Here is a 1153433-nt window from a genome sequence, read left to right as displayed (position 1 = left end):
TAGGTTGCACCTGTTTACCACCCAATTTCAATTTGTGGTAAATTTCACTTGCAAAAATCCATTTTGCGACTAATCGTAATTTGGGAATGCTTGATTCATTGAATTGCGATTTGGTATTTACAAAACCCAGACAGCTATGCACAAAATCTAGTACCAATTTTAAGGAATTGCTATTTTAGCAAATCCTTATTATTGCACTGAGAATGCCTTTCACACATCGTGAAAGACAATTTTGCATTTGCAAATGCTGGAATTTACCGATTTGCGCTATTTGCGAATGTAAAATCCTTTGATACTTCTAACCCTTAATACATTATTACATCTTGTGAGAACTATCCCTGTGAGAAGGTGGAAATCTAATAATTTCTCTTAAGTCATACATTTCTCAGCACAGTTGCACCATTGAAAGTTTCATATCTCACATTCCTGAACTAGGGCACGGTTCTGAAAAAGAAGAGAAAAATGCTGATATCTATGAAAACCTAGCGCTCCCATTTGTGTTTAGAATAAAGATTTTCATCTTGGACCTACATGGTAATCCGACATGTTAATTGCATTATAAATTTCCATTATTTAAAACGCTCATTCAACCTCCTCCCTCTGATGCTTTCTAACCATCATAAAAATTAATTAACAGATGATTTCAAAGTACACTCTCATTTTCAGTTCAGTCTTTTCTTTTTCTTAGTACATGTTATCTTTCGTTTATCCTACTGTATTCTTTTTCAATGCAAACGCTTGGTTCTAAATCTCTCTTTATCTGCGTATTTCTTTCTCTGTTCTCTTTCTTTTGCAGAATAACTTTTTTTGCTTTCTATACTACTAATGTAGTCAGGAAACACTCAACAACAATTAATATAGGTGCTACTATAGCTTTGAGGATTCCTCCTCTTGCTCCTCCTATTGTAGAAACTCCCTTTTTGAAACGTTTTTGCAAAGCTAGTGGTTGGAAATCAAGTTTTAAGTCTAAAATGTTCTTTGCATACAATTGTCTTTGTCACGTCATGTATGCATGTGAAAAAATGTTCATCCTTTAATATTATGCAGACTCTGGCTTTCTCTGCGAGTAACAGGTCTGAAGCATATCTATTTTGTAAAACCATTTATCTAATAACAACTAATTCTGTGTTTTCAACTAATAACGCTCCAGATGTACTGGTTTCCAGTTTGTCCACTACTGTTGAAAACTTTCTAATCTTTTTGTCATTTAGTATCACTTCCACTGTTGAAATAGCTCCTAATATGGCCCCCACTACTTGAGTTCCTTCCTTAACACTATGGCCCACATTTTGACCCTGGCAGTCTTTTGACCGCCATTGTTAATGGGGTGGTATCTCCGCCGATAGGCTGTTGGTGTATATCGCCACATTATGAGTGTGGCGGATTGGCCACTGTTAAACCGCCATATCTCCATTCATACCACGATCCTGGTATGAACCGCCGGGCCAGAGATGTGCATCTCCAACCCGGCAATCCACACATGACCTCCAGAGGTATAATGAGGAGGCCTATCACCATGTTTTTCGCAGTGGTGCCACCGCCATGAAAACCATGGCAGTAGTGGTACCGGTGACAGGAAATTCCTTCACTGTCACCGGTAGAAGGCTCCCCCACCCCAGCAATCACCAAATCCCCCCACCCATGTAGAATGACAGCGCCCCAACCCACCACCCCCCCTAGAATGACAGCCCCTCTGCCCCCCTCTAGAATGACAGTGCCACACAATCCCCCTCCCTGCAATCTGGCACCCTCACACTCCCACACGACCACGCATACACCCATGTACCACCACTTCCATACATGCATTCACTCACACTCATCCATACACCCATTCAATCACAAATGCTCACACGCATTCACTCACACATACTCACATGCATACACACTGACATACAGACACGCACTCACTGTTACATACATAGATGCATTCACTCACATGTATAGAACTACGCATACACAACACTCACAGACGCATACACACATGCACACACACACATTCATACACACATGCAGACTCCACACACTCCCAAAACACCCCCTACCCGCCTCCTGTGTCCGACACCCGACCTACCTTGTCCAATGATTAGGACATCCCGCAGGGAACAGGAAGGGGTGGGCAGCACCCGCCAGCAGGACAATGCAGGTGGTAGCACCGCCCAGGCACTTCGTTCGCCAGCATGGCTACTGGCGGATTTCCACCCTAAATGTGGCGGAAATCCGTCAGTAACCATATTATGGCGGGCGGAAGACCGCCAGCACTGGCGGTCTTCTGGCGCCCATTGCTTTGGCGGTCTAGGTTTGAGACCGCCAAAGTCATAATGAGGGCCATTATGTGAATCTGTGTGCAGGTGTCATTGTCTAAACATTTAAACTCTCTACTTTATACATCTTTGGAAAAATCAAACCTAAATAACATATACCCTCCCAATCGGAAGGTAGTCTGAAGTATGCTTTCTCTCCACAAATAAACTAAACTCTAGGTATAGTTCAGAAACAAAACGCCAAGGTCCAATTCTCCCTTCCTCAAAACTGCCCAGTTTTGTTTTTTAACAGTGGGTAATCAAAAAGGGGTATGGACCAGTTTGCCCCAAGTCAAAAATGAAGATCCACAGGAATCGAGATCCCACTTAAATAGTATCAAGATTATAATGAAATTTAAAAATTGTGTTCATCAGAGAAAATGCGTTTTTGAAAGCAGATAGCCTGATTTGGAATACAAAAGTCCTGGGTATAGTCCTGCAATCGATTTCATGGCGTTCTAAGCGGGCGCCAATATCCAACATGGCGCCCGCTTAGAATGCCGTGAAATCAATTGCAGGATTATACCCAGGACTTTCGTGCTACAAATCAGACTATCTGCTTTTAAAAATGGATTTTCTCTGATAAACTCTAGGTATAGTTGGACCAGCTCCCTGTAAAATTTGCCATGACCTTCCTGATAATTCAAATGTAAGCTCACAATTACTATTCCCTACAGGTCTCTTTCTATTTTTAAATCTTCTTCTAAAAACACATTCTTTCCCCATATGTCTCCTCTCTAACTTTAATTTTGGATAAAACATTTTTCTTCAATATTCATTTCGCTCCTTTTTTCAAACATTCTTCAAATAATCCTCATTTTTATTAGTACTGCATGTAAAGTGTGTTCTTCTTTCCTTTATCATAGTGATACACATTTCTCCTTTGGGCTCAGTTAGCAGGTTATGTTATTCTTGTTTGCCTTAACAGTGTCTATAGGAAGAAAGGGTCTAAGTTAAAGCCAAGCTGTCTCCAAGTATTTTACCTGTGGAAGTAAATTCATGCTATTCTGTAAAGATACTTTTGAAAGAATCATGTTGAAGTTAGAATACTAATATTCACAATGTTGGTGTCTATAAACTAAACTAAGTAATATACTGAATGTAGTAGCATATGCAGGAAGAATGTGATGGTATGCCACCTCCTCATCAGCCGGCAAGGGTAAGTGCACACACATAACGATCCTTTGCAGCTAATGCTTGTGTATTCCCTTGAAGTAATCTAGAATAAACATTTGTTGAATAATCTTCTTTCATGTGATCTACAAATGAGGCTTTCAGCTCACCCTCAACAATGTCAGGAATTAATAATTATGTTAGTAAATGAGAATACAGACTTCTCTTTCTCTGGTGTAAAGTGTATCTATAATGCTATAGCTAATAAAACTACTAATAAAAATGTAATAACCATTATAACCTTGCATCTCGCTCTGGTTAGGACACATTTTCTCAAAAGTCAGATCTTTGAAACAAGAAGTGTGGCAGTAAGTTAATTATTCATCTTCAATTACTTAATTCACAAACAGTCTTTATTTTTCTTACTTTTCTTCGTAATTCAGTTAGTTTCTTGCAGCTTTATTACAGCAATCTTCATATAGTCTTCCCGAGCCAAACATTATGTTCTTATAAAATATTTCCCTTACTCTTCTACTGCAACCTTAGGCCTAGGATAATCTTCTTAATTCTTTTTGCGTCACAAAATATCAATTGTAATTTTTATTTCAGTTTATTAGCACTGTTCATTCAATTAATTTTTCAGTGACTAAATTCAAACAACCTTAAGTGGCTCAGGTAGTTCTTTTTCCCCCTCAAGCAAATCTAAGATTGGATATTTTGCACTTGGCTCACACAGTAAGCCCATGCAGGTGCTAAACATATCTGATGAGGTAGTCTTGTTCTTTTGGCTCCACTAAGCATTTGTTGACCTCCTTCTGTGTCACTTATACTGCCTGACTCTCCTCTCCTCATCAATTATTGGTGGTATGGATCCAACTGACACATTGATTTCGATTTCTTTCATCTGTAGGTTCTTAGCAATTTAGCGTTGTGGGCATCTCTTTTTTAATTTAATTCAGTACTCATTCCTTCCTCTGTTGCTCTGACTGTGTCTCAACTGTGCCTTCAGTCTGAGTTCTTGTTTCTCCTCCTTCTATACCAAGATCCCCAATGCCACTCTGTGAGATATACAAGAATTGGCTTTCTTTACCTTTCTTCAGTTCTTCACCCTTTTCTTTTTGCTATTGTGCTACTTGCTGTTTTGTTCGTTGTACTTGTGCAACTTGCACAGTTTGCAGAGGTACAGTCACCCCTGTCCTTAGTTATGGCTCATAGAACACAATTTCTTAATGGGAATCTCTTAACCTTTGGGTATGCAAGTCATGCACCCTGTTTGGCATTCCAACACATTTAACAGCAGTGTTCATGATTAAAATCACCTGGTAGGGGGATTTACACCTTGGCTGAAGACATACTTTCTCGTATGTTTCTTGATTAGTACCCAGTCCCCAGAACTCAAATCATGGCACTGCTCATGATGCAGATTTGAATTGATAGCTTCAACCTGTGGAGAGACAGAACACACCACATCAGTCAACCCTTTGCAGTAATTGAGTACAGTGTCATCTTTTGTGTTCACTGCCCAGACCCTAGGAGGGCAGAACCCCGTCTGTGTGGTGGCAGCAGCTGTAGCTGCAGTGCAAGCCTCAGAGAGCTGGTTTGGCAGTACTGGGGGGTCCATGGTGAAGCCCCTAGGATGCATGGAATTGGCTCCCCAATACCAGATTTGGAATGAGGGGACAATTCCATGATCTTAGACATGTTACATGCCCATATTCGGAGTTACTATTGTGAAGCTACATATAGGTATTGACCTATATGTACTACATGCGTGTAATGGTGTCCCCGCACTCAAAACGTCTGGGGAAATGGCCATGAACTATGTGGGGGCACCTTTGCTAGTGCAAGGATGCCCTCACACTTAGTAACTTTGCACCTAACCTTCAGCAAGTGAAGGTTAGAGATATAGGTGACTTATAAGTTACTTAAGTGCAGTGAAAATGGATGTGAAATAATGTGTGCGTTATTTCATGCAGGCTGCAATGGCAGGCCTGTGCAATGGTTTTTCTGAGCTCCCTCTGGGTGGCAAAAGAAATGCTGCAGCCCATATCGATCTCCTGGAACCCCGATGCCCTGGGTACCTAGGTACCATATACTAGGGGCTTATAGGGGCGGGGTCCAGTATGCCAATTGAAATTGGTAAATATAGTCACTGGCCTACAGTGACAAATTTAAAAGCAGAGAGAACATAATCACTGATGTTCTGTTTAGCAGAGCCTCAGTGACACAGTTAGGCACTACACAGGCATACACATTAGGCCACAAACTATGAGCACTGGGGTTCTGGCTATCAGGATCCGAGTGAGACAGGCAAAACACACTTACATATAGGTTTTTGTCTATGAGCACAGGGGTCCTGGCTAGCAGGATCCCACTGACACAGTACAAACACACTGACACACACTCACAAACAGGCCAAAAGTGTGGGTAACCATGCTGGAAAGAGGCTACTTTCCTACAAAGGAGGACCTGGATTGGCAGCTTGGGCTGGACTGTTTACATTGGGAACAGGGTCAAGACTGATTTGCAAATGGCTGGGTCCAAACTGGAACAATATGGGTAGCAAAAAAACAATGGATTTTGGCTCAGATCTCTGTACTGGAGTGAATGTTTGACATTGTTCAGCATTCCATCCATCACTTGTTCTTTTTGCATTTGTCGTCCCACGTGGGAAGGGTATGCCCAGATGTGGGTCCCGTGCTCCCCATGCCACTGGAGTCAAGCTAGCCTGGCTGATGAAGGGTGATACCATGAAACCGTTCCTAGAATGCTTGTTTCCAGTCCAGGGAGGACTAGGCTTGGCGGTTTGGGCTAGACTGTTTCCATGGGGAGCAGGGCCAAGACTGATTTGCATATGGCTGGGTACAAACTGGAATGGCATGGGTCGCAAACAAAATGGTGGATTTAGGCCCAGATTTCTGTTTCTGGGAGGGAATGTTTGACATTGTTCAGCATTCCGTCCATCTCTTGTTGTTTTTGCATTTGTTGCCTCAATTGGGAAGGGCATCCCAGATTTGGGCCCTGTGCTCCCCATGCCACTGGAGTCAAGCTAGCCTGGCTGATGAAGGGTGATACCTTGAAACCGGTCTTAAGATGCTTGTTTCCAGTACAGGGAGGACTTGGCTTGGCAGTTTGGGCTGGACTGTTCCCATGGGAAACAGGGTCAAGACTGATTTGCATATGGCTGGGTCCAAACTGGAATGGCATGGGTAGCAAAAAAACACAATAGATTTAGGCCCAGATCTCTGTACCGGGGTGAATGTTTGACAATGTGCAGCATTCCGTCCATCACTTGTTCATTTACCTATAAACATCAGCATTGAAAAGACAGTGGGGGTTATTCCAACTTTGGAGGAAGTGGTAATCCGTCCCAAAAGTGACGGTAAAGTGACGGATATACCACCAGCCGTATTACGAGTCCATTATATCCTATGGAACTCGTAATACGGCTGGTGGTAAATCCGTCACATTTGGGACGGATTACCACCTCCTCCAAAGTTGGAATAACCCCCTGTGTCCTAAGAGGCCACAATTGCACAATAACATGCTACCTCATCTGCATATCTTTTGCCTACAGTGAAATAACCATTGTCACTCAATTTTATCTGCACATTTAACAGCAAATTCAGTTGAGAGCTGTAAAGCTTCCAATAATCGTCCCACATGTTCATCATTCCTAAATGGTGAGCCAGATGATGACACAAAACCTCTTTCTGACCATATTTGTCCAAAGTCATGGACTACACCAAAGCCATACTGAGTATCTGTAAATATAGTAACTCTCATTTAGGCTCTGATTTATACTTTTTGGTGCAAAACTGCACTAATGCAGTTTTGCACCAAAATATTTAGCACCGGCTTGCACCAAATCTGTGCACCAGTCGGGCACCATATTTATGGAATGGTGCAAGCCGGTGCAAAGGGTAGGCTAGTGTAAAAAAATAAAAAGACGTTAGTCGGGTGGGGCTGGTGGTATGGGAGAAGAGGGTTTTGCACCAAATAATTATGTTAGGCAGGTTAGAGTAAAACAAATGCCCTGATTTTTACTTTTTGGTGCAAAACTGCACTAACGCAGTTTTGCACCAAAAAGTTTAGCATCGGCTTGCACCATTTCTGTGCACCAGCCGGGTACCATATTTATGGAATGGTGCAAAGGGTAGGCTAGTGTAAAAAAAATGACGTTAGTCAGGTGGGGCTGGCGGTATGGAAGAAGGGGCTTTTGCACCAAAAAATGACGTTAGGCAGGTTAGAGTAAAAAAAAAAGACTCTAACCTGCCTAGGGTCATTTTCTAACGCAAAACCATCCATACCACATGACTCCTGTCTTAGAAAAGACAGGAGTCATGCCCACCACCCCAATGGCCAGGACAGGAGACCAGGGTATGGCCATTGCACCCTGTGCTATGTGTGGGAGCCCATTTCAGGGCTCCCTATGGCACTTTAAAAAATAAAATAGAATACTTACCTGTACTTACCTGGGATGGGGTCCCCCATCCTCCGCTGTCTCTCTGGTGTGGGTGGAGGTGTCCCTGGGGCCTGGGGAAGGCACCTGTGGGCTTATTCCATGGGGTCCCACCATGGAAATAGGCCCACAGGTCCCCTAACACATGCCCTCACCCAGGAGTTAAAAAATGGTGCAAACCAACCTTTGCACCATTTTCTGACCCCTCCTCCCTCCCGTGCACCATTTTTGCACAAGAGTATGAATATGGCGTTAAGGCCATATAGTCATTTATTACATGGGAACACCTATCTTGCATCTCATTAAGGCAAGGTAGGTTTCCACGTTCAAAGAATTGGCTTTAACTCCATAAATTTGGTGCTAGATGGGGCTAGCATTAAAGTATAAATATGGAGTTAGTTTTGCACCAAATTAGAGTAAATAAAAATGATGCTAATTCGGTGGAAACAGAGTATAAATTTGCCCCTTAGGCTGTTGAACTGACCTGCATGTTCTGGTAATCAATCAATCAATCACTGCATTTGTAAAGCACGCTACATACCCGCAAGGGTCTCAAGGCGCTGGGGAGGGGGAGTGCTACTGGTCGAAGAGCCAGGTCTTGAGGAGTCTTCTGAAGGCCAGCAGGTCCTGGGTCTGTCGTAGGATGGTGGGGAGAGTGTTCCAGGTCTTGGCAGCGAGGTAGGAGAAGGATCTGCTGCCGGCGGTGGTTTTTCAGATGCAGGGGACTGTGGCGAGGGCGAGGTTGGCTGAGCGGAGGCTTCGGGTGGGGGTGTGGAAGCTGAGTCGGTTGTTGAGGTAGGTGGGTCCGGTGTTGTGCAGTGCTTTGTGTGCGTGGATCAGGAGCTTGAAGGTGATCCTTTTGTTGATGGGGAGCCAGTGCAGGCCTCTCAGGTGGAGTGTGATGTGGCTGCGGCGGGGGACATCGAGGATGAGTCGGGCCGAGGCGTTCTGGATGCGTTGGAGTCGCCTCAGGAGCTTGTTTGTAGTTCCTGAGTAGAGGGCGTTCCCGTAGTCGAGTCTGTTGGTGATGAGGGCCTGGGTAAAGTTTTTTCTCGTGTTGAGGGGGATCCATTTGAAGATCCTGCGGAGCAGGATTTTGCAACTTGTGCTGAGGTAGTACCTTACAGCCAGTAGGTTTCCACAATGTCTTGAATTGTGCAGACAGCGTAAGATGCTTGCAGGGAGCCATCATTTGCTCTTAAACATGAGGCATCAACAAAAAGAACATAATCATGTCTAAATAAAGGCTCATTTCTTATGTTGGGTCTTTGCTTGGTTCATGAATCTGTGACATTAAGACTGTCATATTCAAATTTATCAGATACTTTCAGGCATGGGGAGAAGGGTATTGGGGTTCAAAACATGGCAATTGTTCAACATCACATTGTCCGATGTGAGAATTTGCTGCTCATATTTTGTTAACCAGGAATTTGTCATGTGCTGGGTTTTGGTTCTGGTAAGCAAAATCTCAACCGAATGAGGGACCATAACGGTTAAAGGATGTCCCATCACTATGCTTTCACACCTTTCAAGACTGATGTTCATTACAACTTCTGATTTCAGACAACCAGGCAGCCCAGCGGTGACAGAGTCAGGTTTACTTGAAAAATAAGCCACTGGCCTTCTTTCCTTACTGTGTAGTTGAGTAAGCACTGAGAGAGTGCAGCCCTCCCTCTCACTACAAAACACTGCAAACATTTTTTAAATAGTCTGGAATTCCTAGTGTTGGGGCACGGCAGAAACTTTCTCTTAGCTCTAGGAAAGCTAAGTGCATGCATTTGTTGTCCCACCGAAACAGATAACGCACACATCTGTGTGTCAGTCTCAGTAAGGGGCATATTTGACTTGTTTTGTGCTGAATTTGTGTCATTTTTTTAATGCAAATTCGGGGCAAAACTAACTCCATATTTATACTTTGGCACTAGACCTGTTTAGCGCCACATTTATGGAGGTAAAGTCATTTTTTGGACTTGAAAACCTACTTTGCATAAGATGCAAAGTAGGCGTTCCCGTGCAAAAAATGACTCTATGGCCTTAGTGCCATATTTATCCCCCTGTGCTAAAATCACGCACGGGAGGGAGGAGGAAGGGTCAAAAAATAGTGCAAAGCTTGCTTTGCGCCATTTTTTAATGCCTGGGTGAGGGCAGCGTTAGGGGACCAGTGGGCCTATTCCCATGGTGGAACACCATGGAATGAGCCCACACGTGCCCTCCCCAGGCCCCAGGGACACCGCCACCAAGACCAGAGGGACAGCAGAGGATGAAGGACCCCATCCCAGGTAGGTATAGGTAAGTACAGGTAAGTATATTTTTTTAAGTGCCATTGGGGGCCCTGAAATGGGCCCCCTACATGGCACTGGGTGCAATGGCCATGCCAAGAGGACCCCGGTCCCCTGTGCTGGCCATTGGGGTGGTGGGCATGACTCCTGTCTTTTCTAAGACAGGAGTCATGTGGTATGGATGGTTTTGCATCAGAAAATGACTCTAGGCAGGTTAGAGTCATTTTTTTACTCTAACCTGCCTAACGTAATTGTTTTGTGCAAAACCCCCTTCTTCCATACCCCCAGCCCCACCCGACTAACATCATTTTTTTTACGCTAGCCCACCCACCGGCTTGGAACATTACATAAATATGGTGCCTGGCTGGTGCACAGAATTGGTGCAAGCCAGTGCTAAACGGCCCTGTTAGCGTCCTTGGAAAGGACACAAACAAGGCCGGGAAGGTGTAGGGGGGACCTGGGCTTGTGCACCAAATGATGGTGCTACAATGCTTAGAGACAAAAAAATTGCCACTAAGCAGTCTAGTGCCATTTTCATGCACACAAGCCCCATCGACATGGCTCCTGTCTCAGTAAAGTCAGGAGCCATGCCCACCACCCCAATGGCCATAACAAGGGGACAAATGTCCCCTGGGCTTGGCCATTGGTGCCGTGCAGGGGACCCCAAGTCAGGGCCCCCGAGCAGTGTTGGACAAAAAAAAACTTACCCGGACTTACCTTTCGGGTGGGTCCCCATCCGTAGGTGACCTCCTGGTGCGGGTAGAAGTGTCCCAAGGGACAGGGAAGGGCACGTGGGGGTAATTTCCATGGTCTCTGACCATGGAAATCTGCCTCCAAGTCCCCTTATGCCTGCCCATACCCAGGCGTTAAATAATGGCGCTAAGCAGGCTTAGCACCATTATTTAAGGCCCTCCTCCTACTGTGCGTGATTTTGTGCACAGGAGGATAAATATGGCGCTAGGGCCTTTGAGGCATTTTTTTCCCGGGAACACCTACCTTGCATCTCATTAAGGCAAGGTAGTTTTCCTCAGAAAAAACATTTTGTTAGCTCCAATATTTTGGCGCTAGACATGTCTAGTGCCCAAAAATACATATGGAGTTCAGTTTGCGCCAGATTTGCACAAAAAAATGATGCTAATCCGGTGCAAACAGAGTATAAATATGGGCCTTTATGTCCATTCCCAGCTGCGCAATTTAGGAGCACAATGGTATCCTATTGCTTTATGCACCAAACAGGTCATCAATGTACTGCACAAGGACTGAATTACAAGACATCTGAAATGTTGTGAGATTTTTCTATAGAATATGAATTAAACATTGGAGGCCTTGCAATATACCCTTGTGGGACTTGAAACCATGCTAATGCTCTCTCTCAAAACACAAATGAGAATAGGAATTGGCTTTCGTTATGAAATGGAATCAAAAAGAAAGCCTGAAAAAGGTCCACAACAGTGACTGGTGTGCAGTCACTGTACAACAGTGATTTTGCTGTCCACGGAATTTGATAAAGTATGGTCGCTGGATTTGGTAACACGGGACAACATGGGATAACTATGTAATAATGTTTTTCAAATCTTGAACTATTCTAACCTTCCGATTGGGCTTCTTTAATCCAATAATTAGTGAATTGCATGGACTCCTAACTATTCCCCTCAAAATCTCTTTCTTCAAAATGTCTTCAATTATTGGTGTAATTGCTGCCACTTTTTCTGGGGTCAGATGATATGGTGGTGGTCTCTGGAAAATCATATTTGTCTTAACTGTAATGCGGATTGATTTTACACCTTTGATTAGTCCAAAGTCTTTCCATGCAAAATATCACACTTCTGGATTTACAGTGTCTCTCAAATCAGGGGGCAATTCCTCTACAGTTCTCACTGGGTAAAGCCCTATAGTATCTTACTGAGCTCACATAAACTCAATGCCCAAATCATAGGTTTGGGAGTCAACACTATTAGACACAATAAATTGTGCATTCTCCATTAGGTGCAAAAGATTGTGCAATTAAACTTGCACAACAAATCATGTTCTAACAGGTTACAGGACTCGAGTCACACTGGTGATTTTCTTCAAATTAACCTATTTTAATAGGGACTTCTGAAACTGGATTTGTGATCTGGTCATTTGTAACTTCGACAACATCGATCTTCTTTCCCCAGAGGGGCTGGCCTGGTGATATCAGCTGTTCTAACAGTAGAACAGTTGTCACCTGTGTCAGTAAGGAATGACACTTGTTGGCCATTTGTCTCAACTTCTACCAATGGCCCACTCTGGTCTACGTCTAAGACTGCGACAAGCATGCAATCTGTCTCCCATCTCAAATACCGTCAACGTGATGTATCAGAGTCAAAGCTCTCACTGTCCTGCATGGGAAAGTGTTGAAGCGTGTTTTGATTCTGGACCTGAAATTTATGTTTTTTTACTTGGGGCATCAGGTTCATGTTAATTTTAGGTATTCTCACATTCTCTTGAACCATAGTGGCTTGTCAAACCTGCATCATTGGAACCTGAGTTTGTGTTGGCACATGCATTTGCTGAACAGGTACATTTTGCATCTGCAGCTGATTTCCTCCTTGCATTTAATTATTAGTATTCAATCAATCTGGATTAAGCCTACACTCCCCTTTCCAATGCCTGACCTTGTTACAGAAGTGACAAGGAGTCATTTTCTTTAACGTTGCAACATCTACACCTGTAATCATTTCAATTGAAACTAGTCAACCTCTACCCTGTGCACCAATTATACCTCCTTGCACACCTTGCAGTCCAGCTTGAAAACGAACTCCATGCATGTCATTCTGAAAACTGACACCTTGAATTGCACCAACATTCCATGCAAGTGAATGATTCTGAAAACCTTTCTGAGCTATCTTCGTCTGTGCCAGCATAAACTTTTCAGTTTCATCTCCTGTTTATTAGTGCAGTACTTGGCATATTCAGAATCTCATCTAACAACTTTGTCTTCCAACAAATCGCATTCTGCTGTATGTGTTAACTAATCTCAGGTTTCAAAGAACAAACTGTGAATAAAGAATCTACCACCTGTACAGGGAGTACTAATGGCAGCATTATTGACTTTATTCTTATCAATTCCTCACTTTCACGTTCAATAGTGGATTTTAAAATTAAATCTCACTGTGCCAGTGACCATAACCCTTTGAGTATAAAATTATCTTTTAAAACTAGAGTAATCTTACCTAGGACTGCATACAAAGGGAAAGAGGTGTTTAAAAAAAATTCTGGCCCTCGCATGAGGTGGGAGAGGGTAAACCCTAACACTTTTCATGCGAACCTTATAACTCAAAATAAGGCTGACTTCAACACTTGCTTGTCCCTGCAATCCACTCCATTCCACCTTATAACTGCCTTTGAATCTTTAAGCTGTGCTATTTCTGAGGCACTGATGTGTACCCAATATCCCAAAGGTGCAAAACCTCAACGGTGGTTCAATTCTGTCTGTACGGCTGCCCATAGAGATCTAAAGTCAGCGATCAAAACTATTCCATGTAATCGGGATTTAATTAAACAGGCCAGGGGCCGATACAAATCAGCCCTTGAAGAGAGAAAGAATGAAATACGCACTAGCGCTTGGGAAGACCTTATGGCTGAAACAGAACTACGGGATCCCTCTCAATTTTGGAAGGTGGTTAATCACCCATATTTCTCAGGAAAGGAAAATAGGGACGACGACTGTTTGATACCAGAGGGGGTTTGGGTAGACCATTTTTCATCTGTATTTCAATCTGCAAATAATCCTAATGATGGAGGGGAGGTATGTGGCCTCCCATGTTCGGCTACTCTAAATCCAACTAAGAGCGGCATTTTACTTGAGGCACACGAGATCAGTGCAACAATAACTAAAATGAAACTAAGGAAAGCTCCTGGCCCCGATGGGATACCGGTGGACCTATTTAAATCTCTACCTGATCTGTGGGTTCCATTAATCACAAATGTTCTGAACAGTGCTATTCAAAGAGCCATCCCCTCCTCATGGTTAATGGCAATAATCGTCCCGATTTTCAAAAAGGGTAATAGGCTTGACCCTTTCTGCTATAGACCCATCTCTTTAATAGACTCCACGGCAAAGATACTGGGGACTGTCATTCTGACCCGGCTCGAGGATTGGGTTGTAAGGACAAACATTTTATCGCCAATTCAATATGGGTTTAGGCCTGGATTAGGCACAGTGGATCAGGCCCTAAATTTACATCTTATCCTCAGTAAATATGTTATTGCTAAAAGGGAACCTATCCACTTAGCATTTATAGATCTGTCCGGTGCATTTGATATGGTGAACAGAGCAAAACTGTGGGACATAATGGATACAATGGGGATTGAGCAAGATTTGCTGGATTTGATCAAACACTTATACTCTGACCTCTCCATTTTAATTCAGTTTGGACAACACGGCGAAAGGTCTAACCCCCTTGTTTCCAATCGAGGTGTTAGATAGGGCTGCACACTGGCACCTTTTTTGTTTCTACTGTACATAAACGGCTTGTATAATTGTTTGGTTCAAAATGGTAAGGATTTCCCAAGGATGAGTTTTAGACAATTGCCAATTTTATTATATGCCGATGATGCTGTTTTAATTGCCCGCACGGCCAATGGCCTACAGACTCCCCTGGATCTTTTTTTAACACACATGCGAGAGCTTGATTTGAAAGTTAATTTTAAAAAATCACACGTTATGACCTGCGGTCCTAAAAATACTCGTACCAGATGTTTTAGAATGGGGGGGAACACTTTGACAAAAGTTAAAGATTTTTGCTATCTAGGTCTGTATCTAAGTTCCACTCTGTCTTGGAAATTCCATTTGAATTTTAAGTTTCAACAACTGGCAAGAAATGTTGAGGCAATCTTTCGTTTTGCCCGCAGACTAGGGCATAGACTGGTCCACCAGATCCTCACGCTCTATAACTCTAAATGTGTTTCGCGGCGATTTATGGGGGCGGCCTCTGGGGATATACCAGTCCAAGCATTCTACAGCTTGCAGAGAATAAATTCCTTCATCGGTTACTTATGGTACCTAAGAACATAGCGAACATTTTATGCCATGAGGAACTGGGAGTCTGCTACATTACAGATTTGATAGATATTGCCCCACTTTTGCTATGGATAAAAGTATGGTTAAACCCGGCGGCTACTTTAACACACAATTGCGTAAAAGATTGTATTTCATTGACAAACTGTAACAAAATTCCATGGCTAAATTTTGTTCACAATGGCTTCCGAAACTTGGAGTATATGTATCTCAAACCAGAGCTCCTGCCAGCTAATGCGAAAGAAATTGTTAAACTTCGACATAAAGAGCATGTTATGAATCTTAGATACCAAGTGGCAGAGAAATTGAGTTCTTTTAATTCATACACACAAATTCTATCATCAGACTTGCTAGAACCTAATTTTGTCTGGTTCCCAACGCCTTCTTTATACTCCTTACTGGTACTTTTTAGATTTAACCTGATCCACTTTAGAGTGGCGTTCCCGATAAAATGCGTGTGGGAAAAAACACTACCATGTCCTTGTGATAACTTTTCGAAACAAAGCACTTGCCACTTTATTTTATTTTGTAAACTTTATTCAGTTCCCAGGAAATCCTTTTTATTACCCATTTTGCGTAACTTGCACACTTCTTCCTACAAAGAAGGACTGTCTGGCATCCAAAGCCTCTCATCCAAACAAATGGGCATTTCTATTCTTAGTTTTATTAAATCCGCTATCACCATTAGAAACCGATATGAACTGGTAATGTGACTATTTATTAAGAGAAATTATGCATTGTCTTATTACTGCATTGTCTTATCATTATATCATTATATACGCTTTTATAAATGTTCATTATCTTATACTGTTTTAGTAAGCTTGGGTAATAAGCTTAGATTTAATAGATTTGCTTTTTATGAATGCTATAAGTACTGTATTTTATGATGACTTTTATGTATGCATGTATAATTTTATGGCAAAACGCCGAATAAAGTTATTTTGACTGACTGAATAAAGAATCCTATATCATTCGTCTGAAGATGCATTTGACCTGCATGCTGCTGGAACACTTTAAACAACTTCTTATAATACACATAAACAGACTTGTTCACCTCCTGTTTAACCTCACATCATCCAAATCCTTTGGAGGAACTCTGCCTTTCAGGACAATCATAATCACCTGATTGTATTTATCTATCACAGCAGGTGATGTTGCATGAGTGTGGGAATCTCTCAGTTGCTCTGAATTTGGCCAGTGTACAGCAATTTTACATTCAAACCATAAATTGTTCAGAAAAACAATATCAAAGAATGTATTCAAATCCGTCCACAACACTTTCAAAATCTTGACAAATCTTTCAACCTGTGTGTGCGACTGCATGGAATTATCTCTAAACTTGGAGAAATTGTTGATCTCCGCTATTCCAAGGCTTATTAACATACCATCCACCAGGTATGTCTCTTAATGAATAAGCCAAAGCCTCTCCATCTTCTAGAGGGACCTGGAGGTGACTTTTTCTTTACTTCAGGTGCCTCTGTGGATTTATCTTTCTTTTCATACTTCTTTGCACCTTGCCTTCCAATTTTTCAAATTCACTCCGTCAGTGGATGCATTTTACTAATTCAGTGATGCGCAATTGCATTTCTGAAGAATGTATTGTCTTGATTCATCAACCAAATCTACCCTGAACCTTTTCTGCAATGGAATCCTTGTTGAGAGGTCAACTTAGTTTTTATTTGATAATCCAATCAATTTGTCAAGTACAGTTACAGCTCACCTAGTAATTTCCTTGCTCAAATAAATCAGTTATTTTTCTTGGTATTGATTCACATGATCCTAATCCAAAAACCATCCAATTATTTCTTCCAATTCTATATTAAACCTCGAGACAGAATGGAATCTCTCTGTACTCTGACAGCTTCCTCACGCCACAGGGGAAGATTTTTGGTGTGCACATTTCTACTGGCTGTGCTGTGATAACCCCAGCAACAGGTGCTGGTACAGTCACAATAGAAGCACTAATCCCTGTAGGCATCACTCCCTGCACAGCCTCAACTTGGGAAGGTATTTTTTTTGTATAATAGGCCATACAATAGGCTGTGTCAAAGAGGGTTGTGGTACATCAGGTTGTGCTACAATGGCTGAGTCATTGGCAATGGTCTTTCAATTTGATATACATTTGGATTAGCAGGGGCTGTGGTCACTCTCACATTATTAATTGTCATTCCATCAGTATTTGTCACAGGATCCACATAAAGTGGTGGATGTGCAGCCAAAAACTCATCCAAAATATGATCTCCTGAATCAGCATGAGCGCCTGATCTTGTTTCTTCTTTTGTCTCTTTCTCCTCTTTAATCTTTTTCTTCTTTGGGGTTTTCATGTTTTTCAGATTGCTCATTTTTCTCATTTGCTGTTGAAGGGTATAATCTAACTCCTTCCACTATACTCTTTCTCTACCTTTGCTGTTGCTCATCCCATTTTGCATCTGCGTCATTTCTCACTGCTCTCTTTGTCGGTCTTTGGTATTTCTCTGTATTCCTAGTGTGAGCAATCTTGTCCCATGCACTTAGGGGCATATTTATACTCTGTTTGAGCCGGATTTGGTTCATTTTCTTACGCAAATCTGGAGTAAACTTAACTCCATATTTATATTTTGACGCTAGACATGTCTAGCGCCAAAATATTGGAGCTAAAGTCATTTTAATGCGTGCAGAAAACTACCTTGTGTCAAAGAGATGCAAGGTAGGCGTTCCCGGGCAAAAATGACTCAAAGGCCCTAGCGCCTTATTTATCCTCCTCTGCAAAAATCATGCACGGGAGGAGGAGGGCCTTAAATAATGGCGCTATGCCTGCTTAGCACCATTATTTAACACCTGGGTCAGGGCAGGTGTTAGGGGCCCTGTGGGCCTTTTCCATGGTCAGAGACCATGGAAACAGCCCAGAAGTGCCTTTCCCTGTCCCCAGGGACACCCCCACCCACCCGCACCCACACCTGGAGGACACCTAAGGACGGGGAGACCCATCCCAGGTAAGTATTTTTATTTTTTTTACAAAGTGCCATGGGGGGCCTAACTTAGGGCCCCCTACATGGCACTGTGCCCAATGGCCATGCCCAGGGGACTTAAGTCCCCTGGGCATGGCAATTGGGCTGGGGGGCATGACTTCTGTCCTTACTTAGACAGGAGTCATGTCCATGGGGGTTGTGCGTGGAAATAATGACGCTAATCAGGTTAGAGTCTTTTTTTTACTCTAACCTGACTAGCTCCATTCTTTCACTTACAACCTCCAGTTTCCCCTCCACCCAGTTAGCATCAATAATTGGGATGCTAACTGGGCCTTACCGCTAGCTAACATCATAGCTTAAATATGACGCCCGGCTGGCATTCAGAAATGGCACTAGCCGGTGGTATACGTTTTGACGCGATCCTGCCTAATGCAGGTTTGCATCAAAAAGTATAAATCAGGGCCTTAGTGCTTCTAATTATGTAGGTCTAGGAGGATGCCTCGTGTCACAAAATGCTTCTCGTAGTCTGTCTATAATTCTTAAATTAAATGTACCAAATCTAGGAAAGCTCAATGGACCTTCTTTCTAAGTGACCTTGCAACACTGGCAAAGTCATACATGTGTGTGTAACCATTCTTCAATCATCATATGGTAAGCTGGTGTACCCTGAGGAGGTGTATTGTCACCCTCGTGTACTAATAATAGTCATGTCACCTCTTGTTAAACTTCTAACAGCTTTGAAAATTGTCATGATTTCAAATTTAAATCAACAAATGATGAAGTCCAAAATATAAATCTTTAATGTTTTAGTTCTATTTTGATTATGTAAATAAATAAGAAAGAATATTCTTTTGGGCACAGCCACCCTTCATTAATGCCATTTTTACTCATAGCAACATCTTTTGTCTTTAAGCTGGGAGTAGGATCACTTGATAGTTCATTGTAATGGGCTATTTTATACAATTGTTTAAGTATTTCATAATTGTAGTTTGTTCTAGCCATTAAGACCATCCACCCCCCCTTGTCTGCAGATTTATAACAATATATTACAGACAGATTGTAAGTTTTGGAGGGTGAGTTGCTGGTCTGAAGAAAAGATACATTTTAAATAGTGAGGTTTTTTTAAACAGCAGATCAATCTCAATAAGAACTGTGGCCCTCATTACAACATTGGCGGTAAAAGGCGCTTACCGCCGTGCAGAAGACCGCCAACACACCACTGCGGCCGCGGAATTCTGCCACAGCTATTATGACCCACAGCACGGAATCCGCCAAAATTCAGACACCCACACAAGTCGCCACACCAAAGGTTAGTGATAAACTGGCGAAAACAAAACCTCCACTGTCATGCCAACAGAAATACGCCCACACTATCATGACACACGAATCCATGCAGTGGTCTTTCAACTGTGGTATTCCACTGGCTCTACACACCGTCGCGCTCAAAATACACACACATATACAAAACACAGCCACATTGGACAATTCGAAACACACACACCTGATACACATACACACACCATACCCATACACCCAACACAATATAAAACACACACCCACATCACCCACAAACCCCTACGACCAAACTCCCGAATGAAGGACAGAGAGAGACACCACAAACAGCTACCAAGCATCCACAGGCACACAATACTATCACCCACAGAACTTCCACACACCCCACACAACACACCACTAAATATCACCCCACTTATCACTACACACACCACCCCACACAACACCCCAGGTTCTATGAGGAGGAGCTCAGGGTCATGGTGGAGGAAATCGTCCGGGTAGAGCCACAGCTATTCGGATCACAGGTGCAGCACACCTCCATAGCTAGGAAGATGGAGCCATGGCGCAAAATAGTGGACAGGGTCAACGCAGTGGGACAGCACCCAAGAAATCGGGATGACATCAGGAAGAGGTGGAACGACCTACTGGTGAAGGTGCGTTCTGTGGTCTCAAGACACCACCTTGCGGTTCAGCAGACTGGCGGCGCACCCCCACCTCCTCCCCCACAACTAACAACATGGGATGAGCAGGTCTTGGCGATTCTGCATCCTGAGGGCCTCACAGGAGTAGATGGAGGAATGGACTCTGGTAAGTCAAATCTTAACTATTACCTCCCCCACCCTACCTGCATGCCATCACAAACACCCACCCTCACCCCATCACTCCTACTCCTCACAAATGTCCCACTATCACAACCCACCCATCCCACCACCAAGCCCTGCATGCAACAACAAAGCATGGACACCCATCACCAAGGCATGCCCACTGCACATACCCATACACCCCACTAAACCACCATCACACAAGGTCCGACACAGGAATGCAAGTACTGGGGTACACGGACACCCACCCATGGCACACACAGATGTAATAAACATCCTTTTATACCCCTGCAGGACCCCTACCCAACGTCACCCGACAGGAGGGTCCACACATGTCCACACCACCAACAGAAGAGGCCCACAGTGATGACAGCAGCTCTGTCCAACTGGATCTAGATGACCAGCCCGGCCCATCGGGGACCTCGGGACAGTCGGTTACCCTCACACAGTCACAGGCCACTACAGACCTTCCCCCCTCTGGAAACACCAGAACAGCACCCACCCAGCAGGCCCATACCTCTGTCCCCAGGACACGTCAATCAGCAGTGTGTCCACCACTACAGGGAACCCAGGCTAACCTATCACCCCAACAACAACAGGGACCTGGCGGCAGAGGTAGTGGGCACACGGTCCAGGGGACGGAGACCCAGGAACACAGGGGAACTGGGAGGGCTGCTGTGCGACAGGGGGAGGACAGGCCTAGGGAACCCACTCTTCACGAGGCCCTCTCCTCCATCATGGGAGCCTACCACCACTCCCAGGAGACGATGGCAACGGTACTGGCCAAGTTTCAGGAGACCCAGCGCCTGCAGGAGGAACAGTATTTGGGCTTCAGGGAGGAACTCAGAGCCATCAATTCCACCCTGGGCACCATCGTAGGGGTGCTGAAGGAAGTACTCAACACCAGGAGGGACACTGTGGCACAACAAGGGGCCCCTGAAACTAGCATGGACGATGAACTGCCCACCACCTCTGCCGGCGCTAGTGGACAGGAGGCACCGCCACAGGACCACCACACCAGCACCCCACCCCCTGCAGAGGGAGAACCACCCTGCAAACGGTCCCTGAGATCCAGGACAAAGACAGAGAACGATGCCAAGACCCCCGCCAAGAAATGAGACCACCCTGAATGTCATCCTTCTGTTCCACTTTGTTACCCTGTCCATCCTCAAACTGCCCCAGCTCCACTTCCTATGCCCATTTGGGCAATGCACCTGTGAGACTAATAGACTGGACTCTGCCATGGACATTCCTCCACCATAACCCCTCACCATTATACAACCCCCTCCAATACTGAGTACTTAAATAAACACCCTTGAAGCACAAAACAATCTGGAGTCAGTCTGTGATTTCGGAATAGTGTATTAGCAATTACTGTGGCAAAATGCTCTTTCAATTGTAATGTTAACATACCTTTGTCACACAGCTCTAGTCCATGAGGAAACAAAGCAGATGTCACACTGTGGGACCCACATCTGTGAAATCGTAAGGGAAAGTGACAACTCAGTGCCCATACACTGGTTGAAAACGACAGGCAGTAGAGAGGTAGTAGTGTTAAAGTACATGTAGTAGGCAGGTTTGTATTCTTACCTGTGTCTCACTGGAAATATTGCAGGATCACCGAGTTCCTGTTGTCCATGTCCTCTTCTTCTGCTTCCTCGTCTTCACTGTCCACAGGCTCCACAGCTGCAACAACACCGCCATCTGGACCATCCTCCTGCAGAAAAGGCACCTGTTGTCACAAAGCTAAGTTGTGAAGCATACAGCAGGCCATGATGATCTGGCACACCTTCTTTGGTGAGTAGAATAGGGATCCACCTGTCATATGAAGGCACCTGAATCTGGCCTTCAGGAGGCCGAAGGTCAGCTCTATTATCCGCCGAGTTCGCCCATGGGCCTCATTGTAGCATTCCTCTGCCCTTGTCCTGGGATTCCTCACTGGGGTCAGTAGCCATGACAGGTTGGGGTAACCAGAGTCCCCTGCAAATGGCGAGGGACAACTGTTAGACACACACTAACCTGGAGGGATATCCCCAGACCCAGACAACCATTCCCACTGACTTGCTTCCAGGTGCTCACCTATTAGCCACATACAGTGCCTCTGGAGTTGACCCATCACATAAGGGATGCTGCTATTCCGCAGGATGTAGGCATCATGCACTGAGCCAGGGAACGTGGTATTCACATGGGAGATGTACTGGTCTGCCAAACACACCATCTTCACATTCATGGAATGATAACTCTTCCGGTTTCTGTAGACCTGTTCACTCCTGCGGGGGGTACCAAAGCCACATGGGTCCCATCAATGGCACCTATGATGTTGGGGATATGTCCCAGGGCACGAAAGTCTCCTTTCACTGTAGGCAAATCCTCCTCCTGAGGGAAAACGATGTAGCTCCGCGTGTGTTTCAGCAGGGCAGACAACACTCTGGATAACACTTTGGAAAACATAGGCTGGGACATCCCTGATGCTATGGCCACTGTTGTTTGAAGTGACCCACTTGCAAGGAAATGGAGTACTGACAGCACCTGCACTTGAGGGGGGATTCCTGTGGGATGGCGGATAGCTGACATCAGGTATGGCTCCAGCTGGGCACACAGTTCCGGGATTGTGGCACGGTCAAGCCTGTAGGTGAGGATCACATGTTTTTCCTCCATTGTCGACAGGTCCACCAGCGGTCTGTACACCGGAGGATGCCATGTCCCAGCGGATGGTGCCTATGAAGGACAACAGCGAGCACAGAGTCAAACAACTCAGAGGTACATACCCACAGCTTACACAGAACACGAATCATAATCTGAAAATTGGCCTGTATGTGTGTTGGGGCTAGGCCTAGGTATGTGTGACGCAGTTAAACATTAAGCCATGTGGGCCCCTGAAATGGCGGCTGCCTGACCTGTAAAGTGGGACAATGGGATGTGAGGTAACTGCGCTGGCGTTGTACACCGTCGCAGTAGGCGGTCGAAGACCGCGGCGCAATGCTGCATTGGTTAACATTGGATCCTATAGGTCCAGGAGCCAATGAGGATGTACGCCGTCGGTGACGGTACGCACCCCCGGGGACGTGACTGCCATTTTCTATCTGTTCAATCACTCGATACCTGATTTTCGACAGGAGAGGACCTACACTGCATGTGCTGCTGTGACCTCGGTCTGGAAGAGACAATGGCTTGTGCAACTGGGGAAAGAGCCCCTGCCTTCACATCGAGGAGTTGGAGAAAGTCGTGGATGGGGTCCTCCCCCTGTACACGCTACTCTACGGTCCTCCAGATAAACAGGTAAATACAGTGGGAGCATGCGGTATGGGCTATGCCTGTGTGGAGTGGGGTGGATGAAAGATGGGGGGGAGATTGAGGCGTGCATGAAACGACGGTGAGTGCACGCGCATCATGGCAAGGGTAGGGATGGGGGCCAATGACTGTGACGGTGCATTTGGTAATAACTTTTCTTTCCCCCCTGTACAATTCATGTAGGTCAGTGCCCACCAGAAAAAAGATATTTGGCGTGCCATCGCCAATTACGTCCGGACCCTGGGGGTCTACCACAGACGGAGCACGCACTGCCGGAAAAGATGGGAGGACATTCGCCGCTGGAGCAAGAAGACGGCGGAGGCCCAGCTAGGGATGGCCTCCCAACGTGGGAGGGGTGCTTGTCGCACCATGACCCCCCTGATGTTGAGGATCCTGGCGGAGGCGTACCCAGAGTTGGATGGGCGCTTGGGGGCATCACAGCAGCCCCAAGGGGGTGAGTACACTCTCATTCTGTTGATTTTGCGCACAGTGGAGGTGTCTGGGTGGGGGAGGTGGGCTGTGGGTTTCACCCGGCCAGGGCGAGTTTAGAAGGCACCCCACCCCACCTCTGTACAGTGCCAAGTACACCTAGTCAGGCTCCTGTGTCATCCATGTGCGCAGATGTCGTCCACAGCCTTGTAGGACATGTTCCAGGGATTGAACAGTGGAGGCCAAGTGCGCGGCGCAGAGCAGGGGGCTTCTGTGTATGTCGTGTCCACCAACGGTAGCGGTAATACATGCACTCAACATGTCTTTCTTCCGCCGTTTCCCCCCCATTTTTGTGGTCTCCTTGTTCCTGTGTGCATTAGCATCATCAGGCGGAGGAGCAGCAGCAATGGAGCAGAAGGGAGCTGCATCCCACATGGCCCTGGAGGGCGAGACAACGGACTTGGAGTTCACAAGTGGGACGGAGGACGAGGGGAGCTCCACGGCGGGGACAGGAGCTGACACCAGTGACACGGACTCGTCCTCTGTGCTCCCTTGTGGTGGCGGCAACATCTGTGCCCCCGCATCTACAGGTACACCCCCCTACCAGCACCGCCCTCCCAGCATCCCCTCAGCCTTTGCCCCGTGCCCGCTCACCCATTAGGGTGGGCATCACCTTCGCCCCAGGCACCTCAGGCCCTGCCCCAGTCACCCCTGCTTCCCTCAGTGAGGAGGCCATTGACCTCCTCAGGTCCCTTGTAGTGAATCCTAGTTTGTTTTAATGGGATAACAGGAGTTAGCTTAGCCTCTGGCTTGCAGACTTGTGCCCCCGTCACCCAGTGACTTTTAACCTACTTAGCTTGCTCTGTCTTAGCCCATTTAATTATTTATTTCTTCTAAGATGGCTGCCTTTTTTATGGTTAGGCCACTTCTTATGGGTAACATTATCAGTGTCACCACGCCAAGGGGTCAAGATCAAGCACCAAAGACAAACAAACAGTAGGTGTTCACACTTAGGGATTTTCCCTCTCTATACTTTCCAGGGATTGTTTATATGAATTGCCGTCCCAAGCATGTCTGTTATCTATTGTTTAGGAACACACCTACGTCAGGGGTTCTTGTAGATCTGTATAAATACATCACACTTTAGACAGATAATCAGAGGGATTCCGACCAGAGGGCATCGCCACCATCGCTGATACCGATGCTGCAGTCGTCCTGACGCTGACCCAGTCTTCGTGTCCCTGCGGAGTCTGAGATAGAGACCTCATTCCAAGGTAAAGAGGGTTGGGGGCTCCTCTCATGGACATGGCATTGGCAGATTAGGGTTAACAAACCCAGCTCTCCTTTAAGTAGGAGGTTAGGCCTTTCACATTCGGGTATTAGGGCATATTACATCTCGTATGTCTTTTCTACGTATTGCAAGATGGTGGGGGTCTTTGTAATAATGACTCTCATCTTCACAATTCTGTTTCTTACATTATTCATTATCCTAATCATTGCAGCCCATGCAACTTATCGCAAATTGCAGTTATGTTAAATAAAAACTATTGAAACTCTACTGCATCTTTGTCATTGCCTGTGTTTGTATGAGACATGATATATCTGTGAGAAAGGGGTAATCTCCGTTTAACCACTACACTCCCTGAGATGTCTTATTCTCGAGTCCATGCGTAACGGCTGCCATAAATCACCTTTTACTATTGAGTTTCTGGTGAGATGCTGCTAGTGAGCCGGTAAGGTTGGGACCACAGTTGCGATTTGTTGTAGGAAAGGCGTAGTCGCCTACAAACAAAAGTACTGTCATCCTTAAACCAGCAGTCTTGCTCAGAGCAAGAGTCCAAACTACGACACCCTCACTGTTGGGCAGTCTACCATTTTGAATGCCATCCAGGGTGTAGAAAGGCAGTTGCAACAAACAAATGCATTCCTGGAGGGCATTCATTCTGATCAGGCGGCCCTTCACCAAGCTTTTCAGACTCTGGCCTCAGCACTGATGGCAGCCATTGTCCGTGTGTCTAGCCTCCCCCCTCCAACTTCCTCCACCCAGACCCAATCCCCTCTACCTCAGCCTATCCCAAGCACAACTTCAGACCAGCATGCACACACTTCAACACACAAGGGAAGCTCAGGCAAACATAAGCACCACACATCCCACAGGCACTCATGCAAGCATCACACACATGCAGACACACCAACATCCACTGCCTCCACTGTGTCCCTCTCCTCCTCGTCTCCCTCCTCCCTCCCAGTCTCATCTCCACTCACACCTGCATGCACTACATCTACAGCCACTACTGCCATCACCAGCACACACACCACCACACGCCGCTCACGTGCAGTCACCACCCCCACTGCCATTCACATGTCCCCCGTGTCCTCTCCCAGTGTGTCTGTGACGCCACCTCCCAAGATAAACAAACGCAGGCACCCAACAGTCATCCACCTCACGACAGCCTCCAGCGCATGCACCTTCACCCAAAGTCACCAAACGAACACTTCCTAAAACCACACCCTCTTCCTCCACTCCCAAACCCCCTCCAGCTACCCGTCCCAGCGTTTCCCAAAAGCTTTTCCTGTCCAACCTTGACCTCTTTCCCACACCTCCCCCCCCGTCCGTCTCCTAGGGACCGACTCTCCAGGTCTCAACCTAGCACCTTAGCCACAACAGCTCCGGGACCAGTGGTGCCTGTAGTCGCTGGAATCTGGAGTGCACCGGCCACCAGGGCAGCCACAGTAGCACGGAGCCACAGCACGGACAGTCCCCCACCTGTGAAGCATCAAAAGTTGGCCAGTGCCCGGCAGGAGAGGGGGAAGACTCCAGCCACCAAAGCCACTCCCAGGGGTACAGGAGGGAGTGTGGAGTCAACTGAGACACCTTCCAAGGTGGGGAAGGGCCACAAGAAAGTCAGCAGGTCTGGGAAGAGCAGCACGGCGGAGAAGACCGCCATCATCCCCGCTGCCCAGGAGCCCACCGCCATCATCCCTGCTGCCCAAGAGGCCACCGCCAGCAACTGCCCTGCTGCCCAAGAGGCCACTGCCAGCACCTGCCCTGCTGCCCAAGAGGCCACCGCCGGCCACCGCCAGAACCTGCCCTGCTGCCCAAGAGGCCACCGGCAGAACAAGCCCCGCTGGGCCAGACAGACCGCCAGCACCAGCCTAGTTGGCCCAGAGAGGACCGCCAGCACCAGCCCCGCTGGGCCAGAGAGGACTGCCAGCACCAGCCCCGCTGGGCCAGAGAGGACCGCCAGCACTAGCCGCGCTGGGCCAGACAGGACCACCACCACCAGCCCCGCTGGGCCAGAGAGGACCACCAGCACCAGCCCCGCTGGGCCATGAAGGACCGCCGGCAGCTGAGTCACTGCAAAGGACACGCCGCCACAAGCACCGCTGAACAGGGCACCACCGCCACAAACACCGCTGAACAGGGCACCGCCGCCACTAGCACCGCTGAACAGGGCACCGCCACCACATGCACCACTGGCCCATGAGCGCCAAGAGCACTGACGCTACTGAGTCCGTCACGAGCAGGATGAGGCACTCTGGGCACCAAGCCCCCTCTAGAACCAGTGGAGAGATCCATCCACTTGAGAGACTGTGGCTTTGCACTCCCCAGGATTGAACAGTGGGCAAACCACCCACTTTAGAGACTTGAGAGACTGTGGCTTTGCACTCCCCAGGATTGAACAGTGGGCAAACCACCCACTGTAGAGACTTGAGAGACTGTGGTTTTGCACTCCCCAGGATTGAACAGTGGGCATGTGGTCCCCTCGTGGATGTGGCGTCGTGCACTCAACCTGCTGAGGTGCCCTCCCTTTCCCTCCCCCTGAGGTGCCTGTTTTATTGCTATCTGATGCCCCTGCAGTGTTCTCTCCGTCATGGTCGGGGATCTTGTGTGGGCCTCGCCCATACCGTGTGGGCCCAGTGTTCCACAGACTTCAATGGAGCACTACCTGGACTACTATTCTTGGTGTATATTTTGTTTATAGTGTATATATATATATATGTATATATATATATATATATATATATTTTTTTTTTTTTGCATACTTGATTTTAATATATGAAAATGGCTACACTCATTTTCTTTGGTCTTTGCATTCTTCCAGGGGGGTTGGGTGGGTGTAACTATAATATATCATGATGTATTAGTGTGTGTGTTGTCATGGGTGAGGGTGGGGGTGGGGTTGTTGCGTGTTGCGTGTGTGTGTCCCTGTTTTTTCCCTCCCCTGTGTCGTAGGAGCAGTACTCACCCAGGTCTTCGCCGCCGGCGTTCATTCTCCTGGTAGAGGAGCAAGAAGATAAGGGCTGGCAGGGTCTACAGTTCTGGTTCCATGGCGTCCTGGTTCCTCGTGGGGTGTGTAGAGGTGAGCGTTTTCCCTTCGAAGTCCTGTTTCCGCCGTGTTTTTGTCTGCTGTGAATCCACCCTGGAAAAGGTGGCGGATTGGTAGGTTGTGATACTGTGGGCGGTACTTTGTCCTCCGCCTGTCTGTTGGCGATGACCGCCGCTCTGTTTGTTTGTACCGCCGTGGCGGTCGAATTGTTAAAGTGGCTGTCTTTGTTGCTGGTTTCCGCCACGGTCGTAATTCCATTTTTTTTACCGCCGGCCTGTTGGTGGTCTTACCGCCACTTTAACACCGTCCGCCAGGGTTGTAATGAGCACCTGTGTTTTCAAAAGTTAAATTGTCTATGGTAACCATATGGAAAGAAGGTGATCTATAATGCAAATCTTTAGTAACAAATATAGGTAAAGTTTCATTGACTGAAAAATAATGTTTCATTGGATGCAGCGAAAGAAACAGTACATCTCAGTACAGTACAGTACAGTACAGTACATGCCAAAGATCAGTTCTAAGAGTTGGGACAAATGATATAACAGCACTTAATACTAATAAGTCCATTTCAGATAAATGATGAGATGAGAGGTTAAAGATAGTTATGGATAAGTCATTTACAGTACCCATTTTGGGTTTGTCTCCAGGGGTTCACATGTTCTTGTACCAACCTCTTCTGCCACCTCTCTGTCTTTGACAAGGGCCTGTACCCCTCTATTCTTGACCTAAAAACGTGTTTGGATGTAGATGATTGGTCACTGTAGGCCAGAGCTGGGAACTAGATACAGTTTGAGCACTATCTGAATCAGATCCTGTATCTGAAAAACATTGTTTTGGGGGGTGTTGAGAAATAGCGTGATGTTTGAGAAAAGTATGTTCTTTCTTTGTTATATTTCTTTACATCTTTTGGGAGCTTATCATTTTTTCTTGGCTATGTTGATTGTCTCGAATTCTTTAATTGTATTTTCTACAATTTCAAGTAAACTCTTAACCTGTAATTGAGTAGTCAGTGAAAATCTTTTTCTATCACATCAACCACTTTCTTGATTGGATTTGTTATATGTGTTTCACAGCTGTCTCAATACTGAGGATCATCCATGTCATAAAACATTTGTTTGCAGCAAAGCTACAATGTTTCAGCATTCTCTGTGAGTTACAGCATGCTGCTCTTTCACAAGAAGCACATTCACACACAAAGTTGTTCCCACTGGTGCCAGGGATTACTATTGTAATGTGCTTTTATAAGACCAAGAAACATTTTTGCCTTTAGTCGTTTTGTTTTAGATTGATAACCACTCTGCAGTTTCCCAAAAAATAGTGTTTTGAAAAAACACAAGAAAACAAAATGAGAATTGCCTAAAGTCTGCAGGGGAAATGGAGACTTATTGGCTTTACCAATGCAACTGCCAGCTTTGATGATTGATTAATAAGAAAGCATTCCTAGGGAAATATAAATATTAACATTTCAGCAGGAGTTATAACTTAAAATACAGAAAAGCCTTCCTTTCACTTTTATTTTCCTTGACAGTTGTCTGCTACTGACCCTTTAAAGCTAATTGTAATTGGTTCACAAACAAGTTGCCAAATGTCTATCCCATTTCATTTGGATCCATTGCTAAGTGGTAATATACTTCCAACTTCATCATCATCCAACAACAAACATATATGTTGACATAACAAGAGACCCGGGCCCCTAAAGCAAACAAGGAAAATGGTTCTATCTGCCCCTTAGTTGTGAAAGTCATAATTGGGGTGCAGTGAAAATTGCCCACTATTGAGCCCCAGTGCCACTTCACTTGCTATTCTTAGATTTTTGCAACCCTAAATGTACAGACATATGTCAAGCCTTATCCTTCAAGCACCTATTCACTTACATTTGCAGACATACAACTGATAACCTAACCCCGTGAGTAAAAAGCTTACCTTTGACATCAGAGTCCAAACTGCAACACTCAGTTTCTAGTTCCTGCAGGCCAATCCTTGCATTGAGTCTTATGAGACTCATACAATCTGTAAGACTGTATTGAGATAATGAGAATACATATTAGCCTGATCCATAGACCCTTTCCTGAACAGTCACCATTAGCACACTTCTTCGGCCCTCCAACAACTGCCAGATTGTGCCTCCCTATTCAAATTGTCCTCAATGGCACCCTTTAGTACCCCCTGCTTTATCCATCACCCAATTTCTGTAGCTCTCTAAACTTTCCCTGCTTCATTTTATATGCAGAAAAATAGGTTATGCAGAAGAGCAACCACCTTCACCTAAGCTCGAAAATACCACATACCATGTGGGAAAACTTTCATTAAGTTTTGGATTTTTAGCCAACAGCACTTTCTATCCTGGGATCTTTAAGCCTCTTGCGGTATTTTTTCAGGTGTATTCAGGTTGCTAGGTCTTGCTTCTAGCAATTCAGGTTGTTATCCACTGCTAACTCAGATCTCTGTATTATAGGTACCCCAAATTGACAACTAAGTACAAGACTCACGTTCGTACAGCAGAACACTTGCTCCCACTTGAATAAACCATTGTCCAGTCAGTGGTTTAGTTTTTAAAAGTGAAACTTTCTTTAATGTGCTCAAAGCTAAATACTACACATAAAGTTGCAAAGTTACAAATATGGTACGACATATGCCGCAGAGTAGATATAATTAGGACCACGCCCCTATGGGAAAATTATTTTTTCATTTGCTTATAACTTTGTTGCCATTTGAAGAATCTTCAGGAAACTTTCCAAACAAAGATCATCTACCTCAGTTTTTTCATAAAAAATTGTGGGGTGATCCATCTAGTAGAGGCCGAGAAAAAGAGAGGTCCCAAAATGTGTTTTCCTTATTCAATTTTCAATCGGAAAGTTAAACATCAATACTGCAAAAACAGCTGAACTGAATTATACTAAGTTTGGCAGAAAGATAGATAAGGGACCAGAACGCATGCTTGTTTGTGATTTGGTGTAATTATATTCAGTTGTGTTTGACAAATTAAGGTCCAAAATGCATATATATAGAGGGACATGGTCCTCTGCGGTGTGGATCCAAAAGATCTGAAGATAAGATCTGATTGGCTGTAACCACATCAACAAAGATATGGCGGTAGCCATTTTAGGACTTGGTGACTCAGTCCCCAGTCTTGCAAAAACAATAACAAAACCTATAGAGGTAGGATAGTGATCCCTACCCCTTAAGGCCTGCTGCCAAAAATGTTCTTTTTTTTTTTTTTTACATGACTGTGGATCTGCAGAGGAGCCACAGTTCCATTAAAAATAAAAAAAGGTCTGGCGTGGCTATGGTGAGGAATCATGTAGTCAGTCTCTTTCTGAGTTCCTCTGGTGTGACGGCCCTCATGCCTGTGATCCCTGTTATGGCCAAGAGGAGCGCACATTAATTGGCAGATCAAGGGAGGGCATCCTCCTGCCTCTATGATGAGCTGGGCATGGATCACCAGGGGCACAGAACTCCTATGATTGGGAGCATCTTTCGAGTCCTAGGGTTGCCATACCCTTTTCCCAAGAAGGCAGCAAACAACATGCTGGACTGGAAGGAGGAGTTGGCATGGAGCCAGAGTGACTGCAATGCTCAACGGAGGCCGTAACTGACGACTGTTTGGTGCACCCCCCATTGTAATTGACTTGGGCCACATTGCTGGTGAGTGTGGGGGTGGTTGGGGGCCTTCTGCTACAGCCGCACACAGCAGGCCAATGCCCAATGTCGCTGGGAGCGTGACTCTCCCTTGTCCCTCATCAAGTGGAGGGCAAAGTCCTGTGGGTTGTAGGAGGCTGGCCTGGTTTGTAGTGGGTATGTTGGGTACTAATACCTTATACCAGGTCCAGTTATCTCTTATTAGTAAAGTAGTAGTGTTCTAGCAGCTTAGGCTGATAGAGGTAGCTATAGGAGAGCAGCTCAGGCAGAACTAGGAGACATGCAAAGCTCATGCAATACCACTTATAGTTACACAGTACTCATACACAAGTTAAGACAACCAAAAGACTCCAAAAATAACGGTAGTATATTTGGGTGAAACAGTACTAAGAATATCTTAGAGGCAATACTCCTTCTGGAGGTAAGTATTATACACAATATATACACTAGACACCAAAATAAGGTAAGTAATTAGACATAGGATAGTGCAAACAATAGGAAATGCTATAGAATGCTATGGGAGAAAAGAGGTCTAGGGGCAACACAAACCATATACTAAGAAAGTGGAATGCGAATCACAAATTCCACCATAGACAAGTGTAGTGTGTGCAGAATCACTAGGAGAGTAAGAATACAGCAAAGGTAAGTAAATTACCCCACCCCAGAGCCGATAAAAGCAGGAGTAAAGCACTGCAAGTATTCTTAGGACACACTACACCTCGTGATATGGATTATTTCAGTAATCAACCAAGTCTGCAAACAACAACTGCTGGATTCCTGGACCTGAATACCTGCAAAAGAAGGGGACCAAGTCTAGAAGTCGAAAGAATTTCCAGGAAGGACAGGAGCCCTGCCAACCCAGAAGAGGATGCAAAAGAAGAGTCCCAGGTTTGATGAAGACTACAGGAATGCACCCGAAGAAGGTGCCAGCGGGTTCCTGCATGATGCAAAGGATGTCCCATGATGTGAAGATGGATGCAGACATGATTTCATGTTGGAAGTCGCCAACAAGCCTTGGTTACAACAAAGTTGCGTTTTGCATCAAAATGGCGCTGGCTAGACCCAGGAGGGACCTGAGGGCATCAACTCTGTGTGAGGCGAAAGAGGGGGCTCTCAGCACTTTAGAGAGCCCTCAGGATGCCAGGCAGTACCCACGGGAGTACCAGGACATGGGGACAAAGGAGGTGCAAAACGATGTTGGTGCAGCATTACTAAGAAGTGTCCCACGCCGCCGGAGGTCAACTCAGTGAGTTGAGCATCACAGGATAGAGTGCTGGGGACCTGGGCCAGGCTGTGCCCAAAGGAATTTTGCAAATAGTTCACAGAGGCATCAGGAGGTGAAGAAGATGCTGTGCACAGGGGTACAGTCGCTCTCAGGGAAGGCAAGGTCTTACCTCCTCCAAATTACGTCAGCAAGACCTCAAGACCGTCTGTGTCGATGGGGTCCACCCCCTGTATTTCCAGGAGCATGCTCGTTGCTGTGAGAGGAGTCCAGGAGTACCGGTAGTCGACTTGGAAGGGTGCCTGTGTGAGCAGGGGAGTGACTCTGTCACCCCACGGAGATTTCTACAGTCCTTCTGGTGCAGGATGAAGACAGGGAGTCCTCAGAGAGTGCACACCATGGAAACTGTTGCAGTTGCTGTCTGGAGCTGAAGTTGCAGAAGAAAAGTATCCCTTGTTGATACTTTGTTGCTGTTACAGCGGTTCCTGGAGCAGGCTGCGGTTGATCCGAGGTCAGAGGATTAAGTAGTAGTTGCAGAGGATTCCTGCTGGAAACTTGCAAATAGAATCTGAAGAGAACCAACAGGAGAAACCCTAAATAGCCCTGAGAGAGGGATTGGCTACCTTATCAGGTAAAGACCTATTAGGAGGGGCTTCTGATGTCACCTGCTGGCACCGGCCACTCAGAGCCCTCCAGAGTGCCCCCACACCTTGCAAAGCAAGATGGGTGAAGTCCAGGACACACTGGAGGAGCTCTGGGCACCACCCCTAGGATGGTGATGGACAGGGGAGTGGTCACTCCCTTTTCCTTTGTCCAGTTTCGTGCCAGAGCAGCGGACAAGGGGTCCCTGAACCGGTGTAGACTGGCTTATGCAAGGAGTGCACCATCTGTGCCCTTCAAAGCATTTCCAGAGGCTGGGGGAGACTACCCCTTCCCAGCCTGTAACACCTATTTCCAAAGGGAGAGGGTGTAACACCCTGCTCTCTGAGGAAATGTTTTGTTCTGCCTTCCTGGGATGGAGCTGCTCAGACCACAGGCAGGCAGATTCCTGTCTGTGAGGTGGCAGCAGCTGTAGCTGCAGTGCAAGCCTCAGAGAGCTGGTTTGACAGTACTGGGGGCCCATAGTGGAGCTCCCAGGATGCATGGAATTGACTCCCCAATACCATATTTGGAATGGGGGGACAATTCCATGATCTTAGACATGTTACATTGCCATATTCGGAGTTACCATTGTGAAGCTACGTATACGTATTGACCTATATGTAGTGCACAAATGTAATGGTGTCCCCGCACTCACAAAGTCCGGGGAAATGGCCCTGAACTATGTGGGGGCACCTTTGCTAGTGCAAGGGTGCCCTCACACTTAGTAACTTTGCACCTAACCATCAGCAAGTGAAGGTTAGACATATAGGTGACTTATAAGTTACTTAAGTGCAGTGAAAATGGCTGTGTAATAACGGGTGCGTTATTTCACACAGGCTGCAATGGCAGGCCTGTCAAAGGGCTTGTCTGAGCTCCTTATGGGTGGCAAAAGGAATGCTGCAGCCCATAAGGATCTCCTGGAACCCCAATGCCCTTGGTACCTAGGTACCATATACTAGGGACTTATAAGGGGGGGGGGTCCAGTGTGTCAATTGAAATTGGTAAATTAAGTCATTAGCCGATTGTGACACATTTAAAAGCAGAGAGAGCATAAGCACTTAGGTTCTGATTAGCAGAGACTCAGTGACACAGTCAAGTACTATCCTGACACACACATTACAAACTATGAACACTGGGGTCCTGACCAGCAGGATCCCAGTGAGCCAGGCAAAAACATACTGACATACAGGTAAAAATGGGGGTATCATGCCAAGGAAGATGGTAATTTCCTACATGGGTCGCTCCAACCTTGCCTTGAAGTTTGGAAGTGGCCCACAGCATACAGTTGAGTGATTCCTCTTTGCCGCCTGTGGGGTCCCTGTATTTGTTCTCCATGCTGCAATAAGGGGTCTGTGATGTCATTTCCAGATGGCCAAACTTCTTTCAGGCAAGCATGCTTTTGGATTGACTGGATGTGGCTCTACGTGGGACCTTTCTCCTGTGAAGTTAGGGTCCCCCTGTGGGTAGACGAGGTTTCCTTGGGTTTTCACTGCTCCAGGCTGATGGCACTGATTGTGAACTGGCTGCTGTCATCCCTGTCCTTAGAGGTGGATGATATTGCCTGCATGACAATATAGACTGGTTGATGCTTGGCTAGTCACTTGGGTCCCTGGATGGAGCTATGGGTGACAAACCCAGGGATATATAGATTTTGACTTTGCCACACTGACATGCGGGATGGCATGATTTAGAGTGTCTTGGATGTACTGTTACAGTCTCAGTTGACCCTGCAGTGCCCTTTTCCCCTCTGTTCATCTTTTGTCACCACTACTGGGAATGTGTCCTGATGTCTCCTAAGAATGTGACACTCTCCAAGAGCCCTAGCATTGTTGAGCTTCTGCAACATTCTTCTAAGCCCAGTGTTCTGGACTCATGGGTGATGATAACACTGGCTCCCTTCCAATAGGCCATTCCAGATGGAGTGGCTTTGGCGACCAAGGCTGACATTCATAAAATGATGGACGAATTTCATAAGGATTTAGGAGAGAACAAGGGCAAATTCCACCCTGCCGTCTTTAAGTTAGACCAGCATCTGCAAAAGATTGACCATAGGGTGGACTACCTTGAGGTAGCGATGGCAGAGGAAAAGCACAAATCGGATGTCCTTAATACTAGGTTAAACAAGCTTGAAGAGTATTATGAACTCCTGCAGGACAAAATAGACTATTCCAAAAACAGCTCTCCCAGAAATATTGTTCGCATTCATGGTGTACCGGAGTCCGTGACAGTCCCAGAACTGCAGGAATATGTCCCTGGGCTTGTTTCATACCCTGGTTGCTGCTCTGGAGGATCAATTGCTTGAACTTGACCTGGTTCATAGAGTTACCAACGCTTACCAGGTCTGCAATAAAACTCACTCCTGATGTTTTGATCCGGGTTCACTTTTTTTGCATTAAAGTTGATATCTTGAAAGCTGCTTGAGATAAGGATTTGCTGGTTTATTGGGGTTCAACAGTACACCTTTACCAGCAGGACTTACTATTACACACTTTAATGAAGCGTAAATCATTTTAACTGGTCACAGAACATAGTCACACTAGGTAAATCTCCTATCTGTGGGGGTTCCCCTTTAAACTCCTTTTTCACTAGCAGAACAGCCTTGTGGCTCTCACCTCTGTCATTGAGACCCTGAAGCTGTTTGAGATATCACCTGCGGAAGGGGATCATGCGTGCTCTCTGGAGTCAGCCTGCTTTGGGTGGCAGAAGCAGCAATCCTGGAGATCACAGAGGCATCGAGAGGGATGTTCCACCAAAACAAGAACACTTCCCGGTGGTTAGATATACAAGGAGTTTAGTTGATTCTCTCAAGGCGTAGTACGTTAGTGCTGTAACTTGATTAATGTTGCCCTCTCTTCCTTTTCCTCTCCCCTTTGTTCGCTTTAATTTACATATATGGTTTTACTAGTCTGCTCCTGCATCACTGTGGTGTGCGATTTTCCTTGTTTGAGGGTTTGGGTGGGGGGCAGGATACCAGGAGGAGCTGGCGCCTTCTTTCTTCTTCTCTGAGTCTTTTAGAAGGGGTTGCATTGTCTTGGGGAAATGTGGTGTGGGTTTTTTTGTGCATCACTTAGTGGTTTGGTATTTTTTATTTTAGTTTTTGCAGTTGCCTTTGTTAACCCATTGGGTTTGTTGAGAGGGGAGGATGGCAAGATTTGACTTTTGTTGACAGGTTTTTGTTGTGGATTACTTTTTCTATATTGGTATTGTTTTTCTTTTTTTTTCTTTTTTTGTTAATTATTTTATTGTTTTGTATGTTGATTCCACTGGGGCAAGAGGCAGAGATTTGAGTTGTGTGGGGTGGTCCCATGTGGATGTTCGTTAACTGCCATCACTCTCATGGCAGTTGGCCTACCTTTACTTTTTTTGGTCTATCAATGTTGAGGGCCTATATTCCGCTTGCAAATGCAAGGCATTGATCTGTTGGCTGTCTTCCAGAAGGGTTGATATGGTCCTGCTTCCGGAGACCCACCTGTTATTAAACAATGTTTCCAGGATCGGGTCACATTTTTACACCCGGCAGTTCCATTCCTATGCTCTTAGTAAAATTAAGTGGGTTACGATTCTTATCTGGGTAATTTTCCAATTGAAGGTGACCTCTACCAACAGGGATAAAGAGGGGAGATGGATTATGATCTGTGTCTCAGATGGAATTACCTCGTACTCCATAGCTTCCATTTACAGTCCTAATTACGATAGGGCTCCTTTCTTTACTTCTCTGTTTCCGGCCGTGGGGGCAGCCCCTGGTCATCAATTGATTCTAGGAAAGGACTATAACGCAACTTTGGACCCAACCATGTATTGCTCAAACGCCTAGTGGGGAGCGTCCCACCCTCCAAAGTCCTTGGCTCAGGGTATTACCAATTTGAATTTGACAGATATCTGGCATCATCTCTACCCCGCAGTTGGGGTTAATCTTATTTCTTGATCGTACATAAAACATATTGCCATATCGATGTTTCTTGATTTCTGCCTCCCTTATGTCCAGAGTGGTCGACGCGACTGTTGGGTCCCAAGTACTATCTGACCATGCTCCCCATCACGTTGTCGATTTTGACTGAGCCATCCTGGTCACAATCGTATCGACCATGGAAAATTAGATCACTTTTCGTGACCCAGTCCTTGGTTTTCTAATATTAAGGAGGCGCTTGAACGCTATTTTGCTGAAAACTGACTGATGACCTTTCCTTGGCCCTTATCTGGGATGTTGCTAAGGCTGTGTTTTGAGGTGAGTTCATAACACATACCACCTCCATTTTCCATTTTTGTAAACTCCAACAGGTGGAACTAGAGGAGACTATCCACAAGTTGGAGATGGAACATAAATAGACAGCCTCACACCTTGTCTATAGGAAACTTCGTAAAGTGAGAAGGGATTTGGTGGCCATACTGAACAAAGATGCCACCTTTAAACTATTGGAGACCAAACAACTGTACTATGAAAAAGGGTACCAGGCTGACAGGCTGTAGGCGTATAGAATTAGGTAAGCCTGAGCTTAGAATTATATTAAAGTGATTACACCGGAGGGGGGGCTCCTTTTTGTCTTCCGATGATTACGCTTGCAATGCTTTTGTCTCCTTCTTTAGGGAACTATACCAGGGGGACATTTCAGACTCTGCTAAACAAGATGATTTCTTAGCATCTCTCCATTTTCCAGATGTATCTGATGATGTGATTGAGGAGTTTGACTCTCTCCTCACAGAAGAGGAGGTGAGGGCCACCAATAAGTCTTCACAAAAGAATAAAACTCTGACCCCGAAGGTTTCCTCAATTCCTTTTATGATTCTTTCAGTGGGTCGCTGGTCCCTCATCTTCAAAGGTCTTAAACTCTTTCCTAGACACTGGTTTGGTCACTGTCTAAGATAGAGTCTACCCTCTCTATGATACTAAAACCATCTAAACAACTGCCTCAATGTGGGTCATACAGAATGATTGCACTCTTGATTAGCGACGTCAAGATATTTACTAAGATTATGGGGAATTATTTGCCGGGGGTGTTGCCCGACCTTATATCCCTTCCCCACAGTGGTTTCATATGAGATCGACAGATGGGAGATAATACTCGATTTACAGTCAATGCCATTGACCAAGCCACACAAGACTGGGTTTAAATGCTTCTCCTGTCCTTGGATGCTGAAAAAGCCTTCAACTGGGTGGACTGGCCCTTTTTGACCAAGGTTCTATCCAGGACGAACTTGGGCTCTCAGTTGAAGTCCTACATTCTTGACAATTTTGTGTCATCATCCATGAAGATTAAGACTCAAGATATTCTGTCCGACTAGATTCCGCTGTCCATGGGCACACGTTAAGAGTATCTACTTTCCCTGCATTATTTGCCCTCTGTGTCAAGCCTCTTTTCCAGAAAGTCCAGGTGCTGTAGCTTTTTATGGGTGATACACAATTGAAAATGGCAATGTTTGCTGATGGTATACTTTGTTTTTTAACCAACCGTTTGCTTTTTTGGATGAGCTTGCAACCACGTTGAATGCCTTTCAAGAGATTTCTGGATTTCAAATTAATTACAAGAAATCAGTTGGTAGTGGTGTAGGTCCTGTGATGTCTTCTATTGCAACTATTTCTTTCCACCTCTCATTTATGTTGTCAGGATTCTTCCACTTCAGATACCAAGGTCAGTGGTTGTGGTGATCCAGAAGAAGCTTTGGTCCTTTATATGGAATGATAAACTTTCATAGTTCTAAGTCAGTTCTTTACCCCCTTTGTGGGAAGGGGTGTTTGGGGTCCCAAATGTAGCCTGTCATATCATGGCTGCCTAACATGTCAAGGCTTTGGACTGGGTTTCTGTTTCCGTTAAGCCTTGGGTCCGACTGGAAAAAATTAGTGAGTCAAACTCCTCGTAAGTATTTGATGTGACTGCTGCTCCACAGCCTTCCTTCTGCTGGCACACTCTTAACCTCCACCTTATCTACTCTGCACTATTGGAGGCAGGCTGTCCGTACGCGTCAGTTCAAGCCCTGCCTGTCCTCTCACACCTCACTTCTGGGTAATCCGGATTTCCCCCATGGCTTGTTGGATGTGCGGTTTCACAGGTGGAAAAGGGGGAAGACCTCACTCTTCAAAATCTGTATGCTGGCAGTGCGCCCAAGACCAGGTATCAGTGTGCAACTGACTTTTCATTACACCATACTAATCTGTATAGAGTTACTCAGTTTCTCCATTGGGCTCTCCGGCCCGCCACCCTTCAAGGAGGAACATAGGAGTCCAATTTGTTAAAACATAGTCTGAGTGACAGAGATAAATGGAAAGAAATATCTAATTTTACAGGGTCCTAGAGGGCCCTCTAGATGTGACCAGGACAAGCTATATTAAACAATGGCAACTGACCTGGGCATCAAGATTAATGAAGGGTACAGGAGTGCCCTCTGGCGGGGCACCTAAATCAGGGACAGTGCTTATACATTTCTCCTGTGCTGATATCTCGCTCCAGCCCAACTGTCTCACATGATGGAATTAGACGATAGTTGTTGGCGGGTGCAAGACTTGTGGCACACTTTTTCACATGCGGTGAGAATATCCAATGGTCTCTGACCTTTGGAAACATGTGTTTCATCACATTTCTGAAATTCTCCAGCTCACTTTCTCCCCTCCACCCTCTACAGGCACTCTTGGCAGACCCAGTCGAAGAGGGACCTTACCCACATAATCCCCCTTTGTGTAAATTAATTACACATTGTCTGGTGGCAGCACACTTGGTGGAACTGTGGTGGGCTAAGATCTGGGATATTTATGCTATGGAGAGCCTGACTGCAACTGTGAGAGATACGAAGTTGTGTTTTGTTGAAATATGGAACCCCCCCTTTCTGACTTTTGTGAACAATAGCTTTATGGGTCAGATACATGTGCGCCTACAGGGTTTGGTAGCCATTGCATGTCTTGTGAGTTGAGACGGAGTGGAACTGGTCTGAATGTATGTCTGTCTGGGGATTCTGTTTTCCCTCTTTTGGAAGGCGGTTTGCCTAAGAATCACTGTATGTACCCATTGCTTTATTTCTATTTTATGGGTTATTTTTTCTCTTTTTAGAATTCCTGTAATGCTTGCTCCTGGTGGGAACACATATTGTTTCTGTTTGTGTAATGTGTTTATTTTTGTTGCTGCAAAATTGACAAATATAATCGTTTAAAAAAAAGAAAAATATTGTGTGGGCTCCCAGCCCTTCCTAGTTTTAAACCACCTCCAAGTGGGCCAGGGGTGGGGGGTACTTTAAATGTCATTTTTTAGAAAGTGTGCATGTGGCTTCCCTTCCTGAGACACTAGCAGGGCCCGTGGACCCCATCCCCTGGGCCATATTATATTTTTACAGGGAGAGAGCATGCAGTGCCCTTTCTTGAGCAAGAATAGGGCCCATGAACCCCAGGACCGCAACACAAATTGTCATGGATGCCCTGGTCCCACCTGGGACCCCTATAGCAATTGCAGACCCGTTACCCCTTCTGGCTCACCCAGCCAGGGTGCAACCGAAGCTGGCTACATTGACTTTTCTCTCTACCTTTAAGTAATGGGTCCCCCTCCCCCTTATTTTAGGTAGTGACCCTGGGAGAAGCTGTCCCCAAGGCCTAATAGGATTCATTGGTGCCATGCAGCGGCATTGCTTTAATCCGCAAAGACCAGCTATTTATGCTGCTGTTTCTGGGTGAGAGCAATATTTTGACCTGTTTCCCTGCCACAGCATATATATATATATATATATATATATATATATATATATATATATATATATATATATATAAATCAAGAAAATCTTTCAGCGTGTCTGCATCCTTATATGAAAATATTTATTCGGCTACACGTTTCAACCCAGAAGGGTCTTCGTAATGGCCTCATTTGAAAAAAATTGTGCCCAATCCACCATAAATATATACAGCAACCATAACAGACATTGAAAAAATACATATATACTCTCCCACATTCTTCTGAATCAGCTATATGCATGATTAAAAATGTAAACAATGTTATTTATGGTCCAAAAAAATCTCAAAATAATACAAATAATTCCAAATTCATTAATGTTATGCACATGGGTAAACTATTTTTCAATACATTTTCTTTTGCCCAAAGTATAAAGGCCAAGTTGCCTATTTCATTCCAATTATAGGTCTTTATATAGAGAGTATAATTATATTAATTAATTTATGAGTCATGGTTGATCAACCATGACCATATCACTCATGTCATTTTCACATTGTATGTAACAGACCATCACTGATACCTCAGCTTTATAATTGTCTAAAAGAAAAAGTTTAATAAAAGAAAAAGGAAAATGAGAAATATCCCAACATTAAATAAAATAAAATAAAAAAATGCCCCAAATGCACACATTTCTTCGTATATTTGCTCTGTGTGATTCAGTGGAAGCGCATAAGAAGTATAAACATTACATTCAGTATAAAACTGGCAATCTTCAAAAACAAATAAGAAATAAGAGGAAGACAAAATTAATGAAAAAAAAGAAGAGAGAAGGGGATGAAAGGGCGAAAAGAAACGAAAAGAAAAAGAAGGAAAAAGGGAAGAGAAGTGAAAAAAGGAGAAGAGAGAGAAAAAGGAGAACTAAAAATGAGAGCAACCACAGTAGTGTATGCAGTGATAGATACAGACAATGGGTGCCATAAAAAATGCTAATACTTCCACATTAGCCGACATGTACATGAAGCCCTTCATCCTCATTTAACCCTCCAGACGATTTACTACCGAGTCGGTGATATATTCTGATTCTTTAACTCTCGGTCTCCTTTCTCTATCTCAGCCGCGTAGTCTTCTCAATCCTATCAATGCCAAAAAGCAGCAAAAGATCAGCATCTTGGTTATGAACTTTAGTCCAATGTCTGGCAACAGGATTTTTCACTTCTCTTCCCTTTTTCCTTCTTTTTCTTTTTTTTGCCATTGGGCTTCGGATCCCCAGGTACCCTGTGGGCACACCTGCTGATCAGCAAAGGATTCATTTCCCTAGATAGTTATATTTTTTCCTTTAATAATTTAAAACCTACTGTACAGATTTGCACCAAATAACAAAAAGAAATCTTTCTGGACCAAGATCTAGCTTTATGTCAAGTCATGTTCAAAAACTGGAAAATCCCACATAGACATTGGATGAGAAAAAAGTATTTTGCACACCCCCGTTTTTGCTCAGCTCCCACTTGACAAATCACCCCAAAACTTTCTAGATAGCAGTTGAACTAATTAGCATGACTTTTGTAAATATAGTTAAGATCATGAAATGGCGGCAAAGTTACGAGCAAAACAAAAAATGTCTATGGGAAAAGTTGGGTCTAACTATAACTACCTACTTGCTATTGCTGATAGGTAATATGTATATGTATATATATATTCCAACAGAAGACAACAAAGCCGCATAGTCGTGGCCACTGCGCGGCAGACGGAGACGGGGTCGCTACCCCCAATAAATTCAAACAAAAAGGTCCACAGCGCCTGGAGCCGAAATATAGCAGTACGTTAAAGACAAGTCTCCATCACTCGAGAGATTCGTAATGCAGGCCTATTTTTGGGCTTGTGGGAAGAACAAATAGTGAGTAATATCAACCTATATGAAACTCATGTGATTCTTTGGATCAGATATATCGACGACATTTTTTGTATTTGGCAAGGAGATGAGAATACAGCACAGGTATTTGTGAATATTTTGAATGAGAATACATTGGATTTGAAATTCTCTAGCAGGATTGATCCGAACTCCATTGATTTTTTGGATGTTTGGATCAGTGCTGATAACAATAAATTGATGAGCACTCTTTATCGTAAAGAGATTGCAGGAAATAGTTTGCTTCATGCAAGTAGTGGCCACCCAAGAAATTGATACAGAGTATCCCATTTGGAGAAATGTTACGCGCCCGCCGTAACTGTAGTTCTGATCAAGCTTTTTTCGGCGAAATCAAGGTTATGACTGAGCGATTTCTCCAAAGGGGATACAATAAAGGGGTGCTTGATCAGGCAGTGGCTAGAGCTTCCCGAATCAATAGATCTAATCTACTGATTAGGAAGAAACAATTCAACATACAACAGCATCAATCAATTAGATTCATTACTACATATAACAATGGAAGTAATGAAATAAGAAAGATTTGTTCAAAATTTTGGCCTGTACTAAAAACTGATGAGACTTTTGCAAATGCCCTGGGGGAGTCTCCACGCTTCACTTTCAGAAGAAATAAATGCCTTAATGAGTCTCTTTGTAAATGTCTTATTTCACAACCCAGAATTGAGAACCCTGTCCAAGGATTCTTCATCTGTGGCAGATGTAAAGCGTGTAAGAATAGTACTAATGTAAAAAGTATTCAATTTCCAACTGTTTCCACTCCTTTTGTAATTCGTAAACATGTATCATGTTTGACAGACCATTGTGTTTATACTCTAATTTGCCCTTGTAACAAATTTTACATAGGAAGTACTATACATCCTGCTAAGAAACAAATTCTTGAACATATGCGAGCAATTGATCATGTAGATAAGAGCTATCCAATAGCAAGGCATTTTAGAGATTTTCACAATCGAAGAGCTGACCTTTTGAGATTTGCTGTTTTAGATCAGATCCCTGTAAGGGAGAGAGGTGGAGATAGGGTGCTGGAATTAAGGAGACTTGAATCTAAACTCATAGTTGGTATGAGTACTCTGCATCAAACTGGACTTAATATGGACGAGGAATTGTCAATACATATTGGTAATTAGAGCTCCATTGACTTTCGTTATAATAGTTTTTATATATCAAGAAATGTTTCCGCTACGTTTCCCTTCTCATTTTATCTGTACATACTTTATTTTTCAGATTTTTTTATACAGTGTATTATTTTGATTATGATATTATTCTCCCTTTTTTTCTTTAGGTGGTGTAGGTATGAATATTTCAACAAGAAAGACCCTTGATGTTTCCTTACATCTTGGAAACACAAAAGAGCTATTATATCCTTTTTTTTAAAAGAAAAATTATTTTCAGTAGTATATTTTTCTTATATTTGTATTTCACTTCATATTTAATGTATATTTCTAATTTCAACAATGAATTTCTATAGTTATTAGGCTTCTCTATAAGAACTATGTTCATTAAGAACATAGGTGTAGTATAGCTATATTTAATACACTACTTTCTGGTATTATTTATAATTAAATATGTATTTGTGCTTCATTTCCATACAGTATGTATTATATATTTTTAATATGAATACACAAACAATCAGGATTTGGCACATTACATAGTAATTAATAAATATATTAATGGTTATGAGAATTGTATTGATTTAGCGCTAATACTATTTGGTATCTGTTATGCGAATATAGGAATATATAAGGTTGGATTATTCACTGATTATTAATATTCTTCTTTAGAAATCGATTTGTATTTGTTTCTGCTTAGTTTGGTCATTTAAAAATGGCCGACAAATTTTTATGTGTGTAATGGGGAGGTTTTTCTGTTAGTCCTTTCTTTATTTTGTTTATATTTAACTCTTGGCATTTGATGTATTTAAACTCGAAGTAAATGCATGTTCTGTTACCTGTGAACAAATACATTTTTTATTTCCGAAACGAGTTGGGTTTTTCACCAATAAAAAACCTGCATTACGAATCTCTCGAGTGATGGAGACTTGTCTTTAACGTACAGAGCACTGCTATATTTTGGCTCCAGACGCTGTGGACCTTTTTGTTTGATATATATATATATATATATAATGTGTATATATATATATATATATGTATATATATATATGTACACATACAAGTACACATATATATGGTTTTACTGAAAAAAGAGGTTAAAGTGACTTTATAGTTAGAAATATTATTATATTTTATTTTTTATTAAAAAGAAAGCGTTAGACGTCCACTGAAAAAAATCAAAGGTTAAAGTGAATTTCTAGTTAGGTGAATATGTCAGTTGCAAAATAACGTTTTGAATACTAAACACCACATAAAATCACTAGTTGTAGATAGCAGAGCTAATTTTAACTTGGGCCCCCTCCAACCATTTCTATTGATCTCGCGTATTACATTACTTAGTACTTGTTCTATGATATCATTTATTACATCACTGATGACGTATCAAATGACATCTCATCTCAAGAGTTTTTTTTACATACAGTAATATTTTGGTACCATATGTAATGCTAACCCACCCCTGCCATGCATGGCCTTTAGTCCTGCGTGGCATGGGGTTAGCCACAGGGCTTGGCCTCCAGCCAGGCCCTGGGTCCAATCCTCCACCCTGCAGGCAGTCAACCACTCATGAGGCCTTCAGCAGTGCACAGCAGGGGTTTGCCACAGGGCCTGGCGCCTGGGAAAGCACCGTGGCTAACCTCCCTGCAGGCAGCCAAACCCACACAGGGGAGGGGCAGCGTATGGTTGACCTTCAGGCCACAGGAAACCCATTCACTGGGGTATTTTTTTAAAGGGGAGAACCCCACACCCCAGGGCCACATTTCATAAGGGGCGGTAGTCATGTGACCCCTTCCCCGAGCCTTCTTAGGCCCTGGAAACCAGAATCCCCAGGTTTACATTTTAATAATAAAGCAGAGGGGGGACCCATGGCCAAAACTCCCTGTGCCTTATTGGGTCCTGGGGACCCCATCCCCCGGGGTCAAATTTAAAACATTGAGCAAGAGCTACACAGACCCCTCCCCAAGTGTTATTGGTCCTTGGAGATCCCATCCCTATGGGCCAAACCCAATGAAAAAGGGAAGGGGTTTGCTTTGGGGGTCCTTCTGGGTCCCCCCAACTGGGTTTGTGGGCAGGCTATCCCTACCCTTCCTCATTATATTATTTTTTTTAACTTCAAGAAAGGTGACAAAGTCTATGAGCCCTATAATGGCTGCCAGCAACATTTTTCTCATGTTACTGTCAGTCAGCCAGAGCACTCACTCCTGCAGGAGTATGACTCCCACAGGAATGAACTGGCCTAAGAGGAAAAATGCTCCCTGGGCTAATCTAAATGCTCTTTTTTGTAAAATTGGGCTTGAAGGACTATTGCGTGAATCCCTCGGACCCAACCATTCAGATACAAAATTATTTTTGAACCTTCATTTCTCAAAAACTACTGAACAGATTTTCACCAAGTCACAAAAAGCACAATCTGCGGGCCAAGATCTAGCTTTCTGCAAACTTTGGTGTAATTCTGTTCATCAGTTTGAGCGGTAGCGCTGCCTATATAAGTCTAATGAACATGCATGGGGAAATTTGGTTTTGGAACCACCCTTTTTTCTCGGTCCATGCTTGATGGATCACCTCACAACTTTTTACATGTATGCATAAATTTGTGTACAAATTATCAACCTAACATGCCGGAGCTCCATTGCAGATGAGAGTCTCTGCAAAACATGCATTAACATTTCTGAAGCCAGAAATAAGATGGGCATGGGATGTATGATGCATAAAGTTATTTAATGTGCAGCAATTGTCCAACGATTTTCCAGTCAAAGGAACCTTTGCCAAGCCCTTGTCCAGCAGAGCGAGACCCACCACCTTTCAATATAAATAACAAAGATGTTCATGAACATACAAATAGTTACTACTCATAACTTCAGACAAGGTGACATGAAAACGTATTGCACCTTTATGTTTAGTGTTCTTGTCTGGGCCTATGAAATGACCTTTTTTTAAAAGGTTCTAGTGTTTGGCTGTGATACATCTGATCCTGTTGGACTCCCTGTTATAAGTGGGAATCAGGTAAATACATTCCTTCTCTGACTTCTCAATATTATTGATTCTCTTAGAATTTGGAAACTAGAGCTGATTACTATCCACTAGGGTAACTTTCTGGTTTGCCATTCTTAAAGTCTTATTCAAGTATTTTCTAATCCTAAACCTAGTCTCAAGATGGGCCCTTTCCCTCTGAAATGCAGCCTCAGTGTTGCATTTTTCTTAGTCCTCAACATTTCCTCATACGGAAAAGCGGTAATGAGATTTTTGGGTGGTAGCTTTTGTAGTGGAGGACACTGTTTCCAGCTATTTCCTTCCTATGTAAACTAGTGCACACTGTGCGTCCCTCCACCTTAACACCAAGAAACTCAGTCTCACTCATACTCATCTTGGATGTACGTCTTAAATTGGAAGGATTTTGGTGGAGGATGTCAATAAATCTTTTGGCTTTCTCCTTTGAACCATTCCAGATTTTAAAAAAACAAGTTGCCAATATATGTGTTCTATGTTTGGTGTACTCTTCACTGGAATCTTTCCAGACCAGCTCCTCCCACCAGCTCATCACAAGATTCCAAAGATGGTGGTGAAGCATGTGCCCATCACAGCACCTTTGAATTCTCTATAACAGACACTGTCAAGAAAGATGTGCTCTTTCAAGCAGTACCTGATCATTGACTACAGCATCCTGTTGGGATCATATAAATGTGTGGGTCTGTCCCTCAGAAGATGCTCACAGGCTCTCACACCAAACTCATGATCAACACAAGTGTATAAGGATTAGACATTCATAGTAACCCATTACGTACATATAGTCCCAATTGATATCCTGCATTTTTGCAAGGAAGTGGTGCTGTTTCTGCAATATGACGGGAAAAGAAAGTGATGCATGTAAATTGCCATGATTCCAGTAAAACCTCATTTGAGGGCACAACAGTTCTTCCTGAAGGCTTTTCTATGTTTTTATGGATTTTAGGCAATAAATAGAAGCATGATGTCTTAGCGGTGTAACTGAATACAAAGGCATATTTATCAAAATCAATGAGGCCTTGATCACACCATTCCATAAGGAATTCATAATATTTAGTAATGGATGCCTTGTAGGCACTGTGAGTGACAACCTCATAACAATCTGTCTTTCTGAGGTGACTGTGTGATTCCTTTTCATACATACATGCGTCCATAATCATATCATTGACTTGGCAGAGCAAAAGAAAAGCTGCTCCCGTGGGGTGGGAGCAATGCCGGCTCCCGCTAGCACGTAAGACAGGTGCTTCCAGAGGAGCTGGCAGGTCTGTGAGGACCTTTAGGCTTCCCACACAGCCCCTGACCTTATCTATGCAGTGGAGTCCCCAGTGTGGCCAGAGAGGGACACAAGAATTAAAAAATATATATTTTTAAAGTACCTGGCTCCTGTGCTGCCCGAAGGAATGGGGTCACTTGCAGAAGGCGGGTGGTGACGCTGGAGCCCTTAGGCTCAACCTGTAACCCCATCTTAAACAAATGTTGTGGGGTGCCTTGCGTGGGCACAGGGCTACCCAGATTAATAAAACAAACTTTAAACAATTGCCAGCTCCTGCACAGCCCAAGGAATAGGGCCGCTTGCAAGGAGCTGATGGGGCTGAGGTGATCCTGGGTCCTGGTCCCCGATGAAAATTAAATATGTGGGTGTCCCGAAAAAATAAAAAGTAAATAATAAATGAGTGGCTGGACCCACTCATTTATTCACTACTCTAAGCAAGAAGCGCCCCATAAGGCCCTAGATCTTCTTGAGACTACATATGCTCTTGCTGGTGGTGCCCCTAAAAGAAGCAGCAGTACCACAAAACATTTGTTTAATGTCGTGGGTGCTGCAGAGAGTACAACAGTGTCCCAGCATGGCCCCATGAGAACTTACCATATTATTACCATATTATTAAAGCTAAATCTAGTGGTTGCCAATGTGTGCCTTAAAAAATGTCAAAAAAACTCAAAGAGATGTTAATGCTTTTTTAAAAAGGCTTTATTCAAAATATTTTGTGACAATCACTTTTATTAAAAATTGAAATGTGAGAATTTATTAAATATACAGTTGATTTTAAGCATTGGTGCCTTTTTGAGAAAGCCAGTATGTCTGTCGTAGTTAAAATGACACCCTTTATTATATTATTACACATAGTGAGCTGTGCACACCAGCAGGCAGTGGCTGGGGCAGTACCTGGCAGCAGGTCAGGCCCTGTACCAAATCCCCACTGCACACAGCTAAAAGTAATGCGCAGTACAAGGTTGGCTGCCAGCTGGGAGTAGGCCAGACCCGGCCCTGTGACAAACACCTCTCTCTGCGCATGGCCGCATGCCCTTTGAAGTTGCCCTTTGAAGCTGTATCACCATACACAGATGATGCTTAGAATGATGGACTACAGAATGTGTTCATCTTCAATAATTAAATTTTTAGACAAGAGCTTACAGTGATGGGTACCTACTTCACCCCCAGCTATGCTAATTTGCATATGGGCTGGTAGGAGGGGCAGGTGATCCAGACCCCGATATGGAGGAGTGGTCAGATCACATAGTGTTAAGGAAAGGCCCACAAATCACCTTTTTGGGAAATAGTAAGGAACTGAGAGTGAGGCAAGTGACTTTATTAGGACAATCAATCAGCACATACTAAATATGGAGTTTACAGCAACCATCAGCAGAGCAGAAATAGAATTTGTAGATGTCAAAGTCCAATAAGATGAGGGGAAAATTAACACCACAATATATACCATATAGGAATCATACTTACATAAATAGTCTCTTACATGTTCAGAGTTTCCACATTATACTATTAGAGGAAAGCATCCCACACTGTGAATTGGTATCTGCTAAAAGAAATTGTATCACTTGCAAGGCATACAAGGAGTTTGGGTTTAGATATCATGCTCCGATTCAAGGCAACGGGATACAAGTGCAGCACAAACAACAGATCTGCCTATTGAGTGAATAACAAAAAAGGAGATTATTTAGCTTGATAGAAAAAAACAAACCATCCAGCCCACACAGAGAAGTATCACGATTGATAAAAACATATAACAGGGAGCACTCCACAATATGGTACATTATGAGAAGGCATTGGCACTTGATAAAGATTGGCCCCATAATGGGTAAGGATGTCCCCAATGGCCCTAAGATCACTTTTCAAAGAGCAAAATCTATAAAGGATTATTTACAGAGAAGTTAAATAACAAGTAATAAACCAAAATGGTCACCAATGAAATCATGATTTTACAAATGCAAGGTTTGTAAAGTATTTAAGAATGGGGAAAACATTTGTGCACAGATCAACCCTTTTTTGAAGAAAAGGAAACCCCTGAAGGGAGTTTATAACTGTGAGACCGAGATGTCATTGTAGCTGCTGACAGGTTCATGTGCTATGAAATGCATAGGCCATGCAAAATTGCACAATTTATAAACAAGTAATTCAAAACATAACAGCCATTAAGAATAGAGATAACAGCTACCTTGTAGAAAGACATTTCTGGGAAACCACAAAAGAGATGAGAAGGGCTTAAGATACATGATTATAGATTCAATTCTATTTGTGCAAGAAATAGAGAAGGGACCCTCAGGAAGTTAGAATCAAGATATATTGTAGAACTAGACACTAAGGAACAGAATGCTCTAAAAATCATGAAGAACTGTTTATACATTTGGGATAAAATATGGAAATATAATGTGTATGCTATCCTAACATGAATGGTAGAAGAAGTCACATGATTGTTGCTTTGTTTTTAAAAAAAAGGTTATTTTCTTTTGGATGGATTTCTGTATGGTAAGGAAGGAGTACTTATTTTGAAAAGCAGTGAAATTGACCAAAGACATTGAGAATTATAAATTAATTTCAGAACTCTAAATGGCACCTACAAGGTGAATTATGAATGACTTTTGGAACTCTAAATGGCACTACAAGGTGTCCCACTTAAGTGGTATACTGGGAGGCTTGTTTATTATGAATTCAGGACACAAATGCTGCTACAATAGTAATAATTATGAGCCCACAGAAGCATGGAGGAAATGACTTTTTATGTTTTAAATTATTTTGAATTATTCATTGGGTGCAGATATTGATATTGTGTAATCTGTCTTTTCAACAACAGCATAACCTGAAGAGGATCTTGAGTGTAAATAGTCTTTTCTTTATTTTGATAGCATATTTACATGTAGTGACGGTATAAATGGTATAGTAAAAAGGCACCCATTTGTTTGTGAGTAAGGCTATAGAGGTAACTGAAGGGTGTAGGGTCCCAGAGCAAGCAGTAAACAGAACTTTGCTTGGAAAATTCCTCTTAGGTATTCGGGCACATTTTATGGGATTCTAAGGAAGGTGTGTATATATATATATATATATATATATATATATATATATCCAACACGAAAGAAAATGTCGAAGCCCAAATTCAGAGTCATCTAGGGCATTTATTCTTAATATGGCCTGCACAATTCAAATCCTCCTTCCTAACGTGTTTCAGCTATTATGCCTTGATTACAGGAAAAGGTTTAAAAATAATCACATTCAGGTGCTTTTGAACTCCAATGTCACATGATCCAGTAAATACTTTCCTACATCTCCCATAATGCACCAGACATATTCTTTATGATTCATGTTCTCACTGCAGTGTCTCAATATTACTTGTTGCTGGTACAATTCATTAAATATTGCTTGAGTAGCATTTTCCATAATATACCTGACACATTATTTATAATTTGTCTTTTCACTGCAGAGTCTCACATTATACATATTTCTAGTACAACGGTGCATGTATTACAAATTAAAGCAGTCTTGTGCATTAATTATATTTCCATTCCTATGACGATTTTCAAACCTTAAAATAGTCACTGCTGACTTTTTTGTCGTTATGATGCCAGGGAATCTGAACTTGTAGAGGGAGAGTGAAATCATCTCTCCTTCCTCCCTTTCTTGTCTCAGTAACAATAAAATATCCGGTTAAATGCATTTAACAAGCGGGTCATGCCCCTCATCCTAAATTCCAACACAGACTCCTCTATGGTCTGGGGCCCCCAAACCTGCAGGGGGGCTTCAAATCATTCAAAGCCACCCTGCAGGGTTGGGGGCCCCGACAATGGAGGAGTTTGTGTTGAAATATATATATATATATATGTATATATATATATATATATATATATATACACATATATATATATTACTTTTCCCTGAATAAAACAAAGGTTAAAGTGGTGCTATAGTTAAGCCTTCTAATTATATAAAAACTCTGGTTTTACAATAAAATGAATCTGTGAAATGTACCAGATATAGTTTACTACGCACACTATAACCTGAGCCACCACCATGCACTGCTTATTCCATCACATATTACATCATTCATGGCATGGTAAATGATGTAGCTGCGCTCTAAAGACCAAGTGCTTGTCCCCCTGCTTACTTGCTTCAGGCACAAAAAAGCAGAACAACTTCTTCCATAATGCTTGACGTTTTCTTCGTCCTTTTGCCTTATTACTTTGACAATTCATGTCTCTGGTTCCCCTAAACCTATTTCAGTGTTCTTGGTGCCTTTTTGACCATAAAGTTTCTCTCTATGTTTCTAAATTGGTTTGCCTATTTTAGCATGTTGTGTTCTCTAATTTAAAAGTTGTTGGTACTTCTTGAGATTAACATGTTCTTTTCTGGGTATTGCAGGCTGCTTGTGCCATAGCTACCAGGGATTGACCAGAGACCTTCTCAGAACCTGGGGGGTATAATTACTAAAAGTTTATTCAATGCAGGGCAGCAAGCAAAGTTGCTGCACTGTGTTGCTTTAATGGTAGAGAGCTGAAGAGTACCATATCTACTAAGTTATGCCCCCCTTCTAGTGCTGGTGCACGTAAGGTGCATGTATGGCTGCAGAGCACCAATAAAGGCACTTTGCACCATGGTACAAGGGTGCCTTGTTTTGGGCGGTGTTGGTTTTGGGCCTTTCTCCAAGCTCATCCCCAAACTTTTTGACTTCCTCCTTCTATTTTTGCTGAGTTTGTTTTTGTTGGCCTCTGTGAACTTTACCACTGCTAACTAGTGCTAAGGTGCTAGTGCCTTCTGCTTAAAACATGATAATATTGGCTTATACCAACTTAGCATATCTAATTTACTTATAAATCCCTTGTAAAGGGCACTAGGTGTGCCCAGAGCCTATAGGTTAAATGCTACTAGTGGGCCGCCAGCACTGATTGTGCCACCCACTGAAGTATCCTTGTAACAATGTCTCAGACCTGCCATTGCAGAGCTTGATTGTACAGTTTTGAAGCACCATTTGAACCTGGCAAAATATGCCTTTTGCCAGGCCCAAATTTTTTATACGTACAAGTCATCCCTATGGTAGGCCCTGGAGAGCCCAGAAGGCAAGGTGCAATGTATTTAAAAAGCAGGGTATGTACTTTTAAGTTTAACATGTCCTGGTAGTGAAAACCTCTTCAATTTGTTTTGCACTCCTGCAGACCTTTCTCTCCCATAAAATAACATTGGAGTTGCCCTATTACAATTTATAAGCACAATTCCCAAAAGGGAATAGATAATTGTTTCAAGTTTGGTGTCTCTGAAATCACAACTTAAAATCCTAACTTATGGTGGAAGTTGGATTTTAAATTGTAATTCTGAAAATGCCACTTTTAGAAAGTTGGTATTTTCTTCAGTTAGCCATTTGGTGCCTGCTGGCTGTCTCTCATCCCATGTCTGGGTGGGTGACACCTGGGCTTTGTGCATTCTCTGTAGACAGCCAGACACAACAAGAGTTTAAGTGTGACTTAATAGATCATCCTGGCAGGATGGAGGGGGATCTGGGCACAGCTTCACTTACAACTGAATAGGCTGTGTCCTATCCACACACAAATGGCTACATACCATCCTGTCATGAGTGTGGAGCCAGGGCATGAGCTCTGTGTACCTAAAAGGCCTGTCTTTGAAATCTCCCCTACTTCAAAGGAACCACTGGGTATAAGAACTGGACCTCAGACGCCATCACTTCAGTATACCTCTGGACCTGTGAATACTCTGCCAGAAAGAAGGACTGCTGTGCTGCTGAAGGACTACCACTCTGTTGGACTGCTACTTTGTTGGACTCTTGCCTTGCTGTGCTGCTCTGCTGCCTGCTGTTCCCCTGTCTGGGTGAAAAGGACTGTTCACTTGAACCCAGAGTGACTCCAAGTGCTAGCTGGCTGGCCTCCTGATCTGAAGCTTCACAGAAATAGAAGCCTCACAACCACCCTCTTCTGTACCTGGACACTGTCATCTGTGAGTCTACCCTACCACATTGTGCCACCCTAGTCCTGGACCCTTGGAAGTGGGCTTAAGGTGTTTCCCAGCAGAGCTGACTCATCTGCTGAGCGAAGCATCCCGAGCAGAACCAAAACATCTCCTTGGTGGAGCGGCACATATCCGAGCAAAACCTACTCATCGCCGCAGCACAATGCTTTTTCTGCTGCAAGCTCCTTTCATCTCCTATTGACAGTAAGCTCAACGACAATGTCAAAACTCTGTCACACAACTTCACAGCTCATCAGAATCGTCCCAATGCATCCTCAAGGCTGGCTTTCACATTACAAGCCCTGTCAACAGGATGTTTGATTTTGATGCAACATGACCTTGCTCCGCAGCCTTGGAAACAACACACTGCCTCGACTGCACAAAGCATCTTGTTTCAGGCAACTCTCTGCAACCAAGATTGAAGAAACATTGATTCAGCATGCCTAACTGGGACTCTGTAGCTGGCCTGCACTCCATTGCAGACAAACTGAACTTTTGACTGTGTCCTGGTCCGGCACAACTAGATAACCCCAATAGCGCTTTTTATTCTTGACGTTATTTTTACTTAAAGCTATGAAAATCAATGTCACCAGTTGGATTTTGTCATTTTAGTCTTGTTTTATTTATTACATTTTGATCAGTTTTCTAACCTGGTAATTTTGTTTGTGTGGTGTTTTCACTATTTTACTGTTTGAAGTGTTGCACAAACACTTTACATGTTGCCACTAAGTTAAGCCTGCCTGCTTTTTGGCAAGCTACAAGAGGGTGAGCACAGGTTAATGTGGGATTTGCTTGTGCCTTACCATGACTAGGATTGTGGTTACTGCTTGAGCAGGGTTCATACCCAAGTCAACCAACAACCAAATTTGTAAGAGGCAGAATTGTTTTTCTGCACAAAAACAATTCTAAGATGCATTTTCCTCTTTCTATGTGTGATGCAGACTGCATCACAGGTAGTAAAAGGAATAAGGAGGAGAAATAAACATGTCTTCTTGCTATGCCATGGTTGTGATGGCATTTCATTTTGTAGCTATCCTGAGTTTACTGATTGTGCCAAATTCCAGGAATAAATGCACTGGGAAGCTCATGCTCCACCCGTGGAACACCTACCACTATGAAATGTAATATAGCAACCAAGCATAAGACACTGCATTACATAAAATGTCTTTGCAAAGTCATGCAAGGCAGAGCATGTCACCTCTTGTGTGGCTTTGTGTATCTTACTTAAGCACAATGAAAGGACAACACAAAGGCTTAGTAAATGTTAGCGTTTGTTTTGACCTACCCTTGGGGGGTTTATTGAATTGGCCCCAAAATTAATAACCCCATGAATGCACTGGAAATATCATCCTCCACCCATGGAACACCTACCACTATGAAATGTAATACAGCAACAAGACGCAAGACATTGTGGCACATATTTATACTCTGCACCGGAATTGTGTCATTTTTTTTATCCAAATCCAGCGCAAACTTAACACCATATTTATATTTTGACGCTAGACCCATTTAGCGGCAAAAATATGGAGTCAGCGTCATTTTAAGGATGCTTGAAACCGCCTTGCATCAATGAGAGGCAAGGTAGGCATTCTAGTCCAAAAAATGATTCAAACACCTTAGTGCCATATTCATCCAACAGGGCACAAATGACGCACGGGTGGAAGGCGGACCCAAAAAATGACACTAAGCCCAATTTGCATCAAATTTTTACTCCGGGGACAGGGCAGGCATTAAAATGAGGCAAACACACCACTACTTAAGGAAAACACACACAAGCAACATCATAGCACAACAGGACAACATGGAGGTGCTACTGATGCAGCTTGCTAGACGACGCAGAGCACAGGAACAACAGCAGCAGCCACCACCACCCGATTGTGGCCCCCAAAGGCAACGCAGAAGGCAGGAGATGGTCTCAGGAATAAGACATCCCTCCATTGCCTCAAGTACCAGGACATCATCCGGGGGTATAGACTCAATTGGGAAGCCATACAGCAACTGCTGCACCAAACTGAGCCACAAATATCAGCCAGCCTGCAGACATCACACAATATACCACTGGTGACCAAGCTGCTAGATGTCCTGCATATGTTGGCAAGTGGCTCATTCCAAACAATGGGTGCCCTTGTCGATGGGGTATCACAGCCCTCATTCTCCACCTTCCTGCCCAAGGTCTAAGCCCAAGGTCTTAGATGCCATCCTCTCCCTCACACCCCACCACATTGGCTTCCCCAACACGCAGCAGAAGCAGCAGGAGATAAAACCGGGGTTTTATCAAATCCTTGGCTTCCCGCATGTGCTTGGTGCAATTGACTGCACCCATGTCTGGATCGTACCACCTGCAGCAACAGAGCATCTATTCTGGAACAGAAATCACACGCACTCTATCAATGTGCAGGCCATAGTTGACCACCAGGGATTGTTCACCAACATCTTGGCCAGGTATCCTGGGAGTGTACATGATTCCTTCATATTCCGCCAAAGCACAATCAATCAGCACTTCCAGGATGGACAATATGGGAATGGCCTTCTTGTTGGTAAGTCCATAAACCTAACAATATACACACAGCACAGCAACCCTGTAGGACACACAAAACATACACCACTACATTGACACATGGGCAGGAAGACACTGAGGTGTGACAAAGGTAGCTATGTTGTAGACCCTGACACAATGGGATACACACCTATGGACAAATGACGGCTACCACAAACATTAGCTGCCACTCTAGAGCTACAAGGGACCAATGTCAAAGCACACAGTGACAATGACGGCCTGCACTGGAAGTACAACTTGGAAGATGAACCATTTACAATTATATTAGGCCACAAAGTCAATCCAACACCCTCCCAAGCAGTATGTAGCGTGGAAGGGGTGTGCAATGTGTGTTGCTGAAGGTCATGAGACACATATCATGATGATGCTGACTCACGTAGGTGACACTGAACTACTGAGGCATCATACATCACTCCTGGGGTGCTGTTGCCAGGTAGCAATAAGGAAGTGGACTGTGCTATGTACACATATTGATGTGCCATTAATGCAAACTTCACACTGCTGCACACACACTGAAAGAGCCAATTGTCCATCAAAATAACTTATGTACAGGGAGATGGCCCTTCCTGCAAAGATACATCCACCTCCACAAGGCAGTTAACCAGGTTGCCTAGAGCAAGTTTGGTAGTGTAGGTGCACGGTTGCACGTGAGCCACTGGCAGAGGGAACGACAGAGGTTTGCCTAGAACCAAGTCACACATGGGACAATTGTGCATTGTCAATACTGAACACCTCAGTGCTGCCGACTTATGGAGATGTGTTGTGCATTGTCACCAAGGCACATCAAAGGGCCTCACTGTTGCATCTCATCTGCAATGACATATGTCTAATTGGATGGGAGGTCCGGGCCATGTAGTGTAACCATTTTACCACCACATCGGAATCTATTGTGTGTGTGGATGTATCATGTCCCCTCCAGTGAAAGCACACAAAAACATGTTGGACACTACACAACGCATGGTACATACATACTTATCAGCAGTTTGGAAACATAATCATAGATCCCAAGTCAATGATCCAAACACAAGCTGTCAAGTCAAACAACCCACTGCAGAAACAAACTCACAGAAGCCCAGGATCTCACAAAATACCACAAACACATATGAGTCACAGACAACACAATATATCAAATGCCATGCTTCATGACATTCCTGTTGCAAGCACTAACTCACTCCTATTATCTTTTGCAGCAGATCAGGGTTACAGGATCCAGCCATGGATCATGACACCATTCCCCAACCCAAGCACAGCAGCAGAGCATGCCTATAATGAGGCACATCGGAGGACAAGCACCATTGTAGAAAGGACCTTAGGCATCCTGAATCCCAGATTCAGGTGCCTGGACATCTCAGGAGGCAGCCTCCTATCTGCCCCACACATTGTCGGCAAAATCATACTTACATGTGCTATCCTGCACAACATTTGTGTGAGGAGGACCATCCCCCTATATGAGCCCGAGCCAGGACTGCCTGAGGAAGAGGAGGAGGAGGAGGAGGAGGATGGTGCTGGGGAAAATGAGGGGGAACATCAAAATACAGCTGCATGAATTCACCGCAGACAGCAACTTGCTCAAAATCTTTTCATCCAATAGTCACTCTACACACCTTGTTAGGATATGTAATTAAACAACTTACTTGATCACATAATCATGCTTTGGTTTCTTCTTTCTCCATCACATGTTCTTTAGGAATGTGAGTATTACCTCAGGGAGCATGTTACAAAGACAAGTTTGACTACTTCTGATGCAACATCACATGTGATGCATATGATTGTACAGCAAACATCAAACACATATAAAAATACTCATCTTTTGAATTTCACATGTGAAGAATAACATCAATGGACCACAGCATTTGGCACACATCCGCGTTGCCAATATGGCCTACTGTAGCACATGACACACAACTATGACATCTCCAATCATAAGGCAAATAAGCGCCCCATACATGAGGCAGTGGATGTGAAATATCAGTGGAAACAGGAATGTATGAACAGACCCCTGACATTAGTAAATGTGACATTTGCAATCTCTGCAAGGAGCTTGTGTGACAAGGGGGGAATCATTTCTGAAAATGGATAGCATGAGTGTCCCAGGTAGGACAAGCAATGTTTACAACACATGCCCTGCGCAGTCGATCCCTGGAAGTAAGTCCTGTCACTGCCAAGTGTTAAGTCTCTGCCCTCCCATATATAGGGGGCACTGTAAATGGATTATCTGTACCCTGGGAATCATCATTAACACTCACCAGAGTCCCTTTCTGACTCTATAGAAGAACTACATTAGCTTGCATGGACATCAGGTCCTATAATTAACTGCCTGGTAGTCGGTAAGAACTGTAATCTTCTGTCCATTGCTTCGTATGGGAAAAGACCGGCTGTCCCTTTATACCGGATTCTCTCCTCCAGGACTTGTGGGAGACTGAAGCTGCACACAACTGTGACCTCTCTTGTGCATCCCAGCCATGGGACTCTGCCCTGGCCTTGCTGCAGCCTGGAACTGCTTAGAAGATGTCATTCCCTAAAGCTCCTCATCGTGCATTGGAGTACGATTCCTTTATGTTCCAGACACCTTGCTGGATTGTGTTAAAGTCCTGATTACGCCTGAATCTGCTCTCTGTTTACCCAGTCCTGTTCCTGCTTGTTCCAGTCAGAGTCTGCTCCCTGTTTCTCATCCTTGTTCATGTTTGTTTCTGCCAGAGCCTGCTTTCTGTTTCCCAGACCTGTTCAAGCCTTTGCAGCAACCTGAGCCTGTTCCCCGTGCCTGGCTTTGCCTCCTAGTTGGTTCCCTTGCTTTCTGTTTCCTCTTGGGTTATCGTGTCTGGTAAGTGTCCTATCAGTCCTTACCTGTCTAGAGGTGTTTACCTTTGTATTTGGACTGGCACCTGGTTTCCAGGAGGCAAATCCAGCCCCCATCCTTTGTCTAGTGTTGCATGTAGTCATTAGTGCCTAACAGTGACAGTGTGCTATGGCTGTATTCCAGGAATTGCCACTGTGTCTCCAGCCGGACCCACAAGGGATAGTCTTGTTTATGTAAGTACAATCCTTGTTTGTGCCCTAAGGGTCCAGACACAGAATCACTTCTGCTGCCTCCTTTCTATGGGGCTTGTGTTTGTGACTAGCTGTAAGATTAATCTGCACAGAGACACTGACGTTCTTTGTTGTTGTGGGAAGTTCCGAGCCCTACCTTGTGAACAATCTTAGTGTTAAGCCCTGCATGTTTGTCCATTACTGACCTGTTCCATATTTGTTCACACTAAGGTTGCTCTGCCTTCACATTTCTGTTTTCTCTGCCTTACAATAGCTGGCCTTTCCCCTTGTATGCCTTTAGCTGTTCTTCTGCTTTGGTACACTACTTCCTTGCAAGATACTCTGTGAACTCAAGGGGTGGCCCTAACAGACGCCTGACTAGACCCAAACATATACACGTGGCCGACATGTGGCTAGTTCACACACAAGTCACCATGAAGTCGTAACCAAAAATTAATGACATATGGGGGTTAACATATCCGACATAGCACTCATCAGCCATCCTCAATCATCCCTGAGTTGTAGTTGTCGTGTGAAATGTAATGTCCCCAATGTCAAACAACTACACACATCAAATGAGTCAACACATATTACAAACACATATCATCACTGTTATAGATCACTGATTGCCATCAGATGTAGATACCCATTTGTAACACATTCATACATGAGCATTACGTCCAATGTATTGCATGCCATTCCTTCAGAAACACACATATTGTTGTTACAGATCATTCACACACAAAACACACAGTTGCATGCTCTACCACATGTGGCCAACCACTATACCACACACTGCAGGCCATACCATCCTATCTTGATCTTGATACAGGGTGCATGCATGTTAAATAATTGAAAATCACGCAATCACAGTTTGAGTCAAAAATGTTGACGCAAATATGTCGAAAAGCCACGCAAACGCTAACTAAACATACATGGGCTCTTAGCGTTAATTCCACCTGTACACTACACGCATGCAAATATCAATTAAATTTGAAGTTTACAGGTAATGCGTGCTATTTTAACGCACATGTAGGTTATGCATCGAAAATATTCACGCAAACATCGTATGAGTCAAAAAATACACGCATGACGGAAAACGGGCCACAAAGGAGACAGGAAGTGATGTAATAGGAAATCCTGTTTACAGGCATGGTACAGTGGGTGTACTTTCACTTTCACTTTACAGTCTGTGCTTTTTCTTGACTGTGTGGCTGTGTCTCGGTGTTGCTGGTGTCTGAGTTGCATTTCTTGTATCGTGTTGAGTGTCTCTCTTTTGTATATTCTGTTTTTTATTGTACCTGTGTATGTGTTTTTGTGTAGTTTAGTGTCTTTTGGATTGTATTTTGCTCTGTCGGGTGTCTGTTTGGGGGTTAGATTAGTTGGATTTGTTGGGATTTTTAGGTTTGGACTATAAGTTTCCTTTTTTTACATTTTTTTTCCTCCTTTTTTACACTTTTTCTGTTTTGCTCTTTGTGCAAGGACATGTTGGGAAGGGCGAGGCTGACACGCATGTGGGAGGAGGAGCTTGGGGGCTTTGTGTGGCTGGTGTGCCACTTTCTGCCACTAATGCTGGAGAAGTGTGGGCATGTGATACAGGGGTATCACACAGAGGCAAGGCAGCTGTGGTGGGGCAAGGTGCTCGACCACCTCAAACAAGTATTCCACACGTGCAGGAAAGAACACCAGCTGAAGCATCACTGGGCTGACCGGATGGCCAGAGAGCAGGATCTGCTGGACCACCTGGGTGTGGTGATCGGTGGCCCTGTGGTGAGTATCACATTGACAAATCTGTACAGTAAAGTGCTCCTGAGTGACAGTAGCAGATGTCTTGACGTGCTGCATGCAATGTTTGTGGCCATGTTGAATGCAAGCAGAACAAACTGTTAGTGTCCCAGGACTGAGATGTAGTCCACATGTTTATACATGTTAACAATGCTGTCCTGAGGTTTGTTTAGTCATGTACGACAATCACTCATGGCCACATGTATCAAGCTATTTTGAATTGTCACAAACTGCCTAGTTTTCAGATTTTGTGTGTTTACGTCAAGAAAAAATGTTTATTCCAATGCACCTCCCCAATTTTGCCATTCTGCAATCACATTGCCTAATCACAAAACAGGGTTTGCTAGTGGCATTTAGGAAGGGGTGTTTCCTTCCTCTTAGCAAGTCACAGTCCGCTGATTAATTGTTTAGTGACCGCAAATACTGGCACTAAAGAATTGCAGTTACCACCAGTTTCAAGTTGGTGCTAACCCATTTGCAAAAGGGGAGGGGTCACCCTGGGATCCCTTCCCCTTTGAGAATGCATGCCCAAAAATAGTTTCAGAGCAAGAATTGGTACCACGGATCACAAGCTCACTCATATAAAATGTTACACACTGTTTGTACAGTGATCTGACATTGAGTATATATTTCCTTTCCATGTCTTACAGGTGGACCTGCCCCCTATACATAGGTGGGTGGGTGGGGGTTAATATTGGGGTTTTGTGTATTTAAAAAAGTTTTTTTTTTTAAATACAAAAAAATATATATTTGTTTAGTATTAGTTAGCATATGTTTAGGTTAGTATATGTTGTCCTACATGTGTCTTGTCATATAAGGAGGGTGGGGGCAAATGTTTAGAGTGTGCGGTTAAATGTAGTAAGTAAGCTTAGCATAAGGTAGTTAGGGCCATTTGTGGGTAATGTTTAGTTAGGATAGATTAGGTTAGTATAGGTGTGTTACATAGTTTTAAGTTCCATTGCTTACATAGTTATTAAAGATTTAGGTGCTCCCTTACTGCATGTGTCATATGCTTGGGGCTCAGGGTCTTTGCATGAGTGTACAGTGGCCAATTGTCTGTTGGCCTGTGTATTCCGTCCTGCCTCCACATCCCTCTCTTGACATGTTAATTCCCACTTTCAACTGAGCTGTCACATTGGCAGCTACAACAAATCTAAATATCAATGCATCTGACATCCATTTTACCCAACACTCCAGGTGGCTTTGGTTCCCATGTATTGGACAGGTAGGTGTGCTTTTTAGGCTGTAATAGTTTTGAGATCCTGTGTCAATATGTTGGGCACTGTGGGAAGTCTGCCTGCAGCCTGAAGTTAATGTCAACACTCCTAAACTGAGTATTGCAAATTTCAGATGAGGTCAAGTATACACATTTCACGCCTATGTGTTTTACTTGTACTCTCAGCTGAGGTCATTGGCCAAACTCTCTTACACAGCCATTCCTGCTGTATGTTGTGGGTGAGGCATGTATGTTTTAATGCAAATGTCACATAGACAATGACTTGCTTGTAGGGGATGTGGCCAGCATTGACTTTCATCTTGTAGATACCTTGGCCCTGATTTATACTTATTTAGCTATTCATTTGTGTACTTTTTTGATGCGAAAGCAGCTCAAACTTACAAAGTACAATGATATTTTTTAAGTTTGAGCAACTTTTGCATCAAAATAAGGATAAATCAGGGCCCTTGTGCACTCTGGTATTGACACTCTGTGACCATAGCCATATTACATGCATCACAAAACTCCAGCAAGGTAGATGTGTCACATTACACAGAGACAAAGTGGATGTGTAGGTGCTGTTTATTTAAAAGTGCTGTAGTGCAATATTTACATAGTCCATGGCTGCTAACTGTTCTGCAGATGTCAGCATGCACATGCTTATCCCCTCAAATCTGGCTGCCATAGCTTGCATCCCCACCTGCACCTCTTTGGCCAGCTCCCACTGTACTCCCACTACTGTCCTCTCAAAGGTGGTCCCTGTGTCATCAGAGTCCTCAGCTGGCAGGTCGTACTATTGGGATGGTGGGTGGGTCCTCTGGGATGGCTGTTACATGTTTGCTCCTCCTTGTGTCTGGAGGGTTCCCAGGACATCTTGGAGGGTTTCCTGGCTGATGGTTGTCATCTGGTCATCCAGGTCATCAGGGTAGTCCAGGACAGACAGATCCACATGAGAGCCATCGTCCTCTGAAATGTGATACTGTACAGTTATTATGTCTGTGTTGTGCCAGTTGTAATGTGACATCACTGACTTCCTATTGGTGGTACATTGTCATGTTGGTTCCCATGCATTGTTCCTGTCATTAATGTTTGCAGTCTCTCAGCCCTATGCCCCACCTGCATGTCACATGTAGTATGGGCAGTTTGGGCAATTGTCTGCGTCACATCTTCTAGGTGTGGGTTCTGTCCAAATTGTGGCTTGCCACCTTCTTGTCCTCATCAACCCTCCCTCTGCTTCAATTAGCATGGTGAGGCCTTGCAGTCATTGTTGGTGTGCTGATGCCACAGCACCACACATAACAACATGGCCCTGTCCCATCATTTTTCACATACACCTTTGCGGTACTGAGACCTAGCAACATACCATGTATGGCATTTACATGAGACAATACAGGTGTTACCATTAGTAGTTCCTCATGTTGATATTTGTGTATGTGTGCTACATTGCATTGCACTGATGGGCCTTGAAGAGATCCATTTCCTCTTGTGACTGTGCAGGTGTGTTTGCCTTCCTACACACATATGTCCTCCCCCACAATGCAGTTGTCTAAACACTATGACACCTGAGATGTTGCATGGTGGCATTGCAGCTATTGTGACACAGGCACAGGGGTAAACCCAGGAATGGGCACCATGGGTATGAGATTACTGCTGTGTACGTCATTATGTATTTGATAGTGCCTGATGGTTATTGAGTCTATGGACATAAGCAGTTGACAGGAGTTGCACTTGGATAGGGATTGATGGGGATTGATCACGTAGTCATACTGAACCCTCATTTTGAGTGTGTTTGTGCCATGGGCCCTTAACTGGCATTTCCAAATGACCAGCGCACACAGCACAGGTAGTAGTGGCAACTGTTGTCAATGGTAAATGCTGCTTGAGCCAATGGCCTGAGACTGGGCATTGTCCTCTAGTTTACATTCTGACAATTCCAGCTGTCCTGTGACACCAGACCAGTTTTACATTCTACCCTACCCTCCTGGTCTGCTTCAGCATTTCCAGCAGCCTTGGCATGGCTGTATACCCCCATGCAAAGGTTGTTAGTGTTGTGTTGTGCTGTGCCCCGGATGCCCATGCACAGCCCATGCACCTGGCATGGGCAGTGTAGGGAGTCCCGTGCCATGCCCCTTTGCCCTTTCCACTGCCTTATTTTCAGGGCTGACATGCATTATGTAGTAGGTATTTGCCTCCCCCTTCTTGCACTTGCCATTTAGGCATTTTTGCCCCCACGCAACTTTCCCTGCATATGTGTAATTTCCTGGTAGTCTGCGCTGTCCGGTCCTGCGATACCTGTGACGATTTCCTCTGGGATGACCGCTGCAACCATCTCATCCATCTCATCCAAGTCCTCTTGCGGTGCTGTACTCCCACCTCTGGTCTGCAGTGCTGCCTTCCTGTTTCTTGCCGTTTTGTCCTTTGTCCTGTGCTTGAAGTCATGCCAGCGTTTCTTCCACTCAGTGACTGTTCTCCTGACCTCTACCACACTGTTAATCTTGTCCACAATCTGTTGCCAATTGCCTCTCTCCTCCCAATTGGCAATTTAGAGGTGATGAAGAGTTGATGCTGGTGCTCCATCACTTCTCTTACCAGAATTGCATGCTCCTCTGCACTGAAGCGACACTTCCTCTTCTTCTTGTCTCTCCCCTGGGTCTTTTCTGTGTCCTCCTGGCTGGTTTCTGGTTGTCTGGGGTCTCCCTGGGGTCTCTCTTGGCTTCTGGGATCCATTTTGGGGCTCCTTAGCACTGTTTGCTCCGTTTGCATCGCTTTTTGATGTTATTACGTGGAAAAATGGCGCATATCTATTTTACAAAGTTTTTTCATGTTGCAAACCAGATTAGAGTCATTTTTCCTGCGTTAACGTTATTTTGCCTTACGACATGGCGCAATGATTAGCGTCAGGGGAAAGTACTCTTACCTATTCTTAGTGCCACCCAGCGTCAAAGTATAAATTTGAAGCACGGGTGTCATTAAGAAATTATGCTAGCCAGCACTAACATTTTTGACACTGCGTTAGTGCAGTTTTGAATCAAAAAATATAAATTTGCCCATGCATTACATAACCTTTCTTTACAAAGTCATGCAAGGCAGAACATGTCACCCCTTCTGTGGCTTTGTGCTTCTTACTTAAGCACAATGAAAGGACAACACAAAGGTTTAATACATTTAGGCATTTGTTTTGACCTACCCTTAGGGGCTTTATTGAATTGGCCCCAAAAAGAATAACCCACAATAACACAAATTTACACTGTTTCCCAAGCAGGTCTCCCTTGCAATACATAAAAATCCCCAGAGCCTCTTCTGTACCACACTTTCTAAGTGATTGAAAAAACATGCCTGAATATTTGAATGGAGTAGAGGGGTTTCCTTGTCAGGTAATCCTGATCTTTCAAACACACATTCCCATTAAGGGTAAGTATGCTTATCCCTGGCCTCCTATGTACAGCACGGTTGCATGACACAACCATGCATGCCGGAACCACGCGTGCCTTACCAATCCGGGCGGAACATCGACTGCGTCTTCTCCACGTACGCCTTTCTCACGCATGCCCTTAGAATGAATTTCACTTTAAAAGCATGCTTAGTAAAGGCATATGTGGAAACAGCATGTGTGGTTGTGTCATTCGACCCCCCCTCTTAACCTAGAAGCTACCCCCCAGCCCGGAGGCCCAAAACTACCACCACCCTTAATAAGTAAACTGCCCAGATCCCCCCACCCACCATGAGCCCTTAAGCCTTCCCCCACCCTTAACAACTAAACTACCCTGACCCCCAGCCAACCTAAGCCATTAATAAAACTACCCCAATTCACCACCCCTGCAATAAAAAACTAAACTACCCCAACACCACCCACCGGCTCTGAGCTCTAAAACCTTCCTCACCCCTAATAACTAAACTACCCTGACCCTTCCACCCACCCTAGCCGTAAAACAAACTACTGTACCCCCACCCCTGCCTCTAAAAACTACGTAGACACCCCCACCCGCCCTGAGCCCTAAAATATTTCCCACCCCAAAGAAGTAAACTACCCGAACTCCCCACCCACCCTAAGCTCTGGAAAATAAACTACCCTGACCCACTCCACGACCACCCCTAACAACTAAACTCCCCCAACCCACCCATTTAACCTAAGCCCTAAATCTACCCCCACTGCTAAAAACTACCCGCAAACCCTAACCCAGCCTCACTGTGTACTTTCCTGATTCTTCCTCCTCTCCTCTCTTCCCTCTTCCAGCCCTTCCTTAAACATTCCCCACTCTAAAACCTATCACACGGCCCGCCCCACCCAACCCCTAAATAATAAACCACCCTGACCCCTCACCCACCCTAAGCTCTAAAAATTAAACTTCCTCCTCTCCTCCCACCCTTCATTAAACCTTCCCCACCCCTAAAAAATAAAATAACCCGCCCCTAAAAAATAAACTACCCCGCCGCAAAAAATAAACTGCCCCAACCCCCTCTTCCCGCCCCTAAAAAATAAACTACCTCAACTCCCACACTCCCTAAGTCCCTAAAAAATAAACTTCCCCAACACACCCCACCCATAAAAAAAAACATATCCGACCCCCACCCACCCTAAACCCTTAATCCACCCCATCACTAAAAACTACCCCCTAACCTGCCCCAGCCCCACTTACCTCACCACACCCTCTCCTGATCCACTAGACTACTCTCTGTCTTTTTCTCTGCCTTAACCATGCATATGCATGGTTTGGCACAAGCGTGGTTAAGGCAGAGAAAAAGGCAATTGTTATTCAGACAAGCGTTGCACCGCGTGCATGCTTACGGCCTGAGTGGTTCTGGTTGCATTGTAAAGGCTTTTTCCCTATAGCACATATACTACCACTGAGATTCCAAAAGCAGAATCTGTATGATACACCAGAAGTTGACAAGTGTTAATAAATCTACCAGGGTTGCAGAGGAAATGTCATGCATGTTAACATGCAGGTATTTGTTTCCCTAATCTCAAGACTTGTATCAGTGCACCATAGTTTATGCCAGCAATAAAGTAGTCAAAATAGCTACACTTCACACTATAATTTTTTTAAGAAACCCACTGTAGTACATGTTGTGGTTACCATCCAAACAGGGGGCAGTGAAGATTTCCACTTTGCGATCAATCATGTTCAGATTTATTAATAAAGTGCATGGTTAATTAAAACAATTACACATACATATACATAAACACCATTTCAATAAGTGTAAAAAACAGAGGTGAGTAAAAGGTGAAAATAACACAATCAACAGGTGCTGAATGAGGGTAAACATATAATTATTAAGCAAAGCGTCCAATTATTGACGGAAAGTTACTTCATTGAATATACTATTTCTGTATTTAATATTCAGCATTCCTTACACTTATGTAAATGCTTGTTTTCGGCACTAGTAATTGCACACCTTTAACGACCCTTATGTTCAGGCATGTGTGTTCACAGGGAAGGCCCTGTATCAGTTCCTGTCTGTAGGTTCTTATTCCTGCTCGGTAAACGGGCCCCTGAGAAGCTTCTTTTTTTCAGGTAGTAACACAGAGCAAACATAGGATGTGGATCAACGTCTCCTTGCCCTTCCCACAAAGCCTTCACTTGTCACCTTCAGATATTCTGGACCAGCATGGAATCCAGTCCAAGATTGTTTGAACCCCAAAGCGAAGGCGCATAAATTCTATCTTCAGGTAAAATGGATATCCATGATCAAAATATTGGTGAGTTTCTAAGTGTTTATAAGAGTTGATAGCTTGCCAGGCATATGCCTTCTTTGCTTGGGTGACTTTTTCCTCCTGTAGAGAATGTGATCTTGCAATTCAATTCACGTTTCTTGAACTCTTTGCTTGAGATCTGCAAATTCCACAGGTTTCCTACATGAAGGGATTGAATTGGGACTTTTAGGAGATCATTTAATGCTGCCTTTGAGTTGAGGGTGTTTTTTTCCTGCCAGACTCAGGCAGATACAGTGTTGGGGTCGGCCTGATGGAACTCATGACACATGTGGAGAAAGGCACTTTTAAGAGCTCAGCTGCATTTCATTAGGCCAAATTCAATAGGCACCTGAGTCTCTGTGTAGTAGTTTGTAAAGTAGGCATGTTCTTAACAGTTCATAGTGAATGTTATATTTATCCACGTTTGTTTTATTTCCTTTTGTTTTATTTCCTTGTGCATGCGTCTGTGCACAAGAGCATTCCTTTGTATTCTATTTGGAATGCATTGTTTGATTTATGAGTCAGTTGCTTCTCTATGCTTGCTCATGTCAGCCAGCCTCTCAGCTGCTGGGAACTTTACTAAGAATAAACAAAACATTTTTCCATCTTGCTTTTGAAGCTTCATTACAACATTTTGGCGATGAGCGTTCCCAGCAGTGCCAGTCACATCGGAGGAAAATTACGAGTTTGTTGAATTAGCTACTCACATTTTATTTACTACAACTACAGGACTTTGGCTTCTCTTCAACTGTCAGTCGGTAGGAAATGGATGTTTGTTAACTTCAGCTAGCTCCCTGATTTATTGACTTGCTCAGTGTGGGTCAGCAATTAAGGCTGTTCTCAGCTTGTTGCTTTCCTTCTAAGCTACGGGTTTACATTTCAAATTCGGAGCCCTGGCAGCACTTATTTAACAGCCAGTCTTCCGGCTGGAACGTAACTTACGTGACCCCATTTTGTTTTCTTTTCATTGTATTCTTCAAATTAGTCACACATAACGTGACTTGAGTTTCGTTTTGCTCAAGATGTCAGCAACCTAATTTCATTATTCAACTGTCAAAAAGTGAGTACCAGCTCCTATTTTTTGTTTGTTTTTGTTTTGTTTCTGATTTGATTATATAAATATATATATATATATTTATATACATTTATTTGTATTTAACAATGCAACGGTGTTGTAATCCACCTCCCCCACTACGACAAAATCCAGGGGATGTACCCATGAAGTGCAGCAAATGGCATGGTTTATTTAATAATTATATGATTGCCATTGATGGAAATTCGTTTTCTGCGACTAGGAAAAAAGGGCTACTATTAAACGTTATTGGCACCGAAGCTCAGGAAATATTTGATCATTTACCTCCACATAAACCACCTGAATGAACTGATATAAATGATTATGATGTTTTTTCTGAAGCTTTGGACAGATTACAATTACATTTCACAGTTGAACCAAATGTAGTTACAGAACTTTTTAACTTTTATTCACGGCACCAATTTTCCACAGAACCTGTTGAAGGATATGTGGCTGCTCTTCGCATTTTGGCTTCAACTTCTGATTTTGGTGCCATTACTGATCAATATATTCGGGATCAAGTTATTATGCACTGTTATAACAAATAAATTCAAGAACAACTTCTGAGACCCAAAAATCCATCACTCAAAGAAGTAATAGAAGTTGTTAAAGGTATTGAAAGGTCAATACGATCGTGTAAGACATTAAGGGGGTTATTACAACTTTGGAGGAGGTGTTAATCCGTCGCAAAAGTGACGGTAAAGTGACGGATATACCACCAGCCGTATTACGAGTCCATTATATCCTATGGAACTCGTAATACGGCTGGTGGTATATCCATCACATTTGGGACGGATTAACACCTCCTCCAAAGTTGTAATAACCCCCTAAATGATGACAAAGATAATCATCTTGAAGTAGCTGCCATACGCAATGTCAACAAAAATAAGTACAGCAAAGGGTACAACAAAAATAACCTAAACAAATTAAAATGTATGCAATGTGGATCAAATTTGCATTCCAACAAATCAATCTGTCCTGCCTTATTTAAAGAGTGTTTCAAATGTGGTAAAACTGGACATTTTTCGACAGTTTGCAGATCTCAAAGGAATGTTAATTTGATTGTTGGAAAACAATTGGAGACTGAACATGGAATCCAAGATGTTGAAAGTGCAGTCTTGATGATTACAGAAGATAAGCCTAAACAACATAATTTTTTTGACACTGACATTAACAACCAGATATATACCTCCAAAGTGCGAAGTTATCATTGATGGATTCTCAACTATAATGCTAGTGGATTCTGGATCACCTTTTTCTATCATATCTGAGGCATTTTTCAACAAAAACTGGTCTGGATGGAAGTCGGAGAGCAATGACATTAAAGCTTATGGTTACAGTCAGACAATAATTAATATTTTAGGTTATTTTGTAGCTTCTATTTCTTGTCATGATCACATTATTTTAGGTCAAATTTATGTTGTTGACAAAGGACAGCATGTTTTGGGATGGAGGCATCAAGGTAACCTTGGAATGGTTTTGGATCCATCTGCTGATGTTCCGGTGTATTGCATGACCATAGAGCAAGGTATTGAAGTGATTATTTCAGAGTACAACAATGTCTTTAGAAAAGAATCGGGTACTGTTGAAGGATTCACACATAACATTAAATTGAAAGTGGGAGCATTACCAGTCAGACACAAGTTGAGAGATGTTCCACTTAGTGTTAGGAAATAACTTGGTATTTTGCTTGATCAATTACTTAAGGATGGTGTCATTGAACCAGTAGACTCCTCTGAATGGGTTTCTCCCATAGTTTAGTTAAAAAAAAGAGTGGGTCTTTGAGATTATGTGCAGATTTGAGATCATTAAATAAACAAATTATTATTGATTGCCATCCCCTACCGAAGATCCAATAACTTTTTGCACTTTTGGGTGGAGCAACGTTTTTTACATCTCTTGATCTCAAATCAGCATATCATCAGATTACTCTTGATGAGGAATGCAGACATTTAACTACATTTATAACTCCAGAAGGGGATTTCAGATATACCCGCATGTCGTTTGGGTTGGCATCCGCTGCATCCGTATTCCAAAAGCTTATGCATAGGCTATTTGGAAACATTGATGGAGTTATGGCTTTTCAAGACGACATTCTAATTTTTGCTGATACCATTGATTCTCATAATATGAGATTGTCAAAAGTACTGTCAGTTTTACAAGAAAAAGGGATGACACTACAAATGGAAAAATTTAAATTTTTAACACAGGAGGTAGAGTATTTAGGACACACCATATCTTCGAAGGGTATAGCTCCTAAAGCTTGTTTGTTACAAGCTATAAAAGAGATGGGCATACCCTCTGATAAAGATCAATTAAGATCTTACCTGGGTTTGTGTGAATTTTACTCTAGGTTTGCGTTTCATTTTTCCCAAATAGCGTTGCCTTTAAGAAATTTACTTAAGAAAGGAGTAAAATTTACATGGTTGAGTGAACATCAGGAGGCATATAATAAACTTTAAAAAAGCATTATTGAGGCCGCACCATTGTCTCAGTTCTGTCAAAATGTATGTTGTGCTGTTTACGTTGATGCCAGCTCTGAAGGGTTAGGGTCAATACTTACTCAGAAAAATCAAGTCACAGAAAATTCTGCGGCTTTCGCTTCAAGACCTTTCAGTTTCTGAATCTAAATATTCAACTATTGAGAGAGAAGCTTTAGCATGCACATGGGCAGTGGAACATTTTAAAACTTATTTGTGGGGCAGAGAATTTACCATTAAAACAGATCACAAACCCTTATTAGCATTGCTAAACAGTAACGGTACTGGTAGAGCATCTTCTCATCTAGTCAGGATTTTGTCAAAAATATATGAGTATAATTTCAAAGCAGTACATATTCAAGGAATTCTCAATTGTGTGGCTGACTGTCTATCCAGATTACCTGACAATACCGTTAAATTGTTTCCTGAGACATTAGAAGAATGTGTGGTTGCTACTATAGATGATATTTTACCCCTATGTAAGGATGAGTTTTCCAAGGATGCCTGGTGTAAGAGTTGTAGTGAGGATGAAGAATTACAAAACATTCAAACATTTTGTAACAAAGAATGGCCTTGTGAAAGGGTATTGTCACCATCTATGCAGATATGTTGGAAGGTCAGAAATTCAACTTCAGTATCAGGGGATTTAATCTTTAAAGATGATTGTGTGATTCCCCCTAAGGCGCTTCGCCCCAATATTATTGAGTTATCTCACGTAGGACACTTAGGGGAAACCTTAACTAAAAATAAAATAAGAGAAATGTTTTGGTGGCCTTATATGGATAGGCAAATTTCAGGATTTGTCAAACAATGTGTCATTTGCTCTAATTCTGATAAGTCTCTTGTCACCAGTAAATGTGTACCTGTTAAATCTGAGTTTCCAACAAGACCATGGAAGAAAGTAGCATTGGATATTTTGGGACCGTATGATAATCTAGCTAGGTGCAAGATGTATATCATTGTACTTATTGATTACTTTTCTAATTTGGCAGAGGTCAAAGGGATTGCTCAACCCACCACTGACAGTGTTCTAAGATTTTTAAAAGAATGTTTTTTTTATGAGGAGTTACCATCCAGCATTGTCACCGGCAATGGTACACAGTTCACATCCTTTAAGTTTCAGGAATTCATGAAAGTCAATAATATTTTGCAATTAAAAAACTTCGCTTTATTTATGCTCCAAATATGAATGGCCTTGTAGAAAGATTTAATAGGGTTATTGTGGAGGCTGTACAATCGGCCATAATAAATAGGTTTAATGTCAAAGAATTTGTTGAAGAAAAGATTTGGGCATACCATTCGTCCTCCAATTTGACAACTGGGTTTTCACCATTTTTCATGCTCAAAGGGCGTGTTCCACGCACCACTTTATCCCCTGCTTGGTTGAGAAAAGAATTGCCCATTATTGACCTTAGAAAAATGTATTCTGAGGCTAAAACAAAAGTTGACAAGAAAAATAAGGGATTAATTATTGATAATACTAAGGTGAAAATTGGAGATTTTGTCAGGATCAAACTTCCTTATCGAGTGAGAAAGGGTGAGTCAAAGTTTTCAAAAGCATTCAAGGTTGTATGTGTGGGAAAAACCTCAGTCAAGTTGAATAATGGTTCATGGTGGAGTCTAAGCAGAGTTGCTAAAGTCACAAATAGTACTGAAAAACATGATGCTAATTCATATACGGATTTGTCTTCAGGGGTGATGAAGAACATTTGTATGGATAAATCGCAATACTTTTCTCTTTCAGATATTGAACGTGACAGTAACACAGAAAGATCTCAGTTGACACCTGGTATTGTGGGTAATGAGGAGACCCTATTGATTGCAATGAGGACTTTGAGATTATTGATTCCACTTTTGTGCCTATTTTGCCAAATGTCAATCAGCAGGATAATGTACAAGTCAAAGATTATGTCCATGAAAGAGTCAACAATGATAGTGTAGATCTTCCTACCCAAAAAATATGCTGATTTTGTTTTGTGCTAAGTTATTTATTTATGATTTTTATTATAATATTGAAGAGAGGAGATATGTAGTAGTTTGTAAAGTAGGCATGTTCTTAACAGTTCATAGTGAATGTTATATTCTGTGCACAAGAGAATTCCTTTGTATTCTATTTGGAATACATTGTTTGATTTACGAGTCAGTTGCTTCTCTATTCTTGCTCCTGTCAGCCAGCCTCTCCGCTGCTGGGAACTTTACTAAGAATAAACAAACAAAAAATTCCATCTTGCTTTTGGAATTTCATTTCAACACTCTGCAGTATAAGATGGAAGTTTAAATGTTATCCGATAAGCCTTGGCTACACGAGTTAAGAGTTTTTACTATCTTCTCTCCCACAGTTTTTGCATCATATGCTTATACTGGGCAATAGCTTCGCTGAGAAAAACTATTGTGGTGGCTTGGGGATGGGACCATGCAGGGTTTTATCTAGGTTCAGGAAGCCAGATGTTAAGGAAACGGCTTTCGACTTCATGGCCTAAATGTGCAGTAGAAAGAAACCTATTGAGGCAAATACCACTAGTAGATACCTGTACTGTCAGGAACACACAAGCAGGGTAGCACCAAAGTACAAGTGTCAGGTGATCTGATCTTCTTCATGAGCTTGACTACTTTGGTTCTAGAGAGATTCACTTCTAGTTTGCTCAATTGAGTGTAAATGAATAGACTGTTCAGTAGGTGCTGCAACCCAACCAGAGTCTGCCTCAGTAAAAGGAGGTAATTGCCATACAGGATATGTGTCATGGGAAGAACACCTAGTTTAGGTGAAATATTTGTGGAGGACCCAGACCCAAAGCTTTTCTGAGTGGTCTTTTCTGGCTGCCCACACATCCCGCTTGTAGTTCTGGTGCATTGCTCTTTTCTTTTCTGCTGGGATTCTGTCTGCAATCTTTCCTGTACAAAGAATTCTTTGCAGTGATAATCCATTTTGAGATACAGAAAAGAGGATTCCGTTTGATAGTAACCGCCTTCACTGAGATCTTATCATAACAGAACAGGCTTAACAGCATCTCTCAGCTTGCTGACCATGCCTCTTCTCGCAACTGCCCTTCGTTGTCAGGGTGAGTGAGGGTATTAATTTTTTTCAGTGAATTTCTATGTTTTTTTAACATAATTTTTATTATTATATGTTATTCCAACCACCTCCGTGAACGGCCTTCAGCCAAGCACGGCGCAGTTGGCAAATGGCCATGAACTCAACCCCTATACCAACCCAAGCCGATGCTGCACAAACCCATGTGGCCAACCCCTATAACAACCCAAACCTGTGCTGGACATGGCCTTTGGCCATGCGAAGTGGGGGGTTTCCACAGGGCCTGGCCACTGCAGGGCTTGGCCTGTGGCAAGGTGTTGTGGCCAACCACCGTAACAACCCATTCCCATGCTGCACATGGATGTTGGTCGTGCAGAGCAGCAGTTGGCTGCGGCCCGTCTCTCTGGATGTGAGAATAGGTGTGACAGTGTGTATCTGGGTGTAAGAGTGTCTGTGAAAGTGTCTGGGTGTGAGAGTGGGTGTGTCAGTGTCTTAATGGGCCAGGGAGGGTGTGTGTCAGACGTGTCCTTTGGGAGCTGACATTGCTCCCCTAAATCAGGGAGCTGCTTTTAATCGCAGCTGACTGCTTGCAAGAGCAATGTTTTAATCTGTGTTCCCGGCATGCGTATTTGTATGCAGGGAAGACAGATGAACACTCTGCTTTCTGCAAGTCAGGACAGTTTGACAGCTCTCGCTTACAGAAAGCAAAGTTTGTTTACATTTGCTTGGTGGGACCTGTCAGCTCACACCAAGCAAAAGCAAACAGCTATGTCTCAGGGGTGGGCACCCTGGGACATAGCAGGAGCTGGTCCTGGGGGGTGGCGGTTCCCAGGGCCTTCATTAGCTCTTTGAGGGGGGCCACAGGGCCCCTCCTCCAACTGCGAATTTAGCCATGGAGAGGTGGCCCTTCCCGGGGCTGTGGGAGTCCAAAACAGACCACTTTTCTTTTTTTCATGCTTACCCTGAGGAGGTGGTGGTCCATATGGCTGTGGGGGGCTATGCGGCCCCAATACATTAGATTGAACTAGAGCCCTAGGCAGGTGGTACTCTCTGGGGGTGTGGGGGCATTGCGTGCCCCCCTGCATTCAAATACAAACAAGCCCCGGAGAGGTGGCTGTTCCCGTGCTGCAGTGGTCGTGCAGCCCCCCACGCTGAAATAAAAGGAAACCCCGCACAGGTGGTGGTCCCCGGGGCTGCGGGAACCCACGTGGCCCCTCCACATTCTCTTTCATGAAAGCCCTGGGGAGGTGGCAGTCTCCAGGGCATTAATAAGCCCAAGAAGAGGTCCCTGTGTGCCCCCTCCTTAATTTTATATTTCTCCATGGCCTTGCCCAACCGGGGACTTTAAAAGAAATCGTGGAAGACTGCATTTGTTGTTTTAATTTTTGCCGCAGGTTTGCGCCGACAAAGCAAATTCACAGAATTTTTTTTTTTTAACATGCTTTTTTGTTCTGGTGGGGTCCCTCAGGGACCCCAACACTGGAGCTAAGAGATTAGGGTTTCTCTACTATGACCCCTTTTATTTTTGCATTTTTTGTTGGGATTCGACACAAGCCGAGTCTTAACATGGCTGCCCACACTTCCTGGTTGATATTGTTGGCAGCCAACCAAAGCAGTGCATTTCCCTGTACGAGCTCATCATTATTTGCGAAGTTGTCACAGCCAGAGATAAACAATTTTATTTTCCCTTTAATTTCTAAAAAAATACTGAACGGATTTACACCAAATATCTGGGTACTGAAAGCTAGCTCTCTGACAAAGGTGGTATAATTCCGTTCAGTGGTTTGGGCTGTAGTTGTGTTCAAAGGTCCCATGGGAATAAACATGGGAAACACAACTTTTTTGACCCCCACCTTTTTCTCGCCCCCCCACTTGATGGATCACCCCGAAGATTTCCGTGTGCAACAAGAATCCCGAGCACTTTTTTGGAACATTTTGTGAAGATCTGTCAAAGGGTGCCAAAGATATATGCAAGTCAAAAACGCTTTTTTCTATGGAAGCATGGTCCTAAATATAACTATCTAGTGGCGACCGCCACTAGGTAATGTGTGTGTGTGTGTGTATATATATATATATATATATATGCATGAGGATAAGGGCATTTTTACATTGAGGAGTAGATAAATGGATTGGATGGTAAGTGGGCAAGGGCATTTGTGTTGTAAGGGTATTTTAGGGTTCACGATGAGTAAGGGCATTTAGATGGTAAGGGAATTTTTAGGGTTTACAGTGGGTAAGGGTACATGGGTGGTAAGGATAATTTTAGGTTTTAGGGTGGGTAAGGGTATTTTGGTGGTAATAGTGTTTTTAGGGTTTATGGGTCGGTAAAGGTTTTTTGGGTGGTAAGGGTTTTTTAGACTTTGGGTGGGTTAGGAGTTTTGGTTGGTAAGGGTATTTTTAGGGTTTAGAGTGGTTATAGTTATTTGGGTGGTAAGGGTGTTTTGGGGGTTTAGGGTGGGCAAGGGCATTTGGGAGCTAAGGGTATTTAAATATTAAATAAATATTACCTTTTGTAATATAGTTAAACATATCTGTAATGGTTGAACACATTTATATCTGTTTTCTCTTTTCAAATAAACACTTTTGTATGGTGATTCATTTTTTAACATAAACTTCATGTTATATATGTATTTATTTTAAAATTATATTTATGTTTGTAATTATTTATTCTAATGTATTGCCTAATATTATTCTTCGTATTCTGCTATTTGTCTTAAGTATACTAGTTAACAAAACAATTAAGGCCACTTTAATGATTATAATCCTAAAACAGTTGGTTATGTATTTACCTATATAATACTGATACTTGTGAATTTAGTATTTCTGTATTTCACAATATATGTATATAAAGTTGACGATGTTGTGGTCAGTGTTTTGACTACAGTATTTTTGCTGTTGAAATTTTGTCATACAACTAGTATTCATTCTCTCAAGAAGCATTCAGTAGAGGCTTGTGGATTTTAAAAGGGATACATCAAAAATTTGGGATCCAAGTACAATGAGCAAGAGAGACAACTTAATCTCAATAAAGACGTTGCATGGGGGTTTTCCTTCTTGTGAGAAAATGTGGTAAATGGATTCAAATAGTGCAGTTTACAGTATTCTTTTCAAGAAAACATACAGATTTTTTAAAAGAACAGGTTGAAATGGGACATTTCATAACTCAAATGTCAAGGACAATTATTTGAAGCATGCCAAGACAGTACCTCAGATGCGAGAAGGAACCCCACTACTCCCTAGCTGAGCATAAACACACATACACACACACACACACACACACACCCAAAGTGTTTCCTACTTGTAACACATGTTTGCTCCACAGATACCTATGCATGTCGTCATGGAATGAAAAAACAAAAAACTGGAATGCACATGAAATCCTTAGGAATCAATGGTCTGTGGAGGGGAAACAAACACACCCTCCACAGACAACAAGCTCTCCTCTGTTCAAATTGAGAACCTTTTTTAGAGTTTGGTGGATGGGATAATCCATCAACATTGTTGCAAATTACTTGGATATATATTACAAGTGTATATTAAACTATACCACTTGAACTAGAGTGAACTGAATATTTTTCATGCTTCTGATGGAGTATCTTGTCTGACGAAGTTTAAATGAAACCTTAAGTCCAATGTTGAATGAATGTTGTTCATGCTGGTGGTAGTCAAGGAAGAGACTGTCACGGTTTTCTAAGAGTGGATCTAATTCCCTCATTCACATTTTGTGGTATTATCTTAATTGGTACCTGTAGCTCTCTATACACATGGGTCGGGTAGGCACAGCAATGCATGAGAGTGCTTCTGAGAGTGGCAATAACTGTGTTGTGATCTCTTTTCTATCTTTGCCACCTGGAATGTTATTTATGCCTGTGTTCATTTTGAGTAAGATATCCCTTGGGTCTTGTTTTGTCTGCATCTTAGTGGTGCTACTCAATAAATATTCACCTGTTCCTGCTACGGATGACTACTTCTGGATTTGTCAAGAAGCCATGGGGATGGAACATAAGTTGTCATAGTCGGTGGGGTTGGTTTATGGTGTCTGGGTCAAGCCTCACAGAGGCCCTTTAGCATTGTCAGATCCTTCTTCAGGTGCAGTCGGTCTTGTAGTCTGGTGCTTGGGTCTCAAACACCTGTATGCCTCCGAGTTCACATAAGCATCTACAACATGGACACTCAGGAACTAATTATGAGGTGACTCATGGGAGCCCCCTCCATGTCTATGGGATGTTGTCTGGGTTAGTGAATCAGTTGCAAGGTGTTGAATGCAGGTAGAGTGGCTAGGACATGGCACTCGGGTGGGGCAGGTAAACAGTGGCACAAATGGACCAGAGCAATTGGCAGTTGTAGGAAGCTGGCCCTTTATATGATGTGCTAAAAAGAAGTACAATGTACAGAAAGTCCAGTGGATCCCCAATTGGTTTACAGAGGCAAAAGTAGATATGAATTATGATCTATTTTGTGGTAGTGAGGGGAAGACATTAGGCTTATTAGAGGGTAGTGCCAAGCATTTGTTTTACTCACAGAGGCCCAAAAATAAGATACACACTCAAAGAGTAAATGCAAGACCAATTTAGAAAAATAAAAATAATTTTTATATATGTTTCAAACCCAAGAACTTCATAATCAGGTAAGTAGACTTTTATGCATAAATGCTTTGCAGTTTCCGAAATCAACACTTAGTGCAATTCTCAGTTCTCACAATGTTATACTATGGAGGAAATCATTGTTCAGCACACACACGATTAAAAATGACTTACAAGGTCGAGCTCAGGGAACAAAGGTAAGTTCTGGGCACTAATTAGAACCACATCAATAGGTCACACTGGGCAGCACTGGGGCAGCCAGGTGCAGGGGTGCAGTAAGGCATGGATTGCCCAGTGGTTCTCTATGAGAGTAGGATCTTGTGATAAACAGGTTGCAGACTCTGGCTAGGATGCCAGTCAGGGACAGAAATCAGATAGGTAGCAGACTTGGGTTGCTCAGGGACCTAAGTGCACCTTTGGTCCTTTTTTCCTGGGCCCAGGGGCGACGGATGCAGGGTTGTCCTTAGGCATCAGGATTCCTCATCCAGGAGCACTCGTGGTCAGGGGGCACTGTGTGTTGAGGCTGCATATGTGATTGGGCAATCTGGCAGGGGTGGACCCAGGGTATACTTGAGCCTTTAGGAGCTTGGGGACATTGTTGGCACTAGTGACCCATCTCATATTAGGTCAGGGGCGAGGGACGTAGTGCTTGCTGGAGGTGTCAGGCTTTCTCACACCACAAGGTTGTGGGAGAGGGGGCCTGCTAGCAGAGGCTGCAGGCATCCTGGGTGACTCCATGATGGGTGAGACCACACTCAACTTAGTCTCTGGACAGCTGGGGAGCCACGTTGGCACCGTTGATTGGCTTCAGCTTGGGTCCTGGACATCCAGTGCAGTGGTCACTTCAGGTGTCGGGTCTTTGGGGTTCCAGCAGCTGCAGTCTTTTTCCTGAAGTTTTTATTGCAGAGCAGGTCCTCTGCTCATGGGAGACTTGAGTGTTTATGGAAGACAGGATGCGTCAGCTTTTTGGGCAAAGTCCTTTGAGGTCAGCAGGGAATCCAGCATGGTCAGCTGCTTCTTCTTTTCTTCTTCTGGTGGTGCAACTCTGCTTTGTCCTTGTCCTCTTAGGTCGTCAGGATCTGAGTTCTAGAATTCAGGGGTGTCACCTAAATACTCAATTTAGTGGCGTCACAGGGAGTGCCAGGTGGTAGCCAATGGGCTGTCCACCTTTAGGGTGACTACACCCTTCTTTCGTCCACTTCCGTTGGGAAGTGGGCATACCTCTAAACCTAAAGGCCTAATTCCTTCCAAGCAAGATGAAGGATTTTGAAAAGTGGTGTCCACTTTAGGTCATCTACCCAAGTGGTGGGACTGGCATGAAGTTGGCACACCTAATCTGCCTAATTTTCCCATCTGTGCTGCCACCAAGAGTGGGGTCAGGACAGGGTGGTTGGTCATCTCTGCCATTTAGAGAGACCTGGGTTGCACTACAAAGGACGGTAGACCTTTGAAGCTCCCTACCCTGGAATTTCCATACTGCCCCTTCAGGGGCAGAAACACATCTGTGGTGGCTGAACTGATCAGAACCTGACAGCACATTAGTAACTGGTAGGTTTTCAGGGGGCACCTTTAAGGTGCCGTTTGTGTGCATTTATTAACAAATCCATTACTGGATTCAGTGAGGGTGTTTGTGAGATGTTTGATACCAAACATCCTGGGGTTCAGAGAAACCATCATGTAGCTGGCGATGGTGCAAGGATGCCTGTGTTGGCGCTGGCAGCTAAATTTAGCGCTAGCGCAGGGGGAAACGCAGGGTTGCGCCGTATTCTCTTAAATACAGTGCACCCCTGTGTTTCTAAAGTGACGCAGTGTGGCGCTGCCAATTTTGGCACAGCACCACACTATGCCACTTCTCTTTAAATCTGGCCTTTAATTTCCAGTCTGGTAAGTAGCAAAAAGTGAAACCACATGTGGCCCTTACCACCAGTCCTAGAGGTTACTTAACCATCAAAAGAGCAACTGGACTCTTCTTCCAGCCCACCCCCTCTCATGATGACCAAAAAATTGTTGCCACTTACATTCTACACATTGACCTGCACTGCCCAATGACATTTTAATGGACTGGAAACTCGCCTTGGACCATAGTGATAAGGGCTTGAAACAGAGCTAATAACCATGCCCACCACAGCCACACTCATATGGAACTCAGATTTCGGCTGACAAGATATTCGCCACACTTGTGACGGAGTAACTTGTCCACTAATATCAAAATCGGGCCTATTAATACCACAATACAAAACATATGGACAAAGTTAAAACAATATGTAAAGGATGCCAGCCCAAGGGCTAAAGTATAGAATGTCCAAGAAGTGCAGCCATGTTGGTTTTGAAAAGTGGACTTGCAGATCTACCTTCCTCTAGATTCAGTACTGCCCTCAGATGCTCAATTGATGTTTCAGTCCCCTCGTTAGCAATTCATAGAGACCATCCTGCGGACTTGAAGGAAGTCCAACCATTTGCGGGCACTACACTTAAATACAATTACACCTAGGGCAATCAACACACTACATATTCTACACTTTCCAAAAATGGGGATGCCATTCTGGACTCCAGGGAGGGGGGCACACTACAACCCCTGGTGACCTTTGTGGCAGGAGCTGCCAATGTGCCTGGAGGTGCATTTCTGCTGTTGGAGTTCCCCCTGCGTGGGACGTCATTTTGGACTCCGAGGGGGGGGAGGGGCTGCACTACAACCCTGAGTGACCTTTGCAGCAGAGGAGGAAGACGCCATCGCACCTGGAGGCGCATTTCTTGCTGTTGATGTTCCTGCTTTGTGGGACATGATTCTAGATGCTGGGGGGCCAAACTACAACCCCCAGTGACCAATGCTCCGGGAGATGCATTTCTTGCTGTTGGTGTTCCTGATGTGCGAGACGCGATTCTGGACTCTGGGGCAGCTGCACTACAACCCCAAGTGACCTCTGCTGCATGGGGAGGAGCTGCCAACACCGCCAACGTGTCTGGAGGTGCATTTCATGCTGCTGGTGTTCCCACTGCATGGGATGCAATTCTGGACGCCGGGTGAGGGCGCACTACAACCGCCATTAGCCTTTGTGGCAGCGGGAGGAGCCACCAATGCTGCCAAAGTGCCTGGAGGTACATTTCTTGCTGCTGGTATTCTCACTGTGTGGAACTCGATTCTGGACACCAGGGAGGGCTGCTCCACAACTCCCAGTGACCTTTGCGGCAGTGAGATGAGCTGCCAACACCCCAATGCGCCTGGAGGTGCATTTCTTGCTGTTAGTGTTCCCACTGAGAGGACGTGATTCTGGACCAAGGGGTCCGCACTACAATCCCTAGTGACCTAACAGCAGGGGGAGGACGAGCCACTGGAGGTGCATTTCTTGCTGTTGTTGCTCCTGCTGTGTGGGATGCAATTCTGGATGTTGGGAGTCCACACTACGGGGTGTCACCCAGTGACCTTTGTGGCAGGGAGAGGAGCCACCGATGCTGCCAATGCGCCTGGAGGCACATTTCTTGCTGTTGGTTTTCCCTCTGTGTGGGACGCGATTCTAGATGCCGGGGGGGGGGCACTACAACCCCCAGTGACCTTTGCGGGGATCTGCAACGTGCCTGGAGGAGCATTTGTTGCTGTTGGTGTTCCTGCTGTGTGGGTCGCGATTCTGGACTCTGGGGAGAGCGCACTATAACCCCCAGTGGCAGATGGAGGAGCTGCCAAAGTGCCTGGAGGTGCATTACTTGCTGTTGGTGTTCCCACTCCTCAGAGGTAATTCTGGATGCCGGGGGAGGCACACTACAGCCCCCAGTGACCTTTGCAGCAGGGGAGTAGCCGCCAAAACACCTGGAGGTGCTTTCGTTACTGTTGGTGTTCCCACTGCACGAGATGCAATTCTGAACACCGGGTGGGGGGCCACACTACAACCCTGAGTGACCTTTGCCACAGAGGAGAGAGACACCAATGCGCCTGTAGGCGCATTTCTTGCTGTTGGTGTTCCTGCTGCGCAGGGCATGATTCGAGATGCTGGGGGGCCGAACTACAACCCCCAGTGACCAACGCATCTGGAGATGCATTTCTTGCTGCTGGTGTTCCCACTGCACAGAACGCGATTCTGGACACTGGGGGGCTGCTCTACAACCCCCAGGGACTTTGTGGCAGTGAGAGGAGCTGCCAACACCACCAATGCACCTGGAGGTGCATTTCTTGCTGTTAGTGTGCCCACTGAGAGGATGTGATTCTGGCCGCGGGTCGAACTACTACCCCCAGTGACCTTTGCGTCAGGTGGAGGATCCACCAAAGCGCCTGGAGATGCATTACTTGCTGTTGGTGTTCCCGCTGCACAGAGGTGATTCTGGATGCCAGCGGGGTACACTACAACCCCCAGTGACCTTTGTGGCAGGGGGAGGAGCCGCCAACGCACTTGCAGGTGCATCTCTTGCTGCTGGTGTTCCTGCTGCATGGGGCATAATTCTGGATGTCGGGGGTTTGCACTACAACCCCTACTGAACTTTATGGCAGGGGGAGGAGCCGCCAACGCCACCAACGTGCCTGGAAGCTCATTTCTTGCTGTTGGTGTTCCCGTTGAACGCCACACCTTCTGGTTCTGTGTTGCCCATGTGAGAGCTGAGATTTTCTTGATTAAATGTTTAGTCTTCATGTAATTATACTTACAGATTAATGTGTGAATTAATCTAATAATAATATTGTATTTAAAAGAGTTGTGACTAACTAAATGTGATGCTAACTTAAGCTGATGAAATTATTTTGTCTTTACAAAGAGAGTGTGTTTCTTAACTAGAATAAATGTCAGAATTAAACGTGTATTTAGTGGCATCTGCTTGACTGAAGTAGAAGCAGATGCAAGGTCACTGTGCAATGCAAGCTGTATAAAATGTTTCTAGTGTGTTCCGTAGTCTGACTGACTTCATTGTTTGTAGTTATGTTTCTAACTTGTATGTCTTTCCTCGAGGGAAAAGAAATGGTGTGGTAACATATTTTGTAATCATTTTCCTGTGACTTCGTATTCCGGTGGAGTGAAAACAATGGATACATAGATGAAGCTGGAGAAGAGGATATACAGAATACAAATGTTTTAGTTTAGATTTCATCAATAAAATAACAGCAAATAGAAGAGCTTGGAGTAAACAAATTGTATAATTTTGATATCTGTTAATGTTCGGATTGGTCATAACTTTCTCACCTCATGCTTTATCTAATCATTTTCATTTAACAAGTTTAATTTAATGTTCAGTCACCATTGTTTGTGGGTCATCCTTCCTTGGGATTTTTGTGTATCCTGAGTTCTAGAGATTCTATTACCTTATGATCTGTCACTTTGACATTTCGGCCCTGATTTGTACATTTTGACGCAAACCTGCATTAGCGGAGCTTCGCGTCAAAATGTATACTGCTGGTTAGCGCCATTCCTGGACGCCATCCGGGAGTCATATTTAAGCTATGACATTAGCCGGGTGAGGCATCGGGGAAACTGGAGATTGTGTGTGAAAGAATGGTGCTAGTCAGGTTAGAGTAAAAAAAACTGACTCTAACCTGATTAGCGTAATTATTTCTATACACAATCCCCATGGACATGACTCCTGTCTAAGTAAAGACAGAAGTCATGCCCCCGGCCCCCTGGGCATGGCCAGTGGGCACAGAGCCAGGTTGGGGGTGCCAAGGTAGGCCCCCCTATGGCATTTTGCAAAGCAAATAAAATAATTACTTGGACTTACCTGGGATGGGTCCCCCCATCCTAAGGTGTCCTCCAGGTGTGGGTGTGGGTGTCCCTGGGGGCAGGGAAGGGCACCTGTGGTCTGTTCCCATGGTCTCTGACCATGGAAATGAACCCACAGATCCCCTAACGCCTGCCCTGACATAGATGTTAATTAATGGTGCAAAGTAGGCTTAGCCCCATTATTTAAGCCCTCCTCCTCCCGTGCATGATTTTTGCACATGAGGATAAATAAGGCGTTAAGGTCTTTGAGTCATTTTTTGATAGGGAACGCCTACCCAGCATCTCATTGGCACAAGGTAGTTTTCCGCACGTAAAAAATGACTTGAACTCCAATATTTTGATGCTAGACATGTCTTTAGCCAAAATATAAATATGGAGTTAAGTTTGCGCCGGATTTGCGTCACACAAATGACGCAAATCTGGCTCAAACAGAGTACAAATATGCCACTTCTTGTTTTCCAGATAGTCTATTGACATTCTGGTATTTTATTAGGTTATGTCTGTTTAATTCTGAACTTATGCTTAGGTGGTTTAGTGTATCTTATAGTCCAAATTCTAAGCCATCACCCCTACTCTTATTCCTGTCCTGATGTTGGTGCATGATGTTGCTGTCCACTGATGAAGTAGACATTGTTGCTGATTACCGTAGTGATTTGGTAAATGGATGAGCTGTGAATTGTTATTTGTCTTTTGTTTTTCAGGTACCAGCTGCAAATGTTTATTCACTGCTGCTGCTTATTATTATTATCTTTGATAGTGCCAAAGTTAGATGTTTTCTAAATTTGTGTTATTAAAACGTTTACATGATGCCCAACATGTTGATGCTAATTAGTGGTTAGTGAGGTGCTACTCACATGCTCATGAATTGTCAGTGGTATTTTTGTTTTATCATCATCAGATGTATTTGATTTCTCTTGCTCAGATTTTGTTACTATGGTTTTGTGTAATAAACATTGAGGTTAATGGGGGTCATTATGACCCTGGCGGTCGGTGATAATGGGGTGTTAATACCGCAAACAGGCCGGTGGTAAAAATAAATGGGATTATGACCACAACAGTAAGCGCCAACACAGACAGCCACTTTAATACAACGACCGCCAGGGTGGTAATGGCCGCTGGTCTGGAGACTTCGGTCTCCAGCCAGGTGGCCGTTATAATCCCACCTTTGGGATTATGACCCCACCTACCGCCATGGTTTTCATGGCAAGCGTACCGCCATGAAAACCATGGAGGTAGGCACTATCAGTGCCAGGGAATTCCTTCCCTGGCACTGATAGGGGGTCTCCCCCGCTGCCCTCCCCAGTGTCCTTCCCCACCCTCCCCATCACCCTTCTGACCTCCCCCCGACATACAAACACCTACATGCACAGACATACACACGCATACACAGAAGCATACCTACATTCACCCAAGCTTGCACACATACATTCCCACACACCGCAACACACACCAACATACTTTGGCGCACACATGCATTCACTACACACAACATACACGTACACTTACATTCAGTCATTCTCGCACTCATTCAATGCACTCACACTGCATGCATGCATACCAAAACATACACACACACCCACACACATAAACAACACCCCCACACATGCACACAACACCCCCACCCCTGCTTGCAGGGGGTCCTCCGGCTGGAGAAGGGACGCGGCGCTGCTGTCAGCAGCAGCGTCCGCCAGCAAAGCACTGCCAGGCCGTATCATTGCTCATGACTGGTGGAGGAAATCATTGTCCGACATGGCAGCGCCTTTGGATAATGATCTCTTTTTCCACCCGCCTTTCCCTGGCGGGTTCCCCCACCAGAGAAAGGCTGGAGGAAGGGGTGCTCTGGGTTCCCCCTGGGGGCCCCTGCTCTGCCCATGCACTTGGCATAGGCAGTGCAGGGGCCCCCGTGCAGTGCCCCACAGCGCAGGTCACTGCCTGATTTACCAGCAGTGATCTGCACAACAAGAGCTGCTGCACCCACCTCACACCAACATTGGCGGCAGTTCCATTTGGAGCCTTTGACAATGTTACGGCCCTTTTCCCTGCTGGGCCGGTGGCCGGAAACACTGTTTCCGTCCACCGGCCCAGCGGGAAAACATTATACGGCTGGCAGGGGGGAGTCGCCCTGGCAGTCTTCTATTGACTGCCAGCACTGATCTTGGTGGTTTTTACCAGGAGATCATAATGAGGGCCTTAGTTTTTGTTGTAATTTGTTTATTTATTGGACCAATCGGGCGTGGTTGGTAAGTCGAGTTTGCAAGATAAATTTAGTGTTTGGGAATTTTCAACTGAGATTTGGTGAGTTCTATGTGCACCAGGACTGTCTCCATTGATCAGCTGAGGGTGAAATTTGCAGGTCGAATTTTGCTTGCGAATCTGAGGAACTGAGGAAAAAGAGTAACTGCAGAATAGAAAGCCGACATTTAAATTTAGAAGGTTCCTGAAGCGATTGTGTTACCCTACCTGTAGTAAATAGACAAATTTGTTTTATTATTGTTTTTTCTGGTTTTGATGACGTACTAGCAAACCTAATGCAAAATTATTAAGTTTGAGTGTTTTTGAGTTTAGGAGGACAAGCAGCAAGACTGTGTCAGCCACTGCATGTAAGTGTGACATCAGTTTTTGTGCCGCACTGGGATAGGTTGGTTAGTGAGAAAGGTTGCGCACAGATTGGTAGAAAACCGTGAAGCACTACTGGATGAGAAGGGTGTCAAAGAGGATTGTGGGATTGTAGTCACTTCCTGAATATTGATTTTTGAAATTGATTTTTGTGGAAAATTAAGTTTTTCAAAGCTTCAAAAAATGCTCTTAGAGGAGATGAGCATTTTCTGGCATGGAAAGAGAGATTTGTCCACCAGAAGGTACTGCGGTATATATCGTAATTGAGGAGAGAGGTACTGGAGCATGTCTTTGGTTAAAACACTGGATTAGGATTACAAAGAAAGAAGGTTGGTTAGCTTTTCCTGAAAATGGTACATTTAATTTGAGAACTTTGGAGAATTTGAGACAGAAGATGTATGGTCTGAGACCTCCACCAAGACCAGCTCAGTTCGAAGCTTTAGCGATCTGGGAGCTAGTAGCTAGACAGCTACGGTCTCTGAAATTTGAGAGAAGAATGAGAAGGGCAGAGAAGTCACTAGAGGAAGTGGAGACTTGATACCTTACAAGGGTTTAGATTGTTTCCAGCAAAGTCAAAAGACAATGAATAGGAGACAAATAAGATTTCAAAGAAGTCTAAAAAGAGTTTTTTCAGTGCGAGGAGCAGACATCAAAAGAGCCTAAAAGGGTTTTGTTTACTGATGATGAATCAGATGATGATGAGTTTATTACACAGATTTTGAGAAATCGCCCACCACCATATGTGGCTCAAGAAGGTTCAAGTACAAGTGGTATAAATCCTACTGCACCAATACCAGCTGTAGTGATACAGAGTTCAGTTTAGAGTGACCAGAACACAACTGAAAGTTCTGTACAGGTCAATCATAACGTGAATCAGAGTTCGGGACAGATTTCACAGAGCTCAGGACAGACTAGTCCTTTAGTGCAAATACAGATGCAGAGTAGCTTTAATCAGTCAACAGACAATAGACAGCTACCAAAGATTACTTTTCCTGTGATTTATCCAGTGTTATCTTTGAGTCAGAATACACAGGAGCTGAGATTGATTCAAAAGGAGCCTACTCTGATATTATTACCACAGATGCAGAATATGGGAATATTGAAGTCTCAGAATGTAGAAACTATGAGCCCAGATGCGATTTCAGCACAAATTACATTTGGTCCACCTATGCCTTTATATGTTCAGGGCAACAGAGGTGTAGCGAATCAAGGAGTTCAAAGTCAGAATGGAAACATTGGGTTAATGTCATTTATAGGACAGACTCTAAACAAGTCAAGATCTTTAATAGATTTGACTCCTGTTAGAAATTCTGAAATAACTGGATCATACAGTGGCCAGGAGAGGAGATTGTTAACACCGCAATGTGGGACCCCAATGCAGCAGCAGTTACCAAATGTTCAGTCTGATAATATTTTATTAAAGGGTCTGACTGAACAGGAAATAATGAAATGGTTAGACGATTTGAGTGTTTCAAAAGTCCTAGAGAGTCAAAGTAAGGGAAATTAAGTTTTAAACAAAACAAGATTGTCAATGGAAGCAGGTGAACTTCTTGAAGGGACAATGGGAGTAAATAGACTTGAATCATGTACTGAAGCTCAGTTGTATCAATTAATTATAGAGGGAGCAGCTGAAGTACATCCACAATTACAAGAATTAGCAGACAAATACGAAATAGATCTTCCAAAAACAAAGAACCTGAAGAGAAGTTATAGTTTACATTTTGAGACTAAAGATTTTGAACACATGAGATCTGCAGAGATGAAAACACATCTTAGAGATTTACTTGAAAGAGTCCAATTCTGGAGAGCACTAGAAAAATGGGAAGGCATATGGGTCAAGAAAAGAGAAAGGCCAAGGAAAGGTTCAGATAATCTTCTTGTGGATATAACGCAAACAAGAGAACCAGTAAACATTTTGCCGATGAGAGAGACTCCAGGAGGGAATTTTGTACATGTACTTTTGGAGCAGAAGTGATATTTTCTCTTTTACAAATGATTACCCCAGGTTGAGAGAGAAACCAGTGGAATGGTATCAGCAGACAGATAGGTTTGTGAAGCTTGCGAAATGCCTGTGGGAGGATTTGAATATTCTTTTTGAGATAGTGGTTCCAGCAGATTTGTGGACTGAGTGTAAAAGGAGTGTAGATTGTCCTACAAGTGAACCGCAAAGAGATCAGAAAACAGGTGCACCATCTTCTGAAGTAATGAAATATTACTATAAAGTCATTGAATTTCTGAAGACAAGAATTACGCGGAAAAACATTGATAGGCAACGCATAGATAGAAAAGCTCAAGAAGGGAAAGAATTGATTCATGCATACTATGAGACGTTGTTAAAAGCTTTTAAATATTACACTGGTAAAGGCATGATTCATTTCATTTGTTGAAGGATTAAGACCAGAGGTTAGCCAGATGATTAAGGGTCCTTTGATTTGTTGGTAAACAAAACCGATTGATGAGGTGTTACAGTATGCAAAATACTGTAGTGATGAGATTGAATTGAAAAAAAGAAAGTTGAAAGAGAAAGCAATGGTGATGCAGATTAAAGCTGCATAGACAGGGTTTCAAGGACATTTTCAGCAACAGCAGCCACAGGTAACTGGTATGTTTCAGAATCAAGGCAGAGGTACAGGACGTAGTGGAATGACACTTCCGGTTGTTAATCAAAGTGTGGATTTGAATTCTGTGATGAGGCAAAGAGAGAGCAGCAGGGAAAGATAATTTAACCTTGTCATGCTTTTGGGGCAATTGGACATTGGAAACGGCAGTGTCCAATGCTAAGTTAGGGAAGTGTTGTTCAGACAAATGGTGTCAATACTTTTCAGAGCATGAGAGGACTAAGAAAGAGAGGTCGATTTCAAAATTTTCAGAATGATGTAAATCTGATGCAGGGTTTTCAACTCTTACAACCAATGCAGCATGTGCAAAATGTACAGCAGATACAGCCACAAGTACAGATCGTGCCTGCCCAACAAATTTTAAATCCCTAGACAATTACAAATACAGCAGAGCCCTATGTATCAGCAACAGGTGATGCTTTCTCAGGTGTTCACAAGTCAGAAATTAAACCAGAGTGACAATACCGTACATCAATTTCCTTTACATAGTGAGAATGAAATAAATGATGTATGGCTGTCAGATAGTTCAGATGAGGAGGAGTATGTGATGGCTGCATCACTAGAAGTTGATCAGAAAGGTCCTTATGGTGAAGGGAAAGTGCCTGGTCACAAAGATTATTTTCTGGTTGATACTGGAGCTACACACTCAACAGTGAGATCTGCAGAGCTTCCAGATTTACCGTTGTGAGGGAAAACAGTTCAGATTGTGGGAGTTGCAAACAAACATTTGGCGAATCCTATTACAGAACCAGTTATAGTTAAGATTGGTAATTTTGAGGGTTTGCACACATTTGTGGTTTGTGACTCAAGTCAAGTTTCACTCCTGGGAAGAGATTTGTTGTGTAAAGCAAGATGTTCAATTACTTGCATAGATGAGGGAATTAAGATGGAGACAAACAGTGATGGTGAAGATCCAACACTAACTGTTAACAATGAGATGGTGTCTGGGGAATTTCCTTTGATTAGTTTCAATGAGCCAGAGGTTGACAAAGCACCTTTGATTAGTTTCTTCCCAGTTTTTTAAATAAAAGATCTTCCGGTTGATTTGCAGAAGACTGTTAAGTCTAAAGTTTGGAATCTTTCAGGAAAGGATGTTGGGTTAATCAAAGTAGTAGAACTAGTCAGAGTTGCAGTGATGTCGAATGTGGTTCTGCCTAAGACTCCACAATATCCAATGACAATTGAAGCAATCGAGGGTGTAAGACCTTTGATAGAGCAGTTTGTGGAGAAAGGAATTTTGAAGGAAGTTTTGAGTAGCCCATGTAATTCACCGATAATGGGTTTGAGGAAACCACATGGGAAAATTCATCTTGTACAAGATCTGAGGAAAATAAATGACATTGTGATTGCGGCCCTCATTACAACCCTGGAGGTTGGTGATAAAGCAGCGGTAATACCTCCAACCGGCGGTAAAAAAAATGGAATTATGACCATGGCGGAAACCGTCAACACAGACAGCCAGTTTAACACACCAACCGCCATGGCGGTATCAACAAGCACTGCAGCAGTAACCGCCAACAGCCAGGCGGACGACAAGGTTCCGCCCACTGTATTTTGACACACCAATCCGCCACCTTTTCCGGGGCAGTACCAATGCCATCGAAAGCACAGCAGAAACAGTACACAGAAGGGAAATGACTCACCTCTGGAGACTCAAGGAAGAACCACGACTCCATGGAGCCCAAACTGCAGGTGTTCCCCATGCTGGTCTACCTCCTCCTACACCAGGAATACCAACGCCGGCGACGACGACCACAGTGAGTACTGCTGCCTAGCCCACAGGGGAAGCGGGAGGAAAAAGAGAGTGACACACAAGCAACACCCCCCCCCCAACACCATACACACAACCAGATGCAACAACATTACATATCCACCACGTATTTCTCAGGAATAATGCAAGGACAAAAGGAATAGATTAAATGATTGTAATAAGATAAAATACTAGAAATACGTCCTCAAAAATCAAAACAGTATTTACATATATAGAAATGGAGCGACACTGTCCAGTCCATACTGTGGGCCACGGGGTGTGGCCAGACGCCGATGGTGGAAGAAGTCTCCTCGTGAGGCTCCCGCCAGTAATCCTCCACCCCGGTACATCCTGACTTCCAGATCGGATCCAGTCCCTGCTATCACATAGCCTGAGGTGCAGAGAGGCCCCCGAATCAATTGCGGGGGAAAAAGGTGCACTCAGCGCCCCAGACTCGGGCAGTTCGGGCGGAGCGGCTGGAGACCGGGCGGAGTGCAAGATGGCGACCCCATCCTGGAGAGCAGAGTTGGAGGTCCCGGCGGCGGCGAGTGCAGCATGAAGCGATCGGGATCCCCGAGGAATACTGCGGACCATACGAGAGGTGAGGCGGGGAGTGGTGGCCGTTCTGGATGAGCAAGGGGCCGTGGAGTGCAGAGAGCTGGTGGAACACGGCAAGCAGGTACACACAGCAGGGCCCGATGCCCAGGGGCAGCAGAGCCCCGGAGAAGCGGTGATAGACCCCCTGGGAACAGGAGGGGCCCCGGCACAGCAAAAACAAGCATGGAAGAGGGCCGAAAGAGGAGAGGGCCCCAAGATCCGACTACTGCAGAGCAGGGCCTCCCCGGAGAAAGCGGCGGCCTAGTAGCACAGTAATCACACAGAGCCAAGCACGCCAACGTGGTGAATTCTGCTGAAGGACCAGGGAAGCGCCCAGCACCCCGAAGGGAGGATCGCAGGGGAACTGACCCAGAAAGGGCCCAGGAGGGGACACCCTACATGGAGGGAAGAGGCACACCATAACCACCTCTAGAGCAGAATGGAGAGATAATTCGAGAGAAGAAAGCATAGGAGGTATCCCCATAACAGGGGGGCTTCCAAATACAGTGTACACCAGGAATCCCTAAGTGACAAGGACTTCTGGCGGTAACGTGGACCAGCTGGGACACAGACTTGGGGAGGCGGCAGCGAACACGAGGCTGACCAGCTCACACTAGCCTCAGGGGGACGATTCAATAGATCCAATAGATCACGCAATTGGAGGTGAGGTGACTGGCTATTTTCTGCGAGCAGGAGAGGAGGGGGCTGGGAGCCACTAGCGATGCGAAGGACTGCAGTGACTATCCTCTGGTCATGAGAGACGTAGCAGCAGGGCCCAGAAATGGGGAAAATTGGTCACAGGAAGGATATAGGACAGAAGGAAGGACCTACCGCAGCACCAATGGCAGACCTGCAGGGAACCAAGAATATCCCTTCCGTGGGGAAGACTGGAGACTCCACCCTTCAAGACGTACTTCAAGCCATAACGGCATCTCGTGAAGCCCTGGAGGGGAAAATTGATGCTTTGGCCACCGATTTAAACATACACAGAGACGATTACCGTCGCCTAGCTGAAAGTATCCACCACAGAAAAACAAGTTATGGAACTCTTACCTGAGGTTAGAGATGCATCCAAGCTCACGTAAATAATGGAGAAGCGAATCCGGGACTTTGAACTTCACGCAGAGGACGCCGAAAATAGTTCCCGGTGAAATAATATCCGGGTAGTTGGCTTACCAGAACGCATTGAACCAAATAACATGGTGGAGTTTCTAGAACGATGGCTTATAGAGGAAGTGGCAGAAGGCGGACTCTCCCTCTTTTATGCACTTGAGAGGGTGCACAGGGTCCTGGCGCATCCCCCTACCCCGGGGGCCCGTCCGAGGCCAGTCGTAGCTCGGTTACTGCATTAAAGGGATAGAGACTATTTGCTCAAAGCAGTAAGAACGGGGACCACATGATAGACAATTACATGATCCGTATCTTCCCTGATTTTTCGCGGGAGGTACAGAAACAGAGAGCAGCTTTCAGAGAAGCTAAACAGAAATTGTGCAAATTGGGGATTCAATACGGGATGCTGTTCCCCACGAGACTTAGAGTGATGTCCGGTGGGGGCACACAGTTCTCTACCACAGCAGATGAAGTATGGCAGTGGATTGATTCTCAAGCTCAAATGTCAGAAAAGGACTGTCTAGCTGAGACCTTGCACCCGAGGCCCCAAAGGGGTACCAGGCATAGAAGGAATCATAAATTGGGGAGTCCATTCAGTAAACAGATGTAAAAAGAATGTCAGAAAGCAATGAAAGCAGTGGCATCCCTAAGCGGATCGGACCTCGGCTCTCACCGTGCGGATGAGGAACTGGAACATTCAGGATCGGATTTGGATTCAGAAGGGTCGCGAGTATCGAATGAGTCGGGACCCGAGGTGACTCCTGGGATGTCGGACTGCATCATCTGACCTGCTCGGCCCTGGACTTATCTGGAAGACTCAGTGCGGTCATCATATGGCTGCCAAGAATCCTTACCCCTGCAGGGGCCAATAAAATGGCTGCAACAGGCCGAATCTGCAGGAGTGGGACTGGACCCGTGAAAAACCCTGAGGCTTTGCAAACGGCGTGGGGGGATAGGCAAAGTGGTATAGTCCTCTCTAAAGAACTTGAGGACCGTCCCAGCTTTGATAGATAAGCAGAAGTAGCTGTTTTAGTTTGGATGAGAGTAGTTCAAGCTTTTGTCCTGAGGATGGGGAATTGGGTAGTTTATTGTTGGGTTCAGACTATTGGGCGATGCGAGTCTCAAAGATTAATAACAATGGAACTGGGGAAATGGTGCGGGTGGATATGGTTGATGCTGATTGTGGGACTGAGTGGAGAGCAGAGACATCTACGGTTACTCCTTGGTGATGGCTACATTAGATTCGTATAAATTCCTTTCATGGAATGTCTGGGGCATGCACACGATGGTCAAGAAATATAAGGTTTTTTCATACTTACAGAGGAGAGGGATCCAGGTAGCAATGCTCCAGGAAACAAACTTAACACTTGCTGAGGGGAAAGCACTACAGAAGCGGTGGAGGGGCCATGTATACTATACTACATATTCTGCTTTTGCTAGAGGGACCTTGATATGGATACGGGCTGGGGTCCCATTTTAGTTTCTAGAAAGCCCTAGTGATCTTGAGGGGCGCTTTGTGGCTATTTGGGGAAGACTGGAGGGTAGGGAGTTAGCTATGATCAATGTTTACGAACCTAACTCTGAACAGGGCGCGTTCTTCACACGCCTTTCGGGCCTGTTGGCCACATACCTGCAACATACCTTGGTCCTGGAGGGGGACTTTAACTGTGTGGCAAACCCCGACAAGGACAAATCACACCCTCCTTTGCGCGACTCTCCACTATCGAGAGTGGCCAGACAGTTTACATCATGGCAGACACATTGGGGCCTAGTGGATGCGTGATGGAAGTTACACCCTGACGACAAGGACTACTCATATTTCTCTTATTTACATGATCTACACATCAGGTTAAATGCATTCTTGTGCACACCAGATGTATTCCCACATATACATAATACTGAATACTTGGATCGCACGATCTCTGATCATAATCCACTCATGTTGTCGCTGAGGTGGGGCCTGACTCTCCTCCGCATCCCCACATTGAAACTGAAACCAGAATCATTGGAGGATACAGTATATCAAGGAGAGATGAGACAGCACATTACAATTTTTTCAGATAACGAGGACACAGCCAGCAATCCTCTAATAGAATGTGACGCCTTTAAAGTAGTGATGAGAGGAAGGTGCATAGCGGGAGTGGTGGGGGTACGAAGAACGCTACTGGGGGACACCGTGAAGGCAGAGCATAGATTGAGAGAAGAGGAAAAGAATAGACCGGAGGACCCAAACTTACAACAGACCATACTAGAGCTCAAAGAAACAGTGGCAGAGTGTGTGGAACGCCTACGCTGCTTTGATTATAGGAACTATATTGCTAGAGCTCATGGGGAGAGAGAAAAGGCAGGCCGGATGTTGGCATGGCAGGTGTCACCATCTCAGAGATGCTCAACCATTTATGGTCAGGATCAAATACATGTGCATTTCCTCACCTACTGTGAGCGACTATACAAAAGCACCCTTCAATGCGATAGGGGGCTCATAGAGGCCTATTTAGCCCAGACGCAGTTCACACAGCTACCACCAGCAGGGCAGTTGGGAGAGGCCATTACCCAGCAGGAAATCAAGGGAGCCATTAAGGATTTAGCTCAGGGGAAGACACCGGGGACGGATGGCTTCCCAGTAGAGTTTTATGCCACATACGTAGACCTACTGGTCCTGAAGCTTGAGGTTCTATATAAGACTGCAAAGGAGCGGGGAATACTGCCGGCAACGGCTCAAGAGGCAATAGTGGTGCCACTAGTAAAGCCTGGTAAAGACTCTACGAAGTGCAGTGCTTAGAGGCCTTTATCTATGTTAAATTTGGACTACAAGATACTCAGTAAAATGTTGGCAACTAGGCTCCTCCCGCATATCACACATTTGATTCACCAAGATCAGGCAGACTTTGTCCCAGGGCGAAACACAGCGCATAATATACGCCGGCTGCTGGCGGTACTGAGGGACTCCGATCAGGATGATAAGATGGCCGGGGTGCTAGCTGTGGATATTGAGAAGGCTTTTGACAGCCTGGAATGAGAGTTCCTATATGCCGTGATGGCCAGAATGGGTCTGGGTCCTAGGTATATTGCGTGGGTGCAGTTACTATGCACCAAACCTACAGCCAGAGTGCACACCGGATGGACAATTTCAGGGAGCTATGCTGTGGAAAGAGGCACTAGAAAGGGCTGCCCTCTGTCGCCCTTACTCTTCACTTTGGCGATGGAGCCACTAGCAGCTGCGGGCAATCTGGAGGAGGAGGCCAGGGTGTAAGAGCGGGGGAGGGCGACACCAAATTTCCTTATATGCCGACGACCTGTTGATTTTTTTGGATGACATGCAGAGAGACCTGCCTCGAGCACAGTTAATGCTCTTTCAACTCAGGGCGCATTCGGGACTGGGAGTAAACTCAGATTGTTCCCATTGAGGCCTGTAGCCGCACCCACTGAGGAGGTAGGTAGGGTCCAGTGGGAATCACAATGCCTCTCTTATTTAGGAGTTAAGATGTACCATGACCCGCAGGATATCCTGGAAGGAAATGTAGGGAGAGCGTTGCAGTCTGTCAGGGCCAATATGGCTTTTTGGCAAACATTGTCAATATCTGTAGCAGGTAGGGTAGCGCTTCTAAAAATGGTTGTCCTGCCTAGGCTACTATACCACTTCACTGTCTTGCCATGGTGGTGGCATTCCTGTGGGGTAGTGGCCGGAGAAGAGTGGCGTTGGCTAAATTACAGCGACAGTGCACGGACGGTGGTCTGCCAATCCCAGATTTTGAAGCATATTACTTGGCAGCACAGCTCCAATTGCTTACACAGTGGATTGCAGGTAGAATGGACCCAGGGATAATAGCAAGACCCTTCACGCCTCCGAGGGCGAGGCTGATGGAGGTGGTATTTTTGTGGGTTTTTTTTAAATATTTTATTGGTTTTATATTTCAGATACACATTACAAGCTGTTCGATTGTCATCCACAGGATTCAATTTATCTGCTTAAGAGGAAAACATGTAACATCCCCAAACCCCACACAATAAACATGTCTCGGAACACTATTTAACCTTTAGTATCATTTCTTGCTGCATTAGCTGAAAACTTTAGCGTATGCTAAGTAGCTGATGGGAGGTTGCGTGTGTCGCCAGTGTGGGCCTTTTGCTGCTGGATCTGTACCGCTTGGTGGCTCGGAGTGGGCCCTGCAGATACTGATAATAACGGAGATTGGATGTTTGCCCTGTATGTTATAGTTGTTATTGTGCCGGTGGGCTAGTGGACTTTTAGGGAAGGGGTGATCAAGCCAGTTCGGCGTTGATGTGCTGAGCGTTGGATTGTGCTTTTTGTAGGGGATGCGCAGGGGATTTGGGCTGCTTATTAAATCTGTGCATTCCCCGGTTCATGGGGGCTTATCATCATCTTTGGCCTCGAGTTTAGTTACCAGTGTTTCCCAAGCGGCACACCCTGTATGCTGTTGTCCCTCCTGCGCCAACTTCTTTAATACCTGGTATTCCGTGCGGGCCCAGCGTAATGTTAGGTTGCTCCAAGATTTCCGATCGGGTGCTGTGGGCGCCTTACAATGCATAGCTATCAATCTTTTGTACATTAAGCAGGCTAGGTCTGCGAATTTGTGCAGGTGTCTTTGTTTTTTAGATTTTGACATAAGCCCCAGTAGGCAGGATTTGGGTTCTGCTGCCAGTGCAAGTCCCGTTAGTTCGGAGATCTCCTGGACCACCTCCATCCATGCTTTTTGTATGTCAGGGCACTCCCAGACCATGTGATAGAAGTGTGCTAGCGGCGCTTTACATCTAGGGCATGTCGGATCTGAGTCTGGGAACATACGCTTTATCCTAGCAGGGGACAAGTATGTTTGATGTGTGTAGTTGAACTGGGTGTACCTGAATCTGGGGTTCCTTGATACTATTCGGGCATGGTGCAGAGCGTTCGGCCACTCGGCTTGTGTGATCGGCCCAGAGAGAACGGAATTCCAGCTCTCCCTGGCTTTCTCCGCGTGTGGCTCGGGGGGTTTATTAAGGATTTTGTATAGACTAGATGTTACTTTTATTTGGGCTTCACATTGTAGAATATGGTGGATTACAGGGGAGGATTCTGGTTCTATGGTACCTGCCCCCCACGTTTTCTTTAATTGCATGTCATATGGAGTGATATGTCAGGAATTGGCCAGGATTTATCTCGGTAAGGGCCTTTAAGGCCTCGAACGACATTAGCTTGCCGTCTTCAAAGCAGTCGCCCACTGTCTGTACCCCCGCCTCTGTCCACACTGCCGTCACTTGTGTGCTCGCCCTGGTCCACTCCAGGAGGTGATCCAACGGGATGTATGGGGAGTAGGGGAGCCTGAAACCCCCGCCCTGCACATATTTAACCCAGCAGGTGTGCGCCACTGCCATCAGTGGGTTAGCAGTGTTTGCCTTGGAGTGTTTGGATGCCAGCCACTTTAACAAGGGGGTTTCTTTTAACCAGGTCCTCAGCCGCACGGCTTCCGCCAGTGCCGGTCTGTGCATCCAATTCTGAACCTACTGTAGCTGTGCGGCTGTGTAGTAGCGTTCGAAGTTGGGGGCCCCCAGGCCACCCACGTCTACCGCCCGCTGCAGCGTGGTCAGAGCCACCCGGGCTCTGCCCCCGCCCCAGATGAGTTGCAGCAGCGCTGTATTCAAATTACTGAAGAAGCTTTTGGGGATAGTGATCAGTAGGGCCGCAAAGTAGTATAGCAGCCTGGGCAGAATCAGCATGTTCGCGATCGCCACCTTCCCAGCGGAGAGAGCGGTAGCTTGTTCCAAAACTGCAGCAAGCCTTTTGTGGAGGCCAGCGCCCTGCCCAGGTTCCAGTCTCTGAGATCTTCTGTGTTATGGTATATGTTTATCCCGAGGTACTTAAACGTTTCAAAGCACCATTTCAGGCGCCCCAACAAGGGGGCCCCTTGTCTTTTGGGTGGCCACTTTACGAGCGGGAACGCACATTACTTTTCCCAGTTCACCACCAGGCCTGACAGGGCTCCGAACTCAGCGAGTAGAGATATTACTGAGGGGACAACCTCATAGCCTTTCCGGATATATATTAATGCATCATCTGCATAAAGCGAGATTGTGTGGTGGACCCCGCCCCTGACTATTCCCCAGCTGCGTTCCATGGAGCGTACTCTTGCCGCTAGTGGTTCCATTGCTATTGCAAACAATAGCGGGGATAGTGGGCAGCCCTGTCTCTTTCCCCTAGTGATCGAAAAACTGTCGGAGATCACCCCGCCTGCCTTCACCTTGGCTTGTGGACCAGAGTACAGTGCCCCACCCAGCATATGTAATTGAGGCCTATTCCTATGAGGTTCATTTTGGACAGCAGAAAGTCCCACGCAAGCGTATCAAACGCCTTTTCAATGTCCAGCGAGAGCACCATTTCTTCGTATGCATCTGGGGGGTGTCTCCCATTATGCACAGTAATCTACGAATATTTAAGAAGGTGTTGCGCCTTGGTATAAAGCTGTTTTGATCGTCATGTATTATGGTATGCATGATAGGGGCTAGTCTATTTGCCAACATTTTGCCTAGTATTTTGCAGTCTAAGTTTAGGAGCGATAGTGGTCTGTAGGATTTAACATCTGTGGGGTCGCGGGCCTGTTTATGGAGCACCACTATCATGGCTTCTCTCTGTGATTTGGTCAGGTATTCATTAGCCCACGCTTCTTCGAACACCTTCAGCAGGTGGGGTTTTAGGCAGGACGAGTAGGCATTGTGGTACTCCAATCGGAGGCTGTCTGTGCTAGGCGCTTTATTCCTGGGCATCTGCGCTAGGGCTAATTCTATTTCTCCCATTGTCAGGGGGGCTTCTATTGTTTCCCTGTCAGTTTGTGCAATCTGCAGTAGGAGAGATCCAGCGAGAAAGGACTCGAGTTGCGTGGAGGTGCGTGAGGTGCGTTTGGTATATAAATTTGAGTAGTATTCTCTAAACGTTCCGTTTATCTCAGCTTGTGTGGTAGCCATGCCGTGTGTGTCGGTTCGAATGGCCCTGATTGGGGACTGCTGTCTATCCTCGCGTAGCAACCACGCCAGCATTCTGCTCGATCTGTCCCCTTCTGTTTGCAGACGCATTAAATGGTAGTTATAATTGTGGCAGCGGAGTTTTCTGTCAGCCTCGTTATATTTTGTTCGCCTTTCTTTTAGGACTGTGTGGGGGATTTCTCCTCACGCTACTGCTGTCTCTGCCGCTCTAAGCTCCTTTTCTAGTTTGCCGATTTCCGTCTGTAGAGTGCGTTGTACTCCCCACGTGGAGGATATGCATAATCCGCGGATCACTACCTTGTGTGCATCCCACTCTATAGCTCGTGACGTTGCGTTCATGGCATTTGCCTCCAAGTACTGACTTAGTGTGGATTTCAGTGTTTCGGTGAATGCTTGGTCTTGTAAAGCTTCCACTTGCAGTCGCCAAGTGGGAATCGCCTGTCGTGTCCTGCCCCAGTTCAGTGTTACTCTCAGTGGTGCATGATCCGACAGTGTCTTCGCTAGGTATTCTGACTCACCGAGCAGTGCTCCTATATCCTGGGAGCCCCATATTATATCTATTCTAGTGTGGGTTTTGTGTGGGACTGAGTAGAATGAGTATTCCCTCTGTTGCGGATGCCCTAAGCGCCATAAGTCATGTAGTCTCATAGCGCCTGCCCATTCCTGCAGTGGGCCTGGGGTTTTCCTATTTACCAACGAGCTCGCTTGGGCATGGGATCTATCTAGTGTTGCAATTGGGGTGCTATTGAAGTCTCCGCCCCAGAGGGCCAGGGCCATTGAATTTGTCAACAGTGTAGGCATGAAAGAGCCCAGGAAACCTGAAATCCCATTATTTGGAGCGTATACTCCGACTACAGCTAACTGTCTGCCATCCAGTCGGCCTTCCACTACCACATATCTCCCTCCTTGGTCTATCTTGTTGGCCGATAGGAGGAATGGGACCCCCGGTGCGATCCAGATCAGCACCCCCCTTGCAAAAGCCAAATATGTAGTGCCTATGAACTGGCCCCCCCCATCTCGCGCGTAGCTCCCGCAGGTCCGCCTCTAATATGTGTGTCTCTTGCAGGATGGCAATGTGTACTCCTATTCGCCTAAGGCGTGCATGTACTCTGGTCCTTTTACTCGACGTTCCCAAGCCCCTCACATTCCATGTTACTATGACAAACTGGTCTATGTTATTTCTCCCGTGTGGCGCCATTAGAGTGTCTGGGATATCCCTCTGTGCATGGGTCCCAGACCCTCAGCTTGGCCCTTTTGGTCATTGCCCCTTTGGCATAGCTGTTTCTTAGGGGGGGCATGTGCAGCAGATTCCTCTGTGCTTTAAGTGATTCTGGCGTGTGTGAATTTACTAAACTTCTAACCCCAACCACCACAAATGGATCCCCAACCCTTCTAACAACTTGTGCGCAACTACTGAACCTATAAGTGTGTGATAAAACCCGTATCCGATTGGTTTTCCGTGGTGGAGTAATCATATCTACCAGATGTGGCTCTTTTGTGGGGCTCACATCTTTCCGCAGACTGAGGGGGTCATTCCGACCCTGGCGGTCCATGACCGCCAGGGCCAGGGACCGCGGAAGCACCGCCAACAGGCTGGCGGTGCTTCCTGGGCCATTCTGACCGCGGCGGTAAAGCCGCGGTCAGAAAAGGGGAACCGGCGGTTTCCTGCCGGTTTTCCCCTGGCCCAGGGGATCCTCCATGGCGGCGCTGTGTGCAGCACCGCCATGGGGATTCCGACCCCCTTCCCGCCATCCTGGTCCTGGCGGTAAAAACCGGCAGGAACAGGATGGCGGGAACGGGTGTCGTGGGGCCCCTGGGGGCCCCTGCACTGCCCATGCCACTGGCATGGGCAGTGCAGGGGCCCCCTAACAGGGCCCCATTAGGATTTTCAGTGTCTGCCTAGCAGACACTGAAAATCGCGACGGGTGCCACTGCACCCGTCGCACCCCAGCAACTCCGCCGGCTCCATTCGGAGCCGGCTTCATCGTTGCAGGGGCTTTCCCGCTGGGCCGGCGGGCGGCCTTTTGGCGGTCGCCCGCCGGCCCAGCGGGAAAGCCAGAATGGGCGCCGCGGTCTTTTGACCGCAGTGCGGTCATTCGGCGGTAACCGCATGGTGGGCGGCGACCGCCGCCCGCCGCGGTTGGAATGACCGCCTGAGTCTGCTAATACCGTTGGGCGCCCCCTGCTAATATGTGTGCTCTGCGCTCCGTCCCCGCTCCCCCCATAACACTCCCTGAGCCACCCCGCCGCAATTAGTTATACATTTATACCAAAGATACACATTGCTGGTGGCGCCTTCGCCTCCGTCCCCGCCGTCGCCTCGGGGTCCCCAGTGACTCCATAGATCTGCCAATGTTAGTGCCACCGGTCCGTGGGAGCAATTAAGTTCGATTAAAGTTCGGCAGCGGATCCACGGAGCTAGCCGTGTCCGAGTCCGTGCCCATCTCAAGGGGCTTCCTAACCGACGCAAAGTTGCTCTGCATGAGCAGGGGAGTCTCTTTCAGTACTCTTGCTCTTTCTCCTGCTACTTGTTGGTCGTTAGGTTGGCCCCTGGCGCTCCTCCTGGTCCACTTTCTTGAGGCAGATGTTTGCCATTCCTCGTCTCCTTCCGCGTCTTCCCTTGGGCGGGCAAGGCCCTTGGCATGCAGCCAGGTCCAAGTGTCCTCAGGAGTGGTGAATATGTTGGTGCGGTCCTCCGATACCACCCTCAGTTTGGCAGGGAATAACAAGGCGTACTTTATGTTGTGTTCACGCAGGCGTTGTTTAATTTTGACATAGGAGTTCCGTTGATTTTGCACCTCCTGTGTGAAGTCTGGGTAGGCATTGATAGTCGAGTCCTCATACTTATATGGGCCTTTGTTGCAGAACTGTTGTAGTATTGCGTCTCGGTCCCTGTAGTTAAGAAATCTGTCGATCAGAGGTCTGGGTGATTTGCCTGGGGCCGGGGGTCTGCCCGGTACTCTGTACGCCCGCTCAACAGAGAAAAACTTAGATGGGGCTCCGTTCATCACCTCCTTGATGAGCCATTGTTCCAGAGAGATTTCCGAGTCAGGTTGCCGCATAGTTTCCGGAAACCCTAGAAATCGCACGTTGTTGCGGCGCGCCATACTCTCCATCTCTTCCGATCTCCTCCAGAGCACTTTTAACTCTGCGTCTATGCGCTGGATCTGTTTTCGATTGTCTTGAGCCGTGGGGGTTAGATTGGATAGCCCTTCTTCTGCCGTTTTCACTCTTTCCGCTAGGCTGCGGTGGTCCACTTGTAAGAGATTCAAGTCTTGTGAGACTGCATCTATTCTATTTTCCAATGAGGATTTAGGGGGTCATTCTGACCCCGGCGGGGCCAGGGTCGGCGGGAGCACCGCCGACAGGCCGGCGGTGCCCCGCAGGGCATTCTGACCGCGGCGGTTCGGCCGCGGTCAGATGCGGAAAACCGGCGGTCTCCCGCCGGTTTTCCGCTGCCCTTTAGAATCCTCCAAGGCGGCGGAGCGCGCTCCGCCGCCATGGGGATTCTGACACCCCCTACCGCCATCCTGTTCCTGGCGGGTCTCCCGCCAGGAACAGGATGGCAGTAGTGGGTGCTGCGGGGCCCCCGTAAGAGGGCCCCACTATGTATTTCAGTGTCTGCTATGCAGACACTGAAATACGCGACGGGTGCCACTGCACCCGTCGCACATACCCACTGCGCCGGCTCCATTCGGAGCCGGCTTCCTCGTGGGGAGGGGTTTCCCGCTGGGCTGGCGGGCGGCCTTCTGGCGGTCGCCCGCCAGCCCAGCGGGAAAGTCTGAATGGCCTCCGCGGTCTTTCGACCGCCGCCCGCCTCAGTTAGAATCAGGGCCTTAGTGTCCATGATCGCCTGTAACACTTTCTCAAACTGTGCTGAATGCGACATGAGGGTGTTCTCCAAGGACTGTAGGGACAGGCTTGTCTGCTGATCATTGGGTGCTGTTCCAAGAGTATTGCGATCCAGGTCGTGGATGATTTGGCCCTGCCAGCCATTATGACTGATTAGGTATTACCTTGTGGGATGTTATTGCGTACGACTTGGCGCAGATTACTCAGAGGACCAACCTTTTGATTGCTGTTCTCAGTATGCCGTGCCCTTTTATACTCCAGGTATGACGTTGGTTAGTGGAGCCCGGGAGGAGCTTATTCTTAGCTTTTGAGTGCCCGGCACGTGCGCCTATGTGCTCGCGGGTTGGCCCTGGTGACTACAGTCCGCCCACTGGTCTTGGTGCTGGTTCACCGCAAAGCAGAGTGTTGCACCCCTTGTGAGGATGAGTCCGGTATGTGTTGAATTAGGATACAGGCTCCCACAGAAGCAGCGAAAGGGCTAGGTAGCAGCAGCGCCCCCAGGAGGGAGGGGTGAGGTGCGGCAACAACGGGGAGCGCAGCAGGGCGAAACGCCGGAGGGGAGCGAGTGTTTGGGCCCTGGGCGGGTTCCAAGTTCCCTCTTGTAGTCACTGCCAGAGATCCATGGGAGCGAGAGGAAAACTGTTAACATTTTATAGGGTTGTGCCGTGGGGGCCCAGGTAGGTGTCCTCCGCCCCCGATGCGGACCCTTCTCCGGGGCGAGTCAGCATTGCGGGCAGGTTCAGTTGTGCCCTTGCATGGATCCCCGGAAGTGGGACACCACCCGAGTTCAGGCGGCCCGCAGCGCCATCCCAGAGCTGGAGAACGGCAGAAGAAGGAGCGTGGAGAGGGGGGGGAGTTAATGGTTTTTCCCCCCCATTTGAGCCATGTCTCCCCCAGCAGCTCTCCCCCTCACCTCAATATCACACGGTGGTTGCCGCTGCCTCTTTCCTGGGCCCCCCCCGGGCCGAGAACCGCGCCGCGGGCCGCCCGCTCCCGGGCAATGCTGCCCGTCAGATGGACTGGTCGTTCCTCCTCTGCCCCCGCTCGGGGCGGCCAAGCACCGCGGGCCCCGCCTGGGCTCCCGGTGTCATCTCCTGCAGGCGCCTCTCTCGCTATGGGAGCGCCGAGCGCGGCTCTCAAGTCCCAGCGCCCGCGCGGTGGGCTCCGGTCGATGATCAAGGGTGGAGGCCCACGCCCCCAGCCCCCGGTGCGCCCGGGCCTTCAAGAGAAGGGAGAAAATCAGGCAAGCGCGGGCGTCGCCGAGATGAGGCGCGCCCGGGTCAACCGGCACGGCTCCTCATCCCAGCAGCCCCAGCCGGGTAAGGGCCCGCGGCTCCAGGGCCCGCAAGCAGATTCTGGAGCTATAGCCTAAGTCCGGCCAGCGCGAAGCCCCCGCAGGATGCTCCAATGCACCCCGGGCGGTCCACCCTTCGCGATCCATGTATGGGGTACCGGGGGGCGCCCTACAGGATGTTTCCTGGCGAGCCCTGGACGGAGCGCTCGTTCAGGTGTCCATCCCGGCTACCATTTTGGCTCCTCCCCCCTGATGGAGGTGTTATTGGGGACCCGAAGTAACAATACAGTAGACTCCCCAGAGTTGAAAGTTTTGATCCAGTGCTGGAGGAGTTGTCTACGAAAAATTAAGATACAGTCCCCCTACTCCCCGGAGCTGCCTCTGTTGTCCTTGATGGCATTACCCCATCAGGGGGGTTGGGAAGGTCTCCAGACTTGGGTGGAAGCGGGGATCCAGACAGTGGGAGCACTATTTGAAGCCCTCAGAGAGGAGTTTGATTTACCAAGGGGTCATTTTCTACTCTACGGCTCACTAACTGCTGGCATTCGGCAGCACTGGCGGGAGGGATTGAGGTAGCCCCCAACACAGATGATGTGCACCTACCTGGCAACTTCCGCTGGAAGGCTTAAGGTGGTGACTAATTTATATAGCAGGATAAGAGCAGATATGTCCCTTCCCTTGACCCAACTCAGACTCAAATGGGAGCGAGATCTGAGCACCAATATTCCTGACGAAGCATGAGAGCGCATACTGGAGGGCTTCCCCAAGATGACTAGAAATGCTAGATTCAAACTCATTAACTTTTATGTGCTAAATCAGGCTTACCTGACCCCTGGACGGATTAACAGGTACTTCGGGATGGACGGAGCAAATTGCCCTAGGTGCGGGAGCAGAATTCAGACATATGTTCTGGGATTGCCCAAGTTTAAGAACGTTTTGGGAGGTAGTGACCCAGCCTGTGGCAAGCGTGATAGAGAAGGAGATCCCCTGTACAATGGGCCATTGCCTACTCGGGTGGTATCCGCACACGCCCAAGACGAAAGTTACAAGCAAATTCCAGGACTTGGTGTATGTACTGGCTAAGAGGGAAGTATCAATGACCTGGAAAAGTCAGTTGAGACCAATCGTGTCACATTGGAAGAGGGAACTGAAAAAATGAGCTAGGAGCGAACGGGATGTTCTCCTTAGAGAGGTCAAAAGAGGGATGCGGCCATCAGATATTGCACAGGGATGGGGAATGATAACGGAGGCCCTGGAAGAAGAGTTTCTGACTAATTAGGCCTCATAATTAATAGGCCGAACAACAGAAAGTAGGGACCTGAGTGTGTCCCCAGCTGTTGGCTGACATCTTTAAAGATAGGGAACCTGACTCTTCCACACTCAGCAGTATGCACACATCTGACCATTCCGCACCACGCTAACCCCATAACAAAGTAGGACTCGCCACGGGGGGAAGTTGGGGTGGGTATGGGGGGAAACTGGTTGGGACACAGTGCCCCGGGTTTGTAGGGGACCAGAATGGTATGGATTGAACTGTATAATTGTACTGCCACCAGCCTGGCTGATGTAAGATGTATCGTACTACTATAACATGATGTTTAATATCTGAAACTGCAATAAAATTAGGTTAAAAAAAAATAATAATAATGTCTGTGGGCCACAGGGCCATATCACATAGGCCAAGGCCCCACTTGACTCATGCCTCAATACGGAGAGAACACTGCTGGGGCATCAGGTCGAAAATACACAGGCACCTCAGGGGGAAGGTGAAGTGGGGCACCTCAGCCGGAAGATGGTACAATGCCACTTCTCCTGGAGGGGGCTACATGCCCACTGCTTGGTCCTGGGGAGTGCAAGACCCCAGTCTCTCAAGTGGGTGGTTTGCCCACTGCTTGGTCCTGGGGAGTGCAAGGCCAAAGTCTCTCTAGTGGATGGCGTCTCCACTGGTTCTGGAGGGGGCCTTGTCCCCAGTGTGCTTCATCCTGGCAAGGAGGGGGTCAGTGGATGCCTTCTTCCACTGGTTCTGGAGGGGACTTTGTGCCCTGTGATGCAGCTCATGGGGAGTGCAAGGTCACAGTCTCTCACCTGGGTGTCAGATCCACAAGATTTGCTGTAGGCAGGATGCATGACACTCCATGGACGCAGGACTACAGTCCATCTGCCGGCAGGGATGGCTGTACAGTGGTGGCAGTTCCGGTGCTGGTATCGGTGCTGCCAGTGGTGGGGGAGGCTCCAACCGTTCCCCCACAGCCTCGGACGGCTGCCCACTGGGGCTGCTGCCAGTGGTGCTGGTGGCCGTGCTGGTGGTGGTACTGGTGGCAGTGCTGCTGGCGGTGCTGATGGTGGTGCTGCCAGTGGTGGGGGGAGGCTCCAGCCCTTCCCCTGCAGCCTCGGACGGCTGTTCAGTGGGACTGCTGCCAGTGGTGCTGGTGGCTGTGATGGTGGCGGTGCTGCTGGCGGTGCCGGTGGAGGTTCTGCTGCTGGTGCTGGTGTCAGTGCTGCCAGTGGCGGGGGTCCTTCCCCTGCAGCCTCAAACAGCTGCCCACTGGGGCTGCCGCCAGTGGTGCTGGTGGCTGTGATGGTGGCGGTGCCAGTGGTGGTGCTGCTGGCGGTGCTGGTGTTGGTGCTGACAGTGGTGGGGGGAGGCTTCAGCCCTTTCCCTGCAGCTGTGGATGGCTGAAGCGGCATGGTTGGTGGAGGGGGCTCAGATCCTGTCAGAACCAGGTCTCCTGTCCCTCCTGCCTGCAGGGGCAGGCCCTTTGCCCTTGGCAGCTGGTGGTGCCTCCTTTCCCTTGACAGCTGGTGGTCCCTTCTTGCCCTTGGCAGCTGGTGGTTGTTCCTTTGCCTTGACCTTGGCAGCTGGTGCAGGCACACTACCAGTGCTGATGGGTGTCTCCTTGGAAACGCTCACCCCTGCAGTAGCTGCCAAAACTAGAGCGGCCTTGGACTGGGTGGCTGAGCTGCTGGCCTGTGTTCTGATCACCTGGCCCAAAGTGAAGGACGGGGGGGGAAGAGGTAGGGAAGAGGTCAAGAGTGGAGAGGGAAAGCTTCTTAGGGATACCGGGGCGGGAAGAGGGTGAAGGTTTGAGAGTGGAGGAAGAGGAAGTGGTTGTAGGAGGTGTCTGCTGTGTTTGGGTGCAGGTGCATCAGCTGGATGCTGTTGTGAGGTGGATGGCTGTTGGGTGTCTGAGTGCTTGCGTTTGTGTACTTTGGGAGGAGGGGGCACAGACACAGTGGGAGAGGACACAGGGGACGTGTGCATGGATGTGGGGGTGGTGACTGCCAGTGAGAGGTGTGTAGTGATGGTGACGTAGGTAGTGGATGAGGATGTAGTGCATGAAGGTGTGAGTGGAGATGCTGCTGGGAGGGAGGTGGACGAGGAGGAGGAGGGGGACACAGTGGAGGCAGTGGATGTTGCTGTGTCCGCTTCTGGATGGTTTGTGTGAGTGCCTGTGGGATGATGTGTGGTGCTTGTGTTTGTCTGAGCCACTCCTGTGTGTTGTCTTGGGTGCATGCTGGTCTGATTGTGTGCTTGGGATAGATTGGGGTTCAGGGGAATGGGACTGGTTAGAGGAAGTTGGAGGGGGAGGCTAGAGACAGGAACAATGGGTGCCATCAGGGAGGAGTCCAGAGCCTGGAATGATCTATGTTGGGCCACCACGTAAGAGTGAATGCCCTCCAGGAATGCATTTGTATGTTGCAAATGCCCAGCCAGGCCCTGGATTGCATTCACTATGATTGACTGACTAACAGAGATGGATCGCAGGGGGACAATAGCCTCCTCACTCAGGGCAGCAGGGCTAACTGGGGCAGGGCCTGAGGTGCCTGGGGCAAAGGAGATGCCCACCCTCCTGAGTGAGCGGGCACGGGAAACTCGCTGAGGGGCTGCTGGGAGGGCGGTGCTGGTACGGGGGTGGTGGCTGTACCTGTACCTGGGCTGGCCACAGAGCTGTATGCCATCAGCAGGGAGCTTCCATTGGAGGAGGTATTACTGTCAGAACTGTCCCCTCATGTCTCCGCCGTGGTGCTCCCCTCGTCCTCCGTACCACTGGAACCCTCATGGTCAGTGGTTTCGGCTCCAGGGCCATGTGAGATGCAGCTCCCTGCGTCGCCAGTGCCTCTGCTCCTCTGCCAGATGATGCTAATGCACAGAAGGACAGGGTGACAAAACAAATAGGGAGGGGAAGAGTCAGAGGATACACTTGGTCAATGCCAGCAACAACAACACCGTTGGCATACACAACACACAGGGGACAGCCCTATGCACTAGGCAATGCACTACCATTCACAATGCTAGTCATCAGGCCATGGTCAGTAATACCTAACGCCAATAGCAGCATACCTGACACCCACAGATCCCTGCCCAGTAGTAGATGCCCACTAGCATGTTTGGGGTTGGAGTGCATCAGCCCCTGCCCAACATGGAACCTACCTTCAATGTCCGGCTTGGCCTAGGGGCACCCACAAGCCCACATCCCTGACCCAGAGACCACCCCACCATATGCAATTTACAGATTTTGAAACTGTCCCCACCCCCTTGTGGCTGCTGTGATGCCCGCAAGCGCCCATCCAGGTCCAGATAGGCCACGGCCAGTATACGGAACATCAGGGGGGTCAACGGGTCGATGGGCACCCCTTCCTCGCTGGGAGGCCATCCCCAGCTGGGCCTCCGCCATCTTCCTTGCCCAGCGTCTCAGGTCCTCCCACCGTTTGCGACAGTGGGTGCTCCGCCTGCTGTAGACCCCCAGGGTCCACACATCCTTGGCGATGGCCCGCCATATACCCTTTTTTTGATGGGCGCTGACCTGCAGAAAAATTAAAATGGGAAAAGGGATCAGTCATAACGTCCAGCTTGTTACATCCATGGCCCACCATATCCCTCCCATACGCACATACACTGACCACCATACATGCTGCACGCTGCCCTGGACACCTTCCCCATTCCCCTTACACGAGGCCTTCACACACATCACACCATGCATTCATGCCCCATGCATCGTGCCTACAGTGTACTCACCTTTTGGTCTGGAGGCCCATAAAGCAATCGGTACTGGGGTAGGACCCCATCCACCAGTTTCTCCAACTCCGCAGCGGGGAAAAGGCAGGGGCGCTTTCCCCAGTGACACGAGCCATGGTCGGTTCCAGACACAGCTCACAGCAGCACATGCAGTGTAGGTCCTCCCCTGTTGAAGGTCAGGTAGCAAGCGAGTGAACAGATAGAAAATGGCGGTCACGTCCACGGCCGTGCGTACCGTCACCGCTGGCGCACATCACCACTGGCCACTGTAACCCATAGGGCCCAATGATAACCAATGAGGAGTTGCACGACGCCTGACCCCAGGATTCCATATGTCTGCATTCAGTTTATGTATACTTTCTTGAGACTGATTGTGGCAACCATGCCATTTTTTTTAAGTCACTAAAGAGGTTCTTAATATCTTGAATGAAAATGAATTTGATGTCCAGAAAGATTACTAAATTGGTATGGATAAGGAATCCATATATACTGGCATTTCACAAGATGAAACTTTACATACTGTGGAAACCCTGTTATGTGTTGTGTCAAACCCTGTTATGTGTTGTGTCACAGGAATCCATGGCACCTGTTTCCTTCATTATGCAGTGTGCCACCCTGACTTCAAGAGAGAATGCTTTTCAATTTGAGAATCAACTCTTTCTCCAAAAATCTAGGCCTTCAGTAGGAAGTACCATTGTCCCAAGCATCTTAACGTCTGGAATGACCTTCCCACACACATCAGAGCTTCCTCCTCAGTACTTGAATTCTGCAAGAAACTGATGACTTGGCTCTTCACCTAGTCTCGGTCCTGGTTCAGACCATGCAGATCTTGCTTCAGTGCCAGGAAACACTCACAGGTGAGTTGTGTGCCCTGCAAATACACATACCAATAGACAAACACCTTTTTGTCTCACCTCAAACTGTGGAAATGATATACAGACGGCGTGCTGGTCATTTGGGAAGGTGATGCTGACAATATATCTGAATTTATTCCATGGCTCAATTCAGGAACTCCTCCCCCCCCTAAATTAAATGTAAGTTTAAATTCCGTAAAGCATGTCCTTTTTTTAGTATCTCTTACTCTATCCCCAAGAAGAGTACCTTGTGTCAGAACTACAGGGAGTGCAGAATTATTAGGCAAATGAGTATTTTGACCACATCATCCTCTTTATGCATGTTGTCTTACTCCAAGCTGTATAGGCTCGAAAGCCTACTACCAATTAAGCATATTAGGTGATGTGCATCTCTGTAATGAGAAGGGGTGTGGTCTAATGACATCAACACCCTATATCAGGTGTGCATAATTATTAGGCAACTTCCTTTCCTTTGGCAAAATGGGTCAAAAGAAGGACTTGACAGGCTCAGAAAAGTCAAAAATAGTGAGATATCTTGCAGAGGGATGCAGCACTCTTAAAATTGCAAAGCTTCTGAAGCGTGATCATCAAACAATCAAGCGTTTCATTCAAAATAGTCAACAGGGTCGCAAGAAGCGTGTGGAAAAACCAAGGCGCAAAATAACTGCCCATGAACTGAGAAAAGTCAAGCGTGCAGCTGCCACGATGCCACTTGCCACCAGTTTGGCCATATTTCAGAGCTGCAACATCACTGGAGTGCCCAAAAGCACAAGGTGTGCAATACTCAGAGACATGGCCAAGGTAAGAAAGGATGAAAGACGACCACCACTGAACAAGACACACAAGCTGAAACGTCAAGACTGGGCCAAGAAATATCTCAAGACTGATTTTTCTAAGGTTTTATGGACTGATGAAATGAGAGTGAGTCTTGATGGGTCAGATGGATGGGCCCGTGGCTGGATTGGTAAATGGCAGAGAGCTCCAGTCCGACTCAGACGCCAGCAAGGTGGAGGTGGAGTACTGGTTTGGGCTGGTATCATCAAAGATGAGCTTGTGGGGCCTTTTCGGGTTGAGGATGGAGTCAAGCTCAACTCCCAGTCCTACTGCCAGTTCCTGGAAGACACCTTCTTCAAGCAGTGGTGCAGGAAGAAGTCTGCATCCTTCAAGAAAAACATGATTTTCATGCAGGACAATGCTCCATCACACGCGTCCAAGTACTCCACAGCGTGGCTGGCAAGAAAGGGTATAAAAGAAGGAAATCTAATGACATGGCCTCCTTGTTCACCTGATCTGAACCCCATTGAGAACCTGTGGTCCATCATCAACTGTGAGATTTACAAGGAGGGAAAACAGTACACCTCTCTGAACAGTGTCTGGGAGGCTGTGGTTGCTGCTGCACGCAATGTTGATGGTGAACAGATCAAAACACTGACAGAATCCATGGATGGCAGGCTTTTGAGTGTCCTTGCAAAGATAGGTGGCTATATTGGTCACTGATTTGTTTTTGTTTTGTTTTTGAATGTCAGAAATGTATATTTGTGAATGTTGAGATGTTATATTGGTTTCACTGGTAATGATAAATAATTAAAATGGGTATATATTTTTTTTTGTTAAGTTGCCTAATAATTATGCACAGTGATAGTCACCTGCACACACAGATATCCCCCTAACATAGCTAAAACTAAAAACAAACTAAAAACTACTTCCAAAAATATTCAGTTTTGATATTAATTAGTTTTTTGGGTTCATTGAGAACATGGTTGTTGTTCAATAATAAAATTAATCCTCAAAAATACAACTTGCCTAATAATTCTGCACTCCCTGTATATAGACAACCTATACACCGAACCTCCCTGATATTATATGACAGCTTCCATCTAAAAGCGCTAAGGGACGGTCTCCCCATAGGGCAGTTCCTTTGTATTAAGGAGAATTATTCTGAAATACAGACTTTAAATAAGCATGCTGAGCACCCAACTGATACAAAGACATTTCCCTCCTAAACTAGCAGAGAGAGCAACCAAAAGGGCACAAAACAACAATAGCAATAAAGCAGATTTACTGGAGATACATCCTCTACGCTGAATTTTTAGCAACACATTCTGTGGGTGGTCACCAATTGTTAAAAAACCTATTCATAAGAACTGGCGACTTTTGAAAACTGGTAGCTTGAACATGGAAAAGCCCCTTTTTCTTCTTTGAAAGAACAGAGTGTAAGAGACATACTCGTCCACACAAGACCAAGGGACGTACTATACGACACTGTGATACCTCCCCAAAGTCACAGGGCAGTACCCATGTGGGACTGGTAATGTCTACAGATTTACACTGCATGAGACTCATATTGATCTCAGCCTTGACACACCTTTGGAATTGCACCAAGACACACATTTGAATAGTAATATACATCATTAGGTGCCCTTGCAGCTTATGCTATGTGGGCAAGCCCACACAGAAGATCAATCTCCCTATTATGGAGCACCACAGCAATTTACACTGCCACTGAACTATCATCAAATTAACAAAACATATTTGCAAAAGGGTCACAATGAGGACAAAATCAAGTGGAACATTATTGATAAACCCATAACGAATTACACCACACATGATTTAAATTGCTTTCTTCTGTTGGAAGAGCAACAGCAGGTCTACAGAATTAAGACTCATGTGGTTGGAATAAATGACAATATCCTATATGTATCAGTATCATAGACATAATCTGATAATATATAGGGATTTATTTGCCTCATTTTATCTCTCAGCCATCTATGCACAATGAGTCTGCTTCTCTTGACTCACAAACCCCTTGGTCGTGACACAACCTCTTTATCCCTTTGAGTTGGGTCATCACTTATTAACCATACCCCATTTTAAAAGATATTGACAAAATACAACAGTTTTTTGGGTACTTCAATCAAACACAAAACCTTTCCCTGCTTAAATTAGAATTTAACTGCAACACATTGTGATAGGACTAGCCATCCCATGTTCCCTAAACACTGCAACATGAGTGAGATCAGCTGCACACTGTGGCCAGGATCTAAAATCGCTCTGGGAAAGAACCCCAGCATCTCCTCGACCCAGCAGGATCATCATCCATGCAGCGGACTTGGCAGATAAGCAGCTGTGGGACTTCTCCTTATTCTGATTCTGGACTTCTTCCGTTATTATGCTCTTTTGTTTAGTACCAGTATACTTGAAATTGTGAGTATTCTTGGGCCACAGACTACAAGTAAATCCACATTGAGCTCTTTCCGACTGAACTGGCTGTTTTTAAGCTTAAAACCTGATGTTATGATGTTATGGTGTAATGACTTGACCTATATAAACGACAGCGATCTATATGGCCAGCTAGGCACAACTGACAATTTTGAGATTGCGCCATTACGATTTTTAATGGGCTTGCACATAGATTATCATTAGTTTCTATGGTGCATCTAATTGTTTATTATATACATATATACCTATCCAGTATACAAGTCAACAACATCAAGAATGTTTATTTATTTCTGATTATTGTGCACTGTACTGTGTATCTTGCTCCTGACCAGACGTTTGGGTTGAGGCATATGATACAACTTACATGGGTAAGCATATGCGCAGCTCACATTAGGCTTTCACTATGTTTTTTTGTTCATTCACAGAGAGTGTCTCACATAAGATGAATGGTCTTAACCATATGAATTATCATAGTAGTAAAGACAAAGTCTGGATGTCTATATGTTGACTTTTGTACTATTGTATTATTTTATGGTTTTTAGGGCTGAATACCAGTTGATTAATTTAAGTTCCTGGAACACTGGTTGTACTCACATTTGTTCATGTTTTACTATCCTTGCAGTCCTGATGAATGACTCACCACCTTCTTTAAGGATAGCAAATAGGCAGAAACATGTTAATCCTCTTCCAACTATTGGGTTGAATTATGCCCTTCTTTGTTTTACTTTTATCCCTTGGGGACACAAATAAATAGATTTGGGACCACAAAGAGGCAGTTTTATTTTAATCTCTTACCATACCATACTCTGCACCTGACATCCACACCTTTCTTGCTCCAAAATGACCATTCACCAACATACCATTCCCTGAAAAGTTCCTCTCTTATTTTGAGAGTTGTACCCCCACGACAAGCCTTTGTAAGTGGCATGAGGAGAGACCATGCAATAAAGCATGATGCTTTATGGTTGGTGAGGTCTTTTGTCCTTAAAGAATGAATGTGTTCATTCACAAAGAGACCATATAGGACTCCCTAATGAGATGGGCCAACACACCCACAGACCACAAGCATGTTTGTGTATTTTGTCATGTGATCAGGAGAACATGCTCATTGGCACCTAATCTCCTGCAACCCTCTTATTGATTTGTGAAAGCTCCTGCATAGTCAGAGAACAACATTTGGCCATTTTGCCCTCCAGTGCTCCAGTTATATTGCCCTAATGGAAGTCTTTAGAATACACCTCTGTTCCTAAGGCATCCTCTGTTGCTCAGATGCACAGTCGCAATTCTGGGCCATCATATTGGTCCTCCTCTGCCTTTTTGGATACTGCCTAGGACCTGGAAAACACAAATTTGCAGATTTGTTCTGTCTATACTAGCTAAGGCACAAGCCTTCTTTCAAGTACACCCAGTAGAATCCTAACCTTCATAAGCAAACATGTCAGAAATACCCAAATCAACCTCATCTTCATGCCACGCAGTGACTTGTAATGCAAAACGCGAAGCAAAAAACCCTTGCGTCTGATTTTATATTACTGAAGTATAAAAAAGTAATGTAACTGCAAGTGGCTGAGATTAGTTCCAGCAGTCCATCTATATCATTTTTGCATGCTTCCATGCGATGGGCTAGGTGCGACAGGTATCACATAGGTCCTATGTACCCTGTGCCACTGGAAAGAAGCTATACCCGTCAGATGAGCTCTAATAAAGAGGAAACAGGTCTTGGGTTGCTTGTGTTCTGGTTCAGGGAGACATAGGCCTGGCAGTTTGGGCAGGACTTTCCATGTTGCAGATGCCAAGCCCTTGAAAAAAATACTATTTTATATTTTTGTATTTTACAGGATGAGGAGGTTGTTGGCACAAGCGGTGGCAACAGGGAGGGGAGGGCAGCAAAGGACTGGGTGAGTGAGCAGTTTTAAAATTTAAAAGAAATACATAAGAATGCAAGAAGTGAGCAAGATGGAGAAGGACAGGGAGAGAACATGCTGTAGACCAGAAGGGGTAGGAGGAGCAACAAACAAGCTTGGAGGGGGAGCAGCACGGACAGCACAGGGGAATTTCAGTGTGAAGCAGTATACGAGTGAGAGAGCAAGAAAAGACATCGTACACTGTTGAAACAAAAAAGGACAAAGTAGTTTGTTCCCTGAATGTAAGCATGGAAGGATGGTAAAGAAGATGTACTCTAGTGGAGACACACACTCAAGAAAGGAAAGTCATCAAATAAGTTGTAAGCAAAAGAGACTGAAAAGAAAGCCAACCAGTGTTATGTGAAGGACTGTCTCAAAACCCACAGTAAATATTGGTATTGTCCATGGAAGGTTTTCCACAACAAACAGCCACAAGTCTAGACAAACATAGATTAACATTCAATTCCTACGTCAGCAAGCTTACTCACGGGTTAGTGCCTCCTTACTGACTGAGTTTTAGGGTGGAACCTGTGATAGCATGCGCTAACGCATGTGTATCGCTTGTGAGATGCTTGTGAGATGCTTTTGTAGTTATTGCGTGGCACTCTTCTTTACAGTCTCGCAGTTGGTCATGGCAGGCATTTCATCATTTCTATTCTTCTCTGTGGAGCAGGGACCAAGCACTGGTTGATTCAACTTAATCACTGCCTGTCCACTGCTCCCGATGTGATTGAGGTACTATTTTGTTCTTTTAATCTTCTAGGGCCCTGCACACAGAAGTCTTGTGACTGGTTATGAAGGTCTGGCAGCTGCAATCACCTGCTGGGCCACTTCTTGTCAATGCTTTTTTGTGCTCATTTTACCCTTTTTTTTTAAAGTCAGCTCCAAGATTTAAATTTAAAAAAAGGCCGAGTCTTATGTAGATGTGTCATCGCTCCTGTCTCTTAGTGTTACTTGTGTGTGTGGGCTCCCTGTGCCTAGTTAAGCATTTAGTCATGTGAGCTGCAAGGGATTACTACAGTCTGAAGCAAGCACAGAACACAGCATCCACCACCACTGTTCTGACACAATCCATGCCTAGTTTCTCATTAAGCTCTATTCACTTTTTGCTCTCTGAGCTATCCAGTTGGCCCAGAAATAACAGACAAAACATGGGGTAGGACAGGTGAAAGATAGGCAGCATTTTCCTTTTTTTTTAAATTCGGCCAGGCCGCTTAAGGCCATAACTGTGGTTACCGCAGGTACTTACCACAGTTGCATACAAGGCCAGGCAGGGGTCCCAGTGCTTCCTCCAAGCACAACCCTTTTCACACCACCACTTCCCCACTAGAGCAAGGCAACCCCACAGCATAGGAATGCTAGCAGTCAGAAACTGTCAATCCATTGTCCTGGGTCTACAAACCTGAGTTTCTGTGGCTACTTCAGCACCTTCAGTGCTGTTTTCAGAGCCTGACCCTCCAAGCACAGGCTCACCGCCTTCATTCTAGAGCACAAGCCTTCACCTCTTGCTCACAAACATATCTACGCCCAGAAGCGTAACGAAACTCGAGCCCCCCATGTGCATTACATGGAGAGGCATCAATCCACACTCACTCAGGAGCTCGCAGTCCAGGGTACTGTGCTGAGGGGGCCCCTTTGAGCTCGCCCCCCACACTGTGGGTTGCAGGGGCCTTTGTCACGCCACTGCATATGCCATCACAGACTGATCAATGAAATTCATCGGTGACTTCAATGCCGCTTCATGTGCAGAGGGTGCATTGTCCAGTGCTTAATCAGGACTAACAGAAAGCAAAGCACAAAAGTCATACTCATATTAATAAAATAACGAAGCCACTTCATTTTTGTGCACAATAAAGGGGATGCATTTAGTCCTAAGACACGCATGGGGCCAACTTTTATAAGAGCCCCAGCAACTCAATGGGACAGGACTGCATTAGCAAATTGACTGTGGCTTTTGGTGTCTGACACACCCAAGAACAGAGGGGGTGTACACATGGGTGTGTTTATTCAGAGATAACCAGCTTTCAAATGTAAAGTGAACATCTGGTGCGCTGTTAGCCCATTATCGTGCAGGGATTGATTGCGACTGTATGTTGAATTATTTGTGCAACAATTTACTTTAATGATTTGTCACCTTTTGTTTTCAGAACTCCACTCTTCAGACTAAAGGACTGAACTTTTGTTACAAAGACATTATCTGACAAGAAAGTTAGAAAACAAGTTTCAGATAGTATCTTAATACCTTCCAGACAAAAAAGCATGGTCCCTAACTATGAACAAATAATAATATATCTCAAATCCCACGTATAAACATAACCAGACCTCTCAATCGTTCAAGGACCATGGAGCAATTTATCCAGTCCAGATTTTTTCTCTGTTTGGTAATTGCAGACCTGATTTTATAATGAGATATACAGGACAGTAAATCTCAGAATGGCAAGACAAACTGGACTTTCTCTCCCACACAAACTGCAAATAAAAAGTAATACAGTTGGCATAAGCATGGTGATTCAAAGCGCTGCCGTGAGCGAGGAGAGAGACAAAATGAAAAAGAAGTTTGTTTGCAGTCAAAGTTAGCCGCAAAAGTGCAATTATCCATGTAAAAGGGTCCATGGCCAAGGCGATAACAAAACCACTCTAAGGAGGGACAAATGTAAAGCAGCTACCAACAAATACAAAGGATTTTTGAAAGGCAAGCCCACGAACGAGTGACAGTGATGGGTGTGCGGTGGGCGTGGTTAAAATCCCAGCTACATACCAACACATCAGAAAAGCAGCACTTGCGCGCTGCTATGCTCAACCTAAAGACAACTCCATACAAAGTTATTTTAAAACCATACAGATTACATAACTATCATGAGGATTCCATCACCCAACCCAAAAAGGTGCATGCAATGCGCACTAGTTCCACCCTATACATGCCCGAATATATGGAAATCTGGAACGTGAGTTTCATCAAGAGGGCCTCAAAACATTAAATGTGAATATCACACAAGGGTGCCTTTATAACATGGGACGTGAATCTCACACTGGGGTTTTCCTACAACATGGTCATGAATGTCACACAGGGACCCTTACAACTTCGGATGTGAATCTCTCAAAGTGCCCTCACAAGATATGATGTGAATCTTACACAGGAGTGTTCTCACAACATGGAGTATGAATCTGACACCACTGCTCAGAGGTGTGTACTTCCAACATTAATACACATGTAAACACGCACACAAGGTATTGTTCTCTTCCCAGGAGGCCTCACACATACAACACAGGGCTATCACCACAGAGTTCCATCACAAAAGATGGATTTCTCCTTGAAATGCCTTCACAAGCACTGGTGGTGCGCTTTCTCTCTATCAGGAGTGATCACAGGGATCAGACAAGATCCTTAAAGGCCTTGACATACAGGATGTGACTGCAAGGAATCCTCACAAATAGGAAGGGGTTACTAAAGGCTACCATCGCACATACTGCATGATGCTTTCTACTTGGAGAGGACTAAGGGGGGCCTTGCACAGGATGGAGATCTCTACCCCTGTGGTCTTTTTATACACAGTATGGGCTAAGTCACCAGAGCCCCTCATGCACGCAACCCCCTCCTTATCACTTCTACCCAAGATAGGGTGACCAGATTTGTAAAGCCAAAAACCGGGGCATTTTGCAAAAGCTGAAGAAGGACTACCATTTTACTTCAACCCAGCGCACAGATTGACAGCGCTCGTTCAGCACAGATTTACAGAAGAGGATTTAGTAACATAAATAAAATGCAATTTTTAAAGCCAGAATCATGCTTGTTAATTAAACTGCTCTTTTATAACAGCTGCTAACAAACCCTGCTTTGGAAAACATAAAATGCAGCTCCCACTATTTTCCTTTTTTACAGCTCTAAAACCCAGGACATGAGCTAAATTTCCAGAAGTCTTCTGGGACAGCTGGCGAAAAACCAAGACTGTCCCTGAAAATTCAGGAGGTCTGGTCACCCTAACCCCAGGTCCCTGTCAGACCAGGTGCACACTGTTTTCCAGGATCTGTACTATTTATATCCACTGTCGTTGCCTGAGAGGGTCTTATCTGAGCGGGGGATCTCCTAGCCTCACATGCTTACCGCCTCAGAGCCCCCACAGGGTCTCTGCTCCCACCATCTCTTTGTTTTATGCACCATCCTCCACAGGGCTGGAGGGCGGCTAGTGGGAGGTCCGACTGCAACTCCCCCTGTGCCGCTAGCCGCATCTTACAGAGGAGGGGTCCTCACTACAGTGGGCATTTCAGACAACCAGAACATATCAAACTATCTATACAATCAACGTCCGCACCACATGTATCAAGAAAAGCATTCACAGAATTGTGGGGTCTCAAACCATAGCCTGGTGTATACACACAATATCACTAAACATGTATATATAATAATGACAAAGGATTATGAAAGTGCATCTCTGGTCATAAGTCATTATGCTCAGAGTGGATTTAATCACATTAGAAAAGGAACATATTATTGTGCTCCCAAATCAAGAAAACCAGCGGTGGTACAACTTAGTCTACCCATAACTGAATATCCTATAATCACACAGTCCACATAGGAGAACCATTATGCTGTATTGTGAGCTGACCCAGCAGACAGAAAAACATCACATCAGGTAGACTTTATAGTGTAGCTAAATGATGCCATTCCGGGGCCGTATTCTGGCCGGATTGTACTATGTCTAATCTCCAAATCCTACGATTTTCTTTGAAAGCATAGGAGTTTTCAATATTTGTTCGATGTTTTGAAATATTAATGCTTTCCACAACAAACCAGAACTTATATGAAATATCATATTCTCTTTCCAGGAAATGTTCCACTAATGGTGCCAAAAAAAAACCTTACACCTATTTCTACACTGATGTAAAATTTTGTATGCACGCCTAAAAAATGTAATCCCCCAAAGTTAAAAACATAAAAGGCATTTTTATTTACTAGTGATAGGTATTACCTATATATATATATATATATTCACTGAAAAACCCAAAGGTTACAGGGCCTTTTTATAGTTAGGCTCTGAATTAACTCTTACAAAACCATGGAATTTCAGCAGTTATAGTTAGAGGTCTTTCAAGTAGGTATAACTTGTGCCCTAAGGTAACTATGGGTAACTGTTAGGAAATATAAAGGGGGGCTGTGTATTTCTTAACAGTTACCCCTGATAAAGGGTTCATGCCCAACATGCATGGGGTTGCAGTCTGAAATGCATTCTTCAAGCGACTTTTCAACTGTTTGATGTAGACACAAGTTCAAGTGTGATGTAACATTTGGATTGTAAAATTCGTTGAAACCATGTTTCATTAATGTGAAAATAAAAATCTGTGTCCTAATATAGGATAAATGTGAACATTGTCAAATAGGAGCTATTGTTGTTTAATATTGGGAAAGCCCTCAGCCTTTGATGTAGTGCGCTCTGGGACTAGTACATCTGTGGGATGTACAAGCTGTATGGTAAAGGTTGACAGATATGGGCAGAATTTGTTCCAGTTCTGCATACCAAATTGTTTAAATTGTTTACATTTTGTACTTAACTTAAGATCTTTGAGTGCACAATACCACTATATTGTTTGAAGTGTACACACTTGCCAGGCCCAACCCTTCCTTTTTAATACGTATATGGCATCCCCAAGGTAGGCCCTAGTTAGCCCCAAGGGCCGGGTGTAATATATAAAATGTTGGACATGTACTTTTATGTTTAACATATCCTGGCAGTATAAAACTATTAAATTAATTTTTAACTACTGCAAGGCATATCTATCCCATAGGTTAACATTGGGGTAACCTTGAAGCAACCTTTAAATGTAACTTCCATTTGGGAAAAGATAGAAATTTTGAGTTTGGTGTCTCTGGATGCACAACTTATAATCACAACATATGGTGAAGCTGGATATAAAATTGTAGGTACATGGACGTCAATTCACAAAAATACTAGGGGTTGAGGAAGTGTCATCATACCCTTTAACCTTAATGATGTCACAGGAAGGGACAACAAATGATCTTTGACTTTGAATCTTCCTAGGCAGTGATGTCACGTGACTTCATCCCACGATATCACAATAATTAATATTGGTGAAGTTCCATAATAAATGTATGATTAATATAATACAAACAAATGTCTATTTTTGGATATCATCTATGTAAAGGTGCATGTATAATATGTTAAGATTAACAGTTAACTGAATTGTTGTAAGTAAGCAAAGTGAGTCTAATGTCTTCTAGTGGACAGAAGAGTGTGGGGTTTCTTTCCCCAGGAAATAAAAAAAAAAAAAGGTTTTAATACTGCATTTCAAGTCCTTTCATGGTGTGCAAGCTATTGAAATCTGACTGTTCCAACGAGTTGACCCAATTATGTTTCTAAATGTTGTTTGTGTGCCCCATATGTCAAAACTTACCTCCATTGCTTGGGCCATCATTTTGCTACGGGCACCCCTTTTGAAGAAGCATTACATACAATAAGCCAGTGCCAGAATTTCGTTAATACTGCTGTCCAGGTACTCAGTGGTGTCCCTATGTAAAAAGTTATGTATATTATGTCAAGGGCCACATGTTGTCATGGATAAGCCCTTGAAACATGCAACATTATCCTCTCATATGCCAAGATTCTTACACGGGTGTCAACTATCTCCAGTATGCTAGTGCTGAAATTTTTCTGTGGGTGGCCCATGCCAAAACTGACCTATAGTGTGGCCAGCTCTAGCATTTTGCAGTGGGTATCCCATATGCAAGTACTTCCTTCTGTATGCCAGTGACAGCATTTTTCCAATGGTTCTTCTATACGCCAAGAAACATGCCAGGTCCAATATCACACTTGCAAGCATAACACATTGTCACTTATGCTTTCCATCATTCACTTACACTCATTCCGTCACACTTAGTCTTGCTCATTCATTAGCCCTCACTTGCACTCCTTCATTTTTTCACTCAGTCTCTTGCACTCACTCTTACCTTGACTCACCCATTCACATTCTCTCATCTACTCTTACCCACCTATACAGGGCTGGCTTTGCAGCTCAGATACGAAGCAGGGTCCTTCGGCGCCAACTTATTGCAGATTTGCCGATGATGCAGGACCTCCCTCCGACATTCACTGACTCACTGCCAATCCAAGGACATCTCTGCATGGCTCGACGGCAACATATTTTATACTACTTAATGGAGTTTTACGCAGATGTGAGTCCCGACTGTGAGGCTTGCTGCTTTGCCTTCACATCGCTCCTCAATATCTACGCTTACTCCACCCGATGTACTTTTACAGCAGGCTCTGCTTGAGTCCCATAGCTGACCTGCCCTCCATCGTGGTTAACCTGAAATTTGCATTTACCACAGTCTAGCACGACCTCAAGTACCTTTCAGAGCTATTGACTTTAAAGCACTACATTGCAGTTTATTCTTTACAAATTAATACCTCAGTATCTGCTTATTGAATTTTTGTTGTTGTGGTCTTGCTTTTTTCAGATCAATATTTTTTATTTTTCTAAACTGTGTGGAGTCTTTTTGTGGTGTTTTTCACTGTATTATTGTAATTTAAGACTTGCACAAATACTTTACTCTTTGCCTCTTAAGTTAAGCCTGACTGCTCTGTGCCAAGCTACCAGAGGGTGAGCACAGGGTTATTTAGGGTGTGTATCTGACTTCACTAGGATTGTGGTCCCTACTTAATCAGAGTGCATACCTCTGGCAGCTAGCGGCCTAGTTTCAAACAATACATGGTAATCAACATTATATTTCGAACAAACATTAGTGAGTGAGCACACAAGCCCAAACCTACATAGACATCAGTACCTTGTGTGCTGGAGGATGGATGTGGGACTCAGTCACCACCCCTGCAACCACTGAAACCCACGCCATACACAGCCTTTCATTATGCACTATGGGGGTGTAGCCACCTGTACAGGTGGGCCTGTAGCCAAACCCTGCGACCAACCCCCATAACCACCAAACCAAGCGCAGCCTTTGGCCATGTGAGACAGGGGGTTGGCCACAGGGCCTGGATTGTGGTGAGGCCCTGCAGCCAACCCCTTATACACATTCAACCCCTCCATCAAGGTTTACAAATAGTTTTTCAAGATGAAAATGCAGAGAAAATACACTTGCATTGCCCTCACCATGCGCAATACATTTTGATGATTAGTACTTAACAGAAGTGGAACTTCAACTTAGGCACCTGCTTTGTTTATATATTTAAATGCTTCCTGTGGAGGTTTAATTTCAGTGAAATGAGCATTGTGCCCGAATGAATCCTGCGCTGGAGCCAAGTCAAAGCAAGCAACTATGACCCGGGGCGAGCACCCTGGGACATAGCAGGAGCCGGCCCTGGGGGATGGCGGTCTCAGGGCCAGCAGTGGCTCCATGAGGTAGGCTGCATGCCCCCCTCCAATGAGAATAGCCCTGGGGGTGGTGGTCCCCAGGCCTTGCGGTTCACTAAGGGCCCCCCTTTCTTTTTTCAAACATTTGCCCCAAGTGTGTGGTCCCCGGGGCAGCTTTAAAAGGAAAGCCCTGGGGAGGTGGCAGTGCCTAGGGCAGCAGGGTGGCCACGGGCCCCCCACAAATGCTTTTATTAATGTCCCAGGGGCGGTGATCACTGGGGAGCGGGTGCTGCAGGCCCACTCAGCATACATAAAAAGGAAAGCCCTGGGGGGATGATGGTCCCCAGGGCAGTAGGGGGGTCATGGGCCCCACTCATACACCAAAAGAAAAGCCCTGGGGAAGTGGCAGTTCCCAGGGCAGCAGGGGGTCACCGCCCCCCCCATATATATTCAAAAATAAAACCTCTGGGGAGGTGGCAGTCCCTATGGCAGCGGGGGGCCGCACCCCCGCATATAAACAAATGAAAGCTCCGGGAAGGTGGTGGTCCCCAGAGCTGTGGAGGGGTTGGGAGACCCCCCACACAAACCTTTTAATGCCCCAGGGACCTGGTGGCCCGTCCGGGGCCTATAAGAAAACAAGCAGGGGAGCCAACGCTTGTTTTTTAAAATATTTTTTCCCCAAAATTTGCGAATATCACAAACTCACTGCAAAAAAATAATTTCAAAATATATTTTTTTGATGTTTGGGATCTCCCTGGCACCCACTCCCCACCAGTGATAAGGGCTCAGAGTAACTATACCCTGGCCCCTTTTCTTATTACTTTTTTTCTGGGACTCGGCTCAAGCCGAATCCCAAGATGGCTGCGACCAGTTCCTGGTTTGAAGTGTTGGCAGCCAATCACAGCTGTGCATTTACCTGCACAAGCTTGTCTCTATTTGTGAATACTTTGAGGCCAGAGATATACAAATTTGAATTTCCCTAAATTTCTCAAAAACTACTCAACGGATTTACTCCAAATAAGCGACAGCTAGCTTTCTGCGTAATTGGGTGTAATTCTGTCTAGTGGTTCCGGCTGTAAATGTGTCTGAAGAACCCTGTGGGAATTAATATGGGAAATGTAATGTTTTTTTAGTCCCCTGTTTCTCAGCCCCCGCTTGACAGATCACTCCGAAACGTTCCAAGTGCAACAAGAATCACCGTGACACTTTTGTTGGAACATTTTGTTAAGAATCGTCAAACGGTGGCAAAGATATAGGCAAGTCAAAAAACAATTTTCAAATGGAAACAGGGTTCTAACTATAACTACCTAGTGGTGACCACCACTATGTAATATGACACAGAAGATTGTTTTTTATTTTGCTAATAACTTTGGCATTGCTTGGCGAATCTTCACAACACCTTCCAAAATAAGTTCATCTGCAACATCTCTTTCATAGAAAGTTTGGGAGCGATTTGTTAAGTGAAGGCCAAGAAGAAGGGAGGTTCCAAAATGTTGATTTCCCATGTTAATTCCCATAGGACACTATGGAAAGTGATGCAGAAAAAAAACAGAAATACACCAAATTTGGCAGAAATGTATAACTTTACTCATGAAAGCATGCTTCTCCTTCTTTGGTGTAAATCTGTACAGCTATTGTTAAGAAAGTTGGGTTGAAAGACGTGCTTGGGGTGGTCATGAAGCGGGTAAAGCAATAGATATAGCTGTCACATGTAAGCTCTGATTGACCACTTTAAAGAGAACTAGTCAATCCTGATTGATTGGCCACAACCTGAATAATATGTTGGGCAATCATTACAGGGCTCGGGGGCATGGCTCTCAAGTCCTGAAAATGAATTACAAAAAATATACAAGAGGAATGGGTGAGAACACCCTGACCCCCAAGGGGCATGTTGGGGGCCTCATCTCCTGATTGGCTTGCTGCAACATGGGAAGCATGTTGTGTTAGGCATTACAAGACTCTGGGCCATGGTCCCCATTGGAATACAGTGTAGTTAATTGTAGGGTTTGAGGGTCACAAAATAGAATGGAGCACATATAAAGGGTTATAACGAATTTTAGTCACAATATAAATAATTTGTTGATGGTACCATACTAATTTTAGGAATTGTGGTGTGTTCTTAGGTGCTTTTACACATTGAAAAATGCTGATCCTCTGCTGGGATTTGGTGAACCATATTTGAGAGAAAACTGCTTACTCTTGTGATGCTCTCAGAGTGGTTATGGGAGGTGCTCCAGAAGCTAAATTGATAGTACCTTTTTTTTATACATTCACATTACCTTCCTCAGCCATGCGAGTATAGTGACTGATATTCTGAGGAAAACTTGTACTTTGAACAGAATCAGCAGCCTATCAACTGATTCCCATTATTCTACAGCGGCCTCGCACAGTGTTCTAATGAGCAACTAGAGCTGTGACATTCTGTATTGATTACTGAAGTGTAGCCCACTTGAAGTCATCTTGATGGATTTAAATCTGTAAAATCTAAAGTATCTCCTTTAGAAATGAAAACAATGATAGATTTTCTATGGATTTTCATATTTCTTATCTCTATATCAGAAAAACATTCTCAAATGCAGACTGAAATATATATTTGCAACGCCAACAACAGTATGCCAGTTAACCCCCTCAGTGTGCTGTTGCAGATTCCCACCGTAATAAACAACCTTAGCTAGAACATTTGTATTTATGACAATAGTATGGCACATATGAGATAGGTGACAGGGTTGTGGCAGCACAACATACAGTAGAAGGAAGGGCAGCGGGAGCGGGTATACCCACACAGACAATTGAGGGCAGTGGGGAGGTGGGCAGGGGAAGTAAGCTGGCCAGGGATGGAAGACAGAAATGGCAGAGCAAAGGACTGTGAAGGAAAGGAGGAAGAGGGCTAGGACACACACACGGAGGTGGAACTCATGGGGAAGGGGCAGAGGCAGCAAGCTGACCAGACAGAGCATGAAACAAGGACTGTGCTAGCTCAACAGACTTTAGAGGGCACTTAGAAAACAAAATTAAAAACATAGAAATTCACTTAAAAAAACAAAAGGTTACAGTGACGTTATAGGTAGGCTCGCATTTTACAGTTACAACAGCATAGAAATTCACCTGCTATAGTTCAAGTTATCTCAAGTAACTATAACTCGTGCCCTAAGGTAACTATAACTCGCACCCTCCTCATCCACTGCTAGTTAACCCACAAATTACGTCACTAAAGATGTTTTGATAGCATCACTGATAATGTCACAGTAACATCTGCAGTAAAATTATTGACCATATAACTATGCATGGTGGGGCACAAATTATAGTTACCTTAGGGCACTCTATAGAGACACCTGCAGCCAGAACCGCTGGATGGAATCACACCAAACTTGTCAGAAAAGTAGCTTTTGATCTACAGGTGACTCTTTTTCTTATTTGTTTAAAACTGTTCAGTAGTATAAGAGAAAATAAAGGAAATTCAAATTTGTATATATAGAGTCGCAACGATTACTCACAAACTAATTCAGAGATTTTAATGGATGGCAACACTTCAACCAGGAAATGTTGGCAGCCATTTTGGGACTCAGCTTCAGCTGAATCCCCATAAAAATACAAACAAAAGGAAAAAGGGCAAGCATAGGGATACCCTGAGCCCCCAGACTTGCTCCAGGTGTTCCCCTTTGACCCTGCCAAGTCTAAAAAGCATTTTTTTAGCAATTCACAGTGACATTCATGAATATTCGCAAATTTTGCTGTGGATTAAAAAAAAAAAAAGGGAAGCGCGGTCTTGCAAACTTGCTTTTCCTTTTGGCTTCAGATGAGCCTCTACCTCCCTGGGGCCATGTGGTAAAAAAGATGGGGGGCTGCTCTGACCACTCCAGGGACCACCAGATATCCGGGTCTATGTTTATAAACAATGTTGGGAGTCCACAAGGCCCCCTGTACCCTGAAGACTAGCATATAATGGGGGTCCTGTGGCCCACTTCCCCAGGGCTATTTGTTAATAGTATTCAGGGGCCTACGTGCCCCCCCACATCCTGGGGATCACCAGCTCCCCGAGTCAATATTTTAAAAAAATGAATGGGGAGGGTCTCATAGACCCACCTGGGCCAGGTCCCGCAGAGGGGTCCGACTCCTCCCAGGGCTACAAAATGAAATTAGGAGGGTGTCCTTCGCGGACCCCAAGCCTAGTTGACCTCCACATCCCCCATAGAAATACAATAGGAGGAGGAACGCACAGCCCCCCTCTTGGAGCCACACATGGCTTAGGGACCACCATCCCCTAGTGCCATTCCTGCTGCCTCCCAAGGTGCCTACCCTTAGGAGGTAGCTGTTTGCTTTTGCTTCAGCTCCCGCCAAGCAAAAGCAAACACTCCACTTCCAGCAACCAGGAGCAATAAAAGTTTTCATCTCTTTCCCTTCCCACTAACATACAGGCAGGGAAAGAGATGAAAACATTGCTCCCGCAGAAAATGCTGCATGCGGAAGCAATGCCAGCTCACTCAGGAGACAGGAGCTGGTGGGACCGTGGAGCCCTTGAGGCTCCTACCACTGTCACCATAGGTTTTATGGGGTGCCCTAGGCACCCTTGAATATATGGCCAGGCCCCAGGGACTGGGGTCCCCAGGGCAAAAATCGGCCTTGGTAGGGGAGCCACATGGCACCCCTCCCTTTTGAAAAAACATATTTGGCCCTGGTGAGGTGGTGGTCCCCAGACCCCAGGGAGTTCTTTGTGGCCCCCCTATCACTTTTAAATAGCTCCGGGGAGGTGATGGTACCCAGGGTGGTCCACGTGGCTCCCACCACATTGTTTTAGATGTGGTCCCCGGGGAGGTGGTGGTTCCTGGGGGGACCATGCGGTCCTCTATATATTTTTTTTTATGTTGTCCCCTGGAGGTGGTCGTCCCTGAGACCCAGGAGGGTCTGCATGGCCACCCCCCTATGTTTTTTAGTATGAAAGCCCAGGGAAGTGGTGGTGCCTGGGGGGAAGCGTGCAGCCTCCTAACTATTTTTTAATGTTGTTCCAAGGAGGTGATAGTCCCCGGGACTGGGAAGATCTATGCAGCCCCTCTTAAGTTTTCTTCTTATGTAGCCCCGGGCAGGTGGTGGTCCCCAGGGCCTGGGGGGTTAGGGCATCTCCCCATATTTTTTTTTATTAATGTCCCGGGAGGTGGTGGTCCTCAGGGGGATGTTGTGCTGCTTCACTCAGTTTTTTATTATGCAGCCCTGGGGAGGGGGTGGTCCCCCCCGAAATATATATATTTACTGGTGCATCCTTTAAACTCCAAACCCATTTGGCTATGCATGGTATGGGGTTGGAGCTTAAAGGGGGTTGACCGCAAGGCCTGGCCACTGGCCAGGCCCTGTGGCCAACCCTGGCTGTGCATGATCAAAGGCTGTGCATGGTGCTGCGTTGCTGTGGTTATGGGGGGGCACAGGCTAGGTTCTGTGGCTAACCACCAATGCACATAGCCAAAGGCCATGCGTAACCATGGTTGGATCAACATATAGTAATTAAAATTACTTTACATTGAAAAAAAATCATAGAAATTCACTGAAAAAAACAAAGGTTACAGGGGCATTATAGTTAGTAAATAGAATTTGAAAAAACATAGAAATTCACATAAAAAATCATAAGTTACAAGGACGTTATAGTTAGGCTCACATTTTAAAAGTACAAAACCGTAGAAATTCACCTGTTATGGTCAGAGTTATTTCAAGTAACTATAACTTGCGCCCTCACCATGCACTGCTAATTACTTCAGATATTCCATCACTCATGACATCTTTTATAAAATCTGTGATAATATTACTGTAACATTTACTGTAAAATTATTTACAAAACAACTTTGCATGGTGGGGTTACAAGTTATAGTTATCTTAGGGCACAAGTTATAGTTACTTGAAATAACCTTAACAGGTGAATTCCTATGGTCTTGTACATTTAAAATGTGAGCCTAGCTACAACGTCCCTGTAACCTTTGGATTTTTCAAGAAAACATATATATTTATACATATATATATTATTATTATATATTCACTGAGAAACCAAAGGTTACAGGGACATTATAGTTAGGTTTTGAATATATTCATACAAAACCATCGAAAATCAGCAGTTAGAGTTAACTCAAGAAACTATAACTTGCACCCTAAGATAACTATAAATCACACACCTGCAATGCACATTTTTCTCATAAATAATGTTATTGCAAATATTGCAGTGATAATATCAAGATGGCACAGAAGGTGTCATCAATAATGTTGTATGTGGAGTAATTAGATGTTCATGGTTTAATGGTTATGTGCAAGTAAATTGAGAACCTAACTATAATGTCCCTGCAACCTTTGTTTTTTTCAGTGAATCTCTACGTATTTTTACTACACACATACGTAAATATAATCAGCAAGACGCACTGCCAAAGGAGTTGGCCACAGGGCCCGGCCAATGGCCAAGCACTGCGGCCAACCCTCCTGCTATGGGGTCAGGATACCTGCACCCTGGCCCCTTTTGCGTTTTTCCACTCTTACGTTCCCACCCCCCTAACAACAAACAAAATGGTGGCTGCAACTTTTCTGTTAGGTTGCAGCCAGCTAATCAGGGCCCTTCTTTTTACCTAGATCTGCGATTCCAGACCCAGATCTGCTGATCCGGATCCGTGGAGGATCAGCGTTCCTATAAATCTATATTTTTAAACTCTAATATCTCAGAAACTACTGAACAGATTTACACCTAATCACAATCTGCCTACCAAGATCTAGCTTTTTGCCAAACTTGGTGTAATTCTGTACAGCAGTTCAGGCTGTAGGCATGTCTAAAAACCCTGAGGAACATGAATGGTGAAAACACGTTTCGGGACCCCTCTTTTTCTCAGTCCCCACTTGACAGATCACCCCCAAACTTTCAAGATAGCACCTGAACTGAGCGAAGTATAAGTTTTGGAAATTTTGTGAACATTCTTCAAGCAGCACCAAAGTTATTGGGGAAACAAAAAATGCTCTTTCTATGGAAACTAGGTCCTAACTATAACTACCTACTGGCAACCACCTGTAGGTAACATATATGTATATATTTATATATATTCACTGAGAAAAACAAAGGTTACAGGAAAGTTATAGTTAGGCTCTGAATTTCCTCACACAAAACCATAGAAATTCAGCAGTTATAGGTATGGTTAACTCAAGTAACTATAACTGCCGACCCAAGGTAACTGTAACTTGCGACCCCACAATGCACAGTTTTCTCACCAATAATTGAATTGCAAATGTTGCACTTATAATATCAGTGATTCCATATAAGGTGTCATCAGGATGCAATATGTGGAGTAATTAACTGTGCATGGCGAAGGCATGGGTTTTAGTTACTTGAGTTAACCATACCTATAAGTGATGAATTTCTATAGTTTTGTGTGTGTGTAAAATGTGGACCTAACTATAACATCCCTGTAATTTTTGTTTTTTTCAGTGAAAAAATAAATAAATATATATATATTTATATACACCATGCTGATGATTTCCTAACATCGTATACAGCCACACACTTGCAGTCTCTCATAATGTTGGGGCACCATATTCCCAAACGACAGGGTGCCACAGGATCAATCTAGCAATTTATTGAGCAAAAGTGCTTCACCACGACAGGATGTCGACGTGTTTCGACTACACGCCTTTCTCCAGACAATCCTCCACCTCACATTGACCAAGTTTTAAAAACATGCAGTCCCTCTTCTCTGCTTACATTCCCGTCCCACAGGACAATACCTGATCTCCCCAGTATGGGAGGCGCCATCTTTAAATCTTGCACCTGTAATCATTTGAACATTTCGTCACACATATTCTTACCAGTCTAATGAAACATGATTACCAATCCCTGCCACTTATCCCCCACATCTCTAAAATATCCTTAGACCAGCACTGAATACTGCATCCCATTATCTTAATGCAGAAAAAGAAAAACATTTGTGAATACATTTCCATTTATGAACCCTGAATGTATGTTCAAAACGTCATATTGTATTTCGTATTCAGCACACCTCCATGTATTTAAACTAGTATCCCCATATTCATATTATATACTCCATGGCAGTGAATTGAAATGTTATGTGCAAATAAATATAATGTATTTGCATATTTAGCATGATGATCAACAATGCTAATTTTAAAAAAAACATATATATATTATTTTTTTCTCAGCCCCTACTTGACAGATCACCCCGAAACTTTCAAGACAGCAACTGAAGTGAAGTCTGTTGTTTTGTTGGCTAACTTTGTGGAGATTCATCAAACGGCGCCAAAGTTATTAGCACAACAAAAAATGCTTTTTCTATAGAAACTAGGTCCTAACTATAACTACCTAGTGGCGACTATATATACACACACACTTATCTAATATTTACTTACTATTTCATTTTGAAGCATGTGGTAAAGGCATATGCATGGTAAAGACTTGTGTGGTAAAGTCATTGCATGGTAAAGGCATAGCGTGCTAATGGGCATGTGGTAAAGGCATAGCGCAGTAAAGACAGCATTGTCATGGATGTACCTGCATGGTTGTAGGAGGCTGGCCTGGTTTGTAGGGGGTACCATGGGTACTTACGCCTTACACCAGGTCCAGTTATCCTTTATTAGTGATATGTAGTAGTGTTCTAGCAGCTTAGGCTGATAGAGGTAGCTATAGCAGAGTAGCTTAGGTTGAACTAGGAGACATGCAAAGCTCATGCAATACCACTTATAATTACACAGTACTTATACACAAGCAAAGACAATACTCATTGTTACCAAAAATAAAGGTATTTATTTGGGTGACACAGTACCAAAAATATCTTAGAGACAATACTCCTTCTGGAGGTAAGTATTATACACCAAAATTAGACAAGTAAATAGCCATAGAACAAACAGTAGGAAATCCTATAGAATGCAATGGGAGAAAATAGGTCTAGGGGCAACACAAACCATATACTAAGAAAGTGGAATGCAAATCACGAATTCCCCCCTAGAAAAGAGTAGTGTATGCAGAATCACTAGGAGAGTAAGTATACAGTAAAGGTAAGTAAATTATCCACCCCTGAGCCCAGAAAAGCAGGAGTAAAGTACTGCAAGCTTACTTAGGACACACTACACCTTGTGATTGGGATTTTGCAGCAGCCAGACAAGTCTGCAAAAAACAACTGCTGGATTCCTGAACCTGAAGGCCTGCAAAGGAAGGGAACCAAGTCCAGAAGTCGAAAGAAGTTCCAGCAAAGACAGGAGCCCCTGCAAAACCCAGAAGAGGGTGCAAAAGAAGAGTCCCCGGTTAGTCGAAGACTGCAGGAATACAACCTAGGAAGTTGCCAGCGGGTTCCTGCATAATGCAAAAGATGTCCCATGGCCTGAAGATCGTTGCAGATGAGATTTCCTGTCACCAACAAGCCTTGGCTACAACAAAAGTACATTTTGCGTCAAAATGGCGCTGGATGGACCCAGACTCTGTGTGAGGAGGAAGAGGGAGCTCTCAGCACTTTAGCGAGCCCTCAGGATGTCAGCCAGCACAGGATTCAGGGACAAAGGAGGAGCAAAACGCGGTTGATGCAGCACACCAAAAGAAGTTCCCATGCCGCCGTAGAACAACTCAGCGAGTTGTGCGTCGTAGGATAGAGTTCTGGGGACCTGGGCCAGGCTGTGCATGAAGGAATTTTGCAAACAGTGGAAAGAGGCTTCAGGAGGTGAAAAAGACACGGTGCACAGGGGTACTGTCGCCCTCAGGGAAGGCAAGGTCTTACCTCCTCCAAATTGGGACAGCAGGACCTCAGAACAGTCTATGTTGATGGGTCCACCCTCTTTGTTTCTAGGAGCACACTCGTCACTGTGAGAGGAGTCCCGGAGTACCGGTCGTTGACTTGGAAGGTGCCTGTGTGAGCAGGGGAGTGACTCCGTCACCTCACAGGAGATTTCTTTGGTCCTTCTGGTGCAGGATCAAGACAGGGAGTCCCCAGAGCGTGCACACCATGCAAACTGTTACAGTTGCTGACTTGGAGCTGAGGTTTCTAAAGAAAAGTATCCCTTTTGGATACTTTGTTGCAGTTACATCGGTTCCTGGAGCAGGCTGCGGTTGATCCAAGGTCAGAAGATGCTGAAGTAGTTGCACAGGGTTCCTGAAGGAAACTTGCAAGCAGAATCTGAAGAGAACCCACAGGAGAGACGCTAGATAGCCCTGAGAGGGGAACTGGCTACCTTATCAGCTAAGGACCTATCAAGAGGGTCTCTGATGTCACCTGCTGGCACTGGCTACTCAGAGGCCTCCAGAGTGCCCCCACGCCCTTCAAAGCAAGATGGCTAAAGTCTGGGACACACTGGAGGAGCTCTGGGCACCAACCTAGGGTGGTGATGGACAGGGGAGTGGTCACTCCCCTCTTCTTTGTCCAGTTTTGCGCCAGAGCAGGGGAGAAGTGGTCCCTGAACGGGTATAGACTGGCTTATGCACCACCCTCCCCAGCCTGTAACACCTATTTCCAAAGGGACAGGGTGTAACACCCTGCTCTCAGAGGAAATGCTTTGTTCTGCCTTCCAGCGACTGATTTGCCCAGACCCCAGGAGGGCAGAACCCTGTCTGTAAGGTGGCAGCAGCTGCAGTGCAAGCCTCAGAGAGCTCGTTTGGCAGTACTGCGGGTCCATGGTGGAGTCCCCAGGATGCATGGTATTGGCTCCCCAACACCAGATTTGGAATGGGGGGACAATTCCATGATCTTAGACATGTTACATGGCCTTATTCGGAGTTACCATTGTGAAGCTACGTATAGGTATTGACCTATATGTAGTGCACAAATGTAATGGTTTCTCCACACTCACAAAGTCCGGGAAAATGGCCCTGAAATATGTGGGGGCACCTTTGCTAGTGCAAGGGTGCCCTCACACTTAGTAACTTTGCACCTAACCTTCAGCAAGTGAAGGTTAGACATACAGGTGACTTATAAGTTACTTAAGTGCAGTGAAAATGGCTGTGAAATAACATGTGTGTTATTTCACGCAGGCTGCAATGGCAGTCCTGCGTAAGGGTTTGTCTGAGCTCCCTATGGGTGGCAAAAGAAATGCTGTAGCCCATATTTATCTCCTAGAACCCCAATGCCCTTGGTACTTAGGTACCATATACTAGGGAGAGAGCATAAGCACTGATGTTCTGATTAGCAGAGCCTCAGTGACACGGTTAAGCACTACACAGGCATACACATTAGGCCATAAATTATGAGCACTGGGGTCCTGACCAGCAGGATCACAGTGAGACAGACAAAAACATACTGACATACAGGTAAAAATGGGGGTAACATGTCAAGGAAGATGTTTTTTTTCCTTCAATGGTCCTCTACCTCAAGTCTCCAAGAGGCCCACTGCGATCCCATCCCCTGGGCTGAGGTACAAAACACAAGGAAGGGGGCATGTGGTCCCCTTCCCGGAGCCTAAAAAGGCCCTGGGAACCCTATTATCGGGATCTAAAAGTATTAAAAGTGAGAGGGAGCCACACAGCTCCCTCCTGAAGCCTAAAAAAGCCTCTGGGGCCCTATTCCCTGAAGGCAAGTAAGGGGAGCATGTGCGTCCCCCTCCTGAAGCCTAAAAAGACCCTGATGACCTCATTGTCCTGGGCTGAAATTAAAATAAAGGGAGGGTGCACGCAGTCCCCTCCCTGACATCTTAAAAAGGATCTGAGGACCCAATAAAAAAGAGGGAGGCTCCCAGGACCCCCTGCATGAGCCCTTAAAGGGCTCTGGGCACCCTATCCCCCAGAGCCAGCTCAGTGACTGAGTTTCAGGAAGCCCACCTCTGGGACACAGTAGTTTCCCTACCTGCACCAGCAGGGGCAGGGAAGCATATGCTTGTTCCCCTCTGGTGGGAGAATTATTAAAGATCTCACCAAACTGGAGCAAACATGAAAGTTTGCTCCCAGCCAGCAGGAGATTTAAAAAGTCTGAAAGCAGACTTGTGTTCTGTTTCCCTGCCAGAAGGCTCGGGGAGGGATTCTGTGCGATGTGTTGGAATGCCATCTCGGGCAATGGTCAGTAGTTAGACTTATTGAAAGCATTCCTCCCATCATGTTTTATATGTTTACTGATATGGGTACACTCACAGATGAAGGCTGTGACTGACGCTGACTTTGGGATTCTGAGACCCTGACACTGGGATACAGGGATAAAGAGACACAGGTTCAATGAAAGTGGTACTGAAAATCACATCAAATTATTGACACTGGGACAAGGTAACAAAGGGACAGGGATGCTATTGCAAGGCCAGGGAGACCACAGACAGTTGAACCATAGACATAAAAACAAGTAAGCCCCATCTAAGTGTCAATGTTCATAAACAGCCCTCCACACCAGGAGATAGTACTGCTGACGAATTATGTTTATCAACAATACTTTATAATCCTTATTCTTGATATAATAGGAGACTCTATTAGCTTTCGCATACAATGCCCCCTTAGCCCTCCCCAAAATAGCCCCGTCTGACTCAACCAAAGTGAGTTCCCAATTATATATTTTCGATTTCCAGCACTTGGAGAAAGACACATGGTTTCTGCTATCATAGTACAGAAAAACAAGTTTGAGTCAAGCTAGTCCTCTTGCTTCTTAAGGAGAAGAGTGACTCCTATTTCCCTTCTTGGTTGAGCCTTTTTGATCAGTTAGCGTGCGCTCCCTGCCACCTGCCAAATCAATTCTTAAGCAGCCAAAAAAAGAGGAGATTACTACACTATAAAGGTGTGAAACCGAAACATATCACTGCTAGTGATAGCGCGTCCAGTACTTATAAATTTCTTATACTTGGATACGCCGGAGGTCGGTGAACCTTTTGACCGGGTTGAGCTCTCCTCATCCAAAGAATTGTCGGATCCCTCAAAACAATAATCAATAACCAATTCTCAATTAGTAATAAAACAACTAATTAGTTAAATGGAAAATCAGTAATTAGACACACCATGACCTTTCAGTCATGAATAACCACACCTGTTTATTAAAGGTTAATGAGTTTATTTCCCCATATTAACAAAGCTAACACAATATAAGTAAGTCTCAAAATCAAATGATATACATATACGAACATTACTAGCTGTCCATAACGACGGAAGAAACGCAATCTACTCAAAATCTGGATTATAATGCACTCGGTTATAGCAATGCAAATCACTAATAAAAATAACTGAATTTGACTAATTCCATACATTGGTCAGCATAACAAGATTTCAATTCAGCATGGTGCATTAAGTGAATACCTCAACTAACCTCTGATTAGCATTGGCATGTGGGGCTTAATGCAAAAGAATTTAATCAACATAAATTTAGAAAACTTCTAGCTTAGGCTCTGTCAAAATAAACAGTTGGTACCTAAGAAGGAAAATACAATGAATAATACATTTATCCTTTCATAATTACCAAATACAATCAGCATTCAAGGTAAGTCTTTGTCCTTCAGGTACCGGTTCGATCAGCATGGGGCAGATTTCAAAGGGGCAAAGTTTAAGTCAAGTTTTCCTTGCTGCAGCAAGGAAAATGAGGCAAGAGTTATTGTATCGGAAAGACGGGGTAAAGTTAAAGTTAAAGTCTCTAGGGTGAGAATTCTTTAAAGTCTCTCTTTCTCTGGGATAGAGAAAAGGCATCAAAGTGTCATCAAAATGGCTTCTTGAATCTGGCTTCAAAATGGCATCAAAGAAAATGGATGGCTTCTCTTCGTCCGGTAGGATCAAGTAAGAAAAGTTCTAAAATTCTTCAGGTTCTTCCATTGGAGGGTCCATGGGGTGATTTCTCTTTGACCAATGAATACTGTCTTTTCTCTTAATACTCATCTATGCATAAGGTGTCCTTGGACTTTTGGAACACAAGTAGCAACAAAGTTTGCCAATTAATTCTGTAATTCTGTATCAGTGTCTTTATTGTCTGCACCTGCAGAAGCTGACCTTGCTTCAAAGGGGAAGAAACTTGCCTAGCACGCAACCTTGAGATAAGTGTATTAGTCATTCTACTGGAAAAATACAGCTTTTAAAGTTTCAAATACGTCTTTGTTAATACAAGTGAAAACTACGCAGTTAAAATTGAGACCAGGCAACTAGGCCAAAGCCTCTGTTATATTTAAGCTAAGCATATAACAGTTTCAACGAGAAAATCATAAAGATACATCTGCAATTATGACGAATTACTACATTGTCGATTTTTCATGATTAATTAAGCTTGTTTATACTAATGGCGATCTACTTCGTGGGCACATTTTCCTACATACATTAGTTTTCTTTGCTAAAATCACATTGTCTTATACGATTTTGTTACATGATATATGAATGTTTGTTAGCCTTTCTTTTTCTGCTTCATCACTAGTCTGTAAGTGGATTATGGACCAAGGAAAGATTAAATCGTAAAAACAATTTGCGCAGGATTCCAAAAGTTTATCTTAGGAGCCTGAAGCGGGCAATATCTTTTATAAGAAATGATTCATTGTGAACTCTCCCTCAGGAGCAAGGTATGTCAGTGCGCTGCTGACTGACAGATGGACGATGGCGTTGTATGCAGCATGTCTGTGGACTCATAACTATGTGACAATGTGTTTAATTAGGCCTGACTTTGAACTCCATTTAATTATTATTATCAATGGTTTTCAGTAAAATGTATCCAGAAATGCGTTTGACACACATTCACTCAAATGTGCTTTGAAGGCAAATATCGAACTTGTGAATGGATATTATTATGTTCTTTTCAGTTCTCATCACTTTTACTGGCAAGGGGTGCTTGCAAAACATTTGGCACATAGGGGGTTATTCTAACTTTGGAGGAGGTGTTAATCCGTCCCAAAAGTGACGGAAAAGTGACGGATTTACCACCAGCCGTATTACGAGTCCATTATATCCTATGGAACTCGTAATACGGCTGGTGGTATATCCGTCACTTTACCGTCACTTTTGGGACGGATTAACACTCCTCCAAAGTTAAAATAACCCCCATAGTTCCTGAAAAGTTCCAACAGTCTTGGCTCACTGTGGTGTATAAGGGACCGTGTCTTACTAATTATCTCACAGTTGCAAAGGTAGAAGAAATGTAATAATACAACAAAATACATTAAATACATTCAAATCCCACCATATCAGGCCATTTTGTAAAAGCTGTTGAGTTGCGCACCACACCACTGTTCAATCTTGAGGCCCCGTTTATCATGTTGTTTCTTGAGGCCATCCCCTCAAAGTATCCACAAAAGCGGCAGGCTTCATTGTCCCTATGATCTTGAAAATCCAGGCATTTGTGTGGTGTGAATGAGAATAAAACAACAAAAAAAAAGCTGTTGCCATTTGTAGGACACCACCATTTTGGGCATGGTTAGCCCCCACTTTTTGTCTGGTATCTGAATTGATTTCAACTGAAAGTGCACTGGGTTCCTGCTAATCAGGTCCGCAGTGCCAGATCTCTTTCCCTAAATTGTACAGTTGTTTCTCCCAATTGGCACAACCTTTAGCACTCTCTGTAAGTCCCTAGTAGGTGGCACGAATTCTGCCACCCTCAGACACATCTAGCCAAACACACACAGTGCTGCCATTGCAGGCTACATGTCTCTGTGCAGACAAAAGTGAGAACATGTCCTGTCACGCATTCCCATGTGCCAGGTCCACTACCACTGCATGTGATATTTGCAAGTCAGGCCTACCGCAGGCCTACAGCCCTAAGGAAGGATGTATTGTATTGCATGTGGGGACATATCTGTATGAGCGGATATGTCTCTGCTATGTCTCTGTTACTTCTTAGACATAGTAAGTGGGCAGGGAAGCCATTTAAGATGCATATGTGGGACACTGGTCAATACGAGTTTCCCTGCTATATGATGGTTACTCTGAGCATAGGGATGTTTAGTATGAATAATGATGGATTTATTAATACATGACTCAGAGGGCACCTCAGAGGTGCACCCTAAAAACCTACCTGACTGCTAGTGTGTTGACCGACTGGTCTAAACTAGCACAGCCACCCTAGACTGACAGACAGACAAAATTACTTTATTCGGTCTCACTTGAAACCATAAAAGTGCACAGAATATAATTTCAGACATCAATCATATATATGAAAATAATCTTAAAACAGTTAAAAAATTAAAAAACAACTATAAAAGATGTACAAAAGGGCAAGAAATATATTTGTTTATATCAATTCTAGATCCAATAAATATAATAAAAATCCGCGAGAAAGAATTGACGCATCAAAAATAATTTTTTTGCTCTGTTCATATAGGGCACATTTCAGGTCTAATTGGGTAGCAGCTGTGCAAGGTAAAAAAACATCTAAATCGCATCCAACAATATCTTTGATATAATCATACAGAATAGCATCCCTAAACCATTAATTTTACACGATCAGTACACTATAGAACGTATCTCAGTTTAATTCTCTTGAAGTGCATTTTGTATGAGGTTAAATATTAACACAAATGTAAACATCAGTCTGCCTTAAAAAATCATTTGGCAGTACCATAAACTTTCCGTTGGTTTTTGGATGCAATAATGAAACTCACAACCGCAAAACATATTTCAGGAGATGCAGCCGATTGCAAATATCTCAGTCCATTTTTATGAGATGGTGGTGCAAGTGTTTAAGAACGGTGCAGAGGAAGCGAGTCTGATAAACAGAATATAATTTACAAAAAAGCATTAAGTGCAATGTAGATTGAATAGAGATGTTATCACATGGACAACAAGAATGTATGGGTATTCTAGACCGTAAAACTGAAAAAGCTACTAGGTAGTAAATCAAATGTAACCGCAGTCTTGTTATATAATACCTATGCTGCGGATTAAGTAGCAATGCAAGTATGTATTCACCCCTGAAATACTTTCAAGCTGCATAAAGTTTGTCACTGACGTCATGTTAAGGGCTCTCACAATACGCCCTTCTTCCCTGTACGCCAGATACTGTTTTTTAACCTGGGCTTTAGTTTGTACGCAGATATCCTCAGGGTGATCAAAAAGGACCTGTAGGCCAAGGTCATAAAAAAATATTTTGACATATACCAGCCAAGGGATTACTTGCCATTTGGCCAATTTTAAACAATCTGCTAACACTAGCCGGGAAAATACTGCATTCGGTGTGGCCCAGATTTTTATCCATAGTAACATGGGAGCTAGTCCTATAAAATCCTTCATTTAATCTATGCCTAATTTGAGATTTAGGATCAGACTAGCTGTACTTTGAGGTAGTGCCAACAGGCGAGTTAAAAATCTATTCTCTGCAACTTGTAGGTGCCCTGGTGGGGAGCTACCCCATACACCAGCACCATAAACACCAACTAAAATGCATTTGCTTTTATATAATTGTATCAATTCCTTAATGGGTTTACCACCAAGCTGCTTTGCAAATCTAAATAATGCGTCCGATGCTGCTCCTAATTTAAGTGCTCTTTGCGCAATCAATCTCTACTAAGACCCTCGTGTATCACACAAAATGCCCAAGTAGCTAAAAAAATGCACTTTTGTCAATTGGGTCCCCCCTATATAGAAATTCTTGGTTTCATAGTTTTGGGGCCAGAGGTCATTATAAATGATTTTTGATGGTTTAACTTAAGTTTACGTATAGACATAAAGTTGTAGAATCCATCCAGCAAATGTTGAAGGCCATTTGCCATTAGTGCAAATAGGACTGCATCATCTGCATAAAGAAGGACCGGGACAGGTCGAGAGCCTAGTTGTGGAATATCCAGACTATAGGGTTCTAAAAAGATACCAAGTAAGTTAATATACAATAGGAATAAAAAATACTCCATTGTCTCACACCTCTGGTCACCCTAATAGGACTTGTGCAATCCCCTAGCAGTGTGTAACACACCTTTGTGGTTGTGTCTGTGTGTAATCTTTGCATCAGGTCTACCAGAGCTTGATCAATTCCAGCTTGATCCATTAGATCCCAAATAATTGACCAGTCTACTAGGTCAAAGGCACAGGAGATGTCCCTAAAGGTCATATGAAGTATGCCTCTCTTGGTTTTGACATACTTCCCCCATATAAGCGTTAAATTTACAGCCTGCTCTACTGTCCCTACACTGGGTCTAAAACCATACTGCGTAGGTGAAAAAAGGCTGAGTCCTCTGTCCAAGTTTCCAGTTTATCTAGAATTACCTGACCAAGAATCTTTACTGTAGAATCTAGCAATGTGATAGGACGATAGCATGTAGGGAGACATCGATTTCCTTTTTTTTAAATCGGAACAATAATTGCCTCTTTCCATGAGCCTCTAAAATTGCCTACGGCTCTAAGGACATTAGTCAATAGAGGGGCACATAAATTAATATTGTGTTTATACAAGTCGATTGGAATCCCATCTGGGCTTGGAGCCTTGTTGTTTGTTGCACTTTGAATTGCATTAATTGCACAGGGTAAATTAATAAGATCAGCTAACCATTCTTCCCCTGCTAAATTACATGACAGGGGTAGGGTTTCCCGCTGAATTAAAGAAGCCTCTTCAGATTTAAAAATATTAGAAAAATAATCACTCCAATCCTGACTACTGATATGACACTCAATTCCTTAGATCAGATCATTATTAAAAAACAGACAATTAACAATCTCCCAGAAAAGTTTGCCATCTTTTAATTTAGCTGCTTTATCCAGATCTTCCCATGCTTTGGTCCTCAGCTCCTGCTTCCTTTTTAGTAGTGCCTGCTTATAAGCCCTTGTGGAACTGGTTATAATCTCTTGGTTACGTGGGATATTGGCAGTCGCCTTTTTAGGTGCTTTGAGTGCACTCATGATTGAACCAGGTTTTCAATGGACGCTCATTTAGCATTTTTTTTAAGTCAACTGACTAGCTACAATGCCAATAACATTATTAAAACTCATAAGGATATCTTCCGGGTACCTTTCGGAGGCTAAACAACAATAAAAATCTGACTCCAAATTAATAATTAAATTAGTAAGAAAATTGTCTTGATTGACATTATTCCATTTTAAATGGACCCCATTGTTTTTTGTATAGCTAATAGAAGAACAGGTAGGTTTAGTTCGTACTGCACAATTACCGATTTTCAAAACAATATGAATTGGGTTGTGATCACTAAATGGTAGGCGGTGCTCTTTAAAATTCCTAAAATTATACATCAGATCAATAAATATCAGCACAAAATCAATCGTACTACGTCTACCATGCCCTCTAAATGTGGGAGGCCTATCATCGTTTGTATTCACCACATCTGAGGTGTCAATCAAACTATAAGACAAAATCAGTTTGTTTATTGCTTTGCCATATGCAGTATGCAAAAAATGACCGCTAAAATTATCCTGTAGGTTGGAAAACCCACAGATGCACTCCCCGCTGAAATGGCTTTTCGCACTATTAAAATCATCAGCCCAAATTATTGAGATAGTCCCACTCTTTTGGCTACCAAAGAAGTCCACAAGCTTTCTCTCTATGTCCTCTAGGACATCTGCAGTTTGAGAAGAAAACTCATTATAATAAAAATTAATTAAAATTAGGTTTAATACTGCATTTTTTTGTAAATACAAAATTTGAAAATTGGGAGAGGACGCCACCTCAATGATATTTAAATTATCTAAGGCACAAGATAAAAAGTTAGCTACACCCCCCTTTCCTCTTCCAGCTGCCAAAACAATAGCAGGTGAGCAACAGGACCTATACCCATTTAGTGATACAGAATTAGTAGCCCATGTTTCCTGTCAGCATATGATGTCATAGTTGGCGCCATTTAAGTATCTCAGTCTGTTTAAACCATTAGGTATTACTAAAGGGGGCCTAAAAAGAACAGGACTCACATCAGATAAATCGTCGGCCCTCTCTGGTGACTTCATCACAGCCCACAAATCTCTGGTTGTTTTTAAAGAATGGCGTCAATCAATGTCTGTAAGTTCTGATAGGGCCTTGTATCGATTGGATTGAGCCCACTGATTTACAGAGTTAGTCAGATCAAGGATCCCATTACTCTTATGTAATGTTTGGGGCAACCCCCCTAAGTGCAGTCAATCTAGGAGGATAAAAAAAGCCCAATGGTCTTGCCACTATCCTGCTTTGTGGTCTAGCTGCGTAACTTAACCTAGATAGCAAAAGATGCACCCATTTAGTGTTACTCAGACTAAGTACAATGCAGTCCCCTTCAATAGTCTTATGTGTAGGTCCCACCAAACTTTTCCTGCGGGCCATAATAATATTGTTAATTATTGAGTGGTGACATTTAGCATTTTTTACACCAGTCTGCTGCCTTGCATATCAAACTTTGAGTGTCCTCCATTGAATCAGTAGACAGAGGAGGAACCCAGGCTAACACTACAGTATATGGGGTGCACTCAGGGGGCAAATGCAACCAATCAAGAATCTCCTTAGTCTGGGGGACTGCCTGGCGCATGGGGTTTATCTCAGGCAATCTGGTCGATATTTTCCCCAGTAAGGTGCGGCAACAGCCAATATCTTCATAATGCCTATCAATGGAGATTGTGTTGCTACACAGGGAAGCATTAAGGATAGGCGTATGGGGTGACCATAAACAGGCATCCACCTGGGCCTCACAGTTTATATTAACACTCATGCTAGCTCGGCCTGTTGACATAATAGGATCAGTCCGCAGGTTTTCCTTTGGATCAGTCAGTGCCCATTCCACGTGGTTGTTGTTTTAACATCTGTTCTAAGCGCTCCAATATCGGTTGTAAAGATTCAGTAAACAACTTCTTTATACTTAAGAGGATCCCCTCCGGTGAAAACAACAGGCTTCCAATACGCTCATTAGTCGGCTGGTCAGACTCTGGGTTCTTCCCCCACTCTGGGTCATTATGGTCTTCTGGATAGCAGTTTTCTGCCTTTTTGATTTTGGCATGCCCTCCGCTCTTTTCCTTTTAGCACTAACAAGTTTTTGATTCACTTGGGGTATTGGTTCTCTCATTAAAGTGTTAAGATCGTATCGTACAGCAAAGAATCAGGATTTAAATTTGTGACAGGTAAAACAGATGGCAAAACATCCTGCAGAGACTGTTAAAATTCTCCCTCTTGATTATGGGTCTGGGCTGAATTGTAATTATTTAGTCTATCTGAGGGTGATGAGGCTAGTGACAGTCTTCTCTCTGTCATTTCAATCTCCTTACTAAGAGCACCCACTGGTCTTTGCAAAAACCCATCTAATGTAGAATTTGCTGTGGCAGAAGCCAAAGGCATCTTACGTCTACCCATATTGCCTAAAATCACATACGGGAGAGCTCAAACAGCATCAAATAGGAGATTCACATAAACAACAATGTAGAAATCTATAACTTATACCTTAGCCTTTGCTAGAACTTAAGAGCAGCGCAACAGGGTGTGGACCAAAAGAAGTGGCCTAACCAAGCCTCGACTGGCCACGGACAGGTGCAGATGGGCCCGCTCTTGGCTGGGCGCGTCCCGCATTGCGGGTTCTGGTGGCGCTTAAATGCGTGAATCACGTGGGGCAGGGCCTGGAGCAAGGTAGTCTGCGGAATGAAGTTCCACCCCAGTCCAAACATGGCCCCCAGAGAAAGTTCGGCGAGGGCGCTTCCCACGCTGCAGGTTCTGGTGACGCTTAAATGTGCAAATCACACAGGGCAGGGCCTGGAGCAAGGCACTCTGGGGGATGAAGTCCCACCCCAGTCCAAATGTGGCCCCCGGAGAAAGTTTGCGAAGCGCATGTCCTGTGTTGCGGGTTCTGGTAGCGCTTAAATGCGCAAATCACACCGGGCAGGGCCTGGAGCAAGGCAGTCTGGGGGATGAAGTCCCACCCCAGTCTAAATGTGGCCCCCAGAGAAAGTTTGTCAAGTGCGCGTCCCGCACTGCGGGTTCTGGTGGTGCTTAAATGTGTGAATCACGTGGGGAAGGGCTTTAGAGCAAGACAGTCTGGGGGATGAAGTCCCACCCCAGTCCAAATGTGGCCCACCAGAGAAAGTTTGTGAAGCGCATGTCCCGTGCTGCGGGTTCTGGTGGCACTTAAATGCACAAATCACGTGAGCAGGGCCTGGAGCAAGGCAGTCTGGGGGATAAAGTCCCACCCCAGTACAAACGTGGGCCCCAGAGAAAGTTCGTCAAGCGGTATCCCACGCTGCGGGTTCTGGTGGCGCTTAAATGCATAAATCACGTGGGGCAGGACCAGCCCCCTTTGTTATGCAACCAAGGTCTCTCCAGGTGGCAGAGAAAACTACCATACTGCTCTGACCCCACTGCTTGTTAGCAAGACAGGTGGGAAAATGTGTAAGATTAGGATGTGTGCCCCCATCATGCCAGTCCCACCCCTAAGGTGGACCAGCTGATGTGGACACCACTTTTCCAATTCCTCCATCTTGTTTTGGACAGAATTAGCATTCTAGGGTCAGGGTTATGCCCACTTCCCAGCAGAAGTGGTCATAAAGAGAGTGTAGTCACCCTAAAGGTAGGCAACTCATTGGCTGCTACCTGGCACTCCCCTTAACACCCCTAAATTGAGTATTTAGGTGGCACGCCTGAACCCAAGAACTCAGACTCGACAGTTCAAGAGAAGGACAAAAACCCTGCCTGCCCGCACCTCTCTCGACAATTGCGACAGAGTGACTTGTCCTGCAAAGCTGGAGAGCTACTAAAGTCCTGGGTAGCCTGCCAGCATCTTGCAAATTGCCACCAATCTCCCACCAGTCTCCCTTAGAGTAGAGGAGCTACTTCCCTGCAGTCCGCAGGCACCGAAAAGCAGAGTTCGGTCCACTACATTGCAACTCCATGGCCCAGACGGGCACTACTGAAGACCAGGAGGAGGTACTCGTGCTCTGGAGGACCAGGACTATCCCCCCACTGAGTGTGACAACACCAGGACTAAACTGAGCTGTGCAGCACCGACCCTGGGGTACCAGAAACCCCGCACCAAGCATCAACAGTGAGTCCATTACAGATTCCCACTGCACCAGGACCAAGCAGCAGTTGAGAGACGTCAGCACCACTGAGAACTACTTCATGACTGGCCAGCAGTCTTAATTTTGCCCCTGCAAGCTGTTGGCCCCTAACCAAGCAACTTTGAGCACAGAGCCAAGTTGCCTTATACATTCTGCATCCAAGCTGCCTAGCCTGGATTCCAGAGAACCAGCTGTGCCTCACTGCGCTAAGGTTTTATGCGACCCAAGCCCCCATTTGGGAGATCTTGGCTTGGCCCCAAGTCCTACTGTGCAGCCTGTTTCCAGATGGCCTGCCTTCTCCATAACAGACCCAGATACCACCTCACAAGCACCCCGCTCCTGGAGGAATCCCAGTGGAATCTAGGGCGATCCTGACAAATTGCTGGTAGTACTTGGCCCTCTATAGCTATAACTTCAGAAGGTGAACCCCTGAAACCGACTGTACATACCTTTATGCATTATTTCTTTGAGTGTATGTCTCTTTTATTGAACAAAAAAATGCTTTGCACTTCACCTCCAACAAGCCTAACTGCTCGCCCACACTATCACAAAAGAGAGAGTTAGTATTATCTACTTTTGCCTCTGCTAACCAATTGAAGATCCACTGGACACTCTGCATGGTGTAATTCTTTTTAGTGCACCATATAGAGAGCCAGTGTGTAGGAAGTTGGCTCTGTATATACTGTCTTAAAGTGAGTTACTGTGCACAGAGTCCAAGGGTTCCCCTTAGAGGTTGATAGTGGCAAAATTAGATAATATTAATACTCTATTTTGTGGTAGTGCAGTCGAGCAGTAGGCTTATCAGAGGGTAGTGTTAAGCATTTGTTGTACACACACAGGCAATAAATGAGGACACAAACTCAAAGACTTAACTCCAGGCCAATAGTTTTTATATAGAAAAATATATTTCCTTAGTTTATTTTAGAACCACAAGATTCAAGATTTGAGGTAAGTACATAAAATGCAAGGTACTCCACACAGGTAAGTAAGGGGTTTTGAATTAGCGCAATAACATACACAGTACAGGTTAAAATGGCAATAAGCTATTTTCAAAGTGGACACTGCACAAATCAACAGTTCCTGGGGGAGGTAAGGAAGGTTATGTTTCTGAGGTAAGTAAAGCACTTACAAGTTCAGTTTCCTGGGCATAGGCAACCCTCCGTTGGGGGTTCAAGGCAACCCCAAAGTTACCGCACCAGCAACACCGGGCCGGTCAGGTGCAGAGGTCAAAGGAGGGCCCAAAACACATATGGCACCTATAGAGAAAAGGGGTGCTCCGGTTCCAGTCTGCCAACAGGTAAGTACCTGCATCTTCGGAGGGCAGACCAGGGGGGGTTTGTAGAGCACTGGGGGGGACACAAAACACACTCTCAGCGGCACAGGGGCGGCCGAGTGCAGCGTGCTTAGCGGGCATCGGGTTTTCTGTAGAAATCAATGGAGGGACCCAGGGGTCACTCTAGCGATGTAGGCAGGGCACAGGGGGGCTTCGCAGGCCAGCCACCAACTGGGCTAGGCAGAGGGTCGTCTGATGGGCACTCCTGCATTGGAGTTCGGTTACTTTTGGTCCTGGGGGCTGCAGGTGCAGTGCTTGATCCAGGCGTTGGGTTCATTGTTCCAGGCAGTCGCGGTCGGGGGAGCCTCTGGATCCTCTCTGCAGGCGTCACTGTGGGGGTGCAGGGGGGTCGTCTCAGGTTACTCACGAAGTCGTAGTCGCCTGGGAGTCCTCACTGCAGTGTTGTTTCTCTGGGGCTCGAGCCGGGGGCGTCGGGTGCAGAGTGTGAAGGCTCACGCTTACGGCAGGAAGAGAGAGTTCTTTGGAAGTTGTTTCTTTGTTGCAAAGTTGTTGCAGGTTTTGAACAGTGCAGCTGTTCTCTGGAGTTTCTTGGTCCTTCGCGTTCAGGGCAGTCCTCGGAGTCCTCAGAGGTCGCTGGTCCTTGTCGGATGCCTCGCTGTGCAGGTTCTTTGAGTCTTGAGACAGGCCGGTAGGGCTAGGGCCAAGTCAGTTGTCGTCTCTGTCATCTCTGCAGGGCTAGCTGGGATGCCCGGGAATACTGTAACAAAAGGCATGAGCCTTTGAGGCTCACCGACAGGTGTTACAGTTCCTGCAGGGAGAGGTGACAAGCACCTCTGCCCATACAGGCTTTGTTCCTGTACTCAGAGAGCACAAAGGCTCTCACCCCAGGGGGGCAGAAACTCGCCTCAGTGGCAGGCTGGCACAGATCAGTCAGTCCTGCACTGAAGGATTGGGTAAAATACAGGGGGCATCTTCTAAGATGACCTCTGTGTGCTTTTTGTAATAAATCCAACACTGGCATCAGTGTGGGTTTATTATTCTGAAAAGTTTGATACTAAACTTCCCAGTATTCAGTGTACCCATTATGGAACTGTGGAGTTGACAAACTCCCAGACCATATAATTAGTATGGACACACTGTACTTACAATGTCTAAGAAGTGACTTAGACACTGTAGGGGCATATTACTCATGCAGATATGCCCACACCTGTGGTATAGTGCACCCTGCCTTAGGGCTGTAAGGCCTGCTAGTGGGGTGACTTACCTATGCCACAGGCGTTATTTTGTGTGCATGGCATCCTGAGGGGGATGCCATGTCGACTTTGCCTTTTTCTCCCCACCAACACACACACAATCTGCTATGGCAGTGTTAATGTGTTAGGTGAGGGGTTCCTTAGGGTGGCACAACGCATGCTGCAGTCCTTAGGGACCTTCCTTGGTCACAGGGCCATTGGTACCACTGGTACCTTTTATAAGGGACTTATCTGTGTGCCAGGGATGTGCAAATTGTGGAACAATGGTACATTTTTAAGTGAAAGAACACTGGTGCTGGGGCCTGGTTAGCAGGGTCCCTGCACACTTCTCAGTCAAGTCAGCATCAATATCAGGCAAAAAGTGGGGGGTAATTGCAACAGGGAGTCATTTTCCAACACAAGCCCCCCCCCCCCCCCCCAGCGCACAGGCCAGGAGACTCAGCCAAACCTGGGAGAGTCTTCCTAGTCTGTTAGGCGAGGAACAATAGGGAAAACAGGCTGGTTTGTTGCAGGGCCTACTCTACCATACATCCTCCAGTTCAGGTCATTCCCTCTTTGGAACTGACCCACTTCCACAGTGATAGGACCTAGTCTGAATTGCCTCTTGTCTGTGTTTTTAATGTCTTCACCCATTCCCTCTATTTTGGGGTTGAGGTATCCACCTGGGCTAATCTTCTCTTAGCCAGGGTCACCCCTAGCTTACCCAAAGAGACTATCCATAGCTGGAGTAACCCTACCATGACCAACAGGGTCGGGGGGGCCTAACTTGCTATTTGGCATGGGGTCAGACCACCATGCCAAGGACAGTGCAGCCATAAAGGCTAACACCCAGCAGAGGCCACTGACAGCTGTCAGTGCCCAGAACCACACCTTTAGCTCTTCACCTACAAGGGAAGGGGCTAAGTTACAGGCTTCTTTGGGTTCAGGGTGCCTGTCTGCTGTGTTAGAGTGGGGGGTCACTACATCTTGTAGTAAACACCCTTCTTCCACTCTTTCTTCTGTTGTCTGAGGAGCCACCCACTCAGGCTTAACAGTTGGCTGACTAGCCATGACTTCTTGTGGGTCAGGTTGGACTTTACCAGTGCCACTTTTGGAGTTCTCCCCTGCTGGAGCAGAATCTCCTTGGCTTGCTGTAAACTTGGCTAAGGGTTGTCCACCTTTCCTACAATGTTTTCTTTTATTTTTCTTCTGGGGCCTACTTGCAGTAACTGCAGGGGCAGCACCTCCAGAATCCATGGGAGAGAGCTGGCACTGGACCAATATCTCTCTTGGGCTCTGGCTAACATCTGGGTAGTCATTTCCAAGGAAGCAATCAAGGGGGAGGTCTGTACTGACTACCACCATTCTCCAGCTAAATGTCCCACCCACTTCTATGGGCACAAAAGCCATAGGCCTATCAGTGACCCTGTCTGGGCTAACTCTTACTTTAGCAGTCTCACCTGGGATGTACTGGTTTGAGAACACCAGCCTGTCATGCATAATAGTGTGACTGGCACAAGTGTCTCTCAGGGCAGTGGCTGGGATTCAATTCATCAGTAGGTGGTGGAAGTGCTTACGTCCCACTAGAATTTCCAACTCACCTGCTGGGCCCTTTTTCCAGTTGAAGGCTATGAAGACCTCCTCATCTGAGGAGTCATCCCCAATGGCTACACTGGTCACCTCTGGGATTTTGCTAGGGGGGTTGTTTTTGGGGCAAATAGTGTCCTTGGTGTGGTGCCCTGCCTGTCTTCAGTTTTGGCACCATGCCTTAGTGGCATCCCAGTTCTTACCCTAGTACTCACCTTTGTATTGGGTTGTGTCTTGGGGCTCCCCCACCTGGTCTGGTTTTTGGGGGCCTACAGAGGACTCTTTTTCTTTATTTCTAGTGGTACCCACTTTCTCCTGGGGAGGCTTTGTAACCCCTTTCTTTTGGTCACCCCCAGTGGAAGTTTTGGTTACCCTAGTCTTGACCCACTGGTCTGCCTTCTTTCCCAATTTTTGGGGAGAAATTAGACCTAGGTCTACCAGATATTGATGCAACTTTTCATTGAAGCAGTTACTTACAATGTGTTCTTTCATAAACAAATTATAAAGCCCAACATAGTCATGCACTTAATTTCCAGTTACCCAACCATGTATTGTTTTAACTGAGTAGTCTACAAAATCAACCCAGGTCTGGCTCGAGGATTTATGAGCCCCCCTGAACCTAATCCTGTACTCCTCAGTTGAGAATCCAAAGCCCTCAATCAGAGTAACCTTCATGAGGTCATAGGATTCTGCATCTTTACCACAGAGTGTGAGGAGTCTATCCCTACACTTTCCAGTGAACATTTCCCAAAGGAGAGCACCCCAGTGAGATCTGTTTACTTTTCTGGTTGCACAAGTCCTCTCAAAAGCTGTGAACCATTTGGTGAGGTCATCACCAGCTTCATATTTTGTTACAATCCCTTTGGGGATTTTTATGATGTCAGTATTCTCTCTGACCCTAGTTATGTTGCTGCCACCATTGTTGGGAGTTAAACCCATCTCTTGTCTTTCCCTGGCTAGAAACTGCTGCTCCAAAGCCAATCTTTTGGCCATCCTGGCTAACAGGAGGTCATCTTCATTGAGGCTGCCCTCAATTCTTCCAGATGTACTGGTCTCCCCTGTGGAAGAACCAGTCTCTCTGACTATGATTTGAGGAGTCAAGGTTTGAGGGACCCTGTTCTCCCTGATTAGGACAGGAGGGGTAAATCATCCTCCTGTTCACTAACTTCCCTATCTGTAGGATTATCCTCAGAGGGGAGGTCCCTTGTAAACTCTGCCAAAAGCTCCTGGAGCCTCCGTTTTGTAGGGTTGGACCCAGTCTTTATCTTTTTTAGCTTACAGACAGCCCTTAACTCTGACATCCCTAGATGCAGGTAAGGGGTCAGGTTGAGTTCCGCCACCATCTCATCTGTGCTAGATATTATCACTCTAAAAGTTGGGATAACTTTTTAAGAATCTAAAAACTACTTCTAGAACTTAAATCCCAACTTTTACAAACTTTTAAACTCTAAAAGAAATGCTAACAGGGACTTACACAAGGCCCTAGCCAGACTTTTAAAAAGTTAGAAAAATAGCTCTCATATCAAAAATCAGTTTCTAATGACAATTAGAAACGACTTAGTCGTGTGATCAGGTATTGGCTGAGTAGTCCAGCAAATGCAAAGTCTTGGACCCCACCGCTGATCCAGCAATGTAGGAAGTTGGCTCCGTATATACTATCTCAAAGTGAGAGATAGTGTGCACCAAGTCCAAAGGTTCCCCTTAGAGGTTGATTGTGGCAAAATTAGATAATACTAATGCTCTATTTTGTGGTAGTGTGGTCGAGCAGTAGGCTTTTCAGAGGATAGTGTTAAGCATTTATTGTACACACACAGGCAATAAATGAGGAACACACACTCAAAGATTTAATTCCAGGCCAATAGTTTTTATATAGAAAAATATCTTTCTTAATTTATTTTAGAACCACAAGATTCAAGATTTGAAGTAAATACATAAAATGCAAGATACTCCACAAGGATAAGTAAGGAACTTTGAATTAGAGCAATAACATACACAGTATAGGTTAAAATGGAAATAAGCTATTTTAAAAGTGGACACTATAAAAATCAACAATTCCTTGGGGAGGTAAGTAAGGTTAGGTTAAGTTTCTGAGGTAAATAAAACACTTACAAGTTCAGTTTACTGGGCATAGGCAACCCACCGTTGGGGGTTCAAGGCAACCCCAAAGTTACCGCACCAGCAACACCGGGCCGGTCAGGTACAGAGGTCAAAGGAGGGCCCAGCCCACATAGGTGCCTATGGAGAACAGGGGTGCTCCGGTTCCAGTCTGCCAACAGGTTAGTACCTGCGTCTTCGGAGGGCGGAGGGCAGACCAGGGGGGTTTAGTAGAGCACTGGGGGGACACAAACAGGTACACAAAACACTCCCTCAGCAGCACAGGGGCGGCCAGGTGCAGGGTGCTTAGAAAGCGTCAGGTTTCTGTAGATATCAATGGAGGGACCCGGGGGTCACCATAGCGATGCAGTCAGGGCATAGAGAGGCTTCTCGGGCCAGCCACCGACTGGGCTAGACAGAGGGTCGCCTAATTGTCACTCCTGCACTGGAGTTCGTTTCCTTTTGGTCCTGGGGGCTGCGGTGCAGTGCTTATTCCAGGCAGTCGCGGTCAAGGGGAGCCTCAGGATCCTCTCTGCAGGCGTAGCTGTGCGGGTGCAGGGGGGGTCGTCTCAGGTTACTCACGAAGTCGCAGTCGCCCGGGAGTCCTCTCTGCAGTGTTGGTTCTCTGGAGCTCGAGCCAGGGGCGCCGGGTGCAGAATGTGAAGTCTCACGCTTACGGTGGGAAGAGAGAGTTCTTTGAAAGTTGTTTCTTTGTTGCAAAGTTGTTGCAGGTTGCTGCTATTCTCTGGAGTTTCTTGGTTCTTCGGGTTCAGGGCAGTCCTCTGAGTCCTCAGAGGTCACCGGTCCCTGTCGGATGCGTCACTGTGCAGGTTCGTTGAGTCTGGAGAAAGGCCAGTAGGGCTGGGGCCAAGTCAGTTGTCGTCTCTGTCGTTTCTGCAGGGCTTTAAGGTCAGCAGTACTTCTTCTTTGTGTAGGTTGCAGGAATCTCATTTCCTGGGTTCTGGGTAGCCCCTAAATACTAGATTTATGGGTGTGTTTAGGTCCCGAGGGCAGTAACCAATGGCTACTGACCTGGAGTGTGGCTAAACCCTCTTTGAGCCTCCTCCCTGAGGGGAGGAGGGCACATCGCTAATCCTATTGGGGGAATACTACAAACTCAAGATGGAAGATTTCTAAAGGCAGAGGTCATCTCAGCTCAGGACACCTTAGGGGCTGTCCTGACTGGTGGGTGACTCCTCCTTGTTTTTCTCACTATCCTCTCCTGCCTTGCCGCCAAAAGTGGCCTGTGGGTGGGCATCTCCAATAGCTGGGATGCCCTGGGGTGCTGTAACAAAAGGCATGAGCCTTTGAGGCTCACCGCCAGGTGTTACAGTTCCTGCAGGGGCAGGTGAGAAGCACTTCTACCCAGTACAGGCTTTGTTCCTGTCCTCAGAGAGCACACAGGCTCTCACCCCAGGGGGGCAGAAACTCGTCTCCGTGGCAAGCTGGCACAGACCAGTCAGTCCTGCACTGAAGGATTGGGTAAAATACAGGGGGCATCTTCTGAGATGCCTCTGTGTGCATTTTGTAATAGATCCAACACTGGCATCAGTGTGGGTTTATTATTCTGAGAAGTTTGATACCAAACTTTCCAGTATTCAGTGTACCCATTATGGAACTGTGGAGTTCGTTTTTGACAAACTCCCAGACCATATACTTAGTACGGCCACACTGTACTTACAATGACTAAGAATTGACTTAGACACTGTAGGGGCATATTGCCCATGCAGCTATGCCCTCAACTGTGGTATAGTGCACCCTGCCTTAGGGCTGTAAGGCCTGCTAGAGGGGTGACTTATCTATGCTACAGGCTCTCTGCAAAACTGAAGATCCAGCTTTGACTACTACATCATCCTATATTATCACACACACATTGCTGGGATGATGTATGATACAATCAACCCAGGCTTCAAAAAATATACTTGTCCACTCGCTATTGTGAGTCTTATTTTATCAGGTCGAGCTATTTTTAGGACCAACTCACCCCTTTTGGCGAGTTGACAAAGAACGGGTGTCCTGTTCAGTCAGAAAGTGAAGGAACAATAAATCAAGTTTTTAAATCTTGTTCTTATCTTGTGACATTTGCTCTATGGGCAGAGACAGAGGTCAAAAATCAGTTTGTCTTCTTACAATTAATTTCCCTTCTGACTGTAGGGTTCAAGGATTTAGTACGGTGAACTGCCTGACCTGGTTTGCAAAGAGACACATCATTTAAATAACTAAGTCAACTGTACATACATTTCAAAATATATTTCAGTGGCTGAAAAAGCCCAATTTTTGTACTTCTGTGTGATGAAAAATATTTTAATATGATGAAAACAAATCAGAACACTTTACTTGATGATGGTCAAATGATAAATATGTTTTCTGAAACCCAATTTTCACAGATTACTGTTAATACACTCGTTTTATCGGCAAAAGCAGCATGTTAATGGAAAGGTTTTTGGGTTTTTCTTGGAAATTTACTGTCTGTAAATCACAGTGTGCTACCACATCATGCTTTAATTATACATTTATTAAAAGTAAGTGTTCAATCATAACCTGAGAAACATTCCTGCCCTGACAGCAATGCTATTAGTAAACTAAGACGCAAGTTATGGATCATGTGCCCCCGATCTGTGGGCTAGATTTGTTTTATAAATGGAGCAAACATTTAGTCTATTTAATCAAACAAAAGTGTTTTGTTTGTACAGAAGAAATGCTGAGTTAACCTATTTGAAGGTGCACTTATATGAGCGAAAGAATGAAGAAAAAGGCGACATTGTAAATGGAAATATTTGCTTAGGATCACACAATTTGAGACCCGTTCATGTAAAATAGAGTTTGGTCGGGTAGATTATTCAAGTTACTCAACCTGCCGGACTAGTAAAATTTTTATGATTTTTCAAGGCCTGCAACCGTATTACCACCTGTAGGAGCTGGCCTGGTGTGTGGTGAGCACCTCAGGTGTTACCACCCTATACCAGATCCAGCTATCCCATATTAGTGTAATGTAGGCAGTGTCTAGGAAGCCAGGGTCTCTAGAGGTATCTGTGTATGAGCAGCCAAGGCTCATCTAGGAGACGTGGAAAGCTCATGTAACACCACTGTAGTCACACAGCACTTACATACATGAAAGAATCACAGTGTTACAAAAATAAAGGTACTTTATTTGGTAACACAATTACAAAATTACTATATAGGCAATATTCTGTTAGCAGGTGAGTAAACACAATTATATACAAACTAGTACTTAGGAAATGGCATAGAAATGCAATAAAATACAGTAAAAGAACAATATGCAATGGGAACCCTAGAGGGAGACCAAACCATATACTAAAAAGTGGAATGTGAAGGTCGGACCCCCACCCAGTTAAGTAAGATCTGTAGGGGGGAGCTGGTGGAACTACAGACAACAAAAGGTAAGTACCAGCGTGCCCCCCAGTGACCAGGAGAAGAAAGTTAAGTACCCGTTTTTTCCCAAAACCACAGAGAAACATTGCAGGACAATGCAAGACCCAAGCAAAACTGAAAGAAAATGGAGATGGATTCTGCCAGAATAGGACCTGCAAAAGAAGGGGAACAAGTCCAGTTCCAGTTGGAGTATCTGGTTGGGGAAGGAGACACTACCCACCATTCTGGAGGTGCAGGACCACGTCGATGAGGAAGGACATGAGTCAGCTGTGCGGCACCGGAGCAGAAGAGGAGTTCCAGCGGTGATGCACTTGATATCCCACATCGCAAGGAGGGAGGCGGCCCATCAGTGGTGAGGAAAAACCAACAACAAGCATTGGCAAAGGCAAGAGTCCTGAAGAGGAGTTTGCAGAGCTGCTGGGGACCAGGAGTGTCAGAGGGGACTCAACCCATGGAGGGGAGTCCCAAGTGACCCCCAGCAACTAGAAGAGTCTGGAGACAAAGATGCAGCCCCCACAGGCAAACCACAGCCAGCAGGCACAGGAGTCGTAGTGAGGCCCACTCTGCACACCTGGCAGGGTGTTCCACATCGCTGGAGCAGCAGGCAGGAGGCTCTGCGTGGCAGGAAAGAGTGCTGGAGGCCGGGGCTACACGGAGCATGAAAATCCCTTGGATGAAGAGCCAACACGCCTTGGTAGCTGCAAGAGTTGCGGTGCACAGGAGTACTGTCCTGAGAGGAAAGGCAGCGACTCACCCACTCCAAAGTTGTATAGCTGGTAGAGAGGACCGAGGGGACCACTCCAGACCACCATCTGTGTTGCAGGACCCATGCAGAGTTGCAGGAGAGAGGATCCATGCGGCCGGTCATCGAGTAGTTGGTGCCTGCAGTTGCAGGGGAGTGACTCCTTCACTCCGAGGGAGATTCCTTCTTGGGTCTTTGATGCAGACTGAAGACATGCCGCCCTCAGAGGATGCACAGCCGGGAAAATGTTGCAGTTGCTGGAAGGAGCCGGAGAAACAATTTTGCAGAGGCGAAGTCCTCGTTGAAACTGCAGACTGTAGGTTCCTGTAGAGTCCAGTTGTGGTTCCAGTGGTCAGACATCGAAGTAAACATTGCAGCGGAGTCCTGCTGGAATCTTGCATGTAGAATCTGGGGACACACCTAAGAGGGAGACCCTATATACCCCGAAAAGGGGGACTGGTCACCTAACAGGGTGACCACCTACCAGGATAGGGATATGACATCACCCTCCTGACCTGGCGCCTCAGATGCTCCCAGGGGCCTCTGCCCATCTTGGATTCAAGATGGCAGATCCAAGGGACCACCTGAGGAGCTCTGGGCACCACCCCTGGGGCAGTGAATGAGAGGGGAGTGGTCACTCCCCTTTCCAGTGTCCAGTTTCGTGCCACAGCAGGGACCAGGGGTCCCTGGACTGCTGCAAACCGGTTTATGCAATGAGGGCACCAAATGTGCCCTTCAAAGCATACCGGTGGCTTGGGGAAGCTACCCCTCTCAAGCCATATAAAACCTATTTCCAAAGGGAGGGGGGTTGCCTCCCACTCCCAAAGGAAATCCTTTGTTCTGCCTTCCTGGGCTTGTGCTGCTCAAGCAGTAGGAGTGCAGAAGCCTGTCTGGAGGGTGACAGCAACACGGGCAGTCAGCGAAAACCCTGCAAACTTGTAGGAGCAAGGCTGGGGGGTCCTCTAAGGAGCCCGCAGAGTGCATGGGATCATACAACCAATACTGGGAACACTATTGGGGTATGATTCCAACATGTTTGATACCAAACATGCCTAGGTACAGAGCTACCATTATGTAGCTGGACAAAGGAGGTGGGCTATGTCCAGTACACAGGTGAAATGGCTTTCCCGGAATCACGAAGTCCAGGAAAATGGAACAGGAGTTTGCACCCTGCCCTCTGGGCAGGAGGGCCTGCCACAGGAGTGACTTACAGTGACCTGTAGTGAAAAGGGTGCATGGGTGGCAAAATACATGCTACAGCCCATGGGGGACCCCTGGTGCCCCAATGCCCTGGGTACTATATACTAGGGACTTACATGGGAGAACCAGTATGCCAATTGTGTGGTGTAAAAGTCATGAACATCTAAGTTTAGGGAAAGAGAGCACAGTCACTGGGGTCCTGGTTAGCAGGATCCCAGTGAACAGTCAAAACACACTGACATCGGGCAAAAAAATGGGGGTACTGTGCCAAAAAGAAGATACTTTTCTACACCACCCATTACTATACACAAATAAACGCAGGCCTTGTAATTCCTGTGGTTGTTTTCTAGTCGCCTTCGCCTTGCACACAGTAGATAAAAATAGAACACCACAGACAAATATGGGCGGTACATACAGGCGGCTCTCTTTAAATCTCTTCCTTGGGCGCTCTCGGCAACAGGCTCCCGTGGAAATATTTTAATATAACTTTGTTTGATCACAGTCACCATATTACACTCCCGACGCGGACACCAATGGGAATGGCACCCAAATGACATTTTAGGGTGTTTTTCTGCTAGAGTATTTCCTATAAGTGAGCGGTTCCTAGGTGCCCGCTGGACCGCAGGGCACTGTGGCAGTGCTCAGCACGGTGCCAGGATCACCGTGACTGCACCAAACAAGAACGGGGTCTCAAGACTCGGCGCTGCACCCTTCAAACAACTTGTGCACTTGCTGCGAAGATTAGAAGGGCGTTTTTATAGGACTCGCCATGGTCCGAGAACTACCAGCTGATCAAGGTGTAATATAATTCAGCGCATGCACATGAAGGGTGAGTACTGACTTTTTTCTCACAAACATGTTCTCATGTCTCTAGGACGTGCGGTGCGTCAAAAAACTCGTAACTTGGGTAGAAGAAGTCACTGTTTGCATAACACCTTAAAAAGGCATTTAGTGCACTATTCCTTAAGGACTGGGGCGATACAGTATCTATAAGTAATGGAACAGTACACAGCAGTATAGGTTTTTGTATAGACGCATCACCCACGTTAGTGTGGCGGGCAGGCATGTACGTATCTAAGTCATTTTGACAAATGCTGGGCACCTTAATGAAATATTCAGTATTAAGGGTAGAGTGAAAACCGTCATATTGCACAAGTATTAAAGCGCAACTTGAACTAAAGCAATCAAAAGCATCTTCACGCACTCAATGCATCGAAAACCAGCTCGCAAGAAGCAAAACTTTCACTACAAATGGGTTTCACTGCGGGTATAGAAAAGGGCAATTTAAAATGTTTGTATGGATATTTTGCTTACTTATACCATCTATTAGTGGAAATTCAATTAACTTTTTAACGCGCTACTTTACAAAACGGGATATTTTACCGGTGATAAAAATAAGTAAATAAACACATGGGCATCCCTACAGCTGCCTTGACAGTCGCTATACTTTGGCGCTTTCCGGGGTGGAGTGGGGCTGCGGGAGGCTGGTCTAATCTTTATTCAGTCACATCACATCTGTTCTTAATGCGACCGCTTTCAATCGTACTTTCGTCTGTTTTACAAAGTACAACCCATTTCTAGGGATTTGACAATGTCTTAAACCTGCTATAGAGATCGTTTGTTGATCAATGTGACGTTTATAACACCGGGGCAGAGAAAAGCTGAAGAATGTAAAGGTGCGATAGGAAACCCAGAGCTGCTCCGGTCAGGTGGAAAGCTTCTCTCGTTCGCCAAAAGCATTTTGAGAGGACTCGGCAAAGAAACAGAAGAAGGACAGGCTACCCCGAAAGTTATATCGCACGTACCCAAGACAGTCATCCAGAAATACACTATTCGTGTTAACTAAACATTATAGACTGTTTTAGTTCCTATTATCTATCAAACACAATCAAGCACAGCATTTACCAATACACTTTCAGACACAGTGCTACATGTTGAAGTCAACATTATAATTTTTTAAACTCATTGCGAAATATATAGAAACAACTCATATCTACGTGCCGAACCTGCTTTTTGGCTGCTTCATCAAATGTTTGCTTTGATTCTCTCATTTTCGCATCTTGTTGAAAGTATTGATGGATTATTTGCCAAGAGTTCTTTTCAAAGATGGACGCAAATTGAACACGTCCTTCTGAACGTTGTCTGTTGTTTATTTTTACCGAGTGCGATTCAGGTCCTTTCCGATAAATCTCCCGTTTCCGATAAATGGCTTTAGGGAAAGTACCCGGCATAGACACAAACGAAGGACGAGTGGCGCGAGCGCACACAAACAAATAAATATGCTTCTCTTACGAGTAGTGTGAGCTGCCAATAAGTAGCTCTCATGCGTGCATCCTAGCCTATTATATTAGAACCTTTTGCTTGGCTGAATTTATACGTGTATACCAAAATTGTGTATTCAAGTCGAAAAAGTGTGTATCTTCAGAACTTGTAAACTGAGTTATAAACAAGGCCACTGGAATTATGCGGCAGGAAAGGGCTACATTATGCGGCAGGGTTCCGTAAATTATGCGCAAGAAAAGGCAAATTTTATGACAAGACCGGAGGCTCCTATTATGCGTTCTCTTCTTGCTTTATTAAAACAGCAGTCAAGACAAAAAAGACTACATATCCCATGTGGCTAACACAGACAGCCAATGGGATTGAAAACGTAGTATAGAACAGGTTGACCAATAGCAGTATTCCCCATGCTATTGTGACGTCACTTGACTGCAAGCAGCCCACTTTTCTTGCTGCTGCAGTCAAGATAAGTCACGCTTTTATATCGTCTTATCTTTCTTTATATTTATTACGTGGTATGCATATGTACATAGTGTAATTTGCTGTTGTCGGCATGTTGCCGCATTACATTTCATAAGCGCTTGTTCGCGCTCGTGTTTTGTTTTTCCTGTCCTCGGCAGCACACACCGGGTGCTTCCGAGGCAGGAATTCCAATTATTTTTGCATGCGCAACGCGCGCCGCTCCTTTGAGGATTCCCCTCGCGTTCAGGACCAACCGTCACTCGGTTGCCTGACGCGAACAGAGGAAAGCCTACGGAGCGCCCCGAAACGCTTCCTCACCTCGAATAACCATGTGCCTTTATCGGCTGCCTTCCTGCTCCTCACAACACCAATTTCCTCGGCCCCGCCCTTGTGTAGGAGGGTTCTTCCTTGTTTATATTCAGCCCTCTCGGTAGTTAACAGCCGGCTGCCCAGCTCACATATGAAATTCCCATAGAATTTAATTCCTGTCATTTTAAAGCCATTTTTTCACCGGGAAGAAATTCCTTTTGTTATTTAATTATCCTTAACATGGAAACCAATTCCTCAGCTATGGAACAGGGTGTTCCCAGTGAAATTGAGGACATAAGAAACGAGTTACGTAATTTTATCAAAACTTCTGTTCAACAGGCTATGGCGTCATCTATGCAAAAATTATCCAAGAATTTGGAGTCAAATTTTTCTAACCTTTTATCCAAATCTTCGGCCCAGTCTGCGGGGGAATGCAGTCAACGCCAGCCTGCCAACCCTATGGTTCCGGCACAGACGGAGAGTGAGTTTACCTCACATATGACAGAGGACGCGGTTCCTCACAAGGCTCCTGCCAAGGAGTATAACAATATGGTTTCCAAACCCCCTTTGAAACGTAAGGCCAAACAACGCCACTTTTCCCTCTCCACTCCCCATACCTCTACCCCTAATTCGGATGATGATATCCCAGATGCGGATTTGGATTTCTATGTCTCTGACAAAGACGACACTGACTCTTTTCACCTCCTCCCAAGAAACCCAAAGGTCCTTCTGTTTCTCCCCCTTTGTTTGACTCAGAAGGGTTTCCCATGTTTGACCCCTCCAACATACTTCGACCCAAATCCACCGAATGGCTCCCCGCCGACCATGTTGGGCGTTACGTGGCTCAGAAATTATTTTCTCCCCTAGACAAGCAGACCAGAGCCAAGCTCAAGTCCGAATGTCCACGCCCCGTCCTGCCACACAAAGCTACTTCCACTCCCTCCATTGATGAACAGATGTTAACATTTTTTACTAAACAGGGCAAGGACCCTCGTAAGGGAGTTGATAAGGCATGGTCGTCCTGTCAGGACAAACTATTGGATGTCATAGGTCCACTTACAAGAATCTTTGACATGATCGAATCAGCCAGGCTGGATGGCAGTTTTCTAGATCCAGAAGAGTTATCCTTATGGGTCCAACGTTGTTTCTGCCTTCTGGGGAATGCTAACTCCGCCCTCATACACGAGAGACGCAAAGGCCTCCTGATCAAACTGGACCCTAAATTGATTAATCTGGCAACGGTCCAACCCCAAATTCATACCGAAGGACAGCTGTTCGGTGATTCTTTCATAAAAAATCTCAGCAAGTACGTGGCCACATTTACCTCATTAGACAAAGCACAACAGTCTATGAGGAAAATGTTTAACCAACGGGTTTTTGCCAGGGCCGGTAGAGGCAGAGGCCGCTTTACCGGCCGAGGTTCCGTCAACCAAGGCTCCAGAGGACATTACGGTTCCTACCAACACGAATTTAGACCGCAGTTCTATCCCCAGCGCGGCAGAGGCTATCGTTCCAGATCCTTTAGACACTCTAAAGCCTCCAACCCTACAGGTAAGCCCTCAGCTTGGTTCTTTTCCAACCGGGGGTCGCATCTGCCATTTTCTTTCAAATTGGTTAACAATTACAGCGGATGTATGGGTTCTAAATACTGGTCAAGGTTACACAATAGAACTGTATTCCACCCCAGTTCAAACATTTTACACTCCTTCTCCCCAATTCTCCACAGAAATGATCCAGTTAATCTCTCTGGAGGTAGATTCCCTGTTACTAAAGCAAGCAATTTCAGTCACCCAACCACATCCTTTGGGGTTTACCAGCCCCATCTTTCTAGTTCAAAAGAAGAACAAAAAGATGCGTCCAGTCATCAACTTAAAACACTTCAACCAATTTGTGGTGTACAGACATTTCAAAATGGAAACAATTCTTCACCTCAGGGACATACTTCTTCGAAACGACTGGATGGTCAGACTGGATCTCCAGGATGCCTATTTAGTCGTCCCGATACATCCAGACTCCAGGAGATTCCTTCAGTTCCATTGGTTCGACCAAACCTATCACTTTACCTCTCTGCCCTTCGGTCTATCATCTGCCCCTTGGTGTTTCACCAAGCTATTGAAGCCCGTGGTAGCTTTCCTAAGATCCCAGGGCATAAGGCTTCTCATTTATCTAGACGATATCCTAATTTTAAGCCAATCTCCTCAAATTCTTCTACTTCACTTACAAACAGCCTCCTCTCTTTTAGAGAATCTAGGCTTTATAATAAACAGAGAGAAGTCCCTACGAACTCCATCCCAAACCATAGAATTCTTAGGATTTCAAATCAATTCCATTTCTGCTACTCTCCTTCTTCCCACGTCAAAAATAAGATCCATAACGTCAGAGATCCTGCAAATTCTTCGCAGCTCTCTCATCTCTCTCAGAACCTTAGCTCGAATAGTGGGCCTGCTGTCCTCTTCTATTCAGGCCATTTTTCCAGGTCCCCTTCATTACCGCTCCCTTCAAAGACTGAAGATTCAACACTTAAGAAAAGGTCTATCTTATTCCGACCTCATTCCCTTAGACGTAGAGTCCCGAACAGAGCTTCAATGGTGGATAGACCATTTGGACGCTTTGAACGGAAAAAGTATATTTCCATCAGCCCCAGATCTTGTCTTAGAATCCGATGCAAGTCGTCTGGGCTGGGGGGCCCGATGTGGTCCCATATCGACTGGAGGTACATGGTCTCCTGAGGAGTCCAAATTGCATATCAATTGTTTAGAGATGCTTGCCGGCTCCTTTGCAATCAGAAGCCTAGCAAAGCACAAAGTTCATTGCGCAATACTCCTCAGGATGGACAACATCTCTGCAGTCAGGTATATAAATCATCTTGGAGGCACAAAATCAAAACCTCTGGCGGATCTGGCCAAGAGTTTTTGGGAATTTTGCCTTTTAAACCATCTTTCGGTTCATGCAGAGTACCTTCCCGGAGCTCTCAATTCAATCGCAGACTGGCATTCTCGCCACCTCCGAGACTCCAGCGATTGGAAAATTCATCCTTCAGTTTTCCACAAGATCCATTCCTTATGGGGTCCGTTTTCCATAGATCTGTTTGCATCCCGTCTGAACACTCAACTTCCCTAATTTTACAGTTGGCGTCCAGATCCATTAGCCTTGGCATCAGATGCTTTCTCTCAAAATTGGTCTCTCTCCCTCAATTACGCCTTTCCCCCCTTCATCATGATCAACAGAGTTTTAGCTCATGCCAGACGTCAGAATGCATTCCTTATTCTCATCGTCCCGTTCTGGCAATCCCAAGTATGGTTTCCTACTCTACTGGAACTTTCAGTGGACTTTCCCTTGTTAATCCCATCCTTCCCAGACTTACTGTTGGACCCTTTTCAACGTCCACATCCCCTCATTGTAGACGATATCATCACTCTGTCCGCCTGGAAGATCTCAGGAATCCCCAATCTAGCCCTGTCATTTCGTCAGAAGCTTCTCAATACATCTCAAATTCATGGGCCCCAGGTACCAAGAAAGCCTACAAAGCAGCCTGGGCTTTATGGGACGGCTGATGTTTGGAAAGGCAACTTGATTCCTTTTCAGCAGATGTGATTTTTGTAGTTAACTTCCTAGCCGCAGAAGCTAGTAAAGGCAAGGCTTTTCGTACCATTAACCTCTATAGGTCGGCTATTTCTTCTAATCATATCCAGGTCAACGGTAAACCCATAGGCGAGCATCCACTGGTGTGCAGATTATTAAAGGGAGTAAAATTTTCCAAACCTCCTCTTCCAAAATACAATCATTTATGGGATGTTAATGTTGTTCTGAAGTTTTTAATTTCATGGCCGGATAACACGTTGTTATCTCTTAAAATGATATCTGCTAAGTTAACAATGTTATTATGTCTAATCTCTATTAAACGTTTATCTGATGTAAAAGCACTTGACGTCTCCAACCGTCAGTTTACCCCTTCGGGGGTATTATTTTCGGTTGTTCGACGTACCAAAACCAATTTATCGTCAGTTTTTTATCCTTATTTCCCACAGCAACCGAAATTATGTGTAGGCCAATGCCTTAAAGTTTATGAACAAAAGACTGCAGATTTGAGAACATCCTCCTCCCAACTACTTATTTCTTTTAGGAAACCTTACCACCCGGTTTCTGCCACTTTAGCTCGTTGGGTAAAATAGATTATGTCCCTAGCTGGTATCGATATTTCCAGATTTGGAGCTCATTCTACCAGAGGGGCAATGGCTTCCAAAGCTTTCTGGGCGGGTTCCCGTTTAGAGGATATTCTAAAATCTGCAGACTGGTCTAATGACAATACATTTAGAGTCTTTTATTGTAAACCTGTTGATGATCTTTCATTTAATGTAATTAATATGCTTTAAACTCGCATAATAGGAGCCTCCGGTCTTGTCATAAAATGTAGATTTTCCTAGTTCATGACGGAAAGTCTTAATTTTATTAAAGACACGGAGGCGAGTATTATCCCACTACTGGTAATAAATACTGTTCTCCCTCCCTTTCTTTCAGCGCCAAGTCCGGCCAATCCATCAGCATCCTAATACGATTTCCTCACATCTGGTGAATCCTTCACTCACTACAAGTTCAGGATCCTGTCCTGGCTTCACCGAATATGCCTTCATTTGTAGAATTTTGGACTTTGCTTCTGATGTGTTTGCTTTCCTAATGGCATTGTTTATTCTTTGTACGCTGTTTCCACTTTTATTCAGCAATTGACTTTATTTGCAAGAAAGGAGGGCTGCTTGCAGTCAAGTGACATCACAATAGCATGGGGAATACTGCTATTGGTCAACCTGTTTTATACTACGTTTTCAATCCCATTGGCTGTCTGTGTTAGCCACTTGGGATTTGTAGTCTTTTTTGTCTTGACTGCTGTTTTAATAAAGCAAGAAGAGAACGCATAATACTCGCCTCTGTGTCTTTAATAAAATTAAGACTTTCCGTCATGAACTAGGAAAATCTACATTATTCGGCATAATGCGGCTCCTTTTGTAATAGTAGTACTTAATTCTTTAATCTTTTTTAAGCTTGGTAACACTGGGCGTTGGTTGCACCTCATTAGGTCCAGTTTAACATCAAAGTATAACAAAAAGCAACAGGAAGGTGACCAGTCCAGTTATGCAAAGGGCCTTACATGGAAGGGCAAGACATGCTGCCTAATTTTTAGTAACTTTTGAACCGGTTGAGCTAGAAACATTTTTTTAGCAAAATCTGCAGATTATGTGGCAGATGATGGATTATGGGGCAATTTATGTAAATCTATAATTATGCGAAAATTGCAGCAGCTTCACAATCACATAATTCCAGTAGCCTTGGTTATAAATGATGTGAGGGGATTTATTACTGATATTATTACTTTGGTATGGGGGGGGCACTGTAGCTGTGGATGACATGTTTTACCTATTTTAAGGCATTCTAAATTGACAAAGACATTTTACCGTACTGCTGGCAACTCTGCCTGATGCACTGAGGTGATAACTGTTGGTAGTCTTGCATATAGTGACCACTAATGTAATCATGCCTGATGTAGTCACTATTACAACACTAATATTAGCTGCTTGTGATGAGTTTAATTGAACATAAGTAGCTCTCATTATACAAAAGGTTAGTGTTCCCTGGCCTATAGGATTGCAGTGTAATATAATTGTTTGACTTAGTAGGGGAATAATTATCATCCTACTCTTCACCATGCCTAAAGAAAGTGTAACGTCTGGTCCTGTTGTTGAACGCTATGATGACCACAGCAAGTTTGTGCTATATAAAACCAAAATTAACAAAATAAGTGATGCCTGTACCAGTAGCATTGAAAATGCAATTTCTAGTGTTGATTTTGTTTTTGCTGCTTCATTCAACCACTTGATTAATTGTTTCATAATGTTTAGCATGCCTTTTTATTGCCTCTGAAATTTTAGAATTTTATTTGGTTGTGAGGAATTGGGTTGTTGGTTGACTGGGGTGTGAGCCTGGTCATGCAGCTTCCACAGTCTCTGTCAGGGTGAGGCACAGGTCAACTCTTAATTAACTTGTGCTCAACCCTCTTTTAGTTTGGCACCGAGCAGTCAGGCTTTACTAAGAGGCACTGTGTAAAGTGTTTGTGCAACACATCCTACAGTAACAAAGTGAAAAATACTATGCAAAAAATAATCTACACTAAGCTAGAAAAATAGAGTAACTGTAATAAATTAATCAAGACAAAAATGACAAACATCCAATCAGTGGAACGAGAGTCATGAATGTTTAAAGATTTGAGAAAAAATAGTGCCAAAAAGCATAAAGCGCCAACTGTGGATATCTGGTTGCATCATACCGGTAGAAAGTCACAAGTTCAAGCCGACCACGATGCAGCACAGGCTCGCTACAGGGACCTAGTTAGGCCCACTGAACGGAGTACCTTAAAGCCTGGTTTGCAGAGTGTGGATCCTCATCGAAGATGTGTCAGTCACCCTAAATGATGCGTGAATTCTGAGATGCAGTGATATTGAGATACGAGGGCATGTGTCTTCATTGAGGATCCCGCCGTTGGGACTTGCATTGCGTGAGACTCGTAGTCAGGGCAATGCATCTGATCTAAAGAGTTGCGAGGCTGAGATGTGAAGTCAGGCATCGTCATTAAAGTTGCTGTCAAAGAGGGCATGTGCCAAGGATGCATCGTGCATTCGGGACGATGTGTCAGTTCCGAAGGGCTGTGACAAGATGCAGGTCTTTGCGATGGGTCCAATCCGCGCAGCAGCAGCGATTCATTGGTACTGCTTGGGTTTGCACACAGGAGATGCATAAGTTCCACTCAGCCTGCAGACGCTGGCAGAGCACCTTAGGCCCACTTCCAAGAGTCCAGCACAGGGGTAGCACCACTTAGCAAGGTAGACTCACAGATGGCAGAGTCTAGGTGCTAGTGCAGGATTGTTGGTAGCCTGTTATGTCCCTGAGGATTCAGATCAGGAATACAGCCAACTAGCCCTTAGAGTCACTCTAGGTTCTGAGTTCAAGAGATGCAGGTCCAGTCCTCTTCACCCAGGCAAGAGGCAAGCAAGCAGCAAGTCAGCACAGTAGGGTAGCAGTTCCTTCAAAGAAGCAGTCCACCAGAGTCAGCAGTTCTTCTTCCTGGCAAAGTATATACAGGTCCAGAAATGTACTGAATAGTTGGTGTTTGAGGTCCAGTATCTATACACAGTTGTGCCTTTGAAGTGAGGAGAAGCATTTTAAAGCATGCCTTTGAAGTGCACAGATGCCCTGCCTTCCTTTCCTTGGCTCCAGACTATCTATAGAGGGTGTGCAGCGCTTTGTATGGAGATCGGACACAGCCTATTCATTTGTATTTGGGGCTGTATTCAGTTCCTCCCTCCCATCCCCTGTCAGTGATGGCCCATCCAGTCACACCTAAGCTCCCCATTGTGTGTGGCTGTCTAGGAGGAATACACAAAGCGTGTCACCCTTATCCCATCATGTGACCCAGAGACAGGCTGCAGGCACCATATAGCTAAGACAAGAAACTGGCAACTTTCTAAAAGTCTCACTTAAAAATGCTCCGAGAAAAATTGTTTAGACATAATTTGTGTACATAAGATCCAGTCTTCAGTTAATGAATAAGGCAACTCCATACTGTTCAAATCCAATATATTAGTTGATAGGATTCAGAAAGTTCACAAAATGTACAACAAATATCCATCCCATAGACAGTAACACTGTACGTAACCACCCCCTAGATCACACAATTGTATCCCAACAGAAGATCCAGGAAGGAGTTATAACCCTCCTCTTGACACAGCCCTGCACAGTAATTGTCTGGTTTTCAGTCCCAGTTCAAGCAATATCATGGTCGTTCAATTCAGCTTGTCAAATGAGAAGGTAATGTCGACGTTTCGGTCTGTGGTGGCAGTCAAAGGCACGTCAGACCATCATCAGGACTCAGTGTTGTAAAATAATACCTACACATAAGGAACATTAATTATAAAACAGTATGTACAATTTTCCAAATCACACCATGTGTACCACCTGTTAAACCCAAGAAAACACCACAAGCACAACTAGTATAAGCCACCACCGACATGACAAAGAAAGTTAAAAAAGTACCTTAAAAACAAAGAAAATGTGCACCATGTAATACACTGTGTCAGGCTCCAAACTAAAATAGTTACATTCCGCTTCTTACAATGGGTTGCAAAAATAGACTCTGTAGCAACACACAAGGGGACTTCAACCTACAAGCCCAAGTAAACAAATCCACAGGTATTAAAATATTAAAATCGTTTATCCACCATACAACATAATCTCTAGAACAATGCTGCCTCCATTGCAGGGCATTCATACCTTAGAAATATGGGACCGTTAGCTTCTGTATTCTTCCGCATCCGCTCAACCCATGTGAGTGGGAATCACACAGTGCCGGCCTTCCCAGTGTGTTTAAATAAGGAAACAACAGGTCTTGTGACCATTACAGTGACTATGGCGGCCAACTTGAAATGGTAAAAATGCCTAATACCCAGAGCTTAGAGACAGTTGTAATTACGGTAAGTTTACTGTCGTGGACCTCAGTAACTTAATAAATATAATATCCATCTAGGCCATCCGCTCAGTCTGTGTTAGTAAGATACACACGCTGCCAGTCTCCTTTATGCAGAGTGTTCAAGTAGTAACATGTCACATTATCACTGCAATTACAGTTGAGGCCATATTTAAATGTAGCAATGGTCCATCTAAATGCTCTCCAACACTAAATCCACATTCACAACCCTGCTGTAGGTAGCCCCAGAGCTTAACGCATTCACAGAACAGAAAGAAAAGATTGACCCAGCCAATTATTCTCAGGGCATTATTAGGCAGCAACCACAACAACCAATACAATTTAATGTCAGAAATGGAAGTACAGATAAAGGGACTCACAACCATCATACCATCCATAAAAAACAAAAAGGTCACAACAGCTAACCCTAATAGGGACCATACCCTATCTAGTAGAACTGCTAGATATCGATTCAGCATCTACAGTTGTAGGATGCAAACCTAAATAACAGATACCCTCATAATCAGCAGCTAATATAATGTATGATTTTTTTCTAGAAATAAAATAAACGTCAGGTATTGTTGGATGGTCAGCCTGTAAAATCTGCCATGTTCCTCCGGATAATTTAAATGTGTGCTCACAATTGCTATTACCTACAAGTCTGTTTCTGTTTTGAATTCCTCTTTTGAAAACACATACTTTCCCTTTGTGTCTCTTCTTCAACTTTAGTCTTGGATGAGATATTTTCCTTCTGTACACTTCTTATTCCTTTTTCTAAATGTTCTCTCAAAACATACTCTTTTTTTGTCCTATGTGCAAACATGTTCTACTCTTTTCTAATATCATGATAAAAGTTTTCTCTAATAAATTCATTAGGCAGGTTAGATTGTTCTCGTATGCCTTAACAGTGTCTGTAGGTAGAAAACATTTACAATACTGCCAAGCTGTTTCCATTTCCTTTGCCTGTGGATGTAAGTTCATACTTTTTAGCAAAGGCACTTTGAAAAGGATTGTGTCAAACTTAGAGTAATAATATTCAAAATGTAATTGCCTATAAACTAAACCAAGTAAAATACTGTATGAAGTAGCATGTGAAAGAAGAATGTGGTAGTATGCCACTTGTTTATCAGCCGATGAAGGTAAGTGCGCACACACATAACAATCCTTTGCATCTATAGCTCGTGTAAATCCTTGAACTAAACTAGAATTAACATTTGTTGAGTAATCTTCTTTTGTGTAATCTACAAATGAGGTTTCAACTCATCTTCATCTATGTCAGGAACAGACGTTGTGTTAGTGAATGAGAATACATAATTTTCTGTCTCTGGTGAAAAGTGTACCAATAATGCAATAGCTAATAAAACTACTTATAAAAATGTAATACCTATATTGGTCTTGCATCTAGGTCTGATTAGAGCACACATGTTTGTCTAAAGTCAGACCTTTTCAAAATGATGAACACAACAGCAAAGTTAGTGTCTTTATTTTATTGAAAAAACAGTCTGTATTTTTCTTCTTTTTTCGTTGTAAATCAGTTAGTTTCTTGTGCCTTTATTTATAGCAATCTTCGAGTAGTCTTCTTTAATCCTGCTCCCCGTTCTTTTAAAATGTTATCCCTATTCTTCTACTGCATCCTCACCTAGGTAAATCTTCTTAATTCTTTTGAACAATTTATCATCTTTTATTTCAGTCTATTAATACAATTCATTCAATGAGTTTTTCACAGCTGAGGTTTCCTTTAAACAGTTTTTGGGGGGTTCAGGCAATTCTCTGTTCCAGTCAAGCAAATACGATATTGGGATGTTTAGCACTTGGCTTACGTAGCAGGTCCATTCAGATGCTGAAAATCTTTGACAAGGTACTCTGGTTCTTTTGGATCGTCTCAGTTTTTGCTGATCTCCTTCTGTGTCACGTATACCACTTGACTCTGTCTCCTCATCAATTGTTGGCGGTATGGATCCATTTGACACACTTGAATTCAACTTCTTTTGACTGTAGGCGTTTGGCCATCTAGCATTGTGGGTGTCTCATATTGATCTTGAGTCAGTACTTGTTTCTTCTCCTGGATCATCTTGTTTCACGGAACGTGTCTCTACTATCACTCCAGTCTTAGTTCTTGCTTCATCACCATCTGTACCAGGAGCTCCAATGCCACATTGTGAGATATCTGGAAATTGAATTTCTTCACCAGTCTGCAATTCTTGACCCCTCCCGACTTGCTGTTTTGCTGCTTGAACTTATGTGTCTTGTAACGTTTGTGGTGGTACACTCACCAGTGTTCTTGGTTCTGGCTCATGCAATACCATTTCCTCAGACGGATTTCTTGTTCCATGGGTATGTGAAGCATGCATCCAGTTTGGCACTCCAGCACAATCGACAGCAGTGTTCATGATTAGTATCACCTGGTAGGGGTCTTTCAACCTTGGCTTCAGACTGGACTTTCTTACATGTACCTTGATGAGCACCCTGGTTCCTGGGTTTAAATCATGGTGCTCCTATTGTTGTGGGATTGCAGTGACGGCTTCAACCTGTAGAGAGACAGAATGCACCACACCAGCTAACCCTTCGAAGTAATTGAGCTGCATGTCATCTGGTATGTTTACAAGTGCATTTGTAGGTACAGCAGACAGTCTCATGTCTCTTCCCATAAGGATCTCATGAGGGGTTAAACCTGTCTTCTTGTGAGGTGTACTTTGAAGTCTCATCAACACCAAAGGTAAAGCATCAGCCCATTTCAGTGAAGTGGATGCACAAACATTTGCCAGTCTGGACTTGATTGTAGCATTGAGTTATTCTATATCTGAAGCTTCAGGCCAATAGATATAATGCAACTTCTTTTCCACTTGTAATGCTGCACACAACATTTTAATGATCTCACTGTTGAAGTGAGTTCCTCAATCTGACTGCAGAGGAACTGGTACCAGTTCCCTTAACAGCAATTCGGCTACAGTGAGACTGTCATTCCTCCTTGTTGGGTAGCCTTCCACCCATCAAGGGAAGATGTACACTAAAAGTAGGACGCATCTCAACCCATTCCAAACAGGCATTTCAATGACGCCCATCTGCATCTGGTTGAAGGTACCACCTGATCTCCCTGCGTGACTCATTATAACTGGTGTTCATTTCCCCAACATTCATCGGTTGGCATTTTACACAACAGTGACGCAGGTCTTCTGTGTGAGTGCTAAATCTGGGGCTAAACCAATTCTGTTTAAAGGTTCTGACCAGCACATCCCTATCTAAACGTGGGGTCATGGAAATGTGTCATTGGGGATAGCAAACTGTCTGGCAACACTGGTCTCCCATCTGCTGAGACCCAAATGCCATTTACATCCTTTCCACATCCTGCTGTGATCCAACCCTACTCTTCAGCTTCTGAAAAATGTCCTGCAAACCTTTGAGTTCTCCCCATTTAGCAGCTATAGACATCAACATTGAAAAGGCAGTTTCCTCTCAAGATTCACTTGTGAATGTTTGATTAAATGTACAGGCCACAGTTGCACATTAGCTTGCCACTTCGTCTGCATGTCTGTGAGATGCACATTTTACAACAGCAATTTCAGTTGGAAGTTGTAAAGCTTCCAAAAATCTCCTCATATGCTCACCAGTCCTATTCCGCAAACCAGAAGTCATGAAACCTCTTTGTGACCATAACTGCCCAAAGTCATGGATCACACCAAAGCCACACTGACTATCTGTAAAAGAAGTCTAGCTGCAAGCTCTAGTAAGGGCAATTAATTCTGCAAATTGTGCTGAAGTAACTCCTTGAACCCAAGAGGCTTCTCAGGGGTGTGAAATTTAATAAAATATCGACTTTCCAAGGGACAGGTTGATTCTTAAATCTACTTGTCCTGTAAAAACAAATCTACTTGTCCCTTTGGTGCTGTGTAGTGCGGCAACAAATTTTATGGCAAGACCGGAGGCTCCTATTATGCTTAAGTCTTTTCTTTATTTTCAATAGCAGCTGCAGTCAAGAACAGAACTACTGATAGCATAAGGCCAACCACAACGGCTAATGAGGATCAAAAGGTAGTTCTAAGAAAATACACCAATCACCAACAACCTGACCTAATAATACCTATCTTTACTGGGAACAGCCCTCTTTTCTTGCTGCTCACAGTCAAGATAAGTACATCCACTTCTTATGGCTACTGCATATTTTTAGGCTTATATGTAATATTTGATGTTTTTGTACTTCAAATGCTTGTTTCCTTTGTTATTAGGTGTTTATATGCATCTTATTGGCTTAGTCAGCTTGTAGCCGCAATTTTCCTCTGTTCGCAGCACGAGCGCGTCTTTGGCAATTAATCGTTCTTTCCTCAGTGTGCGCTGTTATCTCAGCGCCCGCTGAGGAGAAAACGGTTTCCTTCGTGCTTGGTCACGTTCTACAGGCTTTCTGCTGTGCTCGGCGCCCGCCTGCCTAATCCTTCCTGTCACGCTTTAGAGAGCGCGTTCCCCAGGCATTCTGTTTGTTTATATCAGAGCGCTTGGAGGAATATTATTATTACAACGCTTCTAACTTCAAAGAAGCGGTTTGACCCGGTCATTACCCAGGAATTTTTACTCGTTCAAGCCTCAATTATTTTTGACAGTGCCGTACTCCTAATTCTATGGAGTTTCGTTATTTCAATTTTTCTAACTTAGGATAGAAAATATGAACCCTTTCTTGAACAATTATTTTTAATTGTTTTTTCCTATTACCATGGACAGCTCTAACCTTCCAATGCTGTCTCAGGAGGGAGGAGGAAGGCGTCCTCAAAGACAATCTGAATGACTTCATTCAGTCCTCAGTCGAGCAGGCCATGGCAGTCTCATGGCAAAAATCGTCAAAAAATTTAGAAAATTCTGTGGTGTCTCTGGTGTCAAAAACCATGCTGGCCCAATCTGCGGGGGAAGGCAGAAAGCATCTTAATCCTTAAAAAAATACCAAACGACGCTAAATGCAAGTGACAAGAGTTCACACGTGGCAGAGGACATGGCTCCTCAAAGGCCTCCTTCAAAGGAGGGATTATTAAATAAGACACCTAAGAACTGCATGGTTAAAATTAAAAATATTTCTCCAATCCACATATCAAAAATATTAGACACCGATGAGGAAGTGCAAGACCCTGATTCGGATTCGGATTCTTCCGATAGGGACGTAGGAGATGTCTTCTCCCCTCCTCCTCCCAAAAAAGACAAATGTGGGTCACAATATTTTGTGGGCTCTTGCACGATTGTAGATGCCGAAGGGCTACCAATGTTCGATCCAGCCAGCATCCAGCACCCTAACTCGACCGAATGGCTCCCTACAGACCATACGGCAGAGTATGTTACGGCCAGACTGCGCACTCCCCTTGATAAACAGGTGCGGGCTAAACTCAGATCGGAATGTCCTCGTCCCGCCCTTTTGTCAAAAATTACTGCCACCCCATCCATTGATACTTCCCTTATAACCTTTTTTACTAAGTATGGCAAGGACCCACGCAAAGGGGTTGATAAAGCCTGGTCTTCTTGCCAAGACAAACTGTTAGACGTGATAGGTCCCCTAACTCGGATTTTCAACCTGGCAAAATCGGCTCGATTGTAACAAGCTTCGGTCGACCCAGAGGAACTCTCCTTGTGGGCCCTATGTGCCATTTGCTTGCTGGGGAATGCCAACTCTTCCATTACGCATGAACGCAGGAAAGCCCTTCTTCTCAAACTCGACCCGAAGTTGGTCAACCTGGCTGGTTCGGACCCCGGAGTCAAAGCGGAAGGAATGCTTTTTGGTGACTCCTTTATCAAGGAGTTGAGCAAATATGTGGCGACTTTTTCATCGCTTGATAATGCCCAACAATTTTTGAAAAAGATGTTCTCGACACATGTTTTTGCAAGGGTTGGCAGAGGCAGGAACCGCTTTGCCGGCCGCACCTATGCCAACCAAGGTTCCCGGGGTTACTACGGCAACAACACGTCCCAAGACTACAGTCCACAGTTCTATCCCCAGAGGAACAGGGGCTTCAGGAACAGAGGGAACCGAAGTTCCAAGTTCTCCTCTCAAACCGGTAAGTCAAACGATTTTTTCTCATGCTCTGGGGGGTCGTATTTCAACTTGCCTATCAAATTGGGAAGAACTCACATCAGATACTTGGGTGTTAAATACCGTTCAGGGTTATGTTATAGAGCTTTTTGCAGAGCCTTTGCAAACTGTTTTCCCTCCTCCACCTCATTTTTCTTTAGAAATGACAGACCTAATTTCCTTAGAAATTCAGGATTTACTTCAGAAACAGGCGATAATCCCATGTCCTTTAGATCCTTCAGGGTTTCTCAGTTCAGTTTTCTTGGTTCAGAAAAAGAACAAAAGATGAGACCAGTTATCAACCTTCACCAATTCAATCAGTTCGTTCTTTATCGACACTTCAAGATGGAAACCATCATTCATCTCAGGGATACCCTTTTACAAGGAGATTGGATGGTAAGGTTAGATTTGAAAGATGCCTATTTAACCGTGCCCATACACCCCGTCTCTCAAAAATGTATTCAATTCCAATGGGCCGGTCAGACTTTCCGGTTTACCTCTCTCCCTTTCGGTCTCTCGTCAGCTCCATGGTGTTTCACAAAGCTGATGAGACCGGTAGCAGCTTTTCTCAGAGCTCGTGGCGTCAGGTTAATTATCTACCTGGACGACATCCTCATGATGAATCAAAATCGTTCCTCCCTTCTGGCTCAGGTGCATCTTGCACGCTGCTTGCAGACCTAGGTTTTATCGTAAATTATGAGAACTCTTCTTTAGACCCGATCCAAAAGATCGAATTTCTAGGTTTCGTCGTAGATTCCGTTTCGGCTTCTCTTCTTCTTCCCTCCTCAAAGATAAAATCTATCAAGTCAGAAATCCTGCTCATCCTTCGCAATTCTCAACTTTCTCTCCGATCCCTTGCAAGAGTCGTAGGTCTTCTCTCATCCTCAATCCAAGCTATTTTCCCAGGTCCTCTACATTATCGAGCGTTGCAAAGGTTGAAAATATGCCACCTCCAAAGAGGGTTGGCCTATTCAGATTCCATAGAACTAGATCAGGAATCTTGAGTGGAACTCCAATGGTGGATAGACCATTTAGATGCCTGGAACGGCAGGACCATCTTTGCATCAGCCCCAGATCTAGTATTAGAATCAGATGCAAGCCTTCTGGGCTGGGGGGCCGTTGTGGTACAGTCTCGACTGGAGGCTTATGGTCACGAGAGGAGTCAAGACTGCACATAAATTGTTTAGAGATGCTTGCTGGCTCCTTTGCAATCAGAAGTCTTGCAAGAGACAGGGTTACCTGTTCTGTTCTTTTCAGGATGGACAACATTTCCGCTGTCCGCTACATCAACCGCTTGGGGGGCACAAGGTCCAAGCCTTTAGCGGAATTGGCGAAAGGGTTCTGGGAATTTTGTCTTCTAAACAGAATCAGTACAAGCAGAATACCTTCCAGGCAACCTCAACGTGGTTGCGGATTGATACTGTCGACATTTTTAGGATTCCAGCCATTGGATGCTCAATGTACAGGTCTTCAACAGCATCCTTCACAAGTGGGGTCCTTTAGAAATAGATTTATTCGCTTCACGTCTCAACGCTCAACTACCAAAGTTCTTCAGTTGGCATCCAGACCTACTGGCTGTAGCATTCAATGCTTTTTCTCAAGACTGGTCTTCTTCCCTCAATTACGCCTTTCCCCCCCCTTCATTCTGATTTCCAGGGTTATAGCGCATGTCAGACACCAACAGGCTTCCATAGTACTCATAGTTCCCTTTTGGCACGCTCAAGTGTGGTTTCCATCCCTCCTAGAACTATCAATAGAACTCCCTTTCTTGCTCCCTCTGATCCCGGACCTTCTAACCGATCCTCAAGGCCTATCTTACAGCCTAGTTCTCCAGAATGCTCTCATTCTCTCAGCTTGGAAAATTTCAGGGAATCCCAGCCTCCCACTTCTATTCCAACAGAAGCTTCAAATTTCCTGGACATGGCTAGAGCTGCAGGAACAAAGAATGCATATCAATCAGCTTGGGACCTCTGGCATTGCTGGTGTGTGGGAAAACAGGTTGATCCCTTTACAGCAGATGTAACAATGATTATCAATTGTTTTGGCTGCAGAAGCTTCCAAGGGTAAATCTTTCCGTACCATTAATTTGTATAGGTCGGCTATTTCTTCCTCACATGTGTTTTAACAGGGGAAACCTGTTGGAGAACATCCTTTGGTATGTCGTCTTATAAAGGGAGTAAAATTTTCCAATCCTCCAAAACCAAAATATAGTTCTGTATGGGATGTCAATACTGTTTTAAGATTGTTTATGTCATGGCCAGACAATGCCTCTTTATCATTAAAGCAGCTTTCAGCCAAATTGACTATGCTTTTATGTCTGGTGTCTTTCAAACGCTTGTCTGATGTTAAAGCTTTGGACATTACAGCTCGTCAGTTCACTCCTTCTGGGGTTATGTTTAATGTGGTCAGATGTACAAAAACTAACCTTTCTTCAGTTTTTTACCCCTTTTTTCCGGACCAGCCTAAACTTTGTGTAGGTCATTGTTTAAAAGTTTTATGAATAGCAGACAGCCGGTCTGAGAAATTCCTCTTCTACCCAGCTCCTGATATCTTTCAGGAAACCTTTCAAACCCGTGTCCTCCCCAACCTTAGCTCGATGGGTCCGCTGGATTATGTCTTTGGTTGGTAGTGATGTCTCCATCTTTGGGGCCCATTCAGCTAGGGGAGCCATGGTGTTCAAAGCTTTTTGGGCCGGTTCCCGCTTAGAGGATATTCTCAGGTCGGCTGACTGGTCCAATGGCAATGTTTTTTAAGTTTTCTATTGTAAACCGATTGAACATGCCTCTTTCAATGTGATTAATACGCTTTAAAATAGCATAATAGGAGCCTCCGGTCTTGCCATAAAATGTAGATTTTCCTAGTAATTTATGAAGGAAAGTCTTAATTTTATTAAAGACACGGTTGCGAGTATTATCCCGCCGCTATAAAATTCATTCTACTTTTTGTCTCCCTCCCTTCAGCTTCTACATCTGGACAACAGTCAACAACATAAGGCTCCTGCCTTTGTCTCTTCAACTGCTTCGTTCTTGGCTGGTTCTGCCTCTACGATCTTCTCGCCGTCCTCTCAGAACACCCTTGCGGAATTGGCTCAAAGACTGATTTACTCTTTACAGGAACTTTTAGCTCTAGGCTTAGCTATTTGTATTTGTAGCTTAATTGTTCCTTTGTTTTCTGCGGTTTAAGCTCGCACAAGAAAAGAGGGCGGTTCCCAGTAAAGATAGGTATTATTAGGTCAGGTTGTTGGTGATTGGTGCATTTTCTTAGAACTACCTTTTGATCCTTATTGGCCGTTGTGGTTGGCCTTATGGGATCAGTAGTTCTGTTCTTGACTGCAGCTGCTATTGAAAATAAAGAAAAGACTAAAGCATAATACTTGCCTCTGTGTCTTTAATAAAATTAAGACTTTCCTTCATAAATTACTAGGAAAATCTACATTATGGCACCAATCTCATTATGTAAGAACTTAATAGCCTCTCTAACTATACCAGGACTACTATTATAGTAGGACTTGAATACTTGTTTTAGACGTGGCATCCTTGGCGTGGTCTCCCCTGTCTTTTTTGCCTCTGCATCCCATGTTTTGACTGTGAAATGGACCCTGTTTTTGCTTTTGTTGGTACTCTGGGCACTCTACCACTGCTGACCAGTGCTAAAATGCAAGTGCTCCTGTGTAAATTGTATGTGTAACTGGTGTATTCCTGATTGGCATATTTGATTTACTAGGAATTCCCTAGTAATGTGCCCTACAGGTGCCCAGGGCCTGTAAATCAAATACTACTAGTGGGCTTGCAGCAGTGGTTGTGCCACCCACATGGGTAGCCCTGTAAACATGGCTCAGACCTGCCCATTCGACCTGGCAAGTGCACCCACATGCAAGGCCCAAACCTTCCCTTTTTATATATGTAAGGCACCCCTAAGGTAGCCTGTAGGTAGCCCCATGGGCAGGGTGCAGTGTATGTTGAAGGTGGGACATGGAGTGATGTTTTTTACATGTCCTAACAGTGAAAGACTGCTATACTCAGCTTTCACTGTTGCAAGGCCTATCTCTCCCATAGGTTAAAATAAGGACTGCCTTTAAATAATATTTAAGTGCAGATTCCCTTTGGGAGCAGATAGAAATCTGGAGTGTGGTGTCTCTGAACTCATAATTTAAAAATACAGCTTTTGGTGAAGGTGGTTTTTAGATTGTCAATTTGAAAATTCAATTTGTAGAAAATGGGCATTTTCTTGTTTTAACCATTCTGTGACTCTGCCTGTTTGTGGATTCCTTGTCTCTGTCGGTTTGACAGTTGGGCTGTTTGTGAATCCCCTCTAGACAGTGAGACAAAGGGAGCGGGGATGTAGCCTGCATATTCTGATGGGTCATCTGTGCTACAGTGGAGGGAGGAGTTGTCACTTCTTCCTGAATGGGCTGTGCCTGCCCTCTCACAATGCAGTCTCCAACCCCCTAGTGTGTGTCTGGGGCCTGGAATGGGCAAGGTGGGATCCTATTAACAAGAGAGACTTCCCTTGAAGTTTGCCAACTTCAAAGGCAAAAAGGGGTGGAAGTATTGGATGCAAAACCCCTGGAAATTAGATTTCTACAAGGATTCAAGAGGAAGCTCTGCCAAGGAGAAGAGCTGAAAAGCTGAAGAGAAGTGCTCCCTGTGACTGTGCTTGTTGGGCTATCCTGCAGTTGCTGCTTCCGCCTGTGAAAGAGGACAAAAACTGGACTTTGTTGTGCATTCCTGCTTGAGAGGAATCTCCAAGGGCTTGAGTTGAGCTTGCCTCCTGTTGTAGAAGTCTCAGGGCCAACAAAGACTTCCTGTGCCAGCACCTGGACCTTCTAGTGAGACTCCTGCCCTGCCAAGTGGTGCCCCATCCAGTCCCTGTGGCCCTTGAAAGGTGAAGCTGGTGGAAAAGGACTTAAATCAACGCAAAGACTGCCGTGGGGGGAAATTTTGACGCACCATCTGCAACACTGCTGATAAACGACACACCACCTGCCTCGGGGCTGAAATTGATGCTTCTCCTGCATCGCAGCTGGAAGATCAACGCATTACGGCTGGGAGAAACCAAGTGCAACACCCACTTGCGGCTGCTCATAACGATGCAAACCCCACGCAGCGCCGTTTCCTGACACTGTGCGACCGGATTTTTAAATGCAACATCACTGGATGTGAAAAATCGAAGCAAAACTGTCCGGACCCAAGGTGTCTATCCAGAAATCGATGCATCGCACTCTTGTGAGTGAGCATCACCGACCCAACCGGAGAGGAAACAAAGCACCACCTCACTTCCGAGTAAGGAATCGACGCATCGCAGACTTTTCCGATGCACGCTTTCCGTGTGCCTACATTTTTCATACAAGCCAGGTAATTTGTGTAACTACAGCGTTCTCACTGTTTTCTATGGAATAAGACTCTTATTCTTTTGAAAATTCATATCCTGACTTGTGTATGTTGGATTTTTGACATTCAGGTCTTGTTGGCTATAGGTAAATATTACCTATTTTTCTGAACTGGTGTGGTGTCCATTTTGTAGTGTTTTCACTGTATTACTGTGTGTGTTGGTACAAAAACTTTACACATTGCTTCTGGGGTTAAGTTTTTCTGCTCATGTAAAGCTATCAAAGGGGTGAGCGGGGGTTAACCAGGTGTGTTTCCCATTACCCTTACTAGAGTGAGGGTCCTGCTTGGACAGAGTACACACTGACTGCCAACCAGAGACCCCATTTCTAACAACTTGCAGTTTCAATCCCTATTATAGCAATTTCCTTATTTTGCCACCTTTCCACAGATCAACGTACTGGGGCTGGAGGAAGCAGTAGGCAATAGTTCCAGGGTTGTATTGCCTTGGAGTCTGCAAACCTACTAACTTGCATGTTTTAAGAATTTTCACCAGCTCTTATCTAATCTTTTCTCATAATGAGAAAGGTTGGAAATTTACTCCTGAATATGGCAGAAGTAGAAGTTCTTCCAGGGTTGGGAAAAAAGTGGTTGGAGAGAAAGTGAATTTATAAACATTCCATAGATTGTCACATGAGCAAATCTACACATGCATATTTGCGTGTGCTAACATACAGTTCACAAATACCTTCTAGGAGTATGATTTCCTGGTCTACTTCTGTAGGTTCTTGAAAATTAATGAAAGCCACTAATTCAAAGACATATACAATGTGTGCACTTTTGTGACTTTCCTTAAGAATTGGGTGCCTATATAGGTCTGGCGTTAACAAAGACATTTTGTTTTTATTAAACTTCTGTAGGTGGCTGGCCTGGTATGTGTTAGGTACCTATGGTACTTACACCTTATACCAGGTCCAGTTATCCCTTATTTGTGTATGTAAGAAGTGTCTAAAGGTAGCTGTGGATGAGCAGCCAAGGCTTATCTAGGAGACATGCAAAGCTCATGCAATACCACTGTAGTCACACAGTACTCATACACATGAAAGAAAATACTCAGTGTTACAAAAGTAAAGGTACTTTATTTTGGTGACACAAATACCAAAAATACCATAGAGACTATACTGCCTTAGGAGGTAAGTAATGCACAAATTATATACACTAGTATGCAGAAATAGGCATACAAACAGTTAGAAAACAGTGCAATTAGTGAAAATCACAATAGTTAGAAATGGGCTTAGGGGGAGCACAAACCATATACTAAGAAAGTGGAATGCGAAAGTTGGTCTCCCACCTAGGCAAGTGTAGTGTGTAGAGGGGAGCTGGGAGTACTTAGAAAGCCCAAAGGTAAGTACCAGAACCCACCTCAGGGACCATGAAAGCAGGAGTAAATCACTGTAAGTTTCATAGAACACACAGAAAGAAGAACAGAAGAATATTGCAAAACTCAGAAGAGATTACAAGGCACCAACAGTGGATTCCTGGAGCAGAGGACCTGTGGGAAAGAGGGGACCAAGTCCAAGAAGCACAGGGGAGTCCAGGAAGGGCAGGAGCCCCAACCTACCAGGATAAAGGTGCAAGAAATGTACCACCCGTGAGGATGAAGTGTCAGCACTCCATCCCAAAGTCGGGTTCTTCGAGGATGCAAGTGATGTCCTATGCCGGACGGAGGATTGCAGTCGTGTTTGCATCGTCGGAGTCCACCAACAAACCTTGGCCCATGCAAAGCTCGCAGTTAGCGGAAAATGGCGCTGCTGGGGACCAGGAAGGACCATGTTAACTCTACCCATGAGGGCCACTCAGTGGGGGTCCTCAGCAGTACAGGGAGTCCACAGAAGACCAGGCAGCACACACAGGAGTCCCACTGGATGGGGAAAAAGAAGTTGCAAAAGAGGCGCACAAAGTACTACGACAAAGGCTCCCACGTCGCAAGGAAACCACCCAGGAAGCTGTGTGTCGCAGGATTGAGTGCTGGAGGCCGGAGCTTCAAGTTGCACAAAGAACTTGGAAAAAGAATGCCAAGAAGCCTTAGCAAATGATGCAGTGCACCATGGCACTGTCTTGTGTAGGGAGGCAAGGTCTATACCTCCACCAAACATCGATAGCTAGAAGAGAGGACCGTAAAGACCACTTCAATCCACCACCCGTGATGCAGGATCTGTACTACTGAACAGGAGAGGCGATCCACTCAGCCGGTCATCGTTTCAGTTCGTGCCTGCAGAAACAGGGGAGTGACTCCTTTACCCCAAGGGAGATTACTTCTTCCTTCTCATGCAGGCAGAAGACGGGCTGTCCTCAGAGGATGCACAACCAGGAAACTGTTGCAGTTGCTGGCAGAAGCGAGAGATATAATATTGCAGAAGGCTACTTGCTTCTTTGTTGCAGCTTGTATGGAGGATCCAGATGCAGTTTCTTCGGTGAGAAGTTGAAGTGGAGAGTGCAGAGGAAGATTCCTGTTGGAGTCTTGCAATCTGAATCTGAGGAACCACCCAAAGGAGATACCCTAAATAGCCCTGAAAGGGGGACTGGTCACCTAACCAGGTAAGCACCTATCAGGGGAGGGCTCTTACCTCACCTGGCCACTCAGATGCTCCCAGAGTTCCCGGCCAACCTTGAATCCAAGATGGCAAATCCCAGGGACCCTCTGGAGGAGCTCTGAGCACAACCCCTAGGGTGGTAATAGACAGGAGAGTGGTCACTCCCCTTTCCTTTGTCCAGTTTCATGCCAGAGCAGGGACTGGGGGTCCCTAAACTGGTGTAGACTGGTTTATGCAAGGAGGGCACCAAATGTGCCCTTCAAAGCATTGGCAGTGGCTTAGGGAGTCTACTCCTCCCCAGCCTGTAACACCTGTAACACCTATTTCCAAAGGGAAAGGCTGTAACACCCCTCTCCAAAATCCTTTGTTCTGTCTTCCTGGGCTTGAGCTTTTCAAGCAACAGGAGGACAGAAACCTGTCTGTGAGGTGGCAGCAGCTGGGGCTGCCTGGAAAACCTCAGAAGGCTGATTTGGCAATACTGAGGGTCCTCTAAGGAGCCCCTGGAGTGCATGGAATCATACAACCAATGCTTGCAAAAGCCTTGGGGTATAATTCCAACATGTTTGATACCAAACATGCCTATGTTCGTAGTTACTATTACGTAGCTGGACATAGGTAGTGACCTATGTCCAGTACACGCGTAAAATGGCGTCTCTGCACTCACGAAGTCTGGGAAAATGGTCCTGGAGTTCGTGGGGGCACCTCTGCTAGTGCAGGGGTGCCCTCACACACAGATACTTTGCACTCTGCCCCCAGGGCTGGGAGGCCTGCTATAGGGGTGGCTTGGTGCAGTGAAAATGGCAGTGAAAGGGTGCTTGCATCTTTTCACGCAGGCTGCACTGGCAGTCCTGCAGAAGCCTTTGCATGGGCTCCCTGTGGGTGACAAAATATATGCTGCAGCCCAAAGGGATCCCCTGGAACCAAAATGCTCTGGATACCTAGGTACCATATACTAGGGACCTTTTAGGGGCACCAGTATGTAAATTGTGAGTGAAATACAGACTTTAGGGAGAGAGAGCATAATCGCTGGGGTCCTGATTAGCAGGATCCCAGTGAACACAGTCAAGCACACTGACATCAGGCAGAAAAAGGGGGTAACCATGAAAAAAAAAGAGGTTACTTTCCTACAAATTTCTATTTCTCTCTCTATCTATTGGCTGGCTTTACTGTGAGTGATCACATTCTTCTCTTATACAAGGAGCATACAGTATTGCCACACAAAGTAGTTTTTTTAAGTGCCAGGAACTAATGTGGCAATCAGTGGCATAACAAGACTGGAGGGGGCTCCCCTGCAAAGAACATGGAAGCCCTCCCTCAAGACTTACTCAGGGGCAGTGCTGTGCCAAGGGTGCCCTCTGGAGGTGGGCTGCAGGGACTTTGTTACGCCACTGGTGGCAATGTGTGCTTTTTAAGACCAAAAACGTTTTTTCTTTTTGCAAAAGTTTGTTTTAATGGTGAGGGTTTGGCAGCTCCCACAACAATAAAGTGTTACAAAAGCTGTGTCTAAACAAGACACGCATTGACAAAATCAAAAGAGACTCCAAAAATGTCAGATCAGTTGGCTTTGCCAGTGCTTGTTTATTTTCATGCTTCTCATAATCTTCTTCTAAATTGCTCCACAAATTTTCCATTAGGAATATTTTTGGAAAATGCTAGCATGTATCAACACATTTTACTAAATGACACTTTAAAGAACTACACCTAAAATCTCATAGTAGCAAAACGTTTTCCTACTTGCATTTTTTTCAGAACATTTTATTTTTAAATCAAAAAATCATTGCTCTTTCTTACAAGCTTCTGCAAACATTTGCATCTAATCAGAGAGCATTCTGGGAACATTATACTTAGCCTCATTTTGTTAAACTTTTCAAATATGTGGATTTACTTTTTTTTACTGGCACCACTGTCAGTAGTGTAGTGTGACCTTAACATTTTTATTTACGGTGCTTGCCCTAATAATGAAGGATTTTCATTAATAAACCATAAATACAAGTTTGAACAGCATTAACTTATGACACACATATTACCTCAACTTCAGACAGTTCCCTTCTCTGTAAACTGGAAGCCAAAGAGTTTGTGCTGCAGGGGGTTGGGCCTGCTCACCCCAAGGACAAAATAAACATGAATATCTGTTGCCCTTGAGCCCAAACAATATGTCCTGGAAATTGGGAGATAGGAATTCCACATCCCTGGGCTTCTACAATCACTTCTATTGCACCTATGCTGCTCTCAGGGAACCAACATTTGTTCTTCAACATGAACCATCAATGAAAAAACATAATCAGGACTTATTAAAGGCTTACTTTTATGTCAGGTTTTGGCTCAGTGCATAAATCCATGAGGTTGAGACAGTCATGTACAAAATTATCAGATACATCCTTTTCTGGCAAGTAGATCAGAGTACTGGGATTCAAAACATGATAGCGCTTTAGCTCTTCATTCTCTGGTGTGAGGATTTGCTGCTCATACTTGGTCAATCTAAAATTAGTAATGTATTGGGTTTTTGTTCTGCTGAGTGAATCCTCAAGGGAGTGAAGGACCAAAAATGTGAAAGGATGTCCCATCACTATGCTTTCAAGTTTGTCCAAACTGGCACCCACAGTTGCTACTGATTTCAGACAACCAGGTAGTCCTGCAGCGATGGGAATGAGAGTAGTTGAGAAGTATGCTTTAGGTCTCCTCGCATCTCCATGCATCTGAGTAAGCAGTGAGAGAGAACAGCCCTCCCTCTCACTGAAAAACAAGGTAAAACTCTTAGTATAATCAGCCAGTGCCCGGGCAAGGCAAAGACTTACTCTCACATCTAGGAAAGCTTCCATGTATTTGTTGTCCCATGGAATTGCATCAGGCAAATCTCTGTGTGTCAGCCTTCATAAAGACTTAGCCACCAAGTAAAAGGTGGATATCCACTATCAACAATAGCCAACCATTCCCAGAAACATTCTGACTTCTGTTTGCGTTTTTGGAGGACCCATCCGTAGAATGTCCTCAACTCTTTCATGTGACACTTTTCTCATTACTTTTTCAATTAGATGTCCCAAATTGTGGACTTCTTTTTAACAGTACTGCAGTTTGCTCGGGGGACAGTTTATGTCTACTCTCAGCAAGATGATTTAGTAGAACAATGGTGTCCTGTTTGCATGCTTTACTTGTGCTTGATGCCACAAATAGGTCATCAATATACTACACAAGGACTGAATTACATGCATGTTTAATGTCTCTAAATTTTTCTCTCATTATACCCTTGTGGGACTCATCACCATGCTAAGACTCTCTCTCAAAACACAAATGAGAACAAGAGTTGGCTATTTTCATGCAAAATAATAGAGAAGAAAGCTTGACAAATGTCCACAACAGTGTACCATTCTGCTGTGCATGGAAGTTGATAAAGAATGGTACCATAGGACAAAATAGGATTACAATGTGATTCATCTTTCATTAATACTGTCCTATCCTACACTTGCCATTAAGCTTTTGTAACCCCATAATTGGTGATTTGCTTGGGCTCCCAATTCTTTCTCTCAAAATTCCTTTTTGTAACATGTCTTCCATTAGTGATGTTATCTCTGCTATTATTTTTGGGGTCATGTGACATGGTGGTGTTCTTGAAAAGACTGCATTGAGCTTAATGGTAAAACAGACTGGTTGTACACTTTTGACTAGTTCAATGTCTTTCAATGTGAAATCCCTCATTTCTGGATTCACAGTCTTTTAGACCTGACAGCCTTAGGGTGGCCACCCCTAACTTTTTGCCTGCCTCCCTCCCTCCACTTTTTGGACACTGTTTTTGCTGGTTTTTAGACTCTGCACACTTTACCACTGCTAACCAGTGCTAACGTGCATATGCTCTCTCCCTTTAAACATGGTAACATTGGATCATACCCAATTGGACTATTTAATTTACTTATAAGTCCCTAGTAAAGTGTACTATATGTGCCCAGGGCCTGTAGATTAAATGCTACTGGTGGGTCTGCAGCACTGATTGTGCCACCCACTTAAGTAGCCCCTTAACCTTGTCTCAGGCCTGCCATTGCAAGGCCTGTGTGTGCAGTTTCACTGCCAATTCGACTTGGCATTTAAAAGTACTTGCCAAGCCTAAAATCCCCATTTATCTACATATAAGACACCCCTAAGGTATGCCCTAGGTAACCCATAGGGCAGGGTGCTGTGTAGGCAAACATCAGGATGTGTACCTATGTAGTTTACATGTCCTGGTAGTGTAAAACTCCTAAATTCGTTTTTACACTGCTGTGAGGCCTGCTCCCTTCATAGGCTAACATTGTGGCTGTCCTTGTACATTGTTTGAGTGGTAGCTGCTGATCTGAAAGGAGTAGCAGGTCATATTCAGTATGGCCAGAATGGTGATATAAAATCCTGCTGACTGGTGAAGTTGGATTTAATATTACTATTTTAGAAATGCCACTTTTAGAAAGTGAGCATTTCTCTGCACTTAAATCTTTCTGTGCCTTACAGTTCACTTCTGGCTGGGTTTAGTTGACAGCTCCTTGTGCATTCACTCAGACACACCCCAAATACAGGATGCTCAGCCTTACTTGCATACATATGCATTTTGAAGGGATCATACTGGGCTGGGAGTGTGGAGGGCCTGCTCTCACACAAAGGACTGCCACACCTCCTACTGGGACCCTGGCAGACAGGATTGAACTGAAAGGGGACCTGGTGCACTTCTAAGCCACTCTTTGAAGTCTCCCCCACTTCAAAGGCACATTTAGGTATATAAACAGGGCATCTGCCCCTTCCAACTCAGACATTTCCTGGAGAAGAAACTTGTTACCAGAACCTGCATCCTGCCAAGAAGAACTGCCTGGCTGCCCAAGGGACTCACCTGACTGCTTTCTGTGAAGGACTGCTGCCTTGCTCTTGCCCTGCTGCCCTGCTGCTCTCTGGCTGAGGATAAGAAGTGCTCTTAAAGGGCTTGGATGGAGCTTGCCTCCTGTTCCCTGAAGTCTCATGACCAAAAATACTTCATCTCTTCAAAAAGGACTCCTTGTGCGGCGAAACTTGACGCACAGCCTGCCAGAAATGATGCACAGCCTGCACTGAGGTGAAAATTTCACTGCAACCGAACCGGAATGACGCAGCCCAACTTCGCAACAAGAAGATCGACGCAGTGCCAGCATAGCGACCAGAAATTCGACGCATGGCCCACTGGATCGAAGCAGAGCTGAGCTGGAACAACGCAGCCCGACTTCCATGGAAGAATCAACGCACCGCCTGCCGTGCGGTAGAAACTTTGACACAACGCCCACCGGATCGATGCAGCTCCAGTGACTTCATCCTGCAAGCGCAGGAAATCCATGCACCGTCCCTGGGGCGTCTGAAAACCCTGCAACCCGAAGAGGATCCACGACCAAGCGGCGGAATACGACGCACAGCCGTCCATGCGTGGAAAATAAATGACGCATCGCAGTGGCCTGAGAAATCAATGCACACCCCTTTGTTTCCACGCTTCTCCTCCTCTGGGATTCATTGCGGGGATTTTTCACGCGAACCAGGTACTTTGTGCTTGAAAGAAACTTTGTTTGTTTTCGAAAGACACTTTATATCACTGGCTCATGTTCATTTTAGGATTACCCACATTCTGTTGAACCATAGGTGCATGTGGCACTTGCATCATTACAATCTGAGTTTGCACTGGTACTTCAAATAACTGGCCGTGCACATTCTGCATTTGCATCTGATTTCCTCCTTGCATTTGTTTGTTATCATTTGGTCTGTCTGGATCAAGTCTACATCACTCTTCTGATGCCCAGCCTTGTTACAGAAGTGACAAGGAGTCATTTTCTTCAATGTTACAACATCGCACCTGTACTCGGATCAATCAGGAACTCCTCAACCTCTACCCTGCAAAGCACTATGCCTCTTTGAATACCTACTATTACAGATTGTATCCCAGCTTCTTGCATGCCATTCTGGAAGCTGACACCTTGTATTACACCAACATTTCCTGCAAATGACTGATTCTGAAAACCTTTCAGAGCCATTTGCGTCTGGGCCAACATAAACCTCTCTTTATGCTTTTTCTTCTTCATCTCCTACTCATTACTACAGTATTTGGCATACTTCAAAATCTCATCCATTGATTTTGCCTGCCAACAAATCACATTCTGCTCTATGTGCAGGTCTCAAACTGAGAACATACTGAGAAATAAAGAATCACATATCATTCGGCTCAAGATGCGTTTGACCTGTATGCTGGTGACATGGTTTCAACAACTTCTCATAATACTTATTCACAGACTCTCACCTCCTGCTGAGTCCTATTCAATCTCACATAATCCAGATCCTTTGGAGGAACTTTCAGGAAAGTAATCATCTCAAAGTATTTATCCATCACAGTCAGTGATGGTGCATTAGTGTGAGTATGTCTTGGTGGCTCTGTAGTTGGCCAACGTACATCAATCTTACATTCAAAGCACAAATCATTTGGAACAGCAATGTCAAAGTATTTAAAAATCAGTCCACAACACTTTCTAAATCTCCACAAGCCTTTCAACCTGGAAAAACTGTTGTAAATGTTGCAAGATCTCCCCTTCTCCAGGGCCAATGAACAACCTTCAATTTGGTATTTCTCCTAATAGATAAGCCAAAGCTTCTCTATAATCTAGGGGATCTGAAGGTGGCTGTCATTTTACTTCAGCTGCCTCTGCTGGTTTATTTTTCTTTTCATGTTTCTTTGCCCCTTTGCTTTCTAATTTCTCAAAGTCACTCTATCTGCGGACACATTTTACCAATTCAGTAATGTGCATTTGTATTCCTGCAGAATGCATTGGCTCAGTTGAGTCATCAACCAAATGTAGCCTGAAACATTTCTGCAATGTGATGCTTTTTGAAAGATCAACTTCATATTTATTTGCCACTTCAGTCAATTTGACATGAGCAGTTGCAGCTCATCTAGTAATTTCTTTGCACAAATAAATCAGTTCTTTTTCTTGATAATGATTTACATAATCCAAATCCAAACACCTTCCAATAAGTTGTTCCAATTCTACTTTTAATCTCAGGACATTTTATGGTCTTGATCCTTTTGTATTCTGACTAGTGCTTTTCCTCCCATCTTCCTCAAACCCTGGGGAAAAAATGTTAACCTCAACTAAATTTGTCTGACCTTTTGTTGTTTGTGTCACACAAACAATTCTCCTTTCCATTAATGATTGAATAGTCTGCAGTGGTCTCCACATAACAATCTGTGAATTCTGTGAAGCCAGGATAAACTCTGGCCCTCCTTCAACAGCTCTAAGGCTGACCTGTTGCACCTCTAGCAACAGATGCTGGTACAGTCAGAATGGGAGCAGTAACATTTTGCTAGCATCACTACTTATACATTGTCAACTCCAGCAGGGACATTATGTGCTGCTACTGGTTGTGCTATAGGCTGTGTCTTAATAGGCTGTGTTAACTCGGGCTGTCCTACAGCTGGTTGAGCTACAATGGGCTTTGCTACAGTGGGTTGGGTCATTGGCAATTGCCTTTCAATTTTATATGCATTCGAATCAACAGAGACTGTAGCCACTTCTACATTATTAGTTGTTGTTCCATCAGTATTTGCACGGAAACCACATTAGGTGGTAGATGTACAGCCAATAATTCATCTAAAATACCATTTCCTGAATCAGTATCAGTGTCTGCCTTTGTTTCATCTTTTGTCTCTTTTTTCCCCCTGAATCTTTTTCCTCTTGGCTTTTTTGTGTTTTTCAGATTGCTTTTCTCATTTGTAATTTCAGGGTATAATCTAGCTCCCGCCACTATATTCTTTTTCCATTTTTGCTCTGTGTAATTCCTTATTGCTCTTTTTATCGTCTTTGGTATTTCTATCTATACAGTACATATACTTCTCTCACGCACTTGGGGCCTCATTACGACTTTGGCGGTCTTTTGGAAAGTCCGCGCGTTGGCAGCTGCCAAAAGGCCCCCATCTTGGCGGTAATCTGACCACCGTATTAAGAGTCTGTAGTATTTTGGGTGTGAGCTCCATTGCGCATGCAGTTGAACAGACATGCCTTTATAGGTGCGAGGCGTTCTTTGTTCAATTTGCACGCGGCGGTGGAGCAGAGAGGTTCGTTTACGCAAGGCATTCGTTCCGATGTTCTGTTTTGTGCCGCGTGTGTTTGCGTCATCAAAACGGAACATCGGACGGAAGGGGCGGTTGGAGCGGGGAAGCGTCAGCCCGCACTGCACTGGGGTGATTTTGTTTGGATATTAATTTGACAATAAACTTTTCAGCTTGGAACCCGCACCCTGGATGTTTCTGCAGCTTATTTTAAAGTCACAAAATGAAGACCACTAGAAAACAGCAAAAAATCCAACACCGCCAGGACAAAGGAGGGTGGGAAAGAGGTGGTCCCAACACCAGCACCTCCAGGCCAACAAAAATCCACCCACCAGATTACGAGCCACAAGTCAGCACAGCGGTTCTTCCATGGCGGAAAACAATAGGCAGTGTGAGCCGCCACGGTCAGTACCCACTACTGTCAGAATACAACACCACCACATTGGACAGTTTGAATACCTCACATCTGACATACATACACACACCAGACGCACCTATTCACTGCACTATATAACACACCCCTACACAACCCACAATCCTTTGCAACTGAAACAACAATCACATACTCCGAGAGCAGGCAAAAAATGACAAACACTACCTTTACACTATAGGCACACATACACATCTCACTCAGCACACACCATACAACTGCACTACCAACACAATACACACATAACGAGCATACACAAACACCTCAAGCATCCATCCTGCACAACACACCACCCACATCCCATCAATCACACAGCACTGCTCCCTTACACACACACAACACCACTACACCGTCAACACAACCACTACCATGTCCCCACAAAAGCACCCACGGTTCACAGACGATGAGTTGAGGGTCATGGTGGATGAAATTGTCAGAATAGAGCCACAAAGTTTTGAAGCACATGTCTAGCAAACGTCGATTACCAGGAAAATGGAGTTGTGGCAGAAAATAGTCGACAAGGTCAACTCAGTAGGCAACCATTCACGCACGAAGGATGACATCAGGAAGAGGTGGAACGACCTACGGGAGAAGGTATGTTCCACAGCATCATGACACCAGATTACCGTGCACAAGACTGGCGGTAGGCATCCACCTCCTCCCCCACAGTTCACATCCTGGGAGGAGAAGGTCTTGGACATTATGCATCCCTAGGGCCTGACTGGAATACCTGAGGGACTGGACTCTGGTAAGTACCCACAACATCCATGTCACACAATTGTCGTGTCCTACATGCTTCCTCACCACCCAAATACTCCCCAATTCTCTGTATGTCTCACTTTCACCTCACACCTATTCACCTGATGCCCCTCTCCTGCATGCACACCTCCACCCAGCCCAGCTGTCCATACAGCCCTTGGCACGGATAGCATTGACTAATACTATCACTACAACTCCCATAATGCACTAGCTCATCAATGTGAAAACCTGGAATGTGCACATCATACAACAACTCTTGCATGAATGACTATTGTACTAGCTATACCAACTAGATGGTATGACTGAGGACAATTACATGGCAATGGCACAACACAATGGCAAACAAGACTAAACACAGCAACAGCACTGTAACTAATCCAAATGGCCACTAATCCAGAACCTCAACCCTGAAATAGACTGACCATGGTATGGAAAGTAAGATGGCAGACTCCATGCACATGCACAACATGCACAGACAGGACATTTAAGCTTGTATACTCACATACTCTCCTCCCACTGGGACACCATGGTGCAATGTTCAAGTATTTCATGCGACATCTTTCAAGCCTGGGTAACGCTGCTGAACAGTCATGTGAACTGTCAGACAGTACCTGAACCCATCCGCAGTGCTATATGTACCAAACCTGAATGACAGCACCCAATATGGAGTATGGTACACATGTCACAGGTTTCTATGTACCAAGAATGGTATGCTGTGCAGCATCTGTCATTGTCATTGCTGGGAATCCTGTTAAGCCACTGTATGTACCTGATAAAGAGATTACCAAACAAACTTACTATATTCAGCTCTGTCTCTCACTCCATCCCTACCAGTGCCACCATGGAGAGGATACCAGAGACTGCCAGCCCTCCTCAGAATGAATGCCCAGTGAGGACAACACACTTGGATGTCTGGACACTGATGACCTACCTGGCCCATCTGAGACACCTTGTCAGTCTACGACTCCCTGCCTTACCCTGCCCACATCAATCCCCAACCTACTGGCATTAACATCACAGCCAGCCCTTTGTCCCCAAATCTGGGTCCCAAGGAATGTTCAAACTATTATGTGCCCCACAGTACAGGGACCTGAGTCAACCCATCACACCCCAGACAATGAAGGTCCTGCACACACCGATAATGAGCACACCATGCCAGGGGCACAGGCACCTGGGGGCAGGGAGTGTGGGAGGGAAGCTGTGGCCAGTGGATGGGGCCCCCAAGGGACTCAACTGACCAGGAAACCATCTCCCAAGTCCTGGGAGCATACCAACAATCACAGGACAGGATGGGCAAGATTATCACCATGTTGAAGGAAAACCAAAGGCTGCAGAGGGAATACCACCAGGAGGTCATGCAGCAGTGGCAGGCCCACAATTCCACCATGGCCTCCATTGCAGAGATGTCGAGGGACATCAGCACCACCCTGCGTGCTTCCTCCATCCACCATCAGGTTCCTTCTGCTAGCAACTTAACATCTGAGCCATCTATATCAGCTTCAACTAGTGGAATGAAGGCCCTGCCAGGGGAACCACAGGCCTCAAACACCCCCTCCATCAATAGTTCCGGACCCCCCGCAAACGTGGACCTCCACCCAGACATCTAGCTGGAGCAGATTCCAAGACCAAACCCACTGCCAGGAAGTGAGCCGCTCCTCAAGTGTCCCACTTGTGTACTACTGAAACACCCTGTTGACTTTTCTGAGACATTATTTCATTTTCCAAAGGCACATTGACACCGGGCCTGTGCAACCAACTGCTGTAGCACCTATGTTGATGAATCCATCTACCATGACCTCACTCATCACCATTTTTGTACATATATGTACCTTTATTTTGACTATCACTATCATGATATGCACAATAATCATCATGGAACATACTACTGTATATGTGTCTTTAATAAAACATCAAAAAATGTCATGCTTGCCAACTGTGGTCTGGTAATACCTCCCTACATCGAACAGGCAGTGCAATGGACAGCAGAGGGTGGCACCCACAGCAGGAGACACAGTACATCAGATATGTCCAGGGCAGATTTCAGAGAGGTAGAAATCCAGGACCACACAAGAGAGTAGCCAGTATTCCAACCTGCAAAAAGCCCATGACAGTGAGTACCATCAGGAAGGAAAGCATGGTGCCACACAAAGCACATATACAGGTCATAGATGTTGTGCCCACTGTAGTATACCTCCTCAGAAGGGGCACCCAGATGTAACCTATACATCACCAGTCACAGGATATTCACCCAAATCACTTTCCCAGCCAACTGTCATGTACAACCCACATTTCTGTTATCAGTTACCAATGGCTAATGACTATGAACGCCTTAAGCCATAGGTAGCTGAGGCACAGATTAAAATAACACAGTCAGTGGGTGTAATGACATGAGAATGCAGCAAAAAGAGCTCAATACTGATCTGTCCATTTGAGAAGTGAACGTAGGAAACTGCAGTGAGAATCCATGTTAGAGCTTAAACACTGTAACTGTGCACTTTACATTCTATCAGTCAGCTTCCACAACTCACACATTGGGATAGGACCACATTACACCCCCACTGATGAATCAAATCAGGAGGACTGTTGTCACTGTTAGACCTGACAGCCTTAGGGTAGTCACCCCTAACTTTTTGCCTGCCTCCCTCCACTTTGTGGACACTGTTTTTGCTGGTTTTTAGACTCTGTGCACTTTACCACTGCTTACCAGTGCTAAAAGTGCATAAGCTCTCTCCCTTAAAACATGGTAACCTTGAATCATACCTGATTGGACTATTAATTTACTTATAAGTCCCTAGTAAGGTGCACTTTATGTGCATAGGGCTGGTAAATTAAATGCTACTAGTGGGCCAGCAGCACTGGTTGTGCCACCCACTTAAGTAGCCCCTTTTCCTTGTCTCAAGCCTGCCATTGCAAGGCCTGTGTGTGCAGTTTCACTGCCACCTCAACATGGCATTTAAAAGTACTTGCCAAGCCTAGAACTCCCCTTTTTCTACATATAAGTCACCCTTAATGTGTGCCCTAGGTAACCCCTAGAGCAGGGTGCTGTGTGGGTAAAAGGCAGGACATGTACCTGTGTAGTTATATGTCCTGGTAGTGTAAAACTCCTAAATTCGTTTTTACACTACTGTGAGGCCTGCTCCCTTTATAGGCTAACATTGGGGCTGCCCTCATACACTGTTGAAGTGGCAGCTGCCGATCTGAAAGGAGCAGGAAGGTCATATTTAGTATGGCCAGAATGGTAATACAAAATCCTGCTGACTGGTGAAGTCGGATTTAATATTACTATTCTAGAAATGCCACTTTTAGAAAGTGAGCATTTCTTTGCACTTAAATCCTTCTGTGCCTTACAATCCACGTCTGGCTGGGCTTGGTTGACAGCTCCTTGTGCATTCACTCAGACACACCCCAAACACAGGGTACTTAGCCTCACTTGCATACATCTGCATTTTGAATGGGTCTTCCTGGGCTGGGAGGGTGGAGGGCCTGCTCTCACACAAAGGACTGCCACACCCCCTACTGGGACCCTGGCAGACAGGATTGAACTGAAAGGGGACCTGGTGCACTTCTTAGCCACTCTTTGAAGTCTCCCCCACTTCAAAAGGCACATTTGGGTATAAAACAGGGCCTCTGCCCTACCTCATCAGACACTTGTTGGAGAAGAAACCAGAAACTACATCCTGCCAAGAAGAACTGCCTGGCTGCTCAAAGGACTCACCTGTCTGCTTTCTACAAAGGACTGCTGCCTTGCTGTTGGCCTGCTGCCTTGCTGAACTCTTGTCTGGCTGTGAAAGTGCTCTCCAAGGGCTTGGATAGAGCTTGCCTCCTGTTCCCTGAAGTCTCAGGACTGAAAAAACTTCCCTCTTTCGCTTGGACGCTCCGTGCGCCGAAAATTTCGACGCACAGCTTGTTCCGCGGCGAGAAAAACGCCGCACACCGACGCTGATCGACGCGACGCTCTTGGGACGACCGAAAATCCGATGCACGGCTTCGCAAGGACAACGCCGCCTGACCTCTAGAGGAGAAATCGACGCGACGCCTGCCGTGAGATCGTAATTTCGACGCGCAGCCCCGCAGAACGACGCGCAGCTGGAAAACAAACAGGAAAATCCACGCACAGACCCGGGACATCTGGTAATCCCCACGATCCACGAAAAGAGACTGTCCGTGTGCCGGAAAACGACGCACGACTTCCCCGCATGGAAAATAACGACGCAAGTCCGTGTGTGCTGAGGAGAAATTGACGCACACACCCTTTTTCCACGCACCTCTCCTTTTGTGGCCCTCTGCGGAGATTTTTCCACGCTAAACCAGGTACTTGTGCTTGAAAGAGACTTTGTTTATATTCTAAAGACTTAAGACACTTTATATCACTTTTCAGTGATATCTCTACAATTTCCCATTGCAACTTTATTCTTCTTGACCTACAATTATCCTGATAAATATTATATATTTTTCTAAACGCTGTGTGGTGTATTTTTGTGGTGCTATATGGTGGTATTGTATGATTTATTGCACAAATACTTTACACATTGCCTTCTAAGTTAAGCCTGACTGCTCGTGCCAAGCTACCAGAGGGTGGGCACAGGATAATCTTGGATTGTGTGTGACTTACCCTGACTAGAGTGAGGGCTTTTGCTTGGACAGGGGGTAACCTGACTGCCAACCAAAAACCCCATTTCTAACAGTCACCAATTATTGTGGACATACAAGACTTGAAAAAGCCCTCTCAACATACCTTTATGTCACTGGAAGTACTGATTGATGAGCTCAGTCCTAGAGTCATCTGCACCTTCCTCCTCTGGCTCCTCATCACTTGCCATTTCAGCATTTCCAGCCATTGGTCCAGCTGCCTCACCTTCATCAGCTAGCAATGGAATCTGATGTCTCAGGGCTTGATTGGGGAGCATGCAGCAGGCAACAATGAATTGGCATACCTTTAGGGGCGAGTAGAGGAGGGCACCTCTGGATCGGTCCAGGCACCTGAATCTATCCCTCAGAAGGCCAAATGTAGATCGATTACACACTTCATCCTCCTGTGGACCTCATTGAAACGGAGTTCCCCTTCCGTGGAGGGTACCTCATTGGTGTCAACAGCCAAGGAAGGTTAGGATAGCCAGAGTCCCCTGTGTGCACAAATGTAGGACCAGTGGAATAACTGGTACAGCGACTGGGCAGAATCTGATGACATTTGCCATAACAGTGAAACACCTTAATACACATACATATAAAGGAGCCAGGCCTCTCTGTGTTTAGTCGTGCCATCAGGTGTGGGACATTGCTGTTCCTCAAAATGTAGGAGTCATGCACAGATCCTGGAAACTTGGCTGTGACTTGTGAGATGTACTGGTCTGCCAGACACACCACCTGAACATTTATGGAGTGGTAGTTCTTCCTTTTCCTACATACCTGTTCATTGGCACTGGGAGGGACCAGGGTTACATAGGTGGCATCAATGGCCCCTACCACATGAGGAATGTGCGCCATATCATAAAAGTCTGTCTTCACATAGGCCAAGTTGTGGGAACCTCATGTAGCTGTGAAGGTGTTTTAACAAAGCACACAGTACATCCTTTAACACCAGAATGAACATGGGCTGAGCCATACCTGCTGTTAAGGCCACTGTATTCTAAAAGGAGCCTGTGGCAAGAAAGGTGAAATGCCCATCAGAAGAAAGAGATCTGGTGTGCCATCGCAAAGTAAGTGCAGATCCTGGGGGTCCACGGCTGGCGGAGCACCCATTGTCGCAAGTGGTGGGAGGACCTGAGAGGCTGGGCACTGAAGACCGCGGAGGCCTCAGACCCTGACCCCCCCAATGCCCTTCATTTTGGCAGTGGCCTACCCTGAGGTGGATGGGCATTTGAGGGCAGCACAGCAGCCACAAGGGGGTGAGTAGTGACTGTATCCTGGTACTTAGCTCTGGTTATATGGTGTCTGCTGCCTCACTGTAGCTTCTGTGACAATGTAGTAAGTGCAACATGAATGAAGACTAGTGGACATGGGTAGTTCCCACCCGGCCTGAGTATTAGTTGTAGATGTGGCTTCATGGTTTGCTATCAGTAGATTAACATCTCCTGTATCAAGACATCTCCATGTCTGCATTGGAAATTATCACATTAAATAGCCACATGTGTGACTCCTTCTTGCCATTTCTATGGATGTGAGCTTGTGTGTCACCCTACCCATTGCATGTGACCTGGCCCATCCATCATCATTTGAGCGTTAGTGGCTCTAAGATGTCTGTCCACTCCCGTCTGTATTGATCACCTGCATGACTAACAGGCTGACTCTCATTTTTGGTACAGGGACTATAGACATCTAGTACTGGAACAAGTATAGACTATATGTGAGGCAGCCATCTCATTTACACCACAGATATGGCATGTGTAGGCCTATAATTATGGCTTGTTAGTTGTATCCCCATTGTCTGTTCATCTTCTATCTATGGGGTATGTCAAGGTAGCAACAGTAGGACAATTTGATCTGGGTGTCTGATTTGGTGTATAATTGGACTCATCATGCATTTCAATGTGCTTTACTTGTGGGGATATTACCTTGAACCCAAAGGGATTGTACTAGAGGTGGTAAGCGCCTAGGCATATCTTGCCTTTGACAAATTCCATTGTAAATGCAATGTATGCCAATGCCCTACCAATTACATTACAGCATTGCTTAGTTGCAGCCTACATCATGTCTTAATGGTTTCTTGGGGTCACTTCTGATGGAGTGGGGCAAAGATTGCCACCCTTGGCCTAGCTGATGTGGGTGATTTGGACAGGTAAGGTTTTGTATGACTTAGGAGATGGTGATGTCAACATTTAGTTGTTCCATCATTCCAGAAGCTGCCCTATGTAGTAGTGGGATCGGTTGTCAGTGCAAGGGCAGTCATTTAGGTCCATGTGTTCAGTATGCATACATGTCATTTCCGTCTTCCATGTGTGTTGCCTGGCCTTAGGTACAGGTCATCACATGTCAGGAATGGTGTGAGGGATGTTGGTTTTACCATGTTGTGAAGTCCAACTACTGGAACTGCATGTCATGTGGAATGGTATGTGACTTACAATGTAATATGTCGGTTCCTGAAGTTCATCACTTGTGACACTGCACTCAATGATTGATTATGGATGTGTAATGTGTACTATTTAGGGCATTGCAAATGCACTTAGATGTATGATTAGTTGTGGTATGTATGTGTTTGGGGTCTGCAAATCTTCCTCTGTGATTCGGTCTGACTAATCACATGTTTGTACCCCAAACGTGTATTCTACACATCAGATGTCACCTGTATGGGTGTCTAAGTTGTAGTGCCTACATCAATTATAAGATCAATATTGGCATTTCTATACAGAGTGTTAGGTCAGCCATGTTATGTGACATACAGGTGCTGTGTGGTCTGTTAGTGGAGTAATCTTCACTATCAAGGGACATTACAATGGACATGGACTAATCAGGTGTGGCTACTGTACAGGCCTGATGTGTTTTGTTCAGTCACCCACACTTCCAATCGATGATAGAAGTATGGTGAGCTATTATCAGGATTCAGGTAGTCATTTGTACTTCAGCCAGGGCATGATGTGCATGCAAACATGGCTTTGCTGATGATAATGTGGTTGACTCCAGTCATGCTAACTTAATTGGATATAAATGTCGTTGTGAGGGTTGGCATATAGGGGTGACTAGTGGTGAAATTTTGTGATGTGATGTAGGATATGTTTATTAGCACCAGAGAAAGCCTAGGCAGGAGATGTATACCTAAGATGCACATGTTTACATGTGTGTATGTGAGGAATATTTGAACCCTCTCCCTCTCTCCTTCCCTCTCTCTCTCTCTCTCTCTCTCTCTCTCTTTCTCTCTAGTGCATCAGCATTGGCAGGCATAGGAGACAGGGCACAGGCGAGTGGGGATGCTGCAGGCCACGGGACCCAGAGTGCTGCGACCAGCGACAGCGAGGAACCCAGTGGCACAGAGGGCGAGGGGAGTGATACAAGGGAGACCAGATCTTCAACATCATCCTTAGAATGCTCCTTCAGTGGACACTTCCTGGTGGTGGCGGACCCTTCTGGCACCACCCCAGCACCCTCTTTGTCCGCCACCCCATTACTACCACCCCTCTACCTGTAGCTCCCCTCCCAGTTGTCTGTGTCTGCTCACCCAGGAGGGTCTCCTTCGCCGCAGGCACCTCTGCCGCTGCACCTGTCAGCCCTGCGGCCCTCAGTGAGGAGGCTATTGACCTCCTGAGGTCAATCTCTGTAGGTCAGTCAACCATGGTGAATGCCATCCAGGGACTAGCAACTCAAGTCCAACAGAGTAATATGTTCCTGGAGGACATTAACAGTACACTGGCTGGCCGACAGAGATCCTTTCAGGCTCTGGCCTCCACACTGATGGCAGCCAGACACCATTTGTCCCCCCTCCACCTACCTCTTCGCAATCCCAAAGCCCTCTTTCCCATCCCAGCCAAAGCACACAGACAGACAAGCATGCACCCACCTCAACATTCAAGTCTACAGCTGACAGAAACAAATACCACAAGACCCACCACTGGCATGCACACCAACAACACCCACCTGCAGACACACCAACATTCATTACCTGCACAGACTCCCCCACCACTCCCACCTTCAAAGACACTACACTGGACAAACGTGCAGACACCACACCAACATGCACTGATCCGGCTGCTACACCTATCTTACCCACAGTCAGCACAATAGCAGACCTGCAGACATCCACTGCAGTCACCACATCCGCAATCACCACAACCACTGACATGCCCACCTGCAGCACATCGTCCATACCTGTAGACACCACCCCAACAGTCATCTATCATGGCATCTCCCTGCATCTCCTCCCCCCATCCTCCCAAGACACATAAATGCCCACACTCACCCGACAGACACCCAGCACCCAAAGCATTCCTCGCACAATCATGCACTCAAGATATCCACCAAGACATCCCCTACAACCACTCCCTCTACCTCCACTCCCAAACGCTTTCGCCATGACTGCCCCATGTGTCTAAAAAGGTGTTCCTCTCCAAGTTTTTCCTCTTCCCTACTCCTCTCCCACCCCGTGATACCCCCAAATGGTCTGTGTCCTTCCCCAAGTCCAGCCCTTTCACCTCCAAGTCCTTCCCTGCCCCCTGCTAGTACCCATGCCCCTCCCCCTGCCAAGAAGGCAACTCCTCCAAAGTGTTCCCTGCCCTCCTTCAAGCCTCGCCCTAAGCCCCTCCAAGCCCAAAGAGCCCCCTCTCAAACTGAAGCTCAAACCCCCTCCACTCCCCAATCCCTGAGATGTCTGCCTGCCCCCTTGATGCCCCTACCCTGTGGAGGTCATACAGCTGTCAGGAGTCATGTAGGGACACACAAATGTGCCATTTGTACATTGTGCACGTTGCTGTTTGGACTGGCCCATGGTCTTTTATCTTGTACATAGTTATTTATTTTTTGCCAGATTTATTTTTCTAATATATCTTGTTACATGGTCACATTTTTGTCCTGCCTTTCTTTGCATATGGCTGTTTTGGTCTTGCTTGCTTTGGTTTGTGTGTGAGGGACTTGTGTGCGTGTGTGGGTTGTGCTAGTGGTTGTGTCTGGGCAGCATGTGTGGGTGTGGCCCTGGCATTTGTCCCACTGTAATAGCTGTGTAGTGTGTAGGACATGTTTGTGTGTGGAACATGCATGTATGTTGATATTGTGTGTATTGTTTGTGTTGACATGTGTTCTTGGTGGTGTTGTGTGCCATTGTGTAGTTGTAGTGTGTGTGTGTGTGCGTGTGTGTGGTGATTAGTTGTCACCTGTTGATGTATGTATGTAGTGTCAGGTGCAGGTGTGTATTGTGTTTGCTTGCTGAAGCTTTTGTGTTGTTGTGGTGTAGCTGTGTTGTTCAGTGGTGTTGTGTATTGGTGTGTTCGACTGCCAGTGTGCCTGTGTGTTGGTGTTTGTGTATTGTACATGTGTGTTGGCCATGGTGTGTGTAGTATGTGTGTGCGCGTGTGTGTGTGTATGAAGCTGTTTGTGAATGTGCGTATGAGTGTGAGGTGACATGTGTGTGCTGATGTTACCACCCGTCCCGGTTGAGTATGTTGTGTGTGCATGGTACTTTTCCCTACAGTGTAAGGTAGGTGTGTGTACTTATGGTTGTTGTCGTCATCGTCGTCGCTGATTCAGGAGTCATTGTGCGAGCAGTGCAGTTCAGGTTCCATGGTGGCTTCAGACAGGTATGTGTTCCAGAAGGTGGGTGTCTCCTTTTATAGAGTTGGTTTCCGCCAGGGTTTCCGTTGCGGTGCGATCATAGCAGAAACCTTGGCAGTGTGAAGCCTCGTAATGTGTCTAGCGGGAATGTGGTGTCCACCGGCATGAAGGTGCCTACCGAGCTAAACTTACTGGCAGTGCTGGTGGTGGATTGGCTGTATTCTGTGGTAAAGACCGCCATGGTCATAATTTGCCGGTCTTCTACGCCAGCCTGTTGGAAGTATGACAGCTGCTGACAAACTCGTAATGACCCCCTTAGTGCTTCAAATTTTATAGGTCTAGGAGGAGGCTTCATGTTACAAGGTGTTTCTTGTAATCTGTCTATAATTCTCAAATTAAATGTACCCTATCTAGGAAAACTCAGTGGACCCTCTTTGTCAATGATCTTTTACTGTTGGCGAAGCAATACACGTGTGTAACTCTTCCTCAAACATCATATGGTAAGCTGTCATGACCTCAGGAGGTGCCGCTTCATCCTCCTGTACAGCAATAGTCACATCACCTCTCAATAAAAAAAAATCTAAATAAAATCAGCAAATAGCAAACAAATTAAATTGAAATCTTCAGTGTTTTGATTGTCTTCTGTGTAGTCCATTTTCAATAAACCCTTCTCCCAACCAACCAACCAATCACTGTACGGCTCTACATGCAGCTCAACCAATCTGAGAGTGGCGTTTCATGGCAACCGACCAATATCATCGCAGCACAATATGAAGCAACAACCTGCGTCTTGCAGCGGCTCACCCTCCTTTACAATTTTTTCATATTCACACAAAGCCTAACTTCTACTGTTCTATGTAACATGAAATAACAGTCTTTTACTGCCCCTTCTAAAGAAAGCAAAAGAACAATCCAACAACTGGAATTTTAAGATTTTTACACCCTCCGACTTTGTCAATCAAAAAGAGTTTGACACAAACCAATGAAATCTCGACCAGTGGAAAATCCCCTAATCAATGCAGTGTCACTTTTGCACATCAGGTTCCACTAACATTGACCAATATTAGTACAATCACAACAAATCGTTACTGTACCTGTCTCAAAAGTGCAGTCAACAGTATCTCACGACCTTCACCACAAATCATTAACTTTTTAGTTATCTATCTTGTACTACTTTTTAGTCCGATAACCTCTTTTCTCCTTCAACAAAAGTGCATAAGCATCAGCAAGTCATAAGCTTCACTGATTCATTGAGCACTCATCAATAACTGTGCAAATCACAAATGCTTGTGCAAACCACAATAGCCAACACATTAGCAACATATAACCCTATTGATACAGCTACAAATCTGCAACCGCCGTTAAAAATCACGTCTTCAGTCTTCGAGCTTGGGCTTCGGGACCTAGACATTTATCTATTTTGGTGGACTTTTTAATTTGTGCGGCTCCTCTTTCCCATTGTGTAAACCGTCCTCTCCCTACCACCTTTGTCGGAGCAGGGATTTTAAATAAACATTTTTAGATTATGATATCAATCTTACCAACTCATCTGAAAATCATAAAGTCCTTGTTCTAATTATTGGGCCCATGTGGAAGGACCTTGGAGGTAAGTAGAAATTATTCAGAAGCTGCAAATTAGGAGAATCTATTTATCATTGTGAATCAAGTATGTTTTCATCGGAGTCAATGAGGTTTTGGTATGAGTTTCAAAGCTTTATTAAATCTTTTAGTAAATATATATTTATTGAAAGTTAACATTGTTATTCAATCAAATTATCAGTACAATACAGAACAAAACATGAAGCGTGTTCCATATTACTTGATTGCTGTTCTAAGCTATTGAAAATGAGAGAAAAGCAGCAGGTAAAACCATAACGAGCTCTAAATTTGAGATGTTAAAGCACAAAGCTTTTACCTTTTAGACATTTTTAGTCAGTCATAACTTCCCATAAAGAGAGGGTCAAGAAACTCAGAATCTCAGAGTAGCATAGATTCAGGCAGGGAAAATAAAGGGTATCTCAGAATTAATCTGAGAAGCATCAGCAAAGTTTCTGGGTCAGATTGGGCCCAATCTGAAGTGAAGGGCCTGTTTCAGAATGTGCAGGATCTCAGTCTACTCTAGGAACAAGCATTTTTATGGCTTCTTATAGCAGCAATCTGCTACAATTTGTTGCAAACTTTCAGCAGGGTGTCTAATCAGGCATCCATGTCATCATGGGAACAGTCAAGCTTCAGTCGTCCAAACAGTCTCAAATAAAATGCTCTTGAACATTAAATACAAATATGCTACAAATTGTAATGTCACTGTCAATTCGAGCTCGGTTCCCAGTGCCTCTTATTACAAGACAAAACAGTTTGTGGTTAGGGCTCTACCTTACTACGTGAGATCATTCCTTTCCCATAAGCTTCCATTGAAAAAACTTGTTCATAAAGAAACATGCTATGGAAATTAAATTAAACATTTTAGTACTTTAATATATTTTATGAAAACTATGCCTATGAGCAAGTTGAAGCATAAGACTTCTTTATTAAATCTATTGTCTCAGCACATTTGCATAATTGAAAGTTTTATATCTCACATGTGATGCGGTCCTGAGTAATTACTAGTGTCTGAGATTGATTCAACCATTTCATCCATCACTTTTTTATATACTTCAGTGCAACATCCTAAGTGTGACAGGAATGCCCAGATGTAGCTCCAGTGCTCACTGTGCCAGTAGAACCAACCTGTACCTAACTGATGAGTGCCATTCAGAGAGAAACCAGTATTGGGTTGCTTGTGTTCTGGCCAGGAAGGACGAAACCAGGAAATTAGGGTCAGACTGTTCTTATAGTGCTAGAGTCAAAACTGATTTGCATATGGCTGGGTCTTAACCGAGGTGGCATGCTGTGTAAAATAATGTTGGACTTGCAGTAATTAATTTGTTAAAATATAAGTGCTAAGGCCCTTGTCAGGAGGCCATTGCTGCATGCTTGCACCATCCATTGCCCCTGCCAGCACTGCCAATGACAGTATCAACACAACTACTAGCCGTCACACTCCTACAAGTGTGACAAGTAAGATTATTCCAGGCACCGAACACTATAAGAATAACTTGGGTGGCAGGTATTAGTCCCTTTTAATGTATACTGAGTTATTAAACAGCTGTTGTACTAATTTCTAAATTAAACAGACAGTGCCACCATGTGGCAGTCTGTCATAAGTGCCAGTGTTGACAATTAAGTGTTGGTGCTGAACACTGGAAACCACTGGCTCAAATTAAGCTTCGTGGACTGGGATGTGGCTTCAGTAATTACCAGTGGCTAAGATTAATTTGAACATTCCATCCATCACTTTTTCTAGATTCCTTTTCAGAGATCTCCAGGTAATAAAAAGCAAGTAGCTATGACACAGTAAGTCCAACTAAGACTAATATGTTTTGTTACTAAATGAGCTTAGAGAAGTTGTTTATGACAGTGAACTTCTTTACTGGAAACATACAGAAAGAACCAGTTAGTTTATGTTAGAAATGTGCATGTCTTCTTGATCATGAACATGAACGGTATGGAGGGAATGAGAAATAGGACAAACTTTGGCTTAGCATGAGGGCAGAAACATGTTAGCCTTAATGATTGTATCAACAGATTGTCAATATAGTCACAAACTGTCCGTTTCTTGTTTTTATCTTTACCAACAGACACCACTATTAAAGGTGTGAGCTACACAGGTTATCTGTCCCACCTGGGTGGGGATAGGTGGCCAATGATGAAGCATGACACTATTATGAGTGTGAGACTATCTATTCCATAAGGATGAACTCCCAAAATAAGTTTCAAATTAACGGTCTTCATGCACTATCCTAGAGGATAATAACGGGATCACAACAAAAGAGGTTGCAATCAAAGGTTTGTCCTGTTCCTTGTTCCCTCCTTCGCTTTTGTGTTCATAGTTAGGACTTTAGAAGTTACTATGGAGGTTAGACCTCTCATCTCTCTTGCTGTGTTAGAAGATATATTTCTTCTTCTCCTTTGTCATGTATTCTCTTTTAACCACAATGGGGTACATTCAGACCTAGGGCCCAATTTAGGGTTTATTGGACAAGTTACTCAGTCATAACTGTGACAGATATTGACTCATCCACATTACAAGTGCATTTTATCCAGTAGCACTTGTAATCAACGGACAAGATATCAGTCATGTTTCTGACATAGTAATCTGACCACCTGATCTCTAAATCAGGCCCATAGTTCTATTTAAGAGTGTATAGATAAACTTTCTTTCAGTTTTAAGATTTTGTCAGTACAAATATATACAGCTCTCTCTTTTGTTTATTTTTTATTTTTTGGGAAAGTATAGGTAATTTCCGAAGTGTCCTCTATGAAGAATTGATGTCAACAATAGGTAGAAAGCTCAGCCGCTTTGAAAAATGGCCAGGCTAACACCAAATTAACCATATCTGTGTTCTAGCTCTAAAGATAATGTGTCGGAAATGGTGCTGTGCCAAGAAAAGTTAAGTCCGCTGCGGGATAAGTTGGTGGTATTGCAGGCATCACCTGCCCTATCCAGCCCACCAGAGAAACCAACGAGGCGCAAGCAGATCTGAGTCCTCCCTATTGTGGGCTCAGCTGGGCAGGTCAGGCTACAGAGACACCAAACAAGCTCAGGCCACAGCACCTTTTATTGAGCGCCAGGTTCGACACCGGTTCGCCAATCCACCCAGTCACAATCAGAAAAGCTGCGAGGGTTGAGTCACTGGGCGGCTCACAAGGTAGGTGAGGGAGGCTCCTGAGTACAATGAAGCTAGGCTCTTGTGTACAAGGGACTGCACCAAAAACTCTGGAGCAGATGGGGGCAAACTCTTCTGAGTTATTTGGTGAGATTTCAAACATTAACTACTTTTTACTAATCAGGAACACTAATGCAAACTTCCCTGGTGAAAGGTAAATATCGACTAAATGTGTTTGTCTGGTTCCAGAATGTGACGGACAACTAATGTGACGGACAACTAAGCAATGCAAGGTCTGTAGTGGAACTTATCTAAACAAAACAACTGAAATGTTCTGCCCCAAAGTCAGTTCTTTCTTTGTGATACTTTTGTGAGTATTGATGACAGAAGGTCTGCAGAAAGTTCCATGTAGCAAAGCCCAAAAATAACACTGTAATTGAGTGACATAGTTTGATTCAATGCCAGATGTCAAGGATTTCAATGAATAGAAGACCCTGTTAAATAGATATTGCTTTAATTCACACAGTTGAGATTCTCAGCGTTATAATGAAGGTATCTACAATGTTAATTCATCAGGCAGGGAATTAAATATCTCCCTCTCCTTCGTGGTGCCTATTCTTGGCCGTTTGGTAAAAATGATAATAGAGTGGACGTCCAGGTCGTGCTATTGAAATGATCACACTCCGGCTATGCTAGGAAAGTTGTACATGTAGTATAGTGCCGAGAAGCAACGTAAACTGTCTCAACACCCTCAGAAGTTATTGCAATTGGGCCTGATTTAGATTTTACGCAATGCAATCCCCTTAACCTTCAACTCTCTAACTGCAACAGCTTTGGATAAGGAGATTTTTTGAAACAGAGTGCAGACGTTCAAGCAGTACCGATCCAACTTTTTGAATCCACTTAATGGCAGGAACAGGCATGTTTGTAGCTGCATTGTCCTTAGTGGTACTGAGGCGAGTCCGCGACCCTTTCTTGTGCTTCGGTGTGACGTCATTTGGTAAACAATGTAATTTAATACTCAGAAGTTTAAGAGGAAGCTATTTGCGAGCACCATGGAATTTCCCGAGATCCTTTGCGAGAATGTGGAGGTCGCATTTTCATCATTCTGAACAAACGTCTGAAGAAGTGACCCACACTGTCAGTGCTGCAGAAATTGATCAATTTATGGAAGGACTTATAAACACACTGTAATTTTTATAACTGCATATAATTTCACAAACAAACATAAACGAGGCAAAGTACCCAAAGCACACTTGTTCATGGGAATGTTTAAACATTGAGTATTTCTGCTGTTTTACAAAATGTGATTACATTTTGAAAACTTATCTGTGGTCATAATACCTGGATGAAAATCATGGGACACAAATAATAATACATATTGGCCATCTTATTATTGTTGTTATTGGTGTTGTTAACATTATTATTGTCAATGTTGTAATCATTAGTAATGTTATGGAATTAAGAACTGTAGCCGTACCTAATCCTACCAATGAATGGCTGATACATAATAATTCATGGAAGGTAGTGGAGAATGAGACATTATTGTTTCGATAAAGTGTGGGTAAATGTCCACGAACAATATACTGCAATTAAAGAGACCGTGTCACAATTGGTGGCGGACAAGCTTTGCATGAGGCTGCCCAAACATCCATTCATTGACCAAGAACTGTTGGCAGTAATTTGCAACTGATCAGATCTTCTGGCAATCCTATAGTTACCTTTATCGATCAAACTATGGTCTTGATAACATTAAATCAACTACACTATAGCTATCTGTGACATAATTATCCTCCCAAGAAGGCATTTTGCTAAACACGTTATAGGATGCAGAGTAATTGTGGAAATCACTCATACCCACGTAAAAATAATTGAAAAGTTAAGTGTGTGATCTAGGACGTTCTTGGATACATGCGATTCAGTATTTATCGTAGACTCTTCGAAGCATGATGTCCAACATCTTTAATAAATGCCGGTTTTATATTGTATTCTAGAGATCTTTCGAAATGACACGCTCAAACTAGTTGTCTAAAATTCAGCATAAGCAATATGGTTTTGACCCAGGACGCAGTCATATCGTTCAGACACTTATCTTGCTTGTTTTAAAGCAGAAGAATGCCACCCTTTCAGTTATAAGCCTGTGTGCTGAAAAGGCTTCCATCTACGTAGAGTGTGGCTTCCTGTGGATTATGATTGTAAAGTTTGAATTCTGGGTTCTATTAAACAGCTCCTGCACCCATGCACTATGCAATGATGTTTGCCCATGGGCAGGAACCACTGCATGTGCAGGTGGGGAACTTAGGGCCAGATGTAGGTAGATTCTGAATTGCAACCCGCAAATTGCGAGTCGCAATTCAGAATGTAGGATGGTGTCCCTGACAATTTGCGACCCCCTTGCAAGTGACGGCATTTACAGGGATAGTGGCCTGCTGCGGACAGCAGACCACCATGTCTGTGACTGCTTTTTAAAAAAAGCAGTTTATTTTTTTTGTAATGAAGCCCGTTTTCCTTAAAGGAACACGAGATGCATTACAAAAACAAAAAATGAAACGTTTTTGTTTCATTTTTTCAGAGCAGGCAGTTGTCCATAGGACTACTGCCTGCTCTGGAAAAATGTTTTTAATGGCATTCACAAAGGGGAAGGGGTCCCAGAGGGACCCCTTCCCTTTTGCGAATGGGTTAGCACCCATTTGAAATGGGTGCTAACTGCGATTGGTTTTCGACCGCGTTCACGGTCACAAAGCAATCTGACATTGCACTGCGACTTGCAATTAGGAAGGGGACTCCCCTTCCTAATTGTGACTCGCAAACCCATTTTGCGAATGGGTAAACCAGGTTATCGAATCGCAAAACTGGTTTTGTGCATTGCGTCGTGCAGTTTGCATGTCACAAACAGCGAAAATCGATGTTTGCGACGTGCAAACTGTTTCCTACATCTGGCCCTTAGTTTCCTTTCCTGGAACTGTGTGGGTCTCAGGGACAAGATCTCTGACTTCCAATGGGTAACTTTATTTCTCCGTCCAATATTATACTTCTCCAGGAAACATGGGTGCAGGAGATGTTTTCTGGGGGGGATACGAGACTTATGTTGTCCCAGCAATGCCTTCTCTAGGTCTTAGATCTAGGGTAGGCTTGGCCATCATGCTCCGAGTCTCCACACAGTTACGAGCTGTACCGGTCCCTCTTGGGCACAGTGGGATTCAGATTTTATGGGTTGTTCTTTCTGTAGATTTTCATTTTTTATAGTGAATTTTTACAACTCAGTGTGTAACACAGGATGTCAGATTGAAACTCTATTCCAAGGATTATCAACTCTGAAGGAAAGGGCCGCTCATAGGCTGGATTGTTTTAATGTTTTTCTCGTCAGGGACTTCAACACTAAACTGGGTACGAGTCAACTATTTTAGATCCTTTTCTCTTGGGAGTTTGGGGCATTGAATGGGGTACCGCCTGACCTCAGAAGTAGGCAGCTGATTAATGAATTGGGGCGGGCTGGTTTATATAATTTGTGGAGCAGGTAGCTAGTCTTGACCAATACAAACATACATTTGTAGGGTGGGGTAAGGGGACTACCATAGATTATATCTTTGCCTCCAATAGTTCTATAGATCTTTTTACTAGTGAGCAGATTCATGGTTCACTGCGAAGTGATCATAATGCCATTGAAGCTAAAATGGTAATCCCCAATCCGGCCCCCCAGATTGTGGCATTAGGAGAGGTCAGGATGACCTCAAAGGACCAGGGTAGTAGGATCAGTTGGCGAAGAATCCCGATTCCTATTCTATTGGTAAGTGTAGTTAGGAGCTGCAGAAATATGTTTTTTTTTAGCTCTCTACTATCGCATGAGGCTTTAACTGCTGCTATTCTGGCAGATTTTCAGATGCTGAATAGTACCTTCACATCCATTATGTTGGATCTTTCTGGACCCCCAGGGTTTCCCAAAGAGGGATGGTGTGATCAAAACTGCAGAGCTGCAAGCAGGCACGTGCATGAAGCCCTTAAGTTTAAGTCAAGATATCAGCAGTTTATTAGCTCAGAAATGGTAGTTTATAAAGAGGCAATTAGAAATAGAACGCAATTAAGGAAGAGAGGTGGGAGCAGTGATTGGACACTTGCAACTTGGGGGATGTGAGAGGTTTCTGAAAGATAGTGAATTGTAAACCTGCATATTTAGTTTCCCTTGAGACAGTAAGATCTAATATTCCAGCTCAAAATGGGTCACCCATTTTGAGATGGATTGCTCCTTGTATAATGTGGAACAATTGACTGAGGGGAAAGGCATAGTGTCTTTCCCTTTGGGTCTACATTTTAATCTGGAGGAGGTACGGCAAGCCATCATGGGTAGCCCATCTAGCAAAGCCCCTGACCCAGATGGCTTTCCTATGGACCTGTATAAGGACAATGTTAGTTTGTGTGCGACGTTGCTGACTAATGTGGTTAACACTGCTTCACAAATTGGTATCCCAAATCGGCAGTTATAGTTCTTGGTAAAAAAGGGATGTAGGCGAGATCCAAGCTGCTACAGTCCAATTTCTTTACTTGACTCCATGGTCAAGATTGTGGGGGGTATCGTTCTTCTCCGCATTGAAGACTGGATTCAAGTGAACATTGTTCTTTATCCGACCAGCATGGTTTTAGAGAGGGTAAGGGGACGATGGAACAGTGCCTGAATGTCAACCTGCTGGTGAGCAAATATGTGGTAGCCAAGAAGGGAGCTGTCTATCTCATCTTCATGGATTTGAGCTGCACATTCAATAGGGTTATTCGTTCAAAGCTGTGGTCAATTCTGGAGGGTTTCAGGCTAATCCAACCTTTGGCTAACTTTCTTTGGACTCTCCATACAGGTGTCTATGCCTCAGTAAGGTTTGGTACTGCAGGGGAGTGTTCTGATGCCTTTAAATTGTCAAGGGGCGTTAGGCAGGGGTGTGTCCTGGCGGCAATTTTATTTTTGCTATATATTAACAGCCTGAATTTACACCTGGCTGCCCATGGTAAAGACTTTTTGAAAGTTAAGGCCACCACGGTGCCTTCCTTACTAAATGCTGATGATGTGGTTTGACTCTCCCGTACGATACATGGGCTTAAAGCTTTGGTGGATCTGTTTGTTGACTTAATGGGTGACCTAGAATTGGATGTAAATACCTCAAAAACACATTTTATGGTTTGTGGGAAGTGAAATCCAAAACTCTGACCCATTACCATCAAGGGGCAGCTAGTGGCAAGGGTGACCTTCTTCTCCATTTTAGCGGGTTATGTTGGAACAGCATTGTAGTTGGACCCCACGTCATGTAAATAGTCGTATGCACTTCATTCAATCATGTGGGTCCTTTTTTGATTTGCTCAAATTGTTGGTAGTAAACCTGTCTTCCCATTGCTGCAGATATACCAACAGAAGTGTTTACCTGTTTTACTTTACGGTGCAGAAATCGGAGGGTATTGTAACTGTAAGGCCATTCAGCACAAAGAAAATCACTTCTGCAGAACATTTTTGGGGGTGGTCCCTGCTATTTCGAGTTTGTTCATGCACGAGAAGCTTGGCCTGGATTTTGCAGAAGACTATGCATAAATTGCCCCTATGATGCTGTGGATTGCAGTTTGGAGTGGGGAGTTCACTACATTTAACAGGGAGGTTATTGAGGACTACCTTGGGTGTGAGCAAGGCCATAAAATCCAGTGGCTAAATTATATCAGATCTATAGCTTTGTCGCTGGGGCTTCCTTAATTATTCTATTACCCGGAATTGTAAAACAGTCAGACAGAAAGCTTGGGAAGCCAGAGAGCATAGAGAAAACTAGGCATTAGATAGTCATCCTACCAGGGATTTGCTGCTTTTAAACACTAGTCCCAGCCTGGAAGCCTATGTTTCTCTTGTTAGAAATCCGTAGGACTTCTTACCAGGTTTATTTAGGCTCTGTCCAATATAGCCTATGTTTCCCTCGAAGGCAATATGAGCTGTCCTCGATCAAGGTTTGTCCTTGTGATAATGTTTCGCCCCAGACCTTAGAACATGTGGTCCTGTTTTGAAGTTACTGTGATCCAGCTAGAAGGAGGGTCCTGCTGCCCGTCCTTAAAGCCAAGGGTTTCTATCACTATTGCACTGCTTTCCTCTATTTACAAATCATATATTAACCTATTGTTGCCACTTCGGTTTCCTGTTTTTTAAAGAGTGCACTTTATTGGAATGAGATTATTAATTTTGTGTTTTTATTGTAACTGTATGAGATTTTAAAATTTAGTATGATGCTTGTTTTACATGTTTAACGCTGAGTCGCTTCTGTGTTGATGAGGTTTATGGTTTTTAAGCTTGTGATTTTTCTCTACTATATGAATGGTTATTGGACAATACAATCTTATGCTTTTATGATTATTTTTTAGAATCGAAACAAAGATTTTCATTCATTCATTCATTCATTCAAGGCTTCATACTCCACATAACATCCAGGGATGTAGTTTCAGGGGGCATTTTTGGTTTTAAACAAGGTCTTAAGATATGTTGGTAAAATTAAAAAATATTTTGCTTTAACTACCCCTTACAATCTGCTCTCTGGTCCTTTTTCAATCCCCTTAAACTCTTCTCTTATAATGATTTGACAGCGTGGTTGTTGGAAAACTTGACTCCCCCTCAATATTAACGATCAAGCTACGCCTGTGATAACATCCACTAGATGCTACGGAAATCTGCAATGCCCATATTGTTATCCAGCACTGACCCAGACAGCATTTGATGCCTTTATTTACAGATGCTAGCGTTCTCCTCTCTTACTGTCATTGTACATGTTGCTAAAGGGCTTGAGGAGTAGCAGCAGCTGATTGCCTGATTGCACAGAATTGTAAACGCTCATATTACATGTGGTGTACCTCCAGATGTTTGCCTTGACTGTTTTTGTTTGCTATAGAACTCAGTGCACTTTACCCATGCTTATCAGTGGTAAAGAACCCATGTTTTGCCTTTCAATATGATTGAATTAGCCTACCCCTGACTGCATATTTAGATTACCTATAAGTCATTAGTATATGGTGCAAAAGTGTACACAAGGCCTGTAAGTTAAATGTCACAAGGGGACTGCAAGACTGCAGCACCCATTGTGTCATCCACTGCAGTGGCAGTGTAAACATGACTGCAGGTCTACCATCAGTTGCCAGGCTGTGCAGATTTGAACTGTAAATTTGACCTCTCAGAAAACCCTTTTGACAGGTCTAACCTTCTTTTTCAGTTGGACTTAATGCTCTTAAGGCAGGCTGCATGGTAATTGAAACTAGGACTTGGAAATGTTTAGTGTTAAACATGCTCATACAGTGAAAAGGCCACCAAGGGTATTTTTCACTGTAGCAGCGTTGGCAGTTACATAGGAAAATACTGAGATGTTATATGACATTTTATATTGGTATCTCCAGCTAGGATATGCCTACAAATTTCATTCTTAGACTTTTTGAAATATTTATTACAAATCCAGTGCATTGGTGAAGTAGGTTTTGTAATAAGTATTTTGGAAAAATTACTTTTCAAAAGTTACCTTTCCCTTCCAAAAGCCTCTGGGGGCCCTTTTCTTGAGCTCCCACTGTGTCAGCTGAAAGATAAGGTATGAAAAATGCTTCTAGAGGAGGACAAAGGCTTTGGTGCGGTGAGATGTTTTCTGTTCCTCTGACAGATGACCATCTGGGCTGTGCCCATGAACTTGGTTAACAACAAATAAGCCTACCCTTTTGCCATCACATGTTAGCTTACACCTAGGCAGAACCCTTCTTTGTTCCACCAGTTAGCCAGGCATCACACCCAGTGAGAGAGTAGCTACACCCAGAACTGGTTTAGAATGACCACAGAGGAAGGGTTGCTCATTACCCAGCCACACCTCTGGGTGGCCAAAGAGCTCTGCACAGGGGAAGAAAGGTTCTGTGTCCCTTGGGTGTAAGTAAATAGGGGCACTGTGGAATTGTTTGCAGGAGTAGAATCAGAAAATGATGCAAAATTGGGTAGGAGTTTTTCTGTGAATTGTTACCTCATTGGTTAGAGGGTGACCAGGTGTTTACCACACCCATAACCTAGTGCCATGCGTAAATGTGGCATCCCCAGGACCCTCTTCATTATACTTTCTCAACCTGTGGAAGAACAGAACTTGACTTGCTGTTTGTAATCTGAGAGGAGCCGAAAAGAGTGGACCCGCTCTCTCCCCCTTGTACATGGGATAAAGAAGTGGACTCCAAGGTTCATGACATTGACCTTCTGTTCATGCTGCAGGGACACAACTAGATACAAGAGACCTTTTCTGCAACTTCCTAGCTAACCAGTTTCAAATGGACCTGCCCGTGGCCTTGCTGCTGGCCTCTGCTAAAACCCCAAGTGCTGTCCCCAAGGTCCTGGACTCCTTAGCTGGTGTCAATGTGTGCTTCTCCTAACTTTTCCTGAAACCTGGGACTAAATGTTTTGGCTCCAAGATCCTGAGAAACCAATTTGAAGAAGGTGCCTTGCTGCTGGGCCAAATATTCAAGAGGCTGTCCCTCAGAGATTTTCTGCAGCAGCAAAGGTGTATGGACAATATATTGAGTTTTGAATATCAGGAGACACAAATATCATAAAATAAATTATTGTGACACAAACTTTTTGTGATGCAAAAATATTGTTGTCAAGAATATTATTTTTTTAGGTAAATAATACTGTTTTTAAGAATACGGTTGTTTTCAATATCATTTTCAATAATATAGTTATTGTTTTTCAATTGTTTCAATGTGTTTGTGATGTAATACTATAATAATTATTTATTTCTCGTTACATTTTAGTTTTGGGGTGCTGAGTTTTCAGGGTTTATAATGGGAAGTTAATTAAGCAATAATTAATTACCAATTTTTAAGAGTTAAGGAATTAATTGATTATCAGTTTTGTAAATTGTGCTACACTTTGAGTTACATTTTAGTTGCAAGATGCTGGGTTCTAAGAATATAGGATGGGACATTATTTGAGTAATAATTACAATTAATTATTAATTGTTAATTAATTATTGAATTTATTATCAGTTATGTAAAGTGGGTAATGCCTATTTATATGAGTTACATTTTAGTTGTGGGATGCTGGGTTTGTAGGGGTCTAGGCTACGAAGTAAATTAAATAAAAATTAAATTACAATGAATTAATCAATTTATGTGTTTGAAATATGTAAGCTATGGAATAGTTATATTTTAGTTATATTTTAGGTGTAGACTGCTGGGTTTGTAGGGGTACAGTGTGGAAAGTTAATTAATAATTGAATAACATTTGTTTATTAATTGCAAATTTTTTGGTTGAATAGTAATGATGTACATTGATTAAACATTTGCAGTATATATGTATATATATATATGTATATATATATATATATATATATACACATATATATGTATATATGTATATATATATATGATCTTATTGTTTTTTAAAGAGTGTATTGTTCTTTCTACGTTTGTGGTGTTACTCATATATGTAATAATGTGTTTGAAGTGAAGTATTTTCCCTGCTCTTGCTTAGACTGCAGTAGGAATATTAAAATAAATATCTTTGTACTTCAACCCTTTCCTCACTGTCGCGCTGTTTGTAGTGCGAACATTAAATTTCACCCATCCCCCCCAAAGCCAAATGCTTTCTGTGCTGTTGCGGAGACTGGAGTGGGAATAGTACATTTTACCACTTCAAACTACAACACTTTCCCTACTGTTGCCCTGACTGGAGTGAGAATATTACATTTCACCAATCCGAAATCCAATGATGTCCCTACTGATGCACAGACTGGAGTGGAAACAGTAAATTGAATCCCTCTGAAATCCAATGCTTTCCATAATGTTGCAAGGACTGGAGTGAGGATAGTACATTTTACCCCACCGAACTCCAGCACTTTCCCTACTGCTGTCCTGACTGGAGTCGGAATAGTAAATCTAACCCCTCCAAAGTCCAACTCTTTCCTCACTGTTATGTATACTGGGGTGGTAATAGTAAATGTTGGCCCTCCGAAATCCAGTGCTTTTCCTACTGTTGCTTAGATTGGAGTGGAAACAGCAAATTTCACCCCTTCGAAAGCCAATGCTTTCCTCACTGCTGCTTAGACTGGAGTGGGAATAGTAAATTTCACCCTCCAAAGTCCAATACTTTCTCTACTATTGTACTGACTAGAGTAGGAATGGTAAATCTAACAACTCCAAAGTCCAACACTTGCTCTACTGTGTAACTGGAGTTTGCCTCTGAAGTCCAACACTTTCCTTACTGCTGCATACACTAGAGTATGAATAGTGTATTGAATATTCTTAGACTCTCATACTTTTCATAATATTGGTTGAATAGATTCTATAGTTTCAACTTTCTTTTTGTTTTAATTTATATTATTTGTTTTTATTTTTGAAATAATTTTAATGTTTATAGTTTTTCATAAATTAGTTTTTCTATATATATATATATATATATATATATATATATATATATATATATATGCCGTGGCGGGGATGTGAACCCCTTAAATAAATACACTTTTCCTCTTATCCAAGAAAAACGCCTCAGTCACAACTGTCTTGGAATTAACTCCATTTTATTCACCATGGCACAAGATAAACATCCACCGATGTGTTTCGGAAACAGCTGTTTCCTTGTTCACGGGTAGTACATTGTCCATACATTCATTTCTTTTTAAATACATATGCGAATGCAAAAAACCAACAAACAACATAGAGGACGGGCCTCACAAGCTACTTTTTGCATACCTAATCATGGTGGCCATCTTTGAACATGTTTTTAGGCACGTTTTTTACATATATTTCATATATTTCCACACAGAGATCTTCTATATTAATGGAATATTAAATCATCCAATAAAGTTTTAAAAATGTATGTGATTAGACTTCATCAAGCAGTTTTTTTATACGTATTTATATATTTATGCTGCACTTTGAGTACTGACCCGTGAGTCCACTTATAAATTAGTTGCGATCCCTACTCCATACAGTAGTTATGAGATGACATTGTTTGGTGATTTAGTCCATGACAGCTAGGGATATTTTGATGTAAAACCATGGTGGGGTGAATCCATTTATACCCTTGTGTAAGAAACTGTTAATTTGGATACCCTTGATGTAGAGTGATTGACTTATCTCTTTAAATAACAGGAGACTTTCTTGTTTGATTAGATCATGTGACATATTATGAGATTTTTTTATGCAAGATTACATATTTATATTTTTTATTGTAGAATTATATTTTGCAAAAAAAAACCTCTTAGACAAAGTCAAGTTCTCACGTGAAAAAACAGATCTTTTAAGTGGTAGAATTTTTGATGCCCTAAGCAAAACGTTTTTATGTGATAATATATATTAATCCATTTCTTAAGGTGACAAACAATTGCTTGGGAAGAAGGTTTCACACAATAAGTTCTTATATGGCAAAATATGTTATAGGATATATGTTCAGTATCAACATTGCAGGGCTATGTATATGTGAGTACTATTGGATTTACATGACTAAATTGCACATAAACTATATGATTTATTTGCTTATGTAAACTATTTTGAAATATTTGTATGGTTAAATATCGACTGATATATCCATTTAAAGATGGCTGCCGCCTCTGTGAATCAGAGTGTACAATGGAAATAGATGACAGCTCACAGGCGGCACCTTTATAATGGTGGTTTGTGAAGGGGGAAATATGTCCGGTTGAAGGCGTTTGCCGAAACGCGTTGACATTTTTCATGGGTGATAGCGTTTTTCGATATAATGCGCACAATAAAGCAGATGAATCCCTAGGAAATATTTACTCCTTTCTTCAGATGTTGATCGATGGTACGCTGTGATACAGTGCAGCTGGTGTGGTGAGCGGATCTCACCGTTTTGTAGTATATATATATATATATATATAGATCTTACATATACATTCAAATTGAATTTCGATGCATCATATTATATCCATCCACTTATATTCACAAACTTGTAATTTAGGGGACTCCTCTGGTGTTTTAGCTATATTCTCTGTTAATTTGTCTAGAGATCATTTATTGGGAACAAAATCAATAATTGATATGAAATTGCATGTCGCCCTGCACTGCTCTCTCCCATGCTTTAGTTATTGTATGTCAGGTGTATGTGCCTGAATGTGATTAACATTCACATAATCTTCAATTATCTAAGAAAAGTTTCTGTGGACACCTTCTGTTAGAACTGTCAGCCTTAGTGTGGTCTTCCCCCCAAGCGTTTTGCCTTCTCTCCTCCTGTGTATATTAGCTCCAGGACTAAAATGCTTCTGTGCAGTCCTCAAAACATGTCAAAATTAGCCTATATGTGATTGGCACATGTAATTTACTGATAAGTCCCTAGCACGGTGGTACATTATGTACCCATGGTCTACAAATTACATGCTACTAGTGGTCCTGCAGCATGTATTGTGCCAACTACTTAAGTAGCCTTAAAAACATGTCTCAAGCCCACAGTTGCAGCCTGTGTTCATTTTTAACCTGCCAATTTGACCTGGCAAAATAGGCCTCTAGCCAGGCCTAAAACTCAATTTTTAATACATATAGGTCACCCCTAAGGTAGGCCCTAAACAGCCCACAGGTTTATTTAAAAAGTTGGACATGCACTTTTATGTTTTATAGGTTCTGGTAGTAAAAAATTCAAAAAATCATTTATTTTTTTACATTTTGAACATGTTCCTGGACATTTGTTTAGGAACAGGTGGAAATGTCATGTTTTGTATCTAAAGAGTTGTCATTTAAAATCCTCTTTACTGGTAAGGTCAGATTTTAAATCATAATTCTGAAAATGTCACTTTTAAAAAGTTGGTCTTTTCTTGTCCTTTGTATATTTTTCCCAGACAGTAACACTGAGGGGTACTGGGTATTTCAAGGATGAGCTACCATCCTGTCAGGATGGGATGGGCAGATCGTGCACAGCCCATGTACATTTCAAAGGAGCTACCTCAGAACACTCACAAATCATTCCACACTAGGCTTTTGTCACACCAGACGTCCTGGGCCCAGGGCAAGGGTGCGAGTTATAGTTATTTTAGTGCCCGAGTTATAGTTACTTGAAAGAACGCTAACTATAACTGCTGAATTTCTATGGTTTTGTATGAGCAAATTCAGAACTTACTATAACGCAACGTCCCTATATATATATATATATATATATATATATATATATACAGATATATATAGAGAGATACAGATATAGATAAATATGTGTGTGAGTTTGTGTATATATATATATATATATATATATATATATATATATGTGTGTGTGTTTGTGCATGGAATGTTTTGGGTGATCCATCAAGTGGGGTCCGAGGGGAGTCTTAAAAAGCAAAATGCCCATGGATTTTCCATACACTTCTTTAAGATGAGCTACAGCAAAAACTTCCGAGTGGACTTATACCACATTTGGGGGGAAGATGGATCATGGTCCGCAGATTTAGTTGCTTGTGAGTTAGTGTAAATCAGGTGAGTAGTTTCTTTTAATAATGCGACAGGAGCATGCCGCTGCCCTCCCCTAGTCTTTATAAGCCCCAGGGATCCCATCTTGGGACCTACATCATTCAGTAAGAAATGGCGGGACATACAGCCGCCCTCCCCTGAGCCATCAAAAGCCACGGGGAGCCCACTTCTGGGCCAAAAACATTGTATATGGGGAGGAGGGATGTGCAGCCCCTCCCTGAGCCATCAGAAGCCCACTCCTGAGGCAGAAAACATTGTATATGGAGAGGGGGATGTGTGGCCCCCTGCCATCAGAGGCCCCACGGAGCCCACCCTCGGGCCAAACTCTGAATAAGGGGAGGGAGGCCTACCTCCATGAGCCATGACAGACCATGGGGAGCCCAGCCTAGGGTCAAAATTACAGTAAATTGGGATGGGGGTGCGTTGACCACTTCTTGAGTCATCAATGGCCCTGTGGATTCCATCCCCCAGGGCTGGTTCACATGCTATATCCCGAGGAACCCAGAACCCACCCCTCGGGCATAGCAGTTTCCCTGCCTGCACTAGCATGGGCAAAGGAACCAGTGTTTGCTCCTGCTACGCGGGGTCACTTTTGAATGTCCTGCAAAGGGAAACCAACAACCCAAAGTTTGAAAATGCTCCCACTTGCTGAGAGCAGGCTTTTGATATGTTTCCATGCCCCCACTGATAAGGGCATCGAAACAAATCGAAATGTTGCTCCCTCCGGGAGGGAACTGCATTAGTAGCTACTCCTTACGGGCAGGAGCAATGCCAGCTCTTGCAGTATGTGGGGAGCTGGCTGGGACCAAAGGGGCCTTTAGGCTTCCCCTTGATCCCCAATTATTATATGGTGGGGGTCCTGGGTGGCACCAGGGCATCCGCCTTTAACAGTGCGGGCCCCAGAGAATGGGATCACTGTGGCTGAAAAAGGCTCCTATTAATAGTAGCCCTGGGAAATGGGTTCCTTAGGGCCTTATAAGGTTTGGGGAGGGTGGACGCATGGCCTCGCCCTCTTTAATTAAAAGAACAGTACCCTTGGGGAAGGGGTTCCCATGGCCTAAAAGGCTTAGGGAGGGGGCCCGCATACCCCTCCCCTTTCATTAAAAAAGACCTTGGGGAATGGGTTCACCAGGGCTTAAGAAGGTTCAGGAGGGAAGCCATCCATGATGTCATCAGTGATGTCATAAATAATGTCCTAGAACATCATGAGTGATGTAATATGTGAGAGCAGTGCATGGCGGAGGCGCAAGTGATGGTTAGCTCTACTAACTATAACTGGTGAATTTCTGTGTTTTTTAGTCAAAACGTTAATGTTGTGACTGACATATTCACCTAACTTAACCTTTGCTTTTTCAGTGAATTTCTAAGGTTACACATACATACCTGGAGAGGTGGTGGTCCCCGGGGCTGTGGGGGGGCCCTGCCTCCCCCTCTTTTAATAAAACCTTAGCTCTGAGGATGTGCTGGGCCCCGGGGCGGGTGCAGGCTGGGTGACCCACCCCGCATACCATATTAGTTTAGCCCGGGGGAAGTGGTTGTCCCCGGGGCTTTGGCAAACTCAGGAGGGGGGCCCTATGTGCCCTCCTTCTTAGTTTTTGGCATGCCCCAGAAGGACTTGGTCCACCCTTTTTTTCTTTTCAATGTCAGAAAAATCAGCAGATCCATCTGCTTTTCACCCAGGAGCAAGGATAAAACTGGCAGACCTGCAACCACACCTCAGATCCCTGCAACAAAGAACTACAGGAGAAGAAGGACTGCCCTGCTGGACCCCTGACCTGCACCTAGACACTGCACTCTGGAGGACTGCACCAGCTGCACACTTGGGCTTCACCACAAGAAGGACTTTGCTTGGCTTCAACTAGTTCAAGGAGGGACTCCCTGTTTGCTACAGGTGAAAAATTGCTAACCAGATTCCCCTGCACCAATTCCTGAAGAAACTGACCAGCTGACCACTGTCCAGTGGCCAAATTGGCGTTTGCGCCAGGTGCATTCTGGGAGTTGTAGTCCACACCCTCAACAAGCATCTCAGAGCTTCTGGAACCTTGGGGTGATCTTTGGACCTCAGAAGAACCTTAAAAGAACATCTGGGAGAAGACCCGAAGTTTGGAGAACTTTTTGAAAAAATGCTTCATAAAGGGACTGACCCACCACGCCAACTCTAGCCGGCTTGCCTCAACCGTCACCTGGCCTGACTTGCAGGTTCGTCCCGGTGAAGAAAATCGCAGAAAAAGTGACTACGTCCGAACATAGAAAGTTGACCGGGACCTCCAAGGCAGTGTATCCGAAGAGGGCTCCAAGGACGTCAGATCAAGATTCAGGTTTGCCCCAGTCGAAGGATTTTCACCTTGAAAAAATTACTAAGTCCAAAGGTAAAAAATCTCCACCCAGGGCTCCGGCAACACGTATCCGAGTAAGAGTTCCAGGAGGTCGAATTGGACTGGCAACTCGGTCCAGCTGATGAAAATCTTTAAGAAAATGACTAAGTCTGAAGGTAAATTTTTGACCGAGCCCTCCTGTGGGCTGTAGCCGAACAGGGCTCCATTGCAGTCAGCCTTAAACATTGACTTTGCCCCGGTCGAGGTGCGACCAGATGACCAGATTGGCGCTATTGGTTTTTGAGCACTAAAAAGCATTAATTCTTTAAAAAGTCATATCTCCGGTTCCCCTTATCTGATTTTATTCATTTTGGTGTCATTTTAGAGCTAAAACTATCTTCTATTGTTATAAATTGGTTTAGCATTTTTAAACTGTTTCCTGTGTTTTATTTAATTACTGTTTTCTGATATTTGAATGCTTTACGCTTTGTCTCCTAAGTTATACCTTGTCGCTTGTTGCCAAGCTACCAAGAGTTGAGCTAGGTTTAATTTATTGAGACCTAGCTGGACCTAATTGGAAGTTAGTGGCCTATTGCTAAGTGTAGGTACTTACCTGCCCTTACCATTAACCCATTTTCCAACATATATATACGTACATCTATATATATATATATAAAATGTTAAACCTTTATTATAAAAGTAAATGTCGTTTAAATTAATTAAACATACGATTTTTTAAAATAATTACTACATATTAAGTGAAACTAAAATTTTAATGAGGATGGGTGGTTTTGATTGTTTAAAAATATTATCTACAAATTAAAATATACCCTTGAAATCATTATTTACTTCATATTTTTTATCAATATGCTTTAAACGTTTATGTTATTAGTTCTGGTGTTCTGGAATAATTATAAAAAATAAAATTAATGTACATTTATATTTTACCTTGACATATTTTATTTATAATATCATAATAATAAACACTGGTAATTTTCCCTACACTTTTCCATAGGGAGAACTCTGTCCAGGTGGTGGAGGCTGCAACCTATGTGGGGAAACTTACTAGTGATAACTTAACACTTATAAATCGTGCTGTAGGAGGCCCGCCCCATATGAGGTGGTGGAGGCTTGTATCCCTACAACTAGATGTAAATCTACACTCAAAAATGACAGAAAAAAAGTGTATAGTTACACCTAGGTATGAAAGTAAATATACATGTAAGTAATACATACATGTATATTTATCTTTATGAATCAAGCCTATGCCATTTAGCTGTGCTACAGGGCCATTTGCTATAGAGCATGAATGTCCAGAGCTCTGCTAAAAAATTGAAGGGCAGCCATTTCGGGATCTAGCTTTCTATAAGAGGGCCAGTTAAGTTGCATACCCATTATAACCATTATAAACAGCAAGTTCATGTATGATGACCCTCTCCGCCTATCACACAAGCTGTTTGGGTTATTTTCACTTTCGTTGTGTGTTTGGAGCTGTTCAGCACGTCCTCTTTGAGATGGTTCTTCACAACTTCAGACTCTTTGACAGGCAGGTAAAGCGTCTGTTGGGCCACTGCCTAACTTTTCATTTGAGCGAGTCAATGTTGGTTATCCTGTGTGTTTTACTGGAAATGTGTACAAATGACAATAGAGACTATGCTCTTTTTCCGTTATACACTCCCTGTTAAGTGTTTAAGAAAAACCTGATGGCAAGCAGTCTTTGTAAGCCCGTGAAATCACAAAGACGTTGCTGCGGTCAATCAGCTTTTGCAATGTTGTGACCCTTTTTGTACTTTGGATTGATCCTGGCATTCAGCTACTTGCTTGAGGTTGTGTTTCTATTTGGCAAAGTTCACATTTGCTATTCCCCAGTCATCTGGGAGGCAAATTCATGGTTTTCTTGGTGGAGCTTCACAGCCAGGCGTGCTGCCATTGATGGTAACTATTTCGAGAACACCTATTAGATAAATGTTTTCTCTATCAGGTATGAAGAAGACGCATTTTTATTAGAGATAAATCTTTTTTAGTCAGCCTATGAAACAGCTATATCTCTATAGCTGTTCCGTCAGACTATTCCTTTTCCAAAAACGTTTTACTTAATAAACATACATAAAGGGGCTTTTGTTTAACAGGCATCATCAATTGGTCCGTTAAATTGAGATTCACATTTTGCTTCCATCAACCACAGATACAGAATGGGGCAATTGGCCACCCCAGTTTACTTACTGGCTCCCTTCACTTCGAGTGACTGACTGTCTGCACAGATCCTGTATATGGTTATCCACATCTTCTTAAAAATAGTTTACTTCTCTTCAGTTACAAAGCTGGTTCAAAATGTGCTTTTTGTAGATGTTTTATATTACCTTCAAATACAATTTGTGTGTAGGTTGGGTGCCTACTTATACAGTCATTTATTTTCCATCTGCTTTTTATAGTTGCTGTTACAAAGTTTATAAGTGACATTGTAATACTGTTGCCGCCTGCAATCTCAATGCTTGATTAGGTCATAAGTTAGCCTTGTCTACGTCACAAACAATTTCAACACTTTAGGTTCAGTGGAAGGTAGTACCATGCATTTTAACATAACTAGTAAAACAACCAAATCAGTGAATGTTTGAATGTTTTCTACATTGTAAATTTTACTGCAAGTATATTGAATCCACGTTTGTGGTGTGGCATTTCTTCTTTTTTTAATTTTTCTGGCATAGGCTTGCAATAATAAAAATTGAAAATAACAACTGCACTCGCTTGCCAAGGCCATCCCTACAGTCTTTGACAATCTTTGCCTTTAAGAAACATTTTAAACGCATACTCTTTGAAGGTTTTGCCTCGGACAACATAATATGTTTTGCTATCCAGCACGTGCCTAAAAATTAAGCGTATTGTACTTGACAGATCACATTGCTGACGACTCTGCTACCTCCCTTGCTTTTTGTTCCTTACAATAGTTTCGTTTTGGTTTGGGTAGTCGGTCGATGGCGTTCAAGCAAGATGCAGCACTTCATCGTTGAAGGGTAAGCAACTGTGATGTCGTTTACTGTCTACTCATTTCCACAGGCTGTTTACGATTTTCTTTGAAATATTTTTTATAATCCCTTTAAATGAATAAATAGTTAAAAGATGTCTCCCGAGTGCTTGTTCATATTATGATCTTTTTTTCAGTTGTGTCATTCTGCAGGAGATGGCAATGATCTTATGTTTGCATTTTTCATCGTTAAATAGTGATGCAGTGCACATGACTTCTTATCCATGTTCCGTATTTAACTCCAACGCAGTCATGTCCTGTGTATCGCTGTGCAGTTCACAAAACTAAGGCGCTCGCAGGACTGGCGCTCTATAAGAAGTACCATGTATAAGTACACTTCCCATACTATTCATTGCTCCCACTGCAAACGATCTTAAACAAGATCCAGTAGAATTTACCGGTGTCAGTCAGTAGCCCCCTAAAACGTGCCCTTCACCGATCCCCATAGTTTTTTTTAACTGTGAATGGATAACTCAAATTACAATTATCACAGTATTTTATTTTAAATTGTGAGCACGTTATTTTATTATTTTTTAACTTTTCTAACTGAATGTAAGCATGCTTCCAGATTCATTAACCCGTTGATAGTGTTCGTATAGTGCATGTTTCTGAGCAGTGGATCACTTCAGAAAATTGACAGTAACATTCTAGCAGATTTGATAGTGATATGTAATTCAGTGTCATAACAGTTGGTCCCTTAGAAAAACGCCTGTTGCTTTTATCTTTCAACATTTATAGTGGATGTTTTGTTCTGTTTTCCTAAGCTTGGATGTGACTTGATATTCTGTGAAAGTGAAAGTAAAGACCTGTCCAGTGGGCTTAATGCCAGGAGATCGTTTGTGTGGCTTTGTTTTTTACAGTAGGGGATTTTATGGGCGGGTGAAGACTGCCTTTGTAAAAAAAACGCTGGATGCTACTCAATTCCTCCCCCATACCAACCATCCTGATTCAGGCGCAAGACTACTGGTTTCAAGGCTAGTCACCCACCCTTCGAGTCCTGCATGCAAAAACCTGATTCCTTGCCAGGCTTCAGCCGACAGGGACTGGTTTGGTGTTACTCGCAGTATGAACTGCCAGTAATCTCCTCCTGCGGGCTAGTCCGCCACATTTTGTCACGCTCTCTCTGCCTGCCATAGCGCTTTCTCCATGCTCCTGACAGGTAAGGAAAAACCATACATTTGCATTTCTGATATCTGATCCCGCAGCAGCACCCTTGCAACTCCCATACATACGGATAGCCGAGAATCAGGTCTCAATAGAAGTCAATGGGAAAAAAAATTCTCCCGGTTATTTTTTAAAGAATCTAACACTTTTCTCTTCTAAAATGTTCTCCTATGTGATTTCTGTCCAGGTGCCTTCTGGCATGGACTGTAGCCAGGGCCAGTGGAATTATGCGACACAAACGTATAATAATAAATATATTTATAACAATAATTATGCTATCAAAAATGTACTTAACATAAAATATACTTAACCGAAATACTTTACACAATTATTTCCCAAAAATTAGGACAGGGAACAAACTATCTTAACCTTAAAGTAATAATGATAATAATATGACTTTATTGCATGATTACTTAAAATCGTTGCAAAAAATACACAGAAGTAAAACAAGGAGAATCAGAAGAAATGTGTATGGTTACGGAATTGCTTATCATTCGTGCACCTGGCCCGATATATTTTGTGCGTGTCTTCTTACCTTACTTCAAGATCATGATATCTGTATGTTCTGAAAAGCTTTCTAAGGTACTTTGGATCGAGATCTTTAGCATAGAAAAGTGTAAGTTCAATCTTTAAAAACAATTACTATATACCGTTCTAAAAGTATGTTTAGATCTTTACACGAAAATGAAAAAGTAAAGCAAGTTGGTTGCAGATGTAGTGTCTGCTTATGACTTTTATCGACCAAGCGGATTCATTGTCACCTAAAACTACATGACTGTGCTGTTGTCATAATTGTAGAACCTTCATCAAGAGGAGAATGTCTGCAGATTTTTAAAAGTTTGTTAAGTTCATATATTCTAAAGTTTGTCTCATAAAATAGACATAGTCAATATAAACATTTACACTCAAATTTTTCTTCAAATAAAGGCCACCATCGAATGCTAGGGAAACTGAATACAAAGATTACATAGTTTTGATTGTACGGCCTTCTAGGATACCTATCACCCTTCCAAATTAAAAAAATTATTTGTTTATGTTTTAAGATACTGCAAAGGCCAGGACATCATATAAAATCATGTGTGTTCATTTGTAACTTGTGTCTTCTGTTTTTGTTTATTTGTCAGCCAGGGCCCTTAAAGCAGCTCTATAACAAGTTTTGAAGTGTGTTCTTCTTATATATGCTATTTGCAGTATATGTTAATAAGGGGGCAAACTACTGGCTTTCTGTGATTGTTCTTATTTTTTGTATGGTACATTAAAATAACAGTCATGCTGGTGGAAAACCGAACAGGTGATAGATAACACTACCCCTGCCTCTTTTTTTTCTCCCCCTTCATCTTGCCTTTCTTTCTTTCCACTTTCTTCCTTTATTACTGTTTTCCTATTTTTATTTTCCACCTTTCACCCTTTTCTGACTCTCTCGCTCTCTCTCTGTTGTTCCGGGTTAAAGTTTGATGACGTGATATAAGTTCCAATCCAAAAATGAGCGCTACTTCCTCCGAGGTGCACTAGGTGTATTATTTACATCTTGTTTGCAAAGGTGCAGTCCTCAATTATTTACGTGATTCATCTGGGAAAGCTTGGTGTTTATACTGTTTTGGGTTGTTCTTTTGAAAGCCAGGGAATTTCCAAAGTTTGTAAAAGCAACAAGTGGTGTGTAACAAGTTTGTTATTAATTAGAGCACATGGCGCTTTCCTTGGCAGGGTGTTCCCTATTTTCTATCGCCCTGTTTTTATGTGTTTAAACCTCGCAGTGATATAGGTATAGACCCCACTTCAATTTTGCAGATTGACCTGCAGCGAAAAGGGTAGCAGAAAACCACAACACTGCATGCGGTGAAGCGCTTTTGAAACAGCATATTTTGATCCTGCTCAGCAGTTTACCCCAGGCCTACGTGGCTAATAGAAAATAACAAAGTGGTAAACATCTTTTCAGCCAGCAGCACATGGTATGGTGCAGCACACCGCAGGATAAGGGGAAGAGTCCAGTTTTTTTCTGGTGTTCTTCTATTTACTGGCTTATGTGTTTCAAATTGTTATTTTTTTTAATTCTGGGCACCTGAAAAGTAAGGCTGCCCTTATGTGTTCATGATTGCCATGGAAAGGTCGAAGAGCCTGTCTTAGCTGCCAAATTCTGCCGTAGGTAGAGATCGTTATCATACATGGTAAACATTTAGAAGAGGAAAGTGGTAGATTTAAAAAATAATCTGAAGAATGTATTTCTCCCATTTACTTCTATCGAGGCCGGAGTCATGTCTGTTGTCAGGTATGGGACTGTCAGGAGCATGGAGAAATCACTATGGCAGGCAGAGAGAGTGTGGTAAAAATGTTTTGCCCTGCCTACAGAAGCATGTGCATACTCCATGGCCCACAAGACCAGTCTCTGTAGGCTGAAGCTATCAGAGGAATCAGGTTTTTGCATGCAGGAATCGGGAGGCGGAAGACTAGCATTGAAATCGGTAGACTCCTGCTTGAATTGGAAGGGTTGGCATTTATGCATTATTTGGCAGATGTCACTGGGGTGGAGATCTTCCAGTGGTAAATATGATGGGGAACTTTACCCCATAAGTTAACATGCCAAGTTCTCCACCTGCAAGTTGTGATCTTCCTGTGGTGAAGTGTAAGAAAACTTTTCCTACACTACCTCATAAGGAGCTTTCATCCTCAACTATTAAATTTGGAAAAAGTTTTAAATAACATCTTACTGCACTATTACATACATTGAAAAATTAATTATTTAAAATATATTAAATTACTTAAAAAATGTATTTTTCAAGATAACATTACACAATTAATTCACACTATAGTAAACCATACTTTTTCCAGGTTGCCCCCCACACTTTATGCCCACCATCTGAGCTGCTAGATGCTTGTTTTCGACTCTGACAGTACACTGCAGCCTGCTAACCAGGCTCCAGTGTTCTTTCACCTAAGAGGTAAAATGTCTAATTGTACCCAATTGGCATATTCTTTAGCACCCCTGTAAGTCCCTAGCAAATGGTACCCCTGGTGCCTGGGGCTTGAGTACTACAGAGGGTCCCTAAGGTCTGTAGCATGTTTTATACTACCCAAAGGAAGACCATACAAATTACATGCAGACTGCCACTGCAGACTGTGTCATGGTGCATACCTTGAGTGAAAACACAACATTGCACACTCACTGGGTGCCATCCCAAAGTCACAGGGTGCAATATATTTTATGTGAGGACATATCTGCATGAGCAGATATGCCCCAGTGATGTCTAGTTCTATTACTACATATTACAAGTGAACAGGGATGCCATCTTAAGGAATGTAGTGGGGTTACCCTGCTACGTAATTGCTTAATGGCTTCAGTGAAACCTATGGTGTTTGGTATCAAATACCTTGTCTTAATAAATGCATACTGATGTCAGCACTGAATTTCTTATGACATGCACCCAGAGGGCACCATAGAGGTGCCCCCTGAAACATACTAGTCCTTTAGTGTGCTGGCTGATTGGTATCAACCAGCCTACCACCACAGACAAGTTTCTGACTCCCTGGAGGAAGATGTTACTACCTCTTCCAGCAGGATAGCTGGTAAATCAGCATATCTGGGCTGGAGGCAACAAAGCCTCTGCTGCACTTTGATATCAAGCGTGGCTTCCCCTCTTCCTCCTGAGGCTTATTTGGCAGCAGGGCCGGTGAGAAAATAACTATGCAATAGGCATGTTGCACCACCAGACTAGTCACACCGTAAGGTGGGCAGCCTGCTATGCTTCATGAAAGAAGGGTTCCACCATCTTGTTTTTGGTGGAACCTGGAGCCAAGGGACAGGGTTATACCCACTCCCCACAGGAACTGGTCATATAGGGGGTGTAGTCACCCCAGGGGTCAGTAGCCCATTGGCTACTGTTGGAAATGGCCCTTCTGCAGAGTTATCCCCAGACTTTTGCCTTCCTCCTTCTCTTTTGCTGACCTCATTTTTGCTGGTTTTTAGACTCTGCACACTTTACCACTGCTAACCAGTGCTAAAGGGCATATGCTCTCTCCCTTTAAACATGGTAACATTGGATCATACCCAATTGGACTATTTAATTTACCTATAAGTCCCTAGTAAGGTGCACTGTATGTGCCCAGGGCCTGTAGATTAAATGCTACTAGTGGGCCTGCAGCACTGGTTGTGCCACCCACTTTAGTAGCCCCTTTACCTTGTCTCAGGCCTGCCATTGCAAGGCCTGTGTGTGCAGTTTCACTGCCACTTCGACTTGGCATTTAAAAGTACTTGCCAAGCCTAAACCTCCCCTTTTTCTACATATAAGCCACTGCTAAAGTGTGCCCTATGTAACCCCTAGAGCAGGGTGCTGTGTGGGTAAAAGGCAGGACATGTACCTATGTAATTGCATGTGCTGGTAGTGTAAAACTCCCAAATTCGTTTTTACACTACTGTGAGGCCTGCTCCCTTCATAGGCTAACATTGGGAATGCCCTCATACATTATTGAAGCGGTAGCTGCTGATCTGAAAGGAGTAGGAAGGTCATATTTAGTATGGCCAGAATGGTAATACAAAATCCTGCTGACTGGTGAAGTTGGATTTAATATTACTATTCTAGAAATGCCACTTTTAGAAAGTGAGCATTTCTTTGCACTTACATCTTTCTGTGCCTTACAATCCACGTCTGGCTGGGTTTAGTTGACAGCTCCTTGTGCATTCACCCAGACACACCCCCTAAACACAGGGTACTCAGCCTCACTTGCATACATCTGCATTTTGAATGGGTCTTCCTGGGCTGGGAGGGTGGAGGGCCTGCTCTGACACAAAGGTCTGCCACACCCCCTACTGGGACCCTGGCAGACAGGATTGAACTGAAAGGGGACCTGGTGCACTTCTAAGCCACTCTTTGAAGTCTCCCCCACTTCAAAGGCACATTTGGGTATAAAACCTCAGACACTTGCTGGAGAAGAAACCTGAACCAGAACCTGCATCCTGCCAAGAAGAACTGCCTGGCTGCTCAAAGGACTCACCTGACTGCTTTCTACAAAGGACTGCTGCCTTGCTGTTGCCCTGCTGCCTTGCTGAACTCCTGCCTTGCTGCAGAAGTGCTCTCCAAGGCCTTGGATAGAGCTTGCCTCCTGTTCCCTGAAGTCTCAGGACCAAAAAGACCTCTATCTTTCAACTGGACTCCTTGTGCGCCGAAAAATTAGACGCACATCTTGCTCCGCTGTGAAAAATTCACCGCACGCTGATCCGGAAAGACGCCACTCGACCCCGCAAGGAAAAGATCGACCTGATGCCTGCGGTGCGACCGGAACTTCGACGCACGGCACGCCTGGACAACGCCTCCCGACTTCCAGAGAGGAAATTGACGCAGCGCCTGCCGTGAGGAAGAAAATTCAACGCACAGCCCACTGGAACGACGCGCAGCTGGACAACAAGCCCAAGATTCAACGCACAGATCCCGGGGCATCTGAAAACCCCGCGACCCACAGAGCAGACCTGTCCGCGCACCGGAAATCGACGCACGTCTTCCCCACGTGAAAAATAACGACGTTTGTCCGTGTGTGAAGGGGAGAAACCAACGCACACACCATTTTTCCACGCATCTTCTCCTCTGCGGCCCTTTGCAGAGATTTATCACTCCGAACCAGGTACTTTGTGCTTGAAAGAGACTTTGGCCCTCATTCCGACCCTGGCGGTCATAGACCGCCAGGGTGGCGAATGACGGAAGCACCGCCAACAGGCTGGCGGTGCTTCATTCGTCATTCCGACCGCAGCAGTACAGCCGCGGTCGCCCAGCCGGGTCCGGCGGTTTCCCGCCGGATTTCCCCCGGCTGGGAGAATCCTCCATGGCAGCGCTGCAAGCAGTGCCGCCATGGGGATTCTGACCCCCTTCCCGCCAGCCTGTTTCTGGCGGTTTACACCGCCAGGAAGAGGCTGGCGGGAACGGGTGTCCTGGGCCCCTGGGGGCCCCTGCACTGCCCATGCCACTGGCATGGGCAGTGCAGGGGCCCCCTAACAGGGCCCCAGTATGCTTTTCACTGTCCGCTTAGCAGACAGTGAAAAGCGCGACGGGTGCAACTGCACCCGTCGCACACCTGCAACACCGCCGGCTCCATTCGGAGCCGGCTTCAGTGTTGCAGGCCTCTTTCCCGCTGGGCCGGCGGGCGCTATCTTGGCTAGCGCCCGCCAGCTCAGCAGGAAAGTCGGAATGGCCCCAGCGGTCTTTTGACCGCGGTGCGGCCAAATGGCGGTTCCCGCCAGGCGGGCGGCGACCGCCGCCCACCGGGGTCGAAATGACCCCCTTTGTTTGCTTTTTAAAGACTTAAGACACTTCATATCACTTTTCAGTGATATCTCTACAATTTCTTATTGCATCTTTTATCGTTTTGACCTGCAAATACCCAGATAAATATTATATATTTTTCTAAACACTGTGTGGTGTATTTTTGTGGTGCTATATTGTGTTATTGTATGATTTATTGCACAAATACTTTACACATTGCCTTCTAAGTTAAGCCTGACTGCTCAGTGCCAAGCTACCAGAGGGTGGGCACAGGATAATTTTGATTGTGTGTGACTTACCCTGACTAGAGTGAGGGTCCTTGCTTGGACAGGGGGTAACCTGACTGCCAACCAAAGACCCCATTTCTAACAGCTACTACCCTACGCTCCCCTGATTGTCCCCAAATTGAATATTTAGAGGCCCCCTGACACCAGAAACTCAGATTCATCTAACTGAAGAAGAAGGTGGACAAAGAAGAGCTGACCAGCACAAAAACGGAAGACCAGCCTGGACTTTTAGCACCAAATCCTGCCTACCTGCAGCTGTCCTGTCAATCACCCCAGACCTGACTTATCCTGCAGCTGTGCATTTTCCAGAAGCCTTGAATGGCTGTCAGCACTTCCCCAACCAGCCAGCATCTCCCTTGGAGTGGAAGAGCCACTTCCCTGCATCTGCAGGCACTCTACCACACTAGCCCGGCCCTATGCATTGCAGGCCATGTGGCCCACCAAGTGAGCAACGCACCAGGAGGAGGTGGGTAGGTGACCAGGAGTCCAGCCACAACACTTCTACCAACCCTCAGGATGCTGCCCCCTTCAAGAACCTCAGAGCACCAATACCTGGGCACTCTGATATTTGTCACAACCAGGGCTTGTTTGTTTCTTGATCAGACACTACCCGTGCGCGAAGACGACCTTTACCCGAGGGATGATGGAATCAATGAGGTGCCCACGAGAGTAGCCCGACTGTTTGTTTTTCTACCCGCTTTGCAGGTCTAGCCAAGCACCAGGAGCACCTCTGAGGCAAAACACCAGCCGACCAAACCTCGATCGACCCGAGCTCCCTGAGCTCCCCGGCTTGGGTCAGTGAACAGCAATGGTGCCCCCTTACTCACAGGACCCTCATGAACTGAGCCCCTTGTTGGGAGCTCCCCGGACTTGTCCCCAAGTCCCTGTCTACAGCCTGCACCTAGGTGGCCTCCCACCATGCAGTGCACAAGGCACCTGACTCAACCAGCACCTCTGCACCCAGACTTCTCAGGGCAGGTAACACTGAACTGCTGGTGTTTTTTTGTGTCCTTGGCCCCATTAGCACCCTATGACCTTAAAGGGACCCCAAGATACTTCTGCAAATACCCATATGTAGTGTATGTACTTTACCCGTTTAAAGTCATTTACTGCTTATCAGAGCATTTACTTACCCTACTGTGATTAATGACCCTGCAACAGTTCATACCTTACTTTGAAAATGTTCTCGTGCAAAGCATGCAATAAAAGTGTTGGATTTTTTAAAATTGTTCTTAAATTTCTTATTGAGTGTGTGTCTCATTTATTGAATCTTGTGTGAATCTTGTGTGTTCAACAAATGCTTGGCACTACCCTCTGATAAGTCTAAACTGCTTGCCCACACTGTCACAAAAGAAAGCATTTAGGCTTAATACTTTGGGGGTCATCATGAGTTTGGCGGACAGAAAAGGCTGTCCGCCCAGCTCCCGAGGTCAGGTTACTGCCAGTGTGGGTACCTTCCTGCGGGCCCCATTAAGAGTTTCCTTCTGGGTCAGCGGAACACAACTAAAGCTTGTCGGTATCAAAGATCTAAAACATTAAGTAAGGCATATGGATGTCAAATAGAAATGCCAATGTAAGTATACACAAAATTGTCTTAAGGTGACTGTGTTGAATCAGGCCTTAATTTTCAGGTGCAGTTCAGATTTATGTCAGGACTAAGGCACAACTACTCATATAAAAAGCTTTGTGAATCAGGCCTACCATGTATCATTACTCAAGATATACGAGAGTCCAGCAAAACCTCTTCATCAGTTCTATATTTTTGAGTTTCTGGGTAAATGGGTGACTTGAAAAAGCAGAACAAACGACCATTGTTTTTCAGAGGAAACATTGTTTTCCATTTGCCATCACAGTAAAGGTGAAACTATGACTCCCGGTAGGACAGAGCATCATAATAAAAACAGGAGTGCTTGTGGAGTTCCAGGCAATGAGCTCATCCAGCAGCCCACACAATCATGCCTGAAAAATCGTATTTTTTAACCTGGTCTGAGGAAAGTTTTCACAAGAATGTGGCAGGAATGTAAGTAGATGCATGCCTTCAAGGGGCATCACATTAAATGATAAAACATCATCTAAGTGGTACAACAGACTTATTAGCATAATGATACACATCATAATATTCAGTAGTAATGTGTAACAGAACCTTGGCCATGAACCATTCTTTAATATGGACCCAAACTTATTGAGTTGTTTGGAATGTACAATGGATTATCGAGGCTAGGAATATTGAGATACTCTAATATCGTGGACAGACTATCGAGGGACAAAATATTAAAAGGTAAGTGCATTAAGAATAGGTATTGATTCACTATTCCTAACTCCTCATCTAGGCACCTTGAAGATATATACACCTTCAAGGTACATATATGTGGAATTAGGTATAGAAAATTAGGTATCTTTTGATATTTTGTCCTTTGATATTGTGTCAACAGATACATGACGCCACTGAGATTCCTACCTCGATATTCACGGGGCACACCACTGCTAAATCCTTTTCCTGCCAGCATCATAACTTTATTAGACAGCACATATTAGTCAGCATAACATGCAGTAAGTGAGTGCGCACTAAAAAAGACAGGTACTTAAATTGTGTCTGTAGTTGCATAGGGAGTGCACGTGCACTCATTTGTCAAGACGGGAAACTATTTTTCACCAAAGATTATAACACAGGGCAAGAGCAATGCAAGCAGAAAGAGAAGAAAGGAAGAATAAGAGAAACATAGGAAAGACAGAAGAAAAACAGGACTGTGTTATCCAACTTACCCAAAGACTACCCACTTACTCCTGTCTTGTCACACCCTTTGCAATACATTAACCAGCACAGATAAGATGAGATTATAATACTCAGTGCACCCAATAGTTGCCCTTTGTTCCAACCTTCTGCCAACTGCTGGACTTTATAAACCTGTGCACACTGGAACCAGGCCACAGGATTGCTTAGTTGCTTGAACTTTTGCACCACCTTCTCCATTATCTGGTTTATACTATCACTGGACTGCATTGCCAAGTGCATCTAAGAGCAATTTCCTTGCTCCTGCCATGACTTTCTATGTTAGAGTATCTATAGGTTCTTAATACACGTGTTATTCTATTTTATTCGTTTTTATTCTATTCTTTTCTTTTCTATTGATTCTTTCTATTCACTCGGGTAATATCAAAAATATATGCAGCAATAATTAATCAGTTGCAGCTGGTACCTGAAAAACAAAAGACACATAACAAATCACAGTCACACATTGCCAATAGTTTACAGATAACAGCAACAACATCTCCTTCATCAGTGGGACACCATCAGGCACCAATATCAGGAATAAGGACAGAATAAGGCTAGGGGTAAGCACTAATACTAAGGACTGAACTCAAAAGTAGTTGAGAAGCATAAGCAAGTAATAAGTAATGGCTATCAGGAATGAGGCAAGTCAATAAGATCCACTATCAGCATGGCAAAAGACCCTGGAATGACCCAAAAGTGAGCCCCGAACAATGGTGCCAGAACCTTAAATAACATTTTACAAGTGAAAATGATTGGATGAGACACAAGGTGAAAAAGTTATGACAATCAGAACAATAAAAATATCTAAAATTACACAAAATAAGTCTACACCAACTTTTCGATTCGCTGCTGCTACATTGATGAAATCTATACTAATACATCTGGACATCCTTTTCTTCTGCCTCATCTGTGGATCGTTTGTTCCCTCTCCACCAAGAACATGTAACCCAGGAAAAATGATTATAACATTGTCTCTTCTCTTTCACCCTCGAAGAAAACACACACGTTAGTAACATTTTGCTAACAATAACGACAGTCAAAACTACGGAAACAGTTGAAACATTTCATTAGTTGCATTACACAATGATGTCACTGTTAACACATTTATTGGTTAAGAACACATTCTCCTTGAAAAGGCAGAATTATGAAAAAAAATTCAATTTAGCTGAAGTTAGCATAAGTAAATATAGGCCAAACACAAGATAGTGACCATTCAATAAGTCCCCCGTTTATTAATATAACATCATTATTAAAAAAGAATCCACACATTAGTCTGTAAAAATGATTACGTAATAACTCTAGATTTGATCACTAAAATCTCTGCTTCCACATCATCACCTAAGAGTTACATAGGCAGAGATTAAGTGGCAAAGATATCCATTGCTTCGGACCCAGAAAGGCAAAAGACTGCCCTTTCTGTCAATTTTACTTTTGGAATAGTGCCCAGATTAAAATTATTAGGGATAGATCAGAGATTGGATGCATGATGGACCAACCTGATGCCTGGCTTTATACACATAGCACAATGCCTTATACTTAATGTGTTTTATTGGAAGCCAGTGCAGAAGGTGGAGTTGCTGGGGATTGGAGCAATGCAAGGAATATAACCTGAAAGGATGGGCCACCTTATGCTGAACAGTCTGCAGCCACTATATCCAGGAGTTAGTTGCACTGAGAAATAAACATTGCCATAATCCTGTCTGGAATATATTAGAGTCTTTTGGGTAGCAGAAGGTAGGAGCCATAGTATCTTTCTTAAACACCTGAGCAAGCTAAAATGGCATGCAGCTAACATGTTAATTTGCTGCTCCATAGTCAGTCAGTCATCCGTCCAAAAACCCAGATCTTTAATCGCCTTCCTAGTGGTGGGACAAGAACCTAACTCCTCCAGACACGATTGGGGACACCACAACTGGGAATAATCAGTAGTAGCACTTTCATCTTCCTTCCATTCAATTTCAAGCAATTATGCCACATCCAGTTAGCCTCTTCATTAAGACAATGGGTTATGTTTTTATAATATTGTCAGTGATGGCTATCATTTACCCTTTAGTGGGCAACGAAAAGGCAAATCAATGTCTTTGAGATTTAGAGTATGTTTATAGTCTCGATAAGTGACTTGCAACAGCAGTGGTTTATCTGAGAAGAAACAAAGGTCCCTCGAGAGGAAACAAAGACAGGTGTCTGCTCTTTGTAGAACAATAATAAGCTTGCCAGAATAACTGAAACAGGTTTTTCTGTGGGGTGGCTTATGCCACAGTGCCAAAGTGAACATCATACTAGAGACTGACAAGGGACCCTTCCATTCACTGACAGCATCCTGACCGAAGCGCAGCCAGATCCTTCACCTGGGTACTTTTAGAGAAGGCTTGTGATGCCATTACCACCAAGAGTTTAATAATTGCCTCAGATAGCTAATGGGGTCTCAGTGCCTCTCTTCAGATGGTCACAGGGTATCAGGTTTGTGTTCAATAGATCTTCGCTTTGGGGTTACCAAGACTTTGATTTCTCATTATTTCTAAAACTTGCCAGTGCCAGTAACCTAATGGGCGGACTTCTACAGTGCCAATTCCCAGGGCTACTTCAATGGCGTAACAATAGCCCAAGCTCCAGGGGTCCCCTCAGAATTGCATACTGTGCACGGGCGATAGGCTCCTGGCCTGAGAGCTCCTGAGGTTATTGTGGAGGGTCCCCCACCATATACTTTGCAGGGGGCCCTTCTCAAGTTTCGTTACATCACAGGACTTGTTCAGAAACTGGCTTTGAGGGCAGTATTGAAGATATGGGAGTGCACCTCCACAGTGTAAAATTTACAGGCCAACATATTGAAAACATGGCAGCAAGAGCAGTATTTAGGATATGGATGTTAATAGGATCTCTGTTGTTGTACATCTCCAGCACAGGACTCCGAGATTTAAAGCTGTGCTCTACCATCTTCAACTCCTTGCCAATTAACGATTAATACCAAGTGAACACTGATATCACCTTTTAGAATAACTTTAAAAACAACATTTCACGAAATGAACAAGAAAAAAATATTCTTTTTTATTAGCTATATTAATTCGTTTAATTTATCTAATAACAATGAAACATAATTGGGTTACTTGCTAACTTTTGCTGGCAGCTAGACATAATTTTGTGGTGTGAGCTTTGCAAATAAATAAATCATACATGATAATAAAATGTAAATTATACATATATTCTTGCAGTACACTGTACCTTATGTTCAATACTTTAAACATGAGGGCATTTTGATTCATTTTTTCTTATTGATTTTCTGTTTCCAGTCACATAAGGCAAGACATCCATAATCATGAAATGCAATTAATCCTTGTATATAACAAGAAATAGCCAAGACCCCAGTGTTCTTATAGATTTTTCCATAAAATGCAAATATCTAATGCATCCTTTCTCTCACCGATAACAATAATGGCTAATAATGCCACTTAGAGTGCAGAGTTTAAAGAGCTGAAGAAATACTATGGTAAGATACTTTAAATGGATGGGCTCCAGTTAGTATCACCAAAGATTGAGAAGAGGAGCTGAGAGGTTGCACCATTCCTCCTCTAATCCCTTGGTACTTAAACATGCAGAGAAGCCGAGATCAACCTGGGGCCCGAGAAAGGTATTTAGCATGGGCAATCGGTAGTCCATTTCACTGCCCTTTGGTCACACAGTCAGTATTCAGCCTATTAGTCATTACTGACCAGATCCTCTCCCCCAGCGTCGCTTCTTATATCCTTGGGGCCTATATAGACTCACTTCCATATTATAAATAGCCGAAAATCTCATCCTCCAAAGAGTCAAATGTTGGGGGTTCTATTTTTAACCAATCCCAAGCAATGCAGAGCTGAGCTGTTGCCATGGCAAGAAATATAAGATAACTTTCTCTCTTTATAGGTCCATTTTCTTCAGCTGCATCCACTACCCCCAGTAACACCAATGCTGTTGTAAGGCAGAGCTGACCCTTGATGATATGACTAAGAAACTGCTCCATCCCATATTGCAGGGGATGCAAATTAGAACAGCAAAAAAACGTGTATGATCTCGGTCTCATCTCCCCTGCAGCGATTGCATTTGCCCTCAGAGCTACCCCACTTAGAGTTTAACCGGAGTGTAATATAAATTAAATGCTGTCTTATGGTGTTGACTTTTCAAAATTGCTGTAAGAAAAGCCTTCTCTGCCTCTCTGCCATCTCAAGTGACTCATCTAGCCACTTTTCAAACTTGCTGTAAGAAAAGCCTTCTCTGCCATCTCAAGTGACTCATCTAGCCATGGCTCTTCTTTACTGAAACAAAATCTCCTTCTGAAGTACAAGGTTGTTATTCTGGATATGTAGCAATGAGTTATACAAGACACCTATCCTATGCTTGTACATGATTGTTTCTATTATAGGTATCTTCTCCATAAGGGGCAGTTCCCTTTTCTGACGATAAAGAAAATCCTGCACTTGCAAAAAAACTTAAAGAAATGTTGTTGGGGCAGATCATATTGTTCCTGCAGTTCCAGAAAGGATCTGAGTTGGTTGTGAGCTTATAAATTGACAATCCTGGTTATCTCGCGCTTCCTTCAATTATCCATAGCAGAGTCTTGAAAGATAGGTGGGAGAAGTGGCAAGGCAGACAAAGGGGTGTAAAAATTAATTCTCCCAATGGGCAATCACTGTTTCAGCTGTGCCCATATCATGTGAGCAGCCCTAAGAGTCTTGAATCTTATGTTTTTAAAATAGCTAAGTTCTATGTACCTCAACAGACATCCTTTGACCTCAGAACCAGGCATCATTTCATAAGTTGTGGGAGACTCTGCGTAGTTAATCTCCTTCGTCTCTCCAGTAATCATCATACTCATGTACTGTAAAAAAAACATGCATAACCATATAAAGTAAAATTGAGCCCAGACCATTCACCCCTGACTCTTGAGAGGGTCATTTTAGTTCCTGTGTAATTGCAAGGGACAGCTCCTGAAGGAGCAGTGAGAGAAATCGCAAAGGTAACATTTTAATGCAGCATGGTATGTTATCTGCACGGGCAAGTGAGATTGATCTTTATGTTCATTTCAATAAACCCTTTTATGATGCACAGAGATGCACCTCTGGAAATTGGAGTCTCTGTGCAGCCATAGAACTCTGACACACACAGTCTGAGTTTTTAAGGTGGTCACAGGAAGTAGTGTGCAACAGAACACTGCCTGGCATGGGAGTGTCCTAGTCACTTGTAATACACTTCTGGCAGTAGCGGCTGGCGGGGCACGGATGGGCGGAGCAGCGCAGGGGGGGGCGGAATAAACATTAATTTATTTATTTTTACAAACCACTTACCTTCCTTACCGCCACTCCTCTGTCGAAGGCAGCAGGCACAGGCTCCCAGCATGCGGCTAATCCTAAAGCTGCTGGGAGCCTGTGCCTGCTCTCTCTAGCCCAGCAACACAGTGCCAGACTGGAGAGAGCACACTGCGCATGTGTGTTTGGCCGGCCAAACACATATGCACTTTGAGGGGGAGTGCTCTGCACTCCCCCTTGCTGCTCGTCACCCTGTGGCCCTGCCCTCTTACAAGAAAACGATAATAAGCACAGTTTGTTATTGTTTTCTTGTAAAGGTTTTGCAGCTGCCACTGCTGGCAGAGGTGGGCGACACTCCTCCGCCCTTGACTTCTGGCCATGATACCAAAATGATATGACACACTAAAATTCAAAACAACAAAATAAAAAAGGTGTGTTGTCTTAGGGACAATGCAGACTTCATAATCATGTGGGCAGTAACAAGGTGCAAGAGAATGTGACAAAGGGAAGCCTTCTTAAAAAGAAGAAGCTAATTACCGGGGAAATAAAAGTGCCCTTGGCACAGCAGATCACTCAAGATACTACTTGAGCTCTACGTCCTTGCTTTTAGAGTCAGAACACAATGGTATTTTCTGGTCTGTCGTGGAAATACAGCAGTGAAAGCTCACAGTAATGATGTTTTGGGGTTCAGTCTGGCAAAGAATAGGTGCCAAGTCTTAGGCAATTTCTTGCAAAGACAGTGTATGTAAGTAGAGCACTTGGAGCAGCGGTGGCTGGAGTTCATGATCTGATGTATTCAGCTTCTCAGAACTCAAAGCAATATGTCTCATTACCGTTCAGGTAATATCAACACCTATCCTCTTAATTAGCAACAGTACCCATCTCAAAAAGTCACCTTCAAAGTATAGGGTATACCTTACAATATCTCAAATCTGACACAATTTGAGAAAGTAAATGGCCCTGTAGTTGAGAGGAGAGCCAGCGCTAGCTGCGGAGTGAAAAGTATCCAGGATGCTGCGAAAGCTGCAACCTACCCCTCTCTGCCACCTGGATGGTGAGCACCGGGCAGTAGTCAACCACATTGAAAGCATGGCCACTTTTTGTAACCCTCTCTCCTACAAAACAAGCACTTTGTTAATGAGAAACATATTCCAAAAGCTTGTACAAAAACAAAAGGATTTTTATATGTAAATCAATCTTAGCCACTGGTAATTATTCCGGGTTCCATTGTAATCCATAGTTTTTTGCTGACGGTTTAAATCCAGTCAGGGTGCAACCATATGCAAACCAGCCTCCATCTGCTCTAATAGTCACACCCAAAGTGCCAGGTGACATTACCTCTGAAAAGGAACACATGCAAACCCAACCCATTTCCGACTTATTCTGCCTCATTACAGAGGTGCAGAACAAGTAGAGGATCTTGAGCGGGACTCAGGACATGGGTCAGGAATATTAACATCAGTCCAAGGTGGCATTTTGTTGCTGCACTAGAGATATTAAACACTTAACACTACGTTGCATGTTATTTGGAATATAGTTAGAAGTTCTAAATGGATATCGTAGTATTTTTTTCCATAATTCATTTTATTCTATAAATATTCATTAAAACGAGAGCACACGTTTTTTACATGCACACCAAATTTAGTAAGTCGTTCAACATTTGGGCTCTGTATACAAGATGCGTAGTAACAGTCAAGCGCGGCTTGTAACCATTACTGCTTGCGTTTAGAATGAACTGTGAAACAACTCATACACTTCAGCATGTTCCTCCAGCTTAATGGTTTGTTGTTCACAGATTAGCCAGGCTCCACATCTATGGATTTTTCTCCCAAAGATTAAATTCTCTTAGGCACTATCAAATCATATTCCTGTCCTGATGATGGTCCCATGAGTACCTCCCTCCGGTCGAAATGTCGACTATATCCAGAGTCATATGTTCGTTGCGTCATGGACTAAATTATCATTTATGATCTCTGTGTTTACCCTTGTAATTTGTCATTCAGCCTCTTGCTTGGTCTTTTCGAGCCATTTTTTTGTAATCTATAGATGGCTTTTGTCACAATTATCATCTGCAGTTTTTCTGCAGTGAGCACGGCATTGTTCACATCTCACCAACATTTTGATTTTACTGTATTATAATTATTGTAGATTGCAGCATGCATGTTACATGTGAGCACTGTGTGTCAATTCAAGGCATATATTAAGTTGATATCTACACAAATGAGTGTTCATCTTCAATATAAAAGATGTTTGAGGAGGAGTCATTGTTCTAATAGATTAGCATCTGTACGTCACCAACATTATCATTGGTTACACTCATCTATAGACTTTGAGTTCTCTGTAGTAATCTGTGTTAGAGGAGCCTTTAAAGATGTCCAAGTAAAGGCTGCCTTTCTGCATCAGTCCGACTTAACAGTCTTTAAAGCCATGTCTTTTCTTGCCTAAAACTAGAAAAATAGAGTCCACAATAGCCCCTCAGAAACATTTTAGAAAACATCCTACTTAGACTTTTTCCTGCTTTCATTCTTTGTTGCACTAAAATGTGTTTCCACTTACACGTACTCCACACACTAATATTATAATTTAGACAGGCCCTCAATCAGGACACAGAAGGGTAAAGACATCAGCCCAGGAAAAAATGATTTTTGGTCAACTGCTGAAACAAGTATTAGAGGCCATATCTCTGTAAACTGAGGTAGGAAATAAAACACCAGATCAAATATCATTTTTCGAACAAAATCTTTGTGTCTATGATGGTTGTGGCCAAGAAAGTAAAGAGACTGCACATTATTTTGGAGGTGCTTTAAGGGGTTCAAAAAGGCTCTAGTGCAGGCAGTCTTAAAAATGTCAAAAGCTTTACTGTACATGTTGATTTCAGTCAGGTTCTCAAAGAAGATATTTTTCACAGATAAAGTTTTTTCACAGATTATTAGGCAATGCATTCTCAAGATGTGAACACAGGCTGTCATACTCCACTCACTCCAGAAATCACAATTCGTGGCCAGAGATGGCAAAGTCCCAAACTAGAGTTGTCGTAATGCTATTATAAGAGGGTGCAGGCATGATTTCCCTGACGTAACCTGATTAGATTTGTGTGGTCCTTGGTGTGAGAAAGTAGCCTCTTTCTAGCATGGTTACCCCCATTTTTGGCCTGTTTCTGAGTGTTTGTCAGTATGTTTTTACTGTCTCACTGGGATCCAGCTAGCAAGGACCCCAGTGCTCATAGTTTTAAACCTATTTGTCAGTGTGTTTTGCATGTCTCACTAGGATCGGCCTAGCCAGGACCCCAGTGCTCATAGTTGTGGCCTATGTGTGTTGTCAGTATGCTTGACTGTCTCACTGGAGTTCTGCTAACCAGAACTCCAGTGCCTATGCTCGCTCTACTTACCAAATTGGTCACTACAGTTTAGTGACTCCATATTCCAATTCTGATTAGCACACTGGACTCTCCTTATAAGACCCTAGTATATGGTACCTAGGTACCCAGGGCATTGGGGTTCCAGGAGATCCTTATGGGCTGCAGCCTTTCTTTTGCCACCCATAAGGAGTTCATACAAACCTTTCTTCAGGACTGCCACTGCAGCCTGAGTGAAATAGTGCTCACACTATTTCACAGCCATTTTTCACTGCACTAAGTAACTTATGAGTCACCTATATGTCAAACCTTCATTTACTGAAGGCTAGGTGCAAAGTTACTGTATGTGAGGGTACCCTTTCATTAGCAAAGGTGCCCGACAGCGCCCAGGGCCAATTCCCCGGACTTTGCGAGTGCGGGGATAACATTATAAGCGTGCACTACATACATGTCAATACATATATGTAGCTTCACATTGATAACTCCAAAAATGGCCATGTGAGGTGTCTAGGATCATGGAATTGACTCCCCAGTCCATATCTGGTATTGGGGGGCCAATCCCATGAACCCTGGGGGCACCACCATGGACCCCCAGTTCTGCCAAACCAGCTCTCTGAGGTTTCCACTGCAGCCCCAGCTGCTGCCACCTCACAGACAGGTTTCTGCCCTCATGGGGATTGAGCAGCTCAAACACAGGAAGGCAGAGCAATGCATTTCCTTTAGGAGAGGGGTGTTACACCCTCTCCCATTGGAAATAGGTGTTACAGGCATGGGAGGGGTAGCCTCCCAGAGCCTCTAAAAATGCTTTGAAGGGCACAAACGGTGCCCTCCTTGCAAAATCCAGTCTACACCGGTTCAGGGACCCCCAGACCCTGCTCCGGTGCAAAACTGGACAAAGGAAAGGGGGGTGACCATTCCCCAGTCCATCACCACCCCAGGGGTGGTGCGCAGAGCTCCTCCAAAGTGTCCCTGGTGTTAGCCATCTTGGATTCCAAGGTGTGGGGACCCTCTGTAGACCTCTGAGTGGTCAGTGCAAGCAGGTGACGTCAGAGACTCCTCCTGATAGGTGCCTAGCTGGGTAGGTAGCCAATCCCCCTCTCAGGGCTATTTAGGGTCTCTCCTCTGGGTGTTTCCTTAGAGGAGTTTCCTCTATTTCCTCTGTTTCCGGCGGCGTGGGACCTTCCAGTGTAGTGCTGCAACAACCGCACTTTGCATCTTCTTTTCCCCTGTGTTCTGCGACTCCCGTAAGTGCTGCCTGGTCTTCTGCGGGCTCTCTGAAGGGATGAGAGCCCCTTCTGTCTCTTCAGTCTGGGTTGGGACCCCCAGGTCCCTCCTAGGTCCAGGCAGCTGCTTTTTTACATAAACTGTGTACTTGCTTGAACCAAGGCTTGTTGGCGGAATCCAGCAATGCAAACAGCCTGCATCCAACAACTCAACGTGGGACATCTCCTGCACCAAGCAGGAATCCCCAGCCATCTTCTTTGGTGCACTTCTGTACTTTTCTTCTGACCGGAGAATCCACTTTTGCACCTTCTTGTAGGCTGGCAGGGGCTCCTGTCCTTCCTGGACTCTTCTTTGGCTTCTGGACTTGGTCTCCTCTCTCCACAGGTCTTCAGGTCCAGAAATCCATTGTTGCTTGCAGTCTTGCTTGCTTCTTGCATAATTCTTCATCACAACTTGTAGTGTGTTCTGAGTAAACTTGCTGTACTTTACTCCTGCTTTCCAGGGCTCTGGGGTGGGGTACTTTATTTACCTTTGGTGTTTCCCTACACTCCCAGTGCCCCTCTACACACTACACTTGCCTAGGGGGAATTTTACATTCACATTCCACTATTTTAGTATATGGTTTGTGTTGCCCCTAAGCCAGTTGCAATCTATTGTATTTTTTACTGTTTGCACTATTCTGTGACTGTTTACTTACCTGATTTTGGTTACTAGTGTATATATTGTGTATAATACCTTACTCCAGAAGGAGTATTGCCTCTAAGATATTTTTGGCCTTGTGTCACTAAAATAAAGTACCTTTATGTTTGGTAACACTGAGTATTGGCTTTTATTGTGTGTAAGTACTGTGTAACCATAGTGGTATTGCAGGGGCTTTGCGTGTCTCCTAGTTCAGCCTAAGCTGCTCTGCTACAGCTACCTTTAGACAGCCTAAGCTGCTAAAACAATGCCTACATTTCACTAATAAGGGATAACTGGACCTGATATAAGGTGTAAGTACCTTAGGTACCCACTACAAACCAGGCCAGCCTCCTACACTTGGCCAGGGAACTCATAACTTTTCCCTAATGAGGCCCAAGATTTTGGAAGGATGAACTAGATATATCTTATGGTATCACTCAAATACTAGGTATGGATCCTCCTATGACTGCCCTGGACCTCCAGCAGGCTAATTCTCAAAACAGGAGTCCAATATTGGAGCAAATAGGTTGAACTCTTCATCGCAAATATCCCATCCCAATATTTGATGAGCTCATTATACAAAACTTTATGTTTAAGTTTGCCAAGCATGAATCTGCTGGAAATCTTCAAAGGTAATTACATATTTAAATTTGTGTGGAAATTGCATCTCATTGAACACTATGCAGTCAAATCTCCCCCCTCAAAACATGTGAAAGAATACCATAACACCACATATTCAGGATTAAATATAAGTGACACTTCTGATCTTGTAATTATCAGTTATCTAGTAGATGAGAATTTAGTGGCTACCCAGGTTATTCACACTAGTGTGCACACAGATATGACAAAGATGAAACGATGGGCTTCACCACTGATTTGTCTAAAGCTAACCATTTCAAACTACCCAGTAAGTTTAAACCACAGCTACCAAGTGGGAATCTGATTGATACCTTCCATGAATTAGTAGTGGGGGACACTGACAAATTACGCACAAAACCTAATACAAAGAATATGAGATTTAGAAACTTCGCTCCTAAAGATTGGAAGGACCTCAATGCGCTTAAAAAGAATCGTCATTAAGCCACCCGATAATGGCAGGAACATCGTCATTATGGATGTTGCAGAATATATGAAGGAAGCCCATCGTCAATGATGATCACTATGAAAGATTGCAAAAAAATCTGATTGCAAGCCATCAAAAGATCAATCATGAGATGCTAGATAAATGGCTGTAAAGTCAACTCATGGAAAATGAAGAGTATCAATATTTAAAAATAAACGGTCAGAGAATTCTGTGTATTTATATCCTATCTAAAATCCATAAAAATAAACGTCATCCTCCTGAGAGACCTATAGTGAGTATGATCAATTCCCTTTTGGACAATTCATTGAGGTATTTGGATCTCTTTGTATGTCCATATGTAACTGAGCTTCCATTGTATCTACGAGACACTACAGATTTTCTATCTAAAATTGAAAACATTCCATGGCAAAACAGCTATCTTTTCGTTACAATGGATGTCTCCTCCTTATATACATCAATCAAGCACCACTATGGAATGGAGGTTTGTAGGTACTTTCTAAAGACACAGCCCATTGAATTCTCCAACATACTGAGATGCGTATGTTGATGTTGTCATCCTGTCATACACACATTGTTTTTCTATTCAATGATGAATATGACCTCCAAAAACAGGGTACAGCGATGGGGCCATCCTTTGCTACCACCTATGCCAATCTCTATATGGGATTGTGGGAAAAAGAAGTAGCATGGTTGGATGCCCTTGGTGCTCACATGGAGACAGTAGTATTGTGGGTATGGTACATAGATGATCTCTTCCTTATATGGGATGGCCAGGAGAATGCCCTACAGGAATATATTGATATACTTAACAACAATGATTTGAACATCCAACTTGAAACAACATGGAGTAAGAACAAAATTGAGTTCTTAGATATTCTACTCAAGGTAAAGAACGATAAATTAGAAACCTCTGTGTTCCGTAAAAACACTGCAAGTAACCTCATATTACATGGTAAAAGTGGGCACCCGAAAGCGATAAAACGGAGTATACCATATAGCCAATTCCTGCGGGTTAGCAGGATTTGTTCTGATAACATCATGTTTGAAAAGGAGATTCGGGCTATGTCACAAAGATTCTTGGAGAGAGGATATCAATATAAAGATCTCATTGATGCTCAAAATAGAGTTAAATGTAAGATAAGGGAAGAACTGCTCTTTAAAAATCAGTATGTTAGTGAGGACACAGCAAAAAGTAGGTCCCAACCAAAACTCTTTTTAGAATACAGTCATCAACATCTAGCACTCAAGAACATCTTGAAATGTAATTGGCATGTTTTACAACAAGATCAGCATATTAACATGGAAATTGGCCAACACCCACAAATTACATATCGGAAGACTTGCTGATTGGGAGATCATTTAACCAAGAGTTTATTCAGTGAAGAATGAGAAAAAAGAGAGCACATCTTGGTTGAGTAAAAAGAGCATCTTGGTCGAGGTATTTGGATCTCTTTCTATGTCCATATGTAACTGAGCTTCCATTGTATCTACGAGACACTACAGATTTTCTATCTAAAATTGAAAACATTCCATGGCAAAACAGCTATCTTTTGTTTACAATGGATGTCTCCTCCTTATATACATCAATCAAGCACCACTATGGAATGGAGGTTTGTAGGTACTTTCTAAAGACACTGTCCATTGCATTCTCCAACATACTGAGATGCTTATGTCGATGTTGTCATCCTGTCATACACACAATGTTTTTCTATTCAATGATGAATATTACCTCCAAAAACAGGGTACAGTGATGGGGGCATCCTTTGCTCCCACCTATGCCAATCTCTATATGGGATGGTGGAAAAAAGAAGTAGCATGGTTGGATGCCCTTGGTCCCCACATGGAGACAGTAGTATTGTGGGTATGGTACATAGATGATCTCTTCCTTATATGGGATGGTCAGGAGAATGCCCTACAGGAATATACTGATATGCTTAACAACAATGATTTGAACCTCCAACTTGAAACAATATGGAGTAAGAGCAAAATTGAGTTCTTAGATATTCTACTCGAGGTAAAGAACGATAAATTAGAAACCTCTGTGTTCCTTAAACCCACTGCATGTAACTTCATATTACATGGTAAAAGTGGGCACCCGAAAGCGATAAAATGGAGTATACCATATAGCCAATTCCTGCGGGTTCGCAGCATTTGTTCTGATAACACCATGTTTGAAAAGGAGATTATGGCTATGTCACAAAGATTCTTGGAGAGAGGATATCCATATAAAGTTCTCATTGATGCACAGAATAGAGTTAAATGTAAGATAAGGGAAGAACTGCTCTTTAAAAATCAGTATGTTAATGAGGACACAGCAACAAGTAGGTCCCATCTCGCACTCAAGAACATCTTGAAATGTAATTGGCATGTTTTACAACAAGATCAGCATATTAAAATGGAAATTGGCCAACACCCACAAATTACATAACGGAAGACTTGCTGATTGGGAGATCATTTAACCAAGAGTTTATTCAGTGAAGAATGAGAAAAAAGAGAACACATCTTGGTTGACTAAAAAGAGCATCTTGGTCGAGGTATTTGGATCTCTTTCTATGTCCATATGTAACTGAGCTTCCATTGTATCTACGAGACACTACAGATTTTCTATCCAAAATTGAAAACATTCCATGGCAAAACAGCTACCTTTTGGTTGCAATGGATGTCTCCTCCTTATATACATCAATCAAGCACCAATGGTGGTTTATAGGTACTTTCTAAAGACACGGCCCATTGAATTCTCCAACATACTGAGATGCTTATATCGATGTTGTCATCCTGTCATACACACAATGTTTTTCTATTCAATGATGAATATTACCTCCAAAAACAGGGTACAGCGATGGGGGCATCCTTGGCTCCCACCTATGCCAATCTCTATATGGGATGGTGGAAAAAAGAAGTAGCATGGTTGGATGCCCTTGGTGCCCACATGGAGGCAGTAGTGTTGTGGGTATGGCACATAGATGATCTCTTCCTTATATGGGATAGCCAGGAGAATGCCCTACAGGAATATATTGATATACTTAACAACAATGATTTGAATATCCAACTTGTAACAACATGGAGTAAGAACAAAATTGAGTTCTTAGATATTCTACTTGAGGTAAAGAACGATAAATTAGAAACCTCTGTGTCCCGTAAACCCACTGCATGTAACTTCATATTACATGGTAAAGATGGGCACCCGAAAGTGATAAAATGGAGTATACCATATAGCCTATTCCTGCGGGTTCGCAGGATTTGTTCTGATAACATCATGTTTGAAAAGGAGATTATGGCTATGTCACAAAGATTCTTGGAGAGAGGATATCCATATAAAGTTCTCATTGATGCGCAGAATAGAGTTAAATGTAAGATAAGGGAAGAACTGCTGTTTTTGAAAATCAGTATGTTAATGAGGACACAGCAACAAGTAGGTCCCAACCAAGACTCTTTTTAGAATACAGTCATCAACATCTAGCACTCAAGAACATCTTGAAATGTAATTGGCATGTTTTACAACAAGATCAGCGTATTAAAATGGAAAGTGGCCAACACCCACAAATTACATATCGGAAGATTTGCTGATTGGGAGATCATTTAACCAAGAGTTTATTCAGTGAAGAATGAGAAAAAATAGAACACATCATGGTTGACTAAAAAAAGCATGGGTTTCTGTAAATATACTGTAAACATGCAGAGTTTTGAAACATATGAAGGAATAAAGTGCTCGATCATAGACAAAATTACATGCTAAACTGAATATGTGATCTATGTTATTGAATGTGGTTGCCAGACAAAATATGTAGGTAGCACTGTTCATAAACGAAATATCAGGTTTTTGCAACATTTTAGAGCAATTAAGAACCAGCATGGATCCTATTCACTGGCCAAACATTTCTGGGACACCCATGGAGGAGATTGTGGTACTCTAACCTTCTATGGGATTAGATCGATAAAATTAGGTCCCAGGATGGGTGATAGGATGCTAGAATTAAGACGGATGGAATTGAAGATTATTTTATTGCTTGGTTCAGAAAAACCTTGGGGACACAATCTAGATGCTGAACTACATGTGCATCTATAAAGTATGGATGGCAGATATTGGACTTAAAACTATTGTGGGGACAAACGTATGACCTTAACTCATTGGTAATCTTATACAAAAATTGAGGAGTTGGATAAAGAGAGATTCCAATAGAATACTGAGAAAAAGGAACTTGATATGTGTTTGTATATACACTTTTTCCATGTATAGATTTGTTATATTGGTCATTGAGGCACTTAACTCCTGATGTCTTAGGTTATACTTAGGTTGGCATTCATATTAATATTGCACCAAAATGTTCTGCATGTTGAAAGTAGGAATTATGATTACTGAGACTGGGTCTGATTTTTAATTTTATTTTTTAGATCATGATCTTATTTCTCCTTTACAGGGCACTGTAATCACTACAGTGTGTTTTTTAGAGGTTTAATCTATATATTAGGCTTTATATAGCACATTGAGCTGCAGAAAACTGGATGTGGTCAATTATGACTTACTAACATCAGGGAGGCCAATATGATATGTCATAATAATCTATAATGCAATATAGGCACAAGATCACTTTGTTGAAGGAAAGGCACAATGTCACTTTAAATATACACTATACTTATCAAAGTATTGGGATAAGTATATCATTTGAGGATATAATGTTATATGTTATGAAATTAACTGGTTATTGTACTTCATTTTTTAGGATTAGATTCATTCACATGTCACTTTAACTTAATGAGTTGTGATATTACTGCACATATATTAGGTAAAGTTTGATGACTTTATATACATGCATATATATAAATTAATAGATTATTGATCAATGAGAACTCAACTGTGTTTCATAACATTATCATAGGTTATCTATAAATATATATTTTATTATGACTTATTTAATAACTCTTTGTACAATATATTTGATATTTTTATAATAATGTGACTATTGTGTAGTGTAAGTGACTATGAGATGTAGGGGGTTATTACAACTGTGGAGGAGTAAAGTGACGGATATACCACCAGCCGTATTACGAGTCCATTATATCCTATGGAACTCATAATACGGCGGGTGGTATATCCTATATCCGTCACTTTACCATCACTTTTGGGACGGATTAACACCTCCTCCAAAGTTGTAATAACCCCCATATTGATTGTTAATGTGGCTCTCTACACGTTATAAATGGGCGGGTGTGCAAGGGGAGATCCAAGGCCCCGTTGTCTTCCTGCATACAGCAGCTAAAAATGCTGCTCCCTGTGAGAGGGAGCAATACTCAGATTTGTTTCCCTGCCTGCATCACTGCGGGCAGGAACACAGAATCTCAAGTCTGCATGTTTAAAGCACCCATCAGCTGGGAGTTGGCTTCGTGTTTGCTCTTAGTTGGCAGGAGATTTGAAATTGCTCCTGCCAAGCGAGAGCAAACACAGTTTTCCCTGTCCATGCCAGTGTGGCCAGGGAAACCGTTATGTCCTGGGGGTGGGCACCCCAGGACATAGGCTGTGAACGGCCCCCGAGGTGTGCTCCCTGGGGCCATTAGTGTCTCAAGGAGGGGTACTGCACAGCCCCCTCTCTAAAAGGAATCCACCCCAGAGGTGGGCTTCCCAGGGCATTTAAAGGCTCGGGGAGGGGCCCGCAAAGCCCCTTCTCCATAATATATATTTTTAGCCTCAAGCTTGGGCTCCCTGGGGCCATTATTGGCTGCGGGAGGGTGGCCGCGTGGCCACCCACCTTTAAAATATTTGGTCCCTCCCATTATTATATATTTTTGGCCCGGGGTTGGCTTCCTAGGGCCCCTCGAGGCTCAGGTAGAGGGCGCACGGCTCGCCTCACCATAAAAAATCAGCAGCCCCAGGTAAGGGTTTCCCAGAGCTCTAATGGCACAGGGAGGGGGACCAAGCATTTTTAGCCCTAGGGTTAGGCTCCCTACAGAGGTTATAATATAGAAATGCAGCCTGGTCACCATTTTGTTTTCCAATCCCATCAGAGTCTTGTGGGATCACAGCATTTCTTGCTGCTTTTCTTTTTTCACTCAAAGGGGGTCCCTCTGGGTCTCCTCCCATGAAACCTAGCGGGTGAGGGTATCCCTACCCTGCCCTCCTATGTCTTTTTTTTTTTTTTTTACAAATTCAGAATCGGAGACAAAGTCCCCAAGTCTTGCAATGGCTGCCAGCAACATTTTTTCATGTTGCTGGCAGCCAATGAGAGCACTCGCTGATATGGCCCAAAGGAAAATAAAGATCCCTGAACCAATCAGAATGCTCTGTTTTTTAAATTGGCACGCTGGCTAAAGTCTCAGTGACTCCTGCAAACCCAACCATCCAAATATACAATTATTGTTTACCCTTTATTTCTCAAAAACTACTAAACAAATTTACACCAAATTACAAAAAGCACAATCTGCGGGCCAAGTTCTAGCTTCCTGAAAGGTTGGTGAAATTCTGTTCAGCAGTTTTTGCTGTAGCAATGTCTAAAGAACTCTGTGGAAAATGCATGGGATTTTATGTTTGGGACCCCCTTTTTCTTGTCTCCTGCTTGACGGATCACCCCAAAACTTTCCAGGGAGGGGCTGGGGTGGATGGGTTTTTTTTGTGGTCATTTTCGTGAAGATTCGTCAAAAGGGTCCAAGGTTATTAGCAAACCATAAAACGCTCCGTCTATGGAAAAAAAGACCTATTACTACCTACTGGCATCCGTCATTAGGGTACTGTGCTTGTCAAAAATAGTTATGTGGTCTTCATAGTTTCCTGGCAAGGGAGGAGGGGACCAACACTTATTCTTGGCAATGTTGTGTATGACCTGTCTTCCTTCAGGGAGCATGTTTCTGCCACACTAAAAGGAATGTGGCCCTCATTCATCCTTGGAGGACTGACTCTAGAATTTGGTATTGTGTTTTGGCAGGCTGTTACTGGTATTCTCGCTGTGTCGACACCACAGGTGCAGGTTGCCTTATCTTCTATGAGGTCAGCTGTTTGGATTAAATAGAAATATGATGATTGTTTAAAAACATGAACCGAATACATTTCCACTACACAATAGTTATTTAGAAACTCCAACTAGAAACGGTTCTACCATGGTCAGAAATATGTGCCAACTGGTGCTCTTCTACTCTGCTTTCACCAACCATCCTAATGTGGTTTTAACGTAGTGTCTGCTTGTCAGCTTTTCTCGTGTTCTCGCCTTTCGATTCCCATGCAAGGAAGTGCAATCACTCATCATGGGACGGAAACACAGGTTTCTTGTTGTATATACACAATGCCCAAGGCCAAGCTTACATTAAAAACTAGGGAATCGCAGAAAAACTCACTTTTGGAGCATAGCTGAATCTTTTTGAATCCCTTACTTTGATACCAATGGCATCTTTGAACAACATGGAGCTCAGCTTAACATTGCACAAGAAAGTAGAAGCTACTGCAGAACAGTGGTTCTTAAACTTTTGATTTCTTTGGACCCCTGATTCATTAATCGAATCCGGTGAACCCGAATGACTCATTACTGGAATCCGGAGACATCCACTGAGACATTACTGGCAGTCGGGGGCCCAAACGAAGCAATTTCTGCGCTTCAAACTACGAAAACAAAAACAAATCTACAGAAACAAGTATACATCAAACAAACAGACACATTATTAAATATTTAAATAAATTCACGAATATAGGAAGATCGACATTTTAATTTAAAGTGGGAGGCTGGAGCTCTTCTAAGCTCAGTTTTTAATTCTAAAAGACGAGGTAATGCCCTAACCTCTAGCATATCACTTTTTCTTTTATGCTTCTAATGCGTGCTCTCTTTTTGATAGCATTGCAGTTGAGACCACTTATTGCCCATACTATAATCTGTTTGCTGTCCTTGTGCTGCTTCTATAAATCATGCTATGGACACTGAGGCCCATATTTATTCTTTTTTAGCGACACATTTGGGCTTCTTTTTGATGCAAAAGCGGCACAAACTTACAATATACAATTATATTTTGTAAGTTTGCACCACTTTTGGGTCAAAAAATGACGCAAATGCAGCGCTAAAAGAGTATAAATATGGGCCTAACTTTATTATTTTGGCCTGTAATTTCTTTACATCAACACAACTTTTTAAAACATTCAATTAAACAAATTCTTTCTCTATATATGCTTTATTAATCTTGAAATATTTTTTCATTTTTCAAACAGTCATGGACCTCCCCTTAGGGTCCGTTACTTATAGGGAGCCCAGGGGTCAGTTGCCCACATAGCATCACAGGCTCCCAGTGGTCCTTCACCCACAGGTTAAGAACCAGTGATCTAGAAGAACATAAATTGTGCAAGAGAAGAGGCAAGGTACTTTACAACCTGTATCTACATTATCAAAACACAAAATACCTTATAGGAGGAATTGACCATGATTTTATCCAGCACCCTTGTATTAGCAACAGAGCTAAGTGCCTTAATTAGAGTTTAATAGTAACAGAAAATCCTCAAAATGGAGGAGGAATTTGTAAATCTGGAGTAATCACTGGTGGAGTTTCCACCACCATCCTATCCATATGGAGGAAGGCCTTCTTGAGACTTTTTCACTAGATTTATCCCTGCCTCTGTGCATGGGTGGGTTTTCTGTTATCACCAAACTCTAAACCAAACCTAAATCCACACACTTTAAAGAGCATAAAGTCGTGGGGGTATGTACACAAATGGCTGTTATGTACTTCCACAGAATCAATTAAGAACAAAGAACAATACTTACTACTTTGCATGAAAAGAGAATACACTTCCACAAACTACAAATATCCGCCTAAAAAGACACAAATTACCCAAGGGTTACTGCTCCAAAAGATGACAACCAATAATAACAATCTTGCATTTTATGTTAAAAGTTATGCTAAATGCGCGTGTAAAGTGCATTTCTACCATTTGTTCCTGATGCCTTTTGAAATGTTTTAATTTCAAACCCAAGGGGGCTGATCTAACATTGGTTGAGAACATTGTGTTCTGGTGAGCCATCCCTGCTGCTGCAGAAGTAATACCGAAAGTGGAAAATGAATGACCCAAATGGCGGGGGCATTTTAAGACAAACACAATGGGCAACTGTCCAGGACCCAGGTATGTTAGGCCCTGATTATGAGCTCCTCCCCTGCCTGGTGGGCCGGGCTTGTCCTGCTGACAGACTGCGCTCATGCTCACAGACTTTGAGAAAACTGAGATATTTTTCTATTTTTTAAGTGGAATAGGAAAGAGTGATGCTGGAAGTCCAGTAGTGACTTATTGCAGATAAGGTTGGTCTTCTGCTGTGTTAATCCTGTGCAAGGTTCACAAAAGTATTCCCGCTGACTCAACATATACTCTCACTGGGTGCCATAAAATACAATAATTGCAACTGTTTTGCAGGGCTTACACAAAATCTTGTATGAAGTGTTAAATAAAGCAGGTTATTATTACTTACATATGTGGATCACTTTTCCCCAGCCTAGTAATGCAAATGACAGTAGGAAGCAACAGCTTTATCACTGAATAGTGAACATATGTTACTATACTAGCTACTGCTACTTGCATACTGATTATTAAGTATTGAGATGAAGAGCATACTAAGGAAGTGCCAGTTATTTGTATCCTAAGTTTATGAACAAGAGTCGCAGGGCCTGCAGCACTAACATTTCTAAATTTGTTCCTGCACTCACCATTTTTGTGCATGTTCAAACACCCAGTAATAACAGTTTTGCAAGGAGACTAAAAACAACTGGAAAGGAGTTTGGAAAGGAGTTTGGATACAAATGCAGTAAATGCAGTAGATAGCTATGTTGTTCTCTTTAAACACTGTCCACTGTCGATATTTCCGAATGAAGCCTCAAAATAGGAAGGCACACATCATCACCGAGAATCTACTTGGAGATGGCAGGGTGATACAATTAAAAGTTGTTCCAAATCAGTAGACAGCAGAGCTGCCCATCATATTAGGGGGGTCACTGGTGCTGTGGATGCAGTAATTATGTTGAGTGGTGAGAATGAGTCTCTGAAGAGGGGTTTAATGATGGTGGGTTGGAGAATGTTATCCCCACCTGTGGTGGGCTTGAGAGTTGTAGGAATGTTAGCATGGTCTTTATAACGAGGCAGGTGGTGGTGTATCTGGTTTTGTATCTTGTATCTGGTTTTGTTTTTGTGAATAACTGATTGATGGCACTTCAATTGCCAGCTACATGAACTATTGTGGGGGTCTTTGATCAAACTGAGCCAAAGCTAAATTATTTGGATGATGTGTTCCATAGATTTGTAAATGCAGCATCATAGTTGCCTCCTTGTGAAGGGCTGTGGCGGTTGACATGAGGTTTCTGGTAAGAAGCAGACAGAATTCATACTCAGTCCTGGGCTTTGGGAGATATCTTTTCTTGGTTCCTGATAGCTCCTCTGCGGTCAGTAAGTCCTTAAGTGCACCATGATGTGGGGAGTTTTTGGTAGTATGATGTAGTTCTTCAGGGGGTTGGGATTACGTTGACAAATAGCAGGCAGATGTTGACATCTTCTTTGGAGTCAGTTTTTATTCCAGTGGTATTAGTTCCTACTTGAGAGCTTTGAAATGCAAGTCTATGAAAGAGCAGTACTTTGGTTTAGTGGGTTGTGATAGACAGTGGTGGGTAGTTGATATTAGGGGAGGATGCTCAGGGTGGCAGCATGGTCTTCTCTATCGAGTGACATTTGGAAGAGTGCATGGTATAGACACAAGTTGACAATAGTGCTTTTCAAAATATTTTTATTCACTTTTTCCGTTGGCATACTGATTCACTCTTTGAATATGAATGCACTTGATGTATCATTGGCGAGCTGGGAACTAACCACTTTTTACACAGATTTCTGCTACATATTGACAATGAGATGTTCATTGTTTCTGGTGTCAGGGTCAAATAGTGTTTCTTTTAACACTTCCCAGAGGATATTTCTGGGAGCTTGAAGATTAAGAGAAAGGTTTTGTTGGCAATATGATTCTGATGAGTTCTGTAAAATGCTCAGTGAAGGATTTAGGTGAAAGTTGATGATGTAAGTTAATGGCATTGGGCTCCTAGAGAGTAAATGACAAAGACTGCATGTGAATAACCATAGGGTCATGAGGGGATGTAATTTCTAGGATTAAGTATGCCCATAAGAGGTCTCACAAATATGGCTTTGTCCTGTGCCACCAAAATCCTTAAGATGCTAAAGATTTGCCAAAGCTCATATTGGAAGCATGTAAGCACCGTAGTTAACTGGTGATCCAGTGATGGATGTATCACCAGGTCAAGGGTTCCACAGGATGGAGCCAGCTGAGACTCCGCCTTCAGAGGCTATGTGATAACCCCAATTCTAAAGGAGGTGGGTGTACTGTGACAGGTCCATTAACTTATAGGAGATCTCACATCCCCCCAAACTCTAAATGAGGCCAAAAGACCTGTATTTGTTCTCACTCTCTATTGTAGAATACTTCAGTTCATTTTCAGAGTTAGAGGTGATGGGTTATTGGCAGTGCTACTGGTACTATGATACAGACAAGATTTTAGCGGTACTAGGGCAAAATAGAGGTACTATGGTGTAGGCAAAGGGAGGTGGTACTGACCATTGTTTTCGTGTGGGTAGATGTACTTGGGTGTAGGGATGGATAGATATAGTTAGATGTACTTGACGTAAGTCAGGTGTTTTAGAGTATAGGCAGGTGTAGTGTTTATAAGGAGTAGAAGGCCTAAGCTATAGACATGGATATACTTACTAAGGTATACATAGGGAAGATATACCATGGTATAGGCACGAGTAAAGGTATTCAGAATTAGTTGGGGCAAAGGTATTAGTGTATATGCATCATATAGATATCGGAGATAAGTTTTGGGTAGATGTACTATTGTATAGACCTGGGCTGAGATAGTAGGGAAAAGGCAGGGGTAGATGTACAAAAGGGTAGAGATGTTGCAGACGTACTAATGTGTAAGTAGGAGGACAAGTCTAGGTTAATGACAGGAGTAGAGGTACCAGGGTACCAGGGTATAGGTATGGATGGAAGTGTTAGGGCTTTGGTAGAGGTACAAGTACTAGGTTCAAGGCAGGATATCGGTATTAGAATATAGCTAGTGGCAGTAGTGCTGGGATATTAAGAACAATATAAGTACCATAGTATAGGCAGAGATAAATATACTAGTGTGGGGGTAGGATTACTACAATATTGGCAGTGGCGTCCATACTAGGTCATAGGCAAGGATGCATGTACTAGGGTATAGATTGCGATGAAGCTACCAGAGTTTAGGTAGTACTGCTGTAGTAGGTTAAAGAAAAAAGTATATATTTATAGGAGAGTAGGGAGAGAATAGAAGGTAATAGGAAGAGGGATGAAGAGAGGAGACAAAAGGGGTGAGTTGTCGAGTGGCCCTCTCTCGAATAAGACAAAGGCGCCCACTGGGAACGCCATGTCAAATCTAATTTGGCCGGGAATGAGAGTTACTGGCCCCTTGGAAACGATGGGGTACAATGGTTTTTCTTCTCACACATTTCACCTAGAACAAGGAGATGAAATGTTTCTGTCGGGAAAAGCAGGATAATAAGTGAAAACACGTGGGAATCCACTTACAAACGCTGGCTGTGACAGCAATTATCCGTTCTTTTGGCAAGAATCTTGTATTGTAATGATAATCATGCTTGTGATATAGGTAATTCCTGGTGCAGTAACACCGGGGCAATTTGCTCACACGCTTTGTAATCGAGGACATTAGAGCTCTTTGTGATTCTCAAAGAAAGGACCACAGACGTTTTCGCTCATAAAAGTCATTTAGAGGGATGGATTCGCCATTTTGGAAATGCAATATATGTGACACAATTGAAAGAGCCGGATCTGATAATGATGGAGCGCATATATGTTCTCATCAGAAATACTGATATTTGAAAATTGCATCTAGTCATTAATGTTCACACGTTAACTAACTGTGCCTAATTATTTTTCCAGGTAGCAGCAAACCAGCCATGGAAATGCCACTCTTTGCAAACACTTCCAATAAGGGTTTAGTGCGCAATGGTGTTAATCCAGACTGTTTTCTGGAAGAGGGCACATTTCCAGCAGGTTGGTGAAATTAACAAAAACAATAGCTTCCCTTCATCTTGATGTATATTGCTTCGTACAGTAGCCAAACAATGTATTCGGAATCTGATGGGAAAATATCACTTTAGCAGGTGGTCTCTAATGCACTTTAATGGACCGAGGACTTGTCTCTATTTGCGATGGAGGGATGTACTTCTTGCTCTCTTAAAATGATGGCATGAATGCTTCTGTCTTTCTGTCTGTCTCACAGTGTGTATCTGTCTGTGCCTTCTCCTTCCTCTGCTTCTCTTTCCCATGGCTTGGCTTCCACATCTGTCTTTTCATCACAACAACATTTGTTTAGTTTTTTCCATCCCTTCATTGTATTGCTTTTTCCATAATTCCCCACAGTTGTATGGGACTTTCTAGCACTTTTCTAATTCTCTTTCTCTTCACTCTCTTACACACACACACTCTGTCAGCCTCTTTCTTTCTCTTTCCTTCTGCCTCTTCCTCTATCTCTGTATCTCCATTACTCCCTACTCCATCTCTCTCTTCTCTCCTTCTATGTTCCTTCTGAGTCCTTGCCTTGTTTTTATCTCCCATGTTGTAGGACTACTGTTTTCTGTTCCTCTTTGCAGTGTTTGTGCCTTGTAACACCACAAACTATGTAGCAATGGAAGGCCAAATTAGTTGCAGATTTGACTTAAATGACGAATGAAGGGCAATAAATGCCGCAAAGAAAGGTGATTATACAACAAATTATTCGGTTAGAGGCATATGATGCAGAGTAACAATTATTTGCCCTGGTATACACATTATTGCAAATGATGTGGCACGTTAGGTAGCATTTCATCTAGACATGTCTACGTTTTATCACATTAATAGGAAAAAAAATCCAATGCTATAGAAATGCTATAGAAAATAAATCAGCCACACATTAGTAGGTCCCATGTATACAATACCAGGAAAGCCATTTTATTACGACTGTTCTTCATACTGCCCAGAGGAAAATATTTTGTCTAAACCCTATACAGTGTTGCATTCAAAACTATAAGACAACGTTTGCAATATAGGGATTATATAACACCATTTCCTTTAAGAAACAGCCATGCAGAGTAGTACATTATATTTCATAATCACTCTGCAAATGCCACCATTTGGAGTGCTTTAGGATTCAAGACAATAGCTATTGAATAGAGTTGCAAAGTTTCTGCGGGTTCTTCAAAACAATGAGTGCCCTCCTGGAAGTATTAATGCTTTTCGAATAGTGTCTGAAATAACTGCTGCTTTGAAAACCATCAATTTGCGCAAGGTTTGAAGTAAATATTTTTAAGTCAAAGAAGTCAATCTTTCATCCCTATTTGAATTACAATTAAACATGTAATAGCTTTTCCTTTTATAGACAAACGCCATTCCCCTGGCCTACAACTGGGGATGTTACTACCATCTGTGCAAAAGTGTCACTTCTTTAAATATAAAAATTCAGAATTCAACACGTGTTAACGGACCAGTTCACATTGGCAAAGTGTCGAGTGTGCACCAAGTGTGCAGTGTTTAAATAAGGTCCATTGTAAAAGGAGTCCAACATGCAGCACAAGCTGACCACCTTTCCCAATCTCACGCGCCAAGGAAGATCGGGAGGGATGATCAGGGGTAGCTGTGGTTGTAATGTTCAGTTAAACCCAAGTGGACAATGTTTTTGTGGTTGTGTGCTTTTCCCGTGATTTTCATGAACTCTAGAAAATAAACTTTACTATTGAACATGGAACCTCTTTTAAATTGAAGACCTGTACATTAAACTTATGTTGAAATTGTTTCTTATATGTTAACAAGTGTTAGTGAGTCAATAAAAATATTTGTAAACATAATCTTGAATCTATACATTAACAGTTCGATGTTTCATAACTTGCACTTAACCAAAATTATAGAATATGAGGGTTTTTTATGGAAATAATCTCTGTGATCAGTCTACTTCAAGACTGGTGGTTTCTACAACGAACTTCATGGCTTTCGCCTCCGGCACTCAAGACTTATTAGCCATCTTGATGGGAATGTAAAAGTAGATTGTAGAAGTATGGTCCTAGTGGTCTATTGATACTTTGAAAATGGGAGTATCAACCAGGCATGCGAGGCCAACCCGAAGTGCAAATCATGGGATGGACCATTTTGGGATTTTTATGATTGTCAGGTTATTGCAATTGAAAAATTGATGTAAACCATGCATTGTTTTAATGTTCCAAGAAATATACTAAGCAGATACCCTCTATTAATTGCTTTCTATCTTTTGCCTCTAAAGTTTCTAAAGTTCGTCCTTCTGGGTAAAATTGTCAAACTGATTAAATCAACTCCGAATACCTTTCAAATTGCTATCACTTTAAAAATTCAGAATAACATGGATGTTCATCTTAACTCTTTACAAAGAGGGTCACTGCAGCAATTAATAATTTTCAACATATATAAACTGTAATCTAAAGATAATGATGAGGACCAAAAGATCACAAATGATCGTGACAACGAGATTTCAGCTTCAAGATCCAATCCAATACATTTTTAATTACACTACTCTTTATGGGTGACTGGCGCATACGAACCGTGATAGCAGAAACTGTTGTGACAATGATGAGTTCTATGCAGCAGGGTGCCACACAGAGCATTAGTATCTTCACTCTTAGTCATAATGATGAATTGTCAGAATATCACATATATAGCAGGAGTAGTGGAAGAAAATGCTTTAACAAAGTAAGGACTAAACTAGCACTGTACAAGTTGTGGTACCACAGAGTCTGCATCTCTGCAGAGCAGTCTCCAACTCACCACAACTCATAGTTCCACCTTATCTACAAGCCTTGTGGATAGGTCTTCATGTCAGAATTTTCAGACCTCCTCACCAACTCATACATCTAACCTGCCCGCACTAGGCAGAGTGAGGGATTATTTCGAGTTTTAGTTTGTCTATAGCGAAGGTAGTAAATGTCAAATGATTTGAAGGTTTAGTCTTCTCTTTTGAATTTTCCTTAATGTGTTGGTTGAATGCCGGGTGGGGTGGTTGTGGTGATGATGATGTGGTTGGTTCAGTTTATGGGTTTGAAAGGCTTGCAGGGGATAGTTGGTGAAATTGAGAACACGAGGTAACGGGAATGGACTTTGGAGTGTGCCTATTGGGTGACATGCTGTACCAGGCTCAGTATGCCAATGAGTTTGAGGAGAGTTTATCTTGTGTTATTTAATGCTTGAGTTATCTGGTGGTTGAATAACAGAGGATGGGAGTGTGAGCAGGCTGGATAGATAAAGTAGTAAGGGCCTCGGAGAATGTTTCTATGAGTGCTTATTTTACTCACAAGTCTGTAGATAAGATGGGAGAGGGTGACTAAGTTGTGGAAAGTAGAAAGTGGCATGTGAAAGGTCCATGGAGATGAGAGTTGCTTTCTTGCTTATTGTGCAGGTGACGGAAAATCCTCCTCTCTTTTTCTAAGCACAGGTCACACGCTGGTTGCAGTAATTAATGGGAAGAATAAAATATAGGGGGTGTGAATATGTGAAGGAGAGACATGTTTCTGTGATGACAAGCACTTCAGGGTAGTATTTGCTGATAAGTCCTTTAAGTTGTGATTGTGCCATTCAAGTGTATGGCCTACATCTGTGTGATTGTTGGGATCTGCAGCATGGCATTTATATGAAGTCCTATTTTAATAGAATTGAGCATAAGCATATATTAGGCCTCTCTGAAAGAGACATTTTTGATACATGCTTTTCCCTCACTCGCACTAATTCAAGGCTGTGACTGTAGAGCCAGACTCGCATTTACCTCATCAGGCATTTCCCCAGGGAAATTTTGAAGGCTAGTTTCTGGTGCCTCCATGGCACCTCTGACTCTCCCTAGTGAAAGAGTCAGAGAGTGGTGAGAGGCAGAGAAAATTAGGGATAGTGAAAATGAAGTGGTGGAACGATGAACAGATGGAAAGAGAGAGAGTGATAGGAGGGAAAGGGAATGGAGCTGGTCTGAACATTTTTACAACTGCTGCTTTTTTTACCCAGCTTGGCACTAGGTGAATGTATGTACGAACTGTGGGAATGTATGCTCTTCTAGAGGAACTGTCTCTGCTGAATCACCTGCTCACTATTTTTGAACCCCATTATACATATAAACAAGCCCTTCACAGTATACAGTTAAGGGGTGTTTAGAAGAAGATTGGCCAGCCAGTCGGCCATTTATACATTCGCTCGACGAAAATGATGTAGTTGAGTCCAAATTGAATAGTACATTATTGGAGGGTCTGGCCAATTCTACCTGCCAAGTAGAAAATTCCTACTACTATAATCCTGAATGCCATCTATAGTTACCAGTTGTAATCCTCAGTCACATGCATATTTCAAATTTGGTAGCAGGTGTTAAAAGAGCAGACATTAAAGACAATAATTGCCTTCACTGGCAGTCACCTACACAGGATGTGACATCACTGAATTAACCAGAGCATCCATATCCAAAGAAAATGACATCTCTAGCTGCCTTCCTCCTACTTCATTTCTCTCCTAAATACATCCCTAGCAAAGAGTAGACACATACCCGTGTGCAACCTGTTTGTGCTTGCTGAGCCTTGGAATGGCCTTCAACCAGAACCCCTGCAGCATCTAAAGTAAGAGTCCTTCGTGTGCCTCTGGCTGCTAGGCAACCTGATGCTCAGCATACATTCTATAAAGATTTCCTCTGTCTGCATTCATAATGAGAATCTAACTTTTAAATTAGATGTGAACTAGCTCCTCATCAAATAACAATTACATTGGATATTCTTAATGATACCCCTCCCGCATTGAATCAACTTAACCTCAAGGACAGGAGATAAGACACATAATACCAGATTTGGAAAGACAACAAAAATATCAGTTTGGTAAATGGAGAAGATTTGCCTAGCAAAAACTTTTCTGATTATTCCTAGGTGAGGTGGAGGGTTGATCAGCGGCTTCTAGAAATGTCTGTGTTGTTAATAATTTGCTGAGTGTATCATTCCTTTTTCGCTAAAGAGTGCCTCTTGCTAAATAGTCTAGATTGATTTAATTTAGTGAATAAAAAACACCAAATTACTCCCTTTTCTGGGAGTAGTGATTTTTGTGAAAGCCTCACTTCTTTTGTGTTTGAGAGTTTATTAATTTGGAACGTCTGACTGCACCTTTTGTTGGGATCAACAAATAATTACATTATAGTCCCTTGCAGGCAAAATCTGAGTAGGTGTATGGGTTTCTTGGCATGTCAAAGCTATTGACAAACCCTAATCCCATCCTTTTAAAACTAGGATTGTCCCTTCTAATCCTGGAACTTCCAGTACAACTAACAACAGGATATTCCACAGGAGATGTAGCCAGTGAGTTTTGTAGAGGCCTGTAGCTGAACAGAGTGAGGTGAAGGAAACCTTTTGCTTCTATCTGCAAGAGCAAGGCAATGTCAGCCTCCACCCTGAATCTTCTCTAAAACTTGAACAAAGGTAAATGGTCAGTTCATGGCTATTTAATGAGGCAAATGGATTAGTCTCAAGACTACTGTATAATGTGTAATTATCTTATTCATTTATGCCGGCTGAAAAATGTATACAATGTCATTTGATGCCTTTACAATATCTAAGAAAAAGATACATTTTTTCATCATTAAAACTGTAAGGCAAAAACTGATTAAAGCTCTGACGAATGTTCTAGATGCCACCAGACCCAGTTTATATTTTTGGCTAGTTTATTTATAAGAGATAGAACTTCAACAATGTTATCAACTTTCAGCAGGACACACGGGCCCTGGAAACATTTTGATTGTGGGGACAAATTGTCTAATGCACATCTAGATATGTACACATTTAAGGTGGCATGTACCTTTGCATTAATTTCCGTGTTTGAAGGCTTCAGACAACAGCACGCGGTCCAATATCTAGGAACTTCAAAAGCATTAAAAGAGGGGTGCATGGTAGGAAGATTTTCTGTTTTACAGTTTGTAGGAAGGTAGGCTTTTTCTAGCCTTGTTACCCCCACTTTTGGCCTGTTTGTGAGTATATGTCAGGGTGTTTTCACTGTCTCACTGGGATCCTGCTAGCCAGGGCCCAGTGCTCATAGGTTTGTGGCCTGTATGTGTTCCCTGTGTGGTGCCTAACTGTATCACTGAGGCTCTGCTAACCAGAACCCCAGTGTTTATGCTCTCTCTGCTTTCTAAATTTGTCACTGCAGGCTAGTGACTAAATTTACCAATTCTCATTGGCACACTGGTACACCCATATAATTCCCTTGTATATGGTACCTAGGTACCCAGGGTATTGGGGTTCCAAGAGATCCCTGTGGCCTGCAGCATTTCTTTTGCCACCCATAGGGAGCTCAGGCAATTCTTACACAGGCCTGCCACTGCAGCCTGAGTGAAATAACGTCCACGTTATTTCACAGCCATTTTTCACTGCCCATAAGTAACTTATAAGTCACTTATATGTCTAACCCTCACTTGGTGAAGGTTGGGTGTCACGTTACTTAGTGTGTGGGTACCCTGGCACTAGCCAAGGTGCCCCCACATAGTTCAGGGCAATTTCCCCAGACTTTGTGAGTGCGGGGACACCATTACACGCGTGCACTTTACATAGGTCACTACCTATGTATAGCGTGACAATGGTAACTCCGAACATGGCCATGTAACATGTCTAAGATCATGGAATTGTCACCCCAATACCATTCTGGTATTGGGGTGACAATTCCATGATCCCCCGGGTCTCTAGCACAGAACCCGGGTACTGCCAAACTGCCTTTCCGGGGTTTCCACTGCAGCTGCTGCTGCTGCCAACCCCTCAGACTGGATTCTGCCCTCCTGGGGTCTGGGCAGCCCCTGCCCAGGAAGGCAGAAAAAAGGATTTCCTCTGAGAGAGGGTGTAACACCCTCTCCCTTTGGAAATAGGTGTGAAGGGCTGGGGAGGAGTAGCCTCCCCCAGCCTCTGGAAATGCTTTGATGGGCACAGATGGTGCCCATCTCTGCATAAGCCAGTCTACACCAGTTCAGGGATCCCCCAGCCCTGCTCTGGCGTGAAAGTGGACAAAGGAAAGGGGAGTGACCACTCCCCTGACCAGTACCTCCCAGGGGAGGTGCCCAGAGCTCCTCCAGTGTGTCCCAGACCTCTGCCATCTTGGAAACAGAGGTGTTGGGGACACACTGGACTGCTCTGAGTGGCCAGTGCCAGCAGGTGACGTCAGAGACCCCCTCTGATAGGCTCTTACCTCTCTTGGTAGCCAATCCTCCATACTTGGTAGCCAAACCTCCTTTTCTGGCTATTTAGTGTCTCTCCTCTGGGGAATGCTTTGGATAACAAATGCAAGAGCTCACCAGAGTTCCTCTGCTCTTCCCACTTCGACTGCCAAGGATGGACCGCTGACTGCTCCAGGATGCCTGCAAAACCGCAACAAACTAGCAAGACGACTACCAGCAACATTGTAGCGCCTCATCCTGCCGACATTCTCGGCTGTTTCCTGGTGGTGCATGCTCTGGGGGTCATCTGCCTTCACCCTGCACTGGAAGCCTAGAAGAAATCTCCCGTGGGTCGACGGAATCTTCCCCCTGCTAACGCAGGTACCAAAAGACTGCATCACCGGTCCTCTGGGTCCCCTCTCATCCTGACGAGCATGGTCCCTGGAACACAGGAACTCTATCCAAGTGACTCCCACAATCCAGTGATCCTTCAGTCCAAGCTTGGTGGAGGTAAGTTCTTGGCTCCCCACGCGAGACTGCAAACCTGTGTACTGCGTGATTTGCAGCTGCTCTGGCTTCTGTGCGCTCCTCCAAGGATTCTTCATGCACAGCCTAGCCTGGGTCCCCAGCACTCCATCCTGCAGTGCTCAACCCTCTGAGTTGGATTCCGATGTCGTGGGACCCTCCTTTGTGACTCTAAGCCAGCTCCGGTTCACAAATCTTCTAAGTGCCTGTTTGGGTACTTCTGCGGGTGCTGCCTGCTTCTTTGGGGGCTCTCTGAGTTGCTGAGCGCCTCCTCTGTCTCCTCCTCCAAGGGGCGACATCCTGGTCCTTCCTGGTCCCCAGCAGCACCCAAAAACCTTTACCACAACCCTTGCAGCTAGCAAGGCTTGTTTGCGGTATTTCTGCGTGGGAACACTTCTCAAACCTTCAGCACGCCGTGGGACGTCTTCCATCCAAAGGACAAGTTCCTAGCTCTCTTCGTTGTTGCAGAATCCTAAGCTTCTTCCATCCGGAGGCAGCTTCCTTCCACCTTCATCTGGGGTTTCCTGGGCTCCTGCCCCCCCGCGACTCTTGGACTTGGTCCCCTTGCCTTGCAGGCCCTCAGGTCCAGGAATCAATCTTCAATGCTTTGCTGGTGTTTGTGGTTCTTGCAGAATCCCCCTATCATGACTATTGTGTTCTTTTGGGGTAGTAGGTGTACTTTACTCCTACTTTTCAGGGTCTTGGGGTGGGGTATCTTGGACACCCTGACTGTATTCTTACAGTCCCAACGACCCTCTACAAGCTCCCATAGGTCTGGGGTCCATTCGTGATTCACTTTCCACTTTTGGAGTATATGGTTTGTGTTGCCCCTAGACCTATTGTTAGACTTTTCATCCTTGGTGTGGTCTCCCTTAACTTTTTGCCTCTGTTCCCCAGGTTATTGATATGTGCTGGACTTGGATTTTGCTGTTTTTATTACTCTGGGCACTTTACCACTGCTAACCAGTGCTAAAGTGCAAGTGCTCCTGTTTAAAATGTGTATGTAATTGGTTCTCCATGATTGGCATATTTGTTTTACTGTTAAGTCCCTAGTAAAGTGCACTAGAGGTGCCCGGGCCTGTAAATCAAATGTTACTAGTGGGCCTGCAGCACTGGTTGTGCCACCCACACAAGTAACTCTGTAATCATGTCTCAGACCTGCCACTGCAGTGTCTGTGTGTGTATTTTTACACTGTAAATTAGACTTGGCAAGTGTACCCACTTGCCAGGCCTAAACCTTCCCCTTTCTTACATGTAAGGCACCCCTAAGGTAGGCTCTAGGTAGCCCCAAGGGCAGGGTGCAGTGTATGGATAAGTTAGGACATAGAGTAATGTGGTTTATATGTCCTGACAGTGAAATACTGCCAATTTTGTTTTTCACTGTTGCAAGGCCTGTCTCTCTCATAGGATAATATGGGGAGTACCTTTAAAATATGATTAAAGTTTAGATTCCCCTAGAGAGTAGATGGACATGTGGAGTTTGGGGTCCCTGAACTCACAATTTAAAAATACATCTTTTAGTAAAGTTGATTTTGAGATGTGCATTTGAAAATGCCACTTTCTTGCTTAAACCATTCTGTGACTTTGCCTTGTTTGTGGATTCCCTGTCTGGGTCAGTTTGACAGTTGGGTTGTTTGTCACCTCGCACTAGACAGTGACACAAAGGGAGCTGGGGTGTAACCTGCATTTCCTGATTAGCCATCTCTGCTAGGAGGGAGGGGTGGAGTGGTCACTCTCATCTGAAAGGACTGTGCCTGCCTCTGACAATGCAGACTCCAACCCCCTGGTGTGTGTCTGAGGCCTTGCCTGGGCAAGGCAGGATTTCACAAGTAGGTGTGAGTCCCCTTTGAAGAAAGGTGACTTCAAAGACTAAAATGGGTATAAGAAGGGCACCCAAATCTACAGACTTTAGAAACACTTCTGGAACCAAGAGGAACCTCTGCCTGGAGAAGAGCTAATAGCTGAGGAAGAAGTGCTGCCCTGCCTGTGACTGTGCTTTGTGGAGCTTTCCTGCAGTGCTGCTTCTGCCAGAGTAAGAGGGCAAAGACTGGACTTTGTGTGCCTTCCATCTTGTAAAGAAATCTCCAAGGGCTTGAGTTAGAGCTTGCCTCCTGTTGTTTGAAGTCTCAGGGACAGCAAAGAATTCTCTCTGCCAGCACCTGGAGTCTCTGGAGAGACTCCTGCTCTGACAAGTGGTGCCCTATCCAGTCCCTGGGCCCTTGAAAGGAAAGCTGGTGGAAATCCAAGGAAATCGACTTCAGACAACTCCGGACCGATGCCGCTGCTGAATCCGGTGACGCCGCCTGCACCCGACGCCGTAACCTTCGCTGGAACGTGACGCTCATCGCAGGCCCGACGCCGCTGCAGCCCCGCTGAAGTCCGCGACTCCGTGGAAGTCGCCGCACCACGTCGTGACCGATCCCGCTCGAAGTGCGTGGATTCAACGTTTCGCACAGACGCCGCGATCCCCGACTTCGCGCACCGGCTTGTTTTCACTCTTTACCAAAGGTACTGTACTTGGGGGTCTACACGACTCCGTGTCCGGCGCCGCTGGTGTCGGCTTGTTGGGAATGACTCAGTCACGACGCCGTGTTAACATCTCAATGAAGCATTTTTGTTTCTAAACGCTATTTTTGAGTTTAATCTTTAAAAATTCATAACTTGACTTGTGTATGTCGGATTTTTGTCATTTTGGTCTTGTTTTGTTTAGATAAATATTTCCTATTTTTCTAAACTGGTGTTGTGTCATTTTGTAGTGTTTTCATTGAGTTACTGTGTGTGTTGGTACAAATACTTTACACCTAGCACTCTGAAGTTAAGCCTACAGCTCTGCCAAGCTACCAAGGGGGTAAGCAGGGATTAGCTGAGGGTGATTCTCTTTTACCCTGACTAGAGTGAGGGTCCTTGCTTGAACAGGGGGTAACCTGACTGTCAACCAAAGACCCCATTTCTAACACCTATGTTTGCCTATTGCATCCTATTGTAATTCCACACTGTTTTCATTACTTTTCTAACTCTTACTTACCTGTTTTGGGTTTGTGTACATATAACTTGTGTATATTACTTACCTTCTTACTGAGGGTACTCACTAAGATACTTGTGGCATATTGTCTTAAAAATAAAGTACCTTTATTTTTAGTAACTCTGAGTATTGTGTTTTCTTATGATATTGTGCTATATGATATAAGTGGTATAGTAGGAGCTGTGCATGTCTCCTCGTTCAGCCTAAGCTTTGCCATGGCTACCTTCTATCAGCCTAAGCTGCTAGAAACACCTCTATTCTACTAATAAGGGATAACTGGACCTGGCACAGGGTGTAAGTACCACAAGGTACCCACTATAAGCCAGGCCAGCCTCCTACACAGTTGTCTACGTGGGTCAAAATATATCTTACTTACGTACAAGTTGTGTTTTATCGCCTCCTAAGTCATTCAAACACACTTCACTTTAAGGATGATTTGTAAGGAAATTTCGATGAGAGAGATGCTGCGGTGTTGAATAACTCATCTGACACTTGCAAAGCTGTTTAGATTGGATCAGATCCAGGAGCTGGCTATTCAGGTTTTGAAAATACTTTCCAATATATTCTACATGCTCTCATTTTGTGTTTTTTTCTAGGCGAAATCATGGATTCTGATCAGTTTGGAAATATTGATTTTCTGACGGAGTACCGCTTTGAAGATATAGGTACGAACTGTATACTGGCTCTAAATCCTTTGTCTGCTATTGAATATAGTACTAGGCTTATTACAAATTAATGTGGAATTTCATATATGAAGATAAACCGTTTGGTGGAAGTAACAACTCTGATTATGTGTTGATGTTTCCTCTAAAGGTCCTGTGGCAAGCACCTTCCATTGGTCTGCTAACTTCCTGCCACATCGCCCTCTGGTCTCTTTCGCCATGTGTATGCTTCAGTAAAATAGCAATGTGTAAGGACCAAGAAGATAACCTCATTTGCTTAGGGATTAACACCAGGGTACCTGCTGCAAGGCAAGCAACCTAGTAAATCAAAGAGGCAAAATAAGAAATTAAACATTGCAACTAATATCGACTTATAATTTCTCATTTGGAATGGGCTAAAATAGCTTTGGTAAAAATGGTGGCAATGTGCACACTGAGTTCTACAGAATGCATTGGAATTTTGAGGCCCAAACTATATATTAATAGTTCAGTTCTCAAAATACTGAATAATAGTAGATCACAATTCTACCTAGATCGTTAATATGTATGAGGTAGATAGCAAATTGCTACCCACTATGATTGACCACAAACACTGGGATTGCAGTCTACTGGGGCCAGAAGTTCACCATGTCTGCGATTAAAATAGAGCAATCTTTTTTCTAATGTTCTGTTGTCCTTGAACGACAACAGGGTGTGTTAAAAAAAATGCATTTATACAAACCATTTTAGGAGTGGGCATGGGTCACTACCTGCTCCTAAAAATGTTTTTGTCAGCATCCACAAGGGAGAAAGGATCTCTTGAGCACCCCTTCCCGTTTGTGGATGACTCACCATCATCTCTGAACTGGTGGTGAAATATTAATATTTTGTGACTGTATTTTGGCCACAAAACGTCATTTCATATCATAAGGAATTATCATTTGTGAACGGGCGTCCTAAACACGCCCCATCAAATACCAATTCATTATTGTTTGCTTAACCTATTTAAAGATTCACAAGTCCTACTCTGAATCGTTAGTTGGTTTAGTATATTCCAAAAAGTGTTTTAGCGGACGCAACTCCCCAAATTTAGCAAAATTCACAGTTTATAACCATTAAAATAATTTGTACATAAGGCCCATAGTGTTCTAATTGTGCACTAGGCACATGTTTTGTTACTATTGGCATGTATTCCTGCCTGATAAAGGGCTTGTAGACTTTAAGAAAATTAGAAAGGCTACAGTGCCATGCCAAATTCAGTCTTGTAACATCACATTTGATCTGTTGAGAAAATAAAAACAAACTCGAAAATGTCCTTTACGTAAAAACAAAAGAGGTCATGAAAGGTATTGTGAAGTGATTTTCAGTAATATTGAATGTCAAAAAATGTGTATCACTCACTAATGGCGGATGAGTACCACCTTATGAAGGCTTTACGTGGTAATACATCAATATTATGGTATTATTGTTGGTCAATACATCAATGCACTAGCATTATTTATAAGAGTTTACCCGTCTTTGGCATGCATTAATTGAAAACCTTCTAATTTTATTGTCAGCTGAAATAGCAGAATTTATCCTGGATGATAAAGATGGAACAATTAAGACATTTTTAGGTAAGTTAGTTGTAAATATGCATGATATATTTAAAAACATATCACAGTATATTTCCTGGTTTTGGAATACTGTTTCCTCCACCGTTTCTGTTTGGTAACTCTGAAGAGATCACTTACCAAGTACATGAACGTGACATCTGGGAGCATTTCATTTGGCAGCACTTTTCCATACATGGACTTTGGTATTAATGTTGATAAATATTTACCATTACAACCAGAATATCACACATACTTGTTATAACATTTTGATATAAATAGATTAACATACAGTTCATGTTCAGGGAATAACATATGTATGTGAAAACAGTGAAGATAAGGGAGGCACAAAGGAGGTCACATTAGACCCCCAGCTAGCTGGCTGCCAAGCTGCTGCAATTGTGTAGGCCCAACCTCTCTTGGCTCAGCTGAGAGGGGACCACCATATTTAGAGCCCATGACTAGTCGTTAGGAACTTTTCATTGACACATAATTTTCTTTCTGCAAAATATAAAAATATTAACAAACTACTTTTCAGGTGCCCTGAAAGATCCTCTTTGCGACCAGCTGGCAATTCAAGATGGTCGTAAATAGGAGAAAACAGTGTCAGAAGGCCCTAACAGAAAAAGAAAGACTTTCCAACAGTGGTCCCATCATCAGAAACCAGGGGGCAGATTTAAGAAAAGTGGTGTTGAACCCAGTGCAGCGCCAAATTCCCTGCACCCGTTAGCACCCTACTACCGCCACTAATTGCGCACCATATTAAAAATACGGCGCATCACAGCCCAGGGTAGGGTGCAATAACTTCATAATTGTTGACGCTGTTAATGTACTGTTCAGGGTTAGTGCCAGCATTTTGTTGGCAACCCTGAACAGTAAATAGGGGCCCACTGTAACCAATGGTGTGCCCTTTTTACCTCCTGCTCTGAGTAGATCTTAAAAATGCCCCAAAAAATGACACAAAGAAGTCGTTTAGATTTCTTTGCGCCATTTTTCAGCCACCCTAACGGGAAAACGCCCCCTTTGCATACATCATGCCTGGTGCAGGCATAAGTGGTGCAAGGGGTTACAAAGTGGCGCAATGTCTGCATTGCGCCACTTTGTAAATTTGGCACAGCGTTTTTGCCATGTTATCGCCACATTAGTGTAAACAAATTATGCTAATGTGGCAATATTATGGCACAAGGGGCTTTTAAATCTGACCCCAAGTGATTACTCCAACTCTAAATGAGGCTGGGAGACCTCAAGTGAGGCGAACCTGAAGCAAACCGATTTTTTAGTAGACTTTCCATTTCAACTCTAAATGACTGCCAGAGTTTGTAGGGTAGATTTAAATCCCATCAAAACACTACTTCATGAATTACCCGATACCACTCATCAAACAACACTGCATAGTGATGAAGTAGTAGCTCAGTTCCTCATTCAGAACTCAGATACCCACCCAATCACTCATTGACAGTATGTTTGCTTTTGACCCCGCACAATGCTCTGCTGCCTTTCAGCGAGGTACATTTTGTGCAAACAACATACTCAATACTTACACATACCAGTTCGATTAAGCTGAGACAAACATTATCAGAAAATCTTATTTTATTTTCTGCTACTGTTCAGTATGAAGCCGTATAACCCAACATCATTTAATTGGAATCTCATTGGTCAAATATGGCAAATGAATGATGGGTGTACATTTTAAAGGTCATCAGCTAAATTGGTCCCACCAGAGAGGACTCCCTTCAAAGGCAAACAGAATAAATAGACCATAGATGAATGTTAATTGTCTAATGTCATCAGAAAGCTCTGTGAATACAATGCCCTTCTCAATGTAATCAAATTATTTTCTGGTATGTAAGGGCTGAATTATGATGATCTAAGCAAGCAATCTCAGAGTGGTGTGACTCAAGTGTCTTATAGAAAACCAGTCTCTCTCACTTCCGGCTCTGCTGACTTTATGTTATAAATCTAGTTGATAATGATTCATATCTTGTTAAGTGGGTTCCTGCAATGCTTCACTGGGATGTACTGCTACTTGAAACTAATCTCTCACATCCTCGCAGGGCTTTGTTTTTCTCCCCTGAAGCTGCTCTATCTCATCCATTGATTGCAACACAATTTGTAACATTTCTTTTCCAAACGTAGTCCATGTTCACTATTTTTAGTGTCACCACTACTAAGTGCTGGGTTTCAGACGTAAAAACAAAAGTAGTGCTTTGTGCCAGTGAGAGTTCCTGGGAATAAGCAGTGCCTGGATGGTGCTCACATAATATATTATGAATAACAGTTTGATATACCATAAACTAAAGGTAACAAGGGGCATTGGCATGACTTACTATAGTGCTCACTCTTGCTCAAGGGCCAGACATCCAGGGGTCCCGGCTTACATAGGAGTCTAAGGGCTGGATGTATGACGGCCTTTAGTGGTCGCAAACTGTGAAAATTGACATTTGCGTCCGCACAATGGGCAGGTACGATGTACCATGCCTATTTTGCGAGTCGGTCGCAATTACCAACTTGCAAAGTAGGGATTTGCGATTCACCATTGGGAAGGGGCGTCCCTTCCTAATTCAGAGTTGCAGGGGGGTGTAGGATTGTTTTGTGACTGCAATTGCGGTCACAAAACAATAGCAGTTACCACCAATTTCAAATTGGTGGTAACCCATTTGCATATGAATGGGTGGGAAAATATTTTTCAGAGCAGGGTCCTCTGCCTGCTCTGAAAAAATGAAAAAAATGTTTCAACTTTTTGTTAAAAATGCATCCCGTTTTCTTTTCAGGAAAACAGGCTGCATTAAAAAAAATCTGCTTTATGTAAAAGCAGTCACAGACATGGTAGTATGTTGTCCCCAGCAGGCCACCATCCCTGTGAGTGCAGCCATTCCCAATGGGGTCGCAAATTGCAACCTACCTCATACATATTAATGGGGTAGGTTATTTGCGACCCCATTTGGAATCACAAACAGTGTGAGGTACACTGTTGCAAATTAGGTTTTGCGATTCGCAATTTGTGACCTGCAAATGAGTCACAAAACTCTGGGTCATACATCTGGCCCTAAATGCCTTAGTAGTCCAGTGATGTTTCTATTATTCAATAACCAATTGAATCTAAAAAATAATCAGCCTGCTAAAAATATAGTTTAGAGCAGAAAGCAAGGTCTGCAGTGGTTGTTTTTGGGCTAAAATCAAATGTATTCTATACATTGTGCAAATGCAATTTCTGACAACATGCAGAAAAAGCGAGTACAGCTAAAAAATAATGTGGATACAGTTATTGAAACTGCATAAATGTGCTGGAGTTCAGAAGGTGATTGAGCAATAACGATTTCTTTAGTTTTTTCATTCTTGTCACATTTCCTATGTCCTATGAAATGCCAAATGTCAGGTTAGGTCTTCTCTCAAATTGTTGCTTATTCTTTTACCAAGTAAATTGGTGTTTACTTTTCTTTCTCTGACCGCAACATTAGCAGATGTTGTAAAATCAACTATCTGACAATCTTGCTGTTGTGCAGGTGTCCCAATGCAGGCCGAGACGAATTTAGTCACTTTTCAGGCCTCCTCAATTGCCTTCTCAGCGAGCTTAAAATACATTGCTCCTGAGAGCAATGGTCATCTTCTCACCAGGGTCCCCTCAGAAGAACAAATTCATCTGTCAGAAGGCTCCTAAAATGCCACCCCATCAGAGCCACTGAAAGGTCATTATTCAATGTGTTTGCGGGCAATGAACCGTCTAACTGTAGCTGTTGTGCTTCTTTCAGAAATAAATCCTACCTGGGGCTCATGTGCAATATTTATTCTTTGTGTGACATATGGACTTTTCACAGTCCCTATGATCTCAGTGATGTAACATTCATGGCAGCACCTCCACTCAAAAAATTGTTTCAGCATCACTGGTACGAAGAACCTGCTTCATCAAAGCAGAGGAATGTGTGTTTGTTGCCTGGCACCATACTAGCTAGGCAGCAGCCGGGACTATACTGTAAGAGGGCAGGTTTTAGGGGGAGGCAGCAGCCATGCATGACAGAACTGACACAGACTGAGTGGAAGTTTTAGGACCTGATTTAGATCTCAGTGGATGGAATAATCTGTCACAAACATGACGGATATCCCATCTGCCGAATTACGATCTCCATATGATATAATGGGACTATAATATGGAGGATGGGATGTCCATCACGTTTGTAACAGAATATTTCCCCTCTGCCATGGTCTAAATCAGGGCCTTAATTCTCTTTCTTACTGGAGCAAGGACCACTGTTGGTAACAGAACACTCCTTACAAATAAGACAGTACTTCATGAGGGAAGTTGTTTCCCCAAATGTTGAAGAGAAAGGTGGTGCATAATAGCTCCCCTCTTCCAGATAAAATAATGTTAAATTCATTTATAGAAAAAAAAGTTTAGTCTTTTATATCAATTTTTCATTATCAAAACTTTTTATTGAGTTTTATCAATAGCAGGAACATCAACATGTCCATTGTACATCGTCAACATAGTTACTATGTGTAAATAAATGTCACACAGCAAAATAACATTTGGATACACACGCCATGCACAAATAGAAGATCAATGTCAAACTGCCCAACTCTCTTGAGATCATCCTTTCACAGACATGATTTACAAGTACCAACTTCATTCCTTACAAAGCATTATCACAATGCAATATCTAGTATGTATTCAAAACTGAATCATAGTACGTCCTTGAGACCCAGCATAGAAACCTACTCTGTAAATTGTGTTGTTACAAAATGTTTCGATCCTTGTACAAATGAGAGAAACAATTAGTTAACCAGAAAACACTTTAACTAAAGACAAAAGAGGATATGAAGAGGCAGCTTAGAGACCCTAAACCCCATGACCAGGTGGGTTCATTAATTAGTCAGAGGGGCTCATGTTCAGTATAAAAGTCAGTTCACATGTGTCAGCGTAACCTGAAAGTGTGGCTGGGGAAACTATTCTGTGCCTCTCCTGGCATAATTAATCTATTCCTGCCACTCATGATTAGCACAGAAGGCTGTGTAATTCCATACAGAAGCGTCAGCCTTCATCCAGGTGCCAATGAAAATATTACGCAGTTGTATGTAAGTGAGGGACAGAGTACCTGACAGACCCTCCGATATGAAGAGGATAACTTGAAAGATTTAATATTGTAAATATGACTTAAAATTTGTAATATTAACTGTCACTCTAAGATTATGTGTTGAAAAGTCCAGATTTCCTTGCTACAGTAACAGCACTAAACTTAAATAGCAATATTGCAGCCTGCAACCTTGGGGAGCCGAAAAGGCATTAAGTAAGAGAAGGAAGTGAGTCTATATCACTGCTGCCAGGATACAGCTACAACTGTGCACCCCTACTGCCAAACGTGTGATTCTGATCTTTGTGCAAACATGTTTGGGCAGGGATCCAAATATACAGGCCAGCCAAAATAATTCCTAAAAGTCATGGAATACATGTGTGGTTAACAGAAAAACTGAGAACAGGAGGAAGTTGGCAGTGGTTCAAAATGTTAAGTGTTTATGCAGTACAGCCTACGTTGTTTTTGTTACAGGATGTCTTACACTCCCTGGTGGTGTGACTTAGGACTTGAAATCATAACAGGCTGTGCCCCCAGCATGCACTGAGGTTGATGGCTAACTACCTTGTGTTTACAGGTAGTCCATATTGAGAAGTGTCTTGCTTTAATGTGTCTACCAAAAGCAGACACAGGAAAAAAACAGACTGATCATATCAAGGAAGTACACAAATAGAATGCACAGAAATAAAAAGATTAAGGGCAAAATACGAAGCATCAAATGTAGGGCAACTGTTATTTCAGTGGCGATATACGTTGAAGGTTTGCGATGAACAATGAAGTCTTTTCCCCAGGAGTGCATGCCCGGTAGCCTATAAAATATATGCATCTTGATCTTTGGTTTTTCACCTAGTGACAACTCTGGAGCAATTGACCCCTTTGCTCTTCTGCAAAGACAAATCAAATTAGTTGTGGGTGTATACTCTTTATTAGAGTAAAGCAATTAACTTACCCCAGACATGTTTCTTCACCCATCTGCAAAGTGTAGCAGATCATAGAATTCTTGGTTTGGCACACAACTTGGCAATTTCCAAGGGTGCAGACACCAGGAAACAATATTTCTTTACTGTGCTGCTGTAGCCAAATTTTGGATAATGTTGAGTGAATTGCTCGGAAGCAAATTCCAGTGAAATTCTATGAAATTTCAACTTAGAACTGACAAGTTTAGGTCATTAGTGCGTTTTATTCTAGGAAAAGTGCCCAGTTTGTTACAATTTATGCGATTTTCACTAGACGTTATTTTCCCAGTGACAACCACATAAAGCACATGAATTGTGGTGTAGTGAATGTGGAAATTTTTTGTAGCCACATTTCGCTCCACAGGCGAATTAAAAAAAATCAGGCCGATTGTACCTTTTTTTTATAAAATAGTTACGTCTCCCACAAATAATGGACCGCAATTAAACTGTAAGGCATTCGTCACTGATATTGAGGCTCCAATGTGACTGTTTCTGATTGCAAATCGGAGTAGTTACTAGCAAGTCGGTTTGCTAGTTGGCACTATGTTTTCTGGTGAGCTGTAAAAGGAGATAAGTTCTGAAGTTAATGAGAAGCTCTGAAAACTGCCTTTTAGTGTTACATTTGTTGTTATACACAAAAACAGATGAATATAAAATAACAATTTTAAGGCGACAGAAGTCGCTCGGCCCCTGTTACCAATCCCTGTAGGGTTCAGCCTCTGGTCTCAAGCAGACGCGGTACCTATTTACCAATTAGAGCTGTGTATGACCATGAGGGTTGCAGGTCCGACTTCAGTAATGTTAGGTCAACCTTAGCTTCTTCCAAGGCTGTTAAACTGAGCAGCCGTTTCGGAAAGGGAGTGTTGATTGCAGAGCTGGATAAAAATGCAACATGAAAAAATCCTTAACATTCCTCACAAATGTCATTCTAGTTGTGAACTTTTATAAACACCCATTCGTGCTCATTCGTTTGCCTTGAACGGTAGGCAAAGTGCACTTAAAATTGCGTGTACGCACCTGCTATGTGTGTGATTTGACGCGTCAGTGCTGGGACTATGTGGTGTCCAGATGATCATGTGCAGAAGAAAAGCATGCCCTTTAATAAAATTGTGCTGGCTGGTGATTTCTGCAGGGATGTATTCACTGGCCTTTTCCCTGGCACCGCTTCTACCAGTGCTGGAAGCAGCAGCAGGTACGTCACAAACAATCTACATGCCATGCTTAAGAAATCAATGTATGCTTTCTAACATTTGTATGTTTTAGTTCAGAGTAGATCCTCGTGAGAATCCAGACAAAGGAAGGGGTCGGTCTCCTAGGTGAAAAGAGAGAGGACAGAAAAAGAAGTCAGAGCGGTAAATGGGCGACAATCCGTAGTACTGGGAAAGGAAGACAGGGGGCATTAGAGAAGCATTTGTTCGGAGTCAAAGGGAAGTAGAACAGGAGATGAGAATGAGAGTTGTCAGGAGAGACTGGATGAAGTTAGGAAGACAGAGTTGGAGGGTTGATAGAAAGAGAAAGAAAGCATGAGAGGAGAGAGAAGCTTTCAAATCGTGTTCAATGCGTTCTTGAACAGAAGTGGAACTTGGCATCGTTTATTATTACATCAGGAGTTTGGAGAAGTGACTAAAATAGATATTCTTGCCAGCTTGAGGACAGGTTCAGATCTGGCAACCTGCAAGATCTGATCTTTCTAGGGAAGCAGTATTACATCACTCACATGCCTTATTTCTCAAACTTCACAACTTAAACCCCCCGTCTCTTTTGTCACTGCATGCAGTTTTTTGACCTTCTGTTTCAGTTCAGATCCCATCCTGTGACATGTGGGCTTCTGCTAGGGCTGCAGCATCCCACACCAGATTCCACATTCTAGTGGCATCATAGGAACTGAAAAAAATCCTATGTCAGTAATGGTCTTCTGGAGTGCGAACCCTACTGCCATTGATGTGTATGCACATGGCTCCTTAAAGTGCGCGGCTTCCTAAAACTGACTCCAAGTGAAGGCCACCCAGCACAGGAAGTGATCATATTGTGTGTTACACTAATGTGTCAACATAATCATATATGAAGGGATAAGAACTTCAAATAAGGGAGGGGCGGAGCTCCGGGGACCTAATGTGTTGGCCACCACTAATCTCAGGGCATTTGAGAGAGTAATAGGGTTTTTTTAATGTCTAATTGTGGGCATCTCATCATAGGCCTCTTACTTCTGAGGGCTGTCTAGGGTTGCCTAAGGACTCCTGTCTGATGGATGCTACATACCTCTGTTGGCCAGAAAGCGTCTTCAAAGCTGGACTGGAAGCCAACTGTGGCACACTGGGGTTGTTTAAAGGCGAGCTGGAGATGTATGAAGGCGAGCCAATGGAGTCTGAGTCCAGGATGAGGATATATGTGGAGCAGCTAAGTGTGTCTTATGGTAGGCAGGCTGATGGTCTGTGAGGACTGTACTGGTGGTATTTAGGGATTAGTTAGGTTGTCTTAAAATCTAGATGAGGATCTTGTAGGGTGGGATGAAGGTCTCGTAGTCTAAACTGATGTTGTCTGAATGCAGGCTCAGGATCTCCAATGGCCACTAAAGGTAATTAAGGACAAACTGAGGGTCTCTCAGAGCTACCTGGAAATGGCAATGGGTGCGCTGGGGCTTTTCCAAGGGCAAACTGATGGTGTTTGTTAGCCAGTTCTGAAGGATTTCTGAACAACCCCAGGAGGTCCGTGCTGCTAATGTATAAAGGGGAAGTGACAGGGGTAGCCACCATGTGTACATGAACCACTGTTCGTGCATTTACCTATTTAATTGGTTAAATATGAACAATTGAAATGAACAACTTTATATTTCATGATTTCCAATATTGCCATATGTTTGACCACTATACATGTTGTAAATGGGAGACAGGAGCCATTTGCTAGTCACTAAACGTCCATTCAGATGTGCTAAGGATAATGCATACAATCTTTAAGACAAGTTGGTGCTGTAACATTTAAAATATGCAGCTGTTGTCATAAGTCTGGGCCACTTACCATAATCTTCAATACTGGGACATCTACACTCCTATTTCCCTCAATTAAGGTGCCTATATTAAACATTCTCCTATATTAACTGAGACCCAAAGCCATTGTTCATAAAGAGAATACCCATTTCACTGGGTTGTTAATAAAGCAAGACTTTTTCTACTTTATTTTTTAGAAATGTTCTAATCACTTATAATATAATTCATGAGTTAGTGCATGTTCTCTCTACTAAATACTTTGTGAAATGAAAAAAAGGACACTTTGCCTTATTGACATTCTTGCCGCTACATGATGACTGTTGTTCAGATGATGCGTATTACCTTTAATGCATACATTGATTTGTTTACCAGAATTAGATGACCCAGTCGTTGGCAGCAGCATTCAGAAAAGAAGTGAGTACTGTTACATCAGCCATAAATAAACTGGCTTAACCTTAACCGATGAGATCTGCATGCATTTTTAGTCATGATTCAACAACATACAAGAGATGTTTGACAGACAACTCCACAACTTTGGTCCAGTGAAGATAAATGAAGATAAAGTGTTGATATTACATATCATTTTGATGTTATGAATAATTTGTGTTTACTTAATCCTTGTCTTTTTTTGTATTTGTATGATAGACCTGTCATTCTTTTCTTTTCTATGTTTATACCATTTGTATGAGCTAAAATACATTTTTATTATTAGAACGGACCTGAGCAGAATTTGATTCAGATCCTACACCAGCTATTTATGACATTTTCTGATAAAACGGAATACGTCCCTCCTTATCAGTGTCCCAATACCTAATGTGATTGCTAACAGGGCGTTACCAGGCCAATGTGGAAGTATGATTGTGGTGGGAATTCCGTTGTTTAGTGGTATTCAACATAGAAAGATGTATTCTTGCGTGTTTTTGCCCCAAAACAATTATTCCCTGCTATTAACTCACCTTCACCCGGAATTACCAGTACCCACGGTGGGAGCCTGGGATTTTTTCTGGCCCACTTGTAATCATGGCCTTAGACGTTCTTTCTTTATGGAGGCCTATTATTTAGTATCCCTTCATAGCTGTAAAAATGTGAAATAATCCAATTAAGGCAAATTATACTATTAATGGAGATTTTGGGTGGTGGTGTAATACAGCATAGTCTATTATTATGTAGTGGGGTCACAAACACAGCAGATCACCATGCATTGTTTGAGGTAGAAACAAAAAACAATTGGAAAACGGTCTTATTCATGGTGTAACCTTCTTTTACATCTTTAGTTTAGGCAAGTGACTTGATTGCAGCTGTCATTTGCTTCTCAGCAGGCAGTGGTGTAACAAAATCGAACGTGCATAAGTGCTGGACGTAGGGGTGCTGGTGGTGCTGCAACACCTCCAATATAACTATGGTGGAGTTTCGAAGGCGTATGAGCAATAAAGATGCTTTCTAAAACAGAGAATAGATGCTGGTCTATGTTTTCTGACAAATCGCTGTTTGTGTTTTAAACATAGAGATTCGTGTTTAAGTTTCTTTCTCTGATTGCAAAGTGAGAGGATTTTGTAAAGTGAACACTGTGGCAATCTTGCTAATAGGAAGAAGAGGCTGCAGAATGGTGTTTTTCCTAACACATTTAAAGACCTATAAATTAACTTTACAAATATTTCAAAATATATCAGAAGTTAGGAATACATAAACTTAGGGCCTAATTATGAGTTTGGGGGACGGGATAACCGTCCTCCAAACTCCCAATAGGGTGGCTGTCACCTTAGTGGCTACCACCTTGCCAGACCTATTAGGAGTTGCCGGCTAGGCTGACCGGCGGAAACTGAGGTTTCCGCCCATCAACGTAGCGGGAAACAGGCGGCAGCATTGTCTCCAGCTCATAATTGAGCACCAGCACCCTTGCAATGTTCACTCCCTGCACAGCAGACAGTGAGCATTGCAAGGGTGCTGGGCAGGGGGACCCCTGTACTGCCCATGGCAAGTGCATGGGCAGTGCAGGGGCCCCCCTGTGGCCCTCTGCACCTATCTCTGCAGACCTTTCATGATGGTAAATCCACCATGAAAAGGCTGGCGGAGAACAAGGTTGTAATCAGCAGGGCAGCACTGCCTTGACAGATTGCGACCTCCACCCACCGTCAACCCATCTGGATCACCAATCCCGGCGGAGATGGCAGGACCCTGGTGGTCTGACCGCAAGGTCTTAATGTAGCGGTCGGACCACCACAGCAGTGGTGGTCCTGACTGCCACTGCAAGGCTGGCGGTCTTAGGACCGCTAACCTCGTAATGAGGCCCTAAATGTTTTTTGTAATTCCTAAATGTGATGGAAACAAAGATTTAATAGGATCAAAACAAATTAATGCACTTAATACATCATTGTTTGTACTCTATATAGTTTTATCAGTAAAACGATTTCTGTACAAAGTTAGTGGCCATTTCAATGGAAAATGTGCTGTCTGTAAATGACAATGCACTACTATATCACAAAGGCATGGTGTCCTTTGTGATATATTTGCACCACTGTGCTCCAAAATTTACCACCAGTTTCATACTACTCCCTTGCTGAATGGGCTTAGCTCATTTACTAAACTTGTTCTTTGTGTGGCGCTTACATTTTTACCAGTCCCATGAGTTCAGAAATGTAATATTGATGGCAGCACCACCACCCTGAAAATTGTTCCAGCAATATTGTGAAGGTCTGCTGGAATGCCCACTGGAGTGCCATACTAGCAGAACCGTCAGAGTGAAAAACTCATTCAAATTAAAATCCTAAATTTTAAAGACTGCTGGGTTAGCAAAGCATTATGGGCCAGATGGACAAAGCCATTTAGCATTTCTTAATGTTCTGAATCTCCAGGCCATTACGAAATGCTAAATAGGCATTTCAAAGGTACAAAGCCCTGTACGCAGTCACAAATTGCAATTTCTACCCAGTAGAATCAACAATTTTCAATCCTCTAAATAGGAAGTTGCAAATATAGATTACCTATTTTCGATTCCTATTCACATGTATTAAGCGTTTCTTAAATGTGAATTGGGCATTTAGGAAATGCAAATACCATTGACTCTAAGTTGATAATAACCATGTGCAATTTAAAAAAACACTTATAGATCTGTTGTTTTAAAGTGCAATGTCCCTGGGCCTATGGGTGCCCTACCTGTGCACCACTGTTTTTGAGGTGCATCACGGAGGACCTATGTCCATAGCCACACCTGGTTGAGCATTTCCAAAATAGTGCTATTTTGGAAATGCTAAACCGGCCCATTGGAACAAATGCAATAGGATTTCCTATTACTCAGTAGGAATCGCAATTAGCAAATTGGTAATTTGATACATATCATTCTGCATTTCTTAAATAGAGATTTCTATGGAGTCGCTATTTAGAAAATGCAGAATTGCATTTTGATACATCTGGCCCTGGGTGTCGTTAATCTTGAATGTTAGTGGCAGATGGGTAAACACTGGCTGAGTAAGTTAAGTTGTGCAAATTCTTGTTTCCTGAGACTTTATCCAACTCACAATGTCTTTTTCAGAGAGTTAATGGCAAATAATGTATCTTTAATCACTTTCGTCAGTAAAACTGCATAGACACTTTAGAAGGATTATGGTTCACACAGAAGAAAATGTGTAGATAATTGTAGTGTCTTGCATGATTTACAATGGTACCTATCTGGCTCACCGATGACTCTGTATCACCATGGCATCATTGCAAGAAAAGAATGTATGAAAGCTTGGTTTAGATGTTGGAGTTCAGAGGTGCATGAAGAGGGATAAAGACATGTGAATTACAGCTCGGTATGTGACCTTGTATTCCTTTGGAGAAGGTGCTACAACTGGTGACCAGGATGTTGTAAGTAACCAAAGAAGAAAGTGCTCTCCTGGATAGTTTGACTTGTCCAAACAAATCACTTGTGCGTGCCACATGTGCCTTTGTCGATTTGCCAAGTCAACACCTCACATATGTGGAGTCAAAGGACAACTCCAGCTGATGTGAGCATTACGACCTCAGCACCGGGCAGGGAGATCAAGAAGAAGGGTTTTGATGGAGACCAAGAAGACGGTTAAACCTCCACTAGCTGTCCTGGATGGCCCAGAAGCTGAAATACTGTTGTGCCTCAGTGATGATTCCCAGGGACAGTTGACAACATTTTACAGAGCGCCACCCTCGATGTCAGCCACTCTCATTAACAGTTACAATGTTGCCGCCTTCCTCAAACCATCAACATCATTTGACACTGCCAAGAAGCGAAATATTGGCAATAGAAGGTGTTAGAAATGGGGTCTTTGGTTGGTAGTCAGGTTACCCCCTATCCAAGCAAGGACCCTCACTCTAGTCAGGGCAATGGAGCAACACACCACTTTAACCCCCACTCACCCCCTTGGTAGCTTGGCACAAGCAGAAAGTCTTAACCCAGAGACAATTTGTAAAGTATTTGCACCAACACACAGAGTAACACAGTGAAAACACTACAAAATGACGTAACACAGGTTAGACAAATAGCCAATATTTATCTGAGCAAAACAAGACCAAAATGACACAAATCCAACATACACAAGCAAGGTTATGAATTTTTAAAGATTAAACTTCAATATAGTACTTAGAAACACAAATGTTTCAATTGGTGGATATCACGGCATCGTGACGGAGTCATTCCCAGCAATGCGACGCCAATGGCACCGGTCACGGAGTCACACGGACCCCTAGGTACAGTACCTTGTGAAAATGAGAAGACATGCCGCTGGATCTGAAGCGGAGGCATCACAAAGAGGCGTTGGGTGCTTGCTGTGGAGCGGTGGAGGTGAGGTGGTGTTGGTGCGAAGCGTTGGATCCGCGCGCTTCCGGTGGAGTCGATATCCAGCAGTCACAAGTTGCAGACTTCGGCGAGGCTGCAGCATCGTTGGGCCTGCAGGGTCATCCCACTCCAGCAAGGACCACGGCTCCAGTTGCAGGCAGCATCACAGGATTCAGCAGGGGTGTCAGTACTGAGTCGTCCGAAGTCCCTTTCCTGGGATCTTCTTGATTTTCCACTAGCTTCCCATTTCAAGGGCCCAGGGACTGAATTAGGCACCAGTTGGCAGGGCAGGAGTCCCAGCAGAGAGTCCAGGTGCCGTTAGAGGAAGTCTTTGATGGCCCTGAGACTTCAGAACAGGGGCAAGCTCAGTCTAAGCCCTTGGATATTCTTCTCAAGCAGGAATATACAACAAAGTCCAGTCTTTGTCCCCTTTCACAGGCAGAAGCAGCCCCTGCGGGATAGCCCAACAAAGCACAGTCACATGCAGGGGCAGCACTTCTCCTCAGCTCTTCTGCTCTTCACCTTGGCAGAGGATCCTCTTGGTTTCAAAAGCAAATCTTGAAGGAATCTAAAGTCTGGGGTTTTGGGTCCATTACTTATACCCCTTTCTGCCTTTGAAGTTGCCCAACTTCAAACAAAAGTTTCTGTTGTTTACAGGATCCTGCCTTGCTCAGGTCAGGTCCCAGACATACACCAGGGGTTGGAGACTGCATTGCGTGAGGGCAGGCACAGCACAATCAGGTGTAAGTGACCACTCCACCCTTCACGCTAGCCCAGATGGCTCACCAGAATATGCACAGCTACACCCCAGCTCCCTTTGTGTCAATGTCTAGAGAAGATTCACAAACAGCCCAATTGTCAAACTGACCCAGACAGGGAATCCGCAGAGTCAGGGATTGGTTCAAGCAAGAAAATGCCTTCCTAATAGAAATACAATTTCTAAAAGTGGTATTTCCAAACTAACAATCTAAAAACCAACTTCACTAAAAGATGTATTTTTAAATGGTGAGTTCAAAGACCCCAAACTCCATATTTCTATCTGCTCTCAAAGGGAAACTACACTTGAAGAATATTTAAAAGCAGCCCCCATGTTAGCCTATGAGCGAGGTAGGCCTTGGAAAAGTGCAAAACGAATTTGGTAGTGTTTCACTGTAAGGACATGTAAAACACATCGGTACATGTCCCACCTTCTACATACACTGCACCCTGCCAATGGGGCTACCTAGGGCCTACCTTAAAGGTGTCATACATGTATGAAAAGAGAAGGTTTGGGCCTTGCCAGGTTGAATTGGCAGTTTAAAAACTGCTCGCACAGACATTGCAGTGGCAGGTCCGAGCCATGTGTACAGGGCTACTCATGTGGGTGGCACAATAAGTGCTGCAGGCCCACTAGAAGCATTTGATTTAAAGGCCATACGCACCTCTAGTGCACTTTACTAGGGACTTACTAGTAAATCAAATATGCCAATTATGGAAAAGCCAATTACACATACAATTTCACATAGGGAGCACTTGCACTTTAGCACTGATCAGTAGTGTGAAATTGCCCAGAGTAACAAAAACAGAAAAACAACCTGGAAAGCAGAGGCAAAAAGTTAGGGGAGACCATGACAAGGTTTCCAGATGGCCTTCATAGATAGAAACATTTGACGATTTCATAGAGGGTCTTGAAAAGACTGATAACAGGAAGATTATCAAATATCTCAAAAATCTTGCTTATGATGGTGTGAAAGAAGCCATAAAGAAAATGCCAAGAAATGACGAAGAAGTCACATACTGTCAGATTACAAATGTGTTAAATCTCAAATTTAATCCAGTAAGTGTTGATTATGAAGGATATACTTTCAGTCAAGAATTTAAAGGTTTGGTGAAACAAACAACGATTTTGTGGAAAGACTCAACACACTCACCAAACACTGTAAGTTCAATTAATTTAATGATGAAGAAGCCATGAAGCTTAGAGTGATCGATGGGTGCTTACCTCATTCATTCAGATGACGAATGCTGAAAGAAACTCTTAGCCTGGAATGAGTGTTGATGGCTGCCAGAGAGGAAGAAATCGCTGCTGACATGAGACAAGCTGAGAGACAAGCTGCTGACATGGAGCCTGGAGGTGCCCAGAGTGTGTCAGTCATGAGTGTGAAAAGTAATTCAATACAAAAGACTGAAGGACACAGAGTGATTTCTACACGCAAAAAGAAGTTGTGCTTCAGGTGTGGGTTTGTGTTACACACGAAGGATCGTGTCTCGCCTTTGGACAAATATGCAAAAGGTGTGGTAAAGAGAACCATTTTGTGATTATATGCAGAGCGAAGGAAAAAGAAAGTCACCGCATGAAGAGAGAACAATCCAGAAGCAACATTCAACACACTCCCACAAAGCCAAGCAGTGACATCAGTTGAGGAAAATAGATACTAAATGAGGATGATCATCATCTAAATCATTGTCAAACAGTTCTTCAGCTTCAAAAATAAGTGGTTGTGCCATGTCAATGCTTACCTCAGAAAAATGTACACGTTTCGGACTGGTCACCTATGAGGAGAAAAGTCAGTCAAAGAAAAATCGACATGTCAAAATAACGAAATCATACAAACATTATCAAAGATGACATTGAAAATAAATGGATGGTCAATACCTTTAATTATTGATAGTTGTGCTTCGATAAATATAATGCCTGAAGAAAAGTACAATGAACTTTCTCCATTACCGCGGCTTACGCCGTCAAAGACCAAAGTGTATACTTGGCTACATCGACACCTAGGAAAAGTAAAGGGTTATTTATGGCAACAGTGAAACATAGGAAGCCCAAGGTAAAAACACTGATCCATGTACCTCAGGGTACAGTGGCAAGTGCCTGCTTGCTCATTTTCAACACGACTACTGACATGGGATTGATTTTAGCGTATTACAACATGAATGCTCATCACAAAATAGTAAGTCAAATTCCTTCATTGTTTCATTCTTTAGGAAAATTAAAGACCATGGGCCTCATTACGAGTTCGGTGGTTGAACCACCCAAACTCCAATACAGCGGTGGGGAGGCGAACACCAAGCCGGTGGCTTAACCACCATCGCATTACGATGTTTCGGACATGCTGACTGGCAGAAACAGTGTGGCGGCATTGACCTTGGCCCCCTTAGGGAGCCAAGGCCAATGCCATCTCACACAGCACCCTTGGAATGTGCACTGTTTGCCATACAGACAGTGTGCGTTCTGAGGTTGCTGTCAGGGGGCCCTTGCACTGACTACAACATGGTCGTGGGCCATGCAGGGGCCCCCCTGTAGCTCCTTCTCTGTCTTGCTGCCAGCCTTTTTATGACGGGACCCCTCCATGAAAAGGCTGGCAGAAAGGAAAGTTTTGATCAGCACAGCAGTGCTGAACTTGGTATCGCCATGGCTGACCACAACTTTCACCGCCACCAACCTGTCGGGATCCCTGATCCCGGCGGCGGTCTCCTGGTGGCTCGGACACCAGGGTTGTTATCTTGCAGTCGAACCACCAGGATTGTGGTGGTCAGACTGCCAAACTCATAATCAGGCCCTATGAAACTAAAACTGCATAACATTAAGGATGTCGGTCCTGTTGCTCAAAGACGTAGAAGAGTCGCTTTTCATTTACAAGAAGCTATTGAAAAAGAACTTGAATCATTACTTAAGCCTGAGATTGTTGAAACGTTCCACTGGTCCAACACCATGAGTTTCTCCCATTTTAATAGTGCCTAAAAAGGACAAAGAAGGAGCTGTGCACCTATGTCTTGACACGCACCAGGCGAACAAAGCCATTGAATTAGAGCGACATCCAGGGCTGCACATTGCTGACACGATCATGCAACTGGACTGTGCCAAAATCTTCTCTCAACTTGATTTGAAGAAAGGTTATCATCAGTTAGAACTAGAAGAAAGCTGCAGATATATTACAACCTTTGTTACACATGTTGGTTTGTTTAGATACAAGAGGCTTATTTTTGGTGTGTCATTGGCTGCAGAATGTTTCCAAGACATTAATGATGCATCATACAAACTGTTGTGAATGCATTTAGCTACAGTGATGACATACTGTTTTTTGGGGCAACATAAATGGAGCATGATAGAGCCCTCACACAAGTATGTCAGTTCCTCAGTGATGCAGGTTTGACTTTGAACACAGACGAGTGTAAGTTCAATACAATAAAATTTAAACTCTTTGGCCTTATCTTTTCTGATGGGAGTATGACGCCTGTTCCTCCAAAAGTCCAAACCTTCACAAATGCTGAACCCTCACAAGATGTTTCAATGGTACATTATTTTCTTGGAATAGCCAGCTACTGTTCACAATACATAAAAGACTTTGCCACTGTCAGTGCTCCATTACGGGACTTAACAAAGAAAAATGTTTTCTTTAAATGGTCACAAGAATGTGAAAAGAGTTTCAAGAGAATCAAACACACCATTGAAAATGCTATGGAAAATGGTGCACGTTAATCTAAACACCCTCCCCCCCCCCTGAAATTGTGGTTGAAGCTTGCCCCGTTGGGAAAGGCGCTATACTTGCACAGCATAGTGGACACCCAAGTAAAGCATACTGAGGCCTACACTAGTATACGTTTGTTTCAAACAGAACATACTTACTGACAGTCTGAAAAGGAAAGGTTGGCTGTAGTATGGGCTTGTGAACATTTGCATGTATTTCTGTACGGAAAGCCTTTAAGCTGGTGACTGATCTTCAAACTTTCCTGACCATCTTCATCAATCCAAAAGCCAAGATGCCTTCTCAAATTGAACAATGGGAACTACAATTGCAAGAGTATGGTTATACAGTTGTGCATCGGCCAGGAAAGAATCAAAATCCTGCTGACTATTTTTCAAGAGTGCCAATTCATGATACTCCATCCAAAACAGCTGAGGCCTACATCAATTTCATTGTCAAGTGAAATACACCAACTGCTGTATCGTTAGCCCAGATTGTCACTGATACAAGTCATGATAGTGACTTACTAAAGTTAAAAGACATAATTACACATCAATCATGGAACAAACATTTACAACCTCTCATTAATGATGGTGAAACTCTAAAGTACAAGAATGTCAAAGAAAAATTGTCCAAAACTCAGGAAAGAGTTACACTATGAGGATTGAAGAACCTCATTCCAGAAAGTCTGCGCCAAAAGGTGATAGAAGCAGCTCATGAACAGCATTATGGTATTGTTGCTTCAAAGAGAGCTCTCACAGACTGAGTTTGGTTTCCATAACTAGATGAAAGAGTTGAAAAGGAACTCAACCCCTGTAACATATCCAACTACTTGTCAACCAAAGCCTTTTAACATACTCTGATTATGTCAGAAACCGCTAAACATGCCTGGGAGAGAATGGTCATCTATGTCCTTGGTACATTTGACAATGGACATCAGTTAATGGTAATTTTAGATGATTATTCATGTTTTCCTTTGGGGAAATGACACATAAGCGAGTAATCAAAAAACTTGATGGCATCTTTGCAACATGGGGCTTACCAGCCATTGTGAAGTCTGACAATTTCCACCCTTCAAAAGTAAAGAATTTAAATAATTTCTGGAGCATCTGAACATAAAGCATCAAAAGATCACACCCTTATGGCCACAGGCCAATGGACCTGTTGAGCATTTAGTGAGTATGCAAAAGAAAGCAGTGCAGCGGGCAACTCTTGAGGAGCTCACTCTAAAGACAGCACTGAATTCTACTCTACGAGCTCATCGTTCAACACCCCACTAGACCACAGGTGAAATTCCTGTGACTTTGATATGCGGGAGAACAATGGCAACTATGATACCCCAATGGTCCACAGAAAGAAATAGTAATAAAAACCTAATTTGTATGAGGAACTTGGTTCAAAAACAGAAAAATAATATGTATGCTACAAGAGGTGATATACAAAAGACCTCTCCTTCCAAAACGGAGATTTGGTGATTGCTGGACAGTTACAGAAAAGAAAATCTTATGCTCCTTACGATGCAGAACCTTTTCAAGTAGTCTATCAAAGGACACATGGTGACTACCTAACAACCTAACGACCTGGAAAGTCCCTCACCAGACACTCTTCTCACTTCAGGCCTGTGTTTCATCTATCTTCAAATCGAGATGGTGAAAGAAAGGCAGATTCTGAAAACTCATTGACTGTTGCTGATTTCATATTCCTTACTATCATTGGCAATCTCTGATATTGAAGACAACCGTTTACAGCTTCCAATAACCAGATTGAGTCGACAGATTAATTTAAGAGATATAGTTGTACATATTTCCCTATATATGTAGATATTTGTATTTTGTTCATGATTTTCTAAATATTTGCAATATTTTATTTAACAGAGGTGGAGATGAAGTGTCTTGCATGATTTAGAATGGAACCTTTCTTGCTCCATGAGGACTCCATGTCAGCGTGATGTAATCGCTAGAATAGAATATATGTAAGCTTGGTTTAAAATGTAGGAGTTCACAGGTACCGGCAGAGGAATAAAGATGTGTGATTTACAGCTCTGTGTGTGGCCTACTTATTCAACAGGTACCAGACTGGGGAAGAAACTACAAAATTGAGTGCATCATAGTTCACTTTAAAACACATTTGGGCTTGCACCAATGTATGTAGATATTACAGGTTCTTACTCACCCATAAACAGATATGAGCAATATCCACATCTCCAATTATAGTTATTACCAATTTCTAAAGTACCAGAATCAGGTGCTGCTTTCTTCTGACACTAAGCAAGAGGGATACCCAGTTTCCATTTGCCAAGAAACATGTGACCTACCATCACGTTCTGTCTCTCACCAATAAGAAACATGGCTAACACCACAAAGATGGATGCAATTTTCCATCATCCCACATAGTCAACCATCTGTTTCCAGAATTTTAAGACATTCTATAAATGTCCTGGAATCGTTTCAGTGATAGCACTATTGATCACCGCTACCTGTCTAGCTGTTTTTTTTCTCTCCCACGTACACTGTGCACAGTTTTGAGATCTACTCATGTTTCCAAACTCTGTTGTCTTCACACATTTCCCCTTTCATCTCCACTTGCTCTTTCTATCTGCATTCGCCAAGTAAAATTTGCCAGTGCTACATATACAAATATATTAGCCACGCTAGCATTGACTCCCAGATAAACTGAGCTAATTTTCATATGTGGGACTTTGCAAACATCAGCTGCAATGATTATGGATACATGTCAGCATATTGATTACAAAGATATCTTATTGAATAAAAGTCATTGCTCTAAGGGTTATATATTTTACATCATTAACTCCAATTGGGAGACATTTTTTAAAATTATATATAGGACACAATATTTTTGTCCGACAATATTTAGGTCATTCTATTCTAGCACGTTACCAATGGTTCCTAGCAATACATAATGAAGAGGCTTATATTATCACGGCCTCCCCTCAGGCCAGTCACAGGATGTCTGTTTTTCTGTTCTTTACTGGCTCCCCATTAACAACAGAGTTGTCTTTACACTATTGTGCAATGTGCGCAGATCTGTGTTTCTGTGTTCATGCTCTCAGTAGCAAAAGGCCTATACTCTATATTCCTCTGTATAGCTTAATATCTTTTATCAAAAATTGTTGTAACCATTCCCAAGTTTAATAGGCCTCACATCGATGGTCGTAGCTTTGCTCTCCCTGCCCCTTGGATTTGGAATGTTCTTCCTTTAACTCAGCTCTTCTCCCCATCACCTCTCTCAGAATCCTGTTCTGCCTTGAAGGCTCATCTCTTTGGTGATATCTACAACTTCAATAAATTTGTAGATGTTATGCTTCCTATTCCTAGTGCTATGGAATAATGGTGGTGTATGAGCACTTAAGAAAAGCCACATCGCGTACCATAAGACACCAATATCTCATTTTCATTTCTTTAGTACTAGCCCTAAAATAACATAACCTGTTGCCCATCTACATTTTACATGATCGAAGTATTTTCTTGCATATAGACTATTCAGATATTCAAAAACACATTGGCTCTCATTTATAGTAGCGTGCTTCTTCAGGGAAATCATACAATATGGGGATTGCTTCAAGTTCTTCTATAAGAATCTAAAAGAATTATGCAATAAATGTGTGATTACTTGAGTACTACACATTTATCTCATTGTTTCGCAATTTTTCGAAGTGGCATGCTAACAGAGATAATGCACTGATGCAGCATTACTTTACAGGAATCAAGATAAGCAATACTACCCCTGGTTTATTCTTTTCGCATATGAATTGAAAATAACTTTTCCTAGTTATTTGAATTAGAATGATGACCCATCTTCTCCTGTAGATTACAAGTAGTTACGGTTATTACGTTGTTACCCATTCATGCACAGGTGTCTTTAACTAAGATGTATAGTAAGAAAAGAGATTTCTTTGCATAGTGATTAAATATTGTATGCCTTTTTGCCATATTTTGTAATTTCGCAAATATTTATTTTTATATTTTAGATTTTTCTGTCACTACGGGTACCCAAACTGATGAACCAAACTGTAAGCGCAAGAAACAAGGTTAGTGTTTGTGCCAATCTGCTTATGATCTATAATTTTCCATTTAGAATTTTGATAAGTCCAGTCTTCCATATCAACCAGTTGTAAGATAAATGAGGGTATAGTAGTTTTAGGTCTGGCCTCGACTGAGCTTTTGTCATGAAATAACAAAATAAAAACACAACGTAGGCTGTGAATCAACTCCCACCAATAAGGATCGCCCCCTTTCAGCTGTCGCCTGTAGGAAGTATCGTTCAGATTTTGATTAAACCAGAGGAGTATTTACTCTTCACATTAATGCAATTGTCTGACTTACTTTTCAAACGTATGACTCCATACAGAGTGAGTGCTTCCATAGTTATAAAATAGGTGCATTACTCTCAAGAGTAGCAGCAGTAGGCAACAGGAATCTAACGGGCATATTTACCATTATTTCATGCAGTGCAGCAAGCCACCTTGCAGGGCTGCACAGTGTGGAAGGGAAATGGCAGGAATGTGCTATATTTAACAATATATGGTGCATGCCTGTCCTTTCCTTGCACTGGTGCCTTTTGGCTGCCTACTGGCTGTGTTGTAGGCAGGATTGGTTTTGTGCATGAAAGGGCACCTTCCTGCACAAAACAATTCTCAGATGCATTTTCCTCTTTCTAAGTGTGTGCTGCAGAATGCAGCACACTTAGAAAGGTAAAACAAGGAGGAGAAATAAAGATATTTCACCTTGCTATGCCTCCCCAGGGGAGGCGTAGAATTTTGACACATTTCCAGGTTTATCAGAGTCAGCAAATGTGAAAATGCGCCATAACCCATGGGGAGATGCATGGGAACACCCATGTTTCACCCATGGATGCCTCCCTGGGGCAGAGTAACACAACGCAGTGTTTCACGCTGCGTTACTCGGAGATTTATTAAGCCACTCAAGACCACCTTGCATGGCGTGATAAATCTTACTTTAGTGTTGTGTCACCCTTGCAAGTGTGATGCCACACATTGTTCAATATGCCCCTAAGGCTCGTTACTTTAAGATGGAAGTAATTGTTTTTAAAAAGCCCCACCCACCACTAAAACCAATACTATGCATGATAAACAAAAATTGACATGAAATCATATCTAAAAAGTATTTAGGTACACTGATACATTTGTCAAGTTTTTCTTTGGGAAAATATATTTGAATGAAAACAAAACAGCAAATATTTGCAAAGCAAACAATTTTGTTCACAAAATGGAAGCTAAATATTATGATAAAAGCATGTACATACAATAGTGGCTCCTTCTACATGTAAGCACGAGTTTCTCATGTGGCTTGTGTTTGAGCAAGGAAAGCCAATTGTGTGCTTCTCTGCAACCAGCAGAGGGTACTCCTGTTAAAGTTCCTCAGCGGAACTAGAACTGTCTATTGCCTAATCCAGCTCATCTCGTTGCCCCAACCAAACAATATATCATGTTATCGGAGCACATATGCACCATCTGGTTACAAATGAAATCTGGTAAAATATTAAATCCTTCTGTTCTCCAAGTACTGCACTTCACATCATATTTGCAATAGCACATTTTGCTAGGCATGTCAGTCTTTACCATACACTTAGATCCCATGCTTACCATTGACTGGCCTTAAAAACAGCACTGATATAGTTCTTTAATTTTTTTGGAGTGTTTTACAGAACAAATTAAAGTGAAACGCATGTCCGATGATTTACAAAAATGCCTGGGGGAGCAAGAGTGACATCACATACCCTTTGACATTAATGACATCACAGGGCATGACATCATATGATGTTGACCATGATTTTTTTCCGGAGCAAGTGTCACATGTCCCGAACATCACACTCACACTCTCTTGCACCCCCTTTCAATCATTCTTAATTATTCTAGCTCACATGCATTCACTCATAATCACACTCATAATTACTGAAAATCAGCCCCAGGTTTGCTAATGCTTTGTACTTTGTGTCACTTTTGTGTTAGGGTGGGATTTAATATCCAAAGCAAATCCTGATACACTTTTTTATGTTGTTTTGCATCAAGTGGGCGTTCCATGGATAGTGCATGGGCACTCTAATGCAACCACCCATGTGGTTTGATGCAAATCCCTATCTAAAAACATTGGTAGATAGGATTTTGTGGCAGAATTATACAACTCTTCAAGGCAGGCATAATGAGAAGAAATTATTTAATTTCTGTGCGGTTTTCTAAATTTGCACATGTGCCGCATTGTATAGCACACATATAAAGTGAGAAAAGCTTTAAAGCATGGTTTTTGTACTGGAAGGATATTTTTTCAGTACAAAATCTATACTTCAGAGAACGCACACACCCTTGTACTGTCCCACAAGGGTTTGTGCATTGGTGCATGGCTGCAAAAAAGTGCACCAGCACACAGGAAGAGAAATAATGCACCATATGCTTGTACATGTGGTCCCTTTTTCCCTTTTCCATTGACACAAGGAAGTGCATCATGTTTGATGCTGTGTCACCTTGTGTCAAAGAACAGTCTCCCATAATGCCACTACTCGTCACTGATGTTCACTCACTTTCTCTCACACACAAATGCTTACACATACATACACATACTCACAGATACAATCAATTAATCAATCATGGATTTTTAAACTGCGGGTAATCACCCATAGGGCCTCAAAGCGCTGAATGAGGCGTGCTCCTCAGTTGAACAGCCGGGTCTTGAGTTCCTTCCTGAACTGCTTCAGAGATGTAGTCTGCCTGAGCTTGACAGGCAGTGAGTTCCACATCCGGGCTGCTAAGCAGGAAAAGGTTCTTCCTTCTGCTGTACTTTTCCAGATCTTGGGGATGGCTGCAAGGGTGAGCTGGGAGGATTGGAGACGTCTGTTGGGAACGTAGAAGGCAAGGCAGTGGTTGAGGTATGTTGGTCCTATGTTGTGCAGTGCCTTGAAGGTGTGGATCAGGAATTTGTATGTGATACTTTTGTTGACTGGGAGCCAGTGTAGGACTCTGAGGTGGGAGGAGATTTGGCTGGGTCATAGGATGTCCAGGATGAGTCTGGCTGCTGCATTCTGGACTCTTGTAATCTTAATTGACGTTTCTTGGTAATGCCAGTTTGCTGGTGATGAGTATTTGGGTGACTGTCTTCCTCGTGTCGGGGGGAATCCATTTGAAAATCTTCGGCAGGAGATACAGGGTGTGGAAGCTTGAAGAGGAGACAGCTTTAACTTGGTGGGTCATCGGTAAAGAGTAGTCCAGGATGTTGCCCAGGTTGCATGCATGGTCAGTGGGGGTGGGGGCATTACCCAGTGTGGTGGGCCACAGGAGTCATTCCAGGCAGAAGGGGGGAGCAGATCACGAGGATCTCTGGCTTGTCTGAGTTGAGCTTGAGGCAGCTGGCCTCCATCCAGGCGACTACTGCTCTCATCCCGTTGTGGAAATTCCACTTGGCTTGTGTAGAGTCCTCGGACAGGGAGAGGATCAGTTGGGTGTCTTCGGCATAGAAGACTATGTTTGGCTCATTTTGTATGGTGATCTTAGTGAGCGGGGCTATGTAGACATTGAAAGGCGTCGGGCTGAGTGAGGATCCTTGGGGCACTCCTCAGCAAGTGTCTTTAGGTTCTGATGTGAATGGTGGTAGGAAGAACCTGATCCAGTTCAGGGCTTTATTTCGGATGCCAGTGTCATGCAGTCTGTCACAGAGGGTGGAGTGGGAGATGGTGTCAAATGCAGCAGAGAGGTTGAGGAGGATGAGTGCAGCGGTGCCTCTGCGGTCCAGTATGATAAGTAGGTCATCGGTGGCTGCTAAGAGTGAGGTTTCTGAGCTGTGGTTGCTTCTGAATCCAGAATGGGAAGGGTCTATGATACGGTGTGTCTCGAGGAACTCTGTGAGTTACTGGTTGACGGCTTTCTTTGTTACCTTGGCTGAGAAAGGGAGCAAAGAGATGGGTCTGTAGTTTTTCAGCTCCCTAGGGTCGGTGGTTGGTTACATGAGTCGCAGGCTGATTTCAGGGTGTTTCCAGTCTGAAGGGAACGTGGCGGTCTTGAAGGATAGGTTGATGGTTCTGCAGAGCTCCGGTGCTATGGAGGCGCTGGCCAAGTTGAGGATGTGATGAGGGCATAGCTCTGAGGGTGCTCCTGAGTGGATGGAGTTCATCAGTCTTTGGGTGTCCACTATGGTAATGGGAGTTCAAGAGTTTAGTATCTGGTGGGGTGCAAGGTCCGTGGTGGTGAGCGGTGCAGGTGGGCTTTGGTTTCTGAAGCTTTCATAGATGTCCTGGATCTTATGGTAAAAGAAGGTGGCAAGGTCATTGCTGAGGTCTTGGGAGGGAGGGATGGATGAGGTGTCTGCCCTGGGGTTCATGAACTCTTTAACAATAGCAAAGAGTTCTTTGCTGTTGTGAGTGCTGCTGTTGAGACATGCTTGAAAGGCGGCTTTTTTTGGCATCTCTGATGTTGTGGTGGTGCATGGTAACTGCATTTTTGTAGGTTGTGTGGTCTTCAGTGGATTTGCTGAGCCTCCATTTATGTTCCAATGTCTGCAGGTGTGCTTGGATTCCTGTAATTCTGGCGTAAATTACTTGTGAGTTTTGCTTGATGATTCCCTGCTGATTTTCTTAGGGGGCTACGTTGTCAGCGCAGTCTGAGAGCCAGCGGTTTACGTTGCTTGCGGCTTCATTAACATCTGTTGAGTTGGGTGGGAGGGAGTGGTTGAGAGTGTTGGTGAGCTGTGCTTCTGTGACCTTTGCCCAGTGTCTGCCATGGGGATGGTGGGTGTGGTGGCGTGCGGTGTTCTTTGTGTAGGTAAAGTGGATGCACTGGTGGTCGGTCCAATGGTGTTCGGAGGTGTGGCAGATTGTGATGTTGTCCCCTGCTGAGAAGACGGGTCGAGAATGTGTCCAGCTCTGTGGGTGGGGACGTTGATGAGTTGTCTTAGGCCACATCTTGTGAGGTTGTCCAGGAGGTTTGAGGTGTTGTGGTCATCGAGGGTATCAAAGTGGAAACGCTGTCTCTCTCTCACATAAGCACACTCTCACCTGCAAGCATGCATACAGTGTACATTTACAAACATGTGTACTTGCCACAGCTGCCACCAAAGGTCACATTCCAGCTGAGTGAGTTCCTTTTCATTTACAGTAATAGGGAATAATAAAATATAATTGGCGATTAGTATAAAGTAAAACAGGATGAAAATAAGGAATATGGAGCCCCCTGTGGTTTTGGCACGTATGTTGCCGCCTCTTAGGCCAGGGGTCGCAAAGGAAGTGCCAGGGGTCAAAAGGGGCAAGCTAGGGGTCACAGATGTGACCCCTGATGAGCACTGATTGACGTCCGTGGTAAAACGTGGGTAAACAGGGTGGCCATATTAAAACTAAATTACAGTTCTTGAATATAATGAAAATGATATTTCAAAACACAGTAGAGTTTTCATTTTCATCATGCTCAAATTGCAGAACTACTTAGAATAACATGTTTTAATACATATCAATCAGACATAAAAAACATTAAATGTAAATTTAAAATAAGACAGACTCTGGTTACTATTAAGTGTTTTCCAGTATAATTAGGTAAACAAGTAGAAGTTATTAAACTGTCCTTACAGTTCAGCTGCCACACCTCTTCTGCAATTTATTTTCCTCAGACAGATGTCCTATTACTCTGCAACGAGCAAACCAGTTGTGTTTCCGTGACTCATAAGTGACCTCAGAGGCTGGCTTTGCTCTGCACGCTTGGTAACATGTTTACTAGGGGTGATGTGTTGCAGTTACAGATTTACAGGAAGAGGTGGAGACAGGAAGCACCTGCTAGGTTCGGAAATCGGTTGTCACTCATACCACAAAATATGTTATCATGTGCACTGTGATCCTTCCATTTATACTGCCCACACTCACAGTATGCTCTAAAAAATGAAGGCAAACTACACTTATATTGTGCGCTATGACCTAAAAACTACATCTTTACTGCAAGTACACTGTGCTCACACATTCAAAAAGTGTCACTGGCCCTACAGATCCTCATACAGGTAATACAAACTGCCTCCCGCCACACGTAGACACATACTCCATGTCCCAGCACTGTACTTGCCACAAACTCAAAATGCCCGTCACACAAGCATAAATTCTTGATGCCAAACATACTCTGTGAACACATACTCTGCCCTCCCAACCATATAACGCAATGTGATGAGACAAGGAAGAGAAAGGGAAAATAAGAGGGATCTCAATGTCAGAAAATGCATGTTTATGAATCAAGTATCCAAGATTGTTTTCCTATTTGGGCATAGTCATGGCTTGATATGCAGTGCATAAAATTAAATTATTAAAAATAGTGCTTTATAACATTAGTCAGTTAAAACATGACCATAATACAGCATAACAGAAATTAATATTTTTTTCAGGCCACCAACAGTCAAAGTTAAAACTTAGCGAACAGGTTACTCTGTCACAATAATGATGGATATCCTATCCACCAAAACCTAAATTCGATTATATCCACTTGGATTTAGATTTTGGCAGATGGGATATCCATCATCGTTGTGACGGAGTAAACTGTCCGCCAAGTTCTAAATCAGGCACCAACTTGCTTAATCAAATTGACTGAAGGGTGGATTTTGTTGTGACAGTAATCAACTAATCCATAATTGAGTTACTGAAGATCTGAATATGAATCCATCAAACTCTTGAAATTATAAACACATTAATATGTGGAAAGTGGTGATAACCTGAATTTGTTTACCATAGAGTTTTGTTTAGGGAATGTTTATCGAAGTTTAAGGTGATTTGGCTGCTTTCCCTTCTGTCCAAGAAATCTGGTTACTTCTAACTCCTCCTTTCCCCTGTCATCATATGCTTGACTAGAAGGTGTTGCACACAAAAATACTTTCTTCATAATGAATGAAACATTTACATGAAGTATGATCTAAATAAGTTGGTGTGCACTGTAATATTTTTCAGATGTTATTTTTCAAGAAAATATATTTTTTTGGTGTGAAAGAAAGATTCATAAAAATGTAAAACTTGTCCTTCCATTCTAAAATAAGACCTAACAAGTTCTATTTGTACCTTCGTATCAAGTTAATACTTCAAAAACAATATTGTTTTATTGACTTATGTGGAGTTTAGTGGGGAAGAGACACCTTTCTAAGATGGCTTCCAGGTTTCCCTTTTCTTTGTAGTTCACAACTTGTGGCAGGTGCTTTCATTACAATTTTCCAACTGCACTGGATATGTCCATTGTTTATACATTTGAGTGCTTGCAAAGCTGGAGACACCCACTTCTGCCTCTTACAAATGATGACTGAATAAGAATCTGGTGCCTAGTGACACCCTGATTATATTTTCATACTTTCTAAAGACCCGCAAGATTTGCCCAACAGGATTCCAGGTGGATCCATCGCAAGACCAGTATTCTGGCCAGCAGCGAAGGGCTCATGGGTAACATGAGAAGCGCAAGCAGTAGAAGTCAAGGAATGCCCAACTTCAAAAAGAGACCGGGTTCTGCTTTCCTCTACAATGTATAATCGATCAAGAATGGCATGATGGGCAATCACTGTTAAATCTGCATGTGTAACAAATGAAGAAATGGCCCGATGGACAATCACTTTTAAATTTGCATCACCATCTTTTTAGGTAATAGACAGAGGGAAATCAGGAAAACTCACAGGGGTTCCTCCAAGACAGAGAGCAGCTGTGCTGAAGTCCACCTTCATCTCTCCATGGCAGCCATACATCACGCAGGACAACACATTTCAGCTCTGCAAAACAGTCACTCCCTCAGAGCAACTTTGTCACCTCAAGCCAATATGATATCTTCCTTCGCTGAGCCACAGAGGGCACTTTCACACGACTTTACAGCAAACTGATATGGTCTTAAAGGAGGCACCACCAGAAAGCTTGTTCATTGATCATTATAGCTACTGTTAAGCATAATAATTTCAATCTCCTCCAGCTGGTGGGAAATATCAACTCCCACATTCTCTTCCACCCGATCCATGATGCATAACTCTCCCAGCAACTGGCCTTGTGAATCGGAATGAATTCTTCCACCTGCTATGCAGGACTTTTCCACAGATGCCCCAGTTTTCAGCAATACATCACATTTCTACATGTGTATCATGTCCACATGTCTGTCCTTCAGCCATTCCCATCTGCCCTCCATACACCACACGGAGCATCCTTATGCAGATGCGGGCACGGCTTCAATGCAGGAAATTCTCATATTCCTCAATGTTTTTGCAGAAAAATCACGTTGTAGTTACAGGGCCTACTCTTCTCTGCTATGAGGCATATTCATGGTCTTTTTCCAACTCCAGACATGCAGAATAGTTAATCCCCTTCAACCAGGCATGACCTTATCACCATAGCACAATGTCCTTCTTCCTCATGAGAGTCCAAAGAATATAAGGGTGGGTAAGGTCCATAGAAACTGGCAAATCCGCCATACCTCTACATTTTCCCAATAAACAATGTCTCTTCTCTTGTTGTGAGGTCATAAGCACTTGACCTCCCACCAGAAAGTTCATTAGTAAGTAAACTGTGCACTCTTGACTGCTTTAGTCATGCAGGACACACTCACACGATATGGCAGACATGCAAGGTGTAATTATGTGTCCCTTGCAGTAGGATGTCTTTGACTGGCCCCTGCAACAATGAAGTATGTTCTGACACTCTTTCAACTATGAAGAACCCAACCATCCTAATCATCCATGCATGACCATCTCCTTGTTTCCGGCCGCCTCATCCCTGTAGGATGTACTCACCTCTGTAGGCCTCCAGGTTATCAAAAACATTTGCAGTCATATAGAATACTGGCAGTCTCCCCATCCTAATGTGATATACATTCTCATCACTGTTAGAAATGGGGTTTTTGGTTGGCAGTCAGGTTACCCCCTGTCCAAGCAAGAACCCTCACTCTAGTCAGGGTAAGTCACACACAATCCAAATTATCCTGTGCCCACCCTCTGCTATCTTGGCACTGAGCAGTCAGGCTTAACTTAGAAGGCAATGTGTAAAGTACTTGTGCAATAAATCATACAATAATACAATATAGCACCACAAAAATACACCAAACAGTGTTTAGAAAAATATATAATATTTATCTGGGTATTTGCAGGTCAAAACGATAAAAGATGCAATATGAAATTGTAGAGATATCACTGAAAAGTGATATAAAGTGTCTTAAGACTTTAAAAAGCAAACAAAGTCTCTTTCAAGCACAAAGTACCTGGTTTAAAGTGGAAAATATTCGCAAAGGGCCGCTGAGGAGGAGATACGTGGAAAAATGGTGTGTGCGTCGGTTTCGCCCCTTCACACACGGACTTGCGTCATTATTTTTCACACAGGGAAGTCATGCGTCGTTTTCCGGCGTGCGGACAGTCTCTTTCTGTGGTTCGCATGCTTACCAGATGTCCCGGGGTCTGTGCGTGGAATCCTAGGCTTGTTTTCCGGCTGCGCGTCGTTCCGGTGGGCTGTGCGTGGAATCTTCTCCCTCACGGCAGGCGTCGCGTTGATTTCCTCTCTGAAGTCGGGCAGCGTTGTCCAGGCGAGGCCGTGCATTGAAGTTCCGGTCGCACCGCAGGCGTCGCGTCGAGCGGCGTGTTTCCGGATCGGCGTGCAGTAAATTTTTCACTGCAGAGCAAGCTGTGCGTCTAATTTTTCGCCGCACAAGGCGTCCAAATGAAAAAGAGAAGTCTTTTTGGTCCTGAGACTTCAGGGAACAGGAAGCAAGCTCTATCCAAGCCCTTGGAGAGCACTTTAGCAGCAAAGCAAGAGTTCAGCAAGGCAGCAGGGCAACAGCAAGGCAACAGTCCTTTGTAGAAAGCAGTCAGGTGAGTCCTTTAGGCAGCCAGGCAGTTCTTCTTGGCAGGATGCAGGTTCTGGTTCAGGTTTCTTCTCCAGCAAGTGTCTGATGAGTTAGGGCAGAGGCCCTGTTTTATACCCAAATGTGCCTTTGAAGTAGGGGAGACTTCAAAGAGTGGCTAAGAAGTGCACCAGGTCCCCTTTCAGTTCAATCCTGTCTGCCAGGTTCCCAGTAGGGGGTGTGGCAGTCCTTTTATGTGAGAGCAGGCCCTCCACCCTCTCAGCCCAGGATGACCCATTCAAAATGCCGATGTATGCAAGTGAGGCTGAGTACCCTGTGTTTGGGGTGTGCCTGAGTGAATGCACAGGAGCTGTCAACTAAACCCAGCCAGACGTAGATTGTAAGGCACAGAAAGATTTAAGTGCAAAGAAATGCTCACTTTCTAAAAGTGGCATTTCTAGAATACTAATATTAAATCCAACTTCACCAGTCAGAAGGATTTTGTATTACTATTCTGGCCATCTAAATATGACCTTCCAACTCCTTTCAGATCAGCAGCTACCACTTCAATACTGTATGAGGGCAGACCCAATGTTAGCCTATGAAGGGAGCAGGCCTCACAGTAGTGTAAAAACGAATTTAGGAGTTTTACACTACCAGGACATGTAAACTACACAGGTACATGTCCTGCCTTTCACCCACACCGCACCTTGCTCTAGGGGTTACCTAGGGCACACATTAGAGGTGACTTATATGTAGAGAAAGGGGAGGTTTAGGCTTGGCAAGTACTTTTAAATGCCAAGTCGAGGTGACAGTGAAACTGCACACACAGGCCTTGCAATGGCCGGCCTGAGACAAGGTAAAGGGGCTACTTAAGTGGGTGGCACAACCAGTGCTGCAGGCCCACTAGTAGCATTTAATCTACAGGCCCTGGGCACATATAGTGCACATTACTAGGGACTTATAAGTAGATTAAATAATCCAATCAGGTATGATCCAAAGTTACCATGTTTAAAGGGAGAGAGCATATGCACTTTAGCACTGGTTAGCAGTGGTAAAGTGCGCAGAGTCTAAAAGCCAGCGAAAACAGTGTCCAAAAAGTGGAGGTAGGCAGGCAAAAAGTTAGGGGTGACCACCCTAAGGCTGTCAGGTCTAACAATCACTTTAACTCATTACACGCAAAACCCCGTTTCGTACTGTGACAATAGATGCATATTATTTTGCAAGCAAATTTGAACAACTAAAAGCAGTTTCTAATAGCTTCTATCAGTTTGCAGGGACGTATTTGTTTATTTCGTTTTGTACTTATTTATTTGGTGGCTGCTTTGTAGCAAGCAGAAAGTGTTGAGTACAAGTCATTCTTAGACTGTAGAACCATCACAAAATTTTATTTTTTAGATGTTGATTTCTAGACTGAAATATTAAAGTCCTAATTCTAGCATCTCTGGACATCAGCTAGGTGGACAGATGTTCTTGGCCCTTTTTCTTGTCCCCCGCTCCCTCTAACCCACTCAAATCAGGACCGGCAGAAAAATATTTGAGTGTTTGACTCAGCAACAAATTAACTCTATGATATAAAATAAAGAATCCAGCAGGCTATAGTTTTGGCCTTCTTATGAGCCATTTGTATATGTTATGGACCCCTCTGCCCTCCACCTATAAACCGTAGTCCAGATTATTATTACATCTCGCCTGGACTACGGGGATGTCATTTACCTAGCTATCTCTCATAAATTAATAAAAACAACTTCAAATAACATAAAACTTTGTGGCACTTCTGCTCCTGCGTATTCCCAAACATCAATTGATCTTCTCACTTTGCAGTCTCCCCTGGCTGCTGTCGAAAACCATAATAAATGTATTACACTATGTTTTGCTTTCGACGTCTGCCAGTAAAGGCACTTTCTTTCTTAGGCACTTGTTTCACGCCTATACTGCCTCCAGGACCTTGACGTTATGTAATCAAAAGCTAGTTCACCTACCCAGAATTAGGTGTCAGACGGGTTGGATGGACGTTGATGTTTCTAGCATCCAAACTGTGGAATTCTCTACCGCCTCAGCTGTTCCAGAGCCCAAGTGATGCAATCTTCAGAAAACCAATAAACTCCTGGCTTTTCTAACTCGGTTTTAGTTAGACCCTGTTTATGGAGCTGCTCATTAGTGCTGAGAAGCCCTGTTTGGGTAACTCTGCGCTGTATAAATTCTACCCATAAAGATGGTTGGATGATGGCTCAGAATTGAAAATAAAGAGATATGTTTCCACGTGTAAACAGTTAATGCCCGATGCAGGCCAAGTGAAATCACTGGGTTGTGGTGCCTGGCCAACTTCGATCTTCCTCGTTTGTGGGTCCAGTCTCATGTGAAGAAAAAGGGTGGCCGGCCTCCGGACTTCAAAGCTGATAATGGATTCAGCATTACAAAGCGATGGTGCAATTTAAACGAACACTAAGTAATATTGAGTGATATAATAATTCAGTGATGGGAAAAGTATTAACATGCATATTCCTGATCTTTCTTGATATAGTATGGCCATTCTTAGCATGACGGTGACCAGTCCTACGTAATGCTTGCATTTACATAATGCTAGTAATAATGTATATATTGTGGGCATTCTTGGCACACTTGTTACCAACAATGGTGCATGAACTGCAAAACATAATATTGGTAACTTGTGGTAATTTTATAACATTATCACTACTGCTCTCTGAGGCCTTAGCCTGTAAAGGTAGTGTAGTCTGTCTATATCCAATAACGCATTTAGCCAGCCATTTCTTCACTCACTCATCCATCCACCTCTCTGTCCATTCTATAATTCATCCACACACTCTCTCATTAATTATCAATGCACCCTGCCACTCACTCATTCATCCATCCATACCCACCCTCTTCCACCCATACCCACTGACCTGACCACACACAAAAACTCACCAGTTATTTAAGAAACGTAGAAAAACTGGTTGCCTTTGCTAGTGCCTGCTCATTTAGTCTATGAGAGTCCTAAGTATTTTCTAATTGATTTACAAAACACGGTATTAATAGCATGGAGCCAGCAGTTATTTTTGATCAGTCATCAGCAAACTCAAGGTCATATTTCCCTCAGCCTATGGTAAATTGTCTATATAATGGAATATCTCTGTTGATCTTTAAATGTCATACGTGCACAAACCAATTATTGCTTAACTTCATCTTACAAAATAATGCTGTTTTTATATACCATTTTCTACTGCTCTATGGATAGGATTTTTTGTCTATTACCCAATGTAACAATACTCAAAGTGTCAATCTGCAGCTACTGTTAAATCTCATGTAAACAATGCTTAAATGTAAGTCTATAATTAGAGTGTTTACCAATACACAATACTGTTTTATCTGGGTTAAGAAGGAAGCCTTCAAATATCACACCGCATTTGACTTTGACATCCAACCTAAGTATGGACCTACTTGCATGTCCTCTGCCATCCTATCAGACTCTCGGCCCTAGCAGTAGCTTAGTCAGTGTGTCATGGGTGCCAGTGGAAGGAAAGGAATGGGCCCTGTTAGAACTGGGTTTCTTCTTGTCAGAGTATGCACCCTGTAAAAGCAGGAACCGCCAATTCTAGTCAGAATAAGCCAGATACACTTTAAATTAACCTGTGCTCACCTTGTGGTAGCTTGACACAGAGCAGGCAGGCTTAACTTAAGAGGCAATGTGTAAAGTATTTGTGGAACACATATACACAGAAACACATTAAAAACACCAAAGACTTCACACAGGTTTAGGAAAATAGATAATGTTTATCTGAGTAAAATGAGACCAGAACAACAAAAATTCAATTAGTAGAAGTCGATCTATAATTTTTAAAGAATAAACCCAAAATAGTGTGTAGAAGTCAATGACACTAAAAGGTTACTTGAGGTTGAGTAGATCCGGATAAATCCAAAGTTCAGGCCAAACACAATGGAGGGCAGACCGGCTACCGGCTACAGGACTCACACAGAGCCCGCTGAAAGAGTACCTTGGATGGACCAAAGCGTCAACATCGAGGAGCAATGCAATGGCAGTGCGCTTGGGTCTATGCTTCGGTTTGGAGCCTCACAGTCGGGTCCTGCGTCACCGTCGAACTCTGTTGAGATTAAGGCAATCCAGCATCGTCGAGCAGCGCAGAGTGTCATCCTTGGGCCATACAGGCTGTAGAACCAATGTCATCGAACAGCCTCTGTGTCACGTCAAAGGGTGATACATCGGTTCCGATCGGCACAAAGGTGACAATGCACCAGTTTTGTAGCAAAACAGCTGCAGAACCCACTGCTGGGCCCCCAGCGGTAGAGGGGACACCTCATGCAAGTGTAGGACATCGAGATGGCAGTGTACAGCAGGAAAAAGCTGAGTTGCAGGCAGTCTTTAATGTCTTGAGATTGCAGGAGAACAGCAGGCAAGCCAGCAAGCCCCTGGTGTCACTCTGGGTCCAGTTCTTCCTCAGATGGGCAGAGATCAGAAGGCATCAGGGTAACTCATCAAGGCAGGGAGCTGTCTGTCTCGGAAAGCAGACCTGCAGCATAGCACTACTTGCAGCACAGCAGTCCTACCTCCAGGCAGAGTTCTTTCCAGGTCTAGCAGTGTACTGATTTGGTAGGGTCAGAGACCCAGTTCTTATATCCAAATGTGTCATTGAAGTGAGGGTGACTTCAAAGAAATGCTTTGAAGTGCACAGAGGTCCTTTCTTCCTAGCCCCGGCCTCAGACAACCAGTAAGGGGTAATCAGCTCTTTGTGTGGAGACAGGCACACCCTATTCCAGTGTAAGTGTCAGCTCCCCTCCACCCTTCCTGCCCAGGAAGAGCCATCAGAATGCAAATGAATGCTCAGACACACCTAACCTTCCTGTGTTAGCAGTCGATAAGAAATGCACAAAGTGTAGCTGTCACCCAGACCAGATGTGTATTGGAGACAGGCTGCAAGGCACAGAGAACAGTAAGAGCAGGGAACTTGGCATTTCTAAAATGGTAATGTTAAACCTGACTTTACCGGTAAAGAGGATGCATCATTACCATTCCAATGATATGAAACATGATATAACTACTCCTTTCTGATCAAGAATTATCACTTAAAAGTATATTAAGGAATTCCCAATGTTGGCCTATGAGAGGAGTAGGCCTCACAGTAGTGGAAAACCACTTTGGGAGTTTTTCACTCCCAGGACATGTAAAACTTAAAAGTACACGTCTTTCCTTTTACTTACATAGCACCCTGTCCTGTGAGATACCTAAAGCCTATGTTATGAATGACTTGTATGTAATAAAAGGGGAGTTTAAGCCTTGGCAAGAGGTTTTAAATGCCAAGTCGAAGTGGCAGTAAACTGTACACACAGGCTCTGCAATGGCAGGCCTGAGACAAGTTTAAAAGGCTACTTAAGTTAGTGCTGCAGGCCCACTAGTATCATTACAAGGGACTTACAAGAAAATTACATATGCCAAACATGTGTAAACTAATATTACCATGTTTAGAGAAGAGAGCACATGCACTTCAGCACTGGGAAGCAGTGGTAAAGTGATCAGAGTCCTAAAGACAAAAAAATAATTCAGCAAAAGGGGGCGGAGGAAGGCAAAATGTTTGGGGTGACACCTGCAGAAACGGCCATTTCCCACAGGCCCCTGGTGGCTGTTTGAATGATAAAATACAGCAACAATCAGGGCTCAAGGTTCCCCTCTTGGCCCCTGTGTACTGCACCTGCCGCACCAACTGAAGCTATCCCTGTGGCCAAGAAGGAGTAAGTGGGCACAAAGGGAGCTGCTCTTTCAAATAGAGCCTGCCAAAGCCAGATAGAAAATTGCTCTGGTTTTACCTTTTTATACTGCCTATAGTGCTTCAGCTAAGGAGTGGTTGATTCCAGCTGTAGTGTGATTCACAATGTATGTAGCCAAATTTAATACTGAAAACTACTTCTTTTGTTTTTCACAAATGCAGTCAGCAGGGTGTCTCAGCAGGGCAAATGGAGTGTGAAATGTAGTGAACTGCATATCTTAAGTTCAAATCTTGGAGCAACTGGTAAACTGGCAGTCACTCAATGGGGCTGAAACCAGGTCCATTGGCTTGGTATACTATGTTGCACCTCATGGTCACATGTTTGAATCCTGGTTTTTCCACTCAGTCTTTCATCTTTCTGAGATCGTGATAGAGAGTACAATGGAGTTGAGTAACAATGTTCATCTGTTATTCGGTCCCATGTTGCAAGTGTTTGCTTTACAAGTACATGGAATTTAATAATAACACCAGTTTTTTTTACAGCGCTTAGAAATCACAAAAATGCTATATGACAAGCATTTGCAAAGCAAACATCTCTGGATTTTTGTTGGGACATTTTAGATAATAGCTGGGTGATTTTGTGTGTTTTGCTCTGTGTTGCCCTGAAAGAAAATCCTAAAATACAACAAGGTCTTGGGCCACAGTTATGCAGGCATTGAGAGTAAGACGACATGTCGAACAGAGTGCAGGAGCATAGAGATAGGCTGTAAATCTCAAAGAAGACTGTTATGAAAAGGAGTCAAGACATGAAGTTTGTATGATAAGTGGAGAGCGTAAAAGGCACGCACAGCAAAGTATAGTATTGTAGTAGTAACATTTGACAAAGTGCTAGTTTTTTAACGCATCTTTACGAAAACCAAAATTCATGTAAACCTTTACTTGTGAACAAAAAAGGCATGAATCTAACTGGTTATCATCAAATCATTGTGAAAAAATAGTCATGCAAGGGCCATGTGTGAGTAGCATTGTCGTCTTCTGGAAAAACAAGTTATCCAAAAAGCTTACACTTCCGAAGCAAAACGCCATAAATCAACAATTGAAACGTTGTATTGTCAGCAAAGTAAGTACATCAAGGAACATACTCCAGGGTTCACCTACAAGCTGCATGTCGCATCTGCAGACTAACAAAAGGACTTCTTGAGGCTCCATCACCAAGCCCTAATGGCAGTGTAAATCTTCGAACTGCCATGACCTTGATGGCAGGCCTTCCAAGCAGTGGCAATCCATGTAAAACGCATTAGAGCCAAAGGTTCATGGGGCCCGAGCTAAAGCCTGTTCTCTTCTTCATTTTTTCTTCTACCTTTATGAGGAATTGGCAACATGTGGACCACCAGACAGCTGTAGCAATGTGCTACAGAAACTGCTCTTCGAGCTCTGGAAACATACCGTCCTCCATCTCCAAATGTAATGTTGATATAGAGCAAAGAGATGAACCAGGGAACAGACGGCATGTGAGGATAATATTGTTTTTTTAAACTGGTACCTGTTGTTTTAAACACATTTCCTAAACACCATAACCGATTCTGTAAACGATTCTTACATGTTCAATGCACTCATACACTTCTTGAGTACCTAAATTGATGGACATCCCACTTGGTTGGTGAAGATATCATACACATAATAGGGCTGAAAGAGGCGATGGGGGGAGGGAGGGGGATCGTCGGTGCGTTGTCTGCCTGACTGCATAAAAAGGCAAAGAACAATGCGTGATAGGGATTAATTTACTAATATGCATCAATTAAACACATGGAATATAACATCTAAATTGCTACAGTGAGTTAATCGTTTAATACAAAGTTATTTATGGTCAGATTCGTAACTCAATATAAACAATACAGAGACGAGCACCAGTAAACTATGCGGGCCCTAAATAAGGTAAAAACAACTGTTTATGATTATATTAATTTCAAATACCCATAGGTGACAACAAATTGAAAAGTGCAGATGGCACAGCGTTCTGTAAGGTGAAGTAGACAATCATTCAATAAGCACAGATGGCTGCAAATATTGCTGGACTGCAAACATATTTGTTCAAGAGCTGATGGAAACGTCCTTAAAGTCCTGCTCTCCTCCTATCTGGACAGTGTCATACCAAATTGCCAGTGACTCGACACAGGTAGACTAAATCAGTGGGTCTCATACGGACAGTACTTCTGTTTGTTTTGATCCCAAAGAGAAGCAAACAGGGTGTTTGAGTTTTTCCTGCTGTTATTCAGATAATACCGTCTAGTATCTAATGGGCCCAGTACTCACACGAGAGTGTGTAAAAATTGGGCAATGCTTGGAATGAAATATAAAGATAAGAACATTATCTACGTTGAGATTGAGATATACAAAAAGGTGCATGGTGGTACAACCCCTGATCTCTGAAAAACCTCTTACCCGAATCAGATATGGTGAATCTATGAAGGAAATATCAGAGAGTTTGTGAAAAAAGAGAAAAATCAATATGCTAAGTAACAGTGTATGGAGCTGTCAAAAGACAAAAGCGATAATACACAAATTATATATAATGCATAATTCTATTCAATACAGTAGAGCATTGTCAACAAAAAAGAATCAACACCATTGCAGGGAAACCGGATGCAAAACATGCAGAGCCATACAAATTGTATGTACAGGCAGCGTATACATTTGAAGATGGACTGGTATTTTAAAAATGGTCGACAACATACAGGACCGGCACACCCTGGCTGAGCCAGCATATGAAAAATAAAACAATAGCTTGCTATTATTTTATCTTTCATCATTTTTCATCTGCTGGCTCACCCAGCAGAGTGTACCATGAGGAGCGGGCTGGGCCACAGGAGGTGGGAGTGGGTAGGAGAGTGCACTAAGCGTGCATGTGTGTTAACCGGCTGTCTGAGGCGGCCAAACACACATGCACACTTAGGTTTCTCCAACTCGACTGTATACACGGCCAGACTGGAGAAACAATGCAGACCCCAGGCTTGTGTCTGAGTGGCACTCAGAGCCGCTCAGACCACTCCTGACGCTGCTTACATGCTAGGTTTAGCATGTAAGCAGTTCCAGGATTTCTGGGAAGCCTGTGCTGGTGTCCCAGTGAATGCTGGGACACCACAATAGGAGCGAGGCGGATGCAGGGAGCAGGAGATGGCGGCCCGATGGAAATGGTAAGTGTTTTCTTTTTTTCAATTTTAAATGATGTTGTTTCCCCCGTCATCCCCTGTTGTCTCCCCTTCCCCTTACCCTTGACATATACGGTGGCCGCCGCTGCTGAACACCCAGTTACCTATAAATGTGGCCTTTTTGCACGGGGTGATGGGTTCATGTCTGGGCAGCACTGTTAGTCTCAAAGCTCATTGGGCCAGTAATGGCCAAAAATAAAACTTACTTAAGTGGAATTGCTAAAGCCAATGTAGGACAATTACTTGACTGGAATATACTCGGTAAAATACACATACTACAAATTAGAAATAATCAATTAAAACAGAATTACTATTAACAGTATATGCATAAAGGTAGAAATTCTTCACGTCTTCAGTATGTCGAGCCTATGCAAAGAACAGGATTTCTTAAGAAAGGAGACAAAGTGTAATATAAGCACAGAAAAAGAGAGTATTTATTTGAAAAGGTGTAAAGGCATTTATTTATGACAAATGGTTCACGTGTGAATTGCCACACTTCTGAGTACACAAATGTCATTCAAGCAGTCCGTTTTTGTTTGCAATAAGTTCACCCAGCGAAATTATCAGTTTGTGTCTGCAATAAGTTCACCCAGTGACATTCTCCATTACTCAGTAAATTCTTTAAGTTGACACCTCTAAGGTCTCATTTTACAACCACTGGCCAATCCAGATCACTTTCTCTGTGTCTCTAAGTCTTAACGTTTTCAACCTAAGGAGCAAGAAAGAGTTCCACGGGTCCTCTGCTTAACTATCTGTGTGCTTTGTCCTATATGCAATAAGGACAAATGATGGCATCAATCACAATAGAGATAGTGCAATTAGAGGACAAGGTTAAAGTATGTTAGTTTCCCCCAAATTCAGTCACTCTGATGGTAGTGGTAGATTTGCAAGCTCGGCATTTCCCACACCAGTAATGCCCTAACATGGAAGGAGGTTACGGTGGGCACAAGACACCAAAGAGTCTGGGAGTGCTTTACAACCAGGTAAGGTGTCCAAAACAGCAGCACCGAAGATAACAGCAAAGAATAAACCCATAATGTTGTGGCCTTTAAAATAAAGTTTCAAAGCACCTCTAACAACACAACATATACATAACTGGTTCAAGTTACTAGATGATCAAATACATTCAAAATAGATAAACAGCCACAAAGGTGAAAAATGTATAAACTATGTGGGAAATTGACTTCTCTGTCTTGGTAAACTCCTTGAAATCATAATCTAGGCCTCAACTCCAATTTATTCGGATCGGTATCTGCAAAAAATGCCTTCATGTATAATTTCACATTTCACCAGGTGCAGGTGCACACCTAGTAAAACCAACTGTGTTTTCACCCACTAATTCTGGGTCCAGCTAGTGATTCATTATTCCGGACCTAACAGCTCTGCATTGCTGTTAGTGGTGTGGGGATACCAGCCAGAAGCTCCAGGCTTAAGAGCTCCTTTTCCAAATAGCGCCCATCTCGAAATCTGCCCTATTGTGGGCTTGTTTGATATGATGAAAAGAAACAGTAAATCACTTATTTTTTATTTAAAATATTTAAATTATAACCATTATCTGAATATTTTGGAAGAAACAGTGCAAAGGAATGGTTAATACTGCTTATTATTAGTTAAGATAGCTTTAAGTGACAATGATGGCAAAGGTTATGAAATTTAATTCTTAATCTGAAGTTTCGAAAATGGTGGTTACATTGAATGATAAATTGTTATTCAGAATTGTGTAATCACAATGTCATCAGCTATCTCAACGGGATTTAAATAAGATTCATTTTTTGTTTCAGGACCAAGTGCTCGAAAGAATGTTGGAAAAAGGCAAAGACTCTGCAGAAAGAAAGTTATACAACAAGGTATAGATCAACTAATTTTACATTTTACCAAACCTTTAGAACATGTATTTCTGCTAACTTTTAAGGCCCTAACGAAAACCACCAATGAGATCTCTCAAATTAACAAAATTATTATTTTTAATTTATCAATATTTTTCAGTAACAAACATTAAAACAAGTACCTGAAATTGAATCTGGAGGTAGGCGGTCCCTTACCACAGCGGTCCCAGCATCTACCAGTATTACAGAGATGGGCACTGAGAAGGTTTACCCACAGGCACAGCCATGATCTCTGTGTTTCAGGGGTGATTGGTGGGGCAGAGACAAGGCATCAAGATTAAACTTTCTAACGGCAGATGAACCACCATCTAGGCTTTGTAACATTGTGGTAATACCATTCATAACGTGGGTCTGCTTAGGTGGGGGTAAAATCTGAGAGTTCCACTTCAAAAGAGGTAGTCTGTGAGAACACTCGGTGAGGCACAGGGGTTGACTGGTGGTGCTATTACTACCAGCTTTATCCCCACTTAACAGTCACCTGCGATGAGCCGCAGTCAAAATATGGTAGATCTCCTGCTCATGGGATGTATCAATTCTGCCTTGTTTTCACCTTTCTAACCATGAAAGGCTAGTGTGCTTTTCAGTGTGTAAGGGGAAGATATCATAGCCCAGAGACCCACTTTTGCCAACCCGCACTTCAGGGCTGTGGGTGCCAAGGCGAGCAAACCTCACTGCTTATAGCGCCTTGGAACCCTAACGGGTAAGTAGCGCGCTCTACAAATGTCTGTGATTGATTGATTGATAGCATTTTCAACTAATATTACCAAACAAATAGCAGTATGAAATATGAAAGCCAGTAGAAAGCAGCAAAGATGCAATTGCTGGAAATCAAATTGGAGTGTTCACCCATAGGGTTTCTGTGGGGTGAATAGTAGTGTAATGAGATGATTACAAATGGCTCAGATCGGAGTGGGAGTGTTATTATTTATTGTACATGCTAAAATCTGATACCCCAAAGATGGATTTACATGATGGGAAAAGTGCCACCTCTTATTAGTTGTCCTTTCCCTTTCTTCCCCAGGTATAGGAATTTAAGGGAGTACTGCAGTGACCTAGGGAAAACTGGAGGGTTGTGATTTTTAATTTCTGATACAGGAAAAATAGTGCATGACTTGGAATTCAGATATGTGCAGTAACAGAAGTTGCATCACACGTCAAAGTATTCAAGGCACTTTTGATCCGCCTCTCGGAATCAAAGATGTGAAAAGGAAAATGTGCAGATGATCCTGGATTACAGGGTCAGAGGAAGAGTGTTCCACACAGAAGAGACAATTACAGAGAACAAGCGGAATCAAATGGGTTAGACTTTGATAACGCGTCCAAAGCTTGATAATTTACTTACAAGGGGACTTGTTTAGGTCATTGAATCTTTTGACCATGTTTGGGGACTTCCCAGAACGAGATATCTGTCTAACATGTCAATCAATAGATCAATAACCTAATCGATAATTGCAATAACTAATCAATCAAATCAATCAATAACATTCAGCAAATGAAAACATACCATGGCCTTTCAGCCATGAATAACCACACAAAATCTAGTAAGGTTTAGGATATTTATTCCCTATTAGTTACACTCTAGTATCATATTCATTAGTCACAACATCAATAAGCACATCAATACTACTATTATTTGGCAACTCGAATAAGACTTTATCAAAGCATAGGTCATGAACATTAGAACAAAGCACAACATCAACATGAATCAACTTTAGCAGAGTATCATTAGTACATTATTCAACAAAGCAAAGATTCAGTCACTTGTCTATTTGCACCTAATATTAATGAACTCCTTAACTAACCTCTAATTAGCATCAGCATGTTGGGCTTCATGCAAAAAATTTAGCAACATAAATTTGGAAAACATCTAACTATGGCCTCTATCAAAAGAGCAGTTGGTACCTAGAAAGAAAAGGCAAATAGACAATTACAATATATCATCAGATAGTTACCCATCCAAATGGGGCAGCATACAGTGTCAGTCTTCGTCATCAGGACATCAGTCAATTCGCCATCAGCCAGAATAAGCAGGTAAGTCTCAGCAGGGCATAGCAAGAAACTCTTCCCTCATAAGGAGGAGAAGTGCATAACAGGCAGGGGGTAAGGCAAGGATGGTTAAAGTATCAGACAGCTAAAGACAAAGACTCTCAGAATGGCAAAGGGACAGCAAATAATGGCCTCAGAAAGAATGGCTCCCTAATGGCTGATTTCTCCTTGTGTCACGCCGTTATATTGAAGTTGTCGAACAAGTCTCTAATTTCCCATTGGGCAATATTTGGTGCATCGTTATCTTTGTCCAATAATCCGTCACACACCTTACTAGAATTTTCACCTAAAACAGTCCTCATACAGTTTATTGGCTCCTGTGATTTACGTCTTCAACGGGTAGAATGTCAGGTAAGAAAAGTTACACTTGTCGCTCCAGTCAGTAGTTCCATTGTCTTCCCCTAGTCTAGACGACCTTGCACCTGTTGCGAATTACACTGTTGCATTTGGCAAGAATGTCTCCTTGAGCAAGTCGAGTCCCATGAGAAAGAATTTACTACGGCTACTACTAGCTCCTGGAAAAGTACAGCGTTGTGTCCTTCAGAAAAACAGCACATTGCACGTCAGAAAAATACAGTTAATATGAGATCAGGCAGCTAGGCCCAGACCCTTGCTAACTAAGGCCTAGTGATTAATTTAGCAAACCCTTAATACATAACTCTTAATTAGGATCCGTTAATACAAAACCATACATGAGTACATTATTAATTAATTATTAGTCAGTTTCATTAATCATCGTATACATTGTTGGCCACTCACCGTGGGCACATTTCAAACGCGTGCATTAGTATTACATTAACACATTTTATGTGAATTCATTAGACATCACATTGCAAGCTTTTCATGTTAATATTGGGTGATTGGTGGGTCAGAGACAAGGCAACAAGATTACACTTTCTAACGGCAGATGAACCACCATCTAGGCTTTGTAACATTGTGGTAATACCATGCATAACGTGGGTCTGCTTAGGTGGGGGTAAAATCTGAGAGGTCCACTTCAAAAGAGGTAGTCTGTGAGAACACTTGGTGACGCCAAGGGGTTGACTGGTGGTGCTATTACTACCAGCTTTATCCCCACTTAACAGTCACCTGCGATGAGCCGCAGTCAAAATATGGTAGATCTCCTGCTCATGGGATGTATCAATTCTGCCTTGTTCTTACCTTACTAACCATGAAAGGCTAGTGTGCTTTTCAGTGTGTAAGGGGAAGATATCATAGCCCAGAGACCCACTTTTGCCAACCCGCCCTTCAGGGCTGTGGGAGCCGAGGCGAGCAGACCTCACTGCTTATAGAGGCCCATAGCATTTTCAACTAATATTACCAAACAAATAGCAGTATGAAATATGAAAGCCAGTAGAAAGCAGCAAAGATGCAATCGCTGGAAATCAAATTGGAGTGTTCACCCATAGGGTTTCTGTGGGGTGAATAGTAGTTTAATGAGATGATTACAAATGGCTCAGATCGGAGTGGGAGTGTTATTATTTATTGTACATGCTAAAATCTGATACCCCAAAGATGGATTTACATGATGGGAAAAGTGCCACCTCTTATTAGTTGTCCTTTCCCTTTCTTCCCCAAGTATAGGAATTTAAGGGAGTACTGCGGTGACCTAGGGAAAACTGGAGGGTTGTGAATTTTAATTTTTGATACAGGAAAAATAATGCATGACTTGGAATTCAGATATGTGCAGTAACAGAAGTTGCATCACACGTCAAAGTATACAAGGCACTTTTGATCCGCCTCTGGGATTCAAAGATGTGAAAAGGAAAATGTGCAGATGATCCTGGATTACAGGGTCAGAGGAAGAGTGTTCCACACAGAAGAGACAATTACAGAGAACAAGCGGAATCAAATGGGTTAGACTTCGAAAGGAAGCGTATTTATTAGGGAATCTAAAGCGAGGTGTTTGTAATCTACAGTGTGATTGGGTACATTTAGGTCTGTATTCGGCTTCACAAAAAACTAATGCCTCTGCAATTGTAAAGAGCAGTAAACTCAATTGCATCATAAACGATCGCCTATGCCTCATTAAAGTTTATGGCCCTTGGACCATAGTGTTTTGTTTTTGTTCCATAACATTAAAAAAAATATATATATATTTATAAAAGTAGGGCTATGGTGGGACGTTTTCCTGTAACACTATTCAAGTATAAAGTCAGCAATAGTAAAAGGGTTTCTGTGTTTTTCTGCTGTTCTGGGCATAATTTGGGTCGGTGGTTGTAGTTGGTGGGTACTGGAACTGATTTTTGGTGCGGGCGTGTTTTTCATCCTTTGACTTTGACCTAAATCACAGAGAGGAACTCAGAAAAGGCAACAGGAAGGAGGACTGGTAAATGTTAAAAGATTGAGAAAGGGAGAAATCAGGGATAAGAAATGACCTTCATGAGTTAAACGAAGACACAGGAAGTGTGAAGCATTGGAATAAAGAGACATTAGACATAATCAAGACTAGATGACCTTGATATTCAGGACATCAGCATTAGGCAGTAATGCTGGTAAGCTTCTGAGAAAACCCTTAGGGGCCTCATCTACGGGGAAATAATGCAGCATGGTGCTGCAAGCAAGATTGGTGTGCCATGCTGCATAATTTTGAAAGTGCAGGGATGCGTCGTATTTACAGAAATACGATGCATCCCTGTACTTTCCTCAGTGCTGTAGCACAAACTGCTGCCTACTGCCAATGCAGGCATCCTTGCACCATGGTGCAAGGGCGCCTGCGTTGCAGGGATGATGGTTTATGTGCAGAAAGGAGCACCTTTCTGCACATAAACAATTATTAATGGCATTTCCCTCTTTCTATGCGTGCTGCAGAATTTTTACATTTTGCGATTCAAAAACTATTTTGTTCAATGCAGGAGGATATGGAATTCTGGATTATAGCGTTTGCTTGAGGATCTTTCATTTCCATTCATAAAAAAACTATATGTTTTATTCCTAGGTTTTTACAGAGCAGCTGTCCTCCACACCCATTGCAACCAATACATGCACAGTAGGATTTTGGTCTGCTCTTTTTAACCATTGGCTTTATTTGACTAGTCTTCTTCAGCCATTCACTCTAGGCTTTGTCAATCATGACTTGGCTTGGCCCAGAAGAGTATTGTTTTATCACCTAGTGCTATTGCCCATTTGGGTTTATCCTCCCACCTCCAATCCAGTGCTTGCAGGGAACTGAAGAAGGGTCTATTTTACAGCCATAGCCCTTTCTATCTGCTCCTGGCAGCTCCCTCTGGAGTGTCTCACTCTATCATATTAACACTGCATGTGATAGCACTTTAAACCCAGACCTATTAAGTCACTAGAGGTGCACAGCATGGGGTTACCACCTCCCTCCACATCATTACGAACACTGTTTCCAGTCCTGGAGTGTTGTGTGAGAGACTAGTGCATTCTGTGTGTTTTGCTTGTTTTGCGTCCTCTGAACTAATTAGACAAACACTTCTGAATCAACAATTTGTAGGTGAAAAGCTAAGGAGAAGATACAGTGTTGACATGTTCTGGAGGGAATGGCCACAATAGAACAGAATCTCACCAAATCTAGGCTTTTCTGCTCCCTTGCACTCCCTCAGTCACCACATAGTACTCATCTGTCACTCTGTAGGCTGCTAATGGCCACCATTATTATGTCAGTGTCCCCGAGGGTTCCATCCACCATCATGCCTGACCTAACCATGCTCATCCTTTCATGCTTCATGCCTTCCATAACTTCTGAATATCAGCTGAAATCAGTAGCCCCTCAGTTTAAAGTGGTCTATTTGTTATTGGGAGTCTTCGTTTACATAGTGCCATCTTTGGAGTCACAGGAGGTTTAAGCCGAGACATGAATGGGCTACAATCTGTCCTGTGGGTTACAGAATACCTAATGAAATACTTCACTGTTTTGCTTGTAAGTTTTAAAACAGGCATTGGCAATCATCTATGTCTATTCTGATGGTGCTAATATGAAATAAAAGGGCTTTAAACTAGTAGGATACCTTTTGTCCACAGGTAGGTCCTTTGCACCAGTGTTGGATGATCAGAATGTAGCACTTACTCAGAAGTGGGCTCTTGTGATGGCTTAGCTCACATAATAGCAACAACCACAATAAATAAATAATTATACATTTAAATAACAGTGATAGACAATACTGTAAAGGCTATGCACGCGAAATTTGATATGGAAAAATGCAGTGCAACCAGTCACAAGCACAATCAAAAAATTCGAATGACCATGTCAAAAACACTCTGTAAAAAATTAATGTTCCTGGAGTCATACAATTGCTGTTTCCACTCCTATCGAGATAATTTAGCAAAAGTGCAAATTTGACAGGGTTTATGTGTTGTGTCAAATATTAGTAGTGATATTATAAGGTGTTGTATTTAACATAATGGCTCCAAATGTTTAAAAACGTGTAAACAGCTCTCTCATACGATTCAGCGAATTAGTAAACAATAACGTGCTGCCAAGCCAAGGCTGAATGCAGTAAAATCCTATATTTTATATAATAAGGTAGGGATTAATGAACACAATATCACATTTAGGCGTGGATGACAACTACAAGATTTTCTCCATTTCGAGAGTTAGCTTCTTTTGGCATCTCAAACGGGACCAAATCGGGCGGTATTTGCCAGTGTGCTAACTTCACATGTGCTATTTGTTGATGTGCAAATTACGTACCCAAGCTAGTTCTCAAAATGTTTTCATCAGGTAAAACCTGCCAATAATCTTACAGGCAAATAGTGCAAAAAATATGTTTGACCCTAATGTATGCTATTTAATTTTGCAGATCGTGTTCCTGCACCCACAGCAGTGCATGGCATATTCACGTTAACACCATGTTCTTCTAATGTCTCCGCTTCAATTTCGAGCTTTGTGCCTCATGCACAAGTGCCGTCGCCTATGACAAGCAGTGGTGGACTGGAAGGTACGCATCTCTCTCGGGGTTTGTCCATTCACATTCTGTAAAAAAAACAAAAAGGCTCACTCTTGCCAATTATCTGAGGCCCTTAGTTGTTTTTTTTCTTCTAACACGTAATGATTTTCCCTTTTCGGCTTCCTCTTTTTACATGCAGCTGGGTGCCTTCACCATCAACAGCGGATTGGAATTTCTCTCTCAAATTGTAGATCTTGTCAATGTGCTCAACACAGTGCTTTGGCTTGGCCTGAAATATTGGTTTGAGTAAGAAGTGGAGTGCATTTTCACTATACAGGGAGTGCAGAATTATTAGGCAAGTTGTATTTTTGAGGATTAATTTTATTATTGAATAACAACCATGTTCTCAATGAACCCAAAAAACTCATTAATATCAAAGCTGAATATTTTTGGAAGTAGTTTTTAGTTTGTTTTTGGTTTTAGCTATGTTAGGGGGATATCTGTGTGTGCAGGTGACTATTACTGTGCATAATTATTAGGCAACTTAACAAAAAAAAATATATACCCATTTCAATTATTTATTATTACCAGTGAAACCAATATAACATCTCAACATTCACAAATATACATTTCTGACATTCAAAAACAAAACAAAAACAAATCAGTGACCAATATAGCCACCTTTCTTTGCAAGGACACTCAAAAGCCTGCCATCCATGGATTCTGTCAGTGTTTTGATCTGTTCACCATCAACATTGCGTGCAGCAGCAACCACAGCCACCCAGACACTGTTCAGAGAGGTGTACTGTTTTCCCTCCTTGTAAATCTCACATTTGATGATGGACCACAGGTTCTCAATGGGGTTCAGATCAGGTGAAAAAGGAGGCCATGTCATTAGATTTCCTTCTTTTATACCCTTTCTTGCCAGCCACGCTGTGGAGTACTTGGACGCGTGTGATGGAGCATTGTCCTGCATGAAAATCATGTTTTTCTTGAAGGATGCAGACTTCTTCCTGTACCACTGCTTGAAGAAGGTGTCTTCCAGGAACTGGCAGTAGGACTGGGAGTTGAGCTTGACTCCATCCTCAACCCGAAAAGGCCACACAAGCTCATTTTTGATGATACCAGCCTAAACCAGTACTCCACCTCCACCTTGCTGGCGTCTGAGTCGGACTGGAGCTCTCTGCCCTTTACCAATCCAGCCACGGGCCCATCCATCTGGCCCATCAAGACTCACTCTCATTTCATCAGTCCATAAAACCTTAGAAAAATCAGTCTTGAGATATTTCTTGGCCCAGTCTTGATGTTTCAGCTTGTGTGTCTTGTTCAGTGGTGGTCGTCTTTCAGCCTTTCTTACCTTGGCCATGTCTCTGAGTATTGCACACCTTGTGCTTTTGGGCACTCCAGTGATGTTGCAGCTCTGAAATATGGCCAAACTGGTGGCAAGTGGCATCGTGGCAGCTGCACGCTTGACTTTTCTCAGTTCATGGGCAGTTATTTTGCGCCTTGGTTTTTCCACACGCTTCTTGCGACCCTGTTGACTATTTTGAATGAAACGCTTGATTGTTCGATGATCACGCTTCAGAAGCTTTGCAATTTTAAGAGTGCTGCATCCCTCTGCAAGATATCTCACTATTTTTGACTTTTCTGAGCCTGTCAAGTCATTCTTTTGACCCATTTTGCCAAAGGAAAGGAAGTTGCCTAATAATTATGCACACCTGATAGAGGGTGTTGATGTCATTAGACCACACCCCTTCTCATTACAGAGATGCACATCACCTAATATGCTTAATTGGTAGTAGGCTTTCGAGCCTATACAGCTTGGAGTAAGACAACATGCATAAAGAGGATGATGTGGTCAAAATACTCATTTGCCTAATAATTCTGCACTCCCTGTAGACCACGTGATCCACTATTAAGTTGGGCTAGTCCATGTCTTCAGTGATTAAATTGCCCATTTTTTAAATCCATTCGATGATGGAAATCATTATGTTTCTTTGGTTGATGTCAGTAGTGTGGATTGGCTGTCAATCAATCCCCACCATGGATTGGCAGTCCGTCTTATCTCACAGCTCAACAAAGTGGCAGGATGTCAAATAAGTACAAGCATGTTTTTCTTCCACAAGATCTGATACCACTGCAGAAAAAGAAGGCAAACCAAAACCGTGGCTCTACTACTTCTAATGATCTGACCACATAGGTCCATCAATACTCTAATCCACACCAGACACATCAAACACAGGATTTACGTGTCTACCGACAGTGACACACACAAAGGCTTTTTGGTTGCAGGAGACAAGAACATATGTCTTGGTGGCATTTAAAGACCTCTTGCCAGCATTTTTGCTGGATGCTTCAAAAGGGACATTACTCGGTCAATGGCTTTCTCTCCACGTCTTTAAAATGAAGAATTCTCTGACACCTGCTCCATCTATTCTAAATTGATGCTGTTGTTTTCTTGCAAAAACAATAGATGATGGAGGGAAAGCAGACCAAATCAAACATTCACCTCTAGTCACAGATCTGGGTTTAATCCATCCGTTTTTTGCCTGCCATGCCATGCCATTCCAGTTTGGAACCAGCCATATGTAAATCAGTCTTGACCCTGTTCCCCAAAGGAACAGTTCAGCCCGAACTGCCAAGCCAGGTCGTACCTGGACCAGAAACAAGCATCCTGAGACCAGCTTCAGAGTATCACCCTTCATCAGCAAGGCTAGCTTGAATCTGGTGGCATAGCAAGTATGGGACCCACATCTGGGCATACCCTTCCCACTTGGGGTGAATATGCAAAAACAACAGATGATGGATGGAATGTAGAACAAATCAAACATTTAGCCCAGTCACAGATCTGGGTTTAATCCATCTGTTTTTTTGTCTGCATGTTTTCTTTTCCAGCATATGTGCTTGATGTTGTTCCATGAAAACATGAATGAATGTATATTTAAATGTGCAGCATTCACTTAAGGTCATCTTGGTGCACATGACCCTGGAAGAATCTGACTATGACCATCAATAAAATATGAAAAGTGGATTCTTGATTTTACTAAAACAAAAGCCCAGCCCAGTAATAAAAAATATATGATTCTGTGAGATGGTCTGCAATGGTACAGAGTCATAGGAAGTTGATTCCATATTTGGAAAGCAAGTACTGAAAACGATTTCTGTCCTAAATGAGCTTTCCTGTGATCAGTGATTATGATTGTGATCATATTAGGATAAGCCAAGCAGAAGGGGAGAGTTGGAGCATATTTAATGATTCAGGCATTCGTTGCTCAAGCTTCCATGCCATGTAAGGTGTAATGAGTTAGGCACAAGGATTCAAAATTGATTCTTTGATCCACAGGTAACTAGTGCAGCTTTCACCTGGCCTCTGTAAAACAATCAAGCTGAAGCAGGTCCGAGAGCAGTCTCAGAGCCATATTTTGTATTAGCTGTGATCTGGCTAGAAGTTTAGCAGAGATTCCTGGATAATAGACATTGGCATAGTACAGCTTTGAGAGAATGTTAGATATAACTGGAGGATTACCTTTAGACCTTTCCTACAAAGCTTCAATTTAAACTTAAAGGAACATGCTCAAATCACAGAATTAACATGAGGTTCCAGGAAACGTTATCAATCAATTTTAAAACTAATTGTTTTTTTACCACACCAGCTTGTGGATTGGGGCGCCCCATATTTGCTAGGCCAGAATTTAACATTCCATGTATGGTGGATACCATAAATCAGTACCTCTGTTTTGTCAGCATTTTGTTTAAACATATTACGGCTTATCCAGGATTGAATTACTACCAGGCTGGCTTGAAAAGTTAGCTGGACTTCGTCGCACAGTCTAATCCAATGGATAGCAGAGTATCATCAGCATAAGACATAGATTCAAATCCCAACGAGCAAATGATGTCTATGAGGGACTCGCTCTAAATATTAAATAGTATCAATAGCTCTGTCAAACCCAGAAATCACTTCATTAAATGTGAACCTAAAATGAGTCATCATGAAGGATTGGCTGCAACAAGACAACATGGATGAGAACCAGATAAGCACATTTGCTGCAAGGCTAATGTTCACAAGAGAATCAAGCAAGATGAAATGATCGACGGTGTCAAAGGCTGTGAAGTAGTCAAGGAGGATAAGACCAGTGGGACATCCTTTCTTAGATCTGTCAGTCTGTCTGGTTCTCATGACTTTATTCATGTATACATTATTTGTTGACTGCCTGTGTCACTGTTGTACATTTTTCTCCAATTCATCCATTCATTGTTTTTTCTGTCAATACGCAGCTGTCTCTAACCTCTCTACAACCAACCGTCTCTAACGTTTCCCCAACTTACCTACTGTTTCTAAGCTTTCCTTGTTACAGTGCTCCACTTTTTAATCAATTTTCATTTTTGTATTAGTAACTTTGCTTTAAGAAATCAGTGTGTCTCACCATTCTCTCAACTCTTTAAGTTACCCTTCATGTTGTGTTGTCTTTAATTACTTTTTTGTGTGTTGCATTAAGAAAATAGTTCTATATGCTTTACATATTATCTGATTGCCCTTGACAAAACCACCTTTGAGTGCACTCTATTCTGCTATTCTTCTTGTTATTGTTCCCATTTTCTTTTGACTATTTCCTTTTTCTGGTTGTTGGCTGTACATTTTCCCAAACAATGGCACCTTCTCTTTTAACAGTTCTAATTTATGTTCACTATTTAAGTATTCTTGGAATGTACAACGTTGTGATCCACCCACCCATTGATTAAATCTCCTTAAATGTAACTTTGTCACCTGGTTCATTACTTTATGTATCCAATGTGCTGTAGTACATGCAGGATCAATAAAGGGCAGGGCGCATCTTAAAAACTAAGGGTCATATTTATGGGGATTTGGTGCAGGGAAGCGCAGCAAATCACCTTAGTGTGGTGCCCTGCACTCCTTTCAAAAATCAAAACGCCATGTATGGTTCATTTACTAAAAAAATTAAATTATGTTGAGCATCTTAAATTCTTTAATATGAAGTGGTTCGAACGTAATTAATATCAATTGACCTTTTAGAAAAGGGCAGGAATGCGCCATATCTATAACAAAGGGTGAATTCCTGTAATTTCCCCCTGTGCTACCATACAATAGGCTGCTTAGTTCCAATGCAAGCAACCTTGCACCTTGGTGCAAAGGTGTCTGTGTTGCATACAGGATTATTTTTGCACAGGAAGGGACACCTTCCTGCACAAAAACAATCCTGGGTGGTTTTTTCCCCTTTCTATGTGTGCTGCAGAATGCATTGCACATGGAAAGAGTTACAAAAACTACAGAAATAAAAATATTTATCCTTATTGCACCTCCCCTGGGAAATAAGGTTTTTGTGCAATTCCAAGTTTACAAGTTCTTATAAATCTGAGGATGCTTCAGAATCTGTGGGTGTTGCATGGGACACCCACCGCAATGACCACGGAATGCCTCCCTAGTGTAGAGTAAGCCAACATAGCGATTTGCTCTGTCTTACTCTATATCTATGAGGCCATTCAAAGCCATGCAAAGTGGCTTTGTGTGGCCTCATCGAAATTATGTTGTGATCTGCACTGCCATTGCATCAGAAAAAGTGAGGCAACGGCAGTGCAAGAGGCTCGTAAATATGTCCCTACATTTGTGTGCCCACACTTTACTGTGCTCCATCCACCACTCACTTAAAAGTGTATGGCAACAAATGTGTTGATTGACACACGTTAGATGTGATTTGAACATGGATGTGTCAGCTTCGCTCCTGCACTCCCATCCTCCTTGTGTTGCTCATCTTTTTGGGTACCAACTGTAACCAATGGCAGGCATAGCAAATTATCTTAGTAACTGCTGTCCTATCACCTCTCCTTTTTATCCCCTCGCACCACTTCTGTGGGAAATTGAATGTTATATCCTTCATGTAGCAGAATTATGTTTCAGATCCCCATGCTATACTTAATGTATGCCAGTGGATACAAGCAGTAGGCACCAGCACTCATTTTTCTGGGACGGGGCTTATTTTTCATCATTACACTTTGATCCAGCTGTAAAGTTACAAAGAAAGAAAAGGGAAAAAGAACGAGGTAAAGAAAGATAGGAAAAATGTTACAAATATTAAAAGAAGGGATGAAAACGATCCAGGATCTAAAAAAGAAAGATACAGGAAGTGTAGGATAGTGCAGTAAAGAAGTGTGAACATAAATCAAAACTAGACAACTTCAGTTTTGGCAACCCAACTTTCGGCAGCACATGAAAACCCTTTGTTTGAAGTTTCTCCGGTGGACTAGAGTATTGATGAACTTATGTGGTAGGATCACATGAAGTATTAGGGCCACACTTAATTTGCCTTCTTTTTCTGCGGTGATATCTGGGCTCCTAAAAAACACTTTGAGCCCGGATTTTTTTTTTTACAAGTTCACCACTGCCCATGAAGAGTTTCGTTGTCTAGAATTACCCTCCAAGAGAACCACGAACTACCGCAAAAAAGCTTGTAATGGAAAACTGCAGTATCTTTTGCATATTTACCACTCACACAATTGACTAGTGATAAATCTATTACTTCACATCCTCCTATGCCATGCCAAAGATTTAATGTACGTGATTCTCCATGAATATCTGTTCCGATGCCACTTGTCAATAACTGATAATATTGCGTGCGTTTTGTAATCAAAGCCCTTGTTTAACTTATGTTGCGCTCTGATGGGGTCTGGGTTGTGATTCGCTTGTCATAAACTCCATAAATGAACACATAAACAGCTCTTTCTAGCACTGTCTAGCATTTTGTGAATGTTTCGAGGATAATTAAAATGTGGAATCAGCGAATTCTGGATTCCTCTACCTCCCTTGTTGCGACTGGTAGATCCATGACCTTTCACCTCAACTCTTCCTGCTCCTAACGTCCTTAAACATCCCAGAGAGATGTTGCTGCAGTCACTCTGGCAATGTCCAATTTTTAAAGTCATCCTTACAGTCGGCCTAAAATCCATTTTGGGTAACATATTTCTGGGAACATGCCTTCGAACAGACTTTCAAGAGACACAGACACATTTTTGGCACTCCCCAACCCTTATGTTTCTGGTCTGCATTCCATACCTCATTTCAGAGACAGAGGCACCGTAAAGCCTATCCTTTCCTCTGAGCCCTGTTTAACTATTTGTACTTTAAGGTGTTTACACCATGGGCCATATGTACGAACACTTTTTCCCACAGACACAGAATGGGTAAAAACCTTTGCTACATCTGGCCCCATGTCTTCGTTTTGAATTGTGTTTGCATTTCCTGTTTTTGTATTGACACCACTCCTTTCAAAAATCAAAACGTCATGTATGGTTCATTTACTAAACAAATGCAATTATGTTGGGCTTCTTAAATTTTTTAAGTTGCTCGAATGTAATTAATATCAATTGACCTTTTAGGAGAGTGACTACTAAACCTTTACATTGTTGGTGGCTTCTACCCAGTTTAAAAAGGTGAACTTGTTTCAAATTGTTAGGTGTTCTCGGCCATAGTATGCAAAAGTGTAGCAAACAACCTGTGCAAATGTTGGTTTACCACTGGTGCAAAATTGACTAGTACCACTTTAACACTGCCCAGCTGCAGGACACTTTTTCAAAATTAAGAAGTACCAATATAATACTGTCCTGCACTATGGCAATTTATTTAGATCTAGCCAATGTTGGGGTTCTATTTAACTCCTGCTTCAATAATTTGTTCTCTGATGGCTTTGATTGTGTGTTCTAGAACTGCAAAATATCCAAAGGTCTATAGTTGTCTTTGAGTATGTGTACAGTGAACGTGAAGTCTGCCTTCTCTGGACTTATTGTGCGCCATAGTATCAGCTTTCCTAATGAAAGTCAAAGTTATGCAAAAGGGAAATTGACCAAAGAGTGGAATGGAAAATAAAGTAGTGTGTCTGGTGGTCATTGAACAAACGCTTATAACCAAAGTAACGTCAGATCCTTGAAGTCTCTCCTGCGGTACTACTCTCATGTCATCTCTTTACAGTACCTGCTGCTATCTCGGGTGCAGAAGGTGCACCTTTGGGATCTGGGTGGTTCCAGATCACGCAGACCATCGCAGCCCTTCCACAGGATTTTATCAGCATTCAACCCGGAAGCCACGTGTCAAACATTATTATATGCCCAGGTAAGGGCACCCGTTTCCTATCACGCTGATAAACTCATGCCTTTACTCTGATGTTTGTAGAAATACATTTTATTGCTAATGGTCTGCCCGCCAAACACACTCAACTCACCTGGTGAGATTTTCCGGCTTTTTTACTCATCGCATGACTACATTTGTTTGATACTGTCCACTTTTAGATCCCGTTAATTTCAAAGCCAGTCAAAAACAAGGCACAAGAAACAAGGGCCTGATTAAAAGAGTGTTGTGTTGTGTTATGTTATGTTATGTCATGGTATGACATGGAATGCTACAAAGATTTGAAAACAATGTTATTGCCATTTGTATGACTCTACAGAATTTGGATGCCTTAATGTCATGGCTTCAGTGATTCCTTCACAGACTATAGTCTGTTTTCTGATTTTTTCAGTTGGAATATCACTAGTTTGGGTGTGGTTTATTAGCTATCTCCATGTTTATATTTGGTTGTATGTTTGTTGAAATATATATTACGGACTAGGAACCCAAAGCAGCCCTGACAAGTTTTGGCAGACCAGCCCGTTACTGCATGTAGCACGCTGAGCGCACCTGACTACTGCACGAACGGTATGGGAAGGTTCTAACCTTTAAAGATTTTATTGTAAAAAATCGCAAATACAATGGGTTTTTGTAAACAAACAAAAATCATTATCAAACTTGTCCAGTTATTGGATAGCTGGATGGAATTTGGAGACAGGGCTTCATGGCTTAATGAATGAATAGCTGGATGCTGAATGGTGGGTGGATTAATTAGTTCAAGAAGGGTTGACGGTCACTAAGGGCTTTTAGCTACATGAAGCAAATGGTCTCAATGCCCTGACCAAGGGTGGGTGCTCTGGTTTTCATTTTATCTTCTGTGTTATCACATCACCCTCCCCAAACACTACTACTTTAAATTCTTATGAAGCATGCATAGCTGGGATGTGTTTAACACAGCACACTGATTTAGTGCCTCAAATGATTAAACACAGACCATTAAGCTTTCATCTAAAATGTGAGAGAGAATGAGATACCCAGGGATTGGCTGAATTACCCAAAAAACATTGCATCAATCCTGGCTTCCACTCGACCATATTGTGTGATCCAAGGCAATTACTTTTCTCACAGTACCTCTTTTCCTTTTATCATCACATGAGAGCTCCTTCAAATACATCAGCACTACACAAAATGCAAACAACTGTAGTGTAACTCTATATATAGTAACACCCAAGGCCAGGAATAGAAGACAAAAGATAGATGTTCTCTTGGTTCACAAGTAGCATCGTCACCAGTGCGGTGGCATGAATGTTTCTAAATTCATGAAAAGAATCTGTTATTTCTAATGCAATGCTATATTTAATAATATACTAAACTAAAATGCATTGCAAAAATCACATTTAAAAGACAAACACTCTCTTACATTTTGTAGAGCCTTTATCATGTATGTACTTGACTCTCTCAGCCAAGCAACAACAGTAGCTATAAAGCGCTGAATGTCAGCGCTGGTGGTGACCCTGCAGGTAAAACCATACTGAAAGGGTGCCAGCTGGACTCCAGCAACAAGACTGGCCCACAACAGGACTGAACCCGGCCTTGCCCTGCCAGCCCTTTGGGTAAATGCCCAGGTGGCTGGTAGGGCCAGTCTGGCCCTGGACTGAGGTCTTCACCAATTTAGGTGTGTGGCATCTAGAAGGAGTGATGAGCAGTGCTCTCTTTGAGTATTTGCCTGAGATAATTGCAGGTTTGACCTCTTGCTAGGGTCTACAGTACCCTGGCATTATGAACCTTTTCCCAGTAACTCTCTGATGAGTTAGTCCTTGAGCATGTTTATAAATGCATCAGTTTATCTTTGGAAACCCCTGTGACTGAGTATATTTCACATGGTCCTCATAGACAAAAAAATCAGCAAAAATACAAAAACATCCTTTAGTTTAAAAAAAAACATGACTTGACTTCAGGAGCCATCTCTAAAATATTAGGTAATCTTTTCAGAATTGGACACATTTTGACTGCTTGATTCTGTGTCACCAGTAACACAATCAGTCAATCAATCAGTAGATCCGTAGAGCGCTATGTGTCACCCATGAGGGAACCCAAATATTGGACCAGTGCATTTGAAACCTTTGTGTTGAGGACGTTACTGTCTTCCTGCTATGAAAGAGCTAATGATCGGGTTAGTCTCTCCCAGTGGTTAAACTGCAGCAGAGACGGGACTCTCCTTATCATGTTCAGTTGGAAATTAGCCCCATTTCACCTGCTTTTGTTTGTGAACCAAATAACATGTCAGCATCAAATATAGTGCATCCATTTTAGTAGCTTGAGCCAGAGAGAAGGGCTTATGTAGTGCTGGAGGCAACATGAAGTGCCTCTTCCGTCCTCCACTGCAGGCAACCTAAGCTAACTTTCCTTTATCTATAAGTGTATATTTTCAAAACACTGTGTGTTCCTTAAAACACTACAGCAGAGTACCTTTTCAATACAACCAGGTCTCTGTGTGGGCTTGCATGATGATCCTGCACATGAGACACATGAGCACAATATAGGAAAGCTTGGGAGACGCTCTGCAGCATGTGACAAGCACATATTGTTTACTGAGCCAGTTTAGAACTACTGGCTTATTCTGTCAGTGATGACCAAGCGAAGATGTACTATCCAGGACACAAGACTGGTGGGATTGGGAATGGGTGGGAAGGAAGGGAAGTTAAGAGGCAATCAACAGTCTTGTTATTGTGTGGTGACTTACACAACAATACTTGGCTATTGTAAATGAGGTGTGAACAAATAAAAAACACAAGAAGTGTTAAAACTAAAACTGTTTGCTGTGGTTTAAAAGGAACAATTTGGTTTATTCCAGTTTAGAAAAAATACCCAGGCAGTCCTACCCATTTTCAGTTTATTGAGGAGAATCTGATGGTCAACCTTGTTGTAGGCTGCATATATGTCTAGCTTTGGGACGTCCTTTCTCTCAGGATGGTTAATGCTCCATTTGATCTAATGGTCACAGGTTAAATTCCCAGCAGGTCCACTCAGTCTTTCATCTTTCTGAAGCTGATGAAATGAGTACCACCTAGTTGGGTAACAATAAACATCTGTTAATCAACACCATCATACTCTTCTGGGTGAACATTCACTTTACAAATACACATTATGTTATGTTAACTGAAGTGTGAAGCAAGCAAGGGAAGAAAAAACAGTGGTTATACCCTAGTACCCTAATGTAGTAATATGTGACACCTGAGTAAAGATGATGGGAGCTCCTATTTTCTTTGTATTTTTCTTTAACTAAAATGGTTCCTTCCACCCTGTGCACCACCCACTCATGCCCCACCCACTCATTTCTGGTGTGTTTGTTCCTTCACCTGCAGTCACTACAGTGTTTATTCCCACACAGTGGGACAGATGAGGGACATTTCTGGTTGGGAGATGTTGATGACCAACATATCCATACTCAAGTGTGACAAGAAGCACAAGTTAAAATTAAAGTGAACTAACCTAAATGTAATTGTTGTTATAGCACATGAAATCTGGTGGTTGGTGATATGGGTTGTAAGTCTGTGACACTCACTGTTTAGTATACAAATTGTTTTTTTGTCAGCTGAGTGAGGTGTCCTATGCCTCTGTATTTAAAAGATGTTTACTAACTAATGTTCAGGGTTGTCGTTAGTGTACTGTCTTCTCCAAGCTTGTTCATAAAGGAAAATGAGGGCAACTGTTCCTGGGGTGAAAGTACAACAAATAAACCTTCAGAAGTCATGTTTTGTTTTACTGTACCTCAAAGGTATTTCTCTCCAAGCGGTCAAGTTTTCTGGGAAGAGTAAATAAAAAGCATAACGGTACAAAAAAATAAATGAATGCGAAATTCCTGAAAAGGTAACAAGTTAACTTATATGCAATTGGTTGCATTTGAATCCATTAAAAACAGAATTTGAAATGACAACAATACAGTTTGAATATGAGGGTCCGATCCAGTATAATTGTGTTTGTGGATCATTTGTCAAGTTGAATTCAACTAGTGATTTTTTATTTTTAGTATTTAGTTTAGTATTCCTCCACAATTTCCGTTCTTAAAACATATTTGAATGAGGTATCAAAAGGCCAATCAGCACATAATTTAGGAGGAGTTTCCAAGTAGAGACAACAAAAGTCCCTGCAAACCTATACAAGTGTGCTATCCCTGCAATGTACCTTTAATCCCTGAATGTTCCTCCTTCAGGTGTATTTTTGCTAAAGTTTGCAGGGCTTCTTAGCCCGGGGGACCTCAAAATGTGGGTTTGTGCTCGTCCTAGACACCCTCTTTGTGTTCAATGAGAAGACATGCCCCCCATTGGTCGCCCCTTGCAGTATTCTCAATGACGCAGACCCCTTTGACTTACTAAATGAAAGTACTGGCTGTTGGAAGCATATTCTGTTTATGGCATTCAAGGAAAAGTGCCTACTAGCCTCCCTGGTAAAATAAATTCAGAGGCTTTTTGGTGGACAGCTGCCCATTTACATATGTTTTTTGGCTGTTTGAGTTGTTCATGCCCATTATGAGCATAACATTTTGAAATAATGGTGAAATCATCAGAACATACAGGTATCATAAATACTTGCAAATACTACTAAGATACTTGTCCTTAGGGTAATCTATAGTTCTTTGCAAACATTTATTTTGTAAGGATTAGATTTGCAAGATGGAGAGAGTATACTGCATCATACACAATCCCTCGTTCCCACTTATTCCTCTGTTCTTTGTTTCCAGGCTTGTCTAGGAAAATGCAAGGTGTCCATCAAAGAAGGCATACCTGGTCACTTGTACATAGGTTGTGACGAGTGTTTATATAGAAATCGGAGCCCAAAATATTATGGAACAAAATATTGTGTCAAGAATAGTAAGGACAAAAATATTGTGAAGTTAGGTTTCTTTGGGTAAGTAAAGTTTAACTATATATATATAACTCCACATATACCTACCTTGAAGATATGTTTATTTTCAACGTACACATATGTGGTGTTAAGAATCTATATTTACCCATTTACAGTTACCTTATCAATATTTTTTTACAAGATATTCTGTCCACACCATATTTTTGGTTCCAATGTTCTGTCAGTGATCCAGCTGTGACCAAAGCCATCATTTGGACCTTCGCAGACACCTTTGTGAAGGGAGGAACTTTGCCCCAGACTGGGTGTTGGTTACTTTTGAAGACAGAGAATGCCCCGACTCTGGTTTGCAGTGGGTTTCTTCCAGACCTCCCCATCTTGTATTCATAATCTCTAGCAGTGTTTCACAAACTGGGTCACGGCCCACTGGTGTGTTGTTAGCTGTTTTTTGGTAGGTCGTGAATGTCTAAGCAATAAATAAAGAAGCCTTTAAATTCTGCATTTATCTTGCCACATTTGTTGCAAGAGATCAAATGTCATGCTAAGCCTTTTGACAAATTGCTGCTTCTTTAACACGTGGATTGGTGTTTACAAACTCATCTCACTATGAAGTCATTGAAAGCAAACTAAAGTGAATTATGCAACAATCTTGCTGAGGTACTTGGTAGTGTGAAATGAAAGGCTATGGCATATCACCTTTTGTAAAAACAAAATGTTATGAACATACTGTAAAACAAAATATAAATACATAAAAATGAACTGTACACATTCAGCAGTTAAGAAAACAAAAATGTATCATGTTTTTTTTTTGGTAATTAGAAGTGTGATGCAAGCAAAGATTTTAATGGGATAATAAAATTCAAGACACATTAGTTTGTGATGCACAAATAATAAATATGCACTGAAATCCGTATTCCACGCATTATAATTTGTGTCCAATATACGTTACATGTTAGAGTGAAACTGTATGTCTGTGCATATTTAGGGCCTCATTACAACATTGGCGGCCCGAGGACTGCCTATGCCATGGTGGCGATCGAACTGCCAAACTCCAGGCAGTCGGACCACCATCCCCGCCAGAACGGATTTCCCGATTGGCTGACAGCAGTCTGACTCATGCTTATACAATAGAGGGTGAGGCCCCTGTATTGACAGCGGTCTCTTCCCCGCGAGTTTGGTGGTTGGCTCATCCAACTGCCAAACTAGTAATGAGGCCCTTAGTCTCCATTTCAATGTTAAATTTGCTATCTGTTAATGACTGTATGCTACCACACAATGCATTAATTACATTAAAGAATCACCTGCCTTATGTCCACTAAATCTAGGTGAGTAACAAATGTTTGTTGTTTGAAAGTTGGGTTGTGGTCCTAAAACATTTGTTAAGCACTCAGAATTTTATGAAACCTGCAACTGCTGGAGCTTTCCAGAACTTAAAGTGGAACGCTGCCATTTCCACCTGGCCATTAACAATCGTGAAGACCCATGTTGAAGCTCTGCTGGCCTGCTGTGCCACCAAGATTGCTTACATGGCAGTCCTCAGTCAGCTATGGCAGTCCGAAGATGTAAATAGAGTGTCTTAAAACCCTCTCCACCCCTTTAAGAGTGACTGACTGAGCACTGATTCAGAAAACTATTGGTACAAGAGCGGAGGAGCTGAGTTATGTCTGACTGGCAAGGAAAAACCCCTCTGAACACCACTGTTTCCTATTTTTGCTTCTTCACTGACCTTGTTGTTATTGCAATAGTTCTGCATCTAGTTGGCTTGCCTGCTAGCTCAAACAACACACCCATGTTGTCTCAGGTCTGTGGGCATAATGATATTTCTGTATGTCACACTGCAGACAGACGTTCACCTTGATCATCAGGCTTGGTTCCCGTTATGTAAGAATTCACTGACTTGGAGTATTTGGGACATGGTTTTTTAAACTGGGGATGAACCCTTGGGGAGGGTGAATTGATTGGAGGGGGATAGGGGTAGGCACTGGGCAAGAGGCGCATCATCTTACAAACAGCTCTGTAATGGACCATCATATCATCTTTTGTCTTTTTGAGGAGTAGGTACCAAAAAGTATAACAGTGCTTTAAATAACCCTCTAAGCCCCTTGTCTCCTTTTCCAATAAAGAATCACTTTATGGATACTTTTACAATTTAGGTAGACCAGGCTGACCACGTTGGCATTTATGTATGTTACCTCATTTTTACACAGGACAAATAAGCACCACGGCAGTGCTTGAACTAGTAAATACGTGTGGAGCTGCCAGTTATATAGAGTAATTTTGAGCAAATCTGTTTATCATTACGCATTCGCCTCAATGATGGTATTTAACTTGAGGAGGCATGGCATTAAAAGGTTTCTGGACCGCTAATTAGGCCCTCCAGTTATCAGAATACCCCTATTTTTGGGTTCCTTAACTAACTTTCAAACCTACGGAGTAGGGTTTTGTCTGTGAAATCAGTTAATGCACATTCACAACTCTGAACCACTGTCCCTTTCATTTACTAGTTCTTTGAGGCACTGCATATCAATTTCCATTGGATTTGCTTTTACATTGTTGGTAATGTTCTAAAACACTAGGGCAACAGTAATTGTTGCCAACTTGTAAATAGGTTACTCTGTGTGAGCGGCAAAATTGTGATTCTCAGTTTTAAAGTGTGCAGATTACGACCACAAACTGTTCACAATAAACATATTTCAAATTTATATTTGTTAATATTTTATAAACCTTTTAATGGTCCGTAACTGCACAGTGTTTGGACAAAATATTGGAAAAACATATTGTGCTACACTAATATTGTTTCAAAAGTACCGGGACTTCAGCTATAGCGTGGCCAGGAATATCAAGGGGAAAAATATCATTTAATGTTGTTTTTAATATAGCTGTCAAAAGTACTGATGTAGTAAATATTGTTGCATAAAATAGTTTTTGGTTACTTAGTATGTAATGTATCATATTTTTTTAATTCTATGTTTATAATGTATCTATTTTGCTTTTATTTAAGATAATGTTTTATTTATCAAATTGTTTATATATGTATTTTCAATTGTATTAATGTTTTTATTTATTTTATAAAAGTTTTTTTTTAGTAGTGGGATGCTGGAGTAAGGAAGGTGAGATTAAAAAAAATATATATTTAATTTTTTTATTTTAAATTAATAATTTTAAAGGTATGCAAATTATTTTTCGAAATATAAAAAGTATTTTATTACATCAAACTCGTATTTTAGTTTGAATGTAGTGTTAAATAATAAATATGTTAAAAAAATTATATAAAAATATGTTATTCATTTTTGAGCGTTTAGAAGGTAGTTTATTTGGATTTATTTTGATGTTTAATTTAAAATTATTTTATTTTCAAAACTAATTGTTATAATTGTACATACAATTTTAAAAAAATGAAACATTTAAGAAAGTAATAAAATGTCAAATGTAGAAAAATAGTTTTTTGAAACCTTTGTTATATGAATCAAATGTAATTGTATTTTTAAAGTTTGTAGAAAATATTTTTGTAAATTAGAAAAAAATTATTACTAATTAAAATATACATTCAAAACTTTAAAGGTAACGTTTTTATAAAAGGTCAGTAGTTGAAATTTGTGTTTTAATATAAAATTTATAAAAGAAAATTGTAATTTATTAAAGTGAGAGGAAGTGTAGTATTAATAATGTATTTTACATTTAAATTTTATAATATTCTGGGTAAAAAATATTTTGAACTAGATTTCTCCAACTTGGTTTATATTGGAGTGGTAATCATAAATGTCAAATTATGTTTAGATTGTAGTGGGAATAGTAAATGTTACCCCTGTAGTGTCCAACCTCTTCCCCAATTTGGTTAAGATTAGTGTCCACACCTTCCCCAATTTGATTTAAATTGGTATGGATATAGTAAATGTCACCTCTTTAGTGTTCAACCCCTTCCCAATTTAGTGTAGATTGGAGTGGTATTAGTAAATTGCGCAACTGTAGTGTCCAACACCTTCCCCAATTTGATTTAGATTGGAGTGAGAATAGTAAATGTCACCCCTTTAGTATTCAACCCCTTTCCCAATTTGGTATAGATTGGAGTAGGAATAGTAAATGTCACCTCTTTCGTGTCCAGTTCCTTCCCTAAGTTAGTTTAGATTGTAGTGGAAATAGTAAATGTCACCCCTTTAGTGCCCAACTCCTTCCCCAAGTTGGTTTAGCCTGGAGTGGGAATGGTAAATTCTACCCTTTACTGTCCAACACCTTCCCCAGTTTGGTGTAGATTGAAGTGGGAATAGCAAATGGCACCTCTTTAGTGTCCAACATCTTCCCCAAGTTCATTTTGATTGGAGTTGGAATACTAAGGGTCTCATTAGGAGTTTGGCGGTCCCACCACAGGACCATCAAATGCAGGAGGAGGATGCCACTGCCATGGCGGTGAAGTCCCCCCAAGTGTATATCAATGTTCCCGCCCGGGTGACCGGCGGGAACTTTGCACTACGCGTTCCCACCAGTCAGCGGGAACAGGGCTACAATAATAGAGCTGAGTCCTATACCGTAGCACAACGGGGGCTGACCAGCACCCTCGGAATGTGCACTGTCTGGAAAACAGACAGTGCGCATTTTGACAGGGCTTTGCAGGGGGGCCCCTACAATGCCCATGCTATGGGCATGGGCGTTGCAGGGGCCCCCCTGTGGCCCCTAGCACTTGGTTTCCACCAGCCTTTTCATAGTGGGGGTCTCCACATTGAAAAGGCTGACAGAAAGTTGGGTTGTAATCCGCCAGGTGGCGCTGACTTCAGTGCGACTCTGATTGAGTACAACCCCGACGGCTGTCACCACGTCAGGAACAATGGTCCTGGCTGGGAAGGCAGTCTTTGGGTGGGTCCACCCGCCAAGTTTGTAATTTGACAGTCGGACCAATTGGAGTGCAGCGGTCTGACTGTCAACACGAGTGTTGCGGTCTTCGGATCACCACACTCATAACAAGGGCCTTAATGTCCCCCTTGTAGTGTCCAATATTGTCCCTAAATTTAGTACAATAAAAGAAGTCACACAGATTGTTTTAAATTTTATTGTTCACAATTTTAATTTATTGTACAGTTTCACATTTTTCACAAATATGTTTTTAAAGAAAAAATAAAAGTAATTATAAAGTGAAGTAAATACATACATTGATATAATAATTGTACAGAACAGAAGTAGATCAGCTTTTGTACATATTTGTATAATGCACATTTTTTTAATGTTATTTTTCATTGATTATGATTTTTAAACATTTTTTTAACATGTTCTTAAATACATTGTTTACATTATTTCAACATATTCTTTCTAGTATATTTTAAATAATTGGAAATATTTTATACTATGATTTCATTTATACTTTACAATTTTTTAACACTTTTCACAACATTGACATGTTTAACATTTTTTAATACTTTTGTACTTTGTTTTCCATTTATTAAACATTTTTACTATATTTTCTATAGATTTTTTAATGGTGAGATAGTCTTTTTATAGTTTCATTTGGCAGCCATATGTTTAACTGTTTTCTTCTATTTGTAGTCTATTGGTGTTATTTTGGGTTTATTTTCCAGGATCTAAGTTGTGGTTAGATGCTGCTGATTGTCAGAACAGGTAAGACCTTTTTTAAGGATATTCTAGGGGATCTGAGGGTACAGGGGGATTAGGATAGATGTTTGAAACTTTGGTATAGTGCTGTTTAACAGTTTGTGGTATAGTTCAATGTGTTTTTGTTAGTGTTTTGCACTGTTGATTATGTTTTTTTTAAATTATTATATTAATGTATCAATCTGTTATGTTACATGATGTTATTCATGTTTTGATGAATAAATGCTATGTATGTGTATATTTGGAACTGCAATGCAGGTGGGTCTTTAATATTTCCTTTACAGGTTTTTGCATATGATTAATTTCTATGGGAATTTGGAATTTACAATTTCCTTTTCTTCTGGGTTTCCTAGAGCAGTCCTTTTTTTAAAACACATTTTTATTTTATTTTTTTACGGAAACTTCAGAATTTGAATTGCTTCAATTGGTTTTATTTAGATTGGAGCTTTTTAGATTTGTTCTCTTTATTTTTTTGTGGATTACTATTTTTTTTACATGGAAATGGAGAAAGATTTGCAGCTACAAAATAGTAAGTTTTCTTTTTTTTTCTTTTATTGTTGGATGGGAAATGTGATAATATATTGTTTATGTTGCGTTTATGTTTTTATTATGTGGAATTATTTGGAATATGGGGGTTATTAAGAGTTTGGCGTGGGGCGTAGGCCGCGCGGCAAACTCCCGCCCCCCTCAGACCGCCTGTGCGGCCTCAACCCCACCGAAATAGTGTTTCCACCCGGCAGCCCTGCAGTGAACGTGAGCTTAAAATTGACACCTACTCCTAATGGAGCCGGCACCAATGTGGGGGTGCAGCTGGTGCAGCAGCATTCATCGCGCATTCCACTGCTTGTAATTCGGACAGTGGAATGCTCGGTGGGGCTGTGCATGGGGCACCTGCGCTGCCCATGCCAAAAGCATGGGCAGTGCAAGGACCCCCAGCTGCCCCCCGAATCCCCATTCCGCCAGCCTTTCCATGGCAGTGTGAACCACCATGGAAAGGCTGGCGGATGGGGACTCCTAATCCCCAGGACAGTGCTGCAAGCAGCGCTGCCCTGGAGGATGAGAAACCACTGGGACCACCAGGCTGCCGGTTTGAGGCAGCCTGGCGGTGTCGGTGGACTGACTGTGGCAGTTCCACCATGGTCATAATATGGCGCTCCCACCCCCAGCCTGTTGGTGGTGGGGCTGCCACGGCGAGTCTGGTGGTCATGCGACCGCCAGACTTTTAATGACCACATATGTGTTGCATTTATTTGATGTAATGGATTGAATTTGTTTTTAAGTTGGTTGGTTATCGTTATTTTTTTTTTAAAGTTAATATGTACATTTTTATGAAATCAGTGATTGACTTTGCCATTTATATATTAGTTTCACTGATTTCATACAATATTTATATTGTTGAAAAAAAAGATTTGGTTTGTTGGTTTAGAGTTTGTTGTAGTTTTTGAGGTTCTGGGTAGGTTAATATGCATTTTAGAGGATGGATTTGGCTATCATTTATAAGTGGTCTACTCTTTTATTATTTCTCAAGACTTTGGGCCTCATTATGAGTTTTGCAGTCCCACCATGGGATTGCCAAACTCACAGGGAGGGCACTACCGCTATGGCTGTGATGTTCCCCCCGAGTTTATTACAATGTTGCTGCCAGGCTGACCAGTGGGAACATTGCAATTCATGTTCATGGCATGGGCAGTGGTGATGTCCCCTGTGGGCCCCGGCACTGGCTTTTTGCCAGCCACTTCATGGCAGGGTCCCCGGCATGAAAAGGCTGGCACCAAGTGCAGTTATAATCAGCAAGGCAGTGTTGAGTTGAGTTCACCACCACTATGGCTGATTACAAGCCCGGCTGCTGTCATCCCGTCAGAGTCTATGATCCTGGTGGGGATGGTGGTCTTCAGAAGGGTCGTAATTTGGCAGTTGGACCACCACAGCGGTCCGACTGCCACTGTGAGTATGGTGGCCTCATGACCGCCAAACTCGTAATGAGGTCCTTTGACTTTAAATTGTAGCATGTTGTATAAACTTTTAGTTTCTTTGCTATGCTTCGGACTAATTTGGTTAACAGATAGTTCTGTTCTTAGTTCTTGGTAGCTTTGCTCTTTTTGTAATGATTTAATAAAGTTGTATAATGTTATGTTCTGCCTAGTTTGTATTGGAAGGCACTGTGCCATTCTTCCACTGCTTTGTTTGTTTTGGCTCCCAGTGCCAGGGTGCTGTCATAGACATTCCACCATCATATCTGGAATTTAGCTTGGTGCCTGTGTCCTGACCGATGCAGTTTGCCAACCCAAGTGTCTTCAAAATAGCCTATTACGGGACTAAGGGCCTCATTACCAGTCTGGCGGTCCGAAATCCAGACTGCCAGACCAGTGGAGAGGAGACCACAGCAGAGCTGGTGGTCTCCCTCCTGGCCCCATTACAAGGTTTCCACTGGGCTGACCTCTGAAACCAGAGGTTTCCGCTGGTCAGCCCAGTGGAAACCATGAAGTGGCATTGGCCTCGGCTCCTCATGGAGCCATGGCCAGTGTCGTCGCATAAAGGGTGCCCCGAGCAGCCTTGGAATGCACACTGTTTGCAATAGCAGACAGTGTACATTCTGAGGGTGCTGGGCTGGGTCCCGCCATGAAAAATGAAAAGGTTGGGAGAAACTGGACTCGTGATCAGCGTGGCAGCACTGAACTCGGCATCACTGTGGCTGAGCACGACTCTGACTGCCGTCAGCCATCCGGAACCATGTTCCTGTTGGGAATGGCGGTCCCCTGGTGGTACGACTGCCAGGGTTGTAATGTGGCGGTTGGACCGCCTGGATTGCTGTGGTCCATCCACTACTGCGAGGCTAGCGGTTTCAAGAATGCCAGCCGCGTAATGAGGCCCTAAATTTGTCTTATTTTCTTGGAAGAAAGGGTTGTCTATCAGTAGATTATGGTGGTTGACTTCCTTTGTGAACGGACATAGGCTAGTGCTATAATTTGTCTGATTTCAAATGTGAATTGGCTGTTAGTGAAATTTTCTGCAGATTTATGGAGGTGTCCCATTATACTATGATCAAAGTGATAGTAACAGCCTTATATGGTTATGTGGGTGTACATTTTTAGAACTGGTTGAATCATGGCTTCTTCAAAGTCAATGAATATTTGTGGGGTAGTACTTATTTGTTGTTTTATATAGTTGAAGAGTTCATAGTAGTTGGGGTGCTAGTTATTTGTTGTTGTTTTTTTAAATAGTTTAGGAATTAATTGTAGGTGTTGTTTTGTTTATTTGGAAGTAAAGCATATATGAAAGGGATACTGGTGTGTTGATATTAACTATGTATGGTCTATATCTGAGTGAATAGTTTGGGACACATTTTAAAGGACCATCCATCATCCAGGTTTGACATTGGCTATGTTCAGTATACTGTTTGCAGTAGAGAAGATTAGGATTCATTTTTTAGTATTTAGATTGTCATATAGAAGGAAGGGTTTCTCATTATGTGTTATTGTTAAATGGTCAGGTATGTGTATGTCTTGGTAACTTCTAGGGGCAGGTGGGGCATCGCTGGTGACTTTTTAGTCTACGCATTTAGACTTTTTAAAGAGGGATAGGTGGTAGTTGGCCTGGTATGTGTTCAGGGACTTTGGGTAGTATGTCTTTATGAATTTTGCATGTGGCTCCTGGGAGCTCATGCTTACTTCTTTTATATCTCGTAAGATGTCTCTAAATTCTATGTCTGTCACATTTAGGGGTGGTTGTTCTCTTTTATATTAATTACAACATTATCTTTTGTAGTTGCCCTTCAGGAGCATACAAGAGAATAATATTTAGCACATTTGCAGTTTTTAGTTTCTGTTGATGTATTTTCTCGATTGTAGGTGTAGCCCATGTTATTAAATAACTGCTTCCTTTCTGTGAAGCGATACATTTGTCAGCTTCTGTCATAGTATCTGTAAGTAGTTACATAGTATAAATATATATATTTACTTTTGCATGTTTGTTATTAATATGTTTAAAAATGCAGTTACTCTCATTTTGTTTACTTACTTTTATGTTTCATTGAGATGTTTTGCACGGTTTTGCAGCTTTTCTTTTGAGCTCTTTTTAACATGGAGCAAGTGTCTGCTTTTCTGTTATATAAGGAAAAAATTAGATTAATAAAAATTATTATTTTGTTGTTAGTTTGTAGCGGTTTAGGGATTTAAGTTTATTTTTGGTCGCTGTTTGGGTGAGTGTCTAATTTATTATTTATGCATGCTTACTTTATCATATGTTTTTGGTGCTTTTGTTTTATAGTTATAATATATAATAATAGTTGATATACAGAGTGTGTTAATATTTATTTGCTATTTATAGTTTTGGTTTAGTAACAGTTAGTTTAAATAGAAGTATTACTTACTTGATTACGTAGTTGTAGAGATGTATATTTTTCTTTTTTTAATCATTTGTTGTGAGAATTCAGCGGAGTTTCCTCCTCTTGCAACATTTGTCATTTTTTAAGTGTTGAGTTGTTTTAATTAGTGTGCCTTTTATATTGTTTCTTTAATTGTTTGTGTGATTGTATTTGTTAAAGGTGTTTATTGTGCTATTTTATTGGTTGATTTAGTATAGTCTCAATTTGTTTTATCAATTGAGACCTTGTTTAATAAACGCTAATTTAGATTTTCTTTAGTATTATAATCTATGGTTTGTTTTATTTACATACAGATTTATTTGTTTATATATTTTATTTTATACTTTTGTTTATGTTTACATTTTTAAAATTAGGGTTAATGTTTTTGGTATTTTTATTGTATGTATTTTAAGTATATGATTTGTTTTGGGTGGGTGCCTAATTTTGAGATGATGTACTATATTTTTATTTAATTGTAGATGTTTATTATAAGTTTAGGGTTTGCTTGAATTGTTTTATGTTAAAATTGCTTTTGTGTATTTTTAAGCATTTATTAGTTATTATTATTGTTATTATTGATTCTTTCTTCGGTTCAAGATTTTAAACCATAGAAGATAGCAGCAAATACAGTGCAATACATACAATATATAAAGATGAATAAAAAGACAGACAAGTTAAAACAACTTGAATTAAGGCGCATCTTCCAGAGTAGATCTAATAAAAGTAGCAGCACTTAAAAATGTACTCACATTAACAATCACCCAGTCCTCTGACAGCCTTTGTAAATATAAGAGTGCTGGCCTAACTTGCCTAAAACCACACCCTTTAAGCAGGGGAACAATATAGCAAATCCTTGGTGCATGTATCCTGGGGCGACTTATCATCGCAGCTACAAGGCCCCAATCAATTGAAGTTAAACATCCCCAAGGTGAAGCTAAGGACAGATGTAACAGGTTAAACCTAAGTTGAGTTAATAATCCTCTCTCCCTCTTGTTTTTCACCATCATTAGATAAGGCTTGATCTCCCAAGTTGAAGATACCATAACATTATAGCGAACAGAGGTCTTAACTAACTCAGCCTCTGTTATTAGTTATGTGGACAATAATTTTGTCATCTATATAGTGATAATCAATATTTTTGACTTGCCATATGTTTATTTATAGGTAACAACATTTGTGTTTCTGATATTTTTGGCATCAATGTATGTAAAATTCTATTTATTTTTACAAGAACATTTCTGTGCTCGATAGCTGGGATTTTTATAGTTAGGTATACAGAGTTGATATTTTTGTTCACAGTACTTAATGTCCAATATTTGTGTGTTTTAATATTTGTTGGATCAGTATTATATCAGTGATCCAACTGGACTGTTGTGCTATTGTGCTCTTTTGTCTGGAGTGTGTAAATGCTTGCAGTCATCTTGTGATCCTCAACAATATATAGTGAGCATATCAATGGGCAGTGGTATTGTTCTACCTTGCTGTTCTTTATTCATTATGTACTTTCTATCATTTAAATTTCCTTTTGCACCTGAGGTATATCAATACATTCTGAGTTATCATAAAAGTGTTGTTTGCTTACAACTCTGTCTGGAAATTCACATTGTGTGGAATCTGTGTTAATATGGTAGAACTGTACCTAGATTAGCCTTGCACCATCCCTCTTGAGCTAGGCCTTTACTGCTTTTCTGCATTAATTGGAGCATCACGGAAGCTTAGAGAAGGCCACTTTCTGTCACAGACAGAGCACCAGTGCCCCTGGTGATGGGGACACCAGCACTGCAAATATTATCATGCTTAGCTATCTCAGAAACTGTGCACAGAGAGAATAATTGTGACAGTAGGCCTATTACATTATGGCATTCTGCTGTACACGTTCATTTAACTAAAAGCACAGAGAGCCTAAAAATGATTTTAGTATAACATTAGTCTGCACCATGTGAAGATTCTTATATGAGGTCTGTGAGTTCGAAATTGCACATAATTGATTTGTTTAGTTAATGTAATTAATACGGTTCAATATGCATTTCGATTTACAATCAAGTACAATAACTTAGCCAGTATTACATGTGTTATTTCATTCATTTCTAGCCCCAGCACCAGCCTGGCCCCCACAGATTGCAGTACCTCTCATGTCTGCTTTTACACCAGGTAAGGGGAAGGTATACTGTCCAACCTAGAGGCTCTTCAAGAAATTGCCCTTTGTGAACCAGTTACTTGTGTAATGTAGTGACCCTGTGTCAGTGCTGATAGAGGACACAGTGCTCCACTCAACCTTATACCAAGCACTGCAAACTTCATTTGCACAAACCTCTCCCACTGAAACAGGGGTAATGGAAAGTAACACACATGTATATTCACACTGATGAAAAATATAAAGTATCTAGGAATCCGAAGTGCTGCAGGACAGAGATATGCACTACTGTGAAGCACAGAACAATGGTAGTTAGATCTAAAGTTTAGCCCACAGAAACATAAAAATACGTCTATGAACTATTACAGTTTTGTCGCCTACAGGTATAGAAAAAGGAAAAGAATAATAGGGACAGAAAAGAAGTAAAAGCGTTATTGAAAATGGTATTAGAAGACATATTTAATATTAACATAAAATAATATTAAAACAATGGAACATCCATATTGTGGGTGTGCCAGAATTCATATGTGGATGAGCCAGTAGGCATAAATGGTCTAAAAATGTGTGTGTGAGCTCTAAAAGGCATGGATAGACATCAAGGACTGAACATTTTCACAACTTTTCAACTAATAGCAGCTGTATATTAAATATATTGAAAATATCTCATTAGAGTGCTCACATGACTTTGCTAAAGATGTACCACATCTTTTGGGTTGTGCACCTTAACAGAAATTAAATTCAGTACTATAGTTTAAAAATGTCAATGCTCAATTGACTTAAAAGATAAGAACGTATAAAGTGCTGCATTTCCGCCTTGGCCTGACACCCTCTGGGACTTTATTTAAGATATCGGCACATTCTAGGAGTTATGGTCTTTGTTTAGTTAAAATAAACTCATTGTTCTAGCACATTTGAAAATGCTTTGTAAGATGAAGGTCCAGGATATTGTGACCAACTAGCATCAGGCCATCTGAAATTTTTTCGTGCCATTTCCCTGCAATCGGCAGTCTTAACTGTCTATTAATTTATGTATTTAAACATTTAAATGTTTTCCAAAATTCCATTATGTGGTCTTTCACCCACAATCATATATACTGTATGTTGCAACAGCCTTCCTATAACATGAAGCTATTTAGGAGCCGTTCTCAAGTAGGTCTCATCAATTGAAATATTGTTGCAGATATCCATCTAATAAATGTTAACCCTAACATTGTGGCAATTTCAATAGACAGGAAGCGAAACCTGCAGTACTCAAAAGCCCACTTGTAACATAACTAGGCAGCTGATGGGGCTAAAGTAAACTCTTAGGGCCTGATTTTGAATTTGGCGGACAGAAAACTCCGTCTGACAAACTCCTGACAGGGTGGCTACTGGGGCAGCCTTTCCTGCCGGCGTTATTATGGTTTTCCCACTAGGTCAAACCTGAGGTTCTGCCTGCTGGCCTAGTGGGAAACAGGCAAGAGCATTGCCTCCGGCTCGTAATCGAGCACTGGCATTGCTATAGCCAGCAGGGTGCACCAGCACCCTTGCAATGTTTACTGTCTGCAAAGCAGACAGTGAACAAACCAATGGTGCTGGCCACGTGGCCTGTGCACTGCCCATGCCAAGTGCATGAGCAGTGTAGGGCCGCCCTGGGATCACATGCAGCCATTCTCCGCCAGCTTTTTCATGGCGGTAGCACGCTGGCGGACAAGTGGGGTCATAATCCCCAGGGCAGTGCTGCTTGCAGTGTTACTTTGGTCGATTAGGACTGGCACCTACCACCAGGGATCCTAGCGGAGCTAGTGGTCCCCAGGCAGCACACCGCCAGGGTTGTAATATGGCACGCCGACTGCCACGTTGTTGGCGGTCCGACGGCCATCTGTGAACCTGGCGGTCTTGTGACCGCCAGGTTCATAATGAGGTCCTTAGTGCCTCATTTACAAGACCCTTGCACTGCCACAGTGTAATTGTGTAGGAGGCTGGACTGGCTTGTAGTGAGTACCAAGGGGTACTTACACCTTGCACCAGGCCCAGTTATCCCTTATTAGTGTATAGGGTGTCTAGCAGCTTAGGCTGATAGATAATGGTAGCTTAGCAGAGCAGCTTAGGCTGAACTAGGAGACGTGTGAAGCTACTACAGTACCACTTAGTGTCATATGCACAATATCATAAGAAAACACAATACACAGTTATACTAAAAATAAAGGTACTTTATTTTTATGACAATATGCCAAAGTATCTTAGAGTGTACCCTCAGTGAGAGGATAGGAAATATACACAAGATATATATACACAATAGCAAAAATATGCAGTATAGTCTTAGAAAACAGTGCAAACAATGTATAGTTACAATAGGATGCAATGGGGAAACATAGGGATAGGGGCAACACAAACCATATACTCCAAAAGTGGAATGCGAACCACAAATGGATCCCAAACCTATGTGACCTTGTAGAGGGTCGCTGGGACTATTAGAAAATAGTGAGAGTTAGCAAAATAACCCTCCCCAAGACCCTGAAAAGTGAGTGCAAAGTGCACTAAAGTTCCCCTAAGGACAAAAGAGTCGTGTTAGAGGAATAATGCAGGAAAGACACAAACCAGCAATGCAACAACTGTGGATTTCCAATCTAGGGTACCTGTGGAACAAGGGGACCAAGTCCAAAAGTCACAAGCAAGTCGTAGATGGGCAGATGCCCAGGAAATGCCAGCTGCGGGTGCAAAGAAGCTTCGACTGGACAGAAGAAGCTGAGGTTTCTGCAGGAACGAAAAGGGCTAGAGACTTCCCCTTTGGTGGACGGATCCCTCCCACCTTGGAGAGTCGTGCAGAAGTGTTTTCCCGCCGGAAGGACGCCAACAAGCCTTGCTACACGCAAATCGTGCGTTTGGCGTTTTTGGACGCTGCTGGGGCCCAGGAGGGACCAGGAGGTCGCAAATTGGACCTGCAGAGAGAGGGGACGTCAAGCAAGACAAAGAGCCCTCACTGAAGCAGGTAGCACCCGGAGAAGTGCCAGAAACAGGCACTACGAGGATGCGTGAAACGGTGCTCGCCGAAGTTGCACAAAGGAGTCCCACATCGCCGGAGACCAACTTAGAAAGTCGTGCAATGCAGGTTAGAGTGCCGTGGACCCAGGCTTGGCTGTGCACAAAGGATTTCTGCCGGAAGTGCACAGGGGCCGGAGTAGCTGCAAAGTCGCGGTTCCCAGCAATGCAGCCCAGCGAGGTGAGGCAAGGACTTACCTCCACCAAACTTGGGCTGAAGAGTCACTGGACTGTGGGGGTCACTTGGACAGAGTCGCTGGATTCGAGGGACCTCGCTCGTCGTGCTGAGAGGAGACCCAAGGGACCGGTGATGCAGCTTTTTGGTGCCTGCGGTTGCAGGGGGAAGATTCCGTCGACCCACGGGAGATTTCTTCGGAGCTTCTGGTGCAGAGAGGAGGCAGGCTACCCCCACAGCATGCACAAGCAGGAAAACAGTCGAGAAGGCGGCAGGATCAGCGTTACAGAGTTGCAGTAGTCGTCTTTGCTACTATGTTGCAGGTTTGCAGGCTTCCAGCGCGGTCAGCGGTCGTTTCCTTATCAGAAGGTGAAGAGAGAGATGCAGAGGAACTCGGCTGAGCTCATGCATTCGTTATCTAAAGTTTCCCCAGAGACAGAGACCCTAAATAGCCAGAAAAGAGGGTTTGGCTACCTAGGAGAGAGGAAAGGCTACTAACACCTGAAGGAGCCTATCAGCAGGAGTCTCTGACGTCACCTGGTGGCACTGGCCACTCAGAGCAGTCCAGTGTGCCAGCAGCACCTCTGTTTCCAAGATGGCAGAGGTCTGGAGCACACTGGAGGAGCTCTGGACACCTCCCAGGGGAGGTGCAGGTCAGGGGAGTGGTCACTCCCCTTTCCTTTGTCCAGTTTCGCGCCAGAGCAGGGGCTAAGGGGTCCCTGAACCGGTGTAGACTGGCTTATGCAGAATTGGGCACATCTGTGCCCAACAAAGCATTTCCAGAGGCTGGGGGAGGCTACTCCTCCCCTGCCTTCACACCATTTTCCAAAGGGAGAGGGTGTCACACCCTCTCTCAGAGGAAGTTCTTTGTTCTGCCATCCTGGGCCAGGCCTGGCTGGACCCCAGGAGGGCAGCTGCCTGTCTGAGGGGTTGGCAGCAGCAGCAGCTGCAGTGAAACCCCAGGAAGGGCAGTCTGGCAGTACCAGGGTCTGTGCTACAGACCACTGGGATCATGGAATTGTACCAACAATGCCAGGATGGCATAGAGGGGGCAATTCCATGATCATAGACATGTTACATGGCCATATTCGGAGTTACCATGGTGAAGCTGCATATAGGTAGTGACCTATATGTAGTGCACGTGTGTAATGGTGTCCCCGCACTCACAAAGTTCAGGGAATTGGCTCTGAACAATGTGGGGGCACCTTGGCTAGTGCCAGGGTGCCCTCACACTAAGTAACTTTGCACCTAACCTTTACCAGGTAAAGGTTAGACATATAGGTGACTTATAAGTTACTTAAGTGCAGTGTAAAATGGCTGTGAAATAACGTGGACGTTATTTCACTCAGGCTGCAGTGGCAGGCCTGTGTAAGAATTGTCAGAGCTCCCTATGGGTGGCAAAAGAAATGCTGCAGCCCATAGGGATCTCCTGGAACCCCAATACCCTGGGTACCTCAGTACCATATACTAGGGAATTATAAGGGTGTTCCAGTAAGCCAATGTAAATTGGTAAAAATGGTCACTAGCCTGTCAGTGACAATTTGGAAAGAAATGAGAGAGCATAACCACTGAGGTTCTGATTAGCAGAGCCTCAGTGAGACAGTTAGTCACTACACAGGTAACACATTCAGGCACACTTATGAGCACTGGGGCCCTGGGTTACCAGGGTCCCAGTGACACATACAACTAAAACAACATATATACAGTGAAAAATGGGGGTAACATGCCAGGCAAGATGGTACTTTCCTACACAACCCCCCCCCCCAAACGAAGGACAATAAGACTGGCCATTACCTGATGAGTCTTCATTGTCTAAGTGGAAATATCTGGAGAGTCCATCTGCATTGGAGTGGCTACTCCCAGGTCTATGTTCCACTGTATAGTCCATTCCCTGTAGGGATATGGACCACCTCAACAATTTAGGATTTTCACCTTTCATTTGTTTTAGCCAAAGTAGAGGTTTGTGGTCTGTCTGAACAATGAAGTGAGTGCCAAACAGGTATGGCCTCAACTTCTTCAGAGCCCAGACCACAGCAAAGGCCTCCCTCTCAATGGCAGACCAACGCTTTTCTCTAGGGGTCAACCTTCTACTAATAAAAGCAACAGGTTGATCCTGGCCCTCAGAATTAAGTTGTGATAGGACTGCCCCTACTCCTAATTCAGATGCATCAGTTTGGACATAGAATTTTTTAGAGTAACAAGGGCTTTTCAGGACAGGTGCAGAGCACATGGCCTGCTTCAGCTCCTCAAAAGCTTTCTGACAGCTTGCTGTCCATAATACCTTTTTAGGCATTTTTTTGGAAGTGAGGTCATTAAGAGGGGCTGCAATGGAGCCATAGTTCTTAATGAACCTCCTGTAATACCCAGTGAGGCCTAGGAAGGCTCTCACCTGAGTCTGAGTGGTAGGGGGAACCCAATCAATAATTGTTTGGATTTTCCCCTGAAGTGGTGCAATCTGTTCCCCACCAGCCAGGTGTCCCAGATAAACCACCTTACCCTGCCCTATCTGGCACTTTGAAGCCTTGATAGTGAGGCCTGCCTTTTGCAGGGCCTCCAAAACTTTCCATAGGTGGACCAGGTGATCATCCCAGCTGGAGCTAAAGACAGCTATATCGTCCAAATATGCTGCACTGAAAGCTTCCAGCCCTTGCAGGACTGTGTTCACCAACCTCTGAAAAGTGGCAGGTGCATTTTTCAAACCAAAAGGCATTACAGTAAACTGGTAATGTCCTCCAATGGTAGAAAATGCAGTCTTAGGTTTAGCATCTTCTGACAATTTGATCTGCCAATACCCTGCAGTCAAATCAAAAGTGCTTAGATACTTGGCAGATGCCAGTGTATCTATGAGCTCATCTGCCCTGGGTATAGGGTGAGCATCAGTTTTGGTTACCAAGTTGAGACCGCTATAGTCTACACAAAACCGCATTTCTTTCTTTCCATCTTTAGAATTGGGTTTTGGTACCAGTACCACAGGAGAAGCCCATGGACTGTCAGAGTGCTCAACCACTCCTAGTTCCAACATTTTCTGAACTTCTTGCTTTATGCAGTCCCTGACATGGTCAGGCTGCCTATAGATCTTACTTTTGACAGGTAAACTGTCTCCAGTATCTATAGTGTGCTCACACCAAGAAGTGGTGCCTGGCACAGTAGAGAAGAGTTCTGAAAATTGTCCTATGAGATTTTTGCAATTGTCTTTCTGCTCAGCAGTAAGACAATCAGCCAAAACTACACCTTCCACAAGAGCATCTTGATCTGTGGAAGAGAAGAGATCAGGTAGAGGATCACTGTCTTCTTCCTGTCCCTCATCTGTTGCCATGAGCAGGGTGAGATCAGCCCTGTCATAGTAGGGTTTTAGGCGGTTGACATGGAGCACCCTAAGGGGACTCCTGGCAGTGCCTAAGTCAACCAAGTAGGTGACTTCACCCTTCTTTTCAACAATTATGTGGGGTCCACTCCATTTATCTTGGAGTGCTCTTGGGGCCACAGGCTCCAAGACCCACACTTTCTGCCCTGGTTGGTACTGAACCAAAACAGCCTTCTGATCATGCCATTGCTTCTGGAGCTCTTGGCTGGCCTGAAGGTTTTTACTGGCCTTTTTCATGTACTCAGCCATCCTTGATCTGAGGCCAAGTACATAATCCACAATATCCTGCTTAGGAGCTTTTAAAGGTTGTTCCCAACCCTCCTTTACAAGTGTGAGTGGACCCCTAACAGGGTGTCCAAAAAGAAGTTCAAAGGGGCTGAAGCCCACTCCTTTCTGGGGTACCTCCCTGTAGGCAAAAAGGAGGCATGGTAGAAGGATATCCCATCTCCTGCGGAGTTTTTCAGGGAGACCCATAATCATGCCTTTGAGAGTTTTATTAAATCTCTCCACCAGTCCATTTGTTTGTGGATGATAGGGTGTTGTGAACTTGTACGTTACACCACACTCCTTCCACATGGCCTTTAAGTATGCAGACATGAAATTGCTTCCTCTGTCTGATACTACTTCCTTTGGGAAGCCCACCCTGGAAAATATTCCCAGGAGGGCCTTTGCCACTGCAGGAGCTGTAGTGGTCCTTAAAGGAATTGCTTCAGGATATCTTGTGGCATGGTCCACTACCACCAAGATAAACCTATTGCCTGAAGCAGTAGGAGGGTCAAGGGGGCCAACTATGTCAACCCCTACCCTTTCAAAGGGAACCCCAACCACAGGCAGTGGGATAAGGGGTGCCTTTGGGGTGCCACCTGTCTTGCCACTGACTTGACAGGTTTCACAGGACTTGCAAAATTCTTTTGTGTCCTCAGACATCCTAGGCCAATGAAACAGGGGAACAAGCCTGTCCCAAGTTTTCATTTGTCCTAGATGCCCAGCTAAGGGAATGTCATGTGCCAGTGTTAGGAGGAACTTTCTGTACTCCTGAGGAATCACTAATCTCCTGGCAGCTCCAGGTTTAGGATCCCTATGCTCAGTGTACAAGAGGTTGTCCTCCCAGTAAACTCTGTGAGAGTCACTGATATCCCCATTAGCCTGTTTGACAGCTTGCTGTCTGAGACCCTCTAATGTGGGACAGGTTGGCTGTGCCACACTCAGCTCCTCTCTGGCAGGCCCCCCTACACCCAAAAGCTCAGCAGTGTCTGCTTCCAGCTCCTCTGGTGTAGGTTCTGCACAGGGAGGGAATTCTTCTTCCTCAGAAGTTGAATCCACTGTACAGGGAGGGATAGTAGGAAGTGGTTTGCTTCTACTAGCCCTAGCTTTAGGGAGCACTTGGTCCATTGTTCCAGGATCCAAGCTTCCCTGTCCTTTTTGCTTTTTGGCCTGAGCCCTTGTCAAAGCAAAAATATGCCCTGGAATGCCCAGCATTGCTGCATGGGCCTCCAACTCCACATCTGACCAAGCTGATGTCTCCAAATCATTCCCTAATAGACAGTCTACAGGTAAATCTGAAGCTACCACAACTTTCTTTGGACCAGTTACCCCCCCCCAGTTGAGATTTACAACAGCCATGGGGTGGCTTTGTGTTATGTTGTGAGCATCGGTTACTTGGTACTGGTGTCCAAGTATGTGTTGTTCAGGGTGCACCAGTTTCTCAATCACCATTGTGACACTGGCACCTGTGTCCCTGTAGGCCTGGACCTCAACACCATTTATTAGGGTTAGTTGCTTGTACTTCTCCAAGTTATGGGGGCAAGCAACCAAAGTGGCTAAATCAATAGCCCCTTCAGAGACTAAAGTAGCCTCTGTGGTCTCCCTAATCAGACCAACCCCAACTAAATTACCAAAAGTGAGCCCAGCTACTCCCTTGGATTGGCTATTAGTAGGTTTGCTCCCACCACCACTGCTATTAGTAGGGACACTAGGTGTAGCAGTAGGGGTTGTAGTGGTAGGAGCTGTGGTGCCTTTCTTTGGACAACTGGGATCTGTTGTCCAATGGCCTTTTATTTTACATAAATAGCACCATGGTTTCTTTTCCTTGTTCTGATTAAAGGAGGATTTGGACCCACCACCCCCACCAGAGTGTTTTTGTGGGCCTGATGAAGACTCATTTTTAGATTTGTCCCCACCCTTGTCTGAAGACTTACCATCCTTCTTTTTGTTGCCATCTTTGTCACCCCCTGTATGAACTTTTCTGTTCACTCTTGTTCTGACCCATTTGTCTGCCTTCTTTCCCAATTCTTGGGGAGAGGTCAGATCAGAGTCCACCAAGTACTGGTGCAACAAATCAGACACACAATTGTTAAGAATATGCTCTCTCAGGATTAAGTTATACAGGCTGTCATAATCAGTAACTTTACTGCCATGTAACCACCCCTCCAAGGCCTTCACTGAATGGTCAATGAAATCAACCCAGTCTTGTGAAGACTCCTTTTTGGTCTCTCTGAACTTTATCCTGTACTGTTCAGTGGTTAAGCCATAACCATCCAGGAGTGCATTCTTAAGAACTTGGAAATTATTGGCATCATTTTCTTTCACTGTAAGGAGCCTATCCCTACCTTTTCCACTAAATGATAGCCATAGGATAGCAGCCCACTGCCTTTGAGGGACATCCTGTACAACACAGGCCCTCTCAAGTGCAGCAAACCACTTGTTAATGTCATCCCCCTCCTTATAAGGGGGAACTATCTTGTGCAGATTCCTGGAATCATGCTCTTTTGCAGGATGACTATGGGGAATACTGCTGCTGCCACCATGGGTATCTAAACCCAACTTCTGTCTTTCCTTCTCTAATTCAAAAGACTGTCTATCCAAATCCAGCTGTTGCTTTTTAAGCTTCAGTCTGGTTTGTTCCACCCTCAACTTATTGAGTTCCCTCTCTAACATTCTGTCATCAGGGTTGGTGGGAGGGACATTTCTAGAAACAGAGCTATGATGGGAATGAACAGAAGGAGACCTGTCCCTTACAGAAGCCAACTTAACAGCTTGGTTTACAGAAACATTACTACCAGTATGGTGAGAGTAAATGTTTTTGCTATGATGTGAGACAACACTATTTGTTTGGTGTGGCTCATCATCATTACCATCTATGCTAGATTGTCTAGTAATGGGCAGGCTAGAAAGTTTCTTTCCTGAATCTTTTCCTGGGGGAGTCCCTGAATCAGATTGGGAACTATTAGGTACCTTTTCAACAGATGGGCCACCTCTGGCCTTATCTTGTTCTCTAAGCATGTTAATTAACAGTTCCAAGGCAGGATTCTTCCCTACACTCAAACCTCTCTCTATACAGAGACTCCTTGCTCTTTTCCAGCTAAGGTTGTCATATGCAAGTTTGGACAGATCAACACTTTGGCCTGTGCCAGACATTTTTTAGAGAGAGTTAAAGTGATAGAGAAAGAGACAAAAGTTTTCAGAACTTTTTGGAAAGACAGAAAAAAACTTTTTAAACTTTTAAGAACTTTTTGGAAGTTTAGGAGTACTTTTAAGCACTTAGAAAAGAGTGAAAAGAGGAAATGCAAAACTTTTTGGCTATGTGTATATACACTGACCTTGTTTTGTATATTTTTCTCCTATGAAAAGTACAATGACAAGAGTGGTAAGTAGTCTCAAGCACTTATCCCACCACTGCACAACCAATGTAGGAGGCTGGACTGGCTTGTAGTGAGTACCAAGGGGTACTTACACCTTGCACCAGGCCCAGTTATCCCTTATTAGTGTATAGGGTGTCTAGCAGCTTAGGCTGATAGATAATGGTAGCTTAGCAGAGCAGCTTAGGCTGAACTAGGAGACGTGTGAAGCTACTACAGTACCACTTAGTGTCATATGCACAATATCATAAGAAAACACAATACACAGTTATACTAAAAATAAAGGTACTTTATTTTTATGACAATATGCCAAAGTATCTTAGAGTGTACCCTCAGTGAGAGGATAGGAAATATACACAAGATATATATACACAATAGCAAAAATATGCAGTATAGTCTTAGAAAACAGTGCAAACAATGTATAGTTACAATAGGATGCAATGGGGAAACATAGGGATAGGGGCAACACAAACCATATACTCCAAAAGTGGAATGCGAACCACGAATGGATCCCAAACCTATGTGACCTTGTAGAGGGTCGCTGGGACTATTAGAAAATAGTGAGAGTTAGCAAAATAACCCTCCCCAAGACCCTGAAAAGTGAGTGCAAAGTGCACTAAAGTTCCCCTAAGGACAAAAGAGTCGTGTTAGAGGAATAATGCAGGAAAGACACAAACCAGCAATGCAACAACTGTGGATTTCCAATCTAGGGTACCTGTGGAACAAGGGGACCAAGTCCAAAAGTCACAAGCAAGTCGTAGATGGGCAGATGCCCAGGAAATGCCAGCTGCGGGTGCAAAGAAGCTTCGACTGGACAGAAGAAGCTGAGGTTTCTGCAGGAACGAAAAGGGCTAGAGACTTCCCCTTTGGTGGAAGGATCCCTCTCGCCTTGGAGAGTCGTGCAGAAGTGTTTTCCCGCCGGAAGGACGCCAACAAGCCTTGCTACACGCAAATCGTGCGTTTGGCGTTTTTGGACGCTGCTGGGGCCCAGGAGGGACCAGGAGGTCGCAAATTGGACCTGCAGAGAGAGGGGACGTCGAGCAAGACAAAGAGCCCTCACTGAAGCAGGTAGCACCCGGAGAAGTGCCAGAAACAGGCACTACGAGGATGCGTGAAACGGTGCTCGCCGAAGTTGCACAAAGGAGTCCCACATCGCCGGAGACCAACTTAGAAAGTCGTGCAATGCAGGTTAGAGTGCCGTGGACCCAGGCTTGGCTGTGCACAAAGGATTTCTGCCGGAAGTGCACAGGGGCCGGAGTAGCTGCAAAGTCGCGGTTCCCAGCAATGCAGCCCAGCGAGGTGAGGCAAGGACTTACCTCCACCAAACTTGGGCTGAAGAGTCACTGGACTGTGGGGGTCACTTGGACAGAGTCGCTGGATTCGAGGGACCTCGCTCGTCGTGCTGAGAGGAGACCCAAGGGACCGGTGATGCAGCTTTTTGGTGCCTGCGGTTGCAGGGGGAAGATTCCGTCGACCCACGGGAGATTTCTTCGGAGCTTCTGGTGCAGAGAGGAGGCAGGCTACCCCCACAGCATGCACAAGCAGGAAAACAGTCGAGAAGGCGGCAGGATCAGCGTTACAGAGTTGCAGTAGTCGTCTTTGCTACTATGTTGCAGGTTTGCAGGCTTCCAGCGCGGTCAGCGGTCGTTTCCTTATCAGAAGGTGAAGAGAGAGATGCAGAGGAACTCGGCTGAGCTCATGCATTCGTTATCTAAAGTTTCCCCAGAGACAGAGACCCTAAATAGCCAGAAAAGAGGGTTTGGCTACCTAGGAGAGAGGAAAGGCTACTAACACCTGAAGGAGCCTATCAGCAGGAGTCTCTGACGTCACCTGGTGGCACTGGCCACTCAGAGCAGTCCAGTGTGCCAGCAGCACCTCTGTTTCCAAGATGGCAGAGGTCTGGAGCACACTGGAGGAGCTCTGGACACCTCCCAGGGGAGGTGCAGGTCAGGGGAGTGGTCACTCCCCTTTCCTTTGTCCAGTTTCGCGCCAGAGCAGGGGCTAAGGGGTCCCTGAACCGGTGTAGACTGGCTTATGCAGAATTGGGCACATCTGTGCCCAACAAAGCATTTCCAGAGGCTGGGGGAGGCTACTCCTCCCCTGCCTTCACACCATTTTCCAAAGGGAGAGGGTGTCACACCCTCTCTCAGAGGAAGTTCTTTGTTCTGCCATCCTGGGCCAGGCCTGGCTGGACCCCAGGAGGGCAGCTGCCTGTCTGAGGGGTTGGCAGCAGCTGCAGTGAAACCCCAGGAAGGGCAGTCTGGCAGTACCAGGGTCTGTGCTACAGACCACTGGGATCATGGAATTGTACCAACAATGCCAGGATGGCATAGAGGGGGCAATTCCATGATCATAGACATGTTACATGGCCATATTCGGAATTACCATGGTGAAGCTGCATATAGGTAGTGACCTATATGTAGTGCACGCGCGTGTAGCCTGTCAGTGACAATTTGGAAAGAAATGAGAGAGCATAACCACTGAGGTTCTGATTAGCAGAGCCTCAGTGAGACAGTTAGTCACTACACAGGTAACACATTCAGGCACACTTATGAGCACTGGGGCCCTGGGTTACCAGGGTCCCAGTGACACATACAACTAAAACAACATATATACAGTGAAAAATGGGGGTAACATGCCAGGCAAGATGGTACTTTCCTACAAATTGTTTCTGACACCATGGTGGTGTAGAACAGTCCCCCACCCCACGCTGTATTTACAGACTGGCACAATATTACCATTGCGCCAGTTTGTAGAGCCTTGCGCCACATTATACCTGTACCAGGTATAATGAATGCAAGGTAGGTGTTCCCCCACAAAAGGAGCCGCAGAAATGGTGCAGTAAAATCTACAAGATTTCACTGTGCCATTTTGCGCCATCACTGCATCAATTTTTTAATGGCTGCTCAGGGAAGGCATTAAAGTGACGCTGTGCTGTTTTCAATGGTGTGCCCCTTAGCATTGCTGGACTAGCGTCAAAATTTTGACACTAATCCAGCAATTCTACAGTTTAGTGCCACAGCTGCGTCTGAATTTCAGACGCAGCTGTGGACACTGTGCACCATGGAGCACTGTACTGTACATGCAGTGCACCCAAGATGTCATTAGAGTGTGCAGGGCAGTGCAAGAAAACTAGTGCATCGATCACAATGCGCCAATTTCTTGTAAATGAGGCGCTAAATTTGTAAACAGAGCCCTGTAGCTTCAGTGATTTCTCCATTTGCCAGCAAAAAGTTGGCAATAGTCCTTAGAAGGCATAGAACATTAAAGGATGGCCTCAGCTTGTCTTCAGATTAGGCAGACTGGAATATCTAATCCAGTAATAGCGTTATCAGAATTTACAGTTTCATTTACCAAAGGTCCCTACTTAGGGAGAAGTGAACGGTATTACTACTGGTACCACGCCCTCTACACCAGCCAGCATCATGAAAACTCCGTACAGGATTCTGCTTGCGGCTCCTTGAAAATTTTAGGATCACAGCAAGAACGCACTGGACATGAAGAAATCATTGGTGAATCCTTGGATCAACCATTTTTCCTCAAAAATATCTCCAGTATGGAATTTATTCTTTGGTGTCAGAGGCTGGTTTTCGGCCTCTGGATGAGTCTTCTTCCAGGATTTCAGCATCAACAGTTCTGAAACAACAGGCTATATTCCCCATGTTCCTTATGATTTTGTTTGATATGCATAAAAACCTCAAAATAACAAAATAAAAATGTAAAAATCTGTCCTGAGACAAGAAAATACAGTAATCCTGTCATGTTTTTTTTTTTTGGAGGTCAGTGCATGAGAATGTTAAGAACTACTGACTTTTGGTCCGATGTACTATTCCCATTCATAAACCAGGGATATGCAATTTGCACACTGGCTGGTTTGCAAATCATCCATTCACAGAGGATAGAAAAATAGTCTGTATAATGACTATACCTTACGCAGGTCACAATTTATGATCCTGTGTGAATGGCTGACAGTACAGGATGGATGCCTCCAAATGACAGAAGACCTGCATCCCTGCATTTGCTTTTTCAAACGGGGACATTAAAGGGACAGGTCACTTTTAAAAATTGAGGGCCTGATTCACACAGGTAAACTTACATTTTTGTGTAAGCTTACCTTTTTTGGCATTCACAAACTAATTTGCTAAATTTAATAGTTTATGAATGCAGAGACTCCGTGGATGTGCAGAGAACTCTGCACCTAAAAAGACAGATCAGCCCTATCTTTTTATATAATATATATTGCAGAGCACTCTATATATGTATTCCTCTGTTACATTCTTAGTTAAACACCTTTTTTATGTCCATAGATACACTCTCATATATGTTGTATTTAAATTGTTGAGATTGATTAAGAAGTGTCACGGTATGATTTTAGTCCAGACATTCAGGTGTGTCTTACTTCTTTTTACTAAAAACAGATTTCAAAGACATTTACACATCATATTCTTTTAGCTATTAGTCCATCCACAAATTTCAGGTACAATTATGTGAGAACATTTTTACAGATATATTTCTGGCACTTCATCAATACAAATGCAATTATTGTGATGGCAATTTATGAATATGTTGCTGTTAATTACTCATAGATACTCACATATAAAGTGATCCACTAATATATATTGACTGAAATGTACTGGCCTGGGTTCCACCGGGTTCCAGTCTTACACATCCTGGCAACAGGTGTGTTATAGTGTTAGAGCACCACATTTGGCTTTCCAATACGATGCTCAAATTGTAAGGGATGTGCAAATGAGGAACCACTGTTACCATTTTCTATTTGAATCTATCTTTTTTTATGCAGGGTTCTCCACCCTGAATGCTGAGCCTCTGCAGTTATAAAATACTGTTAAACATAGTTTCTGAATACCAAAAAAATATAAACTTACACAAAAGTATAAGTTTATCTTTGTGAACCAGGCCCAAACTATTTTCGATTTGGGCCTCATGAAGAGAAGACGGCAACAGTGGCGTAGCATGGGTTGTCAGCACCCGGGGCAAGGCAAGTATCCGTGGATTTTAGCACTCGAGAGCTGCGAGTGCGAGCGCGCCCCTCCCCAGATGTTGCACCCGGTGCGGCCGGCCCCCCTGCACCCCCCACACTACACCACTGGAAGGCAATGGTTCCCTAGATATTGGCCTGTAGGTCACCAAAGCAAACCATCGGCGGACAGCTTTCCCTTTGGAAATGAGATACCATCACAGCTCTGAGTTTGGTAGCTGATCAGTGCTTTATAACTTCAACTGCAGTGAAAAACCATTGATGCATACCTTCTCAAATCGCAGGTAGCAGAGGGCTGCCTCTTTCACACCCAGCGCTAGCGGCATTAAAGGAAAAAGTCCGAAAGGGTCGCAAAAGCCATTCTATGAGTCAGAAAAGTTTTTTCAACTCATAAAAGGGCATCTACTGGTTGTGAATAGCACTTCTGTGGTCGCAAATCCTCTGATGTTGTGAATCGTAATGTTTCAAATCGCCAAAGGACATTGTACACTAATGTCAAGATTCTGAAATCGCTGAAATTCCAAAACGAGCAGGCAGGTAATTCCTCAATCCACATATGTTTAGCCAGTCTTGAACAAAGTACACTGATTCCCAGGAGATAAAAGAATGACATTTTAAATACTGTGCAACTTCTCAAGAACGTTTAAGGAATAGAAATTAATTCATTTGGCGCTACACCTTCAAATCAGGGAATGGATGGCTTGCGTTTCAGTCCAAACTTATCTGAAGCAGTCATAAAGTTGGTCCCATGTTTTCAGACATCTTTGAAATTTGGAAAAGGGGGTGTTTACCACATGTGGTAAATACCTCTCCCAGAGGTAATGGTATTTACCATTTATGGTAAATACACATCCTATTCCAACAAACTTACGAGGGCCGTACCCTCATAGGACACCTATCTTGCATTGATGATGCTCATCTGACTGTCCAGAACTCTGGCATTACCAGAAACACCTACGTTCTGTAAAGCAAGTGGTAAGTGATAAATTAGCGCTTCACAAAATAAATAAATACCTTATGTAAAGTTTATTGATGTTATCTAGTCTACATTACCACAAGAGCAATTGTAAAACTAGCATCAAATAAATAGATTTTTATTTATGTATCTCTACATTTGACATTAAACATGTAGAAGTTGTTAACTGTGTTTATCAACTAAAACAGGAATTAAACACACCTCCAGCATCCAGGTGTTATGAAACGTTCCTTTTTGTGACTCTTCCTGACTACTGATCCAATTCTCACAATGGATGGTTGCTGCCTATTATTTGGTTACTTTTTTGGCTGTCACAAAATATTATGTTGATCAGAATATAAAAGAAAATAGGATGCTCACTTCTAGATATCATTCAAATGTAATTTGTATATGTGTTGGTACTTACCAGTAGCTTTATAATTAAGAATTTCTTATTCCATATCATTTAACAGGGAACGCAGCCCTGGGAAGTATTCCCACATCTCCTGACAGAAGTGCATCATGCAGCCCCTTTGTTCCAACAAATGCTGATATGCCATCTATGCCGCAGGCAGCTTCTATTAGCCACTGCACTGAAACCGGTGAGATAATTTGTTTTCTGTTTTCAAGAGGTGGCCAATGATGGATTTCTGAACAGGTACATTTTTATTCTCTAGAAAAATAAAAAGTCCAGGGCTCGGGTCTACGCAGTCACCACGGCAGCCTCTCCTCTCAATGATGGCTTGAACCAAGCAATTGACCTTGTCCGTTCTGGTGTTCCCTTCTGGTATATGGGGTCCCTGACCTTACTCGTACATGGGCGATAGCCAGATGATAACTTGAACCAAGCAACTGTCTTTATGCGTTCTGGTGGTCGCCGACAGGGTCACCCACCTTACTCGTACATGGGTGATGGCCAGATTGGCACTGCAGTAATTTCCTGTTCACAAGGGGTCCCCTCTAGAATACGAGGTTGCCAACTTCATTCAGCACAGAGGCTACGACCTGATTGGTGCAGCAGTAATCTTCACAGCAGCCCCTAGAATATGGGCTATAGCCTGATAAGCATTTTAGTGATGCCAACCACAGCTAAATACACAGTGGCCCCTCCTAGAATACCGGGTCACCAACTTGAATTTGCACACAGCCTGTGACCAGATTCGTACAACAGTCATCTCCTCACACCTCTCTACAGGGATCCACTCACCAGTACCCTCCACTGGGCCTTGCTCCCTCCAGTGCTCCCCTCTCTAGCACAGGGCACACTGGTCTTGGCAAGCAGGCAGGCACTCGTGCTCCAGGCTCCAGGGGCAGGTGGTCTTGGATTTCCCTGGGTGATGTCCCCTCAACAAACTAGGAGGCTGGTGACCTTAGCCGCCAATCCTTATCACAGGTCTTGCAGATCTTCTCCTTGCACAGCCAGACTAGCTCCTTCACAGTTGACAATTTTGGGGGCTTTGAGCTCCCCTTCTTATAGTACATTTACAGACACCAAATTTGATTTAAGGTCTGAGTCTCTGATGGTTGTGTTGGGGGCTACTTTCTTTTGAAGTGTCCACTTCTCTGTCCTGCCCTTCCTCCAGAAAGCAGTCTGTCACAGAAGAGTGACTCCAAATCTGATAGCCCCACAACATAGGGCATGGGAGTGACCGTAGGTTCGCACCTGTATGTCAGCCATAGTGATATGTACCTCAAAATGCCATACACTTCATGATTCTTGTATCAGTCCCTTTTCCTTCCTGAGATGTGACAAGGCCCATTTCTAGTGATTTCTCCTGGAATCAAAGACCACCTGTTGAAGAGCCTGGCTCTTTGTTTATCCAGTGTGTGTCCCATCCAGCTCATTGGAATATAGCAATCTACAAATCTGTCTGAGGGATTCCTTTACTTTTGCATGCTTCTCCAGAGAGCCCTTAGTGTCCCAAAATAGAACTTAGAGTCCTACATGTATTACACCATTCAGAGGCTTTCTTACACACAGCACATGCATGCAGCCACACAGGTGCTGCACAACACCACATAATAACTTGATGCAGGCCACGAAAAGGGTAAGCACACTCCAGTGGAAGTCTACATAAGTGAGCCTATATGTGTCACTCTACTGACATAGGTAAAAAGCACTGTTCACTTCTACTGATCACTACCGTGTTTGCGCTACTTAACTCCTGGTAAAGGCAGTAGCCTTGTACCATCATGAGGGTAGTGCTTTGTGTGTCCGTCTCGCTCCAAAAAGACTGCATTCTGTGAGACAGGCCTATTTATTGGCTCACAGGCATGTTCGCCCATAAAAACTAAATTCAGCATGAGGGATCCAGATACCATTGCAGCATGAGCACTCCTGGGAGGGGTGCACGTCCATCACCATGAGAGGGGTTTTCTATCCCAACAGCGGATAAAAGGCAAAGGCATCATATCCTCAGACGTCCCCCATCTTGTGTTTCAGCCACACCCTACCTCTGTTGTAGCTAGCACACTCTGAATAAATATAAAACAACAGCTTCCCAGCACTCATTTCATAGTCATCAGGAACAGCAGAGTAAATCAAAAGTGTTCCACGCATAAACAAGTCATACAGATTCTCTTCTCTATGTTCAATATAATGATATCATCTTACGTTAAGGTGTTAAACATCATAAGCTATCAAATTGTGCAAAAAAAACCTCACCAGTGAGTAGATGAGCACTCTACAAGATAGTTGACAGTTACATTCACGGATTACCTAGGGGCATATCTCCCGAAACTGTAAACAAGAACAAAGTGAGGATGCCTTATAGACTTGGGGGTCACTTAATTAAAGCATATGTTTGTGAATCTGGTAAAACATTAAATGAACTGGAGCAGATTTTACATGGGAGTTTTAGCTACTAACTTTACGCTATTGACTATGTGGTCATGTCTTATCTGAAGTTAAGGCAAGCTATATGGAAACAAATGTTCATATATTGTTCACTATGGAGATTTCATTCATTCCAGCATTCAGTGTACCCATTTTAAGTTTTAAGTATAGCTTCCCTTTTCAGTAAGAGTCATTTCCTGCTCCTTCCTTTAGGCCCCCAGATGGGAACATTGAGCACTGTCCATCTGAATAAATTTTCTGTGTGGTTTACATGTAGGATGTTGTTGACCAAGCGTGCAGTGACCATTTTGGAACAGATCCTTGATTTGTCTTGTCAAATTCTTTTGGGTACTTCTTGGTTGTTTTTTTTCCTACATAACGTTTACTACATGAGCATAGGCAATTACAGAGATAAATGGATCCCTCTTTTGTTGCTATATTCAAATTCACTTGTAATGTATTGTTTGTAAACAAATTGGACTGTTCCCACTTGGGCATAGTTCCCATATTTCTCTGAGGTTCTTTTTGTGAGCAGAGGAAGAGACCAGTGTATGAGAACTCTTTTACTACAACCATGAGCACATAAGGTAGTGAATACAATTCACAATGAGAGGGCACTTTCTGTGCATATATATCACTTGGTAAAACTAGTGAAAATTGTGCTTTAAAACCTGTAAGATTCTGCGTTTGGCAGCTCAAAATAGGATAGTGTGTGATATTCCATTTTTTTTAAATAAAAGACCGAAATTGACCCACACATAGTGCAACATCCAAATTAGCCCATTTTGCATTGCAAGGTGATTGCTGTTGATCTAGTTTATACAAAACGTAGCAGAAACATTGGTCGAAACATCGTATCTTGAAGCAATTAAAAAAAGATGGCTGTCAAAGAGAAAAATAACATTTAACACCCTGTGGTGAAATACAAATATCACTTGTTGATAAAACATATGGCACTAAGCACTATCTATACCCACCACTCTGGGTGCACTTCTGCATCCAAACTTCCTTAACCCATAATGGAATTTCTTTTTGCGCTTTATATAAAAAAAGAAAAAGATCAATCTGTCAACAAGCACAGCGTGTGAGCTGGCTGAGCAATTCCTTTCTAATAAAGGTAGTCCCGCCTATAATCACTTGCTTTGCTAATGCTTTTAATTCTAACATTATGGAAGTGTGTTAGGAGGTTGAGGCCTGTCATAAAAACATCCTGTTAAAAATTCCTAGCTTGGCTACCTTGCAATAGAAATTACTGTCTCCAGCCAAAATCACATTCCAGCAACTAGTTAAAAAATTCATAGAACTAGCATGAAAAATAGAATTTGAAAATTAGGCTTCAACAAAAAGAAATGATCAGTCACCAAAATATACCAGGCTGTAAGCTACAGCTTAAGACCTGAAACATAGCATTTTGCTGAATATTTAACAATTATTTGAGCAACTTCCTTCTGATATATCCACATTTAATTATTCTGAGCAAACAACTCAGCATCTTAAAGGGTATTCAATGGAGGTATCCTATTGTATGCCTGAAGAAACGAAAAGCTGAAAACCCACCAGACCTCTTTCCGAAATGTAGATCTGTTACAAATGGAACAGAAATAATTTGCTTATGTCCTTTATAGGCCTCATAACTTAGGGCCCTATTACGAGTCTGGCAGTCCGAACGCCACATTATGAGGTTTGCAGGCAGACCTACCGATGTAACAGGGGTCCTGGTTGTAATCAGCCAGGGCAGCACTGAACTCAGTGCCACCATGCTGATTACAACCTTGTTCTCCACCAACCTTTTCATTCCACTGCCATGCAATGGTTGGTGGAGATCTAGTGCAGGGGCCTATATGAGCTCCCTTGTGGACTTTAGCATTTCTTCAGCCTTGAGATTTTTTTAAAGTACCCTGATGGGCAGCTCAAATAAATTACAGGCCAGCTGGGTGTTCAAAACCTCCCTTGGATAATAGGTCCATATGTATGGGTTATCATTCTCTTGTTGAGAAGAAGCTGGGGAAGAAAGTTTCCCACTGTAATTAGCCGGCACCACTGACAAGCCTTCTCAAGCCATTCTCACAGTTACAAAGGAGGACCAGTTAGAACTCTAGCAAGAGTCACATAAGATTTGCTTTTGGTGTCTTGTAGGGAAGGAAACCATTTTACTTTGTCAGTTAGGGGCAGAGGAAAGCTAGAGTGTGAGGTCTTTCAGACCTTTACTTGATTCTTTCATCATTCAAAATCCCAAGATGCTGCGCAAGGAGGGTGGCTAGTCTGTTGGCAGCTTTCAGTAAATGTCTCAGGCAGAAGGGTGATTTTGGCAGTGATATCCATGTTATTGAAAACACCACTACCACTTTTCCACCCCTACAGAAGGACAGAGAAGAGGGAACGATAGCACAATAAGGATGGACCCAATTACTAATGAATCCTTTTCTGGTTTGGAGGAACACACTCTGGACTTGCACTTCCTGGACTCTGTGGGCTCTCTTTCCAGGGCATGTGGCTCTTGCCTCCCCACTCCCTCTGGTTGATGGGTGAACTTGCTGCGTACCCTGAAGGACATGGGCCCTCGAAAGGCGTACTCCGGCCTATTACAGGATACTCCTGAGCCTTGCAAGAGACCTGGATGCCATGGGGCCTGGGCATGTAGTCAGGCAGTATAAGTCTGCCTTGAAGACTAAAGAATACTGCTGCTAGAAGACTGCAGCCAGGAGATTATGAGTAGCTGGCGGGAGTAGGGCAGATCCTTAAAGGTCTTCCCCATGAGAGTATGACGAAAACATTAAAAAGATCCAGAAGGCTAACTGACTCTCTTGGTGACTGCAGTGCACCACCAGGAACAAAACGCTCAACCCATCCTAAGAGATTTCAAGGAATCCCCTTGCTACCAATGAGCATCCTGAGTATCAGCTCAGAGGGATCCCAGAGGCTACAGGGGCTTCCAGGTCCAATGAAAATCATATCTCATTCAGTAACATTTCATGAAAATATTCTGGAGGTGCATCAGACGGCAGTTGAAAGAAACAGCCACGGGGTCAAGGAGCACCTATTAAGTACTTGCAGGACTGTTTCAAATTTGCAATCAGTGTTTGGGTAATCCTAGCATGATGGGCACCACCAGACGAGTACTTGTGTACTTGTAGTGTTGCAGGGTCTGCCAGATGTGCTGCCCAGATACTCTTGGGGTGTATATAATTTTGTTGTTAGGTCCACTGAGGCTGATAATTTTGTTTAGTGTAAATCTAATCCTCTGAGTCAAAATGTTCACTGTATTATCAGGCCGGAGTGGTATGTGCATATTTCTGATATCTTTTGGGCATGTTTTCATGATTATAATTGGCTTATATTATACTTTTGAGTTTTATAGTGACACCTACACTAAGCCAGGTATGCCTGATGTTTTGTTAACGTACGCCTCATATTGTTTTGTGTGCTTAGGTAGGTTATTGTGTTTATAAAAGATCATTGAGAATGTCTCCAAAAGAGGGGACTAAGGTAATTTAGAGGTTCCTCGATCAGTGTGGCTTTTCTTTCTTGAGCAACCTGTGTAGTATGTGAGGCCCTATGGCTGGTGTATCCATTGACATTTCTACCTGACAGCCTGTATATATTTGTTAATTTGTGTAGAGTATTTAGTTTTGTGTAAAAGATACTTTTTTTCTTTTTGAGCATTAAGTGCTGACTGGATTAAATTATTAAATGTTGTGTTTCTGTGGCTGAGTTCTGAGTTTCTAAGCAACTGCACCTCCACTCAATAAGCCTTGAACTGCTTTGCCTCACTACTCTGACAGTCAAGTGCTAAGAGGGGTACTTGGTTCCCCATTTGGGGTTGGCAGTGTGGAGCCCCCTGACAGCAGAGATAAGGGGAACTCTATTGTTACAATTGGGGCTGAGTAACTTTTGACTGTCTTGAAACCCTCCAACCCAGATTCCACATAGTCTATAAAGAGTTTCATACTATTGACGCAAAACTACGGCCTCATTTATGAGTGATCCAGTGTACGTACTGATGTATTTTGCACATATTAAAATATGATATTCCATGGTTACGAATTTAATGGATGTGATAAATACTGGCTATTGGAAGTTTAAACCTAAAAACTGGGCAAAATGTGCAAGTGTTGGTACTTTTCGTACCAAAATCTGCACATCCTTATTATTACCAGAACATTTCCCCGTTTGACCTGCCAAAATGTATTCAGGGAATGCAGATTTTATTATAAATGGGAATTGCGGGGTGTGGTAAGTGAGAAACCACGAGTAATTAGAACCGCTGGGCAAGCAGATGTTTCCACAGGGGTCATTAATTACAGCGCACTTGTTCTTGAAACACATGTCCAGGGGCATACTGGTTACCATGGGCCCCCATTCTTTAGTGCATGAATATGCCGCCATAGCTTGTCATTGCTGTAGATGTGTGTGTGTCTCTAAAGCAGCTCCAGTAAGTAGAGCGCTCTGGACTAACGCCATACAGATTGAGGACCGAAATTGTTAATTTGTTTCTCCTTCAACTAGCGTCTAAAAGGCCTCTTTCAGGAATGGGTACGGGGCTCCCTCAGAGAGAGTATTTTTGATAGAGCACTGCTCCTCTGAGACAGACAGAGACGGCTTTAGGGCAGTGCGACCGGTGCGGCCGCGCCAGGTGCCGACGTGGATGTGGGGGGTGCTGACCTCAGTGAGGCACTGTGTTTAGCAATGACTCACAAAACTTGCGATTTTAAAAGCACCTGCTGAAAAGTTCCTTGTGCGTCCAGACTTCCTGAAAAAATTAAAATGCCAAGATACCTTTTATGATTATTGTTCCTGCTAGAGAGCGAGAGATGGGAGTTTTGTCTAGGCAGCTTTGACTGATAAAGTAGCGCAGACGGTTAAAGTGCCTGCTGCAAAGAACAGAACTATGTTTTCTGTGGATAGCTGAGTGGTTTAGTAAAGCCAGCCTTTACCAGCGCTTTCAAGCAAATTAAATTTATGTGAAGGGGAGGCTGTGGAGAGATGAGGTGCACATTTGCCAGGTGGTAGTGAGGGAATCTGAGGAGTTGGTCATGGGGTGGGGCGCTAAAAAGGTTTGCTGCACCGGGCGCCACCAGCCCTTAAGCCAGCCCTGGAGACAGAGGTAGCATTGTACCAACCAGGGTCATAACATAGCCTCCAAACCTTCAGCGCCCACTCAATCCTTCCGAGTGGCTCATTCTGTCCCAATGCCAGTGAATATCTCTGATATATGGAAGGCTCGGGGCCATTTTCACATTCTGCAGGGAGGGGCATCATTTTATGTTATGCCACTGCATGTATTTATGTAAAAGAGGAAATCCAGTACAGAGTTGTAACCAGAGCACAAGCCTAAATGTTACTAGGAGTGTAGTATTGTGTTAGTTACCAAATGATTCATGCAAATACAAAATAGCAGAGAGTAAAGATGACCTGATGAACATCCACTGGTTAACTGAAGTGTATCAAGATGGAATTGATATGAACTCACTTATAAGTACAGTTCAACAATCAAAAAGTGAAGCATTTTCTAGGTACCAAGAGGCTGGCCTCATCTTTTTCACAAGTAATCAGTACAGAGTAGTCCTTGTGTAAAATGTAACCAAAAAGCCAATCTTATGCCTGGTTAAGGATCCTATTTTGAAAGCATGTCTGAAACATCCCAAAAATACATCATCTGCCCTCACTACAACAACTTTGTCCAAGATGTCATGACCAACAATTTAGTGTTTGGCATCTTGCTCTGGATTTACTGTAGTTCCTTTCGATAAAGATATAAGATATCTACTTGCCTTTCGTGACAACCCTCAACCCCATAAATCAGTAGTTAGCAAGTACTTGTATTCTTACAGAAGGCCTACCCGAATCTGGACCAAAATATATTCTGGTACTTCTGTTCAATCTACATTAACTAGAAGCAAACTCTGAAGCATGTTCGGCTGTGTGGGTCTGTGAAACTGTTAGCCATTTTGGATAGGGAGGCTTTTCTGAAAAGAGATTTTATTACATACTTCTAAATAAAAATATTATTTGCACGTATTTTGTTTTCCAGATTGTGAAATGTGCATCGAACAGTTAGTCACTCCAAATATTACTTCTACAGAAACTCCTAAAAAACCAAGTAAGTTGCATAATCCTTAAACCTTTATAATTTCTTGAAAGATGTAATCTGTTAATACTAATTAAAATCAGCTGAGCAATACAGACATGTTCACACTTAATTAGTACATCATTTGATATGCACACATTGTGAAACTGGATCATTATTCATAATCATTGGTATACAAATATGTTCATTTATTGCACAGACAAAAACAACACTTCAATTCCTATTGAATTTTCTTTTTAATCACAGGCTTACTTGCTTCTCTCCTCAGAATATGTGGAAGCTTTTCAATCTTTACTGAAGGAGCGTTGGAAGGACACGACACCAGAACCAAAAGGGACTCAAAAAGACATCTATACAGACATCACTCTGCTTCAAAACTGTGTTCAAAATAAATCTTGCAACAATACTGCCAAAGGAGTGGAAAAACTTACTATCTATGATGTCACAGCAAAGGAAAAATCATTGTTGGAAAGAAGCAACTTGTTTCAAGTCACTAGAGAGAAACCAAGAGAAACCAAAACAGTTGTTCTTTTGGGTCAGGCAGGGATGGGAAAATCAGTTCTAGTAAAGAAGATCTGCCAAGACTGGTCAGCTGGTGGGTATTCTGAGTTTGTCTTTGTGTTTTGTTTTGAATATTGTCAATTCAGCCTCACTGGACAGCAATACAGTCTCAAGGACTTGCTTTTTGAGCTGTCTGCAAAGCCTGAGGAGAAATGTGATGAAGTTTTCAAATATATCCTCCGCAATCCACATGAAGTTCTCCTGATTTTTGATGGATTTGATAAAGTCCAAGACTTTGACGGACTAACGCATTGCCCAGTTGACTTCTCCTTCAAGCAGTCATACACTATGAAGGACCTATTTGCAGGAATTTTCCTAAAGAAGTTGTTGCAAGGGTGTACAGTGCTAATAACTGCACAACTCAAGGAGAAGTTCAACCAGCACTTGGCAAAAGCAGATAAAGTTGTTGAAATCATTGGTTTCTCTCCCAAGCACATTGATGAGTACATGGAAAAACATTTTGAAAATGTGCCTTATGGCACAGATTGCATGAAACAGATAAAGGAATGCCAGTATCTGTTCAGCTACTGTTATATTCCTCTCATGTGCAGACTCATTTGTGTTGTTTCTGAGGCAGTATTCAAAGAAAGAGACCGAAAAATGCCTTCAACTCTCACCAGCTTGTTCGCCAATTTAATAATTTATAATCTGGTAGCTGCGGAACCACATTCAAACACCAACTTGGCAGTAGACAATGAATGTTTTGCTAAATTAACTTCTCTGGCTTTGACTCTGGGAGAAAAGCATCAGAATGGTTTGATGCATAGTTATTTTCCATCAATAGACAAAAGGGACTTTGCATTGAAGAATGGATTTATGAAAACTTTCCCTGTCCAATCGGACCCTCTGAGCAAAGAGAGGAGTGTTTTCTCAGATGGTACTCTCGAGAATTTTTTTGTTGCACTGAAACTTGTCTTGTCACACACAGTCAAGGGCAAAAGTCTTTTGAGATACATTTCTTTCAAGCCTAGAAAGAAAAAACTTCAAGATCAATTTCTATGCATTGTCCCTAGATTTTTGACTGGCCTTCTCTTCTTTGAAGAACACCTGAACCTAGGCTTCACCTCAGAGAAGAAGACAAAGAACTCAGTACATGAAAAGAGGAATGCTGTATTGCAGTACCTGAAGACTCTGCTGGAAAATGAGCTTAGTGCTAACACGCTTCTTGAACTTTGCCACTGTGTGTATGAAAGTCAAGACAAGGATCTCCTGGGGCTCACAGCTTCTAAACTCGAAGGCAATATCTCTTTTCAGAGAATGCATCTTACGCCGCCCGACGTCCATGTACTGCAGCACGTTCTGAGGAGGTCTTCGAATTTAATGTCCTTAGATTTAACGAATACTGGCATTCAGCTGCAAGATCTAAAGGAGTTGGTTAATTTAAACAGTGTCTCAATGTTCAGGTTAGTCACTGCCTTGGCCCGATTGTGAAATTAAGCATGACATTGAAGATCAAAGCAATTCATAAGAGGTAAAAGGAAAAAGGGGCTGTACATAAAGAGGGAAAGTTGCTCCTAGTATAGTACTTCTATATGTAATGAGGGCGGTGCCTTACATGAGAAGATGATATGATGCATATTTAGGAGGCACAGTGCTGAGTGAAGAAATATCCATCATAAACAAATGCAGAGCGGGTTGTTTCTTATATAGGGACATGCAACAATGGCTGCATAGCACCTGTTCCTATTTTTATTTAATGGTTCTCATGAGTGCTCAAAATTGTATGGTTGTGATTTTGAATTAGTAAAAAACTAAACAGAAATATATCCTTCTAAGACTGCACATTGTTTTGGCTATGTAAGATACTCCTCATTAAGACATCACAAAATCAAGAAATATGTTCAATGTATTTTTCCACCTCCCACATTTTATTACTGATGTTGGGCACAACAAAAGTAGTAGCACTGTGAGATGGGCCCAAAGTTATCAGATGGTGCCACCCTGCTTTTACACTACAGTCCCTGAAATGGAGCAATGCAAGCCATTACACTTTTGGTCCCTTCTTAGATGTGTCTGAGAAATTAAACCAGCCACTGAATTAGAGAATACAGTAGGGTTGGTGGCTCGTACAGTCCTAGATTTAAAGTTTCCCAAATGGTTTGTCGAAAGACTTAGGGGTAACCGTTTCTAAATTAAAGTCTGGCTGCTACTATTGAAATATTTGTTTGCTCAAATTTCTGTTTATTACGGGGTTTTAAAACAGTCATAAAGCATTATTTTCTTCTGTTACGTCATTAACAGTTGTTAACTTCCTTCTAGAGGGTGTTTACTGCTGGTTTTGGCCTGTCACTCAGATATGGGCTTGAACCAAACAGGATTTAATGAGGTGCATAGCAATTATAACTCTGAATGCTCTACAATACATACTAATTCGGTTATTAGCATTCTTACCACGTATCTAATCAACATGGTCAGACTAGCAGCCTAAGGTCCTGATTATGAGTGGGCCTGACAGAAGATGCAATTTATTCCACCTAATAGAATTTGAGTCCCCAGGGTTTGGAATTCATAAGGTGCAAAATATTCCAATACATACCTGTTCTGAGTTTTGGGGGGATAACTGGCAGATTTTGGTGCTTAATGCACTACTACCCACATGCCACTGTAAACTCTGTACACTTTTCCCCTTTTAAATGGCTGACATATCTTAACAATCGAAGGATGCAGACTTTATCAGATCAGCTAATTACTGGGTGCAGTAAATTCAACACAACCAGGAATTATGACCCCTTCACAACAGGGGTTTGGCCAATGTTTGAAGACTCTGACCCACAAATAACACTATACATGTTCACCATGGATGTAGAGCCACCAAAAGTAGTAGAAGTGAAATAACAGTTGACTCTGAATCTTCACAGGAAGTTATGTCACATGACCTAAACCTCAATTACTTCACAATATATTACACTGCCAAAGTTCCATAATAACTGCATGATTAAGATACCAGCAGAAACAGATAAACCGTCATTTTTAAAACAGCCTCTTTTTCAGTTTGGGTGCTCAAGTGATATGCCAAAATTTCACTTCTTTAGAGCTCTCTGCCACAGAGACCTACCTTTATATAGAGGCATTGGGTTCTATGATTTCCCAAGGAATCCAGAAGGAAATCTGCACCAGGTGTACCTTTCCATGTGGATCTCAAGCGGAATTTGTAAATTTTAAAAGTTGTAAAACTATACTTGGTTGTAGATTAAATAATGAGAATTTAGTTTGACTACACTAACTTAAATCACTAACAACGGTAATTTAAATCTTTCCATCTTTTAAAACAAATCATTTAGCTATAGTAAAGAACCCTGTGATTCACAAGGATAACCCATATTGTCTTCCATCCCTAAACCATGGATTATGATGGCCCTTGCTCTGAGTTGCATTGCGACGTACGTATGGGAATATGCATTGTGCCTATTTTGTGTTAGATGTTGGGTGCCACACTTATTTTTTTAGCATTTCATTTCATACAAAAGCAGAAAATGGAGACAGAGGGAGGACTAGAAAGATAGGAAAATAGTAACAAGAGGTCAACATTGATAAAAAAAGAACCTGTAAAAGTGACATAAAGAGACACACAGTGTATGGTGGTAAAAAAAGACTTGAGGGAGGGCCAAGAGCAGACAGTATTGGTATTTTGTATGCCTAGGACTAATTTTAACTATACAGGAATAATCAGAGTAATTTCTGTAATTCTGCATTACTCTAAAGTACCAACAATAATGAGATTATGCCTGCTTTCTTAGTTAAGAGTATTTTCGAGGAATAAATCCTATCCAATTGCACATTTAGCAGCCTTGAGCTGCTGCTCCTGCTGCTGTACGATATTTTCAGTGTGTAAAAAGATCCTAGCATCCATTTTGGATGCAAAGGTGCATTTTGCATTAAGAGGCTATCACTAAATATCGGGAATACATTTGGGAAAAATCCTACGCTAAGTGCACATTTTAGCGAGGACAGCTCGTGTTCTTGTGCATTCAGCTATATTTCTTATTGCAACATGCATTCTTGCATCCATTTTGGATACAAGGAGACAATTTTGTGCTAGAAAAATAGTGCTAAATGCAAACCTTCTCTTCTCACTTAATTCTGCACAACCTTCCCAAAATTTGGGTAATTTCACATGATTACACTACACGGAATTCTGTAAATTATGCCCAGACCTAGTATTATGCAATTGTGGTATTCAGTAGCATGACCATGTTTGCCTACATTAATCCTTGGACCCAGCACTTATTTTTGTTTTACAGATTAAGCACTGAATAGGGATCAAGTATGTATAGAAGTTAAACAATGCTGGGTTTAAAAGTAAACAATAACCCATTCTTAGATTCTGCATTGCCAGCCAAACACATTACCTATTGAGCATTTCTGCTTACTAAGCCAGCAATAAAAAAAAGACTTTGGGGGTCATTATGGGTTCCGACAGGGAGTTTGCCGCCACACAGGCTACCTCCCTGCTGACCTCATCCGCTTGGTCAACGGGCAGAAACCTGAGTTTCAGCCTGGTGACCTAGCGGCAACAGCCTACAGCATTGTCTCTGGCTCGTAATCGAGCCGGCCGTAATGCCGTAGTGAGCAGGGTGCACCAGCACCCTCACAATGTTCACTGTCTGCAGACAGTGAACATTGCAAGGGTGCTTGCCTGGGGGGCCCATGCACTGCCCTGCCAAGTGCAGGGGCTCCCGTGGGTGGTACCACCATGAAACTAAGGACCGCCACAAACTTCAGACCCTTGAGGAGCTGGTAGTTCCGTGGCAGCCCAACAACCAGGGTTGCAATGTGGCGTTCGGACCGCCGCATTGGCGGCAGTCCATCCGCCATCCACGAGTCTGGCGGTCTAGTGACCGCCAGACTCATAATGAGGCCCTTTATGTACATTTATGTTAATGAGTTGTGCACTAGGAAATTAAAAAACTGTCCTAGATTGGAGTTTATTTTAACAGCCTGTTTATTTTAAGAGCCGGTCAGGCTACATAAAAACGTATGAAGGTAGTAAACAAAACTGGGTGGAAACAGGCGCAAATGGAAAAACTAGAGGTGAAATTATAAAACTAGGCAGACATCCCTAATAACTGATTTCTAAACATAATAGATTTGGTAACTCTAATCCTAAGAAGCTGTAGGATAAAACTCTTTGGCACAGAAGTAGGACCCAGACCTTACAAAACATGTAGGGCACATTCTTAGCATACAATACAAAGGTGTGATCCTCTAGGATCCATTTTGTTAGTATCTCCTGGACAGTTCCATGGATCTGTCCAAAAACGCGTTTTTTTTTCACATCCTTAGCGCATATATTAACTAAAAAAAAAATCAGAGTTAGTGCAGGGGCTGCATACAACAGTGTTCAGGACCACAGACAGTAATTATCTCTTTGTGTTTCTGAACCCATGATATGGCCCCATATCTGTAATTGTTACAACCACGAAATCCTCTAACTTCACATTACTGACCAGTTTCTACATCTTTGTGTTTTACAACAGTGGCCTTACCTAGTAGGAACTGCTAGGAGTGAAAATTTGTTTTGTGTCTTTTTTGCTGCTTTGTGATGCGGAATGTAGCAAACATTGTTTGCACGAGGGCCAAACATGGTGCAAAAAATATTTTAATGTATACACAGCTAGATACTATTAACAACTTTGCAAGTATAAACACAATTGCAGTCCGGAAAATGAACACACACTCTCCTAAGGGGTGTACTGTGAATTAACATAGTGCACCTCTTCTTCCCCAAGGGTTTTTTGGAAGTAAAAACTAGCACCAAATCTATTCCATGAGAATGTGGTAGGTTGCTCATCAAGTGATTGATTAAACAAGGTTTATTCGAAGGTAAGATGATCAGTTCTTTCGACATGAAAGACCTACCATGCTATGGTAGCACACCATGTCCCATATCTGAGAATGACAGTAGTGGTGGAAGCTAACCAATGAGACCGATTACCATGTCCTAACCATAGCACTATGAACTGATACCTGCTGGATAGGTCCCTGTGTGTCACAGAGGTCAAAGTGTTCGCGTTTTTTTTCCAGTACGAACCATTGTGTTGCCTTATAGAATACCAATAGCAAAAATATTGAGTGAACAGAACACTGTGTCAAAAATATCTAGGACCAAAATATTGAAAAGGTAAGTGCAAATTGATAAGTATAGATTTACTATTCTTAACTCCACATATACATCCCTAGAAGATATATATATATCTTCAAGATACATATAAGTGGAGTTAGTTATATCAATACATTGCATACCCATAGAAACTTACCTCAATACTATAATATATATTCATTACACAATATTTTGTCCACACAATATTTTAAACTGGATATTTGTTCTAAACACGTCCCATTTTTATCATTAGTATGCTTACTTACCATGGTCAAGGTTGTGGACAGTTGTCACCTCTTTCCAGCTTCAGAATTCCATGAACATCTCCCAGGGATAGAAGAGAAATTTCAAGTCAAAATGCAGGTTTATTTTTGTCTTCTGAAGCAACATAATCTAGCTATCCGTCTCTCTCACTGAGTTGAATGTAATAGAAATAAAAACCAGGACAACAAAATTCTCATCTTGGTTTAAAGTTTGTCAGTTATGGACCACACTTTGAAAAGTGGGGAGACCACAGGATTAATCCAGATGCTAGTGTGTATGTTCACTATTTTGAATGCATTACTGCTACGTACCATGACTTTGACAGTTATTTTGATTGCTATTATTTCGAATAAGCTCATTTTGACCTATGCATTTAGACTTATAGACTTCTTTAGAAACTGGTTGTCAGCCAGGCTGCCTTCCAGACCTGTGGAGACAATGACCTCCACTCCCCAGGCAGAGGACACTTCATCATATTTAGAGACCCGACCAGGAAGGTGAGGCTTTCTGAGCCCTTAGTAAAGCCACTGCTCTGCCATTTTCATTAAAGGAACTGATCCTTTGCTGAGCAGGTGCCATTTTTGATGTGTCTCCTCAGCAAACATTTGTTTTTGTTTGTAAAGCAAACTCAAGGGAGACTGTGTTCACAAAAGAGGCGATGTCCCTGATGCACAAGACCTTCTCTGCCTGCACGTGGGGGTCACTGTGTGTTTTCCCTACTTAAGAAAATCATACCACACCTGACTGTTCAAGGTGGGAAAAATTAATGTCACTGTTGGACCTGGACCTTTTTACAGGGTCATCCCCAAACCTTTTGCCTCCTTCCTCCTATTTTTCCTGACCTGTTTGTGTTGGCTTTTGAACTCTGAGCACTTTATCACTGTTAAACAGTGCTAAAGTTCATGTGCTCTCTGTGTAAATTGTACTATTAATTGGTTTATCCATGATTGGCATATTTGATTTACTAGTAAGTCCCTAGCAAAGTGCACTAGAGGTGCCCAGGGCCTGTAGATCAAATGCTACTAGTGGGCCTGCAGCGCTGATTGATCCACCCACATAAGTAGCACTGTAATCATGTCTCAGACCTGCCACTGCAGTGTCTGTGTGTGCAGTTTTAAACAGTAAATTTGGCTTGGCAAGTGTACCCACTTGCCAGGCCTACCACTTCCCTTTTCCTACATATAAGACACCCCTAAGGTAGGCCCTAGGTAGCACCATGGGCAGGGTGCAGTGTTTGGTTAAGGTAGGACATATAGGCCCTCATTACAACCTTGTCGGTAAATCCCACTTTCCGCCGTGCTGAAGACCGCCAACATCCGTTGCGGTGGTGGAATTCCGCTACAGGTATGACGACCCACATCTCGGAATCTGCCGCAATACAGAGACCCACACAAGTCCGCCACACCAAAGGTCAGTGATAAACTGGCGATACCAAAACCTACACCGTCACGCCAACAAGAATACGCCCACACTATCACGACCCACGAATCAACGTGGCAGTCTTTCAACCGCAGTAATCCATTTGCTGTTCACACCGCCACGCTGAAAATACATACACATTTACAAAACAAAACTACATTGGACCATTCAAAATACACACACCTGATACACATACACACCCACAACACTATAAAACACACACCCACATTACTCACAAACCCTTTCAACGAAAATTTTGAAAGAGGCACAGAGAGAGAGATTAGCAAACACAACACCAGCATCCACAGACACACAACACCATCACCATACAACATCCATGCACCTCAAACAACACACACCAACACATACCCCCACAGATCACAACAGACAGCACCTCACACATCACCCACATCATGGCACCTCAAAGACACCCCAGGTTTTCTGAGGAGGAGCTCAGGGTCATGGTGCAGGAAATCAACCGGGTAAAGCCACAGCTTTTCAGATCACAGGTGCAGCACACCTCCATTGTGAGGAAGATGGAGCTATGGCGGAGAATCGTCGACAGGGTCAATGCAGTGGGACAGCATCCAAGAACATGGTGTGACATCAGGAAGAGGTGGAATGACCTACAGGGGAAGGTGCGTTCCGTGGTTTCAAGACACCAGATTGCTGTACAGAGGACTGGCGGTGGACCCCCGCCTCCTCCCCCACAACTAACAACATGGGAGGAGCAAGTCTTGCCAATACTGCATCCTGAGGGCCTTGCAGGAGTAGCAGGAGGACTGGACTCTGGTAAGTCATATCTTTTCTACCATATCCCCCACACCCCACGTGCATGCCAACACATACCCCCACCCTTACCCTCACTCCCATCATTCTATCATCTCACATATGTCCCACTATCACAACCCACACATCTCAATACCAAGGCCCTGCATGCAACACCTATGCATAGACCACCATCACCAAAGCATGTCCAGTACAGATACCCACACAGACCCCAAACCAACTACCACAAAAGGGCAAACACAATGATGCATGCACAGGAGTAGAGGGTACCTCACCCAATGCAGAAGATGGCACACACAGATACTAACCCTATGCATTTACACCCCAACAGGACCCATACCCAACGTCACCGGACAGGAGGTGCCAGACATATCCAGTCCCCCCATAGAAGAGGCCCACAGTGATGACAGCAGCTCTGAACGCCTGGATCAAGATGACCAGCCCGGCCCATCAGGGACCCCCGGACAGTCGGTTCCCCTGCCACTGTCACTAGCCAGTCACTAGCAGGGAAGCTGGGAGGACTGCTGTGCGACAGGGGGAGGACAGGCCCAGGGAACCCACTCTCCACAAGGCACTCTCCAACATCATGGGAGCTTACCACCATTCCCAGGAGACTATGGGCACGGTACTGGCCAAGTTTCAGGAGACCCAGCTGCTACAGGAGGAACACTACCTTGGGATCAGAGAGGACTTGAAGTCCATTAACACCACCCTGCTCACCACTGCAGGTGTGCTGGCAGACCTTGTCAACACCATGAGGGACACAGTGGGACACAAACGGGCCCCTGACACTAGCCTGAACGATGAACATCCTTCCACCTCCTCTGGCGCTAGTGCACAGGAGGCACCGCCACAGGACAAACAGGCCACCAGCATCCCACCACCTGCAGAATGAGAACAACCCCGCAAACGGTCCTTGAGATCCAGGAACAAGACGGAGAACATTGCCAAGACCCCCGCCAGGAAATAAGACCCTCCTGAATGTCACCCTTTTGTCCCACTTTGTCACCCTGTCCACCTTAAACTGCCATTGCTCCACTTCCTATGCCCCATTGGACAATACACCTGTGAGACCAAGAGACTGAACTCTACCATGGACATTCCTCCACCATCACCCAAGCCCATTGCACACCCCCCTCCACTTATTAGCACAGAAATAAACACCCTTGAATCACGAATCAATCTGGAGTCAGTCTGTGCTTTCACAAATGTGTAATTGCAAAATCTCTGAAATAAAACAATGTCAACGTACTTGTTCACATACCAATGTTACACAGCTGTAGACCAGGAGTAAACATAGCAGAGGGCACAAATGGGGACCCAGATCTGTGAAATGGAAAGCCAAAGGGACAAGTCAGGGTCCATACACAGAGTTAAAAAGGCAGACTTATGCTAGGTCCTACAATAGTATGAGGTGTGGTATGCAGTTCCATCCTCTTACCTGTGTCTCACTGGAGGTATTGCATGATGATGTTGTTTCGGTTATCTACATCTTCTTCTTCTGCCTCCTCTTCTTCACTGTCCACAGGCTCCACAGCTGCCACAAGACGACCATCAGGCCCATCCTTCTGCAGAAAAGGCACCTGGTGTCGCAAAGCCAGGTTGTGCAACATACAACTGGCCACGATGATCTGGCACACCTTCTTCGGTGAGTAGTATAGGGATCCATCTGTCAGATGGAGGCACCGGAATCTGGCCTTCAGGAGGCCGAAGGTGCGCTCTATTATCCTCCTAGTTCGCCCATGTGCCTCATTGTAGTGTTCCTCTGCCCTTGTTCTGGGATTCCTCACTGGGGTCAGTAGCCATGACAGGTTGAGGTAACCAGAGTCACCTGCAAATATCGAGGGACAACTGTTAAACATCCTCCAAACATTAGGGAATCTCCCATACCCAGACAGCAAATGAAACTGTGTGGGGACTTTAGGCTCACCCATTAGCCACACACGGTGCCTCTGGAGTTGCCCCATCACATAAGGGATGTTGCTATTCCTGAAAATGCAAGCGTCATGCACTGAGCCAAGATACTTGGCATTCAGATGGGAGATGTACTGGTCTGCCAAACACACCAACTGCACATTCATAGAATGGTAGCTTTTCTGGTTTCTGTACACCTGTTCATTCCTGCGGGGGGGGGGGACAAATGCCACATGTGTACCATCAAGGGCACCAATGATGTTGGGGATATGTCCCAGGGCATAAAAGTCACCTTTCACTGTGGCAAATCCTCCACCTGAGGGAAAATGATGTAGCTGCACATGTGCTTCAGCAGGGCAGATAACACTCTGGACAAACACGTTAGAGAACATTGGCTGGGACATCCCTGATGCCATGGCAACTGTTGTTTGAAATGACCCACTGGCCAGAAAATAGAGTACAGACAGGGCCTGCACTAGAGGGGGGATTCCTGTGGGATGGCGGAAGCTGACATCAGGTCAGGCTCCAACTGGGCACACAGTTCCTGGATTGTTGCACAATCAAGGCTGTAAGCAATAAAGATGTGTCTGTCTTCCATTGTTGACAGGTCCACCAGGGGTCTGTACACCGGAGGATGCCGCCATCTCATCACCTGCACCAGTGGATGTGCCCTATGGAGGGGAAAGGTGAGCAGAGTGTCATACAACACTTAGGTTTCACAAGGCTGTTTAGCACAAACATTAAATTGTCTCTATGTGCCTTTGTCTGTTCGTATTCCTGGCCTAAATAGGTGTGATGCAGTTATTTGGCCTGCCATGTGGCTCGCTGAAATGGTGGCTGCCTAACCTGTAAGTTGGGACAAGGGAAAATGAGGTAACTGCGTTGGCGTTGTACACCGTCGCGGTCAGGGGTCGAACACCGCGGCGCAATTCAGCCTTGGTTATTATTGGGTCCTATGGGTTCCAGGAGCCCATGACGATGTACGCTGGGGGTGATGGTACGCACCGCCGCAGACGTGACCGCCATTTTCTAACTGTTCAATCACTTGATATCTGACCTTCAACGGAGAGGACCTACACTGCAAGTGCTGCTGTGACCTGAGTCTGGAAGCGACAATGGCTACAGTGTCTGGGAAAAGGGCCTCTGCCTTCACTGCAGAGGAGTTGGAGAAACTGGTGGATGGGGTCCTCCCCCAGTACACGCAACTGTACGGTCCTCCAGACAAACAGGTGAGTCAACTGTGTGCATGGTGGATGGCACATGATTGTATGGAGTGTCGTGGATGGAAGAGAGAAGGGGGGACAGGCCAGCATGTGAGGATGGTGTGTGTATTTATGTCTGGGCCAGGGTGGGAGGTTTTTGGCCAATGTGTGAGAAGAACTGTATGGAAGAGTAACATCCATTATAACTTCACTTTCCTCTAGGTCAGCGCCCACCAGAAGAAGGGTATTTGGCGTGCCATCACCAAGGGAGTGCGTACCCTGGGGGTCTACCATAGACGGAGCACCCACTGCCGTAAAAGATGGGAGGACCTGCGCCGCTGGAGCAAGAAGACGGCGGAGGCCCAGCTGGGAATGGCCTCCCAACGTGGAAGGGGTGCCCATCGCACCATGATCCCCCTGATGTACCGGATCCTGACAGTGGCGTATCCTGAGTTGGATGGGCACATGGGGGAATCACAGCAGCCACAAGGGAGTGAGTACACTCTCATTCAGCTGACTCTGCACGCTTGACGAGGTGTCTGGGTGGGGTAGGTGGGCTGTGGGTTACCCTAGGCCAGGGCAGACGCGCAAGAGTAGATCCATTGATTTGCAGGCTCATTCCCACTCCAACCCCAAAGGTGGTATTTGCCCTCTACACCTAGTCAGGCTCCCATGGGTTCTTGCTGTGCATGAAATGGGTCTAGACAGAGTACCCCTTGGGCATGTGCTTTTCCCCTGCCCTGTCTCTGCATGGCTTAGTGCACAGGGCTGCTCCCTGTGTGTCGTGTATGCCAACTTTAGTCGTGTTGCATGCATTGACCATGTGTCCCCTCTGTCCTCCCCCCCTTTTGTTTTGTCACCCTGTCCTTGCGTGCAATAGCATCATCTGGCGGAGGAGCAGTGGCATGGGAGGAGGAGGGAGCTGCATCCCACATGGCCCTGAAGGGTGCAGTAACGGAGTCAGAAGGCACCAGTGGGACGGAGGGCGAGGGGAGCTCCACAACAGGGACAGGAGCAGGCACCAGCAACAGCGAATCTTCCTCTGAAGGGAGCTCCCTTGCGGTGGCGGGCACTTCTGTGCCCACCGCATCAACAGGTACAGCTGCCACCCCCCCTACCAGCACCGCCCTCCCAGCAGCCCCTCACCGAGTTTCCGTTGCCCGCTCCGTGGGCATCTCCTTCGCCCCAGGCACCTCAGGCCCTTCCCCAGTCAGCCCTGCTGCCCTCAGTGAGGAGGCTATTGACCTCTTGAGATCCCTCACTGTTGGGCAATCTACCATTTTGAATGCCATCCAGGGTGTTGAGAGGCATTTGCAGCAAACAAATGCATACCTGGAGGGCATTCGTTCTGGCCAGGCGGCCCAACAGAGAGCATTTCAGGCTCTGGCCTCAGCACTGATGGCAGCCATTGTCCCTGTGTCCAGCCTCCCTCCTCCAACTTCCTCCACCCAGACCTATCCCCTGTACCTCAGCCTATCCCAAGCACACCATCAGACCAGCATGCACACTCATCAACACACAAGAGTGGACATGGCAAACATAAGCACCACACATCCCACTGGCACTCACACAAGCACCATCCCCATGCAGACACACCAACATCCACTGCCTCCACTGTGTCCCCCTCCTCCACGTCCTCCTCCTCCCTCCCTGTCTCGTCCCCACTCACACCTGCATGCACTACATCCTCACACCAGCAGTGACATCAAAGGTGGGGAAGGGGCACAAGCCAAAGAGCAGGTCAGGACAGTGCATGGTGGGTCTGGATGAGGGACAAGAGTCACCCCTTCTGTCAACCACAACATCAACCTGTATGGCGGTGAACACTGCCACCTGCATCGCCACCAGCACCACAACCTGAACGTCTGCTGCCTCAGCAACAGTCCCCAGCATCATCCCCAGTGGGCATCTGTCCGAGACTGCAGCAGACACATGCACCACCGCCAGCACCTCTGCAACAGACACTGCCGCAAGCACCACCACCAGCCCTGCAACTTGCTCACACAGTGGCACCACTGCTGACATGGCAATCATCCCCAGTGGGCAGCCGTCTGAGGTTACAGGCGACGTCCTGGACCCTGCCCAGCGTACATGAGGCATGACTCCCAACACTGTTTGTACCTGCAGGTGGCAGGCGAAGTCGCAGCAGGGTGGAGTGTGTCCCTGCCTCCATGGAGTATCATGCTGCCTGTTCCCAGGCAATCTCTTGGCACACACACCCTGGTGAGGGAATGGGACCTGCCACACTGCATGTGAAGCACTCTGGGCACCAAGCCCCCTCCAGAACCAGTGGAGATTCACATCCACTACCTCAGTCTTTGGCAGGATAAAGCACTGTGAGCACCAAGCCCCCTCCAGAACCAGTGGAGATTCGTGTCCACTACCTCAGTCTTTGGCAGGATGAAGCACTCTGGGCACCAAGCCCCCTCCAGAACCAGTGGAGATTCACATCCACTACCTCAGTCCTTGGCAGGATGAAGCACTCTGGGCACCAACCCCCCTCCAGAACCAGTGGAGACTGTTATCCACTTGAGAGACTGTGGCTTTGCACTCCCCAGGATAAAGCAGTGGGAATACCACCCACTGGAGAGACTTGAGAGACTGTGGCTTTGCACTCCCCAGGATAATGCAGTGGGCAAACCACCCACTGGAGAGACTTGAGAGACTGTGGCTTTGCACTTCCCAGGATACAGCAGTGGGCATGGAGCCCCCTCATGGAGCAGTGGCGTCGTCCGTTCATCCGGCTGAGGTGCCCTCCTCCCCCTCCCCCTGAGGTGCCTGTTTATTTTCCATCTGATGCCCCTGGAGTGTTCTCTCCGTTTCGATTCAGGTATCTTGTGTGGGCTTCGCCCATGCATTTTGAGACACTGATCCGCGGACAATGATTTGATTTCTATCCGGACTTGTGCAGTTGGTGTACATGTTTGTATATAGTAATTTTTGAATTTGGCCTATCTGATATTTAATAGATTACACTTGTTACAATCATTTCCTTTTGTCCTTGTGTTCTTCCAGGGGGTGATGGGGTGTATATGTAATGTTGCTGCATGTATTTGTGTGTATGGTGTTGTGGGTGAGGGTGGGGGTGTGGGGGTGTTGCGTGTTGCATGTGTGTGTCACTCTCTTTCCCCCCCCCCTCCCCTGTGTGCTAAGTGCAGTACTCACCGTGGTCATCGCCGGCGTCTTTCCTGCTCCTGATACAAGAGGAGGTAGACCAGCATGGGCAGAACCTGTAGTTCGGGCTCCATGGCGTCCTGGTTGTTCCTTGAGTGTGGAAAGGTGAGTGGTTCCGTTCCAAGTCCGGTTTACACCATGCTTTTGATAGCGTTGGTACTGCCCCGGAAAAGGTGGCAGATAGGCATGTTGTAATACAATGGGTGGAACCTTGTCTTCCACCAGTCTGTTGGTGGTTACCGCCGCAGTGTTTGTTTCTACCACCGTAGTGTTAAAGTGGCTGTCTATGTTGCCGGTTTCCGCCATGGTTGTGATTCCATTTTTTTTTCCGCTGGCCTGTTGGCGGTATTACCGCTTCTTTAACACCGACCGCCAAGGTTGTAATGATGGCCATACTATTGTGTTTTATATGTCCTGAAAGTGAAATACTGCCAAATTCGTTTTTCACTGTTGCAAGGCCTATTTCTCTGATAGATTAACCTGGGGGCTGCCTTTAAACGTGATTAAAGCGTAGCTTACCTTTGGGAGCAGTTAGACATGTGGAGTTTGGGACCTCTGAACTCAGAATTTAAAAATACATCTTTTAGTAAAGTTGCTTTTGAGATTGTTCTTTTGAAATTGCCACTTTTAGAAAGTGGGCATTTTCTTGCTTGAACCATTTTTGTGAGTCTGCCTGTTTGTGGATTCCCTGTCTGGGTTAGTTTGACAGTTGGGTTGTTTGCACCTCTCTCCAGACAGTGACACAAAGGGGTCTGGGGTGTAGCCTGCATATTCTGATGAACCATATGTGCTAGGAGGGAGGTGAGGAGTGATCACTCGCACCTGAAAGGGCTGTGCCTGCCCTCACACAATGCAGTCTCTAACCTCCTGGTGTATGTCTGAGGCCTTGCCTGGGCAAGGCAGGATTTCACAAACAAGTGAGACTTTTCTTTGAAGTAAGCCTACTTCAAAGGCCAAAATGGGTATAAGAAGAGGACTCAGAACCACAGACTTTAGACACTTCTTGGGGTAGACACTCTACCTCACAGACACTTCTGGACAAGAAACCTGCTGGTGAAGAATCCCTGAACCAGACTTACCAAGAGGAACTGCCTGGCTGCCCAAAGGACTCACTGGGACTGGTTTTCTGACAAGGGCTACTGCCTTGCTGTTGCCCTGCTGCCTTGCTGCTCCCTGGCTGTGCTGAGAAGTGCTCTCCAAGGGCTTGGATAGAGCTTGCCTCCTGCTCCCTGAAGTCTCAGGACCAAAAAAGACTTCACTCCTGCAACTGGACTCTTTGTGGGCGAAAATTCGACGCACAGCTTACTAAAAACAACGCACAGCCTGCCCTGCTGTGAGAAATTCACTGCATGCCGAACCGGGATGACGCAGCATGACTTTGCAAGGAGAAGATCGATGCGGCGCCTGCATTGCGACCGGACCTTCGACGCAAGGCCCACCGGATCGATGCACAGTCGACCCGGTCTCTAACTGAATCTAGTGTGCGGGGCGTGGGGCTTCCCGGCAGCAGGACCACCACTTCCCCAGGTCTTGTTTATATTTGAATGTAGGGAGGTGGGCTTGGCCTCCTCCCAACCCTGGGTCCATCACCTCCTGGGGTTTGTTTGTATTTTAAAGCAGGAGGACCATGCACCCCCACCCCTCTTCTGCGGGGACCATCACCTCCCCAGGGCTACATTGAAGGCTGGCCTGCTAAGTCGCAGGGTGCCCACCTCTGGGCATAGCTGTTTGCTTTTGCTTGGTGGGAGCTATCAGCTCCCACCAATTAAAAGCAAACAAAAACAGCTTTCTGCAAGTGAGAGTTGTCTAACAGCTCTCACTTGCAGAAAGCAGAGTTTTCATCTGTCTTCCCTAAATGCAAATTTGGGTGCGGGAAGAAGATGAAAACATTGCTCCTGCAAGCAGGGAGCAGCTATTAAAAGCCACTCCCTGCTTGGGGAAGCAATGCTAGCTCCCACAGGATGCAGGGAGACGGCTAGGACAGAGAGGGCCTTCTGGCTCCCCCCGCAGTCCTGGCACTCACTCACTCTCTCTCCCTCTCTTGTCCATCCCATAATAGGATGGAAGTGAGAGAGAGAGATTGTAATTGCAGTGGTCTCTCCAGTAAGACCGGCAAGATGTTTGGGACTAATGTTATAGTTACATTTGGATGCATAGATGAACAAAGTCACTTCTGGCCAAATGGTCTTGGTCTTGTGCTGTCACTCAGGAGGCTGAAGTTTCAAATCTTAGTAATGCTTGGCAGTGTGTTTGCTTATTTGCTGGTGTTTTGACTGTTAAACCTTTCTAGTGATGGAACATTCACATCTCTTTCCAATCATATGCATGGGTTTGACTGTCATAGGTATGTCTGGAAACATCACAGTGGGGAGTCACCAATGCCCTACAGGCTACAGTCACAGACCCTCACACTGAAGTTTGAGGGTTTCCCCTCCAGGTGTGCCCATGGTCATTTTCCTTCTTCAATTTCTTTTAAACGTCAAAAGTTGTAGGTTCATACTGAACGGCGATCTCACTCTTTTTAATTGACAAATTCATTTTTCTTTTCAATATGTCCAGAAATATCTAATTCTAAGTACATCATCCATCAAAGCCTAAAAATATCTCTATCTCTCTCCCTCTCTCTCTCTCTCTCTCTCTCTCCCCATCTCTTTCAGTCTCTTTCTTACACTCACACACCCACTCAGAACCTTACATACCCACTCACTAACCCACTCAGACATGCAATCATTTACAGACCCATTCAGACCCTTGTGCACCCACTCACAGCTGCACTCAGACCCTTGCGCACCTCCTCACAGACCCACTCAGACTCACACATCCATTCACAGACCCACTGAAGCCCACATGCACCCACTCACAGACCCACACAGACACTGACGCCCCCTGTCTCACACCCAGACAGTCACTCTCACAGCCTCTCTCACACCCAGATACACCCTGTCACACATATTCTCACACACAGAGAGACAGGCTGCGGCCAACTCCTGTTGTATATGGTCATAGGCCATTTGCAGCGTGGGGTTGGGTGGTTACGGGGGGTTTGCTGCAGCATCTGGTCACAGGTCAGGCCCTGCAGCCAACCCCCGCTGCGCACAGCCAAATGTCCTACGCAGCACCGGTTTGGGTGGTTATAGAGGTTGGCCGCAATAACTCGTGCCTTCGCCATGCACTGCTTATTACCCCACAAATCATGGCACTCATTACGTCTTTGATAACATCATTGATATTTTCACTGTATTATCTGCAGTAAAATTATTGATCATATAACTGAGCATGGTGAGATAACTCAAACTATAACAGGTGAATTTCTATGGTTTTATAAATTTAAAATGTGTGCCTAACCATATCGTCCCTGTAACTTTTGTTTGTTTCAGTAAAAAAAAAAAATATATATATATATATATATATATATATCTACTCTTTCCTTGCATCCCACTCTACATCCATCAGCTATTGGACTTATGCATTCTAATAGCAGAGTTTGTGCAGAATTGTGAATGCTTGGTTTGCTGTTCGTTTGCCTGGCACATTGTTCGCATCATATTACATCCCAGTGAAAACTGGAAGCTGTAACAACCCACATACTCATGAACTGTGGACTATGACCAAGGTTCCTAACACTTGTTACAATACAGTATAAATGTTTCTTCTCAGCAGATACTTAAAATGTAAGTGCGCCCGACTCCCAGTGTGAAACATATTTTTGACATAAATATTTAAAACTCTACCACAGTGGTGCTCACCATGGATCTAGGCAGGCCAGTGACACACCACATTTTCAGGATTGCCACTGACTATGGAAATGACTCTGGTATAGACTGATGGTATGTACACATATCTCAAATGAACTGGTTTTTATGTTGCACTCCCATGATCTAGGGGTTTGCAAATAAAGTATGTGTGTATCCTCCTTGGTAATTTTCTTGCTCGTTGTAGGGCTTCTCTGGGTGATACCGTCCGACTTTGGGAGTTGCTTCATCAGAGTGGGGAATTTGAACCAATAAGACTCACCATCAAGAAATTCGTCATAGAGCCTTTCAAGGCAAAGAGCATGAAGGACGTTGAGGATATCTCTGCCCTTGTTCAGTTTCAAGCACAAATCATAAATTGGTAAGATTCTTTCAAAAATCCTCTAGCTAGAGAGGCGTGTGTGGGTGCCCACATCTGACACTAACAAGCTTTATAAAATAAATATTTTCATTTTAATGCTTTGAATGTGGAAGCTAAGTATTCAAATGGAGTTACTCCTGTTCGCACAATGTATTTTGTCATATGGACAAAGCACAAAGATAGCCACAGTGAAAGGAAAACAGACTCACCCAGCACAAACATAGAGAGTAATACATGCAGAATTGCAGCAGACTGTGCTATGCGGAGTGCCACTAACAAATAATTACCGGACATTAAGAACCTGATAGACAAGGGGGCGGGCAGTCAAACGTGCAGCTCTCGGAACCCTGCTTACTGTATTTGGCCCAGTTCATGATGACGGAGAGATTTGCAACTCACCTAGTACTTTGGTTATATACAACAGAACGAGTGCACTCTGATGGGCGTTATATTGATTCCTTAACCAAGTACTTTTGCATCTAATAGGTCCTTCATGGGAACTTTAAAAACATATTTATCCTGGTAGTAGAAAATGACTGCCTCTTTGCTTTTTGTCCTGAGGCGCTAACCCTACAGGAGGAGGTTGGGAATGTGGTCAGTCACCATCCCACCCCCCCCCCCCCCACCCCCCCTCGAATGAACTAGAAGTGCAAAGATTTATTTCTGCAGTTTCCACGCTTCGGTAGATCGCACGAGGAAAGAACTGCAGTGATAGCATCAAAACAATTTTAAAAGTGAGTTCCTACCCATTGGAAAGAGAGAGGTTGACGGGGATGATAGTCCAGCCAAGGGTACTGAACAATGTACCACTGCATAGTCTCTTTACCTGCAGAGGGGACAAGGGTTATGGCAAGGGTTGTGTTAAATTTGCGTAGTTGCCACTTGCGGAGTTATGTGTAATTTTGGGGAAATTAGACATGAAACTAATTATTAAGAGATATCCGGCATATTGCGCTATATTTTGCCGCAAAATGCCTCCTTGGGTTCATTTTGCGCTCAAGGACGTGCTTTGTGGTTTAAAAAAAGGCGCTATATCATACATAATGTAGACAACAGCTACTCGCGTTTGCTTTGCATTATTCCCTGCCTCAGAATTAGGAATATTTCCCAAATAGTAGCATAATTACGTGACCATGCGTAATTGCGTTATTTTGAACTTCGCGCATAACAAGAAAAACACTTAAAATATAAACGCAACAGATATTGGCTATGCATTTGAATCCTGTTGGACTTTCCCAGAGATTAAGTAAACAAAACGGTGCCAGTTTTTCAACGTCAGTTGTGTGCAATGGTCTTTAAGCAGCTCGACCGTATTTCGGTCCAACATTTGTGTTTAGTTGATATTGGGTCACAGAAGGTGTTACAAGCTAAACGCATGATGCTATTTCATCTTTTGGTACCCGAAGGCATGCATAAGGGCCAGAGCACAAACTATCAATAGAAAGAAGTACACAAATTAGACTGGAATGTAAATTTACTGATGTATTTAAAATTGCTGAAAATGTTAGTTCTACGATTTTTGCAGTAACATTTTGAAAGTTCGGTATTTTCTAAGTATGACATTTAAAATGTTTAGCCTGCCTATGGAAAAAAAAAATATGTAACCATCAGTTGTTGAACCTCTCCATTTGAATAAATTGCAAATTCTTTTAGTTAAAGATTAGATATTTGAACAAAACCATTTTAATAAAATGTACCGCCTTTTCTGAATTCACGATCAAGTAGAATTTGTTGCAGGAAGAAACTGGCAAACGTAAAATAATTATAACGAAATCAAAACATTCATATATACAATTATTAAAATTAATTATTTTCAGGCACATCCATGATGTCCTAATAAAATGTGGACAGTCAATAACCAATTCTTCACAATTTTTTCTCAGAGATGCCAAATTTATGCAATAATCTAGAAAATGCGACTGCTTCTGTGCTTCCATTTGCAAAGGCATCCTCCGTTTGCCTATGAAGAGTGGGCGCCTTCCCGTTGTTATAACAACACACTAGCTCCCAAGAGACTTGTGGGTGAATGGATGAGGGGCTTCTGATCAGGGCTGCCTTAAGGCCAGTGCGAGCGGTGCAGCCGTACGGGGTGCTGACCCAGATTGGGGGGCATTGATCTCAGGGGGGCGCCGTGTTTAGCAATGAATTACGAACTTGCCTTTTAAAGCACCTGCTGAAAAGTTCCTTGTGCGTCCAGCCTTCAGGAAGCAATTCAAATGTAAAGATACCTCTTGTGATTAATGTTCCTGTTAGGGAGAGAAAGATGGGCGTTTTGTCTAGTGGCCGCTTTGACTTGCCATAGAGTAGTGCAGAGGGTTAATATGCCTGCTGCAAAGAACAGAACTATATTTTATGTGGATAGCTGAGTGACGTACTAAAGCAAGCCTTTACAACCGCTTTAAAACAAAGGAGTGTATGTGAAAGGGAGGATGTGCACAGATGAGTGACACATTTGCCAGGTGGTGGTGAGTGAATCAGAGGCGGTGGTCATGGGGTGGGGGGTTGCTAAAAAAGACTGTTGCATCGGGCGCCACCAGTGCTAAAGCCTGCCCTGCTTCTGATATCTGCAGCCCGCAGCACTTTCACCCACATGGGTCACATGGGTCGAAGGGCCCATTGATACCAGCTCATCTTAGATGCGTAGTGCACACGAATAACACCAATTACACTACATTCTGTCATTATGTAGAGCTAGGATTATAATTGAGTACTTTGCGTCTCATGTATTGAATAGGCAGTGGAGTACACAATGCTCAAAGGGGACATTTATGTTCCCACTGAACATCACGAATTCAGCTGAAGCAGTTTTGCTCCGAAATAAGGCTGCCTAAATGGAATTAAGTCTGCACAAGCCCTTGACATATCCCCAGCCCCGTCCCTAACAAACATGCCTCTAGGAAAAAATCTTTGTTTTTGCAAATTGCACACTGCAAAAACATTTTGTGGATGCTCAAATTCAGTCACAATATAAATTTGCTTAATTGAAAAGTGTACATTTTCCCAGGTGATCTCTAGCACTGATGGGTTAATCTTCTCCAATAAGTGTAGATGGGCTAAGTTAAGATAACGTGGAAGAGAGAAGCCCTTTCCCACATAGACAGTAGTCTGTGAAATGGTTTTGTAATTTTTTTGACCCGCAGAATAGATTAGGAAGAGATAAACCAGTGTTTTAAGACTCCGGCATTAAATACATTCATGCTACTATTGTTTTGTCTATTTGCCGCATATTCGTTGATTATACTTTAATAGCAATTGTAACAGGATTTGGCCAAACCCATAGGCCTGGACATGGTTACTAGACTCTTAATTTACCCAATGCTCGTTTCTTTTTGTCAAGGTGTGTTTTTTACATGTTTTTGTTGGGGGAGCTTCCAGGCCCTCACCAATATAAAAAAAAAAAACCTTGGCTAAACATGAAAATATTTTTCTGATCTCATAGAGCATAGATTGCCATAGCACTGTGTGGCACATATGGGAACTCCTTTTTGTGGGGATGTGCTCCTTCATTGAATGATAGTTTTCTACATCTGGGCCTTAAAATGTATTTTCACTCTCTGTTTAATTCTCATATCTGGTGTGATTCAATTTTACCAATTTCATGTAAACATCAGTACAAGCATTGCTTGTTCTCAGGAATATGGAACGCTACTAGAAATTGACACTACACTGTACGATTTTGTGAGAATCATACAGCATTAATGTGGGGTAAAGAGGTATACAGAAATATCATATGGTTCTGGTGCAGTACCAGCTGTGGGTGAGGTCAGTGCAAGTGTACATTTCTTAACATTTATAGACTATTCCTCTTCTTGCATCTCCCTACTCTGATCCTCTTCCATAGAAAGCGGGGTGGCGTTTCCCAATTGTTAACAGGATTTTTCATAACCGCTCCCTTTTGTAGACTCTATCAGCTTTGAAATTAGGTGTCCACTAAGTAAGCCATGGTGTGATCCTTCACGTTATGATATTTAGTCACTCATGATAGTTGAACTTCCTCCCAGAGTACCTTAACTAAATGTGGATAGTCCTTTTATCCTGTTTCTTTGGCACTGATACCCATTTAAATAACTCTCCTAACAGGTAGAGGCAGATTGGGTCATGGAGAAACAGTGTTTTGACTTTCCTGCAACAGTGTTTGTTTGACTATAGCAACTAAATCAACAAATACAATTAGACTGTTTGCTCATTCACTGTTGCTGCTAAAGATAGCCTCTTTGTGACTATTATTGGTTAAATTGTGTATTTCTAAGAGCCACATTATAAATGGGGTGGCATTACGAGAGGTAATACTGTGCCTGGATTACAATATTGATTATTTCACGATAATAACAGATTCAGGCTTTTTTTTAAGGTGGCATTGTCCCCAGAGCCACTTGCATTAATACTGCATGTTATATTATTCCATGCTGTACTACCACATTACTCATAATTCCACTTTTGGTGGACGCTCCTGTTTCAATAATTCAATATTATGACTTGACCTGTAATGATGGCCTAAAAAATATATTACTCTCAATTCAGAAAATGCCTATTGTTTCCCAGTCCAAGAGTAGTAAAATATCCAGTGTCTTCGTTTAATTCCTCATCAGTCTCAGATATATTGTTTATAACCAAAGGTAGTCATTTGTTACAATTTCAGTCATGTTATTTCATGTCAGTGTTGTCCACTAGATGTTTATTAAGAAATGCTAGCTCAATTTGCAGCTATATTGATACACAGAATTGAAAAGTTAGATGGAAAAACCAGCACTTATGTATCATCTTCAAATAAAAACAATATGACTATCAAAGTAGTTTGCAAGTGGGCAAGAAAGATTAGCCAGTAACAGGTTTGTTTCAGTATCCCCCAAGCGGCCTCACCGCTCATATCCATGCCTTTCCTACTAGAACCTTTTTCTCCCTGGCTTTCACCTCACTAACACTCATTGTTTCTGGCTATTCTTGACCAGCTGCTTCTTTTGTCCAACTATTTCTGTAAAAACCGTATCAGGAGTAGCATTTGTACAGAATCCAACTTCTAGGGAGCATCGACTCTCTCTTATAATAGGTCAGAAGTTGGCATGGCCAAATGAGCAGAAGGATAATCATGGTGGGTGCTGTGGGGAAGGAGACCAGAAACAAGTTTAAGAGATCCAATGAGTCGTGTTCCAATAGATACTGCACAAACGGTGTGGTAACAATGTATCACATTCAGTCTTTCAGAAAAAATAGCAACTATTTAGCACAAAATGTCACAAGACTAGAATGCTTGAATGTCCTGCTGAATGGAAACACTATCATTTGTTCCTGAAAATATAGCAAGATGCACATAAATCACAATATATGAAAATATACCAACTTGTGCACAATGCACAAGATCTATACAATAAAATATGTTTTTGTGCTCTCTTTTTCTAATTACTAAATTAGAACCTACAGTCTCATACAGTTCATGAATCAAACATATGTCTTTGGCACTATGTTCCATCTTTTGTTTTATCACTTTATTGTATGATCTTCATTTTTCCTGTATTGTCTGCTTGCTCTCATTTAAAAATGTCTCTGATCTAACATTAAAACATCTCAGACGTTTAATGAGAGAGCACCTAAAATACACTGTGCACTTGTTTCTATGTTTCTAGTGGTTTCCTATCTCTTTTCTCTGTTGAGATGGGAAAACAGATCTAGTCTGTTTTTTACTAGTGATTCTTGCTCCTTTCTCTGTTGAAGGAGGAATCCGATCCTGTGTCTATGTTCATAGCTAAATCAATGTGACATGGACTTAAAAAAGAAACTGTGTGTCCTACCACAAAGTGAAGATCTCACAAGGGCTTCCTTCAGTGCTTGTTCCTTTTTTGTAAGCAACTCCATCAAGTTTTGTGTTGGGCCCTATCCTGTTACCTACTGATTGGAATGCTAAACACAGTAATGGTGTAGTATATCACCTGTTTTTCAAGAATCTGTTCCACAATCATATTGCGCAGAATTGGGTTTCTTATTTTGATGTTTTCAACTCACACTGTTTCACACTGTAAGCACAGACAAAGTCAGCATCTATAATATTTTGTTAAAAAAAGTTGTCTCTATGTCATAGATTTCAGGCTAATTTCTAGATGTTGTTGAATGTTGGTAATATTTGTGTTTCCTGTAAACTCTTACCAACCTTCATCTTGAAATCAATTGTCCAAGCCTGAGTTATTCTAGTTGAGGAATAATAACTTAATGGCCAATAGAATATGTCCAGTAGGTTCCTCTTTTGAGAATTATTCTATCCTGTCTACACTTAGTTGTAAGGAAATGCCTCTTATTGCATGTTCACCCCTACATTTTTGGGCTGATGCTGCTGGTTTTTCAACTCTGAGAGTCCACTACGGCCTGCTGAGACCTCAGTGCCAGTGTTCTGACCTCATACAAATTGTATGTATAATTGGATACACCCAATTGGCAAGGACTGACTTACTTATAAGTACCTAGTATATGGTACCAGGGTAGACAGGACATGTAAAGCAGAGTGCACACTCAGGCCTGCAGTACTGTTTGTGCTACCCTGTGTGTGACTAAGTACAAAATGGCCCCTAGCCTGCCACTCCAGACTGAAAGGACAGTGTTTTCACTGCCAGATTGACTTTGCCATTTAAACCAATGGCAGAGTCACCCTATCCCTTAACATTATATATAAGTCTCCCCTATGGAAAGCCTAGAGAGTCCTATGGCAGAGAGCTGTATTTTGTTAAGTAAGACATGTATCTCAAAATTCTTAAAAATATAGTCTATTTTTATAAATTGGTGTCTTGTTGCTTTCATGCTGTGTGACTTTCTTATTTCGTAGTTTGGTGCTGTTAAGTGCTTTATACATTATTCCTTCCCTAATCCTTACTATTTGCAGCCACAGTTTACCAGGGTTGAGCTTAAGGTGAAGTAAACCTACATGTCTGGACCTACGATGGAACTCATGAGTGTACTGCACAATAAGGCCTCACAACCATAGCATATAGTACACCCAAATCCTCATAGTTTTTCAGTGTGAGACGATATTATTAGTCATTGATCCAGACCATCTAATCTACCAAACTGTTCAATATTGAGATTAAACCTATCAGTTTCCTTCTCTCTTCTTCTTCCCTCTTTCCATTGTTTAATAGAGCCACGTAACTACACCCTATTCTGTTCATCACATTCTTTCGATATCTGGGGGGGTGGGTATTTAGTTGCTTTTCTGTGTGGAACCCTGAGGTTGCAATGAGAAATGGAGACACTGAATCCAATAATTCTGATACAAATCACCCATTATTTCCCCTCCTCTTAGCAATTTCCACCACAGGTTTACTGGTTTGATGATTTTTTTTTTATCAGACCTCACAATTCCTGATGGAGACCAGTAGCCATATTACCAACCAGGAAATTCTGTTAAATTTGTAATGACACTGTAAGAAGTTATCCTAGTACCTTTCACTCAACCTGCTGCTTATTATAGGTTTGGGAAAGTAAATGTTTTCGTCTTAGGAAATTAAATCTTTTTGTCCTACCTAGATCATCCAATCTTACGGTGGTCAAATTCTTGCGACCATATTAATTTTCTCTTTAACTATGTCCTGCTTCATAATTCAGTCTCAACTCAATTTCGATATCATGTTTTCTTCTTTGTACATATGTGCAAATTCCTTTCTGCGCATAAAGTGTTCTCTTTTATAACAGAGCAATGTCTGCATTTATTTTGGGGACAGTAAATTATCTACTTGATAAGTACCCCATTAGGTTCATCTGAGTTCAGAGCCAACAGGGATAACCTATGGTGAGAGCAATTTGTGTCCTAGTTACTCTCATTTCTCACTTTATTGTAAGAGCTATCTTGCAGTCTGCCTAATTTGTTTCTGATGTTCAATTTGGATACTTCACCAGCAACATCATTGCATGGCCTCTTTTTCAGCACTTTTTCAATACCATTTGCTGCGACCTCATACCATACTGGGAGATCACAACTGGCAGTATCTGCTTGTATTATAGACAGAGGACCTGTAGCGTTTTCTCATACTTTAATGTATACCATGTAATACTTACCCTTGAGCCTATATTCTCCTTATTTCAAGACCTCTTTATGTCTTTGTAAACTTCATGCCACCATCTTTTCACTTCAAGTTCCCTTTTTAGGGTCGAGCATGCGTCGCATGCGCTTTAGGAATTAAAAAGGGCTCGGAGCCCTATCAAAGTCACGTCAGTGTCTTTCATTGGTTCGTGGGCTTGCCTGTTAGAATCTGCTTGATTTCGTTAGTGGAAGGCACGCATGCCTTTTCCGGTGGTTAGCCCTCCTTGAGCGCATTGACCAAGTACAGAAAACATATGAGGCTCGCTGTTTTCCGTCCGGTTCGTGGACTACTTTTTCTCTATTTTCGTAACGCGATCTCGCTTGGCAGAAGTCGATCACTTTGCATAATATCGACCCTGTTAGACAGTTAATTGCACTTTTCCGATTACGTACATAATTGCACTCTTGCTGATAGGCTTCATTCGAGTGAAAAGTCCGGTTAGGAGTTTACAACGCTATTAGCTCTAACACAAGCAAACGCGAGACCCGTTGCATTGCAAATGCTTGTTCATTATGTTCTTCAGTCACACACCCTTGTAATATGGCAAGCCATTCCCTTGGTAATGTAATTCTGTTCAATACTTTGAGGAATGCTACCTTGTTGATTTCTATTGCACTATCAGATGGTTGCCTATTGCCCTACAGCTAACTCTCAATCTCACTGCCTAAAGGTTCACTTCTTTCTGCCACTCCTTGGCTTTCCCAAACTCTGAATGAATGTATCATCATTTTCCTGTGACCTGAGATGAATTTGGCAGCATTTCCAGCTACTCCAGATTAATTTTCTTTGCTCACTACTACTTCTGCTCTCTACTGCGGAAGGGCTAAACCCAGAAAAACATGTCTAGAGATCAGCAATGTCTGCACCAACTTTGGTGAAAAACGACAGCTAATTTTGAAGTTACCACTAACTGTGAACTGCCTTTACCAGGATGTAAAGGGGCAAACTGTGCTGGGATTTGAGACAGTGTGCTGCCAACCGCCAAAATGTAATACTTACCATTGAATCTATTTTCCCCTTTTTTCAGGACCTCATTCTGTCTACATAAACTTCCTGTCATCATCTTTTCAATTCAAGCTTCCTTTTTCATTACGTGCTTGAGTCACACACCCTTGTAATCAGAAAATCCAGTCCCTTTGTAAAGTAATTCTGCTCAATACTTTGAGGACTTTGCTGATTTACATTGCAATATCAGGTGGTTGTTTATTGCTCTACAGCTAACTCTCAGTCTACATGTTTTCGAACTGATTATTAGATCATAAAAAGGTTAATTGCCATGATAACTGACATATTACAAAAGACTCCTGACATTGTTACGATTTTTTCACCTACAGGCTTTTGGGTGTTCCAGAAGAGCAAAAAATAATCAAACAGCTGGTATTGTTTCTATGAAGGTGGCAAACCTAGTTTCAGCAGTTATGATTACAATTTTGGCTTTTGTGATTATACTGTGCAAGGCCCTATATCCCCTTCATAGGTGGCATAAGAGATCTCTAACAAGACACAGAACTGAGGACAACCAACTGCAGCACTTTGGAACTAGATGTCTTTTTGATACCCTCCCTGGGAAGACCACTATGGAATCACAAGTCCTTTCTCCTCTTTGGGGAAGGTGAGCAGATCCAGTGTATCGAGTAGCACTCCTAGACAGTGATTCATGTTGAAGACCTTCTTGTTTATCAATGACACAGCACCCTCTAGTGAAATCAGCGCCAGCTCCTCTCACTGACCAAACCAGACATAGATGCCAAGTGGTGCTGGCGCAACAGGCGTCGGGCCCTTCAAATTAGTGACAGGTGCAGGCTTCTGTCTCGGGCCCTCTCAAAGCATGCAGGCCACACTGACCGTGTACCTGCATCCCCCAAGGTATCACTAGCTGCCCAGCCACTTGTTCCACCCCTGACCATTGCCCCAGCTACAGCAGCATTGTTAGGTTACCTAGGCATGGGCCGCAATGCAGGCATCAGTGACTGCCTCCTGCACTGTTCCGCCAATATGCGGGTGGAGGTGCACAGAGCAGGCACGATGGCCCCACCTGCTGGGGGCTGCCGGAGCAAAGTGACCACCCAGGAAGAAGAAGAGAACACCTCATAGACTCAAAAGCAGGTGGGCATGAACAGGGTTACACCCATACCTCATCCCCAATTTGTTGATTTCTGGCATAGCCCTGGTCACCAGGGGCATAGCTTGGCCAGTATGATTTAAAGGGGTGGGTGGAAGTTAGCTTTAGATTTCTCATCTATCATGATGGCACTTAATATTACAAAAATATTATAGGGCAAAGCAGGGCACGCGAGAGGGGCTTTGGGGTTATCGAAAGGGAGAGGAATGCGGATTGGTAGGGGTACTTAATGAGTAAAAGCACAATATTTTGTGAAATAACCAACATTTTAAAGTATTTCCAAATAGAGGGAGAGAGTCTGTGTGTGTTTTCATCTGTGTGTGTTAAAATCCCTAGTGAAATGCTACAGACACCTTACTATATCCGACTAAAAGCACCTGTGCCCAACTAGCAAAATATACATTTATTAAAGGAGTGAAACAACCAAACCCTCTCTCCCTTCACCCTAAACTACGCCCCTGCCGATCACATTGAATGACTGCACACCAGACAACAGTTGTACCAGCAGCTAAAGACCCCGAACCCAGAATCACCCTTAACTTGATTTGTTCAGTTAAGACTGTTTATCATGAACTAATGCTCCAGGAATTATTACCAAACACCTCATTATAGCACACTCCTTTTGCCTCACAGGGATGTTCAGTCAAATTGTGCAAAAAATCTGAGTGCTTCTTAACCACTTGGAATTTCTCTGATTCACATTCCATTCAAATGTGCTTAGTTCATCTGTTATCATTACAGAAATTGACCACTGATGTACAAATTAATCTTGACCAATCCCCAAAGGAGCAGTAATTGTAATTGTATCTATCTAGCACTTACTGCCCCTGACGAGGTGCTAAATTGCTTTTTGGCAAGTAGCACTCTGCTCTGAAACCCAAATGGACTAGTGGTGGATTAGTATAGGGAAATATGAGTACAGTATTAATCTTAGTTGATTTGAGCCGAGGATATGTAAGTTTGTTAGCAGGTTTGAATAGATTAATGGAGGGATAGAGAAGGGAAGAATCCAGAAGTGTTAATTGGGAGTTTATAGTAATAGGATGAGGCTTGGGATGAGCAAAGGAGAGATGGAGGAGGGAAGTGTCTGTAGAAAGGGGTTAGGGAGATCATAGCAGTAGAAGGGTTTTGGATGAGTCAAAGGTGAGATAATTGAGGGAGAATTTAGTAGGGTTGTTTGGGAGATAATAGTCGTCAACTGAAGTTAGAGTTGAGCCAGAAGCAGTAGAGAAGGAAAGAGCTTAGGCAGGGGGATTTTGGAGATCACAGAAGTAAAATGGGTTTGGGATGATGGATGAGTCAGAGAGTGGGGATGAAGGATAGATTGATCGAGGTATAGGGTGTTGTGAATAAAGAGTAAAGCTTACGAGAGAGTAATAATTTTTTTTTCATTTTTTTTCCTTGTGACTGTAGGACTAGAGTGATAAATAGATGCGTAAATACATAATAAGGGAATATACGTATAAGGAATATAATAAAGGATATAATATTTTGAGATTTAAAGTTGTGTTGTATAAGCACAGACTTTCAAGATTTACAATGTTTGAGGCTCATTTATTTGTATACTTTTTAAACATTATTTTACCTTTCCTCAATTTTCAATAGTGAAATGCTTGCTGATAAAATAATTAAGATAACATTTGCTCATTGTGATAGATAAAATGAAATCAGGGATTCATAAGTATCTAATCTAACAATTTATCTAGGAACTATGCAATGACCTATAAACAAGTTAAGCATAGAATAATATACATATATAGGTATACATATATATATATATATGAACACATACATTGTATACATACGGGTATACATGCACACATATACACACACACACATTTAACTGTGAGTAAATATACATTTGTTAAACAGGCTTAAAGAGTATGTACATATTATTATGAAATAGTAATTATTCATATTTCTTAAAGAAATGCACATCTTTATATATATATATATATATATATATATATATATATATATATATATATATATATATATATATATAAACATAATCTGGTTCTACATATTTACCAACACCGGCATATACAGTCCATTGCTGTTTGGATATGGTAGTTATGAAGGAAAAAGCCAAGTCTTGAGTAGTCTTCTGAAGACAAGATAGTTTACTGTGGATCTTATATTTAGGGGTAATGAATTCCATAGTTTGTCTGCTTGAACAGAGAAGGATGTACCACCTATAGTTTTTCCTTGTATAGTGATGTTTTAAGGCGGGATGCCAATCTTGAGCAGAGGTTTCTTTGTTGAATTTATTTGGTGATTTTATTCCTGATAAAAATTAGTCCTGTTCCTTGTATTGCTTTGTGGGTGATACAAAGTAGCTTGAAGGTGGATCCTCTGGCAACCAGTAACCAATGTAGTGCCCTCGAGGCAGGGGAGATGTGGGCTTGTGGCTTTACATGTAGTGGTAGTCTGGCAGCCAAGTTCTGAATGTGTTGTAGTTTTCTCATAGTAGATAGGAGATGATCAGTGGTAGATGATATTGTTGTGATTTAGTTTAGACAGTACAAGAGAAATAGTAGCCTGGACCTTGTGTCAAAATCTGATGTGGGGGAAGATGTGTTGCAGAGTTCTTAAGGTGATTAAGCTTGATTGTGTTAATTCGTCCACTTGGGCATTCATTGTTAACTTGAAATCAATGGTAATTCCAAGGTTTTTAACTTCCTTAGATACTTGAAGAGGCGGTCCTAGACTGTCAGGTCAGGCACACATTGGGTCATATTTTTTTTTATTCGCCACATGTGGGTATTTCTGTTATGGAAGCATTCAGTTTGAGATGGCTCCAAGTCATACACTGATCAACAGCGCTGAGGCAACTGAAGATGTGTGAGATTCCAATGTCTTTGGGGAATTCCAATTTAAGGAGTATTTGTGTGTCATCTGTATAGTTGTAGCACATCAGTTGAAATCCATTGATCAATCCTTGTAATGACATCATGTAGATGTTGAAAAGCATAGGTGAGATGACTGATCCTTGAGGGACCCCTGCTTTTGTTAAATAGGGTTTCAACAAGAAAGGGGGAGAATAGTTTACATTTGTTCTGTTTTGAAGGTAGGATGTGACCCATTCGAAAGCAGTTCCTTCTATGTTGGCTTTGTGGAGTCTTTGAATTATGGTGCTGCGGTCAACGGTGTCAAAGGCAGCTGAGAGGTCCTAGAGAAGTAGTGCAGCAACTCCATTGCAGTCCACTGTACATTTAAGATCATCCCAGATTGTGATGAGTGCAGATTTAGGCCCATATTTATACTTTTTTGCGCCGTATTTGCGTAATTTTGTTTACGCAAAAGCGGCGCTAACTTACAAAATACAATTGTATTTTGTAAATTTGCACCACTTTTGCTTCAAAAAGTGACACAAGTGTGGCGCAAAAAAAGTATAAAAATGGGCCTTAATGCCTTTTCCCGGGCGGAATCTAGTTTGGTAGTCTGAAAGTATGGAGTTATCTTCAATGAATTGCGACATATGGGTGGATGCTGGTCCTTCTATCAGTTTGCACAGGAAAGGTCCATTTGTAATTGGTCTGTAGTTGTTGGAGTCCTGTGGGTCCAGGTTGGTGTTCTTTACTAAACAGGAACACGTATGCCTTTTTAATGTCTTCAGGAAAGGTTCCCGTAGTTAAAGAATCATTGATGATTCTTCTCACTGGTGTGGCAGCAGAGGTAGATAAAAGAATGTTCTTGAAGATGTGTGCTGGGCAAAGGTTGGAAGGGCTGGCGGAAGGTCAACTTGCTCTGTACAAATCCATAAATTTACTTTGTGTTATTTGTTTAAAGAGTGCAGAGGTTGGGTTGGCTTACTCTTGAAGGGGATTTTAGGAAACGGTGCTGGTGGCTTTCCTTTGTTTTAAATAGGAGTCCAATGTGTCTGCCTTAGTTGCGTAATGATTTGCCAGTTTGTCTGTGAAATCTTGAGTAATGGGATGGGTTCCTTCCATGAATTTAGTTTTTCAAAATTTGTTGAGAATTAAAAAAAAATCTTTATTTGCATATTAAGCATTTTGAATTCTGAGTAGTACCTTTTTTAGCTTTTTTGATTGATGATTTGTATATTCTTTTAAGTTTGTGTAGGTGAAGGTTGTCTTGAGTGTTGTTTGTTTAGAGCTGTATGTTTCCTAGGTATTGGTCTTCTTTTGTCAAGTTTAGTTTTTTGAGTGGTATTAGGTTATCAAAAGCTTCCTGTAGCCACTCATAAAGTTTCAAACAGCATTTCTTGTGTCTAGATCTGTGTTGGCTGTTAGTTGTGTTTCTAAGTCTTCAGAATTTAGTTTGTTCCATGGTCGATAGATGTCTGTATGTAAGGTGGTCTTGGGTGTGTTGATTTGTGGTGTTTTATATTGGAAAGTTACCAACTGGTGGTCTGACCATGTGACTGGCAGGATGCTTCGAGTGGTAACTAGTTCTGGATTTGCAAAAATGACATCTAGGGTGTGTCCAGCAATGGTTGTGGGATTGGGCACAATCTGATGTAGGTTCAATGTGACTAGGCCAGTGGTGATAGTTTTTTGGATGTGGCATATTGGGTTTGTCAAACCAAATGTTTAGGTCCCCAAGAATGCAGAGGTTGAAGTATAACATTATAAGGTTTGAAATTGTGTCTAGAAATGTGTTTGGGAATGCTGAGTTGTTAGGCAGAGGTCTGTAAAGGAGAAGACAATTACAGGAGGAAGTTGGTGTAGGGTTGCATCTGGTGATGAGGGCCTCACAACCTTGTATTGAAAAGTTTTCTGTTTTACTGAAATGTATTAGTCGTTGGACTATAATAGCTAGTCCATCTCCTCTTTTGCCTTTATGGTATTGTGTGATGGTTTGATAGCCCGGAGGAACAGCTTCATACAACACTGGGGCCATGTCATCTCCTAACCATGATTCTGTTATGAATAGTAAGTCAGTGAGTAGGTCCTAGATGTGGTGCTTGTTTTTTTAGAGTGTTCAAGCATTTATGAGCGGGCAGTTTAGAAAATGTGTTTTGGTGGTGGGGTCATTTTGTTTTGGAGAAGGGTGAGCAGTATAATTTGAGCTTGTAGCAGGTGTGCTAGTTGTGATAACTGTATGAGGGCCACAATAGTGTTGTTTTTCTATATTATGTTCCTCGTCCAGTACGTTTAGGAGGCATTTCGTTGGGTCTATGTGTGTTGGTGGTGGGCTTGGTGGCTGAGAGTGACATGATGAGTTTAGTTCTTTTTGTGGAGTAGCCTTGTTGTGTAATAGAAAGGGGAGTGCAAAGTTGTTAAGAGTGGTCTGTTGTTTATTTTGTTTGCGTCTGTTTAGAGTGGAAGAAGTATGGCTTAGGGGTGATGGAGGAGCATGAGGATCATATTCTAAGGCTCTAAATTGTGCAATGGAGGAGGGGCGGGTGAATGAATGTTGCTGTGATGGGGTGTATGTGGTACAGGTTTGTGAAGAGTGAGAATTTTGGAGTAAAGATTTGCAGGATTTGTATTATTTGTGTAGTCATGAGGGTAGGAGTGGGTGTGACAGAAAGTATTATGAATGTTTGTGTTATTTTGATGTGCTGATAGGTGTTATGTGTTTAGGTTTTGTAGAGTAGTGAGAGGAGGTATTGATGTAGTGGTTTCCTGTGAAGGATGTGCATGTGAGATACTGCTGGTCATGTCTGGATGGACAGAGTTGTGTTTGGTGTGAGAATGAAGATGTCTTAATGTTGTAGTTGTTTTGGATATGTGTATAGGTGTGGTATGTGGGATTTTGTGGTTATTGTTGAGACATTGCAATCCGTATGAGTTTTGATTGTGGTGCATGAGTTGGATGCCTTTGCTGATATTGTGTTTGATTTTGGGGGATGTGGAGGGTTTAAGGTAGTTTCTGAAAAATAGAAAATTTGCCAGTATCTCTGTCCCTAGGCCCAACCCAACTCAAGCAAGCAACTGGCCCTGTCCTCTCCACTCTTAGCCTTGATCCTGGGCTGAGACGTCCTGAGCCCTAGGCTTAAATAGCCCTCTTGGCCAATGTAACCCTAGCCCTAACCAATCAGGTTTCTAACCCTAGAGCCAATGGGAGGCTTGGTCCTATTAACCAATCACAACCGTAGCCCTAACAGCCAATCTCCGCTGGAACCCTAAAAACCTTGGACCAATAGGAACCCCAGCCCTAGTATCACGAACAGCCCTAGCCCTGACAGACAACCACAAAAGGAACCCTTAAAACATTAGACCGACAGGAATCCTAGCCCCATCAACCAATCGCAGCCCTAGCCCAGACAGCCAATCACAACAGGAACCGTAAAAAGTGTAGAATAATATGAAACCTATCCCTAGAAACCAATTGCAGCCCTAGCCCTGACAGCCAATCACAACAGGAACCATAAAAACTTTAGACTAATAGGAACCCTAGCCCTATTAACCAAACACAGCCCTAGCCCTGGCAGCCAATCACAACAAGAGCCCTAAAAACTTTAGACCAATAGGAACCCTAGCCCTAGTACCATGCACAGCCTAGTACTGACAGACAATCACAACAGAAACCCTAACAACTTTAGACCAATAGGAATCCTATCCTTATCAACCAATCACAGCCCTAGCCCCCCTGATAGCCAATCACAACAGGAGCCCTAAAAACTTTAGACGAATAGGAATCTTACCACTAGTGCCAAACACAGCCCTAGCCCTGACAACTAATCACAAAAGGAACCTAAAAACCTTTGTCCAATAGGAACCCTAGCCCTAGTACCAATTAGAACACAAACCATATCCCTTAAGCTAGTAGAAATACTAACCCCAGCAACCAATCACAACAACACATGCAACAACCAATAGAAATGTAAATAAGTGCCAAGTTACTTTATGCCCAAGCCCATGTGGAAGGGAAGAGGAAGGTGCTCATCTAATCAGAAAGTCCTTGGATACAGACAGGCAGAATCCATACTTCCAAGCTAGCACGGTCTACTTTCCAGGTAAGGGACAGATTCAAAACCATGGAAATATTGCTTGTCACACACTCAAATGTATGGCTTTTTTAAGGCAAATAGCGATTAAATCACAGAGCAGATTAAGTAGTCTCCTAAACACACTCTAGTTAGCCACTAAGGTCTATGTGGCCTGTTGAAGGAAAAAATGGGGGGGGGGGGGAATTGCTGCAGTCTTTGTGAAAAACTAGGAGGGAAATGTCAAACAGTCATGGTTAAAAAACAGCAGTTTAAAAGCCCTTAGGTTTGCTGAAACACAGGGAGCCTAATATAAACAGGCATGGGCAGGAGAAATATACTTTTTAACAAATAACAAGAATACACAGAAAGTCTGGGGTCTTACCAGCCTCTGGCTCACTGGACTGTGTTAGGGCGTAGGAAAGGTGGGCTCAAAAAATGGAGGTGGTTGTCTTATGTTTCCCTCCACAAACAAACGCCCACTACAGGTGAGAGGTGAGGGCTCAGGTTGCCTGCGAGCTCAGGAGCCAATCACCAGGCCCAAGCCCCTGTAAAAGGGAAGAGGGAGGCAATCCTCTATTCAGAATCTCCTTGGATACAGACAAACAGAATCCAGACTTTAATGCTAGCGGGGTCTACTTTCCAGGTGCGTGACAGATTAGAAACCATTGAAATACTGCTTGTCCTGCACTCAAATATATGGCTTTTTCAAGGCAGAAACAAGTGGTGTATAAATTTTCCAAATAGAGTATAAATCACAGAGCAGATTAAGCAGTCTCCTAAACACAATCTAGTTAACCACTGAGGTGAATGTAGCCTTTTGAAAAAAAGTGTGGGGGGGAGCTTGATGCAGTCTTTGTGAAAAACTAGGAGAGACATTTCAAACAGTCACGGGTTAAAAACACAGCACTTTAAAAGCACCTAGTTAACACGAGGAGCCTAATTTAAACAGCCACGGGTAGGAGAAATACACTTTTTAACAAACAACAAGAATACCCAGAACATCTGGGATCTTACCAGTCTCCTAAGACTCTGGCTCACTGGGCTGTATTAGGGTGCAGGAAAAGCTGGCCTTTCAAAATGGAGGTGGCTGTCTTGGGGTTCGCACCACAAACTTAAAGGACAAGTGCAGGTGTTAGAGGAGGGCTCAGGTTGCCTGGGAGCTAGAGAGACAATCACCAAGGCCAAGCCCCTGTGGAAGGGAGGAGGGAGATGGTCATCTATTCAGAATCTCCTTGGATTTAGACAGGCAGAATCCACACTTCCAAGCTAGCAGAGTCTACATTCTAGGTAAGTGACATAGGAGAAACCACTGAAATACTGCTTGTTGCTCACTCAAATAAATGGCTTTTTAAGGCAAAAACAAGTGGTGCATACACTTTCCAAATACAAAAGGGTACATAAGAGGGCAAGTTATATTAACATCTGATCATCAAAAAGGTTGTTGTGGTCACTCAAGAGGAAAGCTGCGATTTGAACTCAAATATTTTGTTGATGAAACATTCTTGTTCTAATCACTAACTAAAGACCAGTGCAGAGGGATCAATATGAATTCCCCACAATGGTGCACACTTTGTGATTTCTCATGTTGTAATACCTACACGTTAGTCAAGAGTAGTAATAAGTAACAGCCTGCAGTCCATAAAATGTCAGTATGTCTTTGATGAACTAAGGGGGTGGCAAAATTTGCATAATTTCCTTTTGCCTAATTACGTGAAATTTTAAGTAAATTATGTGAAATTATGCAAAGTGCAAATCTTGCATTTAGTGCTGTTTGTTAGCACTGAGTCCTCGCATTCATTTTTCTCACATGCCACAAACAACCGCCATTTGCTTTCTGTTAGTTGATATTGTTCCTGCCTTCCAACAGACTTGAAATTACGTCACATGATATGTGTAGATATAATTTAATGAATTTTAAATTGTAAGCATAAACAGAAACTACTCAAGATTGTGCCGGTGTAACAATAATTTCACACAGGCCTACGAACAGAAACCTCCAAGTGGAATTAAATGTATTATCATCAATAAAGTAAGTCGTATCTGATAACTGACTATTCCAATGATTCACAAAGCATTATTTTAGTGGACAGTATTTATGGATCTTTTAACCATACAGTGCTTTTGTGATCCCTGTCATTTTAATACATCCATCCAAACATATTTATAGATAAATCTGTAATAACGAAATACTTCCTAAAATGATATTGATTTATTCTATGCTACTAATGTTCTTTATTATACCTCATTCCTAACAGCATTCATGAAATTCCTACAATCAAGACCTTGAAGAAAATAGAATTTGCGTATGTATGGTATTTCAGAATTCTTATTGTTTTCAGCATGTCATAACTGTTCTAAAACAATAAATACCAACAATAAAAAATAAAAATACATTGTAAAAAAGGGAATTTTAAGCAATGCACATCAACTGTTTCATAAATCCTTAAATCTAAATTACGAAGAAAAGTGCAAATCCAGTGACAGAAAATGTAACGTAACAAGACTAACCCCAGTCTGCAGCGTGAGTTGATCTCCTCGTCATGATCGAGGTTGCACATGGGTAACTTGCCACTGACATATAAATCAGAAGATTATCTACTTTATAGCAAAGTGTAATTCCATTATTACATGTTGTAATTGAGAATAATATAACGGGAAACACTAGTCATTTACAGCGTGGATTTTGAATTTTAGTGCAAAATAATAAACAAATATAATAGTAAATTATTATACATTTGTTCAGCTATTGACTAGGGATGTTAGTTCTGCATGTGAGGCATCAGAACACAAGATATGGATAGTTTAAGTTAGACCATTCCAATCTCACACGTGATCCATTATAAGGCACCTAGTGGAAAAACTTCTACTAGAAAGAGCAGCGCTCCCTGCTACTTTGGACAATCATTTTTAGAAGTTAAAATGGAATGACTACTTCCAGTCGCGACTGGCAACTGGACATAGTGGCAGGGCCGGGCAAATAAAATAAAAAACGTACCTTAAGCGCACATCCACGGCACTGCTACAGTTAAGGCACAGGCTCCCAGCCTGCCCGGCGGCCAATCGTGATGCAGATTGGGAGTCTGAGCCTGCTCTCTCAAATCCGCCAACACAGTGCCAGGTTGGAGAGAGCCCTTGTGCGCATGTGTGCTCGCCGGCCTGACACAGCCGACCAAACACACATGTGCACTAAGGGGAGTGCTATGTGTACTTCCCTCGGTGCTCGTCACCCCGTGGCCCTGCCCCTTCAAAAATAAAAAGATAATAAACATTGTTTATTATCGTTTTATTTTTAAAGGGTTTGCAGCTGCTGCTGACTGTGGATGTGACGCTCCGCCATAGCGGAGGAGCCGGCCCTGACTACTTCCTTAATTGGGGTAGCCAAGAGTGGTCAGCAAAAACTATGTGTCCTGTTAGAGAAATGCAACTGGTCTCTTCCTGTACTAAATATGTGCTATTTCCCTGATGATGATAACTTCACTTGTCCCTAATGGCCTCTTTACCGGTGTACCTACTTTAATAAAGTGGTCATGTATCTGCCTCCTTTGCATTGGGCCACCACACCGCCAGGCAACTGAAGGCATACTTACTTGCCAATGCGTAGGCGCTCAATCTGCAAACATGCATTGCATACTACTAAAGGGGATGCACACAAATTATATGCAAATACTCATGGCAGTGGAGGACAGTTTGTTAGTAGGTCGCCTGAACGTATTCCCAGGTAGCGTTGCACTCCTACCTTCTGCTGTACCCTCCCATTTGCCACACATGGGTGATAACTGTAGGGCATGCATTCTTATTATCAGCTTCACTCTGCTAGGCCTGGAGAGATCGTGCATAAGGTACCACCCATCTGCCACTTGGACAACCTTTTTTCAAGATGTCTTAAGAAGGTGAATAAAGGAGAGATTTTCTGAATGGCATGTGTGCCACGTGCCCTCCTTACGTTCATGAATGCAGAAGCTTGTTTGGTACAGAAGAGGTGAGCACCATGAGCAAGTGGTGAGGCAGATCTCAGCTTTGCTCCCTTCTCTTCCCCTTTCACCAGTTCTGGATCTTATACAGCACCTAGCACTGCCTCCATGGTGACTGACCTAAAAAAACAGCTCACATATTGATGGCAGAGGTACAGGTATAATTGGTGCAGAAGATGCATTGGTAACGGGCCAATGAGTGTACGAAGCCCACTTTACTACAGTTATGTGTGTCTTTTACAGCCCCAAAAGTGGGAAGGGCAGAATGTTTCCAGGAACGTAGTACCCTTCCTAAGACACCGGTTGATGGCCGGGAAAGTGAGAATACATTAGAAATCATACCAGGCAGGTTGTAATGCAGTTTGATATCGATGCATCTGAATTTCCAAAAATATACAACTAGAATATATCATTGCAAGAGAACCGATCTCTTAGTCACTTATATTGGGAGATGAATTAATACAGGTTTAATATCTGAGCTTAAAAGTTCATGAAGGGCTCTCGCCCACTGTAAACTACCTAGTATTCCGTCAGAATATCGGCTACACATAATTGTGGGGCAAAAATATTGAGGACCGAAGTATCCTGAATGTAAGTTTATATAGGAAAGCATAATCGTAATATACTTAACTTCACATATATGTACCTTGGCGATATATACATGTCTTCAAGTTATACAGTTGTAGAGTTAAGATTTGTAAAGCTGTACATACTCATTTGCACTACCCTTCTTATTACTTTGTCCTCGATATTTAGGCTACGCTATGATACTTTTGTCCTTTACATTCTGTCATACAACCCAACTAGCTATCTTCCGTAATAAACAACGTTTCATTTCTTGTAGGCTTGGACCAGTCTGGGGCTCTGAGGGATTCTTTAAACTTGTGAAAATTCTCCCAGCATTTTCATCTCTTCTGCATTTGGAGTAAGTGAGCCTGGTTTTGTTTAACACCATTCAGCAATATGATGACAAAACATTATGCATCTTTATCCGTTTCAGGTACCACTTAGCTGAGCAATCTTGACACAGGTTTAAACATAGAGCATATGTTTCACAGTTTTGCTGCAGGTATTTAAACTGTTTTGTGTTTGGTAATCCAGCAATATTCCCAATTTTAAAGCTCAGAATGACGTAAAACACTCTGTATTATTGTATTTTCGTCAATTTCAAAGAGTTCTACTCAGAATGGGAAGGTCATACCGCACCAGTATGGCCTGATAACTACTGCACCATGCAAAATAAGTGTTTCCTATGTACAGTTTGTTGGACCTGATCCTCTCTGCAGGGGTCACTCACAAACTCTTTGCCTTCACCCCTTCTGCTTTGCTGAATTTACTTATGCTTGCTTTAGGACTAAGTGCACTTTATCACTGCTAACCAGTGCTAATGTGCTTGTGGCTATCTCCCTAAAACATGGTAAAAATAGCCTACACCTAATTGGCATATTTAATTTAATTATAAGTCCCTAGTAGATGGTACCACTTATACCCAGGGCCAGTAAATTAAGGCCCATATTTATACTTTTTTAGCGCTGCATTTGCGCCGCTTTTTTACCCAAAAAATGGTGCAAACATACAAAATACAGTTAAGTTTGCACCATTTTTGCATCAAAAAGCGACGCAAATGCAGCGCTAAAAAAGTATAAATATGGGCCTAAATTCTACTAGTTGGTCTGCAACACCCACTGTACCACCCACAAGGTAGCCCTTTAAAACATTCCTCAAGCCTAACCCTGCAGCCTGTAGTGCTATTTCAAACCCCCACTGAAGATTCTGCCTTACTCAGGAAATCTTCAATAATTTTTCTAAGTCTGAAAGTAAGTAACTCTTAGATCGGGGCGAACCTGATATGGTAGCTGACCCATGCTCCTTTGCGGTCAGCTTAAACCTGTGACTTTGTCCTGATGTTGTGCAACTGGAAATCTGCGGTTGGCATCTGCTCTTTTTGGTGCTGTTTTTCACTTAACATTTGAAAAACTTTTATAACACTGGTTTCCCTGATTGGATTTAAATAATTTTGATGCCATTTTAGTTATTAAAATGTAGTCTACTGTTCTAAATTAAATTGAGAATTTTCGTGTGTTGAGTTTTCACTTCACTACTGTTTGTGTGCTGTATAAATACTTTACACATTGCCTCCAAGTTAAGCCTGACTGCTTTTGTGCCAAGCTACCAGAGCGTTACACATAGGTTAATGTATTTACTTTTTGTGGGTCATCCTCACAAGGACTGTCTTTATTATTTCAGTGGGGCATCTACCCCTTTTAACCCGCGGTTGGCGCTTTGTTCTTTTTGGTGCTGTTTTTCACTTAACATTTTAGAAATTCATAACTCCAGTTTCACTGAGTGGATTTAATTAGTTTTGATGCCATTTTAGTTAATAAATTGTACTCCACTGTTGTAAATTAGATTAAGAAATTTTGTGTCTTGTGTTTTCACTTCACTTCTGTTTGTGTGCAACATAAATACTTTGCATTGCTTTTGCGCCAAGCTACCAGAGCGTTAAACATAGGTTAATTTATTGACTTTTTGTTTTTCATCCTGGCAAGGACTGTCTTCACTATTTGAGACGGGCTTCTAGCCCTCCCAACTAATACCCAATTTCTTACACAGTTTACCTCCCAAAAAACACGCCACCCGAAATGAGGTCCATAGCGCCATTCCATTTTCTGAGTTTTATATCTTTAGTTGGCTTTTATTATTTTTTTCTATAATTAAAATATTTTATCTTGGATTGCTCATTACATGCCATTGTGCAGCACTCAATTGCCATGTTCCCTAAGTGTAGCAGAAGACATAAAAAGTGATATGTATAAGATTATATTATTTTCCTCTTGCACCTTGCGATACATGGTAGCAGGTACTTTCAGGATGCCTTTCCTCAACATGAATCCATTTTATATCACCCCTAACATAGACATAACTAGCGGCCCAATAGATTTCATGAGCCAACACTTATGTTCCACCCTGGGGCAATAGTGCATGTGGACACATGACCGCCAATTTTGCAATGTGTTTTCTAATGAAGAAAACTCATTCCAAGATGGCCGCCAATGCATGTGCATGTATCGTGACTCATGCCCACTAGTAAGTTGTGGCTCATGTGCATCCAAGAGCAATAGAAAACAAGATGTGCTATTACAAGAAGACTATAGAAAATGCCAAACAAACACTGAGGCTCATCCCAGACACACGACTTGAAGCAGTTGCTACAGTTCAGTTTGTGATGAAGACATAGCGTAATTGTTCACCTTTTTTCCATAGCCTGAATGCTTTAAGTGGAAACAACATTGGTGACAAAGGAGCAGAAAAACTATCTGAAATATTTCGGGAACTAACAAAGCTGGAAACCTTAGAGTAAGTGGCAGATCTTTGTAGTGAACTACTTTGATATTTGGTTTGGACGGAGTTCCTTTGTTATTTTGTTATCATAACAGAATGTGTGAGAGTTATACGGAAATTTGACTGGGGATGAGTGGGAGACATGATTGGTTCCCTTTCTATCGTTGCATACTTTTCCTATCAATCTTGCTGATACAAATTGGGGACAACTATTCTTTGTATGTAATTGTATGTAAAAGTCTTGTCTTAGAGGGACCGTGTGGATTGACAGGTCTCTCCTTGCTGCTGGTGAGGCAGGAGCTTGCTATAGGTCCCCACCTCCAAGGGTTATAAAAACGACTTTGCAATCCTCTTTGCATGGATCCTCTTTGCATGGATCTGTTACACTGCAAATGTAGCACGGTTACTATGAAATGGAGTGGGTTAAAACCCGCTCTTCAAGTCCTTTCTTGTCGCTGACACCATGGCATCTTAATGCCTGCTTCGGACTCTTATTTGCAGACCAAGGCCCTTTTCCTCTCATTTGACTGAAACTCTTAAGTTGAAGTAAACCTAGGTTTGATTTCACAAAGTTTGGATCCAAGTGTAACTTATGCTATAGTTCAGAAGGTTACCTATTTGCATAACAATTTTGACAGACGTTTCAGTCACTGAAATGTATATTACCTCCTCATCGATTCCTTATCCCAGTACTTACATCATGAAGTGGGTCCACACCCAAAAGGCAGGCACCCTGCTGCTTATCTATTAAAATAAAGCTCAAGTTCATTCCCCGCTAAGTGTGCATATAAAGAACGGCCTCTACTCAGAAACCTCATGAGTCAATGCCCCAAACAGCCCAACAGCCCATCATTGAAGCCAGATGCCAGTACGAAGGGTAGGGGATCATTAAGACCCCAGGGAAAACAGACCCTCACAAAAACTACAACCTTGCATGCCTCTGAAGGAGACACCCAAAAAGCACCAGACATGCAGGACCAGCACCAAGATACGCCTAACCACTCAGTGTGCAGACAAGCCAACATTGAGCAGAATCCAAAAAAGTAACCCCAAACAAGTTACAAAATACTGAGAAACCATATAGTCCCAGTAAGGAGGCAGTTCAACCACTACTCTGTGCCCAAGAAGGACAGGGCAAAGTGTGTGACACCAAAAAATGTAGAGGTAGAGAGAACCAAACGCCCAAGAAGAATATGTGCAACCAAACTGAGATAAGAACTCATGTAGAAGAGATAAGATTGTTTGTTAAAATGTAAAGGACAAGGTAGCTTTTCAAGAGCACCAATTTATAGGAAACATCTTCTTTAAATCAAAGCAATGGGGTCCCCCAAAAATGGAAATTTTGGGCCAGCATAATATAGATAGACCTTGTGAATGCTATATGTTGTCCATATTTTGATAAGCTTACATATTGTTTCTTCTCTGTAACATTTCACTATTATGTATAGGAGGGGCGACTAGAATTATGCAATGAGGGAGGACCAAATTATGCAGCAGGGATGACTAAAGTATGTGCAAGAGAAGGCAAATTATGCTATGTACAGCAGCACATTTGTGTGAAAGGATTACTTCATTATTTCTATATATCACCACTTCGTGGACAAAAGGTGTCATCCCATTAATATCAGTTTATCACCTAAGTACTGAATTCAGCCACTGTAATGTGGTCAGTCCACCTTTGGAATGGGCCTCCCACTCCGGAGCAACATGGGTTGAACCTTTTTAGTAACCTTTTATTCATTTTAGAGAGAATCAATGCTTTGTTAAACTCTACAAATTATGCAGCAGGTCATGGACGATATGGCAAGTCCAGCAGATTAAATATTATTCATAAAACACTGTGGCCGCAGAATTGCAGAATTTGAGTGATTTTGCATACAGACGACCCTTAATTACTATACACATATGTTAGACCTGACATACCCCAAACATTTTGCCTTCATTTCACCTGTTTTGTTAAATTGATTTTTGATGGTTTACGACTCTGCACCCAGTACTAAGGTGCTTGTGCTCTCTCCCAAAAAACATCGTAAAATTGGTTCACACAAAATGTTTACATTTAATTTACTAATACGCTCCTAATAAATGGTACCTCATACACCCAAGGCCCGTACATTGAATGCTCCTTGTGGGCATACAGCACTCATTGCGTCACCCACGAAAGTAGCCCTTAAAACACAGCTCAGGCCTGCCATTGTTGCCTGTAGTGGTTTGAATCTGCCATTTTGATCTGGCAAATTAAACTTTTTTACCAAGCCTAATCCTTCCTCTTTAATTCATATGTCACCCCTAAAGTAGACCTTAAAGGCTCAGAGGGCGTGGTGCCTTGTATGTAAAAGCAGAATTTAGGTTTTACATGTCCCAGAAGTGTACTGTAAGGTTTATCTCTCCCATTGACTAACATAGGGTTACCTTATTACATATAATCAGTGTTAACTATTGATCTGGAGCAGATAGAGATATGCTGTTTAAATTTGTATGAAGTGTAATTTAAAATCCTCTTTAAAGTCGTATTTTAAGTCACAATTCTGAAAATGCCACTTTTAGAAAATTGGCATTTCCTTGCTCTAACCATTTGTGCATTCTGTCTGTATTCTGGGCCACATAACTGTGAATGCCTTTGCTGTTGGGGTGTGTGTATTATTGTAAGACAAAGACAAAGGGGATTAGGTGTAAGCAGGATAGGCCATCCTACCTGGATGGTTGGGGGATGGTTTGTGTGCTGCAAAAATACTTTAGATCTAAGTTAAGCCTGACTGCGTTTGTGCCAAGCTACCAGAAGGTTAAAAAAGTGACTTTTGTGGTTCATCCTGATAAGAATTTTGGTTGTTGTCTGATCTGGGCTTCCACATACCTCAGGCCAATAACCCAATTTCTTACAACATATATATCACACTTTCTTGTAATGATCAGGTGAGAGATTCCAATGGAAAGGCATTTTTTTGTTTCTTTAATAATTATGGTGCCAATTGATAAATCTCCCAAAAATGTTACCATAAAGTTAATCTGCTTTGGCTCATTCATGGAAAGCTTTGCGCTGATCTGTCAAGTGGTGGTAAAGAGTGTGATTTCCCATGTTAATTCAAATAGGAAGGTTTGCTCTTAGATGCAGAAAAGCAGCTGAAAGGATTTACACTAAGGCCCTCATTACGACTTTGGCAGTCAATTTCATTGACTGCCAAAGTCAAACCCGCCACAGGACCACCGGTGCTGGCGGTCAGCAGACCACCACATTACGAGTGGTGGCTGCTCATCACCATTTTTGAGGCGGAAAGCAGCCATTGTTCGTTCTGGTGGTCGGCGGTGCAGAGGCTGTTCCCTCGCCATCACCACCATGCCAGCATGACTCTGCCCACCATATTATGAGACCTAATAGGTCTCGGCAGTGTCCTGCTGGCATGGTGGTGGCAGTGAGGGAAGACTGCCAAGACCCATCCCCTCCTGGGCGTCCTCCTCTTCTCAGAAGGTAAGTGGGCATCTGAAAGGGGGGAAGGGGGTCTGTGTGTTTGGATACGTGTGTGTGTGGGGGGGGTGAATGTGTGTGTGTATGCGAATGAATGTGAATGGGAGTGTGCATGTAAGTGTGCATATATGGGGTGTCTGAGTGGATGTATGCATGTGAGTGGGGGTGTCTGAGTGGATATATTCGTGCGAGTGGGGGTGTTTGAGTGGATGTATGCGTGTGCTGCATGTGTGTGCATGTGCATGCATGTGTGCATGAAGGGGGGTTCGAGATTGTGAGGATGGGTGGGTGGGATGTGTGCATGTGTGGGGACATGTTTGTAATTGTGTGCCGGTGACAGGAGGGGAGAATCCTGTTGCTGGGTGCGTGACCGTCAGGGTTTCCGTGGTATGGTGACCACCACGGAAAGCCTTGCAGTTTGCAAACCCGTAACCCAGAAAGCAGCCTGAGGCCTGCCATCGGATTGGTGGAGGTCACTGCCAGCTGTGGCAGTGCAACTGCACCAGCGGACCAGGCGGAGTTGTGGAGGTTTGGCTTCAGCCAAACCACAGAACTCGTAATACGGCAGTCTTCACCACCGGCTCTGCAGCTGTGACTCTGCCACGGCGGTAATGAGGGCCAAAATCTGGCAAAAAGTTAGAAAGCTGCTTGGGTGGGCAGGAAAGGGGCGAGGCTGTTAAAAAGTTAGAGATATCTAGTCTGTTGAGTCCAGATATGCTATGATTGGCTCATTCAAATTGGCAGATTCTGATTGGCTCTGATTGATGACCTGACTGGCAGATTATAAATGTTGTCATTTAAAATGTCAAGAGTAATGTAATACATGAGGTCATAAGCTGTTCATGGAAGAGGGTGCAAGTTATAGTTAGCTCACTGAAACAATAACTGGTGGATTTCAGCGTTTTTAAGCATTGGTTTTAAATGTTTATATATGCATACTCCTGACATCTAGTGTTGGGCCTGGGCTTTTGCAACTTTTTTTTCTCCTGCCATCGGACTCAGACATTTGGGAATGCAGCTCCGAAACTAATGCATTTTACACTCTTTTATTATTTTGTGCCAGCAATTTGTCTTTTTGATAACTGTGACAAGAACAAAGGCACAATGAAACCAACAGGGTTTCCCTGGGAAGACTTGGACTTTTGACCCAACAGTCTCAGACCATTAACGTTCAAAGCACCATGCCCTTGGCTACCTCAAGTCTTCTCATTTGTATGTCAGAGAATGTACCTATAGTGAGATTACAAAACCTTTCATTTCTTGCCATAGGTGTAACACCAAGTACCCAAAGAGCAGACCGGTACAGTGTCTGTAATTTATGCCTCTCACCAACCCATGGGATCTCCTGTGATTGGTGCCACGACTTCCACTGTAAAAAAAATCCTCTACTACTGGGGAGACTCCATTTGGGCTCACCTTTCAATGCAGTGTCAAGCCTCCTCCAAGACGCCAAAACATTGTCAAGGCCAAAGGCATTCGTGGCACCAAGGATGAAGGAGTTTGCCCTCACGGCATTCCGACACCCAAAGAAGGTTAGAGTCTGAAGGCCAATTTCTCAGAGGCCTCTGAAGCTGAAGAAATGGAGGTGCAGAAACTCAGCATGTGACAGGCATTATACTCTATGCCATCAGCATATCAAGTGACACAAGGACAGTCTTGATCCCCCAACAAGTACTTTCACAGTGGCCCAATACCACTCTTGCTGGAGTTGAAACAAAAACATAGTAAACATTTGGGTTTGGTTCCTCTAACTGGCCCTCCATGGTTTCAAGAGAGTAGATTGATGCTTACCAATGCTCCACTGAAAGGCAGCGAGCTGATCATTTCTTGACATCACCTTGACCTCAACGCTCAGAAATTGCCCACCAGGAACTAAAATCAATGTGAATGCTGTGCCGCCTCATTTGTTGGCACAATTTCCTCTCACTGTAAGAACTGTGATGAAACTGTTGGGCTAATGGCCTCCTGCATAGCAATACTTCCCCATGCCAGATTGCACATACAGCAACTCCAAGAGTGCCTTTTGAAACTATGGTCACAAGTAGAATGACACGGGAAATCTAAGGTTGATAATGACCATGACTCAGCCGTTCACGCTATGGTGGGACAACAATAACCTGTTGCTCGGCTGGCCTTTTCAATACCTTCCACAAGTGACCCTTACCACCAAAGCATCTCTTGAGGGGTGGGATGTTCACCTCCACCTCATGGCCACACAGCGCACCTGGACTCTTAGGGCCTGATTTATACTTTTTAGTGCCGCTTTTGCATAAAAAAATGACACAAATGTGGCACTAATAAAGTATAAATCAGGCTCTTAGTACCATGGATACCACATCAGCCACTAAAAACTTCTACCTATCCATCTAGCCCTCAGAGCCTTTTTCAAACTTATTCAGGGCAAAACAGCCCATATAACTATGGACAACATGATAGCCATGTATTACATTAAGATCAGTATGACCTACTACCCCAGCTGTCTGCAATGGCACGACGATCTGGCACTGGGCATTTATCTGTTGGTGAAGCTTTTACCAGTGAGTGATTAACAATTTTGCAGATCAGTAAGAACTAAACCCACAAGCTTTTCAGAGGTAATTTCCTTGGTGAAAACCCCCAGCCATATACCTATACGTCAGTAACAGAAAATGAAAAATGCCAAAACTTTGCCTCCGGTTACTTGACTTGAATCCATGGTCCACGGGCAATGCTCTGTGAACTTGGATCTCTAGAATGTATGTGCCTTATAAATAAATAAAATGAAAATGGCTTAAATGAGTTTGACACTGAAGTGACATTGAGTAACAGCCTGCACTAATACAGCATTGTGAAGACTTTTCAAGCACTTGTATCTGACCCATGAGGTGAAAGTCCAGACCTAAGGTTTTGTCATTACGTCTTCAGTGGAGTGTAACTTTTTTTTCATCATACTGTTCACATCTTCACAAAGGGGTCCTGTGATGTGTGCAGATTGGTGCAATTTTGTGCACTCTCCACACTATGTCTGGTCTGTTTTTGTTTAATATACCTATACAGGAGGACCTGTTTTAACATGCCTGTAGTACATCTGGGCACTGAGATTGTATTTCCTGCACTGATTTAACCTATTCTGATCAGGTATTAATATTTCTTAGCCACTCAGCAACATTATCTATGGCATATATGTACAGGGAGATGTTGTTCCTAAATTAAGGAGAAGTGCACAGATAAGCTAGTGCACAAATAAGCGTGAATGTATTTCTAGATAATTTGACATACCCAAAAGTTACTTCTTTTTGGGTAGTAACAGGATTTGAATTGCACATTGTTGTACATTTTTCTAGCTTTTTTTGATGCACCCCCTTTTCAATTTTTTGCCTAGTTTACAGTGTACACAGCTTCATCTTGTGGGGCCCCTTCCTTCGACCACACAGCCTCCAATAAGATTTCCATTTGTCAGTGCAATTCTGAAGACACAACTGTTGCAACAGGCTATCAAATTATCTCCCAAATGATTCAACCCTGGAGGACTGAACTGTTGATCATACATAATGCCCTTATGTTTCCATGTTCCCATCCTAACTTCATAAAACCTCTCTTTCACTCTGGACGGTGACAGCCAGTAACTTGAGCAGGTGGGGGGCAGTGGCCCACACTTGCACACTCCCTCACACCCGTGCATTCACATGCACCTACATACCTATTTGCAGCACACTCTCACAAATATACATAAATCCATACATACATACACGCATGCAGGCACCAAGCATAAAAAAACAAACTTAAAACTTACTGGGTCTTGAGACACTGAGAGTCAGGAGGGAAGCCTTAGTAGTTCCTGATGATTGGAACTGCCAACGTTTCTCATTGGCTGGACTTCTTATGGGTCATCCAATGAAAGGAGGACATAGTCTCTACCTCATGACAGAGTGGGATGGGGGTCATTGAAACTGCTGACCCCCCCCCCCCCCCATGCTGTGATGAGCATCATTGATAGACACTTGGCCCTGGGCACTTCAGTGCTTGAAACTGAAGTCCATGCGCCTGAGCATTTAGCACATGTACAGCATCTATCTGCCTGAACAGAACATAAAAAGTGTCTGTCAAACTGACCTTAGCTTAGCCTGACAGACACTCTTCAAGTTTTGAAAAAAAGGTGGAGGGGGGGCTCTCCGCCCTTAAGGACGGCTGCCACTGTTTAGCCACCTGTCTACCCTTTACACTTCAAATAAATAAATACACACAAATCTTGCTAATATGCACACATAAGTATTACTCACCTGCATGCATTACAGATCTTGCCTCTTTTGTGAATCATGCATAATGTACAAATGCGTCACAACTTTTCCTAGTGTGAGTTTGGCTTAGATCTGGAAAAAGCTAATTGTGTCAGCTCCTTACATCATTTACATGCTCTCACATTTAAAACTTGTAATAATCTTTTGACTTTGGTTTTGATTACAGTCTCTCACAAAACAGAATAACTGACCTTGGTGTTGAGAAACTGGCACAAGCTCTTCCTTCCTTAACTTGCCTACAAAAGCTAAGGTGAGTTTATTTTGGCGTTTACTTATAATTATTTAAATTGTTTTGAATGGAGAGTATCCAGATCATCCTAATAACCAAGCAATGTCTATTTATCAGGAACGTCTTCTGTGCTCGATAAATGATTGCCTCGCTAGTACCACATAATTGTGTTTAAATCTCATAAAACAACCAGTCAGCAAGTAGCTATTGTATAAAAATAAAAGCGTATGCTTCTTACCAGCCTATTTCGTTGCTATAAATATGTGAAAAGCAGCATTCTCTTCATCACGTTTACTGAACGCCTTAAGCTCGATGAACAGAGATATTTGTGCATGCAAGTTCAACAAACACTTGCAAATATTTTTTATAACTGAAAATCCACCTTTGTTTTTCACAAAACGTGATATTAGATTCATAAAATGATTTACTCATTTGTACTTTTAGCACATATGTGAATGTTCAAATATTTTATTTTAGCAAGGTAAGTGATTTATGTAGGCCTTTGTAAACTTAAAACAAATAGAAATATGCTGATGATTTTCTGACCACTCACAATGAAGCTGTCGGCTGATGGCGGGCAGGGCAAGAATGGCTGTATGTCGTTTTGAGAGGTTACCGACAATGCGGAGACGGGCTGACGGGGTGTGAGAGAGCGGGGGCCATGCAGGCTGAGGAAACACCATATGAACACTTGGATCCACTATTGTACTGTGTCGGGTCACTGGAAAAACTGATGCTTATTGCGAAGGCGTGCTTTTGCAACTGTATGTTTCGTTGTCAATTACAGGTTTGTGTTAAATCCAATAAAAATGAAATATTAAAAAAAAAATGGTTCTATGTGATAAAGTAGACTTTAAAAACGTTGCCAACATAGAATTCAATTGAAGCTGTCAAGGTAAGCGGTCAGGGTTGTGTCTTTCTTTGTTCCTTTGACAATTTAGAAAATGTTGAATGGTTTTGTTGTTTTAATACATGCATTTTTTAATTTATCGAACTGTACCCTAATAACTCCTTAGTACTCCTTAACGGTTCCCACCTTCAAAACCATGAGTTACACCTTAATGCTACCATTCCCTGAAACATATAAAATGCACCAACTACCACTTAGTACTACATTCCCTGAACATCCAAATCCCTCAACGCTACTCTTCACCGTAGGAGGCTGCTATCTATGTAGTGCACCAAATGTAAGGGAACATTATGCAGATAGTCCAGGCAACCCTTATTGGGTAACAGGGGTTAAAATAATAAGCCAAAATGCTCTATTTTTTGGTAGTGTGGGCGAGTAGTTTATGTTTATCAGAAGGTTGTGCTAAGCATTTGTGAAACACACCAAGTCAACAAATATGACACACACTCAAGAAGAAACTCAAGACCAATGTTTAGAGTACTGTTTCAGTCTATCTATTCTTGCAAGTAAATAACAATTCACTCAAATGCACTTCCTTTGGGTAAATTACTTTTGAAGTACTGGGTAGGGTTCTTTGCAGTCGATTCTAAAGGGCTCCCTTTAGGTCATAGGGTGATATGGGACAAGGTAACAAGAAAACCCATCAGTTCAGTTTTACTTACACTGGGTCATCTGGGTGCAGAGGTGCTGGATGGTCAGGTGCCTCGCGTACTGCATGGTTAGCTTAGAAGAGGGTCATGTGGAAACAGGCCGCAGAGGGGAACTTTGTAGACAAGACCTGGAGCTCTGTAGGTGGGGGTTCTGGGAGCAAGGGAACACTGTCGGTTGTCATGGACCTAGGACGTGGAGTTCGGGTGCAGCGGGTTTTGGTCATTGGGTGCTCCTGCATCATGGCACCCACAATTCTAGGGTGGACCTGCAAAAAGGTGACATAAACAGGGCAGACCGTCCACTCTTGGTGATGACCTCTGCCATGCAGAAGTCCCTTGACAGCTTGTCTCTGGTTGCGAAGTTGGAATCCGGCCTGGACTCAAACAAGCATTGGTTGCTGCACGGTGTCCGGTATCCCATGTTTTGGTGCAGGATGGCTCTGGTATCTCCTGGGGTCTTCTCACTTGATAATGAGATAGGTTGATCCTACTAGAGCTTGAGACCTCCTCCAGAGTGGCTGCAGCGTCATTTGACCTAGTGGTCAGCAGAATGGTGAAATGGATAATGCGGTTGGTGCCTTCAGGGTGCAGGGAAGTGGCTTTTTCACTTCAAGGGAGATGCTGATGTTTTGGCAAAGAGCTGGAGGAGCTTTGGGTTTTGTGCCACACCTCAAAAGCAGTCCACAGTTCTCACTTCTTTGACTCTTCTTTGTCCTCTTCTTTCTTCAGTCAGGCGAATCTGTTCTGCTGGTGTCAGGGTGCCACCTACATATTGTATTTAGGGGTGTTTAGGATAGTGTAGGGTACTAGCCAGTGGGCTATTTTTCCCTCGAGTGACTACATCCCCTATATGAACCCTTCCTGTGGGAAGTGGGCATAACCCTGATCTAGAATTCCTAGTTCCCCCATGATGGAAAATGGTGGAGCCCTTCTTTCGTGGAGCACATCAGGCTGGCCAACTTAGAGGCCTACCTGCATAGCCATTTTCCTGCCTGTCCTGATGCCTAATGGGCCTCAGGGCAGGGGTCGCAAGTCCCAGGTCTGGGAGAAGCCGGGGTTGCCTACTAAAGGCTGCAGGGTCTTTCAAACCTGCAGCCCATATATGTTGATTTACTAGCCATCAGCACTTTCCTCCGGAGCAGGCATTGTCTGTGGTAGCAGGCTGGTTGATACCAGTCAGCCAGCCCACTAGCGAACTAGTAGGTTTTTAAGGGCACCTTTAAATCCAATATTGGCATCAGTATGGATGTATTAAGATGAGGTGTTTGATACCAAACACCATAGGTTTCAGTGAAGCCATTATACAGCTGGGTAACTCGTAACAATTAAGGGGGCTTCTCTGTTCACTTGGAATATCTAGTAATCAAATTAGACATCACAGGGGCATATCTGCTCATGCAGATATGTGCTCACATAAAATATACTTGGGGCTTCAAGGCCTGGTTTAAGGGTGACTTACATATATTATATGCAGTCATTTTGGCATGGAACATGAGTGTGCCATGCCGTGTTTTCTCTCATGGCTTACACCATGACATGCAGTCCACAGTGGCAGTCTGCATGTAATGTCTATAGTGGCCCCTCAGGGTGGCATAATACACACCACAGCCCTTAGGAACCCTCTTTAGTACCCATGGCCTAGGTTCCAGGAATTCCATTTACTATGGACTTAAGGGGGAGCTAAAGTGCTTGCCATTTGGGCTGCAATTCGGTATTTTGTTTTTAGGGCAAAGAACATTGGCACTGGAGCCTTCTTCATAGGCTCCAGTACATTGTCAGAGTCAAAAACCAGAATCTAGCAGTTCAGATGGGGGCAGAAGTGGGGGAACAGTCTGCAAAAAAATCTGGCTACCTATACTCACTGATCCACCAAAAACACAGACTAGCCTTTTCTGCACACTTCTCTGAACCCTAAAACCCCTTACTGTAGCTAAATGCTACCCTTCCCTGAAACTTAAAATCCCCATACCACTCTTTAATGCCATCCTTACATGAACACTAAAAGCCCCTTACACTACCGTTCCCTGAACCTAAAAATGCTTATTTTCCCTTATTGCTACCCTTCCCTGAACAATCTACAACTTATTGCTACACTTCACTGAGCCTTGAAACTAACTTACTATCTTTTTATGGTTCCCAACCTTGACCCTTAAAAACTCTTTACTACTGCCTAATGTTTCCCTTCCCTGAACCCCCAAAATCCCCCATAATACCTTAATTCTTCCCTGTCTAGACCCTTAAAATCCTTTACTACCTCTTAATGCTACCTTCTGTGAACCATAACAACAACTAAGGCCCCTTAACACTACTCTTCCCTGATCCTAAATTTCCTTACACTTTTCCATACATTTTTTCATACAAAAACATGTGGTACCCCTTAGCACTACCTTTCACTGACCCCTAAAACACCTGCATTACACTTTTACGATACTCATGCCTGAACCCTAAAAATCTTGAACTATCCCTTAATGCTATAATTCCCCTAACCATAAAACCCCTTAGTATACCTTACCAGTGTCCTACCCTGAAGCTAAAACCTCCGATGTTTTTCTTTATTGCTACACATTGTTGAGCCTTAAAAACCTGTACTACCCATTAACATTACCCCATTAATGGCTCCTATAAGTCCCAAAATACCTCTTAGTATTACCCTTTCTTGAACCCTAAAAAAACAAGTTGTTTCCCCTTAATGCTATCCTTCCTTCCAGACTAAGAGCCCCTAACTAACCGCTAACACTACCAATCTATGACAGCTATCAACCCCTCACAACCTCTATACATTGCGATTCCCATAATCCTAAAAACAAAATACCTTACACTTACCTTTACATTATAAGATACATTTTTCAATTTTATTTGTAGCGACAATTTATTTATTTAAATTTTTTAGGCAGACAACATTTTTGACAAATCTTTACTTTTTTCACACTACATTTTTACGGCACTCTTCAAGCACGATCATACCATGCAATCACAGTATAAGACAAAATAACCATTATTCTCCAATATGTGATTTCAACGACTTGAATGAATTTAGAAGTAAGCCTCTTTGAAGCTTAAATGGAGAACTGATTGGCATCTTCTACTGGTCTGCAACAGTGTGCGAACATCAGGAGAGAGGTGACCGATCTGGGTCAGAGTGTGGATACACTGGAGCAGACTCATGATGCACAGGAGGAAGAAGTTGACTCGCTCAGATGGGACCTCCTCGCCCTGCAAGATAAGAACCAAGAACTGCAGTATCAATTAGAAGACCTGGAAAATAGATTCAGGCGATCTAATATTCGTATAAAAGGTGTCCCGACACAGGCAGTACTGGGCCCTTTAGAGGACTTTGAAGTAGGACTTTTTAAACATGTGGCTCTGGAGTTAAAGGACCAGACCATCATACTGGACAGAACACATAGGGCTGGCCGCCCCGCTAGATCGCTGGATCAGGCTGAAGATATACTGACCTGTTTGCACTATTATTGTCAAGGGGACACCATACTGGCGGAGCTCATGACCAGCATGCGATTGAATTTGAAGGGCACCGAATTGGTCTCTATCAAGACCTGTTGATGTTGACGAGGCAGCGCCGCAGAACCTTTTGGCCAGTCATGGACCTCCTACGAGAGGGAGGCATCATATATAAATGGGGCCATCAGTTTCTTCTGCAATTTGCTGGGCTGAACGAAACCCGAAGCATTTGCTTGCTGGAAGAAGCACAAGCCCTTGAGAGGATGCCACCGGGCCTCGGGCCAGCCTCGACAGTCACCCTCCCAGGAGCAGCCTTCACGGAGAGATAGGGGCCGCTTAAAACCCCGCAATAGGAGAAATACACCCCATAAACCAACGATGGCTGAAGGAAAGAGCAGCCTTGATCTGGAGCCTACGCAGCCAGGACAGCGTATCAGAAGTGGACTCAGAACACCGATGACACACAATAAACCACAGGGGTCCTTCCCCCCTCCTCTGATGGCCTACTTGTAATCTGGGAGATGATTGTACCGGGCGACCTTGACCCGGTAAAGACAAGCCTTCCAGCAACAGCAGATCAAGTGGTGAAGCGCTGACTCCCACAGAGAGGAGTTTGGACGAAGGTGGACTGCTGACCAGGCCGCCCCCGAATACATCTACATTAGTTCCAAGGCTGGGAACTTTTTTCAACGTTCACACCCAGTTGTTTGTCCTCTTTCCCTTAATCTTTTCTTTTCCTGTTTTGCTCCAGGGGAGGCAGTATTCTGCCACCCCACCGACTACAGGTTTGGATGTTGTGTTGTCTTTCTACTGATTGAACCATCTTACCGACCCATAGCAATCTACACCAACTGCCTCAATGGTAACCATTCTTAGTTTGAATGCTCGGGGTCTTAACACGCCCCTGAAGAGGCAGGCCCTACTTTTGTAGCTTCGGGAGTCGAAGAGTGATATCTGTCTACTACAAGAGACTCACCTACTCCGACCAGACTGAAAGAGACTGCGGTCCCACTGGTTTGATCACCAATTTTATTCCTCAGGACTGGGGAGGCGAGCAGGGGTGGCTATCTTACTGGCCAAGAGCTTTCCAGGGAAGGTAACACAGACACAGGCGCATGTCCCGGGGAGGCTCCTCTCCCTACATATGGACTTTCATGGGTGTAGACTAACAGTAGCCAATATATATGGGCCGAACAAAAGCCAGGAGGGTTTTATGAAAGATGCACTGGGGAGGATACTGACGACACCATACGAGGACATTGTGGTAGGTGGAGATTTTAACCTAGTTCTGGACTCCCAGCTAGAGAGGTCCACCCAGAGATATGGCCAAGCAGGAGTCTTTTCAAAGGGTTTCCAGGAGTGGTTGGATGACAGACTTCTGGTGCCAGCAGTATCTGACAGATAGGATATACTCCTTTTTCTCGGCCGCCCACCAATCATACATGTGCACAGACCTTTTCTTCACTACCCCCCCGATCGCTACTCTGGTTGCCAGGTCTGAGATAGGGGTGGCCTCTATTTCAGACCACTCTGTGCTCATATTGCGCTTCGCACTATCCCCTCACAACACCAGCAAAAAGGTGTTGGAGGCTTAACACGCGGCTCCTAGCATATGAGGATATCCTAGCAGAAATAAGGGAAACAATAGCTTTCTTTCTGGAAATAAACAACACTCCCACAACAAATATTACAATTCTGTGGGAAACTCTCCAGGCAGTGGTTATGGGGCAATTTATTGCGATAGCTGCAACATTGAATATAGCTCGCTGTGAGAAGTGTCTCCAACAAGAGTATGAAATAAGAGTCCTGGAGGGTACACACAGCAGGATGGAATCTCTGATGTGAGAAGACAGCTCACCACCCACAGAAAACTGCTGCGGGCCTTAGACGGGGATACGGTGGCATATGCCCTACTCTGGACCAGGCAAAAAGTCTACGCAGGGGGCGACAGGCTAGGCCGACTTCTGTCCCACCACCTTTGTATGCAGGCAACAAGCCTCAGAGCGGCCGAAGTGCGTTTACCAGACGGTACACTGGCGAGTCAGGCGGCACTCATTCTCCAGCAGTTTGAGAGGTTTTACACTGCCGAAGAGCTTGACAGTCAGGACATAGACGACTATCTGGACCCCACCCCATTGCCCTGGATCCCCACCGCAGACAGGGACACAATGGAGAAGGACATTACCCGGCAGAGGTAATATGGACTATACATCGTCTGCAATCCGGTAAAGCGTCGGGAGCGGATGGCTTCGGAGCAGAGTTCTATAAGGCCTTTGGGGCACAGCTAACCCCCGTATTCACCCAGCTGTATAATGCACTGACCCTGACCCAACCCCCTCCCCAACAATGCAATTGGGCATGGTGATTGTTATTCCCAAACCTGGGAAGGACCCGCGGTTGTGCTCCTCCTACAGACCCATAACGCTACTGAACGTGGACACTAAGATCTTCACGGGTATCTTGGCCCGCCGGTTAAACCTGTATATGCAGTGTCTGGTTGACCCAGATCAAACAGGGTTTATACCTGAAAGATCCTGTAGCAACAATACCAAGAGACTATGCCACCTGGTGGATAAGGTCCACTGGTCCTAAACCGGCACCCTCCTCCTCTTCATTGATGCGGAGAAAGCCTTTGACCGGGTAGACTGGCGGTACCTTCAGGAGGTCCTGCAACACTTTAGGCTCGGACCTAGATTCTGTGGGTGGATCCGAAGCACCTATGATAGACCCAAAGCTATGGTCTCACTGAACGGAGAGCTGTTGCAGCAATTCCCTATTTCCAGGGGGCACGGCAGGGGTGCCCTTTGTCACCTCTGCTGTTCGCCCTGTATATGAAGCCATTCACTGAGCACATACGACAGAACTCAGATATACATGGAGTGCCAATGAGGGGAAAAATTCATAAATTAGCGCTGTATGCAGATGATGTGCTTCTCCATTGGTCTCAACCCCAAACTTCCCTTGTGGGGGTCATGGCCGAACTCAAGGCATTTAGCAAAGCAACGGGTTTTAAAACCAATCTCACTAAATCGGCTCTTCTAAATCTCACGATCCCAGAGGTTGAACAGACAGCGTTTGCGGCTACCCTTCTATTTTCATGGGCCTCACATGGCATTAAGTACCTGGGTCTCTGGATACCCCCCAGACTCTAAGCAACAGTGGCTCACATTTTTAACACGGTATTAGAGACGGTATGTTCTGACCTGACAAGGAGGAAGACACATGAATTATCATGGCTGGGCCATTTGGCGGCAATAAAGATGACACTCCTGCCTAAAATAGTCTATCTTATGCTGACGCTGCCACTGCAACTGCCACCTGACCTTATAGATAAAATGCAAGTGGACATATGCAAGTACATCTGGGGAGGCAAGAGGGCTAGAATGTCAAAGACTCAGGCATATCTGCCTCAAACAGACAGGGACCTTGGGGGCCCCCCACCTGATGAGCTATTATTATGCGCCCAACTGCGGTACATTGTCGAATGGGCCTGACCTCTCACTGAGAAATACTGGTGCTTTACTGACCAGGCAGTGGCAGGAGTCCATATTTGGAAAGTGCCATGGTTGACGAGGAAACACCAACCGGACGGAGTGTATGTTTCCCCTGTCCTGCGGGCAACGGTACAGGTTAAGAGGGGTCTGTCCACACCGGTGTCCACACAGATGCCGCTCATCAGCAACCTGGACTTTCCTCTGATGCTGGGCAACTCCGCTTTCGCGCACTGGCAGGAAGCAAACTGCAAGAGGATAGGAGACCTCTTTACAGAGCACGGAGTCATGGACTTCGACAGTCTTCGAGCAGCATATGGGCTCCCAGCATCCGCACATTGGCAGTACCTCGCAGTCCACCACTGGTTGGCTTCCCCCAAGGTAAGCCCTTATGCGAGTCGGACCCTTACCCGATTCGAGCGGTGGCGGATAACTAAAGATACCGGCAAATGACTCCTGTCTGATATCTACACCTTTCTGGTAGTGCCAGATGCAATCCCTTCCCTCTTCTGCGAGGCATAGATGGGAAATGGAATACAAATGCACCTTTACAGATAGAGTGGCGCAATGTAATCCATCAAGCAAGAGTCACAGCGCGTGCCACAAACACCAAGGAAATGTTCCTAAAAATAGACCATTACATGTATTATACACCAGCTCAGATGGCTGGGTGAGGGGGGAGCGTGGGGATGGAAGTTGTTGGCGTGGGTGCGGACAGGAGGGAACACTTGCACACATACTGTGGCACTACCCGAAGTTTGCTTCTTTCTGGCGTACAATTCTCCAAGCGATTGATGAAATCCATGATACTAACATACCGCAGTTCCCTAGCTACTTCTTACTGGGCCTCCCCAACCCCCTCAGGTACCCGCTTCACTCACCTCAAGGCCGGGTAATGACACTGGCTCTGGGGGCAGCAAAGATCCTCTTGCTCTCCCGAAGGGGGACAGAGACCAGAATGATTACACAAATTGTGGTTCCTCATAGGCATGGAAAAACTGACAGCAGCAGCAACTGACTCACTGCCCCTCTTTGATAAAACCTGGGGCCCATATATACGATACATGTCAGAAGAATTCAGGGAATTATCCTGCCCGTCTTATCTCCGCATCCTCCGATTGACAACCCCAACAGGTACCACCCGAACAAATTAAAAGACACCCCATCAACACGAGAGTACTGACAACACGATGCACCTGAGGCACACTCATGGACTAGGGAAGCATAGTGCATGCATACAGTGGGCTTACCACCTTTTCTTTCCCCTCTACTTGTGTCTTCTTTCCTACCCCCTCATAGTTACTCCTCCAACCCCACGTACACCACCGCCCCAACAGCCAGTGGTTTTAGGTGGGCGATGTTGTAGTGTTGCTCTTTAAATTCAATAAAAGAGATTTTAAAGATGAAAATATGTAATAATTGTGTGGAACATATAGGGCAAATTTATACTCAACTATTCACAGCTAGTAATTTGTTGCTAAACTTAGTGTATGCAGTTAAATATAAGTCTATTTAAATAATAGCTATACTTCATGCCTGGTAACACACAGAATGATCCGTGCTTTTGTGTAATGAGCTATAGCTCAGCAAAAAGTAATGATGCTGTCATAAAAGGATCAATTCCTCTAATTGTTCTTCGGTACAACAGTTCATAACAGCGGAAAGGTTAGTTATCTTTTCCAAGCTTAAACGTGAGGCACAATTCTGCTCTTTGCCAGTAGGCATTGTGGAATCACTGCTAACATGTAATAAGTTATTAAAGTTGACCTGCACCTTTATTTTCCTATTGTATGTGACTAGGGATGTCACAACTAGACTGTAATCTATATATTGAACATTGAGCGAAATGTGCATCACAGTTCTAGTTCTAATAACTAATGTATTTGGTTCAGATTATGAGCCAATAATAGTTTGACTTCGCCTAGGGGGACCACAATAGTTTTAAACCTTCAAAGAATAATGAGCTGTCATATACTAGACAACTTATAAGTATTTCTTTACTCTTCACTATACCTCTTTCTCCCTCTCAAAAAAAAAAAAAACTAACAAACAAAAGCTCAATTCAGAGATATGTGGCATTGAAATATCACATGCTAGTCTAGTCTAGTCTACTGATTTATAATGCACATGGCTACCCAACGGGCCTCCCAGCGCTAAATGTCATGTCCTTCCATAGATGGTACAATAGATAATCCAAACGGAAAAGCCATTTTCAGGAGTTCCCTAAATTTGGTTTCTTCATTGGACAGTCTTAACAAAAGAGGGAGGGAGGGAGTTCTCAAGTGTAGATGTAAAGTAGGCAAAAGAGTGACCCCGCTTCTGGCTTTCTTAATTCGAGGTACCAAAAAACGCTTTTGATCTGCAGAACGTAATGATCTTTTGGGGGTGTAAGGGGTTAACAGGGGGTCTTTTGTTGTACTTCATTCTATGGGCCAAACAAAGACATTTGAATTTAATTCTTTTACATATTAATATCCAATGCAAGGTGGTTATAGAGGAGTAAACAGAATGATGTCTTGGGGTCTTCAACAAAGTTTGCGCTACAGCAGTCTAAACTAACTGTAATTGCTTGACCACATATTGAGGGCTTCCTAGATACACTGAATTGCTGTAGTGAAGGTGGGACAGAACGAGACCTTGGACCACAATTCTTCGAGTGGCTAGGGGAAGCCTGCTCAGATTCTTCCTTAATGTCTGGAGAAGGCCGAAGCAAGAGGCAGCTAGTTTTTAATTCCTGGACCTGCGTAGTGAAATAATTATCAATTCAAACTCCCTGACTTTTAATTTCAGTTTTAATAACATTGTCATAAAACATTATGCATAAAGTGTGTGTATATGCAATGGCAAAGCATCTAATACATGTTTTGAAAATTCAAAAGTTCTTTTGGGAAACTGACAATTATTTCTTATGTGTATATTGTATATTGACAAACAGGTCGGTTTGCCCTGACAGCCCTGTTTTTCACCATTTGTCTCTGCAGCTTTAAGTACATTTAGGACATATTCCTGTTTTCACAAAGGGTCAATTGAACATTGAGTCCTGATTCAAAAAGGTAAACTTACACTTTTGTGTAAGTTCGCGATGGTTTGCTATTAAAAGGTATTTTACTCGTATCATGTTTATGACTGCAGAGTCTCTGCACAGAAGAAGACAGGACTGCCTTATCTTTTTATGTACGGAGCCTCCCTCCGCAGACCTGAACATACTACTAGTATAATAACGTTGTAAATAGTAAACAATCCTAATCTTACACAGTAGTATAAATTTACATTTGTGAATCAGGCCCAGAGGGAGGCAAGTTTTCATGTGTTTCACTGCAATATTATTTAGCAGCCACAAGAGGGAAGCAATTTATGTAAGAAAGATGCATTTTATTCTTCCTCAGTACCTTGCTGTTTGTCTTGTCAATTTAGTTATTCCTTGCCTGGTGCCCAATCCAAAATTGTTTGTGGAATGTTTAGGCCCATATTTATACTTTTTGACGCAAAACTGCGCTAACGCAGTTTTGCATCAAAAAAATTAGCGCCGGCTAACGCCATTCTGAAGCGACATGCAGGCGCCGTATTTATTGAATGACGTTAGCCGGCGTTAGCCGCCGGCGCCGTCTGGTGTGCGTTAAAAAAAACGACGTACACCAGGCAGCGCCGGCGTAGGGGGATATGGGGCTTGGGCGTCAAGAAATGGGGCAAGTCAGGTTGAGGCAATTTTTTCGCCTCAACCCGATTTGCGCCATTTTTTTTCACTCCCAACCCCCATAGAAATGACTCCTGTCTTAACAAATACAGGAGTCATGCCCCCTTGCCCAATGGCCATGCCCAGGGGACTTCTGTCCCCTGGGCATGGTCATTGGGCATAGTGGCATGTAGGGGGGCACAAATCAGGCCCCCCTATGCCACAAAAAAAAAAAAACTTACCTGAACTTACCTTAATGTCCCTGGGATGGGTCCCTCCAGCCTTGGGTGTCCTCCTGGGGTGGGCAAGGGTGACAGGGGGAGTCCCTGGGGGCATGGGAGGGCACCTCTGGGCTCCTTCAGGTCCCACAGGTCCCTTAACGCCTGCCTTTTGCAGGCGCTAAAAAAACGGCGCAAAAGCGGCCGTACGTCATTTTTTTTGACCCGCCCACTCCCGGGCGTGAATTTTGCCCGGGAGTATAAATCCGACGCATATGCCTCGGAGTCGATTTTTTAGACGGGAACGCCTACCTTGCATATAATTAACGTAAAGTAGGTGTCCACGCTAAGAAATGACGCAAACTCCATGGACTTTGGCGCAAGACGCGTCTAACGCCAAAGTATAAATATGGAGTTAGTTTTGCGTCGAAATTGCGTTAAAAAAAACGACGCAAACCTGGCGCAAACGGAGTATAAATATGCCCCTTAGATTCTTTAAAGCACTGTCTTTAAGATGAAGTCTAGATCAAGGTACTGAGGACATTCAAGATCATCTAAAAGAAGGGAGTAGCGTCATGCTAAACAGCCTCCTACACACAAACTCTGCTCCTTCATTGTGCAAGCATTGCTATCACTTGCCCGCCTTCATCTCTTCTCACTCACTGATTTCATTTTAACCCCGAATTAAAATGAAAAAAGAATATCTTCAGCTGGAATTGGGAGGTGGGAGAGGGTTTGGGGGGGTGGCAAGCACACCCAAGGTCGGCTGTAAAGAGGAAGGCCCATATTTATAGTTTTTGCCGCAAAACTGAACTAATGCAATTTGGCGGAAAAACGATAAGCTCCGGCTTGCGCCATTGCGCAGGCCGGGCACCATACTTAAGGAATGGCGCAAGCCGGCGCTAAGCATTGGCTAATGTCAAAGAAAAAGAAGTAAGCCAGGTGGGGGTGGCAGTAAAGGAGAAGGAAATTGAACATCAGCCAAAGATGCTAGGCTGTTTGAGGCACAAACAATGCCTCTAACCAACCTAGCAACATTCCCTGACACAAAATCATCCATACCACATGACTCCTGTCTTATGAAAGTCAGGAGTCATGCCCACCACCCCAATGGTCAGCACAGGGGACAAGTGTCCCCTGGGCATGGCCGTTGCACCCAGTGCCATGTATGGGGCCCATTTCAGGGCCTCCAACAGCACTTAATTTTTTTTTTTTAAATACTTACCTCTACTTACCCTATCTACCTGGGATGGGGTCCCCCATCCTCTGGTGTCCCTCTGGTGTGGGTGAGGGTGTTCCAGGGACTTGGGGTGGGCATCTGAGGGCTTTTCCCATGGTGTTTGACCATGGAAATGAGTTCCCAGGTCCCCTACCGCCTGCTCTAACCAAGGAGTTAACTAATGGCGCTAAGCAGGCTTAGCACCATTATTTAGGCCTGCCTCCTGCTCCATGCACCTTTTTTGCACAGGAGGATAAATAAGGTACCGGGGGCTTTGGGTAAATTTTTGGACAGGAATGCCTCCCTTGCATTTCTTTCATGCAAGGTGGTTTCACGCATCCAAAAAATTACGTTAACTCCAATATTTTGACGCTATACGGGTCTAGCATCAAAATACAAATACGGAGTTAAGTTTGCGCTGAATTTATGTAAACAAAATGATGCTAATTCAGTGCAGAGTATCAATATGCCCCTTAAACTCCAGCGGGGACCACATCCCTTACCTCACTGTATCCATTTCTTGCACAGCGCCTGCTGCGACACTCCTTATCTACTTTTACGGTGAAGGTCAAGGGCCTAAATGTGCCTGAATTCTGACTGATCCTGCTTGTGGCCTTACTAACTCCAAAGCTAAGGCAGAATCACTATAAGCAGCCCCCTTCCCTCGATCTAAACACTTTTAATAGCAACTATTTTCCATTCCACTTATTTATTTTGACATTCCCCTTTTATTTTGTCAAACACATATTTTAAACATATTTTAGACATACTACAAAGAAACCAAAATTAAGCAGTGGTCGATACATACAAGGTTAACCTTTTTTTCTCGGGAGAGGAACTAATGAAATACATTTTAATTCCATGAACTATGAAATTCCATCTAGGTTAGTTAGTTCTGGTTGGGTTTTGCCATGTGTTCTACTGCGTTTCTTGGCTGTTCCTCATATTATATCACTTACAGTATTTCCTGTTAGCATTACTTATTTATTTATTGTCAACAACTTATTTATCACTTCCATATTGTTTTCTAACTAAGTCTTAGCACTAGGGAGCAGGTGGCATTTTTTCCAGCTATATGAAGAGGTAGTTTTTCTCTTGAAATTGGAGTGCACTGGAGTTCTGCCTTTGGCCAGTTTCTCATTCTTCCTATGAAGGGTCAAGATTGTCAGATTGAGGGTGGGATAGTAGGAAAAAGAAGCAGGGGGAGATGGAACAAATGATGAGGAACAGTCTGGAAGGAGTCTGATCTAAATTTGAGGTGGGTACAAATTGGTTGATTAGTGCATGCATCATCTGCATCTAAGCTGATGTTTCTAAAAATGAACTCTCAAAAGTCAAGCGTGAGATCAGATCTCTGAACTAGCTTTTGTGTTACTACTCCCAACTATTTTTGAGTGGCTGTCTAATGCCTTGTACTATATGTTTAAAGTATTATATTGCTTGTTATGGTTATACCACGCATTTAATGTAACGGTTCCTTGATAGTGATGATGAAGCAAGTCAAGATGCTTTACCATCCTTCCATGTTTTACTAAAGGCTGGGTTCGTCAATGTAGCCTTAAACTGCTAGCTAAGAGTGTAGTCACTGTTTAAGCACCATGAAGTCACCAGTTGGTCAGAGGTTTCAATTTATTTCCCGTACTGGGAATGCCTACCTTCAACCAACCACAGAGATAACCAGAAGAACCTATCCTGGTGAAGATTATATTTTAACTAGTTTTGCTTGCGCTCTCTAGGACCTAGCAATCATTCTGACTGCGTGTGAAAAGAGCGAGGAAGACTCACAATTACTAAAATGAGGTTATAAAGATGTGATATTATTACGACGATGTGCTGTGATTCTCCTGCTCTGCTTTAATAGGATTCTACAATATAAACTGCCTACCAAGAGAGAACTTTGGTAGCTATTTATAGCCAAAACAAGTCATCTTTTAACCAACCTTACCTGAAGCTCTCCTTCTCACAAATGCTATTCCCTTTCCAAAGTGTACAGTACAACATATTTGGGAGAATGAAGACTGATACTTAGCCCTTCATCTGCCTACTTTAACTCTATCCAAGGTTTACATATGCCACTGTCTCCTATACACAGGTTTCATAGTGATGAAAGCAAACATTTCTTAATGTAGTGTGACAATGTCCTTAAATGCATTTTTGTTGCCAGGTGGCTTCTCACCTTTGCTAAGAATGGGCGTTATGACTGGATATATTTTATTCTTGACAATTTGTGTTTGGGCCTTATTTGAACTTTCATGGTACAGCAAGCAAGATCTGTTCTACTTAAACATGTGGCCCATGTATGCAGGACACTTTTCCACCTTAGGGGAAATACTCTGAAACAGACCCCTCCATGTCCATGTATTTATGTTGCAAGTGCTACTGTCCCCTCATCCTCTTTTCGCCTTCTCTTCTTCTTTGTGATACCTCACAATACCCTATTATGCAGGGTTTACACAGCACAGGAAATATAATTTTAACAAGGTTACCAATTAAATAAATATTCAGTGAGCATTAGTGCTTAAAATGCTCTTCTGGCACTTCTCTCCCCAAAGCCACAGAGGCATAATTCCTGGAGTAAAGGAGGGAGAAAAAAAACAAAAATGTTAAGATGTCAGAGGTCAGCTATTGTGTGGTATTGCACGCGATGTGGAATGTAGACTATTTAATAGCATGCGAACCGTGTTTTAGATGATTCAAACCCCCATGTTCTGTTTGAGTTTGAAAACTCATTTTGAAGTGACAGAATGAAGTGTCTTATAATGGTTGTCATTTACTCAATATCAGTTTTCTTTCTTTTTACAGCTTATACAATAATCAAATAGGTGATTATGGAGCAGAAAAGATTGGAGATATTCTTCCACTGTTGACATCTCTAACTGTACTGGCGTAAGTATTATATAAGGTCATGCAGCATGACCCTAGACTTCATCTATTCAATTCCAATCAGACATATATTTTTTAAAAGGTGAGAGTGTGGGCCCTGACTCCTGTTTGCCAGGGCTCAATGCACTTACTGAGTCATAAACCCAACAGGACCAGCCCAAATCCTTGTGGGTGATCGTGCTAAAAGAGGCATTTACTTACAATTATAAACTATGTAGGGTTGCCCATTTTGCCTCCTGTTTCATTTATTTATTGACCCAGGAATTATATTTCCTCAAGTCAGTAAGTTATAGCATGATATGTCGGCAAATGTTAAGAATTGGTATGCAAAAAGTCAGCTAATGCCAACATTTTTTCTAAATCTTTCTGAGAGGTAGAAGAGCAGACTTACCTTGCTCTGTTTTTTAATTCATTCATTCCACCTATTGAGGAACATAATTGTTGGAAAACCAAAAGCCTACATTTCAGTACCCATGAACAGTTTTGCTCAGAAGCCTGCAGCCAGCGGTACGAATATTGAGGGTGAGAATTTCCAAGGTAGTATAATCTTGATTCCACTTTGTACCCCTTTCATCCATCGCTATGCACTCCCTACGTCTTTATCTCACTCTTGCAGGGTCTTTTTCGTCCCTGCTTTCTTACTTTCTCACTGTTTTTCAATCATTCTCCTCTTTCTTCCCAGCTTTTGTGATTTTCTCCCTTTTGCTCTGAGTGAAAGTCTGATGAGGAAAAATGAGTGCTGGTTAAAACCACCTTCAACCACCATTTCAATTTAAGCACTACTTGTCACAAGGTTCAAAAAGGTATATTGAAATATTGTAGTGAACAACCAGCCACTCAGTCTCCAATGTCTCTTCAGACTGAAGGACTGAGTTGGAGTTCTTGACAATAACTAGGAATGGGAGAGGAAGCACAGGGTAGGAGAAATGATCTGGAATCCTGGAAAGAATAGGATCGCATTACCCGGGAAGAGCCAGCGGCATATAATTGATGGCCCTGGCAGCACGATAAGTACAAAAAAAAGAGAAAAGATAAGTCTCTTCATGTTTAAACTAAGCATTATATGCAATCTTGTATCACTGTCAGTGTCCTGCACTTGCATCCAGATTACCTAGTGTCCGCAATCTCAGAAGCCAGTGGAAATTTGGAATGTGGGTGCTAATGCATTTCAATGTCCTAGCAGTAAATATGAATTGGGGGGTGGTGAGGGGAAGGAACTGTAAACCTGGAAAGAAAATGAGAACATATTATAATATAGATATTGGCAGGACTGGCAGGAAATATTTCCTCAATTAATATGTCACATTTCACTCTATATCTTAGGACATCTGCCTTTTCATTTATGTATGGTGTTGTCTGGTGATGTTCTTGGTTGACTCCAAAGATAAAACTGTATAGAATTCTAAATATAATAGGTCTGCTGTTAACCAATCTGACATGGCTTCTGTTGTGGTATTTTCCTATCCTGGCATCACAGATAACATGGTTCGCCAACCATTTTATTGGGAGTAGTGTGGGAATGTACGTTGGTATTGTCGTTCTTGTGAGCACGTCTTCCATATACTTTTAACTGAGCTAAAGCATGAGGCTAACCTCCTGCTTCGGTGAGACACAGATCTACAGATTGGTCCTTGCAAGAAGGATCGTGTGCTATCGGTGGGCTCTTGCTATGTGCACTAATACACTGTGCACCATCATGCCCATGTTGTGAGACTCTTGCTAAAATAACTAGACCCTCTCAGTTTTGGGTGGCAGCACCTCTGAGTATGGGGAACTGAGTCCAATCCCAAACCGTGTGGCAGCTGTCAGCCTTACCCTTTTGGCTAGCAAGCAGCACCTCACAGATACCGTAGGTAAAGTGGTTTGTGGAAGCCCGTCGCATGACACTTAGACGGAAGTCGTGGTGGAAACAGATCGTGCCCTGTTCTCTCAGTTACACAAGTCTCATACATGTAATGGCAAGCTTAAGCATATCTTGGTTCTATAGGATTTATTTAATCAAATACATCCTATGTAAAAAAGAATTAAGTGTGATTATAAGGATGATGAAACCAGATACTATTACAATGGTGACAAAGAAAGTGAAACATAGAAACAGTCCCACCATATTTGTCATAATAGTATCACTAATATTCCTACGCACAATACTAAGACTGCTACATGAGAACAAGTAGCAGTGATAGCCCTAATCTGCCTATCCAGTCCTGGGAGTGTTGCGCAAGCCCCATACCTATTTTGGTGTTAAGGAGAGGCCAGTTAGTCTGCTGGAAATCCTCTTCTGCAACAGAAGAGGAAGCACCAAGTTTCTGCTCAAACTGCAAAGGCGGTAGGCAGTATAAGATGGCGATCTGATTGGAATGTCCCCTCTAAGAATACTAAGGCAGCCTGATCTTTTATAATAAACATTGTGTTATTCTAGGAACTTCCCTGATGTGTCAACATGTCCCTTTCTGTGTAGGGAAGACACTGTACTCTCTGAGCTGGCAATACCTGGGTTCCTATTAAATGTCACAGGCCTCAGACCTAAGATAAAATAGGCAAAAATGTGTGTGAGTATATGACTAACCACTAGCCTCATGACACCCAGAACATCATTTTTGGATCTTGACCACGTAAAGCTACGGAGGGTTAACAGCCAAGGCTTACTCTTGGAGTATGATGCATATATGGGAATTCTGATATAGTTTATATACAAATAATTGGTGATAATTTTCCAGGGAGTCATATTGCTTTAAAATAATAGGGCTTATATTTGCTTCAAGGTTGATTAGGTTAAATCTGATATGTCGCAGGGCACACAATGTCCATCCAGTACCACTTTTACCCTGACAGTGATCGGGAATCATGGGATCCAGATTTAGGTGGCTGGAAGTCCTGCGGGCTGTGAATCTATGCCAGAGAATCTCTGGCTCATATTTTGTGTAACAATCTGGCTTTGCTGCCCTTAAGGAAGAGATATCTAAGAAAGTTCAGCAAGAGAGTAAAGTTTGAACCTGCAGTGATGTTATAATACAGGCTAATGGGAAGGCTTAGCAGTTAACTGGTGCAGTTGTTAGGTTCTTAGACATAGTAGTTGAGCATGTTACAGCTAAAAACCAATCTTGGTGTTAAGATGTTATTAAATGTTTTTTTTTTAATCGTTCAGTATGCATATAAGTTGTGTCAGCTCTCAGTGCATGTGTCCAACTATGTAGGTATCAGTGGTGCTCCAAATGCAGTGGCACCAGAGCCCGTTGATATCAGGGAGCCCACTGAACCCTGATTATTGCTATAATTTACTGCTCAACCAGTGGGCAGGTAGGGCCACTATCTTTGTTTGCATTTTAGTCTGTGACACTCCTGCAGTCCACTGCAGGTGCTGATTTGCCGGTCCTGTTCTACAGGAACATCCACAGACCTAGAATGTAGTGTCCTTACTCAAATTCAAGTGCAAATCAAATCGAGCCCTAAATGTACCATGCCAGTTGATGTAAGCCCTCTAGGCACTGGTGGACAGAAGATCCTAAAAGCACTCTTGAAGCAGCTGGGTTCTATGAATCTTGAGAATGACTTTGGGACAGGCTCTGTGCACTCATGGCAGTTTTCTTCCTGCTCTTAACTTGACAGCAAAAACAGGCTTCTTATTTTGTTGGCCTGGCCTAGCAATATTCTGGCACAGCCAGATGGGTCAGTTTGAAAAGACAAAGTATGGGCTGTTTTTTCCAGTCCTGTGGGTTGTGATTGAACCAAAAAAAGACCCCATCTGGCAATGCCAGAGTACTAGAGTGGCCAACACGCCAGTCCAATACTGACTCTTTTTTAGCCTTAGACATTGCCCCATCTGTCAAGTATTACAACATTGTGGCAGTACATAGCCTTTGTGCTGCAGCATCCTCCCTCCTGACCAGTGGTGTAATAAAACCTAAGGGCCCCCCTTGCAAAATACACAGAGCGACCCCCTCACCCCGAGGACCCAGCCAGGAGGTTTCAGGCCAGGGGCCCACAACAATGTGGCAGCCCGCTGGGTTTCGCCTCCCCACCCCGCACACCAGGGGCTGGGGGGTCTAATGTTTCACCACTGCTGCAGATGTGCATTTCTGACCCACACTACACCACATTAACATTCAATGCAGCAGATGCAGTTGGCAAAATGCCCACTGGCAGGGTGGGTAGAGGAAGGTGGGGTCCTGAGGGAGCACCCTCCATTAAAAAGAACCCATGCCTAGATTGTGTTGGTATTTGTTCTGCTGTTAATATCCACAAATCCATTGTATTTGCATCTCTTACTTGGGATTAATGATCTCAGAATGGCTGGAAATGTCAACAGTGTAATTTCCTGAATCCTATTACATCTGTCAATCGCACTTTACACTGTTGAGCACAACATTTTGATCTCAGGACTGAAAAAGACCCCATTCACGCCCACCTCCCCATATATATAATATTGAAGACCCCCACGACATGACCCATTCGGTGGCCAAATTTATTACATTTGAAACACCCGCGGGCTTTTTCTTTTTTTTTTTTTTTAAATAAAGTTACGATCCTGCAGGAATCTTTATTCATATTTTGGATGTATCCTTAAGATAAATGGCACAGTGTTTTTTTTTTAGAAAGTGTTCTAAACAGTGTTTTTTTCATTTTTCAGCCTGCAGTACAACCGAATAACTGACACTGGAGCCCAGAAGCTCACTGAAAGTCTCAGAAAATGCCCCAACATTAAACGTCTGACGTAAGTCCTCAAAAATGTATAATGGAATGTTTCCAAAACTCAAGTTGATGCCATGATGTTTATAGAAATTTATCTTTGAAATTAAATTACGTGATGTTTCCAAAGTGCACGCTCACCAATACAATGTTTTCTTGGTGCACTAAAACTGCAGTTATGAGATATAAAGGTCAAATAAATATCTACCTCTATATCCCCTATTCAATAAGGGGCATATTTACAATATTTTGACACAGGACAGCACCACAAACCTTCTTGCTGTGCTTGCTTGCATAAAAAAAGGGAAGGAACGTGCTGTATCTATAAGATATGGAGCATTCCCATCCTTTTTCCCTGCACTGGTGCACAATGGGCTGCCATGCGTCAACACAGGCACCCTTGCACCATGGTGCAAGAGTGGCTGCGTTGCTGGGGTGATTGTTTTTGTGCAGGAAGGAACACCTTCCAGCATAAAAACAATCATAAGAGGCATTTTCCTCTGTCTAAGTATGCTGCAGAATGCAGCACCCATAGACAATGGAAAAACAAGGAGAAATAAAGGTATTTCTCCTCGTTGTGGCTCCTCTAGGAAGGCATTGCCTTTTGACGCATTCCCAGGTTTATAAATCCTTGAAAATCTGTGAATGAATCAAAATCCATGGATGTTGGGTGGGAACACTCCATGCAACACCCAAGGAATGCTTCTTTGACGCAGAATAAGGCAATGCAGTGACTTGTGCTACATTGCCTTACTCCATATCCAGAAGGCCATGTAAAGCCACGCAAAGTAGATATGGGCCTGCAGCCTGTGCCGTCAGTGCGTAAAACAAAATGAAGCACTGGCAGCTCAAGCTGCTTGTAAATATGGCCCTTAGTTTTTTCTGTAGCACTCTAATGGTATCTTCACAGTACTCAGTAATATAAAGTATGAATGCATAGAGGAAAATACAGACAGTGGTGATGTGTAAGGCCACTGGAATTATGCAGCAGAGGAGAACCAAATTATGTGGCAGGATTGACTAAATTATGTGGCAAGAAATCAATAAGGTGGCAGTCCCCTCTTCCTTCTTTAAGCCTGAAGGGGGGGCAAGAGGTTATCAGAGGGGCACATGCTGAGAGCATGGCCCTCCGGAGGGAGAAAAAGAGAGGGAGTTGCAACCCCTGGCAATTTTCTTGGACATGATATTAAAGGATTTTATGGAACATGCTAAAAATGACTTTAGATCACCACGATCTTCCTTGACTAACCCATTAAGATGTTATCATAATACGATGGGAATTAGTTTGTCTCTAGTGGGAGAGGAATAGTTGAGATTCAGCAGTCAGGCTCGCCTCCCACTGGGCTCTGAGCTCCTTACTAGCGGTCCCATTGTCCGCTCATCTTTTCCCATAAATAGGGTACACGGCTTTGCTTTAACGTGGTGTGGTTCCCTGAGGAGGGTGGGAAGGGAGTTTCCTATAATAGGAATGGATCACCTGTTATGAACATAGTACCTGGATGTGACTGTGCCGCTGTATCCATACAGGCCCGGTTCCATTGAGGTTGAATCAAAATATACGCTAAGATAATGTCTTCTAATGGTTAATACCTTTTATCAGTTGATTTGATTGGCAATTATTCAAATTTCTGGCAGTATGGCCATTGGTCCGACTCCTGCGTGTGCTGCGCCTGAAAATCAAATATCACAGCAGTGGCAGGGTAATCGTTCTATAAATGTCAAATAACATGGAAGTTGCCACATTTGAGAATGCATATAATTGTTACTATAAAGTGTAAAGAGGACTGCATGATTATAAACGGTGTGATATCAATCAACCAGCATTTGTGGCACTGTATATTCATAATAGGCAGGTTAAACTATGGTGTCTTTTGTTGTGCATTGGAAACTAAGGGCACAGCACAAATGCTGCCATTGGGGATTATAGAGGAAAAGGACACACAGAAATGGCTGCCATGGATTGTGAATATCAAAAAGGATGGCAGAAGACCTCTTTTGAGTGTGACTATTAATTAACTAATGTAAATGTCATCTCTGGAATTGAAAATCACTGGTGCAGTACCATGTTGCTTGGCTAGTACTGAGGAAGGTGGAAGCTGAAACAAATCTACTGGCAATAAATGAAAATTGGCAAATGATCCCGTAATGCTTTGTGTCTGTCCTTTTGGATACAGAAACACGGATATCATGGGTTCACCACCACGTAGCAGAAGCACCAGCCCTGAGTGCATGCAAGTTACTAGTCAACTTGAGATACTGATAAATATTTATATCTAGATAGATAGATAGATAGATAGATAGATAGATAGATAGATAGATAGATAGATAGATAGATAGATAGATTTAAAACCATAGAAATGTACTTAAAAAAACAAAAGTTACAGAGACGCTATTGTTAGGCTCGCATTTTAAACATACCAAACCTTACAAATTCACCTTTTATAGCTAGTTACCTCAAATAACCATAACTTGATAACTCGTGCCTTAAGATAACTATAACTTGTGCCCAGTTATCTGATCAATAACTTTACTGCAGATGTTACAGTGGCATTATCAATGACCATATCAAAAATGATATGAGTGCTTTAATTTGTGGGGTAATTAGAAATGCACTGCGAGGTCACGCATTATAGTTACCTTAGGACACAAGATAGCTATAACTGGTGAATTTCTAAGGTGTGGTACGATTAAAATGTGAGCCTAACTATAACGTCCCTGTAACCTTTGGTGTTTTAAGTGAATTTCTATTTTATTTTTTTTATTCTATTTCCTAACTATAATGTCCCTGTAACCTTTGGGTTTTGTTCAGTGAATTTCTATGTATATTTCAACATAAAGCAATTTTCATTACAATATGTTAATCCAATCACCGCCACCCACGGCCAAAGGCTGTGCATGACAGTGGTGGGCCGCAGAGCCTGGCCTGTGGCCAGATCCTGCGGCCAATCCCCCTAACCACCCAACCCCGTCCTGCGCATGGCCAAAGGTCCTTGTGCAGCACAAGTTAGCTGCAGCCTGTCTCTCTGGGTGTGAGAATAGGTGTCTCTGGGGATGAGAGTGGCTGTGAGTGTCTGTCTGGGTGTGAGAGTGGGTGCATCAGTGTCTTAGTGGGTGCGTCAGTTTCTGTGTGGGGCTATGAGAGGGTGCATGAGGGTTTCAGTGGGTCTGTGAGTGGGTGTGTGAGAGTTTGAGTGGGTTTGTGAGTCTGAATGGGTCTGTGAGTGGGTGCGTAAGGGTCTAAGTGGGGCTGTGAGTGGGTGAACAAGGGTCTGTGTGGGTCTGTGAGTGGGTGAGTTTCTGAGAGTGTATGTGAGTGGGTGCATAAAGGTGTGAGTGGGTAAAAGATAGAAGAAGAGAAATTGAGAGAGAGAGAGAAAGAGAGTGAGGAGAGTGAGAGACAAGTTTTTAGGCTTTGGTGAATGATATATACTTAGAATGAGCTATTTCTTGACAAATTGAAAACAAAAATGTATTTGTCAATTAAAAACAGTGAGATCACCTTACATTATTACCCTTAAGCTGCATTTCTACATTGAAAACAAATTAAAGTAGGAAAATTACCACAGACACACCTGGACTAAACCCTCAACTTTCAGTGTGAGGGCCTGTGACCTTAACCATTATGTCACAGCTAACCTGTGCTATGCAGTGATTGAATGGAGAGACCATTTCAATGACTATCTCTCTCTCTCTTCCATCCCATTATAGGATGGAAGAGAGAGACAGTAACAGGACCACAGGGGAGCATGGAGGCCCTCGTGGTCCTAGCCGGTTCCCCATGTCCGGTGGGAGCAATGTTTTCATCTGCCTTCCCTGCATGCATATTTGATTATGAAAACTCCACTTTCTGCATTGGACTTTGTTTGCTTTTTCTAGGTGGGAGCTGTGAAAGCAAAAGCCCCCCAGGGGCATCTATGGCTCCTCGAGGGGGGCCATGTGACCCCATCCAATGACCTTTGTCCCCGGGAGATAGTGGTCCCCGGGTTTGGGGGTATGAAACAGACCCCCTTCACATTTTGATTGTTGCTCTGGGAGGTGGTGGTCCCTGGGGTTGCAGGGGGGACCACGCACCCCCGCACTTTACAAATTGATAGCGCCCGGGAGGTGGCGGTCCCCAGGGTTGCAGAGGGGCCATGTCCCCCGCATTCAATTTGATTTGAGCCCCGGAGAGGTGGTGGCCCATGGGGCTGCAGGGCACCACACGGCCCCCCACATATTAATTTAAAGCCCTGGGAGGTGGTGGTTCCCGGAGCTGCGGAGGGCCATGTGCCTTCCTCCCCCCCCACCCCCCCCCCCCCAGACATGGTGGATCCTGGGCAGCGGGGGGCACATAGGCCCCCCCCCACATTTAACATTTTTAAAAAATACTTTTTAACTCTGCGGGGGTCCCTTTGGGACTCCAGCACCAGAGCTAAGGGGTCTGTGTGACTCTACACTGGCCCCTTTTAGTTTATTTAACACTTTTTTTTCTGGGACTTGGCTGAAGCAGAGGTCCTACATAGCTGCCAACACTTCCTAGTTGAAGTGTTGACAGCCAATCAGATCTCAGCATGAGATCGGGAGGGTTCACAAACCCTTTGCATCCCTAAATACACAAATATGGATTTTCTTTAATTTCTCTAAAACTACTTAACAGATTTACACCAAATAGCAAAAAGGCCTCTTTTTGGACCAAGAGCTAAGTTTCTGCTAAATTTGGTGTAATTCCATCCAGTGCTTTGAGCACCAGCATGGTTCAAACTCTCTATTGAAAAATGATTGGGAAAAATGCGTTTTGGGACCCCTGCTTTTTTTCTCACTCCCCCCCCCCCCATCCCTGCTTGAAGTATCACCCAAGAATTTTCCAGGCAGCAGATGAAGTGACCACCGTTGTTTATTGGAAATCATCATAAAAATTAATCAAACAGCCCCAAAGTATTTAGCAAAGCAAAAAACTCATTTTTTATACAAACTAGGGCGCGAGTTATAGTTACCGTAGGGCACGAGTATATACAACTGTATTTTGTACGTTTGCGCCGCTTTGAGTCAATAAATGACGGTAATGCGGCGTAAAAAAAGTATAAATCAGGGCCTCAGTCTGGAGTTGGAATAAGTCACCTCTGGGATCGGGAAGAATCCCAGGCCCTTGTTCAACACCTTTGTCTAGATATCTGTCATTGTCATTTGACTAAGATCGATGACTATATTTACGTTTTGTCTTTCTTCAAGCTTTTGTTCCACACTGGCTGATGTGTTCCTATTATATTCCCCACCCCTCTCGCTACATTTGCCCCTGCATAAAAAAGACTTTTACAGTACAAGGAAAACGTTGGTTTTGGTACTTGTGGTTTGAGGAAAGCCATACATGGGCGCAGTGTCATATTAAGGATTTTGGAGGCCCTGGGCAAGAAATACTTTGGAGGTCCCTGTTTGGATCAACTTTTAATTATCAATTTTTTTTCGAATACAAGCTCTTTGTTGCCTTAAACACTGAATTGTGCAATAAAGGTTAAGATACAAAAATGTATTATAGAATAAGTTCATTTTCCCAGAGGGGCCCTTTGGAACGTGGGGGCCCTGGGCAGTTGCCACTTTGCCCATGCCCTAAAACGTCTCCGCGTGGGTGGCCGCAGCAAATACAGGTCATACAGTTCCGGGGTCTATACGAGGAGCAGCGTTAATGCTACTATCAAGGGGACAGGTTCCTCTCTTTACTCTGCAGTGATCCCCCTACGTTTCTCGGAGCATGAAGAGCTGTGTCTGTTAGTGAATCTTGAGATTTCAGTCAATTGTGCCTCTTTCTTTCACCACCGTACACCTCCTGCCCCTTATTTTCGCTCTTGTGGGTTCCTTTTCATCCCCTCTTTCTCCCTTGATAACTGTTTTTCTCCTCGTTCTTCTTTTCTTCTTTTGGGTTTTTCTCTCTCTCTTGCTCTGGGTTAAAACCTGCTGAGGAAAAAATAAGTGCTGGTTCACAAAAATGAGTGCAGTTTACCCCAGCTGCAACCACTGACTCTCATTAGGGACAGAATAGAAGGAACTCCTCTCTCCATTTTGCTTTTTAATACTCTGGCTGTGTTTACCTGAGCTCTAGAAAACCGTTAAACCTTGCTCCAGACGGACCAAAAAAGATACCTATACCTCAGCTCAGGGCAGATGCTTACATATTCTGTGAGGTGCATTGATAAAAGTCATCAAGTTTCAAATCTCACATATGTTCAGAAAGTGGCATTAGTCTTATAGTTGAGAAAGTGAACTCTACGTACAGCTGTTATTCTTAATTTTCTGTACCGTGATTGCGCTCATTAACTACATTGTGTTCATGTATGGGTACTTTTTATTGTGAGCTTAGGCTGCCATCTTCTGTTACTAAACGGAAATAACAAGAGAAAAGGTTATATTCAATCACATAGCATATACATTTATTATTATACATTAGTGAACGTAGTTGCTTAAAACGAGATTACATAGTCGGAGGGGGAGAGGGGGCGGGGCCTTGTTGTGTAGGAGAACTATTCAGAATACGTATTGAATTTAGAAATGTAATCCCCAGAGCAACAACCGCGAGCGTAAACATGCATACAGGCGAGAATAAAGATGGGGCGGTGGTACGGCCAGAGCTGCCTAATTCGGAACTGGGGAACCAGATTCGAGACTCGGCGTCGGTTCAAAATACTGTGGTCCTGGGCAAATCCATTAATGTCCCTGTCTCAAATTAGTGCGTCTTTGTGTAAGGTAACTGGTGCTTATGTAAAGCACTCCAATACCTTCGGACTTTATACAAATTGCAAATCTGTTTAAGTAGTATTGCGGAAGTCGCTGCTCATACGAGTACTCCTTGTGTTCTGCCAGATTCACGGTTGCGCCTAAGTACTGGTAGAATGTTTTGTGGAAGTCGTAAATTTACTGAAAACAAATTCGTAAACCCACGAGTTAAATTTGGCAAGCGAGAAGAAATGGCCCTTGGAATATGGCGAAACTTCAAGATATATTGGATTTATACTATCACTCTGAATAAAATGAATATATTTAATCTTTGGACTTTTGAAATAACCAACTTAAAATTTGCGTTAAAGTCTTCCCTAAAATCACACACGTTTATCAGGTTGGTTTTAAAGAAGGGTTTGAGAAAAAGAAACATGTCAGTGTAAATATGTTGATTGTTATTCGTAGTCCTACTGATAGTATAGTGCGGTACCTACCTCGTCCACCTGTGTTTACTTTTGTAATGTGTCCAATCTTCTGGCCGGGCTCCTGGAGGATTTTAATTGAAAACTTATCAGTTGCGGTTGGAGGTCTACCTGCAAGGACGTGCTGGAAGTGGGCTCCTCTCTGCAGTTGAATACATGATTTACTCAGCCTTACCTACCTCGGTGGCTTCACCTCATGTGGACAATCAGGTACCCAAAATAAATGAATTTGGTAGACATTGAAGAAAGATGTGCGTGTAGAAAGAGACTGATATACTTCAAATGGTAATATAGATATTTCAAGACCAATACCCAGGCATTTTTCAGGAACTCTAATTAAGATACTGCACACCGAAAACGATACGGTGTTTAGCATGATATGATTTTTAGCTAGGTAGTTGAACGTGAGTCAGCCCGTGTGGTGGAACTCATTTTGCTTACTTGGGGACAGTAGAGTGGAGGGATACATTCCCAAATGCTGACCACTGAGTCATGCTCTTGTCCAAACAGCGAGACTGTTGATTATTTTTAATACAAGGATATCATACAGTGAAACACATTATATCAAGATCAATAAAGTTACATATTACCTCCTCAGCATCTTTCCTCCTCCCATTGCTAATGTCATGGAGTTGATGTTCCCATTTACTCCCCACGTCACCTGTAGAAAAGGACTTCTTCCCTTTCAATGAAAGGGAAGAAGGACAAGAAGCATCTAGCCCCTGCCATCCCTAGGAACTTCCTGTGCTTTTTTGGGGCCCACTCTTCTGAGCATTTTGCTTTCAGGTATTTGTTTTTCTATCCTGGCCTGCTTTCCTGTCTTGATGCTGTGCGGCTGCATGGGCGCCGCTAATTTGCCTTTGATTTGCGGCTGCATGGGCGCCGCTAATTTGCCTTTGATTTGCAGCTGCCAGGGCGCTGCATTTCTGTTTTCAGTCTGTGTGTGGGGGGGGGGGGGGGGTGGGGGGGGGGTATTTGGGGGAGCTGTGCCCCTGGACGGTATCCTCCCCACTGGGCCTGGTCGCGGTTCCTTGTTGCCATAAGATGGAGGATTCTGCTTGGCCAAGTGGCTGTCTTTCCCTGTGCTGTTCTCAGTAGAGTGACTGCGCTTGTCTGGGTGGCTGCTTTGGCGCCGCCTCTGTTTGCTTCCCTTGCCAGTGGCCTGGCTATCTGCCTCATTCTGCCCCCCCCCCACCCCCCACTGTTCCCAGGCTGCTGAGGGAAGTGACAGGAGGGTGGCCTAGACCAGAGCTGGGTGCTTGCTTTGTTTGCACATGGGAGTGATGCAGAGAACATTGGCAGGATTCCTGTGCCAGAATGACATGCAGATTTGTAAAGCATTCCATGTTTAACTCTGGTTCAGCTCTTCCGCAGCTGCTTGCAGCAGCTCCACGCTGACCAGCAGGAAGCACAGCCTTTGCTGGGGTGCCGTTGCTTGTTGAAGGGCTAATGTTGTCTTCATTATTGAAGAAAGGGGGTGTTTTGGATTCTTTAGCACTATTGTTGCTCCCCCTGGGGCCTTTCACTTTACACCACATTGCCTTGGCGTGTTCTACTGCTGGGTGGCAGGCACAGGCACTGACTTCTGGGGTTCTCTGTGCCACGTCGGCCCCTTAGGTAATTGATGTAGCTGTTTTTGGACACCTCACAAATATTGCCTCTGGGCAGCTTTGTTCTGGCACACTGCATTAAGGCCACAGTCTCTCCTGGAGGGTGGGTTTGTATACTACTTCTGATGAACCTTTGCATTATTTTTGTCTCTTTCAAATCTCAAGTGGGAACATTGAAAATGCATATACTCTCCTATGTTGTACAATATTTGTGAGTCATTGGACACAAGTCGTATGTATCTTAATGGTTGTATTCACTATCTCTCCCACTGGAAGTTGGGGGTTCTTCTCCAGGTCTGTCATGGTCATTCCACTTCTTTATCTTGGGGAGCTTTAGGCTTCTTGGATGTTCCTATCCTCCTGGTGTTGTCTTCTTCTGCTGCTTTACATCATGGCGACAGGCACTCTGTATATTCGCCATCTTTCCACTATCATGCCCCTTCAGGGGTGTGTGTTGGTGCGGTTTGATGTCGTCACCCCCGGTTTATGGTGTGCGTATCCAGGTTATGGTTTATCAGCTGTGGGTAACTTCTGGTCCTCTGTGTCCTCCTTGTAGTCTCCTGCTTCTGTTGAAAACAAAAAAGCTGTTCTGGTTCCCAGCTTATGCCTTGGCTAAGGGGGCTTTCTTAGGTGACCTTGGATGTGGCGGGCTCCTGTGAGGGTCTCTGTTCCTCTTGATGAAAGGTGGAGGCTTCTCTCATTGGGTCTCCCACTGGCCTCCATCTTTCCTTACATTCTGTGATTTTTGGCAATTGTGCTTTTCAGTCTTTGGTCACGGTTTTCAATCCCTCTCTGCTGCCTTTCAGGACTGTATTGACTTTCTGTTTTACTGTCTTTTATGGAGGTTCAGTCTCAGTTTCTATTTTCATTGCCTTTGTTTCCCTTTGGGCTTTGGCTCCTGTGACTGCCAGTTCTATTTTGACATGGCATCATCTTCATCTTTGGGGTTGGGAGGTTGATTCCTCTTCCATACTCTTTGGGGGTCCTGGGCTCTTTGGAATTGGCCTAGGCCTGGGCCTGGCCCTGCCCCTTTGGTGGAGACAGCTGGTGCCCACTATTGCCCATGCGACTGTCCTTTCTCCCCAGCAAACCCCAGGCAGGGGATTCCCCACAGCAGGCTTCCCCCACCAGGGGTACAAAGGTACGTCGGAGACAGACATGCGGCTCCGCCCATCCAGTAGGCACAAATGAGGGTCCTCAGGAAGACTTTCTGCAGTCAGTGATGTGTTCTACCCTTCTGTCAGCGCCTGGGTCCTGGGATGGCGATAAGTGGTGTATGTAGCAGTTTAGGGCGCAACAGCCTGATTCCCAGGCCACTTGGTCCGGTTTTCTGCTTCTGGGTCCTCAGTCGGAGAGTGCGTCCCGTCTCTTTGTTACAGGAAGACCTTTACATCCTTCCTGCCTTGTCACCCTCCCCCTTTCTTGTCCTTTAGGGGGGGACTGGGGCAGTTTTTCCCTGTTTTGTTAACTTCAGTCTCTGGCATTTGGGCTCTTCAGGTAGTGACCCTCAGTGTTTTCTGGACGTTTCTCCCTTCCTTCAGACTTCCTGTCCTCGGGATCATGTATAGTAGTTGGCCCTGGCAGATGGCATCACCTCCCTAGTCTTGGAACAGGCCCTTCTCACTGTTCTGCCTCTATTGGGGGGTTGCAGTTGCTTCCCCGTGTCTTCCTGGTCGGGGAAGTCACCGGGGAATTTTGGATACTCACCGACCTGCGGTTTATGTTGGTATCCTCAACCCTACTCTTCCGGTTGACCACCTTACATTTGGTGATTTGCTGGTCCCTCCGGGGCTTTACTGTCCAGGTTCAATCTTCAGGATGCCTGTCTCCACGTTCTGGTGGCTCCTGCTTCCTGGTCCTTCCGTGGTTTGCCAAGGGTTGCCAACACTGGCAACTTGGGTACTTCAGTTGGCCTACAGCCCTCCCACCGGACTTCCTTCGAGGTCCTGGCCCCAGTGTTGGGTCTTCTTCATTCCTGGGGTTCCTGGTCCATCCGTATCTCTGGCAGACACAGCCTCCATGGTGTCTCTGTTGCACAGCTTTGGTTTCCTGTTTTCTCCCTCCGAGTCTCGCTTAGCTCCTTCTCTGCAGCTGTAATATGTTCGTGCCTTCTTTGATGTGGCTCTGGGGTCGATGTCCCTTCCTGCCTCCTGGTGTGCCTGTCTTCATCTGGGTCTTCAGCATCTGCTGGCAGTCCGGGGCTCCTCCACGAGGCAATGGCTGTAACTTCGCGGTCTACTGGTAAGGTGGGTTTTTTTGTGTGGGTCACACCCTTTTTTTCTTACCTGTTTGTTGCCTGTTCCTGTGGTTGGTTTCTGTGGTGCTACTTTGTTGCCTCTTAGTGCCTTGGGCGCGCTTCCACCTGGGTCCATTTGTGCATCATATCTTGCTTCCCTGGACCCCAGCACGTGGTGCCTCCACGGCCCTTTTTCCTGTTTCTGCTACCTTAGACTTGATCTTTGCTGGTGGTTGTGTCCTCCTTCCTGGACTCCGGATTCCCTCTTCATATCTGGAACAGAGTCCACTCTCCTCGGGGTGCAGGCTGTTCCTCTTTTGGGGGTGCTCAGTAGTCTAGTGGATCTTCTGAGTTGGGTCTTCCTGTCCCCCCTTGGAGTTTGTTCTGGCTCCTTCGGTGTTTGCTCAGCTGGCGTTACTGGGTTTTTCCGGTGGTGGTTCTCTACGTTTCTTCCTTGATTGCCACACTTCCCCTCTTCTTCTACTGGTTCCACACTGGGGTGATCTGGACACTGTTGCCCTGTCCAATCCTTGGTCTCTTGGTCTTCTTTATGCATTTCCTACAATTTCCCTGCTCCCATGGTTCCTGGCTCCTCTGCTGCGGGCAGTGGTGGTCCTTCTTTTTTGGATGCAGGGGGCTTGGTTTCCCCTTCTGCGTCGTCTCCTGGTTGTGGAGCTGGAGTGTTTTTTCCTCTGGCCCGTTCCCTCTGCCCATCCCTCTGCCCGTCCCTCTGCCACATCTGCGGTCTCTGGCCTGGTTGGGTCCCTCAGTTTGGAGGTTGCAAGGGGGGGTCTCGTAGTGATGGTTCTTTCTCAATAGGTGTCCCATTCCCTTCAATCTTCTTGCCGGGTCTCGTGACTAAGCACCTGGTGTCATTGGAGCGCCTTTGTTCCTTGGTGCCGGGCAGTCTGTCTCCTTTCTACCCCTTCCCCTGCAATTTTTGAGTTTCCTCTGGAGGGGTTTGATTGGATCTTTTCTGCTGCTACTCTGGTGCTTCAGTGGTGCTCTTTTGGGACTTTCTGGGCTCCCTGGGATGTTCTCCTCTGCTGTGTGCCTGACCGCTCAGTTGTTCAGGGGGTTCCTCCTTCTTCATCCTCCATTTGGAACCTTACCTTGTGCTTTCCCAATTGGAGCCCCCCTCTGTATGAGACCCTGGAGTCTGAGTCCTTTACTTTCCTGACCTCACATTGTGTTTTTTTGGCAGTTTTACCACTGCTGGGCATTTGGAGAAGCTTTATCTTCTGGTTTACAGTCATCCTTACCTCCATGTTTTTGATGACCAGGTTGTCCTTTCCTTGGATTCTCAGTTCCTTCCAAAGGCGTTTTCCTTTCTCTGCAAACAGGGGATTTTTTCTCCCTTTATGGCCTCGGGATCATTTGGTCTCTGTTCCTTGTTTGTTTCTTTTGAATGTTTTCTGTGCTTTTGAAGATTCTCTGGCTCAGTTTTCCTGGTATTCCCACTCTGAACGCCTATTTTGTCCACTTTTGGGACTTTCTGGGCTCCCTGGGATGTTCTCCTCTGCTGTGTGCCTGACCGCTCAGTTGTTCAGGGGGTTCCTCCTTCTTCATCCTCCATTTGGAACCTTACCTTGTGCTTTCCCAATTGGAGCCCCCTCTGTATGAGTCCCTGGAGTCTGAGTCCTTTACTTTCCTGACCTCACAGTGTGTTTTTTTGGCAGTTATTACCACTGCTGGTCATTTGGAGAAGCTTTATCTTCTGGTTTACAGTCGTCCTTACCTCCATGTTTTTGATGACCAGGTTGTCCTTTCCTTGGATTCTCAGTTCCTCCCAAAGGTGCTTTCCTTTCTCTGCAAACAGGGGATTTTTTCTCCCTTTATGGCCTCGGGATCATTTGGTCTCTGTTCCTTCTTTGTTTCTTTTGAATGTTTTCTGTGCTTTTGAAGATTCTCTGGCTCAGTTTTCCGGGTATTCCCACTCTGAACGCCTATTTTGTCCACTTTGATCCTATCTGGTTGAGCGAGTCGCCCTCTTCCTCTACTTGTTTCATTGGATTAGGTCTGTAATTTCTTCTGCTCCCTGTGCTCTGGGCATGGTGGTTCCGGGTGGGATTGAGGCCTATTTCCTAGTGTCCCACTCCAGGACATTTGTGGGGCTGCCACGTGATCCTCTCCCACCACTTTCGTTACACATTACAGGTTGCTTGTGGCTCAGGGCTTTGAGCTGTACTTTGGTTTGGGACTCCTGGTGGCTGCTGATTCCTCCTCCTGACTGGGATCCTTTTGGTTCGGTCTGTTCCTGTCCCTGGGGTGAGGGTCGTTTCTTTTTGGCTCTTGGCTTTTGCTCTGTTGGATCTGTATGGTTTGTGTTGCTCTTCCTTGCATTCGTTGTGGTTCCTTGGGGCTGCTGAAAGTGGTCTTGCTTGGGCATTCTTCCATGACGTTAGGAATGGGACGAGGAAGGATGATGAGGAGGTAATGCTCGGATTACTTACCGGTAATCTTCGTTACTCTGATTCTTCCTTCCTCGTCCAATTCCGTACGTCCCTCCCTCCCTGTTCTTTCATCAGCCGGTGATGTGGTGCTTGGTGATGCACAGGAAGTTCATAGGGATGGGAGAGGCTACATGCTCTTTGTCCTTCTTCCCTCTCATGGAAAGGGAAGAAGTAGCTTTCTAAAGGTGAAGTGGAGAGTGAATGGGCACATCCACTTCATGACGTTAGGAATAGAACGAGAAAGGAAGAATCGGAGTAATGAAGATTACAGGTAAATAATCTGAGCACTGTATATATATTTATTCATACAACTATTAAAAAGTAAACTTTTGTGTATAATAGTGCATGATTGAGTACGTGCTGTCTTGCACAGATATAGAAGTGGCAGTGTAGTGTGAACAGTATTATTGTAACAAAAAAAAGGAACCAGTTCTGACTATTTGAAGCACTATGTGCTGTCAGTATTCGACCAGGGAGCTTAGCTTGGGCCAGAAAAGACTGCCCTGTCTGTCAGACACCTGTGACTGTCTCTTCTAAGTAAGTCCCATGTGAAATTATACAAGTCGGTTAACCCTTCAATTTCTCATTACATCACTAGTAATCATTATTTTGTTCTTTATTTAATATATGTTTGGTGCAACTTATCCTTGGTTGGCTTTGGGAAGTGCACTCATAGATACGGGAAAATGTATAAATTATGCATATAATAAACATGCAAAAACCATATATGACTGTGAATATACTCAACAGATTTCAATTATGATTTTGTCAATACTTTTATGCTGTGCTTAATTTATACAAAGTAATAATTCATGCAGGGGCCCAATATTAATATTAGGAGGCTGCCAAATGCTGGGATTGCCAAATACCAAGCCTGCTTAGTCTTGCTTCCTCCGCATGTCTTTTACTACGGCCACTCTACGCTTCCTGAGTCTTAATCTCAGTTTAATTTCCAACCTTGCTTTCTACATTTGTCTCTTTTTTGTCTACTTTTCACTTCCTTTTCTTTTCTGTTTTCTGCCTTTGCCTTTCTTAGTTTGGGTCAACTTAAAAAAAAAAAAAAAATACTTATAGGTCCCCACAAAACCAGAGCTGTCAGTGCACCAATTAAGCACTGCTTTTATTCACTGAATTGGGTAAACAACAATTTTTGAGGGTATGCATATCAGAGCTTCCACAAATTGCCTAATTTATTTACATTTATAAGCACATCAGTCAGTCACCATGTCAATGCTTGTGGCAGCAGAGCGGTTGATGCCTTTCTATAAGACTAAAAGGAATAATTGGGGTAACAATGAGGTAATTGTTCTCCAACGTAATATCTTTTCAGACAATATCTTGAGCGACAAGAGTAAAATTGATATTAGCCAACAGAGGATCGAACTTTAATCATAGTGGAAGGCAGATCATTGTATAGTGACCATGATGAATCTGGGGAAAATACTGAGATTTTTCATTCTCCTTCTTACCTTCTTTAGGATGTGGAATTCGACTATTCCTCATGGAGTTCTCGAGCGCCTTCAAAAGCAAGATCCTAGAATTAGCTAGCGACTGATCACACAGGTATGTGCCCTGTTCCTAATGCTTGATTGTGTTTTTACTAAGCAGAAAAAAAAGTACTGTATTTTCGGTATACACATATCCAAACTGATTTCTAAAAATGAGTTATGTGGCTGGGCATATAACTGAAAATGGTATGATAACGCCTTTATGTGCCTTAAATTATAAATCAAATTTGTATCATTACAACAATTGTACCTGATACTTTAATTCCTGCTCCTTTTGAGTGGTTGACTGTCAAAGGTCAGTATCATAAGGGTTAATTTTGATGGAAAAGAAGACAACAATTTTAGTTCCTTGTCTTGATAGTAAGCCTTTCCTATATTCTTTTTTAGTGTTGTTTAGTAGTTCTAGTCCATTATTTACTCTGATATGCCTCTAAGTGCACTGCTACCTGGAGGTAGCCAGATAATTCTCCCCCTCACTCCTTGCATCACCATGCACCAGACATTGGGACCTTTCTACCTCTGATAGTGGTCTTGCAGTGGACTCAAGGTGGACACACGTTGTGACCATGCCACTTACACAACAAGTAAGGGTCCACTGTAAGCTTCCTTCCAAACTATGCCTACACTTCTAGTTCAACTAATGCTTTTACCATATAGTCATGCGAGGATATTAATAATATTTTCTCTTCCAGTCACCTGGTCTGGACCCCAGCTCTGTTAGAACCTCCAAGTAGGATAATGTATCTCATGTTCAACCTCTTGTAACACTTTTCTCCAAGCTGTTTTCCACATGCAATCAAATAATCAACTATCTCAAACTTTAAAATTAGTGCTTGTGAAAGCCAGATTCTTCTGAAACAAGGTGCTGGAGTTCACTATTTACCTTTATCTTGACTCTGCTTCAAATTAGTCCCACCTTCCTTTTTGCATTCTGCATCAAGGCTGGAGTCTAGCTCTGGAGTTTAAGAAAAATATGTAGTATTATATTTATTTATCATGAACAGCTTCTTAAAAGAAATCCGCAGTGCCTAATTCCTCAGTATATCTAAAACATTGGGTATTATTTTGGGAGGGCAGGTGCCCCTGTCAAGTAATAGCCACAATCTGTTAGCAGTCCAGGGCAGCAGTCTGCAGCTGAATAGGTCTCCATATAGCTAGATACCTTCTCTGTGAGGTCCCTCTCAATTGTATTTGCTGTTATGGAACAGCTCTGAGGAAGAGCACCCTCAAACTTCAGCTCAGTTTGGAGGAGTACATTTTGACACAACCAGGGTCCAGAACCTTGGAGACAGCACATGGGGATTGAAACTTAGTCCAGCAGAGGCCAGAAGCACGGTCCAGAGCAAGCCCAGTTGGAGCTGGACAGTTGGAAGAAAGGCCTCTTGTAGCCTGTCATGCCTTTGTACTTTGAACAGGAGGCCTGCCTTATGACCCTTGGGGTCCACCTCTTTGTCCTGGGAGAGCAAGTCTAGTTTTCTCAGGTCCAAGATAAGCAGGGTTGGTGCCCTTCTGATTGGCCACAGGTCCAGTGGTGCTCTAAGGAGGGTGCTGTGGGTGCCATACTGCAAATAATCCGCCAGTACCCATTTCTATCTAATACCGAGATGGCAGACCCTTTTGTCTCCTATTCGAAGCTTGTGTACCCACCTGGAGGTGTGGCATGGAAATGAGCAACCCCTCTTTTGTGGTCACTATAAACTCGTTCTGGGGACCACTTCTCTCCTACTGGGATTGGTGCCTGGATTACTAGTGGGTCAAAGGAAGGGCCTGACCAGGTATGAGTTAACATTTGCCTGTGATAGGAAACAACACCACCACCACTCATCCAAGGCCTTTTACTTTCCCCTGGGAGCTCTTCACTCCCTTTTAATCACACAAACCCCCACCCCACCCAGTTAATCATTGTATATCACTCACTTTTGTTTTGACTTATTATCATTTAGTTTAATTCAAAAATCTAGTGGGTATTGGAGAATTGAACATTTGGTTAGATGATCCCTTCCCCTACTATCTTGCCTGCAGTTAAATTGTATGCCCTCTTTTAACCTTCATCCGCATGCTTGATTTCTGGCTCATTTTACTGAGCATATGTTTGCTCTTTTCTTCCAACATATTATTTTCAGAGATCTTTCAATTTTCCTTTTTATTTTATCTTCTACGTTCTCAAGTCAATCAGTCAGGGTAGTGTTTTCCAGTTCTACCATATTGTTAGTCTTGCTTCTCTGTCTACTGTACTCAAGGCAACTGACTACAACTTTCAGCTTTTTATTTCTACAACTTTATTTCTTCATTATCTCATCAGCCATCACATTTCAAATTTGCACATGATCACTTCCATCTCAAGCACAATATAGCTGTTGTTCTGAATCCAATGTCTTGTTTCTGTTTTTCCTAGTATTGGATGTTAATATGTAATCCTTTTTGTAGCATTTTAAGAGTTTGGTCTGTCTTCCTCACTCCTAGCCACTAGGAGCACCTCAAAGGGAATGCTAACAGTGCACAAGTTAATTTCAGCAGAGTCAAGGCACTGGTTTTGTTAGCTCTTGTAGCAGCTTTGGCACAGTCTACACCCTCTGCTCCATAAACAACATGAGGATGCTGTACTGATGGCTGGTCTTGTGAGTCTATAAAGCCCGTCTTGGCATCTTTCACCCAGACTATAGCTTTCACACCTTTCGAGTTTGGCTAAAGCAATGAGTTAGGGAGTCCACTAGTATCCCTACTTCCTAATTTCTGACTTGGATCACATGTGCACTACTCATCAATTACAGCTTTTGTCATATGCACTGACATTATCACTACGTTTGTCTTCACTTTGAAGAATACCAGAAATGATCTCCTCCGTACTGAAGGCACAGAGGTTGATGACGTCCAATATTTCGACATATTATTCACCAGCTTTCCATTAACAAGCAGGTTTTCATTAATGAGATGCTAAATTTGAGCTGACACATATGAGCACCTGCCCCATTGTTTTTCCTACGAATGAGGAATAAGACTTGGTTTAGTCTGACCAGCCAATAATGCATCAGATTTGAGTATATCCTAAGATGTACATCTGATTGTCATCACATCTAGGTGCTTATGATGCCACGAAATACCTATAGCCCTTCTAGCTTTTGATATAGGGGCAGATTTATGAAAAGTGGCGCTGCACCTAGAGCAGCACCACTGTTCTTGCACCCCCTGGCACCCCCCTAACGCCACCATGTGTGTGCCGTATTTAAAATTCGGCACACCATAGCAGTAGTCAGGGGGACTAGCATTGTCATTTTTTATGCTAGTCTGACGCTTCATAGGATTAGCGTAAAAAATAATGATGCTAATTGAGCAAAGCACCCAGAGGCCCATTGAAAACAATGGGAGCCTCTTTTTAATGCCTGCTCTTAGCAGGCGTTACAAAATGCCAATAAAAATGACACAAAGATTTCTCATAGATTTCTCTGCGCCATTTGTACGGCCCCCTTAATGCCAGAACACCCCCCCCTTACATACATTATGCTTTGCACAGGCATAAGGTGCGGCAAGGGGTGACAAAGTGACGCAATGTAACCATTGCACCACTTTGTAAGTATGGTGCTACGTTTTTGGCTTTCCAAAGCCACATTGGCATTAAAAAAATGACGTTAATGTGGCATTGGAATGGTGCTAGGCCCACATAAATCTACATTTATTTAGGCTCCTCAAAAAATCATATTTAGTGCCTGAGGCAACTTCAAAACACAGAAGTCAAAATCCTGTAAAGAAAATTGACTGTCTTCTTTCATATATGCCCAGTTCCTGTGTCCCAGCCTATAAGGGTATTGACATCAAGGCTCTGTGTGTTATTCACATTTTGTCTATATTCTAACCGCTGAACAAGCACTTTGACATCAATATTTGTTGCTGCTCTCTTTACTCAACATCAAACCTCTTGTAAGCTCGTAAATGCATCTGTATAGAGTTGGAGGCACACAGGGAGTCAGCCCCTGAAACGTCAATCCGGAAAACTCAGGTTAGAGAGTCATCATCAAACCTGCAGACAAACCACAAAGTTTGCCTGTCTCCCCAATGACACCTTTTGTCTTCTGAGGAACTCACCTCTTCTCTAGTGCCAAGACACCTTTACAAGTCTATGTAGCACTTAACAAAACTGATACCATAACATATTATCATATCAGACATTATTCCTGTGTCCAAAAGCACTTTGTTAACTTGCAATGAAAGTAATCCCATTGCAGTGTAATATTATTACTTTAACAATTTCTGCCACGGCCTGATTAACCCAACATAAATGTCAAACAAAAAACAGGATCTGAACCAAGTGTTCGGTGTGAAGTCACATTGGCACAATGGGATTCCACAAACTTAAATGGTGAATCCTAGGATCAAGAAGGAGTACACTGGACATGAGATAAACACACACCTGTTATGAGGTTCCGACTCCAAAAATATGACTTCATGTTTAGGACGACAGACAGCAAAGCGTTGGAGACTTAAGTCAATCCACACCATCAGTAACTGTCAGCCTAACTCTTGGCTAGCTCACAGTGCCTTACCCAAACCCACCAGGGTAAAGGGTGATTATGGCAATCTGAACATGACACTGTGGCTCCCCAGGGAAGTCATGAAAACAGATCTTACTCCTTTCGTGTTCTTACTCATGCTTTACAAGGCAGCTGGATCAAAGAAGGCTAATCACCATTCCAAACATGGTGGAGAAGATAAACAGTTCTAGATGTTCTAGAAGTTCCTACCTAGCCCTAAGTCTATGCTGAGAGCATATCGGGTGTACCCTTCTGCCTGGCCTGATCTATCGGATTAGCCCTAACCCCAAACCTCTAGTCGACCTGTGGTGTAGATGACAATTGTCTCAGGAGCTGTTAGATCAGTGCCATTTGGGCTGTATGTCGTTTACCATGAGTCCCAGTCATGGCCAGAATACCCTCTTCCGGGTCAGTGCACCATTCATATAATAAACTATGCAGCGTTGTTTCCTGAACGAGAAACACAACTAGCACATCTAGTACAGTGTTATTAGCCTTGGACAGAAAGTACTGATTACATGTTGTGCAAAGACTAACTAAACAAGCAGCACATTCCTCATATTCATAGGACAAAACCAAGCTAATTAAAATCATTGCTTAAAGCAGCCTTACTAAAACAAATACAATATGAACTTTAAAACGAAGCTAAAACATGGGTGACCAACCCAGGTCCTAGAGGTTCTTAAGACAATCCAGACACAACACAAGGAGGCAGGGGAAGAGACAACATCTGTTTTTTCTTGGAGCTTCTGAAAACAGCTTAATACAAAAGAGTGAAGCCACAGAGAATACTAGGTTAACTGTAAACAAGTAACAGGAGGTAGCTCTTTGTTGACAAAGAGAACAGACAGTAACAGAGATTGCCCAACTGAACCTCGGAGAGGGTCTTAACAGTGTACCAGTGTTGTTCCCAGTTGGCACTCGTAGAAGACAGTTGTAAGAAACAAAGAGCCAACTGTGAAAATCTGGTTGGGACAGACCGGGACAATGTCATCAGTTCAGTGTGATTGTGATGGACCACGGGCCAGCTACAGGGACCCAGTTAGGCCAGCTGAACAAAGTACCCTAAATCCTGGTTTGCGGACAATTGCAAGGATCCGCGTCAAAGAGATGTTGCACAACCGAATCGATATGTCTGTTCTAAGTTGCAGGGAGCCTGTGATACCAGGTCCTGTGCCATCATTTAGGATTTCATTGACGAGGGCTTGTGATGCGAAGTCTGGCATTATGGATGTGTTGTGCATTCCAGGTGATGTGCCGATTCCTAGCATTTCGAAGCTGCTATGCAGTCTGACGTCGTCATCCAGGCTGCCAGTGATGAGGCATTCAAGGGCCTATGCTGAGAATGTGTCATGCAACAGAAGTTTGGAAGCTGTTGCAGACTGCAGAGGCGATGTGGGTCTTTGCAACAGGTCCAATACATGCAGCAGTGGAGATTCATTGGTTCTGCTTGGGGTTGCAATGCGCTGCAGAAGAGATGTGTCACTGATGCTGGCAGAGCACCTTAAGTCCACTTCCAAGGTTTTGGGACTGGGTGGCACCATTTGGCAGGTGCACTCACAGGCTGCAGAGTCTAGGTGCAGGTACAAGGTTGATGAGGACTTTTGTGTCCCTGAGATCAGGTCAGGAGGCCAGCCAACTAGCCCTTTGAGTCACTCTGGGTTCTGGGTTCAAGAGACACAGGTCAGGTGCTTCTCACCCAGGCAAGAGGGTAGCGTGTCAGCAGAGCTTCAGAGCAGCAGTCCAGCACAGTGGTAGTCCTTTCAGCAGCACAGTAGTCCTTCTTCCTGGCAGAGTATATACAGGTGCAGAAGTGTACTGAAGAGTTTTTGTCTGAGGTCCACTTTTTGTACCCAGTTGCACCTTTAAAGTGAAGAGATGTTTCTAGAGGCATGCCTTTGAACCTCGCTGGTGCCCTCCTTTACTGGCACTGGCTCCAAAATAACTACAGGGGGTGTGCAGCCCTTTCTGTGGAGACAGGAGGCATCCTATTCAAGTGTAAGCAAGGCTGTGCCCAGCTTCTCCATTCCATCCTGTCAGTGATGGTCTATCCTGTCACGCCTAAGTTCCACATTGTGTGTAGCTGTCTAGGAGGAATACACAAAGCCCAACTGTGAACTACACCTAGTCATGTGACCCAGAGACGGGATGCAGGCACACGAAGGAAGTAAAATGCCAACTTCCTAAACGGGTCATTTTCAAAATTGTAATTTAAAATCCTATTTCACCATGAGTTCAGATTTTTCAATACGATTCCAAAGACACTATACATGAATTGGTTACCTGTTCCCACTTAGAAATTACAGTTACAGTTATTGAATGTAACAAGCTAACCAGTGTTATACTATAGGAGAGGTAGGCCTTGCAGAAGTGAAAAAACACATTTAAGAGGTTTTTACTACCAGGACATGTAAAACTTTTAAGTTCATGTCCCACTTTTTAAATACATTGCTCCATACCCTCTGGGCGGTCAGGGCCTACTCTAGAGGTGACATATATATTAAAAAGGAAGTTTTGAGTCCAGCAAAAAAGTTTATTTTGCTAGGTCGACATGGCAGTTTAGAACTGCACATACAGGCTCTGCAAAGGCAGGCCTGAGATATGTTTAAACTGCTACAAGTGGGTCGCACAATCACTTCGGCAGGCACACTAGTAGCATTTAATTTACAGGGCCTTGGCACAGTAAAGAGGTAGTGCCTCTTTACTAGAGAATTACAAGTAAATTAAATATGGCCATTGGGCATCAGCCAGTCTTACCATGTTTCATGGAGAGAGCGCAAGCACTTTAGAACTTGTTAGCAGTGGTAAAGTGTGCAGAGTCCTATGGCCAGTAAATATGAAGTCAGCAAAGACAAGAGGTCTGAAGGAAAAAGGATAGGGGGACACCACACTAAGGATGCTAGATCAAAAAACAGTCCTGAGTTGGCACAGGACTCAGGCATGCAAAGCTAGACAGGAAACAAGCAGTGAGACAGGCAGAGTAAGACTGACTCATGAGCATTAGCACTCCAGTCTCTAATTAAGTTCAGAATGTTCTACCCTGGGACGCACTGGAACAGACAGGTAGTCTGTAGTAAGGCAAAGTGTGGTTCAGGAGTGGACACTGCTGGGGCACTAAAGTTTCAATTTATGTGGTTTCCAAAGGCAACTTACAGGAGGCACAAATGCAATTAGTCAGCCAGATCCATGTAACTAAGGGTCTAACTCCTGTCCACAGACTGTACGGAAGCTAAGAAAGGGAATAATACAAGTGCCAAAAATCATTACTGTGGCTAAGAGAAAACAAGAAATGGAGAGTTGGTTAACAATGATTCTGGAATTCACCTGGTAGACGTGGAGTCAAGTGCTGGAGTACTGACTGGATTCAGGAGCAAAGGGGGTGAAAACAAGACCATGCTGGGGCACAGCAGCCTCTGTTAGTGGCAGAACAACTATACACCAACAGTATGAAACCTAGTGTCACATCCTGGTAACATGCAAGCTGGCTTTCAAATAGATATCAGGAATAGGCGTAACAGGGTGGTGAATGTGAAACACCTAATCAGTAGAAATTAAATTTGTAATTCTCTTCAGAGAGTTGCAATTTAGGGCGTGATTGAGAGATTGGTGAAGAGGCTACTTGGTTTCAGCTATGACAGAGTACCCTCCCTGCAAACCCTTCGCCCACCCGCCTGATTTACAGGTGGATGGACCTTCAGTATCTCAAGGACAGAACCTACTCCAGCTCAATCGCCACAATAGCGCACCGGGTAGTTTTGTCGATTCAACCGCCTTTCCAATTTAAAATAGATGGTTGAATGGTGAGTTTTTACTGCCTGCCACCACTGGGTAAAATCGGCTATTAAGGGACAGTAAACACGTTTAAATGACCCCCAAACAAGGGGAGTCAACTCCCAAGGAGTTCCCACTTTTTTTTGGGAGAAACCCAAAAAAAATGCTAGAAGTTTGACAAACGTATGTCAATTTGACAGTATCGCCCCTCAAACGTTTAACACATTGACAGGAAGTGGTGTGACAGCACTTCCTGACAATAACTGGCAGCAAGCCTGAAGGGCTTATCTAAATGCAAAGGGTGCCTAGTCCCTCAAGGCTAAAGCGAGTGTTACTCCTTCGCCCTGATGGAGTACAAACTGCCTTCCACACTCTAAATCAGGCCCTTAGATTTTTAACCCAGAACTTGCTGCCTCTTACCTGTAAGAGCTTGGATCTTTGCTCATGAACTATAAATAAATATGGCTAACAAGGATGCCGCCAGTCCTTTATTTGTGGAGCGCCACCATTATCAAAATGATAAAACAAAACAAAGACCAATGAATATTGTGATGCTCTGTATTTTATACGAAAAAGCTACATTTCTGCCAACAAACTGGTACGAAAAATTAACTACCCTACAGGTAATTCATGGTCCTCTTTTTGTTTCACAGATATTTTGGAGCAAGCAAGAATCTTCAATGTCTTCCTTTTATTTGACTGCTGCTTCCCACTAGAATGAGAAACCAGTTCGCAAAGGAGAACAAATCATACTTTTCTGAACAGAATCACGAAGAATCGCTACTGAATTACAATTGGATCGTTTCATAAACAGCACTGTGAACTTTATTAACCAAAATGGCGACAAAAATGCACTGCTTATTGCACTACTGAAAAGAAATTGCACTATGCGTTATAAATATCTTTCTTTTTTGCACTCACTGAAGCATATGATAAATACTGCTGCTCAAGAATGTAATGGTATGTTTTGGCACTGAAATGAGGTCCAGTGTGGACTTCAGGGGAAATCATTTAACAAATGCCAGTTAAACAGGAGGTGAAGGATGTTTTCACAGGCAGTGATATGAGTCTTTCTTTCTATGTCCTCAAGCACCGTCTACACCCCTCTAATCATGAGCGTTGTTCATTTATCTATCCTATTTCCTGGTTACTTGACCAAAGAGAAACGAGTTTGCAAAAACTAACCAGCAGAATTAAAGACTTCTTCAAATAAAAAGTTCTGCTAAGTCAACCATTCCACTAAAAACTAGTTTTTCTGTGACACAAATATAGAGAACATAGAAATCGCCCACTATGACAGGCCTGCAACTAAATTTGATCACCAGTTATCAATATGTTTAGCTCGAGGTTTCATCAAGTCATTTTGGTCACAGTTTTGTGGAATACATGTTTTAGACATCTAGGGGCATATTTATGAGCCTCTAGCACCACCGGAGCATCAATTTTCGTCAGGGTCCGGTGGCGCAATGCCCTGCGCCATATTTACAAGGTGACGTTAAGCCACTTTTTGTGCCTTAATGCCACCTTGTAAATACAATCGCTTCACACACAGCTCTTTGCGTGGAAGGGGCAAGCAATGGGTGTTGCTGTGGGTGTGCCAAAGCAACACCCATTGCATTTGAACCCAGCCTCAGATTTATGAGTTTTCGTAAACCTGAAGCACCGCCAATATCTAACATCACCACAGTGGTGTTAGCAAGGCGCAGAGAGGAGGAATACTTTCTATGAGGAGCACGCATAGAAAGAGCAAAATGCCAGACATTATTGTTTATGTGTGGAAAGGTGTCCCTGCACATAATCAATTAGTGATTGTTTATGTACAGTAAGCAACACCTTTCCACACATAAACAATCAAACCCCTCAACGCAGACATACTTGCACAATGGTGCAAGGATGCCTGCGTTGGTGCTAGGGAGATCAATTTAGCGCCTTCGCAGGGGACAACACAGGGGTGCGCCGTATTCAATTAAATACAGCATATCCCTGTGTTGTGAAACTGATGGAGTGCAGCGCTGCCAATTTTGGTGCAGCATCGTGCTTTGTCATGTTCCTTTAAATATGATATAATTGATTATACATTTTCAGCATCTGTTAGGTTTCATGTAAACAATGCCTATATTTTTAAATTATACCTAAGGTTTCGACTTAATGCTTGTAAAATATTTGAACATTTTTAGTGAATTACTTTTTTTAAAGAAAGTGAATGGTAATCAGGTACATCGATTTACACTGGTGTAAAGAGTGAGTAGCACCTCAAAACTTATCCTGTAGCATGGCATGCATATTTGCAATGATGTGGGTGGTCTTTAAAGGGACCTGCTAGCATTTGGACTCAGGGTAGACAATGGAGATTATGAAAGGATTGGGAAAATGGGCACCTTAATTATATTTCAGTCGTTGGCTGAAGTCCATTAACCATTTGTTATGTGGCAGTCAAGGGACAGTTGACTACAGCTATTGAGATCAGCAGTTCCAAGGGGTCTGCCACCTTGAATGAAAAAGCCACTAGAAATCAATATGCAAGCAATACCTTTTACTGCTAACTTGTGTTCAAGGATTCTCTCAGGCAAAGGCCTTCTGCTCTGTCCTAGAATTGACCTTCAACCATCGCACTCTCCTCCATTGTAAAAAAAAACATTACGCCAGAATGACAAGAAAGTGGCACATCAATACTGATGTGCCACTTTTCTTGTGTCGCCCTTGTCCCACCTAACAACACCATGTGTGCGCCGTATTTATAATACGGCGCACCATGGCGATCGTTAGAACAATAGGGTCAACATTTTTTATGCTATTGTGGCACTTTGCTACACTAGCATAACATTTTTTGACGTTAGTGTAGCAAGGTCCAAGGAGGCTCATTGATTTCAATGGGTGTATCATTTTAACGACTGTCTGAGCAGACTTTAAAAATGACCCCAAAAATGGCGCATTGAAATCTTGTAGATGTCACTGCACCATTTTTGTAGGCCACCTAACCCAGGAACGCCCCCCATACATACATTATGCCTGACTCAAACATAATATGGCACAAGGGTCGCAAAGCTGCACAATGCATGAAATTGCCTTCTTCAGTCAAATTAGCGTAAAAAAAATACATTAATGTGGAGGCGCTAGGGCCTTGTAATTCTGGCCCATTGTGTTTTTTGTTTTTGTTTTTTACTTTCCTGGCTGTTTGAGTCTCTTAATGCTACCATATAGCAGAACCCTGGCATTGTTTTTGAAGTGTTGCACAAAACGGATAGCCTGATAGTCCCCTTTGAAAAATTATCCTTTCTAAAATAGTCCTAAAAAAGGCTGGAGTTCACAATATACTTAATCCTACATACTTCATTTCTGAAGATAACGTGCCCATTGCCATTGGAGGAATGCACACATCATTGCACGACATGTGTGAAGTTCTCCTGCTCGTAGCACAGAGCTAGGTTACTTGAGAGGTTTCAGGGGATCTGAGCACGCTTCAATGGCACAGCTCTTTTGATGGTATAAAAGAGGTACTAACTGTATCTCAACCTTGATAGTTGTTACTTAAGGTTGCCATTTTTGCTAGTTTTATGTGTAAATAATAACTCTTGGATGCCTAGGCTGAGATCAGTCAACCATTCTTACAGACAGTTTATCCTGAATTCTTTCTCCCCTCCACACCTTAGTATCTTCATTTGTAATGCTGGGTATCCAGTAATCAACAAAGCTAGTCCCGCATTGAAGCTCAATGTGTGGCACCTTATCTTAAATTGCATATAAGAAACAGCAATATATCCCCTATGACTTTTTTGATAGCCATGAATATCTGAATATCATATATTATTTTTGATACAAGCAAGGTTACATTAAATTTACCTGGTGTATTCTTGAGATGGCTGGGAAATGGGGTAGGAAGGAGACAAGAGTCCTTATTTCCTAAGTGTACTAGTTTTTTTTGCACATATATTTGAACACATGCAAAATCTTGTGGGTTCACTTTTGAGTCCGTACTCACTTTTTCAGGAGGTCATGTGACAAGTTTTGAATACTGGCAATTCCTCCAAACATTGGTTTGAACTAAGACAGACTTCGTTTACTCCTTTCGTCAGTTAAGCAGCTCACACTCAACTAGTTTAGTCAAGAAGAAATGTCTTTTCTGCTACAGCCACCAAATAAGTGGATGTAACAGTCGGACTGAACACTCAGAAAAAAAAATATCGGTACTTGTTTTTTTTTTTATGGTTGTAGAATCCCCATGTTTTTTATTCGGGTGATTTATTTTAAACACTGTTCCAAATCGAGGAGCCATAACATTGTATTGTACCATGCAGAAGCTGTAACTTCAATGTTCACACACACGTGACTTAAGATCCATGGCCAGTTTGTATTATAATCCATTTTGTCAGTGTAGATACAATCACAATGCATGGCTATGCTACTTGACAGAGAAATAGTTCATTTGCTACGAAGATGTAGAAAGGCTTTCAGTAAACAAGACCCAATGAATTCACAAATGGCTGTTAATATTTTTTTTCTAATGTTGCTCATGTTTGTTACATTAGTGATGTTTATGAATCTTTGCTATAAAATGCTGCTGTTGAGACTAAAATGTCAGTGTTTTTGTACAAGATTGTGGGGGCATCGAGGGGGATTTGTTGTGTAAATTAAAATGTACTTAATAAAGATCAAAAGACAAAGTCAGAGGAGTTGTTTGCAGCATATTTTTAATTTTTACAAGGTTGGATCCGTACATCTTCATGATTAAGGATATCTCACCAGTAGGTAGTTATTGGTAGGACCTAGTTTCCATAGGAAAAGCATTTTTTGTTTAGCTAATAACATTGGTGCCGTTTCACTAATCTTCATGAAATTTTCAAAATTAGTACGCTACACACTTCAGCTGTTGTCTTAAAAGTTTCAGGGTGATTCGTCAACAATGGGCCGAGAAAAAGGGGGTCCAAAAACCGCTGAACGCAGTTACACCAAATTTGGCAAGAAGCTAGATTTTGATGCAAAGATCATGTGTTTTATGTGGTGTAAATCTGTTAAGTAATTTTCAAGCTATTAAAGGTATAAAAACATAGATATCTAGGGACATGGAGGCTCCATAGATCTCACAGATCTAATGCTGAGATCTGATTGGCTGTCAACACTTCAACCAGGCCTGACCCCCTAGCCTTTGTGCTGGGGTACCACTGGAAATCTGACAGGGCAAAAAAAGCACTTAAAAAAAATAAAATTGCTGAAAATCACGGAGGACCCCCAAATCAAGCAAAATTTAAACAAAACAAGCACAATCTCCCATGCTTGTGCACACAGGGCCCTCTCCTAAGGCTCTTATGAGCCCCGGGAACCACCATCTCCCTAAAGCATTTTTTAAATATTGGAGGGGTGGCCATATACGACTCCAGGCCCAGCTCATGCAAAATGAAGGAGGGACCCCTCTCCTGGAGCCATTAAAGGCCCAGGGGACCACCACCCTCTAGGGCAGGCTCCCGGTATTTGCGGAGTGCCCACCCTCAGGAGATAGCTTGCTTGGTGGGAGCCTTTGAGAGCTCATCCAAGCAAGAGCAAACACTATTTCTGCTCCCAGCAAACAGGAGCTGTAAATGTCAGGAGTTGTCAGGGGTGCTGGCTAAACTGGTGGCAGGGAAGACAAAGGAGGGAGAATACTGGTATAGAGCTACCCAAGATCACACAGAGAGACAAAGCATAAAAAATAAAGGGAATGTCGGGTAAAGCACTCAGTAGCTCCACACAGTAAGACTGAAGCTCAGTAAGTTTCTCACTCACAACTGCTGTTACACATTCTGACTGCTAATATCCATGTATTGGAAATACATGCAAAGTCAGGTGCCGTGGAGCTGACCCCTATGGTGATGTTATAAAAGTAACTGAAAGACAATACTCACAGTAGACAACAAGCACCACCTAGGTTGTCAGCTGAGCCCACAGATCTTGGCGATCAAACAGGAACATGCAAGGCAATAACAGCAAGGGTGTAGAAATAAATACAACCACAATAGACAAGGAGTTAGCAAGGAGGAGTCCTTAACTGGAAAGAAGAGAAAACAAAGGGCACTCTTGGCAGAAAGCATGTAACAAAAATACCAGGAAAATATAAGAAGACAGCAGGAATATAGCAAACTAAGGAAAGAAAGGCAAGGACTGGGAAAAAGAAAATACAGAACGAGAGGCCTCAAGAGAGCACAAGGACTGCTGTTGCAGGAATCAAGGAAACACTGCAGACAGAAATAGTACAAATTACAAGGAATAGCTGAGGCTCAGGAGTCAAGCAGCACTGCAGGTAGTGCTAGTTCAGGAACAAGGATAGTCACAGCTCAGAAAAAGGAACAAGGAATAATTACAGTTCAGTAACTCAGGAAAGAAGAATAACAAAAGCTGAGGAAACAAGGGAGAAATAACTAAGGCTCTGGAACCTCAGGAAACAAAGGATAGCTATGGCTAAGAACTTCAGGAAACAAGGGTTGGACTCATCGGTAAACAGCTACAATGGCCAAAAGTGGACTGAAGAGAACAGAAGCTTAAAAGGGCGCATAGTAAACACATGCATCAGGTGTGAGCAGGCTAGCATCAGCCAGATACAGGTGTGCTGAATACCTCCCCCCTTTCCTGGCCTGCAGAGGTGAAGACGAAGCAGTGATCAAGGGATTCTATATAACTGAGTTTTAAGCAAGAGAAGACTGGCTTCCACAAAACCCGGCATGGATTGGGAATGGATGGTAATTTGCAAATAGTGTCCCAATGTCTGGAAGTCAGGATATACATGCAGGGAAAGGTCTGGTAGGTTATTACAGCATTGAGAAGTCTCACAATTTGGCCCCCAGATGATGGCCACGAGAGCGCAGGGAGCAAATTGTGACAGTAAAACTGCTCCTGAATGCTGGGAGAGGAATTTTCATCTGTTTCCCTGCCCACTGTCACGGAAGATCCTTTCATCTGCAGGGAAACAGATAAAAGGATTGCTCCCACATGCAGGGAACTGCGCTTCTTGCAGCTCCCTGCGGGTAGGAGCAGTGCCAACTCCCACAGAAGGCTGAGTGCCAGCTGGGAGTGTGGAGGCATTCAGGCACCCCGCGGTCCCCATTATTGCACACTTGGTGCCCTGGGTGTGGCCAGGACACCGAGGTAGAAGTGGCCGGCATCAAAGGTTGGGGTTCCTGGGGCTTTTATCAGCCGAGAGAGGGAGTGGTGTGGCCACCCTCCCCCTTTCAGTACTTGGAATAGTTTCCCAGGGCCAAGATCGGTCTGGGGAAGAGGGCCACATGACCCCCTCCCCTTTAAATCATAGGCCAGGCCCTGGGAGATTCGGTCTCCAGGGCCAAAATCGGCTCAGCGAGGGAACCCACACAGTCCCCCCCCTTATAATAATTAGCCAGGCCCTGGGGGATAGGGCGCCAGGGCCAAAATTGGCCAGGGAGGGGGGCCACGCATTCCCACTCCTTCAAAATAATTGGGAGGCCCAGGGCATGGGGTGCCTGGGGCCAAAAGAGGCCTGGCGGCACATGGCCCCCTTCCCACTTTCAATAATTGGCCAGGCCATGGGGGATGGAGACCCTGGGGACCAAATCAGGCGGGGTGGCCCTTTGGGGGGGGTTGGTTGCAGGGTCTGGCTGCAGGTCAGGCATTCTGGCCAACCTTGTCTGCCGAAGGCCTTGCATGGTGCAGAGTTGGGTGTTTATGGAGGGTTGGCTGAAGGCCCTGGGCAGATTAAAGTAAAATGATTAAATATTACTTAACATAAAAAAAATAAAAATCACTAAAATACACATGTTACAGAAATCCTAGTGTAAGGAAATAGAATTAAAAAAAAAAACATAGAAATTCATTTAAGAAACCATTATAATTTTGTTCATGTTTTCCTTGCACAAAACCATAGAAATTCAGCAGTTAAAGTAATGGTGATCTCAAGCAACTATACCTCATTCCCTAAGGTAACTACAACTCGTGCCCTCGCCATGCACTGTTAATTGCTCTACATATTACATCACTCATAACATCTTCTATGACATAATTGATAATATCATGGCAACATTTGCAGCAAAATTATTGAAAAGAAAACTGTGATTGGCGAGGGCGCAAGTTATAGTTACTTTAGGGCACGAGTTATAGTTACTTGAGATAACTAAAACTGCAAAATTTCTATGATTTTGTGCGAGTAAAATATGATCCTATATAACATCCCTGTAACCTTTGTTTTTTTTTAAGTTAAAATAAATATACAGATAGATAGATGGATAGATAGATAGAGCGCTAATTAGTTTCATATCCTTCTCTTGGATTTCAGACTTAAGTTACATTCCTAACGTGATGACATCCATCTGTATGTATGTCCACCGAACCTGTTCACGACTACCATGGACCTACGCCCACTGGAGAACATGAAGTCTTGAGACAAATTAAATGAGACAATTTGCACACCTAGTTCCTCATAGTATCTATGTGGTTTACACTCACACTATGCCACTGGGTTCCAGTTTTTCTGTAGGTGTATCATTCCTAGAGTGACATGCTGTGGTAATGACTTGAAGCTGTGCTTCCAGTAAAGAGATTCCTTATCAAAGCTAGCTTCTTAGCATAGACTGGCTGGTGCCTGGTGCCTGCGTGTCTTCTACTGTCCTCTGTTCCAACTGTGCCACATCCCATTTAAACCAATCTTTACAGGTTGGATTTTTGGACTTTCTGTCGCCTAGGCCAGGTTGTGCAGTTTGCGCTATCTGCTCCTCCCAGTCCAGCTAAGTGCCACTATCAAGGCAACTGTGCATTAATTAGAAGAGCCTTTTAAATTCTGCTGCTAACTGTGTTACCTATTTTGTTCATTTTAGCCTGTTCCAAGTAGTTTTATAGAGGATGTTCATATCTTGCCCTTGTGACATTCATATCTCCGTGTTACTACAATAATGCACAGTGCTGGAGCCTGGTAGCGTGTTCTTTGTTTATCAAGTGTGACCAACTCAGTTAAAGAGCCCCTTCAACACAGTCTGTAATGCACACCTCCTGAAAAACTCTGTCGTTCATACTTCTGCTCATTAGCTACCTGTTACATTTCCCATCAGTCTTTGCCTCAGCCTTCAGGTCTGGAATGGGAGCATCTGTCCTGCAACTCTCGAACCAGCCTTACGACGGAATGACACAGTGTTGCATGGGTAAAAATTAAATATTTTTTTATTAAATAGGATGGAAGGTCAGGGAACCCACTATGTGGGAGGTGACAGCCATTTACAAGACACAAGGGTATTCCTGCTTTATATTATCTGTTCTAACGTGGCATGGGAACATTATGCTATCAATATTATAGGTGCATAGAAGTAGATGTCAACTTAACTAAAAAAAATGATTACTATGTGGGACTACTCAAGTATCAGAGATCTGTGTAGTGTAGTAAGTAACAGATCTGGATGTGGTAAATGTATTGTGAAAGGGTTCCAAGAGATGGTATTTCACTGCCTATGGTCAACGAGAACAGGAAGCAATTTGATCTAAATGTTTGAGGGACAGGTTGTCAAGTTTGGGTTTGTAACATATGCGAACTTCTCCCTCATTCTTGTGGCAATGGGATGGTGGACGGTTTTACCAGAGTGATAGAAAATCATTATTGGTTTTGCAGTTAAAGATAGTTAGGCTAAAAGAAAGAGCTTTTACCAATGCTTTAGGTGCGTAGGAAACGTTTCATTCAAGTTACAAGGCTTCACCCACTGACCTTATTTAAGGCAGACTGACGCACTGTAGCTTCATGCCAGGTGGAATAAGGCAACAAAGAAAATTAGAAGGTTCAATGATGATGTTAAGGCCAGAGTGGTGGTTTCAGCAACAGATCTCTATAAGGTCCATCTTGACAAGAAAATTAGTTCACAGGGATGCTGAATTAACACTTGGTCAATTTGGTGCAAACTAGGAAGAGAGTATAAGTCTCGAAAGGTAAGGCTGTTGTGAGCGTAAAACAGATAGAAAATGGATTACAGTAACCATAGAGTAGAGTTTAACTCTATGGAGATGAAAAAGGTAAGGTATGGCACTTATGTAGCGTAGTCCTTTGCAATGTGTGTTCTGAAGTTAGAAAGACAAAGTGGTTGAAAACATGTAGAGTAGTAGCCAACCCACCGTAATGCTGTTGTACATCAGGATATCAAGCCCACAAATATCATACTACCGAAATATCAATGTCAGAATATCTACTCCCAAAGTCATCAAGATATATATATATAGATAAGTATAGATTTACTATACTTAACTCCACATTACTGTGCCTTGAAGATATCTATAAATGTTGTCCAGGTACACAAATGTGGAGCTAAGCATAGTGAGGGAAGATTTCTGAAGGGCAGTAAAGCGAAACAAGCAAAGCAGGAGAAGAAGCAGAAGATTGTGATTTTGGAGAGTTGTTATAAGATGGTATTCATACAATATTTGTGATGGAGTCATGATCTCACAGGAAGATGAGAGACAAAAAGGATTCTTTGGAGTAAGTGTGTTTACTATTTCTTTAGCAGGCGGCTAGTGTGATGTATACCCAGCGCACAACTATGCTTTGGATTGGTGTTTTTGGCATTACAATAGTTAGGATTTAGGCCTCGGTTTACAGTGCGGCTGACAGGTTACCCCAATGCAAAAGTGATAGATATCCTGCCCATTGCATTACAAGTGCATTGTATCCCATGGCATTTGTAATACAGCAAATGGGATATCTGGCAACTTTGTGAATGGGTAACCCATTTGCCGAACTCTAAATCAGTCCCTTAGTTATTTTGCTAATGCTTTGTATTACTTTTGTCAGCTGTGTTTTAATTCAAGTTGGAGAAAGGGTGTCTTGGAATGATCAAAATCATACCGTCCCTCTAAATGCAATGGAAAAGGCCTAATTCCTAGACTGACAGTCCTGGAAGTGATTTACTGATGAAATAAACCCTGAGGCTCTTAAAGAGAATCGAAGTGTTCCACATTTCATTGAAAAACCCTTTTCTGCTCCATTTAGATACTTGGTCAAAGAGGATAAATCCCTGATCTAACCTTCAAGGAGACCTGGAATACTACGAAATCCCTGTAGATGTGTGAATGATAAGCACAGGGTTCCAGCCAGGTACAGGACTTACCACTCTGGGCCTTAAATAGGGAAGGTTACACATTTTCTGCCTTCTCTGGAATCTGAATATTCTTCTGAATAGCAGTGTTTTTAGAAAGAAGTTAAACTGGGGTATGGAATAGGCCCTTGATTTGGCTGCACCAGCCATTAACACACCTCTTTTCTGTTATCATGAGACTATAGCTAGGGGGAGTTCCTCTTAATCTACACCTTCACCCGTAGAGGAAAATACACGTCACTAAACAGATTACGGGAATTTGTAAATAAATTCAGTCAAGGTGTTGGAGGTGGATCCTGGCCTGTATTGTCTGTGTTGCAACAGCAATTGCCAATATTTTATTCAATTCAGTTTGTTTATTTGTATAGAATTGATTGATTCCTGCTGATACAAAAATAAAAATGTCAAACTATTATAAAGGTAGACATGATTTAAAACCTGCATAAAGGTAAAATCAAACAACAGAATCAACATTAAACAATAACTTAAAAAATTGTCTTATGGATCACAGTTAAAAATACCACCCACATGTAAGTTTACTTGGGACGAAAGAGGAGTGGTTACCCCAGGTACCCCCAGATGAAACTGAAAGCCCTATTCCACAACCAAATTGTGTTTTATCTAAAATAAAAAGATAATAGGAACTGACCCTCTCTGATATTGAATTGCAGCACAAACTCAGATCCACATGCTCCATTTTTGGCCTTCTGGCATATGTTGGCTTATTCTTCTGATACACCAGCACCTGAGGTGCAGATATTGGACAGGACATCAGGCACCACCATGATCATTCTGGCCAAAATTAGCACTGCTTGTGTTCAGAGGGCACCTGAATTAGGATCAGCTACTCCTCCATCACAAAACTATTCAGCTTTCAGCTCTACTTCAGTTCAACGAAGGATGACCCTTCGCACCATCTAGCCACCATTGATGTAATTCTAAAATAGAACATGAGAAATGTAGGTAACATCAGAAGCACTTGCCATCCAAATATAACATTTTATCTTTCCAAGGGAGGATTGGGGTGGTGTGGCTCCAGATCTAGCTTCCTCAGCTCAATGACCCAAGCCACATGTTTTTTTCCAGGTCTCCCTACGCGTTCACTTAGTACACTTGACTTAAACTGCTTCAAAGCATACCTACACTGTTCTCATTAGGATGTTAGACAGAAGTTTCTTGTCCTTGTTTCTACTACTCCTGCTTTCCTGTTCTCCCCTGGAGTGCCTGAATGAAGGTGCTTGTTTAAATTTCTCCTCCCAGCTATGGACCTCATATCAAAGCCCATCTGTGGTGCCAGTTCCTCTGAATTGTAGATCGCAATCCAACCCACATAGGTATGTAGCAGGCACTGTATATGATAAAACAAGTTAGAAGTATTAGCCTAATCCATCCTCCACAATAGGAGAAAGCAAAATCTTACATGTGTGAAAATCTCACTCCCAATATCACATTGGGATGTTGCCAAAGTCAATATCCCTCTAGAAGATCTTTCGGCTCACCAAACCCACATGCTTCCCCACCAAATCTGCTTGCCTATATCCTGCTTTATTAATATGTTTCGTGTTCTCCTGCCAAACCAAATAGATTTCCTCAGTTACTCCTTTTTGAAAATGTCCCTTTCTGCAAGGTTATCCCCAGACTTTTTGACTTGCTCCTCCTATATTTTTGGCCCTCTTTTTGTTGACTTAGGGACTCTAGGGCACTTTACCACTGATAATCAGCAGTAAAATGCATGTGCTTTCTTCCGTAAAACTTGGTATAATTGGCTTACACCTGTTTGGCTTATTTAATTTATATTTAAGTCCCTTGTAAACTGGTATACCATATACCCAGGGCCTGCAAGCTACTAGTGGGTCTGCAGCACAGATTGCGCCACCCACAAAAGTAGCCTTTCAGACATGTTTCAGGCCTGCCACTGCAGTGTTTTTGTGTATACTTTACTGCCACATTGACTTGGCAAGTAAAACTACTTGCCAAGGCCTAAACTCTCTTTTTTCTAGACCGAAGTCACCCCTAAGGTCTTAGATAGCCCTATGTGCAGGGTGCGGTGTATGTAAAAGGTAGGACATATACTCTTATGTGTTACATGTCCTAATAATGACAAACAGCCTATTTTAATTTTTCACTACTGTGGGTGCTGCACCTCCGATAGGTTTGCACTGTGAATTCCCTTTTATATGTCTAAGTGGTTATTTCTGATGTTTGGGGAGTAGTGTGGGGATGTTAAGTATGTTTGGAATGGTAGTGATAAATTCTGCTTACTGGTGTAGGTGGATTTTACAATACTAACTTAGAAATGCCACTTTCATAAAGTAGGCATTTCTTTGTATTTATAATTCTAGTGCGTTGCAGCCTGACTCCAATGCACATCTGGGGCTGAGTGACAACTCCACTTGGTGCATACCTGCCAGAGAGTCATCACACAGGAGAGGCTAGGCTTGACAGAAAAGGCATCTGCATACAGATAGTGTTCTTGGCTGGGGAGAGGGATGGTCGTTCACACCTTACATGGGAATAGGCTGTGTCCTGCCCTTGCACAATGGACTGATTAACCCCTACTAATGTCTGGTGAGAGGGCTAAGGAGTAAGGGTGTTATGCTTCACTTGAAAGGGTTATTTCAAAGTTACCCCTAGACAAAGGCATTTTTGGAGCATAAGAACAGGGGCTGTCGCATCATGTTGTTTTAGAGGACTTGTAGACCTGGGACTGAATCTCTGCCAGAGGAACTGCTGCACTGAGGGACTCACCTGGACTGCTCTTCTACTGTTGCCTTGCTGCCAGCTGCTCCCTGATTCTGGTGTAGCTAGGCACTGCTGGACTGTCAGAAGGAACCACCATTCTTGAACTTTATGGGCTAGGCTACTACATCTCTGTCCACAAAGTGCTCTCCCAGGTGTCCGGTGCATGGGGAGCATTGGTTGCCACCCCTGGCATCGTAATTATAGCACTTGGTGGGCGCTTTGTGGATTCACCTCGTTCCTGTCTGTATTACGTGGGGAACGTGGCCTCAGTCCTTTCTGAGTGCTTTTCAAGCGGCGTGTGGTGAGCACCTCTGACCCTCGTGGGCTTGTGGGGAAAGGCCGTGCAGGGCAGACACATGTGCCTTTTGTCCCAGGACTGGCATCTACAACTTCCCTGTGCCTCCTCGCGCAGTCCCAGCAGATGGATTCTGACTAACAACCCGTCTGTAAGAGAAGCCATTTGAGAGCTTCATTGTTGTTGGGAGCAACCTCGCCAGCCCTGCTGGAATCCCCCAGTGGGCCCCCACCACTCAGCCAAGGAAACGCAACAACCAGGGGGTGAGATCTCCCCATCCGAAGGAGATCGTGGGCAGGCCAGCCTTCCCCTGGCGGCTGCCCTGCATAGATCCACACAGAGCCCCCTTCCTCAGGTAGCGACACGGCTGCGGGGTTGATGCAGATGAAACCAGCAGGAGCCGTCTTCGCCAGTCCAAGGCATCAAAGCCAGCGGAATGCTGGGTACCACTGTTGTTGCTCCCAGATACTACGAGCCCAGAAACAGGGAGTTGGCGGTTGCATCTGGAGCCACCCGTCCTGTTCCTAAGTCCAGAACCAAAGCTTCCATCTGGCTCCTGAAGATATTTCTTTTGTTTGGAGTCCAGGGGGTCCCTGCCTTGAGAGGCCCTTGCCCCGGGCTGTGGCAGGGGCCGCTGTAACTGTGGGCTTGTTACTGGCTTGAGAACCCTGCAGGCATCTACAGACCACGGGAGCCAGTTGCTTTTACTGTGGCACGATGGTAACACCTATACACAGTGCACCGGGCTCTCCTGCCCTGCCAGGGCTACCACAAAGGGATGCATAGAAGCACTGTTGTGTCCATGAGACAGTAAGGGGCCAAATCTTGTCAGAACCTTCCTCCCACCCTCCTGTCCTTATGCATACCCAGCTACACAACGCTGTTGATTCTTACTGGCTGTAGGTCCAGAGGTATTAAGTGACTATGTAGTAGGTACGGTTTCATGATTCATGATGTTTATTTTGTATCCTGTTGCATTTTATACCTTGACCTCCAGCATGCAATTTTGGGTCTCATGATGATGTACAGAATAGTAACCATTTCAGGACCAGCCTAGTATACACAGTGTTCTGATCCATAATGATGCTTATGTTTTATCTGCTGTGTCCCCTGCCCTAAAAATATGAAACATGTTGGTATATCTTACACTGTCAGGAGAATGAGGTTGACCTCAGAATTTGCATAGAGTGCACATTATTTCTGGGTTGATGAGCTGCAGTAACTCATAGGTGTTTTTTTTTCCCTTCATAATCAGGATCCTGAGTACGGTTCCTTTTGGTATAGTGTGCACAGGGATGTTTTCTTTGATGATGGTTGGCAGTAGGTTTCTTGTTGCACTCATTATCATATTTGTGACGGTTGCCTAGTGGCAAAGTAGGCGCTGATTTATCTTGTGTTGGTCTAAAGTTTTATGTATAATATACTTTATATTTTTATAAAATATTGTGTGGAGTCCCTTTTATGGTGTATTTATTTTGTCACTGGTGTGAATGTGTTGCGCAAACGCTTTATACATGACATCTAAGGATAAGCCTAACTGCTCTGTGCCAAGCTACCAGGGGATGAGCACAGGTTACATTTGGTGTGTAACTTACTCGATTTCAGGTAATATCAAGTACCAGATGCATGCAGAGGCAATAAGAAAGGGTACACCTGATGCTCCTGTACCTTCTTGTAAATGCATTTGTGGTAGTACATGGCCTGATGTTAATATGTTGACAAAGCAACACATGCTTAATCGGGGACAACTGAACTTGCAAGGCATACCTTCTAAGGTTCCAGGTGAGGTAGCAAAACTCATCTAAAAGAAATTCTGTTAGTATTCATTTTTTGGATGCATTCATTTTATTTAGCTATAGAGCGCACTCAAAGAATGCACATTTTGGCTGTCAGTATTCAATACATTACTGGCCTGTTTCTGGGTATGGAGGAGGAACACTGTATCGGGCACATCACCTTTTGATGTACCTGGTAGGGTATTAGGTCATTTTGCTAGTATTTGTGTCATTGTATGCACGTCATCGTCTCTGTAATTGTGGTGCTGATGTCTAGGTGGTTACTCATTATCCATTTATCTATGCTGAGGAGACACCTGATGAACAAAATACTTACCTTCAGTAACATATTAACTGGTAGAGACTATCTAGCTGCATATTCCTTTCCTTTGAATTTCCAAAGGCATCAGAGTAGATCAGGAAAGTTTTGCTTGAGCATTACCCATGCACGCGCTGTTGGGTGGCTTTGTTCGGTTCCGTGTGGCAGCGGTGGCAGCGGCGGCAGCGGATGTGACATCCCGCCCACCTATATAAGCGCCACCCAGGCACGCAAATGTCAGTTGCTTTTTTCATGACTTTACACACCAGGCGTGCAGAGCCATGAAATGAAATGAAGAGTGTGTGTCCAAACTAGGGCCCTAAAAGGGGTCACTCTAACCCTAATAAATGAGTCTGCAGAGCGGGGAGGCATGGGTAGGTGTAAGAATCTTCAGCTGTAAGAAAGCACCCTCTCTCTTGGCATGGTTACCCCATTTTCTGCCTGATGTCAGTGTGCTTGACTGTGTCTACTGAGATCCTGCTAATCGGGACCCCAGTAGTTATGCTCACTCTTTCTGAAATCGGTTGTAGGATACTGTTAACACAGCATTTCACCCACAATCAGCATACTGGTGCCTCCTTATTAGTCCCTAGTATATGGTACTAGGTACCCAGGGCATTGGGGTTCCAGGGGCTATGCTATGGGCTGCAGCATATATTTTGCCGCATAGAGGAAGACCATGCAAAGGCTTCTGCAGGACTGCCATTGCAGCCTGCGTGAAAGGGTGCAGGCACCCTTTCACTGCCATTTACACTGCACCAGGTAACTTAAAAGGCACCCCTATTGCAGCCCTCCAGCTCTGAGGACAGAGTGCAAAGTACCTGTGTGTGAGGGCACCCCTGCACTAGCAGAGGTGCCCCCACGACCTCCAGGACCACTATCCCAGACTTCGTGAGTGCGGGGACGTAATTTTACGCATGTCCTGGACATAGCTCACTTCCTATGTCTAGCTACATAATGGTAACTCCGAACATAGGCATGTTTGGTATCAAACATGTATGAACCATACCCCAAGGCTTTTGCAAGCATTGGTTGTATGATCCCATGTACTCTGGGGGCTCCTTAGAGGACCCCCCATACTGCCATTTCAGCCCTTCTGAGGTTTCCCAGGGAGCCCCAGTTGCTGCCACCTCACAAAGAGGTTTCTGCCCTCCTATTGCTTGAAAAGCTCGAGCCCAGGAAAGCAGAACAAGGGATTTCCTTTGGGAGAGGGGTGTTACACCCTCTCCCTTTGGAAATAGGTGTTACTGGCTTGGGAGGGGTAGCATCTGAGTGGTCAGTGCCAGCAGGTGATGTCAGAGCCCTCCCCGATAGGTGCTTACCTGGTTAGCTGACCAATCCCCCTTTCAGGACTATTTAGCGTCTCTTCGTTGGGTGGTTCTTCATATTCGTATTGCAAGATTCCAGGAGGAATCCTCTGCATCCTCCACTTCAACTTCTACTGGAAGAAACTGCATCTGGACCCTCCAGGAACTCTACAAACTGTGACAAAGAAGCAAGACTCCTTCTGCAACATGTATCTTCAGGTCCTGCCAGCAACTGAAACTGTTTCCCGGTCATGCATCCTCTGAAGACAGCCCGTCTTCAGCCTGCACCAGAAGAGCGAAGGAATCTCCTTTTGGGTGAAGGAGTCACCCACCTGCTTCTGAAGGCACCGACTGCAACGACGACCGGCTGCGTGGATCCCCTCTCCTGCTAAGCTACCTGGATCCTGCATCATGGGTGGTGGGCTGAAGTGGTCCCAACGTCCCACTGTCCAACTTTGGTGGAGGTAAGAGCTTGCCTCCCCATGCAAGACAGTACCCCCGTGCACTGCATGTTTTGCGTCTGGCAAGGTTTTTTGGCATCCTTCCATGAAGTTCTTCGCTGTTGCAGCTCTGGCCCCCAGCAGTCTATCCTGTGACGCACAGCTCCCTGAGTGGTTCTCTGGAGACGTGGAAGCCTTTGTCGTCCTGCTGCATGGGCCTCTTTTGCACCTTCCTTGTACCCGTGCTGTGGGACTCCTGGAAGCGCAGCCTGGCCTTCTGTGGGCTCTCTGAGTTGCTGAGAAACCCCCTTGTGGGTAGAGCCCACCTGGTCCTTCCTGGCCCCAGGGAGCGCCATTTTCCACTAACCGTGAGCTTTGCGTGTGCAACAGCTTGTTGGCGGACTCTAGTGACGCAAACCACACTGCAATCATTCATCCAGTGTGGGACATCATTTGCACTAACCAGGAACCCGAATCCGTCTTCTTGGGTGCAGTACTGACTGTTCTTCTACACCGGTGGTTCTTCTTTTGCACCTTCATCAGGTTAACAGGGGGTCCTGTTCTCCCTGGACTCTTCTGTGATACTTGGACTTTGTTCCCTTCTTCCTCGGGTCCTCAGGTCCAGGAATCCACTGTTGGTGTTCTGCAGTCTCTTCTGGTTCTTGCATAATCCTTCTTTTCGTTTCTGTGTCTGTTCTGGGAAATTACTGTGTTTTACTCCTGATTTCCTGGTCACTGGGGTGGGTTCTAGTACTTGCCATTGGGGTTTTCTAGTACTCCCAGCTCCCCTCTACACACTACACTTGCCTACGTGAGAAACCGACATTTGTATTCAACTTTCTTAGTATATGGTTTGTGTTCCCCTAAGGCCCATTTCTAACTATTGTGATTTTCACAAATGTTCTGTTTTTATGCCTATTTCTGCATACTAGTGTATAAAATGTGTGTATTACTTACATCCTAAGGGAGTATAGTCTCTATGGTATGTTTGGTATTTGTGTCACCAAAATAAAATACCTTTATTTTTGGAATACTGAGTATTTTCTTTCATGTGTGTGAGTACTGTGTGACTACAGTGGTATTGCATGAGCTTTGCATGTCTCCTAGATAAGCCTTGGCTGCTTATCCACAGCTACCTCTAGAGAGCCTGGCTTCTAGACACTGCCTACATTTTACTAATAAGGGATAACTGGACCTGATATAAGGTGTAAGTTCCTTAAATACCCACTACAAACCAGGCCAGCCAGCTGCAGCTAGAGTCTCTACCAGGTAATATGTTACCAAAGGTAAGTAACTTGTTCATCTGGTAGAGACATCTAGCTGTAGATTCCTTACCTTGAAATAGATACCCAAGCCATACCATCCTGGCGGTGGGCTGCGGACAAAATTTTCTACACTAGAAGGTCCTGCAAGACCTAATGGGTGAAATGCCCATCTCAGCGGCCCTGACTGTCTAGGCAGTAATGTTTTCAAACGTGCGCAGTGATGCCGAAGTTGCTGCCTGACAAATGTCCAGGACTGGAACACTGTGTGCCAATTCTATGGTGGCAGTTTTACCCCTGGTGGAATGGGCCCTTAAGCCTTGAGGAGGCGACTTTTCGGTCACGGCATAACAATTTTTATACAGAGAATGACCCAGTGCGATATGGTATGTTTCTGTACTGCCCGACCTTTCATGTACCCACAAATCCCACAAAGATTTGGTTGTTCACCCAGAACTCTCTTGTATGATCAACAATGCTCTTTTTGGGCTCAGCCTGTGGAGTCGCTCCTCTTCCTTAGAGGGATGCAGGGGAGCAAAGAGGGTGGGCAGGGTGACAGTCTGTCTCAAATTAAATGGGGACACCACCTTTAAGAGGAAAAAGGCAAGGGTGCAAAGCACCACTTTATCAGTAAACACAGTGAGATATGGACGCTTGGATGGCAAAGCCCCCAGCTCACTCCCCTTCCGGGCAGATGTTATGACCACGAGATAAGCTGTTTTGATGGTGAGCAACCTGAGGGGACAATTATGGAATGACTCAAACGGTGCACACATTTGGGATGTAAGAACCAGACTCAGGTCCCACTGAGGCATAATGAAGGTGGAAACATATGTACCAACAGGGGACTTAAATAAAGAGGGTTGGTCAGGCAGTGGCAGAAACTTTGATAAGAGCAGATAGATATTCCTTAAGAGTGCCGTGAACAGAGCTCTGCTGGCAAGATACAGAATGAAAAGAACATCAGATAGAGAGGCAGAAAGAGGGTATATAGACTTCTCTGTACAATATGTACAATATTTTACACATTTTTGCCAATGGCAGGGGTATACCATTTTGGTGGAGGAACGCCTGGCTGCCAGAATAACATTACAGACTTCCAAAAGGAAGGTTGACGGCTGTCAACTGTCACCGCTCGATCTCTACACATGAAGGCGTAGAGTTGACAGGTTCAGATGGAGAACCCTCCCCCTGTTGCTGCGACAGAAGTTCCTCCTAAAATGGCAAGCTGATCGGAGGATTGATGCTCATTTTCAGAAACCCAGATACTAGACTCTCCTTGCCCATTCTGGAACCACAAGGATTACTTTGGCCTGGTCAGTCTTGATCTTCTTGAGAAGTCTGGGCAGAAGTAGTATCGGCAGAAAGACATACAGGAGGCTGAACTTCACTCATGACGAAAACCATTGCTGAGCGATTGCTGCCTTGGAAACTCCAACGTGCAATACTGCTGACATTGTGGGTTCTCTTTGGAGGCAAACAGATCTAACCAGGACTCTACCTACTGCTGGATGAGTCCTTGCCCCACCGCCAAATGGAGACGTCCCTTGTGATCCACTAGGCATCAACGGATGAGTTTGTCTGCCCTGCTGTTCCAGCCAGGTCCAGAGACACAGGGCCTCTTGACAAAGCATCCAAGACCCCATCCCGCCCTGCTTTTTGCAGTACCACATGGCGGTGGTGTTGTCCGTGAACACCTGCACTGACATCTCTTTGACAGAGAGAAGAAATCCTTTCAGTGCTAGCCAGGTTGCACAGAGCTCCAGCAAGCTGATGTGGAGTCCGGATTCTGCCAGAAACCCAAGTCCTCTGATCTCCACTTCTCCCAGATGGCAGCCCCATCCTAGAAGTGACACATCAGTCATTCCTGAGAGGTTTGTTTGGAAGAGAGAGAGGAGCCTGCCTTTGATGCAATTGCTGTTCGTAATCTACCACTACAGGTCTTTTGCAGTTCCCTCCGAGATCTGGACCAGGTCAGAGAGATTGCCCTGATGTTGCGCCCACTGTAACTTCAGGTCCTAGTACATACCCCACATATGCTATCCAGCATGATTCATCAGCAGGATGCAGGAGGCCATGGGCCCAGCAGCCTGAGAGTCAGTCTCACCGAAACCTAGGACAATGGCTGAAACATCAGTATCATAACTGTAATACTATAGGTGTTCTAACAACAATTAATCTGTTCAAGACGTAATTACACAACACCTCTTGTAGAAGTAATGCAAGTGCAATACTGGGTTCTTTGCCCTACTGGATGAACATAATGACCTAGTGATTTATAAATACTGATTTATTATTACTATTAAAAACATTGGGAAATAAATGGGTATAACAACTTACAATGTTTAAAGTTAAAATGATGGTGCTTCTTGCAGACTTCTATCTCAAACCCCCCTTTCCCCACTCTCAGTTTTGAACTAAGCACCTCAAAGGCATGACTAACCCTCACAGAAATTTCATATCCTTTCCCAATCAGAATTATCCTGGCATCTAGCCCTTTTTGCCTCAAAATATCATTTGTAAACTATTATCCACTAATACTCCATTTTTGTAAAATGCACACCATAAACCGGAACTAGAAATCGCCTATTAGAACATCTCCACCAGCCTATGCTCTAAGGTAAGACTTAGAGGAAAGCTACAGGATGCATGTACAAATGTACATTTTATCCAGCTTTTGTATGAAGACAAACTTTTAATCAACACTTAAGTTGAAGGGACCATGCATGCATATTCCTGCCATCAAAAGTGGAACATAGCTTGCATTGGCAGCCAGGGAGATGTTTACTGCTGCTAACAAACGAACAGGCCTTGTGCTACCAATACAGTAGAAAAATCTTAAGTATGTTTTGACAGTCAACAAACGTTTATTTCTTCACCAGCAAAAGACATACAGGGTAGTTATTTGTAACAACAAGGTCACACACCTGCTGCATGCCAAGAGTAAAAAAGTACAAAGGAATCTCGATTTTTCCTTTTTCACAACGATCGTTACTTTAGTCATGGACCTTCTGTATTGCTAGATACACCCACACACAAATGAAAACGATTCCCACAAAAAAATGAATGGAACCTCTCAAACATGACCACAGTTGAAATGAAAAAATTAAAATTGTATGACAATATTTGTATGCATCTTATGTTTATTTAAGGAGGAAAGTTTAATGTATTGCTCTTAATTGTGCTAAAGAACTCACATTTAAGCAAACAAGTCAATACTTCAGGAAAAATAACATACTGCAGTACATACATTGTTTACTTATTACCCTAATCCACTTCTGTCGCATGTTCTGTTGTTGACCTAAGAGTTTAATTAATAATTTTAAACCAGATGTATTATGGAGAATTGAAAGTTAAATAAAAATTGTGATATTATTTAAGATGGCTGCAGCACTCTGAATAAAATGGCATGGTTTAAAATCACAATCATACCTTTTCCACTTGTTATGTTGTGTTCCACTTGTTATATGGTGCGACAATACTTTAAATACGTAAATTATATCAAACCATGTTAATACGCAACCACCCCTTTGTTATAATTAATGCATGAAGGCAGCTTAACTGAAGGAAGGTCTCACTTGGTGGTGTACAAGAAAGCCTGGATCAGGAGGAAGCATACTGTCAAAAGAACCCAGGAAGCCCCAAAAAGATATTGGAAGAATTTGTTCAAAAAATGTCCTTGAATCCTTTTATATTCCAATTTCATTTTAACCTTCACTTCCTCTTCTTTTCTTCTCATTTTCAATTGGAGCATGGCAATTTCTTAAGTGCAGTAACTTTTGAGTTTTTGGCTCATTTATTTTTTTCCATTTTCTCTTTTTAATCATTTCTTCCGTTTCCTTCTCACATTTTCCTTTAGAAGCCAAGTCAGGGAAGAGTAAAAAGCGCAAAAACCTGTCAGAGGGAAAATATAATTGTTCAATCATTTTTGTGCCTCAAAGAGATTTGTTTTTACTTTTCTTTCAGTAATAAATCAATTTGTCATGCACTCGATAAATTAACAGTAATATCAATCTAGGACATTTAGTAGTTAACAGATGAAGATGTTTTTCTTCTGAGATGTTACCTCATCTCTTGCAAATGTGGTTTAAATAAACCCCATTAGTCTGCAAGTCTGTGTGTGATTCGTAGCCTATTGCACGGACGTACCACATAATTCATCTGAGGTTTAGCTTCTATTTTTGTAATAGGAAATAATTCATTAATGCCATCTGAAGCATTTGTTGAGCACGGTGACTGAAATTTATCATACTTGATTATAGTTTCACATAACTGCTAAAATTATGTATTCTGCGCTGCAATCACGTCTTTAAAGATACCTTAGTTCATCAAGCTGAAAATATTTTGTAATCCTAGTCTTAACTGATTCTCTGTTCTCTCCACCCACCTCTACTACTCTGGATTCTGCACCCTTTATAAATATATTCTTTATTGGTTTTCACCAGAAGAAAACAGGGAAATATAGATTTTCCACAAGTTTATATATACCAATTAGAGGAAACATTTTAAAAAGAAAATTAAGTTTCCCTCAACCCCCACCCTCCATGTTGCTCTCAATCCCCTCATAGATGGAATAACAATCATTCTCCAGTTTTTTTGTACCATAGATATTGCTTTACCTTCGACATTCTCTCACGGCATCAGGCCAAGTCCTTGGTTTCCACAACCTAGGGGGTACCATGCCTCAAAAGCCCCATCGGCTACTCCTTCTCCCACAACTCCCACATATTATATCAGGATCAGGCCATGGCCCCCTCAGTCTTTTATTCCAATGTATAATAGGCCAGTACTTATTAAGGCTGCTACCCCACGCCCTCATCCGGCAGTGCTTCTGTAACCTGATCATTCTCCTGATCATTCCGTAACCCTGCCAACATTGCCGCCCACGCAGCCAGATCATCTTCCACTTTCTCATCACGTTTGACATGTTTTAGCTGTATCTTTTCCGCTACAGCCCATTCTGATACAGCCCCAAGCCAGACTGAGTAACGAGGGGAGGGGCGGGGTGGCAGGTGTAGCAGAATCCAACTACCTTATAGCATGCGGCGTTCAGCACGTAGGAGACCCAGTAAAAGGAATTTCCTACCCAATTTCTTCTCTTCAGGGGTTGATATTAGGCCCATGGACCCATCAAAAACACACTTACCAATCCCTGCCAAGAGAATATCAGCTGCTAAGTATGGTGCTGCTGCGGTCATTAACTCACAATAGTAAGTGCCACAATCAATCTTAGGGCCATGTACATTTCCCACCCATCTAATTCAGGATTACACAGCGGCCCTCTGGGGTCAACACACGGGCCTTATGCTTAAAGGGAGTCTCTGGAGCCATGCAGATCAACGTCCCATATCCAGAGTATGAGGTAGAATACATGTGTCCCCTCCTTCTCATTCGGAGACTAGAGACACTTTCTCTCCACAAATGTGTTTACTGCAAAAAAAACAATAGACACTCAATATCGTTTTGAGTAGACATGCACTCGCCGACGCTTCTCTAGCCGGCCCTGGCATGTCACACTATATGTCATTATCTTAAACCCATGAGCAGCCATCTCTATCCAGTGTCAAGCAAAACCGTCCCCCTTTCCACCGAGGCAAGTCATCCATCTTCCATTCCATCAGTCAAAAAAACTTTAAAAACGCCAGACATGTTCAGGAAAAGAGCAGCGATTAGTACCCTAAACTCGAAAAACACTCAGAATAAAAGTACCCCCCCCCCAACTTCCTCCGTCCCTTGGGAAGTACTGCAAACTCGCCCGGTCCAAAACTAGGCCTGATATCAACTGGCACCTATTGCCCCATTCCCATATACTTATGTAACCTTAACTCCGATTTGGAGCCCAAATACTTAAAGCTGCGCTAGAGGTCGGAACACAATGAGCAATGCGAGGGTGTCCTCAAGCAACACTTAAGCGTCTAAACCCCTTCTTTTCCCTGGTATCACTCCTGGGCCCAAAGTACTATGAATATATCGTTTACAAACATATATCTATATCTATATCTATACCTATCTATCTATATATCTACATACATATATATATATATATATATATATATATATATATACCATCTCAATCCTGTGACCCTGGAAAGAATCCTGGGAGCTCATCTGTTCCTCTTCAGCCACAAGGGTGGCATCCAGACAGACTACAATTCTGTCATTGGTGGCAGGGTTGTCGTGCTCCAGCTTCCATCTAGGTCCCAGTTTCAGTTTGGCGAATTGTCTTTGTGTTGTTGCGTCGTCCCCAGTATGTTGTGAAGAGCTGTGGCCCTGACCCCCACGGAGAGTGTCCAATCAGTCACTCGCCTCCTCAGATGTGAAGAAGATTTTCCTTTCGTAGATCACCCTCAGTTTTGCAGGAAATGTCAAACTGTATCTCAGGTTGAGGACTGTCATTTGCTTCTTCACCTCCAAAAAAGATTTTCTCTGCTCTTGAACTTTTTGGGGGTCATCCGGAAATACTGTGATCGGGTGACCTCCAAATCGCGGAGGGCCATGTACACGTAAGTGCTGCAAGATAGCATTACAGTCTCTAAAACTGAAAAGGCGGCAATGCATGGTGGCTCACGCGGACAGGGTGGAGGCACCAATGCTTGATTGGCTCGTTCAACTGTAAAAATCTTTGGAAAGCTGCCTGGGAAGTAGTGTGCCAATGATCCAGTCCTCCAGAAACAGCTCTGCCGATTATCCTTCCGCTCGCTTCACATCATCCCTCCACAGCTTCCATTCGCTCCTTCAGGCACATGGTAAGTCTCTCCAGGGAGGAAACAGCTTCTTTGAACCCCCTCATATCTGTCTTAATAGCCCCCATATTGTCCTCTGTGGCTGTAACGTGGTCTGCTACTTTTCGAAGGTCCACACAAAGATGTACATCTATGGCCACAGAGTCAATTTCATTAGCTAATTCTGCAGGGCTTCCATCAATGGCTGCCATTATATCTAACAGAGCAAATCCTAACCCCCCCCCACCGAAGGATGATTCAAAGCTTTGAGGTGGACCGTCTGCAGGAGGTGGATCACCCGGTTCCGCAGTCTGCAGGTAATTGAGTTTCTTATTGGATTGTTCAGATCATACTGTTTTAACCTTCACCATGATGCAAGGGCCAGTGCCTAGGGGCTTTTTACTGTCACCGCCCTTTGCTTGGGATCCAAGCCCTACATCCACAGTCCAGGGGGCCAGAGATTAGGGACACTGGGTCAACGTTCCACTCCTCTATTTGTAGCACAACAGTGTCCTTCTGCCGAAACACTCCAGGTTTTCTCCGGTGTTATTACCCCTGTATATCCAGCAATGGGGCCCCTCAGTCCCACCACTAGCCAACCCTCCCACTGTCCAGCGTTTAAGGAGCCACTGTGGAACAAGTCCTGGCAACAACAGTCATGCCCTCCCTCAGCACTTTAGTCATCCAGGTAAGGAGAAGGTGACACGGGCCCCCATCTGGGAGGAAAGAGAAAGTTCCAGAATCACTACTCCCCCAACGTATCCTGAGCGGGGCAATGTGCACACTCTCCCTGCAGTACTTCAGCCCCAGGTGCTTCTGTTTCATGCAGCAAAGGATGGGCGTGGCCTCCCCACTGTTCAAGTGTCTGGGTTAGTTCTTGGTCCTGACAGCCCTAGGTCTAGGCCCATCTCAGAAGGTCTAAGATACTCAGCTCCTCCAAAAATAAATCAGTCATATCTTCTGTCCATGACTTAGGACTGACTGCGGCTCCAACAGAACCCCGAGACAGGTCTCGAATCATTTTCAGTTCTGGTCGCCAGGCGCCCCCGCCGACTGCACCCGGCAGGCGTTGCGTGCCATCCAGCACTTCACGGGATATCACTGCTGCTGCTGCTGCTGCTTTTCCCCCTGGTAGGCAATATAATTAGGCTTCGGTCACTGCTCATGGCCCGGAAACTCTCACCGCAACTTGCTGCATCGCATAGCTTATCCTCCGTGCAGGCCTCCTCTCCCCAGAAGACCCTTGTTGTATAGGTGCTACTTTCTGTTTAAGTTCAGCTGTCACAGTGAGAGCTTCTGCTGCCGTGCACTGTGCTTGGCACGAGCTCTCGCTGTGACGCATGCTGCATGTTTAATTCATTATGTTGTCTATAGCAGCGCGCTCTGTATATTTCTAAATAGCGTATTTTTTCTTCTATTATAGACTTGTGACATTCAGTTTAGAATTGGTAGTTTTAAGTAATAGCTTGCATGTGTGCAACATGTTGTATTTTGAAAAGTATAACTATAATATAAATAAATGTAAGTGCAACATTGGTTATAACAGTTTACCCTGTCTTACCGATGCTCTTGTCAAGCTGGTTGTGGGCTCCTATTTTTGTGGTTTAATAAAGAAGTTCTACACTGGATCCGTGCTTGGAGAGCCTCATTTACTTTTAAATACTAAGCCACTTCCAACAACCCTCCTCTGTCGCAGGTCTGGGCTTGTCACCCTCTGGGGTCCAAACCTTCACTCCGCTCTCGCTCCTCTGAGGGCCCAGTCACCACTAAGCCCCCACTCGCAGACGTCACTCGGAGTGCACTGCACAGCCCCAGAGTCTGCTTGTCTCATCCACGACTCGACCTGGGTCATGTGGATTCACTGGCATTAGCACAAGAGCCCTCCACTCCACTCCACTCCCTCACGGGACGTCCTAACCCCCTTCAGAAAGAGCAATAACCATGGGGGGGAGGGGAGATGGATATCGATTCCAGGTGGGAATGCAGGATGTTTTAGGAGGGGCTGGCCGGAGCACAGAGAAGTGTGACTATTCTGCAATCTTGGTGGACTCCACCTTCGGATTCTGGATACTTAACTCTCCTTGCCACCATTTTCAACTCTCACCCAATTCCAATCCACCTTTTTTCCACCTTCCATCATTACCATTTGCGTGATAAAGAAATGAAGGGTATCCAGAGAAGTACTGACAGGGCCAAAAAGTTTGGCTTTTGAATAGTGGAAAGTTACAGGTGTTGCGTTAGCAATGTCTCAATTTAGGCATATTCTAAGTTTTCATCCAATGGTCATTGGTGTAATTTCCTTTCCACCTGCCATGTGTGAATGCAACACTGGTCCTGCTCAGGCTTTCTATTAAGAAGCATTGGCCTGACAGGATAATTAGTAAGAAAGTAGAATTCTGGGAAAAATTAGGTTGAAGCATAAATTAGGGTTGGAAGATAATTATGAATGAAAGGTGTGTCAGTACCATTAATGTCTTCCCAAGAGATTTTCTCCTACACAGCTTCTTGCAAAGAGGGGTAGGTGGTTGCATCCTGGTCAACTGGTGCCCAAAAACCTTAATACCGACACTGGGTGCCACTCTGCCTGGAAACTAGCTGAATAGAGAGCCGTCAGACTTGTGCTATGTGGGAGCTGGGTAGGGGAGAGATGAGGTATCAAGGCAGAGAGCCACTACTGGGGGCGGACGGGTGATGAAATGATGGAGTGAATAGACTGAAGAGGAGAAAAGATCAAGGAAAGGAAAGTGAGAAGAAAAGAGGAAAGGGTGGATCTAGAGCAAAGAGAGAAAGAACAGGAAATAAAGTAAAATTGATTTAATAAGTAAAGGAAGAGTGAGAGTTGAATGGGGAATGGAATGGAGGAGGGGCAGAAGAGATGATTTGATAAGGATAATGTTACAGAAAGGGGAGATGAACAAAAGAGGGAACAGTAGCACGTAAGCTTTTGATATTGAAATAAAAATCAACAACTGGCTTCCATTTCAGCATGGATGTCATGGGCTCTTGGATCGTGTAAGCTAAAGGCACTAGCAGGCAGTGTGATGAACCAACACGGATTGTCAGAATCAGAAGCTGGCACCGGTGGAGAGTGTGCAAAGGCATTCTGAGTAACTGATGACACAGGCAGTGGGATTAGGTCAAACGGTGGCCAGAATGAGGGGATGAGACTGGAGGGAATGGAAGAACTGGCGCTGTTAGATTGTGAGGAGGAGACACTACTTGATAGTAAAAGCAGCTTGCAGTGGTGGGGGAAGTTGAAGATGCTGGTACTGGCAGGCAGTGTGAGAAGTTAACACATGCAGCAGTGTGAGACGTTGTGCAGTGTCACTTGGGAATGGTGGGCAGTGTAAGGGTAAAACTGTTCTGAAGGACTTTGGAGCACAGTGCTCTTAATCTGTCACATTTCTTGCCAAGCAAACAATTCAGTCCCAGCGTTCATGGACAATAAGTTGTGCTACACAGGAAGACTGGGACAGATCAATGATCCTGGACTGGATGTTTAGACCAATGGACCCCCCTCCTTATCCCAACACATGGACATGTTGTAAAACAGGGCACAGAAAGCAGAGGCCATGCCAAGTCATTCGCATTATCTTAGAGGGAACTGTAAGAGTATTAAATGATGTTATAGTCTCTGCCCTCCGACAATGGATAGCTTCCCTGTCCTTGCAGTTTTCGGTTGCTTCTCTTTCCCCACTGGCTTAACTGAAGAAAAAACAAATTAGCTGTGCTCTTTGTTTTTGTGTGTTTAGTTTATATCTTTACATTCACGAGTGCAATTTGCTTATACACTTTTGTATAATGAACGAGAAAATAATGTTATGCAGTCAGGCCTTACATGGAAAAGTAAATGTGTAACCGTACTGCTGGCGCATTTTTAGCAGTATGCATAATCCATGATCAATGGACTACATCAATGGAGACCTTACTGATGCAGCAGCAGAAGAGCTTTTTCTTAAGTGTAGGCTACGGAATGGATTTTGTTATTTCCTGCACTATTCCACCCTCTTCTTGTAATTCCAACATAGTGCATTTAATGTAATGGAACGACATAGTCTATATGCATATTTACGTTAGAACCTGCTTTTTACTGACAACTCCAACTCTATCATCCATTCCTACTGCTACCTCATGTATCCAAAAGACTAAAGGAGTTTTAAACTTAAAATCTTTATTTGTATATTTTAGAGGATGAACAACGCAGTACAACCGAACATCTGAGCTAAGGGTGCATGATGGCAAGGAAAAGTATACCAAGTGCCTTTTAAATAGATCTAGAGCACACAGAGGCAGAGCCAGTTAGTTACCTTGAATAGAGACTTCTGTTAAACATTATCAGCTTTACATACATACTACTACTGTGCTTAAAGAAGTGTGACACCATGGATCCAATCAGCCAAGACATTACATAATATCTAAACTCTAGCCAAATATGTCAGTCTCTTCTAGAGAACATCCTAAGATGATAATGTCCACCAATCATTCCTTGACTAGGGCCCCCAGGGTAACAGTAATGCCTGCAAGACTCTCCTCAAAGGCATTACGGTAACAGTTTCTAAGAACCTGGCATACTTCAGGATAGTTTTATTAACAACAACTAAGAGATACGCAAAGAAATATGAGAAATCTGGAATGTCAAAACAATGGACAAAACCTTAGAAATATCCAACCATAAGCAAGACCCAAGAGGGCAATGCTAAAAACATGAAGGCAGATGGGGAGAAACCACATCTATGGCATGAGCCTGCATTTGCTGCACCCATCCTCACCACTATTTAGTACAGTCTGAGACCATATTTACAAAAGTACAATATGAAGCAAAGATCTCAGTGACAGGTTCTTGGTGAGTCCCAGAAAAGTGATATAGGTTCCATAGCAATTTCCATAACCAAGTTCTCAGCCCTTTGGAGGTATGTACTATTAATCTAAAAAATAATAACAATATTAATAAAAAAATAAAGGGAAACTGTTCCTAACAGAGGAGGTCCTAGAAGGTTATACACTCACTCAGGTCAAACAGTAGGGGAATTGCTCCCAATTAGGGAACTTTTAGTTACTTGTGGTCCTGAAGAAGCGCTATGGATCCGATTCTCCTGGACCGCCAGGAGTGAAACATGTCGACCTTTACTCACTTTTGACTTCTATAGCTATGTGGGTTCATTACCTTCCCAAAGTAGCCCTCAATGGCTTTCTTTGGTGGCTTTTTTTTTTTTTTTTTAATCACAAGGAGAGTACAGTGTAATTAAATGACTTTTTGGTAACCCCTAGACAGTTTTAGTTATTCACTTACATTTAGTTCTCCCAATTTGACCTCATATTTTAGGAGACCCTCACACTTACAGGCTTCACAATATGGTGTCTAATAGAAGGATCTCAGCTAAAATGACCCTTCGTGGGGTGCGCAGGTCCTACGAGGAGCATCCCGATGATGAAACAAGATAGCCTTTTTGAGATGTGTGAGGGCACCAACAATTAAGGGAGCAATTCCCTTACTGTTTGGCCTGAGTGAGTGTGTAGTATTCTAGGATCTTCTCTGTAGGGAACAGTATTCCTTTATTTTTTGATTAATTATCGTGCAGAACCAGGGTACTGGATGTTTTCAGATCCTGCCCCCCCCCCCATCTTGAGTTTTGTTGTTATGTACTGAGAGAGCGTAACTTATATAATCTATATTGACATGAAATGATTATGAACTAATGTGTGATAATACCGCTTAAGTAATTGTATTAATGTATTTTGTTTAAACGTGCACCTGAAATGTGATCACGGGGAGTGGCCGTCAATGTATACGTGGACTAATAAAAATGACTAATGTTATGAATTACTATAAAAGAATAAGTTTTATACTAATGATTGAGTTATTGAATTTGTGCTGAAATCCTTCTAGGCCTTAAGTTAGCATGAGCCGAAGCTTAGCTGCTTGGCTCTCATATTAAACTTATTTTTCCTATCTTGCAGTGTTCTGTCTCGCAAAAGGACATGACCCCTTGTTTTCTTCAAACTAGAAGCTGAATGTAACCATAGTAGATCCGTTCTCATGAAATCCACATTGCTTGTAGAAAATATTAGACAAAATGCAACAGTGTAGATTAATGTAATGTACAAGGTCGTTTAAACCGGTGAAGACAATGGAGCTACTGACCAAAAGATGTGCAAAGAATTACAGAAGGATGAAATCATACCGGACATGCAACCTCTGAAGACGTCAATCACATGGACCAATAAAATGTCTGTAAAATAATATGGGGTGAAAGATTAATGACATAATCTGTTTTCTAAATGGGTGAAGATAGTGGGGTATAACCAATGACCAATAAGATTTTAGGGGAATGTACAACGAAAAAGGGATAAAAACCCATGACACAGAGAACCATTAGAATTAGATAGGGAATGCTATTGATTTTATCCAGAAACCTTGTCACTCTGTTTGGTGACTTACTTTGGTTTTATTTAAACCATCCTTTCCTTAGATTGCCCATATTACACTTTACCTCCTTATGAGGGAAGTGCCCCTTTTTTGCCCCGGAGCTGAATTCTGCCTGATGGTGATCTGACTGATGTCCTGAAGACGAAGACTGAACCTGAGTGCTGACCTAAACCTTGGAGGGTAACTAAGACAATGAAATTGTGATTTGTCTGTTTGCTTTCCTTTCTAGGTACCAACTGCTTACGTTTGACAGAGACCGTAGCTAGATGATTTCCAAATTGGTGTTCTAAATTGTTTTGCATGAAGCCCAACATGCTAATGCTAATCAGTGGTTAGGACAGGGGTTCACTAAAATTTACGCAAATGGACAAACATCTGAAACTATGCTTTGTTGAACTGACGCGTTGATGATACTCTGCTAAAGTTGATTTATTTACACACCGCGTTATGTTCTGATGTTCGCGATTCTTGCCTTAGTGAAATCTTATCAGAGTTGCCATATTGTGACTATGTTATTGTGTTTCTTGGTTTTGAGATTAACCCATCTGCTTTTAGAATTGTAACTAATAGGGAATAAAACTCATAAAATTCTACTAAACTGGTGTGGTTATTCATGACTATCAGGTCATGGTGGTGTCATGAATTGATTAATGTCTTTGACTAAAGTGAAATGTATTGTTGTGATAAATACTGATGACATTATTGACGTATTGATTGATATATTGATTAGTTATCTCGTCCTAAGGTGTCTCTCAACTGGGTCAAAAGATTCATTGGCCTAAAAGGAGTCCTGATGTGTAATCAATTATCATAAAGGGACGCGTTAACAGTTCCGGTAGCAGAGCGACGGTTTGGCCCTTTGGGGCCCTAGGACGAAGAATTACTGTTTAGATTGTTTTTCTGAGATAATGCAAATTGGAGGTATGATGTGTTTCAAAATTCACAATGACTTTCCTGGGATCTCGGAGCCTGCCTAAGTGCATTTTAGCATGTGTGGTGTAGGATTTGCGCTTGCTCAGCCTATGCATTTTGCAGGTGATTTGTGAAGTTTTTGTGTATTTAGGCCAGGTAATGTTGCTTTAATAGGAGTGGGCGTACTCCACAGTATGAGAGTAGGGAAGTCAGCGTACTTCACATGAATGTGGCGATTTATGCCAAAAAATTATCCACGTGGTTGGTTGTTAACGTACGGACCCGTCGTGGTCTAAGACTCCAGAGTATACTGACAAGTGTAGGAGACACTTGGGTTTATGTTGTAATTTGTGCAGTTTAAGTAGGTCAATCGGGCGTGGTTGACAAGTCGTGTTTGAGTCAATTGTGTGAATGAAACCTTCAATGGAGATTTGGCAAGTTCTAAAGTGCACTAGAGCAAACCATTGACAAGTCGGGAGTAGGATTTGCGGGTCGAATTCTGCTTGCAGGTGAGGGAACTGAGAAAGAGAGAGTAGCGGCCGAGGCTCCAAGTGAAATCTCTGTAAAGTTCTAAAGCGGTTGTGTACCCTTCCTGTAGTAAACCGGCAAATTTGAGTTGTTATTGTTGTTGTTCAAGGTGCTCGCAATATGTTGCATTAGTTTGGTGTGAATCCAGTGAGGGGCGGACAAGCCGCACAACTTTGTCAGCTGCAGTGTGTGTGAGTGTGACGTCAGTGGTGCTGCGCTGAGATAGGTCAGTTGCTGAGAGGGGTCGTGCACGGATTGGCAGCCGTCCGTGAGAGGCAATAGGTTGAGAAAGGTGGGTAAAGAGTGTCCTGGGAATTAAAGTCACTTCCTGATTAAATACAGACAAGAGAAAAGACGCAAAGATGAATTTTATCAAAGCTTTCAAGAGCGCTCTGAAAGGAGACGCATACATTATGGCGAGTGAAGGGGAGCCTACACCACCTGAGGGTACTCCAGCTTATATAGTCATGGAGGAAAAGGGTGTTGCGCCTTGCTTATGGATGAAACAGTGGCGCAAACTGACAGAAAAAGAGGGATGTTTGGTGTTTCTGGAGCACGGAACGTTCAATACGAGAATTTTAGAGAATTTGAGATGTATGTTAAGTGTACAAAAGCCACCTCCAAGGCCAGCTCAGTACGAGGCATTGGCAGTCTGGGATTTAATGGCTATTAAACAAAGGCAACAGAAATTCGAGAGGAGAATGAAAAGGGCAGAAAATACTTTAGCAGAGGCTAGATGGGACAATGAGAGCAAAATGTGGAGACGGGGAATAGTTGACGGACTAAAATTGTTTCCAGTAATAGCACAGGGAGACGAAACGCAGGGGAAGAAAGTCACCTGTAAGACAGACAAGGACTCTAATAAGCCTACAGAGACTAAGAGGTCTTGGATAGAGGAAGATGACTCAGATGATGAAGAGTTTCTTAATCAATTGTTGCATGATCGCCCGCCACCTTATGCAGTGGACGACAATGTCCCGAGCACCAGTGCGGGTCCTGGGAACCAGACGCAGGAGAAGGGAGTTACTGATACAGTACAGACTAGTGATATGGGTTTGATACAGAATGGCTTCAGTGTACCCACTGCGCCAGACATGCAGATACAGTTGCAACCTCTGCCGCAGATACAGAGAATCTATCCAGACGTCCCAGTACTAGAGACTACTACAAATCTGATAGTGCCGCCTGACCCGATATATACAAAATCAAGGTTAGTGCAGATTGAGCCAACTCCACAATTGCTGCCGCAGCAACAGCTGATACCAGGGTATAGTCCAGCAGCAGGACCTCCATTAGTACCTGCCCCAGTCTCAGTGAGTCAAGCTTTGGGAGTTACTGCTCTGCGGGGTTTGGGACCAGGTCAGACACCAGCTGCCATATCATTACCAATTACTGTCGGTCCACCGGTGCCATTCTATGCGCAAGGTAAGCCTGGTATGTGTGATCAGGGAGTAATCACCCAAGATGCAATAAGAGGAGGGTCCATAGGAACTCCACAGTTAATGGCTCCGGGAGAACAATCAGTTGAAAGACCAAGGTCTTTGTTAGACCTTAGTCCAGTTGAAACACCTTTTGAGGCAATGAGACAGGCAGGGCTAGGTGTGCTAACCTCACAGACAATGAGTATGAATGCTTCACAGTGGCCAATGATGCATGCAGTGAATATTTCGTTGCAAGGGTTCTCTGTGCAACAATTAAATGAGTGGTTAGAAAAAAACTTACGCTTCACAAAAGACTGCAGTAACTGCAGAGAAGCCAGAAAGGTCAGAAAAAGATGAATACCTGAACTTTGTGAGACTGGGTGTGGAAGCTGCTGAACTGGTGGGAGGGACAATAGGGGTAAACCAATTAGAATCGTACACAGAAGCAGAGTTAAGGTATCTATGCCCCAAAATCACTAAAGAAGTGGGCAAGGTGCATCAGAGGTTGGCGAACCTGGCAGACAAATACAATATTGACATTGAGAATATTAAACATTTGAAAAGAAGTTACAGACTAAACTTCGACTCCAAAGACTTTGATCACATGAGTTCGGCTGGAATAAGGGCGCATCTTAAAGAAATACTTCAAAGTGCTCAGATCTGGGGGGCCTTAGAAAAGTGGGAAGGCAGATGGGCAAAGAAAAGAGATAAGGAAAAAAGCGACAGTCCGGGATCAGGTCCGACTAAAGCCTCACCAGACACTGGGAGAGTAAAGATACTACCAATGAGAGAAACAGCTGGAGGGGTTTTAGTTCATGTACCATGGTCCAGGGGAGACATTCTGTCTTTCACAAATGATTACCCCAGATTGAGAGAGAAACAGATAGAGTGGTATCAGCAGACAGACAGGTTTGTGAAACTTGCGAAGTGTCTCTGGGAAGACTTGAATACCTTGTTTGAGATTATTGTTCCACCCGACTTATGGCTTGAGTGCAAGAGAGGTGTAGACTGGCCAACACAGGAGCCGGCAAGGGATAAGGTGACTGGAGCACCATCTGAAGAAGTGATGAAGTATTATCATAAAGTGATTGAGTTTTTGATGCAAAAGGTGTAGCCGAAAGTGACAGATTGGCAAAAAATCGACCGGACCTCACAGGAGTTTAAAGAGTCAATCCATGCTTACTATGAGAGGTTATTGAAAGCGTTCAAACATTACAGTGGCACTGAGACTATGGAGCCGAAAGTCATGAAGCATCTTGTGTTTAGATTTGTTGAAGGGCTGAGACCAGAGGTTAGCCAGATGATTAAGAATCATTTGATCTGTTGGCAGGCGAAGCCGATTGATGAGGTGTTGCAGTATGCGAAATACTGTAGTGACGAGATTGAGCTGAAGCAGAGAAAACTGAAGGAGAAAGTGATGGTGATGCAGATAAGGGCAGCGCAGGCAGGTATGCAAGGGAATGGAATCCAGCAGATGGTACAGCAACAACCGCAAGGGAATGGCGTGTTTCAGGCGCAACCTAGAGGCCAAGGTCGAGGTTTTGTGAATCGCGGTCCAGATTTGAATATTGTGGTGGTTCAAAATACCGTACAAGGGATGAAAAAGATGTCACCATGTCAAGCGTGCGGGGGCATGGGGCATTGGAAGCGGGAATGCCCGAATGTGGTGCATGATGGTGTCGTTCAACAAAGCACTGATGTCGGTACATTTCAAAATATGAGGGGTCCAAAACTGAGAGGTCAAAACCAGAACCTCCAAAATAACATGGTACAGATGCAGGGGTTACAGCCCATGCAGCAAATGCAAATGCTGCGTGTTCAACCAGCACAAATGCAGCAGGTACAACAGCAGGTTCCCATGGTACCTACACAGCAAATGCAATTACCCTTAGCTCCAATGAGACAGCAACAGGTGATGCTTCCTCAGCAGGTCAGAGGTCAAGTAGTGAGCCAAAATAATACAGTACAGCAATTCCCATTGCGTGGTGAAGATGGAATGAATGATGAATGGTTGGATGACAGTTCAGACAGTGAGGAGTGCAGGCTTGCAGCATCCCTAGAAGTGGACCAGAGGGGACCCTATGTAGAGGGAAAGGTGATGGGTCACAAGGTTTCATTCTTGGTTGACACCGGAGCTACACGCTCTACAGTCAGAAGTGCAGAGGTTCCGAAGTTGCCACTTTCACGGCGTACCATAAGAGTGGTAGGAGTAGCAAACCAGTACCTGACAAACCCGATCACAGATCCGGTGCAAGTTGAGATTGGCAACTTTCAGGGACTGCATAAGTTTGTAGTTTGCGATTCAAGTCCCATTTCCCTACTGGGAAGAGACTTAGGTGGTCATTACAACCTCAGCGGTCTTTTTACAAGACCGCTGAGGGACCGCCGTGCGGAAGACCGCCAGTGGTGGCGGTTTGCCGCTCGGCCTATTATGACCGTTGGCAGCTCTTCGTCCTTTTACAGACGGAGAGGCGCCAACAGCCATACTGGCGTCAGGCGGGGAAGTGGAGGTTGCTCCACCTCCACCGTCACGCCAACAGAACACCGCCCAGCGAATCACGTCCTGTGATTCACCGTGGCGGTGTTCTGTTGACGGTGTGGTGTCGGCGGAGCTGCCCCCATGGCTCCCGTCCCCTCCCGGAGGATCGAAGGAACAGGTAAGTCGATCGTCTGTTAGGGGAGGGGGATGGGGGGATGTTGTGTGGGTGCATGGGGGTGTGCGTCTGTGTATGTAGAGGGGGTGTGTGAGTGCGTGTATGCTTGCGGGGGTGTTGCGTGTTTTGGGAATGAGTGCGTGTATATCTGTGGGTATGTCTGTATGGATGTGTGCGTGTATGTTTGTATGTGGGTGTGCGTGTCTGACTGTGTGTGTGGATGTAGGCATGTATGTCGGTGTGTGTGCGTCTGTGTGTTGGTGGTGCCTGCGTGCGTGTCGTGTGTGTGTGAGTTTCTGTGATATTGGGGGTCGGGGTGGGGAGGGGGGCCCTGCCACCTTTGGGGGGTGGCAGGGGTGGTGTAGGGTAGGAAGTCGGGGTGGGGGAGACCCCTATCAGTGCCAGGGATTAAATTCCCTGGCACTGATAGTGCTTACCGCCATGGATTTCATGGCGGTTCCAACCGCAGGAAATCCACAGCGGTAAGTCGGGTCAAAATACCGCCGGCGGTATAGTGACGGCCGCTGGGCTGGAGACCCAGGTCTCTAGCCCGGCGGTAGTCTCCGCCCTGGCGGGCGGAACGGAGAACCAGCGGATGACCATGGCGGTAACCGCCATTGTCATATTACAAAAAAAAGACCACCAGCCTGTTGGCGGTCTTACTGCCGCTTCTCCGCCTTTCGCCAGGGTCATAATGACCCCCTTACTGTGCAAAACTAAATGTTCGATTACCTGTTCCAATGATGGAATTGAGGTGCAGACACACAGTGATGATGAAGGGGATGATGGTCAGTTCTCAGAGTTAGAGACAGAGACTGCGAATGAGGATTATCCTTTGATAACCTTATTCCCGATGCTTACAGTGACTGACTTACCAGCTGAGTTACAGGGAACAGTGACAGAGAAAGTGTGGGACTTGACAGGAAAAGAAGTAGGGCTGATAAAAGGAGTGGAACCAGTTAAAGTACAAGTGAAGCAAATGCAGTGTTTTCCCAGGTGCCGCAGTACCACATGGCACAGGATGTCCTTATTCAGGTGTCGCAGATAATTGCGGATTTTGTAAAGCAAGGAGTTCTGAAAGAGGTATTGAGCAGCCCATGTAGTTCACCAATAATGGGTTTGAAAAAGCCTTGTGGGAAGGTTCAAATTGTTCAGGACTTGAGGAAAATAAACAAGATTGTGGTAAAATGTTGTCCCATAGTACCGAATCCAGCAGTAATCATGTTTCAGGTTCCGTGTGATGCAGAGTGGTTCACTGTTGTAGACATATCATAAGCTTTCTTTTCGGTGCCTCTTCATGAGGACAGCTAATTTCTCTTCAGTTTCAAATTCCTGGACAAGGTGTACAGTTGGTGCAGAATTCCTCAAGGGTTTTCTGTGTCACCGTCCATCTTCAATCAGATATTGAAGAAGGACTTGGAGTCATTAGAACTGCCTTGCAGTTCGACTCTGACGCAATACATTGATGACTTACTGATTGCGTCCAGAACCAAAGATGACCGTAGGTATGACACAATTGCCTTACTGAACCATTTGGGAAAGAACGGACATAAAGTGTCCCCGAAAAATCTGCAGTACTGCCAGAAGGAGGTAAAATACGTAGGACACTTGATTGAGAGAGGGTCCAGGAGAATATCAAGAGAAAGGGTGACAGCCATGCTGCAGATGAACCCCCCGACAACAAAGAGAGATGTCAGAATGTTTTTGGGAATGGTGGGTTACTGTCGTCAGTGGATTCCTAATTTTTTCGATTATCTCTAAACCATTAATAAAGCTGACAGGCAAGGAAACTAAGGATGACCCGTATACCATAACTCTGTCCAAGGAAGAGCTTGAGTCATTCATGGAATTGAGAGAGTGCATGTGCAGGGCACCAGCCTTAGGTATGCCTGATTACACTAAACCTTTTCTACTATTTTGTCATGAACGTGATGCTTGTTCTTTGTCTGTCTTGACACAGGTCCTTGGAGGTGCAAACCGTCCTGTAGCATATTTTTCAGCTACCTTGGACCCAGTCGCAGCAGCTTTACCGGGTTGTTTGCGCGCAGTTGCAGCAGTTGGTCAGAGTCTCACACAGTGTGAAGGCATAGTGATGGGACATCCCTTAACAGTAATGGTTCCACATTCAGTTGAGATTCTGTTGACTCGAACTAAAACCCAGCACATGACAAATGCCTGACTTACCCGATATGAGACAATTATTTTGGGGTCGCCAAATGTCTCCTTAAAGAGATGTAGTGTATTGAACCCGGCAACTCTACTTCCTGTTGAAAGTACTGAGATTAATAATGAAGAGGAAGTGGAGCATGATTGTCTTGAGGTAACAGAACTATGTACCAAACCCCGACCTGACATTCAAGATACGCAGTTAAAGGAAAATGACTGCATTATGTTTGTTGATGGATCCTGTTTGAGAAACTCAGTCGGAATACTGAGAGCCAGTTATGCTGTGTGTACAATCGCTGGTATTATTGAAGCATCCTGGCTCGAGAGAGTGTATTCCGCACAAGTGGCCGAATTAATTGCCCTTACTATGGCATGCCACGCAGCTGAAAATTTGAAAGTCACTATCTATACTGACAGCAGATACGGATTTGGCATTGTACATGATTTTGGCCAATTGTGGTCACAAAGAGGTTTCATGATCTCTTCTGGTTCTCCAGTGAAAAATGGCGAACAGATTAAGGATTTGTTACATGCGATTCAGTTACCTCTTGAAATTGCTGTGGTGAAATGCAATGCTCATGTTAAATCACAAGACTTTGGCCCTCATTCTGACCCTGGCGGTCGGCGGAGAGGCGGCGGTCGGACCGCGAACAGACCGGCGGTCAGAAAAATGGCATTCTGACCGCGGCGGTCACCGCCGCGATCGCCCGCCACTTCCCCACTCCGACCGCCACGGCGGTCATGACCGCCGGGCTGGAGTTTGCGCACTCCGGCCCGGCGGTCGTCCCAAGACCGCCAACGGTATCATGACCCTGCCTACCGCCGCGGTTTCTTGCGGTCGGGAACCGCCATGCGAACCATGGCGGTAAGCACTATCGGGGCCAGGGAATTCCTTCCCTGGCACTGATAGGGGTCTCCCCCACCCCCCACTACCCACCCGAGTCCTCCCCCCACACCCTCCACCCCCCTGCCACCCCCCAGAGGTGGTAGGAACCCCCTCCCCACCCCCACCCCGACATGCACATACATGCACCCCGACATGCACACACCCCCAACATGCACATATACACACCCCCTACACACACATACACAACGGGGACACATACCCGCACACATACATGCAGACATGCGCACCTGCCGAACAGCACACATTACCCATAGACACAGCAGCACCCCCCGCCCGCATACACGCACTCACACACCCCCTCTACACACTCACACGCACACCCCCATGCACGCCCACATCACACAACACCCCCCCTCCCCCTCCCCTCACGGACGGTCAACTTACCTTGTGCGTTGGTCCTCCGGGAGGCGACGGGAGCCATGGGGAGGTGACCGCCAACAGAACACCGCCAACAGAAGACCGCCACACAGATATGTGGGTCGTAATTCTGTGGGCGGTGTTCTGCTGGCGTGGCGGTGGAGGTTGACCAGTCTCCACTTTTCCGCCGACCGCCAGTGTGGCTGCTGGCGGTTTCCCGGCGGAACGCTCCCAGCGGTCGGAATGCGCACAGCGGCATACCGCCGCGGTCGGCGGTCTTCACCGCGGCGGTAACTCGGCGGTCTCGCGAAAAGACCGCCAAGGTCAGAATGAGGGCCTTTGTGTCTATGGGAAACGGCTATGCAGATCAAGTCACTAAATTTTGTGCATTGAACAGTATATCGTTCAAGGATCAGTAGGAATTGTTACCGCAAGCTGAAAATGAAACATGCTTGGACTTTGCCTTAAGAGTTGTCAACACATTAGATGAGCTAAAATCACTGCAGGGTCGTGCTAGCAGGGATGAAAAACGCTCCTGGCAGAGAATGCAATGTGTATAAAGAGCTGACGACTTGTGGGTCTCAGAGGAGGGGAAACTGGTTTTGCCAAACAGTCTTTTGTCACAATTTGCAAGGCTTTATCATGGGCAGGCACATCTTGGGAGAGATGCAATGATCGGATTGTTCAAAATCGTCTGTTCAATCCGAAATTCAGACAAGCCGCAGAGGTTACCTGTCACAGATGCATCATCTGTCAACAGATGAATGTGGGGAAAGGAACTGTGGTCACTTTGAGCCACATTGGGAGAGCTGGAGGTCCGTTTAGCAAGATGCAGATGGATTTCATTGAGATGCCTGTATGTGGAGGCTTGAGGTATGTGTTGGTGACTGTGTGCGTTTTCAGTCATTGGATTGAAGCCTATCCGACACATAGAAATGACAGTCTCACAGTTGCAAAGCTGTTGCTTAGAGAGCTAATACCCAGGTTAGGGTTTCCGGTCTCTTTAGAATCCGATAGGGGCAGACACTTCAACAATGAGGTGATTAAGCTCTTGTGTGCTGCATTAGACATTGAGCAGAAGCTGCATTGTAGCTACCGCCCTGAAGCATCAGGACTAGTAGAACAGATGAAAGGTACCTTGAAGTCGAGAATGGCAAAAATGTGCGCAGCTACCAATATGAAATGGCCAGATGCATTGCCTTTAGTGCTGATGTCGATGAGAAACACCCGATAAGAAGACAGAACTATCACCCCATGAAATCCTCATGGGCAGAGCTATGAGGCTACCCACAGTACCTGCAAATGCTCTTGTGAATATCACGGATGATATGCTGTTGGACTTCTGCAAAGGTTTATACTCTAACTTCGTGTGGGTGTATTGTACTGGGAGAAAACTAGGCGCTCTGGGTAGCGAGGTGAATATCAACGAAGAATGTCGAATCTCGAAATGGTGCACTCTTGAAAGACCACACCCAAAAGGTCTTGATAGATGCTAAAAGCACTATTGCAAATATAAAGTACAAGAGGCACTCATTATAACATGAAAAATAATAGTACTCATAAGTCAGTATACATAGGTAATGTTTTGTCATATATTTCTGAAAATTAATAGGATTATTTCCAACATAATCCCCAATTACAGTATCACTGTCCAAATCCAAATAGTAGAATTAATTGATCTGTTGTTCCAAGATTGCTATGATCCAAAGTCCAAGTCCAGATTTCTCTAATCAAAGTTCAATCATATTCTTCAAAAGAAGATATAGCTTATTATTTAAACTTTAGCAGCCGCATCCAAATTGATAGCCAGTCTAGATTTTCTCAAATCAAGGCTCAATCATATTCTTCAAGGGATGATATAGCTTATTATTTAAATTTTAGCAGCCGCATCCAAATTGATAGCCAACACGTGTTTCGTCCGGGAGTCCGGGAGTTTCCCAATGACTTCATCAGGGCTAAACATATATGTAGATGCGTCCTATATCATAAGTATTCCTTACAAGCGAATCCCAGAATAATTCCGTTAAGCAACTTATCTGCTGATATCAGTTATATCAATCCACCTTCCAATGAGTCAAAACGTGAAGCGCGAGTACGCATGTGTATCGATGAAGTATCAAAAAAAAAAAAAAAAACCTTTAACAGTTTAAAAAACCTTTTTTTTTTTTTTATACTTCATCGATACACACGCGTACTCGCGCTTCACGTTTTGACTCATTGGAAGGTGGATTGACATAACTGATATCAGCAGATAAATTGCTTAACGGAATTATTCTGGGATTCGCTTGTAAGGAATACTTATGATATAGGACGCATCTACATATATGTTTAGCCCTGATGAAGTCATTGGGAAACTCCCGGACGAAACACGTGTTGGCTATCAATTTGGATGCGGCTGCTAAAATTTAAATAATAAGCTATATCATCCTTTGAAGAATATGATTGAACCTTGATTTGAGAATATCTGGACTGGCTATTAATTTGGATGCAGCTTCTAAAGTTTAAATAATAAGCTATATCATCTTTTGAAGAATATGATTGAACTTTGATTAGAGAAATCTGGACTTGGACTTTGGATCATAGCAATCTTGGAACAACAGATCAATTAATTCTACTATTTGGATTTGGACAGTGATACTGTAATTGGGGATTATGTTGGAAATAATCCTATTAATTTTCAGAAATATGTGACAAAACATTACCTATGTAAACTGACTTATGAGTACTATTATTTTTCATGTTATAATGAGTGCCTCTTGTACTTTATGCTGCAAAGGTTTGGCTGATGTGGTTCGCTCTTTTTCCCACCAGGTGGAGGCCAACACATTGCCACCGATCAGTGATCCAGGTCACAACCTGCAAACCGGTGACTGGGTGGTTGTCAAGAAGCACGTAAGGAAGTTGTGTTTGGAGCCGCGCTGGAAGGGGCCATATCAAGTAATACTGACAACAACCACTGCTCTGAAATGTGCAGGCGTTCCAAACTGGATACATGCCAGTCACACAAAGAAGGTAACATGTCCGACCGATGACGAACTTGAAGTTTCCAACTCAGCAAATCCAGAGAAGGAAGCCTCAGGGCCAGAAAACAGCCAAGGGGAAACTGAGACTACAGGAGAGCCCACTGAGGACGGCCTAGTCTCTCAAACAGTAAACGAGTTCGAGAGAGGTGACAGTGAGCCTATCTCAGTAGAGGCAGCAGGAGAACTAAGTCAAGGAGAGGTTCTCCCAGAAGTAGACAGGTACGCGTTGGAGCTTGAACCTGTTACAGACCCAGAAGAAGAAGAAGGGGAAATAGTAGAGAGGGGTCAAAGTACACCGGCATCCCCTGAGCCCGTCGCAGGTCCGTCAAGAGAAAACACCATAGCACAAGAGGAGGGTGCTGTTCAGCGTCCTGAAAGACCAAGCAGAAAGAAGACGCATAAAGGTGATAACTGGCCAAAGAAACAGGCTGCAAAAGGTCGTACCAGGTGAAACAGTAGCAGAAGAAATCGATACAACCCGAATAGAGGATCTAAGTGAAGGAGAATTGCAAAGTGAACGCAGGTTGAAAAGAAAAATAACTGCAAATAGAAGATACGCAGGTCCTGAATGGGCATATGCAACGACATCTGAATGGAAACAAGAATTCTTAGCATTCTGTTTTGATCGAGAAGTACCAGGCCAATACTACGGTACCTGAAATCAATCAGAGAAAGAGACTGTGTTAAACTGATATTGAAATTGAAAGCTGAAAAGCTGAGAAAAAAAACTTATAAATTACCGGATGGGACACCTGAACCTGAATTGACTTTGAAAAAACGAATATGACAAGCTGCTAACCTCATTTGACCGAAGGGTCCTGGAGTGAGCAAAACGCTGTAAATATACTCAGCGAGAAAGAGAGACTTTGAGAAAGAAAAAAAAAAAAAAGCTTTTAAATCGTCCTCAAGTTGATTGTTTGTTTCGACTTATTCTGCTATCTGATTCTTTACAGACCATGGCTTACAATAGAAGTAATAGCAAAAAGGGTAACATGTGTGGTTGGTTAAGTGTTATATTAGGTATTGTGTGTGCGATAATAATTGTAGGTGTGATTGTGGGAATGCCGTGGTTGGATAAGAAAGCGACTAACAATGCTTCAAAACCTGAGACTACAACGCTAACACCATGGGAAAAGTTTGAGCAAGATACAAAACACTTGCATGAGGGAACTAATTCAAAAGGGGAACCCTCCACTAACGTCTTCTATTGCTTGCTGAATGAGTATGTTGAAACCATGGATGCAAGAAACTGTTATGTGTGCACAAAGATTCCTTCATCAGTACAAGAAGGGGTCACCTATCATAGTCTTCCACTAACATACAGGATAAGTTGTAGTTTGCTACTAACAAGATTTTATGACCAGGAGCATGTGCAATATTTTTACTCAAATTTGGATGTGGTGTTTTCTTTTTTGCCAGTGATTGAGTTTCTGAATAAGTTAGCTAAGGAGCATAGTATAACATTAGTTAGAGGCTTCTTTGAACCAACACTTACATTTGGGACAGCTTATGCACACCGCAACAATCTGACTTGCTTATTAACACCTGTAGAGAAACGCCTCTTAGATCACACTGATGATAGACGCAAAGCAGTGAAAGATAGACTAGAAAAGGGGCTAGAGAAACGCACATATGCAAATGATTATGCTTACACTACAATAAAGACGCAAAGCAAATTAGCTATAGATGCACTACATGTAGGTAGACTTTGTATATACAGGCCAAAATCTGATCATGACACTTTATTTGTGGGAACGAGTGAATGCAGGCATGTGTTTTTGTTTCAGAGTAAATGGACATTCATGTTAAATGGACAGGATCCAGCGATCCCTGGGATCTATTATATCTGTGGACTTAATGCTTATTACCGTCTCCCTAAGGGATGGTATGGGACATGTTATTTGGGGATAGTTTTCCCACAGATTTACCAGATTGATGACTTAAAACAAATACCTAAAGCGTCTGAATTACAACATGCTAGACAAAAACGAGAGACAGCGCCTGCTGTCGTTGGTGACATATTTGGAGCCATAATTCCTTCAGTAGGGGTTATTCTAAAATCCATAAAGATTCGACAGTTGTCTACTATTGTGGATAACATGCTGACAAATTTTACAGGGGCTATACTCCTGATGGATACTGAACTTGCTGCAGAAAGAGCTATGACTCTTCAAAATCGGCTTGCTTTAGACATTCTTTTAGCAAAGAGCGGCGGAGTGCGCAAGATGCTCAACGAGGGTCATTGTTGCTCATTTATACCAGACAATAGTAAAAAGATTAGAGGTATGCTTACTAACCTAACTAGAGATAGTGCAGATTTGAAGGAACCTGGAGTGTGGGAGAAAGTGGGAAAAGGAATTGCCAGAGTAGGGAGCTGGTATAGCAACATTTGGAATGGGGTTCTTGCAAAAATATTAGGGGGTCTATTAATTGTCCTGGTCTGTTTATTAGGTTTATGGGGAGCATGCAAAATTCATTACAAAATTAAAATAAATTGGACAAAGAGAAATAGGAGAAATGAGGAAAGTGAAAGAGAGAAAATGTTTAATGAAATTTGGGAAAGTTCACACAAGGGACAAGATGTTGAAATGCGCATTATGCACAAGGTGAAAAATTTAAGGTGAAAGGTCGAAAGGGAAAGGTTTGTGTGATGACGAACGTCATCAGAGGAGGGACTGAGAGAGCGTAGCTTATATAATCTATATTAAAATGAAATGATTATGAACTAATGTGTGATAATGCCGCCTAAGTAATTGTATTAATGTATTTTGGTCAAAGGTGCACCTGAAATGTGACCACGGGAGTGGCCGCCAATGTATACGTGGACTAATAAAAATGACTAATGTTATGAATTACTATAAAAGAATAAGTTTTATACTAATGATTGCGTTATTGAATTTGTGCTGAAATCCTTGTAGGCCTTAAGTTAGCATGAGCCGAAGCTTAGCTGCTTGGCTCTCATATTAAACGTATTTTTCCTATCTTGCAGTGTGCTGACTCACAAAAGGACATGACCCCTTGTTTTCTTCAAACTAGAAGCTGAATGTAACCATACAAGATCCGTTCTGATGAAATCCACATTTCTTGTAGAAAATATTAGACAAAATGCAGCAGTGTAGATTAATGTAATGTACAAGGTCGTTTAAACCGGTGAAGACAATGGAGCTACTGACCAAAAGATGTGCAAAGAATTACAGAATGATGAAATCATACCTGACATGCTACCTCTGAAGACGTCAATCACATGGACCAATAAAATGTCTGTAAAATAATATGGGGTGAAAGATTAATGACATAATCTGTTTTCTAACTGGGTGAAAATAGTGGGGTATAACCAATGACCAATAAGATTTAAGGGAAATGTACAACGAAAAAGGGATAAAAACCCATGACACAGAGAACCATTAAAATTAGGTAGGGAATGCTATTGATTTTATCCAGAAACATTGTCACTCTGTTTGGTGACTTACTTTGGTTTTATTTAAACCATCCTTTCCTTAGATTGCCCATGTTACACTTTACCTCCTTATGAGGGAAGTGCCCCTTTTTGCCCGGGAGATGAATTCTGACTGATGGCGATCTGACTGATGTCCTGAAGACGAAGACTGAACCTGAGTGCTGACCTAAACCTTGGAGGGTAACTATGACAATAAAATTGTTATTTGTCTGTTTGCTTTCCTTTCTAGGTACCAACTGCTTACTTTTGACAGAGACCGTAGCTAGATGATTTCCAAATTGGTGTTCTAAATTGTTTTGCATGAAGCCCAACATGCTAATGCTAATCAGTGGTTAGCACAGGGGTTCACTAAAAGTTACTCAAATAGACAAACAACTGAAACTATGCTTTGTTGAACTGACACATTGATACTCTGCTAAAGTTGATTTATGTACACGCCGTGTTATGTTCTGATGTTCGCGATTCTTGCCTTAGTGAAATCTTATCAGAGTTTCCATATTGTGACTATGTTATTGTGTATCTTGGTTTTGAGATTAACACATCTGCTTTTAGAATTGTAACTAATAGGGAATAAAACTCATACAATTCTACTAAACTGGTGTAGTTATTCATGACTGTCAGGTCATGGTGGTGTCAGGAATTGATTAATGTCTTTGACTAAAGTGAAATGTATTGTTGTGATAAATATTGATGACATTATTGATATATTGATTAGTTATCTCGTCCTAAGGTGTCTCTCAACTGGGTCAAAAGATTCATTGGCCTAAAACGAGTCCTGATTTGTAATAAATTATTATAAAGGAACGCGTTAACAGTTCTATTTTCCATAAACAGTCCTCCCCTTGTGTGAGGAATTGCATCATAGGGTCTGGTGCAAAAGCTGCATGCACTCATGCCATCTCATGGAACATCCCAATTTTTATCAATATACATTTAAGGGGAGAGACTGGAGCATTTGGAAGACAGGGAGATGGACGTTTACCAAACCCATTAAAATCTAGACTAATAACTTCCATGTAGTAGAATCAACTTCTAGGCTGATGATATACTTCTGGGTAATTTAGCCAGCAGCAGCACAAAAAGCTATTTATTTCCTGGCATTGTTTTGTGTAGTTGACCAGATGTTCCGCTGTCGATGTAGTTCGCACTTGTCTCTGTACATTGCACTTATGATTTTTTCTCCCTCTTCATTCCCCCGGTGCACTTCCTCCCAGTTCCTCGGACCTCATCTTACACCCCTCCATTGCATTTTGGAGCTTGGGCTCTTTTTTGCTGCTTACCATGTCTTGCAGTTGCTGTCAGTATCCCGGGTCACCACGGACACAAGAAAGGCTCCAGATATTTTCAGCGTTTGTTATGTTGTGCCTCTGGCCCTTTTTTCATCCTTACCCTGTCAAGTGGATATCTTACTTCGGCGCTAAAGCGACATTTGTGTCTCTTAACTGTGTCCTAAACAATCGCTACAAAAAGGCTCACGAGATTTACTTCTGTTAGTCATATCGTCAAAGCCCATATTGTGGTGGCAGGAATCAGGGCCTATGTAGCAGCGGAGTGTGCAAAGCAGGCGCAGGGACAATGACCAGTGACGCAGCATTACTTTTCTGTTCTTATTATTTTATGTGGGAAAACAGACATAGGGGGTTATTCTAACTTTGGAGGAGTGTTAATCCGTCCCAAAAGTGACGGTAAAGTGACGGATATACCACCAGCCGTATTACGAGTTCCATAGGATATAATGGACTCGTAATACGGCTGGTGGTAAATCCGTCACTTTTCCGTCACTTTTGGGACGGATTAACACCTCCTCCAAAGTTAGAATAACCCCCATAGTTACTAACTTTATTTTACACGTCACAGTCGAAACCATTGAGTGGATGCATGGCGGGGCTTCACACTGGGAAACCCCTATAAGGAGGTAGCAGTGGGTTGGGCCAACCAATAACAAAACGTAACATCCCTCCCACAATCCAGATAAAGAAAAAAAGGAACAAAAAAAGAGAGAGAGTGAGAGAGAGAGAGAGAGAGAGAGAGAGAGAGAGAGAGAGAGAGAGAGAGAGAGAGAGAGAGAGAGAGGAGAGAGAGAGAGAGAGAGAGAGAGAACGGCAGTATAGCAGTGCTACTTTCTTCAAAGTTCATTCTTGGACGAAGTCTCTGAGTCGGAACGAGACTGCTGGGTTGGGATGGAGGTGGTACCTCACGTTCTGAAATCGCTGACTCCACTGCCGGGTTTCAGACGGTGACCTTGAGCCTTCACGTTCTGTTGTTGTGGTGCCCCAGGGCGTGCCATGTGGTATGTGTGTTTGGTCATTAATAGCAAAACCCATTCTTTTTTCAGGGTAGATATCCAGGGTTCTCAGTGTCAGAAAAACTGTCTATGTCGTTCATGTGTTCTGTGTCCCCAGGTACTGTCAGTTCATCACTTGCAGGATGGCTGGCAGGCAGGTAGCGCTTGAACAGGGCCACGTTTCTTGTGATTGTCTCTGTCCTTCAAAACTGTGACCATGGTGCCTTTAATTTTTACTATCCTCCATGGGATGATGGGCTCGAAGGGCAAATGAAACTTGCTCCCTGGGTGTCTGTCTCTTATAAGTATCAAATCTCCTTTTCGCGGGTACCGGGGTCAGGCCTTTCTCTTGAGAGATATCTTGTCATTCTTTGCTTCCTACAATGAAGAGCGTCTGGTGCTTTGTCTCGGAGAGCGGAGGGAGGCTCTGGGTGAGGTATAGTGTAATTAACTGGTCGATTAAGGCACAAATCATTTGGGCTGACCCGTCGTGGAGTGGGGGGTTAGGTGATACTCTCAGAGGAATGCATACAGGGCGCAGTCCACATTCCTCCCTTCAGCTACAGCAAATCGAATTGTCTTGTACAGTGTCATCATCAGGTGTTCTACTTCCCTATTTGCTTGAGGCCACGGGGTGTGATTCTTTGGTGACAGATGTTTCGGGATTTTAGATACTCAGTGAAGTCCTGACTGGTGAATGGGAGTCCATTGTCAGTGCGTAGTTCCTGTATGAGCCCATAGGTGAAAATGATTTTCTCGATTCAAGGAATGGTTTGATTGGCTGACGTGGTATCAACTATTTCTATTACAGGGTACATGGAGAAGTCATCCACAACCCCCAGTGTGTGGTGACCATCTGGTAGGCTGCCAAAATCTGCACTAGCACAGTGCAATGGGATCGGCGGAATAGGAGTTGTGATGATGGGTGCTGGAGGCTATGCTGGATTAGCTGCCTGGCACATTGAGCATTGGCTGATGGTTTTCACTACTAAGGTATCCAGCGAGGGGAACCACACTTTGTTTCTCAGCCTGGCCTTTATTTTCACAATGCCCTAGTGTGCGGAATGTGTGAGGTCCACTACTCACTGTTGGCGGGCCGTGGGTATCGCAATGAAAAGTCCTCTCAGCAGGCACCCTCTTGAGACCTCACCAGCTCATCTCTGACTTGCCGTAAGGAAGTGAGGGTCTTTCCTGCTTTCGGTGTGCAATGGGAAAGGTTGTGAGTTACTTTGTCCCAGTTGCCAGAGGACATTGCGGTCATTGCTAGCTGGAGGCAGTCATCCTTTTGAGTTTCAGTGACAATATCAGCTAGCGAGATCGGTAGTGGTCTTGACCTCTCTACTACCAGTTTGCCATATTCCTTGACTTCCTCTGCTTCAGACTCCTCCACTGTAGTGGCAGGTCGAGCATGTTGGGACAGTCAACTGGGTTTAGCATTCCTGAGCGACAGACTACAGAGAGACAGTGCTCCTGGAGCTGCAGGATCCATTTCTCTATCCTCAGTGGTGGTTTGGAGGAGGACCCACAGAACAGTGGGATGAGAGGCTTATGGTCTGTGTGAATCGTGAAAGGAGGTCTACAGAGGTACGGATGGAAATGTCGACATCTCCAGTGGATGGCGATGGCCTCCTTTTCAATTTGAGAATATCTCCGCTCTGTGTCTGTGAGTGCTCAGCTAGCATATGCCACAGAGGACCAGTCTCTGTTTTTTGTATGTGGGAGAGTCCTGTCTACGGACAATTCTGACTCCAATTGGGGATCAAAATAGGCCCGATTAGTATTATCGGACGGACATCTTTTGTGGCTTGGAATGCTTGTTCTTGCATGGGGCCCCATTCCCAGATAGAGGTGGATGTCATTAGTTCACAAAGGGGAACTGTCAGTGCTGTGAAGTTGGGGATGAAGCGTCTGCAATAAGTCACCATCCCTAAGAAGCTTCTTACCCCAGTGACGCTGGTGGGGGCCGGTGCGGAGCGAATGTCCTGGACCTTGGTTGGGTCAGGCATGACCAGGCGCTCTGAGAATTTATAACCAAAAAAACTGTCTTCTTATTGAGGAATGCACGTTTTTCGCGGTGTACTGTGAGCCCGCTGACTAGGAGCTGTTGGAAGGTGGCCCTTTGTCTTTCTAGGTGTTCTTCTAGGGTCAGACATGTATCACAATTTCATTGATGACATTAAGGACACGGGGGCGTCCTGCTAACACTCCCGGGATCGTGTCTCGGAACACCTCGGCCACGCCTGAGACTCCAAAACTGAGGCGCTTGTATCTTCGACAGCCTACGTGAGTGGAAAACGTGGTGATGGGCCTTGACTCGGGCATCAGCATTAACTGGTGGTAGCTGGCCTGAAGACCTAATTTAAGAAAAACATTGGAAGCCACTCATACCAGCTGCTATATCATCCACCGTTGGTGTCAGATGCCTTTCTCGATGAATCCCCAGATTAGAGAATCTCATGTACACGCATATCCAGACCTCACCGGGCTGTTTGGACTTGCGAGCCACGACTATCGGGGACACCTACGGCGTAGGGCCATCAATTCATTCTATAATGTCCGCCTCCTCTAGTTTCTGCAGCTTGGCTTCCACTTTCTGGCAGAGATGGAATGCCACCCGGCAAAGACAGAAGTTGACTGGTTGATTTGATTTGTCGATGTGCAGGCATAGCATTTAGTCTTTGAGGCATCCAGAGCCTTCGAACAGCTTTGAGCATCCTGCTATCAAAGCATCAATTGCAGATAGGGGCACACTTTACATGAACATGACGAGTTGGAGACGTTTTGTAGTCTTGCAGCTTAGTAATATCCCTGATCCCTCTCAATGACAGACTCCTGCCTTCGTGGTCTGGTCCTCAAGTGTGATTTTAGCTGTGAAGGTGCCAGCTAGGGGTAGTGGTCCTGACAAGCTAAAAACATACACCTGCATGGTTGTGGGTCACAGTGTTGGTGTACCTGGGAGTGTCTGGAACACTGGTTCAGCCATTATAATGATGAAGGCGCCTGTGTCAATGAGCACCAAGATGGGGTGTCCTTCGGTGACCATGCATTTAGGGATACAATGTCCTTTCCTTTCTTAAGGCTGCATGGCATGGAGGACATGCACCGTTCCTTTCATGTCATCGTCGATGTCATTGTCACTATCCGGCATGCTTGGCATTTCTTGGATCTGTGCAACTTTGGTCTTTGGTGAGGATTTGTTGGTTGTGGACTTGCAAACTTTTGCAAAGTGTTTCATTTTGCTGCACGCTGTGCATCTCTTCCCTTGCGCTGGACAGGAGCCTTGGTGGGGATAGGAGCCCCCACACCAATGGCATGCCTTTGGAATTGTGGTTGGTTTGAGGTGGACTTTCTTCTGGTTCTATGGGGTGTTGTTAATGGTATCAACTGACGCAGTCTTAATTGGCTGCTGAAGGGCAGCCTCCATGTGCGCTGCTCGCACTTTGGACAGTTCTTTGGAGCGACCTAATGTCAGGATGTTAGCAATCAACATTCCTGGCACCTGGAGTATATATTAGTGCAGTTTGGTAGATGAGCACTCTTGTATTAACTGCACACTGATCGGGTAGGGTGCACGTGCTGGTCAGTTCTTTCAAACAAGCCTAGAATGCATCTGACTCATCTTGTTGCTACCTCGCTTGGCGTAGTAGAAATCACTCATAATCGATGTTTGCAAGTGGTTAAAAATGCGTTGTGAGCACTTGTTTAGCATGTTGTAATTATGTGTTGGCCGTGCTTCTACTAAAGACTGTGTTATCTTGTGTATTTCCGCACCTCCCAAGTGTAGGAGCAGGGGGCGTTTCATTATGTTTTCGATTGCCATTGCTGCGAAGCACATCTCTAGGTGTTCTAGCTAGTTCCTCCTCTTGGCTGCGAGAGAGGATTAAGGTCCACTAGAGAGGAAGGGTTCGAGCACGGGAATGGACATCATCTTGGTGTGGTTGGTCTGGGAGTGTCACTGTGAAGATGTACTTCTGTGTGGTACCCGAGTGTCTACTTTTCTTCTTTTTCCTATTAAGGTATTGGATTGTTTTTCAATGCCTTTATTTTCATTTATTTTGTTTAGTTGTTCTCAAGAAATGTGAGCATTGAGAAAACAAAACTCAAAGACCACGTGGTGTTGACAAATGATGTAGCAAAAATGCAGTGTGTCCTCCTCTGGCTCTCATGTGGACATCTATTGCCTTAGGTGTGGAACAGGGTAAACTGAGCTTGAAACCAGGACAGCATGGCAGGAAACAAAGCAACTAACCTTCAGTATGAGGTCTGTTGCTGCTGGGCTGGGAGGCAGAGTGTCACCTCGGTGCGGCCGGGTGAAGAAAACGCTCGTGCACAGGCGGCCTGTAGGTGGAGCCCGGACGTGGCCTGACAAAGTGAGGGCTGGAGGCTCGGTTATCTGATGCAGGAGCATGTAGAGCCCAGGCAGGGTTGCAGTAAAGTGAGGAGCAAATTCCACCTTGGGGCCAGCTGCAGGGTACTCGCTAAGGCAGCCGGGGTCAACCAGGTGCATGGGCAAACGATGCAGGCGGGCGTGACCGTGCGGAATGCGCTATGCACTCAAATTGACAGTCTGTGCTAGGCGAGCTAATGAAGCAGTGGCAGTGTGTTGGAAAATGGGTTATTGGTAGGGCAGGTAGGTACCTACACCTAGCAACAAGCCACTAACCTCCACATAGGTACAGTTAGGTCTCAGTAAATTAATCCCAGCTCAACCCTTGGTAGCTTGGCAACGAGCGTCAAGGCTTAACTTAGGAGACAAAGTGTAAAGCATTCAAATATCACAAAACAGTAATTAAATAAAACACAGGAAACAGTTTAAAAATCCGAAACCAATTTATAAAAATAGTTTATATTTTTATCTTTAACATGACACAAAAACGATTAAAATCGGTTCAGGGGAACCGGAGATATGAATTTTTAAAGAATTATTACTTTTCTAGCGCTTAGAAACAAAAAGCGCCAATCGGGTCATCTGGTTGCACCTCGACCGGGGCAAAGTCAAACTTTCAGGCCGACCGCGATGGAGCCCTGCTCGGCTACAGGTCGCGGGAGGCCTCGGTTAAAAAGTTACCTTCTGACTTAGTCTTTATTTTGAAGTTTTTCTTCACCGGGACGAACCTGCCAGTTGAATCCGACCTCCTGGAGCCCTTCTCCGGATACGCGATGTGGGTTTCCTCGGTGGAGACTTTTACCTTCGGACTTAGTCGTTTTTTCGAGATGAAAATCCTTCGACCGGGGTAAACCTGGATCTTGATCCGACGTCCATGGAGCCCTTCTCGGATACGATGGCTGGGAGGTCCCGGTCAACTTTTTACGTTCGGACTTAGTCTCTTTTTTGGATGTTTTTCTTTACCGGGACGAACCACGAAGTCAGGCCGGGTCGCGGTTGAGGCAAGCCGGCTAGAATTTCCGCGGCGGGTCGGTCCCTCTCTGGAGCTTTTTTCCAAAAATTCTCAAATCTTTTCCAAACTTCTGGGGCTTCACCCAGATGTTCTTTTAAGGTTCTTTTGGGGTCCACAGCTCACCCCAAGGGTCCAGAAGTTCTGTGATGGTCCTTGGGGGGTGCGGACTTCAACTCCCAGAATGCACCTGGCGCAAACTCCTTTTTGGCCACTGGACAGTGGTCAGCTGGTCGCTTTCTTCAGGAGTTGGTGCAGGGGACTCTGGTTTAGCAATTTTTCACCTGTATCAAACAGGGAGTCCCTCCTTGAACCAGTTGAAGCCAGGCAAAGTCCTTCTTGTGGTGAAGCCCAAGTGTGCAGCTGGTGCAGTCCTTCTGAGTGCAGGGTCCAGGTGCAGGCCAGGGGTCCAGCAGGGCAGTCCTTCTTCTTCTTTAGTTCCTTTCTTGTTGAATTCTGGAGGGGATCTGAGGCGTGGGTGCAGGTCTGCCAGTTTTATCCTTGCTCCTGGGTGAAAAGCAGGGGGGGCCCTGGTTCTCCAATCAGGGACAGGGTCGTCCCCCTGTGATGACCACTTCCTGGGAAGTGTGGCAAAAATCCATCCCAGAAGGCAACAGTCTCTAAAAATCCAACATGGATGAATCTGATTTTTGGAGGTTACATCTGGCTGAGCCCACCCACTGGTGTGGCTAAAAATCATAAACACACCCCTCTCCTGCCCTCTCCTAATCTAATCAAGGGGGCACCTAGCTGTCTGGGGTTGCAGGATGTGGGGGTGTTGCTGGGTGCTGCAAATGTCCTTCTCTGCCTTTGAAGACCAGTTTGGCAGCCCTCCCCCTTCCTGCCTCACCATCTGCTGAGGGGAGATTCTCTCCCCCAAGCACATTCCTTTGTGTGAAGCCTGGCCACTTCACACCTCATCAAGGCAGACTGGCAGAAGCTGCTGCAGGCTGGCCAATCAGAGCACAGCAGCGAAAACAATGCAGAGCTGAAATTGGCAACTTTTTAGGTAAAGTCTAAACTTTTTACCTGAACTAGTTATATTAAATCCAACAACTGGAAGTTGTAGGATTTATTACAACAATTAATTTGATACCAAATTCTTGGTATGCAACATTTAAGGAGACTTTAAAATTTAAAATAAAGTCTGCCCATTCTAGCCTATGAAGGCCATTTACTTCAATGAGGGAAAAACGAATTTGGCTGTTTTTACCTCACCAGGGCTTATAAATCTATTTTTATAAAGTCCCTGCTTATAGTTACATGGCACCCAGCCCTAGGGGCACATAGGGCACACCTTAGGGGTGACTTATATGTAAAAATAAGGTAGTTTAAGACTTTGGAAGTACCTTTAATTCCAAAGTCGAATTTGCATATAACTTTAATTTAAAAGCAGCCAGCAAGGCAGGCTTGCTTTTAAAATGACACTGGGCACCTCTGCAATGCACCTAGGTGTGCACCACCTATGCTGTGGTCCCTAAACCTACATGCCCTACCATATACTAGGGACTTATAGGTAGGTTAACTTAGCCAATTATAATTAGCCTAATTTGCATATCCATTTTACACAGAGCACAGGCCCTGGGACTGGTTAGCAGTACCCAGGGCACCATCAAAGTCAGGAAAACACCAGCAAAAAGAGGAAAATGGGGGCAAAAAGTTATGGGGCCTCTGCAATCAGCCCTGTTTTCTCACACAGTGGGTAACTGCTCATAGCCAGTTGTTGTGGTGGCAGGAATCAGAGCTCATTTAGCAGCAGGGTGCTCAAGGCAGGCACAGGGACAAATGACCAGTGACACAGCGTTACTTTTCTTCTCTGACATCCCACGGAAAAACAGACGTATTTATAAACTTTGCTTCACACATCACAATTGCAACCAAAGCGTGGTTGCATGGAGGGGCTTCACACTGGGGAACATCTCCTAAGAAGGTAGCAGTGGGTTGGCCCAACCAATAACAAAACAAAACAGCCCATTTGATTGAAATACTATATGATGACAAAAAAAAATGATTAAGATGAATCCTCCGCACCCTCCCCCACACTTATTGTTTCTCTGGGGCCCATACCAGAAGTGGGACTTCTGAAGGAAGGGTACAGGACAAATGAAGAGCTAAAAGCGCTGCACTTCCCACGCTGGGAGTTCCTGCACTTGTTTCTCTGTGGCCCACCTGGGGTGAGACTTTAACCCGAGGGTACAACAGCTGGCAGGAGCGGGGGGCACAGGACAAAGCACCAATACAGCTGCACCTTTGCCGCACCGTGAGCCCCTGCACTTGTTGTTTCTCGTTGGCCCATAACTGGGGTGGGAATTCATCCCACAGGATACAGCAGCTGACAGTAGGAGGAGAACAGGCAAATGAAGCACTTAAAGCGTTGCACCCTTGCCGCGCCCGGCCTGGGACCTGTCTTCGCCTGGACCAATTTTGCATTATTGGTGACAAGGAGTTGTTAAAACTATTCTGGACTATCAGGTGACTGTATTTGCCGAAACCGCCTGTGGTTTGTTAGCTAGGGGGTTAAGTGCGCCAAGAACCAAGGAGGAGGGATAACGCTGCCACTTTCATACAAGGAAAGGATTACAACCCCAAGAACTTTTTGAACTCCCAGTCATCATGAGATGGGGACTTGCAGACAGCACATTAAATGGTTTCTTTTTATACTTTGAAGGGTGAGTCATTTACTGCTGTCGTTGCTACTGGGATGCTTCTCCTGTACCCTCTAAGCACTGATTCCACATGGTCTGGAGCGTCCAAATACCCTTCAACCCGAATAGGATCCAAGTCTGCGCGTTGGAAATCGACACAAAGCCCTTATTGCGTGGAAAAGCACTGACGCATCGTCTGTGTGCGCCCAGAGAAAATGGCGCACACCTCCCCATTTCCAACACATCTCCTCCTCTGCGGTGCCGTGCAGATAATTTAGAACCAAACCAGGTACTTTGTGCTTGCAAGAGACGCTTATTGCTTTTAAAAAACTAAAGACTCATTACAAAAGTGATATTTCCACTTGTATTTATCAAATCCTGATCGTTTTGTCCTTATTCTACTTAGATAAATATTCTATATTGTTCTAAACCTGTGTGGTGTATTTTTGTGGTGTTTATACTGTGTTATTGCATGATTTATTGCACAAATACTTTACACATTCCCTACTAAGTTAAGCCTGACTGCTCAGTTCCAAGCTACCAGAGGGTGGGCACAGGATAATTTGGATTGTGCGTGACTTACCCTGACTAGAGTGAGGGTCCTAGCTTGGACAGGGGGTAACCTGACAGCCAACCAAAGACCTCATTTCTAACAACGGGACTACCAATTCCTGCCTATAAATGATGGCTGCTTCCTCTAATCGCAATCCTGTCCCACATAGGGGTAATGTAATCTACAGTTAGACTCCCTAAAAGATGAGATCTCTAGCCTAAGAGACGGCATTGGGAGGTTGTCCAAAGTCTTTAATGATATAATGGTGAATGTAACAACTATGTTGTCAAATTTAAATCTCAATTGCTATCAACAAGAGATGAAGTATGATCTTGTGTGTATTAGTCTAACTAAACATTCTAGAACTACTATAGCTGGAAAGTCACTGATACGTACAGTGGCATGGCACAGAACCAGTAACCACAAATGTCTAATAGCTGAAGATCAGACAGGGATCTTTGCACCCCCAGAACATGGGTCCCTAATATAGAGCATATGTAGGGCACAAAAGGAAGCTTACATGGGAAAGTACAGATAACAAACCATCTGCTTGAAGTGGTTCAAATACGCCTACGTTAAAATTCCAAGATCTAAGTTCTAGGCCATTTAGGGACACCATTAAGCTACACAACATGTACAAGGCCAGTGACCCCAGACTTACAGCAGGCTCTAGGGATTCACAAGAATCACTGATTAATAAAGCCATTCATTGACTGGGAGGTCAGAAATTGCAGGTCAATCATCAGGGAGGACATATTAAGTGCCACTCGCTTCACTGACAAACATTCAATCTTTGATCATATTGGCCTGCGGCTTGCATACCATGTACTTGTGGGAGATCTTATAGCTTTTGAACCCGGGTTTAGGCCCACTATTGGGTCACAAATAAGGCCGAAGATAAATTCCCATACAGCATCCATCTGATACCACCAATAGCAGCAGTTCCAACCCTTCTTCACGTATAGTGCCAGCTTTAGAATCCCCCGCTTATCAGACAAATCTTTCAGACGTAGACTGACCACACAGCATCCAGAGTGAGTGTGTTACACCATCTTCACACAAAAGGCATGCATCACCTTCAGCAGTCAATCATGTTCGTCTGTCACTTTGAGTGTAATTCACACCAGAAGGGAACTAGCACAAGTACTGCCAGCTGTCCCATTACTCTCAGAGGCTCAAGTGACTTATCTGAGCCAACCTCTGGGTGAAACTCCAGTTCAATTGATACCATAAGACTGCTATCTTGGTATGTAGCAGGGGTGAAAGCTAAACTCACTGACCCTGAATAGGGCTACTTTATTAATCAACATCATATTGTGCAACCTCAGAAAACATGGGCTACAGAGCCAGTAGTTTTTATGTCGGGGTACATTGTTTTTTCATTAAACACTGCACCATCAACAGTAGGTAGATCCTCAGGTGGACTAATGATCTGGTTAAAAATGGAGGCTTTTGCAAAAAAAGCAAACAAATCCTGATTGACATACCGGGCATAGTCATCTCTACAGGCAGTTCACACGAATTTAGGCACATCTCCATTATAAACATCTACATTCAATCCACCTCTGTCAACTCACTGTCAGCCACTATTGATCAACTTTCTGCTATGATAGACCACCTACATTATGACCGGCCCAAAATAATTTCTGGCGACAAACATTCTTGTGGGGGTCCTATATGTAGCCCTGCATGTGGGGTGTGAATCCAGGGTGGTGTCCTCTGTTGTTCCTAACACAGGCCCATAGGCGAACAAAGGTCAGCGACCAGATTATCGATCTACTAGTTACACATGGGCTAAGGATCCTGAACGGCTGCTTTCCCATCTGACTCTCCACCCGTCCCACCATTAAAAGATGTCTGTACAAAAGTGCTATTGACTATATATAGCTAAACAGCAAACTTTGGCCTCATATGGTTGATATGGAGCTGGCCGCAGAATGGACAATGGCCATGAAGCGCTGTGCGCTCAAATTCGAACTGGCCCCTTCTTGGACACACTCTTTATGCGTAATATCCCCTCATATGCAGCTTCCACCACAAACAATAGAAGGAATGTCAAATGCTACAATTTTGTCGAGAATATATCATCTGTTTGTGGAGTTTCTGGATCCTTATGAGCTCATTGACAAATGACTGATTAACTTTATCAGCCTTCACTGTGAATTAATGGACCACATAAAATGCCATTTCATCACGTATGGACAGACGGGTCAAATGTTGGGCAGCCGTCCTGGGTGGTATGATTACGAATGTAGATCTGACAAAGCAGCTGTATTAGAAGCGGTTGAAAAAGGAGACTGCAGGGAGATTACTGAGGCAAGAAGAGAATATAGGGCAACTTTGGCCATGTATAAAAGTTGTTGGGAAGCAGCAAGGTGGGATGATCTCACAGAAGCCCTCAAGAACATGAATGTGTCCTGGAAATCAATAGCCAACGTGAGCTGCGATATAGGCATTGACCCTCAGGTGGCAGTACAGCCAGAACTATGAGTGGCCCACTTTTCAGAACTATAAAGCAAGTGGGCTACTGATCCTCCTTCTCGCAAGAGCAACCTTGCAAAAGCTAATGCAGAGCATAATGATGTGGAAGGGTTGGAGTCATAACAGAATTTTATCTAGCAGAAACAGCCCAGGCATTATACCAAATGAAGTGGGAGAAAGCGCTGGGACCCAATGGCATCACAGGAGATTTGTATCTATCCCAACTAATCATCTGGAGGCCCTACCTAAACACCTTGAGTAACGCCATCATGAGATGGGAGGACATTCCAGCTTTCTGGTGAGCCGCCACCATCGTCCCCATCTATATAAACGGGAGAAGGGATGCTCTTGCCAATTATAGACCGATCAGCTTGATCAACAAGAGCCAGAAAATCTTTTGCAGATAGGTTCTCATAGGACCCTTATTGTGGATAGCTGATCATCACATCCTTTCAGACTGTCAAGCAGGTTTCAGGAGCAAGGTTAGCACCTTGGGCCATGTGTTCTGCTTTAAGATGATATGCTGGAAGTATATTACCTTGAGGCGAGACCATCTTTATGTGGGCTCCATGGATTTGAAAGCCATTTTTGAACCACCCTAGGGAAAATCTAAGGAGTGTGCTGGAAGACTGTGGTATTCCTGGTGAGCTTTTAAGAATCCTTAAAGTGCGGCACTTGGAGACCTTCGTCCAGGTTAGGCGGAAAACAGGTGGGGGGAGAGCCTCACTCCCAGAATACTAATAAATTGTGGTGCACGATAGGGATGTGTGCTTGCCCCCAAGTTTATCTATACATAAACATGGTAGTTGAGTGGCTGGCAAACTGCAACTATGATGCACCATAATCTATAGGTAACAGCATTCCTGTTGTCATGTTTGGAGATGAGCCACTGATACTCTCCACTAGGCCTCAAGGCTTTCCTGAATCATTTTACATCCTCCTGTATTTCTAGGGGCCTAGAGATAAATCCTGCAAAAACAACATTTATGGCACTGAACCCGGATCATTCCTCGGAGGTAGGATACAAGTGAACGGGGTGACTTTGGAGGAAGCAAAATAAAATGCATGATCTGGGTGTCAGATTAGCTGACAATTTGTCATGGCCCCCCAAACGGAAAAGAGTAGAGCCATTTTACAACAAGGAGCAGCAATTGTAGCCAAGAAAAATGGCCAATTCTAGTGCGACAGTCTTCCCAGCTCTTAAAGTCTATGGGGCTACCGCCCTGGCTGGGGCAAACTATGGAGCAGAGGTTTGGGGCTGTGCTAAGATGTCCTCGCTTGTTTTAACTGGAACTAAATTCATCAGGTCACTTCTCTCTGCCCGAGACCACCCCCTTAATACCAGTACGACTTGGACTTGACATTGAGTAAGGTAGACTCTGTGATTCGTTTAAGAACTCTAACATATTGGACTCACCTTTGGATCACACTAAAATTGGCCCCTTAATCGGACTGCCCTAGTTGAACTTATTAGTATGGACAAAAGTGTATGTACACCATGACTCAAAAAGATCAAACATCTTTGTGCAGCTATCAAAATGGAAGAAGTACGGCAATCCCCAGCTTTAATGAGTGAAAATATAATTACCACGCTCAAGAAAGCTTTTTGGGAACTCAGTCTAGTTATGCTCAAAGAGGGGAGTCTTACTGGTAAATTTCTTGAGCACAAATGCACTCCCAGCTTCAAGCCTTACGTGGACAGTATCAGGCATGGGCAAGTGAAAAGTCTGTATATTAGATTTAGAATTGGTAACTTACCATTTAGACCCTTTACAGGCAATTGGGATAAGAGTTCCATGCCACTTACCAAATTCCCCTTTTTCTTGACGACCTCAGAGATAGAAGAAAATTTCTCATTTTTTTGGCCTAAGTTATGTTCTTCCATCAACAAGGTAGACTATTAGGGGTGTGGCTGGATGCCGGCTAAGATGGCCACAGCCCAGCATGGCTCCTTTCCACCCTATCTCTCACTATAGGTTCAACTGTCCGAGCATCGATACTGAACGGCAGTCCCAGGAGACCGACGGACCCCCGGGAGAGAGGCCGGAAGCAGAGGAGGGTAGTTAGGCCTAATACGGCCGCTGAGGAATAGAGGATCGCAGCGGCGGACAAAACCGGACAGAGCCGCAGCCCTGCGTTGCGCAGCAGCTGCCGAAGACAGTGAGAGCAGATGACGGAGACCCAGTTGGAGCAGCAAGACTGGCTGGGGTGGACTGGCAGTGGAGCCCCCAAATTAAAGCCCTGGAGGACCTGGGGCGTGCTGAACGAGGGAGGTAAGCCTTGGGCCGCCGCAGGGTGGGCTGGGGAGAAGCGCCGATCGCTGCTGGCTCAGTCGAGCAGTTCGCTCTGCAGACCACAGTGGGAGGAGGCGACGAGCACTGGCTGCCACAAGCAGGGCCTACACGAGATTTCGAGGCTGATGGCCTGACAGGCCAGAGGGCCACAAGGAGATCTAGGATGGATTCGGGACCGGGGAGGTCCAGGATGCTGGAGGGCACGCAGGACTCAGGAGAGAAGCGGAAGCGGAGGGGCGAGGTGGACACTTGAGGCCCAGTGGCAGAGACTTGAGGAGCCTGTCCTGCACCACGCGGTAGCACCCAGCCCTGTTGCATGATTGGTGGCATCGCAGGGGGGCTGGAGAAAGACCCGGCCATTCCCCCCCGTTATTGGGATGTAGCAGAACACAGTGAACAGAGAAAGCTGAGGCCACGCTACCGCCGAGATGGGGTGCAATAAAACGGGAAGTACGCCGGCAAAAAAAAAAAAAATAAATAAATTGTAAAAATAAATATATATATATAAATCGACAAATATGCTGTGCAGAGCACCCCAAGGGACAAAACAGAAGTGGTCTGTGGGGCCCTCAAACGTAGGAGTGCGGCTCAGACAGCAGCTATCTTACAGGCAATCAATGATTTGAAAGTAACAATGGAGGGCAATATGGGGGAACTCAAGGTTGATCTGGCCCTCATCAGGTAAGACCTTTGCAATACCATGCACAGAGTCACAGAGGTGGAGGGCCGACTCTCCGAAACAGAAGACACAGTCAAGACACATGAAGAATGCCTAACGAAGCTGCAACGGTTAGTAAATCACCTCAAGGCCAGGGCAGAAGTCTCAAAGGGCAGGTTCAGATGAAATAACCTTTGAGTGGTGGGACTTCCAGAGGGAGTGGAAGGTACCACCCCTACTAAATTCATGTGGGACTGGCTGCAGAGTTGGGTCCCCAAAAATGAGGTCTCGCAATGCTTTATCGTGGAACGCGCTCACAACGCATTGACAGCTCGACCCCCTTGGGGGCCCCGCCACGGCCGTTCAATGTGGCTACTTAATTATGCGGACAGAGATGCCGTCCTCAGGGCAGCAAGACGAGCAGAACCCCCAACTTATCAATCTGCTATAGTAATGGTCTTCCCGGACTATACCTTAAAGGTGTGACAGCAGAGCCGTTTGTCCTAGAAGCCAATTCTAAACTGAGGGCGATGGAGCTCACATATATGCCCCTATTCCTGGTCCGCCTAAAGGTGATCTATCAGGGGAAAGCCCTATTTTTCATTACTCCGGAGACAGCCTGGAACTGGATTGAGGAGCGACCACTAATGACATTAAACCACCAGAACTGTCTGCAGAATGAAGGTGTCAAGACGGCCGGATGAGAGTGTCTCACGTTGCTGCAAAAGAAGGTTCGGAGGAGGGGACGCTGGACCCACTCCCTGGAACATGGGGGTAGCGAGAAACCAGAGACATGGCCACCTCGGCGACGAGTCTCCGGACTTTGGCAGGCGATGCGTAGTCGAGGCAGGGGTCGATGTCGCCCGCAAAACAGACAGACTGATTTATAATGAATGGTTGAATATGTTAAGTATGTATGTACAAGGGATTGTGGGGGGGTGAGTGGTGATCCATGAGTAAATGCTTAACTCTTTCCTGGGGGGGTTATCCACGTTTGGGAGGGGGTTTCGTGCAGGGAGTGCTATAGGTCACAGTTTAGCCCAGTTGGCTAGGTCCTTAGACATAACACGACAAGTACTTCTAGTTTTTTTGAAGTATGGGGTGGGAGTAAGAAAGGTGGGTTGAGGTGGGAGGGAGGACGTTTTTTTTTTGTTAACTTCTTGTAGGTTATTGAGATCATGGCAGCACTTCAACATAATATGTAGCAAGGAACGGTGAACACAGGGCCCAAATACACCCGTTTATGACTGCTATTATCAGGAAGAGAGGTAGAGACCTGGCCACCCAGGGAGCAGAAACGCTGAAACTACTGTCCTGGAACATAAATGGGATTTTAGACAAAATCAAACATGGGGCAGTTCTCAGAGCCGCACTGAAAACAGAGGCGGACATTGTACTTCTTCAAGAGACACATTTACTGGGAAATAACTGTCCCTTCCGATTTGCAGGGGATACTCACAGGCTTGTCGTGCAGGATTTCACAGGGGGTCCAGGGGGGTGGCTATATTAATCAGAAAACGCACTCCACTGGGCGTCATGCACACATGGACGATGACCTGAGACGATACGTAGTTGTCACCGGGACTCTCCAGGGCAGGCCCATATCAATCTTGAGTGTCTACGCTCCCTACCCTCCCCACTGATGATGGGGTTCATAGCTCAGCTGGGTGGAACACTTTAGGAATTACCAGAAGCCCCTTGTATAGTAGGGGGGTGACATGAATGGGGTATGCAATCCACAGCTGGACCGATCCTCAGTTGGGGCGAGTGGGGTTAGGTCAACACCGCTAGCAACGTTCATACAAAATCTGAAATTAGCAGATGCTTGGAAAGTACACCACCCAAATGAGAGAGGATATATCTTCTACTCTGGGGCGCATCGAACCGTCTCTAAACTGGACTATTTCCTCTTGCCTGCGGAGGAGTGCCATAGGGTGACGGAGGTAAGGCACTGGGCGAGGGGTCTATTAGACTATTCTCCAATAAAAACGACCTTGACCTGTGGGGAAGAAGGAATGAGGGCGGGATGGAGACTGGACAGGTGGCATCTTCAACGGGATGATTTTAGAGACATGTGCTACCAAAGAAGAGAGCAATACTTCTCCGAAAACCAGGGCTCAGTAACCTCTAGGAAGGTGGTTTAGGAGGCGCAGAAGGCCTATTTAAGGGGTGAGATCATTAGCTATGTGAAAGGTCAAAGAGAGAAAAGTAGGCAGAGGATCCGGGAACTAGAGGGGAGAATCCTGGACTTGGAGGCCTGCCTTCTATCACAAGGACAGAGGGACCTCCTATTAGATTTAATATACACGCAGACTCTGCTGCGGCAGGAATTAACACAAGAAGCACGGGCTGCCTGGAAGGCCACCCGTAGCAGAATCCTCCAATGGAGAGACAAGGCCAGTAAAACCCGGCATTGGTTATGCACTCCCAGGACCGGTTTGGCCACCACCCCGTATTTACATATGGGTCAAAGGTGATGGGACATGGGCTGATGGCTCAAGCATTTGCTAATAATTATCAGGGTCCGTATCAGGCAGACCCGACAAGTCCACGTCCGGACCTCCTTCAGTTTATACAAGATCTGCCAGTCCAGAGCCTCTCAGCAGAAGATAGAGCCTCCTTACAGATGGACGTTTGAGAACAACATTAGGACAACTAAACCCTGGGAAGGCGCCTGGGCCGAATGGTTTCCCACCCAAATATTGAAGCCTGGTGTGGCAGCATGCAGGTCGGCCTATGCTGGAAATGTTTCAGGAGGCCTTCGAAAAGGGCACGTTGTCTCTGGACCATAGGACGGCAGATAGTGTAGTACTACCTAAACCGGGCACTGCTGGCCATCGCTGTGAGGACTTTCAATCTATTTCTTTACTAAACACGGAGGTTAAGGTATGGGCAAAGGTGCTGGCCAGTCGTCTGGGGAAAGTTACTGGCCATCTGGTTCACCCAGACCAGTCTGAGTTTATGCCAACGCAGGCTACAAGACACAATTTGAGGCATGTGCATAATACTATTGCTTTGAGTGTGTAGGGGGATGAGCATAGGGCTGTATTATCTATTGATTTTCAGAAGGCCTTCGATTTGGTTGACTGGGCGTACATGTTCGCCCCTTCTGAAGAGGATGGATTGAGGACCAGATTCATTAGCCATGTACAACTCCTTTATACTGACCTAAGAGCCAGAGTGCGCATGGGGGGACAGGTCTCGGAATGGTTCTCGGTGGAAAGGGGCACACGTCAGGGGTGCCCCATATCTCTGTGCTGTTTGCAATTGTACTAGAGGCGCTAGCTGCTTGGGTGCGGGAAGACCCACTATATAGGGGGTTCCAGTGGGAGGACACAGTGAGCGACATGATATCGCAATTTGGCAAGGATGTACTCCTGTATTTAGGAGACCCCGAGAGGTCTGGACCAAGGGCATTGCAAATCCTGGAGATCTTTGGTGAATACTCGGGTCTCTGTATTAATAGGCGAAAATCAGTGATTTACCCGATAAATTTGTGCTCACCAGCTATGCCTTGGGCAATGGGCTTGTCCACTCAACCTGATGGATTTAAATGTCTAGGGGTATATGTTACAAGAAGCACAGAATGCTCCTTTGAGAAGAATTTGGCTCCACTAATGGAGAGGCTGTCCAAGGATGTAGCGTTCAGGAGAACTGTCCCACTGTCTCTACTGGGCATTCAGCCATAGTTGAAATTGTGGCACCGCCGTGTCTTTTGTACCACCTACAAAATCACCTGTTTCCTGTTGGTAAGTCCTTCTTCCAGAGAGTGAACGCCCAGCTGCTCACACTGTTATGTGGAAGCGAGGTTCAGCGCACCTCTTTGGATAAATGTTGTAGACTAGTGATTGAGGGAGGCATGGCTACACCGGATATTAGATTACATTAGTGGGTGGCACATCTTCTTATCATCAACGATTTGTGGTTCGAGGGGTTTAATGTCCTGGCATAAGCTCTCAAGTGGAAGATTGTAGCACCCCAAGGGATCTCGCACATGCTTTATGGGGGAGCTTCCAGGGCAGAACTGCCGCCAGTGACCAAGGTTGTGCTGGCAACATGGGAGGAGGCAAAAAATGCTACAGGATGAAAAAACAGACTGACCTTAGAAACACCACTATGGCTGGGGACTTACCTCCAGCAGGTTGCGTCGCTAGGGTTTGTTATCTGGGACCTTGTGGAGATCTCGCATTTAAAGGACATTACTTAAAAACGGAATACTGAAATCTTTTCAGGACATACAAACGGAATTCGCACTCCACTGCACACAGTTCTTTAGATACCTACAACTTCGCCACATATTGTCACTCGTGCTTCAGACACTCTCTGAGCTATCGGAGTTTTCACCTCTAAGAGATACCAGTGAAAGGCTTCGAAGCCATGATGTACCTGAAGTAGAAAAGTTAATGAAAAAGTTATTTTTTAAACCCAACAAGGTAGGTTATTCCAATTTGCAAAAAAATGAACCTTAAACACTATTGGGAAGCCCTTAGGCTCCTCGGACGTGATACAAAAGAGGAAAATGCCTTCGCCACCTCTAGGTTCGGACTCTGGGCATGCAGAATCAGAACGGATAAGCTTGCAAAGGAGTCCTGATGGTTGAACCTGGAGATTGCTGTTGTCATCATAAGCACTTTTTTCCATTTGTCATACTTGCACTATGTTATCTTAATGTTAGACTATCACCCTGGGCATGGCGAATCTGATCTGATAATTTACTAAAGGTGCCTGGTGACTCATTTTGGGGACTCTTGCCCGTAACATATGCACTTTCCTCCATATGTTACATTGTACTTTGTTACTCCTTTTTAAAATTTTGTATTCTGTGGATGGACTCTCTAATAATGTTTTATCTACTATTGAGAACTGTACTCTATGTAAAATGTTTTATATATTTATGAATGTACTTTTATGTTTTTTAGAAGCTAAAATAGAGCACAAATTGTTTGACTGACTGAGCTGGAGTTTGGGTAATTTCCTTGTAGACAAGTTGTGAAGCAGACTTTAAAAAAGCAAAGTGTCAAAAATCCCATAAACCAATCCCTTAGCAGGGGAGATGAACAGTGTGGATAGACACAACTTGTTTGTTAGAGTATCCTGTTTCCCCAGTTTAGCAAAACTCTGGAGTGAGTAAGCTACACAGTACAGCGAAAACAGGTGTTTGCTTGAACGCACAATCCATACTGATCCTATAGCTACTCTCCATACTGATCCATATTGTTCCTAGAGCCACTCTCCATACTGACCCTAGAGCCATAATTGTAATTGGACCTCTCCTAAACTGTATTCACACTGTTAGCAGGAACTTGTCCTGTCCTGCTACTTCACGCTATACAGTACAAATAGGGACTGTGACAGTCAAACACTGAGTCGTCTCTTACAAACCCAGCTGTACATTAATCAAGGCTAGCTTAGATTATTCACCCTCCTCAATGTGGATTACAAAAGTTTATTTAAAAAATGCGGCACTACTACCTTCGATGAATGACTGCAACCAGGTTTCTAGGCTACCATACGGCAGAAAAAGAAAACAGGGGGCGATATATGTAGGCGGCAAAGGGAAGAGGACAGTGGGTGCATGTGATGGGCACGCTGCGGCTTACCTGGCCTGACATGTTTAAAATACTGAGGTGCAATTTTCAACCCACCACCAGCTGGCAGAACTAAAGATTTCATAAAAGAATAAGGCTAAAACCAATAATGTAATAGCTCATATTTTGGGCGCTTATTGCCAGGGATGTTCAGAACCCGAAGTTTAGGATCATTGGTTAACTTCAACAGATTCATCGGATAACTGTGAAGATGCAATTTGCCTTTCCCTGTTTTCAACTGAAGGAGAACTGTATTTCTCATTTATCCTCAGGAATTGTGTTATGCCAACATCAGTTTTGCACTCATAGATCATCAAAACCTCCACGATTCAGGGAATAAAGTTGCTTACAATTTCTTACCTGGTAGCTGAGTCACAGAAGAAAGAAACTCCCAAAGAGGTTGGGGTATACCAGTGTGAGTCTAAGCCAATATTGTGGCATAATTTGCCACCCACAGCCTTTCTGCAGCCTAAACATGCTGTAAGATATCTTGCCATTATCCATTACCACTGGATGAGCTACTAACGAACATGTTACTTACCTTTGGAAATGCCTTATCTGGTAGAGACCTTCTAGCCACAGATTCCATACAATAGAATGTTCCCCAGGCATCAGACTGGATCCAAAAGGTTTTAAAGCAGTACCCTGTGTGCCGGTAGTTGGCATCGTTCAGCTCTGCATTGGCATTGTTGGCACCGGATGTGTCGAGCACCTACCTATATAGGTGCCACTGTGGTGCTATGATGTCAGTAACTTTCATGCCTTCACACGCCAGGAGCGCAGAGCCATGATGAGAACTGGCTAGTGGTGTGACAACTGAAGCCCCTGAGAAGGGTGTTCCTCACACCGTAATCGGTTCACAGAGCAGGGAGTATGGGAGGGCTGGTGAGGAATCTGTGGCTAGATACAGTCTCTACCACAATAGGCGTAACTGAAGTGAAGTAACTTGTTCATCTGATAGAGACTTCTAGCGGCAGAATCCTTATCTTAGAATAGATATCCAAACAATGTCTACCTGGAAGTGGGTCTGCAAAGCCAATCTAAAAGTTCTACAGGACTCAATGGGTAAAGTAGCGCCCCTCAAGACGGACCTGACTGTCCAGACAGCAGTGCTTGGTGAACATGTGCAGAAATGCCCACGTTGCGGCCTGACAGATGTTCATGAGAGGGAATCCACACGCTAATGTAGTTGTCGCAGCCTTGGGTGTTGTGTAGCCCACAAGCCCTCAAGGCGTTTCTTCCTGCCCAGGAAGGGCTTTCTTCTCTGGACTTAGAGAGCCATGCTTTCACCCCAAGGTTCCAGAATCCTGTCTCGTGGTGGCAGGCTGGTTGTAACCGGAGAGCAGCCATATGAGGGTATTTAGCTTTTGCAGGGGGCATCTGTAAGGTCAACCCTGGGTACAATTTGCAATAAATCCAATAATACTACCAGAGAACCAGTTTGCTTGGGTAGAAGGTGGTATAAGGGAGAGTACCTGCAATATGATGACCCTCCTGACCAATGTTATGGCTACTAAAAAGGCAGTTTTGATGGTGAATATCATGAGGGAGTATTTTATGCAGAGGTTCAAAAGGCACACACATCAGAAAGGTAAGGGCAAGGTTGAGGTTACACTGAGGCGTGATGAATAGCACAAGGGAAAACATATGCTGCAGGCCTTTAAAGAACACAGCCAAAACATGTGACTTAAACATAAAAGGTTGGTCCGGCAGCCGCACAAATTCCAAAATGACAGAGAGATAACCTTTAACTCACCCTCCAAGATGCTTTTCTTCTTGAGTGGAGCTCTGACTTCCTGTACCAGTACCAGTTTGGATTTAGCATTCTGAGTTGTTTGATACAAAACAACCCAGAGTGCAGAGTGACCATCATATAGTTGTGAAACTCGTACTGACCAGTGTCCAGCACATGCATGTATAATGGCACTCATCCCGCAATGGCAGTGCTGGGCACATTTGGATGCATGGTCCCTGTGGGTGGCACAAGCTGTGCTGCTGCCCTCAGGGGCCTACCCTTAATTCCTCATGACCTGGTACCTTAGTACCATTTACTAAGGACTTATAGTGTACCTGCTGGAGTTTCCAATTGTGCCAATGCATCACAACATTTTTGGGAAAGAGATCTGGCCCAGGTAACCAAGCTAGCAGGGGCCCTGGGCACTAACAACTTTGAAACCTTATCACTTACCAGGCAAAAAGTGGGGGCTAACCATGTCAAAAGAGGCCATTTCTCACACATGATTATGGAAAATACTCTACCCAGAGAATAGATCATGTCACGCCCACACCTTATGTTGACATTAGCTGCACCTCTCCCAACAGCAACAGCCTGGTTGATTATGGCTCAGGTCTCCTCCAAGACCATAGCAGCACTTGCGCCACTAAGTCCCATATCATGAGGGACAATGGTCAAATTGGCACACGGTGCTTGCAGACTGCAATGCTAGGCTAGCAAAGAGAACATTCTCTTATCAAAGGTATCCAGCCTCATGGATTCCCTGGCTGATGGAGCGGTAGGGAATGTGCTTGGGTTAATTCTGGATGTGGAGGTTTAGACCACCAAGCTTTCCAGGATGGGTTGCATGGTAAGGAAACCAGGATCCCCAAAAGTGTGGTGTAAGCAGCGGGCAATCGTCTGATGCACAGGAGTCCAATGGCAGGGTTTGGACCAGGCCCCAAGTTGGATGGCTGTCAGGGCTCAATTGAAGGGGAGTAAGGGTTCAAGAGGGGTGCCTCCTGGCTCAAGACCTTAGCTGCCCTTCACACGACCACTGCAAAAGAGGGTCCCTCTGCCATAGATATGGTAGGAGGAGAAACTAGACCAGTGTCAGGTGAGGTGTCCAACTCACTGCCCTCTGCCAGTTCCTCGTACCAGCTGCTCTGTTCCTCTTTGGGGTGCTAGTCATCATAAGAGTCCACATACTCCTCCCATTCAACTCTCTCTCCACGCCTAACAAACAAATAAGGCACTGGCTCCACTTTGGGAAGTACAGGCCTGGTCACCGTCAAATGATGCCCATCCTCCTCCATGTTGGAGTTGAGAATAATAAAGGGGTTGGCACTGTGGGGATGTCAGCACTGGAGTGGGCACCAATAATGGTCTCTGTATTGCCAGCAGCTCTGCTTTCGATCCACCATGGGATCCATGGGGCCCGATTGGCACTGAGGGCAAACCTGCCAGCAAGGGGCCAGTAGGGGCCAGTCCCACAGCCGTGGAGTCCAAATACACTCCAGAGGGAATGGGCTCCCCAATTATGCGATGCATGGCCTCACAGAACTCCTTCAACTAGGCAGGAGTCACTCTGGCTCTGGGAAATTCAGGGAAACGCATAGTGGACCCATGCACAGCTTCCACCAACTCGGGGGGCTTGGAGTACCAACACTCCCCTGTCTAGTTGGAATACTTTGAAGGACGCAGAGAAGTCAAAGAGCTTGTGGGACTTACTCAAACTTCCCTGACAACCTGGAGTGTAACGACAACCAACAGGAAGGGCTCCTCAAACAAACCTGTGATCTTCAGTGTGATCGGGACCTGGAGCATCGAGAAATAGACCAATACCAGGCAACAAGGAGCCTGAGGCAGCGCTCTCTAGCCATGAATGCATGACAAGCCAGTTCTTGCAGGCCTTGGAATCGTGGTATCCCTCCCTGCACCAAAAACGAACAAGTGGGGGGACTGCCACTGACATTTGCCTCAGACAGGCCCCACATGGTTTGATACCAGACAGTTTCTTGTGTGACATACCACACACCAGAAGAACATTTCTCAAAATCAATTCAACAAAAAGTTTAAAAAAAAAAATAAAAAAAAAGAAAAACGAAAAGTGACTGAGGGGTAGCTCAGACTGATCAGCACTATTCGGAAGTAGAAAGGAAAGAACTGACATCAGTGTGATGGGGTGGTGCCTATATAGATAATGTACATGTCACTTCCGTCGTGGATGAAGGCTGGCGCAGAGCCAATCAACATGACCTACCATTCACAGCTGTACTGCTTGAAAATATCCGGATCCAGTTTGACGTCTGGGGAATGTTCTAAGGTAAGGAATCTATGGCTAGAAGTCTCTATTACATTTTAAGTTACGGAGTACTGTACTACTTGTAATAATTCGCTTCAATGCCTCATCAGACGTAGTAAGCATTATAAAAACAAATACAATGCATTATAACACAATAGCAAGTCTTCTCAGCAAAAGCTATTTGCCAACAAATAACTTACTAGTGTTTCAATATGAAGAAACTGATTTGCTTCTTAAAGATCATGGTGGCACTACATTATTGTGCCTTTGAAACAAACGTGAACATCCATACTTCATTCAAATACTGCAAATCAATTATATAGTAAAACCCTTTTTAAGTTTGGAGGTTGAGATGCAGTAAAACCACTAAAGATGAAATACTGCACTGATACTACAAGAAAAGTGAGACTTGGCATGGAAATTACAAACACAGTGTTTAAATTGTAACAAAATAAGTGCCAGGGCCTACGTCAGGAGGCTACTGCTGATTGCACCAACCATTGCCCCGGCCAGTGCTACCCATGACAGTACCAACACAACTATTAATCATCACAGTCCTACAAGTGCGACAATTTAGCCCATTCCAGATCCCCAATGCTTATAAGCATGGCATGGGCTGCAGGTATTACTCATTTTTAGGTCAAGACTAGACAAAAAGGCGATACAACATAACTATAATCAGCGCAATGACCGTTGGACTTTATTTTTAAATATAGCGGGCGTATTAAGGCGGCCTGCAATAAATCATTGCACCCGAAATTGCTGATTGACGACAGAGCCTGAGTAAATGAGAACATATTCTTTATCAATAGCATGTTTTTCATAAAATGTCATCATGGCGATGGCTTTTCTTGTATTCCACATCACATTTATATTAGTCCCCGTTTTGAGGGCTTCTTTGGCGATTCCTGTCACTGGAGATACACATTGCAAATATTAGATTTAACATTGATGTAGGGTTTAAATTTCATCTTCGGTTTGGTTAGGTCCTTGGTCATTGACAATATCATTGAAACCCATGTACAAATCCTTTAGCTTGCAGGGTTAATCCATGCATGCACTCCTCCAGAGTTTAGCCGGTGTTTAGCAACATGCCTATGGTTTATATACAACTAGCAACCGTGCCTACTATGATCGATGTTGTTAATAACATTCCCAACTTGCTTCACGGTTTAACTCAAGATTACATATTGAAGTGAGACATCGGGAGGCAGGAGGACTACAGGTCCCAGCATTCTTCTTGGGTCCCTGGAGGTGGCCCAAGGCTCCACCTCACCTGTGCTGGGTTACTGGTGCTTTATAGCAAGCTCTTCACTCCCGCAGCGCAGGACAGTGAGACAGTGAGACACTGAGAGGCAGGAGGACTACAGGTCCCAGCATTCTTCTTGGGTCCCTAAAGGCAGCCCAAGACTTCACCTCTGCTGGGTTACTGGTGCTTTATAGCAAGCTCTTCACTCCCGCAGCGCGGGACAGCGAGACATCGGGAGGCAGGGGGACTACAGGTCCCAGCATACTTCTTGGGTCTCTGGAGGCAGCTCAAGGCTCCACCTCACCTGTGCTGGGTTACTGATGCTTTATAGCAAGCTCTTCAGTCCCGTAGCGTGGGCCGCATCCGGGCCAAGGGCAGAACTGTTCTGTGCCCATCAGTGCCAGGAAAAGCCAGGGCAGGGCCATCCCCCTTGGTTGGTTGGGCCCCCAGGAGGCCCTACCTGAGGTTTGGGGGCTGTGCGATCCCAGGCGCCTCTTTTTCACGCTAGCTAATCTCTCTGTCCATATCACACTAGAATTACATGCCATACCCAGCATATAATTTAAAGTTCTTACCACTGGTCTGGAGTATCCAGTGCAATTGAAACAAGGTAAAGCAATAGTTTGACATGCTGTTAAGATCTTGCATTGGTACCTAGAACTCTACTGCACAAATTTATGTAGTCAAATCAAAACGTTATCTGTATTCATTTACGTATGCCATACCGATAACTAGAGTGCAGGGGCAAAAGAGAAGGGTACTACCATTGTTAAACGGAAAGTGCTGAACGGACCCTGGGGGCGAGGGAGTGTGAAGAAAATGCCTAGACACATGGCAGAGAATTGTACTTTGGAAGAGATTGATGAGTTAATTGGCAAAGGTAGGTAATTTGTCTGCTCCTAAGGTTAAATCCAAAGGGTTACTCCTCAAGGGAATTAGGCCCCTTCTCCAACAAACTGAAAAGGTGCAGTCCCCTAACCCTAACAGTAACAGTAAGGTTACATCAAGCAGGAATAGCTTTGCCCCCGCTACCCAACTCGATATCCACTGAAATGATAGACTCGGACTGCGTGTCTGAGCAAATCCCAACTTCATTATCTATAATTATCATGCTCCTCATGTTCACCACAGTAGCACAGTCAAAGAAGATTTTATTGAAACTAGGAATATAAGGCACAATATATCCATGTGTCAAGTCAATTCACGTAGGAATTCACGTAGGGACTGGACAAAAAGCAACCCACAGCATGACCAGAGGAAAACTTACATGGGAAATATCCACATAGCCAATAGAGGTTTGGTGAAGAATAATGGACTTAAAGATCAATATGATAATCATATGATTAATGTTCCCAAATTGCCACTGGAAGGGAGGGAATCACAAGAATCGCTTATCAATAAAGTGATCCACTGGATAAGACATTCTAGAGGCTGCAGGTCTGTGATCAGAGAAGACATTCTATATGCAAGGCCCCTTAACAATACAAATAGTTCCCATGACACAATAGGCATAAAACTAAAGTCCCAGTTTTTGGTGGAGGGATAGCGCTTGAACTGAGATTACGGCCACCAAAAATGTCACAAATGAGACTCAAACATAGTGACTCAAAAGAAATTAGGCGCCTAGATGTCACCAATCTTGCACAAGGCTGGATTGATGGACAACAGGGAGCTGATTGACAAGAGGTAATTACAAGTAATGTAGGGACTGCCAACACGGAAATCCTGGGAAAAGAGCGGAGAAGTATGGTAAGCTTGAAGACCATAAACCAGGGTGGAGTTCCCCCAGAGGTTATCCCAAATCTTCAAGCAGATCAGCCTAGTAAATTGTTCTTGGAGAACCAGATCAAAGATAAAGCTGCTGATGATAAGGGAGTGCCCATTGTAGAAGCCGATTGCCTAAGACTGCTAACCTTGAATTTTGCTGGGATAAAGGCTAAACTCTCAGATCCTGAATGGGAAAACTTCATAGATTCACATCATAGAATACTCCTACAGGAGACATGCTTTATGACCTTTACCAAAAATGACATCCCCTCGCCCGCAGGAAGGACCTCCGGGGGCCTCTTGATCTGGTTGAAGCGGGACCTTTTCCCCTCAGTAAAGATTGTTCGCTCAGAGAGTAGTGATCTCTTAAGCATAGAAAAATGTATATCCACCAAGCAGGTCTTTAAGTATGTGGGCATAATGAACATATATGTAAGATCTGTTCCATCAAGCTGCTTTTCTACCATGGTTGACCAACTTTCAGGCATGCTAGGTAAACTACTCAAGGGAGCGTAAAAATGATAGCAGGGGATTGTACTACACAAACAGCCCAGAAGATGGGCAAGCCTGAGTCTACTTAGTCATTTTCTAGACTGGGGCTCCTAGATGTTACTGGGGAAAAAGTAATCCAATGTTGCCATACAGTTAATGGAACTAGGTATGGCACATGGTATGAAAATAGTGAATGGAAATATAAGATCTGAATGCCCCCAGCGCACAACCTTCAAAAGCGGAGCAATAAAAACGCATACAGATTATCTTCTTGGATAATAACTTGTGGCCCTTTTCATTGGATATGGAGATTATTGCAAGTGTAGATAGTGACCATCAAGCATTAAGCGTCATGTTGGATTTTTGTGTTTTGAAATGTGCAAATTTGAAACCAACTAGCAATGTTGATATAGTCCAGGAATAGGAGGAATTTAAAATGGCCAGCTGTTATGAATAATAGTATGATCCTGACCCAAATGTATAGCCTCTTTCATGTAAAGCTTTCTCAACTGGTGTATAGGAGCAAAGGCAGCATAAATCTCCTGGACCGGCATACTCAACTGATGAGAGATTTAAGCAAACTATTTATAAAGACAGTGAAGAGAGGTATTTGTCCCAAAATGCCCCGTAGGTGGTTTACCAGAGAGTGTTGGATTGGCAAGAATAGTCTCTTGGAAGCCGTTATGTCAGACTGCCAGGCTGAGATTGTAATAGCTGCAAAGCTAACCTGCAGAGGCAAAGAAACAACGGGAAATTACTCAGTGGGATGATCTAGCAGAAGCCCTTGCACAAGGTTTGCAAAAACCTGCTGGAAAGGTATCTCAGACGGCACACGGCGGATAGCCATTTAGAGCTAGTAATTCCTCCTGAGAAGTGGATGACACACTTTGAGGGCCTTTATGCAGTGTGGTGCAATATGAAGAGTAGGCCACAGAAACATGACTGGGGTTTAGCAAGCGAGCACAGTGTTCCTACATCTAAAGCTTACCTACTGGGTGGCGGAGAGAGGGAGGCGATGGTGTTTATCCTAAATGAAACGGCTATCGCCCTAAAACAAAGGAAAAGGGAAAAAGCCCCTGGTATTGATGGTATCCCATGGATAGGTATCTTTCCCAACCTGATGGATGGATTCCTTATCTCAACTCCCTCAGTAATGCTATCTTGAGGGGTGGGGATATTCCTTCCTCGTGGCAAGGGGCGGTCATAATCCCACTGTATAAAAAGGGAAATAGAGATGAGCCTGCCAATTATAGGCCCATAAACCTAATTCACACAAGCCAGAAGATCTTCTGCAGCCAGGTCCTGGCTAGACTCCAATCTTGGCTTGATAACAACTCAATCCTTGCAGAGGCACAGGAAGGCTTTAGGACCAAGACTAGTACCCTTGACCAGGTTTTTTGTTTCATGACAATATGCTGGAAATTTGTGTCTTTGAGGCAGGACCACCTGTATGTCGCATTTGATCTGGTACCGAGAGACACCTCATGGGAGATTTTGGAAGCATATGGAATTCCTGGTGATCTCTTGTGGATACTGAGAGTATTGCACCAAAATACATACATAAAAGTCAGATGCAGCAGAGGAGGGGACCTTACATCTAAAATCCCCATAAGGCGAGGCGTTAGGCAGGGGTGGGTGCTTGCGCTAACGTTGTTTAGCATGTACATAAATGGCGCAGTGAAAAGGCTGTTACAACGTAGGCGCCTAAAAGTGCTGGGTTATCTGTTCCACTCCTTATGTTTGCAGATGATACGCTTTTAATATCAAGATCCCCTATGGGCCTACAAGGTGAGCTGGATACCTTTGCTGATTTCTGCCATGAAAGAGGTTTGAAATTAAATCTGTCAAAGTCCAAGTTTATGATGATCAACCCTCCAGAAAAAAGCCGATAATTTGTGGAGCCCCACTTGAACAAGTCAAATATTTTGACTACCTGGGGGTAAGGCTGGCATGCACTGGGGACCTAAACTAGACAAATGTAAGTCTATCCTGTTTCAGAGGGCGGTGGGGGCTCAGACTCACCAATTCTAAAGTTTATGGGGCCCCTGCTGTGCCTGCAGCCACATATGGGGCTGAGATTTGGGGCTATGCAAACTTAACACCATTGTCACAGACAGAAAATAAGTTTGTCAGGGCTTTGTTTGATATCCCAATGAGTGTACCCCCTTCTACCACTAATTTATGACCCGTCCCTAGAGAGGATTCACCATTTGACTGCTTTTAGACCCCTCGTGTATTGGGTAAAATTGTGGTCATCTGCGAAATCCTCCCCATATAGGAAATCACTGGTTGAATTGGTATCCTTAGACTGACAAGTACGCATACCCTGGCTAAAACATGTAAAACAATTAACGGATATGTTAAAAATGGAAAACTGTGGAGGAATTGAAAAAAGAATATTGGGATCACGTTGTGTTAAGAGCCTGGGTTGATCAGAAAAATGGGAGCATAACCACTCCGTTTTTGTTACATAAGTGTATTCCTAAATTTGAACCATTTGTTGACAGAATCACTCCCCTCCAAGCAAAAAGACTATATATTTTGTTCAGCTGTAGGGTTCCTCCCCTAACGTCCTTCACTGCAAGTTAGGTAAAAAAAAAATTCATTGACCAATCTTCCTGCCCACACAGCTTAGTGCTCAACGAAGCAGAGGCTCGTTTTTTTTTTTTTCCACAATATGCCTAGACGCGGAAAAAATGGATAATTCCACTATGTAAATGAATGGGTGTGAGACAATACAAGATAATGATACGAATCTTAAAAAGTGAAACCCAAGAAACAATCATGTTTGCAGTTTCTTGCTATCTACACTGGGCCTGAAGACGGAGACTGAGAATTGGTACTTGAAAGACCCAGTAACCATGTGGACCCAAACAGATACAATCTATTTATGACTCTGGTATAGCATTTTATGTGATTGTTGAATTTATTGTTGGTTGCCTGAGGTAAATATTCGACATGGTAAATTGTAAGAATTTTAAATGATTTTTAGTATGCACATGATTTGCAGTTTCGCGTTATTTGCACTCAAAAGACCCAGTAATTATGCAGGCCCAAATAGACACAATCTATGTACAACTTTGGTATAGTATCCCAAGTGATTGTTGAATTTTTTTTGGGTTGACTGTTGCAAATATTCAACATCGCAAATTGCATAAATTCTAATTGATTTTAGTATGAACGAGATTTTAATGTTTTTTACTTATTTATTATGATATGCACTTTTATGGTTTCATAGTCGAAATAAAGTACTTACTACTGCACAAACCAATATGGAGACTGCCAGCAATGCCGACAGAGCGACAATACACCACATGGCATTTTCAATTCACACAACCAAGTGATTAACCAAATGGTCTGGGGTACAGTAGTGGGAACACCAATGTTTCATCCAGACATTCTGGTTTTTCAGCATATTTTTAAAGCCGTTTTTTGGCAGGTTTATATGAACCTGTTTCCATATACTGCTACACATACAGTCTCTGGACGTTCTAATGACTCGCCCATGGAATTGTTCAGAGACCAGTCATAGCTATATTTATCTTTCTCATTAGTCCTTCCCGTCAACAAGGGTAAATACAAGTTCGCTCACACTGCCCGCTGAGAGATCGACACCCATACACGACTACTCGACACAGGTCAAACAATTGTTCTTCATTCTGATGTCACTTATTATGTCAATTATGTCTTAATTAACTGCTTGCACAGTTTGAGCAATCAGGGTTTAGCGTACCAGACATTTGGATGTATCATTTTTATTTATCTTCAAGTTTAGCAATGTAAGACACCATTCGTTTTTCACCAGTTCATTAGGTGTTTGCATTTCATTTATGCTGAACCATGTGCAATATACCCCAAAGTCAGATTTTCATTTATGTTTAAACATGTGCTACATCAGAGGTTGCTGGTGTTGACAAATGCCAGTGCAGAGCACCAGAAACCGCAGGCTCAAATTAAGCACTGCCTTATATCTTTCACTCCCAGTACATTGTAAAAGAGTTCTTCCACTGCAATGGATCATCTCAAAGTACACATCAATACAGGTACGGTGCAGTGATCCTGCTCATGAAAAGTGATGGTTCATTAAGGTGGAACTGAATCTACAGCTTTTGTTTCCCGCGAGAGGTGAAGGAATTTCCCCACCATAGGTGCCTTTCAATACTGTCTGAAGAAACTATTCAGTCCAGGTTTCTTTTATGTTTCACTAATGCCACTGCAGAGTAGAAGGGTGTCAACATTGTAAGCACACCTAAGCTGTCAAGCTAGCTTAGCATCAGGCTATTTTCAATAAAAAAAATTAAAAGTACTAGATTAAATTGTTTGCAAAAAAAGGTTGCTTGGGCAACCTGGTATAGTGCTATAGTTGGGCAATTCAGTGAACAGAATAAAGCACCACATGTACCTTCACAGACAAAAACAATTCCATCTAGCGGTCGAAGTGCATTAAAAAAGTATGGGAACAGTGATCCAGAGTGCAAATGGGGTGGGGTCAGTGAGTGTAGGGGAGGTATCAAAGGTGTGGCTTAAAATAAAATATTCTGTTACTATTTTATTGGTCTTTACTTGCAGACAACTGCATTTAAAAAACACACATACCTTAAAAGAAAAATGAATGCAAGTTAAAGTAATCAGCAAGAAATGCACTATTTTATGTTATGACACTCGATTGGTTAATGTAATCATGGCAAATGTTTGTGTGTGTAATAGGGGGCCACATAATTCTAGTTGGTGCAGTGGGGAATAGCAACTTGTGTGTTATGAGGTCCCAGCCTCTGGCAGAAAGCACTGTGAATATGTCATTATTTCAAACTTGCAATAAACACAGTATAAGATAAGCTTCAGCACAATGTACAAAGGAGTGCAGCAGGGCGAAATTAGAAGTCTAAATGGCCCTTGAGAAAGGGGACATTCCTACTGCTAGAGCCTGTACACAAAAATCCAAACAGACCCTATACAAAGCCCAGAATGACTGGAGCACTCTCTTTTGTAAAGACTTACATGAATCTGTAGTTAACAATGATACACTGAAATTCTAGCACTTGATAGCCATAAGGGGCAGAGCCCTTCGGCCCTCCGATGACATTTCCCCGTGGAATGTCCCATTAGTTCCTCCAGTGGGCTCCTTGACTATAAGTATAAATGAGACAGTGCGGGCAATCAAGTCTGTGGTTCCTGGTAAGGCAGCAAGGCCAGATGGCATTCCGGGACACCTGTTTCTTGCCAAAATCGAGGGTTTGGCTAAATATGTAAACACGCTGTTCGCTCTTACTGTAGCTGGTATGGAAATCCAGCAAAGCTACAAAACGTCCACGTATATAAGAATGGGCAAAGGGACTCTCCGGCCACGTATAGACCTATTAGTCTTATTGACATATCCCAAAAGATCTTTAGTAGACAGATTTTATTTCAGCTTGAGCAATAGTTAAAAGAACATGGTGCCCTGTCCTAACTCCAAGCAGGGTTTAAAAAAGTCAGGCAAGCACAATCAACCAGGTCTTCAGGTTCATGTCTATTCTTTTGAAGACTGTTTTACTTGAAAAATTGCACCTACATTTGGGATTTGTGGACCTGAAGACTACTTTTGACGTGGCTCCCTGGCCCAAATTATGGGAAGTCCGAGGAGCTAGTGGGATGCCTCTAGGCCTTCTGGGCATTATTAGGCACCTACATCAGGATACCTATGCACACGTGTGATGGGGACATAGGGGAGAACTAACTGAGCAGATACGAAAAGACAAGGGAATACACCAGGGGTGCATCCTTGCTCCCACCCTGTTTTCTTTACATTTAAATGGGGTGGTTGCTTGCTCAGAAGATTGTATGAGTGATGCACCAAGGCTAACAGGCAGGAAGATCTCCCTGCTCCTATTTGCTGATCACACATTACTAATCTAAGAGCCCCCGAGTGGGCTCCAAACATTGGTCAATAGACTGGGGGCATTTTGGAATGAAAGAGTGATTGGTAATCAATCGTGCCAAAACAAAATTTATGGCCATTAGCCCGCACAGGTCTTTCAATGGCTCCATTACTCTAGAGGGGGCGCCACTAGAAAAGTATCTGATTTTAATTACTAAGGAAACGGCTATCCAAGAATATGTCCTGGGAACATGTCCTGGTCTGCCCGGGTCAAGAAAAGTGCCATAAACCTGTCCCACCATGCTGCTGTCATCCTTAGACCGTATAATTCTTCCAAGGTAAAGCATGTTTGGTCTGTTTTAAAGGTTAACAGAGCAAAGGTTGAGAACAGCGCACTTCATGGGGCTGAAATTTGGGGTTGCTTAAATATAAAGTAGCTGAGTTTAGTGGAAAGTAACTTTTTATGCACTTTATTAAATCTCCGTAAGAGCACATTCTTAGGGCCATATGTACGAACACTTTTTCCCATAGACACAGAATGGGTAAAAACCTTTGCTATATCTGGCCCTTAGTCCCTTTGCTACACGGCCTGCGCCTTGAACCGACAGCATCTAAAGTCCATTTACGGGTCTTCCTTTTTTGGCACAGATTGAGGCATACTCCTGCATTATCGGAATATTATCTTGCTTTTAAGAATATAGGGGGCCTCGACAAATCCCGTTCCTTGAATGGTTAAGTTATATGAAAAACACTTTAGCGGTATTAGGTTTGGGTGATTACTGGACAGATACTTCAGTACATCCCTAGCGAGGGGAGGAGAACTATCACTTTTGAAAATGGAAGTGAGAGAAGGACATGCAAAGGTCGAATTGGGGCACTCTCTCTAAGGCTTTTCTGCAATTTGAATTCCACGTAGAATTTGAACCCTTTCTTGATTACTTATCTGCCATGGGAGCCTGGAGCGTATTTCCTCAAACTGCGATATGGCACACTGTCTTTTTTTTAATCTTTTACCATAAAATAGCAATTTAACACCAGGGCAAGTCCTATTTGTCTGGTATATTGGCAGTCGAATGAGTCCCTAGCGCATTTTTTTTCTGCCCACGTTATAACCGTCCTAGGAAAAAATTGATTAGCCAGTTATGTAGGCAGATTGGATGTATGAGGTACTGTGTGGTGCTTAGGCTACTGTGCACTGAAACATTTGCATAGAGCTAGGTCATCAGGGACAAAGCGATGAAGTAGCTTGTGATGAATTTATTTGCAAATTTACTTTTCAACCTGTGTCATTTTTTATTCCTGCCATTTCTGCAGTTCTACTTTTGGAACGGATGTGCATAAAACAACTGTGTTCTTCCTACTTGTCTATATTATATTTTCATTTGCATTTGATTGCTGAATTTGATCTTTATGATGAGGTTCTATGTACTTTTATGTTTTCTAGTGACTGAATAAAGTAAATTAGCAAGACATTATTTTAAGCTTGCATTACACACAGTATAAGATAAACTTCAACACAATGTGCAAAAATATATAGGTCTAAGATAGAAAAGTGGTTACAAAATATAGGAAGAAATATGCAGACTGTATCTAGTGCAAACTTTTTTTTTTTTTTTTTTTAAGAAGTGCCCATTAAAAGCACAAAGGGGGTGTGTCCAAGATGGCACCATTATGAGAGCATATTCCCGGAGCTCCACTGCATGTCCTCTGAATCACGGAGGAATATAATGGGATCATAATATAGAGGACGGGATATCCGCCACATTTGTTATGGAGGAAACCCCTCCATCAAGGTTGTAATAAGGCCCATTGTCTTGACCGGACCCACAGGACAGGACACCAGGCCCCACTTCCCAGGACAAGCACAAGACATACTCACATGCCTACACCATTATGGGTAGAAGGAGGCCATCATGTCTGCGGGGCATGATAAGAGCATTATTGACTTTGAAGCCATAAAAGTGTGGCTTTAACAAGATCTTTCCCCAATACACTAAAGTGCCATAGGACCCTGTGGCCTTTGACAGACTTTCTACGTGAGAAAGGGAATAAATACAAGTAGGGCACCCCTCCAGGGTACATTTTGTCTGGAACAATGAAATGAGGGGTATCCAAACCTTAGAGGAGGTCTGTTCATTGCTGGATACTGTGGCTCTCCAGGGGGACCACCCTACCTTCGCTCAGTCTCCTTCATGGGATTCAGCATCCCCTCCTCCAGAGCTGCACCATTCTGAACGTCCAAAGAAGAAAGTTTGTAAACCCTCGGAATCCAAAAGTCACAGGGAAAGGGCAACAGTGTATCGGATCCAGATAGTGAGCACTGACAGGCTGGGGGATCGGCAGCCATTCAAGTGCCGGCGAACTGGCTAAAGAGGCCCCCCTATCCCTCTGGAGGCCCCTGAACCACACTGTTTGTGGCTTGCATGGGCCTGGTGACCAGCTCCCCCCTTAACATTTGCTGTTATCTGGCGGCAGAGCACCAAGGCTACATCACGTTGGAGAAATTATTCGACCTGTTGCCGATGACATGGGCCCTCAGATTTAGTTTTTATGTGTTCCCAGGCAGGGAACTTACTTGTTGAACTGTTTCTTGTTCTCCCCACTTCCCCAGCCAACAACCTATGCCTTTTCAAAAATACTGCAAACACCACTTAGCAGGCAAGCTTTTATGGGGTGTATGTAGGTCTTCTGGCCCTCCCTGCCGTCAATGGATTCCTCATACACACTTACCTATGATTAACATACTTAGCTTAAACGTCAGAGGTCTTAATGCCACAGTGAAACGCCTTGCGCTCCTTTCTTTTCTCAGGGATGGGAAATGCAACATCTGCCTCATCCAGGAACTCATTTGCTTAAAGTTGACTGGAAGCATCTATGCTCCTGGTGATTTGACTGCCAATACTTCTCTTAGGGACAAGAGAAGAAGAAAGGGGTGGCAATCCTTTTAGATACTCATTTCCCAGAAACAATGACACAAACACATATGGAATTGCCTGGCAGGCACTCATCACTACGTATCAATTTGGATGGTCACAAGTTCACATTGGTAAACCTCTCGGCACCCAACTGACTGCCAAGAAGCCTTCCTTAGGGACGCAGTAGGCTTATCCCAGAATTGACATCTTCCTCACCTGCTAACACATTACTCGCACGACTGCAGAGGTGGATATTGGAGTGGCCACCCTTTCAGATCATTTACCCGTCATCCTTAGATAGGCCCTTCCTAGCCCCACACCACCCCCTGCACTTGGCATCTCAATGCCAAGCTCCTCACCTATTAAAAAATAAATAAATAAATCACTGAAATTTTGGCCACTATCAACTTTTATAGCTACTAACGACATGCTAGATACACCTGTAGCATTACTGTGGGACATGCTGCTGGCCATAGTACTCGGTCAATTTATAACTACTGCACCTCGCCTTAAGAAAGATGCAACACTCGAGCCCAGTTGGAGACCAAAGTAAGGGAATTAGAAAAGTCATGCAAACACACTGGCTTGTTTGCGATACTGTGTCAACTTAGAGGCTCACAAACAACTTAAGGCCCTAGATATGGATAGGGCAGAATACACCCGGTCAAGCATGAAACAGAAATATTATATAGGGAGAACAAAGGGGGACGCTTACTGGCTCACTGCCTTCGCTCTCAAGCTGTTCAACACAGGGAGGGGGAGCTTGTGGGCTCGTGCCACAAAACATCAGGACAAGCTAATCATGCAGAAAACTGAATGTTTTTATGCTGCTCTCTATATGTCAGAGGAACTAGATGTTGGGAACTTTGACTCTTATTTGTCTAAGGTCCCTCTAGCTTGCATCCCTCGGGGAGATACCACCACTTTAGATAGGGATATTTCTCCCAATAAAGTCCTCGTGGCATACAGCGCATACAATCTGGCAAGGCACCTGAGCCAGTTGATTATAGCTCAGACTTCTATAAATGACTCACAGTAATCCCCAACACCAGTGAGGTTTCTAAGCACTACACCTCATATCATCTTATTTTATTCCATAATGTAGACACCAAGATCTTTATGGGTGTTCTAGCACATCAACTTGCTCCTTATATGCAAGGACAAGTGGACCCCGACCGGTAGGGTTTATACCTGAGAGAGGTTGTAGTGGCAACACAAAGCATATTTGTCATCTATTAGACAAGACGCAGCATTCCCATACTCTGGACCCTTCTCATCTATGTAGATGAAGAGATGGCTTTTGACCAGGTACACTGGTCGTATCTTCACTTGGTGTTGACGTGGTTTGGCCTTAGTCACAGTTCCACCGGTAGATCCTGTGTAGTTTTACCTCTCCTAAGGTAGTGGTGAGGGTTAACAGGCTCATGTTCCAGCCCTTTAATATATGCAAGGGTTCTCGCCATTGTTGCACCACGTCCCATTACTATTCGCCTTATATATGGAACCCTTTCCTGAACGGATACGTAACAATCCGGACAACACATGGGAGGCAGAGAGCAAAAAGCAGTGCTGTATGCTGATGATGTGTTGCTGGTCTTGTCGAACCCACATCACTCTCTGCCCGCAGTGATGAGAGAACTGGTGGCCTTTGGGGTGGTGTCTGGATTCAAAACAAACCTCCAGAAATCATCTGAACTGAACCTCACTATCCTAGAGGCTGATCAAGCCCAGCTTGAAAGTAAATTCCTGTTTGCCTTGGCCTATCAAGGGATAGGGGACCTGCGCCTGCAGATGCACCCCACACCTGGACACACGGTTAAGCATAACTATGCTGCGATGTTGACGCCCGATCCGATTTATTTAAGTAGAAGGATATGGCCTCTCTTGTCTGGACCGTTTAGCGGCAGTTAAGGTGACACTTTTACAACAAATTCTCTACATTATGCAAACTCTGTCCCTCCAGGTAAATGATAAGTTACAATGTCTTATTGAACACTTCATATGAGAGAGAAAGAAGGCACGCATGGTAAATCAGCAGGCGTACCGGTCTCAGACGGAAGGTGGGCTTGGTATTCCCAGTCTCTTATGCTGTACGGCAGCACAGCTGCATTATATGGTAGAGTGGCCTCAACCAAGCACAAAACAAATTTGGTGTTCTGTAGACCAAGCAGTGGCAAGCATTCACATTTCGAAAGTACCATGGCGTCTGAAACAACATCAGCCAGTGGGGGTCTATTTTTCACCAGTGCTCCGGCGAGTCTAACAGAATCTGTCTACTCCCACTTCACCCCAGACACCGATTATAGGGAATCCGGACTTTCCCCTGCAATTCAGAGCTATACATTTACTCCCTGACATGATGCCAACTGCAAGAGTGTGGGTAAACTCTGTGATGTAGACGGCCCTATGCATTTTACTCAATCAGTTGGCTTATGGCCTCCCAGTCACTGCGCATTGGCAGTATACTGCCATTTGCCGCTGGGTTTCACAACCTCCGATCCGCCCCCATAATGGCAGGAACCTCATGCCATTCAGAAAATGGATCCTTGCTTGCGCCTCAGTTAAACAACTACTCTCCGACATATTAATCTTCCTAAATGCACCCTAGCCACCCTTGAAAACACCTGCACAGCGATGGTGAGAGAAAGAATGCGAACGCACATTTACCACTAAAGAATAGCATGGCATTCAACACCGCGCCCAGGCTTATGCCCTCTGTACTTCCGGCAAAGAAATGTTTCTTAAAATTGCACGTTATTTGTATTTTACGCGGCCAGGGAAGTCCAGTGGAAAGTGGGAGGAGACAGTATATGCTGGCGGTGCTGCAGACAAACGGACACCCTCACACACATTCTTTGGCATTTCACCAAAATAGGCCCCTTCTGGACTGAGGAATTAGCAGCTGTGGATGAAATGTATGTTTTGTCCTATTCTGGTCTCCTAGCTACATCTTGCTCGGACTTTAGAACTTCCTGCTATATCTCTTAAAATCTGAAGGGGGAGTGCCATTATTTTAGTGCACTGAGCTTCCAAACAAATCCTGTTCTCACGCTGGAGCTCAGATGCAATCCAGACGCAATTGGATTGGCTGCACAAACTGTGGAGCTTATGGAACTGGATAAATTGACAGCAGTAGTAACCAATAGGTTACTACAGTTTGATAAAATATGGGGGCCATGCATACTTTACCTGTCGGACGAACTTAGAGAACTGACGTGCCCGACATACCTGCGTGTCCTCTGCCTGACACACCATGACCACACGCCTACCTAAACCAACAGATGGTGTGTTGTCCTCAGTCTCTCTTGCTCCCCCCTTCTTTTCCAATTTGTGACTTGTGCCCCACTTCTCTCAGGTTGTCAGAGCAACCCTACACCTTACCATAACCCCCCCTCAACCCCAACTGTCTTCCCTTCCATTCCTTCTTGTTTGCCCTCCCATGCTATAATTATTATTGCTGCTTCCCCACTAGCCAATGTATGTAGGTGGGCCGGTTATTGTACCTTGTTGATTAAAACAAATAAAAAGATTTTAACCATAAAAGCACACACTCCACTGTTCAGGTCACATTACAATACCTTCAAAAAGAATAAATCTTTGCCATCATGAAGCTTCATGTAACTCCATCAATTAAAGCAAAACCGGCTTCCAAGCACCCTTTACATTTGCACATTACATTTCTTTCAGACAGCAGCCACCACCGCAAGAAGTTTTGTTTGATATGCAGCTATCTCTCCCTCTCTTGGCTTCACAGTACTGGAGACTCCCTTTGACTTCAAGCTGAGGCATCTCAAATGTCGGTACTTACCATCCCAGGACGATTATCTTTTAACTTAAAGTAGGGGGACTATTTTAGTGAGATTAAAAAAGTATGAGCATGTCGTGCTCCTCATATCCCACCCACTTCGTGCTCTGATTTTAGCTTCTCAAAACCAGACAAGCATTAGCAAAGTCAATAGGTTTCACCTTTGCAAAATCTATAGGCTTCGTCATTGTTTTTTTTACTTGTTGTACAGTAGCGCTATGGAGTGGCCAGTAGTGACCAGGTCATTGCCCCCTCCTATCTTTTTATTTTTAATTTTAAGCCATGTTGATAGCAACCCGCAATTCAGCAAAACATGTAAAAAAATAAATTAAAAAAAACAGCACGGGTGGGAAACTGAGACTGAAAGAGGTGGGTGGGAGAAATGGGGTGGTTAGAAATAACTTGAAAGCAGGAGAGGGTGGGGTTTATAATAAAAAGAAAGCGGGAGGGCAGGTTGAGGAGAGTGGGAGGAGGACAAGTTTTAAAAGAACAAAGGCGAGTGGGTAGGTTTTAAAAATGAAGGAGATGGGGAAGAGCTGGGGTAAAGGAGAGTGCCATAGATATCCACACCCAAATGGCTCTGGGTAGAAAGATGGGTGTCCACCTCAGTTCGTGTCATCAGGGACAGTTTCCCATCCTAGACTTTACTCTGCAGCTAAATGCACTCTAGTTTTTGTAGTTTTGGTTTGCTTTTATTGACGGACTTGAACTAAACACCTGATAGCAATAAACTAATTGGCAAAATCTAGGATTTTAAGTAGTGTTCTTGAGGACATGGAGTGATAAGGTAGTCATTTTAGCAGCTAAAGCTTGAAAAGACTTGCCCTTCTCCCTTTCGTCCCAGGTGTGACACGAGAGAGCGAGAGAGAGATAGAGATAAAGCCTTTACCTATACAAAAGCAAAAACTATTGTCTTTGTCAATGGGTGCGCCTCGACATTAACACTCCAGACTTGCTCTCCCCGCTCTATAAACTCTCCATTTAATGTATGTAAAAAATAGAACAGAAAGGTTACTAACAGCGCAAAAGGTGCTTAACAAGTCAAGTCAGGTATAGAGGACTAACGTGCTTTTCTGAAGCATCCTATAACAAATAATTTCATTGTTTGTAGCCTACCACTATAGATCACAAAATTGGTTCTTGGTGCATGAGGATTATAGATAAATAAGATGTGAAGTAAAATAATTATCTTTCGAGTCCCAAATGGAAGTCTCTCTGTCTCTTTTGAGTACACAAGGCCGGGAAAGATCCAATGATCTCCGACTGAAATAATTCAGTGTCCTATTTGTTTTCTTTGTAAGGGAAAAAATGTGCTGCACCAGCATATGCAGCAAGAAACAACGTACGCAGGCCTTATGCAACATTAATGACATGGGTCTGTTGCACTGTCACTGTCACTGCTGTGTATTAAAAAAACCTTCTCTGCAAACATAACAAGCTTTTGTAATTCAGAGTTTTAATATAAAGTCTGCTAGGCTTACACAGTGGAAAAACACACAGATGTTGTTACAAGGTAGCCATGCCACCCTTGGCTTGCTCTCTTGTACCCCAGGCACTGCCCTATCTAGCCCCGGTCTCAGAAGGACAAAGGCAGGACACTGATATGGTTTACAAAGCCTAAAAACAGAAGTTACAGTTAAGACGAAGGATCCGAACATTACGGCGTAAAAGTGTTCCTTTGTATACACAGTAGAGCTTAAGTGTCAAGTGATGACCTTTTCTAGGGGTCCAGACATAGAGGGCTGTTACCGGGCTTCAATGTTGGCAAATGACGTTCTGTCCTGGGGCCACAGAATTGTTGAACCCAAATTGAAAAACCAAATACTCTCTCAGGGTAGCAGCCTAGAGCTAACTGAAAGAGGTGACGTAGGTGAAAGCATAACTTGGCTGTGCCATTAGGCTTCCTAGAATGTAAAATAAAAGAGTAATCACTTTCTTATGTAATATGTGTAAATGGCTTTCATATAATGTGGTGCCCTGAAATGTATTTTGGTAAAGTGCAAGTATGAGTATAATGTTTCATGTACATTGCATTTAATCATCATTATGCAAGAATGTTTATGTTACAGCATTTTAGAAATGTTATTTACATAACCATTTTATATTCATTATGAGAAATGTGTGGAAAGAAATTTAAATTGAATGTGCATTTGTGTCTATTTTAGTTTGGCCGGAGCAAAGGCCCAAGTTCTTTGTATGTGAAGCTTGTTTTATTGCATATTTTCCGAAGCTCCAGGTGTGATGGTAGGAGAACCTGGTTAATAAGTAGGTCTATTTTCACAACGAGATAAGGGGGCCTGAGAAGACATGTTACCAAGGACAGAAGGCTATCATGGACTGGATGCTGAACTCCCTGAAGTGTTAACAAGGAAATCACAGCGAATATGGATGTAATGTCTTCTTTATTTCATCAAGTTAAGAGGCACAGAAACTCCAGCCACTCCTGCTTCCAGCTCCATCCACAACAGCCGAGAATCTCTCCAACATTCCAGCTAGTACAATTGCTGGAGCAGGGGCAGCCGGTAGATACCAATATACATAAGACAATAGGAATGGAGAAATTAGAGGAAAAAGAGGTACAAAAAAATAAGAGAGAACGAGAAATAATATTTACAATAAAAACAATACTACACCACCTTCCCCCATTAAAAAACAAAATATATACTATTTAATCGTAACAATTCTATTGAGATTCCATATTCGTCCATCATCCAATTTAACAGCTCCTTTAATTATCTTAATAACTTTAAAAATTCTACTGAAATGAGACTGTCCGCTACATGTTTTTCCTGGCAGCTTGACTTTGACAGAATCACCCACATCAACCTGTGTCTCTCTCACCGATTATCTCGCATCATACACTTGCTTTCTTTTCTCCTGACAACTCAAATGTTTGTTCACAGCAAAATCTCTCTGTTTCTCATAGTCAAATCGTTCCCTGGCATAGCCTTTGATCCATGGTGGATCTATTATTGTGTGAGGAATAAGTTTTCTGAAAATAACAAATGGTGATTGACCTGTACTAGAGTGAGGCATAAACCGGTAGTCCTCAACCTTATTTTTGATCATCTCCTCCCAATCACACCCCAACTGATTCGCCAACTGTATAGTTTCTTTCAACGTCCTGTTGAAAAGTTCCACCATGCCATTTGTTTCTGGATGGTATAAAGCACATTTTTTTGTGTACAATACCTCTTTTTCTCAAAAACTCACATTTTCTTGGACGTTAATTGAACGCCATTATCAGACAATATGCATCTCAGATTGCCCTCTCTACAAAACACATCCATCAAAAATTCTACCACTCTCAAAGAAGACACCTCCGAGGAGATTATAACTTCTGGCCACCTAGATAACTCATCCATGAGAACCACCACGTATTTTGAGTGTGTCCCACGATTTATCGAGCCCAATATGTCAATTGAAACCGCTTCCCACACTTCATTAGGAACTTCTTCTAACATCATTGGTTACGTCCTAATTTTTAACGACTTGTCTGCTACTTTGCATTCCAAGCAATCCCGCACTTTCCTTTCAATTGCCATTTCCATGCCAGGCCACCATTCCTTAGTTTTGCAAATGCCATGATGCCCACTATGAGCAAGATCAATAATGCGCACTCGCAAGTTGCTTGGAGGGCTCAACCTACTTCCCCTTAAGACCATACCATTTTGAATAGAAAGTTAGTGCCAAATTTTCTTATATTGCTCACCAAAACTCAACATGATCTAGGGACCTTCTGGCAGAAAGCAAGTCCTAGATACGTGACAAATCTACATCATCATACAACTCCTGTTTCCACTCTTCCTCAGTAATACAACCGCTCGTGACAACACAAACTTTAATTCCTCATCCACCCACCAAGAATCCACATTTTCACACTCACTCAATCCTTCCTTCCTCAGCCTGGATAAGCAATCTGCAGCTCTGTTCTCACATCCAGGAACATACTTCACATCAAAATGGTAGTCTTGTAAGCCAACTATCCACTTACATATACGACCTGAGACACTGTCTACACCTTTTTTTCACAAATCTCTCTCACAAAGAGGTTTATAATCCATGCAAACTTCAAATCTTGTGCCCCACAGAAATTGCTTACATTTTTTTGTAGCCCAGAAAATGGCCAACGGCTCCTTCTCTATTATTGAATACTTACATTCTGCACCACGTGAAGTGAAAGCAATAGTATTAGTCTTGTTATGATTGAATTGTTTCAAGACGCAACCTAAACCTTTCTCTGAGTCATCCGTGGTAATGGAGCAGGGAAGACCAGGTTGGAAACTGCTTAGGGATTGCGCAGAAGATAAACAACTTTAAGTCATCAAATTCTTTTTGACATTCAGAATCCCAAACAAAATTGGTACCATTCTTAAGTAGGCTCCTTATAGAACAACTTCTTTTTGCTAAATCTGTGATAAATCTTGCTTAGAATTCCACCATCCCTAAGAAAATCTGAACCTCACTCTTATTTTCAGGTGCTGCTAGATCAATAATAGACTTTACTAGTTCTTCCTTCGGCTTGACGCCATCTCCAGTTATTCTGCGGCCTAAATACGAAATCTCTGATTTGAAGAACTTACATTTATCTCCCTTCAATGTAATCCCTCTCAAACGAAAAATGTCAAGTACTTTCCTGACCAATGTTTTGTGTTGTTCTATGTTATTCGTGAAAATAAGAACATCATCTTGAAAGAACTTCACACGCGTCATATCCCAAGTATCTCATTCATCAGCCTTTGAAAAACCGAAGCAGCTGAACAAAGTCCAAACGGCATTCTATTGAACTTGAATACCCCAAAAGGAGTAATAAAGGACGTTATCAACTTGGACTCTTCACATAAATGTACCTGATGATATGCTGAGCTGAGATCTAAGGTAGTGAAGAAATCTCCCAAAGAACTTACCATGTCTGTTATATTAGATAAGGGAAACCTGTCCTCAATGACTACCTTATTCAAATTTCATAAGTCCACACACAACCTTATGTCTCCATTTGTTTTAGTTGCAACGACAATTGGAGCAATCCATTCCGCAGCCTCAACTTTCTCAATGATACCTTCTGACACCAACCTCTGAAGTTCATCTTTCACTTTGTCTCTCATACTGAAAGGAATGTTTCTAACTTTGCATGCGATTGGAGATGCACCTTTCTTTAGCACTATGAGGTGCTTATATCCCTTGCCACAACCTATCTTGTTGGCAAAAACTTCAGGGAATTCTCTTTTGAGTTCCTCACCCCAACTACAGGTTTTCTGCACTTGTACTTGGGGAACTGCATTCGAGTTCAATATAATATTCAACAATTTCTGATGTGGCCAGCCTAATATGGTATCCCCCCCACAACTGGAATATAAACTTCAATCATATTACCTTTGAACGCTATCTTAGCCTCAAAATAGCCTTTTAACCCAATAGGTTTCCCACCATAACTGAAAGGAGTAACATCTGGTGCATGAAGAGTCACTCTGTTCATAAAATATTTAGAATAATCGGATTCCGAGATCAAAGTCAACTTTGCTCCCAAATCCATCATTGGAACTTTAACCCCGTCAACCTCCACAATGTCAATAGGGTACTCACAAACATATTGGTTATACAGTTTACATCATTTACAATTTGTAACACAAAAGGTTTCCCATCATCATCATCTTTTCCATCATACTCAATCTCATTCACCTTCACAACTTTCCTTTCGATAGACTTGCAACATCTAGCAAAGTGACCTTTCTTGCCACACTTCTTACACAAAATATTGATAGCAGGACAGTCTCCTATTAGCTAAATGTGAAGAAGAGTTACACCTAAAACATAATAATTTAGATTTTGCACCAGGGTGTCCTTTTGATGTAGTCTTCGTCTCTACCAATTGAATTGTTTTTGAAACACCTTTGGATTTCCTCAGATCTTCTAAACAAAGTTCTGAATGCTCAATTTGTTTCGCTACAATTAAAACTTCCTCTAGCGTAGGATCTCCTTTAGACCACAAAGCTTCTCTTATTTTATCGCTTCTGCACTCCAACATAAATTGATCTCTAATACGTTCTTCCAGTGAGTCACCGAATTTGCATTGAACAGCCAATTTCCGCAGATTTGTTACAAAATCTTCAACAGTTTCTGTATCATTCTGCTTACATTTCCCAAAGTAATATCTTTGGAGGATAATTGACACCTTGGGTAAATAATGTCTGTCCAATCTAAGAAGCGTCAATTCAAACTCATTTAAATTGGTATCACCTTCAGCACCATCCGGAGTGCTGATCAGAGGTAAATTCTCCAAAATGTCTTGACCTTCTGCACCAAGACAGTGTTGAAGAACAGAAGTCTTCCTGTCTGCTGATAAATTTCTGCCACAAACTTGAATATACGTAAGAAATACTTTTATCCATTTATTCCATGGAATGGGAGGATCTCCAGGTGGAGACAAAAAGAAGGGAGGCGGGGAAATGTTTTGCATGTTTCCAAAAATTGAAGACTTCCTTCAAAGAACCACAAATACCTTAAAATAAGTTACTAAAGTCCTGGGTCCAATGAGTAGAAAAGGAAAAAAACAAAAAACAAAAAAACAAAGAACGCAGTGCAAAAATGAGAAAAAAGAAAAAGAAATGAGTATGTGTACTATATAAGAAGCACTTGAAGAAAAAAACACATGACATCTGTAGTCTCCCTGAATGATGTTCGCTGACACAGGGGATTTGAAGACAAACGATGTAAGGGATACAAAGTTCCACTTACTTTAACTGTAAACAAGCACAGGGGTAACAGTGAAGTTAGCAGAAAACACCTCATATTATTTTTATAGTTCTGTATAAGTATAAACAAACACAGCGGGAGCTGGAAACGTCCTGTATACTCTTGCCACTAGAGCAGGAACTCGGGCGGAGACAGAGAAGCGACTCTCTGAAGTCCGGGGCAGGACGATCGAAGGAAGCGAGAGAAAGAAACTGTTGCTTAGCAACAAACTCCAAGTGAGTGCGCGGAACGTGTGAAGCAAGAAATGCGTTGGCATGGGAGCCAGACGCTTAAACGTTCGTGCGCCGTACTGGCGAAAATAGGTCCCAATAACAGGGAAACACGAAAAAAAAATACAGAGTACACTATACTAAGTACACAAAGTCCCCAAAAAAAAATCTTGATTGTAGAGGAAGAGGAGAAATAAGAATTGAAACGGAAACTCTGTACCTTGGGAATCCAATCCTCTTGAGTGTTGGAGTTTCGCCTTGCTTCTTTAATATCCCATCCCCGTGGCAAAAAATTGAAGTGTTAACAAGGAAATCACACCAAATATGGATGTAACGTCTTCCCTATTTCATCAAGTTAAGTGGCACAGAAACTCCAGCCACTCCTGCTTCCAGCTCCATCCACAACCGCAGAGAATCTCTCCAACATTCCAGCTAGTACAATTGCTGGAGCAGGGGCAGCTGGTAGATAACAATATACATAAGACAATAGGAATGGGGAAATTAGAGGAAAAAGAGGTACAACAAATTAAGAGAGAACGAGAAATAACATTTACAATAAAAACAATACTACACTCTCCTCTACGTTCCTGAGCTCTGGAGTGATCCAAGGACATACAGATGTAACTTGAAAGAATTCAGCTGCCAATTAGATGTGCGATTTACACTTGTTTCAGTGGAACGTTTTGGCTGTGATGTCAGCCCTTGGAAGATTCATGATTTGAGTGTTGTTAATTCAGTTGCAGATCAGATTCCTTTAACCCCTTGATCAGAGCGGACCTCTGAGAGGTATAGACCTCTCTTCCTTTACTGGACTAATCGACTTTACACTGCTGACATCTCGATGACAAACTTCTACAGAGGTTTCTGTAGTGCTGACATTTTTTTCTTTCAAATTCTTATAGGCAACAGAATGGCCACGAACTTCAATTAAATGGTTGGGTAGGAAGGTAGTGTCCAAAACTAATGTTTCTCGCAAATACAGGCGTAGACAACACTAACAACAAATTACAGTTGCACCTAGTTATACACCATAAGTTAAGAGTTCCTGCTGCTACACTTCAAAGAGAAATATGCTACTACATTTGACTTCTAGTGATTTAGTTTCAGTTAAGGGTGGAGAAATGTTAATGGGGCTTTAGTTCCTTGCTACCATCCTCCTGCCTGGACCCAAGAAACTGCCTCCTGAGGCACAGCTAAAGAATGTAGTGTCCACCCAGTCTTAGAAAACAACAATCTCTCCTGGGGTACAGGGATGGTGTCTAGTGTCAGTGCAGTATATAAGTCGTCCCTGGACTAATAGTAGGAGGCAACACCTGGTCTTAGTGCCAGTAGACAAAAAATACCCACTGACATGAAATAAAAGGTTAGGAGTCTCTATCTAAAAAATTATTGGTCACAGCAAAGACATTCTGGTGGTGGGACCCTTACGAGGAACGTGGCACCTACTAAAGGGCACAGGAGTCACAAGGAGCATCCCAGAAAGTATGCAATTCTTGGGATAGTGACAGGTGGGTTCAAATGATGGTAAATCCAGAACCTCAGAGCCTAGAACTACAATTCTTCTGTCTCACCCTATACCTCCCTCAATATATATTCTGCCATCTACGACTCATCTCAAACCTCATTTTACTACTATGATATCCAAAATAACTCTTCCTAGACTCTTCCGTCCTGGCTCACCCCAAACCTCAGTTTACTACTATGATCTCCCAAACAACTCTACTAAATTCTTCCCTCATGTATCCCTCCTTTGACTCATCCCAAACGTCATTCTACTATGACCTCCCTAATTCCTTTCTACAGACCCTTCCCTCCTCCATCTCTCCCTTTTACTCTTCCCAAACCTCATTTTACAAGTATCATCTACCAAATAACACTTTCCAGATTCTTCTCTATTCTATTCCTCCACTAATGTATTCAATCCAACTAGCAGACTCAAAGGTCCACCTCTCAAATTAAAACTCGCATTTCCCTACACTAATCCACTAGTAATCCTTTTGGGTTCCAGATTATCGTGCTACTCACCTAAAAGTGCTTTGACGCCTAGTCAGGGGTAGTAAGTGCTTTATAAATACAATTACAATTCCAGTGGTTTTGGGAATCCAAACAACATCCTTTAGCTATTTGGGAGATTCCCCAAACCACAGGGTGAAAGTGAAGTAATTCTCAATATGTCTAGAGGCAACTAGAAAGTGCAATATGCTCCCCACTGCAGGGTGGTGTGGTGGGCCGGGACAAAGTTAAGCTCACCTTCAACAGTGATAGGCAATATGCAGTAACTGAAGATTCCTGAATAGCTGGTAAGGAACAATCTCACGCTCCTGGAGCATGCATAGTGCAATGGCTTTCTCCATTCTCTGCTTCACTGTTGTGCAGCTCCTCCTTGTATGTCAAGAGAAACGTGGAACAAAGTATAGGGCCTAGTCCTTATAGCCAGACCTGGTCACTCAGATCTCGTACATCTTTTGAATCTTGGGGCCTCCTCTAATCCTGGAGAGGCATGACCACCACATCATAAGTGTACTGAAGGGACGGGCTACCTATTGTGGTATGGTTTGAGCTGGTCCAGTGAAAATGTGTATCAGTCCCTGATATTGAGGCCAGGGAGAATATGTATCGGCCTCCGAAAGGTAGCCAGATCCAACATTCAGATCATGGGAAGAAGACTGGAGGGGCTGGTATTACTCTGGGAGAGGAACTTTAGCTACTTGAAAAGGGCTAGTGGCTACCTCACCCACCCCAAGGGACAACTGTACTCAAGGCAGCAGTAAAAGTAATGTAAAAATGTGACGTGTAGATCCAGCATGGAGCTGGGCAGCCTCGTACAAAAGCCAGCCAACCATGTTAGCAGTCATCCATGAGGAGTCTGATGGACTCCACAATTCACTCAGCCCCGGCTACCTAAGACTTAACACTTGAACACATACCAAACATATGTGCATAAACCATTTAAGATGCATGAAATGGGCAAAGGAATCTGGCTACTCTGGGTAAGACAAAAGTTTACATAGTGGAAGCCGAAAGGCTGTTCCCTCAAAGGAACATATGTAAAAAGGCCTGTTTCCATATAATTATGCTGCAACCAGTGTCAGTGTTTAACATCAGAAGTAGAGAGGGCAAGAGATACACTTCGGTAGAGTAGTTCACTTTGGGTGTCTCCTGCCCCTAGATGGACCTAGCTATGGGGCCTAAAAGCCTTATAAAAGGCCATCCCTAAGTCAGCTTGTCTAATTTACGTACTGGAGGAAAAATACAGGGTCAAACAGAAAAAAGACACAGGTATGGGCAGCACAGCTCTGTATAGCTAATTATCTGAGGGTTTCTGTCTCAACAGTTTACAACTATAAAGGTTCACAAACAGCTAGAATGACATGAAACAAAGCATAACACAGTGACAATTGTATGGTACATATAAAAGGAAATGGGACAGTATATCAAGAATTCATGTGACAACCTTCTGGCTACCAGGGAGGCACATAGGCCAACAGCCTTGGTGGCCAAGATTTTCACACATAGCCACAGGGGGTGCAGTAGATCTAAGAGGCTGTCAGGCCAAAAGGTGGTGCTGGACTGCAATCCTCAGGAAGGCCAAGGAAGGGAAAAAAAATGGATACAAACAATAGAAGCTGGTCAAGAGAGGATTGTGCTTGCTAGACTGCATCAATACCATCTGACCTGCCCTTTCAGTAGTGGATCTCTCTGGCAGCACATTGCTTTGACTGGTCCTGGGAATACGATCAGTAGATGTTTGCAAAATTTATATAGCTGGTCAATTTTCCAGCTGCCTGCATGTATGGTCATGAGTGGTGGAGTGGAAACAGGATTGCACCTTGAGCTAGCTATAGGCTTAAACCATGGCAGATTCAGCAGCAGAACAGGCAAGCATAACTTTAGCAGAACCACAGGCTTAGTCCTAGCAAAGAATGTAGCAACATGTTGATTCTACCTTCAGGATTCATCACATCAGCAAAAATCCATTTAGTTTCAAGGCTCGTTAGTTGGATATTTATCAACTGTCGATCACAGTCAATGATGCATCCTTAGAAATTCACTATCTAGCCAATAAGGCTCAAAGAGGTTTTCCCTCCGCAGAATGAGTCTGATGTAGCAGGACCTGCTGCTTACATGCAAGGAATGAGCATGGGTTCTTGAGGTAGGAGTTCAGGGGGTGCTGCAGCCTCCCCAAAATAACTATGCTGGATTTCAGAAAGAGAATCAGCAATAAACATGCCTTTACATTGTGTTTTATCTTGTCCCATTTGTTGTGCATTCAAAGACAGAGGTCAAATGTCCGGCTATGTTTTCTGACAAATTGCTGCTTAGTCTTTTAACATGGAGATTGTGTTTTCTTTCTCTGATAGGAAAGTTGGAGGAGTTTCTAAAGTGAACTTTCTAATAATATTGATGAGGTACAGGGAGTGTGAAACAAAAGGCTGCAGGATGTTTGTGTTTTTTCTAATACACAACAGATTGTAATTTTGAAGTGTGATTAAAACATGGATGTTAATAGTATCAAAACAAATTAAGGCAGTTTACTTGATGATGTGCAAATGGTAAATATTTGCTGAACTCCAATTCCCACACATCATTTGTATGCTATATAGTTTTATTAGTAAAACTGCATGTCAGTGCACATTTTGTGGCCAATTCTATGGAAAATGTCCTGACGGTACATGATGGTGCGCAATGTTTTAGTAATTTATTTGCAAATGTGGTCTCCAAAATGCACCACCAGCTACATAACGCTCCCTTAACACTCTCTTGCTGAATGGGCATGACTCATTTGCAACACTTGTTTTTGGGCGACACTTGGGATTTTTCACAAACCTTATGAATTCAGTGATGTGACATTGATGCTTGTATCCCATCCTGATTTTTTTTCCCACACTACTGTGGAACCCTTATAACCTCAGGCCTGCAACCATATGCACTGACCCAAGAGCACTACAATAAAGGAAGAAAAAAGGAGGCGGGACTGTCCTCTGCAACTAGCATTCATTTCCCATTTAGAATGCTCCATTTTTGCAGAAAAGTAAATATTTGTGTTCATTTTTGAGTAGCCTCTTTGACAGGTACCCTCAGGGTGTTTGCAACGCTCACACTAAAAGGGTACAGGATATCACTTTGTGCATTCATTATTCAAAAATGTTCAGAACTAGAACAATGGCTGTACCATTCCCTCTAAATGGTGGAATGTAAAAGGTATTGGGAGAGTACCACAAGTCCAAACTGTTTAGGCTTAAATTACAGCTATAGAGGAAATGTGAAGATTTTCCATGTCCTTCCGAAAACATTTTAAGAAATATAGTAACAAACAGTACATTTTAAAACAATAGAAACTCAAGGACAACATTGGTTATTGTATCACAAGCTAAAAGAGCAGGTACTGCGTTCACGAAGACAGCAAGGGTAGGAAATTACCACCATTTACATGGTGTACCCCCAGATTTTTGCCCTATCTGTTTTTAGCTGGCTGTAGAACTCTGTGCACTTTACCACACCGAACCAGCAGTAAAGGGCATGTGTTCCTCCTTTTATCATAATGATATCAGAATAATCCTAATTGGCATATATATTTAATTTACCTATAAATCCCTAGTATATGATACAAATTATATCCTGTGTCTGTAAGCTAATGTCACTAATGGACTGCAGCACCTATTGTGCCACCCACTCCAGTGGTAATGTAACCCATGGCTTCAGGCATACAACAGAAGCCTGACTAAGGCAGCTTTTTACAGGTCCAACTCGACCTGTAAAAATAAATCCTCCTGACAGATCTAAACCTTCCTTCAATCTTAACTGCCCGTAAGAAAGGGTGCATGTTATTTAAAAGTGGGACAAGTAGAAATATAATGTTATACGTGTCCTCACAGTGATTATGCCCCACAATCTATTTTCACTGTAGCAACAGTTGTTATCAATGTCTAAGAAGAAATGTCATTCTTGGACTCTTTGTAACATTTATTAAAAGTCAATTTCAGTAGTGAAGTTGGACTTCTAATGAATATTAAGGAAAAGTTACTTTTAGAAATATATCTTTCGCCAGCCTAATGCTCCTGGATCCTAATTTGCATTAGCCTCCAGCTGCAGCCCTCTAATTGTTCAACCTTGAAAGAGGTATGAAAACTGTTCCCACAGTAGAAGTCAAGACCCTGGGTGCAGGCAGATTAATCTGCTCCTTGAGCAGGATAATCATTTTGGAAAGACAAGAACGTAATTAACTTCAAGGAGACCTCCACTGTCAGAGACAGATGTCAGATGACACCTGCACGGGTCCATTCCTTGTTCACACAGTCAGTGAGACTCCAAACCCAGTGAGGAAGGAGATAACCCAGAACTAGTTTGAAGTGACAACAGAGGAGGGGATTCACATTTCCTTGGCCACTCCTCTGGAGTGGGCATGTATGCTCTGCACAAAAAGAGAAGGCTTCCGCCATCTTGGATTTAGGCAGAGAGGAATATTGTGGAACTGTTTACACTAAGGCTCAAGGAAATGCCACAAAAGTACGTAGGGAAGCCCCTTGAAAATTCTAACCCATTCCTCAGGAAGGAACCAAGTGTCAACACAGACCCATAATTTGGTGCCAGGCATAAATGGACATCCCAGTACCCTACTTAGAATACTCAAAACACTACTGAATCTGAGAATGATCAGAAGAGGACTGAACCTGCTGTGTGTGGCCTGAGAGGAGCTCTGAAGGACTGCTACCTCTTGTACCCAGGACAAAGAAGCGCAATTTGATAATCATAAGGCTGACAACCTGTTCAAACTACAGGGACACAAGGTACAAAAGGCATTTCCTACAACTGCCAAGATGACCAGTCCCAACTGGAGTGCTTTAGACACTTCTGCTGGCATCTAATAGAGCAAGTCAGACCCCAAGTGTTCTTTCTGAGGTCCCGGAACCCTTGATGGCATCAGGCTGGACTTCTCCTATAATCCTGGAAAACATAGAACTAAGAGACCTTTTGGCTCACAAGGGGGACCTTAACAAACCTGCCAAGCCATTCACACCAGGGTGCACTAAAGCTGGACTAGAGACTTAGGCTTCTCCTGCTCGAAGCTTTTTTGCAGCAGTAAATCTGATTCAGCTGGACCTCGCAGAAAAGGAATCCACCTCTTGGAGCCCTCTTTGGCTACAACCTGAAGCCTTGCCTCACCAGAATAATCCAAGCTCCAAAAAAAGTGACTAAATGTGAATGAAGAAATTGTCACCAGGCAAAGGCACGAACTGTCTTGCTGATGAGTGTCCTCTATGGGCCATATAATTCAAATGTCTCCCCTTCAGAGCTTTCCAGCTAAAGACAAACAACTTAATAGTGACCTTCTCCAATGACTCTCCGACCTTGTGGATACCTGCTCAGTTAGAGCTGCTGCCTTGTCCCACTGAAGATTTTGGACTTTGATTTTTTAGACTAAGTCACATGGTAAAACTTCTGATTTGGTTGACCCTGGTTTCTGTATCTGACCCGAGCTCCTTCATGGCCACAAATCACACCTAGGTCCCAGTTTTCTGAAACCAGTTGACAGAGGCTGTAGCATGAAACCTTTTACCAATATTGTTATTTCAGTCTTTAAAACTTCCTGACTCCGGTTTCACTTACTGAATTCTTGTCATTTTAGTTTCATTTAATTTACTAAACAATGTACTTTAGTACTCTAAATCAGTTGGGGAATTTTTTGTTTATTGTTTTTGACGTTATTATTGTTTTGATACTGCATAAATAATTTGCACATTGTCTCTATGTTAAACCTGTCTGCTCTGTGGCATAGTAACTACAAGGTTGAGCTCAGGCTAAATCAATGACTTCACAGGTTCGTTCTGAGAAGGGTTGGTTTTGTTGTTTAAGGTGTGTAATAACCCCCCTTTAATTAACAACTCAATTTTTACAACAAATTTCCGCACACACCAAAGAGGTCCAGTAAAGGAGAGTTGGATAAATTGTGTGTTTGACATGTAATCATACGGTGAACCTAAATTAACTATTAGCAAAGCATACAGAAGTTTAAACCTGTTGTACAAAGAAAGTTTTTTCTCTGTGAACCTATGAAGGTTATAAACCCCGGTCATATGTTTTTGTTTTCAAACATATTGTGATATCAGAAGAGATTGTATTCCACTCTCAAAACTGCAAAGAGCCAAGATGGCATGTTTAACATCCGTGAGATCTGTCCCTTTATTTATCAGCACTTAGCCACAATACATGAGAGGACATACTTCTGATGTAGAAATACAGTAGCCACCTCCCTCTCATCTAATATGGACATTGCTTCCCGTCCTGCCCTTTTCTGTGCTATTCTAAACCATTCCGAGTGTTACTTCCACTGAACTAATTAGCCTGACCAGTTGAAATCAATCATTTACAGGTGAAAAGTTCAACATTGCAGACAGCCAGTGTCAGCAATGACTTAGGGTGAAGTGGCCACCTTACTTGGAAAGCAAAACTTCAAGTTCGAGAACACAAAGTGCTGTTGGTTGAAACGTCCAGAATAGAGGGTGTCACGCATGGGGAAGACTGCCAACACTGCATTTTCCAACCTAAAACAAAAATCGAGATACGAGACTGAATGGAAGAGTTCATAGGCAACAATACAACATTTATTGTTAAGGTGTCACCCTGGTAAATGCTTGTAAAGAAAAGTCCAAGCATGGGCCGAGGTGGAAAGGTTAAAGTTGCGAAAATTGACCGAATTTCTTTTTTTGCACAAGATCGATTTTTCCCTGGTAGTTGTAGGAGACACTACAGGATTTCTGTGAGGCCCTGAACAGATATCTTTACAATCGGCAATCGCTCAGAGGTGTGAGGAGCGTGAGCTACAAACTGCATGCTAAATTTGCCCTAGCTGCCACGAAGCCCTATGTCAGGAGTGATAACATATGCCAGTAAGAATATTTTAACTAACAGTTCCTTGTATGCTAGAATTTAAGCCTACATTTACAATGTTATTCCAGAGACCCAGAGTACAATATGCTGTAGGCTAAAATGTCAAGTGCATGAAGCCACTTAGCTGCTTCTGTGATTTGCGTCTTGATGTTAAAAGCAACAGATTTGACTTGAGGAATGTCATTAAATGTGTATTAGAGCTATTGAGGGATTTGCAGCAGGCAAATCATTGCTGCCAACAGGTCCTGTGTCATGAGGACTTCTATTCAGACCTGTTTTTGAAGCCAACAAACCTTGGATCGTAAGCTTTGTAGTGCTTCATTTACTATTACAAATATGTGGCTTCCAGCTCCTGACAAAAACATTAACGAAAGACCTGCTGCAATGAATAAAACAAAAATATATTATTTTCTGTATACAATGCATCTATAAAATAAATAAATGTGTGATGATTCAGTGTATTTTGAAATGGAAAATACTCCGTCAAGCACTCCAATACACCCACTTTATAGACGGTCGAATAATACTCTAAGCAGCCAATAGCATTATGTGAGACATTGACACTCCTCTAGACCCACTGTGTATATTTTTGAGCAATTACAATACATAAAAGACAACTGTGCGGCTGAGCCTTGCTTAAAAATCAACATGCTGGTAGCCAAAAAGCAAGGCCTGGCTCTGGCTAAAGATGCTCTTTGGGTGTCAAATACATATCACCCACTATCCATATTAAATTAAACAGATGGGAGGGCTGATGGAGCGACGAGTTTGAAAGGATGTTCATAAAGTATTTGGAATAAATCCCCACCTTCTCGGCTATCTGTCCCCCCCGCCCCACTTTAGTGCTGCTTAACGGCTGGAGCGGTAGTGAAGGTCTCAAAGCACTACCCGTCCCATAGGCCCACTCCTCCAACCTTTCTACTCTCTCAGACAATGAGACATCTTTAAAGATCGGTGTTTCTTGAGATATTCACTGGATTATTTCTTTACAAGTCCGAGAGACATCCAAACCTCATTCCAAAGGCTGGGCTGCCAGGGAACAACCAGCTCTGCCAGTATCGGAAATCCCGGCGGTCTGGCGGTTGTGGCGGTCCTAATCTGCCAGAGCAGTGCTGCAAGCAGCGATGCCCTGGGGATTACAACCCCCTTCTCCGCCAGCGGTTTCATGGCAGTAGCACCGCCACGAAAATGCTGGCAGAGAACGGGTGCAGGAGGCCCCGGGGGACCCCTGTACTATCGCAATGTTCACTGTCTGCTTTGCAGACAGTGAACTTTGCGACGGTGCTGGTGCACCCTGCGCTCTACAGCATTGCCGATGGCTCTTTACGAGCCGGAGACAATGCTCTAGGCTGTTTCCCGCTAGGCCAGCAGGCAGAAACTCAGGTTTTCGCCCACTGACCAGGCGGGAATCTCTTACTGGGCCGGCGGCGAGGGTGCCACTATGGCGGAAGCGTCCCCTTTGGAAGTTCGGAAGACGGTTTACACTCATAATCAGCCCCATAGTGTTTATTCAATATGTGCTACAGCAAACACAATGGATTTTATTCCAAATATGTTGGTATCGCATCCAATTAACACACTATTGCTGAGTGGTGTATTTAATAAACATGGCATTATTTCCACCTTCTGCACACTAGAATAGGGAATAATGTGGCAACACCATATGGTAGACTCGCTCTAGGCTAGAGTGGACACTTTCTTTTAGATTAAGCAGGTCTACTAAACCAGAATGGCCACTGTCAAATGGAATCTTTTTTCAATGGAATCAAATAGGATTTTGAAAAGCTTACCAGAAGCCAAAAATGTAAATACTGTTCAGACATGCAGGACTAAATAGGACGAAGACAACCCCTCTATGGGAGCCCTCTGCAGGCAGTGATAAACCACTGAAGTTCCATATATTTTGTGAATACTTCTGTGGTGAGGAAGAAGGACAGCACCCAGTTAAGGCAGTCTTTGAGCTTTGTCATCAAGCTGGACGGGCACAATGTGCCAAGGCCTGGGTAGATTAAGCATCTTGAATTTATGAATGGGAAAAAACCTGTTTAAATCATGTCGATACAGTATTGTGTGGACATAAACTTCTGTGTTTTAGCAAGCGTTAGTTGAAATGGTAATGGTGTAAACGTCCGAGAGAATGGGATCTATGGCTTCTAAAGGGAGGGGTCTTCCCTTTTTGTCAAAGGTTCTTTGAGTCCTACTGGAGGAAATGGTGGCCTCAACTGGTCATGCCTGCTGACAACATCAAGATTCTGAAGATGTTTCTACTTTTACAGTGAGCTCACAGAAATGGCGGTGGCTGGAGACTTTGGGAAGAAGAGTGGCCCTTACACTAGGAGTCAGAAAAGCACTGGATTGCTGGAAGGACTGAGAAATGGTCAGAAAGCTTTAATACAACTTAGTGATATGGCCATGAGAGTGCTAGTTTTCTGCTGCTCAGCACATTGAAATAACCTTTTTCACTCAACTGACAATCACGCAGAATGTGGATAACTTTGTACTGGGTCTACAGATTAGATACAAACACCTCAATCACTCCTGCCAGTATGTGAAAAGATTTGTGTTCATGGGCCTTGCAGCAATGTCCATGAGGCCTGTTGACATCAGCAACTTTGGCTCAGCAGTCATTTTGCCAATATCCTTGGGCCTCAGAATACGAAGCAATCAAATTCATGCCATATGTGAAGACTGTAGCCACCATGAGATTAGCATTCACTTATTTAGGCAAGACCAGAAGACTTCTTGTTGGTCTCTATATCTATTTGGGGGGGGAGAGGGAGGGACAGGTAATGCTTCTTGAAGACTTTCAGACCCAGAACAGACTGAACTGGAAGACTCCCATAAACAGACATAAGACCTGGAAGTGGTTTCGTGGTTGTTTAGAGACTTTAAAAATCTAGGTTTTGTATACAGGTTCTTTTGGAAATTCTCTATTTGTGGACCTGAGATTGTGAAGGGAGCAAAGGCAGCCACAATAGCACACTTGAAATCATTTTCATGTTAAATCTTTGAATTCATCCTTCATGTTTAGGAACTCAGTCAACAAAATATTTCCAATTTCATCACTACTATCAACCCATTTTTCGTTTTAGTGACTTGCCATTTGACCCATTCTCTTCAATATGTGTGTGGGACTGGTAAGTGAACTTGTTCGCTCTAGTATTCTTCTATTCAGATGACACTTAACTTTTGCTCAGGCTGTACCAACTTTATTTTAGGTCCATCTGTAAACTGGAAGAGTGCCATTGATGTTTGGATGCCTGCCACATATTTGAAGATTGAAGGGGAAGAGACTGAATCTTGATTATTCGTAGCCACCAGGCTCCAAGTCCAGACATCACAGAGAATGCCATCCAACATGCAAGGGGAGGCATCCACTAATGTCACACTAGCTACCTCAGTCTGATGTCATCATCTCTTCCATTGGAGGCCACCAAGTACCAGGGGACATGAAGCCATGGCTCCTTACATGTCACAGGTTCAGTATTTCATACATCAGGCTTTTCCATCTCACCTGAGGACAAGCAGCTCTGTCCTGCACACGCACCAGGAAAAGCAGCCCAGTTGTGAGGCTTCAACTGGGGGGCAATGATTGGGTGGGCCAAAGGACTGTAGGGACCTGATGTCATTATATTTGGCAGACGGCCACACACCAATATTGAATCTGCGAGAGAAATGTCACAGGTGGTGCTAGAAACATTATGGAGAACTAATAAGCAAGTGCTCTGATGTGGGTTTCGCTGACATCTAGCATGACAGGGCTTCAGGTACAACCGGCTGTGCTGCTTCAGACGAGCTGAGCAAGCTTATTCCTTAAGTAATCTTGGGTGGATCCCAACTGGTGTGGGTTGTTTCCCTGGGCTAATTTTGCCAGGCTGTTTCCCTGCATTCCGATACAGAATCACAATTTGATTTACAAAGCGTTTACACATCAGCTATTCAAATATTTCAGAATTTAAAGGTGTTTGTTTGTAAATATCAATGGTGGATCCCTAACACACTATTGACGTGATTTTCTCAAAGCTGCTAAAGGCAAGAAAGCTTGCTTCTGATCGAGGCCTGCAAATGCCGAAAAAAATTGTTTCACAAACACTAGAAGTAGGCACATTTTTCCTGCTGTCCTCAGCTTTGAACTAAAACAAATATGAAATCTTTGATTTAGATCTACCATTTCTTGAACCACAGTGATCCACTCAACTGTTGTGAGGTACAAAGCTCTAAGGTCAGTCAGCACAGAAGTTTTCCTACAGGGATCACCAAAAATAAGAAGTTAACTAACAGATAGTTTAACCCTTACGCATATTGAAAACAGCAATGAAAGTTAAGAAAATAAGCATCTTGTGTTCAATCCATTTTCCAGAAATATAAATCTGCTGCCTTAAACAGAGATGGAGGTAGGATGGCCGGCACACAATTAGGTCTTTTGGTGGCCGAAATGAGTATGGCAAACGCACTCCTTTTTAGGTTTTAAGAACCAGAGACCTCACTCCTCATGCTAGTTAGGGTTTCAACTTTCTCAGAAAAAATACCGGCCACACAGACCATTTTTTAAAGCTTTCAGGCTATGAAATGACCATACGTGAATAAGGTTTTATGTACAATACTCCATATTCTTTTTAACATGGCAAAATTAACACTCTGTTTACTTTGGTAAATCATTTCGGTAAGGTTTAAATTTCACTGCCATACCTTTTCTGTAATGTCTTTACATCTTGCTTTGTTAGCTTTACATTTCGAAGGGGAAAATACAGCATTGTGCTGATTTTTAAACTCTTTAACATCCTAAACTTAAAAATAATAGTTATGCAGGTAAAATCCTAGCGAGGTGGTAAACACAGTGGTAGTACATTTGCTCTTCACTGTTTTGGGAAGTGCCAGCTCACAAGCACAAAATAGGGCATTTGGTAGACTTCATGAATTTTTCATAATTTTCAAACATGGACATTTATACTCGGATAAAGATGACAAAGGAAATGATCTATGTTATCCTGTCGTTTTTAAGCTGTGGTCCATGGTCTCCTGGACGTTCGTAAAGCCTTGTAGCCTACTCACGGGGTCCGCATCAGTTTAGAAAAATAAATATTAGTGGAAATGAATGAAGTACAGATTCTTAGGAAAGTAAATTGAAGGTTTTAAAATGCTCTTCACATGTAAAGGAATTTGAAATTGGAAACGAAAAATGAAGGGCCTGATAAACAAGGGTAAACTTACATTTGTGTGTAAGTTTACTACATTTCATACCAAAAAACGGAGTTTAATGTTTGGGGTGTTTAATCTCTGGAGATTAAGGGAGATAACGTGTATAAATCGCCAGAGCAGGTCATTGAAGGATCCCCGCTTACGTGGATGGTATAGTATACTAGATGTGCCTCCGTACCGCCACCTATGGACTCATTGTGTATGTGTGTCAACAAGGTAAATAAACTAAACCACAACAAAAAACACAACAGAAAAGGGTAAACCATTAACCGATGATACGCTCAGCCCCTCGCCACTCTCAGGTCTGTGAGGTCATCCCCAGGATGAGAAAATAGGGAGAGATAAGGGAAGCATGAGAGAATCCAGAAAGGCAGGTGCAGGCTCCTAAAGTACCACGAGCCCCCCCCTTTCCGCCACCCCACCCATTACTCAGTCAAAATGTACATAGGTGATTCAATGTTTGGCAGGAAACGATATATATAACCTGGTGTACCTGGGTGGAATGCATCCAGGGCTTCTCACACAGCTGGATACGTTCAGGGCAGGGTGTCGTCATCCGATAACGGAGTTCTGTCTCTTTTCGGCCTAGCGCCACCGCTTACAAGCCTTCTTTTTCATTGAACATGTGGCCAGAAAATGGCAGCCTCCCCTTTTGTTGTGGTATGCAGTATGCAAGTAGCTGGAGGCCCACGAGGTTTTTTGGGGAGGGGTGGGGGGAAGACCTGCACAGTAACTCGCGGGCCTCCAGCTACTTGCATACCGTGATCCACTTATCATTGAAGCTGACATGGAGGAGTGGTAAGCCCCAGCAACATGGAATCTTGCTATGTTGTAGGTGTAGGGTCACATCCCTGAACTCCGTCCGGCGGGTCAGAGTTTGAGCAGAAATCTTGGTAAAAGGAGATGTCTCCCTGGAACATGATCAGCTCTAAATGTCTGGGTAGCTTGTAGGAGCGTCTCCTTCATGTGAAAATAATGAACTCTAGTAAAAGTGGTGGCTAGCCTTCGGTTAGTTGCAGAAGATGCACAAAAAGGGCTTGGACGTGGGCTTTGAAGACTGCTTGAGAAACCGTAGACGCTAAGCATCTGATCCATATGTTGTTACATCGGGAACGGTTTTCAAGGTAGTCCATCTCGGCTAGGAGCACCTGATTCTGGTCCAAATTCTCTGTACATGCTGTGCGATCCACACTGTTGTGGACAGGGTCCGGCACTGTGGCAAGCAAAAGCAGGGTGTCCTTTTTGATTGCCGGGGCCTGAGGGTCAGGGCTTGCCTCCTGGCAAGGGGTTGCATCTGAGAGTCTCCCCACAGGGGACGCAGGGGTAGGGCTTCTGGAGCATGTCCTTAATGGAGGAGAAGCAGGGGCCTTCGCTCTATTAGCCGACCATCTCCATGGGAAAGGTGTCCAAGTGAGGGGTCCCACCGTTTCTGCCTCCTTGACTGGAAAGAGAGGCTTTGATACACTGCCTCACAGTGCCCCCGGAGGTCGGATAATTACTATATACAAATTAGGCAAAGCAACTGAGTCATTAGATGGTCAAAGTGCTGACAGAGTATTACTGTCATCCAAACGAACAATATTTTCTGCCGCGTAGGCTCTCATTATTCTAATGAGACTACTGGATTTGAGCTGCAGAATCGCCTGCGGTGTGGGGGACTGAGTCTAACCCACTACAGGTGACACCTGTCAGCCTAATCCGGGTTTTGCTCCGGCTAACTAGCAGCACCATCATTTCCACTCAAGAGCAGGGATGATTGGGCAGCCGAGCACATGACACAATTGACTCCACAGGGAAAACGTGGTAACTCAGATCGCATACGTTTCTCTGATTTACATTAGTCTCACATATACAAGGACAAGCAGAGGCAGTATATGTTTCATTAGGGTTTTAATGAAGCAAATGCATCTTTGTGACAAGGAGAATAAAGCATAAAAATAACGCTACCATGTTGTCACCAGAATCATTAAAATAATTCCTAACAAGGCTATATTAGAGCACAGCATGTTAAGCTATAATTCGGCCCTTAAGGTTCCCCTGGGAACATATCATCCCTCATACCTGAGCAAGAGGCCTGTGGCCTACAGAAGCAGCTATAGCAAAGCATTCAGCAATCAGCATACAGTCGTGGTCATCTGGCTGGAATCTCCCTCTAACGTGTATAGGACAGTGAAGTGTTTTTATAATAAAACATCTGATGTTCTGAGAAAATGTCCCTATGTAAGGATGTGTATGTTTCTATGAACACCAGAGACAAAGTGTTACCACGTTTACCGGCAACCTATCTTACTGCAGCCTTGAAAAAGCACAGAGTGAAAGAAATGTCTTGTTTAAGAACGCAGTGCTTACCCAGGCAAAGAACAGCTAGATAGAGAGAAATAAAGCAAGGCTGCAAATGTGGCTATTGTTAAAATAATAAATGAAGCAGAATAAAATATGTCTGGGGTAAAGTGCACAGCCGCAGGCATAGTTTGCTAAAATAATGTATATATGGAGCTATAACTAAAATGGCTACACAACATATGCACCAGTACTGGGAAACCTGAGGGTTCCCTTAGGCCCCTTTTCTCTTTCCAGAGGGTGCAGTCAGGCAGTAGGGGCGGAGGGGTTGCATAGGCTGTGCACCTCTAATGTTGCATACAGTTAGAGCACCTAATGACAGCTCCATTATCTCTGCACCCAAGCCTGTAATACGGCAAAGGCACAGGGGCAAAGTGTCTCTTCTTTTGCATGAGATCACACCCTCATGAAAATGAAGAAACACCCACTTGTGATTGCACAAACTGTGCATTGCATGAAATCATACTATAGAACGGGCCACAGTAAGCATCTGTGCCTTTTGAAAATTAGTAAAGTGCCTTGGGTGTTTAAGAAGCAGGTGCTAATGCCTTTTGTGCCTATGGGTAGTTATTGCAATGTCTCTAGGTCTTCCCGGGTGCAGTAATCCTGCATATTTAAACAGTAGACGAATCCACCAGGTCACACATGGAGGCATTTTTTGTCCTCAATAAATGACTCAATTTGTGGGTTCAAATGTGGGAATCAGAGAGGAAATACTGATTCCCGACGTTATCTCCCACTCCTATTGGGCTAGAGATGGCAAACTTGTGATCCCATCCTGGGACCCAGCGCTACAGATACCAGAGGTAACAACAGTTCTGGGTGGCAGGGGGCCAAAGTAAATATTTCTGAGGTAATACTTCTCAGAAACTCTTGCACTAAAATACCCACACACTGCGGCTATGATTTGGTGACTGGTTGGCTCGGTCAGACCTTGGCCAAGTCTATGAGAGCTGGTTGCCACTCGGCAGGGCTATTTCAAAACTAAAGTGAGTGAGAGTGCCTACTTTGTTTACACAAGGAACATGCCCAGCACATCTACAAGCAGTACAAGCGCACCCGAGACGCACAATAGGTCAGCACAGGAGCAGATGACTCCCAGCAAATTACTTCACATACAGGAGATACACTGAGGCAAGAGAGCCCCATGTGCATCCCTCCACAAAGGACAGGAAAGGAAATGATGAAAGAAGGACTAAGCTGCAAAGTCATTCCTCTTCAAAGGATGGGTACAGTGGTATTCAGGAGAGCCACCAGCAGCAACATAAACAACAAGAGGTTGGGCTGCCAGTAATGTCATTTACTCAAGCCATGCCAAGTACATGACTCCAAAGAAAGGAGCCTCTTACTGTTCAGCTCCAGACAAACACATGCTAAGCAGGGACCTATTTATATTGTGGTAATGTAGACTTCATGCTCCTGTGTGATACCGATACAATATCATGAAGCCACCTGCATTTTTTGAGGCAAGACCATGTACACCTGCACACAGTGTAGATATGTTTCCACAAGGTTACTTACATATTTACAAAGGTTTTGTGGGCAAAGAAAAGACACAACAAAATGAGTTGTCGTTAAACCATAGCTCCACAGGAAGGTAGTGTGAGATAGGGAGTCTGCCCCATTTGATCCCTCTGGATTGTTCAGTTTTTGGACTACCACATTTGTGGACTTCTGCTGTGACGCAGGCTCATTGCATGAGTCTCACTTACTGTAAACTATATTGAAATGAATTGAGTGCGCTAGCCACCAGTGTTCACCTTTTGAAATAAGGTCCACTGCTGTGCAGCTAGGGTAAGAATCTCTTGTGTGTGCACATGTACACGCTGAGCGTGTGAGACTGCCACCTAACGCAGTCCAGTACCTGCTGACCTGTGCAGGCCTTACAGTACGTATGGGCATTAAAAGTGTGAGTATGTACTTCACTGAAGTATGTACAGTGTTTTAGTGTTTTACAGAATATGGGTCAGTCCTACAGCAAACTACACTTTCACTACATTTGAGCTTGGAGACTCCACTGACGCACCAATAATATGCTAAATCAAGACACCAAATGCAGATATAACATTTATTTCTCAACATCTGCATCACCTCTGCTGGACAGTAGAGGGGTGGAACTGCTTGGATGCAAGGGGTGGACCCTGGAGGGATCACCTGGATCTTCTGTGGACTGGTCCTACAGGAGTATGACATCCAGAAGGAGGTGGGTCACTGACTTCCACAAACCCATGTGGTATGCAAATGGCCTAAAGAGGCAGTGGTACCTGAAGGGGGCAGGGAGGAAACTCTGCATTGGGGGGGTCCGCTGAAGAAGGCACCCCCTACGCAAAACCGGTAGGCCTGCCTTTTGATAACTACACCCCATTTTACTGTGCGTAGTGTATGTGGGTGGAGGGGGGGGGGTCAATGTTCATAGGGTTTAGGGCATGCTAAGAAAGTGAACTGTTATGGGGTTTTACCATAGGTACTTCGACCTCCATCATACACAAATATTTGTAAATTAATGCATGGTATTGAAAAGTGCCTAGATAATAAAGTATTTTTCCTATCTGAAGGTAAAAGCACTGACTTGCCATTGATTAATTAGTTGGTTGTGTCTTTTCGTACATGTGGACTGGGCTTGGATAGCTCTGCTTCCTTTCCCAGAGACAATAAAGTGCTACAGTGGGTACTTAGGTTCAATGAGACAGAAGGTTGTAGACTTGAAGGATTCATATGTTACACAATAATAACCCACTTTCTTACAGGTAGATGCTTAGCGAGCTTGAGAAAATAAAAAGTATGGCACTTCCGTGAATTTCATTTAGAGGCCTAAGCATATTTGGGGCTTAAAAAATATTTTAGGCTTCTTCAGGTGTGTTGAAACACATGCTGTGTTACAAAACAAAAGCATGGTGAGATATTAACAAAGATACACAAAGTGTGTGATAGCACAGAAAATATCTAAATTTTATATTTTCATAACTAAATTAGGATCCAGGCATAATATTTTGTTCATATTTTCATTTAAGTATAATGTGAGTACATGAATGAAGTAAAAGGATACAAAAAAGAAAAAAATACAGCTGTGTCAGCGTCCGGCAGCCACCCTCTATCGGACTTCTGTAAACAGTAGAGATAACAAAGGGCCCAGTGGCGGAAACCCAGGCACAGTCATATATGCAGTAACTGAAAAAAATCACTTTAACTCTATTGTGAATGCATGCATGAGCAGGGCATGCCTGTAGTTCTGCAATGCCAGTGATTCAACCTTTGTTGTCTCTCTGAAGTTCATCGCCTGGTTACTATACATGAGGGCTTAGATTTTAAGTCATCATGTATATGTGCACAGGCATGTATGACTGCGGTCAGGCAGATGCAACATAGGGCCATCTCCATGTTGCAAAAGTATGTAAAGGCACCACTGGGTCAAACTTAAAGTAGAAGCTAACAATTACCAACAAGCAGCACAGAAGGAAAGACCAACAATAACAAAGATATTAGGTAAACTAACTTAGGTATAAGGCTGTCTCTTAAGAACATTTACTTTTACCGGGACATTGAGCAGTTAGTCGTTCCAAACGGCATGATCCTTAAAAAAATGAATTTTGCTTTCAAGTAATTGACATTTTTAGAATAAAATAGTTTATTTTTAATGTCAAACAAGTTACATAAAATGATTTTGACAGTAACCTGTTATTATTTTTCTTTAAGTTCTACAAACCTACCTCCTTCTCAGAAATATATTACAATGCAACACTTTGAAAACAGAACGTCACACACTGCGGCGAGAGAAATAGGTACCTTAGGAAACATGCCTATCTAACTTTCTGTCCAATGCTTAATGTTTTTTTTTCTTTTGCAGTAGTAACCCTGCATCACTAGCACTACATATTTTGGACTATGTCACAAAGGCTCTCAAGGACTCCTACTGTACCTTACCAGTGGCAGACTTTAGTTACATATTGAGACCTACTGTGCTTTAAGATTAGTATATTTGCTAATGACATGCTGGAACGATGAATGTGGAGGAGTAACCGAACTGGATGATGCTGACAAATCAATGATGAGTTGCAAGTATCCACTGAAGATGAAACTGAAATGCGTTTCAAAGAGTCAATGTATTTCACACTTAAACCCATAGAGATAAAATTCCTCAACTTTCTTAACAGTTCAGGTTTCTAACCGTTGTTGTCTCGTGTGTGTGGAATGTAGATACACCACACACTACTATTTATCTCCTACATACTTGGTATTTTAACGGTTCTTTCTGTAGATAAAGGTCGGCCATATTTATTTTCCATACATACAAAATCCTTGTCTTATGACCGAGATTGGTCAAAGCTTCCTTCAGCCAGACTTTTAACTTCCACAAACATCACAAAACTACCATTGCGGGACCCCTCAAACTTTCTATCAGCCTTCTCAATCATGCAACTCTATTACCTAAGATGAATTTACAACAAACTTCTCATTAAAAGCATAAAAAGCCAGCAGGAAATCCCTTTGTCCATTCTCGTTCTAACACCTACACCTTTCACCCTACCAATTACTCATCCCAATTCACTCTTTGAGCTCTGCTTTCCTTCCAGTCTCCCTGGCTAGACCTGCATCCTTTTTCTCACTTGCGTTCCTGCCCTGTATCATGATGAGTTGTGCCAGTACAACGTCGAAAGGCTAGTCCTTCTTTTGTTTTTTTGCGGCTGAGCCAACCAAAGTTTCCACATATAATTCGGAATTTCTAATGCACAAACTTTAGACAGAACACATCCTAAAACAGTGGAGCCAATCTGTCTCATCGTTTTCAAATTGTTCTAAGTCTCTGCAGAATACTGTATACACTTTAGAGGTCTTAGACAAAAAAAACAGGCACTCAGTACTTCGCTGAGCCAGTGCACCCTACCATGATATGGCGGCCCCTGGTCGCAACCTGACCTGCCTTAAACCAGTTGTTGCACTCTCTATTCTAGATACGGACAACAGTATTTTTTAACTGAGAGGAGTATTTCTATTCCACATCCGTGCCTGCATCCCATCTTGACCTGTTCCTGGTTGGTATGGTCTCCTAAATTGGGGCCCGTCAGTCAATGGCAGTATTGATAAAGGGCATTTACAACATCAATATGTACTTCAAACTCATATGCATTAAAATATGATGTTCTAAAAACATTATGTGGTATATGAGAACCAAATGTGTTCAGCCTTGCACCTGCATACTTACTTGCACATACTCGTCACTATGAAAGCAATGTTTACAACAGACAATAGAGAAAGGGAGATAACATGTCACATGTACTGGTGGAAGCACCCCATATATTTTACCACATGCATAATCCTTTCATTGCTCATTCCTCCGTTCCTCTGAACGTCCTTCGACAAGAGCGCCCATCCCAAGCTTCCTAAAATAGGAAGTTTGGATCTGTTAGTGTACCTGTAAAATCACCATTAAGTGAACCAGTAAAAATGGTCCTGGGTATTGCTCGCTGAGTTGCAAAGATGAAAGATACTATGCCTGGATAGCATGCAAGCACAACTGAAATAAAAAAATGAGGCAGATACTGTACTCCTAGGTAGCTGAAAGGTTCTCAGTGTTATTTTCGCAAGTTTAAGGAAACTTGATGGAACTGAGAGACTTACTGTGCAGTTAGTTTATTGCAAACGAGACATCCGTGCATCAATTGGGAAACCTCCACAACCGCATCAGTTTCATGGAGCAACGTCCATTCATTATTAATGAATTATCAATTTCCAGCTCTGGGGCATTCCTCCACATTTCCACCCGAAATGAGTCTGTGTCCTTGTTGATTTGAAGACATTTTCTGCAAAAGCTTCTAGGCTGTGCAAAATCACAGCGAAAAGCAGCACAGTGACACGGTCCTTCTGAAGACATAATGGAAAACATGAGAAAAAGCCTCCTTTCCGATTTGCGCTTTCATTCCAAATAGCCATCAAACACATCCAGTTCGTTGTCCATCTCATAGAGAACTGAACCAGGGTCTGAGAGTACCCCCAGATCTACCAAGGCCTGGTCCATGTCTTCTGGGAGAAATACTATCCCTACATTGAGGACAATGTACTCCATCAGGAAGGCGTAATACAGAATGAGAACATTTACAAACAACAATCCCACGTAAAACATATAGGGTGGCTCATTTAATGCCAAGCCAGTGGAATCCAGGTGTGCATAAACTGCGACGGGCATACAGAGGTGCAGGGTCGGTGCTGAGTAGAGCTAGGTCCTCTTCAACTTCTAGCAAAGAGAGAAAATGTGGAAAGGAAATCAGCGTTCATTATGTTGTAAACAATATGCCACATAACAGAGAATCAACAAACATCCAAAAGGAATGCTACTTGAATGTACTACACCCTTATGTGTCTTTTTGGACATGCAGTATACATACATAGGAGTCCAACTCATGATGCAGGTTTGCCAATGTATAGAATGCAGATGAGTACGGGTATACCTCTATTCTTCTGCTAGTTGAGTGACGGATCGATCCTATACATGCTATTGTAAACAGTAAATGTAGCAGTGTCACACTTGAACACCTTTTTAAACCATTTTGTAACTACTTAAATATTACAGCTATTGTAATCGTAAAGTGCATTTATATAGCGGTTCGTACCCTTGATGAGGCACTAAAGTGCTTTGCAGCGAGCAGCACTCTACTCCCGGACCCAAGATTAGAGGTTAATAGTGAGTAGATAAGTCAGATAAGTAATTTTTTCCTTTTCTTTCTCCATGAGTTGTTAGGTTTGTGCTCTTGATTTCTTGTGTGTTTAGTAGTTTAGAGTAGGGTTAGAATGATGGGAATGGATTTTAGAGGGGAAGTGGCAAGATGTTTTTGTAAGTAGTGATTATGTGTTGGGTGACATGGCCAATAAAAAAAATAAAACAAGCATTGGCAAAGCCAGTAGCTCTTGCCTAAGCAGGAGCTATTGGCTTTGCCAGTGTGTTACAGCCATATTGTTCACCATCATGGATAAAAGTCAGTGGCATAGACGAGAGTGGTGTGGACCATCGTAGAGTGGAATGGCAAAGAATAGAGTGTTGTAAAGTGGCATGGCAGAGAGTGTCGTGTGTTGGAGAGGCAAAGTGCTGTGTTGCGCAAAGTGGCATACACTGGAGTGGCATAGAGTGCACTGGTGTAGAGTGCATTAGCGTCGAGTGTTGCAGAGTAGAGTAACAGAGTGGTGTAGAGTATAGTGCCATAGAGTGCAGTGGTGTAGAGTGGAGTAGTGCAGAGTAGAATGGAATAGAGTTCAGTGCCAGAGTGCAGTGATGCAGAGTAGAGTGTCAGAGTGCACTGGTGTAGAGTGGTGTAGAGTACAGTGATGCAGAGAAGAGTGCAGGGGTTACGAGTAGAGTGGTGTAGAGGGGACTGCTTAGAAGTGGAGTGGCATGAAGTGTAGTGGTATAGAGTGGAATGGTGCAGAGTGGGGTGGCGTAAAGTAGATTGTTTCAGAGTCGCGTAAAGTGGTGTGGAGTGGTGCAGGGTAGAGTGCAGTTTTGTAGTGGTATAGTGTAATGGCATAGAGTAACGTGGTGCAGAGTGCAGTGACAGAGTGCACTGATACAGAGAAGATTAGAGTGGCATACAGTGGATTGGAGTAGAGTACAGGGGCACAGAGTTAAGTGTTACAGAGTAAAGTGAATTGGCTTAGTGTACTGATACAGAGTGCAGTGGCGTGGAGTGCAGTGTTGCAGAGTGGCGTGGAGTGCAGTGGCATAGAGTGGAGTTGTGCAGAGTAGATTGGTGTGACCTAGACTGGTGTAGAGTGCAGTGGTGAAGAGTGCAGTAGCATAGAATAGAGTGGTAAAGGGTAGAGTAGAGAGCCTTAAAGTGGAGTGGCATAGATTGCAGTGGCGTGGAGTGGTGCAAAGTGCAGTGGCATGGAGTGGTGTAAAATGGAGTGGTGCAGAATAAACTACAGTGGTGTGAAGTGGTGTACAGTAGAGTGGAGTGGCATAGAGTGGAGTATTCATGGTGTGGTAGCACACCGCCATTACAGACAACAGATTTTCAATTGAAATGGCTATTACACTTACACAGACATACAGTTTTACTAATAAAACTATACAGCATACAGAAGAAAATGTGTGGAAACTCCAGCAACTAGTTTAATGATTTGTTTTGATCATATTCAAGTATTTGTTTCCAATACACTTCAGAAAAAAATGTGCCTCATTTGTGCGTTCAAAGTCCTGATTTATTCTGAAATACTTACACAGTTCATTTAAACGTTGCTGTGTGCTAGAAAAAAACTCTTTCCTACCCGAATTATCCAGCAAAATTGTCACATGAATCCACTCACTTTGAAGTCCGAGAAAGAAAAGTAAACAAGACCCCATGGAAACAGCACCGGACATTCGACCTCAGTCTTTGAATGCACAGCAAATGTAATGAGATAATAACAAGATTTAAAGGCCTGTTAACAGAAAGCAAGTTCAACGAAGGACACAGAAAACAGCATGCAGGTAATGGGAGGGACAAAGTGAACCTGGAGAGCCTAAAGCAAATAAAGCCAGCAAATGAAAAGCCAGAAAGTGTGGGTTACAACCCACAAAGTCAATGGTAATCAACGAGCGGAGAGCACTCCTGGATCAACTTTTGGAAAGTCCCAGAGAGGTCTTTAGCAAACCAGACAGGTGTACTGTCTGGTAGGCTGCGACCTAATAAAGGAGAGTAACATTTGAGGAAGATGTTTGGGAGTTAATAGTATTCAGAAAGGTTTGAGATGAATAAGAGAGGAGGGATGAAGCAAAGGTTGGAAAAAAAAATACATGCTCATGGCAATTCATAAGGTTGGTTTTTGTGACTCATTGACTTCAACACAGTTCAGTGATATAAAAAAAAAAAAGACACAAAATGGTAAGTGAAGAAACTGTCTTTTAATTTCCCTAATTTAGATTTTAAAAATCAGAAGCAACACAAGATTTTCTGATGAGGGAACACCAGCAATTTCATTAAATTTTCTTTCTCTTAATACTCTCTAATTGTATTTTCTGCTGCAGACTGCAGAAATAATATGAGCTTTCAGAGTGCAAAACAAATAAGCGAAATCAGAACATGGCAAAGCATAAAATGTGCTTCAACAGCATAGTGTGACTTTTTACTATTTATTAGCAAACTACAAGATCCACCAATGCAACTGCAAAAGCAGCAGCACCAAATAAAAGTGGATTGATTACAATCTTAGTGGATTCTATGTAGGTGTGATGGGAATTGGTAGTTTAGCTTAGCCTTCTGGCTTGCAGGCCTGTGCCCCATCACCTAGGGACTTTTATCCTATTTATCTTGCTCTGTCTTAGTCTATTTCTTTCTTTCTTTCAAAATGGCTGCTATGTTTATAGTTAGAGAAATGTTTTGATTTTACATCATCAGTGCCACTCGTTAAAGACATCACAATCCGCGCCAAACTTAAATGAGATACGTAGATATTCACATCATGTCTCTTTCCCACTTACGTGAGACAGGAACATAATGTACTTTTGTAGGGAATTGTTTATAAAATTGCACCCCCATGCATGCCTCCTTTTCTATTGTTTGGGAACAAACCTGGTCAGGGGCCTAGAAGATCTCTATAAATACATCTTACACAGACAGGGTCATCAGAGGGATTCCTACAAGATGCTATTGATGCCATCTATACTGCTCGTCACTTTGACGCAGGCCCAGCCTTCGCGTCACCACAGAGTCTAATCTAGAGACCTCATTCCAAGGTAACAAGGGCTAGGGGGTGCTTCTCATGGACCTGGTACTGGCAGATTAGGTTTACCACACCTAGCTCTTGTTAGGTTAGAGATTAGGTTCTCCATGCTAGGGTTTTAGGGATATTTTACATTTCATGTTCTTTGCAATATGGTGGGGGTGTTTGTATTCACGACTCTTATCTTCACCATTATGCTTCTTGGATTGTTCATTATCCTAATCATTGCAGCTCATGCACATCACAGTAGACTGCAGTCTTCTTAATAAAACCTATTGAAAACTTTACTGCATCTTATTCATTGCCTGTGTATGACAGACTTGTTGCTCATGTGAGAAAAGAGTAATCTTTTAACCACGACTCCCCTAAGATGCTTCACTCTAGAATCCATGCGTAAAGGCTGCCAGAAATCACCTTTTACTTTTTGTGTTTTTGGTAAGATACTGCTTGTGAGCTGGGAAGGTTGGTTCGACAGTTGCGACCTGCTGTAGGAATGGCCTAGTCGCCTACAAACAAAAGTGCTGTCATCCCTAAACCAGCACTCTCACCTAGGAGCGAGAGTCCTACCACGACACAATAAACTGCCAAGGGCACGTGAAACAGTGCAGCTCCCCTCTTCCAAATTCAACAAAACTCTGCGGGACACTCCAAGGGACTGCATTAGGGAGGAAAGAAAGAGAAAAAAGAACAGAGGAAGAACAAGGGAAATGTGACAGAAAGGTAAAAAGCAGGTAAAGGAAAATGTGAGAAAGAAAAGAGAAAAAACACGTGAGAAGAAACAAAGGCAGGAATAAAAATGGGAGCATGGACGAGGGGAACGCAGTGAGGAAGGAAAGGAAGAAGTTAATATGGAGGGAAAGAGAAGACAGAAAAATTGAAAGGAAGAAAAGATGCAGACGAAAGACAGAAAGGAAAGAAGGGGCAAAGGAATCACCGTGACAAGGAACAACAATTAATGTTATCTGGTGTAAATCCGTTCAGTAAGACCGCTCAGCTCTGGTGCTGGAGACCCCTCCAGAGGAAAAAGCTGTTATTTTTTTTTTTAATTGTCACCGGGAGATGCGGCGGATCAGCTGATTTATTATTTATTTATTTTTTTAAAGTGCAGGCTGCTGCTCTTGTTTAAATCCAGCCCCCGATGGGCCACCTCCCTGGGGCTTGTGTCTACTTAAATGCGGGGGTGGAGGGCACTTGGCCCCCCGCAGCTCCAGGGATTGCCACCTCACTAGGGCATCAAGTAAATACAATGCGGGGCAAGTGCCCCCCACACTCCCGGTGGCCGCCACCTCCCAAGGGGCCCCCAGCATCCCCTTTCTGCCAACCTTTGCATGGCCGAGCTACCGCCATGCAAAGGCTGGCGGAAAGGGGACTTGTAATCCCCAGGGCAGCAAGCAGCACTGCCCCACCAGATTATCAAGAAGTATCTTAATTGCAACACAGAATATTGTGTTTTTGCCCTTAGCTGCCTGTGTAATAAGTATTATATAGGCTGTACGATACATAGGGCAAGGAAGAGAGTTCTGGAACATATGAGAGCTATAATGAATGTTGATAAAAAATTATCCAATGGCAAGACATTTTGCTGAGGTTCATGGCAAAAATAGAGATTTGTTGAAATTCTGTGTGCTATTCCACCTGGTATAAGAGGGGGTAATAATTGAGACAACTGGAATTGAAGTTTATAATTAAGTATTCCACTAACACACCTGATGGATTCAATCAAGATGAGGAACTTTTCGTTCATCTGAATTCTGTTTAGAGTAGAGTAGTAGTGATGCCATATATATTTTCCAAGAGGGAATATAGTTAATTAATTACATTTTGTATATGTTACATTTGGTTATTGGTATTATGTTTGAATATTCATTATGTGATTGTTTAAGGTTGAAAGAAGGTGGAGCAGCGGGAAACGCAAGGAGCTATTATATCTTGACCAGTATACTCTACATATGAGTACCATACTATTACACCTGTGTTGATACATAAATTTTATACACATTTTTTTATTCGTTTTTATTATTTATTTTCTGAAGGGGAGACCTGTTCTGTGGGCCATATTAATAATTGAGCTCCTTTCAAAAACCTTTGAGACGTATTGGTGTGTAGGGGTAATATAGTCAAATATTGTTATTACGGCTGATATACAGGATTAGGTATACCAAAATGCGAATTATTTTATTATGATGTTTCTATATTTTTATTTACATGTAACAGGGAGGTGTTATAGTTAGGTTAATTATACTGAATACACTGAGATAGATATGATATGGACATATAGACTGATGTAATGTATTATATTTGCTCCACTCCAAAATGGTCGACATTAGCACAATCATTGCTGGTAGTCCTTCGTTTTTGTTGTTCGTTTAAATACATGCATGAGTGAGTATGGCATTTGAACCTGTGATCAAGGAGCGGGTGCTCTGAAACGCGTCAGGAATCTTTATGCCAATAAACACGTTATTGCTGTCACGGCTGTTTGTTCTTCGTCTAGGGATTTTCCTTTCCTTTGAGATTAAAACAACGTTGGATTAATGTTTGAAGGGGTCGCCGCCCTGCTGTGACACCGTGAGTAAGTAGCTGTAGCGAAGGCGATACCATATATATATATATATATATATATATCAGACTTTGTTCCATCAAATCCTGCTCTCCAATTCCAGCGTGCAGTGCAAGTGAAACGAGTGACACAGCTTCAGTAAGAACAATCCTTTATTGCAAAATAACATCAACCAATATGTTTCGGGCGTAGCCTTCAGCAGGGTCAAAGAATGCATGTGTACAGACTGTCTTATTCAAAGGAACAACCCTACCCATTACCATGCACCATATAAAAACATCTAGAGCACTAACCTCCTAATATACCCATTGGAACAATTCAATCATCATTTTCACATTTCAACTGTAACAAAGGACATCGATGACGGATTCTAGAGTATTCAACCTTTTATAGCATGTCCAGCACAACATAACTGCTGCATACTTATTCGAGTTATGTGTTCCATGTACCTTGTTTGGTTTGAATTGACATTTTCTCAGGTTTTCTCTTAATTACTTTGTTATCTAAGTCGGAACATTCACTTTTTTCACAGAACACATTTTTTTTGCAACCTTATGGTATATTAATGTCCGTTTCAACATATCAGTACAGCATATAGAGGTCATAACTCCTGAGCTCACCTGAAAAGTACAAATTGTCCCACTGATTGCAAAATGCTCTACTGATGCCTCACTATAGCTTTTATGCAATGAAATGGACTGCGTCAGATATGTGCAAATTAGAGCAAGGTTCCAATTCCCCAATGTTTTAATGCTCTCAAGTATGAACAACCTATATCGATCATAACAAACTAAAGTGCTAAGTGTAAAGTGCAAGACTGCATATCATATGTGCAAGATAGAGCAAGCTCCCAATTTCTCAACAGGAGAATATGAACTTACTCACCAGTCCTGACAAGACTAAAGTGCTACTAGTAAAGTGCAAAATCGTATTATATTCTGTGCAAAACATTACGGAATAATGCAGAAGAGCATATGAGTATACAAGCTGCAATAGTGTATCTAATCAAATTTAACATATTGCAATTGAGACACACAATAATAAAAATTAGTAGTTCCCTGTAGAAATTAATGCTCCTAAGGGGACTAAAGTGCTATGCCCAAGGTGCAAAATCACATACCAATTGTGCTAAGACCTAGCCAACCAGTATAAATAAATGCATGCTATTTGGAATGCAATCTCTTAAAGTGCAAGTGCTGTAAAGAAAGAACCACATATCCTACATTCAACACCACCTTCTCACACTAACAGTACCACCCAACACTGACACCAAGAGCCAGGGGCTATTTCATGTTAAAGAGCTCCAAGATGTATAGAATATAAATCGTAGGGGTGTGTGTTCTCATAAAGTGGATTTATCTCATTCTGCTGTAAAAGAGAAAAACAAACAGGCCAACATCATGCAAGGACTGATTCGATGGTTGCTTCATTGATCAGCTGTCAAGTTGATAACAGTGCATAAAATATAATAGATGGCCCTTTAACCCCCAAATTTTGTTTCCCAGTCATAAATGTACATGTAATTCTGCATCTGAATTTAATCCCCAAGGGTGTTCCGTTCCCAATGAGATGATCCAGCTAGACTCTGTTCTCCTTGAGTTCAGTTCTCTATCACCATACCTGAGGCTCTCTCAAAACATTTTGAATGCCATAAAACCACATCTTAGTTGTATTCCCATAATGTATCTCCCAGAGGTATTTCAAAATTCTGTAAGAAACGTCTATACTCTTTATTGTTCTCAAATGTCGTAGTATCCAAATCTTTCGTTTGTTTACAGTACTGCCTATTTATTGCTTTCTGCACAAGCATTCCAGCACATATACCACAACTGTAGCTCCACAAGTAATCCATTCCTGGATGATCCTCATCATTTTATTCTGTGTCACAAACCTTGTTTTGTTTACAACTTGTGGGCAGGCTTTCCATCTTTTACATTTCCAGAAGCTCTTTCTGTTCTCTGTCAACCAACTAGATGCTACAGGTCTCCAAGGCCTTTCTGGTATCATATAACTTTTAGTTAGTCTATACCCAGTGATGTTTTTTTTTTGTTAGTGATACTGGGATGCTCTTGGAGCGTATCTTTAAGAGTATCATCCACTTTAAGAACCTGCCAATTCTGTCTTACCAGGTCTCCAACTTCACTGTTGGTTATGTTTAAATCCATTATATATCTTTAGGTCCCCTTTTCCCCTATTCCCAATTTCAAATTTTGATTTTACTGCCAACAGGTCTTCCCTTCTCTTGCTTTTTACTATGTTAAGGGCATCTACCAAGAATTTTTCAGGATGCCCCCTCTATTGAAATGCTGATAAATGCCCGCAAGGCCTGCTCTTCAAATTCTTCTATATCTGAACAGTTCCTCCGGGCTCAGAGGAACTTCCCACAAGGGACACTACATTTTAAGGCCACTATTAACATGAAGGATGCTGTTACTATTTGTAACTTTTCTATGGATAGCCGGCAAATCTGTCCTCTCTGATGTATATCCCAAATGGCGAAATAATTAACTTCACTGTCACGGCTGTCACTGATCTCACAGGTGAATCTGAGTTTTTACTGATTATTGTTGAAGGATAGGATAAATGTCTCAAGGCCCTCTCTTCCACCTTCCCATATGATGAACAAATCATCAATGTAGCGCACCCACATGGTGACCTTCTCTGTCACTTCCAGGTTCTGATCGCACCATACAGTATACGCCTCTCGCCAACCCATGGTGAGATTTGCATAGGTTGGTGCGACACATGGCCGTCCCTTGTATTTGAAGAAAACACTCTTCATTAAACAAGACAACATTGTGGAAGAGACAAATCTCCACTAGTTCTATAATCATTTTTGAGTGTTCCATTAATGAGACCGAACGGGGCCTTAGATAGTATTGGCAGCCTTTTAAGCCATCCGGGTGTACAAAAGTGTAGAGGGAAACTGCATCCATTGTGGCCATCAAGTAACTGGTCTTCCAGGCTCTCTCTTCAAACCCTATTAAGAAACTCTTGGGAATCTCATAAGTAAGAGGGAAATGTCTTTACAAACAGAAAAATAAAAATATCATTAAATCTTGAGGCATTTTCTAACAGAGCACCAATTGAACTCACAATGGGCCTACTAGGAGTGTTGGCTTGACTTTTGGAAGGAAGTAGATTGGAGGTGTTACTGGATGGTCAGTTTTAATATGCATGTACTCACTGTCAGAGTAGCCCTTCATTATGCCAGCCTGCCAGTTTACGGTGGACTATATCCATATAATCCTTTGTGGGGTCTCTGGGGAGTTTTGTATAGCGTTCCTTATAACTAAGTTGCTTATTGACTTCCGCTATGTACTTCTCTTCCATATATATTTTCACTGAAATAATCAAAGGCTACAGGGACGTTATAGTTAGAAAATAGAATTTAAAAAAAGTGAACTTCACTTTAAAAAAAACCAAAGGTGGCAGGGACGCTATAGTTAGGCTCACATTTTAAACATACAAAACCATAGAAATTCACTTGCTAAAGAGTAATCTCAATTAACTACAACCAGTGCCCTAAGGTAACTATAATTCTTGCCCCCGCCATGTACAGTTTTTTTGTGAAAAGTTTTAATGGAAATATTACACTGATAGTATCAATAATGTTATCAAAGATGTCATGAGTAATGCAAGTTGTGGGGTAATTTAGCAGTGCATGGCATGAATTATAAAACCTTAGGGCACACGTTATAATTATGGTATTGATGAAATAACATGCTGTATTACTAAATAATTTGCCTGTCTTAAGATGGCTGCTGCGTTTTGGCTATGGGCACGTCGGTAAGCTGTAGTCCATTTTTAGGTAGAGCTTAAGTGTACGGTCTCTTGTATACTTGTAGTATACTTACTTCTGTGGGCTTAGAGCCATTTCATTTGTTCGTTTCAGTGGCATTTAAAAATACTTGCTTGCTAGTAATCAGTCATGTCTCTGTCTCTCCTTTTTCTCTTTGGGAGCAGGGACTAACTACTGTATAATTATGCTTTGTTGTGTTTATCTTTTCTTTGGTGGGACTTTTTTTCCCCCTTGGTTTCCTGCTCCTGTGAGTCAATGTGCTTACAATTTTGAGCTCAGGGACAATGTACATGCACCCAACTGCTTCGTCCATAGCATTTAAATTGCACTCCCCCACGCCGTATTCTTGCCAGTCCTGCCACCCAATCACCATCCTCCCGCTGTAGCTTGTTAACTCCTGTGCCACCGTGAACACTTGCCCCGTACCTCTTTCTTTTCTTTTGCCTCGCCGCTCCGCACTCATGGCGGTATGCTGTTTTTTCCTCTACCTTGTTTTCGAGCATTTTGCTGTTTCTTTACAATGTCTGCAGGGTCTTTTTCATTTATTTTATTTTTGTAGTTTTATGTAGTGCAAACTCAATACAAAGGTATTGGAGTGCCTAATTGTTTTGTTTGCAGTTTTCTATAGTCTGAACTCAATACAAAGGTATTACAGCGCTTTACGTGAACACCGCTTACATTACACAAGAACACATTCATTTTTGGTAGCAAGGGGTGATTAAGTGAATTGTCTACAATCGCAGAAGTGGAGCAGGCGCCAAGACTCGAACCGTGTTCCCCAGCTCCAAAGTCAGCAGCTCTGGCCCTTACACCACATTGTCTTCCCTAGGGTCTTTGTCTGGTGCGTGTTGGGGTAGTCTGGGAATAACTAAATTTTTTATATAGCGCTTGGTAATACAGGTTCTGCCATTTCATAGTGCTGCAAAGCAGGTGACATTCTTAACAAAATCGCTTTAATTAATTTGCATCTACCTTGCAGAGATGAAGAGGGGAAAAAGCTATGTCAGGATTGGAATCTGACATTCTTGTTCAGTCAAACCTCTGCAGTGGGTGCATTAACCAACTAACTTGGAGAGTTTAACACTAGGCAATGACATGTGCTCTTGATAACCTCCGGAGGGTCACCAAACAAGCACATGGGTTAATTCTAGGCAAGAAGATGGAAAAAGGTGTTGTCTCCAAAATGGTGGAAAAGGAGTTGTGACTCCAGACCCAAGCACTTCACGGCTTTAAGCTTGATAGCAAAAAACATCTAGCCTTTGAAAGTAAATTTGGCCTCTTCAAATGGAGTTCCGTTGGTAGAGGCAGCCATTTTCCTAACACTGTAACACAAAGAAGCTAACACAAGGGTGCGACAGTGAGCGTAGCAGCATTATAATAGGGCACAAAAGTGGAGCAAACTCCATCGCTTCCTCCTCTCAGAATTCACTGATGTCATGGCTTTGATGACAGTCCCCTCGGAGCTACTGCAACCTTGTAAATGCCACACCCGGAAGTGCTATCTAAAACAGCGTTCAAATATCACTCCTTCCTGTTTGAAGGGACATGACCTTGAATATTCCCCACAGTCACTGTCAAAGGCTCGGAGTACTTCCGGACTCCTGTGAATAAAGATCCACGTACTGTCTGTCACAGTGCAAAAATGTTTAACCTGCTCTCCTCTCTTCCAACCTCCGGCTTCATGTAACCACTCCACTAAGTTCCAATGCATCATTTGATGTTAACTGCTTTATTTCTGATTGCCGGGGTTACCAAGAACATGGAAAATCACTGTCAAGAAAATATCTTTTTCGCCCTATCAAGTAGCCCTTTTCTCATCCCAGTGTCTATAGAAATATGTGTTTGTTTATATGGGTGCACACCTCAAGGGCTACATCTCAAACTAAATCCTGCACAGTGACAGTTAAGATTCCATGGGCAGGATATGTTTTAAACGTGAGAACTGTTATTTCCTAAACTGCGGCCACCAGGACCAGCCACTGCCTGTACTTATGTAACTCAAATGTGTCATTGTGACTGAAGTCTTTTTTTGTATAAGACAACAAACAGGCAGGATCCATGCCAGGATTGCAGGGTAACCACTGCATAAATAGGCTCCATATAAATGATTTTTACATCATTTATCTTATCTGGGTATCAAGAAACTCTGACATGGTTCTAGACCTACCATGGATTCCCCTCCCCCCCACAAAAAAAAAACATACATTTGAATCCTTTTCATAGGCCAAAAAAATGCCAATGAACCAGCCTTGTAGGAGCCTCACTGGTCTAGGCAAAAAAAAAAAAAAACACTATTATCCAAACCCAGACGTCACGCTCTACTGAGTGGTCCAGATGGCAAAGCCAAGACTTCAAATTTTGGGTAGCCACCGCAACAGAGATAATTCTGACTTCAAAACCATCCGCCAATGCACAAATGTATGCACCAAAAAGGCACCAACAAGGCCCAGGAGATTAAGTTACACTTATCTGTTCTACAGAGTTTAGTCCTGTGCCGAGGGCTGTCAAAAAACTATTAACCCAGGACAGTGCTTTAAATAATTACAGAGTAGTAGCTCTTCTGTATTTACATTTAAAACACTGACCCAAGTTCACAGATGTTGCCCCTCTGGAACCTATCCTGTTGGCCAATCTACCCCTGAAGCTCTGTTTCACCAATCTGCACACAATTGAAGCCTCCTGGTTCAGTTAAGCTGACTCTTCTGTTATTCTCCTTGTATACAGTCAATGTTTTTAAAAGTAATGCTGGTATTGCAAATGTAGAGGAATAATTCCTTTAAACGTTTAACACATGAAAATATATGGCTGCCTGCTTTTCTTTGCACCTAACTCTTGACACCCTCATTCTCTGGATTAAATGACACTTTCTGGCTTGTCTAGTGCTATAAAAGTTTAGGTAAATACACTAGAAAGGGTTGCATCTCTAGGGTACCACAGCTAGTCTGTAGGAAGGAGTCAAAAACACTCCCAAGATGGTGGCCTTGTTGAGTCCTCTCTCTCCTGCAGCAACAGGCCTTGGAGCGTTGCTGTGGCATACATCCACTACACTCCAAACCAAAACATGTATATAAAACATATTGTAATTTACAACGCCAATAGCTCTAACTCTCACAAATGCAAGATCTATTGCATTTAAATGCTTGCTTACGCTGACTGTCACAAAAGCACTATGGGTATTTAAAATGTAAGTTACATGAGTGGAAGTTTTACCAGTGATCAAGGAGACAAGTTCTCTGAAACAGGTTGGTTTGTTGCTGTGTCACAATGGAAGAATAAAGAACAGTTGTATCTGAGCGAAGCATGGTCATGACTGTTTGTATTTGGTACAACAAAGTCACTGGTGAGCGCTAAGTGGAAGCAAGTTTGATGGATATATGGGGAGTTGCTACCTATCTGTGACCTGCTCCGTTGTTGGATGGGGCAAAAAACAAATATTTGAGTTGGTATATACATTCCTGAAGCAGAGTTCTACAGTTCCAACTCTACTAAAGGAACAGAAAATCCCTATAGTATATCATATGCTAATCAATTTCAGGTCTATGCACTTCCAGAATCTCTCATTAGTTCATGATCTAAACTTCGAATCCTGCTGAGCCCCTAAAAAAACATTCCACTCAAACCCCTGCCAGTTTCTCAAGTGGCAGTCCAATATTTGTCATCCAATTAATGGCAAATTAAAGCAGTCAGAGAAAAAACTGACCAATTTCAATATCATTATGGATGCAGAAATGACCCAAACAATATCTCTGGCTTCCGTTTACAGAAACCCGTTGTGAATCAACGAACCTTCATTCAGAAGGATTTAATTACCACCACTTCACAGTATGCTACTCTGTAAAGCAATTGTAATCTAACTACTTCCACTTTTTCTGCCAGTAAACAAAGATCTATTACAGGGTCTTGAATACCCATTGCTCCACAATGTCACTCCTGAACTCAGGCAAGATCTTCTTGGCATGAACAAATCTTTCTTGATTCCACTCACTCCCTCACTAAAACAGAGTTACTGCTTTTCTCCATTTATCATTGTCATAACCTTAGTTTAATTTAATGTAGCATTTCACCAGTGTCCATGAAATCTGGACATCAGTTATATGGCAAGGAAACAAAAGACACAATTATATAGTAATATTCGTTCCACCATAGAACACACAAAGCTTTACAGCAGATAAATGACCTCACTAATGGCTTTAGTCAACTTTCAAGGTATAAATTCATCGCTCGCTAGATAGATTGCCAGTCTTTAAGTACATCACATAGCTGGATAGTTTTTGCCCAGGTAATGTCCTTGAGGTCTGGCAAAAACATAACGATTATGGATATCCTTTTTTACCAAAAGAATAAATACTTTGCATTGGTGGGAAATTGCCTACTTCTTGCTAGGTAAGATTGTCCTGTTCAACATAACACAGACAATGTTGACTATCTACAGCAATGCCATTTGGTAACGTTTCTGTTAAAACGCTAAGTAGCTATGTTTTAGCATGGTAGAGAAACCCTGTTGTTGGTTGCAATTTACCAACAATCTAATTTTAGAAATGACTTACTGCAGGCCACTAATGCTCATTGGTCAATTCCTGTTGGACTGTCAGTTAAATAGGTAAATTGAGACAGAATGTCTTGAAATCAAAATGCTGGTGGGCATATTTTTATTGTGGGACGTTTATTAACTTTGATTAGTGGTGGTTATATGTAGGACATGGAAACAATGGGTGATAGCACTGGAGAGCAAACAATTTAGTGGTTTAGCTCATTAAGCTAAAATGAACATAATTTTAATTCTGACAACCCGTTGAGAGCACAGTGAAGAATTTGATATGTGCCGTACTAATTAAATAACAGCACAATTTAAGCATTAATTTTGGTCCTTGCACTCCAGGAAGCAGTACTAGTCAGAGGTTTGATAAGCAAAGGGGTCTTCTTGGAACTCTCAATGGTTCTACAAGCTCTGTTTGACCCTGGAACCTAAAAGAAACATCTTTCAATCATTTTGCTTTGATCGAGGCATTGAGGAAGGACATTATAGATTGTTAACCAATAGCAATGAAGATACACAAGCACCAATGAGATACCTAAAAAAAAACACATTGTTTCATCAGCTGTCCATTCACCAGTCCCCTGTTTGGCCATAAAAATAAATTATCTTTTCAAGCACCTAACTTCCTACAGTAAATTATTCTAAGTCGGAAATCCGACTGACCAGGTAATAAATGGTTTCTACAGGATCAATTTGTATCATGTGTTTATAGGTGAATAGAAAAACATGGGATTTTCTATTGGTTAACTACAAGAACAACTTAACTCCTAGATGCTACTAGTGGTGAAAAAAGAATAGTGGTCAGTAAATGAAATCAAATAAAATGTTCTTCATAGCATATCAGTGGATGTCCAAAAAAACCAATTGGATACAGTGGTGATCATTTTTAACTGATCAAATGGAATTTCCATTCTCCAAAGAACAATGGCCATTAAGTTGTCGTTCACTCTTTTTTTATCCACCGTCAGTCCTGCAACCTGCTAAACCTCAAAGGTTTAGATCCCACTCTATGTAGGTCTTAACCACCCACTGAATTTGGTCACCACAGAAAAAAAATTGTGAAGTAGAAATATTTCTCCTAATCCCATCGACAAGGCATTTTGATAGGAGCTAGTCATATGTTTTGTCATATTGATTTGGGAAGCTGGTATATCTATGGGCTGTTCAATGCACAACAATGTTTCTTTTCAGGTGTACAACAATAATGTGATAATTTATCTTTAAATAGGAAATTACAAAATCTAACAGCTTTAAATGAAATTAGTACTTAAATAATTTTCACTCCATTAAACTGCAGAATCATGAAAGTTTTGTCCATTTTCTCCTATGCTGATTTTTTCCTGTTTAATGTTTTCAAAAGAAACTAAGGATGTTTCACTTATTTTAGTTGAAAAAAATGAAAAGATGTTTCATCATGCAATTGTTTTTCTATTTAAAAATCTATTCCTGCTGGCTGTATCTATGTTTAAATATCCTGAAATGTCATCCATCGTTTAAGAGTTTCACAGAATTTCATCAAACCTGGAGAAAAGTAGCTGCACTACCCCACACACCCCAGCTAGCAATCACAATAAATTCATTTCTCTCAATACTGCTGCTTTTTGCAGCCACATGAGCAGATCATGCAGTGCACCACTAATTAATACAATTTAGAACTATACATACAACAATAAATGCATAGAACATTCAGGGCGTCATCACGAGTGTGGCAGTCTCAAGACCGCCACACTCTCTATGAGCGGTTCGACCGCCCTATTATCAATGTGGCCGCCTGTCGACAGCCTGGCGGTCTCGGGGGTCGCAATCCACCAGGGCAGTGCTGGAAGCAGCGCTGCCCTGGGGATTACAAGTTCCGTTTCCGCCAGCTTTTGCATGCCGGTCTCACCGCCATGCAAAAGCTGGCGGAAAGAGGGCATTGGGAGCACCATGGGGGCCCCTGCACTGCCCATGTGGTTGGCATGGGCAGTGGAGGGGCCCCCATGGACAACCCCGTCGCACATTTCACAGCCTGAATTATGGGCAGTGAAACGCGCTTCGGGTGTGGTCGCAATTGACGCACCACAACATTGCCGTTGGCTGGGTTACGAGCCGGCGTCAATGCTGTGGTGACTTTTCCACTGGCCCAGTGGAAAACTCCTAATAGGGCGGGCAGCATACCGCCAGCACTGGCAGTATGCTGGCTGTAGTGACTTCGGCAGTCTTTTAAGAAGACCGCCAAAGTTGTAATGAGTGCCTAAGAGTTCATGACAAACACGTTAAACACCCCAAACAGCTTCTAACATTAGAACCAGATTGAATGGCGATAGGGATTAAGAGATACATAAATAATCTTGTTTTAACCTTTCCTGATAGGCATACATAGTATAATTATATGTTTTGCTCATAGACGGTGCATTCAAAATTCCTATTATAAGGGCACCTCTCTAATCTGTTTTTAACACAAGTCTTAACATAAGATAGAAGCTATATTATTACACCAGGGAAGGTCAAGTCCAACTGTTAAAGGGTATCCTTCAAATATCTGGGTATGTACATATATCTTATAGAACAACTGCATTTTTACTTATTCCACACATTATTCAGTTTCCACATCTACCTTCTTCCTGCTGTGGCATTTGGAGTTTATTAAACAATCTTTCCAGAGCTTTGAGAATTTGATTATCAACATCTTCATACAGTAGTGTATAATGCAAAAAAAGATAAAACTCCTTACTAATCGGTCATAGCATTATCTCGTATTCAGTACAACCATCTTTCTCGCACTCACTTTTTAAGCCAATTTGCAAGCTTTTTAGGGGATTTGACACCCTATGCCTTGCAAACCTACTGAATATTCAAACTGCTTTTTGTACCAGTGCACAAACTAACTCTTCTCTTGCTGAAAGTAAAAGCAACCTTTTCATAAGTGTTGTGTTACAATATTAGTGGTTTCTGCCGCTCACTTTTTGACCTAGAATTTCCAATCACTTTTTCAAGGTCCTTCCCTTTCTTACACTTCAATATTTACACCCTGAAACTTACATTTTGTTCTGCTAAAAAAAAAAGACTTCATCATCTTTCTTATCTTTCATCAAATAATTCTGAGTTGTCTAGTGGCTCCCCCACAGTTTTAGTTTCACCACTAAAGGGTAAATATAAACTTCTATCAGGATAATCAGATATCAAAACACTTAACAGCAGATCTCAAACTTTTTCTACAAGGTTTCTACAATAAAAAAGTAGTTCAAGTGGGAATCTAGTGATGCAATCATGAGGATGAATCTTTATGAAACTGCTTCTATAAAATACAGTCAAAACTAAAAGGACAAAAGGGAAACAAAGTGTCTTGATTCTGGGTAATCTGTTCTCCATACTTCATTTAAATGATGCACAGATTTCAACTTCATGTTATAAGATAAATTTTACAGCCCATAATATTAAAGCTCCCACCAATAATAGTTTTTGGTGCAAAATATTTAAAATAACTCCTACTGTGAAGCTCTTGAAAATCATTAAAGTGTGATTTATGGCCATGAATTTCGTCAGTGTTACAGATTTTTTCAATTTCCATTTCAACAACACAAGCTTACTTCACTACACTTTAAGGCAGTACCAACAAAATATGATAAAACATTACTGAACATGTAGCTTGCTCATACAGATTTAGAAGCTAAAGCAGATGGAAATGATTATTACAGGTTTTATTTAATAAAAAGGGTCTGCTATTTACAAAGGTGTGTGATTCCTGCAAGAGGGCAATGCAAGCTCTAAGCATTCTCATAAGATTTTGCTACAATTCTCTTTCCCTTTTGAGAGACTGTTTTTTTCATTTCACGTTTATTAACACATTTTAAATGTGGCAATGTTCATAAATGTAGGCACCCTAATACGAATCCAGTGTAGAAGTGCCATAGAGCTTCTTTAAATACATAACGGTAATGGTACTGTTGATCACAATTGTGTATACATATTGTGATTAGAACAATGACCACCAATATGAAGCAGACATTAGGCATACACATTCCAACCAATGATAAAAGGCAAATCCCAAAAAACAGACACACATAAAATGAATTTCTAAACATGCACTTTGCACTTCTTAAAAGAACAAAGGGAGGGTGTGGAGCCATGACGTGGAACATGACGGACGTGGATTAGACCTGCTCTGTCCTCCAGTCTGCAAAATCATCGCCTATCGTCACGACGGGACCCCCATCCACTGGACCCGACAGCTTGCAGCAGCTCCCGACCTGTGGAGGAATCCACCTTCTGTGGGGCGCTGCTGGGGGCTCGAGACAGCGGCCTATGATGGGGCCAAATCACCCACTGGTGCCCAGCGTGACCTACCATGCGGACGACGGGCCCGAGAGTCTGCAGTGGTGTTTTACCCGGGCCCCGTGGAGAAGAAACAGCCCTCACATGGAGTGGTAGTGTGCCTGCCTGTGATGGGCTGCAGGCGAGGTTTGGGCCCACAAGGCTTCAGGGACTAGTTCTGCTGGAAGCCTCTCCATGATCAGCAGGGAAAAGGGCCGGCGGCCAGCAACCATCCTGATCTCTGGCGACACCTCCTCTGAAACGTGCGACAACGAGTTGCCTGCCAACTCCTCTGGAGGGGCACAACCACATGAAGCACAGCATCAGCTTTAGCACGGGGCCCTGACACGGCTAGGGGTGCACGAGGGCGACAACCCCGCGATCTGGCACTGGTCCCGTGGTTCTGTTGGACTTCCACCTGGCAACGGTGACTGGTGGCCCCCCAGATACCCTGCCACCTACTGGAGAAGCCCTCATTTCTGTTGAGCAACCCAGCAATACTCTGTGTGCTTTTGGTGATTTTAAGTACAGCCCACCGTGGAGGATGCATTAACTTGAACTGCAGGGCGGCATGCACCTGTGGGGGAGGGCTGCTGTGCCTTATTGCACACCTGAAGGGTCTTGAAATGTAAATCCACGCTCCTCTGTTGTCGACTCCAGGGCTTCCACTCAGAGGCAGCTCGGTGCTTCTTGTTGGAAGCGGCTCCGTATGCTGTCTTTCACCAGACTACTGCTGGGTTGGGGAGCCCCCTTCCTAACTTCTTCACTCTTCACTCTGGGCAGTGGTGCCCACTCTGGACGGGGGCACTAGCGACATCTTGAGTGGGCCCCATGTGAAATCTGAGCTGTACCCTTCGGGGATGTGAACCTCTTGAATCATCAATTACGCGGACTCCAATGCTGCTACTGAGGTATACAAAGTATGCTGAATATGGAATGCATTGACAGTATTCACACATTGCCCCACTTGCTTAGAACAGCCTGCCTTGAGGAATGCATCAGTAACCATCCATGGGCTAGCACCACTACACAGCTACGTACCCCCCCCCACCCCCCCACACACACACACTCCACCCCTTTCGATGGTGGGCCCAACTCCGTCCATGAAACCAGACACCTCAGCACCTGTGGTGGCTGAACCCTCAACTATGTCTAATAAACGACCAGGTCCTGGCTGCCTTTGAAAACTGCAGAGTATCAGTGGAGACCTGCTTGGGGACACTTGCTACAAAACTGAGCCTCCTACATGACGACCACTGGAAACCCACAGACAAAGTCATTTATGGCAAAAAGACCCTACCAGACCTAGTGCCTCAAATGGCAGACCAGCATACGTCAATCCAGGACCTATGAACCAGGGTACAGCGCCTAGAGGCACAAGCGGATGATGTGGAGGACAAGACAGATGCCTCTTTTATAGACGGTGCTTCTCCCAGACAGCCTTCTGCCCAGGTTCTCTCCTATTCCGGTGGCAAAAATTAAAACCCGACAGGCACAAACCACTTTGGGATCTCTGGATTACACAGGGCTCCTATCTTAGCCCCACCTTATTTAACATGTATGTCGCCCCTCTGGTGAAACGGGTGCATTCCTTTGGTTTCCAAGTGTCTTCTAATGCTGGTGGCACCCAAATCATTGTTTCCATTGCTGATGATTGGGAAGGTGTGGCAGACAAATTTAGGTCTTGTATGGTTGAGGTCAGTATTTAGATGAAGAATAACTGGCTTAGAGTATATGGGGAGAAGACAGATTTGGGGACAAGAACTCTATCTGGGCTGACTGTTGGGGGTTGGAAATCTGTGGTATGCTTCACGTTCTGGTTGCCATGGCAAAAAAAATCTGGGTTTGTTTTTTGATAATATGCTGACCTTTGAACTCCAGGTTAATAGAACAGTGAGTTCTTGCTTCTGGATTATTAAAACCGTAAAGAAAATCCTCTCCTTTCTGGCTGGGGAAATAAGGCGTTCGGTTGTCACTCTGCTTTTAACATCTCACCTTGACTACTGTAATGCCCTTTATCTAAATGCAAACCAGTATTCATTAAACACATTTCAAGTCATCCAAAATGCAGCTGCTCAGTTGGTCCTGGGTCTGCCGAAACTCTTCTCTGTAAGGGACGGTTTGAGGGCTCTCCATTGGCTGCCAGTGAAGAAGCGGGTGACCTTTAAAGCCCTGTGCCTGGCATAAAAGGCCCTTCATCAGCAAAGCTCATGTTATCTTATGGCCGCATTCAAATGGTATGCTCCCAGCAGTTTGCTGAGACTAGCAGGATGGAGAAAGGTGATGGCTCCTAGGTTCAGGAAAGCTAGATGCGGGGGAACAATGCTTTTCCGTGGCAGCTGCTAGGTTGTGGAATACTCTTCCGGAATCTGTCAGGAAAACTCTTACGTGATTTTCCATAGGCAGGTGAAAACCTGGCTATTTTCGTCTTCATAACCACTTTGCCTGGGTGACTCCGTGGCTACATTTTCCTTCTGTTCCGCTGGGTTCACTCCCCTTGTTGCCTTATTCGGGTTTAGCGCTTTGATGCCTTTTGGTCCTATGCACTTTATAAATTCAAAATTTTAATAAAAAATATGAAAAGCAACTGAGTGGTCTGATACTGGGTGAGTGAGTGTGGTGGCAGGGTCAGAAACATTCTAGGACTATTTCATTGTTTTATCACGTTAAGATAAGTACATATAAAAGATTGCTCACACCTTAAAACAAAATGAAAGGCAAATTAAACTGATCTGTGAAAAATGTACTATTTTGCTTTATGTAATCTCAATTGGTTAATGTGATCACTACGGTTTCTCTATGTGAGTCAAGCAAGTCACCGAATTTAGTCCTGGTTGGTGCAGTCGGGATTAGTTAATGTGTATTTACGGAGCTATTTATATAGATTTATAGAGCTACAAGATCCCAAGCTGTGACAGAAAGCATTATGTATAAGTCATTATTAGTAAACTGTATGGCTGCAGCAAAATTAAGTCAAGAGCTTTTAGATGATATATTTTAGTGATAATCAGATTATACCTGGTGCAAATGTGAATGTCTATGAAAAGGGCGAACTACAGAACTCTGCTGATAACACCTTTACGTTACCTCTCAAAAATAATAACTCTCGGACTCCTTCAATTAAAGCATATACTTGCTCCTACACTGCCTTTATATTTGATGATTAACTAACTGAACACATTTACATTTATTTCAGGTAGCCAGCACTCTAGTGAAAAGAGATGTTTCTTCTTTAGCTTTCTATAGCTCCCTGGGCTTCACTGCACATCTGACCTTCCCCTGCCACCCCTCTTACCAGTCTCTCCCCTTGACTTTCAGCTAGAGATGTCTCAAACTCTCCATTTTAACAAAATGTCTTAGTAAAATCAATAAGTAGGGGCATGCCAGTCCCATGCATTCTGCCCACCTTGACTTCTGGATACTTGCAGATTTTCCTTGATAGCATTAAGGCCTACATCTCCCATGCTGCACACTCAACAAGGCCAAAGAAACAGGAAGGAGTAGGGGGCGGTGATTTTTAATAACGCTAAGGGGCAGACAGTCTGCTTTGCCCCAGGCCTAGGCGTGACGGCTTAGTGGACTGTGCACAGCGGGCAGCTTGGCCCACTCTACTGGGTGCAGCAGGGACCCTGGCACCAGGTTCCAGCAGTGTGAAGGCCCAAGTAAACCCCAGTTATGGATATTTTACCACCTTTCCTTGCTTAGATTAGGGCCAAATGCACTCTTGCGGTGCCAGTGTTAATCTGTGCCTTGGCTCAATGGCCCAAGGGAGGGAAAAACTGTAGCAGTGGAGACAACTTTTGTTTGGGCCACAAAGAGATTGCGGGGAGGGTCCATGGGAAAAATGTTTTTTTTTTTTTTTTTTAACGAAGGGTAGAGGAGATAATCTGTTTACAAGGCAATAGCCATCATTAGTGAGGCAAGAACAGTGACACTAGGGCCTGGGTTTTGAGGGGCCCACTGCCTCACAATTATGACTGTTATATTTTACAAAATAGGCATGTTTTCTGAAGGGAACAGAGAGTCTGTTTCAAAATTGGCATGATGGTCTGGCAAGGTGGGAAAGGGGTGAAAGAAGCAAAGGAGACAACCTTTTTCTCAGGGCCACGGCTATCATGAATGAACCGATTGTAGTACACTGTGGCTCTAGAGTGTGAGGGGCTCCCAACACTCCAATCATATGGAGTATTGTTTTTGGTCAGTTTCTATTTTTGTTTAATGCACTTTAAGTCACACATTTAGTATAGATTATGAGCTACAGAACAACTATCCCAGAAATGATCTCATAAACCTGCACCTGAAGCGTAGCCCTGACCCGCTCCTCCCCTAATTTCTGCCATAAAGATATTAAGGGACCAGGCTTAAAAACATTTTCTTTAGGTGGGCTGACAGCAAAAAAGTTTGAAGACCTCTGTCCTAAGAGAAGAGAATAATGCCATTAACTCTCAAAAACATCTCCCAGATTGTTATCAAACCAGTAGGAAAAAGAGGGGGGTGATAGTACAGGAGATCAGTGATGAGTAAAATTAGATTTTGAGAAAGCTATCAATATCTAACCACTTCTAAAACCCTAGGAGGGACCAAACTACTGAAATCAGCAGCCAGATCCGAGAAACCATATAAAGGTTTGGATGACAGTTCCTTTAGCAAAAGTTAATTTGGCTTCCTCAAAAAAAATCCATCTGCATATTCCTACAATCTGTACTCTACCCACGATACTAAAATACTTCTAGGCTCAGGTACACCTATAGCGTCAGGTTGTGGTTCTGTTTTCAAACTATTGTGCCAATACAAACATTTATTTATTAAGATATTTTTACCTGAAAAATATGCATTCATCTGTGACAGCATGGATTTTATTAACAATATAGAAAGCCTAGATATTGTTTGTTCCACTCAGTTTCTAATAATTATGGATATGCAAACTTTGTACATAACTATATCAAAGGACAAGCCTTTGATAGATTTAAATGGTACTCTTAACAAACGTAACATCCCTGTCTAGTTGAAACTGACGTTATTGTCAGTCTAAGTGAACTAGCTCTTAGAAGACATAACTTTCAATTCCTTAATGAGTTTTACTACCAAATCGATGGCTGGGCTATGGGGACTGGTTTTTCTCCCGGTCCAGTCAAGCTTTATAGAATGACTTTGAAATGATACTTAGCTGATCTAACAGTCATCTTTTTTGTTCCAACACCAATTACTACACCAAGATACACTGACGACTCATTTGTTATTTGGAAACGTGGGAGGCCATCCATTGGGTCTTTCTATTCATGTACTAATTCCCTTTCCAATGACATTAAGTTCACCCTATCCTCTGGCACCCAAAATATTTTTTTCTTGAATTTGAAAATGATGATGGACAGCAACAAACTGTATACATTATTGTTTGATAAACATGCAGAACATAATACTTTGCTAAAATACAACAGTTAGCACCAGTGTAGCCTTAGGGAAAACCGTTCCCTTTTGCCAATTTTTAAGAATAGGACACAATTTTTGGCAAAAAGGAGGATTCTTCCATGAGTCAAACATCCTGATTAAAAGACTATTGGAGGAGGGTATCCTTATAGGCAATTTATAACAAGCAAGGAAGTTAGTATGGTTTCATTGGCTCCTACAACTGTACCAGCAATTAAATTTAAAAGATTATGAGCATTGGAACATGGTACAATATGTTTAAAAATTACCTGAAAACCCAATGTTTCCTTCAAAAGAGGTGCTAACATTTGTGATTTTGCAGTCAGGGCTGTTCTCCCTATCACACGGCAACCAATACTGAGAGCTTCATTACGGTAAAGACCGGCACATCATGGGTTGTAGGGCTTTGCAGATGCCAAACCTCCACAACACCCCACCTGGGCCGCAAGTGCAGTCGCACTGCCGTGGCTGGCGGAAGGCCTCAGCCTGCCGGCGGGATTACATGGCTGCAGATTGCCACGAAAACCTTGGCGGGAATGCACCCGTCGACAGGAATCCTCATTCCTGTCACTGGCACACGCATCCCCACACACTTACAAACACCCCCACACACTTACAAACACCCCCCCACCCCTTCACACACATGCATTCACATACACACTCCTCGGCATACATTCACACAGACACCCCCACTGACTCGCATGCATGCAGACACACCCCATTCACACGCACATATTCACCACCCCCCTCTGCATACTCGCACTCATTCTACACTCCCTGTGCATACTCGCATTCACACACTCACACAGAAACTCCCCCTGCACTCACACATACACATCCCCACATCTGCACACAGACAACCCCACTCACTCGCTCACATATACACACACATACACCCCCATTTGCACACTTAGACGTACACACCACACACATGCACCCAACACTCCCCACCCCCTTTCGGACAAACACTTACCTTCTCTAATGAAGAAGTCGTCCGGGACAGGATTGGTCCTGGCAGCCTTGCATTGCCAGCACCACCATACCAGCAAAAGTCCGCCAAGCCATTTTATGGCTTGTGATACAGTGTGCAGTCTTTTTGCCCTGGAGGTCCTGGCGATGCAACCGCCTCTTCGGAGTCAGACTTCAGCCCATAAATGGGTGGAAGTCCTCCAAAGACTCAGAATATGGCAGTCAGCAGACTGCCAGCACTGGCAGTCTATCGTCTGCAGCGGCTTCGGTAGTCTTCCAAAAAGACCCCCAAAGTCAAAATGAGGGCCTTAATTCTTTTGTGGGGCTGGCTCAGGTCTTGAACAGGAATGAAGCAATACTTGATGTTTGAAACAATTTTATAATATGTTAAAGTTACATATCTGGGAGGGTTGATTTTATCTATGCAATTTCGTGGGACATACTTTTGGGACAAAAACAGCCTTTGTGCAACATTCTTTTATCCAATACTGTCAAAGGTTTCCAAATTAATATAACTAATTTATGTACATATTTGCTTTTGTTTATTGTTTGAATAATTAACTAAATATTGTTTGTAACATCTATCTTGTTTTGTTATGTGTATCACACTTTTGAATATTTAACTTCGTAGTTTGAAATGAAAATCTTGCTTTGTGATAGTTACAATTTTTCCAAATTTACAAGGTGCATCTGATGATTTATTTGGACTACCGAACTTGATAATTGGCCAGGATGATTATTGGTTTGCGATATGAGAAGTCTTTTTTCACTTTCTATTAAATAAAACCACATTTGTTTGCTAAAGAAAATTTCACCACAGTCAATTTTATTTTTCTAAATCCAAGATTTTACACTATGTTCTTTTGTAAAATTAGATATCACATACCTATAGAGGTTCACAGTGCACACACCTCCATTTGTGCCGTTTTGTCATTAAGGGGCCATGTGCATTGTCAGTATATATTTTGTCACAGTTACAGTTATGCAGAGGATGTCAAGTCGGGGGTTGTTCACAGAATAATGTTTTAGAGTTTTTAACGTAAGGACATGTCGTTACAGTTAAAGAAACCTTCTTATGGGGACTTTGGTGATGTGCTGTTATGAATTTGTAACAACCACTTATTTGTCATTCTACTTAAGACTTACGTATTATGGACAAAAGTTTATGTATTTTAAAATAAATCACTTTCTTGCAAGGGAAAGCAAGAAGTGGGGGTTGGGCTATCCGTGTTTGGCTGGGGCAGCACCCACCTTCCATCTTATACTCACAATTTAATATTAATACTGAAAAGTGGTTTAGGGTCATCAAAAAAAAATAATCACTAATGACATACACCAAAGGTGATTAGGCATTCCCAAGGCTAAAGAGAAAAAAATGGAAGGGGTGGACCTACTGAATAATCGTTGTGGACTTTTGCAGGATTTCTAGGCTCTTGGAAACATTTAGAACCTGCCATTCCATTTAACCTTTTAGATCGTTTTTTTCCACCCACAGACTAAATTTACATGGAGTACTTCCTCAAAACTTTGTCTCTACATTTGCAGAGCAAGGACTGGGTTGAGCACATATATGGCTGACAGGTGCCAGATCACACATTAATGTGCTCAAATAAAGCTCCTATTATGTTCAGTCAAGCGTTTTCATCAGACTGACCCCATACTTCCAGTGATTTCTAATTTGACGGCTCCAGTAGTTCGTTTCCTCAGCAGCGTGCACTATTTACATAGGAGCGCACTCCCATTTCCTAGGTCAGCACTCATCAGCAGTGCATTCGCTCGTCTTAAAAAGCACAATTTAGCTGAGCTTGTTTCCTGAGCAGGCACTGCTTATTAGTTTGTTTTTGAATTATGAGGGAGGACGGTCAGCAGTGCATTCTCCTGTCCTGATATTGCACTATTTAACAATGCTTTCTTGTTCCCTGTTTCTCTCGGCTCTCATGAGCTTATATTTCTCGCTGTACAGTTGGCCTCAGTTTTGTCAAAGATCACCTCATTCAAGATCACATTGAGAGGGTAAAACTGACTTTCCCGGTTGATCTCATAATCAAAGCTGGTGCGGTGTATTTCTTTAGCAAACAAATACAGTTTTATGATATTTCAATGGCATGAACTAGTTGTATATTGCTTATTAGTTACATTTTTTTTAAATGTTACACCAGTCTCTCAAAGCTCTCTGTGATGGCTTCTGGAAGTTCATCAACACATTACTCCCACCGGCACATATGTTCAAGTATGCATACTTACCATCTTTTTCCTTCACAACCGTGAACAAAGGCTACTGTCCTATATTTTAAATGTACTGAAACAACTAAGCCTATGGTTTTACTCGCTATTCCCACACAAGGAGCAGACACTTCAAATTCACATTCTCAACTTGCATACATATCCACTGTTGTTAAAACAGGTTATATTTTTTCTGCCAATATATTATTATACATATGTTTTATGCAGTGTGGTTTGAGCAATGAAGAGTTGTAGCAGCCAAGATGTCACACCGCCTTCGGCAAAATAAACAGTTGCCACTTTTTCTAAAGACTCATTTTTGCAGTAGCATGCAGAGCTTAATCAGACCTTTCTGTCCTTCCTGAGCCCTGTCTGTGTAAATTTTCGATTTCTATATTCTACCATCCATACTCGTTTTACACAATCTGGGACAAACACACTCCTGACAATTAAGTCTTAAAAGTCACATAATATACAAAGACGGTCTAAATTGATTGTTTTGCTTGTCATGATTGTTACATTTTACAAACGTTATTGGCCGGGAAGCTGCCGGGCTATCATCAAGTGTAAAAAAAAAAAAAAAAAAAAAAAAAAAAAGTATATTGGCTAAAGACAAAAATGTTTTTTGGTCTCAAGAAAGCACACATTACCAAAGTATTCCATGGCACTGAAAGGAACTAGTTTGGGCGTGGATGTGCTCCTTTGTAAAAGGAATGCAAAGCATACCTCATAGTGAAGTCCGTCAGTGTCTGGCATAGGCCGGCACACTTGCCTGGGATGCATGCTGGAGTGGGTGAAGGAAAAATGTGAATGACACTATCACAGACAAACAAATGAAGTCTGACTGAAACCCAGTAAGTAAGTAAGTTATACATCATTTTAGAAAATTCAAAAGGTCTTTGATTCCACAGACCTAAAAAGGTGAATTGGTCTGCCAGCCTCTTTTCTTCATCAAATAAGGTCAGAAAACAAAATCCAAAAAATAAGATAAGAAAGAAAAATTCAAGAAAGGAAGAAGAAAAAGAATAACTAAATAATAGAAAAGGGTAATATGGAAGAAAAGAAAGTAAAGGGGAATGGAGGAAAGAAAATGTAATGAAGGAAAGTATAAAAAAAGAATAAAAGTTGGAAAGGAACAAAAAGAAAAATATAAAGAAGCCAAAATGGAATGCAAGAAGGAAAGAAGGCGACATGGAAACAAAGTAGGAAAGAAACAATGAAAGTTGGAAAGAAAGAAAGAAAGAAAGAAAGAAAGAAAGAAAGAAAGAAAGAAAAAAAGGAAGGTACAAAAGAAAGAAGGAAAGAAGAAAATAAGGAAAGAAAAAAGAAAACTGGCAAAAAGAAAGAAAGAAGGGAAGGAAAGAGGGCAAAATTATATAGAAGAGAAAAAAGCAAAAAGAAAGGAAAGAATGCACGATGGAAAAATGGAAAGAAGGAAAGAAGGTAAGAAGGAAGGCAAACAAGAAAGGGAAAGAAAAGGTAGGAAAAAAGGGACGATAAATGAAAGAAGTAAGCAGAGATAAGAAGAAGATGGAAAAAGAGGTAAAGAAAGAAAGGACCTATAAAGAAAAATGGGAACGAGGGTTCACAGTATACAATATTAAACCCAAATAACATCCCACTTATGTTTAAATTAAACAGTTACTAGTGTGATGCAAATTAAACACAATGAAGTTTTTTTTTTTCTTCATGGGCAAAGTTGCCAAGGATGTAACGGTTACGTCCTCTGCTGCACCGCTCGGGCAGAAACCACTAGGCACCAGGGAATTTTTATTTTTTTTATTTTTTACAGATGGGGATTGACCCCTTAGGCAAGGGTCAGTCCTGTGGGGGGCAAATGTATTTTAGGCCATTTCTGCCCCCTTTGGGGCAGATTTGCCTATTTCTCTTAGGCCACTCTGCCCCAAGGGGGCCAGAAACCACTAGACACTAGGAATTTATTTTAATAACGATTTCACAAAAGGGGAGCAACCCCCTTAGGCAAGGGTTGCTCCTCTGGGGGCAAATGTATTTTAGGCCAGATTGGCCTGTTTTTCTTAGGCCAATCTGCACCAGGGATTTTTTTGCACCAATTTCAGGCAAAAAAAATGACTCCTTAGGCAAGGGGGGGGTGGGGGAGGGCAGGGCAAAATTATTTTAGGCCATTTCTACACCCCTTGGGCTGAGATCCCCCTATTTTAATTAGGCACTAGGCACCAGGGATTTTTTTTTTTTTTTTTATTGTTTATAGATGGGGAGCGACCCTCGGGGGGAAAATTTATTTTAGGCCATTTCTGCCCCCCTTGGGCTGAGATCCCCCTATTTTAATTAGGCACTAGGCACCAGGAATTTATTTTTTTGTTTTTATTGTTTATAGATGGGGAGCGACCCTGGGGGAGCAAATTTATTTTAGGCCATTTCTGCCCCCCTTGGGGACAGATCGGTCTATTTCCATTAGGCCGATTTGACTCCAAGGGGGGCAGAAACCACTTAGGCACCAGGGATTGCTATGAGTGTGTTTTGTTTGGTGGGGGGAAGCCCCTTGGGCAAGGGACGCTCCCTGAGGGGGCACATTACTGTTGGCAATGGGGGCAGATTGACCTATTTTTGTAAGGCCCATCTGCCCCCAAGGGGAAGCAGAAAGCTCACCAGACAGCAGGGGGGATTATTATTATTTTTTTTTAAAGGGTGGGGGTATGGCCATACCCTCACCCCCAAATAAATGGGGACAAAGTTGTTCTGCCCACTGGAGGCCAGATGGGGCCATTACCCCCGATCCACTCCCCAGGGGGCCAGAAAGCCTACTCGATGTCGGGGAATTAAAAGAAAAATAGTGGGACGGTGGCTACCAACCAGTATGGGCATGGTTATGTCCCCACCCCAACTGAAGGGTCTAAGTCTTTCAGCTCTCTCCCCATACAATAAAATATCGTATCTCAATGGCAAGCAAGAGGCCATTTGATTATTTTGGGTTATGGTTTTACATTTGGGCCAGGACAACTTGTCCAACTCTCAATATCTTTCCACTTGGAAAGGTGAGGGCTGCCCTTTTTGGACTTTGGGATGCTGCCATGTAGAAAAATCTACGAGACCTAGACACATCTGAAAACTAAACATCTGGGTGAGTCCAGGGTGGTATGCTTCATATGCACCCACACTGTTTTCTTACCCTTGATGCCCTGCCAGCCTTAAACTTTGCTTTAAATAAACACATTTTGCCCACATTTTGTGATGGAAACTACCGGAATCTGCAGGAATCCATAAAATTCCTACCGCCCAGCATTGTCACAGCTATACTGATAAATATTCTGCCCCACTTGTCAGCCTTAAAATGTTTTTTTTCCAAACTGTCCTTTTGGATCCGCATTGGTTCCCTCTCAATTTTAACATGTTTTTGGCTCTTCCCTGTCACAGGCACTTGGCACACCTATACAAGTGAGGTATCATTTTTATCGGGAGACTGAGGGGAATGTTGGGTGGTAATGAATTTGTGCCGGTGTGGTGATCCCACACAGAAATGTGGGGAAAATTTGATTTTTAGCTAAATTTGAGGTTTGCTGAGGATTCTGGGTAAGAAAACTCAGGGGGATCCACACAAGTCACACCTCCCTGGACTCCCAACGGTGTCTAGTTTTCAGAAACATCTGGGTTTGGTAGGTTTCCCTAGATGGCTGCTGAGCCCAGGACCAAAAATGCAGGTGTCCCACCCTCTGCAAAAACAGGTAGTTCTGTATTAAATAATTTTGATGTGACCACGTAGTGTTTTGGGGCATTTCCTGTTTTTATTTTGCCAAATTTTGAGGTTTGCAAGGGATTCTGGGTAACAGAACCTGGTGAGAGCCCAACATGTCACCCCATCCTGGATTCCCCTAGTTGTCTTGTTTTAAAAATGCACAGGTTTGGTAGGTTTCCCTTAGTGCCGGCTGAGCTAGAGGCCAAAATCCACAGCTAGGCACTTTCTAAAAAACACATCAGATTTCAATGTAAAAATTTGATGTGCCCATGTTGCGTTTTCTGTAGCGGGCATTAGGCCTACCCACACAAGTGTGGTATCTTTTTTTTTTTTTTTTAATTTAAATCCTGGGGGGGGGGGGGGGGGGGGACTTGGGGGAAACAGAATAGAAGAACAAGTGTTATTGCCCCTTGTCTTTCTCTACTTTTTTTCCTTCCAAATGTAAGTCAGTGTGTAAAAAAAGACGTGTATTTGAGAAATGCCCTGTAATTCACATGCTAGTATGGGGACCCCTGAATTCAGAGATGTGCAAATAACCACTGTTTCTAAACACCTTATCTTGTGCCCATTTGGGAAATACAAAGGTTTCCTTGATACCTATTTTTCACTCTTTATATTTCGCCAAATGAATTGCTGTACACAATGAAAACCCATTGCAAGGTGCAGCTCACTTAATGGCTCTGGGTACCTAGGGTTCTTGATGAACCTACAAGCCTTATATATCCCTGCAACCTGAATAGTCCAGCTGAAATAACTGTATATTTTCCTTTCAATAATCTGCCATAGCTGGAAAAAGTTATAGAAGAAAACTTGGACAGAACTGGCTCTTTTTTCACCTCAATTTCAATTTTTATTTTAGCTGTTATTTTCTGTAGAAAACCTTGTAGGATCTACACAAATTACCCCTTGCTGAATTCAGCATTTTGTCTACTTTTCAGAAATGTTTAGCTGTCTGGGGTCCAGCATTGGTTTCACACCCATTTCGGTCACTAACTGGAAGGAGGCTGAAAGCACAAAAATGAGTACAAATTGGGTATGTAGCAGCAAAATGGCAAAATTATGTTGAAAAATTTGGTTTTCTGATTCAAGTCTGCCTGTTCCCGAAAGCTGGGAAGATGGTGATTTAGCACCACAAACCCCTTTGTTGATGCCATTTTTCAGGGGAAAAATCACAACCTTTCTTCTGCAGCCCTTTTCCCATTTTTTTTAACGAAATGTTAGCTGTATTTTGGCTAATTTCTTTGTCTCCTCTAATGGAACCAACAAACTCTGGGCATCTCTACAATCCCTAGGATGTTAGAAAAAAAAGACGCAGATTTGGCATGGGTAGCTTATGTGGACAAAAAGTTATGAGGGCCTAAGTGCGTACTGCCCCAATAGCCAAAAAAAGGATTGGCATGGGAGGGGAAAAAGGCCTGGCAGCGAAGGGGTTAAGGTAAGCATATAACATATTTTTTTTAGTAAAAACAAAAGCCTTGGCTAATACCAGACCTAAAAAAGGACAGATGATATAAGCTTAGACCAGTGTCACTTATAATGTTATTTGCTCAGTCTTTGGTGTGAAAGGAGCTTCTTGTGGTTCTTCAAGTGACAGACCAACTGCCCTCCAAAAAAGATCTGGCATACAGATTCCTTTCACCAGGATCATTCCTCCTCTACATGCCATTCTGCCTAGGGCAAATATGTTACATTGATATTAAAATCAAATGCAAACATTTATATTGAATTGAATCACGTTTGCTCTCTCTAGGATGAGTAGGCCAATTTGAGACCAATCCCACTGGCACATAGCAAAATAGATGAATTTCACATCCACTGTGAGTGGTAACGTGCAATGACCAAAAAGATCAATAAGAAGTTTAATTTACACTGTTTACACTCTTGATGGGATCCTTTCAGATCTTGCCAATGTCACAAGGAAACGCTGCCAATAATATCTTGTGTATTTAATGCTGTACACTGTGCTTCTTGTATTGCACATTGGGTTCTGTGCAAAAGTCCATACACAGTAAGCTGTTTGATGTGCAAGGGATGTTTTTGTTCTATATGCAGTACAGTGATAGTTAACGTTCCTTTATGGATGATGGAAGGTGGAGGCAATTCCCATTCTTCTGCCCTCAGTCAACAACCAATCTCTCCATCAGGCCTCATGGTACTCAGCATCCACCGAGTCCTTTAATTGCCATGCATGAAATAGTATGCAGTGTGGGGCAGTAAGCATATATAGGCACACTTGAGCCTCGCAACACACACTGCTCTGAAAGTAGAATCTACTGCTGGAATGATGCAGGGAACAATTTCTGACATTTTCAATGTAGCTACTGTTTCATGCAGCAGTGGTGAGGGTATAAAATCTTCAGGACCAGTCAACAGTGGCAAGCAGTGAGAGAGGTGTTATGATGAAAAGCTGTCATTGGTGGAGCCTTCTGAAGGAGAGCATTGCTATGTAACTGTACTTACAAGAATCAAAAACATGTATGGTTTAAAAACAATAAGGGGGTCATTGCGAGTCTGGAGGTCACTAGACTAATAGACAGTCCGAGCACCACATTACAACCATGGCGGTCAGGCCGCCAGGGAACAACCAGCTCCAACAGGATGAGAAATCCCAGCGGTCTGATAGTCGGTGGTGTTCCTTATCAGCGTGGGATTACGACCCTCTTCTCTGCCAGCAATTTCATGAAAATGCTGGTGGAGAATGGGTGCAGAGGGCCCCAGGGGGGGCACTGCACTGCCCATGCACTTGGCATGGCAGTGCAGGTTCCCCCCACCCCAGGCCAGCACCCAGGGCAGACAGTGAACACTGCGAGGCTGCTGGTGCACCCTGCAGCCTACATCATTTTCCGCCAGCTCGATTACAAGCCGGTGACAATGCTGTAGCGTGTTTCCCGCTAGGCTGGCGGACGGAAACCGAGGTTTCCGCCCACCAGCCTAGCGGGAAACTCTTACTGGGGTCGGTGTGGAGGTAGCCTGTGTGGCAGTAACCTCCCCTTCGGAAGTTCGGGGGATGGTAAAAACCATCTGCTGAACTCGTAATGACCCCCATTGTGTAGTTTTTGGGAGCTGACAGGAAAAGGGGCCACTGACCTCAGGGGGACGCTGTGTTTAGCAATAAAGTATGATTTAAAAGCACCTGCAGCAGAGCTCTTGTGCGTGCAGCTTTCAGACAGCAATGAAAATGTCATTATAAGTCTTGCGACTAATGTTCCTGCTAGAAAGAGAAGTGGGAGTTTTGTCTAGTGGCAGTTTTGAATCACCATAAAGTAGCACTGAGGGTTATTATGCCCGATGCAAAGACAGATCTGTATTTTATGAAGATAGCCGAGTGGATTAGTAAAGCCAGCCTTTAACAGCACTTTAAAACTAATGTTATGTATTTGAAAGAGTGGCTATGGATAGATGTGGGGCACTTTTGCCTGGTGGTACGGAGGGTTTCCAAGAAGTAGGTCTATGGGGAAGCAGGGTGCCAAAGACGATTGCTGCTCTGGGCACCATCCGCTCAAAAGCCAGCTGGTAGGGGTGGACTGACCATTTATAAATCCTACGAATGCCAGATTGGACAGCTGCATTAAAGGCTGTAGTATTAGTTCCTGGATGTTTTATAGTGGCTAGCGAGCGTGCAGATGCATAGCAGTTGCACGTCACAAAAGCTGACTGGGCCTTCAAAAGCATTCCAGCCTGCTGAAGTGCCACCACCAGCTTTATGTATATGGTTTGGTAGGAGCTGGCACGAACAGTGCCAGATCCACCGGCAACGAGTGTCCTACTGAGGTGTTAATCCATGCTGAACACTAGTTATGCTATTCTAAAGGTTAAGCAAAAGTCACTGCTTGTTCACATTAGATAGAACTTTACTCACACAATCTAAAGTGGGCACATAGGGTTGCCATTATTGCCAGCAATGCTATTAAAAGGTCTTATGAACACTCACCCTCAAGGTCGTGAGTCGATTATGGAGACATTCAACATGTGAAACAACAGACATAATTTATCATTTCTCCACATGGCAAGAATTATATCTGACAACTATACCTATAGCCAAATTTAGATGGAATGAACATACATCGAATACAGGAACAAAGACCCAAATTCAATTTTAAACACAATACTAATGAAAACATTTGTACTGTTTGGATTAAATGACAGAAAATTCTGCATTCATACATTTGGACATATACATCAACTATCTTTTCCCAGTGGGCGAGTATCAGTTTCTGTTGCTGTCTTTCATTCCTAAATCCAAAGCGTCAGCTCCAAAACTAGCCCCCATAAAAATCAGGTTAAACAAGAAACATTTTTACAATTTCTGTGTGATTTGAAGAACTGTTTTTAGAATCAGGTGGAGCAAATGAGATAATACCAAGGACAAGCAAAGAAGCTTTGTTCACGAGTTCATTAAGAAACTGTTTTTTACATTTACATTTTAAGCTATATAAAGAAAATGAAGAAAGTGGTAAGAGGAACTCTCTTTTCAGAAATAGATCAATGTAGGGAGAACACCAAGACCCTTACAATTTTTTAGTTAGTCCTTCGTTTGAGAACTCAAATCCACAGATGTTAGTGTAGTGTCCTCAAAGTGGATGGCTGAAATGTTGGTAGAAAGTGCCTGAGCGACAGGGAAGTGATTCTGCAATGAATAAAAGACTTAGAAGAGGTGATAGCCAAGTCAACTGAAGAACAGAGAATTAGAGAACTCAGGAATTCTATGGAAGAAAGATTGTCTAACTTTGAGGAAGATAATAAAGCAAGGAAGCAACGCAGGGATGTAAGAGACAAGCAAATGTACCTCACTGGAAAGAACCTAGCCTTCACACACAAGAAAAAAAAAAAGAAAAAAAAAAAGAAAAAAAAAAAAAACACGTTTGAAGGATAAAGAAGTAAGAAATGTAGAGTCATGTCGGTATGCATGCCCAAGTGCCTTCCTAAGAGTTAGGTGGCTGTAGCACATCCTCCAGAAGAGCAGCTGATGTCTTGTCTGACATATTTTGAATGTATGAAATGCGTATACACTCTAAATAGTGCGTATGTGTCATCCACCACTTTAAACATACCCCTAAGTCTATAATGTTTTAATAATGCCACAGACTAGACTGCTACAGATTCTGCAAGGTGCTTATTTGTCTCTTCAGGGGTAGAAACATCTGTATAAAATAGATAACAATACACACACAAAAAACACACATTAAACTATACGAAAGAAATGAACAACATGAAGACCGCACAGAGCAAGAGACTGTGCACAGGGCATGATAAGATTAAAGAAATTTTTATTTGGTTGCTTTCATTTCAAAATATTATCTTGAATACCCAGAACGGTGCATTCATTGTCATGCAAGTGAAACATCTCATTAAAAAATAAAAATAAAAAAAACAGCAACTCTGGAGGAAGCAAGGTGACAATGCAACCAACAATATAGTTTCTGGACAGGTTGAAGAGCAATGAAGAAATTAGCCCCTAAATTGATTGAGGGCAGTGCTTGAAAGTAAGTTGATCCTGCTGGATCCAGTTCTGGCAGCTATTTCTGGAAAACATGCTGAGTTTGCCCAGGTTCCCTTTTCAGACATGGGGTATAATTTAGCAGTGCTTTCACACTGCCTGCATTCTGTTCGGAGGCACAGAGAGGGATTTCTTATTTTTACTTTCAACTGGGCCTCAAACAAAGGCGTGTTTTAAAGGGTCATCAGCCCTTTTTAGGTTGAGCATAGCAGCGCGCAAGTGCTGCTTTTCTGACGTGTCGGTATCTATTGAGGCTTTTAACCACGCCCACCTCATGCCCATCACTATCATTTGTTCATGGGCATTCCCTTCAAAAGCCCTTTGTTATCATTGGTAAATGCTTCACCTTTGTCCCTCCTTGGGGTGGTTTGGTTACCGCCTTGGACATTGACCCCGTTGCATGGCTAATTGCACTTTTGTCGATATGTTGGACTGCGAGCAAACTGCTTTTTCCTTTTGTGTGCCTCCTTCATGCTCATGCAGTGGCGCTTTGAATCAGCTCTCTTACGTGAAACTGTTTTACTTTTCATTTTCAATTTATGTGGCAAGAAAAGTCTGGTTAGGAGTTTACAATGCTAACAGCTCTAATTCCAGCAAACGTGAGACCCATTGCATTGCAAAGGCTTGTTTTGATCAACTATCACCTTGGCTGAGAGCCATCCATCTGGAGCCTGACACCTAGGTGCCAAATTAACAAAGGCACACATTTTATCACTTCACAAGTACTTTAGAGAAAGTATGACTAGGAGGCAGCATTTTTACTTTGTTAGAACTGTGCATGCACTACAAGAATGAAAGATTTGCTTGTGTGTTTGAGTAATTACACAATAATGATTTAAAAGACACCTATTTTTTTTTTTATTTAATTGTTTTATATTGCTACTCATCCCATTGTAAGATGTCAGAGCACTTTACATAAAACACAGAAGCTCAATATATCATACAAGTGTGTAAATTGATGTCCAGAGATTCTAAGGGTTGTAAGATGTAGGATCACATATCATCCATAGTTGGAGACATCATATGTTTACAGTGAATGGTCGAGAGAAACACACGTTCGGGATACAAAAAATAACGCTGTGATTGTGGTTGTCTGTATGAAAAAAACACCTTATTACTTACAAAGGGAATCCTTATTTGCAAACTGAGAATAACACAGACTGAAAAAGAAAACAGTAAGGATCTAAGCCCATGATTTACAGTTTGCATGCAGCTCCATGACGTTGGTAAATAGATCACTGTGCTATAAAAGACCTATTTCAACTTATGAACTAGAAGTAACAAAATGATCTGTGTCAAAAGCAATAGCCCAACTTACCTATCTGAATAAAATACAAATATGTTATCTGCATGTTACATGATGTGCTTTTCAGGATGCACATTAACCCTTTATGCTACTTTAACAGTCAAAATTGTGACGCACAAAACACTTGTCTCCAAGAACTATCTTAACCACTAGAGTTCTTTTAACAACTGTTATAACCCCATCAAAATTGTTAGGCACACAAAGATCTCATAAGTATGTTGTTTTAACCATATAGGATATTTCAAAATGCACCCTCTCTGTGACCAATTAAGTAAACTATAATAGATTTACTGCAATGTATCCTGATTGTCAATTTCTTTGCAGAAGACGTTTTAAAAATAAATGTATGTTGACTGCCTGACTCTGCTTTTCAAGCTCCCCCCACCCCTTGTGACCAGTGGTCAAAGTGGGCAGGATCGGAGGGGGCACAATGTGCCTATAATTTTATGATGTATGAAACACTGCTCTCCTACTTTTTGTAAAAAAAGCAACTGTTACAGGACGGTTAACTCCGGCAGTGTAAATGTCTTAGCTGAAGTGTCATTCAAAGAGTCTCCTGTCATGTTAAACCAGAGCCTGGCAGACTCTCAGCTAAACAATAAACAAGCCTTCCTGACCAGCCGCCTGCTTGCCTGAAAGTAATACAAATGTATGCAACGTGTTAATCTGCAAATGTAAAGGATGCTTTGGAGCCGGTACTGGCATAAATTAACCCATTCAATCGAAGCACTGTGATTACAAAGATATCTTTCTTTTGGAACAGTAATGCAAAGAGTTAACAACTGGGCTGTGAAGTGCCATCCTGGTGACTCTGAAAGAGCTTTGACATTGTGGGGAGACTATGTGCAGCCTAAAACAATTTGCCACTAATTAATGTTGTTATCAGCAAAGACCATTATGTCATAGTGTTAATTAGAGGTGGGAGTGGGACAAGGCATGACCATGAATATAAAGGATGTGAGTATTATGCCAGGTGAGCAGCAGCTTTATTAATGATTTGGGCATTAAATCTGAACATTATATAATCTGTGAGGGAGTCTGGGCTTTTTCAGTTAAGGGAGGTCATGGCACTCATGGCTGTGAAGTGCGTGCTTTTAATTGTAACTATATTTATATTGCACTTATTACACTTGGAAGTGTTAAAGGGAAAGTAATTCAAACAATTGCATAACGTACACTCTGGGTATTACTACAATCTATATTTTGGAAACACCATTTTATTTTAAATATTTTGAGCATGACAATGAAAGACCAAAAAAACTTACAAAATATTTGATTTTTTTAGCCTCACCTTTGACCACTCCCCCCAAGCTCACTAATGCCGCCCCACTGCACGAGACATCACAGTCCCAATACTTTTTTAATGCACTTCAACCACTGCTTGTGACCCAACCCCCTTTCCTCTGCCACACCTTGACTTCCAATTTATGGGTATTTTTTCTCTAACTTCAGTACTGCTCGGTGGCATGAATGTGCCTTAAAATAACATAAGCCAGAGCTCTGCCCGATGCAGGTCAAAGCTGGTAACGTGATCGCCTCCCACATAAACTGCAAGTAGCCCAAAACGCTTAGTGTGCAAATTAGGGATTTGGCCCTCACCCAGAAGGGCGTCTTATCATTAAACTGTATTATTATTACTGTTCACACATCATGCTGCCTCTTGGCGTTTGCAGCTCGAGCTCCAGCACCATTTCCCAGGCAGAGGGGGCAGTCCCACAGTTTCTGCGGTGCTGAAGCAGTCGAGGGACCACCGTACATACCGTGGTTACAGCGTAGACCGCTGCCTCCTCGCATGTCTTCTAAGCACCCTGATTTTACCGCTTCCACAAGTCCGCAGTTTCTATATCTGCAGAGACCAGTTTGACAGTCTGAGAGAGGAAACAGGGGGCGGGACTTAACAGCAAAGACTTGGACGCCAAACCAAGTGATAGCTTTATGCGAAGATCGGCCATATTACAAAGGGATGCGATTTAACGCTCTCCAGATGAAAATATGGGCAGCCAGTAAAACAAAAAAAATCTGGGATAAGGACCAGAGAAGTGTCGTAAATACGTTCATTTTTCATACAGGAAAACATTCTTGGAAAATTATATGCAAAATATTTTGTCACATTCTAGAACTTGACGTTACAAGTGAAGAAAATATAATCCTACAATATGCTTACAAATTGTACTGACAATTTAATTTTGGATTAGATCATCTTGACTTACAGTTTTCTAAATTATGGTTCCATTATCAAAATGTCCGCCACAAATGAATTTATGTGAGCGCACATCGTATATCTCTTCACTCTCGGCGTCAAAAGTAATAGAGAAGACGGACATAGTCCAATTAAAGTAAGTTCCAAGATGGCCGCAAATAGTGTGTTGTGTGAGGTACGCTGCAGACACTATTGTGCAGCCTATCTGTGTCACTTAGCGACAAGGTTTCTGTTGCGCAGATCTAGGTGCAATGCACGCCGGGACTTGTAGTTCAGGGAGTGTTTGGCTTAGGCTTTCCTATGGACGCTCCTACTCCGTGTCGCTGTTGCAGGAAAAAACAAGTCACCTCACATAGCAGCGGTGACCTGTTCCTTTTCTGGTCCCGGGGGATGCAGTAACCGGTTCCGGAGGTGTCCGACATGTTCGGAAGGTCACGGAGTTGGGGCGCAGGGGGCCCTGGGCGCTCGTCCCGCAGTATCCACTCTCTGGACCACCTCAAGTGAGTGACCATGGATTGGGGACGCGGTGTAGGCGCGTTGTGGACAATGTCCACGGCACAGAATAATTCGTAACATGTCCAGCAGGCCTACCTACCTTGGACTTGTTTTTATAGTCGGCTCATTTGTTGCTTTTTGCCACATTGTGTTTCAGTTGTGTTACGTGGAAGCAGTAGCTTTATCAGGTTGTAAACGAAAGAGACTTGAAATATTCTAGTTCTTCAGGCGTAAGCGTAGTAATTAGTAGCATTATTCATCTACAAAAGCACAACATGTATCTGCCCCCGAGAAAAAATGCAGTAGGAACCCTGTGTGGTGCTCTGAGCTTTTCAACCGACTATAAAGAGTAGACATAAAAGGTGGCACTTATTGCACAGAGCGGTTCTCCTGGAGGCATAGGCTGGTTCTCCGGTGGGACTGGATAGGATAGGTGCCTCTACAGACAGTTCAATATGAAATGTGCACTGTGGGGGTTTTATAATAAGATATTGGTTGCAGTACCGTAGACACCAGGGTTCAAAGGTCGCTTCCTATAGAACCGGTGCATGAAAAGGGATGTCCTACTGGCCTATGAGCGTAGTTGCTGTGGTCTTAGGGGTAGTCTGCCAAGAGTAAGGTTTACGAAGAGGTGGTGCCGGTGGCACATGTGCTTACTGGCACAACAGCATAGTGACTGTTTTTGAGGTCAGAGATGGACAAGATAAGCTACAAAAGATGTTTCATAAAAATAAATCTGATGGCATAAGAAGTGGTCCTTTGTGCAGCAGTTATTAGAGATGTGTAGGGATCTTTTCCTTCCGGGGTGTGTATGTGTCTGAATTCCAGGTATCCTCCGCTGCATAATGGGGTGCCACGATTAATGCATCATGGCAGGTCGAAGGACCTGGTTGTATTTAAGTTAGTGACTGTTATGAGGTGCCGTCAAGAGTATCAGATCTTCAGTTGTATTTTTGAAGACATCAGATATTGAGCACTGCTTCTGGCATTGCAGATTGAGAGGTGATGCTGATTGAATTTGCATGTACAGAGCAGTTGCTTCGGGCACTGGGTTGCAAGAGGTGCTACTGTGAACATTGGCGCAAGAGTTTCACTCGTGGGCAACAGGGAAGAAAAGCACTGCTCGCCCAATAATAGTACGCAATTACCATAATTGAAGTTACTATTTTTAAGTGTTGGCTAGTTGAAGTATTGGTTCTGTTTTCCTTTCTGCTATAAATATTTACGTTGTTGCTATAATTACAACGTTTCATATGTTCCCCGAATTTGCCATCTTCTAAGTTTATATTTAATGCAGCAGTTTTAAAAATCGGTCACAGCTGGTGACCTCAAGTGAAGCTTGGGCTCTGTACTGACCCTTTACCTCATTTATTCATGATTTTTACGTCTCGCCTGGGTCAGCACATGTGATGTCGCTTGCAAGACATTGTGTTTACATACACAGGTCTTAGCGCTCACCCAATGTGTGCTGGCTTCACTTCCTCTTTATGTTTGTCCCTTTGGAGTGTAGCCCAAGTACTGCTTCCTTGCCCATTGTGTGTCCATCCACTGTCACTGCCCCTTTTTTGTTTTACTTGCACCATCCCCTCCAGTATTATTGCTTGCTTCCTCATTGCTTGACCCTTGCCTCACATCCCTCCCTGCTTTGCTTGGGCATCATGTAATGTAATCACACGATTCACAAATTGTCATTTGTTACACATTGTTTACATATTGCTTTGGTGTGTTTGATTATAGTGCTTCTTAGCTCCAGTGAGCAGCTAGTCAAATCAGATGTTTTAGAGTCCCTTATATCACCAGCTCTGTGAACCCTTTGATGGGTAGAAATGTTGGAGACTGAATTTTGATTATTTTATTAGGTGTGTGTAGTGTTCTTACAGTTCCAGCTCCGTTCCTTTTTATTTTCAAAATGTCTGATTATTAACATGCCGCTAGTCATCATCATTGTGAGCTTTATTTTGGTAAAACACAAATACCATAAAAGCGCATCACAAATTCAAAATTTTACAAAAATAAACTATGTATAAAAGTCCTAGATTATAAAACATTTTCCCTTTAAAAATCGTGCCATATTATAAAATCGTGCAAAAATGTAAAATTTTTCATAATAAATATCATAGAACAAATATATCCCTAGTTAAAACCGATAAATAGGATGAAAGTACAAAGCATTCCCATTATAGGCTCCTATTTAAGAGATGACTTTAGCATTTTTGTTCTAGCACGCCAAATTTCATCTAAGTAGCTGGCTAAGGCAAATGCCACCATGCCCTGGGTATTTGACCTAAAAATTCTAAGGGCAGCAAACCTATTCTGGAAGCCCATGGTTCTACAAAGAGGTACAATCCATTTAATTAGTTGTTTATCATAAGCAGGACAATGGAATAGTACGTGTGCACTACATTCGGGAAGGCCGCAGCCCATCGGGCAGAAATTGGCATAAGGATCATCTTTAGACCAAGTACAGGTGAAAGAACGTAGCGGTAACGAGCCTAGCCTGAATCTGATGTAAAGGGCGCAGGCTCGAGGGAGTGTAATCAGATCCATATACGATTCAAACTCGTAGTGGCATTTGACTGATGTAAACTTCTCTGTCAAACTGCCTAAAGGAACCTCTGCTAGTTTTCCCAATTTTAGCCACCGCCAATATACATCCTTTACAATATGTACCGCATTTTTGGGTAGATCATAAGGGACCATCCAAAAATGGGCCAACCCCAGTTTGGTCAGACTAGCTCTAATGTAATTGCACCAAGGGATTTTTCCAGTGTAGTTCTCGCTAATCAGAGCTTTCAACCATGTCCTATATGGGCTAAGTGTGTCCAGGGACCATATTCTGATCCAGTATAATATTGGTTTCAGCGCTGCTATATGTGCAATAGAGTCTAAGTTCACGTCCATGCGGACAGGCAACGTAGGGGAACTAGTGGGTATTCTGAGGATAGACTTTATAAAAGAGTTTTCAGCAATCTCCAAATCCTTCAGGTTACCATGTCCCCATAGCTCCGCTCCATAGAGAGCACTCCCTCTTGCTTGTAGCTTGTATATTTCCATTGCTGGAGTGATTGCGAACCTAGGGGACCTATTTGCAAATCTCAGAACACCACCCAGGTTCTGCTTCAGAGACATATGTGCCCTAATTATCTGAGCCGGCCATCTATGCGTATCCTCCAGTCGAACCCCCAAATACCCAAATTCAGCAACTCTCTCCAACTCTACCCCTTCCGTAAAGATTCTCTTTCTTACTTTGTGTTTATTGTCACCAAAGATTATATACTTTGTTTTCGTAGAATTAACTTCAAGGCCGTGGTCATTGCAGAAGGACGTGAATTTTTGCCGCTAGTCAATTATGGCCAAGGTTGTTCGACATTTGCTAAACACACTCTGTAGACGCACACATAGCTATTATCTGCAAGTTACAATTTCTGCTTCCTTTGTGCTCTGCTTGTGTTATGGTTCAATACTAGTTAGAAGGCGGCAAGATGGTACTTTATAAATCACAACAAACACATAAGTGAATGTGGCTTAATTGGGGGTTTTGGTTTGAAAAGCAGGGAGGAAGAAAAGAAGCAAAAAAAAACATCGGACTAAGACAGAGTGAACACTTGCTTCAAATCACATCCAAAGCATGCTGACATGTGGCTTGAGCGCCCACAAAAGAGTAACACGCCGGCGTTTAAGTCAGCCTTTTATCCTTACTTAATGAGGTATATTGTTTCACGTGATAGCAAAACAACTGTAGACTTATGGAAAAGGCTGCAGTGTTACTAACGGTGTTGAAGTATGGACCACCATCCTGCCACTGTGTAGCTCGTAAACCTTGCATCACTGTTATATAGAAAATACTCATTTTATAGGATCGGAAGGATCAAAGGCCGAGATAGTTTCACTTAGACTCGAACGTGCTTCTGCATGTATACAACATGTTATCATTTGGTCTCCGGTCACTTGGAGGGACATGCAGCTAGGGTTGGGCGAGCCACAGAAACCTCCAGCTGCAAGCTTCAATCAAGGTCCTCTGGGAACCTTAGGCCCAAAACGAGCTGACCTTTCATGTCGCTTCTTCCTGCTATCCACGCTGCTTCCGTATGATCAAACAATTAAAATCAAAGCATTAATATTTGCGCTAAAAAGGAGAGACAGACGGATACTCATTTAGCCACTGGTTTGTTCAAAGTGTAACCAGAAGACTAGGATAAATCTCGTCTTCCCACCTCATCAGATTGTATAATCTTAGGCAATTGTTTTATTTCACCAATCCTCCTTCCTAATTCATTATCACATATGAAAGCACCTTCAAATACGTGAGATAAGAATACAAGCTGTACCATAAAGTATTGTTTTTGCTTTATTAGACTGTTTTTTTTCTGAAACTATAATAATGTGGGACGTATATATAGAGTGCACATGACAACTGACTTGCCTCTTTGGTCACTAACGGCATTGTCTCCAGTGCGCAGCCTGGGGCAGAAATGGTTCAAAGATCATCTTTAAACACTACCACCTTCAATAAGTGTCTCTCAATACAGTGCCAAACATGACAATTTAAAGGCAAATCTTTGCATATTAAAGAAATACGTTTGTTTGAATTTAGTTGAGACTTTGTCACATTTAACATGGTGTTGCATGCTTTTTAGGGCTCTGCTCACGCACGGTCTCTTGGAGTCAAGCTAGACCCTTGGTTTGGCGCTTGTGGGTAATTTGCTTGCTTGCCCACTTCTACATGTAATTTTATTTCCTTTTTAGTATATTCAGATGGTTGGCTACTCGCTGCTTTACATGTGGCATTTAGCAGCTTAAATCAGATTCACTTTCCCATTACCAACCAACAAAGGCAATAAAATACTGGCCGTATCTATTCACTAATAGGATTATTCCATGTGGATCTCTGCAGCAGGCGCTTAACCCTTTAAACCACTGAGAGATAATACAGTGTGTTTTATTTTATCTGAACCCAATATCAAAACATTATCATGTGAAACCGCTGCACTCAGTAAAATGAAGGACAAAACAATACAAGATGTCATTGAGGGCTGAGAATGCAGTTTTTTACTGCAGGAAAAAAAGAGATGTAACAAGGACTGTGTCACAACATGACTCTCCTATTTATCTCAGTCATGGGTACACCTTCCAATCACCTCCCAGGCAAGGACCTATATAGATCATGTTTCACACAAAGGAAAGAAAACACTTCAGGGGTGTGAAATTTAATAAAATATCTACTTTTCCATGGAACAGGTTACTTCTTAAATCTACTTGTCCTGTAAAAAATATCTACTTGTCCCTTTGGTGCCATGTAGTGTGGGAACACATTATGGCAACAATCTCATTATGTAAGAGCTCTGATAATAGGCTCTATGATTTATGCCAGGGCTACTGCTTTAGTAGGGCTTGAATACTTGCAATTTCAAAACCTACTGTAGCAACTTCCTTATTTTGCCGCCTTTCCCCAGATCTACATATTGGGGCTGGAGGAAGCGGTACACAATAGTTCCAGGGCTGAAAGGGCTTTGAGACTGCAAACCTACTAGCTTGCATGTCTTAAGGATTTTCACCAGCTCTTCTCTAATCTTTTCCGATAATGAGAAAGGTTTGAAATTTACTCCTGACAATGGCAAAAGTAGAAGTTCTTCCAGGGTTGGAAAAAAAAGTGGCTGGAGGGAATGTGAACTTGTAAATGCTCAATAGATTTGCACATGAGCAAATCTACACATGCATATTTGCTTGTATTATAATATAGTTCACATTTTATTTCTAAGAGTACGATTTCCTGGTCTACGTCTGTAAGTTCTTGTGAATTCACGAAAGCCACTTCAAAGACATATACCATGGATGCACTTTTGTGACTTTCTTTGAGAATTAGGTCCCTAATTAGGTCTGGCGTTAAAAAAAGACATTTTGTTTTTATTAAACTTCTATTTCTCTATCTATTAGCTGGCTTTACTGTGAGTGATCACATTCTGCTCTTCCACAAGGAGCATATTGGCACACAAAGTAGTTATGTTCAGTGCCAGGAACTACTGTGGCAGTCAGTGGCATAATGAAATTTGAGGGCCCCCGCTGCAAAGAACATGGAGCAATTTCCCTTCCCCCTCCAGATTCATTCAGGGCAGATGCTGTGCTGAGGGGACCCTCTGGAGGGGGTCTGTGGCCTTTGTTACGCCACTGGTGGCAATGTGAGCTTTCTGAGACCAAAAACATTTTTTTCTTTTTGCCAGTGTTTGTTACAATGGTGAGGGCCTGGCAGCTCCCACAACAATAAAGTGTTACAAAAGCCATGTCAAAACAAGACGCGCATGGACAAAATAAAAAAAATCACAACAAATATCAGATCAGTTGGCTTTGCCAGTGCTTGTTTATTTTCATGCTTCCCATGATCTTATTGAAAACGGTTACAATGATTTTCCATTAAGAACATTTTTTGGAAATGCTAGCATGCATCAACACGTTTTACTAAACAATGCTTGAATGAAATAGCACCTAAAATTTCATAGTAGCAAAACTTTTTTTATACTTGCATTTTTTTTCTGAACATTTTATTTTGAAAGCAAAGAATCACCACTCTTGCTTACAAGCTTCTGCAAACATCTACATTTAATCAGAGAGCATTCTGGGAGCATTATACTTCCCCTCATATTATTAAACATTTCAAACGTGTACACTTTTTTTTTTTTTTTTTTTTTTTTAACTGGGACCACTATCAGTAGTGCACTGTGACCTTAAAACGCTTATTTACAGTGCTCACCCTAATAATAATGAAGGCTTTTTATTAATGAACCATCAATATAAGTTTGAAGAGCATCAACTTATGGAGATATATTACCTCAATTGTAGACAGTTCTCTTCATCTGTAAACTGGCAGCCAAAGAGTTTGTGCTGCAGGGGGTTGGGCCTAAATGTCCCAGGGACAAAATAAACATAAAAACGTGTTGCCCATGACCTCAAACAATATGTCCTGGGTGTCAGGCGATAGGAGTTGTACATCCCTGCAATTGTAACTGTTTTCTGTTAATGAACTGGTAATGCTGGTTGAACGGTTAATTCTCCGTATAATTAGTTAAACTGAAATAGGAAATAGCAACCACATTAATCTTTCTAGGTACAGCAATATGATGATCATTCCCTTTAAATAGAGAATCAAATATTACATCAAACTCCCTATACCATTTACTTTCCCTCAGTTTTTCTCCTCTCCCTGTTACCATGTAAGGTCAACGTTCTTTCTCTCAAACTGTACTACTTGGTTTTAATATTATCAACAGTTAATTTTTTTTTTTTTCTGCAAACACCTACAAAGCCATCAGCATATAATAAAACGGTGACTGCACAACTTTGTATGTTTGGTAAATTTCCATTCTCTTTAGCAAATATTACTAGAAGTTCTGCTTAAAAAGTGCAAATAATAAAGGAACATATCATAACGTTGTTTCAGTCTGGTCTTATTTCTAATCATTTAGTAACTGCACCTCTAGGGTCTGACGGCTCTGTGGCCCATGCCCAGAGTTGATATTTAGAATTGTTTGTGGCAAGTCTTGCAAGAGCTATATTTCGCTACCGCTGCAGTTAATCGCCTCCAGTTGTCTTGCGTCAGTCAGAATCGTATCTTTTAATGTTGGCGAGGAGGAATATCTCTTAGTCATGATCCGGGCAAAGGTCTTCATGCTCCACCCCTGAAAAGTCTTTTTATTTTTTATTTTTTTGCACTTTTTGAAGTGTATAACATCCCCCTCCCTAAATCACTAATTTCCTATTGTTGTACTGTCCCCTTTTGATTGGTCTTCTAGGTCGTTTTATTGCTCATGGAACTCTCGCTCTTCTTCAGAGACTGCTGCATTTGTGGATTGAATTGCTTTCGCTGTGATACTCATTGAACGTATGGCCACCTTCCTCTTGGCACTTACACTTCCTCAACTTGTTTGTATATCTTTGGCAATGACATTCATTGTGGAGGTCATTTCCCTTTTAACTGCTTAGAGCTGATCAGTAAAAGTCTGTCCTCGCTTTTCCTATAGGTCTGTTAGATAGTTCATCTTATCTTTTGTAAGCAGGATTGGTTCTTGTTTCTTTGATGACGCTTCCTTACTGTCTGTTGTTGGCATGCCAGGTGTCTTGGTAATTTAAATATTCTTATGTTGTGGCCTTCTTTTCCGAATAGGAATGACATTCACATTGCCGTTTGTTCATATCAGATGTCTTCATGGAGCCAGAACCTGAAAGAGAAGGGTATTGCTCCTAGACTTGTGTGCTTTATATTCTCTGCCTATAAGATACGTGTTGTATCTTTCTGAAAAGAAATCTTGCGTAAACTGTGGGGATATACCCACATGTGTACTCAAGGTCTTTCAATCACTTTTTTTAATCTTCTGAAACAGTCTTTAACTCCCTCAGCTATTGTCTACTCAATTACCCTCTCCTTTGAGTGGTCTGTCTTGAAAGAGCCAGAGATGGCATGACATTGAATAAATGTGATTCTAAACATTTACACGCTGCCCTGTCTAACGTTCTCTCTCATTTCATCTCTCATCAGACTAAAACTGCTTCTCAGAGTTAGGAAGGATGACCACTATTGTGCCTGAGAATGGGACAGATCTCATTCTGCATTGTATAGTTAGTGGAATCCATCTTCCAGCCTATTTAATACTATTCCTTCCCTCATTCTTTTACTATTCTTTAAATTGTTCACTTTCATCAGAATTAAAAGCCTATAATGGACCCTTCTTTCCAGCCAGTGCACAAAGTCTTACCTTTTCCACCCAGCAGCCTGCCTTTTTTTAGCGCTCCAGTGATGGTTGTGTTGTTATACAGCTTCTGCAATCATGCTAGCTAATCCCCATCACCAAGATGTTCCTGCAGTCTAGGCTCAAAGTGACTGCCAATTTCGTATCCACTGGTGGGGATTTGGTGGGTGGGGGGCTGGGAAGGTGCTGGGAGGGAGGAAAGGGGAGTTTGAATCCATCAATCTAGTGTCTTCTTCCTTCACTACCGTGCCTACTCAGTAAAGATTCAGATACCTTCAGTGATCGCTCTGCAAGGTAGGTTTCGTATATAAGGTAGGTATCTATAACTTGCGCCCCGCCAGCACAGTAATATGATTTGTCAACATTTTTACTTCAAATACTACAGTTATATTATCAAAGATGTTATCAAAGGTGTCATGAGTGCTGTAATTTGTTGGGTAGTTAGCAGTGCAGAGCCAGGGCGCGAGTTATAGTTACCTTAGGGCACGACATTAGGGTTACTTGAGGTAACTCTTACTATAATAGGTGAATTTCTATTGTTTTGTATGTTTAAAATGTGAGCCTAACTATAATGCCCCTTTAACCTTTAGTTATTTAAGTGAATTTCTATGTTTTTAAAATTCTATTTCCTTACTATAACGTCCATGTAACCTTTGTGGTTTTTTTCCGTGAATTTCTATATTTAAAAAAAAAGTAAAGTAATTTTCATTGCTATCCGTTAATCCAACCACCGCTGCCTATGGCCTTCGGCTGTGTGCGGCGGTTGTTGGCAGCAGGGCCCGACCTGTGGCCAGGCCCTGCTGCCAACCCCTATAACAACCCAACCCCACGTTGCGCACTGCCAGCCGGAGTTGGCCACAGCCTGTCTCTCTGGGTATGAGAATAGATATGAAAGGTTGTATCTGGGTGTGCAAGTGGATGCATCAGTGTCTTAGTGGGTCTGTGAGTGGGTGCGTCAGTGTGGGTGGGTTATGAGGGTTTCATTGGGTCTGTGAGTGGGTGTGTGAGTCTGAGTGGGTCTGTGGATGGGTACGTTAGGGTCTGTGTGGGTGTGTGAGTGGGAAAAAGAAATTGAAAGAGAGAGAGAGAGCAACAGAGAGAGAGTTTTTTAGGCTTTGATGGATTAAATTCTTAGAATGAGAAATTTCTGGAAAAATTTAAAAGAAAAATGTATTTGTCAATTAAAATGAGTGAGATCAACTTTCAGTGGAACCTTAAACTTTTGAAGTTTAAAAGAAATTAAAGAAGAAAAACTACCACAGGCATACCTGGAGTAGAAACCTCAACTTTCAGTGTGAGGGTCTGTGACATTAACCTTTAGGCCATAGGTGACTCCTTACTGGGATGCTTCACGGCATACCTATAACAGTCAACCCACACATGTGATTGGAAAGAAATGTGAATGTCCCATCACTAAGAAGGTTTAACAGTCCAAACACTAGTAAATAAACACACCATCAAGCGATACAAGGATTTGAACCTTCACCCTCCTGAGTGACAGCACAAGGCCAGCACAAGACCATTAGGCCAGAAGTGACTCTGTTCGGCTGTGCATCCAAACTTAACTCGAACATTCGTCCCAACCTCTTGCCAGTTTGAAGCCTTGAAGTAATTGCATGGAGAGGCCATTGCAATGACAATCTCTTTCTCTTTTGTGTCCCACTATGGGATGGAAGAGAGAGAGGGAAAGAGAGAGAGAGAGATAGAAACAGAACAGTGGGGAGAGCCTCAAGGACCCAGCTTTCCTACCCGGCTCCCCACATCTTGCGGGAGCCGGCATTGCTCCCCCAAGCAGACATCTGATTTTAATAGCAGAGCCCTGCTTCTGGACCAATGTTTTCATCTGTCTTCCTCGCGCATGCATAGAAGACAGTTGAAAAGTCTACTTTCTGCAAGTGAGATCTGTTTGACAGCTCTCACTTGCAGAAAGTGAACTTGTTTGCTTTTGCTTGGTGGGAGCTGTCAGCTCCTACTAAGCAAAAGCAAACAGCTGTGTCCTAGGGGTGGGCACCCTGGGACAGGGCAGCAGCCGTCCCCCGGGGGTGATGGTCCTCAGGCCATCAATAGCTCCTTGAGGGGGGCCCTCTACCTAGGAATTTGCCCCTGAGAGGTGGTGGTTCCCGGGGATGTGAGGGGGCCACATGGCCCCCTCACATGTAATATCAACAAAGTCCCATGGAGGTGGCAGTCCCTGGGGCAAATATAAGTCCTGGAGGGGAGCCCTATGTCTCCCCCCCCTTCAATTTTCAATGCTCCTAGGACCTGGCCCACCTGTGGTCTTTCAAAAACACAAATGCCGGAGACCGTGCTTGTTTTTTGTGTTTTTATTTTGTATTTTTTATTTTTGCTGTAAATTCGCAACATCGCAAATTCACTGTGAATTTTGTGTTGTTTTTTTTAAGTGTTTTGTTTTGTTCTGTCGGGACTCCAGGACCAGAGCTAAGGGGGTCAGGCTATCTCTACCCTGGCCCCCTATCCTTTTTTTTTTTTGCGTTTTTTTTGGTGGGACTTGTCTGAAGCCGAGTCCTAAGTGTCGGGGCTGCAAACCCAGCTCACATGCCCCGGTAAAAAACCTCTGAGTTGATCATTTGCCTTTGCAGGGACCAGTGCTTGCTTGCAGGGACCACTGCTTGTTTGCAGGGACCACTGCTTGTTTCCAGAGACCAATGCTTGTTGGAACTAATATTTGTTTGGTAACACAAGTTGCATGAGCCTCCAGCATCCCTGTGACTCAGAGTGGGTGTGGCTGGATGCATCAGGTATTTAAACCACACCCGGCCTGAGTAAATTGCTTGCTCCAGAGGTCACCAGCTGCAGAGAAGAAATCTCTGGTCCTCCGCTTTTGATCTTCACGTTCTGTTTTCTCCAGCATCTTGAAGGTCACTTCCGGAAGAAGAGACCGAGGATATTAACCATTAGAAAGGCAGAAACACCCTGCACTCGATTTAAGAACATTTATTGCAATAACGTGATAATTGCTGACTTGAAACTTGATAAGCAAATGTTACAGGATGCAATGCGCATAAAAGGGCACATCTTTGTGTTTTAAGGACATTGGGATGTTCGTCGCTTGTCATGCTATAACGCTTATTGTAGTTGCTTGCATTAGACCACAGAAAGGAGCTTCTATTGAACAATTATGAAAACGATGTACTGTGACTACGTCCATTATTGCTGATTTTAATGTGGCATTACTATTGTTAGCTATACGATGTACTGTGAATACGGTTATTATCGCTGAGTTCAAAGTAGCATTTGATTTATTATAAATTCTTGCTGGTGATGCAGAACATTCTGTGTTTGGTGCTTAAACAAAGTTGAAGCTTATCTTTGCCATGCTCAGAATTACGCTATGATGTCACAGTGATAAGTCAGCTGTTTATAAAGTTGAACACTATTGATTAATCCTATGTTTTCATACATAGTATTAGAACAAAAACCCTATGTTTTCAGTGTGATTTAAACACTGAATTGCGTTCCTCGCAATACTAGCACAGAACAATGATTAACCCATGAATATCTGGAGAATCTAGGTCCCCGAGAGTTTGTTCTTATTATTGTTGCCTATGTAAATGCCTGAGTCAGCATCTTAGGAAATCTCATCAAGGTGAAACTCATAAGATATCCACTGAACGGCAAGGAACATCTAGGTAGGATTAATTGTGGTGATGAGGGACTAATCTGGGATCACCGTGGGAGTAATTATCAACAGTAGAGGAGGTTCAAGGCTCTTATTTTGTTACAGGTAATCCACATAGTTTCTGAAAATTCGTAAAGACAGGGAGAGCCTTCAAAAGCAGGAAAGGGGACCCCAACAGGTACATCTAGTTTGTACATCATATTCTAACGGTATAGTATACATGGGTTATGAGAAATTAGTTATTTGACTGATGTGTAATTTATCATAGGAAAGATAAACCATCACTAGGCATCCAGATCCAGCCCTGTGATCCAAGTGTCTCCCTCCTTCTCTCATCCACCCCCTTTCCCTCTGGATGTTGTGGTGCTGATTAAGTGTATTTAAGTGGGAGGCAGTCAGCGTTTAGGTGGAATTGGGAACAAGCAGCTTGGTCAACATTGTGTCTCTGTGGGACGAATAGGTTAGTGCTTTATGCCAAGATGGCTGCCAACACTTCCTGTTTGCATTGTTGGCGGCCAATCAGAGCTGTGCTCTTCCCTGCACGAGCTCGTTATTATTTGCAAAGTCGTCGCAGCCAGAGATATACAGGTTTAAATTTCTCAAAAACTGCTGAATAGATTTAGACCAAATAAGCAAAAGCACAATCTGCATACCGAAAGCTAGCTTTCTTCCAAATGTGGTGTAATTCCGTCCAGTGGTTCGGGCTGTAGTTGAGTTCAAAAGTCCTATGCGAATTAACATGGGGAACACAACTTTTTTGACCCCCTCCCTTTCTTTTTCTTGGCCCGCTTCACATATCACACAAAACCTTCCTATGTGCAACAAAAAATCTCTGGGGTACTTTTTTGGGGGGAAAAGTTTGTGAAGATTTGTTAAACAGTGCCAAAAATATAGGCAAGTCAAAACACGTTTTTTCTGTGGAAACATGGACCTAGCTATAACTACTTAGTGGCAACTGCCACAAGGTAATATGTGTATATATGTATTTGTGTGTGTGTGTGTGTGTCTTATATATATATATATATATATATATATATATATATATATATATATATATATATATATATATATATATATATATATATATATATATATATATATATATATATGCTTGAAAAACCCAAAAGGTTACAGGGACATTATAGTTAGAAAATAGAAATAAAAAAACCTTCGAAATTCACTGAAAAAAACAAAGGTGACATGGACGATATAGTTAGGTTCTGATTTTACTTGTACAAAACCGTAGAAATTCAGCAGTTATAGTTTCCTGAGATAACTATAACTTGCGCTCCCGTAATGAACTGCCTATGACCTCCCATATTACATCACTTATGACATCTCAAATTATAATACTGACATCATCCATTGAGTGTAAGTAGTTGTATCGATGTGTGAGTGGGTTTTCTCACTGGCTCTATGGATGGCAGAGTGGTTGAGTCATTTGGTGTATGGGACAGTGATTGGATATGTACCTAGCCTTATGGGTGAGGAAATGAGTATGTTAGTGGCTGCATTTGGTTCAGTGAATGGGTGTCTGGTTGTATGGGTGAGTGAGTGACTGGGTGTGTAAGTGCTTATATAGGTGAGTGGATGGTTGTCCATGTATTGCTGAGTGAGTTGATGAGATAGTGACTGCATACATGAGTGAGTGCGTGTATAAGTCCTGTATGTATAACTAAGTGGCTATATGACTGAGTCTATAGAATAGTGAGTGAATGTCTGAGTAGGTATTTCAGTGATTGAGTTAGTGTGTCAGGGGTTGCATGGATGAGTGTCTGGGTGAGTGGGTACTGTACAGGGGAACGAATACTTGTGTTAGTCCTTGTATTAGTAAATGAATGGTTGTGTAAGTAAATATATTAGTCATTGAGTAGGTGTGTCAGGAACTGTTTGGCTGAGTGTTTGGGTATGTGAGTGATTCTATGTGTGAAGGAGTGGGTGTGTGAGTACCTCTATAATTCTGTTATTAAGTATGCGTGTTGTTGTATGGCTGTATTACTGGATGTATCAGTGACTGTATTAGTATGTGACTAGGTGTTTCAGTAGCTGTATGAGTGTGTGACTACCTGAGGGAGTGCTCAATGAGTGGGTGACTGGATGTGTCAGTTGCTGTGTCATTGAATCAGTCAGTGTGTCAGTAGTTTTAGGGTTCCCTCAATAAGTTTGTGAGCAACTGTGTGTGTGTAGGGAGAAGAGTCTTTATGGGGGCGATAACAGGGTGTGACAATGATTGTATTGATGATGTCATCAGTGATGTAATTTGAGATGTCATAAGTGATGGAATATGTGAAGTCATAAGCAGTGCATTACGGGAGCACAAGGTACAGTTAGATCAGGAAACAATAACTGCTGATTTTCTACAGTTTTGTACGAGTAAATTCAGAACCTAGCTATAACATTCATGTAACCTTCTGTTTGTTTTCAGTGATCTTCTATGTTTAAAAAAAATTATATTTCTTAACTTTGATATCCCTTTAACCTTTGGTAGTTTCATTGAATTCCTACGTTTTGCTTATGTGCATTTCATAACTGTAATTTGTGTATAATGTTTTTTTGTTTTTTACTTATTCATAATATTTTTCTCTTAAATACTTAAATATTAACCCCAGAAGTCTGGGGAAAAAGTATTGGGAATCCTTTCATTAAGCTGCCTCCCACAATGAAATACCCCAACCCTGTACACTGTTGCAAGTTGAATTGAACAGGCTTATTCTTTTTTTTAAAAAAAAGTGGTGCTGTTACTGTTTTATACTTTATTGAGTATTTACATACTTCTGAAGTAGGATTGTAATGTTATTATTATTTTTTTTAAATTAATTTTGGAACCGCAGGGCCATCCGCCGTTCTCTACAGGCAGAGCAGCAAAGCTCTATGGTTTCCGCTCCAATCACATGACTGGAATGAATCTGTGGTTCGGATCTGCGGGTTCTTGATATTAAAAAAATGTATATATACAATATGCATCCCATTCTCTCCCATATAAATAGAAGACAGGAAATATTTACAAGCCACAAACATTTTATTAATTTACAGTACAACACAAAACTTATATTACAATTTTCAGGGAACTTCGACTCCAGTGAGGAACCGCAGAGCAGCTCGATGTGTGAAGAGTAATCTGGAATTTCATTGGTTACTTTTGAACCACAGCTAGTTTTGAGTAAGGCCACTCCCTAAAACATTTATTATTCTACTTGCTGTTGAGGGAGAAGCATCTTAGCTGTGATCCTCCAGCTACAGACGTTTCCAGAATGGCTGAAAGGAGAGCTCCTCCACCACCTGTACAGTCCCAAGATATTCCTGAAAAATATGATACTCAGTAGGTATCTTCTTTACTTCTGCATCTGGGAAGGAGAATGGTGTATGACAATTTCTTTACCATACCTAGTGGGGACAAAAAATCAGTGCAGGAACTGTGAAATGCAGCCTCTGTGAAAAAGAGCTGTCTCATGGTACATCAAAGAAATACAGCCACATAACGTAGAGTATGTGGAAGCAATTGCGCACCATCCACAAGGGGCATATTGACGAATTATGAGAGAAAAAGAACTGACACATTTCGATGCTGAACCTGGCACATCATCATCTAGCCAAGCTACTCCTCAGAACATCAGTATGCCAGCCACTTGCATCGAATTAGGTCTAATGGTAACATCCTGCAGCATCTGCCATAATCTTGTGGTTTTAAAAGTTAAAGATGTCAACAATTTATTTTTGCAGGTGAAAATCCACCGTTGCCAATTTGTTTCACAATGTTTTTCTTCAGAGAAGTTGGTATTGCACACAGTTGTGCTTTCTTAATGCAAAAGTGTTGCATTTAAGTCCTTCCCAAGTTTCCAATACATTGTCTGGGAAGAAAAAGAAAAATTAAAAAAAAAAAAAAACTTGTTCTATAAGATCTACAAAAAACAGTTCTTCTTAGAACCACCACTGAATCAAACAGAGAGCTGTGTTTGAGTCTATCAGTATTTCCATACCTGTGTGAGTGCATGTATAACTTTTCATTTCCATGTATACGTTTATTAATCAGTTTCTGTCTAGGTGTCTCAATCTATGCATAATTGTGTTCCTGGATATGTCAGTGTATGTGAAAGTCAGATCGTGGGTGTGTCAGTGTATATGAAAGTGTGTACCTGGATGTGTGAATGGAAGCATTACTATATCATTGGCCTTGTTAGTTTATGCATTATTGTCTTCCTGGGTCTCTCAATGTATGGACCAGCATGTATCTGGGTGTGTTAGTGTATGTATTAATGTGTCTCTGGATGTATTATTCTATATCAGTGTGCATCTAAGTTTTTCAGTGTGGGTGTGTCAGTGCATGCATGATTTTGCATTTGGGTACCAGTGTATGCAGTAGTATATGTATGGCTGTTACAGTATATGCATACGTTTGTACCTGGGTGTCTTTGTGTATGCATGAGTTTCTGCCTGGTGTGTCGGTGTATGCATCGGTGTGTGCTTGGGTGTGTCAGTGTATGTATGTATGTATGTGTGTGTGTATGTATGTGTGTATATATATATATATATATATATATATAGATATATATGTATGTATTGGGGTGTATCAGTGTGTACATCAGTGTCCATGTAGGTTTGTCAGTGTATGCAATAGAGTGCTCCTGGCTGTGTCAATGTATGAATGAAAGTATACCTGGGTATGTTGGTATATGCATAAGTGTGTATCTGAGTGTGTCATTATGTGAATAACAGTGTACCTGGGTGTGTCAGTTTATAGATTATCGTGTACCTTTGTGTATGTGTAAGAGTGTCCCTGGGGGTGTTCCTGTATGCTACAGAGTATACATGGGTGTGTCACTGTATGCATAAGTGTCTGGCTGGATGTGTTACTGTGTGCATCAGTGTGTACCCGGAAGTGTCAGTGTACGAATGAGTGTACCTCAGTGTGTTAGTATATGCAGAAGTGTCTGCCTCTGTGTCTCTCTATCTGCATGAAAGTGTAACTGGGTGTGTTAATGTATGGATCATTGTGTGCCTTTGTGTATTACTGTATGTATAAGAGTGTCCATGGGTGTGACAATGTGTGCTGGGCAGTCTACGTGGGTGTATTAGTGTATACACAAGTCACTGGCAGGATGTGTTTATGTTTGCATCAGTATGTACCTTAGTGTGTCAGTGTACACATGCCAGTCTATCTCGCTCTGTTAGTATATGCAAAAGTGTCTGCCTAGGTGTGTCACTATGTGCCTGAGCGTGTACCCAGGTGTATAAGTCTATGGATCATTGTATGCCTGTGTGTATCATTCTATGCATAAAAGTGTCCCTGGGTGACTTAGTGTATACATGACAGTGCACCTGTGTGTCTAACTGAATGCATCAGTGTGTGACTAGATGTTTGAGAGTCTGTTCCTGTGTATGCTTCAATATATCAGTCTATGTGATAGTCTTTGTCAAAGTTTCTAAGGTTAAACATCAGGGTTTCGTGAGTGTGTTTAGTATATACAGATATATAAAAACACCTGTATTTACATTAATGTATTCCTCTGTTACTTTGATTACCTATCTGTATCTGCCTATATTTAGGATAGAGACAGATGTACTTACTTACCTACATTACTGCAGTAAAATCAACTTTTTACCAAAACATAAATATAAGTTAAACTTTGATTCTATTAAGTTATCTATTTGACGTTTTCAAACTGTAATAAAAATATAGCAAATTTTAACACATGGTGCATATTTTCCGCTATATACAAATTTACACATATTATTTAAACATGTTACATTTCCTTATCCACTGTCCACAGCTTCTATACTTTTGCCCTACACAATAAGTGCACATGGATACGGAACATTTTGGGGAGGGGGGGGTTTAGTCATAAAGACTTTAAAAAACATAAGTTCATAGAAAGTTATTTCAAATGAACATTACTATGTGTGGTACTTACTAGCAATATTAACCAAACTCTTTCACCTACAGTTGTTAAATGTAAAGGTTTTGAATGCAATTAATGTGTATGAATCACGCTAGAAGTTTAAAAAGTGTCTGAAAACATCACCCTTGTTGTCAGAAACTCCACTCATCCATTAAAGAGGACTATAGTATGTCATCAGTTTTTTTTGTCTTCAGTAGATGTATATTGCAGTTCACCGATTATAATGTCCATTTTCAATTTAGTAGTATGTGACCAGTTTCCATCCAATAAGAAAATTATTTCTACATTTAAAATCCCTTCGAAAGACCTCATCCTTGATAGGCTGTATGATGCCTTATAGTCTACTTTTCAAACTCCCATACATTTACTACACTACTCCTCCAGTAGAACTTTGGTTCAAGAAACAGAAGGTAAGAATTTGGTAATTTATACTGTAATCTCTGCTTAAATGTAAGTTTATCATCATTATACTCTGCCCATCCAGTTCTATTATTTATGTAAACATTGAACTGTCCAGATGTGACACTTTCTCCCTCATGGAAAATAATGGCTGTGTAGATACTTGTTTTACCTGAAATTGAGATTTGTCCTGCTTTAAATTTGTGATTAGAGTTTCCAATTTAGCTCCATCTGATTTGCATTGTTGTAGCATCAAGGTGATATATTTCCCAGTTGTTCCCATTCTTAAACTTGAATGTAGGGCTAAGTTGTATTTCATGCATGTATTACTTTGTGAAGCATCTTTAAACAACGTTTTTTGAAACTGACAGTTTTTGAATCTGGTAGAGTTAGGTAGATAAATTGTTTGCAATCTATTTCTGTTGTGGAAGAAAAGGAACCATTTTCACAGTCATGCTGCCGTGAGTAACTTAGTCCAAAAAGTTCATAAATAGGTATCTTCTCTTCTAAAATAACTAGTAGGACCATCAAAAATTCTTGTGCATCTTCTTGAGTATTTTATCTAAAGTGTATAGATCCAGAGCACATATCTGCAATATCTCTAATACAAGATAGATGCTGAGTATGTTTTTGTGTTATCACTCGACAACCGTTCTAACAAAGTCAGTAGTGCAGAGCGTAATTATTTTTCCCTTTTTCTCTTTATGTTCATGGACCAGAGTAGGTGAGGAGAACAGTGCATTAACAACTACATTAGCGTAGCAGTTGTCTCCAGCTAAATTTGATTACTGGTAACCTACAGTTCCACCAACATTTTAATTCTTGTTTTTCTCTGATACGTCTTTCTTTTCTTATTTTTTCTTCTTTTTCTCTAGAACAACAGTCAGATCTTTTGAAATTTTTTCGTTTTGGTAAAATAGGCATTTTGTAAACTGAATGCTGCTCTAGATAGGGAGCATACAGGGTTCTCAAACGGTTGTATTTCAATACACAACTGGAATCAGCATTTACTTTACTGTCATCAAAGTCTATTAGATACAAACCAGACAAGCTACGTTTGCGTGATAATGCTACATAAGACATACCTTCCTTAAATCCATTGCTACCAATATTAATAAAAGCTGCATCTACACTTAAAGCTTGAGACTTATGTACTGTTAAAGTATATGCTAGAGATATTGGAAACTGCTTTCTACATACATACAGGTCTTTCACAAGTAAGAAACGCACAACAGATCTTGATATCTGTTCTACATCTTCAAGATCATCAAATATAATTGCTAGATACTGAGCTTAATTTCTGTTTGGGCACAGAATAAAATCTATTATTTTTCTAATAGCTCCATTAACAAATCCTTCAACATTTAAATTGCGCAGCACAGATCTTTCAAACATGCAAATATTTTTCTATTGCTCAGTTTTTAAAACAGATTTTTCCAAAGAATCCAGCTTTTACTGTAGTTTATCATTCAATAGTATTGTTACTCCTTGATGTTCCTTTTTAGGGTCGAGCCTGCGTTGCATGCGCTCGTGCATGCGTATCGCAGGGAGGCGCTTTAGTTATTAGAAAAGGGCTCGGAGCGGTGTCGACGTCATGTCAGTGTGTTTGATTGGTTCGTGGGCTTGCCTAGTAAAATCTGCTTGCTTTCATTAGTGTAAGGCATGCACACATCATGCCTTTTCCAGTGGTTAGCCCTCCTCGAGCGCAGCGACCAAGTACAGAGAACATGAGAGGGTCGCTGTTTTCTGTTGGATCGTGGACTACTTTTTCTCTATTTTCCTAGCGCGATTTCGCTTAGCAGAAGTCGAGCGCTTTACACATTTAATTTCACTTTTTCAGGTTACGTACATAAAAGCACTTTTGCCGATAGATGAAAAGTCGGGTTAGGAGTTTACAACGCGATCAGCTCTAACATGAGCAAATGCGAGACCTGTTGCATTGCAAATGCTTGTTATCAATTGATATCAACTCTAGTATTTGCTCGTTCTGTGGTTGTAGTAATTGTTCAAAAAAATTGTTACATTCTTGAGTGGTTGGCATTAAGCAGAGAACTGACTTTTGTCTTGAATAAATTCAAACTTTAGCTCTGCTGCACTTTTTTTCTGAAGGAAATATGTTCTTTATAAGTCGTATTTCCAGACAACCTTTTCCTTCTTTTGACAGTATTCCAACTCTAATATCCTTCAAAATACTTCCATATTGCATATCAGATGCTTGACATATGTTTGTAATCAGTTCCTTGTATTGAAGATTTAAGCAAATATTTAAATTTCCAATGCTTCCTAAAGAAATATGAGTTTCTTCACATGATACAGTCTTAAATAAAGGCTGCCCTTTCACAGGGGTAAGTTGTAGTAAATCAACAAAACAAACACATGCTTTTCTTCAAAGAGCACATCGCAGTCCGTCTTTAATACATGTTGCATTCTCAAATGCACAAAGGCAAGAATTAAGTAGGCGACCATGCTCACCTCATCAATAATTAAAAGCTTTAGGTTCTTCAAAACTCTGGAAACTTCGTGACAAGCTTCACCAGATAACTTTTGGTATTCATATGTATTGTTGTGTTCTACAGGGGTCATTCCTTTGATATTGTGTGCAGCTAAATCAAACAGGAGGTGTTACTACACACAATAAAATAGAGTCTGTAGTCTTCTGTAGGTATGTTGTTAGAACTTGTATTAGAAAGCTTTGTCCAGTACTTGCTTGTCCACTACATATAAAAGAATTGGTTGAAAACATGAACACTTACATTAATCGTTGTCAGGCAGGAGACCATAGTCTATTTTTTCTCTGGCTTCCACGTATATTTTGTTTTCTGCTCATTATTGAGTTAGTCTACCAAAACTTCCAACAAAACATTTTCTTCTCTTACTTGTTGCATTGCTGTCACCACTTCATTCATTGCTTTGGCAGCTTCATTTCCTATTACTGACTGTCCAAGAGGATCTTGACTAAGAGGTGCAGAACTTCTGCTGCTTTGTGAACTTTCCTTTGCAATCTTAGTAGCAGTGTTTAATTTCTTAATTTAACATTTTCATATAGCTTGAAAATATTGGACACTAAATAGTGTCTTTCACAGCATTGCAACAGTCTTCATAGCAGTCAAATTGTCCAAGTAACTGTTTCAGATTGCCAAGCTTTGAATAGCTGAAGAAGTGCCAAGTAGAAAAATTCTTTTTTCAGCAGTTTGATAACTAAGTTTTCTATTGTTAATTAAGTTACCTTTTGCATGCCAAACTAAACAACCATCACAACCAGATACACTATATTTGCCTTCATCAATGTTTTCCTAAACATTACGTCTATACCTATAGTGTCGTAGAATTTCATAAAGACATATATTTTCAAGGTGTACACCACGTTTTCGATAATATGTGTATAACATATTTGTTTTTACAATATCTGAACTCTCTGGATCGAATTCTGCTAAGTATTGAATTTCTGGAAAATATTTCAAAACTCTGTTTCATGTGTTCCCAAGGCCTAAGCTAACCCAAACAATTCCTCTAGACTTTGAGAACAAGCTAGCTGAACGCAACCTATCACAACACTCGTATGAGCCTATCTCTCTGTGTGACAGCGTTTTCAAGCTGAAACTGTACAATTTCTTTGTTAGAGACTTTTCTGCAGAAATGTCTTCCCATGTTTCCTTCATCGTCGTTTTTTCTGACTTAGTGATGTATGAAGTGGCATACCTAGCAATAGAATTGACAGCAACTGTATGTCCATATTTGCATGCTATAATTTAAGGATGACAGGATTATAATCGTTAATATATTTGGAAACCTCTGCTCTTCTCAGATTGTGTGTATTTTTCGGATGATGTTCTGGTGAGTGTGTGCCTTACTGAAGACAGAAAGCTGTTTACTCTTCCATTGAGAGGATAGACCTTGGAAATACAAAACAACATCTAGTATAAAGCTTTCCTTTGCATCTGTATCTTCGACAATATTTGCTACACTTATGTGTTTGGAAACATAGAACTTGATGTCTTAAATGTTTGTTGTGATTATAATCTGGAATGGCACATGTAACATACTGCTCAATAAAAGATAGACCACACTAATCCCGGCCAGTTGCACATTTTGGGGCACCCTTTATCCATAACAGCATGTGTATATCGGGGGCTCCTCTTGTTTGGTGCTATTTTCGCTTAAAAAAAATCTGTGACTTCTCCAAGAGTAAGATTTGTTTTATTGCATATGAAAGCCAGCGTAGCTTGAAACTTGTGATTGAAATATCTACCCACATTAGCAGGATCCAACAGCAAAGTTCTCTTGTTATCTTCAAAAGGATATCCTTTATGCTAGAGTTTGCTACTCTTAGAAATGTTAGTAAATCCATCCCATGCATACTCTGCACAACTAAGTGTTACAAACCAAGTAGGAGGACCTAGGTTACTTAGCATACATTTAACTTCTCCATGATGACAGTACCAGTATTCTTCAGTGTCTCGTTGACAAGCCATCAAATTGATTAGGTTGTACTCTTCATCTCTTATAAATTTTCATCTTTTTCTTGTATCATATTCACAAAATCTGTTGCACAAAGATTTTGGAGCTTAACTCCTTTCTTAAGAATATGGTTAACGGCAAATGAAGGCCCCGACAAATCACGCTCAAATAATAGATGGAATATATAAGGAATTACATCGTCGAAACCTAGGATCCTCTGAATACAATCTTGTTGGCCGTTACTCAGCTGCTGGTATTTGTACAGGTCTGTCATCATAACAGCCACCTGAAATAGATGTGGAAAGCAACAAGCCTCTAAATGTTTTTCCAGACAGTCAAAGGAGCTCCTCTAGCTTGTTTCATTTGAAACAAATCAGTAAAATCCCCTACAACATCTTTGGAATATAGTGGATGAATACTATAGTGTTCATTTATTTCTTCTGACTTCTGCTTTTACACTTTTTCTATCTGTCCACTAGATTGTACTACTTCATCTTCAACACAGGTTACATCTCCAGTAATATCAACGTTGGTATACAAAATGTTATTGTCTTAATATTTTTTTAGCTTTTTGCACTTTATTGACATCTACTAGTTCTTGCCAGATTTATTTACTTTTCGTAGGAACTCGATTTACTAGAATAATCAATGATTCATTTACTCCTTTTTCAACACCCACAGTATCAACATTTGTTTTAAAATCTACTGGTAAATATGCTACTCTTCCCATTAGACCTTTTTGTAGTTCTGTTGGTGGCAGTTTTCCCGTTATTTTTTGCCGCATTCGAACAATTGCTTGAAAAGGATGAACAGTTTGTATTAAAATTGATTCATACACATTTAATTCATTAAGCTCATCTGCATAGGTACCAACTTTAATTTATGAATTGTCCTACCTGGCATTTTATTGTCTTGTAACATATCATGACAATACTTACATAATATTTACTTTGTGGCCAAATCAAAGCATTTTTCTAAAAATAGATATTCACCACATTCCTGACACTTATCATTATCATCTTCTTCAATTTTAGAAAATACATCTACATAGCGAGTTTGTTTTTTGTAGAGAGTACGTCAACAAGAGACACAAGTATACTCTAGTTCCTCAGAACACACTGAATTGAATGTGTCTCTTTCTTTTCTAAATTTTTCAATATTGATTTCTGTGTCTTATTTCCTCTACAGCTTCGAACAGTACCTGGTCATTTTCCCTATTCTCTTCTTCAGGGCGAAAGAAACAGAACTGAATGTCTTGAGAAAGTTTCTCAAACTTTGCTATAGTACCGTGTAAGAGAGCGCCTCCTAAACATAAAGCTAGAGTCTTCATATAATATAGTCTTCTTACCAAATTTTGCATTCTTAACCTCTTAGCTGCTGGGCCTTTTCCCCCCCAGTGCTGAGCCCTTTTTTGGCTATTTGGGGTAGTTCGCGCTTAGGGCTTCATAACTTTTTGTCCACATAAGCTAACCACGCCAAATTTGCGTCCTTTTTTTCCAACATCCTAGGGATTCTAATGGTACCCAGAGTTTGTGGTTTCCCCTGGAGGAGACCAAGAAAATAGGCAAAATACAGTGAACATTTCGTTTTTTCCAAAAAAATGGGAAAAAAGGGCAGCCGAAGAAGGCTTGTGGTTTTTTCCCTGAAAATGCCATCAACAAAGGGTTTCTGGTGCTGAAATCACTATCTTCCCACCTTTCAGGAACGGGCAGACTTGAATCGGAAAACCACATTTTCCAACACAAATTTGGCATTTTACTGGGACATACCCCATTTTTACTATTTTTGGTGCTTTCAACCTCCTTCCAGTTAGTGACAGGAATGGGTGTGAAACCAATGCTGGATCCCGGAAAGCTAAACATTTCTGAAAACTAGACAAAATTCTGAATTCAGCAAGGGGTCATTTGTGTAGATCCTACAAGGTTTTCCTACAGAAAATAACAGCTGAAATAAAAAAATATTGAAATTGAGCTGAAAACAACAGCCATTTTTCTTTATGTTTTACTCTGTAACTTTTTCCTGCGATGTCAGATTTCTGAAAGCAATATACCGTTTTGTCTGCTGGACTCTTCTGGTTGCGGGGATATAAAGGGCTTATAGGTTCATCAAGAACCCTAGGTACCCAGAGCCAATAAATGAGGTGCACCCTGCAGTTGGTTTTCATTCTATACTGGGTATACAGCAATTCATTTGCTGAAATATCAAGAGTGAAAAAGAGGTATCAAGAAAACCTTTGCATTTCCAAAATGGGATCAAGATAAGGTTTTGAGGAGCAGTGGTTATTTGCACATCTCTGAATTCCGAGGTGCCCATACTAGCATGTGAATTGCAGGGCATTTCTCAAATAGACGTCTTTTTTACACACTCTCTTATATTTGGAAGGAAAAAATGTAGAGAAAGATAAGGGGCAATAACACTTGTTTTGCTATTCTATGTTCCCCCAAGTCTCCCGATAAAAATGATACCTCACTTGTGTGGGTAGGCCTAGCGCCCGCGACAGGAAATGCCCCAAAACACAACGTGGACACATCCCATTTTTTGACAAAATACAGAGCTGTTTTTTGCAAAGTGCCTACCTGTAGATTATGGCCTCTAGCTCAGCCGGCACATAGGGAAACCTACCAAACCTGTACATTTTTGAAAACTAGAGACCTAGGGGAATCCAAGATGGGGTGACTCGCGGGTCTCTGACCAGGTTCTGTTACCCAGAATCCTTTGCAAACCTCAAAAAGTGGCTAAAAAAACAACTTTTCCTCACATTTCGGTGACAGAAAGTTCTGGAATCTGAGAGGAGCCTCAAATTTCCTTCCACCCAGCGTCCCCCCAAGTCTCCCGATAAAAATGATACCTCACTTGTGTGGGTAGGCCTAGCGCCCGCGACAGGAAATGCCCCAAAACACAACGTGGACACATCACAGAAAACAGAGCTGTTTTTTGCAAAGTGCCTACCTGTAGATTTTGGCCTCTAGCTCAGCCGGCACCTAGGGAAACCTACCAAACCTGTACATTTTTGAAAACTAGAGACCTAGGGGAATCCAAGATGGGGTGACTCGCGGGGCTCTGACCAGGTTCTGTTACCCAGAATCCTTTGCAAACCTCAAAAAGTGGCTAAAAAAACAAGTTTTCCTCACATTTCGGTGACAGAAAGTTCTGGAATCTGAGAGGAGCCTCAAATTTCCTTCCACCCAGCGTCCCCCCAAGTCTCCCGATAAAAATGATACCTCACTTGTGTGGGTAGGCCTAGCGCCCGCGACAGGAATGGATCACACAAGGGTCAATGGTAGTCCTTGCTTGAGGTCTACTGTTAACCCTGGAGTGATTCATTCCTGAAGCAGGCACTAGGCGCAGGCACACAAGCGGGGTTGTGTTTTTATCAGGACAAGTGGGGAAACACTGGGTGGTAGGAATTTTGAGGATCCCTGCAGATCCCTGGACTTCTGCTCATTGGAATGCAAGGAAAATGTGTTTTTTAAGCACATAATGTAATTTCAAGGGGATTCTGGGTGAAGGAAAACTGGTGAGAGCCATGCAAGTCCTGCACCCTTGGTCTCCCCTGGTACTAGTTTGTTAAAGTTAACCCACCACTCACACTGGTTGGTTTTAGCACCTCCAGAAATTATGGTTTTAAAGCATGATTACTTATCAAAGTATCTGAATGTTGAAACCAAGCCTTCTGAAGGTGGGCCATAAAGCCGCGTCCAGGCACCAACCTCTTTATGGTCCATTCACACGCCATTCACGCACAACAAACAACCCTTTCATATCGCCAGCCACGGGCCCAATCCAATCAATCACTCCACTCACATTAACTTACCGCTGCCAGACAAGGGCCCATCACATTCACACGCCACAGAACGGAATAAGTTTGACTACACTTTACCACCTGTCAAGTAACTGCCTCCTTCTTCCTTAACATTACCAAATGCATGCGTAACAAACCTTTACTAATGACTCCTGTGACAGCCACCTGAGGCTCAGGAAGACATGTTTTTCATGCGCCTTTAGCGCACTCTCTGTGCTAAATCCAACTCCTTCCAGTTTGTGGATGAAAGTTGGGGGTGTCCGAGTATGCCGTACAAAGCGATTCCTCGAACTGAGTGAGCATATCTACCTTTGAAACTAAGGGAGACATGCTGGGGATTTCTCATGCTGTTACCTAAAGAGAAGGTCATAGGCTACCTGCCTCCTTCTTCCTTAACATTACCAAATGCATGCGTAACTAACCTTTACTAATGACTCCTGTGACAGCCACCTGAGGCTCAGGAAGACATGTTTTTCATGCGCCTTTAGCGCAATCTCTGTGCTAAATCCAACTCCTTCCAGTTTGTGGATGCAAGTTGGGGGTGTACGAGTATGCCGTACAAAGCGATTCCTCGAACTGAGTGAGCATATCTACCTTTGAAACTAAGGGAGACATGCTGGGGATTTCTCATGATGTTCCCTAACGAGAAGGTCATAGGCTATGGAAAAGGGTAGTGTTTGGTACATAGGGGAGTCCATGAGAACGTAGCATATGTCCCAGCCAACATTATGTGCAGTGATGTGACTATAATGCACTTATACAGCAAACTGAACATCTACTAAGTTCTGATGGAGGATGAACATGAAAAGCAGGTCAAACACTGACCTATACAAGTCATTCTCCTTTAGTGCTGGGATGGCACCAATGGGTTTGAATCCATAGGTGTAGATGATGTACATCTGTACTACCTTTACTATCTGCCTTCTACCTGTGCAATAACCCTGTGAAGGCACTCCTACCATAAGCTTTCCTTACCCATCCATGTCTCTGTTCTCATCAGAGTCCTGGCTAATCCTGTATAATAGCCAAGTGAACCTATACTAGTTTGTGGAAGCAAGTTGGGGGCTTCCAAGTATGCCCTACAAAGTGATTTCTCGAACTGAGAGAGCATATCTACCGTTGAAAGTAAGGAAGACATGCAGGTGAAGAAAGGGTACTCCGTGGCAATGTGGCATATGTTCTGTCTACTAGTACATGCAGTAGGGGGAAGAAAATGCATGTTAATTGAACAGAACACCGACCACGCCAAAAGGAAGTCCATGATGAAGTAAAATTCTGTGGCTCCTTGCCTAACGAAGCAGTGGCCCATGGACGTTCGGTATCCATGCACTGCCACTGAAAGGATTACCCAACAGCAGCTCAACCTCAGTCGATTTCCCAGAACTTTGCTTTAGTATGATACAACGTAAAGCAAGTAGGGATACAGAGGCCTGGTTGTGATGGACACTGGGGACAGTAATACCGACTCTCCTGCCGCTTTCCATGCTTTGAGCACACTTTACAGCGACGACATGGGCGATCCTTTTTGGGTGTTTTAGGTATGCGATCAGCAAAGTGTCGCTCCTGCAGCCTTGCCACATCCTCCAGAACATATGAGGTGGAGGCTGCTGCTTCTTCAGTAACAGCAGTGAGGCTTTCAATTACAGACAACTGGAAGTCAAGGAAAGTCATGAGTCTTCCTGTTGTTGTCTGACGGTAAACAACATACGCATTATATGTTGCCATCTGAATCAGGTGGGTAAACAGTTTCTTGTACCAAGTGCGAGTTTTACGACACGCATTGTATGGTTGAAGAACCTGGTCGTTCTTGTCCACTCCACCCATGTACTTATTGTAATCAAGTATACAGATGGGCTTGTGGACTTCGGCCATCTGACCCCAAACCGTGATGGGAGAAGTGCTCTCATCATGAATTGTAGTGAGCACGTATACATCACGTCTATCTAGGAACGTGACTGCGAGCAGTTCGTTAGAACGCAATGCAGTACTCTGTGATTTCTGGAGCTTCTTGCAAACAAGCTCCCGCGGGAATCCTTTGCGGTTACAACGAACTGTACCGCAGGCCACAGTGCCAGCTTTGTAGAGCTCACTGAACAGCTCTACTCCTGTATAGAAATTGTCCACATAAAGGTTATAACCTTTGTGAAGAAGTGGCTGGACAAGTTCCCATACAATCTTACCTGTGACCCCTAACGTGGGAGGGCAACCTACAGGGTTTAGGGTAGAATCCTTCCCTGTATACACTCTCAGGCTGTACACATAGCCAGTAGAGCTCTCACACAGCATGTACAGCTTTATGCCATAGCGAGCTCTTTTGCTCGCAATGTACTGTCTGAAAAGCAGCCGTCCTTTGTACAGGATCAAGGACTCATCAACTGCTATATTCTTTCCAGGAGTATAGATCTCTGGAAACCTGGCAGACAAATGTTCCACGACAGGCCGAATTTTGAACAACCTGTCATGATCTGGATGGTCCCGGGGCAATGCAGCAGAATTGTCATTGAAATGCAGCATGCGCTGCAGTAGCAAAAAACGATCTCTGCTCATGTATGGTGCGAAGATGGGAGTTACCCAAACCGTGCGAGTCGTCGAGTAGGACTGCAAGGTGGGTTTCTGTACTAACCCCATTTTGAGGGTAAGGCCCAAAAATATCTTCAACTCCGCCAGCGAAGTGGGAGTCCACTGGCGTGCCCTAGAACGGGGCCCTAGAGTGCCTCCGCGCTCCATCAGAAATTGGTCTGCACGCAAATTTGTTTGCTGCACAACTTTCTGAAGAAAGTCAACATCCAAAAACAGATAGATGTAGTCGACTGGCAAAAAGTTAGCTGTATCGACTTTACATCCAGCGTCACCAGTAAAAGGTGGAATTTGGGGCTGAACCAAACAGGGGGGCTGCCAAGAGAGCACTCGTTCTGTGCTTGCGGCAGCAAGCACGTGCTCTCTGGGTTCGGCTAACCCAATGTGGTCCCGCTGCCCAGAATGTGCTTGCAAAGGGACAGCACGGATGTCGTCATTGTCTCCTTCAGACTCACTGGAAGAGGTGTCGTCAGATGGGACTCCGCCGACTGAAAAATCACTCCCAGAATCTGCCCCATTGTCCTCTCCCTCAGATGCTGTCTCAGTGTCTGCTGTCTCAGTCTCTGAGCCTACATCAGAACTGTCCTCCATAACCCGAGCTAGGGCTTGATCAGCAGTCATCCAACGAGACGCCATCTCTGCAACTGGCTAAACTGTCCCTCTAAATTACTATCCTACGTAGAAGGCAGATAGTCACAAAATTGCTTGTTGGTATGTTTGTTGTGTACAACAGGAAATGTCGTCACCTTACCTTCGCTTCTTCTCCAATTCTGCAGATTCTCTGAAAACACTGAAAAAAACAAAAAAAGAATGTATTACTTCACCTTACCACACACCCTGTGCAACAGTCATTTTGGTGCTCTGCCTCCCATTACCTCCTCTTCTAATTCCCTCAGTACTATCCAGCAAAACTGCCACTACAGAAAAGACATGCATGCATGCATATTGTGTGTGTATATATATGTGTGTGTATATATATATATATATATATATATATATATATATATATATATATATTTATATTTATATGTTTAGAAACAAAGTGGTTGAAGGGTTGCTGGCCGGCACACTCCACTGCCGGTGCCCAGTGACAGGGAAGACCAATCTAGAAATTATCTAATGCCGAAAAATTTCACCGCACTCCATGAAGTACAAATAAACGTGTATTTTATTGCAGTCAATAACCACCAACGTGTTTCAACTCACCAAGGAGTCTTGATCACGGTCCTCGTGGAGTGCGGTGAAATTGTTCACCATTATAAAACAACACACACAAGAATAACAAGCATTTACAATGCAATGGGTCTCGCATCTGCTCGAGTTAGAGCTATTAGCGTTATAAACTCCTAACCCAACTTTTCTTGCCACATAAATTGATAATTTAAAGTTAAACTCTTTCACATAAGAGAGACGATTCACAGCGCCATGGCCACCATGAGCATCATGTGAAGAGTTACACAAAAGGAAAAGAAGTTCGCTCGCAGTTAAACGTAACAGCAAAAGTGCAATTAGCCATGTACCAGGGGCGATGGCCAAGGCGGTAGCAAAACCTCCCCAAGGAGGGACAAAGGTAAATCATTTTCCAATGCCATCAAAGGAGTGGTAGTGATGGGCGTGAGGTGGGCGTTGTTAGAAGCCCAGATACACACCAACAAGTCAGAAAAGCAGCACATGGACGCTGCAATGCTTGTCCTGAAAAAAATATATCTATCTATCTATCTATCTATCTATCTATATATATATATATATATATATATATATATATATCTCTATATAGATATATATATCTATATAGATATATATATGTGTATACATATATACACATATATATGAGACTCATGTCACAAATCTTTTTCTTTTTATACATGTGTGCTTGCCCTCGGCAAAGCACACATGTATAAAAAAAAAAATGGCCCCATTGATGGTCACCCTAAGGGCTGACCACCAACAATTTGTTTTTTTTTGTTTTTTTTTACCCTGGGGGGGCGATCGGCCTCCCCAGGCAAAACGACGTTTTTTTTTTTCCCCCTGGGGTCGGCCCGTGTTCCAAGGGCCGACCCCGCCATTTTTTTTTTTTTTTTTTTTTTTTTTTTTTTTTTTTTTTGTGGGGGGCGCGATCGCCCCCCAAAACAGTGTAAATAATTTAAATATTGCCGGGGGGGGGTGGCCCTTTTACGAGGGGGCCGACCCCCCCAAAGAAGATCCCTGGTGCCTAGTGGCGTTTCCTGGCCGTGGATCGCAGCCGCGCTGCGATCCACGGCCAGGAAACGGTGCCAGGGAGGCATCGATGGAAAGGGGAGAGCCTCCCCTTTCCATCGATGCCTCCCTGGCATCTGGGGAGGCCGTTTTGGCCTTTTTTTCCCCACCGGAGAAGGAAAGAACGCTTACCTCCGTCTCTCCTTCTCCGGTGGGGAAAAAATGTGACGTCAGCGCGCCTCGCGGCGCGCTGACGTCATAAGGGGGCGGGAGGGGGGTGGGATGGAGACGCGGAAGCTCTTCCACGTCTCCTACGGTGAAAAAAAAAATATAAAAAATCCTCCGGTGCATTGCACCGGAGGATTTTTAACCCCCTCCCTGGTGTCGGCCACTGGTCGTGACCCGCACCAGGGAGGGAGTGTGGGCGTCGGGCAGTGGCCGACGCCCACATTCAACGGGTTAAATAATGTACAGCTAGCATTCTAAATTGATTAAAATTATTTTGGCACACTTTCCTTGAAAGAAATGCCAATGAATGCCCTTGTAAGCTTCTATATTTTCTACATCTGCAAAGATCTAATTCTTGAAGCATTTAATTTTTTTGTTTTAAACTTCTCCATGAAAATTCTCTTAAGAATTTTTCAATTTATGAATTGGCTCCTGATGGATACTACTACACTTACACTTGTACACAGGAGCATGATTATGTCTTCCTTGTAGTTCTTCAGCTATCATTTCTTATACATTCCTAGCACCTCTCTCTTCTTTTTCTGCAGGATTACCATCTTTCAACTGCATGTAGTAATGCATTCTCCAGGAAGTAACTCTCGTCATTAAACAATGGTTTTATACTAGATGTGTACATCCATTCACCTTTAAACATTGTGCAAAAATTACTTTTGTTAACAATTCTCTTTCTTAAACTTCTCTTCCTCATGAACATGCCTGCTTTATCTACAGGCTTCATTTTATTCAATATTAAAATAAAAAGTTTCTTCTTCACAGCATATGCTTTGTCAGTTACATTCTCAATATGATGCGTTTGGTTTATAACACTTTTCCTCTTAAGCTTCATCTTCTTCCACAAATTTTGAAATACTCGGTGTTGAAACATTTTTACTTTTAACTCCTTAAATTGTTGCTGTCTAAAAGTCTGTTGCTTATTAGATTTTCTAATTCATACAACATCCATTCATTGCGGTTCATCACTATATTCCAAGTTTCCACTTTTAATGAACGTCTTACTATCATTTTACGGCATATTTTTTTTTTAAACAAAAAGTCCTTAGTACTCTGACCAGTATCTCTTTTCTTTTTCTGAACATTTTCCACATTTTTTTGTTTTTTGCTGTCAGTTTTGAGCAGACAGTAGAGTTGTTTCCTTTTTGTGTTTCTTGTTTCTCTTTTGTTGGGCATTATCAATCTTCTTACTTAAGTAGAAATCAATACCTTGAAACCAAATAAGGAATACATTTACACATATAGAAAAAAGTTTACATTTTTTAATACAAAGTTTACTTCATACTTAATTTACAAACATACACTACATCACTGTTTCCCTGTATCTGTGAGACTATATCGAATATATTGTGTATTAGTACATCGGTGACTTTCTCCTACATGTGCCAGTCAATGTAATTGTAACCATATGTTTACCTGTGTCACAATATTCATAAGTGTTACCTTGTTCACGTCACTATATGTATCACTGTCTTCTTCAAAGCTTTTCTTTATGGATTAATGTCCCCCTACGTGTCACTCTATGCATATGTGTCTCGCTTACTCTCTTACTGCAGGCCTCGGAAAACCATAAAATTGTTACTAGACCTGTAGGCCAAGTAACTTGAATAATCTACTTGACCTAACTGTAATGTTCTTGACTCGGAAACAGGTCTCAAATTGTGTGATCCTAGGCAAATATTGTATTTTACAGTCGCCTTTTTCTTCATTCTCACATATGAGTGCACGTTCAAATAAGTGAGTCCAGCATTTCTGCTGTAAAAAAGTCCCCATTTGTTTGCTTAAATTCATTAAACGTTTGCTCCATGTATAATAAATCTAGCCCAAATATAGGGTACACATGCTCCATGCATGACTTACCTCCTAGTTTAATAAAAGCTTTTCCATCAGGGCAGGAATGTTTCTCAGTTTATGTTTAAACACTCACTTTTAATAAATATATTACTAAAGCATGATGTGGTATTGCACTGTCATTTACAACCAGTACATTTCCAAGAAATGTCAAAAGACCTTCCCACTAACATGCAACTTTGCTGATAAAACTATATAGTGTATTAACAGTAGTCTGTGAAAGTTGGGTTTCAGAAAATATATATCATTTGCATATCACCAACTGTTCTGACTTTTTTCATCTTATTAAAAAATGTTTTCATCACACATAATTGATAAAAAAAAGTGTCTTTCACACCTACTGAAATATTTTGAAATGTTTTTCTAAATGTTGTGTGTTAGGAAAAACCTGATATCAACAGCCTTTCATCCCACATAGGTCAGACAGTTCACCTTACAAAATTCTGGAACTCTGCAGTCACAAGGAATAGTATTTGCATTGCAAGAAAACAAACTGACTTTTGACCTCCGTCTCTGAACACAGAGCAAATGTGAGGAGAGCAAGATTCAAAGACATCTTAATTGCTAGTTCAGTTTCTGACTGGACTGAACACCTTTTCTTTGTCCACTGGGGAGCTGAATCTAAAAATAGCTCGACCTTATAAAATAAAACTTACCATAGCGAGTGGTCGAGTAGATTTTTCGAGCTCTGTACTATATGTATAAATCTCTTTCAAGATGGCTGATAGAATTCAGGTCTGGGTGGATCAGTATATACATCACCATATGGCTGGGTATATTAGCCTCTGCATTGATGTACACCTGTATGTGTCAGTCTATCCATTAGTGTGTAGCTCCCTGTCTCAGTGTATGCATTAATATGTCCTGCGGGATGTCCGTGTATGTATTAGTGTGTATCTACCTCTACTTCTATATATCACTGTGCACCTAAGTGTCTCAGTATATCTATATATTTGCCTGAGTGTATCAGTGTGTGCCTCTGTGTGGTAGTGTATACATCAGTGTGCTCCTAGTTGTGCGAGTGTCACTCTATCCATCTCTCTGTTCCTGGGTGTCTCAGTGTTCACATTGGTGTACATCTGAATGATTCTGTGCATAAATCAGTATCCACCTGGCTCTGTCACTGCGCACCCCAGTTTGTGCCTGGATCTGTCAGTACATGCATAGTTGCATTCCTGGGTGTCTCAGTATACATAAGGGTGTGGCAGGATGTGTCAGTGTATACATTAATGTGTGCCTGGCTCTGTCATTGTATAGATAAGACTGTGGCCCTCATTACGAGGCTGGCGGTCATGAGCTCGCCAGCCTCGCCGTGGCGGTCCTTCCGCCGCGGAGCTGAGGGTAAGGACTGCCACATTAAGAGTGTGGGGCTTGGCAGACACCAAGCCTTCACAACCCCACCTGGCCAGCCGGTGTGATCGCACTGCCAGGGCCGGCGATGAGCACCTCCAACCCGGCGGCAGGCCTCCGCCTGCTGCCCAAATTACAAGGCTGCAAACAGCCAGGCTTTCCATGGCGGCCTCTCGCCACGAAAACCCTGGCAGTCACACACCCGGTGACAGGAATCCCCATTCCTGTCGCTGGCTCACACATGCACACAGGTCCCCACACCCACACGTACACACTCACAAATACCCCCACACCCCTTCATGCACAAATGCATTCACATACACACCCTTTCAGCATATGCATACATGCACTCAGCCACCCCCACTCACTCGCAAACATGCACTCCGACACCCCCACTCACTTGCATTCATCCACACAGACACCCCCACAGGCACCCACCCCCCTTTCTGGACACCCACTTACCTTCTCTGTCGAGGAGGACGTCCCGGACTGCATAGGTCCTGGCGGTCTTGCATCACCAGCACCACCACGGCAGCAGGACTCAACCAAGCCTTACTACGGCTTGTAATACGGCAGGCAGAGTCCTGCTGCTGTGGTGGTGCTGGTGATGCACTCACCTCTGCACAGCCAACTGCCAGAACGACTGCTGGCGACTTTCCACCACAAGTACAGCGGACGGCTGCAACCAGTCATAGTATGACCGCCAGAGTCAAAAAGAGGGCCTGTATCTCTGTGTCAGTGTACGATCAGTGTGTGCCTAGGTGTATCAGTGTATGCATCAGTGTGTCCCTGATAGTGTTATTGAATCTATCTGTGTGACCCTTGGTGTATGGCTTGGTATGTTAGTGTCTGCATTGGTGAATACACAAGTGACTTAATCACTGTTTCAATGGATACAAGACTGACTGTAGCTTTTTCTTATCATCTGTATAAAAGTATGATATGTTTTAGTAGAGTGCATATCTACCTGGGCATAAGCCTCTACAACTTTCATCTCAGTCAGTAAAACTCATGTTTCATCTTTTAATAAAAATACACTCTCTTCTATAGCCATGTGCATCTCACTTAAAGGGTGACTTTCCTCACAACACACAGTATAAACCTACTTAAACACATGTTTTAATACTGAGTGAACTTAAAAATAAAAGTGTGTAACCATGGTCCCAATCAGCGCCCTAAACCATATTAAAACAACAATTTATATAAATAAGAATCTATGTTATCAATATAGAAAACAACATATTGCATTCAGTATATTGCATCCTAAGTACATCTCTTACTGCAGCCTATGTACTTAAATTCTCTATGTGAACATCAAAATACATGTGGTTATTTATGTCTCTGAGTATAAGTCTCCCTTTTATATTTGTATTATTTTCTATCTGCTTGACAGTATACATTAGAGGCTATACATATACCTTAACATAGCAAGTGCAGGTTTAACACAATAACAATTAACCATTTTTTTCTTTCTATAGACACAGCAACCTCCTCTTCAGCCTACATACAGTATATCTGACTCCTTCACAGCAAAAAGCATTTTAAGGTGCTCTCACCCAATCTTTTTTCTTAGCTTTTCAAGTAATATACTTCACTCATATTGATGTCTAACACATAGTGAAATCACCTCTATCATCTCCTAATACCTGTGTGACTCTTTTTTAGGATTTCAACATTGCATATACAGAAATGGGTATCTATAAAAGCAAACACATGCCTTTCAGTATTTATGAAAGGCATTCGCAACGCAAAAAATAACGATTCCTTAAATTTGCGAGCCAGTTTAGAGAACCGCCCATTGCGATTCTCTGAATAAGAATTCCCAAATAAGGATCCTTATTTGCGATTGCTAAACCACATGTAACAAGCAATTCCTTAATGCGAGTTTGGCATTAAGGAATCGCTATTACCACCAAGTTGAACCAGTTAACCATGTGTAAATTTTAAAAATGCATTCTTAAAATGGACATGTAATGCAAACATGCCCCTTTTGCATGTGTGCGCCGCACATGTCCTGAAAAAAATTCTTGTGGTGAAGCAGAGGGGGCCTTAGGCCCCCAGCCCCCTAGGGTTTGCATTTCCCAAATTTGTGAATTCCAGTTAGGAATTCGCAAATTGGGAAATGCAAAAAAATTGCAAATATGGGCCTACAGGCACATAGGTGCGAATGGGGCCGGTATCGCAATTTGAGATTCGGTAATAGCATTTGCTATTTTTAAGAAATCGCTATTACCGAATCGCAAATATGATAGATAGCATTTTGCGAATTAGAAATTGCAATTTCTTAAAAATCGCTGTTACCGAATCGCAAAAGGCTTTTTTGATACATCTGTCCCTTTGTTCTGTTTCAAGACTGCACAGTTGTTTTTTGGAATTATTCTTATTCACTCACTCAGGAGGAAGTGCTATCCTCTAGCATGCGTTTCTAGGGTATGCGCTCTACCGGGGTGCTGGATTCTGACTTGGGAAGATGTACATGTTCGTCAGTGCCAAATTCTTATTCTTCTCATGATTGCCGACTCCACTCATTGCTTTTCAGTTAATGCTCCTCACATTGCACAGTACTAGCTCTTTCTCTGGCCGTTGAGCATTCCACTGCACCCTACATTGAACTCCTCTGTGTCACATGGTGTAGGTATTGCAACATTAATTGTCATCGTCCCCCATATAGAATAAGAAACCATAAATCATGTCTTTCATTGTAGTTCTTTAAATAAACTAAACCAAACTTTTTAAAAACGCTAATTTTTCACTTTAATAAGGGTTGAACAGTTGTTTGGAGCAGGAGTTGGTTAAGATTTGGTCAATAAAAGTAAGTATGAATATTTGGGTTTAACCTTCTATGTGTCCAATAGTTGGGGCCCTACATATCTGTAAAGTCAAAGAGAAAACCTCACCGAATATGGGACAGATACTTTGCTTTCTCCTTAACTTTCGTGCCAAAGTTGAGGAGCACTGAAGCCTTGCCTTAGTTTTTTTTTATGGGAAGTTCTTGTAGTCCGTGTAATATGGCAGTGTAATAAAATGATTCTAATATGTTTGGAGTAGTTGCAAATCCGAAATCTATAGGCCATACTAAAAGTTCCATTATGTGCCCGTGCTTGTGCACTAAGACATGAGGCAGAAAAGGACACCATTGTCAGAATGCAGCACTGTTTCTTATATGCTATAATCCATTTCTACTGTCTATTGCACATTTATGTTTGGGGCAGGGCCTACCGGCTACAGAGTAACATCTGGAGGAATGTGTCTTTCTGGTCATTCATCAGGCACAATCCAAAGCTCTTTTGAGCAGAAAGCTGTACAGCGGTATGTTACTGAGTGGGAGCTGATGAAGGGCATGCCTTACCAAGGCATGTGCTAGTAATGGACACCTGGAAGGAAAACTCTGGACTAGTAATGGTTTCACCAGAAATAATGATCAGTTTAATAAGTGTGAGGTTAAATCCCTCCAGCGGAAATATTGCTCCTGGCATAATAGGGGGTCATAAACAAGCAGGGAACTAACGTCCTTACAAGTGGGGGGCAAGGGGATAGTTGAGTTATGATTGGCTATCCATTTTCTTTGCTATTCTGTTTTTGGAACTTTTTTGTCAACAAATATATGGTGAGCAGACATGTAAATTTAGAAGCATGTATGCTTGTATTATTTATTTTGTTTGTGTTCCTATTCTATATTTAGGGAGTGATATGTAGCTAGTAAACCAAGAATCTGTAATTGTGGTTAGTTAACCTTGCACGTTGTAATTGCATTTTTTCTGTATTTGTTTCCAAAGGTACATGTACCATGTTTTGACCAAGAACACCACTGTGACAGATAACAACCGAAATCTGCTTGTAGAGACGATTCGCTCAATAACCGAGATTCTTATCTGGGGAGATCAAAATGACAGCTCAGTGTTTGAGTAAGTTAACTTGTTTTTTGTATCATATGTCAGGATATCTCATTAAAGGACTGTGTTCAAGCATTACTTTAAACATGCCCAGAAAACGTTTCCTTAAGTTGTGGTGTGCCTTTTACAGGAGAAATTATGCACCCCAAAGGACTGTATACATCTTTTAATGTTCTACCTTTCTTCCAGAAGCAGCTTTAGCTGTCTCGCTAACATTATGTAATAACACAAAATTATATTCATTTCATCCATTGTTCTCTTCAGCTGCTCAACCCACCACAGCATAAAGCATGGGCAGTAGGTCAGGACACGTCAGCCATTGGCTCTTTCGTACTCTGAAAAAGAAGTGCATTTCAGTGAAGGGATTGTGCCCAGTGCTACGCTTTGCAAGTCCTTCGCTTTTCGTTTAATATATATATTTTTTTTTTAAGTCTTGTATTAAACTAGATCTCCCATTTTAAAGTAATTCAAATCTAATAGTACTTTCTTTCCCTATGATGCGCATCATAATGAAAAAAACAAATAAGCATTTGCAATGCAATTGGTCTCTCATTTTCTTGAGTTAGAGTTATTAGCATTGTAAATGAATAACTGGACTTTTCTTGCCACATAAATTCGTCAACCCTGCCTCATATTTTTGTCTTTTCCTGCCATATACTTCCAGTGTCCCAGCTTTTAACTAAAACACTTTCTCTATCCTTCTTCCTCTATCTTAAAGCATACATATATCGTATAAACCTTTATCAAAAATAAACTTTTGGCATTAGAGTTTAATGCTCAAAACACCATCACAAAAACATAATTTGCGACGGATTGGAGGGTGAAAGGAAAGAGGGAGTCAGGAGTAAAGATAGAGAGGAGAGGACAAGTAACGTGGTAACGGTGTCATGGGCTCTGGAGTAAGAAAGGAAAATGGTGTAGGAGGCTGGCCTGGCTTGTAGTGGGTACCAAGGGGTACTTACACTCTGTACCAGGTCCAGTTATCCCTTATTAGTGTAGAAGAAGTGTTTCTAGCAGCTTAGGCTGATAGAAGGTAGCTATATCAGAGAAGCTTAGGCTGAACTAGGAGACATGCAAAGCTCCTACTATACCACTGGTGTCATATGCACAATATCATAAGAAAACACAATACACAGATATACTAAAAATAAAGGTACTTTATTTTTATGACAATATGCCAAAAGTATCTCAGTGAGTACCCTCAGTACGAGAATGCCAAATATACACAAGATATATGTACACAATACCAAAAATATGCAGTAATAGCAAAAGGAAGTAATGCAAGCAATGTAAAGTTACAGTGGATTGCAATAGGAGCACATAGGTATGGGGCAACACAAACCTTATACTCCAAAAGTGGAATGCGAACCACGAATGGACCCCAAACGTATGTGAGCTTGTAGAGGATCGCTGGGACTGTAAGAAAACAGTGAGGGTTAGAAAAATAGCCCACCCCAAGACCCTGAAAAGTAGGTGTAAAGTGCACCTGTAACCCCCCAGAGAGCACAGAAGTCGTGATAGGGGGTTTCTGCAAGGAAGACCAAAACCAGCAAAGCAACAACAGTGGATTTCCGGACCTGAGTACCTGTGAAACAAGGGGACCAAGTCCAAGAGTCGCGACAATGTCGAGAGTGGGCAGATGCCCAGGAAATGCCAGCTGAGGGTGCAAAGAAGCTGCCACCGGATGGAAGAAGCTTTGGTTTCTGCAAGAACGAAGAGGACTAGGAACTTCCCCTTTGGAGGATGGATGTCCCACGTCGTGAAGAAGCTTGCAGAGCTGTTCCCACGCAAAAAGACCGCAAACAAGCCTTGCTAGCTGGAAGGGTCGCAGTTAGGGTTTTTGGATACTGCTGTGGCCCAGGAGGGACCAGGATGTCGCCACTTGGATGAGGAGACAGAGGGGGCGCCCAGCAAGGCAGGGAGCCCTCACAGAGCAGGCAGCACCCGCAGATGTACCGGATCAGGCACTTAGAAGAGGAGTGAACCGGAGTCTACCTGAAGTCAGAAAAGGGAGTCCCACGACGCCGGAGGACAACTCAGAAGGTTGTGCACTGCAGGTTAGAGTGTCAGGGACCCAGGCTTGGCTGTGTACAAAGGAAATCCTGGAAAGTGCACAGGAGCCGGAGCAGCTGCAAATCACGCGGTACCCAGCAATGCAGTCTAGCGTGGGGAGGCAAGGACTTACCACCACCAAACTTGGATTGAACAGTCACTGGACTGTGGGAGTCACTTGGACAGAGTTGCTGAGTTCCAGGGACCACGCTCGTCGTGCTGAGAGGGGACCCAGAGGACCGGTGATGCAGTCTTTTGTTGCCTGCGGTTGCAGGGGGAAGATTCCGTCGACCCACGGGAGATTTCTTCAGAGCTCCTGGTGCAAGAAGGAGGCAGGCTACCCCCAGAACATGCACCACCAGGAAACAGGCAAGAAAGCCAGCAGGATGAAGTGATACAAGGTTGCAGTAGTCGTCTTTGCTACTTTGTTGCGGTTTTGCAGGCGTCCTGAGCAGTCAGCGGTCGATCCTTTGGCAGAAGGTGAAGACAGAGATGCAGAGGAACTCTGATGAGCACTTGCATTCGTTATCTGAAGAATTCCCCAAAGCAGAGACCCTAAATAGCCAGGAAAGGAGGTTTGGCTACCTAGGAAGGAGGATAGGCTGGTAACACAGGTAAGAGCCTATCAGAAGGAGGCGTCTCTGACGTCACCTGCTGGCCCTGGCCACTCAGAGCAGTCCAGTGTGCCAGCACACCTCTGAATCCAAGATGGCAGAGGTCTGGGGCATGCTGGAGGAGCTCTTGGCACCTCCCCTGGGAGGTGCAGGTCAGGGGAGTGGTCACTCCCCTTTCCTTTGTCCAGTTTCACGCCAGAGCAGGGCTGGGGGATCCCTGAACCGGTGTAGACTGGCTTATGCAGAGATGGGCACCATCTGTGCCCATCAAAGCATTTCCAGAGGCTGGGGGAGGCTACTCCTCCCCAGCCCTGACACCTTTTCCCAAAGGGAGAGGGTGTAACACCCTCTCTCTGAGGAAGTCCTTTGTTCTGCCTTCCTGGGCCAGGCCTGGCTGGACCCCAGGAGGGCAGAAACCTGTCTGAGGGGTTGGCAGCAGCTGCAGTGAAACCCCGGGAAAGGTAGTTTGGCAGTACCCGGGTCTGTGCTAGAGACTCGGGGGATCATGGAATTGTCTCCCCAATGCCAGAATTGCATTGGGGTGACAATTCCATGATCTTAGACATGTTACATGGCCATGTTCAGAGTTACCATTGTGACGCCATACATAGGTAGTGACATATGTATAGTGCACGCGTGAAATGGTGTCCCCTCACTCACAAAGTCCGGGGAATTTGCCCTGAAATAGGGGGGCACCTTGGCTAGTGCCAGGGTGCCCACACACTAACGTAGCACCCAACCTTCACCAGGTGAAGGTTAGACATATAGGTGACTTATAAGTTACTTAAGTGCAGTGGTAAATGGCTGTGAAATAACGTGGATGTTATTTCACTCAGGCTGGAGTGGCAGACCTGTGTAAGAATTGTCAGATCTCCCTATGGGTGGCAAAAGAAATGCTGCAGCCCATAGGGATCTCCTGGAACCCCAATACCCTGGGTACCTCAGTACCATATACTAGGGAATTATAAGGGTGTTCCAGTATGCCAATGTGAATTAGTAAAATTGGTCACTTGCCTGTTAGTGACAATTTGTAAAGCAGAGAGAGCATAACCACTGAGGTTCTGGTTAGCAGATCCTCAGTGAGACAGTTAGCATCACACAGGGAACACATACATATAGGTCACAAACTTATGAGCACTGGGGTCCTGGCTAGCAGGGTCCCAGTGACACATAACAAACATACTGAAAACATAGGGATTTCACTATGAGCACTGGGCCCTGGCTAGCAGGATCCCAGTGAGACAGTGAAAACACCCTGACATATACTCACAAACAGGCCAAAAGTGGGGGTAACAAGACTAGAAAGAGGCTACTTTCTCACAAATGGTTGATTGGAATTTCGATAGGAAAATACAGCAGTAATTAGAGTTGAGTGAGGTCCGTAGGTCTCTGGACACCGGTACCACTGTACCTGTTGCTTAATTGATAACTAGGCCTCAGAAGAGAAGGCGGTTGGGGCAGAAAAAGAGAAGTGAAAGGAATACAACAGACAAAAGGAAGAAAGAGGGGGGTTGCAAAGAAGTAAAAGAAAGAAGGGAAAGAAAGAACGAGAAAAAGAACACACACAACTAAGAGAAGAAATAGAGCAAACGTGTGAGACAAAAGAATAAAGAGAAGTAAGCCAGCGAACACAAGATAAAGAGGAAAAAATAATGAAAGAAGTGTGAAAGAGAAAAATGAACATTAGAGGAAAAAAAAGAGATGAGAGAGTTGGGAGAAACAAGCAGGAAAAGAGCCAGGGCATGTATGTACTGGCACATTTCCCACAATCACAGAATGGGAAAACCACTTTGACACTTCAGGTCCTGACAAATAACTTGTGACTTCCACATACAGATTGGAAAAAGAGGGGTTTATAGTAAAACATGAATTGATAGCTAAAGATAAGAAACACCAGAGGAAGGAAGAAAGATCTGAAAATAAAAAAAAAAGTGAAAAGACACATACCGAGTCAAAGGAAAGAGCAAATAATAAAGACAAAGAAATAATTAAGGGAATAGAAAAAATAGTGAAAGAATGAATGCCTGATGAAGAAAAAAGAGAAACAAAACAAGGAAAGAAATAACCACTTTTTTTTGCAAGTTTGAAAGAGGAGGTTGAGGGAAATTTTTTAAAAAAAGAAGAGGAGTAGAAATAAACAGTTGAAAGAGAAAGCAAAACTGTTAACATGTGGATTTTAAGAGCTGGAAAGAGAAAAGTGGAAAAGAAAGAAAACAGAGTAAAGGAAAGAACGGAGTGAGACAGGTGAAACGGAACCTCCTAAATAAAGATGGCAGCTAAGAATATATTTAATTGACTCCCCCATGTCCTCAAACAGAAGTCAGAGTGTGCAAAAGCAGGGGGCACTGCTGAACAGCAGGAGATGCATTAGCAGAGTTGTATGTTAACCCCAATACAGCAATATTGGGGTGCTTCAGATCAGAATGGGGGTCTAGACAGAGCTGTGTCCTGGCCCATTGCTGGAATAACAAAAAGGCAGCGGGTGAGGAATGAGAAACGGAGCACTGTGTAATTCCTAGTATTGGAATAATGGGGCGCTGCAGGTTAGGGTTGAGGTCCACTGACTGAGTTGTATGTGGGCTGCAGTACTGAAATAGTAACGGGCACACAAAGTCAGAAGTGAGGTATGTTAATGGCGCTGTATGTGGAACCTAGTATTGGCGTGCCAGTGTTGCCGAGTGTTAGCCTGGAAGTGCCCTGGTGAAGCTGAGAGTGGGGCCCAGCATGGGAGTGGTATTGCCTCTGAACCACAGAAGCGAGGAGTCCTGAAGGGCGTGTGTGTGTGTGTGTGTGTGTGTGTGTGAGCCTTAGAACTGAGAGGAAATGTGCACTGAATGTTAGAATTGATGGATTCTGGTGGAGCTGTGGTGGTTCCCATCAATAGTGGCGTTGGATGTTAGACTTGAGGTGCACTGGCTGAGCTGTGTTTTGCTCATTTGGGTCCAGTATTGACTTGGCAGTGGGTTTGAATATTAGAACTGAACTGCTATAATGGAACTGTATCTGAGTGGGGTGACCTCGCTGGGGTAGAACTGAGATGCGCTGATGGAGCTGCACCCAAGATCCAAGTACTGCAATAGCAGAGTGTACTGACTGTAAGAACTGAGGTGTTCTGGCAGACAGCGTGTGTGGGGTTCTGGCGCGGCTGAGGGCTTGGAGTGTGTGAACTGAGGTGCACTGGTGATGCTGGGCCAGAGGTCCCAGTACTGGAGCAGCAGCGTGTACTGTCTGGAAGAACTGAAATGCTCTGGCAGACAGCATGCTTGGGGTTCATGGCACTGGCAAGGGTGAGGGCTTGGAGCATGTGAACTCAGGTGCACTGTTGGAGCTGCGTGCGAGGTCCCATTACTGGAACAGCGGTGTGTACAGACTGCAAGAACTGAGGTGCTCTGGCAGACAGCTTGTGGTGGGTTCTGGCATCGGCACAATTAAGGACTTGGAGTTTGTGAACTGAGGTGCATTAATGGAGCTACGAATGGGATCCCAGTAAGGACTGCAGAGCCCTGGTATAGCTGGGTGCATGGGCTATAACCAAAATTGCAAGTGATCCTCCAGGCAGGCACACTTGGTAAAGAAAATCCAAGCCAAGGAAGGGTGGGAACTAGCCGGCTGAGAAAGGGTGCAGAGAGCCCATAAAGACCAAATGTGTCCAAGATAACAGCCTGATTTATATCCTTGTTTACAGCTAAGCTCAGAGCAAGAATGCTCTGGAAAGGAAAAAGGAAGCTACCCTGGACAGGAGCAGGAAAAACGTAAAGAAAAGAAAGACTCCTCCAGACCAGATAAAGAGGACAAAGTGTAATTTTACAGTAGTTGGTCCGTGTTCCCCTACAGAAGAAGGAGGGACAAAGAGGCATACCTGACCACTAGGAAGCAAGGCTTTTTAAATGGTACTGAAACTAACAAATTAAAAAGCTGCAAGCCCACAGAAGTATACTTAAAAGTATATAAGAGGTTGTACTCTTACGCTCGACCTCAAAAGTATTTTTATACCTGTTCTTACTACACTTGCTTGATAGGAAGCACGCATACTCTTCTCTCTTTTTAGGTTGCAGGCACGAGCGCTCTGACGTGTTGTAATCTATTTGTGGGCTTTTAATCACGCCCACCACATGCCCATCACTATCACTTGTTCATGGGCTTGCCTTTCAAAAATCTTTTGTTATCATTCGTAAATGCTTTGTTTGTCCCTCCTTGGGCCAGTTTTGTTACCACCTTGGCCACCAACCCTATTACATGAATAATTGCACGTTTGCCAATACGTTTGACTACGAGCGAACCTTTTTCCTTTTGTGCCTCTCCTTTGCGTACATGCTCATAGCGGCTGTGTAGCTTTAAATCTGCTTGCATATGTCAATTTTTTTACTTTTCATTTTCAATTTATGTGGCAAAAAAAGTCCAGTTAGGAATTTACAACACTAACAGCACTAACTCGAGCAAATGCGAGACCCATTGCATTGCAAATGCGAGACCCATTGCATTGCAAATGCTTGTTAATTTAAAAGTTTAATTGCAAGAACATCCGTTTCACGTTTTAGTTGTGGTGTGCTACACTAGCATGTAAAAATCAGACCTACTAGTTTTGCCAATGCTTGTTTTCAAATGTATTGATTTTTCCTGTTGCTGTGTCCTAACATTTTGTCCTTTCTAGTGTTACTTCAGTTAGCCCGGTGAAACGTGGGAAACTTGGAGATAGGTGTCTCCTTATTAGTGCCATTTTAATGTTTGGCAGGGTCAGCGCTTTAGTACCCCTGCAGTTTCTGCTCCCAAACCTTTGTAACAGTCAGGTGCAAAGGCTGTCTTCCCTATAATGGCAGTGGTTTGTGTTTCTTCTCCTCCCTACCATCATCGCCTGAAGGCAAAGAGGGCAGCTTGCCTGGCTTAGAATGGTCACATAAAGTGTCAGAACCACCTTGATCCAAACTCGGAGCTAGGATTGCAGATCACTGTTCCAGGGCTTCTCACTGATAAGTGTGGGCAACACACCTGAAGGTTTTGGGGGATCCTACGAGTTACAGCGCTGATATCTTTGAAAGCTATTTTTCAACTCAGGTGTGTGAACCTGACCTGAAGAAGTATGCGTCGATTAGCAGGAAGTCCTGTGGGTCTCCCTTCCCTGCTGAGGGATTGAGGTGCTGGAAGTATCCCTGCAAGTGGAGTCTGTCCCAAGGAGAAGCACATCCTTAACTGTTTGGTGGAGGAGCAAGCCAGTGACATAAACTGACCCTGGTATTAAAGTGAGAACTAAACCATGAGCTGAGTTTGAACACAGCATTGCTAGGAGATTCTGGTGAGCCCCCACTACTTTGTGTGTATGTCCCTGGTCACCCCAAATCGAGCCTTTAATTTTTGTAAGCCTTTCTCTTTGTCCTGGGAGAGTTTGGTGAATTTCTCAGCATGGACTGCTGGGAGCCCTGATCACATGGATCTATTCATGATGTGCTCAGGTATACCCTAAGATGCGCATTGCAGGAGAAAACAAAACTTAAAATCTTAGTTGCTGTGGACTATCTTTGCCCCCAATGTTAACAAGCAGGCAATGTAACCTTTCACTGCCTTCAGTGTGCCCCTGGAAATCTTGCAGTTGGCTGTAGTCCCCTTCAGACTTCTTCCTCACCTTTCTCCAATGATCCGTGTTCCTGGTGAGCGGGGGACTTGTGTTGGCCTGAGACGCTGACTGCAAGAATGGCAGCCCCTTTCCAGCTTGACCGTGACCCATCTGCACCTGTCAGTAGCTGTTGTCAGAAGGCGGAGCTGGGCAGCAGGCACCGCATCTGGACATGTACAACTGAAGTTTTTCTGCATCATACCCAAATGTAACTGCTCTTGCTGACCACAGGCACTCAGGTGGAGAACCGTTGAACTTGAAGTAGTCTGTTTTAGCACCAGTACAACCACAGAAGCGTGCAGGGACTGCCCTCTGGTCATTGACCAGAAAGAGAGCTGTTTAGTAAGCCTTAATGAGCCAACACCTGTCAAGATTTGCTGTATTCTTTAGGTTACATCCAAAATAAGATTTGCTGTATTCTTTGGCTTACATCCATAATAATTAGCATTACTATAGCTGTTGAACTCTTGCATTCCACAGTATCTATTTGTGTAGTGGTAATATAAAATGCTTCTGTTACTCCCACACCCTGCTGTTCCGTTGTAAATGTGTGTGAAAACAATCATCTCATAAAACGACCTGAAAAGGTGGAACATTTTATCGTAAGTATGCCAAAGATGCCGGTTGATCCTACTGCACATTATTTCATTCAATCTACCAATACATCTGTGTTTTTCCAGTAGAATAAGATGGCAGAAACATTCCAGAAAAGACTACTAAGTCCAAAATCCTTTTGCATATCTTATTCGTTGTCTGAACGGTTAATTGTTTAGCATGCACAGCTGCTAGGTGTTTTTCTTATACCGAGTGTAATGTAGTGCAGAGCTTGATAAATTATCAGATTGCTGTTCAACCTCTAGGTTGAATAACGTACTAAAGTTACTCAATGCAAAACATCTCCACACGACTTTTTTTCTTATATAAGAATAACGAGCCTGTTTAGGGTGCAAGTTTTGTGTAACAATTAATGCATTACGTCAAAGCTGGTAACTTACTTTGCTAAAAACATTCCAAAGTTGATTGGAGGAATACTTGCAAATAGTCTAACCCACTGACAATCACTCTGGGTAGCATTCCAACCCAACATTTTTTTTGCCTACTGTGACATTCTAAACTGAAGCTGGACTTATGCAATCCAGTTCTGACTCACCATCTCAAGGGAACAGCCCTGACCTGCCAGGTGAACTCTCCTCTAAAGGAACCACAGCAACCCAAGACAGGTCTCGCCTGCGATGGGCCTTGTCCGTGAGATATAGATTAGATCTTTTGGCACATCAAGCAAGGGACCCAAGTCCCTTGGCCTTTAAGGGTGTTCTGCTCCAGACTCACAAAAGATGATAGAAGAAATGCTTTTAAATAGTCTAAAACACTGGCAATTGCTGTCGTTAGCCTTCAACCACATCAGCTTTTACCCCTTGTAAAGGGTATGCCTGGATGTGGGGCCCTTGCTCATTGTGCCATAGAGTCCATGCTGTACCTCTCTGACGTGGCCTAACTAGGGTGAAACAGTTGAAGTTGCTTGTGTTGCCTTTCGGAGTGGCAGTTCGGGGAGGACTACTCCCATCAGGAGCAGAACCCGTACAGATTTGCATAAGGTGAGCCTCTGTCTAGAGTGGTACAGATGGGTTGGAATGCTTCCCAGAGTGATTGCCAGTTGTTCAGACTGTGTGCCAGCATGGTTGTTGTGGCTTCAAGCAAGCTTGACTCACAGAACTATGTTTGTAATGCAGGTGTCTGATGCTGAACTTAAGCTTGAGTTTCTCATCACTTTTTAAAAATCCATACCTGGGAAACCATATCAGGTTCTTAATTACATTTGCTTTAACCCTGATAAGTTTTAAATTGGGTGCCGTGTTAGATATCCCTATTGCCATCAAGTTGATGACGCACGGCTACTGCCTCATCCATACATGTCACACTCCTCTTAAGGAAACATTAAAGGTGCGTGCATCTTGCATACCAAAACACATTTGAAGTGTTTTTTCAACTCTCAAATTGTGAAATATTTTGCACTGTGCTGGAGCGCTTTAGTTTATTTTACATAAGTAGTGTTTTTTAATTCGGCTTGGATTCTTTTGAATGTCAGCGTCTGTTCTGAAATGATTTTCAAACGTCATCGTGATACTATGTCATGATATTTTATTACTTACATGCATTTCATTCTTTTGTAGCTTTTTCCTGGAGAAGAACATGTTTGTTTTCTTTTTGAACATCCTTCGTCAGAAATCTGGTCGTTATGTCTGTGTTCAGTTACTCCAGACCTTGAACATCCTCTTTGAAAATATCAGTCACGAGACCTCTCTTTGTAAGCACCCAGTTTCCTTAATTCGTTCATGGATGTCTTCCTGCGTGTTGCATGCATAGCTGCTCTGATGTGGTTGTTGTTTTTCGAATCCCCTAACTTTGACAAATAAGTAATTTGTAATAAACAAAGATTTAAAGTTTAATGTGCCCTTTGAATCCTCTGATTTACAGCCCTTGTATTATATGCCAGGCCATGACTGCAAGAAGTAAATTATATTACATGGTGCCTGATATTTCAAGCGCAGTCCGATTAACAGTGCAAAGTGAATGGCATCTTTTGTTTTTGGAAGCGGCCTTTCTTTCATAATATCCACATCACCTGGATTTCTAGACACTTTGCCCCATCTAGACACCTAGGGCCAGATGTGCAAAACGGGCATCGCGATGCACATTCCCATTTTGCGAGTCGGTACCGACTCGCAAAATGGGAATGCAACTCGCAAATAGAAAGGGGTGTTCCCTTCCTATTTGCGACTCGCACCGCCTGCAGAATTGCTTTGTGACCGTGAAAGCGGTCTCAAAGCAATTCGCAGTTAGCACCCACTTGAAGTGGGGGCTAACTCATTCGCAAAAGGGAAGGGGTTTGTGAATGTTAGCACAAAATGTTTTTTCAGAGCAGGCAGCCTACTCTGAAAAAACGAAACCAAATGGTTTCATTTTTTATTTTGTATTGCAACTCGTTTTCCTTTAAGGAAAACGAGCTGCAATACAAAAAAAAAAAAAACTGCTTTATTGAAAAAGCAGTCACAGACATGGAGGTCTGCTGTCTCCAGCAGGCCACCATCCCTGTGAGTGCAGGGAATCGCAATTAATTAATATTAATGAGGTGGGTCTTTGCGACCCCCCCCACTCCCCATTGCGATTCGCAGAAGGTGTCTGAGACACCATTATGCATACGATTTTGCAAATCGGAAATTGCGAGTCGCACTGACTCGCAATTTCTGATTCGCAAATTCGTATCTTGCTACAACTGGCCCCTAATGTTTAAAGTACTTAACAAGATCTATTTATTTTACTAGGGATAGTTCCTGGCTGGGTTTAAAATACAGAGGCTGCTGAATATTTATCTCCTTTTAAGTTTAACAGGAAAACCAAATAAAGGCCATGATAAACACACCCAAAGAAAAGTGGGAATACCCATGATTGTTAGCCTTCCATTCGTCCCACAGGTAAGTGCTATGGGCAAGGGGTTCGCTTTCAAAATTAACAAACTCAGGAGAGTGGTCTCATTGCCACAAGCCCCACAGTGCTGATAACTTACTAGTTGCCTGTCTTTTTTTTTTTAACTGTAATATGGACTCAACAGATAAACACTAGAGAAAGTCAATACATGAGGAAGGCAGAATCTGCTGGGGCATGGTGGTGTTTGATGACAAAGGCTACTCTTGCTTCTGTTGGAATACAAGGTATAATCAGGACCAATTTACTGGGACCTCCGGTCTCTAGCAGTGCACCGCTCTTCTCCCAGAAGCTTCAGGTCTTCACTTAGTTGAAGATTGCCTTGGTTATGTATAGAGGCTAACACATCAAAGTCGCAGTCTGTGTGTGATACGTCCATGGCATCAGCAATATAGCCCAGATAATTTTGCTGCGAAAAAGAATGGCCTGACAGTCACATATTTTCAGAAATGTCTACAGGTTTTGGTGCACATATCACCTGGACACTCGTTTATGGAAGAAACAGACCTGCATCCAAAAGGACCAACACATTTATTTCCACCTGGCTACAAAGTCAAACAATTGATTTGCACCAAACATATAAAACTTTGTGTACCTTGTAAAGGCAACTCTCATTTTAAGAAACATTATTAGACAAGTATTCTTATAATAATCAGTATGAAGAGCATTCAAAAGGGCACTCAGTGCAGATGCATAACAAAGAGTGCCCGGTTTAGGAAAGTGCAGTAACAGGAAATCGGTCATTTATGATTACCACCTCTACACCTTATGCGAAATACCAACTCTTTATTATACCGTTAGTGGTAGGAATGCTGCTGATGGCTACTCATCCGGAGGTCATGTTGAAGCCACCAATTCCTACTAAGTATGGGGTTACCGATACCATATTTCAAAGCAGATTGTCCACCCCACTTAGCTTCTGCCTCGTGAAAGAATTTACTCCGTGGCAGTTTGCAATGGAAATGATTGGGAAAGATCACAAATAGATAAGCATCACATACCTAACGTAGTGTGGAAAACGTTTTAGTAAGTTAGGTAGGCTAAATATATGTATGGGAATTGAAAATGAACTGCTAAATTGAGCACATCCTTCCATTGCTCATATTTGTGGCAGAAAGACTATTGGTGGTTGATATTCCAGCATAATGTGTTGTCCACTAGACTGTCTCGCTACGATAAACAATGATACTTTGGGGAAGAAGCATCTGTCTTCTTCATTGACCACACTAAATATGGTAGATAATATCTTAGCAGAGCTTATCCTCCTACATCAGGCCCATAATTGAAAAACAGTAAAATGCACGTGCCAAATGCACTATGTCAGCTTAATGTTCAGATTTATATGCACTCAGAAGATATTGGACGTTGGGCATGTTTGATATTATAATGTGTTTGTCTACCCTAAAAGTATACCTAACATTCCTGTGTGCACAAGCCACATGTACAATAGTCATTTGCTTCAGGTAAACGTCTGTAAAATATTCCTAGTGTATAAAGCCTATTTACAAGTGCGATCAGTGGGCACTGTGTACATGTAATGTTCAGATTTAAGAATAGCGTACACCTGTATGACGGCCATCCACAGGAAGCGCTTCTCTGTTTGCTCAAATGTTGTAAACTCCAAAAATGTGCTATCTCAATGACTGTGAATTTCCAAAGGGCACCTCAAGAAGACAAGAAAAAACAAGCATTTGCAATGCAACGGTTTCGTGTTTTCTTGAGCTAGAGCAATTAGCATTGTAAACTCCTAACCGGACTTTTTCTTGCCACATAAACTGAAAAGTAAAAGTTTCACATAAGCGAGCTGACGGCCGCCAACAGTACAAAGCAGACACACAAAGGGAAATAAAAGTTCACTCGTAGTGAAACCTGCCGGCAAAAGTGCAGTTCTCCATGTAACCGGCAAAAGTGCAATTATCGACAGAACCGGCAAAAGTGCAACAAACTATGTAACAGGGTCGATGTCATGCAAAGCGCTCGACATCTGCCCAGAGAGATTGCGCTGCGAAATAAGAGGAAAGGTAGTCCAGAAACCAGATGGAAAACTTGGAGCCTATGTTTTTAGTACTTGGTCGCTGCGCTCGGGGAGGGCTAAACACCTGAAAAGGCATGACTTATGCATGCATTTCACAAGCAGATTTTAAAAGGCAAGCTCATGAACCAATGAAAGAAACTGATGTGACATGGGTGTGGTTTGAAGCCCAGAGAGAGATTACAACACAGGAAGGAGTGCTTTGCGCTTGCCCCTAAAAATAATAATATTAATTTCGATTTTCCAGACCCTAACCCCATACTGAGATCGGTCTGTCAATTGCCCGCCGTAACTCACCAGCGGCATGTTAAAACGGATTAATCTTAAAGAAAAAAAATTCTAAGAGACATTATTATCTTCAATGTCCAAATGTTTTAGAGAGTAAAACAATGAAGAGTTGTCAAATATTTCTGTGCCATTGACAAATAATCTGAAATGCATCTCACGAAGCTAGCCTCGCCCATTCACACAGTATTAGCTCCCCGTTTCCTTAAAAGATGTAAATGGAGCCCCCACTCACTGCCTTGCACTGACAAATTTAAGGCCGCGCTGGATGATAATTTTGCTGTTGACAAGTGCGGTGCTTCGCATTATGCCATAAAGTGAGAAGCAGTGCTGCAGCGACAGCTAAATATAAAGCAGCGCTAAGTGTTGTTCTGCTAGTTACTAAAAGCAAAATAAACAAATCTAAAGGCAAAAGGGCACAGGTACTAACGCATTCCCATACCGAACATATGACACGACATCACTAACATAGGGTCCTGTTCAAAAGTGCTCACACTGATGCCAAATATTTAGGAAATGTGACGAATGGCTTTTGGCAAAATGGAAACTAGCTTTAAGAATTATTGTGAAAGAAGCATGTGTACACTTTAAAACTCGAAAGGTACAAGCGTGCTGCACAAAACAACAAAAGCAAAGGAAATAACTTGGTAATTTTAATTTGCTACAAAAGGTGAACACGCACTACATTAGATACAAATACTTTGCCCTTCTACCTTTAGAACAAATAACCAAATGTGCTTTCCAAAGCCCGCACACGCCCCCTTGGAGCCCGCAAAGAAAGATTTTTAACGTTTGCCGACATGGACCCACTTTCCAACTTAAATATGAACAACAGGTCCACAGCAGGAGAACCACAATGCCTTTAGGGACTATAAAACCAACCAAAGTAAAGGGAACCATACATATCTTGTTTAGATGCTTACAAGGTAGAAGCGCACTGCCTTTGTCTTCAAATGTATAGCGCTTCTACTTTTCAAACAAACAACTAAGATGAACAACATTAAGAAACTAAAGGATATTCGTAATGCCTTTAAGGTATCTCAAAAATCGAGCAAATGGCATTTCAGTGGAAACAAAAGCATGAGGAAAACATACTACATTTTTAACAGGTAGGAGCACACTGCATTCGCTTCAAATGCATCTCGCTTCTACCTTTCAAACCGATAAAAGCGCTTTCCAAAGCTCGCACATGCTTAATGAACAATGATCACAACGAAGACAACATGAATGATGAAAACAAATTTGGTTAGTTGTGAATATGTCATTTCTATACACTCAAAAACACAAAGAAAATACCACATTTTTCATTGCCTAAAAGGTAAAAGTGTACAGCATTTGCTTTAAATACATTACGCCTCTGCCTTTTAAACAAATAAATAAAAGAGCTTTAAAACCAAGCAGGCTCCCTGAACAGTGAAAACAAAGTCAGCAATTCAATGGTCACAAAAACACGAGGGAGGAACTGAGAGTTTCTAATTTACAAACAAAACGAACCAAAGATAAACAGCATTAAGAAACAAGTGTCAAAGGCACAGGCAGGAAACAATAAAAATAACCAGATGGGGGAATGGGAGGGAGGAGAAGAAATAGTACCTCAATCACAGTGTGAGCAGCGGACGGGCACTGATTAAGTTTAATTCATCTGTGCTTGGACCCTGCTCCAGTGATGGAACCGTAAGTGACATCTGGCCAGCACTGGCCAATTGAGAAGGCTGCAGACAAGAGGGACGCCGCAGCCAACAAATGGTAAGCCACGGGTGGGCTCTCAGCCCTTTTCTATTGACAACAGCATCTCACTAGCAATACCCATGCACTAGCACATGCTATAGTAGACTCAACCCTAAAAATGCTTACTTAGGATGAGCAACACCATCGTGATTGGAAGCTATTTAGACTACCACTCGGTAGGTTGTGACATCAAATTGGAGATACATAGCAATAACATGCACAATACAATGTAAAGTAGTGCATAAGAGGAAAATGTGGGACAAACAAGGGATAAAACACTAGGATTTAGGGAAGTGAAATTATGAGGATTACAGAATGGATTGTTATCCAGGTTTTGGATGCTCAAAAAACATCTGCGCTTCTAAACGATGCTGGCTTTTGGAATTCGTGCACTGCTGATCAGTGTGAGCTCTGGCAACAGGGGCATGCGGCTTAATAGTTGTGGCTCAGCAAGCAAGACTTTGCAACAGGGCCAACCCCGTTCTGTAGTAACATAGCAGGATCAGGTATTAAGGAGCCTACGCAAAAAGACGGTGACTAAAAATAGTAACACTGCTGGAATATCCACCACTGCTCTGAAGCAAACAGATTTTTAAAGAGCTCATTAGCAATCACACCCCTCTGGTATAATCTGTCAATGTTAACACTTACCAGCAATTGATGTACTAGTTCCTCCATCCATCAGTTGTGGCTTCCGGGACACATACTTTTTTTGAGTAATTCATTTCCGATTGTCATTAATTCCCATATAAATCCAGAATGAAGGATTGGTGCATAGTCCAACATTTGAACTCTCCCACCCATGTTAGGACAGGTAAAAATCATGACACTGAACCTTTCCTTATGCCTGTTATGTTGTTAACTTGGAAGGATTGTTATTATCGAAAATGCCTACTGAAAAGAAACAAAGGCGATTTTAATATAGTATGCTTTAAATAACTTATTTGACCTTTTTCAAACAAGGTACAATATAACTTTTTAAATATGTAACTACATTTTTGTGTTACAGACTATTTGCTGTCCAACAACCATGTCAATTCAATTATTGTTCACAAGTTTGACTTTTCTGATGAAGAAATTATGGCTTACTACATCTCATTCCTAAAGACCCTTTCCTTAAAACTGAACAATCACACTGTGCATTTCTTCTATAATGAGGTAAGTTAAGCAGTTTACTATTTTACCAGACCTGGCTCAAGCTATTTCTCTTGATAGCTCAGTCTTCTCATTCTCAACGTTTACCATGTATAACTTTGACAAATGATATATATTCAGCCAACAAAAGTTGTCAGGAAAGAGCTGTTTTGCCTGCACAGAATTTGATTATGCTGCCTAGTTTGGAAATCTTAATGCTTAACGAAAAATTACGCTAGATCAGAAAAAAATGCCTGATCTTGAAGCAACAGGCCAAATAAAGTAGCCAACTTCTGTATCTTTCAAATTGCCTTTTGTGATGAGTGGAATACTTTGTATCTCCCTACCGTAACTGAGCTGCAGTCCTACAATGATGACAAAAGGTTAACAAACAGTGTTTCTGTATTTTAGTCATTCTGCACTTCTGCCTTTAAAAATCTCAGAGAGCATGTCTGTGCAGTTTATTCACTTTAAATAACTAACAAATTGCCTAAGTTAATATGTTGTTCTATGCCTTCCTTTGGTGCCTTCTTATTTGTCTTTGTGCTTCAAATGGGTGATCGGCCCTGGATCCAGTTTAATAATAAAACCAGGCTGGTGGTTGCTTCTTGCAAATGCCTCAAACTGTTCTTTCCATACCTAGCAGGCCTTCTTTGAGTTTTTGGCAATTGTCTATGGTAGCTTGCATGAAGTGTGTGCCTTAAAATCGTGAACTTCACATAGTGAGCTAAATCAGTGCAGTGCATTCATCCATCCACCAATATAAAATCGAGCCTCCCCAGTAACTTATGAAGCCTCCATCTGTAGCATTCGAAAGTGAATGAAAGCAGAACAAAGAACATGTTAAAGATGTATTTTTTTATTAGGGCACCTGCATTCACGTCGAAATTGAAACCTCCCCATCTGCTTCCTCACCATAGGCATCAAGTTTGTAGCCACTACTGTGGCACCATTGTTTCTACTTTTTCATTTTTACATTGCATGAACTTGGCTCAAAGGCATTAGTTTGGTTTATGAGAGAACCAGAATATATTAGGCTTTTTTAGGCGCCGAGATGTTGTTGTTTATTCTGCAGTCATTGTTTTCTCTTATGACCTTTACTGTGTCAAACCTTGCAAGAGAATAGACCACCCATAAGGGAGATTTTAAAAGCAAAACGGTGAACGTTTTGTTGAACAAATATGTGCTTTGTTCAACTGTAATATTTTGGATTCACATTCTCCAAAGTTGATATTTATTGGTTAATGTAAAAGTGCTTCCCACAACACATTCTGTTTTGTTTCTCGTCTAGATTACAAATCCTAGTAAATACAAAATTGTTTGTTGCTCTTCAAAAACTCACATTGCCGTAGTAGCCTCTGTCATTGAAAGGAACTACTTTGTGTGCAGGTTTACTCTTTTGTGAAAGGGATGGTTGTCATCGCTCACAGTGAAGTTAGCCAACGGCTGAACTGAGCGGACTGATTGCGGAAGAAGAACAAGCATTGCAAGCCAGCCGTTTGGCAATTCTTGTTTTTTGTCATGGTTTTTGAAAATCTTTATTGTACGTAAATCTCCCGGGCCTTCATCAATCTAAACAAAAGCATTGGCTAAAAGCAAAAATGTTGTTTTGGTCTTAAAAAAGCACACATTGCCATGGTACTCTGTGACATTGAAGGTTACTGCTTTGTGCCTTGATGTTTTCCTTGTGAAAGGGCAGTAAAAAGTAGCTCATAGTAAAGTCAACCAAGGGATGAGGTAGGCTGACACAGTGCCCCTTGATGCATGCTGGAGTGGGTGGAAGAAAAATGTGAATGACAGCACCACAGACTAATGGACAGATTCTGGCTAAAAATCCCTATAGGTAACTGTTCTACACATAGGGGTTCATTATGAGTTTGGTGGATGGAAAAGGCCGTCCACAAACTCCTGCGGTCTGGTTACCTCCAGTGTGGCTGCCTTCCAGCAGACCCCATTACAACTTTCCTGCTGGGTCAGCGGGCAGAAACACACTGGCCCAGCAGGAAACAGCCTACAACATTGACGTTCCAGCACGTGTTGCGCTGTTCACTGTCTGCAAAGCACACATTGAAACAGCGTGAGGGGGCTGGCCTGGGGCCCCCTGAACCCTGTATCCGCCAGCCTTTACATGGCGGGGCTACCACCATGTAATCGCCAGTGGAGAAGGAACTCATAATCCCAAAGGCAGCACTGCTGACAGTCCGACTGTGACACAACGGCCACAGTCGTAATGTGGCTGTCGAACCGCCATATTGGCAGCGGTCTGACCTCCACCGTAATGAGGCCCTTAATGTTAGTAAAATGAAAATGTCATCGCTAACACAAATAAGTCAATAGCTCTTGCATTGGCTGCCAGCCTTCTGCTTTTGGGAAACAAGGCTAGAAAGAAAGAATGAAAGAAAGAGAAAGGCAGGAAAGAGGAAGCCAAGAAAGAAAGGGGAGGCCATGAATGAAAGAACCAAAGAAAAAGAAAGAAGGAGCGAAAGAAAGAAGTTAAGAAGACAAGAGGGAAAGAAACAAAGGAAGAGGAAGGCAAGAAGAAAGAAAAAGAAGGAAAGTAGAAAGAAGGAAATAAAGAAGCAAAGAAGTAAGGAAAGAAGAAAGAAAAGACAAAAGAAGAAAGAAGGAAAGAGGAACAAAAGAAAGAGGGAGGCAAGAAAGAAAAGGGAAGCAGGGAGGAAGGAGGAAATAAAAAGGCAAGAAAGAAAAGGGCAGAAGGAAGGAAAGAAAAACAATGAAATGAAGAGAAGCGAACAAATAAAGAAAAGAGAGAGGAATCAAAGGAAATAAGGAATGAAAGAAGCAAAGATGGAAAGAAAGAGGAACGAAAAAGGCTATAAAAAATCCAAAGGGAGGACAAAAGGAAGGAAAGGAAGAAGAAACGAGGATAAAGAAACATAAAAACAGATGACAAAGAAAAGGAAGGGAAAAAGAAGGAAAATAGAAGAAATAGAATGAAAGAAAGGAACACGGGAAACAAAGTAAAGGGGAAGGAGGAAAGAAAGAGAAAGAAGGCATAACAGTTGCAAAGATAGAGCACCCTTGTGATCTAGTATTCAGAGTTCATTTCAGCTGCAGACATGGTGTGAAAAAGCTGCAGTCATATAAAGGAGGCTAACTGTTTGCTGGGATCTCTCTCTCTCTCTCTCTCTCTCTCTCTCTCTCTCTCTCTCTCTCTCTCTCTCTCTCTCTCTCTCTCTCTCTCTCTCTCTCTCTTTCTCCTTTCTCCTTTCTCCTTTCTCCTTTCTCCTTTCTCCTTTCTCCTTTCTCCCCCCCTCCCCCCCACAGTTATGTTTAACTGAAGTAACTATAACTCGTAACTGACACCCCAACCAAGCACAGTTTTCTCCTCAATGGCAACTCATGGGCTGCTGAAGAAAAAAAAAAAGTAGCATAAGAAATAGTGGAAGGCTACAAATCGACCAGTCAAAGGGGTCTGAAAGAGGCTATTACTCCAGGGGAGGGACAAACATAAGAAGAGGAGGGCTAGCATTGAATATAAAGCAAGAAAATGAGAATGGCAGTAAAGCCAATCAGTGGTAAGTAGGGGGCGGGCTTTAAGCATCCTGTAAACTCACAATAGTTCTTTCATAACCAGGCTGCTTATGCCATCTTGTAGGCTTGACTTAAACATCTATGGTTGCCTTTCTGCATTGGTGCTTAGTACTACATCTGTTTGATTAAAGACTTCTATCTAAAATCTGGTCATATTTGTAAAGTTCCATAGCATACGAACTAATGTCCCTCTGTATGTTGACATGTCCAGCATAATGTAGAATCTCATAGATAACCTGGAGGGATCAAGGCCACGCGGGCACAGGTATCCTGTCGAGTGAAGTGAGAGACTTCCAGTCTGGTTGATACCGCTGTGGGGGCGTGGGCCATCATTCCCTCTCATTGGCAAGTCAGCGACCCCTGTATACCATGTGGGAGCCACCGTTAAGATTTGTGCCATCACCCTTGCGGTGCTGTAACCTGACAATCCCTGTATGGCAGGTACGTGCCACTGCAACGTTTATGGCTGTCGCCTCATAGCATAGTGTCCAGAGGATCTCTGGTGAGAGATCTACAAGTAAGGACCTGGCATAGACACCACCACTTGTGGTAGCACTTCATGAAACCCAAGTAAACCGTAGCTGAGCTATCCAACACTGTTGTTGGCTATCTGGAGACTGCGCCGGCCTGACACCTTGTCTGGAAGAGACAGTGAAACGCCATGGCCCTCCAGCATTGAGAGGCCAAAATACAAGGAGGCACACCTCAATCTTCCCTGAATTCGCCAGTTTCCTTGGGCGGGTAAAACTGTTTCTAGGTAGCCTGGCCACAATTGCACTAAGTTAACTCTGCTTTATTGATTCTTGAGGCCAGAGTGAGACTTTGTTGTGCTTTCACTAGTGTGGGCTACACCTGAAAATTCTGCTCTATTATCAAATGGGAAATAACTAATTGTATTAGAATGGAAGTTAGGACTCTGTGTCACTGCCCAGGAAGAAGTTAGTGCTGTGACCTTAAGAGACTATGTATATTATTCAGTGTGCTGTGTGTATACTTTGTGTGCTTATTTTAAGAACTACTTTTATCTCACAATTGAGTATTTGACTGGGCAATCAGTTTATTAGGGTTACTGTTCACACTTTTATTCTTATGCCTGTGTATGCCTTGCAATTACCACCACCACACAAAACGTTTTGAACTCCTTCACCTGCACTGCCACTAAGAGCCAAATGTTGAAGGGGGTAGTACATAGCTCGGCTTTCCAGAACCCATAGTAGGTTGGATCACAGGACAGCAGGTTTAAAAGGCCACTAACCCCAGCCGGCCCCTGGACCTACTGTAATGGCTTCTAACACCTAGTGACAGTATATCATTCTGGTAGCCTATGTTTAAGATTATAATGAAGTTACCTATGATGCAAAACAAAACTATGATTGATCGTAGGGATTTTCTCTGTTGAGTTGTTCACAGATCATGTATTCATAGTCCTAAATTGCTGTATTCTTAGGTGTCTTTCACACAATTTAGATGTTTGTTGGAGAGTTATTCACACATGGGCTATGATCCTTGGTAAATTTGTTGAGAGTAACAATCTGCTCTGAAAAGTAAGCAAAGGGCCTTGGCAAATATGCCCATAATTCTCTAATTTTTAATTTGGTAATGTTAATGTAACAACAACTTTTCTCCTCACATTATACTTGACAGCTAACTCAGCTATTTTGTTAGAAACCAAAGAAATGGGCACAGACATTCTACCTACCAGAAGGGTTATTACCAGACAGTTTGATAGTAGAAACTAAATTAATAAAAATGTCCTATTGTGGAGCAGCTTTTGGTTTGCATGCCTTTCCATTGTCAGTATTCTTGACTGCTTCCAAAATTTCAATGTGTGAGTAATCTGTAAGATCAGTATTATCTAAACAAAATAGTACATTACATAGCTCTTTCTTATTTTTTACAGCATACCAATGATTTTGCCCTTTACACTGAGGCCATCAAATTTTTTAACCACCCAGAAAGCATGGTCAGAATTGCAGTCAGGACAATAACCCTAAATGTCTACAAAGGTAAGTTTCATTCATCGAGCATATTAATTACACCACTCTATATTAGGAACCTGTGGTTCATTGCATAAAGATTCAACCTTAGAGAAGTCTGTTATTTGAAAACAGTAAATGTATCTTTACCATTTAACTTCACAAATAACCATAAAAGTAAATATTAATGCTTTACTCTATACCTTGTATGTTAGAGCAACACACCCTCTTTTCATTACTTTGTTTTATTTACGGAAGTTTGAAATGCCTTTACATCCAAAATTGAGTACTTTAATAAAGCAAATATGTATTTATAGAAATAGGCTGTAATGATTTTTTTTCGCAGTTTCCTGTGTGGAGGTTGGTTGTGGTAATACTTTGAGACACCCAGCTGTTAATGCACAACACTACTAATGTTATCGTAAATCTTCCTCTGGCTGAAAATCTGTGCTGTAGAAGCTTCTAATATCAGGGTTTTTTTGGTGGAGGGAGATGTCTGTTGAATTTTGAATTTGGCGTGTAAACATTAATTTCCCACTGATTACTTTTGAAGGTCTCTGTTTGCAAATTACATTTTTGTGCAGTTCCAGTGACGCATATTCCTTAAAACCTCAGAAATGTTAAGATAAGTTATTGTATACAAATACTAAAATGGATAAATCTATTTTATAATGTAGCTATCTTCGGAACATTTTATTAACAAAACTGTTAAAATTAACTATTTGACAGGTTGTCCATGTCCTTTTGTTAGTTGATAGTCATTGTGCAGTGTGCAGCCTAGAACTCTTGTGCCTGGCACAGCCTCATTCCTTCTTTTTAGAGGTCTACCTGTTTTAGAGTGGGGCAAAAGATCTACTTTTCTCTCCATTGGCTGTTAGCATCTTCAACATGTAGGTAGTTCACATTCATCAGCATTTGGTTGTTTGTAACTAGCATTCATGAGGTGATACGTTTTGCTTGTGTATCAGGTAATTGACATTTTTTACATTTGTGTGGTTCTGCTAGGGCAGTGGTTCCCAACCTGTGGTCCGGGGACCCATGGGGGTCCGCAATGCCTTCTCAGGGGGTCCGTGACTGATAAGAAAATTAAATATTATTAACATATTAGGTCCCCAGTTTTCAGTAATAAGTCAGTGGGGGGCCCCCGGATCCCAATAATGATTCAACGGGGGTCCTCTGCTTCCAGTAGTGACAAAGTGGGAGTCCACAGAAGTCAAAAGGTTGGGAACCACTGTGCTAGTGTAACTCCTTGTCCATAACGTCAGATGACACTGAATGGCAGTGTCCAAGTCTGCATAATCGAAAAACCAACTGTAAAATTTAGCAAAAAATGGGTATGACCTTGCAAAAAGGATACTTGCTCACCCTCACACAGCTCAGCCTTTTTTGGGAGGAAACGAGCAACCTGTGAAATCGCAATGAAATGGGGAGTTCTGTTTATAATCATTAAGCATGTATTTAGAAACATTGCACCTAATGACGAGATTTGCGAAACTGCAAAACAAAGTACATTGTCAGCAGAAAACAGTTTGAGACTCAAATCCACTGTCTCTTTTTCAATCCATGGACATCTTCTTTATTGTAATTAACGTAATTACTCACAACACTTCACACAATGGGAAATCCTGTCTTGTAGCAGCAGGAATGCATGATCATTTTAAGTTTTCGTCATTAGATTAGATGGAGTTCTTGTTTTTGATTAACTGTTGTTCCTCAGTCAATGCTGGGTATGGGTATGGAAGTTGTAACCTTGCATTTTGCTCTTTTTTATGGCAGTCCACAATCCAGGGTGTGTAAATAGGCAATGTTTCATCCATTAACTCATCACTTCATGCTGCCATTCACTAATGCATTCACTTATCCAATCATCAACCCATTCTCATTAACTCACTCCCCAATTTGCATACAAACTTAGCTAACAGCGAAGATGCACTATAAACAAAGAGAAAAATGATCTTTTGGCTTTTTCACTGCCTATTCAGTGTAAAAAACTAACATGCAGTCTTAAAATCCTTAAGTGACTTTGTTACAAAATAAGCAAGCTTCAGCTAGTTGTAAAATCAGTGCCATTCTTCATCTGTTTGCTGATGTCGATGTACTTTGTTCTGCAGATTTTCAAACTTGTATAGGTGGAATGATTCAAAATGCATGCTTACTGACCAGAAACAGAACCCCCATCTTATTGCGATTTCACAGGTTTTTACTATCCTGCAGACTGGGCTGAGGAGCCCTCTGAACAAATACCCTTTTTGCATAGTCATGCCTGTTTAATTTGCTGAATTTTATTGCTGGTTTTATTAAGATTGTGCACAGTGGAACACTGCTGTTCATTGCCCAGTGTATGTGATCTGACTCCTAAAACATGTACAAATTGTCTAATGGTTGATTAGCATATTTAAATCCCATGTAAGGTGATAGTATATGGTGTAGGCGCTGCACCCATGGCATGGAAAGTTATTTGTCATCTGTGGACTGCAGTACTTATTGTACCACCCACTAATGTGAAACAGCTTCAGACCTACCATTGTAGCCTGATTGCTGCTTTTTACACCTGAAGTGCAGCCTATTAAAGTAACCCTTTTGCCAGTATATATCTCCCTTTTAAATGTTAGTAGGTCACCCTTAATTAGGTCTTGTAGCCTGCAAGGTGGGGTGCATGGTATTCATAAATGGGCATGAGAAAATGAATGCTAACTTGTCCCTGCAGTGACAAGGCCCTAAAAACTATTTTCACTAAGGCAGGCCTAGCTGCTCTATGTGGACGACCAGAATACAGATTAAAATACCAATATTTCTAACTGGGGAAGGTGGCCAGCTAGAAATGTAATGAAAACACAATTTTTTATAGTTATTTAAAATCAAAATGTGAAATCGGGTTTTTATTAAATCATAAGTAAAAGTGACTTACTATTAGAAAGTTGTCCGTTACTTGCCTGAGCTGTAAATAGACTAACTAGCATTAGCCTCTGTCATTTCCCAGCCTGCCCTCTGCTCTGAATGGGGTGTGAGTGAGATATTACATTTCTCCCAGGAAGTAGACAATACCACAGTGTGAAATCCTGCTTGACAGATCTGTTTGAGCCACATGTAACACTTTGGATTTTAGTGTTAGATGTAGGAGGACACTGGTGATTATCATAGCGCACTCCCCTACAGGCCCACATCCCAGGTTTAGTGTGGCTGTTAATTTTCACCATCTTGAAAATGTCCCTGCATGCGGTATCTGTGGACCTGTTTGCAGTATGGCAAAAAAAGGAAGAGCAGAAACGGCCAGTAGAATTTCCCACAGGAATTTTTATCCCACTTGTTAGAGACCCAGAAGTCATTCCCACCAACTAGCTAGTGCCAAGCATAAATGTGGGACACTGAGGCACCCTGTTGGGACACATTCTGGGCCTGTGGAAGAATAGAAGGGAACTTACTATGCTATCTGTGACCTGAGAGGAGCCCTGAAGGACTGGTCCTGTTCCCTCTTGTACCCTGGATGAACTCCAAGGGTCAGTTAGCTGACCTCCTGGGTGGCTCCGGGGACACAACATCTGCAAGAGGCCTTTTTCTTGAAGTGCCCAGTTGACTAGTGGCAACTGGACGTGGACTGGACTTTGCTGTTGGCCCCTGCCGGATTCCCTCATAGTCTCTAAGTGCCCTCCTCTTTGGCGCGGGGGGGCCTTAGAAGAATGCTGCTATGGTTATTCAGACTTTTACCAGGACCAATATAGTTGATATTTTGGTCCTGGGACCCATTGCCTCAAATCCTTCCTAGGTCTTGGTCTCCCACAACCATTGTCTAACAATCGCGCTTTGCTCTTTTTGGCACCATTTTCACTTAAACCTTAAAGATTCATATCTTCGGTTCCCCTTTTGGAATTTTGTGGTTTTGGAGTCATTTTGCTAATAGGATTTTTATTGTATTGTGTCTTTGACCGTGTAACTGTTTTGGTACTTCTAAATTCTTTAGACAGTTTCTCTAAGTTAAGCTTGTCTGCCCTGTGCCACAGCTATTTGGTTAAGTTCAGATTTAAATTACCAAAATCTTTTATTGAACCTAACAAAATAGTAGCGTTGTTACTTTTGGTGGACTCCCACCCCCACAACTAAGAGACACTTTTCATTAGCCTTGATGACCATGACTTTCAGTGCGCAGCCATAAAAGAAAGCATTCTTGTGTAGTGCAGCCTTTTTTGCTTTGTGCTGTATGCCCATCTGTTTATATGGCTGAATTCCAAGGGCTGAGGCCACATTCCCCCATGTAGGTTCCTGTCACAGCCCGCCAGCTTCCTGATTTGCAAGCACACAGTAAGATCCCTGCCAGTCTTCTGCCTGCCGTCAGGCGACATCAGCACCAGGATCCTGCTAGCTAGCCAGCTGGCTGGCTGGCTGCTTATGGATATAGCCACTGCCAGTGATATGCACGAGACCTCCTTGGTTTCTCCTTCCCGCCATGGGAATTACTTAGAATAGTGACAATGAAGCCTCTAAGCAGGTTGACAATTGTTTTTTCTGAGCATCTTGGTTACTAACTAGGATAAGCTGTGCTGATGAAACACAAGACATACCCAGGACCCGAGGCTGTCCTGCACAGAACATGAAAACATGCCCTGAATAGGTGTGTATATTTTCTTCTGCGTACTTATACCGGACAATCTCTTAGAAGAGAGCATACATTTAGAACATGTTAACTGTCTCCCGATCATCTCCCTTAGTGATCAGGTGACCTTGCTAGATGTGTAAATAGCCCTACTGCAGAGTTGCCACCTGAGGTAGAATAATTAAGAAGAACCCTGAGATTGGTTGATTATGGTCCTGCTCCCATAAATCTAATAAGATTTGATTCACAACACTTGTGTTACTTTGTAGCTGCTTTGTGCTGAAACTGGAGACGGTTTCAAACGTGTGTCTCACTTGAAAGCTTGCACTTGCAAAAATGCAGTACCGCATATTTCACAGGTCACTGCACCCTGTTGTCAATAGCCCTTATTAATGACAAAGGAAATTACATGAAAGCATGTAGCTGCTTACCTACTTTGCGGCATCCCCTTGCAGCAGGAACTCCTGTAGGTGCAGCAAGCTCCACACTCAACTGAACGAGCTGTTTATATCTTCCTACAAAGATGGCCACAGGATTTACTGCTCTAGACTTGCAGATTTGCCTAAGAAGCTCCCGGCGTCCTGGACATTCCTGCAAATGACAGACTACAAAAGTCAGCATGCATTCACAAATGGCTCCTCTTGCAATGGAGTGTGTGATCTGCACGCTAACGTAATGCACGGGCGCATAGTGATATTGAACTCTGATACTCCTTTCACAACACACCCCTTGAGGTAGGAGCATGGAGTGGGACATTCTCCAATACTAACCCAAATTTCAACTCTAACTTGAATTCTTATGCTGATAACCTTAACTATACACCTTAAGTCCTTTGGTCTGCTTACCATTGGTCTAAACCTTAAGCATTTTAACAAAGCTGCCTTTTTACTGATAACGACATTAATAATTAGTGTTTTCATTATTGCTATCGTGACTTATAATATTATTTGTTACATGGTGGCTTCTCCGTAGTGGTATTTCTTCATAGGGACATATGCTTTTGGGTGCATGGTTTATACAAATTACATGCAGTTTACTTGACTTAGTCAGCTTGATAATAGCACACAGATTGAAAACATGAATGTCATTCGAATGAAGGGTAACAATGCTGTAGTCTGCTAAGATGTAAATCGGCGCTTTTAAACAGTGATATTGCATATACAAAACAGATTTGAGAACATACAACGGGCTTCGCAGCTTTCCAACTAGACAAATGCAGATTTTTTTCCATATTCCTTACTTTGCAAACCCTGTTGGCAATCTGCTACAGGAATTGTTGCTCCGGAGCTTCAGTTACCTTTGGTCATGGTCTCTCTTTCGGAGGTGGTCTTAATTTTGTAAACCAGTTCAACGAAATGCGAATGCAGATGAAGGAAAAACGCCCCTTTATCCTCAGACCTTTCTTGACGTTAGTCCTGCATATCGAAAATCACATTAGATTCCACTACATAAACGCTGGAGTCTCAAGGAAGTGGTAAGGAAGGATTCAAATTTGGTCGCGTTGAAACAAATACACTGAGTAGGTGCTGCCTACAGTGACTTACTGTTTGTTTCTGTCTGCTTTGTCCCATTTCATGTTTGCGAAGACAGAGATGTGGGATCCTGACACTGCTTGCATCTTTTTTAATTATAATTGTACTAGTATGTTTTCAACTACATCACAGCAAATAGAAAATTGTTTTGCAGGGCCCTATCATTCTCAAGTTTCCAACATTTCAGTGTGTTAAAAGCCCTTCCCCACAATGCCACAATATTCCTCACATCTATTGTGTGAGTTCTTGTTTCTGTGTTCTTTCTTGAAAATTAATCTCACCCTTTATTCACATATGCTGGAGGTGTATTACAAAAGCCATACCAGTTGTGAAACTGGGTTTCCGAATTGAAGGGCAACATCTTTAAAAAGAAGGTTGAAGAACATGGTGGGCGATGGAGAAAAAGTGGTGAATTAAGGAGTGTGTTTTGTATTTGGGGAGATTAGGGGAGAGAGAATAAAGGTCATCTACATAGTCCCCAAACTCCACCCAGGTGGTTCCGTAGTGACACTCATGGTTGGTGAGACCTGGTAGGACAAGTGACTATTCTCATGTGTTCCCCAGGCATTTCCACTCTTAGCAGGTTGAAGACTGGTGCAGCATCAGATGCAGCACACTCTGATTCCTCTGCCCATAGCTTGTTCAGAGTTTGCCTTACCTTACCAAAAGATCCATCTCCTGCCCTTTGGCAAAGTAGTTTTGAAAACACACTTCTCACAAATTTCATCTTCTTCCGCTCTAGTCTCTTGCATTTTTCATTGGTGGCTTGAGAAGGATCTGGGAATAAAAGTATAGTATCTTGTGTTTTCATTATTAGCATTTCTGTGAGCTCCACCTTTAAGAGGTGAAGGATATGGTGCGTTCAGTCTGAAGAATATTTGGGTGCCTTCTACTTTAGTTACGCAGGTTCACAGGAGCCAAGCTGCTAGAACGTTGCCTTTATCTCCCTCTTTTCTTCATAGACTGCAAGCACCCTGACATTTCTTGGCCCTCAGGAAACTTTCAAGCACCTCCAGCTCCTGCCCAGATTGCTTTGGTGTTTCAGGGCTTTTGCCACTCCATTACATTGCAGCATTATCTTCTTACAAATATCATATTTGTCCAAGGTAGCCCTAGGTCTGTATTTCCAGAAGCATGACTCTCTTGTCCAGCGCTACCACTTTCCTCTCCACTTCACTGCATGCTTGTGGGGGGTTTCAGAAGCAACAGTCCATTTTCCACAGACACTGTCTAAGCTTTATTACTGAATTATGCATTATAAAGTTATTGTTCGATTATTCAATACTGCTTTGGGCGTTTGAATGGGTGACAAGCCAATGAATTGACTACTGTGGAACACCCGGTTTTGTGGACAGCTGAATTAAATATTGAGAGAAACATTAGAGAGGCAGAACAGTTATTTGAAATCTTTATTGTCCAACATTAAAATCTGCTGCCTTAAACCGTAATGACACTCTTTGTTAGGTTCAATGGACTATACATATTCATAGTAATAGAAACACAGAAGCCATCAGTGATGAAGAGCAAATCAACAGTTCAGGTGAAGACGATCGAAGATGTATGCTTAGTTGCAATACAACACAAGAAAGTCCTGATGCAGGACTGACTGACTGAACATGGTGTATATGCCAATGTTACATCTGGAAGCAGAAAAAGTACAGAAAGCCAAGCTTGCAGACCAAGAAGAGCAAGTTCAAAGGTCATCAGTAATACTGATATTTTGACAATCAGGATAACATTTTTAAGTATAAAAATGGTGTAAACAACATATTGTTTAAATACTACTAAACATAAGATAATTAGAGCTATGAATTCACAAATATGGCGCTAATGAAGGCACACCCTCAAATACCAGCATAGGATAAAGACCGTCTAGAAATAGAAAATACCCAAACGTTACTTCGAGAAGAACATGCTACAATATAGCCTGAATCAAATAACATATGAAATATATGCCTTACAGCCCATCATTATTAACATCTCTGATAAATTCATGACCCGTAGAACAAAAATCTCATCCTGTTCATTATTCATCAAGGCCAGCTGGGAGTTGATCAAGAGAAGAATTACTTCACTGCATCTGAGAATAATGCAAATGATCATGGATATGTCTTGTGCCCCATGAAGCCCAGGGAAATGGATGTAAAGGCTTATTTGTGGGTACCTTTTGGGGTCATGTTTTATAAATATGAAGATCCATATTACAATTTTAACCACGTTCCAAAATCATTTGTAGAAAGAGTGTACCATTCAGTGTGGTGGTTTTAAATCACTTGGACTTTAGGGTTCGCACTAGACTTTTCATTTAATGTGAAAGAGTAAATCTACATTGATCCATGTGAATTAGTCTGCTATTGCTTATTTGCACCGTAGCATGAGGTGTGCGTCCTGGATGGCTTCTAATAATAGGAAAACCTATTTGTCCTTGATGAGATACTAAACATGTTTAGTTTCCCTTTATAAATAAGTAGAAGCACAAGCTTTGCAGGCATTAATTTGACCCATGTAAATCATCACAAGAAATTTGTGCTAACACACCTTGTCTTTTGTACATTGTCCTCTTCTTTGTTTATTGTCGATGTGTCCCAAAAGCAATATAATTGACTTCATGTAAGCACTTAAAATACTTAATGATGATACATGCTGTGCAATTTCATGCTGATGTCACCAGAACTAAAATAAGATTTGCATACATTGCAGTAACACATGTTTTTGATTTATTATTTACATTGAGTAAGAATGTTTGGAAACTTTTAATGCCCTATTCTGGATCTTGGTTGAAAGGCAATTTAGAGAAAAAATAGTTGGCTATGGTTTTCAGACTAAATCAAAAGTGTAGCACACATTAGCTTTTTATATTTCAGCACACATCATATTTCAATTTGTTTTCATTTAAATAAAAAGTTTGAATGTATTAAAATGTCTACAAATGTGATGAGAATGCTTAATTAGATTGGCCTTCTTGAATCCAAATGTATTTATAAATGAATAGTTGTATGCAAACTGCTCTGATTTGAAATCTTACATTAGCTGTAGATACTTTTTTCGGACATGGACTAACACAATTAGCTTTCCATGATATTTCGATGTCTGTATCTGTTGACTTTTCTGACCTTGATATTTTCCTTCTTACATCTTTTACTGTCATTTTTTGTTAATGTAAGAGTTTATCCCTTTTAACTGTTTCTTTTTTACCCTTTCTTCAATGATGATTCCTGTGTGCCTTATTGCAGTGTCATGTAAGTTTATGATCCTCTTAAGCTTTGCTATATCTTGAATCATGTTTTAAAAAATGAAAAATTATATGTTTTATGTTGCAATGTAGTTTTCTTTGAAAACCCTGAATCAAAATAATCTCATTAGACTTTATTATAATAGTATTCAACGTTTACAGTGTTTTTTTTTTAGGCACTTTTTCTTAAAATAATGCTATTCATCATAAATTGGAAATACATATGTTCTGTACAGATTGTCTAAAGACGTATTCATAATGTTAATGTGTTTTAAAGGAAGGCTATAAAGTTTGAGTAATGTGGTCACACCATTAACAAAATTTCTGAAAAAAACATTATGCCATAGCTTGCGCTGTCCAGTTTTTTTTAACAGTCTAGCTGGAAATTGAAATTGTGCAAAACAACCCAGACAGATACGGAAATGAGTTCGGAAAAATCGAGTCCATGTTTAAGCCTAAAAAGCCAAATTGAAAAATGTCATTTTGTACTTAATCTATTAATTTTTTAACTCATTTTTGCAGCTATTAACATTTTATATCAATGGTCTGATGTTGACTCTGGAAGTTTACCAGCCCAGCAGAGAAATTCCTTTACAAAATTTGATCTCATACGTTTCAGAAAATTAACCCAATTAAATATTCCATTTACTATTTTCCATGTCTCCTTTGTGTGTTGAAACAATGATTAGCAGGACTGGCTGTCTTCACTAAAGTTCTAAGAAATAGTCCTACTTTAGTCTCCCTTGACATTGGTATACTAAAATGAACACCTTTTAAATTGGCAACTGCTTTATTTGTTGAACGATCTCAGAACCACTTATCGTGTTTGAAAAATAGAATCAGGTTCACTGAAAGGGCACATTGAAAATTGGGTTCTTTTTGTACTTTGTATTAAAGCAAGGTGTATTGGCCACATTACTTTGCTTTGTCGAGGGTTTCATGCTGCAAATGGTTACCCTTTGGTTTGTAGAGGGTTTCGTGGGGCTTTACAATATTTCACAACAAGTACTTTGAATTTATTAGCTGCCATTTTTTTCTTGTGGGGCACTAGTAGTCAGAAATCAATATTACATGATTAAACCATGTGTTCTAAAAATCATACTTTCTATCCTCTTGACCGTTTGCTCCTCATTAATCATCTGTTGTTAATCAGTACTTATCTAAAATTTATGAAATGATTAGCAAGTGGCTGCATTTTTCGAAATAATGACGATCTCTACTCATTTATTTTTTGTTGCTGGGAAACAGTATTAAATAAAAGAGTTTAACCTAGTTTTGTTTTTTGTTCTCTCAGTGGACAACCAGCCCATGTTGCACTATATAAGAGACAAAACAGCTGTTCCATACTTCTCAAACCTAGTTTGGTTCATTGGGAGCCATGTCATAGAACTGGATACCTGCGTACAGACAGATGAAGAGTAAGTTTGCAGTCATTGGAATATTGCTTTAGTTTCTTTACATCTGGGTTTAAGTATGCTTCTGAATTATGGACTTTAGGTTGCATTTATATTTTCTTGCACTGTGAGGGATGGAATTTAGTTAGGAATTCATGAGTTTCAGAATTATTGTATATTTATGGTATCCTATAAATATACCTGTTTTCTTTGAGGGTTTACAGGTGAGGGTGGTATGACTGTGGGTGATGGAGATAAAAGTACAGCCAGATAATGGGAGACCCAGAGCAGATTTGGGAGCACCACCACAGGCCCCCCCCATTCGTCTGGTGTGAACTTTATAGTACAAGACCATAATCACAGGAGTATAGTGACCACATTAAATAAAATTATGGTGGAATGTAAAAAGGTCTGCCAAATGTGAAGCAACAGGGATAGGATCTGTGTAACACCACTTAGCAGTTGCCATCACCGTATATTGCAGAGGCTCATGTAGGTGCAGTGCCACACAGGTGAATTTTCTGTCGCTTAAATGTTTACTTGTTTTGTTTGGGAGACATCATGAATCACCATAGAGTGTTTTGCTATTCCTAATGCGTCAGGTATACCCTTTGTCATCAGTACATAAACTGCTGAACCTTTGTCACTTAAGGAGTAGTCATGAAGGGATGGCCTCTCGAAAGTATTCTCACTCCCAAGTCCCATGACAGATCGACTTAATTTTTTTGAGCCACTTTTGATCCTTGCTCTGAGCAAGGGGCTCTACGTATCGTTGAAAAAGCTTCTATCGTCCCCCTGAACTCCATTTAATTGCTCCTAATCCACAGAGCACATTATTGTCATAAACTGTGACTGACCATCAAATCAACAGCATCTTTCCATTTATTTCTTCTTTTTCTCCTGCTCTGAAATGTTCTCCCAAATTACTGTGCAGGGAAACTCTGCCGCAGTGCTCTTCAGACTTACAGTTGCTACCATTAGCACCCTTCCCTTCCTGAAGGGGATGTGGAAACTCTGTCTTTGTTCTACGTGCAGTCAACACTAATATAAGAAGGCTGTCTCTTCCAGGAAAATCTATAAAGGTGGGCCATTCAAGATGGTGGAAGACAGCGCATCTAGACCCATGTGGCATTCAGACACATTACTGGCTCCATTGGAGTCTAAAAGTCAAGGGAAGGATCAGTTTCTTTTGAAACGTCTTGTAGTTAATAAGATCATGTCAGCACTAATTCTCCTTGTCTTGATATTTCCTGTGATGTTACAGCCCCCTTAATGTTTCATATATATTTATAATAATGACTTGAGTTTGTGTTTTGCTTAAGTGTACTTTGTTTGAAACAAAGTGTTTATCACCTTGCTAGTAACATGTCCTTAAATTTATTGGGTGTTGTCTTAGTTGGGGCCTATACCTGGGCTGGATTTGTCTCGCTAGACAGTCTAGTTTTCAGAGCTCTATCCATTGCCAGAATGGGTCTTAATGTCACTTTTCGTATCGAAATCAGTCGAACCTTGACAGATTGGGTTGTGTTAGCTGAAAGGTCAGGTACCCACTCCTACCAGCTGGTGAATTACTTTGGCCCAGGTCATTGCAGCTGCTCAATTAACAATAAATAACATGTCTTTGCATTTAAATCCACCCTTTCCAGAACATCCATGTCCTGATTTTTTTTTTACATAGCATTCCATTTTCCTTTTAAGGTTAATAATAAGTATCCAAGATACCACGTCCCACACACTCTTTAATCTTCAGATATTCTAACACTAATAACCTTAAAGATCTATAAGTTTAAGTTAGAAAACGAAGTTGAAAAGAAACATTGCTATTCCTGTAATACAGGCATTAGGCACATGGTGGTGCTATTATTTCATGCATACTAAATTGAAGCAGAATGTTACAGCCAACACGTGATGTTCCCTAAGCAGTGTAAACATCTGGCACATATCCTTGCGCCTTATCTGCTGTATGTGCCCACTTTAGCCAGAAGCTAAAAATAGAGCTATTAATGTAAATACAGACTACTATCTGCATTGAGGAAGCAATCCTGAGCACATTTTAATTTTTCCCTGAGCACACTTTTTTTTTTGCTAACATGCTTGATGGGACAATGTGCATCTTTATTTAGCAGCATGTTTCTGGATGTTTTCATGGAATAGATGCATTATTTGGCTTGGATTTCAATAAAAAAACAAATTCAAAGAATATACATTTTTTAAGAATAACTATACAACTTAATTAAGAATGATTAAAAATACACCTGGTGTTTTTAGTGAAGTGAAGACTATTAAAGCAGGGGAGCAGTAAAAGGAAAAAAAATAACTACATTGTTTTAGGATATTCCATTAACATGTCAATTTATGTAGAAACATTATTTATGGTTATTATGATCAATGCAAACTTAACATCTGGAAGGAGCTCTAGGCTAGAACCCATATTTAACTCTGTAATTTAGATTTTTGATTTGATAAAGCATATGATTAAAAGGGTGCCCTGGTGCTAATAATGCTCAAAGCAAGAATACGTGAGTTTGTAACTGCCTGTGAAAGGTCAAGTTAGGTTTTGCTCGAATGGCAAGTGGTGGTTTATTCCAGGCCTGAACAGTCAGCATGGAAACGGCTCGGCTACCTGTGCACAGGTCCTAATTATAGGAATAATTAACAGTTGAGACATGCTGGAAAGTATAGATCTGATTAGCCAGTTGGAGGGGGGATGCCATATAGCTTCTAAGTACAGAAGCATGCATGGCCTTGTGACAACAGAGAGTTTTAAACGGACAGCACTATTATGCCTGCTAAGACCTAGAATAAGACGGTTCCTCACATTCTGTATCATTTGCACTCTGGAAGGAGGTCATTAGAAAGTCCAGCAAAAAAGGGGTTGGAATAATCTAGTCTGCTAGCGTTGAGCATTTGAACTAAAATTTTCCTGGAAAAACTGAGTAAGAGAGGAATAATTTTTCTCAGGATCTTTATCATAAAAACCAAGGTGACAAATAATTTATTGATGTGAACTTTGAAAGATAATGTTGTATCAAAATGTATTTCCAAAATGGCGAGCATTGGGGCAGGTATGGGGCAAACAACTAAGATTGAGACCACCAGTTTAAGCTCCAGGCAGAGGGGTTACCAAAAACCAGTACCTCAGTCTTACCAGTATTAAGCCTGAGGGAATTTACATTCATCCAGCTGGCCGCAAAACACAGGCATCTCAAACTGGTCCTTGTGAAGTCCACACTCTCATTCGAGTCATTAAATTGTTTGAGTGTTGGTTACGTGGGAGTAAAACTGGAGACAATTAGACCTTATAAGATCAGCCATAAGTATTAAAGAGCATTAGACTTTAATGACACAGTTTACTGTTGTAAAGCTAAATTGATACTGAGCCATAGAGACTGCCTCTTCAAGAATGATGCAAACCAACTTAGTTAATTGCCTGCAAACCGGCTGTAGCAACCCTGTCGAAAAGAGTAGTGTGAGAATCCGTGTTGAAAGCTGCGAGGAGGTCCAGAAGAATAGGGGTAGCTGAGCCCCCAGCATTCAGAATCCTCTGGATATAATTACTTGCAGCTATCCAAACAGTTTCAGTAGTAAAACTAGGATGGGAACCTGACTGATATGTATTAAGAACAGAGTTGTCTTCTATGTGTTTTGACAGTTTTAAATTTACTCAGCTTTTTGAGATTTTTGCAAGCAAAGGTAGGAGAGATGCACGCTAATAGTTGGACGGTGTTGCAGGGTCTAGTGTGGGATTTTTCATCAAAGGGATGATAAGCAGTTTTCTTCCAAAGGGCATACATAATTTGGAAGATAGGGAGATGGTTTTAGCTCAGCAAAGATCTATTGGATCCAGAGGAAACGTAATTAATATTAGAATAACATCTTGACTCACCAACAGGAAATCCCACCAGTGTACAAGAGAAAGGTGAAAGTGGCTCGAGCTCAAGTGTTGCATAAGTGAAAGTGAATGATTATTTGGACCGAGACATCTCAAAGGCTGCATTGTTTTAACCTGAGGGCAGTCTGATAAACCAGAAGAGAGCTTTGCAAGGCAGTGACTGATAAAGTAATGGCTTCGGGATGAGCTAGAGAATTGTAAATGATGTCAGTTTCTTTAGTAGGTTTTTTGGCAATTTTAATATGTTTGTGATGGCATTTGACCCGGGCCTTGTGTATTAGCTTTTTGTACATTTGTAATTAATAAATGAATATATATCAGAGCTATCATTGCAGCACCAGAGTTTTTCAAGAGAGGTGCTGTGAGGAGGTGCTTTCAAAGGGAGAGTAGCACCCAGAGCTACCGTAACCCAGTTATTGAACAAGTCCATGGTCACATTTGTATCCTCCTGTGAATTAAGGCTTGTACTATCTAAGAAAGCAATTGCGTTGGGGGGGGGGGGGGGGGGTCTGCCTTGAAACGCAGGTGGTGCAGTAAAGTAGAAGTTGAGTTACAACTAGTTTTAGCATGAATTGCCTTAGTAAGGTGAAGGAAATTGCCTTGTGATTGGTCCAAGTAAGCTCTACTCAGATCTACTCAGTTATGATGGACCTGTATCTGGTCAACTGTGTGGCCAGCCGAATGTGGGGACCCTTGAACTAGTTCATAAAAGTCAAAGATTGACCGAACATTGAGTAGTTCCAAAGCCGTCTTATCCTGCCTCTTGTTAACTTGGGGATTAAAATCATCAAGAACAATTTTGTAGAGAGAATAAGATTATTAACCAGACTTGCAGCTCTATAGACTAAATGTATTTTCAGTTGACAAATTAGAAGTCACGGAGAGGGTGAGAGATATAAATTCTGTGTCAGACAGCTGATTTGGAAACCGAGAAGGGAGCACTAAAAATGACTCACAGTACCTACAGCTTAATATGATAGCAAGTCCTTATTGCAATATCCGAGAAAGGTTCCACTCTAAGGCAGATCTCGGTAATAAAGGTAATGTCTAAATTTAAATCGAGCTATAGATTTTCTATCGCCAAAGCATGTTTCACCATAGAACTTGCGCTGACTAAACCAAAGGCAGTTTCACCCCTTACTGATACAGTATTAGGAAAGGTCGGTGGGGCACATGTACTTTGTGCCCCCAATGTGAGATGAGAATTATCACAAGTTGTTGGAGCAGGATTAAAATGATCAAAACTAATGGAGGGGGTAATTGATATCATGAATTAAAAATTCAGCATAGTTGGGGGGAAGGTTTTACACAATCTGGCCTGGTATTGCTCAGTGATGAATTGCACAGGTTTAAAATCATTTCCCTGCTTACTTGTTTGATGGGATTAACAGAGTAGCTGGTAAAACCAGCAGCATCCCTGGTCCAGTACCCAGCCAGTGTGCGGACAGGCGCAAACTGTCGTTCATTCAGAGCGTCTGCTTCGCTTCTGTAGTGCAGCCATACTTTAGTAGGTTAAGGGCGGTCTGTACATTGTGACATCATTAGTGCTCACGCTCACCAAAATGGAGGCGCTGGTGTGTCAAATGAAATGTGAGGTTTTTGTTGGTTCTTAATTATATTATTCATGGACAGTATCTCTATTTTTGATCGACATTTTAACTCAAAATCACATATAATGCCAGAAGAGATGAAAAAAACGTGAATTAAATGTGAGCAGAAGAGATGTATCTATTTAGTCTAAAAGCATTTCAGACCACATTCTGACAAGGTAATAAAAATACTTGTGCAGTTTCTGAATGTGAAGTTCTTTGCAGATTCAGAGGTGGGGATTATCCATCATTCAGTATTCTTTATTTGATAGAGTTACCGAACCAATAAGGAAGGAATGTCCCAGCAACCGAAAAAAATCGAATTAAACTTAATTTTGTTTGTGGTGTGAAAGCCTGCACCACTATGTGGTTACGAGATTAATTTGTGGTTTAATTGTCAATCTTTATGTACACTTAAAAAACTATTAATGAAAGAGCATTCATGCAGTTGTTTGTATTCTTTCTAATGAAAACATGCACATTCAAAGAATAAAAAAAGAATAAAAAAGACACTTGCCATGATTTTCTTAAAGCAATGCCTTAAAATGCCTTACTTTTCTTTTTTTGCAGACATCGAAATAGAGGCAAACTAAGTGATTTAGTAGCAGAACATCTTGACCATCTGCATTATCTTAATGATATTCTCATCATTAACTGTGAATTTCTAAATGATGTGTTAACTGACCACTTACTGAACAGGCTATTCTTGCCTCTGTATGTGTATTCATTAGTAAACGACGATCTAGTAAGTAACAAAGTTCATTGTTTGTTTTCATTGCCCTTTCATCATGAGCGCTTATGCCTAAATGGGTCTTTAGTTTCTTAAGCTATGAGTTTTATTTTATAATCTGCTTGTTCATAAGATTTCATTTGCGAAGCCCTAAATTGTAAATTGCATATAGTATGCGGACCACAACATAGGTTTTGCACAATTGTGACCTGGCCTTCACATCTCAAATCCAGTTGCCTATCAAAAGCACCGCACATTGTTTAGAGCCTCTCCCAACTTTTCTCCTCTTATTCAAGTCTTCCTGCCAAGACACTAGCCAGGAAGCTTCAGGGGGCGTTAGGAAGGCTGCGACATGCAATAAATAACATTATTATTTCACATCTGCCCCCTTATTGAAGGACTACGTTGTGTTTATTGCAAGTGTAGAACACTGAAAGCATGTCTAAAATAAATTTAGGTATATAGAAAAACGTAATATAACCTCAGCGCACTTCAGTTCATTGTGGATCAAATCTTTTCAAAATCCTACGTTAGAATAATGAAGCAGTGCTTTGCTTGCTTGAACACAGCCAACGAATGGTCTGTTGACAGCAATTTGCCTTTTTTATTCTTTGCATTCATATTATCCCCACTTTTCTCTAAAATGTTTAGTAAATAGATTTTGATGTCATGTTTTTTTCAGTTACATACTTTGTAGTTCTTAGTGTCAGTAGTTCTTGGGACCTCATTTTTTAGCTTACGCTTCTTTTACTTTATGGTTTCTGATACTTGTGCCCTTTTGAGAGGAAACCTTTTTTGATGTTTTGGTGACGTTTGCATTAAAGCCTATCCAGCTTCAAGTTTGCTTCCTTATTTCTGGACATGTTGGGAACTCAAAAGGTACCAAAGGTTTTTGTATTCCATTGGTGGGAACGAAGACAATAGACAAAATGTATCAACATATTATGTTTTTTGTAACAGTGAGGAAAAAAATGTGCTGTGCAAGAAATATGTCTTTTGTTTCTTAAAATGACATCACAAGATGTTTGCTCCTCCCAGCTTTCAGAACCAGGCAGATTTGTTAAAAAAAAAAAATTACAGCAATTTTCTGAGAAATACTTTTTCGATGTTATGGTTCCTTTCTACATGCAGTTTATGGTGGAGACGGGTGGGACATCCATGGATGACTCCAGAAAGCAATACACTTCTGAAAAGTAAACATAATGCGAAATTTAGCAAGGGGTTATTAACGTAGGCTGCTCGAGGTTTTCCCAAAGACACTAATTATTGAAATCAAATACTAATAAAAATAAGTACGAAGAAATTGGTTACAGTGCGTAATTTTGATTGTAAGACATTATGATGTAAAGACGCCTGCATTTACAATACAAGCCACAAGCAGGCAATGCCTTTACAATGCAAAGCCTTTACCACAATTATGCCTTTACCTCGTAACCCTTAACAACAAAAGGCTAGTATATTTAAGGTAAGGTGAACATATCCCTCAAACCCACCGCACCTTTACCCTACCCACCCTTAAACCCTACAATTTATCCTTACCCCTCTATACCCTTACCCACTCATAAACCCTAAAACACCCTTATCGCCCTATGCTGCCCCTACCTACACCAAGCACCTTTACCACCCTATGCCCCTGCCAACCCCAAAACCTAAAAAATACCCTTACCACCCTGTACCCTTACCTACCCCTAAACCATAAAACACCCTTATGACCCAATAACCTTACCCCTAAACTCTAAAAACACCCTTGCCACACTATGCCCGACCCACCCCTAAATCCCCCAAAAATCCTTACCACCCTATACCCATCCCTAAAACACCCTTACCACCTCTTATCCCCGAAAACACACTTACCACCATGTATTCTTACCAACTCTTAAACCCTAAAAATACCCTTATCACCACCCTAAACCTTAATAATGTGTGTGTGTTTGTATACATATATAACTATGTACATCTATTCATACATACATACACTTAAATATACTTACCTTTCATTGTAAAGGATGCGCGGTAAAGGCATTGTGTGGTAATGCTTACACTGTACAGGCTGTGTCCCTTACTTTTTTGCCCTGACTGGCAGTTTATAAAAGTTAATGTGTTGTTGTGACTGTAGGTCCAGCTGGTCGCAGGGAATACAAATGTTTGTTGATTGTCCCAAAGAATGCAATAACCAGAGCCATTGCTTCTTATAGTAAAATCTAATGAAGGAAAAATGGTGATGATTGAAACCAATAGATTAACAGGTCTAGGAATAGTGGTTATTTGTGGAAGTCAGAATTTTGGTTACACTTAATATATGATTCAGAGACCATTTTGCAGACTGTGTTCTTTATTACACAGCAGCTTAAAATTGGAAGCCAAAGATTAAGAGAAATAAAATAACTACTTAAAATGTTTATATTATTCTCTTTATGCCCTATTCCCTCTAAACACTACTTGTGTGAGTGGCCCTAGTGCTTGCAACAGGAAACACAACAACATAGGAACATCAGTATTTCTCCTTTCAAATCCATTCATTCTGGAACTATGTTTAACTGTGGTATGTGGATCCTGACTCGACCAGCACTAACGAAAATCTACTATCCTCATACAGTTAAGAAAACTAAACACCCTGGAGAGGGCAGAGTGGTCTGATTTTAGCTGTTCCCACTATGTCATCTTACCCAGAATGCCCTTCAAACTTCAAATGTAGGCTAGAGATATAGATTTTCCTAATATTTCTGTATGGAAAGCTTCTAAATCTGCGGAGAACCACAAAATGCCTACCACTTAGCGTTTCCACAATTCTCTGATAAAAATGGTACCCCACGTCAAACTTGGACCTTGGAAGTCCGTGAGTTCTCCCCTAGGTTATAGCTTTGGTCTGTTCCTATGACGTGTGATAGGTCACCCACACATGAGTCAGTGATTCATTCAGGAGAAATGTGGGAATACAGGGTGGTGAAACTTTGGCTTTTGGCTGGAAGTACACAATATTTCTGTCCCATAAACTTGGAAAAAATATCTTTTGACCCATATCCTAATGTCCAGTGGGCCTTTTTGTCCCGTATGTAGGGCTTATACCCCTATTCTCCCACGTAGAGGGGAACAAAAGACTGTTGGAAACTTTGTGGGATGAGGTGTGGACTATGGCCCTAACCCTGCTAGGCCCTCTCCCACTCCAAAAAACCCTACTTCTAGTGTCATTCTGCCCCCGGGAAGGGGATGCACATTTGCACTAAACCTGTTTTGTTGCCCTCCCCAAAGGGAGGCAGAAAGACAGATAATGCCTGTTTTCCTGGAGTCGCTAGGTAAGAATTCTCCAGGGAGAAGTAGCGTTGCAAAGGTGACCTTCTCCCATTTTCATTTTCAACGATAACTACTCCAGTGGGGATTGGTGTCTTGGGGCAAAGACAAGCCCACTGATCATAGTGAATGCAGCCGGAGCCCAAACGCTCTGGATGCTTTCATTTTTAGGACCTATGACTTCAACTGACATGGTGCACTCCACATCACAGATCCACCACCCAACCCACAAAATATGCAGTTTAAACAACAGCAAATCCTGGAAGCTGTTTCCTTGCAACTCAAGATTTTCTTTCTACGCGTCCTCTGCTCTGATGAGGTAGTCCGAAGGATGTGTATGTGTTATCCACTGCACTGAAGCAGTTCATGAGCCTTGATAAGGGGGAACATGCATATTTTACATTGGGGTTTCCATAAAGCAACGCACAATGTCATTAAAACTATATTTGCTAGTAGAAGAAGACAAGACTATGAGGTTGTCAAACAGGAGGAGTTCAGAAAACATCTGTGACTAGAGTACAGAAGTGGCCGAGGGGGTTTAGTGTGCATGTGATCCCACTTTTTCCCCTCTTGGGCTTCTTGTATATTACTGTTGGAGTTGTAGATGTTTGCACTGCCCCTTCTGTAATATCCTGTGCACACCTAATGATTTTTGCCATCACAATGCAAGGCAGGCATTTGCTTATTTGTGTGAAAGTCTTTCCTTATGCATATGAGGAAACACCTTTTCACTTAACCTGTTACTGACCTGCATTATGTTACCAATCGTTGCTTTGAATAGCATCACCATGATTTTACAGCATGGGAACAACCTTATGCACACAAGCCTTTGAGGTGTAGCGATGACTTAGGTTCAACTAACTTGCGAGCCTGCCTTCCCTTTGAATGTGAACACAATCAACTCCAGCCCAATTTCAACCTTATTTGACTTTTTTTTGTGAGATGCTACTTCACCAGAACAAGGCAGTGGTTTTGATTATTTCAAAGCATTTTGTTAAGTATTTTGTCTTTCTGTATGAGTAAAACACGTGTACCCATGCTTGGACTCCAGCTGCACCTCACAAACATGGGCCAACAAAATCAAATTTGACCTGAGATTTCCTTTTTCCTGATTCAAGCAATTTCATCTGAGCAGCTCGTTAAGAGGTGGGATCACAACTTGTTTACTTATGATTTGGTCTCATTGTATACATTTACTATGGCAAAAATACAACTGGATTGCTAACCAGCCTAATGCCACCAGTTTTGATTAAGTCAAGCATTCCATCAATCACATTTTATTTTTTATGTATCATACTGAAATGTATTGTCATGATTCACATTTCAGTGATTTCTTTTCCTGCTAGCCCATTAATAGTAAAGTATTTTAAAGACATATTTGACTTGATGTTTCTATTTTGTTTTTGGTTTTCCAAAATCTGAGGAAGTTACAACTGTGGAGCGAGATAAATGTTGTGCTGTGATGATATGTACATGACTTTTAGCCCAATATGTTTTCAGACATTTGTTGATATGAGTTCCGACTTTTTGTTTTCTTTTAGACTGAGCGACCACGTATAAGTCCCCAAGTATCTCTTTACCTTCTTTCCCAGGTATGCTTTGATGTTTAATGATATTTTGATTGGCTTATTGATCTCTAGAAATAGTATATTTTGTATATTTAAAATTCACTCAACATTTGTTATTGAGTTTCTAGTATGCGATTCTAGTCACAAAATATTACACTCAGTAGATGTTAGGAGCAAAGTAGATGTGGCAGGTTACATTGGCCAACATTATCATGCTGGAGTAAGAAAAACAGTTTCAAACCTTATTACAATTTAGTTAATTAAATCTCAATAAAAGATAAAAATAAAAACAAGACTATTGGGGAAAATTCTTCCATTAGTGATGTGCCCACCTATACTCTGAAGTCCTAAGAGCTGGCTATGGATATGAAATTATTGCATTAGAAGGAGATTGTCAGAGTATCCATATATTTTGAATTCTTACCAAACATCAAATATACAGTTTGTCAGTTCTCGCAGCTTGTGAATTTGTTGTGATGAAAAGACAGAATGACAGTGAAATGCAGTCTCATCTGCAGATCCCAGTAAAACTGAGTTATAATAGTGGAGTCTATTTTTCAAATACTCAAATGTCTTAGCCCTCCTCCCAGATGTCACCAGGTTTGGAGCTGCCTATTAAGTACAGCAGTACTAACCCTTCAAGATTAACTGCTTGCTTTAGTCGGAGTGGAGTTTCTTTAATAAGTGGATTGTCCTATCCAATCCATCTCAGCACTTTGTGCCAACTAACTATGGCCAGTTGGGTTAGTGAGGGAAAAGAGGAAGAAATAGAGCTGTAGAGCATCCCCAGCATTTCTGCTCCATCTACCTTGTCAAGTTTAAGCCCCTGAGCAGGATCATGCCTGCCACCAAAGGGTCTTTCATTTATAGCGAACATCTGTGATGTCAGGTGGTACAAGTAGATGTCTGCTACCCTAAGCCTTCTGTTGCATGCTGACTGAGCACATTTATTAGATGGAACCCTCAGGATCTTGCACGACCACAAGAAAACCCAAATCTGTTGTCTAAGCGTTGTAAATAAAACTTGCAGGAGACGATAATAGTAATTTTGGAGGGAATACATTAGCTTAGAAGGGAGGATCATCTGGAACCGGGCTTCCCTACCAGCAAGTAAGAGAGGGAGCTTATACCAGGTCTGTATGTCTTCCTACACTTGATTGAAAAATGAAGCTATATTGAGACTCCTGAACAGGTTTGCGTCACTTGAGATAGAGGTGCCAAGGTATTTCTAGCAGTCTGTCGATGAGCATAATGCTTCCCTCCTTCCCTCAGTCCCTACATCTCCCATAAGCAAGACCTGCACCGATTTCACCCAATGGACCATTAGCCCGGATGCCTTGAGTATGTCCATTAAGTGGGATCCGAAGACATCGAGCCTCTGGTGAAACATAAGTATGTTGAGCATTCTGCCTTATGCAGTGGGCCAGGAGCTTGATAATTGCAAACCACAGCAGGGAGAGGGGGCATCTCTGCCCAGTGCCCCTCGCTGTTCCTATGGGTGAGAAGAAAATGCAGATGATTCAGACTTGGATCCCTGTGTATGCCTCAACATATCTACAGAAACAGGGACCAGATCTCATCTTCCTCCGTACCTGATGCAGGAAGGGCCGTGCACTGAGTCAGAGACTTTCTCAGAGTCGGCCACGATGAGGGTACAAGAGGTTTCGGGCCTATCTATTCTGAAAATGATCAGAAGTAGGCATCACAATTAGTGCAGAGTGCTCTGTCCTGGCACATACCCATTTTGATCTCTATGAATTTGGTTGTGCTTTGTTCTGCCCAACCTATTGGCCAAAAGTTTAACTAATACAGTAACCTCAATGTTTATTAAAGATATTGGTAGTAGGATACGCCCTCCTCTTCTTCTCTTCCTGGCTTTGAGTTGAGTACCCCTACAAGTCTGCCTGAAAGGAGCCCTGTGAAGCTGCTTTCTGAAAGGTAGCTAAGAAGTGAGGGCCCAGAAGAGAAGCAAATGTTTCTTGTAATATTCAGCAAGGAATCTGTTTAGTCTCCGATTCTTCCCTGTTAGCAATCTCCTAATTGTTTCAGTCATTTTGTCTTCAGTAAGAGGAAGGTCTGTGGCCTCCCTCTTTAAATTTTTTAAAGTGCTCAGATTTAAGTAACAAATATTAGGGAGTTTAATTCTGCCTGCAGAACCAGCGTAAAAAGAACAGATGATGAACGGAATGCGGAACAAATAAAACATTCGCCCCCAGTCACAGATCTGGGTTTTATCCACCAGTGTATTTGTGCTCATCATGCCATTCCAGTTTGGACCCAGCCATATGCAAATCACTCTTGACTATGCACCCCCTGCCAGCCCCACCTCCCCGCCCCATTGGAACAGTCCAGCCCGTATCAACTCTCATCCGCCAGGCAAGCTTGAATTCTCAGCCAGACTAGCTTGAATCTGGTGGCATAGCGAGCACGGGGATCCACGTCTGGGCATACCCTTCCCATTTAAGGTGACAAATGCAAAAAGAACAGATGATGGACGGAATGTGAAACAAATCAAACTTTTGCCCCCAGTCACACAGATCTGGGTGTACAGTCCAGCCCAAACTGCCAGGCCAGGTCCTCCCTTGACCAAAAACAAGCATCCTGACACCAGTTTCAGGGTATTACCCCTCATCAGCCAGGCTAACTTGAAACTGGTGGCATAGCGAGCTTGGGACCCATGTGTGGGCATAGCCTTCCCACTTAGGGTGACAAAAGCAAAAAGAAAAGATGATGGACAGAATGCAGAACCAATCAAACATTCACCCCCAGTCTCAGATCTGGATTTAATCCATCCTTGTTTTTTGCTCGCCATGCCGTTCCAGTTTGGACCCAGCCATATGCAAATCAGTCTTGACCCTGAACCCCATGGAAGCAGTATAGCCTGAAATGCCAGTCTAGGTCCTCCCTAGACTAGAAACAAGCATCCTGGGACCTGTTTCAGGGTATCACCCCTGATAAGCTAACTTGAATCTGGTAGAGTAGCGAGCATGGGACCTACGTCTTTGGCATACCTTTCCCACTTAGGACAACAATTGCAAAAAGAGCAGTTGATGGACGCAATGCGAAACAAATCAAACATTCACCCCAGTTACAGATCTTGGTTTTATCTATCACTGTGGTGGCATTGTGAGCAATAATCTGTGACTAAGGGTGAGCGTTTGAAACGTTTCAGCACTCTGTCCAGCATTGTTTTGTGTTGCTAAAGTTGCCATAAGTGGCCAGGGTATGCTAAAGAATGATGGGTTCAACCCAGATCTGTGACTGGGGGCTAGTGTTTGAAATGTTTCAGCACTCCGTCTCTCATCCTTTTGTGTTGCTAAAGTTGCCCTAAGTGTCCACGGTATGCCCAGATGTGGGTCCTTTGCTCTCTCTGCCACTGGATTCAGGGTAGCCTGGCTGATGAAGGGTGATACCCTGAAACCGGTCTTATGATGTTTCTTGATTATATCAACCAAATGTTGAACATGTAATGTCGAGAACATTAAATATCACATCCTAAACATATTACAGTATATAGACACGTTTTGACAGACACATTAGGGATATATGAAGGCTTTTTTGTGGATTTGTGCATCTTTGGATTGACATTTATCTCTGAATGTTGGCGATTTCATAAAAAGAAATCTCATCTCCATTGATTGCTTCCTTAGTTAACAAATTCCACTAATTTGTTAATGAACAGTCAGAACTCAAATTTAGGTAATAGGTTATAGGTTTAATGTTATGGACATTTTTTCATGATTCCCTTGGATACGATAATCCATTTGCCACCTTTATCAAATAATTTAATGACAGAGGTCCTGGTGTGACTCCGATTCAGTAATGTTTCACATTCAAAATAGCTAAGGGTACACAATCCTCCCACACCTTTATCTCATAACTAGTAACCACATCTTTAAATTGTGGGCAAAAGATGGAGTGGAATTTCAACATACTCTCTGGACAACAAGCAGAAATACCTCACTTATCCTAGTAAAATTGTCTAACATATAATACTCTTCTTTTATCCATTCCATGTTTTAATGTAGGGACTAGTCAGACATTCTAAATCTTTGATATACAAACCTGGTTGCAAAGTTAAGTTTCCTGGCAACAACCTCCAGATTGCTATTGCAAAAAACGTCTGTAATCATAATTCCTGCATGATTTTAAATACTTATATGCTGAGTGTAGTAGAATCAATATCAGATGCTGGACTTAATGCTTTGTTGGAAAGATAGTTATCAATTCATCCCTTTTTGGGAAGCATGTGCTTGTGGTTCTGATTTCTGTAGGGATGTCATAATTTGTTAGAATCTGTTTTTGCCCTTGCCTTGTTCCTTCATTTACCTCTTAACTCACCTCTGTTAAGTGCCTGTTATTTTGCAAGAAATAGTCTATCTTACCTCAAATACAAATCTTGTCTTTACCAAATTGATGTTGATTATTCCTTCTTGTCGGCTTGATTAACATGAGAAGACCCCAAATAAAGTGTGTAATTAACTGCTCAGCTTGATATTACTTTTTCTACAGATACTCATACCGCTGGCCAAGAGTTAAATGTCTCCAGATCCCTAATCATGCATTTCTTGGTGAAATTTTCTTTATTCACATAGTCTTATTCCATCCTGACCCTCTCTACGTTTGTGCCATTTTTCTTTTTACAGTCATTTTCAGTAATTATTTGATTAAAAGATTGCAAATTCAGTTTTACTTCCTCCTCTGAGATTTGTTTTTCAAGTCTCTCCCTATTTAGATCTGCTTACTTGATTGATGTTTAGTGGACCAGGCCCTTTTTGCAGCGTTATTCCCAAACTTTTTGCCCACTTCCTCCTATTTTTTCTGACTTTTTTTCTTGGCTTTAAGACTCTGGTCACTCTACCAGTGCTAAAGTGCACTCTTTGCTCTCTGTCTAAAATATATTGTTGATTGGTTTATACGTGATTGACATATGTGATTTACTAGTAAGTCCTTATTATAGGGCACCAGGTGTGCCCAGGACCTGTAAATCAAATGCTACTAGTGGGTCTGCAGCAAATTCAACCTAGCAAGTGCACCCACTTTCCAGGCCCAAACCTTTTCTTTTACTACATGTAAGTTAGCCCTAAAGTAGGCCCAGGGCAGCCCTGTGTGCAGGGTGCAGTGTATTTAAAAGAAAGGACATGTACCTTTGTGCTTTACATGTCCTGATAATGAAATACTGCTAAACATGGTTTTCACTATTTCATGGTCTGTCTCCCCTATAGGGTAACATGGGGATTGCCTTGGCCTACCTTTTAAGGATAATTTCCCATTGGGAGCAGATAGAGATGTAGAGTTTGGCGTCTCTGAACTCACAATTTAAAAATACATATTTTGGTGAAGTTGGTGTTTGAATTGTAAGTTTGAAAATGCCACTTTTAGAAAGTGGGCATTTTCTCACTTAACCCTTCTGTGCCTCTGCCTGTCTGCTGAATACACATCTGTGTCAGGATGAAAGTTTGGCTGTTTGTGCATTCACTCTAGACAGTCAAGCAAAGCAAGCTGAGGTGTGCTCTGCATATCCTTATGACCCATCACCAGGCTGATGGATCTTCCTGAGCTAGAGTGGTTGAAGGAGCTGACACTTTCACCTGAATAGGGTTGTACCTGTCCATACACAAAGCAGTCTCCAAACCCATGGAATGTGTCTGCGACCAGGGCAGGGAAAGGCAGATTCTTGTGCATTACAAAGACTTCCCTTTGAAGTTTGCCTCATTCAGAGACAGAAATGGGTATAAGTACTGGACCTCTGACACCACACAGTTAGAATCCTCCCGGACTAAGGAAATTCTGACAGAAAAAAGAGCTGGATGTTGTAGGACTGCCACTCTGCCTGTTGCTTTCTTGTGCTGGCTTGGTGCTTCTGTCCTGTGTGTGAAAGGAATGGACTTGGCTTTCCACATCCTGCTTCCAAAGGTTCTGCAAAGGCTTGGACCGAGCTTGCTACCTGTTAAGAAATCAAAGGGACATCAAAGACTTCTTGCTGAGAATCCTGACTTATCAAGTGGTGCCAAATCCAGTTTCTGTATCCTTGGGAGTGAGTGGAACCGACGACTCGCCACCAAAACAGTATCACCTCCTCTGCAACCGTAAGGAACCAACAGCTCACCTCCCCTGTCTAGCAGTAAGGAACCAACGCCTCACCTCTCCGGTGGCAGTAAGGATCCGATGCACACCGGCTCCAGTAACGCCTCACCTTCCGTGCAACGTCTTTGTTTCCTCATCATTTTCCAAGGTACCATAACCGGGGCCTGTGCCACTCCGGGGCTACCGCGCTCCATCTGGGTGGCATCGAACTGTTGGAACCAAGTCCGTTAAGCCGTTTTGATAGCCTCAGTTAGAGCTATTGTGTTTCTAAGCGCTATACTACATTTAATCTTTGAAAATTCATACCCTTACTTGTGTATGCTGGATTTTTGTCATTTTGGCCTTGCTTTACTCAGATAAACATTGGCTATTTTTCTAAACTGGTGTGGAGTACTTTTGTGGCGGTTTCACTGTGTTACTCTGTCTGTACAAATACTTTACACATTACCTCTGAGATAAGCATAACTGCTTGAGCCAAGCTATAAAGGGGTGTGAGCAGAGGTTCTCTTAGTTGTGTGACTCCCTTACCTTGACGAGAGTGATGGTCCCTACTTGGATAGGGTGCAAACCACTGCAGCTAGAGACCACATTTCTAATGACGTTGAAATTAAACGTGATGGATAATCATACAAGCATGTTTCTTATTCCTGGCAAAATGGACAGATGTTTTCATAATAACTATGGAACAACAAAACACACACTCATCAGAAACATGTATTGTTTATATAATGTGTAATGAACAGTTTCCCACCCTTTGAATCTTTCCTTTTCAGTGTTTTCCATTGACACTAGTTAGATATTCAAGACTCGGTCAGTACCATCATTCTGAGTGCCAAAACCTTGTGTTCTCCCATAAATTTCTAAACCTTTCTTTTTGAATGCAGATCCCATACATTTCTAAACCTTTCTTTTTGAATGCAGATGCCACACAAAGAGTGCAGGAGTCAAAGAAAAACACATGTTCAATGTCAATCATTTATATACAAGTTCTGAAGACATTACTGGATTGGCTCCTTACAGTTGCTCCATTGATTGCGGTTTTGATGAGACTGTAGTTTGAAAGCCTCTGTCCTCATAACTACAATTTTCTGGCCCTTGGCAAAAAGCATCTTTTTCTAGTCATGCCATAGACGTTTCTGACCTGTAGTTACTTAAAGAAAAAGCTCCACGTATTGTAGATGAAATTGCTACTATAGCTTCACAAAATCCTTCAGTGCTTTAATATTCAGGCGAATTCCTAAGCTATTAACTCCATTTCTAAACCAGAGATTATATTACTCCATAGAAATTTTTCAGAGGAGCACTGGGTAATTCCACAGTAGGCTAAAGAAATGCCACTTCAGATATTTCCTTTTTTTCTAAACACACCTCAAATCTGGCACAATCCTAAATGAAATCCTAAGAAATACTATTGCTGATCGCATGCACCAGAAGTAGTTTTATTTCATTTGCCTAAATCATATATCTACTGGCCTTTCCCATTGTCTCACGTGTGCGCTAAAGCTCTCTCCAAATTTATCAGAGTGTAATATCCAAGACAAAGCAGGACATCATAAAACTTTGAAGAAAAGACCTTGAGTGGAAATGACAATGCATATATAAACAGTGGCTTCGAGCGTAGCAAAAGAAGAGGAAGCTTGCAATGGCAATGGGATATAGAGTTCTAGGTCTGATGTTAGTCAATACCTTTTTTTTTCTTCCTTAAGTTAGAGTAAAATGTACTTGCTTGTCGTGGCTCCCTTTTCATCAATTGGTCTGGTGTTATCATTCACATTTTATCTTCCACCCAATATAGCATACAGCATGGGACAGTGGGACAGCTTTCTCCATCCATTGGTCAAATCCACACTGAGTGATGGCCTTCTGCCTTGTTACCTAGAGCACATCCACACACAAAGTAGTTCACTTGAGTGGCTCGGGATGGTATGGCAATGTGTGCTTTTTTGAGGCCAGAAAAATATTGTTGCCTTGAACCAATGTGCAGATTGTTTTTTGTTTAAGATTAATGAGCGCCCACCAGCTTTCCCAAAAATGTGTGTAAAAACCGTGACAAATCAAACATTGGGAAAGCCAGAAAGCTGTCGACCTGTGCCAGAAATATTGGCCTTGCCAATCCTTGAATTTTTTTATGCTATTGTTCACAGCCATGTGGAAGGTTTGCCTTATTTTGTAATGAATATCATTAAATACATAATAAATAAAATCCTACAGCTTTTTAAAGTCCCAAGCGAGGCATGTTAGTACTTTCAATTGATCCAGTGTCCTCAAACATTTCGTGTTCTGTTCTAGTTAACAAACACCGTCGACTATCTAAGCATGCAAGCTTACAAATGAACTGTTTCGCAGGCCATTGAAGTGAGGAAGTTTTTTGAAGTGATTGTGCTCATGGTATGCAGAGTTAAAATTATCACTGTTGTATGTGTTCCTCTTGATGTTTTTGTTTGTGGTAAACTTAATTTCGTAAATGTCTTACGTTGGCTCTTGGATTGAGCTTCAAGGCTTTTTCTGAATTCATGAACACAGATATTCCGAAAGTGAGCTAATCTTAATGCTTAAGTAACTTGTTCTTTCTGTAAAGGAGGCTCAAGAAAGTCTTAAATATTCTCATTTTGAAAACTTTCTCCCGCGCTTCACGTGCTGCACATTTGAATATGACGGCCACTTAGATTGGTTGCTCTCACAGAAGCAGATCTATTCCCGTCTTGTTTACCATCGTTTATTAACCCCTTTGTCACCTGACCTTATTGATTCTTATATTACTGGAATGGCTTTCAGTATTTGGAACTGTTCCCACACAGACTTGTGCCTTCAAGGCATATTGTGCTAGCATATCAAATTGTATTTATTGACGTTTATGCATAGATTGACACAGTCAATTCCATTTGAGCACAAAACATCGTCCGATCTTGCCGGGAACTAGAAGCCTTTGCAGTAGTTAAACTGAATAATGACAGACTTCCCCTGAAGGGTGATAAATTGGCCTGCCTTCGCTGTGGTCTGAAAATGTAGCCATCCGAGAATGTGAAGTGCTAAAATGAATTGCTAAGGCTTGTTTTAATTCCAAAATTGCATTTCTTCAGAAATTACCTCATAAAACTTTCTCGATTTATTGTTAAAAAAATAACCAGGCCAGCATGCCTTTAATGAGACAATATTAGACAGAATGTTTTCTGTTTATATAGAGTTTCTAAAAGAGGAATCAAAAGAAGTGTTACCTTAATTGCCTTGTGTTAGAAATGGGGCCTCTAGCTGGCAGTTGGTTTGCACGCTATCCATGTAGGGACTTGTCAGGATAAGGGAGATACCCGCTCAGATAACCCCTCTTGGTAGCAGTCAGGCTTATCTCAGAAGCAATGTGTAAAGCATTTGCACATAACGCACAGCACCAAGTGAAAACACTACAAAAGGACACCACACCAGTTTTAGAAAAATAGCCAATATTTAGCTGTGTAAAACAGGACCAAAACGATAACAATCCGACATACAGTGCCAAAGATATGAATTTTAGATGATTTAACTTGAAAATACAGTTCCTTGAAGTCGATGGCTCCACTTGGGGCTATCATGGCGTCGTGATCAACAAAACCAACAGTTTAGGCCAGCCGCAATGTTGCGGTCCAGCTACGGTGTCAGGAAGACCTGCAAACAGTACCTTAGGAATTGCAGGGTGTTGCAATACTCGCTGTGGGCTCCGAAGAGCGGTGTCGCTGGTGTCGGTTCTGGAGTCGGTTCAGGAGTCATCAGGCCCTTGAACTCACACGCATTGCAGATTGAGCTCTGGACTGAAGAAGTCATTAGCGCTGGCGTGGATGGCGACAGGGCCGCGGTGCGAAGTGGGACAATGTGACGTGCGGTGCCCACAGGTCACGGTGCAGGCAGCGGCTTGGTGGCGGCATCCAGTGGTGTCGGTGAGACCAGGGCTGCGGTGTGAAGCGGGGCAGTGCAGCGTGCGGTGTCACCAGGTCACGGTGTAGGCAGCGGTGTCGTCGTTGCTAAAGCGCTGTTGTCGGTAGGCCCAAGCTAGCCGTGTAGGACGGTGCTTGGTGATGCCGGAGTGCGGGGCCACAGGTCGCGGTGCGAGCAGCGGCTCGGTGAAGTTGTCAGATGACGGCGTCGGTGAGACCATGGTCGCGGTACGAAACAGGGCAGTGCGGCTCTGTGTGTCATCGCAGGTCACTGTGCAGGCCAGAGGCTTCGTTGGCGGTGTTTCAGTGGTTTCTCCTTCTGACCAGCACAAAACGCACAGTTCCCAGTGCTGCAGGTCGAGGAAACTGAAGTCTTTGGTGTCCCTGAGACTTCCAACAGGAGGCAAGCTCTACTCCAAGCCCTTGGAGAAATTTTTAAAGCAGGACACACAGCAAAGTTCACCCTGTGCACTCTTGTCAGGCAGAAACAGCAACTGCAGGAGAGTCCAACAAAGCAACACTACAAAGGGATAGTGCTCCTCCTTCAGCTCTTCAGCGCTTCTACTGGGCAGAGGTTCCTCTTGATTCCAGAAAGATTCTAAAAGCCTGGAGTTTTGGATCTACTACTTATACCCCTTTCTGCCTTTGAAGTTGGCCAACTTCAAAGGAAAGTCTCACGTGTTTGCAAGATCCTTCCTAGTCCAGGCCAGGCCCCAGACACACACCAGGCGGTTGGAGACTGCAATGGATGTGGGCAGGCACCGTCTTTTCAGGTGCAAGTGACCAATCCTCCCTCCCCCCTAGCTCAGATGGCTCAGCTGGATTTGCAGGCTACACCCCAGCTCCTTTTGTGCCCCTGTCTAAAGGAGAGGTGTTAACAGCCCAACTGTCAAACTGACCCAGACGGGGAATCCACAAACAGGCAGAGTCACTGAATGGTTTAAGCATGGAAAAGCCTACTTTCTAAAAGGGGCATTTTCAAACTCACAATCAAAAAAACAACTTCACTAAAATATGTATTTTTAAATTGTGAGTTCAGAGACCCCAAACTCCATAGTCTATCTGCCTTTAAAGGGAATCTGTGCTTTAAAGTTATTTAAAGACAGCTCCCATGTTAACCTATGAGTGAGTTAGGCCTTGCAACAGTGAAACCCGACTTTGGCAGTATTTCACTGTTAGGACATGTAAAACACACCAGTACATGTCATACCTTTTAAATACACTGCACCCTGCCCGTGGGGCTACCTAGGGCCTACCTTAGGGGTGCCTTACATGTACCAAAAGGGAAGGTTTGGGTCTGGCAAGTGGGTACACTTGCCAGGTCGAATTGGCAGTTTAAAACCACATACAGACACACACTGTAGTTGCAGGTCTGAGCCTTGTTTACAGGGCTACTTGTGTGAGTGGCACAACCAGTGCTGCAGACCCATTAGTAGTATTTGATTTACAGGTACTAGGCACCTCTGGTGCACTTTACTAGGGACTTAATAGTAAACCAAATATGCCAATCAGAAATAAACCAATCAACAATACAGTTTGCACAGAGAGCAAATGCACTTTAGCACTGATTAGCATTGGTAAAGTGCCCAGCCAACAAAAGCTGGTCAGAAAAATTAGGAGAAAGGAGGCAAAAAGATTTAATGATGACCCTGCAAAGAAGGGCCAGGTGCAACACCTTTCTACAGGCCTCTTCTTTGATTTGCACATTGATTTTGTTGAAGTTTCTTCTTGAAATCCGGTGCTTTTCCTGTATTCTTTGAGAGGGATTACATTTATATTTAAATTTTTCTGGAAATGTCATTACTAGGCCATTGGTGGTTTTACTATTTTGTTTGATCTTTAACTCTAACTCCCAAGATCTTCCTGAAGACACATTGCTTAATGCATCCCATCTGCTCTTAGAGCATCTTGAATCCAACAAGTTGATCTCCTGAATTGTCTTAATTTCTCACATTGAACACTAGGTTCAGAAGAAGCACCTTAACAATTGTGTATCTTTTGGCCCTAAGAAAGTGTCCAACTGTTTCAAGTGAAGGCCTACTTTCTGCTTAATAATTGAACAAAAGTCTAAAGCTCACTGTCCTTATCCAGCATTAGGTGCATATTGCATAGATGAGCCAGAAGCCCAGATACTTTCTCAAACCACATGGATACATTGTAGGAGAAGACACATTTTACCTAAAACAGAACCTGACAGCTGTAATAATAGAAGAGTGACTTGAGACTTAAATCTAATCTTCCACAAGTATTTGCAACAAAAAGTTTAAAAATTCTACTGTTGTGCCATTAATCATAGCTATGAGAAGTGTTTGCAACAAAATGCTGATACACTATAACATAATTTCATTCATGTTAACAGGACTTTAATTATGTAATCAGAAGACCTACTTTTACGTGTGCTGGAAACCTGGACAAACTGTAAATGGGATGTTTAATTCTGAAGTATTAAAAAGTATGAGAAAGCAGTCTTGGCTGAGCTATTGTGCATCGTTTCTACCTCTCTCCTTACACTATCCACAGGTCCCCAAAGATGGCCAAACTGTTAATCCTAAATGGTGTGGTATATAGAAGGTTACATGGTCAGAACTCTAGTAGCCTTATTTCTGGTGCTCTGTAGTTGAGATATTGCTTTCATGTCCTTTCATGTCAATCCTTAGGTCGCAGAATCTCATCCAATCAGCACATACATAAGCACTTTACTACTTTTTGAGGAACTGGTTACAATGTCTCAACCACATGAACCATGCTCCTGTGAATACATGCAATGTTATCTCTTCTGTTTAGGGGCATCTTCGAGATTGAAAGTATTCTAGTTATTATTGTGTAGGGTACAATACAAAAACATAATGAAATAGCAGGTATTCACAGTACAATAATCTCATTCAAAAGTATAATCTCAAATTGAGATTACGTTTCTGATTTGCCATGAAAGTCAGCACTTGTTGAGGTCTCTAATATAAATAACAACTCTTGCTCTCAATGAAATATTTGTTGAGAATGGTCTGAAAATGCCTCTGAGTATTGCCTTCTGTAATCCAGTAAATTCAGTCAAAATGGCACCATGTGTGCTGCACTATCACTCCTTACCGTATTACAGCAGCATGTGTCCCCTTTTCTTATTTTGTGCCTCCATTAAGACGGATTGACTTTAAACGCATGACTTGAATAGATTTGCTATATCAGGTGTCTTCACCCACATTGAAATAGAGATAAAATAAGGGTCTTTACACCCAGATGTGCTGTGTGGTGATTTAACATAGAAGGGAAAAATACTGTCACTTTTATGTGATCCAGATGTTTGCATTGATCCTTATTCCAGCCTCATTTTAGGCTCTCGTTCGCAGTGGCCTGGATTCCTCTCTGCAAAGTCGCCCCTATCCCCCCAGAGTTACCAATACCAACCTAACTGGTAGCTACAGAGGGAGAAGTTAGCAGGGGTTACATGTGGAAATTGGGCTTCTCTGCAGCCATTTTAGGACTTGGGACTCAGTGCTTAAAAACACTAAAAAAGATATGAGGGCATGGTAGGGATACCCTGCCCCTCTAGGCTTGGTGGGGGGTCTCAGAGAGAACTTCGCCCGCCAACTCCCCTGGGGCCCAAATCATTTTTTTTCTTAAAATCTTAATGGTAGTTATCAGTGGAGGTGTGGTAAAAACCTAAAAAAATAAAATAAAAAAAAAGCACAGGCTTACACGCTTTAAATAAAGAAAACTTCAGGATATGCCAGTGCCCCATGGGCGACAAATTTGTTTATTCAATCCTTTGGCGTTGATGTTAAATTGAAGGGCAGTAGGGGTGAATGGCTCAACCCCACAAGCTTTTCTGAGGACCAGGTGGGATGGGTTCCCCATCCTTTAGGACTGAAATGATTTAACAGGGGAGGGATGGCTTTGGGGACTCCATCCCCGGGGGCTGCATTTTTAGTAGGAATATTGACACACACGGGGGAGCCAGCATCTCCATGGGGGCCCTGCTGGCAACACAGCCCCCACCTAAAGCACACTTGGTGGTGCCTCGGGGTGGGCACTGTGACATCCACCTTAGGCCACAGAGGATGGGGTCCCAAGGGCAAGTGTTGGCTTCAGGATGCGTAACTGCATCCCCCTTCACCTTTAAATCAAATGGGGTCCCCGTGGCAAAAGTGGACTTTAGGAGGGCGGACCACACACCTGAGCCCTCCCTTAGTATGAAGGTTAGCCCTAGGGGATGGCTTGGGGAGGGGGCTGCATGCCCCCATCACCAATAAAATAAAAACAAAAATGAGACCAAATCGCCTGCGCCCCTGCTAATAGGGGAGCCCTCAGGGCACCAGGACATCCCCTGTGGCCCCCAACAAAAAAACAACTCTGGGTCTCCTGGGGGGGGGGCACCGGGACACCCAAAATCTAAATTATAAAAAATATAAATGATAATAAATAAGCTGCACGAGTTGCTTATTTGGTTATACAGCCCTGGTGGGCCTTTTCAGGCTCAGGGAGGAGGGCCATGTGGCCCACCCTCCTTTTTATTTAAATACCATCCCTGGGAGATGGGGTCCAAGGGGTATGCGGTCCCCAGTTCCTATTAGAGACTTGGGGAGGGGAACCATGAGCCCCTTCTGTTTCCTAAACATGTCCATCCTGGGGGATGAGTCCCTGCGGCCTTTTAAGTTTCGCGGAGGAGGACCGCTCTGCCCCACTTCCCTTCATTAGAATATCGGCCCCGTACAAAAGTATTAGTCTGCGATTACCAAATAGGGAATTTTTGCAGTTCGCTTTTTGGTAATCGCAAGCACTAATGTACAAACGTGTCTTTGACACATTTTGCGATTCCCACTGTGTCACAAATAGACCTGCCTCATGAATATTAATGAGGTAAGACTCAGTGTGCATACCATTGGGATTTGCTAAAATCACAGGTGTGGAAGCCTGCTGGGGTCAGTAGACCACTGTGTCTGTGAGAGCTTTTAAATAAAAGAAACCTCTTTTTATTTTTTTTTCCTTAAAGGAAAACGGGGTGTATTTAAAAGAAATATCATTTTTTAAGAGCAGGCAGTGGTCTCTGGGACCACTGCCTGCTCTTAAAACATGTTTTTAAAAACATTCACAAAGAGGGAGGGTACCCTATGGGACCCCTTCCTATTTGTGAATGGTGTTAACGCCTACTTGAAGTAGGTGGTAAAATGGAAATGTTTTGCGACTGAATTTCGGTCGCCAAACATTCACACATACCACTGTGATTCGGTATTAAGAATGGATGTTCTAAACACACCTTTTCTTAACCCTGAATTGCAAGCCCAATTTGAAGTAGGTTACTGATTCACAAATTGGGAGGGCATTGTACATCTAAAATTCTGATTCTATGACTCAGCCCCTTTGCGACCACAAAAAGGCTTTGCACATGTGGCCCTTAGTCCCAAGCCCTAAGATAGCTGCCACCACGTTGTTGTTGTGGATCCTCCATGGTATGTATATACAATGTTTTTAAGCATTAATTGTTCTAAAAATTCGTGAACGAAAGTACACCAAATCACAAAAGGCACCCTTCCTGAACCAAGATGTAGCTTTCTGCCAAATTTGGTACAAATTTGTTCAGCTGTTTGGGCTGTAGCTTTGTTTAAAGTTCATATGGGAAAATGAATGGGGAGAACATGTTTTGGAAACCCCACCCCTGTTTTTTTTCGCCTTCTGCTTCACGGCTCAACTTAAAATGTTCCAGGAAAGAGCTGTGGTTTTGGAAAGTTTCATGAAGATTTGTCAAACAGCGCTAAGGATATGAGCAAACCAAAAAATGCAATTCTTATGGAAATGCAACTATAACACCACTGACTTATAATATCTTCTATTTATCTGTCTGTCTATTTGTGTGTGTGTGTGTGTGTGTGTGTGTGTGTGTGGGGGTATATCTTCTCACTCCCTCCTCACACTTGAGAAAGGCACCAGTTGCCAAAATGCTTTCTGTACACTTAAAGGCACGTTAAAATACTGCTTGACGCTTTGGCGCGCACCATCATCACCAAACTTTGAAGTGTGGAGATATATATTAATAAAGTATATATGTGTGTGTGTGTGTGTGTGTGTATGTAAAATCAGTTAAAGCTTTTTGCTAAACTCAAAACCAAAAATGCCTTGAAAGTCACCACTTGTGGTGTGCAGTGTACACCTTAACTCCCCCTGGCCATGTTTTGCTCTTTGTGTACAGATTTTCTCTTGCCTAAGGAGTTCTCTCTGCACGACGGGGGCATACGTTATGGTACTACTGGTGGTCCTGCGTGCTTTAGTCCTTTAGGACACATGCAGGCATTTGCAGCGCTCAGATGATGCTCCATTTTACTGCGTAGTTCAGATAAGTAAAAACTAGATTGTCCCTAATATGTTGTGAGTAACAATGGATTAATAGTGGTGTTCTATTTCCGTTTCTGTGGGACACGAAAGAGAAAACGCCTATTCTGTAGTGTGGCCCAAATCCAAAATTGCTTTTTGGTAAGATTTATTGATCTTGTAAACAGGTTAGCAAAGGTAAAATCTATTTTGAGCTGGGTTTTATTTTCCTGTTAAGTGTACTGCAGAAAGTGTTAAATTGTGTGGTCTATCGTCGAAGGCTTTTAGCTCTTGATATTGAACGATTGACTGTGTAGTAACTACAAATATTAAATTAAAGAAACACGCGACATTTGTGTGTTCAGTCTTTAAATTAACGTACGATAGCTGATTTCTTTCACATGGTCTGGGCCTGCCCAGCTGTAGAGTCATATTGGAGGCCAATTATGGGGGAGATCTCCGAGGTATTACAGTCAACGGTAGAGGTATCTCCGGTACCACTTTTGCTAGGGGCCATGGGTGAGATGGGGCTAAATAGAGCGAATCGTGTCTATCTTGGGAGTGGCCTGCCTGGTGGCAAAAAGAGACATCATGTCAGAATGGAAGGCCGTAAAAGCACCAACCCTCACCAAATGGAGACGAGGCGTGGATTGGTGTACAGGGTGCGAAAAACTTGTATACGAAGCGAGGGGGTGCCCAGACAAATACAATAGAGTGTGGGGGAATTGGAGTACACTGGCCACTTGACCAACCTACGACAACAGAAATTTCCAAAAAAGCTCCTTTAAAGCAAGGACTTACCCGGGGGAAGGGACGCCACCGCCTGCAATCCTAGCTCTATAATGGCTGAGGGGCCAAACCCATGTCATGTTATGTGAAGAATATGTCAATCTCCTTCAGGCACTGCAATAATGAGGGTTATTGATCCCGGGCTGTGGTGGTGGGATTAGGATCAAGCTCAAACATTTACTTAAAATTTTATGCAGCCCGCGGGGACCAATGGGACGAATAAGACAAATGAGACAGAGGATGTACCTAGAAGAAGGTGTTAGGGTATTGGTATTTGTACTTACTGTTACACTGTATTGCCATTTTATTTCATTCTTGTTTTTCTCTAAAATAAATAAAAACTCTTTATAAAAACAATTAACGTACGATTTTGACTGTTTATATTCTTCAAATTTGAACAACTGTGGCACGTCTTTAGATCAACACTAGAGGTCGAGCTAGATAAAGGAGCTAGATTTCTAGTTGATAGCAGAACAGGAGGTCGCTGGAAATTAAAATCGCATTTCGCAGCATCAATAAACTCTCAATAAACTTGAATTTAATTGAACCCAGTTAGTTGTGCCATGTATTTATTTACCGCAATTTAAATTGCTTATACTTTTATTGTTAGCTTTATTTGAAATCTGATGATGGGAAGCCATATTGATAATGATTGCTTGGAATGCAGTATGTTAAATGCCAAATTCTTTCAATAAATGTGGTTAGAATCTGAAGAAACTTTGTTTATTTGTTGATTGTAGCTTCCTACGAAACTTTAAACTGTGTTTAAGTATCGACTTGGCTAGGCACCATTTTAGTAGGTGAGCCTACTCAGAACCATAATGATCTTAGCCCATGATTGAATTTCATTGAACCTAGTTTGTAACACACTTAACTGTGCCATGTTTTTAATTCCCACAATTTAAATGACTTATACTTTTAGTCTTGGCTTTATTTTAAATCTTCTAAGCCTTGCTTACAATTCAAACTTTAAAAAAAGTGTTTCAGTTAATTATTTTACTGTAGTCTTGTAGTCTTGTGAGCTGCTCTGACTACATACTTGCAATGTCAATATTTTGTATTCCCATCTATTTGAGGGGCTACATAGAGAGTGAACCAGTCTGAAGAGGGTGCCAGAGCTCTCTGTATAGAAGTGTGTAAAATAAGCTTGTTCTGATATAATACGGGTTAAAGAACTCACTGTACATTAAAACAATATTGCAAGTCACTGAGGTGTTACATAACCATACAGAGGAACGAGGCCGAAGACTGTTATGTCATAAGGTTATGGAACTCCATGGTGACTTGCAGTATCCTTGTCATGTGCGCCGTGGTACTTTATCCCATATAATATACGGTCACACCATCAACTTTCCCACAAATCATTTAAAACTTTGGTGCGTAGCTCTTTCGTATTAAAGAGCGAGCATGTTTGCAAACATGAGAATAAAAATGACACCTCTAGTGAAAAATCAGATGCATTAAAACCTGTTAGATATTTGTTGGAAACAGATATTAGACAGTTCAATACAAGTCTTTTTTTTATTTTTATTAAAAAAAAGCTGCAGTAGCATTATATATATGTTAACATGGCAAACGGTTCTAACTTTTCACTATCTAAGGAGTGCAAAATTAAATATATCCTCTCTGCTTGTCATTGTAAGCTAACACCCCTTGGCTGCCAGGCCTTTTCCCCCACAGGTGCCAGGCCTTTTTCTTGGCTATTTGGGGCAGTTCACGCTTAGACCCTCATAACTTTTTGTCCACATAAGCTACCTACGCCAAATTTGCAGCTTTTTTTTTCCCAACATCCTATGGATTCTAGAGGTACCCAAAGTTGTTGGGTTCCCGTGGAGGAGACCAAGAAATTAGCCAAAATACAGCAAACATTTTGTTTAAAAAAAATGGGAAAAATAGGTCTGAAGAAGAAGGCTTGTGGTTTTGGTGCTAAAATCACCATCTTCCCAGCTTTCAGGAATAGGCAGACTTGAATCAGAAAACTAAATTTTTCAACACAATTTTGGCATTTTACTGGGACTTATCCCATTTTTACTATTTTTGGTGCTTTTAGCCTCCTTGCAGTTAGTAACAGAAATGGGTGTGAAACCAATGCTGGATCCCGATAAGTTAAACAATTCTGAAAAGTAGACAAAATTCTGAATTCAGCAAGGGTCATTTGTGTAGATCCTACAAGGTTTTCCTACAGAAAATAACATCTGAAATAAAAAATATTAAAATTGAGGTAAAAAACAGCCATTTTTCTACACATTTTCTTCTGTAACTTTTTCCTGCAATGTCAGATTTTCGAAAGCAATATACCGCTACTTCTGCTGGACTCTTTTGGTTTCGAGGATATAAAGGGCTTGTAGGTTCATCAAGAACCCTAAGTACCCAGAGCTAATAAAGGAGCTGCACTATACAGCAATTCATTTGGTGAAATATAAAGATTAAAAAATAGGTGTCAGGGAAACCTTTGTATTCTGAAAATGGGCACATAAGGTGTTGAGAAGCAGTGGTTATTTGCACATCTCTGAATTCCGGGGTCTCCATATTAGCATGTGAATTACAGGGCATTTCTCAAATACACTTCTTTTACACACTGTCTTACATTTGGAAGGAAATAATGTAGAGAAAGACAAGGGGCAATAACACTTGTTCTTCTATTCTTTGTTCCCCCAAGTCTCCCGATAAAAATGGTACCTCACTTGTGTGGCTAGTCCTAGTGCCCATGACAGGAAACGCAACTTGGATACATCACACTTTTACATTGAAATCTGATGTGTTTTTTGCAAAGTGCCTAGCTGTGGATTTTGGCCTCTAGCTCAGCCGTCACCTAGGGAAACCTACCAAACCTGTGCATTTTTGAAAACTAGACACCTAGGGGAATCCAGGATGGGGTAACTTGTGGCGCTCTCACCAGGTTCTGTTACCCTGAATCCTTTGCAAACCTCAAAATTTGGCAAAAAAAAACAATTTTTTCCTCTCATTTCGGCGCTGCAAAGTTCTGGATTCTGAGGGGAGCCACAAACTTCCTTCCACCCAGCGTTCCCCCTGGTCTCCCGATAAAAATGTTACCTCACTTGTGTGGTAGGCCTAGTGCCCGTGTCAGGGAATGCCCTAAAACACAACGTGGACACATCACATTCTCCTGAAAAAAACGGACCTGTTTTTTGCATAGTGTCTAGCTGTGGATTTTGGCCTCTAGATCATCCGGCACCTAGGAAAAGCTACCAAACCTGGACATTACTCAAAACTAGACACCTAGGGGAACCCAAGATGGGGTAACTTGTGGTGCTCTCACAAGGTTCTGTTACCCAGAATCCTTTGCAACCCTCGAAATTTGGCAAAAACAACTACTTTTTCCTCACATTTCGGTGCTGCAAAGTTCTGGAATCTGAGGGGGTTGTAAAATTTCCAAGTCCACACTGGTAATAAGATTTGTAGGTATTTATTGAGCAAGAGCACAGTACTCCTCTCTCCTTGCCTCCTTCAAGATCAATCCCATCACCCCCTTCTACATTCCACATTCCATCCACCATTCCATAAAGGAAACATTACTCAAGCTATTACAAATATATTCAACACATTTCCCCCCCTTTAAACAACATCACAATAAAACAATAAAATGAAACTGTACAATATATTTTTTTTTTTACCTAAAATAAAATAATGAACTACCCCAAAATTACACAAAATCTACCATTTTGGAAGACACATATCTCGTTCGATCGTCAGATTTGACTCTTGATTCTATAGAATCCTCTTCTATAATCACAGCATCACTGCACTCGGTGGCATCATGAACTTCTCCCTCACACAATGGATTCTCCGACTCCAAAACCCCACCCTGATTACTACCCAGATCCACATCCTCAAAAACTGGCACCATCTCGTCTCTCTCTTACCTTAAACAAAGAACCTGCAGAACTCACACAGTGTGCACTTTCTTGCCCAGCCATACACTTCGCTAACCTTCTCACACTCCAAAACTTTTCCATCTTGTGTAACCACGCTCTTATTAAACACCTTCACCACCTTCATAGCTCTGCCAAACTTAGACATACCTTTCTTCACCAACCCTGGTTTACGTATTCTGACCCAGTCTCCTACTACAAATTACTGTTCCTTCACTTTCCATCTGCTGTCAGACACCTCTTTTTACTTCTTCTGCTTCACTCTCACCCTATCCTTAATTTCCTCCATACACACTTTCTCCAAATCTCTCCCTTGTTTCTTCTTAAACCACAATGGACAGAGTTTAGAAACAGGGTTGCTTCCTCTTAGTAATCTGAAAGGACTCACTTCAGTGGTACTCTGAGGAGTAATACCACAGTTTTCTCTCAACTTTTCCTTCCACTGTCCTCCAAAACTCTGTGCCCAGCCAATACTTTCTTTCAGAACTCAGTTGAAACTCTCAACTTGTCCATACCCTTGGGGTTCGTATAAAGGAGTGGTAACATGCTTAATATTGCTATATCTGAAAAATCCTTGTATTTCTTTGGATACTAACTGGACACCATTATCTGATACTAACACCTCCAGATACCCTTCCCTTGCAAATACCTCTTTGAGGAACTCAATAATAGTGCTCAAAGATACTAATTTCCCCTCAGGCCATTTAGAGTGATAGTCAGTCCACTAATACTAAAGCATAGCGAGCTCCAACAGGCAAAGAATAAAAAGGACCAGAAATGTCGAATCCAAGTTTCTGCCATGGAGATTCTGGCCATTGCACCTGACGCAAAGGGGTCAGCACCGTCTTCAACATTTTCTCTGCATTAACACATTCACACAGCTTTCCCTCACAACTTATTCTGCCATTTTATCCAGACATCAACCGTCACTGTACACTGCGCTTTCACCCTAAATGGCTTAGGAGTAGGAGCTTCAACAATCTCTTGCTTGATCATTTCAAATGCATCCCTCTGTTTCTCTGCCATACATATTCCACTCCTTTCCTTGTCAGTTCACTTAGTGGTTCCATTTTTGTAGCAAAATTTGCTGTAAATTTGCTGTAATATTCACATAACCCAGCAAATGACAATCATTTCTCTCGATTATCCAGAGCTGGAGCATTAACAATAGCGTCTACCAGCGATCGCTTTGGTATTACCCCCTCCCCTGACACTGTATGTCCTAAATAGTCCACATATTTACCAAAAAATTAAATTTATTTTCCTTTAAAGTTAAACCATTTCTACTGAGAACATCACCCACTTTTATTGTGTGATCCTTGTGTTCCTTCTCATTCTTTCAATAAATGAACACATCATCTTGGAAACATTTTACAAACAAATCCATTTCTTTAAACAATAGGAACATAGCTCTTTGAAAAAATGATGCCGCAGAGGCTAATCCAAAAGGCATACATTTAAATTGGAACAACCCCTGCAGTGTGATAAAGGCTGTGAGATGCCTTGAGTCCTCCGTAAGTTCGATCTGGTGATATGCAGATCTTAATTCTAATGTGGAAAAAATCTTCGCCTCCTCCAACATACTGACAACCTCATTTATGTTGGGTAAAGGATGACAGTTAATAATAATGTTTGCATTCACTGCCCTCAAATCCACACATAACCTTAAAGATTTATCCGCTTTATAAGCTAAAACAATTGGGAATACCCACTCCGATGACTCAATCTCTTTTATAACATCTTCCTTAACCATTTCTGTCAGGATATCCTTCAACTCTTCTCTCGCACTGATAGGAACATTCCTCAATTTCTGTACTAGTGACTTAGCCTTTTCTTTTAATCTGAGCTTGTGACTGTAATTCCTTAGCCTACCCAACACTTCAGTGAACACGTGTGGAAATTTGGACGTGATGCATGCCCTATCATCACAACCTTCAACTACTAATACTGGTTCACAACACCTGGGGTTCAAGATTATCCCCAACTTGGCTTGATCCCTCCAGCTTAGTACATTGACTCCTTTTTCCGCTACATACAACTTAATGTTAGCAGATCTACTTAAAAAAAAAAAATCTTGGTTTCAACTTATCCTTGCTGTTCCATCAAACCCCTCTGCAACAATATCCAGATTGGCCAAATCAGTCATTTTCCACATACCTCTGAACTTTTGAATAAAATAATCACATGTGATAATTGTCCAGGGTGACCCAGAGTCAGCCATAACATCAAGTTCCATTCCCTCATTATGTACTCTACATTTAGGTTGATTAGCCATACCACTACAATTGTTGTTACCACTGTCTTTTTAGAGATAACACCACTCCCTTCTCTTCATCCTCCTTGAAGTCACACTTACAGCAAACTTCATCACTCCGTCCTCTGTTCACATGCAAAACTTTCCCTTTGATGTTACCATTACTCCTTTTAGCACCCCTGCAAACTAGCAAAATGTCCCATTCTTCCACATTCTTTGCACTCTTTACCAATGGCCGGATACTGCTGTGAACTGGCAGTGTGGTTCATATTTCCACAACTATAACATGACATACGTTCATTTTTGTCATACCTATTCCATTTCTTGTTAAACATAGCATTCTTAGTATTTGAATTATTCCCAAAAATATTTTTTCCCACCACTCCTACAACTTCAGATTCTACATTTTTGGTTTTATCAGCTTCTTGCACAGTTTTTATCAATTTCTCAGATTGTTCCAAAGCTTTTGCCGTGTTGATCACATCCTGTAATTTGGGATCACCCATTACCCACAACTGTCCTTGGATCCTCGGACTACTGACATGAACAATAATCTGATCTCGATTCATCTCATCAGTAATTGGCCAAAATTACAATGCATAGATAATCCACATAAAGCTGTGAGGAATTCATCGAACGTCTCTCCCGATTGTTGAGTTCTGGTATAAAACTTGAATCTGCTCACTGCTATACTCGCAGTAGGTTTGAACCTAACCTTGGTCTTTAACCGTGTCAGTGCGTCTTTGAATACATCAAATTCCTCATTTTGCATAGTCCCTTGCGGTAAAGTTCTAAAAATCATTTGACTCTCTGAACCAAGACAATGTAAAAAAATATTCTTCTTTCTTTCTAGTGACATTCCATCCTCATCAATAGCTTTCAAATATTTCAAAAACTCTTCTTCCACCTAGCCCATGGTATAGGCGGATCTCCTTTTGTTTTGTTGGAACTTTTTCAAATTGCATTTTTATAATAGCATTAGGTTAAAATAACGAGAAAGAGAAAAAAAAAAATATATATATTTAATTAAATTTTATGAAATATATATATTTAATTTAAGTCTAATTCTGTAACACTTGCTCTGTAAAATCCTTATTTTCAACTCCTCTGTATGTTAGTCCACGTACGTCTTTCTTCACTTTAAACCTGGAAGTGGGTAGAACCAGGAACTGGTTGAAATGATATCCAGATCGCACTTGCAGTACAATAGAAGGTGTGTAGTACATGAACAATCCTTGCATGCAGCGCAAAGTAGGTGAATCGATATCCAGATCTCAATCGTAAGAAGATCGTGGTAAGCAAGTGTGTGCCGTACGTAAATAAGCCTTGCATGGACGCAACGCAATCCTGATGCCAAGCACAAACCCTCGTCTCCAGGCAACAATCACTGAGACGCCCGTTCTCCTTGTTCTAAGGCCAAGCGCAATCCCTCATCTCCAGGCAACAATCACGGAGACGCCGAACGGAGTCACAAGAACAATGCGATCTTTAAATATAAAATAGGCATTACGTGGAGAGTTAATCACTTCAAGCTTTGAATCTTCGGGTTCTCAAAGGAAGTAACACCACTCCTGTGCTGTTTTATACACTTTTGTAGCAAGTGTACTTCCTTGTAGCTCGTCGCCAAATTTGTAACGTTTCCAAGGCCACACTGGTAATAAGATTTGTAGGTATTTATTGAGCAACAGCACAGTACTCCGCTCTCCTTGCCTCCTTCAAGATCAATCCCATCACCCCCTTCTACATTCCACATTCCATCCCCAGATTCCATAAAGGAAACACTACTCAAGCTATGATAACTATATACAACACAGGAGCCATAAACTTCCTTCTACCCAGCGTTCCCCCCTCCCAGGTCTCCCGATAAAAATGGTACCTCATTTGTGTGGGTAGGTTTAGTGCCCGCAACAGGAAATGCCCCAAAACACTGTGTGGACACATCAAAAATATCAAATACAAAACTACCTGTTTTTTGGGGGTGGAGGCACCTGCGTTTTGGGTCCTGGGCTCAGCAGCTATCTAGGGAAACCTACCAAAACCACAGATTTCTGAAAAACAGACACCTGAGAGAGTCCAGGAAGGTATGACTTGCGTGGATCCCCTAGTGTTTTCTTACCCAGAATCCTCAGCAAACCTCAACATTAGCTAAAATAAATGTCATTTTTTCCACATTTCTGTGTGGGATCACGGCACCAAGACAATTTTCCTACTACCCCACGTTCCCCTCAGTCTCTGGTAAAATGATACCTCACATGTATAGTGGGCCATGTACCTGTGACAGGAAAGAGCCAAAAACATGTCGAAAATGAGGGGGAACCAAAATGGGTCCAAAAGGGCAGTTTGAAAACAAGAAAACGTTTTTAGGCTGACAAGTGGGGCAGAATTTTTATCGGTATAGATGCGACAATGCTGGGTGGTAGGAATTTTGTGGATTCCTGCAGATTCCGGAAGGTTCCATCACCAAAGTGTGAGACAAATGTGTGATTTCAAGCAAAGTCGGTGGTTTGCAGGGCATTGTGGGTAAGAAAATGGTGCGGGCGCATGTGAAGCACACCACCCTGGACTCACCCAGATGTTTATTTTTCAGATGTGTCTAGGTCTTGTAGATTTTTCTAGATGGCAGCGTCCCAAAGTCCAAAAAGTGCAGCCCTCACCATCCCAAGTGGGCTGATTTTGAGAGTTAGACAAGTCTCATGTATGCCTCATGGCCCAAATGTGAAACCAAAACCCATAATAATCAAATGTCCTCTTGCTTTCCATGGGATAAGATGTTTTAGTGTGCAGGGGGAAGAGCTGAAAGTCTGTAACCCCCTGCAGTTGGGGTGGGGGCTGACCATGCCCATACTGGTTGGTAGCCACCAGCCCACTATTTTTATTTTGTTTTAATCCCTGGCATCTAGTAGGCTTTTTGCCCCTCCCCGGGAGTGGATTGGGGGTAATTGCCCCATCTGCCCACCGGTGGGCAGAACAACTTTGTCCCCATTTATTTGGGGTAGGGGTAAGGCCATAACCCCACCCTCTTTTTTTGGAAAAAAAAAAAAAATCTTCTCTGGTGTCCTTTCTGCCCCCTTTGGGGGCAGACGGTCCTTACAAAAATAGGCTGATCTGCCCCCAAGGTGGGCAGAAATGGCCACAGTAATGTATCCCCATGGGGAGCGACCTTTACCCAAGGGACGCCCCCACAAACAAAATACACACACACAAACCAATCCATGGTGCCTAAGTGGTTTGTGTCCCTTTGGGGGCAGATCGGCCTAATAAAAATAGGTCGATCTGCCCCCAAGGGGGGCGGAAATGTCCTAAAATAAATTTGCCCCCAGGGGAACGACCCTTGCCTAAGGGGTCACTCCCCATCTGTAAAAAAATTAATAAAATCCCTGGTGCCTAGTGGTTTCTGCCCCCCTTGGGGCTGATCAGACTAATTAAAATAGGCCAATCTGCCAAATTTATTTTAGGCCATGTCTGCCCCTAAGTGGGGCAGAAATGGCCTAAAATAAATTTGCCACCCAGGGGAGCGACCCTTGCCTAAGGGTTCGCTCCCCTTGCGTGAAAGTGGCCCAACAAAAAACAATCCCTGCTGTCAAGTGGTTTCTGCCCCCTTGGGGGCAGATTGGCCTAAGAAAAATAGGCAGATGAAATGGCCTAAAATAAAATTGCCCCCCAGTGGGCAACACTTGCCTAAGGGGTCGCTCCCCATCTGTAAAAAATAAAAAATAAAATCCCTGGTGCCTAGTGGTTTCTGCCCCTCTTGGGGGTAGATCGGCCAATTAAAATAGGCCGATCTGCCCACCAAGGGGGCAGAAATGGCCTAATATAAATCTCCTTCCCCAAACAAGGGAGCGACCCTTGCCTAAGGGGTCACTCCCCACATGTCAAAAACAAAACAAATATATATCACTGACATCTAGTGGCTTCTGCCTCCTTGGGGGTAGATTGGACTAATTAAAATAGGCCGATCTGCCTACAGGGAGGGCAGAAAAGGCCTAATAGTAAATGGCCCCCCTGGGGAGCGGCCCTTGCCAAAGGGGCCGCTGCCCTTATGAATAAATCACAAAAAACAAAACAAAAACACAAATCCCAGATGTCTAGTGGGCATTTCTGCAGCCCGATCGCTTCACGATTAGGCTGCAGAAATGCACACAGAGGCATGAAAGAAAAGGAAAGGCCTTTCCTTTCCTTTCATGCCTCTGCCTACCACCACCTCCAGGTCGGAAGAGAAAGCTCAGCTTCCAGCGCGATGGGAGTTGACCTCTGATGAGGTCATCCGACGTCACGGGGGAGGTTGGGGGAGGAAGGGGAAGCGATTCCCCTTCCATCCCTGACGGGGGTGTGTGGGTGGAAGGCCCACAGGTAGAGCGCTAGCACTACCCCCGTGGGCCAGGTGCAGGACGAGCTGGTCTCGTCCTCAGCACACGCAAACCGTGGCCGAGACCACCTCGTCCCAGTTATCCGGGGGGTTAAAATAGAGCAGAAAAAAGAGAAGCAATGTTTTCTTTGCCTTAAATAGCTGCTTTAATTATGCTCCATGACCTGACCTGCCTTTAACCTCTGCTTCTGGCTCTGGCAGCAGGCATTGTGATGTCAGAAGTTGACTGTGATAACTTATAATAGTCGATTAATTGGTAACTGGGTTTGTCATAAGTCACAGATTATGAAGATATTAGAGACTACAGTGTTTAGCGGAATTACACGTTCCCTTGTATTATGAAGTGATTAATTTAAGTATTAAAGAAGCAGTATAAATATTTAACACGTTGTGAAAACACCTACTTTTTTCTGAACGATTTGGAAGGCTAAATGATTTATACACCTATTGCTTTTGATTACATTAGTCTACCTCCCGACAGTGCAGACAGAAAACCAGCATTGGCAAATCCAGGAGGTCTGAAGTTAGCTGCTAGCCTTTTAACTTTGGCAGTTCTCCTTTTGGTACAGCAAGGGGGTTGCAAAACATTATTGTTGGGAAGCTGCCAGCACCTCGTCAACCTAGAAAACATTGAGCATAAAAACATATTTATTTTGTTCCAAAAAGTCACACATTACCAAAGAAATCCCTGACGCTAAAGGAAACTACCTTGAGGGTGATGTGCTCCTTGTGAAAGGTAAGCATGCTGTAACTCGCAGTCAAGTCAGACAACGCCTGAAATTGGCTGTGGGTGGAGGTAAAATGTTAATGACACAACAACAGACTTATAGATGAAGTGACACTGAAAACTCCCATAAGGAACTATGCTCCACATTTGATTTTAGTAAAATCAAAAGGTTAGGCTAACACCTAGCCTAAAAAAGCTATTGATGTGGTAGTGGCTGCCAGCCTCTGGCTTTGGTTAATGCTGTTTTTATAATATTTTTGTAAATCTTTACTGCTAATAGATAGAGAAGTTTGAACAGATACATAGAGAGGCTTGCAAAACAGATTGGCTCACAAAGACCAAGAGTGTTGTATAGCTAGATAAATAACCTTGCAAAGGTTGATAGATAGCCAGATCGGTAGATAGATAGGTTGGTAGATAGGTATGTAGATAGACAAGCACAAATAGATGGAACAACAGACTTTCTATTGTAGAAAGATAGGTAGAACAATTTACATTTAGAATGATAGACTTGCAAAAATAATTAGAATGATAGGCTTGCAAGAATAGATAGACGTTGCAAAGACTGAAGGAGAGACAGATAGAGGGACAATAATAGGTTGGTAGGCAAACATGTAGATAGAGAGGTAGACTGACAGGTAGATAGATACAGAGATGGACAGGTAGATAGGCACACCAAGAGGTAAATAGGTAGATAGACAAATAGACCTGGCTGCATAGACAGACAGGCTGAACAGCACAGATTCAAATAGTAATATAAAAGGTAAATAAGTACAACATACAAGAGCCCTGAAAGCTAACTAGAAAGACATACAAACAGGACATAAAGACTAAATTGGTTTACAATTATAGCTGTAGTGCTCAATTAAAATACATACTGGAGTACAGTTATAAATGCTTTCCACTGCCTGAATTCAAAGGGACCCAATCTGGTATACTCTTTAGCAGCAACTAGATAGAAGGGCAGCTCCAAAAGGAATTCACAACATCATTAGAAGGAGGTAGGAACCAAAAAGCTGGAATGTGTTCTGTGCTGTGAAGAGTTGCTAAGCACCTGCTATCACACCATGCTCGCAACACTAATGTAATAATTAAATACAAACAAAAATACTGCCTCTGAGGGGAATTGCCTTTTGTGTGGGTTTTCTCCCTGTGAAAGAGCAAAATGATGTCACTCACAGTGAAGTTAACCAGTGGCTGAAGTAGGCTGACCCACTGCCTCTTGCTGTTTGCTGTTGTAGGCTTACGCAGCATGAGAATGACACACCAAAAGACCAGTAGATAAAGAGAGGTGACTAAAAGCCCCTTTAATTATATGCTATGTATAATAATGGTAAAATCAAAAGGTCTTGGGTAACATCATACTTAAACAACCATTGGCAAAGCTGAGCTGTCTGGCGTTGACCTCAGTCTTTTGACTTTGGCAACTCTTGTTTCGTTGTTTCATGGTTTCTTTTGGTCCTAAAAGGCATGCCTTACCTTCATAGTCCCTAGTACCAGAGGAACTACTTTGTGTGGTTGTGTTCCTTGTGAAAGGGAAGCATGTTATAACACACACTGAAGTCAGGCAACAGCTGAAGAAGAATGTGAATTACACAACCATGGACTTGTGGATGAAGGTTGGCTGAAAACCCCTGTAAGGAAACATATAATGTTAGTTAAACCAAAAGATCAGGCTAATACCTGGCCTAAAATAGCCAATCAGTCTGGTGTTTGGCAAGCAGTCTATTTGCCTTTGCTAATGCCGTTTTGTGATGTTTTTGTAATTATTTATTAGAAATTGATGGAGAAGGTCGAAAAGATAGCTAGAAAGTCAAAATAGATTGAGAGGCTCACGAAGACAGACCAGGAAGGATGTATAAATAGATAATCTTGCATAGATAGATTGTTGGATAGTTAGAATGATAGACTTGCAAAGATAGACGGACTGCCAAAGATAGATAGGTACATATAGGCAGGGAGGTAGAGGGACAGACAGGTAGTAAGACAGATAGGTTGACAGACAGACAGGTAGGCGGATAGATAGATAAAATACACAGACCAACCGGTAGATAAACACACAGAAAGGCAGGTAACAGATCAGGTTGCAAAGATTGATGGATAAATGTCACAGCACAGATTCAATTAGCAATATAATAATTAAATATCTATATAAGCAAAACATTCAAGAACACTGAAAGAAACCTGTAGAACATTCAGATGAAAATTAGTTGACAAGAATAGTGTCAATTAAAGTACCTACAGGAATGCTGTTATAAATACATTCAGTTGCCTGCATTCTAAGAAGAGAATTACTCTATAAAGAAAAGTTTCAAATGGACATAATCTTCTATACTCTGAAAAAGTAGCAATCAGACACTAAGGGTGTAGGAACTGATAAAGCTGGAATGTTTCCTGTGATGTGAAGAGTTGGTAGAAAGCATCTGCTATCACATCAAGATGTAAGCAACAAATGTAACACTAAAATGATAATCAAGTAGAAACAAAAACACTGGCACTGAAGGGAGCTACCTTGTGTGTTGATATGTTCCTTGTGAAAGAACAAAATGCAGTTATTCAATGTGAAGTTAGTCAGTGGCTTAAGTCAAGTGACCCATTGCCCCATGCTGTATGCTTTAGCAGCCTGAAGCCAAATGTGAATGACACAACAACAAACCAATGGAGGAATAGATCTGGCTGAAACGCCCTTATATTAAGTATGTTATACATATTATGTCAAATCAAAATGTCTTTGCTATCGCAAGGCCTAAAAAACCAAGGGCCAGATGTATCAAAAAAACAAATTGCATTTCTTAAATAGCGAATTTTAAGAAATTGCTATTTAAAAAATGCAAAGTGGTATGTATGATTTTTGCAATTCGGTAATAGCGATTTCTTAAGATTCGCAAATGCTATTACCGAATCGCAAATAGAGAATCCAACTCCATTTGCACCTATGGGCCTGCTGCGAATGGTTTTGCATTTCCTAAATTGCGAATTCCAGTTAGGAATTCGCAATTTAGGAAATGCAAATCCCAGGGTGCTGGGGGCCTAAGGCCTCCTCTGCTGCACCCCAAAAATATTTTTACAGACATGTGAAGCACACACATGCCTTAGGGGCATGTGTGCGCTACATGTCAATTTTAAAAATGCATTTAAAATGCATTTTTAAAAACTGCACATGGTTACCACCAAACTTTTGTTGGTGGTAATTGCATTTCCTAAATGCCCAATTCGCATTTAGGAAATGCTTGATACATATGTTTGAGAAATCGCAAATAAGGATTCCTTATTTGCGATTTCCTATTTAGAGAATCGCAATTTGTGAGTCTCTAAATGTGGTCGCAATTTTAAGGAATCGCTATTTTAGCGATTCCTTAAAATTGCACTGCAAATGCCTTTCATACATTCTAAAAGGCATTTTTGCATTCGCAAACCACCGAATTTTGCGATTCGCACCGTTTGCGAATGCAAAATCACTTGATACATCTGGCCCCAAAACTCTTATAAATGCATGGATGGTAGAAGAATAAAACTAGATATTTCTATGCTAAGCGAGCCAGGGTAATCATGGCAGAGTACTAGTTATTGTGGGCAGAATATTCGAGTTGACAGTTTTGATTGGTTACAACTTTAGCCCCATTTAGCTGATCATCAGCGGACTGTCAACAAAAGTACACATGGACATAAAATATATCCTGACTTTTGCCGATTGGTTGGCCTTGTGGGAGGAGGATCACAGGCAGGGTCTTGTATATAAACTGTGAACGTTTGTCCAAAAGTTGTTTTTACATTCGAATTACATTAGAGGAAGTTGGCCAACCAGACTAAAAACCTCAGGACAGGTCTACCCCAAGAGTGTCATAAAGACGAACGTCCCTCTGCCTTCTTTGTGCACTTTTGATCAATGATGTTTGAATGCATTACAGATTACTAATGATAGGCAAAACATTCTATTTATGATCGGAGAGCCAGCAAAACTGTTTAATGGTATGTGATGGCGTACACATGGTGTGTAATTGTGGGTGAAATTTTGGATTTCAAGCAGACAGAAGGGAATTGGACACTGACTGCAAGTTTGCTATGCCCTTGCCCAGCAAGCTTTTCAGGTGAGACATTGCATAGAGGGCTGGATAAAGTCTAAATATGCCTCATGCCCAGTACACCCTGAGGCAGGCGTGCTGGGCAATACAGCAGTGTGAAGAGTGGGCCCAAACGGTTTGGGCCCTATCTCACTTTAATGCAGGAGCCAAACTGGGCGTCACTGACGAGGCCTAATTAGACCAAACCCAGTCATGAGGGTCCGTGGCCTGGCAGTTTGGGCTGGACTGTTCATAATTTGGCGAGGCGCAGTCACAGTAGCATAAGTGGGCGAAAAACTATAAGACTGAAATGTAGCTCGCGCAATCACTAATGGCCGAGATTAATTGAAGTAATTTGTTGTTTGGTGTGGGTTTTCCGCAGGCTATGCACAACTGATCTCGGAAACCTTTTTATTTCTTTTCCCTCTTGCATGTCTCGGTTGTACGCAAACAAACAGCACCCTTCAGAATATTAAATTGCTGCCTGGAAGCAGCAAAGAGCGGTTTCAGCTGCACCACTTAATCTGCTTTTGCATGATGCTTGTTGCACAAGTGTGAATAGTTGATGCCACGGCAGTGAACACTGGATGAGTGCTTTGGGACGCCAATCAAATATGCGCATTCCCAGAATGCATCATTCGTTGTCTGCCCTGCTTCACCCATTGGGGAAGTGGACAGTACAGTAGACTGAAATGGGTTCGTTGCGTGCGAGTGACTGGCTGGGAGAGCAGGTGGTACAGTTTTGATTTCCAGCCACTAGACAAGGTTTGAAAACAAATGAAAGACCAATTCGGAGAGAGGGACAACTCTGATATGTTCTATCATTTTGACCCTTGCATCTTTCTGTTGTAGCACATGCGTAGGTTCGAGATATGTGTGGAAATTGTTTCTGTTGTGGACAGCTCTGCCCCTGTCTTCACGACGACCTGTGTGAAAGTGAATCAAAGTGATTGACTGGTTAAACCCAGGGCGTATAGATGTTAGCGAAAAGACACTCTGCTAGTTTCCTTGGAATGGTACTGCCGGAAAGTATGTGAAAGTTTGTCTTTCACCTTCTTTGTTTGGGCTTCTCTGGCCCTCCCTTATTGATTTTACTGTCCATGCCAGCCTCATCTTGTAATCTATTTCCCCCTTTACTTTTTCTTTTGGATGTAATTTTGCGGTAATGAAGCAGTTACTTTTAGCTAACTGTGGGTGCACTGCTATTTCAGTGCTACATGAGTTGTTTTGCAAAGTTAAAAATGTTCCAACCCTCAGTGGAACAGAGGCATCACTCCCAATGAGATTAACATCTGAATCTGTTTTTACACTTCAGATTTGACTGGATTCCTGTTTTTTCACTTAAAGTTCTTTACATATCTTTTCGTTCTTTTAATGTAAAGTTGAACATTTTTAGTCTCTATGAGATACTAAATCGTCTGATAAGCACTGAATCAAAGGCACCTTACCAAAATTGATATTGCACTCAGACTATCTTCCACTGTCTGACAGGGGAGACTAGGGCCCCCCCCTCATCTACTCTCTTCTGCTTTTATCTTGGACTTGGAAAAGAGGAATTATTTAGAAAATAAATATTTTCCCTTCTGTCATACATTTGCATTGCCATTTTAAAATGTATGTTTTGTTTATGTTAAGATTGTAATGGTTCTTAGTCATCAATACAAAAATTGATATATTGATTTTTTTTAATTTCCTACTAGGTTTTCTTAATCATACACTATGAGCCTCTTGTGAACTCGCTCGCAGCTGTCATTCTAAACGGGGATCTTTCAGTTATTTCTTCCAAAATGGAACAAGACACAAAAAGTGCTGTAAGTAACATCCTTACTCTGTAAATACTGGTACTCTACTGCGTTCCCAGCTCAAAGTGCAGACACATCGCTCACACTACATTCAGTCCCCACCCCACCTCTCCACCCTCCCGGAATTTTTAATCTGTCTCCATCATCTGAAAATGTAACGTAGTATCGATCCCTGACATGCACCTTGCTTCATTTATAACACCCACAGCTATTGCTGCTATGTCAACTGCTGAATTTTGTGAAGTTCACCATAACATCCCTTTCCATTCTGGTAAAGCATTGATTTCTGCATTGCTGTTCAGCAAACTGGATTACGGCAATAGGTTATTAGACAACCTCTTACATTCATTTTCACTTCCAGATAAGGGAAAACCTTTTGCCACAAGAGCTTTCTTTAAACTCCATTGACATATCTCTACTTCACATTGTTATTACCATGTTGCATGGTTGCCTTCTAAAACAGGGCTTTGCATATACTACTTGTCCTGGTCTTCAAAACTGTTAGCAGGCTACAGAGGTGACCTCCTTATAAGAGGTGACCTCCTTATACTCACCACCCCCACTCCTTCCCCAATCTTGGTCAGCTAATCGTAATCTTTGAGTCATACCCAAACCTCCTATTGTGACCTTAAGGTTCCAGTCTTTTAACTTGCTTGGACCTCATCACTGTAATTCACTCTATGCCGACCTGTTCTCTCTCTCTCTCTCTCTCTCTCTCTCTCTCTCTCTCTCTCTCTCTTGCTCTCTCTCTCTTTCTCTCTCTTTCTCTCTCTTTCTCTCTTTCTCCCTATTTGAAATTGCTATAAAATGTATTTTCAAATATAAAGTAGCACAGGATCAATGCTTAGTCACAATTCCTGTTTATCTTTGTAGCCCTGCCTCTATAAACATCATGTGGGTTATTCTAACTTTGGAGGAGTGTTAATCCGTCCCAAAAGTGACGGTAAAGTGACGGATATACCACCAGTCGTATTACGAGTTCCATAGGATATAATGGACTCGTAATACGGCTGGTGGTAAATCCGTCACTTTTCCGTCACTTTTGGGACGGATTAACACCTCCTCCAAAGTTAGAATAACCCCCCATGTCTGTCCTTCTCATGTACGATGCATGCTGTAAGATACAATTTTATATATATATATATATATATATATATATACACACACACATAAAAAAACAGAGGTTACAGGGACGTTATAGTTAGGCTCACCTTTTAAATGTACAAAACCATAGAAATTCAGCAGTTATAGTTAGTAACTTCAAGTAACTATAACTCGTGCCTCAAAGTAACTATAACTCACGTCCCTGCCATGCACAGTTTTTTCGTCACACATTTTACTGCAAATATTACATTGATATTTCCAATTATGTTATCAAAGATGTCATGAGTGCCTTAATTTGTAGGGTAATTAGCAGTGCACGGCGAGGGCTTGAGTTATATTTACCTTAGGGCTTGAGTTATAGTTACTTGAGGTGACTAACTGGTGAATTTCTATGGTTTCGTATGTTTAAAATGTGAGCCTAACTATAATGTCCCTGTAACCTTTGGTTAAAGTTTAAGTGAATTTCTTTGGTTTTTTTTAACTCTTTTTCCTAACTGTAACATCCATGTAACCTGAGTTTTTCAGTGAATTTGTATTTTTTTTTTACATATAGTAATTTTCACTACTTTACGTTAATCCAACCACTGCCGCGCACAGCCAAAGGCCCTGAGGCCACCCTCTACAAGCACCCAGCCTTGCACCATGCACGGCCTTCACCCATGCCCAGGGGATGTTGCCCGCAAGACCTGGCCCCTCCTAACCACCTTACCACATGCTGTGCGCAGCAGGAGTTGCCGTCGCCTCTCTGGATGTGAGAATAGGAGTGAGAGGGTGTATCTGGGAGTGGGAGTGGCTGTCAGATTGTCTGGCTGTGATAGTGCGCTCATCAGTGTTTTAGTGGGTGTGTCAGTGTGTGCACGGGTCTTTGAGTGGGTGGGAGGGAGTCAGTGGGTCTGTGAGTGGGTGTGTAACTGTCTGAGTCGGTCTGTAAGTGAGTGTGTGAGGGTCTGACTTGGATTGTGAGTGGGTGCACAAGGGTCCGAACGGGTCTGTGAGTGGGTGCATTAGTTTCTGAGTGGGTGTGTGAGTGGGAGAAAGATTGAAACAGAGAAAGAGAGTGACACAAAGAAAAGTTTTTTAGGTTTTGATAAATGACATACTTAGAATGAGATATTTCTGGACAAATTAAAAAGAAAAATGTATTTGCCATTTAAAAAGAGTAAGATTACCTTTCAGTATGAACCTTACACATTTGTAGTAAAAATGCTCAGTATGAAGGTCTGTGACCTTTGTGTGAATTATTCTTTTTTGTTTTTTTCTTTTTTTTAGCCCTTTATGGGCTTTCAGGGACCGCGGGAGAGCCATCAAGGGCTCCCTTGCGGTCCCTACATGTTTTTTAAAAATTATTATTATTTCTTTTATAAGAAGTCCTTTACGGGCTACTTGGGACCGCAGGGATAGCTTCATGACCTCCCCTGCAGTCCCATTGCTTCAGCACCGCGTAGCTGCTTTAAGGAGCAGCTCCGTGGTTGCTGAAGCAACCCTTTCATCTCTGTCCCCTGCCCGAAAGCTTCGTTTTTGACAGCAGGACCTGTTTGACAGGTCCCTCTGTCAAAAACCGAAGTGTTTGCTGTTGCTTGGCTTCTGCTTCAGCACTGCAGCCAAGCCACAGCAAACAGCTATTTCCCAGGAGTGGGCACCCCGGGACATAGCAGGAGCCGGCCCTGGGGGATTGGCAGTTCCCAGGGCCATCAGTGGCTCTTGGAGGGAGGCTGCTTGGAACCCCTCCAACTTAAAAGAAGCCCAGGGAAGGTTGTGATCCATTGGGTTAAGGGGGTCCAAAACAGACCCCATGTAATTATTTGTAATTTGACCACTGGGAGGTGGTGATCCCTGTGGCTGCAGGGAAGGGGGGGGTGCCCTCCCCGCTCCTATTATATTATTTGCAATGGAGCGGTGGTGGTTCCCGGAGAATTGAGGGAGGATGTCGGCTTCCCCCATGTTACAATGCATTTTTGCCCCTGGCGGCAGTGATCTCCAGGGTGCGGGGGCAGTGTGGCTGCTCCCACTCCTATTACATTATTCACCCGAGGAGGTGGTGGTCACCAGGGCTGTGGGGGGTCAGAAGGCCCCCCTATGAAAAACAAAAAGTGACCATGGGACCCGGCCCTCCTGGGGACTTATTTTAAGACAAGTGTGTGAGCCCAAGCTTGTTTTGTTTTTTACATTTTTGTTGCAGATTCTCAACCCGCCGCAAATTTGTGGTAACATTAAAAAAAAAAATGCTTTTGAACCCTGGTGGTGTTGGGTCCCTTTGGGACCGGAGCTGAGAGGTCAGTGTGTTCGTACCCTGGCCCCTCTTGTACTTTTTTTTCTTTTTTTCTGAGACTCGACTTCAGCCATGTCCCAAGATGGCTGACAACACATCAAGGGCTTCGTTGTTTAAGTGTTGTCAGACAGTCAAATCTCAGCGCGAGATCGGGAGGGGTTGTAAATCCTTCACGTCCCTACATATACAAATTTGGATTGCCTTAATTTTCTCAAGAACTACTGAACGGTTTCACTCCAAAGCAAAAAAAAAGGCTCCTTCTGAACAAGGTCCTACCTTTCTGCCAAATTTGGTGTAATTCCGTCCAGTAGTTCAAGCGCTATTGCTGGTCATTTTTTCCTTAGGAAAAATGAATGAGGAAAAAGTGTTTGGGGACCCCATGTTTTTCGTGCTCCCCCCTCCCCTCACCCAGGGAGCACCCCAAAACCTTGAAGACAGCAGCTCAAGTGAGTGTTGTATTTTCTTGGGAGATTTTGTGAAGATTCATCAAGCAGCGCCAAAGTTATTAGCAAAACAAACAAAAAAACTATTTCTATAGAAACTTGGCCGTAACTATAGCTACCTAGTGGCGACTGCCACTAGGTAATATATATAGTCTTTTTATGTATATGGTGTCATGCGTTGCCATCCACTTCACTAGGCCCCAGTAACCCCATCTTCATATTTTATCCACCAAACACTTTATTTTTTAGCTATATACCGCAAAACTAGTTGCAACATACAGCATATTTTGCCAAACTACTATTTCTGCTAATAAAGAAAAAAATGAATCTCGGGAAGATTAAATCCATTTGTTAGCTTCTTAGAAACATATTTTTGAGTTTATTTGCTAATGCAGGTATTTTAATGTAATTTGCTTTGGTTTTCTTGCGCAGTATATACTAAAAGGTGTTTTTCAGATGAACACTTCTAACTGAAAATTCTCCAATTTAAGACTATCCCCAGGATGCCAGATTGGATCCAGGGTATTTTCTCAGTAGTGCCCCCATGTCAGATAAGTGGCACTGCGTCTCCCTGCTGGGACACTGTTCTCTTCTGGAAATGTTGGAGCAGAGCCACGTATAAGAGCCACCTTTGCATGGTGACATCAGTTACTTTCTTTTCATGCTCTTCAAAGCTAATCCATACCTCTGTCCCCTACTTTGTTGGTTTTCTGACATCTTAAATTAGGCTAAGACAGCGTCAATGTCTTCCTCGAAAATGGCAGAATTTAAGCTGTTTACTAACTTCAGGAAGCAGATTTTGGTTACAGACTTACACAGTGACTCCCTTTGGTGCTTGGGCTTCAGTCACACCTCAAAGTTGTGCTATAGAGGCACTTTCATGTATCCAAAAAAGATCCAGGAGTAGGAGGCAGGACTCTACTTTGCCCCACATACATAGTGAGAAAGTAGATCATGCTCCAACGTGCAGGGCTATTTTCAGTCTTATTCAAGGAATTAGCCCCGCTCAAAGTCTCTTTCTTGCTCAGTGTCTTCCTGTATGTCGCAGACATGCCATGAGTGTAAGAAAGGCAAGTGCAGCTTGAGCCCATTCCACCACCACTATAAACCAGGTGAGGAGGCGCAGGGCTTCAATCAAAGGGTGTGGCCCCCTGTGACTTCCAACTCCAATCTGCAGTTAATTTTCCAGGTCATAGTTTACCCCAATCCAAACGGTGGCCTGCTTAAGTCAGTAGAACGCCATGTCTATGACTGCTTTTTAATAAAGAAATCTTTTTTTTTTTTTTTTTAAGTGCACGCCTTTTTCCTTAAAGAAAAACGGATGCATTTAAAAAGAGAAAAATGAAACTTTAAAGTTTCATTTTTTATGAGAAAGCAGTGGTCTGTGGGACCACTGCCTGCTCTTAAAAATATTTTTCACCATTCTCAGAGCCATTTGCAAATGGGCTACCACCACTTTCCAAGTAGTGGTTAAGTATTACTGTTTTGCAACCAAAATTTGGTCGCAAAATAAAATATTATACACCATCCAGATTTAGTATCTGAAAGGTATGCAGAAAACATGCTCCTCCCAAATACCATTGCGATTTGATAACAAAGTTATTGAATTGCTTTTTATACGTTTGAAATGTATTTTTCCAGTCACAGATGGGCTAATTCGCACTATCGGCATGTTTTCGACCACACAAATGCTTTGTACATCTGGCCCTAAGTTACTTCCCTTTGGCAGTGCAACTTCTGGTCGATACTCTAACCACTGATTCTTCACTGCCCGCCCACCTTTCTTTCAAGTGGACTCTTGGACATTATGATAAGGTTTTGGGACACTGTCACATACGATTTTAAATGGATGCACAGAGGGGAAAGATTAAGAAATTGACATCAGTGTTATAGGCTGGTGCTTATTTGCGACTCCACTCCCTCACAGGGCGTAACAGGGTCACATGGTGCCACTTATCAATGCACAAGAGCATGGCTGCGAAATTTCTCAGATCCAGTCTGGATATTACTAAGTTGATGTATCTGGCATTTGAAATTGGTTCCACAAGCAACAACATTACCAGAGGTAAGTAACATTTTCGTTTGGTAGGTATGTGTTCATGAGCATATCCTATGTATTCATGATGTCATTGTACACACTAAACAACAAGTTGAAGATGTCTTGCTTTTCCTTCACAAAAGACACACTTTGATACTATACCTCAGCATAAAGTTCACAACATTACAAAATATGCTCCTGCTCATACTTTGCTTTCTGACTTGTTTTAACTTGTAATTTACCATTGAATACCATAGTCAGGACCGTGTTTTGGCCTGACTTAGCATCAATCATGTTTAAAGATCCTCTGAATTCCTCCTAATCTGTACTTCGTGCTATTGAAAACATTAAAACCATATATAAATTTATTGCATGTGACTTTTTTCCTTTTTTTTTTTTTTTTTAACCAGCATCTTGTGTGTGTTTTTTCCCCTTTTGACTCTAGGCTTTAAAAGATTAATGTATCTAGGAAAACATGAAATGAGTATTGTAACTTGGCAAATTTTCCAGTAGCATACCTAGATTTAAATTCCTTGTGTTAACTTACATGACAGTTTGCAATGTTTTTCAACCAATAATCCTATGTGGTGACACCTCAAACAAAAACACATTTGAATAAGTGACTTAAGATGTGATTTGAATGTCATGTATGGGTGTCTTTTGCATGGTGCACAGCTGCCTTGCCTTATTACTGTTAAACACTCATGAGGTCCACCACTACGTAATATTCAAAATTAGGTTAATTCCATTTAATGGAGTCTTTCTTCAAAAACCTTAGCCAATTGTTAGGCACACTACTCTTTAAGGGGCTGACATCTCTAGACAGAAGCTTGATGCTTCTCTTGCACAGGTTCCAAACAATGGCGGGTCCTCTATTTGGGTGGAGGAGCGTTGCCCCCTCACCAGCAGCGGCAGCTGCAAAACCCTTACCAGAAAACCATCAAACTTTGTATATGATGGTTTTCTGGTAAGGGGGGTGAGGCCACGCGGGTGACATGCACGCCCCCTCAAAGTGCATGAGTGTTTGGCTGGTCGTCTCACGCCAGCCAAAAACACATGCGCACAGGGCTCTCTCCAGCCCACCATCATGGTTGCTGGGCTTGAGGGAGCCTGCACAGGCTCCCCGTCTGCCTGGGAGCATCCACCCTGGGCGCTCCGGATTGGCGCAGGGCAGGCTGTGAGCCTGTGCCTGCAGCGCCAGTGAGGAACCAGTGGTACACGGCATCGGACAAGGTAAGATTTTTTTCTTTTTCAATTTGTTATTTATTTCCCCCTGATTCTTTCTCCATACCCCCACCCCCTTGGGAGCCTGCGAGCCGCTACTGGTTCCAAAACAACCCCTGGGGCCTGTCTGCCAGCAAGAAAACCGAACCTCCGTTCTAAGAATGTAACGAGAGATAGTGATTCCGCTCGGGGATGGTAGCACAAATCAAGGGCCACAGAAGGCGCTGAAATGAAAGGACCAAGAATTAATATGGGAAAAAAATATTAAAGAAATTGTCTTATGAGGGAGCAGCTAGTCCGTGGCATTGCAAGTGTGTTATGCACCCCAGTGCAAGCTGGAAAGATGGGTCCCTCTGCCCCTTTTGGATAGCAATAAATAGGGCGAATTGTGGTGTAGTTGGCCTCTCACATCTCTGGTGTCACTGAACCTAGTTTAAAAGTGATTAGCCAGTGACCTAGATGAGTGGTTTTAGTGTATCCAGACCCTCCTGATGAATTGCGCCAGGTACCATAACTCTAGAGTCTGTGCTGGGTATGAGATCATGATCGATCACGAGGAATAAAATAAGTATCTGTAGAAGAAAAAGAAAAAGTAAACTGCCACGCTATGAAATAACAGGAGAGGAAAATATAGCACCTCGTTTTTGTCTTTAACTTTTATTTATTGGAACGTTTTTGCAAGTTTTAAGTAAAAAAGAAAAACAGTGCAAATACCGTGGAGTATACATTCTTCCTACACAGGCTTGCATTACCACAGGATTACCATTAAACCTAGAGAAGCACAGACTTTGAGTACTTGTTCATCCTGCACGTCAGATGTACCAAAGGCAGAATTACCCAGAGCCCTGAGAAAGCCCTATGCTTTCATGCCGTAAAAAGGTTTTTAAAAAAAGTGTTGGCTGTACCTGAAACTATTCTTACTGAAGGCTGGAATTCAGTGTGCTCCCACTGAAACAACGTCAGAATTTGTTTAATAAATTTCACATAAAGTTTTAAATAAACTAGATGAACACAGAAAATACAAAAGAAGTATTAAATGGTGGATCACAATTTTCAATACTGCATGTTAATGACAAAACAAACATAGACGTGCAACTTAAACTAATTATACTGTAAACTAATGTGCTTTGCAGACTACCTGCCGATTAAAATGCACTACCACAAGCATTCTCCACAATATTCTCATTTGACGACTTCACACCTCATTGTATACATTTGGGCACCCAGCTTTTCAGTACTTCTAGATCAAAGGTCCTAATACTGCAATTTTGTGAATTTCTCACCAGAGATATGAAAGGCTGCTACTTCAGCATCTGGGCACACTTTCAACACTTGGACGCTAGGTTGTGCATAGCAACCCTCAAACCCCTTTTCTACTAATGTTATAGAATACATGTCATTGGGCTAGAACTTACATACATTATTATATATTAAAGGGAGATGAACTAACAGTTGAAGATCACCAGTCGAAAGCAAAAATAAATTGCAAGGTTATTCTTCTGACCTCCTTTTTACATATTCAGAGGGACAGTGCATAAGTGGAATTTGGGGTCCCAGTAACGAAATGCGATTATATGGAAGGATTGCTACTTCTGTATGCAGCCCCGCCCTTATGAGCAGTTCAGGATCCAAGGCTTGCGGCATTCTTTGACGCTTGAAGGCAAAGACCGTAACATCTTAACTTGCAAGTTACTCCTATTATTTCCTGTCTTTGCCACATATGCAGCGTCTCTAACTAATTGGGGCTCCTTTGAGATGGCTGTCGAGTTCAAATTAAATTCAAAATCATTTACGGGGTAGCTTGCCTTTTATCAACATAAAAATAGTTTTTCTTAGATCCAAAAGCAAATGATAGCACGGATACATTACTGTAAAAGTGTGAGCTGCCAGTAATCCTGTGGAACTATCGACAGTTATGGCAATGCATTGATGTTACCTTGTTGTATTCCAAGCAACATCTTACACAGTTGTCGTTAACTACTGATGTTTGCATCCAGTGTCGCCCTTGTGCTCCGGTCATGACATTTGCTAATATCTATGAGGAGTGCACACTTCAGCATCTTTATTGTTGCTTCACTAAACGACAGAGACAGTAAGGTTTGCCTCCCTTCCTGTTTAGTGAGAGCTGCACGAGTCACTTCCCGCGAGTTGAGATGCGGTTTGATTACACCTGTTTTGGGGTTATTGGTGTTTTAACCTACTTTCCCTTTCCCGTAAAGAGATAGAGGGAGTTACTGGCAATGCTGTGTTTTACCAGCCTAATTTGCACATGCTAAAGGTGCTGACATAATAGTCGGTTTAAAGATAATCTGCACATTTTGTTTGAGGTGTGAATTACAAAACCACTTTGAGGTTCTATTTCAAGTGAACACATCACATGAAACCTAGTTTCAATCTCCCTTTAGTGTATTGTTCTATCAGAACAGCAAAGTTTGCTGTATGTGGTTTCGCAGTGTAGCTGAAATAGGTCTGGGGCTTTTAAATGTAACTCACCAGCTTCAATGAAGGCTGATAAAATGTAAAGCATAATCTGCACTGGTTCTCTTACATTTGGAACATATCAACTATGCTTGACAGTCGTTGGCAGTAATGGGAGAATCCACCTAATTAAACCAAGTTAAATTTTTTGTGCATATTTACTGTTTTTGCGAACTTGTTGCCAAATCCAATCATCTCTTTCAAAGCACTGATGCGTGCCATCTCCACTTCCTTCCATCCCCTGGTAAGTCTCAAGCCACAAGGCATGACACTGGGACCAACCACAAGGCATGACACTGGAACATAACTTGCACTGTAAGAGTTGCAGTTTTGGGATCCATGGCCTTTTTCACCACAGAACCATCCTTCAACATGTTCAGTACTTCCCTTCAACATCTTATTTGATTCCACTTGAGGATGTGCTGATATAAATGCTGTGGAGATGAGTGCCATGAGATTCTGACTCATACCCCAGTAGGGAGGTGTTCGGTACTTGGCATCTGCTAGTTGTGTCTCTGATTTCAACTTTGTGTCATTTCAGAGAAGAGTATCAATGCTGAACAGCTGTTAAAGGTTTCGCACTTCCTCCTACTTTCTACGCTTTCTTTTTCTTCAACTCACCCTCTAAACATTAAACACTTAACAGTTGAGACCAAGAGAGCAAGCATCACTTCGAATTATAGAATTGTATTCAGCGGGTATACAAGCCTGTTCGCCAAATGTGTTTTATTTTTAGTTTTGTTTCAGATGACATGAAAGTGAAAAAAATGGTAACATTCCTGCATTGGCTATAATTTTCTGTTGGATTATAACAAATAAACTCTAATATAAATTCATACCAATTTTTAGGTAAAAACAACAGTGAGGTGCTTTACAAAGCCCCCAGAATCACTGGAGAGGTTGCTTGAGATTAACAAGCATAAAGGAAAGAAACGGTTGCAAAAGAGACCAAATTACAAAAATGTTGGGGAAGAGGAGGAAGATGATAAAGGACCAGAGGATACCCAAGACGATCCAGATAAGGCTAAAGGTACTGAGGGTGGTTCAAAAGGCATCAAGACAAGTGGGGAGACTGAAGGTGAGTGCACCAAAGAGTGAACCAAGTTTCTTTCATACAGATCCCAAATCTTTTAAAAAATAGTTCTTCATCCAAATTTCAGTTTTTTCATCCCATGCATCTTCTCCATATTATAATTTTTACTTGGTGCATTTTAAAACCTCTGCAGATCATTAAACAGTTATAATGTTTCATGATTCTGCTTTCATTAATATCAGTTACCCTGAATCGTTGGCCTACTTGTTTTCATTTGTGGAGCATTTGTGATGCTTACAAGTGTCTCTCCATGTGCTCAAACCTTCAGTCTTACAATACATTGAATCGATTGTTGTTGCTATGTGCTTTCTAAATGTACTTGTTTTTTTTTCCCATGCATTCCATTCATTAAGCATTATTTCTGAGTATAGATCCTGTCCTCCTGAACATTTTCAGCAACTCTTTTAGACACTTACAGGGGCAGCTACTGGGTGACAATTGATTTCCACTTAAGAACAAAGTATCCACGTTTTTAGAGTTTTGTTTTTAAAAAGAAATGTAAGTCTGACACCTGGAAAAGCCTACTAACCTTTCCCTTTGTAATAAGATAAGAGGAACTATATCCTATCCATCTTTTAGTTCATGCCGGCCAATGAAGCATGCTAGACTTCCCTATGCTGGAATAACACACGTCTGGAAATCTCATACATGTTAAAGTGCTTTAGTAGTTTTGAGTGGCTAGAAATTCAGAAAATTGGTTCTGTGAAAAAGTTACTCAAGGGTAGTGATCAGTAGAAATTGAAATTTCTGTAATTTAACCCATGTAGATACATTTTTCCTATTTTTTTAAGAAAGTGTGTTTTTGCCTTTTACTAATTTTGTTTGAAGGATATTCATGCATGTTATCAGCTATTATGTATAAAACTGTTATGCATTTAAGGCATCCTAGAATGTTGGAGGAGATGCTGGAAAGTATTCTGTGTTGAATGTATGAATAATTATTTGATAAGCGCATGCCCACTAAAGGCAGTTTGGCACTACATTGAACAGGTCTGTGTATGCCAGCCAAGGAGTATGTGAAGCTAACAGAATAATTACATTTTTAATGGTTTATGAAAGATAGCACATTTGTAAATATGTCTCAAAGACAAAGAGAGTTGGTTCCATAGTTCTAGAGCTAGCCCAGAGCATGCCGTAACTTAGAGACAAGCATTCAACTCTATGATTGTTTTTGCCAGTTGTAGAGAGACAGATCTGAGACACCACCTTGGCTGATAATGGGTGATCTGGCAGCACAAGTCACCAGGACCCTTCCCATGGAAGATCCCATACACCAGTCAAAGAGCATTCAAATCAGTTCTACAAGCAACAGGCAGCCAGTATAATCTCGGCTATCCTCGAAAACAAGAGCATGTTTCTGAAGGTCACCCACCAGTCTGACTGCTCTGTTGAGAATTCGCCGATGTCCCCATCTGTTCTTATATGAAAATCATAGATAACAAGCACTGGCATAATGCAGCCTTGCAGGATAGTGGTACATACTACTACACTTCAAATCTCCTGCCGCAGAAATTGAAGAACTTCATTCTGCTGATGAAAACTTTGGAGGGAATCCTTGTCACCTGGAATCCCAGATTTTTTGTAATACAAATCGGATGAGAGGGAAGACAGAGTTGTCTAGGCCAAAAACTAGCATCCCAAAGAACACTTAGACCATAAATTATCGCTACAGTCTGGTCTGCATTTGCTTTTCGCATTCTACAGCTCCTCCAGGCTTGTGCCCTTGACATGCATACCTGGAATCCCAGCGTTTTTGCAATACATCCCGGATGAGAGGGAACACACAGCAGATTAGGCCAAAAAATAGCATCCCAAAGAAAACTTGGACCATAAATTGTTTGGAATACCTGATTTTGTGCAATTTAAACTGCATGAGAGGGCACAAACAGTTGACTATGCCAAAAACTAGCATTCCAAATATCACTTGGACCATAAATTAATAATGCAGTTGTGTTTGCATTCGCTGTGAGTATTTTACAACCTCTCTAGGCCCAACTCCTGACATGCATACCTGTAAAACATCTCAAATATCCTCTGGTGGGCAATCTAACCTGAAGGTGTTAGCTGTATCATGTTATGTCTTGATCTGGATGTTCTGTAGCACTCTGCTGGTGAGCTGGCGTGTGCTGTAGGACAACACTTTGGTTGTGACAAATATAAGCTTGCTCTTTTATCACTATGGCAAGCGTGTTTATTCATAACAGTTTAGCAAGGTCTTTTGAGGGTTTCCATACTATCCAATGTGCAGTTTGGGTGGTGATAGATGAAAAAGCGTGAATCAGTGCACCGTTTACAAGCAAGCGGGCTCTTGGCTCGAGAATCCCTGTGCTGTCTTACAGAGCAGCTCGTGAACACACTGACCATGATGACAACGCAACAAGGCTGCCCACATGATGCAAGATAAGCACACTAATGCTGTGTGACCAGCCACCACCAGTATAGCTCACCTTCGAAGTGGTGACAGTACTCGTGTGCAGAGACTCAAGCACACTCTGTCCTGTGATCATGAGGCTATAGTTGATTGGTTAGAGACATACTAGTAAACATGGAGGAGGCACGTACACATTGTGAGAATGTTATCTGAGTGGGAGACGAAGGGACATTCGCTGGTGAGCTTGAATTCTCCATTAGAGGAAAGAGCACTAGTAAGAACAGTCTTCAAAACATCACAGCAAAAGTATAAAGGAGTTGAACAGCTTTGTTCAGGAAGAATTAAACACCGGAAACTTTCAAAAATAATAAGCAATTAATTCAATGTCCCTAAGGTGAGAATGGCAACCTGCACTCAAGTTACTTTTCAGACTAAATAGGACAACAGCTGTACCTCCTCCCATCCAGTAGGAAGAATGTCTAGAGAGTTTTGGAAATGTCTTCTAACTACTGAATGAACATGATTTTAGATCAGGCTATAAAAAAGCACTTCTGTTATGAGTCTTGGGAAGCAAAGGGCAACACATCTTCAAATATTAGCCAGTTTCTGTGAAACAGAATATTCAGCCAAAAAACAATTTATTTAAAGAGGCCAAAAGGCTAGCCTGAAGACTAGTTTTGCCAAGAACATCCACACAGCTTTGACTGTTCACTAATTGTATAATCCACCACAGAAATCGAATGAGACAGTACATTAGTCTGTAGCCTCACAGGAGCAAGTACGGATTGGGAAATGCGGTCCATGTAGCTAGTTAGTGAAGTCCTCAATGAGAATTGGTGACTTTCTATCCCACCAAGTCCTTGCATTTGCTCCTTTGAGGCCTGAAATAATCTTTGGTGCTATGATTCTAGAAGTGGATAATGTCCAGTTTTCCATCTACTCATGCTTTATAGAAGAATGGGTAACTATCTCTTGATCTTGCATGGAATGCATGCTCAGTATAGGTTATGAGATCAAAGGTCTTAGAGGTCCTGATGAAATCTGTACATCTTCTGAACCAGATCATACATGTTGGCCTACAATAGACACTGGCTCAGTAAATGCCCCTTTGTGTCCTATTATGTTTTTAACCATATGACAGGGCCCCTCTTATTAAAAAATGGAGTTAGGGTTTACTGGACGTTTTCTGCCATAAGATCCCATTAAGAACAAAGTATTCCCTCCAACTCCAAGGTTGAGCCCATCTGGTAGTCAACACCTCACCAGGAGAGGACACGATGATGAAGCATGCCACAGGATTGGCATGTAAGTGAGGGCTCTGTATGAACACGTGTACTGTGCCTGGTGAGCAGTAAGGAGCAGGGCATAGTGACTGCTTGTTTTGGGAGACACCCTCCAGTTTAGCTTTTTGTATATGTTTGGGGAAAAGTAGAGTGTTTCCAACATATCATGTCTGTTCCCCTCCGCTCATTAGTTTTGGCAGCTGTTTTCATAGCCTAGAGCTGCAGATTTGCTTTGCAATAAACAATGAGCAGAAGAGATGTGGGAAGAAGGTGATCTGTGGCATGTGTGGCTGTTGATACACATGCTCTTCTTACTTCTGCCATCTAGTTTTGGGTCTGGAGTGGTGCAAGTTGTTTTTCTTCTAAGAAGTGTTTAGAGTCACGAGATCGACTGACTCCTTGTAGGAGCACGGACCTTTATGTAGTATGCAAGGCTTGGCACACTGTGCAGGGGGTCCAGGCAACTACACGGTTTACAGAGGTAAAAACTAGATCATCTAATGGTCTAATTGTTAAGGTAGCTTGATTGAGCAGGTAGGCCAATCTTGGAGAAGTGCAAAACATTTGTTGTACTCACAATATCAGTTGTGCAACTCACACACTCAAAGGAATAACTCAAGACCAATTTATAAAAATACTTTCGATTTTTATGTACCAAGATTATCAAAACTGGTTTAGTACTTTTGGAGATATGGATTTTTGAAGTTTAATAAAAACATTCTTTTTTGCATAATTACGCACCATAGAAATCAATGGAAAATCACCTTAAAAAATACATATAAAATCACACAGTTGCTTTATCAAGTTCTTCTTTTGCAAGTTAGTCTAGGTCATCGGTTGGCACACTGTGCCAGCTGGAAAAGTTTGGGCGACTCCCGGTTCCAGGGGAAGCAGCAGGTCTCTGGAGCTGGTGCAGGGCAACTGCGGGGGACCACTTGGAAAAGGTCTGTGCAGGTAAGTTTAGAGGTGGTTCCTTGGGGTCCCCTTAGAGTGTTGAGGTCGGAAGGGGTGAGGGACCATTAGGGCACAGTAGGTTCTTAGTTGCAGGGCACAGGGTGGCCTGGTGCAGAGTGAATCAGTGAACTAGGAGCTGTGCGCAAAGATCCCCTTTTGGAGCTGGGGGTAAGTTGGTACAAGGGTCGTTTGCCGGACAGCAGGGGCACTTTGGCGGAAGGTCTGGGGTATTCCTCAAGTCCCTCGACTGGGGCTTCCTCCTGATCCTTTTTCCTTCCTCGCTGGGCTGGTTTTCTGGTGTCCAACATGAGCTGACCAAAACCCAGGGTATTGGTATGGTTTGACCACTGGAGGGCTCAGTGCCACCAAACTTGGCACAATTGCAGGGTTGGTCCTTGTGGTCATCAGTGTGTTGTCAGGTCCAGCTGCGACTTCCAGTTCGTGAATTAGTGGCTGGTTAGTGAAGTGACCCTCACTGTGCTGCTGGTTTCTTCTTTGTTGCAGAGTGGTACCTCCACTCTGGGGGGAGTTCTTGGGCGCTTGGCGAAGCCTGGAGATCCTCTAAGGATTCTTGTGGTCAGTCCAGTTTCCCAGCAGCTCCGCAGAGGCAATTGTCGAGTCCTGGGTGCAGCAGGAAGGGTTTGGCGCCTTTTCTTGGTGCAGCAGGTCTACAGTTCTTGTGTCTTGGATCTTCTTGGTGCTGGTCTTCTTTGTGTCCTTCAAATCTGATTACCTTGTCTAGGGATGCCTACTAAATACTAAATTTAGTGGGTGTTTTATGGGGCACCTGGAAGTGTCCAATGGGACACCTACCTATGAGTGGCTACACCCACTACAGTGACCACTTCCTGTGGGAAGAGTCATTTCCCTATCCGTGACTGGCTATTTTCAGTCCATCTAAGATGGAGAAACATTAAACGGAGTATCCACCTCGCAGGCAGCACCTTAGAGGTGGTGCATACCAGGTGGGGCCACTCCTCCTACCCTTAGTGGAGTTTCCTTCCTTTGCTTCCTCCAAAAGTGGGAGTTTGGAAAGGGGTTGACCATCTGCTGCTAGCAACAGGCCTGGGGGTCGAGTTTAAAAGGCGGTAAGCCCTTTGAAGCTCACCGCCAGGGCAGTGCACCTTACAGAGGGATGTGGTGCTAGGACCTCCACCCAGGAAGGGCATTGTTCTACAAACAGACCTCTCCCCCAAGGTTTGTAGATTCAGTGTCTGGAGGTGGCAGGCTGGATAGAACCAGTCAGCAACCATGCCAGGGTAGTTAGCTTTTGCAGAGGGCACCTCTGAGGTGACGCCTGGGTACATTTAGGGATAAATCCAATACTGGTACCAGTTTGGATTTATCATTCTGAGTTGTTTGATACCAGTTAACCCAGGGTTGAGAGTGTCCATCATGTAGCTGGGAAATTAGTGATGACCAATGTCCAGCACATGTATTAAAATGGCTGCTGAGTTCATCCACTATGTCCCAGGTCTGGCAAGGACACAGTGGGGGGCGTATTGCGCATGCCGCTGTGCCTCCACATATAATATGGTGCACTCTGCCTTATAGCTGGAAGGCATGCCAAAGGGGTGTTTTATCCATTCTGTATGCAGTGTATGCTGGACAGTGCACACAGGCAGTGTGTCATGTCGAGTTTGTGTTTTAAGTTTGCACTAGGACACCCAGCCAGCAATGGCAGTGCTGGGTGCATCTGGATGCATGGCCCTAGAGGGTGACACAATCAGTGCTGCTGCCTTAGAGGCCTACCCTTAGTACCCAATGCCCTGAGTACCTAAGTACATTTTCCTTGGGACTTATAGTGGTAGCTAAAAGTGTAATCAATTACCTTTGCAATGTTTTAGGTAAAAACACTGGCACCGGGAGCCTGATTAGCAGGATCCTATTGCACTACAGTCCAGGTTGCATCTGGAAGCCAGGCAAAATGTGTGGGGGGGATGTACTGCAACAAAGTGCCACCTTCCCATACTCTTCCTTTCTGTGATAGTATGCATGGGCATCTACTCTTTTGTTAGTTTTTTTCTCTTTGCCGTCGGGTTCGGACGTGTGTGTCTTCACTCCATTTTGTTCAAAATCTTTCCATCTTAGTGCTTGCTTCGAATCAACGGTTCGGGCCCGACCTCACATCCTTCGGCACATCTACACCTGACACAGGCCTATATATTTACCCTAAGCAGGGTGGGGTGATAGGGTACTCCCCTTCTTTTTTGTAAATATATATTTCATGCGGCACCGACGGACATGCTGACCTGATGGAACGGACTCCATTCCATTGCTGCCCTAAGTGCTGCACAAAATTTCCACACACAGACCAACCTTGTTGTGTAATCTCTGCTTATCTCCGATCATCAAGAGGCTACTTGTGACACCTGCAAATCATTTCGATTGAAGAAGACGCATTGGGCCAGAAAAGCACATCGAGTGGAAATGGCGCACAGGACTCTTTGAGGAGGAACATGCACAGGAGAAGCTCCAGCAGGAGGATGATACTCTTTCTATCTAGGACTCCTCCTGCTCCAATGTTCAGTTGGACATCAAGAGCCATAAGATCACCTCAGAGCAACTTGTGAGTAAAGTGGCCCCTTCTGCCCTCCCCAAGACCCTCAAAAGGCCCCTGCTTGAGGTCACTGGTCCGCCACTGCCTGCCCATGATCAGAATGGAAGGATACTTTGGCCGCCCAGCCTCTGGTCTCGGCACCGAAAACAACTGCCAAGACCAAGCTATCATCTTCAACTTCCTTCTCTTTGGACAGAGAGATTGTCTCCGTCTCGGTTGGAGTTTCGGCTCCAAGCCGAACAGCTTCAACCTCCACTTCGGTGCTGAGCAAGTTGCAACTACCAAAATCTTTGGTGCCCGAAGACTCTGAACTGATATCATCAGATCAGCAGAACTCAAGTCAGTCCTCTGCTACTCCTTCTCTAGTGGAGCCCATAACTTCAAATCCAGGAGGGTACAGGGCATATAATTGCATAGTCACCTGTACATTTAAAAAGGAAGCTATCCTTCCAGGAAGCTTTGGACCCTCCTTGACATCAGAAGAATACAACCAAGGACAAGGCACTAGTCCACCAGGAACCCTTCTCCGCTTCCCTTTCCTTCTCATTCCGGTAGATTATTTTCCTCAGGGCTCCCCTTTATCACCTGGAGGAGGAGTATAGGTGGGCCAAACCATGGCCCGGACCCTTGGGATACTTATGATGCTGAACCGATCACCTCTAATGATCCAGATCTCTAGCCTGCATGCCCCTCCCCACCAGTGGATATCACTTCATTCAAGCAGGTCATGCTCAGCTGCATTTTATAACGCAGAACTGCACAGAGACACTATCGAACAAGACTTCCTTTTCAAAACCCTTACCTCTACACATTGGGATATTCAGTTTCTATCAATGCTCCCTAGTATTCTTCGTCACTCTGATGAAATTTTTAAGGAGTCTGTCTGCTCCTGATTTATCACTCCTAGAGTCGATAAAAAGTACAAATCCGCTCCTTCTGACCCAATGTATATTAGGTCTCAGGTCCCTCCTGACTCGATTGTCTCTACCACTGCACGAAAACGTGCCAACAGCCAGGCTACTGGGGACTCTCCTCCTACTGCGAAGGAGCTTAGGAAATTTTATGCTGTGGGCAAAAGGGTTTGCGCACAGGCAGCCAGTCATTGGCGTATCGCCAATTCAAAATCACTATTGGCCATATACCACCGGGCTCACTGGGACGAAATGGAGGAGCTCCTCTCGTTCTTACCAGATGAGTACCACAAAAGAGGACAACAAATAGTTGCAGAAGGGCAAACAGTCTCAAATAACTCAAGTTGCTGTGCCCTAGATGCCACTGCCACATGCAGCATTAACACTAGTGTCTTACTCCGTAGGCATGCTTGGCTGTGCTGTTCGGGTTTCAAACCTGAAGTTCAGAAATCAGTCCTTAATATGCTGTTCAATAAGGAGCAACTTTTTGGGCCTCAAGTGGATACTACCCTTGAGAAGCTCATAAAAGAAACGGACACAGCAAAAGCAATGGGTGCCTTTCAGTCCCCCACACAAAAACAGGCACTTTTTGTCACACTTGTTTCATGAACTCTTTCAAAAACACCTCATCTGAAATGTCTGCATCACATTCCAGGCAGCCTCAAACCACCTACTTCAGTGGTTTCTACAGAGGCTACTATAGAGGTAACGCCACTAAGGTATGAAGTAAGAGCTCCACCTCCTGCGGCGCATCCTCCACTGTAAAGCAGTGTCTACCTCCATCAGCCCCTGCACATCCAACACTTTTTGGGGGAAGGCTTCAACACTTGCATTCACAATGGTTCAACAGCACTACGGACCAATGAGTCCTTTCCATTATCCAACATGGTTATTGTCTGAAGCTCATCACTACTCCTCCCAGTAGAGCCCCTCTCACTCACAGGCTACCTCAGGAACACTTCACCCTCCCCCAGCAGGACATCCAATCCTTGTTTCTCAAAATTGCCATAAAGCCAGTGCCTTTGCAACACCAAAGGACAAGAGTATACTCCTAATACTAACTAATTCCCCAAAAGAATGGCTCTCTTAGGCAGATACCCGACCCCAGACTATTAAACACCTACATCCTGTCAGAACCCTTTCACATGGTTACCCTTCAGGGCGTAATTTCACTTAGACAGCAGGACAACAGCAGGACAACTTTATGAAAGCTCTAGATCTAAAGAACCCCTACTTCCATATTCCCATCCACCATAGTCATTGCAGGCAAACATTACTAGTTCAAGGTCCTGCCTTTCGGAGTCACCACTGCTCTCAGGGTCTTCACAAGGAACTAATGGTTTAACCATCCTTTACTTCCTTATTGTGCCTCTTGGGCCTCACTGTCATGAGTTTGATGGAGTTAAAAATGTAAATATGAACACCCTGAAACTACACATGATTGACAGTGGGGGCTTAACCTCATAAAATAGGACAGGTTCCCTTCTACTAATTCCTTTAGAATGCTTACAGGATTTACCCTGGCCAGTTTAATTCTAACCCCATTCATACCTGTAGGAATGATATTATCGATCTTGGGGGAATCCTGGCTAGATGGCAGGTTAAGCTTCAATGTTAAAGATACAGGGTTATGATCCCTGGAAAACTGTGGGCAGCCACTAGAGCTGCAGTACTCATTACTTCTTAAATTATATTTCATTATAAGGTCATTAAGGGCCAGTTCATATGTACTATGTCTAAAATGTGCCAGGGACCACCCCCCTCATGTCTCCGTAACCACATAACAGTTTTGATGTAATAGGGCACAATTTAATATTAAAGTCATACAACCAAAGGAAAAAAGGGTTCTTACTGGACATATTGACAGAGTGATCCAAGTCTCTCCCTAGCACTTTCACAACCTCCCTTCTTGTAGTGTCAAACACATTATTATAAAAGTTTATTATTATGATGTCCAACTTATTATCTAGGGTAAATAAAATAAAGTGATAATATGGCAAGGTTAAAAAACTTTCCTTGACCTTGGTGCTAGGATCGTTGAGACTAAAATGACCAAGCACCCCAGCTCTACCCATAGCAGAGGCGATAGCTGCGGTATTAAGACACAAAACCATCTACCTCTATTTGCATGATTGCCCAGGTTTCCTGTATGCAAACTATATGAGCAGATTTAACATATTTTTATCCCAAACTTCTGTGTCCTGTTTATTTGCAAAGCCAGCTATATTCCACGAGGAGACTAGGGTCCCCCTGTGCTCAGTACCCGATAAAGAAGATACTGAGTCCAAGCGGTTCTCATTCCCTATCAGCTGGCTCCGTAACTGACTAGATGGGAAATCAAGGATGGGGAGACAGTCCTGAGGATCCACCTGTGAGAGTACCTGGAATCTGTTTGAGGTGAGAACTGGGAGGAGGTGGGGTAAAGGCACTAGGGCCCCAATCCTCGTCAGTCTGTAAAAGAAACCTAGAGGTAGGGCCTTAATTGATGTGAATGGTCACCTACAGAAATGAATCCTTGCTGGGATATTTTTAGTAACAGCCTCAACTTTAAAATTAATGATAGCACAGTTTTTGTCCATTTTCACTGAGTTTCCCACCCAGCCCACCCCCGCACAAAGTTGATTGGGTCATGCAATACCACTTGGCCCATTATCCTCCCGTTCACCCAATGGACCATCTTGTTCAGGTGCCGATCATGATCTTTCTAGCTCTCTGCTTTAGAAGAGTTACACATTTTAACACCATTACATCCAGGGTGGCTTGGAGGGAAGATGTAAGGTTGGCAAAGACGTAGATTCCATAGGGCGGGAAACTGATTGAGTTGAGAGGGCACCAGTATTCTGTATGCAAGCCTTTCTCCCTTTAAAACCTCCTGCTGGATTACAAGGGCGATTTGTGCATGAGTCTTCTCTTCCATCTGAGCTACTTAATGGACCTGCATCCTTTGAACAAACCAGAATAACTTGCTGACTGCTGGATAGCACCAGAACAGGTCCCTGGAATCCCAGAACCACCCCTCCTCCCTCCGAGCACAACCTCCCTTGACTTACTGAGATACATTTCCCCCTATGCCCATATAAGTACCTCCCAACACATTTCCCCCTCCCCAGCCCGGATTCCAAATTTAATAAAGCCTCTTCAGTCTTCGTTAATCGAGCTACAATAGGTTTCAGTGCAACAGGGAGCAATCCAAGCCCCTCCTCTATGGTCACTTTATCCTTAAGGGAGGGTCAAATGGTTTGCTGCTCTCTACCTAGTTGTGATTTGTCCCTGGTGTCATTTGTCCTACCACACTAATTACCCCGTACTATTCAGTACATTAACGTTTCGAGGTGAGCACCTGCTCAGTTTTTTTCCTCCTCCCCCTTCGTATTTTGGCTTTACTCTCTTTTCCAGCGACCTCTGAATTGACTCCACCCTCTTGGTGACCCAGGGATGGGACAGAGGTGGTATTTGGTGGACGGGGAGTAACAGAGGTGGGTTGAGATGTGCCAGCTGGGGAATCAGCTGCTGTTGGCGCAGTATGAACACTAGGAAGAGGCATAGGGCCACTAACAGCTAGGAGGGAAGCCAAAGATAAGCACTTTTTTCGGCAATTCTATTTCTTTATCAATCACACTCACAGCGCGCTGCAAGAAGCTGTCCACAGTGGTCCCAGGAGTCTGAGGCAATGCATTTGTATTCCGCTTTCCCATACTGTCACTGTAAATATTGCCCCTGATGAAACAGACACCAAAAACCTTAAGTGCTCACCTCTCCAGGTAGTTGTTAGAGTGGTTGCCCGACGTGCATACGGGCCCGTTTTGGCCCGGTTTTCAGCTATGCATAAGCCTGGGTGCGTCGCAGAAGCAGCTGAAGTCTGTGTTGGGGCTCCTCCCAAACCAATGTCCACAGGGGCACATAGTCCCACCCCAGCAAAGTGCCCGGTACCGAAGCAGAGTTAGCAGAATCTAGACCGCCTTTCAAGTACAGTATTATGCAACATTTGTCATGGACTAAGTAGATAAAAATGAAGCTCTTCAGCTGTTACGGTACAAAAACATTTTTGTATGGGGAGGTTCAACAAAAGTTCTTCATTGTAGTAAAAAGGTAACGATTAATGCTGGACCTTTAATGCATTTTAATGTGACTAAGAAAATCGTGACAGTGGACGACAATGCACAGTAGTTCTGGAAGGGTAGTTCAGTACAACATAAAAAACGAGTTGTTGTAGCTTCCCATTTTGGTATTACTTAAGAGAGGAACTACGCTGTGATCTAGAGTGGAGGATTATCCGATTAGAGTGTACATATTTCAGGACTTGCACTAGCAGAGGAGGTTTTGTTCTTAGCACTCATCTCAAGCAGCATTCTGGAGTAAGGAGCCAAGAAAAAGGCTGCGCTACCTGTCACCGGGCAGGCGTGAATGGATAGCCTAGAAACGGGCTTCTGCGAAGGAGCAGTACCAGTTATCCAGCTTTTAGAGGTTGTACCCTGACTCGGTATTTTGTCTGTTCGTCTTAAAATGATTAGTGAAAATGTTGGATTTGGCTGTATTTTTATAAACAAATACAGCCTACAGATAGACTTCTAAAATTGTTATTTCTTAAAGTTCGCTTTTTGGCCAACATAAAAAGTGCATATATTTTTAACATCTTTATTCATTAAGTTTTTGTATTTTAATTTTTATTTATAAAAGTGCTCCAGGGTCTCATGCTTGGGAAAATCTGTTAAGAGTTTAAGACTTTAATGTGGATTCCCCTGGAGAAAACCTATTATTATTATTATTATAAGTAAGTAACATTTCCATTTCCTTTGGTTATGCGCCCAGCTGTCTGGCTGAGGTCATATATAAATTAATGCTTAAAACATTTGAGCTTTTTCCCGTATCTGACGTGAACCATTTCATGAAAGGCAACTCACTTGGTAACTGTAACAGCCTGTGACAAAAATGAGCTGCAAGCGCTGTGTGTCTCAGAACCGTGCACAGTGTTGCATAGGTATAGAGTGATTCTCAGGACTCGTATTTCTGTTCTTCCTCTTATTTCAAAGTAAGTTCATCCTTGGCTATTTTATATGTCTCTGGGCATGTTTTTATCCTCATGCGTATTTGATTAAGTAGACAATACATAAGCTGGGAGTCACATGTGGTTTACATATGCATCTTGGTGAACACCATGCTGTCTTTTCCTGACCATATTTTTGGGGCTCTTAATGGCAATAATTACAGATGAGAAGCTCCTAAGATCATCTGGTGGAGGAGTCATGTATTGAGCATTGTTACTCTTTGCATTGAGTCCCACTTTCATCTGGTGTTTGGACAAACTCTGCATAATTCAGCATTTTTGGCATTCTTCATGCACGCACCTGTCTGACACATGCATATCAGTAAGGTTGTAAAAGTAGGATAGTTAACTCTATGGTGAATTCTTTACTCTTGGTCTTTGGGCTCATTCCTATTCTCCTCTCACTGACACAGCAGCCATTTTCCACAAAACAAACAGTAATTCTCTTCTTATTTCCAAGAAGGCAATTGAGTGTGCATCTTCTCAGGGAGGGGTGTACCATGTGTCAGATGCTTGTGTACTCTGCATTAGGTTGCAAAGCTTTGAGGTTAACAACTATAGAAACATTTACAGGTCCTGCCACTAATTGGCCCAATACTCAAAATTTGATAACTTGGGCAAGCCCATATATAAAGAGTAACAGAGTCACCATAAATGTACCTTGGTGCCTGATGTAGGGTTTTGCGAATAGAATAGTGTCTGTAGGAATCTTGGAGGAAATTGCCAAATTTAGAGCCCAGTGGCAATCTTTGTACATTGAAATAAACGGTGCCACAATGTTATCTTTCAGTGATCTAAAAGTTTGATGAACAGCCATTGTCCACCAAACTTTTTACATTTTTGTTTTCAGAAGCAAACTGTCAATGTAAATTTGTTTTTGAGAGACAAAATATTAATCACCCCCACACTTTCGGAGTTTTCTCCCAAGGTTTGGGGTTGTTAATGTATTTTTCCTGTCCCTCCCTGCCAGGTTTTTCCTGGCTGAGACAGATGGTGAAAAATAACTTTATACTGTCCACCCTTAATAGGGCGACCGGTGTAAAGTCTTTCATCAACGACCTGTATTCTGGCAGGTCATTGGAAGAAATATTCTTGAAGAAACCAATGAGGACTGCTTCAATGGATTACTTAAGGTCTGTCTGTTTCTGAATGAGTTGTGCACACTGAGGGTTTGGTGAGCAGAGTACTCTGACAATTTTGCGATGGCGTACCTTGTTTGCAATAGTCTAATTGAGGCCCGTAGTCCTTATTAGGCTGGACCCACATGGACCGAAGCAGCTAAGTCCTCCTTTCAAAAGAATACCTTGGCCACACTCAAAGAAAAACAGGTAAATGAGATCATAAATGGCCTATTCTGATGGAAATATACAACCATGTGAAGCAAAATTTTAGTACTGGAAGAAGTCTTACCAGTTCAAGGTGGAGATACAAGTCAGGTCTGCCTCCTCTTACTACTTCTTCGAGCCCGACACAGGTGTTCCCCAGAATCCTAGACATAATAAGAAAATACAGGTATTACTCCAGCCTTCATATCAGCGGGTCAAAATCAGTCTGCTTTCCCCTTACAGACTGGTTGCCCTCACACTGGATGGACTGTTCACTCTGAATCTCGAGGGAGGGTTTTCGGTCTTTGGGGATTTACATGCCCAAAAATAAGGAGTCCTTCGTAGAAATGAATCTTCTCAATCTCCTCACTGGTTACTAAACTGATTTTGTCGCACTGGAGCAAACTCCTGCTCTCCTTTCTTGATGGGGCAGCACATTACAAGGTGATACCTGCCTAAAGTCTTGTATGTGATTTCATTCACCATGTGATACGTGACTCACACTTCCATAAAGTCGAGGGTATGACACCATCCTGTTGTGGGATGAGAGGACAGCTAGAATTGCCTTGTCTACTTTGTGTAGTGGGGTGTGGTTGATTGAGAGTGGAGAAATCACTCTGCTGGATCCCAAGGAATATTATTGGGCAACAGAGAGGATGGTCATAAATGATAAGGTGTTCAGCCCGAAGCAGGAGCAAAGGAACCAACTGGATATCTAAGGGCCATATATGGTAAAATGAGCCATAGGGGGTGGCTCAACCAAAGCAGTGGTTAGGTCTAGAAAGGTATAAGTAGGAAAGGAGATTGTCAGGGGTTACTAACCCTGGAAATGCCTTGTGTCACTCTGCAGTACTTGTAGACCAGGGAGCCTTGTGGGGTACTGCAAGTAGGGATAGCATAGGTATATCAGAGTTGAATGACATTTAAGGATTAGACAGACGGACCAAAGACCCTAAGTATAACTATCACTAGGTTCTCTATACATGGGAACAGTTGGTTTTGCCACTCTGCATGTGAGAATGTGATAGAGTTGCTCAATAGGCTCAAGGTTTTCTGATTTGAAATAATCGCTTTAAATATTATTCTTCTGGAAGGTCACAATGTTCACTTCTGTTAAATACAGCGTTGAAACATGGCAGATATCTATTCCTTTCTTTAGGTAACTAGAATAACTAAACAACTAACCTAACAATGTGCATCGCAGAGTTACAACAAAATAAATAAATCTCTCAAAGGCTTTTATTTCAGTTTTGTAACTTGTACGGTCACATAATTGACCACAAAAAATCTACATAGATTACTTTATCTCTCTGTAAGAAATTGTTGGCCACAGAGAACTTTGAATGTTTGAAGAAAAAAAAGTTAATTTGATTTTTGCAATGGAAATATTCAGAAAGTTTTGTTTTTACAGTTGGCCATTTGTTACAGACCTGTCCACATGGCAGCAAAGCAAAAGCGAGCTGACAACAAGTTTAGTTTGCATGCTTCAAACAATCTATTGCACTATGTTGATAGGTTATTATTGACCTCTTTTCTCTCCCAGAAATAGAGATGGTTATCATGGAACGAGGCAAGGTGGCAGAAGTATCAGTCACTGTATTAGCAGAGCAGAACACAACTGATGAAGAAAAAAGTGCTGCTGCTGCCTCTGTGAATGAGCTGAACCTGAGCCGGTAAGAGAAGCTGATGAAAACTTTTTCTGGTGATACAGCAGTCCATTAAGTGAGCTCCGTCTAGAGATTTTGAAGGCCTTCCTTTGAATATTTTTGCATTTGGCACCCAATCTGAATTTTCTAGAAGGCGATTAACGCTCTGCTTTGGAAAGGCCACAATGTTCAATGATGGGAAGAGAAGAGTTCCACCTATTACACTTTTTAGCTTTCACATGCAGACAGCTTTTAGATATCTGTTGTTGAAGGAACTCTTGTGGCCAAACCAAAACCCTACAGTGGGCCTAGAACTAACCTACTGTGTACCTCTTGACTTGTTTGTTCTTCGCCTAGACTGTAGTTTCTTTAACATCCATTTCATTGGATGACCTGTATCCTTCCACTGCTCACGTTTGGTGCACTACTTTTTTTCTTTTTCTTTAGGCACCTCCTGGAGAATGCTTGAGTGTTCTCTCTGTCTCTCGCATGCTGCTTGCCTGTGCCTTAAATGCAAGCCACCCTGTACCACATGCTCCTTGTTGGTCCCCACACTCTACCTCCCCTAGCTTGTCCATTGATTCCCCTGACAGAGCTTTGTTTACTTGTTTTGTAAATTATTTTTTAGATATCTTTCATGCTTGTACTTCAAGCTCCTCTGTACTTCCTGTTGCTGCCACGCCCCGCTCATCTGTTTCTTCCTCATCCTAAAGCATTTTTTTCATGATTTATTATGGGGGAGTGGGGGTGGCAGAACGGGTTGGATCCCTTAGCTGCCATTTGTTCGCAGGACACTCTTTTTTCAAAAATGGCTTTTGCACAATGACTTTTTTTACATTTATTTTAAGCATTCTAAGTGACAGTGACAATTTTTTAACAGAGGCCACACGTCACTCCATATGCTCGTACAGACACCATCACTCATGCGCATGAGCAATGATGTGGCCACGAATACACTTTTCTTTTCTTTTTTTAAGCCGATTCCAAAGAACAATGGCAAAAAAGCATTTTTTGCTGGTACAGCACAATATCTGCACAAAGCATTGCTAAAGTCAGTAGAGCCAACAGGGGCAAATTATTGGCTTTAAACAGAAAGGAGAGTAGGAGCACACTGCCTCACATCCCAGCATTCAATTCACCCCCATGGATTGTAGTAAATGCTTTATAAATTCACGCTTACTTTAGTGGTACTTTGTTGTTTTTCACCCCTGTTGGTGCTGTAAGTGCTGTATATCTCTAGATATGTGTTTCTGGATTTATTCCTTCAGTAGAGAGCAGCAGGCTTTTATCTTTCTGGAGTTGCTGGAAATGCTGCCAAAGTCCTCTCTGATCTCTGTACCACTTATTGGCACAAAGGTACATCAATCAGAACGTGTCAACTTGTTGGCTGAAGGGAGACATTTTTTTAAACGGAAGGACGGTGGGAGCAAACTGCCTCACATCTCCAGTCTAGAGATATCCTTCACTGGCTGCACCAACAAGGGTTGAAAAACTAAAGACTACCACTGAAGTAAACGTGAGCTTGCACCGCATTTACCATAATGCATTGGGGAAAACTGATTGCTGGGATGCGAGGCAGTGTGCTGCCAATCTCCTTCAGCCTATTGGCTTTAGAATGCTTGTTCTATGAAGATATGCACCAGCTGTGGGAGAGATTCTTGGTTACAGAAAAATGTGGCAACATTTTATATTGTTTCATCAATACTCACACCTTCTGCGCTCTCTGTCCCTCATTTGTCTTGACACGTCAACATGTAGATGGCTCACTTCCCTTTATCAGTAGTCTGTGGTTCTGAGTCAGTGTAGTTTGCATTTCTTTTCTTTTCATTGGAAGAGTATGGACTCCTACTTTAATTAGCAGCCCATGGCTTGGCAGCTAAGCCATATTTTTAGGGTGGTGTTTTTTTTTCCTAGGCATGGTCTGCTGACAGACATTCCCTTAGGTTGGCAATATAGGGAATGAAAGCCTTAGGCACCTGATACCTCACTAAAGACAATAGACCTTTGATCAAAGATTGAGGCTTTGCTAGAGCGACTGAACAGGCCTAAAGTTTCTTTACAAAATCAGCTCTCTAGCAAATATCTTTTTCATCCATTCATGTTGCCTAAAGCATATTTTTCTATATTTAGAGCCTCCCAAACAGTACTTATCTGCATGCAAAAGCATCTGGGGTATGAAAACCTTGTCTGACTCCCACAGGGCTTGTAGTTGTCTTCAACTAGCAAGAATCTTCCTTTAACATCACCCAAGGCATGTTTTTATAATCTCGATCTGTAGTACATATTAAACCCCACATTGCTACTCCTTCATTTTTGGCACACAACTTTCAACCTTGCCAAATATCAAGGGCTCTGTGTTACCAGAAATCCTTCACTTTTCACATTCCTGGAACCAAGATGGCTAAGTCTCGGGCTATAACTCAGACTAATTGGGGCCTTCTATGCTTTTGAAAACAGATAAACAAGTAACACATTGGAGTGGACACTTAGACTCTTATTGTTCCTGCGAGCCATCTTAAATAAGCTGAAAGGGGCAATTTGCGTGCCCCCCAGTCCTATACTTCAAAGAATTGAACTCGTTTGACTCCTCTGTAGAGACAAAGGTCGGGTAGGAAAGTGCAAATGCCTTCAAGGGTTACAATGCATGTCTCCTATAATCCATTGAGGTCTTTGTCTGCTTGTTTTGGAGCCATTGTAGGAAGATGGCCCTTTATGTGGTATGTAAATATCTTGTAAAGGGTCCAGGGGTTCCCCGGTGGGTGGACGGGGCTTGTTATGTGGTCGAGCAGCCTTAGGCTTAACACAGAAGAGTGTATGACATCTACAAATATACACACAATAGTCAATAAATGAAAAACACAACTCAAGGAGATCCACACCAATTTATAAAAATAGCAGGTATCTTTATATATGTTTAGGCATCAGAGAAAAAACATTCAGGAAAGTGCGTTTTTCATATAGGAATTCTTTTCACTTTACAAAGTGGGACAGGGTGCAATTTCTGAGTTCTGCAATGTTATCCTATGGGAGGTAAAATAAGTTCTGCAAATAGTTAGAGTACAGTGACTTACAAGACTAATCTCCTGGGGTTAAGGGGACTAGTGGGCAAGGTCCAGGGCAGCATCCACAGTATACCCTCAGTGGCATGGAGGCGGCTGGGTGCAGAGTGCAAGACAGCGTCTGGTGTACAATGTGTTCCTATGGAGATCGGTCCCTGCGGGCAGAGGCTTCAGGCTCTGGCCAGAAGGCCAGTCGGGCTGAACCAACAGCAGGGCTCAGGCCTCACGATGCTCAGGCACAGTTAGGCACCTTTGGTCCTCTTCTCCACAGCTCAGGGGCGACTGGTGCAGAGGTGACCTTAGATGTTGGGTATTTTTTATTGGAGCAGTCGTGGTAGAGGGGGGCTGTGTGCAGAGGCTGCAGGCATCACCGGTGAGTCCAGGAAGGGTGAAACCATGATTGGCTCAGACTCTGAAGGGCTTAGGAACCTTGTTGGAACCGATGGGTCACTTCAACTCAGCTCAGAGATGGCGGGTGCAGTGATGACTTCAGGTGTTGGGTTTGGCAGTTCCAGAGGCTTCAGAGTCCTTTCTTTGGAGTTTGGATGAGAACATGTCCGCTGTTCGCGGAAGAGCTTGAGTCTTTTCCAAAGGCGTGCAGTCCTCCCCAGTTTCTGGAGTCACAGCTGCAGAATGAGTCGACTTTGTTGCAAATTTCAACACGGGATGCAGACAGGCCGACGGGGTTGGTACCAGGTCAGCTGCTTCTTTTCTGCACTTCTGCTTTCGCTGCTCTTCAGTGTTCTTGGCCTTCTTAGGTCATCAGGAATTCTCTGGTGTCAGGGGATCCCCTAAATAATGAATATGGGGGTGTTAGGGGTGTGTAGGGTAGTAGCCAAAGGACTACTAACCCTTGGGGTCACTACACCCTGTATATAACCACATAACGTTGTCCCAGAATTAGTACATATTCCATCTAAAAGATGACTACCTCTGAAAAACCGTGCCCACCTCACAGTCGCCCACCTTAGAGGTGGTACTAACCTGGGGGGCATGCATACCTGACTAGCTAATTTTCCCACCTGTCCAGGTGTCAAAGGGCTCCGGACAGGGGGGGGGTGGCTTCCTCTCCTGTTAGGAGAGCCAGATTTACATTTCAAAAGCGGCAGCTCTTTGAGGCTTGCTGCCTTTTGAAAGGCTAATCAGCAAGTCAACCTGAGGGAGGGGGTGTTACATCCACTTCCCAGACAGGGTTTTGTTCTGGGCCTCCTGAGCGTAGACGGCTCTCAGCCTGGGGGTCCAGAACAGTGTCTTGGGTGGCAGTCTTGCAGAAAATGGTCAGCGAGCATGCTAGAGGCTGGTATAATTTCAGGGGACACCTCTAAGTTTCCCTCTGGGTTCATGTATTGGCAGATCAGACACTGGCATCGGTGTGGATTCACCAATACGAGATGTTTGATATCTAACATCCCTATCTTTAGTGAAACCATCATGTTGCTGGGGAACTCGTACTGACCTGTTTCTAGCATATGCATTTAAAATGGCTTCCCTGATCAGTTACTATGTCTGAGAAGTGACAAAGACATAGCAGGGGCATATCTGCTGTGCAGATCTGCCCTCACATGTAATATAATGCACTCTGCCTTTGGGCTGTAAGGCCTGCTACATGGGTGACTTACATATATTGCATGCAGTGTTAGGGGACGTGGCACACAGGCTGTGTGCCATGTTGTGTTTTCACTTTTGTCTGCACCAAGACACGCAGCCTGCAATGGCAGCCTGTCATGTGCTTGTTGAGGGATCCCTTAGGGTGGCACATTTCATGCTGTAGCTTTTAGGGACCCTCTTTAGTACCCCAGGCCCTAGGCACCACGGGTACCATTTACCTGAGACTTACAGAGGGTGCTAAAAGTTTTGCCAGTTGGGGAAACAAATGCAGTTTAGGGAAGGAGATATGGCACTGGGTACCTGGTTAGCAGGAACCTAGTGCAGTTTGAGTGGAAATCACATCATGTACCAGGCAAAAAAGTGGGGGGTTACCATTTCAAAAGAGGCTCTTTCCTACAACGGTCATTCGCATAATTGATGTGACGAAGACTGTACATGGCTTTACATGTGAATTGGTCATCCTACTCAGAGATGGGGGCTTAATCCTAGAAAGCCCTTGATTTGTGCCTTTGTCCGGTTGAACAGTAAGGCCACAACCTGGGGCACCTCAAAGAATAACCTATTAACCCTCAGAATAACTATTTTGCTACTCCAATATGTAGAGGTCTCATGTTGTCATAAATGTTGTTCCCACCTACTGGAAGCGGAAATCAACTACAGGAAAGGGAGCTTTGAAAGCCAGAGAATCACATCTTAACTTATTATAGAAGTGACTTATAGAGCAAGCTCCCATAGTTGTTTAGTATTAATGTTAAGGTTCTTGGCCGTTATAGGTTGACAGAGCGGGGCCCCTAGCTGACCGATCTGATTATCATAAACTGCTCATTTATGGAACCTACCAGTTTGCACTGTGGGACAGTCAAAAGCTTCTGGGGGCTTGCTGTACAGCATCTCCTTCTTCCAGTACATATTTTACCTGAGTATTCAGCCCTCACCTTGAGTGTTCTCAAATATGCCTCTATTCACCCCTCTGCTGGTTCAGTGGTGGACTTTCACAATGGTGTCCCTGAACCCCTGCTTATTACAGTGCCTTTTATATAGGCTAGAAAGCTCTTCTGTCTTTGCTTTCCTCCTCAGTCAGCTCTTTAGTTTAATGGCTAATCCTTTGCCTTCCTTATAAGTTACCTAGGACCTTGAGCGTTGTGCCTTAAGTGCAGCTGGTGCTCCGAGGACCCTGGCATTGAGAATGAGTTGTTGTAGTGAGTGTGTGTTATCAAGACCGGCCTTATTCTGGCTCTTAAGCGCGTACAGATATTGATTTTCTTCCCTGGCCCCTGCCATTTTCTTTAACAATCTGCTTATTTACTTCCTTTTGTAGAAAAGTTTGTCTTATTTTAGGCCCAGTTTGCGCATATTTTCTCTGAGTCAGAAATTTCAGTCATTTTTTATGGCGCAATGTGGAGTGTTTTTTTAAAGTGTATTCAGCAGAACTTTTCGGTCTCTGCATGATCCTTGCTCATCTAGTGTAAAAGAAAATGCCACCGTGCGAAAATACAATTCCTCCACGACAGTAGTGTACTTGACGTTATTGTTTTTCCACCAGGGTTGCTATCATCTACGTGTATAAGTGATTAGGCTTTCTTGCTCTTCGAACAGCATGTCTTTACTCATTTAGGACGGCTTCCAGAAAGGCACAAGGGGAAAGTGATTGCTGGGGAGAAGACCAATAGGGTTAGCTGTATTTTGAAGGCCTGACAGGCATCAAGAGTTACATGTATGGTCCACTAAATAACATTAGTCTGGCGGGTAGCCTGTTAGTAATGGTCTGTCCTACAAAGCAAGCTACTCTGTTGAATCATCCTATTGTTTGCTGTATTACTCAAGTGTATACCAGGTCACTAAGTGTTGCAGGGGAGCATGACAGCATTATTATGGTACATGTTATTAAAGGAGATAGTTGGATGGATTTTTGAGATTCAAATAGCTCATATAAATTTAGAGAAGCTGTTTAGTGCAATATCTCCTCCAGTTAAGAGCATGGTCTCTCCATTTCAAATATGGATATGTTAACATACATGAAAATGGGAGAGAGTTTAGAATTTAGTGTTTAATTGCTTGAAGGCAAGTTATTGCAGAAAGCTTGAAACTGGCATATGCTGTAAACGATGAATGTGTTAACTTCCTGTGTTGTTAATGTCATAAATTACATAAAAAATCACTTCGTAAGTTGGCACCACCGACTGTCAAGTCTCCTTTTAAAGACCAAAAAGATTGAGTTGTGTGACAGGAACACTTGTTTTTGTAGTGCCATTTAGCCACAGGACTGTGGCAGCAAAAATATATAACAAATGTATTGTTAATAATATTATTATCAGTATTGCTATCACTATCTTCAGTATGGTTCTGCTTCTGCGTTTTCTTCTTCTTATTATTATTCTTTTTCTTATTCATCATCTTCATCTCCTTCCCTCCCCTGTGAGTGAAAAACACAGTACATTACAAATGGCTACAAGTAAAATTTATGTTTCTGCTTGAAAATGCCTTTATTTGCAAATAAAACGAATGTCTAAAAGTACGTCTTTGTTTTGCAGGCCCTTCCTTGATATGGTGTATAATGCTCTGGAATGCACAGAAGAGGATTACTATGCACTCTTTGTGCTATGTCTTCTTTATGCAATGTCCAATAATAAAGGTACACTTTTTCTATGCATAAATATGTATCCCTTTTGACCAAAGAAGACTGTAGCGAAAACAAAGCCCGCTACATTGTGGTATTATTGGGTCAAGCCAAATTGTATTTGTATTATATAATTTAGTAATCCGTTGAGGTCTCTGTATTATACAAATAACAGCTGTTTACGTTTTTCATCCCTGCCTTTTTATTGTGCTAGTGTTTTCTAACACTGTGTGACCAGGTATCTTTAAAGTAGTCCCGGCTCGCTGCTCTTTGAAGGGGGGGGGGTTGCTGCATGGGTGGGGCGGTGAAGGGACATTTAATTTTTTAAAAAAGAAAGAAAGAAAAACTTACCTCCTCTGTTGCGCTGCTCCCTGCGGCCAATCCTGACACTGCTAAGGCTTGTGCAGGCTTTCTCCAGCCCGGTAACTGTTGCTGGGCTGGAGAGAGCCTACTGCGCATGTGTATGTGGCCGGCCCGAGACGGCCGGCCAAACATAAAGGCGCACTGGTGGAGAGTGCTAATACATGCGCACTGGTGGGGAGTGCTCTCTGAATTCCCCTCAGTGCTCGTCACCCCGTATACCCTGACCCTTTTACAAGAAAAAGATAATAAACTCCGTTTATTATCTTTTTCTTGTAAAGGTTTTGCTGTCCGTAACATGTGAGCATGATAAAACAATTCAAAAGGTAATCATATTTTCTGTAACCAAGAATCCCATGGGAAGAGGGTATCAAATCATAGTCCAGTTGCATTGCTAAAGCCCAGATATTCTGTGTGCTTATGAATGCTGTCAGAAAAGGACGCCAAAGACCCAGCACCAGTTTCTGTCACATGTGGAAATATAGAGGCACACGTAGGAGGTGGGTAGTGATCAGAAAGAACACACGTGGGGCAAAGTGAGGGACCTTATGTTTACTAGTTCCCAACTTGAGATAGTAAGCTAATGATGCTACAACAGGGTTCCTCCAACATAAGGTTGTTTACTGAGGTCCAAAGGAGATCACAGCAGAGTTTTGGTAGCCACCAGTCCCACAAATAGAGATTGGTAAAATACACAGCACCTTTGGATAGCCGTACAATCGGTCAAGCTAAACCAAATAAAATATAAAGAAGAACCTTAAAAATCTCCATTCCTAGTGTATGAGAAGATTTGAAATCCCTAGCAACACACAGCTTTCTGAGGAGGACTTCTTCAACTAAAACAAATCTATTTCCCATATATGCACTATTAAAAAGAGTTGCCTCCTCCAACAGAAATCTGTGATAGAGAAATCCTCAGTACATTCATTAAGAAAAAAATAAAACTTGAAAACAAGAAGTTTTACACACACTAAACATACAGAGAAAGCCCCAAGGAAAAGCTCTCCCCACAAAGGCAAATTATTTTAATAAACAGATCAGTGCAGCTTGTCATTAACCCAGAATTACTTTTTCCGTGCAGCTTTTTGCTTCGAAAAAGCCCCATCCCTTGGACAGGGAACAGATAGTTTGCCTAATTTTGGGCATTGTGGCCTCACACATTACTGTCATCTTTAAGCAATCCATGGGTAGTTAAGATAAATAAATTCTGTCTTGGGCATAATGGAAGGCGATTCTAGCCAGATTGATCAATGCCTCCACGATTGTGCATACTGGGGAGATATTTAACTCCTACCGACCATACGTTTTTTGAATCACCTTGATGTACACAATCGTCAGGAGATATTAGAAATGAATTAAAACACCCCTGTCTTTGGGCAACATGGAAGGGAGGGCATGACGCACCTGCTACCCTTCAACAACATAGAGCGCATTTACTTCTAAGTTATATTCTGATGTTTCCAGCTTGCGACCATCTCAGGTGCATTAACCGGTGAATCTAACAGTGGAGCTACTTGCTTGGATACACCTGTCTTTAAAGCATGTGCTTTGAGGTCATGATCTGTTTATACTTCCCTCTATTCTAACCAATTACGTAAGCAAGAGTTTTAGTAGGTTTTTGCTTGTTTTCAATGTCACACCGAATTGGCTTTGCCAATGATTGTTTTGTCATGGTTTTTGAAAATCATTATTATTGGAGAAGCTGCTTGGCCCTCATTAATATAGAAAAAAAATATCTAAAAGCAAAAATGTTTTTTTGGTCTTTAAAAGCACGCTTTGCCATATTAGTCCCACCACTTGAGATAACTACTTTGTGTGTGAATGTGCTCCCTGTGAAAGAGCATAATGTCATCTCTCAAGTTAGCCAGTGTCTGACCCCTCCCCATTCTGTGCGCTGCAGTGGGTTGATGAAAAGTGTGAATGTCACAATAGCAGACCAGTTGTTAAAGATCAATGTTGATAGTCCCCTGTAAGTAAATGTATTATACATATCATTTTAGTCAAATCAAAAGGTCTTGGCTAGAAACAGGCCTAAAAAGCAATACATCCGTGCTAGCAGACACCGATTCTTTATGCCATTAAGCAAAGTGGAGGGTGGGTGATGGGAGAAGGTAATCTAATCCCTTCTTAAAGGGGGGGTGTGCTCTAAATATCACACCGGATTGATAACTATTGCTGCAAGTTGATATTCTTCCTCCTGGTATTAAATGAAAGAAAAAGACAATCTGTTAAATGAAATGTAAGCCATATACTGCCATCAGTTTAGTAAAATATTCTATTGAATCACTGGCAACGTTCAGAAATCTGCAGGTTCTCTGCTTGTTTAAGTCTTGTCTCCTTCAAGTTGGCCTTGCTTATCATCTATGTGTACTGTACAATGTCAGAGAATTCGAACGCAAAACTTTTTTAAGCCCAGTAGTACACTATGATTTTTTTGTTTTGCCTTTTTTGTGGCCAGTATTTGATGTGATCCATACTTCATTCCTAGGAATAAACCCTGTCAAGTTGGAGAGTATCCAGCTTCCGGTGCAGGTTATGAAAGAGAAGAACTCCTACAACCAAGCACTGGCAGAACGACTCATTAGGATCACGAGTCAGGCTGCTCAAGCAGGTATCTATATTTTCTTGTATTCAAAGAGAACTTGAATGAGTAGCTTTACAAGCTCAGCCGAGCCACGTATTAGTGATCTTCATTATACAGCGTCTTTTACTTTCCTTCCCCATTTCAGGTTTTGTACACAACGGTTTTGCTTCCTCAAAAGGAAACTCTAGTTCTAGCTTCCTTTTATTTTTAATGTAATTTTCCTTTATCAGAGGCGCAGCCACTAATGTGCTTTTCAAGCTCTTAGTTGAACAAAGATTCCAATAATAATAATAAGCACAACATAAAGCCATAGTGTCGCCAAGCCTGTTCTCCTTCAGTTTTAGCGATGCTGTTGCATGAATGCAGACATACACTGGGATATTGCTAGTAGCCTAGCTATAGCGTATTCTGCTCGCGTTAAAATAGTAGCATAATATTTGCCACATGCATTTTCTCCGCAGTGAAAGTATTTTTTTCCCGATGGTCCAGCACAGAAACTAGGCATTTAGGGCTTGCAAAATAAAATATAATCTCTTAAAGAGTAAATCATTATTTTCTGTAGCCATAGTTATGGGATAATGAAATGAGTCCTTTTTGCTGGCAGCCCTTGACACATGTAGATATGTCCTCTGCCAGTATTGCACGTGCTCTCCTGTGTCCAAACTGCCTTGAACTAAAGTACAATCTACTGTGAGCATGCACCTGATAGAAGAATGTGTACCCGGGGCCTGTGGGATGTGGGGTAAATTACATCACCGCTCATTTTTGTATAGCACCACTGCACTTAAGAGGCATTACATAGAAGGGTATTACTGTTGCAATAAGAATATTCTGAAATATTGAGAGCAGGAAAAAATATGGTTAAGGAGATTCTAAAATATACTAAAGGTAAAAATTGTAGCAGAATAATGTGTTCCTTAGGCGTCCAGAATTAATTAAGTTGAAGACACAAATGTTTTGTGAAAGGAAGGAAGTTTTGTTGGGCTCAGACTAGGGGAGGAATCGAGTGCAAGGGATACATCAGGAGACACTCTGCTGCGGCTGTGGGAGTTGAAGTCCGACAAGCGCCTCAGCAGGGAAGGAGGAACCTCACAAATGGCAGAAAAGAGAAGCAAGTGATGAAGGACCTGATTGGAGCAATCCCTCTAGCATTTCTCATGCATGCAGACAACCACCTACCCATTCCCTGCTGTACGTTGCCACTTTTTAAAGTAGGAACATCTACACGGTGTGCACTGCAACTGAGTGGCAGGCAAATGTACGGGGGAAAGGAAATCTGCCACTATATTAGCACTTCCTACAAGGACCCAATTCTTGCATTTAATTAAACTAGGTTATCTCTTTTACTCTGCTTCTGTAGAATCTTGCTGATATCACAGTGAGATCTTCGAGCACAGTAAGATTACCATAGGTGGTAAATACCCCATCCTGGGGAAAATAACCCCATCCTGAGGAGAATCAGAATTCCGGTCCATGCACTAACTACTGTTTAGTATTAGGTGTTTCTCCACTACTTATCATTAGGGCGTAAATATCAACATTATTCTTAGTCTGGGTCTTACCTAAAGCTGTATCAGTGTTGGCATCATATGAAATTTGGGCTTTGAGTGAATCTCAGGACTATACTTATGAGTCTGACACTAAGACCGGGCACACTCCATCTACAAATGTTGCGTTTTAGTTCTGCCCTTCAAAGAAATGAAATCATTGATCCTTGAATGTTACTTAATTCAAAGGTGGCAGTACTGTTTAATGATGCTATTTGCTGTGCCACTCTGTAATTTGTTTTTAAATTTAACCAAATGAAATAGTATCCCAAATTGTATGTTTCCTTCATAGCTATGAGCTATCCCTAATTCTTAATGTGCCTTAATGCTCAATACGTTAATGTGCAGCAGGCTAATAAAGATCTGCAGATCAACAGTTAAATTTCAATAAGATTTGTGTCAACTTGTACCCTTTACACTGGGCATCGAGGCGGGGTTATGGTGTACTGCTGTCCACCTGTGGTACAGAGCTCTTAGTTCAGATGTGGTTGGTGTCATCCCTTTTCCACATCATCAAAGAGCTGCTGGCTAACCTGTTTGAGCAGCGCTTCAGCAAAATACAACCACTCCTAGCTGAAGCAACTAAAGAGCCATCTCTCTTCCCCTTTGACAGCCCCTTAAAATTCACACTTTATCATTTGTGCGCCTCCTCTTCACATCTCTACTCTGCTTTTCAAGAACTACATAACATTTGTCACACCCACCATCCCCTCTTCCTGCTCTATCAGCAATCTCCTACACTTCTTGGCTCCTCCAGTCATGAAAACCGCACCTGCTTCAAGGGAGCCCAGTGACCACCACCCTTTCTATTTCCAAAACCGTATACTCCTCTCCTGTACAGTCCTACATAGCTTTAGATTTGGGTTTTTGCTCTGTAATTCATACGGCTAATCACCTACTACTGGTTGTTCTTCGTACATAACAACAGTGCACTTCAATTTGGTGTTTCGAACTTCGAGCTTTATTTGTTCCGTGTTTTAGTTTGGAAGTAGTGGTTTTATCATATTTTTACTGCAGTGTCTATGTAAATACAGGAGCGGCTCCTCGCGTGGCTGGGGCCGGGGGCACGGTAAAAAAATAATGATATAATACTAATTTTTTAAAAACGTACCTCTGCTCCCGCGCCGCTGGCTGCTCCTCTCCTCTCCCTCCTCTGCTGCAGGCACGGGTTCCTAGCCTGCCCTGCGCCAATCCTGACGCTGCTCAAAGCAGCATCAGGATTGGCTGGGGTGCTCCCAGGCAGACTGGGAGCTTGTGCAGGCTGCTTGCGCGGGGGGGGGGGGTGGCACCTCTGCCTATATGGAGGAGCGGCACCTGTGTAAATATGAGTTTTCACACAAAATTTCACCTTTCAGATACTTTGTCTTGAACATTAGATACCCCCGTCATTCGCTGAAAGTCTATTCTATACAAATGGGGGTTAACAAAATACAGGCTTACTCAGTGAAATGTAATTGATTTGTGCTAGTGTAGGTCATATTTAGTGTGGAAATTTGAGGTTAAAAATGCAAACCATAGCCATCTAAACTGTGTATTTTGTTATCCCCTCCACCCTTTTTAGGAAAATATTCTTCTATTTAATCGGACACAATCCCTTTTTTTCTTATTTGGTGTGGGTAGATCAATAATCCAATGTGCAAATGAAAAGCATTATAAGGAGTTAAAATGGTTAACTTGTGAAAATATACTGTTCGTTTAGTAGGGTTCTACACATATTTGTAGTGGATCACAACAGCTGACTGGTAACGCAGCTTAGAAAAATATGAGTAGTCTAAGAAAGCAATGACAGTTTAATGACACTGCATTTTTTAAACTGTTTACTAAGTGTTAATTGTATTTGTTTGTAGATGGAAAAGTCAGACTAGCAACTTTGGAGCTCGGCTGCTTACTGCTAAAGCAGTTGGTATGTTCTAGTGATGGTTGCATTATAAAAGATGTTCATCTTGCCTGTCTGGAGGTAAGATTGCATTACATTTCATGCAATTCATATTTGGGTATTATTTTATTTTAATAATAGCTTTGATGTTTTTTCATAAAACCAAGAAATTATGTGGAGAAAAGGCAAATCAAATTAAAAAATAATTTAAAAAAATGTATTTTAGTCCATAATTATTCACCTCTGCTTTTAAAATATGAGGTAATGGTCACAGATTCCTTTCTAATCTTATTTGTTTTCAGGGCAAACGTTTTCATCTATTATGTCAGCAAAGGTAACGCTTGACACTCTTAGCTTTTTTCTTTCTCTTGGCCCCAACAAGCTCTTTGTCCACTTTGTGAACTTGAGGGTATGACCAGTGGTGACTGGTTGACTTTAGAAGTGGTGGGGCTTACAGCTGCAAATGCCTTGAAGCCCAAAAGCACTGTTTATTCACAGTCATCAACTATGGGGAGCAGATCAGAGGTCACTGCTCAGTGCCGATTTCATTTTGTGCTTATTTTGTACTGGAAGTCTAAGTAAGCCACATTTAGGTCAGAAAAATAAAAAACTAACGCACTGCATAAATTTAGCAGGATTGTGCTTGCATTAAAAAAATAAGCACACAATGAAATACAGCCCTGAGCTGCAACAACTAGAGGCAGCGACATCTGATTTGCTCCCCAAAGTTGCCAAGCATTGAAGCTGTAACATGGCAAACAAATAGTAGAGAGTGAGGCAGCTGGCCAATGCCCTGGTACCCTGGTGTGCTGCCACTGGAAATCTCACCTCATTTTTGGCTCGAGGTTCTAAGACGACCTCTAGCTGAGGCAGAACCAGTCATCTGAGTAAAGCATGGCTTGAGCATCCAGTGGGCACCCACTTGTAGCTGTGTCAATGTGGTCAAATATTACGAACACACAGATTTCCTCTGCCACTTCTACTCTGAGGCAGTATCGCAAATAACTTGCACCTGATCTAAACGTGAGTCACCGAGCCCCGTTTGCACAGCTGCTTTTGTATTTCTATGAATTGTATTCCTAACCATTGTTAAAGGTACATGCCCTATCTTTTGACTATCACACGTATTACATTTTCTTCAGTTGTTGCACATTTTATGAAGAAATTCCTGTTTTAAGCACCTGATAAAACGTTTGGCACATACCAATTATTTCCCAGATGCACATTGTTCATAGTACAGCCGCGAGTTCCCTCTGCACGTAGTAGGGGACAAAGATGGGCCTGTGTTGTGAAATGTAAAATTATGTGTACTCCTCTTCTGATCATATGCAAGAGAAACGCCCTTTTTGAGTAATTGAGGCTGCCTGGTCAAACCATGTCAAATGTTCCACAGATACTATAAACAGCAGCTTTTTATTATAGCGTACTCTGACTTGGTGACACTTCAGAAGTTTAGAGTACATATATGTATAACGTCAGCAATATTATTTGAAAACTTCGCACTGCCCAATCTCCAGCAGTGCCTTTTCTATCCCATTTCCTTACATGTTTTGCAGGATATACAACTGATAACCATTGTAATGTGATCCATAATACCAATGCAGTGTTTAAACCCTCTGAAGCTTTAGCCAATAAAATAGTTGCATGCATTCACTGGACATTGCAGGTGGCCGTGTTTCTCCTGACTTCATATAGTCTACAGGGTCCATTCATGCTCTACTTCTCAGACAGGCCTTCTCCCTGACCTTGCTGTTGTAAATCATAATCAATGCAGGTCAGAGAGCGAGCCAAGCCTCCCATTCTCAATCAGCCTTGTATTGTTACAGCAGAAGCAAGATGCAGTTGTCCTCGAGAGAGCACTGCCACGGTCTAAGTAAACATACTGCACTGTAGGCCACTCCATCTCCCGCCCTTGGGTCTTGCCAACCCGCGGCACAATACCTACAGACAACCTTTCTATTATATACACACACACGTACACTGTAACACGCAGTCAAGCATACAAAGATACATACACGCACATGCACACAAAGACATCTACACATACACTCCCCAGCACACAAGCACACACTCAGCCTGATAATGAAAACAACTTACCTGGGGTAGTCTTTTATATGGACTCCGCGTCCCTCTGCTAACTCCGCCAATAGAACACCAGAGCCAGGTCCAAGAACTTCCTCCCAATCAGAAGCTGAAATAGGATTGAAGGTACTGAGGTAGACCTTTTTTCTCTATTCCAAATTCTTATAGGGTAAGGGGTGTGTGATTGACAAGTCCTGATTCTCCATTATCTGGCATGCTGCACTGCCTGACACTTGTGCAGCATGTAAGATATGTATTGTGTCTGTGTGGGAGTGGGCTGTAATAGCCTCCACCTGACACAAGCACAGTGCATCTGGTGGAGCCCTCTCCTGCTGGCAAGGCAACATTACAGCTTTTATATGCAAATAGGCGATCTGTGAAGCTGTCTGTTTCCACGTAAAAGCTGTAACATGCCAAGCAAATAGTGGTAGAGTTAGGCAGTGGGTTCACTCCCTGGTGCCCCCCCGAAGGGCAGCTGCTGCGGAATATGACTGGTCCTGTACACAACTCAGTCTATGAACCTAGTCATATCTCAAAAATGACTTTCTACTGTCCGATTCAGGCCATAGTAAAAACCCTATTAGCCATCATAAAGGCAATGAATAGAAAATAGCACTACTAGTCTTCCGTCTGCTTATATGCTTGAGGACCATTTTTGCAGTATGAGCTAAAGCCCACACTACTACCGCTAAGCTATTAGCTCCATTCAAATAATTTGTATTGTACAACATGTCCATTTTGTGTTGCATGAATTGTTTGTGTTCTCCCAGTAAGCAAGATAGAGCCCATAAGCTACTATTCAGTAGGCGGTGGATTAACACTATTTTGTAACTGGTGTGTTCGATGGCATCTGTCGCTGTAGATACGCATGTTCTGCAATAGCTCGCCATCTGGTGTTGGGCCGGAGTGTTACAAGTTGTTTTTCTTCGAAGAAGTCTTTCGAGTCACGGGACCGAGTGACTCCTCCTTTTGTCTCCATTGCGCATGGGCGTCGACTCCATCTTCGATTGTTTTTCCCCGCAGAGGGTGAGGTAGGAGTTGAATTGTAGTAATAGTGCCCATGCAATGGAGTGACTAAGTATGCACCTATTTAAGGTTGAGATGTAGCTCTGTGTCGAAGAATGTAGGTGGGTCTAGCAATTGTAATGTAGCCACTCCTTTTTTGCCTGCGGTTGTTTGCGGGTCATCCTAGATGAAGATTTGGGCGGATTCTGTGCATCTTACAAGGCAAAGCTAATTTGATAGTCAAAGATTTGACAACATAGGCCGCCGCACTCTGCCCGACTGAGGAGTTGAGAAATGTAAGGCAGTGCGGTGGGGTGCGAAGAAAAGCTAGGACACTGAAGGACATGCGCCACTACTGCATTAGGCACACACTACATGGGCAGGACCAGGTGTGATCGGACTCCCTGGCCTACACTCCACAGCACATTATGACACTGAGCTTGCTTCTCCCTCCACCCATATGGCATACGCTACAGGATTCTGAGTAACCACACATTGCCAACAATCCTTAGTATTAGCTGACACTATGGGTCCCGCATAGGTGGCAAGACACGGGGTCCACAAGAAGACCGGCTTGCAGGAATGATGTTGCCCCTTGTGTTGTGCATAGTTTAGTGACACTGACCGAGGGAGGGGGAGACATATGTTAATGGCCATGGAAAACTGACAGCAGAAGTACTTTGTGTTAGAGAATCAGCTAGCTGCTTATTATAAGACTTTGGGCACATGCTGCTGTCATGGACCTTCTTGCCCAGCTCTGTGATTTCGATTGAACACCAGAGAACAGGTGAGCACTAACTGTGCTCACATTTAAGACTCAAATCATATGTTGTATACTCCCTCTGAGCCAGATGAGACATTACCCTGAGGACCTATGATTTGAAGGTTGAAAGCATCAGGGGAGCGATCCATCGTGTTGGCAGCCATGAAATCCTGTCGGACCCTTCTTTCTTGGCTCCTGGTTGGTGGGGACTGGACGTGAGGGCACCGCTGATACCCCCACCCCGTCTGCAGGCTGCACACCTGATTTCAATATGGGTAAAGTGGACAAGAACCAACCACGCCTTATATTTGAGTCTCAGAAAGGCACCAAGGCTCAAACTGACTCCTAAGTGAAATTTGCCCATGACCCACAGTCCTCAAGAGAAATGTCTCTTGAGAGTGCCGTATTAGCTATGCAGAAGTCTCTTCAATCAAGAGACGGCAAGGTAGACTCTCTCAATCTCCAAATAGACCATATGGCAGCCAAATTAGACAAACAAACTGGTCAACTTATTGCTGAAGCCCTGGAGGCATGGTCGTGCCGCAATAATCTGAGAATTCCGGGAGTGCCGGAATCAACTAATACTGGGCTGATGGACCACTTTGTGGAGAACATGCTCCGAGATATCTTTGGGGGAGAACTTGTCGGACATACTTGTGGTGGAGCGCATTCACAGATCCCTGATGGCTCAGCCTCCTCCAGAAGCAACGTTGAGCCCCATTATAGGCCGGCTCTTGAATTTACGGTATCGAGACGCAGTGTTCTGCATGCCAAGAGAAAAAGGGCGCAATACAATACCAAAGGAATGCCATAGCGTACTTCCCAGACTTCACAGTGGCGGTACAGGCGTTCCGCAGGGAACTCTCTCTGGTAAAAAAGAAATTGCAACAACTAGGAATCACGTACACCATGTTGTATCCTGCCAGGCTGTGTGTTCATCGCCGTGGATCGCAAAAAGTACTGACAGCACCTCAAGCGGCACCTGCCTGTGTAAAAACTCTTTCCTCGACCCTCAGCAATAAGACAACCTCAGATCTTGAATACCTGGATGATTGATCCCGACAATATTTGATCTCTACAATTGATCTCTACAGCAGTAACATCCATGTACATTGATCTGTTCTCCTTTGAATATGGGCAGGGAGATGTGCATCAAAGACATAGGCACTGCAGAACCCAATAAGACAGTCTCTGTTTGCCAAGATCTCTGACTCTTTTGAACTCAATTGGCAGCTGCTGAACTGGCACAAATGTCCTAAACGACTAAGCAAAGCACTGGCTTTGATAGCAGCCCTGGGCTACACGATTCTAAATATACTACTCCTTACCACGAGCCCGCGTGATATTTTCCAAGCCATCTCTGACTACCAGGATGATGATTGGAGCTTCTGGCGTCCCCTCAGCGGGTGCACCCCAAATGTTTTTTTGTTCATGAGAGGTGCTGTTGGAGGTGTCTCACAATATTAGACTCATTGAAGTATGCTGTTCAATGATGTTTTGGTGTACTCATGTCTTCAGCAAGTTTGGTCACTAAAGTGCATGGGAGGGGTAAGTTTGACAGTATAATGGTGTTAGAAGAGAAACCAATGACAATCACCTGTTACACATGATATATTGCGAGAATGTGGAAAAGGTGACACTCTTATCAGAGTACACTGGCCCTCTGATGGCTCCCAGTAAAGAGCAGTTCACATTATTGACATGGAATGTCCAAGGGTTGAATAATCCCAGGAAAAACCGCCAGGTACTCGGGTACTTAGATAGACATCACAGTCACACTGCCCTCCTACAGGAGATGCATTTTACTAAGCACACCAAAACTAACATTGGGACCAGATGGGCAGATATGCGGGCAGCTTTCTCCTACTCCTCGTATTCCAGAGGGGTGTTAACCCTCACAAAGAAAGGCGTTCCATTCACGCTTACCCACTCAGAAATTGACGAACTAGGATGATTTGTACTGATACACGGCAGGTTATGTGGCCCTCTAGTCACCCTGTTAGTGACATGCAGAACAAACATAGACAATCCCAAATTTTACATCTCACTTTGACACCGATTATATACACTGCAACCTGCAACCATCATATGGCAGGGAGACCTAAACACATATGTAGAACCAAGTTTCAATAGGTCTGCTACTGCGGATTGGCAGGGCAAACATTGTGCACGAATACTGCGGGAGAGAAAGGAAGACAGGGGACTTGAGGATTTGTGGAGACTGCGAAACCTAGCAGGAAGGGTAAGGGAAGTTCATCTCCTCTGTCCATGGCACGCGGTCCAGATTACATTATTTGCTGCTGACTAGGGAGGGTCAACACCTGGGCGACTGAAGTCCTTCCAACATATTCCCAGAATATTGCCTGGTCACGCGACGGTGTGATTAGTGATAGGATTACCAACGCACATCCCTGCACCCTTTACATGGCTCCTCTCACTCACAGCCTTTACATCATCCTCTGTTTAGGGATGGACTACGCCCAGCTATTTATGATTACTGCAGGCTCAGTTGAAAGAGCTGCCACCCTTTGGGTGGTGCTGAAGGTTCACCTCAGGGGGTATATTTTAGCATGCAAGAGGGGTACTACGTGACATACACACACAACTACAAAAAAACAGAACACAGTATACTGATGTAGAAGCCCAATATGAGACTACACCGAGCACCCACATTCCAGCTGCAATACGTGAACAGATCACAACATATAAAGATACAGTGGTGCAAGAAATACAGCATCTCTGAAAGTGCCACATAGCGAGATCCTATGAGGAAGGGGGTGGAACTGGTAGAAACCTAGGGACCAAGCTTAAGGAGCAATGGATGCACAAGTACATCACAAATATGGTCAACCCTGATCACTTCTGTGGTCATGACACTCCCACCATACTGGTTACGTTCACCGACTATTACACTAACCTATACATACAGTGTAGCACTGCTTCAGAAGCAGTGATCACAGACTACCTAGAGGACATAGCATTGGCGTGGCTTTCGGTGGGACAGCATGAATACCTGACACAACCTCTCAGTGTTGATGAAGTAAAAAAAGCTATATGCACTTTGCCCAGTGGTAAAGCTCAAGCCATAGACAGCCTCACTGGTACACAGAAAGAATTCACACATATACTGGCCCCATATTTATTTACCGTGTGTGAGGAAGCCTATAGACAACAACAATTACCCCACCCTGAGAGAGACCCTCATCATCACGCTACTCAAGCTAGATAAAAGAAATGTAAGTCTTTCAGACTGATACCATTAATTAAATAGATGCCAACATTTAGGCCAAAATACTGACCACCCGCCTCCAGCCCCTTCTCACTAACATGGTATTGCCAGGCCAGTCTGGTGTAATCCCACATAGATCTGCAGCCGATAACCTACACATGTTTTTTGCACGATCTAGACCCCTCCACTCAAGCTGTGGCCGTATTACTAGATGCTCCTTTGATTCTATAGAATGGTCATACATGTTTACAGTACTCCGGCGCATGGCTATCCCTCTGACGTTCCTTCAGTGGATACAACTTCTGTACACTGATCCCTTGGCTCGAGAACGGATTAATGAACATACATCCAAACAAATGGGCCTATCAAGAGGCACGAGACAGTGGTGCCATGTCTCCCCAATCTTGTTCGCACTGGCCCTAGAGCCCTTGGCGTGCATAATAAAGCAAAGTCATGCTACAGCTGCTCTGCGTTGTACACAACTTCCCTTAGCCATATCACTCTACGCGCAAGACATGGTGCTTTATGTACGGGGCCCACGTATCCACCAGGCATCAATTATAAAAGAGTATATTAGATACCAGCAATATTCTGGCCTAGACATCAATTGGTCTAAATTCACGATTCTCCTCCTTGTTCACACCACATTGCTCTACCAGTTGGACTTTCCACTGGAGCGGAGTACAGAACTGGTCAAATATTTAGGGGTTTGGGTGCATAGAAATCCTGACCTGTGCTCCGATATAACTATGGTAAAGCAATTTCGAAACTTGAAGATCTAGTAGCTAGGTGTTTACGGCTGCCCTGTCAATGGTGGACAGGGTAGGATTGTTAAAAAGGGTAAGACTTTTTTTATACCTATTTACGAATATACCCATTATATTGACCCAACAGTTTTTCAGAACTCTTCGGTCACATAAACTAACCTTTTCTGGGCAGGGAAACAACCAAGAATACGTTGGGACACACTTAATCTGCCATATGACCAGGGAGGGTTTGGCGCCCCTGACCTTTACCTGTACTGTCTCTGCACCCATATGCAAATCGCACATTACTGGCAGTACCCTAGCGCAAGTCACACATAACCAGCAGCGCCCTCCATGGTACATGCCACATTTGGCATTGACACTAATCACGCCCTTCCTAACTCTCTGACAGCTATCCTGACACATAGGAGGCAGCCAAAACCCCAAGAAGAGATAAATACCATAGATTACACTACAGCAGCCTGAAGGTCCTTGGGCGTCCGCACTGACAAACTTCTATTGTATACCTGACGCTCCTGCTGCACTATCATCCGAGCCTGTCAGTCACCCATGAAAATGAACACTGACATTATGAAGGGGTCACAGGCTGAAAACAGTTTGAGATATGTATTCTGGGGGGACATTTGCGGAACTGGCAGACCTGATGTTGGTGCAGCGGCAGGCCCCACTTCTGACTTTCACATATCAGCTGAGGTCTACCATGAAGCATCTATACCCACAATTCCCTGCTGTACCCCTAGTGCTTAATGCAAATCTTACTCACCAGCACTACACCACAGAAACTTGTAACACATTTATACACGGTATCTCAACAAGACATCTGGCTAGTGGAACAACCTGCCCTAGAGAAATGGAATGTATTGCTGGATACGACTGTGAGCCCTACGGACTGGGGCTTCTGCTGTGCACTCCAGGTACGCTCACACCCAATTGCAATCTAAGAATAATACACTTCAAATACCTGCAACAAATGTATCATACGCCATTAAGGTTTTTCCGCTATGGATTGCGGGAGGATGTTGTGTGTGTGATATGTGGGGTGCGGGAGACAAATTTCCTGCACATGGCATGGGGATGTGCAAGGGCAGGTCTTTTCTGGGAGTGAGTGGTGCAGGCTGTTATGGCCATGATCTTAGAACCAGTGGAATGCTCGCCTAAAATGTGTGCCTCCTTGGCCTGGTAAAACCTCTTCAGCCAGTGAACCTTAATTAACAGCAGTTGCCCTATTATTGGCTAAATGGAGAGTGGGATACATTGGGGGAGTGGGTCTGTCCCCACAGTGACTCAATGGTTAAAAGACATGACATACTGCCAGGAGCAACTAGAACTATATGCGGAGGAACTGCCGCAATCCTCCAGACCAAAAGATATATGGTGCCCGCTCACAGCATAGTTACTATCCAGGCGCACTGAAAATTAATGATGCATCGGCTCTGGTGACTCTGGTCCTATCGTTCTCAAATGGTATAGTGACAGTCTGGGAACTATATGGAGATATGTTATATAATACTGTTGACACGGATGTATTGACAGCCTTTCGTTGTACAGTGGTGTATGTTGTTACAAAACCTTATACATTTTTTTTTTTTTTAAGTGAGTGGTCTGTTTTGAAACCATATTGAATCTATCACGTCATAAAACAGCATTTGTTACATTAAAAAAAAAGAAGAATATTGTCAAATTTGTTTTTTCACTTTTTGGATCAGTGTGCATAGAACATCACCTGGATGTTATTTTAAAGCAAGATATATAAGAATATCACCTGAAAATGTTTATTCTAATGGATACTTGTTCCCCCAGTTTCCCGTCTGTTTTAAAGCCCATTATTCACAGATGACAGCCATAGCAGCTTTGTTTGCAGAGCCACATATATGTCCCAGCCATATGTTACCTATCTGCTCGACAAAGGCACTTTATCGCTCCCACGATGTCAGTTCTTTTTTCCATCACAATGTGAACTACACAATCCATAGTATATAAATTTATAAGGGGATTTTTCAAACATGTTTCTGCTCACGTTGAAGCTTAAGACTTCCCAATCCAGTTGACGGGGCTCATGGAGGCGCAGAATCCATGGGATTTCGGGAGGCCATGGAGAGCACTATAGATTTGCATTCTGCAAAACTGCACAACTCGCAGGCCCCACCCACAATCTCCAGTTGTGCAATCTTTACTCCAGCATCCTCTACCAGTTGCTAGTTAACTGGTACATGTGTTATCCTGTATGTAATGTTTGACCAAGTAGCAGTCAGAGCCAAGGGTACCTTATAGAATCTTGGTGTGCTTCTGTCCATGAATAGCTAAACCTTGGTGTTTTGGGGGCTAAGTCAGGTGTATACCTCCTCTTTCAAGTCTCCAATACCAGTGATATTATACGGTTGTGGCATGAAAGAATTATCTACTTTGTCAGATCACTTGAAATCAATCATCACTTCCATATCAGAAGAAATTGCACATTGCAGTAGACTTAGAATGAGGCAATTGTTGCATGATAATGAAGTTGTTATTGAGGGTTGTTTCTACCTTACTCTACCTTATCAACACGCCCTAACTGTCTATATTACTATTTAGCGTTATGATGTTTTTAGCAAAATCTGCATTTGGAGGTGTAAACCTTCAAAATTAGTATTCTTAACACTTTTACTGTCCTAAGTATTTTTCCAGCCACATCAAACCACTGTCTCCAGTAAATTCAGTGTCTTTTTCTCCACTCTTCTGCACAACAGTCTTTCGATCTAAATCGTTCAAACATGTGCACTGTTTATTTTGCTCAAGCAAGACTGGCACCTCAATGTACGCATATTATTTCTGTATGTGACACTTCCCACTTATTAGTTCATCTCTCCTGTATGTTTTGTTGTTTTACACTAACTTCAATCCACTCATTTTCATTAAACCACCTTCTGATGCTCACTGACATATGCATTTCTGTGCACATAATATGAATACTAGTTTGATCAGGGATCGGCACTCTATTGTCCTGCCTTGTAAGCCACCATTTATAGATAAACCATGTCTTTCAATTAGCATTCTGGGGTTCTAAAATTGTGGTGTTCAGTCTTCTGTGGAGTGATTCTGATATTAAGGTTTACAATATGACAGTAGCACATATTGAGGAAGGTATTTATTCATGCAGCTTCTGTTTTTTTTTGGATTCTTTATCAAATGGTTTTGGATGCCTCACGCTGAGAACATTTTAGTGTAGAAGCTTGGAGTGAGAAGCTCATTGTAGAAGCTGTCACTACTAAGTTGGAAACCTCTTTAAGCACACTGACTGGGATTTAAGCTCCTAACATCCAATTTGATGTCCAGTAAATCACTCCTGGATTCCAGGATTGGACATGTTGAAGCCAGGCTCTTGTGTTTAAGTAGGACTTTTCAATCTGTATTTTTGTTTGTAAGCAGTTTATTTTGATGATGTTTTTCAGAATATTAAAAAGATTTCTGTTTTATTTCAGGGAGCAAGAGAAGAAAGTGTTCACCTCCTGCGTCGTTTTTACAAAGTAGGTTGTTTGAAGCAAAGCTATTTGAATAGTTGATTACTTATAGTTTCATTGTTATTGATATAATGTAAAAGAAGTGTTTGATCAAATGTATATGCTAATAGATTTATTGATTAGTACTACTTATATATCATGGCTTTCCTGAATGAAGTAGTCATAGTGAGTGGGTGGGGGAAAGGCCACACAGACAGGGCACATAAGTTCTTAAAGTGACCATGATTTTTCTGATTAGCCATGTAGTGCGTCCCATAAAGGTGGACCCTGTAGAGCAAATCAGCAATGTTTTTATCCTACATTCAGATATAAATAATTGATAACTACAGTTTTAAGCTTGGTCTTTCTTTAACAGTAACTGTTTTCAAGCTGGAATCCAATTAGTCTTTTACTCAGCCTGAAACTAATTTGTACAAACCATAACATCCTAAAACCACACAGGTATCATTGGGATATCAGTAGGCAATGAAGCTCCTGCTTATCAAATCTCCTTTACTCTGCCATTTGCAGATCCTGGCGCTGTGAAATCTGTGTCTTGTGCAGTGCTATGTGCTCCAAATTGCATAGGCTAGGCTTAAATTAACGACTGCATGTACAAAAGCTGGATATTTTACAGGAGTGTATTACAAAAAGCTTTATGTGATAGTTGCCAGAATTGATAATTTTAATAACCTAAGAGCTCAAGACTACTCCTAATGACCTTTACACCTACTTTATTTACCTTTTTAATGTTAAACTAGGGCCGAATTTAATTTGATCTTACTTGATGGCAAAAAAATCTGTTTTGCAGCAATGTACTTTGATGTAGCTGGTCTCATGATTAAGTGTTGCCAATATGGCTCTTGTGTGCAATGTACTAATTTGTGTGACGTTGATATGCATTTCTAACAGTGCTTTCTTAGTGTGCAAATGATGTAATATGTTTTACCCAGCACCCTTGTCTACATAACTTGACTATGTATGCCCTTCAACAGTTCACAGCGATCTCTGGGTACCTGGAGGCAGGAAAAGGAAAGAATCTCTGGAGAGCACAGAGGGCTGGACAGTCCTATGTGCAGAGATCAGTTGGCTTTCCTCTCCAGCCTAGTGGTGTAAACAACTTGATAAATTCACATTGGCTTCATAATTTTGAATAATGGTTTACCTTTCCTAACCAAACAATGGTAAGGGTTGATTAAACAGACTTCTGATTTTAGAGTTTTGACCCTATTCCATAAATATTTGAAATAACTAATCAAGTAATAATGTAGGTCAGAGATACCTTTCTGAAAGATATAGCAGCATGTGCTGACCTTACGCTTCTTTTTCTTGGGTGCATCCAGGTTCACACCACTTGTTTGGCTGGGTGGAACAGAATACGGCAGTGCCAGTTAACTTAGCACATTTGTAAGTAGACAGGACACTACATTATAATACCTGATACCTCTCAGCCTAGAGCTTTGATCAAAAAGTCCTGGTTGTCCTATTATATGTGGCTCAGAATGAGTGATGAGAATAATTTTATATAAAGATTTTAGTGGCCCTGAACTGGTCGGAACGCCCAGATTACAACAAAAATGTACAAAAAATCTGTTTGTCTAAAAATTGAAATACCTAGTGGGGAACATTACTTGTAGCGCCGGTTTCTTAAGTGAACATATTTATACAACATACAAAAGCCTCCTGATACTTATGCACACCAGTGATCAACGTATTTGGTGTGCACAGAATTGCAAGAGCAATGCTCGCGGTTATCTGAAAGGCAATCCACCACTTTCCTCAAAACACTGCCTCTCTTGCAGACTATATGATGGAAAGTCATTTCAAGTTCTGTTCAATTCTGAAAATAAGACATTTTAGGGTTTTTTTTGTCCAAAAAAGCTATGTGGATGTGTATTTTTATGCACCAAATACACACTGGGGAACTTGCTGCATCTAACAAAAATTAAGTAAAGCACGAGGTTTGTAGGTACTACCATTTGTAATAGCGTGTATCGGCCTTTGGATATGTATGCTGCATAGAGACAATTAATCAAAACGTAGCTTCATTCAGAGTGGATTTTTTTCTGATCTTAAGGTGTGGTCAGTAGAGAACATTTGTTGTTTCCCGAAGGCTCAGGTTTTTCCAAATAAATCCAAATAAGATACAAAAAGGTGCCTTCAGTTGGCATTCTTCGTCCATTGCTCGATTCAGAGGTTTTTTCACATTTTGCTTCCTTCCACTACAGTCCACAGAACAACGAGGCAATGTGTCAGCCCACTTCAGAATTGGCTCTCTTCCCTTCTTCCCCATGTGCGCCTGCACCTAGAAAGTAGTCCACTTCAATGCTAGGGATGGCAGACCATTCTCTGCTCTTATTTCCGCTTCCTATTCTGCTACCTTTTCAGTTTTTTTTTTTTTTTTTTTGTTGTCATAGCTCACTTTTTTGCTTTTCATTTATTTTTTGCAAACATATGCATGCCACCTATAGTGGGAAGCTGTTTCAGTTTTTATTACTTTTAGACTTTTAAATGGCTATTCCATAGGTTTCAAAATGTGCATAAATTAAACATAACACACGAGCTTGCCAGGGCCATGCTTTTTGGCTTTGCCAGTGGTCGATGAGTGAAGGATTACATATTATTTGTAAAGTGGTGTTTGATTATCATGGTTTCAAATGGATACGATTTATCTCATCTGAGCAAATGTAGGAAGTCCATACCCTCTGCCTCGTTCCGCACTGCTTTACATACATGCTACTCTTTGATATTTTACCGTCTGGATGCCTATCATAATATTTTCACCCTTCACATTACTTTGAATGTTAAGATAATGAATATTCTAGTAAACAGCGTAGCACCAGAAGAAAGCTTCTGAAACTGAAGATGCCTTCATGATATGTCCCTCCAGTTAAATGGTTCTTATAATCAGATCATCTATTTACAGAAGAAGTTTGCTAACGGAGCATTTACTAGCACAACTTGATTCTGCATACTGTATAACCATGTGCGTGAAAAAATAATTTCTGTCTTGCTTCAGTCATTCGCTTATTTCTATTTTTTTCTACATAGGTTTCTTGGTGTTGTTGAGAATCCTTCTCATATCTTTTTATCTCATTTTTCTTTTTGTAGGCCTCATTCTTTTGGACTTTCTGTTTTCTCGTTTATTCTTTAAATGTTCTTTTTTTCTGTTTGCTATGCAGCGCCCCATTTGCTTGCTCTAATTTGCCACTTTCCCCACCTTATTGTCATTTCCGTGAACTTAATTTTTATTCTCGCACAGTTATCAATTTTCTCTTTGACTTTGTCCTTACAATCTCTACTTTCAGCATTGTTTCACTTATTGTCTCCATTATTTATTTTAAACACGTTTTGTTTTTCATCTTTATCTAACATTATCTAACATCAAACACTTATGTTGAATACATTAATCTTCTCTTCTCGTTCTTGTCATTAACATAACAGTTGCTGTTTACAACTTCTCAGTCCCACCTCACAATGCCCACACTCCTCTCACTGTCTTGCCCCTTATTCACATAGCATATGTTGGAATTACAGTTCGAGTGCACTCATCACAGCCTGATCAGTCCTAATGACCCTTCAAACTGTACTTATTATCCTGTGGTGCCCTATCGGCTCATCATTCTCAACAACCTCAGCTTCAGGGGAGACAGCCATCCAAAAATAGGTCATCTCTAGGCAGTTCCTGTTGATGCAGCTGGAGATGCAGGCTCTCGGTTTGTTACACAGTCCACCAGCACTTCCCAGGCCAAATCTGTTGACTCTCTGTCTCATCTAGCCTTTCGGAGCAGCACTGCAGTTTAATAGCCGCCCATCGTTCCAATACTTTTGGCTTACCTCCACCCGGGGTTCCTCTAGAGCCCTCCAGTTTCTTTTAATTTTCTGCATTGCAAGAGTAAAAGCTAGGTCCTGAAACCCAATTGTGGCTTTGGTTTTAGCCATGTGCGCATTCCAGTTTAATCAGCAGTGTTCTGGAGTGCAGGGGCCACTCTCAATTATCTCAGCAAGTATACTATTGACTTCCTCCCAGTGTGTAGCATGGTTCGGGCAATACCAGAACATGTGAATACATTCCGCTCCCTCCTCTCCGCATCTCGGACACTTCGCACCCCTTGAATGAAAGTATCTGTTTATTCACCATGGGGTGAGAAACTCCCTCTATGTAAGATAAAAATGTATACGGTTGAAACAGGTGTTTCTCAAGATTTTGGGTACTCTCTCCATTACGCCTTCCAAGCCCTCCTCTGGTATGGGGTTCCCCAGATCTTCCAACAGACGCTGAGGTTAGCCGGCGGCTGCACCATGTCCTTCCTTATCATCTTATGTAGGCAGGTGACGGCTTTAATGGCCCCCGATGACGTAACCATAAAATGACAACTCTTGTGGTGTGAAGGTTCTGACGTGCCCACAGAGCAGTATTTATGTATTGCTGCTGTCACGGGCCCATCAAGCAGAATGGTGCCCGGAGGCAAATCATGTCCTGATCAGAACTCTCCTAATGGTAGGAGTATCTTGACTTTGAACAAGTCGCCCACTCTGCTAATCCTTGCCAGGCTCCTACATGCCGCAACACCTCCAGTAGGACTGTGGGAACATGATGTAAGTAGGGGACTTTGACACACGTTTTCTGCAGGCATCGGGCCCAAGAGCTTCACCGGCACGCAAAATTCTGTGGCATCATCCTTAATAGGGCCCCTGAGCCACAGAAACACTCTGGTTAATTGGAAAAGGTCGGGATCAAAAGAACCCGTTTCCCACTCAGGTTTCAGTCTGCCCGCCAACCAATGCGTCAGCATTAGAGCTGTGCCCGCCAAATGGTAAGACTGAGATTCGGGAACAGCTATTACCTTTGACCCCTACCAGTCTCTGCATTGTTGTCAGTGCCGCTCGTCTGCAGCCCAAGCCCCAGATAATAGCAATGATAAGAGAATATGTCTCTCAAAACAGTACTCGAGGAATCCACACCGTCATTAAGACAAAAAAAGTAATAAACAGTTAGGAGCGCACCTGCCTGACATCCCAGCAATTAATCTGCCCCATTGCATCATGGTAGATGTAGTATCTTCAAAAAACGAACTCCATTAATTTTTAAATATTTCACCTTTAAGTAGGTACAGCCTTTACTGTGCATCTCTGGACACATGTGTTTCTGGGTTAGTCCCTTCTTCAGCAGAGAACATATTTGCGGGGTGCTGGGAATGCTGCCATAAATCACCCGGTTTCAGTACCTCTTCCCTGGCCTGCTGGTGCCTGCTCCAGAGCTCGTCAGCCCAATAGCTCAAGGGAGCCTTTAAAGTCACAAACAGTTAGGAGTGCACCTGCCTGACATCCCAGCAATTAATCTGCCCCATTGCATCATGGTAGATGTAGTATCTTCAAAAAACGAACTCCATTAATTTTTAAATATTTCACCTTTAAGTAGGTACAGCCTTTACTGTGCATCTCTGGACACATGTGTTTCTGGGTTAGTCCCTTCTTCAGCAGAGAACATATTTGCGGGGTGCTGGGAATGCTGCCATAAATCACCCGGTTTCAGTACCTCTTCCCTGGCCTGCTGGTGCCTGCTCCAGAGCTCGTCAGCCCAATAGCTCAAGGGAGCCTTTAAAGTCACAAACAGTTAGGAGCGCACCTGCCTGACATCCCAGCAATTAATCTGCCCCATTGCATCATGGTAGATGTAGTATCTTCAAAAAACGAACTCCATTAATTTTTAAATATTTCACCTTTAAGTAGGTACAGCCTTTACTGTGCATCTCTGGACACATGTGTTTCTGGGTTAGTCCCTTCTTCAGCAGAGAACATATTTGCGGGGTGCTGGGAATGCTGCCATAAATCACCCGGTTTCAGTACCTCTTCCCTGGCCTGCTGGTGCCTGCTCCAGAGCTCGTCAGCCCAATAGCTCAAGGGAGCCTTTAAAGTCACAAACAGTTAGGAGCGCACCTGCCTGACATCCCAGCAATTAATCTGCCCCATTGCATCATGGTAGATGTAGTATCTTCAAAAAACGAACTCCATTAATTTTTAAATATTTCACCTTTAAGTAGGTACAGCCTTTACTGTGCATCTCTGGACACATGTGTTTCTGGGTTAGTCCCTTCTTCAGCAGAGAACATATTTGCGGGGTGCTGGGAATGCTGCCATAAATCACCCGGTTTCAGTACCTCTTCCCTGGCCTGCTGGTGCCTGCTCCAGAGCTCGTCAGCCCAATAGCTCAAGGGAGCCTTTAAAGTCACAAACAGTTAGGAGCGCACCTGCCTCCGGGGGATTTATGGCAGCATTCCCAGCACCCCGCAAATATGTTCTCTGCTGAAGAAGGGACTAACCCAGAAACACATGTGTCCAGAGATGCACAGTAAAGGCTGTACCTACTTAAAGGTGAAATATTTAAAAATTAATGGAGTTCGTTTTTTGAAGATACTACATCTACCATGATGCAATGGGGCAGATTAATTGCTGGGATGTCAGGCAGGTGCGCTCCTAACTGTTTGTGACTTTAAAGGCTCCCTTGAGCTACTGGGCTGACGAGCTCTGGAGCAGGCACCAGCATGCCAGGGAAGAGGTACTGAAACCGGGGGATTTATGGCAGCATTCCCAGCACCCCGCAAATATGTTCTCTGCTGAAGAAGGGACTAACCCAGAAACACATGTGTCCAGAGATGCACAGTAAAGGCTGTACCTACTTAAAGGTGAAATATTTAAAAATTAATGGAGTTCGTTTTTTGAAGATACTACATCTACCATGATGCAATGGGGCAGATTAATTGCTGGGATGTCAGGCAGGTGCGCTCCTAACTGTTTGTGACTTTAAAGGCTCCCTTGAGCTACTGGGCTGACGAGCTCTGGAGCAGGCACCAGCATGCCAGGGAAGAGGTACTGAAACCGGGGGATTTATGGCAGCATTCCCAGCACCCCGCAAATATGTTCTCTGCTGAAGAAGGGACTAACCCAGAAACACATGTGTCCAGAGATGCACAGTAAAGGCTGTACCTACTTAAAGGTGAAATATTTAAAAATTAATGGAGTTCGTTTTTTGAAGATACTACATCTACCATGATGCAATGGGGCAGATTAATTGCTGGGATGTCAGGCAGGTGCGCTCCTAACTGTTTGTGACTTTAAAGGCTCCCTTGAGCTACTGGGCTGACGAGCTCTGGAGCAGGCACCAGCATGCCAGGGAAGAGGTACTGAAACCGGGGGATTTATGGCAGCATTCCCAGCACCCCGCAAATATGTTCTCTGCTGAAGAAGGGACTAACCCAGAAACACATGTGTCCAGAGATGCACAGTAAAGGCTGTACCTACTTAAAGGTGAAATATTTAAAAATTAATGGAGTTCGTTTTTTGAAGATACTACATCTACCATGATGCAATGGGGCAGATTAATTGCTGGGATGTCAGGCAGGTGCGCTCCTAACTGTTTGTGACTTTAAAGGCTCCCTTGAGCTACTGGGCTGACGAGCTCTGGAGCAGGCACCAGCATGCCAGGGAAGAGGTACTGAAACCGGGGGATTTATGGCAGCATTCCCAGCACCCCGCAAATATGTTCTCTGCTGAAGAAGGGACTAACCCAGAAACACATGTGTCCAGAGATGCACAGTAAAGGCTGTACCTACTTAAAGGTGAAATATTTAAAAATTAATGGAGTTCGTTTTTTGAAGATACTACATCTACCATGATGCAATGGGGCAGATTAATTGCTGGGATGTCAGGCAGGTGCGCTCCTAACTGTTTGTGACTTTAAAGGCTCCCTTGAGCTACTGGGCTGACGAGCTCTGGAGCAGGCACCAGCATGCCAGGGAAGAGGTACTGAAACCGGGGGATTTATGGCAGCATTCCCAGCACCCCGCAAATATGTTCTCTGCTGAAGAAGGGACTAACCCAGAAACACATGTGTCCAGAGATGCACAGTAAAGGCTGTACCTACTTAAAGGTGAAATATTTAAAAATTAATGGAGTTCGTTTTTTGAAGATACTACATCTACCATGATGCAATGGGGCAGATTAATTGCTGGGATGTCAGGCAGGTGCGCTCCTAACTGTTTGTGACTTTAAAGGCTCCCTTGAGCTACTGGGCTGACAAGCTCTGGAGCAGGCACCAGCATGCCAGGGAAGAGGTACTGAAACCGGGGGATTTATGGCAGCATTCCCAGCACCCCGCAAATATGTTCTCTGCTGAAGAAGGGACTAACCCAGAAACACATGTGTCCAGAGATGCACAGTAAAGGCTGTACCTACTTAAAGGTGAAATATTTAAAAATTAATGGAGTTCGTTTTTTGAAGATACTACATCTACCATGATGCAATGGGGCAGATTAATTGCTGGGATGTCAGGCAGGTGCGCTCCTAACTGTTTGTGACTTTAAAGGCTCCCTTGAGCTACTGGGCTGACGAGCTCTGGAGCAGGCACCAGCATGCCAGGGAAGAGGTACTGAAACCGGGGGATTTATGGCAGCATTCCCAGCACCCCGCAAATATGTTCTCTGCTGAAGAAGGGACTAACCCAGAAACACATGTGTCCAGAGATGCACAGTAAAGGCTGTACCTACTTAAAGGTGAAATATTTAAAAATTAATGGAGTTCGTTTTTTGAAGATACTACATCTACCATGATGCAATGGGGCAGATTAATTGCTGGGATGTCAGGCAGGTGCGCTCCTAACTGTTTGTGACAAAAAAAGTAATAGTCGGGGGAGTGCAACCATTATCAATAGCGAAATGCGACCCTCAACCGAGAGTGGGAGTATCTTCCAAAAGTCAGTCCTTTGCAACATTTCCCTCAAGTAAGTCAGGTGGGTCATGGAAGATCTGCATCCCCAAATATTTAAAAAATCGGGGCTCCCATTACAAAACTCTCAGTTCTCCCCGGGGGGCATGATTTGCTAACATAGGGGAATAAGTGCGATTTTTGCTAATTGATTCTGCCTGGAAATGGATCCAAATTGTTCTAGTAACTCTTGAGTGCCTACAAGAGCCGTTGTTATATTTTGTAAAAAGATCTGGAGGTCATCGGAATAGAAAGCAATATGGTGGGTTTGTCCACCCACCTGTATTCTCCGATAAGTGCTTCCACTTCTGGTGCAGCAGGCCTGAGGCTCCGTAGCCAGTGCAAATAATAGGGGTGGCAAAGGGCACCCCTTCTGGTTTCGCTCCCACCCAATAGCTTTCAGATGTAGTTTGCCCCGTGCGTACCCAGGGAGTGGGGTCTGCATTTAACAACCTAGTCCAGGCCACAAACTCCTGCCTTTGTCGAAAGTGCTCTATGACAGCATAGAGAAAGGTCCTTTCCAGGCTGTCAAAAGCCTTCTCTATATCCACTGCGAGAGCGCGGCTTCTGCTCTGTCATAGTTATCAGCCTCTAATATTGTGGGAAGTCTGCGTATATTGAGCACAGTATTAAAGCCAGGGATGAAACCTGCTTGATTGTTGTGTATGAGTTGGGGCATGTGAGGGAGGAGTGTGGTGGCAAGGGTCCCACTGAGGGTCTTATAGTTGATATTAACATTTATAACGGCCAGTAGACCCTTCTGTCATAGGCGGGTTTCCCTGGTTTTAGTAGAGTTACTATTAGAGTCTCCCGAGTGGAGGACAGCAAGCGACCTGTATCCCTAGCTGACCTTTAGAGGTTTACTAGCTTGGGAGCCAGCTCATCCACATAGGTAGCATAGAGCTTAACTGGGAGCCCACCGGTGCCCGGCGTTTTGCTCCGTGCCATACTCTTTATAGCCACCCAGATCTCCGACAGGGTAATCTCCCCTCTCAATTTTTCAGCCTCTTCAGGTGACACTGCTGGGAAAGTCAACGGTGCTAGAAAGGCTTTGGTGTCGCCAGTGGACCGGTCAGGGGTGCTCTGATAGAGGCTAGAGTCGTAATTATTAAATTTACCATTAATATCCGCTTGCTGGTCGACTCTGGCACCTTGGTCAGTTTCAAGCTCCACTATAGCTGAGTACCGTTTTGCAGGGTTCACAAGCCAAGCCAATAGCGAGCCAGTGTGGTCTCGATCTGCATGTGTTCTGGTCATATAGGCCTTGTAGTCAAAGCATCTCAGCCTTTCTACCTGCTCTGCATCTTTTTTCTTTGGCCTCTAACAGTTCTCGGTGGACCAGAGGGTAACCTGGTTTATGCTGTTCAGCTACTCTCATTGCCTCCTCGAAGGACAAAACCTTAACCAGCAAAGTGCATCTCACTTCCACTGACGCACCGATCATTTCCCACGAAGTACTGTCTTAAAGGCATCCTACTCCACCTTGGTGGACAACACCATACTAGTGTTCTCTTTGAAGTGTTGTTGAATGCTATTCCCCACAGTATCTCAGAGAATCGAGTCCTGTAAGGTTTTAGTTTCCATGTTGAGATGCAGGGTAGTGTCCTCCTCCTGCTCAAATTTAGTAGGACCGGATTGTGATCCAATATGGTCATAAACATATTAAATGGCCCATACCAATTTATGAACATCCAGAGAGCAAAGAAATGCATCCAAGCGTAAATGAAAGTCATGGAGAAGTGAGAAAAAAACAATACTCTCACTCCTGTGAGTGTTGCAAGTGCCAGGAGTCAATGAGTCCCCATCATGTGTCTGCCAGTCAGAAAATATGCGGGCTACTCTAATAGTTGGAGATTGTCTCAGTGAGGGGGTGGGGGGAAGTGGTAAAGCTGGTTGGGGGTGGGGTTACGCAATTATAATCCACACCCACAATGATTGAGCCTATTGGATAAGGGGCCAGTTCTCTCTAGAACTCTGCAAGGAACACCCTGTGATTGATATTCGGGGTATAAACATTGACTGTTGCCTTATCTTGACCATCAAGGTGACTAGTTACCACAACATAGCTGCCTGCAGGGTCAGTAAGATCACCAGTAGTTGGAAGGGAACTCCAGGGCATATCCACACCATAGTACCTCTCCCATAGGCAGAGCAGGTGGTATAGATGGCCTCACCCTTCCATCTTCGCTGCAGTGCTGCTCCTTTTTCTTTAGCTATGAGGTGCGTCTCCTGGAGGAGTGCTGTCTGGATCCCTCACTTATTAAGGGATGAAAATAACTTATACTTTTTGGCCATGGTGTGAATTCCCCTAATATTCGAGGTTGAATTTTGTAAGCCAACGAGGCTACATCTTAAGGGATCAAAGACTTCCAACCAACTCCACCAGCTCCTGATCTCCCTATCCCACAATTACATTCTGCCATCCAGTATTGGAACTGTGAGTGAATTTAACCACGGGGCATGACTCATACCACCCTAACCAACAGTCAAACACCAAACAATCCAACTCCTCCACCCCAGGATGAGAACGTAAACACCCTTGATCCAAATTCACAGCCAGGTTGCTAACACTCGTGGGAGTACCGCCGAAAAACACAAACGAGAGGTTGTGACCAATCAAGAGCCCCTCATAAGGGTCCCCCCACCCAGCCGGTGACAGGAAAAATTAGTCTCAGACCCAGGGGTTCAATATAGCCTTTTCACGGTTCCTCCACAAGGCACAGTAAGCTCCCCTCAATCAAAGAGCCCAAGTCCTAGATTACAAGGTTCGCTTCATATGAGGTCATCATCAGTGCCAGGTATCGCTATAGGCAACTTAATGTCCGAATCTCCAGAAGAACTAGTTCCGTGCTCCAGGTCCAAATCATGGGCATCCTCCTCACCCATTGACGTAGCCTGGCTCTCCCCTTCACTGTTCTCCGCTGTTACCCCCTCCACTGCTCTCTGCTGTTCCCACTGGACCTCTTCTCCCGAAGGGGCAACCCCATGGGTATCCCTCTCTCTGCGTTTTGACCTTTTCCCTCTAGGTGTCATTTGGGAGATCTCTGACTGGGGCAATCTTGCTGATGGATCCATTCGCTCACCTACTGTAGGGTCCAAAAAAACCTGCATCCCGTCTGGAGTTGCAACTCGCAACCTGGCAGGGAACATTATGGCATGAGTCAAGCCCATCTGATGAAGTAGTTGTTTTGCACCTAGGAACGTTGAATGTTGATTTTGCACCTCCTTCTTGAAGTCAGGTAAGATCATGACTTTACTATTGTCCACTTTAATGTCTCCTCTCTTTCTGGCCTGGTCCAGAATGAAATCCCAGTCCCTATAATATAATAGTCTGGCTACCACTGGTCGCAGAGCATAAAAAGGCAATAGTCCTTCAGGGGGCCAGCTATTCACACAGTTACTCCTGTAGGTAGTCCAGCATGTGGTTCCCCTCTACTCGCTCCGGCAACCGAGTTACTCAAATGTTGCTTCTTTGCAATCTGTTTTCAGCGTCTTGCACCCCAAGCTCTAAGGTCTGGTCTTTTCTCTTTATAAGTGCAAGCCTTTCAACTAGGGCTGATAAGTCAGAGGGGATCACTTAGTGTTCTCTTTTCTTTGGTGACCTGTTCCACCAGGTGTCGATGGTCATCTTTTAGGATAATTTGATCTGCACCCAGCATATTGATCGTTGTCCCCAGTACTTGAAGCGGTGATTGCATACAGTATGTCTTGTAAAGTTGGCCCCCGGGAGACTGTCAGTGGTGTAGCTTTTCCATCATCCTGTGCATGTTCAGAGGAGCCACATAGGGCCAGCCCTCCTGCATGTAGGTCCTTCTTTCTAGTCGCTTTACCCATTATAGTAGCTGAAAAATGAATGGTTGGGTAGGTACTCTCAGCACTACAAATTCAGCTCAAGAATGCAGAGAAGGTGATCAGGAATGTTCTGAAGTCACTAGTTTCAGCTGCCACAGCGATGAGTACATGAGTTCAGAATGCACAACAAGGACGTTCTCTCCCCAGCTCCTGAGTGTCTCAGTCCAACTTAAGACTGCGCTTGAAACTGAGGTCAGGCCCGCTAAACAGTGCACCCCGTACAGATGGTGTTGGTCAGGTCACCTACCTGGTCCTACTAGGCAGAAGATGTCACTGATAGGCTGCAACAGTTCAGGAGGCATATGGCTTTTGGTGGTCTCCCATCATTTCCACATTAGGCCTCCAATTGTTAACTTATGGCCGGGTGGTGCAGGGGATCAGATGCACCTCATCAAAGTCTCGCTGCCACAGAGGGATCTAGGAGCAACTGCACTTTGTAGCTGCCAAGACCAGGTCGCAAGTCCCCACCATTACAGGGTTTCAAGCACAGACAATTGGTTCAGAGGTGAGCTCGCTCTCTTTCCGAGTACATCCAGTAGGTCGTCTCGCACTCTTTTGTCACCTGTAAAGCATTGACATCAGCACATGACCCCAACAGTTATGACATGCCAGCCTCCCCCCCCCCCCCAGGTGGAACGCACCATTGGGCCTTCTGCTAGGTGACTGAGGCCCAAAGCAACGTAGATGGCGGCAAAGTCAACCACAGGCGTCTCCATCGCCCAGCTCCAGCCAGTGCCCTCAGAGTCAGATGATAGCTGGTGATGTATTGTCCATATCACACATCTTTCATTTAGGGGTCACTGGGGCCACCTCTGCTGTCAACCTCCACTACACTTACTCGTGTGCCTTCAAACTTGCCCTGTTTTGGTTCTGGGAGTTTGTCAGGTTGGGCCTGGCCAGCAAGGGGAAGGCCGCTCACGCCCAGCCAGAAAAATCTGTGATGTATCTGCCAAGGGTGCAACTCATTCTCTCTGTGCCTTGGTAGTGTGCATGCAGGAGGAGGAATTTTCACTGTTGGGGGAGGTTCTTTCCAGCAGCCACTCTCTGAGCCCACAATCACCTCCGATCCAGGTCTCAAGTTACTTAGGGTCACGGCACTTCAAGCCACTTGCTTCTTTTGTCACGCCTTGTCTCCCTGCAGCACTTGTGTAGCACCAGCACTCTGGGCTCGGCTTTGCAGGGCTTAGGCTCGGGCCTTGGGTGCCACTTTCAGGGTGCTCCGGTCGTCAAGTATTTTATTCAACAGTCACAGTAGGTCCCGCAAGGCTCGGACCCCGCTCCGCCTCAATCCCTTCTTGCAGCCCTCACCCACTGTTTTGTGTGCACAGCTTGCGGTCAGCGCCGAAGTTTTCAGCCAAAGTTTTCAGCGGGACTCCAATGGCCCCTGTTGTAAATGGCCCTTTTTGCAGGATTATCCTCAAATTTGCTTCTGACCTCCTGTTTTGATCCTGTGCTGAACTTTGTTTTTCCTGGCTTTAGGACACTGGGCACTTTACCTCTGCTGACCAGTGCTAAAGTGGAAGTGCTCTATATATAAATGGTATTTGGTGATTGGTTTATCCATGATTTGCATATTTGATTTACCAGTAAGTCCCTAGTGTAGTGCACCTAATGTGCCCAGGGCCTCTAAATCAAATGCTACTAGTGGGAACGCAGCACTGATTGTGCCACCCACATGAATAGCCCTGCAAACATGTCTCAGGCCTGCCACTGCAGTGTCTGTGGCAGAAAATGTAAACTGACATTTTGACCTGGCAAGTGCACCGGCTTGCCTTGCTCAAAATTTCCCTTTTACTACATGTAACTCACCCCTATAGTATGCCCAAGGCAGCCCATGGGCACGGTGCAGTATATTTAGCATTTAGGACAGGTACTGGTGTGTTTTACATGTCTTGATAGCGAAATACTGCTAAATGCGTCTTTCACTATTGCAAGGACTCTCTCTCTCTTAGGGCAACAAGGGGATAGCCTTGAAATATCTTTTAAGTCTAATTTCCCATTGAGAGCAAATTGAGATGTGGAGTTTGGGGTCTCTGAACTCACAATTTAAAATTGCATCTTTTGGTGGAGTTGGTTTTTCAATTATAGTTTGAAAATGCCACTTTTAAAAAGCAGTCATTTTCATGCTTAACCATTCTGTTCCTCTCCCTGTCAGCTAAATACACCTCTGGGTCAGGATGACTGTTGGGATGTTTGTGTATTCACTCTGAACAGTCACACAAAGGCAGCCGAGGTGTGCAATGCACATCCTGATAGGTCTTCCTGAGCTAGAGTGGTGGGAAGAGCTGACACTTGCACCTCAACAGGGCTGTGCATGCCCGTCCACAAAGCAGTCTCCAACCCTCTGAAGTGTGTATGGGGCCAGGGCACAAAAGGCAGGGTCTTTTGTATTACAAAGACGTTTCTTTGAAGTTTGCCTACTTCAAAGGCAGAAATGGGTATAGGTATTGAACCTCTGAGCCCACAAAGTTATAATCCTTCTAGACCGAGGACATTATGCCAGGAAGAAGAGCTGGATGCTGTAGAAGGGACTGCCACTCTGCCTGCTGCTTTGCTGTGGTGGCCTGCTGCTTTCAGCTTCTGTCCTGGGAGTGAAACGTCTGGACCTTGCTTTCTACATCCTGCTTCTGAAGGTTCTCCAAGGGCTTCTACTGAGCTCACCTCCTGCTAAGAAGTCTCAGGGACATCAACGACTTCATCTGCCAGGCACTGGGCTCTCTTGTTGAGAGTCCTGACTTGGCAATTGGTGGCAAATCCAGTTCCTGGGCCCTTGGGAGTGAGTTCTGGTGAAAACAAGAAGACCAAGCACATTGACTCCAGAGCGACTTTGGAACTGGCACTGCTGTCCAACTCAGTGCCCTGCCTGCATCAGAACCCTGGTCCCTGCTGATTGCAACGACCGTGGCCAACGCTGCAGGCCCGATGCCACCACAGCGCCCCTGAAGTCCTGCCACAGCATGAGTCCTGAGTGTTGTGTCACCGACGTCCATGACACCCGACTCCACCACACCACCTGTGGCCCCGTGGTCTGATCGTGACACCGCAAAGTCGACGCCTCGCTTCTTGACCTGCTGGATTCATTGACCCTGCCGGATTGTTAGGAACCACCTCGCCACTAACGTTGCATCACCTCCCCTGCGACCGTAAGGAACCAACGCCTCACCTCCCTTGCCTAGCAGTAAGGAACCGGCGCCTCACCACCCCGGTAGCAGTAAGAAACCAATGATGCACAGGCTTCAGTGACACCCCCTCCCCCCTAACACCCTCCCCCCTGACTCCGCACAATGTCTTTGATTCCTCATCTTCCAAGTTACTGTACCTGGGATCCATGCAACTCTTTGACTGGCTTGCACTCCCTCACGAATGACGTCAGACTGTTGGGAACGACCCTATCAAGATGTCGTGAGAGCGCCTTTTGGAGCTTTTATGTCTCTACATGCTATACTAAGATTTATTCTTTGAAAATTTGTATCTTTACTTGTCTATGTTGGATTTTGTCATTTTGGTCTTGTTTTACTCAGATAAATATTACCTATTTTTCTAAACTGGTGTTGGGTACTTTTGTGTTGTTTTCACTGTGTTACTGTGTGTATGTAGAAATGCATTACACGTTGCCTCTGAGATAAGCCTGACTGCTCGTGCCAAGCTACCAAGAGGATGAGAAGGGGTATCGTAGCTGTGTGGCTCCCTTACCTTGACTAAAGTCAGGGTCCCTACTTGGACAAGGTGCAAACCACTGCCAACTAGAGACCCTATTTCTACCAGCCCCCCTCCTGGTTATTATGCACTGCGGAGAGGATAGCAGTGACATATAGTTGGCATCTGTAGGAAAGTACCATCTTGCCTGGCATGTTACCCCCATTTTTCACTGTATATATGTTGTTTTAGTTGTATGTGTCACTGGGACCCTGCCACCCAGGGCCCCAGTGCTCATAAGTGTGCCTGAATGTGTTACCTGTGTTATGACTAACTGTCTCACTGAGGCTCTGCTAATCAGAACCTCAGTGGTTATGCTCTCTCATTTCTTTCAAATTGTCACTAACAGGCTAGTGACCAATTTTACCAATTTACATTGGCTTACTGGAACACCCTTATAATTCCCTAGTATATGGTACTGAGGTACCCAGGGTATTGGGGTTCCATGAGATCCCTATGGGCTGCAGCATTTCTTTTGCCACCCATAGGGAGCTCTGACAATTCTTACACAGGCCTGCCACAGCAGCTTGAGTGAAATAACGTCCACGTTATTTCACAGCCATTTTACACTGCACTTAAGTAACTTATAAGTCACCTATATGTCTAACCTTTACCTGGTAAAGGTTGGGTGCTAAGTTACTTAGTGTGAGGGCACCCTGGCACTAGCCAAGGTGCCCCCACATTGTTCAGGGCCAATTCCCCGGACTTTGTGAGTGCGGGGACACCAGTACACGCGTGCACTACATATAGGTCACTACCTATATGTAGCTTCACAATGGTAACTCCGAATATGGCCATGTAACATGTCTATGATCATGGAATTGCCCCCTCTATACCATCCTGGCATAGTTGGCACAATCCCATGATCCCAGTGGTCTGTAGCACAGACCCTGGTACTGCCAAACTGCCTTTCCCGGGGTTTCACTGCAGCTGCTGCTGCTGCCAACCCCTCAGACAGGCTTCTGCCCTCCTGGGGTCCAGCCAGGCCTGGCCCAGGATGGCAGAACAAAGGACTTCCTCTGAGAGAGGGTATTACACCCTCTCCCTTTGGAAAATGGTGTGAAGGCAGGGGAGGAGTAGCCTCCCCCAGGCTCTGGAAATGCTTTCATGGGCACACATGGTGCCCATTTCTGCATAAGCCAGTCTACACCGGTTCAGGGACCCCTTAGCCCTGCTCTGGCGCGAAACTGGACAAAGGAAAGGGGAGTGACCACTCCCCTGACCTGTACCTCCCCTGGGAGGTGCCCAGAGCTCCTCGAGTGTGCTCCAGACCTCTGCCATCTTGGAAACAGAGGTGCTGCTGGCACACTGGACTGCTCTGAGTGGCCAATGCCATCAGGTGACGTCAGAGACTCCTTCTGATAGGCTCCTTCAGGTGTTGCTAGCCTATCCTCTCTCCTAGGTAGCCAAACCCTCTTTTCTGGCTATTTAGGGTCTCTGTCTCTTGGGATTCCTTAGATAATGAATGCAAGAGCTCATCCGAGTTCCTCTGCATCTCTCTCTTCACCTTCTGCCAAGGAATCGACTGCTGACCGCGCTGGAAGCCTGCAAAACTGCAACAAAGTAGCGAAGACGACTACTGCAACTCTGTAACGCTGATCCTGCCGCCTCCTCGACTGCTTTCCTGGTGGTGCCTGCTGTGGGGGTAGTCTGCCTCCTCTCTGCACTAGAAGCTCCGAAGAAATCTCCCGTGGGTCGACTGAATCGTCCCCCTGCAACCGCAGGCACTAAAGAACTGCATCACCGGTACCTTGGGTTTCCTCTCAGCACGACGAGCGAGGTCCTTGAATCCAGCAACTCTGTCCAAGTGACTCCCACAGTCCAGTGACTCTACAGTCCAAGTTTGGTGGAGGTAAGTCCTTGCCTCCCCTCGCCAGACTGCATTGCTGGGAACCGCGACTTTTGCAGCTACTCCGGCCTCCGTGCACTTCCGGCGGAAATCCTTTGTGCACAGTCCAGCCTGGGTCCACGGCACTCTAACCTGCATTGCACGACCTCCTAAGTTGTCCTCCGGCGACGTGGGACTCCTTTGTGCGACTTCGGGTGAGCACCGTTTCAAGCATCCTCGTAGTGCCTGTTTCTGGCACTTCTGCGGGTGCTGCCTGCTGCTGAGAGGGCTCCTTGTCTTGCTCGACGCCCGCCCCCTCTGTCCCCAGACGCAATTGGCGACATCCTGGTCCCTCCTGGGCCACAGCAGCACCCAAAAACCCTAACCGCACGATTTGCAGCTAGCAAGGCTTGTTGGCGGTCTTTCTTCAGGAAAATACTTCTGCACGACTCTCCACGGCGTGGGGAATCTGTCCTCCAAAGCGGAAGTTCCTAGCCCTTGTCGTTCCTGCAGAATCTCCAGCTTCTACTGTCCAGTAGCAGCTTCTTTGCACCCACAGCTGGCATTTCCTGGGCATCTGCCCATCTCCGACTTGCTTGTGACTTTTGGACTTGGTCCCCTTGTTCCACAGGTACCCTCGACTGGAAATCCATTGTTGTTGCATTGCTGATTTGTGTCTTTCCTGCAGAATTCCCCTATCACGACTTCTATGTCCTTTGGGGAACTTTAGTGCACTTTGCACTCACTTTTCAGGGTCTTGGGGTGGGCTATTTTTCTAACCCTTACTATTTTCTAATAGTCCCAGCGACCCTCTACAAGGTCACATAGGTTTGGGGTCCATTCGTGGTTCTCATTCCACTTTTGGAGTATATGGGTTGTGTTGCCCCTATCCCTATGTGTCTCCTTTGCGTCCTATTGTAACTATACATTGTGCAGCGGTGGGATAAGTGCTTTGAGACTACTTACCACTTTTGTCATTGTACTTTTCATAAGAGAAAAATATACAAAACAAGTTCAGTGTATGTACACCTAACCAAAAAGTTTTGCATTTCTTTTCTCTCTTTTCTAAAGTGCTGAAAAGTACCTCTAAACTTTCTAAAAGGTCTTAAAAGTTTAAAAAGTTTTTTTTCTGTCTTTCTAAAAGTTCTGAACTTTTTTCTCTTTTTCTATCACTTAAACTCTTTCTAAAAATGTCTGGCACAGGCCAAAATGTTGATCTATCCAAACTTGCATATGACCACCTTAGCTGGAAAGGAGCAAGGAGTCTCTGTATAGAAAGAGGTTTGAGTGTAGGAAAGAATCCTTCCTTGGAATTATTGCTTAACATGCTTAGAGAACAAGATAAGGCCAAAAGGGCCCCATCTGTTGAAAAAGTAGCTAATGGTTCCCAATCTGATCCAGGGACCCCCCTAGGAAAAGATTCAGGAAAGAAACTTCATAGCCTGCCCATTACTAGACAGTCTAGCATAGTTGGTACTGAGGTTGAGTCACACCATACAGATAGTGTTGTCTCACATCATAGCAAGAGCATTCATTCTCACCTCAGTAGAAGTGATGTTTCTGTTAACCAAGCTGTTAGGGTGCCTTCTGTAAGGGACAGGTCTCCTTCTGTCCATTCTCATCATACTTCTGTTTCAAGGCATGTCCCTCCCACCCACCCTGATGACAGAAGGGAGCTCAATAGATTGAGAGTGGAACAAACCAGACTGAAGCTCAAGAAGCAACAGCTGGATTTGGATAGACAGACCTTAGAAGTAGAGAAGGAAAGACAGAAGTTGGGTTTAGAAACCCATGGTGGCAGCAGCAGTATTCCCCATAGTCATCCTGCAAAAGAGCATGATTCCAGGAATCTGCATAAGATAGTTCCCCCTTATAAGGAGGGGGATGACATTAACAAGTGGTTTGCTGCACTTGAGAGGGCCTGTGCTGTACAGGATGTCCCTCAAAGGCAGTGGGCTGCTATCCTATGGCTATCATTTAGTGGAAAAGGTAGGGATAGGCTCCTTACTGTGAAAGAAAGTGAAGCCAATGATTACAAAGTTCTTAAGAATGCACTCCTGGATGGTTATGGCTTAACCACTGAACAATACAGGATAAAGTTCAGAGAGACCAAAAAGGAGTCTTCACAAGACTGGGTTGATTTCATTGACCATTCAGTGAAGGCCTTGGAGGGGTGGTTACATGGCAGTAAAGTTACTGATTATGACAGCCTGTATAACCTGATCCTGAGAGAGCATATTCTTAATAATTGTGTGTCTGATTTGTTGCACCAGTACCTGGTGGACTCTGATCTGACCTCTCCCCAAGAATTGGGAAAGAAGGCAGACAAATGGGACAGAACAAGGGTGAACAGAAAAGTTCATACAGGGGGTGACAAAGATGGCAACAAGAAGAAGGATGGTAAGTCTTCTGACAAGGGTGGGGACAAATCTAAAAATGAGTCTTCATCAGGCCCACAAAAACACTCTGGTGGGGGTGGTGGGCCCAAATCCTCTTCTAATCAAAACAAAGAAAAGAAACCATGGTGCTATTTATGTAAAATAAAAGGCCATTGGACAACAGATCCCAGTTATCCAAAGAAAAGCACCAAGCCTCCTACCACTACAACCCCTACTGCTACACCTAGTGTCCCTACTAATAGCAGTGGTGGTGGGAGCAAACCTACTAATAGCCAATCCAAGGGAGTAGCTGGGCTCACTTTTGGTAACTTAGTTGGGGTTGGTCTTGTTAGGGAGACCACAGAGGCTCTGAGGGGGCTATTGATTTAGCCACCTTAGTTGCTTGTCCCCTTTATATGGATAAGTACAAGCAGCTACCCCTTATAAATGGTGTTGAGGTTCAGGCCTACAGGGACACTGGTGCCAGTGTGACTATGGTCATAGAGAAACTGGTCCACCCTGAACAACACCTACTTGGTCACCAGTACCAAGTAACCGATGCTCACAACAACACACTTAGCCACCCCATGGCTGTTGTAAATCTCAACTGGGGGGGGGTTACTGGTCGAAAGAAAGTTGTGGTAGCCACAGATTTACCTGTAGACTGTCTACTAGGAAATTATTTGGAGACATCAGCTTGGTCAGATGTGGAGTTGGAGGCCCATGCAGCAATGCTGGGCATCCCAGGGCATATTTTTGCTTTAACCAGGGCTCAGGCCAAAAAGCAAAAAGAACAGGGAAACTTGGATCCTGGAACAATGGACCAAGTGCTCCCTAAAGCTAGGGCTAGTAGAAGTAAAGCACTTCCTACTATCCCTCCCTCTACAGTGGATTCTAATTCTGAGGAAGAAGAATTTCCACCCTGTGCAGAACCTACACCAGAGGAGCTGGAAGCAGACACTGCTGAGCTTTTGGGTGAAGGGGGGCCTGCCAGGGAGGAGCTGAGTGTGGCACAGCAAACCTGTCACACTAGAGGGTCTAAGACAGCAAGCTGTCAAACAAGCTAATGGGGATGTCAGTGACTCTCACAGAGTTTACTGGGAGGACAACCTCTTGTACACTGAAGCAAGGGATCCTAAACCTGGAACTGCCAGGAGGTTAGTGATTCCTCAGGAGTACAGAAAGTTCCTCCTAACTCTAGCCCACGACATTCCCCTAGCTGGACATCTGGGACAAATGAAAACTTGGGACAGGCTTGTTCCCTTGTTTCATTGGCCTAGAATGTCTGAGGACACAAAAGAGTTTTGTAAGTCCTGTGAAACCTGTCAAGCCAGTGGCAAGACAGGTGGCACCCCAAAGGCACCCCTTATTCCACTGCCTGTGGTTGGGGTTCCCTTTGAAAGGGTAGGGGTTGACATAGTTGGCCCCCTTGACCCTCCTACTGCTTCAGGCAATAGGTTTATCTTGGTGGTAGTGGACCATGCCACAAGATATCCTGAAGCAATTCCTTTAAGGACCACTACAGCTCCTGCAGTGGCAAAGGCCCTCCTGGGAATATTTTCTAGGGTGGGCTTCCCAAAGGAAGTAGTATCAGACAGAGGAAGCAATTTCATGTCTGCTTACTTAAAGGCCATGTGGAAGGAGTGTGGTGTGACTTACAAGTTCACTACACCCTATCATCCACAAACAAATGGACTGGTGGAGAGATTTAACAAAACTCTCAAAGGCATGATTATGGGACTCCCTGAAAAACTCCGCAGGAGATGGGATATCCTTTTACCACGCCTCCTTTTTGCCTACAGGGAGGTACCCCAGAAAGGAGTGGGCTTCAGCCCCTTTGAACTCCTCTTTGGACACCCTGTTAGGGGTCCACTTACACTTGTCAAGGAGGGTTGGGAACAACCTTTAAAAGCTACAAAGCAAGATATTGTGGATTATATACTTGGCCTCAGATCAACGATGGCTGAGTACATGAAAAAGGCCAGTAAAAACCTTCAGGCCAGCCAAGAGCTCCAAAAGCAATGGCATGACCAGAAGGCTGTTTTGGTTCAGTACAAACCAGGGCAGAAAGTGTGGGTCTTGGAGCCTGTGGCCCCAAGAGCACTCCAAGATAAATGGCATGGACCCCACACAATTGTTGAGAAAAAGGGTGAAGTCACCTACTTAGTTGACTTAGGCACTGCCAGGAGTCCCCTTAGGGTGCTCCATGTCAATCGCCTTAAACCCTACTATGACAGGGCTGATCTCACCCTGCTCATGGCAACTGATGAGGGACAGGAAGAAGACAGTGATCCTCTACCTGATCTCTTCTCTTCCACAGAACAAGATGCTCTTGTGGAAGGTGTAGTTTTGGCTGATTGTCTTACTGCTGAGCAAAAAGACCATTGCATAAATCTCCTGGGTCAGTTTTCTGAACTCTTCTCTACTGTGCCAGGTACCACTTCTTGGTGTGAGCACACTATAGATACTGGAGACAGCTTGCCTGTCAAAAGTAAAAAATATAGGCAGCCTGACCATGTCAGAGACTGCATAAAGCAAGAGGTGCAAAGATGAGAAGGGGTATCATAGCTGTGTGGCTCCCTTACCTTGACTAAAGTGAGGGTCCCTACTTGGACAAGGTGCAAACCACTGCCAACTAGAGACCCTATTTCTACCAGCCCCCCTCCTGGTTATTATGCACTGCGGAGAGGATAGCAGTGACATATAGTTGGCATCACATTGCATATAGGTACACACAAAATGCAAGTTTGAAATCCTAACTTGAGCAAAAAAGAGAGCCTGTTTTGTCTAGCTTCAGGTTACACAAATACACTTTTCGCTTTGCTCATTTCTGGATGCAGAAGATTTGTAAGAAATTTTGATATGGAAAAGGAAGCTGCTGCGTTACTTTTTTCTTTTATGTTTTCGGAAAACGTGACGAAGGAAATCAGGTAGTTTATGAGAATTATTAGTGTGTTAGAATTTGTGTTTTAAGAATGTCCTCAAAGTTTGTGTTTTGCCTTGTTTCATTTTAGGGTGACGAAATATTCCTTGATATGTTTGAAGACGAGTATCGAAGTATGATGGTAAGTATATAAGCAAGTATTGGAAAAAATGTTTGAAAATTCCTTAAGCCACTGAAAACAAAATGTTGCAGTAAAACTTGCAGAACAAGCAGTAAGAATAATAACGTTTGTAGCAACAACATATTTGCTGTGTGTATGCTGAATTTATGCCACTATAACGTAGTTTACAGAATTGGTATCTAGAACGTCCAAGATATCGCCAAACTTTGAAGTGGTAAAGTTATGCCTATTGCAAGGATGACCACAGAACGTGACGCTTTCTTGTAAGAGTAAAATACTTGTATAGAACTTTTCATAACATTTTATCACTGGCCCAGAGCTCTTCAGAAAAATACAATCAATTAATCTGTTAATGACACTGTAAGGCTATCTCTAAGGAATGAACCATCTCTAGACCTTAACATGCAATGTTTACAAATAAAAACGCTCCTTCCTTCCTGGTGGTGAAGGATGTTTTAGAGTTGTCCGCTTCTGGCGGAGTAATTTAGCTTTTTAAACTGTCTAATCTGACTCTCACCAATTTTTCCATGTCAGGGGGCACTTGTTAATGTAGCATACTTAAGGTGTGCGGTCCATAGCATTGCTGCTGAAACACCGTTGCCTCTGATCACGAGAGTGTTCCATAGTACTTTATTAGTACACCATATTTGGTATCATTAGGGAGCAAACATCCAGCTGCCTTAGTTAGCCTAAAAACAGCAATGTACATTTATTCTCTATTTGGCATGCCCGTTATTATGTGCTTCAGAAAAAAAGGATAGTTAATCACTGCAGCCTCTTCTGAATTGTTATTGAGCTTACTCTTTTTTACACAGGTCATCTGAAATGTTGGGCTTCTATTTTATTTTGCTATTTACCTGTAGACTATTGTTTTTCAGGTTGTACCTGATATTTCGTATAACGTCTTTGCACACTGTACGGATATTTATTTAGATATTAGTCCACCAACCATTTACATGATTATACACCTTTCCCACAGGTTCCTTTATTGTTCGCCTAGTGCGCAGGAAACCCTGTGATTAGAAATTTCAAGCACTGGAGCTGCACGGTACAAAGACAGTGAATGGCAGATATGTGCTTTCTTGATTCTGACAATTTTTCCAGTAGTTGTGAAGGACGTGGAACTTTCAAAGTGAATAACTTGATAGACAAAGATTTGAAACATAGAAGTAAACTGTGTCAGAAATGAGAATCACTTGCTTTCTCTCAGATGAAGAGGACAGTGCCTGCACCCAAGCATTGTGACCACTGTGCAGCTGTCTGTTTATTCTGACTGTGGTGAAACTCCTGCAAACAATACCAATTTTGAAACTTTTCAAGAGAACTCTTAACATGTGTCGGAAACCCTTAAGTGCCAAAGCTGCATACGGTGTCTATCATTCCTAAGACACTAAGGGCCTGAATTGGAGTTTGGCAGATGGGGATACTCAGTCGCAAAATTGACGGATATCCTATCCACTGTATTACCATTTCATGATAGCCTATGGAAATCATAATATAGCGGACAGGGTATCTGTCACTCAGATGAGTCCTTTTATCTGGACAAAATGGAGTTCAGTACTTCCCTCCTGTATTTTATTATTTTCATATCACATGCTGAAAGTCTTACTGTATCGCTATGTTGCTTATTTGGCCTAAGACCCAACTCAGCCTCTAGTTTTTTTAGTTTTTATTTGTTAAATTTTGGCTGTCATTTACCAAATTCTGTTAGTGTGTTACAATACCAGGAGCTGCCAAGAAACAAATTATGAAAATCGCCCAACTAGAAATAAAGTAATCCACTTATTGTCTGCTAGTAAGTACTGCCAATATTAATAGTAAGTTATAAGATCTCTAACATAGTCACGGGTGACTCTGTTTGTAACAAATAATCTAGAAAGATTACCTCAATGGTATTACCTACTCCTCTGTCATAGCTTAATAATTTCATTCAGGAAAACAAATTAGATTGATTTATATACTTATTATTTGACTAACTCATCAGGTGTTCCCATCTTTTCAACTCTAGTAAGCAACTCTTCCCTGGCCTTTCACCTCCCATCCCTGCTTCTCGGAAAGTTCTCAATAAACAGTGAGACAGATAATTCTAACTATAGTTTAAACGTAAAATTAGCTCCATCACCAATCCATACACTGTATTGTTAAGCCTCAAATAGCACGAAGCACAAACCCTACATGCCCATTAAACCAAATTGTTTTATGTAGACTTTTATGGATGCCACTTGTGTCAAATGCACTCCCTCAAGTTCATATTATCCTTACTTTTGTACTACCTGCACATGTGGTAGTTCCAAGGGGCATCAGCTTTATTGTATGAAACTTTGATACACATCCATTGCAAATCTTAAAACTACTAAGAATTCGGATGGACCCACAAGACAGGCTTATGTCTTTAATGAATTTTATGCTGAGATTGTTCACTTGAAGAAGACTGGCATGTCAAATGCTCAAAACCAAGTACCCCACAACACGCTTTTGTTTAGTGACTAGAGATGGAGGGTGATGGACCAAGGTCCACGTTCAGATAATCAGACTTTAAGTCAGTGGCAAAAGGGGAACAAGGTATCTGTTAATGCTGTACGGGAAGTAAAATCTGCTGTCCAAACACATACACACACACTCTGTCTAACTGATAAAAAGAAAGCTCTCTGTTTTTTAATAGAATAAGAGCTGACTTAATTGCTGCCCCAGAGTCAAGCAAAATGAGTTAAATGAAATATTAGAAAGCTAATTAGAAAAACAGTTTTCCTGATTCGTCTTCCATCATCCAAGACCCAGCAAAGGTAGGGAAGGATTTGCTGTATCCAAAGTACTTTCTCAAATTTGCTATGCAAGCCACTACCTGCTCATAAATATTATTGCCAATGAAGAGTTTATGATCATTTCCACATTTTCCTATTTTCCAAAACATCTTAAGAACTTGGCTTGTGGTCATATATTTAAGGGAAGAGCTATTTTTGCTAGTTAGAAATGTTAGAAATGTAGCTGAAAATTACACTTATGAGATTAGGACACATAGAGTTTTGGAAATCGTTTGATTCTCCTCAATTGTTATTGCCAGTGATCTCATTTCCTCTTTAACCAGTCACAAATAACAGGGGAGTAGATAATCTATTAATCAGTCTTTGTGAGTAGTTATAAAGGTTGTTCTCTGCTCTGAAGTATTTGAATCCTGATGGAATGGTTTGCCTCTTACACATTCAGTAAATGTTGAATATAATCCTGTTTTGGAAAAGTAAACCAGGTGCTCCCAGCTTGCCCGATGGGAGATGTTCGTCTGACTTGGGTAAAGCCACTTTTCGGCTTTCACACTCAAGTCTAACAGCAGATCTATATTGATGTGTGCCCCCTCTTGGTCCATAGGTAGTGGCCAACTCCCCCTTGCCCTCAAACTACCTTGGCCTGGTTATAGGCATGTATAGTCTTCCTTTTTGAAACACTACAAGTCCATTTTCCAGCTGGGGAATAATAAAAGGGTTTAGTTTGGGGCCTGCCATATGATTTCTGTTTTTGAAAATCTTGACTTCAACCTCCTTCCTTGAAAGTGTTTGTTCTCTTTCAGGAAGTGGGATAGAGGAGTCCAAGGGAGACCAGTGGATGGAGGGACTTGGGTTACTGACTAATGTGCAAAGACCTCAGTTATTCTATATATTGCATATTTTCTTCTGGGTGCAACTTAGTATTTCTTATTTTCTTAATCTGTTGCTAACATGCTTAGCATTATGCACTCCCATATATGCATCTGATATAGCTTTATTTGCAATTCAACACTTTGTTGTGACTGTATTGTGTAAACATTATTCTTTACAGACTTAAGGTGCCTAAAGAACTTTTTTTGACCTAATTGTTTTTTCCTTGAGCGCAAAACATACTTCTCGCATAGATATTTCTAACCACAGATTCATTACCTTTAGAGTATTTCCAAGGCAGTCAACTGGATCCTGGATCCAGCAGTTTTCCTGCATGCTGCCATGTGGTGCTGTGCATCTCTGTGCCTGGTACGCACCTCCCTGGAAATGATAGAACAAAGCTGCAAATAAGCTCCACTCCAGGAGCGCTGTTGTCTGTTCTTTTCTTTCTACACCTTCTGTCAGTGATCTGGAGCTCTGCTCCTACTTTTGTTGGGCCTTCAGCGATTTCTGGGAAAGAAAACACCAATGTGCTAGGCCAGTATGTCTCCTCTTAAACGACAGTCTTCAAACCATGCCATGTCTGTAGGACACAGATGCAAGTCTTGAGCCCGCACAAGGTGCGTCTCTGCTGTGTGGGTTCGAGCCATGATTCAGAGGTTTTGTGGGAAGCGTGCATTTATGCATCCTAAAAAGATCTGGGTGTGGGAGGACAAGCTGTATGTCAATGAGTGCCAGAGGAGTTTGAAGAATTCACAACAGTCCCACTCCAGATTGCAGGAGCAGGCCTGGTCCCAATCCTGGTGCTGGTCTTGCAAAAGGTCCATTTTGGGATCAAAGTCTTCCAGTAAGTTGAACTCAAAATTAAAGAGAAACCTACAAAAAAAATGAAGTGGGACTTGTCTTTATCTTGACAACTCTACGTCCAAGGATAGGGAACAAGGGTATCCAGATACTAACCAGCCTCCTCCTGAGATACTCCTTTTCTGCTTCATATTCCTTGGCTTTCAGCCTCTTCATTTCAGTTTTATTTTAATGTTTCTCGTCCTTCTATATGGAAGATATTCAGGGCACAATGCACCATGAATACCAGTAACATATTGTCACTTTGAGGCCGTGCTGTTTAGTACCCACATGAAGCTCCACAGCCTAATGAGTTTTCCCTGCTCTGGGACAGTGTTACATCAGTTTCTGCTTGTCCCAGCCTGACAACTAGAATATTGCAAAGACCAACAATGTAGTATTGCAAAGATAACTTTTCATTTTAATAATTGAAGAGACCCAGGTTCAGACCTTTGGATTTGGAATTAAGTTGTAACTGATCAGTCTTTAGCTTTAATTTTCTTTTCCAAACATGAATGTCTTGTTATTGTAGACTTTTCTTAAAAAATGACTGTCTTGTTATTACAGAGTAAGCCCTTGAATGTGGAATACTTGATGATGGATGCATCTATTTTGCTCCCTCCAACTGGAACTCCCTTAACTGGTATTGATTTTGTGAAGCGGTTGCCTTGTGGGGATGTTGAAAGAACACGCAGAGTAAGTAAATGTTCATTAGCATGTACAGTTATGTTGCTTATCTATTACATTAAGCTGGTGATCAACTTTAAATCATTTTCTTTGTGTCCATTTTTGTTAGTTTGATCTTTCTTTGTCTTAAGATAAATAATATGAAATTAGTTGTACAGTAAGTAATAATGTTTTTCAAGTATATGCCGGTTAAATATCTGCTGGCTATCAGTACAGAGTGTGAGGAATACATGAATGTGAAACCTGAAAAGAATTGGTAGGTGAATGTTAGAATAGTCTTAGGATGCACCTCATTAAGTCAGAAATGGGAGCGCCTTCCATCATGTAGCTTACATCTATATTGGTGATCTTACATATGTTTTAAACAAATGAGGGCATCCACATCTAATCCTGTCTGGTTAACTTGTCTGAAATATAGTACAGATTGATTGGACAATATTATTATTACAAGCCAATAAAGCGAAAGTGGAAAAGAACTTGGTTCAACATTTGAATATTGATATAAGTGTGGTACACTTCCATTCAGATGCATTGCATTATGTACGGGTTACAAAATCTTTTAAGATAGATGTGGCATCCCTAACATTTTTTTCACCTCCACAGAGTTCACGACAATAACTCATCACATTGGAAAAAAATACCCACTATTCATCAGGCACTACTTTGCAAATATACTTAGTTGAAGATTAATTTTGAATAGCCCCCTTTTCATGTTTTTTTTTTCTTTTTCTGAGGATAAGCTTGTTTGACTGAGGAGATTGAGATTGTCAGGGCGTTGTAATCTTGAACTTCCAGTGATCATCCGCTGTGTTGTAACCATTAAAATAATTATTTTAATCCATTTTGATGTGACTGATGGAACATTGTGAGGGGCACATATTTTGTGGATTACATGGACCTTTGCCACAGGTGGCATTGTGAGTGATTCATAATAATTTAAAATTAATTCTTGAGTCCACTAAGAATTGATTGAATGGTTTTTGCATGGGTTTCACATCATCTTGTTTTCTGATAAAAACAAACAGTGTGCTGTTCCTATGTCAAAGTATGTTGATTAATATTGCATAATCTAACCTGTCATTGGCCGTAGGGGAAGAGGCAAGGGCCTTCACCCACTCCCAGAGGTGGCATGCTTCATCGTCAGGCTAGCTCCTCATTGGGCCGGTGCTGCAGTGCTCAACAGGGCCCTAAAAGGGGATCTTACCAGGAGATCTTTTTTTCCAATTATGTAATTTGAGCCCTGGAATATTGTTACATCTCTGGGATTAAATGTAGATTGTTGCTTGCAAATAACACAATTAACTAGGATCCCTACAACTGCTTTATTTGGAAGGGACTCTGTTAAGAGTTAAAACATAAAAGGATGTGAAGGAAATAATGTATCCTTGTATTCCCCTCTGAGGTCGGCTTGTTTTTTGCCCAAGACCGTCTAAAAAGTTCAATGGCAATTCTTGAGGACCGAATTTTTGCCAAATCCTCCTTAAAGTGGCCCTATCCTGTGCAAGTATAATGGCCCGATAGTTAAAATACCATCACTCTTTGTGTATTGTGGTATATACTAATACTTAACCCATACAGTGTGTTCCTATTCTGTCAGCCTGAAATTCAAACAGAAAATTAAAGTTATGACCAGCATTTCATAGTCAAAATATTCCGCCATTCTAATTAAACACACGCATTCAACACTAATGGTAAAATATTTAGACAGACAAGTATATGTAGACAAACAAACTAGGAGGCACTCAGTGCCAGGATCATAATGTAGTCTCACACAAAACTAATAAGTATAGATCAGTGGTTCCCAACCTTTTGAGTTCTGTGGACCCCCACTTTATCAGTATTGGAATCCGGGGACCCCTACTGACTCATTATTGGAACCCTCCTCCAAAAAATGAAGCTGGGGACCTAATCTGTTAATATTATTAAATTAACTAAGCAGTCACGGACCCCTGAGGAGGCATCGCGGACCCCCAGTGGTGCTCAGACCACAGGTTGAGAACCACTGGTATCGATCACCCACACCCTACTCGAGTAGAGCCCTGTATGGAAGCCTTCCGTAGCTGTCAGAACCTTAATTAAAAAAAACTGACAGAGTTCGCTGATGCCAGTTGAAGTCCGTTTTTGTCAGCAAGTAAATGTAGAGGCACTGTGAGACCGATGTACTTACTTCACGTTAATGAAGGTCTCTTCCAGCACCTACCATGTCATTGGTGCCCCAAAGGTGAGGAACTGTTCAGGGCAGCTTGTTTTTAAGCAGCTAACAACACAGAAATCTCCAGGTCTTGTGACGCATGAATGACGCATTCACATTATTCATTACATACACAGCTGCATGGCTGTTTTTTTTAAAAAAAATTACAAGGACACTTTCAGGTGCAATATTTAAGTGGACGCTTACTCATTCTTTTAAAACTGTGTTCCTTTATAAGGGCAATCTCATGAAATTGGAAACTCACTCTCTTATCTTTCCAGGCATAACCCCTCCATGATGTACTTGATTAATAGTGGCTCCAAAGTTCACAGCTAAAAATGTATTTGTTCAGTGCAAAGCATGAAAAGGGCTCTGTTTACTTTTATTTTTTTTAATACCTCTATTTAATAAAAAATAAATCAATATTGAAAGGCTTTCAATTAAATCTCAGGAGGGCTGGTTCAATTAAGTAATATAGTGTGTAACTGAGAGTGGATCACTACATCTAAAATGATGCCTGCTATTGGTGTCAACAGAACAGACCTCCTCGCTCAGTTTCATGGTTGGATGAAGGTCGATTTATGACTCAGTTGGGAGGAGGTTACAGGTAGACATGAATAATAGTGTCAGGAGTATATCATGTGTGATCATTATTAGGTTGATGCGCCTGGAAAAACTAGTTTGTGCTTGATTAAGTGGGTAGAGCAGCATAGACCTACTGTATATCTGCTAGACAGGATGAAAGTATTATAATAACTGGGATCAGATGGATCTACGAGGTAACCATCTTCTGGCACAGGTGATTTTCTCGATGGGATATCATTGTTAAGTCCGGCTTTATGGGTGTTCAAACAGAAGACCCATCTCTGCTCTTTTTCAAGTAGAAAGGGTTGTGTATTGATGTTTATTTGAACATATATTCCAGAATATATACCACTCCAAATCATTGTCTGAGTGTCCGACCTCAAGATGAGTGTGTGCTCACCTTCGTTGTTACTCTCTTACATCTGATGCTACTTGTTTGTTCATTGATACGTGTTTTTGCTGCTCTTGTTGCCACCCCTATGTATTTCAAATTGCAGGGGCACGTGATCAGATATACCAGATCCTTGTTTTAAAGTTTGTATGTTTCCTGGGGAACCATTTCCTCCCCTTGGATATTTCAGTGTACTTCTGTGGTTTGGTTAGTCTACAGTCATTACATATACCGCACAGATAATGGTCCATTACATAAGGTAATATTCCTTCATTCATAGGAGGTTTTCCCCGAGGACTCAATATATCTCTCAGATCCCTGGTACGCCTAAAAGCACATTTTGGGCAGTCAAAGCATATCGAGGGCTGTTGATGATGTTCCACCTTTTGTTAATAATCTTTTTTTATTGCATCAGGCAAGGGGGGTAAAGGTAGTGACACACGTCAGTTCTTTGGTCGTGGTGTGTTTTTTGGTTTCCAATAGTGCTTCTTATTGTTATTCCTGGCTCTTTTGCAAGCCTTGTTAATGATGTGATGTGGATATTTTCTCTCTTGGAGTCTTTCTGGCAGTTCTTTTGCTTGTAGGTCTCTAAGGTTACAATAGTTCCTCCTGATCCTGAACTGACCAAACGGAAGGTTGTTCCTGAAGGCTTGAGGATAATGGCTGTTAAACCGGATTAGACTCTTACGATCTGTACTTTTCTTGAAAGTCCTTGTCTTACGTATCCCAATCTCGATCCTGATAGCAAGATCTAGGAACTGGAGCTCCTTGTCCAGTATGTTTTTAGAAACTCATAGGTGTGGGTTCAGCCCATTTACCCACTCGCAAAAAATTATCAGCTCTTGTCACCTTTTCTCTGCAGATTACCAGGATATGATCTATGAACCTACACCAAAGATTGATGTTGTATATATCTATTCTAGACAGTAAGCTAAATAGAGTGAATGATATGACAGTGAGTAAGGAATTGTATATAATGCTGATATAATATTGCAAAAGCTTGCAATGTTTAGCACTAGCACAATTGTTAGTTTTTTGTATTTTTCACTTTCATGGTTAACAAGATTTCATTGGATGTAGGCATATTTGCTTCTTGTTTTTAAGCCTTGAAAAAACTCTAGGCTAGTTGAGCTTTGAATCAGCACCAATGTGTTCAACTCAGATTTTTTTTGCAATATCCCCAGATAAACGGTTCAGTAGGCTTAAACACAGTATATACTTTTTGCTATTTTCAATTAAATACTTTTAAAAAGACGTCAGGTCTCTATCTTGTGGAGTCCCGCAGGGTTAATCTTTAAGCCCCACCTTGTTTAACATCTATCTGTCATCCTTGGCCACAGTAGTCGCTCCTTATAACCTCTCTAAGGTCACTTAATCTGATGACACGCAATTGGTGGTTTCCCTTTCTAGTAGTAGGGACTCCCCCTCTGCCAACCTGGCCGACTGCATGAAAGATATTGGGGACTGGATGACCCTGTCGAAACTGAAATTTAATGAAAGCAAATCAGAGGTAATGATTATAGGTAATGGCGCCCCTACCGCCCCTCTGGCTATGTAATCTGAGGCTTTTAACAGCCTGCCTCCTCCAATAACACAAGTAAAAAGCCTCGGCTTTCTGCTTGACCCACGCTTAACTATGGAGCCACAAGCTAAAAGAATCTCCTCGATCTGCTTCGGCTTAATTAGAAGTGTCAGGAAGATTCTTGGACTTCTGCCATTCGCTGCCATTCGCTGCCAGAAGAATTCTTGTACAAGCCCTAGTTCTCTCCCGCCTGGACTATGGGAACTCTCTATATCTTAGTTCTCCAGATTATGTAATAAAGAGGCTGCAGGTTACGCAGAACGCGGCAGCTAGACTTCGGATGAATACCCCAAGGCATCTTTCCGCTCTTCATTGGCTCCCGATTAAGCAGCGCATTCAGTTTAAAGCTCTGTGTCTTGTTCACAGAGCCTTACACAATAAGGGTCCCCTTTCCCTTAGAAAACGGATCTTTCTTTACTCGCCCCTTAGACCTCTTAGATCTCGTTCTTCTCGACAGATTTACATCCCTTGGGTCAAGAGATCATGGGGAGGTAATTCGTTCTCCATCAGGGCTGCTCGGCTCTGGAATGCCCTGCCCTTTGAATGCCGTCAGGAATCCTCTGAACTTCTCTTTAAGAGGAAGTTGAAAACCATTCCCTTTCCCAGTTAATCTGCTTCCCCTGGCTCTTCCGACATTCATGGTGTACTTTAGCGCTGGGATGCCCCCGGGTAGCCATGCGCTCTACAAATCCATAAACTAAACTAAACTAAACTAAAGGCTATAGCTCAGAGTACCTGGTGGCATGATCCACTACCAACACTATGAATCTGTTCCTTGATTCTGTTGGAGGATATGGGGGCCAATAACATTAACCCCTACTGTTTCAAAGGGGACACCAACCACTGAAAGTGGAATTAAGGGGGCCTTTGGGTGTCCACCACCCTTGCCACTGGCTTGACAGGTGCCACAGGAGTTGCAAAACTCTTTCACTAATGGGGCATGCCTGGCCAGTAGAAGTGAAGGACTCCAGGTTTTGAGCTGGCCAAGATGCCCAGCTAAGGGAATGTCATGTGCTAAGGTGAGTAGAAACTCTCTGTATTTCTATGGCACTACCACTCTCCTAGTGACACCAGGCTTGGGCTCTCTGGCCGCAGTATACAGGAGTCCTTCCTCCCAATAGATTCGGTGAGAGCCGCTAGCATCTCCCTTTTCCTAGTCAGTAGCTTGCTGCCTCAGGCTTTCAAGAGTTAGGCAGGTCCTCTGTCCCTGGCACAACTCTTCACTAGAGGGTACCCCTGGGCCTAGGAGCTCTCCCCTGTAAGGCCCAGGTTCCAGGGTCTCAGTTCCCTCAAGGACTGGCATATCTTCTTCCTGTAAATAGGGGACCTGAGCTTGAGTCTGCTCAGAAGTTGACTTGCCAGACTTACGTGCCTTTTCTCTTGGAGGGCTAGGCCATCATTCGAGGCTTCCGCATCGCTTTTTCACCCCAGGCTTTGCATTGTGCTCTTGTTTTCATGCACACCCATTCAGGTATACCATTCATAGCTGCATGGCTTTCTTTCAACCTCAGCCAATGCTGAGGACTCCTGATCATTTCCTATAAGACAGGCTACAGGAATTTCAGAGGATACCATCACCTTCTTCTGGCCAGTAACGCCTCCCCACTCTGAGGACACCATTGCTATGGGATGGACCTTAGCTTGCTTGTCAGCATTGATTACTGTGAAGGTCTCACCAGCCAGATACTGTTGTTTGGATATCAGTTTTTCAGTCACCATGGTGACACTTGCACCTGTATCCCTCAGTGCTTCAATTTTGATCCCATTTATCTGAGGCTGCTGTCTGTATCTCCACAGGTTACTGGGCCAGCCAGCAAATGCAGCTACATCCACCCCACACTCAGAGACTAAAGTTGCTTCTGTGGGCTCTCTGACTTGGTTGAGCTCCTGGGATGAACCTGCTCCCTCAGCCATGATTTTAAAGTAATTGGGACCTTTTTAAAAACTTAAAATAACATTCTAAATACACTTCATAAAAGCTTAACTAACTAAAGTAGTTTACATTCTAAATAGTTTGGACTCTGGGGCTTAACACAAGGCCCTGCAGCTATTTTAAAACAATTTAGAAAACATTGAGAAGTTAAAAAAAAAAATAAGCTAAGGACGATTTTGGATTCCTTAGTGCAATCACGTATTAACCAAGTGGTACAGTAAATGTCTAGTCTTGTATTCCACCATTACACTACAAATGTAGAAAGCTGGCTCTTTATATAGTATACCAAAATGAGGTTTAGTGTGCAAAGTGTCTAGGGGTTCCCCTCTACTGGTGGAAAGGGGCTTGCTCTAGCAATCCATGGTACTCTAATAGGGGTTAGTTTGGTCGAGCAGCCTTAGGATTATCAGAGAGGAGTGTTAAACGTTTGCCATAGACACATAGGGCCTGATTACAACTTTGGAGGACGGTGTTCAACCGTCCCAAAAGTGACGGATATACCACCTACCGTATTACGAGTTCCATAGGAAATAATGGACTCGTAATACGGTAGGTGGTATATCCGCCACTTTTGGGACGGTTTAACACCGTCCTCCAAAGTTGTAATCAGGCCCATAGTCAATAAATGAGATGCACTACTCAAAAAGGAGATCCACACCAATTTACAAGAATGGCAAGTATCTTTATTTATGTCTAGAAACCAGAATGAATATGATTAAGTAAATACGTTTTGCAGAAGAAATTCTGACAGTTTTGAAAAGTCTACAGTGCAGTTTTCTGAAGCTGCAATGTTACCCTATGGAGCCAAAACAAATATGACAAACAAGGACTCAGCAGTGACTTGCAGGTCCAGTCTTCTGCACTTAAAGTGAGTAGAGGCAGGGTCCTAAACCACACAAACAGGTCACTTCTGGCGGCACTGAGTTGGCCGGCTGCAGTGGTGCAGTTCAGCGTCGGTTGCCCCGTTTAAGTCAGTGGGGAACGGTCCGGGCAAAAGATGCAGCAGGTGAAGATTGGGGGTCCAGTCAGGTTGAATCGCCAAGTGGGCTCAGTTCTTGTAATGCTCTGGGACATAGGGACACTAGTGGTCCTCATCTCCATGGTCTGAGGCGCCCGGGTGAAGAGGGTTCTTGGACTGTCGGGTTTTCGTCACCGCTGGCAGTCGCATTTGAGCAGCGGGGTTGGACCCACAGAAACAGGGTGAAGGCGTGGACTGTAAGTCCTATCTGGATGAACCAACAAGTGTGCTCAGGTCTCACAAGCCTCTGTGATGTAGGGACACCAGTGGTCTTCTTGTCTGAAGCATCCGGGTGCAGAGCTGCAGTGGACTGTCAGGTTGCCGCCATCAGAGGTGGTCACGGTTTAAGGTGGCCTGCCTAAACAGGCTGCAGGTGTCGATGTGACGGTCGCAATAGGGAAACCCACAATGGACTTTGTCTCTGGAGAGGTTGGGAACCACGCTGGCATTGTTGACACACTTCAACTCAGGCTAGAGGGCATGAATGCAGTGATGCTGTCCGGCGTCGGGTTTTGGTGGTCCAGAGTCCTCTACAATGTTTCTTGGGTGCCTGCAGGGATGCAAGGAAGCAGCTCCACTAGTTCCTGGTACTGGGGTGAAGGCTGGCAGTCTTCCCAGGCTTTCTGAAGTTTCAGCAGCTGGAGGACGAAGCATCTTGCAATTGTGAAAGTCAGCAGGCAGGATGGCAAGGTTTGCCCTGAATCAGTCACTGATCTTCTTCAATTCTTGCCTTTTGCTTCTCTGAAGTGTCCTTCTTCTTCAGGTCAGCAGGATCTGATTTCCTGAAGCCCTCCCCTAAATACTGAAATCTGATAGAGACTTCTAGTTGCAGATTCCTTACCTTAGAATTTCCCCCAGGCGTCAGACTGGATCCAGAGATTTTTCTTCGAGCAATACCCTTCTGCGTCAGTAGGTAGTGTTGGTCGGCTCCGTGGGCGTCGTTGGCGTCGTAGTCACCCTGATGACATCGCAAGTAGTATATAGACGCTGCCTTCGCGCAGTGACGTCAATTCTTTTCTTTCCGTGCCACGCGCTGATCCAGAGAACATCTACCTTGGTCTCTTTTTGACCGACTTCGACTGTTTTGTCGAGTTTTTGTGAGAATTTTGTTGCGTCAAGGATGTCCCCGAAGACTGGTTTCAAGCCGTGTGAGGACTGTCACCGCAAGATGTCGTTGACGGATCCACATCAGGTTTGTCTGTGGTGTCTTGAGCGCAACCACAACCCGAAGTCGTGCTCCAAGTGCCGGGCCATGCATCTGAAGGCTTTGAGGGAGCGGTCCCGAAAGCTCATGGCGGCCCGGAACTCGACTCCGCGTAAGTCCCAGTCTATCGAGAGGAAGGTCTCAAGACCTTTCGCGGAGCCATCACCATTTGTCTTCTTCTAAATCCTCAGATGCAGGTCAAAAGAAGTTGAAGAGGTCCCATTGCTCTCTGACTTCGCCCCGTCGCTCGGCTGACGTGACGCAGGAAGAGTGTCGACGCTCAAGGCCTGCGGTCTTGTTCCACTCTGGGCCTCCCCGAGTTTCCCGGAGCATCCCCCGCCCAACTTAGTGAGTTCTTCGGTCCCAAGGGGTTCAGTGGAGGGGCCTTTGGGTTCCGCGCCGGCACCTTTGGCTCCGGCCAACAAGGTCCCCTCCGGATCTGCTCCGGGATCGGCCCCGGTCGCACCCTTGAGACCTACCCCTGGAGCCAGGTTGATTGTCGACGCTCCTGACGTTGGTAGTGTCCACTATCGACATCAACCCGATCCTTATCCCCAACGAGGAGTGGGAGTGGCATTGGCCGATGCAGCCTTTGTCTTCAATTGGGGCTTATTTGCCCCAGGTCAGAATCTGACCTTTTTTCCTATGGATATGAATTTGGGGAGGGATTGGGGGGGTCCCTGGACCCTTATGAATACCAGGATGACACATCTTTGGACTGGGTTCAGGAATTGGGTGACTCCAGTAGTCTGGATACTTCTCCAGACGCTGACCTGCTGTCTCCTCCTACTGTGGCCCCTTTTGCCATTCAATGAAGCCCTCATCGATGTCCTTTTGGGTACTTGGTCCAAACCAAACTCAGGGCTCCTGTGAATAGGACTAGCGCACGCCGCCATCGGCCCGCTCTCAACGACCCTAAATTCCTATCCCAACACCCCACGCCTGAGAGTCTTGTCATCCAGTCTTCCTCTTCTTCAGGCGCATTCCCTTCCGCACCCCTGGAGAGGGAATCAAAAAGGCTGGAACAGTTTGGTAAGAAGTTGTTTTCTTCTTCCATCCTCACGGTGCGGTCTATGAACACCGCATGCCTTTTGGGGCGCTATACCAACTCTTGTGGGATACGGTTGCGCACGTCCTGCCGCAGATACCGAATAAGGCCGATGCTATTATCTCCCAAGCTGTGAAAGATGGGCGAGATGCAGCAAAGTTTGCGATCCGTTGTGGACTGGACACGACCAACTCTCTGGGCAGATCATTTGCTACGATGGTGGCCTTGAGACGCCACGCCTGGTTTCATACTTCTGGTTTTTCTGGGGATGTCCAACAGTCCCTAATGGACATGCCCTTTGAGGGCTCCCGTCTCTTTGGAGACAAAGCGGACTCAGCCTTGGAGAGATTGAAGGATTCCTGGGCTATGGCTCGGTCCCTTGGTCTTTCCTCTGCCCCTCACCCCGCAGTCTGCTTTTTGCCTGTTTCTTGGCCACAGAAGGGGCTCCCTGTCACGTCCTCCACCCATACACTGTGCCACCCTTGCTGTTCAGCCTCTGTGTGGCCAGGGCGCAAAATCCCATGTGGGCATGGGACAGGGAACCAGAGGTCTGCCCAGTCCACCTCTACCCCCGCTGCACCCTCTAAACCCTCCTAGTCCATCCCTTCACTCCCATCCAGTTGGTGGCAGGATTCGCCATCACCTGCCCCACTGGGAATCCATCACTACGGACAGGTGGGTTTTGCAGATCCTTCGAAAGGGCTACTTCCTCCCTTTCGAATCTGCTCCACCAGCCATGCCTCCTTCCTTCAGTCACCTTCCAGAGGAACATTTGGCACTTCTCTGCCAGGAAGTCGCAGCTCTCTTGTCCAAGGAAGCTATAGAAAGGGTACCTGTGCCAGAAGTAGGTCATGGTTGTTATTCCCGCTACTTTCTGGTACCGAAAAAGGACAAAGGCATAAGTCCTATCCTAGACCTTCGGGACCTGAACTGCTTCCTCAAGAAGGAGAAATTCAAAATGCTCACACTGGCTCAGGTTCTGTCTGCCTTGGACCCAGGAGACTGGATGGTAGCGTTGGACTTGCAGGACGCTTATTTCCACATCCCCATCCTGCCGCCCACAGACGTTACCTACGATTCGTGGTAGGTCAAGAGCACTTTGTTTACCGTGCGCCCCTTCGGCCTCACCAGCGCCCCTCGGGTGTTCACGAAAGTGATGGCGGTGGTTCCAGCTCATCTGCACAGGTTAGGGGGTGTCATTCTTCCCCTACCTCGATGACTGGCTGTTGAAGGCAAACTCGCCCCAGAAAGTCATCTCCTGCCATCAGACTATGGCTAACCTCCTGCACACGCTGGGGTTCATTATAAATTTTCCGAAGTCACACCTGACTCCCTCTCAGACACTCCCCTTCATCAGGGCTGTTCTGGGCACAGTGCAGTTTTGGGCCTATCCTCCCAAAAAGCGTGTCCAAGACATTCAGGTTATGATTCCAATCTTTCGGTCTTGGATTTCGGTGAGACTGACTCTGAGGCTGCTAGGCCTCATGGCCTCTTGCATCCTGCTAGTAACAAGTTCCAGAGGGCATATGCGGGCTCTGCAGTGGGACTTAAAGTTTTAGTAGGAGCAGCATCAGGGGAATCTCTCCGACATGGGCCAGGTCTCAGAGGGGACTGCGAAGGACCTGCAGTGGTGGCTTTCGAATCCGCATTGGGTCTACGGCAGATCCCTCTCCCTTCCCCCAGCCAGATCTATCTATAGGTGCGTCACTTCTGGGTTGGGGCGGCCACATGGGAGAGGTGGAGATCAGAGGCCTCTGGTCACCGGCAGAGTCTGGGCTCTATATCAATCTTCTGGAGCTCCGGGTGATCAGGCTTGCGTTGAAAGTATTTCATCCCTCTCTCAAAGGGAAAGTAGTGCAGGTGTTCACTGACAATAATAGTGCCATGTGATACTGCAACAAACAGGGCGGAAGAGGGTCTTGGACCCTTTGTCAGGAGGCACTTCACCTCTGGACATGGCTGGAACATCAGGGCATTACCCAGGTGGTGCAACATCTGGTGGGTTCTTGCAACGCCAGAGCGGACAAACTCAGCCATCAGTGCACAGCTGATCATGAATGGCATCTCCATCCACCTTCAAAACTGTCTTTCTTGTTGCCATCACCTCTGGTCGCAGGGTGAGTGAGCTTCAAAGGGTGAGTGAGCTTCAAGCTCTTTCATCTAAACCTCCATACTTGTCTGTGCACCCTGACAAAGTGGTGTTGCGCACTAGGTCTTCCTTCCTTCCGAAGGTGGTTATGTCTTTTCATGTAGGCCAGTCCATCACCCTGCCTATTTTTTGTGCACCCCCACATCCTTCTCATGAGGAGGAGAGACTCCACCGGCTGGACCCAAAAAGAGCATTGGCGTTCTATCTTAATCGTACTAAAGATTTCCGGGTGGACGATCAACTCTTTATCAGGTATGTGGGGGCGAAAAAAGGGAAGGCAGTGCAAAAGCGAACCATCTCTCGATGGGTGCTTCTTTGTAACAAAATGTGCTACGCTTTGGCCAAGAAGCAAGCCCCTGAGGAATTGTGTGCTCATTACACCAGAGCAACTGCCGCTTCCACTGCATCTGCAACTAGAAGTCTCTATCAGATGTACAAGTTACCTACCTTTGGTAACAAAATATCTGGTAGAGACATATTCTAGTTGCAGATCACTCACCGCCCACCCATCCTCCCCGTTTGCTAACTGATTTCTAGGGACAGGAATTCCCCTTTCAGGTCCTTACCTCTGGCGCACCAATCTCAGTGTTCTTAGCGGCTCTGCGCTTTTGCATGCAAAGTCGTTAAAAGAAACTGATGTCACTGGCCGAAGGCGATGTCTATATACTACTCCTGATGTCATTGCGGCGACTACGTCAACGACGCCCGCGAAGTCCAACGATTCCACCTACTGACGCGCAAGGGTATTGCTTGAAGAAAAATCTCCGGATCCAGTCTGACACCTGGGGGAAATTCTAAGGTGAGGAATCTGCAACTAGAATATGTCTCTACCAGATATTTTGTTACTGAAGGTAAGTAACTTGTACTTTAGGGGCGTTTTGAGAAGTGTCGGGTCGTAGCCAATGGGCTACTTACCCCTGGTCACTGCACCCCCTATGTCACCACTTCCTGTGGGAAATGGGCATAACCTTGTTCCAGAACCCATAATTCTGCCATCATCATGATGGCATATTTCGAAATGTTGTGTCCACATCAGGCAGCTCACCTTAGGGGTGGGGCTGACCTGAGGGGTGGACACACTTCTCTGATTATGAATTGCCCCCTCCCCCGACCAAGTGCCAAATAGGCCCTGGGTAAGGGCAGTCAACATCTCCCTTCTGAGGGAAGCCAGATCAGCATACCAGTAGCAATAGGCTTCTTTGAAGCCCCCTGCCTTGGAATTCAGATTTGCAAGTCATCCTGTTGGGAGGGGTGTGATAACACCCCTGCCAGTGTAGGCTTTGTTCCAGCGCTCCCGAGAGCAGAGTCTATCACCCTTGTCGGCCAGAAACCTGTCTGTTGGTGGCAGGCTATTTGGAACTAGTCAGCCACCTCATGGGTAGCAGATAGGTTTTTCAGGGAACACCTCTGAGGTGCCGTCTGAGTGCATATATTAATTAATCCGTCACTGGAATCAGTGTGGGTTTATTACTGCAAGATGTTTTATACCAAATATCCCTTTTTTCATTGAAGCCATCGTGTAGCAAGGGGACTTGTATTGACCAGTGTCTAGCACATACACTTGAAATGGCTTCCCTGTTCGCTCACTATTAGTGAGAATTGACAAAGACATAGCAGGGGCATATCTGCTCTTGCAGGTATGTTCTCACATGTAGTATAATGCATCCTGCCTTAGGACTGTAAGGCCTACTGTAGGGGTAACTTACCTATATTCTATGCAATATTAGGAGACATAGAACACAGGCGGTGTGGCATTTTGTGTGTTATCACTTTTAGCTGCACCAAGACACTTAGCCTGCAATGGCAGTCTGCATGTGCTAGGTGAGAGATCCCTGAGGGTGGCACAATACATACTACAGCCTTTGGGGATCCTTTTGGTACCCAGGCCCCTAGGTACCAGGAGTACCATTTACTAGGGACTTATAGGGGTGACTAAAGTATTCCCAGTTGGGGAAATATTGCACAGTTTTAGGGAAAGAGATCTGCCACTGGTGATCCACTTAGCAGGAACCCAGTACACTTTCAGCCAAAAATTGCATCAATTTCCAAGCAAAAGGTAGGGGGTGACCATGTCAAAAAGGGGTACTTTTCTGCAAAGCTATGCATCATAAGCATTATCAAGTACAAGGTTTAACATGCAATTGTATGGAGGTGGGTTCTGTTTGCAACACCACCCCACACACTTTTTGCCTGTTGTTTAGATGCAACTTTGACTAAAGTGCACTGGGTTCCTTCTAATCAGGTCCCCAGGGCCAGTATTCCTTCCCCAAAACAAAACACCTGGGGCCAGATGTAGCAAAGGGTTTTACCCATTCTGTGTCTATGGGAAAATGCGTTGGTACATATGGCCCCTGGTCACTTGATCCCAAAGTGACCATAGCCTTCAGCACCTCTACAAGTCCTTAGTAAGTTGTACCTCTGGTACCTAGGGCATGGGTACTGAAGAGGGCCTCTCAGAACTGCAGCACAGCTTGTGCCACTCTGAGGGACCTAGCACCATCCTTATGCAGACTGCCATTTCAGGCTGTGTGACAAGGTGCTCCCTAAATTGAAAACACGACATGGCACGCATCTGTTCTCTGGTTCAGTAAGTCATGCCATGTGCCATGTCCCCTAAAACACTGCTTGTAATATCTGTAAGTTACCCCTACAGCAGACCTTCAGCCCTAAGGCGGGGTGCTTTATAGTAGGGGCATGTTTGCTCATGCATATATGCCCTCACTTGCAATATGTCTTTTGCGATTCTTACATAGTAAGTATGCAGGGATACCATATTAAATACATGTGCTGGACACTGGTCACTACTGGTTCCACAGCTACATAATGTTTTCTCTGAACCTAGGGATGTTTGATATTAAACATCTCAAATTAATGAACCCTCACTGATTGCAGTAATGGATTTATTAATACATGCTTCCAGAGGGCACCTTAGAGGTGCCCCTTGAAAAACCACCAACTGCTGGTGAGCTCACCGACCTGTTCTGTCCAGCCTGTCACCAACAGACAAGAATCTGACATACCAGGGTAAAAGCCTCTGCTCTTGACACGTCAGAAACAAAAGCCTTTCCGGGCTAGGGCGTTACACACCCCTTCCCACAGGATGCCTTGCATTCCAAGGCAGGAGCTTCAAAGAAGCACACTGCCTTTGGTATGAAGATCTGGTCTTCCTCAGAGGAAAATGTCCACCCCCCTCCCCCACGGCCAATCTGGCTCCTGGACAGTTGGGAAAATTAGCTATTCATAAGGTGTGTCACATTCCAGACTGGGAACACCCCTGGGGTGACCAGCCTGAAGTGGACACGACTTAGAAAATTCTGCCAGCTTGTATGTGGTGTATTTTAAGAATGCTGGACAGGTTGATGCCCACTCTCCACAGGAAGTAGTCATCTAGGGGGTGTAGTAACCCTAAGGGTAAGTAACTTATTGGCTACTACCCTTCGCTCTCCTTTACACCCCCTAAATTGAGTATTTAGGGGACCCCATAAAGCAGATCCTCACTGGACCCAAAAGAAGGAGTGGACCAGAAGCCTGCTGAATCTGAGAACTGACAAGCACAATTGACTTGGCGCTAGCTTTGCCGGCCTACCGCCTGCATCTGACCCTCGAGGAGCAACTGACCAGTCCTGCCACAGCAGTCTCCAAGAAACTGGGAGAGCTGCCAGTGCTTTGGCAGTCGCCAGGAGGACTGTTGTTCCAGTCCATCCTTGCAGTGACTTTGCAACCAGACAGATCCCCCTTGGCTTGAATGGGACACCTGATGCGGTGACACACCTCTGCACCCAGACGCACCAGAGCTCCCCAAGGTGACCTATTTGTGTGGCCGTGCGCCTTGCTCCGAACTCTCTTAAGTCCAGGAGATTGGTCCCATAAGTCATTGTAATCTACCTGGTCTGCTGTCCTTGTTTTCCTCCATAGGATTGCATTGCAGCTTCCTGAAAAATGCACTAATTGTCTTCTTTTGGTAACTCTAAAAATTCATAACTTGAAAATTACTCACCTGACCTGGGTGATCTTAGTATCAAAGTAACATAAAAGTATGTGTTCTTTTTATAAATTGTTTTCGAATTTCTTTAATGAGTGTGTCTGCACTAATCTCTGATATGCCTAACGGATCGACCACACTCTCTCAAAAGAGATCATTTAGGATGTAATTTGTGCCTCTGTGACACTTCTGGGGATTGCTTGGACTCTTTACACAGTGTGCCTCATTTTGGTCCACCATATAAAGAGCCAACTTCCTACATTAATCAGTTAATAAGAACTAAATCTATTTTATTGCAAGTTTATAAAATTGTGCACAATTGTGCATAGGTAATGGAACACTATTTAAGATTGAATGGAATAGTATTTTCCACTACTCTCAGTAATCTTATTTTCAAAGGATTCACCGTTTAATAGCTTAATAGTACATCAAGGCTTGCTTCATTTAATTTTACTTCTCAGCAGTTATTTTAGGTCAAGTACATTTCCTAGAATTCCTTTTTAGAGCAATCTGAGACTGCTAAACCTAACTGAGACATTAATTGGAATTTGTTGGGAATCTAAGATCATATCACTCTAATTGAAAGCATATGCTGTCATTGGTGGCATAAAGTGAGTGGCTCTATTGCAGGACCTGTTTTTGAACACAGAATCAGGAAACATTTTAAGCGGCCATCGGCCACACACCGAGCCTGCTCTAAAAATAACTAGCTTGTCTAGTACAAATAATTGTGCACCACAGAGACATTCTAGTTGTTTCAAAAACAATATGCATAAAAAAACATTGACAGCGCAAATAATATCTGTGTTCATATAGAATGTGTTTTGTGGGTTGTTTTTTCCATTCGTAACATGCAGAAGTAATTTTGGGTCATTATTGATGTACCCTTGCAATTTTTCAAATGCTTTAATTTCGGCCGGGGCTAATAGATATTTTGGAAGTGTTTGGATGCCACACAGAGTGTCTCCAAGTTGTCGTCACAACGTTTCCCTACATAATGTTAGTCACTTACTAGCGTGAGCTCAAGTCTCCCAGATCTGTTAACAATAGAAGCTGAGAGTCATGCACCATACCCATCCTTATCCCCTAGGATCGTGTTCAAATGTCGTAGGGACAGATTAAGCAAAAAAAAATACTGTTTCACCTCATACAAGCACTATTTTTTGGTCAAGGATTGACACTCAATTCTTAGTCTATTGTCCTACATGGTACTAGTCATTATGCCAACTCAGTCTCTCTTCAGCTTTCCTGATTGTAAGACAGTTAAGTGTGGCTCGTGGATCAAGGTGGCAACTGGATAGTCATTGCTGTATAGAACTATATATATGACGTTCATTGACGGATGCCATTGACAGCATTGTGGCTTGCATGTTTGGCAATGTGTGTGAAGCTTGTCACTGTTCATTGTCAGATATGTGTGCAGTTGGTTCTTGTTTTTTGTATTTTGTATTTTGCATTTTCCATTACATGCACTACTATTAACAAATCATAATTTCTTGAATTATCTTTTAAAGTGGGTAATAGTTCTCCAGTTTCCTGATGATTTTATGCCCATGGGCTTGCAGACTATTGCCGGTGGTTCAAGGTGCCTGTAACCCCTTCATCAATAAGGTGGGAGGCAAGCAGTGTTTTCTGTGCAAACACTCACAACTTGTCCTGGAAATTCACATTTTTATTGCAGCTCTGGTAAATGTGTTGTATAGTGTTTTCGCCTGGCATCTGCACCACCTCGTTTTTTTTTTTAGCTAGGCCTTGGCTGCTCATCCATATCTACAGGGAGTGCAGAATTATTAGGCAAATGAGTATTTTGACCACATCATCCTCTTTATGCATGTTGTCTTACTCCAAGCTGTATAGGCTCGAAAGCCTACTACCAATTAAGCATATTAGGTGATGTGCATCTCTGTAATGAGAAGGGGTGTGGTCTAATGACATCAACACCCTATATCAGGTGTGCATAATTATTAGGCAACTTCCTTTCCTTTGGCAAAATGGGTCAAAAGAAGGACTTGACAGGCTCAGAAAAGTCAAAAATAGTGAGATATCTTGCAGAGGGATGCAGCACTCTTAAAATTGCAAAGCTTCTGAAGCGTGATCATCGAACAATCAAGCGTTTCGTTCAAAATAGTCAACAGGGTCGCAAGAAGCGTGTGGAAAAACCAAGGCGCAAAATAACTGCCCATGAACTGAGAAAAGTCAAGCGTGCAGCTGCCACGATGCCACTTGCCACCAGTTTGGCCATATTTCAGAGCTGCAACATCACTGGAGTGCCCAAAAGCACAAGGTGTGCAATACTCAGAGACATGGCCAAGGTAAGAAAGGCTGAAAGACGACCACCACTGAACAAGACACACAAGCTGAAACGTCAAGACTGGGCCAAGAAATATCTCAAGACTGATTTTTCTAAGGTTTTATGGACTGATGAAATGAGAGTGAGTCTTGATGGGCCAGATGGATGGGCCCGTGGCTGGATTGGTAAAGTGCAGAGAGCTCCAGTCCGACTCAGACGCCAGCAAGGTGGAGGTGGAGTACTGGTTTGGGCTGGTATCATCAAAGATGAGCTTGTGGGGCCTTTTCGGGTTGAGGATGGAGTCAAGCTCAACTCCCAGTCCTACTGCCAGTTCCTGGAAGACACCTTCTTCAAGCAGTGGTACAGGAAGAAGCCTGCATCCTTCAAGAAAAACATGATTTTCATGCAGGGCAATGCTCCATCACACGCGTCCAAGTACTCCACAGCGTGGCTGGCAAGAAAGGGTATAAAAGAAGGAAATCTAATGACATGGCCTCCTTGTTCACCTGATCTGAACCCCATTGAGAACCTGTGGTCCATCATCAAATGTGAGATTTACAAGGAGGGAAAACAGTACACCTCTCTGAACAGTGTCTGGGAGTCTGTGGTTGCTGCTGCACGCAATGTTGATGGTGAACAGATCAAAACACTGACAGAATCCATGGATGGCAGGCTTTTGAGTGTCCTTGCAAAGAAAGGTGGCTATATTGGTCACTGATTTTGTTTTGTTTTTGAATGTCAGAAATGTATATTTGTGAATGTTGAGATGTTATATTGGTTTCACTGGTAATAATAAATAATTGAAATGGGTATATATTTGTTTTTTGTTAAGTTGCCTAATAATTATGCACAGTAATAGTCACCTGCACACACAGATATCCCCCTAACATAGCTAAAACTAAAAACAAACTAAAAACTACTTCCAAAAATATTCAGCTTTAATATTAATGAGTTTTTTGGGTTCATTGAGAACATGGTTGTTGTTCAATAATAAAATTAATCCTCAAAAATACAACTTGCCTAATAATTCTGCACTCCCTGTACATGGGAGGTCAACAAGGTTGAGGAGGCCACTTCATCACTGATCAAGTATCCAGTGTCCCAGTTAGCAGGGAGCACCAGTCCTAATCGTTGATAGTACTTGGTTATCCACGCAGCTGCACTGGCTAGGGAAGTCCCAGCGTCCCCACAGCATGAGCAAACACTTTTTATTTTTTATATTGAAATCTTTATTGTCTTTGTAATGTTCATAATAAACGTGCTTTTCTGCTCTGATTTAAACAAATGTTTAATGGAGTCTTAATAGAAATAAGGGTAACAGCCTCTACTCAAATTCACCTTGTCGTGCGGTTTGAGGACCCGCCAGGTGGCTTTATGATAGAGGCAGCTGTTGTGACAATGCTTTTCTGGAAACTGGTGAACATTTAAATATATACTTTCCCTTGAACAGCCCAAGATTTTATACGTGTTTTTTTGTTTGTTTTTTAGGCCATACGAGTATTTTTTATGTTGCGTTTGCTGTCAATGCAGTTGCGCGATGAGCCTGAGACCCAGCTACCACTTACAAGGGAGGAGGATCTCATAAAAACTGATGACGTCTTAGACTTGAGTGAGTACTCTTTGTGCACGTTATGCTGTTGCCGGTATATTTTTTTAAATGTAGAAACACAAACCGTTATTGATCGTACTGTACCTTTGCCCCTCCACTTTAAGACAAATCTGAATTTCTGTTTTTTGACAATCGGAAACTTCACAAGACAGCCCCAAGGTAGGCTTTCAGTTTGCCAAGAAACATATCTTGCATCAAAGCTTTTCTTATTTTTAGCTTTTGAAACTTGCCTGTCTCGACTAGTTGCTGGGGACTGGACAATTAACTTCTAGTTAATACTGATTCCCTCAGATTCTTCATCTACAAATATCCACAAACGCAATAGTGTATCCGGAAGTATATTAGCGCTGCTTACTGCTGAGTGGCAGGTGCCGCTAGATTGACTCCTAGAGGACAGCAAAAAGTGCATCATCACTGGAAACAAACCCGTAACCTATTCAAGCTAACCCCTAATGTCAGTTATTTGTTTATTATTTTCAATGCCACAGACACACAGCTCTGTTGGTGACTGAGATGCCCCCTTTTTTAAGTTTATCTTTTGACGTGTATATTCAAAAGACATCCGAGTTCAGCCACTGAAGATTGCCCAAAAATATAAATAATTGTTTTAGACCTATGTCAGCTGTGTGTGTGTGTCCAGTCACGACTCCTTCGTATGTGAGCACTGCCTCTGAATGCATCCTGAAGTGAGTACTGAGAGAGACGTGCGATCGGTTTTATGTCTTAACTCAGTCTGGGGAAATATTATGTGGTTAAATCTCTTTTGAGAGCGACATAGAGCTGAATATTATTCTTTTGCATATGGGCACTAGATCTTCCTCAAAAGAACTAGTTCTCAGGCACCAATCCTTCCCGCCCTGGCAAGCCGTCTAGTAAACATCAAGCTTAGAATGTTACGAGGTTGAAGATTTTGGCACCCGTGTATATAATGTCCACCTTATACAAGTGATGTGTTGCTGAAATTATCTATATATGTTTTTAATGAGTGCATTGTGTTAACTGACTGTTAGTTGCATTAGCGTCTTTAGCTCTGTCTCAATTGAGTTCTGGCTAGTTGTCCACTGTATTCCGTGGGGTTTCTGTATAGGGCACTGGATTTCAGAGGCTGTCATTAATTAAGAATTCCCAGATTGAGCCAATTTTTGAGAACATGGGAATAACTTTACTCATTGTCTTCCTTACTTGGAAAAGGGACTAGAAATGCACTTGTACAGAAATGATGTGTGCCTTTTTAATTCTCTTTATCACAGAAAATCAGGCCATTGAGGCGTCCCCCGTTAAAGCGCGACTAAACACTTTGTTCTCTATACCATCTGACAGTCATAAGAAGCAGAAATGCCCAGGCCGGAATTGAGTTGAATCAGGCACTTTGATACTGAGGGCTTCCAATTACTCCCTCTGGGCATTTTTGCACTAGTAGCCAAGTTTAGTTCTGGACAACTTGCAGGTGACGTTTACACAAATTATTTGTAATGGGTTATGGACTTTGAGATATGTCCAGGAGACATGTCAATGCATGGGACACTGTGATGTTGTCCATAAACATGGATGAGGTACCTTCTAGGCACAAATTTGTATATCAAGCTCTGTTGTTTTCCTTTCAGAATATGCTCATGGTCGTGATATTTAGTGGGCCGAAGCTGTCCATGAATCTCTGAAATATTTACACGAAACTTGGCCTTGGAGAATGTTTATTTGTCAGTTTTATATAGCACCACTCTCCATTTCACTACTGTGGCTTTGCTATGGCTCTCAACTGCAAGTACGTCTTTCTCTTATCAGTTTCACTCCAGACAGCAGTTTCAGAGTCTTGTGCAGTCCTCCAGGAGTCCTGCAGCAGTCCCAAGGTTACAGTCCCACTTCCAGAGTGAAATCGGCTATGGCAATCTCAAAACCGCTTTAATGATGAACCTGCATATATTCTAAAGCCCGTGTGTGAGTGTGGAGGCGGGGAGGGGACGGTGCAAGTCTTCAGTGTTTCGCGGAAACTGGAGTAAGAATGGTGTTTGTACTAATTCAAGATGGTTAATTTCTGCTGCCTCCCACAATACATTCACCTACTCCTGGCGTATTTTCACACCAGTCTGACTGTCGAGCTCGTGTTTTTTTACAGCATGAAGTAGGAGCTGTTTCACCCACAAGCTTTGGAGAGTGCCATGCAGAAACACCATAGAGAATGTTAAACAGTTTAATTTCTGGTTCCTAAGAGAGTCGTCGGCCTGCAGCACATTCTTGACCTTAGTGTCTTCTAAATGTTTCGATGGATTTAAAAATAGTCATCCTGCTCAGATTCTTTTTTCATCTCCAGGTCTGAATGGATCCTCTTAATTGTGAGAACGGTCACCTTCATCAGGCCTTTCTGATTTGTGGTGGCAGTGAAGCACCACAATGTGAAGTCCTCTTCTTCAGACAGACATCATTACTGTAGAATTCACCATGTTCCTGCCCATTTTTTAAGCCTGCCCCAGGAGGCAAAAGTTACATTTGTTACTATACCGCTAAGCACGATTGCCTGATCAAGATGAAAGACCCTTCGAGAACAGAAGATAATCTATGCAAGACTTACAACCTGCTCTGTCAAATTTAGATTTAGATCCCTACACAACACCGTAATTTCACAAGCATATTGTTTCTAAACATTTCAGGACGTTCCCCTTTCACCAGCAGAGTCTAAAACATTTTGCATGCAGTATAGCTCTTCTGTCTTTTTACTTTTTTCCTGGTGGTCACCTTTGTCACCCCTTCATGACTCCTGTCTCACCTTAAGTAAGCAAAGATTTATTAATCTGTAGAAGGCGAGAAGTTATTTAGATAAACATGGCAACACAATAACCATTGTCTCACCCTTGTAATTTATTCAGGTATGCTGATCTCCCTGTACACATCAACCTGTACGATAATCCATTGCTAGGCCATCATGCAAACTCGCAACAACATGTGTAATTTTCAAAATTATGAAGTTAAAGATTCTGACTTACAATAAAAGGTATCTTGTTATCATTGTTTTTACATTTTAGGATCACTGATAACTGACCTAAAGTCAGTCACATGGGTAGTGTTCTGTGGCGTAGTGTGATAAAATGTCCTGACCTCTATATCGTTATCAGTGACTGGGCTCCTGTTTGTGCTATTTAAGTCAAATATCTGATGCTGGCTTTGGATGACACATAGATTTGACATTAAAATAGCCCTCGTTTTGATTATATCAAGTGTCTTAGTTTACTTTATCACAAAGACATAAGGATTTTTTTGTTTGTGGTTTGAACGAACCTGGATTCAAGCTGGAGATGTAGCCCAAGTAGCTTTGTAGCCCAATCAACAATCTCCTGATAATTCAGATACAGTCTTGAGGCTTGTGTGTGTGTTTCGAATAAGGGGTACAAATAATTGATGTTTTTGTAGTGTACCCAGTCCATCCCAGGATGCCGGTAACCTTTGATTCACAAAAGCTATCTCCTGGTGCATGTAAATGGGAAATCAAAACGTTTGCTTAGTCAGCCTGCGCAGAAGCTGGCTGCTACATTTGATGGTATCCCCTGCTTTTCCAGATAGACTCACAGTCAACTAGATGGCACTGTGAGTTTATGCTTTTGTCACTGACAAGCCAGACAAGGGAAACAGCCTGAAGTTAAATTGAGTACCATTGGGGAAAAAAATCTTATTTGTAACTTTTAAAAAACAAGTTATTATTGATTTAATTGCTGTCATTAGGAAAGTGAAGAGGTACCCACCCATCCACATGCATGGTTAACTTTTTAAGTTATAAAAACAATTATAGACTGGTAAGTAGATCGGGTGACATTATCATCCTAGCTAAGAATTTCAAGAAACTTTCTAAAGTTGTCCTTTTAGGACGGTGTCTAGTACGGGCAAGAGATAATGGGTTATCTCAGATGAGCATTTATCGGCCAGCCGTATAATTTTAAGGCTAAATTGCCTTATATTAACTTTTCCATTTACACATAGTTATTGAACCAAACAGTATATTTTTATGTAATTAGATGGCCTCAATTTGCAAATTAAAGGGAACATACAATCCCCCGTAGTAGTCTAATAATCACTTTACTTTTCAGAGGAGAAATAAGACAGTTCGGCAATAATGTGTACTTGGGCACAGTTTCATTTATGTTGATTTTCTGGAAAGAGCTTTCAGATCAAAAGCGGCCGACTTCTCATAGCTATTAACCACAATGCAGTAAAGTATTTACAGGAAAACAGAGACAGTGAGTCTAATTATACTTGCCTACCGCCTGCCATTGCATTGTTCCTTCACCTTAAAACATTGGAAACTGATATTTTCAATAATCACTTACATTTAACTGCTCTGCTTCATAGAGTTGTCTGATACTGGCTTTATTGACATGAAGATCATATCAGCAGGCAAGAGAGATCTCAATTCTGATTTTCCCAGCTGTCAAGGGCCAGTCTATCGTTAATTTTTATATGCGCTCATGTAGGTCTAGGATTAACCTCTATAACCTACGGTCTTTTTAAGTCTTGCTACAGAAATCTTTAGCATTTTTGAGTCCTCATGTTACAGTTATTTTTAAAATAAATATAAGTACATGAAAGTATAGTAAAGACAGAGAAATTTCCATTTGTCTGCTCTTGTCGTTAGGTTTCATGTTTTTTTCATGGTTTGCTATTGTATTTATGTGCTGGCCATGGCATTTAAAGGAAGTTTTTTTGTCCCATTTTTGTTCCCACAACTTACACCACAGACCACATCTGGTGACTCCTTTTTAAAACATTCTTCTTTGAGGTTGCAGCTTAACTCTGCTAATGGATTGTATTCAACGAATGGCCCTGCTTCGAAGTTTCAGATTGTTGTAGCTCAAGTGGTTGCTGTGGTTGAAATGGTAGTGTTTTTATGTCGAACCTACGCTGCGCGCAATTACTGTCTTTTGACATGTTGTAATCTACATCTGTGGGCTTGCAACACGCCCATCAATTTCATTCGTTCCTTGGCTTGCCTTTCAAAATTCCTTTGATTTCGTAGGTAGATGTTTTACGTTTGTTCCGCCTTGAGGATGCGTTGGTAATGCCTTGGAGTCGGACTCTGTTACATGGATTATTGCACGATCGGCTATATACCTTAGTGTGGCGCATTACTTTTTTCTTTTGCCTTTCCGCTTTGCGCTGTTTGGCCATATGTTGTTTCTTCCTTGTTTTGGGGGGCGACTTTCTTTTTAATACCTTGTCCTCAACGCATGCTTCTTACCAAAGTCTGCCCATGCTCCCAGGCATGCTTAAGCATGCCCAACATATTTTTCAGGAGCCCGTGAAGGGAAGACCCATAACAACAAGGTTGGAAAAGAAATACAAGCCACCACCGTCAGACCCAGTATTCATCACCCAGCAGCTGCCCCCAGACTCGGTAGTGGTCAGCGTAGCGAGGAAGAGATCCAACTTGCAGTCATCAGGCGATGCACCACCTCCAGATAAGGAGAGTAAGAAGTTTGACGCAGCAGGAAAGAGGGTAGCGTCACAAGCTGCCAATCAGTGGTTCATAGCAAACTCTCAAGCCCTCCTCGCAAGATATGACAGAGCTTACTGGGACGAGATGAGCGACATTATCCAACATCTCCCCAAGGAATACCAGAAAGAAGCTCAGCAAGTGGTAGAGGAGGGACAAGCGATATCGAACAATCAAATAAGATCTGCATTAGATTCCGCCGACACTGCCGCAAGAACAGTGAACACTGCAGTGACAATTAGACGCCATGCATGGCTGACATCCTCAGGTTTCAAACCAGAGATTCAACCGGCTGTCCTCAACATGCCATTCAATCAGCAACAGCTATTTGGCACACAAGTGGACACAGCCATTGAAAAAATGAAAAAGGACACCGATACAGCCAAAGCGATGGGAGAGCTCTACTCGTCGCAATACAGAGGGACAATCAGAAAAACGCAGTATAGGGGAGGTTTTAGACCACAGTCATCAGAAATATCCACCTCTCAAACAAAACCCTCCTACCAATCACAATATCAGAGAGGGGGGTTTCGCGGGTTCTTCAGAGGACAATTCCCAAGGTCCAGGGGAAAATTCCAGAGCACAAAGCAGGCCACTAACACCAAGCAGTGACTTTGCGATCACCTTCCCCCAACACATATCCCCTGTGGGAGGAAGACTGGAAATGTTCCACAATCAATGGTCAAACATAACAACGGACACATGGGTACTATCAATTATCCAACATGGTTACTGCATAGAATTTACACATTTTCCTCCAGATATTCCCCCAAAAGCACACAAACTATTGTCGCACCATCTAACTTTGTTACAAACAGAGGTGCAAGCACTTTTAACAAAACAGGCCATAGAACTAGTACCTTATCTACAAAAAGGAACAGGGGTCTATTCCCTGTACTTCCTTATTCCAAAAAAGGACAAACACTAAGACCAATATTAGATCTCAGGAACCTCAACCTGTACATCAAATCAGAACACTTTCACATGGTGACACTACAAGATGTAGTCCCATTATTAAAACAGGGAGAATACATATCAACACTGGACTTAAAAGATGCGTATTTTCATATACCCATCCATCCATCTCACAGAAAATATCTCAGGTTTGTTATACAAGGAAAACATTACCAATTCAAGGTATTACCTTTGGGGATAACAACAGCCCCCAGAGTATTTACAAAATGCCTTGCCATGGTAGCGGCATACATAAGGAGACAACACATGCATGTATTCCCATATCTCGACGATTGGCTAATAAAGGCCAACACTCATCACACATGTTACGTAATAGATACCCTACATACACTGGGGTTTTCTATAAATTACAAAAAGTCACACTTGCAACCATCCCAAACTCAGCAATACTTGGGAGCTACACTCAACACTCAAAAAGCGATTGCAAGTCCAAGCCCACAAAGGGTACAATCATTCCATACCATGGTACCAAAAATACAACCAAATCAGCATTACACAGTCAGATTTGTGATGAGACTCCTAGGCATGATGGCATCATGCATCGCAATTGTCCCAAACGCATGGTTACACATGTGGCCCTTACAGCAGTGCCTTGCAAAACAATGGTCGCAGGCACAGGGTCACCTCCAAGATCTAGTGTTGATAGACCGCCAAACACACTGTTCGCTTCAATGGTGGAACCCCATACATTTAAACAAAGGGCGGCCTTTTCAAGACCCTGTGCCTCACACCATTCTCACAACAGACTCATCAATGATTGGGTGGGGAGCACACCTCAGCGCGCAATCACAGTATACAAGGACAGTGGGACAATCAACAAAAACAGCTACACATAAACCACTTGGAACTGCTAGCTGTTTTTCTATCACTAAAAGCTTTTCAACCTCTTCTAGCTCACAAACACATTCTTGTCAAAACAGACGATATGACAACAATGTACTACTTAACAAGGGGGAACACACTCATCACAACTTTGCCTCCTAGCACAAAAAGTGTGGCATTGGGCAATTCACAACAATATTCGCCTAACAGCCCAATACATCCCAGGCATTCAAAATCAATTATCGGACAATCTCAGTTGAGATCACCAGCAAACTCACGAGTGGGAAATACATCCCCAGGTACTACAAAAATCCTTTTGCCAGTGGGGGACACCAGATATAGATCTGTTAGCCACAAACCAAAACGCAAAATGCCAAAACTTTGCATCCAGGTACCCACACCCTCAGTCCAAGGGCAATGCTCTATGGATCAACTAGTCAAGGATATTTGCTTACGCTTTTCCCCCTCTCCCACTCATTCCTTTTCTAGTCAACAAACTGCATCAAAACAAACTCAGACTAATACTCATAGCACCAACGTTGGCATGCCAGCCGTGGTACACAACACTGTTGGACCTATCAGTAGTACCTCACATCAAACTTCCAAACAGACCAGACCTGTTAACACAAACAACAGATCAGACACCCCAATCCAGCAATGCTCAATCTAGCAATCTGGCTCCTGAAGTCTTAGAGTTTGGATATCTAAATCTTCCAAACGAGTGTATGGAAGTCATTAAACAGGCAAGAAAACCTACCACCAGGCATTGATATGCAAATAAATGGAAAAGATTTGTTTTCTACTGCCAAGAGAAACACATCACACAATTAGATGCATCCATACAGGACATCGTAGGATATTTACTACACCTACAAAAAGCAAATCTTGCCTTTTCAACCATCAAAATACACCTCACTGCAATTTCGGCTTAGTTGCAAATTAAACACACAAAATCACTATTTAGAATACCAGTCATTAAAGCCTTCATGGAAGGACTAAAGCGGATCATACCTCCAAGAACTCCACCAGTACCCTTGTGGAACCTTAATATTGTACTTACACGACTCATGGGTCCACCTTTTGAACCCATGCATTCTTGTCAAATCCAATTCTTAACTTGGAAAGTGGCATTTCTAATAGCTATCACTTCATTACTAAGAGTTAGTGAAATACAGACTTTCACTGTTGAGGAACCCTTTATACAAGTACACAAACTTAAAGTTGTTCTCCGCACAAATCCAAAGTTTCTACCAAAAGTAATTTCACAGTTTCTATTAAACCAAACAGTGGAACTCCCAGTCTTCTTCCCACAGCCAGACTCAGTGGCAGAAAGAGCACTGCATACATTAGACATAAAAAGAGCTCTAATGTACTATATAGACAGAACAAAACCGTTTCGTAAAACTAAACAATTGTTTGTCGCATTCCAGAAACCCCATGCTGGTAACCCTATATCCAAACAAGGCATAGCCAGATGGATAGTTAAATGCATACAAACTTGTTACCTTAAAGCTAAAAGAGAACTAATCATTACACCAAAGGCACACTCCATTAGAAAGAAAGGAGCAACAATGGCCTTTCTAGGTAACATTCCAATGACAGATTTGTAAGGCAGCCACTTGGTCCACACCTCATACTTTTACCAAACACTACTGTGTAGATGTGTTAGCAACACAACAAGCCACAGTAGGATAGGGTGTCCTAAGAACATTATTTCAAACAACTTCAACTCCTACAGGCTGACCACCGCTTTCGGGAGGATTACTGCTTTGTAGTCTATGCACAGCATGTGTATCTGCAGCTACACATGCCACCGAATGGAAAATGTCACTTACCCAGTGTACATCTGTTTGTGGCATGTTCTGCTGCAGATTCACATGCGCCCTCCCACCTCCCTGGGAGCCTGTAGCCGTTTAAGTTGCAATTAAGATTGTATATATGTAAATAAACATTCCATTACCTCAAACTATGTACATACATTTCTATTCCATTGCATGGACATCTTTATTATTCTCATTCTACCACTCCTACCTCACCCTCTGCGGGACAACAATCTAAGATCGAGTCGATGCCATGCGCAACGGAGCCGAAAGGGAGGAGTCACTCGGTCCCGTGACTCGAAAAGACTTCTTCGAAGAAAAACAACTTGTAACACTCCGAGCCCAACACTAGATGGCAGGAACAGTGCACAGCATGTGAATCTGCAGCGGAACATGCCACGAACAGATGTACACTGGGTAAGTGACATTTTCCATATAATCTAACTGATGTCGACAGTGGCACAACCTTTTTCATAGTAGCACTACATTGATATCTGTGTTACATAGGGCTACAATATTGGTCTGTTTATAAAGTAGCCATCCTCCTTGAGTAGGTTCATGTCCCTATGGTTGTACCCTTAGTGGAATAAATGTAAGGTTTGCAGCATAGGTGTGGACCAGTGCCACTGATGAAAGGTCAGTGCTTAATGATAGGTCAGTGTTTGTCTTAATTGCTGCCTGAGAAAGCGAATCCCTGGGAACTGTAAACCTGATCCCGGCTGTCTAGTAAGGAGCACATTCACATGTTTTCCTTGATGATTTTTCTTTCAAAGGATTGCAAATAGAACATGAGTTTCCCAATCTACCACACGGAGCAGAACACGTGACATTGTTAATATTTGTACAGACATGTAATTGAAAAAATCCTATCTTTGACTGATACACTTAGATCTCAAGAATAGAAAGCTTTCTTTTTTTGTGATGTCTTCCTATCTGAGTGCTGGGTTTTTACACCCAGTGAGACCAGTGTGGTCCATTATGCTGCTGTTTTACATTTCATTAATATTGGTACCATGAAACATGATTCATTTTCTTTTCAGTGCTCTGGTCAGGATGTTATCCTCTATATGTTTCGAGGTCTTTTGTTTTCACGGGCTTAATTTATGAGTTCTTTGTTAGGATGGCTAATCCTCATACACGTCTTGTACTCCAAGAAATTGCAATAGATTATAATCATGAGGAATAAAATGTACTTAGAAATTAAATTAAAGTAGATACATCAACTAAACTCTTGACTTGCTTGCATACTGGTCTTTGGAGACACGGTTAATTGTAAATTAGGTTTTTAGGCCCACTGAATTGCTGAGGTAGACTTTTCTGAGTTTCAAAAAAGGCATACCTCTTTAGGCATTCTATTGGTACCTGAGAGCACTTATCTAAGAAGACTTTAGGGAAGTCTGGTATTCAGCTGATGACAGAAAGTTGTAAGATTGGCATAAGAGCATTTCAATGTGTAACCCCAGAAGGATGACACTCAGACTGCTGAAACTTTTCAAACACACCCCCAGTCCCATATCTAGGTTTAATCCATGTGTTTTTCTGCTCACCATGCCACTGCAGTTTGGACATGTGCAAATCAGTCTTGACCCTGCTGCCCATGGGAACAGTACAGCCCGAACTGCCAAGCCAGGTCCTCCCTGGACCGGAAACCAGCATCATTGGACCGATTTCAGGGTATCACCCCTCATCAGTCAGGCTAGCTTGAATCCAGCGGCACAGTGAGCACTGGACCCACATCTGGGCATACCGTGACCACTTAGGGCGACTTTAGCAATACAAAAGGATGATGACAGAGTGCTGAAACTTTTTTTAAACACTCACCCCCAGTCACAGATCCGGGTTTAATCCATTGTTCTTTTGCCCACCATGACACCCCAGTTTGGACACAGCCATATACAAACCAGTCCTAACCCTGTTCCCCATGCCAGGCCAGGTCCTCCCTGGACCATAATCAAGCATCCTAGGACAGGATTCATGGTATCACCCCACATTAGCCAGGCTAACTTGAATCAAGAGGCACAGTGAGCAAGGGGCCCACGTCTGGGCATACCATGGCACTTAAGGCGACTTCAGCAACACAAAAGGAGGACAGACAAACACATCACATCACCTGGCTGACCCCCTCGCCTACCCTTAGCTACTGAACAACCACCTGTTTGCATTTGAGGGGCTAAGAGAAGGGCAATCAGTGAAAGTTAGGCCTTGTTTTCCTCTTTTCCTGCTTACATGTGACCAAGTTAGCAAAGGGGAGTAAGGGTACCGAAGAACCAAGCAGGGATAGCAGCTGCTCCTTGCCCCTCCCCATACCCCCAGGCTACCCCTAAGGGACCTCCATACCTGTCACTTGATGCCTTGTTCTGAGCACTATACTCGGCGGAAAAATGTACTCCTTCTCAGCAGACCTCCCTCCTACTGGTCTGAATCGTGACTGTCTAGAATTTCATACTCTTCCTGTCGTTTTCGACTTGAATTCTCGCCTGCATTGCGTAAGCGCACGGCAGAAGGGTAATCACCCTGCAGACGCCTTTATTTACACCGGTAGCTCTTAGTAATTTTGAAGAATACATTTAATTTTATGCTAAAAGCAGAATGTTGCGCAAAAAGGAAACTAGGTCAGGTTGAGATAATTTTGTCTTCTGAGAATCATTTTTTTTAACACTTATAATTTCATTCATTTTCCTATGACTGACATTTGTTCTTCCTTTGTGAATGTGGTTGTATGAGTCCACAGAAGATAAAACGATTATGCAAAACCTTCTCAACTGCAAAGCTGATATAGTGAACATTTTTGCAAGTAACTGGAAATGAGATTATCACTTCATGTGGGTTTTTTCAAAGTAAATTAAATTACGATATTATTTTGTGCTTTTAAAGAGGGATGATGTAGCCGTTTCCTGAATATTGATTATTTGATTGTTACCTGTCTGCTCCGACATTTTTCTTCTGTCAGTAATGTTCATTGATGTAGTTGTAATGCACATTCCTGTAATCTTTTCCCACTGAGCTCTTACAGTGTAAAACAAACGAATTCACATAGGAGCCAGGGCAGGAATCATTTCCGCGGAATTGAAAACTGTGATTTTACTAATTTTTCTCCTTTCTTCGTTACTTTGGTGCCACAAATTATGACTTTAAAAAGTACAAAATGTCTGGATACATTTTTGATTTAAAGTGAGTAATTTTCACTTGCATAGAGCACATAGGGTGTATGACAAAATATGTAAAGCAGTTCTGATATTATATTAATAAACTGCTATTAGAATCTTTATTATTCCTGCCATTTTTTAAAGAAATGGCATCTGTGATTTCTTCCAAAATTTCCCACATATTTGAAGGTACTGCGGGATTCGTGACTGATTTGTATATGGTCCCATTGGAATCCATCTTTCCGAGTTTACAATGTGAAGCAAAACAGTTACATCATGTTAAATAATGTTCTTTTCTTTCTCTTATCCTTCCTCATCAGTAAATGGATTTAGCTCATTTGTCGAATTTTTGGAATTAGGCAGCTAGGACTCTCCTTCCCAAGTGCCCCGGTAATCCCAGTATGGGAGCAAAAAGCAATTTGCCCCCAATACGAATTTACAAAATGTGTGCAGATTTCACAGCTGGCAGATTTTTCCCCACACGAGAAACTTTGTGCTGGGGAGAGGGGAGGGGGCGACAAAATGTGTAGTTTTTACATTTCTGAATAGTCAGAATTGTCTGGTATTACCACTTAAGTCCCCATTCCAACCTGCAGAACTCATTGTTGGAGATACTCTGAACCCCAAAACAGTTTCTGTCTGCAGTATCACTACAGTGTCCTTTTACTTTCGAAAAATACCTGCCACCCCGAATCAGTCCCAAGTTCTCTAACTTCAGTTCTACCATTAGTTTCTCTAAGCACCACTCATCTGGTTCGGCTTTTGTTTAAGAGTCGTTCTTGGTTTAATTAATGGAACTCCCTGTTTAGTGGTGGATTTGTGTTTGCTCTGCTTGTAGTCTAAAGGTTTAAGAAATCTCTTTCAATTTTGATCTGAAGTGGTCAGTTAACGGCCCCTTTGGAGAAACATTATAGAATAAGCACAAGCATTGGCAAAGTAGGTCTTTTGCCCATGCAGCAACGCCAAAAGAAAAATAAATAAAGCAAAGGTATGATGATGAATCCATCCCTTTGTAGGCGTGACGTGTATGATGACACATCCACACAGGTACAAAATGAGGAGGCTGCTATTTTTTCTTTTACCCATCTGTCATGGCTCTGTAGCGCAAAAGCGCTTTTTAAGGTGGCAGGTCCAGCAACAATTGCTGTCTAGCTCTACAAAAAAGAAAGGTAGTTTGAAAAGTAAACAAGCATTTGCAATGCAATAGGTCTCGCATCTGCTCGAGTTAGAAGAGCTATTAGAGTTATAAACTCATAACCCGACTCTTCTTGCCACATAAATTGAAAGTTAAGTACTTTCACATAAGGGAGCCGATTCACAGCGCCACAACCGCCATGAGCATCAGGTTAAGAGATACACAAAAGGAAAAGAAGTTCACTCGCAGTTAAACTTATCGGCAAAAGTGCAATTAGCCATGTAACAGGGGCGATAGCCAAGGCGGTAACAAAGCCTCCCCAAGGACGGACAAAGGTAAACCATTTACCAATGTAATGAAAGGATTTTTGAAGGGCAAGCCCACAAACGAGTGGTAGTGATGGGCATGTCGTGGGCATTGTTAAAAGCCCAGATACACAACAACACGTCGGAAAAGCAGTGCATGCGCGTTGCAATGCTCGACCTAAAAATAGGGCTCACTTGGCAGGGTGGCAGTGAAGGCACATAGGAGAGAAAAAACATCATAGGAGGGAGACACGGAGGTCGAGGTAGAAGCAAACTAGGGAGAGAGCAGCACAGGGTGGGGTGAATGGAAAAGCGCAGGAGGGCAGGACACGGGGTAGGCCGAAAAGAGAAGCAGGGAGAGAGGTGGAAAACACCGGCACTTACTCGAAAGAACAAAAATAGTTATTTAAAAATGAGCACAAGAACTTTACAAGTCCGCCAATTAAAAGAATGGTAAAGAGGCTCTGGTGCAGGTGAGAGACAAACACGAGAAGAGGCAAGCACGCCACAGAATAAGAAGCAAGAAGTTAGAGTTGCAATAAAGCCAAACAATAGTAAGCCATGGGCGAGTTTAAACCCACGGGAAGAGTTTATAAGCCCACAGTAGCGCTTTCGAAAGCGGACAGTGTGCACTGCGGGCAAGAACAAATCACCTCTTCATCTACTGTTCTCATTGCAGCTTTAGTTTTGTAGAGTCATGCAAGCAATTCTTTAAAAAGGGACAATAAAAGGTACAGAACGGGAATAGGCTTTACGTCACCCCCTGTCAGCCATTGAGTGAACTTTTTCTCAGGTCCTTGATATTTTGTCAATAATGTATTGTCCTGTGTTTGGCCAGTTTAGGGTTTGGTTATGAAGATTAGGTAGTACTTTTCTTAGATTGCAGATGTGATCTGACATTTATCTTTAAATTGAGAGCCAGTATGTGTTTGATGTATTTGCTTTGCTAACATGATGGCATTATAGTTCCTGATGTATAGCAATTTGTTTCAGAAGCATTCTTTATTTAGATATCTTTGCCAATCCCAACGTCTAGCTGTTCTTCCCTACTTGTGCATTCAATTTGTTTTATTTCACTGTCAGCATAACACGTTGGATTTACAGATCTGTCTTGTTGACAAGGTAAAGGTGTACATGAACATATGCTTTCATAAAGATGCAAGAAAATGTACTCTTCCTTCGCCAGCAGTGACTGCTGTGCAATAATTTGCTCTGCATGTCTTTTTAAGTTCACCTCATAAAATGCAAACTTACTCTATCTCCTTTTAATAACACCCATCTTTCAGGCTACAGATTAACTCTGCTAATGCGGCACACTTAGCAAAGGGCCCTTCTTCCAGCTTCCATATTGGTGTATTCCAAGATGTTGCTTCAGTTTTGTTTTATCTTTCATCATAAAAATTTGAGAGCAATATACAAAGGTGCCTATGTTCATTTTTACCCCAAACAAAAAGACAGAGCACTTGGATATGCCAGTGCTTGGTTTTCGTATGTTAAAAGATATTCTTTCAATTGTAGCTGTTTTGAACATTTGCCGGCAGTATCAGCTTCATGTCCTAGCCATTTGTCCAAAACTAGACCTCCGTAAAGGGTAGGTCTGCATCACGTGCTTTTTATCATGTTCTAGTCTGGTGGTTTAAGCTGGGGTTATAGTATGCTGCTCTGTTTTCACTGACACCTTTATGTGTTGTATAGCATCCTTTTGTCTATATCTGCACAATGTTCTGTCTTTTCAGCCGCCGCTGAAGGCAAGTCCTCTCTGAACTAGAACACAAGGAAATCGACCAGTTTCAGCCAAAATGCGATTCTGTAGTCCAGGTGCAGCTTCAGTCCAGTGGCAAAGTGAACAAGGAACCCATTTCTGCACATTCTCTTGTCTGTTTAGTATCAAGCACACAAAAAGTGATGGGAGCGAGTCATTCAAATAGCCTAACCACTGGTAATTGCTCAATATAGCATTCCAAATCGTAATTTTTGGTCGCCTACCTTGCGACCTCAGATTAGACCTAGCCATATCCAAATCAGCCTTGGTCCTGCTCCATTGGAAACAATCGGGCCCAAACTGCCAAGTTGGGTCCTCTCTGAACTGGAACACCAGCAACCCACGACTGGTTTTAGCCTGTGTGGGCCACTTTAGTTGGGTATACTACAGCTAGTGACACTCTGTGATGGGCCTGACTCTGCAAGCTTTGACACAAATGTAGAGATGATGTAAAATAAGTAACTTTATTGATTCGCACCCAGATCCACAGTGCTTCCAAAACATGACTGTTCCAGCTGCTTAATCACCACCTTCTCCAATCCTCCTAAAAGGTCTGTCATGAGATTTTTATTATAGACATGTACTGTGATATTGTCAAGAAATACTTTTTATGGCCACAAATATTAATAAACTGCTTTAATTAGAACATGATGATTGCCGAAGTTAGATTATTTGTGCCTTAACACTCTGCCTCTTCCACTGCCATTCAGAACTAAGGGTTTGGGTGACTAATTGAATCAAGTGATTTTTAATGCGTAAGAGTACACCGAGCATTAGTGGCACTTGATTATGTTCCTTCCTACTCTCCCCTGGCTAAATGACGTGTGCCTCTATAGAGTGCGTGAACTCTGTTACCTGCCACAGACCTCCAACAGTTATCTTTATAACGATCCCAGCTAAAGCGAGGTTAAGTAATCGCAATGTGAATTCCAGAATATTACAACCACCACCGTGCCATCTAAACAATAACAGCTTTTTCGGAGAGTCCATCTTGATTATCGGTCTCTACTTTACTCTATTTGGAAGCACTAGCAGGGGATACATCCGGGTTCGGTATTCTAGGAAGCCTCATTCATCATGGCAGTTTTTCGTCTAATGGGAGGAGATGTGACTCAGTGGCTAGGGCTGCTCTCCTTGGAACATGGTAAACCCAATTGGAATCCCGGCCTTGGCCCAATGTCATGTGATTGTGGGCAAATCAAGTAATAGCCTTGCGGCTAAAAAAAATCTGTTCTTGGAATAGTATACTTTACTGTTGGATAATGCCTTCACAGTAAAGCAGGGCCTTGCAGTTCAAACCTTAAAATTACACCTATCCATACCCTTACATGGTAGGTCTTCCTTGTCAGACTAGACTAGTTGACAAGGCCATATCTCATCTACATTTTTCTAGCGTTCCATTTATTAGCGTTTTCAAATCGAGTGTTGAGGTTCTGCAGGGTTGTCTAAAAAGCACGGTCTATATATTGAAGTAGAAAAAACTATACTCTAGATTATTTCCGGCTCTCCTTTTTGAAGCCAAGGCTAATATTTTAGTATCATAGTCTCGTAAGACTCTAAACTAAACATGTGGTTCCAAAAAGCCCTGTTTAGTAGGTCATTAGTGTAGGAATATCTAGTTAAACTAAGGAACTCTCCAGTACAGTTATGTTTGCCATACTGGTTTTTTCTGTAAGTCCTACCATAGTCCCTCAAGTTCGAGAACAAGCAGCCTAAATTATTTCCAAACATTTGCAAATTAATTGATCGCACTACCTGGCCCTTTCCACAAACGTTGCCTCTGTTTGATCTGTTTTGAGTTGCATTCTCACTTAACAGCTACATGGGCAACCTATGGTAAAACAAAAAAAACATACTGTTCCGTTGTTCAATGTTGGGTATTCTTATAACCCTCTGTGCCTTTTACTAATTTCTGATTGCTTTAGTAATAAGGATTTGTCACAGATGGGCTTATTTAAGATTTGTGGGGGGATATTTGTCAGATTCTGGTGTTTGGTCACCATGAACTCCGATTTATCTGCTTTCTCACCGTTACAAACTGCACTGGTTCTCCTCCTCACAGAGCACTAAAGATTTACTCAGAAAAAATGTGAGTCCATAAATTCTACATTTTCAATTATTGTTTTCTTGGCTTTCAATAATGTTCACTAATGAAGACTGGTCGAGTACTAGGACTGCTGCCCAGACTGGTCCCTGCTGTTTGTACGCTGTTCTCTTGTTGTTCACTGGTTGGGGTCAAACAAAAAGGAGTTGGATCTTTCAGTCCTGAGAGCTAGTAGTGGCTCGACACATTAGATGGTTTTGAAGTCTTAGGGTGCCTTTGTTGCTAGCAACTGTAGTTTCTCTGGCAATGCCGTTTTGGCTCTCCACCAAAAAGGCATGCCCTAAAGACTTTATAAGCTACACAGAGCACCTAGGATCGCGTGTTCCATTTAAAATAAAGCATGAATTCAGACTATAGGTTCTCTTCATAGCCTCACTATATTCATAGCCACTGAACGTATGCGATTCTGTGGCAGCAGCTTTTTTCGCATACCTAAAGATTTGACATATTTGGCACATAATCCATCATCTGATGCTTTATCTGCAGATTAAAAAAAAAAAAAATTATAATGTAAAAGTTACTACGATGTGCTCAAGCACGTTGGAACACCCTTTGTGGGGTTAACTTATCTTGCAGTTGCTTATTTCGGTATTTGGTTGCTATATCGGTACTAACGAGGTGACATCTATGCCCAGACAGTTTATTACCTTGTGTAAAATTATAAAATGATGAATACTATGAAACAAGTGTGCTGCATTATGCCGCATAATTTACTTTTTCTTGCTGCATAATTTAGTCAACCCTGCCACATAACTTGGTTGTCCCCTGCTGTGTAATTCCAGTGGCCCTGGCTTTATTACATGCAAAATATTGCATGCGAATAATTTCATATTCATTTCATTGACTTAACCACTACATCACAAAGTAGGTTAACTATAATACTTAAATACAGGAGGTAATAGAATTTAATATTGGGTGATGTACTGGAGGTCTCATTTTGTAGGGGGATATGTTTGACCTCGACATAGTGTCTTACAATCCAGACTGCCGTTCCCTTCTTTCATTTACAAAACACTATGAATACAAACTCTGAAATTTTTGTTCATCAGCCTCTACACTTCCTTGCAATCACGATTCTGATAGTTCTTTTGCGTGAGTTGCTTACCTTCCGATGTTTACATTATAAGGCAGGAGAGCTACAGCTAACATTTCGCCTATCTCAACTAAAAACAATCTTCCGGTTGAAAAATGCAAGATGTCAGTCCCGGTTCAGGTACTGTTCTGTGGCTGGGAGTGCTGACCGTGCCCTGCTAATCGACGTGGAGCGTAATTTCACGTACCTGCTTAAAAGGTTTATTTGACATCGTTACATGACCTTTTGTTGGCCAGCAAGTAAAAGTTTTCCTTATGCTTCGTTCTCAGCACACATCTTGTTGACAAACATTGGGTAAGCCAAAGCGTCTTGCTTGTAATAGTATTGCCTTTGATATTTCTTTCGGGCGGCTGTCACGAAGCGCAGACATACGCAGAAGTCATCTGGGGATGATTTTATTAAAACATATCAAGAATAGGGGGATTAGGAGGATTCAAGGTCCAGTGTATGTCCTCCTGTACAAGTTACTAATAATGTGATACACTGTTCCTGAGAAAAAACCAGGGGACTGTAAGGCAAGTGCTATGGGATCCTATTAGTTAGGAGCTCGAGTCCTCACACACCCAGTTGGGTGTCATGCTTCATCATCGGACAGGCTCCTCGTCAGACTGGCGCTGCAATGTCTGACGGGCACCACCCAACGGGGGGCTCTTTGCCGGAGATCTTTTCTCGATGATGCCACACTCACCCTCAAAAAAAATCAAGGGGAAAACACCGAGGAGGGTTGAAAACGGAAACTAAAATTGGTTCAGAACCCTAACTGTATGATTAACTTTATTCTGTTTGTATAGGGTAGAGGCCAAGATGAAAATATTCGTCACGAGAGTGGGACAGAGATAATGATCAACCACTCTCTGACTATCTGTCTTGTTATGGGGGGTCAGGAAATTACAAAACCCACCTCAAGAATTGGGTCGACATGCTTCGCGTCTCAGCGGTCCACATGGATCCAATGACGCTTCCTCAGCACCTAGTATAAAGAAACTCCTCCTACTAAAAGCTGAGTAAGCTATTAACATATCAAATCTGACAGTCAAGAAAAGGTAGGTAACGTCAGTCACTTAGGACCATAGATTTACTGCCTATTCGTCGCCCCTCCTAATTTAAGTAAGGGCTTCCTGGGATCACGCAAGCTTACAGCCAGGATCACATAGCACATTCTAGGTATCCGGCTGGGGGTGGTTGCACCTACCCTTGGTCGCGCTCCCGAAGGTTAAAACATACGCAATAAGGATTGCAGCTGTGCTTGCGTTTCCAGTGGTCTTGTTGGACTTTTTTTTTTATTATTTTTTTTGCTTCAAGAAAAAAACATTCAGAGATGGGCACCGTTTCTGTATAGCTATCTGCACACTCTGAACAGGGCAGACCGGACATCCGTTGCTCTCGGCGTACCAGCATCTGCCAGGATCTGTCTGGCCAGTAGTATATTCAATTGTCATTCTGAAATCAAGTCATTGGAGCGACTGTTGTGGAGGCTAGAAGCGATGACTCTCGGAGCAGTGTAATCAGGTACGGATCCGAGGCAAATTTACACATAATACATTTCAGTAGCACAAATCTTTATATGTTAGTCAGTATAAATATCCATCCAGATTTAATTATTCAGCGGCTAGTTAATCCTGGACTTTGCTCCTGAAAATGTTTGGTTTTGCCTTTCTTAACTCCGAGATTCCTGTATCCTTCTTTACTCCCTCTCCTTATAAATCCTTATAAGGTCTTATTTTTGATCTGAGGTTTCAGGAATGCCATCGTGAACACACTCTCTCCATCTATCGCCTTCCCCTCCCCACTCTATCACCATCACGGAAGTGGCATTACTCAGTTTAAGGCCCTAAAATACTTGCCTTCGTCCGCATTTCGAAAGCTACCTTAAATTATCCAGGCAGCTCGACCAATGTTGGCGGATTGAGCTAGGAGTAGATGACCCAGGGCTAACGCTTCGCAGTGTACTACGGCCTTACTTCCTACAGCTACCCATTCTAGAAGAACCTTTTATATTCGTAAGTTGGAAGTGTACTGTTTAGTGATAGAACCGTGCAGTAATTCTTGTAATGCTGAAATTGTATTGTGAGTGTGAATGTTGGATCTGCTGTTCAAATCGGAGGCAAGTGTGGTGACATGGATTAAGTCGCCAAACCGGTAAACGTCACCCCTTCTGTTCACCCAAAGGGGTGCGATCATGAAGTGTAGGCAGCAAATCTGACAGGCCTCAGTATGTTTGACACTACATAGGAATGCATTGGTTCTGGGCCAAAGGTGGTTGGGAAAGGGGTGAGCCGGACACCCCTAAACGACGAGACAAGTGACCCAAAAAGAACCATCCAGGTTCATCGAAGTAGGCTTCCCTTAGTGTGCATCGAAAAAGCAAGGTATCTAGGTTAGACCTTGGAGCTATAGTAACACCCACATGCTGAAACGTGGACACACAAAGGATTCACACCTACAAAAGGAGAATTTGCCCATTTTGAACTCTCATCAACAGATCTTTAACTGTGGGAATTTACTTTTTTTATCGTGGCTCAACCTACAACTGTACATGCTGTCATGGCTGAAAACAGTTCACTAATCCCGGGAATGCATGCTATTGTCTTATCCTGCAGTAACTAGCAGAAAGTGTCCAACATCTCTTAACTGGATGTTTAATCCCCACTACTCACCATCGTGCTTTCTCTTGTACTAAACCCAGCTTTGTGCTCCATCGAACCAAGGACCACAAGCGGAGTGTGACGCTTTGGTCTCTGTTGACCCAGTGTGTAAACGCGCTGTCACTGCAGTGCTCGGTAGTTGTCAGCAGGTGGCACAGAAGGCAAAGAGCTAGTTTTCACAGTCAAGAGCTGATGATGGAGCACTGAAAGAAAATTGCATTAGTTTCTTTTCTTTATTTTTAAGTTACAGTATATAAACAAATATTGCATTCCTTGTATGTGACATAGCCATTTTAGAAAATTGCCTTTTACTGGATATCATGTTTGTTTTGCAGGGTTAGACTGCTTCATTTGTCCCTGTTCTGTCCTTTGTTCTAAAGTGCCCTAATACCACCTCTGAGGTACAGCTTCAAGCGCCTGGAGTCTCGGGGCAGGGGAAACAACCTGCACCGTGGGCCCATAAGTCATGAACGGTTTCTGTTAGATGGGCCGCTGATGCAGAAGTGCCCTGTTAATGAGCTTTGACCTGGGATCGCGGCACGGCGATCACCAGTAGTCTGTGTTCCAAAAGCAATGACAGACCTCATACCACTATCGACGTCGGTTCACCAAAATGCTAGGTTTAGCGGACGTGCCATCACGTCTACACCATATGACAGTAAGTGACATTCCATGACTTTATTATTAAAGAAAAAAGTGGCACAGGAAACATTATTGAAGTAAAACTAACAGGTACATGATTAATAACAACACCACACTACTCCTAAAGCGGAGTAAGGTCTAATTTTCTGACAAGCTACAAATTAACTTGTGTACTGCCAGGATATGCTAGAAGCAAAGCCTTGATGTGGTAGGGCTCAACTGTCATCCAGATAGATACAACCAGGGGAGGCCCTTCAATTATGATGGAGGAGGTCGCCCTGCTGCTGAAAAAGGAAAAAAAAGAGATAATAAAAGTATTTTACTATCCCTTTATTTTTCTGCTTTGGTAGGGAGAGGCTGGGCCAGCCTCCTCCACGTCAACAAGTGGAGGAGGAGCAGTGGTGCACTTCTGAGTGTACATGTCAGTTTGGCCTGCCGTCTTTTCCAAATCATTGGGTATGCTGGTGCAGTTGGCTGAAATAAAGCCAGCCAAGACTACAACTCAGAGAGTGCACTTATTAGTTAAATGAAGACCTATGACTGGAAACGTGGTGTCCTCCCATCTTGAAATGATATGGAAAGCCGTAGACATTTTTTGATGAAGAGAGGTGCAAGGTAATTAAGAATGAATTAAGTAGAAGTACCCAAATGTCCCTCTTGAGAAAGGGTAAATGAATGAAACTACCAAATTATGGCAATGACAATATAACAAGGACAAATATTTAAACCCCCTGTGGGTAGAGGGAGCATTCTGAGAAACTGGACACTACAACTTTATATGTAGCACAAATAACTGCATAGGAGTGAGAGGAATACCATTTTTATTCCTCGCCTGCCGCATCCTTTTTACACCACTACCCTGTTGCTGAGGCAATCATTAGTGAGATTCTGCATTGTTCTCATAAATCCATGTTCCACTGGCGGAAGATGTTTTTCAAAGGCTACGATCTTTCTCTATGTTCACTCTCAATACAGACTTTCTACAATTTGTATTCCTTAGCGAGCTCTGCATACTGTTGCTATACTAAACTGCAAACCATATGAGGCCCATTACTGGTCTATGCAAATTAATCCCTGTATGCAACCGTGAAAAAACTTCTCACCCCTAACTTTCCTCTGTGTATTCTGCGTAGACGGAGCTGCATTCCATGTACAGGACTTCTGCGGTTGTGACAAATCTTTTGTCCCAATACTACCCTCCCCAGCCCTACCTCAAGCATAAATAAACAGCTATAGAAGTGTGTTAGAAATTGGGTCTTTAGCTGGCAGATGTATGCACCCTAAACTAACCTGTGATCACCATCTGGTAGCTTGTCACAGAGCAGTCATGGTTAACTTAACAGTCAAATTACAGTAACACAGTAAAAACACCACAAAAAGTTTGTTTAGAATAGAAAAAATGTATCTGAGTTAAACAAGATCAAAATGACGAACATCCAAAAAGTAAAAGTCAAGATATGAGTATTTTAAAGATTAAATCCAAAACAGTGCTTAAAGGCTGAAAGTGCAAAAATATTACTTGAGGTTGCCCTAAACTCGGGTAAATCCACAGTTCAGGTTGACCACGATGGAGGACAGACGGGCTACAGTAGCCACTGAGGGTCTGCTGAAAATAGTACCTTGGATGGAGGAAGGGTCAGGTCGAAGACTCAATGCTTCAGTTCTGACCTGCGCAATCGTGTAGATGCGTCGTTGTCAAGCCTCGCAGTCAGGACCCTCATCAGCATCAAACTCTGTTGAGATGTTGCAATGCGTCGTCGTTGAGCCACACAGTGGTGTTCTTGCATCATTGCTGCATCTGCATCGAGCCTCGCAGTCAGGTCCTGCTTCGTCATTGAATCGGCGATGCGTCGGAGGGCTCCGCATCAGTTCCAAGTGGTGCAGTGGCCTCGTTTTTTATTGAAAAAAAGCTGCAGAACCCACTTCTGAGGCCCATGGACTTGATTGGCATCTTAGGCAAGGGAGGATCCACAGTTTTCCAGCAGCTGAAGCAAAAGTGCAGGAAGTCCTTGATGGCCCTGAGACTTCAAGAACAGGGGGCAAGCCAAAAAGCCCTTGGAGAGCTTGGGTTCAAAGATGTATAGAGCAGGTCCAGTCCTTCTCAGTCCCAGGCAAGAAGCAGCAGGCCCACACAGTAATGCAGTTAGCAACGTGGCAGTCCCTCCTGGCAGCACAGCAGATCTTCGTCCTGGCAGAATGTCCTAGGTTCCAGTAGAGTTCTGATTTGGTGGAGTTTGTGATCAGATACTGAAACCCAGTTGAGACTTTGAAGTGGAGGGGACTTCAAAGAGAGGCCTTTGAAGCTCACAAGGATCCTGCCCTTCCTTCCCTGGCTCCGGACTCCCTACAGGGGGTTATTGAGCCCTTTGTGAGTGGAGAGGCACTGCCCTTTTCAGGTGTGTCAGCTCCTACCTTCCGTGTAGCTCAGGAAGACCCATCAGCCATGATGTGCCATCAAAATTCAAATTTCAATCCTCAGCTCCCTTTGTGTCTGACTGTCTAGAGAAAATGCACAAAGCCCAGCGTTCACCCACTGCTGATGTGTATTCAGAGACTGGCAGTGGCACAGAATGGTTAAAATAAAAAATACCAACTTCATAAAAGTGTCGTTTTCAGACTTACAATTTAAAATCCGACTTCACCATGAGTAGGGATTTTGAATTTTGAGTCCAGAGATACCAAACTCCACATTTCTATCATGTCCCAATTAGAAATTACACTTAAAAGATGTTTTAAAGCAAACTAAATGTTAACCTATGGGAGAGATAGGCCTTGCAGTAGTGAAAAACGAATTTTCACTACAAGGGCATGTTCAACTTAAAAGTACATGTCCAACTCTTAAAATACATTGCACCCTTCCCTTGGGGTTAAGTAGGGCCTACCTTAGGGGTTACTTGCATATAATAACAAGCATTTGCAATGCAACGGGTCTCGCATTTCTCCGAGTTAGAGCTATTATCAGTTGTAAACTCCCAACCGGACTTTTCTTGCCTCATTAAATGGAAAAAAGAGCACGATCGCGCTGCTACAGTTCACTCGTAGTGAAACTTATTGGCAAAAGTGCAATTATCTACGTAACTGGCAAAAGTGCAATTAACTATGTAACAGGGTCGATGTCATGCAAAGTGCTTGACTTCTGCCAAGCGAGATCGCGCTGCGAAAAAAGAGAAAAAATAGTCCACAAACTGGACAGAAAACAGCGAGCCTCGTATGTTTTTATTACTTGGTCGCTGCGCTTGAGGAGGGCTAACCACCGGAATGCATGCCTTCAACTAATGAGAGCAAGCAGATTTTAAAAAGGCAAGCCCACGAACCAATGAAAGACACTGACGTGACATGGACGGGGCTCCGAGCCCTTTTCTAACTACTACAGCGCCTCGCAAGCGGTATGCATGCGCAAGTACATGCTTACGCAGGCTGGACCCTAAAAAGGAAGGTTTGGACCTGGTTAGATGACACACTTGCCAGGTCGAAATGTCAGTTTAAAACTGCACATTCAGGCTTTGCAGTGGCAGGCCTGAGACATGTTTAGAGGGGGTACTGAGTGGGTGGCACAATCAGTTACACACACTCCCCTCCCCACTAGATGCCGTCGACTGGGAAGCTTATGTGTGTTTCAGTGTTCCAGCATTTGAAGTTCAACCCGAATCCAGTTGTCTCTTGAGTTTGAGCGATACTTGAATTGTGAAATTAGTTACTGCAATGAATTATCATAATTTATCCTGTTAATTAGTAGAAAAAAGGTAAAGGACTGTAACGACTCAAACAATTTTTTAAATAATGTTTTCCCCACACAGAGTCCCTTGCTGTGTTACAAACGCAAACCTTTAAACTTGGCCAGCCAGGCCTATAATTCTCTGTGGGGTAGACATGACGCACAGTGTCAAATGTTACTCATAATAACCACTGCAACAGGCCAAGGGGTATCTGGTCCGTCTGGGGGCCTGAGTGGACAATGGAAAAGGACTGCTAGGTGATCAGTTGAATTGTAGCAGTTTCTAACCGCACATATTTATACGGTATCTGGCCCAGCTGCAAGCAGTTTCATTTTAAAAGAGCAAAACAAATAAAATGACAACAGGATCCATATACATACCACACCTCTGTAGCTGACAGCATAGTTCAGGCCGCATGGTGATTGGCTGTATTAAAAGCCTTGAGCTTTCATTCTGTATAAGTCTCATGCACACCATGACATGTGGTCCGACAACGAGCTAAGTGGAAACAGTGAGAAGAGTGAGCAGTCTCATGAAAGACTACCATAGTAGGGAACCATTGAATGTTAAATATATTTGTTGTGCCCCTCGGGTATAGTTGTGTTAATTCTTGATATTTTGGGGGCATCCGTGGCTGGAAAATGTGTTATATACGTGATATATACGCATGAGGGAAAATATATCCATGTGTGTCCGTAGTGCATGTGAGGATTTTCTGAAAACGACAACCTTCTATCGGGCACCAAAGAATATACTGAAAAGAAACACTAATACTTCTGGATAATCTTAGTGTTTTTCATGAAAAGAAAAATGCCTTTGTTCCCAAATTAAATACTTGTGTCTAGTTTCTGAATTTTTATGAGCTGCAAAACTGATTCCCTAAGACCGAAAGATCGATTACCAAACGTATATTTAAAGCTGATATTTAAGTGGCAATCACTATTGCTATCGGACACACGCGCCGGTTTGGTTAGTAAAATTTGTCATTGTCCCAGCCTCTAAGGTTTCCATAACCAGATGATGCCTCTTCTTCATGAAATAATACATTCTTGGGCTCTTCTGAGTTAGGCTTGATGCTATAAGGATTGCAATACATTTTTATTGTTTCCCCTGCACCCTCCCTAAGAGAGTCTCCTTCATAATGTAAGCCTAAGGGGCTCCTGGAGAAGCATTGAGAAGGCAATTTGAAGGAGACACATTTTTCACCAACATAAGGCTGACTACACAAATTTCTGAAAATCTTGCTCGCTGTGCCAACTTCAGAGTGAGGCTATGCCTACTAGAACGGCTTAGCTAAAATATGCAATTTACAACACAGGATAACAAAAAGAAAAACACTTTAACATTAATATGTTCAATACTGTTATGGTTTTAGTGGGTCTCCTGTGCGTACAAAAAAAATGCAATTGATTAATTAAATATGTCAACAGAAGTTAAGGCACATGTGGATTTGCATTACCGAAGTTTTTAAACCATCTGTAAGGCATCTATGTATAGGAATTGACATCCTCAAATCCCACTTTTTTACCGAGAAGTGAAAACCCTTCAACAGGTCAATAGCACACACTGCAGTAATTTCATTTTTGAATTTTGTATTGCCATATCCCTCATCTTTCTGTAGTGTATCAAGTCGATACGCTGCAGCACTTCCATTGTGTGTGCAAGCACTATGGACGATGCACATAGCCATTTTAATCACAACATACTGTGTCTGGTTTTGTCGTTATTCTCATTTCACTAAGAGTTTTTAACTTGTTCGTTTTTTTTATCAGGATCGTAAAAATATTTAGTGATTGGTTTACCAAAAAAGTAGAATATTTGCACCCATAGAAGTACTTTTTGAAAGGGTGCAAATGTACTACTTTTCGAAATTCACAAACACTGGCAGTAGCAGTCTTGGAAAGCTAGGCCAGACTCAAGTTTTGAAGCTCCCCGAATGCCACTGAGCAAGCTACGCCCCTGTGGGTCACTTAATGGTGTGTATTCTCTACAACAATGTCACATTCACTTAAGCCTACAGCGCTAAGCCAGGTAGTTGTTTCCCAATGTTTGCAAGTCTGCCCCATTTCAAAGAATGCCAAAAGAGTAACAAATAGGTTATAGCAACCTGTAGAACTGGTATACTCTTTAAGACTCAGCAAGGGCTGTGGGGAGGTGCTGGCACATTCCAGCAGTGCGTGCCCATGATAGAGTAGGTCAAGGCAATTTTTTTTTCTTTGCTGAGTATGACTCCGATCAAAGACACACCCCAAGACTATGGTGAGCAAGTGCATACAGATCCAGCAGGTGAAAAGATGAAGCGTAATATTTCCCAAGCAACAGTAGATAGGAGTACTTTTCATACACAGAGAAGTGTCTGTACTCAGGGACAGGTAGCAGTTCCGTTAGCTTTCTTGATAACTCCACACTCCACAGCAATGATGGATCACACCAGAGTCTAAGACTCAGGGCAGCAGCAAAGATAGCAGGCTAAGTCCACAGTGGGATCCAGAATCCGGGACATGGCTCCTTTCTTCAAGCAGAGGTACTAACAATGAGGGTTAATGGCCACAACATTTCCTGGCTATGGTGGTGCAGATGAGGAAGGTGTACGCTAGAGATTCAACCCACTTGCAGGTGGCAAGACGGCAACAGGAGCAGCTCCTGCAAAGGGCCCCGGTCTGTGGCTTGATGGGGGGGCTCAAAGCAGGCGTCAGTGGGCAGGCGTCCTGAAGAGGTGCAGTACACGTGCAGTGAGAGGAGTAGACTCATGCTTCCAGACCACAAAACCTGATTGCTGTCTTTTTGATGAGGAGCACCAGATAGGGTCCAAACCATCAAGGCTACAGGTGGGACTTCCATGTGAATTCAGATGTAGACACAATTGCTGGGCTTGAGGAAATTGCAGACTTCAGTTGGACATGCAGTTAATGCTGCTAGAACCTGAGGACGGAAACTGTAACAGCAGCATATTTGTTTTCTGCAGAATTAAAGAACACTATCATCATTCCAGTATAGGTTTAACCTGGCAGCTGAGAAGGGACGGCTTAAGGGCATCACGGGGCATCCCATAGCTCTTTTATAAGACCTCGGCTTGCCTTTCTGAGTTGGTTCTGCCCTAATGCATCACACCTCTAGGGACTTAGATTTGGGGAATTTCAGCTGTTTGGGAACATATCTTCACTATCTAGTTTTTTAGTGTACCATTATTTCTACTTTTCTCACATGCTCTTGGTGATAGGCATAGTGGAAATGCTGATCAGTCTCTAAAGCTTTGCCAATCTTCTGCACTACAGATGAAATTAAATATGTTCCAGGCTCACTAAAAAGGTGAGATTTCAAGATTCCAAAATGTGGAATGGAGTTCCTAAGTAAGCACTTTCCAACTTTAAAGGCATCTGCTCTCTCACAGGGATAAGCTAGCACCCACCCTGAAAATATACAGACAACTAATTTTCTCATAATAATACAAAGTAGATCTGGGCATTTTCGAACTTCATCTGGAGGTGAACGAAGGGGCCCCAAGGGGTAAAGTGAACAGTGCAAGCTGGTCTTAATCCCTTTCTCAGCATTATGGGAATGGCAATGATTTTGAGCCATAAAATGAAAGAAGAGTCCTGATATTGCTGGTCCTTTCAGCTCAGCTGCCTTCAACACAGTCGACCATCGCAATCTCATATGCACTTTGGAGTCTCAAATGGGATTCAGTGGCAGTGTATTGCACTAGTTCTCGACATACCTTTCTACCCACACTTATTTAATTCACATGGAAGCTTCCAGGAACCAAAAGATCCTATCGCCAGCGTAGTCCCCCGGGGCCCCATATTGTCTCCTGTCATCTTCAGCCAAATTGGGGAGATCCATTGGCTCCTCATGCCGGCGAGCACCAACTTCAAAACCAACTGCATCATTTTCAAAACCATCAAAACTAAAACTCCCACTTATCTTGCAGACAAGCACACCAAATATAGTGGCTCCTGGCAAACCCACAGCCAGGACACCATCAGACTGCAGACAAAGAAGTGTAAGAAATTAAAAACAATGCAGCAGGCCTTTTCCATCTATGCACCCGGGATACAGAACAACGTCCTTGTATCCAAAGACTTGAAGACTCTCTTCTTTAAAGAACACTACATCACGATGTGTTACCCATTCACAATCCAACTGCCTCACCTGTTACTCCTTGACTATATGTCTGTCATTAGCTCTGATGCCTTTTGACTGGGTTTGCGCTATAGAAATACCATATACCTACATACGTACATTACCTGCTGCAAATGATAGAAGACCAAAGCTATGGTCCATTGGTTGGGCAGTTGTTTTGTTTCTTTTGAATGCTTGACTATTTTTGCATTAAACACATTAGAGTTTTGGCACCCTATCCTGAGTGTCTGTTTTCTTCTAATCTTGGGACACTGGGAGTGAGGCCTGCAGGAACCACTCATTAAATCTTCTGTTTTTATAAATCCACCCAGAGCCATGCATTAGCATCTTGTGTGTATGTTACGTTTGTTTAGTGCATGTACATAGTAGTAGGGGTTTGTTCGACTGAGAGCAAACGTGAGAGAATACCACAAGTGTGAGGACTACTGTCCCAGACCGCGAAAGTGTATTTCCTCCATTACTGTGGCTGGAAGTAAGAGACCAGACACTGAGTTGAAAAGGATGGAGGAATGGTTGCCTTTAGAAATTCCATGAAGGCCTTTTGTTAGCAAGGGTCTGAGTACTGCCATGGGTTTGTTGGTTGATTGGTGAATGAATGGATGGATGTGCGGAGGGTCTGCAGATTTTTTGTGTATGGTGAAGAAGCTTCTAGGTCAGATTTGCCATTTGTTCCACTCCAATATACTGATTCAGTTGAGTTGATGACAGCTGGGTGCAGAATCCTCACTCTCCCATATGCTTGTGTCCTGGGTGTTCGAGTCTGAAGACAACCCCAGTGATATCTGCTTTGAGAAGCATCGTTCTACACATAGGCTGTGTCTGGAGAGAAACTTGAGGAGGACGCTTGAAGGGAGAATCCTCACAATTCTTCTGCAGTTTGAAAATGTGCATCCACATCACCTGTTAGGAAATATGTTTAAAAAGGTGGATGCAAAACACGCCACTTTGTTCTCATTCCAAGTCTTTCATGATAGGGAAGTGGGTGCTCCGAAGAGTTCTTGAATGACTGATGATCAACAAGGGATGGTGTCTGGCTGATAGCCATTTTCCCAGAGGGGAGGGGACATCACCTGTAGCCTGCCCTTTTCTGCTGAAGGAGCTGTGAATGTGCCTGAAGTGCCTAAACGTCTACTTCCCTGCGGAGAGAGGGTGGAGGTCTTACTGGTCCTGCAGAAGGAGGGACTTCCCAGGAACAGATATGCCCATAAAATCCCAAGGACTGAAGTACATCTAGAGAGAGCTGATTATATGAGAGTGATCTGTGAGCAACCTGGTTCATAGGGTTTCCCTGTTCTTTCGTAACTGGTTCTTAGCAGGACCCTCAAAGTATCTGTGCTGTTGGCCTGGTCAGGGTTGCATCTGTGTCATCTCACTGGTCTGATTGGGGCTGCAGTTGTCATGGGCTTGGTTGAGGTGGGATCCTCTTTGATCATCGCATTGGCCCGATTGAGGCTGTTACTGCTATTGGTCGGACAGGGCCGTATCTGTTGGGACTTGTGCATTGGCTGGTTGGACATGGTGGGTTTAGTGGTGCCTTCAATCTTCCTGCTGAAAGAGGAAGGGGCCTACACATGCATCTGGACCACTGGACTGCAGGCCCAGTAAAAAAAGAATCTGATAGAGACTTCTAGTTGTGGATTCCTTCCCTTAGAAGTTCCCCCAGGCGTCAGACTGGATCCAGAGTTTTTTCATCAAGCAGTACCTTTGCATGCCGTAAGGTGCCGCCAGTCGACTCTGCGTCTATTGTTGGCGTCGTGGTTGCTGTGATGACATCACAGTCATATATAGGCGCTGCCCTGGCGTGCTGATGTCAGCACTTTGATTTCTGTGCCAGCCTAGGCGCAGCTCTAGAGCGAGCCACCTTAGTAATTTTTTGACTGACTTAAAGACTAACTTCAACCATTTTGTCGATATTTTTTAAAACTTTTTTGATACGTCGAGGATGTCGTGGGAGACTGGGTTTAAACTGTGTGATCACCGAATGATGTCAGTGATGGGTCCACACCTCGTATGCTTGTGCCTGGAGCACAACCAAGACCTGAAGTCATGCTCCTTGTGCTGGACCAAGAACCCGAAGGCTTTGAGGGAGCGGTCCCTGAAGCTCATGGCAGCCTGGCACTCTATTCCACATCGCTCCTCGTCTTGTTCGAGAAGAAAGTCAAGAGACCGCTCACAGAGGCCCCTCCTTTCTTCGTTGTCCCACTCTTAAGTCCTCAAGACACCCGGGTCACAGGAAAAAGAAGTAAAAGAACGCCAAACGTTCTTTGACTTCGTCCCACCGCTCGGCCGACACAAAACGGAAAAGCGTTGATGCTCTAGGCCTCCCTCCGCATAGCCTACTTCTGGGTCAGCTCGGCCTCCCTGAGTTTCCAGGAGCTGGAGCCACTCCTTCCCAGCTGAGAGAGTTTTACGAGGCCATGCGCTGCATCTTTGGGCACACCGACCCCCCTGCAGCACCTTTGGGCCATGTGGGGCCCCTCGGGTTCTGTGCCGGTGGCTTCGGCCTCAGCCACTGAGGGCCCCTCCAGATCCGTTATCGGATCCCTGCCAACGCCATTCATGCCAACACAACTTTCCTCTGCGCCGGCAAAGACGTTGACACTCTTGACGGTGGTTGGGCCCGCAGTTGACATTGACCTAATCCTTATTCCTGATGATCTGCAGCTGGAACGAAGTCACTTGATGCCGGATCAGGCTTTGATGGGGTCTAATCACCACAAGTTGGATCCTGACCCTTTTTACTATGGGTACAGTTACGGAGAAGGTTTGGAAGGGTCTTTGGACCCTCTAGAATACCAGCTAGAGAATCCTGAATTAGTCTGGGCACAGGAATTAGGCAAGGCTAGCGGTCTGGATACTTCTCCAGATGCTGGCATGCTTTCTCACCCTAGCATGGCTATGGAGGAGGGAGAGTCATATTCTATAGTGGCCAGTAGGGCGGCTTAGGTTCTCGGACTCAAGCTTCTTCTGTGGCGGTCAGGACTAACCTCCAGATTGAGATGCTCCATCCTGCGACTTACATCTCAGAACCCCTCTTAACTTTCAATGAAGCCCTCACGGATGTCCATTGTGTACCTGGTCCAGGCCCAGCACAGGTGCTCCTCTGAATAGGACAATCATCCACCACCATCGGCCTGCGTCAAACAACCCTACATTTCTATCCCAATGCCCTATGCCTGAGAGCCATGTCCTCCAGACCTCTTCCTCATCTGGCACATTCCCAATTCCCCCCTTCGTATCGGGAATCAAAAAGACTGGATCAGCTTGGGACAATGATGTTTTCTTCCTCCAGTCTGGCATTGAAGTCCGTGAACACCGCATTCCTCTTGGATTGCTATACCCATTTCTTATGGGATACAGTTGCACAGGTGCTGCCGTAGGTCCTGGAAGAGGCCCGGGCCATCCTCTCCCAAGCCAATGCTGATGGAAGGGATACAGCCAAGTTCATAGTACATTGTGGGCTGGACACGACCACTCACTGGGCAGATCATTGTGCCGACGGTGGCCTTACGGTGCCACGACCTGGTTGAGGATGTCCATCAGTACAGGGATGTCCATCAGTCTCTCATGGACATCCCCTTGGATGGCACCAGTCTCTTTAGAGTGGTTGCCTCCTGCGTCCTTTCCCTTCCAGCCACCGATCCACGCATGCTGCACAGCCTCTGCGTTGTTGTGGACACAGAATCCCAGGGGCTTGTGGGTCAGGGAGCCAGAGGTCTGGCTGTTCACCCCCCCACCCCTGCTGCAGCCTCTACACCCTCTTAGTCAGTCGCTACATCCTGGACCAGTTGGAGGCAGGATCCGCCATCACCTGCCCCACTGGGAATCCATCACGACGGACTGGTGGGTTTTGCCAATGTCCGAAGGGGCTACTCCCTCCCCCTTCGAGACTACACCTCTGCCCATGCCACCATCTTACGACCACCTATCGGGGGATCATTTGGTACTTTTCCACGAGGAAGTCATGGCTGTCTTGGCCAAGGAAGTCATAGAGAGGGTCCCTGCACTCGAAGTAGGCTGTGGTTGTTATTCCAGCTACTTTTTGGTGCCCAAGAAGGACAGGGGCTTCGCCCTATCCTAGACCCCCGGGCCCTTAATCTCTTCTTCAGGAAGGAGAAGTTTAGAAGGCTCACCCTGGCTCACATCCTGTCTGCCTTGGACCCGGGAGACTGGATGGTAGCTTTGGGCTTGCAAGATGCCTAATTTGCAAATACCTGTCCTGCCTACCCACAGACGCTACTTTTGATTTGTGGTATGTCACAAGCACTTTCAGTTTACTGTGCTCCCCTTTGGCCTTACCAGCACCCCTTGGGTGTTCATGAAAGCAATAGTGGTGGTTGCAGCTCATCTGAGCAGGTTAGGGGTTTCAGTCTTCCCCTATCTCAAAGACTGGCTGTTGAAGGTGAGCACGCCCCAGACCAGGGGTCTTCAAACTGGGGGGCCTCAAGTGATCCTGAGGGGAGGGGCGCCAAGCTCTGGTCAAAACAGTCATTACACAAATAACAGTGTTTTGTTTCAAGCAAAAACATGTTATTGCATTTTTAAAAAGGGAACAGTAGTTAACTGAACTGTTTAAATACATCTAGACATATTTAGACATTGCCATCTTTATAAAATAATTGTGAAAAAATTCTGGTGGGGGGGCGCGGCATTAAAAAGTTTGGAGCCCACTGCCCTGGACTGTCGTCTTTCACCTTCAGACTACATACTGCATTCACTGGGGTTCACTATAAATGTGGCAAAGTTACACCTGACTCCTTCTCAGATACTCCCCTTCATTGGAGCTGTTCAGGACATAGTGCGGTTTCAGGCTTATCCTCCCTAAAAGCGAGTCCAGGATATTCAGGCTGTGATACTCATGTTTCAGCCTCTATCCTGGATTTCGGTGAGAATGACTCTGAGGCTGTTGGGCGTAATGGGCTCCTGAATCCTGCAAGTGACACATGCCAGATGGCATATTCGGGCTCTGCAGTGGGACCTGAAGTTCGAGTGTGTTCAACATCAAGGGAGCCTCTCCAACTTGGTCCAGATCTCGGAGGGAACAGCGCAAGATCTGCAGTGGTGCCTTTCGATTCAGGATTGGGTCAACAGCAGATCCCTCTCCTTTCCCCAACCAGAACTCACAGTAGTGACAGATGCATCACTCCTGGGATGGGGTGGCCACATGGGAGAAGGTGAGATTGGAGATCTCTGGTCTCCAGCGGAGTCTGGTCTCCACATCAATTTTTTGGAGCTCTGGGCGATCAGGTTTGCATTGAAAGCATTTCTTCCTTCTTCCCTCTTTCAAAGGGAAAGTGGTGCAGGTGTTCACAGACAGCACCACTTCTATGTGTTACTGCAACAAGCAGGGCGGAATGGGGTCGTGGGCCCTTTGTCAAGAGGTTCTGCACTTCTAGACATGGCTGTAACACCAGGACATAACCCTGGTGGTGCAACATCCAGCCGGTTCCTTGAACGCCAGAGCAGACTAACTCAGCCGTTGATGCATAGTCTATCACAAATGATGTCTCCATTCAGAGGTGGCACAAGGTCTCTTTCAGCAGTGGGCAGAGCCTTAGTTAGATCAGTTCCAAGGCAGCACTCACTTGGCAGAGCTTTTCATCTCGGGTGGAACTTAGGCCTCCTTTACGCTTTCCTTCCAATACCACTTCTGCCCAGAGTTCTGAAGAAGATCATGAGCGACTGGGCCTAAGTAATGCTTGTGGCTCTGGACTGGACATGAAGAGTACGATATCCCGAGCTCCTGAGCTTGGCCACGGATCCTCAGATCAGACTGCCCCTTTGGGAGGATCTTCTGTTGCAGCAGCAGGGGATGGTTCGCCACCCAAACATGTCTAGTCTCCGTCTTCATGCATGGAGATTGAGAGGCAGCAGTTCACCCAAAGTCTGTGATGTTATCTTGCCAGCCATGCATCCCTCCACCAAAACGGTATATGCCTGTCATTGGCACACATTTGTACATGGTGTACCAACAAGTCTGTTGATCGCCTTTCTGCACCTCTGTCTGAGGTTCTACTGTTCATCCTCTCTCTTGCCCAGCAGGGCTGTGCTTTGGGCACCCTTTAAGGCTTACTTATCTACCATCTTGGCCTTTCTCAGATTGCCAGATAAACCTTCCTTATTCAGGTCTCCCATTGTTGGGAAGTTCCTTAAGGGACTCAACCATTTGTTCCTACCTACCCTGTTCATAATGCCCCAGTGGGATTTGAACCTAGTCCTTACCTACCTTATGTGTGCCCCTTTTAAATCACTCGACAATTGTCCCTTGTGGCTCCTCACACTAAAACTGCTGTCCTGATTGCCATCACCTCTGCTCGCAGAGTGAGTGAGCTTTGAGCTCTTTCTTTGAAGCCACTATTTCTATCTGCCCATCCTGGCAAAGTGATGCTTTGTACCAGGGCCTCCATCCTTCCTATGGTTGTTACACCCTTTCATGAAGGCTAATCCATCACTTTGCCTACTTGTTATGCACCCACACATCCTTCTCATGAAGAGGAGAGACTCCATCATCTGGATCCAAAAAGAGCATTGACATTCTACCTCAATCGTACCAAAGATTTCTGGGTGGACGATCAATTATTTGTGGGATATGTGGGTGAAAAGGAAGGGTGGGCAGTGCAGAAGGGGACCATCTTGCGATGGGTGGTGCCCTGTATCAAAATGTGCTATGCCTTGGCAAAGAAGCAACCCCCTGAGGTCTTGCGTGCTCACTCCACCAGAGCAACTGCTGCCACCACAGCGTTAGCACGCGGAGTTCCTGTCCTGAACATCTGGCAGGCTGCAACATGGCATACTTGTACACGTTCACAAAACATTTCTGCCTGGACAGTCAGGTCTGCAGAGATGGCTAGTTCGCCCGTTCGATCCTACAGGACTTTCTATTATGATCTTAGTTCGCAGCCCTCCTCCGAGGATGATATTGCGCATCTATTCTAAGGTAAGGAATCTGCAACTAGAAGTCTCTATCAGATTAACAAGTTACCTTCTGTAATGTTTTATCTGGTAGAGACATATTCTTGTTGGAGATTCCTTACCAACCCGTCCACCATCCCCACACTGTAAACTGATTACTAAGGATAGGGATTCCCTTTTCAGTGTCCTAGTTCTGGCATACCCTGCTTAGTGTTACTCATGGCTCTGTGCTACTGGTGTGGAAAGTTGTGAAAAGAAACTGTCAGTGCGCCAGGGTGGCTCCTATACACGCTCATGATGTCATCCCGGTGACCACGATGCCAACGACGGACGTGGAGTTGACCAGCGCCACCTAACAGCACTGGGGTACTGCTTGAAAACAAAAATGGCCGGATCCAGTCTGATGCCTGGGTGAAATTCTAAGGTAAGTAATCTGCAACTAGAATATGTCTCTACCAGATAAATCATTACCGAAGGTAAGTAACTTTTTCGATGCAGCCCTCGCCTGGTCTCCCCAGGAGCCTTGGACTATCTTCACTCATTTTGGTCCCTACCTGCAGAAGTGTAAAAGGGACACCGATGATCTCTGAATGAGCGAGGAAAATACTGTTGACTACCCAGTACCACCAGGTAAGAACTGAGAAAACCATGAACTGAGTGTGCATTTTGACTTGGTGAGGAAACATAAGACTGCACTTGAGCATGATTATTATTATTATTATTTTTTTTACCTGATCAGCCTAAGAGGGTCACCCAGGTGGGACTAGCAAGGGAACTCTGTTGGTGTATCCTCACAAGGGAGGATCGTACCCTGAGCCACTGTAGCTTTTTCTTTCTTTCTTTTAGCATCATTGGTCTGGACATGGAACTCATTGTATCTGTTGGTTGATAATTGAGTGCGGAGCTCAAGCACCCCACACTACATCCCGGAAAAGCATTTAACTGCTTGCGCTCAAGACCTTGAGAGGCAAGTGCGTAAGAAGAAAAGCCAAAAGCTCCGCAATCCCCCTTGACAGGCACATTTTGCTGAATTTCCAGTGCTCGACTACAAGCCTTATTTGGGTTTCTTCAGTGATGTTGTAAAAAGTTCGAGGCGCCAACTCGATTCTGGGGAAGGAGGGAGACACGCTGACTTTTCACATGGTGGGTGCGAGAGGCTGCAGAGTTTGCCACCCGTATAACTGAAGAGCAAAGCCCTTCTCCCTGCTTGTGCAGGACTCTCCTTAATAGCACCGTACATGTGTCTGGCTAGGAATGATGAGGTCATGGCATTGGTGCCATCTTGCAAAACGGGGCCATATTCAGCTTGTTCGCATTCTTCTCCGTTTCTCACGTGTCACCCTGCTCCTTGCCTCTCCTCCAGAGTGGGTATAAACATCGTTTGTTTTGGAGTTTTTCTCGTCCTCATTCATGGAATTTCTCGGTTGCGTTTTGCTTTACTTTTGTTCTACCCATCCCACTGTGTTGCTGCTAAGGCTTAGCTCCTTTGAAACTGAAGTTGATTGTTTCTTGAGACCACTGACTAGCTGTTCATCTCGCTAGGGACATTTTTATGTGGGCTTGATGGATGATTTGACCTCCATCCTGAAATTCCCTTTAAACCTATACAAGTCGTCAACAGGGAATCATTATTTATACCCGTTTCCTGTACTTGGCAGGATTCGCTGTAGGGCTTGCTCTTCCATTGTAGGACAAACTGTTTTGCCTAATAGTGTCGGTCATGTGGCCTTCTTGGAACCACTTACTGTTGTTTAAACACCGAATCATAGGATATTTGGGATCGTTGCCATTTGTAAAGTGAGCGTTGTACAACTTGGCGTTTAGCCGCTCCATAAATTAAACATTTCGCTTTGAAAGTTTTGTTTTGACCTACATGAAAATATGGAAACAAACACAATTTAAGCACTTAGTACTTTTTCTTGTAGAATATTTGGCTTTTGAACTGTGTTTCCCTCTGACTCAAAGGTTACCATCACTGTATTAATAAAAGATTCACCATAGCAGTTGTTCGATTTCCACATGTTTACTTGTCTGCAGACAGGACTAATATAAATAATGTCACATTTCATGTTAAGATTCCGGTTAATTATTAAACTATGTCACCTTCCTCGGATTGCTTAAGGATGTGGTTTGATGCCTGAACTTCCATCGCTGACTAGGTACTTTAACACCATTCCTGGAAACATCAGTTTGTTTAATTGGCTGCTTTATAAACTGTTATTACCATCCGCTATCAATTGTAAACAATCACTAGACAAGCCAATAGGGTTGGCTTATCTTTGAGCCCTGAGTAAAACATTTAAGGAAAGGCAGCTGCAGTGAAAAAGCAAAACAAAAATAAGATTGTCTTCGGCATACAGTGTAAGTTCAGATGAAGAATTTAATGTGTGATGACTCAGAGTACTTTAGCTGTGTAAAATGGTCCCTCGGGCACAGCAGTGCAAGTCTTTTATAAGAGGTGAAGACTTTTTTAAATGGCCAATATTAATAAGTTTAGAAGGTAATACGCCTCCAAGAGGAGCCAAAGCCCACTCTGTATTTACTTTAATACATTGCTAACAATAGGTATTGTGACAGATTTACTGTATGACTGATCCACAGAATGTAATAAGGATCGATAAAGCTATCATAGAAATTACAAATTTCATAGAGGGAGGTAAGTTGTTCGAAGGGTTCCCTCACCTTAAAGTAGAGAAGATGACGAGTGCCATTTAGTAGTATTTTATTTTGTTTACATTTGCAAGCTTGTGTGAAAGTATTTTTGCATTTTGTTAATTCTGTTTGCAGTGCACTCTGTTAGCTTCTGCAGATTTACTTGGGCTCGTCTACTTGTTACAGTCGTTGGGCCATACCCACAGTTACGTCAAAGTAGGACTTAAAGATATTTTACTTAATAAGGTGTCGCCCAAGTTGGAAGTCAGGTAATGCTCTGCCTAAATGGACCAATAGGTTATCACTTCAGGGTCGTTGCCACACTTGGTTGGTGCTTTGCTTTTACAAAAAAATGTTTTTGACAAAATGGTGATGTTTACTGCAACATGGAATTTAGAAATCTGTCTAATGTAGGGGGTCTGTTGGTTGTGGGAGAAAATAAAAAGCACTCCTGGCTGCAGCAATTGTTTACCAAGACAACCAGTGTTCCTGGCCAGTGTTACTTTTAGCTTCTTAATGGATATGGCACACAATGCTGAGGAAGTGGTTGCAGAGTATATTGTACATCTTGTCCTAGCACAGAGGGCGTCTGTCGGACCCTTTACCAGGGGCACACGGCAGACAGGTGCTGCTGGGCTCCAACAGTGGTGCTTGAAGCCCTTTGCTTCTGGTATCTTGTGGTCTGTTATACTGTAACTCTACAAACTGGACCAATGCAAACCTTTCCACCTTTGACTCTCAGGGTAGCGAGGCAAAGAGTCCAAGAGTTCTCAGGGAGGTACTGTGGTGTGCAAGAAGTCAGATCTCAGCAGTCAAGCAGCAGGCACTGTCCAGCCCACTGCTTATCGTTTAGATGAAATAAGTATTTTTATCTCACAGCAAACATAGGGCCTGATTACAACTTTTGAGGAGGTGTTAATCCGTCCCAAATGTGACGGATATACCACCAGCCGTATTACGAGTTCCATAGGATATAATGGACTCGTAATACAGCTGGTGGTATATCCGTCACTTTTGGGACGGATTAACACCTCCTCCAAAGTTGTAATCAGGCCCATAAAGCTATACAGATCAACTGGAATGCAATTATATGGTTGTAACTTAAGTTATGATTCTCAGTAAGGACCTAAACCCTGCCCCAATTGTATTCTCTCTTCTCGCTTTAGGATACATCTCATGACAACAGATCCCAATATAATGTGGGCATGCCATCGATTAGGCACAGGCGCAGATTAGGTGACATACCCCCAGTGATCATTTGTGCAACTCGGTTCAAAATCCTTTACCCTTTGCATTCACTGGGAAATAAAGACGCAAGTCCATGCAACAGAATCTTCTGCACATTCTAGTCTTTTTCCAGTTGCAGGCTTGGCCGCACTGTTACTTGCTTGTTGGTGTTGCAGTTCTAGTGACAAGGCGGATGCTTTTCACATATCTGACCTTGTGGTAGCTTTACTTATTCTGGGACTGCAGCAGTGACCTCTTGTGAACAAGGACCACTGAATAAAGGGGTGCACAGTGACCCTCATGTTTGCCTGGTGGTCTTTGGGTCTGGGTGCAGACAGGTGCTCAAATACAGCAGTTGCTGCCTCAGGCCCATTCATCTGGGATGCCATGTCTTTGTCTGCTGTGGCCTCCAGGATGATCGTGACATTAGCCTTTCAGGCTTATGATGAATGCCATACAACAAGGTGTTATTTGTCTAGCAAAAGTCTTGTTAAAATTCAGACAGGAGCACAGACAGACTAGGAGACCTCCATCACAGCACAGGTTGGTCATGCTCTCACTCTCAGTTGTAGTTAGCTATATCTGGATGCTTCTTGTGCTTGCAACGCACTGCAACACCCTCCTTAGAAAATAATGGCTTTGAGTGGTTAAAAAAGAACCCCATAGGTATTAATGTTAAAATTAATTAAGTCATTTTGATGTCTTAAAAATAAATATACATTTAATTTGATGTTTTAAAAATTAAATATAAATAGTAACTATTGTTTTGATAAGCATTGTAACTAGAAACAGTACATGTAAGTATATGTCTGAAAAGGTAAGGATAATATTTTAAATTATTTTAAACATAACTTTTTAAACTTAAAATGTGATCAATAAATATAAGTATTTTACTTCAGGTGGGTATTTACACAAAGCTTTAAAAAAAAAAAATTTAACATTCCTCCTGTACTGGAACTTTCATAGATTCATATGCTTGAATCAATCCCCGTCATCGAGATGGGAGTTTCCGGTATCTTAGAAAAGCAATGTCCTAATAGATATGCACATTGTAGCCCTGAGAGCCTTAGTTTGGTGTCATATCACAGTCATTTTTAAAAAAAGGACCAAACTTTAGAGTCTACCAATCAGGTGAGACCACCCTTTAGGACCCTCCTGAGAGAGGCTACAGTCCGTCTGATTTTCTACCACACATCATGCTAAGGAGTCTCCTCTGAGCTCTTCTCAGTTTTTTCTAGTCACAGCTGTGACATTTTTTTAATGAATTAAATTCCTAATTAAAATTAATGCTAATAGTTCTGTGGCATTTTTTATTTTGCTCGATATTTAACATCTACAACATTATTCACATTAATATGTAGCACAAAAACTCTTTTAGTTAGTAATTGTTTTTTAAGTTTAATAAACTTTTTTACAAGTTCCCTATATCATACCATAGGCAGACCTCTGCCTACATGTGAAAAGTTACTAGTAGTACTTTACACTTCTAAACTAGGTTCCTACCCCTGAATTTAGGTGGTGAAAATGTGTAAGTCTACACTTTGTAGAACTTTGCACTTGGAACTGGTGAATAGCTAAATATAGTAAAGTTATTCCAAAGTGTAAGAGTACATTCAAATGTATAGCTTTACTTGTGTTGTGATTTGACCTTTTTAAGTAGGCCCCTTCTTTCTATTTTCATATCCAGGACAGTTTTTTGGATTGCAACTAACCAACTGTGAGCTCTGAAACGGTGTAACTATAAAGGCATGTGTAAGAGACATTACATTGAGATAATTGTGGCAATTGCACGTCCAGAGATTGTCTGTAATACTATCAGTCATAGTTCTCTATATAATTAAGACCACATATAGATGTATCATTCTCCTTTCTGATTAGGTGGAAGGTGAGGGCTGAATGCACTGAGTGTAGCAAGTTTTTATATGGATGGTGCATTACCATGTCGTGGCCAATCAATTCATAATGAGGCTTGCTGAAGAGAATACCTGCAGTGTCTCTCTGTGCATGTAGCTTCCATACATTTATGCTGCATTACAGTGAAGGACAATTGAGCTAGACGGTCTACCGTAAAGTAATCAATGAGGAACAAATTGATTGTTTGATGCTACAATTCAGAAATGAGGCACCATTTCAATTCTGTATTAATATTAGAAAGCACTCTCATATGCTCAGTTAAGAAGCTTGCACGTCACAATTGGCTTGCCCTTTTAACCCACCATAGTTCATATTGATCTTTTGAAATGCACAGCCAATTAGTGATATTTTCATGGCAGAACGGACATTTTTTCCATCGACAAGCTAAAGTGGTAGAGGAGTAGTATTTAAAGGCCCAGTCATAATTTGAAAAAAAAAAAGAATACTGGACTTTTGCACAAAAAGCCAGAAATAAACATGCTAACCTTTGCTTTACTAGAGAACTAAGGGCCAGATACAGGGGGATTTGCAAAAACGGTTACATTTTGTGCACTGATTTTTAGCAAGTTCCATTCTGTTTTGCGAAATAACATTTGTTCTAGTAGGTTGCATCACAAAATACTGAATTGCTGAGGTTTGCATAAATAATAATGGGGTAGGTCACTAACTGCGACCCACTTCAATTTGCTGCCAACTCTGGGATAGGGTCCTGCTCTGATCAGCAGACCACCATGTCTGTGATTGTTTTTAAATAAAGCCATTTTTTAATGCAGACAGTTTTCCTTTTGAGGAAAATTATATGAGTTTAACCCCTTCGCTGCCAAGCCTTTTCCCTCTCCTGTGACAAGCCTTATTTTGACTATTTGGGGTAGTCTGCGCTTAGGCCCCCATAACTTTTTGTCAACATAAGCTATCCATGCCAAATTGCATCCTTTTTTACCAACATTGTGGGGATTCTAAAGGTACCCAGAGTTTGTGGGTTCCCTTTGAGGAGACCGAGAAATTAGCCGAACTACAGCTAAAAGTTAGTTGGTTTTTTTTTTAGGAGAAATGGTGAAAAAATGTGCTACAGAAGAAAGCATCTGTTTTTTTTCCACGGCAAATGGTATCAACAAAGGGTTTGTGGTGCTAAAATTGCCATCTCCCCAGCTTTCAGAAACAGGCAGACTTGAATCAGAAAACCACATTTTTCAACAGTTATCCAATTTTTACTGGAATAACCAAATTGTTACTATTTTTTGTACTTTTAGTCTCCTTACAGTTAGTGACAGAAATGGGTGTGAAACCAACGGTGGATCCCAGACAGCTAAACATATCTAAAAAGTAGGCAAAATTATGAATTCATCAGGGGGCCAATTGTGTAGATCCTTCAAGGGTTTCCTATAGAAAGTAACATTTGAAATAAACAAATATGGAAATTGAGTTAAAAAAAAAAAAACAGCCATTTCTGTCTACGTTTTCTTCTGTAACTTTTTCCAGCTAGGGCAGATTTTTAAAAACAATATACCATTACGTCTGCTAGACCCTTCTGGTTGTGGGGATATATAGGGCTTGTAGGTTCATGAAGAACCCAAGGTACCCAGAGGCAATAAAAAAAACTGCACCTTGCGATGAGTTTTTATTGTATACTGGGTATACTGCAATTCATTTGGTAAAATATAACAAGTAAAAAATAGGTATCAAGGACACCTGTTTTATTTCAGAAATGGGCACAAGATATAAAGTTTAGGAGCAGTGGCTATTTGCACATTTCTGAATTCGTGGGTACCCATACTAGCATGTGACTTCTTTCTTAAATACTGTCTTTCATTTGTAAGGCACAAATGTAGAGAAAGACAATTGGCAATAACACTTATTCTTCTATTCTGTGTTCCTCCAAGGCTCCTAATAAAAAAGCTCGTCACCTGTGTGGGTAGGCCCAGTGCCTGCGTCAGGAAACAACCCAAAATGAAACGTGGGCACATCACAATTTTACACTGAAAACTGATGCTTTTTTTTTTTTTTTGCAAAGTGCCTAGCTATGGATTTTGGGCTCTAGCTCAGCCAGCACTTAGGGAAGGCTAGCATACCTGTACATTATTGAAAACTAGACACCTAGGGGAATCCAGGATGGGTTGCCTTGTGTGGCTGTCACCAGATTCTATCACCCAGAATCCTTTGCAAACCTCAATTTATTTAAAAAAAAATATTTTCCCCACATTTCAGTGATGGAAAGTTCTGGAATCTGAAGGGAGCCACAAACGTCCTTCCAGCCAGCATTCCCCCAAGTCTCTGTATAAAAATGGTACCTCACTGGTGTGGGTAGACCTAGTGCCTGGGACAGAAAACGCCCCAAAACGCAATATAGACACATCACATCTTTACACTGAAAACTGATGCATTTCTTGCAAAGTGCCTAGATGTGGATTTTGGGCTCTAGCTCAGCCGACACTTAGGGAAACCTAGCAAACCTGTACATTTTTTAAGACTAGACACCTAGGGGAATCCAGGATGGGGTGATTTGTGGGGCTTTCACCAGGGTCTGTCTCCCAGAATCTTCTGCAAACCTCAAAATTCGTTAAAAGAAACACATTACCCCAAAGCAGAGTCAGCCTAAAAACGTATATAAAAAAAAAATTGTGCTTATGAACTCACTGTGATAGCCCCTCAATCTCTACACGTTTTTGGCCCTTTCCTGTTGCCGGCACTTGGGCCACCCTCACAAGTGAGGTATCATAATAAACAACGTGACTCATAACAACTTCGCATCCCCTTGTCTATTACATAATAAGGCTACCCTACAAAAAAAAGTACACTCTTCATGTCTCTCTCAGCCACCAAGTCCACCACCCACACACACACACCCAACAAAATGCCTCCTAAGCCTGCTGGATGAAGAACACTATTTTGAAAAACAAAACTATTGTGACCCTCACACAGTTATCGCAACTAACAACACACCTGCTACAAGCTCAAAATATACTGCTCACCCTTCTCCTAAACAAAACAACACTGCCACTAACACACTTTTTCCAAACTGCCAGCTCATAAATGCTCGGTCACTCTAAAAAAACAAGCACCACATCTACGATCACAGTCACACGACCTGACTTACTATTCATAACAGAACCATGGTTGGGAGATGAAATGTCTCAAGTGTTGCATGAAGCCCTTCGTCCAGACTATCAAACCATCACACAAAACGTATAGGCAAGCGAGGAGGTGGACTAGCTATTATATTCAAACAAGCAATACATCTCAGTAAAACAGACATTTCCATACAAGGTTGTGAAGCCCTCCTCACCAGATGCTACCCTACTCCAACTTCCTCCTGTAACTTTCTCCTCCTTTACAGACCTCCACCTAACAACTCAACATTCCAAGACGCTTTTCTAGATAGAGTCTCAAACCTTATTACATTATACTCAAACCTATGCATTCTTGGGGACCTAAATATTTGGTTTGACAAACCCAATATGCCCCATCCAAAAGCTATCACCACTGGCCTAGTCGCATTGAACCTACATCAGATTGTACACAATCCCACACACATCGCTGGACACATCCTAGATGTCATTTTTGCTAAACCTGAACTAGTTACCTTCATACGCCAATCACATGGTGAGACCACCATTTGATAACTTTATGACATAAAATACCACAAATCAACACACCCCACAACTACTTACATACATGCACGTATCGACCTTGGAGCAAACTCAGTTTTGATGACTTAGTAACACAACTAACAGCCAACACAGATCTAGATACAATTAATTATTTTCCAAAACTTTGAGTGGCTACAGGAAACTTTTGATATTCTATTACCACTCAAAAAAACTAAACAGGACAAAAGAAAATCAACACCTTGGAGAAACACAGAACTTAAAGAGATAAAGCAACAAATCAGAAAGTTGCAGCGGACCTGGCTCAAAACAAAAAACAGTCAAGACAAGCTGCAGCAACACAAACTTAACGGAATATACAATTCATCAATCAAAAAAGCTAAAAGGTACTGCTCAGACTGAATTCAAAATGCTAAGTCTGCAACCAGAAAAGTTTATAAAATTCTCAATGAATTTCGATAACCTTAAATGCATGGAAGGAAGTCATCCCACTACTCAAGATTTCACAAACAAACTGGCATCTCATTACACTACCAAGGCAGACACATTGGACTCCTATTTAAAACAAAAGAAAACCATCAGCACCAACCCCTTTCCTAAAATACACTCTAAGAATAAACCAACCCAGCCTCTACAGTCCTTCAATATAATATCACATGGTGAATTTATGGATTTGGTCAAAGCAAGTAGACCTTCCGGTTGCCCTTCTGACCCTTGCCCACCGCACATCTTCAAGAACATTCTTTTATCTACTTCTTCTGCCACACCTGTAAGAAGAATCATCAACAACTCTTTAACTACAGGAACTTTTCCTGTAGACCTTAAAAAAGCATAAATACAACCGTTATTAAAGAAAACAAACCTGGACCCACAGGACCCCAACAACTACAGACCAATCACAAATGGACCTTTCCTGGGAAAACTGATAGAGCAGCATTCGCCCAGATGTCACAATTCATTGAAGACAATTCCCTACTTTCAGACTTCCAAACTGGATTCCGCCCAGGAAGAGGCACTGAATCAGCACTCGTAGCAATCTGGGATGATCTTAAAAACACAGACGACCGCAATGGAGTTGCAGCACTACTTCTCTTGGACCTCTCGGCTGCCTTTGATACGGTTGACCAGACACCCTAATTCAAAGACTCCACGAAGCCGGCATAGAAGGGACTACTCTCGACTGGATTACATCCTACTTCCAAAGAGAACTAATATCATCTATTCTCCCCCCTTCTCGTCCAAACCCTCCCTCGCAAAAGCAGGGGTCCCCCAAGGATCAAATATCTCACCTTTGCTTTTCAACATCTACATGATACCATTACCAGAACTGATCAATGATTTTCAACTCACATGCTACAACTATGCATATGACACACAAATACTACTTAAATTAAAATGCCCCAAAAACATTGAAAACTCACTAATATTGAGTTGCCTCAGAGCCGTTGGTCAGTGGATGACTGGGAGCCATCTCTAACTAAATGCCTCCAAAACAGAAGTACCCATATGTGGTGACTGGGAACATTATGACCCACTGTGCGCCTGGCCTGACGATCTACGACCACCTCCTCAATTATCCGAGGAAGTTAAAAACCTTGTACTTACCATGGACTCCAAGTTAACAATGAATGCCCAAGTGGACAAATTAGCACAAACATTTTTCATCACCTTGAAGACTCTACGACGCATCTTCCCCCACCTTGGATTTCCACACAAAGTGCAGGCTACTATCTCGCTTATACTATCCCAACTGGATTATGCCAATGGCCTCTACCATGGATCATCTCTGTCTAATAGGAAAAAACTACAACATATTCAGAATTTCGCTGCCAGACTACTATTTCATGTAAAGCCACAAGCCCACATCTCACCTGCCTTGAGAGCACTACACTAGTTACCTGTTGCCAAAAGATGCTCCTTCAAGCTGCTTTGTATCACCCACAAAGCTATACATGGAACAGGACCGCTCTATATCGGAAACAAAATAACCAAAATACATCCAACAAGGAAACCTCCGCTCAAGATTGGCCTTAGAACACCACCATCCAAATAAAAGACTATAGGTGGTACATCCTTCTCCGTTGAAGCAGCCAAACTATGGAATTCATTACCCCCAAATATAAGAGCCACAGACAACTATCTTGGCTTAAGAAACCTACTCAGTAGTTAGCTCTTTCTTTCATAACCACCATATTCAACAGCTATGTACTGCATATGCCTGTGTTGATAAATATTTGTAATCTGAATATGTGTATATTATAGATATGTATAGTTCTTTAAGAAATATGTATTGTTACTATCATAACAATAAATCACACATACTCTTTAAACCTGTTTAACTAATGTATCTTTTCTCACGGTTTAAATATGTATGTTTATATATATATATATATGTATATATATATATATATATGTGTATATATTCATGTGTGTATGTATGTATGTGTATATATATATATCCAAAACTGCGGTCCTAAGCAGCGATATGCCTAACTGCCGGTGCTGCATGAGGGCAAAGGACCAAGCCCTAATATAGAAAATAGAAAGAAAACGCTGCACTCCCGGATGACTGCAACATCTGGTTATTTATTCCTGATCATACAAAAGGACATGTCTGGCTCCACAACGCGTTTCGACTACCGTCTTTCTCAAGTGGTTTCTGCCATCATGTCGAGCGCACCGCATGCTGGTATTTATAGTTTTGACAGAAACAATTGAACGAAAACCGTGCAGAGGCACCAACTGCCACACACCTGTTTCCTCCTGATTGCCATCAATTCAGAGTTCGAAAATTAAAGTTCATCGGAGTAACTTCAGGTTTCAAATGTACATATTTATTCATTTATTGCCCCCAGATTCAAACATCGGCTATATGTAGTTCGTACAACGCGAAGAAAATAAACAAATTCCTTTTACCAGTGTCATCATGATGAAACAATGCCATATTAACGTAATCTCCACGTTCCCAGTTCAATATCACATCAATATTCATGCTTTGCGCCGCATTCAAAAATATAGAAACAATTTTTCAAATACTCAGTCTCCGGGGCCCAAATTCAGGGCCGCATCATCACTTTTGGAGTTGGGGCACCCACTCACCGTCTTCTATAATGGGATGGTGCCTTACACGTAGACAGCACAAGGCGCTCAGGAAGTCTGACAGTCATTGTCATTTCCTGCGTGTGCACCTTGCACGGGAGAATTATAAGTATCTCCTTGCTGCCATCGAGTTCCAAATCCAATGCCAGGCACCAATGCTGCATACTATAAAATCCAAAACTGTGGTCCTAAGCAGCGATGTGCCTAACTGCCGGTGCTGCGTGAGGGCAAAGGACCAAGCCCTAATATAGAAAATAGAGAGAAAACGCTGGACTCCCGGATGACTGCACCATCTGATTATTTATTCTTGATCATACAAAAGGACATGTCTGGCTCCACAACGCCTTTTGACTACTGTCTTTCTCAAGTGGTTTCTGCCATCATGTCGAGCGCACCGCATGCTGGTATTTATAGTTTTCACAGAAACAATTGAACGAAAACCGTGCATAGGCACCAACTGCCGCACACACCTGTTTCCTCCTGATTGCCATCAATTCAAAGTTCGATAATTAAAGTTCATCGGAGTAACTTCACGTTTGGCTATTCACAAATTGAGCAAAGATAAATAAATGTAAAAAAAGGTATACTTATTAATTGACTTCAAATATTACAGATCTTGGAAGTCTGTGTTTATACAATACAACTTTTCTTCTCATAATATACCCATTATTATATTCCTTGAACATATATTCCCTTACTATGTATTTACATATCTATTTATTTATTACTCTAGTCCTACTGTACTAGAGAAAAATTAAATAAAAAATAAATAAAATCTATAAATAAAATTCAAATTATAAATAAGTAAATTATTTTTATTAATAATGAATAAATAAATTAAATAAAAATAATGATCAAAAATGTGTGGCTATATATATATATGTATATATATATATATATATATATATATATCGCCCAACAAATCCTGAAGTACTGAGGCTCATAAACATGGCGGTCTGACCATGGATTCGGGAATTTCCATAAAATATACCAAGCATTTCCTTGTAGTCAAAGAAAAGGTCAGGACACTTCCAGCCAGTTGTACCAAAGTTTACTGTCCCACAGAATGTTCCTCCCATATATAAATACAATTATAAATAAAAAATATATAATTTTTTAACTCTTGTAAGCTTTACTTTGTCCACCTGTCACCATATGTCTCTATCAATCTATCCTTCCTCCCCACTATGACTCATCCCAAACCCACTCTACTACTTTCATCTCCTAAATAACCCTGCCTAAGCTCTTCCCTCCTCTTCCACATGTAACTTACCCAAACCATGATCTCCCAAACAACCCTACTAAATTCTCCCTCATTTATCTCACCTTTGACTCATCCAGAACCCCTCCTGCTATTAAGATCTCCCTAACCCTTTCCACAGACTCTTCCCTCCTCCATCCCCCCTTTACCCATCCCAAGCCTCATCCTATTACTATAAACTCCCAATTAACGCTTCTGGATTCTTCTCTCCTCTTCCCCTCCATTACTCCAGTCATTCCAACTAACAAACTTGCATATCCGCGTTTCAAATAACTCATAATAATACTAAAACTGTACTCATGTTTCCCCATACTAATCCACCACTAATTCCTTTTGGGTTCCGGAGTAGCGTGCTACTTGCCGAAAAGCGCTTCAACTCCTCGCCAGGGGTAGTAAGTGCTATATAAATACTATTACAATACAATTACAATAATTTTTATCGGGAGACCGAGGGGGAACGCTGGATGGTAGAAAATTTGTGCCGGTCTGCTTATCCCACATAGAAATGTGAGGAAAATGTGATTTGTTTATTTGCTAAATTTGTGGTTTACAGGGGACTATGGGTAAGAACATGTTGGGGTAGCTACGCAAGCCACACCTACTGGTTGGATTTGGCACAAGAGTGAGTAATGTTTCAATAGATCAAATTTTATTAACAAGTGATTTCTCAAAAATAAAATTGCAATGTTAATAACTGAAAGGCCTAAAAACGGAACAAATGACTTGCGGCTCGTGAGCTGTACAGGTACGACAAGGCACCAATCGTTTTATAGGCCATTCACACTGCTTTAAAACTTGACACACACCAGATTTTCACACCACTAGCCAAGGACCCTGCACATTACAACATTCATGACAAGAGAAAATATAGAAACATTGTACACCCTGGCAGAGAAAGATAGAAAAGGCAATTATTAATGCACAACCATATATTCATTGAGTACACACATAGAGGTTGGATTTGGCAAGAGGGGGAGTGATGGTTCAATGGATTACATTTTATTAATGCACTGTTAATAATTGAAGGGTCAAAAAACTGAACCAATGACTCCGCTCGTAAGCTGTAAAGCTGAGTCAAGGCACTAACCACTTTACAGTCGATCATACACCTTTCATATGTGACTCACACTGCCAGGCACGGGCCCAGCACATTATAACACTCACATCTACAGACCGTGCCATTCAAGAGCCCATCACTTTCATACTTCCATATGCCTGACACACCAATCACACCAGCTGACAGTGTGTGGACTTTCATTTGGCTAGCAGTGTGTTGTAGTGACCAGCAGCAAGTCACTACTTAAACTGCCAGCTCACACACACCACCAGCCAAGCACCAATCCACGCACACCGCCATCCAAGCACCACTCCATGCATACTGCAGGCCAAGTGCCACTGCACGCACACAGCTAACAAGGTGCCACTCTACGCACACTGCCTGCCAAGCCCCACTCCACACACACACACACACACCGCAAGCCGAGCCACCCCACACACACACACACTACCAGCCAAGGGCCAGGCCACGCACACCGCCATCACATTTTTTTTATACAACAAAAATCACACACAAATCAATTGGAAGTAGATACAACACTATAACTACAAACCCAACACCTCTAACTAACTACATCACATTAAAACCAACCGTGAAATCTGAACAAAAAATATAATACGATGCAGACCAGTCAGTTTACTGCACTGTCCCCGCTCAAGTTTTTTAACACACAAGTTCCCTTGGATAACCTTTGCAGTTAGAGCGGACTGGCACACAAGCAACAGTGTCCACTTTGAACAATTCTCTGAACAATTGCACACCAATGTAGAAGTTATCTAGGTACAAATGGTGACCTTTGTAAAATAGTCATCTACCAAGTTCCCACACAATGTTCTTACTAATTTCGAAAGAGGATGGACACCCAGGGGGTCAATAATGGAGTCCCTACCAGTGTAGAACTGAAAATATAGACATATCCTGTACTACTCTCGAACATCTTATACCTATTAATTCCATTACATGCCCTCTTGCTAGGAATGTACTACCTTAAAACCAAACAGCCCTCGAACAGGACCAAAGGCTCGACCACAGCTCTTTCTTTCTCTGAAACATAGATGTGAGAAACGATCTACAAAGTGATCCAGGACAGACTGAATCTTAAAAAGACGGTCACAATTGAGGTGATCTTGTGGCAATGCTAAAGCATTATCAACAAAATGCAGCATCCAAAGAAGAAGCAAATACCGATTACAACTAATGGTTGCAGGAAATATAGCCGTTAACTTCATGGGACTATCAGACCAATATGAAGACAGTGACAGCTTCCTTATCAGGCCCATCAAAAAATGGCAAGAACTGCTTCAACTCTTCCAGATATGTTGGAGTCCACTGGGTACTTGTAGAGTGGGGCCAAAGTCTGGCACTGTTGTCCCTCAAGTACTGTTCAACATACAAATTAGTCTATTAAAAAAACTCACCCAAAAATGTATCGTCCGTAAACAACTCACAGAAATCTATAGGCAAAACGTTTTCAGTATTCACTGTACACCCCGTGAGAGCAGAAAAGGCAGGAAACACAGGCTGCACCAGGTTGGGGTTCAGAGTTCAGGTCTCCCAATGGGAAGCCTTTCAGTCCCAGACTGCATCCAGATGCCTCTTGCTGCACTCTTGGCACATCAGTGTCTTCCTCTAAAAGCGGCATTTCATCCGCACTGAGAGTGGCGTCATAATCAGATGATTTCCCTCGGACAGAAAATTCCCTGCCATAATCCTGGTCTTCCTCCTCTGCCTCAGATGGAGAGTAATTCTCATAATCATGGTCAGAGGAAGACTCGAAAAGCATACCAACAAAATGCTGTGCGGTCATCCTTCGGCTAGCCGTAATCCTTACTAGAACAAGTAACTTGACAAACAAGCCAACAATATCCAACACTGTCTAAAATAAGTAATAAACAAAGTGTGGCTGATCAAACAAAAATAAAACTACTGGCATATAGCAACTGCAAGTTAAAGTCAATCAAGTCGGGGTGTGGCCAAGATGGCGGCCGCATAGGACACTAGTAAACGAGCTCCGCGCGGGGCCCGATCAATATCCTGCATACACAACCACCAAGGGTGCTCCATACGTACAGTGAGTCCCTGTGATTTCGCTGGCTGAGGTGGTATGAACTGGTGGTGCCCGCGAGGGTGTGATCCGACGTACCGTCCCTTGCGTGGCGTTCGTGACCGGCGACTGTGAGAACGAAGATGGCGGCCTGACCGTCGGAGCAGCTGATCCCGTGTTCCGAGCCTGCTGCCGGACTTCAACCAGCCTCTTTGCTGCCAGCTTGCTCGGGGTGAAGGACAAGGGTGCCTCGGAGGCGCACCGATGTGTGCGTGATCTGCCAAGCCGGCGCTGGACATCGGCCCCCCGTTGCTTCGGGCCACCGTGGAGGGTGCGCACCACTATCAGGATCGTGGGGATACTGCGGTAGGTGCGCTGCAGTTGTGGGTATGGCCGGTGCACATGCCGCGGAGCAGCCACTCCACACAATTTTCATATGGAAGGGCTGCTCGCCTTTCCCCCTTTCTCCTCTGCCGGCTGTGCACGCCAGTGCAGAGTGAATGCCTATTGAATCCCTGGGCCTGAGTAAAAGACCAGAACGGGCTGCTGCCCAGGAACATTGTGAATCACGAAGCAGGAAGAAAAATAAATTAATGAAGTTACAGTTATACTCCCAAATCATCTTCTAAATACATTATAAGCATAAAGATCAGCACTCTTCTGCCTATCTAAAAGATATGTTAATAAATACCCCTGGCACTACTTAACACTGGGTACTGCCAGTGCACAGCATTTGGATATCCTCCTGCGCGGGAGCAGCTGGGTGTTTACTGATAAACATATTAAAGTACTGAATGACACTGCGACACGCCCAAGGTGTCCCACAAAACTATTCATCATAGCAATATATATATAACAGTGTTATAATGAGACTATCACTTGTAGTGAATCAATAGCAAAGGTCATAGCTCGCAGACATAACTTTCTCGCTCACTGCCACCATGAGGAAATCGCGGCCCAATAAAGCCACCAGTGAAACCATGGCCACAACTGACACTGACTCTTCAGAACTACTATCACAAACTGAACAGTTTCGCCAATTGGAAACTACACTGAAAAATTTGAGAAAATTCTGCATGCAATATTAGATACCAAAACCTCACTGGAAACCAAGATTGACACAGTCTCATTGGAAGTTAACCTTTTGAGAGCGGATCATCGTAAAATCGCAGAGCGGGTTACTCAGGCGGAAGCAATCACTCAGACTGTACCACCAACTTTTCAATCAATACAAACGCAAATAGCATCCATGCAAGAGGAACTCAGTGTCCTTCACAGCAGAGCTGAAGATGCGGAAGCCCGCTCAAGATGAAACAACATCCGTTTCATTGGATTTCCTGAGCGCTCTGAACTACCTAAAGCAGAATTGTTTCTGGAAAAATGGCTCAGACCCACGGTGCTCCATGAAGACGTCCCACCTCTGTTCTCCATCGAGAGGGCCCACCGAATACCGGGCCGACTACCTAAAGCAGGTGCCCCTCCACGCCCTCTCATAGCTCGCATCCTGAATTTTCGCGATTGGGACTTGATCCTACAATTATTCCGCTCCAAAGGGCCTTGGCACTTCGAAGACACATCAGTCTCGGTATATCCAGATTACACAATGGAAGTGCAACGGAAAAGAGGGTCATTCATGGCGGTTAAACAACGCCTCCGCGCTCTACAAATCAAATATGCTCTTCTTTATCCAGCAAAACTTAAGATCATAGACCAAGAGACAACGCATATTTTCCAATCATCAGAAGACGTATGGACCTGGTTTCACGCCAAGGGCTTGGTGGCGGCAACGGAGGAGTAGAAATAGCCGGACACATAGATCACCCCGAAGCCGAGACGACGTCACAGAAAACCAGCTAGATCCCGCCCAAACCAGTAACAGGTGGTGGCGGAACGTGATCGAGCAGTAGCGGCAGCCACACACTGCTGTAAGAACCCCTTCAACACTCTTCGCTCGGAGCACGCACAAACATCAGGATCGGACCCTGGCTCTGAGATCTCGGAGACTGGCAGCAATAAAGCCCCACATATTACGCCTGGCTCAGTGGATGACATTATTTGACAGTCAATAGCAAGCTATGCGAATATTGTACTTTACCGCCATCTATATATCTCACCGTAGAACACCTGGACATCCTAGTGAACACTACTTAACTTGATCCTTTCTCCTTTGTTGCATCAACTATCAAGGGCCCAGTAGCGGGGTATATTTTCAATAAAACTCGTCACTACCTCACCATGATGTACCTTTGGACGCGTTGTTCATTGAAACACAGAGACACTTGTTATTTGTTACTGGTTAGCGCACATTGGGCGGCACAACATATAGTTGCGGCCCGGGAGGGATTGTTTTTATTGTTGGGGTTTTTTCCTCTTAGTTCTTTATATGTTTCACCATACTCATTAATATGCAACTTTGAACACCATCGTAGCTCAAAATATTGGGCCATATCCTCTGAGCTGCTCATGCATATGCATGTCCTTGAAAGTGTAGTGCGCAAATGTGATATATTGTCTATAGTACCTTGCTCAAGAATTAATGAAGGATGTCTCATACACAACGGCCGACCCAAGCCCTACAATATAGAGTCCTGACCTGGAATGTCAGAGGTATGGCAACATACACTAAACGATATAAAATACACTCATATCTCAAACGTCATGGGGTACATATTGCACTGCTTCAAGAAACACATCTCACGAAAGCTGAATTAGCGAAGGTAAGATCTCGCTGGAGAGGTCAAGTATATGGCACTGCTATGTCCGTATTCTCTAAAGGTGTTCTAGTATGGCTAGCTCCTGGCATTCCCTTTGCCCTCACTTCCCAGATAATAGATAAGGAAGGTTGATATGTGATACTGGAGGCTAGGCTAGATGGCACACCCATTAATCTAGCAGCTGTCTATGCTCCAAACACTAATCAGATCCCCTTTCTAGATTCCCTCACCCCTGCCCTGTTCAATGACCCACTTGCTCCTACGATCTGGGGCTGAGATTTCAATTGCACTATGGATACTCAACTAGACCGATCTCATCCCCCAATATCGGCAGCCCCCCGTCTAAGAAATACTCGTCATATCCAAACCTGGAGTACACACATGGGATTAGTTGATGTATGGTGATTGAATCACCCACAAGATCGTGAATATTCATTTTACTCCCCGGTACACGACCTACATACCAGGATAAATATTTTATTTAGTACCACCAATACTGGCCCCCTTTTGAACCACACAGAATATCTCGCAAAAACACACTCTGACCATAACCCACTCACAGCACTTATGTCTTGAGGTACACCGCGGCCCCCTATACCCACTTGGCGCCTGCAAACAGAGGCCTTGCTAGATCCTCCGTTCCGTGAATCATTGTCTGACACTATTCTGCAGTATTTCCTAACAAACGCTGACACTGCTTCTTCCCGTGCAACAGAATGGGAAACACATAAATTGGTAATTCGTGGGCACTGTATGGCTACAACTTGGGGAGTAAGACAGCAATTAACTTGTGACCTTATTAAGATTGAACATGACTTAGATGAAGAAGAAATTCCTGCTATGGAACCCTCCGGGTTCCCTTCACAATTACGACAACTCAGACGACGTAGACATGAAACAGAATCCACTTTAAGTCACTATGATATCGCACACGTATGGCCTTACAACATGCTCAGGGAGATTGATCGGGTAAGGTGCTTGCCTGGCTCCTCCGAGAGGTGAACCATAGAACGCCGGCAGTGGCCATCCTGTTGCCAGATGGACATATGGCCACGTCACAGCTCGCAATAAACAACGCTTTTCGCACTTACTACCAACGGCTCTATGAACGTTCAGCTGATTTGAACACAGAGAGAGCATGCTGCTTTTTGAATGAGGTATACCATTCTAAATTGACGGATACACAATGCAATATTATAGAAGAACCCATAAAATTAGATGAACTCGCGGCCGCGGTCAAACAGATGGCGCGTGTCAAGACACCAGGCACTGATGGCTAGCCCATTGAATACTATGCCTCATATCCCACCACCCTCTTTCCACGTTTGTTAGAAGTCTACCAAGAGGCATTTCAACAGGGCTCCCAGCCACGTTCCTTGCGGGAGTCTCTTATTCTAGTGCTACCTAAAACCAGGGCGTGATACAACTGATGTAAGATCCTACCGCCCTTTATCACTACTTAACCTAGACTGCAAAATTCTAGGTAAGATACTTGCTAACCGCCTGCTACCTTTAATGCATTCTTTGGTACACTATGATCAGTTAGGCTTTATACCAGGTCGCACCACATTATAAATATCAGACGTCTCCTACATTTAATACACAATACACTGACGGAGGATATGCATCGTGTGGCGGTCTCTTTAGATATAGAGAAGGCCTTTGATACATTAGGATAGGACTTCTTGTTTGCTTGTCTGGAAAAAATGGGATTTGGTCCTCGCCTACTGCGCTGGGTTAGGACGCTATATGGAGAGCCACTAGCAAGAGTGAAAACAGGTAGGGTAATATCGAACTGCTTTAATATACAACGCAGCACACGGCAGGGCTGCCCCCTATCGCTGCTGTTATTTGCTTTAGCTATGGAACCCCTGGCATGCTACCTACGCACCAAAGCTGAAGCCTGGGGTATATGGGCCTCCCAGAGATTCCATGTGGTGTCCTTATATGCGGACGATGCTCTTATATATATCAGAGATGTGCACTACACGCTCCCTGAACTTGAACACTTACTTTCACTTTTTGGGACAGCGTCAGGACTCCAAGTTAATTGGCCTAAATCATGCGTGTTTCCACTAGTACTATATCCTCCCTCTAGACGCCTTACCACGAATAATACACTATTGTAGTGGCAATATGACACCTTCAAATATTTAGGAGTATATATCTATCATTCGACTAAAAATCTCCTAGATGGTAATCTGACTAAAGCGCTAACGACTGCCCGCACATCCCTCACTTTTTGACAATCGCTACCTTTATCCCCAATGGGCAGAGTAGCGATATCTAAGATGTTAATTTTACCTCAGTTGCTGTATTATTTTTCAGCTCTACCTGTTGCAGTGCCACAAGCCTTTTTCAGAGAGTTGAATAGTTTATTATTGGACTTAATATGGGGAGGCAAACGTAGCAGAGTAGCACTTTCTGTACTCCAGAGACCGCTCCATGAAGGTGGCCTAGGCGCCCCAAACTTTGAGTCCTATTACGCAGCAGCACATTACAATGGCCAACCACATGGTTGATTTCTCCGCTACACCCGGAGACACGTGATGTACTAGCCCAACTGGGTAACACAACACTATACATGTGGTTGACCTGCACCAGGATGGGTGGTTCTACAATAACTCCAATACTAAAAACGGCACATACATCCTGGCATCGTTACTTATATCCCAAACAATCACCCACTCCATATTCTCCGGCGATAACACTGTGGGATATACCTGGAATACCACAGAATATACCAACCTAGGCACGAGCACTATGGGTAGATAACGGCATCACACAAATGGAACACCTCTTTTCAGATGGTGTACTTAAATCTTTTCAAGATATGATTGCTGAATATGACATTGCACCAGGGCAGTTTATCACCTTTACACTATAATATTACAAGGCATGCGTCACATATGGGGTCCAGGGAATACTGAACCACCCACTTCTCAGGTCTTACATGCCATATTGTCAGCAACGACAACTAAACGCATCATTTCCACTCTATACATAGCACTCCGTGCATCCCTTAATACCCTACTACAACAACATACGAAAAATGGAATACGGTGCTATAAAAAATTCACTGACAATACCAGTGTGAAACTTAGCATTGCGCTCAGTAAAGGAGATCTCTCGCAATGCCAGATTTAGATTCACTCAATTTAACTATATACACCAAGCATACTTAGACCCCCAACGTCTCCATCGTATGTACCCAGCACATGAACCAGTTTGCCCGAGATGTGCTACATCCCCAGTGGGATTTTATCACATGGTATGGGATTGCCCGAATTTACGGCTGTCTGGCACACGATCATTGCAACAATTACTGAAATAACAGATTATACCCCACCTCCGACACCGTTCTCTTGCTTGTTATGTATTCGAACCAAAACACACAAAAAAGACAAATACCTTCACGGGTTCATAGATTTAGCATTTGTGCTATTTAAACGCAGGATAGCCATGGCATGGAAGTCCCAGGCCCCCCGTCCATATCGCAATGGTTGAAAGACCTTTTGTTATGGTCTAAGGCAGAAGCTCATCATCTACGTTGGCTCCGGGCACAGGGCATAACAAATTCAGGGGCGGAATATTGGGAGTCATTGGTTTTGAAGGTGGAAGCAAAAAATGACCTTCATCCTCCGTGAACTGGGTGGCCCTCCCTGATAAATGCACACAGCCACTATATGTTTATACACATGTCTAGATAACAGCACATAAGCGGACTTGGGCCCGATTTTCAACATTTGATATTCACACTCCGATTTGGTCCTTACTATACACATGACACATTACGCCAAATATATATTTTAGTGCATGCATGGTGATTGTTAATCTTCTCTTTTTTCTCTTTCTATCTTCTCTTTCAATATATGTTATTAATTATTTTTGATTTGCTGATACAGTTTACAGCTTTGTTAACATAAAATATGTATGTTTATATATTCAACAATTTACATATCAAATAGGAACTACACCACGGCAATATGTGAATTTATTGTTCTTTTTCTTTTTTCTCTATATGTCAAGACAACACTTATATTTTGATAATTTGTAACAACGTAACACTATATTGTATTTTACTACTTGAATCCAAATATGTGAAAATCACTAAATAAATATACCAAAAATAAACTACAAAAAAAAGTCAATCAAGTCAAAACATTCAAAGTATTGATATATACATTGTAAATATCACACACTTGCCAGAGACAGCTAGATTCGCCAGAACCAAATCTGCACATACACAGCAAGCATCAACGATATCCCACTAAAAAGGAAAAACAAAATAAAATTACACATAAGACAACACAATTCACATTGTGCACAAATCTAAGGAGAATTTCACACACAATAAAGCATAAGCTAAATCTGCTGCTATTATTACACCATTTACAAAAACCTCATTCAAGCATGCCAAAAATACTCATTTGGAATAAACAGTACAAAAAAGCTATTCTTACCAAACACATGCAAATAAGCAAACTGCAGTTCTACCACTTCCAAAACCGCAACCATGACCAATAGCAGAGGAATTAAAAGCTTTGAACTAGAACAAAAAGGTGAAATAAAACATTATGATCACAATTGTAAATACTGCGCCTGTCGACAAACACCCCTCCACCAAACATTTTGACATTTTCCTTGGTATCTAGTGCTTTTCTGCAATCTTTGGGGACAGATGGGCCTAAAATAAGGGCTGATCTGCCCTCAAAGTGGGGGGGGGAGGGGCAGAAACGGCCAAAAGTAATGCCCCTCAAAGGGGAGCGAACCTTGCCCAAGGGGCTGCCCCCCCCAAACAAACAAACATAATGCCCAAAGCATAATACCTGGTGTCTAGTGGTTGCTGCCCCCTTGGGGACAGATGGGCCTCACTCAAAGAATCTGTTCTGCCCCCAAGGGGGGGCAGAAACGGCCATGAGTATTGCCCTCCCAAAGGTGAGCGACCCTTGCTCAAGGAGCCACTCCCCAACATTGCCAACGAAAAGATCCCTGGTGGTTTCTGTCCACATTGGGGGCAGTGGGCCTAAAAGAAGGCCGAGCTGCCCTCAAGGGGGCAGAAACAGCCAAAATAATTGCCCCGTAAAGCGAAGCGACTCTTGTCCAACGGGCCGTTCCCCAACATCGGCAAAAAAACGATTCCTGGTGGCCTAGTGGTTACTGTCCCCCTTGGGGGCAGATGGGCCTAAAAAAAAGGTGACCTGTCCCCAAGGGGGGCAGAAACTGACAAAATACTTTGCCTCCAAAGGGAAACCACCCTCGCCGAAGGGGCTGCCCCCCAAACGAACAAAAACAATGCCCATAAAATAAAATCCCTGGCTTCTAGTGGTTTCTGCCACCCCCCCCCCAATCTTTGGGCCAGATCGGTATTAAAAAAAATGGCTGATCTGCCACCAAGGGTGGCAGAAACAGCCGAATCATATTGTCCCCAAAGGGGAGCAACCCTTGCCCATGGGGCCAACCCCCAGACTCAGCAAATATGATAAATTAAACATTTCCTGGTGTCTAGTAGATTCTGGCCTCCTTGCTGCCCCCCAAAATAGGCACCAACACCGAAAAAACAAAACAAATCCCTGCTGTCTAGTGGGCATTCCTGCTGCACGATGGCAGTGCGATTGTGCAGCAGGAATGCTCAGAGACATTTGAGGAAAGGAAAACCCTTTCCTTTCATGCCTCTTTTTAAAAAAAATATTTTTAAAAAGCCGTGCAAGAGAAACTCACCTGATTTTTCTTTGCCACGCTGGAAGCAAATGGCTTCCAGCACGGTGGGGCAATCTCTAATCATGTCAGTGGGCAGTGCACGCTGATGTTATTAGATCCTGCGGGGGGGACTAGGGGTCATGGGAGCAGAATCCCTTCTGCTGCCATCCCTGCCTGGAAAAGGTTAAGGGGATGGCCCATAGGGGAGCGCTTCCGATTCCCCTGTGGGTCGGTGCCAGGATGTAATGGTTATGTCCTCGGCACAGCAGCGCTGCAGCTGAGGACGTAACCAATACGCTGTGGCACAGAAGGGGTTAAACCAAATTAAACTATTTTTTATGACTAGGGAGTGGTCCCATGAACTGTGTACTTTGATTTCACCCATTTCTTACCATTAGTTGGCTTTATTGCCAGTCTTGTGTGCTCGTTTCTTTCTCAGTGGATTTCCCTTGTCTTGTGTTTGCCCAACCTCTGGAACATGGCTTCTTTACCATCCTTTTGACTGGATGACTTTTATCCTTTCCCTCGTTTATTCGAGGTACCTAAAAATGTCTTTTTCTTGCAGTTTTCCATGGGAGTGCATGTGTGGTTTTTTTTTTGGTTTTTTTAATGCAGATTCACCACTCCAGTTACTGCCTCGTGCTTCTCAGTCTTGCTGCTGTCGCCGGCCAGCTTATCCTTTGCTCCTGACACCTCCCAGAATAACTTGTGTTTAATTTTCACTCCTCCCACCCACCAAGGTATTTAACTGCTCCCCTTGCTGCTCAAGCTACTTATTAGGTTTTATTCAAGCCACACTGACCACCGACCCCACTCCACCGTTTCCCTTTCATCAAGTTTTTTTGTTTGCATTTTAACGTAAATATTTAGTGATTTATTTTGTGATTTTTTGTTTTTGTTTTTTTGTTTTTTTTTAATGGCCAAGCAGTTGCATTTTGCTGCCATATTGCTCTGTTATCAAAAATAAAAAATGCAACATATGTGTCGTCCATCTTGGAACAGCAAATTAAGAACAAAAACATAATTGCTTCTGTGTTATGATGGATAAATGCATGGGTGGTGCAGCACCACATGCATGCCCATACATCATCACACTAGGGCCAAGGTAGTGTGATGACTCATGTGTCCATACCTGTCATTGTGGAGATTTTTTTTAATTGACTTATTTATTTGTTTTGCAATATCTTTTTTACATTTTTCCTGAATAGCACTGGCAAAAAAAGCATTGGCAAACCGAATAGTCTGCAATAGTAACCCAAAAGTCAGGCATAGCACCCATGCTTGTTTCCACAAACTGTTATTTATGTTTTGCACTATACTGCAAGCTTCAAACAGGTGGTGAATGTTTGCAGATGTGAGCTCATTATTTACTCCAGAAGTGGGGAAAACATGTGCAATTGGACCCAGTATTATCAGGTTCACATGTTCTGCATCCTGAGCGCACAACTTGTAATTTCCATTAACTCATGGGGAGAACCCGGACGGAATCATTAATTATGGCCCTGGTATCCTTCCGAGGCATTAGCAAGGAACTCAGAATGAGGCCTAATTAAGTTTTATTCTTGGAAGGATGGATAACAATGTATGAATAATGCCATTATTGTCAGTACTTGCGAGATAAGAACGCATTCCAGCTGCCTGTTCTCGGTTCAGGGATTGAGCCTTTCACCCACTCTTTAGTAAACTGTTACTGACCTTAAAGAATATGCATGCTTTGTTGTAAGCGAATGGCTTTAATCCTCCTGGTATTTTAAAAAAAGGTGCTACTTATTGATTTTTACCATGTTAGCATAATTGTTTTTATTTAAGAGAGGGTTAATGAGATGTCTCTATCAGCGAGCACTTTCATGCTGCTATTATATTATCTCACCATAAACAACCATGAAGACTTTGGCAATTGTTCAGGCACTTCATTTTCAGCACTCCACCATAAACCAATTATGATCGGATAGAGACTTCTAGTTGCAGATTCCTTACTTCAGGTGTCAGACTGGATCTGGAGATTTTTCTTCGAGCAATACCCTTGCGCGTCGGTAGGTGGCGTTCGTCGACTCTGCGGGCGCCGTTGGCGTCGTAGTCGCTGTGATGATGACGGGAGTAGTATATAGACGCCGCCTTCGTGCAGTGACATCAGTTCTTTTCTTTCCACGCCACGCGCTTATCCGGAGAAGAGCTACCCTGGTCTGTTTTTGACAGACTTCAACCATTTTGTTGAGTTCTCGAGTGAGATATTTGGTGCGTCGAGGATGTCTCTGAAGACCGGTTTCAAGCCGTGTGATGACTGTTACCGACGATGTCGGTGATGGATCCTCATCAGGTTTTGTCTGTGGTGTCTCTAGCGCGACCACAACCCAAAGTCGTGCTCCGAATGCCGTACCATGCACCGGGGGGCTTTGAGGGAGTGGTCCCTAAAGCTGATGGCGGCCTGGCACTCAGCTCCGTGTAAGTCACAGTCTCGAATGAGAGGAAGGTCTTGAGACCATTCGCGGAGCCATTACCACTCGTCTTCTTCTAAATCCTCGGGTACAGGTAAGAAGAAATAGAAGTCGAAGAAATGCCATTGCTCTCTGACTTCACCCCGTTTCTCGGCTGATGCGACGTTGGAAGAGTGTCGACGCTCAAGGCCTCTGTCCTTGGAGCCTGCATCTGGGTCGGCTCTGCGCTTCCTTGAGTTTCCTAGAGCCGGAGGGACCCCTGTCCAGCTTAAAGAGTTCTATGAGGCCATGCGCCTCATCTTTTGGCAGACCGAACCCGATACGGCGTCTTCGGGTCCAAGGGGTTCAGTTGAGGGGCCTTCGGGTTCTGCGCTGGCGGCTTCGGCTCCGGCCACCAAGGGTATCTCCGGATCCGCTCACGGATCCGCACCGGCGCCGGTCGCACCCTTGAGACCTTCCCTGCCACCGGGTCGATTGACGACACTTCCGATGTCGGTAGTGCCCACTATCGACATCGACCCGATCCTTATCTCCAACGACTCGGAGTGGAGTCGGCTGATGCCACCTTTGTCTTCGATGGTGCCTATTCGTCCCAGGTCAGATTCGGACCCTTTTTCCTCTGGGTACGAATTTGGGCAGGGATTGGAGGGGTTCCTGGACCCTTACGAATACCAGGTTGATCCAACTTTGGACTGGGCTCAGGAATTGGGCGATGTCAGTGGTCTGGATACTTCTCCAGACTCTGGCATGCTGTCTCCTCCTACAGTGGCCACGGCGAAGGGAGCGACTTATGGTATGGTGGTTAGTAGGGCATCTGAGGTCTTTGGCCTTGAGCTTCCTACTGTAGAGGTCAGGTCTAATCTCCTGACAGAGGTGCTTCAGCCTGTGGCTTCCACTTCAGAACCCCTTTTGCCATTCAATGAAGCCCTTACCGATGTCCTTTTCGGTACTTTGTCCGAACCCAACACAGGGACTCCTGTGGATAGGACTATTGCACGCCGCCATCGGCCTGCTCAGAACGACCCTAAATTCCTGTCCCAACACCCCACGGCTGACAGTCTTGTCATCCAGGCTTCCTCTTCTTCAGGCGCATTTTTTTCCGCACTCCCGCACAGGGAATAAAAAAACCTGGAACAGTTTGGTAAATAAGTTGTTTTCTTCCTCCAGTCTCGCTCTGCTGTCTGTGAACACCGCATGCCTTTTAGGCCGCTATACCCACTCTTTGTGGGATACGTTTGCGCAGGTCCTGCTGCAGATACCGGAGGAGGCCGATGCTATTGTCTCCCAAGCTGTGAAGGATGGGAGAGATGCGGAAAGTTCACAATCCGTTGTGGGCTGGACACCACTGACTCTCTGGGCAGATCGGTTGCTACAACGGTGGCCTCGAGGCGCCACGCCTGGTTGCGTACTTCTGGTTTTTCTGGGGATGTCCAACAGTCACTCATGGACATGCCCTTTGATGGCTCCTGTCTCTTTAGAGACAAAGCGGACTCGGCCTTGGAGAGATTCAAGGATTCCCGGGCTACGGCTCGGTGCCTTGGCCTGTCCTCTGCCCCTCGCCTCGCAGTCTGCTTTTCTCCCCTTTCGTGGCCACGGAAGGGGCTCCCTGTCGCGTCCTCAACCCAGTCATGTGCACTCATGCTGTCCAGCCTCTGCGTGGCCGGGGATGCGGAATTCCGCGCTGGACAGGGAACCAGAGGTCTGGCCTGTCCACCTCTGGCCCCGCTGCAGCCTCCAAACCCTCCTAGTCCGCCCCCTCACTCCCATCCAGTTGGCGGCAGGATTCGCCATCACCTGCCCCACTGGGAATCCATCACTACGGACAGGTGGGCTTTGCAGATCGTTAGAAGGGGCTACTCCCTCCCTTTTGAATCTGCTCCACCAGCCGTGCCTCCATCCTTCAGTTACCTTCCAGAGGATCATTTGGCACTTCTCTGCCAGGAAGTCGCAGCTCTCTTGGCCAAGGAAGCTATAGAAAAGGTACCTGTGCCCGAAGTAGGTATTGGTTGTTATTCCCGCTACTTTCTGGTGCCGAAAAAGGACAAGGGCTTACGTCCTATCCTAGACCTTCGGGACCTGAACTACTTCCTCAAGAAGGATAAATTCAAAATGTTCACCCTGGCTCAGGTTCTGTTTGCCTTGGACCCAGAAGACTGGATGGTAGCGCTGGACTTGCAGGACGTTTATTTCCACATCCCCATCCTGCGAGCCCACAGACGTTACCTACGGTTCGTGGAAGGTCATGAGCACTTTCAGTTTACTGTACTCCCTTTCAGCCTTACCAGCGCCCCTCAAGTGTTCCCGAAAGTGATGGTGGTGGTTGCAGCTCATCTGTGCAGGTTAGTGGGCATCAGTCTTCCCCTACCTCGATGACTGGCTGTTGAAGCTGGACTCGCCCCAGAAAGTCGTCTCCCTTCTTCAGACTACAGCGAACCTCCTGCACACCGTGAGGTTCACTATAAATGTACCGAAGTCACACCTGACTCCCTCTCAGACGCTCCCTTTCATCAGAGCTGTTCTGGTCACAGTGCAGTTTCGGGGTTATCCTCCCAAAAAGCGAGTCCAAGACATTCAGGCTATGATTCCGATCTTTCGGCCTTGGTCTTGGGTTTTGGTGAGACTGACTCTGAGGCTGCTGGGCCTCATGGCCTCCTGATTCCTGCTAGTTACACATGCTAGATGCAATATGCGGGCTCTGCAGAGGGACCAGAAGTTCAGTGGGCGCAGCATCAGGGGAATCTCTCCGACATGGTCCATATCTCGGAGGGGACTGCGAAAGACCTGCAGTGGTGGCTTTCGAATCTGCATTGGGTCCACGGCAGATAACTCTCCTTTCCCCAACCAGATCACTCTATAGTGACAGATGCGTCACTTCTGGGTTAGGGCGGCCACATGGGAGCGGCGGAGATCAGAGGCCTCTGGTCTCTACCAGAGTCTGGGCTCCATATCAATCTTCTGGAGCTCCGGGTGATTAGGCTTGCGTTGAAAGCATTTCTTCCCTCTCTCAAAGGGAAAGTAGTTCAGGTGTTCACGGACAATACTACCGCCATGTGGTACTGCAACAAACAGGGCGGAGTAGGGTCCTGGACCCTTTTTGAGGAAGCACTACGCCTCTGGACATGGCTGGAACATCAGGGCATTACCCTGATGGTTCAACATCTGGCAGGTTCCCTCAGCGCCAGAGCGGACGAACTCAGCTGTCGATGCACAGCCGATCATGAACGGCGTCTCCATGCGAAGGTGGCGCAAGGTCTCTTTCAGCAGTGGGGGGAGCCTTGGTTAGATCTGTTTGCCTCCGCAGAGAAAGCGCAATGTCAGCTGTTTCGCGGGTTGCAGTTTCCAAGGCGGCACTCTTTCGGAGACACTTGTCATCTTGAGTGGAACTCTGGCCTCCTTTCTGCCTATACCACTTCTGGCCAGTGTTCTCAAGAAGGTCAGGAACAACCTCGCCCAAGTCTTCTTGGTGGCTCGGGAGTGGGCACGGAGAGTCTGGTATCCAGAGCTATTGAGCATGTTCATCGATCCTCTACTCAGACTGTCTCTTCGGGCGGATCTTCTGTCGCAGCAACAGGGGATGGTTCTTCACCCGAACCTGTCCAACCTCCGCCTTCATGTGTGGAGATTGAGTGGTGACAATTGATGACTTCTGATCTTCCACCCGAAGTCTACGAATGTTATCTTGGTAGCCAGGTGTCCCTCAACTAAAACTGTATACTCCTGCTGTTGGAATAAATTTGTGGCAGGGTGCACCAACAAATCTGTTGATCCTCTCTCTGCCCCTCTGTCCGAGGTTCTTCTGTTTATTCTTTCTTTGACCTAGCAGGGCTCTGCTTTGGGCACCCTTAAAGGGTATTTATCTGCCATTTCAGCCTTCCTTAGGTTACCCGATCAGCCCTCACTTTTTAAATCTTCTATTGTGAGTAGATTCCTAAAAAGCCTCACCCATTTATTTCCTCCCACTCCATTTATCATGACTGAGTGAGACCTCAATCTTTTCCTTATGTGTACTCCCTTTGAGACGATGCATAATTGTCCTTTGAGGCTCCTCACCTTCAAAACTGTCTTTCTTGTTGCTATCACCTCTGCTCGCAGGGTGAGTGAGCTTCAAGCCCTTTCATCTAAACCGCCATACTTGTCTGTGCACCCTGAGAAAGTGGTGTTGCACACTAAGGTTTCCTTCCTTCCTAAGGTGGTTACGCCTTTTCATGTAGGCCAGTCCATCACCCTGCCTACTTTCTACGCACCCCCACAACTTTTTCATGAGGAGGAGAGACTCCACCGTCTGGACCCAAAAAGAGGGTTGGCGTTCTATCTTAATCATACTAAAGATTTCCAGGTGGACGATCAACTCTTTGTTGGGTATCATCTCTCGATGGGTGCTTCTTTGCATCAAAATGTGCTACGCTTTGGCCAAGAAGCAACCCCCTGAGGGCTTGCGTGCTCATTCCACCAAAGCAGCTGCTGCTTCCACTGCGTTAACAAGCGGAGTTCCTGTCCTGGATATTTGCCAGGCAGCTATGTGGGCGTCCCTGCACACGTTTGCTAAACACTACTGCCTGGACAGTCAGGTCCGTCGGGACGGCTACTTTGGTCATTCGGTCCAGCAGGACTTCCTAGTATGATCTTGGTTCACAGCCCACCACCTAGGATGGCATTTCTTGGGTATCTATTCGAAGGTAAGGAATCTGCAACTAGAAGTCTCTATCAGATGTACAAGTTACTTACCTTCAGTAACAAAATATCTGGTAGAGACATATTCTAGTTGCAGATTCTTACTGCCTCCCATCCTCCCCGCTTGCAAACTGATCTCTAGGGACAGGGGTTCCCCTTTCAGGTCCTTAGCTCTGGCGCACCAATCTCAGTGTTCTTAGCAGATCTGCGCTTTGGCGTGGAAAGTCGTTAAAAGAAACTGACGTCACTGCATGAAGGCAATGTCTATATACTACTCCCGACGTCATCACGGCGACTACGACGCCAACAATGCCCGCGGAGTCGACCGACACCACCTACTGACGCACAAGGGTATTGCTCGAAGAAAAATCTCTGGATCCAGTCTGACGCCTGGGGGAAAATCTAAGGTAATGAATCTGCAACTAGAATATGCCTCTACCAGATATTTTGTTACCGAAGGTAAGTAACTTGTACTTTTATTCCTGCCAACCAGGGACGCATACTTCCCCTTACAAAGAGTACATTTTCTTCCCTTCAAGAGCGGAAAACAACCAAAAGGTGGTTTGTGATTACATGTAATTGTTTGTGGGTGATAGTTTACTATTGCAGGTACACCCATAGAGGAAAACCCTCAAAACAAACCCTAAAGTTCAATTCATAAAATTTCACCATACTGCCAAAATGTCTGCATTCGAAAATCCCATTTGTGAGGTTACAGACACCTGTACCCCAGTGAAGAGCCTGAGGCTGTTTGGATGTCTATAACAGCACAATTAGTGGATGGAGAAATAGGACGAAAGCAGGTATGGGAAATCGAACACATAAAGAACAAGGGCAGGAAGGTGTGGAGCCAAGGCACCGGTAAGAGGCAGGCGAGAGATAAGGGGAAAAAATGACTCCCTAGAAAACAGAAGGACACAGAATTGGTCAATAGAAAGAGGTGAGAGAGGGGTTAATCTGATCTAAAATGTCCTAAGCTAATGACTGGAAGAGGAAAAATACAAAAGCCAGTGGTTTGATTGGGCTCACCCAAAGTTCGCCTTTTAAGTGTATTTTAAAACATTGGACAAACTGTTGATGACAGACAGCTAAAACTTTGTCGACAAGATCTAAACAAGCATTTGCAGTGTAGCAGCTCTCACATTCGCGAGAGTTAAAGTTATTGGCATTGTAAATGCATAGTTGGATTTTTCTTGCCACATAAATTGGTCAACTCTGGCTCATATTTTGGTCCTTTTCTACCACATAATTCCAGTGGCCCTGCATATAACAAAAACACTTCCATTTACCTTCTTTCTTTATCTGCACATTTTAATTTGTGGTCAACATCAATTCTTAACAATAAGAAGGTGGAAAACACACACCATGTCTTTCAAGTGGTAATCCTCTTTACTTCTTGTTACTGGTACCGTATTTCAGTCAATTCATGGCATACCTTTTGAACAGATATGTTTTAGAATTAAAACATGCATACTTATTTGGTGTTACAGCTGCAGGACTAAAAACCTAAAGGACAGAGGTTATACCTACATGCATGTAGCCAGTACCCCTACATGGGGTAGCAGGCGCTATATGGATGCAGCAGTACAATACATTGTAACATATAATGCGCACCCCTCCCCCCCTTTTACTGCTGATGCCAGAGGTCTGGAAGGAATCTAGTCAGCCACCGGAAGCAGCGTGTGCAGAGACAGGATTCATTAAATAAAAATCAAGCCTGACGTTTTCTGCTGTAGCAGCGACTGCACTTTCTGAGGAAACAATGCTGTTTTTTTGTTTGTTTTTTTAGTTAGGCAGCTGAGGGGAGTGAAGAGTGAAAAAACAACTCCACAGCTTCTGAAGGGGGAGGGCGGAGAAAGAACAGGATTAGCCTGCTGGGAAGTTGCCTTTCACTTTGTACCAGCGTTTCTCGTAAAGCAACAACTGTTTTAAAGAATGCTGGTTTTAAGGGTTAGTGAAAAAATACCGCTTTACCTCATTGCTCTTGGGAAACACAGGAGAAGAAGCAGTTGAAGTAAGGCATGAGTACGAATCAGTCCCACATCTCTTGCTTTGGCATGGGGTCTTGAATGGGTACACACACGCACATGGCGGGTGGAGAAATGAAAATGCACCTTAGGCCATGCTGTCAGCCGGGCTGGCTGCTCGGAAGCGGTGCTGTGCACGGTACCCCCTCACCTTCCATGCCCTCTGAACATCCCAGGACTGAGCTCTTATGCTGTAAGACACTGCCCCTGCTCTGGGCTCAGCTTCTGCTGCATTTCAGTTGCATTTCATATTTAGCTGAAGGGATAGCAGAACGCGGCATATAATAACACTCTGCTGCCACCCTGAGGGTAGGCTCACAAGAGGCTTGGTCCGCCATCCACCATGCTCAAAAGAGAAGCAAGACTGCTGTGGAAGAGGGGGAGTGATCAACAGGCAGCCAACAGTGATGCAGAGTTAATACAATTTTAAGAACTTTGCTTGTAGTGCGGTGTCAGTGAAGCGTGTGCAACGTAACTGGTGTTCATGCAAAGTGCTTCAAACTGCCATGGCCGCCATGGAGTGCAAAGGGGAGAGACAAAGAAAAAACTAGTGTGCCCACACTAAAGTATATGGCCAGTCGTGCAATAATCCAGAGTCAGTCTTCAAGGTGGTAACAAAACAGTCTCAAGGCGGGACAAACGTAAAGCATTTACCTACAAAATCAATGGAATTTTGAAAGGCAGGCCCAGGAACAAATGAAAGTGATGGGCATGTTTAAAGCCCACAGAATAGATTACAACATGTCAAAGAGCAGCACTTGCCACACTCAACCTAAAAATTGAATACTAGCTTGTAACAGTTGTAATCTTATCTGTGTGAGGGTGTAGTGGTGTAATGTTGTTTATAAGTGTTTTCTGACCCAATATTCTTGTAAATATTACTTTGTTTAGACATGCGATTTCTATGAAGTAATGTTGTTGTATGCACTGAGAAATGACTAAGGACTTTGCTACAAAATGTAAAAATGTGCCACAGTTTATTTTGTTTGTTCATGCTCCAACTTTTTGTTCTAAGACCAAATTATTATTCTTAATGTGATTCAGTGGGGGCTCTCTGGGTTCTAGTAATGATAAAGTGGGGATCCTCAGAAGTCAAAATGTAGCGAACCACTGTCCTATAGAAAGGGCAACGTTCCAAATATTTTTTTTTTTTTAAAACCTGACATAGCTTTACCTGTACCCACTACCAAGTGATAAACCCTTTTGGCTACCCCAAATGCCCCATGAGACCCTTTCATGCCCTATTCAAGCACATTGAACTTCTCATTCAGGTTTAAAGCCGGTCTTAATTTACTGAATAGTGCACGATTTACCAAATATTTAAAGGTTTGAAATTGACTTTGTTAACTATCTTCCAAAAGCTAGAAACGCCCATATCATGAACATGTAAAATAGTTTTTGTACATAGTTAGACAGAATTCTTACAATAATGTTAAAAAGGAAATCTGTAGTGTTCTACTTCCTACACTCCAAACATCGAGGATATTGCAGACGCTGATATAACTGCTCAATACATTTTAGATCCTGAAGCCCTCATACTGCAACTTTCTTGCTAGGCAAAGCTAAATCTATAGAGCTTCAAGCAACTCCAATCAGTTCGGTAGAATCACAAATTAATAACTCTAGCGGTTTCTACTGATAGATGGCCAGGATCTTGGAGGGATTACATGAATTTCAAAACCAAGTCTTTATGTCTATACTGGAAAACCTACGGAAACATGTGCTTAACAGGCTAATTTCCACACACCACTATGAAAAAACATGGTTTCAGCTCTGCACCATGACCAGCTAGGAGTCGATAACTACCACATCAGGTGAGTTTTGAGCAAAACGCCATCCAATTTTCAAATAGTGAATTGATATTTACTTTTCAATGACAGACTTCCACTTAGTGAAAACCGGCAACCATACAAGAGTGAAAACTACACATTAAGAGAATTCAGGGTTAGGTGATTAGATTTGATTGTGCATCGATTGCTTTCATATACTTCACGAAGGAGTGGTGCCTACAATGCAGAAACTGGCAGATAAACTAGTCTTTACTTGAAGAAGCAGCCAAAGAATGGATTAGTTACTTACACTGCAGTAAAGCTCACTGCACGCTTAGGCCCCCTCAAAGGTTCAATTATTTGTCAAAGATCAATGAGTGCATGAGGAGGCAATCTTGTAATTTACCATAAATTGCAGCCTCACATGACCGAGCCTTATAAGTTTCTGAACGCTGGTAAAACATGTTTATAACGAATGATAGGGTACTTAAAATGTATTGGGCCTGAAATAACCTACTAAGTATTGTGGCAGCAGATGTCTCCAGACAGTGAAAAACACTGTCCCCGCCTATATAATTTGCCAAATGTTATTTCACGGTACATGAAGTACAGTATAAAAGTCACTTTTGGACCTTAAAAGCCTACGGTGCCCCAACTCTACCGGAGAGAGCCCACAAATTACCTGAAGTCAATACCGGATATGTTTGTCTGTACTTACCCCAGTAATCCAAGATTGTGTAACAAACTTTACACCCTGACAGACAAAAGATCTTTGACTAGATCTTTTAGGGATCAAAAAGATAACCAAGTGTTAAGTCATACACTCAGATATTACAATACAATTGTACTTTGATATTCTTCAATAATAGGCGTCGCCCCACTCAAGAAAAATCTTGCATCAGCTGGTGCAAAATCAACCAATACATCTTTCAGAAAAGTCGAGAAGGTCTTGTGAATAGTTAAATCACTCTAACCTGTCACAATTAAACTGGAAACCAAGTGTAAGTTGGCTTGCCCTAGTAGAAATCGTGTGCACCAAACTGAGGTATCACATAACCTTATTGCCCCTTGTTCTCGGAAGTGAGTCGAGCACCACTTCTTTCCTGAGCAGTCTCCCACGAGATGGCTATCACATCACCCAATATTTGTTAACACTGTGTATGGAGGTAGATGTGAGGATCATGCAATACAATGCACAAAAACAGCACCCTTACAAAGCTCACGCAGATTACAGCAAATGTATGAACCTTGATTGGGATTTTTGGGCAAACCATCTTGCTATGTGCAAGGTTCTAAACGTACCCCTCCCCGTTGATGTGGACCCACCTGTACCTGCTCATCTACTGGGTTGGCAGCACCAAAATGATGACCAGTTGTATTCAGCCCACATAGTGCACCTTAGGAGACAGATGGTACATATTCTGCTTGTCTCCCCATCTCCAATGCTATGCTGGACTGCTGAGATAGTGTTAGACCTCAGTGGGTCCAGGGAATCTGCATGATGCTGACTCAAAACTAGCTTAGAACCAATTGTCCACCACATGTTCCCACAACTGGTCCTCAGTCCTGCAAGTCTAACCCACATATCCTTAATCAGGATTACTCCATTAACCATCCTTCCAATATCCATCCTCTTGCACCTCATCAGGAGATAACTGCATGGAAGCCCAGTGTCCCAGTCCTGCAGTGGGTACTCCTCCTCTGCAAGTTGTCACTCATGCAAACTTGCAAACATTAACAGACTTCAGCAACCCCAGGCTAAAGGATTGGGGCACAACGTGCAGTCATATGCACTACTGAAGGGGTCTATTTAGGCTTACAATACAGCCAATAGCCAACAAGACAACTATGGCTGATTCTCACATTTCAAATTAAATTTTTTAAAAACTATAACAGCAGGTTGGCAACAGATGAAAAATAAGACTTAAGTGTGCAAGAGCTGAAAGGTGATTGTGTAAACTAGTCACACGTCTTCAGTTTGACACCAGCAAACTCAGCATTCCGATTTCAAAGAATATGCAAAGCCTTGATGCTTTAGAATACCTTTAGCTGGGGGGGGGGGAGGCTACTTCCAATTGGGATTATCATTCTACGGTAAAGGGGAAATACAGGAGACTACTAACGAGCAGGATTTGCTAGCTGTGTCCTGGTAGAAAAATCTTTGTCCGAACCACAGCGACTATTACTGATATTTGCAGAGAAATGTTGTGTTTGTTTAATTCAGCATCCATAAAAAAAGGGTCTTTAAGACTAAACAGGACCTCACATATGAAAAATGGGAGGGTGTCACAGAGGTTAATTGCAGTAATATTAGTGAGCTGTTGCTGTGTTACAAGTATTAAAAACACACATCACTATCCCTGAATGTTAGATATAAACACATTAAGAATTTGGATGGGTGTGCCTGTGCATTGTTAGTGACTGGCAAAAGAGGGCAAGAAAGAGCTGGAACTGGATATAAATTCAAATCTGTTACAAACGGGGCCCCCACAATAAGTTTGGCCCAGAGCCCCCAAAATCCTTAAGATGCCCCACGGGAGAACTAAGGCAAAAGTATGATAAATGTAGGGAAGTGGGTTAGGCTGCAGTTGTCAGTAGCTAGGGGAGTATATGTTATGAAGGTGGTTCTTCTCCTGACAAGCGTTTGCTAAAGAGTTTACGACAGACGTGGAGCTTTACATGGGGCAAAATTGAGTCATGATGGCTGACATCTCCTCGCTGCTGTTACCAAGAAGAAGTTGGACCTGGTAGGGCAACTTTTAAACAACATGACAAGTGCTAATCTGTGTAAACACACTTTTGAATCCCACACTTTCAGTGGCTGAACCATTCTATTATATGGTATGCAGGGCACAAGAGAGGGGCTTAAGGGGCAGAAGAAAGAGAGAGGAATGCAGATTTGTAGGTTAAGTAAGTGGAATAAAAAGCACATTACTTTGTGAAATGACTAACATGTTTTAAGTCTTTTCTAACAGAGAGAGGGAGAGAGTGTGGACACGTTTTTGCCTGTGTGTAAAAATTCCTGGTGAAGTCCGAAAGACACCGCAACATACCCCACTGAAAGCACCTTTCCATGCCACAAAGTATGACAGGGTATACATTTTAAAGTGCCTTCAAGCTCAGCATCTATGTGAATTCATGATTGCTGGATGACTTTTGGCTTAAAATCTTCTCCAAACTCACCATGGATATTTTGCAGTTTTATATAGTGCAAACTCAACTGGCAGGCATGATAGCACTTTACAGGAGCACCAATTATATTACCCAAGTGCAGGTTCATTTTTTGGGGGGAACAGGAAGATTAAGTGAATTGTCCAGAATCACAGGATGGTGAACTGACGCCAATACTCAAACCTTGTTCCCCAGTTACAAAGAAAGCAGCTTAGGAGCTACGCCACATTAGAGACATCTGTTGACGGAGAGTGTTAATTATAGTGGTAACGCTTTGGATAGCATGGACAAAAAAACAAGATTAAGTAAAGCCTGTGAAATGTGAACAGGAAGAACATGGTTACGTTAACGCCTTTACACATATAGTATGCTGGCTGAAAAAACCCTGCAACATTTACCATTATAACGTGCACGGAGCAGGGAAAGGCTGCTGTACTGCAGTCTATCCCTAGATATTCTTTGGTACCTCTTTTGGCCACATAAAGTAATTCACCCTGCAGTCTTGAATTCAACACATCCCCAATGACTTTCAGGCGTTGTGCTGAAAAATGAAGCGCAATGCCCTTTTTGTGAAAAGTTTGACGCTGTGCATTCAGGTTATGAGAGAAGGGGAGACAAAAGTAATATGATGTTTGAAAATAAAAATAAGTACGAGGTCACAGTATATCCATAGTTATGGAAAGCGTTTTTCTGATCAAGTATGCAGTATATGAGACTTCACGTCCTCATATAAAGCACTTAGACACCACAAAGAAACAGCAGCATTCCTAAAACAAGGAAGAGGAAGAAACGACATACTGCCACACAGTGTGAAGCAGTAAAACAAAAGAAAAAAATAGTGCCCACACTAAGATATATAGCCGATCCTGCAGTCATCCATGTAACAGGGTCAGTCAGTGGTAGCAAAGCAGACTCAATGTGAGACAAACGTGAAGCATTTTCCTACGAAATCAAGGGAATTTTGAAAGGCCGGCCAACGAACGAATGAATGAAAGTGATGGGTGTGAGATGGGTGTGGTTAAAGCCCACAGATGTAGATTACAACATGTCAAGAGACCGATTTTGCGTGCTGCCTAGGCTCGACCTAAAAAGAGACAGGTAAGTAGGGTAATCCTATTACTCGGCATGTTGAACTTTATCAGACCAATGCATGTAATGAATGCCAAGAGGACCAGAACTTATCACATGCTATCTCAGCCAGATATTGTAATGGCTAAATCTTTACAGCATCTCATGACCTAAATTTCGTTCCATTTATTTTCAGATAACAGTGATTTAATTGCATGCACTGTCATTACGAAAGATGGAGGTCAAGTTCAGCGTTTTCTGGCAGTGGATATATATCAAATGAGTTTGGTGGAACCAGATAACAAGCGGCTTGGTTGGGGAGTGGTGAAGTTTGCAGGTCTTCTGCAGGTAAGAAACTATACTTACAGCCCACCTCAGGGGAGCAAGTTAACACATTAACCAGTCAAACGTTTCTACGCTTTAGATTACTTTACGTGAACATCATTGAGAGATTGTACAGTTGATGTTTCCATCAATTAAATCTATTTGCAGATTGTGTGGTCTTGACATCGCAAATTTGCCTCAGATTTTATGTTTGTCTTTCTTTGGCAGGTTTTAGAAAAAAAATGTTAAATATTTAAAAGTGTCATAGTGCTTGTTATTTCAAATAAGCTTTTTCTCTGTGCCTGGCTGAGATTAACAATCTGTATCGCGCAAACGCCACGAAAGTTTCCTTTATGTAAACCCTATTATTCTTAAACTGTTTAGTATTGTGTTTCCTGTATGTTTTATTTTATATTGGCAATTGTTTTTATGGACTGCGATAAAAAAAAACTTTATGATAAGATTCTTAATACGATTGTATTTCCAGTCCAGTAGTTATTATATCCGTGTCCTACTAATATTCATTGTTCAATGTGCACAGTTGGTTTTGCTTTTTATGGACTGCGATAAAAAAAAACTTTATGATAAGATTCTTAATACGATTGTATTTCCAGTCCAGCAGTTATTATATCCGTGTCCTACTAATATTCATTGTTCAATGTGCACAGTTGGTTTTGCTTTTTTTTCTATATGAAGATCTGCAGATTAGCCACTAGTCACCTCCCCACTGTCTCTAAAGGAAATGTTATCCTTCCTATTTCACACCGGCAACAAGATAAACAGCAAAGTATTGTTGCTGTCGGTCGAAAGCTTTATTTCAGCTGTAACTTCCGGGTTCTTTGTCACTTGTCCTACAGAGTCAGGTAAGCTGAATGTCCAGTGCCTTTTGCCAAATATATCAAGAGAGACACATACATACTCGGGCTGTATGTACGTGTATAAATCGAAGAGGCACCCACCTACAGATCCCACATATTTCTTCAGATCCCCAACCCATTTTATTAAGTATCCGTAAAAAACAAGATTTGGATGATCTGTGTACCTGTCTAACGCACGGTTAACTTTTCTGCTCCCAAACACACCGTTTGTTAATGGACGCCCCTATTTTGTACCTACTGCGGCATGGGCTCCACAGCCATTTGCCAGCCTCCTGCTTCACTTTCTTCTTTTTCATTTTACACCTACTTGCCGGTCAAGTAAGACCACTAGGACTGGCATATTTACAAATAAGCATTCTCGTTCTATGTTTGTCCATCGTTATTTACATTCATGGACTCTGCCTTGCTGGTTTACTTCTGTCTTTATATGTTTTTGCCACTCCTCACATTAACTTTTCTTTGTCAGTCTCCACATTTCCAGTGGTCTTTGATGCCATCATCTGGTTTGAGCTCTGTAAAGATAAACTGGACTTAGCAATCAGCTCACTGCCGATCAATATCGAACTGACAAATTACATACTTAAGAAAACGCCCTAATCACTCAATAAAAATCCATCCAAGCCCAAATAAGTATTATCGCATAATTTGCATTCCGTTATAATAATCTACCTCAAACTACTATTTTATGAAACACGTGATGTGGGTCCAGTCTTTGATCACACTTTTGTCTTGCTCTGACTATCTAATAACTCCACTGTCTCCAAGCTGAAAAAAAACAGAAAAACAGTGGAAAATAATCAGAATATATGTATCTAAGATGAATGTGAGAGTGTAAAACAGGTTACAACAGTACACGTCTGTGCTTCTTTCAACAAAACAAAATGTTTTACCACATTAGTGAGATACTACTTCCTGTGAAGACCCAAGACAAACCTAATGGTGCCAGTCTTAGTGCTATTTAAGTAACATTAGACTGTATTTGAACACTTGGTCTGAAGTGAGAACAGATCATTGCTGGATAAATATAAAACGTTCCTCCATTGACCTCCAAATTGGAATATTGGAAAGAATTGGACATAACCCACTTAAAACATCATGCTTGGGTGTATACTAAGACTGTCTTCCTTTGAGAAGTTCAAAACTGAAACAAGGCCGAACTTTTCAAAGGTGCTAATTTGCTCTCTTACATCTTAAAACACAATGGCTTAAATTTTTCTGTAGCAGACGTTGGTGTGCCCATTGTATTGGTTCTTCCAGGAAAAGTAAAAGTGCCTTACGAAGTAAATGGCCTATTTTATTACTCTGACATCAGATGGATAATTAAGTTATACCAGAAATAACTTTGTTTATTGGGTTAAGCATATGTTTAGAAATACCTATAAATTGAACTTTGCCTCTGATTGCTAAGGTAACGCAGGCCCAGTAACCACGTTAACCATGACCACAAAATAGCGGTGTCCATTTTGTGGGGCATCATTTTACTTGGAATTCATATGAATTCCTTTAAAAAGTTGCAGCATGGTTTTCAGTGACTTTCCTGTTAACAAATGGAGACAAACATATGAAGTAAGCTATCCCCTCTGCAGTAGATAGTGTTGATTATTTTGTATTATTTCCAGCCCTGATGGTTCACTAGTTTAGGAACATAGAGTGTTAGTGTTAGGGAGGGTGTAATGTTAGGGGTACTGTAGTGGCAATTCAGGTAGAGAGTTAAGGCATCAATTATAAATGAAAACTAATGAGTCTATAGTTAGGGTTCCTGTTGTACCTACAGAAAGAACTCCATATGGATTAACAAAAACATTAAAAGAATAAAAGCACAACAGGCAATACTTGGAATTGGAACAGAAAAAACACACTACACCACTATAACAGAGCCTACATGAGATGCCTGAGTACCACAAAAAGGCAAAACTATTCCATGCACATAACTGAAACAAACTGCCTTCTAAATAGTTCAACATGATTTTACTAAATGTCTGCAAACCTGAGTGCCGAAACACAGAAAGACCATAATGGCAAAAAGATAGAAAATTACCGTAAGCAGAACACGGACAGCACCATGCCAAAGCATGGCCCAACAAACATAGAAATCACACATACCCTCAATACCTTCTAAAAAAAGAGTTCTTTAACTTTCTCGTCACAAGTAGACCATATGGGTCAACTTCAGAACCTGTTGTGAGGTTATTTTGGCATAATTTTATGGGCAAGTTGTTTTAGTCATAGGCCTGTAGTTTGTGAAACAATTCATTTTATTATTTTAGCAGAAGTCTCATTTTGTGGTGAAGTTTTCATTCTTTTATCTATTACGATTTTAGCCTAGAAATTGTTTTTGTTTCTTAGCACAACAGCTTCACTCTGTGCTTGCTCAAGGCTGTATACAATAATGTTGATGGTACAAAGCGGAACATCACATTCCCTGTTGTTTCATGGAAACATACGTATTCTTTCATTAGGGCAGTATTCGCAGAACATCAGATATTTTATTATAAAAAGACACCTCTCTGCCCCCATCGTTGGAGGTAAACTCCATCTGGAAGTTGCCACCTCATGCTGTCTCTTCATTGCAGCTGTCTGCTGAGACTAAACATCTTTTCCGCCTACATAGGATAAGACTCTCGGTAGACCAACAGCCCTCTTCGCTACTTCCATGTTGAGGTATGGGGGATGGTGTCTCCCCAGACTTCCTAAAGGGCGGATTAGGGCTAACACTGCTGTGCTCTAGTACACTGTTTTTCCCAAACTGTGGTCCGTGGACCCCCAGGGGTCCGTGACACATTCCCAGGGGGTCCGCAGGCCTGGGTTGACAGAAACATACTTCTCCAGCTGGGGCCTGCGGGAAACACCTGCATGTTTTGATTTGTGCAGCAGTTGTAAAAGCACTTCAAAGTTCCTTGTATAACAAGTAACTTTCGGGTGAAAATAAAAGCGTCAAGATAACTTTGGTGATTAATGTACCTGCTGGAGAGAGATGGGAGTTTTGTCTAGTGACAGTTTCTAAGGTAGGCAGATGGTTAATGTGCCTGATGCAGAGAGTGTGTATCATGAAAAGAAAATTATTTTATGTACATAATACAGTGGGTTACTGCTTCTGTCACAGAGATTACTTTGTTATTGTGCAGTTCATAAGTTACAATCGTATTCTAGCACAGTGAGCTATGAATTGCCATCAAAGAGTTGTATGCAAACTGCATGGCACAAATTAGAAAGTATCTTTTTTTTCTCCGCCTTTCATTATCCTTATGCTGCTAAAAAAAAAAAAAAAAGGTTTGCTTGCGTAGAAATACATTCTTATTAAAGTCAAAGATAACCACTGTGTTATGTTCTGAATCCTGAGTTTGTGCTTCTCCAGACCAAGCACTCTTGGAAAAGGCCTACCATTGTGAATGACATGTGAATTCTACACCTTGTAGTCACTGGAAAACGCTCCAAAACCCTACACTGGTATGGGAGGTGCTATGAAACAAATGAATTACATGTGACAGATAGGCTATGGAAACTTGAGAGGTCCTTATGGTTTTACTTCCTTTCCCCATCACATACTTATGTGAAAAAGCTTTCTTGGATCTTATATACCTAAAAAAATTAAAACCGATTTCGCTTGGGAAATGTAGAATCCGACCTGAGGAGTCAGCTTTCCTAAATAAAACCAAATAATGAAAAGTTAGTCACCAAGATGCAGCAGCAAATTCTCATTCCATTTTTTTTATTTCTGCATAAGTTTTCTATATAAAATAATGATATCATTAGTAATTCAAGTATTTGTTTGGTGTGCACTTGTTTGTGTATTTTTTGTGAATTACTGTCTTAATGTTTGAAATTTAACTTGTACAAATTGTTTGGGGGTCCCCGGCTTCCAGTAGTGATTCATTGGGGGTCCTCAGGAGTCAAAAGGTTGGGAAACGCTGCTCAAGTATAGAACCTCAGTGGTGTAGGTAGGAATTCTTAATCCTAGCATTGTGACATTATGATGGGACCTTTCTTATGTTTCACTTATTTCGTCACCGCTTTGCTATTATCATGTTTCATTCAGTACATGCTTTTTTTAATATAGACTTCAGTTGATTTAATAAAATTCTTTGAACGAAGCCCTGCTTGTGTCTGTTTTTGCATGTGTGAGACAAAGATAACTGAGAGAAAAGGGGTAAGATCTGTTCCACCCCGATTTCCCTGAGAAGTCAGAATGTCATGCGTACGGCTGCCACAAATAACCTCTACTCTTGGTTACTGGTGAGGTACTGCTAGCTGGCCGAATAGGTAAGCCGACATTTGTCACACTGTGTGGGATTGGACTCAGTTCCCCACAATCCTGTGGTGCTGCCGCACAAATCCAGCAGTCTCATTGTTATAAAGAGAGCCAGCATGACAACCCGGCACCTCCAAAAGTCTTTAAAGATGTCCTGTGCCCAACCTTTGCAGGGGAGGTACCTAAATGCCTACTTAACAAGTCTCTCTAGTTGTAGGTTCAGTCCCACCGAGCTGAAATCCTCCCATTTTAAACTACTACTGAAATAGATAAACCTCCACTCATCCAACCTAGCAAACTATAGGCCTATGGATCATTCTTTATAAAAATATATGAAAGAACAGTGTTTACCCAACTTTTAATTTTTACACACAATAATGTCTTAATGTCAGACCAACAGTCTGGCTTCAGACGAGGCAGAGGCAGCCACCATATATTAAAACCTACTTACCTGAATGAGTTTCCTCTGATGCCTAACCATATACTTGCTATTTTTATGAATTGGTGTGGATCTCCTTCTTGAGATGTGTTTATTTTATTGACTATTCCGTGCATTTGTAGATGTCTGGTACTCCTATGTGTGAGCCTAAGGCTGCTCGACCACACTACCACTAAATAGAGCACTTTGGGATTGCATAGCAAGCCCTGTTCACTCAGTGGGGAACCCCTGAAACCCTTTACACGGTATATCCATACTACATAAAGGGCAAGCTTCCTACATTGATGACTGCCTTTGCACCAAAAACACATGGATGATTAATATCCATCTAGAGCTCATCATGATCTGCGACATTGGCAAAAATACCAGCCTACTGCCAAATGGCCTAGTGAACGTGAGGCACTCCAACAACATCATATCAAGTCAGATACCCATGGGTAACCATGGAGTCAGACCTAATTTGATACCACATGATAACAACGTCACAGACCGACCGAGTGCCTTCTACAGAATGAAAACACTGTTTTGCACCTTTCCATATCTTGGATATCAAAAGCAACTGTTAGCTATTCTCACACTCCTAATCCCTGAACTTGTTAATGCTAACAGCCTATTCCTTGGCACCCTAAATTAATCATACACAAAATACAGCTCATCCAAAATGATGCTGCAAGATCCCCACTCCACCTTTCTCCAAGAGAATGTATTACTACAGTCATGCAATAGCTCGACTGGCTACCTACAGCAAGAAGGATAATGTTCAAGACACTCTGTGTTGTCCACAAAGCCTCTCAAGGTAAAGGGCCTGTAAGTTAGATTCAAGCACTGCAAACGGAAAAGGTCACTGCAGTAGGCTTGTGTCACTTATAATCAAACCACTGTAGCATAAGAAATCCATAGTAGACTCTGCTTTCTCGGTTCAAGCCGCTAAGCTCTGGAGCTCACTGCCAGCCTACATACGACACATCCAGGAGCATCTACACTTCAGAAGACTGTTGGTAGCACAGCTATTTCCAAGAAAATGAAATCATCCCGCATTTCAGAGTGGAAAAGTGCATTGTTAGTGGTATGTAAAAACTCACAAGCATGTTGCCCACCCAAAAACACGCCCGACCCCAATCATAACACTAAGCATGCAAATGTGGCAAGTCTGACAAGTCTGATATACTGGTTATCTCTGTTTCCCTGTTTGAAATACACATTACAAATGCAAAATTCCGATCATTATTCACTGAAGTGTCTTATAGGAAGTGCTGTCTAGGACTGATGGTACGAAAGACAAGTAGGTAGAATACTGGGAATAGGGCTGCCCAAGATCAGAGGAGAGAGGATCCAAATGGGAAGCTGTATTCCATGGAATAAAAGAGATAAGGTTCAGAAAGAACAGGCATTCAAGAGGCAATGTGGCATCCAGACTAACACCCAAGGACGAACATGCAAGACATATATATCTATACAAACATTAACAACAAAGGGAATGTGGGGTAAAGCACCCAGGGGCTCAACACGGTAAGACTGAAGCTCAGTAAGTTCCTCACCCACAATTGCTGTTACAGATTCTGATTGCTAATACCCATATATTGGATATACATGCAAAGGCAGGGTCTGTGGAGCTGACCCCTATCATGATGTTATAAAAGTAACTGAAAGACAATACTCACAATGGACAAGAAACACCACCTAGGTTGCCAGCTGACTCCATGGATCCTGGTGATCAAACAGGAACATGCAAGGCGGTAATTGCAAGGGTGTAGAACTAAATATAGCCACGATAGACAATGAGCTAGTAAGGAGGAGTGCTTGACAGGAAAGAAGGGAAAACAAGGGCACACGTGGCAGAAAGCAAGTAACAAACATACAAGGAAACTGGAAGCAAGACAGCAGGACAACAGCAAACTAGGAACTGGAACAAGAAATAGAAAGAAAGGCAAGGACTGGAAAAAGGAAGATACAGAAGGAGAGGCTTCGAGAGAGCATAAGAAGTGCTGGTGCAGGAAACAAGAAAATATAGCAGACAGAAATAGCTCAAGGAACAAGGGGAACAAGGAATGGCTGAGGGTCAGGTGTCAAGTAGCACTGCAGGGAGTGCTAGTTCAGCAACAAAGGTTAGCTAAGACACAGGAGTCAAGGTAGGTCAAGGAACAATGAAAGGCAAATGGTCAGAATCAGCAACAAGAAATAACTACAGCTCAGGAGCAAAGAATAACTACAGCTCAGGAACCGGAACAAGCAATAACTACAGTTCAAGAACAAGGAATAACTATGGCTCAGGAACTCAGAAATTAAGAATAACAAAAGCTCAGGAAACAATGGAGTAATATCTAAGGCCCTGGAAAAGAAACAAACAATAACTAAGGCTCTTAACCTTCAGAAAAAAAGGGTTGTCTCACCGGAAAACAGCTAAAATGACCAACCCTGGGCTTGAAGGGAGCTGAGGCTTAAAAAGGCTCACAGTAATCACACACATCAAGTATGAGCATGCTAGCAGCAGCCAGCCACAGGTGTGCTGAATTCCACCACTCATCCTTGGTCTGCAGGAGTGGAGATGAAGCAATGAGCAGGGGTTGTATGTACTGGAGTTCCAAGCATGAGCAGAATGGCTCCCACAAAACCCGGCATGGATTAGGAATGGATGGTAATTTGCAAATAGTGTTCAAATAGCAGGAAGTCAGGATATGCATGCAGGGGAAGGTCTGGAAGCTTATTAGAGCATTGGAAATCCCCACAACTAGGCCCCCTGGAGATAGGCACGAGAGCACAGGGAGCAAATTGTGACAGTGCCCAACTGTTAAACGTATTTGCGAAAAGGACTAGTGAATCAGGCCTTTGGCACATCAACAAAAGTTTACCTAAAGCCCTGTTTAGACGTTCAGATTATTAATTGCTGCTAACAACAAAGTAATCACAAAGAAAAGGCTAACTAATAAACCACTTATAAAGAAGACTTTCGTCCAAAGTACTTCGGAATCGTGATTTTAGAAAGAAAGGCAGACATGACTTATTGAGTGATTTAGTGGATGAAGTAGGGTCTGAACCATGAGTCCTCTTAGACAACAGAAAGCTATCAAACATGGGTATGTTGGGAACATAGAAAGTAATATCTACTAATAATAACTTTTTGGTATGGCAAGTGTAGAATAAGGCAGTTGTGTGAGCAACAGGCTGTGATCAGTGGTACATGTCATCACAATTATGGGGATATTGTGTCATGTTAAGTTGTTTGATTATTTAACCTCAATCGATGAAAAATACATATGTGCAAAGGACTGAAGGACAATTAGCACATATGGCTAAGGATCACCAGTGCACTAAAATATGTTTTTATAGTTAAACACAACAACTTTGATTTGTTGACCTTTGTTTATTGACTCTTGATTCTTCCTCTTTCATGTATTCTATTATTATTATATTTCTACATGGATTCTGGTTAATGTTGCTGCTGGAGAATAAAGATGTATTAATGCACAATAAAACAATCAGTAATTGTGATGCTAATAGGGTGCATTATCACTTTGTATAAGGTGTCTAGTTCCTCAAAAGTCTTGAGACAGCTTTGTTAGCAGGGCCTGAGCAGTTTGAGTATTAAGTAATTGAGATGTTAATATTGGATGAAGCTGTTAATGAATCCAGAAGGAATGAATATCACAATTGCAGTAGTCAGAGAGACTTGGCAACTAGAGACAGCTAGTTCCAGATTCCTTACCTTTGAATATCCTCCAGGCGCCAGTCTGAATCTGGAGACTTTTCTTCAGCAGTACCCCTGCGCACCATTAGGTGGCGTTTATCGTCTTTGCATCAACGTCATGTGTGTTGGCTTTGACATTGCGGATCCTATATAGACTCCATCCTGGCATCCTGACGTCAGTTTCTTATCATGTCTTTCCATGGCAAAAGCACTGAGTCATGAAGAACACTGTCCACTGGTGCGTCAAAACTAGGGCAATCAAAGGGAAATCTCGGTCCCTGGAAATCAGTTTGCAGAGCAGGGAGGATGAAGCGGGTAAGTCAGAAATCTGCAACTAGATATTGTCTCTACCAGATAAGGCGTTACTGAAGGTAAGTAACTTGTCCATCTAATAGCCATCTAGTTGCAGATGACGTCAGTACTTTTATTTCCGCACCAGCCTGGTGCTGATCTAAAGATGAGCTACCCCTTAGTCATTTTTTGATTGATCTTTTTTTACTTTTTGTCAAAGTCTTTTGAGTGTGGACACTCCTGGTGCGTCGAGGATGTCTTTACGTAAGACCAGGTTCAAGTCCTGCAGATCCTGTCATCAGGCGATGTCTGTGATGGAACCGCACCTCATGTGCATGTGGTGTCCGGAGCAGGACCACTACTCTAAGTTCTGGCCTGAGTGCTGGACCATGAATCCAAAAGCTTTGAGGGAGCAGTCCCTAGAGCTACTGGTGGCCCATCGCTCAGCTCATTGTTGCTCCCGATCTCGGTCGAGAGGAAGCTCCCGATCTTGTTTGAGAGGAAGGTCCCCGAGAACATTTGTGGAGCTCCCCTTCTTCATCGTCCTATTTCGAGTCCTCAGGACGGTTGAGTACAACAAGGCATAAGAAGAAGTCTAAGAAGAGGTAGCTTTCTTAGACTTCTCCTCGTCCGTCGGCCGACAAGACTAGGGACAAGGAGCATTGGCATTCTAGCCCTCTATCCTTGGAGCCTGCGTCTGTGTCAGCGCTGCACATCCCCGAGTTTCCAGGTGCTGGACTGACCCCTGCCCAACTTAGAGAATTCTCTGAGGCCGTGAGTGTCATCTTTGGGCAGTTTGACTCCACAGGAGCGCCTTTGGGACCCGCAGGATTGGGAAAGGATGCCTTCAGGTTTTTTCAACAGGGGATTTGGCCTTAGCACCAGGTTGGGTACTCATGGATCAGTTCTTGGATCCGAACCAGCGTCAGTCATACCACCTTGACCCTCCCTGACCCCGGTTCCATTGTCCCCGATGCCACCTGTGCCCCCGAGCAGCATCTACCCCATCCTCATTGCCGACTCTGACACGAGGCCGGACTGGCATCACCTGACACTGATTCCGACTTTGATAGGGACCTTGCCCCCTATGTCGGATCCTGACCCTTTTTCTTATGGGTTGGGGTACAATGAGGAATGGGAGAGGTCGCTGTACCCTATAGAATACCAGCTACAGGACTCCTTGGACTGACTTACGGACCTGAGTGAAGCCAATGGGTTGGACATTTCCCCTGACACTGGCATGCTTTCTCCCCCTTATGTGGCTACAGAGGAGGGAGGGTCCTATTCTGTGGTAATGTGAAGAGTGTCGAAGGTCCTGGGACTCAAGCTGCCTTCAGTGGCAGTGAGGTCTAACCTTGTGATAGAAGTGAATCAGCCCGGGGCTTCATCCTCTGAACCCCTATTGCCCTTTAATGAAGCCCTTACTGATGTCCTGCTGGGTACCTGGTTCACCGCCATCGACCTGCTCTGACTGACCCAGCGCTCCTGACGCACCACCCCCTCCCCAGAGAGATGGTTATCCAACCCTCAGCTTTCCCGGGCGTGTTACCTTCTGCACCCCTGAATAGGGAATCCAAGGGCTAAACCAACTCCAGCCTGGCATTGTGGTCCGTGAACTCTGCACGCCTTTTGGGTTGTTACTCCCACATGCTGTGGTATACGGTTGCGCAAGTGCTGCCACAGGTCCCATTGGAGGCCCTGGCTGTACTTTTCCATGCTGTGGTTGATTGGAGAGATGCAGCAAAATTCACAATTAGATGTAGATTGGACACGACCGACACAATGGGCAGAGCGGTTGCATCACCGGTGGCCCTTACGCACCACACTTGGTTGAGAATGCCAGACTTTTCGGGGGATGTGCAAGCTGACTCCTGGACATGCCTTTTGATGGTATCCGTCTCTTTGGAGACAAAGCAGACTTGGTGCTCGGGCGTTTCAAGGATTCTTGTTCAACAGCCAGGTCGTTGGGCCTCATGGCTGCCCCTCGCCTCCCACAGAGTCTGTCCCTTTCATGGCTAAGGATGGGGTGTTCCCCTTCAGCCAAAATGCCCGCATGCTACCCAGCCTCTGCATGGCTGGGTTCATGGGAGCCAGCAGTCCACCCAGCCTACCCCCTCCTACAGCAGCTGACTCCAAACATTCCTAGTCTAACGATTCCCCACCAGGGACCAGTCAGAGGCAGTATTCGCCATCACCTGCTCCGCTGGCAGTCCATCACGTCAGGCAGGTGGGTTTTGCAGAGAGCCCAAAGGGGCTTCTCCCTCCCCTTCGAGACTACCCCTCCATCCATGCCACCCTTCTACGATCAGATGACGGAGAATCACTTGGCACTTCTCAGTGAGGAGGTTACAGCTCTCTGGCGTATGGAGCCATAGTAAGGGTCTCTGTACCAGACGTAGGTCGTGGTTGTTATTCCTGCTACTTTCTGGTACCCAAAAAGGACAAGAGCCTTCAACCCTGTACTAGACCTTCGGTCCCTCAATCCCTTTCTCAAAAAGGAGAAGTTCAGAATGCCCACTTGGGTTCAGGTTTTGTCTGCCTGGACCGGGGAGACTGGATGGTAGTGTTGGACTTGCAGGATGCTTATTTCCAGATTTTTCTCCCTGTCTGCACATAGACATTACTTGCGGTTCATGGTAAGCCACAAGCAATTTCAGTTCACTGTGCTCCCCTTTGGCCTTACCAGTGCCCCTCGGGTGTTCACTAAGGTGATGGCAGTGGTCACAGCTCATTTGCGCATATCAGGGGTCTCAGTCTTCCCCTATCTCAGTGACTGGCTCTTGAAGGCGGGTTCGCCCCAGGCTGTCGTCTCCCACCTCCAGACTACAGCGGACCTCCTGCATCCGCTGGGGTTCATAATAAACGTGCCAAAGTCACACCTGACTCCCTCTCAGACGCTCCCTTTCATCTGAGCTGTTCTGGACACAGTGCAGTTTCTGTCTTATCTTCACAAGAGGTGTGTCTAGGATATTCAGGCTATGATACAGATGTTTCAGCCTCTATCCTGGATTTCGGTGAGAATGACCCTGAGGCTTCTATGCCTCATGGCCTCCTGCATCCTGCTAGTGACACATGCCAGGTGGCACATGCGGGCTGTGCAGTGAGATCTGAAGTTCCAATGGGCGCAGCATCAGGGGAATCTCTCTGACGTGGTCCAGATCTCAGAGGAAATTTTACGAGATCTGCAGTGATGGCTAGTGAACTGCAATTGGGTCAGAGGCAGATCCATGTCCCTTCCCCTTCCCCAACCATATCTGACAGTAGTGACCGATGCGTCACTCCTCGGATGGTGCGGGCACCTGGGAGAGACGGAGATCCGAGGTGTCTGGTCTCCGGCAGAGCCCGGACTCCATACCAACCTGTTGGAGCTCCGGTTGATCAGACTAGCATAGAAAGCATGTGTTCCTTCTCTCAAAGGGAAGGTAGTGTAGGTGTTCATGGACAAAACTACCCCCATGTGATACTGCAACAAGCAGGGCGGAGTGAGGTCATTTCCTCTTTGTCAAGAGGCTCTGCGCCTCTGGACGTGGCTGGAACAGCAGGGCATATCCCTGGTGGTTCAACATCTGGCGGGCTCTGAACATCAGAGCGGACAAACTCAGCAGACCATCCCTTTCAGGGCCCTAGTTTTGACGCACCCGTGGTCAGTGTTTTCGTGGCTCAGCACTTCTGGCGTGAAAAGTAGTGAAGAGAAACTGATGTCAGCAAACTGGGGCGGCACCTATTTGGACCCACAATGTCATATCCGGTGCTCACCATGCCAACAACAGATGCTGAAACGATCTACACCGCCTAACGGCGCGCAGGGGTACTGCTGAGGAAAATACTTTGGATCCATACTGACGCCTGTGGGAAATCCTACGGTAAAGAATCTGCAACTAGATATTGTCTGTACCAGATAATGCATTCTGAAGTTAAGTAACTTGTCCGTCTTGCCAACTGTGCCGTTACAAGGATAATCATTCTGAATTAAGGGAAAGGTTGTTCTTTGTTCAAAGCCCTATTCTTTAGGTCAGCAGTCTTTTGCTTTGCCTTAGAATACAGTTGGCAGATTAAAAAAAATCGGATTATTGAACATTTCATAAATTTGCTAACAAATGCCCAAAATACAGTGCTCAGTTGCTATGAAATTGTAGATTACTCTAATTATAACGAGGAGTTGGAGGAATTCATGTAATTTCATTATGGGAATTTCCACAGAGATACGTAAAAACTCCACAAGACTCTGCCGAGGTCCTTCAAGGGGTGGGAAAAATGCATGTCGCACTGCGCTTTAGTTCTGTTTGCGCATGTTGCGCTGAAACTCAGTACTAACTGCAGCACACGGTGCGCAACAGCCTCTGGCCTTTTGAGTGGATTTTGAACATCTCACGTGGAAAATCTACATGAGAAGCAGCTCTCTAATCACTTTGGAAGGCTTCCTACCAACTGTAAATTGCGCTAAGGGACACCAAATCTCACTTGCTTTTTGGAGCCTCATATTGATCTCGTTGTCATCGCGTTCCTCAAACAGGAAAAAATATGGCAGAATTTGGCTGGAACTGCATTGAAAGAGTAACACGCAGATGACAAATTCCTCATGTGTCGATAGAATTTGATTTAATTAAAAATTCTGCTTAGGCCTAATTATAACATGCTCAGCAATAGCTTCCAAGATCAGTCCCTCTCTAATGGAATTAATTCCATTCTATTCACTAGTCCCAAAAGAGGCACACATAGATATGTTTCAGCAAAAGTGCAAAAAGTTATTTTATTTCAATGACCTAAAAATCCACATAGGGGTTAGCTGGGAATAACCACACACCTATGTTTCTCCCATCTCTGTGAGGTTTGTCAGAGTTTCATGTTCACTCACATCAGACAAATGCATGCTCCCTTACTCCTATTCAGATCAGGTGATCCATTTACTGCTATGTTCTCCAGTTGGTCTGATATACTACTGAGGCACTTTGTCATTGATTATTCTTGCACAATAGTTTGATGGTAATTGCACTGGTAATAGAAAGCAGTACTCTCCTGACCTTCTCTTCATATATTGTAAGTATTATTATTATTTGATGCACGCCTCTTCAGCATTATGAAATCTGTGTGCTATAATTCTCAATAAGACACTATTGTATTCACTTTCACAGAAAGCAAATAACAGTTGTGTTCTGCCATCAAACTGGACAAACTAGGCAGACATTTCTACCTCATAGATTATGTTTCTTCTAGATATTCATACTGAAAGCAATTAATAGGGTCGACTAAAAGTGATGTATATATTCCACCTCCAAAATCTGCTTGTTGTATCACAGTTTTCGTCACATCATCCCGTCATCTACTCCAAATAATTCATATGACTGGTTTCTCTGTCTAAAATCATCTGCTTCCTGCTAACATTTGTTGGGAACATGCTTATTGAACTAAAAAGCTCACATGAAATATTATAATGAGAATAAAAGACTTCAGAAGGCAGCTATCGTATATTCTGAGGCACTACAACAGCTTATTTTCTGTCACGTGCCAGTGGAATGAGAACTTTTGCACAGCTGTAATTCTGGTAACTTCTGGAAACCCACTTAATTAAGAAGGTCTGTAAATATGTCCTGTAAAATAAGTGGTGACAAGAGGCCCACAATCCCTGCTGACTTATTCACAGATATCTTCTACAGATTTTAGTAAACTTTTGTGAGAGCAACACTTAAGTACACCCTAAAAATTCCTTTGTTGGAGATGATTCAAAAAGCTTCTTGAAATTATTACATACTCTTTGTTGTTGTAATATGGCCATTCAAACAAACCAACCAGGAAGAGTTCTTGCGAGATCTTTCCAAATCTGAAATCATCCCAACTTTACAGTGTGAGGAATACGTACACTTGCTTTAAAAGTTTACTGAAGGACCAGGATACACCTAAAGGGCCAAACAGCATAATTAAAATATGAAAATTATATGGTTTTCATCACTTTAGAGAGATAAAAAATATCTTATACAGACTTCTGTCCCCAGATTCCTTACCATACAATATTCCCCAGACCTCAGACTCGAGCAGTACCCCCTTCCATCCATCCGACCAGTAGGTGGCACCGTTTGACACTGTGTCCTCTGTTCTGGAAGGAATGTGTGCTGTGCCTTTATAGATACCACCTCTTCATGCTGATGTCAGTTCTGTCTTTCAGCACAGAGCTACATTCAGTTGTTTATTTTAACTGTTTTTTCAACTTTTTGTGAAAGCTTTTTTGAAATGTCTATCTCCTGGTGTGTTAGGGATGTCCCCTTAGAAGCCAACAGACTTTAAGCCATGGGGTGCCTCCCACAGGTTGTTGTCTGTGACAGACCCTCATTTGGTTTGCCCATGGTGCTTGGTGCAGGACCACGACTCCAAGACCTGTGAGGACTGCCATGAATCCCAAAACTGCGGGAACAGTCCCTGAGGCTCTTCTCCACCCTATTTTGGATGTTCCTGTGATGCTATGTCACACAGAAGATCCCTTTACCACTTGTGGAGCTGCTCCTGACAATAATCATTTCGACCCTTGTTGTTGGTTATGTCCCCACATTAGAAGGAAAGCTACAAAGGCTTTGAATTCCCTGCAATGGTAGAAGTCATTCCACCTGGCACAGAAGCGTTAAAACTCTAGACCTTGCTCCGCGGTAGAGCCTGTGCCAGGGTCCGCTCTGTGACTTTCCCTAGCCTGAGCGACGCAGACCAAACCTAAGGGGTTTTATGAGCCGTGCACCTCATATCTGGGTGGCCCAAGCTCTCCCGAACACCTTTGGGGGCCCCTACTGGTTCTCTGCCGGCGAGGTCACCTTTAGTGCCAGCCGGGCATTTGGGTCTGGTCTAGATCTGGAGCAGCGCCACGACCTTCATTGTTTCCCGCTCAAGTGCCCTCATTCCCAGCTCCACCGATACATGGCACAGAACTAGATGGGCATTGTACAACACAAACTCTGACGCCGACCATTACCGTTCCCTCGGAATTGGAGCTAGTGCCTTTTTCTTTTGACAGGCATGGAGAGGGTGATGACTGTATGGAGTCTGAGGATCCTTATAGTTACCACGATCCCCTTGATGAACCAGAAGGCAACTGGTAAGAGGAACTGGCGGATGCTAGTAGTTTGCACACTTCACCAGACACTGGCCTTGGCTCACTATGGAGGAGGGTGCCTCATTTGCCATGGTCGTGCAGAGGACAGCTGAGATCTAGGACCTTCAGCTGCCCTCGGTGGCAATCAAGAGAAACTTTTAGACAGAGGTGCTTTAGCCCGGAATTGCCTTCTCTGATCATTAGTCCCATTTAACAAATCGCTTACAGATGTCTTTCCTAGGGCCTGTGCAAAGACCTGCATAACCCTGTGCACAGGACAATTGCCTGATATCTCCCAGCTCTTGGGATCCTCAGTTTTCTCACCCTGCACCCCATCCCAGAGAGTTTGTGGTCCAAGCCTCCACTTACATGATTAATCCCGGCACATTCTCTACCATTCCATCTGATAGAGAATCCAACTGTCTGGATACCTTTGGTAAGAAGATTTTTACTTCCACCAGCCTAGCACTGCAGTCGGTGAACACTGTGTGCCTGTTGGGCCGATACACCCACACTGTATAGGTTTCGGCTGCATATGTGCTGCCCCTGGTCTCGGAGGAGGTCCAGGCCATACTCTCTCAAGAGACTGCTGATGGGCGAGATGCAGCAGAGTTCACCTTTAGATGTGGACCTAGTGGACATAGAGATTTCATCATCAGTTGCACTTTGACCCACGCCTGGCTGATAACCACTGGCTTTTCAGGGGATGTCTAAGCTTCACTCATGGACATGCCCTTTAATGGCTGTTGCCTCTTTGGTGAGAAGGTGGACTCGGCATTGAAATGATTTTAGGACATCAGAGCTACCACCAAGTCACAAACCCCAGTCTGCCTTTCACCCCTTCCATGGGTACGGGGCTGCCAACCGCACCGCTTCCCGCCCAGCCACCAAGGCCAGCAGGCCTCCCAGCCTTTTTGTGGCCCCAGATGCAGTTCCCATAAACCACATAAGACCGCCAGTCACAGGTCAGGTCAGTCCACCACCCCCAGCAGCATAGCCTACATACGTCTTTAGCTTGCCCTTATACCAGCACAGGCATCCAGTGGGAGGCAGGATCTGCCATCCACTACCCCACTAGCAGTCCATAACATCTAATAAGTTGATTTTGCAAATAATCAAGAGGGGCTACTCCATCCACTTCCTGAAACCACCCCGACCTCACACACACACACCCACCCATGCTACCCACTTACGACCAGCTAACTGAGGACGTTCTCTCCTTACTTTATCAGTAAGTGCCTGCTTGCCCTTTTGGCCAAAGTGGCCATAGAGAGGGTGCCAGCATCAGCAGTAGCTCTTCCTGATACTTTCCGGTGCCCAAAAGGATGGAAGCCTCCATCCTATTTCAGACCTGTGCCTTCTCAACTTCTTCCTGAAATAAGAGAAGATCAAGTTTCTTCTCCTTAGCTCAGGTCCTGTCTTCCCTGGATGGTAGCACTGAACTTGCACAATGCATATTTCCACATCCCAGTTGTTCCTGCTCACAGGCACTACCTGCGGTTTACGGTGGGAAAAGAGCTCTTTCAGTTTCCAGTGCTTCCTTTTGGCCTCACAGTGCCTCTGGGATGCTCACCAAGGTAATGGTGGTGGTGCAGTGCGTCTGCTGAGATCAGGGGTTCCAGTCTTACCCTATCTTGACTATTGGCTGCTGAAGGGCGCCACCCTTGCAATCATCTCCCACCGCTCGATTAAGGCGGACCTCCTGCATTCACTGGGGTTCACTGTCAATATGCCGAAGTCACACTTGACATCCTCTCAGACACTCCTTTTCATTGTGATAGTTCTGGATACAGTGTGGTTTCAGGCCTATCCACCCTGGACCTCGATTCCAATATATTCAGGCTATCATACCAATGTTTCAGACTCAATCCTGAATTTCGTTGAGACTTACTATGGTACTGTTGGCCTCATAGCCTCCTACATCGTTCTTGTGACGCATGCCTGTTGGCATATCATAGTCCTGCAGTGAGACCTGAAGTTTCAGTGGGCACAGCATCAGGGGAATCTCTCCGACCTCATACAGATGTCAGAGGGCACTACAAAAGACCTACAGTGGTGGCTGGCGAACCGCGATTCAACAAACTCAGCAATCGATGCCTGGCGGATCACGAATGGTGTCTCCATCCTGAGGTGGTGCAAGTTGTCTTTCAAGAGTAGCAAGCACCTTGGTTAGATTGGTTTGCCGCCGCCAAGAAAACATAATGTCAGCACTAATACACAATAGAATTTCAAAAGGAGATCTCACTTGACTACGCCTTTCTGCCAATACCACTCCTGCCTAGAGTTCTCAAAAAGATCAGGAATGACTGTGCCCAAGTCATTCTTGTGGCTCCAGATTTTACACTGAGAAGCTGGTATCTCGAGCTCCTGGGCATGAACATCAGTCCTCCATCCAGGCTGCCTCTTCGAGAGGATCTTCTGTCGCAGCAGAAATGCAGGATTCTACACCGGAACCTGTGCACACTCTGCCTCCATACTTTGATTTGAGTTTGACCATCTTCCAAGAGTCTGTGATGTAATGTTGGAAGCCAGGCATCCCTTCACCAAGATGGTGTACGCTTGCCACTGGGACAAGTCTGTGGTACAGTGTGCACCCGAGGATATCGATCCTCTTTCTGCTCACTTATCCTGTGTTCTTTTGTTTGTTCTTTCTTTGCCCCAGCAGAGTTCTGCTCTGGGCACTGTTAACAGTTATTTATCTGCCATTTCAGCATTCTTGCAGTTGCCGAACCAACCTTCCTTTTCAAGTCACATGACTAGATTCCTCAAAGGCCTTCAACACATGTTTCCTCCCAGGCCCTTCATTATGCCCCAACGGGATCTTAATTTGGTGGTCACTTATCTTATGTATGCGCTGTTTGGGCCACTGCACAACTGTCTGCTTCACCTGCTTACTATCAAGGTGGCTTTCCTACTGGCCACATCGGCCAGGAGAGTCAGTGAACTGCAGACATTCTTTGTGTGCCGTCCTAACATCACCTTTTACCCAAACAAGTTGGTCCTACTGACCTGTGCTTCATTTCTTTATAAGGTTATCACACCTTTTCATGTAGGTCAGAACATCACCTTGGCTACCTTCTTTGCTCAGCCTCACCCTTCAAAAGAAGAGGAGAAACATCCTTGTCTGGACCCAAAGACATCATCATTGTGCTATCTAGAACGCACAAGAGAGTACTGGATGGCTAATGTTGGTGCTAAGATTGGGAAGGCCATAAAGAAGAGCACAATCTCACAATGGATAGTACTCTGCTGCACATTATCCAAAAAGCAACCCCCTGAGGGTTTGCATGCTCATTCTACCAGAGTCAAGGCTCTGACCACTGTGTTAGCTCATGCATTCACTGTCCTGTACATATTTTCAGGCAGCAAATTGGTCATCTTTGCACACGTTCACCAAACAGTACTGCCTGGATGGTCAGATTTGTTTTGACGGGCACTTGCCCATTCGGTTCTGCAGGACTTTTTGACTTAATCTGTGTCTCAGACCTAACTCGGGAGATATTGCTTTGGTATCTATTCTAAGCTAAGGAATTTGTGGCTAGAAATCTCTGTCAGATGAACAAGTTATTTACCTTCAGTAGCGTCTTATCTTGTGAAGACTCTTTGTTGCCGCAAATTCCTTCCCGATCCTCCCCACTCTGTGAACTGATTTCATAGGGTCTCCCTTCTTAGGGCCTTAGCAATACACACCAGTGTGTCAGCATTCGTCATGGCTCTGCCCTTCTGGTATAAAAAGGTCACAAAAAGAAACGGACTTCAGCACCGCAAAAGTTGGTAAGTCTGCTGGCATTTATTTGCATGTAAAAAGAAGGTAAAATATTCCCAATATGTGAAAGCTCACATGAAACTGCTCTGTATTTTGCACGTGATCTGTTTCACCTTGCTTCAATTGTTTTGTTAGTTAAATGTGGAAGGATTGTGCTGAGAAGGCAGAAAGAAACACTTCTTCTGAATGGTTGCTAGAAGCAAAGGCTTTGCAATCCATAGCTTTCCTTTAAGGATTAGTTTATTGACTAAAGGGTATTTTGAAAAATTAACTGATGGTTGTTTTATATTTGGATTAAAATCTTCTTGAAGAGGAGATTGAGATAAACTGCCTTATTAATGTATGTAAAAACAGTAATCTGCCTTTTTTTGTGCCTTGGGGTGCTTTGTCGATCTACTAACGGTAATATATTTACTTTATTACCACTGTCAAATCACACACATCTGACTACCTAATATAATATAACATGTTTATTTATAAAACACAAGTTCACTCAGTTGGGCATCTTGCCCCTAAATAATTGTTACTAAACTCCATGATGCTCATTTGATTGACTTCAAAAGGATGATAGGTTAAGTGGACCTGCTATGTTTAGGACCTGTTAGAAGAAAGAAAAAGGGGAATACCCAATAAACCTCACCAACCCTGGCTATTATGACAAAAAGGATAAATCAATAAATACAAAATTGTTGCAAAACAAAACTAATGTGTATAAAAACCAATGAATTAAGCTTAGGTCAAAATATTAATCGCCACACACCTAGGTTTAAACATTTGTATGTATTTACTCTAAATTGTATCATATTAAAATGTGTATCTGTCACACTAAGTGCACCATTGCATGATTTACCAAAAGAGAAAACAAGAGGCTACAGCATTCACAAAGGCCAGCACATCAAAATATCTAAACATAAACACATTAAGAAATCCAACATTAACAAATGTGCACATTATATGGTAATTTCTTTCCAATGGCTGACTATTTTTACAAAAAATTGCAGGTGTTGTATTTTTCTCTTATGATTCCTCTCATCCACCTTGAGGTAAACAAAGGAAGGTCTGGTCTGAGGCAAAATATTCATTCTCATTCCTTCAGACCTATTGCACACTAATATTTAAGATATAGTCTATCTTTTATTGAAAACCCAGTCAACATGTTTCAGCCTATTTCCCTGTCTAGGCCTTTTCAGAACCAGCAGAAGACAAGCGACCGTATTCTAAAAGGGTATCACATTAATACACAGAACATTATTATCTTATGTTTGTGTGCACAGAAGTACAGAGCTCCTTGTCAGTTATCAGTGCCTCGCAGAAGGATGCCTCTGTCACCCGCATTCTGACACTTGCCATGTGAAAAACATTATTATCCTCAACTTTAAAGGAACATGCAAAGTTATCTTACTATTTATGTGCCCGTGTATACAAGGGTCGGACACCACCGTGCAATAACCTCTACAGAACCAAAACTCGCAAATAAGTTAGTGAATATAATGCTCCTATAAAACAATTGCGATGTGTATCCTGAGAAACCATATTTGTGCATGCTCTTACCCTTTGCCCACTTATTGTCCCAGAGAACACCCCAAGAATGAATCACAGAAATAATCTGTTCTTTTCCTTTCTCCCCATGGACCCCACCACTTCTTTTGTTTTGTCTGTAGCCTTGTGAAATTCTTTACCTGCTCTAAGGTCTTCCAGTATGGCAACTCAAAGATACATGAGAAGCTTGCACTGTTGCTATCTATTTGGTAACTGATTCAGTATGTTAGTGAAGCCTACACTGCTGCAGCCTATGGCATACTAGTGCAATGTGTTAATTACATTTAGTCAAATTGTTCAAGATGCAAAAACCAAATGATTGCCTTTAGTACTTGAAGCCCAGTTATTAAAATTTGTCTCCCTGTTGACCACGGAAGAACCCCAATGGTCCAATTAACTTGTCAGAACAGTATCTGTTTCTCAATAAAACCAGTATTGGATAGGTGTCAATCTGAGATGTTATGTTACCAGAAGGTTCAAGGAATGAATATCGTCTGACAAAAATATTATGTACTAAATATCGCTTGCACAGCTACTGCCCATTGGAGTTCATAATCAAGACTATACACCAGTCGAACAGTAGTTTTTAAACTACATTCAGGGCACAAAATGTATGTCGGGTAATATTAATCCAGCAAGCACAAAGTCCTCATGTTATCTCAGTGAAGACTTGCACTGCACGAATCAACTAACATTTTTAAAGAGCCTTCTTGGGCAGTTGACTGCATCTTTTAAGGGTTAGTGTTTGGTTAGTATTGTGAATTTATACCCAAGTCCTCAGTTTTGGAAACTTACCTATTGCATCTCCCAGCTAAGTGGTATTGATTTGTGTTTGGGTGCTTGTAGGTGTTTTGTGTCTCCTGTAATTCTCTTAGATTCTCAAAGTTCTACTTAAACATTCGTTGTACAGTGCTATTGTACCTGAAGATTATAGTCTTAGAACCCGCTGGCTCTACTGGATATTGAAGGTCCGCTGGCTCGGACCTTTAACAAGGGAGAGGGACTTTAATGGCCAGTACCGCCCAATATTGCGGGTTCTAAGGCTATTAGAACATTCTGTAACTCAAGGGCAGATTGTTCTGTCAAATAAAACAAATTCCTCACGACGCTCGAGGGGATTAAAATCCCCTCAGCCTCCGTGAAGCTTTGTTCAAAGCTGTTGCTGTGAACAAAGAGAGCATTGGAATGTTGACGCTCCAGGCTTTTACCCGCCAGTAAACGCCCAGAGCACTCCATTTTCTGCAGTGGAGCCCCCAACATTTCAATGTTCTTGTAGTAGTTAAGCTTTTTAAAAACTGTCCTATAAGACTCTTTATTTTACATTCACCAAATAAAGAAATATATACAGAACACATTCTCATCTTTTTCTGCAGGATATGCAAGTAACTGGTGTTGAAGATGACAGTAGAGCTCTTAACATCATAATTCACAAGCCTGCATCTAGTCCACATTCCAAACCTTTCCCTATCCTCCAAGCCAGATTTATTTTTTCTGATCATATCCGATGTATCATAGCAAAGCAGCGCCTAGCAAAGGGACGCATCCAGGCTCGACGTATGAAAATGCAAAGGATATCGGGTAAGCTGATTGTACCTTTCTCAAAGTTATTCTTTATTTTATTAATATAAAACATCATTTACATGTTTTTTTCATTCTGTGGAAATCACTGTGACATGAATTTATTTTATTGCCAATTCCTGGCCTTTGTGGTTAGATGTTTGTAACATTTATGGGATAGCTGAAACACAGTTGAAAGGTTATTGATGGATGGGTGCTGTGAAAGGGAGAGAATGATGAGGTGTGGTGTCATACATGATATCAAATCTAACATGCATGCCGTTTCTGCTTTCCAGCATTGTTGATATGTTGTTTTGGTCATTATGCTTTCACATGCTAAAGGATTCTTTCAAACACTTTAAAGTTTTCGGTACATGAGTACATGTTACATACGAGTACATACGTTATGTATGTGACAATCTAGAATTTGTGGTCTGCTTTTTGTGCTTTCTGAAGATAATTAGTGAAGGTGTACTTTTCCATTTATTGTCAGTGTTGTGCAGATATGTTTCTGATCTTATCTTCTCAGCTTTACCACACTAACCCAATAAATAAAAAATATTTTCTATTCTGTCATCTTTTAGGGTCGAGCGCACAAGCGCTCCGTCCCCATTGTAATCTCTCTTTGGGCTTTTAACCACACCTGTCACTTTCATTGGTTCATGGGCTTGCCTTTTAAAATCCGCTTGATTTCATTTGTGAAAGGCATGGATATGCCTCGTTTTTTTTCTTTCAATTTATGTGGCAAGAAAGGTCCGGTTAGTAATGTACAACGCTAATAGCTCGAACTCGAGCAAATGCAAGACCCGTTGCATTGCAAATGCTTGTTTAACAAGTGGTTACGTTGTTTCGGGGCACTTGTAGCTTAGAAAAGGATAAAACAAAAAGTGAAGATATAAAAATGTACATTTTTATTTATTTAAATATATATATATATATATATATATATATATATATATATATATATATATATATATATATATAATATAATAATATAGCAAGAGAGAGAAAGAGACAATATTCAAAATTAATGGGTGTAAGTAGTTTGCCCAGATGTCTTTATTCATAAGTCTCATACATGCGAAAAATACTAAAAAGAATCTGAAAAAAAGAATGTAGAAATTGGCTGCACCTGTAACTTTCAGATCAATGCATATCTATTTACATACCGTAGCACTCCTTTTTTTTTTTTTTTTTTTTATTGAGATTTTATTATGAATGTTGACAGAGAAAAAACTCAAATGGGGTAGGAGCCCCGACAGTTTTCAATGGTTGCGTACAATGCTCAATAAACAGTGGAACGGGGAAAATGGGTAGATCAGTAGGATAATATCAAACGTAAACATATTATATTATATCATACCAAATCACGCAGGGGACAGGGAAGGCGTTGAGAATGAAAATGGAAGAAAATGAAAGAAGAGTGTGTGGTGTGGGATCGGGTAAGGGCGCTGTGCCTGGTTATGTCGGATTACAGTGATTGTGGAGTCGTGAGGCTATTAGGTTGTAGAGTTGTATGGCTCTCGGAGGTGGGATTGTAGGATAGTGTGGACTACAAACAGTTTTGGTCGAGTAGGCAAGCTGGCTAAGCCCGCCTATTGGTATGTCATAAGGCATAGGGGTCAGGGCGCCTGACTGTCTGGGAATGAGTAAGCAGGCAGGCGGGTGGGTGTGTAATCTCCGTACCGTGTCGCCGCCTGGGTCGGGTGCCAGTCATTAAATGTCTGGGTCCATTTCGAGTCTGGGATACCATAGCACTCCTGATTGTAGTCGTTAGAAGAAAGACACATCGTTAGAAGAAAGACACATTTAACATTCTGTCTGGGAACACACAATACAGTATGCCAACAACCGAAGCAGGACTTTTTATTCATATTTAGTATATACCCTTCATTTTGAATTTGGCAATACTTAATAAAAAATACTGTAATTACAAACGAAAAACGTATATTTATTCAAGAAGCCCAGAGTGTTCGTTTTCATAACCTCCAAATAACAAACTACGGTTGCCCAGGATTATGTATGTTTGAGAGGCAATTCTTTTAGAAGAGGTTTTTCAATTAAGCACAATACTACATCTAAATCATAAATGAATCGACTAATAACAAGTAACATTATAACATCAGGCATTACAACACTGCTTACCCTAACTCCATCCCCAATTTACCGTCATGCATTACAGCACTTCTCACGAACAAAAAGTAACTTGGTCAGCAGACGTACTTTTAGATGGGAGGAAAAGCCGAACACGCAGCCACGTTGAGCTACTGCTGGTCATTTATTTTTCAATAACATTAAATATTGAAAGGAAGTCGAAGACAGTGCCTCAAAGAGAAACTTTGTTCTCTAAACCTAACCTGATAAAATATTTCCTTTGGTGTAACATTGTTTCGTGATGTAGTTGCAGGATAAGGAATTAAATTATGAACTATTGTTTCTAAACACATGCCAGAAACATAGATATTATATTTTATTGTTTTTCCCCTTTATTAATCTCCTAGATTTCAAAACTGTCTTGTAATTCTTTTTATTTGCTGTTTTCCAGTCAGTATCATGATTTTCCGCTATAAAAGATATGATTATTTATATAAAGGAGAAAGTGATTAAAAAATGTTACTGATTTCATGATTAAAATATAGATTTATGTCCCCTCTGCTTGAAAAATTGCTGGCGGGAACAACCCAATATGATAATTAAATAATCATTTAAAGTGCCAAATTGGTCACTTCTATGGAATTACTTGCCTATAGTAGCTTTACGGATATCCAGATCATAGAGAGCGTTAAAAAAAAAAGCCACCTTGTATGATGGAACCAGGTAAATTTACCAATAACTACAAACATGGGCGGAGTTTCAAAACAAATGTCAGAGACAAACAAAGTGACATAATGCACCCTTTGACCATTGCAGAACGTGGAAATAAGTATATTAATTATCATACTTCAGTGCATGACTGTTAACTGGCCTCTTACTAATAGCCTAGCTTTGATTTAACAACGATCTACGGATCGAAATCTTTTGTTGTGCGTCTTCTGGGTCGCTGCAAATTTGTCAAAGACTACCTCAATCACTGAAAGCTTGTTAAAGACCCACTGGGCTGGAATTTTGGAGCACCACATCCATATCTATGAACGGCTGATTGGACAAGGCTAAAATAATCAATCTCCCCCCTACCTATATATATTGTAGGGATGCCTGTGCACTTAGCCTAAAGAAATATATTTAAAAATGCACTGGTTTCTAACGTGTGGGCTAATTCCTCCAGTATGGTGAAGAAGATGATGCTGAAATTAAGCTGTGAAGAAGGTGTACTTGCTCTACCTCCCTTTGAGTGCTTCACTCTTGCAGCTTAGTTCTAATTTATTGTCTACTGGATGGGGAAAGAACGAGAACTGATAATAGGTGATGTCCGGTGGTAGCCCATGTACAAATAGTTCTATGAGTTACTCCTTTACCTGTTACAACTAGCAAGCCTTTTCTGGATGTTGATCCATTTGTCGAGATGAGGAGTGGTGCAGTTGCAGTATAGTTAACAGTGTTGGGTTACTGCAACTCTGAAGAGCCTCACACAACATGAACTATTCAAAATAGAGGGATGAGAACTATAGGTTAATGGGAGATCTTATGTATATGCCATCCTGTCCGTGCATGACAGAAACCACTTTCAACACCTCATTTAAAGCTATCCATCTCATTAGATTATTATTTTTAAGACAGTATGATTAAATATTAACATCATTTTTTAATGATGTTGACATCCTACTTCCTATGTTGCCCCTTTAATATGTGGCCTACGGTCGCTGATGCCTTTGGGATTTACAGGCCATGTTTCATCATATTATTGCTGCATGCCAATATAATGGAGTGTTTGTGTATTATTGACTTATTCAAACAGAAAGTTTTAATAAGGAGAAAAAAAAAAGGTAAGGAAGCAATCAGCATTTTATCCGCTTTATTTATTTGCAGGGACAGGTTAATTAAGGATATTTCTGGTGAAAAAAGACCATGTTAAACTTTTTAATCAAAAGTTTAGAAGACTATGCAAGCTTGTCCCCCTGCTTGAAACCATTATACACTGGAAGAACTCTGTTCTTTCCAGTTCTACTGAGGCAAGTCTCTACCAGGTGACTATGGATTAGTCTAATCAATCTTACAAACTTCAAATTAACACCTCAAGATGATGTGTTTTACCCTGAGTCTTTTTCTTTTAACAGTAACATATGCAATTAGGCACCATACATGTATCTCTGTAGTCGTGTGACTGCGAGATAGTGGATTTCTAGTCCGTCCTGGCACCTGCATAGCTTGACAGGAGAAGGGTCAGGGGATGAGAAAAGCCCCTTCCATCCTTCTGTAGCTTCACCTTTTCTACCATGGAAGGCATTGGAACAGATAGATTCTCCTGATCATCTCAGGAATCGATCACTGGTACACCACCTGCACCCATCTCTAAAGTTTAGTAACGTTAGTAACGTTGTAAGGTTTTTGTGTGTACACTCAGGAGGTCACGTATGGCTCCCTTCACTCTTCAGGTTATTATTAAGGGAGATAGTCCATGCATCTGCAGCAGAGGAAGACATTATTATGCTCCTTTCACATAGTTCACCTTTTCACCAAGGCCCTGATGATCACAGAGGTCACCACTGAAAGTATACTGTTAGCCTGTCCATTCCTACCATTCATGTTCCATACTCCGGGTTTACACACTCACATTAAATGCAGCTGCACTTGTGCAGGCCTATTTAGGTTTGAACTAATGCCTCTTGACCCACACAAGCAGGCAGATTCGATTTTTGAAGATGTTTGTGTCAATCGTAATGCAGACTTCTGGGTTGTGCAAGCACTGCACCTCGGTAATGCAACTGCAGGTGGAGGAGGCAAGGTAAGCGTAAATATATTCTGGCTTTTTTTGCATACATTACATCTGACAATCGAGGTTGTGTATCAATAATTGTGTACGTATTACAATTAAGAGATTACAAACTGATGTAAGCTAAAATGAAACAACAACCTGAATGTCTGTTGTCAACAAGCATTTACGCAAGCAGTGGGCGGGGTTTGCTTGGCCTATTAAGCTCCATCCACCCTCAGCAAAAGTACTCAGCCCAGTAGATAATTTCAGCTTGGTAAATATCTTTGACCATGCATCCTTGTTATTGTCATGTAGGTTTTTCTGCACTCTGGATATGTGAATCTCCCAAAACTACAGAAACCGTTATTTTGTTTGTTCCTGCCAGGAATACGCTTCACAGCACTTAATGCAACTGGGAAGGAATGTGTCACAAAGGGCTTAGATGTGGAAGTCACTGATGATCATATACTTACAAGTTCACATAGAAGATTGCTACTTGGGCATTAAAAATGCTTTTGATTTTTATAAAGTATGATAATCTGCAAATAATGATGTAAGTGGAATCACTATCCAAAACTTGATTTGAGTGGGTATTAACCCTGTGGCAGTTGTATCATGAGCACTCCATGCTGGTTGCTGCACAACATGCGGTCACATCTATGCGTGCAAACTCCTGAAATCCCTCGATTCTAACACCACAGGATTTCCTTCGCCACTCCCCCGTTGAGATATTGTTTTTTGTGTGAAGCACAACGTGCATATTCCTTTAATGTCATTCAAAGAAAAAATCGAATGTCACAGTTCTATTTGGCTTAGAGATAAGTGGTTGAATTGTTACCACTCTGAATTATATTCCTGATTGGAATTTGCCGCAAGTCATTTCTTGAGCTGTAGTCCACCTGCTTGGCCACTAGGTCTTTATTTCCTAGGAATAGAGGCAGGGGCATTTGTATCCCCGCCCATCAGACAAGCAACCTTCCAGAACTGAGCAGAGGGAGATTAGGGAGTTTAACTGGAACCACCCCTTGAAAGTAGCAGGTACAATAAACTCAACAAAAATCAATCAAATGGTAAGCATTTGGTTGAACCCCTGCCCTTTGTATTCTCCTTTGGTAAAACTATCCCTCTGCCCCCTACTAATGTAGAAAGGCCTAATAGACAACAGAGAAAAAAATAAAACAGATTAAATTAGAGCCAACCTATCCTGCTGTTTTCCCATACTCCCATTCATCTTCATTACATAGACCTTTCTGCTCGCCTCAAGGGCAGACTAGGTCCACTAGACACCAGGGAAATGTACAAAATAAAACAAGAGGAATGGACTATGGCCATACCTTCTGGCATTTGGCCAGCCATACCAACGTCTCCATGGGTGGGGCTGTTTGCCCAAACTGCCCTTCATGGGGCAGAAAGGCATTCTAAACTCAAGGGAAAACTGTTGATAAAATAAAGAAAGAGAAACACACGTGAAGTCCTTTTCATAATGTGTTGCTCTATCATGCCTCTATTTAACAAATGCATTTCAGCTCCTCTGAGGGAGCAGATCGGAGGAGGAGTTGTATTCGGGGCAGTACTAAAAGGCCCTCAGAACTTAAGGGTTTGTTTATTTTTTTAAAGCGAGAAAACTAAAATAGAGTGGCTTAATTTATTTGACCGATGAAAAAATGGAAAGCTTGTGAAGGACAGTCTTCCTGCACAAGGATTGCCTCTCTTTGACCTCTTACAAACAAACGCATTTCAACTTCCCTTGGAGAGCAGATGGGAATGTTAGCCCTAAACCCCTAATATGCTTCCCAGGGTTGGTGAGACCCATTGTCTTTAAAGGATAATTTTTTACTAGAACGGGGGAATGTTCACACCCACGCATCGTGATCTACTGTCTGCACCTCGTCTCCCCCCAACAAGCTATTACACACATCACTACCCTCAAAATTAGCTCCCCGTTGTTGGTAGCCATTGCACAGAGGACATGAACATATATAAACTGCATCGATATGAATTGTGAGTACACAGTTTTGTAATAGAGTTATGAAAAGAGGTATGTCCATATTTTTGTTTTAATCTTCTGCACAATTAAAAAAAAAAAAAAGTCAGAGGAAATCTAAGGATGATAGACTTGTGCATACGTCACATGATCTCTTTACCCTCAGTAGCCAGAAAATATCAAATATTGCTGAAAAGTACTAATTCCTCACATTCATGTAGCTGTGAGGACTAGGGTTCACAGCCTGTGGTAAAAGTCCCACCATAGAGCGTTCTCATACTTTTTCTGAATAAACAGTATATCACATGTGTAAGGTGGCCTATTAAATGTGGCAAGAAAGGGCCAAAATTGCAACGACAAAAAGTCGTTGTTCACTACGTATCTGAGATGGCTATTGTTTTTGCGCCATGGATTGGCTCAGGGAACCCTACTGATCTGTTATTTCTGAGTACTCTAAACCTAGTCAAATTCAGATAAATGTGACGTGTGGATTTCAGAATGTTTTTTAAAACCAGAACGGCTTCCAAGCATCAAACTGTGGCAACGTAAAACACAATATCTTCAACTTTCTCATTGGGAATAGATGATGTATTTGGGCCAATGGCAACGCAAAAGGATGATAGGCAGAGTGTTGAAACGTTATAAACACTCACCTCCAGTCACAGATCTGGGTTTAATCCATCGTTCTTTTGCTCACTGTGCCTCCCCGGTTTGAAACAAGCCATATGCTAATCAGTTTTGAACCTGCTCCCTATGGGAACGGTCCAGCCCAAACTGCCAGGCCAGGTCCTCCCTGGACCAGTAACAAGCATCCTGGGACCGGTTTCAGGGTATCACCCTTCATCAGCCAGGCTAGATTGAATATAGTGGCATAGGTCTAAAGGGGGGGGGGAGGAAGGGGAAGGGAAATTTCCTTTACGGACTAGGTGGTCTCACACACTATGTAGTGTCATGCTTCATCATATGTCCCCTTATAGTCAGACTTGCATCAAAGGTGGGCGCTCTCTGTGCGCCTATACCGACCTCTCCTTCCTGAAGAGAGCGCCCACCTTTGATGCAAGTCTGACTTTAAGGGGACGCTCCCTCTCCAGGATACCAGAGGCAATTGGAGAGAATAATTTGTTAAAATATGTAAAAAAAAAATATACATCTATTTGAAGCACCTACCTCTGTCAACAGGTTTTCACCTATGCTATGTTAAACAATCAAGCAACCAGACCTTGTACTAATTTTGCCACCTTTGTGATAAGAAATCAGGACACTTTTTTAGCGTTCACAACTTAAGCATGGCGTCTGTCTGCTGCCGCACGATAGGAAATGCTTTCATCAAGGTTAGTCCTATTCTTCATGTTTAAAAACTGAAGAGAAATTACATTTGCCGTCTGTTATCATATAAACACAGCTAAAACAGTGCAAACATAGTTTGCTTCACTGCTTTGAAGAAAAACTGCAAAAATGCATTTTGTACATTAAATTTCACTGGTGCAGAAATGTACATAATATGATCGCTTCTACAATAAGTGTACTCTTTTAAACCGAAATAGGACGTTTGGGAAGTTTACAGTAAATTCCTTTTGGAGGGCAGGTCGTGTTTATCAGACCTCATTTCTACACTATCATTTCTAAGGGGGTGCAGAACAACGTAATTCATCACAAGTTGTGTCTACCATGGATCCTGCTCACGATATTACCCACTGTTTTCCAATTCCAAGTGATAGATTTCGCAGCTTTTAGGACCAATAAACAGAAAATTGCACCTGTGAAGGGCAAAATGGTGCAAGACCAAACCTCAGGAGGCGCGGGAAAGTCTAAATGAGGACTTCATATATGGGACTGGGGGCATCAGGAAGGCACCAGATAGGAGGTTCTTGGCTGCCACAGGTCAGATTCTGCTCGTGCACAACTTCTGACGCGCCAGTTCCATCACCCTGCTCTAATCTCTAATACGCCTCGCTTCCTGCCTGGATGGGTCAGCGCTATAGAAATATTTTTATAAAATAATAGATAAAATAATACAAAAGAGGCGGTATCCTTGCCGCGCGGTATTGCCTCCCGGGTTATTTAACTCTAGAAATATATGGCGGAACTTATGCAGCGCAAACCTAGTAATGAAAAACCAAGCGATATCGACAACGCCATATGTTTTTCTGCTTGTTTTTGAATGACGTCGACCTATGCCACTAAGAGCCCTGCACAGTATTTCTGTGAGGTGAGGGCAAAATACAGCATCACTCTTAAGTTGAAGCAAAAGCAAGGACGTGCAGTAATTGGGGGAAGGATGGGTCACTGCGCATTTTTGGCAGAGTATAAAATTAAATCACCCATGCAAATAGAGAGGTGCCTGGATCCACCAAAATGAATATAATGCTATTTAATCATTTACCGTCCCCATGGATATTTGAGACTGAAGGGACCAAGCAGTGGGCGCGCGTAGCCAAAAACACTGGAGGCCTGCTGAGTAGCACACGGACAGACAAAATCTTTCCAATCTCCCTAAAATGTAGGTAGTTTAGTTGGTTTAGAAAAGGTTCCTCCGTTTACGACCTGTGTCTTCCATGTGAGTTTGTTGTTCTCGGCCCTCTAGCTACAAGCTTCCATTCTGTAAAAGCTCGTGCCAAAGCTGGCTTTATCACCTGCCCACATTAAAGACAGAAGAAAAAATATATCTTTAACGATCAGGAAGAGCCAGTCAGAGACCTGCGGTGGCGGCGAGTAGGGTAGGGATGGGGGGGAGGAACAGCTCAACCTTAGCAAGTCCAGGACACAACTGAGGAGAATGGGCTGGCCTAAAGAAATAGTAAAAGGGTGCGCCAAAACCTGTTTTGGCAGTGTCAGTGGGAGGGAAGAGCACACCAAAAGGCAGGACAAATGGCAACAGTTCACCAATTAAAATACCAATTAAAAGAAAGGAATTCAGAAGGCCACAGGAAGGATCAAATGAAAACCGGTGGGTATGGTAAATACCCGTAGAGGAGGATACTGCATACCAAGAGACCGCGCATGCGCGCTGCCTAGGCGCGACATAAAAATGACCATGTGAAGGGCGGTAAAGAGACTTTGAATATGTCAATTATTGGAATCCTGCATGGCTGCCAGATTTGCACCTATATTATTCTTGCAGCTATGGGATCCAACAAAGTATAAATTTCTGAAAACTATAAACATATGGAAATCCTGAGAATATCCCATCATTTATTTGTTAAGACTGCCTCCTTGTAAAGAGAAGACCACTGTTGTCTCAACTGATGAACTGTTAGCAGACGTTTGTTGATAACTAGAAGAGCTTTTAGTCTCGGTGCCTCACTGAATGATCAAACTCATTCTCCAGGGTTCCCAAGACAGGCAGTGCTTCCAATACTTGAACAGAAAAAATGCAGGATAATGTTAGTTCCCTTCATCATAGCAGATAATTGGTCTGTTGAATGTACCCCGATTTTAGAGGGAAGACCCAGCTCCTCCTGCAGCCCAAGAAAACCTTAATGATATACAGGCAACAAGAAGGTCAAGTAGAGGATTTCTTGACCTTTACCTTGCATCACAGATGAAGAGGGAAATTTAAACTTGATGTGGAGTATGATGACTTTGTTTTCATTCTTTCTTTAGTGAACCACAGCATTAATTATGGGAACATTTGCATTTTGGGCAGTAGCAGTTGATATCGGGGAAAAGCTGTGGGGCAATGCAGGGGCCAGTGACAAATCAAAATTATCTAGCGCCGACTGCCTCGCTGCTCTTCTGCTCCTTTGCTAGTGTACAGGCTGAGGTTCTCAGACTCCCTTTGGCTATTGAAGATGTTGCTGTCATGCTCGTAATACTGTTACCCAGCATGAGTGAAGCAACGGGACTGACCTGAGCAAGTTAGTTTTGTGCTCCCACAGGGGCTGGCAGTCTGTGCCTGCTGTACTCCACCCGGCAATGTGGCTCACGTTAGAGAGATATCAATGAGCATGTCGGCTTGGCATCCCAAGACAGCCGTCCAAACCAACATGTGCACTTGCAGAGGTGCTCGCCGCTCCCCCTGCGTGCTGGCTGCGGTGCTGGCATGAGTATGGCCCCACCCCCAAGACCTGTCTCCCAGTAGAAAAATAAAATGATAATAAAACTGTTTTGTTATTTTATTTCTTAAGCTTGCATCTCTTGCCAGGGGGCGATGTTCATCCATCATAACGGAGGAGCCACCACTGATTTTGGGGCCTATGTCACAACTGCAGAAACTGAGTTTAGGCTGAACAAGAGATTCTTGACATTATAATGATTGTTGTCAATTTCAACACAAACATGCAGAAGAAATGAGCTACATTTTTGGAATATTAAATTATGCACTGTGTAGCATCGTATGCAATTTATATGATACTAAATTACGCTTTGATTAGGAAACAGATTAATTAAGTGAAAGTCATGTAACACCTCCATAGCTGCAATTAACATATTATTTAGAAGGGGGCTTTTGAGCATCTCCAAGGCCAGAAATGCATGGAGGAATCTCTGTTTATCTTCAATATGTCCTTACACAGGCGAAGCAACATGTTTTACGCACCCTTGATGGGAGTGCAGTGCACAGTGGTATCACACAAAATGATGGCCCCCCCCTTGCAGAATATAATGAGAGGCCCCTGAGCCTCCGATATCTTAGAGATATTCATTGGCCTTCTGCTAGGGTGACCACCCGTCCATAAATTTCACCGACCATCTGTAATTTATCCCTCCGTTGTCTGTGATGCCTGTGTTAATGGACTGCATTTGTCTGTGATTTTAGATTTGAGCAAAGGACAAAAGGTAATTAGCACATTTCAAGTGCTTTCAGGGTCCTTTGGACCTCATAGTACTAAAATGCATTGGCAAAGCCAATAGGTCTCATGTGTGCACGAGCTATTGGCTTTGCCAATGTGTTTTAGCCATGTTGTACACCAGAGTGGCTACTGTGCAGCTTGGCTAAAATTAGTGGCAAAGAGGAGAGTGGGGCAGAGTGTCGTAGAGTGGAATTGCGAAAATTAGAGTGTTGTGGAGTGACAGATTGTCGTGTTTAGGAGTGGCGGAATAGTGTAGAGGGGGTGCACTGTGGAGTGGTGTACAGTAGAGTGTATTGGCATAGTGTTGCAGAATATACTGGTGTTGACTGCAGTGCCATTGAGTGCAGTGGCATAGAATTCAGCAGCATAAATGCAGTGTAGTAGAATGCATAGGCATATATTAGAGTTCTGCATAGTAGAGTGCAGTGTTGAATGGTGCAGAGTAGAGTGGCATAGAGTGAAGTGGCAAAGAGTAGAATGGTGTAGAATGCAGTGGTATACAGTACAGAGTAGAGTTGAGTGGCATAGAGTGGTGCAGAGTAGAGGTGTGTAAATCGGTGCAGATTAGAATATAGTGATGTAGAGTGCAGTGGCTTAGAGTGGAGCGATGCAGAGTGGCATAGAGTGTATTGACATAGAATGCAGTAGTACAGCGTAAAGTAGCATAGAGTTCAGTGACAAAGTGCAGTGCTGCAGAGAAGAGTGTCATAGAGTGCAACCGTGTAGAGTGGAGTAGAGTGGCATAGGGAACAGTGGTGCAGAGTAGAATGCAATAGTGTACAGTGCGCTTGTGTAGTGTGCATTGGAGTAGAATGCAGTTGCATATAGTGGAGTGGGGTAGGGTGGAGTAGAGTGGCATAGAGTGCGGTGACGTAGAGTAGATTGTTTCATAATAGAGTGAAGTGGCATATAGTGGAGTGGTGCAGGGTAGAGTGCAGTTGCGTAGAGTGGCATATAGTGTAATTGCATAGAGTAGATTAGAATGCTGTACAGTGGATTGGCGTAGAGTGCTGGGTTACAGAGTAAAGTGCATTGGGGTAGAGTGTATTGGGATAGAGTGTAGTAGCTTAGAGTAGTGTTGCAGACTAGCATACAGTGGAGTTGTGCAAAGTGGTGCAGCGTGTAGAGGCGTAGAACAGTGATGTAGAGTAGAGTGGCATAGAGTGTATTGGCAAAGAGTAGAGTGGTGTAGAGAGGCGTAGCAAGAAGTGGCATAGAGTGCAGTGGTGTAGAGTGGAATTGAGAAGAGTGCAGTGGCATGGAGTGGTGTAAAGTTGAGTGGTGCGGAGTAGTGTGGACTTGCGTGGTATGGTAGCGCACTGCCATTACCAACTACACGTTTTTAGTTGAAATGACCTTTACATTTTCACAGACATTCAATTTTAATAATAAAACTATACAGTGCACAGACGATGTGTGGAAATTGCATCACCTAGTGTAATTTGTTTTAATCATATTAAATTGTTTGTTTCTAACACAGTTCAGAGTTAAAATAAAAGTGCTTCATTTGTGTTCCTAAACCTGATTTAACCTGCAATGCTTGACCAGTTCATTTAAATGTTGTCAAATGCTGTTTCCTACCCCCAGTATCCAGCAACATTGTCATATAAATCCTCTCACTTTGAAGTCAGAGAAAGAAAAGTAAATACCGAGCTCCCACTGAAGACAGAGCCTGACATTCGACCTAGATCACTAAATGCACAGCAAATGTAATGAGATAAGAACAAGATTTACAGGCCTGTTTACAGAAAGGGAGCACTAGGAAGGATTTTCTAAGTAAGGTGTGGGCATTGGCAGCCAAAAACAAATAAAACCAGCAAATCAAAAGCAAGGAAGTGTGAGTTACAAACCTCAAAGCCAATGGCAATCAATGGGCAAATGCATTCCTAGGGAAGCTCTCTAAAGGTACATGAAGCAGCACATGCAGGATACTTTGTGGGGGTAGGCCAGTATTTTATCCCAGACCCTATCTTGCAAAGGTTTGGCCATGTGAGACCCCCAGGTAGTATGGAGAGAAGCCCTGAAGTGGTCTCCATGTTGCGGGAAAGGTCTGTACACCCATCCTATCAGTTTGCCACCTGTCCCTACTGTGTAGAGCTTCTGGCACTCCTCACTTGGGTTTAGTGCCAAGTAGCAGACAGGAAATAGGGCATTTAATGGTTGTTTAAGGTGTTTGTAAGTGCGAAGTTGACCTGGGGAAGATTGTAGTCTTCCACAAGAGTTTGGAAATATAGTAGCTCACCGTCCACAAACAAATCCCCCAATATTAAGATGCCTGCAGCATCCCACTGACGGAGCAGTCCTGAGTGCAGCTGCCCTGTGTGAGTGGGAAGGCCTAGCAAAGGTAGTGAAAGAGTGTAGAGTTTCTTTGTGTTGGCGAGCTTATAGGTTCTAGAAAGGCCAGAGAAAGCTGTGCAGGATAACCCCAGATGGCACAGTAAGCCCTCCTTTAAAGTCCTTACGGATAAACTCTATCTCATGGTCAGTGTGGCAAAACAGCCAGAAAGCCTCCCATTGTAGGTGTGCAGCTAAATAATAACATTCTAAGACTGGAAGGGCTAATCCATCCGTAGTCATGTATAGCTTTAGAGTGGAAAGAGCTACCCAACGGCCCCAGAGACCATATCAGATGCGGGGTGTATCTGAACAAGTAATGAGGGATGAGCACGGGAACGTTTGCAAAATAATCTAATAATCGTGGCAGCACACCATCCTCATTGGTGCCAGTTGGCCCATTACAGAAAGTGGAAGAGAAGACCAAAAAGCAAACTGGGCTCGAAGGGATCGTGTCGCTCTGGTCAGATTTTCATTGTGCAGACCGTTGGGGAAATGGTAGATATTAATCCCTACGTATCAAAAGGCAACTGGTTTCCAGTTCAATCTGAGGTCTAATTGTAACTATACAGGGAGTGCAGAATTATTAGGCAAGTTGTATTTTTGAGGATTAATCTTATTATTGAACAACAACCATGTTCTCAATGAACCCAAAAAACTCATTAATATCAAAGCTGAATATTTGTGGAAGTAGTTTTTAGTTTGTTTTTAGTTTTAGCTATGTTAGGGGGATATCTGTGTGTGCAGGTGACTATTACTGTGCATAATTATTAGGCAACTTAACAAAAAAAAAATATATACCCATTTCAATTATTTATTATTACCAGTGAAACCAATATAACATCTCAACATTCACAAATATACATTTCTGACATTCAAAAACAAAACAAAAACAAATCAGTGACCAATATAGCCACCTTTCTTTGCAAGGACACTCAAAAGCCTGCCATCCATGGATTCTGTCAGTGTTTTGATCTGTTCACCATCAACATTGCGTGCAGCAGCAACCACAGCCTCCCAGACACTGTTCAGAGAGGTGTACTGTTTTCCCTCCTTGTAAATCTCACATTTGATGATGGACCACAGGTTCTCAATGGGGTTCAGATCAGGTGAACAAGGAGGCCATGTCATTAGATTTCCTTCTTTTATACCCTTTCTTGCCAGCCACGCTGTGGAGTACTTGGACGCGTGTGATGGAGCATTGTCCTGCATGAAAATCATGTTTTTCTTGAAGGATGCAGACTTCTTCCTGTACCACTGCTTGAAGAAGGTGTCTTCCAGGAACTGGCAGTAGGACTGGGAGTTGAGCTTGACTCCATCCTCAACCCGAAAAGGCCCCACAAGCTCATCTTTGATGATACCAGCCCAAACCAGTACTCCACCTCCACCTTGCTGGCGTCTGAGTCGGACTGGAGCTCTCTGCCCTTTACCAATCCAGCCACGGGCCCATCCATCTGGCCCATCAAGACTCACTCTCATTTCATCAGTCCATAAAACCTTAGAAAAATCAGTCTTGAGATATTTCTTGGCCCAGTCTTGACGTTTCAGCTTGTGTGTCTTGTTCAGTGGTGGTCGTCTTTCAGCCTTTCTTACCTTGGCCATGTCTCTGAGTATTGCACACCTTGTGCTTTTGGGCACTCCAGTGATGTTGCAGCTCTGAAATATGGCCAAACTAGTGGCATCGTGGCAGCTGCACGCTTGACTTTTCTCAGTTCATGGGCAGTTATTTTGCGCCTTGGTTTTTCCACACGCTTCTTGCGACCCTGTTGACTATTTTGAATGAAACGCTTGATTGTTCGATGATCACGCTTCAGAAGCTTTGCAATTTTAAGAGTGCTGCATCCCTCTGCAAGATATCTCACTATTTTTGACTTTTCTGAGCCTGTCAAGTCCTTCTTTTGACCCATTTTGCCAAAGGAAAGGAAGTTGCCTAATAATTATGCACACCTGATATAGGGTGTTGATGTCATTAGACCACACCCCTTCTCATTACAGAGATGCACATCACCTAATATGCTTAATTGGTAGTAGGCTTTCGAGCCTATACAGCTTGGAGTAAGACAACATGCATAAAGAGGATGATGTGGTCAAAATACTCATTTGGCTAATAATTCTGCACTCCCTGTAAGGGGAAAACACTACCATATGTTAAAGAAAAACTAATTACATTTTAAAATCTTTCTCATGTTCTTAGATTTTGTTTGTGAAATTTACATACCAAATATTTTTATGATTCTATGTGTACTTATGGATAAGCCAGATCAATGGTTTTGCACAACCATTTTAAGACTGGACAGAGTGAGCAGTTACCCAGCACAACATTGCAAGGGTCCTGCTCACTATTCACAAGCACGAACAGCAGACCATTGCACCAGAAGAGTTTGCCAGGGTGGGTGGGTGCTGCTTCTTCAACAACTTGACAGTGCCTCTTCTGTTTCTCTCCTCTCTTCTGAAATAACTCCCCAGGTACTCAATATTTTCCAACACTCTTGTTGGACCCATCTTGTTGGATTTTAGGAACTCTCCCACCTTCTTCTTCTCTTCCTTATTTGTCCATTTCCTAGCAACAACCATTTGAATAAGTTGCAGTGGATCTCCCATCTGATCTTGATTTCATCCTCCTCTTTTACTCGTAGTCTGGGCCCCCAGATAAATTCAGAGTCCCAGACATGCACTCTTGTGCTGTGAGACTACAGACAACTTGTGGGTACCTCATAGCCTGGCATTAGGTGTGAGACTGTCGCTCACACTATCTGCTCTGCCTCACTACTTTATTTTAGGTTTGAAGTCCACTGGAGGTTTAGGTTAGCCAGATGTTTTTGTTCAACTTGTTTAAACTAGCATAAGGTTACTTCCCTTAATTTTTCACAAACAGTTTGCTGTGGGGTTAAAAATGTTTAGAAACATAATCAGTATGTTGCTTTCTTTCAAAGAAAGGTTGGGTAGATTTGAGTAGGAGTGATGGCCTTCACACCGTGCCCAAGGGCATCAATTTACTACCAAACAAGGGCATCATATGCCACCTGAATCTAGCATACCGGGGGCAATCCCAAAAATACCATAGTGAACAAACAGTTCTGTGTAGAAAATAGTAAACAAATGTACTGATACCATAGTGAGGTGCGGCCTGTCCTTGAATGTGTGTGTAAAACTGACGTTCTTGAATTTTTGTTCTGAAATTTGACCCTTTGTCTTGGATGTTTTACAGTCCTGTCCAGAATCTGCCACCATGCCAGGTGATCACCCTACCTTCCACTCAAAAGGAGACCCCCCGGAAGGTTAGGTGGTGGCACCCCTGGAAGGTTGGGGACCCTTCCTCTTGCTCGACAGGGATTACACCCCTGCAGTGGTGTCTTTTAAATGTTCCGATCTATACTATAGGTTTTTTTTTGCAACCCTCATGTTTTTTTTCTTAACCCAGTGATAATACATACACATGATATAGATTGCATACACCATAAGAACTCCATTCGAAGGTTATCCGAATTTGATGTTGCTCACCGGGCTGCTGAGGCAACGTCGCAGGAACCACCAAAGTTGTCTTTTCAGAATTCTTTGTTTGACTCGTAGTAAAAGACAAGCATTCTCATAAATCCATTTGCTAAGTGACTCCCTAAGCCCCACACCTCCTTCATTTTGTGGTTCACAATCAATAGAAATGTGGGAAACTGAAGTAGTGTGGAAGGGAGGAAAAAGTTGCTTACCAGAAATACTTCTTCCCTTGTGTGTTTCATCTCCCGCGGATTAGCACATACGTGCCATCCTCCCCTGACCTTTGGGATTCTCCTCCTTCTGTCAAGGGTCTGACACTGCTCCAAATGGGAACTGAGGTGGGCTGGCAGGGATGCACTTACGTAAACAGAAAATGTCAAGAGCTTTGTGCACGCTGACGGGCAGTCAGATTGGCGCCAAAGGTCTTCGAACCTAATGTGTTCAAGCATCCCCTCCTGACACTAGGGAAGATTTTAAATGAGGTGATTGGTTGCCGGTAAAATGTGTTATAATGCAGAAGAAAGAGATAGAAAAGTAAATGTATTTGAGAAATGACAATCTGTCGGTGTTCTTTTCTGTCGTATTAGTTAACTTTGCAACAGAATAAGTGCAGTAGTTGACAGATGACTTCCTGAAAATATTTAGAGAACGAACTATGGGACCTGGTTGCAGGACAAACAACATTTTTATTCTTTGTTTTTGTTATGTATTTTTTCTTTCGTTAAACGAAGAACAAATTGTGTGCAAATAATTTGATTTTTCTTGAAGTTATAAGCCATTGAATAAATGCATATTTAATTTGAATTATAATGGCTGTAGCTAATTCGGTATTGGATTTAATGCAATTGATTGCAAACTGTTGATGTATTATTTCAACTGCTAATAAGTGCCTGTGATTGATTATATAATTGTTTTTTTCCATCTAAACTTTTTAAGGTTTTGTGCTGAAACTCGCACTCCCCTGAAAAATGAGAGACTGTCTTTTAGAGCTTTGGCCGTCTATTTTTGATCTTCTTTGTAGGGTTGTTCTTTCGATTCTCCTTCATACCCATGTCACTTCTGCACCCAGCTTTGCTTGCATGTAAAAATGGATATGATTCTATGTAAAACCCACAACCCCTGCAACGAAACATGTTCGAAGTGCAAAAACAAGCCTTCCACCTCCTAAAAAGATGCATGCCCACTACTGTAACACTCCCGAACGCAACCACACCCTCCACCTTCCCATCTAAGTCCTACATGTTGTCTCCTGGTTCTACATTTGCCAATCACCTCCAATGATGGGTCTCCTTTTGTATGGTCTTTCCACACCTACAGTGTTTTCACCCTGCAGTTACCTCTACCTCCATTGCCAAAGCAGTGCACAGTATTGTCTGATGGCAAATATTGCAATGCAAGCCTCTGCCTTATGCATTTACAAATAGAGTTAAGCATGACCTTTGGTATCCTTAAGTCAAGATATTAAAGCTTTCGCTAATGTGCTTATAACTTGATAGAGTGTAATAACAATGCAATTTGTATCTAATTAGTTCGGGTAACCTTCCTTTGTTAACACTATGAAGTAAATTAACAGTGTAACCATTTTTACGGTGCTCTATAGATAAAAAATGTAAATGAAGCTAAACACAAATAAGATTATTAGGGAATAGTAACAAATGAGAATTCAGTGATGCCATGCACATAGTGTATTGTACACTATACAGATTCCAGTTAAACATACATTAAGCCACTCAAAACGTGGAGCTCAAGGCCTTTCAGAATTATATTTTAAATCAGTTTGGAAAAAGAAACAAACTGGCCTCTCTGAACAAAACTAGTGTGTTCATGATATGACAACCCCCTTTTCCAGCCTGGTGGTGAATGTTAAGTGACTGTTTAATCTCCACTACATATTCTAGCGAATTTGGAATCTTACATGCATTCCAATACAATCAAAAAGGGCATATACACGATAAGAGGCAGGTGTAATGGGGCAACTGCACCAGACAAAAGGGAATCCACAGTCATATGCTAGTTTTGTATCCTTCACATGGCTATCCAATTTCTTAAGCATAAATCCCAAATGTCTTTTCCATATTAAAATATAATTATTATCATTACCTTTTGCGCCATCCTTTAATTAAAATCTGTTTTGCATTCTGGTACTGTTAATATCAGTTTGACAATTGTGCGACATTTGTTGCCCTGCACACTTCTTAAATTGCCTTTTTTGGGTGCCATATTGGGGCCTTAAGGTTCCTGTCAGAAACTTCTCTTGTGGAACTTGTGCTACATTTAGTGGTGATGTGAATTTTTCCTAGATGGGAATCCCTATCCCTCTCTTTAGCTACAGGCATGTGACAATTCTTCTTCTACTACCTATAGTATTGTATACCCTCTACAGGTACCTAGGCTTTTTGTCCTTTTTTTCCTCTGTCAGCTGACCTTTTAGTCCTTACCAAATACCCCTTCACCCACAGATTGACTAGAGTCACCAATCATCTACACGAGAACGTGTTCACTCACACTTCTAATGCACCATCTCACACATGGTCACACGTGCTCCTCCTTTGACCTCTGTGATTTAATCTTTTTATTTTTCTTCTTCTTTAGATATTAATCACCTTATCGAGTTGTAGGTATTCTTGTCCAACCTGACTTTATCTTTTAAATATCATATGGAACTAAGTATAAATAACCTGGTTCTGACAATGTTCTCCGTTATTTGCATTCATTTAGTGACGTTAATTACCTACTACGTTCAGCTTATTGTCTTCAGTCGTGATGGCCTGCTTATTCTCTTAGGGTCGAAATGTTATCAGTCTCTACAGTAGTGAAAAGAAATTTTTGAATATCTCTTTGTCTCAACTAAAACTAAATTCCTTTTGATCTCACCTCCGAAAACAAAAATGCCTGTACAAGAATGGATGGCCAACTTTCCCGCTTTCGTAGTCTTCCCTGCCATTGTTACAAGTGCCAGATCATTCAGCATCACCCTGGACAATTGCCTTAATCTTCACAGCCATATAGTAGCCATGGCCAACAGTGCACAACACCAACTTAGGCAGCTATGGGGCATCAAACACTGAACTGGCCGATAGGAACCCTATCTTATAATTTGTGGACTCCACCGGGAGAGCACCAAACTGTATTTGCTCACAGATGCATTCCAGTAGGCAGACAGTACCACCATGGCCAACAAAGTGATGTGGCCCATTCCATTCCTTGAGTCTGACTTCTTTCCCCTACTCTGTCCACAAGGACAACAACCAGCAGAGTCTACCAACAGCTATCAGTGCCAAAAGCCAGGCCACATGCCATCCAGGGCTCTCTGACTTCTGATTCTTCTAAGGGTGGAGGGCAGTAGCCCCATGTGTCTTGGATCCTTCTTCCACTCCATCTCCCACCAGTTCAGGGGTGTTATCCTGAGACAGGTCAACCAGCCTTGGGTCTGTACCCTGAGGCTGGACAGGAGGTGGGCTCTCCCTCAACCTGCTCCGTCCTCTGGGGTCCTGTACCCTCCGCTTGGGAGGGTTGGAAATGGGGCATCCTGGGCAACCACCCACCAAAACCTCCCTCCTCCTTCTCAGAAGGGACTTGGGAATCCTTTCCTTCCCTCTTACCCTGGAACTTGCCTAGGGCTCCCTTGATCTCCCCTCTTTCTTCTGCTGGGGACCCTTCCCACTCTTCGCTGGATCTCGCCCAGAAACTTTCTTGTGGACCCTGGTGCTGACCCAGCGGTCTGCCTTCTTAGCAAACTCCCTGGGGTCAGAGAGCTTAGTATCAATCAAGTGCTGGCACAGCTGTGTAAAACAAAGGCTAAACATGTGCTCTTGTGCAATCAAATTGTACAGCCCCTAACAGTCTGATCACCCAATGACTGTGTTTTGTGATAAGTTATTTGGGGATGTAAACCTATATTGTCTCTAATAGATGAATCATGTCTGAGAACATGCCAATTTTTTTGTATGATGTTATTCAATTGGGAATGTTGAGAATTAAATTCAAGAAAAAGTCTAGGCGGAGATCTATCATCTTGAACATGATTATTAATGCCTCCAGATTTGAAAATAAGTTTTTCTCTGGACATGTTAGACACCCTCAACTGTGCATCCTTTAAAATCTTTAAGGGATAACCTCTTTCAAGCAATCTTTGTGTCATAATAGCAATTTCAATATTGAAGCATTCATCATCGGAACAAATCCTACTAGCCCGTAGGAATTGACTGTATGGAATGCTCCACTTTAAGGCTTTTGGGTGACCGCTGTTACCATGCAGAATAGAATTACAGGCCGTAGGTTTACGATATATTGTAGTCTGTAAGCTATCTTTTTGGACAGTGATCTGAACATCAGGGATCCTGTGCAATTTTAAAGCAATTTTGTAGGCCTCAAACCAGCGATCTGGGTCCTCCCTACACCTTGATGTCAGCTATCAGACATATATATACATATATATATATTATATAATTAACAAAAAGACGGTGCAACTTGATTCAACACCAAAAGGCTGCACAATATCCAAACAAGCTTGTGGAATATGAAGAGTGAACATTAAAAATCACTCATATGTGCAAAATCGTCGGCTCCATTTTATTAAACAAGTTCATATAAAGGCAAAAATGGTAATAAACAAAATTAAATGGATAAATAATGAGCACTTTCAAAAATAGTTCCTCAATACAGAAATTAGTGAAGTGCCTAAAGCAAGCAAACAAACAAACACACGCTGTCCCAGCCAAATGTCGACGCGTTTCGGCAACAGCCTTCAACTGGACATTGGGAGACATTTTTACACCAGACTATTTAAATCCTATAGTCCTTCTTTGCTTTTAACATCATAGCTAGGAAGAAATGTGCAAAAGGGGTGGCCATTTTTTAACGTGACAATCTTAGATTTGAGATCTCAATTTATATGTCCACATGTTTGGATAAAATTCAAAATTCTGAATAGTGCATAGTTTATATCTTGTATGGTTCCCTAAAGCATCATATTATAACATTTTCACCTATAGATAGATAAATAAATGTTCAATTGTCAATTGATAATTCTATAGAGGAAAATAACCCACATATAAATATTATATTACTTAAATATACTATCAGTTTTGGTTTTGCTGTCCCAAAAACATAATATATAAATAACTATTAAGCATATGATATAAACATCTTCAATTAATAGATACAATTAATATATTCAAACTGTGAATAAATTAATTAAAAGCTAGATTGACTAACCTGTAAATACAGGAGGAGATGATAAAAACGATGTTTTTAAGAGACAATTGCTGAGTTAATATATATAAATAACCAAAATCTTATCCTAATTGATAACATTTAAATGTCATTGATTCTAATAAGAGACTACAGTAATATGACTATTTACAAATGTACATGAAGTTCCGCATCCAAGTTATGACCCCCAAGGGTTTTCAGTGCCTAATAATAGGATCATTCTTGATTCAGTTTGTCTTAGATGGGCAGTTCTATTACCCCCCCCCCGGGGGTGAGCAGCAGTGGTTTTAATGCCATAAAATGTTAAAGATCTGCAATTGCCTTCATGTACATCCTAAAAATGTTTGGCTAAGGGGCAGGAGGGATCATGGTTTTTGATAGCTCTAAGATGTTGTAAAAACCTCACTTTTAGTTTATGAATGGTGCTGCCAACATATTTTTTGTGGCAGCCGCATTCGATAACATATACAACATATTCAGTTTCACAGGTAATTCGGTCAGTTATTTCCAAATTTTGCCCTCAAATGTCGTATAAGAATGGGTATTTTGTGCATATAAATAAGATTTACAATGACCACATTTCCAAAAGCCAAGACTTTTCTTCGATTGCCAGGATGAGTTAGCTTTAGAACTGAATAGGCTTCTAGTGAGATGATCACCCAATGACTGGGTTTTGTGATATGTTATTTGGGGATGTAAACCTATATTGTCTCTAATAGATGAATCATGTCTGAGAACATGCCAATTTTTTTTGTATGATGTTATTCAATTGGGAATGTTGAGAATTAAATTCAAGAAAAAGTCTAGGCGGAGATCTATCATCTTGACCATGATTATTAATGCCTCCAGATTTGAAAATAAGTTTTTCTCTGGACATGTTAGACACCCTCAACTGTGCATCCTTTAAGATCTTTAAGGGATAACCTCTTTCAAGAAATCTTTGTGTCATAATAGCAATTTCAATATTGAAGCATTCATCATCGGAACAAATCCTACGAGCCCGTAGGAATTGACTGTATGGAATGCTCCACTTTAAGGCTTTTGGGTGACCGCTGTAAAACCATGCAGAATAGAATTACAGGCCGTAAGTTTACGATATATTGTAGTCTGTAAGCTATCTTTTTGGACAGTGATCTGAACATCAAGAAATTCTATAGTCTGTGCACTGTATTTTAGATCTAGATGGATATTAAGTTCATTATTATTCAATATATTGACATATTGAGCCAGAGAATGTTCATCACCATCCCAAATGAGGAAAAGATCATCAATATATCTGACCCATAATATCACTTGTTCCATATACTTGTTGTTATCCTTCCCTTCCCTCTTACCCTGGAACTTGCCTAGGGCTCCCTTGACCTCCCCTCTTTCTTCTGCTGGGGACCCTTCCCACTCTTCACTGGATCTCGCCCAGAAACTTACTTGTGGACCCTGGTGCTGACCCAGCGGTCTGCCTTCTTAGTAAACTCCCTGGGGTCAGAGAGCTTCGTATCAATCAAGTGCTGGCACAGCTGTGTAAAACAAAGGCTAAACATGTGTTCTTGTGCAATCAAATTGTACAGCCCCTGACAGTCTGTCACATTTCTGCCCTTCACCCAGCCATCCAGTGCCTTACATAAAGAGTCTACACAATATACTCATGTCTGAGGTAGATGCTTCACACTCTCCCTAAACGTTTGTCTATACATTTCCGGCATCAATCCATATTTCCTGATAAGGTCCTCCTTCAAGGCTGAGTACTTCTTCTTATCCTTGCAGGTTTAGTAAGGTGTCTGCCCCTCAGTTGGAAACTGCTTTCACAAACCGTCGCCCCTAATCCTCCTTAGGGATCCTGTGCAATTTTAAAGCAATTTTGTAGGCCTCAAACCAGCGATCTGGGTCCTCCCTACACCTTGATGTCAGCTATCAGATATATATATATATATATATATTCCTGTCAGAGGACACTAGAGATATGCTGCCACCATCTACACTGGTCTCAGCCAAGTTTCCTTTCCTCAGTGGCCAATCTCTTCCTCATAGCTTTCACCCGGTCATTCTCTGTTTTGAGCTTTGCCAGCTCCAACTTGACCTTCCTGGCTTCCTGTCGGTCCTCCAGCTCCTGTATGAACTGACCTCTGGAGGAAACACTGCTGCCTGCTTTAGAGGTAGTCCTCTCTCCATTGATGCTGGTCCCTCGCCACACAGGCAGTTCTTGGCTGTCCAACAGCTCCAGATGCGTAACCTCCTCGTCATCCACAACACTGCCCTTCTCTGCTCGCCTACCTGCATCCTTGGCTGCCGGCCAGGCCCTCAGGACCTTTCGCAGCTCCTCCTTTTAGAAAGACCTTTAAAAGAGCACTTGAAATCTCTGCAGAAACCTATGAACTGGGACACTGTGTAGGTTTCCAATTTCCAATGGCAGCTTTTGGCTCTCCAGATTGAGACACGGTTGTTGCAAAAGCTAAAAAAATCTGCCAAAGAGAAAATAGCGTGTATGATATGTAATGGTTTGAGATATGGGAATAGTGAGCACTAATCACTGTACGAAATGAACAAATACAAGTCCTATCCCTATCCTCACCGCTGATCACCAGTGTTAGAAATTGGGTCTCTAGTTGACAGAGGTTTTCACTTTGTCCAAGTAGGGACCACAATCCTAGTGAGGGCAAGTAAGATACAATCAATCTATCAATCATAGCATTTGTAAAGCGCACTACTCAAGGCGCAGGGGGGATGTTGCTACTGCTCAAACAGCCAGGTCTTGAGGTGTCTCCTGAAGGTTAGCAGGTCATGTATCTGTCGCAGGTGGATAACAAGGGCGTTCCACGTCTTGGTGGCGAGGTGGGAAAACGATCTGCCACCGGTGGTTGTTTTATGGATGCGTGGAACGGTGGCAAGGGCAAGGTCAGCGGAGCGAAGCTGGCGGGTTGGGGTGTAGAAGGTGAGTCATCTGTTGAGGTATTGTGGTCGGGCGTTGTGCAGTGCTTTGTGAGCATGAGTGAGGAGCTTGAACATGATTCTCTTGTTAACGGCGAGCCAGTGCAGGTCTCTCAGGTGGGCTGTGATGTGGCTGTGGCGGGGGATGTCCAAGGTGGGGCGTGTGGAGGCGTTCTATAAGTGTTGCTATTTCTGGAGCTTAGCTGTGGTTCCTGCGTAGAGAGCGTTGCCATAGTCCAGTCTGCTGCTTATGAGGGCTTGGGTGACCGTCCTTTTGGTTCCGGTGGGGATCCATCTGTAGATATTCCAAAGCATGTGGAGGGTGTTGAAGTAGGAGAAAGAGACGGTGTTGACTTGCTGGGTCATTGATAGCGATGAGTCCAGGATAAACCCCAGGTTGCGTGCGTGGTTGGTGGGTGTTGGTGCGGTACCCAGTGTGGCAGGCCACCAGGAGTTGTTCCGGGCAGAGGGGGGTGGAGACGAGGATGAAGACCTCAGTCTTGTCAGAGTTCAGTTTCCACAACAATTTAGAAAAAAAGCCAATATATATTTCCACAACAAATTAGAAAAAAAACTATATTTATCTCAGTCAAACAAGACCAAAACTACAAAAACTCCAACATACATAAGCCAAGTTGTGAATTTTCAAAGATTAAATCAAAATGATGTGCTTAGAAGAAAATAGCTCCCATCTGGAGCTAGTTGGTCACGCTGGACAGGGGCAAATCCAAAAGTTCAGTTCAACCGCAATGGAACACGGGCCAGGTACAGGAGTCACGTAGACCCGCTAACAATACCTTGGCTTGAGCGTCAAGATGGCGGTCGCACTTTCGTAGTGCTTCGGACCCCTCCGTCATCTGCTCAATAACACCCATTGTTGGCCCTCCCCGGCGAAGAGGGCAGACTTCAGGTGACTGCGGACGGCTCCTGGGGCATCAGATCCGCGCCAGTGGCTCTCCAGGGAGAGAAGATCGAGCGGAGCGTCCCGCCTGAACAATGGCGGGAGCTCCGGTCGAGCTGAGCGGCTGTCAGCGGTCCCCCTTGGGCTACATTGAACTGGGGCGTCCTGCAGGCAAGGCGGCTGGGCGATGGGACCGACCCCCCCACACTGACCTGGAGAGCGACGACGAGGGGCTGGTCCGACGAGGCGTGCAGGCGGAACCGGGACTGCCCGCCGAAGCACCCCGGTGGGTGGAAACACAACGAGGAGACTGCGGTGAGACCAGGCCCCCCACGGATCGGGGGGGCACTGGTGAGTGGTGCCTGCCTTGATCGGCGTTTCCCCCTTCCCCCCCCTCATGCCCTGGTTCCGGGCCAGGGGGGGCCTGTTGGAAGACGGGGGAGACAAAGCTACTGTTGGGACCCACCCCACAGGGGGAGCAAACACTGGAGGGGGGCGAGGTGCCTCCCTCCCACCGCCCCTTATCTTACTGGATGCTGAACGGCCTAGGAAATGGACGGTCTGGAGGGGAGACGGTGGTGATGGGCTCCTGAGGACATGAGCTCGGAGAGCCGATGGTAGAGTGAGGCACGGTGGGGAGCCCCCGTGGTTGAAAGTGGGTGCTGGACCTTGGCATGTGGGACGTTGGGGACCGTAATTGGCGATCTGCGCCACCAACGAGGAAGTCGTGGAGATGAGGACTGAAAGCCCACTAACAAAGGTGAGAACCCTTTCACAAGGCGTAGGTGGGCACAAGGTGGTGGTCTCTGGTGGTGGTTCGGCCGAGGCCGGGCCCCAAGGAAGGGCGGCGCGTGAAGCGTAACACATGAGCAAATTCGCAGGCAGACACGGTCGCATCAGAAGTAATGGGCAAAGATAGGCAGACCCGCCCAGCTGCTGTGCAGATGCGCATAGACCAATTTGCCACGGGTCCCAGTGGAGCACAGAAAGAGGATCGAATGGCAGAGGGAGGTGATGGGAAGCAGGCCGGCACCAGCGATCTGATGGCCATCCTTGAGGCCATCCAGTCATCCCAGGAAGCGGTGGAGGCTAAGATCGGAGAAGTGAGGGTGGATGGGGTCTTAGTACGCCAGTACCTCCGCAATGCCACAGCCAGGATCACGGAAGCGGAGTCCAGAATCTCTACGGTGGAGGACAATCTGACTGCCCTCAAAACACAGGTGTCAACGCTAACAGCCCGCACAGCAGAACTATACCGCAGAGCTGAAGACGCCGAAACCAGATCCCGACGCAATAACCTTAGGATTGTGGGACTCCCGGAGAACGCCGCAGCCTCCTCCCTGGCCGCATTCCTAGAAAAATGTTTCAGGTCCTGGAAGCCCCGGGATCACCTAACACTGCGGTTTGCGATTGAGCGAGCTCATAGGGCCCTGCAGGCCAGGCCTCTGCCGGGCTCTTCCCCGCAGCCAGTGATTCGCCACCTTTTCAACTTGAAAGACAGGGATGCAATACTTCAGGTGGCGCGCTCGAAAGGAGACTTATACTGTGAGGGAACAAAAGTCGTGGTGTTCCCAGACTACACAAGGGACGTACAGGTACAGCGCTGCTCGTTCATAGAGGTAAAACAAAAACTGAGAGCGATGGATGTGCCCTACCGCCTTCTCTTCCCTGCTAAACTAAGGGTGGTCCATAACAACAAGACTTATTTCTTCGAGACCCCCGGTGCTGCCTGATCATGGTTAACAGAGGAGGTTCCATTGGGTTCTGCTGGAGGAGAGCGGCGGCAGGCCTTCACTGGACAGCAGACAGTCAGCCGGATGCAGCGACAGCGGGAGTCCCGCCAGAGGACGCGCTCCCGGAAGTATAAAGAAAGAAGAGACTCACACTCGGGCTCCCCTGGGGGGTCTGCAAAGGGGACGCCCCCGGAGCCATCGGGCGGAGGCGGTGGCTCACAAGCGAAGGACTCTGGGGAGCTGCACCCTGCAACGATGGACGACACTGATCTATCCCAGAGCCCAGTGCTGTGATTCTCCTTCGGAGCGGGGAGGGCGTGGCCAATATGGCTCTTGACCAAGATGTGGTCACATAACGTAACACTTCTTAATCCGCAGGAATGGAGGGGTCCACCACAGCTCAGACAATAAGTGTTTTCAACTCACTATGTTTGGGAGTGAGCCGTTTGTAAAGGGCGACATATGCTTCTTGGGGGAAGGTTGGGGTGGGGTGGGCGTTGGGGGGTATGGGTGTTTTCACTCAATCCATAGGGCTGTTGTTAATGTTATTTGAAGTTATTGTTGGCTTGTTGCCTCACTTACCGACAGGGAGTAGCAGAATAAAGACGTCATGGCAGGGAACACATACAGCGCAGGAGGAACTGTACCAGTCCCGGGCTACACAAGGGGAGCCGAGGGAGAGGGGAAAGATGATTGTCCATAAACAAACAAATTGAATGGGGACGACTCATATTATATCTTGGAATATTAACGGGCTCCTGGACAAGATTAAGCGGTCAGCAGTGCTCACACATGTCCACAGATACAAGCCCAATATGCTCCTGATGCAGGAGACGCACCTCATCGGAAATCACTGGCCCTTTTTAGCCCGTAAAGGATTCAACAGGGTGTTTCACACGGGGTTTACGAGAGGCTCATGGGGTGTGGCAATAGTGCTTCACCGCTCGCTGCCAATGGTGGTGGTATAGGAGTGGAGAGACTCGCAGGGGAGATATCTGGCGATTTCGGGGACAGTGGTGGGTAAAACACTGAACGTAGTTAGTGTATATGCCCCTCCGACCATGGTGCGCGGGACCCTAGTAGATCTGACACGACTACTGATGGAGTTACCCCCCGGGGTCACAGTACTGGGGGGCGATTTTGATGCAGTTCCGAACCCTAGGCTGGAGACGAGCGGTGGTCATCGGCCCACAGGCAGGCCATGGCCACTAGCCTATCCGGGTGGATGTCATCGGCGAACATGGCACCCGCAGCGCAGGCAATTTACACACATCTCCGTGGCTCACAATACACAATCTAGGATAGATCTGGTGTTCATGCCGGCCAATGATTGTTGTCACCTTTCACACATAGAGATTCTACCACGAGGGATCTCCGACCATGCGCTAATCCTGCTCAGTGTGGGACATGCGAACACGTTGGTCCGCCCCATGTGGCGGCTGAACGCATGGTACCTGCAGGATGAGGATTATGTCAATAGCCTAAAGGAATCACTGCGCGAGTACTTCAGTATTAACGAGGGCTCGGTGAGGTCGTCCGGGACCCTATGGGCGGCCATCAAGGTGGTGCTGAGGGGGACGGCCTGAGGCCTGATCCATGCGCAGGCGCGCTCCCTGGCTTCTCGAGTCGCCGAGCTGGAGGCCCGTGCCATCCACCTGGAGGCGGAGCAGGAGGCACATCCCAATGAAAGGATAACCAGACAACTCCTACTAATACAAGAGGAGATTCGTAGTCAGTCTTTAGAAGCGGCTAAACACATGTGGCGCGCTTCCACGGCCCGGGTCTACGGATGGGGGAACAAGACTGGGAAATTACTATATTGGTTGATATCCCAACAGCAGTCTTCTCGAATCGTCCCCGAAACCTGTAAAGAGCATGGGGAACATGTATACAAGCTCCAAAAAGTGACTGAGGCATTTGCTGCATATTACAGGGTCCGGTATAGGGAAACTAGTCCGGGGAGGCTGGACAACTCTGATCAATTTCTGGCAGACATTCCACTCCCAGCGCTCTCCGCGGTGGAGGACCGGACACTGGAGGAGCCATTCACTGAAACGGAAATTGGAGAGGCCATTACAGCGATGGGGGTGGGAAAGACTCCCAGACTGGATGGGTTTCCGTCAGAATATTATAAGGTGTTTAGGGATGACCTGGTCCTGCGTCTTGTGAATCTCTATGCAGAGGTGGATCAGCTGGGCTCCTTCCCGGAGGGGCTGGATGTAGCCACAATTGTCGTTTTGCCCAAGACCCAACCCCCATCCCTTCACTATGCGGACTACAGACCCATATCCCTGATTAACAGTGGAGTAAAAACGTATGCTGTGATTTTGGCCTCCCGTCTCAAGAGGGTGATGCCCCTGCTGAAACACTCGGATCAGTGTGGATTCATGGCCGGACGCAGCACCCGTCACTGTATACGACGGCTCCATGTGGCCCTCGCAGGGCGACACCGACTGCCCCAGAATTTGTCCCTTCTATTTATAGAGTTCGAGAAGGCTTTTGACTCCGTTGTCTGGGGGTTCCTCTTCTCGGTGCTCCGGCGGGCTGGCTTTGGGCCAAGATTTTGCCGAATGGTCCGGGCCCTGTATACTAACCCTACGGCGCGTGTGCAGGTGAATGGAGTCTTATCTTCGGCCTTTCCTATCCCCCGGAGAACGCGACAGGGCTGCCCCCTCTCTCCTCTCCTCTTTGCTCTGGCCATTGAGCCCTTGGCAAGAATGATAAGGGAGGACCCAATATATCGAGAATGGAAGTGGGGACTCTCGTGTGAAGACCGAGTGGCCCTATATGCCGATGATGTCCTGCTATACATGGAGAGCCCGGGAGTGACCGGTCCCCGAAGTTTTTATCTCCTCCGGTGCTTTGAGGAGCGCTCTGGGCTCAAGATGAACCCCGCCAAATCGGTGTTGGTCCCCCTAGTGCGATCTCGGGAATGCTTTGACTGGCAGGAGGTATTGCCCCTGCTCAGGTTGAGTTTTAAGTACCTTGGAATATGGGTCGCACTTCTCCCGGAGCTATCCTGGGCTCCGAACCGGACCCCACTTGTATCTTGTGTGCGGCAGGATCTTCAACGGTGGCAAACATTGCCATTGAACGTCTTGGAACGTGTAGCTCTGTATAAGATGATGGTCCTGCTGCATCTTTTATATGTGCTCCAAAACTTGCCGTTTGAGATTCCCCGCTCGTGGTTTAGAAAGCTGGAGGGAATCACTACCTCCTTCCTGTTGAGAGGTGCGCAGCACCGGGTAGCATCCCAAGGCTGTTGTAGAAGAGTATATGATGGGGGACTGGACATGGCTGATCCATACTTGTATTATCTGGCGACATAGCTCCTGGTTCCTCATGGTTGGCTCAATGGGGGATGGTCGGACCCATCCTATCAGGTGGAACTGGACGCACTGGGGTTTCCCCGTATCCTAGATATCCTCTATGGCGCGCCGATCCCCAGAGAACTAGAGCCAATCACCAAGGTGTTTTTTTTGCATGGCGCGCAGCACTAAGGCATACCGGGTGGAATAACATTGTCACCCTGCAAACTCCACTGTTGCACGGCAAATGGCTGAAAGAAACAGCCACGCTAGGGGGCTTCACGAAGTGGGACACACTGGGGATTTCCCTGGTGGGTGACGTATGGGAAAAGGAACGCAATGAAGTCCTTCCAGGAATTACAACATGAGTTCCAACTGTCCCTGAACCAATTCTTTAGGTATCTTCAACTCCGGCATGCCATGGGTATGCACCTGTCCAAAGTGGACCCAATACCGGAATTTAATCCACTCGAGGCTAAGCTACTCATGGGAAGCTTGGGGAGGAAGGGCGTCTCCCAAATCTACAGAATGTTAGTAAACTATGCACCTGGGGATCTAAGCCACCTCAGGAGTGGATGGGAGAAGTGGGTGGGACCGCTTGACGATGTTGAGTGGGCAGATGCATTGATGGCTCCCCGAGTGCTGGCGGTGTCGGCAAGGTTGAGGGCGATACAATTATACTTCTTACATAAAGCATATCTATCTCCCGATAGGTTGCACAAGATGGGTATCCAGAATTCTGCCCAATGCCAACGGTGCGGTAGGGGCCCTGCCGATTTCTTCCACATGGTATGGTCTTGCCCTGTGATCCGAGTGTATTGGGGGGAAATAAATCATGAGCTGAACAAGGCTATGGGGAAAACGCAACTGCTGACCTAATAAATTGTACTACTGGGTGCTTTGGAGGACATGGAGGGGTCTAGAGCGGATGGGGCTTTGGTCGGAGCGGCCACAACGGTGGCTAAGAGAGACATTGCAGCCGCATGGAACACCGCCAGGGGCCCCTCCCTTCAGAAATGGAGGCAGGGGGTGGACTGGTGTGCAGCCCAAGAAAAAGTGGTATATGAATCAAGGGGGTGCCCCCGTAAGCATGAGAAGATCTGGGGGAAATGGACGGGCCTACTTGGTTTAAACTGCACCTGTAACTGTATGTACCTGCACTTTCCTCCTCTTTGTATTAAACTGATATATAGCTTCAGCGAATTCCAATGTGTTCCATGTATAGAAGAGACAGAATAGAATTGATAACCCAGTCGGCACAAATACAGGCCAGGACAATGTGTTCTTTGTGTATTTTACATTTTTTTTCATTAAAAGCAATAAAAGATTGTTTATAAAAAAACAATACCTTGGCTCAGTGACGATGCGTTCTTACAGGGAGGGGATGCGTTGTGCTTGCTAGCGATGTGGTGTTTTCTCATAGTCAACGTTGGTGATGCATCGCGGTCCAGAAGAGATGAGTACTGGTTCTGATGCATCGATGCTGCGTAGACCAACCTGGGGCTGCATAGTAAGTTGGGGTGTTGCATCGCGCAGTCGGCGAGCGGTGTCCTTGGCTTTGGTGCATGCAGCGGCAAAAGCAGCATTTCTGTAGCAGTATACGTTGTTTCCAAGTTACGCATCAGTATTGTTGCATCAGTTCTTGTGTTGCAGCACCACACTCACCTCCAAGGGACCAGGAGTGGCACCACTTGGCAGAGCAAGACTCTCAGTATAGAAGTTCAGGTGCTGGTAGCGAGATGCAGGTGAAGTCTTTGATGTCCCGGAGACTTAAGAAACAGGAGGCAAACTCAGTCAGGTCCTTAGAGAAAGTTTTGGATTGCAGGATGTAGAGAGTTAGATCCAGTCCTCTCACCCCCAGACACGAAGTATCAGGCAGCAGGCCAACACAGCAGAGCAGACAGCAAAGTGACAGTCCCTACTGACAGCCCTGCAGTCCTTCTTCCTGGTAGACTGTCCTCAGTCCAGAAGTGTTCTGAGTATATGGTGTCTGAGGCCCAGTACTTATACCCAAATGTGCTTTTGAAGTGGGGAGAGACTTCAAAGAGTTGTTTTGAAGTGCCTCAGTTTCCTTTCAACCCAGTCCTGTCTACCAGGAGGTCTGTGGTGGGATATCAGTCCTTTGTGTGGGAGTCAGGCCAGTACTTTTTGAAGTGTGAGAGCCCCTCTACCCTTCCTGCCCAGGAAGACCCATCGCTATGCAGCTGGAATGCAGGGGCAGTGGAGTGTCCTGTATTTATGTTTATAGCTTTCTTGATAGAATGCACAAAGGTTACTGTCACTTAACCTTGCACATACCAGACATGGATTGGAGACAGGCTAAGGCACAGGATGGTTAAAGTAAGAAAAAAGAACTTTTAAAAGTGGCATTTTCAGACCTGCAATTTGCAAACCAACTTTACCACAAGAAATGTTTTTAGATTGTGAGTCCAGAGACACCAAACTCAATTTCTATCTTTTTCCAATTGGAAATTACACATAAAAGATGTTTTAAGGCAATCCCCTAATCGCCTATTTGAGAGCTATTCCTTGCAAAAGTAAAAAAATAATTTAAGAGGTTTTCACTACCTGGACATGTTGAACTTAAATGTACATGTCTGACTTTTTAAATGCACTGCACCCTGCCCTCAGGGCTAACCATGGCCTACCTTAGCGGTGTCTTACATGTAATTTAAAAAAAAAGGAAAGTTTTCGCCTGGAAAGGGGGTACACTTGCCAGGTCGCAATGGCAGTTTAAATTGTACACACAGGCTCTGCAGTAGCAGGCCTGAGACATGTTTTAAAGTCTACAGTAGTGCTGGCATAATCAGTGCTGCAGGCCCACTATGACCATTTGATTTACAGGCCCGTGTCCACAGAGTGCACTTTATGAGGGAGTTACTGGTAAGTCAGTTATGCCAGTCATGGAGAAGCCAATGTTATCATGCTTTATACAAAGAGCACACACGCTTTAGCACTGGTCAGCAGTGAAAAAGCATACTGAGTCCTGAAACCAACAAAAACAGGGTCAGAAAAAGAGGCAGAGGAGGGCAAAAAGTCTAGGGATGACCCTGCAGAAAGGGCCATTTCCAACGTGGGGTTATCTGGTCGGGCTAGACTGGGTTGAATCTAAAAAGTCAAGCCGACTGTGATAGAGCATGGTTTGGATACAGGGACCATTTTTGTCCCACTGAAAAAGTACCTTTGGCTGAAGGATGTCTCTACATCAAAGACCTGATGCGAGGAGCAGACTAGGCGACACATCAGCGTTTATCCCTTTGGATTCCGGTGGTGCGTCGGTTCAGATCCGCGGAGTCTGAGATGCATCATCAGCTAGTCTTTTGACAATGAAGGCGTTGGGTCATCATCAAGCTGTGCAGCCGGCGATACAAAGTCCTCAAGCAGCGTGTTGGTTTCGCCGAAGGAGATGCTTCGGTTCCGACCAGCACAATAGTGGCATTTCATGCATTTTGCTGGATCAGCACAGGTAAACCCACTTCCAAGGGCCCAGGATTAGATTGGCCCCACTTGGCTGGGAAGACTCACAGTTGGCCGAGCTCCGGTGCTGTTGTAGAGTTGCTGGAAGTCTTTGATGTCGCTGAGACTTCACAACAGGAGGCAAGCAGACAAGCCTTTGGAGTTTCTCTGGGTTTAGGTGGTGTAGGTTTAGTCCTTCTCAGCAGTGGTGGCTGGTAATTACAAAAAGTGGTGGGGCGTTAAGATCATCCACAGAAATGCGCCTTGCGATTGAGCACAGCAATTTAACTTGATTTTCCTAAGGGTGGCTTGCAAGGTTCTTCCCCATAGTTTTTATAAAATAGGGCAAACTGACCACAAAAACACCAATAGTTTTATGAGCATGTCTATAGCAACTTAGGAAATAGTTAAATAATAATATTTGGGTTGCTAAGTAAATACGACCCTGGATCAGGTGCCAAGTCAACACTCATTTCCCTGGTAAATGTACTCATTCTCTGTGAGTGACCATATGTAATTGTGAACTGCTGCTGAAACACTCTTGTGGAAGCCAGTTTAACTCGTTCCATTCTATCAAAGCAAACACACACTCATGGCACATGTATATCTTGATCAGCTGCTTAGCTTGTGTGGCATTTTGCACCCCCTTGTTTGTAATCTGTGAATTAATTAATTTAAAAGCCTATTAAATTCTCAGGTGTGTGTGTATGTGTGTACATGTTTATGCCTGTGTTAGTCTTTGCCGGTGTATACCTGTGTGTCTGTGCATGTGTATACACCTCAGTGTGTGTTTAAGTGCGTCTCTAGTATTTGTGTATGTTAATTTCCTTGTGTCTGCCTGAAACTATGTGTATGCAGAATTGTCTGCGTTTTTTGCAGAAGGATAGATTACACTAATATAACTTTGTCAGAGACAAGGCCGGACTGGGCGTCAGGGGTTTTCCTGGGAGGCTGGAGAGGGGTGGGGGTCGCTTGTGTTACTGGGGGGGGGGGCAGTTTTCTAGCAGAGCAGCAGTTTCAAAAGCACTGCAGATTTCCTTTATTAATCAGGAGTTTTCAGGAAACAATAAAAGTGCCAAGATAACTCTGGTGTTTAATGTACCTGCTGGAGTCCGGTTTAGTCCAGTGGCAGTTTTGACTCATCTAAGGGCGCACAGGGGATTAATATGCCTTCTGCAAAGAACATGTAGTATGCAGATAACAGAACAGTATTTTATGTGCATAACTCAGTGAGATGTTTTTTTTATTTTTTATCACAGAGCTCCTTTTGTTTCTGTGCAGTTCACAAATTACATCTGGCTCTAGCACAGTGAGCCATGCGCTTCAAATCAAAGAGCTGCAAACAAACTGCATGGTACAATTTAGAAAGTTATGTTTTTCCCAGTCTTTGATTGTCCTAATTTTGCTAAAAAGGGTGGGTTTGGGTAGCAATAAGTTGTTATGAGTAAAGTCAACCCTATCCACTGTTACATTCTGAACCCTTCCCCAGTTTATGCTTCCCCAGACCAAGCACTCCTTATGCCTATCAGTGTGGATTTACACACATATGATTCATTGTCTCTGTATGTTTGATGTAAAGTACTTTAAAACCCTACGCTGTAAGAGAGGCATTATAAAAAAAAAATGAAATATATGTAGGAGAGGGGCTGTGGAGAGAGGAGAGGCACTGTTAGAGGGTTATGGTGAGTCAATTATTGAAGAGCCCCAATAAAGATTGCCATGCCCTGGTGGCACTGCAAGGTCATCGTTTACTATGTTTTAAAAACTACTGCAATTAAATATAGAATGAAAAATGTGTTGTAGAATGCACAGTTTAAAAAAAAGAAATCCCAACATTTTCTTTGGGGAGTGGAGGCCCCAAACCCCACTGTGTAGTGGTCAGCCTCCCTCACTATACACCCTATGGGGGCTGGTCTGACAATATTTACCAAGACTGCTTTGAGATCCCTGTCCAGCCCTGGTCAGAGGTAATATTAGCAATACATATAGTACTCAGCAATTACCAGATCATATTGGTTCTAAATTTTAAAAAGCAAGCCCCAATATGTTTTTTGCAGTTGAAAAAAATATGTTCACTGAGGTGAGGACAAAAGAGCAAAAGGATGATCCCATACCTCAAAGTGACAGAAAGCCAGGGAGTATTTTTAACATAACATATGTATTTGTTGTTAAACACATATTTAACTATGGGTATGTTGGCACTTGTCGGCAGATGTTTATTGCTACCCAACTCAATGCACTCTTGCTATCACCCATAGGAGGATAACAGGCTAGGTATCACTGCTAGAATTCAAACAGGCAACTTCAGGGACAAACATAGATCCCTGCAGTAGATGATATTACTCCAGTGAGCTATAATATCTGGCTCAGAAGCTAAAGGCTGTGCCTGACCCATTCCTCTCGAAAACATTGCCACATCTGCAATGTTTGGCCCACCCAGTGACTTACATTTACACATCCAGCCATGTTCCCTCTTTCACTTGCCCTCTGTGTGATTCACTAAATTCACATTCACCCACCCACTATTTTGTTTTTACTTGGTAGAACAATTCCATCCGTACAATGTCATTTGCCTACTCTGAGTCAGTTCACATTTACCTATCCACTCAGTACAATTCTGCAATCATAGACTCACCCATTCATGTAAATATACACATTCTCGCCTATTGATTAACTAGCAGTTGCCCTGATAACAAAAGACTCACACAGTGGCTTTGTTAACACTTATTTTATGTCCCGTGCACATCACGTGTATAATGTGAAGTTGAGGAAACTGGTGCTGTAGCTGCTGGGAGAGTGCTAGAACAGCACTTATTAAAGAGAATAGGAGGAAAGGCAGTGTGGAAACTTTTTGCCTATTTTCTACAAGACGTTAGTTACTTAATTTACTATCTTCTCTGGCAGTTCACTGCTCCAGTTGTGGGGTTTACAATGCAGTCTTTCTGGTCAATGTAATGGGAGTCATGTAAGAAGGTCCTTCTCTAGTCTTTTGCCTAAATCATGACATGGCCACTTCAGATGTACTGGAAGCAGGGGATAAACAATCTGATCAGGTTTTCAGAGGCTCTGCATTCTGACACCCGGGACTTTTGTATGGTGCAACCACCAAAAATAAAACGTAAGAGTGCATGCAACCTGACAATCATGTTCCATATATCCAGGTCACACTGTACTTAATCCCACTCTATCCCATGAGGATTCCTCATTTCACCCCGCCCTGCAGTGAGATTGGAGAGAGTGGGGAAATTGTTGTTGAGTGACATGCAGTATTTTAAATCCGGAGCTTGAGAGTGAGACACCCAACGCCGATTTCTGCGAGCTCCAGTTGGAGGAGGGTGGAGTCCAGCTAAAGATAGCATGTCATTGCAAAAAATACCACAGCTGTGCGCAGGTAAGCCTCTTTAATGTTGTAGCAAGAGATTTAGGGCCAGATGTGTCAAAGGGTTTTATTCATTCTGTCTGTGGGAAAATGTGCTCGTACATATGACTCTTAGAGACATGCTTGAAAATGGGCGCTGCCCCTACGAAAGTGGATGACCTTCAATCGCAGAGTAAGAATCATACATTCAAGCATGAAAGAAGTGTTTGATTCAATAAATAAGCTCATCCAGAGTAACAGACTAAAAAATAAGGGGCCTTAAAAAGAAGGAGGCAGAGCCCCAACGCTTTTACGCCCCAAATGCCCATGCTTCTTATCCAGCTAGAGAGAGCAGCAGGCAGGCAAGCACAGCATAAAAGCAGTTTTCCAGAACAGCAGCCAAGCAGAGTAATAGTCCTTGTAGCAGCACAGGAGCCCTTCTTCCTGGCAGACTGTACACATGTCCAGAAGTGTACTGGTTTGGTAGGGTCATATATCTAGCTCCTATACCCAGGGGTGCCTTTGAAGGGGTGACCTCAGAAAGGAATCCTTTAGGTGGACAGTGTTCCTCTCGCTTCATGCCCTGGCTCCAGGCTCACTTGAGGGGATTAAGCACTTGTTTGTGTGGGAGCAGAACATTGCCTATTTACGTGTGTCAGCTCCTCCATCCTATCCTGCCCCGGATGACCCATCAACATACAGATGGCCACTCAGTCACACCTACCCTTCCTCTGTGAGGCGGACTAGAGGGAATGCAGGATACCAGCTTTCACCCCAGCCCAGATGTGTATTGGAGACAGGCTGCAGGCACACAGGGCTAAGAACAGGAAAATGCCAACTTTTAAAAGTGGCATTTTAAAAATTGTAATAGTAAATCTGAACTATCATTAAAGAGGCTTTATCATTACAGTGCTATAGGGACTAAACATGACAGGTCTACTCTTCACATTCAGGAACTACACTTTATTAAATACAATAAGGAATCCCCAGTGTTAACCGATGAGAGAGGTAGACATATTTCCGTGCACGGAAACAGATGCAAACTTCACTTTCTGCAAGTGAGAGCTGTGTTGCTCTGACTTGGTGGGAGCTTTGACAGCTGCCTTTATGAAGGACATGTAATGCTACTTCAAAAACACCAACTATTTACGATTTACCATTTTTCATGTGTATGACAGTATTTTTCCATCTCCATACACAAGTAGCCACATTGTGTGGTGTTAACGGAGTCATGGGTTATTTTCTTTGTTTTTTATAAATTAGTTTTAGAGGTCACATATTTTTAAGACATTGACTCTTATTTTTTGTTCAGATTGGGAAAACTGAACAAATATTTGTTGTAGTTACTACCATATGCCCTTTTTCATTTCAAGTCAGACTACTAGAAACATGTTTATATACAATGTACCTGTCTTTTGAGGGTTGTGTGCTTTTTATGTCTTACCAAGGTACATTTGTTTACTGTTTCTGTTTTTAAGTCGGGCCTAGACAGTGCTTGCGCTGTCACTTAACGACCTGTTGTATATGCTTTGTGGTGTTCAACTCCTCCAAATGCGTTTGTCTGTGTCACTGTCTGTTAATAATCCTTGCTTGCTAATGGGCAGTCCTTCCCCTTTGTCTTTTGTTTCCTCCCACGGAGCACCTGCCAAGTACTGGATCCTTATCCTTTGTATTGTTATCTGGTGATTTGGCGGGCTATTTGTTTTTTCCTTTCCTGCTGCGTGCCTAACTTGTATCTACACAGGCACCACGCTTCAAGTTTCAGCATGGCTCCTGCTTTCTTGTTTAGTTTTTTTTTTTTTTTTTTTTCTCAGTGCTCTCACCTGACCAGAGTTCAGGTAACATTAAGTATCGCCATATTTTTACATGGTTTGTTTTTTGTTTTCAACACGCTCACCCGGCGGTAGTTGAGGTAACATCAACAGTCGCCATATTTTTACTTTTTTGTTGTTTTTTTCAACACTCTCACTTGGCAAAGTTCAGGTAACTTCAAGTATCGCTGTATGGTTTATCCTAGGAATTTTAAAAAGCTTTGTAAACATTCCATTGAATGCACTTTCATAACAAAAAGCGTTCCCCAGAGTTGAGCCTTTTCTTAAATAGTTTCTCCCCCACCGACCCAATTCCTTCTCTCTGCCTTCTTGCTCGTTTGTTCTCCTCCTCCCACATGCAATCATCTCTGTTTATTCTCCCATTCCCAACTGAAGTGCTGGCTGCCTCATAGCGTTTGATTTTTGGTGGCGAACGGGTTGTGCTGCAGCGATAATGAAAGAAAGGAGAGAATTCCACACTTTAAATTAAAACAGATGGCAGCAGAAACCACTGCTGAGTGGCACCGGGGAAAGCTCTGTACAACTAGCAATTTAATGACGATTGCCATAGCTTTGTGTGATGTGAGGCTTGTTTTATTTTACTTGCACTCATAAATGGGATAAACCAGTGGTTCTCAACCTTTTGACTTCTGTGGACCCCCACTGACTCATTACTGGAACCCGGGACCCCCACAAATCTTTATTGGAATCCGGGGTCCCCTCACTGAGTCATTACTGAAAGCTGGGAACCTAATCTAGTAATACTATTTAATTTTCTAAGCAGTCGCGGACCCCCTGAGGAGGCTTGACGGACCCCCAGGGTTCCCCGGATCACAGGTTGGGAACCACTGGGATAAACTATTCGCTTGTCTTCAGTCTTCACACAGCTGACTTTATTGCACAGTGGTTCCCTGATAATACAGGAGCTATAGAAAAACACATTTCATTAATGCCTTGGTCAGAATATCAGTGGGAAAAGAAAAAGTCTTGCTTTATCTTGCTACCTTGTGCCACAAATGTCATTCCAACTGAGTGTCTGTGAAAACATGGAGCGTGCTTGACTGCATCACCATGCCTGATTTATTTTCTGTAATTAATGTCAGAAAGGCCCACAGGTAACAACATGGTGGAGTGGGAATTAGTTGCACAACACAATTCTTAAAGAATATCTAATTACATGTGCCCACTAATTAATTGTACTCTTTTTGATATCCATTATCTCAAAAACGTATCATATCTAAATATAATCATTTTGCAAATCTGTTCGGATTGAAACACGCAGTTCCAAGATTTTGATAAACAAACCGAAGTTTAAATAACTACTTTCCATAAAGATACATAGTGACAAAACATTTTTCTAATTAAATACAAAGTGAGCATTATCAGGTATTTGGCGCACAGCGATTACACCGTTGCATCTTTGATAAATACTGTTATTTAACTGAAAAACAATATGAGTTACATTACATAATGTAGGTTGCAATGGGAAAATGTATTTTGGTAAGCTTTGCATAGCGCTACGCGTCACAGAGATCACTTCAGGGCGCTGACATTCACTACGGATTAGCTTCTCTCTCATTCTAAACTCATGATCATTTGAAGATCTGCTGAAGTTAGAGAGACAAAGAAGGGGCAGACGGTACTGAAACATTCATACTTTAATAGCATTGTACATCCAATGTATGTAGACTGCCCAGAGTCGGGGGTTCTAGCCAGTGCTTGAAATGGAAAAATCGATTAAATCTGGTGAAGTCTTTTATACATATATTTCTTTACAGAAAAGCTGCATGTCTCACACCTCATATGGTCCTCAGATTACCTTTGGATTAAACATCCTGACTCTTTCATCCTCAACAAGTACGCTTCTCACAAGGTTTTCGCCGAACTAAACTCGTGTCCTTCTGTAAAGTGTAAAACATATGCTTTAGTCATACAATACATATGTTCTTTTCTTGTGCCCTCGCTCATTGTTTAGGTAGCTGATTTTTGTTCACTGTTTTGCTAAAACGGGAGAAACATCCCCCCGTTTTTAGATCGAGCCCGTGCTACATATGCACTCTTGATAGTAAGATGTATCGTTTACAGGGCTTAGAACCCACCTGTTACTTACCATTCTTTGGCTTCATTGTCACTCTTTGCTAACTCCTAATTGGTCAGCGCAGGCCAAGGGTCACTTCCATTCCTTTCAATGAAGCTTTAGCCATGCATAGATTAATTCAACCTTATTAGTGCCTGGGTGCTGCTTGCTTTGTGATTAAGGTATTGTTTCTTCTTCCCCTGGCCTACTGCCTTTCTCCATATATCGCCCTCCTCCCACTTCCCCGTCCTCCCTCACGATGCTATCACCCTTCCCATTGTTGCCGTTCCTACCCTCCTCTCCTGGGTCGCCCTCAAGTAACTGCCCCTCTTCCCTTGCACTTTTTTTTTTTTTTTTACATATTGCACAGCAGAGTGGCAGCTGTGCAACATGGCTTAAAAAAACACTAGTACACAGTCATCGCTGGCTGCATAATAGTGCTTTTTTTCCTTAACTTTAAGCCATGTCGGACAGTATGTCTCCAAAAACATAGATAAAGCAAAAAGACCCACTGGCTTTGCCAATGCTTGTTTCTTCAAGCGTTTTTCTGATCTCTAAGATAGTTTTCAGGCTTTCCAACTGCTCATGGGTAAATGAAGGGAAGTGAGAGCGTCAATTCTCCAGTCCTCTGCATTTCAAAACATCCTGGCTTGCCCCTTCCCAGTCTGAATGCTGCTCTTTTCCCCGTTACTCCTTAGCCCCATCCTGCCATACCCCATCCTTCCATGCCCCTGCCTCCATGTCCCTTCCTCCATTGCTTTTCTTTCTCCCACCTTTGCCTCAGCAAGAGTTTTACCTCTCCTCTGTCCCTGTCATCGTCTACTCTTCGGTGCAGATATACTAGTGCATCATATGAACCAAGCATGAGGACCCTTAGTGCATTGTGACGACTCTTTCTCGGTTGTGCATTGCATTTGTTCTGAGTAATAAAAATTGATATTGCTGTGTCAGGCGTACCTGTTACCGTAAGAGTGAAAATGGCACTGGCAATCCCTTTCCTTCTCTATCTCTATTGTGTACATGAAGTTATTGCTTCTGCTGCTTTTAGTGTACAATTTGTGTGTGTCAGTAGAGCTAACACTGAAGCAGCTGGTTGCATGTTTCTCTTAGTTTGTGGCACACTGGAATTCATCACACCTCTATGGGCCCTAACAGAGGTGTGCAGACATAATGCTCCTTCAAATATCGGTCGTGTTGCTGAGATTACAAATAATTATCAGCATTGCACTATTGAAGGTATAATAAGTAGCCATTCTGCCCAAATTGTTTGGTTAAGTCCCTTGAAAATATAGTATCTCTACTAGGAGCTCCGGGCTTAAACTTCATAGCATTGTACAGGTGAATGTGTAGGAGTCCTGTTGAGACATTAAGGATGCTGCCCAAATAAAATATTCTGACGCAATGTAAGCCCTCAAAAACAAGATGGATAATGTTGTTTCTAGGGCTGTCTTTATAGTTTAGGGCACCAATATATTATGCACCAAATCGGATTATATGTGACAAAAGTTGTATTTAAGCACACTTTTTCGTTATTATTCCATACCTTATAAAACATGAAAATAAAGGTGTTAATATATATTTATTGGTTCATAAACTTGGACCAAAATTAGCAACTTAATTTTAATGTTGTATGATAGTTAAGTAGGAACAAATGCACCAAAAACGGTCACATAGAAAGTTACTTTTCAAAAAACATTATTTCCGTCTTTTTTTTACCTTGTACTTTGAAGACCCCGTGAAAAGCAAGATACGATACCAACAACGCCCCCTCTTATAGTAGCTGAGATGAGATAGCGCTCTATTGTTGTGCTGAGTGTGTTCTTTTGCCGCTTCCTAACCGTTTGGGAACTACAGGAGAACAGCCTCTGATCGCCACCAACATGTAGAGCGAGTGTCTCCTCTCCAGCCCCCTCTGTGGTCAGTTTTTGTCATACAGACACATTTACTTTGGCACTGTCTCTTAACTGCACATTGTCCACTTGTTAGGTAGTCCCTTCCGAGTTTATTCAAAATATTAAATACCATATACTGTCCCTGTAAGGTAGAAAATACTATTTGATTGCCGTTGTCCCACAGTAGTTGCTATTGACCGTGATCCTTGACAGCAGGTTCTTTTGATCAGTCTTGTACCCTTTAGTTGTGCTAAGGTAGATGTCCCAATGAAAACTTATCAGTTTGCTGAGAAAAGGATAACTTAATAATTATGTGAGTAAAACAGCCATGTTGATCTTTTGCAGTTACCACTAACCTTTCATACCAGTTGAAGTGAACTAGTATGCCTTCTATTCCCTACCTTTAAAGCCAGTTAGGTGTAATTGTTTGATATTTCTGTTTAATAACTTCTCTTTTTATTAACATGTTAAGTGGATAACCTGTTATGGCCTCTCCAGAATAAAATTATCTCTGTAACTTTAAAATGAAAAAGTACAGTAGAAGTGTGCCTGCCCAGTATTAAATTACATTATATTTACGAATACATCATGTTACTGCAAATTTGTACCTTTTTTTCCTTCATATCCTAAATAGAGGCTATTAATGATTCCCTTCTGCATTCTTCTAAAGTTTAGGGGACCTCACTTAGCCATTCCTTAAAAAAATGCCAGTTTGGTTTTTGGGTCATTTTTATTGACATCAGCTTCTCCAGCCTCTGCATCAAAAAGCTAAAATACAGGCACAGGTATACTATTTATTTAAATGTCACATAAAGTCCTGCGCATATCTGCGGTTGAAAGGAAGTATAGTGTTAGTAGGGAAATGAGTGAGTAAAAGAAAGGAGGTGGAAGAGAGTATATAAGGGGTATGATGTCTAAGTTGGAGAATACCTCTAATCTAGTTTCTGTGCACCTTCCTGTTCGTAGTTGCTCATTGGAGCAAGACTAAATATTATTTTAAATCAGACAGCCATACACCAACAAAAGTGCTGAATTTTGATTGGCTTTCCATATGTCGAGAACTACCCAGGCGATTCATATTTAGTACCTGAATCAAGCCTCAATAAACTTTCAACCCTCATATCAGTAAACATTCTCCATATAACAGCTGGTTGTGAACATTACAGATTTCTGACAAATAATTTGAATGCTTGCTTAGCTCACGCAGTGTGCCTGCATTGCGAGCCATGCTTCTAAAGAAGACAGTTTTAAAATCATTAACTTAATTGTGGAAAAGGCTGAATGTGTACATGAAAATGTTTCTGATCTCTGCTGCCACAAGTTACTGAAAAAATACCCGTCAAAAAACAATCATTTGCATGTGCTTGTGTTACATATGAAAAGTGTCCAGAGTCTCTACAAATTGTGTAATCTGTGATGTTTTCACTGTACTTTAAAATATGAGCCTCATTTTTCTGCCTCGTTTACAATTTTGCTTATTTTCAGAAGTTCTATTAATAAAACTTTAAGAGCAGTTGTTTAAAAATTATACAGACAACCTTTTTAGACCATAAATATATATTTTAAGATGTCTTTAGCATTTCCTCGTATTTAACTAAAAAAAAAAAATGTTGAAACCAGTGCACATTCATGTAGGTACATGCAACCACTGGCAATAGGAAGTGGGAAAACAGTGAACATTCAAATAGCAGCAGATCCAGAGAGTAAAAATCTGTTTATTTTTCAAGTAGCTTCCTGGATCACTGAAAATGTATTCCCATCACTTTAAATGAAAGATGAAAACATTTTTCGTCTACCAAAATGTTACTGTTTTAAAATTGAGCAGGAATTAAGCAACAAAGAAGATAGGGAGTTTAGGTAAACTGACATGGAAAGGGGATGTTGGACTTAACCATCATTCATGAGTAACAAACAGTATGAGTGTTTAGTGATTTGAGGCATAATATGCATTTTAAAGTCAGTAAAAACATTACCGACTTTAAAAATTTATATTATGCCTTAAATCACTAAACATTCATACTTTCCCTCACATTGTATAAACCAACCAGTTTCATATCTTCAGTAACACCTCAAAGTTCCCTTACATCAGCCTTCTCTGTAGGAGAGGCTTTAAATTGAGCCGCTCCTCTTCCTGCGATATTGCTCTCAGGAGAGCCTCACTTTTGTCATGAACGTACAACGCTGGCACTCTAGGTGTTCATCATAACTATGTGGTGTCGCTACAGTATTACACAGGGGTATAAACTGACAGCCTGTGCTTGGTGTTAGAAGTCAGCATGCCAAACATTTTTTTCTAATGTAGACGAGGAAGATATTTGTGCATTTACTAAAAAAAAATAAAAAAAAAGGTTTCTGGAACATTAATCAAAGTTTCTATGACAAAATGAAAGCCCACATTTTGTTCATTTACAGAAGTGCCACATTTATCATGAATGTAGAATGTTAACTCTCTAGCTATTCATTAGAACTCCGTGGTGAAGATGCATTAGAACACAGGAGAGGAAGGTATTTCTAGAGCATTGGCCCTCATTTTAGCGCCTGAAGCTCCTTCCATAGTTTTCATAACTAAGGTATAGAAGAATTTCTTTCTCTGAAGCATGGTTCATTAATCCCAGCAGAAATTCACTTTAGAGTTCACCACTGTTCCTAAACTTTAGTATGTTACCACCAACAAATAATGTATATTGTGACTAAAATATGTTGTCACCCTTTTGTGCCCTAAAATACAAACATTCACTACAGTAAATTTCAGTGGGACAAAAATCTCAGATCCTTAGCACCAAAAGAATCCAACACCAATGCTGCTTGTAACCTTCCACCTATTTAGTCCCTTGAAAAGCACACTATATTTCAAACGATTTTGTGAATGTACCCCAAAGTAAAATGGTCTGGTTTGCAATAGCAGTTTTATACAAGGGGGAAAGTGCTCTCTAGTAGTTATTGAATTAAGAGTGCTCTCGGCTTTGGTCCTCTGGTTCAACTCAGGTCAGTAATTATCTAGGAGTGAACTCCTTCCTGGGTAATATTGCTTTAGTATTGCATGGACATTTAGGATTTACTCTTGGGCCAGCTATTATTCATTGTTTGCATTACAGGGTCAGAGTTAGCTATTGGAATTGAAAGTTCTTAGTTTGTAGCTTAACTGAATCTGAGGAATAGAGTTTAAAAGTGTGTTGAACCTGCCTATTGCTGAGAGACCAGGGCTGGCTGAAAAGACCCTTGCTTCTTCCTTCCTAAGTAGGTCTGCAGCCCCAACCGTCTTCTGGTCAGGCTCTTCTTCCCCTGACATTAAGCAGACCATATTCCTGAGAGGCAAAAGGGAGCGACCATCTTTCTGTAGAGTCTTGGCCAAACTCTGAGCACAGCCAAACAGAGATGGAGCAAATCTGCAGTTGTGGTAGTAATACAAGCTCGATCTTTTTTTAATTGTTTATTTTCTTGCTTTGTTGTATATTTGATAAGGTTATGTTTTTTAATTTGTTTTCTGTAGCTGTGGTAAGGCGCATATTGCATGGAAGGTTAAGAGTGTATCCCAGCTCAGCTGGTGTTCATTGTTTGCTTTACATGGAAAGGTTTAGCTTTTACATTTGACATTAGATTGTTTGTCGTTCACCTGAACTAGAGTGCAAGAGTTTGAAAGTTGAGTCCAGCTGTTGCTAGGGGTTGTTAGCATGTCAAAGCAGTGCTGCTTCTCCCACATCTCCTTCTTAACTGCCCCTGCACTCACACGGCCAGGCCCCTCCCCTCTGACACAAAAATAGGTAAGGGTAGAAGCTCCCATTGGACCCAGGTTATCTCTCTGCTAGTGTAAGGATTCTGATTGAAACCAGTAGTTATGGCTATAATTGGCTCCACCTTTAGCGCTACCGTTGGACCCATGCCACATGACTGTTGGGGTTAGAGTTCTGAATGGTCCTATGGGTTAGTGTTCCCATTAGATGCAAAACGTCACCTCACTGCTGAGAGTGGGGTTCTGATTCTATGTGGAGGTTAAGGATCCCATTGGAACAAAGTAACCTGACTGTAGGGTCTAGAGTTCTAATTGGACCTAGATTTCCTGAAGACTAGGCCTTTCCCATCCTATTTAACCTACACCATTAGGAAATCAGTTTAAGGGTGTTGCCTTGAATTAGTCTAGGCTAGGAACTCTGCGTCTCTAACCAACCAATGTAAGTAAAATACTCTACCCGTGGGTGTTTATCTAAAACAAACATGCAGCCACATTCTCAGTATATCTCCATGACCCCCTATAGGGTATATATTTCTCTTCCTCTCAATTACTTGATCACTTCACATCCCATCACTCTCTCCATACATAAATCTACAAGTCCCATATTCTCCAATTCTCCTCACTGCAGTCTTTAATAATTTCCAATCCTGTTTGTGCAATTTACTTTTACATTCCAACTCTACTACCCACTGAGTTTCCTCCTTTGTTTCCCAACACTACCATACTGAACCTCTCTCTGATTATCTCTGGCACCATTGCACATCAATCCTACATCTATCTTTGCTCTGGTCCTACCCCTTACCCGTCCCCCAACTCCCAAATCTTCTCTTCCTCCCCTAACACCTGCAATTACAGAACATTCCCACATAGCCCCCCACCCATCCTCACACTATGCACATTTTACACCACATTGCTCAACCCTAACCCAACCTGCATAGATGGACAGTGCTCCACACAATCATTTGCAATGCACACATCCCCATCAATCACCAAGGATTTCTGAGACCTACAGTACAAGCAAAAACAAACTCCCCACACTGCAAGTATTTCAAAGCATTGATCACTCAACACCTTCAACTCCAAATTCACAAGGTCAGCTAAGTTCTCCACCCCAAAACAAGATTTACTATGCAACACTGATAATTGTCTTACCCAAGTCCCCTCTTGCCCTCTCACTAACCATTTGTATATTAGCATTCAGCCACAACCACATTCCCTAGCAAACACAATCATGAAACAGCATACCACATTTCAAATTATTGCTCCACACACTCTCCTATCTTCAATTGCTAATCTTAGAACTCTAAAGTTAGACCTTTATTCTCCTTCTCAGCTGCTGGCCCCCATCAGCCTTCAGAACATACAAGAAAGACAAACACCAACATTGCTGCATGGTTCTTATATTGTAAGAAAATTAATTATTAATATAGTTGCATGGTAGCCCACCACAAGTAATATAGTTACCAACGTGTTAGGCTCAACACACGATTTAAATAATTTAAACCTGAGCTCAAGCCCAGGTAGCGTTGACACAGAGCAGACAGGTTAACTTACAGAAAATGCACAAAGCATTAAGAAATACCTATACAATTGGAAAGTCACGAACACAATACAATAATAAATCAGTCTCCAGTTTATAGAACTAGAGAAAACATTTAATAAACAAAATGGCACCAAAATTACAAAAGATCAGTAAGGGAAACCAGGTTATGAATTTTAAAGGATTTGAGACAAAAAGTGCAAAATAAATGCAAAGCTCCAATAGAAAGTACTTGTTCACAAGTAAAAGGAACCAATGCCCAATTTATGCCCAGCCATGATGGAACACAGGTTGACTATGGCAAAGAAGTACATTACAGGGAGTGCAGAATTATTAGCCAAATGAGTATTTTGACCACATCATCCTCTTTATGCATGTTGTCTTACTCCAAGCTGTATAGGCTCGAAAGCCTACTACCAATTAAGCATATTAGGTGATGTGCATCTCTGTAATGAGAAGGGGTGTGGTCTAATGACATCAACACCCTATATCAGGTGTGCATAATTATTAGGCAACTTCCTTTCCTTTGGCAAAATGGGTCAAAAGAAGGACTTGACAGGCTCAGAAAAGTCAAAAATAGTGAGATATCTTGCAGAGGGATGCAGCACTCTTAAAATTGCAAAGCTTCTGAAGCGTGATCATCGAACAATCAAGCGTTTCATTCAAAATAGTCAACAGGGTCGCAAGAAGCGTGTGGAAAAACCAAGGCGCAAAATAACTGCCCATGAACTGAGAAAAGTCAAGCGTGCAGCTGCCACGATGCCACTTGCCACCAGTTTGGCCATATTTCAGAGCTGCAACATCACTGGAGTGCCCAAAAGCACAAGGTGTGCAATACTCAGAGACATGGCCAAGGTAAGAAAGGCTGAAAGACGACCACCACTGAACAAGACACACAAGCTGAAACGTCAAGACTGGGCCAAGAAATATCTCAAGACTGATTTTTCTAAGGTTTTATGGACTGATGAAATGAGAGTGAGTCTTGATGGGCCAGATGGATGGGCCCGTGGCTGGATTGGTAAAGGGCAGAGAGCTCCAGTCCGACTCAGACGCCAGCAAGGTGGAGGTGGAGTACTGGTTTGGGCTGGTATCATCAAAGATGAGCTTGTGGGGCCTTTTCGGGTTGAGGATGGAGTCAAGCTCAACTCCCAGTCCTACTGCCAGTTCCTGGAAGACACCTTCTTCAAGCAGTGGTACAGGAAGAAGTCTGCATCCTTCAAGAAAAACATGGTTTTCATGCAGGACAATGCTCCATCACACGCGTCCAAGTATTCCACAGCGTGGCTGGCAAGAAAGGGTATAAAAGAAGGAAATCTAATGACATGGCCTCCTTGTTCACCTGATCTGAACCCCATTGAGAACCTGTGGTCCATCATCAAATGTGAGATTTACAAGGAGGGAAAACAGTACACCTCTCTGAACAGTGTCTGGGAGGCTGTGGTTGCTGCTGCACGCAATGTTGATGGTGAACAGATCAAAACACTGACAGAATCCATGGATGGCAGGCTTTTGAGTGTCCTTGCAAAGAAAGGTGGCTATATTGGTCACTGATTTGTTTTTGTTTTGTTTTTGAATGTCAGAAATGTATATTTGTGAATGTTGAGATGTTATATTGGTTTCACTGGTAATAATAAATAATTGAAATGGGTATATATATTTTTTTGTTAAGTTGCCTAATAATTATGCACAGTAATAGTCACCTGCACACACAGATATCCCCCTAACATAGCTAAAACTAAAAACAAACTAAAAACTACTTCCAAAAATATTCAGCTTTGATATTAATGAGTTTTTTGGGTTCATTGAGAACATGGTTGTTGTTCAATAATAAAATTAATCCTCAAAAATACAACTTGCCTAATAATTCTGCACTCCCTGTTTAGTCAAAGTTTTTACCTTTTGACTTACTCTACGAAATGGAAGTCAGAATTTTCCAGTGTGGCAAGGCAGGAGGCTGTATCTGGTGAAGTCCCCTCAATGTCGGACAGGCTTTGGGCAAGGTCCCAGTGCAGCCGTTGGTTTTGGTAGCGAACACTCTGAATGGGAAAAGTCAAATTTCATGCCTACCAAAGTCCTCTTATCGTCCAAATTCTTTTGGTATCTTTGTCCAATCAAACTTTCTGCCTTTGGACTCTTGAGTCTGTTTTTTAGAGCTCAGATTCTTCCAGAGAGGCAAAGCAGGCTGTAATTGGGAAAGTCTGATAGCCTTGCTGCAGGGGTCCACTGATCTAGATCTTTAGGCAGAAAAACACTGAGTGGTATCAACCTGATTTTCTTGCCCAGCACACTTGTTGTCTTTGGGGGATTGACTTAAGTGGTTGGTACCTGCCGTCCAGAGAATTGGAAGCCAGGCATTATTTTTCAGCCCAATATTTTTGGAGTTTTCAAAATAAGTCTATCTGGACATCACTGAGTTAACCAGGCCCTTAGAGACAGTATGGAGGGCCAGGACTCCTCCTGCTGCAATTGGTCACTCTAGACAAAAGAACACTTGTAGCTTTTGATGTCCTTGTAGCCACACAGGAGATCAGCCAACTGGCCCTTGAATACCAACCTTCTTTGTCCTGAGTACAAGTACAGCAAGGTCCAGACCTTCTGGTCTCCTCACAGATTTCAGATACGAGGTGTAGTGCTTTTCTGCTCTTTTGTAGGTCCAGAAAGTGTTCTGTTGAGCTATTTTCAGATTCGAGGTGTAGTGCTTTTCTGCTCTTTTGTAGGTCAAGAAAGGGTTCTGTTCAGCTATGCGTAAGCTGCCAGCTTTGTAAGTTTCACTTGCCATCAGGTGGGGGTAGCTCCTAAACACTGCCTGATATATGGTGAATAGTTTTTTCAGCACATCCTATTTGCCTTCTTGCAAACTATCCCAGAGGTCAATATTCTAAGGGAACTCTAAGATGGAACAGGCGATCTATAGATGCCCCTGAAGAAGCCTGTAGTCCAGCAGTGCATGTGTTAAGGGAAATGAGCAGCCCCCCTCCTCCTCAGCAACACTAAATTGATCCTGGGACCAGCTCCCTATCCGACTGAGCTGGGGCCCAGTCCACCTAAAGATATAAGCCTTTCTTTCTCTAACCTCTCCCCATAAACTTAAATGAAGATGGACAAGTCTCACTCTTGCCACTCTGAGCTAAATTAAAAACTGAACTTTCACAGCTGCCCTTCCTGGGGTGACAGTTGCCAAATACCTCGACTCTAGCCCATCCACAAACCAGGCCTAAGTCTTTGCCTCTGCTCTGATGGATTTGTTCACACCTCATTACAGTTGATCACTGACAGGTTAATCCAATGTAGCCTTCAAGCCCTTCAGCCAGGGACAAGGTGACTTTCTAAAAGCTAACGTTCCTAAATATTTATGAACAATCTATTTCATCATTGAATTGTATGTTTAATAAACAAAACAAATTAGTGGCTGGACTATTTCTCTAGCATGTCCCAAACCAGAGTTAACAAAATTAATATACTAATCTGCACTGTAGTTTTCCTCATAGGAAGAGCCTTCTGTAGTGAAAATAGCTTTTGGGGGCTTCTCACTGTAGGGACATGGTACATTAAATTTCCCACTTTTAAATACTAGACAGCTTACCTTGGTCTACCTGGCTTACTTACGAGTCACTTAGTATTTAATAGCAAGGTTTTTCCCTGTCAAAAGGCATATTTTGACAGGTCGGGTTGCAGATTTAAGCAGCAGCGGTCAGGCTATATCGGTACGGCTGGCGCCATGTTTTCAATGTCACACCAGTGGAGGCACAATTAAGTGCTGCTGTAGTCCACAAGTGACTTACCTTACCTTGCCATAAATGTACTTTCTACACCATATACTATCGTCTTACTGGAAAGTTAAATATACCAATTAAGATTTACCCATGTGTGCTAGGTTTTCGGGTCCAGAGCCCATACACTAGGACCTCTGAGAGCAGTGCCCTAGTATGCAAATTTCACAAACTAGAGGCCTCAGTCAAAAACGTAGGAGGCAAACAGAACAAAGGCACTTTTTTCCACACATAAAACAAAGCGTTGGAGAGGAGTACTCGATTATAGAGAAATGCTTCCCCAATAGGTAGTGGTAGTCCAAATCGAGAGAAAAATGCACTTATTTTAGAAAACATCCTTTTTATCCAGTTCATCAAATTGATCAGCCAGGTATCAGCGAGGAGCCATTTTGTAATGTCACATGTAATGTCACATTCACATATTATTAAATTCTCTTTATAACATACTGCATCCCAGACAACGTATTTCGTCCGAAGAAGGACTTCATCAGGGTCATTGTATCAGTATATTCAAATTGCTTGTATTCTTCCTGTCAGATTGAGTCCCTGCAATCCAGTACACAGGAAAAATAATAGCTTGTCCAACTAAGGTCTGTATCAGCTGACCAGCACCAAGTGAAAAGATCAAGCATTAGCCATTTGTGCCAGGTTTTAGGGTCCAGAGCTCATACACTGGGATCTGGAGAGCAGTGCCCCAGTATGCAAAGTTCACAAATCAGAGGCATCAGTCAAAAAACAGGAGTGATAAGGGAAAAATTCCACTTTTTTCCACACATATCTCTACTTGCATTACATCACCCTCAAAGGTCCCAGTGTTACCTCAATATATCACAAAACAGGTGCCCATCAACACCTTCTTCCCAAAGACTCCTGCTGTGCCCCCCTCAGCAGTCGCACTAAATCCTAATTAAGGGCCTAATTTAGAGTTTGGCGGAGGGGCTTTCTCTTTCACAAATGTGGCAGATATCCCGTTTGCCATATCGTAATCCCATTATTCCATATAGACATCGTAATATGGCGGAGGGATATCCATCAATTTTGAGATGGAGTAACCCATCCATCAAAATCTAAATCAGGCTTAGGATCTGCTTGAGAAGGACAGTGACCGCTCAGAGAGCAATGATGCAGGGACCAACTTGTCCTTGGACATCTCTGCAAACGACTCATTTTTATTACCCTCAAATTCACAAGAAGGACACCCACTAATCATTTGTGACACATTAATTAATCTTTTTAATCTTTCTGTCACCTTGCCTTGGTACTCACTTCAGGGTACTGATCACATTTCATATCGCACCCTGTAGCTGATCTCCGAGTAGAGGTGTCCGTTTTTTGCCTGCCTGTAACACTGAGGATTGGTATTTCTGCCCAATAATTGTATGGGCAGGCCTCAAGCTGCTTAATGAACTATAGGGCTTGATGTGTAACATCACTTTGGTCTCCACTGCATTTCATTGTACACCCCGCTGTTTATGGCAATATGTGTAGGTTTCGCCTGCCAGCACAGCTGTTGTTAACCTATTGTTACTAATTCTTTAAATCATACATAGAGTGAGCTTCAACCTTGCCCAGAGGATAATTTCTCTTTCACCTCATATACTACTTACTGACTGGTTTATCATTCCACATCCGATGGAGTGATTGATTTGCATTGCATCAGTTTTTACATTTCAAAAGTATTTGAAAAATCGCACCTGAATTTCGTTATCTCATAAATGCTATGTTTACAGAAGTAAACATTCTTTGTTTTCTGGTTTTTTTTTCTCTCACGCTTTTTTTTTTAGTTTTCAGGACTTGAAAACGAGCCAGAACGAATCCCTTTGCGAATCCTCCTTTGCTTTCCTTAAGAGTTTCTAGGACAGTAGTTCTGGCAAAAGTGAAGTAGATTTTTCACGGACAATATGCAATGCTTGATGTGTTCTTAGCATCAATGTATGCTGGTGTGCGTTTGCACCTGCCACCATTGGTGCAGGGGTGAACTATTGTTTTTTTAGCTAGTAAGCTATTGTCACAGATGCTTAACGGGAATATTTTTTCACTGAGAAAACAATACGTATGTACTAATGGCCATAACACTGTCTTTATGGATTGAGTATACGTCGAAATGGTGATATATCGTATATACATCTCCTTGTTTTCAGCGTTATGGGATATTCACCCACTTGTATGTTAACTGTGACATAATGACGTTTTAAGCCTTCCCTTTACAATATGAACGAATTAGCAGAAAAAATGTATACAATTCTCAAAATTCAGGCAAAGTATTACTGTGAAAGAGGGATGCTAGGCTTGTTGCTTAAAGGCAAATAGAAATGCTTATCAGAATGTGGTAACACAACGTATTTTTAAAACCAACATCCATGACACTACATACTTTTTCTCAGAATTTTAACATAAATACTGTTAATAAAATAATTAGGCTGAGTAACAATAATCTACATTGACATTTTACAGAAAAGTGTTATAAGTGGTGCTCTATGAAAAGCCCATGAAATCACAACAGCCATAATCAGTTTATTTAAAAGTTTAATCTCCGAGCTACATAGACTATCTGAACGTCTGTGTCCACCGAAAAATGTTTTTGGCATTATTCATAAAGTTTGGCAAAGCGAGCATCTCAGTCAGAGCATATGGCAATCATGTTAAAGGAATACTTGGACGCTATAATGGGCAAATATTACACATTTGTCTCGATTTTAACTGTGGTTACAAAGACAATGGGGCGATCATAATCACTGTGTTGGATAAAAACATACCAGCTATTTAAAAAAAAAAAAAAAGATAGTCTCTTCTTGATCGTCTGATTCCTTAGACTCCTCAGAAAACCTGTTTAGTCTGCAGCATTCAAAGGTTGCCAACAAAGCATTCTCAGATTCAATTAAAGTAGCTCATGATGCTGAGAAAGCGCCTGCAGGGCCCCTATAAGTATCAAGTGATTTATAGACCATTTATCTTTACCACAGTGCTCTGTAACACACTTTAGGCCTGTATGGTTAAATATCTTGCTATCTACCCATACTTTAAATTATGAAGCCATGTGATAGAACAAAACTGAAATCCCCACTAGCGAAATTATACAGAAAGATCATAGTCAAAATATTCAATCAAGACTAGCTGGAAGATGAAGAGATCATTACACCTTTCCAAGGAAGATTTTGCGAAGATCTGTCTACAACTGACAAGCATTGTCATGATGTGCATAGAGACGGAAGAGCATTCTTGGACCATACATCTGGGTTTGACCTAGTCAATAGACAAAAGACAACGGGCCTAATTTAGTTTTGGCGGTCATAGTACTCTGTCGCAATTGCAAGAAAGTACTGCGTCTGAAAAACTCTTGGGCCACTCACCTCATTTAGAAGTAAACACACCATTATCTTTTGGTTAACGGTAGCCCTGTTGACTCCATCGATGGAAAGCTTACTCTGATGGTCTGACAGAGTAGTGGCCCTTGGAGTAAAGACATTACATCACCTGCCCTATTTACGATAGATGGCGTAATATCCTCTAATATACTGTCAATCTCCACCAGATAAAACCTGTTGGTTAGGGACAGAAAAAATAAATAATGACCAGTAGGGAGGGGGTCATTAAGTTTTTGTTTTTCAAAAACAAACTCTTGCTTTGGGAGTCGGTTTCTGGGAAACAAAATAAGTTAAAACGTTTAGGGGTTAGTGGCCATCCACCACATTTTTGTACCTTGAAGGGTACCGCTGTTTGGAGGTTTCTTTTAAGGTACAGAGATGACTGCTGGGCTGGCAGTCATCTCTAAATTTGATGGACTGAGTAAGGCTAGGATGGGCTAGGTAGTGACCACAGCCATCCTGACAGAAACTACTCCAACCATAAATTCTAAATTGGGTCTAAAGTCTGTAAACTAAATTAAATGGTGCCTTATTTAAACTTCACAGTTACAAGTATCAATCAGAAGAATAAGTTACTTATCTTCAATAATGCTCTTTCTGGTGGATGCTGTATCAACAGCGGATTCCTCAACGCCCTCCCTCTTCGTTGTTCTGTGGATGGACACTTTTCCATCTAAAATGTCCCAAATTTGAGACTGTCCACCAGAAAGAGCATTCATTATTGAAGATAGGTAACTTGTTCTGTGTTGCAGAGTACTTTGATTGCATTAGAAAGAGAAACAAAGCCTGCTTTTCAGTCATTCTTAAGGTCAGTGTGGAGAAATGCCTCTTTTTGCATGATCACCCCCAAAGTTTGTACCAATGCTGATGGTCGAACCAGCAGGTGAGTGGCAGCAGGGAGCCATTTTGTATCTGCTTCTACACACTGTGGCAGACCCAGTTTGTCCAGAGGCCTCACACATTGCAGGCCACCAGACAACTTTCAGCCCTCCTGGGGAGTAGTACGCATGACCCCCAAGGCTTAGGAACAGTGGTAGCCTGCTACAGAGGAAGATATTTCCTCCCCCTTGCAGAAACCCATTCAGTGTGCTTGCCCAAAAGGCGAGCTGCAAAGGCAAAGCTGCTTTTGGTGGGCAAATGGTAATCACACGCCTGAGGGGTTGTTCCTTTGGTCAGGTTTCCAGGCTAGCAGTGGGGGAAGAAGAGGGAGACCAGTGCCCAAACCAGGTTTCCCGTGGGCTTGTAGCCCGCAGGCATCCATTCTTCTCGGCTGGGCTGCCAAGCTCCTAATATCCAAGGAAGGGTTCGGTTATCTTGAGAGTGGTCAGAATAGTGCTCTTACGGATTGGTAGATGCAACACATAGCCGGAAGTCATCACAGGGTAGAAGGCATCCTGGTAGCCCATTTGCTTGTGACCACATCATCCCTCTAGGGCGCTTTCTAGGCATAAATATGGCATCCCTGGCATCTGAAGCTCAGATCACTACACAACTAGAGAAAGGACTAGAGAAGGACTGCCCTACTTATCCCTGGACCTGACAGAGAGGCTGTACAGTGTGCTGGACTTCACCTGCTGCACCTTGGGCCAGCAAAGAGAGGACTGCTCCTGTGGCTTTTGGCTTGAGGAAAAGATGCTCCTGAACCCCAGCCCAAGTAACTGATTCCAAGGGTCAGTTGACTAAACATATGGAGCCAGCATCAGGGCCATCAAAGCTCAAAGTAGCCCGACTTTGCAAGTCAGTTTCCACCTCTGAAGCATCTCCCCTGACTGCCGCTGGACACCCCAAGAGACCAATCCTCAATGGCCCAAAGTTGACCGAGTCTCTCTGGAGTGTAATCTGTGTCCAGATTGGTTACCGAAGCAGGAGAATAGGCTCCACCAAAGGATACTGGTGGGCCCGCTTTGACCAGAGAAAAGTCGTCCACCAGCAGCTGGCCTTCTGTTGCCACAAAGAGGACTTCGAGAGACACCGTTCTCTGTGCCCAAAGTCGCCCCCATCTGATAATGTGGACCGAGAAGTGTGATAAAGGGGTGTAAGAAAATTGCATGAGATGGAATCAAATCTAGGCAGCCTCGTATTTGTCAACCCAAACGTTCAGTAGTGGGCTTATGAGAAAAACTTTGGACACTGGCACTTACCCTTTTACACATTAAGCACTGGCATTGTGTAGCATTATGGGAGCTTGTTTTATATGGTAATGTTGATAATAAGGTGTTTTAAAAGTAAAAAAACATCATAGGTTTAATGGAGCAGTGCATATAAATTCCTTATTTCTCTGTTGGCTATAGCTCTTTTGGATCTTCCAGTCCAGCCTTCTACGGAAGTAATGGGCTTTGGACAAAGCTGTTCGTCCTCAGCCCAGCATCTTCCTTTTCGATTTTATGACCAATCAAGACGTGGCATGAGTGATCAAACTGTACAGCGGTCTGTGTTTGCATCAGTCGACAAAGTTCCAGGTAGGATATTTCAAAGGCTACATATTTTTTCAAGATTTTGAAACAAAAGCTGCTATTGAGCTGCTTGAACAAAACTTAAGCGCCATCACTTCATAATATTTCAGTTTTGATTTAAACTTGTAAATCAACTATTTTCGTTTTTCTTCGTCCTACATCAGTGTCATGTTCTTTAAAACCTCGCATAATACACTTCGATAATATGCAATGTGTAATTCTGTTAAATGTGTAAGTTTTTTAATCAGTTTGAAAATTCCATATTAATCACTGGTTTTTTAACGTCGGTTTTAAAGGTACAATAGTTAATAACTGCAGTCATATTTAATGTTGTCTTTGAAAACATTTAGCAATTAATTCATCTCATGCCATGCCTTGCCACTGTGGTGTCAGACTCGGAGATCGCACATGTAATACCTGGAGGAGGTGTAATAACTCCATGAAGGTCGATTCAGATTTTGTCAAGCTGTTGTCTGTGATTCGCTTCTTTTTTTTAACCACGTTTCATTTTTGTTTCCCAAAACCTGGCATGTTGACGTGCAAGCTCCCTATGCTTCATATCTAGTTCCAACTACAGGAGGCAAATGTCTGTACCACTTAGGTTGTGTATGTGACTTCTCAGCCTAAAATGTAACACTTGGGCTTGCAGTTTGTGCACCATCGGCACCCAAAGATCAATAGGGAAAGGAAGGATAAGGGCCGGATGGGCTTTTCTCTTTGGGAGAAAGAATCAGTATACAAAGGCACTACACTGCAGTGCTTAATTAGTGCTTGTTGCTTCCGGTGCTGAGCACCAGCACTTATTTTTGAGGGCCGGTGCTTATACTTCTGCCTCAAGCATTTGCAGCGAGCAAAACACACATTTGGGATAGACGGAGGAAGAGAAAATCGAAAAAGCGTCACAATGAGAGAAAGCTGCAAGTGTGAGCTGAAGGGGTAGGGAGTGGTTTTAAATGGATTGGAGCGGCTCGAGATGGCTTCGGGATTAAGCTGTCTCAGTATTCCGTGTTCGCACTTTTAATTGCAGCAGCCGCGTGTTTAAGAGAAGGGCTTTGAGCACCGGCACCTTGTTATTTACAAATTAAGCACTGCACTACAGCCTATTAGTGGTCTGTGCGAACCCTGCACTGCCTATGAATTTCTACTTTCACTGGCTCCTACTACGTCTCTGATAGAAGATCTTAGAAGTGAGGTGAGAAAATACAGCCTCTTACATTTGTTTAGTTATTGCATGCCCTCTCGCTTGCAAGAGATATTGTATACAATTACTGCAAATACTATTGCAGTCCACCCATTGCTTAACATTTGTTGGCCTCATTGTCACTCTTATTTGCAGCTTTCTAGTCTGCCTGCACATCCTGGATTCAATTCCTCTTCTTTCAGATGAAGCATGGACAAAGTACTGATTGCTTCTGCTCGATTGCTGTCCTTCTGCTGATCGCTCTGCGATTGAGACACTACTTTTATTTTTTCTTCCCTGTCGTCCATGTTGAATTACTTGCCATTTACTGTATAACTGTGATTTACTATGCCACATGCTCTTCAAAGAAGCCCTTTTCTCCTTTGAAATTGATGTCTGTTGTAACCACAGATGTTATCTGCTTTTATTATGACAGTGGAGGCTATCTGCTTCCAAATGTATTTTCATTAAGACATGGACTTGGGTGCGATTTCTTCCTTTATTTGATAGGATGTAAATCCCGAATGTTTTCTTTTTTTTCTTTTTCATGAATGGGGAGATTAATTTGTTCAGAATCACAAGGGTGTTGTGCTGAGACCTAACAAGCATTGGGAAAGCCAATAAGTTGCGCCTTTTAGACTGTTGGCTCTGCCTTTGCCTTTTGTTGATGCTGTACAGCATAGGCGTGGCCAACATTGGCCATTATTTGTAGCCTTTCTGTATAGCAGCGTGACTGCTGTGCAGCATGCCAAAAAAAATTAATAAATGCAGCATTAGAGCTATGTGCAGGAACCAAAACAAAGTGACTGTTTTGGGGAGAAATGTGAGTTAGTGAAGAAGGCATGCGAAGTGGAGAACCCTACCATCCCATTTCACGGTTCCAGTGTTGCCTAGCTCTTTAAAGGAGAAACATGTGGCTATGAGTTGTGCAGGGTGGTTCCTGAAGAAGCCAACAAATAAATGAAATATTTTTCAAATTTGATGAGTATGATAAACTCATTGAAGCATTCTAATGCTAATTGCTGAATGGTTGGGATGGGATTGCCATCAAGCAGTTGCATGATGGGTTTCCTTTACCTACCTGTACATTAAGCAGTACTTTTTCTGTGATTGGTCCTAGACATTTAGCATGATTCAGTCTTGATGACTGCATAAACTGATAGAGAATGTAGGTCACAGGAACAACTGTCTTCAAGCTACGCTGAGCCCATATGGTATAGTACTGGTAAAAATGCTGTGAGCTGACTTCCATGTTTGAATTTTAACCAAGAACCATCTCTCACCTAACCTGACTGAATTAACTCATGGACAGTCTACTGTCACCTAAACTCAGAGACATGGGCAGTTGTCTGTTGGTGAGACCGACAAAGAATACTATTTGGACATCCTCAGAAAGGAGCATAAAGCAAGATTGCTTCCTACCACTTTTTTCAATTAACATCTTTCTAGCCAACCTCATCATAATTTGACTTTGGTTCACAAATTTCCCCACAGAACTTGTAGTACTCCATCCGTTTGCAGTGCTCCTTAACCCCTTTGGGACAATATCGTAAAATGAGGATCCTTAAGTTGAATTTGCAATTACACAATGTTTTCGACATTAACAGACGAAACAATTACTAGCACCTAGTGGAAAAGTATTTAGGAATTATCTTGAAGTACTGCTTTCTCTGCCTTGTTTTAGACAGTCTAATGCGTTGAAAGAGTTTAAATGCAATTAAGCAATCAATACATAGAGCCACTTTGAACAGTCAATTAAAATTCACTCAAACCATTTTATATTCTCAAATAGGCGTGTGATTTCTTTTTTCTCCAAATTGTTTACAGTAGTCTTCTACAGTGAACCGCAGGCAGGTATGAAACTGTTGGAGGTCCCGAAATTGATCAATGCTTTACACATCATCTACTTTTAATGAATGCATGATAAATGTTTATAGCACACTCAGCTACTTCTAGGAGTATCATGACGCTAAAGGACTAACTGCCACATTTGAGACACTGAACCAAGGGTCTCCAACCTTTTCTGTAATAAGAGCTACTTAAAGTCAAAGAAAATTAGCACAAGCTACTATTATTAATGTTTGTAATCATGACCATAACAGACAAGGTTACATTAGTGGCCGCCATATACAAGATTACTATCAGTGAACACCTCATTCATCAGGCACTGTAAACAGTTGTAATGTAAAAAGGCTGTTGACAATGTGGAATCCCTCCATGTGGGAAATACAGAAATAGCTGCAATGAATCAGTAAATTAATAGTTTTAAGTATATTTAGGAAATTCAACCTTTCTTCTCCAAACATCAGCGTATGAGTTCTGAACATCTTCACATTTATGTATCAAATATATACTTTTAAAGTTTCTTATATGTATATCAATGCAAACAAGCAAACACTTCTAATAGGTTTCAGTAAGACTGCAAAACAGGAGGGCTACTTAGGAGTAATTGCAGCCAGATTGAGCAGTTTTAAACTGCCATGTCAACTTGGCAGTAACACCCCGTAGCCAAGCCTTAAACCCACCTTTTCTTACATATAAGTCACTCTTAAGGTAGTCCTTATGTAGCCCATAGGTCAGAGTGCCTTGTAATTGAAAGGTTGGACATGTATGTTTTTAGTTCCACATGTCCTGGTAGTGCAAAACTTGTAAAGGGTTTCTTCACCACTGTGGGCCTACCCCTCCCATAGGATAGCAATGAGGATTCCTTATTACATTTTATAAGCTATAATTACCAATTAAGAGAAGAAAGGTATGTCATATTTGTTGTCTTTAGAATTGTAATGAAGAACCCTACTTAATTCTAAAATTTGGTTTTTGATTGCAATTTTGAAAATGCTACTTTTAGAAAGTTAGTATTTTTCTACCCGCCGCCCTCTTTTACCCACCGCCTGGCTTGAGGCTCTTGACTGGATATAACTGACAGAATGTGAATTTTTCCCAGACAGTCACATAATAGAGGGATAAGTTGTATCATAATTGGCCATCTGCTGGCAGGATGAGGGGCAAAGCTGAGCACACCCCCACTTGCAACTGAATAGGGACTGATCTGCCCTCACAGAAACGACCTACCACTGCCACATTGTCACTGAAGTCAGCTTGAAGCCAAGGCAGGGGAGTCAGAAAATTCTGTGTATTTCAAAGACACTGTCTAGAACCGACCCCACCTTCCAGAAGGAGGGTACCAGGGTATCAAAATAGGACCTGCGACACCAACTCTTCAGCACACTTCTGGATCTGTGGACTCTGCCAGGAAGACGAACTGCTGTGCTGCTGAAAGGACTGCTACCCTGCTGAACTGCTGCCCTCTCGCCTTGGAGATGAGAACTGGACCTGCAACTCCATCTTGACCGAGGCCTACCAGAGTGACTTCAATGGCTTGTCTGCTGGCCTAAGGATCTGACCCTCAGGGATTTAAAAGGATCTCTAACAGTCTTTTCCAGCACCTGGACCCTGCTGAAGCAAGTTCCTAACACCCAAGTGGTGCCCCTCAATTCCTGAACCCTTGGTGTGGCCTCAGAGAGCTATATCAAAGTTTTTGGGTACATAGCGACTTAGAGCAGGCCAGTTCACCACAAAATCTTGCCACCATTTGACACAAAGCTCTGTCAGCCGCCTCTTTGTGCTGTAGCATCGACTGCTCGCGAGGATCACTAACGCAAAGCTCCAACAACGCCCATCAGTGACACCAGGCCTGCTCTTTGTATTACGTGATCAGCCTTCTGCAACGCTGTCCCTGATCCTTGCGGCCTGGTCCATTACAAGCGGGGCTCTTGGCACTAATTTGAGAAGGTAAACGTTCAGCTGGACGAATCTAGTGACTGAGGCCCACCCACGCTCCATCGCAGTCAGCCTGAATTTGTGACTTTGACCCGGTCCAGTGTGACTAAATATCTGTAGTTGGCGCTTTATGCTTCTTGTCACTATTTTCACTAAAATCTTTTAAAATTCATAACTACGATTCTACTGATTGGATTTTTATAATTTTGCTGTCAAATAATGAATTAAACTTTACTCTATTGGTGTGAGATTTTTCTTGTGTTGTGTTTTCACAGTTACTGTTTGTGTACCGCATAAATACTTTACACATCGCCTCTAAGTTAAAGCCGAATTGCTTTTTATGCCAAGCTACCCATTGTTAAGCACAGGTTAATTTTGTGACTTTTGAGGTTCACTCTGGAAGGGATTGTGGCTGTTGCATGACCAGGGCTCACACGCAGGCCAACCAACAACCCAATTTATCACAGAAGCCTGTTAATTTATCAGATAAGTCGGTGGGTGAAAAGGGGGACTGAGTAACGGTTTTACCAGCAAGATGTGAACCATCTGTTTAACAAGCTGCAGTTGCCTCAGACTTCCGCAAGCGTTGTCCACTTTTCTTAGACAGAATTATATGCTGCTTAACTGGTGACAGGTGCCATTATTTGACATTTGTGCTGCTTGGTATGATTTTCTCTGAAAACTGTGATAATTCATGCTTTTTAAACCCTGGTAGTTACGTTGTCTTTTTTTGTAAATTCTTCATGAGATACTAGAACCAATCTATAATAATGTGCATTGTGATACCGATCTCACAGAGACTTCTACCCATGGATTCCTTAACTTACAATAGCAGGCAGAAACATTTCGTGAACAGTACTCCTCCTGTAGGTGGTGGTGTTACGCCCCATGTGGCATCGTTGGTGTCTTCTGCGCTGACATCAGTTCTTTTCTTTCTTGCCAGTCAACACAGATCCAGAGAAGCTACTCTCCGTCTTTTTTGACTGACCTTTTTTTGACTTTTTGTCGTTATTAGTTTGAGACGTCTCCTAGTGTGTCAAGAATGTCCAATTGGAAAGCTTGTTTCTAGCCATATAGAGCCTGTCACCAACAGATGTTGGTGATGGACCCACATGTATTGTGCTTCTGGTGTTTGGAATGCGACCATGATGCCAAGATCTGAATCGATTGCTGTGCCATGTACCCAGAGACCTTGAGGAAGTGGTCCCTCAAGCTCCTTGTCGCTTGACACCATGACAGTTTCAGTTGAGAGGAAGGTCCCTGTATCAGTCAGGGAGCACCTCCAAGCACTCTTAGTCACAGTTGGGGTCATCAGGGAAGGCGGTTAAATCCCATAGGCACAAGAAGAGCGAAGAGCAAGGAGTCAGAAAGAACTTCCGCTTTGCCACGTCCAACGAGATGAAGAAGCATCAGCACTTGTGACCTAGCTGTGTGGTGGAGCCTGGGCAGGCTCCGAGCCTTTCAGCGTTTCAGTGACCCAGAACAACACTTGCCCAATTATGTGAATTTTATGAGGCAATGCACCTCATATTTCGGCGACCCGTCCCAGCTGGAGCACTTCTGGCCCCACGGGCTCAGGAGGTGCCCCGACTGGTCTTCTGCTGACTTGTTTGTCCTTCCTCTACTCCAGTGCGGGCACCCACACCATCATCCCTAATCTATGGCCAAGTCCTTGGGTCTTGCCATGACCCCAAGTCAACCCCAGTCCACCTTCTGCTCCTCTAATGGTCAAAGGAGGGGCTTCTAACCACGTCTTTACATGCCCAGCCATCCTGGGACAGCAGTCCTCACAATCTTTTTGTGGAAGAGGAGGTGGTTCGCACAGACCATGTGGGGCCGGCAGCCAGAGGTAAAGCCAGGCCACCACCCATCCCGGCAGCCTTCAAACCCCTTTAGTATGCCCTAAACCATCATAGGCATCCAGTGGTGGGCAGGATATGCAACCACCAGCTGCACTAGAGGTAAAAAATGTCTGACCATTGGGTTTTGCAGCTCTCACAAACGGGCTACTCCCTCCCCTTTGAACCAATGTTGCCTACTTACGACAGGCTGATGGAAGACCACATGTCCTTGCTTTGTCAGGAGGTGTTAGCTCTCTTGGCCAAGGGAGCTATAGAGAAGATGCCGCAATCGGAAGTAGGTTGTGGTTTCTATTCCCGCTACTTTCTGGACTTTGTTCTATTTTAAACCTGCGCCTTCTCAATCTCTTTCTGAAAAAGCAGAAATTCAGAGTGCTCACATTCTCACAAGTCATGTCTGCCCTGGACCGAGGAGACTGGATTTTATTGTTGGTCTTCCAGGACGCTTATTTCCACATACCCATCCTGCCTCCCCACAGGTGCTACCTGTGGTTCACAATAGGCCAAGAGCACTGTAAGTTTGCAGTGCTCCCCATCAGCCTTATCAGTGCCCCTCGGGTGTTCACGTAAGTGATGGTTGCGGCTCAACTGCAAAGGTGAGGGATTCCATTCTTTGCCTTCCCTGATGATTGGCTGTTGAAGGCAGACTCAACCTAGGCATTTGTTTCCCACCTCCAGACTATAGGGAAACTTCTACACTCACTGGGGTTCACTATCAACAAGCTGAAGTAGCACTTGACTCCCTCTCAGATGGTCTCTTGAATCACATCTCTTCTGGACACAGTGCAGTTTCGGACCTCTCCTGCCGAGCTGCCAGTTTAGGATATTCAGCCTCTATCCTGGATTAAAGTGAGACTGACTCTGAAGCTATTGGGCGTCATGGCCTCCTGCATCCCTCTTGTGACACATGCCTGCTGGCATATGAAGGCTCTGCAACAGGAACTAAAGCTCCTGTAGACTAAGTATCAGGGGAATCTCTCCGAAATTGTTCAAATCTCAGAGCGAACTGCAAAAGACCTGCAGTGGTGGCTAACAAACCTCACTGGGTGAGTGGCAGACTCCTCTCCATTCCCCAACCAGAGTTTACTGTGCCCACAGATGCATCCCTTCTGGGCTGGGGTAGTCATTTGGGTGAGTATGAGATCAAAGGAATCTGATCTCGGGCGGAATCTGCACACATTGACCTGTTCAAGCTTCGAGTGATGTGACTGAATTTGAAGGCCTTTCTTCCTTCAGTCATATGAAGGCATGTTTAGGTGTTCGCAGACTGCAGCAAACAGGGTGGGCTGGGGTAGTTGACCCTCTGTCAAGAGGCTCTGCGCCTCTGAACATGGCTGGAACATCCATCAGGACATATCCCAGGAGGTTCAACACCTGGCAGTCTCTCTGAATGCCACGGTGGGCAAACTCAGTCTTCGATGCCTGGCGGATCACAGATGGTGTTGCCATCTAGAGGTGGCACAAGGTCTCTTCCAAGACTGTGGAGAGCCTTGGTTGGATCTGTTTGCCTCTGTCAAGAACGTGCAATGTCAGCAGTTTTGGGCTCAGGAGCTTCCAAGGCAGCGCTTGCTTGGAGATGCTTTTTGTCTCAAGTGGAGCATAGGCATCCTGTACGTTTTTCCACCAATACTATTTCTGCCAAGAGTTTTCAAGAAACTCAGGAATAACCAGGCCCAAACAGACAAACGAGGTGCAGGTCCGTCACTGACATCGGCCAGTGATAGGCGCTGCAGGGCTTGAAGCCAGCCATCTTGGATGACATCCTGCCACACCAGGAGGGAAACCCCACTGCCCGTCCCAGGGGACCCAAGATTCCTCACCCAACACCCCACCCCTGAGAGTTTGGTGGTCCAGGTTTCCACCTTTCATGTTAACCCAGGCGTGTTACCTGCGGCTCCACTGGATAGGGAGTCCAAGAGGCTTGTGACATTTGAGAAGATGTTTTCTTCCGCCAGCCTAGCTTTGCTGTGAACAGCGCATGCCTTATGGGACACTGCTCCCATACTCTGAGGAGGAGGCCCGAGCCATGCTCTCCCAATCAGTTGCAGATGGGAGAGATGCAGAAAAGTTTGCAATCACATGTGAACTCAACATGACCACCTCACTAGGCAGATCGGTTTCGTCGACAGTGGCCCTTAGGCACCACGCTTGGCTACGTACTACTTGTTTTTCAAGGGACGTCACCTCTTCATTGATGGACATGCCCTTTGATGGCTCCCGTCTCTTTGGAGACAAAGCGGACTTGGAATTTTAGAAGTTTACGGACAGCTGGGCTATGGCCCAGTCTTCTGCACCATGCCACACCCAGTCCACTTTTCATCCCTTTCATGGCCACAGAAGGGGCTCTTAACCATGCCAGTTCCTGCCCAGCCGCCATGCTGCGCATTCCTCTCAGCCACTGTGTGGCCATGGGCTCAGTACCCACAGACCATGTAGATAAGGCAGCTAGAGGTCGGGTCAGTCCACCACCCCTTCCTCTGCTGCTTTCTCCAAACTCTCCTAATCTGTCCCTATTCCATCACAGGCACCCAGTTGCTAGCAAGATCCATCATCACCTGCCTCCTGTCAATCTATAACATCAGACAGATGGGTTTTGTAGTTGGTCCGAAAGGGCTGTTTCCTCCCCACATGCCATCATTTCCTGATAGGCTGACAGAGGATCATCTTTCTCTTCTCCGCAAAGAAGTTGGGGCTCTCTCGGCCAAGGGAGCCATAGAAAGGGCCCTGACACCAGAAGTAGATTGTGGTTGCTATTCCTGCTACTTTTTGTTGCCGAAAAAGGATGGAGACCTTTGCCCTATCCTAGACCTTTGGCCCCTAAACTACTTCTTCAAGAAGGAGAAATGCCCATTTGACTCAGGTTCTATTTGCTTTGAACCCAGGAGACTGAATGGTAGAGTTGGTCTTGCATGGTGCATATATTCATATCCCCATCCTGGCTGCCACAGACGTTTCCTGTGTTCACAGAAGCCCACAAGCATTTTCAGTTTGCAGTGCTCACTTTTGGTCTGACCAGCGCCCCTTGGGCTTTCACCAAGGTGATGGCAGTGATTGCGGCTCATCTACGGAGATCAGGGGCGTCAGACTTTTCCTGTCGTGAAAACTGGCTGTTGAAGGGAGGCTTGCCCCAGGCTGTCATCTCCCACCTCCAGACTATGGAGAACCTCCTGCATTCGCTGGGATTAACTATAAACCTGACTCTCTCGACCATGCTCCCTTTAAAAGCTCTTGAATATGGTGCAATTCCGGGCTCATCCTCCTGAGTCCAAGATATTCAGGCTATGATACAGATGTTTCTGCCTATACCCTGGATGTCAGTGAGACTGACTGTAAGGCTGTTGGGACTCATAGCCTCCTGCATCTTGCTTGTACAATATTCCTGCTGGCATATGCGGCCTCCGCAGTGGGACCTAAAGTTCCAATGAGCACAGCATCAGGGGAATCTCTGACCTGGTCCAGATCTCGAAGGGACCTGCGAAAGATCTCCAGTGGTAGCTGACGATCCACGATTTGGTCAGTGGCAGACCCCTCTCCCTTCCCTTCCCCAACCATATCTCACAGTAGTGACTGATGTACCACTCCTGGGATGTGGTGGCCATCTGGGAGAGGTGGATATCAGAGGACTCTGGTCCCTATCAGAATCCGGACTCCACATCAGTCTGCTGAAGTTACGGGTGATCCAACTGGCATTGAAGGCCTTCCTCCCTTCCATAAAGGAAAGGTTGGTGCAGGAGTTCACAGCCAACACCACCGCCATGTGGTATTGCAATAAACAAGGCAGAGTGAGGTTGCGGGCCCTGTATCAAGAAGCCATGAGACATGGCTGGAATATCAGGGCATTTCCCTGATGTTTCAACACCTGGCGGGCTCTCTGAATGCCAGGGTAGATGAACTCAGGCGCAGATGCTTAGCAGATCATGAATGGCAGCTTCATCTGGAGGTGGCGCAAGGTCTCTTTCAGCAGTGGTGATAGCCTTGGTTAGATCCCGTTAGCCTCTGCAGAGAACGTGCAATGTCAGCAGTCTTGCGAGCTGGAGGTTCGAAGCTGTCTCTCGCTCATCGACAGTTTCTGCTTGGAGTGTAGCTCAGGCCTCCTGTACACCTTTCTGCCCATACCACTCCTGCCCAGAGTTCTCAAGAAGATAAAAAATTACCATGTAGAAGTCATCCTTGTGTCACTGGACTAGTCATGGAGAGTTTGGTATACCGAGCTACTGAGCATGGCAAGGTATCCTCCAATCAGGCTGCCCCTTCGAAAGGATCTTCTGTCGCAGCACCAGGGGAATATTCTCCACCCGAAACTGTCCCCTCTCCACCTTCTTGCTTTCGAGCGGCGGCTGTTGACAGCTTTGACCTGCCTCCTGAAGTCTGTGATGTTGTATTGGCAGCGGGCGATCCTCCACCAAGGCGAGTATACCTCTGTGTTAGAAGAAATTTGTGGCTTGACGTTCCAATAGAAATGTTAATCCCCACCTGCTCTTCTTTCTCATGTGCTTCTGTTTGTTCTCTCTCTTGCCCAGCAGGGCACTGCTGTGGGCCCTCTTAAAGGTTATCTTTCTGCTATCTCTTCATTCCTCCGATTACCTGATCAACCCTCTCTTTTCAAATCTCCTATTGTACATAGATTCTTGAAAGGTTTGGTTAATCTTTTTCCCCCTTTTTTTATCATGCCACAGTGGGGCATAAATCTAGTGCTTAAATTCTTAATGTGCACTCCTTTTGAGCAGCTTTACAATTGTCCCAAGCGGGTACTCACCATCAAAACAGATTTCCTTGTAGCTATCACACCTGCCCAACAAGTCAGTGAATTACAGCCCTAGTCTTCCAAACAGCCCTATTTATCCATTCATCTTGACAAAGTCGTGCCTCACACAAAGGCCTCCTTTCTTCCAAAGGTGGCCATGCCCTTTCATGTAGGTCAGCCCATCACCTTGCCTACTTTGTACGCTCTTCCTCACTCTGCTATCGATGAGGAGCATCTTCATCGTCTGGACCCCAAACAAGCGTTGTTGTTCTACCTTGACCGCACACAGGATTTCCAGGTGGATGATCAACTCTTTGTAGTCGTATGTCAGAGCAAAGAAGGGTTGTTCTGGGCAGAAAAGGACCATCTCCAGATGGGTCATGCTCTGCATTAAAATCTGCTACGCATTGGCCCTGAGGCAACCCCCTGTGGACTTGCGTGCTCATTCCACCAGAGCAAAAGCTGCAACCACTTTGTTTGTACATGGAGTTCCAGTCCTGGAAATCTCTCAGGCAGCAACGTCGGCCTCTCTGCACACATTTACTAATCCCTGCTGCCTGGACAGTCGGCCCGTTGTAACGTGCATTTTACCCATTCTAGAGCACGTCTTCGTGTGAAATTGGTCCGCAGACCCTCCTCCAGGAATGGTGTTACTTGGGTATCTATTCTAAGGGAAGGAATATGTAGCTAGAAGTGTCTACCAGGTAAGCAAGTTACTTACCTTCAGTAATGTCTTATCTGGTAGAGACTATATCTAGCTAAAGTTTCCTTACCGACCCACCCATCCTCCCCACTCTGCAAATGGTTTTCAAGGGACAGGGCTATTCCCTTTCAGGGCCCTATTTATCCACACCATTCATCAGTGTACTTCATTGATCCACACTTCTGGTGCGGAAAGTCGTGGAAATTAACTGACGTCAACGCCCCTGGGTGGCACCTATATAAGTGCTGTGGATGCCCCTTCTGGCCCGGACGCCGTCGAAAACACACGCGGAGACAAACGATGCCACCTACATGCGTGCAGAGGTACTGTTCACGAAAAATCTTCCGGACCCAGTCTGACGCCTGCAGATAATTCTAAGGTAAGGAATCTGCAGCTAGATATGGTCTCTAATAGATAAGGCATTACCAAAGGTAAGTAACTTCTTCTTTGGTGGCAATAACATCTGCCCGGAGGGTCAGTGAGCTACTAACTTTGTCATTTCAGCCTCCTTACCATCTACCCAGACAAGCTGGTTCTTCGGACTAGAGCATTCTTCTTGCTGAAGGAGGTCACTCCCTTTCATGTAGGCCAGTCCATCACCCTGCCTATTTTTTACTCTCTGCCTTAGCCCTCCAAAGAAGAGGAGAGACTTCATCGCCTGGAACCAAAAAAATCTTCCTACCATAACTGCATACAAGAGTTCTGGGTGGATGATCAACTTGTTGTGAGGTACCTTAGAGCCAAAGAACGAAAGGCGGTGTAGAAATGGACCTTCTCATGGTAGTTCGTACTCTACATCAAAATCCACTACTCAGTGGCCATAAAGCAACCTACTGAAGGTTTGCAAGCTAATTCTACTAGAGCCAAGGCTGCGACCACTGCTTTAGCTCTCATAGTACCTGTCTTGGATATCTGTCCGGTAGCAATGTGGGGGCTTCCCTGCACACATTTACAAAGCATTACACCTTAACAGTCAAGTCTGTGGAGAAGTGCATTTTGCCCGTTGGGTCCTACAGGACTTTCTAACATAATGTACCCCACCTCCGGGAGATATTGCTTGGGAATTCTAAGGGAGAGAATCTATGGCTAGAAGCCTGTGTCTGATGAACAAGTTACTTAGCTTTAGTAACGCCTTATCTGGTAGAGATTCAATCTAATTGCAAATTACCAAAGGCAAACAACTTGTTCTTTATGGTGCAATGCTTTACCTACTGGAATCAGAAGTACAGATTTTAACTTAAGTAATCAATGATTGCTTATGTTGAGTCTATAACGGTTATAGCATTACCCTTACCTAGGTTTGACAGTTCCTTCTAAACTAAATAAGTGATTTAAAAGGAAATTGATATCCCAAGCGGTAGCATATAGCTGAGGCTAATGTGTTTTGGAGCACTTGAACATAAATTAGGGGTCCATTGATTTCATTTTGGGTGATGGCCTAGTATTTAATCGGCAGCGAAATTATTGCTTTTCACTGTATAACACTGTACCACCAGGCACTCTGTGTTTAAAACAATGTAATGAAAAATTGATGATTTTATTTCAGTAAAGAGTTATAAACCGCCAAACTTTTTTTCAGCTTCACTTGAATGTTTTTCTGTAGTGAAAGTTTAAATGATTATTATCTTATCAAAACAATTAAGTTTTCAAAGTGTAAGGGGAATTCCCCAACCCCTGTGGCATAATTCGTGACATTTTACATCTGCAATTATCTTTTACATTCTGTAAGTAGTTGAGTGTCATTGTAGGCCTCTGTGCTGCCTGTGACCGGAATGGCCTGAAAGATATTCATGCAGTGCAGCAATGGGCGTGACGTTATGCTTGGCTGCTTTAAAATGCTCCATTTGAAACCGCATTTCTAGATTTCAGCCGACGTATCCTTCCCCTCTAATTGAAATAAGGTGTGTTGGATTTTTTGCAGGCTTTGCTGTGGCCCAGTGTATAAACCAGCATAGTCCATCGCCAGCCTCCTCGCCATCCCCTCCTTCCAGCGGCAGCTCCAGCGGAAGTACCGGGCGCTGTGATTCTGTTACAGCAAGCACAACGTCAACTCCTTCCGTAGTTCAGAGCCCATCAGGTATTAAAATGTTATCTACCTTGCTCACAAAACACAGCCTGCGTTATTGACCATTGGAATTATATTAAACTGCAGTGCTTCACACTCCTTTTTTAATCTTTTTTTTGCCTTTGTTGCAGTGGGACGGCACTTTTTTCCTTCTTTTTCTTCCGATTGATCATTTCAGTCCAAAAAGTCGTCATGTTCACCTGCTTTTTTTGCCCATGTGGATATATTGTGGTTAGGTATTTTCATTTTGGTCACACAAATCATAGAGACGTCCACGGTGCCTGCAGCTTATCTTGAGTAACCAAGCAAGCACAAAATGTTCAGCCACAGAAGCTACCGATTCTGATCCTCTGATGTGAACATGAAAATGGATGGTAGTTTGGCATGCGTGTTTACAAAGCACCGCCTAGCTGCAATCGAGTGGTGTAGAGTGGGACTTATAAAGCAAAGGTTACCATTAAGGTACAGGTCACAGGAGATTTTACAAAGCGGTGAATTTCAAGTGGGTGACTTAAGAGAGTTCATGTGCACTGGTGGTGGGTGTTGCATCAAAGGTCGCCCGTCATTTTGGAGAAATTACTTAAAAAACGAAGCACTTGAAAAGCAGAGACAGACATCTGATACATTTCCTTTAGATGTAGATGAACAACCAGGTTTTTTTAATAAACGCAAAGTGGTTGAATTTCTTCTGACACCATCAAAAAGGTGATTGTATTTTGGATATCTGAGATACAGGTAACAAAAAAAATTCGTAAAGCACTTAAATCAGACACGTGATATAAATTGGGGGTTATCCAGGTATTTCTAGATTACAGTTTGTTTTTCTCAGGCTAGACTGATAATCTCAGAATTTCCATTATTATCAGATTTGTCAGATAGCTATTTGTTTTTTTTAACGTACTTTTGAAAGTGATATCCTTCTATTTGAGCCACATAACCGTATCCATCACACATGAAGATTAATATATTTTTATAATAGTTCGAGCTTTTTTAGGTTCCCATATTTTGAAGGGAATTTAAAGAAAGTATTTTCTGCAGCATTTTAAAATGTTATCAGAGGGACTTGTTTTTTCGGACACCACTCTTGATAGCTTTTCAGATCCTCTAGGTCAAATTTTGATGGGAGAGATATTATGGTACAATTTTGTCTGATTTTGTGGTATTAATTCTTGTCCCCCCTGGTCCACCTGATATTCGTACGAAAAAGTGAGCAATTTTTAAAATATGTTGTGTGTTAGAGGAAACTGCCCTCCTCGCGATGAGGTAGTTTTAACTATTCCAGATATGACCAGTTCTAGAACAGGAGAACCATGCAAACCATTATCCCGGTGCAATGTGAAATAGTCACCAAACCTGTTTTTTTGTTGGTTTTCCTGAATATGTGAGTATGAAGCAGGGGGTGTGGAATTTATTAAAATATCTACTTGTCCAGGGGACAGGTTGCTTCTCAAATCTACTTGTCCTGTAAAAAGATCTACTTGTCCCTTTGGTGCCATGTAGTGTGGCGACAAATTATGGCAGCAATCTCATTATGTAAGAGCTCTGATAATAGCCTCTCTGATTATGCCAGGGCTACTACCTTAGTAGGGCTTGAATACTTGCAGTTTCAATCCCTACTGTAGCAATTTCCTTATTTTTCCACCTTTCTGCAGATCTGCATACTGGGGCTGGAGGAAGCAGTAAGCAATAGTTCCAGGGCTGGAATGCCTTTGAGTCTGCAAACCTACTAACCTGCATGTTTTAAAGATTTTCACCAGCTTCTCTCTAATATTTTCCCATAATAAGAAAGGTTGGACATTTACTCCTGACAATGGCAGAATTAGAACTTCTTCCAGGGTTGGGAAGAAAGTGGCTGGAGGGAAAATGAACTTGCAAATGCTCAATAGATTTTCCCATGAGCAAATCTAGACATCGTATTTACCCATGCTAAAATACAGTTCACAAATATTTTATAGGGGTACGACATATACCATGGGTGCACTTTTGTGACTTTCTTTAAGAATTTGGGGCCACATGTCAGTAGGTTCTGATTTGCGACCCGCAAATTGCGAGTCAGAGAGACTCGCAATTTGCGAGTCGCAAATCCGAATGTAGGAATAATCATGAGGTGGGTCACAATTTGCGACCCCCTTGCAAATGGCGGCCCACACAGGGATGGTGGCCTGCGGGAGACAGCAGACCACCATGTCTGTGACTGCTTTTTAATAAGGCAGTTTTTTTTTTTTTTGTAATGCAGTCCGTTTTCCTTAAAGGAAAACGAGATGCATTACAAAAACGAAAAATGAAACGTTTTAGTTTCATTTTTTCAAAGCAGGCAGTGTTCCGCAGGACCACTGCCTGCTCTGAAAAAATGTTTACAGTGACATTCACAATGGGGAAGGGGTCCCATGGGGACCCCTTCCCTTTAACGAAAGTGTTAGCACCCATTTGAAATGGGTGCAAACTGCGATTGGTTTGCGCCCGCGTTCGCGGTCACAAAACAATCTTACATTGCACTGCGAGTCGCAATTAGGAAGGGAACACCCCTTCCTAATTGCGAGTCGCAAACCCGTTTTGCGATTCGGTAACCAGGTTACCGAATCGCAAAACTGGGTTTGTGCATCGCAATGTGCTTTTTGCACGCCGCAAACAGCGAAAGTCGCTGTTTGCGACATGCAAAAAGCTACCTACATGTGGGTCTTGGTCCCTAATTAGGTCTGGTGTTAACAAAACATTTTGTTTTTATTAAACTTCTATTTCTCTCTCTTTCGGCTGGCTTTACTGTGAGCGATCGCATTCTGCTCATCCACAAGGAGCATATTGGCACACAAAGTAGTTTTGTTCAGTTTCAGGAACTACAGTGGCAACCAGTGACGTAACGAAACTGGAGGGTGCCCCTTTGCAAAGAACATGGAGGAACCCCCTCTCCAGACTCACTCAGGCCAGGTGCTGTGCTGAAGGGGCCCCCAGGAGGGCAGCTGCGGGGCCTTTGTTATGCCACTGGTGGCAACGTGTGCTTTTAGAGTTCAACAATTTTTTTTGCCAGTGTTTGTTACAGTGTTGAGGGCCTGATAGCTCCCACAACAATAAAGTGTTACAAAAGCCATGTCAAAACAAGACACGCATTGATGAAACTAAAAGACTTATAAAAATATGTCAGATCAGTTGGCTTTGTCAGTGTTTGTTTATTTTCATGCTTCCCATAATCGTGTTGAAAATGGTTACACTGATTTTCCATTACAAATATTTTTGGGAAATACTAGCATGCACCAACACATTTTACTAAATGACACTTCATTTGCATCTAATCAGAAAGCATTCTGGAAGAATTATACTTAGCCTCATAGCCTAAACTTTTCAAACATGTGTATACACGTTTGTTTTGTACTGGAACCAACGTCAGTAGTGAAGTGTGACCTTAAAACATTTATTTACAGCACTCACCCTAATAATGAAGGATTTCAAATAATGAACCATAAATACAAGTTCGAACAGCATTATCTTTTGGAAACACATTACCTCAACTGCAGAGAGTTCCACTCTCTGTAAACAGGCAGCCAAAGGGTTTGTGCTGCAGAGGGTTGGGTCTACTTGTCCCAAGGACAAAGTAAACATAAAAACTTGTTGCCCTTGACCCCAAACAAGATGTCCCGGGCGTCGGGCAATAGGAATTCCACATCCCTGATGAAGACAGGGAACAAATAAATAGGCATGCCAGGGCGCAGCATAACAATGGAAGAGCCTTAACTCATAATGTTAGTCTCTGGTTTTGCTATATGATCATTACTTCCACTGAAATACATTGGTCACTAAAGCATCTCCCTCACGCTGCTTCACATTCCCACCAACAAGCATAATCAACTTCAGACAGCGTTGTGCCTGAGAAGCAGATAGATTGTACTATTTAGTAAGGCAAACATGCAGGACCACACAAGAAACAAGTAGAACTGGTAATGTATTATTGATTGCAGGTTTCCGAAATATTTATTAAAGTTTGGTTTTGTATAAGAAATCCCTGAGATCTCTCTGATTCCACTGTAGAACATTGTCATCAAATGTCTTGTCCACAACAACTGGTTCAATCTGAATGCCACCCTCAACGCAAGCAAGACCACTTCAGCGTAAAGAAAACGATCAACCTTGGCACCCACATTACATTGTGTCCAGGGTTAAAACCATCAGGAAAGCATGCATGAAATGCAGCAGCATCATCGCTGAGCTGGAAACTTAAATATATATATATATATATATATCTCCAAACAAGCTGGTCTTATGAACAGAGCACTCTATCTGCTGGTGCCAGCGTGGAATTCCGATCACACACCCTCATATTTCTTCACAAATTATGCTGCACTCCCAGAGGTAAAAAAGAAATCCTCATTTATTGAAAATGACAACTTATGTCAGATTTCTTCCAAAGCATATTCTCAGATCCCACAACGCGTTTCAAAGTTTGTCTTCATGAGGTGGTTCTGATCTGCATTCACACGTTGTTCCAGTTAACCTGCCTTTATAAATGCAGGGGCATCATGGTGCTTGTAGTATAAATATCCAAACTACGTGTGAGTCATTGTAAATCATTTTATATGTATCACTACTTCTTGTTGTCAATACTGCACTGAATAGAATTTTCACGCACACTGCCACATAAACACAAGTCCCAGTGATGGCGAGGAGATACTTATCTACTGCGTTGGTATTTGCCCATGGAAGACCAGGAAATGAAGCAGACTTCTTAAGGGCCTGTGCCACTTTGAGATTCTTGATAAGAAACCTGCCATAAGTTTTAATTTTCAATCAAAGAGGATTGCCATATTTTACCTCTGGGAGTGCAGCGTAATTTGTGAAGAAATATATATATATATATATATATATATATATATATATATATATATATATATACATATATATTTATTTATTTATTTGATGGCATGTGCAGCTGCATATACACATGCTGTGCATATATCACCATCTAGAGTTGGGTTTGTTATAAGTTGTTTTTCTTTGAAGAAGCTTTTTCGAGTCAGAAGATCAAATGACTCCTCCTCTCGGTGATAGTGCGCATGGGCATCGAGTCCTTTGTTAGATGGTTTTCTTTAAGCTGTCTGGATCAGACGTGTTCCCTCTCGCTCCGGTAGATCTCGGTTTGGTACCATCTGAACTTCTCTATCTTGTCCTTCAACATCAGTATCGTTTTTCAAATGCGTTTCTCACTACACTCAATCCGATTGTAGCATCGAGATCGATTAAACGCCCTTTCAGGCGCCCGCGCCGTTCTCGGGCCTACTGTGTCACAGGCTCATGGATCGGATCCATTTTGATTCTGTCCTCAGTGCCACGCCAAGTTCCCCTACACTGACCAGCACTCGTTATTTAACCTCTGCCTCTCTCTGAACAAAGAGACCTGCGAGGCGTGCCGATCCTTCTGACCCTAGAAGACCTTACGGGATCGAAGAGCAAGACGGCTAGAGATGGCATCGAAGTCAGTGGAACAAACACCCGACATCTTCGGTGAGGAACAGGCACAGACTACAGTGTCCATCCCAGACTCTGACTCCGACCGCGACTCAGATGGGGACAGCCAAATTATTCCTGCGGCGCAGTACGTGAGTACACCGGCTCCTTCCCAAAAACAGATTAAAAAGTCACAAGAGGCCTTTGGTCCACCACTGCTTGCTGGCCATGGTCCGATCCAAAAACAACTATATTGTCGACCAACCCTGGGGTTCGACGCCGAAAAAGGCCAAAACTCACTCCACCGAGCAGACTACTGCAACTGTTTCGGCATCGAGTGGAAAGATGGAGGCTTCCAGTTAGGAACCAAGACGGATACATACCACATCAGAGCAGAAACATCCATGCTCCTCTTCGGAGCGTTAACATCCAAGTTCCTCCTCGGAGCTGAAAAATCTTTCACCCGCTCAAACCAATATTTGGGCTTGGTTAGAGCATTCCATCACTAAGCTTTCTCGGCACTATTGGTGGGAAGCAAACAAGTTCCATCTTCAGAACAGGAAACATATGAGACAGACATTAGACCAATTCTTGAGGTCATGGACTATAAACAAAGGAGAATAAAGATCCAAAAGGGTACAGGGAAGATTATTGCCTCTCCTCCTCCTATAACAAAGAGGAAACTAACATTCCAACAAACTTTGGAAGCTGGCTCTTCACGGGCACAGATATTTAAACATAAGGAAAAGCCAAAGACTATGCATCAGCCTTCTCCACCACATTCGCCCTTTCTTCCCTCATCTCCACCACCTCACACTCCACCACCATCACCTACACAGTTTTCCACACAGTCTCCGGTCTCATCACATGGTGATTATATGGGTGATAACACTTATAACATGGATCCATGGGATATGTCTGATTCTGACTCAATTCCATCAAATGACCCAGATCTGTATCCCACAAGGCCGTCTCCACCTGAAGACACGACGGCCTATATTCAGGTAATTTCCAGGGCAGCCAGTTACCACAACGTACACATGCACTCTGAGCCCATAGAGGAGGATTTCTTATTCAATACTCTTTCCTCTATGCATATGCGATTCCAATGTTTGCCAATGTTACCTGGTATGTTAAAAATGCTGACAACATTTTTAAAGAGCCAGCAGAAGCAAGGGTATTAACACCTAGGGTGGACAAAAAATATAAAGCTGCATCATCTGATCTAGTCTTTATATCACAACAACAGCCACCTGATTCCACCGTGGTCAGTGCAGCTAGAAAAAGAGCAGTCAGTTAGTCCAAGGGGGATGCTCATCCCGCTGATAAGGAAAGCTGCAAATTTGATGCAGCAGGCAAAAGGGTGGCAACTCAAGCTGCAAATCAATGGAGAATTGCCAATTCCCAAGCTTTTTTAGCCAGGTACGATAGGGCACATTGGGACAAGATGCAGGAGTTTCTTCGGGACATCCCTACAGAACATCAGAAAAGAGAGCAGCAGTTAGTGGCAGAAGGACAAGCTATTGCCAACAATCAGATTAGATCGGCACTAGACGTAGCCGACACTGCTGCTAGGGGTATAAACACTAGTGTCATGATCAGAAGGCCATGCTTGGTTGCAGTCCTCCGGTTCCAAACCTGAAATACAACAAGCGGTCCTTAATATGCCATTTAATAAACAGCAACTATTTGGACCTGAGGTGGACATCACCATTGAGAAATTAAAAAAGGACTCTGATACTGCAAAGGCCATGGGTGACTTTTATATAACACATTTTCGGGGTACTTTTCGCAAGCCCCAGTACAGAGGAGGTTTTAAACCCCAGACATCAGAGACCTCTACGTCCCAACAAATACAGGGGCAACAATATTATTCCAGAGGATCTTTCAGGGGCTCCTATAGAGGACACAATTTCAGATCTAGGGGCAAATCCACTGCCACAAGAGGTTCCTCCACCTCTTAAAAGCAGTGACTTCCTATGCATCCCCACACAGCACACATCTCCTGTGGGAGGAAGACTGCAATATTTCCATCGTCATTGGCAACAGATAACATCAGATCAATGGGTACTGTCAATTATCCACAATGGGTATTGCCTAGAACTCATCTCCACTCCACCAAACATCACCCCTCATTCACATAGGCTTTCTCCAGAACACATGGTTCTGTTAAAATGAGGTAGAATCTCTTCTACCCAAAGGGGCAATAGAGATAGTTCCCATAAACCAACAAGGGACAGCAGTATATTCTCTATACTTCTTGATGCAAAAAAGGATGGCACTCTCAGACTAATCCTCGTTCTTAGACCTCTCAATCAGTACATTCTCTCAGAACATTTCCACATGGTCACTCTACAAGATGTCATTCCCTTGTTACAAGACTACATGACAGCATTACATCTAATAGATGCTTACTTCCACATTCATATACATCCAGCACACCACAAGTACTTAAGTTTTTTGATAGCAGGAAAGCACTATCAATTCTTAGTGCTTCCCTTTGGAGTAACAACAGCACCAAGGGTATTCACAAAATGCCTAGCAGTGGTTGCAGCATACCTCAGAAGACAATACATACATGTCTTCCCCTGTTTAGATGACTGGCTCATAAAAGCCAGCTCCATTCAAACCTGTCAACAACACACACAATATGCAATAGATACTCTTCCCAGGATAGAGTTCACAGTCAATTACCAGAAATCTCACCCTCGGCCAGCACACACCCATCCATATCTAGGAGCAATTCTTTACACTCAATCAGCATTAACCTTCTCAGATTCACAACTAATTCAAGCGTTCCACACTCTCATGTCCCAATTACAGTTCAATCAAATTTACACAGTAAGATTTGTCATGAAGTTATTGTGAATGATGGCATCATGCATAGCAGTAATGCCCAGTGCATGTCTAAACATGAGACCCCCACAGCAATGGTCTCAGGCATTGAGTCAATTTCACAATTTAGTGTTGTTGGACCACCAGACTTACAACTCCTTGCAGTGGTGGAATCATACCAACTTATCAAAGAGACGGCCATTTCAGGACCCAGTGCCTCAGACCATAATCACCACAGATGCATTCAGTGACAGGTTGGGGAGCCCATCGCAACAATCTTAAAATTCAGGGAGAATGGGACTCAATCCAGCAGACTTACCACATACATCACTTGGAATTGCTAGCAATCAGAGCATTCCTACCACAAATCACACACAAAACAGTGTTGATAAGGACAGACAACATGACAACAATTTATTGTCTGCAAAACCAGGGGGGCACATATTCATCTCAATTGTCCCTTCCAGCACAAACAATTTGGAAATGGGAGATTCACACTTGCATTCAACTTTTAGCAGGGATACACAACCAACTAGCGGACCTCTTAAGGAGGATGCAGCAACAAATACACAAAATGGAGATTCAGCCACATGTAATTCAACAATACTTTCACCTGTGGGAAATACCAAACATAGATCTCTTTGCAACAAGCGAAAACGCCAAATGCCCAAAACTGCGCGTCCAGGTACCCACACCCTCAATCCAACGTCAATGCTTTATCGATCAATTCATCAGGGATATTTGCTTACGCTTTTCCCCCTCTTCCACTAATTCCATTTCTGGTCAACAAAATCAGTCACACCTCCCTCACTATGATACTCATAGTTCCCATGTGGGCACGTCAACACTGGTACACAACACTGTTGGATCTATCTGTATTACCACATTGCAAGCTTCCAAACAGACCAGATGTATTAACTCAGAGCAAAGGTCAAATCAGGCACCCCAATCCCAGTGTGCTCAACATGGTGATTTGGCTCCTGAAGTCATAGAATTTGGATATTCACAGCTCCCATTAGAATGTATGAACATTCTAAAGGAAGCACACAAACCTTCAACTAGACAGTAATATGCAGCTATATCGAACCATTTTGTATAATACTGTCAACCTAAAAACATTGACTCACTTAAAGCATCAGTACAGTGTATTGTTTATCTGCTTCACTTACAAAAAGCAAATCTAGCGTATTCATCTATTAAAATTAATTTAGCAACAATATCAACTTACCCCCAAAACAGGCAACATAATTCTCTGTTTAGAATACCTGTCATAAAAGCTATTATGGAAGGCCTTAAAAGAGTTATTCTACCTAGAACTCCACCAGTTCCTTCCTGGAAACTCAATATTGTACTCGAAAGACTTATGGGTCCACCATTTGAAACTATGCATTCTTTCGCTCTTCAATTTCTCTCAGGGAAAGGTGCTTTCCTAGTAGCAGTTAAGGAGAGTAAGTGAAATTCAAGCATTCACTCTAGAACAACGTTTCTTCCAAATTCACAAACACAAAATAGTGCTTAGAAAACATCCAAAATTTCTACCACAGAGTGGTGTTACCATTTCACATGAATCAGTCCGAGGAATTGCCAGTCTTCTTTCCTCAGCCATATTCAGGCCCTGATTATGAACACAGCGGTTGACACCGCCGTGGTCATGCTGGCGGTCTTTCTATAGACCGCCAGCCCCCCTGGTGCCCCGCCGGCCGTATAATATGCATTCTGCTGGGCCAGCGTGCAGAAACATTGTTTCCGCCCGCCGGCCCAGCAGAATGCCTGGCCGGGACATTGCCAGATCACTGCCCGTAAATCGGGCAGTGACCTGCGCGATGGGGCACTGCACAGGGGCCTCTGCACTGCCCATGCCAAGTGCATGGGCAGTGCAGGGGCCCCCAGGCAGGCCCCGGAGCACCCCTTCCGCCAGCCTTTCCCTGGTGGGAAAGGCTGGAGGAAATTGGGATTATTATCCGAGGGGCAGCAGCACTGCCCTGTCGGATAATTATGCCGTCCACCGTCAGGCTGCCTGTCGGAGGCAGCCTAGCAGTGGAGGAGGCCCTCCCTGTCTTCATTATGTGGCGGTCTGGACCGCCATGCCGAATGGTGGAATTTACCGCCGGCATGGCAGCCCAGACCGCCAACATCATAATGGGGCCTTAGTTGCTGAAAGAGCTCTTCACACTCTCTCTCTCAAGAGTTCTCATCTATTATATATACAGAAAAAAAGATTTAGGAAAAACAAAACAACTTTTTGTGCCCTTCAACAGCCTCATAAGGAAATCCTATTTCAAAACAAGGATTAGCCAGATGGATTGTAAAGTGTATTCAAACTTGCTATCTTAAAGCTAAAAGGCAATTGTTAGTAACTCCTAAAGCACATTCTACTAGAAAGAAAGGAGCTTCAATTGTATTTTTAGGAAATATACCAATGGCAGACATATGTAAAAGAGCCACATGTCCCACACCACACACATTTACTAAACCCTACTGTGTGGATGTGTTATCTCACAAACAAGCACATGTTGGTCAAGCAGTGCTTAAAACACTATTTCAAACTACTCCAACTCCTACAGGCTAGCCACCGCTTACTTAGGAGGGGACTGCTTTTCATTCTATGCACAGCATGTGTATCTGCAGCTACGCATGCCATAGAACGGAAAATGTCACTTACCCAGTGTACATCTGTTCGTGGCATGTAGTGCTGCAGATTCACATGCGCCCTCCCTCCTCCCCGGAAGCCTGTAGCCGTTGTAGTACTTTATTATGTAAATATGTATATACATTGCATTGACATCTTCTTAACTTACTATATATCTGTACAAATACATTGCTTCACTCCTTACTTTACCCTCCTGTGGGAAAACAGTCTAACAAAGGATTCGATGCCCATGCGCACTATCACAGAGAGGAGGAGTCACTCGATCTTGTGACTCGAAAAACCTTCTTCGAAGAAAAACAACTTGTAACACTCCTATCCCAACACTAGATGGCGATATATGCACAGCATGTGAATCTGTGGCACTACATGCCACAAACAGATACACACTGGGTAAGTGACGTTTTCCATATATATTTATTTTATGGCATCCTAATGTTTATTTTGGCTCTGGTGCCATGCTTATGTAGGTCCTGACCTGGAAGGGTACACCAATAATACCTTCATTGTGGGCAGTGGATTACTGTGGCGTTCCTGGTTATAGTGCATAAAGGAGTGCTGGCAGCATAATACATTTTTTTTTTTTTTAAGAAGAGATCACTAATGCTGCCACTGTCCTTCCAACATCATGATCCCGGAATCAAAGGGGAACTTCCAGGGTTTTCAAAGGGATGGTATCTGCTACCCCTCATGTGCCATTAATGTTGTTCTTGGCTAACATGAAGTTGAAGACAGCAGCTACTAATTTTATGCCTCTTCTGTAAGTGTCTGTTTGAGGAGGTTGGCACTTGGGTCCTGGGTTTAGCTTCTCCTTTAGCAATGAATTTATGATTTTGTGTTGGCTTTTATACTGAAGATAATGTTTGATGACATATTTACTTGGCTCAATTTGATAGCTGACATCTTTAAGGAGCGTTGTTAGATTCTATTGTGTTGACCATTGACTGTTTTCTTAATGAGTTTGTAGATCACAATGTATGTATGTATGCTTTGGTAATTCTAAAGCGTGAATATAGGTGGCTCACAATGGAGCACTGTGCCGGGAGACATGCTGCAGTGACAGCAAATAAGGCAACAGAGTGGGAAACGTACAGCTAGTGGAAGTGTGTGAAATCAGCCTAAGAAAGTGTTTCTGGCAGAGGTGAGTTTTTCAGTTGCTTCCTGAATATTACATGGGTTTGTGCTGTTCTGATGTCAGAAGGGTTGTTCTCCCAGCTCCTAGGAGTGTAGGCTGAGAAGGATTGTTTTCTCCTTCGTGCACTGTTTATTCTCTAATCTAATGATGTCAGAGATCTCATCTAGCATTGACCTCCAGATACTTTTACTTTGTTAGCTAGATTAAAAGGGTTCTTGCTTTAGAAAGCCTTGTAAGTGATGCAGCCGATCTTGATGATGATTTGGGATGCCCTCTCAATTCATTCCATTCATGGATGTGGTACTGGGCACCACATCAAAACAAGCCTTTGCTCTTCCTCAAAGGGTTCAAGTTATTCAGGCTGTGAGTCATATGTTCCAGAATGGAGTGATCATTCCATTCCTGAGGGTCTTACACCTGCTTCGTCTGCTGGCCTCCTACCTCTGTTGGCCACCATTGCACCCTGGCACATGACAGCCCTCCAATGGTGCCTCAGGAGGCACTGATTCAATCACAACAAAGATCTTCAATTCTGCTTCAAAATCTCTATGGACACTGCAGTGGACTTGCAGTTTTGGTTTGTGAACAGCAGCCTTTCTTATGGGAAGCTGTTTCACCCTCTTTCTCAGGTTGCCACAGTAAACATGGATGCACCCACTCTATGGTGGGGTACTCCTCTGCAGGAATTGGAAATTAGAGGCCTCTGGTCCCCAGAAGAACTGATTTTATGCATTAGTCTGTTAGAATTATGGGTACTACACCTGGCTTTCAAGGTCTTCTTCCTTTCCCTTTGCGCTCAGTTAGTCCAAATAATACAACCATGATGTGTTATATAAACAAGGGGGGGAGTGCGGTTGTATCTTTTCAGATGAGATGCTCTATGTCCAGGCTAAGGACCGTCAGATTTACCTAGTGGCATATCACCTGTCCATAGTTCTCAACATGTGAGCGACCAATCTCAGGCGTGTCATCATGCTGACTTCAAATGTCCTCTCCATACAGCGGTATTCCACATTATTTCCAAATGGCGGGGGACTTCTCAGATAGAGTACTTCAGGGAACGCTCATTGCCTGAAATTCTGTGTCGTCCAGTATCTGATGCAGGGGGGGATGCATTTCGCTAGAAGTTGAACTTTCCCTTCTTTATGTGTTTCCCCCATACACTTGATCCCTTTCATCTTAAGGAAAATTTGCCTGGGTCAGGCCCAAGTAATTCTAATCACCCCAGATTGGCCATGGTAGACAGAACTCATTCACCTTTCCCTATGCCCTCCACTCCATATCCTTCACAGGGCAGGCCTCTCGTAGCAGCAGGTTCTGCACCCCAGCCTTGAGAGCCTTGACTTGCATGCCTGCAGATTCAGAGTTGCAACCGGCATTCATTCTCTTTACGTCCTGAAGTGGTGGATGTTATTTTATGTTCGAGAAGACACTCCACTAAAACTTAATTCTTGCAGATTGAACAAATTTGTTAAATAGTTTACAGAAAAGTTCACAGATCTTCTTCAGGCTCCCCTGTCTGATATTCTGCATTTTGCCCTTGACGGCCCAGCAGGGCTGTGCAGTAGCTACTGTTACAGGTTATTTCTCAGCTTAATCAGATTTCTTATCTCTAAGAGACAAACCATCCCTCTGTATATCTCCCATTGTCATGAGATTCCCAAGTAGTGTCACCAATAAATACCCTCCTACTCCCTCTATTATCCCACAATAGGATCTCAGTTTAATTCTTAATTTTATAATGTGTTCCAGGTTTGAACAATTGCACAGTTGTCCCTTTCACTTACTGACACTAAAACCGATTATCTTAATCGCTGTCATGTCAGCAACATGGGCAAGCTGGTGTCAAGAACCAGGGCTGTCTTTCTGCCCAAAGTGGTTACCCCTTACTGTTAGGCTAGTCCATTACCCTTTTAACATCTACCATTCGTTAAGTTTCTACATGGAAAGAACACACAAGTAATTTTAGATTAGATGATCAACTGTTTATGGGATATGTTGCGACGATGAAAGGCAAGGCAATCCACAGGAGAACATTGTCAAGATGGATAATCCTGTCCATCAAAATTGGCAATGCCATATCATACAAGGAGCCTCCAGAAAGTATTTGTGCTTATTTTACTAGGGCTGAGTCATCTACATGAGCTCTGGCAAGAGGAGTGCCTGTGGAAGATATCTGCAAAGCAGCAACCTGGTTGCCAGCAGTTTTGAAAAAACACTACTGTTTGAATTCCAAAGTGAGAAAGGGCAGCCCCTTTGCACACTTTTTGGTATAAACAAGCATGTGCCCAACTCTGTGTGTGAGAGTGCTTTTTGCATCTATTTAAAATAATTATCTCCACTGTAATCTTCACTTACCTTTGATTATGCTTTTTCTGATGCATACCCTATCTGCCTGCAGATTCCTCACTGTTCCACCCCACCCAGCACCCCTCCTCCACTCCTCCCAACCATCACCTGGGTAGTTATGGCAGTAGTCTTGTTGATATGTTCTTTTTATGTACATGAAAACTGCACCTATCTTAGTGAGGTTGGTATCACCTTTTCGCCCCAATAGTGCCCTAAAAATGGATAGTAACTGACTTGCCGCCAGGGGTGCTTTATGGTTTCAGTGATGTCATGGGGTACTGCTTGCAGTACCCCCTGCCAGTATGAGAGAGCTATTGAAGAGTTTCCAGATCCACACCGGTGCCGTATATATTCAAAAGGTGAAAAATCTACAAGTAAGTACCCTTATCCACAAGAATAAGCATTACAGAAGGTAAGTAGCTTGTTCTTTTGGTCTTCTTAGCATTGTGTTCTTTGAGTGGAAGGTTCGAGTCTATGATGAATTCAAGAGATTTGTCGTGTTCTGTTATTTGGCGCGTGAAGCAAGATAGGTTTAAGTTGAAGAACCATGACTGTTTCAGAGAATGTTTGGCGGTGATGATAAACAGGAAGACTTTGTGTTTGTTGGTTTTAGCATCTAGCAGTTTGGTGACATCCAGGTTTGGAAGCATAAGAGGTAGCCTTTAATTCTCCATATCTCGTTGGTTGAGGGGGTTTTGAGACACATTTGGGTGTTGTCAGCACACTGGTGGATCTTGTTGCTGTCTGCAAGCTTGGCCTTAAGGGTTTCATATTAAGGTTGTAAATGATGGGTAGCATGATGGAGCTCTAAGGCGTTCATCTGGTTATAGCTAGAATCAAGGATCTGGTAGTTCCTGCCTATTCAAGTTGTTTGTTGATCAGGAATGATGTATACCACGGTAGCATTATGCCAGTGAAGCCAATGCATGTATTTGGGGTGGGGAGCAGTGCTGGCTGATCAGGGGTGTTGAAAATTATGGAGATGCCCAAAGGCAAGGATCATTTTGGTTGGTCAGGAAGAGGGTCTCTATGACTGCTTGGAGCAAGTTTGCTTTAATATTGCATTGTTGTTTGGACTCCAATTGATAGTCTGAAAGTATGTTACACTTACTGCTGCACTCCTGTAGCTGGGTAGCAACTCCCTACTTAATGATTTTTCCAACAAATGGGAGGTGGGTTATGAGATGGAAGTTGGCAATGTCGGTTGGATCTAGTGTAGACTCTTTCAGCAGGTGGTTGGTCTGTCCAATCTTGAGGCTATCGTGGCTAGTGCCATGGGCCAGTGAAGTCTAGACGTAATGAGGGGGAAGGGAAGCATGTCATCTATATTGGAGATGGCTTTGAGTGAGTTCAGAATGTTGGAAAGGTCTGTCTGGGGGATAATGTTGAATGATGACTAGTTATTGGTGTGGCAGTTGGATGTATTTAATAGTGTGGGTAGTGATGATTAATTGATGTTAATAGACAAAATTTGTTAGATTTTCTCAATGAAGAAGTGGTTGATAGCAATGCATCTTTCTACTGATGGTGAAAAAGTATGTTCTGGGATTGGGTTAGCTCACTGTTTGAGTGCCTTAAAGTGGGCTTTATTTCTGTTGATTGCTCCAGTATTCATGCTGTTATAGTAGTTGGCAATCTCAGCAGGTAGCAATCTCAGCACAAGAAATGTCCATAAGCATGAACCCTGACCTTACTCTTAACATGCATGAATGTTCACAATATTTAAACTAGTAATATTCAGTGTCTTAACTCATTGCTTCAAGATTTTGCTTGTAAACTTGAATCAGTATTACATTTTGACAAGATTAAATACCTCGCAATACTATATTTCGAAAATTGTCCATATCAATATTTTGAGGTTGAGATTACTGTGGGGGATTTCTAACTCTGCATTCTCTGAAAGTGTCTTGAATTCATCCTGTCTGCTCCTTCTTAAAACATTAGCACTTGTCTAATACTTTAGTAGTTATCTTGAAGAGACTTGAACAGAGGAGATCTTTCTCACTGTGGACCTAGTGCTTTATTCACGTGGACCCAGTGAACAATTTAAACTTTTTCGTCTAAACGTTTTTTGGTTCCTACTATTCAGATAATTATTTTGTGTCTTAGTATTTTGTTTGAATGTAGCTGATTTTTTTGTTTGTGGAACAGTGATCTGCTTGTTAGCAAATATGCAACTGGTGTCAATATCTCCAAGACCAACCTCCCAAAAGATCCAGGTGGTTTGCAGAGAAGGGGAAAATGATGTAAAAGCTTCTCGCTTAGATGAGAGTCCCACTTTTCAACAGTCACCTCTTGAGAGAAGTACCCTCCCTGGCTGCCTTGGAAAGTATGCAACTTAACTTGTGCAAAACTCACATTACGTAGCACCAGGGAATGGCATGGGAGTATTGATGTTCAGCATGTCCATGACAGTATATTTTACAAAAACTCAAATGCAGTGAGCAAAAAGCCCATTTTGTCTTGTGTGGCAAACTTTCTTTGAACAGGTAACACAGGTAACTGGTAGTTTTTACACACCTGTTTTTCAGGCGAACTTTAAAATATATTGACTTGTACATATAAAGCTAGCTAGAATCCTGCTGTCCAATATCAGATGCTAAAATGTATTTTTTGCAACTCCATGAGTTGAGTCATCTCGTATATTCAGAATCCTGCTAAATAACAAAGTTACTTTTATTGAAAGTTGTTTGCTTTTTCGCAGAACAATAAATTTGTTTAGCACTTGGAAAAAATGGACTTTGTTAGACAGCAACAGGACAGAATAGTGAAAGTGGTACCTAAATTCTGTTTCTTCACATGGGTAAATACTTTATACATAAGGGATAGCCTCTGGTAAACCAAAGTCCCGAATCACTACACGAAATAATGAGGAGTGCATTTTGCTCCGAGGAGGGGGCGAATGTCAAGAGTTGGCGTTTGGGGGGGGGTGATTTCCTGCGTTGGAGAAACGGAGTGTTAATCATGTTGTGAATCTTGGAATATTGCATTGGAAACTATATTCTTGAAACTTTGTTTTTCCTAGATGCTTGTAAGAGTATTTTATCTTTGTACTCAAAAATGAATATAAATGATTGTTGGTATTGCAGTTTTACATCCCATAAATCATGTCAATGTATTATCCTATACCAAACACTATATCAATATAACTATTTCAGAAAACTCTCTGTATGCAGGAACAGGTCCCAAACTTGGTGATCAGAATTGATTGGATAGTGCCCTATTGCCGCTGTTCTTGTTCTGGGGTAGAAAGTATTACAGGTCTTCGCATCCCTATGTGTAAGGCCTTAGCATTTTTAGGTTTTCCCTGCAGCGTGCTTGTGTTGTGCTTGCAAAATCTCTTGTATTGAAAAAGAAATCTCAAAAGAGGCTTAGATCCTTCCCATTACTTACCTTTACTTATCAATGTCTGGCACTCATGTGACTCCCACTTCATCTTTACTTAGCATTGGCTGGCTTCCACGTGGCTCTGATTTCCTGGCTTCCTATTGGTCAGCCGTTCCCCCTCGCCTCCAGCTTCCTCCTGGGTTTCGGTCTTGCCATGGACCCTGAGCCAAGTACTGTTTCCAGTGGCCGGTGTTCTTACACTGGCCATAGACTCCTGTAGGTACTTAAAAAAAAAAAAAAACACTTTTCAGCCTCCACTCTTATAGAGTGAATGCCTCTGCAGCCCCTCTCCGTCACACCCACCATCCGATCTTTCTCAGCTTGCATAATCCCAATTGTGGTGTCACCTTTTGACACGCCCACATTTGCAAATTGTTTGTTTTAAAAAACAATGGTCATGTTTCCTGGTGTACCCTCTGCTCCAGTATCTTCAGATTGTATTCTCAGTCTGTGTTTACTTTTGTAATTCGCCTTAAGCCCACCTGTAGGCAGAGGAAACACTGTGCACTATCATATTTATAGTGTAGTGCTATGCACAGTGCACATGCCCCGTGTCCATAGGTCATTCTTAGAACCAGTCAATCTTTTTTGATAAGGGTGCACAGAATTTCTCAAGTTTTGTCACAGAAATAAAATGAATGGACTTTCATTTTACTGCCGTTGATACTGCATTTTCTCCTTCTGCAGAATTCCTTTGTGAGTTATATTTTTTTTATTGATATAAGGAATGCACATGATTTCTCTTTGAAGGCACTTGCACCTTTCGTTTTTAAATGCCAGAAGAAATTATTGTTACCTCTTGAACACGATCACCAAAATTCTGTGTCTGATAGAGACATCTAGCCGCAGATTTCTTACTTTAGAATCTTCCCCAGGCGGGAGCTTGGATCAAGAAACTTTTTTCCCACAGCGCATCAAAAGAGGGCATCAAGTGACTCTGAATTGGTGACGTCAACAGAGTCCGTATAACCCCCTTGCCTATGTCAGTTCCTTCTTTTCCATGCTTGCAACGCAGGTCCGGTAACAGATAGTTGGCCATTTGCAGCCAACTTCATCGTTTTCATTGTCTGGAACAGTATGCTTTTTCCATGACTTAGGGGTTTGTGGATGACAAATGCTGGCTACGGACCCCCACTCGATTTGGATGTGGTGCCTGGATGAGCACCATGACGCCGAAGAGTGCGACTCATGATGTCAACTTCGGCTAAAGGCTCCGCAGGGCCATCGTATGAAGCTTCTGGCAGCGCGAAAGTTGGAGCCATCCCAGTCTTCTCGTCGACCAAGGTCTCTTTCTCAAACTGATGTCCGTTTGCTGGCCTATTCAAGGAGTCCTTCACGTGGATGCCATTCTCCATCTACGTCAAGAGCTAAGTGTGGACACAAGCGGGCAAAATCACAAAAGTTGCTGACATCACTGCATGCGACCTCCCACCATTCCTCGTTGAGGAAACTGGGTTGGAGTCTACCTCTCCCCTCCCTCCCTTTCATTGGGACGGGAGGGGGGGCTTTTGACCTGATGCATGAATATTACCCTTCCCTTCACGCTGTCCTTGGTGAATCACCTTCATCTGCAGTGCTTGTGGGTCCCAAGGAGGTGTGAAGGGCCTTGACTGTGTCCACGCAGGCGCATTTGCCCTCGATTCAGTTAGGCCTTCAGCATCTATTGCAACGCTGTTACAGCGCCAGTGCACAGCCCTTCAGGGTTCCATCTTCGGTGCCGTTATCCGATCAGCCAACTCCAGCGGCTCCACTGGCGGCGCCCATCGAAGTCGAATCCCTCTCTCCGTCTGAAGTTGAGATTGACGCCGAGAAATTGCCTTCTCAACACTGGTCGATATCGGGATTGTTGCCAGTCATGCCCATTATCCCTGATCTTCCCCACAAGAGTTCCCTCATGTTTATTCTACTGAGGGAGATGGTGGAGAGGCGGTAGAAGAGTTGGAATCTCATAGACAAGATGACTGGTTAACTGACCTTGCAGCGGCTAGTGGCTTGGATTCTTCTCCAGCCTCAGGCCTACTTTACCCCCCTGGACTTTCTCCAAAGATGAGATCCTCTTCTGCAGACATTCTGAAAAGGGTTGCAATAGTGTTCTGACTCTTCCTTCAGTGGAATTAACTTCAGTCCCCCTAATTGATGTCCTCCATCGAAGCCAAAAAAAGGTTAAACCTTCCTTGCAGCAAAGCCCTACATGATGTTTTGTTAGGGGCTTGGGTTAAGCCTGATACAGGGGCCCCTGTTGACTAGGCTGTATCCCACAGGCACTGACCTGCCCGTTGTGATCTTGCTGGTCTAATAAGACATCCTACTCATCAAAGTTTGGTGACACAGACCGCTTTGACCTCCCATGATATTTAGTCTCTTCCACATGTCCAATCTGATAGAGGGTACGGGACATCTGTGGCAGCCATATTTTTTCCACTGCAAGTTCTGTTCTACACTCTCTGAATACAACTTGTATTCTTGGACTTTTCTCTCATTCCTTATGGGACTCATTAGCAAACATCTTACCTACACTTCGGGAAGATATCAGGAGTACTCTACTCCTGTGAGTCAACATGGCCGGAATGCAACTAAACTAATAATTTGCTGTGGTATGGATACTTCTGACTCTGTGGGTCAAGCTATGGCTTCCTCAGCTGCGCTACATCACTGTACCTAATTACATGTCTCAGGGTTTCTTTTCAGAACCAGTCCAAGGCACATTGGTTGACATGCCATTTGATGATGCCCATTTATTTGGTGCACAGGCAGACTCAGCTTCAAGGCGTTTTTGTGACAATAGAGGTAGAACAGCGAATTGCATTGGTTCCTCTCTACCTTTTGGTCTGGTTCGTAACCACTGTACCAACTAGTAAGGTGTTGTTTGTCTTTACTTATTCCAAGAAGAGACATGCTCCGGCAGGGCCGTTATGCATTTTCAGTTATGTATCTGTTACAACCTAATTGTGGCACCCAGTGGGTGTTACTGCTTTTGGCAGGTGCTTATTTTCCTTAACTAGTTATTGGGTTGTATAGTACTCTGGAACCCTCTGTTGTTTTTCATGTCTGATATTCAAGGCTACTTTCATTATCATCATTACTTGGTGTAAAGTGATGACTTTTCACTTCATTTGTCAATAACAGCATTTTAGAAGGCTATCATTTGTTAATACACCTGATATAAACGTGATATTGTTTACTTTACTCTGAAGAAAAGCTTGTGCTTAAGAATTGTTACCTTTATAGTATATACCATACTCTTAGTGGAATATTTGAGCATTTGCTTGTATGCTAGTGAGCATTTACATATATGAGTACAGGCGGGATTCCTTAACTAGTGGGCTATTCCACCTTCATTTGACGGTACAAAGTTCCTCCCTCAGCAGAGTTAGTTTTTCTTACTTGTGAATTTATGGAATCATACTACTATCCCTTATTGGGAGCTTGTAATATTAACAGCTCCTTGGGAGTGTCAGTATATTGTTTAATCTTTGTTCAAAGAGCTTTTTTGATAAGGATTCCACAGCAATGAGTGTCGGTTTACAAAGTCCTTCTTGTACTCTCAAATAAGGATGCTGTTGATCTACACTAATTGTGGTGTACATCTAGTTTTACCTATGACATAGTAGGGGTATCAGCTTTTCTACTTTTGGTAGATTGGATACATTAGAAGCCAGAAAGTATCCTGTGGAATTTAAGACTTTACCTGTTTGGTCTTAAAGGTTTTATATTAGATAGCCATCACAGTTTGACAGATTTTCTGCACTTTGGTGTAGACATTTGTATGGTGTTGATCTGTTCCTGGAACATTATTCTTTTCTTTTCCTGGCTTATGTCAGTTTATCATGGGTCTTCTTAGCAATGTACCTCTCTTTAGATTCTATTCAGTCTATTGTATTGACTCTTTAGGAGTTGTTCTGAGCTTGGGTATTTGCATTCAGGACTTCCTTCTTTTCTGAAGGGTTTTACCCTCTTCAGGGATCCTTCTACTCTATGAAGGTTTGTGTATCTGTTGTGCTTAAAGAGGTTATATGTTATACTTCATCTAGGTACACCTGTTTTCATTGTTTACCTGGCACTAGCTGTTGTAGGGTAGGTTCACACTTTGAGAAGTATTGTCATAAGACAGAACATACAAAATTGGACAGATTCTTTTTATTTCAGAATCTTGAAATGTTTCTGTGTTTGCGTCATTGACACCTTTTCTAGTTCATCTGCAGATGAGTCTTAACCATTATAAGAGTCACATACTTGGTTTCCGCCTCACTACCAAGGTCCCTTTTTCATACTTGCTGTTTTATTCGGCCTTTTAAAATAAATAAATAAATAGATATATTTTGTTGGTTACTACATACATGTTTGTTTTGTATACTCCTATGTCAGTAAATACGTAAATATTGAGAATATCTTGAAGATGTTTTTATCATCTCTAGCTACTTTTCCTGGGGACAAGAATATTTATATGCCATATGGTTCCTATTGTTGTCTTCATCTTCTTTTAAAGTGGGCAATTACATGTTTTGTCGGCAAGAGATAAACACTCTATGTATGTCTTATAGTGTAGGTCTGGTAGGATATGCCTTTCCATGGTAAGGGGTATTGCTCAGTGGCATGTTATGCTGCTCTGTGTTCCAATAGGGTAGAACATGCAGTTTCGGTGTACATATAAGAACAAATAGGTTATCTTCACTAGCTCATTTGGCAATACTGTCCTCCAGTCATGGGTAGTGTTTCTTCCCCTTGTTTTCTTTGTCTTTATGATGTCATTGCTGTAGTCCTTTTCACAGTATTGATGGAGCTTTCATTATTGGGTTATCATCCCATTAAGGAAGCAAGCAGCTTATTGTTTATTTTGTTAATTCACCTCAAACACGACTTGGTCATATTAACATGGATTTTATTTATTCCATGTTTTTGAATGTTTGACTCCTTGTTTGTGGTTCCTCCCACAAGTTTTATATCGTAAAATATGTTAGGGCTCACTTCTTATGTATGCCCGGTCTTTTTGATAATATTCTAGACTGGTTTTGTTTTAAGAAAATATGTTTAATGGTATTGATCGTGGGTGATGCTATCTCTATACTATTAACAGTTTTATGGCTTTTTATTACTGTGGTTCTTTCCACTGTTCTTTTACTAACGAGGATGTCTTTCTTCATAGATATTCTTATTAATGCAGGGTCTATTTTGTTTGTGCTAGACCAGTTTTCGTCTGGTTAAAGACTTTCATTCTTGTTGGGTCACTTCTGACACACACTTGACATACTAACATGGATGAGTTTATTCCCATGTTTTTCATGTCTTACGGTTTTATTTATCTGTGGTTCCTTTCACAGGTTTTGATGTCGTAGAGTATATTATTAATCACCTTTAGTAATGTGATTGTCCAGTCTTTTTCTCTTGTTCTAGACTGGTTTTATGCTACTTAGAGACTTTTTTGAGAGTCTCAGTTCACATTCCCTCCTCTGGGTTACTATGACTTTGGTATGTGTTCTAAAGTAAGGAATCTGCGGCTAGATGTCTCTATCAGATGAACAAGTTACTTACCTTTGGTAACACATGTTCATGAAGAGGCAGGATCTAGCCATAGATTCCTTAATGATCCTTCTCGCTCTGCAAACTGAGTCCTGTTTGGTCTCAGAAGATGTTGTTATGGAAATCAACCCCTTGAATTAAGAATTTGGTGATTATTCGACACAGAGGTGTCTTTTGTGCTAGCACACTGTTTCAATAGGCAGTTTCTATATGTGGCTGCACTTTGTGAGCATGGAAAATAGTCACAGAAGAAACTAGCATTGATGTGTTGGTGAGATTATATGGACTTTGCTGACGTCACATCCAGTAGACGACGTTGATACAGAGTCGCACGGCACCCTCTTCTGATGCGCAGACGTGCTATGGGAAAAAAGTTTCCGGATCCAAGCTTGCGCCTGGGGAAGATTCTAAAGTAAGGAATCTGCAGCTAAATCCTGTCTCTACCAGATGATGCATTACCAAAGGTAAGTAACTTGTTCTTTATGGCTTGCCGGCGGGAGGAGCTGCCTAGCAGACAACATGTGAGAGTGGTGGGCTGCTAAAGGCTCAGCCTCTCCCTTTAAGAGCTGATTTAAACACTGGATGTGCACAGTGTGTTTGCTGGTTGGGCTCAGCCTTTTAACAGAGGTTAGACTGGGCATACAGCATGGCACTTCAAACCTCGTTCTTTTATAAGGATAGGCTGTGCCTCTTATGCTGCTGCAAGTCCCCTTTGGAAGGCACCCTACCTGCATCTTTGTGTAAGATAGGTGCTATGCCTCCTACATCAGTTCAATTCAGGCTGAGAAGACGGTGCTGTGGGGAGTTTAATCATTACGTACCCCAGTGCACCTGACTGTGCTGCTGCATGCTTCCTCGGAAGCAGTGAAGCCATCCGACCCCTCAGTTTTACAGGTGCAGTTCTGTGAAATGTTGCATTCCACCAGTAAATATCTGCTTTTTTGTGTGTGCGATGCATCACCACATTAAAGTAATATTGATGCATGCATAGCAATGACTGCAGCAGCTTCTTTGACGAGTGTGTGTACGTACGAAGTTTAGTTTAATAAGGTGGCTCCTGGCGTGGAGCACAACTGTTTTCATTTTGGGGGGAAAGGATACAGTTAGTGTAAACTTAAGGGAAAGGGGAAACTCAAAAAAAAGCATCAGATCGATGAAGTGGGATGATGTTCAAGAACATTATTCCTTTCCTTGTGAATACTCTGCAGCTTTTACGTTGTTTTGAAAATGTAATTTAGTGTTTGGCAAGTTTGATGAAATTGTGGGATCGCTTTGTATTGTTTTTTTTTTTTTTGTTCAAAGGTTTTTATTGAATTTTTATAACACAAAAACATACTCTCAATGAGTACAATGCAGATTTCTTATACATGCTTATTGACAGCACTTAAAGTATGTAGGAAACATGTTTATGTCACAATTATGTTTAAGGTATTGTTGGTGGCTATGTCACTTGTGAAAACCAAAGAGGTTGACGTGCAACATTAAATTTGAACACTTATAGAGTGCATACAGCAGTGGTGCTGTGCAACATGTTTTAAAGTTTAAAAAAAACGCTGGGCACGGCGACCTTCTTTTTCTTTACTTTAAACCTTGTTCCACAGCAGCCCGCAGTAAAAACATTGATAAAGCAGTATATCTTGAATAGGCGAAACCCCATGTGTACCTCCAGCTGAAATCGAAATCCCAGAGTGACTTAGTAAAACGTTTGAATTTTTAGGCTCAGGGGCATCCTGAACCCTCTGCTTTAGCAGCTACAGTGGGGGTGGGGTTCTTTCTGGACTCTTCTGTCTGCAAATTGGCAAACGGTGAACAGGTGGGTATTTATCTCCAAGAATGGTGGCAACCATAGATGAACGGGGGCATCCAGAAAGGACTGGGTAAAGCAGGTGGTAGTCCGTGAAAAGCTCTTCCTTCTCATACTGGAAGTTGTATTATCTAGTTCCATTTCATGTATAAATGGACAGGCAGCACAGTTACAAACACGAAACTGAGATTTGGCATGGAATTCGTTAAATCTATCGAGTGTCTTCATGTCTTTAGAACCACAAGTCAGCTCCCACAGAAGCATTATTTGTGGCAGGTCACAGAGTTCCCATTGTCTGCTCTTAGTGATTCTTTTCAAGGAGGTATTTAAAGCGTAGGACTTAAGAATAGAAGGACGAGTAATAACAGATTGTTCCGATCTGTTCCCAGTTTACTTACCATAGTTGGTGAGGTTTTCGCACTCAGTCTTTCCTGGGAAGAGATTGTGCAAGCAATTGTTTTGCAGTAAAAGTCTCACTGGGTGTTTAACCAGTGTACTCGTTTGCTTTATGTAATATTATTTTTTCTGCCAAGGCAAAACCTGTCAGATAACTGTTGGTGTTATTCTGGCGGTCAGCATCTTAACAGTATTATGTGAGAGATTGTTAGTGAATCCGACAATAACTTTTAATTGCGCTCAATAGGTTACTTAACGGATATTCTTTAATATATTGAATAGTTTAGTCTTCATAATTCTAAACACGATTTACATTTACTTCTAATAATTGCCAAGTCACATAAGCTACCTTCCATATAATTTAAATCGGCTTCATTCTTAATGTATTTATTATACCTTTACGTCTCAGTGTATTCTGTGCATCCTGTTCATGCTACAGAAGCCTGAGCAAATGAGGTGCGTTTCTGAAAGGAGTGAGAAGTGTGTGTTTCCCTAGGGCAGGCTTACCTGCAATAGGAGTTGCCACTTTCCACCAGGTTTCATCACAGAAATCACCACGTTGTCCTGGAGAATAGTCCACTGCAATATAGAAATTCATTTCTACCCTGTCACTGAATCTGTTACCTTTTCTTAGTCGTGCAGAGATGAGATAGACCCAATACCTGAAGCAGTATGCAGTATAACACCGTACTTTTGAATTCGAGGTATCCCCTGGCTTTCTCAGTTGCCCAGGTGTGACCTCGTTTGGATGCTGCTCTGCTGACACAGCTTGGAGTGTCACTCTGCGACTCTCGTTAAGGAGGTTGTGCAAGCCACTGAGGATCCATTGCATCTCCTGTGCTTCAGTTATAGAGTCGCACACCAGAGGTTTAGTCCAAAATAAAATCAAAGTATCTCTTCCAGCCCAGCATCCCACTCCAGACATTCTGTTAGACATTCCAGCTGAACCATTATGGGTGGGCAAAACTCCAGTTCATTTATCTCCTAGAATTCTACACATGTTACCAAAGTGTGGATTGGTGACCTAACCCTGATGTAGACAATGAGGCCTGTATAGGAGAGCATTGAGACCTACTCCGCATTAAACATGGTACTGCTGCCCTCGCCAAGAGTGAAGCCTCTTCTGACCTAGCTGCTTCTAAGCCTCTGGACAGCAAATATTGGTCTCACAAAGACAGCCTCATCTTCATATCTGGGAATTCTCAGGTCAGTCTGTTGTGAAGTTGGCAGCTTCCCTAAAGGGCAAGTTTTTGCCCTATCGTACAAGCAAACAGAAAAATACTTAGAGTTCTTTGGCAAAAAAAGATGCATGAGAAAGGTGGGTCCCTCACTCATGCGGCTAAGCATATGGCTGTTCTGGTGAGCTGCGGAGTATGATTGGACTGCTTGTTTGACCACTAGCCACCCTCTTTTGCAGACTATACTTTGGAGGAGTAGACTTTCGGGCTTGACCCAGGCAAAGCAAGAGCTTGACAAAAACTTCTGTTGTCCCTATACTTCATTGACGCCAACACCAGGATGTTTTATCCTGGTTAAATCATGTACATAGATGTTAGACAGACTCTGTGGTGCGTAGATCGAATGTGAAAGGTTGACATTCGCATTCGATCTACGAGACGGGGGTTCGGAAGGTGGCGGTTAGGAAGGAAAGGATCAGAATGAACGGAGCGGTTCCGACATTGCTCCTGTAAAGTCCCCGCATATTTTAGAATAAAATATTACCTGTTACTGCCGGTCTCCGTCTTTACAGTGGCGACGAGGCGGGTAGGAGCGATGTCGGAGGTGAGGATCGTGCTTTTATTTTCGGCAAATTTCTGGCTGCTGGTGTTTCCATAACTTGAGGGGCGGCGCATTAAATACTTCTTGATGTCCTGTATTGGCAAGATTCCTGTTTCGGAAAAATATCTGCAACTACGCCAGGAATTATGGGTTGGAGTGTGCCCAAATTACTCTAGAGAGTGAACAACACAGTTGAAGCAGCCATTTTGAAGTGGTTTGGAGATCTTTTCAATCTTTATTAAGGAACACGGTGATAGGCACACCTGTGTGCCTACAAATAGAAAATTGGCAGCCATCTTTAAGGAGTAGACTTCGTACCTGCAAATATTGTCTACAATTACAAGGAACTAGGCACGTTTAGTGTGCTATAAATACAATTACAAGGAATTTGGTACGTTTAATTTGGAATACGGTGATAGGCACACCTTGTGCTTATAATTACAAAAAGAACCTTTATCTATACATTTGACTTGTTGGATGTGCCGGAATTTATTGTGACTGGACTCTGTTTTAAAAAAAAAAAAAAAAAATACAACTGCATTCAGTAATTATTGATATAGGACATTATTAATTACAGAATGTCTAGTATTCAACCTCCACCATTTTTTTTGAATGAACCAGGAGATCCGCCCATTCAGTGGGAATTGTGGTTGGATTTATTTGAGGCATATGTTGATGTGTTGGAAGAGGGCGAATGTTCACCTGATAGGCACCTGTCATTGCTTAAACATCGTTTGGGCGCTGTAGGGTTAAGGGAATTTAAAAATTTACCACCTGTAGATAATGTGCATGGGGTAGATGTGTATAAATGTGCTTTACAACAGTTACAGGATAGGTATGGCCGGAAAATAAATGTAGTTATGGAAAGATATACATTTTATTCCAGGGAACAGAAGGTTGATGAGTCTATTGACCAGTATATGGCAGTGTTAAGAGGCTTAGCGGTTACGTGTGCTTTTGACAATATGACATATGACCAAGTTTTAAGGGACCAATTATTAATGAAGACTAAATCTAAAAAAATACAGGAGAAACTTTGGTCTTCTGGGGAAATATCTTTAAAAACGGCTGTTGAAGTGGCGAGGAGCATTGAGATTACCGAAGATTGCATACAAACTATGAGGAGGGAAGTTAAAGATTGTGACAACGTTTGTACCGTAAGCAAAGATAGGGATTGCAAGGATAAAAAGAAAAAAATGGTTTCCTGGTCTGGTAGTGGGGATAACAAGTCTGGCATGAATAACAATACTAGAGTGTGCTTTAGATGCGGCGCCAGTTCGCATTTTGCAAATTTTAATGGTTGTCCGGCGATTGGGAAAAATTGCAGTGCATGTAAAAAAAAGGGACATTTTGCACGTGTCTGCAGAAGTTTCGAGAAAAAAGTGAGTTGTGTTGTGGAGAATGTGGATGATGATGAGGTTGAGGGAGGAATTCAGAATTTGGTACTAAGTATTCAAGAGCGTAACATTAAGGGAAAAGAGCTTCAATTTCCGAAGTGTTATATAAATATTGACGGTGCACGACTGGAAGTTATGGTGGACTCGTGTGCGTGGTACACTATAATAGGCAAGTCTCTATTTAATCAGTTGTGGCCTGGAAGGAGTTTACAAAAAACAAAAAACAGTCCTTGCAGTTATTCTGGTCATAAAATTGCTATTGTAGGAAAAATACAGGCAGAAATCGAATATGCTGGAAAGAAGTGTTCAGGTGAAGTTCTTGTGGCAGAAGGAGGGGCAACTATTCTGGGTTGGCCACATATATGTCAATTGGGGTTGAGGGTGGACCCTAATGCTACTCCGCCAGTGTACATTGTGAGTATGGATACGTCACAGGATGATTTGTATCATGATATAAAGGAACTATTTCCCACCGTGTTTAGTGGTTGTTTGGGAAGTATGAAAAATTTTAGACATACAATTGTATTAAAGGAGAATGCTGTTCCCATAAGGCAGAAGTTGAGGAATGTTCCCTTGAATTATAGAGAAAAATTGAAGGAGATGTTAAAGGATTTGTGTGATAATGATATTATTGAACCCATTGAGTGCTCCGATTGGGTTTCTCCGATTGTAATTTCGGTAAAATCCAGTGGGGACCTCAGGTTGTGTGTTGACCTGCGGGCACTCAATGATGCAATTTGGATAGATACATTTCCTTTACCAAATTTGCAGGAATTGATGTCGTCTATTGGAGATGCTACTGTATTTTCAACCATCGACTTGGCAAGTGCGTATCACCAGATACATTTAAGTCCTGAGTCTAAACATTGTACAGCTTTTATTACACCGGAGGGGATGTTCCAGTACAAAAGGATGCCGTTTGGATTGGCTAGTGCGTCTGCAGTTTTTCAGAGGGAATTGTCCAAAATACTTTCGAATGTTAAGGGGGCAAAGGTATTCCAGGATGACATTTTAGTATATGGTCGCGACAGAAGTGAGCATGACCGGAACTTAAAAATAGTATTGCAAGCACTGAGTGACTATGGATTAACTGCTAAGGATCAAAAGTGCAAATTTGGAGAGAGCCACGTGGAATATTTAGGTCATATTATTTCTAAGGATGGTATTCGACCTAAGGTTAGTCACATCAAAGCTATTAGTGAGGCTCCAGAACCAAGGTGCAAGGAACAATTGTTATCATTTTTAGGCCTAGCAGAGTTTTATTCTCGCTTTGTGGAAAACTTTGCATCCAAGGTGGAGAACCTCCGTGCCTTGCTGAGGAAAAATGCGACGTTCTGCTGGACAGAGATACATTCCAAGGAGTTTTCGACTATAAAGAAAGAAATTGCCAATGCCTCTTGTCTCAAATCGTTTGATGAAACTGCTGAATGTATTATAGCAGTAGATGCTTCCGCATATGGTATTGGTGCGGTTTTGTCTCAGAAGAAGAAAGGAGACACATGGGTGGTTGCATATGCTTCTCGTACTCTGTCTCAAGCAGAGAGGAACTATTCTGTAATTGAGAAGGAGTTATTGGCCGCTACGTGGGCTGTGCAACGATTTAGGATGTACATATGGGGGCGCAAATTTAAAATTTGTACGGATCACAAACCTCTGATTAATATTTTGAGCGTGGGAGGGGGAAGGAACCTCACTCCTAGGTTGGCAAGGTTGGCTTCCAAATTACAAATGTATCACTTTGAGATTTTGCATCTTCCAGGGAAAAGTAATTGTGTAGCAGATGGGTTGTCTCGGTTACCACTATCGCATAGTAGTGCCGAGGAAATTGATGATGGAGAGTGTGATGTTGCGTTCACTTATAGGGATGCTATGTTTCTGCAAAATGGGAATGTGCATGACAATTTATCTGAATGCGTGTGGATGAGAGAAATGCAGAAGGATGAGGTTTTGTTGAAAGTGAAGGAGTTTATTTTGAGAGGATGGCCATCAGAACGTAGTTTACGAGGTGAGAGCAGTACATTTTGGAAGATTAAAGAGGAATTGTCTGTGTCGAATGATATTATATTAAGAGGTGATAAAATTGTGCCTCCCTATGGTATGCGTGATACCATTGTTAAGTTGGGACATGAAGGTCATGGTGGCATGGCAAGTACCAGGAGGAAGATCAAAGAAGTTTTTTGGTGGCCGGGGTTAGATGGTATGGTAGATCGTTGGGTAAGAGAGTGAGGTAAGTGTGTACTGAGTGATAAGTCTGTGAAACCATTAGTGGTACCATTACAGTTGGTTGAGTTGCCTGATGGCCCGTGGCGCAAAGTTGCAATTGATTTTATGGGTCCGTTTGTTAACTTACCTGCTAAGGAAGGGTATGCGATTGTCCTAGTTGATTATTTTTCCAAATGGCCAGAGGTTCGTATGGTTGGCAATATAACTACTGATACTGTGATCCAATTCTTAAAAGATGTATTTGCGAGGGAAGGAATTCCTGAAACTATTGTTTCGGACAATGGTGTACAACTGACTTCTGTTAAGATGAGTTCCTTTTTGAAGAGCTGTGGGGTAAATCATGTGAGGGTGTCATTATACCATCCTGAAGGCAATGGTCAGGTTGAAAGGTTCAACAAGGTTATTAAGGACACTATACAATTAGCTTTAGAATCTAATTTGTCTTGGAAGGAGGCCATCCAAAATATGTTGTTATCATACAGAATTACGCCACATTCAGTCACTGGAAAAACACCTTTTGAGTTACTGAGGGGTCGGAAACCATCTTCTAAACTAATCCCTTGGTGGTTGATGAACAGAAGGCAAGGAAGTTTTGGTGGGGTAGACTTTAGCTCTGTGAGAAATCGGGTGCAAGAGTATCAAAACAAAGTTTTAAGCAAAATCAATAGTGGAAAAAATATGCCAAACTTGGCAGTTGGACAGTACGTACGTGTGAAGAATTTTGGGCTAATAAATAAAGGGAATGCGAGATGGTCACGCCCTATGAAAGTGGTGAAGGTATTGAATGGTGCAGTTCAGCTTGAGGATGGAAGAGTACGTAATTTGCGGCATGTGAGTTTGTTTAAAGCAAGTAACATTCCCCAGGAATTTGGGTGTGAAGATTTTGATGAAGAGAGTGGATATTTGTGGGGATACGAGGATGCGCGGCCAGACAGAGGTGAAGGAGGCGGTGAATTCCGTGGTCTTGAATCTAGGAATCGGGAGGATGACGTGATACCTATTCGTAAAAGTTTGAGAGAAAGGAAATTACCAAGGCATTTCAATGAATTTGTGATGGGAAGTTAACTAAATGGGAATGCTTCCAATTCAATGTAAAAAATTAATTTCCTTTAGAGGTACATGTATTATGTATTTTCTCTTATATGTATTTTCCAAATTTTAATTATGTTATTTGTTTTGTTGTTGTTGATAAGAGAGGAAGATGTGTGGTGCGTAGATCGAATGTGAAAGGTTGACATTCGCATTCGATCTACGAGACGGGGGTTCGGAAGGTGGCGGTTAGGAAGGAAAGGATCAGAATGAACGGAGCGGTTCCGACATTGCTCCTGTAAAGTCCCCGCATATTTTAGAATAAAATATTACCTGTTACTGCCGGTCTCCGTCTTTACAGACTCCTTCCTGCCTATATCCTGAGAATCATGAGCACGTCATCAAAGTCCTGTTTGAGCAGAAGAACTTGTTTATACTTTCATCTGATAGTGCAAGAAAGACATGATCAATGCTAATTGCTAGAATAATTCAGGTCATGAAGGCCATTTGAGCTTGCAAATGTTTTTTACTGTTTAGGTGTAGGTCCTCTTTACGCTCCCTATTTCTAGTATCTGCCACAGCTTCCTTCCCTGAGCTTTCACCGCTGAACTTTGATTTGCTTGGTGTAGAAAAGCTATGCTCCACTCCTCCCATAGCAGCCACCTCCACACACCCTGGATCTGTATGAGCTCAGCCAGTTCCTCTGCCTGCAGATGTTCAGGATGATGTCTGTGTTTCAGGTCCATACGCCATCCATACATATGCCATTTTGGCAGTTGTCCATCAAAGTGTTAACTGTTACGTCAGCATTTTACAGGAACACAGGAATTGTCTCTGCTTCTTGACGTGAACCAGTGATACCAACACAAGTGACTGCCCTTCAGCTTAAAAAAAGTTTCTTGGATGTTGACCAGTCCCAGCTATAGTAGATGTTTTTTCTGCAATTGCAGAACATCCATTGCTACCTCTGGATGGATGATTGATTATTCACAACTTCTTTCAGAGAGCGTGAAGAGTTAGGTTTGACCCTAAACCTTAGGACACTATTTGATCTTAGGTTCTCAGTGAACTATTCAATTTTTCCCTGGCTTCTCGTAAAAGAGATTTGGCTCATTGAGGTCATAATGGATTATCGATTGTCAGTTTTCTGTCCCTAGAGTAGACACTGGCCTTCAGTGAGACCCCTGATCGCTTCCTGGACAATGTGGTGTTTTCCTGTAGGTTCCAGAGGCTTATGAGACAACAGGTATTTGGCATGGGTTCATTGTGCATGTGGGGCACACCATTCACTTCCTGCAGCCTTTTGTTGAGATGCCCCTGACTCCTACCCTGGCTGCAAATGGCAACCATGATTGACTTCCAGAGCTCAGACAGTGTACTTTAAAAAAAAAAATTTAATCTGTTTATTGAACATAGTAAAGATTGTGAGAGCAGTTGCCCACAACGGCAGGCAGTCATGTACACTTATATAAACTTATACAGTGCAGTACACACATAGATGTACTATGAAAACATAACAATGAACTGTGCCACATTAATATCTATTATTGAGGTTGTATTGCGTGTGGGGCGGTGAGATTTACCCGTGTTCGGTACAAGGGACGTAATGATGTATTTATTTATGTATGGGGTGCACATTAGTTACCAATTTAGTATTCCTAGATATATTGGGAAAGTTTGCCAGTCGGGGCGGTTCTAGCCTTGACATGACCGGTCCTTTTACAAGCAGGCAATATCTTAATTAGTATCCTACATGGACAGTATCTGCTGCTACCCGATAATGTATGGCGGTTAAGACATGCGGGTTACCCCCGACGAGGCACAAGCGACCCAAGGGTAGGAGGGGACTATTTGTCTATTCAATACCATGTGATACACATAAGGCTCGAGGTGGGTGTGTGTCGTTCTTAGCTTCCATACTAACAATAAAAGCATCCCATATTTCAGAGCCTCCCTGGGCCAGCCCTCTGTATTGTAATTGGCGTAGTGTTTGAGCCTCTGCGTGAGAGCATTGTAGCAGGTCGCGCAACCAATTGGCATATCCCGGAGCATGTGTAGCCTTCCAATGCGTTGCTATCAAGCGCTTAAAAACTATAAAGGCAAGGTCAATAAACCTGTGTAGCTGTTTGTCCCCTTTGGCACGGCGGTGTAGACCCAGCAGACAAGACTCTGGTTCCCTATTCAGAATATGATCAGTGATGTCGGCTATAGTGTCAGTGATACGTTGCCAGGCTGTGGCTAATGAGGGACATTTCCACACCATATGGTAGAAATCTGCTGATGGCTGCGCGCATCTGGGACATAGCGGGTCCGATCCAGGGTATATACGTTTTATTTGGGATGGAGACAAATAAGAGTGATGCACGTAATTAAACTGAGTGTAGCGGAGTCTAGTGTTGCGAGAGACATTTTTTTACAGCAGATAGTGCCGCCGTCCAGGCGTGGTGAGACAGGGGGGAAGGGAGTACCTCATCCCATCGTCCTTCACGCGGGTCAGTTCAGGGCAAACCCTAGCTAGTAGTGTTGAGTATAATCTTGATATTGCGCCCCTCGTACTTCCAACTGAGAGGATCAGTGTAAGTAGTTGGGATTCTTGTGGTTCAGCACTACCCTGTTCCCACGTGACACCCAGCAAGTGTTTGATTGCGCAGTATGTTAGGAAGGCGCCGGCAGGAATCCCTGCGTTCTCCACGAGCTCACCGAAAGACCTCAGTATGGAGCCCAAGTAGAACTCTCCTGTGTTCACCAGACCAATTCCTCGCCATTGGGACACCTCATGATGCTCTGTCAGAGCTTGGGCCCCAGGTAGTTGGGTCAATGGGAGCAAAGGAGAATATGGCGTTGGGGAGCCTCTGCCATGGACATACCGTTGTCAGCACGATTTGGCAACATCTAGTAAAATGGAGGCGTGTGGTGAACGGCATGATCCGTCTAACGGCCAAGTTAGCACCGAAAGCGGCGCTAATGTGTTCATTATCACTGTACGTTCCGCTGAGGGGGGGGGTCTCACCAAGCCATAAGGCCGGCCACTGCAATTGGGCGGCCGCATAATACAGTTCGAGAATGGGCATGCCCAGTCCTCCCCCCTTCTGTGGGTATTGTGTTATGGAAAGCGCTACTCTACGTCTGTCCCTGCCCCATAACAAGTCAGTCATTATTGACTGCAGGGACTTGAAGAATGAGCGAGGCAGGACAATCGGGAGTGCTGTGAAATAATATAGAAACCTCAGGAAGATGAGCATTTTTAAATGGCCACACGCACCATAGGTGACAAAGTAAGAGCCACCCAGAATGGTAAAGAGCTGCGGACTCAGCGAAGAACCCTGTCTATATTGCCTTCTCTTAGATAATATGCGTAATTATATATCTGTATACCCAGATACTTAAAAGTAGAGTGCACCATGATAGTTGATAATTTGGTAGGGCCGAGCGGAGCTCCAATGGTGCAGGGGAAAGAAGGAAAATGCAAGTTTTGGACCAGTTGACCCGTAGGCCAGAGATGGTTGCAAAGGTATCGAGTGTCTCCATCACCCCAACCATGGTGGTAGCATGATCTCGTAAATACATCAGGGCGTCCTCTGCGTACAAGGAAATAATATGATGTGGGTTAAGTTCCGGGATGCCCCATAGATGCGCCCACATGCGTAGTCTGACAGCCAGTGGTTCCATGGCTATTGCAAAAAGTAGGGGAGACAGCGGGCAGCTCTGTCTGGTGCCCCTACCTATTGGGAAGGACTCAGAGATAACTTGCCCCTTTTTGATGCGGGCCGTGGGTTTAGCATACAATGTCTTGATCCATTTAATGTATCCTGTGCCAAATCCCATCGCGTCTAGCGTACCCATAAAGTCCCTGCTCAGCGTATCAAACGCCTTTTCTATATCTAGTGACAGAGTTGTTGTTGTGTAGTATACATAGTAGTCTCCTGATATTTAGGAAGGTGTTTCTACCATCTGTTGGCTAAAATTTTCCACAGCAACTTGTAGTCTGAATTGAGCTAGGAGAGAGGGCGGTATGATCGAACATCAAGAGGATCACGGCCAGGTTTTGGGAGCACTACTATAAGAGCTTCGTTCATCGAGTCCGGCAGTTGCACCCGATCGTATGCTTCATTGAACACTCAAAGCAATGGTTGTAAACGGTGATTAGCTTGGGATGTCAAGTACACCACTAGTAGGCCATCCGACCCAGGTGCCTTGTTACGGGCCATTTGTGACAGCGCTAGGCACATTTCTTCTATACTGATTGGGCCATCTAGTGCGTCCGCCTGCGTGGTCTGCAGCCGTCTCCAGGGGGCGGACATTAAAAAGTCAACCATTTGCTCTGCAGGTGAAGGAGGGAGGGGCGAGTATAAGGACCGGTAGTAGGTATAAAAGGCATCGTTAATTTCCACTTGAGAATTGACTATCTTCCCTGAGATTAAACAGATTGCTCCTATGGGCGAGGGCTGAGAAGTCTGTTGCACAAGCCAGGCTAGCAAGCGGCCAGCCCTATCTCCTTCCGCATACTGACATGTCATATTGTGTCTATAGTCAAGCTTACTCAATCTGGTATCAGCCTTCTGTGACTAGCCCTCAACGAGTGCAGCTCTTCCACTGGCATCTCATTTCCAGCTACTGCAATCTCCGCCTCTCGCAGCTTGGACTCCACCCCCTCCATCTCTCTAATCAATACCCACCGAACCCTGACCGATGCATCCATGCAGTGGCCCCGCACCACCACCTTGGGGGCATCCCACTCAGTTGCGCCGGGGGACGTTGTATTATCATTGAGGGAGAATTAAGTGGATAAGCACTGGGCAAGTTCAGCACAGAAGGGGGGCGGTCAGATAGTGTTTCTACCTGCAGGCGCCATGTGGGAATCCGTATGCGTGGTCGACCCCAACCCAGTACTGCCGGCAACAGGCTATGGTCCATTATGGTGCGAGCCAGATAATCCGACACATGTATCTTGTGTACTACTGCCGTCGAAGTGAGGAGCATGTCTATCCTGGTGTGTAAACTGTGGACTGGGAGTAGAAGGAATATTCGCGCTATGTCGGGTGTCCTAATTGCCAAACATCACACAAGCCGTTCTTCAATGTCCAGGCTTCCAGCTCGCGTGAGATCGGGGCAGTCGAAAGTGGTGGGAAGGACCTATCTATGTGAATATTCCAGACACAGTTGAAGTCCCCACCCCAAATGCTATCCACGGTTGGATCTCGGAGTAGCCCCGCTGATAATGTGTGTAGAAAGCTGTGTTGATTAGTATTGGGAGTGTATAGTGCCACTAGTGACGGTGGTGAACCATCCTGGCTGCCCTCAGACACCACATATCAGCCATCGGGATCAATCTGCGTGTGAGCGACCACATAAGGCACCTCCTGGGGCAAACCAGATCGTTACCCCAGGGGCAGAGGACGAGGACACAGTGCGAAAAAACTGCCCCCTCCAGTTTACTCGTGTTTTTTCTAGAGTGGCGTCTAACAGGTGTGCTCCTTGAAGCATGACAAAATGCACCTGGTGTCGTTTCAAATATGCGTGTATGCGCTGCCGCCTGCACAGTGTTGCCATCCCCCTTACATTCCATGTAAGCACGTTATACCTTGGGATATGTGTTAGTCCTTGTGTGGTCATGGAAATGCAGAGAGGTTAGCCGATGGGGGAGCACAAGGGACCCAGCCTATGGTGATCCCAAGGAGCACCTGGGACATCCCCCCCGACGGATTCTCCCCCAAGAGTCTACTGCGTGCTCGCTGCCTTTCAGGATGAATGTGATTTGTGGCAATGATGAAACAAACCATAAAAAAACAAGGAAAGGGAGGGGCTAGAGAAATATGGGAGATTCGGAAAATGAGTCCTGGTCCTGTGTATAATACTCCCATCTAACATGTAAATCAAAAAAGTATACACAGTTCCACTAGAAAAATGGATTCCTATATTTCAAAGGTCCCTGAAAATCCAAATCTTTTGGAACAAGAGCCCTCATTCACCATTTGGTGACATGCCTCATCATTGGGCTATGCCGGCACTGCAATGCATGATGGGCCCCACACAGGGGCTCTTTGCCGGAGATCTTTTGACAATGAATAATAGCCGGTCAATGTGTATTATGATGTATGATTGGTATGGAAAAAGGAAAAGAGTGCTGTTAAAAAAAGACTAGAGGTAAAACGTATTTTATTAGGATATCTAACCTCTGTCATGATTAAAATCAGAAATAAGGGGAGAGAACAAGATAAGGTCAAGTCTCCCCAACTATCACTAAACCTCTCAAATTAGATTGTAGTGTATGTATGTACAGGATCCCCTGTACTACTATTGAGTAAAGGTCAACATGTTTCTCGCTTTTTAGTCTACAAGATCTAGTGCGATTCTTCAGGACCAATAAACCGACCTAATCCTAAAGTTATCTGTCACCTATATTAGGGAATATCGCATTAGGCAGGAACCTAGAATATAAAAACGGAAAACAGATCATAAAAAGGCACAGAACATTCAATGATGTGCAGTGTGCAAATGCAATTAATCCACACACAAGTGATATCTCCCCTTCGTGATGTGCATGTATAAAAAGGTGAAGTAGAAAAGCAGAAAAACGACAAACACAGCCGTGCTTACCCTCTTCATATCAGTGGATGGGCCCCATCGGGTAAGGCACCAAGCTAGCGTAGTCCAATGCGGTCTACATATATAGATATAGGTACAAAATTAAAAAGATACTATTAGGTAAAAAGGTAAAAGTCATATATTATGCCTGACTAGACCAACAAACTTATCATGCTGCCGAAAGCCATATATTTGTATGTTGAAATGTCCCAAAACAAGCTCTCTCTTAAAAAGTATACAATAAGATGAAAAGTAGAAGTGCGAAGATATGCCAGTATCATTTCTATACTCTCCAAAAAATAGGTGTCCCCAGGGCATCAAAATAAATAGTAAGAAAAAACCAGTTGTGATGGACGAGGTGTCTGTAATAACTCATAAACCTTCACTGTAAAAAAAAAAAAAATTGTAACGATCTCCACAAATGTCTTTCTAAGTCAGTTACAGAGTGCCACGATATTAGATATTAGATATGCTGGGTTTCAAATGGTGGGGCCTCGCTCTAAAGTCCCAGTAAGTCACATGTAGAATTTTATCTGTACTGGCTGCAAAGCGTCGCAACATTGAGCGCGCCGGATGCCAATGGTGGGACCGCGCTCCAGGGTCCCAGTAAGTCGCCTGTAAACTAGCACGTTATACTATAAAGCACCGCAATATTGAGCGCACCGGATGACAGTAGTGGGAACGCACTACAGGGTCCCAGTAAGTCATGTGTAAACCAGCGCGTTATACTGCTGTAAACACTTACTGAATTTATGCCATGACTGGCGGCTCCACCTGCCCCAGCTCGATGCTCCCATAAATGTGGGGCTCGGCCAGTGGGCGGAAATTTTAATAGGAAGGCATAGAAATGAAAAAAGGGCCAGTAAGCAGGTGGCCATCTTGCTTGCTGTATCTAAAGTTGCATAGTAGACATAGAAAGGGGACAACGGTGTCTGTAAGACAAATGGAGGCCATATTAGATAGGGAGAATCGTCCCAAATACAATAGGAAGCATGCATGAATGGCTATAACAGGTGATCAAAATAGAATTATCTATATCAGTATTGGGCATAACGTTTTGATTCTAGAAATGGTGAGCAAAACAGAACCTGCAAGCAGGCATAAGGTTGAACAGGTCCTTATGGATGGGGCGTGGATGATATAGGCCAGATCTAGAGGTCCAAGTTCCCAGCCTTGTGGATGGATAGTTGCGCTTGACCCGCTGCCCAGTACCCCAGCGGGGGAGGCCTCGGATGTGTGCCATGTATCCGACACCTCACGTCTACCAGATCAACAATGACACCCGCAACCAGTCTTGTGGGAAACCGAGGGCCTCGGCTCATGATGGGTCACATAGATGCCAGGACGAGTAGTGCAGTTCAAATGTCATCAGTCGAGCGCGGAGTGAGAAGCGGACTCAGGAGGGAGTCCGCAAAGTCAGAGCAGGTCTCATGTTTAGGTTCAGTGTCTCCTCGATCTCACATCACTGGGGGGGGGAGGAATTCAGCCACAAATCGCGTCGTCTCCCGTAGCAGAAGAGAGCGTTCCTCCACCGCTTGCTCCGGAGTGGGCTTGATCCCCAAGCGCAACCAGCGCTTGCGTTTCACCTTGGGGGATGACCAGCCCTCCTCCGCGATCTCCGTCCATACAGACGAAGCAGGCCCTTTGCATGGAGCCAAGTCTAAGCATCTTTTGGAGAGGTAAAGATATGCACTTTGGAATCGTCCTGTACACAAAGTTTGGCAGGGAACAGGAGCGCATATTTAATGTTGTATTCACGGAGGCGCTCTTTTACCTGGTAGAAGGAACCATGTTTCCTCTGAACGTCCGCGGTTAAGTCCGGATAGGCCGTGATCGATGCATTTTCAAATAGCAGAGGGCCTATGTTGCAAAATAGTTGTAATATTAGGTCCCTATCCCGGTAATTAAGTAACCTGGCTATCATGGGGCGAGGGTGTGCTCCTGGTGGCGGTGGTCTGCCCGGAACTCTGTGGGCCCGTTCAGTCAAGAAGAATTTCGGGATTTTGTCCTGCAAGACTGTCTCAGTGAGACACTTTTCTACAAACAGTTCGGCATTAGGTCCCTAGACTTGTTCCGGGAACCCCACCAGGCGAATGTTGTTCCGTCTTGATCTGCCCTCTGCATCTTCAGCCCTGCGCTTCAGTTCATCCACCTCCGTCGACAGATGGAGCATCTTCTCCTGCAGTGTCCAAACCGCTGGGGACAACTCAACTGTATCCTTTTCCACATCTGTGACCCGGTCAGCCGGCCCATGATGGTCGGTCCGGAGTAAGTTGACGTCCGTTATTACTTCACAAATTTTCGATTCCTGGGTGGTTTTGGTATCTATGATGGCCTGCAACACCCTCTCAAACTGCGAAGTGTGGTTGTGCAGAGTAACTTCCATCTGCCACAGCGCCTGGAAGGTCATGTCCTGCTCCTTGAATTTACTTTTTTAGGATCCCCTGTGGACTGACGTCTCAACCTCTTTAGTGAAATCTCTATTCGTTGAACTCTAGTTCCATCTTCTCTGTGTAACATTAGATATTCCTGTGATTGCTTTTTACAATTCCTGATGCGGGCTCGGAGCAAATTTTAACTCTAGGTTCAAGTAGCAGACCTCAAATGTCTGGCAAAATATTGTAAGCTTTCATCAATTTTAAGCTCCAGACCTTCCTTGACACCTTCCCTGTCCTCGATCCCAGGCGGCTTTGGCTTTTGACCCATTCATAGGATATAGAAACCCTTGGTGTCTGATAAAAGAAAAAATGGCTTCACCCCTCTGATTAACCGCTGTATGGAGACAATAGCAGGGTTGTTTCCACACTCCCCATTGGTTAAACATAGACGATAAGCAAATCTTCCCATGTAACATCTCAAAACTACCCTTGCAGTTTTTATTGCCACTCCATAGCATGCATACTGATCCGAACTGAATGAAAGAATTCATGCCGTGTGTACATGTTGTGAAGAAATAAGTTTTGCTGAAACAGTTGTGTTTTCTACTTTACTTGCATACACCCTTGTTTTAGGCATAACACTGTTTCTACTAAAAAGCTGAAAGTATCTGTTTCACTTGACCACTACCTCTTCTGTGAGTCTTACATAACATTTCATCTTTGGGCCAGAACATCTAGTAATGCAGATTTAGGCAAAATAATGCTTCTTGCTAGGGTAGAACGATTTTACTGGAGAACCAGGAAAGACCCTGCACAACTTCAAATCAGGTATCAAAAACAAGTGTTTTATCTGTCTGAAAGTATTTCTGATTCAGTTGACAATGGTGAAGTGGCCCAATTCATCAATGCGTTCGGGGCAGGGAGTTGTCTCCCCTTTTTGTCTCTAATTGACCTCGGTTGCCCTTGAATAATTTTTTATCTGTTTATTTATGAATTAAAGCATTCATTTTTGGTGGAGCATTGTAATCCTTGAATGTTGTTATGATTCCGACTACACATGCCACATTGTGTCCTTCATCCAGAGTATGCATGTGTTCACACATGTATAGCGTGTCCTAGATGAAAAACAGCAGAACACTGACCTGAGGACACCTGATCAACTCCCTAGGTCTCTTTGTTTTGAATTGGAAATGTGTGTGGTGGCTTGTCGTGGAGAAGAAATATTTGATATTTCAGACATTAGAGATTGTGCTCTCTTTACCTCCTGAAGGTAAAGAGGACTGACCCAACCTGTAACATCTAAGCCCAGCTCTTCACAAAAATTTGAAGCAGCTAAATTATTGCCCTTATACAACAAGACCTGATTTGCACAGTAGGTCTATCAAATGCTTTAAATTATCAGTTTGATTTGCTCCCCTTCTGGAATGGCTATATCAATCTGTGATTATTCAAAAAGAAACCTGGTATTTTTTAGACTCTTATGGTGAAATAAATTGTGTCCAAGAATTATAATTATTGTGTCAGCAACAGGAAATGGTTCTGATTGGGTTCTCAACAAGAAATCCAAATTGAGAGACAGGGAAAGTAAACATCTAAAAGCTACTAGTTGTGTTGTTACCAGTTTAATATGTTTGTGTTATGGCTACTGATAATATTTATTCTGATGGATGGAAATGACAGACTGCATGTAAGTGCCACACCTGCTCACTGGTACTGGGTCCTTTCTTTCCGCTGTCTTTGACGTGAATCCACAACTCCACTGGCAGCTTTTTTGGTTTTTCGATGGCGTTAACATTTGCTATCATTGTGCTAAGAACAATGTCCTGATTGAAAACTGGAGGATTCAATCTGTGCCGAGATTGCAGTAAGCAGATGTAATTTATGGGCATGCTTAAAGTTTTTGTTATGATTGAGCTATGGGTACGTCTCTAAGTCATGCAAACTGTCTCTTCGTGTACACATAGGCGATACGGGACTTGGAGATGAAACTCAGTTTTTGAGTATAAGAACAGGTCACAGTGCTTTGTCTGTGACCTGTTCTTATGCTTCACAACAAAGTTTCATCTCCGAGTGCTAAATCACCTGTGGGTACATAAGACCCCTTTCCAAGTTGCAGGCCCAGTTGCCTTGAGGCCGATCTCATGAAAAATCCACTTGCCAGACCAAAATGTCTTCTGGTAAGTCCAAGTTGAAGTCTAAATATAAGCTTAAGAAAGCCAGGTGGGACCCCAGCCCTCAACTCAAAGGTAGCAGGCATCAACATTTTTCCCTCAGCAGTGTCCACTGCATTTGAACTGATCTCGAGCTGGTTCCAGCGAGCCGCGAACTACCCAGGCCATCATCTGTCCCAAAGCAGAACGCAACCGCAGTAGAGGAGACCTGGCTCCAGATCTTTGGTGATCTTCTGGCTTCCTCTGGCTTGACCTAGGGTCCACTCATAGCCACAGGGGTCTACAGCCGGACATCTGGTGGGTGTTCCCCTGACGCCAACTCCCCCTTTTGGGCCCATTGCGGGACTCATGCAGACTCCAATACTCACTTCTGCCCGTTCCAGTCTGGTTCCTTCTGTCCCAATACAGATTCCACCGGCAATGGGTGGCAATCTTTTCCCAATGTCAGTCACTGACCCTGACCCAACATCGGCCTGAAACAGCCCTATGTCATTCTATGGAATCACAAAGGTGTAGCTAGTGGTTATACACCCTGTTTCCGATCTAATCCCTCTTCCCCCCATTCTGGTATCCACAGTTGATTCACACAGTTTTTATTTTGATCTAGTCCTGTTGCAGGGGAACCCTATGCCCATCAAGGCACTATTGGTGATGATGTAGGTGGACACGTTCATCCTCCTGCACTATACTAAGAAGTCATTATATGCAGATTGACAAAATGCCAGTGGTCTGAGATGGAGGTAGCCTCCAGGGATGCTAATGGAAGAAAGTGCTTCATTTACAGTGGTAGCTCGGAGAACAGCTGAGGCCCTTGAATTGCGGTTGCCCAATGTAGAAACAAACACAAATGTATTAATTGAGACTCTTCTACCAGGACGTGCTTCTACTGAGCTATTGTTGCCATTTAATGAAGCCCTAATCTATACCCTTCTGGCTTCGTGGTATAAGAAATGCTCATGCCTGTCAGTCAGTGGACCCATGACTAGGTGGCATAGGCCGGCCTCAGTGATCCTGGCTTACTTACTAAGTACTCGATAGCGAGAAGTGTGATTATGTAAGCTTCAACAAGCAAGCTTAATCCAGATTTCTTTCAGACCAACCCTCCAGATGGGAAGTGAAAAAGAGTTAATGCTTTGAGTAAGAGGATGTTTTCTTTGACCAGTCTTGCACTCAGATGCACAAATGCAGTTGGTCTTCTGGGGGGAGTTACACCCCCACACTATGTGACATGGCCATCAAGAGTTTGCCGGCTGTCTCTGAGGACCTCTAGGCCTTGCTAGCCCAAACAATATGATGGCGAGAATGCAGCCAAGTATGTGTTCTGAGCAGGCGTGGACACAACAGACTGCATCAGTAGAGCTACTGGTACAAGTATGGTGCTCTAAAGACATGCCTGAATGCAGTCAACCAGATTTTCCTGTGATGGGCAAGCATCTTTAAAGTTCATACCTTTCAGTGGCTAAAGGGTGTTGGGAGAAAACGCTGATTCTGATGGATACTCTTTACTGCACATTCCTTACCTTAGAATATTCCATAGGCACCAGACAGCGTCTTCAGATTTTCCATAGCTGTACTCCTGCATGCTGCTCCATATTGCCTCAGAAGTAACACAGCCGAAAATGTATGTAAACACCAATTGTACGTGCACTCATCAGTTCCTTTCTTTGCATGCCTTTCAGCATGAATCTTGGGTTCCACTATCGAATTTGTCACTTCCTAAAGACTTCCAAACTTTATATAGTTGTAGGAAAGTACCTTCTTTCTTGGCATGGTTACCTCCATTTTCTGCCTGATGTCGGTGTGCTTGACTGTGTCTACTGGGATCCTGCTAACCAGGACCCCAGTAGTTATGCTCTCTCCCTTCATAATGGTTGTTGGATACTGTAAACACAGTATTTCATCCACAATTAGCATAGTGGTGCCCGCTTAGAAGTCCCTAGTATATGGTACCTAGGTACCCAGGGCATTGGAGTTCCAGGTGATCCCTATGGGCTGCAGCATATATTTAGCCTCCTATCGGGAGCCCGTGCAAAGGCTTCTGCAGGACTGCCATTGCAGCCTGCATGAAAAGGTGTATGCACCCTTTCACTGCCATTTACACTGCATCAGGTCACTTATAACTCACCCCTATGGCAGGCCCTCCAGCCTTGAGGGCAGGGTGTAAAGTATGTGTGGGTGAGGGTACCCCTGTACTAGCAGAGGTGCCCCCACGACCTCCAGAACCATTTTCCCAAACTTTGTGAGTGTGGGGACGCCATTTTACATGTGTACTAGACATAGGTCACTACCTAAGTCAAGCTACATAATGGTAACTCCAAACATAGACAGATTTGGTATCAAACATGTTGGAATCATACCCTAAGGCTTTTGCAAGCATTGATTGTATGATTCCATGCACTCTGGGGGCTCCTTAGAGGACCCCAAGTATTGCCATTTCAGTCTTCTGAGGTTTTCCAGCCTCCCCCAGCTGCTGCCACCTCATAGACTGGTTTCTGCCCTCCTATTGTTTGAAAATCTCGAGCCCAAGAAGGCAGAAAAAAGGATATGCTTTGGGAGAGGGATGCACCACCCTCTCCCTTTGGAAATATATGTTACAGGTTTGGGAGGGGTAGTCTCCCAAGCCACTGGAAATGCTTTGAAGGGCACATTTGGTGCCCTCCTTGCATAATCCAGTCCACACTGGTTCTGTGACCCTCAGTCCCTGCTCTGGTGTGAAACTGGACAAAGGAAAGGGGAGTAACCACTCCCCTGTCCATCACCACCCCACAGGTGTTGCTCAGAGCTCCTCCAGAGGGCCCCTGGGTTTTACCATCTTGGATTCCAAGTTGGCAGGAAACTCTGGGAGCATCTGAGTGGCAAGTGTCAGCAGGTGATGGTCAGAGCTCTCCCCTGATAGGTGCTTACCTGGTTAGCTGACCAATCCCCCTTTCAGGGCTATTTAGGGTCTCTCCTTTGGGTGGTTCTTCAGATTCAGATTGCAAGACTCCAGCAGGAATCCTCTGTATCCTCCGCTTTGAGTTCTCACTGAAGACATTGTAGCTGGACCCTCCAGGAAATCTTTAAACTGCAACAAAGAAGCAAGACGCCTTCTGCAGCATTGTATCTTCAGCTCCTTCCAGCAGCTGCAACTGTTTCCCTGTCATGCATCCTCTTAGGACAGGCCGTCTTCAGCCTGCACCAGAAGAGCAACGGAATCTCCCTTACAGTGAAGGAGTCATTCCCCTGCTTCAGCAGGCACCTACTGCAACAACAACCGGCTGAGTGTATCCCTTCTCCTGCTGAGCTGCATGGATCCTGCATCACGGGTGGTGGACTGAAGTGGTCCAGGCGGTCCTGACGTCCCACTGTCCAACTTTGGTGAAGGTAAGAGCTTGCCTCTCCATGCAAGATAGTACCCCCATGCACGCATGTTTTTCAGTTGCCAAGGATTGTTGGCATTCTTCCACAAAGTTCTTCGTGCATCTTACAGCTCCGGCCCCCATCACTCTATCCTGCGACGCACAGCTTCTTGAGTGGTTCTCCGGTGATGTAGGGGCCTTTGTCCTTATGCTGCATGGGCCTCTTTTGCACCTTCCTTGCCCCCATGCTGTGGGACTCCTGTGCATGCTACCTGGTCTTCTGTGGGCTCTCTGAGTTGCCGAGAGCCCCCTCTGACTCCCTCTCCTGGTTAGAGTCCACCTGGTCCTTCCTGGTCCTGGGCTGCGCCATTTTCCGCTAACTGAAAGCTTTGCGTGTACCAAGGCTTGTTTGCGGACTCCAGCAATGCAAACCAGACTGCAATCCTCCATCCAGCATCAGACATCATTTATACCAACCAGGAACCCGACTCCGTCTTCTTGGGTGCAGTACTGGCTGTTCATCTTCACTGGTGGTTCTTCTTTTTCACCTTGATCCTGGTTAGCAGGGGCTCCTGTTCTTCCTGGACTCTTCTGTGCTTCTTGGACTTAGTCCCCTTCTTCCACAGGTCCTCGGGTGCAGGAATCCACTGTTGGTGCCTTGAAGTCTCTTCTGGTTCTTGCATAATTCTTCTTGTCGTTTGTGTGTGTTCTGGGAAATTTACTCCTGCTTTCCTGGGCGCTGGGGTGGGTTCTAGTACTTACCTTTGGGGTTTTCTAGTACGCCCAGCTGCCCTCTATACACTACACTCCCATAGGTGGGAAACCGACATTCACATTCCACTTTCTTAGAATATGGTTTGTGTTCCCCCAGGCCCATTTCTTACTATTGTGATTTCCACTAATTGTACTGTTTTCAAACTGTTTTTATGCCTATTTCTGCATACTAGTGTATTACATTTGTGTATTACTTACCTCCTAAGGGAGTATAGTCTCTATGGTATTTTTGGTGTTTGTGTCACTCAAATAAAGTACCTTTATTTTTGTAACACTGAGTATTTTCTTTCATGTGTTTGAGTGCTGTGTGACTACAGTGGCATTGTATGAGCTTTGCATGTCTCCTAGATAAGCCTTGGCTACCATCCACAGCTACCTCTAGGGAGCCTACCTTCTAGACACTGCTTACACTACACTTATAATGAATAACTGGTCCTGGTATAAGGTGTAAGTACCATAGATACCCACAAAAAGCCAGGCCAGCCTCCTACATTGGTGGTACAGCAGTGGGATAAGTACTTGCAATTGCCTTATCACTTTGTCACCTGGTAATTTCCACAGGAAAGACTACGCTATACCTAGAGATATACATTATACCCAGTACAGGAATCTAGTTTCTTACCTTCTTTTCTGAGAGACTAGAGCTTTGGTAGCTTAGGTACACCCTACACCACCCTAACCCACACACCATGTCTACAGCTGGACCTAGCTGTTAGGACATGGGCACTTTCTATGAGAGCATGATCTTCAAGGAATTGAAGAGGCTTTGTTCAGAAAGAAAATTAGACATGGGGAAGAATCCCAATGAAAATTTCCTTCTGAGCCTCCTTCTTCAGGATGACCAGGAGCATCTGGTAGCCAGGAGGAGGAGGAAAGCTGTACACCCATTGAATTATAGAAGAATCTTCCAGGTTCCGGGGAGGATTCGTCCAAGAATCTGGTACCTAGTAGACCAACTAGTGTAGCTGGTAGTGGGAGGGGAAGCCACTCGGGTATTGCTCCCTTGACACCCAGAGGACAGGTAGCTATTGGCACAAAGACTAGGTAAAGATCCACCTCTGCCCATTCCCACATCACCTTATTTTCTGAGGTGTCACACTGCACAACTCCAGGGGATGACTCTATAGATAGAGAGCTCAGAAAGCTGAGACTGGAGGAGGCCAGGCTGGGGCTGCAGCAGCAACAGCTGGCTCTAGATAGGGAGGCCTTGGCAGTGGAGAGGGAAAGACAGGGGTTGGGGTTAGCACCCTATGGTCGCAGCAGCATTAGTTTCAGGGCTTATAGAGCCAGTGAGGACTCCATTGATTCCAGACACTTGCACAAAACTGTTCCCTCATACAAGGTGGGTGATGATATATACAAGAGGTTTGCTGCACTTGAGAGGGCCTGTAAAGTTCATAGGGCCCCTCAAAGGTAGTGGTTTGCTAATCACTGATTGTCCTTCTCTGACAAGGGGAGGGATAGAATTCTCACTGTCGGAGAAGAGGACGCAGACATCTACAGTATTTTAAAAACAGTACTCTTGGAAGGTTTTGGTCTGACCACTGAACAGTATAGGGAAGACTGCCATCGGACCAACAGGCAGACCCCTGCTTTTGTCCAGGTATGGGGTCGGCGGGCACCTTCCATAGAGTAGTGCAGGCTGAAGGGCTAACATTGCTGTGCTCTCACATTAGATGCTAGCAGTATAGGTAGAAATTCTTAGACTCATGAACATGTCAGGATGCTGGGACTATTTATATGTTTTACTCTAATGGTCTCAGTCATATACATATTATGTTTTAGCTTCCTAATAATCGCAGCTCATACCTTTTATTATAGAATGCAGTTGCTTCAATAAACGCATTGAAGCCTATCCTGCATTCCTTTGTCTGCCTTTGCAATTATGAGACTTTGTGCAAATGAGAGAAAGGGGTAAGATCTGTTCCACCACGACTTCCCTGAGGAGTCAGGGTGTCATGTTTTTAGGCTGCCACAAATCACCTTTACTTTCTAGGTTTGGGTGAGGTGCTGCTAGCTAGCCAAGAAGGTCAGACCAACATCTTCCAGTCAGTGTGGGAATGACTCATTCACCCACACATGGTGGTGCTGCTGCCCGGAAAACAGGCAGTCTTACCCCCATTGTATGAATCCTACAACACATGAGTGGCATGGTTCAGTTTCGCGAAGTTGCAGGTAACCCAGGCTAAAGTCCAGGTCACACAATCATTACTCTGTCTCCTGATTCCAGTGAAGCGTCAAAGATACCACAGAATTGTGCATAGAAGTTTTGAATGGTTAGAAGATGAATGTGCGCAGAAGTCTTGAATGGTTAGAAGATGATAGTATATATTACAGAGTAATAAAGAGTATAACGACCTCTGGAATATTCCACAGCTAACTGGTTAAAGTTTCTCTCAATATATACCCTAGGCAATATCATAGATGTCTGGCACTATTCCACGCATGCTCGTACTTTGAGCCACATACCAACTTTTCATTGAGGCGATTTGAACTCCACCATCCTTGATTTTCGGACAGTAAAGCTTAGAAATAGTGAGCAAGGTTTGCCTATTTCTGAGTTGTACTGTCTAAAACAGTGCACTAGCTCAGCAAAATATTGGTATAATGTATTTTATTTTACTTAGACACTGCAAGAGCATAAAAACTGTCACTTGGCCGGTGCAGCTCATCATTACACAGCCCAAGGTTTGTAACATTCAATAAGTGCCTTTGTCACTTTTCTGTAGAATTATTATCCTCTCTGTGAAAAGACAGTAGAATGAACAGACCTTGTTTACTATTAACGTGGGGACCATCCAGTAATATACGTAAATATCTGATAGAGACATCCTGGCTCAGATTACTTACTGAGACATCAGACTGGATCCAGAAGATTCTTTGTGAGCAGTACCTCTGCGTGCCGGTAGGTGGCTTTGCTCCGTTCTGCAGAGCGTCGGCTCTGTTGTCATCGGAAAGTGACGTTGCGGTCACCTGTATATGCGCCACCTCGGCACGCGGATGTCAATTTTTTTTCTTTGCACCCTTAATTCATGTCGCAGCGTGACCGCGTAGCGAATGCATCACTGGCCCGCTAAAGGCAGGCCCGTCTGCGCCCATCCACGCCTCAACTGCACCCAGGGCCACGACTGCTGGTCCCTCCTCCCCCCGCAGATACACCATCACTGAGCCCTACACCCTTAACCTGAATGACGCAACAAACACTGCCACCTCGCTGACCCACGCTCCACGTTAGGACCTTTCACCTGCACCCGCTGCCACTTCACTTGCCACAGCACACCAGCCCACCGACCACACACCAGACCACAAACCAGCCCACCTACCAGCCCTATCTATTCAGAGATAAGGATTCTGCTGATAGATGTCTCTATCACATTAGCAGGTTACTTACCTTAGGTAACAGATTATCTGGCAGAAGCAATCTCTAGCCCCAGAGTCCTTACCAACGTGACCATCCTTGCAGCTGTGAGGACAGATTCCTAAGGTTAGGGATGATGCCTTTCAGGGCCCCAGTTCGGACACTACAACTACACTACCAATGTCATTGCACTACATGGCTCTGGGCTCCTGCTGTGGAATATTGTGCAAAGAAACGGACATCTACGCCCCAAGGTAGAACATATACAGGTGATTGCAACGTCACTCCCGCAACAACGATGCCGCAGGGGTACTGCTCACAAAAAACCTTCTGGATCCTTTCTGACTCTTCAGAAATTCAAAAGTAAGGAATCTGCGGTTTGATATTGTCTCTACCATGTAATTGGTTACTGAAGGTAGGTACCTTGTTCTTCAGTGTCATCAATTTAATAACTACATAAAGTAAGTTCACAACAGATCCCTTTCCGTGCACCAGTATGTACATAAACTGAGACAGGCCCCATTCGCGCTCACATCCAATGTCTTGTACACAGAGGGTCTAAACTTAATTCTAAGTAGACTCATTTTTTTAAAATTATGTTTCTTGTATTTTTATATGTTGTGAGTCTCATAATGCACCGTAATACCAATTTCTATAATAAGAGCAGTGAGAAGTAACCTAGTAGAAACAATCATCCGCTTTCGTAGGAAACTGCCTTCTTAATGGCTTTCTAATGTTACTGAAGACCATCAGTAAAGAGGTTCTTTCTTCAGAAGGTTAGACAATTTTTTCTGGGGAAATGTGATGCTCGTGGCTATTTTGTTTATCTTTAAGGTCCTATGTAACCTTTACATCACCTAGGAAGGTTACGTTCAGTTATTTTCAGCTATACCTCACTCTGGCAGAGGCCATCCTTTATATGCTCATTGGAATTCCTGTTTGGCACTATGTCATGAGGTATGTTTTCTTCACCTCTAGGCCATCCGCACGTGAGCACACCTTGCCTTCTGCACTACTCAATAATTGGTATAAAACTTTCCGCCACCTAGGATCTGTGTACGCTTTAACGAACCAAAGGCAACATCAGTGGCATTTCAGCAGATACAGCCGAAGGGCACATTCAAGGCTGCTCCAGGGCTACTTTTCATGCCATCTGGAGGCTGTTTTCTGAAATGTATAATCTTAAATTGATGTGCCCTTTGGCAACAGGTGTCTGAAAAAGCATGAGAGACATGTTTGCGTAAAGCATAGATATCCAAAGCCTTTTCATGTTTTTAGGGTCGAGCCTGCGTTGCATGCGCTCGTGCATGCGTATCGCTGCAAGACGCTTTAGTATTTAAAAAAGGGCTCGGAGCCCTGTCAACTTCACGTCAGTGTTTTTTATTGGTTCGTGGGCTCGCCTAATAAAATCTGCTTGCTTTCATTAGTCGAAGGCATGCATTCGTCATGCCTTTTCCGGTAGCTAGCCCTCCTCGAACGCAGCGACCAAGTACAGAAAACATGCAAGGCTCGCTGTTTTTCGTCGGGCTCGTGGACTTCTTTTTCTCCAATTTACGAGCGCGATCTCGCTTGGCAGAAGTCCAGCGCTTTACAAAGTTAATTTCACTTTTTCGGGTTATGTACATAAATGCACTTTTTCCCGATAGGTGAAAAGTCGGGTTAGGAGTTTACAACGCGATCAGCTCTAACATGAGCAAACGCGAGACCCGTTGCATTGTAAATGCTTGTTTTTTCCTTTTTTCCCCGAAAGTGGAAATAGAAGAGAGCCAGGTTTAGAATTTGCGGCGAGTTCTGCGTTTCAGTTTCCAGTGTAGTGTCTACCACCAGCCACTCTTTATTCTATATAACCAACAGACAGTCTCCTATCATTGTTGAGCTTAAAAGGGGTCTGATCCAGCAAGAAGTTTTTAACGTGCTGGAAAGCAGTTTTAGGTTTTGTAGTGCGAGAAAATCTACGACTAACAGTATGGCTCAACATAAAGGTAAGTGAATCCCTCTTGCTAACTGTAGAAACTGCATTTGAGTGTCTCTGAAGGCCAGGGCATGGCAGTTTTTTTTTTATTCTACATACAGTTTTAAGGAAGAGGCATGTGCTATTACATTTCAGTTATATTACTCCTAGAAACTGCTCACCCTGTACTTGGGTCTGTATTTGGAGTACATTTTTACACAAACCTAGTGCTGTAGTACTATAGTCCTGTTGCACAGGCGTCTTTAAATATATTTCCCGTGTTGGACAATGAAAATGCAGTGATAGTCATCAGTGATAAGCACAGATATAAATACATTACCATGATTAGTTGTAGCATCTTTTGTATTTTATCAGTTTAACCAATCACTAATACGCTGTTTAACATGACTGATTATTAAACCTAACTGTTTGTAACTGGCTGGCGGTATTAAAGTGTAGATAAGTGTGTGTGCTTTTCGCTATTTGTTTTTCTCTTCATGCGTTTGTCTGCCCCATGAGTTGTCTGTGCTTCTAATTAAATTACACATGACCTATGATGACATTTGCTTTAATGTGTTTCAGTGTTAAAGCTTGCAAGCGTTTATTGATTCAGAATGCTGCAAATGATATTCCTTTAACAGTTGTTAAGGTGCAATATCCTCCCTTTAGCTGCCTATCATGTTCCTTATGACATGTTTCCTCACTGTTCATTCCTGTTTTCCTTCTCTTTGTACCATTTTCCAAAACCTACCTATGACCTGTCACTGTGTTTTCCCCTAGTAAGGTCTGGCAGGAAAGGACGGCGAAGAGTGTTTAGTCTGTCGGAGGCTGACAGTCATGGTGGACACTGGGTTTAGGTCTTCAAGCAGCAGCTGCAACCGCAACTTGCACAAAACAAATTCAGGCAGGTTTCTCCATACGATTTCACAAGCCCACCATATTATTTAGAGCATAATCATGATATGCTTTATTCCTTTAGCTGTTAATAATATAGATGCATTTTGAATCTTTATTAGTACTGTTTAGTATCAACCTACAAAAGAAAATAGCTATATCACATTCCAGACTGCATATTGTATATATTTTATGTAAATGTGATATTGGCAGCGTTTAAATCATACATTTCTTTAAGGCGACATAAGCTAAATCATTAGGTGTACTTCAGTTTACATAGTGTTTGCTGACAGACCATTTTTATGTTAAACCTCACTTAAATAGTTCGGCCTTTTGGCTTCCTTCTGATAGGTGCAAATAACACATCTTGGCTTTGTGTCATCCAGAATGCTGCATAAAAAGGTGTAGACCCATGTCATAAATGTATGTGAAATTACGTTTTCTTCATGAAAACTGATTAAGATTGCAGAGGGTATCGCAAGCAGATCTTCTGAATTTCAGTAACATCAGTGGATTGCTAGTGGCCTCCAAAATTTCGTAGTAGCAGGATCTGCATTATCCTCCTCCATGCTCCTGTATGTGACATTTGGTATCTGACAGTATAATGAAATTTACAGCACCGACCTCCCTAACTAAGATGCAGCTAGCAAAAGGGAAAGCCAGTCTTACTGGGATCAGTAAAGCTAAGTTATTTCGAGTCTTTGTGTTTGCCTTGAATTTTATCTTGTCGCAAGCCAATCCATGAATCGATAAACTGAATTCGACCGAGGGTACTGTAGTAAGTAGGCTAGGAGGTACAGTCGGCCATTCTTGTCTTCACGGCTTTTTTCCTCAGGGTGCACAGATATGGAGGTGCCACAAACAGCCTCAATTCAGTATAACAATTCATAAAGAGCCAGTGGCTGACATAGGACAATTGGTAATTAGCATAACCTTTTTGATTGTCGTTCAAGTAATTACAATGAAATTGATTACACTTTGTGGGTTGATACCAATATGTACTAGTACTCTTTTGTAACCTGTTTGGAGATTAATGTTTTGTGCCCATCTAGCGACAACAATGCTGTCATGTTGTGCTTCATTTTCTGTTCCCATTTTAAGTGTGCTAAGCATGTCTTGTTTGCACCCACCCTACGGTTTTCAGCTTTTGTTATTTGCCCTTCTGCTTTTGCTCTTTGTATTAAATTATAATGCATGGCACCTTTTCTTGATGGAATATTGGGTGTGGGTAGAAATGATTAAAATACTCTTATTTATTGGTTGCAAAAGATGGATAAAATGCTAAATATCACTTGTACATGATTGACCTGTTAGAGCTTTTTTATTCTAGAATGCGTCTATCAGGTTTGATTTATTGGAACATATTTCGTCTATCTACATGTCGTGTTTGTAAACAATTTCACAGGGGGTTGTTTACATACATTTGCACTTACTGTGATCTTTTTTTAATTTGACAATCTTTCACGTGGTGCGAGCTGTGAGCTGCTAAACATCTGCTGTCCTTTAGTAGTATATTTGTGCGATGAAAAGCTTAAAATAAGCCTCTGACTATACCCCTTACCTTACTAAAGTGCTGCAGTTGTGCAAAAATGGAGTAGATGCTTCTATGCCCTTTTTTGCTTAAACAATAGGGAGCTCAGCATACAGAATTCGGTTAGCTTCATCTTTTCTTTAATGTAAAAATCCTTGTGATATTTCAGACACCCTTTACTCTTTTCCCTCTTGCACAGGTTACAAAAACGGCTCACTAGAATGCGTGCTCCATTTTACAAAACGTATGTAATATGACCTCAAGGTCCCAAGTCCTAAACTGTATTTGAGTGCATTTCCACCGGCCCCAAATCTTTTTACAGAAGGCTTTTTTTTCTGTCGATGCATTTTAGGACATTGGATTATTTACTTTTTTTCCAAATACATAATATAGTTACGTTTTTTAAAGGGAATAATAAGAAACTACACTGAGGCACAGTTGCCAGCTATGCAACACTTTCAAAGGCACCGCCGGGCTTTGATTTTCTATTTCTCTTTTACAAAACTGTACATATTAACAGAATCGTGCCTCTCTTTTAATTGCCAACAAGCCTAGGAAAGAAAATAATAAAAGGTCATATTAAAAAAAAAAAAAAATCCTGGTTTCGATTTATGGCTCTTGTATACTTCTGCATTCAGTATGTTTACATGTTGCATCAGCTGCAGTAAACGTTTGCAGTATTCCTTCCCAAAGGTTAACAGATGCTTATGTTAGCTATATATCGAGTGAGCTTCTTTCTATCAAGTTAACCCTTGGCAACAGATAGGTTACTGTTTTGACATCATGGATCATAAGCAACCTGTCAGAGGTGGCTTGTCCATTACGTGAATGCGGAATCAACTTTAGCGCATTGAAGTTGAATGAATCTATTAAGATGGCCACTTCAGAGCACTTATGCAAACAGAGAAGTTCCTCAAGTTTGTTTATGTACATTGACTCTGCAGGTGTGGTTCGTTCTGAGAAGGATGATCATGACCATGTATAGGTGGTCTGAAAACAATGTCTCTGCTGAATGACTGACCAGAAGTGGTTCCTCCAGTGTATAGCTTTTGACCAACTAAACAAAAGCCTTCCCACCATAGCATGGATACAAACCGGCCCTACAGATTTGGTTCTTCGATTGCCTATAGTTTGAAATAAAAAGAAGTAATAGACCCAGAGCACCTAAGAAAAATAACAGTACCTAGCTAGTTCCACCAAAAATCTATGCTCAAGTTCCAAACAAAGGTGATTGGTCCAAAGCATAAATGTGTTCAATGGTACACACATAGCTCCTAAGCATGGAAGATGAATAATGCTACAGTAATGGTTCTTACAGCCTCCAGGCTAAAGGATGATAAAAAGATGGTACTCCTACAGAACCTATAAAAAATAACCGTACATAGGGTCTCCCACCAGAAAATCTATGCTGATTGATCAAACAGGAGCAGTCCTAAAAATGCACAGTTCTGTGGAGAGTCCTCCAAAGCATTGATGTTGAGTAAGCCAACAAAGGTGTGCCTTTTTGATTTTAGATGCAGAGCATCTGAACAAAGGATGTACCTTTACTGGATAGAGATGGAATCTTTGTACTGAGAAATGCCCTTCAGGAAAAGGCTGCAGAAAGGCTCCAATTTGTAGAAATTGAATAGCCTAAGGGAAAGATAAATGTAGAATAATATAACCTGGGAAATCCATACATTGATTAGAAATATCTCTGTGACTGATTTCAGAGCATAGATGTTGAATGACTCTGTAGTGGTGTCCCTCCATATCGCTGTTGATCGGCATGTGTATTTGTTGATGAATGTAAAGACTAGAAAATAGTAAGGCATTTTTCCATCAGCATTCACTACAAATGTGTACTGGCAGTGGCAAGCAAATCTATAAATCCATTAATTAGAAAAAGCGCAAGCTCAATTATGTTTTTCCTCAGTTTTTTCCACCTAAAACATTATTGTGAGTGCCAAGCTTTGCTGCTGTTTATTTTTACCTCTATCTTCTGTGCACATGCAACCAGTTTTGTAGGGCTGTTAATGATGCTACTGCTTACTTATCAAACGGAGACATGCATCCATCTACCATCATTCAGTGTCCTCAAAGCCAATCTTATGTCTTTGTCGGTGAGCGATTTTCAGTTCGCTTGGTACATTTTCTGCATTAGTTTGTATCTTTATGTTCGATGGCATGTGTAGCTGCAGATACACATGCTTTGCACATCCCGCCATCTAGTGTTGGGCTCGGAGTGTTACAAGTTGTTTTTCTTCGAAGAAGTCTTTTCGAGTCACGAGATCGAGGTACTCCTCCCATTTCGGCTCCATTGCGCATGGGCGTCGAATCCATCTTAGATTGTTTTTTTTCCGCCATCTGGTTCAGACGTGTTCCTTTTCGCTCCGTGTTTCGGTTCGGAAAGATAGTTAGAATCTCGGAAAATTTGACGGTATTGTTTGCGTTCGGTATCGGGTTAGTTACAACAGATCGACACCGACTTTTGAAGAGCTTCGGTGGCCCTTTGGGGTTTTTTCGATCCCCCGTCGGGGCCTGGTCGGCCCGACCACGTGTCTCTTCAAGGCTGATGGAACGGACCCCATTCCGCTTCTGCCCCAAATGCCACAACAAGTATCCGTATACAGATCAGCACCTGGTCTGTAACTTGTGTTTGTCTCCAGAACACAGAGAAGATACTTGTGAAGCCTGTCGAGCGTTTCGGTCGAGGAAGACACTAAGAGACCGAAGAGCAAGAAGACTGCAAATGGCGTTGGCGCAGACAGGACAAAGACACTTGGAGGAGGAAGAAGAAACCTTCTCCATCCAGGACTCGGACTCGGAAGAGCTCGATCTCTAAGAGACGCCTAATACCGTGAGTAAGACGTCGACACACAAAACTCACGAGAAGACCACAAAAGCCCAGGGGACGCCACCGCCAGCAGGCCATGGCTTAACCCGAAAAGTAGGTGACCGACCATCGGCACCGAAAAAGGGCACGCATGTGTCAAAGTCATCCGACTCCGGTTGAGATACCGGCACACAGCAACCTCGACAGCGGGTCCGAGCATGTTCAGCACCGAGAGGGCGGCACCGAATCAAGTCGGCACCGAGAGACCGGGACGCCAAAAGTAAAGAAAGTGTCGTCGGAGCTGAAAAAGGCTACCGAAAAGGTTTCTATTCCGAAACATCCAGCTTCGGAACCGAAATCAGGTTCCTACACAGAAGAACAGGGACTGTCCTCACAAATGCAAGGACATAAGTTCGGACAAGAACTAGAGTCAGTGGAGCCAGACTACACTCAGAGAAGGCTCCACATCCAAAAGGAAACAGGGAAGATAAGTACTCTTACACCAATTAGGATGAAAAGAATACTTGCCTTTCAAGAAAAGGACAAGCAGCCACAGGCAAAGGTGGTAAAACAAACAACTCCGCCACCGTCTCCACCACCATCAACACACACATCACCGGTAGCCACTCCACCACTGATGCAATCCCCAACTCATACTGGAATGTGTCAGGATGATCCCGACGCATGGTATCTTTATGATGCGCCGGTGTCAGATAACAGCCCAGACTGTTACCCAGCGAGGCCGTCGCCACCTGAGGACAGTACAGCCTACACACAGGTGGTGTCAAGAGCAGCAGCATTTCATAATGTCACCTTGCACGCAGAACCTATTGAGGATGACTTTTTGTTTAACACACTGTCCTCCACTCATAGCCAATACCAAAGCTTACCTATGCTACCTGGAATGCTAAAACACTCAAAACAAGTGTTTCAGGAGCCTGTGAAGGGCAGGGCCATTACTCCAAGGGTGGACAAAAAGTACAAGCCACCGCCAACAGACCCTGTATATATTATGCAGCAATTAACACCAGGCTCTGTGGTAGTGGGGCAGCTCGCAAAAGAGCAAACTCTCACACCTCGGGAGACGCACCACCTCCAGACAAGGATAGTCGCAAATTCGACGTTACAGGGAAAAGGGTTGCAGCACAAGAGGCCAACCAATGGCGCATTGCCAATTCGCAAGCACTGCTGGCAAGATATGACAGGGCTCATTGGGACGAAATGCAGCATTTCATTGAACACTTACCCAAAGAGTTTAAAAAAGGGCACAACAAGTGGTGGAGGAAGGATAAAGTATCTCAAATAATCAGATACGGTCAGCAATGGATGCAGCAGATACAGCTGCTAGGACAATAAATACAGCAGTAACCATAAGGAGACACGCATGGTTGCGGACGTCCGGATTCAAGCCGGAAATACAACAAGCCGTGCTAAATATGCCTTTTAACGGACAGCAGTTGTTTGGGCCGGAGGTGGACACTGCTGTCGAAAAACTTAAAAAAGACACTGATACGGCCAAAGCCATGGGCGCACTCTACTCCCCACAGAGCAGAGGCACATTTCGCAAAACACAGTTTAGAGGGGGGTTTCGAGGACAAACTACAGTACCCACAACTTCACAAACAAGGCCCACTTATCAGAGCCCGTATCAGCGGGGAAGTTTTCGGGGACAATATAGAGGGGGACAATTCCAAAAGAGTAGAGGGAAGTACCAAAGTCCCAAAACTCCTCAAAACAAGCAGTGACTTCCACGTCACAAATCCCCAACACATAACACCTGTGGGGGGGAGACTAACCAAATTTTACAAACATTGGGAAGAAATAACAACAGACACTTGGGTCCTAGCAATTATCCAGCATGGTTATTGCATAGAATTTCTCAAATTCCCTCCAAACGTCCCACCGAAAACACACAATATGTCAAAACAACACATGGACCTTCTAGGACTAGAGGTCCAAGCGCTGCTACAAAAGGGAGCAATAGAATTAGTACCAATTCAACAGAAAGGAACAGGAGTTTACTCTCTGTACTTTCTCATACCCAAAAAAGACAAGACTCTAGGACCTATATTAGATCTCAGAACATTAAATACCTACATCAAATCAGATCACTTTCACATGGTGACATTACAGGACGTAATCCCACTACTCAAACAACAAGACTACATGGCAACTCTAGACTTAAAGGATGCATATTTCCATATACCGATACATCCTTCACACAGAAAATACTTGAGGTTTGTATTCCAAGGGGTACATTACCAATTCAAGGTGTTGCCATTCGGAATAACAACTGCGCCAAGGGTTTTCACAAAATGCCTGGCAGTGGTAGCTGCACATATCAGAAGGCAGCAAATACATGTGTTCCCGTACCAAGACGATTGGTTAAACAAAACCAACACGCTAGAAAGATGTTCACAACACACAAAGTATATCATAGAAACCCTCCACAAACTAGGTTTCTCAATCAATTACACAAAGTCACACCTTCAGCCGTGTCAGACACAGCAATACTTAGGGGCGACAATCAACACAACAAAAGGGATTGCCACTCCAAGTCCACAAAGGATACAAGCATTTCACAATGTAATACAAGCCATGTATCCAAAACAAAGGATACAGGTCAAGATGGTGATGAAACTACTAGGCATGATGTCCTCATGCATAGCCATTGTCCCAAACGCCAGATTAAACATGCAGCCCTTACAACAGTGCCTAGCATCACAATGGTCACAGGCACAGGGTAAACTTCTAGATCTAGTGTTGATAGACTGCCAAACATACACCTCGCTTCTATGGTGGAACAATATAAATTTAAACCAAGGGCGGCCTTTCCAAGACCCACTGCCTCAATACGTAATAACTACAGATGCCTCCATGATAGGGTGGGGAGCACACCTCAATCAACACACAATCCAGGGACAATGGGACACTCACCAAAGACAGTTTCATATAAATCACTTAGAACTACTGGCAGTATTTCTAGCGTTGAAAGCATTTCAACCCATAATAAGCCACAAGCACATTCTTGTCAAAACAGACAACATGACAACAATGTATTATCTGAACAAACAAGGAGGAACACACTCGACACAGTTGTGTCTCCTGGCACAGAGAATATGCCATTGGGCGATTCACAACCACATTCGCCTAATAGCACAGTTTATTCCAGGGATTCAGAATCAGTTAGCAGACAATCTCTCTCGGGACCACCAACAGATCCACGAATGGGAGATTCACCCCCAAATACTAAACGGTTACTTCCAAAGATGGGGAACACCACAAATAGACCTATTTGCAACAAAAGAAAACGCAAAATGCCAAAACTTCGCATCCAGATACCCACAAGATCAGTCTCAGGGCAATGCGTTATGGATGAGTTGGTCAGGGATATTTGCATACGCTTTTCCCCCTCTCCCACTCCTTCCATATCTGGTAAACAAATTGAGTCAAAACAAACGCAAACTCATACTAATAGCGCCAACTTGGGCAAGACAACCTTGGTACACAACACTACTAGACCTCTCAGTAGTGCCTCATGTCAAACTACCAAACAGACCAGATCTGTTAACTCAACACAAACAACAGATCAGACGCGCAAATCCAGCATCCCTGAATCTAGCAATTTGGCTCCTGAAGTCTTAGAATTCGGACACTTAGACCTTACACAGGATTGTATGGAGGTCATAAAACAAGCTAGGAAACCAACCACTAGACATTGCTATGCAAATAAGTGGAAAAGATTTGTTTATTATTGCCATAATATTCAAATTCAGCCATTACACGCATCTGCTAAAGACATTGTAAGCTACTTACTACATTTGCAAAAGTCAAAGCTAGCTTTTTCATCCATTAAAATACATCTTACCGCAATTTCAGCTTATCTGCAAATTACGCACTCAACTTCATTATTTAGGATACCCGTCATAAAAGCGTTTATGGAAGGCCTAAAGAGAATTATACCACCAAGAACACCACCAGTTCCTTCGTGGAACCTCAACATTGTCTTAACACGACTCATGGGTCCACCTTTCGAACCTATACACTCATGTGAAATGCAATACTTAACATGGAAAGTTGCATTTCTAATTGCTATCACATCTCTAAGAAGAGTAAGTGAGATACAGGCATTTACCATACAAGAACCATTTATTCAGATACACAAGCATAAAGTAGTCTTACAAACAAATCCAAAATTCTTACCAAAAGTCATATCACCGTTCCACTTGATTCAAACAGTAGAACTACCAGTGTTCTTCCCAAAGCCAGATTCTGTAGCTAAAAGAGCACTACATACATTAGACATCAAAAGAGCGTTAATGTACTACATTGACAGAACAAAACAAATTCAGAAAACAAAACAAAATGATTTATTGCTTTCCAAAAACCTCATACAGGAAATCCAATTTCAAAACAAGGCATTGCTAGATGGATAGTTAAATGCATTCAAACTTGTTATCTCAAAGCAAAAAGAGAACTGCCTATTACACCAAAGGCACACTCGACTAGAAAGAAAGGTGCTACCATGGCCTTTCTAGGAAATATTCCAATGACTGAAATATGTAAGGCAGCCACATGGTCTACGCCTCATACGTTTACCAAACACTACTGTGTGGATGTGTTAACGGCACAACAAGCCACAGTAGGCCAAGCAGTACTACGGACATTGTTTCAAACAACTTCAACTCCTACAGGCTGAACCACCGCTTTGGGGAGATAACTGCTTACTAGTCTATGCAAAGCATGTGTATCTGCAGCTACACATGCCATCGAACGGAAAATGTCACTTACCCAGTGTACATCTGTTCGTGGCATGAGTCGCTGCAGATTTACATGCGCCCACCCGCCTCCCCGGGAGCCTGTAGCCGTTTCGAAGTTGATCTTAAACATTTGTAACTTTGTAAATATATCACTTTAAACTACATTATGTACATACATATTCACTCCATTGCATGGGCACTATTACTATAATACACAACTCCTACCTCACCCTCTGCGGGGAAAACAATCTAAGATGGAGTCGACGCTCATGCGCAATGGAGCCGAAATGGGAGGAGTCCCTCGATCTCGTGACTCGAAAAGACTTCTTCGAAGAAAAACAACTTGTAACACTCCGAGCCCAACACTAGATGGCGGGATGTGCAAAGCATGTGAATCTGCAGCGACTCATGCCACGAACAGATGTACACTGGGTAAGTGACATTTTCCTTACAGTAGTCACATCTTTATTTAACTTTGTTTTACAGTCATTCAAATGAATGGGGCCATTAAGTGCGTGAAGTATGTTTTGCAATGTATTTCCTTGCAGGTTGTTTTATAGGCCTTACAGAATTTAAATGTACTGTGCTGTAGCCAAATTCAGAGAAATCAGATGAGCTACAGCACATGTATCTGTTGATTTCTCATATGAAAGTTTTAGACCTCACTTGTCCTCACGTATTAACAATTGTTCTGGATCCCCTAATACAAGATGAGCATCCCAGTTTATGTTATTTTCCACACTTAGGTAACTGACTACGGCTGGACATATTTAGTTTCGTTTCCAAACTTTGCTTTACTCATTCTACCTTAGAGTTACTGTTTTAATGTGCTTGTTTTTTGTTTCCCATCTATTACTTGAGGGAGTTTTCATTCCAGGTTTGTTATGAGATGCAGTAAAGAAATAAAGTTCCTCTCTGGGAGAGGGTACTAGGTTGTTATTCTAAGTATGTTTTTCTCTCAAGCCTTTCCTGGTCCTCAAGAATGAGTGAGGACTGAGGCCTGGTGCCCACTTCATATTGTTTTCAGTTCATAGATTCGACATCTGACATGACAGTTGGAAAGGCCCTTTCCCCTGTAGACGGTGTTGGACGTTCAGGATATTTTTCTGATGTTTCCAGACATTTGTGATGCTTATGCCGCTTCAATTCTGGCCCTTGCTAGCACTGACAGTGTTGTGCACCTACCCAATTCCTTGCTCGTTTGAGAATGAGACTGCATCAATGGTACCCCAGGACTTGATGAATTCATTTTTTATGAAATGTTTTCCATTATGGTGACAGTTAAAGCAGATGCGCTGAATAGTTTGTAGGCAGTAAACAACAATGGGACGCTCCATAGTCATGTTCTCAAAGCTTTAATATGGGCTTGGGTTTCACCACTTATGTATCAATTGATAACCTTGTCCAGTAAAAAGTTGGAAAGACTTTGCTCTCTGCAGTATCCTCACAAAAGATTGCGGGGAGATGCCTTCCTGATAATTTTTTTTTGTTCTTTACCCATTTCGACCAGTGCCAGTCATCGAGAGAGCCCTCTTAAACACGAGTTTGGACAATGCAGTGGTGGTTCTGGTAGCTGCAAATTGAGTGAGAAGATTCTATTGTACAGATGTTGGACCTCTGTGTTCGTCGACCTTGTGTTTATGCTCAAGAGTCAGCTGCTTTGTCAAGAGGAGGGAAAGATCCACCGTTGTAACCTAGTCACTTACCCTTCATGTATGCACCTTAAGAGTACGAATCGTTGTTCTTATTCTCTACCAAATAAAGCTTCTGTATATTCAGCTGTGGCATACCCTAGTATGTGCAGCGAGAAGGAAATATTTGTTGAATGGCGTTAGAATAGTAAACGTAGCATGGTGCTGATTTCAGCTGTGTCTTCCAGATCATCTTTCTGAAAGCTTCCGTGGATGGCTTCATTCTTCAGGAGCTGATAAATAAGATTCCTCACTTTCTGTTAGTTGTGCCATCACAGCAATTGAATTTTATGCTGGCAGATGTAGCAAGAGGTGGCCTTCAACAGAGAGGACTGTGAGACCAATGTCTTAAACATCCATTGTAATCTCTGGGGAAATATCAGTACTAAGCACAAATACCAAAGGCATCACTCTGTGTCATGGTCCAGATGTGGAGGTAAAACTGAAAAAGAGTAGGCCACAGGCGAAGTAACTGATCATTGGTGTGCCCTCACCGCTTCAAAAAACAAGCAGAGGATAATCCTCTCCTTATTCTATTCAAATAAAAAAGTCTGGACAAAATTCCTTAGTCCTAAATCCTACCCCACAGACGGATGCTGATAAGAATAAGCACAGTTGAGGAAAACAGTCAGAAATTGACTTAGTTACAAGCTCAAAAGTCCATTTAGCCAGTGCTATCTTTGAGGCATACGTATTGACCAGATGTTCTGCCAACCTGGGGCCTATTTCCTCATCTAAACCATCATATAGGAAATTGACCACTCCAAAAGTTACACAGTAATAGAATCAATAAACTTCCTGTGTTTCTAGGCAGCTAATCCCCAACAACAAAATCGAACATGGTGTTAAACCAGTCAATATTTTGTAGAAGCACATAAGTTATTGAAGCATTCATCCCTTTAACATTTCGTTTACTGAGGAATCTTTATCTTTTCCTCATGTCAATGAGATCAATGGGTTAACTTCAAGCCTTTTCCTCAGGGTAATGGTTTTGCGAGCACTCCCTTCATTTCTCTCTTCTAGTTTGCACACAAGTTTATCCTTTCTAGATTTTTTCCTCATTCAGTGTTTACACAGACTTTGCCGTGTATTAGCTCTAGGTCTTTATATCAGGGGAGCTAATGATTTCATACTAGTTCGGTATTTTGGTCTGCAGGATTTGGGCAGTGTTTCAGAAGCATCCAATTTAAGCTGTTGCATAGTTATTTGACATGGTAGTCTGTCCAAGAAGGAACTTCCTAATGACTGTTGCTGGAGAGTGCTGATGGGAGAAATGTGTCTGACAGTGGCATGGTCTTCCTTCCCCACATACACTGATGACGCTTTCTTCTTCTTCTATTTCTTAGGCAAGACAAGATATTGACTATGTGAAAAGCTATTCTGCAGAATTTTCTTACGGAAATAGGCCAGTGTTTACTCAGCCCTTCTTCCTGGTGATGGGCATTGCTATGGAAGTCCTTCAAACGTGACAAAAATGCGGGATGAAGAATCCACTAAAAGAGCAATATACTTACCTTTGCTACATTTCTGTTTTATACTATTTGTTACACCAGATTCCTCATCACCTGCCACCCTTTTCTAAGGGAATGTGATGCCACTGATTTTTCAGTTCAGATTGTTAGGAAAAATGGCTTAGTTAGCTCTGTGTTTTTTCCACATTGCCTCAGTGAAACCTAAATATCTGGGATATGGGATATGGCATAACTGTCATAAGGAGCATTGGTGCCCCTCTGGTCCCTCTGCCATGTCATACCTTGAGAGTAAAGTGAACCCCCTACTGAGCTGCAAAAACCCAACTAGCAACAGAAGGGAGTTACTGCTATGTTGAAAGGTTGTATTTTTTCTGGCTAATTTCTGATGGTTACTGTGGTGGATTCAAAGGGGATGAATCTGCATGTAGGTATAGTATCGACCAGAAAAAGTTACCTAAGAGTAGCATTATGAACCTTTTTACCCAAATAGAGTGCACTATACGGTTAAATATTTCTAAATATGTCAAATATTTACCCCTTTTCAGCTATGGCAGTCTATGGAAGAATGCTTGTTTGACATTATTTATCCCAAAGTATTTTATCGTGTGATGTCCTTTTTTTAATTTCACTATTAATTAGAAATTCATATTGTTTTCTTTCTGGTTTTCAGAACATTTATACATTACCTGCCATTCATGACCACCTCCGGGCAAACTGGATACTTTTGGTTACTGTCTGTCTTTCCACGGAAGTCCTAAATGTTTAAATTTAATCAAAATAGCTGTCTCTTTGGGGCTTGCACTGAATTCTCTTGCAAAGATATCCAATCACTATTGATACATCTCTCGGTCATGTCTTTCTTAGATAAGTGCCCACATGTGGGCATTCTGAAGGTCACTCCCTTTAAATTAGTTTCAGTGGTTTTAATGACCATAATCTTTAGTATTCTGCAAGTTACTGATAGGTTTGCTTTTAACCTATTTTGCTAATTGTATTCTGTCCATTCTTTTTTGCGAAGGTTTTACCCAGAAATTGATCCCAAATGTGGTCTCTTGTTAGTGGGTAGGGATAGAACACATTTCTCATCAGAAAATATATTCCCAGTGGATTAGCAAGTGCTCCTGAGGGGTCACAGTGTTTTGCATGCGTACCTAGTGTCAGCGTTTCTGCAGGAAACTGTTGAAACCCATTTTTTCCAATGGTGCAAGAAAATAAAGACTAAACGTTGTAGTTCTCTGCGATTCTCGAGACCTGTCAGAATATACAAAATATTCCATGGCCTTCTATTGTATTTTCATGCTAAATTACCCTTCCGTTTGAAAACATTTGGAGGTTGCCTTCTGATACACGTATGTAGCTCAAGATAAAGACAGGTGGCTGAGAAAATTCCACAAAACTACACAGCCCGGAAAATTGGTGCCGTTCTGATTTATTTTATTAATTATATGTATATATATATATATATATATTTCTATATTTTAACAAATAGTATGGCATGGTTGCGAGTGACTCCTAATATTCCAATCCTTGCATAAACCCCTGTTTAATCACGGGTCAGAATTATGAGTTTAAGGTACTTAAACTTTCCGATAATCTGAATGAGTTTAAATTCCACAACCTTTGTTAAATTTCAGCTGGTCAAACCTGCTGACATTGAACAGGTTAAAACATACAAGTTTGATGCGTTAAACACCTGACAAATAACATACCCTGTTGTAACGTTATGTATCAGGAACGACAGATAACGCCTCCACTCGTCAGGCTAAAAAATGGGTCTTTCCCCAGGACACACAAAGATGGCTGTGGTCTTACGTCTGCATATAATACATGTTCAGCATTGCTTTTTACTTTGTTTTACTGCTAATTGTGTAACAACATCAGATTGGGGCGGGGCAGAAAAAGACTAGCATGTTGTGTGGATGTTTATTATTTAATGTTTGCAATTTCTTTCTCAAACCGGCCTCATACTGCTTTCACCTTCATGAAGCATGTGCTCCTTTTTCTAAAGTTTCCTGCTGCATTCGAACTCTCTGAGAAAACTATAATTTCTTGTGTCTGGTTAGAATTGGCCTTCTCCTTCTTAATACTATTTGAACGAAAAGTATATTTTCGATTTTCTATGACTTTACTTTTCTCAAGGAGTTCCCGTTCAAGCCTGACATTTGACTTGCCCTGTCATGTTTTTTGGTATTTACTTAAGTAACCATTAACCTTTTATTTATTTTTTGCTCTCCATATCCTCATAGCTTCTCATATTTTGCGGCAAGGTGTTGCAGAAGATAATAATATTTACCCTGCTGTGGCTCCCTTCTAAAACAGCACAGAAAGAAGGCCAGGCACGTGTGGTACAGTGCTGGATGTCCAAGTTTAAGAGCTTTTATTTTCGGATTAACTGTAATGTTCTAAAAAGTTGCATCTCTCGGCCTTTAAAGTTGAAGGCCATTAAATTGGACTTTTATGTTTTTAAATGGCGACTCGAATTCAAATTGTAGGAATGTAAAGGCTGTCAAACATTTCAGTATTTCATTCTGTTTTACTTTCTCTACTAGATGAACCTACTAGCACTGATCATCCTCCACCAGCCATCTCCAGTCAGGTAGAGTTTGTTGATGAAACCCAGCCTCCCATCTCCAAACCCAAAGAGAGCTCTTTAAGGAAGCCGGAACAAGAAATTGCACATTTATCCCCAAGCCTGATTCCTGCACAGCAGCCAACCATCTCGTTATTATCAGATGACAGTGCCGATGCCCTGAGTGTGGAATCTCTCACTCTGGTCCCTCCTGTTGACTCTTACAGCATTCATACGTTTAGCTCCAGTGTGCAGTCTTCCATAGAGCTCGAAGTACCCAAAGCGGCAGCTGGTGACCGACCTGGTGGCTTCGAGCCAGTAGACACTGATAATATTGTCACTTTCCATTAATTCCTTGGTGTAGCCTAAGCATTCAACACCCTTATGACCTTCTACTGGAGACTTAGGGTCCTCTCTACGCAACCAGACGCTGCTTTAGTTGGTGATCGCTGAGAAGGCACATCTTCACCAATCACCATTTCTTTTATTAAAGTTGTGCTGAAGATGGGATGTAAAAGTCTATTTTGTTTTACTGACTATAAGAGCAGATACCTGTGGAAGACATTTTGTTGTCATGGCCTCAAAGGGTATGATAGTTTGGCTCACCTTTTGAAATGAAATAAGTTCTCTGCAAATATGAGCACCACTTCTAAACAGCAAAGAAAGCCTGGTTTCGGCCGAAGTAAATTTTCTGGAACAAAGGTGCATCGGTAATGGAGGGACTATGAGGGGTGAAACGAGCTAGTGGATATCTGAATTGTCTTATTGTACAGAGGCACTATTGTTGAAAAGATATGTTTTATATGCTGGTTCACGTTGGCCACTTTAAAGCGTACAATAAAAAAAGTTCTGATCTGTTTTGAATTGTTATTCGAAGAAAGTTGACCTTATTGTGCTCTCTAGATATGTAATATTTATTATTTCCATATGTTGTTATTGACCCTTGAAATTACATACCTGTTATCAAAAAATAAGTATTAATAACACATCCAAGGTTTTGTACTGGCTCATCAAAGGTTTTGTTTTAAAACTCGTTGCTCGCGGTTTGTGTCGACAATGCAAAGAATGTAAAATATTTGAACATCTGTACTAATGGCTGCTGTTTTTACAAGTGACATCTAGAGTTCATTACTTTATTTTTTGGTAATAGTTGCACTCAGCGTTAACTGAATTGTATGATAACTTGTAATTCAATGAAATAAACATTCAGCTCTTTTATGTAAATTCAACTCTTGAAGATTAACACATTATATGTTTTGTTGCAATAGGAACGTGCTATGCACAAACATTCGCAAACAACAGATGTTAGTTACTTGACCTTGTTTCAAATAAAATTCTCTCTTCCAAAAAAATGGCTCCGACATAGCCGTTTACCACATGAATTAAAGTGCTTCCCTGTTTTCTACAGGTATTGCAATTGCAAGTCACTGAGAATTTTCATTATGCAGTCCCTGAATTGTGGTAGGTTTGCATCATCTCTTTTGGGCATGGTGCAGTATTTCTTTCATCATAGTACCTAAAAAAAAACTACTCTGTCTTTATTACTTAGTATTATGCTACATCTGATGCAAGTGATCATGCAGGTGCAGTTACATAGGAAACAAGTATTAGCAAAGCCAACAGGTTTCACCTTTATTCATTCTTCTGCACTATATCTTACTAATTGGATTATAAATATTGGAAAAAGGTTATAATAATGTTGGTTTTAAATTTGATAAACTGTTAATAGTTGTTTATGTTGTGATATATGTTGAAATTATATCCCAGGGTTTCAAACTAGTAATTTGTACCTCATTTAATATGGCATTGATCTGATAGAGATTTCTAGTTGCAGATTCCTTACCTTAGAATTTCCCCTAGGCGTTCAACTGCATCTGGAGATTTTTCTTCAAGCAGTACCCTTGTGCACCGTTAGCTGGCATCGGTCGACTCTGCATCCTTCATTGGCATCGTAATCGCCGTGCTGATGTTGTTGTCGTATATAGGCGTCACCCGGCATGCTGATGTCAGTTCTTTTCTTTCCACACAAGCCAAAACGCAGATCCGGAGAAGAGTTACCCTCAGTCACTTTTTGACTGACTTTTTGACCCTTTTGTCGAAGTTTTTTTTACCTACTTGGTACATTGAGATGTCTTCCCACAAGACCAGATTCAAGCCGTGTGACTCCTGTCACCACATGATGTCGGTGACGGATCTGCACCTCGTGTGCTTGTGGTGCCTGGAGTGCAACCACAACCTGAAGTCGTCCTTCAGACGGCGGGCCATGAACCCGAAAGCTTTGAGGGAGTGTTCCCTGAAGTTCATGGCGGCCCGGCGCTCAGCTTCATGCAGCTTCCGGTCTCATTCAAGAGAAAGGCCATGAAGACCGTTTGTGGAGCCATCACCACTCGTCTTCATCCCACTCCAGACTGTCGGGACCTTCGGATCACAAGAAGAAGTCATCGAAGAAGGCCAAATGTTCTTTGACTTCAACCTGTTGCTCTGAATGATACGCGGGAGCAGCGCCTGAGCTCTAGTCCTCGGTCCTTAGACCCTGCTTTTCTTCGGCTATGTGAATCCCAGAATTTCCGGGAGCCAGAGCCACCCCTCCCCAACTTGGAGTTTTACGAGGCCATGCACCTCATATTTGAGCAGTCTGATCCTCCTGTGATGCCTTCGGGCCTTGTGGGGTCAGAGATGGTCCCCTTGGATTCTGCGCTGGAGTCTTTGGCCTCTGCTCCACAGGGCACCCCAGGATCTGTTACCGGATCCATGCCAACGCCGGCCGTTCCATCACGACCTTACCCAGCACCAGTAAGGACATCAACACTTCCGACGCCGGTCGGGCCCATGATCGTCATAAATCCGATACCACCATAGGCCGGCGGCTAAAGACTAAATTCCTGACCCAACAGCTTACACCTGAGAGTTTGGTCATCCAGGCTTCTTCCTCTTCTGGTGCATTCTCTTCCGCACCCCCGGTTAGGGAATCAAAAAGACTGGACCAACTTTGGAAGAAAATGTTCTCTTCCTCCATTGCGGTCCATGAACACTGCATGCCTTTTGGGGTCCATGAACACTGCATGCCTTTTGGGCTGCTATTCCCATACCTTATGGGATAAGGTCACACAGGTGCTGCCACAGGTACTTGAGGAGGCTCAGGCCGTTCTCCCCCAAGCTGTTGCTGATGGGAGGGATGCAGCCCAGTTCATGATTCGTTGTGGGCTGGGCACAACCGACTCACTAGGTAAATCAGTTGCTTTGACGGTGGTCTTGAGGCGCCACACTTGGTTGAGGATGTCTGGCTTTTTTACGGGATGTCCAGCAATCGCTTGCTCGCATCTGTCTCCTCAGTGACAAAGCGGAATAAGCACTCAAGTGATTTAAGGTGTCTCGGGCTACAGCTCAGTCTCTTGGCCTCAAAGCTGCTCCTCGCCCTCCTCACTCCAGTTTTTGCCCCTTTCGTGGCTACATAAGAAGCGTCCAACCACATCCCTTTCCCTCCAGCCACGATGCCACGTATGCTGGCCAACCTCTGTGTCTCGGCGGATGCTGGATCCATAATCCCTGTGAATCAGGAAAACAGCGGTCTGCCCAGTCCACACCACCCTGCCTCCAGCTTCAGCCTCCAAACCTGCCTAGTCTGTGATGCCGTCAAGGGCCAGTTGACGGCAGGATTCGCCATCACCTGCCCCACTGGGAATCCATCACGACAGATAGATGGGTTTTTCAAATAGTCAGATGGAGCTACTCCGTCTCCTTCGAGGCTACCCGTCCGGCCATGCCACCATCCTACGCTTGGATGACGGAGGATCACTTGGCACTTCTCAGAGAGGAAGTTGCGGCTCTCTTGGCCAAGGGAGCCATAGAGATGGTCCCTTTGCCAGAAGTAGGTTGTAGTTGTTATTACCGCTACTTTCTGGTGCCCAAAAAGGACAAGGGCCTCTGCCCTATCCTCGACCTCTGATCCCTCAATCTCTTCCTGAGGAAGGAGTAGTTCAAAATGCTCAGTCTGTCTCAGGTCCTATCTGCGCTTCACCCTAGAGACTGCAGAATAGTGTTGGTCTTGCAGGACGCCTACTTTCACATTCCCATCCTGCCTGCCCACTGACGTTACTTGCGGTTTGTGGTAGGTCATGAGCACTTACAGTTTACAGTGTTCCCCTTTGGTCTTACCAGCGCCCCTCTGGTGTTCATAAAAGTGATGGTAGTGGTGGCAGCTCATCTGAACAGGCTAGTAGTTTCAGTCTTCCCCTACCTCGATGACTGGCTGTTAAAGGCAGGCTTGCCCCAAGCCGTCTTATCCCACTGCCAGACTGACAAACCACCTGCATTCACTGGGGTTCACTATAAACCTGCCACATTCACACCAGACTCCTCCTCAGATTCTCCCTTGCATTGGAGCTGTTTTGGACGCAGTGCAGTTTCTGGCCTATCCTCTCAAGCGGAGACTCCAGGATATTCAGGCTATGATCCTGAGTTTTGGTGAGAATGACTTTGAGGCTGCTGGGCCTCATGGCCCATTGCATTCTGCTGGTCACACATGCCAGACGGCATATGCAGGCTCTGCAGTAGGACCTGAAGTTCCACTTTGCGCACCTTCAGGTAAATCTCTCTGTCAAAATCCAGATCTCAGAACTCCCTTCCCCAACCAGATCTGACAATAATGACAGATGCGTTACTCCTGGGACGGGGCAGTCACTTCGGGGAGGTAGAGATTAGAGGCATCTGGTCTCTGCTGGAGTCCGGGTCCAAATCAGTCTTCTGGAGCTCAGGGTGCTTGCAGGCTTGCATTTAAATCGTTCCTTCCGTCTCTAAAGGGAAAATGGTGTAGGTGTTCACATACAGCACAGCTGCCATGTGGTACTGCAACAAGCATGATAGAGTGGGATCGTGGACCCTTTGTCAGGAGGCTGTGCACCTCTGACATGGCTGGAACGTCAAGGCATATCCCTGGTATTCAACATCTAGTGGGCTCTCTGAACATCAGAGCAGACGAACTGAGCCGTCAGTGCATGGTCTCTTTCAGCAATGGGGAGAGCCTTGGTTAGATCTGTTCGCCTCCGCAGAGAACACGCAATGTCAGCTGTTTTGCACGCTGAAATGTCTAAGGCGGCACTCGCTCTGCAACATTTTTCATCTCGAATGGAACTGAGGCCTCCTGTATGCCTTTCCGCCAATACCGTTCCTACCCAGAGTTCTCAAGAAGATCAAGAACAATCAGGCCCTGGTAATCCTTGTGACTGTGATCTGGGCACGAAGAGTATAGTATCCCGAGGTTCTAAGCATGGCCATCAATCCTCCACTCAGACTGCCTCTTCGGGAGGATCTTCTGTTGCAGCAGCAGGGGACAGTTCTTCACTCAAACCTGTCCAGTCTCCGCCTTCTTACGTGGAGATAGAGCGACTGAAGTTGACAGCTTTCGACCTTCCACCTGAAGACTATAATGTTATCTGGGCAGCCATGCGTCCCTCCAGCAAAACAGTATACGCCTGTCATTGGAACAAATTTGTGGCATGGTGTACCAACAAGTCTGTTGATCCCCTTTCTGCAACTCTGTCTGAGGTTCTTTTGTTTGTACTCTCTCTTGCCCAGTAAGGCTCTGCTTTGGGCACCCTTAAAGGCTATCTTTCTGCTGTCTCTGTTTTCCTCAGATTGCCAGACCAACCCTCATTGTTTACATTTCTCATTGTTGTTTGGAGATTCCTCTAGGGTCTTGCCAATATGTTTTCACCTACCCCCATTCATTATGCCCCAGTCGGATTTTAACTTGGTATTCACCTCCACCATTACAGCCCCTTCATAATTATCCTCTTTGGCTTCTCACTTTAAAGACAGCCTTTCTTGTAGCCATTCACCTCTGCTTATTGAGTGAGTAAGCTGCAGGCTCTTTCTTGTAGCCATCCTGATAAAGTGGTGGGTCATACCAGGGCCTCTTTACTCCCTAAAGTGGTCACGCCCTTTCATGTAGGCCAATCCATCACCCTGCCTTCTTTTTACGCACCCCCCCATGTCTTGTCGTGAAGAGGAGAGAATCTACCGTCTAGATCCATAAAGGGCATTGGCGTTCTACCTCAACGGTACCAAAGACTTTCAGGTGGATGATCTACTCTTTGTTAGTTATGTGGGTGTGAAGAAAGGTCGGGCGCTGCAGAAAAGGACCATCTCTAGATTCGTTTGTTCTTGCATCAAATTGTGCTATGCTTTAGCTAAGAAGCAAGCCCCCAAGGGTTTGTGTGCTCACTCTACCAGAGCAACTGCTGCAACCTCTGTGTTACCATGCCGAGTTCCTGTCCTAGACATCTGGCAGTCAGCAATGTGGGTGTCCCTGCACATGTTCACTAAACACTACTGCCTGGACAGTCAGGTCTGAAGGGATGTCTACTTTGGCCTTTTGGTCCTGTAGGACTTCTTAGTATGATCTTGGCTCTTAGCCCCTCCTCCGGGGACAGTATAGCTTGGGTATCTATTCTAAGGTAAGGAATCTGCAACTAGAAGTTTCTATCAGATGAACAAGTTACTTACCTTTGGTAACAAATGATCTGATAGAGACATACTCTAGTTACAGTTTTCTTACTGACCCACCCATCCTCCCCCCTTTGTGAACTGATTTTTTGGGACAGGGACTCCCTTTCAGGGCCCAAGTTTTAGCACACCAGTCTTAGTGTTCTTCATGGCTCCGCTCTTCTGGTGTGGTAAGTTGTGAAAAGAAACTGATGTCCGCACACTGGGGTGGCGCCTATATACAACCGTAACATCATCACGGTGACCACAACGCCAACGACGGACGCGGAGTTGACCAATATCACCTGACAGTGTGCAAGGGAATTGCTTGAAGAAAAATCTCCAAATCCAGCCCGACGCCTGGTGGAAATTCTAATGTAAGGAATCTGCAACTTGAATATCTCTGCCAGGTAATTTGTTACTGAAGGTAAGTAACTTGTTCTATTAGAGTATAGTAATGTGTAGTTATTAAAGTGCCACTGCACATGCTGCACCATTCAAGTCATGCCCCTTTAAACTGCAAGGTAACCACAATTGTGACTGCCTGTTTAATAGTAAAATATAGCAATATTTGGTGTTTAGAGAAGCTGTGACAAGTTTTGGCTCCTAAACCACTGCACCTGCTGCAGCATTCAAATCATGACCGTAATACCTGTGAAATAACTGCACTTGTGACTTCCTGTTAAGAAGTAAAAATGTTTAATAATTTGTGTTTAGTGTTGTTCCTACAGCTTTTTGGCACGGTGCCACGCACCTGCTGCACCATTCAAATCATTACCCTAATGCCTGCAAGTTCATTGCACTTGTGGTTGCCTGTTTAGTAGTATAATATAGCAATATTTGGTGTTTCAAGGGATTCTGACAAATTCTGTCTCTGGTGCCACTGCACCTGCTGCACCATCCAAATCATGACCCTAGTGCCTGCAATATAATTGCACTTGTGGCAGCCTGTTTAGTAGCAAAATATTGCAATTTCTGGTGTTTAGAGGGTTTTCTTGAGTGTTTGTGCCCGGTGTCACTGCACCTGCTGCCCCACTAAAATCATGACCCTAATACTTGCAAGGTAACTGCACTTGTGACTGCCTGTTTAGTGGTAAACTTTCGCAATAATCTGTGTTTAGAGGGGTTCTGACACCGTGTGGCACCGGTGTCATTGCACCTGCTGCACCATTAAAACCATGACCCTAGTGCCTGCAAGATAACTGCACTTGTGACTGCATGTTTAGTAGTAAAATATAGCATTATTTGGTATTTAACAGACTTCTGACAACTTTTGGACCTGGTGCCACTACACCTGCTGCACCATTCATATCATGACTCTAGTGCCTGCAAGATAACTGTCCTTGTGACTGTTTAGTAGTAAAATATAGCAATATTTGGTTGTTAGAGAAGTTATGACAACTTTTGGCTCTGGTGCCACTGCACCTGCTGCACCATTAAAACCATGACCCTAGTGCCCACTTGTGACTGCCTGTTTAGAAGTAAAATGTAGTAATAATTTGGTTTAGTGGGGCTCCTAGAGCTTGCTGCACCATTTAAATCATGACCCTAATGCCTGCAAGGTCACTGCACTTGTGGCTGCCTATTAAGGAGTAAAATAGAGCAATATCTGGTGTTTAGAGGAGTTCTGACAACGTTTGGACCAGTGCCACTGCACCTGCTACACCATTCTAATCATGGCCCTAGTGTCTGCAAGGTAACTGCACTTGTGACGGTCTCTATAGTAGTAAAATGTAGCAATAATCTGTGTTTAAAGGGGTTCTGACAACTTGTGGCACTGGTGCCACTGTACCTCCTGCACCATTAAAGCCATGACCCTAGTACCTGCAATATAAATGCCCCTGTGACTGCCTATTTAATAGTAAAGTATAGCAATATTTGGTGGTTTAGATGAGTTCTGACAACTTTTGGGCCTGGTACGTTGCACCTGCTGTGCACTATTCAAATAATGACCCTAGTGTCTGCAAGATAACAGCACTTGTGACAGCCTGTGTAGTAGTAACATATTGCAATATTTGGTGCTTAGAGCAGTTATGACAACTTTTGACTCCAGTGCCACTGCACCTGCTGCACCATTCAAATCATAACCCTATTGCCTGCAAGGTAACAGCACTTGTGACTGCCAGTATAGTAGTAAAATATAGCAATATTTGATGTTTAGAGGGGTTCTTAGAGCATTTGGCCCTTGTGTCACTGCATCTGCGGCACCAGTAAAATCATGACCCTACTGCTTGCAAGGTAACTGCACTTGTGACTGCCTGTTTAGTATTGCCCTATTTGGTGCCCAGAGACGTTATGACAACTAGTGGCTCCAGTGCCAGTGCACCTGCTACACCATTCAAATCATGATCCTTTTGCCTGCACGATAACTGCAATTGTGACTGCCTGTTTAGAAGTAAAATATAACAATATTTAGTGTTTAGAGAGATTCCTAGAGCTTTTGCCTCCGGTGTCACTGCACCTGCTGCACCACTAAAATCATGACCCGAGTGCCTGCAAGTTAACTGCTCTTGTGACTCCTGTTCAGTAGCAAAATGTAGTAATAAGCTGTGTTTAGAGTGGTTCTGACACCTTGTGGCACCGGTGGCACTGGACCTGCTGCATTATTCAAATCATGTCCCTAATACCTGCAAGCTTACTGCACTTGTGACTGCCTGTTTAGTAGTAAAATAAAGCAATATATGGTTTTTAGAGGAGTAATGATGCCATTTGACCCGGGTGTCACTGCACCTGCTGCACCATACAAATCATGACCCTAGTTCTTGCATTATAACTGCACTTGCGACTGCCTGTTTAGTAGTAAAATATTGCAAAATCTGGTGCTTAGAGAAGTTATGATAACTTTAGGCTCCAATGCCACTGCACTTGCTGCACCATTCAAATCATGCCCCTGTTGCCTGCAAGGTAACTGCACCTTGTGACTGCCTGGTTAGTAGTAAAAAATAGCAATATGTTTACAGGACTTCTGACAACTTTTGGCTCTCTGCACCTTTCAAATCATGACTAGTGCCTTCAAGATAACAGCACTTGTGACTGCCTGTTAATAAGTCACTGAGAGAACAATTCATAATAAAATGTCGCCCAATTATTCAAATGACTTTTCTTTAAAAATGAGTGAGTGGTAATTGAAGAAATGAGCACACAAATAATTTTAACATTTACAGCTATTATTCATCAGAAATGTAATCATTAAGAAATGAAAAACACAGCATAAGGAGCCCACTCGCTGCTTGCTTTACATCTACACTCGATACTCCATTGCAAGATCGCCAACATGTTTACACACAGCAAATTGAATTTTTTCACATACAAACACTTTCAAGTAACCAGTCACCAAAAAACGGAGGGTGTACTTTGGTCACGATCCACGCGATGACAAAAGCAGAACAGAAGAGCAGGACGTGACCTGCTAACCAAAAAAAGGAAGTAAATTCAAGTGACGTTTCAATGAACAAACGGGAAGTTCAGGTAAGTAAGGGGCGGGTTCTATGTCCCTTTAAAGATTTTTTGTTTTAGTAACATAAGGCTTCACAAGTGCTGTGCAGGCAAAACCTAAAAATGGACCCTGTTCTATGGAGATTAAAACTCGTATGCAGGCTATTAGTGGCAAACATACATTTTCCAATGTTTATTTTTCCTCATGCATTACAATTTTTTATAATCTGGTTGATTTCCACTCTCTTGCCTCCATTTCCAATAGTGACCTTCCATATAGTACTAACAATGTTTCATTGTGAGACAATAACCGTGGACGGTCAATGAAACAAAGTTTTCTATGAAAACATACATTAAATTAATTCAGTAATTGTTACAACAAAATGCATTTAATGACTGGTGAATATAGCAGAATACATTGAGATGCCAAAACACTTAGGTCCTACTTCAGCGTTTGGTGGACAAGTTACTTTGTCACAAACATGATGGATATTCCTTCCGCCTTATTACAAGTGCCATAGGATATAATGCACTTCCGATAAATTGGATATCCAGTACATTTGTCACAGAGTAACCCATCTGCCAAACTCTAAATCAAACCATAAGTCTTCTAAGGTTCCCCTACCCCTTAAAGAGCTTTTGCTGTTGAACCTACGATTACTCAAACTAATTAAACTATTCCTCAAATCATTGCCCTGGTTAATTGGTACTTCCCGAGCAGATCTTTCACCAAAGGACTGTGCCCCAATTACTTTTTTTTTTTTTTAACATAATCCTTCTAGGATTAACTCAGAGCAAATCAATAACGATGCTTGATTGGTAGTTAATGCATTCTCAAATAGGTTCTTTCAACTATAAATGTTAGGAGACCTACAATTTGTACAATAATAATGTATGTACAGCAAAAGCATTGAGAAACTCAAAATCAAAGCGATCTTCAACAAAAATCAATAGTGCTCTGTGAAAGAGTGGTCACACAGTGCAAGTGGGTGTGATAAAAAGCAACAATAGTGAAGAGATCATAAAAAGGCATAGACAATGAGCTGGTCAGGTGTAGGGCTAATACAACAAACAAGCACTACGTACTGTGCTTCTAAAGAAGGCCATGCCCATCCCTAAAGAACTTGCTGACTTCAGATCTATGTCCAGTCTATCGTTTCAGTGATGAGTTTTGGTCCCATCCAGGAAAAACAGCTTTTTGGATATTCAGATTTTGCCCTGATGGTTTTGGATATGAACTTTCCAGTATATGTTGTGTCAGTTAATCCCTGAATAGTCTGTGTCTGGAGCATCTGAGAGATTTTGTTGAAAATGCGGCAGATAGATTTGCCTATTTCCTCAGAGACTTCTCTGAACTAGGGAACAGACTCTATCCCACCTGCAAACCTCAGGCAAGTGCCTGCCTGCCCTAAGGTGTCCAACTGTGCTTTAGGATTTCTCCTTACAAGCTGGTCCTTCTGCCCTCCATCAGCTAGAACTGTTTTGATGCCCATTGTTGGCCCCCAGCTCATTGCAAATTCAACGATGGAGTCATAAATTGCCACTGCCCCTGAACTGTTGTTGTCTGGATGAAGCACAACTCTAATCAAACATGGCATAAATCTTTTCTGTAGGGACTTGCCCAATTGCTCAGCTCCATGCTTCCTGACCTGTCACCTTGGAAGCACCTACAAGTTGATCGAATGTTTAATGATAGTCCGACAGCAATGTTGTCAGGACCTGCAAATTACTCCACTTCTTCACTCAAAACAGTACCATCTTTTCCAGCTCAATCTTTGAGCATCATTTACTTGGACCATCATCCTATCCAGATGCGTTTAGTGGTGCCTGGCTTCAGCACGAATCGGATTGCACTATCCAGATTATAATATGGTGAACAAATCCAGTCTACCTCAGCCACAATTTTCAATTTTATATCACCCAGTCAGGACTCCAAGATTAGTTTAGGCTGACTCCGTCATTACCACAGTATAGAAATAGAGAATTGTCGCAGGAGACTTGCTTTGTACGACCCAAAGCATTGAAATTTCGTACAAGCCTGCATCCGAAGTAATGAAGATCATTATACCTTAAGGAAGAACCTGAAGACGCCTAGTACATAGCTCCTTCTCCAGTGAGGCAGAGAGTGGCATTTGATGTATCACTCGGATGCGGATTCTTTCCTCATTTTCAGGGCACTCCATATCTTCTTGACCTCTATCTTTGAGCTAGCTTGCTCTGAATTAACAGTCCCAGTTCTTCCTAACAACGCAAAATGCCACTGTCAGTACATACATTCTTACCTCATACAAGCATTACCAGGCAGCCACTGTGCCAAGCGGGCAACGCTTTAGAGGCTGATTGCTCTAGAGATCTATTTCCTTCCCCGATGTCACAGAATAACAAAGCAATTGCTAAAATAGTTAAGCACAGCACTACCTATGCAGGAAATGTAACTACATTGATGGTGTACACCTGCGTTTACATGGTTGGTGCAGGAAATCGCAGAGGCGGATGAAGGTTAGTCCAGGATTAAACGAACATTGGCAAAGCCTATAGTTATGATGTTGCTATTTTTTTTTTAGCTGTGTCAGTTCTGGTTTGTTTTGTCATAGTGTTTGTAAAACCTTGTTATTGAGGAGCTGCCTGGCCCTTGCCAATATGTAAACATAAACATTGCCTAAAACATACTGTGCCATAGCACTCCCTGTTAGAAAAGTGAACTGCTTGCACATTGCAAAAGATGAGAATGTCATCACTCACAGTGAAGTTAGCCAATGCTTGAAGCTGGCTGACCCGTCGACCATGCTGTAAAATGTGGGTGAAAGGAAAATGTGAGTGACACAACAGACCAATGGATGAAGAGGACAAGATGAAAATCCCTACAGGTAAGTGTATTGCAAAATCGAAAAATCTTGGCTAACACCAGACCTGAGGAGTCCTCATAACTGTGCAGCTTCAAAGACAAGTAGACAAATGCAAAAAGAACAGATGATGGCCGAAATGCTGAACAATGTCAAACATTCACCCCAGTCACAGATCTGGGCCTAAATCCATCATTGTTTTGCTTACCACGCCTTTACAGTTTGGACCCAGCCATATGGAAATCAGTCTTGACCTTGCTCCCCATGGAAACAGTCCAGCCTGAACTGCCAAGCCAGGCCCTCCCTCGTCCGAAAACAAGCATCTTGGGTCCAGTTTCAGGGAATCATCCTTCATCAGCCATGCAAGCTTGAATCCAGTGGCATAGAGAGCACGGGACCCACGTCTAGGAACACCTCCCACTTAGGGCAACAAATGCAAAAAGAACAGATGATAGATGATAGATGAAATGCTAAACAATGTCAAACATTCACCTCCAGTCACAGGTCTGGGCCTAAATCCATAGGTTTTTTTTGCTTGCCAGTCTAGACCCAGCCATTTGGAAATCAGTCTTGATTCTGATCTCCATGGGAACAGTCCAGCCTGAACTACCAGGCCAGGTCCTCCTTTGACCGGAAACAGTCATCCTAGAACCGGTTTTGGGGCATCATCCTTCATGAGCCGGGCAAGCATAAATCCGGTGGCATATCGAGTATGGGACCCATATCTGGGAAACCCTTCCCACTTAGGCGACAAATGCAAAACAAGCATTTTCAATGCAATGGGACTTGCATTTGTTCGAGTTAGAGCTATTAGCGTTGTAAAGCAAAAATAAACACAGCGCGATCGCGCTATGTAAAATGCAGCACGATTGTGCTGCGTGGAAAATAAACAGATAAAGTAGTCTGGACTCCAGGCTGAAAACATTGAGCCTTGTATGTTTTTGGTACTTTACCGGTGCTGTGTAGGTGGGCTAAACACCGGAAAAGGCATGACAAATGCATTCCTTTCACAAATGAAAGCAAGCGGATTTTAAAAGGCAAGCCCATGAACCAATGTAAGTGACTGACATGGCATGGGCGTGGTTTCAAGCCCAAAGAAAGATAACAGAATGGACGGAGCACTTCGTGGTCGCCCATAAAGAACAGATGATGGACGGAATGCAGATCATTCACCCCCAGTGACAGATCTGGGCCTAAATTGATAATTTACTTTGCTCGCCCCACCATTCCAGTTTGAACTGGTGGCAAAGCAAGCATGTGACCCACACTGGACGGTATGTCCAGAGGTGGGTCCCCTGCCACCTCGGAAGCAACTGATCTTGCAGGTGAAAATATGAAAAACTTGAGCCAGTATTATAGAGAATATATAAAGCACATATAGTCCTGTTATTTGTGGCACATGTTATTTTCCTCATTTGTTTGCAATTTTCATTATCGGTTGATTTCTATTCTTCTGTCTTAATTTCAGGCAGTGGTCTTACATAAAGTGTCAATGGCGTTTCTTTATGAGCTAATGACTGTTGTCCATATCTTGACCATTTCTCCCATTATTTTTCCTCTACTGGTTTTTCTTTATCTTTCTTTTCTTCTCTTTGGATTGTCTCTAGTGACTGTCTTTGAACTCCAGAATCTCTACTTGCAGATTCCACACTGATTCTGTTCAGTTCCTTATGCTTGAAGTATGGTCATAGACCTCTGATTGGCAATAAGGTTTGTATTTAGTACTGTTGAACTACATATTCACTGTCAAATTAAGCTGCCCATGGCTTTACCTCTAGGGTCGTGGAAAACATAGACAAGGAACTGACTTGGGGCACCAGGGTGATGTCAAATCTGTGTTGCAACTGGAGGCAAGAGGAAACTGACACCACAGAATGGTAGAGGAGAGCTATTGCAACAGTTCTGGATCCAGGCTGGGGCCTCAGGATCTTCCAAAGATGAGAAAAATCTGCTGGTAGATATCTAACAGAAAGGTTATTGCTGAAGGTAAATAACTTTTTTTTAAAGGAACAGAGGTGGCCCTCTTTCGCAAAAACACAAGTAGTTGAAGGTGTGTTCATCATCAGACTAGATATCTGCTCTCCAACCTATTTTGATGGTGAGTTTTCCATCAGCAAGTATAGCACAGGCTTTTCTAAAAGCCATTCTTATCTCCATGGCGCCACCCATAGGTATGCTTGCTTCTGACCAACAACGTCTAGCCAGATATTCAGTTTCTTCACAACTGCCTTCGACGTCAGCAACAATGATTTCAATATCGATGCCTTCTGGTCCAGCTGTTAAATCTGCTACTGAAACTGCTTCTAAAGACAATACTGAACGAGTCTTCGGAGGTGCTTCTGTCTGGCTAAAGTCAATGCACCTTCTGGGTCACAAATGTCACCTTCATTGTAATTGCAAATGCAACCCTAGTCTATGGCAGGGGTTCTCAACCTTTTGACTTCTGTGGACCCCACTTTATCTTTACTGGAGCCCAGGGACCCCCACTGAATCATTAATAGAATCTTGGGGCCTACTACTGAGTCATTACTGGAAGCCGGAGAACCTTTTCCATGATTTTTCCATGATTGAACTACAAAACAATACACAAAAACTACACAAACAAGCATTCCATCAAACACATACACAAATGATAACACTTGATTTAATTTGCAAACAAATATAAAGAAAATAAATAATTTCAATAGGCAGGTTGGAGCTTTTCTAAATTCAATGGAAGCCACACATTGCCCATACTATATTCTGTTTGGTGCACCTGCACTGCTCCCACAAATCAATCTGTGGACACTAGTTTAATTTCTAGCCTCTAATTTCAAAATCCTTGACATTAACAGTATGTTTTAAAATGTGCAGTTGTACATTTAGCCACTTTATTTACAAACACTTTATTAACTAATATTTTAATACTATTTAATTTTTTAAGCAAGCATAGCCTCCCTGAGGACGCTTTGTGGACCCCGAGTGGTCCCCAGACCACAGGTTAGGATCCACTGGCCTAAGGTATCAAACTTCAGGTGAATTTACTTCTGAGGCCTAGGCCCAAAACTGACTCTGGGACCCAGATGCTTGCGCTAAGGATAGGAAGGGAACATCAACAGTGTACCTTTGGCGATACAACCCTTCCATCTGTGGTCTTGGGACATTCACAATGAAAGGTGGTGACAGCATAATGTTTCTGAATCATTAGTGAGTGGACAGGCCTTTTTCCTGCTCCCTGTACTGAACACAGTGGCTACTATCCCATTTGTTTAAAGTTTTTCTCATGTGTCGTATCGAGACATTGCACTGACATCCACCTGTCAGTAGTTTATGTATGGTACCTGCTAGCAGGACTCCATGTTAGTTATAAGAGTATGCATGCTACGGGCCACTGAGATCCATGTTGGATTGCCCTTGGCTTTGACAAGGCACAAGATGGAGATGTTGATACAGCCTCCCCACACACTGGAACTGTGATTACTGAATTCCTAAGCTGGATGGTGTAGTCCTAGACACACAGTTCTGGAAGAATGGAGACTTAGCTAGCCTTCAAAATGTAATGTGATATATTTAGCAAGGGGTTGCTGATTATTTCTTCCTGAGCACTGCCATTTGGATCAAGGTAGGGGACTGGAGGTGAGACAGCAGATTTACATGTTAGTGGGAGAGACGTTTTTAGGCAGGAAATATGCCTTTTGTTTTCCAACTGAGTGGCCTATCCAGGAAGAGTAAAGACAACAAGGTGCAGAGGTTCACACTCATTGTGCTCTGATTAGTACTCCTCGTGTTTAAAACCACTAGCACCACTACCCACTGTGAGACTCATCACCTTATACAAATATTTTTCTGCACTGCAGAAGGAAGATGTTGTTCTGGAAAAAAAGGAACCAACCCAAATTATTTCCTGAACTGTAAACAGTGTAGTCATGTGCCCTATCTGAAAATTCTGTATAGTAGTGACCCAAACCTCCCCACTTGGTTTAGTTCCAAGCTGCTTTGCTGACCAAGGGCAGTGTACAGTATACAGTGTTCAAAGAGCTGCTATACGCCAGGTAGGATATGTCTGATAGCCAGACTTCCAGAGGCGAGGAGACATTACCTGAAACTGCACCTCTTGCTGACACTGTTGTGGAACTGCTGGAGGTTTGTAAGCCAGTCTGATAAGAGGAGAAAGAAGAGAGCCTTATCTCGCAGGAGCCACCTTCCTAAAGAGAAGCCAAGCAGTTGAGTTGTGAAGAACGGCACACCAGAGGAGCTGGTGTGCCCATTAAAAGTGCCAGAGCTAGCCTGGGGAGCTCTCAACCTCACTGTTTAAAGACTTGGTTTATTATTGAGGCAATTCACCTGAGCGTCCGCTGCTGCAACAGACACAGATGAAGCAAAAAGATATTTGCTGACTCTAACTTCATCATGTCCAAAGTCTGCCTCTCAGTGCCCAGACTGGAGGAAGCTAACTTCCTGCCAGCCGCACAGGAGACAGCATGCCTTTCATCAAGTCACTGATGGCTGATATATAAAGAATGAGGGGGGGGGGGGGGCGGGTGCTACCATGCCGTCCCAAAGACTTTGAGCACATCTGCTTGCCAGTGCAAAGGACAACTGCACACACATGCTACGAAAACACAAGTGCACATTGAGGATCAGGAACGGTGTTTGAGCTTGTTAAACAGAACTGCTATGAGGGCATGGCCAAGCCAACTGACATGGTAGACGTGATCTGAGTTTGCTCCGTCCCACGGCCCACTTTGGCCTGACAATTATATATATAAAACCTGCCTGGAGGACCTGATGTACCTAAGGACAGTGCTGTGACCCCCTTTCAAGGCAGACAGATTCAGTCTGTTGTACATGGCTGGAGGTGTCAGGGGGACTCCTGCAGCCTATAAGACCTGGAGTGTGATCGGCCTTACCCTGAGCACACCGCCTCTCAGACCTAATGCAGGCCCATGCGCCACAGCCTCCCGGCCACCAATCTCAGACCTGACTCAAGCCTGTATGTTGCATCAGCAGTCTCTGCCAAGTGGCCAGTGGGCCTGACACTCATCACTCATTTCACACCCATCGGACCGAGTGGGGCCTGGTAGAGCGAGAGGAGCCAGCCTGAGGGCTGCCCTGAGGATGGGGCAAAACAAATGCGAATGTCTGCTGATGCTGGAGGAGGGCCCCTTCCTGTCCTGCTCACCTCCTCATTTCCTTGAATTTTGTTTGAATGGGGCACTTGCTAGGAGGACAGTCATCTACCTGTGATCAGGCCTACCACGCGACGGTGAACCCCTGTGGACATTGGGGGCCTAGACTGGTAATCGGCATACTCAAACCATTCAATGCTGGCCTATCCACTCACCATGACTGCTCCTCTGGAAATTGGGGACACAAGCTGGATTCGGTCTCCCCTGTAATACAGGCAACAGACACCACAGGTTCATAACATGCTACCAATGATGTGAGTCTCCTTTACCCCCTGGGGAGCACGAGAACAACCGTGGGGGGCTAAATAATCAATTGCGGCCAAGGGGCAATAAGAATTTACCTTGGTGATTCAAAACTCTGCACACTACTCTTCCACCTAGCCCACCCCCACCCCCACCCCCACCCATACCCATACTCATAAGTGGGGATGAATAACACAGAGTAAGGCTGCCGACTCCTTTTCGTCCTCCCAGTGGGCCCTATTAACAATTCCAGTGTAGCTAAACACTTGCACATGAGTGAAGATACCAGGGGGAACTAATCAATGCACATCCTTTTTTTGAACTTCTGCCTTGCCATAATCTGCAGTCATTGTATTTGGAGAATGAGCATCGGCGATCATAGATCACCCTCTGCTGAACTGCCCTCACAGGTGATCCGCTGACTCAAGGAAGAGTGAGTGTTTTGCAAATCCATCATTATCTATATAGCTTTCACAGTAGGAGTGCCCAGACACAGAGGGAAATTGGATAACACTACCCTAATGATCAATATCCTAATGAGAACTCCTTCCCCCTTGGCCTAATAAACACCCCTCTACAAGGGATAGCCTTGGGGCATTCTCTCCATTTGGAACTTGTGCCATCACAGATACTTACAATGGGTTGACAGTGTTTGCCCATGCCAGCCCAGTCCTCGACAGCTAGCCCCTCCATCCTCCTTTGTGCAGAACACTCCGGCCTAGTCACATTCTATGTCTGACAAATTAGATCAACTACTTGTGACCATTGAGCACTCCAAAATATTGATGGAGGCCCGACTGGGAGCACTAAGCTTTTTGCAAGAGGCTGAAGCTTTTAGATAAAGTCTCAGATGGAGAAAAGGCACTGGCTGACTGTGCAACCTCTGAAAATGGACAACCAGGTGGCAATTTGAGACTTACTATTTCGGGTGCAGCAACTCGAGACCCAAGTGAATGATACCGAGGAAGGCTCCCAGAGGAGCAACATCCGCATATTGGGCCTTCCAGAGGGAGTCAAAGGACAGGACCACCATCCTACCTTGAGAATTGGTCTAAAACTTTCAGTTTGTCTGCCGACCTCATTCTCCTGTTACACTCTCTCTCACTCTCAGGAACCTACAGAATAGTGGGACGCTGCCCTTCCCCTGGAGCGCATCCTTGACTAATGGTGGCCAAACTACTGCATAATGGAGACGGGTACATCATATTGCTGGTGGCCCAACAGGCAGCTCCGCTGCAGGTTGAGGACAAAACAGTTATGCTTTCTCAGGACTATACTTGCTTGGCTCAATAACAACGATCTTCGTTTTTCGGAAGTCAAATGCCACCTCCACCAACTAGAAGATCAATAGTCACTGCTTTTCCTGGCCTACTTGAAGGTCATCTCTAATAGAACAACTACTTTCTTTATTGAACCCAAGGAAGCCTGGGACTGGGCAGACCAATGCGACAGGCCACCCCTGGGTCCAGTGGGCCCTAAATGGTGACACAGGGGAAAAAGCAAGAATAGCCAACGCTTCCTGTGTTCCTGAAACTACCTCTCCAGACCTAGAACAAACTATTGCTGACCCTGCAGGCAGTGGACAACCTGGGCTTTCGGGCGGTATCCATGGATAGAGATGCTGGACCTCATATTTTCACATCTGACGATTACTCTGCTTCCGATGATGTCCACCAGGACTCGCAACCCCACAAACAATGGACAATCTTGTCTAACTTAAGTATTTCTTCTTAATGCTGTGTATGTTTACATTGCCATCAGTTCTGCTTTTTGTTGTTTTAGTTATCTAACTGCATGCCTCTTTATTACTTTATGTAGCTCACTATGCACTCTCATAAACTTTATGCTGGACCTCCCACATCTCCCCTGGGCTATCGGTATTTCTGCGTCACATCAGGTCAGTCACCTTCCTACACTAATCAGATAGGGTATGCTGGATGCATAGTCTGCCCCACATTTGGGGCACACCCCCTCTTTGCCATAGAGAATATTTAACAATATTAGTCTGGGCATGCAGCCTGTTCCGTGTGCTTGATCAGTTGTTCTCCCTAAACTCCCTCCAACATATTCCATACACCCCCCCGCTGCACTTCACAATAAACAAGCATTAACTGGGGTATTTCCATCAATGAGGTTTGCAGCGTTTCCCTTCCACCTCCTCTCCCCCCAGTACCTTCCCCTAGGACCACACTTATGATGCCTTCCACAGACATCAGATTTTTCACTCTTAATGATAAAGGGATACAAACAGCCAGAAAGAGCTATGCAGTCTACTCTTACCCACGACACAATGAGGCATACATAATACTCTGTGTTAGAAATGTGGTCTTTGGTTGGCACACAGGTCACCCCTGTCAAAGCAAGGATCCTCAATCTAGTCAGGGTAAAGGAGAATCATACTCATTTAACCCCCGCTCACCCCCTTGGTAGCTTGGCACGAACAGGCAGGCTTAACTTCAGAAGCAATGTGTAAAGTATTTGTACCAACACACATAGTAACCCAGTGAAAACACTACAAAATGACACAAAACAGGTTTAGAAAAACAAGTAATATTTATCTAAACAAAACAAGACCAAAGCTATAAAAATCCAACATACACAAGTCAAGATATGAATTTTGAAAAGAATAAGAGTCTTAATCCTTAGAAAACAGTGAGAATGATGTTGTCACACAAAATACCTGGTTAGCATAAAAAATAAAGCTGCATGGACGAGTGTGTGTCAGAAAAGTCAACGATGCGTTGATTCCTTACTCGCAAGTAAGGCCGTGCATTGTTTCCTTCTCTGGTCAGGTCGGTGACGTGACGTTTTTCTCCCTCACAAGAGAGCGAGGCGTTGATTTCCAGATGGGCACCTCGGGTCTGCGCAGAGTCAGGTTGACTTGGACGACCAGGGACAATACGTGGAAAATCCAGTCGCATGGTGTTATAAAACCGTGTTGCGTGGGGTTTGCGTTGTTATCAGCCTCGATAAGTGGGTGTTGCACATCATTTCTCCAGCCTAGGGACTGGATAGGGAACCACTTGCCAGGCAGGAGTTTCAGCAGAGAGTCCAGGCGCTGGCATAGGTTAACATGGGGACTACCTTTAAATATTATTTAAGTGCAGATTCCCTTTGGGAGCAAGTTGAAATATGGGGTTTAGGGTCTCTGAACTCACAATTTAAAAATACATCTTTAAGATCCTGCCTTTTACATAGAAACACTTGCACTTTAACACTGGATAGCAGTGGTAAAGTGCCCAGAGTATCAAAAACAGCAAAAACAGAGTCCAGCACACATCAACAACCTAGGAAACAGAGGCAAAAAGTTTGGGGAGACCACGCCAAGGATGCCAAGTCTAACACTCCTCCAAAATCACATACAACTGCTGAGGAGCTGAAGCAAATATGCAGTAGATGGCTAGGTATACTGCACACTACTACTTATTCAGCTTATGCAGGGGGTGCCCTGATCTGAATTAGGGCCGGGTTGCCTTTCAAGAACTAGGAGTCACAGTAGTTAAGGAGGGTAGATATGTTTTGCTGGAGTGCCATCTTGACAATAAGCCCATATTGATGGGGAGTATTTATGCCCCAAATGTAGAACAGTGCCCCTTTTGGGACACCCTCTTCTGCTGACCTAGACCACAAAACTCAAATGCCCTGGCTTCTAGGTGCAGACAGTAACTGTGTGCTGGACACTACTTTAGACAGATCCCTTCCCCCTTGCCACGGTCATCCCTCTGCGACCAGGTGGCCCGGTTCCGTTGCTGGGTTCAACACTGGTCATTAACAGATTACTGGAGATCACAACACCCCACTCTAATGATTTGATACCATTCCACATGGTCTCTATGTTGGATTAGATCGATTTATTTGTTCAAACTCCCTAATACCACTTGTAAGTCAATTTGTTTATCTAGGAAGAGTAGTCTTTGATCATGACGCCCACATAGGGAACCTAAAGAGGATACCTCCACGTCACATGGCCCCATTATGGCACCTTCCACGCAAAGCCCTGGATGTCCCCATTTTCCAGGAATCGCAAGAGACACATATTCAATAATACTTTGCAGAAAACCATAATACGCAACCACCTGAACCATTGAGTGGGATGCATTCAAAGTGGTTTCACAGGGCACCTGTACACAAGACATAATTGGGGTTTGCTGAACTCTAGAATGTTAAATCTGGGAAGCTGAGACCTGACTTACTGACCTAGGGAAAAAAGTGGACTGTAATCCCGCCATCACTCCATCCTGCTTCGAAGTAAGGTGGCCTTTGTCATTCTCCTTGAACTCCTACGGCGCTTCAATTTTAATTTTTATGTCCCAAAATGCATAGAGAAGGAGATAAGGCCAGGCACTTACTCGCCTCACTTGTCAAGCAGAATTGTCGTAGTTTGGACTCTTGCTCTGGGCAAGACTGCTGGTTTAAGGATGACAGTACTTTTGTATGTAGGCGACTACGCCTTTCCTACAACAAGTCGTAACGGTTGTCCCAACCTTACCGGCTCACTAGCAGCTCCTCACCCGAAACACAATAGTAAAAGGTGATTTGTGGCAGCCTTTATGCATGGACTCGAGAACAAGACATCTAAGGGAGTGTTGTGGTTAAACGGAGATTACCCCTTTCTCACAGAAATATCATGTCTCATACAAACACAGGCAATGACAAAGATGCAGTAAAGTTTCAATAGTTTTTATTTAACATAACTGCAATTTGCGATAAGTTGCATGGGCTGCAATGATTAGGATAATGAATAATGCAACAAACAGAATTGTGAAGACAAGAGTAATTATTACAAAGACCCCCACCATCTTGCAATGCATAGAAAAGACATACAAGATGTACTATGCCCTAATACCCTAATGTGAAAGGCCTAACCTCCTACCTAAAAGAGAGCTGGGTTTGTTAAACCCAATCTGCCAATGCCATGTCCATGAGAGGAGCCCCCAACCCTCGTTACCTTGGATTGAGGTCTCTATCGCAGACTCCGCAAGGACATGAACACTGGGTCAGCGTCAAGACGACGTGCAGCATCGATATCAGCGATGGTGGCAATGCCCTCTGGTCGGAATCCCTCTGATTATCTGTCTAAAATGCGATATATTGATACAGATCTACAAGGACCCCTGACGTTGGTGTGTTCCCAAACAATAGATAACAGACATGCTTGGGAAGGCAATTAATATAAACAATCCCTCGAAAGTATAGAGAGGGAAAATCCCTAAGTGTGAACACCTACTGTTTGTCTTTGTTGCTTGATCTTGACACCTTAGCGCGGTGACACTGATAATGTAACTCATAACAAGTGGCCTAACTATGAACAAGGCAGCCATCTTAGAAGAATTAAATAATTAAATGGGCTAAGACAGAGCAAGCTAAAGTAGGTTAAAAGTCAATAGGTGACGGGGCACGTGTCTGCTAGCCAAAGGCTAAGCTAACTCCTGTTATCCCATTGAAAACGAACTAGGATTCACTGCAGAATGTGACTACTGCCCCTAACACGGAAATACAGTCCCATTCAGAAGAAATGTTCCGCACTCAAGAGGCAATTCACCAGGAGTTCTAATCCTATTACTCAGAGTTCTGTTAAGCCCCATGGAATGTTTCTCTCACTGCCTTACAGCCATTCTTATCCGCTATTACACTTCTACTCTCCCCTGCCATCACTAGGGAAACCTTAGATGCCCCAATAACAACGCAGGAGGTCATGCAAGTTATTGAAAGATTTGGCTTTTAATAAAACCCCAGGCCTTGATGGCCTCCCCTCAGAGTATTATTCTACGTTCTCTGCAAAGTTAGCACCAGAGATATGAAGTGGCTTTTCATTTAGGGACGATCCCCAATCCCTGCGAGAGTCGCTACTGGACTGCATCCCAAAGCCTGACCGTGACCGTTCCTTGTTAGGATTATATCCACCCATTGCCATGATAGGAACAGACTATAAAATCATAGGTAAGATTCTTGCAAGCATGTGTTCGCAAGTTGTCCCAGTGCATATTCATGTGGACCAGAATGGATTTGTAACTGGTCGCAGTACTTCAGGGAACATTTGGTGTCTTTTCCATATCAGGATCAGATTCAAAATGACTTCCGAGTTGCAGCCTGCCTTACACCTACTACTATATACGGATCCCTCATCCCGTATTCGGTCGGCTTCCTGGTCTCAAACCCTGTCCCAATAAGACGTGGCACCAGGCAGGCATGCCCACTCTCCTTTACTCTTCGCTTTGGAGAAGGAGCTGTGGGCATTAAATGGGGCATTCCTTAGGTGGACCGGGTGCATGTCGCTTCACTTTATGCTGACGGCTTGCTTTTATACCTGCCTGAAATGACTATGACTCTCACTCCACTACAGGACACTTTGTCGCCATTTGCCGCGCCTCTGGCTTGTGAGTGAATTGCCCTAAATCAGTAATTTATCCTCTATGTCCTGAACAGATACCACGTGATGTAAGTCTTGGAGAGACACGTCTCCAAAGATGCCCTGAGGTGGTTCGATGAGGGGAACCTGATGGGCATTCACTCACAAGTTTCTTTCTGGCAATCCCTCCCACTCACCCACATTAGAAGGATTGCTCTAGCAAAAATTGTTATTTTAATTAGATTATTATACTTTTTCACCAATCGTCCTCTTATACCCCACATCCTTTTTTCAAGGAGTTGCATACACTCATACGCACACCTATGTGGGATGTAAAAAGCCATTGGGTGGTCCTCAACAAACCACAACTCTCGGTAGAACGAGGTAGCTGGTGAGCTCTCTCCATCGAGGCATATTTTCTGACGGCATAATTTAAATGGCTCTCCAGCGGGACTGCGAGCCAACATATGGGTGAGCCTAGCGAATCTCGGGGGACCCTCACTATGCAACCTACTCCTTCCCGGGGTTTTACCTCCCTCGCCTTGGGCTTTGTAGGTGACGATAACACGGGCGTGTATGCTCTGAATACATTGTCTGTTCCATGACAGGCTCCATATGCACCTAACATCCTCTTAGAGGGCCTCCCCCGTTTACACACTTCCCAACTGAACCGTTTCTTACATATCGCCCACCGCGTAACACTCTTCGCACTTTATGGAACGCCCCAGACGCTGAATCACCTTCCCACCCAGTCATACACACTGGTCTTAGGATGGGCACGGGTCGCCACTTCATCCCTACTAGATACCGATCTCACTACACTAAGACATGTATTCCACACCATGCTTATTACATAGTTCCACTAGCATCCCCCACCTAGCAATAGCCACCACCCTATACCCCCAGTTGAACATTCTCCCGCAGCAGTTTGTGTACAAACATAATGCCGATAACCTAACTTGTATCACCCATATTGTTTTACAACTCGGATGTAGGGGTATTTCCCCCTCTTTGACCCCCACCCCGTTTGTTAATTATGCCTGCTCAATTGTTTATGTCTTATTTTTGCCATTATTCGTTTTTATTTACCAGCTGTACACTCCATGGTCATTGTTCCTTCTGTCTGTACCTCATGTTATAACTTAAAAAGCAAACAGAACTGCTGGGTAGTATTTTATAGTAACAACTCAACCCACATAATAGAACTGCCTAGCCAAAAATACGGACTGACCTATTTGCCACAGACTCCGGGAACTCTGCTCAATTTTAGCAATGGTGGGCCAGCACCTGCACCAATATCCAAGCTTTGCTGCTGCTCCAATGTGTAATAGACCCACAGTGGTCATCTCAGTAGTGCTTCCGCTCTTTTTTTATTTATTGGTAGTATCTTTTAGTGTCATTAAAATAAATAAAATCAAAGAAAAGCAACTAGCAGGAACTTAACTTACTGCCTGTTGTGTGATGGTTTAATTCTAACTGTACCCACCTCGCAACTTTCTTGAGACACCTTGAACTTTCTACTCCGTCAAGTGTGCTAGGGTGTACTTGGCCCAGTTGATAGTGCCATAGCAGGAGGACCAGAAGACATCAGTGGTAAACGACCACAGTCCCTGCAGTTAGGGCTACGTAACATATGTTCCCTGAGGCACCGCGAAAGGACTGTGACAGGCCCCAAAACTGTTTCTGCCATAGGCTGGCTCTGCTTTCCTTTAATATCACTCAGCCTATTACTGTCTCTACTAGGACGAAATCAGTGCTATATTGAGAGAGGAAAAACGAGTTCCTTAGCTAGCTCCAGGGGTAAAGGTTAAATCTTTTGTCTGCTTCTCCATTTTTTCGAGTGTGATTCAGATGCGTTTAGTTGCCTGTCCCTCCTTGACACGATGCTGACAATTATGACAGTTGGGTGTCCTGTTTTCATTTTTCATTCCTCTATCGGGCCTTTCTCGTATTGTGTGTTCCTTATGGATCATATTGCATGCGACCAAGACTATTCCTCCACAAAACCGGGGTAATATTGATTGTCCTAGATATGAGCACGAAGAGCATGGTATCCAAACCTGCTGCAGTTGAGCTGTGTGCTTCCATGAGATTTCACACTGTAGACTATCTGCTGTTTCATCACCAAAGCAAAGTTTAGCAGCCTAGTTTGCACCTTTTTGGTGGAAACAACAGAGGCCATTTCTTATTTCAGTGGCCTTCCTTAAAAGGATTTTGACGATGTCCTGCCAGACAGAAAGCCATCTACCTTGGATAATCTATGTAAAAAATGGTCCACTTGTTTGCCCTACTGGTAGACCAGTTAATTTAGTCTTCTGCGTGTGCAGATACACACTGTTCAATCCACTGTATTTTTTGGCTGAAAAGGTCTGAATATTAGACAATGTAAGGGCTATTTCGCCATTCCCTCTATTTTATTTTTTCACCTGATCCAGGCTCTCTGTTTATGTTGTTGCCTATTTATTGAAATGGCTTCATAATAAATTTTCCAGTTCCTCATATGGGATCTTGGTTTAATACTTACATATTAGCTCTCCTTTTTGTTTATGGAACATGCCATGCCAGAGGGAGATTTATGTGGTTATGCTAACCTACCGCCTAATATGCTTGGCAGCTGCTCCCCGCCACTCTATTAGAATTGTAGTGATCATTGCTGGGACATGGGCACATAGGCACATGGAACCTGAGTGCTGCATAACATGAAGTGTGAGTCATATGACTATAATATAAGTAATTCCAAGCATATCACCCCGTCCCTGTTGTCACAAAAGAGCCAATTGTTCCACAGAATAAGTTGGGATGTCCAGTAGTAGTGATGTATATTGGGGGTCCCCAAACTACCATTGTACATAGCCTGTGTACACTTAGCAAATGTGAATCGTGGGGTACTACTGACCCAAAGGAAATGTGTGAGAGAGGGTGACGTTAGGCCTGGAAAAAGGCTTGAGGGAGCAAGCATGGGTAGTTGTGAATCATATGCTAGATTTGAAGGAGGACTGCCATTTTAAATAGGGTGCCTCCACCTCTAACCGTGAGTGGGAGTTTGTCCCAGTTACCCAGGTCCCTTTGCATCCGTACTCGTAGTGGGTTGATGTAAAGGTTCTACCACGGGCTGGGATCCATCGGAGTCATATTCAAGTATTTGAAGTGAGTAGGGACCATCATTGGTTTTGATATGCAAGCATTCTGTGGTGGGTTGTCGATTTAGGGTATGTAAATCGATTTCCCCCAGCTTACCTAGGGACTTGAAGCATCTCCAAAGACTCTCAGCATGAGAAACTCTCAGGACAGTGATTTCAGGGTGTTCACAAGATGGAGGAAGTCAGATGCATAAAGTGAAACCCTGTCCTCTGGCCATTGAAATCCCCTGAAGGATGCATCCTGCATCCTGCCTTACCAATTCAGCCAGATGCTTGAGGGACTGCTTTGTGTGAGGACAAGCACACCCCTATTCAGGTGCAAGTTGATCAGGTTATGCAGAGCACACCTCAGATCCCTTTGTGTGACTGTCTAGAGTGAATGCAAAAAAAGCCCAACTGTCATCCTGACCCAGACATGTATTCAGCAGACAGGCAGTGGCACAAAATGGTTATGCAAGAAAATGCCCACTTTCTAGTAGTGGCATTTTCAAACTCACATTTAAAAAAACAACTTCACCCAAATATGTATTTTGAATTGTGAGTTCAGTGACCCCAAACTCCATATCTCTATCTACTCTCAATGGCAATTACACTTAAAAGATATCTCAAGGTAATTCCCATGTTACCCGATGGGAAAGATAGTCCTTGTTATAGTGAAAAACAAATTTAGCTGTATTCCACTATCAGGACATGTAAAACACACCAGTATATTTCCTACCTATTAAATACACAGAACCCTGCCCATGGGGCTGTCTTGGGCCTACTTGATGGATGACCTACATGTAGTAAAAGGGAAGGCTTGGGCCTGGTAAGTGGGTGCACTTGCCAGGTCGACATGGCAGTTTAAAACTGTACACACAGACACTGCAGTGGCAAGCCTGAGACTTGTCTGCATGGTTACTCATGTGGGTGGCACAATCAGTGCTGCAAGCCCACTACTAGCATTTGATTTACAGGCCCTTGGCACACCTGGTGCACTATACTACTGCCTTACTAGTGAATCCAATCTGCCAATCATGGAGAAATCATTCACCCATACAATTTAGACAGGGAGTGTATGCACTTTAGCACTAGTTAGTAGTGGTAAAGTTCCCAGAGTCCTTAAACCAACAAAATCAGGTCTGAAAAAATAGGAGTAAGAAGGCAAAAAGTTTGGGTATAACCCTGCGAAAAGGGGCAATTCCAACATAATGTGACTTTGCGGAGCCAGGACCAGCAGTCTTGAGGAGGATCACAACAGGGACCCGACACAAGTCGTACAGTAGCTTATCCATGTCTAATATCTCTTGGTATGTTGCAAGGAGGTCAGGGGTTATCAGCAAGGAGTATCGTTTTTTAAAAAGTTCAAGGGATATACTATTAGGCACCAGTATTTTCCAGAAAGGCATAGTATAGATCACCTGTCGTGTCTCAGTTTCAGTAGGTGGCAGGTACTGTTCGTCGGTATCAGAAGTTGAGAGTTAATTTATTGGTAGGTCTGTTATAATGGGACAGTCTTACTCGTTGTGGGGAGTGGACGGGCTATATGCTTAAAGCTCTTCGTTATGCCTGACAAGGGTTTAAGCGATCTCAGCAGCCTGCAGGACTGGCTATCTCTGGGCATATCATTGGTGTAATTCTGATATCTTTTTAGCCAGCCAAAATATGTTTGCCCACTCTATCTACCTATTCATATATTTTGTATTGTGATATTGTGACAGGATCCAAAGTATCCAGGCCTTGCCCTCCGCCTGCACTACAGTAAGAAGTAGCTCTTACCCTGATGACTGTCTTAAAGAACTCCCACAAAGTCATACATGATGGGTACAAGTGGTCCATATGTATTTTGAGGGACACCAGATGGAATGTTTTCCTTCTCAGTATGGCCTCATTCGAGGAGCCACTAGTAAAGCTACCATGGAACACTCAAGTGTACCCTTCTGGCTTAGGGAGTTGCATTGAGTCCCCATAAGGTGGGTTTCCTGCTAGCATGATACCATTGTGCATGTGCTTTTTGGCACATAGGAGAAGGCCATAACTCATATGCATTTATCTAGTCAGTTATTCACATCCAAGGACCTAATAGTGTGATGAATCATGGCTACTGTGTAGCTTGTGGGACAGGAGATTGGGAGCCCTCCTCTTAAAGTACATCTAGCATTTAATGTGTCTGTTTAAGGCGCTAAACAGTGCAGTCGGTGGAGAGGCTGCGTGACCCACCTGCTCGTGTTAGGAAAAGTAACTCAATAATCAACCTCCCCTGATGGCACACTTCTGCCCATGAAGAGTCTGTTGCCACCTGAATAAAGACAGTAACTAAGCAAGGATAAAGCATAAAGTTAAATGCAATACAGAAAAAACCTATGGAAGGAGAGATGCAGAAGCTGTCCTCCACAATCATCAAAGTGCTGTAGAATGCCAGGGTTTACTAGAGTCTCGAAGTTGATGTTCAAATTGATTTACTGCAGCAGTTTGGGAAAATTTTATTATATAAGTGATCTGTATGGCAACAGGTGAATGACATTATATCGCTCAAGGAATCAGTAAGGCTTGGAGCCATATGTTGGATTTCATACATTTCCGACAGGTCATTGACATGAAGATCTCGAGTATAGTCCTCAGAAAAACTGTTGAGTGATGGGTGTCTGAAATGAAAGCGGCCACGCCTGTGAGATCTCTGCCTGCAAGCGTGGAAGTCCGCAATAAGCCTCATGGTGTTGGGCGAGTAGGTTGTTCTCCTGGGTGTCGTTGAGCTTTTGCCCCGTAGACACAATGCCATGCTTCCTCTGAAGAGTCAAAGAACCAAGTTTCCAATTAAATTGGACATGCAGTGGGCTGAAACATCAGGCTGTAAGAGAGACCTACTGCTTTCAGTTTTTGCTTCACTTTGGCAAAGGAGCTGTTGCTGTACCACTCACATGTAACTCAGAAAAAGCATTATCTTAGTATTTTCGTAAACCTCTATGCTTACTGTCTTGACCACCTCCAAACCTGTGTCCCTGTCACCCTGTCTGGCTAGGAGGACTATCATGGGTCTTGGGGCCTGGGAAGTGGTTTTGGCAGTAGGGCCCACATTCCTTACATTGTCAAGCCACACCTCCCCCTCAGAGTCTTCCAACCGGTCTTCAAGGCATTTAAGACAGCCACAAGTCAAGTCACAGTTTCATTCATAGAGAGCGACTTGGGTCCTCTACTTCAGGCAAGCTAATCTTTGCCTCACTTACTCTTACAACAGTGACCAGAAGGTCTTGGCACAACAAGGTCGAATCAATCTAAATTTCCTCCATCTCACCCTCCAAAGCAGTCTTTGTGTCCCTGATCACCTGTAATATAGCATCAGGATCCGACAGTCACCCCAATCAAACCCACCGAACTCAAGAGATCCATAAAGCACAACAGCTGGTACACACCGGAACTGAGAACCTCAAAATGTATCTGCAAGCAACTAGAAAGGAAATGGAGCACCAGCAAGGATGGCACAGATCGCACACCTTCAAGACAACACTCAACCACTACCACCAACTCCTGAAAGAGACAAAAAAAAACAGCTTAGCCGACCGCATCAAAGCCAGCTCCAATCACAGCAACAAACTCTTCAGCATCGTCAAGTAGTTCTCCAACCCCTCAGCAACCGGAAATATCATCATCCCTTCCCAAGAACTCAGTGATACTCTGGCTGACTTCTTCCACAACAAAATTGCCACCATCTTCAAACACTTAGAACCCTAATCCACCACAGCTGACATCTTCAGCCTCCTCGTTCCCACAGACACAAACTCTGATCACTACTTGGGACCAGCTCACCACACAGAGCACCACAGCTATCATGCACCCCATTCCCTGAGGAGCACTAGTTGACCCCTGTCCCCACCACTTATTCAGCCTCAGAAAGAGGTTCATCAGCAACAAGCTCACCAACATTTTCAACACATTCATCACATCGGCCACCTTCAGAGAAGATTGGAAACGTGCCGAAGTCAAGCCCCTCCTCAAGAAACTGTCCGCCAACCCCAGCAAGCTCAATAAATACTGGACTATCTCTCTACTCCCTTTTACCATCAAAGTACTCGAAAAGGCCATCACTCACCAACTCACAGAATGCCTGGAAAATTAGTCTTCTAGACCCATCCCAATCCAGATTCCGCATGGCACAGTACAGCACTGAAACTGCCCTGATCGTAGTCACTGGCGAAATCAGAACCCTTCTTGACTATGAAGAAACAGCATCTCCGATCCTCCTTGACCTCTCAGTAGCCTTCAACACCGTGTCCCATAACATCCTGATCAAGAGGCTGTACCAGATCTGTATCAAAGAAGACACCCTCAAATGGATTACATCCTTACTCACAGGAAGAACCCAGAGAATCCGCCTACCACCATTCACCTTGAAACGCAAAGGCATCATCTTCGGTCACTCAAGGCTCAGCCCTACTCTGTTCAATGGCTACATGACTCCCCTGGCCAACATCATCGGAAGCCATGGACTGCACATCATGTCCTATGCAGATGACATCCAGCTCATCTGCTCTCTTTCAGAAGAACAATCCACCACAAGGTCCAAATTCTGCCTGTGCATAACCAGCATTGCTGACTGGATGCAAAACAACTGCCTCAAACTCAACACAGACAAAACAGAAGTGCTGATCTTCAGTAACAGCACCTCCCCAGGGAATGTCTCCTGGTGGCTTGCTGAACTAGGACCCTCACATACTCTTACAAACCACTCTGGAACCTCTCCATTATCCTGGACCAGATCAACGGAGTCTCCTCTACCTGCTTCCTCACCTCTTGCTCGCTATGGATGATTTGCAGATGACTCTCAACCTGCACCAGATGTACCGTTACTCAAGCCTCGTCACTATCCACCTGGACTACGGCAACACACTCTCCGCAGGAATCACCATAAACGTCCTAAAGAGTATGCAGACCTTACAGAATTTGGCAGCTAGACACATCTTCTACCTCCCCAAAGGGACCTGCATCACCCCACACCTCAAGAAGGTTCTCTGGCTCACCATCTGCAAGAGATATAAATTCTAGATGCTGACCCTTGCTACCAAGCCCTGCACAAGCAAGGACCGGCATACATCAACCACTGCCTACATTTTCACCAGCCTTCCAGACACCTGTGCTCTGCCTCCCTCTCTCTCCCTCACATCCGTGAAGAAACTGTGGAGGACACTCCTTTTTAGGGTGACAGTCTTTCTGCAAATTTCACAGACTATCTGTAATTTATCCCTACCATCCGTTGTCCGTGATCCATGGGTTAACGGACTGCATTTGTCCATCATTTTAGCCTTTCAGATAAGCGACAAAAGATAATTTTAGAGAGGTGCTGTAAGGGAGTTCCAAGCCGATCTATTGAGTGTGTGGTTTTAATAGACAGTTATAAATAATGTTTGCTCCTGGTATAATCTGTATATTATTGAAATCTATGCTTTAGAATCACTTTTTATCTTTAACCTAAATAAATGTGCATTTTGTTGCAGCCTATATTATTCTGTGTGTAATGCATGTTTAAAATAACGTCTTGCACATTCACCGTGCTTTCAGGGACCTCAGACCTCATAGTACTAACAAGCATTGGCAAAGCCAATTGGTCTTGTCTATGTAAGAGCTATTGGCTTTGCCAATGTATTTTAGCCATGTTGTACACCAAAGTGGCTGCTGTTCAGCATGGCTAAATGTTAGTGGCGTAGAGTAGAGTAGAGTGGTGTGGAGTGCTGTGAAGTGGAATGGGGAAGAGTGGGGTAGAGTGTTGTGGAATGGCACAGAGTGTTGTATTTAGGAGTGGCATAGTGTGGAATCGTGTAGAGTAGCAGACAGTGGAGTGGCATACAGTAGAGGGGACTGGTGTAGAGTGCATTGACATAGAATGTTGCAGAATATAGTTTTGTAGAGTGCAGTGGCATTGAGTGCAGCGGCATAGAATTCAGCGGCATAGAATTCAGCGGCATATAATGGAGCATTGTAGAATGCAGAGACATAGATCAGAGTCGTGCATAGTAGAGTGCAGTGGTGCAGAGTGGAGTGGTGCAGAGTGGAATGGCATACAGTACAGTGGTGTAGAGTAGAGGCATGTACAGTAGAGTGGCATAGAGTCCAGTGGTACTTTGCAGTGGCATAGAGTGCAGAGTGGAGTCGAGTGGAAGAGTGCAGTGGCATAGTGGTAAAAAGTAGAGTAGTGAAAAGTGGTGTAGTGCAGAGTACAGTGCCATGGCATAGAGATGAGTGATGCAGAGTAGAGTGGCATAGAGTGCAGTGAAGTAGAGTGTACTGGCATAGAATGCAGAAGTACAGAGTAGAGTGGCATAGAGTTAATTGGCAGAGAGTTCACTTTTGCAGAGTAGAGTGTCTTAGAGTGTAGTGACATAGAATGGTGCAGAGTAGATTAGCGCAAAGTTGTGCAGTGCAGAGAAAAGTATAATGATGTAGCGTGCAGTGGCATAGAGAGGAGTGATGCAGAGTAGAGGGACATAGAGTGCAGTGGCATAGGGTGTACTGGCATAGAATGCAGTAGTACAGAGTAGAGTGGTGTAGAGTTCATTGGCAGAGAGTGCAGTGTTGCAGACTTGAGTGTCATAGAGTGCAGTTACATGAGTAGATTGTGTCAGAGGAGGGTGACGTGGCATAGAGTCGAGTGGCCCAGGGTAAAGTGCAGTTGTGTAGAATGGCATAGAGTCTAATGGCATAAAGTAAAGTGGTACAGAATGCAGTGGCATAGAGCACAGTGGTGCAGAGTAGATTAGAGTGGTGTACCCTGGATTGGCATAGAGTGCAGTGGCATACAGTTGAGTGTTACAGAGTAAAGTGCTTTGGCATAGAGTGTATTGGCATTGAGTGCAGTGGCGTAGAGTGGAGTGGTTCAGAGTGGAGGGGAGTAGAGTTGTGCACAGTAGATTGATGTGGCCTATATTGGAGTGGTGTAGGATGCAGGGCGCAGAGTACAGTGGCATGGAGTAGATCTGCATAGAGTGCATTGGCATTGAGGAGAGTGGTGCAGAGAAGAGTAGAGAAGCCTAGTGACAAGTGGCCTTGAGTGCAGTGGCACAGAGTGGAAAAGAGTGCAGTGGCATGGAGTGGTGTAAAGTGGAGTGGTGCAGAGTAGAGTGGACTGGCGTAGAGTGGAGTATGCATGGTGTGGTAGCACACTGCCATTACAGACAACACATTTTTTATTGGAATTACCATTATATTTGCACAGACATACAGTTTTACTACTAAAACTATGCAGTACACAGACGATGATCTGTGGGAATTGCATCACCTAGTGTAACAATTTGTTCTAATCATATTAAGGTATTTGTTTTCAACACAGTTCAGAATTAACAACAAATGTGCTTCATTTGTAAATTCATAATTCTGATATATTCCGAAATACTTGTACAGTTCATTTAAATATTGTGTGCTACAAAACAAAACCTTTCCTACCCCTACTGTCCAGAAAGGTTGTCACAAAAATCCTCTCATTTTGAAGTCGGAGAAAGAAAAGTAAACACCAAGTTCCTGCTGAAGACAGAGCCTGACATTTGACCTTGATCTTTGAATGCACAGTAAATGTGATGACATAAGAACAAGATTTAGAGGCCAATTTACAGAAAGGAAGCACTCAGAAGAATATTGTAAATAAGGTTTGGGCAAGGGAAGGGACAAACTCAAGCTGGACAGCCTTAAACAAATAAAACTAGCAAATCAAAAGCAAGGAAATGCGAGTTACAAACCACAAAGGCAATGGCAAGCAACGGGCAAAATGCATTCCCAAGGAAGCTCTCTGAATGTACTTTTATTTTTTATTTGTTTTTAGTCCTCAACACAGTCATCAATAAGCTCTTGTTAAGATGCCACTAGCCATCTGAACTCATGGAAGGGACCCCAATGGTCATAGGTAATCGGGTGTGACCAACACCCTACCTAGCCGGACCGGGGCATGTAATCATTGGACAAGAGAAACTCACAGCTTTAAAAGGTCCTAGATCCCATTATCTATCTTCTCTGCTTCTCTTTTATCTACTTCACTGAAAAAAAAGAACAGAACATCTCCATTCTTGCCAACTAGGAGGGGAGGCTTGAGTACAACTTTTAAAAATGTCCCTTCTTGCAAGTAACACCAAGTGAAACACCAAACCTTTCTGATATACATTAAAGGGGACAGAGACAGTATTTGGGGGAAGTATCCCAAAGATAATTAGGTAGAGACTCACCTCTACTAAGGAACCCAAAGAGTCAGAAATAGTCTTACCCACCGCCGACCAGAATTTCTCAAGCTTCAAACAGGTGGCAAACATGTGAACATCATCCGCTTCTGGGCAACCACATCGTTTACACTCAGAGGTTGGAGTGCTTCTTATCTTTGCCAATTTCAAGGGGGTCCAATATATTCTATGAAGAGTAAAGAGATAGTTCCTTCTTGGGGTAGTTGGTTTAACCACCGAATATAACGTAGCAAAGGATACTTGCAATAACTGCACCAGCTCCTCCTCCGGCAAGTATCCACTCCAACTCTTATGTAGAGGTTGCATCACTTTCTCAGCTCTTGTTAAAAGGTACTGATACCAACGAGAAACTTCTTTCTTTGTGTCCCGGTTGAGTGTAGGTCCAGTTCCATTTGAGCTGGTCCGGGTCCAAACCCCTCTGACTCTTGCGCCACCCATTCACTTGAACGATCTTGAATCTGGATATGGTCACACCTGTTTTGTTATTCCAGAACTCCCACTACAGTCTTTGCACCTCCTCAACCAACTGACGCCATCTGGTAACACCACTTTGTTTCAAAGGCAAGGTGAGGCTGTCCAATAAGCACTCCAGAGTCCCAGAGGACTCCCAAATAGAAGCTAACTTACTATAGTAGCCGATACCCAGTACAGAATCTTGTACCAACTAGAAGCTACTGCTTGTAGGTACTTCAACCTCACTTTTTTGGAAAACTTCTGGGTCCCAAATTTATAAGAAAATCCATCTAGAGGATAGCCTATTAGCATTGCCCTAAACATTTTATCCATTAATGAATCATCTGGAGTCAATAGCAACATCCTATTATGTTTTAGTTGGTGTGAGCAGCAATAAAGTTGTAAATCAGGGAGGGCCAGTCTGCCAACTCCCAGCCTCCTCCTCAATTTTTCCCATGATAAGTGAATACCTTTACTATCCCAGATAAAAGAGGTGATCCTCGCCTGCAGGTTTAAAATGGCTTTTTTTATCAAAATTTAACAAAATATTATGAAATAAGAAAGTGATTTTTTATGGAATAGACATCTTAACCAAGTTAACTCATCCATATATAGTTACCGGCAGGTTTCTCAATTTTTTCAAGATTGTCGTGATTTCAGCGGTCGCCTTTTCTAAATTCCTACTAGCTAACTTGCCCAAGTTATGGGTTATCCTTACACTCAGATATCTCAATTCTACAACCCTTCTGGGGTCTTCAAAATTTTTATTCCCTACCATAATCTCAGTTTTTTCCTCATTCACCTCGTAACCGGCTAGTTTTGAAAAAATCATCACTTCTTTGATAAGATTCTGAATAGTAGATAAAACATCAGAGGTATACACCATCAAGTCATCAGCATATAAGGCTATTTTCCTATAAAAATCCCCAACCACAAATGGTCTTATATGGTCATTTAACCTCAGACTTTCTGCCAGAGGCCCAATATATACATCAGTATCGGAGAGAGTGGACAACCTTGTCTATTTGCTCTTTCTATCTCAACTTTCGAAGACAATACACCATTGACAAGAATTCTTACGGAGGGTGCACTATAAATCTTTGCCAACACATCAATTAAGGGGTTTGTCCACTCCGAAATGAGCCAAAACTGTCATAAGGTATTTCCAATTCACATGATCAAATGCTTTAGCCGCATCTATCGTTATAACCACCAGATCAATATCTAATGTTTTGGCCAGGTCAATAGAACCAATTAGGTCATGATTAAGACCTTTCGTATTCCTGCCCAGCAGAAATCCCTGCTGATCTTGATGTATCAACTGGCCGGCAACTTTATTCAATCTATCTGCTATAATACTAGTAAACACCTTATAATCACAATTCAGTAATGATATTGGGTGATAGGATTGACAATGTAAAGGGTTTCTCCCGGGCTTCAATATTAAGGAGAATACTGCCTCGTTCCAAGAATTCAGAATAGAAACACCCTTCAACAATATAGCATTAAACAGATGCACCCAAACTGGAATAATAAGCTCCTCCAATAATGCATATAATTCACTCGGGATCCCATCGGGCCAGCAGCTTTCCCTTTCTTTGCTTTACTAATAACGCCTAAAATCTCACTACCAGATATTTCTTCACAAAGAAACTGATATTGTTCACTCGCTAGTCTTGGCAAGTGCTTCTGCCCGAGCCACACTTCAATTACCCCCTGATCCGGGTTTAACTCTTCCTTATACGACTCCTAGAAAAAGGATTTGAACACCGCTCTCATCCTGGACGTGTCTTCAATCACCAGACCTGTAGTATCATTCATAATTTTCTTAATTTTGTTTTGGCGTGCTTCCAGTCTGGATTTCCAGGCCAGCAGCTTACCACAGTTTTCACTGTGTAGAATATCCAGCATCCTGCTGGCTTTCCACTGCTGTGCTACTTTTTCCTCCATCATAACGTGATATTTTGTCTGCAATTCTTGTAAGTGCTCTACCACTGCCTCCTTTCCTACCTCACTTAATGTGTTTGCTTTTAACATCTCTTCTGTCCTCCCAATCTCCCCTTCCAAATCAACCTGTTGCAATTTTTCATGCCTTACCCTATGAACCGTTAAGCTAGTTATCTCCCCCTTTAGCCAAGCCTAATACACATCCCATACCACATAAATTGGCACGGAGGCGTCGTTCCGGGAAAACATTTTTAGACAGTTGTAGCATCCTGTCAACAAAATCTGGGCGCCCCAACATTCTTCTATCCATTGACCACCTCCTTTCTTTCCATGCCTGCTTCTGCTGAATTTTTAGAATTAAAGCTGTATGGTCCGATAAGGGAATAGGCATGTATTCTAATTTGATAACACTCTCTGTCTGTTTACTCTCAACAAGGAAGTAATACAACCTAGAATTGTGACCGTCCTTCTTCCTGTGAAAGGAGTACTCCCTACTATTCCCTCTCAATTTTTGCAAAACATCACATACATCTAAATTATCCATCATATCTAGGAGGTAAGTTCTCATTTTTGGGGAGTGAATTTGTATTCTTTCAGAGGATCTATCCAAAACGTTATCCAGCACTATTTTGAAATCCCCTCCTAAAAAAAATCGGGGCTTTAAAAGCAAGCAAATTATCAAAGAGCTGAGATATTGCAGAAATATCATCCACATTTGGCCCATAATGGCTTACCAACGTATATACAACGTAAAAAAACTTTATTTCTGCTATTATCCAACACCCTTCCGTGTCAGCCTTATATCTTACTACACTAGCCCCTCCTCCGGCAAGTATCCACTCCAACTCTTATGTAGAGGTTGCATCACTTTCTCAGCTCTTGTTAAAAGGTACTGATACCAACGAGAAACTTCTTTCTTTGTGTCCCGGTTGAGTGTAGGTCCAGTTCCATTTGAGCTGGTCCGGGTCCAAACCCCTCTGACTCTTGCGCCACCCATTCACTTGAACGATCTTGAATCTGGATATGGTCACACCTGTTTTGTTATTCCAGAACTCCCACTACAGTCTTTGCACCTCCTCAACCAACTGACGCCATCTGGTAACACCACTTTGTTTCAAAGGCAAGGTGAGGCTGTCCAATAAGCACTCCAGAGTCCCAGAGGACTCCCAAATAGAAGCTAACTTACTATAGTAGCCGATACCCAGTACAGAATCTTGTACCAACTAGAAGCTACTGCTTGTAGGTACTTCAACCTCACTTTTTTGGAAAACTTCTGGGTCCCAAATTTATAAGAAAATCCATCTAGAGGATAGCCTATTAGCATTGCCCTAAACATTTTATCCATTAATGAATCATCTGGAGTCAATAGCAACATCCTATTATGTTTTAGTTGGTGTGAGCAGCAATAAAGTTGTAAATCAGGGAGGGCCAGTCTGCCAACTCCCAGCCTCCTCCTCAATTTTTCCCATGATAAGTGAATACCTTTACTATCCCAGATAAAAGAGGTGATCCTCGCCTGCAGGTTTAAAATGGCTTTTTTTATCAAAATTTAACAAAATATTATGAAATAAGAAAGTGATTTTTTATGGAATAGACATCTTAACCAAGTTAACTCATCCATATATAGTTACCGGCAGGTTTCTCAATTTTTTCAAGATTGTCGTGATTTCAGCGGTCGCCTTTTCTAAATTCCTACTAGCTAACTTGCCCAAGTTATGGGTTATCCTTACACTCAGATATCTCAATTCTACAACCCTTCTGGGGTCTTCAAAATTTTTATTCCCTACCATAATCTCAGTTTTTTCCTCATTCACCTCGTAACCGGCTAGTTTTGAAAAAATCATCACTTCTTTGATAAGATTCTGAATAGTAGATAAAACATCAGAGGTATACACCATCAAGTCATCAGCATATAAGGCTATTTTCCTATAAAAATCCCCAACCACAAATGGTCTTATATGGTCATTTAACCTCAGACTTTCTGCCAGAGGCCCAATATATACATCAGTATCGGAGAGAGTGGACAACCTTGTCTATTTGCTCTTTCTATCTCAACTTTCGAAGACAATACACCATTGACAAGAATTCTTACGGAGGGTGCACTATAAATCTTTGCCAACACATCAATTAAGGGGTTTGTCCACTCCGAAATGAGCCAAAACTGTCATAAGGTATTTCCAATTCACATGATCAAATGCTTTAGCCGCATCTATCGTTATAACCACCAGATCAATATCTAATGTTTTGGCCAGGTCAATAGAACCAATTAGGTCATGATTAAGACCTTTCGTATTCCTGCCCAGCAGAAATCCCTGCTGATCTTGATGTATCAACTGGCCGGCAACTTTATTCAATCTATCTGCTATAATACTAGTAAACACCTTATAATCACAATTCAGTAATGATATTGGGTGATAGGATTGACAATGTAAAGGGTTTCTCCCGGGCTTCAATATTAAGGAGAATACTGCCTCGTTCCAAGAATTCAGAATAGAAACACCCTTCAACAATATAGCATTAAACAGATGCACCCAAACTGGAATAATAAGCTCCTCCAATAATGCATATAATTCACTCGGGATCCCATCGGGCCAGCAGCTTTCCCTTTCTTTGCTTTCCTAATAACGCCTAAAATCTCACTACCAGATATTTCTTCACAAAGAAACTGATATTGTTCACTCGCTAGTCTTGGCAAGTGCTTCTGCCCGAGCCACACTTCAATTACCCCCTGATCCGGGTTTAACTCTTCCTTATACGACTCCTAGAAAAAGGATTTGAACACCGCTCTCATCCTGGACGTGTCTTCAACCACCAGACCTGTAGTATCATTCATAATTTTCTTAATTTTGTTTTGGCGTGCTTCCAGTCTGGATTTCCAGGCCAGCAGCTTACCACAGTTTTCACTGTGTAGAATATCCAGCATCCTGCTGGCTTTCCACTGCTGTGCTACTTTTTCCTCCATCATAACGTGATATTTTGTCTGCAATTCTTGTAAGTGCTCTACCACTGCCTCCTTTCCTACCTCACTTAATGTGTTTGCTTTTAACATCTCTTCTGTCCTCCCAATCTCCCCTTCCAAATCAACCTGTTGCAATTTTTCATGCCTTACCCTATGAACCGTTAAGCTAGTTATCTCCCCCTTTAGCCAAGCCTAATACACATCCCATACCACATAAATTGGCACGGAGGCGTCGTTCCGGGAAAACATTTTTAGACAGTTGTAGCATCCTGTCAACAAAATCTGGGCGCCCCAACATTCTTCTATCCATTGACCACCTCCTTTCTTTCCATGCCTGCTTCTGCTGAATTTTTAGAATTAAAGCTGTATGGTCCGATAAGGGAATAGGCATGTATTCTAATTTGATAACACTCTCTGTCTGTTTACTCTCAACAAGGAAGTAATACAACCTAGAATTGTGACCGTCCTTCTTCCTGTGAAAGGAGTACTCCCTACTATTCCCTCTCAATTTTTGCAAAACATCACATACATCTAAATTATCCATCATATCTAGGAGGTAAGTTCTCATTTTTGGGGAGTGAATTTGTATTCTTTCAGAGGATCTATCCAAAACGTTATCCAGCACTATTTTGAAATCCCCTCCTAAAAAAAATCGGGGCTTTAAAAGCAAGCAAATTATCAAAGAGCTGAGATATTGCAGAAATATCATCCACATTTGGCCCATAATGGCTTACCAACGTATATACAACGTAAAAAAACTTTATTTCTGCTATTATCCAACACCCTTCCGTGTCAGCCTTATATCTTACTACACTAGCCCCTGGGTCTGTTTTCAGAACCAAAGCTTCTCCTTTAGAACGATATTTCTGATCTGTTGCTAGTATAGTTCCCACCTATCTTTGACTAGTAAAGAGATCATTGCATTTGTGTCTCAGGAAGTGAGTCTCCTGCAGCATCAGTACCTGAGCTTTACTATCCTTTTAATATTGGAAAACCGCACGTTGCCTTTTGACCACCCGAAGACCATTGACATTCCAGCAAAGAATCGACCAAGACTTCGCTGAATGTCCCTCACCCATGCCCCCACCCAGAGCCATCTATTCCAAACTGCTTACTACTACACTTTAACCCAACTGAGCTAATTAATGTTTCCTTCCATCCCCTAGTTACCTTACTAGTTACCGGGTGGCAAAATACATGCATGGTTATTAAAAAAAACACACTTGGCTGTGATTGAGGACCTTACATTTTTTCCTTTTTTCCCACTGCTCACCACCACAAGTAACCCTCCCCTGGGAACCCTCCCATCTATAACTAGGCATAACGTGATGCCTGTTCCTCCCGCTTCCGTGGGAAAGCAAGCATTGCTTCATTATGCTAACTACTGCTGGGGTCCCCCTCCTTCATTATCTGAGAAATGAAAATATCCAAATCCTCTGGTTCCATAAAGTTATACATCTTGTTTCACCACATAACCTTCATAATGGCGGGAAATCTCAGTTGGGCAGTAGCACCCAACTTCCTTAGCTCCTCCTGCCTCTTCCCCAACTCCCACTGCCTGTCAGCAGTCTCCTTAGAAATATCGGATCTAATCCTAAATGAGGCCCCTAACACTTGTAGGTTCCCAGATTTGAAGGCTAAGCCCAACAGCTTCTCCTTTACAGAGTATGAAAGGAAATTAACTAGAATCTTGTGAGGACTCTTCCGTCCAGGATGTAATTTAAACAGGTCTCTATGCACGCGCTGGATTTCTCCCTCTAAATTGTCCATCCAGCTATCCTGGGGAAAAGCATTTCTCAGCAGATTAACCACGAATGTTTTAATATCCGACCCTTCCAGGCCCTCTTTCACCCCTAGGATCCTAATATTATTCCTTCTAGCATTGTGTTCAAGTCTTTCAAGTTTAAATTTAAGGCGTGAAACCTCTTGGATGTTTTCCTGCACCACTACTTGAAGCGCCTGAAACCTCTCCTCCAAATCATGAGTACGTTGGGCTAAATTCTCCACTTTGGCTTCTAGGCTAGAGTAGGTGGCCTGAATTCCAGTCTGATTAAACTCTGAAATTGTGACACGTTCTTTGGTTTCTTGTGACAGTTGGGCCAGGGTCGACTGCACCACCTCCCAACCCCTGGGTTCACACTCCTACATACCCAATTTCTCTGATTCTCTGGCCTCTTGGGATCCTGCCTGCATTTTGTGACTTTGTTCAATTGGGGCTGAATGTTCCCTCTTATCCACCATGAGGCAGTTACTTGTGTCAGACCGAATTCTGAAGTAGGACTTTAAAGAGGGAATAGTTTTCTTAGGGTTCCTATCTGGTGCTCTTGTGTCCTCAAATAGGATTTTCCCTGCTACCGCTCTCGCTTTAGAAGGGTTTTAAGAAGGGTTTTTAGAGTAAGGGGACATAATTAAGGGGTTCTCAAAGCGGGATTTATCTGTCCTTGCCGAAACACTTGTCTTCATCTGTTCAGCATCAGCATTAGAGTTGTTACTACCCTCCAGCCCATTATGAGGTCTAATTGACCTCAAAGAATATCTTGCCGCACTTCTCTGCTTCATAAGTTTAATCCCACAGTTTCTCCCTGCCCATTGCGCCAACTCGCTGCTGAAATTTTGTCCAGCGTTCTCCATTAACCACATACCCCATTCATCTGGCTCATCACACTGCCTTCGGCTTTTCCCTTCTTTACAATGTTGAATACTGCTGGAAATCAGCACTTCCTTCTTGTGCTGACTCTGCCCCTCCTGCTCCCACCAAGGTGTCCACCTAACAGCACGCTGCCCCCAGAGTGCGCTTGCTACTGATTTCCAGGTCGGAATCTCTGGGGCCACCATGGCCAACAGTGCAGCAAAAAAACAGCTGGTAAGAGGAGGAAAAACCCTCACCAGCACGCCGATCGGCAGAAAAAGCTAGCGGCGTGCATTATTTCAGCAGGCGACGCAGTGAACTTTTCATGAACGGGTCTTCCGGTCGTGTGTTAGCCGGCCGCCATGTTCCCGGTACTTCTGCTTTACCGGTACTAGGAATGAACACTCTCTGAATGTACTTAAAGGCAACTTTGTGGGTATGGTCCAGTATTTTAGCCCAGTCCGTATCTTGAAGAAACTTGGCCACATCAGTCTCCCAGGTAGTATGGGGAGAAGACCTGTAGTGGTCTCCATGTTTCAGGAAAAGTCGTACACCCATCTTATCAGTTTGTGCGCAGTCCCTATGGTGTAGAGCTTCTGGCACATCTCATGTGAGGTTAGTGCTAGTTGGCAGGCATGAAATAGGGCATTTCCTGTATGTTTAAAGTGTTTGTAAGTAAGGTGTTGATTCAGGTGATGGTTGCAGTCTGCCACAAGAGTTTGGAAATCTAGTAGCTCGCCATCCACAGACAAATCTTCCAGTTTAAAACACCTGCAGCATGCCACTGACAAAGTTGCTCTGAGCACAGCCGTTCTGTGTGAGTGGGAAGGCCTAACAACAGTAGTGCAGGAGCGTAGGGTTTCTTTCTGTTGAATTTACCGGTTCTAGCAAGGCAAGAGACAGCTGTGCAGGATAACCCTGGCGATTGGTAGACTAGTCAAAAGGAAACAATGAGTAGTATGGAAGCCCTCCATAAAGTCTGTACTGATAAACCCCATCTCACGTAGGGGGTGGCCAGACAGCCAGCAAGCCACCCGCTGGAGCTGCACAGATAAATAATAGCATTCTAAGTCCAGAAGGGCGAATCCACCCGTAGTCACAGATAGCTATAAATTGGAAAGAGACACCCAAAGGCCCCCCAGCAACCAAATCAGATGTGGAGCATGTCTGAAGAAGGAATGAGGGATGAGCACAGGAAGGTTTGCAAAATAATACAACAATTGGGGTACCACGCCATCTTCAGTAGTGCCACATAACCCATTACTAAAAGTGGAAGAGAAGACCAAAAAGCAAACTGGGCTCAGAGGGCCTGTATCACCATGCCCAGAGTTCCATTGAGTAGATCAGTGGGGAAATGGTAGATATTAATCCCTAGGTATCGAAAGGTAACTGGTTCCCAGTTCAATCTGAGTTTTAATTGTATATAAAGGGGAAAACACTGCTATATAATAAAGAAACTCTAATTCAATTTGAAATCTTTCTCATGTTCTTACATTTTGTTTGTGCAATTTACATCACTTTGAAACTAGGAGAAAAGTCAGTCCGCTTGTTTGGCTTTGGCTCAATTACAAAACACTTTTAAGACATGGACGGAGTGGGCAATTGCCCAGCACAACCTTGCAAGGGGTCTGGCCCCTACTCACCCTTCACAAGCATGAACACCTGACCATTGCATCAGGAGAGTTTGCCAGGATGGGTGGGTGCTGCTCGTTTAACCACTTCACAGTGCCTCTTCTGTTTTTCTCCTCTCCGCTGAGACAACTTCCCAGGTATGCAATACTTTCTGATACTGTTGGTGGACACATCTTGTCTGATTTTAGCAATTTTCTCACCTTGTTCTTCTTTTCTTTCTTTTTCCAGTTATTTGAATAAGTTGCAGTGGCTCTCCCATGTGATCTCAATTTCATCCTCCTCTTTTATTCTTATTGATTGTTAGTCTGGGCTCCCAGCTCTGTCAGTCCCAGACGTACACTCTAATGCTGTGAAACTACAGACAAGTTGTAGGTATCTCACATCCTGACATTAGGTGCGAGACTGTCACCCCCACCATCTGCTCTGCCTATTTTTTTTGGATTTATGGGTTTAAAGTCTACTGGAGGCTGAGGTGAGCCAGATGTTTTTTTTCAACCTGTTTAATCTAGCATTAGGTTACTTACCTTAATGTTTCTCAGACAGTTTGCTGTGGTTTTTAGAATGTCTAGAAACACAATAAAACTGTTGTTGTTGCTTTCTCCCCATTAAAGATTAGGTAGATTTAGGTAGGGGTGATGACTTTAACATGCTGAAGGGCATTAATTTACAACTGAACAAGGATGCAATGTGCTACCTGAATGTAGCATAACAGAAGACAATAGATCATAGTGAATAAATAGTGCTAAATAGAAAAAAGTAAATGAATGCACCAATAACAATATTGCGTCTCCTTGGATATGTCAGTAAAACTGACATATGTTCTTGAATTTGTGTCCTGAATTTTGACCCTTCGTCCTGAAGTTTTGTCTTGAATTTTGACCCTTTGTCATTAATTATTTACAGTCCTGCCCAGAATTTGCATCCATGCCAGGTGGTCACCCTACTCCTTTTCCTACCTCACCGCGAAGTCCTGGAACAGCCTCCCCCTCTACCACAGGATCTCACGCTCTCTTTGGGAATTCAGAAAGGGACTCATGACCTGGTTGTTCAGTTCATTCCACCCAAGCAGATTTCTGTCAGTGCCTGGATACCCTTGCGGGTGAATAGCAGGAGTTTACAAGTCCTGATTTTTCTTTTTGTGTGCACCAGCTTGCAATTCAAATGCTCTTCTCTCTATCGCTTTGACACATTTGTCCAGTTTTGTTTGGGCTGAGTTCTTTGATTTCTCTTTCCTACCGGCAGAGGAGGCATTCAGTGCTGAGGTGTTTCAGCTCCTCACCCTCATTTGTTCCAAGATTTGTGTGATACAGAGGAAGTGACAGAGGCCCCAGACATGCCTAAGTGTGGGATGAGCGTTTCTTCAATGGTGTACCTAGTCTCCAGATCTTTTAAACTTCAAAGAAATTAAAGGTGTGTGAAAGGTGTGTGAACTAATCCTGTGTTTATAAGTAAGTGTGTCATACATGGCTGAAAACTTATATGTTGACTTTAGCTTCTGAAGCAACTCTGGGAGAAGTAGTTGTAAATTCTGTTTGTGCCATGCAATGTAAATGTAGGCCCCATTCATTTGTAAGTCAATTTAGTGTACCAATGTGATATTCCAAATTACAAAGTACACATGTCTCAGCCATACTGACAGACTAGGTACATATGTAACCAATGTGGTGGATCACCAGTATTCTGTAACCTGGCCAAATTCTCAGCATATGAAGCAATCAAAGGTAAATTCAAACACAATGCTGTCAAACATGGCATACGCCAGTAACTAAAATAGAATTGGATGCAATTAGGGCAAAGTGTCACATTGTACTTATGGTCCCAATTTCAACATTCTCAAGCCACATCAATTATGTCACAATCAAGGCATAGAATTACAGAGTCCCCTACAAGATAGAATATACAGACCTGGTCTGATCTGTAGTAGAAAGCTACTTGTATCTCCATTAGTGTGTCTTACATTAAAATGGACCACATTGCCATACTTATGTGTTCATCTAAGTTCAGCATTACTTGTCTGACAACAAGCATTAGCTGAAGACTGACAATAAAATGTAAACCTATTCATGTCCCATGTTGTAAATGTAATACTTGAAGGCAGTAATTTTCAATGCCAAAGTAAGTGATCAGAATAAAGACTGGGTCAGGGTCATGTAGCCAACCAACAACATTCAGGTATTTAAAAAGGACACACGATGTGTCAGTGTGAAACAGGTTAGCATTGTCCAAACCTACATAATGCTGAATATATGAAACAAACGTTGACTACTACTTTATCACTTTGCACAAGTAGTGAGGGCACATAACGTAGAATTGTCCTTTCAGAAATACCTATCACAGTAATCTACTGCATGAACATGACAGCCAACATTAGCACTGACAGTAATCCGGAAGAGACATGTGTTAAACCATGGTCAACTGTATAAGTAACACATGAAGTTCAACACTGTACGAAACATCTGAGTTAATCAGTATACATAAAACACATGGACAGATATGCCTCAGTAACAATATGCATAATTATTAACTGACTACTTTCAGCTGACAAAGGATATGGTCTGCAGCAATGGGTCATGACCCCATTCCCTCATTCCTAGACGGAGGCTGAAAAACAGTTCAACCAGGCATTGGCCAAGACTAGAAACTTTGTTGAAAGGACATTTAGTATCCTGAAATTCAGGTTTAGATGCTTCGATATATCTGGGGGAAGATTGCTATACTCCCACCCACACAATGGTGTGCAAGATAATTCTGGTGTGCAATCCTACACAACATTTGTGTCAGAACAAATGTTCCATGGGACTTGGAGCCAGAAGAGAGGGACCCAATGAAGGAGGAGGATGGCTATTGTGGAGACATCCACCACACAATGGTTGTTTGGCGGCAATGCAATAACATTGTGTCAATTTATTTTCATAATTGATGTACATAATGTACAAATTCTCAGAAATCTTCTTAAAAGTTCAACATGAGAATAAGAGGTATATTTAAGAGCCCCTAGAGCCACCGGAGCATAACTTTTTGTGACACTCCGGCGGCACTAAGCACTGCTCCATATTTACAAGAAGGTGCAATGCCACTTTTTTGTGGCATTACGCCTCCTTGTGAACATGGGCCCCTCTGATGCAGTTTTCTGCATCAGAAAGGTGTGCAATGGGTGATGTGATGGGCGTTCCACAGCAATACCCATTGCTTTTGAAGCTGCCCCAGATTTGTGAGTAATCATAAACCTGTGGCAGCACCAAAAACTGACGCCGCCCAAGGAGTGGCCTTAGCAAAATGAGGAGGAATGCTTTTATTCCTCCTAGATTTTTGCTTTTACTGTGTGCTGCATTTTTGCAGCACACATAGAAGAAGCTAAATGCCATGAACGATTATTTTACGTGCAGGAAGGGTCACCTTCTTGCACATAAACAATCTATTCCCTCAACGCAGACACCCTAGCACTATTGTGCAAGAATGCCTGCGTTGGTACTAGGCAGCTTAATTCAGTGCTAGCGTAGACGGAAACGCAGGGGTGCTCTGTATTCCTCTAAAGAAGGGACACCTCTGTGTTTCCAGAGTGGCTCAGCATAGCGCTGCTATTTTTGGCACAGCACCGCGCTGCACCACTTTAACATAAATCTGGGGCTATGTGTATTTAGGGGGTGGATTGATGGTCAATAAGTTATTCAACATGTTGTTTGTTTTAGGGCCCATATTTATACTTTTATTGCACCGCATTTGCGTCATTTCTTGACACAAATATAATTGTATTTTGTAAGTTTGCACCGCTTTTGCGTCATTAAAAAAGTATAAATATGGGCCTTTGTGTTTAAGATAGGTTAGGAGAAGGTAGCTTCCTGTAATGTAGTGTTACGGTTAGTTAGTGTAGGATAGGTAGATGTAGGTAGTTTAGGATAAGTTTAGATAACGTAGGATAGTGTTCAGGTTAGTGTATGATAAGTAGTTGTAGTTTGTTTAATTAGATTTTCTAGTATTACATTTTCTTTTCTACTTTCACAACATCATAATCATTGCAACATTAAGAGTTTTTTTTATCATCAAATAGGTTGAGTTGAGTGCATGATGTAGCTATTGCTATGCAGTCTTCAAAGGTATTTGTTGTTTTGTGAGTAGCCTGTGGTCAAGAGTTAGTGTATCTCACATTTGAGTCACTTAAAAACTTTTTAACATTGTAAGGCACTGTAAGTTGTCATCTTAGTGTGACTTGACACACAACCCAACACAGATATTCACCTATTATAGCCGAGTGTGAAAGCGATACAGCATATACATTTTGGATGACTCAGTCACTACAGATTACAGATTTCTGGCATTGCTGGGACACACACTGGTGCGTGCCACTAGCGCACGCACCCTAGTGCAAGTACGTCGTTGTTAGCTGGTTACAAATCATGAATATGTTCCCCGTCTGCCTGGAGAACCTCAATCATTCTTGGCATTGAGTACTTGCTAAGTGGGGCACTACATGCATCTAACTTTGTGCAACTACTTGCAAAGTTTGAAAACCATAAGTCTCCCATTTCCTCTTACCCTGGGAGGTGTTGTTTGTTCCTGGTTCTACGCTCCAGCTTCCATGCAGTATTATGTGTGTATATTGTACAATTTATGTCATGTGTGGTTACACTCAATACATGTGAGGCCTCTCAGGGGCAGAGGAACACATTTACCTACATATCCTAGTATAGCTTTATACATCATTTGTCAGTTGACACAGAACCCAGGGATGTGGAATTTCTACTGCCTGAGACATACTGTTTTGGGTCGAAGGAAACAAGTTTTCATGTTTACTTTGTCCTTAGGACAGGTAGGCCCAACCCCCTCCAGCACCAACTCTTTGGCTGCCACTTTACTGTCTGCAGTTGAGGTAATATGTATGTCCATGCATTAATCCTGTTCATTATTTGAAAGCCTTCATTATTAGGGTGAGTGCTGTAAATAAACATTTTAAGGTCACAGAGCACTACTAACAGTGGTGCCAGTAAAAAAAAAGTATACACACGTTTGAAAAGTTTAACAATATGAGGCTAAGTATAATGCTCCCAGAATGCTCTCTGATTAGATGCAAATGTTTTCAGAAGCTTGTGAGCAAGGGTGATAATTCTTTGCTTTCAAAATAAAATGTTTAGAAAAAATGCAAGTAGGAAATTAAACGTTTTGCTACTATGAAATTTTAGATGCTATTTCTTTGAAGTGTCATTTAGTAAAATGTGTTGATGCATGCTAGTATTTCCCAAACATTTTCCTAATGGAAAATCAATGTAACCAGTTTCAACAAGATTAAGGGAAACAGGAAAATAAACAAACACTGGCAAAGCCAACCGAGCCAACATTTTTGGTGAGTCTTTTGGTTTCATCAATGAGAGTCTTGTTTTGACATGCCATTTGTAACATTTTATTGTTGTGGGAGCTGCCAGGCCCTCACCATTGTAACAAACACTGGCAAAAAGAAAAATGTTTGGTCTTAGAAAGCACACATTGCCACCAGTGGCATAACAAAGCCCCTGCAGCTCCCCTCCAGGGTGCCCCCTCAGCATAGCTCCTGCCCAGAGTTAGTCTGGAGGGGGGCCCTCCATGTTCTTTGCATGGGGCCCCCCTCCAGTTTCGTTATGCCACTGATTTCCACAGTGGATCCTGGCACTGAACAAAACTACTTTGTGTGCAATATGCTCCTTGTGGAAGAGCAGAATGTGATCACTCACAGTAAAGCCAGCCAGTAGATAAAGAGAGAAATAGAGGCTTAATAAAAACAAAATATCTTTGTTAATGCCAGTCCTAACTAGGGACCCAATTCTTAACCGGTTCTGTGCCTTGGACGAGGTCACCTCGTCCAAGGCACCAGTTCCCATGTGCCTTGGACGAGGTCACCTCGTCCAAGTCACAGGAATTGGGGGAGCGCTAGCGCTCCCCCCCCTGTGCTCCCCACCCACCCCCCCAAGGCAGCTCCCCACCCCACCCCCCCTGTGACGTCAGTATGCGAGCACGCGCTGATTTGTCACAGGGCCTCCCCCATCGTGCTGGAAGCTGAGCTTCCAGCGCGATCGAAAGAGAAATGCTTTGCATTTCTCTTTTGATCACGTTTTTTTCGGCACGGAGAGGCTTCAAAGGGAAGGAAATGTATTTCCTTCCCTTTGAAGTCTCTCCAAGCGTTTCAAAAGACGGATTGCTTGCAATCCGGCTTTTGAAATGCCCACTAGACACCAGGGATGTTTTTTGTTGTTGTTTGAAATAGAAATAAGGGAGCGACCCCTTGGGCAAGGGTCGCTCCCAATGGGGGGCAATTTTTAGCAAGGCCCCGGGGGTGGCAGAAACCTCTAGGCACCAGGGATAAAAAAAAAAAGAATTCTATTTGTTTTTTTAATTTTTTTTTTTTTAGGTGGGGAGCGACCCCTTAGGCAAGGGTCGCTCTCCTAGGGGGCAAATTATATTTAGGCCATTTCTGCCCCCCTTGGGGGCAGATTGGCCTATTTTGATGAGGCCAATCTGCCCCCAAGAGGGGCAGAAACCACTAGACATCTGTTTTACAGATGGGGAGCGACCCCGTGGACAAGGGTCGCTCCCCTGGAGGGGAAAATTGTATTTAGGCCATTTCTGCCCCCTTTGGGGGCAGATCGGACGTTTTTTTGCTACGCCAATCTACCTATTTTAGGCCATTTCTGCGCTCCCCCGGGGGTAGAAACCTCTAGGCGCCAGGGCAATTTTTTTTTTGTTTGTTTGTTTTTTTAGAGATGGGGAGCGACCCATTAGGCAAGGGTCGCTCCCCTGGGGGGCAAATTGTATTTAGACCATTTTAGGTCAATCTGCCCCCAAGGGGGCAGAAACCACTAGGCACCGGGATTTTTTTTTTGGGCACCAATGTCGTGAAGGGGGAGCGATCCCGTAGGCAAGGGTCGCTCCCGGGCGGGGTTGGGGGGGCCAAATTAATTTTAGGCCATTTCTGCCCCCCCGGGGGCAGATCGGCCTATTGTTATTAGGCCGATCTGCCCCCGGGGGAGCAGAAAGCTCTAGGCGCCAGGGCAATTTTTTTTTTTTTTTTTTTTGTTTGTTTGTTTTTTTAGAGATGGGGACGACCCATTAGGCAAGGGTCGCTCCCCTGGGGAGCAAATTGTATTTAGACCATTTCTGCCCCCCTTGGGGGCAGATTGGCGGATTTTAGGTCAATCTGCCCCCAAGGGGGCAGAAACCACTAGGCACCGGGGATTTTTTCTTTGGCGCCAATGTCACGCGGGGAGCGATCCCGTAGGCAAGGGTCGCTCCCGGGGGGAGGAATGGGGGGGCAAATTTATTTTAGGCCATTTCTGCCCCCCCTGGGGCCGGCTGAGCTAGAGGCCAAAATCCACAGGTAGGCACTTTGCAAAAAACACCTCTGTTTTCTGTGAAAAAATTTGATGTGTCCACGTTGTGTTTTGGCCCATTTCCTTTCGCGGGTGCTAGGCCTACCCACACAAGTGAGGTACCATTATTATCGAGAGAATTAGGGGAACGCTGGGTGGAAGGAAATTTGTGGCTCCTCTCAGATTCCAGAACTTTCTGTCACCGAAATGAGAGGAAAAATTTGTTTTGGGCCAATTTTGATGTTTGCAAAGGATTCTAGGTAACAGAACCTGGTCAGAGCCCCGCAAGTCACCCCATCTTGGATTCCCCTGGGTTTCTAGTTTTCAAAAATGTGCTGGTTTGCTAGGTTTCCCCAGGTGCCGGCTGAGCTAGAGGCCAAAATCCACAGGTAGGCACTGTTTTCTATGAAAAAATGTGATGTGTCCACGTTGTGTTTTGGGCCATTTCCTTTCGTGGGCGCTAGGCCTACCCACACAAGTGAGGTACCATTTTTATCGGGAGACTTGGGGGAACGCTGGGTGGAAAGAAATTTGTGGCTCCTCTCAGATTCCACAACTTTCTGTCACCGAAATGAGTGGAAAACTTGTTTTTTTAGCCAAATTTTGAGGTTTGCAAAGTTTTCTGGGTAACAGAACCTGGTCAGAGCCCCACAAGTCACCCCATCTTGGATTCCCCTAGGTCTCTAGTTTTCAAAAATGCACAGGTTTGGTAGGTTTCCCTAGGTGCCGGCTGAGCTAGAGGCCAGAATCTACAGGTAGGCACTTTGCAAAAAACACCTCTGTTTTCTTTAAAAAAATGTGATGTGTCCACGTTGCGTTTTGGGGCGTTTCCTGCCTACCCACACAAGTGAGCTATCATTTTTATCGGGAGACTTGGGGGAACATAGATTAGCAAAACAAGTGTTATTGCCTCTTGTCTTTCTCTACATTTTGTCCTTCCAAATATAAGAGAGTGTGTAAAAAGACATCTATTTGAGAAATACCCTGTAATTCACATGCTAGTATGGTCACCCCGGAATTCTGAGATGTGCAAATAACCACTGCTCCTCAACACCTTATCTTGTGCCCATTTTGGAAATACAAAGGTTTTCTTGATAGCTATTTTTCACTCTTTATATTTCAGCAAATGAATTGCTGTATACCCAGTATAGAATGAAAACGCACTGCAGGGTGCAGCTCATTTATTGGCTCTGGGTACCTACGGTTCTTGATGAACCTACAAGCCCTATATATCCCCGCAACCAGAGGAGTCCAGCAGACGTAACGGTATATTGCTTTCGAAAATCTTACATTGCAGGAAAAAGTTACAGAGTAAAACGTAGAGAAAAAGTGCTGTTATTTTCACCTCAATTTCAATATTTTTCTTTTTCAGTTGTTATTTTCTGTAGGAAACCTTTGTAGGATCTACACAAATGACCCCTTGCTGAATTCAGAATTTTGTCTACTCTTCAGAAATGTTTAGGTTTCTGGGATCCAGCATTGGTTTCATGCCCATTTCTGTCACTGACTGGAAGGAGGCTGAAAGCACAATTTGTTTTTAAAATGGGTTATGTCCCAGTAAAATGCCAAATTTGTGTTGAAAAATTGGGTTTCTGATTCAAGTCTGCCTGTTCCTGAAAGCTGGGAAGCTGGTGATTTTAGCACCGCAAACCCTTTGTGGATGCCATTTTCAGGGAAAAACCAAAAGCCTTCTTCTGCAGCCACTTTTTCCCATTTTTGTGAAAAAAAAGAAATTTTCACTGTATTTTGACTAATTTCTTGGCCTCCTTCAGGGGAACCCACAAAGTCTGGGTACCTCTAGAATCCCTAGGATGTTGGAAAAAAAGGACGCAAATTTGGCTTGGCTAGCTTATGTGGACAAAAAGTCATGAGGGCATAAGCGCAAACTGCCCCAAATAGCCAAAAAAAGGCCTGGCACAGGAGGGGGAAAAGGCCCGGCAGCGAAGGGGTTAAAGAAAGTCACAAAAGTGCAGCCTTATGTCCTTCAATTAGTGGCTTTCATGAATTCACAACAAATTACAGATGTAGACTAGGAAATCCTACTCCTAGAAAATATTTGTGAACTGTATTTTAGCACGAGCAAATATGTGTGTGTAGTTTTGCTCATGTGAAAATCTTTTGAGCATTTACAAGTTCACTTTTCCTCCAACCACTTTTTTCCCAACCCTGGAAGAACTTCTACTTTTGCCCTTGTCAAGAGTGAATTTCCAACATTTCTCATTATGAGAAAAGATTAGAGGAAAGCTGGTGAAAATCCTTAAAACATACCAGTTAGTAGGTTTGCAGACTCAAAGGCATTCCAGCCCTGGAACTATTGCTTACTACTTCCTCCAGCCCCAGTTTGTAGAACTGCGTAAAGGTGGCCAAATAAGGACATTGCTGAGGTAGGGATTGAAATTGCAAGTATTTAAGCTCTACTATAGTAGTAGTCCTGGCATACTCACAGAGGCTATTATCAGAGCTCTTACATAATGAGATTGCTGCCATAATTTTGTCGCCACACTACATGGCATCAAGGGGACAAGTAGATTTTTTTACCAGACAAGTAGATTTAAGACACAACCAGTTCCATGGACAAGTGGATATTTTATTAAATTACACACCCCTGAAAGCCCCAAAAATAATACCTTGCATTTCATGAATACTGACATTTAAGGTATTTGACTGAACTTGTACATCCTTGTGTGGCACAGACCCAGGTATGATGCAAATTCAGAGAGTCTGGGCATGAATATCTGCATATTATCAGTACAAGCATCATCATTTATATAATTTAGGACTTTGAGCATTGAGACCATCATATTTGTTTGATCACATTGTCATGTTGACTGAGCTAGATGTATGTGGATGAGTGAAACAGTGTTGTTGGCTCACATCCTTATCAGGTCCATTTTTTAGAAGGTAGGCATTTGTGTGTTTAGGAAGGGCTTTTCACTGTGTGCCAGTCAAGTAACTGGAGCTTACTGCCACACTGTGTCCTACAATTGGGAGAAAAGACATTCCACATAATACCATGGCAGTGGAAGTACTTAATGTTAGTGCATATACAAAGAGAGCAGGTTATACTGTAGTGACATTAGGTCACTCTCCTTGAGATGCTAAGAAGCGTGTTTTTTATATACACATCCACCATGGTATATTATAAATAGTCCTTTCTGCAACAAACATATGACACTCTGGTTTATTTAAGCATTTTTGCAGTGTTTGGGGCAACAACACCAACATTGACTGAGAGCAAAGGATGTCCAGACAGAGTCCATTTGGGAGACATCTCATGCGACATGTAGAGGTGAGGAGAATTTCAATGAGGAAGTCCAAATTGCCATTAGGGAAAGTAGGCCTCTTCAACAGTCCAGAAGTGGATAAAAGTTACAGGTACACAAAAAAGGTGCAGCACTAGGTGACAAAGGAGGTGGCATGATGTTAGACAAAGGATCACTGGGAAACAGGTCAGGTGTCACAGGAAAATGTTACTTGGCAGTTATCCTAGGTCCCATGATGGTAATGATGCTCCCCAGCTTGGTGGCAACCTCAATGGTGTCAGATGTTGAGGCCTATTGTTCTTGCCTCTGCCTCATGATACCAGTTATGTCAGGTAGGAACTCAGCCATACTTTGGCAGCAAGTGTAGGTACCTTTAAGTGCCTTAGACAGAAGTATCTTCAATGGAACTGAGGCACCTACAGACTCCATCTAGGGTGCCTGTTATGGTCTCCATCCCCGCCCGCACCTGGTCAACCATCTGCTGCTGGACTTCACCATTGAAAGACAATTTGGAGTTCCTTTGAGTCCACAGTTAGACTTGGACTGGCAGATGAGGCATGTCCTGTGGGTGATGATTCCTCTGGAGACCCTGCATTGATGTCATCCCTCGACATTTCCAGAGAAAGAGATTCTATGGAGTCTAGGAGTTGATGGAAGGTGTACTTGTCCACGGGGCAGGATGCCCTCACCAAAAGGTTGGTCATCCAAGACAAGCTGCTGTACAGAAGGTGTTGTTTGTCCTGCTGCCATTAAATTGTAATATGTTAATGCTGATCTATGATAGATGTTGACTATTGTAATTTTGGTGACAAACAGACTTTATTATCATTCACTTTATGTTACACATAGATGTGCTGAACATGTGTTACTAACAGTAAAAGAAGGCAAGTTCCACTGTTTTTGTCTTGCACATGGCAATATTTGTACATTGTTCACACAACCACGTGTGACAAGGGTGCCATTTTTATGTCATGCCACACATTGCATGGCAGTTACGCAGCTTGCTGGCCTGCCCTGGCTGAAAGAGTAAGTGCAGATAAGGGCCCCATTGACCTTGTTACGTGGCTAATTTTCATTTCATGGTAATATTGATGTAAGGTTAATTTTATTGACACTACTACTGAGAACATTGAACCATGGTACCGGTGTGTCTTCATTACCTCTAAACATTACATAGCCCTCAGCTCCTGACAAAGTGATGTTAGTTTGATCATCTATTAGTCGAGGACCGTCACTTTGTCTTTCACACAGTACACCATGCCAATCTGCCTTGCAGTGCTGTATTGCATACAATTTGTGCCCTCATGTGGCCAAGGGCTCATATTTGACACGCATCTCTGCAACTCTATAAAGCAAGCAGCTTTGATACTCTGCATGAATGGGTGTGGACATGTACTTACCATGGTGTTCTTATGTGAGTGTACTCCTGTGATTTCCTAGCACATGCAGTCATCACTATAGTCCAGAACAATAGGCATTGTGAACAATCTCTGAAGGGGATAAGCACCATTGCACTTGGAAATATACAACAACTGAAGCTCACTCCATTTCGTCATTACTCAAGTTGGTCCTCTGCGGAATAGTACAAATGTCTTCACTCAGCTCCGCTCACTTGTACCTGTACATGACTCCTCTGTAAATCACCATTTGGGCCCAAGGCCAGGATTTACTCTCACACACTGATGACACTGAAGACTGATCATACATTAACTCTCAGGAGACACCTACACCAACCAACGTTTGTTACAATATGAAATTGTCCAACATGCCTACCTATATGTGAGAGCTATGGCTCAAGCTGAACCTCACAAAAGAGTAGTGATGATATTTTATGACATGTACCTATCCTGGTTCCCCACACAACTAGGTACAGACACCTCCCTCTCCACCATCCCGAAAACCTGCCCATCATCCTGAACACCTGGCCATCCTGTCACTTCACAGTTCCATGTTTCACATCCTGCTGCTTTTATATCTGTAGCGTAGTCTGACATTTCGTCTCATGTCTCCCTCCCGTTACCTGCTGCACCTTCTGCCAGGCCCACATCACATGGCAAGTATAGTGCACTAATGCCCTCTTCGACGCCATACTTTCACAGCTATTGCACAAGTGTGACACTATCAAACAGGGCAGTGCATGAATATCACTCAGGCGGCTACCTTGCAGCACAAACATCACACATCATCTCCTTGAGATCAAATGACTCCCCATTCAGGCACACTGCCAGTTCAATGTGCTCAGCCACACCCACCTGGTACTACAGTACTACCAGGAACCCACCGAGCTCACACACCCTATATGCTTCTGACAAACACTCATGGACTGTGCATCACTTGCATTCACCACCACCCCCAATATTAACTTTTACAACACAGAAGGTAGAGTTGTCTCTAACATGGAAGGCAACACCTGTGAGATATGACCCAGCACATCAGGACAGCTGCATGCAATGTGGTTTCACGCTAGTGACTGTGCACATTGCTCCTCACATGATCCTACGTGGATATACTCTATATTCTCAAAACTTGGATTCCCTCTCAGGTGTGAAGTTAATCCTCTGGCAATTCCCTTCCATTACTTTGCACACCACTTTTGGCTGAGTAGCCCCAAAACACACACATTTGCCTCATGGTGCAATGGGGCCTTTATTGTCACAGTCAGGTTGGGCAGGTTTTTAAGGCATGATGTGCTGCTCCAGTCCAGGATTTTTGCTTTGTAGTGTGGGACTTGAAGTCCTGGTCACGCATGTAAAACATTAGACTACAAGTTGCAGTACAACCTGGGGCAGAACATCACGCAAACTGAGGAACTTGTCAGGCCTTGACTGGGCTAGAGAAATTGTCACTGGGAAAGAAACTTACATGTATGTGATGTATGGGTGTGCATGTTAGACATTCCTGCTCTTTCCTATGCATACAGCACAGTGCAGTGCAGTAAAGTGCCTTTCTCCACTGCATTGCATGACATTTTTAACCATATTCTACCTTGTTGACACTTATTCAGTAGATCTTCATAGTCCTCAGCCGCAGCTCAGTCCTGTCCTTCCACTCCAGCTACTAACTGTTAGGGTGACTGACACCACCTGCTCTTCCAAGGCGTCCTACTCCTCCTGGTCCTTAGGTCCCCCTCTAGTCCGCATGGCTATCAGGTTTTAGTTTTGTTTCTCTTTGGTTCTGTGCTTGTAGACATACCATCTCTTCTTCAACTCCTGCATTGTCTTTTTTGTTTTTCATGCACTGTCAATCTTATCCACTATGAACTGCCAAATGGCTTCCTTCTTCCATAATGGCAATTTGGAGATGACAAAGAGAAGGTGTTTTTTATGGCACCTCCGCTATTAAAATTTGGTTCTCCTCCTCATTGAAATTGCTTTTCTTCTTCCTCCTCTCCTGGCCTGCTGTCTGGTCATCTTGGCTGGAGTTGCGATTGTTGCTTTCTTGACTTGTAGATGAAGCTCCCTCCAAATTTTGCATTTACTGTGGTCTGCCGTTCCGATTTTTCTAACACAGAATTTTTTTGACGCATCCTGTGGCACCATGCTGACCTTTAGCACTTACAAGTGCTCTACTACGTGCAAATCATCTTTGCATCACGTAGGGGCCAGTTGCCCTGCGCCACGTTGCGTCATTTTTTTTTTAAAGAGACTTCAAATTTTTTGGGTCACCTTTGGACCCTGCGACATGGTGCGCCATTCCATAAATCTGGTGCACACATGTTGCAAGGAATTGGCACTCCACATCACAAGTTTTTTTGAAGCAGCGCTGCCACAAAGTAGTGTTGCCTCTCTTCTCACAAATGTGGTCCCATGATCACAAACAATGCTCCTATATGCCACAAACCTCTATTAATGATTTTGTCTGTCTTATTCCTAATTCATATTGTATCTCATCTCACTGTCTTTCCTATTTCCGAAAACGTTATTTTTTTCAACAAAAATTCTTGAAATGAAA

At 43.3% G+C, this 1153433-nt stretch overlaps 3 protein-coding genes across 11 annotated transcripts; 2 read left to right on the top strand and 1 right to left on the bottom strand.

Moving 5' to 3' along the window:
* The first annotated feature begins 228741 nt into the window (after positions 1-228741).
* On the top strand, positions 228742-477811 carry CIITA (class II major histocompatibility complex transactivator). Of its 2 annotated transcripts, none has more exons than XM_069210170.1 (22): positions 228742-228808; positions 263847-263960; positions 275260-275328; positions 276864-276920; positions 286275-286316; positions 299128-299187; positions 319630-319695; positions 326544-326681; positions 334612-334752; positions 351662-351721; positions 368330-368458; positions 376724-376792; positions 377049-378744; positions 396143-396316; positions 415658-415705; positions 418218-418298; positions 420638-420730; positions 428622-428705; positions 445107-445190; positions 449815-449898; positions 464820-464904; positions 473800-477811. In XM_069210170.1, exons 2-21 carry the CDS (start codon positions 263864-263866, stop codon positions 464887-464889), a joined length of 3342 nt encoding a protein of 1113 aa, XP_069066271.1. In that variant the 5' UTR covers positions 228742-228808; positions 263847-263863; the 3' UTR covers positions 464890-464904; positions 473800-477811. The 2 variants fall into 2 exon arrangements, with proteins under 2 accessions (XP_069066271.1, XP_069066270.1); XM_069210169.1 differs by lacking the exon at positions 228742-228808 and adding an exon at positions 229826-229978.
* A 17406-nt stretch (positions 477812-495217) lies between these two features.
* DEXI (Dexi homolog) lies at positions 495218-632627 on the bottom strand. 6 transcript variants are annotated; one of them, XR_011199072.1, is made up of 5 exons: positions 632093-632280; positions 591933-592545; positions 578325-578431; positions 520680-520727; positions 495221-496243 (listed from the first exon to the last, which is right to left on the bottom strand). XR_011199072.1 is itself a non-coding variant. In XM_069210168.1 (4 exons), exons 1-4 carry the CDS (start codon positions 591968-591970, stop codon positions 496173-496175), a joined length of 264 nt encoding a protein of 87 aa, XP_069066269.1. In that variant the 5' UTR covers positions 591971-592230; the 3' UTR covers positions 495218-496172. The 6 variants fall into 6 exon arrangements, 2 of the variants coding, with proteins under 2 accessions (XP_069066269.1, XP_069066268.1); XM_069210168.1 differs by lacking the exon at positions 632093-632280 and having other exon boundaries at positions 495218-496243; positions 591933-592230; XR_011199073.1 differs by lacking the exons at positions 520680-520727; positions 632093-632280 and adding an exon at positions 632543-632627.
* Positions 632628-632734: 107 nt separating this feature from the next.
* On the top strand, positions 632735-1094764 carry CLEC16A (C-type lectin domain containing 16A). 3 transcript variants are annotated; one of them, XM_069210166.1, is made up of 24 exons: positions 632735-633032; positions 671952-672080; positions 682514-682647; positions 688880-689028; positions 694460-694565; positions 705182-705305; positions 711333-711507; positions 716322-716372; positions 750431-750541; positions 760938-761166; positions 777173-777302; positions 784474-784574; positions 787408-787530; positions 790898-791007; positions 802231-802275; positions 825780-825830; positions 830870-830998; positions 850851-850971; positions 928278-928429; positions 951698-951902; positions 1010702-1010869; positions 1025051-1025206; positions 1078461-1078584; positions 1093393-1094764. In XM_069210166.1, exons 1-23 carry the CDS (start codon positions 632953-632955, stop codon positions 1078535-1078537), a joined length of 2856 nt encoding a protein of 951 aa, XP_069066267.1. In that variant the 5' UTR covers positions 632735-632952; the 3' UTR covers positions 1078538-1078584; positions 1093393-1094764. The 3 variants fall into 3 exon arrangements, with proteins under 3 accessions (XP_069066267.1, XP_069066266.1, XP_069066264.1); XM_069210165.1 differs by lacking the exon at positions 1078461-1078584 and having other exon boundaries at positions 632737-633032; positions 760938-761118; XM_069210163.1 differs by lacking the exon at positions 1078461-1078584 and having other exon boundaries at positions 632737-633032.
* The last annotated feature ends 58669 nt before the right edge of the window (positions 1094765-1153433 follow it).

This window comes from Pleurodeles waltl, chromosome 10, assembly GCF_031143425.1.
Source record: "Pleurodeles waltl isolate 20211129_DDA chromosome 10, aPleWal1.hap1.20221129, whole genome shotgun sequence".
In the NCBI taxonomy this organism is placed as follows: Eukaryota; Metazoa; Chordata; class Amphibia; order Caudata; family Salamandridae; genus Pleurodeles; species Pleurodeles waltl.
The sequence above is the reverse complement of the archived record's forward strand: the minus strand, read 5'-3'. Positions and strand labels throughout refer to the sequence as shown.

Coding starts and splice junctions, on each gene's coding strand:
- CIITA (XM_069210169.1), top strand. Junction 263,961..275,259: donor AGAGGGCACATTTCCAGCAG/GTTGGTGAAATT, acceptor GTTTTTTTCTAG/GCGAAATCATGGATTCTGAT. Junction 286,317..299,127: donor CAGCAGCATTCAGAAAAGAA/GTGAGTACTGTT, acceptor TTTATATTTTAG/ATTTTTCTGTCACTACGGGT.
- DEXI (XM_069210167.1), bottom strand. CDS start 592,497: ATGCCCGTCGCAGTTTATGCACACCTGGATTCCACTGGCTTGGCATTA.
- CLEC16A (XM_069210163.1), top strand. CDS start 632,953: ATGTTCGGAAGGTCACGGAGTTGGGGCGCAGGGGGCCCTGGGCGCTCG. Junction 716,373..750,430: donor CTCTTTACCTTCTTTCCCAG/GTATGCTTTGAT, acceptor ATTTCCTACTAG/GTTTTCTTAATCATACACTA. Junction 1,025,207..1,093,392: donor CGTAGTTCAGAGCCCATCAG/GTATTAAAATGT, acceptor TTTCTCTACTAG/ATGAACCTACTAGCACTGAT.